The 1,153,433-nt window shown below is 45.8% G+C and overlaps 3 protein-coding genes, 1 long non-coding RNA gene and 1 other non-coding gene across 20 annotated transcripts; 3 read left to right on the plus strand and 2 right to left on the minus strand.

Moving 5' to 3' along the window:
- Positions 1–226,921: 226,921 nt before the first annotated feature.
- Positions 226,922–237,483, minus strand: LOC130863744 (uncharacterized). The gene is made up of 3 exons (XR_009055749.1): positions 237,327–237,483; positions 230,313–230,417; positions 226,922–228,679 (listed from the first exon to the last, which is right to left on the minus strand). It is a non-coding gene; the product is annotated as an uncharacterized LOC130863744 (long non-coding RNA).
- Positions 237,484–362,824: 125,341 nt separating this feature from the next.
- On the minus strand, positions 362,825–853,224 carry Pard3 (par-3 family cell polarity regulator). 16 transcript variants are annotated; one of them, XM_057753418.1, is made up of 25 exons: positions 852,704–853,220; positions 764,099–764,200; positions 669,863–670,043; positions 640,943–641,121; positions 624,927–625,058; positions 588,163–588,254; positions 585,878–585,961; positions 576,562–576,687; positions 575,366–575,748; positions 570,441–570,580; positions 567,510–567,638; positions 565,122–565,160; positions 556,793–556,981; positions 555,968–556,138; positions 547,761–547,911; positions 541,171–541,360; positions 533,757–533,905; positions 532,689–532,733; positions 527,538–527,765; positions 516,782–517,013; positions 488,678–488,788; positions 477,964–478,200; positions 376,659–376,779; positions 368,872–368,999; positions 362,825–364,647 (listed from the first exon to the last, which is right to left on the minus strand). In XM_057753418.1, exons 1-25 carry the CDS (start codon positions 852,821–852,823, stop codon positions 364,305–364,307), a joined length of 4,002 nt encoding a protein of 1,333 aa, XP_057609401.1. In that variant the 5' UTR covers positions 852,824–853,220; the 3' UTR covers positions 362,825–364,304. The 16 variants fall into 16 exon arrangements, with proteins under 16 accessions (XP_057609401.1, XP_057609405.1, XP_057609399.1 ...); XM_057753422.1 differs by having other exon boundaries at positions 533,844–533,905; positions 547,752–547,911; XM_057753416.1 differs by having other exon boundaries at positions 547,752–547,911.
- A 59,106-nt stretch (positions 853,225–912,330) lies between these two features.
- Rbm34 (RNA binding motif protein 34) lies at positions 912,331–927,637 on the plus strand. The gene is made up of 11 exons (XM_057754412.1): positions 912,331–912,418; positions 912,499–912,670; positions 913,317–913,450; positions 914,259–914,490; positions 916,080–916,139; positions 918,087–918,130; positions 923,178–923,261; positions 923,397–923,460; positions 925,466–925,505; positions 925,989–926,107; positions 927,164–927,637. Exons 1-11 carry the CDS (start codon positions 912,369–912,371, stop codon positions 927,440–927,442), a joined length of 1,278 nt encoding a protein of 425 aa, XP_057610395.1. The 5' UTR covers positions 912,331–912,368; the 3' UTR covers positions 927,443–927,637.
- A 5,587-nt stretch (positions 927,638–933,224) lies between these two features.
- Tomm20 (translocase of outer mitochondrial membrane 20) lies at positions 933,225–945,273 on the plus strand. The gene is made up of 5 exons (XM_057754428.1): positions 933,225–933,453; positions 937,693–937,739; positions 939,359–939,440; positions 942,243–942,385; positions 944,755–945,273. The coding sequence occupies exons 1-5, from the start codon at positions 933,333–933,335 to the stop codon at positions 944,797–944,799; spliced, it is 438 nt and encodes a 145-aa protein (XP_057610411.1). The 5' UTR covers positions 933,225–933,332; the 3' UTR covers positions 944,800–945,273.
- LOC130864230 (small nucleolar RNA SNORA14) lies at positions 934,141–934,274 on the plus strand. The gene has a single exon (XR_009055924.1). It is a non-coding gene; the product is annotated as a small nucleolar RNA SNORA14 (small nucleolar RNA).
- Positions 945,274–1,153,433: the final 208,160 nt, after the last annotated feature.

Here is a 1,153,433-nt window from a genome sequence, read left to right on the forward strand (position 1 = left end):
GGGCTTCTCTCTGTCCCCAAAGGTCTATGTGTGCAGCCCTGCTGGCGAACTTTCACAAACATTTAACCCTGATCTTTACAGACCAACATTAAACAGATTCTGCTCTGCCCAGCCTCCTTACTTGCTGCTGTGGCCAGAGTCTGAGGTTTCCTCTGGAATCCAATGGAGTCTCACTCATTTCCTGTCCAGAGAGCTTTGGCATCCAGGGTGCAGACCCCAGGAGGCTGTAGAAGCCCTCAGCCCAGGGTCTGCTCTTCCTCAGGGTGTTCTCCATCCCCCTCCCCCACCTCAGGACCCTCTTGCCCAGTGACCCCTGTCACAAGTACCAAAGCCTCTGGTAGGTGGCCATCTGGCCTTGCATCAGTCCTATGGATGGATTGGCTTCCATTCATCCCCGGTCCCCACACCCCTCCCTTCTCTGCGGCCCAGGAGGAAATGTTTAGCTCCCAGATGCTTGCAGTCTGGGCTGGCTCCTCCAGTCCCTGCTCTGTGTTCTGGGTTCACTTGGAATGGCTCAGCCTCTCATTCCCAAGCCTTGTCCATGTGCTCCGTTTAAGATGGTGGCCCGCTGCCATGTTCTCTTTTGCTACATTTGAAATTATTTTAATTTGAAGTTGATGCAGTGCAGCTAATTCATCCCGTTTCTGCCAGTCACGCGCATGTGTTCTCCCTCTCTCTCTCTCTCTCTCTCTCTGTGTGTGTGTGTGTGTGTGTGTGTTGAAAGGAAAATTCCTTTCACATGGCCTTTTGTCCCCAGAAATCTGAATATCTCTTTGTCTTGGCACTTGTCCCAGTAACGCCACTTCGTGCCCTTTTCTGCCGGCCTATTCTTAGGGTATGGGCGGTAGGGGTGTGTGTGTCGGGGTGGGGGGAGGGGGGTGTACCCAGGGCCTCTTCCAGTGCTGTTTCTCACAAAGGCTGCAAGAAGTAGGACTAGGCCTCCTCCCCCAGGGCAGTCCAGTCCTTTCTGGTAAGGACTCTACTTTCCCTCACCCTTCCTTCTTCTCCTTTTCCCCTGACCGCAGGCAGCTGAGGCCCCCGGAGGGCAAGCTGCTTACAGAACTCTCTGCATCACTTACCTCCAGGGTCAGGTCTTGGAAAGTGAAGCAGAGAAACAGGACTAGTTAACTTAGCAAGCATTCTGGACTTATGGGTCATAGCCATCTTAGACATTAACCCTATCATTTTAATGTTTTGATATATATATATATATATATATATATATATATATATATCCAGGCGAATTAGTTATACTAGAACTTGAATTCGAGATCCTAGGAAAGGGTTAGGGAGACAGGAAAACGCTGACTCTGTAAGCACAATTTGAGTTCATTTCTTACAACCAAGTGTGATCAAAAAGCTGGGTGTGATTGTGTTTTCTTGTGATCGCAGGCCTAGGGAGGCGCAGACAACAGGATCCTCGGTACTCATTGGCCAGTCTAGCCAGTGTAATAGGTGATTTCCAGAAAGATTCTGTCTCAAAAATCAGCATACTGAGGGATCTTCTGGATCCTTCAAACGCGTCGCAGGCTCCCATGCTCTCACACATGAATACAAATGCACACAAAACTAAGCAGGGAAATGTTTCCTATCCTTTCCTTTCTTGGTGTGCCTTGTCTTTACACATCTCTCTCATGGCACCAGAGCCTATGCAACACTTCCCCTTAGCTCGTCTCTGATCCTGTCTCCTGGGCAGAATATGTTCTTCGAGTTGGAGCCCTGCTGTTGTTCATTTCTGCTCTGTTGGCCGTGGACCCTTTTTTGGTAACACCAGTGCTCAACTGCGCAGTCTGGAAGAACAAATAAGAACCTAAGCCTGGCTTTAATTTCTGAGATGGAGGATCTAGCACACATTTCCTCCTTTTTCTTTGATTTTAACTGGGCTTATGCTTTGCTCTTTGCTTGTCTCTAGGAAGGATGAAGCAGCAGAGAGAGTGTGCAAGGATGGAGTTTCTTTCTGCATTGTTTTATTGATGACCTATCAGCTTTTCAGGCCCCTAGCTGCAGGCTACTCCGAGTCTCCCATTGTGTTCCCAGGAATTTCCTGGGAATCGCAAACAAGACTGTTGACTCTGTCTAAAGTAAAGATGCCCTCCTGTTCCATTTAGGGGTCTTGATCAGGGTTCGTTTTCTTTGCCAGTTAAAGAATTAACAGGCAGGAAGAGTCCTGAGAGCAATAGGTAACATCTGGCGAAGCTGTGAACACAACAAGCAGGAGCAGACAGAACCAGCAGGAGAAAGGTTTTTACTAGGGGCGCGGAAACACATACATGCCACAGATGCACAGAGAAAGACCCTTCCGAAGTAACGAGCAAGACCCTCTGAAAGCAAAGAGGGGACTCAGGAATTCAAACTCAGCTTCTCTTGGAGGACTGGGAGCTTTTAAGTCTCTGGAGAGTTTTCCTCCCTGATTTAGGGTTGGTCAGTTTAAAGAAAGACAGGATAGCCGATTGACTCATAACTGTTTGGTAAACACATCCGGATCTTACCTTGATCTTTGGATACAGTTCGTCATCAGGGGCACTACTGACAGAAGAAAAAGCCCACGAGGCCTGTGGAAGGTGAGAAAGAAGACAGTCATCTTGAAAGTTCACCATCTTTATTACCTAATCACATGCCCTCTCCTGGTCTATCTACCCAACAGGGAGCCTGTCTAACTCCTACCCCCACATTCCTTTCCAGCACCCCTGTGCTCTAGAATTTTCCTTCCCACTTGTAGCACAGTCAAGTGTCATTCAGAGCTCCCTGTCGCCCCATGTAGGTTCCTTAGCCACCCCCAGAAGATAGCTCCAAAACCCACCCACTGTGGTGCAGACAGCTGAGCCCACACTCTTGCTCTTGGGTGTGTCTTGTCTTCTGAGTGTTTCTTTCTCACCTCCTTTGTTTGACATCTATAGCAATGCTTCACATTGGCTGGTCCTAAGATTCTTTCCTATACCAAAGACACAGATCCCAGTTTAGCTTTAGTTGAAGTCCTTATCTCAGTAAGGGTTCCTATGGCTGCGATGAAACACCACAACCAAAAAGCAAGTTGGGGAGGAAAGGGTTTATTTGGCTAATACTTCCACATCACTGTATGCCATCAAAGGAAGTCAGGATGGGAACTCAGAGCAGAGAGATTGAGGCAGGAGCTGATGCAGAGGCCCTGGAGGAGTGCTGCTTACTGGCTCAGTCCACAAGTCTTGCTCAGCCTGCTTTCCTAGAATCCAAGACCATCAGCCCAGGGATGGCACCACTCACAATGGACTGGGACCTCCCCCATCCGTCATTAAGTAAGAAAATGCCCTACAGATTTGCCTACAATCCTATCTTAGGGAGTAATTTTCTTAATTGAGGTTCCCTCCTCTCAGATGACTTTAGCTCATGTCAAGTTGACGTAAAACTGTGCGGCACAGTCCCTAAAAGATTAAGGAAACCCCTCAGACTGTTCTGGATGGCAGTGGGGAGCTGTGTTTCCTAGTCCTGTCCCTCTGAATACTGACAGGATCACAAAGGGTCCTATCCCAGATCAGATGGAGAAACAGTTCTGTCAGTACTGCCCCTCCTTGGTGGGTACCTCTAAAAAGAGTGATCTCCTGCACCTGCAGGCTCCATGCAGGCAGGGCATCCATGGAAACCTCTTTTCTGGGGAACAGAAAGAAGCACACAGGGTTGATGGTGACATAGAATGAAACTTTTGTTGGCTGATAGTATTATCTGTAGCACATCCTAGCTCAGCATCTCCCCACCAGACTCCACTGGCTTGTGCACCAGCTGCTGCCTGAGGGATCAGCTCACCACGCAAAGCTGAGGCCACATCCAAGACCTATTCCAAAGGTGCACCTGGGGATTCATGGAGGCGGTTTCCTAAACTTTAAAATTAAGCTCCAGTTTTCTCTGGTGGAATCTTTTCCTGTTTTCTTGTTACTGAATGCTCCTTTGAAACCAAAAGTATTGATATATTCTACCCTACAGGGAAATCAATAAAAACTTTAATCACAAAATTAAATAAAAACCAAAGCTACTGACATTATATGGTAACATTCGCTGAGGCAACAACTTGAAGTTTTACGATTCTCCTGTGACTGGCCTTATTATTTGTAGGAAAATCAATAACATCTTTGGAGTAATTTGGGATATATCTTGTCATCATAGAAAACAAGTTCTGGGTGGACTTTACAAGGAAGTAAAGAGGAGACACTGGATATGTTTGCCCACACGGAAAGTGATTATTCCTCAACAACAGAAAAAATACAACCCGCAGGGTCCCATAGAGCATCTATATACATCAAAGCGTAGCATCATCCAAGGCTCTGGGCCACCCACTGTGAATGCCCTCTGATACTCAGTGTACATTACAGGCTTTTCCCCAAGTAATGAAAGCTGGACGTAGTGCTGCTACACCTCATGGGACATGTGTCAATAACATCCGTTTGTCATATGACCTTAGAGATATGTAGCAACCAAAGTTTCTATTTTACAATTGAGGAAGAAGAGGAAAAATTCTCAAGTCATAGGAGCATAATTTCATAATGTCTAGCCTCTTTGTGATCCTGGAAGGCTTCCATAGAGACCCTGCAGGGTGCAGTCACAGTTTCCTTTCCACCTCCAGCAGAAGCACATACTCAGCAACATGTGGATGTAAACGATCTTTTATCTTCGTGAGGCACACACTTTCCACTGCCAATGAATTATTAGTCTGGAGGCTCATCATGTCTCCCATAACCGCGTCTATGTGGTCAGCCACAGAGCACAAAATGGAACTACCAGCAGTTTGGCCATCATGGGCTTCCCAGACAGGAATGTAGTAATGAGCTTTAGGAGAACATTGAGTTACGGCACGGGTTTATTGGAATGTAATCAGGACACTTTAGGACCCTCTGGTAGATCATGGCTTTCTCAGGGCTCAGTGGTGCTCACTCAGAACAGAAAGCAGAACCAAAGAATGGGACTGATCATATGGTAGGACTTCATATGTTTGGCTGTGGAGGAATTGCCAGGAAATGAAAGCCACAGAGTTTGCAGGATGAAGGTCAGTGCTGATAGACCTCCTCTGATTACCCTGGAGTCAACAGAGCAGGGTTGAGAACTCATTTACTAGCCTAGAATACACTTCTCACAATAAGAGACCGAACTACTACTGGAGGGTTCCGTCCCCAGAATGTAGTAGAGGTAGTCACACGGGATGGCGGAAGAGCAACAGTGTGCTCAACGTCCTTACTGTCTATAGTAAGTAGTGTTAGTCAGTGAGGCGGCTCCAGGGACCATCATGGGATGTTGATGGACAGGTTGCATGGAATATTTCTTTGTCGGTAAGAGCTAAGAAACTGAGGGGTCCATTAGATTTATGTAGATGTTCATATCAGTTCTTTAAGACATTGTGCTTCTGTTATATCCTTCTGTTTAAGAAACCTGCTTGATTAAATAGTGGAGAGACTCTTCAACCTAACCTCTAACGGTTGCCTGTTCCAGAAGTCCTCCATCTTCTGTCAATAACAGCTTTAACATGGTCAAATGAATAATCTCTATTCAGACATGTTCTGCCTTTTGCCATGTAGAAGGGATGATGTCATCTCGAATTTCTACTTGAGAATTGTGCAATTGAGATTAAACACTTTTTGCAAAAAGAAATCTCATACTGCTTTAAGTAAGCTGAATTTTGTGTTGGGCAGCTTTCATGATTTTTGGGGGGAATGTGCCACTACAGTCCTTGGGTTGGGTGTTGTACATCTTCTGCTTTTGTGATCAGTCATCTTCCAGAAAGCTCCCTTAGTGGTCTCTCCCCCATTTCCAATCCATTTCGTACGCTAGACCATACAAACCACCAACAAGCATTCTCTGTGGACATCTCTATACCCACACTATCAAACTCTCACAGAGGTCTTAACACATGAAGCTAGTAACACAGTCATTTCTGATATAAATGTGAAATAAATGTGTGTAATTCAAAGAAAATACTAGCGGTTTCTGTGTTTTCATCCTCTGCAGGATTGTGTGGAAAACCTGTACTTTCTTTTTATTTGTGTGTCCAGGTTTTAATGTGTCTTGGACTATCCCTGGTTCTCAGTCAGTTACCGATGAATGAATGACTGGATGAACCAATCAATCAACGGCCTAGACAGGAGGACGGGAATGTCTCTTGGGGAAGGCTGCACAAGCTCAGTTCTCGACAATAAAGAAGTTATGTGACCTAGCAACAACCCCTCCATCTGACAGAACTATAAACAGTACACATTTCTCTGGATAATCTATTTCCTCAATAAAAACATGGCCTCACTGACAGATAAACACACTATTTTATGCCCCAGCTGAGTGACTTTTCTCTTAGGTTAGCAATCTTCCAGTGCCTCCCAGGAAGGGACCAGCCTGGAGTCTCACTCTTGTTCTTCACACGTGGTCTGCTGACAACAAAGGCCAGAACATTCTGGATGAGGATGCTAACTTTAAACGTGTCTGCACTGCCTCACACAGGGCAGTCTGGCCGCTGGCTTCTTTTCTTCCCAGAGATTTCTCCGAATTGAGCTCTAATCTGTGATGTGTCTCTCTTCCCGTGCCAAAGTCAGCAAGCTATGCCTGAGGCCTTGGTTATTCAGGCGTCTCCAGAGTCAGGTGGAAGACTTCTCATGAAATGACAAAGATGCAGGAGCAGAATGCCCACAAGGAACAAAGTGGAAGGCCTAACAATCTTTAGAGAAAAGCTAGACTGGCAGGAGAAGCCATCCAAAGACCTCTGGGTCTGGGGCTGCACTCAGGTGATGGGGTGTGTCTAGCCTTCCTGGCTTCCATCCCCAGCACTGTCAATCTTGTCATAAACAAACAAATTGATAAAATGATCTTTTATTTTAGCTAAAAATAATGGGAAATATGACTCAGTGATAGAGAGTGCTCAGCAAAGTGTGAGACCCCAGGTTTAATCCTTAGATTTATCAACACTTTAAAAAATAGATGACATAAAGAAGCAGGATAAAAATCAATGCATACAACTCTGACAAGTCTTCAATGAGTGTCTGAGCTATACATTCTTGGGTTTTTCTTCTTTCTGTTGAGGATGATGTTAAGTAACTTTGGAAAACATAGCTCTTGACCTTCAAAGATGACTCCTATTTCTAAATCTCTGGGGCATTTGTAATGACTGCAAGCTCACACCATCAGCCTAAAGATCATCTCAATTTGGGGCTGGCCACCATCTTCAGCAGAACCAGAGGGTCCGAATCCTTAGATTGTTTTCCTGAGGCTCAGAGGCCAAACAAGTTCAGCTTACATTTCAGGGTCATCATGCTGGCACTCAGGATGAGAGTTCCAGACACGGCGCGGAAGCTGGGCACATGCTCTGTACACACGGCTGGTTGATCTGCACTTGACCTCACTCTGGGTATCTTTCCACCAGGAGTCAAGTATCTGCTTGGCTGTTGATTTGCACAGCTGTAGGCGGGTTGAACAATAAGCTACTAAACCCACTTCAAAGTTTCAAGCAGAGCCTGGGATGTGAGTTCTGCTTGGAGACCAGTTGACGCAGCTTCTCTCGGCCTCTCTGCTTGTTTGATGCAGGGGATGGAGACAACAGACAGGATCTCCCCTACACTGTAGCTTCCATCTGATACCGATGTTTGGATTTAACGTGCCCATCTAGCTCCTTGTTCCTCAGACTTTATTGCCTACCCCAGGGTTCATCAGTGTCTTGATTGATGGGCACTGTGATGTTTAGTGCTGGTGTCCCATTCAATTTAGCTATGGAATTGCAAGTCTTTATCCTGACAGCCCTGGTGACCTGCTCTGACTTCTGCAGTTCTGATCTCTAAGTCAATGCTTTTGCAAAGCCGAATGCTCCTTGCACTGAATCACACTCAGAGCGTTTCCTCTGAGCATAGGCTGGCACCCTGAGAAGGATGGAAAGGCTTCACCTCTCTCTCCTACCACACGGGCTTTTGGCTTCCTAACATAATGCCATTCACTCTTCCTATTTACTTGGCACATTTTGTGCTTCTCTTCTCTCAACATCTTACAAATCTTCATTGAATGTTCAGAGTATTCAGGGAAGAGTCTGAAAATTCCTTCTCTACTTCTTGCTGGATTAGGCCCAGGGTATATTCAAACCCAGAAAAATCTATCACGCATACCCAAGTTCTCTCAAGGAAGGCCATTTTTTTTTCCTCCTTGAAGAGCTAACAAAGCCCTGAATATAGTTTCAGGTCTCAAAATTATTCCATAGAAATCTCCAAAGTATAAAAATTGCTTTGGTTTATTTTCTTTACAAAAAGTTGTTCATGGGGGGTGGGCAGAGCACAACTTTGTGAGTCATTACTTAGGTGCTGGCCATCTCCTTTTCTTTTCTCTTCTTTTTTCTTTTCTTTTCTTTTTTCTTCTTTATTTTTGAGAAAAGTCTCTTATTGATTGAACTGAATTTTGACAAGAAGGACAGACTTGTCAGCAAGCAAGTCTTAAAACCCCCCCTGTCTCCATCTCCCCAGTGGTGGGATTATATTACCATTCCCAGCTTCTTTTACATAGATTCTGGGGATGGAATTTATCCTTTCATGCTTCTAATGCAGGCACTTTGTCAATTGAGCTCTTTTATTTTATAGAAAATACTAATGAGATTAAAACTATAGTTACACAAACAGCATTTCTTGCTCTTTTGGAAACAGGGTCTCCTATGGCCCAGGTGGACATCCAACTCATTATGTAGCTGACAATGGCCTTGACATTCTGATTCTGCTTCCACCCTACAACTGCGTACCGTCACACAAGTTTTATGTGAGGATGGGAGTCCAATCTAGGGCCTTGGACCTGCCAGGCAGATGCTCTACCTCATTAGCTACATCCTCAGCCCTAGAGAACAACATGTAAACATTTGTCTGTCATGGAAATAGCCCAGCTAGCAAGAAAGGCAAAGAAGGGAACCTGTTATTAATAGACACAGTATCGGAGCAGAAGAAGAGCTCTGCAGATATATCTTCAGTAGGATAAAGCTGCATGTCCTCTTCCCAACCCTACGAGCTTTGTCACGTCCTGTAAAAGATGCTTTAACCCAGAAAGTCTTCCAGCTTTGTGATTTGCAATCCCTTTTCACCTGAGGACTTTTCTGGGACCCTATCTATCACATTTACTGATAATAAGTCATAAAGGAATTTATTTTAAAGGGATTCTTTTGTATATATATAATTTTACCATTTATTAAAAATGAAAACATGTTTGCATACTAACGAGGTGGATGGGTTCCTTTATATTTAGGTGAGAAACTAACTCTTAATTGAATATTTGATACTGAAGACCACAGAGCATCTTTATTTCTAAAGTTCACCCACATTTTGATTTCATAATCAGTAAAGCTGAGAAAGCTGCTTCATATAAAAATGCAGGACATAGCAGTAGGCATCTGTGTAGGGCCATTCAGAAGTCAAGGGAAATTCTGTCCTAATCCCAAGCCAAAACTCACTGGATGCCTTTATATCTAAATGGAACTCAAGCCAGAGACTAAAACGGTGAATTTTTAAATTGAACATTATGTCGCAATACAATCCAAAGATAAACTAAAGAGACACATGCTGAGGAATGACAGTAGGGAAAGTTTTAAAATGCTTCTGCAATTAAATCATTAGCTTTTGTAAGAGCAGAAAGCTTTGTTCAGTGGATTATTTCTTCTCTTGGAGCTCTGGGGATTGAACCCAGGACCGCACATGTATTAGACAATAGCTCTGTCCCTGAGCTACAACCCTAGCCCCACGAGAAAGCTTTATATGTACAATAAAAGCCCTGCATTTCATACCGCACAATAGTCTCAAATCTTGGCATAGGTGTTTCAGGCAGCATTTGTGGGCTTTGTACTACATGGTAGCATGTACAGGACACCGTATGTTCAGAACCACAGCTGCAGAGAAACTGAGAGCTGCAACATGGGAGAGTGTTGCCAGAACTACCCCAGAATCAGTAGGTTTGACTCAGAATTGGTTTTCAGCCATTGTGAGTTCAAACATTTCTGGTGATGACAACTTTTCTGCAGACCCCACACTCAGTTACCACATAGGAGCCATGGCTCATACTTTAGTCCACTAGACTTTAAAAAAAAGTGAGTATGCCTGCCTGTTCATGTGTGCAGGTATGCATGAGCACATATGTGTGCAATGCATGTTCAGCTAGAGAACAACCTGGGTTGCAACTCCTTGCTTTTTGAAATAAGGTCTCTCATTAGCTTGGATCTCACCAGGTAAGCTAGGCTGGGAGGTCAGTAAGCCTTAGCGATCCTGCTCCGCCTCCTCGGTACCAGGATTAGAAGTGCATGCTACCATGCTTGGCTTTCTTACAGGGATTCTGAGATTCGGCCTGCAGGGCAAGCCCTTCACTGGAACAACCAGCACCCCAGCTTGGCCAATGAACAATTGGGTTTTAAAATTCTACTTGGTTGTATTTTCATATAGCTTTTAGTAGAGACACCCTCTCGAGCAAAAATAACATTGAAGAATAAGGCTTTGGACAGTGTATAAATGTTCAATAAGTCATATAAATGCATGGGGTTTTATATATTTGAGTTCTCAGCATGTGGAATGTTACGGTTTCTGGACAGTATTTTATGAATCCTGGAAATGATTGCTTGAGAGACTTGAATTTTGATTCTCTCAAAACTTCTTTACAGACGTTGTGGGGCTCATGAATACAGCAGGGTCACAGTTGACCCTGGGTGATAGAGAGTCCCCAAGAGTACGGAGAAACACTGGCACTTTTGAAGAATTTGTCATAAACTGAGAAGTCACATTAGATTGAGGTGGCTGGCATGAAGCCCCAGAGGCTTTGGTCTCCAAAGAGTAGAACTTAAAGTTTTAGAGATGATCCTAGAGGACTTTGGGGGGGGGGGCTGAGTTTGAATGCTCAGTACCGCATACGTGAGCACACAGGTTCATGCCCACATTCAAGTGCGAGCGTGCGCATGCACACACACACACATGTTGGCAGATTCAGTATCAATTTTAAAGCGGCCATAGCACGCTGGAAATGCCTGGCTTGAGCACAGTAATGAGGCACTTGTCCTATGTGCTTCCCAGGTTCCCTGGGCACCTCTTGGCTTCACCAGCTCAACACGCAAAACTGTAGCATGTAAGGCTACTTTCTCATAAGTACCAGCGCCTACAAACCTCAGACCTGCCTCCCATCCTTGTTCTCCTCCCGTCCACTCTTCGTCTGGAGTAGCTCTGATGGCTCTGACACCCCATACACACGTGACTTGTCCTTCTTTGAGAAGACATGTTCATGAAAGTCTCCTCCAAGGGCTACTTGACTTCCTCCGAACACATCTGATTGCAGGCATGCTAAACGCTGAGACAGCAATGGGGCAACTAGGGACCATAAATTCCGTCGCGTACCAGCACGCGGATGGCTTTCTCTTTGGTGTGACCTTTTTTTTCACTCTGAGGAGGTCATTCTGAGTCTGAGGTCAGCGTTACCATTATCACTAAGAGCTGGTCATGCTCCCAGAGCCGACGGCCGCCTTTCCCACTCAGCATAACTCAAAAGGACAGGCTGACTTGGAGCAGGGCGAGCAGCGAGGGAATGCCTTCACGCTTTCAAATGTATTCAATTTACACTTCTGGATTTTTTTAGGACTAATAGAGGTCCTCGGGGGACTTGTTTTAATGAAGGAATAAGAATGATTTGTAATTCAGGCATTAATTGCCTATATGTAAATAGATGTTTCCAGAGAGCTTGAGGGCCTGTTTGAATCCAGTTTGTTCTCTTTAAACCTTGGCCTGCAATTTAATTTGCATTCACAATTTACTCCCAATCCTTTTATCTCATAGATAGCACAAAGGTATATTTCAGCTAACTCATCTAGCTCTAAGATCCAAATTTCTGGTATTTTATTTTATTTTATTTTATCATAGTTTCTCGTTTTGAATCCTAGGGTATCTGGATTTATTATGACCAATGTTGTGTTTTAAGGCACATTTAAAGTATGCAGTTTACTGCCCTTGCTTCAGGATGCTAAGTTTAGCTAAGGCTGCAGAGATAAAAATCTACATAAATAAATGCATAAATAAATAAAATCTACAAGGCTTCCTGGAATTACCATTTTACTGAAACGATAGTTTCCAGCAATGATTCTAATTAGCCAGCATTCCTCTGGCTCTGCTGGACAGTTTTATAGATGTTTCCATTTGCAAGAACTTGTTTGCTACAAACACACACATGCACATGTGTGTATGTGTGCATGCTTGTGTGTACCCATGTGCCTGTGTGTATGTGTGAAGGAGGAGGGGCGGGGAAGAATGCACTCATGAGTGCGTGCATGCATGCATGTATGTGGTTTTTTAGTTCTCTGACTTCAGTATTTTTTGTCCACATTTTCCTAAAACCAGACATTAAATATGGGTTCAGCAAGGCCTGGCTGACACTTCAGGCATATATTACGGGGGAAGTCATACAGGGCTCTCCTTAAGAGATCTGGTTGCTGATAAATCTGTAATCCTTTTCATAACATTTCTAAGCATCGAAAATTATGGATCCAAGATCCATGAAAAACACAGGATGCAAATCCCAATGGTGATGAGGTGATATTTTGCAGGTGGCCCCCTTTTAGTCTTGGGAAAGAGTTGACTCTTCCTGTAGCTCTTCCAAACAGCTGGCGAAATCCATCCCACTGTCAATCAGACTCCAGTGGTGGAGGTCAGCTGGAACATCTGGCCAGCCTGCCTTACTGAAGTATGGCCTCACACCCTGCTCTTTTCTGCACGTGTTCGCTCTTCAGGAAGTATTCTATTTACTCCACTGGCTGCAAGACAATATGGCCTCCAGGGCAGGGAGGAGGGCTGGGCTCTTGCTCAGAATCTGTCTCAGGTCCCTGAACAATGACATAGCAGTAAGGGTTCTCCCTCTGGCAGTGTGATTATCACTGATCACCTCTCTTCTTCTGGAGTTATAGCTTTTATTAAATCTACTGTGAGCAGAGATTAAGCTGTGAACTTCCAGGGATTTTCTTTTCTAGGGTGAACTAGTGACAGCACCATATCAATTAATGTTGGTGTGTTATCCAGTGATCTCTCTTCGGTGATTGTCAGCTACCCATAGGCTTTGGAGGACCAGGTATCCATCAGGGTGGGGCTCCTTTGGTGAGGTGTTCTCCTAGTCTTCAGGAAGCCCTGATCTTTAGCCCTAGCACTGTATAGACAAGGCATGGAGAAGCATTCTTGTCATCTCAACACCAGAGCTGGAGGTAAAAGGATTGGAAGTTCAAGTCATCCTCAGCTATACAGTCAGTGTGAGGCCAGCCTGAGACACCTGGGACTTTTCTAAAAGAAATAAAGAGAGAGGGAGAGAGGGAGGGACGGAGGGAGGAAGGGAAGGAGGGAGGGAGGGAGGGAGGGAGGGAGGGAGGGAGGGGGGAGGGAGGGCGGGCCGGCACAGGGAAGGAGAGAAGAAGAAAGGCAGCCAAACAGGCAGACAGGAGGAAAGGAAGAAAGGAAGAGGAAGAGAAAGAGGAAGGAAAAAAGGGAGGGAGGGAGGGAGGGAAGGAGGGAGGGAGGGAGAGAGGGAGGGAGGGAGGGAGGGAGGGAGGAAGGAAGGAAGGAAGGAAGGAAGGAAGGAAGGAAGGAAGGAAGGAAGGAAGGAAGGAGACAAGGCATAGGCAGGTCATTTCCCATTGTGAGGTCTCTTCCGATGCCAGGGAAAGGGCAGCCCCAGTGTGAGCAGTGCCTGGGCTCCTCGGGCCTTGTGAGGATCTAAATTTCTGTTAGTTTTGGAGAAGAACCTGCAGATGTTGCTGCTGGCCTGCCTTGTAAGGACTTTTGTTTTGGAACTCGTTTGAATCTGAAGCCTTCTGTGCTGGAATTCTAGTTAGAGGAGCCTCTCTCATGGTTTCCAGTACTTCCTGTCTCTAGCTAGGATGCAGCGATGAGCACTGATTTCTTGCGGTGTTTTGTATTGTTTGGACAAAGTTCCAAAACAAAGCTGGGATATGTTCAAGGCAATGGAAAACAGAGCAGAATAATCACTGAGGAAAAGACTGGCCTGGCCTCCTAATTCCCGCTGAAAGAATATGAAAGCTATCGTCATTTATTTTACTGGCAGGTCAGTGGAGAGGGGAGCGCTATTGAAAGGCAAAGATGTGCACTTCAACTCTCATCCTCTGGCTGAGTTTAATCTGCAAGAATATTTTGTCTTATATTTAAGACAGATAGGAATATCCCTAAAATCATTCCAGCCTATACAGATACATTATAGGGGTCTCTCAGTTCCTTCTGCAAATGACTGGAAACTGGAAGAACTGTTCTTGCTTGGATTTTCCGCATGTGTGTTTGTGTAGACACAGTATGTTTGCCTGTACGTGTGTATGTGTGGAAAGCTGAACATGAGTCTACATAGAGGCCAGAGGACAACCTGAATCCTCAGATACTGTCTACATTTTTGTGGAGATGATAGGGTCTCTCACTGGCCTAGGACTCACCAAGTCGGCTAAGCTCGCAGGCGAGTGTGAGCCCCAGAGATCTGCCACTCTCTCTACCTCCATATCCCCTGCTCTGTCCTCATGAGAATGTGCCACCATTTCCACCTTTCCACATGGGCTCTGGGGACAGAACTTAGGTACACACACACGCACATGCACATGCAAACCCCAAAGTCCCTTATTGACTGAGCCATCTCTGCAACTCTCTGACTTGGTGTTCTCATTGTGGTTTCTATTGCTGTGATAAAACACTATGACGAAAAGCAATCTTGGGAGGAAAGGGTTGGTTTCAGCTCACACTTCCACATCACAGCACATCATGGAAGTCAGGGCAGGAACTCAAGGCAGAAACCTGGAAGCAGGAGCTGGAGAAGAAGCCATGGAAGATGATTCCTGGCTTGCTCACTGGGTCTTGCTCAGCTTCTTTCTTAGATAATTCCAGACCACTTTCCCAGGGTTGGTACCACTCACAATAGGCTGGATCCTCCCAGACTAATCCTTAATCAAGAAAATATTTGACGGATATGTCAAACTTATTTTCTTGTTAAGAGTCCCTCTTCCTAAATGACACATTTCCCAAATGACTCTGGACACTTGGTTCTTGATCTTAAGCCAGAACACTTACTATGCATGAAGAGACCATGCTCAGGCAGTCTCACCTGAGTGCTGATTTTCACACTGAGAAAGCAGACACCAGGGGAATTGTCTCTAGTCAATACTTCTGCTGCGTTAGGAGAATGTGTACCTTTTGTCCTCTGAATGATGAACAAATCTTAAGCTGTTACCTTCAAACCTTTTTTTGCCACATATAAACAGAAAAAATAGGGCTGGGGAGATAGCCCAGTTTATAAAGTGCTTGTCCCGAGGGCATGGGTTTTGTCTTCCATCCCAGCATTCATGTGAAATGCTAAGCATGATAGTTTGCTCTTATAGTCCCAGAGCTGAGGATACAGAGATATGTAGGGACATAGCCCCACCCATTGGGGGCGTGTTCGCCTCGGGCTAATGTTTACGGATAAATCTGCCGGGCGTGAGCCCAGCGGCCTTTTTTCTTTTGCTCCGCTTTTCCAGTGCTCCGCGGGAACCTGTGGTCCTATAAGTCTATTTCCTTATTAAAGCTGTATATATCTATATAATCTGTCTACATTCATTTACGCCACCACAGAGATAGGTGCATCCCTGGGGCTGGCCAGTAGCTTTAGAAGGATTTAAGAGCCTTGAGACCCTGTCTCAAAAAAAAAAAAAAAAAAAAACAGAAAAACAAAAAACAAAACAAAACAAGAGGCAGACAGTTTCTGAGGAATAACATGGGTGGTTGACCCATGTCTTCCACAAGCAAAAGCTCATGTATGTATATATACTCACACCTACATATGCACTTACATACTCAGGAACACACATCTACGTACACACACACACACACACACACACAATCCCAAAGGATAATAAGATAAAACCTTTGGAAATTATGCAGGGTAGACTTGGCCCTCAAAGCATTGTGATGCCATCGCTTGACTTTCAAGGACCAAGGCATGTGCCTTCCTGTCTCTCCATCTTTGACTACGAGTTTCCTCTGTCTGAAACATATTCATGTTACACTAGGATGACTCCCATGGTTTACTTCCTCCAAACACATTCTCAAATGCAAGGACTTTATATGGTGCCTCACAGAACAGATAAACATTATTGGAAAACATACTGCCTTGATGTGTTTTCTTCAGTTTACATAAAAATTTGCCCAATGAAAATAAAAAGAAGCTAATCATTCATTAAAGATAGGGAGAGGCAACCCTCTCAATAAAAAGAATGGGAGTTCAGCCTTTAAAGAGGGTGGAAAGTCAGCTCTTCGATGAATGAAGAGGGAGGCTAACTATACAATGAAGAGAGGAGGACAGTCATTCAGTGAAGTAAGACAGGCTAACCACTCAGTTAAGAGAGAAAGAAGCTAATTATTAAGGAAGATAACTGTTTAATGAGGATAGAGGATAACTAGTCAATGAAATACATAAGACTTTAACCATTCAGTAAGGAGAGAAGGAAGTTAACCACTCAAATGAAGAGGAAGAGAGGCTAACCATTCAATGAAGAGAGGGAGAGGCCAATTATTCAATGAAGAGAAAGAGAGTCTAACCATTCAATCAAGAGTGAGAGAAAGGCTAATCATTTCAATGAAAAGAAGGGGAAGTCAACCATCCAACTAACAAAGAGGACATTTAACTAGTCAATGAAGAGGGAGAGGGCAACAAATCAGTGAAAAGAGATGAGGAAGCCAACCAACCAATCAATGAAGAGAGAAGAAGGCTAACCATTAACTGAAGAGAAAGGAAAGTTAACCATTTAATGAAGAGAGCCTACCAACTCAGTGAAAAGATGGGAAGCTAACCATTCATTCAGTGATGATCAAGGCAGGCCTACTATTCATTCAATGGAGAAATAAGGAGCTAACCATTCATTGATGATAGGAAAGTCAGTTGTTCAATTCTAAACATTGGATTCGAACCATCAGATTTTAAGTTAGCTATAAGGCACTAGAAACATGGCTCAGTAGAAGAGTACATGCTTAACACTGTGAGACCTGGTGTTTGATCATTAGCGCTTTCCCCTCCAACCTTGGAAAGCAATTGATTTTCATATATTATGGGAATTCACATGAACACAAACTAAATCCATCTTCTCTTGCTTCTGGAGATTCTACTGTCAACTTCATTATCCACATTGTCTGGTTTGTCACTGGAACCCAAATATCCAGACAATTTTACAGACACAACAGTAAGGTTTTCATAGTTCTTATTGTTTGATCTTTATTCTGTCTTTCTCAGTGTTCCCATTTCAAAATGTTGACATTATACAAAACCGACACATAAAACCCACAGAACATGGAACTTCCTGCCAGCAGCAGCAGAACCCAAGCCTGAGAGAAGTTGATGCCTGGGGATGCTCCTGAGGTGATAGACATGCATCGCATAGTCTCTATGTAAAAAGGCAAACCATGCTTTCTTATTTTCCAACCGTGTCCCTTCAGTGGTCTTAGGACCATTTGAAACCCCCAAACCAGTAGGAACACAGCAGTGTGAAAAGCTCAACCCTGCAGTAGAAAGATTTTTAGAGGTGATTAATATTATCTGTAAGCAGCTGAATTTGAGAAAAACAAATTGTCCTGATGTGAATGGGACTCTATATAGAGAGTCCTTATAGAACAAATTCTGTCCTAAGACTGTGGTAACAATTATTGTCAGCAGCCTATCCATTTGCCCTACAAATCTGAGACCTGTCAATCTTCTTGTCAACAGTTACCAGCTCTTTACAATAGATCTCAGCACATCTATTGGGCACAAGTGTGTGCATATACACACATATGTACATACACATATGTGCCCATAGTTTCATGCACATGTGTGTGCACATGTTCATGTGCATACTAGTGCATACATATAAGTGTCCCCACTTTTCATTTCCTCTGGAAGACTTGGATTCTGCTGTCCCACTGTCCCCTGTAGCTGTGGTGCAGAGAATGGGACCAACTCCAGGAAATCGGGAAGTCTGAACTTTTCTGTCATCTGTGTCTCCTTACTAGAGATGTCATCAGCTATATATTTGGCCTGGCCATTCCCCACAGGTCATTCTTGCTTCAAGATTCCCAGGCAGAGAAAACTGAGCCCAGTGCCTCCCCTTCCAGACCATCTTCCTTGTCCTCTCATTAAACTCTAATGGCTGGAGTGAACATTACAGATTATATTATCCGAGCTCACTATTCTTTATTTTTTTCAAGTGCAAATATAAAAATCTCAGCTCATATTCCATTTCTTCTTCCTAAACTGGGCATACACATCTGTGGGACTTGGTGAATGTGTCAGCAGACTCTCAGAGTCCTTGGAAAGCTCTGCCAAGAACAGCTTCAACAACACAAAACTAGGGTAGGGTGGGAGGGGCTGGGGAATTGGTCCAAAGCCTTGAAATGCTAGCAGAAAATTGATCAAAGCCAAGATGAGTTTCGCCCGGCTCTTTTAACGAGCTGCTAATATCGAAGTGGCATTCTTGTCAGGATAATTTGTCACGCATGTCCCTGTGTGGGCTGGAGTCATCTCCTCTAACTAGTGCCACAGGCAACTTGTCTGAAACAAAGCTCTGAGCCCTGGTAAAGGGGAGGGTGGGAGGTGAGTGCAGGCGCAGTCAATGGCTGCTGACAGTTCTCCACCCCCAGATCACACAAACACCACCTCCACAACCTTTGTTCAACACACCATGGCTTAAGTTACATTTGTGTGATTGCCACAGCCATGCCTACTGACTCGAAGACACCACCTGGCAAAAATACCACCTCCTGAAAAATAACATGATGTCAACACCAGCTCCAGACCAATAAAACATCATAAAGTAGGGCTCCTCATCAAGAGAGCAGAATGGTGACCCTTCAGCGAGGGCAAAGTGCACTTGGGCACAGTGACAGCTTGTGACCCCAAAGCCCCAGCACCAGCCATGGGGTATGTGGCTCTCATCAGGAGTCCATCCATCACCCCAGAACCTCAGACTCATTCAAGTGGCACTCAGACCATGCCATCTCCTGTTGCTACCGAGGGCTACAAAGGGCTCTTTCTTTCCCTCTACTTTCAACATAAGGGCACCAACAAAACATCTGTTGTGGGCAAAGGGGACAAAGGATGAGATAGAATCCTAGGTACCTTCAAATGTATCCACAATCACAGAGGCAGCTATGAGCAGCAGGAGAGAAGCAAGAGTTCTTAGCACAGCTGTGGGTGCATTCTGGGTAGTGTCTGCAGAGCGTGTCCTAGCACGGCTGTGGTGCACTCTGGGTAGTGTCTGCAGAGCATGTGTTAGCATGGCTGTGGTGCACTCTGGGTAGTGTCTGCAGAGCATGTGTTAGCACGGCTGTGGTGCACTCTGGGTAGTGTCAGCAGACTGTGTTTTCCCAGTGTTACTCTCCAGAGCAGTTTCATCTTAATTATTTAGACAATGGGCCCGACGAACTCCAGAGACAGTAAGCAGGCATCCTGAACTGTGCTCTTCTCGCGTTCTCCATTAGGAATGACTGCTTATCAACCTTGCTGTCCTTCCGGCCACTGTTTGCCTTTCTGCTAGATCCTGCAAGAAAGTTTGCTGCCTGAGAGCTTGGCTTTGTGACATCACAGATCTGCGTATCCCCATGAAGCCAGCAAAACAGACTGGGAAGCAGAGTCTGTCTTCACAGCCTCTCCCGGCTGAGACCCAGAGGTGCATATTTCCACAGTAAACTCCCCAAAACCACTGGTTTTGTTAGGAAATGACCCCATTTTGCCTTGGAGTTCCGGAGAAGAGAGCCTGAAGTGACCCTAGGGAGAGGGTAATGGTCCCAGGAAGAACATTCAAAGGAAAAGGGTGCTCTGAGCTTATTTAAATTTCATCTCTTTCATAAAAATTTTGCATTGCCTATTACTGCTTGAGGAGGCCTTTCCAGTTCTCTGAAGCCCTCAAATCCTTGCCATATTTTGCCTGTTCTGAGTTTGAGTGGAGATCCCTTTACGGCTGCTGCCTGTCAGAGGCTCTGCTTTCTCTGCTAAGGGTTCACCTCCATGTGGTTAAGGGCCCACAGTTCTTACACCTCTTGGGGCCTGCGGAGCACCCAGGTACTTGGTCCAGAACAAGTCAGAACTCCATTGGATGATGGTTTATTTATCCTCAGAGAATGATCTAATCATTGTCCGCAAACCAACAATGTTTTACTTCAATAAAAGGGCTGCACACTAAAAGGGCTAAACAAAGGGAGTTTGGTATAAAGTCAGGCAGGAGAGAGACTGTTTCAGTCAGTCGGATGCAGAGAGCTTCAAGAGATGACCACAGACATACGGCCTGCAAATAGGAAGGCATGGTTGGACAGGGTGCTGGTGACAGTGGGAAGTGGAAGGCTCCTGGGTGAGTGGGAGGCTGTGCTGTGATACAGACCTACCTGAGTTGCTGAGGCCTGACAGGAGGTAGGCATTTTAATGTTGAAAAATAAGCTCACTCAGGCGAATGGTTTTATAAAGCAACTCAATCCTGGTTGATCAAAATAAAACTGACACACAGTGAAATAGATCCGTCTGCAAGGGTTGCAGCGTGTTTGCCATCCAACCATGAGACTCCGAGTTCATCCCTGGAACCCATTTTAAAGAAGCCAGTCATGGTGATGGGACTTGAGGCAAGACGATCCCTGGGGGTCACTGGATAGCCGGTCTAGTCTGAGCAGCAAGGTCCAAACTAGTGAGACCTTGTTTCAAAGGAGTTGGGTGGTGTTCTTGAGGACAACACTCAAGGAAGTTCTCTGACCTCAGTCACAAATATGCACACATGTGTGTGCATATATACATACACTAATAACATTAGTCTTCCACTAGTCAGAAAATTTGTGCATATATATGCAAATACATGTGTTGCTTGTGGTGTGTGTACATGCGTACCCATGCCCCAGTGAAGACACAGAGCTAGCTCACCAGCCATCCCCAAGGGCCCTCCCTGTTCTTCCTGTGCAGTTAGTCTGAGACTGCTCTGATCCAGCTCGAGGCAACAACTGATGACCGTTCTCTGTAGACTCTCCTGACTTTTCTAGACTACGGCAAGACTTGAGTCATAACATATGGGATTGTGTGTGTGTGCATACATGTATGCATGTGCGTGGGTTCTGCTTTCACTTGCAAGGTTTTCTGAGATCGATCCACACTGCCTGGTCAATATCAGAAGTTTGTTTCTTTGTGGAGATGAATAGGACTTGCTGGAAGATGGCTTTGCTTTTTTTATCCAAACATCGCATGACCACCCCACCACTATTTTGGAATAGATTACCTCGGCTAGGTAAGAGTGGCAAGTGAGGAGAATACAGAGGTCGCCATGGAAATGACGATGGGGGGGAGGGGAGAGCTATCAGTGATACTCTCTCCTTGAAGGAGGATCACAGGACTCCCACTTGGGAGTCCAGAAATTCCCACCTCCTGTCTTCTCCCAGCTGCAAGGGATTGAGGAAGATGCTGGAGCATTCAGGAAGGGGAAGCCAACCAAAAGGGGGATTCCATGATGGGATTCTATGAGGATGCCGTGATGAGTTGAAACTTGGTGGTGACGTAGCTGGTTTGGAATCATCTCTGCTCCTGTAAGGAAGCCCATTAGATACATTGGTTCTCCAGGTTGGACTGAAGTAGATCCATGACTTTGGTCTGTCCTTAACATCCCATCTGGGATAAATTCACGCTTGTTCATATCTTCCAGGAGAAGTTGACACAATCTAGACAAGCCCACTCACTGTGTGGTTAGACCCCAAAGAGACACAGCCTAAGGAAGTAAAAGGTTACTTTGGCTAATGATGTCAGAGGGACTTCGGTGCCCAGCACCTACCCTGGTGGCAGCCTGCCAGGAAGCAGGGAAATCAATCCAGAAACAGGACAGGCAGGATCTTTAAAGGCTACTTCAAGGTAACAAAGTGGGTTTTCAGAAGCCAGGACACAAAGTTTCATAACCTTCAGAACAGTGCCATGGGCCAGGGACCGAGCACTCAAAGCATGGCCTGTGGACAACATTTCAGGGACACATTGTAATAGTCTGTGTATGAACTGATTGTTCAGGGACACACTGTAATCGTCTTATATGAATGGATTGGGTTTTGTTCATTCACAAATTTTAAGCAGTTGAGTGTTATATTTTTGTATTTGTTTCATTTGGATAAATGCCTAGGAATACAGAGATTTGGTGCCTGTACCTGTAATTCTGTGAGAAATTATTAACTCTATTCCAAAATCATTAGCACATTCTAGAAGCAACCATCTACATGATGACTCCTCCTATTGTTACATACTTGGCTGACACGAGAGGTTGCTGGCCTTTTTAATTGTAGACTTTCTAGTGGACACCTGGTAGCTCCTCACTCTGTTTTTACTTTTCATCTAGGAGAAAGTACTAATGCTGAGGAATATGTTGGTCATTTGTATGTAGTACAGGGCCGCTTGTTTTTTCCAGGCTGCTCAGTTCCAAAATAATCACACAGAAACCACATTATTTGCAATACTGTTTGGCCAACAGCTTAAACATATTCCTGGCTAACTCATATCTTAAATTAACACATCTCCATTTTTTTAAATATTTTACCAAAAGGATCATGGCATACTGACAAGGTTCCAGCTGGCCGCTCACATCTTTCTCCTCTGGTGGGTCCATGGCTTCTCTAAACTCTGCCTTCCTTCTCCCAGAATTCAGTTTAGTTTTCCCCACCTAGCTCTATTCTTTTGCCCTATCACAGGCCAAGACAGTTTTTTTTTTTATGAACCAATGGTATTCACAGCATACGGAGGGAAATCCCACATCACCTCCCCTTTTCTTTTTAAATAAAAAAGAAGGTTTTAACTTTAACACAGAAAAATTACATGTACAAAACAGGTATAAAGCAAGAATTGCAGTTATTATATTTATATCTACTTTATCTTTTATCATATCTAAGGAAAAATTTAACTATAATTATCATCTATTCAACTCCATCAAAGACTCCAGAAGGATATATTACCTAAGTAAGTAGGAAGTACATCATAAGCACCTTCCAAAACTCTAGAATTAACAGAGACATCTCGCTGCCTAAGCTTGCATTCTGTGAACATAAGAAGGCCCTTAGCATGTTTACTTCATACCAACATGTGTTCTGTTAACCCAGTTCACCTGTTTCTCTTCATATTTTCAAGATTTTTATCCCTTGTTTCACTCATCACTGCCTAGGAATTTCACTGTAGTGTTGAATGAAACTGGGGAGAGAGACCATTCTCATTTCATTCTGGTTCTCATCTCGTTCCAGAGCTGAGGCAGAAAGCATTCACACAGCCACTCCTGATGTTTGTGAGATGGTTTCCATTTCCAACTTGCTGAGGCTTTCTCTCTTTCTAACCATGAATCATCATTCAGCAAGGAAGCACCTCTTCATGTCAACTCTGCTATTGTAACAGTTCTCAACCTGTAGGTCACAGCCCCCTTGGTAAACCTCTATCTCCAAAAATATTTACATTGCAATTCACAACAGTAGCAAAATTATAGTTATGGAGTAGCAATGAAAATAAGTTTATGGTGTGGGGGGCGTCTCCCCAATGTGAGGACTGTTTTAAAGGTTGCAGCATTAGGGAGGTTGAGAAAGACTTGAGATGGCAATGCAGACTTTTCTTCACAGCATCTTCAGGTCAGGAGATGTAGCTCAGCGGAACGGCACTTGCCTGCCATGCACAAGGCCGAGGCTCAGCACTGCAGCAAACACACAAAGTGTCTGTTTATGAAGGACATTGGTCCATGCTTCTCTTTGCGTACATCATTGTCTACATTTTGTATCAAGGTATTCCAAGCTCATGAAATGTATTTTGAATGACTGTTTCCTATTTCATTTACTGAATAAATTTGTGTGGGTTATACATGACTTTTAAATGTTTCAATAAATTCATCTGAGTCTGAATTTCTATAGAAAACTTTTAGAGATGATTTTAATTTATATATAGAAATAAGATCATTTGGTTTATTTTATTTCATTTTTTTATCAGTTTTAGTAATTTGTATGTTTCAAGAATTTTTGTATTTTAGTCAGAGATTATCAACTTTTTTCTATAATTGAATGGTTATAGAATTAAATATTTTAAGTTTTGTGGGCCAAAGAGTCTCTGTACCTATCAACTCCACCAAACAAGCATGAACAATACATAAACAAATAGTTACAGGTATATTCCAATAAAACATTATTTACTGAAACAAGCCAGCAAAGGCCCACTGTCTCAGGTTTCTTTTGAGACTGAGTTCTTGGCAAGGGTCATTTATACTATTATTTATTTATTTTCTTAATTCCTAAAATATGTAAAGTGATATCATTCATGATACTGATAATTTCATCTTCATGAATCAAGGTAATTATCAATTTCATGGTGTTTTTTCCTCCAAGAACTCTCTTGGAGTCTTTTTTGATATTCTAGTTTTGCTTTCACTGGTATCATCTCTAATATTTATATTTTATTTCTCCCATTTGATGTGGATTTAATTTATTCTTTGAAAATCAATCATTGACTTTGATGAGTTCTCCCTTTAAGCTTTGAACCGTCCTCGAGCCATGAACTTAGCAGCACCCTACCGTGTTCTTTTTACATTTTCACTTTTACTTTGTTGACTTTATATCTGTGGAGGGAGGGTACCTAAGGCAGCCAGAAGAAGGCATCAGTTTCCCAAGAACTGGGGTTCCAGGCAGCTGTGGGTCTCTCAGTATGTGCACTCTGGTCTTCAGCAGGAACAGCTCTCAACCACCAGACTTGATCTCCAGCCTCACTAGCATCCTTACAGTGTGATTTTAATCTCAACTTGATTTCCAAAATGTTTATTTTCCTCTGTAATTCATTCTTTAACTCCTAGGTCATTTGGAAGGTAATTGGCTAATTTACAAATATTTTGAGGATATTTTACGTATCTTTCTAAAATAGATTACTCATTTAATTCTAGTGTAGGTAAGACAACTCTGTTATTTATTTTTTCAATTTTTTTTATTTATTGTGATACTTTATGGGCCTCTGTTTGGTCATTCATGGTAAATACTCTATGTAACCTAGAAAATACATTCTGTAGTCTCTGTGTGTGGGGGGGGGCGGGGGGATGAGCTGTAAATCATCAGAATATGGATCCCACCCTACCATAGGGGTATCTGAAACCTCATTCCTGTTGTTTCTTCCTCATGATAGCAAAGAGTTGGAATGAGTTTGTATATAAAACAGAATGTTATTCACATCTAATGAAAAATGTGATCCAAAATTGCTGGAAAATAGATGAACTTAGAGAGTATAATAATAAGCAAGGTCATACAATTCCAGAAACTTAAAAAAGCATGCTTTTCCTCTTACAAAGAGCCTAACTGATAATATATGTATATATAAAAACAAAAATATATGTGGATAAATATAACAAGCAGAAAAAGAACAAGAAAAGATAAATTTTAGGGGATGAAGAGGTACTTCATGAATGTGAATTATGAAAAAGGATATAAAAGCTAATTGTTTTTCTCGTTCTAACTCTGTCTTAACTTTTTTTTGGTTGTGGTGCTAAATAAGTATATAAAAATATACTCGATAGTGCAAGTGTAAAACCTAGTATGAAGGACCTCGGTTTTGAAAGAGCTTTCTTAACTGTACAGATGTCCACTGCCAGGTGGAGACTTTGGTTCTGTTCATCTTAGTGTGTGATTTTCATTTGAAAGTTTTTTATAATAAAATTTATATAAAAAAGTCATCAGTTGAGATGTCATTAAGGTGTCCCGTATCCTAAGTGAGTTTTGTCTACTTGTTTGGTTATGAAGCAGGGATGGAAAATCCCCACTCTGTTAATCAAGTTTCCCTTTTTACTTTTCTGTTTGGTTGGATTTCGTTGTATCTCTCTCATTTCTGAATGTTCTCCTTGTGTGCATTCAGGCTCTGATGGTCATCCTTTTATGAAATGTGGTTGTTTATATTGCTTTGATGTTTATACATATGTTCATCTACTGTTGAGATATTGACTTTAACCTTCTTTTGATTACTATTTGCGCACTCTGCCGTGGTTTTTGGATTTTTTTTATATTTCCCATTTTAAAATGAATTTCTCATCGAGACTATAGCTTTGGGCTTTGCTTTTTTTATTTAAAAATCCAGACCAACAATCTCTGCTGCTTAATGTTTAATTTAACTACTTTATATCATTTATATTTAATGTAAGCTTAACTCGAACCAGATTGAGATCTACTATTTTGCTGCCTCTTTTCTATTTATTGAATTTGTGTTTTCCTCTTTTTTTCTCTTGCCTTTCTCTGAGTAAAATTTTTTTTGACATTCCATTTCATTTCCTTCATCTTCTTTTTTCTCTCATAAGAGAAATAGCAGGTTGACGTCAATAGCGTCACTGGTAATTGCAACAAACATGAAATGCAGTGCAATGGTTCGTCAGTGTGACCATGAGAGAAAATCTACAATGAAGCTGCACTATGAAATACTACTCAACGATAAAAAGGAAGGAGCCCATGAAGCACCATAATTCAAGTCACCACAACTGGCTGAGCGACAGAAGCAAGACACAAAAGAGCAGTGCTCAGTTAATCCATTTATTTGAGGATCTGGAAAAATAAAATGAATTCTTGGTGACAGAAATCAGAAAAGCTGTCAGTTCTCAGAAGGGGCCCTCAGAAGAACGTAGGAATTTTCTGGAATATTCGAGGTGTAATAATAGAGAGAGGAGTGCCGAGGTTCTCTGGTGTACATGTTTGTCAAAACTGACCAACTTGCCAAACAGTGGAATACATGCCTTTCATCCCAGCACTCAGGAAGCAGAGGCAGGCGGGTTGATCTCTGTTAGTTCAAGGCCAGTGTGGTCTACAAAGTAAGTTCCAGGACAACCAGGGCTGTTACACAGAGAAGTCCTGTCTCAAACAAAACAAAACAAAAAATAAAAACAAAAAAAACCTGACCAACTTAGTCACCTAAGATCCTTCTCAGCCAAATGTTAACTATGAGGGAATTCTTGCCTCTCGGCTGATAGAAAACATCAATGAGACGCCAGAGTTAATGTCCTTCCCTACACCCTATAATTTCCCAGCCTTTCTGTCCTGCCTCAACTGTGGCTTAACTTTTTCCACGTTTGGGTTTCTGGCCAAGGCCTGGACCTACAGAGCATGCTCAGTAACAAAAGCAGGAGGCAGTCTCCTTTTCCAGTCTTGACTCTCTGAACTATGGTTTCCATTGTGGTAGAGTGGGGGTTGGGCCAGCTCCTGCTCTCTCAGGGCTAGTTGTAATGTTAATAAGCTCCTCCCAGCGCTAACATCACCTCTAGTCTGGAAGCACGCTTGTCTGGACTGGTCTGGAGGCTCACATCTTACAAGCACATATGCTGGCGGTTGAAGTCAGTGTCGTTCATGAACGTGCATGACCTAGAAGTGTTGCCTGGCTGAGGGTTGGGGAACCTGAGGATGTCTCTTCACACCTTGCTTTCCCTGGATTTTTTTGTCCCTGCTGTGAAACACGCTAAGCGAGTCTATTCATTAGACTCTGTTCTATTCCTGTTAGGTAACTGCTGAGCAGCAGAATGACAATGAGTTCCACTCCTAACATCTCGAATCACCTGTAGGCTGTAGTTTGGTGTTAGCTCTCCCCAGAGGACTAGCCTGGGCTCATCCAGGCCTGCTTGCTCTTCTTGGTCACACTCTCTGGAGATCTTCCTACCTCATTCCTAAAGCTACTTTAGTTTGCAATTATTTTAGAAGGTTAATCTAACAAAACATGGGAAGAAAGGTGTGCTGGTTAGTGCTAACCAATTAACTTGGAAGCGTCTAGAACAACCTGGGAGATGGGTCTCTGCACACGCCTCTAGGGGATTATCTTAATTGGGTTTGTGGGTGTGGAGGAGTGAACTACTGTGGGCGGCACCATCCCCTGGGTAGGATCTTGGACTGTATAAATGGAGGAAGGAGATGAGCGGCAGTAGGCAGTGGTCTCTTTCTGCTTTCTAACCATAAATTCCACGTGACCAGCTCCTGCCACCTTGATCTTCCCGAAATGATGGACTGTACATTTACACGGAACCTGAATAAACCCTTTCTGCCTAAACAGCAACAAAAATGTAACTAAGACACATTGTGTACACAGCCAGGTGTAGTGTACACCACGATCACATTGTTGATCTACCATTCAAAAGGATAATTACTCAGCTATTATAAGGCACAAAGCGTAGAATTTATAGCATATGTGTAAGTCAAACATACAAAATCAACAAAAATCCCAATTCATTGTGGGTTTCATGGCATACATAGAAACAAAACGCATGGCTGTAACCACACAGGACTAGTGAGGAAATGGAAGAGCAGGATCATACGGTCTTAGGTTAAACATGAAACAATACATTATGAGTACAACGACTAAGACTATTGACTATTGGAGTAACATGAACGAATTACAAAAATAAGATAAAATATAGTATGCCTCTCTCTCCCTTAACCCCACTGGTGTTTCTCATAGTGGTGATTGCCACACCCTGCCGTCTTATAACCAGGGATCCTGCTTTCTCCTTGCTTCATCTTGAACCTACCATTCACTTTAAAACATCCCAGATTAGAATTTTGAAAAGGAATTTTCCAAAGGAAATCTAAAGAGCAAGCTAAAACCTTAAATGCAAGTATACTCTAGAGGAGAAAGAACCTTCTCTGAGCCGGTCTCAAGATCCCTGCTTTTGTCTTCCCAACCCTGATGCCCTGTGGAGAGGGCCTGCTCGTCCAGGCCCTGGACCCCATCTGGTCTTATCTCCTCTCTGGGTGTGTAGCAAATCTGGGTTCCTGACTCTGTTCCTCCTGTCTCAGCATCGTCACAATCTCATGTGTCTATAAGCTGGCCATGAAAACATGATGTTGACTATAAACAGGCCTTCAGAAACCAGTGTTCCCTGGCTATCCCCTCTCACATCCCAGCATGGATCCACAGCCTTCCTCCCCTGCCTAAGCTTTTCAATTGCTCAATTAGGAAGATATTTATTAAAGAGGCCTGCAGTGTCTAGAGTCAAGGCTCCTGCCCAAGCAGCTGTGCTTGCTCGGACCTGATTGCTCCACACATTTCCTACCCTATTCATTAGGGGGTGAATCATGTGTTTATTAGTTGAAGCACACCCCCTGATGTGCCTTCATATTATCAGTTCCACCGGAGACAAGAGGAAGCCCGTGGCTGCAGGACAAGAATGTCATAAGGATGATTCCTATCTGCCCTGTGCACGCCCACGTATGTCACCTCCTTTGCCTTCCCCAGAGACCCCACTTGCAAGATAGGAGCTTGCTATTATTTCCACTGCAGCAAACAGGGAGACAGGGGTGGGAGTGGGACGGGGTTTGGGGCTAAGGAAGTTGCCCACAGTATCATGAGTGCCCACGATGGGCAGAAATCAGAATGCTGGCTTCCTCTTCCCTGGTATGGCCTTTCCTCCCCCACCCCCTCAGCTTCTCTAGAATAGCATCAGTTAGATGGCAGCAAGGGAACGGACTTTGGACAGAGACAAGGAAGCCTTGACATCAGCACAGTAGAGAAGAAGACAGACCAAAAACATGTCCTGGTTGCATAGAAAAGGGTGAGGGAGGATGATGGAACCCTGGTTCATAGTGGGGACTCGTTGAAATGCAAAATGGCTCCCGTGAGTTAAAATGGTGTCTGCAAGCTGCTCGTTTAGGGACAGGAGTTCTTCTGTTGCCTTAGCACTGACTTTGATTTTCAGTCAGGACCTAGTGCCTTTGGTCAAAGAAAAAGAAGCAGATACCTGTCTTTTTGTCTCCCTAATGCATTTTTCAAGCACAACTCTTTTTCTGGAGGGAAAGGGATGCTTACTAATAGGAAGAAAGAGGTAACAGGCACAAGCCCAGACATGTCCTTCAGGAGCCTGCCTCCTACTCCCTTGTTTGTTCCCCCGGAAAGAAAATGCCGAAGGTGACTTCAAGGTCAGTGTCTGGGAGTCTCTGCCTTGAATGAGATTCCTGCTGGTCTGTGTGGATTTTGGATCACAGCAAAAGAAAAAATGTTATTTAAAACCAACATGAAAGGAACCACATTTTGAGAAAGGTCCACTTGATATTACAGTTTCAGGAATTAATTTAAAAAGTTAGGAAGGATATTATCTAAAAAATTGAGTATAATAAGGATACTATCCTTATTAATATTAATACTGGTAATCATTATTAAATAGGCACTCAGCCATCCAGCACATAGGTGGGTCAAACACACACACTGCCTTCACTAACGACAGATCACAAGCAAGAAGTTTCCTCTTTTACATTTTAGAAAAATAACAAAAGCAACTCTGTAAGTTCAACAGAATTTCTCCAGCCTACATCTTATGAATAGAGGCAGTAGATTTGGGGATTAATTCTGACTCCCCGGATTATGGTCCTCAGTAAGTGTGTCTCTTTCTGATTGCTGCCCAAGTGCTTATTACTCTGATATTAAAATTCTCAGGAAATGGTCACCTACTATTATCATATCAGGGCAAGAGTGTCCTGGTTAGAGGCTTACACTGCCATCTTCAAATGGGGTCACCATATTTCATGCAACGCAGGTCCAGAAACTCGGCTTCGTCTGTCCCTCCAGGGTGACAAAGCTCTGCTGAGCTGACCTCCAAGATCCCATTTTCAAGAGCTGTTTTTATAGCGGGACACTGACTGCTTGGTTTCTGAAGGGTGGCTCCCCTTCTGCTCATGTTGAGATTAATCTCTTAGAAAGATGATCGCAGCAGCTGGAGGAAATGCAGGGACTGGAGCAAACACAAGGGAGATTGGAGTGGGACAGAAGCCGGAAGGGTGGGATTTAGGATAGTTCAGTCGGGAAGAAGAAAGAGATTTTGCTTCCGGACAGACCCTACAGATGGACGATCCACTTGACTCAGCAGCTACCTTGACCCCGTGACGATGAGAAAGAGAACAAACAAAGGCACGAGGATTCAGGCTGGTGGGAGAGAGACAGGTGGCTGCATTTTAGGGAAGGAGCTAATTGCAAGATGGGGTGAATTTGATTAGAATGCGGGGCTTTGTGGTTTCTTTTTTCCACGTCCTGAAGCAGATGCCAACTTTGAACATAAAATTTTAGGGTTGCTTAAGATAAAATCGTCTTTTCTGGTTGTCAGGGTCCCCTTCACCAAAAATTTCTTACGGGCAGGCGTTGTCAATTTTTAGCTACTTTTTATGTTGTGTTCCCCTTCTGATATTCTTCCCAGTGCGTACCCATTTCCCGCATCCTTGACTTTCCCTGTAATTTCATGTTTGGGGACTTTAATACCTAAGGGCATATTTATCCTCAGATCTTTCTTCTGAACACGAGCATTGTTACCAGCCCTGGGCAGGATGCCGCTCTTCCTCAGGGGAGGATCCTTCCCTGTAAAATTTGCACACTGGGTTTAGCTAAAGAGCCCCCTAAAGGAGGCTTCCTTTAGCCCTAGGATGACCAGAAAATTAAACTTGTAATGGTGATATGATGCAGTTTGTATTCCAGTAGCCATCAACATCCTCAGGGAGAACCACTTCCCAAGCTCTAAGGGAAGGACATTGAATCCACTTCTAAACTAGAGTGCCCACATGACCCAGCAATAGTCTAGGCCAGGTTTTCTGTTGCAAACAGCTTGCTCCAAGAGTCCCAGGAACACAAAGCATGCGGACCCTTCTCTTTTCTAAGCCTCCAGAGAGCCTTAAAATCAAAACTAACCACAGAGGAATAGAGGACTGACAAGTTAGTTAAATGTTTTTATTCATTTATGTAGTGTGTGTTTGTGTGTGTGTGTGTGTGGTGTGTTTACAGGTGTTTTGCATGAGGAAGCCAGAGGACGAGATCGTGTACTTTCCTCTGCTTTACTCTCTTGAGGCAGAATTACTCACTGAACTGAAAACCCACTGTCTTAGCTGGGCTGGCTGTCATCGAGCTCCCAGGCTCCACCCATTTCTATCCCTAAAGGCTGGGATAACAGGCACACCTGACTTTTTATGTGGGAAGAGAGGATTTGAATTTGTGTTCTCACACTTGAACAGTACGTGCTCTTACCTACAGAGTCATCTCCCATCCCCTAATTGTAGGTGAACGTGAATAAAGTAATCCCACACTATCTCAGAATTGCGTATAATAAATTTAGGGGGGCAGACTCACAGATCACAGTCCTCTGCATGAGTGGGAAATAGGAATGGAATCCAGCAGGAGAGAGAGAGAGAGAGAGAGAGAGAGAGAGAGAGAGAGAGAGAGAGAGAGAGAAAGGGAGGGTGCTGCAAAAGTGTTCATGTTTCTTTGGTACCTAAGGCCATGCCCAACCTGGTCTAGCATCTCAAAGGCCATTGGCTGACGGAGGTTCCCCAGCACCTAAATGAATGTTTCTGTTCTGGTTTGGGTTTTAAAACACTACCTGCGTAACCCTGGATGTCCAGGAACTCAATATGCAGATCAGGCTGCCCTCTAACAGAGAGCTCCTCTTTCCACTGTCTCCCCAGGGTTGAGATTAAAGGTATCTGTACCATGCTCAGATCTAACCAGGCACTTTTAGATCCCACATTTTGCTTACTACTTTACAAACTCAGAAGGGAGTGGAAGCTTTAATTTGCCTTTCTGTTACTGTGATAATAAACACCCTGGGGTTGCTGGGTAGTGGTGGTGCACACCTTTAGTCAGATCTCTGTGAGTTCAAGGCCAGCCTGGCCTACAGAGTGGATTGTAGGACAGTCCGAGATACACAGAGAAACCCTGTCTCGAAAAAACAAAACAAACAAATAAACAAACAAAAAACAACCTGGTGAGGTCTTTAAACTTTTCAACTTCCTGTGACATACCTCCTCCAACAAGGCCACTAGTCTACACCTTTCCAAACAGCACTACCAGCTGAGGACCAAGCTTTCAAATTCCAGAAACTGTGGTTGACATTCTCATTCAAACCACTAAGTGACCAATTGCCAGGTTCCATGAATGTCCACCTTCATCCACAGTGGAAACTGCTCTGGAGAAGAAAGCTGTGTGGGTACATGCTAAGTGTCAGGTGTTATGGGTTCTAAAGGCTCTCTATTGACGGTGGAGTCAGTAGTTGGTGACACTGTTGAGAGGTGACTGGACGCGGTGGGCACGAACCTCCTGAGCCTATGAATGCAGTTGTATCTTAATGGGCTGTTAGGATTTGAGGCCTATTATAGGATGTATGTCATATATTAGTTGTGTTTCCTGTTTCTATATGTCATATATTAGTTGTGTTTCTTGTTGCACCACTGACAAAAGCTACTTCAGGAAGGGCTCATTCTCACTCCTAGTTTAAGTCAAGACCCCTGGGACAGGGGTTGCTGGAGTGTGAGACAACTGGTCGACCTTCATCTACAGTTTGGAAGCCAAGGACAGGCATTCAGTTCTCTTTCTCCTTTTCAAGCAATCAGGTACCCTGGCCCATAGAATGATGCCACTCACATTTAGAGTGGATCTTCCCATTGGAACTCAATCTAGAAAGTCCCTCACAGACAGTTCAGGAGGTTTGTCTCCTAAGCAGTTCTAGATGACAGTCATCACATGAAAGGGTCTTTCTTGTCGACAGCCACTACCCGCTGCTCCTGGCAACCACGAGATAGATGACTTTCTCTGCTATACTCGCCGCTGCCACAGATCCCCTTGAACCTTAAACTAGAAACAATGGAACCAGACAACCAACAAGTGACCACTCATGAGCCCTGAACCAAAATCGATTCTATTCCAGATAACTTCATTATCACAGGTGTTTTCCCCTAGCAATGGAAGGCTGAGCAACTCATCTTGCAAGCTGGCACACGACTTTGCTCTTCTGTGCTACATGAATGGAAAGTAGCCTTGACCTCACACAGAGAGATCTGCCTGTCTCTTCATGTGCCATCACGCCCAAGAAGGGACTTCCCATCTCTTGGGAACTAAATTCAGAGAATCTTATAGGCATTCCTTTGGCCTCCCAAATCCCTCGCTAGTATCAGCCTCCTGAAAACCAAATGGTTCTATGTAGCATTATGTTTTCTTTTTCCAAAACTGTTGGAATATGTGGCAGAAATCGCTAGTAAATGCCATGATCAATTTTGTGTTGGGTTCCGGTGTATTTACTTGAAGAAATATGAAGTCCCATTACAGGGTCTCTGTAATAGTCTCCGCTCCCAAGCCACAGAGAAGTGCACTCATGCAAGCCACAAATGCTCTCCCCTGTGTGAGGATGCTCTGCAGAAAAATGGCCATGCCCTTGGCCTAACCCTCCAGTTCCAGACCATGGAGGGTAGGGGGACATGGAAGCGTTCATCTTTCTAAGAATGCTAGTCCCTGTGTCAAAAGAAGATCTCCCAGCTTAGCTTGTTTACATCTGAATGTTTTCTCAAGATCAAACTACTTTTAAAGGAATCATTCAAATATTTTTCAATCTATGGTGGTTTCTGCTCCCTTTTTTCCATCTCTGCTTTGCCCATTATTTCCCACTGAAGAACAAAGCAGACTTAGCGGAGACAGATGGGCAAACATGTGGGAGGTGGGGGCTGCTCTCGGTGACAGCTCTGGTGAAGGACAAAAATGAACGGTCCTCATTATGTTCACGGAACACCAGATATGAAGAAATTAAGCTGTTTGAGAGCTGCGACTCTTAGAGTAGCTTAAATTGCATTGGGAGAAAATGTTAGCATTACTAGGTTACATAAAACAAGTGTCCAAGATCAACACGTTCCAGGCCATTATAAACACTGGTGCATACATTCAGATATGCAATTACCCCATCAGCGTGAACGCACAGGAAGAGTTTTCAATTTGCATGGGTGTGAGGTTCCTGTTGGATGCCAGCTACCTCAAGAGTGGATGGAAATTTTCAAATTAACCGGGGACATTTCACTCAATTTTATCTCTCAGTGCTTTGTGTCACTTTCTCTTCAAGGTCTGTGCATTTTACTGATTGAAATGCTCAGACATCGACTCATTTAATCATTTCAAAGGAATGGATCATCACTATGACTTTTTTCTTTTTCTTTCTTTCTTTTTTAGAAGAAATGATGCAAGAACTTTCTAATGTTCTTTTCTGTATCTTTTTTCCATCTACTTTCTGTCCTTAAAACCCATTACCTCCTTTATCTCGACATCTTTTGCCCTAGGCATTTCCTATTGCTCACTTCCATGGAGAAAGTTCTCAGTGTCCAGTCTTTTTAAAGAGCCCCTCTTTAACCCAGAAGTGTCTATGGAGTACGAGCTCTGTAAAGCCAGAACTAAAATCTCTATGAATGTCCAGGGCTGGAATGGGTACAGGAAAGAGGAGGTGTGGGTATATAACATAATCTTGGAATTCAAATGCTGTTCTGTAGTGCCAAGCCATCTGAACAAGCTGCAAACGGTAAATAAACCCAGCTTGGAACTTAATGAACCTTGCATTTGTGTGTCTGTGAATACATTAAAGTCTCTCAAAGCAAAAGAAACAGCCTCATGTCATCATAAATAAAAGATAGCCGAATATCCCAGGCAGAGTCCTAGAAGCCAGTCGCGTTGCTCCCATCCGTCAGGACCTGTGTTCCTGGATATGTACCCCTCTGGTTGGCATGGCAGCAGGAAGCCCACCTTTGCCTCCATCCTATTCAGGGAGGTCCCAGGGTCTTGTCTGCATTCCATCTGCCCAGCAAAACTCATCTGCTCCCCTTGAAAATGACGCAAAACCCGACTCGTGTGGTGCCTGATCTACCACTATAAACAAATAAATTAGCTGCTGTGATAAGGAAATTTACATGATTCAGTGTACTTAAAAAACTGTTAACTGTGAATTTATTAATTGAAAACCACAGGACAATAATCAGCATGTTGTTTGGTGGAAATACCAGACTCCCGTTGATGCGAATTGGAGAAGCAACAGAGATGCGTTCTCACACCAACACCTGCCTGGGACGGCAAGATGGGCATGGTACTTTTAACTTCATCTTTTGATGGTGTCCATATTGATTTTAGTGTAACTCCGTGTGGCTCCACATGGGTCTCTTCCCACCTCTGTGTGCAGGTTACGCCCATCTCAGGCACTCCTGTTTCTCTGCCTCCTGTCTAGAAAACTTTAATTAAAATGCTCTGCAAATGCTCAAAGCTCTTAGACTCTGCAATCTTCAACAACATTTTCCTCATAGAACACTGGGACATACGCTTTCCTCTGAAACATATGTCCCAAGGGTATTGTTTGTCTAGAAGCATCTAGGTTGTTGTGAGGGACGGGGGATTCACGAACTGAGAGGACAATGAAAATGGGTTTTCACATGCCCGAAATTTAACCGTGTGTGTTTCCGATGTCTGACCAGTCAAAACTGACTAACCCATAAGCCACCGGAGTCCCCACTGCGTCCAAGAGTCAGGTGCAGCATGAGGAGCTGCTCTCTGTTGTGGTAGGCAGACAGACTCCTCAGCCTCTTGGTACTTGTTGTCTCCGTTGTCACCGTGCTATGGTCAGACATCGTGGTGGGACTCAGTCTATCTAGGGAACAAAGTTTCTGAGTAGCCATGTCATTCCTCTGGTCGGTTGGGTTCTTTGTGTTCAAGATGGGGTTTCCCTATGTATCTCAAATTGAGGTCAAATTCTAGAACCTCCTACCTCAGCTTCCCAAATGCTAGGTCTCCAGGATATGCTACCACACCAGAGAACAGTATGATGATAAATATACACCAATATAATATAAATACATATTTATAATATATACATTAAAAATACAAACTATATATCTATCAAAGACTTAGGTAACATTAAAAAGGTGTTTGTTTTCTTTGTCTGAGACAGGAAGCCATATGTCCCAGGTTGGCCTCCATCTCCCTGTGTACCTGTGGATGATCTTGAGATTCTGAAATCGGCTCCTCCTGCTTCTACCTCCCAGGTTCTGGGATTCAGACATATACCAGGTATAAGTTCTGCTAGAGTTCTAGCTTGCGACTTTGTGAAAGCCAGGCAAGCACTCTGCCAAACCAAGCAGCAGCCCCAGCTCTCCGTCATGATACTCTTTCCTTACAAACGTCACAGAGAAATATGACCTTCGCCTTCTCCTGTATTCTCCTTTCCCAGCTTGCTCACTGCCTGCCTTGATGTTTGACATTCTACAGCCAAACCAGAAAGATATGATGGCTTGTGTCTACACTGTATCCACCCCCGGGGGAGGAGGGATAGAACATCTCCTCTACCTGTGGGTTCCTGTTAGCAGGAGTTCCAGCAGCAACTGGGCACGAGGATGAGCCAGTGAATGAGCTAAGTGGGGAATTTGGGGTTGAGAATGAAGCCACCGTTGAGACACTAATGAGGCATGGAGATTTTGTTCATGCCTCATTAGGGCTTTGAACATCACGTGGCATTACCATATACCCAACCTAGCAAGCATAACCCGCTGCAAAATTTTTCTACACATTTTTAGATGTGCCTCCCAAAACCAAGCCATTGAAAGCAAAAAGAGAAAGACCTGATGGATAGAATGCTACAAATATACAAATCTTGTGTGTGTTGATTATTGCCTTTTACCCTAGGAGAAAAACTAACAAAAATGTGCTCTTATATTTTTAAGATTAAAGTCATTTGGAAATCTGCCAATCTCATGTCAATCAGATAAGCCTTGCAATAAATGTTCCCAAGTTCTTGGACACCAATTCCTTCAAGAATTAGGGGATGTAGGTGCCCCGTTCATCTTTGAGCAAGTTTGTAACCATCTTAACTGCTACAATAAGTTGATGTCATGTGGTTTCCTAAGCCAGGTCTGAAAAGGCTCCGTGAAGTCTTTCTTGACTGTCTTGGAACATTCAGGATCTGTATGCACTCACACCATGCTGTGAGAAGCCCAAGTTCCCCAGAGAAGCCACATGTCAGTGCTCAGCCTGACAGCCCCAGCTGAGCCCAGCCTGGGAGTGATCCCAGTCCAGGCGCCAGACTAGCGGGTGCGGGACCTCCAGATGATAACAGCCCCCCTGACTGCTTGAGTTCCCCTTGGCTAGCCATGCCTTCCCAGCTGCGGCCCTAGACATCACAGAACAGAGACAAGCCACCCTGCTGTGCCCTGTCCCAATTCCTGACCCATCACCCACAGTGCCTGAGTAAAGTGGTTGTTGTTTTAGGTTAGGACATTTATAGATAACAGTGATGTGAGGAATAACATTGAAGGGGAAAGATGAACTGCAAGAGTGAACACAGCTTCATAATTCTGATAAAATGATTGTGTGTGTGTGCGCATGCTCACATGTGTGCACATGTGTGCATGTGTCTATTTGTGTGGGAGTGGGTATGTGCATGTGTAGGGTCAATCTCTGTGTCATTCCTTGAGATGTTTGTCCACCTTGTATTTTGAGACAAGGTTTTTATGATCTTGAGCTCACAAGCTCAGCTAAGCTGCCTGGCCAGGGAAGCCCAGGTCTCTACCTCCACAGTGCTAGGATGACCGATATAAACCAACACTGTCAGGTTTTTTTGTTTGTTGTTTTATTTTTGTGTTTTATATGTGAGTTTAGGGTTCTCATTCTCAAAAGGTAACCTTTTTAATGACTAAGCTATCTCTCCAGTCCCCAAACAAGTGATTTGAAAAAGATAGATAGATAGATAGATAGATAGATAGATAGATAGATAGATAGATAGATAGATGATAGATAGATATAGATGATAGACAGATAGATATTACTCATAGTCCATCACCAAATCCTGAACTCTCTCAAGCCAGTGGTGGGTGGGTTTCTTAGACGAAGACAAAGAAGGTGACTTTATTTGCTCTACCTCTTACTCAACATCTGAAACAGCTTTATTCATCAACCAATAAAAGCAACCCATATACAGACGGACAGCCCACATCAAGTCCCAATTAAATGTTTTAATTTATAAGAGGTGGCAAGCTCATGTGTTTTTTTTTTTTTCACAGCAATAAAACCCTAACTAAGACAAAGAGAGTCCTACACAGGACTCTCACGAGATTGTGGCCACTGTGCATAGAAAGTCTGGTGATCTAGACTGTACGAATGCAAGAAATAGATGGTCATAGTAAAATTATTTAAGGTAGGCAGTAAGCCTGTAGAGCAATAGTGGATGTCTCAAAACAGAGGCTTTGGCAGAGATGATGCAGAGGGGTGTTAGTGGCCCCAGGAACACCACTGCACCTTGAATACACATATCAAATGCCCAAATTGTACTCCATCAATATGGGTCTATTAAAAATAAAGTTTCTTGGGGCTGGAGAGACGGCTCAGCAGTTGAAAGAACTTGCTGCTTTCACAGAAGAGCCAGGCACGATTCCCTGTATCCACATGGCAGCTCACAACCATCTGTAGTTCTAGTTTCAGAGACTCTGATGCCCTTTCTGGCTTCCATAGGAATGGGGCATGTGCATGAAGCACATACACACATGCAGGTAAAACATTCATACTTATAAAACGAAATAAATGGCTAAAAATAAAAACAGCTGACTAACGTTAGCAGTCACTGGCTACTGAGTTTCTTTGACAGGATGGAGATGATGTGGAGTCCAGTTGTTTGAAAAGATACAATTTATCAATCACTTGCCTGGTTACTTAACAAATACTGAGGGCTTTAACGAGCTCCCATGCAGCATATCAGGACTAAATGCATAACCAAAGACTTAACGGAACTCTCCAGAATCCTGTGGCATCCTAAGCAGCTTGTAGGCAAAGAGCAGAGAGGAAAGTAGGAGAGGAAAACCTGGGAGAGACATGTGCTATGAGTGGCTTTTAATCAGGCTCAAACGCAGGGCAAGCAGCCTGGGCTCCGAGACCGATGCTGCCGGCGGGGGAGACCAGGTGTGCGTTTGCCTTGACCAGCTCATTCGTGTCGCCTTCCAGCTCAGTGTTTGGGGTCTTTGAAAAATAGATGCAATCTACGCTGACATTTTACTTTAGAAGCGCTCATTTGGTTTCCTAATTCCTGTCTTATCTGATTTCAACACCTAGAATAAGAGACCCTAGCAACCAGAGGCAGGAAGGAATCGCAATGGTTATTTTACTGTAGTTAAGGAAGAGTGAATAGGAATAGCACGGCAGCCCTCAGGGTATATAGATCAATCAAAAAATGACAATATTTACAGTTACACTAATAATGTGGCATTAATTTTGACAATCAACTTAATGATGATTACCCTGGTTTGCCCCAAAGAATTCTCAACCTCATATAAATTTAAGGAACTTATTTAAGTGTGTGTTAATTCTGAACATATTGTCTGCCATCTCGCTGCTACAGTGCGATTCTATTTCCCCTGCTGGAAAGTGCTGACTACTGGGTGTGTTGACAGTTGACATCAGGGCTGTCTCTTCCCAGGCCAGCTGTCAGCAGCGTCTCTTCCCTGGAGGTACCAGGCATTATAGACGTGACACATCCATGCGGCTCTACCCAGAGAGGCAACCGAGGCAGGCAGAGCTGCGACCCTGTGAGACACAGCCCTGCCTCTCACAGTCACCAGCTGCGCACTTAGCACCTTGGTTCCTCACCAGAAAGAGAAACTGGTGGAGAAAGCTGGGAGCATCTCGAGATTTTATACATTACTTTGTTCTTCTTCCTTTTGAAAAAAAATCTCTTCATTGTAATAAACTCAAACAATCACAGAAGATCAAGACAGCCACTCAATCAGACACTTGCCCAGTCCCAAACTATATGCATCTCAGTGAACTTCCTTATTGTCAGAATAGTCAGTCTGAAGCCATGGAACTTTACTTAGGGTTTTATACTTTCAGTATCAATTGCATTTTTATGGGCTTATCCATCACAGAGAAAGAAAGAAAGAAAGAAAGAAAGAAAGAAAGAAAGAAAGAAAGAAAGAAAGAAAGAAAGATAGAAGAAAGAGAGAGAGAGACAAGGAGAGAGGGAGGGAGGGAGGGAGGGAGGGAGGGAGGGAGGGAGGGAGGAAGGAAGGAAGGAAGGAAGGAAGGAAGGAAGGAAGGAAGGAAGGAAGGAAGGAGACACTCTGAATGATAGAGCTGGAATAGAAAACAGTAGGCTTTCTTTCTTCTCCATTGTCTGACATGTCCTTCTGCTTGCATTTCAGCCTTTATCACTTGACACAATCCTTTCTTGGTCTCTTTCCTAAATGTTAGACAAGGAGCTGGAAAGATGACTCTGTGGTTAAGGGCACATAGTGATCTTCCAGAAGATCTAAGTTTGCACCCAGAACCCATTGTGCAGTTCACAACTGCCTGTGACTCCAGCTCCTGGGTTTCCAATGCCCTCTTTTGGATTCTATATGTGCCTGTATGTATGAACACATGTACCCACCTACACACACACACACCCTAACTAGAAAATAATAAAGGTACATCTTGCTATCGTAATGCCCATGCTTACAACTGTTTACATATGAACTTGTAAACTGGATTCCAATAGCTTAGGAACTAGCCCGCAAGTAGTAACAGATGGGACCACATGAAATTGAAAGATTTGTTCATAGCTAAAGAAACCATCCGCAGAGCTAACAGACAGCCCACAGAATGGGAGGAAGTCTTCACCAGCTCATTCTTCATACAGGGAGCTAATATCTAGAATGTACAAAGAACTGGAGAAATAAAATGTCAAGGAAATAAAAATGACAATCAGCAAAGGGGCTAATGAAACGAACAGACCATTTTTTAAAAGAAGAACCACAAATGCTCTAAACTATTTCTTCTTTTATATAACTGAACTCACTACTAGACATAGACAGGTGACCATCCAATCCAGAAAGGTCATTCCTTTCAGGAGGGCTTGCTCTTTTAGTTAACATGTCCTGGGCATATTTAAATGTTGACACACCCCACAATGGCTCATCTGGCACAGTCCCACCCTCCACAGCTTGTTCTGAAAAGATACCAGATGGGAGCTGACCAAAACGTCCTTCCCTCCACGCCATACCGTACCCACAGCTGTTGTCAGCATAGAGCTTACTATCCATGATCAAGTTGAATGGGCTTAGCATCACATAGGACACACACCTTCGGGTATATCAGAGAGGGCATTTCCAAAGAGGATTCAACGAGAAGAGAAGGCTCACCCTGAATGCAGACAGCACCATTCCAGGGGTTAGGGTTTCCGACTGAATAAGAGGGGCAAATGGAGGAAGCCAGTAGAATCCCAGCATCCATCTCTCTCGCAAGCTTTCTCACGTTCCTGCTGCAAGGCCTTCCCACCATGATGGACCATATCCTGAGAATAAAAGTCTAAACAGGTCTTCCCTCCTTAAGCATCCACTGATGTTAGCACAGCTGTGCTTCCCTAAGAACATGGCTTCCTAAAAACACTTTACAGTCCTCTCTTGTAAGGTCTATGACATTTCCCTGGCTGAGTGATCTGTACTGTAAGGGTGGTAACGTATTTCTTTCTCTTACCTACATCTCGTTATTCTTTTTTGTGATTCCATCCTCGGGGCAGAGGAATGGAAATGCTTTTTATTTAAATGGATTATTGTATGCGTAATCTATTTACGTGAGATAAAGTGAAATCTTTCTTCTTTGATACAACCATAAAACTCACATTTCCAAATATAATGTTTTACTTTGGAAATAAAATCTGGAACTCTTGGCTAAAATTTTAAGCAACTTCATTCTGATGTATAAAGCATAAACAATGCTCCGGCTTAAGGGCTGGAATATTCTCGCAGAGCAAAACATTTGAAATTAAATTGGCAGATTAATCTCTTGGGGACCCTATTAGAATAGAGATTCAGAGGATTGGATTGGACTGGGCTGGGGGCCAAAGAAAAGGCCAGGTGGGCCACAGTGGAGGCCTGTGTGTGGGTCTGGGTGGGGCCTGCCTGGCTGTGGACGGGGGCTAAAGTGGGGGCCTGGGTGGGCTGGAATGTTGGCCGAAAAGAGGCAACAATTTTGCATGACCAATCTGCTCCCAGGGATGGGTGCCGAGACCACACATAGAGTAGGAGACTCCAGAGTTTAAGAACATGGTTCACTCTTGAGCTATTTGGTTGCATTTCATTTAATTCATGCCAAGTGATAAACTCACTGGCTGAGAGAGAGAGGAAAAAAAAGCAAGCTGTTTGACAAGGAAGAGAGATCAGCGGCTCGTGTGAAGTGTGACAAGGACAGCCAGTGCAGGAAATGGAACTCCGTTCTCCAGCGACTCAAGGAAACGCCACCCCACAGCCTTTTAATGCAGCAGATGAGGGGATGAGACGGAGGAGGGGAAATGCCTTTTATTAGTGAAGCCAAACGTAGTGTGTCTCAGAATTACAGTGAAATTGATTAAAAGGTGAATAACAGTTCTCTGGTGTGGGGCCGCCCAACGGTTTTCATTTCTTTCTCTGTCTTTCATTTTCTTTTTTATTATAGGTTCGTTATACAAAGCGATGGGTTTCATGACAATATGGTCCATGTTTGCCGTGCAATTTCACTGTGTTCATTCCCAATTCCCTCTCTTGTTCTTTCCCCTTTCCCCAGTCTTCCCTTCCCAGATATGGTTCCCTGGACCACACTCTGAGAAGTGCTGTCTTAAGATATTGGGGAAATTGCTGACAGGTGACACCCTAAAGTTAATCAATTCTTCTTCTGTCTGTAGAGGAGTGGGTGGGGGAGCCTCAGAACAGAACAAAGAAATTGAGACAAAATAACATGAATGGTTAAAACCCATTCCAGGTCTGAACAACTTGAACTATAAACACTAAGATGATGCCCAGAGTAATTTCAGTATCATCAGCCATCATTCTGAAGAGGTTTTGTAGGGCGAACTACTCATCCAAAGCAGAAATAGAACAGCGTGGTTTCTTTCTCTCAGTGGAAAAAGGTGTGACCCTGAAAAGCCCTGGCCTCCTGCTTAACTTCATTACATGGGGAATTAGAGAGGAAAAGCTCAGAAAAACAACCATTAAATCTATTCCCAAGCACATTAAGGGGGAAAAAAAGAGGATGTCCAATTGCCACACCATAGCTACCCCCCCCCCCAAAAAAAAACAGCCTTGCCTATGCTGTTAGAATGGGGAAGGATTTGAAAACCCCAAGACCCACATAGCTTATTTTACAGATAAGAAACCTATGCGGAATTGGGGAAAGGGGACTTAGTAAAGTGTTTGCTGTGCAAGCCCAGGGACCAGAGTTCAAATCCCAGAAGCCATGTAAAAACAAAACCGTCTGAGTTTGGTGAGAGCACCCTATGACTTGAACACTGGGGAGGCAGAGACAGGGGCATCCCTGGGAGTCATTGGCCAGCCAGTCTAGCCTGAATGGAGAATTCCAGGCCACTGAAGAAAATATGTTTTAAAAATCAAAATGAGTAGCACCTAAGGAGAAACCAGTGAAGATCTGCGTGTGTGCACACACACACTCACACATACGCGCACACACACACACTCACACATACTCACACACAGACATAAAATAACACCCTGATACACAAAAAGTTTTGTGTTCAAAACTCAAAGGGCTATCTGATGTCCCACTAAGCAGAGGCTTCTGTCCCCTGTCTCAACCTTGTCCTCACTGTCCAGAGGCAGCAGTGAGTTCTACGCCCTCAGCTGTGGCGCAACTGCACCCATATCCTAAGCCAAGGGTGGGGGGCACCTTGCCTGCTTCTGGACCGACTCCACTGAGGTACAGCATAATGAGGCTTCACCCTGATGCTCAGAGCATACGCCGCTGGGCATCTGAGATGCTTCTTGCTAATAGGGACAGAGGTGGCAGAGAGGCAGCTGCTATCTCAGAGGCTGCCCTGCATTGAACTGCCCTGATGTCAACAAGACTGCTCACTCTGTCCATATAATTAGCTCACCAGTGCCCAGTGGAAACCCATGAGAAGTGCTGCTCATTCCCCCAGCTCGAGTAAACACCTGCTGTGCACAGAGGGCTCCTCCTCCCCAGACCCTGCATGGTGTGTAGCTCGTGGATCAATCGCATGTAGCCACGTCATCAAAGCATGCCACTGGGCTCACGGGACAGAGTGCACAAAGCCGGTGCCTTCCTGCTGCAGGTGAGACAGCATACACAAGTTCTCATAGTATGTAATCATTCTTTGGTGAAGAGCTTGAGTTAAACACAGTACCCCGCTCTCTGCTTCAGGGGCTTTCTCTCTTTCTGCATCACTCACTGTTAAGACAACTTTCTCAATGTAAGTTCAAAGCCACTACAGGACGCTGTGCAAAGGTGGGAGGAAAGGTTTAGATAATGTGTTCGGGTTGCTCTGGTTTGTGAGGCAGAGGGATTCTTCTCTAGGGAGATGTGGAGATGGCTCAGGAAATGCAGCTTGTGGCTTACAAGCACCAGGGCTTGAGTTTGATCTCCAGAACTCTTGCTTTAAAAGTGAGACACATTACATGCTTGCAGTCCTGGCTCGTGGTTAAGGTGGAGACAGGAGGGTCCCTGGGACTTGCTGGTACTTTGAGAACTGCAGTCCTGAGATAAATTGTTTGCCAAAACAAAGTGCAAGGTGTCTTGGCCTGAGGAATAGCATCTGAGATTGTACTCTGGCCTCCACAAAGATGTTAACCCTAACTCACTCTGTCTCTCTATTTCTGTCTCTCTCTCTCCCTCTCTGTCTCTGTCTCTCCCTCTCTCTCTGTCTCTGTCTCTCTGTCTCTGTCTGTCTCTGTCTCTCTGTCTCTGTCTGTCTCTGTCTCTGTCTCTGTCTCTGTCTCTGTCTCTCTCTCTCTCTCTCTCTCTCTCTCCCTGTGAGCCCTCTGTAGCAACTACAGTTTCTCAACCTGAATACACATGAGAATTGCTGGCAGTACCTAACACTGCACACGTGTCAAGAATTCACCCCAAATGTGTATCCAATTAATTTAGGCTATGTTTGAACATAAGACTTTAGAAGATTCCAGGTGATTTCAATGTACATGCAGCGTGAGCAGTAGTGTGCCAGGGAAATTACCCAGATCAGCTTTGGGCTTAGTAGAGGCAGCCCTGTCAGCAGCAGCAAAGAGACACAGCCCAGCAGAGCCACCAGCAGCCTAGAAAGCTCCCTACATCCTTAGTGACCTCCACTCAGGCGAAGCTGCATCCTGAACTAGGACCCAGGAAAGAATTTCAGGACAAGCCAGAGTGGTACAGAATTCACAGGTTTATTAAGTATGAAGAGAGAAAGTCATGTAGAGAAGTAGAGCCGTCTCAAATGTGGGGCAGACTTCTAGAGGGCCATGCTTGTTTGCCTTTATTGTGGACAGGCTGAGCTCTGGAGGCTTTCCTAGTTAGACGTCATCTCCAGCAGCCTCTAAAGCAGTGGTTCCCAGCCATCCTAATGCTGTGACATTTACTACAGTTCCTCATGTTGTGGTGACCCCAACCGTAATATTGCTTATGTTGCTACTTCCTAACTTTAAATTTCCTCCTGTTACGAATCATAATGCAAATCTGTGTTTTCAAACTGTCTTAGTTGTTCCCTGTGAAAGTAAAGGATTGTTCCACCTCCAAAGGGGTCCCGACTCACAGTCTGAGAACCACTGATCTAAAATTCAGCAGAGCTTAAAATTTAAGTAGACCTTAAAAATTAAGTGAAAATATATAAACGGATTTATTCTTTTTTCTCTTAAAGAATCATGTTTATAGGTGGACCCCGAACTGTCTCTACAAAGCACACACTGTAGATTCAAAGATGAGAAGCACGCGGAAACTATAAAACTCATCCCTCTTGCCTCCCTTATTTTTGTAGACTTTGTAAACAAACCTTCTTAAATTGCTCGGCTATTAAAGGCCCTTTCTATATAAGCCTAGATGCCTGAGTTGTTCTCTAATACACGAGTGCAGATAGAAAGATAGAACGGGCTCCGCCAGTTGTCCTCTGACCCTCAGGTGCCTGCTACCCCTCTCTTTCTCTCTCTCACACACATCCTGAAAAATAATTTAAAAAAATTTAAAAGTTAGTCTTTAAATTTCCCAATATCAGACATCCGCCTGCTCCTTGCTTTCCTAAAAGATGTATTTCATTCTGCTTTTGGTGTTTCATCTTTTCCGTGTAGGTTTTAAGTGGTGGGTAGATCAGTTCAGCATAGGAAGACATCGGTGGCAGGGATTTGGTGTTTCATCTTTTCCGTGTAGGTTTTAAGTGGTGGGTAGATCAGTTCAGCATAGGAAGACATCAGTGGCAGGGAAGGCAAAAGACTGAAGACATCTCCACTACCCAGAATCCCAAAGAGCCTGGGCTCTCCCAGCATGCACGGTGAAGGCATAGTGAGGGTATACAGAAAGGTTCATTGTCGTATCATGGTTCTACTCTGTAAAGGACCAGTTGAGTCCACTAAACAGCGGAGAGTGGGCCATTTGCATCTATTATATCTTCAGAAAGACTAGGGTTGTCATTTCACAGCATCAAGGTACCTTGAGAACCCCCACCTTATATTCTGAGTGTGGAAAGCAAGGATGCACCGTGAGTTCATTAGCCAAGACCTTCAGAGGGTTAAGCCAGACCAGCGCTATGCCCAGCCAGTAGTTTCTGGAGGAGGGTGATTTAAAGAACAAGACATCCCCAGGGATAAAAACACTTAAGACATATTATTGTATTAATACAGACTCATTTCCAACTCAGATTTCCTGTAATATATATTAAAAATGCATGGATATCAGATAGTTAACTTGTATCTATTATATATAAGCATATAGATTTGTATCATATATCTATATATATGTATATTGTATTAACTATTTCCCTCATTGCTGTGGCCAAATACCTGACAAAAGACAGGAAGGATGCGTCTATTTAAGCTCTCAGTTTGCGAGCACCATCCACCGTGATGGAGAAGGCATGGGGCAAGCACTCGGAGTAGCCAGACACACTGGCCATAGTCAGGACGCATAGCTGAGCTCTGAAGCGCAGCTCCTTTCCTCCGCTTCTCCTTGTAATGCAGTCCCAGGACCCTAGCCTATGATGTCAGGCCACCACACCCAGGGTGCTCCTTCTCTGGAAATGCCCTCATAAGCAGCACCCGAGAAGGGTGTCCCCTAGGTAATTCCAAATCTAGTCAAGTTGACACTGAAAGCTGACCATGACTGGCGTGTGTGTGTGTATGCACGTGCGCATGTGTTGATATGACTTTGTATGTGTGTGTGTGAATGTTATATGATTGTATGTGTGTGCATGTGTGTGTGTGTATGTGCAATGTGCATATAAATCTCCTCTCTTAAACTTGTTCTGATTGGTCCCTTCCCTTGTTCTGCCCTGGGCATGTACCTCTCTACCTGGCTTAGTAGTAATATTTCTGGGCACCATGGCAGTTTTTCAAAGTTAAAGGACAGCTGCTGGGCAGTGAAGAGCACACTACCCATCACGGCACACTGTCCCTTGGTCGTTCACTTACAAGAAGTAAGACAAGTTATTTCTTAAGTTTTCTCTCTGATGGCAGAACTCAAGACGATGCCAGCATACTGACATTCAGGCAAAACAAGGAAGTCTGGGTTCACTGCAGCTTTGGCTTCTTATCATTCAAGTCTCCATGGAGTGATTTTTATAGCTTTGAAGTTTTCTTTTCTGTCACTTGAGAATGTAAAAAGTCAACATTTTCTGTGTTGATATAACTCTCTACTTGGAGAAAATAAAGTTTAAAAGGACAGATTTCTCTACAAAATAATTTGTATATGAAAATTCAGATTCTTCCATGGGAGTGAGATGGAAACAAGAGAAAGTAAAGAGGCCAGGAGTGAGTATAGTAAAAGTGTATCACACACACACGCTGGGAATGGACATCGACAGGGTGCGTCTCACACGCAGACACACAGACACAGACACACACATAGACACAGGCATGCATGCATGCTAGTCAAAATGTGTCACACACACATACACACACAGAGACACACACGCATACATGCACGTGTGCTGGGAGTGGATATCATCAAAGTGCATCACAGGCACTGGGAATGGATATAGTCAAAATGTGTCACACATGCGTTGGGAGTGGTTATCGGCAAAGTGTGTCACACACATACACACACACACACACGTGCTGGGCTAGAGAGAAGGCTAAGGGTGCACACAGCTCTTACAGAGAACCCAAGTTTCCAGCACCATGCAGGGTGGCTCACAACTTCCCTGTAGCTCCAGCTCCAAGAGAACTCAACACCTGACTTCCTCCGGAACCTTCACTCGTGTGCACTAACCCCTCACCCACTCACCAGACACACAATCATGTGTACTTACCCCTCACCCACACTCACCAGACACACAATCATGTGCACTTACCCCCTCACCCACTCTCACACAGACACACAATCATGTGCACTTACCCCCTCACCCACACTCACCAGACACACAATCATGTGCACTTACCCCTTACCCACACTCACCAGACACACAATCATGAGCACTTACCCCTCACCCACACTCACCAGACACACAATCATGTGTACTTACCCCCTCACACACTCACACAGACACACAATCATGTGCACTTACCCCTCACCCACACTCACACAGACACACAATCATGTGCACTTACCCCTCACCCACACTCACCAGACACACAATCATGTGCACTTACCCCTCACCCACACTCACACAGACACAATCACATTCGTGCACATAATTAAAAATAACTTTAAAAATAAATTACATGCATGTGTGAAAATTTCACCATAAACCCATTATTATGTATAGTCAATGTATTCTAATAAAAATTAAAATAAGAAAATCTATGATTGTAGATAAACCCACACCCTGTCAAGCGAGAACATATTTTCAGGAGTCTGAGGGTGGGAAAATCATTTTTCCTTCTTGCCCGACAGGGGTGAGGCACCCATTCTTTTTGGTTAAGCTACAGAAAATGCTGACATGAGAAAAAATATCAAAACAAATGAGGGAAACTCTTTGGAAGGATGCTGGAGGCTGCTTAGCAGAGGGATTGGAGACACTTCTAGAAGGATGGAGATGGAGGTGTTCGAGGAAGCCCAAGCAGTGCCTCTCAAGTAAAACAGTCTGGGAACTGCAGAGATGTCTCAGTTTCAAGGCAAGCATGTGGGCCTGAGTTCAACTCACACAGCCTATGAAAATCTTGGTATATGTCGTGTGCTTACAATCCCACAGGTAGAGACAGGGAGATCCCTGGGGCTGGAGAAATCCTGTCTCAAAAAATAATGTGGGCAGTGCATGAGGAATAACACCAAATATCATCATCAGACCTCCACACTCGTGTACACACATGTATATGTCTATACACACACAGAGAGAGAGAGAGAGAGAGAGAGAGAGAGAGAGAGAGAGAAAGACAGACACACACAGAGAAAGAGACACAAACAGACACACAGATAGACACACATACACTAAGAGAGAGAGGGGGAGAGAGACTGAGAAACTGCTATCCAGAGGATATCCTCCAATCAAGATGATTCATGTGCCCTTATCTTTTGTTCCCACTCTTAGCCAGGGTGGCAGGGTACCAGGGTGCCAGGGTATTCTAACAGGCAGACCAAGACACACACAGCTTGGCCTCAGGGACAGGAAGAAAGAAGGGTCTATCGTCTTCCATTGAGTTTCTACAGTGTGGAGAAAGTTGATGTACTACAGCTCATGAAACGTCATGCCACAGAGGACCTTCCGTCCTACACAGGGTGACTGGGTGCCGACCAGCCCTAAAACCTAAGAACAGAACTCTTTCTACTTCCTAAGTCTCGGTTCGCTGCTCCTGTGTGGCTAAGGAGGCCTGTGGTGACTGATGGTTCTTAAACCCAGATGAGAATTCTCCATCCTATAGCATCCAGAGCTAGAATTGAAATCTGAGTAGATCTCCAACGTAGGTGGGCATCAGTGCTGGAGGTGAGGGTGCTGAAACAGAGAGAACAGGGCCAGCCTGTGGCTGGACGACTGACTTGCCATTATCCAGATCAGCTGGCTTCTCCATGTCCATGTTTCTTTCTCCGTGAGACCCTGCTAATGAGCGCTGACCACCCCTTAGATTGCCGTGCAGATTAATGTGATGTGGTGGACGACGTCCAGGCTCATCACTGACGGTCAGTGTGAGCTGCTGTGGTAGGGCAATCATGGAGCTCAGGAAAATGTTCTTGTTCACATCACTGTTTCCCTGGATTTCTTGGTTAAAACTTGAATGGAGGATTAAAGACACAGCTCAGGGGTAAAGTACTTGCTTAACATGCACTAGATCTGGGTTGCCCTGCAAGGACAGAAATGCCCGCATCATCACTTTGAGTCAGTGGCCACTGACCTCACCCACTAGCTCCTAAGCAGGCTCATCTCCCATGTCTGCTCCCCAAATCCCTCCCTAATAGGACCCCAGGTTCCATTCATTTTTTTTTACATTTCATCTGAATTGACTTGAAACTAACATTTAAAATATTATCAGACTGTCTACTGTAGATGTCCGTACTGGTCCCTCAGTTCTGCAAAGGTTCTCCCATCTGGGCAGAATGTAAGTATTGATCTGCAGTCTGGAAGGATCATCAGGAGATATTTTCATTGCTCTCTGCTATTGGCAAAGTGCTGGCACGTGCAGTGAGGGAAATTCAGCATCCAACTGAATGAGATACAGCAGTACCAGGAGAGGGAGAGAATCAGGAGGTTGCCCAGCAACAGGGGATGGCCAATGAACTCAGGAGGGATGGGCAGAGGCCACGGAAACCAAGCTATCCCTTTATTACGATACCCTGTGTTTTCCCAGTGATTCTAGGGTGACTTCTAGCAGCTCTTCCTACAGATAAGTGCTGTCTTGCTTGTGTAATGATAAAAAAGAAAAGATCGATGAATGGATGTGATACATACAAGCTGAAAACATCCTGGTGAAATCCATGACTCTGCAGGGCTAAAAGTGCATTGGGAATGATCCCCTGAGCCATGAGGATGCGGCAGCAGGGTGGCAGGAGGGGCTTCACACAGCTCTTCCTTCTCACCTGGCAACGGGTTCTCTCTTGGAAATCCACTTAGAAAGCCAAACCAAACCAAACAAGCCCTCTCCACCCAAAAAAAAAAAAAAACAAAACAGAAAGGAAAATACTAGCTTAAGCTGTATGGTGGAGTGCACAGTAACTTTAAGTGCAGCCCGGAGTAGCATTCTGACGTGTCCTTAGTCTATCTCTCAGAGCGTATTCCCGTATCTCTCATATAATATTCCTTGACATTCTTACCACGGGCTCAGGCAAGGCCCGACCCAAGTGTAGTGACCCAAAAAGTTCTATGAAGACGTGGCAGCATGGTTTGCAGCTCTTAACCCAGGGTATACACCTCCATATTGGGGGCTTTAGCGAGCCATCTCTTCTCACCACCCTGTGCCATGAGGGAGCCCCTGCAGCCTTGGGGCAATCATGGAGGGGATCGGCCTCATTTTCCAGGAGCATCAGAGCACAGACATTATATGTTCCTGTCTTAATGTCACTGCTTGACCTTCCTGTGTCCTCCAGCTGCCCTCCCGTGGAAACACTGAAGGGGTTAGACATCGCTGGCCCTTCACCCTACTTAGCTTCATGTGCATGAAATGGGAGCTTTTGCTCAAACCCCATGTTCTTTATTCGCTTCTTGTTGACTGAGGTTTTGCTTATCTGTTTTCAGTAAGGTCTCATGTAGCTCAGGCTATCTCCAATTTTGCTGTGTAGTTAAGGATGACGCTGCACACCTGATCCTGCCTTTGTCTCGAGAGAAGACGCCCTGCTCAGGTGTCTGTTCTTGAAGGTTGAACACAGCCTGTCTTCTCTCATCCTTTTTATCTTCCAGTCTCCTTCCCAGTGAGTTTATTACAAAGTTGTCATGGCTATTTCCAGTACAGACCAACAAAGCTCCATCACTGGGAAATAGGGCTTTCTTTCTTCCCCGTAAAATGATACATCTTAGAAGAGGACAAACAAATCAGTTCAAGATGAGCACCCCAGAGGGGAAGACCTGGATATGTTATGCCATCCATGGACACTTGTCCCACTCTAGGTACTGTGGTGCCGAGGGTTTCCAGGATTCTAAGCAACAAGAAATGTAACTGTCTAGACGGAGCAAAGGGCACACCTTTCCTGCACACCAGGCAGCTCTGGGAACGCAGACAGAGCTTGAAACTGCCTTTGCTTGAGCAAGGCAAGCTAGAGTTTAAACAAGCCTCAGACTTGCTTAGGGCTCAGAGATTAAGTCCTCTTCTCTCGTTTCTAGGGACCCCTTGAATATTAACGACTCCTTCTCACGACCCTGAAGACAGAGCCCCACACTGCAGAGACCTGCATTAATCATTGAGGACTGCTCCAGAGTCCAGTGTTTATCAATACTTTTTTTCCTCTTCGGTTCAGAACTTTTTAATCTTGTAAATCAGTAACTAACCAAAGTGATTGCTGCTGATTTTAAATACTTCGTGTTGTTTTTAATGGGTTTTCCAGAGCTGGGATCTGATGAGCATACGTGTAATAAAAACACATCCTCCTATCATTTTTTCCCTTAAACACATTTTCCTTGTACGATTTGGCAAAAAGACAGATCCTCATAGAGTGAGTTCTTTTACTGTTTATATCCCTCCTGGCAGCGCTCCAGCGAGCATTTAGCAGAGTATTAATCTGTCCGAAGTGAGCTCTACAGGCCACTGAGTTTCCCTGGTGCACCTGAAAATTCAGTCGAATGCTTACAACCCGTGCTGAGCCAGAATGGATATTTTCAATGTAAAGTGAACTCAAGGTTCCGTCTGCTTCGCAGTGAAGCCGAGGTTTTCTTGCAGAATTCACCAGCCCTGGATAGGCGTACAGGGAGCCACTGGCCTTCTAGGCAGTCAGGGATAAAGTCTCTTGTACTCTTATTGCATCTTAGCCACCACACCCATCAGCATCACTCATGTACTTATAAGATGAACAAGGAAATGAAAATGGCCTGTTGTGATCCGTTATCACTTCATGGGTGACGACAACTTCTAATAGAGGTGACAGGGACAATCTAGACCCGGATTTCATAAGCTTAGCAGCTTAGGAAAAAACAAAAGGAAAAAAAATGAAATATGATAGGTTCTGGATACTTTTTAAAAAGAGAAATTTAAAAAATCTTGTTATCTTTATTATATTCAATGAAGGTCTAGGAAATGCCATATGCTGTGTCTTAAATGAGAAATGTTCCCCATAGGCTCATGGGTTTGAACCCTTGGTTCCCAGCTAGAGGCCCTGTTTTAGAAGGTTGTGGGAGCTTTAGGAGGTGGGTCCTGGTTCGAGGAAGTGAGTCACTGGGGGAGGCCGCCAGCCCCACTTCCAGTCTGCTCTCTGCTCCTGACCACAAACGTAATCCAACCCACTGAATTCGCACCTTAGTGAGTTCAAAGCCAAAATCAGCACAACGAAGACATGGAAGTGTGGAGAAAGACTTCTTGCCTGCAGAAGCAAGGAGAACTCCACGTCGAATTCAGATCAGTGTCCCAAACAAAGTCAACAAGGCAATTTAATCCAGAGGGCCTGCACAGAGATGGGCCCATTCCTCATCTTAGAACCAAATGCCTGCACATGCTCAGTTTATACCAAAAATTGTAATTAAAATAAATGAAAGGTTATTTTGAAGGTATGTTAACAAAGCAGGCTGCCTGAGAGAGGTATCTGTCTGGCTGAGTTACTAATGTGAACATGAAATGACCAGCTACCTCAAATGCTGTGCCTTCCCGGCCGTGATGGGAGGCATCTTTAAATTGCAAGCCAAAAGAAATCTTTCTGCCCCTTGCCAGCTATTTGGTCACAAACAGGAAAGTGGCTAGGACATTATGGCTTTTCTCACCATACGTATGCTACACCCTTAAGTCTTCAAAGGAAAGACTTCTTCCTGTCTTTCTTGGTCCACCTGTGTGAGGGGCCAGATCTCAATCACACAAAGGAAGAGTTGCTGGTCTCAGCGGCACAATAGGGTTGGAGCAATTGCTTCAAGGAGTTTGAAGTCAACACTGCTGTCTTCAGAGCACTTTTGCCACAGCCTGAATGTACCCTGTGCAGGCAGACATAATTTTCAAAGGCGTGTTCGCCCATTGACAGCCTTGACATATCAGCAAAAGTAAACCTGTGAATGTAAGTCTTTTATAATTAGGTTTGCGTACATGTGAGCACATGCACGCTTGTGTGTGTGTGTGTGTGTGTGTGTGTGTGTGTGTGTAAGGCATTTGCATGAAAGCAAAGATATGCACTGAAAACCTGGTTCAGTTCACAAATTGGGTCTGAGCAAACTTCTGAGGATGGGATTTTCTGAGAGATACATGTTGCACGCAAGAATGGCTCACAGGTTTGTGTTTGCCTCCTCCCCTGTGTCTTGTTTTGTTCCTAGAAACCATGGGCATTTGTCCCCTATGGGCTGGAATGAAGTCTCGGGTTCAGCCTCCCATCTTCCCCTCCTCCTTGCTTCTTCCTGAAGCACAGAAGCATTTGCACTGAGTGCACCAGGTGCTATTTTAATATTCAAAACATGCTTGAATACATTAACACAAATGCTAAATCAAAACAAGGCAAATTCCTGATCATGGCTGAGTATCTAGATCCAGACCTGACTCCTCCTGATTGCTCAGGAGTTGTTCCCACAGTCCCTGAGACGGGGAAATCCTGTGCTAGTGTTACATGACACTTGAGCTATTGGTTAATGTTCATTACATCACCGTTTCCTCTGGCTGGTTAGATAACGACATAGCCAAACACCCCCTTCTTGCAGACGTCACTTTGCTGGTGTGAACTTCTGGCCTGAGTCCCATTCCAGGCCAAATTATGCAACAACCATTTACCATTTTCATGTCTTTTTCTCCTTTTTTTTCCTGCTATCTGGAAGTCAACTCCCTAAAGAAAAACGGTGAAGCACCTTACGTGTGGGAAGAGTTTCACTGGAGATGCTAACATAGCCGAGGGATGCAGGCCCTGGCCCTCCACAGACCTCAGTCAGCGCCAGTTCTATTCGGGAGCTCCATGTTCAGAGGGTGCTGCCCTATCTTCCCTGAGTTAGCTGTATGGGTTTCTCCTTCAGGCACATGAGCAAGCTTTCTGACATAGATGCTACTGTTTTCCTCACACTCTCAGAGCTTAGACACCCTGCACAAAAGAAACTTCATTTCCCTAAACTCCGGGAGCTAAGGGAAGAAACGTCTTTCAGTCACCTTAACTCATTCAAGCTTTTGAAAGCACAAAAGCTAATGAGCCTGGTTGCCACAGAGAAGCAATAGAAACCAACAAATGTGATTCAAATATATTGATGATTGAGAGTCTTCCTTTTCTCCCCTCAGGGTTGACCGGTTTTTCTTCTTCAGTCACAATTCAACTGAATAAAATTGTGCTTACCTGTTGAAAAGTATACTACAAAAGTCATCTGATCTATGAGATCCTTGGGAGATACTTTCCCAAAGCCATGTGCAGCTTTCTGTCCAAGCAGCACCCTTGGAATTTCCCGGAGGAACAGAAGCATGTTTGGAGTGGGATGTCAAAGACTCCCCAAAGAAAGCAGACAAAGATTTTTTCTATCATGGTAGAAGTAGAGAGTTTATAAATTTATTAAAACTCCGTCTTTCAGTTCAGAAAGGGAAACTGGGCAAAGATGTCGGCAGATGGTAACTTCCCGAGTGGGAGTGGAGTGGACCCTCGGCAGAAGAACTACAGTGCTCTGGTCTCCCAGTCAGCCATGGGATTCAAATACTAGGAGCTAATGTGATTCTGCTGCCCTACAGAAGGGTCCTAAAGCTGGAAACTAAGAGGATGAAATGTGAATGGTGGCTAATACTGTCAGAGGGACATCTAAAACCACCTAGTGGTCCTACCTCTGGGCATGTCTGTGAGCATTTCTAGAGAGTCTGACCGGAGTAGGACGACCCATCATGAATGTATGGGGTCCTGGGCTGAGTAAAAGGAGAGATGAAGTCAAGCACAAACACCACCCTTCTCTGCTTCCTGTCTGTCTATACAACCAGCTGGCGTGCACACGTGCACACATCTGCACACACACACACGCTCACGTGCGCACACACGTGCTCACACACATATACACACACATGCACACACACTCTCCAGCCACCGTGATTCCCCTGCTACAGTGAACTGTATCCTCAAACTTTGAGCCTAAATCAACCTTTCCTTCCCCATACCACTTTTGTCAGGCATTTTGTTCCAGTGATGAGAAAAGCAGCAAAGACAACATGTAGCTCTGGCATTGTAAATGTGTTCGTGGCCCCGGGGCAGCAGCCTGAGCCGAGCAGCCAGCTCATGAGCGCCTGCTGCTTGGATCTCCACAGTCTCCACAGTCGTCTCCTTCAGTACATCCTCCAACCTTCAGAGGAGTCGATGTTCTCTTGGTCCCATGGATTCTAACACAGACAGGGTGCCTGTAACAGGCCTGCTTAGGAGAGTCTTGTATTAGAAGAGTCTATGAGTTGTTTTACCTTTTTGTTTGTTTGCTTTTTTTTTTCTTGAGAAAAGGTTTCTCTGTGCAGCTCTGGCTGTCCTGAAACCCGTTTTGTAGACCAGGCTGGCCTCAAACTCAGAGAGGTTCACTTACCTCTGCCTTCCGAGTGCTGGGATTAAAGGCATGCACCATCACCACTGCCTGACTATTTTTTTTTTAATTTGTTCCACTTCATTTCAAAACAGAAGAGGACCAGCATAAACTCAGAGTACACTAAGTTCTCTGCAGGACACAGGAGGTCCAAAGTCATGGAGACCCAGTCTCTGTCTGACTCAGAATGTAGCAAGTACAGATATGTTCATGAAATATGGATGTTAGATAAGGGGACTTGGGCTCCAGTCCTCCCAATGGGGCATTGAGTTTTGTGATGTGGGTCTCCACTGCCATCTTGACTGGATTTAAAATCATCTAGAAAACAAACTTCTGGATGTGAGCAGGAGGGTGTGCCCAGGGATATTCGGCTAACTGAGCCCATACTCAATGTTGGCAGCACCAGCCCTTGGGCTGGAGTCCGAGACTAAATAAAAGGAGGAAGTCAGCTAAGCACCAGCATTTACCTCTCTTTGCTTCTTGACTGTGAATTCGAGGTAACCATCTGCCTTAAGTGCCTTTCTCTCCTCGAGAGACTGTGTCTGTACAAACTGTTACCCAAGACAAACCCTTCCTCCCTTCATTGATTCTTGATACTTCTGTCACATTAATGAAGAAAGTGATTGATAGAGTTTCTGAGAGACCACAAACATGTGCCTTCAAGAAGAGCGAGCAAGCAAGGATGTGGGAACAAGAAGAGGAAGGCCTTCTAGGCAGAAGAGATGGAGACTCCCAGGAGCTGCTAGAATATACCATGCTCTAGAAGCTGAGTGGGTACAATGTGGGCACCTCTTACATCCCACCCAGACAGGAGGAGGGTGTGTTTGTAGCATGAAGCTTCTACCTGATCCAACACGACCTCATGTGATGAACAAGAAACTTGGATCTCCTCACAGATGGGGGCAGGTATGGGAGTTGTTCTGCCTGTCAGGAAAGAAAACCCTAATGCAAGCTCACTGTTAGAGACCGCTGAGTAGGACAGACACAGGCTTTGACAAAGACAACCTGCAGTTCCCTCTCAGGGGCAGAAAGAAGAATGAAGAGCTCAGAGATTAAAAAAGCACTTGCCAAGCCTGAGGATCTCAATCTGATCCCCAGATTCAAGTAAAAAGCTGAACGTGGCTGTGCATACCAGAAATCCCTGAGCTGGGGTGGCAGAGACAAGAGGAGCCTTGCTGATCAAACCGTCTAGATGTCATGGAGTGTTCTAGACCCATGAGAAACTATATTTCAAAAACCCAAATGGACAGCATTTAATTTTCCCCCACCTAGCTCTGTTCCCCTATAGCTCTGCTTTAGGCCCAAAGCAGTTCCTTTATTAACCAATGATATTCACAGCATTCAAAGGGGAATCCCACATCAAACCCCCAAATTGTGGGCCAAGATAAATCCTCCCTTCCTTGAGCTGCTTAAGTCGGGATATCCTGTGACAGGAAGGAGAAAATGAACTGATCAACTTCTTTTCAGCTTTACCTGACACACGGGGTGTTATGAGTCCAGCAAATCAGTCCTGGGGGGGGGGGTCGCAATCCTATCCCTGACACACATCTGAAGGCAGCTAAGGAGTCTGCTGTGTCCCTTTTAAACCACCCAGGGGCTCTGCCCTGTAGGGTCTGCTGTGGGGTTTGTAGCATCCTAGAATTCCCAGGCTGGAATTCAGTCCTGACTCTTTCTGGAGCTGGAGGGTGGATGAGCCACTCAGCTATGCACTGACATACTTGAATATGCAGGAGGGAGCTCTACTCTTTCATGGAAGGGGGATTTAGCTGTTGCCATTGTCCCCTCATTTTATGTATACAGAGACATCTAAGTACTTGCTGGATGAATTTTGCCCACAGGTTGAACTACGTAAGGAAAGGGCGGAGCAAAGGCAGCCTCAGAGCCCCCACCCTCACCCCCATTCCAGAGACTAACAGCAGGGTGGAAATCAGAGTGCGAACTGGGAAGGAAGATGAGCAGAAGCAGGTGACTGGGAATCCAGCTGCTCATTGGTAGAGAAGGATCTGGATGACTCCTGGCGGCAGGACGGGCTGGCACGTCTACTCCAGGCACAAGGGAACCAACAACTCAAAACTGGAAGCCAGAAGATGAACCCAGAACCCCAGAGTTGTCTTCTTGCCTCGGCCTGAATCCCCCTCTAACGTTAACCTTCTCATTTGACTACACAGCCATAGGAGAGAGCTTGCCCGCAGCCCTACTAGAGCCCACAGTGAAGGTTATTCTTGAGCTTCACTAATGCTACAATGAGGGTAGCAGTTTCCTTGGGGCACTCATCTGCCCACATGAATGCCAGAGGAGCAAAGGCCACAGGCTCCAGGTAAGGCCACGGCCAGGAGCAAAGTAGTCAAGATGCCAGGGACAGGCCTGAGGACCATCCCGTGTTGTGGACACAGCTGTCTCCCTGGGAATGGCTCTGTCAGCAAAGGAGACAACCTGAATATAAAATAATTTTCTCTTAGTGGAACATGGTGGCCAGCAGGAACCAGTGAGAGGTCTGTTGGGAAGCAGACCGAAGGAAATGCCAGGGAGCACAAGCCTGTAGCCTCCTCTGTTTGATAGAGTGTCCCCAATAAGCAATGGAGAAAATGGATCCAGAAGGAGGCTCTCTATCTCTTCAAGAAAGACCCATCATTATACTGTGGGCTTCCCGTCTCTGAATGAGTTCAGATTTTTTACAAGCACATGGTTTTTCCCCAGCCCTGAAATAAGTGTGAGCCGAAGTGTGAAAAACAGACCTTAGCCATATTGTTGTCTCTTCGAATTCACAGCAACAGCCTTCAGCTTTGAGTTAGCAACCTCGACTTTTTTGCATGGGAAGATTTAGAAATGTCTTTAAAAAAAATCTCTAGCCAAGATGATTCAAAAGGTTTTCCTCTTTGAGGTCTCCATTCTCCCAGTCTGCAGCTCCTGAGCGAGGCATTTTCCCATTGGTGTTGTTCCCCGGGACACGCCTAATCATGGGGAGGCATTCCCCTGGGTTTGCAGAAAGGACTGTGCCCTCCGTAATGAGAGAAGAACCGCCGGGAGAATTCTCGTCCTAAGAAAGCCCCAAGTACAAACCAAGCCAGTGCTTTTCCATCAGCTCCTGAGCCAGTGTGAATGCATTACGAACCACAGAGCGGCAAATTGTATTTGATTATTTATAACCATAAAATAAATGGAATAATGTAGGTCTTGTGAGTTTTTTTTCAATGATGGATAAAGCAAAGAACAGAAAATTCCCTAGTGGGGCTAAATGATTAATGTATGATGAATTCATAACACTCTTGTACTTGACAACTTTCCCTGAAGGAGCTGAAGCCAGTCTCCAGGACTGCAGTACCTGCAGTTTTCCCAAACTTTTCAGTTTCTAGCCCTCAGCTCTTATGTAAACCACTGGAGTTCAGAAAACTCAAAGACTTTGAAGAATATATATTTTCTTTCTCTGGGCTAGTCATTTTCTCGTAGCAAAGGCTACAAAATAGCTCTCGCTCACCTGCTTCTCATTTGGGCTAAAGGCAGATAATCTGCCTAGGTATTTACCTCTCCAATCATGCCGTAGGAATACTTGGAGATGAAAGGGAGCCTGGTGGGGCACTGTCTGTCGTTGACTTCCCATGATTAAAGGTAGGCTACCTATGCAACCTGCAAGAGCCACATCAAAGGCTTCGTTAGGCAAGCAGGTATGGCACTGTGGATGGCCACAGGATGCTCTGAAGTTAATACACTCTGGTCTGATTAAAGTCCAGAGTCTTCGCTAAACAGGCAGGTGGAGACAGTGGCACTGCTGTCTCCATGGCTTTCCATTTGATCACATGACACTGCCTTTCTTCATGGAGCCTCTCTCATTCTGCGGTTGTGTTCTAGGTGAGGATCAGAGTCCAGAGGGCCACTGCTGACGTTCCCAGGTCCTTATACAACAGAAGAAATAATTAGGTGAGAGACATGTGGGAGGAAATGGAGACTACCTGTGAAGGGAAAGGAAAGCATTCCGGAGAATGGAAGTAGCTAGAAGGTTAGTACAGGTCTCGGGCTCAAAGGCCTGAGCCCTTAAGAGTCCCGGTTCTTCACAGGTTCTTTTCATATCAGCTGCTTTCTCCATCGTGGGAGGTAGTGGGGTGCTTTATATACATGCTGTTTTGTTACAAGTAGCTCAAGCCAAAGGGTTCCTACCCTTCCCCTGCTATTGGGCCTTTCACGTGTCAATAGCAATCCCTCTAGAACCTCCTTCTTTGCCCTTTTCCCATCTGAGTTGCTGCTGTCATCAAAGGCCAGCCTTCCTTCCTTCTGCGTGCAGCACCGTTCCAGTCCCTCTATTTACTGTATCTTCATCAGCATTGTATCAATCCCTCTGTGGACCGTATCTTCATCAGCACCATCCCAATCCCTCTGTGTATCGTGTCTTCATCAGCACCATCCCAATCCCTCTATTTACCTTATCTTCATCATCACCGTTCCAATCCCCCTGTGGACCATATCACATTCGGCGGTCACAACATGACTACAGATTCCCACAGATAAACTCTAACAGTAAGGAAGTTGCTGACTGCCACAGAAGGGAAAAGGCGCAGGCAGTGTCCCCTGGCATGAATTTGGACCCTGTTATTCCTGTTCCAATTCCCCATCAAACACACTTCTCTGTGACGTCATTCAAATTACAGCCTCGAGGGTGCTCCTTAGTGAGGAGACATGAGAAAGCTATGTTGAGCCAAGATTGAGCAGCTGCTAGTGAGGGAAAGTCTAACAAGGATGGCTGCCTCTTTCTGATCCCAAACCTCAGAACCCAGTAGGAATGAACCCTAGTTCCTCACCTTCCCGCCCAAAAGAGTTCCAAATACCACTCTGTTCCCCTAAGGAGAAGCAATCAATACAAAAGCATCCAACCCCACAGTGCAAGGGTACGCCCGCATTTCCATGGATGAGCATGGGCACAGTAAGCCACTGTGTATGGCACACAGAAAGGCTGCCATTGGTGCCAGCATTTTCGTTTCAAGTACAAGCGGACTACAAATCATTAAAGATGACGAGGACATGAAGACATGAAATAATCTAGGTATGGTGACACTTGTTCATAATCACAGTGCTGAAGAAGTGGGGACGGGACAATCCTAGAGCTTGCTGGCCAGCCAGTCTAGCCTACTCGATAAACTACGGGTCTGAGAGAATCCCATCTCAAGAGAAAACAAGAACAGAGGATGTCACTCTGTGGATGATACCTTAGCTGTCCTCTGGGCTCCATAGGCACATGCACACACACACACACACACTCACACACACACAGAGAAAGATGAATGGACATAGCAAACAGGCACAACAAAAACCCTTCTCAATAGAAAGATCCATCTCATTGGTCATCTGAGTACTTCTTTCTGTGCAGGAGGCATGGCAGCCAGTACCCTCTCACCTTGGAAAAGGGATGTGCTAGAAGCATTGTTTGTAATAGCCAGGACTTGGAAACAACCTAGATGCCCCTCGACTGAGGAATGGATGAAGAAGGTGTGACACATTTACACATTGGAGTACTACTCAGTGGTAAAAAACAATGACATCTTGAAATTTGCATGCAAATGTATGGAACTAGAGAAAACCATCCTGAGCGAGGTAACCCAGACCCAGAATGATGAACATGGTATGTACTCACTCAGAAGTGGATACTAGTGGTAAAGCAAAGGATATTGAGCCTATAGTTCATGACCCTAGAGAATATGGACAACAAGGTGAACCCTAAAAAACATACATAGATCCACCTGGAAAGGGGAAATAGACAGGATTACCTGACAAGACTGGGAGCATGGGGGTCGGGGGAGTGGGAAGGATGGAAGGGAAAGACAAGGTGAGAAGGAAAGGGGGAAGAAGAACTTGAGGGAATAGGATATTCAAGATGGGGGAAGGACAGAGATAGAGAATAAGGAAAGACATACCTTGATTGAGGGAGCCATTATGGGGTTAGCAAGAATCCTGGCACTAGAGAAATTCCCAGGAATCCACAAGGATGACCCCAAGCAATAGAGGAGAGGGTGCATGACTAGCCTTGTCCTGTAGTCAGATTGATGAATATCTTAAATGTCACCCTACAACCTTCTTCCAGCAGCTTATGGAAACAGAGGCAGAGACCTGCATCAGAGCACTGGACTGAGCTCCCAAATCCAGATGAAGAGTGGGAGGAGTAAGACTATGAGCAAAGAGGTCAAGACCATGATGGGGGCACCCACTGAAACAGTTTACCTGAGCTAATGGGACCTCACCAACTCCAGCTGAACTGGGAAGGAACCAGCATAGGTCCCAACTTGTCTCTCTGAATGTGGTTGACAGTTGCATGGCTGAGGTAGACTGAGGGGCCACTGGCAGAGGCACCAGGATTTATCCCTACTGTATGTACTGGGTTTTTTGAAACCTATTCTCTTTGGATGGATACCTTGCTCAGCCTAGATATAGCAGGGAGGGCCTTGGACCTTTCCCAAAGCAATGTGCCTTACCCTCTCTGAGGAGTGAATGGCGGGTGGGGGTTAGGGTAGGTGGAGGAAATGGGAGGAAGGGAGGAAGGGAGAACTGGGATTGGTATGTAAAATGGAAAAAAAAGATTGTTTTCTTTTTAAGATAAATAAAAAACAAACAAACAACAAAAAGAATGTGCTAGCAACCTGAACTTTTCATTGCTCTCCACTGCATTAGGAACAGGGTATCCACTGAGGCTACTCAAATCAAGTAGCTATGGAATCAAAATTCAGACAGCACTCTGTACCAAGCCTGCTTACCACCAAGAACTATGGCGCCCATCAGCTTCTCTCTGAGCCACAGCCCAACTCCATGGGCATGCACCTTTGGAGGGCATCTGCCCTGTCTTATTTATGTGGCTCACTGACACAAGACCAAAGGGAACTGTCCATATCTGAATTACTTTCTAGACTTGAGGCTAGATCAAGTCACTTCTTGCATAACACGAAATCAGATGGTGAGGCTGGAGAACCCAGAGGCCCTTCCCTCTGGCCCACATTCAGAGCAGAAAGAAGACAGAGGGGTCTGTGCAATGCCGCCAGACAGCAGGCATGCTGGTGTCTCGGAAATTTGAACTTTTTCTTCTTTTTTATTACTAACTTTCAGAAGTAATTAGGGCACTCATTTCTAAGCTAATGCCTTCTAATGGTCACTTAATTCTGGACAAACTGCAGAGTAGAATGCTTTTGAAAGTAGAATTAATTGTTTAAAAGACATTATCGGGATTGGTCTGGTAAATGTAGAGAGAAGAAAGATTTTTTACTAGGACATTAAAAATAATGAAGTCCCCTCCACTAACAGACCTAATACATGCTGTGGCTATCTCTTTGTCTGTTACTTTTTTTCCTTTGGAAGTAATTGTCCAAGGAATATAGCAAGAGCAGAGACCTTTCTACCTATGTGTGGGGGATCTGGGATGTTCCCTATCATGTTCTACAGCTCAGACCAGTGAAGAAAGGGAAAGCAGAGAGCTGGCATGTGCTATTTATTCCCTTCTGTGTCTCATTTCAAGAGCTTTTCATGTAACCATGGTGCTCAGAGCTCTTGAGAATCCCAGGAGAAGGCCAGAGTTCCTCAGGCTTAGACTCATTGCCATCTTGGCCAGGGCAGGCCTGACCCTTCTCCTTATCACTCTCACTTCTTACTGATTGCTAAATTTTTGCCTTCTCTCCTCTTTGAAGTCATTCCAATGTTTAAGTATCAAGTCAAAAGTGAGTCACCAGGCTGAACTTCTGACCTGAGACTTCTGTGGGGAGCCAAGAAGTGAATGTGTAAGGAGACAAAGCCCTGGTGAGTGTGTATTGTTGACTCAGGCATGGCCATGTGGAGGACCAAGGTCTCAGACGCACACTGGTCAGGCTCAGAAGTGGCAAAGTCTTCCTCTGTCCCAAGTATGAATCTTTATAAGCTAGTGAGAGGGGTGTGTGTGTGTGTGTGTGTGTGTGTGTGTGTGAACTAGCAGCCGTAGTTTGTTCTTCTGGGGTGGATATTAACCACCAGACACTGCTTGTGTCCAGCCATCTCCTTCTAAGACTGGCTAACTCCTCCTTTCTGTGCTGTACCTCACAAATGCACTGAAGGTTCCAGGTTGTTGAGACAGTAGTGATGGCTCCATCGCAGTGTGCATAGCCCACCTGACCCCAATTCTTCTGTAAGTGAATCTTTGTGTCTGTCCTTTCTCCATTCCCTCCACACCCATAGTCATGTTTCTAGACCCAAAGCACATAAGTCATGGAAGATTTCATGCTCAAGTCCTACTGCTTGATGTAAGATGTGTATGCCGCTCATACTTAAAACTCTATCCTGTCCAGTTAAGTTTCTTTTTCATTTGATCGCTCCTTTGTAGTCATTGTGTGCCATTCTCTGTGTCTTCTAAATCATCCAGACTAGAACTGCTAAAGCTGTCCTGGGCTGTGGTTCTCTCTAACGACGTACAGAGCAGCATAAGATCCTTCGCTGTGTTTCCTCTAAATCTATCGCTTTGGCTCTTCTGGCGTAGATTCATTCCTCATTTGCCTCTGGACTATCAGGGAAAACTCCTGGTTGGCTTTCTTTTATGTATATGATGTAAGTCAACCACTTTAGTGACATCTAAGATCCCAGCTTCTTTGTCTGTGTGTATGTGTGTATGTATGTATGTATGTGCGTGTGCGTGCGTGTGTGTGTGTGTGTGTGTGTGTGTGTGTAAAAGCCAAAGCTACAGGACAATCTCATATGTCATTTCTTAGGCATAATCCACCTTTTTTTGAGGCAGGATCTTTGATTGGCCTAAAGTTCACTGATTAGGCTAACTTGGCAGATCAGAGAGAATTTCCCATCTTCTCCCTAGCAATGGGATTCCCTAACTGCACTACCACACTAGGCTTTGTAGCAGGTCCTGGGGAATAGAATTCTGGTGCCTCTGTTTATGCATGAAGTTCTTTATTGCCTTATCCATTCACCCAAATGTGACATCTAAGGCCTTGAATGATCTGCCCAAAGCTGCAAGCCAATCCCTCCGTGCTTCCTGGATCCACCGCATCCCCCAACCACTGGTTTATCTAGTGTCTCCCTCCATCCAAATCTCTTCCTCCATATCAGCATGCTGAAATCTCATGCGTCTGAAAGTCCTAGCTCATGTGTGGTCACACCACAATCTTCATTGTGTCCTTGTCCCTGCTGAAGAAATGGTTCTTCCTTATTGCAAATACGCAATCCCTCAAACATTTTCTGTTTGTCAACTGCTATTGCTGCACCTTTCAAACTTAGCTATAAACGCCATAAAAATGGGCCTCTCACCGCAGTTCTCAGCATATCCCTTGTAGCAAGTGTGATGTTTTGCAAGTACAAGCTGAGTATCCTTCATCCGAAATGCTCAGAGTCACGTGGCATGGGCGTCTCATCTCAGCACTTATGTACGCCACCCTGTCTCAAGCAAACCAACTGCCCAATGGAGGGATGGCTCCCTGGGTGAAAGTTCTTCCTGCATAAGCACAAGAGCTTCAGCTCTCATTCTCAGCACCCACGTGGGAAGCTGGGTGTGGTTTTGCACATGCTGGCAACCCCAGCAGTGTGGGCCAGAGACAGGCGGATTGCTAGGCCTGCTGGCCGCCAGCCTTAGCTGATGCTCCAATGAGAGGCTCTGTTCTGAAGGGGTGAGATGGAGAGTGGTAGCTCAGGGTACCCATTGTCCTCCTCTGGCCTCTGAATGTGCACACACATGCACATCTGTGCACATATGTGCTCATATACCACACATACACACATACACACACCACTCACATACAAGCACATGCTCTCCTCTGGCTTCTGAATGTGCACACACACGCACATCTGCACACATATATGCTCATGTACCACACACACACACACGCGCCACTCACACACAAGCACATGCTCACAAACATTGAGGATAAAAATGACAAGGCAGGCATGTGGCTCACGGTAAAGTGCTTGCCTGGCATGCACAACACCCCTCCTGTGTTGCATCCTCAGTACTGCAAAACTGTATGTGCTAGTGCACACCTATGACCTAGACCTTGCAGGGTAGAGGAAGGTGTACTGGAAGTTCAGTGTGGTGCTTGGCTACACAAATACATGGAGGCCAGTCTGGGAATAAGAAACCACGTCTCAGAGAACAAAACATATACTTCTAATTAATAAAAAATGATTGAATAAATAAGTCCTTGGACCACAGGTGTTTGGGATTTGAGATTTTTATGTGTTTTAGTATGTGTGTGTGCATGTGCAACACAGTGCCTGGATGTGTTTTAGTGCATGTGTGCACGTGTGATGAAGTATGTTATTTTCATAGCATATGTTATATTACACTATGTTAATCCATAGCAGCAGAACACCACCATCCAATGGAGAGGAGAGGAAAACTGTGTCTGGTGCTAAATCCATAATTCCGAGGCAGAACTGTGAAGGTACATTGGAGCCCCTTCTAGGTCAAAAGCAAATTAATTCTTGAGTTCTTTGTTTACCAATAGCAAGGGCAAGTAGTTCTTAAAACCAGGTACTAAGGACTACATGCTGGTGATGTAGGATTCCCCTCTGTGTGCTGTGAATATCATTGGTTAATAAAGGAACTGCTTTGGGCCTATAGCAGAACTATAGGGGAACAGAGCTAGGTGAGGAAAACTAAACAGACTGCTGGGAAGAAGAGGAGTTAAAGAGACGCCATAGGGCCACCACCAGAGACACATGTGTTGAGACTTTGCTAGTAGGCCACAACCTCGTGGTGATGCACAGATTAATAGAGATGGGTTAAATTAAGATGTAAGAGTTAGCCAATAAGAAGCTCGAGCTAATGGGCCAAGCAGAGTTTTAAATAATATAGTTTCTGTATGATTATTTTGGTTCCGGGCAGCTGAAACTAACTAGTGGCCTCTTTGCAACATGCTGAGGATGTATAAATTTGCCCTTGGAAAAAGAGCTCATTTGGGACAACTGAGAGTGCAGTCACATCAGATTCATCTAATGACAACACACCGTTTTCTTTAAGATCTGTTACCAAGCCACAGTATCCACATCCCCAGCCCTGTGCACTGTCATGCACTGTGCTCCTAGCAGGTGTACAAAAGTAAGCATGAAGAGCCGTGAGCGGCACACAGTGCAGACAATGAAGACGGTTCCCTGTGCCCTGTGTGTTCACCCTGCTTTTCTTGGTTGTTATTTTAGCATGGCCTGTTTTATTAAGATTACAGAAAGACGGTGTGCTGGGTTAACCCAGAAGCCACTTGAGCATCTCATGATGACCACAGCCCCTGGCGGCATCACTTTACCTGTTGCTGGAGTTTGTCTCCTGTGGCTTTGCCTAGAACTTATATGATCATATGTATGTATGTCCATACACCCTTTAATCTATGGGCTATGCTGCCTCATTACATTCACATGTCCACAAAACCTAACTTACCACTCAAAATGTGTTCCTGGCATGAAGATACACATGCTTTACATGTAATTGTACATAAGCAACACCCACATGCATATGGTAAACTGCATGTCTGAACTACCCACTGGATTCACATGTATTCTGGGTATTTCTCGTTTCTTTTTGAATGTTAGTATGCATTTGAATTAAAGAATATTCCTATTCTCTAAACAGCAAACCTGTTTTTTCTACTGCCTGCCCCGTCTCTTAACTCAAAACTCCTCGCATAACACACATAATTTACTTTTCTTACTGCTTCCTCATAAGCAGTGGTGTGTCTCCTAGGTGGGTCCACATTCTGTCAAGTTGGCATTTGCTATTAACTGCTACTTTGACCTTGGCCCCAGTCCCAGATGCCCATCCAAATAGTCCACAGGCTCTACCAATTCTTCCTCCACAATGCAGCACCATCTGTGGAAGTCTCCAGTCTCTGCCCCCCATCAACACTCTGCTAAGCCCCCAGTCAATGTAATGAGCACCTAGGCAATGTTCACCACGATCACACTTTTCTGCTCTGTTTTTTAAACCAAAAATATAGAAATTTTTCTGAACAGAAGTGTTCGGAAGTGTGCCACATGTCTAAATTCAACCAGAAGAAAATCCCAAGGCCTCATCTGAATTCACCAGGTCCTTCTTGCTCTTGCCAAGCTCTTTTGTCTGCCCACGCTTTTGCTACCACTTTTAAGACACAGAGGTCTATGTTGACCAATCTTCCTCCTGGAGACCGGGCACGCTCTTATGTCTCAGTTCCCTGATCTTCCTCCTGCAGACTGGGTACACTCTTGTCTCAGATCCCCGATCTTCCTCCTGGAGACCGGGCACATTCTTATGTCTCAGTTACCCGATCTTCCTCCTGCAGACTGGGCACACTCTTACATGTCAGGTCCCCAATCTTCCTCCTGGAGACTGGGCACACTCTTATATGTCAGGTCCTCAATCTGCAACCTCCATGATAATTTTGTCCCCAAAGTTCATGTTACTGAATTCAGGATTCAGCAACAGCTCCTGCACATCTCCTCAGAACCTTCCCGTCTTTTGAAATATGATTTTATTATCATGAATTAACTATATATAATATTGGGTTTCTTACACATACATAATCTATTTTGATCACATTCAGCCCCATCACCTTCTTGTCTCCCTCTTATTCCTGATCTTTCTCTTTCCAGCTGGTTGCCCTTCTGCTTTAATCTCTCTCTCTCTCTCTCTCTCTCTCTCTCTCTCCTCTTCCTCTTTCTCTCTTTGTATGTGTGTATGTAAAATGCAGTGCCTGCACATGTGTCCCCCAATGAGATTGATTATGGTTACTCACAGGCCCACAGATACCTTGTCAGTGGCTACAGCTGTGGAGACCATGTCTCTCTCCCTTTCTATCAACATTAACTCCATATCAATCCTTAGAGAGGATGAAGCCCACCCTCCGTTCATGACAGGCTATTGAAAGACCCAGTCTCCTTTGGGTCTTTTGCAGGTAATCACGGCTGCTGAAATTTCAAGTGTGACAGACACAGTGGGCCTGTAGGTTAGCCTCGCATGCCAGCCCTGCCTTCTGGACCTTCCACCTCACCCCTCTCACAGCAGCTCTTGCTCTTGAGAGAAATGTATTTGCTTGTGTATTTATTTACTGCCTCTTTAAATGTTGTGAGGAGTCTCTCGTGGTCATTACTTTATTTTCTACATTTAGACAGTGCTTACCACATACCAGTGGTTCAATAAGTATCTGTTGAGTGAATTATTCACCCACTATGATTCTGGGCTTTGCTCTGGGAACTCTGTCATTATTTTAGGCACCAGAAATAATGTCTGCTCAATCCAGGGTCTAATGACCCATGGAATGCTGGGCGTTTCCTTTGTCTTAGCACACACTCTTTCTAATTAACAGTTGCATGCGTTTCCAGGAAAGCTTGAAGGAGATTTCATTGTCCCTGCTTGTGATTTCATAGCATGTATCCCAAGGATGTTCTCTCATCTTTACCTAAGACCCCAGAACCAACAGGGCTTGCAGAGTGAGGTCGAGCCTTTCGCTCTATCCATTCTAGACTGACTCCAGGAATCCTGGAGGGGGCTTTCTGACAAACATAACTGGTTCTTTAATATAAGGTAAAACCTCAACTAACACTGTCTGTCTCTCTTTCTCTCTCTCTCTCTCTCTGTATCTCTCTCTCTCTCTCTCTCTCTCTCTCTCTGTATTTGCTGGTCTGTCTGTGAATGTCTCTGTTTCTGTCCCCTCCCCTGTCTCCTCCTATCCAGCCTTAGTGTCCCATATCCCGCAAACAGCTCCCGCAGCCTACCACAGCCCCCCTACACTGCATAGCCTACCACAGCCCCCCACACTGTACAGCCTACCACAGCCCCCCACACTGTACAGCCTACCACAGCCGCCCCCCCTCCACACACACACTGCAGTTTGCTCATGGTTTCTCTAGTTCTGCAGTCTCTGGCTTCTCCCAGGCATACTGAAGTGAGGGGGTGTGGTTTCCCTGGAGAATTCACTGCAAACAGAAGCTGATGTGCTTTTCAAAGACAGTGGTGCCCTCTGGGAAACATCTTTCTCAAGGTCTTAATGAAGAAGGTCCATTCCAACCTGCAACCTGAGTGTATGACAAGGTATCTATGCAGGTGGTTCAATGCATTTGTAGATGAGAGTGTTGTATCTCAGTGTCAGAAGTTAGACACTGACCTCCTCAGCACGACAGGGCTGAAACAATTGTCAGGAATAACCCCCTGCAGCATTGCTAGGATGGGATTTGAGCTTTTTACACTGCACATGCCCTTGTGTGCACACATGGGGAGGACCCAGTGGTGCTATTTCATTTTACATTTATTTTTTGGCAGGATCTCTCCCTGGCTTCCTAGACTGACTGGCCAGAGAACTCAGGTGACAGCCTGTCTTTGCTTTGACAGTGCTGGAATTACAAGTGCATGCCACCCTGCCCAGCTTTTTAATTTTTAAAAAAAATTTGGCATTAGTTCTGGGGATCAAATTTGGGTCCTGGAGCACTTTCCCAACTGAGCCTTCTCCCCATCCTCTCCTGACACTGGGTCTTCCCGAAGTTTATCCTGTAGAGCTTTGATCATCCAATCAGTAAAATGGTTAAGCCCCCACCTCCCACTAATACTGTGAATAAGGATCACCCACTCAAGTAGAGAGGGGACTTCTCATTGAGACACCTAAAAAATGGCAGATATGAATAATTCAGCTTTGGCGTTTTATGCTAATTAGGATAGGCACAATTGTTCCCATTGTTATATTTTAAACAAGTGTAGAGGGGAAAGCTGCAAGCTGTGAGGAAAGAAGAGAATAAAAGCCAGAAGCCAGGCAGGGAACAGATGCAGCAGCCACCAATACGGCAAAGAATAGTGGTCTGATCAGGGGTCATTGCCACTAACATGGTGCACGTAGGTTAGACTATAAAGCACCCAAGTGCTGGAGCTGACTGGACTCACTCTTCTTGGATATTTGCAGGCAATAAAGAGAGAGGCCATGAAAGATGCCCAGATATCTGAGTTGGTGCTCGTCATCAAGGCGTAAAACCCAAGTATGCCACAGGACACGAGGAAATTCAGACGCTACCTTGACACTTTCAATCGATTTTTGACCTTTAGTAGATGCTTATAAACTGTCAAAAGGCAGGCAATTTCATGGCACTCAAGCTGCAGGAGAGGAGCTATGACTGGATCTTCACAGAGGCGAAGACCCAGAGACCATGGGGCAGTACAACAATAGAGAAGGCTGGGGATGAGGCATGCCCAGCACCAGGGAGGAGGGAACAGCTATCTGGGCCCAGCACACCCAATTTTGACTTCTACAGGGAGCATTCCTGTAGTCTGTGCATACGCTTGACTTGGAGATGGGGAGGCACCCGGCACAGCTATTTGAGTAAGCCAGGAAAGCTTCAACAAAGTGAGAGAGACAAGTGTTGCCGGTATGCTGCCATCATGGGACTCATTTTTCAGGCATCCTGGAAGATCCCAGCTACACAGGATGGAAATGTTCCTCATCTAACCAATCATCCAGTATTAGCTCGTTCAAGCGCTGGTGTCAGAGGAGCCACACGACTTTTTATGAGGCTTTCTTCTCCTGGCTAAGATGAGGCAATTGCGTCCTGGAGTCCTTGTTCCAAGAAGCACTTCCACTGTCGAGACCAGACTCGCTTTTATCAATAAATGAGCTGTTAAAATTGACTTTCCCTCATTGAAAGGCACTTCATTCACAAATATAGTCTGCCACATGGAGACAATTCAGTCCACAGGCTGGGCTGCCTTGGCGGAATGCTCTCATTACAAACACACTGCTCTGATCCCTGTGGGTGCGGTCACAATCAACTTTCCACAAATCACCTCAACTTTCCACAAAGTCCCTACCCCTGACTTGGGAGTCAGATAGTGTCCTGGGCTCTTATACGCTTACAATCCCTTTGTACATGGAAAATACATTATTGTTGTCACAGTCCCCAGTGAACTATTGATGGGGGAGGGGGGAGGTTAAGGAAAAATTCCGTTGTAAAGTAACTATAGTCATGGATCGTGTTCTGAAGGCTGGAAATGTGTGCTTCACAACATCGAGAAAGTGTTTCCTGTCTTATCAGGACAGACACTAGATTTAGTGAACTCCCTACAACCCCACTCCATGATGACAAATGTCCCCTAGTGGTCCGAGGAGGATGTTCTCTTTCGGTGCCCAGCCATCTTTCTCTGCTTACCACAAAATGGACCATGATGTTCTTGCTCTGGAAATGCTAGTGTTTCTACTTGAATATTTTTTTTAAATGCGGCTTTGATTTCCAGTTATATCTCTCTAGGTGAAGATGTCAGCCACCCTGTAATGCCTGGCTCTTGGAGATGACAACAGACTCTGGTTCTGTTAGGGTCTTATTTTTTTCTTAAATTCTTCTTAGAACTCTCTGAAGATGTCCAAGGAAGTGAAGCAGCCACAGTGCCAGCAGAGGTTAGACATGATACAAGGAGCTCTCATCTCTACCTTCTTTCTTTTCTCCTTCTGGATGTTGATATGCCCCATTTGATCAAGCTCACGTGTACATGTGTGTGTCTATATCTCTTGTGTGTTTCATATGACCAAGGTCACATGTGTCCTTACTCTCTATGTCTTATACGATCAGCTCACTTGTGTATGCATGTATCCAAACTCTCTCAGGTCCCATATGATTAAGGTCATGTGTGCATATGTATGTCCATAACTTTCCTATATCCCACATGTTCAATTTCATGAGTACAGGTGTGTGTGTACACCTCTCCATTTACCGTTTCTTTTCCTGCTTCCAGAGTTAAAAACATATACATGGGACGCAAATTCAAAGCACTTTGTTTTCTCATAAATTGAGAGGTTCATGCATCCATCCATTTAATGATTCTCATTGAGACATTATCTTAGGTGATGGGTTATATTAGTACAATTTTTGTTTTGAAAGACGGAGATTCCCTGTTTGTGACTTAACTTGGGCCTGCGCTAGAAAAGAGATAATGAGATAATCTCTTAAAGAATTGATAGGATGGGGAACTGCAGTGATAGGGACCATGCTCACAATGAAGGAATCCTATGCTTTGCAGTTCAGGGCCTATCAGGACTCATCTCTTCTGAACTGTTACCACGATGTACTCCATCCCAGCAGGAGTACGTGCATTCGCCTATAAGGGTTTGCATGACATCTATAATTCTATACACGCATAGGACATCTTCCTGTGATAATGACAAGGCCCCCAAGGGCAGGCAGCATCTAAAGTTCTGAGTGAGCAGCAGTGTTCTCCATTTAAACAGGGAGCAAAGCTTTGTCCCTATTTCTAAGGGCCTCAATAACTTTCAAACGCTTTTTATTGATCCCATCCCATTTTTATAACAGTGGGTTTGTTGATTCTTTCTCATTTTATGTGTAAACACTTTACCTGAAGGCATGGACGTGCACCAAGTGTGTGCTTGCTGCTCGCTGAGGTCAGAAGAGGGCACTGGCTCCCCTAGAACTATACTTCTGAGTGTTGGTCACACACCAAGAGAGAACTCAGAATTAAAGGTGGGTCCTCTGCAAGACCAACAAGTGCTTTTAACACTGAACCTTCTCACCCTGGCTTATTGATTTTTAAAGATGAGAAATGAAATGTTCAAAGATAATCATTTATTTATTCAGAACTATATAATTCATGATTAGCCTGATGCAGTGGTACCTCGCTCCAGAGGCTGAGGTAGGATGTTGAGTTAGTTCAAGGCCCGGTAGGGTTACATAGCAAGACTGCCTCCAAAAAAAATTGGGGGGAAAATACTATGTCCCCCTTCTTTCCTTCTCAAGTTATTTCTTCTTTGAACTGTGCAGGTAGTCTCTTACCTGTCCTATGGGCACATCCGATTTTTCAGGCTTATGACATGTCAGATAGACATCAAATCTCTCTTTATGTACTATGAGGAATGAGTCACTTATGAGCAATTAGGCACGGACACAGATTGCATTGCTGGATACATCGATCAAGCTGCTTCTCAATGAGTAACCAAGATACCCTGTGTAGTTTGCAGTACTGAAAAATGTAAGGCCACAGAGCTGGCATCAGGTAGTGAGGGCAACACTACAACACACCGCAGCGACACCATGAAGACATGGAGAGAAACTCTGTGATCAGAGAATACTCTGGGGAGTTGAGTGGCTGCTGGACTAGGGAAGACATCAGCAAGCTGAAGTGAAGAAGTCAGCCCAGCCTGTCACTCAGCCGTACTCCTGCCTCCTCCCTGCTTTTTAAAAAATAGATTGTCAATACCAGTTTAAGAACTTCATCTTTATTCATCTGGAAAACCTTCGTTCAAGGCTTGACATAAAGAACATCTGTGTGTCTGTAGAACACCCAGCCTGTACCTCATTACCAAGGAGGCACCAGAAGAGTTAAAGCTACTCCCAGCCCTGGAACTCACATTCAAGGCCACAACATGCATTGATGCTGTGTCTACTATTTTTGAACTATACAAAGCTCTGCCTAGGCTCAGCTTGATCCGCTGTCAAAGGTATACGAGAGAAGTCATTCTGGGATTCACATCTTGCTTTTCCACGATTTGACAGCAAGCATCAAACAACAGTCATGAGACAGAACTTTGGTGACAGACTCAGAAATGCCCTATAAAGCATTTTTCCCCCCAAATCTGTAAGGTCACAAAGTCCTTCTCCTTCAGTCAATGTACAAATTAAAATTCCATTTCCTGCATCTTCCATTCATAAGAAGCAATTAAAGTGAAGTGTCTAACATGCTCTATGATGCTGGCAAGAACAGTAGCCTTCCTTTGCCTCTGTAGGCTGTGCCAAAGTACCTCTTTCATTTATTAAAGCCATTTGTGTTGCTACCAGCTCTGAGCTGAATGGTATCCCAAGGCCAACTTTGTTCATTCATCCGCTGTTTAAAAAATAGGAGCCAGGAGTGAGCCATCGATTGAATAGCCTGTGGTAGTACCTTACGTCAAGCATGTCTGTCTGAGCATTGAAATGACCTGTCTGGAAGCCCCAGTAGACGGCAGAGACAGTCCAGCTACCATCAAGACTTAGCTCTGTGACTTGTGTCGTCTGTTCTGAAAAGAGGAGCTGAACTGCCTGGAGTCAATGCACCCTCAGGAATTGCCACATGGCAAATGAAGAAATAAAGGCTCTGTAAAAAACTTTCCCAACATGATGAAACCAATAAGTCAGAAGCCAGGCCTTAAAGCTAAGCCTGGAACACCCCAGTCCCTTTCTATCCTAGCGCTTTTCTTACCTATTTACAAGGTATCCACACCACAGAAAAACCTCTATGTTTACAGCACCAAGACAGCACGACTCTAGAGTAAACCTGTAGGTGGAAGGGAGAATGAATGGTACGTGGACTTTGAATGTTGCCTAGGGAGGGGAATAGCATGCTGTTGAGCATCAGGCTGACAGAAGGAATATTTACATAGTAAAATTGCTGCTCTAGAGATGTCACGGTGTTACTTTGCTTGGCTGGTCTGTTCTCTCCTAGAGGTTACCCAGTGGAGAAGGATAACAAAGACACACAGCTCCACTGCACCATCCAATACCCTAACATTTCATCCCAAGGAAAGAGAAACACGTTTTTTAAAGCTATATTATATAAAGCAAATATTTAAAAGTTCAAGTGAGATCTAGCCATGCCAAGGACTTAATGATATTTTGCGTATCTTCTCAGCTCATGACGACCCCTCTTCTGGGGAATAACACTAAAGTCCAATCTTTTCTCATGTTACACTTCCCTGAGTCAAGATGACATTTGTTCCCTGTGTTAAGGTGTCCCTCCTTAAAATCAGTTTGTACAGACTGGGTCTCACCTCTGACCACACAGATAGTTTGTTGCCCTCCTGGGGTGATTTTTGAGTGAAAAATGTTCTTATGGTAAGAAAAACAGTGAATCATGCACTCTCTAGAAAAAAACAAGCACATCTTTGAAATGCCTTGTACCCTACACTCATGTGGAAGTAGGCAGTTGTTCAATGAAATCGTAACTAGACCACTCGGATTCTACTATGTGAAAAAAAAGATTTGTCAGCAAAGTCTCTCATGGCTGGGGAAGAGTCACTGGAGAGTGAATAAGGATGAGCAGTGGATGCTCTAAAAAGAGGGTTTCTGTCTTATTGCTGAGTTCCTAGAGATGTTTCTGTGCTGGTCAATGTTTGCTCACTGCGAAACCAAGGCAATCAACAGACAAAGAACATTTTGTTCTGGTTCATGATTCCGGATGCTTTGGTCCATGGTGAGTTGGTGAATCTGGGGTATCCATGGGTCTGGAGTAAGTCAATCCGTGATGGTGGAGAACACATGATGAAAGAAAGCTGCTTAGCTCATTGCATCTGGGCAGAATGGGCGGGGAGACCAGTATCCCAATAACCCCTCAGGAGCATTAATTCAAGTTCCTCCACAAGAACCATCTCTTAGAAGAGTTCCATCTTCCAGGAACGCCATAGGTCGACAACCAACCATTTAGTGAGGGGATTTCAGGAGGATATTGAAGACCCAAGCCACAGCCCTTTCATTCTCTGTGAAATTGCATTTGCTCGGTTCTTTCTAGAATCCTGTGAGGTAGCCCACCATCTTGTGAACACAGTCCTGCTCTTGTGTAAACTATCCGCAGGGAATTTCTCTTCTGTGAAACCAAACAAAACAGAACCAGTTCAGACGATGTGGATAGCTTTGAGGATGGGTACTGCCAAGGCAGAATTGAAAGGGCAGGGTGCACGTTAGGGTGAAGAAGAGAAGGGATAATGTGAAAAGTCCGGAGGAGTAGGAAACACTTTCTAAAGAGGAGGATTAGACCTTGCAGAGGGCAGAACACTTGGGAGTCCTTTGGGTACAGCACAGATTCACACCAACATTTGGGAGAAGGTAAGCAGGGGAAGATGGGCAAACATGTGGTTTATGTTTAAGGGAAGGCAGTAACTTCTGGGGACTTTGCCATGGGAGTTTGGGGGTTTTATCGTTTGGGCCTAAGGTTTCACAAAGCAGCACTTCAGGTGGAGACCACTGTGACTCATCTCAGAACGCTGGCAATCTTATATAGAATGATTATTTTTTTTTTATTCTTTGTGGATTTCACATCATGCATCTTGATCCCATTCATCTCCCTGTCTTTTCGTATCTACTCTCTATACTTGAAATCTCTGCCACCCCCCCAATACACGCGCGCGCACACACACACACACATACACACACAAACTCATTGTGGAAGCTGTGGTCTGGCTCAATGCCTCTGGCTTCTGCTACATTCGCAATAGGGCCCTCGCTGGGACTTCTCTTGGATATCCTGTTGTAGCCCTGTGTTACGGATCCTGCAGCTTTGGATCTGCAGGATCAGTCCCTTTACATGCTCCAGTAGTTCATAGATGAGGTGGATGTTGGGGTGAGCTAACTTAGACTCCTGGTTCTGGGCCTGGGTGGTAGCTGGGTTGGTCAGCCCACCAGCTTTCTTTTATCCTCACCACCAGGGGAAGCTCTTCAGTACTTCATTCACCACCGGGTTCACCCAATAGAGTGGGCAGTAGGTGCAGAGCCAGTTCTCCTGTTTTTATACCACACACTAGAACAGGCTTTCTTGCATGTATCCACCCACACCACCAGGACCAACTCTACTGTGCTGCCCAGGTGAGGTACAGGGCCTGCTCTTTTTAGTGCTGCAGTCAATGAGGGACAGGGCCAGCTCTCTTGCCCAAACCACCAAAGGGCAGATAAGGAGCAAGACCAGCTCTCCCATGTTCACATTCTTGGGACTAGCTCACCCCCACCCCCACCAACAGGGTCAGTTTTACTGTACTGTAAGGCTGATTTTTTTTTCTCTCTCTTTTTTAAAATTTTATTTTTCCAAAGTATGTGTATATATGTGGGTGTGGGTGTAGGTATATGCATATGAGTGTAATATACATGGAGGTCAGAAAAGGCCATTAGATCCCCTGGAACTAGAGTCCTAGGCAATTGTTAGCTGCCTGACATGGGTGCTGGGATCTGAACTCTGGTCTTCTGCTACAGCAATGTGTACTCATAAATACTCCAAGCCCATGAAAGAAGATTTAATGACTAAAGACTAGATATAAGGGGATCTGGAGAGATGGCTCAGTGGTTAAGAGCACTGACTGCTCTTCCAAAGGATCTGGGTTCAATTCCCAGCACCCACATGGCAGCTCACAACTGTCTAAAGATCCAGTTGCAGGGGGGATCTGACACCTTCAAGCCAATGCACATCAAATAAACCATAAAAAATATTTTTTAAAAAGACTAGATATAATTTAAATTCAATAGACTTTGAAGGGTGGGTACCTCCAGTGTCAGTTACTGGGTGACTGAACTCTACCTTCAGTGTGATACAACTGTACTTTAGACAAGTCTCTGCCTGCTGCCTGCTATGGTTCCTGAGATCTCATTGCTTTCTGCTAGCAGAACAGACTGAAGTCTAGATGAGTCAGTCGTAGTAAAACTCTATGGGCAAACTTAAAAGCAACCTGTAAGGAAAACTGTGAGAAATGACCTCGTCTTCAGTTCCTTCTGAAAAGAGGCAGACCAAACATTTTATTTTCCTCGATGATAGATAGTTCTAGGCATCTGCACTAGAAGGAGACAGAGCACACATGACTAGGGATCTGTAGCTCTCCAGAGCCTCAGTGGTCCTCTGCTGCCAGATCGTCTCGGTGCTTTCAGCAGGGAAAGGAGTTGAGACTTTATCAACTTTGCTGTTAAACCTAATAGAAACATACAGTTGTACTTCTCACCAGGAAAATGACTCGTTCTGAGTCCCTGTTTTCCTCCCTGAACCAGGTTAGCACACATATCACAAGTCCAACAACTTAGGAGTGGCTCTTTGGCCGGACCTACTCCCGTCACATTTGACCCTACAATGTTTCAAGTGCATCCTTCCTAGGGGTAGCGAACCTTTGGAGGCTGCATCATGACATTGGGGGCCACAGATATGTAGGACCACATTTGTAGGTATCCTGGAACACAAGTACCCCACAGGAACTGGCTGGTTATTCCTGAAAGTCCTTCCAATGACCCTTCTGGCCTCAAAGATTTGGAGGCAGGAAGGTCATTTTGAGTGTGGTCAGTTACAGCTTATGTAATTAAAACCTGAGGCTGACACAAACTACTGCTTGTTACATGGAAAGCACTTAAAGATTGTGTGTGTGTGTGTGTGTGTGTGTAAATTTCTATGGATGCCATTGGTCTCTGTTGAGTATCTTCCTTGCTCTTTGACTCATTTTGAAATAGAATTCCCTACTGACTCAGAGCTCATCTATTCAGCCAGACTGGCTGGCCACTGAGTCTCTTGCCTTTACCTAGCACCAGACTCACAGAAGGCACTTTCCTGACCAAGCCGTCCCCCGTCTCTGGTTAAGAACTTGCACAACTCTATTTTACCTTCTTTTGCAGCCAGAAGCATAGTGGATAAACAGCCCTGGGAGGTTTGGCTCTCCTGGTATTTGCAACAGGGCAGGAAGGCGTTTGCTAAAGGAGTCTGATCAGTTCTGTGAGTCCCCAGTGGACTGTGACATACTTATCCAAACCTGCTTCTTGCTTATTGCCAATAGATTCATTTATCTATAGTTTAAGTTTTCACTCTGAACTTCTCTGCTCAACAAAGACATGTAGCAATAGCTTTGGCTGAAGTCTTGGTGAGCATGGGAGGTGTCTAAGCAGAACTATGAATAACAGTTCTTCACCAACCAGGTCATCTAGAGAACATGGCCTCTGAACTATCATTTTCCTGGTGGGAAATGTACCTGTTTTCGTCTACTGAGTTTACTAGCCAAGCTAAGAGATTCCTCTTGCTCCTTGCCTAGCCCAAACCACAAAGAGATAAACAAGCAAATGGCATCAGAGTGAATGAGGATTTGAAGAGAGGTTGTGGTCTCCCTAACCATCCATGCTGTACTGGCTGCTTTTGTGTCTCAACTTGACACAAGCTGGAGTCATCAGAGAGGAGGGAACCTCAGTTGAGGAAACGCCTGTCTCCCTGAGATCCAGCTGTAAGGCATTTTTCTCAATTAGTGATCAACGGGGGAGGGCCCAGCCCATTGTGGGTGGTGCCTTCCCTGGGCTGGTGATCCTGGGTTCTATAAGAAGGCAGATTGAGCAAGTCAGTAAGTAGCAGCATCCCTTCATGGCCTCTGCTTCAGCTCCTGCCTCCAGGATTCAGCCCTGCCTGAGTTTCTGTCCTGACTTCCTTTAGTGATGAACAGTGATATGGAAGTGTGAGTCAAATAAACCATTTCCTTCCCAACCTGATTTTTGGTTATGTGTTTTGTTGCAGCAATAGAAACCCTAACTAAGATGCATGCCTAGCCTCCTCCTTGCAGTCCAGAACCCATGGAGGAGTTGGCTGGACTGACCATGGGTGGAGACAGGTGGATTCCTGTAGCTCATTGCCCAGTCAATCTATCTGAATCTGTGAGTTCCTGGCCACCTTGTCTCAGCAGTTTTCCAAAACCATTCCCATTAGAACCATTCCCATTTAATACTGCTGCTCTGTGAACCAAAGTTTGTCAGGATTGTCCCTGTAAGACTAATAAAATGGACAAGCTATGGAGGTACCGTCTAGAGTTCCTTTATTAAAAATGCCCATCCTGACATTTTCTATAATGTCACTGTGACATCTTGCTTTATTTCCTTAAATATTAAACAAACAAGAAGGGAAGCAGGGGTTTTAGTGACAAAAAGACAAAGAAGTCGCTCCATTTCTGTGGCCAAGACATTGAATGACCTTTCTACGATGCTCTAAAAACATCCCTGAATGGCAAACTCAAGTCCGCCGTTAATAAAACCAGGATTGTTAGTGATAGCCAGTGTAGAGACCGGCCGCTGCACATCTCCACAGGCAACAGCAAACAAGTGCTTCAGAATACAAAGAGCAGTCATTGTGAAATATGCAATGTGCAAAATACCACTGCCGAGGATAGGGTCATTGCTTTATGTTAAGAGAGCTGAAAAATTCGTAGGGGGACAAAGAAGGAGTTTTCACATTTTGGAACATGAGGGAAGCCGTTAAAGAGATGTGTAAAGAGATGTGTAGGCCCAGTTACCAGAGAGCAAACAGGAGACATCCATCCAACTGTGAGCTCAGCATTGATACCAATGTCCGCCCTTTTCCTAGTAGTGACCTCTGCAGTCACGGGCAGATCATTCTCAGCCTGAGGGAGCTCCCTGTCCCACAGTGAGAAACCAGTTCACACCAGAAATGACTATACAAAATGCAAACAGAAGCTCGGCTGGGCAATGGGAGAAATTAGAGACTAAGTCAATCAGAGGGATCCAGTCTGGGGAGGGGTGGGGCTTAGAGAGTTCAGGGATCCAGTCTGGAAAGGGGTGGGGCTTAGAGAGTTCAGGGATCCAGTCTGGGGGAGGTGTGTGACTTAGAGAGATCATGAAGTCAAAGTGACTCCACATTCTTATGTACAAACAAGAGAGAGAGAGAGAAGAGAGAGGAGCGACCATGCCCAGCACCAAGTCCTGGTGAGCCATATCAAGTGCACTGCACTGGGATCCGTCCTACACTGGTGGCCCTGGTGGCGCATAGTGGCTGCACCATCAGCCATGACCAGAGGAAAAGGCCAGGGACAGCAGCACACTAGAAGTGCCAGGAGAGGTGACCAGCAGATTCCTGGAGCTCGGTGGCCAGCTAGTCTAGCCAAGTCTGTCTCCCCACTCCAGGTTCAGTGAGAGAAGCTGTTTCCAAAAATAAGGCAGAAGAATGAATGAGGGAGACAGCTGATGCTGACCTCTGGCCTCCACATGCATGCACACACATGTGCAAACACACACATAAAGAAAAAAAGTTAAAGCAAATAAATCTAGAAGTATACAAAAGGTCTTAAGGACCTTGGAAGCGCTCAGGGTTTCATTTAGCCTGGAAGTTCAGTGGAATCCCTTCTTCCTGTCCGTGAGTCTGTGGGGATGGGGGACCACAGAGATGTGCTGATTTGTGGGATCACGTCCTATTTGTTGTGTCTGTTAGGAAGAAGGATTTCTGCGGAGAACTCCTTGGGAGAGACGCGGTTGCATTAGGCTTTCTCTAATGGTCTCATCACTCCCTGAGCAAACAACTGAAGGTGCAGAGCCAGCTGTGAGGAGGGCTGCCCCATAGCCTGGAAACCCTAGCAACTACATCCTTCCGATGTGAAGTCGTAGCCTAGTTGCCTCAAAAGCCTCCATAATGATCTGCCTCATTCATAGGTGATGGTGCACTCCTGGCAAGGAATTGACCCGACACTCTGAAACCCCAGACTCCCAGCATCCCTAAGGTCTGATTAGGCAGTTCGTTGTAAGACTCAAATCAAGCTGCAGAACACAGAAAGATCCCGTAAATAGTGCTTGAAATTGATTTTAGGGTCAGAGAAACCTGAACCTCTGACCCTGACTTTTAACCTCCAGAGTCTTACTTTCCATCTCTGTGGCTGTTGCAATTGCTCACATTCTGAGCAGAAAGGACAGCTCCACCTCCTGTGTACCCAGGCAGAATCCTACAGTGGGACCGTTGCTGGGCAACGGCAGCTAGACCAATTTGTTTGGGGAGAATTTGAGAATGATTGGGCTTGCAGGGTTGGCTTGGGTGTTCCCTGCTTCCTTTCCTATGGTACCTATTCCTGGATGTTGTAAATATTCATCAGAGTTTTGCATATATGAGGGGAAACATATTTAAATGAGTTGGGGAGGACAATTTGCTTGGGTCCCTCACTGTTATCTTTCATGTTGTGCAGACGGCATGCTGCTGAAGGAGAAGGGATGCTTCTGTGCCTGGTATTGACACAGATGATATGCTGGCGGCTTGCTTCTGCTACTTAGAACAATGGGAACCAAGGGTGCAGGGTAGCCAATGCGGTGAATAAATCATCAGTAAATGGGGAGGGTCCAAGTGCCAGGCCAGGTGGGTCGGTCAGCGGGAGCATTTACTCAAGCATGTGGCTGTAAATAGTCTCCTGGTCTCCCTGTTCTGTCAGTGTTCTCAACACTAAACACACACTTGGCTGACCCCAGGAGAGTTGCCTATGAAAGGCAGAATGAAGAAATGCCTCTTTTTAAAAGGAATGTGGCTATTTAAGGACCTGCAGCTGTCAGAGGACTCGGAGAGGGGTAGGAATCCCAACTACATCTGAAATCAAGGATGTCCACAGTGCCTCCTCCCCAGGAGCATCAAGACAAATGGATGCTGTGCATGTAGTCCACGGCACGTTGATTTCACAATTCACAAGTGGTAAAGAAACCTAGGCTGACTTTTCCCTGTGAGAACTTAGGGAGCACTCTTGAAAACTGACTCTCCCGGGGTTTTCCCATAAGCCTGCAGTGTCCGCTGAAGTCAGCCCTTTCTATCTAAAGCATTCTCTGAGATTCGATGACCTCCTTATTACTCCCGATAGAGAGCTTCCTGGTGCTTCTGCGTCCTGCCCTGGTGGCTACAGCTCAGTCAGAGCCCTTGGCACTACACAGAGGATCAAGGGCCCTCTCTCTAGCCAAGTATACCAGTTGTTTATAGGGCACTGTAAGCTGTGGATTCCATCTTTGCCCTCGGGGGGATGTCAATAGACTTCAAATTGCCTCAGGGCCCTCTGACAGTATGGGCTCCAAAGCTGTTGGTTTGTTAGTCCAAATTGCAAGCAGGAACATATCCCATCTACAAGATCCATATCCCCAACCCCTAATCCCGGGTCCCCAGGCTAATTTTGTAGGCTTTCTTGCTTATGAGGCAGCATCTGGTGCAGGATTCAGCTAAACTGTTTCTGGCTCCTAGTTTTGCTTGGAAATTTAAGTTAGCTATGTTCCTTCATTGAGGGGAGACTTTACACATCCAAGATTTAAAATGGGGAGCTGGACTCTAGGGATAATAGCTCAGTTGGTCAAGTGTTTGCCTTACTGAAGTTTAGTACCCAGAATCCATGTGAAAAACCAGGTGTGGTGGCTTCACCCGTAACCCCAGCATGAGGAAGTAGAAACAATCAGACTCACTGGACATTCTGGCCAGCCACCCTAGTGTAGTTATCAAGTTACAAACCAATCAGAAACCTTATTTCAAAATTTAAAAAGTGAATGGAGCAGGAGGAACACCACCCAAGGTTGCCCTCTGACCTCCATATGAATGTGGACACATACGTACATGCACCTGTACACACACATACACACACACACACACACACACACAGAGAGAGAGAGAGAGAGAGAGAGAGAGAGAGAGAGAGAGAGAGAGAACGCTGACACACAGAAAGAATGCCAAGTCAATCTTATTGTTTGTCCTTCACTTGGGAGTTTGGGCTTGATTGATTATACCAATTCAAAAGACCCAGTCTGCACACATCCTTCACAATGGCCTGGAAGGGTCAGGCATCCCATATTTTTTTTTTAACAAACAACCCTTTTCTCATTGAGAACCGGTATGGCTAAGGCGCTCTCTCTTGGGTCTTGCGTACACAGTGATTAAAGGCAGAGTCCTCAGGATGAAGACACACAGCCTTTCTTGAATGAAAGGAGAGGAAGACAGCCCCAGGCCGTGCCTGAGTTCCATCGAACCCATGGCGAGAAAAGTGACCCCCAACTTGGACAGAGTACCAGGCTCCATTGTGAATGCCTGCCCCCACTTCCTTTCACTTTTCTTTGGAAAAGCATCCTGCATCTTTTGATTCAGAGTTGACATCAGGAACACCTCCTTTTCTTTTGCTATACCTCTAGGCAAGGAACATATGTCACCAATGCCACCGCCCTATTCAGACACTGTCTGTTGTTCGGCTTCACTGAGCCTGCCGCCAAGTTACCTTTTACATGGCAATTACTCATGAAACTCAAACGCTGTGGCAAATGAGTGTTAGGTTGCTCTTGTTTTCCAATTAACTGCCCACCTGCTATTACGAGATTCAAGTTAGGCGCAGTAAGCCCTTCCCCTTCAGCCTTTAGGAAGAAACAAATAGTACTCACTCCACTTCTTTATGCAGAGAATAATTAATGTGTGAAATGGTCTACCAGAGGCAACAATGAAACTTGCAACTGTCAGTATATTCAAGGAAGAGCCAGACAAAGAAGAAAAAAAAATTCCACGATACAAACATGAGACAGGCAGGTGGATGGCTCGGACGTACCATATGGCCTCCTTCTGTCTTGAAATGTACCAGGAGATTCTATTTTGCAAAATCCCTTTAAGAATCAAGTTGCTTTCTAAACAGTGAATTATGGCAAGGAGAATGCTCAGGATGTTGTACCTTTGTCCATTGTCTCAATGGATATCCTGTATTCCTGGGGAGGGATTCTCAAGACTGAGCTAACGCGCTTGTCACCCAGAAAAATAAGATGGCAGAGAGAAAGGTGAAAAGACAGGAATGGAGAATTTTGTCTTGTCTTATTTTCTTCAGAGAAATGGATACACACTTCCCCCATTCACAGCCTGTGGGAAGGCAGGTATCCACCACAGCCTGCAAACAGCCTGGAAGGGGAAACCCAACGGATTGCACGGAAAGACAGACGTGAAATGTGCCAGATAATGAAAAACAGTGTCGCTCCTGGAAACCACGAGTCCCCCTACCTCCCAAAAGGCAAAACATATGATTCCCATTCTCACGTTTCGGGGGAGAAACTGCACACACTGTCTGCAGAGAACTGCCGCTCAAGATTCCAAAAGGTTGTAAATGGAGGGCACCTTCGAGCAGGCTCCTTCCAGTCCAGTTCCATTCGCTGCGTGGTTTTGACAGCGGCTGTGCATTAGGAGATTCCCTATGCAGTTTTCCGAAAAGTGGTTCTTGGCTTTAGGTAGGCAGGAAAGAAAGCTATATCCTGTCAGGGCCATCTTGAGACAGAGCTCATGTCCTGTGACTCCACACCTGCTTGGGAGATTGATGAGATACACCCTCAGGTGTCTGATGACATTCCTCTTTCCAGGCTGCTCTGCCCACCTGTAAGTGGAGAACAATATTGGTGGGTTGTTTTTGTTTGTTTTATTTTGTTTTTTGGTTTATTTTTATACTTAACTCTTATGGGGCCCTCTACTCAGCTCCCAGATAAATACACAGAGACTTGTTCTTACTTATGAACAAGTAAGTAAGACCTTAGCCTGGCTTGCTTTCCTTAAATTATCCCTTCTACCTTTTGCCTCTGGGTCAGCTTTTCTCGATATCTATTCTGTATCCCTTTCTTTCCTTCTTACGCGAGTACTCATTGTGTGACTGAGCGGCTGGCCCCTGGCATCCCTCCTCTCCATCTCACTCCTCCCACTTCATCCTCTAGATTGCTCTGATTTATTCTCTCTGCCTCCAGCCCCACCTATTTTTTCTCCTGCCTTGCTATTGGCCGTTCAGCTCTTTATTAGACCAATCAGATGTTTTAGGAAGGCAAAGGAACACAGCTTCATGGAGTTAAACAAATGCAACATAAAAGAATGCAACACATCTTTGCCTCATTAAACCAATGTTTCACAGCGTAAGTGAATGTAACTCATTTTAAGCTAATTTTCCTCAACCAAACAGTCAATCTCTGTCAGCCTCCATGGTCCTTGGGTGGCAAGGGGAGGGTCCCAGAGGTTGTTTTCTGCATAGCTGCTACCTCAGCTTTCCTGAGGGAGAGCATAAAAAGTCGGCCTACTCCAGGTAGGGCACCAACCATAGACCAAAGAAATTATTCCACTCAAGTCTAGCTGGCTGACCCAACAAGTATAATGTGGGGAGAGCCCTCATGAGCCTCTCCCTCCTCCATGACAGAAAGTGAATGGGTCCAATTCGAGATAGGTGTCCTATGGGAAATCACAGCTCCTGATAGCCCAAGAACGCTGTCATGCTGGAGAACAGTGCTCCACAGCAATGGGAGCACTTTAAGTTCATGTATGGGACCCATTCCACACTTTTCTCTGCCTTTTTAGCAGGATGGCATTAGTTGCCTCTGACACAGTTACTTATGCTATGCTAATATCTGTCAAATTCCACCAACGCTTGAGCCACCACTGCCGTCCTGAAGCCCTTGAGTATTCACCAAAAACAACATCATGGTCCGTAGGAACGGATCTAAATGAAGCCACATATGTCACTGTTATTGTGGTGTAACAGAAGCGCTTTGTCTACAACTGCTTCACAGGGGCCTCTGGTAAGTGAAGGCAGGGTGACAGATGGATGCTACTGTACCTGTGTTAGTTACCTTTCCCTTCGTGGTGACCTAGGAGAACATCTTGAGGAAGGAAGGAGAATTCTGAACCGTGGTTAGTAGGTTCCACGTAGTGGAGCAGACTATCATGGTAGCAGATTAGGTCGTAGAAGTCCTTGACCTTACACTAATAGGAAACATGGAGAGGGGCAGGGACAAGAGAACAAGGATAACCTTCAAAGGCACACACACAATAACCTACTTCCTCCAGCCAGTCCTGCTTTCTCAAGTTTAGGGCAACTTTCAAAAATAGTACCAACACCTAGGGACCACATGTTCAACAAAGCCTTTGACGATGTCCCTCCATGATTCTCACACAGTATGCTTTATTTAGTGGAGATCCTGGCTCTGTTAACATGCAGTTGCCTTCAGGCATCTGGCAGTTGGTTACCTTAGCAGCTCCCAGAGTGTGGTCCTTTCTGGCCCAACATGAGGTTCTGAATGGATTACTGCTTCTGTGTCGCCTTCACGTTCAGATTCGTGCAAATCGACATTAAACACCCAACGAAAAAGTACAGCAGATATTTAGGTGCTCCTGGTACAAGGAAGAGTGTAATATGAAGTGGTAATATCACTTTTTCCTCACCATTTTGCATCTGAAACTGAAAGAGCTGGAGAGTGACACTTTCTTCCTGAGCGTGGAAAAAATCACATTGTCTTCACTGAGACAGAGAGGCTAGAAAATTATACTGAATCCAGCAAACAAGCAGTATTCTCAGAAGTTTTCCATCCTTTGTCTATTCTGCTGCTTAAACTAATTTTGACCACAGCTACAAGGCATTGTAACAATCTGCTGGCCAGTGAGAAATTAGGTCACTTAACCAATCATTTTATCTATATAAAGCTAAACAATTAGTTTGACCCACTTTTGCCCATGAAAATGCCTGACTCATAGATTTGATTGACTGGTTGGCCTTTGATAAACAGTAAGAGAAGGCTCCAGAAGGCAGTCAGCACTATCCTCGTTTTTCAAAATATCCTCTTTCTTTTTTAATGCATCAAATGTAAAAGGAAAATTAATTTTGTAGGCGGTATCACATCTTTTCTTAGCTTCTTTAACCATATATTCCACCTGACTCGAGAAACAGGAAGGGTGTTTAATCTTACATGAAAAATCATACTCTTCTAAAACCCTAATGATATAAAAATCTCGGTGAAATACAATGCTTTTAAGTTATTTTCCATTATGAACATGCCAAGAGTACAGTTTTCGTTTTGTTTTAGAGTTGAGTTTTTGATGTTATGTCAAGATGACTACAATAACTACAATAACCAGCATAAGAAAGCAATCTTTCTGATCTTGGACGCTGAACACAGGTATAATACTACACCCCCTTGATAAGCCCCCAAAATATTATGTGCTAGGCATGGCTGAAATCTGCTGGTTTCAGAGAGACCAGTAACTCACTGAAGTATTTTTAGACGTCCTAGTATTTCTTTGTATCACTCCACGAAGGCAATGCAGCCAACTGGTGTACTCCCAGAAAGAGTGTTGAATAGATTGCCTGCTTCATTTCCTATGAATCCCAGGCCGTGAAAGATTAAATTAAAACACCTCTGTGAACAGAAAGACCAAACAGAGGCAGCCTAAGTCCACAGCGGCCATCCTCTCGAAAACTTTAATTACTCCTGTGTGGATCTGCACTAAATAATGTCTGCAATTTAGGGATCATACTGTTTGGTGTGTGGTCAAAGAGACACCTGTGTTGAACAATTCCCAGTTCTAAAGAAGGGCACCTCTTCCTACACAGTAGGGAGACAGAAGCTTCCAATGTCTGAGACACAGAAAACTCACACGTCTCCCACAGCCTCATCTGTAATGATTTGATTCTCTTGACATTCTAGCTCGCAAGACTCAAATGTAAGCTCCTGGAAGGCAGGGATGACTGAGAAAACCACAACCCCAACTCCAGAGTTTGACGAGATTTAAGTATGTCGAATCCTGGCACAATTCATTCATCAAAAAGCAGATTTGGGAGGAAGATCGGTGACTTCTCAAGTTTCCCATTGTTGGTTTTACCCCAGAATACAGGCTACGGTGGATTAGGAAACGCAGTTCAACTGTCTGGTGACTAATGGCATGTGTGAGAGTTAACACTGACTTGGCAGGGCCTGGAGTCACCTGGGATGCAAAGCTCTGGCTGTGTCTGCATGAGTTTGAATACTGAGTTCATGGAAGAAGACCCTGAGTATCTCATGGGCAGGGTCCAGGGGCGGAAGGAAAGGAGATTGCAAGCTTAGCACCCACAATCATCCCTCTTTGTTTCCTGACTGTGGCTACAATGTGACCAGCAGTCTCATTCCTACCCACCACGCTTTCTGGTCAGGGTTGGTGGCACCCTCAAATTGTGAGCCCACACAAACCCTCCCTGCTTCAAGGTGCTTTCTCGGGTGTTTATGTCACACACTGAGGAAGGGACAACAGACAAAGAATGTGGGGACACAATTTGCACGGAACTCCCTGTGTGTGTGTGTCCTCACGGCACGACAAGGTTGGAAGAGACACTGCCCACAGACACAAGCATTGTGCTCACCCTCTTCCTTTCCCTTTTGAGGTTCTGAGTGCTCTCTTTGCAAACGCTGTGACAGACATTTGAGCCAAGAAGCCCTTAAATGTGCATCACTACCACGGGCTGGCACGCATCCATTATTGGTGGAATCTTTCAGTTCTCAGCTACACTGGGATGTCTAAGTGTGAAAAAGTCAGTATGCCTGAATTGAATTTAAGATTGCTTTATGTCAGTGCGCATTTGTTTGTTTTCGAAATCAGCAGCAAATGCAACAGGAAATACTCTCGGCTGCTCAGCTGTGCGCCTGCGCCTACCCCTGTGTGTTGGGGGAGAGCAAGTTCCCTCGTGTGTAAGCAAGCAGCTTCCAGATTGAGTTGCTGTAGTTCCATAAATAAATCAGATAATACATTAGGCATGCCTCCGGGTGCTTATGTTTAAAAGTGACCATAAGAAAGAAGTTCTGGCATGGTTGGAGGGATAACTCTGTCTGGAAAGTACTTGGAACACAAACACAAAGATCTGAGTTCAGATCTCCATCCCTTGCCTAAAAGGCAGGGTGAGTTGATATACCTCTATAATCCTAGTGATGGGGAACCCACGATGGGTGGATTCTTAGAGCTCACTGGGTAGCTGGTCTGAATAGGTGGGTTATAGGTTTATTGGGAGATCCTGTCTTAAAAGACAATGAGAATGATAAGAACAGACTTCAGGTCACTGGGCGAATATGCGCCTGTCTGCCTGCTTACATATGAACATTAACACAAACATTCATCACAGGCATAGAAATGCAAATAATATTTCAGATAAAAAGGAACTACTGGGCCCAACAAGATGGCTCAGGAAGAAAGTTTGCTTGCTAGCAAGCCTGCCATTCAGGATTTTACCTTGGATTCACCTGGTGGAGAGCAGGTAGCTGTCCTGTATCTCTCTCTCTCTCTTTCTTTCTTTCTCTCTCTCTCTCTCTCTCTCTCTCTCTCTCTCTCTCTCTCTCTCACACACACACACACACACACACACGCACACACACACCATGGCATGCAAACACAAACACGTGCAGAGATGTGGTTATGCTCCTGTGTGTGCTGGTATGCACCTGTGGACGGTCGTCTCCGCACAGCTCAGAAACAGGCATGCAAGAGTCGTGAGGCTGGCATACACCGCTTATGTCACAGGTGCAGCCAGCTGGAATGGGAAGCGAATATTTAATTGTGATTTTGAAGTTGTAGTTGTGCCGTCCACGAACCAGAAAGTTCTAATCCCTCTGCAGAAAGCAATCATGCAGGAGAAAGCTGACTGGATTAAATATCAGAAATTGTGTTTCCAATTAGTTCCACAAATCCCATGGATATAGACTAGGGTTGAGAAAAAAAAAAAACCAGAAATATGCAAATTCAAAAAGTCCACAACTTAATGAACACAAAACTCATTATGATTTCTGAAAAGAATATCTTCCTAACAAAATAGAGGATAAAGCACTTGCTATTCTGACAGTGTGAGGAAAAGGGACTGACTCCCCCAACTTCCCACACCCTTCCCCAAATTTATGGGTGCCAGAGAGCATCAGCCCCAGGCTACCTCTCCCCCGATCTATTGTTCTGGGAGGGAGGGTGGGAGAAAAGCCTCCACTGAAGGGTGAAGGGCTATCAAGGCTGTTGGTCCCTCCCTGTGGCCACTTGCTTCCCCATGCACTACATTCTTTCTCTTGAAACATGACCAGAGAGTGGGCATCGGCGCTGAACGGAAGAGAGTAAAGCGCTGAGGAGATCTTCCAGCTGTGAGGGAAGGAGGTGGAGCTTCACCTAGAAATGCCAGCATTCAAATCAGATTCAGAGGGTGGACATGGATCGCCAATAAACCCGGGCAGAAGGACTAGGAGAGTGAGCATCTTACTCCTGGGAACTCCTGCCCCCCGACTGCTTTCTGGACCACACTCTTCTATTCAGCACATGCCTTTTATCATGTGTCTGGGTGGAATGTGCCCAAGAAGGATATTTTTCAAAAGCTAGAACATTCCCCAAGGATGGGAAGCTCCTAGAGCTTGATGCCAGCCGCCACTTTTGTGTCCTCTTGAGGCTCAACTGGTGGTGGACAGGGGATTGGGACTAAAATCCTAATTTGATGTCAGGAACCAACAAAGCCAAATAAGGAAAGAGAAACCGGACTACACTATTGCTGTCTGAACAGCTTCCCACAGATCCCTTCGTCTGTCCCTGCCCCCATCTGAACGGGAATCTTCTGCTGCTGTTTTCCTTCATCATAAGGCCCATCAGGGTTTTTTATATATAAATTATGTTGAATTTGACTCAGGTAATAGAATTCTGCAGACTGCTGACTTGTGAGAAAGCTAAGACAGCTGTTCTCATGTGTTGGAATGAACTCGGCCTGACAGTTAGCACACTCCTCTGTGAGCCTGGTCCCTCTCTGTGGGACCAGAGGATGGGAGGGAGGATGTCTGACTTGAGTTGTTCTGTCTCTGACCTTTCAGATGCTCATTGATATGCGATGACCTGGAAAAGTCTAACTGCACAGAGCAGATTTCCGGCTCGCGCTCAGCGTGGACGCTCTCTCTCTGGACCAATCGTTTTTTAAAAGGAGATAATAAATCTGGAGTGTTCCCTCCCTGCAGTGGGACCCCTCCCATCGTCTACTGATAAGATGAGGACAGGACCTGCTCTTGTGTGTCTGCTCTAACTGAGCAAGGATTGCCTCTGAAGGTTCCTCAGTGAGGACAGCCAGGACCCAGGGCGCAAGACTTGGTTGCCTAGAACCTTCTCCCGCCTGGGGTGCAGAGGAAATAGACTGTGAACAGGTCTGCTTCGAGGCTAGGACAGTGTGGAAAATGCTGACATCTTTGAGTTTTCCAAGTTCAGAAAAGAGGGCAAAGCCAGGGAAACGTAAGTACAAATTTTGGGGAAAACAGAAGAGTTCAGCTGATCGAGGGAAAGAGGAGGTCTGTGAACCAAAGTTTAACAAACACTGGATGGGAACCCTGCGGGGGAGAGCTATTTATCAGTGAGGGGTGGCATGGAATGAGGGCTGGTGTGTGCCCTCCTCCTAAAGAGCTCTGCTGCTACCTTTTAAAGTATATAATTAATAAGCAGAAAAATACACAGTAATAAATGATAACACTGGAATAAGTAATTGGTATGCCACAGAGCTGAGCATAGCTCAGAGATGGAGCACTGTGCTTAGCATTCCAGGAATGGAGTAAATAACAAATACAGATAATAATAATATCAACAACAACAACAACACAATGAAACTTGTAACAAACAAATATTGTTTATCCAAACTTTAAACAGACAGACAGAGTTGACATTCTTCTAGATCACCTCCCCAGCATTCCTCATGTCCTTTCAAAAGGTTCACAGAACACACAGCCATTTGCTTTGTGCTTCTCCAAACTCCCTCTTCTTCTCTTCCTTCCTCCCTTCCTCCTTTGTGCTTTGTCCTTTCTTGCCTTTCTTTGTTCTTTTCTCCCTCAATTTCACTTTTGTTTCTTAGTGGTTTTTTTTTGTTTGTTTGTTTCCCCTAATAGATTTTCACTCTGTAGTCCAGGGTGGTCTGGAACTCACTATGCAACACATATTCAAGTGTGTAGTGATACAAGTGTGTACCACTCCACCAGTTTTTTGATTCGCGCGCGCGCGCGCACACACACACACACACACACACACACACGCTGCATGCACTATCAGCACATATATCCGGTAGGCAAATTTCTCATTACATGTGACAGATGCCATCATACATACACATGGATCTATTCTTATCATTTGTCATTTCAAAAATAAACATCTTGCTGATCTTTCTGCATCTGTCTGTGTTGATCTGCCATTTGCAAAATACCCCATAATGCATATCTAAATATACCATTCCCTGACTATAAAGACTGAGGCTGTTTTAATTTCTTTCCTATTATACATGGTGCTGAAACTGTCCACTGACACCTGCAATGTCACAGAGAAATTGATTTTATCTGGGCTATCTTCATCTTCTGTCCTGTGGGCTTTCATTTGCCGTCCTGGTTAGTCTTCTGTCAACCCGTCAGGAGCCAGAGTCACTTGGGAAGAGGGAACTGTAGAAGGAGACTGCTCATGCATTTCCCAGCCACGCAGACATGAACAACGACACAGAAACTATGTTAATTACAACATTGTTTGGCTAATAGCTTAGGTATATTCCTAGCTAGCTCTTACATCTCAAATTAACCCATTTCTATCAGTCTGTGTCTTGCCATGAGGTTGTTCCTAAGGTAAGGTTCCTAAGGTTCAGGTGTGTCTGTCTCCTCTAGCAGCTACATAAAAGGCATCTCTCTGACTCTGCCTACATTCTCTCTATATCTCTGTTCGACTTTTCTGCCTGACTTTACTCTGCAAAGTCATTGGCCCAAACAGCTTTATTCATCAACCAATAAATGCAGCACATACACGAAGGATATCCCACACTAGCGAACCACCTCAATTGAGAAAATGCCTCCATCAAGATTGCCTATAGACAAACCTATAGGGTGTTTGTTTGATGAATGATTGGGTGGGAGGGCCCAGCTCACTGTGGTATCACTTTTGGGCAGTGGGTCTAAGGTGTATAAGAAAGCAAACTGAGCAAAACAGGAATAGCAAGCCAGTGAGCAGCCTTCCTCAATGGCTTGTGCTAAGTTCCTGCCTCCAGGTTCTTGCCTTGAGTTCCTTCCCCAACTTCCCTCAAGGAGAGACAGAAATGTAGAAACATAAAAAGAAATAAACCCTTTCCTCCCTAAGTTGCTTTTGGTCACCTTGTTTTATCATAGCCATAGAAATCCTAACTATGACATTTACTGAAGGCAAAGAAAAGGAAAGATCTCTCCTGGGCAGAGAGATACTTTGATTCAGTGAAGGTGGATGAGAAGATGGGCCGAGTGGGCAGGTGTTGAAAGCAGCTACTATCACTGTAATGTGTATATTCATACATGACAGACAGAAGCAAATCCATGGAAGGAAACAACACTGCATCAGTGGCAGGATAGTCAACATTAGTTGGCAGAATCATCTCTTTGGAGATTTTTCTTCCTAGTGTGAATTTAAGTGATATGGGTAATACGTATTAATTTTAGGCCCTTTTACCATGAATGAAAAATCACAGTACATCCTAGGCCAACTACTGAGCTCCCAGGGCAGAGAAGGGGTAGACATGCAGCAGTTCTCCCTGCAGAAAGCCCACGGCAAGAGCCTATTGCTTTCTGGTATAAACCACATGGAGATAAGCTGTGCTTCCTGCTGTGGTCTGTCTTGCTAAAACAAAACAAGGCCTTCCTTTGCACATTTCTATGCAACCAGAATGTTAACATATACATTTTAGGCCATAGATACTGACAGCTGCTTCACTCTAAGACACACTTCCTAGATGATGCCTTAGTCGACACAGGGTGCTCCCTCCACTGCACGGCAGATCCAAGTTTGGGAAGCTGGAGGAAGAAGCAGCGGGTGGTGCTCTGGCTCTTTCCGTGCCTGAGAAGCAGTCAAAAAATTAAAAAACCTGAAGAAAGCAACTCTGTGTACAAAGTGAGCAAGCACTCCAAGCCTCTGTCCTCCCTTAAACCGGACCAGCCTCAAGAAGGACAGTCTACATCTCTGCAAATATGTGTTGAGTCTCTCTCTCTCTCTCTCTCTCTCTCTCTCTCTCTCTCTCTCTCTCTCTCTCTGTGTGTGTGTGTGTGTGTGTATGTGTGTGTTTGTGAATATTTACTTTGAAAATCAAAACAAAACCCAGCTTCCTTTGTTGCCAGACCACATATTTGTAAATAAGCATATTACCCAGATTGGTACCTAGGTACTAAGTAAATTAAATGTGCAGGTGCTGAAACCTGGTGATGTTGTGGACGACACGATTTATCATTACATATTCACCACATTTTGCCAAAACCAGAGTGCAACAACTCTTTAGATGTTCCTTCTGCATAGGTCTTTATTTTTCTAGAGATTAATTGCTTAATCTAGCAAGTATTCATTATCCTCCAGCCTCCTCCCCATCGTAAGGACGTGTGAGGGATGATTGGTTCTCTGGGATATTCAGGGGCAGCTGGTGAACTCAACAAGAGAGGCACAGTTGTCTGCATGGAACTGGTCCACCAGCATCTCCATAGCCATCATTGTTCCTTCTGCCCCCGGGAGCCCATTGCGGACGATGGGCCTTCCTCCAGGGTCTTTAATGAGTCTTGGGCAGGTGGAGGTAAAATCAGCCCAGGATGGAACTCAGTGCAGCCAAACTCACACAGCCTTGTGTCTGCCAGTTGGGACAGTACCATCAAAAATTGCAAAAATTGCAACTGCCCACTGTGATGGTCTACACACTTGCCAAAAAAGCCTGGCTACACACCATCAGCTCCTGGCACACATGACTTTGAAAACCTGACCCAGGAGCCAAGTATGGATTGGAAAGATGATCATGAGTCATGACCTTGGGTTTCTTCTATTCGATATTATTTTTTAAAATAATCTATCCATCCAACCACTCAGTACACATGAGCCTACATAGCAAAGTCTTGACCTCATGATTCTTCTACTAGATATTAACCCAAGAAGGAAGTCAATCCCCCTACACACAATCACACATAAACCTACAAGTAGATGAAGCCTTGACCCTGTGATTCTTTTATCAGTCGTTATATCAAGAAAATGACCTACCCGTCTACACACAGACACATACAACCTAAAGACTGTTAATATATGTTTACATAAAGAGACATAATGACCAAGGCAACTCTTATAAAATAAAGCATTTAATTGTGAACTTGCTTACAGTTTCAGAGGTTAGTTCATTCTTATCATAGCAGGGAGTATGGCAGCATTCAGGCAAACAAGGTGCTGGAGAAGTAGCTGAGAGTTTCACATTCGGATCTTTGGGGAGCAGGAAGAGTGACTCTCGGCCTAACCTGGGCTTTTGAAACCTCAGAGCCCATCCCCAACGACCCATTTCCTCCAAGAAGGCCACATCTCCTAACCCTTCCAATCCTATCAAAGAGTCCCCCTCCCTTGTGATTAACTATTCAATTATATGAGCCTACAGGGGCCATCCTTAACTGAACTAGCACACACAGTAAACAGAAGGTTATAGAACACGGAGATGTCAATCACCCATTTCAGGAAACTCTCTCCTCTTTTGTATTAAAAGCCCCTAGACTGGGAAACTAGGAGCATTGAGATACACAGGTGTAGAGCCTGCTCTGCCCTATGGAACATACATTTTGCTTTTACTTCCACCTTAATATACCTAGGTTTTCGATATTCCATGTCTTTTTCAATTCTTTGTTGACTTGGATATTGCACAGTGAAAGGTCCCCCAAATTCCCTCTCCAATAACAATTCCCCTGCAGAATCCTGCGGAGACCCCAAGAACTTGGATTTATAGCCGCTGGATACTATTCACTTAAATAAAAACTCCCCTTTCAAATCCGTGAACAATAGTAACCAATTCTACAATGATTATATAAATTCCAGGCCAACACAAAATGCAAAAAATTACAAACAAAAAAAAGCCTTCTTGTCATTTCTGAAGGAAGGAAAGAGCAAAATTTCTAAACATATTACTCAGTTGCTTCCCTGGTTCTCCCTCTCCCTGCTTCCTACTCCTCCTCTTCTCTCTCCCCACTTTCTTTTCTTTCTCTTCCTTCTCCCTTTCCTTCTCTTCCTTCTCCCTTCCTCTTCCTTCTTCTCCTCTTCCTCCCCTTTCTTCTCCTCCTCCTTGCTTATTAAAATACTAAATTGTCCAGCCAGAGGTGTTCCCGTCTACCTTATGTAACAAAAACCGATACAATGTACTACCTCAAATTGAGCGCTCAAATGAATTGCATGGTTTCTCAACTGACAGCTTCGTGGGCGGGGAGAGGGTGCTCTGGAAGGTGTTTCTTGTGTTTGCCTTACTTGTAACCTTCCTTACTCTTTCTATTTCCTACTTTTGCCTGTTGACATTGCTCTATAGGGTACCCGGGACACTGGGTTACTCTCCTGTATTTGGTTTCAACCCATAGCCATTCCTCCTGCCCCTTGCAAAGCCCTGTACTTTGACTGTCATCCTGGGAATGGATCTCCTCTTTTCCTAACCCCATGAAATACTTTGCTCATCATTATCTACTCTCAATGGATTGAACCAGATACCCCTGGGGTTTTCACAGCCTCCTAGAAGGGGCTCAATACTTTGCTGGGCCAGCTCGTTCACAGAACTCAAGGAAATTTTACTTACTTATGTGAGTCTGTTACAGAGTCTGTCATAAAGCACACACACACACACACAGAGAGAGAGAGAGAGAGAGAGAGAGAGATCACTGAAGAGGAGAGCAGATGTGACATGGGGGTGGGGGAGTCCATGCCTTCTCTGGTCAGCCAGTGCCCCGAGTTCCTGCAAGCATTCAGCAATTCAGAAGTTCATGGGATCTGCTTCAGTAATTTTCACAACTCCATTTCCAGCCTCACCTGGACTCTTCCCAGAGGGGGCTGAAGATTCCAACTAATGATTTGGCCTTTCTGGTGACCTGACCTACCTGCCCACCTGGAAGCCCTGAAGGTGTTCATTTGCATAAACTGAGGTGCTGTGCAAAGGGCTCATTATCACTAACAAAAGGTACTTCTGCCACTCAGGAAGCCTCAAGGGCTCTAAGATAGGAACCAGGAACAAAGACCAAATATATTTTATATTATTACACGATTTGAAAGCAAAGATGTTTCTTCTTCTTCTTCTTCTTCTTCTTCTTCTTCTTCTTCTTCTTCTTCTTCTTCTTCTTCTTCTTCTTCTCCTTCTTCTTCTGCTTCTTCTTCGCTGTTGTTGTTGTGGGTAGCGTTTCTTGTAGTCCAAGCTGCCATATCATTTACTGCATAGGTTTTAATGAAAGATCACTCTCACAGAGCAGAAATACAAGACATGGTTTACTCTGGAGCCAAATGTGAGTAACCATGGCCTGGGAACACAGACATAGGCTGCCTCAACTTCCGTGTTCCAATGAGGGAGCAATTTCATGAGCCTTTTATATTTACAGAACAAAGTCATAAAATAACAAGCTTTTCAAATAGAACCCTGTGTCTGTCACTTAGGAGAGCCGCAACAAAGAAGGTGACGCTGTGCTGTGTTCAGATGTGAACCTAGCAGCATTCTTAGCCCTTTGATGGATACAAACTGCGGGTCTGTTCATAGATTCCTAAAGATTTACCTGATGGTCAGCATACAAAAGGCTATGTAGATGCAGGGGTGGTAAATGGCTGTCAAAGGACTAAGGATTCTCGAAGATGATTTGGATCTAGACTGCCAATATTTCAGCTTTGCCACATGACCCAAGTTTGAATCAGTCAGCCTTTCCAAACACAGCCTCCTTCCAGGAGTTTGTGTGTGCACGGTCAGGAGTGGACTTGAGCTCCTGATGCTCCTGTATCCACCTCCTGAATGCTGGGGTTATAAGTACAAAACATCACGCTCAGTTAGCTCACGTAGTGCTGGGGATTGAACTCAGGGCTTCACGCAGGCTAGGCAAGCACTCTGCCAAGTCTCATGCCCAGCCCAGTTTGAAGTCCACTAACATAGATCAGCTGGGGTCCTTGTGATTGGTTCAGTCATTTACATCGCACTGTGATCAAACCGAACCGCTCTGTCTTTCCCTCCATCATATACATGATCATTACTGGTCCTCACTGTTTCACTTCCGAGTTATCTATGTTTCCTTTCTTCCTGTCTTTCTCTTCCATAGTGGAAAGGGAGCATGTGTGTCCTGCTGGGATGGCTGCAGATCAGCAGTCTGTGGAGTGTCTGTTGAAATATTCAGGCTGCAATGTATTCCAAAAAATGAAATGAACCTGAGACACATGGATAGCGATAGAAATAGGGGGAGTTTGTCTGTAGAGGGGAACAAAGCCAAAATCACACTCTAAGCAGAGGTAGACCCATGAGCTGATAAGACAGCCACTCAAAGGCCAGTGCCACACGAAAGGCCAGTGCCATGCGAAAGTTCAGTGCCACGCGAAGGCCAGTACCACGTGAAAGTCCAGTGCCTTGCGAAAGTCCAGTGCTAGCCACCTCTTTGCTGTCTGTTGGTGGATGGGATGTCGACTCTGGTTCCACTTTCTCGGCTCTTCTGAAGGGTGCAGCAATAAACACAGATGCACAGGAATGCAGGACTATCTGTGGCTTGACTTAGATTCTTCCTAGGGTGCTATAGCTAGATCATATGGGAGTTTTATTTTTAGCCTTAGAGGAATCTCCATAATGATTTCATAGTGACTATACCAATTTACATTCCTACTGGCAGGATAAGCCCATCAGCATTTGCTAGTGTGTGCGTGCATGAGAGAGAGAGAGAGAAAGAGAGAGAGAGAGAGTTAGTGTGTGTCGCTCCTCAGACCTTCACCTTATTGTTGAGAGAGGGTCCCCCTTGTCCTGGAGCACAATAAGCAGGCTACGCCAACTGAACAGTGAGCCCCAGGGACCCATTACCTATCCATCTCTCCAGCCCTGAGATTACAGTCACATGCAACCAGGTCTATATTTTTTTTTCCTTTTTTTTTTTAAAAAAAAATAAATTCTGGGGATGAAATTCCAGTCCTCACATTGACAAGTCAAGTGCTCTCCTGACTGAAGCATCTCCCCAACCACAGTCTTAGGTTGGTTTTGTTTGTTGTTTGTTTTCATAATGTGGGCTCTACTGGGATAGGATGGCGTCTGCACACACCCCCTGGAAAAGCCTGTCAGATACCGTGGCTCAGTTTCTGTAACTCATGAGCAAGCGCTCACTGTCGGCTTCCTCTGGCACTCACACAGCCTTTATAGCTGCTCAGCACCGTCCACTGTGGTGGAGCTTTGGTACAAAGTATTTTCTATTACCTCACTTAAAAAAAATCTGGACACCAATTTTTACTTTATTAATTCATACATTGTGTTGTGGCAGGAAAGAGTAAGCACGGCACTAACGCATTTCTTTTCCCATAACCTTGAAAACACTGGGTTCAGGATTCGCTTTCTCTATCTGCAAGCGGGACAGATAAAATTTCTCAGTGTGAGAAGTGATGATGAACAGGCCCTCGGGAGCTGCTCCTGGGCAGGGCCAATCATGCTGATACCCTTGCCTGGCCAGGGGCGAAGAAGGGCACATTCAGACTTCGTGTTATTCCTTCTCTCCTTCGCCACCATCTCCTCTTTAGAGAAGACTATGGTAGCCAAAAGATCTCTTAAAGTGATGGGGGGGAAACAAATCAAAAGGAACCCAAAAGCCACTCCTATTACCCTACATTAGACTTTTAAATGTGCTATTGATATCAGAGGGATCTTATCACCATTTTCTCCTGGAATCTGGCAAGGAAGTCATTAATCATTTGATGTTAAATTTATACAGATTGTTGAATAAATCAGAAGTGCTAAGACCACATGCAGCGAAGCAAAGGCAAAGGGAGCCAAGGGCTGGGAGCAGGAAGAAGAGAGGCCATTTCCTCAGCAGGCCACTGGAAGCGTGAAGCCAGTAGTCATGTTTATTTCAAGCCTGGATTCCTGCCTACCTAAATGGCAAGTCATTTTAAGAGCCTGGAAAATCTTGCCAGGCACAAAGATAGAAACGTACTGTAGTTTCCAGCAGCTTCGAACAGTTACAAGTTTGAGGCAGAAAGGAGCATTGCATCATGTCAGGAGCATACATCGGCTCAGCTGTCATGGGAGGGACAGCCAGGCCACCCTGGTGAGTACAGACCTGGTCGGGGACGACCAAGGAAAACAGGACCTGTTTTTAACAGAACTCATGAATCTGACTTCATACACGTCTGTCTGTGGTTGCCTGGTGACATGGATTTTTCTCCTGCTTTAACGCTGTGGTACTTACCCAGTTTTAAAAAGGCCAGGGCCCCCACTTTAGAGAGCCAGGCCTCCACTTTTCTCTTGTACTTTGCATAGGAGAGGGAACCAGAACCTGCCAGCATTTCAGACAGAACAAATCAGACCAAGCGAGAAAGAAAAGGAGAAATCTATCAGAAGAAAACATTCCTTCAAATATGCAGTTCTTCAATCTTAGGATGTGGGTTAGCGGAGTGCTTGTTAAGCCTGCAGCCCTCGCGGTTCCGTGGCTAGCCCTCCCCTCCCTGGGTACAGTACTTCATGCCCATCATTCCAGCATTTAGCCGACAGGAGCTCAATACCATCCTCAGCAGCATGAGGAGTTTGAGGCCAAAGAACCATACTAGTTCTACACATCTTTTACTTATCTTTATTAGTAACTTTTGCTTGCTTTTGGAGACAGTGTAATGCTATAGTCCAGGCTGACCTCCTCTTCATCCTCCTACCTCTGTTTCCCAAGTGCAGGAATTACAGACATGGCCCACATTACCTGGATTTGGAACTACCTGTTAATACACTGTCAGTTCATTTAGCTAAAATCATTCAATACCAACATGCCTAGCGGCCATCCTGGGCCTGCTTTGACCCTGTTGCCAGTCAGGCAGGGGTCATCAATTATTCACCACGTGTTCATGGAGTATCTGTGTTCTATGGTAAGAACACTGTAACGGCTCTGTAGGGAGTAAGATGTGGTCCCTTTGCCAAAGGTCACACCCTTACCTAACTTCATGTTTCCTTCCAAGCAGGAACTCTTGAATCACCTTCTTCCCTCACTCAGGGCCACTAGGATTATTTTCTCATGCCACACAAGACTCTTAGAGAAATCTTAGCGTGAACATTGAACTTGCCCAGAGCCCATCTCCATATATAAGAATCCTCCCCAACAAACACCTGCCCTTCCCAGACCCGCAGGCACACTCCTTGCTCTGATGACAAAGCCTCCTTGCCTGTCATCTGGCCTAGGGATCAACCCACCAATCATTTCATGCAACTTCCACCATTATATTCTCTCTGTGAAGAATTCACAGAAGCCGCCCACAACCTGGCAATTTCAAGTCCAGATTCCCTCTGGGCACTCAGTTGGGATGCCCCTATGGAGGTGCTGTGCCAAATGCAGTAAGTGAAACAGCGAAAGTAATTCAGTGTGCAGAGTACCCAGGCAGGTCTGATGTGTTAAGGGGAGTCGCATCTGAGCTGGTCTTACTTACTATTTAGGGCAGCATTAATTTTTGTGAGTGGCAGCCCTCCTTTGTGCATATAAATTGGGTAATTACACTAGTAAATTGGAATTTCTGCATTCAGAATCAGCACCTGTAAATAACAGGAGAACGGGGAAAGAGGCCCAGGGAAACGCTGGCCCTTTGTGCCTGAAAGCAGTGGCGCTCTCCGCAGAACTTGAGGACGGAGTTCTGAATAGACCATCAGCGGTGGCATGGGGGAAGAGCACCCAGCCATTGTGCACAAGCATTGCTTCTGTTTAGAGATAATGATGTGGCCCATGGAAGTTGAAACATGAAAATTATGCATTTTGTCATCTCATCCCAAGCCCCAGCCCAGTAACCGTTGTCATGAAATTACGTAATTTGTTAGACGTTGCCAATCAGTTGCTCCTGTTCTTTTCCTTGGGTTCAAATGGTAACTGTCATGCAGCAAACCTTGCCCTCTGTCTTTCTGAGAAGAATGGGGATGGCTAACGGACTTTATTGGGGATTGACTTCTCCTTGTTGGCTGTCACATGGAGAATGCAGCCTGCTGCTATCTAGCTGGGGTTAATCACCAGCATCTCAAGGCCTCAGGTCTACACAAGGGGACTAAGATGAGCATGTGAGAACATCCCCATGATCCAGACCTATCTTAGCAACTCTGTGGTAGATGCTTCCCACATAGTGTATATCCAATGTCCCACAGAGGTCAGTGTGCCCAGTACCGGGTCCTCAGAGAGGTGCTGCTGGGAAGGGAAGGCACCTTCAGAGGTCGGGCTCAGTGGGAAAAGTCAGCAGGTGGGAAGGAGCTCCTTGAAGAGGACCCCAGCTCCTCCTCTCTTTTGCATCCCGGCCATGGTGTGTCTTATTTCTCACTAGGAATGGCTACCCTACCACGGGCCTAAAATCATTAGGGCCAAGCTGATCCACACATGTGGTCTGAAACTGCTCCACTGTGAGCCAAAAACCAACCCTTCCTGTTTTGTGTGGATATGGGTGCATGTGTTCATGTGGGTGCTTAAATACATGTGTGTTCATGTATGTTCATGTAGAGGCCACAGGCTGACTTGGTTATCTTCCTGGATTACTCTCTGCTTCTTTTTTAATAAAATCTCTCACTGAATAATCTACAGTTGACAGATTCGGTAGGCTGGTGGGCCAGGGAGCCACAGGGATCCTTCTGCCTCCACCTCCTCAGTGCCTGGCTTTCTCTGTGGGTACTAGGGCTCACAAGTCTTGCTTGGGCTGCCAGGCTATACACCTCAAGGCCCACCTTACTCCAGTGAGACTCCACCTTCTAGAAGGTCCCACAGCCTTTTTTTTTTTTTTTTTTTGGAAAGATCACCAACAGTCATTAGACCAAGTGTTCAAGCATAGGAGGCTGAAGAGGACATTTCATGTTCAAAGCACAGGGTGCAAACTGTGGAACCTTGTGGGTGCAGAGCGTAGCTAGCTCAAAGCCCACTAGACCTGGCCCAAGATCTTCACTTCTGATGGGGGTGGTTTTTGTATTTTATCTGTTGCTTTTATTGGTTAACTAATAAAGAAAACTGCCTTAGCCCATTTGATAGGCCAAACCTTAGGTGGGTGGAGTAAACAGAGGAGAATGCTGGGAGAAAGAAGCCGAGTCAGGAGTCGCCATGATTTTCCCACTCCAGACAGACGCAGGTTAAGATCTTTCCTGGTAAGCCAACTCGTTGTGCTACACAGAATATTAGAAATGGGTTAGATCAATATGTAAGATGTGCATATATATATTTCAGTTAGTTAGACATTCTTCATATCTTTCAAAGACTACAGAACATGGCATTTAATGTTTTAATAACTTAGGGCTTTTCATGACAATGAGACACGTCTGCTCCTGGCAGCACCAATCTACTTCAAGAGGATAATGGGCATCAAAGAGGCTCCTTATGGAGTTTGGTAAACATTTGGGCAAGAAACTGCTCTTGCCTGGACTGTTACATAAACTGGACACAAAAAACCCGCAGAGAGCCGGGCGGTGGTGGCGCACGCCTTTAATCCCAGCACTTGGGAGGCAGAGGCAGGCGGATCTCTGTGAGTTCGAGACCAGCCTGGTCTACAAGAGCTAGTTCCAGGACAGGCTCCAAAACCACAGAGAAACCCTGTCTCGAAAAAACCAAAAAAAAAAAAAAAAAAAAAAACCCGCAGAGAGAGGACTGCTAAACTTGCCTAAAGGTGAGATGATCTTTCGGGGTTCCTGATTTATAAAAGAGTCTACGAGACATTCTGCAGGACACAGCAAAAAGTGACTGAACTGTCTTTGGAATTTCCTGCTTGATGAAAATGTCTGCTGGATACTATGGGCCTAAAGGCTGAAGATGGATGCCCCAACGGTACAAAAAAACTTTGGGTGACTGTCCAGGCAATGAGATGTCTCTGTCATTTCTAGAGTTTTGGATCTCTTGTTTGCTTAGGTAATATTATATCCTTCTGGAGTCTTTGATGGAGTTGAAGAATGGATAGATAGTTATAGTTTTCCTTAGTTATGATAAGAGATAAAATAGATATAAATATTGTAACTGTAATTCTTTCTTGATAACCATTTTGTTATATGTAATTTTACCACGTTAAAGTTAAAGCCTTTCTTTTTTGTTTAAACAGAAAAAGGGGAAATGATGGGGGTGGTTCTTGTATTTTATCTGTTGCTTTCATTGGTTAACTAATAAAGAAAACTGCCTTAGCCCATTTGATAGGCCAAACCTTAGGTGGGTGGAGTAAACAGAGGAGAATGCTGGGAGAAAGAAGCCGAGTCAGGAGTCGCCATGATTCTCCCACTCCAGACAGACGCAGGTTAAGATCTTTCCTGATAAGCCAACTCGTTGTGCTACACAGAATATTAGAAATGGGTTAGATCAATATGTAAGAGCTAGCCAATAAGAGGCTGGAACTAATGGGCCAGGCAGTGATTAAAAGAATACAGTCTCCGTGTAATTATTTCGGGGCATAAGCTAGCCATGCGGGCGGCCGGGTGCCGGAGACGCAGCCCCGCCGCTCCTATTACAACACACTTCCTGGTCTGTCACAGAGTTCAGAGCTACCGTCTCAAACCCAGCATGAGGGACTCCACCCTGTCTCTGCCACAACGCACTGAACCAGGGGACAAAATAAATCTTTCCTCTCTTCCATTGCTTTTTGCAAATAAGAAAAGACGGATCCTGTTACAGCCAACAGAAGGCTGCCACAGTGACTGGGAGAGAGGCTACACCCTGACGAGATGCTCTCTTGGTGTCCTGTGACCCAGCAGTTCTTGAGATCTCAGTGGTCCTTGCAACTCACCAAATAAGCTAACCTGTCTGGCCAGTGAACCCCTGGGATCTGCCTGTCTCTGCCTCTGCAGTGGTAGGAGTCCAGGCACATATCACCTTGCCCAGTCTTTCTACAAAGCTTCTGAACTTCATCTCAAGCACTTTCTCAACTAAGCTGACTCCCTGTCCACTGACAACTTGGGCTGTGCAAGCTCTAACTTCCCTGGGTAGCCAAAATAAATAGCAAAAGAAGAACAGGAAGTAAAAGCCAAAAAACGATGGAATTTAAGACTCTCTTTGGGAAACAAATTTTAATCTTTGGGGGATCTGTGTGTTCTCTGCATAGTTTTCTAATAAGAATAAGAAACACCAACCTTCTTGGCCCAAGAGTTTTGTTTTTATTAAGACTGTTTTCCCATAAAAGTAAGTTCATTATTACCTTAAAGATTATTAGGGTCAATATCAGTTAATGTTGATGCTAAGATTCTGAGTTGGATCAGAGTGCCTCTTTATAGGGATCTAGGAAGATAAATGAAAGATATTCCAATGAGACTTCTAAACAACATCAGAAAATGAACCTAAAATGATGGAAATAGCATTTTGTTTGCGATCATGGGCACTGTTTTCCAAAAAGGTTTTGGGATACTGATCTTATCTCAGAATATATGTACATGAAACTTCATTCTTGGAAATAAGTGTAGCATTTACTTACCGCCTCCACGCTAAATCGAATCTTATTTGGATGATAGCCCACTGGCATAGTGGCTTCTCTATTATCCAGTAACATGGCCCCAGGGTTCTCTGCCCTAAACTACAGCATCCTTTGTTCTTCTAGGCACTGGCAGGTTGCCATGTCTTCTCACTCCAAATCCTGTATCCCCGTGGCTGTCTGGTGATGACGGGCTTGTGCCTCTCCTAAGAGCTCCACACAATGTCCTGCAGCCAGCTCTTTAAAATCTACGACATTAAAGGTGGCCGAGGAGATGCGATCCTGAGGCGCTGCATGTGATCTCTACTGGCTCTGTGTGGACACACGGACAACTTTAAAGTAGGAAGCCATGTGTGCTCTGAGTGTGCATCTGTGTGACATCACACAAGAGCCAAGGTCCCTACAGATCTCAGCATCACACAGAGAGCTTGTGCTTTGGGGTGGGGTTGGGGGCAGCGGCCCCAGGGAATGCTTTGGGTTAGGGGTTTATTTTTCTTTCTGGTGGGATTCTGGACCTTGAAGGAGGTTCTCTTCTCACCTGATGCTTTTTAGTATGGCCATGATATTGAGACTGAGCAGGTGGTTAGTATAAAGAAACATCATTCGTGTAGGAAATAAGACCATATCTAAGAAGACTCCACTTCTCATAGTGAAAGGAATCAGATTGTCCTTCATATTTGGCCTTGGGCAATTTACTCAACCTTTGTTTCCCACTCGCCGTCCACCCAGATGACAGAGAGTGGAGCTCCTACTCCTGCTTTAATCTCAGCTCCCGTGGCTGTGATTAAAATCCTCTGACGAATGCGACTCAGGAGAGGAAGGGTTTTCTTGGTTCAAGTTCCAGGTGGCAGTCGGTCACTGAGGGGAAGTCAGGTGGCAGGCCTTGAAGCAGCTAGCCGTATCATGTCCACAGTCAAGAGCAGAGAACAGACCATTAATGCCCACATGTTACTGCTCAGTTCACTTTCTCCACAGTGCAGGTTCCCTGCCCAGGGAATGGTGCCACCCACAATGGATGGGTCTTTCAGCCTCAATTACCATAATTAACATAATCACCCACAGACATGCACACAGGCCAACCTGTTGGAGACAATTTCTCCCCAGACTCTTCTCTCCCCAGGTGATTCTAGAGTATGACAAATTGGTGAAACTCACAGTAACACATTGGTTGCCTTATGAGCTTCATGTAGATGATTAAATGGTATTTTTGGAGTTAGCCTGTGAACTCGACTTAGAAATGGAAGAATTACTGGTGAGCTGGGCATTCTCAGGCCGACGTGAAAATACCAAGACCCAGTTCCCTATAAATAGACACCCAGATGTAACAGGCAGGCTGGAATCATGAAAGCCACCACGCCCACCCTGATTTTTATTTAACAGAGCTTGCTTAAAATGTGTCGCAAAGGGCAAATCTTACAAACTCCATCTCTCATAGTGGTTTGGTCTTGCTCATACTGGAACGAGGTGTGAAGGCCACACTGAACCATGTGACCTTCTGTAAAAGAAGCTATAAAAGAAAAAGCAGGTACCCGTGCAGGGTCCAGCAGTCCCACGAACCTCATATAGACCCTCACAACTCCAACTCCTGCAGGGCAGTAATCTATCCAATTATCACTGCTGCTCTCCCCGAGAGGCTCCTTCCTGCACCTCCAAGTAAAGACAATGAAGGCAGATCACAGCCTTCTCTCTCAGCGGATCACTCCACTACCCCCACAGGCACACATTCTATGGGAGGCAATTATCGGCAAGCTCACATTCTTTGGGAAATTGTCTCAATTTGGCTGTTTCATCTTTGTCGCCGAAGTCAAGCCCTGACTATTGACTCTGATATGTCTTCCGCAGAATCTCATTTTCATCCCTGTCACTGGAGCCCAAATGCCAACATACTGATTATTCTTGCTGTGACAAATACAGTATCTCTTCAGCAATCTCAGGTCCCATTCTCTTGAGAAAGCAGCTCCCTCCCATTCCCAGTCTTTCCATAATATCAAATGTTCAGGCTGCCACCGTCCCCTTCCGAAGCCTCGTAACCTGGGCTGGACGTCTCTGCTGTCAGTCCTGAAAGGGCATCATCCTGCAAGTCCAGCTTCACCTGTCTCCTGCCTATCTGTATTTCTCTCTGCAGCACCAGGTCAGCAGGACAAATCCACCAGCCCTGGTAATCTGCCGCCAAGCTTAATTTTAGCTCTCTGAAATGGACACTAAGGCCTGCTAATCAGTTCAAAGCATTCATCGCAGCCCGCTGGCCAGACATAAGATGAATCTTCAGGGTGTAGTAAAACACATCAAACATTTCTTGTGCGTCAACTAAGTAGCATCTCAGCATGCCGAATCACAAGACATACTCACACGCTCCAGCACGGTGGTGCACAGGAAGGGTCACTTTATGTGGAAGAGAGCCCATTCCCTGACTGCCACAGTGACATGGAAGGACAGACTTCTGTAGAGACATAGTCTCAAGGCTGGGACATGGGTCAGTCAGTACACTGCTTACCTCACCGGTATAAATTCCCAAGTCCCATCCCCCAGAATCAATGAGAAAAATAAAAAAGCTGGGTATAGTCGCACACATGTGTAAACCTAGTGCTGTGTGGAGACAGGTAGACCCCAACCAATAAGAAAACATGTCTCAAATGACAAGTGGACAGCACCTGAGAAAAGACACTTAGAGTAGTTTTAGGCCTACACACACACACACACACACATACACACACACGCATGCATGCAATGCATTCCAAGCCAGTCATGGTCTTAAAGGGTTAGGCACATGCAGAGCTGCCCAAATTCCATACAAGGCCTCATGGGGGCATCCAAAAGCACAGCCACAAAGACGGCCTTGATTGTCTTAACAGATTTGGGTTCAGCTTGCTGATAAGCTGAAAAAAATCCCATCATCTCCAAAGTCAAGAATTCCAGCTCAGTCCATGTGTCTGGGACTTAAGAATTTCTTTCTCAGGCTGATAATTGCTGAACAATCAGATAAGTTTCCACTTCGCTTCTTTCGGTTTTAAGTATGTCCACTAAGCTCTGTAGGGGGAATGGCTCCTATTGCAATCCTCTTTGCTGGCCCCCTTTACCATGAATCATTTCTGAGGAGCGCCCTTGCCAGCAGGGCAGAGAGCGATGTGTATACAGTCGGCTCTGTCTGTTCACTTGGCCAGTCTTCGGCATCTCAAGAATTTAAATGTTAGGGATGTTGACAGGACGCCTGACATTTCCCATATGAAGTCTGGAAGGAACTCAGGCCTGCATAGCAGATGGGTTGATACTGAAATAAAGTTCACTGGAGTCTGATTAAGTACAGTGGTCAGTGGCCAGCGTATCAGGTGACAGAGGTCTACTGGGGACAGTTAGGACATCAGAATCTTTGCCTCAGGTGAAAACAGAGAGAGAGAGAGAGAGAGAGAGAGAGAGAGCAAATCTTTCTTTTTTGTTTGTTTGCTTGCTTGCTTGCTTGCTTGCTTGTTTTTTCAAGACAGGGTTTCTCTGTAGTTTGCGAGCCTTTCCTGGACTACCTCTTGTAGACTAGGCTGGCCTCAAGCTCACAGGGATCCGCCTGCCTCTGCCCCCGAGTACTAGGATTAAAGGTGTGCACCACCACTGCCCGGCCTGACCAAACCTTTCTATTCCACTCTGTCTCTGCTACATATTTTATTTAATACCTCCCCAAGATTAATTCAGTTTGAAACTATTCTATGGCTACATTAATTAAAATCTGATGGAATCAGTAGGAATGATGAAGTACAAAAGATCTTAATGTTCAGAAAGACAAAGTTGTGAGTTCCCAGTTCTTTTCCACACCTGGCACATAGTAGGTCCTCATTACGTATTTGTCTAATACACAAAAGAACAAAGTGATTGAAGAAATCAACTCCCTAAACTTAGGTGAGGAATTCAAAACAGGGCCTGAAGGCACAGGTCTGCAATCCCAGCTGCAAGGGAAAGTGCTTTGTCTTTAGCTTGTGTGACTCTGTGTGGAGGTTAGAACCTTCAGGAAGGTGGGGCACAGTTGAAGGATGCGGGTCATGGTGATTTTGCAGGTTTAGCCCACCCCTGGATCTAGGTCTGACTGGGTACCAATCTACCACACTGTTAACGAGCTGTGCCACTAGCTCCCACTCCACACTGTCCCAAGACCAAGGTCAATAGGTCTCTCTTCACTGACGTTCTTCCCCTCAAACGACTTGTTACGATACATGCGTCCTCTTGGCCTACTGATGTGTTCATCAGCCAGGAAGCTTTACTGAGTTTCTGCATGTAGAGTTTTCACTGGGGTTTCTTTACATGAACATGAAATCTCGGGACTACGTACACAACCCCTAAAATCATATTGCAATCGATACCCAGACACCCAAGCCCTGCTTCTGTCTATTAAGTCTGCTTCACAGGCCCAGTCCTAGAATCCCAGGGTTCACCTTTCTGATAACTTGCCTGGATCCTGGGCCGTCTTCTGAGGGCAAACATAAGCAGGATGTAGGGGAATTAGGACAGCAAAGACACTCCCTGGCACCTTCAAAATCCCAGGGCTCAGAAACTCCTACCGAGAGCCCTGGACAAAAACCAGATATGTTCTTTATCACTGAACAGAGGCCATGACACAAGATTGAAAGCAATTTCAGAGGAACTTGGCCACAGCCAGCCCGGCTTGATCTAGCTACTTGCCTGCTTTTCTGACTTGCCTTACTTAACTAAGGGCTGATTTTAGAGTTAACTTTTAAAAGGACTGAAAGGTCTAACTCTATCACAAGCTTCCCTTCTGAAGCATTGATTCCCTCAGCTGTGTCTACAAAACCTGTATTATTTTGTGAAGATCCCTCAACAAACATTTCATAGTGAGATGAAACCTGTTTCTTAACACAGCATTCAAATAATCTTAACTCAGCATCACCAAAAACGGGACATCACTCTCCACGTGTCCCCTGCACAATGCAACGAGCAGGTGCAATATCCCTTCTGAGTTTTGCTGAAAAATTATTTGCTGACTCTGCCCAGGAGTGACCTTCAGACAGACACCCAGTGAGGGGTCATACAAAGGAACAAGTCTAGGATTTCTAAAAATAGTAAAATTACTGGAAAATTAAAACCAAACCAAAACTAACAAAAGGCAGAGGGAAACTGAGGGTCGGTCTTAGGTGAAAGGAAAGGTGAAAACGGCAAACCTATGGGAGTTACCACCCAGGCTGGGCCTTTCAGCAGACAAGAAGAGGGAGGAATGCTCCACTTCGGGTCATGGACTCAGAAGGTTCAGGGTGTCATGGTGGCGAAGCAAGCAGAGCAGAGTACCTCATGCCCTGACGGCCAGTGAGCAGAGAGAGTGCTGGTGGCTTTCACCACTTTCCTCATCAGAACCCTAGGCTTTGGGAAAGTCCTACCCACATTCAGGGTGGGTCTTCCTCTCTGTCTGTAGTATCCTTACAAACAGACCAAGGATGATGCTTTCTTAATCTCCTAGGTGATTCTCAGTCCAACTGAGATGAAGCCTTACAACTTATACAAAAATAGAAAAACCCTTTGAAAGGAAATGATTGCACTAATTTTTATTTCATTATGGATTGTGAATTGGTAGTGTGATATATATGGCTGGCTAAGAGCTCATGGGTTCCTGGATTCTGGCCATGTACCACACATTCAGCTAAGAAAGCACGCTCTTGTGTATTTAGGGTCAACGTGATATGTCTGCATTTCACTCCCAAAAGATAGAAGTGGTTGGGAAAATGACCAAGGCAATTGGGGGTGGAAGAAATTTGGTAAGTGATACTCTTGGAAAAACAACAACAAAAAACATGTGTCAGGTGGTGGTGGTGCATGCCTTAATCTCAGCACTCACTCAGGAGGCAGAGGCAGGTGGATCACTGTGAGTTTGAGGCCAGCCTGGTCTACAGAGTGAGTTCCAGGACAGGCCCCAAAGCTACAGGGAAACCCTGTCTCAAAAAACTAAAAAAAGAAAAAAAAAATACGTGCAAAAGTTACTCAAGGGCCAGCAAGATGTCTCAGTGAGTAAAGGTGCTTCCTGCTCAAGCCTGGTGTTTCAACCCCCAGAACCTGCACAGAGCTGAGAGGGGAGAAGCAGCTCCACACAGTTGTCCTCTGACCTCCACAGCAAGCTGCAGCTTCTGGCTCCTGCCGCACATGTCATGCTCATGTACAATAGTAATAACAGTGAATTAGCTTTTAAGTTCTTCAAGTCTTGCTTGCAGTTTTTGACAGGTTTTGAATTTTATTTATAGAAATAAAAGGCTAGCAAAGAAGCTATGTACAAAATGTGTAACTGAGTGCTTTAGTGACATTTCCAAAGCAATACACACACATAAACACACACGTAAACACACACACAAATACACACATAAACACATACAAACACACACAAATATACACACATAAACACACACTGTAAACACACATACATAAACACACATGTAAACTCACACACAAATACACACATAAACACATACAAACACACACAAATATACACACATAAACACATACACACGTAAACACACACAAATACACACACATACACGCACACACATAAACACACACACACACTGTGAAATTTGCAAAGAAAAATCTTAACTGGCCTAAAATAAATCAAAGATATTGTGATCATGACCCTCTGTCCCATGTGCTATTTTTGTACTTCTTGATGAGAAGATTCCATCTCTTGTCCTTCTTCGGAATTTTTTTGAAACTTTTTTTTTCAACTTGAGTTTCATTTTTCCCATTTCCCGTAAGCGGGAAATTTTGGTCTCTCTCCTTCTTTCATTCCTTCGATTTATTTATTGAGACAAGGTTTCACATAACCCAAGCAGGCTTTGGATTGTCTATGCAGCAGAAGACAACCTTGAGGTAGGATTGCAGGTTTCTGCCACCCCACCCTGTTTGTGCAGCTCTGGGAACTGAACCCTTGAAGCCTTGTGCATGCCCAGTAAGCACTCTGCCAACCAAGTCATATCCTCAGTCTTGCTTTGCCCTTGGCAGCAGAGAGTCCCTTGCCAATTCACACTGTGTGAAGCACAATATTGAGTGAAGTCTGTTTCCTATGTTGGGAACCTCTGGTTTTGTAGCACAAAGGTCTTCTCAAGTTTTATTGTTACATGTGAAGGGAATGAAGACTTTAAAGTGGTCGGAAGTCGGAGACGGAGGCAGGGCTGACATCCTGTTGAGTTAGGAATGAGAGAACTTGAAAGGGTAAGAGGGAGAAGTGATCCCAAGGCATGGGCTCTTCACCCACAGCAGGGATACCCACCTGGGCTAGGACAGCCTGGCCTCCAAATCTCTGCCCCTCAAGAGGAAGCTGCAGCTGAGGGGCCTGCTCAGCATTCCTGCACAACTGGGTGCCAACAACCTGAGGTGAAAAGAGGTGTCATCGTTCCCTCTTGTGGTGCTCCAGGGAACTCATGCCTGGTCAGTATCCAGCTGCCAGGAACAGGGATTTAGCTTTGAACTCTGTGAAGCCTCACAACAAACTGAGATTTCTGTTTAGCCAGAAGCAAAGCAAAGCTAACCTAATCCTGGGATAGGTCAGAATCAAATTTGCCTCATGACTTCTTGATGGAATGATAGTCTGTGGGACAGTATATGGGAAGAGAGAGATGGCTCAGGGGTAAAGACAGGTTCTGTTCCCAGCTACATTGTGTAACTCACAACCACCTGTCCCTCTAGATCTGATATCCTCTTCTGACCTCTGCCAGCAGCTGGACACATGCGGGCATACACATATACATTAACAAATCATAGAACATATCTTATACACAGAATATAATCCCTAGCCTGTGTTTTTAAGCAGTCTCATGTTTCCCAAGCTGGTCGAAAACTCGTGTAGCCGGGAATGAATGCACACTTCTGATCCCCCACCTCTGCCTTCTGGGTCTTAGGATTACTGGTGTGTACCACAGCCAGTTTGCTCACTGTGGACACTTTATCTGGAGCTTTACACATGCTACGAAAGCATTCCACTAACCAAGCTGCAACCCCGGTGCCAGGATGCAGTTCTTACCAACAGAAATGGTCACACACCAAAAGTGAGCCTCATGCCACCTGCCATCTCCTGTGTGCTGAAACAGAGACACTGAAAATAAACCATTAAGCCAGAGATGGGCAGAGTCATTCTTGATGGGTAATTTTAATGCAATAAAAGTCTAGTCCACAGGCAGATGCTTCTCACACATCTTATTAGAGTTCAGATAGAAGACTCCAAACGACTTCCTATGACTCCACCCTAATCATGTTCGTACTTCTTCCAGAAACTGCAGAGATACAATAGATGTCTGTGATATGTCAAGGGAATTCTACTTTCCCAGCTCCAGGAGCCCAGGGGAACCCAGTCTTTCAACACTCGTTCAACACTCGTCATGCCCGTTTGACATTATAGCGCTGCGTGGATGATTATTCCTCGCTACGATAAAGGTAGCTCTGGCTGCAAAGGACCCCTTCAAAACCATAAAAAGAGAGTCACTCAGTCATTTTTCTCAAGATGGAAGAATTGAGTTCTCTCTTGCTTCTGGTGCTACAATGACATGAAAGGTACCATTTTGGCTGCTCCATGATGTAGGAAGATTTGTTTCTGGAGAGTCCTCCCACTCCCTTAAGCATGAAAATTTGGCATTATTAGCGAAGTGCTTTCAAGTGAGGCTTCTTGGCTAGGATTCTTTACAAGGAGATTGGCTGTTCCAGACGGTGAGAAATAACAAGAAAGGTGTTGGGTGTAATTCTATGTATGTGAGTCTATGGGGATGCTTATATATGCATTGATACATGTCTGTATGCACACACATGGAGGAAGAGGAGGTTTGTGCTTAACTCGTGCACACTGGGTTTCATGCGAGCATTATTGTCGTAGGTGTTGAGCAATTAACATGACCTGTCTGACTGTTGTGTGCAGTGAATGTGAACAGGAACCCCACAGCCAGATGTTAATCACATTGCTTTCAAGGCAAGGCAAATATAGAGGCAGCAAACCTAAAAATGTCCCACCATCAGAGGCCATTTCAAAGGGGACTGTCCCTTGTGCTCTTTGCCGGCTTGTGGGACTCCTATTTCCTGTTCCAGCTTCACCCCTTCCCACCTGAAGCCAATGTGAAAGGGGGGGTGAAGGAAATTAAACACATGAATCCAATGTAGAGACCCTGTAAACAAAGAAAAAAAAAGCTGTCCGTGGACAAAGAAGGGAGCCCCCTGAAGGCACAAGCCACCTGGACAGAGAGCTTGTGCCTTGGGTTTTCTGGTTTGCTTGTAGTACCCTTGAGTTCTCACCCAAGGGAAGGCACACAACATCCGCTTCATCTATCTCCAGCCTGTAGCCTTGGATTCATCTGCCCTATCATCACGACCCAGGGGGTGGGGGGCTCCCCAGGGGGGCTCCCCATCACCTCCCCATCACTCCTCCAGCTGGATGGTCTAAGTTTTCCCATTGAGTTATTCTGGCCATCTTCCATCACTGAATGAAGTGTTCTGTCTCACCTTTTGCTTTCCTCGTGTCTTGGGTTCATCTTTCAAGACCTTGTATAGACTCATCACCTGTAGTGTTTGATCTTTCCTTACCCACCTCCCTACCAGCTCACATTTCTTACCTCTGGTGACTTTACTTCAGCTATCATTATTTACACATCCATGAAATTCTCTGATATCTATTTTCATTTTCTGTTTCCTTTTCTGCCATGACCTTTAATTCTGTAACTACACCGAATTAGGCGTAACTACATTAAGGATCATGACGCACTTGGGATACAAGTTGCATCAAACGTCAGGCAGAAAAGAAACCTGCTGCCTTGAGAGGCGTCTTGTGTCTGCCGTTCTGCCCAACTTAATCAGCTCAGAGTCAGTCCAGCACCACAATGTAGGCTAGATGCACAGCACACAGAGGCAACTCCGGGCTTGTAAAAATTTAAGAACCATATTTCATAGCTTTCTATGATAAATATAAACATGCCTGCGACACCTTAACCGGAATACTGATAACAGCAGCTTTTCAGGGCTGGGAGACTGCTCTTCAGTAAAGCGCTTCCAATTGAGGAGCTTTAGTGCCATTCCCGGAGCCCACACAGAGAAGCTCGGCATGGTGGTATGCCTTTGTAACCTGGAGAGGGTCCCTGGGGTTTGCTGACTAGCTAAACATCAATCTCTAAAGCCAAGGTGAATAGCTACCAAGGAATGACCATCTACAATTGAGCACACACACACACACACACACACATGTGTATGTTAGACTGGCAATGTCTATACCTGTTGAAGGCCTCTTCAAGTTCCTGTTTTAATGGCCTTAAACAGGAAAGTGAAATGAAGAACTTTGTTTCTCTCACTCAGACTGAGGGTGTCAAGAAGAATTTTCTGTTACTGGAACTTGTCATAAGTCACCACCAAAGGGAGAGGCTTTTTTGAAGTTTGTCATGGTAAATCAGTGTGTTTGTCATGGGCTAAACAATGACAGAAGATTCACAAAAACCTGGTGCTGGTTGCTGGCTACAAATGGCTCACAGATGTTAAAATACATTTCCAATTTAAGAAACGAAAAAAAGCAGAGAGAATCCCAGGCTGTTTGGCAAGAAGGGGCGATCACCAGCCTACATAAGCAGCTCCAGCAGGAGACTTCCTGGATGCCAGAACAGCTCCTTCTCCACTCTCTTGTCAGACAAAGCCCAGAATCCTGGTCTGGGTGCAAGGAGAGCATGCACTTGTCGTTTCTGTCTCGGTGCGGAGGAGATGCACTTGGTTTGGAAACTTCGGTGACATTGATTTTAAGGGCCGGGCTCTGATTCTCCGACTCCTCGCTGATTGCGAAACACCCTTCAGAGCTGCATCTCGGGTCTCACAGACGCTCTAAATGAGCAGCAGCTGTGGGCTCGCACTTCACGTTCATCCTGGAGACAGGCAAATTATCGTACCGTGACAAATGATGCTGAATAGGCCCACCAGTGCTCCTACCCCTTCGAGGTAGAGAACATCACTTAAGCTTCACCGTTTTCGACAACGCCCCGAGCCAAAGCTCCGGAAGTCTCCCGCCATGATGGAGGTCACGAGGGTTGCACACTGACCAGAGCAAATCTGTTTCTCGGGAGGAGAGGCAAACGACAACTACCTAACGGATAACCACGCTGGTTTCATATTTCAGTCGGTCTAATGTTTGGATTAGTCGAGGGAACTGCAAGCTCTGAGAATACATGTAGGTGAGAACAGGGATTATGTAAACCTACAGGTACTAATCCAGCATCCTGTATCCCCCCCCAATTTAAAGTTGCAAAAATATCATTGTGACATGGCCCAAGGTGCCTACTGTATGACTATGTAATTTTGACTCAAAGACCAAAAGAAGGGAGCCTTCATGATGAGCAATCTTCATTGTGAACTTGATTCCATATAGAATGAGTCACCACAGAAGAACACGCCTCTATTCCTGCCTTTGGGGGGTTTCAGAAAGGTTTGATGAAGGACCAAAAATTCACTCTGAGTGTGGGCAGTACCACCTGTGGGCTGGGGCCCTGCAATGAAAAGACAGGAGAAAGCAGCAGCATTTGCATCTCTCTATTTCTAGACCGTGGATGTCATGTGACCATCTACCTCACACTCCAGCCGTCATGCCTTCTCCACCATGCTGGACTGTCCCCCCTCAAACTGTAAGCCACAATAAACCCTTTCTTCTTTAAGTTGCTTGTGTTAGATATTTTGTCATAGCAAAAAAATAAGTAATGCCCTATTTAAAAGCACTTTAAAATAAATGGGAAATATGGAAGCTACTACACCAATTTGAGAAGGAAATGATATTAATGTATTGCTCTTACGATAATGCCATTTCCCCTCTGACTTTTGACCCTGTGTTTCTTTATCCACGGGTGTATATTTATTTGTGTTTAGGGAAGACTTAATTCGCAGCAGTGACTGGCGAGAGGACTTTCAGACTTAGTTTTATTTTTATTCCTGAAATTTGTTCTGGTCAAATGTGAATTAACTACCCTTAAACCCATTTAAAATACATAATTGCAATAGTTAGACTGTTGAAGTCAAACATTGTTAGTCTATTGCTTTGGCAGCTTAATTTTACATTATATAAAAGACAAAGCCACCCACAATGAAGTCATCTTAAATAAACACCTGCTGAAAAACTAGCCTTGCAAAATAAAAGATAATATCTGAAATCAAACAAAATTTGAGTTCAAAACCACACAATGAAAGGATTGCCATTGTTCTTGTTCTGCCTATAATGAAATAATGAATATTTATACAACATAACCCCAAGACAGAATGTAGAGAATCACGTGGTCACTTCCAACTTCCAGTCTCAATTAATCACAGTGATTTTTTTATTAATAAGTTGAGGGGGAAATAATAAAGAGATATAAAAACCATTAGAATGGAGCTACTCATATACATCCACAAAGTACAAAGAAATTTATTCATATTTTTGCATGGTGTTACAATACATAATAAAAGTCTGAATGCATAAATTAAACTAGCAGTGAAAGTGTTTGTTTCTTTCAAGTAGACCTCACTTATAACATCTCTCAAGTGCAATTAAAAGATAAGCTATCTATTTTTGTATATTATTCCCAAGGACTGCTTTAAATGTCATTTATAAATTCAAAAATTCAGGAAAGATACGGTTTCTCTCCAATGTTGATTAGACACAGCTCTTCAAACCCTATTCCCTAGTAGACTTCAAAACAGTTTCACTGCAAGATTGCCCTGTGTGGGTCTGGGGAGATAGCTCCGGCAGGAAAATACTTGCTGTGCAAGCAGGAGCACATTGCTTTAGATGCACTCACGTGATGTGTGCATGCAACCCCAGCACCTGAGGCCTGTGGGTCAGCCAGTCCAGACAACACTACAAATGCCGGGTTCACTGAAAGGCGTTGTTTGGAAAAATAAGGCGGAGAGTGATTGAGAAGACAGTAGACATTGACTACTGGGCTTCATTTGCATGTGCACTTGGGCACACAAGTACACACACATACATGCACAGATTACTCTGTTCTATTCTTTTGCATAACAGGCGGTTATGAGTCCATTTAAGATATAAAACAATATATCATTTCTAAAGTTTAATAATTAGAGAATGCTCAAAAGTTTCTCAAAAGAGTGTCAGAACTCTTTGGGCGGGGCTCCACGCGTGAGCATCGGCACTTGCTTAATTGCAGGAGTTCCTTTCTGATGTAAATCACAGAAGACAAATCACTGTTTTCCCGTACTTGACTCGTCCATCTGTCCTTAATTATTAAAGGAAGACTCCTGGGTTGGTACTGACAGGTAGATAATCCGCCCACATCTCTTAAAAATATGGAAGCACTGACAAACATTTTCAGATGTCCTATCAGCTCGGTCTGTGTCTGATGATGGTCCTCCAGGCCTGGCACAACCTTAAAGAGCTGATGTGACCCTCAGGTGGCCTGCATAGTTCACGTTTCAATCTTACGGAGGAGGAAGATGTTCTAAACTCAAGAAATGAAGAGTAGAACACAGTTCTGTGGTTAGTATGACAGAAACATGGTGTGTGTGTCTGTGTGTGTGTGTGCACATGCGCATGAATGGCCATGCATGCTAATATGGGTGTGCCCGTGTACTTGGGGGTTTGCATGCATATATGTGAACTTACATTTAGGGGCCATAAGTTGATGTTCTGTGTCTCCTTCAATGACTCCCCATCCGAAACAGATTCTCTTGTTTGTCTGAAGTCCACCAATCAAACTAAACAGGCTGATAGTCAAGCCCCAGGCAAACTCCTGGCTCTGTCTCCCCAGCCTGGAACTGTATGCGTGCCCCACTATGCCCAAATCTTGATGTGGGCTCTGGAGGTCACACTTAGGCCCTCATGCTTGCATAGAAAGCACTTTACTGATTGAGCTGCCCCCCCTAGCCCGACAACCTTAATTCTATTTACCCATTTTATTAACAGTGACTCTGGGTAATTTAATTCATCTAGGAAAACATGGAATTAGGAAGAATTTCAGTTAGGTTTTAGAAATATGGAAATTGATGCAAGGTGTTCAGCCAAGGAGAATACGCAGAGGATTCTCAGCAACTAAGGTGTCAGCCTCAGAGGCCAAAGTCAAAGCAAGAGCCACGCTCTCACCTGAACACGCAGCTTGGGATACTTCAAGTGTAGCTTCTCATTCAATTCATAAAATTCCCAATGCCTAGAAGTAAGCAAAGTCATCTAGACAGTACCTAGCTCCTTCAAAGGGGAAGAAGTCAAAATGGGGAATCCCCAATCGGAAATGTTTTGTCTGAGCTGACTGGATGACTTAGTTACTAAAGCCCATTGCTACAGAAGCAGGAGAACCTGAGTTTGTTAGCCAGCATTCAGGGAAAAAAACACGTGTGTCACCATGTGTCTGTAATTACAGAGGTGGAGACAGAGACAGCTAGGCTTGCCAGTCAAGCAGCCTAACCTACCGGGTGAGTTCCAGGCCAGTGAGGGACTGTGGATTAAAAAATAAAATGCAATAAAGTGCAGATTGATCAAGAGAGGCACCAGCACACACCAATACACATATCTGTGAATACATGCATGCACACACACATGTGAAATATCTTGTCTGCCTCTGGGTCATTCCTGGTCTGTACCTGTATTTTCTTCCTGTCTGCTAATGAGGACTCCTGGCTAAGGTGCCAACTCAGCATTGACCTCTCTCAGACCTTAGCACAGAGCCCCTGTAACCCAAGCTCTCATCTCAAGGAGCAAATTCATGACAACAGCAATAAGGCTTGAATAGCCATCACGGGTCAGGGAATTTGCATACACTATCTTACCCACCCTTCATGATACTAAATAGAAAATACTCTCTGCCAAAAGAGAACATAAAATATCCTCAAATATTATGAATTAAAATGTGCAGAGGTAAAGAAGTTGTCCGATTTGAACAGCTGGCATATCTGAGATTCCAGAATACTTGGCATCGTGTATGTTGATGGTTGTGTGTTAGTCATGTTCTACATTGCTGAGACATCAACAGAAAGGGAGAAAGATTTACTTCGCACGTGGTTTCAGTTCATCATGGTGGGCAGGGCAAGGTGGAACAGCTCACACCACAATGAACAGAAAACAGAGCAGGACGGCAACAGAAAGTATTCTGCCCTACGACACAATCCTAGTGACATTGCACAGTTCCTACCCATAGCCTAGCCTCATGTTTTAGTCCATCAGGGGATGAAAGATTTTAGTAACCAAGCTCCCAGAATATTATGGTCTGGAAACACCCTTCACAGAAACATTGTTTTAACTAGTTTCCCTGTTGCTGGGAGAAAGTACCTCACAAAAGCAACTTGAGGAGGGAAAGGCTTGTTCTAGCTCACAGTCTGAGGGAAGATCCATCACAGCGGTGAAGGCATGGCAGCAGGAATGAGAGGCTCCTGATTACATTCTGTCCACAGGCAGGAAGCAGGCAATAATTGATGCTGGTGCCAAGCTTTCTCCATTTTACTCAGCCTGGACCCGATGCTATGGGATGGTGCCGCCTGCATTCAGGGTGGGTCTTCTTACCTCAACGAACCAAATCTAAAGGCTAACCTGATCTAGAAAATCCTGTTCAGAAGCTTCTCTGCTAAGGGAGTCTAGAGCATGTCAATGTCCATATTATAAGCCCACCCTTGTCAACTTCATATCCAAATACATCAGCTTTAAGCTGTAACTTTCCATTCCTTGTACCCTGTCTTACTAAGTGTTCTATTGCTAAGGAGAGACACCATGACCATGATAATTCTTATAAAAGTAAGCGCTTCATTGGGGCTGGTTTGCAGTTCAGAAGTTTAGTCCGTTACCATCATGGTGGGGAGCACAGCCTCCTAAGGAAGACATGGTGCTGGAGAGGGAGCTGAAAGCTCTACATCATCAGGCAACAGGAGAAGAGAAACTGAGCCTGGCTTGGACTTTTGAAACTTCAAAACCCACCCCCAGTGACAGACTCCCTCCAACAAGACCACACCCACTAATTCTTCTCAAGAATTGCCAGTCCCTGATGGCAAAGCCTTCAGATCCAGGAGCAAGTCAGTAAGCAGCTTTCCTGCATGGCTCCTGCCTCTGCTCCTGCTTGATTTTCTGCCCTGACTTCTCTCGATGGTCAATTATAACCAGGATGTGTAAGCCAAATACACTTTCTCTCCCCAAGTGATTTTTGGTCTCTGTTTTAGCATAGCCATAGCAAGCAAACTCTGATAAATGGCCACTTTACATGTTGCCGAGACAAGATGCCTAGCAATACCGTAAAGAAGGGAAGGTTATTTGAAGCTTAGAGTTCAACGGGAAGTCCATGGTGGTGGGGGCAACCACAGTAGCGGGAGCTGACCACTGCCCAGGGACTGAAGCTCTCTTTCTCCTTTTCATTCAGTACAGGACCCGAACCCAGGAATAGTTCCTCTCACGTCAGTCTCCGCACATTAACTAACTAATGCAGACAATTCTCCACAGAAATGTCCAAATCCAGAAAATCTCTCACAGGCTTTTTTTCCTACGTGATTTTGAATACCGTTAAGTTGATAATACTAACCATGACACAGACCCAGAGACACATGTCACAAAGCCCCAAACATTGCTCAATGCAGCGATGCTGATGGGAAAATTTAACTGCCCAGTGTCAAATGCAATGCCCGCTTCATCTCATCATTGGGCAAGGTGGGTTTTCAGATGAAAGGTTGGAATAGGGATGGCACTTTGTAAAGCGGTCCTCTAAGGACAGCTCTAATTCCATCACACATGCGCAACCTCTGTCCGTGGCAGAACTTAGCTCCAATTGTCAACTTGTTTCCATATTTTTTTGTATTATAGCTGAATACATTCCATCAAGACCTCTGTCAGCTAGATCAGATCCTTGCATATAATCTAATTTGTTGATCACCACTAGCTTAGCGGTGGGTGGGATGGGCAGGTTGTGTTGCTCACTTGTCTCCAATCTTGGAATCAACTCATATTGGGCATGATCCAGAAAACCATTGTAGCTTTCCCTAAACATACAGTATACATGAACGGCTTCTTAAGGGATGTGGATCTTGCCTTACTTTTCTGTTCCTTACATATGATATGTCCTGTGAGCCTTTTTACTCTGACCATTTGTTCCACTACGACCTTTGTCATCTGTTGAGTTTTAGCAGGGTCTATAATGCTTTCTAGAGTTGCATTTATGCGCTAAATACATTCAGTAAATGTTTATTAAGTTTCTACTTATTAGTAGCACCATTGTAGGCACAAGGAACAGAAGTCAATGATAGGAAATAAATGAGTCTTGCTTGAAGACCTCTGACCTCTAAACTCCAGGCAAGGTTGAATGGCCCAGGTCAGCTGTGAAGTGGATTTCTCAGAAAACCCAGAACAGGTGGTCCTTGCTTGTCATGTGCCTGCCTGTGACTGAGATGCTGTGTTCATTAATAAACAGCCTGCATTATTCCCCAAACTGCAAAATATTAGGAAGTAATAGTTCTACTTTCCCTGAAGAAAATGGCTTCTTTCAACATCTGTACTTACTCAGTTAAAGATCACTTTCCATCTTGATTCATTGCCTCCATGATCTTGAGCATTCTTTATGTGGATTTGAGAATATCACCAGACAGAGGGGGTCTCTGACCTAAAGAGTTCCGATTCACACAGTGGGTTCTTTTTTCTGGGAAAAAAAGAAGAGTGTCCTACTTAGCTTCCATTCTTGCTTCTGAACAAGATAAATGACCGTCCTGTATTCAGTGGCTCATGTATTGGGGAGGTCTTTCTGTTTAGGAAGCAGTTTTTTTCTTCCAGGTCTTCCTTAGATAATGTTTTATCTTATAGATCCATCTCTGATTTGAAGTTTTCTTCTAATGAAGTGTGTGCCCAGGCCTCTTCAACTGTATGATCCCCTTGGCATCCTCAACATTGAAATTAATTCTTGGGCTAACAGTCTGATGCGATACTCTGCATCAATTTTAGTCACACCCCAAAGTCCTGTGTTGACCGTACACTAATCTAATTATGCTGGCTTTCGACACAGCTCAATATAGACAGAGTAATGTAGTGGGCACAGGGATTTGGAGAAGGATTTAGATCAGGTAAGCCTATCGGTTTCTTTCTTATTTCTGTGACAGAGCACCTGAGAAGAAGCAACTTACACAAGGAAGGGAAGCAGAAAGAGGCTAAGAAGTGATTGAGCTGGGCTCTAAAACCTCAAGACCCATCCCAGTGGTTCAATTCCTTTAGTGAGGCTCTGCCTCCTAGGTTCGCAACCTCCCGGGAGCCCCGCCAGTTGGGACCATTGAACCTGTGGGACACGCTTTGCCTATGAACCAGCACCACAGCAATGGATCTAGAAATGCCATCCTCCTCTCTCTCAGCAGAGTCCTTTCTTCTAATAACACTAGAAATCAGTATAGAAAAGAGAAAACAGATGGAGTTTTGCTGGGATGCAGGGAACAAGATTTTTTTGTCCTCTCTCTCTCTCTCTCTCTCTCTCTCTCTCTCTCTCTCTATTCCTTCCCAGGTGTGGCATGCCTAGCCATCCACCTGTACACACCCAGATGTAGCTGCCGAAGGGCACAAAATTGGACTAGCTGCCCTTCTCATCAGTTCTAGTTCTAAAACTAGCATCGTGTTTCCTGGGTTAGGCTCAGCCTTCGGGCAGTTGTGCCTTTCTAATTAACAGATCATAGGGTGTTTAGATACTTGGTTCCCGTTTCTAATTCCTTTTCCCTTCATCACAGAAGGTCTCCTGCCTCCTGTCCTTGGATAGTAAGACTCTGGCTTTCCTACAATGAAGCCTAGAATTAGGGTGCAAACACATTCTTCCACTGACAGGTCTCTGGACCTCTGCATTTGAAGTGCTTGTAAGGTCTTGAAAGGTAGATATCAGATCTGTCTGACTGGCCTTTGTAGTCCTAATGGTATTCAACAGATGCTGAGCAAATGTCATTGAATTAATAATATTAATTTGTGTTGTCTAAGGGTGTTAACATTATCTGGTTGTTTTTATAATTTGTGTCGCTTTGCGCTTCAATAGTTTCATCTGAAAAATGGTTACCACCCTGCCAGAGCCATGGAAGGCTCATCCCTAGGAATGCCAGAGGTTTGGCACACCCAACACTTAGGAAATAGATAGCAATAAGCTGATTTACTGAATTTATTATTTAGTTTATTATCCTAATGGGTTGCGATTGTTCTCTGTCTATTTTTTTCTAACTATGACAAAATGACCAGAATAGAGTAATGAATGTGTCTTTCACATATCTTTGAGTATGATGAGTTTCTGTTGTGGTAACTTTTCATCCACCGAGTTCTGTGGAGATTATAAAATGAAGTATTTTACAATGGAAATAGCCGTTTTGATTTAATTCACCAGTAACTCAGAGGCAGCTGTAGGCAATCTTCTTCTTGTGTTCCAAGGAAGAATAATATATGTATCTGGCTTCAAAGGAAGAAATAAAGATTTTAACCCCAAAGGATAATGTTTTGGAAAGCTCCAGTGGTGTGAAACATGGATCTAAAAAGGAGTTTTCTTACAAGCCCAGGGAAGGCTTACCCTAGAACCAGCAGCATAATACACACCATGGCTCTCAGCTTAATTTACTCTGTAATTGTACCAGGCAGCAAACAGGCTGGAAACAAAGAGAACATTGCTGCCTTTTAAAATGAAGTGCTGCTAAGAGCGGGTAGACAAAGGGCAGTCGTCAGCAAAAACTGCAAGTTGGTCCTGTGCATCTAGCTCCATCTTTCCTGTATAAGGTATTCATTTAAAGGGAGTTCACTGTTCCCTGTGTCATGTACTTGTCAGATGCTGCAATTATAGTGATTTTGCAGAGTCAATTTCCAGTTACATAATCATGCGGACTTGTTTCTAATGCAACAGAAAATTGCCTTGGGTGGGCTAACTTTCGGGTGTTGGTTTTACTCTAGCGATTTGGGGTTTGCGTTCAATTCACAAAGCTTGATTTTTCTTCAGAGCTCTCCCAGAAGTCTTAGTCCCAACACCCTTTAAAGAGAAGCCCCATGTGTCTAAGAAACAGAGCAGTGGCAGAGGCCAGTTTCAATAATGCCTGTTAGCTGTGGGTGTGTCTCATGCTATCCACATGAGGGTTGCTTTCTTCCTAGACAGGGACTCATTTTACACGGTGATCTCTAATTTACTATGTAGCTGGGATGACCTGGGGCCTCTCACCCTCCAACCCCACCTCCCAAGTACCAGGATTGTAGGCCTGCACCCCAATGCTTGCTTTATGAGATGCTGGAGATAAAGTCCTGGGCTTTGTGATTGTTATGGGGCACTCTCTCTACTGGGATACACCCCAGTCTCTGAACAGGACGTTTTGATGAGACTGAGTGAGGTTCGTAGCTTACTGTGAGGACTGCTGGGGAGAAGGGAAGGTTGTATCTTACTGAGAGTGTCAAGTCTGACTTAAGGTAGTTTTCGTACTGGCTCTCTGCAAGGCTGGGTAGGAATTACAACCCAACCACCCAAGGATACAAACAATTTTAGGATGTTGTCTTTTGATAATTTTCATAGATGAGTTGATGAAGCTATTGGAAATTTCTGTAAGGAGGCATTCAGTCCTGACTGATTGGGAAAGTGTGGCAAGCCAATGCAGGCATGAGAGAGCCAGAGGTGTTAGTGGGGGCCTAGGGTCCTGGTCCAGACTATCTAGTCAGAAGCCGAGTATGGGGAAAACGCTGTACTGGCAGGTCTCTTTGCTTGCCAAGGTGTTCTTATCAAAATTACACACCAAGGCGAGTACAGTGTAGGTGCCTAACAGATGATAATTACCATTGTTATCATCATTATTATTGTTTTAATAGTGTGCTGCCAAATGAAATGGAGAGAAGTTGAGGCAAAATGATGATTAAGTTATTTATTGATTGATTTAAAAAGATTAGGCATGTGTGTTCATCTGTATGAGGGTATATGTATGTGAATGTGGGTCCAGATGCATGCAAGTGTTCTTGGGGGCCAGAAGAGGACCTAAGATTTCCTGCATCTGGAGTGAGAGGTAGTTATAAGTCACCTGACATTCGTGGTAGGAACCAAGCTTGGGTCCTCTGGAAGAACAGCACATACACACTCCTAACAACTGAGTCGTCTCTCCAGGCTCTTATAGACTTAAAATAGTGTCTTTTGATGGTTGGCTTAGCTTAAACCAAGGCTGTACATGAGCAACTGCAGCCTGCTGGTCTCAAAAATAACATTTGGTTGTTATGAGTTTGAGATCCCCTTGAAATAGAGGTAGAAGGACATAGATAGACATAGGATTGCTTTCTCTAGCAATCTCCCTGAGGTGGCTGCCTCCTGTTCCTGGAAGACTCTGCAAGAAGAAACAGTAGGAAGGCCTGGGGGTGTGTTTTTAAACAGAACCAATATGGGAAAGGGGAGGAACCAGGGCCTATAAAATATCCAAACCAGCATCTGTGTAGCAGGCTCCCAGCTTTTGTCTCCTCCAGTCATGAGTGGATAAAGTCCAGAATTTATAAAGCTGTTGCTTTCCCTTTCCCCTGGCTTGGTCTTCTGTCTTTTCCAGTCATGCAGTTGTTTGTGCCGGGGATGAACTCAGCCAATACAGCAACCACTGCTTCTCCTACTATACCCTGAGCAAAACGTGAAAGGAAGTGCGTGAGTCGGGATTGGCACCACAGTTGTCTAAGCTTTGCCTCCAAGACCCCACAATCACTCTCCATTTCCATCTCACAAACAAGAGCTTCTACCACGTCACCTTCCCCAATCCCTCCCTCATCGTGTAGAGTTCATCTCCACCCTTTCTGTAAAAGCTCTCAATGCAACCCCTGGTGCTGCAGTTGGATTCCAAGAGCATCTGCTTGATATTATTAGGCCGCTAGCTAGAAATCAGTAGGCATTAAGGTCATCAATAATGGACCCCCACCTCATAATCAGACTCATATGCCCTGAGGAACACACTAGTTTTAAATGGGGAGAGGTATTGCAATTACTCTCAGAATTTGAAATACCACGTGGAAGAATAGCTAGAGATTAGACAAAGGTGAGAAAGTTGGTCTTAGCCAAGCTTTATTGAGCCCCGCTAAGTGAAGGCTACTGGTTGTGAATGTAACATAGCTGGTAGACTATTTGACTGGTCTTGACAAGGTTCTATCCTGTCTTGGTCCATTGCTCTATTGCTGTGAAGAGACACTATGACCAGAACAACTCCTATAAATGAAAGCATTTAAATGGGGCTTGCTTACAGTTTCAGAGGTTTAGTCCATTATCAGTATGGCAGGTAGCATGACAGCAAACAGGCAGACATGGTCCTAGAGAGATAACTGAGAGTTCTATGCCTTGATCCACAGGCAGCAAGGGAGAGAGAGTGGGGGCAGGAGGGGGGAGCTGGGCTTGGTCTGAGCAAACCAAAGCCCATCCTCAGCGACACACCTCTAACAAAGCCACACCTACTCCGACAAGGCCACACCTTCCAATAGTGTCACTCCCTGGTGACCAAACATTCAAATCTGTGAGCCTGTGGGGGGGGGGGCATTCTTATTCAAACCACCACACAACCTTAGCACTACATAAACAGGCATGATGGCACGCTGTCCTGGACTTGGGAGGTAAAAATGGGAGAACTAGAAGCCTGAGGTCATGCCTGTCTACATAAAGAACCTGGGATCATCTCGAGCTTACGAGACACTACCTCACAAACAAAGATGGAGGGGAGGAGAGGCTCTTTCCTTTTGGTGTAGAAGAGTTGTGTGCATAGATTTTTTAAAAAAGCGTTGTTTTATATCTTTAATTCTTTCAGTCCACCCTGTTATAGGATTTTTTTTGGTCAAAAGAATGGAATCTGAGGGGCTAGAGAGATGGCTCAGAGGTAGAGAGCATTTGTAATTGTTTCAGAGGAACGGAGTGTGGTTCCCAGAACTCACGGTGAGTGGCCCATAACCACCTGTGCTGGCTATTTTTATGTCAACTTGACATGATATGGAGTCACTTTGGAAGAGGGAGCCTCAACTGAGAAAACTGTTCTACCAAATTTGCCTATGGGGTTATCTGTAGGGCATTTCCTTAAGCATTAGATTAGTGTGGGAGGACCCATCCCACTGTGAGCAGTGCCACCTGGGCTTGTGGTCAGGATGAGCAAGCCGTAAGGAACCAGTCAGCATGAAGTACTCCTTTATAACCTTTCCCCAGGTTCCCTTCTCTGAGTTCTTACCTTCATGCCCCTATAAGGTTAAATAAACCCTTTCCTCCCCAGGTTCTCTTTAGTCATGATGTTTTATCACAGCAATAGAAACTCTAATTAACAAATGAATTGGCACCAGGAGCTTTGTTGTGGCAGACCTGACCATGTGCTTTGGGCAAGGTTGTAGTAGCATTTGAACTCTGGCCTGGAAAAGGCTCAGAGCTTGGAAGATAAGAATATTGAGACTAAGCCGGGTGGTGGTGGCGCACGCCTTTAATCCCAGCCCTCGGGAGGCAGAGGCAGGCGGATCTCTGTGAGTTCGAGACCAGCCTGGTCTACAAGAGCTAGTTCCAGGACAGGCTCCAAAATCACAGAGAAACCCTGTCTCGAAAAACAAAAAAAAAAAAAAAAAAAGAATATTGAGACTGACCCAGATGGTGGAGGCCTGGCTAGTGAGCTTTCAGAGGGAAGTAAGAACTCCACCAGGGCCAGCTGGGTTAAAATCTATAGTATCTGAGAACCTATGGTAAGTGGGAATGAAGAGTCAGCTACGATTGAAAAGAGATCATTGAAGTGCAAGCTTGGTTTAGTGAGACAATTGATGCTGGTTAGCTGAAACCACAGAACTCTTGGGGATATAAAGAGGGCAGCGTAACTGATGGGAAGCATTCTAGGAGTATCTCCTCGGGGTCAGTATGCTGGTCCAGGGGAGGCCTAGGCTGTGGTCTAGAGGAGGATAAGGCTGTGGTCCAGGGGAGGCCATGGCTGCATGTGATGCTGGCAGCCAAACGTGGTAATGTTTAAGAGCCACACAAGTAATTTTCTGGTTCTTGACGGCATGAAAGGGCCATGAGGAACAGCTGAGGTCTGCACAGTCGAGGATGGGAGAGGCCACTGGTCAAGGTGCCGCCTCGGTTGTCATACAAGCCCCAGGATTAAAGGGGTTACAAAGAGAAGTTGTGGATTCGTACCATGTGGAGGGCTTAGAAACCCTAAAGAGAGTCCAGAGGAGGCTCTTTGTGAAGGTGAAGTGAGCAGACATGTTGGAGATACCCAAACCATAGGATAGCTGTGAAGGACAGCTAGTATGGGTGGAGCTACCCTGAGCCTAGGAGACAAACCACACCCATTGTGGGTGTCACAACAAGAGAAGATCCACCGCCAGAGGCTGTCAGTGGGGCCCAGATGCCAAGACCTGAACTTTTTGTACTGTTGAACTTTGGGTTTCTTTTTTATTTGATTGCGACTGTGCCCTAGTTATTCTCTCTTGAAGTAAGAAAGTATTTAACCTATTTTTTATTTTACAGAAGCCCAGAGTTAAGAGACTTTGAACTTTTAAAGAGTCTTTGGAGTTTTATAGAAAGTATGTGTATTTTAGAAAGGCTACGAATATTTTAGAAACTCTGGATATTTTAGAGAAGTTTGAATTTTGAAAGAGATGGATGTTTTAAAGAGGCTGTACTTTTAAAGAGTTTGGATTTTTAAAGACGTTTAGAAGCTGGGAAGTTTTATATTGTAACTCCAGTGCTAATATGAGATCTTGGGGATGAACAATAAAGGAAAGGTTATAGTTTAAAAGCGATGTGTTTGTGTGTTGAACTGACAAGTCAGTGATGCTGGCTATTTTTACCTCAGCTTGACACAAGATAGAGCCATTTTGGATGAGGGAACTTCAACCGAGAAAACTCTTCCATCCCGATGGGCTATAGGGAAGTCTGTAGGAGCATTTTTTTTTTTTTTGGTTAATTGATGAAAAGGGGCCCAGCTCATTGTGAGAAGCACCACCCCAGAGCAGTTGGTCTAAGCCGTGTGAGAAAGCAAGTTGAACAAGTCATGAGGAACAAGCTAGAAAGCGGCACTCCTCCATGGTCTCTGCGTCTGTTTCTGTACTGAATTCCTTCAGTGATAGCCTGTGATGTGGAGCTGTAAGCCAAAGTTGTTTTTGGTCATGGTGTCTCATGACAGCAATATAAACGCTAAGTAATGTATACATGTAACTAAAATATATGCACATAAGTAAAAATAAACCTTTAAAAACAAACAAATGAAAACCCACAATAGAATCCGTGCTGTCTCTATGGCCCTGAAAAAAAGACATGACTGTCTAACAGGAAGCTTTCTGTTTAATGTCAAAGACACACCACTGTCCTCTCCCTCAGTATAAATCCAAATGGACTTGACAGTCACCTGAACACAAGAAAGCTGTCTCTTCTAGAGACTTTTGAAAGTAGTCAAAGCCCACCTCAGCATGTAGGTGAGCACCAATATCTCCCTGGCCATTGTGCATTTAAGCTGATATGGAGTCCCAACTTAGCAGTGTTTCCCCCTGAAATGGCCCCTGTGGTTACCAGCCATGATGCTTGAGCACGTCTCATGGTATTCTGTAGTAAATTCTGCCTGTCTTCTTCACTGTACTCTGCGTTTGCTTTAAATCCATCTATGGAGCCAGGCAGTGGTGGCACACATCTTTAATATAGCACTTGAGATGCTGAGGCAGGTGGATCTCTGAGTTCACAAATCCTGGTTTACAAAGTTGGTACTAGGACAGCCAGGGCTATGCAGAGAAATGCTGTCTTGAAATTCAACAAACAAACAAATAAATCTATGGAGATTACAAAACACAGAGAGCTGAGAAGAGGCCAGAGTGAGCTGTTCTGGCAGCATTATCATTTCTCTCTTTCTCTGTCTCTCTTTGTCTCCACCCCCTCCCTCTCACCACCACCCCCCCGCCCCCGCGCTCAGGTACACATGTGTGCAAGCCCATAGAAGCCAGTAGTTGAGATCAGGTATCTTCTTTAGTTGCTCTCCAGTTTATTTTTTGAAGCAGAGTCTCCCTGAACATGGAGCTCACTGATGTGGGATTCTCCTCTGTAGGCTGAGACTATGTTTTATTACCACTGGTTAATAAAGAAGCTGCTTTGGCCAATGACTCAGGCATATTCCTAGCTAGCTCTTACATCTTAAGTTAACCCATTTGTATTATTTCATATTTTACCACAAAGTTCGTGGTTTGTTACCTCTTGCTTCCTAGGTGGCTACATGGCATCTGCCTGACTCCGCCTTCTTTCCTCCTCTATCTCTGCTTGGATTTCCCATCTTGCTATATTCTGCCCTGCATAGGCCAAAGCAGCTTCTTTATTAACCAATGGTAATAAAACATACCCATAGCATACAGAGGGGAATCCCACATCAGCTCACCAACTCACCTAGGTTGGCGGCCTAGTAAGCTCCATCTGTCATCTTGTCTCTGCCTCCCTAGCGTTGGGATTACAGATGTTCATAACTGTGCCTGGCATTTTATATGGGTGCTGGGGATCTGAACTCGGGTCCTCATGCTTATGAGGCAAGTGCTTTATCAACTGAGCCATCTCCCTAACCCTCAGTATCATTACTTTTTATTCTAGGAAACTCTACTCCAACAACCTGATCATTCATTAGAGTCTCCCCAAGCCTCTAGCTCCTGCTTTGTTGGAAGCTCTGTCCAGTGGGGAGTTTTTCCGAAGACCAAGCCTTACGAGATGAATTACGAGACAGAGCCACGCTCTTAAAGAGAATACTGCTAGGTAATTGTCTCCAACTGTTAGATCATTCTGAGAGAGAGAGAAAGCAGGGATTGGAATTTTGAAAGAAATATAGTGAGAAACTATCTTATTTAGGCAAGAAGTCTTTAATAACATTGACTGCACATATAAGGAGTCTGAGGTAGCCTCTTATGCCTGACAGACCGAGGACATCTTAACTCTTAATACTTCCAAGGGACGGGGTAGTCGCAAGGCAAATGTCACTTACACCATATGATAGCAATCACAGAGGTACTGGGTTGAGAGTTGGGATATTTAAGTATGATGACAGCCAAAGTTGCCTTGAATCTCAGGGGCATGGTGGTTAAGTATTGTCCCACCCTGCCTGCAGCAGTCAAAACAGAAAAAGTATTTGGCTCTTGTGAGAACAGTGGGTGGTCCAGCTGCTCTTCCTAACAGGACCTGGAGCTGGGAGAACACCCAGGGGCTTGTGACCCTGTGAGACAGCAGCCCTGGAGGACCCGAGGTCTAGCACTGGCTCTTCTATCTCTCCACTTCCTGGTTGTTGTGAAGCGAGCAGCTTTGCTCTGTCACTTACTTCTAACATGACCTTCTGTTCCACTGTGGATCAAAAGCAGCAGCCAAAGGAGCCAGATACTGAAAGCTCTGAAACCGTGAGCAGGAGCAAAACCCTCCCCTGCAGGCGGAGTTTCTCTGTGTCTCCGCAGCTGCTCCCAAATAATTGCACAGAGACTTAATATTAATTACAAGTGATCGGCTGATAGCCTGGGCTTGTCTCCAGCCAGATCTTACAACTTAAATTAGCCCATTTCTATTCTTCTACACGGTGACATGTGGCTTATGACTTTTACCTTTCAGCCTGCTTCCTCTGTGTCTCATAGTGTCTCCTTTGACTCCGCCTTTCTTCTTCTGAGTGTCCTAGGACTGAGTTTCCTGCCTAACCTTATCCTGTCCAGTTATTGGCCAGTCAGCTTCTTTATTAAACCAATCACAATGTAATTTGCACTTTGTACAGAAGGATTATTCTACAGACTCCCCTTTAGAACCCTTTTGTCTTGGGTATATTGTCACAGTGGCAGAAACATCAGTAGCACACACAACAAACAAAAACCTCAGCTTTATTTTCTCAACAGGCTGTATTGAAGATTTGATGAGAAAGATCTTACAGAATTACAGTCTGTATTCCTCTTATTTAAAAATCTATGACATTGGAAGTTCAGAGATATTGTTTGAGAATCAATCTGTTTTCTCCAAGAAACACAGTCACACATACCCACTCATGGCCCCCGCCATCTGCCTTGGCTACCCTTCCATGCTCAAGTCCAAGACTGGGTTCCTTTTAAAGACTTTCCTGAGTTTCGTGTCCTGACTTTTGTGTTATTTTTTTTTCATGGGCTTTTCTTATCCTTACCAGGATATTTTCCCATTATTCATTTATTGCGGTGGTTAATACTGACTGTTAACTTTGTAAGACCTAAAATTACCTGAGAGACAAGCCACTGGACATGTCTGTGAGGTAGGTTAAGCTAGATTAAGCTAGCTGACATGTGAAGACCCACCCTAAATGCAGGCAGTGTTATCCTGTCGGCTGGGGTCCTGAGCTGAGCATCAGCGCTCCCCTCTCTCAGTTTTCTGATTGAGGATGCCAACCACATCACGTTCCCACAGCCTCCTTTACGACGATGTACCACTGTAACCTCAAACTGTGAGCTACAGGAAACCCTCCTTCCTTACCTTGTTTTTGTCTGCTGTTGCCATAGCAATGAAGGAAATAATTAATGCTGCCATCCAAAGTTTTGAAGCTCAGTACGGGGGTGGGATAATCTATAGACAAACAAGGCATAGTTGCTGCCACCAAGAAGCAACATTTATTTGAAGGAGAACCAGTGCCTTTACCTGGGGATAACCCTGAGAACAGGCATCAAACATGCAGAACTGTCTGTCATAGAATCAGACACACAGCGTGAATTTCCCCAATGCCCCGTTCACGCCCGTTTTCATACGAAAGACTCAGCTTAAACACACTGGGTTCCAGGGGATGTAGGAGGATGGAATCTGTTTGCCACTTAAACAATTAAGTCAAATTCAATTGAAAATTCAACTGGTCTGGTTGTATTTCCCTGGGACAGGATGCTTTGGCTCCTGGTGGTATGGCTCAGAGAAGCATGGCTGCAAGGTGTGACTTCCTATCTGGAGTCTTCTGATATGGAGGTGAGGGGGGTGGTCCCTAAGGTTGGCAATGCAACCTCCTTGGCTTGTCCTGCTCACACACAGGCGGCACTCTGCCTTTTTGCAGGAGAGGAAATGACTGTTCATTAGCTTCATTTGCCAACAATTTGCTGTCACGACCCATCACTCTCCCTGAAAGTGTTTCTGACTTGCTACAACGTGAGAGGATGAGGTTGTTTTACTAATCAAACCTGCAGGTGACCTAGGACAAGGAAAGCATCTCTACATCTGGTTTACCTTGCCACTGTCTGGGCTATGCTCCTGTCCACCCCTCTTTTCCTTTCTTCTTTCGAATCCACCGAGTGTTATACCCCAGCCCTTAGCTGCCTCCCTGTGACGTTTTCCCAAACAAAGCTCTCTTTGTGCCACCACCAAATGCTCATGTTGGACTTTGCCATGCTTTCTCTCAGTGCTTTGTGTTTTGGAACAAATACAAAGAGACTTTGAATTTTCTTCTTCCTCTTTTCCCTTTGTCCTCTTTATTATCGTAAAACAGCAATTAAGACACCAACCAGAGCTCTTCTTGTGTTGTACTGGAAACAAACCCATCACCCTCAGCCTTCCCTATAATTGAATTATTGAGGCTTGATGTCATTTGGGTTTCCATGTGGAACAGCCTCCCGATAGCAATTTTACCCGTCCTCAGCCGGATAACCAGCCTGAGTGCCAACTCTCTAAGGTACCTGAGATCGAATCTGACAAGGCCATAATCTCATTTTCTTTATCTGTATTATATCATTTCTTGCCACTTAACTGCTCTTAACATTGTTTGTATTGTCTTTATTGTACTTGTGAATGAAGTTCACCATCATACGAAACACCTGGATATTTTAAAGTCATTTTTGAAAAACAATCTGAGAGGAGTTGATATGTCTCTGTCAAATGCTATTCTAACCACGCCCTTCTGAAACGTAATATTAATTCATCCTATTTTCCTTTTGCTCATTTCATACTTGTGATCAGTTTTGTTAACTGCTGGATATGACCTGCTAAGCAGTTTGTGTGGTTTTTACTGAACTTTGAAATAATCCTCAGTTTGAAATGGAGGTCTCTGGTTTTCTTCTGGGTAATCAGTTTTCATTCTAATGGCCAATTGATAATTGTTTTATTTATACAATTTATTTCTGCAACAATCTGATGGAGCAACCAGTTTTTGGCTTGGGAATGAGGTTGCTCTTCTTCTTTTTTTTATCTTAAATTTTATTTATTCATTATGTATACAGTGTTCTGCCTGTATGTCCACCTCCACTGCAGGCCAGAAGAGGGCACCAGATCTCACTATAGATGGTTGTGAATCACCATGTGGTTGCTGGGAATTGAACTCAGGACCTCTAGGAAAACAGTGAGTGCTCTTGCCGCTGAGCCATCTCTTCAGCACTGAGGCTACCCTTCTTGACTCATGTGGAGACAACACCCTTGATGTTACAGGAAAGACTCTAGGCTATCGTCTCACTCTAGTACAACCAAAAATGCAGCCCAATGTCCAACAGATGATTGTCACAGGGTTGAAGAAGGTTGAGAGACTTTGTCACCCATTTCTGGGAAACCTGGGAACACGTGCCTTGCTAGAGCATACAGCAGCCTTTGCTTCTCTCAGGCCTCTGAGGAGGATACAAGGGCAAATGCTCCTCCCCACGCCAAAGCCATCCTCATTATTTGCCATCGCGGTGCAGGTGGTGCAGGTCGAGCATGCAAATCAGAAATCAAGTCTGCCAACAGGCACTCGTTTCCAGAACTTACTTCAGCCAACAAGTGGGGAGTCTGTGAAGGTGAGCTACCTTCGCTGTGCAGCGAATTGCTTAGCAGCACCATTGAGATCTGGGAGAAGGTTCAGACACTGCATATCCCAAGCACAGAACTCGGCTGTGTCTGGGGCCAGTGGGGAAGTCTGCTCTTTCCTGCAGCGTGCGCAGCTTCCAGCCATTGTCACTTATCACAAATTAGCCTTCCTTATTTTGGGAAGAAATCGCCTTCAGTGATTTTCAAGCACTGTGTCCTGTTGACCAGGAGTCACTCTGTGTGACTTGCAGTAGAATAAGCTCCACATGGAGCTCTTTTGTTGTAGAGAGGCGGTTTCTTGAGTCTCTGAAGTCCAGTGTTAAAAGCCCTGACTCTCCAAATGTCACCAGCGTTCATTAGGCCAAGCTCTCTTGCTCCCATGCAGAGGGGAGGGGGTAGGGAGGGAGCAGCACTGCCAGAGAGCATCAAAATAGGAAGAATGAGTTTGGATTTCATTGAAATTTTGAATTTTCTTTGTCAGGAAAGAAAAAAAAAAACTCCTTCTGTTCTCTTAGGTTTAATATCTAGAGAAGTGTGAGCTAAACTGGTGAGAGACTGTTGGCAAGAAACAAGAAAGCCGGGCTTGGGATAAGCTCAGTGTAGAGAGCATTCGTGTGCAGAGCTCTGGGTTCTGACGATCTTACCATCACAGCCAAAAGACAGGGAGAGGAGGAGAGAAAACAGGAAGAGAAGAGAAGGGAAGGGAGAGAGGGAGGGAGGGGAAGAAGAGAGGGGAGGCAAAGAGAAGAGGAAAGGGGAAGAGGGGAGGGAAGGGGAGGAGAGGAAAGGGAAAAGGGAGGGAAAGAAAATGGAGGGGAAAGGAGGGGGAGGCAGGGAAAACCAGGTAAATGAGATGATTCACAGGTAAAAGTGTTAACCTGAAAATCTGTTTCATCCTCAGAATCCACGTTTAGGTAGAAGAGGAAAACAAAGCTGTCTTTTGACTTCCATAGGTGAGTATTGGCACATGTACCCTCTGATTAATAATAATTAATAATAATAATAAATTTAAATGCTTAAAATATCCAAAGATTAAAGAAAAGAATTTCTTTTTAAAGCCAAGTATATGCTGGAGTTCATAGAAAATTGTGACTCAAACCTAACTAAAATTTGAAGCTATATACCATTTTAGTAGAGGAAAGACAGGAACTGGGAAAAGGGCATTTGAGGGTAAACAAATGACTTTCAGGAAAGATATGCTAGCTTCATGAGTGTTTGTTTGGGTGATTTTTGTTCAGTGTCAGCTTATAGTCTCTGATGTGGGCCTCAGTTTTCTAGGCTGGGAAGCTCCCCAGGGACTGGACTGTGGAATGTGAATTCTTTTAACCAGACAAGGCTATTTTAGGAAAAACACATTGTATGTTCATATGTGTGCATAGATGGGCGAGTGGAAAATGTGTACATGCATGCACACATGCTACACATAGAGGGGAAGAGGGAGGGGGAGAGAGAGAGAGAGAGCTGTCATGACAAAGACTCTTGTTTTCCACCTTGATTGGATCTGTGAGTCTCAAACTAAAAGTCACGCCTTTTGGTAGGATTGCAAGGGCATTTCCAGACAGAGTTAACTGACGTGGAGGAAAACCTTTCACCAATGTGCAGCCCCTTCCAGCAGTAGCCCACTTATGAGGACATCTGAGGGAAAGAAGGGCTGCTTACATGTGCCTGCCTCCACTTCTTGCTGGGGACCGTGACTATCCTATTGATGTGCCTCCCACCCTTTGCTGACATCCAACCCACGTTCTTTCCAGGGAAGACTGGAGATCAGCCACTCTCTGAGAATTTTTTGGACCTTCAGTACCAGACGGGGACAACTGAGACATCAAACCTCACGGATTACGCAGCAACTACCTGTTTGCAGCCTCTCAAGCATGCAGATGGTCATTGTGTTCTGGGTTCTTCCAGGCTTGAGGTTCATCTTCCAATGGAGTGGAGTATGGAAATTGAGTAGTCTAACACTTGGTTAGAACTAAAGATCATGAGGATATAAAAGTTGAACTGAGTGGGAGTGAAGGGGAGGAATTCCAGGCGAGTTCTCAGACCGTATTAGGGAAGTGTTACACTCTCTGCTGAGCTGCTGGCATGCCCTATAAACTGTTCTCATGGACTACAGGCACAAAGTTATGCTGTTGGAGCTAGGGACACATAAGTGGTTCCAGTCTCACAGTCAGAGAGCCAGGCTTCTGCTATTTCATTGGTTCATATATCAGCTAATATACCCTTTTATCTTCCAGCTTGTAGCACAAGCTTTCAATCAGTATTAATGCTTCTAGCATTAATTTTATTTAGACATTGAGATGGTTGACCTTTTGTCCCTTTGTTCTGATTGGGAAATCTTCTGACATCGAGTTTTTACTTATGCTATTTTCTTTTTTGCAGCCTCCGTTATTTTATTGAGACTCAACACATAAAATGCAAACACCTTACCATGCAATCACTTTCCACATACAGTTTAAAGCCAACAACAAATACTCCAGGCCACACACACAATGGGCAACAAGATAAAATAACCAAGATCAGGCACACTCTTTCCCACAATGTACCTGTACCCCCTTTAGGAGTTTATCTCAGGGAATACCATGCCCCACTATGGCCATGTGGATTAGCTCTTTGCAGCCATGGTTTCCAGGAAAGAGCAGGCACCTTGTGGAAGAATACTAAGCTACCTTGCCATCTCTGGGAGTGCTACAGAGAAGGTCAAGCCAATACTGATCTTAGTGATAACCAGAACCCGCTTCCATGAAGCTTATACTCAACTGCCAAGGACACTCAAAAGCCCCTCCTAAATATCAGGGCTGTGACATGTTTAGTCACATGTCAAGAGTTTGTCACATAGTACTGTTCAAGTAAGCTTTTAATAACGTCAACTTCCTACACTTCTAAATCCCAAGGTCTTTTCCTTTCCGGAGCATAGAAGCCCAGGCTCCCCACATCAGTATTCCATCAGAGAAATCTAATGAGACAGAGCTTTGCAGAGATTAGCCAAGAGCTAGTGGGAGAAGACTGCTCGTGGAGCCCAGGCCAAGTTCCCAGAGAAGGAAGCTGGACTCTGCCCTTCCCGTTCCTTTCACTGCTTTAGTTCCCAGGGATCTTGGGCTACCATTGTTTATTCAAAAATCTCTGACATGGAGCCAGAAGGAGGTCTGTCCTCTGCACAACTGTCTTCAAAAAGCAAACTACCTGGTTCCCAGCTTCCATAACGTGGGATAAGTCATCACTAGGTTAATAGATCTCTTCTCCGAGGTTACTGTGGACTGGATCATTTCCATACTCCACTCAACTAGATTAAGAAACACCTAAGGGGACCGTCAAGACAGCGTATAGGTAAGGGAAACCTGTGTTCCAGCCCCAGGACACGTGATGAAGGAGAGAGCTGACTTCACCAAATTGTCCTTTGACCTCTATACATACATGGTGGCCATGCACAACACACACACACACACAAAGAAAGAGAATAAAAGTTAGAATGGAGAATAGAAGTTAGGTGTAATTTTAAAAACCATGAAATAATCCTATACTTTGGGAAACCATTTCTGGTGATAGTCTCTGGAAAGAAGTCAAGTCCACAAGGACCTCTGATGGGCAAAGGTGACTGTCAGGGACATGGTAAACACTTCAGTGGGAACATGAAACACCATCCCAGAGAGAGGGACAACCTCTTTTCCTTTCTTTTACAAACACGAAAGAAACTCCCCATAAGCTCCCACAAGCAGTGCGCTGTCTCTCACTGCGAGCCGGGGACAGGCCATAGATTTCCGTCCGCACAGCAGGTCTGCCGTCGGGCAGGTCTGTCTTGTGCCCTTACCGCTGGCAGTCTTCAGCTGTGTGATCCGTGACAAACTATTTAGCCTTGCCAAGGCTCAAATTCAGCGCTTCCACAATGTACCCAATTAGTAGCCATTGTCTCATAGGAAGAAAGCTGTGGAAAAAAATAATGTCTAAAAGGAGAAAGGCCCAGAATGTTCAGAGTGGACTCCAGCTGGAACCACAGCCATCATCCGGAACACTGCAGACTATCTTTGGGCTTCCTAAGTTCTCCAAACTTTCCTTTTCCTTCTTGTTCCCTGTAAATTACTTTAAATTGCTAGGTAGTTAAGGATGACCTTGAACTTCTGACCCTCCTTCCCACATTTCCAGAAGGCTGAAGTCACAGGCACGTGCCACATCTAGTCTATGTGGAACTGGGCATGAACGTAGATCTTCATAAATGTTGGACAAGCAATTGACTGACAGAGCCCCAGCCCCACTCAGTTGCTACAGACACGAGATGGAGACGCCCCTGATCTGGGTGTGTGCTTGGTTCAGTGGTTTGGTTTGAAGGCAATCATCTGCCTGCATCCACTATGAGAGGGGAGTCTCCAGTGTGTGCCTACTCTCTAGCTGCAGAAAAGGACAAGGGAGACCTGGGGCCTCAGGAGCCCTCCCTAACCCTGGCGGCAAGGTAGCAGATTTCACCAAGGAGGAGATGCTGGCAGGTCTATACCAGAAGGTGCTCACCAGCACGCCATAGTCACTGCCCCCTGTGGCCCAACATCGTTCCCGCATTTTCCAAACCCAAGGCAAAGAAAAGACATGAAACCAGCACAGACTCTGCCGAGAACACATCTCCAAACGCCCACCCACTTTCAAAGAAAGCCAAAAGGCTGTGCATTTGGCAGTATGCAGATAAAACACCCCTTTTTCAACAGAACATTTTACATGTTTACTAAGATGTTGAACAGCATATATTTATTTACTTCTTGTCCTTCCTACTTCCCAAGGACCTGGATGTGGCAATATCAGGAAGATGGCCTTGGGTTTTTATCTGCCCCGGAAGCCCAGGGCTGTGATTCATTACAAACACAGTGTTGGAAGCAAGAAGGAATGGGCTCGTGTAAACATAACACCATTAGCTGAAGCGGCCGATTAAAATAACAAACAGTATATTAGGTATAAAATCGAATCTGCAGTTGTATCTTAACATAACGGTAGGAAAACATAATCATTTCAACTCAATGAGAGCACTTTATTATAGCAAAGTTAATTTGTGTTTATCTACATGTTTGACATCAACACAAACTCAAACACAAGCTTCCTAAGATGAAGCTTATTACCACAGGATTTGGGTCAAATTCACACACAACAAAAGCTCAGTTGGTTTTTCAGAAGGAGCACATTTTATGTCACACCTTACTAAGGTTTAATTCTTTTCTCATCATTCCTGTAGCACAGCTGTTAAAGGGTACAACCAAATTAGAAACATCAAGGCAACACTCACAGCTGATAGCTGGGGAAATTTGTGTACAGCAGAGACTCTACATACATGGGTGATGGGGCATCACACGAGGGCCCTCACTTTAGTCCATGTGAGTGCTCGCTGGCACTAGACCTTCATCATCATCATGGTGTCTTAATAATAAGCAGAAAGTGGGCGGGCACTTGCTTTCAAATTATACAAGCATTAGTTGCCAATCAGTGGTACTTAAGAGTATGTTTTCTCAGATTCGGAGATGTTAACCTATTCATTCAGGCTGAAATATATTTACATATAAACATTTTGGGCATATGTTGGCACACAATGTCAAATCACTACATTTCTTTCCTTTATCTCCTTTCTGTTTTAAAAATGTATTCCTTTCATTTTTAATATGAGACAGTCTCGTCTACCCCAGACTGGCCTCAAACATGCTACGTAGCCAGATCTTGAACTTTGGCTTCTCCTGCCTCCACCTCCCACTTGTCTCCCCTCATCTGACGCATACAGCTCTGGGAATGAACTGGGCCATCGTGTATGCTGGGCCAGCATCTGCTGGATGAGCCATACCCCAGTCCCAGGCTGCAGATCTATGTGGCCTGTTGATTTGGATTTGTCTTCTTACTTATGCCAGTCACACCATGACCCTTGGTCCTCGCCCATACCTGTGAGGGAGCTTCAGCGCTCAGGCTTGAACGTAGGGTAACTGAGGCTGTCTCTGCTCAGACCCAAAGACAGAGACCTAGAAATCTGTTGATTCAAAAATCACACTTGCCACGACCACAGTTTACAAGATTTCCTTAGTGATTTATCTAATATCCAGTCATGGTGCCTCCCTGCACCCCCCATAGCCCTGAATCAGCCCAGCCTTATGCCTGCTGCCTCCCTGGTCTGTGTGCTGTGAATGAACCCGAGAAAAATGATGTCTCCACACTCTATGTTTCTCCATCTCTATCAACTTCTTGCCCTCTGCATTTGACTCATCGTCCCCAAAGGCAGAGTAAAGTCAAGGGCCACTTTTTATAATGCGAAGATCTTAAAAATATTTTCCCCTTATTCTTCTAAGGTTGTCTCCTTCTCTCTGGGTGCTGGCCACATGACAACCCTTCACCCTGGCCACTCAAGACAGGAGTCAGTCTAAGATCCTTGCCATCCTGGCCTCCTACTGAGTCCTTTCTAATGCTGAGTTAAGTGTATCTCTTTAGAAAAATTTCTTTTAACTGTTTCTGTCTCAGTCTCACCAATATGATTTTATTTCCGAACAACGCAGCATGAGAAATGGACATCAAGGCATGTGACTTCTTGCTTGCCTTATGTCAGGGACTCCATTGTTCTGAGATCAGCACCCAACACTGACATCACTGCTTAGGTGACCGCTCAGCTGACCTACTCAGCCCTTTCGCTCGCAGCTTCCCTTCTGCAAAGATAAAATCCTCCAAAGTTCCAAGCCTCTTGTAAGTCCTAGACACAACCTACTGCTCAAAGGCCCCAGAGGACGTGACTCAGGTTTCTTCTACTAAATTACACTGAACATTGCTCTGTCCTTCACTCTCAAGTGCCCCATCGCCAAATTCTGCTAATCTTGTCACTTAGCCTAACAACCGCATCACACAAGTACTTTCTGAATACACACGGAATGCTCTTCAAGACTAGCCACGTGCTGGTCCACTGTGGATAGTACTGTCCGCAGAGGGAATGTGTTGGACCCCTAGATCCACATGTAATTAGGCCATCAAATGAGACTGAATTGGCCCCAGAATATTTATCCTACAAGGTGGTGTTTGCCATCCTTTGCATGCACAATTCTGCCGCCTCCTTATCTGTCTTCTGCTATGGAAGAAGCATAGGGGAGCCCTCCCCATATGCCAGCCCTGTGATTTTGAATTCTTCAGCTTTGGTAAGTTTCTGTTGCATAAGACTCCTCTAGTATGACGTCCTCTGCCTCAGCCACACGAGAAACCAGGGCCCAAAATGCAGGCTTCTGACTAGAGTGTGTGAAATAAGAAATAGGATCATGAACGGAATGGGAGCTCTCCAAAATACACAGACATTTATCAACTCCTGAACACTCAAGAGCTTAATAAGAACTAAAATTGGAATTTAAAAGTATATTGAGACAGATACAAGTGGAGACACATGCATTACTTCCATTTTTATAACAAAAGGACCTACAAAAGCAACTTAAGGGGGTTTCATCTGGCTCCCGGTGTGAAGCTACAGTCCATGCTGGGGGGGAAGACAAGAGGCCGAAGCTTGAGGCAGCTGCTCTCATTGCTTCTCCAGGCTGGAAGCAGAGAGAGATGAACAACCAGCTTGCTTTCTCTCCTGGTTCAGTGTGGGACCCCATTCCATAGGACGGAACTGTCCAGATTTAAGGCGGGTCTTCCTACCTCGATTCTTTCAGTGTAGAAGTTTCCTCACAGACATTGCCAGAGGTTTGTTCCCTTGGTGATTGTACATCCCATCAAGTGACAATCAAAAGTAATAATCATCACGTGACTTCTATGGGAGCCAGCAAGAGCAGCCCTGAAGACAGGATTCGTAGCAAAACAACCCCGGCAAACATGACATTGCTCCTCAAGGAGCTGGAACTCAGCCCAAAGTTAGGAAGGAAATCACTAAGGCCGGAGCAGAAATAGATATAGAAAAGATAAGCAAAACTAAAATAAACAACCAAAAATAAAAATAAAAACCTGAAAAAAATCAACAAAACTAAAATAAAGATCAGCTCAACTAAGAATATTTTTAAAACAAATGATACCAACAAATCCTTACACTAAAAAAAGAGTTGGCCCAGATAATAAATAGTAAGCCAAAGAAATGACCACAGCAATTAGACCGGACAATTGGGCTGCCTAAAAGGAGTGGAAGCGTAGTTGACACGCACAAGCCTACAAAGATGGACTCTTAAAGAAATGGAAAAATCTGAATGAATTCATAACAGCCAAGGACACTGGATTAGTGAAGCAAACAAAGGACTCCCTTCGAATAAAAACCCTACAGGTGATGGCCTCCTATCTAAATTCCAGCAGCTTTTAAGATGAATTCCACTGGTGATGCATCTCAGGTGATGGGGTGCTTGTCTGGCGTGCACAGTGCTCTGGACCCCATACCCAGTGCCATATGAGCAGGGCATGGTGGCACATACCTATAATCCCAGCACTTGGGAGATGGAGGAACAAAGACCAAAAGTCCAAGGTCATTCCTAGCACACAGCAAGTTCAAGGAAAGCCTGGGATACTTGAGTATCTGTCCCAAGAAAAACAAATTATCCTCCTTTTAAAAATCTGTCAAAACTGAGAGACTGGGTGCGGTGGGGGCATCAGAGTTAGAAGCCTGGGGGAGGGGAGAGTGTAGGGTCATAGCAAATATACTTTCAGTCGCACAGGATGAATGGCCTCTGAGAATAAAATGCATCGTATGGAAACTGGAGCTAATGGTGATGTCTAGTGTGGTGGCTCATCTTAATTATTGATTTGACATGATTTAATATCAAAGCTCTGGACCGGTCTGTGTTTCCAGAGAGGTTGATTAGAGTTGGGAAAACCTACCTTGAATGGGAGCTGGGACCCCAGACTAAATAAAAGGGGAAAGTGAGGTGAGCACCAAACATCCGTTATCTTCCTGCTTCCTGTGTGTAGGGGTCATGTGACCTACACTCTGCTGCAGTGCCTTCTCCATCATGATGGACCATACTCTTAAAACTGTGAGCTGATGTAAGCACTTCTGACTTAGTTAGGGGATTTTTGTTGCTATGAAAAGACACCATGACCAAGCAACTAAAATTTTTAATTAATTTTATTTTCACTTATTTTATGTACCGACCACAGTTTCCCCTCCCTCCTGTCCACCCACATGTCCCCCATCTCCGCTCCTCTGCTGTCTCCATTCAGAAAGGAACAGGCCTCCCCTGGGCTTGCACAAAGCCTGGCACATCAAGTTGAAGCAGGATGGAGCTCCCCCCTTTGCATCAAGCCTGGAAAAGGTAATCCAGCTTGGGGAACAGGTTCCCCAAAGCCAGCTAAGTGCCAAGGACGGGTCCTGATCTCACTGCTAGGAGCTTTACAAAGAAACCAAGCTACACAACTGTCACACACATGCAGAGGGCCTAGGTTGGTGCCATGCAGGCTCCCTCACTGTTGATCCAGAGTCTATGAGCACCCACAAGCTCAGGTCGGCTGTTTGTGTGGGTATCCCCAACATGTCATGACTCTGCCTTGCTCCCTTGCTCATATAATCCCTCCTCCCTTTCTTTTTTTTAAAATATTTATTTATTTATTTATTTATTTATTATACAATATTCTGTCTGTGTGTATGACTGCAGGTCAGAAGAGGGCACCAGACCTCATTACAGATGGTTGTGAGCCACCATGTGGTTGCTGGGAATTGAACTCAGGACCTTTGGAAGAGTAGGCAATGCTCTTAACCTCTGAGCCATCTCTCCAGCCCCCTCCTCCCTTTCTTCAGTAAGACTCCCTGAGCTCAGCCCAGTGCTTGGCTGTGGATCTCTGCATCTGCCTCCATCAGTTACTAGATAGAGAATCTCTGATGGCAATCAGGGTAGTCACAAATCTGGTTACAGTGGAAGGTCAGTTCAGGCATCCTCTCCACTACTGCTAGGAGTCCTAGCTGGGATGATGAGAGCTTCCCTGGCACCATGTTTCTCCCAAATTCAAGGATATCTCTTTCTTTAGTCTCCCCTTCATCCTGTCCCCAACCCACGCAACCTGATCCCTCATCTTCCCATAACCCCACTCTCACACCAACCCCAGTTTACCCAGGAGATCTCTTCTATGTCCCTTTCCCAGGGAAATCCTTGTGTCTCTCTTTGGGCCCTCCTTATTACCTAGCTTTTCTGGGGCTGTGGATTGTAGGCTGGTTATCCTTTACTTTGCGGCAGTTCTTAATATTCTTTCTTTATTCTGTATGATTAGTGTTTTGATTATTATGTGGCAGGGGACTGTTTGGTGTTCTGTAAGCTTCTTGAACCTTTATAGGTATGTCCTTTAGGTTGGAAACATTTTCTTCTATGATTCTGTTGAATGTATTTCCTGTGTCTTTATGTCTTCTCCTCCTTCTATCCCTATTATTCTGAGGTTTGGTATTTTCATGGTGTCCCAGATTTCCTGGATGTTTTGCGTTAGGAATTTATTGGATTTAACCTTTTTTTTTTTTGACCCATTAATCTCTTTCCTCTATTGTATCTTCACCACCTGAGATTCTTTTTTCCAATCTCTTGTATTCTGTGGTTGATGCTTGCCTCTGTAGCTCCTGTTCACTTCCCCAGATTTTCCGTTTCCAGAATTCTCTCTGTTTTTGTTTTCTTCATTGCTTCAATTTCAATTTTCAAATCTTAAATCATTTCCTTCATCTGTTTGATTGTTTTTTCCTTGACTTTTTTGAAAGGATTTGCTGATTTCTGTCAATTTTTGTTTGTCTTTTCTGCAATTTCTTTAAGGGGATTTTTCATTTCCTCTTTAAGGGCTTCTATCGTCTTCATAACATTATTTTAAGGACATTTTTCTTGTGTTTCAGCTGCACTGGAATGTTCGGGTCTTGCTGTTCTAGGATCACTGGGTTCTTGTGGTGCTGTATTGCCCTTCCTGTTGTTGAATGTAGTCTTATGCTGGCATTAACTCATCTGTTCTTCCAACTGGTGTGATCTGTGCCTGTGCCTTTGTAGTCTGCTGGGGTTGCAGGGGAGGGTTGGTTACACGGAGGATAAACAGGTTCATGGGGTTGGGTGGCAGAGTGGGTCTTGGGGGAATCCAGTGAGGGAGTGGTACAGCCTTGGGGTACATCTCTTAACTGGCTGCTGGCTGCTGGAGACTTTCCAGAGTGGTGGAGTTCCACAGAACTGGGGGCACTGCCCAGTTGCCTTGCTTGTGCTGACATAAAAGGGGGTGAGTCACAGAATGTGCCCTGGGGTTTATGGTCTTGTCTTTGGGGCAGTTCAGCTGGGAACCCAGTAACTCACCTCTTCTTCCAACTGGTGTGGGATGTGCCTGTGCCTCTATAGTCTTCTGGGTTTGCGGGGGGTGGGGGAGGAGCTGGCCACTGGGAGGATGACCAGGTTCATTTGGTTGGGTAGCTGAGTGGATCTTGGGGGAACAGAATCCAGTGGGTTGTGACGGGGTGGTGCATCCTTGAGACAGGTCTCTTGCCTGCTTGCCATGGCAACTCTTACAAAGTAAAATGTTTAATTGGGGTGACTCACAGTTTCAGAGGTTTAGTCTATTATCATCGGGGAACATGGCGGCTTGCAGGCAGATGTGGTGCTGGAGCCGAGAGTCCTACATCTTGCAGGCAATAAGAAGTTGACTGACAGTCACATTGAGGGAAATCTGAGCCAAAGAGACCTCAAAGCCTGACCCCACAATGACACACTTCCTTCAACAAGGCCACACCTCATAATAGTGCCACTCCCTTTGGGGGGCACTTTCTTTCAAACCCCTACAACTTCCTTTCTTCAATTTCTTATGCTGAATATTTTGTCAAACTAATTTAAAGGAATATGTGCATATATATATATATATATATATATATATATATATGAAAATTACGAAGTAATTCAGCATACATACAAGTATGCAAGGTGATGGATATATTAATTATATTTATTTAATCATTCCATAATGTGTATCTAAATTAAAAGATCAGTGTATACCAAAAATATATATTATTTTTATTTGTTAATTATACCCAAATGAAGCTGAAAACAACCACTCCTACACACACAGTTAGTTCTCTTCTCTCTGAAGTAAACCCAACCTCCCCTTAGGTCTCACTCCTCTGGAACTCCTCATGCCCTGTCTCACAGAGGATAGCCTCCCTGTTTCCTCCCAACACATACTTGGCTTCCTAAAATCATCTTCATCATGGTTTCATGGCTTATTTGTAAGGCTTCAGAGACACTGTGGGGATCTTTCCTGTTCAAATCCCAGTGCCTTGTGTGGTGTCTAAAACACAGTCCAGCACTGTTAATAAATTCTAGTGTACTTAGCTTTTGTTTGCCCTTATGAAGTGTGAGAGAACTCCATTTACTAGACATCTCCTTTCCTGTTTTCCCTGGGCTTTGACAGCATCTCCTATGGGCCCTGCGGTGTCACTGAGTGCAAAGATTTGACCTAGGATGGAGACAAAGCAAAGATGATGAGGAGACATATTGCTGAGTTCATGAGTTCAATTTCAAGTCATCCTTAGCTACAAAAAAATCTCAAGACAAGCCATGGAGACATGAGATCCTGCCCAAAGAGAATAGAGAGAAAGTACCATGGGACCATGATGTGAATGCTTCCCCTGCTGGAGAAGGTAGACCTATACTGTCTGGCCATTACTCTCCATGAAGAGAAATCACTCATTTTTCAGGCTGCATTCATGCAAACAGAAAACAAAAGTTTATGATCGTTTATTTTATGCAGAACAAGTTCGTATCTGTCCTAATCTTTTCTCAAGACATCCTGGGATTTGGACATTCCCTGCATTGAAAACGCAAGGTCCCTAACGATGACTTTGATTGTCCTCTCTACTTCTCTCTCTTTGTCTTGCCCAACATTGACTGGTTTCCTTTGTCACCAGAGTGGGTGACAGTGAGCCACAGGCTAGGGAGCAATGAAGAGGAGCTAGCCACCCACCCAGGGGGCCCGCCTGTGTTGTTTACTTGGTAACACATTTACTGTGCATTCAGGAAATCAGACTTTTGAATTTAGATTTTTGTTGTTTTTTGTTTTAAAGACCTTGGTCTTTTCCATGAATTTTTCTTTAAGAATCGAAAAGCCGGTGCAAGCCTGCTGGTCTGTGGGAACATGACAGACTGTCCCACACAAATGTGCATTTCCTTCCTCCCATTTTATTCCCTTCCTAAAGCAACACAATGTTTTCCAATTGCTGATTTTAAATGCAGCATAAAGTGTTGCCCCGAAGTTGCAGCTGCAAACTTACAGCCACACACATTCTCAAAAGCCACATCCTGCCATTGATTTTCACAGAGAACTTCCCATCGATTCCAATAGGGACTTCTCCCCATAAATCGATGGCAGGATATGGCTGGTGACGTTAGGAACAGATAAAAGACCTTTGCGTTAACTCTTAACACAACTGAAATTAGATGTAAACTCACTTAACAAAAATTGGCTTTCAGGAGTTCATAAAAAAAATTTTTTTTTTCAAAATGCCTTCACTGCCAGTGTCAATATAAATGTGATTTCTTATGCCCAAGTCGTTATTTCCTTGTTTTCTCTTTCATTTTTCATGCTGATCAAAATCATATTCTCATTACTACTTCTGATAGATTTTAAAACTTTTCAAACAAGACTTTGTAGTCTTTGCCCTCAGACAGCATAATCCCTAGTAAGGAAGAAAGATGGGTACACAGATAAATCCAGTACAAACCGGGAGAAGAGCTTGAATGTTTCCCATGCTGGGGTATAAAGATATCTCTCCATAGTTCTTGTGTAGAGAGCTATACAAAATGGATCTTTTAAAATTATAATTTAAATATAAACTTTGTTTTGATCAGGGTTTAGTAATGTTGTCCTGGGCTCATGTGTTCCTGTTGTCTCAGCCTCTTGAGCAGCTGGGGCAGAAAATATGCTCACAGCTTTCTCCAATCTTTAATATTATATAACACCTTGTATTTTTGACCCAATGCATTCATTGGTGGTGTGCATACTTCGAGAATCACACAAGAAATTTCCTGCTGGCATTCTGAGTGTTAGTGGTATGGCCTTACCTTCCAGTCTTCACAGTTTGTACCTCTGCCTATCATCTCTAAGACAAGCTTTCCCTGTCTAAAACTGTTTAAAAGTGACCACCACCTGTGAAGCGTAACCTTAAACTCTGCTCAGAGGTGGGGAGTAGAATTGAAGGACAGGAGGACTTTGATGTTCTGATCTGGGGTTCAGATCTTGAAGGTTATAGGACTTTCTCTCTGCAGATAATTGTGGGGGGCAATTATCCCCCAAAGTCACCCGAAGCATCACAGATGGGTCTTCTGCTATTCTCCAAGACTGTGGGTTCTATTCACTCTTCCCTTTCTGGACTTGTTGAATCTTGGTGTCTGTTTTCCCTTTGTCTTCCTTCCTGGGGTCATCAGTTGCTGGGTGGTTTTGTCCTTCATCAGCTGTTATGAAGGTCTGCCCAAGTGTATCTGGTTTCCAGTTCTTTCTTAGAAAGGCATTATTTCCAAATCAGTCAACAAACATTTCTTTTTGGATCAACTCTGTAAGTCAGGCAAAAGGCTGAGTACTACGAATATAATGAAGAAATCTCAAGAAGGAGCGGTAGCTGCTTCTATCATCACATTAGGTGGGTTCCTGTGTGGGATGAGAGTCACCACCCTGACTCAGATGTGTTGACAAATCTGGACAAACATAGTCACATTAAAGTCATCTCAGAGGCTTTTTTTCTCCGAACGACCAAGAACATGACCAGTAACTTGGAAACATTTTTCTAATTAGTTAGGGATCATTTAGGGCTGATTCATGTATATTTGAACTTGACATTCATCACAGTCAGACATGTTTAATGAGCAATCATTAAAATTTGATATAACCAGGCTTCAACTGATATGATCCACACCAAAGGAGACACAATGGATAAGCTTTGTTCTTGGGAGATAAAAAGTCTGATCAACAGTCTGAAGGGAGAACCTATCAGTCTGATGTTTAGAAATTTATCTGTTTAAAGCTTTATGTCTTTACTTTATATTTTTTCCTATCTTCAAAAAAACATCCAAGTAACAAATCTCGGACCTTGCACCTAATAATGGGCTTCTGGATGGGAAACCTTAAACCCAGGAAATGACTTTGAACACAGGCAAGCTCACAGCTAATCCATTTCAGATCCTTGATTCCCAGTGCTCACACTACAAGCTGAGGGAGGTAGTTTAGCACAATGCCACCACTGAAGAAGCAGAGGAGGCTCTCTGGGACTCACCGGCCGGCTGGTTCTGGCCAATCGGTGAGCTCCACAGTTAGTGAGAGACTGTGCCTCACAAAATAAGGTGGAGAGTGATCAAGGAACACATCCTATGTTGATGTCCAGTCATTCCACAAAGGAGTACACGCCAAGTCCATTGCACCTGCTCACACACGGACATATCAACTCTTACCCTTATGAACACATACACATCACACAAACCCAGTTACTCTCACCCTCATGAACACAGATACACACCACACACGAGTGAGCATGTGCACACACATGCTCTCTGGGTGAAAAGTGAGGATACTCATACCCCTCATTGTCCTCATCACACAAGAATTGAAGTTCAAAGAGTCCATATTTCCTTCCTACCAGGAAAATCTCTGTGCTTGTTCCAATCCTCCTGGCTTCCTGCTGTTGTCCTGAGGGGTGGGCATCTCCCTGCTCTTCATTTTTAAAAAATTCTTTTTCTATATTTTTGAAATTAAATACAATTACACCATTTTCCCTTTCTCCCTGCAAATCCTTCTGTGTACCTTCCATGCTCCCTTTCCATTTCAGGATCTCTTTTCATTAATTGATGTCACATGTATAGATGTATATGCATATGTATTTCTTATATACAGCACACCCTTCAGAGAGATGCCGTCAGAGGCGAAGGAGGCGGCACACCCTTCAGGTAGATGCCATCAAAGGCGAAGGCGGCACACCCTTCAGATGCCGTCAGAGGCATTTGCCACGTGCTCTGTTCTTTCTTTCTACCACCAAAGTCAGCAGTTGTGCTGTCACATGAGTTCTGGAGACTGGATGTGGTTGGGACAAAAAGATACATGCCTGGACAAGATGTACCCCTTGTTTCTTCTTCTCCTTCTCCTCCCCCCTCCATTTTTAACATTTCTGGAACTTAAACTGGGCACAGTGATTAATGTCTATCACTACAGCAGTTACTTGTGAAGCTACTGTCTTAAAACATAAATGACAGATCCTACTGAGGTTTCAGAGTTTTTTCTTTAATATTGTTACTGAGCTCAGGTCACAGTCCTTACCCAGAGAAGCCAAGCTCAGCTACTCATTGAGAAACTAATTTGAAAAAGCAAAATTAATAGCAAAAAGAAGACATAACAATGTGGTCACAATGAGAAGGAGGGCAAAGAGATTTACTGACCTCCTCAAGTCCATCGTCAGAGTTTGAAATGACTCAAAGAGTTTAAACAGAGAAACACACACACATCCAAGCAGGCCAAGGTCAATGTGTGGTCCTCCCTGCCACTGTCCCATCATTGTGTGGAGTTTTGGTCTCATCATCTCAGGTGGTCTGGCAGGTTGTTAAAGCTCTGTGAAATCATTTTCTGGGAGACAAGTTCTCCCTCTGGCTACAGCCTTTTCCTTCTCCCAGCATGAGATTCCTGGGGAAATTTCCACCTGCTGGGGCCCATGGTTTCAGAGGTCTGGTCATCAGATTGAGACACAAATGTTGCTTTACAGTATTTTCATCTCTGCCAAACCCATTACAGTTTTTTGATATGAAAACACAGAACATCTCAAGGACTTTGGGGAATTCTTTGTTTACACAGCCTGCCTTCGAAGAGCTTGCAGACCCACATTTTAATGGTCTCTTGTTCTTTGATGAACATTGAGGAAGCTAAGGAACAGGCAGAGCCAACGGGCCCACACTGGTGTCTGAATCTGCCACAGGCTTTGTGACTGCCTCCTATGCCCCAGCCTCAAAAAGGCACTGTACAGTTCTGCCGCAGAACAAAGGACTCTGCAGAAGTCTGTGTGTTCGGGGACATTGCTCTCGCTCTCCGTGTCTGTCCTCATGCAGTTGGACAAATCACCTTCCAGTCCACTGTCTGCAGAGCCATCAGCCCATTTGAAGAGACACATGCTCAGTCACCCATTTCCTCAGCTAAACACTCTTAAACCTCCTCTTCCCTGAGTGTCCTGTTCAGAAGAACAGTCTTCAGATTCCTCCTTCCAGCCTTCCTGAGCTAAGCCAGCTCTCAGGACTGAGTAGGCAGTTTGAGACAGCAATGCACTTAGGGGCGGTCTAAGTGGAACATGACCTATCTGAGCTGAGTGTGTCTCCTCTTAGAGGTGCATAGTGGTTTGGATTTCTTCCCTGATCCCTCTGCTGGGGACCTGGGACTAGCAACCCATCTTCCATTCTCTTATTGAACTCATGCAATAAGAACCGGATCTCAACATCTTTTCCTGAATCCTTCTGTTGATAACTTAACACTGGAAAAAATTTCAAAGACTCCAGTTCTATCCCATTGTACCAGAAACTACTTTGCCACAGACCTGAAAAGGAAAAATCTAACTTAAGGGGAAATAGTGTTGTGGAGATATCCCAGTACCAGATTTATCAGCTAATGAAGGACTAGATGGGTTCCCCATTCTATCTAACATGATTTTAGGCTAATAGAAGGCTTGCCCAGGTAGTGCATATCAAAATTCAATTGCTGGGAGATCTTCTGTTCATTTTCAAAACTAAAGTATCAGGAAGATACTTTGGTGGTCCACTTCAGACTGGTCTCCCTTTGCTACCCAAACAACTCTCAGTTTTTCTTCTCAGCTGGCCTCTCTGGAGACGATCCAGGTGGGTGGGAGCAGGTCATCTGAGTGTGTGTAGGTTCAGGAGCAGGATTGCTCTACTCCAGGCATTGCTCTTTCTGTGCTTCTCACTCACTGAGTGACACACTGCTGCTCACACCATGCTGAGACTGTGAGCGCCTCAGGGCAGGGCTGCTACTGATTACACTGTGCTCTTGGCAGTGGGAATCCTAAGGCATCATGTTTTCTTAATACCAGACACTCCTCTAGGCTGAGGCAGGTAGACAGAGTCTTCCCCTAGTAGCAGTAAGGGAAGGGTCCCGACTTCTATGGGGAGGGGTTCCTGCTGCTCAGGAATCTCCAGTTACAGCACACTGAGGGACAGCAGCCTGCTAGTCCTCTTCAAGATCTGCAATTATGTTTGGGATCCTCATCTTTATCTCAAAGCTTTGAGTCTATATGGAAACTATACCAACAATTGGTTCTGCCCTTGGCACATAGACTCACATTCACACATGCACAAAGTCTGTTAGTGAAAGACTTCCCATCAGAATTGTAAATGTCAAACTGGAAGGCCTCCAGAATCTGAGCTTTGGGGCCCAACTCTCTGAAACCACCTTTCCATTCCAAGGCTCAGCTTCTTTCTGTCTTCCACCTACATCAAGACCTCCCAATCCAAGGCTTTTACAAGATATTCCCTTTGTCTGGCAGACGCTTCAGCTAGAGCTTTGTGTGGTTCCCTTCTTCCTCGTATTGCTCCCTTCCAGGCGCCTTTCCAAACCATCTGATCTTCTCTTAGTCTTCTGTTCTCAATCCCCACCCTCACTCAATTTCTCCCTGACTCTGAGTTCAGTCTACACTGGCATCACTTAGTCCTTCACTTGTTTATTGTTTGTTCACGCATTCATCCAGTCTCAGTAAGAACCAGCGGTGAGTAGTACTCCTCAGACACTGCTTGCACATATGTGTTAAGTATGTGTGTGTGTATGTATGTGTGTTCTCCCTTTCTCATAGCACCTGTCACGAGAATAAAGGTCACCCTAAGCCTAAATGACATCATAATTCATAATATCATAGTTCATGACATCATCACAACCGTGACCTCACCATGATTTATAACCTCATTATAATCTGTGACCTCATCATAATTCATGACCTCATCATAATTCATGACCTCATTGTAATCATAACCATATCATGAGTTCCAGACCACAGTGTAATTCATGATCTCATTGTGACTTTGTGACCTCATTATGATTTCATGCCATTGTAATAATGACTTCATCACCATTCATGACCTCATTGTGACTTCATGACCTCATTGTAACATTATGATGGCTACAAAACCCTCATTTCCAAATGAGGTCCCAATGTAAGGCACAGGTCTGAGGATGTCCTTTCCAGGAAGGCAGCCCTGCCCACAGCCAAAACTCATTAAGTTGGCCACCGGGAACCACTTGAAGGAGAAAATCAATCCTGGTGATGAGATCTTGGATTTAGGCCACAAGGTGTCCCCATGGGCACAAACCGAGATCTTTCATTATATTAGTAACCTTCTCATCACTATCACAAAGCACCTCCTGACTTCCAATGATTCAGTCTCTATGGTGGGAAAGGCTGGTCCGGAAACAATATGATCACAGGGAGACGGGGTAGAGCTCCTCGATAGGATGGAGGAGAAAGACAGACAGAGCTGGGCTGGAAGCAGGGCTGCATCCAGGGGCTTATCTCCTCCAGCCAAAGGCTCACATCCCAAAGCTCCCATAGCCATCCCAAACCAGCTCCACCAGCAGAAGACTGAGTTAAAACACAAGAGCCCACGGGGGTATTTCAGATCCAGTAATGTAACACCAGCTTCAGCCTTGGGAGGATGTACAATGAAGAGGCCCCTAGAGCAGTCAGTGAAGATGCTGAGGGAAAGGAAACCCAGTGCTCACACAGGGACAGCTGCATGGGGATATTAAAAAAATGTAGCAGTGGTTCTGATTTGATAATTTTTTTCTCTTATTTATTTTTATTTTCTGTATAGAAGTCTTTTGCCTGCATGTATGTCTATGCACCACATTCTTGCCTGGAGCACATGGAGGGAGAAAAAGGCATTAGATTCCCTGAAACTAGAGTTACTGATGGTTGTGAACCGTGTATAGGTGCTGTGTATTAAACCCAGGTCCTCTGGAATAGCAGCAGGTGCTCTTAACTGCTGAGCCAACTCCCCAGTCCCAAGATTTGATTTGATTACTTTATTTACTTTTTAGATCAGGTCATCAGTAGGTTAGACTGTCTTCCAACTCACTAGGTAGCCGAAGGTGACCTTGATTTCCTCAGTCTCCTGCCTCTATCTCTCAATTAGAATCTAGAATTAGAGATGCACACCACAATGCCTGGTTTTCAAGGTACTGGAAACTGAACTCAGAGCTTTGTGCATCCTAAGAAAGCTCTAACCCTACTGGGCTACATCCCAACGCCAGACAGCTAGGCATTTGAATGACACCAAGGATGTGTGTGTGTGTGTGTGTGTGTGTGTGTGTGTTTTGTTTTATTTTAGCAAAATATCAAGATAGTTAAACTTAGCAGTAAACTACAATTTCTGAGTGCCCAAGTTTTTGGAGCAGGAACGTAAGAATGGCCTTGAAGACTCAGCCAGCATATAGCTACACCCTACCTATGTGTGATGTCAATATTCACTGTTACCAAGACTAGACTTAGAGATGCCGTGGAAACAGGCCTCTGGGTGTATCTTTGAAGTTGTTTCCAGGAGGCATTAATGAAAGAGGGAGGGCCTACTCCGAGTGTGGGTTGAGGTCCTGAGCTAAATAAAGAAAAAATGAGCTGAGTATCAGTGTCCAGAGCTTTTTGTTTCCTGACTGTGAAAACAGTGTGACCTGAGTGTGCTCCTCATACTCCTGATGACATGACATCCCTGCTATGGTGGACTCTGCCTTCAAACAGTGATCCAAAGTCACTCATTCTTTCCTTAAGTGTTTTTGTAAAGTACGTTCTCATTGCAATGAGAAAAGGAATACACACACACATACACACACACAAACATACCACACACAAACACACATGCCATACACATACACACTCAAATGGACAACCACACAGATAAACAATACACACAGCTGCATCCTAGTAGCCCCGAACTACCATGATACCTGCGCTGTGTGATACCAAACGTCCAGTCACCTTTTCTCCTCTACAGAAGTGATGGATGGTTTGACCCAGTGTCAAACTGAGTGTAGTGAGGGAGATTAGGAGTACAGCTGTCATCTCGGGACTATTTCACGAGTCACCAGGTCTCTCTTCTTTGGTACAGCTAGCCTTTGAGTCTCCACCTTGACTCACTAAGGATAGTAAAAGCCTCATGGCCTCCGTCCCTGCCTTGACTGTCACAGAATTAATAGTACAAGGAGGTCTGCCAGGCACCTGAACCGTGTATATGCTGAGTGCCATCAAAAGAGGCCATCATTCTGTGATTATGAACTGCAGGATCATTTCATTCCTGGGCTAACCCACTCCCTAGTGGAAGACGTAGTGTCTGTGTCCAGCCCTCACAGAGCTAAAAGCTCTGTAGGGACAAAGACTTTTGGGCTGATTCAATAGTGTGCACTCCAAAAATAAAAGTCTCTGTGCCAGTAACGAGAGCCTCATTTTTGAAAATATAGAGGCAGCAATTAACTATAACATTATAAAGTAAATTACTGTGGAATTGCAGGAGAGCATCTTTCATAAGTCATCTCTAACAATTGCATCACTTTGAAGATTTCAGATACATAGATCTCTCCAGATGGTTGAAAGAAAGATCAGCAAAGAAGAACCTGATAAAGGAGAAGGAAGAATGAAACCATGGATGTGGCAGGCAAAGCTGGCTGGTGCTGAAAGGAGTATCTTAGACAATAAAGAAAATGTGTTTCCCCAGAAGCATGGGGCAGTCTCAGAGGGTCCCCCAGGGCCACCAGACACCCCCAAAACAGTTATGAAAGATGTTCTCCTTTAAAGAGTTTACATTTGGGGCTAGGAGCATAGCTCAGTGTATAAAGTGCTTCCCAAACAGGCCTCAACCTGAGTTCAATCCCCAGAACCCATTTATAGTATTGTGCCCCTGCCATCTAGGCCTGTGGAGGCAGATAGGCAAACCCTCATGGCTCGCTGGTCAGCCAGTGTATCCTGACAAGTTCCAGATTCCAGTGAGTGGCTGAGAGACCCTGTCTGAGAGACCCTGTCTCATAAGACAAAGTGGACACCACATGAGAAATGTTGTATCTATATCCATAAGCATACATGTACATAATTTACACACCACACATACATACACACACATACATACACACACATATACACACACATATGCACACACACACAATTTTATGTTTTATAGCACTGGTTCTAAAACTGGGAAAGAGAGTACCTCATTAGGATGAACACTGGCCCTCCTCATCCTCCAGGCTTGAGTTCCTAGGAAAGGGGAATTGTCAGGGGTAAGGATGGAGAGAAGCAGGCCAACAATGAAAAAGGCTTCTCATGGGATTGCAACCATCCTCACTTTACACAGAACAAAAAGCCTTGTGTTCTCTTCCACCTCCTATTGCTAGGGACGTTTCCCTCCCAGTCCATGCTCCCTTCCTTATGCACAGCAAACTGATACTGAAAACACGAAGACCGGCAATTAGCTCAGTGAGACTATCTCAGCCAAATGAAAAAGTTCTTTTCCTTCAATTTCAAAATCTCTATTAATCTGTGGTGATAACAACCTTCCCATCTTGAGAGTCTGGAGAAAAAAATTCAGAACAAAGCTATTGCCAAACGATGTGGTAAATTCTCTTTTGTGTCTCTATACAAGTATGAAGCACTTCCAACCCGACCCCCCACGCTTAGGGACTTTCCTCAAAGCCCCTGATGCTCTGGGTGTAACACTCTGAAGTCTCCATGCTCCTCTCTACGGAGTACAGCCAGGAGCAGCTCCTCATGTTGGAGAGCGGATTTAAGTGTCTCATGCTTCTTTCCAAATGTTGCCTGCCTGTCTTTCCTCTTCTCCTCTCTTTGCTCCTTCCCCAGCACCATGTCTGCCTGCATGCCACCATGCTCCTGTCATGATAATAATGGGCTAAACCTCTAAACTGTAAGCCAAGCACAGTTAAACGTATTTTTATAAGAACTGTTGTTGGCATGGAATCTCTTCACAAGAATAGAAACCCAAACTAAGACACATTATTTTTTTATTATTATTATTAATTAAACTTGCTTGTTGACAATTTCATACCTGCATATTATCTCAACCCACCTTCCCTAGTATCTCCCTCTCACCTCTGCCAACATCACCTTTCTACAGATCCCTTTCCCATCTGTCCTTTTGTTGTTTGATCAAACGCCTTTCACCAAGGCCATCTGTGTGACCATGAGCTTGGAGCCACCCACTGGAGCCTGAAAAGTTCACCTGTGTGTACAGAACTAAAGACAAGGTCTTTCCTCTCCAAGATTCTGTCAGCAGCCAATAACTATCAGGACACAGCGGAGCTCTGGGAGCCCTGCTGACACCTGCTGACTGATTGCTGACAGGGCCAGTTTTATATAGGTCCAGTTCATGATCGCAATGGCATGTCATGCCCAAACATGGCACTTCGTAGCTCTCCTCTCCATCTTCTGGCTCTTACATTCTTCCCACCCCCCTTCTACCATTCTCACTAAACGTTAGAAGGAACAGTATAAATATCTTACTAGGGTTGAGCACTAAACCACCACTGTTTTCAGCTCCTTGAACAGCCATTTACTGCTAAGAAAGGCTTCTCTGATTAAAGCAGAGATTAGCATTTGTCTTGGGGCATAAACGTAGGCATTTCAAAAGCAGCTTCACTCTCTGTCAATCTATTAAACAGTAGTAGCGAGTTCCCCTTTATGGCCTATGACTTTTCCAGTCATGTGTTTGTGATCAGGTTATAGTACAGGGCATAACTTCCCACCTGTGCAGTGGCCCTGCACACAATCAGAGAGAGAGTTTGTAGCACCCATCCCCATCCAGCCACTGTCCAACAAGGAGGCACATCTCACCTGACAGGTTGGTATCGAAGTCAGTAGGATTCATGGCTGTGTGTGACCCTTGATGCCTTCTCTCTCCCAGAAGGCTGCACTGTGCCTTCTGGCAAAGTGAAGCTTGCCAACAGGGAGGTAGTTTCTACCTTGGCTGAAGCTTGATTTCTCTATAATCAACCACAGTGTGTTGTGTCTTCAGCAATAGGACCTTATCATCTAATTGTGGTGGGTAACGGAGAGAAATGCCAAGATCGTGCATTGTCTTTTGTGGGGGCGGGGCCTGGAGCTTCTGTGACCAATAGAGCCTAAGTAAGTAACATGCCCACTTATGGCACTGGAGTGTCTGTGTATCACCACGTGGTTGTGGCCCTACCGGTAAGATTGAGTCTGTCTCCTGCAGCGGCTCTATGACTCCTCTCTGACTCTGCCTACTCTCTCTCTATATCTTTTCCAGCCTGGCTATATTCTGCTAAGCCATTGGCCCAAAGCAGCTTCTTTATTTACCAATGGCAATAAAACATATTCACAGCATACAGAGCAGAATCCCACATCAGAGCCACAGCTCCAGAGTAATATTATCCAACCATGCAGGGCATGTTCTTTCAAACTTTTTAAAAAATTATTTCATACTTTAATTGGATTACAAGATAGTAGGCTTCCATGTGCTTTTCTCAAGACCCACTTTGTTTTGGCTGGCCCTCCCCCACCTCACCTCTCCTATCCCTCCCTCCTCCCCCCTCCCGGCTTAAACCTTTCCACCCCTGGATTCACACTCTCTGCTTTCATTTCTGTGTGTTCTCAGGGGAGACATAATGTCTTCCACATCTCAATATAAAAGGCTGGTGAAATGAGAAACAGAGACTTCATGGCCATAACTCTTTTAAAACAAAAAAACAGAAAACACAGCAAGTTTAAGCAAGCGTGGGCTGCCACTATTCACATTTAAACAACAACCAGACACAATATTACCAGTCTCTTAGAATCTATTTTTTTCTACTTTGGTTATTTTTATTGCATTTTATTTGTTTTGAACTCTGCTTCTCTAAAAACAAACAAATAAAAACTAACTGAAAAATGATTCACTTGTGTTTTAGCAAGAGTGAGAAAGGAGAAGACAGAAAACATCCTCTCACAGAGTTTGCTTCCATTCAGGGGAGGTTTCGTGGGCTACTTGGGAGTCAGACAGCATCGTAGCCCTCAGAGAGTGCATGGTTTTGGACACAGGGACTCGCCATGCAACTGAAGATATTTGCTGTCCCAGTTTACAGAGAAACTTGGTCTGGGGCAGAGGTCGAACAAGGAAAAATTTCTGGGAAGTAATATTAACACATGGCAGCCAAGAAAATCTTCTCTTGGAATTTTCAACCAATCTGAGAATATTGCTCACTCTGGGACTGCTTTCTGGGCTCTCTCTCTCTCTTTCTCTCTCCTCAAGAAGAGTAGAAAAATCAAGTCTTATAGGACCTTGGAGGTAAGAGAGAGTACATTGAAGAAGTGTCTGCAGCTGATAGGTCTGGCTAGGAGCAATGTGGGACCAGGGACCGGGATGGTGCACAGACGAGTTGGGAGTGGAAAGCAACAACTCCACCAGGACAGACCTTAGCCACAGTGTTGAAGCGTTCCATCCTACCCTGCTGTTGGGACATGGGTCAGCACAGCACAGGGGAGTAGGGGGCCCATCGGGGCTGTGGGAATAAAGGATTGGGAACAGGATGTCAGCACTTCTCAGGGACTTAATCGCCAAGGACCACCCCTACTGCTTGCTCACCCTTCCCAATCCTTCTTCTTTCCTTAGATAGTCATGCAACCCTCCAATATGCTGAGAAGGATTAACTTGACCTCCTGAGTTCAGGGTAGCCTGCATGTCAAAACAGATCACAGTCACGCTAGGCGAGCACCCTCCCGGTTGAGCTATACTGGCCCAACTCTTCCCTTCCGTGGATTTTTTTTCCCATCTGAGAGGAGATGGGAGCAGTCACACAGCTATATATTGTCAGCTGGTACACCCTGATCCTCCTCCTGTACCAAGAGAAGCATGAACAGCTTTGGCAAAACTGGGTTCGGCACTGGACCCTCCTACCGTAACACTCCAGCTTCCCAGACAGCCCCATGCTCCACCGGAGAGGCCATTCAGTGGTTCTCACTTGCAAACAAACATCAAGGTTTGGAAGGCCTCTCTGAAGAGAGACCAGGGTCCAGATCCTTCCACTCTCCTCCTTCATATGCCCTTGTTCTCAGATAACTGAACTCCTCCCTGGCCATCAGAGTGACACCATCTCCCAGCGCAGGACACTGAATACCCTGGATGCCGCAAAAAAAAGGGGTTGCATAGCAGAGGGGTTGGGAGGCAGTGACCCTGGAAAGATTTAATACAAACACTTAGTGGTCCAGAGCCAACAGATAGATCTCCCCAAGCCCGTTTAAGTGAGTACATCTGCACTAATAGGGGAGCTTTCTTTACGGGAAAGAATAGGTGAGAGTTAAGATGGTTATCTTTACCATGAGCACATTTAAAATAAAGTGTGCTGTGGAACAAATGAACACACTTTCTCTTTGTCCCATAGGACTCCTGTAGCGAGACTCTCATTGCTGGCTCAAATGGAGCACTGGCTATAGGCAGCAGGTTAGCCGGCCCCTGTGCACCTTCCTGCAGCTTTCTGCTCTGCAGATGAAGAAAGGAACCCAGGATTCATAAGGCAAAGAAAGCTAGGTTTTCCGCATTGAGCTCGTGTCATCTTTCCGTCATTGTGACAAAATGCCTGAGCTGAACAACTTCAAGAAAAGAGAGATTTATGTGAGCTCGTAATTTCATAGGTTTCATTCGGTCCATGGTTGGCCAGTAGGTTTGGAGCTTGGAGTCAGGCAGAATGTGCGGGCAGAGGGAACAAGCAGCAGAGGAGACTGGTCCCCTTACACAGAGAAAGCAAAGGAGTGGGAGATAAAATAGAGAGGTGGGGAAGAAGACGAAGTAGAAGATGAGGAGAGACCCCAAGGATAAATATCTCCTTCAAAGACAAATTGTTGTTGTCTGCTTCCTCCAACGAGGCCTCACTGAGCTTCCACCACCTCCCTGGAAGCTCCGAACCCATCAGCAGACTGAACCCCCCTTACTGATGTAGAGCAGGGCAATCTGGTTGCTTTCCACAGGCCCCGCCTCTAAACACTGCTGCTGTGCTAGCCTTCCACATATGAGTGTAGGGATGCTTCGACCTAAACCTTAACATAGCCTTACCCAAACAGGTGATCTGAGTCTCAAATCAGAGATCCAGACTCCGGGGACTCCCCTTCTCTTCTGTTGGAAAGAGTGCTGGCGGGAAGAGCTAGGCAGTGCAAATCATTAGTCTATGTGGAAGTTACTGCTAGGGAAAGGTTAGTTCAAACAACGTGGGATACTAAGAGAATTGTCTCTGGACCCCAGGCATTGGATTCTTTATTACAGGGAGAAATCCATACATATGATTTGAGTTAACATCTTAATAGTGTGGTTTACAGGGTTTACATGCAACCACAATCTTTACTATAGTTTGGATCTTAAACATCTGCTCAGTTCCTTGTGTAAAAGCCTCACCCCGCCCCCACTCCATCCCTTACCCCCAGGGAGGTGCTATTAGAAGTTGGAACCTCTAAGAGTTAGAGTGTGGAAGGATGTCTTTCGGTTATTGTTTGTATGCCTTGAAGAGGGTAGTGGGACCCTTGCCCCCATCTGCTTCCCCTCTTTTACCTCCTGGTCCTCAGGTAAGCCGCACTGCTCTGCAACACACTTTCACCATGGTGAGGCAAAGGTGGTGAATTGGTCACATGCTAGGACTGATAAAACCTTGAGCCCAAATGTAACCTTTTCCTCTGTTTGAGTTCACTACCACGGTGTTTGTTACTGTGTTGGGAAACTAACACAGGGCTGACCCAACGCGAAGCAACTTAAGATAACTGGAAACCGAGCTCGTCGTAACTCAGACTATACGAAGGAGAAAAGCTAACCCTGTGAAAACATCTCGGTTTTGAGCTATTTTTCCCTTAAGAGGGAAAGAAAAATGATGCAATAAGCAAAAATGGAGACATGCAGAGAGATAAGAAAAAAAGAATATTCTGTTATCTATGGGCAGGCAGCGTGTCTACGGCTCACACTTCGACAAAATTCAAACTCTCCGTGTATGCACGGAGACCACAATAACTCTGTCCTTGCGTATTTGATAAATGCTAAAGTGTATGGAGATGGTTCCAGAAACATCTGTCTTCCACATCATCTGCCCATAGCTTCCCCTTCGCCTGAAATCTTGGCTGGAACGAATGGCGGCCGTCATGCAAGCTCCTGCCTTCAGGGGAAAGAGGTGAGAACACAGATATTAATACAGCGACCGAGGAGCTGCTGGAAGCCGGCAGCTGACACTGCTTAATCTCATTGACTTACAAGGACTGGGTAGTTTTAAGTGAATTATGAAAGCGGTTAAGGGCTGGCTGCAGGAAAATGTTGGCAGGTATGGAAACCAGACTGCTTGTGACCACTTCTAATAAGGTTTCAGTTGACATGAGCCCGTGGTTGAGATGTCAGAAGGGCTCCCCGGGTACTCGGTTTCAGCCTTTCCTTGCTGATGCCAAATCCGAGCCTGGCATGAGAACTGACTTTTATAGAGTAAGAGGCACCAACAGTATATAAAGTTTTTATAATCCGATTTCTACAACATGACGCCAGCTGCTTAGGTTTCCATCTTCCCGAGAACACAGAAGGGAGGACCCCGAGAACAGGACCATTCCTCGCCCCGCCTTTGCGAGAGGGAATGCTCATACCGTGTTAACTTTCAACCTAAAACAGCCGGCAGCAGAAGAGGAACTGGTTCTAGACAGAGAACCGAGGCTCGCGATTCTAAGATCAAGGTGATATTTGCTGTGTTTTCACTCCTACAGTCAAGTTATGCAGATGTGGTCAAAGTAAAAAGGAAATCAACTTTACTAAGGATCACTTGCAAAAAGATGCACCGTTTATTTATGTAAACAAGTGAGCAACTGCACACTGCTTCTGAGTCTGCACTCTGCACAGTTAGAATCAGTGCTACAATGCACACCCATTTCATTGCCAGATCTTCAGACTCACCCACAGAGACAACCAACGATTTCTAAGGTGAGTTCACGGTCCTGAAAGAAGTTGCAGGATCTGTCTGCATTCACTTAGCCATTCAGATACCAGAATCACAGGATTGTGTATTCCTGAACTCTGCTTGGTGTCTTGGCTCCAAGACGGCTCGTAGATACATAACAGCACCTCATTTTAGCCAAGAGGTGGCAAGGGGCCCACTGAGCCTGGGCTTCTTTGCAGCGGTCTGTTCTCTTGTTCTTCTGTGCCTTGTCTCCAATCAGCTTAGACCTTAAGTTTCTTAAACAGTTTGATTGCATCTGCTAGGCCCGTGCCTTCATGAAACATTGATAAACTGAAGCATATAGTTGCAAGCTACCTTAACTCCGACATAAATACAATGCAAAGTCGATAACTGGAGTCGTTAACGGCAAAGCCTTTGGAATCAACTTTGTGGGTCCATAGCCAACGTTGAGCAAGCTCCTTCACATCCGCCATCCATATTTTCCTAAGACTGCTGCCTCAGAGCTTTCAATGCAGAAAGCAAGGTGCTTTATGCAATAATTATGTGGGAATTAAGAGCAATAATTCAGGTAAAGTTATTAAAAAGTGCCTGGTGCACAACACAGTGCTATGTGGTCTTTTTTCCCATCTAATCAATATTTGTGCATAATTTAAAAATCAAAATCATAATGGGTAGGAGAAAAGAGAGATGGCATCCCAGCTGTTCCACTGACAGTTCCAGTGGCTTAAGGCTCAGCTTTCTAAATGCTGGGTGTGACCCCAGGTGGGGCTGAGTGACTGAATGTGGGGAAAGTGGAATATTTGGCACGCCAATGGCATATGTATGAAAAAATAAAAAATATAATGAACTCAAGGTGCTCTGGGCAGTGATCAGCCATGTTGCACTGAGCAGCCTCCTTACAGCCTTGGTTTGAGCACAGGACAGGTGTCCTTTGCATTGTGCATGCCACTGCATTCTGCAACCACACTGTTTGCATTGTGCATGTCACTGTACCCTGCAACCACACTATTTCCCATGTGCATGCTGCTGCACCCTGCAGCCACACTGTTTGCATTGTGCATGCTACTGCACCCTGCAACCACACTGTTTGCACTGTGCATGCCACTACATACTGCAACCATACTGTTTCCCCTGTGCATGCCACTGCACCCTGCAACCACACTGTTTGCACTGTGCATGCCACTACACACTGCAACCACACTGTTTCCCCTGTTCATGCCACTGCACCCTGCAACCACACTGTTTGAAACACCTGAGCTCAGGTTCAAGACCATTCTGTCTTATGAACTGCAGTTTTTTTTTTCTTAACTATGCACACCAAGTTTTCTCTTTTTATAGAAACCTCATGGTTTAATTACAGAGAAAAGACTCTTAAATATTTTTCCACCACCATTCCTCCACATGTAAGAACCAAATTAATATCTCTTTGGATTTTATTGTAAGTGTTTGACTTTCAAAATAGATGTTTGAGGCCAGGCGTAGTAGCTTTAGTCCCAGAACTCTGGAAACAGAGATAGGTAGATCTCTGTAAGTTCCAGGCTCACCTGGTCTCAAATTGAGTTATAGGTCAGCCAGGGCTACAAAGTGAAACCCTGGGGGGAAAAATCACTGCTTGAATTGCTATTTGAGTTACAAGATAAAGATGTTACAATGAAACTATGGTTTGGGATTAGGACAGAATTCTATTTTGCCATTTTGTGTGGTCACTTATGTGAAGCAGCATTCTAGTGCTGATGATTATAAAACACCAATTAACACCCTCCCCAACTGACGATGATGCTCTTCTTGCTATATCAAATGTTCAGCAGCAAAGATTTAAGTCATTTTAAAAAGACTTTTTCTATTTTTGACTACATGTCTGTGTGTGTATGTACCCATTAGTGGGAGCTTTCAAAGGCGAGAAAAGGGTGTTGTATCCTGTGAGGCTTCCCAGTATAGGTAGGGGTTGGGAACCAAGCTTCCGTCCTCCGCAAGGGCGCTAAGTGCAGCTCTAAACCACTGTGGCACCTCTCTAGTCCCTGAGGGTTAATTCCTAGTGTAAAAATAAGCAAGCACATGTTTCTCACTAGTATATAAATCTGTTTGCATAAATTATAAAATTATATGCCTACTAAAATTATTCTAAAATAGAATTTCTTTATGATTTATTAACAGTGGATGATTGAGTTTTATATGGAATTTAAAAGTTAGTGTGTGTGTGCTTCAGCACACGTGGAGGTCAGAGGACACTTCTGAGGAGTTGACTCTCTCCTTCCACCTTTATATGGGTTCTAAGAATCCTTCTTATCTGTCAGTCTTACACAGCATCTTTACCTACAGCCACCTCAATAGCCCTGCATACCCATTTTATATATCCAGGGTCATGCAAAAGTTTCTCAGGTAGGATCTGGAGAGATGGCTCAGTAGTTAGGATGACTTGGTGCTCTTGGAAAGGGCTCATTTGACTTTCAGCACTCACGCTGGATAGCTCACAAGGGCCTCTGTCACCAGCTTCACAAGATCTGGCACCTTCTTCTGGCCTCTTCATGGACCACCACTCATGTGCACACACACACACACACACACACAGTTCAAGGAGGCCAGCGTTGGTAAAATATTCAGAATGTGGGCATTATCATGTCTACCTTGGAGTAGCAGAACAATGAAAAATTCTTTCTATTTTCTTTCACCCGACTGTGTCCTTCCAGTGGCTTTCCCTAAACTTTCTATTTGCTTCTCCTCTACTAACTTTCAGTAGCCTCCTAATTGCGCCTTGACCTTCCCATGCCCCTAACTTCCTTGTCGGATGAACCCTCTCTCACTAGCACGTCTTGGCGCTGCCCCTGTCTCCGCCCCGGTCATCTCTCTCCGCATTAGGTTTCTGGTAACTTGGCTCACAGCTACTTCCCCAGCCAGCTATCACTGCACATCAGATCAGGTCTCCTAACTGTGGCCTGTGCCTCTACACGCCTCAGGAAAAAAGGCTCTGCACTTTGCAGAGGGTGAAGTGAAAGGAGATGAGGGCAGATCATGGCTTCTCAGAACATTCCACAAACACATTGAGCAGTGAAGGGAAGCTGGCATGTGCAAGTCAGAAAGTTCTATGACCCGAAGCTGTAGAAAAAGTGCAGCAGCCAGCCTGAATGGAGACCAGCAATGACCTAGCTGTGCCAGGGGTGGAAGAGAGTAACAGAGACCTCTGTGCCCTTCCCTCCTTGGAACTTCTTGGTGAGAGGAGCCAAGCTGCCGTCATCCCCTTAGGCAGGAGATGGTTCCGCCAGAAGCTCAGGTCTCCATCCAGTCTCTCTCCACCTCTGGAAGTGCTGGCTGGGTAATTACCACGCGGGGAGAACCCGGCTTGGAGCTGCAGGTGAGAGACTTCAGTACCTAAATTTCCCTGACTTTGGAATTCTCCAGCTTGTTAAGGTACAAATATTTGATAGAGACACAGTGACCTAAAAGAAAAGAGACAAACAAACAAACAACAACAGCAAAACTTCTGTGCTCTTGAGACCTCTGTGAGTGGGAGACGGTGCCTGGCTGGACTGAGAAATTCATTACTGGAGTTGCAGGGGTCAGAACCTGGGATCCAGCAGCCCCAAAAAGCCAGGCTCAGTCAGCAATCCGTCTCTAGTACACCAATTAAAGAGACAAATTATAATCAATGTGTACACAGTGGGATGAGGAACAAATAAAGAACCCTCATGACCTCCAAGTCTGTCTTCACTGCACTGACAAGAGGTTTGGGTTTAAAACAGGGCAGGAGGTACGCAGCACCAAGCAGTCCTGGCCAAAGCCGGCCCCACCCATCACGGATTCATCGTTGTCTATGCTCCCTCTCCCCTAGAAAGCAGCCTAGTAAGTGGTCAGAACTGTGTTAAACATTTTCCTGGGCTATTGCTCCCATTCCACCAGAAGCGCTGGGTCCAGCCTTTCCGTGTCCCGCCCAAAAGCACGGGATTCCTAGAGAAATATCACTTCTTTGGGATCCACTGTTTGGATAGTCTAACAGCACCAATGTCTCTCCTGCAAGAGCACAGAGCAACAACGCAAATCCTCGACAATGAAAGCGAAGGATCTTGAGGGGCCCAATGCGAAGCAGTGGCTGCAAGACAGCGCCAGGAGACAGGCACGGAAACCGTGCAGTGTGCGCCTGAGGCTCAACAATGGAATAATTTAGTGACTGTAGTTGGCTGAAAACCCCTGAATTATAATCATTTGATACAAAAGAAATATTGGCAGAAGCTCAAGTCAGAACTCCCCGGTGACTTGCCCTCACGGTTCCCACCCTCCCTGCCCGAACCTCCCAGGAAGCAGCCAGGGAGGCAGCCATCAGGATAGAACACTTGAGCTTCATAGTGGACTGTTGATCTTGGCTACTAACAGCCCACATGTCAGCCCCTACCTTCCCTTGGGGTAAAAGATACCGAATTCATGGAAGAAATAAGCAGATGTGCCCTTCAGAATAAAGAAAACACATTCTGACTCAACAGATAGGAGGGAGGGAGACACACTTAAATACGCCAGCTTCTTAGCACCCCCAGGCCGATCATCCAGGACACTGCCACTTTTGATTTGATTTTGTTTGTATGTCAGTGCTGGGAATCAAACCCAGAGCCTCAGATAAGCCAAGCAAGTGCTCTTCCAAAGAGCCATTCACTCAGCTTCTTTTGTAAAAAAATTAAAAGCCTTTCTTTCTTTTTATTGAATTAACACACTGAGCTGATTATCTTTCCTATCAGGGATACCCGGTTGTAAATAAACTAATAAACACAGCAGGTTATCTCTTCATAGAAGCGTCCACATTTCTTTTACTGGTCAGTGTAGGAAAATCAAAGTGGTTAGGGACTATAAAAATTGGAAGGAAATGGTGGCTTAAAGAAAAAGAAGACAATCTGCCTGGGAGGGGCAAAAGGGCCTCAGCCCCTACCCTGTGAAAACAGCAACAAGACCCAAAGTCCTCTGCTGCGCCTGAGCCTCGGCTTCAGAGTGGCCTATGGCTGTTTCACACCCGCAAAGACCCAGCTGCCACACTGTTTTCCTTGGCAAGCACCAGGACCCTTGACAGTACTGAATAAATCCGAGCTTTGAGGTTCAGCAACTCTAGAACCAGCCTGCAGGATGGTTCTCCAGGGAGGTGAAGTCTTTGAGTGAAAAGACACGTTATAAAACTCACTTCTTGCTTGGACACCAGGAAATATGGACACATAACCAGGTGTGAAAACATGGCTGGGCTTCTGTAAATGTGGGGCTAGGACTCACTGCTCTCAGGGGAGCATAGAAACGAGCCTGCCCACGCCACAGACTCTTGGCAGAAAAAGCCAGAGCCCCAGCTCGTGCTGCAGGATGAGAGGGCCGTGCCTGGTCTGCTGACCTGGGTTCCTTGGGGCTCTGAAAATAGGTGCACACTCTTCTACGCACTGTTTCCACGTGTGGGGCTGGTCAATATGCCTGGAAGCCTTCTGGACACTAAATAATAAGCTTCATCAGCCTCCCGATGAGCGAGGAAGCTCCAGAGCCTTGAAACACTTGAGTCGCTAGCAGTTTTCTATTCGACATAAGCCTAGATAATGTCTGGGATCAAATGTAGTTGATGAGGTTTGAAGTGCCCCAAACCTTCCTTTTCCTTCTTTAAAAGAGAGCTTAGTCTATTGCACTAAAGAAATCCGATCATAAATACATCGCTTCCTCACCAAAAGTCTTCCATCTTTAAAAAATGTTTCCTTTAGAGAAAATGTAAAAGCCATAAGAATGCTTGGTAGGAAAGCTGACTACAAGCAGGGGCTTACGGGCGTCTCTAGATTGGATCTAAAAGTCCCTGGAAGGCTTCTCTCCCAGCTTGCTGTTACTGGGAGGTCATGGGACCTTTAGGAGGTGGGGCCTAGGGGAAGGTCCTTGGGTCAGCTGGTGCTGCCTCTCAAGGGACTGTGAGAAGCCAGGCTCTGAGCAGAGAGAGTGCCTTTCTGCAGTGATGTGCAGACTCCCTACAACCCAAAAGCAACAGCACGAAGACGTCACGAAGGGAACCAACACCGTGAGTCTAAAACAAACACAAAGCCTTTCTCACACAATCAACACCGAGCTCACTGGAACTCCCACTCCCCATACCCCAGCTTTTCTGTTTTAGTTGATTAGCTCTCCTTTGTTACCTTTCAGAAAGCCAATGTCAAGGAGACCAGCCAAGACAGTGCTTCCAATGGGACTGGGAAGTGGGCAGGATCTTCGCACTATAGCTGCTAGCAAAGCTTGTCTGACTTGAAGGCAGTTCATTCAAACTGAAGTAATTGTGGAGACAGATGATTCTGAGGCAACTCATGGTGGCTCTTTGAGAAACAGAACCCTTAACTTTCTTAGTAAGTTAATTCCATGCACCTGTCTCTTCCTGCTGCAGATAAAGGCAAATCCACGTTTCTGGCATTTGTTTTTCTTTTCAAATTCACCTTCCAGAGGACTTTTTAGATTGATGGGAGGTGAGGTCAGGCTCTGGGCACAATTGGGCACTGCCGATTTGAGGACCAGTGCATTTTCATCAGTTCTCTGGCAACTCTCAGGAGGTGATCTGCCCAAGTACTCAGAATATTTGATCAAGGTTTATCAAGACCATCAACTACTCTAACATACACATGCATACATTCAGGTACATAAATATAAATGTGTGATTTATGTATTACAAATGAGATAATGAGATATTTGCTTTTATGAGTGATGAGTGTCTTAATTTATTTCATATAATTACATCCAGTTATATCCTTTTTGTACATGAAGTAATTTTGGGTCCTTATAGCTGAATAAAATGAATGAAGAAAATCACATGCACGTGCACACACACACACACACACACACTGTGAACTTTATGTTAGGCTTCTGTTATGCAGTACAGGCTGGCCTCAAGCCCACATGTTGAGATGGCAGGCATTACCACCACATCTGGTCCTTGAGTCTTAATCATTTTTGAGAAGGATTTTTACCTCTTAATTAAGTAGGAGGAGAAAATGAACAAATCAAATATGTTCTTGTTAAAGACCCAAGATGTAGTCCCAAATCCCTGGATGGAACGAAAATGTTTCCCATTAAGAGGGAAACTTGTTCCCGAAACCTGGCCTCAAAGCTCCTCTATAGGAGTCTGTTTCTCTGCACCTGTTGGACCTCACTACCCCGCCTAGATCCTGATTATCACGTCTGCTGAGGGGCCAGAAAGCCTGACCTCACCAGTCACATGCTTTTGGCTACCCAAATCTCCTGCCTTCAGATGTGGGGCAAGTTCTAGTCTGCACAAGGTACAGTCCATGCAGCAGCTTGCCAAGGGACCATTACCTCGCGAGTCATGATGATGGAAGGAGACACACTCCCTTAATGCAGTGGTCAATCCCAGGCAGTAAACATCATCTCCCTAACATGGCTGGGAAAACCAGAGGCTGATGTGAGCTTTGCCTCTGGAAACAATGACAGAGTGTTGGTTTACAAAACACTAGAGTTGTATTGGATCTTGATCAAATATCAATGCTTCGATTCAAATACATCCAATGCATTCAATGTTAGGTGTTACTGGAACCTAATGGGAAATGGTCATTTGTGACTAGAAAGTCTGGGAGGACAGGTGAGATAGAAGGCAGAGAACAGCCTGGACATTCCGTGGGTGGCAGGTAGCCACTGAGGGTCTGTGAGCAATGCTGTCATAGCAAGATAGGACTTTAGAAAGAGGAATCTGACTGCACCGTTAGGTTGAACTGGAGAAGGACACAGCAGATAGGAGGTAGTGGCATTATTCTAGGGACAGATGACTGTACCCCAAGGTACTGCTCATGTAATGCCCACTTTATAGGTATTACTAACTGAACAATAGCTGAGAAGGGAGAAAAGTCAGAGTAGATGCTCACTGCTCCCACAGGGCAAAGACAAAATGCAGTGAAATTCAGAAACAAGTGAAAACCCAGAAAGTGGGTGCTCTTGAAACACGAGGTTAACTAGAAACAGCGTCATCCCCCTGGAATCAGCTTCCTAAATTAGGCGTAGCATGAGTCACATGGTATGACTTTGCTCAATGAGGTGAAACAGTCACTCACAAAACCCAGGAATGTCTTTTAAAGGACCAAGAGCTCTTCTCTGCTCAGTCACGTAACCAAGGTAAACATATGGCATCGCCCAAAGGCAGAGGAACTTCTGAATCCGAGACCCCTGGCACAGTGCTACCAGAGGGCTTGTGGCAGGCGCGTCTAGAAATTGGAGAAGCTGTCTGAGGGCCACCCTTCAGTTCCCCATCATTGTACAGAATTTTACCCTGTTTTGTGTCCTTTCCCGAAAGCAGCGACGTGTTACTGGACCCTTTCAAAGCCTTTGTCCCTCCTCTCGTATCTGGAGCTTTAGGTGCTGTGGTAGATGGATGGGAGACAGTGTTATTGGCTGAGAAGGAGAAGGTTACCATTATAATGCCATCAGTAGTGTTTCTATAGCACACATACTTGAAAGAGCTTGGGAGAGTTTGGGAACTATTTCATTACACCAGGGTACACGGGAAATATGATGGCATGCACGTTATAGTTTTTTAGCGTGGTCAATAGAATGTGCTGTATTCAGCCAATAAAGATATTATTAAGATGTCAGCTCTTCAACCTGAGTCCTCTTTTCATGAAAGGTCAATTTTTTTTTTCCCTAAACCTCTGCTGTGAACAGATCATCCAAAATGATTCTCCCTAAAGTGCCCTTGGCTACATAGCTAAGCAGCATCCATGTACTCAGGAATCACAGCCTCTCATTCCCACCTGACTCTTGGCAGGTGAGAGTCAGCCAATGACATGGATAGGCAGGACTTCCTCTTGCAATCAAAAGCCACTCAAGGAAGGAAGTGGTTTTTCTCAGATGACTTTGGAATGGCATGCTCCCCAATACTTTCTGGTCACTGACTGCCAAACTCAGTAGAAATTGTAGTAGTGGGAGACGTATTGCAGCATACGTGTGTGTGTGTGCGCACGCACACGCCTATGTGTCTGTGTGCGTGTGCTAAGCCTTGAGGCTCAGCCTGTCTTTACCTCCCCAGATTTAGGATCATAAGCATGAGACATCTCAACCAGCTTTTTACTTGGACTCTGGGAACTGAACTCAAGTCTGGATGCTTGCACAAAAACACGTCACTACTAAGCCATCTCCCTAGCCTCAGAAGGAGTTTAAGTACCACTGACACTTGTTGCTCTATGCTATCCCGAGACCTGGGGCTTGCTAGTAATAGAGCTATAATTTTGGAGCAGAGGTCTTTCAAGATATTTTTGAAGTAGCTCTTTTTATATCAGGCCATATCAGTGTTCAAACCTGCAATGTCTAATATGCTGATGAATAACATCTTGCGGTTACTTAAGGTTAAATTAGCTGTGGTGCTAAGTCGTTCACCGAGTCAGTGGCTACCTTGCATGCAAGGGCCTGATTTGGACCATTGAAAAGGCAATAATAATAGTAGTAGTAATAATAATATAAAGACATTTAAAATGGTTTAAATTAAATGAACATTAAAATTGAGTTCAATCAGTCTAGCCATATTTCAAGGACCCAGTGATCACAGGCACCTAGGAGCCATACTAAATGGCAGAAGACATTCATTCACATCTCCGTAGAAAAGTCTGTTCAACAACATAACTTTGAACCCAGATTCAAACTGGCTGAGGATCAGTTTCAGATGGTAAGTTCACAGAGCTGCGACCAAACCGTGTGTGTTAAGGAATCAGCTGCAGCGAAATTTTTAAGCTATAATTATGCAAAACAATTCATTTTTCTACACATAAAAGGACCAGATACAACATTTTTCATTATATTCCAAAGAAAGAGGATAACAAAGACGTTGTGGATACTGTGAAGATTGAACTGTGATGAGTTAGAAAAAGAATCAACTTATCTTTTCAACAGCCTTAGTCTTTGGAGATCATTGTAAAGAGTCATCTCGTAATTATTCTAATTCTCATACAATGCCCTAAAACTCACATAAATATTTTAGTCTTTATACTGCTCCTTAAATGTCTAATGAGAAAACCATGAAAGCCCGTAGCCTTCGAAAACAGTGTATCAAACACAAAGCACAAGGTATTCAGTGTCCTCCCAGAAGCTAGGAAGCCTTTCACTGCCTTCCCATAGCTCTACCTTATCTTCCTAAAACATGTCTGCTTTCTTGATCTTTCTGTTCCTTTTCCTCTTGTCTTTAGAGACAGGATCTTGATATACAGCCCAAGCAGGTCTCGAACCTGCCACCTTGCTACTGCCACCTCTTACGCTGCTCTCTTTGTTGATATCCCAGAAGCATTGGCTTTCTGAACCAAAGACTCACATGGTCTGCTGCTGCAGCTTCTCCTACTGCTATGGCTTTGTGTGTATCTTCTGTAGCATGCCAATGGCTTCATCCGCATGGCATAGTAGACTTGGGGAGGTGACACATTGGGACAGGACTGGAAAGAACAATCCAATGAGACCTTTGGGAATGGAGCCAGCTGAGGGACTATGGAGATAGCTTCATGGGTAAAAGCGGTTGTGCTATGATGAGGACTTGAGTTTGAATCTTCAGCGTCCATATCAAAAGCCTCTTGTGCCTCTAACCCCAACATTGGGAAGTAGAAACGGGCAGATCCCAGGAGCTCTCTGGCCTTATAACTTAACCAAAACAGCTGGCTTCTTGTTTAGTGAGATACCCCATCTCAAGGGAATAACTCACAGATCTAGAGAACAAGACACTCAACAGCCTTCTCTGGCTTTTGAATATGCTTGCATGGGAGGGCATCTCTGCACACTTGTCTGCTGCATACAACACACATACCCCAAAAGAAAATAAAATCACAAAAAGGACTGGCCAGCTAGGTGGCTAACTCTAGGGAAGAAAAGCATTTCTATAGCTGGGGCCCTAAGTCAAACCTTATTTTCAGCGCATCATTTAATGGGATGGCAAACACAGATAGGCACAAATCAAGAGCAACACTGGAATCCTGAAGGTCTTCCTGGCCTCTTTCTAGCTGTGCACAGTCGAGACTTCACCTGAACTCCACATCCTCATCATGGCTGACCTGGAGAGAGCTCACTGACCAAGAGCAAGTGTCGAGTTTGAGCTTGAGGGCATTCTAGCAACTTTTGTCTGTCCTGTCTGACTCCAAGCACCCCATTCACTGGTGTGGGAGGTCCTTCTGCCTATCTGTTGTTTCTATTGGTTAATGAATAAAGAAATTATCTTGGCTTGTGATAGGGCAAAAGAACAGAGCTAGGCGGGGAAAATTAAAGTGAATTCTGGGAGAAAGAAGGGCAGAGTCAGAGAGACACCATGTAGCTCCGCTGGAGACAGATGCCTGGACTTTAGCTGGTAAAGCCACAGCCATGTGTCCATACACGGTTTACTAGAAATGGGTTAAATTAATATGTAAGAGTTAGCCAATAATAATCTAGGGCTAATGGACAAAACAGTGTTTTAAAATATTTTTAAATAATATAGTTTCTGCATGATTATTTTGGTTCTGAGCAGTTGGGAACAAGAAAGCAATCTCCATGCTACAATTCCTTCTCCTCCCAGCAATGTTTGTGGGCAGCACCTGAATAAAAACAACACCTGAGATTGACTTCTGGCCTCCACACACACATGCAACACATGTGCACAAGCACATGCAAATTAGTGTGACCACAGTGTCTCTCACACACACACAGGTATCTGGGGCTGGGATTCACCAAGGCCACAGCAGGCTGTGGCTTCACTAGTGTAAAGCACATGCATGGTGGGACTGGAGGAGCTCAAGGAAGGCATCGTGAGTGCAAGGTCAGTAGACCAGGGAGAGGAAAAAGAAGAAGAAAGAAAGGCAACAAAGCCAGTCTGGGAACAACCATGACACAGGTCTTTGTCCCATCCATAGGACACTTCTTGAGGATGCCCATAAACAAATGAATGGCAAAAGAAAATGTGGTGTATTTACACAATCATTTATTCCACCACAAAGAACGAAACAGCGCCATTTATAAGAAAATGGATTAAATTGATATCATTATAGTAAACAAAATAAGACAAATTTAGAAAAACCAGTACGGCATGCTTTCCCACCTAGGCAGAGTCTCGGTTCTAAGAAAGTAGAAATGAGGCTATCTGGGAAGAGGAACGGCCCAGTGGGGGTGGGGCAAATGAGGGTAGGGCTGGGTATGATCAAAGTACGTAGCCTACACATATGAACATGCCAAAATGAGACCCATTATTTTAGATAACGAACATAGACTGATTGAAAGGAAAATCAAAGGAGGCTATTTTGAGAAGAGAAAAAAGAGAAATAAAACGTAATTTGGCCAAGTGTGGCAGCACCGGTTTGTAATCCTGCACTCACAGGAAAGGGGCGGAAGAGAGAGGGAGAGGGCAGAGGAAGCAGGGCATCTATCTTTAGCAGCATCCTTTCTTCCTTCGTCTATCTCGGTTTTGTTCAGTTTCCCCAGATGCTTAAGCATATTTTGAGAACGTGCATTAATTCTCTGAAAACCGCATATTAATACACAATCCTCAATGTCTTTTTCTTCATCATTCTCTGCTTGTTAAAGTTTAGTACCAAGTGTCCCCTATAGACTCATTTCACTGAAGAATTGGTCCTCAGCACATTGTTGGGACCCTAGGCTGTGAGGCTGTGGCTGCATCAAGAGGGCACTGTCTTAATCTCCTGACCGATTCATCATTGAATGAACTAGAGCAAGAGAGGGAGGATAGAACGAGTTAGAGGAAGTAGGTCACTAGAGGTGACCTGAAGAGACGAGCTTGCTGTCTCTTCCCTACATCATGGCTCGTGTGAGGAACCTTAGGATGATGGGAAATTCTACAGATACCTCCTCCTCTGTGGCAACCAGCAGCCGTGTCCTAGATCTTGTCTATGTGAGAGCAGGGCAAAGCCCGTGCATTTACAGCTAGCCTGCAGTGTGAAAACTGCACTTTTCCTGCTGGAGTCTGGCAGAGTTCTAGAGGAAGCAAACGTGGCTGAACATGTCTCAGGAGATGCAGAAGGGAAGGTGGGCTCCTCTGTGAGCCGCTCTGCACTGCACCAAGATGACAGCTCTAATTGCACTTGGCAACTGAGCTAATCACGGCCAGAGAAAGTTCATGCTAGGGCTTCAGCGAGCGGTAAGTCCTGTGCCGCACCCTCCCCTCCCCGTCCTGCTGAAGAGTACAGTCCACAGGTGACAGCCTTGTGTGCAAGTCAAGCATCGTTTCAGAGGGCTGGGAAGACAGCTAAACAGAGATGAAGATAAAGGGGAGGGCAGAAAAAGAATATCTGTGTGGGATTGTGAAGGTTGAGCGGTGAGCAGGAAGCCGAGTTCAAAAGAGGGGCTAATGGCTCACAAAGACAGCGAGCAGTGGGAAGGAGCAATTAATTGGATCAGTGTGTGAAGATTCAAAAACACTCTTCTGGAAAGATGACGTAATATCCTGATTCCCGAGTCAGGATGCCCAGTCTTCCACACGACAGATAATTAAAGCCAGCCCCTGGGAAATAAATTCTTTAATTTGTACATTCTAAGTGGGGACAGCACTTAATCCTTTGACCTTATTCAACATTGTCTTTTTGGAAGGTAAATTCCTTAAGAACCTCAAAAAAAATTGCTTAGAAGCATGCAGTGGAACAACGAGGAGGATCGCAAGGTTGGGATGGAAGGTCAGGAAGCAACCTTCAGCCTGAGGCCGAGCGTCATCCCACAGCCCACTCCTCACTTCTGAAGACTCAGAGGCTAACCACAGTGTGCCTGACTGGGATTCCTGCTGTGGAGACTGCCAGGTTTTCTACTTGTTTCCGCATTTCATTACCCAGCTTTTTGACCCAAGGCATATAGGGACACTAACTCCACCTGGAAGCCTGACAAAAGCCGACCAGACAGGAGAGCAGCCGAAAGCGGAGGTGACAGGCACGCGGAGGTGACGGGCACACCCTCCTTCAGGAGCACAAAGAGGAAACAGATGATTCAGTGGTTGTCCCTCCACTGTGACCTGGACACAAACCTCAGCTGCACCAGGGAGCATGATCTTGCGTCTGTCAAAATAGTCACCATGACAACCGTGCAAAATATTAAAGGTGACATTTTAAGTGCAATTTTAAAAATTATTTCTTTTGATCTTGAGATTTTGATATAATCACATCATTTCTCCCTGCAAATCCCATATACCCCTCCTCGCTCTTTGTCAAATTCGTGGCCTCTTTTCATTAGTTGTTATTGCTTACAAATGTATGCATAAATACATAAGTACAACCTGTTCAGACAGTACTATGTTTTCAGGGCTAACCATTTGGTATTAGATGTTCTTCCATGGGGAACACTATTTCTCTGCCTCTCAGTATTGCTTCCTTGCCTGTCATTCTTTGGGTGGACAGAGGCAGAAAACCATAACCAATGAAGACACAGCGTTGTGGCTCCCAGCTGCAAATGATCCGTCTACAAAACAACTCCCACGCCTTAGGCTTGGGGAATATTCTGGAAGAGGGTGCAGAAGGATTGCAAGAGCAGAGGGTCAGAGAGTTTTCTGTAAGACTGTCTTTCCTAGGCTTTTCAGAAGCTACACCCAAGAAGTCTCACCAACGTGACTGCCGGAACATGAGCAGAAGAGAGGCAGCGATAGGGATGCAAGGGTGGACAATGGGGAGCCCAGGAGTCCTGAACCCTTTTGCCAAGAACCCCATACAGTGTTTAAACTGGGTGGCAGACTCATCCCACTTGAGAGGCATAAGTTATTCAAGAGTTTTTAAGGTTGATTCAGCTGGTGCACAGCACAATGAGTTTCCTAGATCTTCAGGGACACATCATTGAATGTTCCTCATATGTAAGGCCCTTCTGTCCTGCTCCTCCAACCTACTCAGGTTTTGTGATTAATGATAAAACCGAATGAGAAAAAATAGTGACATGTACGATATTGGCAGTTGGGAAATAAAAGGGAAAACCTAGTAGGGAGTGATCCTAACTTTATTTTATTAGCATATTTTCAGACTACAGGAAGCTAGGTTTCATGGAATATTTTTATGCATATATATGATCTACCTTGACTATGTCCCAGTCACCTTTCCTTTCTTGTTTTCTCCTCCTCGCGTCTCCTTAGTCCCCTTGGCTTCCCCAGACACAACTGCTTCTATTTTCCTGACATTTAAATGCATGATTTTATACACCTATATAAAATCTAGTATCCACAACTGAGATCTAATACAGTGTGTGTCTTTCTGAGTCTGACTTTGTTTGCTGAATATGATAATCCCTAGTTGTATCCATTTTTCTGCAAGTGGCACAATTTTATTCTTTATGGCTATATAAAATTACACTATGACTACTGATGGAATGGGAGAAAAATCTTTGCTGTGTACACATTTTACAGAGGACTAATATCTAGAATGCAAAAATAACTAAGGAAAATGCCATTTCATGAAGTGGTGAAGTGTCCATCTCCTCCCTCACTAGGAATAAAAGACAGCAGAAACAATCCCAGTACCAGGAAAAACAGTGGACCCCGTGTGGTATCGCAGATATATGGCGGAAATGCACAATTAGAAGGAAACAGCTGAATGGCATCTGCAGGAACAGTCACAAGAGAGGCTTCACAAGGATGACAGCCAAGAGCAGGGTACCTGGTAGAGGACAGCAGCCAAAGCCTGGAGAGCCTACGTACAGGAAGACATGAGTCTATGAGAGCCACCAGTCGTGTGTGGGGCATGACACTGCAGGTCCAAGAGCAGCCACAGGAAGTGCCTGGGTGCTGGGTGGTGACAGATGTGTGGAAACACTGTCCCAGGGTCTTGGTTGACATGGGGGACTCCATGGTTGACGTGGGGGACTCCATGGTTGACATGGGGGACTCCATGGCTGACGTGGGGGACTCCATGGCTGATGTGGGAGACTCAAGGGTTGATGTGGGGGACTCCATGGCTGATATGGGGGACTCCATGGCTGATGTGGGGGACTCCATGGTTGACGTGGGGGACTCCATGGCTGATGTGGGGGACTCAAGGGTTGACGTGGGGGACTCCATCGCTGATGTGGGGGACTCCATTGTTGACATGGGGACTCCATGACTGACGTGGGGGACTCCATGGCTGACGTGGGGGACTCCATGTCTGATGTGGGGGACTCCATGGTTGACGTGGGGGACTCCATGGCTGATGTGAGGGACTCAAGGGTTGACATGGGGACTCCATGTCTGATGTGGGGGACTCCATGGTTGACATGGGGGACTCCATGGTTGACGTGGGGGACTCCATGGTTGACATGGGGACTCCATGGCTGATGTGGGGGACTCCATGGTTGACGTGGGGGACTCCATGGTTGATGTGGGGGACTCCATGGTTGACGTGGGGGACTCCATGGCTGACGTGGGGGACTCCATGGTTAACATGGGGGACTCCATGGTTGACGTGGGGGACTCCATGGTTGACATGGGGACTCCATGGTTGATGTGGGGGACTCCATGGCTGACGTGGGGGACTCCATGGTTGACGTGGGGGACTCCATGGCTGACGTGGGGGACTCCATGGTTAACATGGGGGACTCCATGGTTGACGTGGGGGACTCCATGGTTGACATGGGGACTCCATGGTTGATGTGGGGGACTCCATGGTTTATGTGAAGGACTCCATGGTTGACTTGGGGGACTCTATAACCACTTCTTTGCTGAGCAGTGAGTACACTGCCTTATCTGAGACCATTTAGCAGAATGAGCTGGCTTGCTTGAAGGTAGGGAGCATCTATTGGTCCAGCAAGATCCAGCCTTCCAAGATCCATGAAGAGACCTGTTCTATGTGGAATAACACAGCAAGAATCTCTGTCTAGGATCCCACTGAGAAACACTGGGGAAATTGCTCTCTAAATTAAGAGAAAGACTTGTTCTGTTATTATAGGCCCTTCTGCTCTCAGTTGTCAAGACCCTACTCAAGGCTGAGGAGATAATTCAATTGGGAAAGTGCCTGAATTGGGTCCCTAGAACCTGCTTGGTGGTATAAGTTTGCAACCAGCTCTGGGGAGCAGGGACACAAGGATCCCTGGGAACTGCTGGCTAGCCATTGTAGCCTAATCAGTAAGCACCGAGTCCCCAGGGAAGACCCTGTCTCAAAAACACAAAACTCCTGAAAAATGACACCTGAGGTTGAGCTTTGGTTTCAACACATATGCACACATGTGTGTACCAGACTTGTGGGAGTGAACATACATACACACGCATGCACACACAACTAAATATTCAAATAAAAACAGTTGTGAGCCTGAACCAGAGACATCTCTGCATATTACCAGAACCTCACTCCGCTTCTTCACAGGTATAGTTGGTTAAAAGTCACCGGAGAATTCTGAACACCTGTTAAGGGAACTGAGCCTCACAGCCATTCTAGAAGGAGCTGAGATTACAAAACACACTGGTGATAAGGGTGCTGGGCTCTCTCAGGGGCAGATCCCAGAGGCACATGTGAAAAGCACGTGACCCTCAGGCAGGCCGATTCCAATGGCCACCTCGGATCCTGTCGCAGTGATCTGAGCCACAGAGACACTTCACCTATTCGCTGAAAGGCCTCGTTTCTACAGCAAAATCATTTCAACACTTGTTCATTAAATTTAAAACATCAAAGTGGATTTGCAAATCTGGAAAACATTTAGGAAACATTTAAATGGGGTGTCACTTCAGCAGAGTAAGTGGCATGAGCTGTTTGATTTTCAACTACTTACAGATGTCTGCAAGCCCAGGATTAATGTATATATTTTCCAGGAGAAATTGTGTATGCAAAGTTCTGACCAAATTCTGCTGAAGGGGGAAACCGGAACCTGATCCTGCAAGACAGGACTGTCCCCTGTGTGCCTATCCAAGAGGACGGGAAAAGGATTTTTTTATGTATCAGTTGCATGACAAGACGTCTTAAGAACTCGGTGTTCTGGTCTCATTTTGTTTAGAATTCCTGAGTTCCAAAGTTGCCAAATTGCTTCATTCCTGGTTCATCTTTGAGCTTGAGAGCTTTCTTTAAATAACTCTCTGGAAGCTGGTCACACGGACAATGCCAAAAGACAATATGATCTGGGAACAAATCCGGCTTCCACAAGGCTAGAAGATTCCCAAACACTGTCTGCCATAGATTCGCTTAATGAATGGCCGCTGTGACTCAGGGCCTCTGCCCTGGGGAACAAAGAAGGAGAAAGTCCAGGGGCTTGCTTAGAACGTCTTGAAAAATTAAACATTTTCTGTAATTCACATTTTCAGATACGGTTTACTCGTAAAACACTTTGCTGTGACTTATGAGGGTAGATGTGATATTTTCAAACAAGCCAAGAAAACGGGGGGGGGGAAAGAAGAAAAATTAATTGCCATTTGTTTATCTAGCGGTTGGCTCTGCAGAGACCTGAGTTTGCAGCAGCTGGCCGAGGATACGAAAGACTCCTTTTGAAAACGAGTAGGGAAAACTCGTTCAAGAGAAGTATATGCAGTCCAGGCTCTAAGGCCAGGATGAAAGAACAGGATAAACTTGACATAGGCAGACGAAGGGTTTTGAAAAAACTAGACTGGTGACTAGGTGGTAGCTCAGTCCATAAAGTGATGGCTTCTCAAGCACCAGGACATGAGTTCAGTTCCCAGAATCTACAAAGGAAGGAAGGAGGAAAGGAAGGAAGGGAGGGAAGTAGGAAAGGAAAGAAGGAGGGAGGGAAGGGGGGAGGGAGGGAGGGAGGGAGGGAGGGAGGGAGGGAGGGAGGGAGGGAGGGAGGGAGGGAGGAAGTCTAACTGGCAGTGAGATGGATCAGCGAGTAAAGGCACCGGCTGCCAAGCCTGACGACCTGAGTCCAATTCCTCAGGAACCCCACAAAATAGAAGGAAATATTCAACTCAAACAAATTGCCCCCTGTGATGTCTACCTAGGTGCAGTAGTGACACACACACACACACACACATTCAAGTGGCATCGTATATGCTTGTAATGCCAGCACTGAGGAGGTGAAGGCAGGAAGGTCTTTGGAGCCACTGGATGGTCCACCCAGTCTATGTGGAGATCTCTAATCCAGTGAAAGATGCAGAGATGGCTTCTGAGGACATTTGAGATTGTCCTCTGGCCTCAACACACCGGTGCATACATAATTGCATACCCACACACATTCATGTGCATCAACATACATATGTACCAAACATATATGCACACACACACACACACACACACACACACACACACACACACGATGTAAGGAAGGGGAGAATAGAATCGTTCAGAAACATCCCCTGAGCCCCTAGCTGAGTGTTGTGAGAACGCTCTCCCTGGAGAGACATAAGCCATGTCTACGCTCTCCTCAGAAGCTCCCAATGGCAAAACAAGGACAATTCCACCAAAGTTCTCCCAGGGGAACCAATGAGTTTATTGGGCTTACTTACAGAGCTCTTGGTAGAGGTCATGGCAGGAGCACTGGTGATTCTAAAGAAACCACACAGAGAGTTTTATACTCGGCAGGGATGATGGTTTCCCCGGGACTGCGTAGCTGGAGCCTCCTTCTGTCTATTTCCTCTTATACCTTCCTGAAACCCAAGGCCATGAGCACTTAGGGCAGATACAGTTGGATGAAAAAAGCTTCTTGACAGTCAAGTGAGGATCTGGTGACCCCCCCCCCCCCGCCACACACACACATAGCCCTACCCTCTGAGAGTGCATGTGAACGGCCGCAGGCCTGCATGATGGAGTCGCATGTGTAAACACAGCTGATCTCATGAAGACAATGGCAAACTGCTCAGACAATGGCAAAGCACAGCACTGGCCAACTCCAAGGAGAAAATCTAGAATATCTGGAAAGCGGATGGTCCCTTCTGGGTATCAGCCTCAAATTAAACCTTTGGCAAACATTGCACGACACCCCTTACTCTTCCTCCTGCCTGTCACCTGGAGGAGTTTAACAATGGAGCACTGGGTAACCCCAGGTCTAACACAAGAGCATCTCGGAGTTCACATCCAGGTGTCAGTGTTTGGCCGAGCTCCTCCGGCCTCTCTGGAGGGTGAAAATCGGTTGCTTTGCTCAGCACTGAACCCTCAGGCCCACACCAGTGTGCTTCTTCCTGGGCCTTCTTACTTAAACCTGCCGCTTGTTCCTGTCTCTCTTCATCTCTCAGAACCCGTGAGCCTGTCTTAACTTTTCTGTCTCACACTTAATGACACAGAGAGAAGCATCGAACAGTCTCATCAAAGAATTACTTTGTTAAAAGTTATCTTTCCCTAATGATAGTACAACATATGACATTTTCAGCTGCCTGTCAGGCATCTTTCTACACATACCTTATATACATACCTTATATACACATACCTTATATACATACAATCCACATAGCCTCTGCTCTCTCTCCCTCTTATATAAATATATGTGTGTGTGCAAATATGTGCACATGTGTGTATGTATGCATATATACACACAACACACACACATACACACACATATACACTACACACACATATACACATATACACACAAGTTTGTGGAAGCCAGAGGACAACTTTGTGTGTCATTCACCAGGTGTCATTTACAGATTGGAGCTTGCCAAGTTGGCAAGGCTGCCTGGCTAGTGAGCCCAGGGGATCCTCCTGTCTCCACCTCCCCTCCACAGCACTGGGAAACACCACTATGCCCAGATTCTGTGAGGATACCCGAGGTCAAACTCAGATTCCATACTTTCAAGTCAGCCGCTTTACAGTTGCGCTGCCTCCCGACCCCCCCTCCCCCATTTCCTCCGGATCATCCCCGTCGTCCTCAGAACCCTTCCACTTGCTCAGAGTCAGTGTCCCTGCTCTCTTGACCCTGCCACCGTATTAGTCAATCATCCTCCTGGAGGTGTTTGTGACTGGCCCAGGAAGGACTGCCCCAGCGCTCAGCCGCAATTGCCAGACTCTGTGCCACTCTGGAGCAGGTCAAGAAGAACTGAAATTGTTTGAGGGAGAGAACCATTTAGAATCCTGTTCATACCTCTGATCTTAAATGTCCTGCTCTTATTTACCAGAATAAACCACAATGCTCCGGTCTTTAACCTGTCTTTCCACATATCCTTATTCCGTTCATATGCTGTAAAACCCTTATGTCCATGTGAATACCATTTCCTTCACTGTAAACCTTATTCTGCTCATGACCCAAACCAGGTCCCAAACCAGTCCAGTAGCTACCCATACAACTCCTAGAGCAACCTCTCTGTCCCAGGGTGAGCACTCAGTTCACACTAAAGGAGCGTTTGTGGGAAGTTGGAGGATCAATATTCATTTCCAAATTTTCTTTTTGCTGAATTTTCTTAGAAAATAAGTTGTTACTGCCTTTTTTTTCCCTCTTGGAACTTCTTATTTATTTGAGTCAGACTTTGGGGAAGAAAATAGACCTCTTTTGGCCTTCCTGACACCCCTCAAGAGAAAAATACTCTCTCTGTGACCCTTCATGGGAAACAGGAACATCCTAGAGCCCATGACTCATGCTGGTAACCAGAGCTCTGGCCACAGGTGAGCACAGCACAAGCTGGGAAAACCCTTGGGATAGGGCCTCTGTCCAGGATGTGAGCCCAGGCAGCTGTGCAAAGGACAATAGCTCACTTAGGAGAGAAGTGTGGGGCCTCGGGAGTCCCATGGGCTCTATACCTGCAGCCATTATGGGCAGAGGGACACCACAGAGCACTGTGGTTTATCAGAACAAAATAGCCCCGTAATTGTGGGAGAGCTAGACCCCATTACGATGAAACAGCACTGGCTCTCCTGGAGTCAGACAAAAGAGAACACAGAATCGCTGTGGTCAGCAGTCCTGCCAAGCTGCGTTTGAAAGGGCTCAGATGAACTGCCAGTTGACAGTCCTTCAGGAGAAGATCTCTATAAATGCCATGGAGGCGTGGTGGTTATAAACCTCCATCTCAATGCTTTAAAATGTGCCTTTATGTACCCTTTCCTTCCAGAGAGCTATGAAGGAGCAAGGTGTATGCATTAAAGGTCCTCTCGTTCTGAAGCCCTGGAGCACACGGTGGAGGAGGAATCCCATAATTACAGAGTGGCATACCTTTCCGATAAGTATGGACGTGCTTGTAGGGCTGGAAAAACAAGGGATTCATCCAACACATGATGACATCCGAGGAGTACCAATGTCTCTGCTCTGGCCCATGCTCTAAAAGGTCCTCTGCTAGTAGGGGAGTTGAGAGCGTCCAACATCACTGTGTTTTTGACACTTTGTCCAGTCATAAGTAAGGGGACCACTTGCCAGTCCTCTTCTGTAGGGAGCCACACAGTCTGTATGTACCATGCGCTTTTTGTGTAGATGGAAATCGGTGTCATTGAATGCCTTTTAAGATGAGCCGAATGCTTCTGCGAGAAACCAGTAGTCCCCTTTTCGTTTTGGATTGCTATTACTTGTTGATGTTATTTATTAATAGGAGAAAAGCTGAGGATCACTTTTCCCCCTTAAAACAATAATCTAGGAGCTGGCGTCCAGAATGTGTGCTGTCTTTGCAAAGGATCTAGGTTCAGTTCCTAGAACCCTTTTGAGCTACTTACAATCAGCTGTAACTTCAGCGACAAAGAGATTTGACACATTTGACCTCCATGGTCACATGCACGTACCTACACACATGCGCCTACATACAATTTAAAGGAAAATAAATATTAAATTTTTTTATCATTCAAACTCTCAAAAATCCAACGAGACACGCGCTACCAAAGGGACCTATGTTTCAGAGTCTTTGCTCCCTCTCCCTGCTCCCACGTGTCCAAGGAGACCTAGCAGCAGACAAGCTGAGGAAGTTGGCTCTTGGCTCCTCATCGTTGGGTCCATTCATCCCGGAGTCCTTTCCTTGAGAGTCTGACGTGTGTGCACACTTGTGGAGGCTGAAGGACAGCCCTGGCTGTTGCTCCTCTAGTGCCACCCACCTGCATTTTTTGAAATGGGGTCTCTCACTGGAGTTGGAGCTTTCCGAGTAGGCTAGTGCAGCTGGCCAGCAAACGCCAGGAACCTTCCTTTCTCCACATCACTGGGGTTGTGATTCTAAGCCTGTGCTACCATGTCCAGCTATTCTACATGGGTTCTGGGGATCTGACTCAGGTCCTTGGGCTCATGAGGAAATTAATTTCTTGACTTGTCTCTAGGCCCTGTATATTTTGGGGGGGGGTGTTTTTTGTTTTGCTTTGTTCTGAAGGTCAAATTCATGCTAAGAAAGTGCTCAACCATTACCACTGAGCTACATTCCCGCCCTTACTGACTGATAATTTTCGGCACCTGTAATAACATGAAACTATATTTTAAGAAGACTCGCCACTGAGTCTAGTTCTTAATTTTAAAAACTTCAGGTGAAATGCTTTCATGCATGGGACATACTCTTCGGACTACAGATGTATTTCTTGGTGCTGGAGGTGTGGTGGGAATAAACCTTGGGAGAACATCATCCCGTTGAACATACAGTTTAATTCCTTTAAGTAAACAAATTCTTCCAGAAAGACCAGGAGCAATGTGCTTAGGACAGAACCAATCATAACACACTGGACTGGAATAGGCAGTGCAGAGTTGGGCCATCACGGGACCTTTGTAGTCCAGCTTCCCCACCTCGGGGAGCTGATATCCGACAACCTTATGGGCATAGAAACATGCACAGAAGGACACACATAAAGCCACTAGGGAAGGATGCTGAACTCGGTATCCAGGTGAGACTAAAATCACAGCACCCCTTTAGGGAACTTTTCTGGACTCAGCGTTCCCGCTTTGCCTATCCAAAAAAGGTTTCTCTTAGGAGAGTTACAACAGATGACAGGTAGGGTTAGGAAACAAAACAAAGCATTTTTCCAGACCTGATACACAGGGCAAAAGGAGAGAAGAACCTAAAAGCCCCAAGTTGACGTGCTCTAGAGTTTGAGCCCTACAGAAGTTGACAGTTTATCCCAAAAGCAAAGCTGGGGTCAGGAAACAAGACTGGAAAAAAAAAGCCTATCAACTATGGAAGATAAACATTTTTCTTTTCCCTGTGTAGCATACTACAAAGGATTATTTGCTAATGAATTGTGTGCTAATGAACAAAAAGGGGTGTTTATACACAAGGTAGGGAAGGAGAATGGGAACCCCACAAACGGAAGAACCATCATCACATTAATGTAATTCCCTGCCCTAACATTTCTCACAAGCATGTACTTTCAGTATATTTAATCTTTTACAGTGGTTCCCATAGCAACTCCTCCGGGTAGTGGCAGAGCCTACGGCTATTACAGTCTTGAAACCCAGCCCTGCCCTGCTTAGGGATTTTCCCTCTTTCTCTTTTTTTCTCTCTTGTTTTTCTTTTTACCTGTTAGTTTATATGACACCATTACACCTTGCTTTGACCTCAGAACCCTGCCAGAAATGAGATGCTCTGAAGGACAGAAGATATTCTAAGTCATTTTGTTTTTACAGGTTTCAAGCTCTAGGTCCTGGCTCCCTGAAAGCTGCATCTGATCCGCCCTCACTCACCAGCGTGTATGGACACGAAGAGGGGCTCCTTGAGGGATATTAATTGGAATCTATCCATAAGGTGTGAAACCTTCGCCTCTGCACTGCCCTCGGCCCTAGGGTGACCAGGAAAACAAGCACATACAAGTCCCATGTGTAAAAATCCATGGGCCACCACTCCAGAGCGTAGCTTTGGGATTGTGTAATGTCACAGAATTCAAATGGGACACACTTCTCGTTTCCTTCCTGCAATTTATTCCTCTGCCCCCAGATAAAACCAGCTCTGAGGAGTGGGCTCTGGGACTTGAAAATCAAATATTGTTATTAATCACTGTAATTACTTTTCTTGGCCCAACTGTGGAGCTGGGAAGCAACCCAAATTCTCCCGAGTGCAGTCTCAGCTAATACACGTTGCCGAGCCACCATTACCTCATCCTTAGTCATCTTAGACCAAAAAGAATAGTACTGTAATTGTTTTACTAAAATATTGTTGAGCTTGTTTATTTACATGTATTTGCCTCATAAAAGATAAGGTTTAAAGCACTAATCCTGAATGATGGCAAGAGAAAGATCTTGTCTCTATCTTACAAATGCCCAAAAACTTCCAACATAAACAAAGGGAGTTCTGTACATTGGTATGAGAACACTCTTTGGCTCACCAGCCGAGGAGGATAAATGTTTCTAGCTTAACAATACTTGAGTGACTTTTTGGAAACCATCATAGATGTTCTAATAAATGAGAAAGTCATTCCATTATCTGAAAATGTCATTGGGAGCCTCCATCCATCCCTGCAATCCTCTGGAAAGTGCGATTGTGATAGTTGATATTGGTAACCAACTTGATGGGACCTAGGATCTACCTAGGAGACAAGTCGCTGGGTATATCATTGAGGGACTCCCTAGGTTAGAATAACTGAGGTGGAAAACCCACTCTCACTATGGGTGAGTGGTACCATCCACAGGTTGGAATCCCAGACTGCAAAAAGAGGGATGAAGTCAAGCTGGGCACCAGCACTCATCCCTCTCTGATTCCTGATGGCTGATGCAGTGTGACCAGCTGCCTCTGACTCCCGTTGCTATGACTTCCCAGCCATGAATGGTACCTAGAACTGTGCACTAAAATAAGCTCTACCTTTCTTAACTGGCTTTTGTCAAGCATTTTGTCATAGCAACAAGACACGTGACTAATTAGCTACCGGGACTCCACTGTTTTGTTTATGTATCTAGATCATTCTCTAGCACATGGAATCAAATGCTTTCATCTCAGATGAATCCTCAGACTTCAGCATGGGGTGGCAACTCTCAGAGCGGATAGCAGACGACCCTCAGGAAACTGCGCCATTCCTATTCTATACCAAAGCAAATACTGCACATGTGTCCAATTAATTTCACTGGCAGCCATTAGCAAGGTTTACTGAATACAACAAAATATTCTGACCAAGGTTCGTGGTCAGACAAAACTGTCCTTTTGTGCTGTACACAGATTTCAATCCATGGTGAGAGTCAAGTTTGAGACTACATGAGGTCAACATTATTAACCAGCTAATGAAGTATTTCTGGACTTAGTTTGTGAGAAATGCATCCTTTTATGTGGATGAGTTAGCTTATGTGGACAGTATTCTCCCTAATTCAGACACAGGTCAACTCACCCCCATGTGACCTAACTCCTTCACGTAAATATGTCCAACACACACCCTAAGGTTTCTTTAGTATAGATTTCATGGGTGCCTTTGGGAATACATCAGTGGCCACATCCTCAGAGTTATTTTTATTTTGTGCATTGAGCAAGATGGCACAATCTTTCTTTTCTTTGCAAACATATATTGAATTACAATTGGCTCACATTGAGCTGTGGCAGGAGAGTAGGGGTGGCAGAGGGTAATGGCGAAACTAATCTCTGAAAGAACCAGCTGAGAGGAAAGACTGAAAACCCATCCCCCTCTGGTTACCTATAACAAACAGCAAGTGCAGAAACAACCCAAACGTGCAGACAGGAGAGGCAGTGCCGTGCACACATCCACACAGGGGCACGAGGCTCAGAGCCTCGATGAGCATACCGTTCCCTGCTCCGGAGCCCACTCCCGTTCTTGGGTATGCCTTTCCTTTTTCAATAAAGTGTCCCTACTTCTCTTTCCAAGCTTGTGTCCCCGGTGTAACCATTTACTGTGGGACACAAGAACTTAGAACCTAAAGAGGGTTCCCTCAGCTATGCTCCTAGAACAGAACCACACGTGATTCAAGTGCGCACTGGGACAACTGTGGATTTGTCTCTCTTTATCACTGCCCACATCCACAGCAAGGAGCATGTTCTTCACCCAGAAAGATTCTTCTCAAACTTACCCTTATTTATTGTGAATGTACACATGCCGTGGCGTATGGGTGAAGATGACGGGACCAGTTGTGGGGGTCAGTCCTCTCTTTCTACCGTGTGGTTCCCTAGGATCCAACTTGAGTCGTCAGGTTTGGCAACAAGTGCTTTTAACTTACGGACCAATCTCACCAGTTCCCAAATAAATTTGTCTTGTACTCTAACCATGCTATCTTTTAACTTCTACTGTCCCTAGGAACCATGGGACCCTCCAATTCCTAAGGAACCATGCATCTGATTTATATATATATATATATATATATATATATATATATATATATATATATGGCTTCTTTCACTCAGCATGGTAACTCTGAGATTCATCCATGTGCCTACAAATATTGACAGGTTGTTTCTTAAACAAAAGATATGTTTGTTTTTATTTTTTGTTTTGCCTGCATGTATATACATGCACCATGTGCCTACCTAGCGCCTAAGGCAAGAATGATGCGTTGGACCCTCTGGAACCGAAGTTACCGATATCTATGAGCAGCTATGTAGGCCCTGGGAACTGAACCCAGATCCTCTGCACGAGAGGTGATTTTCCTTACCTATTGGGCCAACTCCCCAGCTCTGGATTGCTTCCCCCGCGTACACAAATTTCTGCCGTGGGGAAATGGTAGATAGACTCTCTTTCATCTGACACTGGACCCTGGGGTGAGGTTGCGTCCAGCTTGGCATTGCTGCAACCAGGAGCACCGGGAACGTGTGAAACATTTCTAGAGCAGCTGGGTCACATCGCAGGGACATTGTCATCTTCTAAAGCTGATAGGTTCTCAAAGGAGTGGTGCCCCGGGGGCACCACCTGCTCATCTGGGGGTTCTGCATGCTCTGTGTCCTGGCCAAGGCTGGTGTCGTCAGTATGTTTGAGTTTCAGACACTCTAGGCACTGTGCACTGATCCGTCACGGTGATTGTGGTACACACGTCTCTTGTGATTAACAGTGGTCAGCATCTTTCCATGGACTCATCTGCCATACCTGTATCTAACATATGTGTTCATGTTTGTTTTTGTGAGTTTTGGGCTCTCTCTCTCTTGTGTTTGTATTGCTCTCCTATGACTGTCTTAGATATATCCTCACATTTTCCATGTACAAATTCCCTTGCTGATAAGTGATTCTTTGCCCATTTTTTCGTTCTTTTTAATAATGACTTTCTGAGAGTAGAGTTCTTCATTTTGATGAAGTCTAATTTATCAAACCTTTTACATTCATAGTTCATGCTTCTGGCCTCACATATAAAATACATTGGTCTTTTCAGAGATGATGAAGAATTTAGGGCTGTTTTCTTCTAGGAGTTTTATGGTTTTCTATTTAGGCCTGTGACCCGCATGGAGTTAATTTCATATGTAGTGAAGCCTGCGTTCATTGCTGGATGTACCACTGTCCAATTGTTCATTGCAATTTGGTGTGATGGCCATTCTTACCACTCACTTGCCTTTCCAAGTTTGTTAAGAAACTCACGGGGCCTGGCTGCAGGTGTTTGTTAATGGGTTTCCTCTTGTGGGCTTGTTTATCCTCGCAGTTCTTGTGACTTTTGCTATTAGGTGTGTGAATGTTTGCAATGCTGGACTCTATAGTGAAATGACCCTTTATCATTATCAGATGACCTTCTTTATCATGCTAATGTCCTTTGCTCTGAAAACCACTTTGTGTGATATTAATGCAGCTACTGCAGCCTACTTGTAATTAGTGCCAGAGCGATCCGTTTCTCTAGACTTTTAGCCCAGTTGTGTCTTCATGGTGGACAGGGTTTCACAGAGGGGGCTTCCTTGCCCTCAGTGTTGTTTCCTCACCTGACAACTTCTGCCTTTTAGTTTGGATGTTAGGCCTTTGTAATCTGCTACAATTGCAATTTGATTAAATTATACCTATTATCTATTTATTCACACTTGTTCCATAGATGCCCTGTCCCTTTTAAAATTTCTCTCTGTCTTCCTTTGAATTAGGCTTTTGTTCCTGTTTGTCCTGTGTATGGAGACTGTGTTCCTCGTTTACACCAGGTCGTCCCTGAACTTAGGTTCCTCCTGTCAGGCTTTGAGGACTCAACATGAAGACCCTGCACGCAAAAGAAATCAGTGCTGAGCATACAGCAGGAGTGTGAAGTAGGACAACAGGCTGGGGTTCGGGAAGCAAAGTGCGCTTTTAGGTTTGAATGTGTGTGTGCTGAGGGTGGAGGTGTTGAACCATGAGGAAACAGGCTCAGTTAATATGTCGTCTATGCTACCTGACTGACTGAGGTGGGAGAACAAAGCAAACCTAAGATGCTCCATGACAGGGCTCACTCTTTCTCTGGATAGGGAATGAGGTTTGTGTATTTGTGACTCAGGTTATATGATTTTGTTGTTTGCCATCAGATAGGACTTATAAAAATCACCAAGAAGTTGGGTGTGGAATCTACCATAAAAGTTTGTCTCCTGGGAATATCAGGGAAGCTGTATCCATGAAACCTCAACAACATGGTTGCCTAAACATGAACAGAACAAGGGTAGTACCAATGGACATGCTAATGTGGAGGGAGGAAATCTCACAGGGCCCTGACCCCAGACAAAGAACTTTTAGCGACTAAGAAGAGCTGAGAATGAGAAAGAATCTTCCTCAATTGGTTTCCAATACCAAGTAGTCAGCCCTGAAATCATAGACAGGCAAGTAATACCATACAGACTGAGTATGTTGTATTTGTATGTATCACATATATTCCTAAATATAACCTGTTTAGTCTATATATATATATGTGTGTGTGCACATGTGTGTGCATGTATGTGCACATGTGTGCATGTGTGTGTGCGCACACGGTGTGCATGTGTCTGTGTACATGTACACAAGTGTGTGTGTGTGTGTGTGTCTTCAGGGATGGCCATTTGGCACTGAATACCCAATTGGTGTGCACTTCCCTAGGGAAGACTTTCTCCCATTCTCAGTGTTCCTTGGTTACTGTAGTTCTTTGTACGAGGTTAGGGCCGCGAGGGCTTTCCCGTCCACTCTGACGTGACTATTGTTTCTTTTACAGGTGCTCTTCTGCTGGGGACTTTTCTCGTCATTCTTTAGGGAGCATTCCACTGCTGACACTCTTATAGGTTTGTTCTTTTCTTTCCCGTCCTTCTGTTTTCCCTCTGAGAAAATCTGTCTGTTCCTGTCATTCTGCGAGGACAGTCCTGGCAGCTGTGCTTGCAGCTGACAGTTCTTTGCAGCCATTTCTTCCAGATTCTGAATCCATGCTTCTTCCAATACAGCTTCCTCAGGGCTTCTCTCTGGTGGCACCAGGATGGAGCTCGGTGGTGACACGGGTTTCTTCGGGTTGCACACCCACTCCGCATCGCTGAGATGTTTGCCGTCCACCCAGACTAGAAGCTTCTTAGCTGATACTCGAAGACTGACTCAGCCCTGCTCTTTCTCTCCCCCCCCCCCAGGTCTCTCGGTGGCTGTCTGCATTGTTTCTTCCTTCACTCCCTGCTCTGTTGTTCAGACCAGACAGCCTTTGTTTTGACTGTGTCCTCCACCTGGCTAATTTTTCCCTGTCGTACCTGCCTGGCTGTTGAGCTCACTCAGCAAACTCATTCTTTCCATTGCTGCATATTTTCAGCCCCATAATTTCCCTTTGGTCTTTCAAAAGATCACTTCTATTTTAAAATTTTCTTTCAAGAGAATTACAGAGAACATTTTTTTTTTACGGTGACAGCTTTAAAATCCAGATATTTAGCATGCAGGTGATTTTATTATATTTGGACATTCTGGTTTTTATAGCAGAAGAATCAACACTGTGTAGATATTTGTTATCACAGGCAGTCAGCTCATTTAGTTTCAGCTGAGAGACGCTGCTCTTGGGCTGTGGGCTGTGGTTCTTATTCAGACCCACATGAGCCATCTTATCTCCTTGCTCTCTCTGGTTCTGTCAGCCCGGCTTCTGGTCCCTGTCAGGGCTGCGGTAGTGGCGGACGTAGTATTGCAAGACAGGACATCTAGGGTTTCTCAAAAAGAAAATGGATTCTCTCGGATGGAGGACTGTGCCAGCCAGTTTTGGCCATTGCTATGACAAAACAATTCATAAGGAGCATTTTCTGTTCCCTCCCAGCTCCAGAACAGCATAATTAATTCCGTTTGTAGCAACAAGAGCATCATGGTGGTGAGTGTGTGGTACAAGAAACTGCTTAGTTCAAGGAAATTGCAAAGTAAAGTAAGCCAGGAAGGAGCCACACTTCCAACATCCACTTCAAGCACGTGCCCCGGAAACCTAGTTTTCTCCCATTGGCTTCCCCCTTTTAAAGGTTCCTTCACTTCCCAGTCATATCATAAGCTGGCAACCCAACCTCCAGCACAGGAACCTTGGGGACATTTAAGATCCAGACAACCACAGAGAAAGGCCAAAAAAGCTCTCAGGGCTTGGAGTCTCCGAAGGAGGAAGGACGTCCCGAGCCTGGCTGAGAACTAGCATGCTTTCTGAGCTGTGCGGTTTGCTTGTGCAGGTCTGCAGGCGTCCCTGGGGCCCCGGGAGGTGGGACATTACAATTGGCAGGACTCTCAACCAATCACCCTGCACTTGTCTGCTGTTGGTGCAAGTTCTCACTCAGTAAAGGAACCCACTGCCAAAAAAAAAAAAGTCTCCTCCTTCTCCTCTTCCTTCTCCTCCTCCTCCTTCTCCTCTTTTCCTTCCTCCTCTCCTCTCCTTTCTTTCCTCGCTCCCTTCCTCCTTCTGCATTCTCCCTCTGCTTCCACTCCTCCCTGAGTAACTTTGAGTTCTTATACTTGGCAACAAGTACTCCATAATCCACCCACAACACTGAGAAGGCCGGTTGTCCCAGCAATAAGATATTATTACTTTAATGATCATCTTACAGTTTATACTGTTACCTCTTCAGAATCTACCTTCAAATAATTGTTTCGAACTCCTCACCTATAATACAAGCATCTCACTACCATGCACTTCTACTCCCTGCCCCCCAGGCTTACATGATTTTTGCCATGTGTGTATGTCTCCATGTGAGATTTATTCTGCAGGGAATTGTTCCTGTTTTAGAAGCTGATTATCATTTCCAGAGATTTCCAGGTGGCAATGGTGTCACTCGCCTCCTTGCCATCCATTGGGCTTCCTCTTCCTTTGTGCAGATTGGAATCTTCTGGAATCCTTGGCCTTTAACTCTTTTGAAATGCAAGTGTGCTTTCTTTGTCTGACTGAAGGGTTCCTCCTGAGTGTCTTTGAAGAGTGACACAACCCTGGTGAAGAATCTAAATGGACAGTTTGGTCTCTAAAGCCTTAAGAGATGGGCTCTGTGTCTTTTCACTTGCTCTGATGCTGAGGAACGGGCATCTTTCTTTATTCCTTATATTTAATAAGTCCTTTTCTCTAGCCACTTTCAATTCTGTGTATTGCTAGTCTTAAACTAAATTTTATGTAACTTGTAGTTTCTCTAATGATTCCTGAACTTCACAAATCTTCTTGGTTTGTTGGCTTGCACATTAAATCAATCAGGTTTGCAAACCTTTTGGTCTTTCTACTTGAGGTAGATTTTCTCTCCTATCACATTGCATATGTATTGGCATTCTGACATTTGAGCCGTAGCTCACTGATGTCTTTGTTCTTCTCTCTGTTCTCTCTGGGTTCTGTTTTTGGACAGCTCCTGTTGCTGTGTCACCAACCTATGGTGTTGAATCTGCTGCTGACTCCTTCAGACAGCTTGACTTCCATCTTTTCAAATTTTCTCCATCTTAAAACATTTACTCTTTCTTCCAGCTCTTTGAGCACAAATGAAGCTTTAATAACTATTTTAATGTCTGTATCTGTGAATTCTATTATATCTGTGAATTGAGTCAATTCTGAAAATCAGCCATCTCTGATGTGTCCTACTTTCTCGATTTTCCCCCTAACTGCTCATTTCAGTTAGGCACCAATATCGGGGTTCTTATATTGTTGGCTGCTACTAAGTTCTGTATTACAATCAATTTTCTCAAGATTTTTTCTGAGTTGTAATCTGATTGCTTGGGCACAGTTTGACTCTCTTGGGTCTTGCTTTTTAAGCATTGTCAAGCAGGAGCAATCACACATTACATCCGGGGACAGCTTTCCTCCTTACTTAGGCAAGACCCCCTCTGATTACTGTCCCTGAAGAACTGAAAGTGACAGATGCTTCACTTTGACAACTGGGGAGGGTTTTATTGGCACCTGGATAGAGCTGTGGGTGTTTCCTCCCACCCTTAAGACTGACTCTTCCTCAAGCAGGGGTCACTCCTCAGGTGCAACACACTGACTTATATCCAATTGAATTCCTAGGGAGGGCAGATGGCCAAGATCTCTAGGGGTTTCTCTTGGTAGCTCTCCCTTGTTTTCTGTGAAGTCCAAACACCTTGATTCCACTAATGACCCAACTCTCCTTCTCTCAACTCACACTACTGGACTCTATATAGCTCTATCACTGAGAACTGACTCTACAGGTTAAGCTCAATCAATCGCGAGACATAATTCCTTCCCTTTGACCCAGTTATCTTCATCCTTCTTTACTTGATAACTTGATACCTAATATCTTGAGAGATTTGATTTCACATTTTCCTTATAGTATCTCATTTTTTAGGCAAGTCTCATACCTGTCCGTTTATATTGGCCTGAGATAGCGATGTGACTCCCATGTTTGTAATGAAGTAGAGGCCCTGGGAGGAACAGAAGCAAATGTAGAGAAGCCCGTTAGGGGTGGGGAATTTTCTCATCCAAGTCAGCTTAGGGGATGCAGCTGAGATGGGCAGGAGTGGTTAGACTCCAGAGGTGCATAAGAAACAGGACCACCAAGCTTTAGTGACTGATAGACCGAGGAGGGGGCAAGTATGGATGGAGGCACCAAGGATGCTTTGAGTTCCTTAGGGAATGGTAGAGGAGCAACTGGTGTGGGGTGAGATGTATTTAATATGCACAACTTGATTTTAATAGGATAAGTGATCATGAAGTGAGAATCAATTACTAAAAGATAAGTTTGGGAGAAAAACAAATGGAAAGAAGAAAGTTGACCATAAAGAATAGGAAGAGAAAAGAGAATTTCAGTCTTGCCTTGCAATGAAATGCCTTGAACCATTGCTACTCTCCTTTGTGAGAGGCATTTATTTGACACCAGAAGCACAGAAGTTTTACTGCCCAATACTGACTGCTCTTCATATGTCAAAAAAAAATAATTAAAACACCTTCAACTTTGATTTTAGAATAAGGCATGTTAAAAAAGTTTTATGGGTAGGATTTTTTTTTAAGTTTCTTTGGAATAGGGTCTACTTTAGACCCCAAATTCTGCTTGTAGATAAGGCTGACCTTGAACTTCTGATCTTCCTGCCTCCACATCCCAAGTGCTGAGATTAGAGGCTTTTACCACCATGCCCAGGTTATGTAATACTAGAGACTGAACCCAAGCTTCCTGAAAGAGAGGCAAAAACTCTACTAACTGAACTACAGCCCCCAGTACTGGAGTAGACATTTTATAATGACTTACTTGTAGATATTTTTTTCCATATTGAAATTTGCCAATCCACACTATAAGGCTCCTTCCTATGTCATAAGCTGTCACAATCTATCAATGAAACCCTGACCATTGATATAAATGGTATTCATCATTGAAGGATAACCCACAAGAAATCAGTTGCCACTCAGAGAAGACATTGGACATAGAAGTAACAAAATCAAAGGGAGTGGGGGAGACTTATGCACTATAAAGAGGTGTGTGTGCGTATGTGTGTGTGTGTGTAATTGCTTATAAGAAAGCCATTATAAAATAATGATTCCAAGAAGATTCAAAAATGTCAAATTTTAAAATCAGCATTTGAAGCCATTTCTAGTTTGCACTGATGTGTTAAAGTAGGCACGGTTGTTTGGGGCTGGGTCTAAATTACTTGATTAGTCAACATCAAAGGTGCAGACAGTTATAGGGAACAATAGCAAACACCTGCCAAATCCACCATCATGTTGAGCATTGTTCTGGTTTTGAGACACAAAATCACAGCTTAAATACTTATTTAAGAAAACAACAAATTAAAATAAAAAAGCTTGTGTTATTGACCTTTGTTTTGTCTGAACCAGAGTCTCTTGTGTGGATGTGAGTAGCTGGGCTGAATCTTCAAGAATGCCGGGAAGGCGTGGCTATCAAGCACACCGTTAATCAGCTGGGGAAGCAGTGGAGGCACATTACCCCAACTAATTTCACTAGCAACTCTAATGCGCCCTTAATTATATTTGATATCTACAAGACTCACTTCGCTCCTGATTGCAAGACATAGTGGCAAATGCTGAGCAGACTCGCCTCTCTTTGTAAACAGTGCACAGCTGGGAAAGGAGGCCACAGCCTCGACATAGCTGTGTGTTGAGAGCATTCCCTGAGAAAACCCTGTGGCAGGGCCACTGGACAAAAACGTGTCAACATTGACTCTGCTTAGATTCCCTCTGGCCCATAATTGCGAGTCTAATACTTTGTTCTGCAGATGGTTTTCCAAATGTCTACATTCGATTTCTATTGCTGTAATAAACACCATGACCAAACACAATGTGAGGAATGAAGGGCTTATTTGGTTTCCAGGTTGCGGTCCATCATCAAGGGAAGCCAAGGCGGGTACTGAAGGCAGGAACATGGAGGCAGGAAGTGAAGCAGAGACCACGGAGGAAAGCTGCTTACTGTGTTGATCCTATGGCTTTACTCAGCCTGCTTCCATATGCCACCCAGAACCACCTTCCCAGAGGTGGCACTGTCACAGTGAGCTGGTCTCTCTCACATCAATCATTAACGGAGGATAGGCCTTACAGACTGGCCCACAGGCAATCTGTTAGAGGCATTTTCTAAGTTAAGATTCCCTCTTACCAGCTATGTCTAGGTTTGAGTAAGGCTGACAAAACCAACAAGCAGAGCTGTGATTGCAGAACTGAGGGTCATAGAAAAATGCTAAAAATAGTCTAAATATTCATTCAAAGAGGGATATTAAAATACATCACAATATTATCATATAGTGGAAAAGAGTACAGTTACAATAATAATAAGACAATATTTCCATATATCAATTGGGAACATCTTTTGCCACATGTCGATGTATGGACAAAATAAAATACAGAAGCGTGTGCCACACTGTGCAAGGGGAAGGGTCGAGGAGATTGTTGGGCTTGTAGCATGTGCTGGTCTCTTCCAGGGTGCTTAACAAAGAACTGGAAGCTGGACAAGGGTCAGAAGATGGGAAGGGTTTACTTTTCATATATAGTCTTTAAATATTTTACTGTGCAATATATAATCTTTTCAAAAATTAAAATTTAAAAATCTTTCAAATATTAAAATCATATGAAACTCCATTACACATTTCTACAAAGATTCAAGAAGTGCTTGACTGGAAGATGGAATACAGGTACTTAAGAATGGACCAAATCTTGTTAAAAATGCATATCGGAAGGAAATTAGAAGCGCCTGGTCCAATGGAGGCTCGCTCAGAAATCTGTGATGTGGAAACAGAGGAGTTGGGTCTCTTCTCTCGCTTGCCACATGAGCTTAAGATTCCAAGAGAAAAATCATGACAGCTTTCCTGAACAGAAGACAAGCCTGGAGAGTCCTTCGTCCCCTCTGTCCCTCCCCCGCCTCTGCAGCCGTTCAGCCTGTGCAGATCCCCAGCATTTAACGAGCTTTCTAAATAAACAGGTGGGTCTGTACAAGGGGCGAAAACCAAGGCAACGGGAAAGACGCAGTCTCAAACGAAACGAAGAGTGAACAAAGGATGTGTGCCCAGATCTGGAGGTATTCCTTTTACCATCCAGGAATAAAAATGTGTTTTAGTTATTAGATTTCTATGTGACGAATTTTACATATCAATCAAAAGTCACCTGGATGGGCTGGAGTGATGCCTCAGTTTATAGAGTGATCGTCCTGCAAGCATGAGACCTCGAGGCTGACACCCAGAACCACAGTCTAGACTTCGTGACAGGTGCTTTAGTTCCAGTGACAGAAAAGTAGAGACAGGAAGATCCCCAGAGCTCACTGGCCCGCCTACCTAACCCAACCAGCAAGCTTTAGGCCAATAAAAGACTCTGTTTCAAAAGACAGGATGGAGTGCTGGACAGATGGCTCAGTGATGAAGAGCACTTGCCGCTCTTATAGAGGACCCAGGTTTGATTCCCAGCACTCCATGGCAGTTTACAGCAGCTTACAAGTGTCTATGACTCCAGTTCCAGGGGTGCTGACGGTCTCTTCCAGACTCTTCTCACCAGGCACCAGAAGCGGTGCTCATGTACACATGCAGGCAAATGTTCATATGAATAAAATAAAAATATGTAAATAAGACGGGTGGTGGTGGCGCATACCTTTAATCCCAGTACTCGGGAGGCACAGGTAGGCGGATCTCTGAGTTTGAGGTCAACCTGGTTTATAAGAGCTAGTTTCAGGACAGGCTGCAAAGCTACAGAGAAACCCTCTCTTGAAAAATCAAAAAAAAAAAAATGTAAATAAATCTTAAAATTTAAAAACAGTGATGTAGATATCCCCCAAAGTATGACAGCTAAGCTTGATCTCTGGCCTCCATCACATACACTGGCATGCAGGATCACTGACACACACAACTGTGACCTGTGCATTTACATTCTAGCATGGGGCGTGACCCTACTAGACCACAATTACGCCCTGGTGGAGCAGCCCAGAAAATGGACGTCTGGGCTACAGCAAGGCCCTCCCTAGGTGTTTTCCAGTCTAGACGGATGGTCACTCTTTTACTCTAGAAATACCAGGAACTTCCATCCCACTTGGCTTTCGGGCCTTTTCGCTTTCTGGGAGTGTGTGTTCTAATCAGGCATAAGGGATCACGCTGTGCCTTCTCACTGCGGCTCAAACTGATTTTAATGTTTTATTGGGTTTGCTGCCATTCCTGTTTTGACAGTTTTAAGCTTTGTCCCTTGTCAGTTCTCATTCATATTGGTTCGAAGTTTTCCGAGTGGGAATCAACACAGGCAGTCAAGGTATGGAACTGAACTAGACCGTGGGTCACCAAGAAAATGCATGGCATCTCTTGTTCCTTTGAACTCAGACAGCTTTGTTGAGCCTAGCTGGTATCAGTGCGCACATCTGGAGTCCCCATGTCCTCGTGGCAAGCTTCCAGATGTGGAGCACGCTTCATGAAGCCACTCTCTACGAATGCATGTGTGTGGAGGTTGGTGATTCGTTCTTGGTCATCGACTGTAGACGGCAGAACTACCCTTCTCGCTACACGCTTTGCCAAGGTCAGACAGGAGCATAATTTAGATGCAAGTATCCACGAGTTGAGGAGAGATCATCCTGAAGATAGGAGCCTTCAGTTAGAGAAGTGGATCACCATGTTGGAGAAGTACTAAACACCAAATAAGCCTGACATTGAGTTGTCCTTGAGCAAGGTCACTGCTCAGCCTAAAAACTGACTTTGCCAAGTGTGGACATATTCTCCAAATAGCTGGAGGTTCTTGGACAGACCCCACTCTGGGAAGCTTTGTTGGGTCTAAGCAGAGCTTCAAGAAGATTCAAATCACATGTTCCCCACACTCACAGGTGGCCTCACTTTACAGGACTGAGAGAACAGATGCCCGAGTCAGACAGCAAGGTCTTGGGGAGAAGAAAAGAAAAATTGAAAAATAATGGAGATTTCGAAAGTTCATTTCCTGCCAAGGAGCAGTCGCCTGCACTTCCTTCCTGCCTCCCTCCCTCCCTCCGAGTTGGACAGTTCCACCCAGCCCACAGACCTCAGGCTAATTCTACTCACCTCTTCCTTTGGATATTCCCCACTGCTGTCTCCTGGACCTGAGTGTGTATCACCTCCTTGTTGCTCTTCACTGATGTCCCTATACTCAGGGAGGACTGGCTTAGGAGATGGGCCAGGCGTGAGTTATCACCCAATTCACAGCAGAGTAAATATATCCACCTCTGACTCCTCTGGGGCTTGAGTCCAACAAAGTAGATCAGATTCCAACATACTCCATCTTCACGGAGGCCCTACCTGTGGATCTATAGAGATATGCAACAAGCTGCTGGGCTGAAGCTTTCCTTCCAACTCTAGTTAATATCGTTTTTGTCTTCTCCACTGGGTGTGAGATATATATTGCTTCCTGGTATTCGACTTGGAAACACTTTATAATATGGGGAGGTCAAAGCAATGGCTCAAAAACATTTCTGAGTGCCAGGTGTACATCTAGGACTTGCCTACTTGGCAACCAAACATGAGAAAAGAACCTTGGTGGCCACGTGTCTTCCATGGCATTGTTTCATTCATGCTGGCCAATTGCAAAGAGTCCAACAAAGGATGTAAGAGAAAATCCGAATGAACCGCGTCTACACTGTGTATGTCAGCTTTCCGTCACGCCCGGCTGAGACGATGAATGTGTAGAGAGGCTTTCTTGGCGCATGATTTTAGAGGGTTTAATCTACCATCAGGTGGTTCTGGGAGGTAGTACTTCATGAATGGCGTTTAGGGTGGAGTAAAACCACTCACATAATACCTGGGACACAAAAGAGAATGAAGAAGAGACTGAGGTCCCCTAATCCCCCTTGAAAGCACCCTCCTATGACCTAAGATCATCCACAAGGTACTACTTCTTAATATTAACACCCACTAGCACCCAGCTGAAGACCAAAGTTCTAAGTCATAGGCCTTAGGAGACATATCACAGTCATTTATTACAGTAAAGTATGAAGAAAGGGTGCCAGATATACAGGCCCCCTACAAGCCACTACCCTTCCAGCACCCCATAGGTTCAACAACCAAGAAGCTCCATAAGCCCTTCGTTTGTATGTTGAGGAGGCTCCATTGTGATTAAGTTATTGGTCATGGGTGGTCAATTAAATCTACAGTGCCACTCGGTTGATGACAGATAGTGACTTCAGATGGTAGGAAGGAAACCAGACAGTCCAAACCTCTAGTCACAAGATAGCTCCTAGAGCTATTAGGCATCTAGATACAATTTAGGGATTCTACAGGTTTTAGGAGCTATGTATAAGCACATAGGGATTAAGACCAAATGTATACAGAAATCTCTTATAGCAAAAGATTGCACACTCCAGATCATCTCCATAGCATACAAAATGTCTCCCGTGGTGAGTCCACTGTTCACAGGCCTCTGCCAATAAAATCACATGTGGTAGAGAAGAGTCTTATTGTACAGATACAACTTCTTGTTTTTAAACAATGTCTTGTCACATACACAGTGATGAAATGACAGTGACTAAGCCATATTCCACAGGATAGTTCAACAGCAAGTTAGGAGCAGGAACATAGGCCCAGAAATTCCCAACCAGGGAATGTTCCCTAGCGGGTGTGCATCTGTCTCAAAACCTTGCTTTCAGGTGTTTAACTATCTTTTTAGCTGTGTATGTGTACACATATGTGTGCTCGTGTGTATGTTTGTGTCTGTATACCTTGGCACCCATGTGGAAGGCAGGGGAACAACTTGAGGAATTCTGTTCTCTGTGGACAGGCTCCAGGGATTGAACTCAGGACACCAGGCTTGGCAGCAAGTGCTTTTGCCACCTGAGGGCCTTGCCAGCCCTAAACTTTGCTTTTTAGTGCTTATAAGAGAGTGGAAGGAACAGCCTGGATTCTGCAGCAGAGGCATCCCAGAAGCTGCTGATGACTGCGCCTTCCAAATCAACTCACTTAATTTGGTGTTGCATGCTATGTTAATTTCCATTTTCCTCCAGAAAAAGAAAACTAATTGAAGGTTTATCTTTCATTTCTTCTCTCGTGCTGCAAGCTCCTTTTTTGCCATTTGGCACACTGAGCACACCTGACTGTCTGCTCACTCATGGAAGCAGCTGCCTCGGGAGACTTTGTCATCTGCTGAATTCCATAGCCTTCTCCTACTGTCCACTGGAGAACAGCCTTAGCCTGGGATCCTGGTAAAAGCATCTGGCCCCAGTTTCTCTGAAGATCAAGGGAAAGATCTCTCCAGGGCTAGGGTTCTCTTATCAAACTTGTAGAAGCCAAGGGAGATGATTTGAAGGGTGTCTTCCGGTCCTGATTGGTTGGTGGTGACAAGAAAGAAATTTCGCCATGGAGATGAGCAAAGTCGCCACTCAAAAGAAAATAAATTCAAGTTAAGGGTTCTGCATTTTCTCCTCCACAGCGCTGTCTATTGTTGTGGAACAATTGTCTATATTCTGTCAATTATGTTTTAAATAAATGCTGGTTGGCCAGTAGCCAGGCAGGAAGTATAGGCGGGACAACCAGACAGGAAGTAAAGGCAGGTCAATGAGAACAGGAAAATTCTGGGAAGAGGGAAGCTCCCTCTGCAGTTCTGTCTAGACAGAGAAGCAAGAAAAAGGTACTGAGCCATGTGGCTAACACAGATAAGAATAATGGGCTAATGTAAGTTATAAGAGTTAACAAGAAACCTGAGCTAACGGGCCAATTAGTTTATGATTAATGTAGGCCTTTGTGTGATTTCTTTGGGACTTAATGACTGCCGGAACCTTTAAAGAATCAAGATGAGAATATGCTACTGATACCTGGGGAAGACATTATTCCAGTCTGAACCAGTCAGGGCATCAGAAAGACGTTCCCAGGAGGGATGTGTCTCAGGACCAGAAGAGCAGAGGGCTGAGCTGTGAGACTTCACAAGTTCTTCCTCGCTGTCTGCTTTGGTGCCTGGATAAAAATTACTGTGTGGACCCAAGGGCTGCAGAACCAGAATAGCATCCATAAAACCACCCCAGTGCTGCTCTCTGTACTGTGGTCCCTGGGAATAGAGTGACACACAGCCAAGGAGGGCGGAGGTGTGCTGGGATACCACCGAAGTTTTGCTTTGCCAACTCAAGTCCACCATTGCCACCACTTCAACCATGACACGATCTGTCATAACTTCTAGGTCCTTGTGGCCTGTTGAGGTCAGTGAGGCGCTATGTTTGGGAAAGGACACTCTTTCCTGCTCTTACATGCAGTGAAGTGTGCATATGTAACTAAGTTTTTCTGTCATAGTGAGCACGAGACTATTCAGACAAAGAGCTCAGCTGGACATGTTGACAGACCTAGGAGCAGCCTAAGTCTCCACATTGCCACGGCTCCTGGTATGATGTGTGGTCTGGTAAGAAGGACACTGATCACTTCCCTCCTGCTATCAGAGAACCGCAATGTTAGGCATGCTGGAGTCCATCCAAATGCATTGATTTCCCAGAGGTCAGGGCCCTGCTAGGGGCCCAGCCTCTGCTCTAAAACCACAGAATCTCCCACTGTGAGGACAAACACCAAGCTCCCAAGCTAAGGCAACTAAGAAAACAGCCCCGAGGAAAACAGGGCTGCAGGCAGCAGCCAGTGCCTCTGGCAGCTCACAGCTGGATTTGTGCTATATATTTATAACTTGGTTTTCAGAAAAGGGCTCCCCATTCCAGAGATGGGCTCCTTATTCCAGAGATGGGCTCCACATTCCAAAGATGGGCTCCCCATTACAGAAATGGGCTCCCCATTCCAGAGATGGGCTTGCCAGTCCAGAGATGGGTTCCCATTCCAAAGATGGGATCCCTGTTCCAGAGATGGGCTCCCTGTTCCAGAGATGGGCTCCCCATTCCAAAGATGTGATCTCCCTTCCAGAGATGGGCTCCTCATCCCAAAGATGGGGTCTTTATTCCAGAAATGGCCTTTTCTAGAGCAGGTATGGACCGTGTCAGTTCTCAGGGAACTAAAGTCCCAGAATTGCTTGACTAGGAGCGCCTAGGGCAGCTCCACCTGCTAGAGCAGTTGAATTCTAAGTGGCTTTATTAGAAGAACGGGATGTGCCTCCCAGTACGAGGTTCTATAGAGACCATAGAAGAGTTGGATTCCACCTTCAAAACCTCAGAATCGCTGCCTAGCACTAAAACAGAAAGATGCTGGACGGGCTATTTTAAGTTACTATACTAGGGTCGTTGGCACTCCAGTGTCATCTGCTGCTGAGCTGATGACAGGCAGGGACTTCACAGGAATCAGTGGATCCGATTCACACCAGGGGTCCACAGGCAGGAAGGCATTTCCTGGCTATGAATTATCAGTGACATCTTGAAACACAGATTGACAGCCAATACCAGGACAGCCTCCTCTGGACTTTAGGGGACAACTACCCTATCCAACTTTCTGATAGGTATTTTTAAAAAACTTTGAAGAACATCTTAAGACTTTTGTTGTTCCACAGACACCTATGATCAGGAGACTGTTACCTTCTGCCTCCAGTGAACAGAAAGCAGCCTTGTGGGTGATGCTGACAGCTTGTTTTTTAAGGAGCACACATATGCAGACACCAGACTGTGTGGGGTTTGTTATCGTGATCAGATTTACAGAGATGCTGGTTGCTAACTGAGTCATGGCTACCCCTCTCCTATCCTGGGAAATTTCAGACCCCAGATATGTACAGAATCAAAATTCTCTTCAGCTATACACTGGCCACTCTCCAACTGTTTGCATAAAGCTGTTGGGAGCAGTGAGACCCCAGATCCTGAACTTCTTGTAAACAACTTGTTTTCCCCTGATCTGAGTGCCTACAGCTGCTCTGAGCACGAGACCTTCAGGAGTTCCTGATAGCAGGAGAGTGGTTTCTGGTGGGTTTGGCTGTGGCGTGGCTATCTCTCTATAGTCTGCCCTTGAACACAATAAAGGGAGCATTCTTAGGGCTTTGGTATCAGTGTAAAAAGGTCTGTGTGTCAGTCTGTCTCTGCATCTGTGTTCTCAACCTCCAGCCCCTTGCCCGAAAGCTCACGAACTGGGATCTAGCGCATAGAGCGCAGACACGGGGGCGCCGTGAGAGGCATAAAGTGATGGGCTTTTAAGCTGGGAAAATATTCCATGAGTAAAATCCAACCATGTCAAACACAACCATTCCTAGAAAAAGATCCAATTAATGACTATCAAGAAGTTGCTTTTTCCACATATATTGTCCTTAAACCTCTGGCATGCGCTCCTCACCTGTCCGTCAGAACTGGTTGGCAAAGGAGCAGATAGACGTGAAGTTGGCAGATGAGGGAGAGTGCTGCTAACTGATCCTGCTGGTGTAACAGCTTGTTACTTTCCGTGTGTGTGTGTATCCACAGCTATCATACACATAGAACACACGCGGTGATGCTCTCTGTGTTCCAGCAAAAAGGTGTGTCCCTACACACACAGCTCAGCTGCCTTTTTCAGGACAGGTTGCTACATTAATAAAGAAAGAAATAGTGCTTCTTCTCTAATACATGTGTTAGGGATCTTCACCTTTGGTATGTTACCTGCCACTTCCGTGTCTCAAGCAAAGGTCAGCCCAGAACGACAGGACTGAATCTCATCCCTTTTCACTAATCAGAATGAGGAGGAAACTTTGTGAGGACCAGATAATCTAGACTTGGGCTTTATGCAACAAATGGTTTCTGTCACAATGGCCTAAATTGTTGGCACAGTCCACAAAGCTTTAGGTCATGTGAAAATAAGCATGATGAACTTTGATGAAATTCATGGCCCCTGAAATTTGAATTTTGGGTAACTTTTATATGCCATAAGTGTTTTTACTTTCCCTCTCGTAATCAATTGAAAAAAAATCTTTTAAAAATGTATTTAACCAAAAGATCATAGTTTGCTGACCCCCATCCTATCGTTCACATTCTTTTAAATGTGTCTGTGGCCATGGGAGAACTGACTCTTCCCCTGGATTATATTTGCGTCACTGCCTTTGTCTCTGTACTGTAAGTGACAGCAGATGGGTTCCATGGTTGGCTGCTGTGTAACTACCTCCACAGCTTCGTGTTGGGTCCTGGTCAAACTCCTGGGCAATGCTTTACCATGAGGAATTATGACCCTGATCACTTTGCTTGTTTGCTTAAACTGCTAGAAAGTTCACCGGCTACATTACACATGGAGTCAAGGACTTAGTAAATAAAAAGCTTTGTAAAGTTAAGGAAGGAAGTGCACAGGCTGATCTGTTCAAGTCTAGCAATATATATTGGGTTGTATGCACAATTCGGTGTAAATACACCCCCACCAGGATCTTGTGTATCTCTATATTTATTTTGGTTCTGGAGACCCAACCCAAGGCTCCATACATGCTAAACACATGCGACCACTGAGCTACCCCCCCAGCCCCATCATGTTTTTCTAGTCCAAATTTTCCCTCTGTAAGTCGTTCCTCGCCTTTAAAATATCACTACCTTGCACATATCTTAGTAATTACCCTAATTAAGAAAGGTGCCAATAAAATAGTTAATCATATTGCATCCATAAAGTTCTTGCTTCTGTACATAAAATCACCATGGGTGTCAAGATGCTCTCTGAAAGGAACACCATGACTTCAGTGAGCTGTTTTATTTTTGACTGTCAGGGGTGAAGAATCATTATTAAGCCAGTCTTCAGCAGGAAAGCCCAGTAATACAGGCAAGCAAAGTGCAGTGCTTCTTCAGTGGAAGGGTCATCAAGAGCAAGCACGTCACAGATGCTAAAAAGACAATGACCAGTGACCAAGAGTGCTGCTAGATTTCAGCACCCCAATTAGAACCCCCAAATTTCAGTTGATCTTGTATCCTGTTACTTACTGAAGGTATTTATGAGTTGTAGAAGTTCCCTGGTAGATTTCTTGGGGTCGCTTATGTAAACTATCATATCATCTGAAAATAGTGAGGACTTGATTTCTTTTCAGATTTGTATTCCCTTGATCTCCTTTTGTTGTCTTATTGTTCTAGTTAGAACTTCAAGTACTATATTGAATAGATATAGAGACAGGGGACAACCTTGTCTTGTTCCTGGTTTCAGTGGGATCGTTATGAGTTTCTCTCCATTTAGTTTGAGGTCGGCTGTTGGCTTGGTGTATATTGCCTCTATTATGTTGCGGTATGTCCCTTCTATCCCTGCTCTCTCCAAGACTTTTATCACTAAAATGTGTTGAATTTTGTTGAAGGGTTTTTGAGTAGCCCTCCTTTATACAGATGATAAATGGGCTGAGAAAGAAATCAGAGAAACATCACCCTTCACAATAGTCAGAAATAACATAAAATACCTTGGGGTAACACTGAAAGACCTGCATGACAAGAACTTTAAACACTGAAGAAAGAAACTGAAGAAGACAACAGAACATGGAAGGATCTCCCGTGCTCCTGGGTAGGTAGAATTAACACAGTAAAAATGGCAATCTACAGATTAAATGCAATGCCCATCAAAATCTCAGCAAAATTCTTCACAGACCTTGAAAGAACAATACTCAACTTCATATAGGAAAACAAAAAACAAAAACAAAACAAAACAAACAAACAAACAAAAAAAAACCAGGATAGCCAAAATCCTGTACAACAAAAGAACTTCTGGAGGCATCACAATGATGGGCTTCAAACTCGACTATAGATCTACAGTACTGAAAACAGCCTGGTATTGGCATAAAAACAGACAGGAGGATCAATGGAATTGAATCAAAGACCCAAATATCAATCCAAACACCTGATTTTTGACAAAGAAGCAAAAAATATAAAATGGAAAAAGGAAAGTATATTCAAAAAAACAGTGCTGGCATAACTGGATATCAACATGCAAAAGAATGCAAATAGATCCATTCTATTGCTATGCATAAAACTCACGTTCAAATGGATCGTAGACCTCAACATAAAGCTAACCACACCGAACCTCATAGAAGAGAAAGTGGGAAGTGCACTTGAACACATTGGCACAGGGAACCACTTCCTAAACATAACCCAGCAGCACAGACACTGAGAGCAACAATTAATAAATGGGACCTTCTGAATCTGAGAAGCTTCTGTAAAGCAAAGGACACGATCAACAAGACAAAATGACAGCCTACATAATGGGAAAAGATCTTCATCAACCCCACATTGAACAGAGGACTGATCTCCAAAATGACATCAAAAGAACAAAGAATCCAATTAAGAAATGGGGTACAAACCTATACAGAGAACTCTCAACAGAGGAATCTAAAATGGCTGAAAGACACTTAAGGAAATGCTCAATATCCTTATCCATCAGAGAAATACAAATCAAAACAACTCTGAGATTCCATCTTACACCTGTAAGAATGGCCAAGATCAAAAACACTGAAGACAACTTATGCCGGAGAGGATGTAGTGTAAGGGGAATACTCCTCCATGGCTAGTGGGAATGCAAACATGTACAGCTGCTTTGGAAATCAGTTTGGTGATTTCTCAGAAAATTAGGAAACAATCTACCTCAAGACTCAGCAATACAGCTCTTGGGTATATATCCAAAGGTAGCTCAATCGTACCACAAGGACATGTGCTCAGCTATGTTTATAGCAGCATTATTTTTAATTGCCACAACCTAAAAACAACATACATGCCCCTCAACTGGAGAATGGATAAAGAAAATGTGGTATATTTACACAATGGAGTACTACACAGCAGTTAAAAAAACAATGACATCTTGAAAGGCAGGCAAATGGATGGATCTAGAAAAAAACATATTGAGTGAGGTAACCCAGACCCAGAACGACAAATATAGTATGTATTCACTCATAAGTGGCTTTTAGACAAAAAGCAAAGAAAAACCAGCCTACAGGCCATAACCCCAGAGAAGCTAGACAACAAAGAGAACCCTTAGAGAGAAATACATGGATCTATACAGGAAGGTGAAAAAGACAAGATCTCCTGAATAAATTAGGAGTGTGGGAGTCATGGGAGAGAGTAGAAGGAGAGAGGGGAGGGAGGGAGGGGAGTGAAGAAAAGTAAATAGCTCAATAAAAACAATAAAAAAGATTTCTTTAAAAAAACAAAAATGATTAAAAAAAGACACAAACTAAAAAAATCCAAATTTTTCTTTCTCAGTTATAGGTATTGAGATTGGAAATTTATATTTTTTTTTCTTTTTGAGACAGGGTCTCGTGTTTTCTTGGTTGGCCTGGAACAATTGATGTAGCCAAAGATCCTCCTGACTCTACCTCCAAATCCATGGTATTATAAGGGTGTGGTACCACACTCAGTTTGTATGGGGCTGTGGATGACATTTAGGTCCTCCCGTATGCTGAGCAAGCATTCTGAATAATATCCCAAGCTCAAACCTGCATCTTAGATGATATTCCTAAGGAGTTCTTGCAATACCAAAAATTAGGCAATAGCACCCAAGAACTCCAAAAAGGATAATTTGAAAAACGCTAATGCAAGTGGTAAGCACTGGGAATTTCCAGGGAATTGACTCAGGAGAATAGAGCTGTCAGGGAAAAAAAAAATTGTTATAGTGTAACTGCAGAGCACACATGGTGACTATGGCTGCCAGGACTAACCTCCTTTTGTTCTGTTCCTAGATTCCTTCCTCATTGGCTCTCTGACCTTGGGCCAGTCACACTCAACTTCCTGTAGATGCTTTCTTCATAAACCCCACATTGTAAAGTAATGGTGGTGGTCAGCTAAAGTTTGTTGGGCTAATTGGTAGGACACAGTAAGATTTTAGAGCGATCTGTAACTTCAGAAATCATTTCACCCTTAGATGGATGAAGCACAGTTCTTCTTCTTCTTCTTCTTCTTCTTCTTCTTCTTCTTCTTCTTCTTCTTCTTCTTCTTCTTCTTCTTCTTCTTCTCCTTCTCCTTCTCCTTCTCCTTCTCCTTCTCCTCCTCTTTCTCCTTCTCCTCCTCCTCCTTCTTCCTTCTTCCTCCTCCTCCTCTTCTTCTTCTTCCTTCTCTTCTTCTTGTGTGTGTGTGTGTGGAGTGTGTGTGTGTGTGTGTGGAGTGTGTGTGTGTGTGAGCACCATGAGTATGGAGGCAGGAACCAGTTCTCTCCTTTCACCATGTAGGTCTCCGAGGTTGAACTCAGCTCCCCGGGTTTGGTGGCTAGTGACTTTCCCCCTATCTGCCTTGCTGACCTTGACTCTCACTGTGACATAGTTTTACAAGTATGCTATGAACTTCAATCACATTCACACACATTACTTCTCGTCAGTCTTCCAACCCATTGTACCTCCTCCTCTTCCCAACTAGCCTCTTTTCAACGTCCACGTCTTTGTGTGTGTGGTTCAGTAAGTTTAATGGGGTTGCTTATGGTAGTGTGTGTGAGGGGTTACTAACAAGAGCCTGGGCAACTTACGGTGGTTACACCATTGAAGAAATCATCTCATAGGTTCTTATCAGACATCACTGTTCCTCCTATTCTCTGGTCCTTTCTTCCTTCCTTCTGTTACCCCTTTGTTCCCATTCATTGGCACCCAAGCTCAACTATGTGGAACTGAGGTTGAAGGTCTGCTTCCTGGAAGCATGGTGCAGAGCTCACACAATGAGGTGTGGTAGGAATTTTTGCAGTGTGTGAGAAGTACTGAAATATTGTGAGAAAAAGGAACGATGAAGGGGAAATACCCCAACAGACTCTTGCATGGGACAGGTGGGAATGATAGACGGGAACAACATTTTGGTAGAGTTAACTGACGGAGTTCACCAGTGTAGCTCAGGCTCCCAGCTCACCAAGGATTTTAAAAGTTCAGGTTTTAAAGTAATTCTGATGCCTGCTGAGCTTCGGGGCCTCAGAGCTGCTGGGAACACCCTAATTAACAGAAGTGTTAAGATTTCCTGTAGGGTGGAGTTAAATCAAATCGATGCATAGTAAAAGAAGTTGTGCCATATTCTGAGATCACGGCCTTATTCTAAAAAGATCTTACTTATCACCAGATACTGAGAAAACACCCAAAAGACGAGATCCACTCTGTTCTTGAATTAAAAATTATGCCCCATGAATTCTAAAGTGTAACAATAGCTGCAAGAAAATGACTGAGAAACCCAAATTCATCTAATCACGCATCCATCTGGCTCATTCAAGCACACACGGTGCACAAAAGATATGGTTGCTTGCCTGCCTTTCCCCTGCTCTCCCTGAATAAGGAGTGTCAGGAGATCACCATCCAACCCTGTGATAAACACTCACGTTTCCACAAATGTAGATTGCATTTTAGAGAGATCAGCTTTAAATTAGTTTATTAAAATAGGAGAAAACCCAGAAGTCTGAAGGAGCAGTGTTAATATTCTGCTCAAATCATCTCTTGATTTCTGTTTCGAAGGGCACCGTAAGACAGCCTGGTTTTTATTACAGCGAAGAATAGGACTCTTTCCATTAATCAGACAGAGCCATAAAAACAGGTTTCTCTAAAAGCCGGTGCTTGACAAGTCCAAGTGCAAAGTTTGATTTTGTGAAAAGGTAAAGAATCTCTTTAGAAATATTATAATCAATTCTGAAAACTTAATTTTTTCTTAAGTTCTGTTGCATTTTAGCTATTGTAATTTTAATATCAAATGTTCCTCGGAGCAATCTTATTCTGTCTCATGGAAGAACACGAACTATTTAGCTCCATGCTTAATGGCTAACTCTAGTCAGTGTGTCCATTAGGGCCAGCCCCCAGACAGCTCTGATCGATACATCTGGTTATGAACCAGAGGGCCTTGTAGCCAGAGATGCTCAGTGGAGATAAAGAGCTGAGGCCCCTGCGTGATTGATGCTTTCACAGCGGTGTCCTGACAGGTGATGCCCCACAAAGCAGAGTGGAAAACCATATGAAGCTAGCCAAGGGGTCCTGGGGGAGAAGCTGGCCAGCGTGGCCAGGAGTCCCAGCCAAGAATCAACAGAACAGAGCCCCGGTGCTGCTCATGGGATTTGTTGTGGAATCTGGACTCTGTCTATACCTCCTACGTCAAAGAAGTTCCCTGACCCCCAGGGACACTCTTGGAATCAGGCTAGGGAGTATTTCCCAGTCAAGAGCTGCAGGGGTGCTAATCAAAGAGGTGACTCTCTCTGCACTCCCCATTCCTACCCTGCAGATGTCTCTGACTGGCAGCTGTGACCCGCATCCTTATGGCAAGGACAGCCTTCCAGAGGTTTGGACAAATTCTAAGAAGCTCTAGCTCAAATCCCAAAAGGACAAGCAGCAATTAGCAATGGCAAGTCCTTATCACCAAGAGCCTTCCAACGTGACAGTCCTACTCATGTGTTTCAGTAGACAGGTGTGCACCCATGCAAACATATATGCTGCGTTTAAGTGACTGAATAGAAAGGGGATTCCAAATATCATACCACGTAACTGGAGAACTTGGAAGTTCATTAAACTTTTGAAAACACAAGGTCACAATATTCAGGCCCTAAGGAAAAGCTTATGAAGGGCTGGAGAGCTGGTACAGGCAGTAAAGTGCTCACTATACTCTCTTGAGAACCTGAGTGCAACCCCCAGAACCAACGTTAAAAAGACCAGCCTGGTCTACAAGAGCTAGTTCCAGGACAGGAACCAAAAGCTACAGAGAAACCCTGTCTCGAAAAAAAAAAAAAAAAAAAAAAACTCTCTGTGTTGGCATGTAGTGGTAAGCCTGCCACTGGGGAGGCAGAGACAGAAAGATCTTTGGGGCTATTTGGCCAGCTCGTCTAACCTAGTTGATGAGTTTTGGGCCAGTAAGAAACTCTGTCCCCAAAAATCAAGGTGCACAGCATCCAGGAAAGGACATGTAAAGTTGACATCTAGCCTCCCAAGTACACAGGCAGGCAGGAACAGAAAAATAGTTAGGAACACATAAACAAACATGCAAACAATCACATATTCACATTTACAATCATGAGCACACATACATAACATAATAACACATATCACACCGAATATTTACCCACATACACACTCAGACACATGAAGGTACACTCACATGAACACACACATTCACACATGAACACACATATACATGTGAATATTCACATTCATATATACATACACACTCACACATATGAACCCACACCAACATACACACTCACACACTTAAACACTCACATTCACACATTGTTCTAACTAGTTTTATGTCAACCTGATAAAAAGCTAACAGCATTCAAGAGAAGGGAACTTCAGTGAGGAAAATGCCCCATAAGATCAGGTTATAGGCAAGACCAGAGGTCATTTTCTTAATCAGTAATTGATACTAGAGGGCTCAGCCCATTGTGGGTGGGGCCGCCCCAGATGGTGGTCCTGTCTCTATAAGGAATCAGGCTAATGGGGAGCAAGTCAGTAAGTAGCACCCCTCCATGGCCTCTGTATCAGCTGCTCCCTCCTGGTCCCTGCCCAGCTTGAGTCTCTGTCCTGACCTTCTTCCATGGATTTTCTATGATGTGGAAGTATAAGGCAGATAAACCCTCTCCTAACCAAGTTACTTTGGTCACGGAGTTGACCATAGCAACAGAAACCCTAAATAAGACAGACATGCACACTCACACAAATGAATGCACACGCTCACATACTCACACACACACAAACGAAAGCACACAAAACAAGTCCAAGAGAAAATACATGTGGTGTTTTAGCCACTAGGCATTCCCATACTTTACGCTTTAGTTGTTTTCAGAGAATCTGCAGAAAGTCAAAGCAGACAGTCCTCCCCACCTCCTCTGTGCTTCATGGGGGCTCAGAAGGAAAAGGGGACACCTGGTCACTCACATTAACACCCCAAACAGAAAGACAAGAAGCAAACACACTTCTGGAAGGAGCAGCCAGGAGGAACCGAGTCTGCCTTCACTTTGCAGTTGGGATGATGCTATGGCTGAGTATGTGGGATGAGGCACTCACCCTCGAGCACATCTGCCTGACAGCCCTTCAGATAGGGACAGGGAATCTCCACCTTTCTCTCTGCGGCTTCATACATTATGGATTTCTAGGGAAATTGTTCTGTTTATAATAGAGATCCCCTGTCACCAGGAAACAGATGATAACAGATGCTGGCAAGGATGTGGGGAAGGGGGCATCCTTGCTCACTGATGGGAGAAGTAGAAGCCAGTATAGCCGCTATGGAAATCAGTATGGAGACTCCTTGGGAAATTAAAATAAAACTGCCATAGGACCCAACTCTCCCACTCCAGGGGAGATTTCCAAGGAACTACACAGCCTATCACCGAGACACTTGTACATCCATGTTTATTGCTGCACCGTGCACAATAATCAGGAAGTAGAACCAGCACAGATGTCCATCAGCTGATGAACAGACAATGAAAAGAAGGCATACATACACAATGGAATTCTATTCAGCCGTTAAGAAGAAAATGAAATTCGCAAGAAAACAGATTAGTTCAACATAAAATAATAATTCGAACCAGTTTCCAAGACTCAAAAATTCAAATATCACAGGTGCTCTCTCTCAGGTGGGTCCCGTCTGTATCTGAGTGGAGGTGAGGGTGGGTGTGTGCTGTCATACTAGGAAACGGGACACAAGAGGAGGGACAGCAGGGTTGAGGAGATGGAGGCAGATGAGAGGACACGCAACACGAAAGTGGGAGGCGACTCTGGAGCGTGTGCAATGTACAAGGACACGGAGGGACAGGGGAGAAGGGTGAGGAAGGCCAACAAAAATTATGTATGGAAATGCCATAATGAATGCTTCGTATGCTAATTTAAAGATAAATTTAAAATAAAAAAATAGGTGTCAAGAGCATCTAGCCATAAAGCCGTATCTACGACACACTGTGTTGAGGACACATTTTACAAGGAAAGCTTTAAAGAGAACTAAGAGCAGGAGCATGGAGGGGAGAGCCCGCGCACAGCAGGCCTGTGACAGAAGCCATGCTCATATCTGACAGCCCTGTACCCATCTCCCAGACACACGCCCTGCTCTGGTACAGTCTTCTCATCTCTGCACCCCAAACACAGCCTGGACTTTGTCCCCAGCTCTGAGAGACTCCACGCTTTCTCCTTTCACACCCAGCCTTGAGAAGGTATCTGCAGGTTTTTTTTGTCCTTTTCTTCTTCCTCTTCAGTCTTGTGTTTAAATAACAACAGCTGTGCCCTGATTGTGCTTCCTTTTATTCTTTCAAAGTGCCCAGGAGAGGGGGTGGGCTGGAAGCGTCCCCTTCATCCCGTGATCAAAGATTCCTTTCTCAATGCCCATTAATCAAATCCTCCCCTTTCTCTCAAGGGCTGGGAGTGCATTCCTCCCTTCTTCCGGAAAGAGAATGGAGACGCTCCCTAACCCCTCCCCGACATCACCTAGGGTCTCAGCTGACCCCTCCAACTCTAGGCAGCACCCCACCTTGTGTGTACGAAGAAATGGCATGGGAGGACAGTCACCCCTGGAGTGCAGCCGCACACAAATCTCATCCTTTAACATGGGCGTGCCCTCGCACACCCATCATGACCTTTAACCCAGGGCACGACCTTGCACATAGATCATGTCCTTTAACTGGGAGTTGCCTCTTGCTTTCTTTAGTCGGCCTCAAAGCCATTTGTCTTCCGTGAGCCATTTTCATTGTTACAATAAATATTCCTTGGTCATCCACAACTCTCTAAGAAAGGAAGCTCTAATTAGGAGTGATATTGGAATATGGAATGTATGTCTGTCTAAGTGGCGTTTGGCAGCCATTTTTTTTCCAGCGTGCTAAGTACTTAGGATGCACCCAAGCTTTGGCTTCCTAACTGTGCTCTAATTAGCTGCATTGTGTTCCCCGGGGCTGAGTAATCTCACTCTTCTAACAGCCACTGATTCACCAGGAATCGGTAAGTAAACAGTGACTCTTTGCAGAACCAAGGCGTCACACCAGTCCTTAAGAAAGGAGAGCTCCACTCAGAAATCTGTTGCCTAGCAACACAACTAACTTTCTCTCCATGTTCCAAACCGGTTCTCAGCCTCCTGTTGGTTTGTCAGGATTCCAAAGTGAAACTTCACTCCCCCATTTAAATTCAAAATGGTGTGTGTGTGTGTGTGTGTGTGTATGGGAGGGTGTGTGAGAGAGAGAGAGAGAGAGAGAGAGAGAGAGAGAGAGAGCAGGGAGAATTCAAGGAGTTGACTTTAACCACCAGTGTTACTCTAAATTTTATGGAAATACCCAATCCCTGGCTCTCATTTGATTCCAAATTACCTTCCTTCCCCAAAGAAAACTACTTTTATCTTCCAATTAAGCACTATATCTAAAAACAATTTTCATCTCTCTCCTAAAAGGCCTCCAGCCTCACATGGGCATTTCATAGGTCTTAATTACTAATGACAACACCGGACAGGAAAATGGCACCCAATATACGGCAGCAGGTTTCGTGACACTGAATTAAAATTTTCAGCACTCATGCAAATGCACCCATGGGATTATAGATCCAAGCTCGAAACCATCTAAATTACAGTAGCAAGGTCTTTGGCTGTGTAGCTCTGACATGGGGCACACTATCCCAGCGTACACTTCCCCAGGTAATGTCACACCAGCGCTTCAGTCTGAAAAGAAATCGGAAGGAAAAATAAAAGCAAAATCTTTCATCTGCTCTTTTCTCTTTCATCCCAGTCAGTTCCATCGTCAAGATGATCAGTCTGAGCTCAGGTCTCAGGGGCGGGAAAGCCAAGCAAACGCCACTCCTCCCTCCCCACGGGTCTCTTACAGAACACTACCGCTCAGAAGCAAGAAAGCCACCAGGAGGCCCCTCGTGCACTGTTATCTCCATGCCTTTTTCTTGCTATTCAGAGTCTTTGAAAACTTTTCCACACTAAGGGAATCTTCCTTTATGTCATAGCACCATTGCTGTGAATGTCACCGTGACCCATGTCATCTGTGTAAATCAGTCCGAGGGTCTTAGTCTGAGTCCTATCCCTTCTTGACTAACTAGGTATAGGCTTCCATGTGGACTCCCAAACTGTGGGGCTGCATGAGGTGTCACACACTCGGTAAAGACAGATTCCCATTCTTTGTAAATCTGTGTCAGTGGGAAACTGCTCAGGAGGCTGTACCAGCTAGAACCAAATACAGCACAGTTTACCACCTGGTCTCAGTCTCTCACCTGATCCCTTGGTCTCAGCTTCTCACCTGGTCTCCTGGTTTCGGCTTCTCACCTGGTCTCAGCCCCTAGGTCTCCTGGTCTCGACCTCCCAACCGGTCTCAGACACCCCAACCCCACTCTGAGGGGCCTTGAGCTTTGCTTTTAGATGTTGGAAATTGAGCTTCTGCATCCTATGTCATCAACATCATGGAGAGAGTCCATGTAAAACCGTGAATAAATTAACTTCAACTAAGCAAATGCTCACTTTGAAAGGACTGTGTTTAGACATCAACAAAATGTAAGAAAAACAAATGTGTCCCAAAATATCTCGGTCCTTTGGCAGCTGTATTATTTGGTTTGTGTAGAAGGATATGAGAATATGGATATTTTGAGAATCCAAATACGTAACACAAAGTAGAGAAAGAAGACACTTAGATATTCATCCCGACATCCATTGATGCTTTCCCTGACCAATTAACCCTTCGCAGAGGTGGTGGTCCATATTCGTTGTCCCGTGGACAGGATCTGGAATCACCCAAGAGACCATTCCACAGTTTGGGGCCCCAGGCTGAACAGAAAGGAAAAAGTGGACTGAGCACCAGCATCCGTCTCTCTCAGCTTCCTGACTGGAAGCCATGTAACCAGCTCTCTCATGTTCCTGTTGCCATGTTGGACTGTCTCCTAAACCGTGATCCAAAATAAATGCTTCCTTCTGTCAGCTACTTCTGCCAGGTGTTTGTCAGAGCAGGAAGAAAGTAACTCACCTAGTAGAGACTGTGTTCGATCCTGTATTCCTTCCCTCACAGCAGAAATCAGAGTTCTCAGAGTCTGGCCCACCCTCACCTTCCCCGGCAAGCCGCTGGCCAGGTTGTGATGTACTCCAGGTCCGTCTCTTAGAATGCAGAGGTAAGTGCTGTTTCTCCACATAGGGCAAGATTATGCCACCCAGGGAATATGATCTAGCCTAAAGCAGTTACACAGTTTGGGAGGTCCAAACCAAAATGGAGAAAGAAGGGGGTCATTCCAAAAATGATTTGGAATATACTCATGACAGCAGCAGAACCTGGGACCAAGCCACGACTGTTCTGAGCACAGCACCCTGAGTGAGCATTCGCACAGTCATGTGCTGTCTTGGAGGAGGGACAGCCCAGGAAGGAACTGAACCTCCAAAACCACACTGACTAAGAAGCTAAGGAGGGGATTTTCCGCAAAAGTCAGGGATTGATACAACTCTTAGCCTCTGCATGCCCTTTAGAGGAATGCCAGTTTGGGGCAGGGAAGACAGTAAGCACCGCTTGGTGCCAGGCCTTCTACTAGATGTAATATCCCTGTGTGCTAGTTACTTTCTCAGTGCTGTGATCAGACACTTCACTGGAAGCAATGAAGGGAGGAAGGGTTTGACTCTCAGTTTGCAGGTTGCAGTCCCTCATGAGGTCAGGCATGGCATCAGCAACTCTACAGTGACAGGGCCGTGCAACAAGATCACCAAGGCTAGCTTTTCAGTTTTTGCTTCTCGGAGATGCCTTAGGGAATGCCTCAAATTAAAGCACCTTATCACCTCAGGCTTCCTGTGCTAACAGCATTTTCATCCATATAAGACAAGGTAATGACTTAGTCATAGGCTGAGATTTACATGCCAGGAAGGAAGAGGTAGAAAATCACCTCAGATACCACAGGAAGCTCCTTCTTTCTGGACTGTGATATCTTCTATCGTGTTAGTAAAAGCCCAGCAGAAGACAGAGTTGCTGCTTCTTCAAGCTATCATGCTGAGAAGCTCTCTGACACAAGGGAATGCCCAGTACGTGTTGAAATGAAATAATCAACAGCCTGTCCTCCAATGATATGCCACCACTCTGGGCTGCTTCTCTCAGGGGCGTGTTCATAGTTCAGTCTCCACAGAAACTCTCAGGGACTGCTCCTGTAAAAGCTCACGTACGGCTGCAGAACAGAGGCTGAGGCAGGAGGATCAGTTCGAAAGAGAACAAAACAGCAAGCAAAAACAAGTCCACACGATACATTCATAGCCTGTGTCAACATCATTAGAGATGATATGCATTTATATCAGGGTAACTACATCATCGTACCCAAATACTTAATGTTTGGTAGGAGAAATGCTTGATTATATACTGAGACAAACTGCAATTGAAAACAAGAAACTGTTTCTGCTCTGCTGTACATCACGGTCACTCCCTTGGAAGTACACCTTGCTACATCTGACGGACTAGAATCGACATCTGACAAAATAATTAAGTCACCCCGTGAAGAGGAAGCCCAGAAGAGCACCAAAGGCCTTCTGGTTTATTATCTGCGGCCTTTTCCACCTGCCTCCTTTAACGGCTTTCACTCTGTCGGGCTACACCGAGGTTCATCTTCTCTTGCCCAGCTCCTTCTCCTCTCGTTTTTGTTTTTGTTTGTTTGTGGTTGTCCCCCACTCTGATCTCAAGGTTGGTCACTGTTTCCTCTTTATTCTTTCTGTCTCCACACAGACTGCTCCCTAGTTTCTCGTCGTATCATCAAGCCATTCACCACCTTAGCCCCAGATGTTTTTGTCTCTGCTTACTTCACACTGTGCATTTCCAGAGCAGTCTCTTCATAATTACCTCAAAGAATCTCAGAGGGATCTGCGAAGGAAGAGGACTGTATCTGAGAGAGGAGAAAGCACCTTATCCTCAGGTGTCCAACCTCAGGTGAAGCATCCCTCTGGCAGGGAGAAGTAGAGAGATCCGAGTACCAGGCAGGAGGGTGTACTGCTTCGTGAATGCTAGGTGAGCATTTTACCCACCAAACCACACTCCCATGCCCATTCTGGCAACTGCGAGCATACCACCTCTGATGCCAGAGAAACGATTCTTCGGCTGCAAGTAGCACCTAATAAAGCCTCCTTTCAGCTCGATATTAACACTTCGCATAGCATTAAAGGTCTTGAAACAACAGACTGGTAATTTCTCAGGTAGCAACTACTTTCTGTGTTTCAGCATGTGAAGCAGGCAAAAGATGTTTTGAGGGCAATAAAATCTCACAGAAACTGCCTAGAATTGATTGTGGTAGTTTTATGAGTCTCTGTGATTGGTGTGTGTGTGTGTGTGTGTGTGTGTGTGTGTGTGTGTAGATCCGTGTGCATGTTCATGGGTGTATACAGTGCAGATTGCAAACACTTGTGCGCACATGTGTGGAGAAGTCAGCTTTGGTTGAAGTCATCCTCAGAAGCCATCTATCTTGTCTTTGAGCTGCAGGGTCTCTCAGTGACCTGGAGCCTGCTGACTATGCTAGACGGGCTGACCCAGTGAGCTTCAGGGCTCCATGTTAATAGAAGCGCTCACTACCATAGCCAGGTCTTCCTATGGCTGTTGGAGACCAATCTCAGGGCAAGCACTTTACCCACTGTGCTGTCTCAGCTCTCATGTTTATGTTTTTATGTGAATTATTTATCTTAGACTTCAAGGATGTTTAAACTCAGTAGTCATACAATAACTTAGTTTTAGGATAAAAATATTCATGGACTCATCTTTATTAAAGAGAAATGAGCTCATGAATGTGTCTAGACCCTGGCTAGCCAAGGGTGCTCTAGCTGACCAATGTCCCCTCCCACTCTGCCTCCTGCTACTAAGAGACTCCATTCCACAAAGCTAACAGATCCATGTGTAGCACCGCCACAAACCCTGTCTGTCGCCTGTGTACGTACGTGCTGTTTTCCTGTCCCCTACAATTCCCATGTAAAACTTGGTAGAAAGCATTTCAAAGCTTCTTGAGCAAGCGTACTAACAATTTCCATCGCCTTCTCTGTGAACTCACTAGTCTATTAAAACTCTATTGAAGAAGGCCAGGTGGTCATCAAGGCAAGCCCCACCAAGCAGCACTTCCCAGGATGTATTAAGTCTGAAGGGAGCATGGATCACAGTTCTCTGTGTGTTCACCCCACACTGCTCTGTCCTGCTGTAGCAGAATGCTGAACACTGGGTAATTTACAGAGAAAGTAAATTTGTTTCAGCACAGTTTAGGAGTCTGTAACATCCAAGATCAAGTTGCTTCCTTCTTGCTGGGTCCCATCACGGGGAAAGGCCAGGACACAAGAAGAGAGGTGAGGACGCTTCCCTTTCTAAGGAACCCATTTGATGATGTCATTACCCATTGGTGAGAACCCTGTTCCCACTGCCCTTAATGATCCTTAATCTCAGCCCTGTGACAATGGCCATTACATTTCAACAAACATTTGGAAAAGACAATGCCCAAACCGTAGCAGAACTCTGTGCCCACCATCACTTAGGACTTACTGTGAGGCCACACACGACTTGTCTGCAACTCAGGCAGAGTGGGTAGTTTACAGACTCCTCTCCATCACTGGCTTCTTACAGTTCCTGGATCTGTGTAAACTGTGTCTGAATGTGCAGTGTAGCCCCTTTGTGTTCATTTAGCTCTGTGTTTATTAAGAATGTAGATTTCCATGTGTGTGGGAGAAATCGGAAGCTTAGCCTGGTGCTAAAGCGACAGTTTCTACAGCAAACAAGGCTTAGAGTCGTCTACATGCTGCTGGCCCTGACAATCACTGAATATACATCAGATTCAGAGTGGTATTCACAGCGCTTTCTTGCTTACATATCGACCTATCTTGCTGTGACTGAGTTACTTTATCTTGCTAAATACGAATCAGTGACACCAGTTACTTTCCAGCCATGTTGTTGACCTGTGAGACGAGCAAGGTGTAAGCTTAAAAAGAGTGATGTGTTCTTTTCAGTGCACAGATATCCATTCCCACGTGCAGCCCTTGTCAATCAATCACATTGATCTTCTCTAGCCACTCCCACAGTATTGGGTCTACGCCTCCTCCATGCAAATCATACTCTCTGGCTCCTGAGATGAGGCTTTAATGGAGAAGGCGTCCTGTATTACAAAGCACTATTTGCCTAGAAAGGAGACTGCCATCTTGCTCATTCATTTTGCATTAGCGCACTGTGGCACTGTGCCTCTATTGATGTTATCTCCTTGCTTTCGAATGCTACTTACTGCGACGGCAAAAATACCCAGACTGTTCTGTCGTTCAAAAGAGTAAAGGGCTTCTTGAGTGATGCAAGGAAAGGAAACCTTTCCTGATCGCCTTCCCAGGCTACGCTGAGTCTCAGTGTGCATTTGTGTGCAAACAGCCCTGTGTAGCCTGTGTCCGTGCGGCAGCCACCTTGAAGTCTTTATATGGCAGAACTATTGAAGTCATCCAGCTTCTGAAGAACAGTGGTTTTATGGCATGTAATCAAAAGCCAACTGGTGTTGTTATGAAGACGTTATTCCGAGATCACACAGAATAGATGAGGGCTATGTGAACAGTTGATCCAGCTGCACAACTGTCACCACCAGGGTTGGCTGCATACACCAATGCCAACATGCCAGGAAACAGGTCTGCCACAGAAATGCTCCACTATTGGAAAACAGGTTTCAGATACCAATCCATGGCAGATTTATGGAACGAGCCAGGCAAGTGCCAAGAGACGGACTTTGTATCTATGATAGACATTGGCTTGATCAGAACCTTCATCATGGATGTCCTGTGCCCATGAGAAGACACCCCACCACTTCAGTCTTCTTCATCTATAAAAATGAGGCCAGCTCATTGAGTTGTGTGTGTCACATGTGATGGTACACGCCAAGGGTGCATGTCTCATCGGATGACAGGCAGCACATAGTGAACCCCTCCCATCAGGGCTGTTCTCAGAGCACTACCGCTGGGCTTCATAGTCTTAGTTCTGCAGACAACTGGGTTGATGGTATCCGAGGACATCTCGGGTGTCAGAGTCTGGAACCAAAGTAGGAGGTGATTATACTTCACAGGAGAGTTCAGGGAGGCATACGAATGAGAGAGCCAGACGGTGGAGAGGAGGGCTGTGAAATGCTGTCTTTTGTATATGGCATTGCCATCGCAGCCATGAGCTCACAGCTCCTATAGTCGCCTGCACATGATCTATACCGGACCAAGCCAGCAATCCTGGGATGGTTGAAGTCACCGATCTCTGGGCCTCACCGCAGATAGGCAGTGAATATTTGCTAATGAAAGGAAGGACAATCCTTCTTTCTTGAGATGTGTCCACTGCAAGGCTTGCTATGCTTTCAATGATCACACACCCATGCGCGTATGAGCAGTCTTCACAGTCCCTAGTGGTTTTAAACAAACAAATAAATGAACAAACAACAACAAAGACACGGAGCTGTGGAGGGGCAGATATGGTTATATTTCATTACGTACAGGTATGATATTCTCAAAAAATAAAGCTGTTTAAAATACTTTTCAGAGAAGCTCTGCATACAGAAAATACAGTGTGGAATAATTCACGCACACAATAGGAGGTGAACCTATACCTCAGAAATCTCAGGCACAATCAAGAGAAGCCGGTGGGCTTATCTGTTGGGGTGTTTTCTTAACTTGCTAACTGACATAGGAGGGTCTAGCCCACTATGGGCAGCACCATGCTTAGGCAGGTGGACCTGGGCTATATAAAGAAAGGGTGCTAAGCACGAGCCTTGGAGCAAGTAAGCAGTGGTTCTCTAAGGTTTGTCCTTCAAGTTCCCATCCTGCTAGAGTAGCCCGTGGTTTGGCTTCCCTTCGTGATGGACTGTAACCTGTATCCCGAGAAAATGCTTCCCTCCCCAAGTTTCTCTTCTTCAGGGTGTGTGTGCTCATCACAGCAGCTGTCCAGCCGCTGGAACACACACAGAGAGACTGGTTCCATTCTTAATCCACACTTCGGGTAGCACAGCGGCTCAAGGATTATGATAAAGTTGCAGGTGTTGAGGAGATTTCATTCACCTGACTTTTCATGACTGCACTATTACTTGAAATAATTACTCCTAGCTGATGTGGCTCACTTATGGAACCACCTACAGAACACTGGCTTTTGAGAATGGAGTTTTAAATGTAGATTTATCATATGGCTTATTCTGTCTTTATAACAGAAATTGTACTGTAAAGCAATGGTCTTTAAAATCTCTTCTGATCACTCCGCATCTCTGGTTAGCAGTAGCCCCATCACCTTGTCAGACGGAACCTCAGTCTATTTCTTTCTTTTCCTTTCTCTCTCTCTCTCTCTCTCTCTCTCTCTCTCTCTCTCTCTCCCTCTCTCCCCCCCTTCTTCTCCTCCTCCTCCTCCTTCTCTCTCTCATTCTTTATGACAGGACACCCCAGGCACCACGGGCTGTCCTTGAACTCTTTTGGTAGTGAGGAAGATGATGGTGAACTTCTGATTTACCTGAGTATGTGCCACCGTGTCTGGTTTATGTGGTACTGGGGATTGAATCCTGGGATTCAGGCAAGCTGTGTAGACACTTTACCAGCTAAGCTACATCCTCAGCCCCATTGTTTCCTTTCTGTATATGAAATATATGCACATGTGCACACACACCGATAAACAGAGTGGAACTGACTATAGGATGTAGCCCATGTTTTCCCATATTTGTGCATGACTAATAACGATTCACGCGGTGACCTGAAAAGAAATTTCTAGAGAAATACCCATTACCATGCAGTTATCAAATCCAAGGTAGAAGTCTTGCCAGCGTGCAGTCATAGCCAAAGTGTTAGCCTAACATATTCTTCAAAAACGAAAGCAACTTCCAAGCTAACATCAGATTTGAAGTCAGTCTTTCTCTATATTTAACCCCTGGCCTGCCAAGTTTCTTGGGTCAGAGACCAACTGAAAATAAAATTGGTGAGCACAGCCCTATGCACTATGAATGTTACATGAAGTTGGTTGCCCTCCACGCAGACAGTGAAGGGTGTGGGATAACTCACCCCACGGTGAACTGAAGATTCCAGTTCTCTGGGTGCAGCTTCTTTGAGGCTTCTTTCCCATCCAGCACAGATTCTCTTCTGTTCAGTGGAACTCATTCTCCTGCTCTGGGTTTTACAGGAGAGCCTTGTCGTGATCTCAAAGCTCATCAAGCACTTGAAATACACTTGGTAAGCCTAACTTTTGCATAAGAATCCCTCAGTGAGTGCAGATTTGTGGATGACAGTAACGACAAATACCTCAACTATCCCATAATGGTTGTGCATACAAAGGAAAATTGTGACAATCATTAGTATTTCTACTAAAACACTATGAAGTGCAAAGCCTGTCGTTAAAATCTTCAAATGTCCTACAAGGACACACCTTACTAACTTGTGGTCGATTATACTGTGCAGACAAAGTTATAACCATCACAAAACAATTCAAAACATACAGAAGCATACAAAAATAAATTTAAACCCTTGCCTAAATGAACTCACTGATAACATTTTATCATATGATTCTGGAGTTTTCTGTGTAGTTGGCCTCTTTAGATCATGTTTTTTAGCACAATTAGTAATATTTCAGTGGTCTTCCAGGTTATGTGTATGTATATACATGTGTGTGTGTGTGTGTGTGTGCATGTGTGTGTGCGTGTGTGTATGTGTGTGTGTGTGAAGTTCATACTGCATGTGCCTGTGCAGATGTACATGTCTGTAGAGGTTGGAGGTTAATCTCAGGTGTCATTCTTCAGGGTCATCCACCTTGTCTTTTGAGTCAGGGGACCTTGAGCTCACATAATAGGCTACTCTGTCTTGCCAGCAAGTCCCAGGGATCTGCCTGTCTCTTACTCCCCAGAGCTTGGATTACCAGCAAGCTTGGATTACCATGCTGGGCCTTTTACAGGCTTGTAGCAAGCATGTAACAGGTGATAGACTGAACTGTCTCTACTGCCCCATTAAAGAGTTTTGTAAGACATCATTTCTCATGGGTGCATCAGTACCTATATAGGTCATAACTTCTTTATCAATTCTGGATTATAGGTCATTTACTTCATTCTTTATACTGAAATAAATATGAATCAATTGCCCAAATCTCTGGGAATGAAGCTAAATTCATCAAAAAGGAATTATTTAGTCAAAATGTATAAGCCCAGTAGGGCTCAGAGAGTACACATTATGAAACGGTTCTATAGAAAGCAATTTAAATTCATCAGCAGATGAGAAAAACACTATTTTCCCAGGGATCTGACATTATTCTGTGAAAAGTTTGCTTCCCCTTTAGAAAGAGAATATAATCTATTTTGAGAATTCTGACAGATGAAAAATATCTTGGCTTAATTTGCATTTCTTTGAATCCTGATAAACTGACATTTTCCCCCCAGTTTCCTGGATGTTTACAGTCTATGCTTTGGAAGGGAGCTCTCCGTTGTATATTGCCTTGGACTCCTCCCCTCCCATGTCTGGCTCTCCTTCTAACTTCCATTTGTATATTTTTTATATTAAGGATATCAGCCTTTCGTTCTCACACATGGGTCATAAATAATTTTGCTTGCTTTCTCTTCTTTTATCCACTGAATTTTTTAATGGTCAAATCTATCTGATTTTTACAAAGCAATCATTTGAATTCAAGTTTCTGACATTTATTTTCTTTTAATATTTAATTTTTTATTATTTTTAGAATTTGTTTTTTGTTTTGTTTATTTTCTGGTGTGTGTGTGTGTGTGTGTGAGAGAGAGAGAGAGAGAGAGAGAGAGAGAGAGAGAGAGAGAGAATGTGCCAATGAAATTAAGAAACATCAGATTCCCATAGCGCTAAAGTTAAGACAGTTGTGAGCCGCCTGCTACAGGCAATAAGAAGAGCAACATGAACTCTTAGCCACTGGTCCATCTCTCTAGTCCCTATTTTCTCTCCTTACAGGACTCCCATGTGCTTTTTCCAGCCTTGCGCAGGTATAGGGGAGCTGTAAGGAGAAACCTGCTCTTAAAGATTGAGCTAACTCGCAATCAAACATAAACAAACAAAACATGCACAAATTGAAACTTAATTAGCTAAAGAAGAATGGGAAGAATAACAATAAAGAGACCAGGTAAGCTCAGTCAACACATCTTAATTTCTTGCTATAAAATCATTTCTATAATTTTTATTTTTTAGTATCCAAAGAATTCATGGTGAGCACCATTCTCCAAACCTGGCAGTTCCTGAATGTCTCCAGCCATTCCCATGTTAGTCCCCACGAGCTCCTCATAAGAGCCCCAAGTCAAGAGAAGCAAGTTGATACCCCCCAGAAACAAAAGAGCCCAGCAAACCTCACCACAGCTCATATCTGGGCTAGTGGGAGGTCTTTCTCCTTAGGAGGCCCCCAGCAACAGGACTCCAGCCTCCATAGACTGCCCATCCTCGGTGACAGGGTGAGCAAGAGCCAGTTAAACTTTCTTAAATATTCTGGGCCAAAGTGACTTCTGCTCGCTTCTCTTTAGTAAAACCAGACCACATGGCTAAGCCAAAGTTTTGCAGAGGACACATAGTGGAGCCTTGTGGAAGGAGATTGAGCAAATGTTCCAGATGGCCATTCCTGTCAGTTACCCTTAGTGACTGCAAGAGCTTCCTCGGCGTTTATAACATGGCTGGAACAGTCTCTCTTTTGGGAAAGAGCCTTCATTCCAAATTTCCCTTCAGAGTTACCTCTGGTATGTTTAGAAGGTCTCCAGACAGCAGAATTAGCCATCTCTCAGAATCACACGTCTTTTGTTTAGAGTTTCGAATCCAAATTTCCCAAGTTGGTGTTACACTTAGAAAATAAAAACAGTTCATTCTTGTCTGTGCCAACTGCTGCATTGCACTGCAGCTTAGGAGCTCACAGCTTCGCCCTGGACATCTCAGCTAGGGGAGTCAGTAAGCTAATGGGAACTCCTCAGACATAGCCAGAAAACCAAGTCTGTGTGTTAACCCTATTAACAGCCCACAAGTCAAGTGTTCCTCGGACACATTTAGAAACACCATTTTCTTCTAATTGGCATTTATTTTGTTTTCCGGGACATGAAGTTCTATATTTTTCATCCAAAACAGCCCCCATTGTCCTGTTCCACACAGTGAACATATTTTATCTCACTTAGCTGTTTGGCGTATTGTTTTTATCAGATGCTGTTCCTAAAAGTCTATACAAGGGATTGTCTCTGAGGTCTATTCACGCTTTGATTGCTCTTTCAGCTCCAGCACGGGCAGTGGGTTGCTTACTTCCCTGTCACGGGGAGTCCTTTGCCATTTTGTTTTATTTCCTTCCCACACTGAACAAAACTAGAATAGTAACTAATGCAGAGAATTATGATAAACACCAGAGAGGCACAGACGGGAGGTAAATCTGCAACCACGGGACTTAAATCCTGGTATTTATATTGGTTAACTACAAAACTAATTGCACACATTGGCAATTTGGATTTTTAGATATTCTATGAAGTATGGAGCCATAGAACTGAGCTGATAGAACATCCTTAGGAGTTCCTTAAATATAGTGTATGGAATTGATATTTAAATGACAAGAAAGAAATAGCAGAGGAAACGGAAAAAAATTCAAGCATAAGGAAGAGTGGATGCCTTGTTGCACAAACTATAAGCAAGTGAGAGACTGTGGCTGGGGTGCCCAGGAAAGGAACACTTAGGAAGAGAGCCTCGGGTGCCGGCATTCGGAGTGAGGAGCCCTGTGGACCACAGGGAAGAGTCTAGTTTTATTTAAATATAAGGAGAAACTGTGGGAGAGTTTTCAGATAGTAATGTCACAATTGCAGACATACCCCTTCTGATTCCATTTATTAAATCATGGAAATGTGGCTACCATGGACGAGAATTGGAAACTGAGCAACCGAAGAAATGCCAGCTGCCTGGCTTGCCAAAGAGATGACACGGTGGTGTCTTGGAGAATATGCAAGATGTTTCCAAGGGAAAGCAGTTACTTGTAATAATTTGTAGGATTTTCCCTGATCACCTCAGAACCCCAAATTCATGGTGATCTGGATGAGAAATGTACCAGCTACAGGTAGATATGTGGGCTATCTGCTTTCCATGATCTGTGTTGCATCTAACTGGGAATCATTTCCTTTGTCCCTTGTTGACACACTCTTTGGAAGGCTGACTGTTGAGGGTCCTTTCTTATCATGACTATGTATTGTACCCTTTTGTAGTGTGTTTTTATCTGGCTGCCATGATACCTGGTGTGAAAAGAAACCTCTGCCCTTGGTAATTATACAGTAATACACACCTTTATAGTCACATCCAGTACTAAAACTGTTTCCTAGGAAATTCTCTGGGCTTTCTGTTTTGTTTGGTTCTTTGAGACACGGTCTCTTGTACCTTAGAACTGGGCTTGAACTTACTATGTGGATAAGATAACCTGGAGCTTCTGATCCTCCTGCCTTTATTTCTCCAGTGCTGCTATTACAGGCAGGCGCTGCCATGAGAACTTTAAGAGGTGCTGGGGTCTAACCCAGGGTTTCATGTAGACAAGACAAGCACTCTGCCAATGGAGCTGCAGCCCGATTTCCTACAATTACTCTTCACTTGGCCTTTCCCTCCCAGAGGCTTTGCTTCCCTCCAAGCCCAGAACCTCCTCTACCAATGTTGGCAAGAAGCTCAACACGTGATTACAAATGTCTTACCGTATTCCCAGCTCTATGACCACCAAGACACTGTCTTTTCCAAGGAACATTCCATGGCGCTCTAACTCGGGGTTACACAAATAAAGCATTACCAGACCAAACTCACGGGGGAAAACACCAACTTGAATAATGTGGGACTGGACTGTTTATTTATTGTTTGTTTGCTTTTGACATAGAATCTTAGCATGGTCTAGGCCGGGCTGGAACTCATAATTCTGCAGACCCAGCCTCCTGAGGACTCAGATTACAGACCTGTGTCTCCAAACCCAGCTCAACACAGACTGCTTTATTGTATCTGCTTTCTCTACCTCTCAATGTGTTCATCTTTCTGCCTAGACGATGGCCCCCAAACAGCCTTTCCAATACCAACACAAACACATAGACTCTACTCCTCTCTCTCTTTCCCATATCTACTGGACCTCATAGTCGGACAAATTTGGAAAATGACAGAATCCGGCTGCCACTATTACCTTTTTGGTTCTGATAACCATAATGCTAATGAGAGTTCTTCCTGTCTTACTTAGCTACACATTCCCCAGAGAGCAGCCTTCTGGCCCTGCTAGCACAAGAGATTTGTCCTCTCCCAGGATAAATCCTATCCTTGAGCCTCTCCTGAGCTCACCCCAAAGGTGAGATGAGGCAGCTCTCAGTGCTCTGAGTTCTGTAGTTCTTTTCTACATAGACACTGTGTTAAAATAACAGTAGCCCTGGCTTCAGACTTGAATGTGTGATTTAGGGAGGACCTCATTCCTTCCCCCAGACATTTTCTGGGAATCGTACAAGACTTGACCTTGTCTATAGTAAAGAGGTCCTACCTTCCTATACCCCATGATTTAGGTGCCCCCAGGAGCCACCCTGTGGCCTCATTAAGTTAATAGCCACCCTCTGAAGATAGCCACTTCAAGATCTACTAGGAACCCATACTTGACTATCACAAAGGCAGCAGGGCCATTCTCCCTCAGAGAAGTCTGGACCCGGGTTCTCCGAGCACCTTTCTCTTAACTCTCACTTTAAATCTATATTTTCATATCTTTAATAAGCCCAGCTCTGCTTCATATGGGCTCTTCCTGAAAGCACTTTTTGTGTCAAAGCCAAAGACCCAGTCTTACCTGAGTTGAGGTTCCTCAAAGATTAAAGTCCCCAACGGTTGCTGGTGACAGTGGAGCTGTGCTTCCCTGCCTGCTGCTGCTGCTACAGCTGCTAGCCAACCATGTCTGTCCTCTGTGTCACCATGCATGTATGTACGACCTCAGACATTACTCAGAAGGCATCTAGAAATCTCCAGCAAACAACAGGATTCACAGAGAACCAAGACACTGCCTCAGCTTTCCCTGGTGGTCTGCATCTGTGGCCTCCTCCAGCTTCCAGGTGGCCTTCTTCAGCTGCAGGGCTAGGCTAGTGAACACGCCACTGATAAATATACCCCCCCCCAGTGATGGCATGATTCTAGTGACGTCCTTGAGTATATTTGGTAATTTCCCTAAAATTTAGTCTTCTCTTTTATAATTAAGCAAAAAACCACAGTTTTATCCTTTTCCTAACAAGTTCTTTTTCCAGAATTTTCCTTTTTAAAAAAATTGAAAATAGATTTTTTCCATGCAATATATTCTGATTATGGTCTTCCCTTCCCCCTAATAGTTTTTAAAGATCTCATGTGAAAGCCTACAGTTCACAGGTCAAGGTACAGCCCAGGTCGGATGATTTTGTCTGAGAGAACTCCACATCCTTCCATTCTCCTACTTCCCGCTAAGGAACCTCATGGGTGGGTGGTGGGCCCAGAACCGTAACCTGTAACCACACAAGAGCTTGCTTGGCAGGCTTTGCCCATCTGGCGTGACATTCTCAGAGTAACCCAGTCTCCCTTCCCCAGCAGCGTCTCCATGGTGCACAGGCCTGTCCTTTCTGAATTCAGATGGCTTCACCCACAGCAAGCCACAAAATACAGATCTGTCCGTACGCTATACCAGTAACCAAAGATGTTGCTTGAACAACAACAAAAAGATTTTTTTAAATTTCTACTCATTAAATTACAATATTTGAAATGTCTCAAACAAATGTGTTGGAATAGCTCCATGCCAAACGCTCCCACACAAACACGGGCTATTCAGCCTGAAAGAGCAAGGCGCCAACAGCCATTGAGCCGTGATGCAAGCCACATGGTGCCCCAGAACGCCATGTGCTGCCGATTCCACCGAAATTAGCTTGGAAGAGTCCCTCCCCTCCATGGGCCCCTCCCCCTTTCCTCCCCTCCTTCTGGTTCCGAACACAGCACAAGACGCTTGGCTACAGGCCAACACACAATGGTTACAATCAAAGGTTCATTTAACCCCTAGAGAGAACTGTCACATTTTCCAAAGCACAACCTATCAAGAAAGACTCCACTTACCTCTTTGAATAAAGACCCCTCCAATTCCCAGGCGAGATCAGCTCCAGTTTGGTTTGGGAAGGATTGCTTGCCCTTCCTGGAACCTGAGGTGCTTAGGCTGCAGTCTTGGGCTGAACACTGGGGCAGAGCCAAGTCCCCATGTGATGCTAAGGAGACCTTCTCACCTGCAAGACAGGTTGGGGTTGTATATTGGCAGACTGCTGGGGAGGGGCAGAGGTGAACCTGTGAGAACAATTTATTTAGGACTCTATTTAACTAGTCCAGGATCCCCAGATTCTATGAGGTGGAAGAAAGAAAAGAGGGTGTCTGCCAGAAACCAAAGTCCCCAGACGCTATCATCTTGTCAAGCATCAAGGATATACACAACATTTCATGTTAGCATACAGAGTATATTTCAACTACCAAAGAAGTCAATAAAATGACAAGTGTTCAGGTGTGTGGAGGGGTTCATATATTCCAGGGTAGACTCGAACTTGCCATCTTGGTACCTGTGCTGGTAGTTTCATGTCAGCTTGTCAGAAGCTAGACTGATGTGAAAGATGGAAATGCCTCTCCTGCAGGCATTTTCCCAATTAGTGACTGACGGGGGAGGGCCCAGGCCATGGTTTGTGGGGCCATCCCTGGGTTGGTGGTTCCAGGTTCTACAACAAAAGCAGTCTGAGCAATCCATGAGGAAAAAGCTGGTAAGCGGCCCTCCTCCACCACCTCTGCATCAGTTCCTGCCTCCAGGTTCCTGATCTGTTTGAAGGCCTCTCTGACTTCACTGGTGGGTGGCAATAAGGAAGCTGAATAAACTCTTTCCTCCCTAAATTGCTTAGTGGTCATGGTGTTTCATCATCGCCAACAGTAACCCAAATTAAGACAGCAGCCGAGGATGACCTTGAACTCATGTCTTCCTAACTTCACATCCAGGGCGCTGGGAATATAGGCATATACCAGCACCCCCAGTTGCTTATGGGGTGCTGTGGCTCATGCCCAGGGCCTTGTACATGATAAGCAAGCTGAACTCCATCACCAGTTCAAAGTCTGACTTTTTTGGAGTTTTCCTTTACTATTTTGTTTTGGTTTGTTGAGGGCAGGCTCTCACTACATAGCTCATCCAAATGGCTTACATTTGGAAATAAAACACTGGAACAGAGCCTTAATTTGAACTCATGGCCATAGTCCACAGTTTCCCTCATAAGAGTCCTGTGAGAGATCTCCACGGAAACAGATGAATATGCTATCTGAGCACAACCAAAGCGCTCCCTCGAATGCCGCATCACAGCTAGCATTGGGGGCATTTGGGCCTCATAAGGATGACTGCCTGACTCCTGCCCTGGTGACTGTCCTAGGTTAGAAAACCTGTCACCACCAGTGGGCACCCTCTTCAGAGCCCCTCTCTGGAGCATGAGTACATTTGTGCTCAACTCGAACCTGGATGTCTCTCAGCCCCTTGGCCTCGGGTAAGGGTCTGGACCGCGCCTGGACTCTGAGACTCACCGGAAGCTGCTCTGCTCTTGCAAAAAGGAACCTAAGATATAAAGCCAGAGCCAAGAAAACACATATGGTCTCATTTCCTGTAGGAAAGAATGAGAGGAAAAGGGTTGAAAGGGGGCTTGGTTTATTTTTAGAAAAATAAAAAGGGGGGTATCAAACAGAGTAGTAGCTTTGCTAAATTATTTGTGTAAGACATTTTAAAAAGACAGGTATGGTGTGTTCCCTGGAACCAGATCCCTTTTTTAAAAAATAGCTCAAAAAGGAAATGTGTGTCAACCTGTCATCTCCTTGACACAGGAAGCAATGGCCACTTCCCATCCCCCATAGTGTCCCAGGAAGGACTCAGGATAGGGTTGGCCATTTCCTCACTCCTGCCAAGTGCACCAGTCAAGTCAGATTGGGCTCAGGACAGAGGCCTGCAGAAGGCCAGTGCTTTTTCCACTGCTTGCAATACCTCCTTCTGATCCAGGCAGGAACGTGTATAGCTGGGCAAAGGACCTTTCTGATCCCTCCATGCAAAACAGCGGGAAACACAGGAGCGGGGAGCCTACAGGTTCCTCGTGTACAGATGGACCCGGCTACAGCTGTGCTGCTTTTGGAAACTCTCAGCAGTGGATGGGCTGGGCTGGGCTAGTTTTTGGTTTGTTTTGTTTTTCTTGTTATTTCTTCCTAAACAACTCTACGTGACAGTCATCTACACACTGGAAATCATCCAGAGACAATTTAAAGCCTTCAGAAGGGGCTGTGACTTAGCCTTAGCGCCTAGACTACTTGCCTGTTGAACAGGAAGCCTGAAGCCCAATACCCAGCACGGCATAAACAGGGCGGTGTTCACACCCGTAATCCCAGCACCTGGGGAAAGGGCCAGAGAGAGGAGGCAGGAGGATCAGATTCAAGGCAGTTCTTGACTACTTAATAAGTGTGAGGCCAGCCTGGGACGTATGAGACCTTAGGAAAAGGAGGAGGAAGAGGAAGAAAAAGAGGAGGAGAAGGAACAGGGGGAGAGGAAAAGGGGGAGAAAGATGAAGGGGAAAGAGGAAATAAAAGGGGCAAATGAGGCGGTTTAGTAGGTACAGGTGTTTGCTACCAAACTCAGCAACCTGAATTTGATTCCCAGAACCCATGAGGTAGAAGAAAACAACCACTCCCTCCACATTGTCGTGATCTTTCAACCTCATCTTCCAACCTCCCACATACACATGCTAACACACATTTACACACACTTACACCCACACGGGGGGGGGGATGAATGTTAAATACTTTTTAATCTTCAGTATTTAAAACAAAAATAAAAATAAAAAATTGAATGATGTACGCAGAAGGTTGTCCACACATCCCAAGCCATTTGAATATAAAGCCTTGTACATTCTCGGGTTTTCCTGCTCCTACAGTCCTGACCCCAAAACCGAGGGGAAACTGAACCTAGGAAGTTGAGAGAAAGAGAGAAACCAATAATTGTCCCGTGCCCAGAGTGTCCTCACGGTTGCTGGGAATCAAAGCCTCCATAAGACTATGAGACTGTCAGACTTGTTTTTGAGAGGGAACTCTTCAGTGCTAAGAATTAGGACGCCTTCGAAGCTGGGAAGTGATATGCCACCCAGAGGAGGACTTCACTGCTTCAAGAGAGAAGCAGGGATGGTCTCACCGCTTCCAAGCATTGTCCTGTGGAGCTAATATGGCTGTCACATAGCCTGGCTTCACTCACATCCAAAGCCGAAGGAGAGACTATGGCACCTGAGAATGCTGCTGTCTGGCCAAAATGTATCTGACCTCCTTAACAATCGGTGTTTTTAAAGTGTGTGTGTGTGTGTGCATGTGTGCACACGTGCATATATCTGTGGTGTGTATGTGTGCATAAGTGTATACATGAATGTATGGGATGTGTGTGTATATGTGTATTGCATAGATGTGTGTGCACATGTGTATGCATGTGCATAGATCTGTGCTGTGTATGTGTATGCATGAATGTATGTGATGTGTGTGTAGTGTGTGTATATGTGTTGTTGCATAGATGTGTACTGTGGGGTATGTGTGTGTGTACATGTGCTTTCGAGCGAGTGGAGGCCAAGAGTGGACATCAGATGCCTTTCCTCTGTCACTCCCCACCTTATCTTTTGAGCCTGGGTCTCACTACACCCGGTCCTTGCTGACTGGCTGGACTAACTGACCCACAAGCTCCATGTATCGCTGTCTCAATAGCCTCCTTCTAAAGTGTGACTTACAGAGACATGCAATCGTGTACAGCCTCTCTGTGCATCCTGGGTTTCCAGACTCGGGTCTTCATAATCGCCCAGCCGGCACTTTCCTGACTCAGCCATCTTCCCAGCCACTCAGAACTGTTTCTGTTCACTTTAGGACACAGCCAGCATCCCTTACAAACAGATGGGAACTGAAGTTTCAGGATTTAATCATGGCAGGAATAGAAACACAGTTGTGGGACTTATGGCAAGGCTTCCTCAACGCTGAGGGGGTCATAAGAAAACACTTCTGTGTGCACCGCCGTTCTAGCTTTTGGAAAGCAGGGTGATAGCTGGGACAGCTGTCACCTCAGGGTCTGAAAGGGAAGCCAAGCTCTAAATATTCTTAAAAATAAGCAAGGCGAGTGCTAGAACCTTCTTGACACCAGTGGAAAGGCTTGTCGCCCTAAGGCTAATGTGTCCTTCCACACTGTATTAGCCGAGGGAATAAACACCAGGAGTTAAGTCAGCGTTGTTTTGAGTTTTCTCTCACAGGCGGCCAAGCCCGGTTGTAATCGATAGGAATGTTCTTCTTATACGGCCATTGTGAGGATAATATGATTTATTAATGTGCTTGGCACAGAGCAGGCTCTGAGAAGGTAAGGTCCTAGCTTACATAATGGCATCTAATTCTTGTGCCCAGAGTCCGTTGACTTCTGCGGACCCTTCCTCTCTTGTTTTCCTTGTAGTGTAAACCCACAACAACCCCCTCCTCTGCCTCCCAGTTGTAGAGTTTTCTGGTATCTCAGCAGTTAATCTCTGCACATAAATTTTTCCTTCTTCCTCCACTCTCCCGCTTCCCACCTGAAAGCCTAGGTCCCTGTTGATTTACTGGGAGTGCCAGGCCCCCGGTCTTCCTCAGATATATCATAATCATTTCCAGGTTTTCCAAAAATTAGCTCAAATAGTCACTCAGCGTATTTATCGTCCAGATACTCACTATGTGTTGCTCCTCGTAGCTATCACCTGTTCAGAGCCGGAAGCTCTCCTCATATGCAGTTCACAAGCCCTTGATGGACACACCTGACAGATTCTCAGTTCCCCACCAGGAAGCCTTCTTCTCAAGTTGGGGATAAGGACCCAAACTGTCTTGTGTGATGCAGAGGAAAGACACTGTCCTCCCAGATTCTGCACCACCTCATCTTTAAGGATGGGAATCCAGGGCCATACCCAGGGTGGGGACTCATTCCTGAGTTCCTGAACTTAAAGCAGTTCACCCAGTGTGAGGGTTAATCTTCTTTGTCAACAAAGATTAGATTCAGATTTAGAACTTGGCACGAGGTAGAGCCATCAGAGGGGAAGGAGCCTCAGTTGAGGAAATACCTCGATGAGATCCAGCTGTAAGGTGTTTTCTCATTTAGTGACTATTGAGCAGGGTCCAGCCTATGGTGGGTGGTGCCGTCCTGGGACAGGTGGTCTTGGGCTCTATAAGAAAGTAGGTTGAGCAAGTCAGGGGAAGCAAGCCAGGAAGCAGCTCCCCTCCACGACCTCTGCATCAGCTCCTTCCTCCAGGTTCCAGCTCTGCTTGAGTTCCAGCCCTGACTTCCTTCAGTGATGAACAGCAATGCTGAAGTATGAACCTAATAAACCCTTCCTCCCCAACTTGCTTTTAGGTCATAATATTTTGTCATAGAAATAGAAACCCTAAATCAACCTAGTAGACAAAACTCTGGCTACATCCATGAGAACCTTTCTAGAGAGATTTGATCAAGGTAGGAAGATCTCATCTGAATATGAGCACCATCCTACCATGGGCTCAAGACCTAGGCTGCATGTGAAGAACCCAGCAAGCTGAACCCCTGCATTCATTTCGCTCTGCTTCCTGACTGTGGATGCCGTGTGAGCAGCTGCCCCAGACTCTGCTGCCAAGCTTTGGCCACCACGATGGACTATATTGGCAAACCATAAGCCAATAAACCCTTCCTTCCCATAGGCTGCTTTTGTCAGATAGTTCGTTATAGCAGAGAGGAAAGTCGTTAGTAAATCAGCCGCAAAGTGATTTGCATGAGTTTGATCAGTGTGTATATTAAAAAGCTAAGCAATTGTTGGATTTACTTCTGTTTGCAAACTTACACGCAAATACAAATGGAGATAAATTATATTTAATAGTGAAAAACTGGAAACAATTTAAAAGCTGCAGAGTGTGTATAAACTCCATTCCAGTTACAGATAGACCTAGCCCTTACAAGAATGAGTCTCAGAAACCAGGCAACAAGGAGAATATTCTAAATTAGAGATGGCAAAAGCAACATGTCTCCTCCATCCTTTCTGTCTGCTGTCTGCTGACTTTTCAGCTATCCTCGGGCATTTGTGGGACATTTCTATTGCCCACTTTCTTGCTCCACCTCCCATCTACTCCATCTCCCTGGCTGGCATCAGCGTCCTAACCTGTGCACCTCTGACCTCTGTAATTCCAGAATCTTCCATGCCCCTGTGTCTTCTGCCTTCTAAGCCTTCAAATTTGATGTCCATAAAGGAAAAGAGGAACAAGGAGGGGATTTAAGGGGGGAGGAATGAAGGGGTAAGGTAGAGGAGGGGTTTGGGTAAAGACTAACAAACACAAAGAATGAAAAAGCAACATGGAAACCTACTATTTTATAAGCTTCCGATATCTATGTTTTTCACATAAAAGAGATTAACTGGATTTACACTTCACAAGGGATTATGACCTTCCCGGAAGCCATATGTTGCCAAACTAAAAGCCCAGGGCCAGATGTGGGATACCTCCCCTCCCCTCAGGTTATTGATCAGAAGTGTCCTAAAGACCCCCAAACAGTACAGACATTGCTTTTGACTTCCCACCAGAACACGATGGTAAGATCCTATTGTGGAAGACACCACACACTTGTCACAGGTTATGGCGAAATCAAGTTGGAGCTGAACAAGAAGCTTCCTCCTGCTGATTAGCTCTCAGGGCACTGGAAGGTGCTATGCAGGCTGCTGGGGCCAGGAACGGGTGGGGGAAGTCATCAACAGTCGTCCCCAGCTGTGAACCCCGTGAACTGAAATAACGAGTGATATAGAAAGATAGATCCATGGGTCTAACAGTCACATCAGCGTTACCGGGGGTAACCAACCTCTTTTTGATTGGATTTAAACCCGCTCTACAGGAGGAAACACATGGCTGGTATTTTAAGTCTGGCCAGTAATACGTGGTTGGAGAGCTCACAGGCCCCAGGGTGAAGCCGCTGCCTGCTAAATGGACACAGTATCAAACTGCACTCCGAAATGATACTTTTTTTCTCCTCGTAGATGAGTGCAGCTCTTAGACCTCATCAGAGAAACGTCTTTGTGCAGTGGATGGTGGTTAACACAGAAACTCACAGCTGGTTAATACAGAGAAGCTTCCACAGAGTGCTTAGCAACAAATGGGACATCCATAGGACACCCCTCCCCAAGGCTGAGGGACCAACGCAGGAGAGGGGACTGAAGGATTATAAGAGCTTGAGGTCTGGAGGAAGGAGAGTGAAACAGTGTCTGCTAAATACAGCCCGATGGCTACACTCGTGGGCTTATAGCCGCTGTGTTGACTGCACAACTCAGGTCACTGTAGCATGGAGTGGGAAGGGGTCCAGGAGCCCCCACCCCTAACTGTAATGGATAGACTATAGATTGGGGGGGGGTAGGGAGGAGGGGCAGGAGGAAGGAAAAAGACATAAAGCTGGGGATTGGGAAAGGAGGGGTGAGTAGATTTGAAAGGGGTTAGGGAAGAAAGTGGCATGAATATCATCAAAATATAGTGGATGGAATTCTCAAGGAATTCATAAAAGTCCTGTTCTCATCACCCCCTATGTTCCTTCTTCCCATAACCTGTTCTTTAAGCTTACTTCTCTTCCAGCTGCTATAGCCTACTGATCGCCTGCGGCCTCTCATTGCTTCCTAAGTGTGTTCCCTTCTGTCTCTGTCTTTTTCAGCTCTCTGGTGCTTTTGCTCACATCTTGCTTGGCCTTAGAGATGGTAATACTTGAACATCCCAGACATCAAATTCTCCAATTGCCCCGCATACTAAGCGGCATTGCCGGAGAAGATGGTAGCCTGGTCAGTCACGGAGTGGAGCTGAGTCCAGAGTTTCCTCATTCCAGAATCTTCCTAGATCTAATTCCTCAGACTGAAGATCACCCATATTAACCCTTTCCCCTCCTTGCCAACTCCTCAGAAACAGGTTCTGCCGTCTGCTGTGAACTCACCCTGGTCCTTGCTTGTGAATCATCTTGTCTTACACCCCCAGCTTCTCTTCCAGAACTTACTCCCAACCCCCATAGCCATAGTTTCTTCTCCTGCAATTTCAAAGTACCCTTATGAAGCTGGGTGTGCGTTCACATGCCTGTCTTCCCAATACTCAGAAGGGTAACACAGGAAGATCAAGAGTACCAAGAGCAGCCAGGATGACAGAGTGAGCCTTGGTCTTTAAGACACAGCGACAGCAAAACTTAACTAATTTACTACTTCAGAAAGGATGGTTTCCCTCACTCCCATCCTAGCTGCCTCCTTCACTTGCACAGATGCACAGATGTGCAGGCCTCTTCTATTTCTCCTGAATTCTGTGATAGAGACGTCTAGAAAAAACAGCGAGAAAATGATCTGTACTTAAGAAAATGAGCTGAAAGTTTAGATAAACAAACTGAACAAAACAAGCATTGCCTCTATCCACTTCCTGGACGGCGAGAGTGAATAGAGCCTGGCTGAGGAGAGCATTGTCAGAATGGCCACCATCTGTGGAATAGCTGTGGGAGCACTGACAGTTATCTGAATTCCCCCAGTCCCCCACACACACCTGTGTCTGGCGCCTGCCCCACTGTCCAGCACAGATCACATCGTATGCTTCTGCTAGTTCAGCCATCATGTCTGAAGACCTGCCCTGAGCTCCGTGGAGGATCGTAGGGAGGGGAGAGCTGACGAGCGCTCCCGAGAGGCCCCCTCACTCACTCTACACTTGAAACAGGCACTTTCTGACTCCTGTTTAACTAGGTCCGTGTTCTTGACATCTGAACTTTTTGGAAGTTTAGTTATAGCAGGTCCATTCTATTTTATATTTCACACTAGTTTTTTTTTATTTATTTTTTTGAAGATTCTTACAGGCTCACACTGTATGTTGAGCATGTCATCCCACCAGAACTACTCCCTAAAACTCCCTGTTCTCACCTTCCCTCTCTCCTAGGCGTTTCCTAGAGGACTTTATTTCTTTGGTCATTTCATGTATATGTACATGATTTTACGGGTCGCAGGGATATGTGGCTTACTGCTTACTTTTCTTGTTGTTGTTACAAAGTTTCTGCCAACAGTAAATAAGAAAGGGTGGGTTTACTGTGATTCACAGGTCCAAGGTGCAGTCTGCTGGGGTGGAAAAGGCACGGAGGCAGGAATGGGAAGCAGCTGGTCACCGTGCAGGTGCAGTCAGGAAGCAGAGAGAAAATTCTGCTGCCCCGCCAGCATTCTTCTTTCTTCAGCCCTGGAGCCCTGCTTACATGATGACGAAGCCCAAGGTGGGTCTTACCTCCTCTGCCAAATCTGTCTGGAAATGCTCTCAAAGACCCGCAGAGGAGGATTTCCATGGTGATTCTGAATCCCATCACGTTGGCAATGAAGATGAAGCATTGCAGGGAACATGTCTTTAAGAGAACACGGAAGCCCTCAACCCAGTGTGATCTGCCTTTCTTCCTGGGCACCTTGAAGTAAGTACCACATGGATTCACAAGGATGCTCTTGCTCCCACCCTTCTACTCTGTGCATCACTGTTAATGTGTTTGGTCTCTCACTCTAGCGCCTGAGCCGGTGCTCAAGAACCCGCGCCCTTGAACTTCAACCCCCAGCAAGATTTCTTAAGTTTCCCGCACTTACAGGAAGGGTAGGAGGAACGAACATTCCATTAAATGTAACTTGAACAATCTGTTTTATTAAAGCAAGCTGATCATAAATCAGAAGAATAGGTGGGATCTAAATTACATAAATGAGACGGGAAGTTGGCCATAGCCCCATCTTGGCCAGCCATCATACCAGGGCTCCACAAGGTCACTATGGTAATTCATTTTCTAAAATTACTTAATGCTGCTGTCTGTAGCCAAACAGTTATTTATCTTCCAGTACAGCTGTGTGTCACTTCAAGGTAAAATTGATACTTGGAAAGCCAAGCTTACAAATTGTTATAGGCCACAGAATGTGAATTCTTTATAGAGGGATGTTCATTGGGTACTTTAAAACAAGATTCCATTGACAGCATTTTTAAAAAAAAACTCTTCTGACGTTGACTGGGTAGACTGCTTCCTTGATAAGCTTGATAAGCTGGGGTACTGGAGTCCAATCTCCGGCACGCGTACAAAAAGTCCAGGCGTGAGGATGGGGAAGCTGGCTTGGTGGGCAAAATGTTTGCTGTGCAAGTATAAGGACCTGAGTCCAGATCCCCAGAAGCCAAGCCAAAGTCAGACATACTGGTGCACCTCTGTAACTCTAGCAGTGGGCACAGACATAGGAGGACTCCGGGGCTTCACTGGCCACATAGTTTAGTTAAAACAGTGAGTTCCAGGCTCAATGAGAGACCCTGTGCTTAAATAATAAAGATGTGGAGGAGTGACTGAGGAAGACATCTCCACATCATCAACGTAGGGCCTCCACATGTACCACACAGCCAAGCACACTCATACACATATGTGTGGTGCTCTCTCTCTCTCTCTCTCTCTCTCTCTCTCTCTCTCTCTCTCTCTCTCTCTTTTTCTCTCTCTCCTTTACACTGCCTCTCCTGAAACAGTTCTTGTACTGGTCTGAATAGTTCTCATCAAAGGAAACTTTCCCTCTGATCAGCATCAAACATTTGTGATAAGGGCTAAGGCAAGTTCCAAAAATTTGAGTGTCTTAATGCTGCCAGGCCAGATCAATGGAGTCCATTCTAACTTCCGTTCAAATTAGAATAATTAATAACAGGTTATTTTGTGGTTATTGACTTGGCTCAATGAAGTTTTGAAAAACAGCCAAAATATATCTATACAAGACTTAAGAAGCATTTGTCTCCAAGACATCCACACAAGACTCCTTCCAGATTTCCGGAGAAGCTAGCTGGTCTCCTTGACAGTCTCCATCCAGCAAGGTAAGCTTTTGCACAGTAAGAAATAAACTCACGGAATATCCCACAGTCAGCAGGTGGAGGTGATAGCTAAGTTGGTACCACTCCCCTCCCTCAGTAGGTGTGTGGTCACATCTCTATTCAAGTTCATTTGCATTGCCTAATGATGACAGACAACCTTGAACTACATAGGAAGCCTTGCATTCATTAGACTTTTGCAGCAAGCAGTTAGGCCATCCTAGACACCTTAAGTCCCTACATATTAAACATAACAATGTATGCAGAATATACATTATTCAAAGATGCTGGGGAAATAGTTTTCCCTAGTTATAAAAGTGCAGCCTTTGCTCAGACATTCTTAACCAACATTAGGAAACAAGGAATGAATCTTATGGTTTGATAGTAAAAAGTAAATTTGACATACATTGGAGGGATGTGATACCTCAAAAAGAAATATCTGGGTTCTCAGGAGAGAAACTGGTTCTGATCGGAATACAGGACACATCCTCGTTTGGTTTCTGTTGCTGGGATAAAAACGCTGACCAAAACCAACTTGGGGAGGAAAGGGCTTATTTCATCATGTATTCTGTGTTTTAGTCCATCAGTGTAGAAGTCAGGACAGGAGCTCATACAGGAACCTGGAGGCAGGAGCTGAAGCTCAAACCATGGAGTAATGCTGCCTACAAGCTTGCTTCTCATGCTTGTTCAGCCTGCTTTCTTATGGCCCTCTCAGGACCACCTGCCCAGAGGTGGCACCACCCACAGTGGCGTGAACCTGCCCACATCAATTATTAATCAAGAAAATGCCTGCCCACAAACCCACAGGCCAATCTGATGGAGGCATTTCTTAATTGTGATTCCCTATTCCCAATTTCTCTAGTTTGTGTCGTTACCAAAGACTGACCAGCCCCAGACAAACAGGTCTACAGAATATGAAATGCTGGGGAGGCTCTAGCCACATACCTGCCTCCAGGCATTGGGTCTTTTCCTTCCTCAAGTGCGAGGCCTTTGTGACCACTTTCAAATGCACACAGGTTGGCTGTTTCCCTGAGATGGAAAGCGCAAAGCCTGGATCATGAGTTATAGCAAAACCCTTTTTCTCACAAAAGGCATCTTACTTTACGCAGATGTGATTCCATCAGCCTGACTTTCCCCTTCTGCATGAAGCTCCACACTCTATGTGGCAGGGGCATTGTTGGAACTCTTGGTCCTTCCCTCCCTTTCCCATACTGTATGCTGCAGGAAGCTGGCTGGTACTTTCAGACTCTTTCATGTGAGGGTGTAGGAAACAGCTACCTGTACCTAGCATCCAACATTGCCATCTGTGTGCATTTGCCCAGCAACGTCATTGTGAGGACAAGAGAACTTTCGAGGTCTTTAAAGCTGAAGTCAGAACGAGGAACACCTGTCTTGGCCTGGCCCCATGATGAGAGCGATCTTTCTCTCTGGTCTAACTATTGAGATAAGGAGGGCTGGAGAGCTGACTCGACTGTTAAAGCTAGGCTCGCAACCAAAAATATGTAAGAGATGACGAAAGCTGTCACTGTTGGTGTGATGATTCCATAAGCTCTTGTTTTACAACTTCATTAGAATGCATGTTTTTACAAAGTTCTGAGAGGTGAGGGATGGGGATGTGTCCCCAGGGTTGCTGAAGAGGAGCACTGGCTTGCAGACAGGATCCCAGGTGACGTGTCTAGGGGTTGGGAGACAGTAGGTGAGCCAGGGGAAGGAGTCCCAGGATTGCACTTGCTATGAACTGTGGAGGCCAATCTCTTTCCTTTGAAAATCCACAGGCTGGATCAATCCAGTTGGGCTTTTAATTAGAATAGGAATCAATTGGGAAACCAAATTCCAAGGCTAATTCTAGCCCTGTCCAAAAACAAACACAACAATAAAAAGGAAGCTCAATTAGACATTGTCTTCTACTTCTCAGTGAAAATGGAAGCATCTGCCTAATTAGAAAAAGACATCATTCATCCAACACAAATTAGGAGACTCTTCCGTGGAGGGTGCATGCACAATTTCATGAGGATGGGTAAGAATTTCTATAACTCCAAAAACATGTCTGCCGAATTACACAGCCTTTGATGAAATTCTCATTGCATTCTGTTCTCAGGCTGCAAGAAGGGAGTTACCCTTATCTTTAAATGAACAAATACCAAGAATATCCCATCCCAATCATGTCTCTCAGCAGAGCAAGAAAAACATGTAACTTTTTTTTTTAACTGAATGCACATTTAACGTCCCCTTTTCTATACTGGTTATATTTTCTAAATTCATTTTTATTGAATTGGTCTAGCTGAAAATTTAATTGGCTTGCTATAGGACAAAAATAGGCATTTATGGCAGTTGTACTGAATTTCAAAGCTGTAAGATAGAAAAATAAAATTATGCAAACACGGTTCCTCGGAGCATTGACGCTACCTCACGTTCCCTTGGTGATCCAGGCTGCACACCTGTCCTCGTCAGGAGTCCAGGAAATTATCACACAGGTGACCGTGGAGAGCATCGTCTCCCTTGGTTTAAGAAGAAATAGCTACCCACTGTGAATGGGAAATCAACCTTGTGGGTGGTGGATGGATGTGTGACTCTGAGGATCGGAAGGTCAAATCAACCGTGCCATCTCCCTTATTCTCTTGAGCTAAAGCCTCTCATTGACTTGGAGCTCGTCAACTAGGCTAGCCTGGGAGGACAGCAAGCCCCAGGGATCTGTTTCCACTCCATACTACCTGGACCTGGACTTGACTTCTGGGAACTTTTATGCTTGCCTGATGTACGCTTTGTTGGCTGAGCGTCTCCCCAACCCATGGTACCATGTTTTCAGAGGAAGGGGGTCAGTCATCTAGCATCTACTCCCTCATCCAGGAGTTCCTCACCAAAGAGCAACTCTAGAGGATCCACTTCATCTGTGTCTCCATAGAGAGTATCCTCCACCACGTAGTGAAGTTGAGGCCAGCCCAGTTTTCATAAGACCATGTCTCAAAACAACAACAACAAAAAGGAAAATTTAAAAACCCTGCCTAATTAGGTATACATCAAGTCATTGATTTTATCTTCAGTTTTACCTTCTTCTGACACCTCTCATCCAGCACTGCTTCCTGATACTCTAGAACCTTCTCCCGAGCCCTCAGCCCTGTTTCTTCCACAATGCACAGCGCTCCTTGACTGTAGAAGGGGTCGAGCCCACTAAGGCAGAAGTTCTACCCCACCTGTTGAGCACAGAAGGAATGTTCTAAAGACACCAGTTAAGGGGCTTGGCTAATATACGAGAACAGCTGGGTGAGGAGAACAATGGGGGACAGGCAGGTTTCAGAGACTGTGTCCAGGAATGGGGGCAGACACCAGAACCAGTATCAAGTATTCGCTTAGGATGCTTCCGAAGGCTGTTTGACAAATGAGAAAAACTGGAGTGGGAATCAACTATTAAAACGAGGCTCTGAGTAAAACCATGCAGGCTGTGGGAAACGAGAGAGAATCTAAGAAGGCCTGGAGAGACCACTCAGTGATGAAACACCTCTCCCGACCCTTCTCTAGACCAGGAAAGAACCTTGTTAGTCTGATACCAAAATCCACATATTTTCTCCTGTTAAGGCTCACTCAGATCTGAGGAGATGGCTGTCCATGTCTGTAGGGCAGGCATGAAGAAAAGAGTTTGGTCCCCAGAACCCAAACAGAAAAGCTGGGCATGACAGCACACGTCTGTAATTTCAGTGTTGATGAGGCAGATGCAGACATCTGGGGCTCCCTGGCCAACCACCTGGCCTACGTATCCAGCTCCAGGTTCAGAGAGACACAGTGCCCCTCCCCTCCAAAAAAATAAAGGTGGGCTTTCCTTGAGGAAGAACACCTGAAGGTGGGTGGCTACCACCATTTCGGAAATGTGATCTATAATTGAAGATGAGTTTCAATGGCAATTTTCACTGCAGGAGTTTATTCCACAGACCGCATACCCCCCGCCAAAAAAAAAACCTTTTTATTCATGTTTATTCCTGCTTATTGTTATCTAAGTTGGAGCAGTGAAATCAACCAGTCTTAAGCTCTGATAACTAGTGTTTGGGCATTATGGGAATCTAAGCTGTATCACCTGGGCCATCTCTATCAGACCCAGTGACAGCAAAGCCAGCCTCGCCGTTACACTGAAACTTAAACCATTTTTATAAAGGGTGGGGACCATGACTCAAAAAAGGGGAAAAAATCCATGTTTTTATAGTAAAATGGATGTCTGTTTTAGTCTTAGTAAACCGAAGGGACTCTCTCCAAGAAGACATTTGATGGGATTCAAGTCTGAAAACATTGTCCCTTTCCCTCCCCTCTGGAAGATGGAACAGCTTAGAAGCCAATGCGGGCACTCTTTTCTCAACCAAGTATGTTTGGGTCCAGCAGAGCATCTACTTTTCGTGGTGAGGAGACGTTCTTCCTGAACCCTGGCCACAGATGCACAGCTGCCAACTGCCTCCAAACAGATCAGCAGCAGCAAAATTCCTGGGTACTAAAAAGATCCCACACATCACGGTTTCATTCCCAATGAAAGGCAGGTCTGAGTCCATGGGAACCAGGCAACTAAAGAGAAACACTCCCCTGATGCTTACTTTGTGGCAGTGAACGTTCCTCAAAGCTCAGTTAAACGAGGCTGGGATGCAGGACATTCCCCTGGCATGCACAAGCTCCAGCACTGGTTTAGAAAGATAATAAAAGAGTAGAGTATTAAAGGAAGGTGTCATCAGCTCCAATCTAACTTTCTAGCTAATTTTCAAGCCATACATCTGTGTGCATGTGTGCATGAGTGTCCATGTGCCTGTTTATGCATATGCGTGTGTGTGAGTGTGTATGTGTGTCTATAAGCTTCACAAAGTGCATGTATGAAAGGAATACCCTGAACATTAATGTTTGCCCTTTCATTTTTAACAAAGTAACTCTCCGTCCACACAGCACTCCGTTCTCTTCTCTCAGTTCCCCTACAACCATCTGATTCTGAGCAGACTTCAGAGTCAATATGAAATAGAGCAATATAAGATGTTGGTCATTCTGGTACCCAGGGAAGACTGTCTTGGGGGAACTGCCTGACCAGGATAGAGAAGTCTTGTCAAGTTGTGGGGGACCAGATCACAACAGGTGATCTGGCTACTAGACAATCTCCCAAAATAGACCTGTCACTGAGAGTGACAGATGACCAGCTTCAACTCCTGTTTCTAAGGTCTGAGGAAGGGCAGGAAAGGTGTGGTTCCTAATCCAGGACCTCAAAGAAAGGCATGGTTCCTAATCCATGACCCCATGGAAAGATGTGGTTCCTAATCCATGACCCCAAGGAAGGTGTGGTTCCTAGTCCATGACCCCAAGGAAAGGCGTGGTTCCTAATCCAGGACCTCAACACAGTGCTGGAAGGCAAGTGTGTAGAGCCTCCGTCTGCTCTTTTTTTCTCAAGTTACCCTAAGTCAGTTTCCCTTCCATGGTGGAACTGTGAACGTTACATTTCACAAACCCACTGAAAGCTGAAACTATGATATTATGGCTTTACAGGAATGCAAATAAGCCAAAAATAGTGAATAGAAAATAAAAACAATAAAGGGATACATTTTAAATGTGAATAAAACCATATACTATATATTCATATATATGTATTATATATTTATATATTTCAATGCCACATTGAAATATTCATCTCTGCTCATCACAGTTGAATCATTAGTGCTCTGAGAAGAAGGTTTTGTCTCATCATTTCGTATCACTGTTCACTATTGAACGCTGTAGCTTGTGTAGAAGCCACTGCCACAGAAGCAACTGTTAATAAGAGCATGTACTCTTTTTCCCCTGTGCATCTTAAGGATGCTGTGTTAGCTGGTATGATAATGATGATTTATGAGGACCAGATCTATGGGCAGAAGTGGATAAAATCAATAGGACTGCTTCACTTCCTCAACTATCATCCAGGAACAGCGTCTCGGCCAGTTGGTACCCCTTCCCAGTCTGGTTGTCTGGGATTGAGCTGAAGACACATTTAGAGAATTTAATTTCCATATTAACCTCCCCACCACTAACATGGGCTGTCTCCGCTAACCCTCATGACTCTGAGGCAACTGACTCTCTTCTGTGTTTGATGGAAACGTCTTATGAAATACCCTAATGAAGAACTTTTCAGATGCTGTGCTGTTAAAAACAGGGCCTCACCTCTGCCTGTGGCCGTGTGTTTTCTGGGCGGTGATAAGGAATCACTGAGGCCTGCATTATGCATTATTCTTCTGCTTTGTGCAACTTGGGAAGGGCCTTAAGGACAGGCGAATTTTGATGTGGTTTAGCAATATGCACATGACACAATATTACTTTACCCATGTCTCTTGATCTTGTGATTTTTGTACAGTTTTACCAGGTCCTGAAGTTTCAGAATAAAAAGACATACGGCAGCTGGCCAGCTTCCTCCCTCTTATGCATGTATAGGCTTCAAGATAATAAAGTGCTTTGGGATTTTAACGTCTTGCATATTTTGACAAATGAATTACTGAACAACTTTATCCATGATGTTTCATAAGTTTTCCATAGTCAATGGAGCAAAATACTATTAACTTTTCTCCTTCATTTTAAAAGATCCACATTTTAAAAATGAACTCAAGAATTTATCATATGGTGAGGTTTTATGAGCTCAACAATAAGATTCATCACATTCTAAATAATAAGGACTGGGAAGGAAGAAGAGTTCAGGTAAAAAAAAAAAAAGGTGAGACCCTGGATCAAATAAAAACAACAACAAGAATAGCAAGAAGAAGAAAAGGCGGTGAAGGAAAGGGGGTGGAAGCAGATTTAAGAACCTGCCACTTACTAGTCAGAGGAGGATGGGGAATTAAAGACTACTCTGGTCTTCACTTGGTGTGTCTGTGATCACTCTGGTCTTCACTTGGCGTGTCTGTGTTCCAGGATGCTCCCAGCAGCACAGCGCTGCTGCCCCATCCTTTGCCAAGGTCAGTTATCCATTGCTGGGATTCTACTGACAGAGGAATGCTGGGAAGCAGGTGGCTGGCACAAGTGAACTCGCGTTAGCTTTAAAATTAAAGTAGGAACCAAACCAGGCAGTGGCAGCGCACGCCTTTAATCCCAGCACTAGGGAGGCAGAGGCAGGCGGATCTCTGTGAGTTCGAGACCAGCCTGGTCTACAGAGCTAGTTCCAGGACAACTAGGCCTGTTACATAGAAAAACCCTGTCTTGAACAACAAAAGACAAAAAAAAAAAAAAAGTAAAGAGGGAGAGAGGAAACATTTCTGAGAGAAGCAAAGCGCTTCCAGTAAATTAGACAGCGCATATGCCCGTACCTTCCCCCTCCCCGGATTCTTTCAAAGATAAAGCATATTTTCATACCTGCCGTCTTCTAAGCTCAGCAAATCTATGGCTAGAGGGGCAGGCTGCCTAGAGAAGAAGACAATCGGCATTTCCCAGGTGCCTGCCTGGTCATCATTTCCACAGAGGACAGCGAGTGCCAGCCTGCATTTCCTCTGCTGTAAACATCCGCGTATTCATTTTAGGAACATAAAATAATAATGATTTATAATAGCGTCTTCTCCTGGTCTGGAGACTATTGGCTGGAATCACATTACTAATGGAGTTTAAGCTTTTTTCACTTATTATTCTTAGTTATACTCAAGTTCTGCTGCGGGCAAAATTGTTAAGTAGGCAAAACTTAACTTCGGTGCCTCCCCATGCGGCAGAAACTACCCCCACTGGAGAAACCTGCTTATAGCTCAGGAAGAAACATTTTTCTGTGCCACCTGTGCTAAGATATTTGAGCCTTGAAAGGGAATTCTTAACATTCCTCAGAGGGGGACAGCGTGCGTTCTCTGACTTTGAGATTCCAGGGCCTAAGGTCCAACCAGAGCAGAGTTTAGTGAGAAGCCATTTGTGAGGGGTTCTCCACATTCTACAGGACCAGGGCCAATCACGAGGGGTTCTCCACACTCTGCAGGACACAGGCTGATGATAAACTGGGTTTAGGAATGGAACATGTTCTTGGCATGCATGGGGCCCTAGGTGCAATCACCAGCTTCAAAAATTAATTAATTGGATAGTTAATAAAAATAAAAACTAAGGTATAAATTTTAAATATGAATAAAACCACAATTATGTACGTATATATATGCATATATGTGTGTTATGTATTTCAATGCCACATCAGGTAGCACTTTACAGCCTATGACTGTGAGCTTCCCTGTCCTCCAGCATTTTCAAAATACATGGAACAAGACTCAACGTATTTTGTTCTCTGTTGGCCTATGGCCTAAAGCAGAGAAGAAACTCGCAGACTGCCTGTGAGCCCAGGTTCTCAGCACTGCTCTTCTACTGATGAGAAAGAACAAAGGAGCTCACGTGGACCCCAACGCCAGGTGAAATCCCTGTCTTCAGAATCATTTCCGGAGAAAGAGGGGTGAAGAGTGGCCCAGATGCTGGAGTAAGGACCAGTTCAATGCACACTCTGGTCTCGGAGGGGCCTCAAGCCGTCTGCATCCTCGTGAGCTTCAGTTTCATCTGGGTTCTAGATGGAGAACAAGTCGTCACGATCCTTAAGAACGAAGTGACAGACAGGACCTGTGGAGGTGGCTCAGTTGGTAAGCACATGCCTTGGGAGCACAGGGACCTGAGCTTGGTCACCAGACCACACTTTTTAAAAACAACTGGAATTTGCGGTGCCTGCCAGTATTTCCAGCCCCGGGGAGGCCGAAAACAGGTCCTTCCTTGGGGTTTAGTCATGGCTACAGACCTGGTCTTAGAGCACAAAATGGGTGGCTCCTGGACTAAGGTTCACACACACACACACACACACCGTACACACACACACCATGCACACTCACATACACCACACATACTGCACACATTCACACCATACACCACACATACAGTGCACACTCACACCATATACCACACACACACACCGTGTACACTCACACACACCACACATACTGCACACACTCATGCCACACACCATACATACACACACTGTGCACACTCACACACCACACATACTGCACACACTCACACCATACACCACATACACACACCATACACACACCACACATACTGCACACACTCATGCCATACACCACACATACAGTGCACACTCACACCATATACCACACACACACACCGTGTACACTCACACACACCACACATACTGCACACACTCATGCCACACACCATACATACACACACTGTGCACACTCACACACCACACATACTGCACACACTCACACCATACACCACATACACACACCATACACACACCACACATACTGCACACACTCATGCCATACACCACACACACACACACCGTGCACACTCACACCCCACACATACTGCACACACTCACACCATACACACCACACACACACACCATGCACACTCACACACCACACATACTGTACACACTCACACCATACACCACACACACACACACACACACACTCAGAGTAAAGCAGTAAGCAAATAGGAGGACTAGCCGTGTAATTCAAGCCCCACCCTGCAAGGTTAAAGTACGACTTTAAGTGTTCGAATGACTTGAAATGATGAATGGAGTCCTTATGTCCTCTCCGCATCCACACACACACACTTGCACCTGTCACACTCTTCCAATCACGGTTAATTAAGAAAAAAAAAATCTCTCTTCCTGATTTAGTGAAAGGTCCGGGTTTTAATGTGATTCAGGTCAGAGCTGCCCTTTCTGTGTGGGGTAAAATTATGTAACTAACTCCTGAAATAGGATTACAGGACGGGCAAGATGATGGCATTTCCAGCGGGTAATGCGTCTGGTTGTCTTGGCCTCCAAGGGCGAGCCCCACGCAGATGTTTATTCTGTACTCAAATAGGGGCCCAAAAGAGACAGATGAATGCCATTTTGGTGTGTGTAATTATCAAGGGGGAAGCCCTGTTAACTGCACTGCTTAGCCCGATTTCCATGAATTGCCTAATAATAGCTAAGTAGATTTTGAGAAATTGGATTTTCCCTACTTCTCCTCAAGCAGGATCCAAAAACAGGAAAAGCTCAAATATGGTTAGCAGGGCTCCTTCCTGCAGGTCGTCGTGAAACTAAATGCAGATCACAGGCTGGGTTGGTTCCTTATTTTCATTTACGATCTTCAGATGCACACGTTGAACACCGGACGGCTCTGCGGGTCCCCGATTTAAGTAGTGACTATTGATTGACTAGTTAGAACTTCCCTGCCTTATGAATTGCTCTCCAGAGGTGCACAAATGAGCAAATCAATGCTCTTAGTTGTGTTTTATACACAGACTTCATACAGAATTGGCTTTCTAAACACCGGACACAAAGGATATTTTAGAATGCCATTAGTTAAGGGATAGAATTTGAATGGGGCTAATCATATTAAGGTCAATACTGCTCAAAATAATCCCATGCATGTGATGAAGTCAATGCTTGACACAGAAAGTCAGCCATCAAACACTAAGTACGGCTTTCTTTGTGTGTGTGTGTGTGTGTGTGTGTGTGCTCGCGCGTGCACGCGCGCGCACGTGTATTCGGGTAGAGGTTAGAGGTCAACTTTGGGCATTGACCCACAGGTGCCAGTGACCTTGCTTTTTTGAGTCAGTATTGCTCAGTGGCATGAAGCTAGCCAGTTAGACTATGATGGCTGGATGGTGAGTCCCAGGGATGCACGCTCCATCTCTGTCCTCCCCATCCTTTCCTTCCAGCAATGGGATTAGGAGCAAGCGCCACTACACCACCTTTTCTTACATGGGTGCTGGTCCTGAACTCTGGTCACCATGCTTGCCTGGAAAGCACTTTACCAACTGAGCCCTCTCTCCAGTCACCAAGACTCTCTTTGAAGCAGAAATGGCCGCCTTGATCACTGCCTTCTTGCTACCAAGCACATACGAAGTAGAATAACATTGAGCTGTAGTTTTCATAGACATGGCTATGAGCAGGCGGTGTGGGTCATCTGAGTATTTATCTGAGATAAATCTGATCACTTATCTAGAACATGCCCCCACCTCATATTCGAGCAAAGTTAAACACAATAATGCAAGGCAATATGGAGTTTGAGGGAAGCATTCTAATGAGCAGTTGACTTCGCCCTGCATTGATTCACAGCTGTGCATGCCAAGGAGATCTTCAGTGAGGTTGATGGCATGAACTTCATAAGTAACTTTTCAGAACCCTGCCACTCCTGGCTGCCCACAATGCCCCTCCCATGTCTTATCCCCATCTAGAACCCTTGGCTTCAGCCTCCTAAATCTTCTCAGACCAAATCACAACTCTCGTCTCTCCATGTTAACTGAACATGCTCCTGGGCCAAGGAAATTCAGCCCCCTGAGAGTCCCTTCAAATTCACCTCATGGTGGCCCACGACACACCCAAGAGTGGCACTGCACACACTTGGCTGGGAAAGCAAGGCTCAGAAGCCATCTCTCTGACCTCTTTGGTCCCTGTCTTGGAGCCTTTGAACTTTCTCTTCTCTAGCTCCAGCTGAGATGTTTCTACAAGTTCATCATTCGCTAAGGACCAAAGAGGGTTGCAGCTGCCTTCAATCCTCCTGAAATTTCATTAACTGCAACAATAAAACTGGACCGCTATCTCTCACCCTACACAAAAATCAGTTCCAAAGAACTTCATGTGAGAGATCTGGACATTTGAAACCATGAGAGTGTTAAAATAAAACGGGGGAAATATTTCAAGGTTTTGGCATAGGCAGAGGCTCTCAAAAGGAGTTCTATTGCCAAAAAAGGAACAGCAAGAGAAGAAATAGTAAAAATTGACAAACAGTTGTGCTGGAGACATAGCTTAGCCATTCAGACTGACTCCTGCCCTTGCAGAGGACCCAAGTCCAGTTCCCAACACCAATATCAGGCCTCTCACAATCACTAATAATTCCAGATCCAAGAGATCCAGTGCCTCTTCTTACCTCTGCCAGCACTGCACTGACATGCACATACATGTACATAGACACACATAAATAAATAAAAATAAAATATAGGAATTGACAAATAGGTTGCCTTAAATTTAGAAGGAGGAAACAGTTGTCAGAGCGGAAAGACACACCACAGAATGGCAGGAAACATTTGCCTGATTATGTGTCTGATGGAGGAATACACACGAAACACTTACACACACACAAATCATCCAATCAATAAATGAACAAATAAACTGAACAATAATTCTCAAAAAGACATCCAAATAGTCAATAAGCCCTGAAAAGTGATCATCATCCTTAGGAAATCCAAATTAAAATTGCACTGGCCTTCCATCTCATCCTAGTCAGAACAGAGGATGGCAGGCAAGGTGAGGATGAAGGAGGCGGCATTTACACACTACTGGTGGGAATCTAAGTGGGCACAGTCACTCTGGGAGTCCTTGGAAAGCTAAAAATAAGTCTCCCATATGATCTGGAAATCTCCTGAAGGAATAAACCAGCATGCATAGAGATCCCTGCACCTCTATGTTCATGGCTTCAGAAGTCACAATAGCCAAGGTATGGAACCCCTGAGCAGATGAATAGATAAAGAAAATGTGGTTTATCTACACACAGAGTTTTATATAACTCCTCATAATAATATGTCATTTGAATAAAACTTATGGAATTTGATAAACAAATTAAGGCAGACTCTGAAGGACAATATTACAAGTTTAAGCTATATATTTATGGCATTGAAGTGTTACCGGTGGTCAGTGTCTAGGCTGGGTATTTCCAGGCTCTTGGCCTCTTATTCAAGAATGACAAAATCCTGTACAGATGTAAAGTACTGTGTCTTATTTTAGTTAGGGTTTTTTACTGCTGTGCAAAGACACCATGACCATGGCAACTCTTATAGGGTAAACATTTGATAGGGGTGGCTTGCTTACAGTTTCCGAGGTTCAGTCCATTATCTTCATAACGGGGAGCTTGGTGGTGTGCAGGCAGATGTGCTGCTGAAACTCAGAGTGCCGCTTCTTGTAGACAACAGGAAGTCAACTGTAACACAGGGCAGTGTCCTGAGCATAGGAAATCTCAAAGCCTGCCCCCACAGTGACACATTTCCTCCAACAAGACTACCCACTCCAACAAAGCCACACCTTCTAATAGTGCCTCTCCCTATGAGATTATGGGGGCCAATTACATTCAAACTACCACACACTGCCAAAGCAATAGATAAAAATCACAACACTGCAAGACAGTAGCTGTCCGCAGAGTAAAGATGCTTCATCGCCCCAGTGCTTGTCGGGACTTCTTTTTATGGGGCTCAAGAGAAGGTGTTTGGTTGCTAAGTTGTAGTTTGCTTAGTTCTATATCTTGATTAGATTGTGTAGACATTTCTCTATGTGCATGTCCCTTTCCATACTATATGTGATTTTAAGCTTGCATGTCCAATTGTCCATAAACATAAAAAGGTTAATAGGGGATTCTCCTTAAAAGTTTACTTGGAGAACACAATTTTGGCTTATTGTGTCAGTAAACAAAATCAGTTTAGGCCAAATCATCCCTCCTGGAGGGAGGGAGAGAGACAGAGAGAGAGAGAGAAAGAGAGAGAGAGAGAGAGAGAGAGAGAGAGAGAGAGAGAGAGAGAGAGAGAGGGGGGTGCATGTAGCTCCATGCACGCAGGAGTTCTGGATTGCTCATCGTTGCTAGGTGCGCTCTTTGGAGAGGGGTGCATCTGCATAGCACCTATATAGGTGAGGGTCTCAGGATGCTAACCACATTGTTAGAAGAGGAGCCTGTGCATGGAATCCCAGGTTGCTAAATTATTCTCCATGTTTGCCCATCTTCAAAGTAGAAAGTGACTACACAGAGATAAAGAGACCAGGGAAGGCAGGAAGAACAAAGAAGGGCAATAGGGGAATAAACCTGAGCAAAGTACATAAAATTCAAGTATAATGGTTTGATTGAGAATGGCCCCACAGGCTCATGTGTTTTAATACTTGGTCCCCAGTGCAGAGAACTATTTGGGAAGAACTAGGAGAAGTGGCCTTGTTGCAGGAGGTGTGTTACCAGGGTGGCCTTTGAGACATCAAAAGGCTCACGTCATTCCCAGTAAGGTCTTGGTTTCCTTTTTGCAAGTCAGGATGTGAACACTCAGCTGCTGCTCCAGCGCCATACCTGCCTGCCTGCCTGCTGCCTGCCTGCCATGCTCCTCATCACGATGGCTCTGGAACCCTCGGCCTCTGGAGCTGTAAGTGGTAAGTAAGCCTTTCCTTCTATAACTCACTGTGTTCATGGGGTTTTATTACAATAACAAGGGAGACAAAGCTATAATAAAACCCACTCTTTGGTACACTAACTGAAAGGTCTAGGAACTCATTGGCCCACCTCCCCACTCTATACTGAAATAAGCAATGCAGTTCTATTTTCCTTATCTCCATGTGATTAGGTTTAGCTTCCCAGGTGCATGGCCTTTCATCATCCATACCTGAGATAATCTGGACAGAAGGACAAACATTCCTTGGAAAGCAGATGGATGAACTTATTTGATGGAACACGCCTATGTTTCTTACACTTTATGGGATGTGGGATTCCCCTCTGTGTGCTGTGAACACCATTGGTTAATAAAGAAGCTGCTGGGCCTATTGCAGTACAGAATAGGGCAAGGTGGGAATACCAAGCACATAGAAGAGGAGAGAGTAGGCGGAGTCAAGGAGAAGCCATGTAGCTGCTGCAGGATGCCAGATGGAGCTACACCAGTAGGTCACAACCATGCATGGATACACAGATTAATAGAAATGGATTAATTTAAGATGTAAGAGCTATCTAGAAATATGCACAAGCAAATAGGCCAAGGAGATGTTTTGCGTGTGATTATTTCAGGTCTGGGCAGCTGGGAAAGGAATAAGCAGCCTCCGCCAACAATTATGAACATTTTAAATGAGTTTTTTCCATAGACTAAAACACTGTATTGTGTGAGGGCATTCTTGGGGTTCTGGGGTTCAACACAGGGTCTCTGACCTGCAGTACCATTGAGTTACTCATGGTTTTGTTGTTTGTTTATTTGTTTGTTTGTTTGTTTGAGACAGGGTTTTGCTATGTAGTCCACGCTGACCTGGAACCTGCCATTCTCTTGTTCCATCTGAGTGCTGGAATGGACAAGATGTGGTTACCACCACGCCCATCTGTGTATTGTGTTTAATGGAATTCATTTTATAGCCCCTACCCTAAGAGTCAGCTGTATTCCGTGTTCACAATAAACAGACAAGGCCAAATACAGGAAAACTGGTGCTCACAACCGTTATAATTGACTCGAGTGTCCAGAACAGTCTGGAATGGAAATGTTTTCAGACTTTGTTCTGCTCACATTCTCTATGAACTCCCTCAGCATCGCATGTGTTGGTCTCAGTGCCCAGAGAAGTCCCAGGGACGAGCGGGGAGAGTCGGAATTTCCTGGCGGAACTTGTTGAAATGATTCTCAAGGCTAGCAAAATATATACTCCATGTTTTGATTCCCGTCAGAAATGCAGCTTCCGCACTCACGGCATGTCGCTTTGCCATACCGCCGACAGCTTTGTGGGTTTCACTCCATTTAAAACAATCTTATCTCACAAGATATGTGACAGGCTCTGAGAGAAATAAAGACAACTTCTTGAGTCAGTGCAGAAATTATTTCCAATTTTCATGGAAGTCGTCCATTCAGTACAAAGGATCAGACAAAGCAAATTGTGAGGCAAAACCACTGGTAAAGCTGAAATGAAGTGATAGAAGAAAATATGTAAACAAGATAAATATGAGGCTATTTAATAATCTAAAAGGCAGGAATAATAAACACTAATCATGAATACTTAGCTGGTCTAAGGCACCACATACCTAGAAACTCCAAGAATCAAAGGGAAACTCATAAATAATCGCAATAAACAGGAAGGGAGGTGGGTGGAGGGGGGCCTCAGTAGTTACACACACGCACACACACACACGTAGAAACCAGTAGGAAAATAAAAATCTTTTTCTACCTCTCACTTTTCTCTTGATTGTTCTTCTGAGAATTAGGTTTTCTTTGAAGATGTTTTCTCTCGGTGGGTTTTCTCCCTGTAAATTCCCTTGGAAACCAGAGCAAGCAAGGGAAGCGCTCTGGGACCAAGGTGTGTGTGTGTGTGTGTGTGTGTGTGTGCATGCATGTTTGTGGTGTGTGTATATGTGTGTGTATGTGTGTGTGGTGCATGTGTTTGTGTGTACGAGTGTGTGTGCATGTGTGTGCATGCACATGTGTGCGGGCATGTGTGTGCATACGTGTGTGTGCATGTGTGTGCATGTGTGTGTGTCTCAGGAGGAATGCTCTCCTCTCCTACCCAGCATCCTCTCCCTGGACGGGAAGGTGAGAAGCACTCTGGAGACCCCCCCACATGGTCACACCTGTGCGAGCTCTCTGCCCAGACAGGACTGGGAAACAGCCTGGTCGTCCCAGTGTGGTGCGCAAGGGAGTTTGGTCTGCTTATGCTGCACGCTGTGCGGAGTCGAAGACACGCATTTTGTGACTGTGCCTTTTCCTGCGGAGCTTTAGTAAGCATCTGTGTTCCTTTAAACCTCAAACTCTCAACCAAGGTCACAGAAACGTCATTCGTTCTTCTATGTATGTGCACTTTCGAGGGACAGAAATAATAACAAAACCAAAGCGACTATTGTCTGACCACAACTCAAACACACAGGGGCACGGTAGCTGGCTGGCTCTGCTGCCGAGGTGATCCGGCCGCTGCTCTGAGGCCTGGGTCGGACTCAGGAGTCAGGTTTCCCATTTTCAGATATGAGAAAGTCCTCCTAACTTTGGTTGACCTCAATTTTTGCTTCTGTAAAATGGGCATTCAGCTAGACAATGTGGCCCAGGACACAGCCCTCAACAACAGTTCTGCATGAATGATTAATTCTAGACCATAATCACGGGAAAACGCAGAGGAGAATGGAGACCGTGAGACATGAGAGGCACATCTGTCTTAACAATGTCACCACAGGATTTCAGGGCTAGCAAGCAGCATCCCTGAGCACAATAGGGAACTGGACGAGGGAAATGGAGGGGAAAGACAGATGGATTACAATACATTCCTGATCTCGAGAGGGATCTGTTCTGGACTTTTCACCACCTATAGATGACTGTCCAGATTGCTCCAGTGGTTATGGAAGGGTGGGATTAGAAGCAAAATCCTCAGGCTGGGGAGAGGGCTCACCGGGTAGAGAGTGAGAACGTGAGTTTTCACCCCTACTACCCACACACAAATCTGGGGATAGAGCCATAATCCAAGCCCTGTAAAAGCAGAGACAGGAGGAGACCTGGAGCTCCATGGCCAGCCAGTGCAGCCAGTCTGTGAAAGTTCAGGTTCAAGGGGAGAGAGAGAGAGAGAGAGATCGACTCTGCCTCACAGAACAAGTCAGGGGCTGGAAAGACAGCTCAGCAGATAAACACACTGCTGTTCTTGCAGAGCACCAAGGTTTGGCTCTCAGTATCCATACAGCAGCTCAGAACGGTCCTTAACCCCAGTTTCAGGAGATCAGTGTTCTCTCTTGGCAACACAGTTACCAGGCAAAACACACATACACAAAATAAATATTTTAAAATAATAAAGCAAAGAATGACTGAGGAACACACCTGGTATCAACCTCTGACCTCCACATATGTAAACATGGACATGCATACAAACACATACATAAACACACACACACACACAGAGGCAACATTCTTTCTTCAAATCAAGAGATACTGACTGTGGTTAGTTTCATGTGCCAACTTGAGTGAATTATGGGATGCCCAAATTACTGGTAAACATGCTGTGCCTACAGAGGATGTTCCCGGAAGAAGTTAGCACTTGTGTTGGCAAACTGAGAATGACAGAAGAACAGTAAAGGACAGGATTGCTCTCTGAAAACAAACTAGGGCTTTCGTGTTTAGTCATAGGCACCTCTGGATCTCAGCTGTCAGCTGGAACTGGACACCATCAGGCACCTCGTCCTCCAGCCTTGAGGTTTCCATGGGGGCTATGCCCCTGCTACTGCTGCTCCTGCTGCCCCCGCCGCTACTGCCGCTGCTGGGCTTCCAGCTCTCAAGTGGAAGGTTGTTAATGTCTCAGCATAACCATGTGAGCCAAGTCTCTCAGGACAAATCTCTTCCTCTGTGCCTCTGTACTGCCATGGTTTGAAGAAAGGTTGCATGTTGAAATTCTGCTGGTAGTACAGTTGGAGATGTCAGGAGGTGACTAGGTCATAAAGGTTAGTCCCTCATGCATGGGTATCTTTAAGAAAGGGACCCTGGGATGGTGGGCAGTACTGAAGAAACCACTCCATAAGTGCTTACATTCCAAACATGAGGACTGAGATCAATCCACATTCAAAAGCCAGCTGTGTGGTGGTGGTGGCGGAGCACGCCTTTAATCTCAGCACTCGGGAGGCAGAGGCAGGCAGATCTCTGCTTGTTCAAAGTCAGCCTGTTCCACAGAGCTAGTTCCAGGACAAGTTCCAAAGCTACAGAGAAACCCTGTATCAACCCCTACCCCCTAAGAAAGAAAGAAAAACCATGTCTGGGGAGGTGGAGATAGGAGGATATCCTGGGACTTGCTGATTTGCCTACTTGGTGAACCCCAGGCTAATTAGACACACAAAACAAAATAAGGTGAACAGAGTACAAGGGACCACACACACACTAGGCATACCACACTGTAACACACAGAGAAAGGAACCTAGATCTCTCCTATGGCCCTTCTGTCGTGTTAGGACTCAGGAAAAGCAAGGTCATATGTGACCCAGAGAGCAGCTCTGTCCTTGACAAGGATTCCTCTCTCCAGTGTCACAACCTGAGATATCTCAGGCTCTGCAGCAGGGCCAAGACCTGAGATAGATCACTCTCCATAATGGTGAGAAATAAATACTTGCTCTTTATGAGCCGCCTGATCCTTTGTGTGAGCCCCAATCAATTCAGAGAAATCCCACAACAACAAAACCCTACACGCTTGGTTCCCACCTCTGCCACACCGTATGACCTTGGGGACTACGGATCACCTTGAAGGTGGTGATTTTAGCACAATTCATGCCATTGGCACGTAGCGAACTCTCCATAAATATTATATGCTATACATTAGTATTACCGGTTCTCTCTCAGATTCCCAAACTTAAGTATTAAGCACTTAGATGATATTTCCATAATGAGGTCAGCTCAAGGATGCTGCGTTGGCCCTGGGCCCACCTATTCCTGTACCTATCATAACAGGGGCACTTCAGGCAAGCAGCCACATTCCAGAGAGAGAGAGAGAGACAGACAGACAGAAGAGAGAGAGAGAGAGAGAGAGAGAGAGAGAGAGAGAGAGATTGTGTGCTGTGAAATAGAGCAAGAAGCGAACTCCCAGAGTTTGGCTATAAAAATAGCACTCTCTCTAATCACTTTCATCCCAATCTCCTTCTCAACTCCCTTCCTTTTCTCATTTGCACAATGCCCAGGATGTCCAGGAACTGGTGATCCCTGGACCTGCCATACTTCGGCACGGAGGAGGGGCTCCTCCTCCGGAGGCCGTGTTATCTTTAGCAGATGCCGGGAGTCCAGAGGCAATAACCATTTCAGACTAGCCAGAAGGACAGGAAAGAAGGACAATAATGTTAGTCAGGTACCTCTTCCTGCCTTATCAGCACCAGCAAGCATTGCACCAGAGGGCAGGATAAAAAGAGGAATTAGGAAATAGCTACCTTCAGGAGGTACCGGGGCTTCCAAATTAGATAGGCAGTTGTTAAATAGATTGTGTGGAAAGACGCAGCTTTTAGCTCAAACATGACCTTCAAAGAGCTTTCCCCTTAGATTTCCAAGTAAAAAGCCCCAAATATTTCAAAGAGCAGATCCAAACACTAAGCGTGTCATCTCGGCCCCCACCCCTGCGGGTAGGGCACACCACAGACCGTTCTCCATAATAGCCTCATTGGTTTTTATTACACGTTATCATGTACCCTAACGTTCTTTATCACACCACGAGGACAGGCTCCCTTTATCACGGCTTATCTCATTCTGAAGCTATCCTATCCATATCCACTGGGCCAGGCTGTGTTTCTAGATGGCAGCACGGAACAGCATACGATAAACAGGAACACTGCTGCCATGCTGATCAATGGGGAGATAGAGAGAATGTGCCCAGCCGGAGAAATCAACTGGGCTTGGCAGAATGTCTGGTTAATCTGCAATGTGGTGGGCATTCATCACTGGGCAGATCATCCTCACAACTGTTTGACAGAACCAAACATTCCTTTGGGACGTGGCTCCCAACTACACCCCAGTGGATACTGTCACTGTCCTTGGGGGTGCTAGAGAGGTTTAGCTTAGACTGATCTTTTCCAGAGCTACATTTTACAGGTCCTGGGCCTGGAGCCCAGTAATTGAGCTGGACTGTGTGCACTGGCCTCGCTCTCCCTATGATGAGATTAAGACACAGACTCTTCTATTGTTTCTTAGTTTGTAAGTCACCTAGGAGACCTCAAAAGTACGGAGGCCACTGCTGTGTCCTTGATGTCTCCATCTCTCCCTTGTTTTGCCCGGCACATTCTGAGGTGGACCATCTGGGTCTTGTGTGGAAAGCTTTGCATGGGCTAAGAAGAGTAAACACACGCAGCTTGTTTCCCCAAACAAGCATTCTGAATCCAACAGCTTTCTTCAACTTCAGCAATCCTGTCAAGTATAATGATGGAAATGGAGTTATATGATGGTCTAGTTAAAAAGCCTGTTATAATAAGGCATTAAATTCTACCAAATATAGCAAGACACACATGCTCTCTGACTTCTTAAGGAAAAGCCAAAAACCATTTCTGAATTAATAAAAATACAGGATTAAAACACACACACACACACCTTAATCTGAATAAGGCAATAGGAATTCATTTCTCTGTTGAATCCACCAGGGGCATAAAAACTGATCAGAAAGTTTCTTGGTTTTTTGTTTGTCTTTTGGTTGGTTGGTTGGTTAGTTGGTTGCTTGCTTGCTTGCTTTCTTGCTTGCTTGTTTTGTTGGTTGTTTGGTTAGTTGGCTGGCTGGCTGGCTGGCTGGCTGGTTGGTTGGTTGGTTGGTTGGTGTTGCAATAGGGTCTCACAGTGTATCCCTGGCTGGACTGGAGCAATCTGTTTAGACTAGGCTGTTCTCAAACTCACAGCGGTGGCAGGCAGGGTAGCATACACCTTAAATCTCAGCACTCGGAAAGTTTCCTAATCTTGTCATCCCTGTGTCTGTAAGCCAGGGACAAAATTAGCTCACAAGTTATAACCTTGCAGAGGAATTAAGAGGTCAGTGACTAGGAGGGACTCCATGACCCCCTCACTAATCAGAGGGGCTGCAATTCACAGGCAATTGAGCAGAAGCTATTTTTTTTCTAAGGCAATTGAACCAGCATAACAAAGCCCCAAATTTTGTGGCTATGTTGATTTAGTCAAACCCTGTATGAGCTCACTGTCTTTGGAGAGGAATGGTTGGCTTCAGCAGCAAATGTCCTTGATGTCATGGGAGCCAGCCCTGATAATTCCCCCAAACCTATTTACAGTTCTAAAAACTCAGCTGAAGGATAGCTGCTCTTTACCTGATTGTACCTAGGGTGGCCCAATGAGATAGATAGAGAACAGTCTCCTCAACCCAGAATTCAAAAGGAAACAAATAGTTACGATTTTGTCTTGTTTTGCCAGAGAGATCAGAGAAGGATATATTTGGAAATGCTGGATCTGAAGACTCCTTGCTTTAAGAAGAGAATGTCTGTCAAATATAAAAATCTAGTGCTGGGGAGGAGCTTCACCAGAATGCTTGAAGGCCCCAGTTCAATCCCCAGCACCACATAAGCCAGGGATGGTGAGGTACTCCCGTTGTCCCAACACTGGGGACGGGACGTGGAGGCAGGAGAACCAGAAGTTTAAGGTCGTTGTCAGCTATGCAATGAATTTAAGGTAAGTCTAGGACACATGAGAACCTGTCTAAAAAAGTAAATTAAACGAATAGATTTGTGAGACCCGACTAGGAAGACGGAGAACTCTGTAGAAGGCTGCTACAGTGGAGCAGTTCTACAGATGGCCGGGTCTCTCACCTCACTCAGCTCCAAAATCCTATCACAGCCCCTTCTCCAATTGTCCAGGGAGAAAAGTTTTATGATACATGGTCTTACCCTTTGATTCTGTATTCTAACAGAAGTATAACTTTGTAACACAACTGGACACTTAAGAGACAATAAGTTCCAAAGTAACTTGTTTATTGTGATTTTTTTTACATATATGCATTGGCATCTTGCTTAAGATTAACTACCACTTCTAAAGGCAAGTCTCTTTTATTGGTACCTGGTAACCAAATTATTTTGACACAGCTGGATCAAAGATAATAGATAATAGATTCTTATCCAATAGATAAAAATAGTCAAGTTGGGACTTCTATGCTTTCAGTAAATATCCTTAGACCTTGTCTTCCTGCTGGCTGTGGTAAATAGCAGGCACACCCTTCACTCTGCTAGGAGGAAAGGAGCAATGGTCTGACCCGTGTAGCTGAACCATCATTAGAATGACAGTTAAGCTGAATGCCAGCAAAAAGTCCTTCCTAACATGTGAGATATGACTGATGGAAGAGTCTGTGATGAATCTGGGGACGCACAGAAGTAAAGCTGCAGTTTCCGTAAAGACTTCATAGCCCGTGACAACTCGTGTAGAAAACGGATACAGGAACACGGCTTGCTTCTCTGTCTTGGGCCAATGAACTGCATCACACTCCCATACAAGCTGGGGAACATATCTCCCAAATTGCAGATTTTTTAGAACATTATCCTAGAAACCAGAGCCAATGGGACACTCCAGATGTGTGTGTAATCCTCATTAACTCAAACTGTAGCCCCGCGGAGCTGCTAGGAACTGACTTCCTTGAGTGTATATTTCTAGCTCTAGGTAATGTGGAAAAAGTGGGTAATGAAAGGTTGGCAGCTGGAAAGCTGATGTGTTGGACAACCCAAATCATCAGCTAAAGGAGGAGCAAAAAGACCTGGGATTAATAAACCAGGTGAGAAATGCACCCAAGCCTTTTTCTCTGCTGTTCTAAACAGGGTTAACTATGTTAGCATCTTTTAGCTTTTCTTTTCTATTTTTTTATTTATATATCCACACGCTTGTGTGGACATATGTGTGGAGGCCAGAGGTCCATATCAGATATCTTCCTGTTTCTTAGGCTTTGAGGAGGAGGATAGAGCTGCTTGTTTGATATTCAAAGGAAACAGTCAGGAGAGAGAGGGTTGGTTGTGAGACAATGCTGGGCAGTGGTGGTGCAAGCTTTTAATCCCAGCACTCAAAAAAAAAAAGAGGCAGGTGGATCTCTGTGAGTTTGAGGCCAGCCTGGTCTACAAAGCAAGTTTCAGGACAAGCTCCAAAGCAACACAGAGAAACCCTCTCTTGGGGGGAAAAAATAAAAAGGCATCAGTATCTCCAGATCTCTTTCCCGCCTCATCAGCTCAGCTGCCTTTCTTTCCTGGTCTCCATCACTCATCGCCAGTGTTCACTTGGTACTTGTTCTGCCTGACAGGGTCAATGGTCTGTCTGCGTCAACTTCCTGTGCACTAAGAGCAAGTGGTAAAGGCAGCATAGGAGCCCGCCGAGTAGACCACAGAAGAAACCCATGTCACACGCCTGTAACCCTCAGACCACACAGCAGGACAGTAAGCAGGAAATGTGTAACTCAGACAGTAAGCAGGAAATGTGTGTTGATGAAGTAGGTGTTGGTTTTCGAGGCCGAATAGGCAAAGACTCATTATCTAAGCCACAAGCAGGGAGGAAATCAGAGTAGGCAGTCTTTAAATCCCCCATGGGCTTCACACCTCTAATGATATCTACTGATTCGCTGTCAAATGTCCCAGGAATGTGGACCTTAACACAGCCCGTGAGCCAAGCAGGAGCTTTCTGACACACTAGCAGAACAGGCAAACAACTCCTGGAACAAGGCCTGGACAAAGGCTCTGGAGGAGTTTTCAGCCCTGTGGATAATACTTGATGAAAGTTGGCTTATTAATATAAATTCTTCATCCATATTAATTCTGTTAATATTTTGATGCTTGAAAATAATACAACTATATTTGTATAAAATATACTATATGGGTCTCTGCCTTGGCTTACTGTAATTGCTTTTGCCTGACTGTCTAACAGCAGAGTTGGAGGTCATCAGTTAACATTTTTCTCCATGCCTCACAACCCTACAAACATTGTCATGGGGCCTGTGTGTGGCTCCCCTCTTCTCCTCAGTGACCAGTCACATCACCATCGACTTACTGTTGGCCAAATTTGGCTTATTCATAGGAAATTCAATAAATACTTGTTAAGAGGTTGCTAAATGTCAGTCAGCAGCCTACAGAGTGGTGCTTTAAACTTGTGACCTAGATTAGAGTTCAGAAAGCAAGTGTGACTCAGCAGCTAAAGACAAATAAATGTTCTCCCAGCTCCAGAAAGATCTTCCCCAAGGAAACCCACCCCAGATGAAAGCAGAGGGGGCTGCCGCAGCTTCAAGTGAAAAGTAACAGTTTGAGGTTGGGGCTGCAATTCGATGGCAGGAGACTTCCTAGGCACCAAAGTGCCTGGGGCTCCACCCTCAAACTGGTAAGAAGCCAGCAGTAGTTTTGTCAAGGATATTTTCCAGCCAGAAGAGGCTGGTTGTGGGAAAGTGGGGAGAAAGAGGAAGTGTATTGTGGGTGGAACAAGTTCAGGCTGACCTAGATAGTACAGGGTACGAACTAAGAGAAGGAAGAACAGAAGGAAGAGAAGGAAGATGGGCGGGCAGGAGAGGGGAAGGGAAGAAACAAGCCGGAAAGGGAAAGAAGGGGATTGAGACAGGAAAAAGGAAGGAGAACAGAGGTAGAGACAGCAGAAGAGAGAGAGCAGAAAGGGAAGGTAATGTCAAAGCCCTATGAATACACTGGTGTGAAGGTATTTAGAGCTGATCTGGATGTTGGGGCAATCTGCTGTCTCTGTGGGGGCAGCCATGATAATCTAAGTCTGGGCAGGTCACCCAAAGGAAGTTCTTCACTTCCAACCATTATCACCTGGGACTCTGGCCATCCATAAACTCAAATAAGAGGCCTGAGTCACTGTAGTTTACCCTGAAGCAATACCTGGTAGCAGGAAAGAACCACAAGCTGAAATAACCCGACCCCCACCCAAGGGCAGACAATTTAAAGGAAATGTCTGACGTTCCAATCCAACTGCTGAAGACAGGATCACCTGCCAGCACTTCACCAGGACACCCCTAGACAAACGTCAGCCAATCAGGGGTCCTGACCCTCAGAGACTCCTCACCCCCCACCTTTACTACTATAAAAACCCAATTCTAATTGAGCTCAGGGCTCTCCAAATATTCCAATACGTTGGACATGCAGAGAGATCAAGTTTGCAAACTTGATTAAAATAAAGGCTCTTTGCTTTTACATATGGGACTCGGTCTCCTTCGTTGGCTTTTGTGGGGACCCCGCGGATTTGGGCATAACAGTCTCCTAAGACAGTTAAGTAAAGGATCCACTGGTGTGGAGCCATCATGTCGAGCATGGGAAGAGGATCAAGATTTGACTTAAAGACAGCAGTTAGGTGCAAGTAGGGATGGTAAAGCCCGGCAAGATAGGAAGGAGTCTGCTCAGGCTTCCCAGCCACTGAAGAGGCATTGGTGCCATCCAGGAACTGGCCGGCAAGAGTTCGAGCTGTGGTTAGGGTTTGTGAGTCCAGAAACTATGTGCTGGACCTGTGAGTACCTTAAACTGTTCACGGGTCCTATGAGTACCTCCCATTGTTTACCGGGTTCAGGAGGTCCTAGTGTCATTCACAAGCGCCATGAGACCTAGCGTTGTACACTGAGTCGGTGAGCAGCTAGTGCCATTCATAGGAGCCATTAATACCTGTCGCTATTCACTATGACTCTGTGCTTTGGGGGCAGGAGTGCGGAAATAGCTGAGGTCTGGAGCACTGAGCTAGATTACTTTGGATGTCTGTTAGACTGTGACTTTGAGGTCTGCCAGACAAAGATGTGCCTTGGACAACAGCTCTGGGTGTCATTAAGAAGTCCATGGTGACTGAGTCATTGGAGGACATGAGCAGGAACTCAAGAGAGAAAAAGAACAAACTGTTAATGAACAGTTTACATCTAACAGTGGCTGATGGACAAGCTCAAAAGAGGATTGAGCAAGAGCTGCTGGCAGAAAAGGGGGGAATCTGAGTGTGTGGCCTCCACAAAGCAAAGGAGCAGAAATGTCTGAAGAAGAAAAACTATATGGGGGGGGGATATCCAGTGCAAATGATAGGTGATAATTTTTAAAAAGCTAATTAATTAATTTGATTAAATCAGTCCTCAGCTATTATTGGTTTTTTTTTTCTGTTGCTGTATAAACACCACGACCAAAAGCAACTTGGTGAGGAAAGGGTTTATTTCACCTTACACTCCACAGTCCATCCTTGAGGGAAGGGGAGGCGGGAAGCGGAGGCAGAAGCTTGAAGGAAAAACCATGGAGGAGCACTGGTTCATTCACAGGATCAGGACCAGATTTTTTTTTCTGCCCTAGGCAGACTCACTTGCCTAGGGGTGATATTACCAGCCATGGGCTGGCCCCTCCTACCTCAATTAGCAATCAAGAAAAGGCCCCAACAGACCAGCCCACAGGCCAATCAAATAGAAGCACTTCCTCAACTGAAGTTCCCTTCCCCAAGGTGTGTCAAGTGACAGTCAATATTAGCCACAACACCAGCTCTATATACAGCCAGATGGGTGGCACAGGCCTATAATCCAAGCATTCAGGAAATGGAAGCAGAAGGACCAGAAGCTCACATGTATGCTGATACCACGACGATACACACTACAAAGTGAGTTAGAGGTTTGCCTGGTCATAGGAGACCCTGTCTCAGCCCCACTTGCAATACATACATACATACATACATACATACATACATACACACATACATACATAGCGCTCTGGACAGATACGTCATGGAGGCCTGGTTGGGAATAACCACCCACAGTCAATGCCTTGACTTGAAGATAACCCAGACAGAGTGCCACCAGCCTGTCCTTGCCTCCCCTTTCCCTCTGTTTCTACATCTTTGCTTAAAAGTCTTTGGGCTTCTTCATCCCCTGTATTCAGAAACCACATTTTCTCCCCAGTCCTCCTTATGCCTTCCCCTGCCTCCCATTCCTTCTTGTTCCCCACCACAGCCTCCCCTGTCTGCAACACACACTCACTCCTGTCCCCAGCACAGCTCCTGCCCTCAGACCAGCCACCTGTGCCCCCACAACAGTACCCTTGTCCCCAACACGGTCACGTCTGTCCTCAACATACCCGCCTGTGTTCCCAACACATTTCCATGGCCTCTCCCTGTGCAACCACAGCCACTTGTGTCCTGGAGTGATCACCCTCCACGCCAGCCCTCTAGGGCCAAATGCCTACCTCACCTGGGTCTTGGTGGGCCATCAGCATGGGCTGGGACGTGTGAGTGAGACGCCACCAGACAGATGCTGCATTTGCTGGAGGTGGGATCTGGTCCACAGATGTCTGTTGTTGAATCCACAGATTTTTTTTTAATTGAGTCAACATTTTTAAATGGAATATTTTACACGAAATGCCAGATTTCCAGCTTTTCTATAAAAAGTGACTGTTTTGGTATCCCAAGCCCAAACTCATTTCTAGCAGAGAATGTGTGAGGCTGAGGGAACCGCTAGGCCCCTTGGTATAAGCAGGGACCTTCCAGGGCACCCTAAGATCCAGCCATGTGCATAGTTCACTGTGGTTCCTAGAGTATCTGGAGCGTTAGAGCATGCACCCTTAAAGCACCTTCCAGGGGTGGAATCTAGAATTTTAGCCCACCATTCTGCCACCATAGGTTGCTCTAAGTAAGAGTGAGTGACTTTGCTCCCACACTGCCCCCCTCCCAGTGGCAGCACACACCTCAGCATCACTTGCCCGCATCATCAGCCTTTAACTGAAAGACCCTCCCACAGCATCGAAATGCTTGTGCCTTCTAACCCAAATAGCATGATTAATATGTACTAAAACCTGACTGAATCAATAAGGAAAGCATCTCCTGTAGAGCGTAGCAATGACAGTTATGTATGGATATCATACACATATCTCCTGTAGAGTGTAGCTATGATAGTCATGTATGGATGATATCATATGCACTACATACATTATGGAAAGTCACATCTGAGTCACAGATCTTTCTTTGGCTAAGCTTCAGGAAACCTTTTGTGGCTGCTTGAAGCCAACGCCCTGCATACCACAAACAGCCTGAGATTGCTTTCTTGTCCCTAAGGAGACAAAACAGAAAGAGACAATGGCTTAAAAATCAGTTCTCCAGAAAAAGACTAGTAACTTCTATTGGTTTTAACTAAAAAGGTGAAAAAAATACAGCAGGTCCCCCTGAAACATCAAGAGACAGGGTAGAGCCCCTGTTCTCCATGCGAGGTTGACACCAAGAGCCTTCTATTTGTTTCCATAAAAAAAGAAGTGCATCTGTGTGGCTGGGCAGGCAGATGGCAAAGCAGAAGAAGAAAACCAAAAGGACTAAGGGTGTCCAGACTGGAGAAGAAACGACGGTCACACTCAAGACATCCGCAAGAGGACCTCCACTCGTGGGAAGCAGAGAATTTCCGAGGAGATGTCTGAGCCCTTTGCGATGTCACCATCACAGACATCCTGGGAGGTTTCATAGGGATGTCACCCCCTGGGCAGAGTGATGGCCCTGAGCCTCTAGAATTCCTATCATCCTGAATGTTCTCTGCTTCCCTCTAAAGGCCTCTTAGAGAAGAAGTGCTGAAACCAAATTGCTGTCCAGCATTCTTCTCTGCACGCCCTCTCTGGTCATACTTATGCATGTTAGAGAACCATCCCTGATCCTGCCATGCTGGGTCAGTGAAAGGGCTCGGGGATATTTGTTTTCTGGAAATCTCCCCGGGAATTGGGAGAACTCTGGGTGACAATCTACTCGAGAGGGTCCTTTGGGTGCTCATTTCCTCTGTACAGCTTTGCGCCCTTAGCTAAGCCACCTGTAAGCGTCCTGGCCTTCTGTTCTGGTTCTTGGATTTGGACTCGTGGATGTGAGAGATGAAGGAGGCTATGCAGGGTGTGGGGAAGACTCTGACGATGTGCAGTCACTTCAGAACCCAAGCCTGGAGTGGTGAGGAAAGCCACACCTTCCCCCAGCAGGTCCTGAGCTCTGAGCTAGAAAGCAAGCGAAGAGAAGGCCATCAGAGGAGTCGTCAAAAGGCTGGGCCCTGCCAGTGTGCCTGACCATTGTCATCAGGGGAGACTGGTGAGACTTGTCGGCAGAATCAGGGCTGCAGGATTCCTTGCGGGGGGGGGGGGGCGCAGGGTTCCTGAGGGCTGCAGGGTTCTGGGTTCCCCAGGGCTGCAGGGTTCCTGGGGGCTGCAGGGTTCCCCGGGGCTTCCAGCTGGTGCAACCAAAAGGAACAATGGCTAGCAGTTGACAGGTGGGAGCCAATGGAATTCGAGCCTGCATGAAAGGAGAGGCTGGGACAGATCAAGGATGGTCAGAACTGACCCTTCACATGGAAGCCATTCCCAAGGCTCCATGGTCCTTCTATGTGGTTTTCTAGCCATGTGGCCTGTTCTCTGAGATCTCCAGAGCTAAATTAGGACAATGGCAGACCATTATTTTCTTTCCAAGCTGAGAAATAAGCACTCCATCACAACTAGTGATTATACACGGACCAGGATGGGTAGGTATGCCCACCACTAACATATACCATCATCATATTTATACAGATACACATATGTGCATATATATACAGATATACACAAAGATCCATAATCATGCAGATAGGCACACAACAGCACACACACATGGATATGCACAGAGATACATACATGTAAGACATACACTAATTAACGTATAATACAGAAAAACATAATAATAATAAAGAAAGCAAGCTTATAAGAATTCTAAAAGTAGTGATTAACAGGGTCTTGTTTACTTTCATCAAGTTGCACTGATAGCTTTTGGAGACCTTTATGGGTGTCGATTCTAAAAGACCATCGCCAGAAGTGGGCTTAGGGATATCATCTGTGGTTTCTTGTGTCGATGCCATAGCGGAAGGAAGATCACACCTCCATGCCATTGAAGCCCAGGGCCCTGGAAACCAGGGCCTCTTCTTTGAACAGAGAGTGCCACGTTCAGGGACAGGATCAGTATCTATGTGTGAGTCAGGCTTGGGTAGCGACTCCATGTTTAGTGCTTGACTGACGTGGGGATCTGGGGTCAGGGTTAGACGCAATCTAAGTCCTGTTGCTAAGGTCTCAGAGCCAGAAAGAAAAGAGCAGGAGCCACGCCCTGTCCTTGGAAAGTATGGAAGGGCTGTCTTAATAACCAGGGCTAGGGGCAAGCATGGTGAGGCTCTAGGTCCTGAAATTCCAAGGACGCTGGCAGTGCTTAGATGGGCTGGTATGACACAGAATGTTTTGACACAGAAGGGCACTGAAGTCATGAAAGCCGGAAGTCTCGATTCTCATTCTAAATGCCTTTTAAAGTAATGGGGATTTTGGTAGACCACAATTCAATTGCTAAGTGATTGTATTGAATAAAATGTTCAAATGAGATTAATTGGCCCACTTACAGCCGAAAGACCGCTGCATAAAATAAGGTACAATTTTAAGGAAAGAGCAAAAAAAAAAAAATGCTTAGCGTGTTTTTCTCCTTCCTAGTCTGTGGCCTTGGCGGATGCTTCTGCAGCATTCTGTGAGTGTCCCATTGGTGGAAAGAGGCCATTGGTGGACAGTCCGCACCCAACGGCCACACGATACTTGGCTCACATTCCTGGGTCATAACCTCAGGCTGGCTTCACAGAAAGAGGAGCAGACCCTTACAGAGGACATGGAAGAAACTGTAGTGTTTGCTGGACAGCAGCAACTACGGTAAAACTCCTGGATTTGGATGACGTCACCCACCATCTTGCTGTCAATCTGCTGTTCGAGCCTCTCTTGACATAGATCCGATCTCGGTGATAGAGAGTTCATATACCACATGGCTTAGCCATAGAGTATCCAGACATTTGGTCAGTGCTACTCTGGGTATGTCTGCCAGGGATTTTTGGATGAGATCAACATTTGAATCAACAGAAGGCTCTTCTGAGTGTGAGTGGGCTCTGGATAACCCACTGAAGATCTAACTAGAAAACAACAAAAAGCTGATCATGGGAGAAATTGGTTTTTTCTACCTGATGGGATTTTGGTCTTCAACCTCCACACATGTATTTCAACCTTGAACCTGGAACCATCTGTCCACTGTACCTCCAGTCTAACGCTCTGGGACTTCTTAACCTTCACAGTGTGTGAATCGCTTCATTATGAGCTATCCAACCCTTATCATCTACTTATCTATTCATCCATTATCTATCTATCCACCCTCTATCAATCTCTCCATCTATACATACATATATGCATATATCACTTCATTTATCTGTATGTCCATCTGTCTAATATCAATCCATTCATCCATCTATCATCTATCCATCCATCCATCTATGTATCTTCCATTCATCACATGTCATTTATGCCTCTCTCCTTTTCATCCTTCATTCTACAGTCCAGCTTCTTTTACAGGTCTGAATGTGGTGACCACAAAATACTAGTTCATAATAAAATATTTCCAAACCTACAAAACCAAAATTAATCAAAAACCCAATCTGAGGTGTTGCTGAGTGTCTGCCTGGGTTGTATCATGTGACTTCCCTGTGGCTTTTTTCAGAACACACAGTGGATACACTATGCATCGTGTGTGTTGTCATCACAGGTGGGAGGCACAGCAGGCCAGAGTCCAGAGAGATGAGAGATAAATGCTTAGAAGGTGGGCAGAGGGGAGCAGCAGCCAAGGAGGTGCAGTGGAGAGGCTCTGGGAAAGGGATGGTTCCAACGGAGGGAGGGGGCAAGTGTCTTAGTAAGCAGAAAGTTGCCCATGTGGTGGGCACCCCAAGGGTGTTGCCGTGAGCTCCAGGAGCCAAGGAGCGGACGCTTGCTGAGTAGGTGGGCAGAGATGGATGGATAGATAAGGTGAAGGGAAGAAGCAGCTGAAGAGGGGGACTCGAGAATGGAATCTGGTCACCGCCCACCAAAGTGCACAGAAACAAAGGATCCGGAAACACCTAGCAGAGTCAGAAGAACAGCTTAGTTCAGAGCAGCTGAGGTCCCTGGATGGGAGCTCATTTATGCCACTCTCACCAGGTGAATGAAAGAAGAGAAATAAAAAGGAAGGAACATGGCTGTTCCCAGGTATGGTGGGGGAGAACGTTTATCTTTATTAGATAAGAGAGAGAAGAGAGTCAGAGGCAGGGACACCTGGGAGAGTCCAGAGTGGACATGACCAGACGACAGCTGGGCCATATGAGGAGAGAACAGAGGGAAGACCCAGACCAAGAGGCCAGGAATGTGGAAAGACCAGATAACCAGAATTGTTGGATTGTATAGGGAAGGGCAGCAGGGGAAGACAGCCCAAATTTAGGTTAGCAAGTGGGCTAAGCCAGCTGTACCCTGTAACAGTAAGGACTGAGGGATGCAGGGAGAACCTGGCAACCAGGTTCACTGAGATATGTTAATGACACCCCTGTGAGCCATTTGTCCTGACTTGAGACCTAGCACCATGAAGCAACAACAAAGCTACACGAAATCAAGTCTGATTAGGTTTTCACTGTTGGGTTGTAGGTGGCAGCATCTTTACTGTACGAACAAAGCTTTCCCCTGTTACAGACATGGAGTTGGATAATTACGAAAATGAAAACTTAATATTTCCCTAAAATGTGCAGCAGGTAAGGATAAAATTAGAACGGCTTTGGGATGTTTATGGTTATTTTGGAGCTAGGGAAGTAGCTGAGGGTGGAGAGCCCTTCTTCGCCATTCACAGAGCTCGAGGCTCCGCCCTCAGCAGCTCTGAGTAACTGAGCATGGTGGAGCTCACCTGCGATGCAGCACCCAGGACGTAGAGGCAGGGCAGTCAGAAGCTCAAGATTACCCCTGGATTCACAGTAAGTTGGAGGCTAGCCTGGGATGCAAAAATCAACAGACAGACAGACAAACAGGCAGACAGTTAAAATTGCTGTTTGAGCTTAATAAAAAAAAAAATCAATGGGTTTTGTCTTGGGATTAGGACAGAATCTCCCACAGCTTCAGAATTGGCCATAGACAAACTTCTGCAATGTTTTACTGCATATTTACACAAATGGTGTTCTCAACATCGATAATTGTGAAAAATATAGATCAACTCTGAGAAACATTGAAGATGCTCTAAGTCTTGCAGTGTGAAGGGATCCTGCCGAGATTTAACTCTTTATGTGAGCAAGTTCACCCATCTCATTAGTATACAGAGTCCCTTCATCTTTACTAAGTGGTAAAATTAAATGTGTATCAAAGATTTGCTCTAAAATAAAAATTTTCATGATTTTTTTATCTTAAAACATTTGATTTTGTCTATTTTATGTGCCTATCTACCAGGGGTCACATACAAAGTTCTATTTTTAATCTATCATCCATCTACCTCTCCTGTAGATTCTTTTTCTCCAATGTCTGTTTTCTTCCACTGTGGGCCTGAACGTGGTGGTCACAGAATTCTTGGCAAGAGTGAAATGTCCTGAACACGGTCCACTAGGAAAGGCTTGAGCGATGGAGCCATGATGGCTGTGCATGGTCATCCGCAGCTTCCTCTCCACCAACGCGACTTTCTGCTCACCCAGGACAAGCTCTGGCTGCTGCAGAATTGGTGATGCTCCTGTGCCTGGGGCAGGACATTGCTGAGCTAGGCTTCAGACCCAGGAGAGCCTATTGTACTCTTGTGTTTCATGCACACACTCACTGTGTCCTTCCTTCCCTCTCTCTGCATAGGACAAAAGGTTGGAGGATGAGACAGGCACAGGGGCCCAGAACCAGACAGCATAACCAAATACTACAGAATGGCAGGTACAAAAATCAAGAAATTTGGAATCCAAGAGAAGGCTGTAAGGGATTGCTGTCGCAGATCACGGGGGTGTGGAGAGGCAGACGGCTCTAACCTGAGTGTAAGAAAGGCTGGCTGGCAGTTGAACAGGAGCCCAGAGGAGTGAAACACTCCAATGAGCCGGCAGCGGATTGCCCGGTACCAGATGCTTCTATTCTCTTCTCACAGGGCTCATGCCAGGCCTCGGTGAGTCTGGCTGAAAGCCCCTCAAGTGAGAAAAACTGGAAGCAGCTGACGGCCAGTGTCTGTGGGCGCCTGGAGCAGCCCCTCTGTTCTGGCAAAGATATTCCCCTGACAGGTGGCAGGGGGGAGCCCATTCCCAATCCAGCCACACAGGAGGGTAGACAGCTAAAAGGAAAAAACAAGCTCTATGCTGTCCCTTCAGAAGCTCCCCATGCTGTGGAGAGCAGCTGCTGACTCCGAGTCCAGGAAGGGCCAGGCAGACTCCTGAGTGATGTCAGCAGCCAGTTCAGCAAGGCGGCGGAGTCCCCATCTATACAGAATTCTTAGTTTCCAGGAATGGTCAGCACGGTGACCCAAACAGTGTGACTGGAAATCTCTGGGATCAAATACTCAGCACACATTTCCTTGTCTATCCTCACATGCATCCCGAGCATGCCCAGCAGCCCAGGTGAGGTCATCACATGCATCCCGAGCATGCCCAGCAGTCCAGGTGAGGAGACGGTGGTTCAAGGTGAGGAGCAACTGGGCTTTGCTGAGCAACAGCACACTCCTGTGGGCCTCAGCATGGACAGAAATGGCAGAAATTCAACTCGGTGTGCTTTCTTGTTTATTTTTATTCAGCATACATGCATGTATGCATGTGTGTGTGTGTGTAGTACATGTATATACACACAGGCACACACACACACTGGCAGGTGCACACACACGCACATGCACTCACACACACATACACATGCATGCACACGCACATTCACACGCACAAACACTGACAGGTGCATGCGCGTGCACATGCACTCACACACACATTGCACACACGCACACACACGTGTGTACACACACACATACATGCACTCACACACACACATGCACCTATATAGAGGCCAGAAGTTGATATTGGTTGCAAACCTCAATCACTCCCCAGCTTATGTTTTGAGACAGACTCTCACTAAATCTAGATTCCACTGATTCAGATAGACCGGCTGGCCATAGAGTCCTGAGGATCCTTTTGTCTCCACCTCCCCAGAACTGAGATTACAGGCGTGTGTCACTGTAGCTGGTTAGGGAACAAACCAAAGTGCTAACACTTGTATGGCAAGCACTTTACCAACCAAGCTATCTCCCTAGGTCCCCCCGAGCTGTTGACAGTTCCCCTGCCACCTAAGATGGTAGTCTCTAACCAGAATTTTAGGGCATGGAGGAATGGGAGCAAAGACCAAAGTCTTAGTAGATTAGATGGTCTTCAAACTAGGGAAAGTTTCATTCTCTCAAAAGGTACAGTCTTCAATGTCATTCCCAAGTTTTTCATGTTAAACTATGACCCCACACACACCCTTTGCTCCCACAGGATGAATCTTAACACATACTTTAAGTGGGCACACCGTTGTCAACAGGAATAGAAAACCATTTTTTCAGGTCCTTCTTAACAGCATCATGCTGGACCACCTAGCAAGTAATTCGGGGCTTTTCTTAAAGTAGAACTACTTTGTTTCATTTTTGTCTATTATTTTAAATCTTTTACACAATATGATTTAAATTTTCTAGCTATGAAACACAAGCTTGATCCAATATTCATTAGTGACTTCTCCCACTGAACTCTGAAATAGCTAAAGGGCACGGGTGAATTTCAGAGAAACTGTCCCTGCTGTGAACGTAATGCCCTGATCTTAGGCCTGGGGTTGTAGGAACCTCTAGACAAAATATAAGCTAGCACCACACAGGAAATCTGTGAAAGACTTTTGTCCCATATCACAGATTGGAATTCGACCACACGGCACATTCGGCCCTTTGGTGGGACAAGGGTTAGAAAACTTCTGAGACGAGTGTTCTTCACAAGGTCTCCTTGGAGCTTCTTTGCCAATAATGCACACAGTCACCTTTAGGAAATAACCTGCATGGACGTTGGTTGGAGGGCACACAGCATTAGCAGTGGCTTGTTTGATATGCATTTTTTTTTTTAAACAACTAACACTCAAGGAGCATCCAAAGAAAGGCACAGAGCCTGGGGTGCCTAAAAGAAGTTTGCTTGCTGAACTGCACGGCCTTCGTTCTCAAATGAGCTCCTCTAACAAGCCCAGAAGCTCCACACAACTCCAGGAAAAGACCCTGAAAATTCCTTCCCATCATTCTAATGGGTTGCAGATGGGTCGGGAAGCTTCCTCCCATTTTTTATTGTTAGTTCGCTTCCTTTCTTCTGTCTGGAATTTTATGACTTGCTTTCCTTATTAACCTCAAGGATGCCTGAATCAACCCACTGAGTCACTCCAGGGTGGCAGATGGGCTCTCTCCTCAGCCAGACCGTATATGTCTGTTAGCCATGTCCAGCAAGACGAACACAAAATGTATTTCTGTAAAGATATTAAACTCACTTAAACAGCTGTCTTCATCCAACTCTTGGGGGTCTGGGACAGGAGGAATCTCGAGATCAAGGCTAGCCTGGAGATGAAGCAAAACCTTCTCTCAGAGAAACAAAAGAAAGGAAATCCTCTATCCCTGTGAACTTGTCGGGGCCTCGGGTTTCCCTCAGCAAGGAGCACTAGAAGTTTGCCAGGCCCATCTCGGTGCACCCAGGGTGAGGAACTGGAGCCATTTATTTCAGCCAGGTGTCTGTCATTGTCACTGACAGGAACTAGTGAGCGTGTCACTTGTCTCAACGGAGGCCTGCTGCCCTGAAGCCACTTGTTGAGTGGGAAATGGGAAAAGAATGACTTGTTTTAGTGTACAAACTCTACCAAGTGGTTTCACACTGGGACATGGGAATTGGAACAATTTGGAACCTTGTCCCCAGGCCATGGCCACTCACACTGGGCTCCAGAATAAACTCTCTTATGCCCTCTAGAGTAAGAACTACATTTTGGGTTGGCCAAGGTCATCAGTGAGTCATTCAGCAAGGCTCTCACTATGACCTGAATTGGGGGCTCAAACTGCAGTGTATTCTGACTCCTTGATTTATTGGCTAGGTGGATAATGAGGTGTTTGAATCAACCTTGCTATTGAGTTTCAGAGCACAGCTTCCCATCCATCCACATGATCAAGGCACGGAGATGTTTCTATAGGCAGGGCTCCATCGGCTCATCTGAGCATTCCAGAGACCCATCCTCAAGGTGTACTGACACCTGCCCTATTTGCAGGAATCCTCTGTTTGGAAGCAACTGGGCCCTGCCATGAAGAGAGAGCATCCTTGGCACCGTGTTCTGCCTACCATCTATGGCCATGGGGAATGCCTGAGTAACGAGCTTCCCGTGAATACTCCGAGAACTGAAAGTACCACAGTGAATTCTATGAGATCACGAGTACTCAGTATGGTGAGAGCACACTGAGTGTACAACTTGTAGTTGGAGGCTTTAGTTCCAGAAGTCCCGGATTCAAATCCTACCTCCAGCATTCAGTGTACAAATGACAAGGTCAACAAGATAAAACAGCAGCCTATAGAATGGGAAAAGATCTTCACTAATCCCACATCAGACAGAGGTCTGATCTCCAAAATATACAAAGAACTCAAGAAACTTGACATTAAAAAAAAAAAAAAAACAAATAATCCAATAAAAAATGGAGTACAGACCTAAATAGAGAACTCTCCACAGAGGAATCTAAAATGGCTGAAAGACACTTAAGGAAATGTTCAACATCCTTAGCCATCAGAGAAATGCAAATCAAAACAACTCTGAGGTTCTATCTTACACCTGTAAGAATGGCCAAGGTCAAAAACACTGATGACAACTTGGGAAGTAGAAAAAGAGAAGATCTCCTGAGTAAATTGGGAGCATGGGAACCTTGGGGGAGGGTTGAAGGAGAAGAGAGAGGCAGGGAGGGGAGCAGAGAAAAATGTAGAGCTCAATAAAAATCAATAAAAATTTAAAAATTAATAAATACTATTATTTCCATTCAAAAAAAAGAAAAGAAAACTCTTCTTCCCTTGTTATTTTTGCTATGAGGAAGACACTGGGTGAGCGTGTAAGAAGTGTTTGTCTTCCATGCACACCCAGTGTCCATTCTAGGTCTTAGGTGTATGCAGCTGCTGAAGCAGAAACAGCCCCATCCGACCCTTTCCATTCTGCGCTTAGTGCCTCTGTGACAGGCTGAAAGCCTGGCATAAGGCCCCTGTCACACGATCTTTCTGTCTCCTCTCTTCCAGTGACATCTTAGGTGTTTACGAGAAGAATCCCCATGAAGGAAGCTTGTGTTTCTGAGTTCCTGAGATGCACCTGCAGCAGACAAGGCTAGGGAAGGGTATCTATGCCAAGTCATGCCCAGAGGACTGGGCTGCCATTCCCAGGACCCAAAAGGTCTTCAGTGCTAAGCAGCCACCAGCAGGAAAAGACGGAGGGGCAAGGGTTTGAATGCCACCAGAAGTCTCTGATGGAAAGAATTTCCAGACCCTGGGACAAAGCCTGCAGTGGCTGGCCCTTAACTGGAGCAGCACTGGACTCCAAAAGCAGATAAAACTGAAAGAAAAGGAAAGGAAAAGAAACAAAATCTTACTTCTATTAAGCTTACAAATATGGCATCCATTCCCCAGAGATGGGACAGATTACCTGTCCCATCAGAACCTCACTGCCAGCACTGTCCTAGACTAAAACAAAGAAAAGCGTCTCCATGGTTTTACCCTAGCGATCATCTCAGTCTTCCTCTGGGAGCTGTAGGAATAAATAAAACCTATCCCTTCCATTCACTGTTCTCTACCGTCCAGGGTCAATATCGTGCTCTAGAAAGTGCTTCCGTCAGAACAGCACAGGAAAAGTGAGCAGGCTGAAGACCAAGGCAGGTGGAGAAGGAGGCAGAGGTCGTTTTCTGTGAGCAGATACAGCCCAATAAAGCTATGTGTGCAAGATGCATCATCTACCTGGAGATCCCTCACAGAGTGGGCAGAAGTTCCTCGCAGAAGGATGAGAATTATCATCCAAATATTCACAATGGTGTCCTTCCCACCAGCCTTTCTCTGGGCACAACACAGCTTCAGACCCACTGGGCATGTGCCCACCACGCTTCAAGCAGTCCCAAGGATGCCTTCTTTCTCACAACCTCCAGCCATTGGCCAGCTCCCAACAGAGGACATGTTCCCTTAAGCCTGGAGGTCAGGCATGACTTGACACACAGAGGACTTGTGTCTCTTATGTTGGTGGTGTAATCATAAGTTCTTGGAGGCATACATGAACATGTGTGTGTGTGAGTATGGAGGCCAGAGGCTGACATCGGTGTCATTCCTCAGGCACTGTCCACTATGTTTTGGGACAGATCTCTCACATAACCCAGAGCTCATGGATTCAGAGAGACTGACTGACCACAAAGTTCCAGTAATCAGTCCATCCCACCCCAGTGCTGAGACAGGCACACATCAACATAACTGGCTGTTTCATAGAGGTGTTCAGAATCCAAACTCGGGCCTTAATGCTTGTGTGCAAAACTGAGCCCTCTCCCTAGCTCTGGGTATCTCCTCCAATGACCTCTATCTACAGAAATTCAACTTCCCTCCGTGGTAAAGGAGTGTAAGCCGCTGCCAGAATTTTCTATGCTGCAGGGCTTCTCTCTGGCCAACTATGACTCAATCGGGTCTTGAGCAAAAGACCTGGAACATTCTTCGCATTTGGAAGCCAAGCACAGGATGGAGGCACTCAGTTCCCGCTCCCACTGCCTGTGTCCAACACTGCAGAAGAAGCGATGACCTTCCCTTCAGATACACAAAGGCGTGAGCTCAGGAGGACTCTGGCATGCCAATGGCCACAGATTTCTGCACTACAGTGTCTGCTCCCTGGGGACAGTCCCAAGCTGCCTCTCACCTTGGAATATTTTGGGAGTCCTTGGAATAGGACAGGAATGACGAGGACTTGATGTAGCCAAGCGTCATGCATGTCCTTCAGTACTTGCCTGACTCCATCTGATCTTCTGCTGAGTGATAGAAACGGTTAGCAGCCTATGAGCTGGTTAGTCAGCAGCCTATGGGCTGGTCAGTCAGCAGCCTATGGGCTGGTCAGTCAGCAGCCTATGGGCTGGTCAGTCAGCAGCCTATGGGCTGGTCAGTCAGCAGCCTATGGGCTGGTTAGTGCCCAAGATGCCACATGGTGCTCTGGTCTGGTTCTATTACTGTAACGATACCTATGAGCTGGTCATTTATTACATAAAAGAGGTCAGCTTTGACTAATGATTTTAGTGCACACTGCCCTGCACCCTGAGGAAGGTGAGTGATACAAAAGAGATGGAAAGAAGACTAAACTCTCAAAATAAGTGGAAAAAAAAACCACGAATCCACTCATGAAGAACGATCCTCCTGTCATTAGAGGCCTAGTAACAGCTCCACTACCTCATAACACGATGACAGTGAGGACCAGACTTGAGCCTGGGGGAGAAAACTCATATCCAAGGAGCATCCTAAGACAGGAAAGTTTTCTTCTAAGATATCTCCTGGAACTGTGTTTCAAAGATTCCTCTGGGGTTGTAGAGATGGCTCAGCTAGTACAGTGCTTGCCTTGCAAACCTGAGTACCGGCATTCAATCCCCAGAATCCACATTTAAATAAATAAATAAAAGAAAATAAATAGAAGCCAGCCATGGTGGTGTGCACCTGTAATGCTGGGGAGGCAGAGACAGGAGGATTTCTGGAGCTCACTGGATAGCCAGTCTTGCCTACTTGGTGAACTCTTGCCATAAAAAACAAGGAGCCTATGCCTGAGCAACACCTCTACACTGGCACATACACAAATTCTCTCTCTCTCTCTCTCTCTCTCTCTCTCTCTCTCTCTCTCTCTCACACACACACACACACACACACACACACACATCTCACATGCACACCCCCCCCACACACACACACAAATACCCATGTGCACAAAAGATCCCCTTGTGCTATACGTAAGGACAGGCATCAACAACTGGGCCAGCTGACAAACCACTGAAGAATCTGCAGAGCTTTTCATCCCCAAAGGCCTCCCACTAAACTAGGATTGCTACAATGCACCTCTTAGTCTTGGTTTCCCCTGCTTTTCTTGGAGGGTTTCACTTTGCAAATACTGGGGATCCTGTCGCTGTGACATTTACATTATAATGTAGATACTGTTACTGTGACCATCCCTTTGACAAAGTATCTGATAAAAGCAGCTGAAAGAAGGGAGGCAGGGAGGGAGGGAGGGAGGGAGGGAGGGAGGGAGGGAGGGAGGGAGGGAGGGAGGGAGGAAGAAAGAGAGGGAAGAAAGGGTTCCTGTTTGATGTTTGAAAGGACAGTCCATTGTTTGGGGCAAGGCATGGTGACAGGGGAGTAAGAATCTAATCATATTGTACCCTCTGCCAGGAAAAAGAATGTTACATTCTTTATGCTAATTGATCATGGCAATCAGAGATGGAAGGAAATCTGGATACTTTACCACACTATGCCCATTGTGTCTGATTCACTGAATCTCACCACACTCACCGTGCCTCACTGTGCCCCACTGCAGCTCACTCCACCTAGGACATGTATTTCTTCACCCTGTGTCCTTGCTTATGCTCTTTCTTCATCCAGAAAGTTCAGCCTTGGCTTCCTCCTTACATAAACCACAAGCAAAACCCAGCCCAACATCATTCTCTTCCACCCCCAACTCAAAAATGCTAATGGATGTTACAACTCTTGGATCTGTTAAAAACATCAAATGAGACCATTCTCTGTTACTATAGCGAAGGACCAGGAATGGGTTCTTTACAAAGAAAAAAAAACATTATTTAATTCATAGTTGTCGAGGTTCAAGGAATGGACTCACAGTTCTGGTGATGTTATTCATGACAGATGACATCACAATGGCAGGTGTGTGTGTGTGTGTGTATGTGTATGTGATTGTGACAGGTACGACAGGAAACCTGAAATACCCAGCCATTATACAGAAGCGATTTCTTTTGTTCATGGTTATAGATGCTTAAGGGCATGACCCCAGCATCTGTGCAGCTGGGATGAAGGTGTCATGCATGACAGATGACATCACAGGAAACAAGAGTGAGCATGTAACAACTTCTCTTTAGGAGACACCTCTTAACGGGCCTGCCACCTCTCAACATCATCACCCTGAGGTCAAGTCTCCTGGCACATGAGGCCGTGGGGCCCTGTAACGCTGAGCAGAGAGCACAGCTGGGAGGTGCTTTGTACGGTTCTTAGAGAGGGTGTCCTGGAGGCAGGCGGGAACCCCCAGAGGCTTTTGCCTGGGAAATGGTGCCGTCATATCCCCGTTCTAGAAAAACAAGTCCTGGCAGCGGTTTTATTTTGCCACGTAATAAACTACAAGAGATAGAGTTCTGGCCACTCACGTCCAACGCCTATGTGTCTGCATAAACCTTACCAATAACACGGGAAGCTCAGGTGCCAAACGCTGGGCCTCACGTTTGTCCTGGCACATATCCTCTCTCTCAGCTGTCACGGCGCCAACAAGCACATTATGGAGGCTGTGGGAAACAGAGAGCCTCGCCCTTCCCCGTGAGGGTCTCTGAGCAGGCTGCAGACTTGCCTCCTCTGACAAACCTTCTGGACGATGCAGGCCTCGCACTTTTTACAAGCCTTGTCCCCTCAGGGCTCCCCAACAGCATTAACAAGAGAAAGAGTAAAGTGGAAGAAAGGAAGGCTGGCGCTGCCTGGGGCGTGGTTGGTAGAGAAATGTACAAAGAGGGAAGCTGGGTTCAGTCCCCAGCACTGCAAAAACCTGATGTGGTGGTGAACATTTGTAAGCCCGGAACACGGGAGGAGGAGGTAGGAGGATCGGAAATTCAAAGCCAACCTCAGCTGCATAGAGAGTTCCAGGCCAGCCTGGGACATAAGAGAGCCTATCTCATAATGAAAAAATAAAATAAAATACAGAGAAAACTTTAACATAGTTCAAAAGAAAGTATTGTTGGAAAGTCCTGGGCTTTAGAGATGTCTACTTATGACCCAGATGGTATGAGAAATTGTTGGAGTTCACCAAAGGCTTTCCTATGACTTTTTAACTTACCCAAACCAAAGGAGCACAGGCATTAATAGACCCACAGACATCAGTAAATCTGCCTGAGTCTTAACTAATACAGCTGCGTTGCCACACAGCCAAAACTTTAAAGAGTTCATTACTGTCATTCAGCCAGCGAGCTGTTTTCCCCACGTCGGCGCCAGCACTCTGAGACATTTAGCCTGTCAAATACTTTCGTAAAAACAAACAAACCCAAACTGAAGATGCAGAGATAAGTCCCACCTTTCACATGTGCTCCAAGCACAGCACATGCTATGAGCCCGTGTCCTTTTAAATAGCCTCTGAAGGCATGCATGCATTCTAATTGCTTGTTGCAAAAATACTCGCTCTGAGGAATGTCCTGGTGCTATGCCTAGTCTTCTGGATTCTGCTTGGACTCCTAACATCATTATAGACCCAGCCGTTGGAAAGATGGACAGGATGTTGCTGTATCCCCAAGGCCCCTTCCCGGAAAGCCTCTACAGGTACTGTAACACTGTTATTTCATATTTAGCTCCCTGAGAAAGTTCTGGAAGTTTTTAATTTTCTGGGCTGGACAATGTGGACCAGAATGATGGGACAAGATTGAATTTAGGATGTGCTTGCCACGTGGCCAAGGCACGTCTTGGTGCTAGTAGACCTATCTCCGATTGTTGCAAATTTTTAAGAGCTCCAGAAGTACACCTCCAAGAGGAGAATTGAAAGCATGGAAGCAGTTTATTGTAGATTCTTGCTTGAGATTATTTTGTGTTCTGTATGTATGGTGTATGCATGTTTGTGTGTACGTGTATACATGTGTGTACATGTATGAGAAAGCCAGAGTCAACCTTGGTCACCGCTCCTTAGGCCCCTTTCAATCTGTCTCAGGTCTCTTTCTGGCCTGAGCTTGCCAGCTGTACTCCCCTGGCTCTCCGGTGCTGGCTTCTTCCTCTGATGGTCAGAAGGGGCATGGTCTGTACACCGTTCTGACTTGGGTTCCATGTGTTCCCCCAGACTGGAGCTAAAGAGCAACACACCCCATTATTCTCTTGCTTAGCGAAGCCTTTTCTTGGCTGGATATGAGATTAGTCACGTGGCCTGGAAGCAGACAGAACAGCCTTTGACATACCGACATTACAGATAAACAAGTGAGTGGAGGCCTCTAGGTGTGTGTTCACATGCGTGAGTGCATGTGTGTGTGCACAAGCATGTATGCCTGTGTCTGTGTGTGCATGCCCTCAAGCGTGTGTATGGAGGGTAAAGGTCAACCCACCTTAGGTATCTTCTCCTTTTGTTCTCTTTCTTAGTGATGGAGACAGGATTTCTCACTGAAACTGGAGCACACCTGATTGGCTAGAAGAGCTGACCAGGGCGTGGCTGTCTTATTTTCCAGCACTGGGATTACAGGTCCCTGCTACCATATCTGGCTTCTTACCTGGGACCTGGGGCTCTGACATGGTCCTCATGCCTGGACATCAAGCACTTTTCCCACAGGTCCTCCCCGGCTCCCCAGCCCTGTGAGTACATCTTTAAAAATCATCATTAATGGATCATTCGTTTCAAATTAAAATTATGTCCATTTTGTCAGGCCTACGTCTGTCATCCTAACACTTAGGAGGCTAAGACAAGAAGATCCTGAGGCCAGAGCCAACCTGATCTACAATGGAATACTCAACCAGAAAAAAGTAAAGGATAAAATGTGTGTGTGTGTGTGTGTGTGTGTGTGTAGACATATGTGTCTCTGGTGATGATTCCTAAGAACACTAAAATTCAAAGTCTAGCTCCTATAATTTTCATACATGTACTCATACACACACATCGTCATATACACACTCAAATACACAATATATTCATGCACATTCACAGATAAACACAAACATATACCCATACACACATGCACACACACACACACATCCCACAGAGTTCCTTGAGATACTCTCTGGGTAGATTTGCACTCAGGACAGCATTCTGCCACCACAACCCATAGATAAATTCTCGCAGAGGAGATAGCACGATGACAGCAAGCCTACCTCTTAGAGGATGATTTGCACCAGGAAGCTCCTAGCTACCTGTAGGCATCATCCCTGCCATTACAATTTTCCTGTTCTCACAGGGAAAAAAATGCAAACTGTTAAAATCTCTCCCTCTCGTGTGTTGGAAAATAAGAGTTACAGAAGAAACCTTTGGTTGGTTGAAGAGATGAATGTGTCCTACGATGCTGTCCTTCAGATATAAGAATGAAAAACACATATGTGCGTGTGAAAGGGAGACAGAGCACAATCGTGACCACGTGACAATAACTGGTAAACAGAAAGTATTTAGCATAATTATCTTCCAACTGTTCAGTAGATTTAAATAAAAAGCTTGGGAAAGCAGTTCTCTTTCTGTTTTCCTTCCTGCTCTCTCTCCATTTCCCATATTCATCTCCATTTCTCCACCTCCCAGATGGCCGTAACCAGTACTTGCCAGCCATCCCGGACCACCTGTCAACCCCCCCCACCCCCCCGGGTGTCACCCTTGTCATGTTTTCCTCACAAGCAATAGAAGCAGTAAGGAGTCCCTAGACCCAGCTCCTCCCAATATGATGCTTCCTGCTCTCGTTCTTTGTCCAGAAATCCCAGCACCAGGTAGAATTTTCTACCTTGCAATGTGCCTATCAGTATTTCCAAGAAGCATTTCTATAAGAAAGCACAGCAGCCTGCAGGAACAGGAGCAACCGAGGTAGTAATCCTGTGGATGGTTCCAGATGGTCCAGACAAGCTCAAGCACCTTATTTACCACTCCACCTCTCCTTACTGGAAGCTCTGCTCTTCCTCTGCTTTGCGATGATTTCCCCAGGTGAAACATCCTGCACTGGAGGGAGGAGGAGGAGCAGCACAGTGCTCTGGAAGTTAAGGAAACTCACAAGATACAGGAAACTCCAAAGGCTGAGCATCCACAGCCCGTCCCCAGGCTGTGCAAGCAGTAGCAACTGCCGGGTGAGATGCTACCCAGTGAAGCCATTTGCTATGTGATAGTATTCCAGGGGTACAGCTTTTGTGAGCTGCTGCTCACCTATGCCGGGGTGGGATTTTCAGGGATGTGACTGTTTTTGAGTCACCCACACTCCTGTCAGTAACCCCTCCCCATTTTCCTGTAAATAACCCCAATAAACACATTGGTTCACCACGTTGGACTATGATGGAGTTGTTTCTTTGGGGTTATTGTTAGTGCCCTATCTCATTGAGTTTGTTTGTTTGTGTCTTAGTTATACAGCATTGCACTACTCAATAGCAAGTTTTTATCTTTATATCACCTCAAAAAGCCCTTGGTAGAAATGGCTAACCTTCCATAAAGTGTTTTCAAGTGACACACACACATGCAAAAGTTGCATGTGTTAACGGAGCCCAGGTGATAGTTTAATACACGAGTCATTACTTCTATCTCCTCAAACATTGACTGCTTCTTTCTGGTAGAAGCATTCCGAGCCCTTCTTTGGGCTTTTTGAGATGTGCACATCACATCTGGAGTCCCCAGCTGTTCAGAACACACAAGACATCCTTACTCCTGCCTTAGTGCCTGTACTGGCTAGTTTTATGTCAACTTGACACAAGCTAGAGTCATCTGAGAGAAGGGAACCTCAATTAAGAAGCCTCCATACGATCAGGCTGTAGACAAGTGTGTAAGGCATTTTCTTAATTGGTGATCAACGGAAGAGGGCCCAGTCCATTATGAGTGGGGCCACACCTGAACTGTAGCTCCTCAGATCAGTAAGAAAGCAGGCTGAGCAAGCTATGAGGAGCAAATTGTTAAGCAGCTCCACTCCAGGATCCTCTGAATCAGGTCCTGCCTCTGGGTGCCTGACCTGTTTGAGTTTCTGTCCTAACATCTTTCACTGATAAACATTGCTGTGGGATCATCCTTTTTTATGCTGTGAATATGTCTTCTTCCCACTGGTTACTAATAAAAACTGAGTTGGCCTATAACCAGGCAGAATAAGGCTAGGTGGGAAAGCCAAATGGAGATACAGGAAGAAGGAAGGGCAGAATCTGGGGAGATGCCAGCCCATCACCAAGGAACAAGATATACAAGAGCACATGCAGCAATCCACAGATTAATAGAAATGGGTTAATTTAAAAGTAAGAGCTAGTTAATAATAAGCCTGAGTTGTTCAGCCAAGTATTTTGTAATTAATATGAAGCTTCTCTGTGGTTGTTTAGGATCAGGTGGTAAGGACAAAAGAAAAGCAGAAGCAGCACCTTGGTGTGCAGTACACACATATCCACAAATATCGCAATGTGTATACGGAGGTCAAAGGTTAACTTGTGGAAATAATTTCTCTCCTTCAACTGTGTGGAGTCCAGGGATTGAACTCAGGTCATCGACCTTCACAGCAATGTGCCTTTATCCACTGAGCCCTCTTGCCAACTCTGAAAGGAGAGGTTTAACTATGTTCCAGGAAGCCTCTTGGCTTTGACATTTGCCTGTGAGTTTCCCAATCTCCTTGAAGTGTAGTGCTATAGAGAGATTAAGAGGCCCAGAAGGCTCCAAGTCAAGCAGAAAGGCGAGATGTTGGGGCCCACAGCCAAGCTGCTTATGAACAAAGCAGGAAGTAAAACTTGGTCGTTTATTAGCAGGAAGCAAATCTTTCTTAATATGATAAGTGCTGTGTTTAAATGCACTTGAACGATGTGTGCACCAAAAGCTCAGTGCAGAACCACATGAAAGGGGGAGTCCATGGGGAGGGAGAGGCAAGAATTAAATTGTGACAGAAAGAGCTAGAAGAGATGCTGCATCTGGACAGGGTAGACACTTGTTTCTTAGTGGACTTGGCAGGGGGCACTGTCCAGGATCCTGTATTACTTTTGCTTCTCTGTTGCTGGGACAAACACTGACCAAAAGAAACCTGGGGGAAGGGAGCCTTATTTGACCTGCAGACTGTAGTCTGTCAAGGTGGGGATGCCAAGGTAGGAGCTTGAAGCAGAAGCTACGGAGGAGTTCTGCTTACTGGCTTTCTTCCACAGTGTACTTGGCTGCCTTTCTTATATAACAGACTCACCTGCCTAGTGATGGCACTGCCCACCATGGTAGCTCCTCTTACATCAACTATCAGTTATGAAAATGGCCCATAAACACAGCCTCAGGTTAGTCTGATCTGGGCAATTCTACAGTTGACATTTCCTCTTCCCAGGTTATGCTCATATGCATTGGGTTGACAATCACCCCACCCCTCATTCACTGACATTCATTGGACAAAAGTTTCACAATGCGTGGTGGGGAGTTCCAGCTGGAGGAAGAAGGAGGAGCTTGGATGAGTGAGACAATCTCTCTCTGTCCAAGTAAATGTATTTCAATGTGTCTGGTCAAGAACGGAGTTGACATTTATGGAGCAAAATAAAGGAGCCACAACCAATTCAAGGTCAGATGAATGGTGTCATGTGGCTCCCCAGGAGTGGTGATCAAAGTGGGCCCTGGAGATGGCAGGACCAGGACAGATGGTGAGGAGATGAGGAGTGTGTCCCAAGTGGAGGGACAAGGACATCTGGGGCCTGCTCAGCAAGGGCAGTGTTGAGGAGGGACCCAGAGGCCACGCTGCATCAGCTCCACTTCAGAATCGCACACAATTTCTCTTTGGGATGGTTCAGATTTTGTCTTCATGGTCCACACTGGAAGCCAAAAAGGACAAGTTGCCCAGCATGTCTCTTCCTGGGTGCAGTCAAGACAGGACCACAGGTTTGACCCTAACTCAAAGAGGTTGACTTGCTTTTCTTCATAAACAGTAAGAACCAGATAGTTCCCAGGATACGGAGAAGAATCTCAAAGCTTCCTGTCCCCTCCTTACACCAAATTAAGGACCAGCCCCAAGGCCTTAAGCTTCCTAGGCAAGTGATCTACCACTAAATTCCAAGCTAAATTCCAAGGCCTGGAAGAATCTAGAATTGATGCCTCCATGGCTGGAGGAAGGTTCCCTGCACCCTACGGAGAAAATTCTACAGATGTAGAACACAAGCTTGTTAGAGATCCCCTGAAGAAAGTCAGAGAAGTTCAGACTGCTCTAGAGACTCTTGACCAGTACACCAAGAGAGTCTTCATGAGGTGGGAGGTTAGTGCTGGTGACCAAAGATCAGCCAAGGGCCTGAGAGTCACGTTAGGACCAATGCTGGCCCATGATAGCCCTGGTGTTAGCTCAAGGCCCTAGATCAGCAGAACTAGCCCTTGATAAATACAGAATAAGTCTCTGAAAATGTGTGCACAAGCATAAAGAAAGGAGCAGGGCTGGGGAGAAGGCCAGTCTGTCACATGCTTGCTGCACAAAAATAAGGATCCCAGTTTAGATCCCCAGCACACATGGAAAACTGAACATGCCATGTCTGTATTCTCAGTACGTGGAAGCAGAGGCTGGGAGACCACAGGGGTTTGCTGGCTATCCAGTCTAGACAAATCAAGGAGTTCCAGGTACCCTGTCTGAAAGAAAATAAGGTAGAGAGGAATCGAGGAAGACACCTGATGTTAACCTCTGGTCTTCACATAATGTGCATGCACGTGTGTGTGTGTACATACACAGAGAGAGAGAGACAGAGACAGAGAGACAGAGACAGAGAGAGAGACATGCAAAGATGAATTAAAATTAAGAAAGGAGCAGGAATCTTGGGGTTCAATCAATGGGGATACCATGACTACATGCTCCAGAAAGCCAGGCCGGTTGTCCTCTATCCCACAGAGAAGCCAGTCTCCACAAGACAGTACAGGGCCACTCTTCCAGGTGACAGTGACCTCCTGATCACAGAAGTTACAGTGAGAGACTGACTGACTCTCTCACTCTGCCTCTGCATGTTATTTAGATGGAGCGGTGAGTTCTTATAACTACTCAACTCATCAAGAGATGCACACGCTTAGAGAGATGTCAGTACACTTACAAGTTTAGTAGAGAACCAAAGAGCCATGTGGATATTCACTGTTTGATATTTTAGTGTGTTCTCATTAATGCACATGCCAAAAATCCATGTTGTTACCCTCACACTCCTGAGCATCCCTAGTTGTCATTGTCATGTCTGCACAGAGGATGACAACCACCTGATTCTGGAATTTCCACCAAGGGACACTGGCGAAGTCTTTCCTACCACAAAATCTGTGTAGACTCTAAAGTGTACACATGCTGTCGTATGCATAGTGCAGTATGTGTACACACAGTAATACACTATAGAGGGTATTATGTTCTTAAGAGAAACCCATGGCCATGCATCTCACTTATTTCAGTTCTGAGTAAAAGTTTCTCCTACAAATCTTGTCACAAGTTGTTTTTCCATCAGATCCGTGAACATGACAGTACTGTGGTCTGGAAGAAAGTTGAGTGGGTGTAAGGGAGGTTTGGTCCCCTGAAGTTGAAAGTAGGGTGCAGGACCCTGCATCTGGCTACATTCTTGGGAGTATCAGATTCAATTCACTGAGATCAATAGCCGCCCTTCTTTCCCAGACCTCTTCGACTCCAATCTGTCTTTGCAACTGTGCAACTCAATGTGATCAAAGAGTAAAGAGAGCAGGCTGGGGGCCGGGGTATGGTTTAGAGAGAGAGTGCTCGTGCCGTGTGCAAGGCTCTGGGTTCCACTCCCAGCACGAGAAACACGTTAGTGAAAGCTGCCTTCTTGGATCCTTAGTGCAAGGGTTGCCCAGGGGTAGCTGAGACTAGAACCTGGTGATCCGTCTACGTCAGCGGACATCAGAGTGGGTGACACAGCAACACCACAGGTGGCTGACCTCAGGAGGTTGTGTCTCCCACTTTGTCAGGGAGACAGGCAGACAGCTGCTCGGGGCGCATTTGTGTTATGTAAATACCATATACATACCCTGCACTCTGAGAGCCGTCTGGCCATCTGCCACACATGCAGCGTGGGCCTCAGCTCTTCAGTCAGCATCACAGATGGAGACGAGGCCAGCACCATGTGCTCTGCCCCCATCTGACACACTCGGGCATGCAGAGATCTCAGAACAGAGTTTCTGAGCCTTTCATGTCTCCTGGCGTCTTATCACAACAACAACAACAAAACAACACCATATTTTAAATCCATCTTGCCTTTACTATTCTATTGCTGCCCACATGCAGAGAAAGGCCAAGGTATTATTAACAGGACAAAGTTGACAATACCCAGACAATAGGACATCCAGATATCCCCTTCTCTATCTTGCTCAAAACTTTTCCAGGAACTCAACCCATGAGTCTCCATCTCGGATCTCCAATGAAAAGCTCCTACTCCAGACTCTGGAGACAAAGACAGACAGCCCCATGTAAGTGCCAACATGTTCACAATTCCTTCCTCCTCCAGACTCAAAGTTTCACTGCCTCAGCATCCCTACCCCTTGGTTGCTCACCAAAGCTGCCTGGTTCCCACAAAGTCACAGCCATCATGGCTAAAACAAAGGCTTTACAAGGTGCTTCCTTCCATGAAGACCCCTGAAGGCAAAACGTTACCCACCTCCTTGCTTAGATCCACAAGAGATTCTTCTGCGGGAGATGACCTATGTGCAATCACTGTAGAAAACCTCCATCCAGACAGGCCTTCATTACTGTCCCTGGCTTTCATTTCCTGCTGGAGATTAGAAACCTAAAGTTTAGAGGCATTAACTTTTCTATGTATTGATTGATTTTCTAAGTATTGATTGATTTGTTTTTTTGAGGTGGAAGGCCCCAAGTGGGAGTGAGAAGACAATTCGCAGGAGCCATTGCTTTCCTTCACCATGTGCGGCCCAGGGACTGAACTCAAATGACCAGGCATGGATGCAAGCACCATAACCCACAGAGCCATCGAGGTCACCCAAGTGCAAGAACATGTCCAGGCATTCTTTGGCTGCTCCCTTTCTGTCCCTGCAGAGCTCTTCTCCAGCCAAGGAGAACCAGAGAGGTGGAGTGGGCAGAGGGCAGGGAGGTTGGCCGAGTCCACGAGAGATGACTTGGGGTGAGGACTCCAGTCGTAATGATCCAGCCATGGCGACCAAGCAGAAAACCTGTTGTTTGGAAGATGGCAACAACTCAGAGGCCCTCTGAGGAAAGGCAGGTTCCTGGGGTCTATATGGAGGTCTTCCATGGAAGGCTGGGCCCCTGGAATCTCTTCAGAGGATGTGCTCTGCTATTTCTTCCAGACCGAAATGTGCCTTCCTCTGAGTTCTCTTCCTGGTGTCTACTTTAATAGGTAATGCAACCAGTTAGCCCAGAGAATGCTATCACCAAGTGTCAAGGTTCAGTTGCACGGTATAAATTGAATGCAATCCTCAGTATCTTAACTTTCCAAGTCTTGTCCAAAAACAGAAGAACAGGTCTGTGTGCTGGCCAAGAAGAGGGCTACCTATGAGACCAGATATCTCTATCTATCTATCTATCTATCTATCTATCTATCTATCTATCATCTAGCTGTCTCTCTGGTATGTTTTGTGTTGTGTGTGTGCGCAAGTGCATGTGTGTGTGGAGGTGCTCATGTATGTGAGTGTATACAAGGGACCACCTTAAGTATCTCTTCTCAGGAGCTGGGTTTCTCGTTAGTCTGGGATGTGGTGATTCTGCTGGGATATCTGACCAGTAAGGTGCAGGTATCTGTGCCTGCCTCACCAGCACTGAGATTACAGGTGTACACCGCCCACCACACTTGGCATTCTCACATGGGTTCCAGTTTTTGGGTTTGCAAGGCAAGCACTTTACCAACTGAGCTGCCTCCATGGCCCCTACTTTTATTCCCTCTTGAACAATGGAACCGGTGACCCCAAGGTGATTTGTCTTCAGATCATGTGATTTTCCCAGTGAAGCTGGGAATGACAAGACTCAAAGAGAGGACTCCAAGGAAGCAGACGGCGGCGACAAGACTACGTTGTCTGATCTTCCCAGCCGGCAGGAATAGGAATATGCCACATGTCCAAGGCTGAACCCTGCTTGCTGAGCCAGCTTGCGCTGACCATTGCTGTTTATAGACAGAATCCAGACCGTCTGTTGTACACTGCCCGGCCATGCTGACATATCAGAGCTGTTGAGAACTGTGATCACACTGTACAGATAGCTGCTCCAACAGTCTCTCCAGGGGCTTCCTGGGACACTGGTGACTGAAATGACTTTAATTTAAGCACTTTTCTACCCACAGTTTTTTTTTTTTTTATCAATTTTGCTGTTGGAAATTATGGAACTGAGGACCAGCTTCCTGAGAGACCAACGCTGGCTGACGCCCTGTGTCTCTCCACTGAAGGGAAGACAGACTACCCTTGAAGTCTCTGTGAAGCTAAAGCTGACCTTGAACTCTCGTTTCTCTGCTTCCATTTCCCAGGTACTGGGATCACAGGTCTAGACCATCATATGAAGCTTTTCTGGGTGCATTCTAAACGGCTGGCACATCTTCAGTCCTCAGTCCTGCTCTGTGCTACCTGGTTTCTCTCCCTGACCAACTTCCCAAACACATCTTTGGCTTTGTCTTATGTATGTATGTACGAGAAGACGAAGTGAAAGCATGGTCAGTATAAAGTACTTGCTGTTCAAACACAGGATCTGAATTTAATCTGAACCCAGTTAAAAACTGTCAGGTGTGGTGGCACTTGCTTGTGCTAGGGAGGCGAACTCGGATGGATCTTTGATTCTCCATGGCCAGCCAGCCTAGCCTGTTAGTGAGCCCAGGCCATTGAGAGACCCTCAAGAACAAGACTGACATCACCTGATGAACACCACGAAGTTGTCCACCGCCCTCCACACACGGACGCATGCTCACACGTACTTTCGTGCATGCATTTTTCTTTACCCCTCGACGACAAACGGTCTGCAAACTTACGATGCACAGTAGTTACTGCAAAACACATCTATCATGTTAAACTTCCTGTCCCTTCTTTATGGTAAGTTCATCCAAAAATTCCATCTTCTGGCCATTTTGAGACATGTAATGTTGTGTTTAGAACATCTTCTTTGAAAGCTCCAGAGGTCATTCCAACTAATGTCTGTGGAGCCGATTCTCTGATTCGCTGAGAATTGGTAGAGGGGGAATTATGGGCCTTTGGAGGAAATAGACTTTTTCCACCCCTTTATTTTACCGAAACTGTTTCCTCTCGCAGCGTGAATGGAATTTTAAGATGACATCTGAAGCACAGAGGGAAAATGATGTAAATTCAGTCGCTGGAAGTTCTTCCTTCAGGATGCCATGCCACAGGCTGAGGGAAGGCTGAGGGGAGGTGCAGAGCCTGGGCAGGGGAAGGGCTCCCACTGGATTTGGGTGAAGGGTGTAGAGGTGGGGCCAGGGAAAATAAGGACCATGGTGGAGCTATGAGTCAACCCTGGGTGCCTGTGGAAAAGGAGCACTTAGGCTTGTCAGTGTGGTGCTTGGGGGCCGCTTGTAGGTGGCTTTTTTGTTTCAGATGCATTCAGAATGTTTTGTTTAAAAGGAAAAAAATATGTATCTAGGAGCTAACCTCAACAGTGAAGAGGGTCTTGTATCTACAAAGTTACCACTCCTCCTACCTGATGACTATTACCTGGAGGTTGTTACTGTTTCTGAAAGAAACAGTAGAAAACAACAGTCCAGGGCTGCTACGCTTTGAGGAAGGTTTGGCCCTAGAATTTGTTTGGTTTCACATCAGTGCACCAGGCACTGCGACCCTCTTCTCAAGTGGATGGTGGAGTGGTCCAGGAAGGAGGGGCTGGGGCACAGCAAGCATCAATGTGGCCCATGCTCTGGGTTCCTAACCAACCGTCTTGGTCCTTTACACCATGTGTGACCCTTCCCCATGTAGACTAGCCAGTTCCTCAGAAACAGAACCAAAGGGCCCCAGGCTTTTCAGTGGCAGAGCAGAGAGGTCTCTGGGGGATGGGCGGGTAAGATGGGCTTAAAGAAAGCACCAGAAGTGGGTGAGTGCCCTAGTGGTTCTAGGGGACACCTCGATGTGTGTTTGCTTTCTATTCTAACAGTAGGGAGACTAAAGGTGGTGGAAGTCTTGCAGACTGATTGGTTGGTTGGTTGGCTGGCTGGCTGGCTGGCTGGCTGGCTGGCTGGTTGTTTGTTGGTTGGTTAGTTAGTTTGGAAATCAGAAGTAAAACCAAAGGACACTATCGAAAGCAACAAATGATGGAGCTGATGAAGTCTGTGACTGAGCTTGGTGCCGACCTGGGAAGGGGACCCACAGGGCCATAGCAGCATTGATCCCAGCTCAGGTTCAGAGCTGGTTTGAACTGAAGCAATCTTTTGAGGTTTAGGAAAACCTTATTGTCCAAAGCACAGGAAGCTGTAGTGGCTCTGCCGTTCATCCTAGGACAAGATCTCATGGGATGGTGACAACATTAATGGATATTTCCTCCTTGGATAAACTGTCCTGGAGATGCTCTAACACACCCAGAGGTGTGTTTCCATGATGATTCTAGCTGTGAAGATAAGCAAGTGCAGAACCAGTAACAAATGCACTGGTGAGGTTGGGTCAGAGCTTCTAACCGCTGTAAAAGGTGGAGAGGAACCAGAACAAACCGCTCTCTTCCTCCCTTCTTCCCTCCCCCCTCCCTTCCTTTCTTCCTTCTTTCCTTCCTTCTGCTGTATTCTGTTGCAGCACTGGGACAAGGAGCTAATGCATCAGGTACTCTGTCAATGCAGACCAGCCAGCGACTGTCCCACTAAATGTTCTTCAGAGACAGATGAGCGCAGGCCTGTTCTAGGGCTCGGCTTCCACACTTCCCTCCTGGAGGCCTCTCCACAAACAATTGAGGCCACAGCTGGATGTGTGTGTGTTTGCAAAAATCCCTGGAAGATTCTGTGAGCACTTGGCTTAGAACCTCTCTCTAGAAAGCCATGCCGAGTATTAATTTACAGCATCCTTGTAGAATTTACCTTCCCTCACAGATACTAAGGAAAATCTGAAACGATCTCAAAATTACAGCAAAGTCGAAGTATATTCCCCTTTGTGAGAATTCTTTGAGACCAAGTCACAAACCTCATTTTCCATTATTTCTGATGTATTAATTTGTGTTACCTACAGAGAAGGCCCGTGGTTAGCATTTTGATTTGTGTTTTCCATATTTCTTACATAGACAATATATATATGCTCATCAAATTCATAGTATTAAAACTTATGCTTCTAATTGAGTGTGGTGGTATATGTAGTCCCAGGCTTAAGAGGCTGAGGCAGAAAAATTGGGAAATTGAGGCTAGCCTATGCGAAAGTAAGAACTTGAATGCAAAAGAGAAAAGGGAGGGAAGGAGGAAGCCTGGATAGCAAGGGCTCAGCTCAGACACAACTGCATTCACATTCAGCTCTCATGGCTCCTTTCAGCCTGGGTGTGTTTCTCCATCCTCACCTGACTTCCAGGACCCCAATACTCTGGACTATGGTGGACCAGTTAAACATAGGACATCTCTCCACATGGGTGGACCAACTCCCTGACTAGACTTGTATGTATTTGGCTGGATATGACAGAAATGACTCTGAATCTTGAGCATCCTACCGGGACCTCTACTCTCCCATGCTCCTGTTAACGTGAGGCTTGCCACCAGCTCGATGACAGTACCACCCAGCCTCCCGAACACATCAATGCTTCTCTTCCCTTCGTAATCAATTAACGTTCTGAGCAGAATCATTAGAAGTGTGAACACCTCCTCACTCCGTGAACATCTGTGTTTGTTACTTTCGCTGCTGTGGCAAGATACCTGACAAGCAATTTAAGGACGGAAAGTGTCATTTGGGCTCATTGACGGCACAGTGGATTGTGGCAGGGAATCTTGGTGGCGGAAGTATGAGGTGGCTGGTCACATGGTCTTCACAGTCAGCAAGCAGAGAGGAAGGGTTGCTGTCTCCTTTGTATCCCACCCAGGATTCCACCCCATGGGACAGTGATGTCTACATTTAGGATGGGTCTTCTCACCTCAATTAATCCAGCTGAGATAATCCTTCACAGGTGTGTTTGGAGGATTGTCTCTTGGGAGACTCTAGTTCCTGTCAAACTGACCATGCATGTTAGTATCACACCTGGTCAGGACCTTAGGACAATGTCCCTTTCCTAACCTGTATGGTTAAGTTTAAACATTCACATCTGTAGATGCAGTAAACCCCAACAATTGTCATCACCATGTGTCAAAGTCTGTGAACTGTGCTGAAGGTGCTGTCTGAGATCTTCAGAGTGGTCCCCACACTTTATCATGGTCACAGGAGTCAGAGTGATCACGAGGGACAGTGACCTGCCCACCTTCAGGACAAGGGGTTGGTGTCAAGGTATAGGTTCCTGTGGACGCTCACTCAGCAGGGATGTAGTTTCCCTCCCTCACTTCAGGTGGAGTCAGCCTCCAGAGGACCCGCAGTCTCACAATCCCCAATATGCTCCTTCTGAGGTTACTTATATGTACCGCCATGCCCCGTAGAAATGCAAAATGATCAGCTTTCAAATAAATGAATTTAGGAGCTGGGGAGGTGTCTCAGTCAGTAAAGCGAGCCTTGAGGCAGATCCTAGAGCTGGGGAGGTGTCTCAGTAAAGCGAATCTTGGGGCAGATCCCTAGAACTCACAAAAATGTAACTTAGGGCAGTAGTGAGCACATTTAATCTAAACACTAGGAAGACAAAGACGGGTGGATCCCTGGGGTTCCGTGGTCACCCAGTCTGGGCTGCTTGTGGAGCTCTAGGTTCAGTAAGAGACTGAAAACAAGGTAGAGTTTGCCTGAGAAATAACATCCAAGTTGTCTTCTGATCTCCACATGTACACACACACACACACACCACATCAAATCAATAAACATACATACACAAAATAGACATTTTTTATATCACAGAATAGAACAGTCTATCATCTTGGCAAGAAGGACCTGGCAGAAAAGTCTGGATGGGTATCTTGAGGGTCAGAAGGAGGTGGCATCCCCCCCCAGAGCCCCTATAAATGGAACAGTCACTTCAGTGTTGGACAGGACATCATTGTCCCACTCTGGGAAGGAATAGGGGTGGAGCTCTGCCCTGCATATGGACCCCTATGTCATCTTCCAAGGCTTGGATGGAAAGAGCAGCCAAACAAGCATTCTAGTATAGGATGACCCCATCCTCCTGTTCCACAAGCAACACCTGCTGTACCTGCCTAGGTAACATGGCTCTTTGCCTCCCCTCTGGAACTTGTGACGGTAGAACTGCCTCCCTTTCATAGCCAGTATTGCTGAACAAAATCTGAGGACCTCTTACCTCTTTAGCCACCTTATGTGAGGACGTTGACCATCTGCACACAGGGGAAGTGTGTGGCCCCTGAGCAGTGCCGAACACCTCAGCTAAGATGCTTGCAGTGCTGGGAGAGGAGTCAGACGTATACCAGCAGTTCTCAAAGCTCCAAGTGGCGATCCCTGTGGCTGCTTTGATAGTTGATCTTAATTTTCAACTGGATGGGACTGAGAATCACCATGGAAACAGACCCCTGGGTGTGTTAATGGGGGAAGTTCTCATCAAGAAAGACTCCCTTTGAATACAGGCAACCGCATCCTGCAGGCAAAGGTCCCAGACTGAATAAAAAGGACCCAGAGACCAGAACCCCAATGTCTTTCTTCTCCTACCTGCTGATACAATGGGTTCTCCTGCCTCGTGTCCTCCCCCATGGTTTCTGGTCATGACACATGACTTCTCCAAACTAGGAACCAGCATGAGGACTCCCTTCCTGCTCCCTTCCTGATTTGCTTTTGTTTGTCAGTTGGTCGCACCAGGGATAAGCAGCTAATGCTGTCCGTATGAAGTATTTAACCTGGGTGCAGCTGTAGCACCGTCTCCATATTCTGATTTGATAAATCACCAGTTCCTCTTAGTACAAGCCACGGTGCTTAAATCAACTCAGGTACTGGAAGAAACTCGGAAGGAATGGATGCAGCACAGGGGGCTGCAGAGAGGTGGGGAGGCAAGCGAGTCTGAGTAGACACTCCCATCTGCTGCTACAAAAGATGCAGGATCTGAACCGTTTACTTGGTCATCATACATGTAGCAAACACAGACTGTGTGGCAGGCGCTAGCCTACCTTCAGAATCTGCAGAGAAGAACATGACCAACAGGAAAGGTGGAAATCCTTTCCTCAGAAACAGTCGGCTAGGATGGGGAGGCAGGCAGGTGATGCTGCTGAGTGCCTTGCTTACCCACTCAGGACAAGGCTCAGGCTCAGAGCCCATGGCTGAGCTGTGGATAAGTCACTTCCAGCTCTCCAGGCCTAGCTCCATCTAACGTCTCAGCACGTTAGTCTGAATGATCACGATGTCTACATCTCCTGGTATCAACAGACGAGAGTTGGATAATTATTTCTATCAATCATACCGAGGCCAGAGTCCTTACAATCATGTCCTCAAGAGTGTGAAGACACCAGTAAACAAAGTCAAGGACAGATCTGGGATTAGCTCGGGCCTGACTGAATACCGTGTAGTCCCCTTTCACTCTATGAACAGCGGAATTTCCTCAATGTAAATCTTTGACTGCCCAGAATGCAGAGTGAAGACAGACTGGAGAGAACAGACTGGGCCAAGCCAACGCACCCCAAGCTGGTCCCAGGGCCAATTAGCCACCCAGCCTGTCTGAGCGGTACGAGGCGGCTCTCAATGAATTCCACTATTTTTATAGCAAGGCAAACTCCAAGAGTTGTCTGGGATTTATTTCAGGCCCTCTTTAGGATGGGAAAGTAAAGCCTCCCTGTTTGTAGAAGCCACTGCGTGTTTACAGAGAGATTCTGAGCAGACTGTCAACTGTAGAACGGGGGCTGGCCTAGTTTCCCAGAGACTCTTAATTAGTAACACCAGCACAAATCCCATTTGGACCAAGATTCCACGTCCCAGAAGTTGTCTCAGCCCTCCTAAGGCTTATGGATGACTCTTTATTTCTGGAACTATCTTGTGAGGAGGGAGTGAAAGAATCCCAAATGATATATTTATCTCATTACATCAAAGTGAAAAAAACTTCCAGCAACTCCCAGCTCACACACAGAGGCATGAGCGCTCAGATGTAGCGTCCACCCTGAGCCTTGGGCTTCTTTTGCAAGCCCTCTGTCTTGGGAAAGACAAGTTCATCAAGAGCCTTCATCTACTTTGCTGGCCTAGACACAGGGTGAGGTTCCTAGTCCCAAAGGAAGAAGAACATCGTCTCTTAGAACCATGTGCCTGCTCTGTTTTGCACACCTTAAATACTATTTGTGTGTGTTTACCAGGGAATAGTGCTGTGATTCAGGTTTGGGTTCTGGGTGTCTAGGTGGACCCCTGAGAAGCCCCCCAGGTGATGGTGGCATCGCTACTATGCAGACCACAGTTTGAGCCTCGCAGGTTTAGGTGATGATTGCACATCTGAAAACTCCCTACTCAGCAGGGACTTCTAGGGCTTGGAACTGGCTCTGTAAAGCACAGGACCTCTGGGACTCACTGGCCAGGCAGCCCAGCTTTATCGGTGAGCTCTCAGACAACAAGAAAATGCGTCTCACAAACCAAGGTGAAGGGCGCTGTAGAAACACTAGTTAACGTTAACATCTGACCTCCAGGTGCATAGGACAGGAAGAAAAGGAGGATGCGGAGCTGCGGGGACTCTTGTTAAAATTGGGGGTGATACTAATAGAGTGGAGTGTCTGGGGGAGCACTCACTCTGGTCCCTAGAGTACCTGACCAATGCATGGTCTCTTTTGGGGCTCAGCAGATATGTCCCGGGAGATGCCACCTAAAGCTCAACACATCCTCCTTCAAAGTCTCCCTGTTCCAGCCAGCATTGCCCTGCCTTCTGATGCAGGGACAGAGTTTGCCGGTGGTATGGATTTGCTCTTTGGAGCCTCAGATTTGGCTGATCTTTAAGGAGGGATTCTGTTGAAGATTGGGCTGATCCAAGGCTTTCCCTGAGTCCCTGATGAAAAGAGAAGGCACATAGTACCTTGTCTAAAGTCAGTAATATGCAGAACCAGTAATGGCCTGGAGCTAGGGCGGGGGGGGGGGGAGCTGCAGCTTCAGATCCCGAGAGTTCAACCCTTTTCACCCTGAGTGGCCATGATTATCGCTCTGGAGACATTCTGTGCTCCTCTTGTACAACCTCGTTTGATTAGCTTCCTGCTGACGTCATCCCTAGAACCTCTCCCCTAGAACTATCACACAGGGTGCTGTCATTCTTAATCAGCTGGCTTAGCATAAGACAGTGTGTGCAAAACCTCCCGACTCCAGCTTCTCTATCCTTTTCTCCTCATCTCCTGGCCATCCCGCTGAGGACCCTGTCATTGAAGAATTACCTGCTCGTCTAGACCCAGGAGAGAGTCAGGACCTACTTTTGCCTCCCCAGAAGGGTCTGTTACAGGGACCTTCACCACTGCTTGGGACTGCTGGTCACTGACTCTGAGACCTCAATTTATTTTCTATTGCTGACCTGTTCTGGGCCGCTCAGTGAGCCCTTAAAATGACATGTCTAACTTCATACGAGAGCAAGGACTGTCCCCTCCCTTCATTCCCCATACACCTATTTATCTGAATCCATGATAGATATTTATTAAAAATAAGCATAGCTTCCTAGCAGAAGCAAAGGTTAAGATGGAAGGAATGGATGATGAGCAAAGTCAGGAGTTTGCTCTTGCCTCAACTTGCTATGCCGTGCTTTGATGACTCCCCTCAGAGGCCTGCTCCTTCTGAATGGAGATGGAGGAGTCGACGGGGTAGATGTACAAGGGCGGTGGGAGGAGGGAGCAGGAGGAGAGGAGGGAAAGGAAACTGCGATTGGTTTGTAAAATAAATAAATAAATAAATAGATAAATAAAATAATGAAGATTGTAAGTCAAGCACAGTCAAACCCTTGACCCCAGCCCCTGCGAGGTGGAAGCAGGAGGAGCAGAACCTCGGGGTTATTCTTGGCTCCTTAGTGAGTTTGAAGCCATCCTGGGCTTCACTGAAACCCTGTCTGCATGTTTGTAGCTCCAGCACTGACCAGGTGGGAGCAGGAGGGTCCTGGTAATGCGCTGTCCAGTCAGCTCATCACTGAACTTTAGGTGCAATGAAATACCCCACCTCCAAATACAAGGCAGAGAATAAATGCGAGAACCCTTGATGTTAGCCTGTCCTCCACCCAGTCGCACATCTGCACACACAGCTCTCAAACAAGCATCTCATGGACATCCAAACACAAAGGAATAAATGAGATAAAGCACAGCTGTTAACTAGACAAAAGACAAGAAAAACAGTGAGATGGTATTCCCTCGTACATTTGGTGAAAGAATAGCAGAATTGTGTTCAGGGTTCCGCTTCTACAGGCACCGTGAGGTACCCTGACTTCACACGTTTGCTGGATGATAATCTGGCTGCCGGGATGGGCGTGGTGTGCAGCTGGAGCCAGCGATCACAGAGGCAGAGACCAATATCATCCAGTGGCCCTGAGCACATTCACAACCCAGTGTCTGTGGCCCACAACTGTCCCTTCCATCAGCGTCTCTGTGGGACTGCAGTGTGTGAAGCAGACGTGGTTGTGTAAGTGTTCGTGCGATGTGTAAACATTTGGTGACTTGTTAGCTCTGAAAATTTGAAATGACTCTCCCCTTCCCATCACATAGAGAAACCATGGAAAATGACGTCAAAGAGAAAAGCCTGAAAATAACAAGAAAAGAAAATGGGTCCAGTTAGAGCCAACAGCCGAGTTCTCAGAGGTGTCTCCAAAGCTGAAAAACAACGGGAAAATTTCCTTTAGAAATGGTCATTTATAGGCAGGATGCCTAAGTTCCAAAATTAGAATTTTAGGTAAAGAAAAACGGAAGGAGCTTGTCCTACCAGGTAGTGATGGTGCACACACCTTTAACCCCAGCACTTGGGTGGCAGAGGGAGGGGGACATGTGTGAGTTCGAGGCCAGCCTGGTCTACAGAGCCGAGCTCCAGGATAGCCAGGGCTACACTGTCTCAAAGGGAACCCATAGCAGCACTCTGACTTCCGGGAGCAAATGAGGAGGCTGGAGGTTTTGTCTATGCGTCCATTTCCAGTCTGTTGTTGACTTGGACTTCTCTTGGAGCTTGTCCAGCAAGTCAAGTGCACTGACTGCCTTTGGAAGCTCAGGGATGCCAGCATGGTATCCAGGGTTAGACTAGAAATTGTGCAGACTGGCAGCCTCCATCCGCCAGACTTCCAGTGAGCAGTGAAAGGAAGTGCTTCAGACAAGAAGAAACTGACCTCCAAGAGGGGTGTGCTGTGAAGGCTGGTCTTGTTGCGAACACACCAGCTTGGAACCTTGAGTATTTCACACTGGAACCATTTCAACAACTCCCATTAAGGATTGCGAAGCTGAGTTAGTGGTCGGCTCATTAAACAGGATTTGTAACCCACCTTGTCCTGTGTGGTGGGAACAGTGTATCTCACTAGAAAGAGGGGGCGGGGAAGAAAGAGAGAGTTCCCTCCTCTTTTAAATAAAATACAGCGTGTGGTGATGCATACGCAGTCATCCATAGATGGCAGAGGTCATTGTGAAAAAACACTTGAGAAACTCATCTATTCAGAAAACTATCCAAAACAAACTTCAGAATCGACTGCATTTTCTCATCTGCGTTATTAGGAGCACCCAGAGAAAACAAACACTGCCGACAGAAATCATGGCTCAGACAGGGATCCAGCAGGGTGTAAAGCCACAGGACCAAGGTTTCTGTGTGAGCATTCTTGTAAATAACTGTGTCCCAGGACAAAAGGACAGGTTAAGGGAACATCAAAGCCATGGGGGCTTAAGAACCCGATTCTTGAAGCAAATCAGAAACATCCCACAGGATCTTTAGTGAGAGGATCCAAACTAAATATTTGCCCTCATCTCCCTTCCCCATCTCCCAGTACTAAGGTATTTATTCTCTTTTATATGCACACACCGCTCTCAGTTCCTCCTCCCCAGCAATAGCCAGGTGCATTCTGCCTTACAGGGTGTACATTCCTGTGTGTGTACAGGTGTACAGTGGGTGCTGTCTTGTGGATTTCACAAACCTGGGTGATTTGTGATTCATAAAAAGCGCACTGACTTTCGACAAGTCCACCCATTCTCCCATAGTCTACATCATACAGGCCGATGGCCTGGCCTGTCTGAACACTGAGTAGTGGGAACCTCAGTCTTGGGTGACAGAGTGGCCATAAGAGGTTCCTTCCTTCCTTCTTCAGGACAATAGTGCTGCCCAGGAGGCCCCGGGACACACTCTGAACCAACTCTGCTGCAGCACCGGACACACCTGTAGCCCTGCAGGGACCTTCCTACCCTTGGGACCTGTTTGCTGAGACCTGGGAGGTGGACTTCTGACCAGCAGACTGCCAGACTCTCCTCTTCAGCTTGATCCCTTCAGGTGGTATCCCTGCTCAGAATTTCACTGTTCTCTGGAGCCTTGGGTTTCACACCCTCAACCTAGCTTTCTTCCATCACCTCTCTAGCCCTTTCCATGCTCACCATCCTTTACCTCTTAGTCCCTCCCCTCACTCAGACCAGTCACTAGAATTCAGACATTCTCCTACCTGTCTCTCTTCTGACCTCTGAGTGGTGTTTCTCTTACTATTATTTGTGAAGTGGTTTGTGTGTGTGTGTGTGTGTGTGTGTGTGTGTGAAAGGGGGGGGGGAGGGAGAGAGCTGTAAGTCAGGGGCCATCTACCTCATTGTTTGTGACAAGGTCTTTCACTGAGACCTGCATCTAACAAAGTAAGCTAGACTGACTGGCCAGTGAGTCCCAGGAATCCTCCTACCTGCACCTCCCAGCGTTGATGTACTAAGTAAACACCACCATGTGCAGTTTTTAAAATCTTTTTGTGCTAATGTAGCCAAGACTAAGACTAGAGAGGTTGTGAACCCAGACTGTGAGAACCAGATATGCTGGAGGACTCCAGGAAAGCATGCGAGGACGGACGGACACACTTATGACCCCAGAGAGACTGTGACAGTGCACACAAGACCTGTGCCAGGTCAAACCGAACAAAATCTCAGCACTAAGAAGAGGAAGGGGACACAGAGTCCTCCCCCCACCCATGACCTAGAAGCTGTTTACAGTGCATGCCTGTTGGGAAAGGAGAAGGAGACTGCGCCAATGCTACATCTCTGGGTCTATCAGCCACACTGCCCGGCAGCCCCCATGCCTAGGAGGAGTTGGCCAACTCAAAATGAACTCCATGAATTTTTTGTAGACTTTTGTTTCAATTTGTTTCATTTGGAACATTTGTTGACTTCATTCTTTTTCTTTGTGCTGATTTTCATGTCTGTGTTTTTATGCTTTTTTTTGAAAGAGAGAGAGAGAAAACAAAGTTGGGTGGGTAGGGAGGTGGAAAAGATTTGGGAGGAGTTGGAAGAGGAAAAACCATGATGGAACATAGTATATAGTTTTTTTTGTTTTGTTTTGTTTTTTTTAAAATTTATTTATTTATTATGTATACAATATTCTGTCTGTGTGTATGCCTGCAGGCCAGAAGAGGGCACCAGACCTCATTACAGATGGTTGTGAGCCACCATGTGGTTGCTGGGAATTGAACTCAGGACCTTTGGAAGAGCAGGCAGTGCTCTTAACCTCTGAGCCATCTCTCCAGCCCCAGTATATAGTTTTTTAAAATAGAAAACGAAAAAAGAATTTACATAGAATAGCTGAAAGAAGAAAATAAAATAATTGTTCATGTAGTGCATTTTGATCATATTGTTTCCTCTCCCTCAGCTCCTTCTTGATCCTCCCAGTTCTGTCTACTCAACTTCATGTTTTGTCTTTCTCTTTAAAAAAAGTGAAAAAAATCAAAACAGTTAAACTAAAAAATGATTAAGGAGGAGAAGAAGAAAGAAAGGAAGAAAGGAAGGAAGGAAGAAAGAAAGTTGAAAATAAATTATATGAAAAAGGGGGGCACAAAAAAAGCCCAAAAAGGAGTTCATGTTACGTTGGCCAGCTGCTCCTAGGCGTGGGGCCTGCCCTGCAGTATTGATACACCCAGAGCCACTCCGCTGGAGAAATCTGATTTTCCCTTTAGCAGGTATCGTTTGCAGGTAGCTTCTTAACTACAGGTGGGACTTCGTATCCACTCCCCATTCTCAGTGCTAGATCTTGTCTGGACCTGCGCAGATCTGGCATGTGCTGTATAAAGTTCAAGTGTGCATTGGCCCCATTATGCCTGGAAGACACTATCACCTTGGAGTCATCTACCATCTCTGCCTCCTCTTCATCATAGATCCCTGAGCTGTGGGGGAGGGGTAATGAAGACATCCCATTTAGGACCGAGTGCCCCTCTCTGTACATCGTCCAGTTGTGTATCTCTTGGTGTGTTCACAGCTTCCTTATTTAAACGGCCAGCATTTTACCATGGAGCTATCTCCCAGCCCTTCTATTGTTATGTTACGGTGTCAGGTCTTCAACACAGGTCTGCATGTGTTAGGCAAACGCTCTCACACTGAGCAATATCCCCAACTACCTTTGCTCTGGACACTTTTTCCTGTCTTCCCTCAAGATCCAAGGGAGTCTGCACTTTTCTTCAGGTAGGAATAGACATTCACAGTAAGGGAGAAAGCAATTCACAATTCACAGTGCCAAGTGGTACAGGAAAAGCTGTTCCAACACAAGAAGCCCAAATCAACATGGCTATGTATAGTGTGTGTGTGTGTGTGTGTGTGTGTGTTCATGAGTGAACAGATGTAAGTGCACATATACATATGCATGTGGAGTTCAGAGGTCAACCTCAAATGATATTCCTCAGGTACCATCCACCTTTCTATTTCTTTGTTTCTTTTTTGAGGGGTGGAGGGTAAGTGGGCAGGAACTCTGTCTGGGCTGGAACTCAGCAGGCAGACCAGGCTGCCCAGTGAGCCTTAGGGCTCCTCCTATCTTTGTCTTCCCTGCAGCACTGGGATTTGAAACCCATGCCGTCACGCTAGCTTTTTTATATAGGATCTGGGAATTGAACTTAGGTCCTCACACTTGCATTCTGCCAAGCAAGCAACCTCAGAGTCCAGCAGTTCATGCTTAGAGGTAACAAATTTCAGGCTTCATCATGTAAGCTAGAAGAAAATTTAGTGTGAGTCTTGCAGGAATTTCAAAAGAATATGCAAGCAAACCAGGGTTTAAAGTATGACCCCTGGGCTAGCAGCCCCGGGGTGAGGGGAGAGCCAGGAATCCCATAGTATCACCTGGATGAGGCTGCCCACATGCCAGCCCCAGGGCATCCTCAGCATCATGCCAAGCCATCAGCTGCTGACTCCTCTGTCCTCAGTCCTCAGAATAGCTCGGGAGTCCATTCCTAGGCCTCTACGGACACGCATTCATCAGGAAACAGGGAGAAGGGACAAGTGACCCCAGAATCTCATTTCCTGAGGAGCTAGACGTTTCCTGCCCTGGGTAGCTGGGAGGCTGGACTCAAGGTGGCCAGGTGCAATGCTCACTACTGAGAGCTACACAGTGTGCCTGCGCTTAGTTCACGGTCAGATAATACTGTGTGAGCTAAAAGTGGCTAAGAACCAATTCTAGCCTCTCAGAAAGAAGCTTAACATATTAACACATGCTGACTAATCAGGTAAGAAACAGTAGAAGGCCTGGAAGGAGAGGGCCAGGGTTCCTGCTTGTCTTCGGTGTATTGGCCAGGTCCAGGTGGGACACACACTAGTGTTGCTAAGTACAGGACACCTTGGTTCCCATTGTGAATTTCCTCCACCCTCCCTCAGTCTCACGTCCCAGCTTGACTAGAGAAGACTTTTTCTCATGCCTTACTTCTCAGGTGATTCTTTCCAGGACCCTAAGCAGACTTTTAATTAATGTATTAATTTGGTACTAAGCAGGGAACCCAGGTTCATTCATGTTAAGCACACAGGCTATCATTTAGCTCATCTCTCAGCCCCCAAATTATAAGGATCCCCCTCTCATTTCTACAAGGTCAAGTTTCAAGGTCAGTCTTTTCAGGGTTTCATGTCACTCATGTGAATGTACTCAGAAATAACCCCCTTTCTGCCAGCCATGCACGGTGATAAGACCAAAGATATTTTAAGGGGCTGTGATGTCTCGGCTGGTTTAGTGGTTTTAATGAGAAGCATCTCCTGTAGGCTCCTGTGTTTGGGCATGAGCATTTGGTTGCAGTTGGAGGTGCCATTTGGGGGAGGTTTTTAAACCTTTAGGAGGTAAAGGAAGCGCATCACAGGGTTAGAACTTGGAAAGAAAGCCTCACCCCACTTCCAATTGGCTCTCTGCTTCATGCTTGCAGCTGCATGACTTGAGCAGCTTGGGGCCCTATGTTCACAGCTTGATGGCTACAGAGGGACAGAAGGCCACTATGGGCTCAGAGTTCATAGGCAAAAGCAGGCTGCCCCGCAGCCAGAGGTCAGCTTCTGTCTCTGTAGATGGGAAAAGCCAGATGCTGCAGACTGAGCTAAGAATGGGGATCCGTGAGGAGAGTACCTTCCTAGCCCACAGGGAGCACTGCGCTTCATCCCCAGAATGGCATAAACAGGGTGGTACATATAATCCCAGCACTCAGGAGGAGAAGTCAGGTTAGAAGTTCCAGACTATCCCTGGCTCTAGAGTGTGTGTGGGCTACATTAAGATCTTGTCCAGAAACCAAAAGCAAATAACACTAGATGCCACAGACCGCCATAATCTCACTGTTGGCAGAGGCTGCACATTCGTTCCCGGCCGTTCAGACCTGAAATAATTGCACAGAAATTGTATTAATTTCACACTTGACCTATTAGCTTGTGACTATTTCTAGCTAACTCTTACATCTTAAATTAACCCATTTCTATTAATCTGTGTATTGCCAAGTGGTTGTGGCCTACCAGTAAGGTTCTGTCTGGTGTCTGTCTCCTGCAGCAGCTGCATGGCTTCTCCCTCACTCCACCTACTCTCTCTGTATATATCTTTTCCAACCTGGCTATATTCTGTTAAACCACTGGCTGAAAGCAGCTTCTTTATCAACCAATGGCAATAAAACATATTCACAGCACAGAGGGAAATCCCACATCACTCTACAGCCCTGCTCAGTGTGCAATGGACGGGAGCTGTTCCTCTCAGAGACTCACAGCGAAGAGCGAATAAGTGAGACATGAGTGGAAATCACCAAACTGGGCCTGTGTGGAAGGCCCCCTCTGTTTGCGACTCCTTTCCTCCAGGGGAGAATATGAAGAGATTCCTGGCTGCTCCTTCCCAAGGATCAGATGAGAGCTGAGGATCCCTCTCAGGGGGTGAAGTAAAAGGACAGAAAGCTAACTGGAGGCCCAGACAGTTTAACTCCAGGCTGTTTTTACACCAACAGAGGAGCCTGGGGTATGTCGGCACTACGATTATCATTCAGACTAGGGAGAGAATTGAGTATTTAGACAAGAGACACAGAGAGGCCAGCAGGAAGCAGCTAGAAACTCCAGGGGGCGCAGGTCGGGGTGGACAAAGCTCCAGCCATCCACACATGCTGTCTTCATACTTCCAGGATGCTACCCTGCCAGTCACGGTGGCCAGAGGGACTCTATCCAGGGAAGTGGACAACATCCAATTATCCCAAACCATAAGGAGTTCCAGGAACAAATAAAAACACAGTTATCAGGACCAGATGTGGCCCAAGGTCAAAGATGTTGTACAATGAAATTGATGGGATGCCAAGTGCTGAAGCCCTCTTGTCTGGACTTAGGACTGGCTCGGAGACCAGGGTGGAGACCAGCATGTGGGCAGAAAGGGGCTGCAGCCAAGGTGAGGCCCGTGGGAGAACTCTGTAACAGAGAGCCAAGGCCAGGGATCAGACTTGCTCCCACCCCTGTGTGGTGATGGGAAACTAAGCTCGGAAAGAGGGACAGATCCACAGTAGCCAGCTGTGAGAGGACCCCTCAGCCTGCGTCCCTGCCTGACCCCTTCCCAGAAGAGGGCTGAGTCAGAGGAAGGGGAACATCAGGAGTTGCCAGCTGCTCAGTGGGGTGAGAGAGTAGGTCTGGTAAGGGAAGCCGCTGCTTCCTGGGGCTCCGTGGAGGATTCCCCTGCGGTCCCCCTGTTCTAACGTTCCAAGGATGAGCTCACTTGCAGGTAGCAAAGCACTGTCTCTACCTGTGAGATATCTCCTATTACTCTATGAAAACAACCCTACAGATCATTCATTTCCCTTCCTCCAAATTCTCGTGCTAACCTAAGCCCCAATGTGGTGGTATTAGCAGATGGACTTTGGGAATTGGTGAGATCAGGAGTGAGGCCTTTATGACTTCACTAGTTACCATAGAAAACAAGGCAAGAACACGAGGCTGGACGCGGGCCCTCACCAGTCACAAGTCTTGATCTTGGGTTCCTTGGCCTCCAGAGCTGCAAGAAACAAATCCTTGTGTGTTCTACAACTAGTCATCAATTCAAATTTAGATAAAATGTGGGAGTATTTACTCCTTTCCACCACAAGAGACTTCAATGCAGCTTGCTTCAGGTTTGCCTACTCAGCAGGACAGTGAGTAACAATACCTTAAGCCAGCCACAGTGTGTTTCCTGACTTTATACCTTGACCTTGACCCTCTCCACAATAGCTGTAGACAGAAGATAGTGGATGCTACACAGACAGCCCATGGTGTCCACCCAGAAGACATCTGTGCCCTGGGACCATCCTACTTCATGAGAAATCACCCACAGAATTAAAGTGGAAGGCAGAATCTGGTCGACTTTTATGCCATCCTGAAGGAACTGTCAAGGTGTCCTGAGCCAATGGGGGGCATGTAATGTTGGCACTAGGGAATGACGTCAGTCATTCAAAAGATTTACAAATCATTTAAAATGTTTCCACACATCTTTTGTTTTCTCCTCCATAAAAGCTGTGCCTGCCTGAATCCATGGACACTCACTATACCCAAGACTTATCTCCTATGCCCTGAGAGTCTCTCTCCCACAGAAACTCCAGGCTTGCCCTTCAGAGTCACTAAATGGAATATTCTCAGCTTCTGAAGGTTTAATCTTGATTGTCAACTTGTAAGGATTTATAAGCACCATGGAGGCATTTTTCTGGCCTTCTCTGGAAGGAAGTTTCCAGAGAGGGTATGGGAAGTTCCCCTATGAATATGGGAGACCCCCATCTATTTGCTGAGAAGTCAGATTCATGGGCTGGGGTCCTAGACTGAGTAAAAAGAAAAAAGCAAACTCAGGACCAGCATTAATCTCTCTCTACTTCCTGTCTGTGGATGCCATATGACCAGCCGCCTGCTCCTGATACAATGTGTCCAGCCTGATACAATGTGTCCAGCCGCCTCGGGCTCCTGATACAATGTATCCAGTCACCTCTTGATACAATGTGTCCAGCCGCCTCCGGCTCCTGATACAATGTGTCTAGCCGCCTCCGGCTCCTGATACAATGTGTCTAGCCGCCTCCGGCTCCTGATACAATGTATCCAGTCACCTCGGGCTCCTGATACAATGTGTCCAGCCACCTCATGCTCCTGATACAATGTTACCAGCCGCCTCACGCTCCTGCCACACTGCCTACCCGTGAGGATGGACTGTCCCCTCGAATTGTGAGCAGGAACAAACCTTTCCTTTCTTAAGCTGCTTTTGTCTGGTACTTTGTCACAGCAGAGAGACAAGTACCTAATACATCATCTTTCCATCTCAGGAGGAAGATGGAACACTAGCATCCAGATCCACAGTCGAGTGCCTGGAGCTTGCCACCAGAACATGCTGGCTGTCACCAATAGATGTCACAGGCGCCTCTTCTTCAGAAGAGAGAGATGGGGGTACAAATACTTTATACAACCACACATTTATCTATACTCAATAGAAGATATTATTTTCTGACTGATTCTCACGGAGTCCAGGCTAGTCTCGAGCTCTGTACAGAGAATGGATTTAAACCTCTGACCGTCCTGCTTCCACCTCCCAAGGACAGAAATGTGGCACCATGCTCAGGTTATGTGATGCTGGACCTAGAATTCAGGGTTTCGGTCAAGCTAGGCAATCACTCTATGACCCCAGGCCCTGCAATAAGATTTTTAAAAGCTATATAATTGAATAATTTTGGGGATTTTCAGAGCATGTTTGAAACATGAAATCAACACCTCAAGGTGAGAAATAAAACACCCAGTTGAGGTCAGTACCCTGAGGTCCACAAAAAAATATAAGAATCCAGTCTTTCAGTCCAGCCCACAGGCCAACAAGAAAACTGCCTGGCATAAAATGCATGTGGCTCTTTGGGACTCTAAAATACAGGCACATAGCAATTCTATTGGGACAATTAGAGTTAGAACTCTGTTTACTTCATCCACCTCTGTCTTAGTCGATGTCCTTTTGCTGTGGAGAGACATCATGGCCACGTCTTACAAAAGCAAGTATTTAGTTGGAGCATGCTTATATTCAGAGGTTTAGTTCATTATTGTCATGGTGGGAAGTATGGTGGCATGCAGGCAGACATGGTGCTGAGAAGAAACTGAGAGTTCTATGTCTTGGCGGGCAGCAGAAAGAGAGAGGGTCTAGGCCTGGCTTGAGCATCTGAAACCTCAAAGCCCATTTCCAGTGACATACTTCCTCCAAGAAGGCCACACCTACTACAATAAGGCCACACCTCCTAATACCACTCCCTAAGCATTCAAATATATAAGGCTATGGGATCCATTCTTATTCAAACCACCACAACCTCCCTCTAGAGAATTTAGCCAAGCAGTATCTCTTGATTGATACAGAATTAATATTAGGAATATTAAACTCCCACTACCATCTGTGTGTGTATGAGAGAGAGACAGAGAGAGAGACAGAGAGACATGTAGGCATGTGTACATGTCCATTTGTACAGATGACAGTGGGGGTCGAAAGTCATTGCTGGGTATCTTCCTCTGTTATTCTCTAGTTTGTTTTTGGAGGCATTGTCTCTCACCAGCCTGGAGCTCATCAGCTTGGCTAGGCTGGCTTGCTGGGTCTTCCCATCTCTGCATCCCCAGTGCTAGAATGGCAGACATGCACCATCTTGCCAGTCACCAAGCCCAGAACTTCCTATTCAAGTTCTGGAATCTGAACTCAGGTCCTCACATCTCTGCACAGCGAGGCCTTGGCTCACTGAGCCATCACTCCAGTCCCTCATGGGAGCTCTTGAAGTGACATAAGCTGTGTCATGATGTAGTAGTGTGATTATCTGATCTCAGAGTGGTTCTTTCAGGCTAACAACCCATGGAAAGTCAGCCTAGAAAATAGAGCTAAGCATGGTACAGTCATGGATGGCATGCTGCAGAGGTGATCACAGACCTGGGGATGGCTCGTGGCCTGTGCAATCACAAGTCAAGACTCCATCACCCTGTGAGGAAGACCTACAGAAATGTTGGGTGTGTCTGGCATGCCTGTTGGGAGCCGTGTCTACACTGACTTAGCCAATGTGCCACATTCTCTTGACATCTGTGCAGTATATTATGGTCCTATAGCTCTTTGACCCAGTGTTAAATTGGAAGTTTCTTAGCAACCCAGACAATATTATTGTGCAGCTGGAGAAAAATATATCAGATTAACAGAAAACTCAGAGGCCAAGAAGTGAATTGGGACTTCTGGCCAAATATATAATCAACCCTTGACTCAAGTTGAGTCAGCCAGGGGCTTTCCTGGCTGCCTGGGTATCACAGGCGCTCCAAGCTGTAGTGGCTGACAGCCTTGGAGAAGAGCTCAGCTAGAATTCACTGGTGGAGTTGTGGGGTTGCATACTTGGGGACGTCTCAGTTGCACAGGCCCTGCCAGCCTCAGGCTATAGGTGCACACAATTGTACGAAAAAGCCCCTTTTGCCTTTTTCATGGAGGAACCTCAAGTGCTGGGCCAGACTGCATCCATTAGAGGATGCAACATGATGTGTGTGCATTCTGATTCCCAGAGAGCTTGAACCCTCCTCCCTATCCCCAATAGCAGGATATAGGAAAGACATCCAGGACGAGGGACCAACTACACTGCTGCCTCCAGATGCTTTCGGAACAACCCATGTGTCTATGTCCCCTTCTTCCTGTCCTTCCTTCTTTCCTTCCTTCCTACCCTCCTCTCTCCATCTTTTTCTTTCTGTCTCTCCCTCCCCCTTATTTCCCACCTCTTACTTTTTCTTTCTATATCAGATAAGACATATGGCCTCATGCACACTAGGGACATATTCTATTACTGCACTTTTTCTTCAACCCTTAAAAATGAGTGAGTGCATCATGCTTACATGCATGTAGTTGTGTGTGTGTGTGTGTGTGTGTGTTTGAGATAGGGTTCATTAAGCTATATATGCAGATGCAAGCAGGCCCCAAATTTGCAACACTTCTCTGAGTAGTAGGGTGACCCCAAACACTGTGGATTTTTGCCACACAGCACTGATCATGTGACATGTATTGGCAGTGCCCAGGATGTGTGCATTCTGTGAGCCAATCATAGTGCAGTGCTGTCCTCAGCAGGGAAGGGAGGGGAACAAATTCAGTTCAGCTCACACAGAGCACAGGAAAGCTGTATGGTGGGTGCGAAGGTGTTCTCACGCTGGAAAGGCTACCGCTGGGAAGTGAGGCTGTGGCTGAAGACAGAGATAGGGACTCAAAGGCATAGGATTTGGTAGAGATGCTCGAAAGTTGTTTGTCATGCTCCAAAGTTAGGGGTGGCTGTTGCTCATTTGGTAGAGTGCCTGAGACTTCTCAATGGAAACAGTGAAAGCCAGAAGGTCCTGGTCAAACGTTAGGCAGACATTAAGAGACCACAGATGCCAGCCCAGACTACTATATGCAACAAAACTTTTATCATCATAGATGGAGAAAACAAGATACTCCATAACAGAACCAGATTTAAACAATATCTAGCCACAAATCCAACCCTACACAAAGGATTAGAAGGAAAACTTCTATCCAAAGAAGTCAGTTACACCCACAAAAGCACAGATAGTAGATGATCTCACAGCAGCAAATGGCAAAGAAAGGGAAAACACACACAATAACACCACCAACAGTGCAAACTAAAATAACAGGAACTAGCAATCATTGATCACTAATATACCCTAAAATAAATGGACTCAACTCATCTATAAAAAGACACAGGCTAACAGATTGGATATGAAAACAGAATCCATCCTTCTGCTGCATACAAGAAACACACCTCATTCTCAAAGACAGACATCACCTCAGAATAAAGGGTTTGGAAATCAAATAAACCTAATAAACAAGCTAGTATAGCTATCATAGTATCGAACAAAATTAACTTCAAATAAAAATCAATCAAAAGAGACAAAGAAGGTCATTTCATATTAGTCATAGGAAAAATCTATCATGGGGAAATCTCAATACTGAACATCTATGCCCCAAATACAAGGGCACCCTCATATGTAAAGAAACACTTCTAAAGCTTAAATCACACATTAAACCCCACACACTAATAGTGGGAGACTTCAACACCCCACTCTCACCACTGGACAGGTCTATCAGACAGAAACTTAATAGAGAAATAAAGGAACCAACAGATATTATGCTCAAATGGACTTAACATTTATAGACTATTTCATCCAAACATAAAAGAATATACCTTCTTCTCAGCACCTCATTGAATCTTCTCAAAAATTGACGACATACTCAGTGATAAAGCAAACCTCAGCAGATACAAAAAAGTTGGAATAATCCTATGTATTCAGTTGGATTACCATGGCTAAAGTTAGAATTCAACAACAACACTAATTTCAGAAAGCCCACAAACACATAGAAATTGAGCCTGAATCACCAATGGGTCAAGGAAGAAATAAAGAAAGACATTAAAGTATCCTAAAAATTCAATGAAAATGAGCACACAACATAACCAAACTTATGGAGCATAATGATAGCAGTGTTCAGAGGAAAGTTCATAGCACTAAATGTCTACATAAAGAAGCTGGAAAAATTCCACAGTAGTGAGTTAACAGAACACCTGAAAGCTCTAGAACAAAAAGAAGCAAACTTACCCAGGAGGACTAGATGACAGGAAATAATCAAACTGAGAAGTTAAATCAGCAAAACAGAAGCAAAGAAAACAGTACAAAGAATCAATGAGATAAAGAGTTGGTTTTTCAAGAAAATCAACAAAATAGACAAATCTTTATCCAAACTAACCAAAAAGCAGAAAGAGAATATCCAAATTAACAGAATCAGAAATGAAAAGGGGGACATAACAACAGACACAGAGTAAATCCAGAGAATCTTCAGGTCTTACATCAAAAACCTGTACTCCACAAAATTGGAAAACTTAAAGGAAATAAACAATTTTCTGGATAAATATCACTTGCCAAAATTAAATCAAGACCAGATAAGCAAATTAAATAGACCTATATCCACTAAGGAAATATAAACAGTCATCAAAAGTCCCCCAAAGAAAAAAAAAAGAACCAGGACTATATGGTTTCAGTGCAGAATTCTACAAGATTTTCAAAGAACTAATACCAATATTCCCCAAATTGACCCAAACAACAGAAACAGAATGAACATTGTCACACTCTTATTAGGAGGCTACAGTTACTATGATACCCAGGCCACACAAAGACACTACTAAGAAAGAGAATTATAGATTAGTCGCACAAACATTGATGCAAAAACACTCAATAAAATACTGGCAAACCAAATCCAAGAACACATCGGAAAAATTACTCACCATGACCAAGTAGGCTTCATCTCAGAGATGCAGGGATGGTTCAACATATGAAAATCTGTCAATGTAATCCACCATATAAATAAACTGAAAGAAAAAGCCAATCATCTCATTAGATGCTGAAAAAGCCTTCAACAAAACACAACACCCCTTCATGATAAAGGTCATGGAGAGAACGGGGATACAAGGAACATATCTAAACATAATAAAGGCAATATACATCAATCTAAGAGCCAACATTAAACTAAATGTAGAGAAATTCCCAGCGATCCCATCGAAATTAGGAACAAGACAAGGTTGTCCACTCTCTCCATATCTATTCAATATAGTACTTGAGGTCCTAGCTATAGCAATAAAACAACAAAGGAGATCAAGGGGATACAAATCAGAAAGGAAGAAATCGAACTCTCACTATTTGCTGGGAATGTGTGGCTGCTGAATCAACTTCCAGTTTTCTAATTTCCTGATAGCCTGGTTCCTACAGCGCCAATCCTTGGAACACGCATGGAAGAAGCATAAAAACTCAAATGGAACCACAGTTCAACAGACCAAGCCAAGGAGCTATGGGAAAAATATCAACAAGAATGAGCAGAGAGGCTAGAGGGGGACGGGAAAATCATCTTTCCTTAGCTCAAATCTTGGAAGCCACTGCCAAGTGGCATAGCAGATCGCCTTGTTTCCTAGAGAGTCACACCTTGTGGTTCTGCACAGGGAATTCCACCATTTGATGAGGGGTTGTCTATGTGTTTGCATGTGTTTGTACAGGTGTCTGCATATATCTGCACGTGTTTACATATATACATGTATTTGTGTATGTATGCAGGTGTATATATAGATGTCTTCACATGTGTGTATCTGTTTGTATGTATATGTGTATTTGTGCATGTGTATGTACAGGTATTCTCATGTGTGTGTGTGTGTGTGTGCGCGTGCGTGCGTGCATTTGGCGACCAGAAGTGGACACAGTCATCTTTCTCCATTACTCCCCACTTAGATTTTTTGATTTTTGAGGCAGGGTCTCTCACTGGGACTGAGAGCACCCCAGTTAGGCTCAGCCATCTGGCCAGCAAGTCCCAGCGATCCTTCATCTCTGTCTCCCAGCACTGAGACTACAGGCATCTATCACTGTGCCTGGGTCATGGAGAGGGAACTTAAGTCCTCATGTTTGCAAGGCGGATGTTTACCAGCTGAGCCATCTCTGAATTCCCATCTCCTTCAACACGTGTTTTCGGAGCACTGGCAGACACCAGTCAGGGTCTTCTGACCTGCCTGGAGGTGGGATCAGGCCAAAGTCTGTTCCCCACAGCCTGGGTGCCCTGCACAAGCTCAGACCATGTCTCCTGTCCTTCTGACCAGCCTGCTGTAACTGGAGTCCTGAAGGTGGATGCTAAAAGGAAATCCTACACTAGCTCAGAAGTGAGTATAATAAAGGGTTATTTATTTAGGGGTAAACTCATAGATCAAGTCCTCTGCTCGAATGGGGAACAGCAACCAAATCCTGCAGCCAGAAGAGAGAGCAACAGTGTGCTCACTTCAGCATTTATAGTATAAGAGGCCACGCCCAAGTGGGTGGGTAACTTAAAGTCTATTGGCTGTAGGAATTCCTACAGCACCTCCCCCTTTTGTTTAAATAAGAAAATTCTAAGCCTAATCCAAAATTATATACAATAAGAACAAATATCAGGTATAAAAATTAAAATTACAATCAGCATAAACAATATCAAGCAAGAAACATGATAAATGTTTCAATAATTATCCTATCCTAAGGAGTTTAAATCTTATATTACAAATAACTTGGACAAGTCATGAGAGGAAAGTAACTACAACAATCTAGTCTTCAACCCCATTGAAGACCCAAGAGGGGAAATAATATTACTTGAGTAAGCAGGAAGTGCAATCAAACAACTTCCAAAATGTGCAAAAAATGACAGAGACAACCGGTTACCTGGGCAATCACCCAAAACCTCATTTGCAACATTGAAGCAACCAACTTTGGCTAAGGCCTAGAGTAACGGACAGACCATTTTGAGAGGTCCTTTTGGGGCTCATGGACGTGCACCTCCAGAGACACAGCCACTCACAAACAACTTCACCACTCCACTTTACTCAGCTTCCTGCACCAAGTTCTTCCCTCTAGGATCCGGGTGGGCGGGGGAGGGCTCTCTGGAGGGAGGAAGGTCTACAGACCTGAGAACAAGGTGGCTTTATAGCCACCTTCAAACAGGAAAGCCAAGAGAAGATACAGTCCTATGGCTCCCTTTGGAGAAAAAAGCTCTACTTTACAACAAAGAACTTATGTGTCTGTGTTTCATGTATATGAATATAAATCTGTACAGTTTATATGTGAATATATGATATGGCTTATATATAAACAGAATAAATATGATCTATGTGTGGCATATATGTGAATATATGATGCATGTGGCTTGCCTATGATATAGTTTATGTAAAACTATATGATATATACTTTACATATAAATATCTGATATATATATAGTCTATAGGCATGAATATTGCATTAGTTACTTTTTTGTTGCTGTGACTGAAATAGCAGGGTTGATTCTTGCAAAAAAAAAAAGTGGGGAGGAGTGTTGTGGGACCACGGTCTGTACCTTGTCAATTGTATTTTAATAAAACGCTGATTGGCCTAGTAGCTCAGGCTTCGTATTAACTCTTATAACTTATATTAGCCCATAATTCTTATCTGTGTTAGCCATGTGGCTTGGTACCTTTTTTGGTGAGGCAGTCACATGTTGCTTGCTCTGTGTCTGGCTTCCTTTGTGTCTGGGTGACAACTGCAGACTGACTCTCCCCAGAATTCTCCTGTTCTCGTTGTCCAGCCTATACTTTCTGCCTGGTTATTGGTCAATCAGCGTTTTATTAAAATACAATTGGCAGGGTACAGATCGTTGTCCCACAGCAGATTCTGGCTCCCAGTCCATCATAACGGGGAAGGCATGGGCACAAGAGTCTGAGACATCTGGTCCTGGTGCAGCTACAGGCAGGAAGCAGAGAGAGATGAATGCTCCTTCTCAGCTCACTGTCTTCCCTCTCTGCAGCTCAGAGCCCATCTCAGGTGATGCCGATGCCCACATTCAGAGTGGGTCTTCCTATCTCAATTAAACCGGTCTCCATGATCCCTCACAGATACGATCAGACACTTGTTTATGGTGATTCTAGGCCCTGTCAAGATGGTAATCAAGCTTAACCATCAGGACATCTATAACACAACCCTCAATGTGAGGCTCAGGGCACATTGAGGAAGCAGGAGTGGGAAGACTGTTAGAGCCAGGGAACTAGGACGTATGATGGGGAAGTCACACGTGTGACATCTCAACAATATAGCCACCGAAGCAAGACACCAGGTAACATGTGAACATAGGTAGAGGAATCCCACAAAGGCCCAGCCTGAGATGAAGAGCCGTGGGCAGTTAATATCTGCAGAGAGAGGAAGGGTCAGTCTTCTCCATAAGCTTCCCAGTTTGTTATCCAATCCCATGTTCATCCTAAAAACCATATACATACAAGCAACACTAAATGGACTTAGCAGATAATATGTATGTATATCATGTACATATAATGATAATAAAGAAAAAGAGGCCATTAACTCGAGAGGAATGGGGAGACATAGGAGGAATTGTGGGGGAGAAGAGAGAAAATGATATATAGTACTTGAATATGAAATTCTCAAAAATAAAAATTTAAAAATATTAACCATTAAAATTAAATATATTAGACATATGGCCCATCTTGTGAACATATATGTGATTCATATTTAGAGAATACATATGGCTACTATATATATGTTTATATAATAAATGATTTGTATATGGTTTATATGTGATATTAATGTATATCTTATATATGAATATATGAGGTTTATATATGAATATGTGCTGTATATGGTTTGACTCATCAACTTATATATAACTTATACAGATGAACATATATTCATATAACAACATGAGTCTATGTTTTTATGATAACATAAAATCTTGTGCCCTTGGCACCCACCATCAGATACAGAGTGTTGAATGAATGAATGAACAAATAATGGTGTAATAGATACCTAACCAGTAGGGTGGATGGGTGATAGACAGACGGATGGGTGGACAGATGGGTGGATGACAGATGGATAGGTAGACGGGAAGATGGAGAAGTGGGTAGACAGTCAACCAGACAGGGATGTGTTGGCCTGACCTCAGCTGAGTCAGCAGCTACCCATCCTCTTGAAAGGAGGAGTAAACTTTGAAAGTGCACCATGCCCTTTTAGATGGATAGCCCTCTGTGCCCCAGGTTAGACCCTTAATAATTCCTCCAACCTACCCTGCATGCCCAGGTCCTGACACCCCAGTGCCTGGCTCAGTCTCTGTGGATGTGAGGTCTTTCCTCAAGCTGTCCTAAATGAATACTTCAGCTGGAATATTCTTTGTCACTGGGCTGAGCGAGGCATGAATAACCTATTCCGGCCCGGTGCCTCTGTGCTCTCTATTAAGCCCCGATTTCGCATACTATAGTCAAAAAGGGAATATTAGAGCACACACAATGTGTGCCCTTCCCCTGACGGACTCTCGCCTCTAAATCCACATCAATAGACATTTGACAATAGGCGAAATCTCAATGGGAGTTCGGCAGATGGGAAGAACAGAGCCCACAGCCGCGGACTGAAGCCTTTCCTTGCCTGTGTAATTGCAGCCACCCGTGTGTAAAAGCCCCCATCCGATTACAGGATTTGCTGGATGTAAATTGCGAACTAAATGGTTGGTGGCACCTTTCAGCTCTGCAATGCTGGAAATTAGTTTTTTAATAGGAAATTAGATTACTAATATTTTAGTCAACAAAAATGTAAAAGAAAAGTTCCGCATAAAGATGAAAAAATTATTCATGCAAAAAGACATTTAGAATCAACAGGGAACAACTGTCAAAAGCTGTGCATGGCTATCCACCAAAGAATTGCTTTCTACTTCTCCTGACTGAAGTTCAGAACAGGAAAAATTACTTTCTCCATAGGGATTTATTTATTTATTTATTTATTTATTTATTTATTTATTTGGTTTTGTTGAGACAGGGTTTCTCTGTAGCTTTGGAGCTGTCCTAGAACTAGCTCTTGTAGACCAAGCTGGCCTTGAACTCACAGAGATCTGACTGCCTCATGCAGCTGCATGAGGATCTGGCAGAGTGGAGACTAGACCCTGCAGAGAACGCTATAGGAGGGTATGTCATGTAGAAAGGCGTCAAGACTAACACATGAAAGGGACCAGTTGGCAAAAGAGCCGAGGCCTCTCCTCACCAGGCAGGGCTCTGTGCAAGGGACAGCAATTATGGGGGAAACGCCTGAGCTCTCCAAATGCAGGTAACATGTAAATGACTCGTAAGCCATAACCAACAGAAAAATGGAAACATTCCCAGTTTTCATCTTTCTGAGCCTTAGCCTCTTTCCTGCTTTGGCCCATCTCCAAATTCAGAAGTATGTGTCTGCTTTCATAATCTGTCTCCTTTCCTGTTGGTGGCTACCTGTCTCTGGCCAAATTCTGTTCAAAGACACAGGTGCTGGGTGACCACCTAGAACAAGAGGACAGCTCTCCAGGGCTGGTTCCCAGAGCCCCAAGAACTGTGCTAAGCAGAAAGCTGCCTAGTGGGCTCCGGTTTATGCAGAATGCCCAGGCACATCTTCAGCAAGGGTAAGCCTGAGTGTGTGGGGCTGGAATTCACACGACTACAGAGTCTCAATGAAGAGAACAGAATATGGTGACTTCGGCAAAAGGTACAAGATTTTTGGAAGGAACACTGTAAGACAGGACCCTGGAGCATCAGCTACTGGGCAGAAAGATGCTACCAAGGAGGGAAATCCCATCCTGCAGCTCACACACAGGATGATCTTGGGACCAAGGAGAGCCTTATTTTCTTAATTGTGATTGGGTGTTGTAAAGGGTCGAGGCAGAACATTGGTTTTGGAGGCTGGGGTCCTCTGTGGAGCGGACCCCAGCAGCAGTATCCTATGAACTCTCTCCAACTGCAGGAAACACAGCGAGGCCTGAAAGCGTGTAGTGATATGAACTCCCCACAAGAACTGCCTTCACCATGTTGTCCCATAAGTTTGGGTGTGTTGTGTATTCATTATCATTTAAATTCTAAAAAGCCTTTCATTTCTTTCTTAACCCATTTTTCATTCAGTAGTGAGTTGTCCAATTTCCATGAGTTTGAGTTTATGAACTTTCTGTTGTTTCTACCCAGATTTAGTCTTTTTGTTGTTTATACCCAGTTTTAATCTTTAATCTCTGGTCAGACAGTATCAGGGAGTTGTTTCGGTTTTCTTGTTGAGACATGTTTTGTGTCCCGGTCCTTGGTCAGTTTTGGAGAAAGTTCCATGAGCTGCCTATATGAAAACTAACTAACTTTCTTTCTTTCTTTCTTTCTTTCTTTCTTTCTTTCTTTCTTTCTTTCTTTTCTTTTCTTTTTTTTTCTTTTCTTTCTTTCGATGCATTTTATAAATATCTATTAGGCCTATTTACTTTATGATGTCAATTAGCTCCAGCATTTTTCTGTTTAGTTTTTGTCTGAATACCTGTCTACTGACAAGAGTGAGGTATTGAAGTCTCCCATATCTGTGTGCTGTAATAGTAGTTCTTTATAAACTTGAGTGCCCTTGTGTTTGGTGCATAGATGCTTAGAATTACATTGCTCTTGCTGGATTTCTCTTTTGGTAAGTATACAGTATCCTTCCTGATCTCTTTGGATTAGTTTTAGTTTGAAGCCTATTTTGTCCAATACTAAAATGGCTATACCAGCTTGCTTCTTAGGTCCATTTGCTCGGAATATCTTTTTACATCCTTTTACCCTGACATAGCGTCAATCCATGATGTTAAAGCGTCTTACTTGGATGCAGCAGAAGAATGAATCCTATTTTTGTACCCATTATTTTAGTCAGTGTTGCGGGGATGGGGTCTCACTGTCACTCCAAGGCTGCAAATAAAGTTAAAACTTGAATTAAAGGGTGGAGTCCACATTCAGTTGGCCAGAATAAACCACTGAGTTCTTGGTGACCCAGATTAAGATAAAGAGACACAGGAAGACATAGGGAGGGGCCTTTGATCTGGGAGGGTGGGGAGGCAGAGTCAGCTGGTGATTTTTCCATCACACTGTGGGTTTATCAGGTTTCTACCCTAATATCTGACTTCTGAATTTTTACTGATATAAGAATAACTTATGTAAATGCTTCAAGTCTGTGTCTTTTTATTGGGGAATTGAGACCAGTGATGTTATTGTGTTATCAATGATCCTGTTATTTTGTTGTGGTAGTGTGTGTTTCCCTCTGTTGGTTTTCTGGTCTGGGACTGTTTTATTTCTTAAGTTTTCTTGGGTGTAGTTAACATCTTGAGGTTGAAGTTTTCCTTCTATTGCCTTCTGGATGGCTGGATTTGTAGATAGATACTGCTTAAAATGGATTTTAGCATGAATTTTTAAAAATTTTTCTCCATCTATTGTGATTGGAAGTTTTGCTACGTAGTATTCTGGGCCAGTATCTGTGGTCTCTTAAAATCTGCAGTACATCTGTTCAAGCCCTTCTGACTTTCAGAGTCTCCATGGAGAAGTTAGGTATTGTTCTAAAAGGCATGCCTTTATATGTTACTTTTTTTTTTTTTTCCTTTTTCCTTTGAAGCTTTTAATGTTCCTTCTTTGTTTTGAACATTCTATATTTTGATTATTATGTGCCAGGGGAATTTTTTTTCTGGTCCAGTCTATTTGATTTTCTAGATGCTACATGTACCTTGATAGACATCATCTTTTTTAGATTAGGGAAATTTTCTTCAATGTTTTTGTTGAAAGTATTTTCTGTACCTTTGATATGAGTTTCTTCTCTTTCTTCTATTTCTATTATTCTTTAGATTTAATTTTTTCACAGTGTCCCAGATTTTCATGTCAGGAGTTTTTATAGGTTTAACACTTTCTTTTGCTGAGATATCTACTTCTCCTAGCACGTCTTCAATGCCCAAGATTCTCTCTTCCATCTCTTGTAATCCGTTGGTGGGGTTTGCCTATGAAGTTCCTGTTTCAGTTTCTAAATCTTTCATTTCCAGATTTCCCTCAGTTTGGGTTTTCTTTACTGATTATATTTCCACTTTCAAGTCATGAACTATTTTATTCATTTCTATCTCCTGTTTGTATTTTCATATATTTCATTAAGGGATTTATTCATTTCCTCTTTAAGGACCTCTCTCATATTCATGAAGCTACTTTGTCTTGTGCTTCAGCTGTGCTGGATTCTCAGGGCCTGCTGTGGTATGGCTGCTGGGCTTTGGTGGAGACACATGCTCCTGGCTGTTATTGTGTTTCTGTGCTGACATCTATGCATCTGTATTTTGGATGCTTGTAATTCTAGGTGTTGATATTTGGTCTTGTGTTTGTTGGGTGAATGCTTTGTTTTTTGTTTTCTCTTGCTGTCTCTGGTTCTTAGGAGGGTGTGGTGGCTTCGGTATCCTACCAGGTGTGGCAACTGGGATTTCCATGGAAAATGTGTTTCTAGGTGTTTGGAGGTGACACTTAGGAATGGGGATGGCTTGGGAAGGGGTCTGAGGGGGCTCATAGAAGGAAGGAAAGCATAGTGTTCCACCAGGATCTGCTCTGTCCACCTTCCATCATCAAAGGAAGTCAGAGCAAGAACTCAAACAAGGCAAGAATCTGGAGGCTGGAGCTGATGCAGAGGCCACAAGCACTGCTTGCTCCACATGGCTTGCTAGGCCAGCTTTTTTAGAGAACCAACCCCAGAATGGCACCACCTACAGTGGGCTAGGCCCTCCTCCACCCATTGCTAATTAAGAAAATGTCCTACAGGCTCGCCTACAGCCAGATCTTATGGAGGCATTTCTTAACTGAGATTCCCTCTCAAACGGCTTCAGTTTGTCTCCAATTGACATAAAACCATCCAGCATACTGAACATATTTACTTGCAATCCCAGAACAGAAAAGGTAAAGACAGGAGGATCCTTGAAGCTTGCTAGCCAGCCAGCCTAACCTACTTGGGGCACTGCCAGGTAGCTATCTCACAAAGAAAAACAAGTGGAAGTTTCATGAGGAACACACTCAATGTTGCCTCTGTCACACACACACACACACACACACACACACACACACCAGGGAACACATACAAAATAGTCTGTGTGTGCCACAGTACCAGCTTAACACATACTGACTGATGGGAACTAAATCTCAACCCTCAACCTTAGTGAACCGATTCTATCACAGTGCCTCTCTTGGTTGCTGAGGGGTGAGAAATTACAGGATGGTTGAGCTGACAGCCTCCCAAGGAGTCTGAGCTAGCTTTCAATTAATTAACAAGTGAAGAACATCTCAGGGGGAAGTCACTGTGAGCAAATCGCAGTAGGGGGCAAGCATCTCCTTGTCTCTGCCCCCAGGAGCACCATCTTGTCTTTGTGCCAGGGCACTGATAAATCTGTGAGAATAACAGTGAGATGAAACTGGATCCTTATCTTCCACAAACCTCAACTCCAAACAGATCAACCACCTCAACATAAGATGGTATCTGACAGAAGAGAAAGTGGGGAACACACTTGAGCTCCCTGGCACAAGAAAGGGCTTTTTGAACAGGACCCTGTGATACCAGAGGAATTAGGACCAACCATTAATATAAGCAACTCACAAAACTAAAAGCTTCCGCACAGAGAAGAACGCCATCATTCAAATAAAAAGGCATGCTACCAAAGGGTGGGAAAAGCTTAACTAGCTACGCATCTCGCCTAGTATTGGTATCTAGAATATACAAAGAACTCAAAACACTGAACTTTAAGAAAGCAAGCAACACAATTGAGAAATGGAAAAAAAACAGAGTTCTCAAAAGATAAAATACAAATTGCTGAGAAAAAAATTTGATGTTCAACAACCTTAACCATCAGAGGAATGCAAATTAAAACTCCTTTCTGATTTTATCTTATCCCGCATTAGAATGGCTGTGATGAAAACAGTGAAATGAAGACAGAAAAATGCTTTCATGGACATGGGGAAAGACCCTTATTTACTGCTCACATGAGTGCAGGTCAGAGATTTTCCAAAATGCTAAAAATAGATTTAGTATATCATCCAGTCATATTACTCTTGGGCATATACATGAGAGACTCTATACACAGTCTTGGGATTTCTATTGCTATGATGAAACACCACAACCCAAAAGCAAATTGGGGAGGAAAGGGTTTATTTAGCCAAGAGTCATCCTCAGAGAAGCTTCCTACTGTACCACACTGGAACAGATAGATGTAGAGACTTCAAGTGAGGAAAAGATAGAACAGTAAATGTGGGTCATAGAAATCCTGAAATCAGAGCTACGGGCATTGGACATCGCAGCATGCACCATGAGAGTCTGCAAAACTCTGAGGTGCAGAACCTTGACGGCAGCTCTTCGAAAGGTTGACCTCAGGAAATATCCCACAGAAACTTCAAGGACATCTGGCATCACGGGCACTGAAAGTTCTGGAAAGTTATCCCTCGGTCCTAAGCTAGCCCGGTTCTGACCAACAGGATCTGGACCTGTTCGGGGTCAGAACACCTGTGTCCTTCAGCGACACTTCTTTCCGACATTGCTCACGCACAGCTGAACATTGCTGTGCACGCTTTTCTGTGTTCGGCTTCCGCGGAGGCAGCCCTGCTTGCTGCAAAAGCAAAACAGAAATAAACACAAAAGAGTCATCAGAGAGTCCTTGCAACATCTGTGCAAGCCGAGCAGTGGGTAAATATTCTTCTACCTGGGACCATATTCTCAACGAGCTGCAGGATCAGGAAAATTAAAGAATGAATAGACTTAATGGGTTTTTTTTATTGTGTCTCCCTAGACAGTAGCCAACTGTTCCCTACAGCATGAAATTAAATTACTCTAAAACACAAAGCCATCCCAAGAAACCCAGAAATCTTAATAATTTAAGGAACTTAAAGATAATAATGAGCTTAAAAAACAAATTGTGATTTTGAAGTTATTTATGCGACTGCTGTTGAAACACATCAGGAAATTCCCTCAGAAGCTGAGCAAATCTAAAAAGGAATTAAGGGATACAATGGAGCTATTGGTCACGGCTGGGCCTGGCTAGCAGAGAGGACTCTTGAGGACAGGCGAGGTGGACTCCACTTATGCAGTAAGAGTCAAGTACATGACCCTGGAAACTCTGGGATGTGGGATTCCAGCCTGGGTGCAGGAGGTTCTGTGCCTGAGATGAACTAGCGACAAATGCCCTCCAGAGTGTCTGTACCTAATGCTTCAGGTACAGGGAGGGGGGTTCCAAGAAAGGCCAAGGGACAGGAAGGTAAATAATGGTACAGTGAGTCTATCCAGTACATAGTTACTGAACAATCCTCCACATTCTCTCCTAAACCCCGTGGACAAATTGGAAGAAGTCTAAAGGTGGGTTCTTATAGGGGAAATGGACTAGGAACAGTGACAGAAGATGACACCTATGCCGTAAGCCAGACCTCGAATCTATAGCTTGTGGGCCTGTGCGTGTCCCAGGATAGCTATGGATGCAGTCTAGCACAGTTGTAGATGACACGTCACAGTGCCAAACACTGGACATGCCTGGAAGCCGTGGCCGTCTCAGGTAATCCTATCAACATGAAGAGTCACAGCTTGCTATTCTATCCAACTCACAAATGAAAGCACTGAAACTTGGAAGGGTTAAATCACTTAGCCAAGAAGTTGAAAGGCTGGACTAGAAGCCCAGGTCAGCCTACCCCAGAGCCTGTGCCCTTAGAAACTGCATTAAATTGGGTCATCAGCAAGCTGGGGGCAGGGGTGTGCACGTGATGCTGGGAGGGAATCTGGGTCCCAGTGTGGCGATCTTGGATGCAGGCTGGACTGGTGAGTTCTTTGTCAATTTGATGCAAACTAGAGGTACCTGGGAAGAGGGAACCTTGACGGAGAAATTGCCTCCTCAGATTGGATTCCGGGCATAGCTGTAGATGGTTTCCTTGATTAACGACTGAAGTGAAAGGGCCCAGCTCACCACGGGCAGGGCTATCCCTGGCCAAGTAGCCCTGGACTGTATAAGAAAGCAGCCTGAAAAGGCCAATGAAAGCAAGCCAGTGAGCAGTGTTCCTCTGTGGCCTCTGGTTCCGTTCCTTCCCTGACTCCCCTCAGTGACAGACTGTGACATAGATGTGTAAGATAAAAAGAAACCCTCTCTTCCTCCAGCAGCTTTTGGTCACAGTGCTTCTCATAGTAATAAAAAGCTAATTAGGGCAGAAGTTTGTGTCAGAGAGTATACTGTTGTGGTGATGGACCTGGTCGTGTTTGAGGGAGGATTGTGGGAGGATTCTGAAAACAAAGCCTTTGAGGGCCTCGAGCTGATCCACCCATTATGGGAACTTGGAAGATAGGAATATTGAGAAAGATACAGACAATGGACACCTGGCTCATGAAATTTCAAAGAGAAGTAAAGTCCATCAGGACCATTTGTGTGGTATTTCGAGCTAAGGGTCTAGGAATATGAAACCTTTATCTTACTGGGACAATGAATCCTGGCCAACTGGGACTGGAAGAATCACTGTGATTGGTTAGTAAGAGACTAGCATCACTGAGGATGCAGGATGAATTGGCGCAGTACTGGAGGTTTTCCAGCTGTTTTTTGAATATGATGGACGAACGTCACATCAAGGTTTCTGTAAACTCTAGCCCTATTCAGTAATGGAAAGTGTATTTAGCAGGCATTCCACACACCTTTGGGAATCTTGGAAGTTGGAAGTTTTATTATATAACCCCACAGCAAAAAAAAAAAAAAAAAAAAAAAAAGTCTAGAAAGGAAGGGAACTTAAGATGGCTTGGTAGTTGTTATGCCATGTTTGGCTAACAGCTCAATTAGATGTAAGCCAGTCTGATCGGGGAAAGCTTCACTGGGTGACAAGGAAGAACCAGTTGGAATTCTGTATCCCCCATTATTTGGTAATTTCATTTAGATTGCCTTCATACATTAATATATATTAGCAAGTTTCTACTGTATTAGGTTTCCATACCACCTCTCAAATGCCCCCTAATTTTAGCTGACTCTACCCGTATTTCTTCTCACAATCTCTTTACCCTCCCACTCCCCACCTGATCCTCCCATTCCAGCCCCCTTTCATCCATATCTATTTTATTTCCCTTCCTAATGAGATCCACCTGTTCACTCTGTTCCTTACTCTATATCTACCCTCTGTGATTCTGTGGTTTGTAGCTTGGTTATCACTGACTTAACAGCTAACATCCACATATAAGGGAATACATACTATATTTGTCTTTCTGGGTCTAGGATACCTCACTCGGGATATTTTTTTTCATGAGTCCTGTCGTCCATTTGCCTGTAAATTTCATGATGTCTTTTTAAATGACTGAGTAATACTCCATTGTGTAAATGTACATTTTGTATCCCTACTTCTGTTGAGGGATGTCTAGATGGTTTACAATTTCTGGCTATTACGAACAGAGCAACAGTTAACATGGTTGAGCAAGTGTCTCTGTGGTAGGAGTCCAGGCTGAAGCTCCACAAATTGACAGCAAAAGCCATTGCGGAAGACAACACCAGTACTAAACATGAAGCTGTTGAGCTGGTGTCTGCAAAGAGCCTTCACCCCTATGTCTAAGTATCTTTGGCACAGGTAGGTGCTCTGCATGCTATCAAAAGAGTATTGGGACACATGCAAAGCTTTATCTACAGTGATGCATTGTCTGCAAGATATGCTAGAATAATGGTGGTGCAACGCTTGTGGGCTTAACCAACCAACCAACCAACGCTCAAGCCAGCCCCCCCCATCTCTGTCTCTGTCTCTCCGGCTGTCTGTGGATCAGGATGTAGAACTCTCATCTATCTCTCCAGCACCATGTCTATCTGCATGTTGCCATGTTTTCCACCATGATGACAACAGACTAAATCTCTGAACTGTAAGCTAACCCCAATTAATTGCTATTTATAAGAGTTGCTATGATTATGGTGCCTCTTCAAAGGAATAGAACATTGACTAAGAAAGGCCTCATGTTCAAAATAGTTGACCAAAATCCCCAATAGGGATTTTGGATACAATTTTGGTGTTTTGGGGGTTGGTATTTTGTTTTCGGGGGGGGCTTGTATTGTGTTTTTGTTTGATTTTTGAGAAAGAAAAAGTTGGGTGGGCAGGGAGAGAAGAGGATCTGGAAGGATTTGAGGGAGGGGGAAGAATATTATCAAAATATATTTAAATTTAAAATACAGAGAAAGCGGAGAAACCTGGTAATGTGACTCAGTTGGTAGAAAGTTCTGGGTTCAATTAGGCATCACAGTGTATATCTGTAATCCTTCTGTAATGCCAGCATTCTGGGGGTAGAGGCAGGGGGAGAAGAAATTCAAGGCTATTCTCAGCTACATAGTCAGTATATTGAGACTAACCTAGGCTATAGACCCTGTCTGCTCCCCACTCCCACAAAAAGAAAGAAAAGGAAAAGAAAGGAAGAGAGGGGTGATGGAGTCAAGAAGGGAGGAGGATGAGAAAAAAGGGGGCTCAGCAAAATGCATGGCGATCGAGCCCGAGTAAGGAGTCGGCTTCTGAAAGGGGATGGGGAAGTGCGGTGAGGCTGTACCCTGCGGCAGCGAGTCAGAAAGCTCTCAGTGGAGACTCCTTAACCCAGCTCTTTAGCCAGCCAGTTACCCTAGGCCTTGGCTCTCTCTCTCTCTCTCTCTCTCTCTCTCTCTCTCTCTCTCTCTCTCTCTCTCTCTCTCTTCTATAGGAAACTTTCCATGAGAGAGGATGCAGTAGGCTCCCTCCCTCCAAGGGTGATCAATACCCACATCCGTGCCAAGGGGACATCTGCCAAGTCACAGCTCAAATGGAAGATGGCACTAGTGATGTGGTTAGAGACTAGCCAGGATGGTTAAGACCCCTGCAGCTCTGCCCATCTCAGGCTCCCAATTCCTGTTCCAGCTGGCTTACATTTCCAAGGATGCACTAGGAAGCTTGTATCCTAACATCCCTGGGAAGCTATATCACTGTGCCCTTGAATCACCCTCATTTGAACTCTAGTGAAAAACTGTCGTCTTGGGGACACAGTCTGGGCTGGGTCAGAGGAGAGAACCTCAGTGGTTTTCCCTTAGAGAACACATCTGGATTCTACGGGGAGCTCTGTTCACCCTCCATGAATCTCACTTCTCCTTCCCAGACCCCAGTCAGCAGCTGCAAGAGACTCAGTAACAAATTTGTAACAGTTAAGCTGTTTGGGGGGGGGGGCACTCACCCATTGGTGCATGTGCAAAGGTCAGAGGTCAACATCAGGCGTCCTCTATTGTCTCCACCTGGTCTCTAAGACAGTTTCTCACCCGCCTGGAGCTCGGCAAGTCAGGTGAGGGTGGCTGCTCACAACCCCCTAGCATTCACCTGTGTCTGCCTCTCTCCACTTCAGCATAGAGAATATGGACATGCCCTCTCTCCACTTCAGCATAGAGAATATGGACATGCCCTGCCACGTTCAGCTTTTATGGGGTGCTGGGGACCCGAATAAAGGTCTTCATGCTTGTATGCATTAAGCAATTTTCTGGCTTTGCCCCAGACCCCACCTTGTGTTTTGAGATAGGGCCGCTCTCACCGGTCCAGAACTTTCCAAGTAGTCTAAGTTAGCCGTCCAGCCCCAGGAATCCTAGCCCTGTCTCCCCAGTGCTGGGACTATAAGCACACACCACAACACCAGGTCCTTAGACTTGGATTCTGAGGCTCAAACACATCCTGGGCTTGCAAGGTGGGCATGTTACTAACGGAGGCATCTCTCCAGCCCCGGCAGCTGAACTTTAAAAAAAAAAAAAACAAAAAACCAATCCTTTTTCTGATTAAACTGTAAGGTCTCTCAACAAAGGTCGGTCAGAAACAATCAGACCAAGAGTTTGTCATTGTCAGAGAGCATTTACTCCCTTCTACCTCCAAATTGATACAGAACAAAAGGCACACATGGAATGCAGGGCCTCCCCCCTGGAGGAGGGATGCTCAGAACTCCCAGCCTCCTCTTCCGCGCACCCGGGGTTTTGATTTGGGTGTTGACAGAGACTCACTAAATTGTCAAGGATGACCTGGAGCTTCAGACCCTCCTGCCTTCACCTCCTGGTGCTGACGTCATAGGCATGCGTCACTTTCCCTAGCTCAAGACTGAGTCTCAGAAGAGAGCAATCTTATTCTTTCTCTTAGTTTTGTTTTCTTTTGTTGAGACAGGGTCTCATGCAGCCCAGTCTAGCCTCAACCTCTCTATGTAGCCAAAACACCTTGAACTTCTGATCTGCCTACTCTATCTCCTGAGTGCTGGGATGAAAGGCCTGTGTGCTGCCAGACCCAGGTTCTGTGGAGCTGGGAATTCTCAGTGCTAAACCCAAGGCTTTGTGCTCGCGAAGCAAGCACTCTTATCAACTGGGCTACATCCCTAGACCTTAAAAATATCTTTGTTTCTCTCTCTCTCTCTCTCTCTCTCTCTCTCTGTGTGTGTGTGTGTGTGTACATGTGACTGTATGTGTACACATGTGTACGAGCTATGACATACACATGGCAACCAAAGAACAACTTTCAGTATCTGCTTCTTTCTTTCCACCTTATGGGATCCCCGTGGATTGAGCTCAGGTTGCTGGGCTTGCTCAACAAGGGCTTTGACCCAATGTGCCATCTTCCCTGCTGTTGGATTTCATCTTAAATAAGAATAAAAATAAAATAAAGCCAGAACTCTCTCAAACCCCTCTGCCTTCTTTGTGCCCCTAGGGCAGGCTGGCTGTGCAGTTTCCCAGAAAAACCTGAAACTCCTTTCCATACATTTTCATATTGACCCCAAACCAGACAGGCTGGTCCAGGCAGTAGAGCGGGCACATCTGTTAATACCTCGGGAAAGTCTGCAGTTCACAGCACAATTGTGGCTCTTCAAACAGCCCTTCAAACCACCTATACCTCCACTTGGGCCAAGTTGCCTCTGTAGATACAGCTAACCAAGACCTCGGAGACCCCAAAGCAACCCAGTGGCTGTTTCGCCTCTTCAGCCATGGTCCAGGACCCGTGTGCCTATTCAGCAACCAACTCAGAATCCCAGGGAAACAACAGCCATTTGCACTCTCAGCAATGAGCTGGTATCAGCAGACACCAAAGCAGGCCCTACCCCATCATTAACCTACTTGACCAAGGACTTGAACACAGTTTAGTCTGCTCCAGTTTAGACAAAATCCTGACTGAAAACAAGAGCTAGAATCTGATGAGGTAGGGCAGAGACCTGAAAGCAGCCATTTCAAGACTGGACTCCATGAAGGCCGGGCACACACCAGAAGAGAGTATTGCTCCCTAGTTCCACATTGTCTCCTGCTCAGAAGTTATGAATGAGAACATAACTAAAACTGAGGTGTGGGACTTGGACACCCCATGACTGGGCCAGTCGGACTGAGCGGCTCATTCTCCTCCCCAGGTCTCACACTGGTTTCTGCTTTAGTCTTTTAGAAAGCCCTCTGCCAGCAGTTTGATGGTCCCCTATTTCCTGGGACCTGTGCCTGCTATCCAAGAGCTCTGCCTTCTTTCTGTCCCTTACCCTGCCTGTAATAAAACGCTTCTTCATAAACCTTAGCCTTTGTGATCCATGAATTTCTTTCTTCAAGTTTGCAGAACAGGAACCTAGCCTGTTATGTAATATTTTACTCTTTTGGGTTTTTTGTGGGGTTCACCACCCAGCTCCCAAATAAATCACACACAGAGGCTTATTCTTAATTATGAATGTCTGGCCTTAGCTTGGCTTGTTTCTTGCCTGCTTTTCTTAAATTATCCCATCTACCTTTTGCCTCCGGGCTTTTCCCTTTGTCTCACTTCTCTGTATCTTTACTCCCACTCTTTTTTTTTTTTTTTTTTTTTTTTTTTTTTTTTTTTGGTTTTTTCGAGACAGGGTTTCTCTGTGGCTTTGGAGCCTGTCCTGGAACTAGCTCTGTAGACCAGGCTGGTCTCGAACTCACAGAGATCCGCCTGCCTCTGCCTCCCGAGTGCTGGGATTAAAGGCGTGCGCCACCACCGCCCGGCTCTTTACTCCCACTCTTACTCCATGGCTTGGCTGGGTGACTGGCCCCTGGAGTCCTCCTCCTCCTCCCTTCTCCTTCTATTCATTCTCTCTGCCTGCCAGCCCCTCCTGTCCTTGCTCCTCCCTCACTATTGGCCATGCAGCTCTTTATTAGGACCCTCAGGTGTTAGAGAGGCAAAGAATCCCAGTTTCATAGAGTTGAACAAATGCAGCATAAACAAAAGTCACACACCTTAAAATAATATTCCCCAACATTTTCCTTTTTCCTTCCCAAACAAAAATGAAAAGTTTTAACTTTAACATAGCAAGATTGTATACAATAAGAACAATCATCAAGTAAAGACTACATTCACAATGCACTGAATTCCAATTCACTTGTGTCTGGTAAACTTAAAGAAAATATTCCAACATCTATCTTATCTCAGCAAATCCAAAATTTTATACCTAACTTAGTTTCTAACATATCTAAGGAAAACTGCAACTATAATGATCTAGTCTTCAACTCTATCAAAGACACCAGAAGAAGATAATAATATTTACGTAAACAAAAAGTGCATTGCAAATGACTTCCAAAAGCTCTAGAAATGACAGAGATGTCTGACTGACGATAGACAGTCACCCAAAGTTCCTTTGCAGCATCCATCTTCAGCCTACAGACCCATAGCATCTGGCAGACTTTTCAATGAAGCAGGAAATAGGAAAGATTGTCCTTCAATCTTTTTGCCATATTGGCAAAGTTTGTCAGACACTTTTTCTGTGTCCTGCAGAATGTCTGTCAGTTTCCTCTGTGAAGCAGGAACCCCGAAGGACCATGCCACTTTGTTTTGGCAAAGTGGTTACTTTCCTGTGGGTCCTGCATATTCGGTCTACACAGCACACTGCCATCAGTCTAAGGCAAGAACAGTTTCTTTGCACAGTGGCTAACCTTGCCATAATGAAAACAAACTCCTATCAACTGTCTTCAATGCCTGTCATCCTTTCTGAAGTAAACTGGTGCTGCTAGGAACAGATGTAGCTCACTGTCATGAAAATCCCTAAATTAACAAAACCTTCTAAATGCCATATCCTGTAGGTCTTTGAAAGGTTCAAAGATCATCTGTCTATCTAAAATATATCTCTACATGATCTGGAAAGCCTGCCTGGCATATCTACAAATTTGATTGATTATATCTACAAATTTTGATTGTTACAGTTGACTAACTACTGACCTGTGTTTTTTGATTATTCTAAGTAGTTATAACAATAGTTTCCAAAAACTAGAATGTATCTTACATTTTAAAATGAACTGCATAGGTATAATACCTTAAACAAGAGCAGAAACACATAAACAATGTGTTGTAACAAAATGACCTTAAATTTGTATCAATATACAAAAGTCCTTTAAACAAGAGCAAAAGCATATATACAGTGTAACAAAATTGACTTTGAATTTGTATCCATATACCAAAATCCATGCCAATGCAAAATATCTGAGATTAATAGTGATCTTTTTATCCTAAATTCTTATTTTCACCTACATTATAGCAAACATCCAGGACCCACAAAACAACCAATGACTACCCCTACCCCTGACTCCTGGGAATGTGGGCACAGTCCTCTCCATACTGCTTCCTGCTTGCTATGGGTGAAAACATTCCCGGGGGTCCCTGAGAAAAATTCGAGATAATGACCATCCTTGGAAGACCAGTTAAAGCCTTTGTTGACAGATATCACCTGTCAAATTTCAGGCAGTCTCCCTTGATCAAACCAGGTCCTTATCAACCTAGAACAAATCAAGTCTTTTGTTTCCTGTGGGAACAAAAGCAAAACCGCTTCTCCAAAGCATTTTTTATTTCCATTTGACAAATACATTTTTTGACTTCTTTAAAGTTAAGGCATTCTTAAATTATCCAGGCTGGTTCGTTTCCACAGCCCCTCTCTCAATTCCAGCCCTCTTAGCAGCTGTCCTTTGCTTTTCAGCAATCAAAAAATTCAAAATCAACACAGTAACATACAGGATTCAGACTCCCTGTGTGGTTCCCATCTTTACGCTGTTTTTTTCTTTTATGTCTCTTTTACTCTCTTTAAAGACTTTATTTTTAACTATTATTTTTTTTCTGAAGCTGCCTATACCCATTTTCTTCCTTTCTTAAGCCTGCTCCCATTGTAAAACACACTGGAACCTGTTTATAGGGTTTCCCATCTCTGTTACTGCGTATCTCCAGTCTTTTTAGACCACACAAGCAAACTTTAGACTAAGCTACACCTGTGCTCCATAGACTGGCTCCGCCCACTCTTGGGTTGGGTCATGAAAGCCAAGCCTAAAGCTTGCAGGCAGATCAGAGGTGCATGGCCAGGAACTGCATCCAACCCTCCCAGAGCGCTAGAATGCCCGTGCTTGCACTGTGACAGGCATTTTTACTTCATTTTGTGTTCCTACTTAACATACTGACTGCTCAAGGACTCCCCAGCCAGCAGAAACTCTTAAAGAAACCGTATACTTTTTTTCCTACATGGAAATATAGCCCAATGTTGGGTGACAAACTGTTGTGTAATGTTTTACTCTTTTGGTTTTTTGGGAGGCCCATCACCCAGCTCCCAAATAAATCATATTCAGGGGCTTATTTTTAATTAGAAATGCCTGGCCTTGGTGTGGCTTGTTTCTTGCCTGCTTTTCTTAAATTAAATTAACTCTGAGCTTTTACCTTTTCGCTTGTTTTGTATACCTACTGTCACTCTGGCTCTGTGGCTGGTCCCTAGCATTTTCCTCTCCTTGTTCTCTTGTTGCTTCTCCTCGTCTTTGGTTCTCCTTCTATTTATCCTCTCTGCCTGCCAGTCCTGCCCATCCTTACTCCTGCCCCACTATTGGCATACAGCTCTTTATTAGACCATCAGGAGTTCCAGACAGGCCAAGAATCACAGCTTCACAGAGTTAAACAAATGCAGCGTAAACAAAAGTCACACATCTTAAAATAATATTCCCAACACTAGCCATTGGCTCAGTGTAAGTTTTCTGAGACTGTGAGCAACCAGCACCCTAACTCCCAAGCTAGGCTCACCAAAAGCTCTATTGCTTTAAAACAAAACACCCCCAAACTTCCAGTATTGATATCTGTGATTACAATCCAGGAGTCACCAACCATGTCCCCACTAAATGCCCAGCATTAAGCCAATATGACCCAGATATCAAAACTTAATAAAAGTACAAGGCACACACACATCTGTAGACTAGTTTCCCTAATGAATATAGATGCAATACTCTTAGGACAGTTCTTGAAAATTTTATTCAAGAATGCATTAAGACCATATACCGTGATCACCTTAGTTTTATTCCAAGGATAGAAGGATATGAGTATGTAAGCACGGTTCAACACACACAAATAGCTATATGTAATGTCATATAAATAGACTTAAGGATGGATATAATACGATTATACCAATAGATGTAGAAAAGACATTTGTTGAAGGACACCTAGAAGTATAGCTACCGTATGACCCAGCTCTGCCATCCCTAGGTGTATACTCCAAGAACTCCAAGACAACATACCATAGACATACTTGCACATCCATGTTTATTCACAACAAGCGAGAAATCAAATCATACATGTGATGTATGTGCATCACCAGATGAATGGATGATGAAAACGTGTGCGTACACGCAGTGGAATTCTAGCCAGCTTGTGAAGACAAATGGAATCATGGCATTTGCAGGATCGTGCAAGGACTAGAAATAAAAGGAACCAGATTCAGGAAAAACGAAGGCTGCATGTCTTCTCTCATGTGCATATTAACTATATTAATTTAAATTAGATTATTGTTGGTTATTTTTTATTTTTTACTTTTTGAGGGGCCCATGACCCAGCTCTCAAGTAAATACACACAGAAACTTATAATTACTTATGAATGTCTGGCCTTAGCTTGACATATTTCTACCCAGCTTTTCTTAAATTATCCTGTCTATTTTTTTGCCTCTGGACATTTATCTTTCTCTATTTCTGTATAACTTTTACTTACTTTTTACTCCGTAATTTGCTGTGTAGCTGGGTAACAGGTCCCTGGAGTCCTCCTCCTTATCCTACTCCTCAATCTTGTCTTCCCAGATTTTTCCTTTTATTTGATCTCTCTGCCTGCCAGCCCCACTTATCCTATCTCCTGTCTTGCTATTGGCTGTTCAGCTTTTTATTAGACCATCAGGTGTTTTAGACAGGCAAAGCAACACAGCTTCAGAGTTAAACAAATGCAACATCAAAGAATGCAGCACCAAAACCACAGAGAAACCCTGTCTCGAAAAACTAAAAAAAAAAAAAAAAAAAAAAAAAAAAGGCAGCACATCTTTGCATCGCTAAACAATGTTCCACAGCATAAATGAATGTAACACATTATTCCACAACATTAGGTGTGTGTGTGTGTGTGTTGGAATTAGGAAGGGAATGAGTGGTAAAAGGAGATGCTTTATAAAGGAGGATGAAAAGGAGAGAGTAATAGAGACAAGGAAACCGAAGCAGAGGCTACCTGGTGCGAGAGAGTGGGATGAAAAATCCCAATGCGTGATGACTTACATATGAAATGCCATAATCAGGCCCACTGCTTTGTATGCTAACTTGAAAAAAGGAAGAGAAAGAATGAAAGGAAACTGCCAGTCAGAAACACCGTACCTGGTAAAAATGTCCTTCAGGACAAAACAGTGATGAGAAGTTCCCAGGCCCACAAGAGCTGCATGAATGCGCATCAAAGTGTGACATTTGCCGGTGAAGATAAGCCGTTTGGATTCAGAAGCATTAGTATGTAATTATGGCTTGTGGACCACTTTTAACTCAAATATTAAGTTAATAGATTAATGTATTAAAAATAATCACAGCTACAGTAATTTGTTAAACATACAAAGCGCTAAAAGGGGAAGCGCAACATTAACAGCATAAAATGTGTGAGAGGTGAACGTGAAGGCTTTACACACAAATTAAATGGTTCATGACCTAAGTGTATTTTTTTTTACATGACGTGTGGTGATCATAAAGGAAACCAGGAGCTGGAGAGATGATTGATGAGTAACGTGCTTGCCGTGCAAGTTTGAAGACCCAGTTGGGATCCCCAGCACACGTGTGAAAGGCCTGTGTCTGCCATCCCAGTGTAGAGTGGAAACAGGCCGATGCCAGGGCCTCCGGGCTGCCCTCGCCAGTCGGTGAGCTGAGATGGAGAGCACTGAGAAATTGTTCCTGACACTGACCTCTGACCTCCACAGGACCCTCCCCCCCACCACACACACACACACACGCACATGTGTTCACAGGAATGCACTTACTAGTTACACAGATGGCCAAAGAAAGGGACTAAAAGTCCCATTGTGAAGATTCACTGGGAGAAGGAAATGAAGAAACAAAGCTAAGGAGGGCTTAGCAACAAACACTTGTGTCAGCAAGAAAACACATTCCACACATAAGCAACCTGACTTCACACCTCAAGAAGCTAGAACACACAAGTCAGAGTTGTTAGAAGGATGGCAGTGTATGGAAGAGAGGGAAGAAAGACTGTGTGTGTGTGTCTCTGTGTGTGTGTCTGTGTGTCTGTGTGTGTAGACATGTGTGTGTCTGTGTCTCTCTGTGTGTAATATATGTGTGTGTATAAATGTGTGTGTCTCTCTGTGTGTAATATATGTGTATTGCAGTGGTGTGCATGTGTGCATGTATATGCGTGTGTCTGTGTGTGTATTATATGTGTGTGTGTGATATGATGTGTGCACGTGTATGTGTGTGTGATGACTAGAAATGCACAATGGAGTTTTACTCGTGCCAGAGTCAAAGAATGCCATCTGCAACAACACAGCGGAACCTAAATGGCATTGTGTTAAGTTAAATAACACAAATATTATGTGACCACACTCACACAGTGTCTTAGTTAGGGCTTCTGTTCCTGGGGCAAAACACCATGACCAAAAGCAGCTAGGGAAGGAAAGGAAGTGTTCAATTTAGAACTCTCAGGTCAGGTCACAGTCCATCGCTGAGAGAAGCCAGGGCAGGAGCTCAAGACTGGAACCTGGAGACAGCTGCTGAAGCAGAGGCCATGGAAGAATGTTGCTTACTGTGCTGCTCCCCCTGGCTTTCTCTGCCTGAGTTCTCATAGCACCCAGGACCACATGCCCAGTATTGGCACCACCCATGGTGGGCTGGACCCTTCTACATCAATCATTGATCATAAAGCAGTCACTTCCAGAGTCATCTTCTTAACTGTTCTTTCTTCCCAAACAACCCTAGCTGTGTCAAGTTGACCAAAAAAAAAACTAACCAGGATACAAGTATTAACCCCAGAGGAAATGGGGTTTCCAGGGACCAAGGGCTGATATAAAGGGGGCAATGTTGATGGGGGAGGTAAACAGTCACGTTGATGAACTGGCTGCAAGGGTCTGGTGGTTGTCACGGACTGGATGCACTCATAATTTGGTTATACAGTCAGCATACACGGCACGTGTACATCAAGTAAAAGTAGACAAATCCCTGGCTAAGCCTAACAAATTTTCACTGAGAAAAGAGACCTGTCAAACAATCCAATAATTTTTTCACTGTTGTTTTTTTCTTTGCATGGGCTCAAATAAAAGGACTCATACCCATGTATGAATTTGTATGCATATCTGTGTGTATGCAGATGAACACACACACGTGTGTGTGTGTATGTGTATGTACATGCTCACATGCAAGCACGTAGAAGCCAGAGGTCAACCTTAGCCATTGTTGGATGCGGTCAACTTTGTTTATTGGGGCAGTGTGTCTCCATGGCCTAGAACTCATGAAGTAGGCTTGACTGGCTAACCAGCAAGCTCTAGAATCTCTCTGTCTCCACCTTCCCAAGCTGATGATCCCAAAGTGCTGAGCACAAGTAAGAGATGCCACTCCTAGATATTTTTTACAGCATGAATCCTGGCGCTCCAACTCAGGTCTTCATGCTTACAAGGTAAAACTTTCCTGACTGAGCTATTTCCCCAGCCCTCAAAATAATTTTGATCAGTGTTTTGTGCTCGTTGAATCACACATCCTGAGCACAGACAGGAAGGTTATTTGTTACAAATTCACAATCCCCAGTGATATCAAGGTTACCTGAATCAGGTAGATGTCTTCTGAGTCTTAGTTAGGGTTTTCTTGCTGTGAAGAGACACTCTGACCATAGCAACTCCTATAACATTTTTTAGGGGAAAACAGTAAACTGGGAACTGGCTTAGAGTTCAGAGTTGGTCCATTATCATCATGGCAGGAAGCTGGTGGCATGCAGGCAAACATGGTGCTGGAGAGGTAGCTGAGAGTTCTACATCTGGATCTGAAGACAAGAAGAAGAGAGAGTGCCACTGGACCTGGCTTGAGCTTCTGAAACCTCAAAGCCCATCCCCCAGTGACACACTTCCTCCAATACAGCCACGCCTACTCCCACAAGGACACACATCCTAATCCTTTCTAATAATAGCACTCCCTATGAGCCCATGGGGGCCATTTTTATTCAAACCACCACACTGTCTGTGGACAACAGACGGGGTACAGATGCCTTAGGGATCATTATGGTAAGTCACCTCATGATTAGTCTGTCATGACTAGGAGTGCTCAGAATTGCTTCCTGGAGGTGTAGCTGACAAGGATTCCCATGCCACCCTCAGATTTCATCGTTCCCTTTAGGCTGTGGTTGTAATTTCTGTGAGCTTCTCTCATCTGATGACCTAGGCCCCCAGGATCATTGAGGTAGTCCATCCTGGCGTGCCTCCTTGAGGTCACTTTGGCTCGGGGACTCCTATTAACCCTACCAAGGTTTCTCCAGTCTTCACCACAGCCCATAATCTTCCTCCCGTCTCCTTTCTACTGTAGTCATGACAGCCCCAAGCTCTGAGATTCCTCTGAGCTCTTGTGTCTTCTCCCTGCTCAGCCTCTCCAATACACTTTGTGTATTGTGGTTTGAATGAGACTAGCCCCCAGGGACTCGGGCATTAGAACACTTGGTTTCCAGTTGGTGATGCTGGGGAGGTTAGGAGTGGTGACTCTATTTCCAAGTCGCTCTCTCTCCTTCATAGCTGTGATTAAAAAAAGCTATTTCAGCTTCTCGCCTCTGCCACCATGCCTGCTACTTGCTGCACACTTTCATGCCTTCTAGATGTGATAGACGCTTATCTTTCTGGAAATATAAGCTGAAATAAATTCTCTCTTCCTTAAGTCGCCTTTGGTTATGATGTTTTATCACAGCAATAGGAAAGTAATACGCAGCTTTGAAATAGTATATTGCTTATCTAATCTCATCTTCATGTCTACTTCTTAGAAAACGCAGACCACCATACATAATATCATCAAGAGAAGATTCTGCTACAGCAGCCAACAACACAGTCCATAAGTAATTCAGTAAACTTAAAGCTACATTCTGGGAAGTTCAGGCCCATCTCTTAGAATTCCTAATGTTCATAATATTGCTACTAATATCCTTCTTTTTTCTAACTTTCTGCCCATTTTATCTACATGTGTTATTCAGTTCATCTGCCCAAAATAGAACAAAGAAAGAATATTAAAAGCTGCAAGAGAAAAAGAACAGGCAACCCATAAAGGCAGACCTATTAGAATAACACTTGACTTTTTGATGGAGACTTGAAAACCCAGAACAGCCCTAACAGGTGTTCTACAAGTTCTTAGAGCCCACAAATGCCATCCTCAACAACTATAACCAGCAAAACTTCCAGTCACAATAGATGCAGAAGGGCATTGCATGGTAAAACCAAATTTAAGCAATATCTGTCTATATACCCAGTTCTACAGAAGGTGCTAAGAGAAAAATCCCAACTTAAGAGTTTAACCATATCCAAGAAAAAGCAAAGAATAAATGTATCAGACCAGGAAATCAGAAGTGTGGGACGGGGGAGCCCACACTACAACAACAGAATAAAGGGAATCGACAAACACTGCCCGTTGATCACTGTCAACATTAATGGTCTCAACTTCCCAATAAAAAGACACAGACTGACAGATTGGGTATGAGCACAGGATTCATCTTTCTACTGCATCTAGGAAACACATCTGAACATCTAAGATAGACATTGTCAGGGTAAAGGCATAGAAAAAGATCCAAGAAAATGGGTCCAAGAAACAAGCTGGTGTAGCCATTTTAATACCTGACAAGATAGATTTCAAACCACAACAACAGAAACATTAGAAAGCTTACAAGCTAACAGACACTGAACAATGCACTACTGAATGAAGAACGGACTAACATAGAAATTGACAAGAAAATGAAAAACCTTTAAGAGTTGATTTAAAAATCAACAGTGAAGATGGGTGCTAAGAGGCGAGTTCATAGCACTAAATGCCTACATTTAAAAAAATAAAAAAGGAGTCAGGCCTGGTGGCACATGCCTTTAATCCCAGCAATCAAGAGGCAGAAGCAGGTGGAATTCTGTGAATTAGAGGCTAGGCTGGTCTACAGAGTTAGTTCTAAAACATCTTGGGCTGTCACCCTTTCTTATAAAACTACATATATATATATATATATATTCTTTGAGAAAATCAGTAAGATTGACAAACCCTTCTCCAAAATAACTAAAAAGAATCCAAATTAAGAAAACTAAGATGAAAAGAGGGTCATAACAGACACCAAGGAAATCCAGAGAATTATTAGGACATACTTTAAAAATCTATATGCTACCTAAGTGGAAATTCTAAACGAAACACATAATTTGCTTGATATATGCCACCTATCAAAGTTCAACAAGCTCAGATAAAAAGTTTAAACAGATCTATAGAGGCAGTCATTAAAAGCCTACTAAGCAAAAAAGGAGCCTAGGACATGATGGTTTAAACACAGAATTCTACTAAACTTTCAAAGAAGAACTCATACTAATACTCATGAAATTATTCCACAAAATAGAAACTGAAGAACCATTGACCATTTTTTTTCTATGAGGCCACAGTTACCCTGACACCAAAATTACATACAGACATAAAGGCAAACAAACATAGAGAATTAAAGACCAATTTACTTTATGAACATAGATGTAAAAATTCTCAATAAAATACTTGCAAACTGAATCCAATAACACATCAAAAAGATCATCCACCGTGATTAAACAGACCTCATTCCAGAGATGCCAGGATGGGTTAGCATATGACCATCTCATTGGATGCTGAAAAGGTCTTTGTCAAAATCCAACACCCCTTCATGATAAAAGTCCTGGAGAGATTAGTGATACAAGAGACATATCTCAACATAGTAAAGGCAAATCACAGCAGGCCCATAGCCAACATCAACCTAAATGGAGAGGAACTCAAAGCATTCCCACTAAAATCAATATAGTACTTGAAGTCTTGGCTAGAGCAACAAGACAACTGAATGAGACCAAGACAATACAACGAAGAAGAGAAGAAATCAAAGTATTTTTATAGCAGACAATATGATTGTAAGTTCCACCAGGAAACTCTTACAGCTGATAAACACAAAGAGCAAAGTAATTGCTACAAAATTAGCACACAGCAGTCAGTGGCCCACTTAAATACAAATGACTGGGGAAAAAATTAGGAAAACAATGCCTTTTGCAATAGCCTCAAGTATAATATAAAACCTCTTGAGGTAACTCTAACCAAGCAAGGGGAATCCTTGCATGATAAAAAAAAAAAAAAAAAAAAAAAAAAAAAAAAAAAAAACCTTTAAGACACTGAAGAAAGAAACTGAAGAAGATATCAGATAACAGAAAAAATCTCCCATACTCATGAATCAGTAGAATAAATATAGTAAAAATGGCCATCCTTCCTGTGGTGGTTTGAATAAGTATGTGTTTAGATTCATGTGTTTGAATGCTTGAACCATATGGTGTGGCAGTATTAGGAGGCATGGCCTGTTGGAGTAGGTGTGGCCTTGTTGAAGGAAGTGTGTCACTGTGGGGGTGGGCTTTGAGGTCTCATATATGCTCAAACCACACCCAGTGTGACAGTTCACTTCCTGTTGCCTGCAGATCAAGACATAGAACTCTCAGTTCCTTCTCCAGCACCATGCTTGCTTGCATACTGTCATGACAATAATGGACTAAACCTTTAAAACTGTAAGCCAGCTCCAATGAAATGGTTTCCTTTATAAGAGTTGCCATGATCGTGGTGTCTCTTCAGAGCAGTAAAAACCCTAACTAAGACACTACCCAAAGCAACCTACAGATCCAGTGTAATCTACAGCAAAATTCGACCACAATTTGAAGCATGATTAATAAGAAGCTCAGGGTCAGGAATTGGGGTTTAACACAAAGATCCAAAAAGCAAAACAGCCCCACTGATTCTTACCTTGACCCCAGTCTGAAATGGAGATCCTGCCTCCAGGAATCTCAGGATGAGACTGTGAGTCTGGGAGTTGTTTTCTCCCATTTTATAATCCTCTCTAGGGTTGGGATTAAAGGCGTGCACCGCCCAGATTCTATGGCAACTAGTGTGACTACTGGGATTAAAGGTGTGCGTTACGATAATCTGGTCTGTAAGTAAAACAATGGGACTGTTGTGCTCTCAGATCTTCAGGCAGTCTTTGTTTATTAAAACATAATTGAAATGCCACTCTACACAATTCTTCATAGAAGTATGAGGGGACAATATCCAGCTTCATATGAAAACACAGAAAGCCCAGGACAGCTAAAACAATCCTGAATAATAAAAGAAGTGCTGGAGGCATCACCATCCCGAACCTCCAATTGTACTCCTGAACTAGAGTAGTAAAAGCAGCACAGTATTGATACAGAAACAAATAGGCTGATCAGTCAACTGAAGACCCAGACATATATCCACATACATATGGACCCCTGGGTTTTTATAAGCCAGAAATACACAATGGAAAAGTAGACAGTACGTTCAACAATGGTGCTGGTCAAACTGAACGTCTGTGTGTAGAAGAATCCAAATAGATCCATACTTATCACCCTGCACAAACCTCAACTTTAAATGGATCAAAGGCTTCAACATAAAACCAGATGCACTGAATCTCATAGAAGAGAAAGTGGGAAATATCTTGAACTAATTGACATAGGAGAAGACTTTCTAAACAGAAGACCAATAGAACAGGCACTAAGATCTACAATTAACAAATGTGTCCTCGCAATCCTGAAAAGCTTCTGCATGGCAAAAGACACTGTCATGCAGACACAGTCACAGGCTACTGAATGGGAAAACATTTTTACCAACTGCACATCCAAAAGAGGGTTAATATCTAAAATACACATAGAACTCAAAAACTGGACATCAAGAGAACAAATAACCCAACTTAAAAATTGAATACAGCTCTAAAACAGAGTGTTCTCGAAAAATTAAACACATGTCTAAGAAACACTTAAAAGAGATGTTTGGTGTCATCAGGGAAATGTAAATCAGAACTACTTTTAGATTTCATTTATACCAGTCAGAATGGCCAAGATCAATAAAATAAATGACAACTAATACCAGTGAAAATGGGGAAGAGGGGACCACTTATCTGCTACTGCAAACTTATACAGTCACTATGAAAATCAGGATGGTGGTTCCTCAGGAAGCTGAGATAGATCTACCTCAAGAGCTTAATCATGTACCCAAAGATGCTTCATCCCACCATAAAGACACTTCCTCAACCATGTTCATTGCTGCTTTATTAATAATAGCCAAAATTTGGAAACAACCTAGATGTCTGTCAACAAAGTAATGGATAAAGAAAATGTGGTACACTTATACAATGGAGTACTGCTCAGCTTTTTAAAAACTGGAATCATCAAGTGTTTAGGTAAATGGAAGGACCTAGAAAAAAACATCGTGTGTGAGTTAACCCAGACTCAGAAACATAAATATGGTATTTATTTGCTTATATGTAGATTTTCACTGTTGAATCTTGGATAAGCAAGCTATAATCCATATAATTATATTTTCATATTGATATATTCTATTCATCAACATTAATTTTAATAACCGACACATACTAATAAACTTTGTGCCTTAATTTACTTGATTATTCCCATATTTTTAATACTTATATATTTTTCTCTTATAATTTTTAAGTATCTTCAAAGAATAAACCTGGCTATCTTTGGGTCTTGTTAGTTCATGTCTACAAAAAGAAAACCCCAGTGCCACAAGGTATACAATTTCTGCATTCCTAATACTCTTTCAAATTTTGTTGGGTTCTCAGCATTCTTCAAGGCTCAGCTTATATGCCATTCCTCACACACCTTCCCTGTCCCACTCTGAGTTCAGTCTCTTCCCGCTATGCTCTCGTAGGCCTTGGTCTGCCAGTGTATGTGTGTGTCAGCAGGTGATGCTTCTGCCATTTTAGACTGTCATTTTTATAGGAATACCACAGTCTCACAATTCATCACTGAATGCCAGTGACAAAGCAAACATACTGTCTGGTATGCAGAAGGCTCTGAATGAGTGGATTTATAGGTGGATGGATGGATGGATGGGTGGATGGATGGATGCATGCATGCATGGGTGGGTGGGTTGGTAGGTGGATGGATGGGTGGGTGGATCAGTAGGTGGATGGATGGATGCATGCATGCATGCATGGGTGGGTGGGTTGGTAGGAGGATGGATGGGTGGGTGGGTAGGTAGATGGATGGATGGGTGGGTCGGTAGGTGGATGGATGGATGGATGTATGGATGGATGGATGCATGGTGGGTGGGTAGGTAGATTGACGGATGGGTGGGTCGGTAGGTGGATGGATGGATCTGTGAAGAATGGAATACCCCAGCCACCATCTTGCAGGTACCTTTGTCTTGATGCTGACTTCAATACTCAGAGAAGACCCTTCTAACACACTGGTGCATGCTTTTGGGTCCAGGAAGCTTGTCCTGGGGTAGCACCTGCAGGGATCATGTCTACCCAAATTTCCTCCACACTCTACCTAATAAACATGCCCTCAGGAACACCCATCTCCCATTCCAAACGTCCTTTGAGCCACCTTGTTTCAGGTCTTTTCCTCCTGCTGATGTTCTTACTTTTGGTCCTTCTCATAAGAAACTCCCTCAGGCAAACTTACCTGGTAGAATAAAGGTAAGACAACCCCTTCCTCACTTTTTCTTTTGGGTTTTTTTTTTTTTTTGGTTCTAGTATGTTCATGGGTGTACAGGTGCATGTGGGGGCGAGGCACACACATGTGGAAGCAAAAGGACAGCCTTAGGCATCATTCTTAGGAGCCACCTACCTTAACTTTTAACACAGCATCTCTCACTGTCCTGAGGCTCACCAGCTAGGCTGTACCATCTGAGTCTTAGGGTACAAATGCATGCATGCCTCCTGGGTGTGTGGAGGGGAACCCATATATATATATATATATATATATATATATATATATATATATATATATATATACATACATATAAAATATTCTGGAAATTGAAGCTGGGTCCTCATGCTTGCTCACAGGTGCTTTCTAACAATGCCGTCCCCTCATCCCCTTCCTGACTGTTGAACGGAGCAGCCATGCTGCCGCTGTGGCTCTGCTGCTACCTGGAGGTATGCGCACCTCATCCAGCCCTCTGCTCAACCATCTCTGCCAACTCCAGGCGAAATAACCCTTTCTTCATTCAACTTCTTGTTCCCGACTTGTGCTGTCTTTAGCATGCTAAGTACCAGTTTGGATGTGTGTCTCTCTAACCCATTCCCGGCACCTAGAGCAATACAGTCAATGAGGAAATGGATGGGTAAACATGAGATAATTTGTACACTGTCAGAATCATTCCTTCCCATGTTTCCTCCACGCAGGCAACAGTCATCCAATTCCAAGCATCCTTTGACCAACCTTGCTTTGGGTCCTTTTCAGGCCATACAAAATGGCCTCTTTCTTTAGAAAATCAATATTGGCTTCTTCATGGCCTTCCTGTTACCTTGAACAAATCACACAAACAGGATGTCCGTGATTTTCAATTAATCCATAGGGAATGCCTAAAAGGACTTAAGATACACAGCTGAAGACACTAACGCAGCAGCGTCTGCAGCAACCAGCCGGATTCTAGGTCCCTGCTGAGCGTCCCCTAATGAAAGGGGAGCACATTTCCTGGCTTACAGGAAGGAGAGCCAAAGCCAAAGGAAGTGCCTCATTCAAACGATTAGATACTGGAAACTCGGTCCTTGGCCAGTTATTCTCCCAGATGCTGGGAGCCTATAGCTGTCTGCTGTCTTCTCTAGGGGAGTGAGGTTGCAGACCAGCTGCGGCCTCTACCTGCCTCCTGGCCCTGGGGTCCGTTTTCAGTAGCCTTGAATAAGACCTGTGCTACACACATGGATGGACCCATCCTTACTGCTTCCCACACAGGAGCCCTGGAGAAATTCCCAGGGGAGGGTGGGCTCCAGACAGTTACCCTTTCTCTCCCCATACTCTGAAAGGGAGGCCAGTCTTGGCACTGACAGCCTCTTTGAGATATCACAAATATGTTTGATTAAGATCTTGAGTGAAATAAGCCATTGGCTTCATTTAGACTGTCTCAGAGTTAAAAGTTTTTTCCCATGCATAATTAATAGCCTACCTCTTTGAAGATAAATTCTATCTACCCGACTATTAATATATCATTTCCCTTTGCTTATTGCTATGTCATTTCTTTGCCCAAAGTAAAATACAAAGTAAAAAGGATTGGTAAAGAATAAATTCTCCTAAAAGTAATTTACATTTTTGTTCCCAAGGAGAAAAGCTGGAGGATGTTTTAAATGTGTGCTCAGCTGACAGCCGGCTGCAAATGTCTTTCATCTAGCCGGCTCTGGCCCTTTGTGCCGAAAGTGCCGACGATATGGCACAAATCTACATTGCATCCACCATCTCCCGGTGTCTCTTCTATTCTAGAGGGGTTAAAGGCTTCTCCGGAATCTGCTGGGCTGGCTCTTGTTATGCGCATCCTATGCTTGGCCATGTTCTGCTTCCCTAAGGCTGTGGCCCGCCCGCTTTCCAAAGCGGGCCCACTGTTTCCAGTCTCTTGAGTCTTCATTTTCTCATCATTAAATAGCCTGACTTGGAAGTTCACGGAAGTTCCCAGAAACAAACAAACAAACCACATCTACATTGAACACGGAGATTGACATGTCAGAACTTCAGTGACCATGGACTGCTTGGTACACTGCAGGTCCCGAGCCAGGCTGTCTTGGGCTGTCTTAGTCTGTTGCCTGCCACTATGAGATCCAACATCCCTGGGAAGATTAGATATATATGAACATCCCTGGGAAGATTAGATAGATATGAACGGGCTCTGAACGCCCATCAACCCGAAGCTAAGAATGTTGCCAGCTAGTGTCTGAGACCTAGATCTGCCATTTCCCCCACTTTGCTGTAGTTCACCTAGCTGACGATGGTTCCCTGAAACTGCTTTTGGAAAGCATTTTGGTTTATTATTCTCTTGGTTACCACACGGGAGCAAGGGTATTTGGGGTAATCTAATCCATGTTCCCTGGCCGTGGTTATTCATAATTGCCTCTAGAGGAAGTCAGGCTTCTTCTGTTTGTAATGAGAGGGAGCTGGGCTTTTTAAGAGGAAGGAGCACTTCCTGGTCTGCTAGTCATGAACACTGACTCACCGGAGCCGGGTGGTGAACTACAGTCACTCAGAAGGGACTGCAGCAGATCCTGCACACACAGAATCCTGACTGGAGGGCAACAGGTCGCAGTCATGGTAAAGGCCCACCCTCAGATCCTGAGAATGGAACCTCTGGCTTGGTAGCCAGGCAGCTCAGTCGTCTGACTAAGGGTCCACCCTTCAGGAAGGCAGCACCACTTTAAGCCATGCTATATGGAGGGGAGAAATAGCTATGCCTCTGGAGTGATGTTTTCCTCCCCTGAAGCTCCATCCGCAACACAGTTCTTACAAGGCCACAGCCATACAATTTTGTAAGTCTGCCTCTTTTCCAATTACTCAGAAAAGGGTTCATCTCTCACTCCTTTCTGTCTCTAGGTATGCTTTCTCTGGTACTCTGGGCTTCCTGATTCTTTCTCTGAAGTTCCCTCCTGTAGGAAGAGGCTGCTTGTTTGTTACCTACCGCCCAGACCTGAAATAATCACACAGAAACTGTATTAACGCACTGCTTGGCCTATTAGCTCAGGCTTATTATTAACTAACTCTTAAATCTTAAATTAACACATTCCTATTATTTTGTATTTTACCACCAGGCTTGTGGTTTACTGGTAAGGTTCCAGGGCATTTGTCTCCTTTGGCAGTTACATGGTATCTCTTTGACTCCACCTACTTTCTCTCTATATCTCTGTTTGGATTTCCTGCCTGGTTTTATTTTGCCCTGCCATAGGCCCAAAGTGGCTTTTTTATTAATCAATGGTAATAAAATATATTCACAGTATATGGAGAGGAATCCCACATCACCTCTCCTTTTCTGTCTAAATGAAAAAGAAAGTTTTAACATTAACATATAAAATTACTATGTTATCAAGCAACAATTACAGTTACAATATTTAGTCCATTTACATTAGACAAATTAAGGAAAATACTCTATTATCTATCCTATCTTCATGAGTCTAGGCAGGCCTTCAAACTGTGATCCTCCAGCTTGAGGAGTGGCTGCGATCACCCATCAGGCTAGTTCCAGGTCTTTGTTTTTGATGAAACCTTTGCGGCACCAGGGTGGACTGAAGTTAGGGTTTGCACTGAGTCATGAGAGAAGTGAGCCGCCACCGCCACTGCTGCCACTGCTGCCATTGGGTCTCAATGAAAGCAAATCCCACATGAGTTGAACCCTAAAACCAGGCCACTAGCCAAGGTCAGGGCTGGTTCAAATATTCGGTTGTTTATTTCCTTGTCATTTGCAAGTGATACTATACGTCCCTTCCACACTCGTAGCTAGGAGTTCACTGGGACCCGAGCCAGGCTAGACTGTTTAAACAGCAAAACCTTCAAAGTTGTACTTAAAATATTTACCTCATAAAACCCTTGCTAGAATCTGCCTCAGCATGCTCCAGGAGGCTGGTGACTCCATGCAGAATAGCTCAGGAGGAGACACCCATAGCTTCACGGGGACCAAGCTGTAAAAGGCTTTTGGAAGCCAGTGGAGGTGTGAGATGAGCCAGCACTTCACTGAGCCATTCAGGGAAAGGGTGTTTTTCACACATTTAATTGATCCTAGGAGCAGAAGAGGAGGCTGAAGAACAATTCCCCACAGCTCTGTGTGGGGCAGTGGGCTTTGTTCCTGCACTGCCCTCCAGTGCCTCTGACCCTGGGCATCAGCTGACAGAGAGCTTGCTCTGAAAAGCAAAGAAGCAAATGAGAAGATAAAAAGAGATTATTTAGAGCTGAAATCAGTCTCTTTGTCTATCTGTCTCTCTGTCTGTCTGTCTCTCTCTGTCTCTGTCTGTCTGTCTGTCTGTCTCTGTTTCTGTCTCTGTCTCTCTCTGTCTGTCTCTCACACACACACAGAGACAGACAGACAGACACGGGGAGGGTAGAGGTATGACAGAATGATTCTTTGGCAAAGCTTACAGACATCATAAGAGACCTGCAACAGTGAAATTCACTAGTATAGGGTGTAATGTAAAGAAACCACATCTGCCAGGCCTAGGAAGGCAAACCTGTCATCCCAGCTGAAGCAGGAGACTGGCAATTTCAAACCCTGCCCCAGCCACAGAGTGGAGAAAGTAGCGGGCTAGCCTGAGAAACTTAGCAAGACACCAGGAAGTAAGAGCTTTTAGCCAGATGATTAAGGTGTGTTTCCTAGCACCCACATGGCAGTTCATCAGTGCCCCAAACTCCAGTTCCAGAGGATCCCACACCCTCTTCTGGCTTCCAGGGACTCCTCTGGTTCCATACTCAGCACCATCGGAGGAAAAAAAGAAATTGAATTTAGGGACTATGATCACCTATAGATTCCTACATTGCCCCAAATGTGTGATGTGTATGTGTGCTCTGTATGTTGGGTGGTGTGATGTGTGTTATATGGGGTGTGTGTGTGTGTGTGTGTGTGATGGAAAGGTAACCGGTGACAAGAATCCATCTAGCATGAAGTCCTCTGTATGGTGGGCACCAGCCTCACCTTTTGCCCAGAACTTCGAGGCTAGCAGCCCCTTGCTTTTAAAAAGAGAGAAAGAACATTTATGTTCAGATCACCCCTCACCCTCACATGGCTTTAAAGCCGCATTAGTTCAGCTGATGATGTAGTCATTCCTCAGAACCGAAGGTGATTTTCCATCAGAGCCGCCCCCCTGCATGCGCACTCTCTGACCTGGGACACTCTCATTAGCTGCCGTATTGAGATGCTAGCCCGTCTCTGCAGTAGGAAAGAAGATTATCTCCTTACTTCATGTGTCACCGCTGGAGCAATCTTTGTTCAAAGAGGGGAGGATAAAAGAAAATAGAAAGAGGGAGTGTTTAACAGATATTTAAATTTTGGGTACACTATGCTTTCTAAGGAACGGGATTTCCTGTGACAATAAACCAAGGTGGGATCACGCCATACCTGCTTGGTCATAGGTTGCCTTTGACTGTGTGTGTGTACATGTATGTGTGCGTGTGCGTTTGTGGTGTGTGTGTGTGTGTGGAGTTCTGAGGACTCTCAGGATGAGCAGAAGCATATTAAAATGCACAAATTGAATCCCAGGTGTCTTCACTGTGGGCCTGTACCTGCAACAGTGTAGCTAACAGGTGCACTTTCGAGTGAAGTCCCAGGCATAGGGGGAGCTGGCTGGAAGGCCACAGGGTTAGGGCACTGAGGCCACCTCCTGGTCACTCATCAGAAGCCCTCCTGTAGAGATGTATGGCAGGCGGGCAAAAACTATCGTCCATAGAGGGCACTCATCACAACCCACAGGAGTGGGTGTTGGTTACTGCCCGTGGGGTGGGGATGGCGGTGGGAGTCAGTAATCACCCATAGATAGGCGTGCTCACCTGTCATTGTCTATTTCATCTCAGGAAGAGTCTTTGGCCACGACCACCAAAGGCAGCCATGGACATATGTGGTGTCCTTCAGACCACACCTCCCAGGGACTCCTTCGGGGTCTCCAGGCCTTCCATGATCCTCATTAATAAATGGCTCCATTTACACATTATTATGAATATACACATATACATGCAACAATAATAAAAAATAAGAAGCCATGAATTTGAAAGGGAGTGGAGGAGTATGGGAGGGGCTGGAGAAAGAAGGGAGGTAAAGATATAATAAATTTTAATTGAATAAAAAAATATAAAAAATTTAAATGACAGAAAGAAAATGGGATTCCAGTCTTTCCTATTCCCCATTCCCTCTCCTTGGGTGGTCAAATGCTCCCCCACTCGATCCTGTGTTTGCAGAGATAGGAAGAAACTTTCCACTTTCACTAAATATGAAAAAAAAAGACATCTGTTAATATACTTTCAAAAAGCAGCTAGGAGAGATTAGACAGGAAAACTAGAGACACTCAGAGAACAGGAGGAAATATGCCTTTTATTAGAAGTCTTATATGTACAGGGACAGCTGTTCCTCACAGCCTAAGGAGGCTGTGAGAAAGCCACCACCGTCCAAGGTCACCACGCTTACTTACATCGGAAACACCACTTAAACACCACGGCGAGTCATTAACAGATAAAGCCATTACACACAGATGCAAAGAGACACCGGGCTGTGGACACTTTGTATATTTCCTGAAAACAAGTCCACACAAAAAAATACAATGTGCCAGTAAAAAAAAATAGGCATATCAATACATGTCTTTTTTTTCCTTTCTTTTTTTGTTAATACATGGTACTCTGAGCTTTTTTTCTCAAGATTTTTTTTTCACATCGAGAATTGCAGGCACTTTAGCAACCCAGCCTTAGTTTACAATACATGATGTTCAGACCGACAGATGAACGGCGGGAGTATCAAGGGCCTCGTGACACAGGCATGCGCGGAAATGTGACTCCGAGCGCTCTTCTGGGACGTCAGAGTGTTCTCAAGTGGGATGGCTTTCCTTTTATTTGTTTTATGCTTCACGGCAGAATGACTCAGTCATGTGGTCTCGCCGGGAAGGGACACATCACATGGCTACAGGAGACAAATATTGACTCCAGTCTCAAACACTGTACCGAGATTCCTCTTCAGAACCCAAAGCTGGTTTTCCCTTGTCCTACCCACTCTGTGTCTTCCTGGCCGACCTATTGCAAGGCAAATAAAGTAAAACAAGGACAGGATAGCTTGGTCAGAGCTCCTCCGTCAGGTCCCGCCTCTCTCCGCAGGGTCCCCTGCCCCTAGTCCCAAGCGTCATGAAGGTGACTGAACAAGTGTATTCATAAACACAGACTAGAATCGTTGTGACATGGGTAGTGAAGGTAGTTATAAGGCAGTTGGAAAGAACCCCTCCGACAGCCAAATGGCACTGACTCATGGTTTAGCTTCTTCACTACCGCCCCGAGCCTTTGTGCTCCAAGGACAGAAAAGGAAATGTGGACTGAGTCCCCGAACAGGGACAACCCTGCTGCCAGGTCCTGGAGCATTCTTGTCCCTGGTGCATGCCGTCCTCCCTGTCATCTACCAGAGGCTGAGATGCCACCCTAGCGGAGAGTCCAGGGAGAAAGGGCTCAGCAGCACCTGCAGCCTCAGGGTCACTCTCCAAGGTGAAGCTGCGACACCCAAGCCATAGACATCTCATACACGGCATGGAGCTGAAGCTTCCAGTACTGCGGAGAAGCAGGTGGGCGGTGCCTTGGACTTGGAATTGTTAGGAGGGGGCATCCTTCCATGAGAGAGACACTGAGACACAGTGGCAAAGACATTAAGGCCTTCTGTTTCTTTGCTCGAGCTGCTTAAAGGCACTGATACCAGCGACAGAAGTGTTCTGTAGTACCACTGGAGGGTTTTCACACTCCGAGAACGCAAGTCTTCTTAGGAAAATGTCCTTTATTGCATGACGTGACGCGCTGCCTTCTTCATCGGGGCTCAGGAGTAGAAGGGCCGCCCTTTCTCGGGGGTCTGCAGTCTGTTTAGCCTGGCCACCTGAGATGGAGACGGAGGGACATCTTGCCGGAAGGGCCCCCTGACTCCATCGGCGGGGGGCTGCTTCTTCAGCTGCTGCTCTTTGCGCCTCTGCTCCTGGCGGAGGAGCTCCTGGGTCTCCAGCATGACCCTGGCATTGAAGCCATGCCCGCCTAGATAGCCGTTCCTGGAGCCCTGGTAGCTGGAGTACCTGGGGTTCTCCTTGGCACTCTGGAAGCCTTCGCCAGGGGCATAGTTCTGCTCCCAGGAGTCCTGTGATATAGAGCTGGCATTCTTCCTGCTTTGCCTAGCAATAAAGCAAAGAAGTCGGTCAGGCATGAGAGAGAGAGAGAGAGAGACAGAGACAGAGACAGAGAGAGACAGAGAGAGAGAGAGAGAGAGAGAGAGAGAGAGAGAGAGAGAGAGAGATGAATCTCCAGACTTTAGCAGCTATCACCATGACCTGGTCATCTACCAGGTACCATGGTGGGGCTGGAGATCTCAAAATAGACATTGCTTGAGTCCCAAGCTTAAGGATCTGAGCTCAATCCACAGTACCCATGTAAAAAGCTGGGTGGGGTAGCACACATTTGTAATTCCAGCACCAGGGAGAGAAAAGAAGAGATCCATGGGGCTTCCTGAGCAATGAGACCAGAGGGTGTGCTCTGGCCTTCGTGTACACACACGCTCATGTGCACCGCCACACATGTGCCTGCACTGAGCGTACAAACACAACACAAACAATGACTGTCCTCAGCGAGTCCTCAGTTTCAGTTAACTGGCCAGCACAGACAGAACAAAAGACAGAAGCAGACTCAGCAGCTATTGAGACACAGGTGCTTCTCCTAGCGTGAGGTGCCTTCTTGCTCAGGGCAACCGTGTCCCCTGTAGTGTGGGCACAGATACAAGGGTGTAAGTGTTAGAGGTCAGGCAGCACCTAGCTGCGTGATAAGTGTTGCTCACTTTAGTGTTACTGTTCAAGTCGAAACAACCCCAGTGATGGATTACAGTATGAGTTCAGACGAGAAGGAAGTACAGCCGTCCGAGGGCTAGGGTGGGCTCAGCTGCTAGGGCACTAGCCTAGCATGCAGGAGGCCTGGGTTGCATCCCCAGCACCACATACACAAGGTATTGTGAGTGCATGCCTATTATTCCAGCATTAGGGAAGTAGAGGCAGGAGGATGGGAAGTCCAAGGTCCTCACTCGCTACATAGTGCATTTGAGACTAGCCTGGGAGGCAGGAGACAGTCTCAGAACGACAACAGATCAGCCATAAAAGCCACAAAACACAGCAAATAATCCAACAGGCAGCTCCTTCTTCAGCTTGGCTCTCTGGGGTCCTGTGGTCAGTGGCTGTCACAGGTTGTGCACAACTTCCCATCTGGAAACACTACCCCACCACAGGTTTCTTTCACCAAAGACCAGGCGCTTCACTAGATAACCCACTTCCTGTTACCCCAGGATAGGGAGACAAACCCAAGCCACACAGAAACTTCACATCCTACCACTTCCGCAAGAGACTTGCTACAGTTTCCAGAAAACTTATTCTGAGACATCTTTAATTTACTATCAAGGCGCTGGATACTTCTATGAATTTGCAGTAAGATTGCCTTTGATAAAGTGTAACAATTGTGTGCCAGGAAGGAAGACGTGCCCTATTTTTCCCCTTGAAAATGGGAGAGGGAGGAGAGATGACACTCATAAAGAAAATGTCTTATTGCTCCATTTATCAGCAAGAAAATCGTCGGTGGTGAGAGGCGAGGCTCAGCCTCTTGTATCAGCAAACACAACACTGCACATTCACGAGGAGACTGTGGGACACCACCGTGCCTCCCAAAGGAACAGAACGATCAGCATTTGAATGTTCTGGAATGCTTGCAATATGGTCCAGGATAGAACCTGCCCATTTTCCACATGGCTGGAGCTGGAGCTGGAGAGACACTGCAGATGAAGAAAGAATTAAACCCTCAATGTCACCACAGGCTCTGGGAGCCACTGAGAAGAACGGTGACACCCATCTGGCTTTCCTCATGGGAGCCACAGTAGAATCCTCAGATGGGATGAGTAGCTTTCTTTGCCTACAGCACTGATTATCTTCACTTAAGAGGTCACAGACTCATCTGACCAGAGATGTGACAGATGAGTGTGTCAACACTGAGCCTGGGATTTTACATGGTCACCTCCTCATCCGTGGTCTCTGGATAACTAGAGCTGCCTTCCTTCCCGACCCTGCGTGCCCCTTGCATAGAAAGGTGCACTGCAGTCACTCTGGAAACGCAGGTTCTTTCTGCATTCAGATCTGTGAAAATGCACCAAGCCCTCTCAGGGCTGGATGAGAAGATGCTGTGGGAGGAGGCACTGTTTTGTAGCTAAGTTAGCTTTAGATTAATGAGTACAAAAGAAAGCAAATCCTGAGGTTAGAAATGGGGTATGGGGAACACACACACACACATACACACACACACAAAACTAAACATCTAATCACCTGGCATAGGGAAAAACAGCTTAGGAACACAGATTCAGATAGTCACTTGGTCATTGTGAAGTCTGGGGGAGTTGTGTTCTCCAGGCCTAAGCTACCTCGCGGGTCAGATGGAATGTAGTAGCTGACTGTGTAAGGTGCTGGGGAGAAATCAAGGAAGCATTACATGCAAATTTCTTAGAAAAGGGCCTGGCTCTCTTCAAATGACATGTGGGATCTAGAGAGCAAGTTGATGTCAAATATCAGCTTCTGGATTTAGGGTGGAGAACAATGAGGACCACCTTTTGGAGCCAAGGATACTTAGTAGAAAGAGTAATATCAGCTGGTCCCTTCCTTGTAGAGACGAAGTGGGGTAGAATCCAAGAGCTGGTGCCCAGTGAAGGCCCCTCCACAAGTAATAAGTAATAAGACTATGGGCCAATTAATATGGCCAGGGGGCCCCAGTGGAACTTTCTAAGGGCCGGGGGCCTCCAGTCTGCCTTCCTTCAATGTTCTTCTCCATTCCTACATCTTCTGCCTCTTTTCCTTAGCCCAGGTTCCTCCCTTACAATGTGAATTGTGTTAAAGTTCTCCTTCAGTTTGGAAGGATACTCTTAAACCCACTTGAAATACAGAAAGCAACATCTTGCCAATATAAACAAGAACTCAGCCCCTAGTGCTCTCCCACACAGGTCTGGTGTGCTGGGGCCCAGCAATGTGACCATGGAGGCGGGACCACAGCAGGTGTGTAGAGCCATCCCAATCATGCTTGCCTCTGAGACAGAGCGCCAGCCACACAGCCAGTGGGCAGCGCTAGCTGCCTTCAACTCGTTAGGTGCATTCCCATAGATTCCCATAGGTGTCCTTTCCAAACACCCCTCCCAGAGCACCACAGCGGGCTTTACACTTTGAATCCCAGGAGAGAACCCTGTGGTGGCTATGGGCTCCAGTCACGAATAGTGGAGGATGCCTGCATGCCTGGACTTCAAGTATTCTGGAAGGACTGACTGACTGTGACTCTCACTTCCATCATTTGTCGGAGCTATTTACCGAAAAGATGGGAAATCTCCAAAGAACTTTGTGTAGACTTAAACCTCCATGCTTCTTACCCAGGGTAGGCTAAATGACTTCAGCGGCTAATCCCTCTGTAGCCGCAAGAGGCGGTTAGTGTTCCAAGGGATGTACTGCCTCACAGATATAAAAAGACAACCAAATGAACTGGTGGGTGCATCACGACCGCGCGTGGTGGTGGGAACTTGCTGCACACCCCTGTTGTCTGACCTCTGGGAGTGTTGGGTTCCTTGAGGCGGCCACGGAGAGCACTGGACTATAGAGGGACTTGCCTTTATCAGAAGGTGAAGCAAGTTCATTTTCACGTGGCTCAGCCAATGCACAGATAAGCACCACCTTCCCTAAACTGCTTTGCTCAAATTCATGCATCTTTTGAGACAGAAAAACAAATGTCTACAGACTGTCATGCGGCTTGTCTAGAGGTGGCTGAAAACCTGCAGGGTTTTCAATGCATTTATTCTGCACTATCTAGTTCCTGGGAGGGAGACTTTGGTGGAAGAATGGGGGTGAATTCAGTGTGGCCAGTCATGCGACAGAGTTCTAGAGTTTTCACAGAAGACACCCAGAGCAGAGGTCCCTCATGAGCCCAACACCTAAGCTTCTCTTGTTTGATTGCCAGTAAATGAGCCAAGCACCCCTGGGATGCTAGCACTTCCATATAGAGCAACAGTCGAGACAGAGGGCAATTAGAACAAGGTTTGTGACTGCCTGTCCACAGTTCTGCATAAAGGATTCGTTCCTGCAGTAACAGAGCTGGGGTGCACACAGCAACAGTCACCCCTGAACCTTGGCAGCCAGGCAAGCAAAGGCATGACGTATTCCCTTTCTTCAGAGAGGGGGAAATTTCGCTTTGGGGATTACAGGTACAGACGCTGGCTCTCTTAGGCTGCCACCAGACAAAAGGTAGCCCTCCCAAGCCAAGCATGCTCGCACTGCCCACTCCTAGTGATCCCGGTCCAGGTTGAGAAGGTTGTTTCTGCAGCTCTGAGGGCGGCTCACCTTGGCAGTGAGCTGTACTGGCGCTGGGCCTGCTGGAAGCTCTCTCGCTCCTCCTGCCGCTGCCGCTGTACTTGAACCTCCACGGACACTGAGTGCCGGCCACTCTGCGACGCCGGCCGTGAGCTGGGCTGTGGGAGAGATGCACAGCTTGTCAGTGAGAGAATGGCACCTGCCTTGTCAGGCCTCAAGTGATGCCGCTTCAATTCTGCGTCTTCTGCAGTGCTGGAGATGGAACCCAATGCCCACACATGCTGGGAGAGTGTTCTGCCTGAATTACACTGTTAAGCCTCCGATTTGTGATTCTTACCAAATGATTCTGAAACATTCGGCAGATTCTATGATTTCATTTATACACATCAAGTTTACTTGTTATTCTATCTCATTATTTTGAGACAGCGTCTATGTAACCCAGGCTGGGCTTGCATTCACTGTGTTGCAGCTAACAGTGACCTAGAACTTCTGATCCCCCTTGCTCTACCTCCTGAACACTGGTATCAGCATGCCTGGTTTATCGTGGCACTGGGTATGGAACCCAAAGCTTTGTTTGTGCATGAAGGTAACCTCTATGCCAACTGAGCCACCTCTCAGCTCCCTTCTCGCTCAGGTTTCTTTGAAGTAAGAACCATATCATAGCTCGGCTGGGTCTTTACACACGACATCTTAAGCAGTGACTTTGGTTTGGGCACAGCATTTAAAATGGAGGGGCCAACTTGCGAGTGTTTCTTAGCAAGGCTTCGGTAAATGCTGACATAGGCACTAATTGACATCCCTTACACAGCAAACACAAAGCTCAGAGGATTGGAAATTAAGACCCAAAGCCAGGGCTGGTAACGTAGCTCAGGTGTACGATGCTCACCCAGCAAGAGAGTCCTGGTTTTATACCCTGCACTGCCTAACATGCACACGATAGAACATAGCTCTGATCCCAGCACTCTGGAGGTAGAGAGGCAGGGGGATTGGAAGGTGACAGTCTCCCTCAATAGTGAGTTTGAGGCCAGTCTGGGCTACCTAAGACTCTGTCTCAAATCAACCAACTAACCACCACAACAAAGACAAACGAAAAATTTGCTAGTGTAACTCACAAAGGCAGGCGTTCACGGGCCTGTGACTGAAGGCCAACAACATGGAGGGTCTACCTGGGTTATAAAGGGACACCTCAATTTTGAAATGTAAAGAATAGTTAAAATGAGACACTGGGACCAAAGTTAGGCCTTCTTTCCGCAAGGATGCCAGCCAAAGAGGACCAGGAACCCTCACCAACAGCAAAGACCTGTCAGCTAAAGAATATTGACTACCAGTTTAAGTCATACACTCCCTTGATCACAGGAAGCAGTAATTGGCCAACGTGAACCCAGCCTGAGAAAATCTTCACTCCACCTGACCGTACACTCTGGCCAGCATATCACGTGTGGAGTGTGTTTGTCACCCACAGTGAATTATCAAATTATATACTACGCTGTGCAGATCAAAAGACAGTCAGCACCTCTAGAGACTCCCCAGGGATGTCTCTTTGCTGTGCTGCTGTGGGCACCCCAAGATACCTGTCCTGTTACTCATCCATCTCAGTGTCCCGTGTGCTCTGTGACACTGTGCAATGAACACATTCTAGGTGAAGACTATCTGCTAAAAAGCTCTAACTGACTTCTCTTTTAGCGCTGAAAGCCAGTGGCAGGCCATGACTCAATAATGGCTTTGTAAAGTAATGGCTTTAGTATTCAGAGAGTGTTAAGGTAACGTGAGTCCTGCTCCTGAAGCCCCACCCCTCTGGTTGGTTTCTGTCTGTCAGAGAGCACTTTCTGTGCTGGTAGGCGATAACGAGGCAACGTCCAGGACAAACGTCTCTAGGCAGATGTCCTCATTCGGCACATGTTTCAAAAAATATCCCAACACAGAAATGCTGCAGCAAGTGACTGGGCTTTGCAGTACCCCAGTCTGCACCGGCGGGTGTTCACACCATACTAGCTGGGACAGATGTGTGCCAGGGGCTAACGTGCAATTCAAACAATACATCATGTAGCTTCAGGATGAAGAGCACGGAGCAGCCTGGGACGTGACTCAGTGGCTAAAGCACCATGCTGTGGAAGCACGGGACCTAGATTAGGATCCCTAGGACCTGCCTAAAACCTGGGTATTGTGGTGGGGAAGTAGAGTCAGGAGGAACCCTGTGGCTCACTGATGACAGCCAGCCTAGCCTAATTGGTGAACTCTATTTTCAGTGAGAAACCTTGGCAAACAAAAAAAAGAAAGGAAAAGAAAAAAAGAGAGGCAAGTGACTCCTAAGGACTGACTCCTTAGGTTGATCGCTGGTGTCCACATGTCTTCATATATGTGCACGCTTGCACACATACACATGCACACACACACAACACATGAGAGAAAGATTTGGCAGATAGATCAGATAAATGATAGACAGAGATAGATAGATGATAGATAAATGGATAGATGGATGGATGGATGGATAGACAGATAGATGGATAGATAGATACATAGGTAGATAGATAGGTAAGTAGGTAGACAGACAGACAGACAGAGAGATAGACAGACGGACGGACGGACAGACAGACAGTCAGACAGATAGATAGGTAAGTAGATAGGTAGACAGACGGATGAACGGATGGATGACAGAGCATTTCCCCAGAGAGTCCCTGTTTTTATGCACACAGCATCCTCCACACTAACGAAGACAGGCAGGACGCCCTGAACTACTGGGTGGCGGAGAGCCTGAAGGAGCCCTGGGGAGCGTCACTGTGCAGGCAAATACAAAGCGAGAAGTGCATGGTTTGCACTGTGCCCCAAAGGTGCCCTGCTTCCTTCCCCTTCACGCACTGTAAGCTCCTACACATGTCAGGTTGTCTGGAAGGCTTTGGCACTCTGCGACGAGACTCAGTAACTAGCGATTTAAGCTCACGCTGTCTTTTGACACACTGCTTGTGGAGATGTGAAAAGAAAATGTAAGATCTTACAGAAATGCAGGTAGATTTTTAAGTTGTTTCTCTCAGCGGCCTGAAGATTTGATTCTGACAGAGGGGGGGAAATAAGTTGAAGGGCTTTTGTTTCCTCGACTGTGTGCGTTCTGACATGGTTCAAACCTCGTCAGTTGTTCAGATCCACCGCAACCCTCACGGGCTTCAGGAATGACGGGCTTCAGCCCGTACGTATGGATGACTGAGGGGCTGACAGACAGACGTCGCCTATAACCAGACAGACACTTCAGGCTCGCCATCCATATTTCACTATCTCTCTCTAAGCCTGCAAAAGGGCATGCCAGTCATGCCTGTACCTTCATCTTTTACAGATAACTCTAACCGGCCATGGGTCTTAGGGGAGATTGTATACGTGACCAGTTTGTAGCAACAAGTCCATAGATGACACCTGAGAAGCACAGTCATGCATCTGAATCAAAAATTACATGAATAAAGACATGAGGAAGAGAGAATATGTCACCCCACAGAGGCCTCCATGTTCTCTAACAATCAAGTGGGCAGGGAGAGTAGACAGAGTGCTGGTTGCACATGCATGAAGACATGAGTTCAGATCTGCGCCCATCTGCAGCTCCCGGGTCAGGGAAAGACTTTGTCTCCAAACACACAGTAGAGAGTCATGGAGGAAGACACATTCCACAGTAAACTCTGGCGTGTGCCTGCATGCACACCTACCATCTGCATACAACACACACCACCCCACACTTGCATACGACACACACAAAACAAGCAGCTGTACAGAAAATGTCACAACACTGGGAATTCGGGCAAGGAAGTGCAGCTGCTTTAGATGCAAATTACAAAATCACCTAGGTGTTGTGTGCAAAGAAATCGGTTATAAGAAGTGACTTTTTAAATTGAAAAAAAAAATATAGACCCCAGGTGCCAGGTGTGAATGACAAAAGACACCGTAAGATAGAGGTGCGTCTTTGACTGTCCCTGAGCACAATGGACTCTCTTAGAAGCCACAAGAGAAAAATCCGCCTGTTGCAGAGTACTGGTCTTTGTCATGATTAGAAAGATTCCCCTGCAAGACTGAGCTGGCTGGAAAAACGCTGACTTCATCCAGTGGGGAAGAAAATGGAAGAAGCCACCTCAGGGCGCCACCGGATTTGCTCAAGCAGGCGCCTCTCTTGGCTAATTAAAAGTCTTGGATTATTTTTTTTTACAACAATAAAAATACAAAACAAAATAGCTAAAATATTCAACAGATTCATGAATAAGACTGTGTAGACACAATAGAAAGTTTCAGTAGTATTTAGAACTAGGTGGTACTACAACTTTCTTTACAGATTATAGAGGTAGAAATAAATTTGTTGGTTTATTGAGTCATATACAAATTCTATAACTTAAAACATATGCAGCCATTTAACTTCATATATATATAAGAAAATTGTGTGAAAGTATGTATATATGCATATATGTGTATACACAATACATGCATACATATGTATACATACATATACACATATATACACACACATAACCATTTGGAGGTTTCTTTTTCTACCTAAATATGCATAATAAAATTTTCTAAATTTTACACATGCCCAAGGCACATACAGAAAACAAAAAGTAAAACATAACAGTTTGTGTTTTTTAGATAAAAATGATGACAAAAATGATAGCCCTTTAAGACGGTGGGTACCTCTTTAGAAGTTGAATACACGTAACTCTCATATGGATTCCAAACCGATTAAAATGACAGCTTAAAGCTCTGGTAACAGGTAGAAAGAAGTTTTATCAAATTAAGTCATAGAAAGAGTGTAAATTATTCACTGATTAACTGTGGTCCTGCTAATGCAGCCATTATCTTCTGTAGTTCCCTTATTGACAACTTTAATCTTCTCTCAATCATCCTTCCAAATACAAACCAGAGCAGAACCCTCTTCACCTCCCAGATCAGACGAGGCTGGGCCTTCGGGTGGCAGAGCTGAGACTCTTTCTGTTTTGGTGTCCAGGTCAATGCCCCATCCTTATGTCACTCTTTGAATGCTAAAAAGTTGAAGTGCTACAAGAACCTGTGTCGAGGCTGAAAAGGCCTCAGAACCCCCACTTCCCCGATCTTTAGAAAGGCGTGTGCTGGCACTGATACTGTGTTTGTCTCTGTTTATTCTCTCTCGTCCGTGCTCGTGAAGCACCTGGAACCTTGAGAATGCCGTGCAGATCTACAGAGCAGGCCATTCGCATCGGGAGCTCACAGCACCCAACACCCCCTCTGCAGGTAGCATGGCCCGTGTGTATAGGGAAGTCTGTCTAGGGGATGATTATAGTGCCAAGCAAGTGGTCTACTTTGCTGTAGGCTTTCTCCATGAGGAACTGACACCCCTCTGCTGCAAAACAGCTCTCTCCAGGGAAATTTCCAAGGAAAGCAATCTCCACGCAGTGTGAGCTGAGGTCTCAACCAGATGCTTAAATGAAAGCGATGTCTTCTGAACCAAGGACAAGGAGCAACGAAGAAGCAACAGCAGCAGAGGCCTCACAAGTGATTAAAACAATGACAATAAAAGCAAACTGTTGTTTTCTCAAATCCCCTGGCCTAGGGGAGGCAACCAGAAATGCAGAATAACCCTGTTTTGCACTGGGCTCCTGATGAAACCAGGTCATGCCCTGGAAGGACAGAAAGTCCCCACTGTAAGCCCACACCATGAGGGTGGAGGAAAAGGTAGATTTTTGCTGTTCATTTAAAGCCTGCAAGGAACAAAGTAAGCCCAGGAAAGATGAGGACATTCACACGGCACAGGGTCAATTTTCTCCTTGAAGGACTAAAGTACTTTCAGTCTCCACTGACCAGGGATGGGAAGGAATTAGTCTCCTTTATCCCATATCTCAGTTGCCTCAGTCAGAGCATCCCGTGTGGGCAGTGTTAGGTGTCTGAGGGGTTCCTTCAGCATGCTGCACTCTTGTGTGCACAGCCTGTAATTTAATTCCTGTAGAGCAACTGCCGGTCCCATCCAGACCGGAGCACCCCATAATAATGAGCGTCCCAGCTACTGCTCAGGAACTTTCCCTGTGTCACTTTAGGGAAGAGTTAAAGCAGAGTGCTGTTTGGTGTAGACTACACCTGCATGGGGGCGGGGAGGGGTAAGAACCTGTTTTTCCTCCTCCTCAACCTGGGAGAGAATGCACTCCAATTAGAGCTCAGAAATTTTCTGGGCCTGCGCTCCTCTAAAGGCCTTTTGTGTTGCAAACCAGGTCTTTCCTACTCAGACTCTATCTTGAACAAAGGCCCGTGAGCAGGTGCATCCACACTGCTAGGGTTTACAGTGAACGTTCCAAAATAGATGAGATTTTAAGGCTACCTGCAGTCATTTCTGCCACAGGCAGCTCTATCAATGAGGTGGTTGGCTAGGATTCTCTCTATGTGATACATCTGTAGACGGAGACATTGGCTAGGAAACTCTACGTAACGCATCTGGCTGTATTGTAAATGTGCATTTCAGCTCATACGCGCTACATTTCCCAGACAACTTGAAGATGAACTTGAGGTTCTTTGGAATAAAATAAGTGTGGACCATTCCATCATGGGAGACCATGCTCTGATACCTTCTGAGTCCAGGAACGCTAAAAGACCAGCAGACACGTGGGAAGAAAGACATTCCTAAAAGAGACAGTGAGAGCCAGAAGAGGTTACACTCTGGCGAAGTTAGCAGCTCTCACAGAGGGAGGAGGAAGAACAGCCGGGAGGGCGGAGCTGAATGACAGTAACCATAAGCTCTCTTGTGCCACCAGCCAGAGGGAGAATTCTCAGCAAGACCTCGACTGTTTGCAAATGAGAAAGAAAAAGAAAGGAAAAGGTCAACTTCTGATCCACAACTGGGGAAACCATTCCGTGCCTAAGGTAACCAATTTGTCATCCAAGTGATTGCCTGCTCTGTCACCACAGGAAACAATACACAGGCCACACTGTCTGTCTCACTGTTTCAATGGCATCTGGTGCACTGTAATTTGACCTCTGACTTTTGGTAGCTAGGTTTCCAAAGTACAGGTTTGTTTTTTTTCTGGTCTTTTCTCCTATTAAAGAGATAACGTGGAAACGTCCAAATCACAGATACTTCCTCATTTAGACCTCGATAAAATCCTCAGCTCTCTCAGTGAAAATACCCTACACGGAGAAGACACTTGGCCTCAAACTTGAAGTTCACTATGTGGGTACAAGGTCAGCAGTCAGAAGCCAGGAGTGGTAGCCACACCTGTAGAGATCTTGCCTGGCATGCATGAAGTCCTGGGTTTGATGCCCAGCACCAGAGAAAGCTGGCATAAGGATGCACACATGTAGTACCACCCTTGGGAGGCAGAGGCAGGAGATCAGGAGTTCAAGGTTATCCTTGATTATATGTGAGTTTGAGACTAGCCTGGGCTATATGAGACCCTCCCTGTCTCAATAAAGCAAAACAGAATAAAACGAAATATCAAGGGGGTTAGAGAATAAAGAGCCAAGAATTACCAGTCTCTGTCTCAGACACAGATGAACAGGAGCTCAAGCTACTTTGGCTCTGCTCTATAGAAAAGGCACTGAGTGAGCCTAATAACAAACGTGGTTGGGAGCAGACATTCTTGGGCCGTGTCTCGTCGTATGACTATCTGAACCTATTACACAGTGGACAGATGGTGGAACAAGATATAAAATGAAATTAGCAATGATGAAACCCAGATGGGAATGAGGGAAAGGTCAGAATGCTAAAGGTCAGAGGGACTTGGCTCCATCTTGTCTTATCTCATAAAAGACTGAGGTCATAGCTCAGGGGCGTCTCTTATGGGGGCAGCTGTGAGCCTCTTTGCTGGGCTAACGAACCAGACACTCACCCAGGACTGCTCGAAGCTGTAGGTGCGGCGCCGGTCTTCCACGTCCTCATCCTGTTTGGCTTGCTGGAACTCTTGCCGTAGACGCTGTATCCGGTCATGGTTGCTAGGAGTGGATCGATTGCTAAAAGAGAAGGGGCAGCCGTGAGCACCCTCGGGAACAGTAACCACAAATGGCAGTTGCTGGGAGGAAGGGCAGCGAGCTGTGGAGTGTTACTCAAACAGGAAGTGAATTCTTACAACCAAATCTGGGCATTTGAAACGTTCATTTGTTCTGGGCTTCAGCTCAATGTGGCTCTTCCAGCAGAGGTCTGACGGGGTGACCTTTCAAAGTCTCGCTTCCTTTTCATAATCTGGTTAGGCGCTGGCAGTGAAGGTTTGAAAGATGGGGCCTTGAACATCAGAACAATCAGGGTCCAGACTAGCTCCTCCAGCTCCCTAGCCCAGGGCACACCATTTTTCTTACACTTTTACAAATGAAGCAGAGATATCATCTGCAATCAAGTAAATCGATACCATTCACCCTCCTACACACATGAACAACAGCATGATTCAAATTAAAATCAAAACCAAAAATTAAAATGTGGCTGGAGATGCAGCTCACTGGTAAAGGGCTGGTCTGGCATCTTCTCTCTACAGAGTGGCAAACAACAAAATGTACATGCATCTGTGTGGGTATCTCTGTGCAAACATGATTGGATGTCTGTGCATATGTATTGGTGTGTGTATCTGTGAACCTATGTTTGTGTGTGGCGTACATATGTGATGTGTCTGTGTATGTGGTGTAGGTAATGGGTCTCTGTCTCAGTGTACGTGAACACGTGTATATCTTTACAGATATGCAAAATTATAATCACAATACTATTACATGTATATGTGTCTACATGGATGTGCATATGCGTATGGTACATGCATGAACACAATGTGTGAATGTGTACATGTTCTCATAGATATTCAGGATGACATCATATTGCTGTTTCATCAGCTTCCTATTTACATGTCATCAAGGCCATGAACAACACATGATTTCCATGTTATAATGAAAACATAAGTAATGTTTGAGCAAATCACTTGTTTAAACAAGAATGCATGCTCTTTGTATTGCGCCGAACTTCCTTTTGCAGCAGGTACAGCAGTAAGCCTGGTAGAGAAGGCAGCATGGCCCCTCATCCCGCCAAGTGTGGAAACTGACATTTTAAGGAGGTGAGTGGCAGGTGTTTGGGGTTGACCAGTCTAAGAACATGAAAGTTACCGGGCCTGTAAATGTGCTATTTCAAATCATGCAACATCTCACGCAGTCTCAAAAGTTCCTTCCATGCTTCTGAGACATGCAAGCCGCTTTTCCCACTGGCTTATGAAAATACAGATATAGCCATACCTTGTTCCAGCACATTAGTTAGCACTGGTTACCGACCTCGCTCTTTCTTTCCCACGCGACCAGTGACTACCTAGGCATGTGATGGTCTAGTTGCCAGCATAATGTGACAGAAATTGAGCAGCGAGGAAAGGAACGGTGGTTTTGTTGCTCTCAATCGACATCAATGGGAGGATGATCAGAGGCAAGACTAGCTACAAAGTGCTCCGGCCTCAGCAGGAGCACTGCTCAGCTCTTCCCATGCATTAACTGCATATTTATGGGTCATGAAATTCAAGCAAGTGATGAAAACCAACCTTCCACTGTCTGTGATGAGGTCAAGGTCATTCCTCAACATGGTGGTTGACCCAATGTCCTTAATTCCGGTTGTGGGTAGCCTCAGTGGCTTTCTAGGATCAGCCCCAGCAGTCAAATGGGCCCTGGTTTCCTAATCTCCCAACGGTTTTTCCTTCCTTTCCTCTGCTTTCTTTCAGCCTGCGCTCTAGAGAATTAGCCCAGCTTGCCCTGTACCAGCTGAACCGGCGGCACTTTCCTGGCTTATGGTGAAGACAGGCTGCAATGGTTTCATGATTGATGACAATTTCCAGGATGGGAAGGCCATCAAGCACCCTTCGGGAATAAGCATTGGCAGCGTGGAGGTAAGACCTGGCTTTGCAAGAGAGAACTATTGCACCAGCTTACTCGTTTCCCAGGCCAGCCTGTGACGGGCCAATCATTCAAATCTGGGCTTTGAAAACTCTGATGCCCTCTTTTGCCAAGAAAGCCAAAGGAGATTTAAATATTCATTAGAAATAGTGACTAATCCCTATGCATCCCAGTCAACCTAGATTAGGGCTGGTGCCAATTTAAAGCTGGTCTTTTTCTTTACTTCCTATTCCCTCCCTACCCGTAATGTTGGTGAGGAATAAATCAAAACACCACCGAAGTAGTTCAAGGAATGACTGAGACTAAAGAAATCTTAATGAGTCTAGAAATTTCAATTTCCAGAGACCCCCACATCATGGGGATCTGAACAGAGATGATGGGGGTTTAGGATGCTCTCTGTAAACAGACAAAAGGTAGCTTTGGTTCAAATGCTGGCACTTGGCCTCCTCTTGCCATACTGGCTTTTGTAGCATAACTGGTCTGCATGTGTGTGCATGTGTGTATGTTTGTATATGTACATGGATGCACATGCGTGCATGAGTATGTGTATGTATGGTGTGTGTGTGCTTGTATATGTGCACGCATGCACGTGAGTGCGTGAGTACGTGTACGTATGTATGTATGTGTGTGTGTGTGTGTGTACTATGTGAAAAAAATTGCCTTTGGTTCAGTAATGATGAGGGTTTTGTTCTGCTGTATTCTGTGTCCTGTCCTGAGAATTCTGGCCCCCTGTGCATTCACAGTGCAGCAGGACTTGGAAGTCTGTGCAAAGCAGACTGCACAGGACACATGGCAGGAAGCCTTCTGGTAGGTTTTGCCTGTTTCCCTGATGGTGACTGATAAATCCATTTGTGCTAAGAGTAGTTTCTGCAGGCCTGCTAACTGGACACTCTTGGTGAACAGGGTAAGGGAACCGGTTGCACAGCCACGCCTGTCCCCACTCACTGAACCGAGAACAGCCATCCTAGAGAAGACGGTAAATGTGCTGCCTGTGAAGGCTGGGACAGCCAGGGGGATGTGGCCCACGGATGCCCTCCAGTTTCCCTTTGGTGTGTGTGGGAATGCGTATGCTCATGTTTCTGTGGGTGGAGGGCATGTGCAGATCACGAGGAGGGCACAGGTCAACCTGGATGCTGCCTCTCAGGTGTCTTGTAACTCGTTTTATCTGACAGAGCCTTACAGCCTGGGGCTCACTGATTACACGAGGCTGGCCGGCCAGCGAGTCCCAGCATTCACCGGTTTCCATTTCTCTAGTGTTGGGACCATGCCCAGCTTTTTGCATGGGTGCTGGAGATCCAACTCAGCTCCGCACAAGCGCACAGTAGGAACTTTACCAGCTGAGTTATCCACTCCTAGCCTCTTCCATTTTTAAAAGAGAAATTATAGATCCAGTTTTCATCCTAAATTTAGTCATTGACTTTATTTATTTTTTTTGATTCGAGACAAGCCAAACACAATAGGGTAGCTGGCAGCCAGTAGCTACCTCTACTCAATGTTCTACAGCTGCTCTTTTCTGTTTCCCTATGCCAATTGTTTCCACTGCATCAAGGTGCGGCCCATAGTCTCTGAACGGCAGTCCTGAGAAACGGAGGCGCTCAGTTCTACACAGAGCTCATCCCTGGACTCAACTGTCATTGGGTAGGAAATACTGGGGGGGAGGGAGTTATTAAGATCATAGCTTTAAATATGTTTTACTATATATTTTTATGTGTGTGGATACATGCATATCTATGATCATATACATGCAGTGCCTACAGAGGTCAGAGCATGGCATCAGATCCCCTGGGGCTGGAGTTGCAGAAGGTTGAGACAACATGTGGGTGCTGGGAATTGAACCAGGTTCTCAGGAAGAAGAGCCGGTGTGCCTAACCACTGTGCCATCCCATCAGCCCTTTAACTTACTAAAAAATGGGACTTTATCAAGCCACTCATTAAAATCACAAGAATGCAGCCTCAGCCTCAGCTGGCAGTTGGGACGCTGCCCTTTTATTGTGTGTGTGTGTGTGTGTGTGTGTGTGTGTGTGTGTGTGTGTGTGCACGATGCGTGGAGATGAACTTGCAGAAGGCAGCCCTCTCCTTTCACCACCTAGGTTGCTTGCTTGACACCAAGCGCCTTTACCAATTGAGCCATTTCACCAAGCCATGAGTAATTTTTAAATTGTTTCTCCACATAAGACTAAGTATACTGGTAAGTTGCATAGCACTTTTATGTCATTTAGGTGTTGCAAATCTAGACAGGGTTTAAGGTATATGGCATATACTCACAGACTTCTATGCAAATGCCCGGAATTTCAGCACCCACAGATTCTGGTATTCAGAGGGGTGTCTGCTGGCTACTGAACTGTACCTGCAGCTCCACTGCTGAACTTTGTCCCCAGAGCCCCGCTGTCCTAATCCAACCTTTCCTTCCAATTCAAACTGAGCCTGGACACACTCTCTTGTGGCTTGAATTCTGACCTATCTTCTTAGAGGAGCAAAGAGAATTTGTAGAGAGAGAACTTGTGATGGGACTGATGAATTTATTACAGACTAAAAATACCTTAACATTTACATTTTAAATTATGCAACAGGAATCTGGAAACCCGGAAGCAAGGTTAGAGCACTGAGATCCAAAATTCAAAGGGAGGGAGAGTCAACCATACATTTATAAAGGTTAAACAGGAGCACCACCTTGGTGCCTCTGGTCATGCCCATGGAAGGAAGAGAAGACAAGAAGCCAGTATGAAGGTAGACAGCAGGCCTTACTAGACTGTGGCCAGCCCTCTCTAGATCTCATCCTGAAACATAGAACACTAAGTGGGAAAAAGGATGCAATTGCTCTGATTTTTCTTTTGTCCCCACCTTCTCTTTCTCAGCTTTCAAAATTCTACCAGGAAATCAAATTCCACCCCCATGAAGACTTTCCTGACTTCCCAGGCCAATTTTGTACTTAATTCTTCCCCAGCTATCCCCTGACATAGTCCTGTGCTACAGTGCCGCTCAAATGAGCACACATATGTCTTCTTCTCAGTCCTGTCCATGACTGTCACCACCAGTGGCTTGCGATGGAGTGTATAATTCAGCAAATATTTGTGAAGGGCACACTTTAATGTGGCCCCCAAGTCTCTCACCTTCTTGTGTGTGGCCTTTCTGGAACTTACCTTCAAGTGTGCCTAAGAACCACATTTGCCTCTAATCAAAAAGTTGGAGTCACCATTGCTGAGTGTATGCAGCGATACTTCCATGACCACCTAAAAAGGTGACATCCATCCTGCTAGACTCTGGAATGGAGTTCCCTGCCCTGAATCCCACGATTGCAAAGGACAAGCAAGGAGGCCGGGACTTCCCCAGCAGAGCCTTTATGTTATAGCCAGCCTGATTGACCTCTTCATTGTCCACTAGGAGACCCTGAGCCAAGTCTCAACTCCAGACCCGCAGAATAGGAATACACATGTGTGCTGTTTGAAAGGACTGAATTTGTCAGGCAGAAAAAGAAACTGTATCGCTCACAGATGATGGTCGTGGCCAGATGACTTATTCTGTCCAAGACGATGTCTATGGTTGTGATACAAGCAGGAACTTGACATGTGTCTGTCCTGAGTCTGCTCTCTCGTGTCTTGACTAACCCTTGATGAGAACATTTCCACAGTGTAAGACTAGAAAAAGGACTGGGGAGATATCTCAGTTTGTAATCTTGTAAGTACGAGGCTCCAAATTTGATGTCTAAAATCCTTGTAGAAAAAGTCAGGCGTGTGGGCACATGCGTATAATCTGTGCATTAGTTAGGGTTTCTATTGCTGTGATAAAACACCATGATCATAAACAGCTCGAGAAAGCGTTTCTCTTAGCTCACAACTCTCAGCTCACATTCCGCGGCTGAGGGAAGTCAGGGCGGAAACTCAAACGGGGTAAGGACTTAGAGAAGTGCTGCGTACTGGCTTGCTTCCATGGCTTGCTCAGCCTGCTTTCTTATAGAAGCCAGGGCCACCAGGCAAGGGGTGGCACCGCCCACAGTGATCTGGGGCCTCCCACCTCAATTGCTAATTAAGAAAATGCATCATAGGCTTGTTGACAGGGCAATCTGCTTTCTCAATAGAGGTTCCTTCAGCACAAATGACTTGAGTCCACGTCAAGTTGACATAAAAGCCAACCAGCAAAGTCTAGGAGGTAGACATCAGTAGATGCCTGTGGTTGACTGGTCAGTTAGGCTAGTCAGGGTGGCAAGGGTCCCTATCTCAAAAAACAAGGTGGACAGAGAATAAGGAGGACATGACATAGACACGCATACACACGCATACGTACTACACCTGTATGTACACATGCATGCAAAGAGGGTCGGGGAGGAACACACGGGGGGAGGGGAACAGAGCTAAACTAAGTGAATCTTTGAGTCAAGGCTGAAGGAACCCAGCCTAGAACAGAGCAGAAGACTCATGGTTCTTGCTAGATGGCCACCCTCATAGCACTCCCCCATCTCCCTCAAACCTACATGCGCCCCCCCCCCCAACTCTAGGGAATGGCATGTGATTACTTTAACTTGCTCAAATGACCTAAAAGTACACACACAACACTGCACTTATACAGTAAATAAATAAATCTGGTCTGTTGCAAAAATAGGCTGGTCAAAAGACCAGGTAAACAAGGTGCTTATTGTATAACGGAATTCTGACACTACCATGCATAAAGACGGTCACTGCAAAGTTTGAACGTGAAAGAAAGTGCACCAAGTAAACACTGGTGTAGAAGATATAACTGAAAAATCAATGTCTACTATATACCCTAACAAGTAAAGCCTGGGAACACCAGCACTTGGTCAAGAATGTTCCATAGATAGCTTCCCAACTGTTTGTTTTCTTCCTCTGGGGAGATGGCTATCTACTATAACACTGTTCTGAAAAAATAGCCATCATGGAAATTGGGCTGTCTCCCCACAGCCTGGTGAAAACACACCTGCCATGCTCAAGAGCCCTTTGTTCCCAGTGTGCATGTCTGAAGGAGACCCAAAGGCTTCTGGGAGCTCGTTCACAAGTCCCCACTGTCTGGAAGGACCCTGGCTTCCAATTACGAAAGGGTAGCTGCTCAACACATGCTGGCTAGCCATGCCAGCCTCAGTCTCCACCCTCAGCCACCTCACTTCTGCTCCATCCCCAGCCCCAGCAATTTACTTTCTGGCCTGAGCTCAATGTAGTATTCCAAATGCTAGGGAATCTCACACCTGTGCTTGCCACCCAATTACCGGCGATGCCAAAGGGCCATGCTTCTATTCCTAATTAAAACACAAGAAGTTAATTTCCAGATATCTCAGATCCTGGAAAGAATGCAGTCCACACTCAATCAAACATTTTCCTACTCGGACGTTTCCATCACCTTGAGAGCTATACTATTCACCGTGTGTGTGTGTGTGTGTGTGTGTGTGTGTGTGTGTGTGTGTGTGTGTGAAGGTGATGTTAAATTTGTTTTCTTGATCACTCTTCATTCTTTTTGAGACAGGGTCCTCTGCTGAATCTGGCGCCAAGCCAGTGCTCACGCTCACCTACTGCATTGAGCTTGTGTTCACACTCACCTATTGCATTGATTCAGTGTTCATGCTCACCTACTTCACTGAACTAGTGTTCACGCTCACCTCCTGTGCTGAGCCTGGTGCTCACACTCACCTACTGTACTGAGCCTGGTGCTCACGCTCACCTATTTTGCTGAGCTGGACAGGTGAGCAAGCCTGAGACTCCTCCTAACTCTGACTCCCCAGTACTAGGATCACGGAAGTGGACCGCCCACACGTCTTTTTATGTGTAGGTTCTGGGGAACCAAACACAGGATTTCATGCTAGCACGGCTGAGCCATCTGCCCACTCCCGAATACTGTTATCTTTGAAAACATGTTGACTGAGGAAAATGAGTGAATTCCATTCCTCGTGGGGCTCCCTTCTTCTGGTGTTCAAATTTCACAATTTCGATTTCATCCCAACACGGAGTCTGCAGTGCAGGTATTTCAAGAAGGTCGCTTAGAGCACAAGCTACACCGGAACAGACAGAGAGCCATGTAGGCACAACAGATGTGGGACATACTTGCCAAGCAGTCTTGGAAACAGGCAACCTCAACAACCAGCAACACCTCACATCAATGAGCAATGTCTCACGGTCATGTCAAGTGTAGGTGTGAGGGGCTGTAAGCCTTTCAGGACAGACCGGCAGCAGGACAGAGTGGGGGCAAATAAACTCTTAAACAGAGATGGCAAATCATGGATGGGGTGTCTCTGCACTCAAGGGACCCATACAGAAGCATCAAAGTATGGCATCAACTCAGAGTCAAGGAAGTCACCCTCCTCATACTGAGCTACGTTCTGTGCTGATTGGCAATCCCATAACATAGTCCCTGCTCTTGCCATTGCCAGAGAACTAGTCCTCATCTACAGATGTCAGAAGTAAGTTTTTAATTGCTGTAAATTAGTAAGCAAATCCAGATTCCTCATTAAACTCATTGCACCCGTCTGTTAGCAGGGAATGCTTGCATTTGTTTTCCCTCCTGGCGCTCAAGTCTGGAGCATTCCGCTCAATCACAGGGACAAGCAGCAAGGCGGAGGTGGGTGTAGCGGAGGCCTGTCCTCTGAGAGAGCTGACGATGAACCTGAGGCCTCCATATCGTGTGTGCGTGTGCGTGTGACACCTGTGAGCATCTGTAGATGTCTCTGAGAGGGTCCAGACTAGAGCCCAACGGCCTGGTATCTTCCTCAATGGCTTCCCGTTTTATCATTTGAGACTGGGTCTCACCAAGCCTGGAGTTCACTAACTGGGCTCTGGGTTTCAGGGATCTTGCTGTCTTTGCCTTCCCAGTACTGAAATTACAGGTATTGGCCACCATGCTTGGGTTTCCGTGTGAGTGCTGGGATCTACTCAGATGCTCATGTCTGCCTAGCAACAAGCACTTAGAACTCAACCATCTCTCCAGCACTGCATCTCGGCTTCCTTCACAAGGGCCAAATATTGCCCCCCCGCGCCTCGCTCTGAAAACATGACTTCTTATGGTGGAAAGAAAGTGTTTCTTTTTAGTTATTGCCCTGGGCCCAGTCACCTGTCCAAGTGTCAGTGCCAAAATTGCTGAGTTAAAATTTGGACAGACCAAAATGATGTGGAGCAAACTTAACTCTCAAGCCGGCTGAACGGGAAAGCAGGCTGGTCAGGCATATGAGATTTCCACCACCTCATAGGCTCCAGGATGGACGATGAGAAACTGGGAGGAGTGGGGAAGCTAAACCAAGAGATGCACCGGCTACCAGATTACAAATAAAAATAGCTCTTTTGCACAAGCTTCATTAAGTTTTAACAGCAAATATCTTGGGGTTTTACACTCAAGCTGCAGGTCATAAATTCGCAGTACACCCCCCATATGTTCCACAAACACCTGAATTCAATTTCTCTTCAGGCTGTGAAGCAAGAATGTGATGCTTCAATTAATTATGCATGCAGGTTAGTGTTGAACAGGGGCAGATTTTGTGTGTGTGTTGTGTGTGTGTGTGTATGTGTGTGTTGCAGGAGGGTATTTATAGTGTTTGATATTTTGGGCTAGCTCTTTCTCCCATCCCAGCACTTTCCTATTGGTGGGTGAATCTAAATTCACTCAAATATAAACATGAAATAAATTATGACTAGTAAATACCTTGTAATGTTTTCATCTTCTGTAGGTAACCCAGATAAAAAGCGAGGTAGCCATGGACTTAGTATTGGGCTAATGGATTTCAAGGAAATGGATCTCTGCCTGTGTACAAATCACTTTAAATAGATCTCTGCCTGTGTACACATCAATCACTTTAAATTGTACAGAGGCATCTACGCAGAGACCAAGCAGCTCTATTTATATGTGCCTGTGTGTCCATGTGAAATTGGCTACTCAGGGAATACCACGTCACCCTCGGTTTCCTTATACAGGTTTCCTCATCATCCGTAATATGAAAAGAATTATGAGATGCTTGTGCAAATCCCACAGGCGCTCCCCTTGCTCAGCTGATAAAATTCATCTCCAGATTGTGACACCCATGATTTGTTGTCCATTTTACACCAATTTCAGTGCAATAAATCATAACAAATTAAAACCTTATAGCTATACTCTCTGGGTTAAAAAGCTAGTCATCAAGACTGCGAATCCCAGGTTTGCTCCGATAAAGGTAGTTCTGCGTCCCAGGATGCTCTGTGGATCACAGGGAGGTCGTCTCCACGGTGGGAAGCCGCAGGAATGGATACCATGCCCGTCCTCTGTGGCCCCTGGTAACAGCCCTATCATTTTATAAGCGGTTGGCTTTATTACCATCATCACTCTTCCTTATTAGCCTGTCAGTGGTCTCAAACAGGAGTGAGGGGGATTTAGCTGAACTTTTTGAGGGGAACTCCTTCAGCTGCAGAGCACACACGGACACAGGCGCACAGAGTTTCAGGACCCAACGATAAGCACACAGAGAGAGTTCATTGGAGCCCACACTGGTTTTCCCTGACTGGAGTCAGACACAATTCAGGCTAGGACTATTGATTGTGGGGTACTAACACCTCACAGGAAGAACTTGCCTAAGTCACAGAACAGAGTATTATTATTATTAATTAAGGAGGTCTCACGGTGCTGCCCAGGCTGCCCTTGACCTGCTAGGCTTAAGCCATCACCATGGCTCAGCGTCCCAGGGTGCTGGTGAGAAGGTTCAGTGGGAAGAGGCACTTTAACACCGGGGTTCCATCCCTGGGACCCACGCGGGGGAAGGAGAGAACTTCCAGGGCATCCTCTGACTTCCACATGTGCACAGTGCTGCCCACACAAGTATACACACATGCGATAAATAAATGAATGCAATAAAACATTTGAAAAAAACAACAAAACAAAATCTTAATAATATATCAATGTAAAACTAGCTATCCAAGTTTTGATGGAAAAAGTCATATTTGAATGGAATTTTTAAAACAGATGGTCTTTGATGAGAGAACCGGATGGGGCGAAAACCCTCAGAGACAGAAGGGAGAGGGAGACTGAATGACCTTGGAGCTCTGAGGACACAGTTATAGGTTCTGGCATTACTAAACACCCCCCCCCTTATTTTTTCGGAAAGTACTGAGCTTTCGTGACTGCTACATGTGAATGGATACAAGCCAACTCAGTTTGCTACAGGGAAACTTTCATACATAGGTATGTTTCAAAACTGCTCAACATCATCACATATTTTAGTAAAATTTCATTTTTTCCTTATACATATAATCTTTCCTCCATTAATATGAGAGGGCTTAGGAAACAGGCAGACCACCACCTAGTCAAGGGACTACCACATATATTCCAGGTATAAGGGCAAAGACACAGATTTCAAAACCAGCCTTATACCAAAGGTCAGGGAGGCAGGGCAGTGACCGCTTCCACATGAAACAGAGGGTAAAACAACGGATCCGGTGGTGAAGCCAGTGAGAGCCTCCACCAGTAGACCACCTGCCGTTCTGTATTCCACACCATCTGCCGTTGCCCAAGGACCAGTGTGCATGGAAGCTACACCAGCACCCGCTAGGACGAAAGGTACAGTTAACCACACTGAAAGGGAGTCAGGTGACACCATAGTGGCATATAGATACAGGGGAGCCAGGTAAAACATCAGTGACTTCTGAAGCCAGGCATTCGTCAACTTTGGAGGTATCTCGAGTTGAAGAAGTATGAATTAGAAAACACAATACAGGACTTTTCTTCTCTATCACAAGACAGCCAACTAACAAAAGCCGGGTACAGACACCATTTCAGCTCCTCTTCCCTCACACAGCCATGTCTCTAAGGCTGGCACAGATATTGCTTCATCTTCACATCACAATGGTGCCTCCTTGGATTTTGGCTGACATTTTGTTCTAGTATGACATTACAACAGACCTCCTCTGACATTTCATTTTGTCAGCGCCACGGGGTTTCTATAGGTTTCTCTTACATTATTTTGTATTGACATTAAAAACCATCTCCACGGTCTTGGCTGATAGTGTCTAGAGGATGCCGCGATGAGGAGCATGGCCCATGGAACAGATGGCTGAAGTGGTGTCGTGCAGAATGTTTAATAAACTTCGAGGCCCTTCTGGTAAGAACGAATGTATGTGATATATACACAATGGAAGGCTCACAAAATTGCTTCCACAGAGCCCTAGGGCTCATGACAGTGTGGATACCGTTAGGATGTTAATTCTCTACCGTCGTAGTCAACAGAGACACAACAGTCTCCACGTGTCACGTCAACCATCTCTCCAGTCCCTAGATGAATGAATTAAATTATTTTAAAAATTAGCATGATTTCAGTTCTGTGATGATGAAGAATTGCAAGAGTTGTGAAGCAAATGATAACTTCCTATCATCACTGAGAGAAGCTCTTGACTATGAAGTAGTTCATACATCTCTTCAAAAGAAAGAAAGCAATGCCGCTTAAACTAGCGCTGACTACAAAGAGTATCTAAATATTAGAGATGCCAAATTGTAATAAACAAACAAATAAATGGTGTACCTTATGACGGAGGAAAATGGTGTCAAGCCTGGCATTTGATCAAATCAACATTACTAGAAAAGCAATCACAAATAAATGAGGATAGTTTAAGCATTTTTAAAACAAATCATATTATGGATGTCACTTTAAGCTCAGTGTAGTTTTAGGTAGGAATTACTCGATGGTGAGTATCCTAAGAGGGTTAAGAAGAAAATTCTTCCTCTTTTGTTCCCTTTGAGTTAACTAATTTGTCTACAAACATTTTAGGATCTGTAATAAGATGAGGAACCTCGATCCCTAAAACTGTAGACTCCTAGATTATCAGCTCTAATCCTCAGAGACAGATTTTCACAAATAGAGCCGTGTTTTTCAACTGACAGAATGCCAGTGGTACATCTCTGGGCTTTTTCTAACGCTGTATTTAAAACTGCTATTCTATTTGCTGCTTCTCTCTCTCTCTCTCTCTCTCTCTCTCTCTCTCTCTCTCTCTCTCTCTCTCATACACACACACACACACACACACACCTACTTACCTACACATCATACTTTTCCCGTGATGAGGAGTGCACCCAGAGCCTCACGCCCACTAGGAAGTGTTCTGTCAGTGGGGCTCTCTACTGGCTGTAGAGCACCCTTGAAATTGTCATCTTTCTCTAGGTTTCCAAGGTCCACTGTCCTCCCTTGACAGATGAAGACCCTCTATTAGACACTCTCATCATACTTTCTGTGGGTTGGCTTTGCTCTGGGCACCAGGCTATGGGTCACCACGTCCTCAGTATCCATCGACCAGTGAACACTCACTTCTTACACTTACAATTCCCAAGCATGGTGAATATTATTCTAAATGAGATTTCTGTTGCTGAGACAGGGTTTCACGTATCTCAGGCTGGCCTTGAACTTACTATCCAACCTTGAAGTCCTCATCCTCCTGCCTCCACCTCCAGAGTACTGAGAATTATAGGCATGCACCACCACACCCAGTGTATATGGTCCTGGAGACTAAACCTATGGCTTCATGCATGTTAGGCAAATACTTTACCAGGAGAGCTATAGAACTACCTTAAAGAGATTTTTAAAAATTGACTGGGTATCGTCAATTTAGTTAGATGATTTCCAAAAAAAACCCTTTGAACTAAATGACTATGACTTTCTGTAGGGTCTTAATGGTAACTATAAAATTACAGATGTAAACAGGTAACATATTCTCATTTACAGGCACATACTAAACTTTGAATTTTTTTTTAAGAGAAAAGCCTATGGTTTTTATCAACTTTAGTCCCTATTTCAAAGAATATGGTCTTTGGCATAATCTAAAGCGGAGACAGAAATTTTAAAAAATGTACAACACATTTATAGATACATAAAATCCCCACTTAAAAACACCAAGCCTATACATAAGCTCCAGATTTAATTCTTAACACTCACAGTTTGTGGATACATTCTTCATTCGTGTTGTATACCTGAGACCACATTCAAACTGGGTCGTGAATGACCTTCAACATCAAAGGCATTGTTTCCACCCTGCCAAGTCATAACCGAGGCTATATAGGGGCTGAGGGCTTACATTTAGAAAATATGGCTTTCTCGACTTCTCACCGCAATGTATTTCTAGAAACCACAGCATGAAGTGGATATTGGATTTTCCCACAGGAGTGAGGTTATAACAGGAGGGGGGAGGCTGGGCTCCATGGTGCAAGAGAAAAGGATTGTATAAGCTGTGACAATGTAACACCAGCTCTTCAAAGTAACTTCAATAGTGAGAGAGGGAAGTACAGGAGGGCTTTCTACTTGCTCTGCTCCATAAATGAGAGGACCCCTGATTTTAGATTACATGGAAACCATATCCCACCATGTCAGTAAGGAATTTCTTAGAAATTTGGCATTAAATAAGCATGCCAATCATTCAATATTATAATAATCCGCAATTGTAACAAAGCCTTCTCCAGCACTAAGTCCACATTTCTTCAGGAGAAAGAGACTTTCTCATTAAACCTGTGATAAATTTGTTCCCGAGACCTTGTGCGTTTTTCTGTGATTTTCCCCCCAAAGGATCTTCCTTTTACTTTGGGAATTTTCCCAGCAGCTAGTAAGACTTTATAAAAGTCACTCCATCAGTTCCAGAACTGTCCCAAGATGCTAGCGGCAAGAGCTCATGGATTGTTCAATGGAGTGCGGGAGTATGTGCTGATCAAGTCACCATCGTTAAAATGCCATTTAAAGAAACCTGTTTTTTATAGCTAGGCAGTGGTGGTGCACGCCTTTAATCCCAGCATTTGGGAGGCAGAGACAGGCAATCTCTGTGAGTTCAAGGTCAGCCTGGTCTACAAGAGCTAGTTCCAGGACAGGCTCCAAAATTACAGGTTTTAGAGAAACCCTGTCTCCAAAAACCAAAACAAACAAACAAACAAATAAATAAAATAAGGAAGGAAGGAAGGAAAGAAGAAAAGAAAGAAAGAAAGAAAGAAAGAAAGAAAGAAAGAAAGAAAGAAAGAAAGAAAGAAAGCCCAGCTTTAAACAAGAAGGCACAGGTCACTGGGCCACACTGGTCCGATGACTTTCCTGTAGTCTTCCTCAGACCCTGGCTGTGGACAGTGCAGAGCATCCAGTTAAAGTTGGAGAAAACATAATATAATATGGATTACATGGATTTGAAGGTGTGGCTGACAATTCAGAGCTATACACTATGAGGTGCCCATGTACAGTGACTATACACTGTGAAGCGCCGACATGCAGGGGCTATTCACTGTGAAGTGTCAATGTGCAGGGGCTATACACTGTGAAGTGCCGACATGCAGGGGCTATACACTGTGAAGTGCCGACATGCAGGGGCTATACACTGTGAAGTGCCTACATGCAGGGGCTATACACTGTGAAGTGTCAATGTGCAGGCAGTCTCCACTGAAAGTCTCCATTATGTACTGCAACTGGGGAGAGACTTTCTAGTCTGTGCCAGATGTGAACGAGGGGAATCACAAGAGCTCTGTCTCACTAGCAGTTTTCTCCGTGCATGTGTGCATGCACGTGCATGCATATGTGTGTGTGTGCGCGCGCGCGTGTGTGTACATGCGCCTGTGTGTGTAATATTTATTTTACATAAATGAATGGAAAGTAATCAAACAATACTTTTCATTCTACCCAGGCTCCACAAGCTGGAGGTATTCAGTATAACATTTTCAAAATGAGTGTCATAACGGAAGCATTGTACAATAAAGTAAGAATAAAATCATCCTTTGGGTTGGGCAGATGGGTAAAATGTGTGCCCGTGACTCACAAAAAATACCAAGCCCATACATAAGCTCCTATACATAACTGAGGCATCGTACACAAAAATAAGACTAAAATCAGACGTTGGGCTTGGGGACATGCCCAGAACCCATGTGAAAGACAAAGTGTGGTGGCATATACTTTTAACCTCAGTACAGGGGAGATGGAGACGGGGAAGCCCTGGGGCTCAATAACTAGCCTTCCAAGCCTACCTGGTGAGCTTCAGGACTCTGCAAAAGACTGTATCTCAATAGACAAGATGGAAAACCTTGAGAAATGGCACCAGAAATTGAGATTTGGCCTCCAGATGCATGCTCATGTGTGTGTGACACACCTGAACCCATTTGAACTCCACCTCCACACAAGGAGAATAAAAGCCAGACACTGGCCATTGTTAGCATCTGGATGTGAACTGTACCCACAGGCTCATATTTGAGCATCTGGTCCTTGCCTGGTGATGCTGTTCTGGGAGGTACAGAACCTAACACATGAGCTTGGCTAGAGGAAGTGGGTCATGGGGGACGGGGCGGGGGGTTAAATCCTGGACTTCAGTTTTCCCCTGCTTCCTGGCTCACCAAGATGTAACAAGCCATGCCTCAATTCCTGCCACCACAGGTGGAACACTGGCAGCCATACCTTCTCTGACTTGAGTGCCATGCGCCAAGATTAATTCTTCCCCCAGTAAGGGGCTTCTATCAAGTATGTTGTCAGCCATAGCAAAGGAGCAAATGCAGATATTTCAGTTCGGACTCTCTAAAACGTACGCAATTTCATTGTACAAGCTGTATCTTTTACTAACGCCAACTTAATGTTTTGTAGTAGGGAAGGTAGATTGATTTGACATGCGCTGAAGTCTGAGGACTTTTACGTAGCTATTCCAGTACTTAGTCTGCGGCTCTAGAGAGACAGACCATTAAAGAAAACCTTCTCCGCCCTGAGCCCCTCACCATGAATACACCTTCAGTGTCTCATGGACAACCTCATACCAACGATGCTATACTTTTGGTAGCTGCTTCAGAGGCCAGAGCCTTCTGCTCCTATTTCAGCTAAAGCCATCTCTAAATGATGCTTTCAAGAAACAGTTAGCAGGGAAAACCATTTTTCCTGCTCTGGCCTTTTTAGGACTCGGTGGCGGGTACCCTTTCTCACCAGCGGCAGCATTGAAGTAATTATTTAGTGTTAAGGTTCACTTCCTCGGGTGTAAATTTTGGTTTTCATTGACACTAAAAAGAAACATCAATTTATTAGGAGATAAAACTTGTTCTCTGGTAATGAAGCAGCTGTGTTCATAAATTTATTGCGGTTTAATGTCCTCACACATAAAGCAATGAGGGTCTTCTGACAAACAGACTCATGTTGGAATGGTGGTGGGGTTGTGGTGGGTGGGGAGAGACCAGGAAACCTGACAGGACAGCAGAAGGCTCACATGAAAATTCTCTCAGAAATGAAAAACCACCATCATTGTAACACATGCTGGACAACCACAAGTGAACCTCTTGCCTCAAAGATGCAAGGAAAAGAAAAAAACTTCATATTCTGTAGTTATGGATAAACCTCCTAGTGCCGCATGGCTTCCCTGGCTATGCTTGAACAATGTCTGGAGGTGAGCATGCGTGGACTATGAACCAGGTTGGTGCAGCAAAAATGCTAGCTACAGACAAGCACGGCCTGTAGCAGACAGGTGTGTGTGTGCCTGCGGCTGCTCAATACCAGGGCTATTCTTCCTGGTAGGAACTAAAGCCATCTACCCAAGTTCCACTCCAGACAACGCTTCTCTTTTGTAATGACAGCAAGAATGGCCTTTCTTTTTCTGCAGCCATCCCACCCCCTGCCTATGTATGTCATGCTCATTGTTGTAAATTCCCTAGGACTTGGGCTGAGAATGGTTTTACCCTAGTTAATTTGGGAAGGCTGAGACTTAAAACGGCTCTAACATATTTATGTCATTTGCAGTAATAGTTACCCAATTATTTATTATGCTATTAAATGCCAGACACTTATATAAAACTTGTTTGCACTATGCAAATATACGGAGATGAGAAAATGGTTCCTAGCTCTGTAGATAGCATACAACCAGATGTAATCATCGCTGTGAAAGCAGGGGTGACCACGGCTGGAGGGGATGGAGGAGACAGGGCCACTTTCAGCTTCAGATGCCCGAGTCTAAGCCGGGCTCTGAGAGGGGGGTAGGAATTTGAGGCTGACAAACCAGTCTGTGTGAAAGCAAGGCTAGAATAAGGAGCAGAACACGGTTTGAGGGGATGGCTCAGTGGGCAAAATGCTTGCCATACATCCATGAGGAACTGAGTTTGACCCCCAGAAGCCATTTAAAAGATAGGTATAGTGGGACATGCTTATAATCCCAGTGCTGGGGAGGCAGAGACAGGAAGCTCCTGGGGATTGCCAGTCAGCCTGACCCATGTGGAAAATTCCATACTAGTGAATGGCCCTTTAAAAATACCCCCCAACTTAGATCTCTGGCCTCCATTTGCAGGTACACAACACACACACACACACATACACACACACACACACACACCTGGTGAGAATAGTACTAAAGCCAATGAGAGCAGTTCACAGGAAAGGTAGTGACTTCTGGCTGACAGGCAGAGCTGCCGTGACCTGAGTGGCGCCTGCTAAGATAGCATACTGAGATGCAGGTGCCACGTCCTCCCCTTCACAACACTTACGCAATGAGGAGCCCGGCAGCACAGCCCAACCAGGCTCACAGTGGCTAGAAGCTGCTCCTCCATCTGATGACTTCAAGGTGGGTCTCTCAGCCGACCAGCACCAGACTCGGGCGGGTATGTGATGGAGAGGCCGTAAGTGCGGGTGCAGTAATTAAAGCAGTCCATCACCCAGGTTTTGAAAACAGCAGACAATATCACTTCGCCTCTACACTTAGACAGATGGTTCCCAGTTGGACCAAACGAGCCACTTCAAGTTTTAAGTTGGAGCAGCGGAGTATATATGGAGTAAGGAGAGAAGAGTTATGCTGCAGGTGTTCCCACGAGAAAACTCAGGGGTGACGGATGAGCCTAGATCAAGGTTTTACCTGGGGAGTTCCCACTCCATCCTCCAGCTCAGGCTTGGCACAGAGCATGGCTGATCATGGCTGATGGTTCTAGAGACCTTGCTGGGAGCAGCAGCTCCCAGGGTGACAGTCTCACTCAGCTAGCCCCTAGATATCGGCATGCCCTTCTCATTAGACCAAACTACCACCCAGGAGCTTGGTAAGTGCCCGTATCTCTGCTTCACATCAGTAGGAAGAATAGCTTCTGAATAGTTAATCTTCTTACTATAAATACCTAGGTAAAAGCAGAGGGGTAGCAACGGAAGTGCATCCCACTCAATTTATTTCTGTTGGCAATCTTTCAGTAGAAACAAGGGGAAGAAGAAAGAAATCAGCCCTTGAGGATAAATGCAACACGGAAAGGCTGGTGCTGAATCCTGAACGCCATTGTTCTATGAACAGATTTCAACTGAGTTCCTAAACTCTGCGTCACGATGAAGAATCACTCCTGTGTAGAGTTGCGCCAGCCTTGGGGAAGTCAGAGAGTGTGCAGAGAACTCCACACATGGAGGAAGGGCAGGGTCCTGGGGGCATGAGGAGTTGACTAGCTAACATCTGGAGATTAGGAGTGTACTGTATGCTGCCTCGGTGTGGCTCGGTTACTGGGCCTGTGACCCTCAGGAACCAGAATTGAGCTTGCTGAGGGCAGGCAGCTGGCTGCAAACACGTGCAGAAGCTTGTGGAGTGCGTGAGAAGCACGAGTCTGTGCTGCCTAGGCTAGATGCATGCTTCTCCTGTTAGCTGCCATTTTCTTTTACCAGTTGTGTGGTTTTTCTCGCCTCTGTGATTTAATAATTAGCATAAGGGAAAACAGGTTACCCTTCAGAGGAATCCCGTCTACAATAGCAGGGAGGCATGGTGACAACTGCTTGGATTCTGATGTTGACCAGGAGGCAGGACAAGAGGAATGCTCCCGCTTGGTCACCTTTCTCCTCTTTTTGTTGTTGGGAGGCTGCTTGTTGGTTCCCACCTGTCTGGCAGCTCAGCCCCGCAATAACCACACAGGAACTGTGTTAATTAAAGCACTGCTTGACCCATTATTTCTAGCTTCTTATTGGCTAACTCTTACATATTAATTTAACCCATTTCTATTAATCTGTGTATCGCCACATGGCCGTGGCTTACTGGCTAAAGTTCCAGCGTGGCTCCATGGCTTCTCTCTGACTCTATCTCCTTTCTCCCAGCATTCAGTTTAGTTTCCCCGCCTACCTAAGTTCTGCCTTGCTATAGGTCCAAAGCAGTTTCTTTATTCATTAATGGTAAACACAACATACAGAGGGGACTCCCACATCATCTTTTCCTTTTTATTCATGCTGAATGTCCGCCGGAGGACGGTGTAGTCCACATTCCAAAGGTTTCCCACCTCTCTGGAAATGCCTTCAAAGACATGCCCAGAAGTATGTCTCCTGGCTGATTCTACACCCAGCCAAGGAGACAATCAAAATTAACCATGACACGAGCATTGACACTCTGTGTCTGCATCTTCCAACGCGGAATAACATGTGTTTACATGCATTATCCCCCCTCCGTTGAATGGATTTCCTCTTTCCGAATCTGAAATTTTCCCACTATAAAAGGGCTTTTGAGTTTTCCATCAAAGTTGTGTAGCACACACTTCAAGTCTGAGGCCATCACCTGCCCCCCACAGAGGGTCCTCTGTCCTCCAGCCTCTCACGCTCAGAGCAGTAACTTAGTGTTCTGGGGTTCTGAGGCTGTAAAAGCATGACAGTGTATGACAAAGCCAGTTAACGGTGCCATGGAAACAGACATCACAACACTGGAGGAAGAAGTCTCTCTGTCAGTTAACTATAATTCTAACCGAGTACTTTTCATGTTTTAACCGCAACCCTCAATAAAAAGGGTGTTTTATGTAGTAATCAGCGCCAACGCACGGAAGTATAAAATTGAAACAGATTATGAAATAAAAACACTTTCAATGCAATCTGCTATTTTCTATTCTATTTGTCTACCAATTCTTCCTCTATCTGGGGCACGAGGCAGGAGGGCTGGGATCAAACCCAGGGCCTTGAACATGTTGATATGGGATGACCACCAAGCAGCTGCCCAACTCCCACATCCTCTATAAAAACTGCTGTTCCCCTTGTTCAGCACAAGGGAAACCAGGTCTGGTACTGGAAACCTAGCCAACTACTCAGTGCTGGTGAGGCCATGGATCTTGCCAGAGAACCTACATTCACCACTTTACTATACCAGCATAAACTCTGACGGCATTCCAAATATTTCTCTTTATGTGCACCCATAGGGGTAGCAGCCCTCACCACTCACCAGAGAAACTTCCCTTTGCAACAGACAGAGCCCATTACGGAAAATCACAGTCCGCCAAAATGGAGAATTGGGGAGCACAGACAAACGGGTACACCCTCAAAACACTTTCATGCCGAGGAAAAGAGGAGGCGGAAAGACTGCAAGAGCCAGAGGATTGGAGAATATCCTGTGAGTCTGTGCCTCTAGCAATGTCAGACGCTACACCCATGAAGTATCACAGGCATGTCCGAATAAATATGAGCTGAACAAGGATGACACCAACAGACACGCCAAAGTGGGTGGGGGAAAACCCACACGGTCTCACCCCTGCAGAAGAAACTATAACCTGCTAATGAGTGCTGAGCGTGGGAGAAATAATCTCCAGGGAAGAGCAGATGACTGTTTATCAAATATACTATGGTCAGGCCCGAAAACATGCCTATGATAACATTATATTGACCAAGAAGGTTATATTTGGGAATATGTGTATATACACATATGCATATACATACATATGTACATGTATATGAATATAATAGCAATTATTGGAAAAAGAAGCTGTGAACTTGAAAAGGGGCAAAGATGGGTATAGGCGGGGGTTGGAGAGAGGAAAGGAAGAGACAAATGATGTTTATTATTTATTCTAGTCTCAACAATAAAAAAAAATGCTGATGCCCAACCTGAGAAAATTTTATAACCCAACCCCCGAGAATGTCATGGGTTTAAAACTGCAGCCACCTAAAAGATACCTGTACACCACTTAACTCCAGGATGGAAGTGCTGATATTATTCCGATGCAAAATAGAGTTATTAAGACTATGTAGGAGTCAACTTCCATGAACTCAGAACCATCTGAAGTGACTTTCTTGGGTTTCTCCTGGTTTTTGGATCTCTACTTTTGTGGTTTGCTGGGATGCCCTGTGTGTTTGGCTGGCTACCGGCTTCTATTTCTTGTTACCCATATGGTTTAGACAGGGTGAAGGCCAAGTAAGAAGCATGGTGCGTGTCAGAACAGGAAGGCTGCACTTGGCTTTCACCTTGAAAGACAGAAGTCGCTCCGCAATCTGAGACTGTGAATGCTGTACCATATACTAACTAAGGAACCAGACCTCCAGACCCGCCTAGGCATAAGGATCATGTGCCAACTGCTGGCAGCTGTACTGCCCCACGACGCCGGTCAACACAACTCTCGAGCAGGAATCACATTGTCCATTATGGTTGCCTCAAGTAGCTACAGGTCCTCTCACCTGGGGCCACTTCCAGGAAGAATTGAGCTTTTCCTTTAATTTTGAGGAACTGAAAACTAAAAAGACAAATGTGGCTTCCACGGGGAGCAACACAGCCTAAGAACACATCAAGCCTAGGTGGAAAGCACAGATGCGATGCTCTGGGGCAGGTAGAACTATGACAATCCTGATCTTGGCTGCCATTCAAGCCCAGACTTTCATGGACAAAGACTGAATCCTGCCACCTCACATTCGCAAACCCTGAAAAATGAAACAGAGTTTCTGGAACAAAATAATCATAGAATTTCAATTGAGACAATGGTTTTGTGCCTAATAAGTAATCTTTTCTAACTAGACCTTTGGGCAAAGGTTTTATATAAAAAGCTACACGTTCTTTCGGGATTGGAAGAGGTAGTGATTGACAGCACGCAGGAGGCGTGCACCTGGAGGCAGCTGTGCAGATGAGGGTCTCCTTGTAGCTCAGAATAACTATCATCTACATCACAAAGGTAGGAGGAAGGCTGACCTCATTCACTTTACATCTGTGCAATCCCAGACACAGAAGAACCACACACTTGTGGGAGACAGAAAAGAACAGCAAACCCCTCCACTTCTCAAACCTAGGCAGCCATTAATGCCTAACCCAGAGCACAGATCGACATAACCCAAGCCCCCGAGCTCCCAGGTGGCTGCAGTGAGCCCCTTACCGAGTTGCGTACCCATAATGAATCTCCAGCACAGTATTTCTACCATCCCTGTGGCACTTGGTTCTCTGTGTGCGCCCACACGTCTCAACGGTAAAGCCGAGTCCTGTTATGCCACCTTCCCAGATGGGAGTGACAGACTGGAAGTCCTAAGTGGGTTCTCCGAGGTCAAACATAGTTTTAGTACTACATACAACTGACCAGAATACAAGGAGTGGATTCTGCATGGGGTAGAGTTATCTCAGCATTTCCAACCATAAACTTGTTTTTAAAACATGATAATATTTCATAGCATCAAGTGTCACTGGTAAAAAAAGAAAATCATATGTCTGTGGAAGAGGACAGACCCAAATATTTTAACAGTTTTGAGTTAACACACGGGCAATCAGCTCTTAAACCCTAATACAAATGATTGGCTAAGGACTCCTCCCAAGTGCAGTTCAACCACTGTTTGAACATGCTGCTGGAGCAGGCACGGGTCATTAACTCTAACTTAGAGAGAACTGCTTGCTTCATAATGGCACTAAGCTTTGGTTGTTCGGGCAATTCACTGTATTGAATGCTTCACACAATCACAAAGAACTAAAGAGACTTTCATGAAGCAAAGGAGGAAGGAGTGGATCTTGGCGTCTTCTAAGAGTTTATCCTCAGTAACAACAGTAGGTACCAACATACTGCAGTTCCAACACTGACGTTGGGTATTTGTAAAAAAAAAAAAAAAAAAAAAAGTGTTAAAGTAATGGGCAACTGAAGTGTTCTGAAATTAGACCTAACAAGGTGAGTAATTGCTGAGCAAGTCACACTCTTCCCGTCAGACTTTTTTTCACTGGAGCAGACACAGCGATTGCCCGTTAGAGGTATAATCTTCTGTAATCTTTTCTCTTTTGGTGTTCAAAGCAATTGCCCTTCAGTGGGAGAAGCAAGCCAGAGAACAATGGCATACACCCCCAGACTACTTGAGAACGCGTGAACTCTGACCTTTCACAGCAGCTATTATTGATAGCCTGTCCAAAGTATCTGACGGCCATCATCTCCTGGTGACAGAGATCTGTAAAGGAGCAGAACCCAAAACTGGGCGTTAGTGGCCCATCCAGGTCCAAGTATGGGGCCAACTGGGAGAGGCTGTTTCACTACAAGGGAGATTTTAGGCCAGTATAACTAGCAGATGCGTGGTTGAAATTGACTTCTCAGAGGGTAAGTGTTGGATTTGTTACACCATCCACATAAGGAGTGAGGACAAGAACCCCTGTTATGTCTAAGGAGAGGAAAGAGATAAAGGAGCCATTTCCACTAGAATGGGAGGTGTGTGGGGTCATGTGTGCATATTGTCAGACGCACAGCGGCAGTGTGCTAGGCATAAAGTTGTGAATTGGGAGAAATGGTGCCATAGCAAATTAAACAAAAGCACACTATTTGAAAGAAGAAAAGGGTTCAATTTAATTGACTTCAGCTGCAACACTCATCACACACTCCGAATCTGACCCACTGCAACAAGGTGCAGAGACTAAAAAGGAAAGGACTTTGGAAGTTGGCCCAATGGGCTAGGAGCATGCTTCCTTGAATGGGTTTTACGGTATCTAACTAGGCTTCTCAGATTCAGAGGACCTGTCTCTTATCTCCAAGTCCACACCATGCTGACACCACCACAGGGGAACCTGAGACTCTACAATTCAGAGCTAGAGATTGGTAGGGGAGGTCCGTCTGTCTGTGTGCTGCTTTTCTTGGTTAATGAATAAAGAAACTGCCTTGGCCTGTTGATAGGGCAGAACTTAGGTGGGCAGGGAGATGGAACTGGGCGGAGTCAGAGAGATGCCATGGACCCTCTGACTGAGACAGACGCCGGTTAGAATCTTTGCCAGTAAGCCACTGCCACGTAGTGATATACAAATTAATAGAAATGGGTTAAATTAATATAACAGTTAGCCAATAAGAAGCTAGAGCTAATGGGCCAAGCAGGGTTTTAGTTAATATTGTTTCTGTTTGGTTATTTTGGTTCTGGGTGGTTGGGACAAACAAGCAGCCCCGGGCTCTCCTCCTATAAGAGATACTTCTCTCAACAGCAGGTAGGTTCTGAGAGAAGGCTCACACACACACAGCAAAGACCCAGCTATGCATGCATTGGTGCAGCAGCATGGCTGCTTCTCCTGATGGGACAGGCTTTGCACCCTCTGCATTAATTTAAATGTCTTCGTGTTCATCGGATCTCGGAAATAAACGAGCTGTCTGCCACCTGTTAGATAATCAGGGTTTAGGTTTGTCAAACAGAAATCTTTGACTTCTATCTTTCTGTATTGGGTTGCTGTTAATCCAGTAGACCAGATCAGATAAAAATGGAGTTCCTCGTTCTAAATGAAACTTCATCCAACTACAACTTTATGGAAGTCGATAGATACCAAAATCAACAGTCCTGAAAATAGGAGAGTCCAGTGCACCCAACTCGGCGTAGGAAGGAAGTCTCTTCAGCACTAACCCTATGGAAAAGAAACCTTTCGTATGTGGTAACAACCAATTGTGTTAGTCAGTGTTCTATTACTGCGAAGAAATGCCGTGACCAAGGCAGCTCCTAAAAAACAAAGCATTTAATTGAAGGCTTGCTCATAGCTTCAGAGGTTTAGTCCATTATCACCATGGCAGGGAGCATGGCAGCTTGCAGGCAGATGCTGGAGCAGAAGCTGATAGCTACATCTTAATCTGTGTGCATGCATGCATGCGTGTGTGTGTGTGTGCGTGTGAGAGAGAGAGAGACAGAGACAGAGAGACAGAGACAGAGAGACACACACATGGAGTTTTGAAACCTCAAACCCACCCCCAGTGACACACCTCCTCCAACAAGCCCACACCTCCTAACCTTTCTCAATTATTGCCACTCTCCATGGTGACTAAGCATCAAATATATGAGCCCAAGGGGGCCCTTCTTATTCAAATCACCACACCAAAAAAAAATTACATTTCTTCTGTAGCTTTGCTTCCTTGTTCCTGTCTCACAAAACCCATGGTTTTTACATAGCTCATGATAGCTCTCATTACATTTTATAAAACGGAAGCCACTAAATTAAGAAACTACAAAGAAAAGCAACCTTATCTACAATATATCCACTGTAAGCTTAGTTTTTGCAATCCCAGCACCTTTGCTGGGATATAGAGGGGCTGAGTCTTATCGTAGACGGTAAGTTTCGGCTGGGGAGTTGCCTGGACATTTAGTTCCATCACAGACCAGAACTGGAAGCATCCACTAACGTGGAATGGCCAGGTATATTAATGACAAGTAGTCCATCTGGTGAGTTCTCCTCGGTGAGGAGCCATGGATGCCAGGTAGAACTTGAAGAAGACGAAGAAGGAGGGTGAGATTGGAAAGATGGCATATGGCAGGTGTAATCAGATTCACCAAGGATGCCATCTGGGCTGGGCATCAGGATGCCAAATAAGGATGTGTATGAGGAATACGGCAATGTGCATTAGAGACACACAGGGGCCAAGCCATTCCTGATGGAATGGGAACCACTAGCAGATGCCTATGTGCACTGAGTCTTATGGTCTGAAGCATCTTCTGCAGCCACCACATTCTGACTGCTTCCGTGGAAAAGAACTCACAGGCAAAGGGTGGCACCCAGCTGTGACTTGCAGAAAACCTCATGCTAGGAGACCGCAGACAGATCTGTTCACTCAAGGGTGAAGCACAAGGACTCTGGGGTTCTAAGGTTCTTGTTATCCACAGCAACAAGCTCAACACAGACTCTGGGGTTCTAAGGTTCTTGATATCCACAGCAACAAGCTCCACAGTCATCAATGCCTCAGCGAAAGGGATCACGAGGACAAAGCAGCCAAGCAGGGCTGACTTAGACAATCACTGTTCTCAGTTCATCTAGTACGAACACAGGCAAAGAGCTGCTTCATTACGATCTATCTGAGGTGGACAACGACAGGCAAATCACTAACATACCCTCTGCTAAAGCCAAAGTAAACAGATGCTTTGCACAGGCCTGGGAACCCAGAAGCAGGGCCAAGGAGTGGAGGAAAGGAAGGGGCCATAAAAATTCTTCCTCTTCTGGGACAAGTTTGAAAGACTGAGAGGGAAAGTTTCCATTCGAATCCAGTGTGGATTCTTCACGCGTGCTGCCAATGTTAGTGAACACACTGGACGGGTCGCTGTAGGGGTGGACAACTACATGCAACATGAACATACCCCAACCTTGAAATCTCCAGGAGTTAACTGAGCATGGGCAATTTCAAGGCACTGAATGCCACAAAAATATATTAGGCGCAAACCTATGGTTTAAGTAGTCTAGAAAGGGATAGTGTGAAGCCTTCAATGAGCAGCATCTCATCACTTATTCTCTGCAGGACATGCAACAGAAGGTATCAGGATGAGGCTACAAGCATAAGTTGCAGCCAATCGGTCTGGATGCATTTTTTTCTCCCAGCTAAAGCAGAAAGTAGCTTGTAGCCTTACTGTGAAAAAAAAAAATCCCAAACAAGAATTGTAGGCAAAATTGTCCTGTTTTCAAGATTCACTAAGTACTGCTTTTAGTTTCTCTTTCTAATTGTGTAGGTATGCATACACACACATACACACACACATACATATCTTTTTTAAATATTCAAGTCAATAAAGTTGAAAATTTAAAAGCTGAACCCGTGTAAGGATCAAAACTTTTCTGACTATCTGTTATTTGGCAAGGCACTGTGGGGGCATGTTTGTAGCCTATGTTTGGACTAATTTCCCTCTAGTTGTACACCAGCGTCAATCTTCTTTAGTTGCTTCTTGCCCGTTCTTTAAACTAATACTCTTCTCGTACAGAAACAGCATCTCAGGCAGTAGGGGTGGCCCACTGGTTCAAAGTGCTTGCTGCTCATTCAGAAAACACGAATGTGGGTGTGACTCCCAGCGTCCGCATCAGGTAGCTTACAACTGCCTGTAACTCTAAGTACAGGGGACGTGACACCTCCTTGAATTGATGGGACACACACAGAACACACATACACAGAAATAAAACTAAGATCTTAAAAACAAAACAAAACACTGTTTTAGCTACCTGTCCACAGCAGCTAGACACGTGGAAATGAGGCGTCTTGCTCTCCAGGCCCCCCACAACCTCTGCTATCTCTGCAATGGGTAACATCATCATTCCATCTTTATAAACCAGACCCTTCTTAATTTCCTCCCTCATCCCCACTCAAATTCGATGAGCTGCACGCAAAGATCTGAAGCAGGAATAAGGGATTTCATTTTATTGATGATCACATACGAAGCTTTGAAAAAGTTGTCTATTGGAGAAAATTAATTGGAAAACAAAATTAACTTCAGCAGTAGTGTTGGTTGTTAGTGCGGATGGGGTGCCGAAGCTTGGGTTGTTAGTGTAGATGGGGTGCCGAAGCTTAGGTTGTTAGTATGGATGGGGTACCAAAGCTTGTGTTGTTTGTGCGGATGGGGTGCCGAAGCTTGGGTTGTTAGTGCGGATGGGGTGCCGAAGCTTGGGTTGTTAGTGTAGATGGGGTGCAGAAGCTTGGGTTGTTAGTATGGATGGGGTACCGAAGCTTGGGTTGTTAGTGTGGATGGGGTGCCGAAGCTTGGGTTGTTAGTATGGATGGGGTGCCGAAGCTTGGGTTGTTAGTGTAGATGGGGTGCCGAAGCTTGGGTTGTTAGTGCGGATGGGGTGCCGAAGCTTGGGTTGTTAGTGTGGATGGGGTGCCAAAGCTTGGGTTGTTAGTGTGGATGGATGTTGCTTCTTTCCCTGACTCTGCAGACAAAACTGCCACTTACCACTGACAGGCAGAAACTCCGGAAATGTCACCTGCGTTAGAAAGAACTCGAGGACTCTAAGCCGTGCCGAAACAGCCCTGCGCTCCTTTAGGAAGAAGTCCTGTCAGAAACACCTAGCAGGCGCCCCACAAAGCTCAAAATCCCAGATGGTCTTCCTTAACTATTTCTTTTTCCAGAACACAAACTGAGAGTCACCTTCAAAATTTTAAATTCATTGTGCGTGTCTGTGTGTGTTTGATTTGGTTTGGTTTTTTGAGACTGGGTCTTACTTAGTCAAGAGCTGGCCTAACAGCCCGGGATGTAGCTCAGCTAGCAGTGTGCTTGCCCAGCTCGCACAAAGTCTTGGCCTCAACCTTCAGCACTGCGTAAATTAGATGTGGTAGATGCTGGCAATCCCAGTACTTAAAGGGTTCAAGGTTATTCTTAGTTTGATGCCAGCCCGGGATATATGAGATCATGTCTTAAGGGGGTGGGGGTGAAGCTAACTTTTAATGTCTTTGAAAGCTATGTTCCTTAACCTCCATTTTTGATTAAAGACAGGTGGTTAGTGATCTCTACATGAACTTTCAATCTATTTTATCCGAAAACACACTCTGTTGGGGTCCTTACTTGAGAAACAAAGCCATTGTGCCAATAAAGAGAGTGGCCAGCAAAAACAAAGAGAAGGAGCATGGTTGGCCTGCCAGCTGGACCACCGAAGGCTCACACCCAGTCTCCCTTCAACTCTACTGCTTAGGAGGACCAGGCACAGCTGGGCCCAGGGACACCCCTCATCACAACAAGTTCATATGCGGAACAGTGGCTTCCGGTGTGTAAATGGCTGGTGGTACAGACACGAGGACCTGAGTTTAATGCCCAGGATGCATGGAAGAAAGCGGGCATGCGGCCGGAAAGATGGTGCAGCAGTTAACCCGAGTTCCATTCCCAGAACCCACATCAGGTGACTCACAACTGACCGTAACTCGAGTTCCAGGGATCCTCTGGCCTCTATGGGTACCTGCGCTCACATCCACAGACAAAAGCATATACATCGAATTTATATTTTTAAAAGCTGGGCACGGTGGCACATGCTTATAATCCTGGAGCTAGGGAGGCAGAGTCAGGCTCCTGGAGCGTGATGGACAGCCAGTCTAGACAGCTGGTGAGTTCCTGGCTAGCGAGAGACCCTATCACATGAAACTGCATCAATGTCTGGCCTTCACATACAGGCAGCCGCAAACACACGCGTCTCCACATGAATACGTACGAAAGAAATAGAAAACATTAAAATGTCAGGAAAAGTGCCTCCCTGGATCAGCAGCAAGAATGGCAAAACCAATACTATCCGAAGCCCCAAATGAAAACCAAGTTCAAAAACGCAGAGAATTGCCGGGCCGAGAGCAGCTCCTCCATAGCGTCTCTCCCGTTATATATTCTGAGCTTGCTCTGCCTCCTTCATGCAGAGTTCCTGCCTATGTTCGAACCTGTCTCCACTCTGGCAATGGAAGGCAGTGTTATAAGACATTCATTTCTAGTTTGTTTTCTAACTTGATATTTTTATAGCGACTTATTTATATCCCTTGGTGCAAGGCCATCATTGCACCAGACTCCTAGTACTGACTCTGCATCCCCAATCATGTACCTCTCTTGCCAGAAAGGGTTACCCTTTGACCCCGGCCATTCCCAGGGGCACAGAGGATTACTAGGAAGAACAGATGGGTCTGGACAAAGGTCAGGCCATCACAATGGCTGGGGTGGCTTTTCTTCTCTTTCTCTCGCTCTTTTCTTAATGAACAGGTTATGTGTTGGACGGCGTTACAACATGTGAGCTATCTTTGTTTGCAATTTTTGGGGTCAAGAGGTGAAGAGAGAGTTATAAGATATATAGTTAAATATTTTATGAAAAGATGTCTCCTCCAACATAAATGTTAATAATTTAAAATATGATGAACTCAACACCAAGCTTCAAAGTTATTTGGTGATAGTTTTGTGTTTGACGTGAAAGCTTAGAGTCACTTCCTCGCTGAGTCCTTCGACTTAAGATGGTGTTTCATCCCCTGAAAAATTATATTAACATAAAACATGCCATTAGCAAACGCTGATCTCGAAGTGACTCTCTGATTTATCTTTTTTCTTTAATGCAGAGAACGGAGCACGTGTTTATGAGAATGCCAGAACATCTCGCCAGAGCCTGGCTTTGATGTTAAATATATTCAAGTGCACACGTTGCTGTGTGGTTCCAGTTAGCTGCACTCTTCCTTAGATGCTGCGGGGAGCCTCCAGGACAGACACGCCGCTGGTAAATCATCCTGAGGGGGACGCGCCTCACTCTGATCTTGTCTGACAGACTCTTCCCACGCAGGACCCACGGGCCTGAGGTGGTTACTGAGCAGTTTCTATGATTGCCAGCTGTGTCCTGATACTTTGCCAATCTGTGTTCATAAAACACAATGTAACAAACTTTTTGTCTTTTAACTACCCAAGTCCAAATCCTTATTTTCTTTCATCCAAGAATTTCTGAGCAGTTTGAGGACACTAATTATGCAATATAAAATCCTATCACGCTAAGCATTGGTGCTACCTTATCTAAGTTATCTGTCTCACCAGCATATCCACTTCCTGTGCTGGATTGCACCATAATGGGGCACTCAAAGCCACCGAACTCAGTTTCTGCCTCCTGCGTACGTAGAAGCTTTATTTGTTTTGAGACAGAATCTCACTCTACAGCCTAGAATGACAGAGGTCTCACTTTGTTATCCAGGATAACCTGGAATTTATGGTGATCCCCTGCCTCAGGTGCCCAAATACTGGGATTAGAGGTGTGAGATATGAAACCCAGCAAAAAACTTCCTAAGTGTGAGGTGCAGAAACTTTCTCTGTCCTGTGCTGGGCTCTTCAAGTTAAAGTTTTGATCTGGCTTTCTTTCTTCTACAGTTTCTCTTCTCTGCACACAGAGAATTTCCCTTTGAATAGGAATTATTGCTCAATAGGCTGACTGACTGCATTTCTCAATCAACTCAAACGGGAACCAAGCATGTGAACAAGAAGTAAAGCCTCCAGAAAATTCCATTCTGCCTGCTGTGCACTGCAGGGAACACAAAGGAGAGGCAGGCAAGCCAGAAGCTTGCAGTTGCAGGGAACCACAACAGTCGTGGCAAAAGAAGTGGTTTATGTTCCTGCGGTGGTGACAACTGGAATCAGAGCACCAGGAAAGAGAGGAGGAGAGCAGCTGGGAAGAGAGAGGAGGAGAGGTTGCAAAGGAAGCTAAGACTCTGGTGCTAAAACTTGGGGTGAAAGTTCAACCACCAGGATGATGACTTGTGATCCCCAGGGTGGACAGAGAGCAACCTTAGAGGTGGCCGGCTGTGGCTCCTCTGTACTGGGGACCAAATGAGGAAAATCAGGATTCAGATAAAGATCAGGGATATGTTTGACAGTGAGATGCAGTAAACCAGGGTGGGTTGGGTTACAGAAAGGAGCCATGGGAATGTTACGTAAATACATAAAAATGAGAGGCTCCCAACAACTTAAAGAATGGACTAGCAGGTGGACCAGGCTAAGCCCAAGGAACAATGCAGCCAAAGTTTGTGGTGACTGTCCAGGGTCTTTGGACACTGCTGCTCAGGATCTTTCTCCAGTCTCAAAGACCACAGTGAGCCTACATAGTCTTTCCCACAGCACCCCCTGACCTACGGCACAGCCAGGGAGGTGCCTGGCAAAGAGGAACCTAGATTGTGGCTGAGAATCATGTACCTATAACGCTAGATTGATTTAGAAAAATCCCAGGCTCATCCTCAAGTTCACGTCTGGTGTCTTGTGATGTGGTTTAATTTTCAAAGCTCGTCTGGGAGACATTTTAAGTCACAGATTTTATTCCTTCAACAGCTTCACTAGGTGGAGAACGTAGCTCAGCAGGCAGAGTGCTGGCCTCACACACACAAGACTCTGGAAGTTCAGCCCTCAGCACTGCATAAACATGGGGTGGTTTTAGACACATAATCCGAGCATTCTGGAGACAGGCAAGAGAATCAGGAGTTCTAGATCATCTCTGATACATAGTTTCAGGTCAGCTTGGGATCCATGAGATACTGTCACAAAACAAAGACAGCCAGCTTCACCAACGTCATTTAGCTATTCAGAGGTGGCTCAGTAGACTAAGTCACAGGTTTATTCATTCAGGAACTTCACCTTGTAGCCTATCTGACCTTGGCAGTAGGATCAGTGGTCAGTAAAATGAACAGGCACAGTCCTTGGGAAAACAGCCATGAAAAGCTAACTGCCGAGAGAGGCGCGTTATGAAGGACAGGAGCTGGAAAATGTTGAGGTACAGATCGTGTACGCTGACTGTGAACAGGGGCAAAGGGACAGTACCTGGGATGGTGCGTGGGGATGACACATGGTAACAGCAGACATGCACAGGATGCCTTCCACACATACCCAGCAGCCCCTGTGGCTAGAGGGACCAGACGGAGGGAAGCTGTCTTCCTGGACAAACACGCCAGGCACTGTACATCAGGACTTCACGGGAAAGCCACTGAGGGGTGCTGGCAGGATAGAGGTGCAGGCTGCACCACCTTCTCGTGCTTACACTACTTTGCAAGCTATTAAGCTGTACTTAGAGCCTCGCTAGGTGCTTCTCATGAGGGAGTTTGTCCTTGCTGTTCCCTGAAACAGCACTTTGGACACAGAATTTGAACGCACTTTCATTCAGAGGCTATGACGAAGGCGGTGTCCAGTTTAAATACTGTAAAGAAACTGAATGTAGAGAGAAAGTTTGAATAAAAAACAGGATTTGGTCGTTGTTTTCTCCCACCCTAAAAACTGTCAATGCCACAGAGTCTCGTATTTATAATCCAACAATTAAAAAAAGTTTCATTGAATGTACGATTTGTCAAAAATAAATCAAAAACTAAACTTAATTTTGGGTTAGGGAGCCGGCTAGGTAGGTAAAGAGCTCAAGGACCTGAGTTAAGATCCCCTAGAACCACGTAAAGGATGGTAACGCACACCTGTAATCTCAGATTTGGGGTGGGGGTGGCAGGTAGATCCAGGGGGCTTACACGCTATCCAGGATAACTAAATCATGGAGAATGACAGGTTAGGTGAGCCTGCCTTAAACACTAAGATAGCAAGTCACTGAGACAGACACTCAAGTCTGACCTCTTATCTTCTTTGTGTCCTTCAATTTTTTTGTTTTGAGACATGATCTTACGATGGAGCCTTGGCTGGCATGAAACTCACTATGTCGCATAGGTTGGCTTTGAATTTACAGAGATCTGCCCATCTCTGGGTCCCCAAGATTAAAGGATTGTTGTCTTTTGATTTTCAACACGGAAGACACTATTCAAGCATCACCCAGCTCTCTCGCCAAAGCTGTATGTCTAAGAAAGAAGCAGGGCAGTGCTCACAGAGCCTGCACGGGCTGCCAGCAGACAAGGAGCCATGACCCAACCATGCCCCTCCCAGGGTCTCCCCTACATCTCTGGCCTTATGGAAGGATTTACTAAAAGAATGAAATTTTTTTGGACAGGCAATTACTGTTGGAACACAACCTTCTCAAGGGTTAAGTGTAAATGAATCAGAAACACGTGGCTTAAATTTCCCTCAAAATTGAATTCATGTGGGCTTTTACAAAGGGGAAAACTGTGTTTTTCCAAACATGGCTTGAGTTTTGAAAACCTCCAAGTGCTGGGAAAATGGCGTAGGTACTCAGTTAACCTTTAACTATGACCACAATCACTCATCTATAACGTGGCAAAACGTTATCCAATAGAGTGAGTCATGCGTCATGGGCCGAGAAAACTGCTTGCACAGAGATCAAACACCCACTTGCACGATTCTACAAAGGGCGAGAAGACAGCATTTAATACTCCCCACGCACGAGTGAGACAGCTGATTCCTGCCATGGAGCACGCATGTGTGTTACTGGAAGTTCCATTCCGCAGGACACCACTGGGGCTGACCTGATCATTCATGAACCACACTCTGAGTAGCAAAGATTGAGGTGAACCCCGCGCTGCGGGTCATAATTCAGCACACAGGCTCACTTTGTTCTACGCTACATACTCTGGGCTTCCTAAAATTCATATGTGTTTGCTGGTCCCCCTGCCAAAAAAGAGCTAAATCACATGAATGGGAATCAAAATTCCCTGCTACAAAGGTATAGATAATTGCTGCGGAATTTACATAACAACACGCAGTAATTGGAAGTAATGAGTAATGTATTCATTATTACATGGAGAACAACGAGAAAACAAATAAGAAACGGTAAATACCCAGCATGGCTGGCTCTGCCACCTCTTTAGGTTTCACTCCAACTGGGAATCCTTTCAGGAAACCGTACAAATCACTTCAGACATTGGGTTATTGCCTGCTTTGAATTCAATTTCTTCTTTGTTTACCACATGACTAATTAGTCAGGAACTGGCTAATCCTATTGCATGCATTAAATCTGCACACGCACACCCGATTTCACAAGCAGATCTCAATTTCAGTGAAGAATAGGCCCAAGAGTTCTTGTTCCGGAATACCCCGGAGTCCTTCAACACGCTATGATTTACACTGCACACCTTGGGTAACCTTATGGGGCAGATCTCAGTGTTTAACCATGTAAAGGCCAGATAAAGAGGAAAGCCCACTTCCAGTATTAGGATTCATGATGTCCTGTGTCTCAGCGGAAGGCGTAACTCAAGTATGATCTGGCTAAGAAGACATCCAATGTTCTAAAGAAATACTCTAAATTTATTAGTAATGCTCCCATTTTTGATACCTGCAACATAACAGGCCTTTGTGGTGAAGAATTATATTATTATTATTATTATTATCCTTCTGGATAAACAGGTACAAAATCAGTTTCCTATGTCCACCACTGTGTACTCCAGGGCTGTGAAATACGGAGTTGATTACCAAGCCTCTCGACTCCCAAACCACCATTCCCAGCTTTCTAACATATGTCCAATTGCTTCTCCAAGATCTGGCAGAACCAGCTTTGGGGTCACCAATCTGCACACTCTGCCACTGAAGGGGTCCCCTTATCAGTGCCCTTTATATGGGAGTATCTCAGCAAACTGAGCGTAAAGGGCTTCCTTCTGACGAGACAAAAAAAGAAGAAGGTTCATGGGACCTGTGTCTGTGCTTTCCGTTATAAACAGTTCACTTGAATACCTCTCAGCAAGAGACTGTCCCTGGACTCTGCTGCGCCCCTCAGGCGAGGATGGGAATCACTTCCTCCAATCAGTAAGCTCAGGGCTGGAGAGGACAGCAATGCCTCAGGGGCTGAGTGGGTCCTTACCAGCTATGTCACCATGTCCAACATGTTTCTGACAGACCTGTGTGTAGCTGGAGAAGACCCCTAGGACCTCCTGTTCTATAAGAGTGCACAGAGCAAAGACGGCTCACCTAATGCAATGGGTAAGGAGCAGCAATTACATGCATTAGTTCCAGGCGAGGCTGTCTAAGTGGGGCACAATTTCCCTGTTTCCTTTTTACCAAAGAGATTTACAGTCTAGATGGGAAGATAGTGTGTGTAATACACCCTAATAGTTTGCAGAACCAGGTATATTAATGCAAGATATGTTGTGAAGTGGCATTAAATGCAAGAGAGGAATGTTTAAGCTATGTGCTGAAGGTCAGAGCAAAAAAAGAAAAAGGGGGGGGGGGTTAGAAACTTTTGTATCTGGAATGTGGGCTCAAGAAGCCCTTGTGTTTGGGCTATAGTAAGCCAACCTGGCTGGCTGGCATCAAGAAGACTTCAGGCGAGCCTCTGGGTTGTGGGTTCATGAGAAAATCAGCAAATCAAGCCTGAGTCCTGCCCAGGATACAGATGTGTGCACGATGCTGCTCCGGATACTGAGGTCCCTTAGAGCTGCTTCCCTGCCTCAAAGGCTGATGCTACACAAATCCAAAGAACCAGGCAAGGTGGAACACACAGCAATCCCAGCTCTGGGTAGAGGAAGGAGGACCTGACCGTCAAGGTCCTCTTTGGCTACACAATGTGTTTGAGGCCAAGTCAGGATACATGAGACTCTGTCTCAATGCAACACAAAACCAAAGGAAATCTACTAAATAAAAAAATAAATACATGTATCACTGACTGAAAAATAAATCTACACTGGTCAAAAACAATTCTGTCATCAGTTTTATTTGTTAAATTTCACTTAGCAAAAAGGACGAATATTTTAAATGGTAAGTTTCTATCCATGATTTTATTGGAACAAGAACGACAAAAGGAACTATGTGTAGGGTGGCTTTCCCACTTACACAGGCATTAGCTTAAGGCAATTTTTATAATAAAAATTCAGTTCATAACTAATAGTTCCTTGTATTTTTAAAACAATACAAATGCTTAATTTGACACTTGGAGTCCCCTGTCTGTGTCATGGGAGATTATCATTGACATCACTGTAATTAACTAGATCAATCTGGCTGCATCTCCTTCTATGATGAGAACTAATTAAATCGGAGCATGCAGCATTATGGGATTTAACTGTGCACAGTAAAGAAGAGCCAGTTAGCTCCGCCCACTCCTAATCCCTCCTCCTCACACACACACAAAACCCACAACAGTTTTCTAGAGAGCCGGGCACAGAGCAGGAGGGCTGAGGAGGACTTTAAAGAAAGATATCCAGGTCTGTTTTTCAGCCCATTCATAAAACGGCCTCTATCACTTAGGAACGCCCTGTTGATACATCTGCTAGCATGTGCATGTTTACATCTACGCTCTTGAGAGTGTCTGGGCCGAAAGAAAGCCTGCTAGTCACAGAAGGAATGAAAATAAACTTAAATAATAAGTTAAATAAATAAAAACTTAAAAGATAAACTTAAATAAGCGTCCACATGCTAACGGAGGGACCCAGAGACTTGATTCGAAACATGTACATTGAAATCGTCCACATGCACACTTTATTCAAATGGTTTATCAAGCAATTTTATTATCACAATCACATAAACAGATTTTCACCTGGGGAACAAATATTCCTTGGGCAAGCATGAGATATTGTATTGAGAGGTTCAGGGCTGAAGAGAACGGACGAGTGCTCTGATTTGTAAGACGCCTGATAAAATGACAATTTTTGCTCTTGCGTCAGAAGGCACTGCTGTGCAGGGACGTACATGAGGGCTGGAGAAAAAGGTGCACAGAGCGTATTTATGGCATAATGCAGAATTGTGGAGTAAGGCTACATCAGCAATTGTACTATGAAATGCCCACAGTGGATCTGTTTAAAGCCAGGGTCTGGCAGCTCTCAGTTGCCACACGCTGCCCTCGCACTTCCTCTTACCACAAGAAGACAGTCTCTCACATGCCGCCTTTGGTTACCCACGGTTTCTTGTGCACTAGAGACTGGAACGAAAGAACATAGATGATACACAGATACGCCCAGTTGGAAGAGCTCAGATGCGCACAAGAAATTTTTCCCTAAAACTTCATTTCATGTTGTTCGGCTAAGGGTCATTATTCTCTCTTGATGGGATCCTAAAATACAGTGTTGTTATTTAAAAGGAGGCCATTAGCAGGCCACTGAAATCACCAGGTCCTGAGTGTGTAGACACTGTGGTGGCTGCCACTTCTTCTTTCATTTGGGAGGGAATGGGAGGTGGTGGCGGGGAAGAGGCAGAAATCTTTAATAATTAAATAAATTAATTTAATAAAAAAAATAAAATAAAATAAAATAAAAAACACCTATGATAAAAAAAAAAAGAAAAGCCCAGAAAATAAATGGTTAAATCAATTTTAATTTTAATTCTAATTTAAAAAGCAAAAACCTGTCCTGTAACCAAATGACAGCCGTGGACTTCTAAGCCAAGCGGGTGCAAAAATAGGGACCTGCAGCATCGTAAGAAACAGCACTGTTTAGAGAAACTGAGGCGATCGTAACTAAGACAGAGAGGGCAGGGAACTTGGGAGTTAGAGCAGGTCAAGAGCTTGTTAGGAGCAAGGAAATCAGTGTTTATTGAGGAACAGTCTCAATTAGTTACTGGTGGGCGTGGATAATTTGTTTATTGTTCCCAGTTTGAGGAAAGGTTTTCTTACGTATTTATAACCAAAATAACGGCCCCAGCGGTGCTGCCGTATCTCTGGGGTGTTCCTGCCACCTGTTCTAGCTGCCACCTCCTCCCCAGCCCAGCGCCAGTTGCGCCTGAAGAGCTGCAACTTGGGAAGTGGCCTCCACTTCTGCTGAAAGCACTCAAGAGTGGCAGAGGCTGCTGCAATCAGACCAGACAATGACTTCAGTTAAGGAAAAAAAGACACAAGCTTGTGGGAGGGAAGTGTCACTGAGGAGAAGGGTCAGCCAAACACAAGCCCTCCTAACAAAGCAACCCAGGCCATAGGGCTCTCCCTGGCTATGAGGCTGGGTACTATCCACAGGAAGCTAGGAGTTGTCTTCCATTTAACAACCCTTCCTTAGGAGGAGCAGAGCATGCGTGTTTGCATGTGTGCACATGTATCCATGTGTGCATGCGCATGTATGTAATTTGTTTGGGTTTGGACTGGATGGACACCATGCCCTCTCATTGATGGTTTGTATGACGCTATGTATTTTGCCTTTATTAGGGATATTTAATTTAAGAGCATGGACTGTAACTCAGTAATATAGCACTTGATTGGTTTGTGTGAGGCTGGCTCCATCCCTAACATCACATATCGCACTGGGGAGTGGAGGCAGCCATATGAAAGGTAAGGAATGAGGGCCCTGGGCAGTATTTTAAATACGAGGCAGCTAGTTCAGATAGAGCTGCAGATGGCAGCCACTGAAGGTCCCAGGGAGGAATAGCACTGTGGCCCTGAGGCGGCCCCTGAATCTCTGGTCTTTGTGTTGAAACACACTTAGACTGTCTTTTAAAGCTGGGATTTTCATTCATCATCCAATGGAATGAGATGAAGGATTGTAGGCGCACCCCCAAGCCACTTGGACACTGCACCCATCAGATGTAAGATGTTTAAGAAAGAAATTCTGCCTTAGTCCATATTATTTAAAGAAGAAACAGCTGCCCTCCATCCCTCCCTATTTGCTTTTCGCACCAGGTCACTTTCTTTCAAGCCTAACCTCTCTCTGATATCTGTGTATTGTCCCCAGACCTCACCCCACCGGGCAATTAGAGCAAGAGACCCACTTTCCAAGGTAAGATCAAGGCATCCCTTTGCAAGGGCAGGAGGCCTGGACTCAGGAAACATCACAGGGACTTTCAAGAGTGATGACAGTCTGAGGGATCTCCACTCCCCTTGTTGCCATAGTGACCCCAGAATATGGGGGTCCTTCCTTTCCTGGGCTCTGCACAGAATCTGCAGCAGTCACTTGCACTGCAAGGGCTCAGATACTCAACCACTCTGACTCCTATGAGCTATCTAGCCCAGCCCCAAGGCACATGAAAGACGGCATCACCTAAAATAGCTGACCGGCCACAGTCCTTACTGCGTCAGCTAGAAGATGCAGTTTTGTGTCTGACAGTAGACAAGACAGTATATTTGGGGCTCCACAGCTCTGAGAGGTCTGCATTTCCCAGGACAAGCAGACAAAATGCCAGAGAAACCGTAAAATGCTTGCCATGTGGCACAAGAAGCTGAGTTTGAACCCCAGCACCCATGGAAAGCCAAGTGTGGTGGCCTGTAATCTCAGCCCTGGGAGGGAGAGACCAGATGACCCGTGGGGCTCAGTGACCAGCCAGCTTGGCCTTCCTGCCGATCTCCAGGTTCAGGGGCTCTTACTCTGTAAACAAGACAGACTGCTTCTGAGGATGACATGAGGTTGACCTTGGACCTCTCCATGAATGTGAACTCATGTAGACATGCACACACAGGTAACACTGAAAAACGGTAGTAAAATAAAAATATTCCTGATTTATACCCATATCTTCTAAGGAAAACCTTCTCGAGTGTCTTTGTATGTTTGTTTTACATGCAGTCACGAGGTCATTAACTTGAGTCCTGGAAGCTCACGTGCTCAGACTGGCATCCACAAGAGGCCAGCCATGCAGCAGGGCAGAAAGTCTGGGGCTATCAATACCCTGGGAAACTCTGGACCAATTAGCAAAAGTGTTGTCTGTATATTGCATTCAGAACTGCTTATCAGTGCAATCTTCATCTTGCAAGTTAAACATCCCTGTCCACTAAGGCGCAGGAAGGGTCTTTCTATAACAAAGGGACGGCAACACGACACACAGCATCTGTGTGTGCACGTGTGGTCCTGCCATGACCCTGTGGCATGAACACCCAATCATTGTATGTTTCCATAAAGTGGGGACAAGCACAACTAACACAAAGCGCATATGCCCTGCCACACCCAGGCCTCAGCCATTGTATATGAACCCGCTAAGCCAGTGCCTGCACAAGCAACCACCAGGCTCCCGGCAGGTCTCAGCATTCCATCTCTCTGTAGGAGAATTCCACCAGTCTTGGGCAGAATTGTCTCTTTAGTCCATAGTCAGTCTGTGTCCTATCTGGGTCGGTAGATGTTTGTTCATGTCTCCCTAGGAAAAGCCACAAAACAGGCTAGAGCCCTGGCTCTTGGTGAGAGGTTACCAGGGGTTCCCTCGGTTCCTCAGAGGGCCTTGAAATGGGCACCTATTCATGGCTTCTGTCTCCATAACAAGGTCAATCTGGAAGAACAACTGTTTGCCATCCCTGGTCACCCATATCTGCACCTCAGCATTCCAGGCCTCAGGGTCCCCTGCCCTCCGCAAAGACCTATGTTCTCAGCTTTCAAGCTCAACTTGTACAAAGGAAAGCAAGGCACACCCGTGTGCAGAGGGAGCTTTGCTCCTTACTTCCCATATTTTACAGGGGATGGGACAAAGAGCTCAGCTGCCTAGAAAGTTGGCTGTGTGCCTTGAGGGGACCTGAAGGCCCAGCCAGATTTCACTTCAAGTTACTGCACTCTGCTCACTTTGAGGTCTTCAGCTGCCTCAAGTGCTTGGGGGTTCTGTGGTCATCGTCCTCCCAACACACACTCTGCTTAGATGCTGTGCTCCATACTTGGAAATAATGGCTGGGCACTGGACACCAAAATCACTTTGGAACCTAGACCCCTGGCTTGTTCTGCATGTGACCTGGATAGGCCATGTTAACGGGCCCTTTTGGCCTTGATATGTGTATCCACTTTAAACCTGGGGTAACAGCTGAGAAGCCACATAAATATTAGCCTGGGTCCTGACTGGCGCACGCCTTTAGTGGGTTTTGACCTTGCAGAACATCAGAGTCTGTGTAAACAGCATCCTGCCTTTAGCAGATGCTCCCACTCTTGCTACTTACACAGATTTTTCTCAGATAATAGATGTATTACATAATTCTCAAAATTACATATTTAAAAAAAGCAGAAATAGGGCCAGGAGATGGCTCAGATGATAGAGTACTTACCTAGCAAACACGAAGCCCTGACACCCACAAAAAGGAAAGAGTGGTGACCCTAGACTCTAAGTCCAGTAACAGCAAGAAGGAAGGCCTCTTGCTTCCATCACGTAAGGATGAGAGGCCAAGTTCTGCCCACTCAGAGCTAAGACTTAAAGATCTAGCAAGACACCCACTGGGTGTGCTCGCTTGAGTTTATATAGCAACACATCCTTCTGCAGAAGCAATACCTTTTTCCCTGCAGAAATACTTTAGATGGTGTGGTCATTTTCTCTCAACCGGAGTCCCATTTCCAACAGCCAAACAATTAGCTGGACAGGTTGCTAAGAACCTTAGGGGTCACCACTTGGTCTCACTGCTACGGCAAGGAGAACTGTGTGGGAAGATGTGCTACGTGCCCACTGTGGGGTCAGGAGACTGTGGGAGGATCCAGAGGGACAGTCCGAGAGACCAGCAGCAAAATTTCCCATCTGTTATTCTCATGTCTAATGTCTTAGGCCAGGGCTCACACATTCCTGTGCCCTCCACAAGAGCAGCTAAACCAGATGCTCGGCATGCCGCCTGTAACAAAGGCAGTCTCCCTTCTAGCAGGAATTATTCTTCCTGCATTTCTTCTTTCAGAGGGGAAAAAGTAAATAAGATCAAACTACAGCATCCATCAAGATATTGCCTAACGGGGCAAAAATAACAGTCCCAAGGCTAGACAGCCTAGACATAAAGAAGACACAAGGCATTTCACACACGTATGACATCTGGGGAGAACCATACACACAGCTCGTACCATGCTCCTCATCTGAATCTCCTTTCCCAACTCTGGCCGGTCTGTCCATCTGGGGTGAACTGGTGAACCTTTACTGTCCACATTAGCTAGTTGTTTCCCACAGAACTGAAATGAGTACCATGCTCCTCTTTCCAGCACGGGGTTAATTATAGTCTCCAAAGGAAACCCACAATGCTTTCGTTGGCAGGCATTTAGCTAAATCACTTTAGATCAACTTAGTCAATCCGAGGTGCACAGCGTGCCTGGTCTCTACCATGGGAATGAAATACTTCCTGTCGCCCTTGCCAGGATGGGGAAAGTTGCCTGGGTAAACACGGTAGAGAAAGGAACTGGAGCTGCACATAATTCAAGTGCCTTAGAGTGCCTGATAATTGATTCCAGGGGCTCAATTGAAATGCTCAGAATAGCCATGTGTGAGCATTATCTTCTGAAGAAAGGGCTGAGAGCATATTGATTAATAATTATTTGCACTAACAGACTCAACAAAGGCAATATCATCAATTACTTTAAAACTTGGCGTGGGTCAATCACAATGGGATCAGTTGGATCCTTGGCTCGGTATTTCCAACAAAGAGGCAGACTCCCGATGGAGTCCCAGGCGAGCGCCACTGCTCTGGACGGAAGGCTCCTCACGCTGACCTAGACCTTCGAACACAGCAGTGAGTCTTCCGTGCTTCTGTGCCTGGCTCCCTACGGTAAACAAATGCACCATGGCACGTGATAGCGTGTGCCCTCCCAGAAGTGCATGATGAACAAGGAAACACAAGGAGGGCCAGGAAGGGATGACTTCAGGCCTGGATCCAAAGGCACACATACATTCACACCTCGAGTATATGGCTCTGTGTGTGTTGTGAGCGTGCGCGCATTCCCTAAACTCAATCACAGGATAGAAGTAAGCACACCCATAAAACACTGCTGCCCAGTTTATTTTGCAATTGAATGTGACTTTGAATAAAACCATCACCGAAAAGTCTTAAGAATTTGGGATTTAATCATATCCATTTGTCAGGTGACAATGATAAAACAAGAAATGTATACTTTTTGAGACAAGTTTTCATGCAACAGAAGCTGATAATCCTAAAACTTCTTCCTCTTCTTTCTCCTCCTCTTCCTCATTCTTCTTCCTCCCCCTCATCCCTTCCTCCTCTTCCTTCACCATCACCTCCTTTTCTTCTTCTGATACAGGTTTCTACTAAGTATCTCTGGTTGTCCTGGAACTTGTTATGTAGAGAAGACTGGCTTCAAACTCACAGAGGTCACGTACCTCTGCTGGGATTAAATGTTTGCACCACCGTGCCCACCCAAGACCCTGAACTTCTGATCCAACAGGTGTGTGCCACAATGCCTGGTTTATCCATTGCTGGAGACCGACACAGGGTTTTAACATCTCCCCAATCCAAGATATATATTTTTAGCAGTGATAAACAGATAATAAAATGGTTCTGAACTCAGAGCATCCAGAATTAACTAAAAGCAATGAGCCTGAGGCGTCTCTGATGGTGTTTACCCATGTTATATCACACAGCTTCAATGCTGCCTTAACTCCTGAGAACACACGCGCACTGCACACTGTGAACGCTGCCAGCCCCCACACAGCACTGGCAAAAACGGTCCGGCCCGATTGAACCTGAATCACAGTGCTTTTGCTGTATGGACAAAGGGTCCTGCTCTCATGGAAACATAATCATTTAATTGTTTAACACCAAGATGTTTACTGCCAACCTAGCACCTCTCTTCGGCACAAAGGCAAGGAGTTAGGACATGTCCCTGTTCCATTGCCTTAGAAAGTCTGATTTGAAATGTAGCTGCATGTATTTCTGCCATGAATTTCACAAACGATTAAATTTTGGCTTGGGATTTCTGAAGTAAATATGCTTCTTCCATTCTGTACTAATTATGAGAAATGGCATTCCCCAAATTGACCATTATAAATATTCTCTCTGAAAACTGTTGAAGATGGCCTACATGTTGCAGTAGCAAATACTAAACCAAAATGTAATTATTTATATTAACAGGCATGTCAATCTCCTTGGCATACAAATTATTTTTATCTTTAATAAATGGTAATATTATTTGTATACCAAAGAGTTGTTTTAAAATCAACCTCTTCATGACTTACTACACATATATTTGGTCTGTGTACTATCATATGTGCGTCCACACTCAGTAGGATGGGATCATATGTAAAACGCATTCTCAGCTTTGGCTTGGGTCATTGGTCTGTCCATAAGGCTCCCTGTACTAGAGGTTTGGTGTCCACATGGGACTTCTACAGGTGAGGGAACCTTTAGGAGATGTGGCCTAGTTGGGAGTCACATGATAAACAGGTGTGTACCACCAAAAGGACACTGCATGATCCCCAGTGTCTCCTCTTCCTCTGTCCCTGGTCAGGGAGGTACCTGTTTTTCTCTGCCCCCAATGCCCACTGCGACTGTTACCTCAGCACAGTCCAGAGTCCCAGCGTGGACAGGACACAGAATGGAACCTGGACGACAATGAACAAAAAGCCGCTCCCCTTCGGTAAGCGAACTCTCGGGTGTTTTATGATGGTAACAGGAGCTGACTAACGGAAGTGTGCGATGTTCATCCCAAAGGCTTCAGAACTCACTTTACACTAGAGTGTCCAAATCTATCATGTGCCAGACTTTAGGGCAACCGATGAAAATCCACAACCAGGGTTAAACTAAGCACCACAATCAGTTGGGCTAATCGAAAAACAGACGAAACAACCTGCTGCTCCTAAGCCAGAGGTCACAGACTTTCCAATCATGACAGCTCTCCTCTCTGGGGGACTTTTAGTCATACAGAACCGTAGACCATTGACAGAGCTATAAGCACTTAGCGTTGCTGATTTTAAAGAATTGCTAGTTTTGAATTTCTCTGTGATTTTTGGAAATATGGTAAGTGACTAATAATTGAGTCCTTATCTAAAGACTCAACCAGAAGCTCTTTTAGGGTCCCAGTGTTATAAGGGTGTAAAGTGGAGGGAGGAGACCAGGTAAAGCTCCTTGTGCACAGGCTAGCAGCCCCCCCAATTCAGCTGAGGTCACCTGCCTTTCTAGCCTGTTTGGAAGATGCAAGCGTTCAGATACAAGTGGATTTTGTGGACACTGGGTTTTGTTGTTAAAGATAGTGTCTCACTGCGTGGCTTAGGCTGGTCTAATTCTCCAGCCTCCTGCCTTCGTCTCTTGAGTGCTTTGATTACAGACACACACTACCTCATTCTCTCATTCTTCCTAAATATTTGTTATTGTTTTTTAATCACTCTACTTACTTAACCTTAAGATTTGGACATGTTTGTATTGTGTGCTGATCACATTCCATCCCCTTTCCTCTTATACCCTGACATCTCCACTTAGTCCCCTTTGTCCTTCCGGACTGTTTTATGTGATCTGTATATGTATATGATATGATGTATATGTATACATATATGTATATATGCACGCACATATATACACATATATAATTTTATGTATCGACAGAAGATCTAAGAACCACAAATAACATGTCATTTGTCTTTCTGAGATTGACTTAAGTCTAAGGTTGAACCCAGCTTTAAAGTTTAACTGAGTTTAATTCAGCATCTAACACCAGTTTGGAGTTGTGGGCAAGCCTCCCCTGGACCGCACAAAACATCTTTTTGGGTTAAACGCGTAATTCTTCCTACTGAAGTATCTAATTTGAATTTGAACATTTCTTTGCATGCTACCTTAATTAGATGCAAGTTCCTCTCCGCATCTTAATTTTATGCATTTTACACTTCTAAGCAGCACTAGTGAGGACTGCTTATTTGCATTCATTTACATACAATTTGCAAGAAATGTTGAAAAACCTAGAAAGGGAGAGATTGTAAATTCATGGATTTTTCTCCAAATAAAAATGTCAGTTCTATAAAGAAACAAACAGTGTTTTTTTTTTGTTTTGTTTTGTTTTTGTTTTTTTTTCCGAGCTCCTTGCCCACTACGGTATTTTCAAGATGACTTTTAATATGTGTATACATAAAGAGATCTATTTAAGGAAGGCTGGGATAGGAAGATTCCCCCCTGCCAGTTAACATTCATGAAAAGGCTCCCAACTTCTAACTGCTGTAAGAGGAGACACACTCAAGCCGATGATAGCTCCCAAAATACATTATCGGAAAAGGGCATCTTCCTCCACCACGAGGGTGCATTTGATCAGTTCTGCCCTAAAGACGCACTCCCTCCCAGACCCATATCCTTTAGTGACAGGCAGATCATTCGTGAGACTTTCGGTCCTGTTAATTGAATTTCCTCCATATCAGCCTATCCCCCTTGAGTTTGGGCTTATGTTCACAAAAACCTTGCCCATCCTTGCAGGAGCTTCTCAGAGTGGTGCCGAAGTCTGGCTTTCCATCAAAGATGCAGGCAGTCGATACTTCCCAGGTTTCCAATGCTTCGCATTTGAACTGACATCACTATCGTCACTATTCCCTGGGCTTGGGCTCAGAGACTGTCATGGTGACAGCTGTGTGTATGAGGACCACAGAGGGAACAGAATGGAGAACATACTTAAAATATAAGAGCCTTCAACATTAAAATTTTATCTTTCTCATTTCACTGAACATGGTGCAAGGCTCCCCGCACCAAGCTTCATAAATAACCATCCCACTTCCAGAGTGCTCCCTCCTTTACATATTGAAAGCAATTTTCAATTCCGGCTCTGAAGCAAGCTGCTTGTCCAAAATAAGACACACTCAGCAAAATGTGAGTTTTGACATGCTTCTAGCTGAACAGTCATGTTTTCTGGCAGATGGAGTTTGTTCCTGAAAAGGAGATGAGGAGCCAGACATGGCAGCTACCCCTGCTGAGCAGGGATGGGAAACAGAGGCTCGGACACCTCTGCTGCAGTGGTCCCTGCATGGCAGGTCCCACGGGCTGTCGTGCGGCTTTCTTAGTCCTCCAGCTCCCTGACAGAAAACCGAGGCTTCTAGAAAGAAGAAAATCAGATGATATTCTGGATGTGGTCTCTGTAACCAGAATCGGGAGGGGAGAGTCAGGCTAATCCAGTGACCAGGCACTGGGGGCTGAGTTCTTTTTTAATTTTTCAAGAGCATCCTCTCATGTGCCAAGAGTTTCAACATTTTAATTTACATAGGTAAACACTTTTTTCTTTTTTAAAATATCTTCAAGGTACTGCTGAACAGAAGACAGAGACGGGGACTCTGAAGGAAAGAGGAAACGGGCCTCAAATGATCACTGGTAGTCCCAAAGGGATCAACACGTTTGTGATGAAGAAAGACCATTTCTATCTAAGTGTTTAAAAATGGGTGTGGTAGACTGTCGGTGCACTTGGCTAGCACACACAATGGCTTTGCTCTAGCCCAGCACTGTGGCTGCCAAAAACAAATAGATGCTTAAAAAATACTCACTCCTGAACACAGACAACTTAGTACACCTGCGTATTGTTTCAGAACACTTGCTTCTGGTTACTGGAAATAGACTTTTTACATCGAATGTGATTACATGCCTCAAAGGAAGTCAAATCTGAGGCGCCAATCTGTACTGCTGAGAATGTCACCCTGTGTTACTGACACTTGATTTTGGGAATGCCTTCACTCCTGCCGCACCAGCAGAAACTGATTTTCACTATCTTACCATAAACCAACACAGTTTCTGCACGCGAATCAAGAAGAGCAACAAGCTGCCTGATCTCACAAATAAATATGCCAAACCATGTCTCCTGAAGGAAAGCACAATTTATAATTAATGGATAGAATTAAATGCCAAAACAGCTCAACACAATTTTAATCCATTGTTTATGCTGTTCTTGAACTTCTGTCTTATCTAGTGCTAAACTTTGTGTGTCTATGAACACATGTGTAAGTGTGTGTGGAGGCCTGAGGTCAACCTTGGCTTTCTCACTGGCCTGGAACTTACCGAGGAGGCAAAACTGGGAATAGAAGGATGTGCCACCCTTCCTGGCTTTCTGATGTGGTTGTAGGATGACCTCTGGCTTTCACATGGCACACACACACACACACACACACACACACACCTACGTGCATTCTCCCCATAATACACATAAAATGTCTTTAATCATGTGACTATACCAAACAGAACAGGAAAGGCTGTAGCCAGGCACACAGCATAGACATTCCCCAAACCACCAATGCTAGTTACCTGAATTATGAAACCTTAGGCATGCTGTGTCTCTAACTTGCGGCCATTTCCTCATGTGCCAATGGGACTGAGAGCCGAAACTCTACAGAATCGCTCAGGATGTGCCCTGTGCAATGGACTCTACAGAAAGCCACCTGGCGTGTGGAATGTGAGCTCTAGAAATATTAGTTCTGACACGACTGGTGAGAGCTCAGCCATACTTAGTTATCTAACTTGGTCGAATAAAAACTTTACAGGGTCACACAACACCAGTTCAGCCCAGACTTGTGACAGGAAACCTTTAAGGAGAGTACCTCAAATATGGGTAGTTTAATATCGTTATCAAATAGATTAAAGAGTATCATCAGAGACTCACTTAAAAAAATGACAGCATGAAAACCACTTTTAGTCTTTGCTATTCTTGCAGTGAACACTGGCTTGCAACTCTTTATGCAGCTCAGGCTGACCTTGAACCCAGGGTCTCCCTGCCTGGTCTCCAGGGTGATGGGATTACAGGCTGTACTAGGATGCCTGGCTTCTCATACTATACCTCACTCTGGTTCTCATTTCAGTGATAATTTCTGACACAACACGGGGCTGTCCCCACCTCCCATCTTAAGCAGAAAAGAGCCAAAATGAATGGATTCCCCTTGGGGCTTACAATCCCTTCTTGACACAAACTTTTTTTTTTTAATGACACCTGCATTTCTTGTTAATTACTTTTGACCTGCATGGTACCTGTGTGTTACAAGTGTTTTGTATCCTTGCTGCTCTGGGAATTAGTTCAGTTAATAGGAAGGCCAGATCTGAAATCTTCATCTCCCATCTCTCTGATACCCCACAGGGAGCCACTGACGCTGAGTCTCTGGTGATACTAAAGAGCATGCACTTGCGTGGGATAGCTGGGGGTGCCTAGACGCAGGAGGGCATCTCTTCCCCATTTTCCCTCAGGAGAGAAGCTGCTATGGGACTCAGATGAAGGGATGTGAACGGGAAGAGTATCTAAATCCCTGTGCCGACCTTCGTGTAAAGTGTATGCAAGCCCAGAAATGGAAACAGTCTGTGTCCATCTACTGACAGGGGAATTAAGAAAACACGGCCCACGTGTACTGTGGAATACCGCTCAGTCCAACAAAGAAGATCTCAACAATTGCCACGAATTAGAGACCGCTGCTAAGTAAAACAAGCCTGAGGCTGTGGGGCAGGCTCACATATGGAGCACTGAAAGTCTAATTCCTAGAACCTGAGAGGAAGGGTGGTTATGAAAGTCCAGGGAACATGAGGGTGAGGGACGGAGGACAAAGGTTGATCAGTGGTACTGAGCCACGAATCTGTGGAATGAGAGCTTCTGGTCCTGCTGCAGACTGTAAGCAAAAACAATGCCTCCTGCATCTCAAAGGGCTGGATGATTATCAATGCTTTAAACAAGAATGATACATGCTTCTGAACATGCATATTTCAGCCTGATTTAAAAACAATATGATATCTATCTATCCAAACAGCCTATAAGTAACCCATTAGCACGTATTGCATTTCATAAAGTATCTGTTAAAAAACAAACAAAAACCCCAAAACTAACTTTCAGTGTGCATGCACACACATGTATACTTAGTGTCCTTCATGCTTTTCTCAGCATATGCATGTGTGTACATGTGTGTTCATGTGTGTGGGTATATGTGAATATAGGTCCATGTGGCACATGTGTGTGCACACAGAGGTAAAAAGCCATCATGGGTGTTGTTCCCAAGTCTCTGTCTCCCTTGTTTTGAGTCACATCACTCATTGGCCTGGAACTCATCAATTAGGCTGGACTGACGGGCCAGTGAGCCTCGGGATCTTCCTGGGTCTGTCTCCAGCTCTGGAATTATACGTGAGTTGCACCACGTCAGCATTTTTATATGGGTTCTGGAGGTCACTCGGGTCAGTGTACTCCAGCAAGCTTTGTAGACTTATCTATCTCCCTAGCAACCTACACTCCTCACCTTTTCTCCGAGAAACCAAATGTCATCCACTCTTAGGAAACATCCGCCTTGTTTTTCGACACTCAGCTGGCTCCTGAGTTCTCCCAGATGGTCTTAATGCTTTAATTACTTGTTCTGATGGACTGATTGGAGCAGATCTGGAATTAAACCTCCAGCCTCCTGGTTTCTGTCTCATTAGCTCTCATTTCAGATCAGGGCTAGATATTCTTTCCCTCTTAGATCCCAAACAGACTGCCTGCCCACTCCAACCAAACCGACTTCCCGACACTACCTCCAGCATCTTAGCGTGAATCTTCTGCACAACTAACCTCCCACAGTGCAAGCGCCACACATCTGTGCTTACACAACCATGGTTTTCACCCTTCTTTCCTGCTCAAACCAGGTGTGGGTACACCTCGCGTGATGGATAATCTTGATGTTTTTCTTGTGAGTCAAGCCTTTAACAGTCCACGACATTCAATCGTAGCTGTCAACCCAACTGAATCTGGAATCAACTAAATCAAAAGCTGCTGGGAACTCCTGGGTGGGATTCTCTTGATCAGATTATTTGAAGCACGAAGACCAACCCTAAATGTGGACGGGACCTTTCGGTGCCACTTCCTGGTGGCAGCCCAGATGAAAGGACAGGAAAAGAAGGAAGCTGCCTTTTGCCTGCTGCTTGCCCTCACTCTGGCTGACCAGTGGATTCATTTTGTTGCTTTGGCATTCCTCACTGACTGATAGTAAAATCAGTTTCTTCGGGATTTCATCACAGACGGCAGATCAGCAACTCTTCAGGAATCCCAGCAGCCTCCTCTAGTGCTAGATCGGGACCATTCAGTCATCCGGCTATGTGGGCTGAGAATCTACTGGGTTCCCAGTCTCTCTGGTATGAGACAACCATCTGTGAACTACTTGGGTTGCATCCTGTAAGCCAATGTAATGAATTTTATTGTGTGTGCATGTTCACACGTATGCGTGTGTGTATTCATATGTTTGTTCTATCAGTTCTGTTCCTTTAGAAAAAACACTCAGTAAATTAGCAAATTCAAGCCTCTAGGTTACGTCAATTATTTTTTTTAACATCTATCAACTAGTTATCCACTTGAATTCTCTGCTATTCTGGGGGAACCTTCACTCCTACTACAGGGTATGAGTTGGCTGTAATCTCATAAAAAAAAAAGCATCTGGGTGTGCTAGCTTAATGACTGTGGCAATCTTCTGGAAGCCGGTGTTGAGATTAAAAGTTCTGAGAAAAGTCTCGATCAAACAAATGCATGACTTTTAGTCCAGCTTTAGAACCGCATTATACACAGGTCATTGATGGAGAAAGGTCATTGGTTAAATAATAAAGAAACTGCTTGGCCCTCATAGGTTAGAACATAGGTGGGTGGAGTAAACAGAACAGAATGCTGGGAGGAAGATGAAGTGAGCTCAGACTCGATAGCTCTCCTCTCTGGGGCAGATGCAATGAAGCAAGCCACCAGGTCAGACACGCTGAATCTTTCCCGGTAAGACTAGTGCTACACAGATTATTAGAGATGGGTTGATTGGGATATGAAAATTAGCCAGTAAGGGCTAGAGCTAATGGGCCAAGCAGTGTTTAAAAGAATACAGTTTGTGTGTTGTTATTTTAGGGCATAAGCTAGCTAGGCAACCAGGAGCTGGGGCGGCAGGAACACAGCCCACAGCTCCCCCCAACAGGTCGTAATTGAAAAGGCTGATGAAGTGGGGCTGGGGATGTGGCTGGGTTGGTAGACTGCTTCCTAGCACACGTGAAGCCCTGAGTTCTACCCCTGGCACGGCATAAGATGGATTTAGTTGTGTGCATCTGTAATCCCAGCACTCGGAGGTGAAGCAGGAGGGTCAGAAGTTCTAGGCCATCCATAACTACACAGCAAGTTCAAGGCCAGCTGTGGCTGTGAAAAATGAAAGTCACTTGTGTGGTGATTATGACTCCCATGTTCTTGTCTGTTTGTAGGTAGTCAACATACAATTGGGAACACTGGAAATGGTAGGTTTGTAGTATTTCAACAAGCTCCACCTGGACACCAACCTTAGCACAATTAATTATCGCCCAGAAGAGCATACCTGGATTCGCTGGTGGGCGTGGGACAGGATGGAAGCACCTGCAGGTCAGGCCCCAGCTGTCATGGAACGTGGGGTAATTTACTTTTTCTGTATCTTAATATTTCCATAATGAATACTGTTTTTATCATCTCAAAGTTAAAATTCTTCCACTTTGGCAAATATTTTCACTGGCTGTCATTTTATTTTACAAGAACTATCAGGAGCATAAATAGCCCTTGCTCCCCCTTTACAGGATTACAAATATGTCAAAAATAGTAATTCTGTCTGAAGGTAAATATGGAGGGACAGTCCAGCAGCTGGATTCGCTGGCAGGCTTGGCTGACTGTTAGGGTGCAGGTGCGTGAGTCCATACAGATGGAAGGCTTAAAGTCAGAGAAGCCACAGATACCCTACACAGCAGCAGAGAGGGCCCAGCCAGAGACACCAGAATGGGGGAGCAAGGGTGATAATGTATATATCTATATATTTCTCTATATAAAATATTACACATATTACATATATATACATATATATTATATGCCCAGAATATAAAGGGCCACACATAAGAAAAAAGTAGACTACTACATACCCACAGGGGCAGTGCTCTTTGGAGAGGCTGTGTCTGAGATGAGAAAGCCATTCCTGAGAGCTGAAGGTACCCAGTTTGGATCCACTGAGGTCTGTGCTTCAGCATAGCCAAGGGAGCCCCTGCCTTGCCCAGTATGGCCCTCCCTGCCACTCAACCCTCCAGCAGCTAAGGCACAGTGACTTACCCCCTTCCTCTTTCTCTTTGCCTGGTTCAGGAAAACATGATGGATTAGGTCTGAAGGATGTTTGCCTGCGTTCTGGAGTGCAGGAATACCGAGAGGGAGCTAGGTCTACCTGCCTCTGCCAACACATGGAGAAACATTTATAGCCGTGGTTCCCAGCCTTCCTAAGGACATCATCCTTTAATACAGTCCCTCATGTTGGGGTAACCCCAATTATAAAATTATTTTCGCTGATACTTCACATCTGCAATTTTGCTACTGTTATGAATCATAAAGTAAATATTTAGTATGCAGAATATCTGATATGCGACCCCTGAAAAAGGGTCATTTGACCCCTAAAGAGGTCACAACCTACAGGTTGAAAACCACTGGTTTATAGGCAAAAAAAACAAACCTCAAAAAAATCCCTGAAGAATAATGGCAAAATGAACCAATCGCCAGCAGCTCATACAAACTGAATAGCGGCACCGGTACTGGGACACACCCATCACGACTCGTCATTCTCCGTAGTCTGCAAACAATTCTGAAACCTGAGACAAAAGAATGGCCAGGAACTTACACACTGCAGCCTGGGGAGGAGCTTGCGATAGTGGAGACTACACTCAAGTCAGGAAACATACAGTGTGAGAAAACTCTTCGTACAGGCAAGCCAAGCTGGGGAGGTATCTGAACACCAAGTGAGAGTCTAAGTGCCTAGAAGATGCACCTGAGGATTAGAAGTCCAGAGCAGCTAAGCCGTACCTAGGAAATCCACAGCCCAGAATCCGAACACATGATTAGAAGGTTCTGAGGAGTGAGCCTGTCAGCTGGGTCGATATCATATTTATATCATATTTAGAAGATGGGAGGCGAGGGCACGTGAGATGGCTCAGTCAGAAAGTGTACTTGCTGCCAACGCCAAACCTGACCTCTGGAGTTCAATCCATCCTTGGGACCTTCATTGTAGAAGAAAACTCTCCTCCGACTCAAGCGTCCTCTGAGCTCAACATGCATGACATTACACACACTCCCCCACAATTAAATAAAACTAATAAAATGTTTTAAAGAAAGTAGAAAGCTTTTATTTAATTGATTTTTAATAATCATCAAAATTACTTTTAAATGAAAGTTATAAGATCTCAATTTTTTTTTTAATTTTTGAGATGGGATTTTTGTGGAATATTTTTTTCCACTGTGTGAAGATATGCCACTGTGATTGGTTTAATAAAAAGCAGAACAGCCAATAACTAGGCAGGAATTCTAGGCACAGAGGAACCTGGGAAGTAGAATGGTGGAGAAGATAGCCAGAAGCAGGATGAGTCCACCTACGCCCTCCACAGGAGTTCTCTGTGCAACAGACCTAACTGTACCTGAATTGCTCTGTAGACCAGGCAGAGTCTGTAGACCTCAAACTTAAAAATCCTCCCACCTCTGCCTCCAAGTGCTGGAATTAAAGGTATGGGCCACCATTGCCCAACTTAAACAGTCTTTCTTGATGTACACACCACTGAGGCTTAGATCCCGGGGTCTCGCCATGTATCTTACAGCCTCCTCTGTAGACGTGTGCAGCTTCGAAGAACTAGAACAATTGTTAAAGTGGCAAACCTTGTATTTGTTTCTCTTATTCCTAATTACAAGCTCATTAATTTTTATAATCATACTAAAGACCTCCAATAAAATGTCTAATGACTCAGGGAAGGTAGTCTTCGACAGTCAGCCATAATCAAGCAAACTGATTACATGCGTATCAGCACAGCAGTCTGGGAGGCGTGACTTGATGCTGGGATGATCATCTTCAAAACAACTGCAAAGCCATGCGGCGAACCTTTGTGCCACAAGCACATTCCCTGGAGAGTGGCCTGGGGGTCTTGGAAGTCAGCTGTGAGGGCAGGGCAGGCACAGCGCAGGGAAGCCAGGGTTGCGATTTCTTCTCAGCTAATGCATCTGATACGGAGTCATCAGAACTGGCGGGTGTGAATTTGCCAAGTCTGAGCTCCTTCACACTTACACCGTGAACCCATCTGAGATCTTTATATTTAGTATCTTCTATTGCTAACCTGGTTACTGTGGGAAACCATCTCTGCAGTGGCCTAGACTGTCCTACAATGCCTCCTGGAGCAGGGGAAAATATTTTAACCCAACTGAAAACAGATCTGTAAAGTATTCAAATGTCTTTATAGAAGCTGAAAAGCTCACATTTAAGAGCTGGGATGTAGCTCACTTAGTAGAGAGTTTACACCACGCCTGCGAAGCACTGGGGTCAAGCCACAACACTGCACAATCAGGGTGTGGCAGAATGTACCTACAATTCCAGCTGCAAGAGGTGTTGTACGCATGCAAACCCTGGGCCAAGGCTGTGGCAATGTGGGATCCTTAAGTTCCTTGGACAGCCAGCTTAGCTCTAAGCCCACGAGAGACTGCATATAGAAAAAGGTATCTGAAGCCTGAAGGATGACACCTGAGACCGTCCTCTGGCCTCCATGCGCTCCTGCACACATATACATGGAATGAGCATCATCTTACACACGAGTAATGACAGTAAAGATGGTCCTCTACTGCTTCCCCAGATACCGGAAGTCTAGATTCTTCACAAACACACACATTAGAACCTCCCCCCCTTAATAATTTAAACATCTCAAGCTCCTTCAACTTTTAGAAATATACTTGTGTATTTTACACACACACACACACACACACACACTGTGGCTAAAGGGGAAAGTAATACATGAGAATGATTTTTGAGAGCAAACTGAATTTTTATATAGGATATTTAACCGAGAAAACAACTGAAACAGAATACAATTTAATCTTGCTCTTTTTACATTAGTCAAACCAGGGAAAATGACTTCAGATTTCCTACTTTAATAACCCAAGACCCCCTTATGCCTTAAAATCCATTTCTTGGGTTTAGAGATGAGGCACTTAAGAGAACACTAGTTGTTCTGATGAGGAATAAACCTCATTTCACAGGAAGCGCTTTCTCATCAAAAGCCTAACGGAATGTGCAGGAGGAGAATCATCTGATTACGAGGCGCCCAAAGGATTCCATATTATTTAGCATCTTTTAATATTGCGCTATTTAAATCTTCTAGGAGGAAAGGACGGGGTTGGCATGGAGACATCACCAGGGGCAGCCTTGGGCTACAATGGAGCCTGGGGAGCACTTGGAGAAGCTTCAGGTCACTGATCCTGACGTTTTGTTAGGCAGCCGATGGAACGGGATGTGGACGAGTGGGAACTCAGCACCACTTACAAACCGGGGAAGGAGTCTCCAGTTCCGTTACACGCCAGCTATGGGGTCTTGGCTGATTCACTTTTTTGTGTATTCTCAGGCTAAAATTGCTACCAGAAGAAGGGACCCACTTCCAGGCATCCTGCAAAAGCTACATGAGAAATTGCATGCAAATGCTTGCAGGAGAAAGCATTTAATAAATGTTAGCTATTATTAGTTATAATTAACACCATTATTTTTATCACAAAGTTGTGGTGGTTTTAAAACTGTGCCAGAATACGATATTTATGGATAGGAACCCAAAATAGCTTTCTGAATATCATTCACATGGAAACCCCATCTTCAGTTACTAAAAAAAAAACTCTGTGGAGATTAGTTTCTTTGACTTTCCAAGACTTTTTTTTTCCCCTGCAAAGTTAGCCATAAATATATCTCAAGGGTAGGGAGATTTTCCAGAATTGGCACCAACTGTGAGCACTGGCGTACTATAGTGCTTCTGGAGAATGTTCCGTGCAAGGTCAGGACTTGCACAGACACACAAAGTTTATCTCCCTGCAGCTCCTCTGCCACCCTCATGAATATACAAGGGAGTCATGTCTGTGGGTTGCAGGCGTTGAGTGCAGGGGAACTGGAGGAGGATAGCGGGGACAATTTGAACTGAATTTCTTTCCTCTGGTTGGTAAGGTTCTGATGCACTTCCTTGGTCGCACACTAACAGAAATCATGAAGGCTCTCGTTGGAAGATGGCCCCACAAAGTTTGCGTGTGAATGTTGCAGGATACACTGGGCAGGGACAGTGGACCAGAGTCCTCCTGTGGGACACACACTCCCTCATGGAAGCCAAGCTCCTACAGACCCAGAATATTCCCATTTTTACAACTTTTCTGCTCTCAAAGAGGGGAAGAGCACTCACCAGAGTTCTGGTGGGTAGCATCACAGATGCTAACACAGCTCACTGCCCGTGAAGGTGGCCTAAGAGTGAGACAGCAGTCTCACTACGTTACCACTGCCAGATGTAGCCTGGGCAGAGATGGACATGTCCCCTCCACAGACGACCCTCCAACCACACAATCTCCACAGGCATATACCCCCAACAGATACACCCATCTGTGGAGAGACGACCCTCCTCGGTTATACAACCATCCACAGACACACGCCTCCACAGACACACACACACCCTCTGGAGACAGACTTTCTACAAACACACTCCTCTGCAGACATTCACCCTCTACAGACACACACTCCCCAAAAGGCACATCTCCTCCTCAGATGCACCCCCTCCTTAGACACAGACGCTTCTAACACGGACGCCATTCTCTGTAGATAATCACTCTCTACAGACATTCCCCTCCCAGCAGAAACGTCCTCTCTGAGGACACACCTCTCCACACTCCGCAACAGGCCCTCCGACAGACACACGTCCTCTACAGATACGGCCCCTCTGCAGATGCACCATCCTCTGGACTGGGACTGGCCCATCATCCACACAGGTACATACTTATTCTCTTCTCATGCCTCTAAAGACTTCTCTGGGAGGTGAGCACAGTCACCCCAAACAAGAGGCAACAGGAAGCGGCTGCAGAGATCCTTAGCTCAGATTCAGATCAGCTCACCTTAAGGTTGGGGTGGGACCTTTCATCTCTACCAAGACACCTGTTCCGCTGTGTGCTTTCAGTACCAAGTTCGCAGGTGGCACTGTGGCTGAGCACTGAGAAACTCGAGTGTCTGGGAGGGAGAAACAGCATAGTGAAAGATAGACTCTGAATCTGGAGGGCAGGAAGGGATGCTCCCTTCTCTTTCGGAAGAAGAGCAGAGGTACCCCTCCATCCCAAGAGCCTCACTGTCTATGGGCATCTCTAGGCTGTGCTGGGGATCTCTCTAGCTTCTTGAGTATATCCTGTGAAACCCATATAAAGAATCTAGGCTGGGGACATGGCATCCGCATGTGTGAGGCCCTGGGCTCAGTAGAAAAGGAAGTAAATGTGGCAGCACACTGTTGTCTTTCCAGTTCCCATCTCTCTCCACTCCATATTCTGTCTCCACGAGTTCTTCTTTGCCCATCCCTCCCAACCCCAGGTCTACTAATTGAAAAGTGCTGAAATCACTATTATTCTAACTTAATTTATGGAGCTATGGAAAATTGCTTCAGCAAAATCAAACATAATTATGATTCCCCTCACTCCTAGGCCTTTATTTTCTTATGATCTATAACTTACATTTCTCTCTCTCTCTCTCTCTCTCTCTCTCTCTCTCTCTCTCTCTCCTCTCTGTGTGTGTGTGTGTGTGTGTGTGTGTATGTGTGTTCAACTTTGGCTATTATTCTTCAGGCACCAACCACCTTGCTCTTTGAGGCGTGGTCTGTCACTGACCTGGATCTCACTCATTAGACTACTTGTCAGTCCAGGGAGCCCCAGAGATAGTTCCTGTCTCCCCTGCTGGGGTTACAGACAGACACCAAGATGCTTGGTCTTTTCTTGTGGGTTCTCAGGACTGAACTCAGTGAACAGTTTATCTACTGAGCCATCTTCCCAGCTATCTATCTATCTATCTATCTATCTATCTATCTATCTATCTATCCATTCATCCATCTATCCATCTCTCAATTTCTTTTTACATTTCATCATTTTTGTGTATACATGTTACAATGTACACAGGGAGGTCAGACAGAGGTCAACTTGGAGGAGTAGATTTTTTTTTTCTACCATGTGAGTTCCAGGAATGAAACTCAGGTCCTGAGGTTGAATGGCAAGTGCTTTAACCCACTGATCCATCTTGCCAGTCCCCTTGTTTATATTTTTAAAAATATCTGTAATAAAATCCATTCTGAACGTGAGGTCCTGTCATCTAAAGCTACTGAAGGCCCTGAGACTGCCAACACCTCCCTAGGGAAGGACCACCTCTCACTTTTCCAGCTGGATCCCCCCCCACACACACACGGTATCCATTGTAGCCTAAATAAGCCAGCATCCCCTTGTGTTTACTCTCCAGTACCCCCATTGTCTTTACCACCCCCCAACCCCATTCTGTTTCTATCACTCAAAAGACAGGAAGCTGCTGGACTCTGTGGGTAGCAGAGAACCGGAAAAGGCCTTTGTTTAGGGAAGTCATTCCCAGGGTGCTACCACTGTGTTTGGAGCATCCTCCGCCCCAGGGCTAGATGTGCAAAGCCCAGGGTCTCTGCCCCAGGGCAGACCTAGAATCCTAGCACTCAGCAGGAGGGGCAGGAGGATCAGAAGTTCAAGATCGCCCTCAATAGGGAACTAGAGAGGATCCTGGCTCAAATTTAGAAGGAGATAATCTAAAATCATCAGTCCAGCACTGGACCAGCAGGAGCTCACTGCCTGAGGGTCTGGAGAAGTGTCTGCCTCAGGTCTGAGTGTAACGGCTCATTCTGCTTATCAGGTCCCCTCATTTATTGGCATTCTAGACATTTACATAAATCCTGCAATAAACCAATTAAAATTCTCATTAAAAGATAAAACCTAAAACTTTGTCAATAAATGCTAACTGGGCTTTAACTGTGTTCATTTCATAGCCCATTCTGAGGGTATAAAAAGGCAAAGGTGGGTGAGAGTGATGGGGAGGGAGGGCTCCATCCTCAGGAGGTCAGCAAGGAGAACACAGCTAAGTCACGAATGTCCCCCGACTCAAGTTTGCAGAACTGAATTCACGGGCTTCCTGAGTTTCTCCCGCAGTAAGTACGGGAAGTGCTTCTGAGATAAATATGTATTGAAAACACATAAAATATCATTCACAGGCATACAAATGTCAGTCAAAGAGCCTTTCTCTGATCCGCAGCAGGCATGTTTCACAAGGAATCCTGGGTCTGCTCAGGGACGCTTCCTAGGAATACGAGGCTGCCCCTTCAGCAGGAACTCACGTGTACCCACTTATAAAACGCTGAGGCGTCAAGACGTCAGCCCGCCGGGCATGATGAAGACAGCCGGGCATGACGTCAGCCAGCTTGGCATGATGAAGCCCATTCGTCACCCCAGCGCCTGAGAAACCGAGGCAGGAGCTTGCTACAGATTCAGATCTGCCTAGGCTACACAGTGTTCAAAATACAAAGCAGCAACAACTGAGAAACTGAACAGCCTGAATTGTAGAAATACCTCTTTGTCACCCCTTCAGGAGCCACAAGAACACCCGTCTTCTGTTCTTCCCAAAAAGACGGAGGGTAAAAGAAAAGACAGTTCCAGGGCAAGCTAACCAAACACATGAAAATGAGCCACCGTATTGTCAAGGGAGTTTGTAGTACTGAAGAGAGTGAGCAGGTAAAGAGGGCTTATATTTAAAAACATCTTCTAACTGGGTGTGGTGGCGCACATTTTTAATCCCAACGTTTAGGAGACAGAGGCACTGGATCTCTGTGAGCTCTAGGCCAGCAGGGTCTACATAGAGTTTCAGGTCAGCCAGAGCTACAAAGTGAGACCTCATCTCACAACAAAACAGAGAACTCACATCTAACTTGTAAGGCTTCCATGCTTCTAAAAGTAACCTTCCACCTGTACTCATCGGCACCGCTAATGAAATTCAACCATAAATCAAACCAAACGGGAACACATGTGGAGGTAGGAAGGGGTTAGAGAGGGTCCTTGGGAGTGGATCTGTTTACACGGGGCTGGAGAGGTGGCTCAGCTGCTGAGAGCAATGGTTGCTCTTCCTGAGGACCTGGTTCTGCTCCCCATACCCATAGGATGCCTCGTGTCTGCAACCCCAGTTCTAGGAGATCTGGGTTGTCTTCTGACCTCCGCAAGCCCCAGGCAGGCACATGGTACATATAAACACATATGCAAACAAAACACTCGAGAGCAGAACATAAAACAAGTCTTTAAAAATAGCATATTATAAGCCTGTATAAAAAGTCTTCATGAAATAAATCCATTATTATATATTGCTAATATATGCTAATGAAAAACCTTTTAAAATGCAAAATCTGTATCATTAGTGCAGTAAAAATACACAAAATAAGTCGTCACCTTCCTTCACCATTGAAAAAGCTCTAAAATACTTGCACCCAAAAACCTCAGAGTAACTGTAATTTCTATTGATATTTCTGAATCCGGTATGCTTTCTGCAGTCACACTTTATAATCAGCCACCACCACCAGTGAGTGGAGGCTAGAAACACAGGCATCCGCTAATCTATCTGGTGGGTCTCGGAGAAGAAGAGAATCCAATGTATTTAAGTGATTTGGGCCCTGTTTCTCTCATCAATTCTCACTCCTTTGGGCACGGCGGACATCTGGGAAGTTTCTTGTCCTGGAGGTCCTCCATCCAATTCCATATTTGTATGTAAATATTGACGAAACACACGGGAAACTGAGTAAGCAGGCTTCAGCACGCTAACAGACTTCCCTAACTATTGTAGGCCACGTGCAGAGCAGCACGGGATGAGATCATCGGGAGCTTTACAGGTAGGACGCATGCAATTTACGAGGAGCTTCTCCGGTGTATGCACACGGCTGGGGTGGGAATGCATCTTAAACACTGCGAGCAGCTTAACCTTATCTCCCAGGACCACCGGCTTCCTGGAGTGACTGATGCTTGGAGCCCCCAGGTTCACATCAACTAGGCCACTGCATTATTGTCTGCAGCCATCCCACGGCTGGTCGAGACAGGAAGCTGTGTGGAGCCCAGATCAATAGGCATGTCAACGGTAAGCCGCTTAATCTAATTCAGCCTATCTCATCCTGGGGCCCAGAGTCTGCCTTCTGCTGTTAGGTCCTCCTGGCAGGAAATGGTTCAGAAGGTTTAGTCTTCAGAAGCTTAAGCGGCAATGCCTATCCTCTGGGCTCTCGGGTGTTTACGTCGTAGAACTGAGGCCTCAAATGTCTTTTAAATGGCAGAGATATAAACAGGCCTTTGGACTTCCCTCATGTGGAAAACTGAACTGGTGACCCTCCCCCAACCCCATATATACAATGTATATTATACAAAAACCTGTTCCCTTTAGTAATATTTTTTAAATTCTTTGAGAATTTCTTTGAATTTTATTCGTCCTTCCTGACCTTACACATTATAGGGGAACTGCTTGGGCCCTGCATTCTGAGGTTCAGAATTAACTCCATCCTTAAACTTTCCTTCCCCATCCCTTGGCATCCCTCCGAGAAAGAAGGGCTCCGCATTTAAAAGAAGGATTCTCTCTTCTTCCACACTGAGTTGGATGAATGCCTTTCCCAGTCAGGAAGTCTCCCGATCATTGTTCGGTCCTGCATCCTGCATCCTCAGCCTCGTGTGGGGTGAGAAACTATGGGCTGGGCCCACATCATGACTGAGAGCCACCGAGTCTGGCTTCGCCCAAGACACTATCAATCGTGGGCCAGAGCAAGCCTGCTTCTGTCTGTGTCTTCTCGGTCCTGAGCTCCTTGCTATCACCTGGAGGATGACACTTGTCTCTATCTGTCACCTGCACGTTGTCTCTGCTACTGTTAGCAACCTGGGAACAAGCTGGGCTTCCATTACTGATGAAGGAAGGGTATATGTTCTCACTTCCCACACCTGTGAAAACACCCATTTTTACAATTCTCGGTGCTCCCACAAGCCTTTGAAAAGGATCGTTCCTTACCACTGCCGTCTTCACAAGATGTCACAGAGGTATCTATCTGTCCTTGATGACATGACCTCAACGTGTGCAAAACACTGTGAGAAGGGGGGCCCTGAGCCCATACCAGAAGCAAGTATCGAGGCTAGTGAAGAGGGGCACGGCGGTGGTGAGGGGTGGATGCACAGAAGGAAAATTTACCCTAGGGAATCCCATAGGGCACAAGCCTTGAAGAGGCAAGGCGGATCTGTAGTTAGTCCCACATTCGTGTGGTCACGGGGCAGACGTGTTTAGCTTTGGAGACCTCACTGAGTTCCTATCAGAGGTCAGGCTTTGTTTCAGGCACCAGATCACGGCAGTGATCAGAACAAACTCCATCCTGCCTCATGGGATCCACCCCCGGAAACAGGGAGTACTGAGCCAGCAGGAAGCTAACACACGGCTTAAGACCACGCCGAGAGCTTTAGGGACAAAGCACAGCTATGAAGGGATGGGATGGGGATTGAAGAAGTGACAGCTGGGCCGGGTCTGAGGCAACCTCACGTGTGTAACTTGTATAATCCTCTCACGCGCTTCCCTGAAGGCTCGCCTGGAGGAGAACAAAGAACAGGGAAGACTCCATGCACAGTCAGCTTCCCACCCACCAGACTCTTCTGGAAAAGTCTATGGAACAGGGTCTGGGTACATGTGGGCACAGTGTGGTGCTGCAAGGCTAGACTCCCAACACTTAGGAGATGAAGGCAGGAGGAACAGAAGTTTAAGGTCATGCTTGGCTATGGGATTTCAAGGATAGCCTGAGCTACTTGGGATCCTGTCTCAAAAACAACACAACACAACACAACCACAAGTCAAAATCCATCAAAGGTTCGTACATTTTTAGCTTCGTTTTTTCAGGTAAGACTATCTGTATGAAACAAAAAATCATAATAATAATACAGTTGCTTTTCTCTCTGGATTTCCAGGTAAGCTCACCTTCTCCTTCTCTTTAAGGTTAATCACAGAAGGTTACAAGAGAGGGCTGGTGGCCCACCTGTGGAGAGGGCCCAGGAGGGAAGCTCTCCTGATTATGTCTCCTTCCCAACCTGTGGTTCACAACCCCTTTGAGGGTCGCATATCAGATGTTTACATCAGGACTCCTAATAGTAGCAAAGTGACAGCCACAAAGTAGCAATGGAATCATTGTCTGGATGGGGTTCCCACAGGTGAGGAACTGTATCAAAGGGCCGCAGCATTAGGAAGGTTGGGAGCCACTGCCCTAGAGGAACAAAATAGGAGCAAACTTCATTAGCGGAAATAAAACACGGATTCTAGGGGCGATGGTTGCATTATTAGGACACATGTTCTTAATTGATGACTAAGAAAACCCAGTAGAAATCCATCTTCGCTGCCTTCTCCTTCATGGATGAACTAAGCTGCCCCACCCCTCATTACAAAACAAAGGCCCCTTTGCAGGTACACAGCTCAACAGGGACTATCTTAATTGGGCTGGCAATGGGAACTGGGCAAACAGAGTCCCTGTTCATAGCAGGTCTCTGGAGAGGTTGGCACTCCACAGACAGCAATCTGAAACTTCTCCCTGAGCCCGTCTCCAGCCATCCCCTAGCTTTGACATTAGCCTTAACTATCACCTCTAAGACATTCATTTTGTCCCTATTGAAAGGTCACAAATGAATTGCTTTCTGTCTCTGTGAGCCTCTTAGCTCACTCAATAGTTGTTACAATGTTCTTAAATTAAGAATTTGGCAGGGCAATGAGTTACACAATTTGAAAGCAAAACAGTACCGTTTCCACCCTAAGACCTTCCCCACCAGAGGTGAGGCGACCTCCCATGGCCACAAGGGAGCACAGAGGCGGCTGGGAGCCCCAGTGACTGGAAGCATAGTCAGATAAATGACTTGCAAATTAAAAGAAACATTTTCGTGGCTCGGTATGGTAGCCTGCTTTGGGGGATAGAAGGTTAAAAGTGAACAGTAAACCTTTTAAGGTTATTGAGAGTAAATTATTAACACACTTCACCTTCCGTTTGTCCTCTCTGGCATCCCAGCGATTACTCAAGGCAGCCCCACTCCTACAACTTGTAAATCAAAGGAGATCTTTGCGGCACAGGGCCAGCTGATTAAAACATTCTGCCACAGGGGACCCACCATGGGAGTGGAAGCCTGCTTTTGTATTTTTTTTCTTAATTTTTTTTTACTTTTAAAAATATGAAGCTTGTGGAAGCTTTTGAAACAATATGCTGTAAAGATGTGAGCTTTCATCTCTGGAAGTAGCCCAGAGGCTCAGTTCCACCTACAAAATCTCCTTGCAATGTTCAGACTAATGAGCTCAGCTCTCCACGCAGGCACAGGCAGCATCTTGTACCCAGGATCCGTCCTACTGGGAGGGCTTTGTGCAAACCTTAACCATTTTAGAAGGGCTGATGATGGGCTTCACCAGGAGCAGAGTTTTCTTTCAGCCCACAATGCTCCACACCAGAAGAGGCCATGGAACTGAAGAAGCTGATTCCACCTTCCCCAAGGAGGACTCCTCGGTTCAGAGATGCAGCTAAGACCTTGTTTGTAGGCACCTGTATTCTGTGCCTTATATAACATGGTGGCTCTCTGACTGACTGAGTGATGATTCCTGAGGAAGAATACCCACCCAGGCCTCTCCAACCCTGACTCCTAACCTACCACTTCTAAGTGACAACACCTGGGAGGAGGCCACTAAAGGGCAGAAAGGCAGAAATGGAGACAGGCCATCTCAGGGAGGAGCACTGGGCCATCCCAAGGGATCTGACTGAAGAGCTATCCAAAGCAGTGTGGCTCTAGTCTTTCTGCTTCCCGGTCAGAGATGGACCAGTAACCTCTCTCTGAACCCGGGTTATGTAAGTGAAGTATGACGGGTCTAAGGAGTAGAAGTACATGAGCCAAGGAGATCTTGGCAGTGACCGTATCTGCCATGCTTCTCTGTCACCTCATTGATGTTTGCCATCCTTGACAATCCAGGAGTAAGGAATCCCAGTGGACCCAGGAAGCAGGCATGGTGAGGGAGAGTAGACACACCCTAAGACCACTTTTCCTGAAAACCAGAACTTGTTTTGGTTCTCAACTGAATAATAAGATGTGTATTTATGATTGCCAGTAAAATATTCTTATAGTCTACACTGCAGGGCAGCGAGAACAAGTATTCAATACTGCTCCACTTCTTAGCGAGGACCAGCGAACGCTGCTCCTTTCGCAATGAGACTGCCAAGTGCAGAGAGAGCCTGCAGATGCCTGGGAAGTGTGAGGATTACTGACCTCCGGAACATCTTTTTCAGTGCCTCACATGTCTCTGAATTAATCAACTACTAGGCTAAAGACAAAAGCACAGAACGGAGTTCAGCCAGCAGGAGCTGCTTTCATTTGCTGCCTGGCCTTCCTCGTCTATAGGCTCGAAGCCGAGCGGGTGCAATGAGAAGGGACAGGAGCAGCTGAGTTACTTCTGTGCAACCCTGACGGGAGAACACGGTGTACAAAAGCGTAAGCTGGGAGAGCAAAGGCCATGATCCCGAGGAGCTCATACTACAGTCAGCCTTCTCACTTCTGTGTCAGTGCTCACGTGTGCTGAGGATTTATTAATCTGAATTAATAAATAAACTAAAACTAAGATTCATTAATTATTTTATGTATGAGTCTCGCCTGCACACATGGATGTACACCACGTGTGTGCCTGGTGTTCACAGAGGTCAGAAGAGGACATTAGATCCCCTGGAACTGAAGTTATGGGTGACTGTGAGACACTGGGAGGGTCCTGGGAACTGAACCTGGGACCGATACAAGAGCAATCAGTGTTATTATTACTGAATCTCTCCACCACCACCGTTGCTTTTTGAGACAGGGTATCCCACTGAACCTGGGGCTCACTGAGGAGTCTAGACTGGCGGAGCAGCAAGACTCAGGGATCCTCTTGCCTCTGCCTCCCCAGCGCTAGGAATGCAGGTGCCACCAAATTTAGCTTTCTACATGGGTTCTGGGGATGGATCCTGGGTCCTCACACCTTCTCGGCAGGCTCTTTGACAACTGAGCCACCCACCCAGACCTACTGCAGCTGTTTCTAAAGGGGCACTGGCATGGGTTCAGCCATGTGAGAGTGTTAAAGCTACTGAATGGTTCACCGATGGGTGCTTATGGTAGTAAATTTTGTTATGTGGTTTTTAACCACACAAACACAAAAACCCCATAAGGAAATGAGCTTGGTGAGGCACTACTCACCAAAGACAGAGTCAGAGAGAGAGAGAGAGAGAGAGCGAGAGAGAGAGAGAGAGAGAGAGAGAGAGAGAGAGAGAGAGAGAGATCAATGGTAAAATTTGATCCAATAATTTAAAGTGTTCTTTATGTAGAACAAGATTCAGCCCAAGGAAGATGCCATGACGAGTTGGCAATGGAGCCGCTGCAGAGAGGAGGAAGCTCCCTACTTTCTTTCCCTCATTGCTGCTCTGAACAAAGACTCAGCATTTCCTATGGACTGAAGCCTCCTAAGCAGGGAGTTGGCTCTACTGTGTGTGCCAGTGGTCAGCGTGACAAGGGACACTGAGGCTTCCCCAGAATGGATCAAGATTCCTTTCTCTGTATCGTACAGCCTTTTGAATAAAGACAGACAGCATTAGACCTGAATGGAAGACACCATCAAGACTCAGGAATCCTGCTGTTCCTACAACCATGGTCTCTGAAGTCTTATTTCAACATCACAGATGAGCAGAGCTGGACTCCAGAGCCTTCCAGAAGACCAGTTTCATAAGGCTTGTGCCCAGGTGCTCTGCTCTCCCCACTGAATCCTGACTCGGTTGACAGAGGAGAATTATCTTTCAGCTCAACTTGGGGAAATCTCATAAGAGGGAATTGGGCAATATTTCTTCTTCTTTCATCAATGTTTTAAACATATGGAAATCCCCCCTGGGAACAGAGGGGAGGTAGAGAGGGAAGGAGTGAAAGCCCTGTGCTCCACAGGGTGACGAGAGCAGAGGTGTGCCAGGTGACCCACTGGGAGTGCACAGGAAGGGAGACAGAAAGTCAGGGATGATTAGGGATGGGAAGTTCTTGGAGTGGTCAATGAGACATGGAACCAGATTCATGTCCTGTGCCAGAGGGGCTCCCGGTGTTCTAGATTCTAGTTTTTTCTCTAATCACTGTTCCTTTCCACTTATCTCAAAAAGTAATGACACTTATTGATCTTCCTGAACACCGAGTTTCCCACCTGGCTTACCGTTGTTCCAAATACTAGTGTGTTTCAAACACTGAGAGAGGGAGGAGACCGTCAAAGATCACAGAATGTAATTAAATCTAATACCAAATATTTCAGGTTCTACTATATTTAGTTATACAGAATAACAGGGGCCCTAAATATAGTTACAATGTGAATGAGCTCACATTTTTGGTAAGGAGAGGGGCCTGGTTTCAATCCCTACAACCCAAATAAAACTTCTAGGAGCAATGTTGTGCACTCAGAATCCTGGTGCTGGAGTAAAGACAGGCAGAAAGCCAGGGATCCCTGTTCAGCCAGCCGAGCCTCCTTAGAGAGACTCTAGTGTTTGGATAAGCATGTTCTCTACAGGTTCAGATGTTTGAATACTTGGTTCCCAGTTGGTGGCACTGTTTCAGTAGGTCTAGAGGGTGTGGCCTTGCTGGAAGAAGTATGGGGGCAGGCTCTGAAGTTTCAAACCATATGTCACTTCCAGTTTTCTCAGTCTGCCTGCTTCATGCTTGCCTTTCGAAATGTGAGTCCTCACCTTCCTGCTCCAGCCATGATTCCTCTACTCTGCCATTATAGACGCTTATCTCTTAATAGTAATTTCTTCCTTCTACAGGTTGCCTTGGTCATGGTGTTTCATTACAGTATTAGAAACCTATTTATCACAGAGATCTGTCTGGGGGAAAAAAAGGGGTGGAGGCTCCTGAGTAAGAGAACCTAAGGTTGATCTCTGGTCTCCACACATGTTCCCATATCCCCAACTCATATCCACCTGCTCACACACACCTCTCACACCAGCACATGCACGCACGTATGAGCGTGCGCGCACACACACACACAGGAAGAAAAGTAAAATTGTTCTGCCATATTCATCAAAGTAAAAGATGCTTGCATGTCATATGACATAATTAAGAAAATTAATCGAGAAACCACAGACTGAAGAAATATAGGCAGATCCTATATCTGTTAGAGGGTTTGTATCCAGATGTATAAAGGCATGTTCTAGCTCATCAAGGAGATGATAACCTTCTTTATAAAACAGGAGCCGGAGGTTAGAGGTTTGTCGGGAACCGGAAGATACACAGATGGTTACCAAGGAAAGGGAAAAAGCACACTATGAGGGAAATGCAGACCTCAGTCCTGAGCAGCACTTCTTGCCCTCCAAGAAGGCCCCAGCCCAAGCCACAACTGATTACTGACGGAAGTGGGAGCACTAGACAGCTCGGACGCTCTGAAAAACCACGCGTTTCTTAAAAAGTCACACAAAAATTTACCGCAAGCCCCGGCAGTTGATTTCTGAGGAACGGAGTGCACAGCTACACTAAAACCTAATGTGCACGTTCAGGACCACACTGCTCACAACTGCTCCACACGGAAAGAGCCCACGCTTCCCTCTGCAGGTGAGCAGATAAACAATACGATTTCCCACCACGCAATTCTGTGAAGCAACAGAAAAGAAGGATCACCAGTAACATACTAGGGTAAGATCCAAGAACAAGAAAGAATTCTAGTGTTTCCAACTCAAAGAATAGTTAAATCTGTAGATTCAGATGCATAGTGACCTGGGATCAGGAGTTACACCAAGTAATATGCACAAAGACCTGTTGACGATAATATATATGTCTTAACACGCTGAATGAATGACTGAAAAACTCCATTAACTCAGTAAAGAGAACTCACTTGTATGGTTAAGGCAAGTGAAGTGCCCACTATTAAATGACATTTCAACACACTTAGTTTAACACATTTCTGAGAGTTGACTAGGCTGGTAGTCAACACGGTTGAAGCAGATAGACAGAGAGCTGAAGGGATGATTTTACACACTGCAGGACAGCCCAGCCCCTGAGAGCCTTCCTCACTCCATTTACATGGGGCACATTTTTGTGCAATGGGAGCTCCAGTCACCCTCAGCTCTCCTTCCTTGCTCTATCACCACAACCAGCTTACCTGCCTGTGACTGCATGCTCTCCCTGTTCAACCCAAACTATTCAAGTCCTCTGAGTGGCCGAGAAGAGAATGGCTACCTGCACCCTTTGCTGTTCCCCAATTTCTTAGCCTCAAGACCTTCAGTAACTGGGCAGTCACCAAACAGCAACTCAATCCCAGGAACACAGACGGGCAACGGGCTCAACACAGAGACTCCCTTCACAGATACATACATCCAACAAGCTTGGAGCAGAGACTCCATTCCATGAACACACATGGTCAACAGACTCAATACAGAGACCCCATTACACTGACACGCATGGCCAACAGGCTTAAAACAGTCTGTACTTCATGGACACCCGTGGCCAACGAGCTCACTGAGCCTGTTCCTCTGCCTTTGCTAGGCACGGTTTCCACACCTGTTACTTCTTTCCTCCTAACGTGGCTGGAACCTCTTCCTTTAAATTCACCCCTCGACAAAGGAGCTGAGGGTCTCTCCAGTGGCATCCTTCTTTTTATGAATCCCTTCGAGATTTTCCTCTGGTTGGATAACAGTGCTGGGAGGGGTCTAGAAAATTAAAACCCTGGGTGGTTCCATTCTCTCCCACACTTTTCTTAGGCTTTCAATACATCTCACTATTTTTTGCTGGTTTTGTTTTTGTTTGGGGGCAAGAAATAAGCAAATAACCAAAGGAGAGAAATGTTGGTGAAATAGGAAAAAATTTTTTTCTTCCATTTTACTCAATCAATTTTTAATACCGTTTGTTACACAGAAGTTTCAGTAGGGCCTCTTTGTCTATGTGTTATGGCTCTCCATCATCGTCCTGCGTCCCCACGACTGAGAAACACAGCCTCAGTTTTTATTTTTGGGCTTGGGTGGCTATGAGGGAAGGTGGAAAAGCCACACAGGGTAATGCCCAGTAAGGAAGCTTCTTGTCCCTTCCCCTGCACAAGCCATGGGCTAAGGACACCATTTGTCCTTTGATTCTATTAAGTACATGAGGTAATCACAAACCAAAGGCTGTAACCAATAAATAAAAACAGTGACGAGAGCATGAATCAGCATAGTCATAGAAACCAGGAAACCTTCGGTGTTGGGGACAGGGCAGAGACACCTCACAGATAGCATCCAAGTGCCACCTCCATCTCCTGTCCTCGGTCCCCGCTTCCCCCTCACTCCATGAAGATATTTTCATCTTTGTTTGGATTCAATATAGCATGTAAACCTGTTTTTATACCTGTCAAAGAAGCAACTTTAAGACTCCAGGGGCTGGGGAGAAGGCTCAGATGACATGATGCTTCCCTGGCTTGGAGAAACTAGTTCACTGTGCAGTGAGAGACACCTTCGAAGAAACTGAGGCGGCTGGCTACCTGGGAGTGGCACCTGTGCACACATCCACATTCTCCAGATTTCTGTCCCTTTGTAGGATATTACAACTATATTCAAAAGCAGAGGCTCACTGTAGTCACAACTATATATCTAAGCCTTTCAAAGTGGATTTAGACACTGGCACATACACGAGCCCAAGTGTATTCCTTGAGATGGATTCTATACCCCACACTTACAGGGAAGACGCATGTGTGTGTAAGTACATGGTTTTCCCCTTTAAGGTGATGCATTTAGTAAGTAGTAGCTGTGCCTCAAAAGAGACCACCTCTGGGGTTAGCATGGCAGAGAAGCATACAAGGCTGGCTCAAGGCAATGTCTCCCGGTGAAAGTCTGCCCTTGTCCTGAGCAGCTGCCCTTGGCTATCATATGGACGGATGTCAAGTCTTTGTTTTTTCCCCTTTCCTTCCAAAGCTCTCTTGCTTCAATTGCCTGATCTCGAGAGATGATGTGAAGTGTTGAATTTTCCATTATCGTGTTTGAGTTCTCCAACGAGAACCATTTGGAGGAATATAATCAAGTCGTGCGAGTTACCGAACTTATTCTGGACACATGTGACATTCCAGTCGGGAGAACACATTTCAGACACAACCTTAGTGAATAGTTCTGTGCTCTGTTGATAAGTGGGGTAAGACAATACATCTTTGTCCTGCCAGGAAACAGCACTTTGGCCAAGAAATAGGTTTTCAGTTCTTATCTCTCTAATTGTGACTGCAAAGCAACCCTAAAGATAACATACGGGCCAAAACATAATAGCTCAGATTCTCACTGACTAGCCGGCATCTTGGAGAACTCTATGAAGGTCCAAATACGTGAGCACTGGGTAGAGAAGGTGACTTGGGAGGGCGAGTGGAGATTTTGCCTCAGTGCAGTGTGCGAAAGAGTTTACCATGGCTGTGACAAAGCGTGAAAGATATTCCAACTGGAAAAGGTTTACTGCATTCATTGACTTATTTGTGTGTGTGTATGTGTGTGTGTGCATGTGCACACACATAAGGTCAGAGGTCAACCTTGGCTGTCCCTCAGACACTATTATTGACCTTGTTTTCCAAGACTGAATCTCTCACGACCTCATCCCAAGGATTGCCCTGTCTCTGCCTCCCCAGTGCTGGGATTACAAGTGTGCAGCTTTACACTCCAGAGTTAGTGAATGGCTTTTCCACACCACAAATCATTGGGGAAAACATCATACATATCTCCCTTTACTAGTTTTAACGACAGTCTGTACAGGCAAATCTGTACTATGTACAGCCTCCAGGGAGCAAACACCGCAGAATACCAGCCCACAGCAGCCCTTCTGAGGACACTGTTTTCTCAACAACTTCTGTGCCATTTGTTAATTTTTCTTTTCAATTAAATTAGATAATTTCTCCAAGGACTTGAGGAGTCTGAAAATAATTAAATTCCTGTTATTCTTTTGAAGATATGCTATAACCCAGGACACTAACCGGGTGAGGCCTCTCTCCCACTTACTGTGAACGGTATAGCTTTGCTATCTTCTTGCTACCTGGTGTCTTTTAAGAGACAGGCCGACTAGGCTGCACAGCTCTGAGTATTCCTTCAATCAGTTCCGAGGCTGGAGTTCAAAGCAGGTTTCCCTGGAAGTTCAGGTAAGGAGGGGGAAAGAAGGGCAAGGAGAGACTTGAAGCCAGGCTGGCATTACTGTTGCACAGAATGGCTTGGTGCCAGCAGCTGAGGGCTAGGGCTGGGCACTGAGGGCTACAGCCTGGGTGCTGAGCGCTAAGAGCTGCGGGGCAGGGGCCGAGGTTGGCTACAGTTCAGGATCTTTTGGAACAACCTCCTTCAAAGTGTTTGCCCCTGCAAGATCTTCTTTCATTAGTAGGTATTTTGGAGACGGTGTGGCAAGACATACAATTGGTCACTATTCACGGATAATTTGCTTCTCCTTTGTTTCCCGATTGACGATGGATTTATAAAGAGCCACATTAACTACGGGTGCTGTTTTCTTACTGAGCTCTAATGACTAACAGAAACAAACATGTGTCCGTGTGGTGTGACTGGCATGAAATGAGGTCTTGGGTAGCGCTGACTAATGGCACCACTTGTGGCCTTACAGGTCTGAACAGAGTCAGCAATGGGATTTATAGGAGTGGAGAGTCTAACACTGGCCTCTGCTCAGCTGTTTTACTTTACATAGCATCAACTGATCTTCATTCGGGGGAAAAAGCGTCTGAAAATATACATATATACATATATGTATATATATATATATATGTATATATCAGTGTGAATGCACTATCTCCTTCTATATGTACCCACAGGGATGTTTGGTTTAAAACATGCTTAGGATGTGAGACCTTGGGTTTGATTCTAGTACTCCTCTTAAGACTGAATGCACAAGACAGAGATAGACAGACAGGCAGGCAGGCAGGCAGGCAGGCAGACAGACAGATACCAGATACAGACACGCACAGAGAAAGACAGAGACACAGAGACAGACTAAGAACCTATGTTAAGGGCACTCATACACTCTTAATGGTATCAGTGGAGACAACCTATGGAGACCGCAGAACAGAAGGGCATTGGCTATATCTGTGAATGGCACTGGAGGAAGAGCGTGTAGGATTCATCATCTGTGAAACTGAAGCCAGTTTATGGGCCTGTGAGAGCTGCGTTAAAACAAGTCATCTACAGTGCAGGACCCAAGGAAACCAGGATAGTGCTTTGTTCACTAAAAGGCTGGTGCCTACCCCCAGCAATCCACACTCCCTCGTCCAGCTGTGCGACAGCATCCAACTAAAGCCAGAAGTTCCTTAGTCCTAAGTTCAACGCTCACGGAAGCGTGCTAACTTGAAGGTGGTGGCAGAGGAGTCCTAGGTCACTGGGGCAAAATGCGTAAAGGCTGGCGGGACTCTGCAGCACCTTTCTCCTTCTGCCTGTCAGGACCTCCCTGCTTGTGGAGCAGCGATCGACCACACACGTCCCACCATGCTGCGCGTTCTGCCATGTCATCCCAGACCCTGGCACAGACCCAAAAGCTATGGAGTCAACCAAACGTCTCTTTTATAAGCTGGTTTTCTTTGGTAACTAACAATAACGAAAAACTAGCACACATACTGTTTATTTTAGCTTCCCCACACGGAATATTATGTTCACTCCACGGCTGCATCCCACTTCACAGTCCACAGCTGCCTGATCAGGACCACTTCAATATTATTGTCTGTACAAGGTGCTGACGGCAGTTATAAAAAGCAGATGATACACTATGGGAAATATAAGGCAACGAAAATGTAAAGAGTAATCAAAAGCATTTAATTTCATTATGAAAAACATTCTTTTGTTTTTTGCAAACACTTTGTGGTTGGGATTTTTACCCCTGTGGGTGTTGTGTAAAGAATGCTATCAAGTGCATCATAGAACTCGGTCACAGGACTGATAAACCAGGACCCATGGTGCTGAAAATGAACAGACACTCAGATTGCAGAAGCCAGAGTCAGCAGTCGGTAGTGTTAGGTGGCTCAAGACGGAATAGCAAGAGGCTGAAATGCTGCACCACCGTCCTGGTTCAGTCAGAACCAATTCTCCAGCTAGTCCAAATGACTTCCAGGACATTGGAAGTCACTGGTGTCACACACACACACACACACACACACACACACACACACACACACACACCACTGAAACCCAAACTAACCAAACAAACAGAAAAAAAAAAACCATCAAAGTGGACAGATGTGCATGCAACCGTCCTGGCAGAAATGAAGATATTACAAAGAGACAGCATGCCATGTGATCTGACTATCAGACTGTTGAAACAAAAGACCCCAAAGAAATGGGAGTTTCCCCGGACTCTCACACTGCGGGGAGAGAAAAGCAGTAGAGAGAGGAGAATTTCTGTCCTGAAAGATTTCACAGGGTTCTAACAGCTTGTCCACCACCTCACGGGATGGAGCTCAGACAGTGATGGATCAGGGTGGGCAGGACCACCCCTTGACTGGGGATTAGAGTTGCATGCCCTTGGGCCTGTGTTTAAACTCTGATCTCACTTCAGGGTCCTGTGAAGGACTTGGGGGTTCACTGGATGCCTTTGTCCCCCTTCCTAATGTGGCCGTGTTGAATGAATCTTCTTGTCTTGCTTTCCACTTTTGACTTGACTCTTTTATTTGGTTTATTGAGGATGGTGGCCAGGCCTGATTTGAGACGCTGGCTGTGACCCCTAAATTTCATCTAGATGAACAACAGATGAGCTTGCCTTCAAGCCTACACACACACACACAGTGTAAGGACAGGAAGAGTTACCATTCAATGGAACATTCAAAAACTAAGAATAATTTAGCTGTTGGAAAATATTATTTCTAATAGTTATTAAACTTGATGTTCAAATAACAGATTTTAATCCTCTTCAGCCAGAATTTTAAAATTCCTAGTGAGAATCTGAAAGCTCTAACGGACAGATGTAGAGGTCAAGCCTTGTAACCCCTGCCAGACAACTCAAACCCATTATAGTCTTTGGGCACATTGCTGGGCTGTGGGAAGGAGCCGCACCTTGAAACTTAACCACAGACTGCACACTTGCTTCCTGGGGGCTTCTCCTTCCTTTTTAGACAGATGGTCCAAAGTGGAGATGAAAGAGGCCGTTTTGATCTATTGTGTAGGTACAGAATGCTATCTTTGTTTTGTTTAAGCATTACACCACTCATGGTTAAATAACTGGGTGGAAATTCTCAGCTTTAACTTGGAAGCCAGAGCACACAGAGACAGCATTCGATAAGTTTCTTAGTATACTGGCATAAATGTAAGACTATAAATACACGCTATGCCATGAACACTGCGTGTGTGAGAGATCTGAATACTTTGTGGAATTACTGCTCACAGACTCAACTAAAGTTAAGGAAAAGTGGCCGTGTGTTAATTTCCACACAATACCTAACAGTTTTCCCATGGTAGGAAATGTATCTTCTTGACATAGCTTAACGCTATAAACTCTGAACACAGAAAGTGTATTTAGCTTCGAGATTCGTATGTATTCCAGCTTCGAGTACATTGTTCTGATGTACATTGTAATCCCACGTTACATTGTTAAAATAATAAGGCTTAAAGTAGTGCCCCCCCCCCCCGCATGTGGGGCTGGGAATCAAGGATACTGTTTTTTGAAGGTAGCATTTGAATGCATCTATTTCACAGCCTCTCCTGGGCTGGCTTCATACTGGTAAATGATGTTTCATCAGCCCAAATAATTTGAAGGATGGTTCATGAGTTTGGTTTATGAATACTGACATCTTTCAACCCACAAATCAGTACGTAACGCTGCATCAAAATGGAGCTAAATGAGGAATAAGGGGGCTGCTGCCAACAGGCGAATCCAGACAACCGAACAAAGACACTTAATTTAATAACGAAGCCACTCCACTGCACTCCGCCTCGACCATGGGTTATTACAATAAATGCATATTCAGATGCTCCCCGAGATGCCTCCCTTCTCTTTCAGTTCAAAACAATGCCTCTTTAATCCAATACAATTCTCCCCGCTTTGCCTTTCAGCAACTGGCTTTCCCTATTTCCAATCAAAGCTGTTGATAACTGGCTTTGGCAACAGAATGTAAAATCCCAAATGAGTCCCTAAAGCTATGAATGTGCCCCTTCTCAGAATCCAGGGCGTATTCATAGTCTAACGCGGTCAGGCTCCACAAGGCTCTCCTGGGTTTTAATCTGGGCAGGGTCCTCCCTAGTTGATGAAGGATGGCCAGGCTTTTCTGTCGCCTTTTTGAAACAGCCAGTTCCATGTGGATAACACAAAGGTCAGGAGGGCTGAGTAACCCACTCCCCAAGCCGCAGCCAAGGACAAAGAAGCTGGAATCCAGCAATGGTTTCTGACTACAGAAAACAGAAGGGAAAGCACACAGAAAAGATGGGTTTAAATATATATATATATATATATATATATATATATATATATATATATATGAAATTAATATATATATATATATATGAAAACAACTTAAATACAAGAAAATAGCTTTTAAAAAAGTTATAAAATGCTGACAGCTTTAAATTATTTTTTCTCTGAGAAACAGTGGTAAGAGAAGAAATGGACTCTTTAAATGTATTTTTAGATTGCTATACAAACACACACACAAACCAGTGGTCATGGGTGTCTTCCTAAGTCATGCTCTATAGGAACTCACTGAGCTTGGGCTTTAAGATCAGGTTCAGTTGGCTAGTGAGCTGGCCAGTAAGACCCAGGAGTCCTTGTCTCTTTACTTCCCCAGGGCTAGGACAATAGGTACACACCACCATGACTGTGAAGAGGCTTTGAAAGAAAATGGTCACCAGGAGGAATGGCACTATTCAGACTGCCACTGTTGAATCAGGTACAGTCTTGTTGGAGGAGAAAGTGTGTCACTGTGGAGGCTGACTTTGAGGTCTCATATATGCTCAAGACACCACCCAATGTGACAGTCCACTTCCTGTTGCCTGCATGATGGAGAACTCTGAGCTACCTTTCCAGCACCGTGTCTGCCTGCACGCTGCCATGTCCTACCATGACGATAAAGAACTAAACCTCCGAGATTGTAAGCCACAGCCTCGACTAAAGAGTTGCCGTGGCCATGGTATCTCTCCACAGCAATAGAAACCCTAACTAAGTCACTAAGAATACACCAAAAATGTTCACAATTATTGTTTGGGGTTGGATGATTTATTCCTCTCCTACTTTGTATGAAAAACATTATTTCACTACTATGACGATTTTTAAATGTTTGATCAAAAGAATCACATTAGTGTATGCTGGAGCTGGGGAGACAGCTCAGTGAGTAAACGTTTGCCACACAAGTATGAGAGCATGAATTAAATCCATAGCACCCATGTTAGTAGCTGGGCATGGTGGGGCAGGTCTGTAATTTCAGCACTGGGGCAGCAGAGGCAGGAGAACCTATGGGACTAATGGGCCAGAATAGCCTAAGTGGCAAGACTTAGTGAGAGACAGATAAAGTAGACAGGAACTGTCGCTCCTGAGGCTGACCTTTGATTCTCACATGCATTAACTTCCACATGTGCACACACACACTGACTCAGTAGTCGATAGTTATGGTTTCCAGAAATTCTATACAAATTATTAAAAGAGAAGGTTCTAGAAGGTAAGAGAGTTCATAAGCAAAACCTATACTGATAACCTTTGTCTATTTTTATTATAACGTTGTATATGTTAGTGTGTCTGTGTGTGCACATGTGAGGTCATGAGAACTGAGGGCATCAGTTCACTTTTTCCATCACACGAATCCTGGAAATAAGCTCAAATCATCCAGCTTGGCAGGAAGCACCATTACCCACTGCTCCATTTTGTTGGGCCCAGCACCTCTTCATCCACTAAAACCGTCTTTTTGGCCCCATGCGGCTTTTTAAATAGTTACTGCCTTATAAAGAAAGAAATCTGGAGAAAGGGGTACTTTAAAAACAGAAAGTAGGATCCCTGAGAGGAGAGGCTTATTCTGCTTTCAGATGGCAAACATCTTGGTGGCAAACTCAGGACCATGTGCTACCCCCAGCCTCATAGCAGAATTCTCTGAGGATAAGAAAATAAATCATGCCATAACAGGCAGAGGTAGGAACTAGACAACACAAGACAGGAAGAGGAGCAGGCAGGGCACATGTACACGCATATTTAGTGCGCTTCACTGGGGGTGTGCCACGGATGAAGTCAGGGGCATCAGATGGCCAGGGGCAGTAAAATAAAGAGGAATGGGGTACGGGGGGAGGGGGAACTGGATCTTGCCACAAGAGGAAACTGCTTCACACCTGGACGTTGCAGCCAGAGTACCCTCACGGGGTTCTTAACAGAAGCAATGGTGGGTACTGCCACATAAAGGAAACTTGGTGCCCAGAAAAGTCAGCCTCACTGGATGCCAGAAACACTCCATCATTCTAGACAACATCTCCAAGCACTCATGCTATATGCATGGCTGAAATCATGCCTGGTTCTTTGTAAGTTTATGATTTTTCAATGCTACTTACTGCTTTCAATTAAAAAGTAACAATTAAATCTACAAATCAACTTACAGTCAGGTCTGCTGTTCTTTCAGATTTGTCTCTATAGCTACGTGCGGTGCACCTAAAATGTGTCTTGAAAAATTCCTTCTTAAAGACCAAGGAAGACCCTTCACTGAGTATAAGTTACAACAGAAACACCCAGACCCAGGGCTGAAATAAAGCTCTGTTGGTGGAGAGCCTGCCTACCACACATGAAGCCTGCCTTCATTCCCAATACAGGAGAAGCCTGACACAGAGTGGCACACCTGTAATCCGGCATTTGGGCAGGAGGATCAGAAGTTCAAGACCATTCTCAGCTATGTGTCTAGGTGAGGAAATTTTGGAATAGATGAGCTCCTGTCTCAGAAAATAAAACAAAACAATGCCTGAATCCAGGGACGCAGACACAAAGTTGGTGCGTCACGGACACGGAGGTGGATTCACGCCATGCATTCCACAGGTTCTAGAGAAGGACAGGGTAACTATGTGGTGCAGAAGTCATCAGAGGGACCTCAGCTGGCCCAGGAGGGAGAGGAGCTTGAAGCATCTTTCTGACATATGACTTGACCATTAATATCTTCCTTTCTAACTGGCAACAGAGGAATGATGACCTCTCTTGATGGATTTGTGCAAAAGGCTCTTGATAACTGGGGGGCTTGTTCAAGGATTCAGGCAGAGAACCACTAGCCTCCACGTACCAAAGGAATGTCAGGCCATACAGATGGTGGCAGCAATGGCCACCTTCATCTATACCTCCCAGTCTGCCCTACTCCTCTAACTTTAGGAGCTGCAAGCTGGGCTCCTTCTAGCTACAAAATGGCAGCAATCTGGTTCTGGATATATTCTATGAATATCAGATTTAACAAAACCCAATAGCTCATCAATACAAATGCAGGGAGATGCACATCAAACGCTCTCCATGCCTGATGCGGCTCTCTCCCGAGGCCCACGCATTCAAAGGAGTTTGCAGCCACACTGAAAGAAACCGGGGAATATGTTTGCATGTCTATCTCATTAATTCCCGTTACACTGGTGTTACTAATAACATCAAATATTTAAAATTTGTGTTACACACAGAGCCAATTATAATTATCTAGTGAGAAAACAATTTTATACTGGAAATCTAAATATAATCTATTTTATCACCGCAACAGATCACGTACATTATGAGATAAATTCTTTCACCAATTAACATTAACAGTCGCTCCTGGACCAGCTGCCCATGTTTGAAATGTTCTCAGTAGCTGATGTTCACATAAGACTCAGACAGCAGCAATCACCATTAGACACATGCAACCTGTGTCGATTACATTGTCTGGTGTGCAGCGATTGGACATTACTTGATTCTCTTCAGGCTCTACCTAGACCAGCAGTTTTCTTAGATTAAATTTTAATTCAAATCATCTCCAAGAGTTGTCTAAAGATCCACGCTGTTTTAAAACTAAGGGACTATCCTGCACACCGAATTCCGATCTATTTATTGCAAGGATTTGATTTTAATCATAATGTCCCCACCTTCTACAGGACACCGTCAGGGATCGCTCAGAAGCAAGCACACTCCAAAGAATCTGCAGAAGTGGTTTCTGTCATGACAGCTGGCCCTGCACCACAACCAGACGGATTTACAACTCCGTAGGCATCCAACACTCCTTGTTACACTTACAGTAGCCCCTTTATCCTACGAAATCTCTATCCTGTCCATTTCTACAGAGTTATCTCATTTTACAGAGAGAAGATACACTTGGTGCCTATGTTAGTTAAATCTTTATTGTCAACTTGATGAGACAGAATCACCATGGAAACAAAGCTCCTGGCACGGCTGGGAGGGATTATCTCAATTAGGTTGACTGGAGTGGGAAGCTCTACTATAAACGTGGGTGGTATCATCCTGAAAGGCTCGGTCCAGAATGAAGAATTGGAAGTGAATGTGCTGTGTATAGCAGTCATCTCTCTCTGCTTCCTGACTGCAGAGCAGAGCCCACACGTCCAGCTGCCTCAAGTCCCTGCCCCACGCACTGACTTTTTCACTGTGATAAGTCACGCCCTCAAACTGTGAGCCCATACAAACCCTTCCTTCCTCAAGTTGCTTTTGCCATGTATTTTTGTCAGAGCAACAAGAAGGGTCTCTAACACAGTGTCCCGAGTTCACATCAGGCTTACGTGTGAATAAGAGGGAACTCCCGTGTTGCTGTACACGGCTAATCAACTAAGGCAATTAATTGACAGCCATGCTAATAAACCTTAATATTTGTTTCTCCTGCATCTGAATATGATATTACAGCCCAGTGACAGGGTAGTCCGCCACACGATGTTTAATTACCAGGGCTTCCGCTTAGAAGCTGAAACTAATTGGAATAAGACTTTGTTTAGTAGAAACAGAGAGCTCAAAAGAAGCTGATTAAGGAATAACGTGTTTCTTACTTAGGAAAAATTTTCAAGGAAATCAGCAAAACATTGTGTCTGGTTAAACACAGTGCCCAGTGGAGCCTGATCATCTGCACAGGAAGAGAAAGGAGGAGAGAATGCTAATCTGCCAGGGTCCCCAAAATATCCTGCACTGTTTCCTTTCCATATGTGGACTGGAAACCAACTGTGTCAAGAGGAAGAGGGGTGAGACCCCTTCTCTAATATATGTGTGCCCATCATTATAATGCATTTTGTCTGTTTGTTTGAGACAGGGTCTGATGTAGCCAGCATGGCTTAGAACTGTTGCTCTTTCCTACCTCCACATCATACCTGCTAGGATTACATATGTGTTCTGCCATGCTGGGTTTATGTGGTCCTAGGGACTGGATCCCAGCTATAAGCATGCTAGGCAAGCATTCTACCTCCTGAGCCATATCCTCAGCCCCAATCCCTTCTAAATTTGGCTTTTTTTTTTTTGAAAAGTCATAGCAATCATCACAGTATAACAATGGTGTCAAGGGATCTATTCTGATCCATTTCATGCACCAGTCTTGAAATGGAACCGTCTCTGCTTGCTGGGGTCCCATTTCATAAAAAGGATCTTGAAAAAGCAACCTGTCATTTAAAATGTTACTTTTTCCATTCCTCCTTACACATCAATCTTAAATTCTTAAAAACTTTGAAAAGGCTCTGAGGGATCACAGTGGTCCAGTATCCTCATCTCCTTGATGTGAGCTATTCTTTCCTTGAAGGAAACTCACCATTTACATTGCTCCTTAGGCCAGAGACTGCATTCTAGACAAACAAGTCCTAAAATGAGCCCTTAAGAAACACCTGTGAGCTGGGCAGTGGTGGCGCACGCCTTTAATCCCAGCACTTGGGAGGCAGAGGCAGGCGGATCCCTGTGAGTTCGAGACCAGCCTGGTCTACAAGAGCTAGTTCCAGGACAGGCTCCAAAACCACAGAGAAACCCTGTCTCGAAAACCAAAAAAAAAAAAAAAAAAAAAGAAACACCTGTGGATTTCCCAACACTACTAAGGAAAAAACAGGAAAAATTCAAGCTGTACAAGAGAGGGGTGAAGACCAGGAAATAACTGGGTGCAGATACCCGGGGACATTCAGAAGAAACGCCAACAGCTCTGGGCCCAAGAAAGTGGACAGATCGGTTCTCAGTGTACAGACAAGGGCAGTGGAGGCCCGAGCCTTCACCCAGCTGGAAGACAAGCCTCCAGCTGAGCCCTCTGCACGAGCAAAGGACAGGAAAACTCTCAACAGAGCCTAGGCAAGAAACAGTCTGGACTGAGACTAGATGAGAACTAAGACCACAAAGGTTCACTAGGTAAGAATGCCACACTGGTGAGAATGGTATTTGCCTCTGTAGCTTGGGTGTTTGATATCCACCTAGCTAGACTCAAGAAGGCCATGCTGACGGGCCTGTTTGGGCAGGCACACAGCTCGTCAATAATAGCGCTGAAACACACCAAACTACTATATATTATGCCAGAGAAGGGGTAGACAATTGAGGTAAAACTCACAGAGAAATAGCATAGACAGAATATGTGAAACTTCATAACTAAGCAGGGGGTAAAGGAAGGAGGAGGAAGGGCAAAGAAATGGGAAATGCTGGAAAGAATTGAGAGAGGGGGGACATGGGAGCAGACACGGTCACAGTAATAAGGAATACCAGAGATGACTTCCTTCTGAATTTGTGATATGTCAGGGCAGTCAGGGAGCTATACTGGAAGCCAGGTCTGCCGCTTACAATGGACCAATGACTACAGAGGGTTTCAGCTGTCTTTGAGTGAGAGGGAGAATTTGAGATAAGAGTCAGCGACAAACACAGCCCCAAAAGGTGAATCCGCACTGGTGACCAGGGAGAGCACAAACTAGCGAAGAGAGTGCCGACGGGTGAAGGTGGCTCTGGCAAAGATGACCTCCTGGTGGCAGATCTGACAAAAGCCTTAAAAAGTAGAAGAGGATCGAAACCATTTGCAAGGGAGAAATATGGGGTGAGAATGAAGTAAACAAACGAAAGATGTCTTTGGCAGAAGAGGCACTCAGACCATTTTAAGGAATTACCAAGTCTGGCGATAGGCAGAGTAATCTAGAGTTAACTTTAAAGTGTAGACAACTGGAAAATAATCAAAGAAAATATAGGAACCAACTACTTTTCAAAACTTGGATGGCCAAAAAAACTGTTTCTTCTGAAGAAGAAAGCAAGGATGAGGCTCACATCTGGCCATACTTCCTGAGCCGAGGGCTCCGGTCTGGCGGTCTCTCCCACTCTGCAGGGCCAAGGGGAGAACTAAGACCACATGGAAGGGGCTGCACTCTACAGTTGGGGGTGCAAAGGTGGTCATGTGATTGCAGAGGAACCACCAGTGTCTCCTTGTGAGCCCACTTTGGTTCTCATTAACTAATCTGGGAGTGAGTAAGAGAACCCCACAAAGCAGAGACAGGAGCAGTTTGGGGGAACAGTAGACAAAGCCCAACCACTGCACACGCCACTTGCCTACAGTTCTTCCAAGCAACAAATTTTCAGTGACTGATGGAAGATAAGCTGCACTTTATCCCTTAAGATGGGTGTTTACATTACCAAGAGCTTGGAAAATGGATCCCTTCAAGATAAAACATTTTGCTAACAACTTTCATGGTTCACTGGCAGGGAAAAGAAGGCTTATTAGCTTGGCACTTCAGATATGGCTTTGTCCATATGGCAAAACACATACCAGATTTTTAAAAAGTCAATCAAACCATTCTGGCCCAGCTATTAAAATAAACAGCATGGTCAATAAAACTGGTTGTGTTATTTAAGCCCGTCTGCTGTCCTCCCAGAAGACTGGGAGAGCACCACCACCAGAAATGCTGTCTGTACTTCTCTTCCAGCCTGCTAGTTTCCAGTGTGCTCACAATGAGGGCTTAGAGAGACCAGATTTTCTAAATATAAAAAGCAGGACACAGCTGACATATGCTCCAACAATGGGAAAAGGGACGGAAAATGGAGATGATTGCAGCAAGGCCCAGAGAGGTCAAGAACTTGCCACGTATCCAAAACAGGGGCAGAGCTGGATCCGAATCACAAGGCATCCTGATAGAGCTCACGCCCCGCTGTTCGTCAAGCAGGAAAGGCCGACAAGGACAAAGGCCCAGCCCAAGAAGGGGCACTTTTATATGCTGCCTTACAGTTCCTTCCAGGAATCCCAAGCATCATCACAGGAACAAAACTATCACAACATATACAGTCACCCAAAGCAAGTCACACTAATTCTAATAGATAAGAATGAAGCGTTTGTTTTACAGAAAGGACAGCCACTAAACAAACTGTCTTTCTCATTCTAAGTAGCTCTTCAATTTTGCGTGTTGTGCGAACATGTTTGTGTTTGCAGGTGTGCATGCACCTGTGGGCATTCATGTGGAGGCCAGAGGTCAACCTCAGACACTCTCCATCTTGTTTTCAATGATTGGGTCTCTTACTGGCCATAGGGGCTTGGCTGGCTGGCCAAGGTGGGATTATATGGGCACACACTAGCTTTTGTGTGGGTTTTAGGGATAAAACTCAAACCCTTGCATTTGCAAGGCAAGCAAATTCATCAGTTAAGCTATCTCTTCTCAGTTAGGCTTTGTTCTTTGTCTTTTTTTTTGGGGGGGGGGGATACTATGTAGTCCTAGCTGACCTGGAACTCAATAGACCCACCTGCCTCTGCCTCCTGAGTGTTAGGGTTAAAAGTAACTTTTTTAGACATACTGCTGGAACAGGAATCTGGATATGGGAGACCAGTGTTCAGTTTTCTGGGATTTAATAAAAAGCAAACAAAAGAGTCCAGTTGAGTATATATATGTACTTCTGGATCCACACACCAAAAGTTTAAAGATAGGACTGTTTTGGAACAGTCTGCAATTTTGACTCAGCATCATGACTGGTCCAATCAGCAGCTGATAGTCTGTACTTTACATAACACTGCCAGCATGGCTGTAAAGACACAGGCACTGCAGGTCAGTCTGGAGGAAATGGGGAACACTCGTGTGCTGGCCTACTTTTCTTCTTGTTCTCATCCATTCAGTGATGTCAGCCAGAACCTCAGTCTACCCTGTGCAGGGCTACATCTCAGGTTAGCTACTCCCAGCAAGCCAAAGACATTACTGTCCACGTGCCATTTAAAAAGTACTTGGAACTTGAAGCAGTTTCTGCTAGAGTCTCCCTGGCCCAGATGCCCTGTCCCTGCCTCTGATTGCAGTGTTCAGACGACTCTGGAAGAAGGTTCCACCCTGTACAGACATCGCCACTCTGCAACCCATCTCACGCTTCCCTCTGTAGGCAGCAGCACAGCTGTGCCAACCATGGGTAGCCATGGGCAAGTTAGCTGCTCATGAAACCAGGCACATGTGCAGGTAGAGGTCCCCTCGGTCACAGATGCCACACACGAGATGCTCTGTTCTTCTCCACTGATAGCAAAGTCCAAACATGAATCCCTAGTCATACTCCCTGGATTTTATGAACAAAGACTCAGTCTTGGCTCTCGAGACAAGTGAAATAGAAAATTCACACATTATCAGCCATTTAAATGATGAAAAGATACTGCCAGCACACAGACACACACACACACAAACACACACAGACAGACACAGGCATATACACACACTCACACAGACACACACATGCACACACACACAAACACACAGACACATACACAGAACCCAGAATTCTTAAAGTACAGTAAGTACAGAATTTTTTAAAGTACGCTCAATTAGTGGCCTGTGAATACTGGAAACATCTTCATGGTGTCTCCGGGATGAAAGCACAGTACAGAATGAGGGAAACAGGGAGCGAACGGCTATCTGCAGTCACAATGAATCAAAGCGCAGAAGGAAGCCTGCAAGCCAGCAGGTTCTAATGAAATATTAAGGCAAATGATTATTGATAAAAAATGAATAAGCCTTTTTGATTTCAAGAAACCTTTAAATCACACCTAGCTAATTAAAACAACCTAAATCCATTCATTTAGTCCTTGACGGGTGTTTAGCCTGTTCTGGGCCTAATTTAGAAGGCGTGAAGGCAGCTGAACCCACACACGTGGACCAAGTGTGGCAGCAAAGACACGGTCATGAGAAGGCAGAATGGCCTTCTCACATTTTGAGTGTCATTTTCAAGCTGGAACCCTTCCTGTTTATCAGAAAAGATATCGATGATAGGGTATTTCCTACTATTAACACTCAATGATCTTTCACGTAATGATCATACAATGAACGCAGGCATCCGTAACAGTGATATGGGATCTAGCGGCACTTTTCATTTAGCTACACTGTGGAGCTGTTGCTCCACTCCACACTTCCAGGGGAAACGCAGCGAAGAGACTGGAGTAAGCCTTGCATGCAGGAAGCATTGCAAGTAGCAGAGAACCTGCCTGGCCGGGCCCGCAGCCTTTGCTAGGCATCCTCTAACACCAAAACCCTGTGCACCTGAGCCTCCTGCTTTGGAAATTAATTGTAGGCTATTCAAGTTCAAGACGATACCAATTACAGCAGATTACGTTGCTCCCTAATTACAGAGATCAATCAAATGTCCACAGCAATGAGTATTCGATACAGGGACACTGGGTACAGAGCAGCAGATGTCAATTGTCTCAGCAAAACTCAAAGCGGAGAAATCTAAAACAAGCATTTACACAAGAAAGACACTAAAAATACGCAAAGGGTCATCATATATCACACAGGCAAGCAATCAACACAGGCAATGACCATGCTTCTAAATGCTTAGAACCCACGGATGAAGAAGCTGTGTTGCTGGTGGCGATAGTGGTGGATGTCCAACAACCTTAATAGACAGCTTTCCATCACTCTGACTCCAAGCCCAAGAGAATCCACTCAGGGTTCACCTCAATACATGATATGAAACCTTGGCCCTGCACTCTGGGCTTGTGAGCACACCATGACAACAGCATAGAGTGCAGAAGGTTGGATTAGCTCATGGCATTCTGGAAGAACAGAGAAAAAGGAAGAGTGTGCTATTAACCTAACAACTTCCTCCAGTTCCCAATGTCACTCAGGCCAGAGAGCACACCTGTAACACACAGCTAGTGGGAGACAGCTTGGAGGCAAACTACAGTTCTTCTGAGTCAGGCACCATTCAAGGACGTGAACTCAGGACCTGTGGCGTGCCACTTCGCATCCCATGGCAGAGAGAACGGCATCCAACCTCCTGCCAATTAAACAAGCTCTACAAAGCCAACTGGGATTACAAACTTGACTCCTAATAAGCAGTCAGGCTTTGCTATGTTGTCCAGACTGATTTCCAACTCAGGGGCTCTAAAGACCCCTCCCACCTCAGCCTCATGAGCAGCTGAGGTCGATGGCACGTATAAAACGTGACTTTAACAATTAAAACGCCTATGGGTCTAAAACAGGCGCTTTGTAGTCAATATAGACACACTACAGGAACTGGCATTGCTATACTAGAAAAGGTGTGTGTGTGTGTGTGTGTGTGTGTGTGTGTACACACCACACTGGGCAAGGGGAGGCCAAACGACAACTTGAGACAGTAAGTTCTCTCCTTCTACCATAGGGATCCTGGTGATTGAATTCATGTCATCGGCCTTGGCTAAAAGTGCTTTTAACAGAAAGGCCATCTCACTGACCTTAATTCCTTAATTTATACAAACATACATGGATGCCAACATATCAGAGCCTGGAATATTAGAGTAAACAACAATGGACAAACCCTCTGCTTTTAATGCAACTTAATTCAAATTGAAGACAGATGATAAAACCATAGGAATACATCACATGCTTGGTATGACGTCAGAACACTAGCAGGCAATATAATTGTGGGGACGGTGGACAAGGGACGGGCGAACACGTAACTGGAAATCATTTACATGTCCTGGAACACTGCCTGTTGGCTTTGCTTGCCTACCCCTAAAGCTGCTATGGCCATAGAGACGGCCCCTCACAGCCAGCCAGTCCATCATGCTCCAGGTGAGTGCTTTAGAAAACACTGCGTTCTGTGTCAAAATACCGGGCTCTTTCTTTCTCAAGGGCTGAGTTCTGTGATGGCAGGACTTGAAGGCCCACCAGCATGTCGCCTGCACTAATTTCATCTCCCTGGCTACTTCACCAGCTACCCTTCTGACCTCTGTGAGCCATACAGGGTTTCGAGCAGAATTCCAAACAGAACACCTCTGGTTCATATAGCCACACTGAGCAAGCATGGGAAGGATCCAGAAAGGACCAAGAGGAGCATCTGCCCACAGGCAGCATGCTCCAGGGCGGTGCATGCTGATCCCTGCTGTCCTGAGGACACAGCAGGACTGGCTTCTGTGTGTGTCAGCCCGGGTCCTCCCATGGCAGTGAGGGTTATTCGCAGTGTCCGCAGAAAGCGGAAACCTTAATTTTATCATAATCTCTGCTCTCTGGGAGCACAGTCTCTCACCACTCACGAGCATGTAAGTGTCATTTCCAAGACTGCACAAGATGTGAAAGTCAGGAAGGGATCCTTCCATAGAAGAGCCCTAAAGAAGTCCCCGTACACAACCAGAGAGCCACTGGACCTTCTGAAAGACCAGCTCCCATCAGGATCAGTCCATCAACAAGGTCAATGCTACTGGAAGAGCCAAGCTAAAGAAGTGGGGGTGGGTGGGGGAGATGAAAAACATACAGGTTAAAAAAGAGAGACAGATGGGTTGGTTGGACTCAGCTGGAAAGCTGCCTGCTAGACCTGAGTTCAGATCCCCGGCACCCACGTAAAATCTGGGAGTGGTGGAGGGGCTACATGCCCAGTTCTGGGGAGGTGGGAACAGAAGCAGCCATGATGCTCACTAGCCAGCGAGCCTAGCTGTATCAGTGAGGCAGCAGTTTGAATGAGTGTCACCCAAGAGCCACATCTTAACAGGCATGGCCTCCAGCCCACAGTGCAACAACAACAACAACAAAAGTTGAACAGCCAATAGCTAGACAGGAGAGGGACAGCTGGGGCTGCTGAGCGGAGAGAATAAGTAGGAGGAGGAATCTAGGCTCGGGCAGAAAGGAAGAGTGGGCAAGGGAGAAAGAGAGGGAAACACTGGGGGCCAGACGTACAGAATGAAAGAAAGATAAAAAGCCCAAGACAAAACAGAGGAGGAGGAACAGGCTAATTTAATTTAAAAAGCTTGCCAGAAACAAGCCTAAACTGGAACTGAGCATTCCTAACTAATAATAAGTCTCTGTGTCACGATGTGGGAGCCTGTTACACAATCAAACACTGAAGGTTCATTTGAAAGATGCGTGTATGAAACGTGCACTCTGAACAAGGATGCAAATCTGTGCACTCCAGCACTCAAGGCCGTTTCATGCAATTTCAAATGCATCCTTAAAAAATCTATTATCTACAGGATATTTGAATTATTTAGTTATTTTCAGTTCTTATTCATTTCTGTCCACATCACAATTATTGGTACGCAGCCAGGACTGAATAGCGTTTGAGGAGTTGCCTGGACCCCCGGGAATTGTCAGCTAAAGCCCTAGAACCTGGGCTTGTTCAAAGAGTTGAAGCCTTTAAATAATCAGAGCCTAGATGTATTGGATAAAGGAAAGAAGGGAACAGAAGGATCACCAAAACGAGTCTGTTCTCAGTCAGCTTTGGTTTCTGTTACAAAGATATTTTTTAAACATGCACCAGCTACCCTACCCACCCCCGCCCCTAACTTCTGCAGTCCAGGCCTAGAGCCTGGATTCACACACAGCCAGGTAAACTTAACCATGTCAGAAAGTTAGTACTTCTGCACCAATTGGACTGTCTTACAGTCTGATTTTGAGTTGCATTTGGTTGTCTTTTCCTTTGGGTTTTGCTCCACACTCAGTGAGGATCCTAGTGAGGTTACCTGCCCCAAGCTGGGCAGGATCAGCAGGTGTCTCTGGTGAGGTCGGCAGGAGAACCAGTAAAAGTGATGGAGAAGTGAGAACTTGTGTGCAGGCCCCTGCCCCTGTGGTTTGATGTAGAGTTAAATGCACAGAGTCTTCCTTCCCTCCTAAAAGAATTTCTCGGCAGACAGTTCTATGATCCTCGGGTGTTTTATTTGGGTATCAGTTACTGTCCTGTTTGCTGTGAGTGAAAACAAAAGCAAATAAAGGAAGGAGGGGCTGCTTTGGGCTCAGAGTTTAAGAGTCTACCATTTGCGGAACTCGTGGCAGCAGAGGCCTTAGACAGACATCAGGTCACACTGTATCCACAGTCAGGACGGAAAGTCAGGAGGGACAATGCCGATACTCTGCTTGATTTCCTTAGCGCGGTCTGGCACCTCAGCCCAGGGTGTGGTGTCAACCACATTTACGGTGGGTCTTCCCTCCCCAGTTAGTCTAGTCTACATACTGTCCCACAGCCACGCCCAGATTCTGGATACTGCTGAGCTGACAGCCAATAACCATCGAGTGGGGGAACACTTCTGTATCCCTAATAACTCACTGATACAGTCTTTTTAATAACTATGGGTTAGAAACAACAATGAAAATTCTGTTTAAAAATACTGATTATATAATCATGTGTATCTGGGGTTGGAGATGTAACTCAGTTGGTACAGGGCTGACAGGACCTGACTTTGATTCCCCCCACTCATAAACTAGCCAAGGTAGTTAATGAATTCTCGTCCTGTGGAGGGTAAGGACACGAGGCTCAGGAGTTCAAGGTCATCCTTGGAGATATAGCTAGTTTAAGGTCAGTTGGAACTACATGAGAGCCTGTCTCAAGAGAGAAAAGGAACATTTCTGTGCACTAACATACATGCTTTCTTTTAACATGTGGGTCTCTGTCATTTCAAATGTATCTTCAAATACTTTTCTATTCGTCTGTTCTGTAACAATCTAGAAAGTTCGTTCCTTCCCACATCTTCATGTAGGCAGTAAAAGGAGCTTGGGATAATTCAGTTATTTCCTTGATTATAAAAGAAAGAACCTCTTTTGAAACCAATTAGTGCTATCATTTCAGATAGACAGAATCAGCCAATGAAGAAAATATGGGCAAGGCAAGAATGCAGAACGAAATCCAGGGTAATCAAACATCCGTGGGAGGACTCGGGGTGCTGACAGAAGGGCCCTGAAACAGCTGGGGAGTTAATTTAAAAATGGATTGTGGATTCATGGCTCGGCAAAGTCTCCCAAGAAGCTGAAAATGCATCTCACCACGGGGCTCTACATAAATCCTCATGAATTTATATTAATAGTAGGCTGATATTCCATCCTTATGCAGGAGCCAAAAAGGAAATAACACCAGCCGAAGATCACTAAATACCAATAAGATTGGCACTTAAAGCTGTGAGTTTGGATTGTGGAAGAGACGGGGAGACAGGGTAGGTAGACTGAAAGAGAGAGGTGGCTTACTGTACCAAAGTGTATGGAAAGCAGGGTTTGAGATTTGCTGGGCACTAAAATAACACTCTGTGCCACACAGATGAAGGAGATTTTGGCCAAGGCAGTAAAGCCAGCTCATCAGCAAAGACTCACAAGTTCAGGGCCGTGTGACAAGAGAGACATTAAGACTGAATGAGTACGCTCTGCTGGGGGCAATTTGCTGATGATTACCAGAGACTAAAATAGTTTTCATTTAGCCCGCATTTCTGTAGAATACGTAAGTGTTCCCTAAGGCAGAAATAAATATATAAATAAACAACCCCCCTCAACAAATTGTGGTTTCGGGCAACGTTAATCAACCAAAGGAATTAAACAAAACGTCTTTGAGATTAGCCATGACCTTATTTATGGCTTCATTACTTTAGCAGTTTCATTATTTGGGTTGTTGCTGTCACCTCACTCAGCTGTTATTGTAATTGCGGAATCTCTAACTGTACCCAATAGTTTGGTGAACTGGGGCTGTGGACTTCGTGTGCTGGTTAGTTTTAGGTCACATGACACGAGCTAGCGTCATCTTAGAAGAGGGACCCACAGTTGAGACAGTTTCCCCACCAGACAGGCTAGCGGACAAGCCTGTGATGCATTGTATTGACTGGCGGTTGATCTGGGAGGGCCCAGCTCACTGTGGGCAGCGCCACCCCCTGTGATGCTGGTCCTGGGTGGTAGAACAAAGATGCTGGGCAAGCCATGGGGAACAAGCAGGTAAGCAGCACTCCTCCATGGCCTCTGCACCAACTCCTGCCTCCAGGTTCCTAGTATGACTTCCTTCAGTCATGAACTGTTACCTGGAAGTATAAGCCAAATAAACCCTTTCCTCCCCATGTTTCTTTTGGTCACGGTGTTTTACCGCTCCTATAGAAACCCTAATTAGGACACCCTTCCTCACCAAAATATATCATTTGCAGAACTTGTAACACCAAAAGCTGCATGGCTCACCTGTGTACCTGGTACAATTCGGCTTATACTTTTACCCTGATAAAAGAGTTAGCAGGAAGCTGTGAATCAATGGGGCACTGCATATGTGGGAGAGGGGCCTGAACTGAGAAGCTGGAGAAGCCAGAAGCCCCGTGTTAAGGCAATAGGTTACATCTTGAACACAAGCTGAAGGATAATTTTAAGTCAAGGTGAGACGTAGGCATATTAATTTTAAGTTCAAAACCCCAGGTAGTGGTTGAAGTGGGGACATGTCAGTAACAAGCCTGGAGACAAGGAGGATGCTGGGAGACTCCCATGGGCCATGGGAGCAGTGCTGTAGAAGAGAAAGAGACTCAAAATTCCTTAGCTTGGCAAACTGGCAGGCACCTGTCCCGTGCTACAACCGAAGGGTCCTGTCTCTAGAAGATGGCCATGATGGTGCAAGCCCTCTGCTTCTCAGAGGGAGGCCCACTCCACTGGGAGGGGGCGCTGGTAAACTCCAGCTAAGGGCAAGCAGGAAGCCAAATGCAGGTATGGAGAGTTTCTCACTCCAGAGTCAGGAGCAGCTGGAAGGGAGTGATGGAGCAGAGAGTACTCACAGAGGGTCATGCTATAGGAGCAGCCAGTGACAGAAATGGACAGAGGGCAGGTGGGACAGACGCCTGGTCTGGGTCCAGTGGTGCACAGGACTCACCGACAGTTTTCACCCCCTTCCTTCCTAAACTACCCTCTCACATTTCAAGAAAAGCAGACATACACAATAAGAGTGAGTGGAGGTAGAGTATTTGACTTTCTGAATAGCAAACGCGATTTTGTTATACGACCCAACGTTTTCCAAAGGGCACACGTTTAATAATGGCCTGCATCTCAGAAAATTAGTTTTGTTCTGTGTCTGTCAGACTTCTTTTGGACTCCACAGGATGCCAGTTTTAGTGGGGAAGGGGGAACAAGTTCATAAAGGTCTTTTCTTTTAAAACTGGCACTTTCCCTTCATGGTGAAATGCATGCAAAAAGCATATGATTATGGTATTTATGCTTCCATTAAGGCATCGTGGGCAAGCTCGGGGAGTCTAGCCTACCATTTCCCCGCATTTAGATTTGTAACAGCACAGTTCTGGCTTTATTTCAATTATATTTGAGGACAATGCATTCTTGGTGGTAGATGATTGCACGATGACAGTCAGATAATGTCCACCCGAGCTGCCTCAGAGGCCGGGGTCTGAATACAAATACAGATCGCACGGTGCACATTCCTGAGTATGACTTCAGCACACCTTTGTTGTAATCTGGGGCGCCCCAAACTTCCCATATAACTTGTATGGAAAGGAAGCTAGGGCTGTTAAGAACCAATGAATAAAACACAGGAATAATATCACAAATGCGAGACAGTCGCTTAATAAAATGATTGAATCAAGGTGAGCTGCGAATGCAATGGACCATGTCCATTGATGGTTCTATTTACCCCACAGCTTTGCTAGGAGAAGATGTTTGTGACTCGCTCATGCTAGAACCCATACTTTTCTTCCCGACAGCCTAGGAACATTGTATTCCCGATATGAAAGAGTCAGTAGCAGAAATGTCAACTGGGAAAGGCATTAAAGCCATGAGTGGGCACTCCTCAGCCAGAACTATAGGATTAGAATTCCCACGAGCTCAGCACACGTGGGAGAGGTTCTTGCGGTGGGTTCCTTTGCGGTCGCCCTACCCAGTCAGCTCAGGGAACGGGCTCCACTTTGAAAAAGAACCCTCTTCCACTTTGTTGACACTGTGGTGAGATGAGAGGGGACTCTGGGTACTCTGCGCATCCTCTAAAATTTGACAGAACTGTCAAGAGTATATGGTGAGGCCTGAACAGCTGAAGATTCTCTGTAGAAGAGTTAGGGATCAGTAGGAATTCCATGAAAAGAGAACATGAAGGTGTCCAAGGGATTCCATGTACAAGTACAAAAGGAAGGAGCATCCAACTCAAAGAGACACACGGAAACCGACAGAGAGACCCTGATGGAAACTTGCCACCCTTGTCCAGCTCACAGATGAGTCGGGGCACCTAGTCTGTAAGTACTGCTGCTGGAGGAAACACTTTATGAGCTGTCGCCCCTCGATTGTACTTCAGTCACTGTTCTCTGGACCTATATGGGGACACCGTGCCCTCTTTGGAATTAAAGCCCGTTCTGTAAGTGACAGCTGCAACATGAATCTGAAATGGTGTTTCGGATGCACTGGAATCGTGTTTAGAATGTACCGGAATCGTGTTTAGGATGCACTGAAATGGTGTTTAGAATGCACTGGAATGGTGTCTAGGATGCACTGGAATGGTGTCTAGAATGCACTGGAATGGTATCTAGGATGCACTGGAATGGTGTCTAGGATACACTGGAATGGTGTCTAGGATGCACTGGAATGGTGTCTAGGATGCACTGGAATGGTGTCTAGGATGCACTGGAATGGTGTCTAGGATACACTGGAATGGTGTCTAGGATGCACTGAAATGGTGTTTAGAATGCACTGGAATGGTGTCTAGGATGCACTGGAATGGTGTCTAGAATGCACTGGAATGGTATCTAGGATGCACTGGAATGGTGTCTAGGATACACTGGAATGGTGTCTAGGATGCACTGGAATGGTGTCTAGGATGCACTGGAATGGTGTTTAGGATGCACTGGAATGGTGTTTAGGATGCACTGGAATGGTGTTTAGGATGCACCAGGCATGGAGTTCAACACTGTGCTCAACACTTCACTATTAACAGAGCTGGTCTCTGCCAAGCCTTGTGAGCCAATGCCTCTGAGCCCCATGTCACAGGTGAAAGGAACGAGACAGCGCTCAGCTCACAATGAAAGAGCACACACCCAAACTCTGGCGTGCTGCTGGCATAGTTCAAGTTCCTGATCTCAACCGCCTCTGATCTTGTAGGAGACCGTCCACGAATGTGGGAGTTATTAGGATCTAAAAGACTCTTAAACAGTTAAGGAGGGTTCTGCAGGCCGACATCCAGTGAATAAAATGCAGCATGAATCAGATAGCCTCAGTGCTGGGGAAGCGTGGGCAGGAGGGTGACAAGTTCAAGGTCATCCTTGGCTGTGTAGTGAGTTTGAGGTCAGCCTAGGATATGTAAGATTCTGTCTTTAAAAAGGAGAAGGAAGAGCAGGGGTGAGGAGCACAGCTAAAGAGGGAGGGAAGGAAGGGGAGAGGGGATGAGGAAAGAGGAGGGGAAGAGGAGAAGAGGGCTTCTCTTTGAGCTCTTCTGTACACAGTTCCTTACATCCACCCTAGCATCTGGCCTCTTGAGACAGAAATCTCAAGGAAGCAACTTTAGCAACAGACCGATTTTTTCAAGTTGACAAAGGGCCAGAGCAAGTCAGGAAGGAGTTGCCACTGCTCAGCGGATTCTAAGTGGCCTTCCCTTTTAGGCTTTTTTCCCCTAGAGCACCTATCCAAGATTCTGGAAGAAAATCGGAAAACACTAAAGTGCAATACCAAGCAAACTCATGATTCTAATGTGCTAGGGATGGGATCGAGAGCTTCAGTTGTGCGAGGGAGATCCTCAGTCACAGGACACACATGCACACATGCACACATGCACACGTGAACACGCATCCTTACACACATACAAAACCAGGGGGGAAAACCTAGCTCTGCAGGAAGTTCCATCTGCCCAGCTGCTTCCAATGCTTACTAGTTAGAACTCTGTCACATGGGTCACTAGGAGTTTAAAAACTGAAGCACTTAGGTAAGCACTTGCCTATCAGAGTAAACAAGGATTTACTCCACAATGGAGAGGAGAGAAGAGGTACTGGGTAGGGAGGTAACTGCTAGTGTCTTCCAATGCACACTGCATCAGAAACAGGGCTCTTGGCCAACCAGGACATAGCGCCCAAAGAAGTTACCTTAGCCATGGTAATATAGGAGGCTTACGAACCACCGGCCATGCCTAAGTCTTTGAAGTCCCTAGTTAAACACTGACTCGATAAGAAGCCAACTAACATTCTGGTGAATTTAAGCCTAACTATTCACACTGCCTATTTAGCACACATCTAATGTGAAAAATCAAAGTGCTACCAAGGACACGGATAACGAAAAGAAGGTGGTGCCATGACTACAGTATACATGTTCTGATACAGCTAGGCATGCCTGGGAAGGCTGACAGAATAAACAAGCATGAAACTAAACAGACATAAAGGGAAGGTGACCAAATTCACCTGTGGACCCGCTCACACAGGCATGAGTCTATCTCTCAAAATGCATGCTAGAAAGCTACTGTGCACACAATATGTGGAACAGGGTTAGCGTGCCCATTGTGACACCAAGTTCATATCTTTTAATGTATTTCCCAGGTTGCTTCTGGACTTCGGGCTGTGAGATCCATCAGAATGACTGAGCAAGGCATCCTGGGGGCTGCTTTTTTACCGAACAAAGAAAATCGGAGAAGCACACCTCAGCTTATCAGCAATGCCTGCGTTCCCACAAAACACAAAGATCTGAATAGCAAAGTTCAACAGATACCCATGGCAAATTCTGGTGACATTTAGTCAGTCACAAGCATCTGTACATTATTCATCAGAGAAAACTTCTCTCTGAGTGGTTTTAGCTTTCATATTTCCATTAGAACGATTACTTTTTAAAGTTCATATAAGCATAGCCTAGATCACCTTGCAGGCTCGTGAAAGTCGCTGTCTGCTATATCAATATATCAATATCATATTCCAGTCCAAGATCACGGGACACACATTCGCAAAAGCATTGATGGGATCAGGAGAGGGAGGGGTGAGGTGAATCTGCACTCACCTCACAACCGTAACAAAGCCAGCTCCAGTGCCTGGGCATGGGCATGACCGGTGTGCACGATCACACCCGCTCCAGGGCACGGGCGTGACAGGCGTGCACCATCACACCCGCTCCAGGGCACGGGTGGGACAGGCATGCACCAACACACCTGCTCCATCTATTTGCTCTGGTTAAAATGCACCAATAAAATACAATAATGGAAAAAATATTACTGGCTATGCTAACATAGTTCACTGGAATCCAACTGGTTTGTCATTTTGTCTATATCTAACTTTGTAAAGTTTAAAGTTTCATCAGACATGTGATGGTTCTACACAGGAGTCCAGTCTCATGTTATCTTTATTATGTATTTAAGAACTGTTATAATCACAACAATTTACAGCAGTGTGGAAGTAGCAAGAGATTGCTTTTTAAACAAAAAAAGAAAAAAGAAAGAAATAAAAGAAAGAAGGAAAAAAAGAAAGAAAGAGAAAGAAGAGGGCTTCTACACTACCCAAGTGTAAACAGCTTTTCCATAGCTTTGTCTGCAACAAGAAATACAATCGAGTGAGGCCAAGCTCCCAAGCCAAGTCCATATTCAACAACAGGTGGGCAAAGAAGGGCTTGACAAGAACAAAGGTCCTGTCTAAGCAGCAACACCACCAGTCATTAATGGATACCTCATTCTCTGCAAAATTAGGATTAAAAAATTTGACGAGTGTCTATAATCTTTTGTTTCCCTGGTAAAAATGTAGCATGGCCCTCCAGGTAAAGCGGAGCAGCCTTGGAGGAAAGCGGCATCTAAGGCGTGGTTCTGATCTCTGCTGAGCGGAAACCCTCCCTGTGAAGCAGACTGTGGGTGGGCATGAGCCGGGGCCTGTTTCAGATCTGGGTTAGCAGAACAGGGCATGGAGACCATGGGTCCAGATGCTGCAAGCCGGAGGGGGGAGCACCCTGAAAGCACGATGCCCTTTGAACACTTGCAGAAGCCGTCAGATGAGACGGCACCTTTTGGGGAGCACTCGGTTGGTTTAAGGCAGCCATCTGTGTTAGCGAGAATAGGGCAGTCCTCTCTGACGGTCACTGCTGCAGCCCTTCCCCGGCTTTCAGATTTCTGAGTGAGTGTGGGAGATGTAGAAATGCTTGGCTCTCTTATCAGCCATCAATAATCTCCAGGCCATCTTTTCCCTGTCCCCCCAGGAGTCACTAGCCAGAGTGTTGGTGTTTGGGTGGCCTTTCTCTCAAGAAGGCACCTTCGAATACCACTTAACCTCTGCAGGCAGCTTCCACAATCACGGCAGAAATGAGACAAAAAGGTTTTAGAGAGAATGTCCCTGCCACCGATGAGAACTTCATTCTTGAGTCCTGATGCCTCTGTTAATACACACAGGAGCCTTCTGGGGACATGGGGACGAGGCCAGAGCCACCCTAAGTGTTCATTTTAGAGGATTCACTCCTCATATTCAATGTCAAATAGATTTTCTGAGACAATCCAGAAAAAAGTCTAAACAAGGAAGGTGCAGGGCCAGGACAATTGCCGTGGGAGGCGCTCCTTCCGGAGCTGCTGTGCTTGCCTTTGTTCCGGTCTGCTATTTTTAAAAATGTTTCTTTCTATAATTGCTGGAAGTTGCTTTCTGTGTTTGCAAGATTGTGTGACTATTAGCTAAAGTCAGTTGTTACAAAGAGGGCTGTTGGGAACCGCAGGAGAGGACATATCAGTAGAGCTCACAGCCTGCGTCCTGCAGAGGACTCTGAAGCCATGACCTGCAGGGCCAGCATCACTTAGGGGATCCTAAAAAAATTCCAGTTCTTGGACTCCACCCTAAACCTACTGCATTCAAACAGTAGCCAGCCAGTGTTTGGAGAAGCCTTTCAAGCGAGCCCAATGCACATAAATGCTTCAGAAACACTGTTTTTAAGGAAAACCATTTATAATTTACAATTATAAGCCCAGCTGCCATAGAGAGCGATAAGCGACGTTTAGAACACGATTGGCGTATTGTTTATGACAATAGCGTGCACATGTTTGATATGAAAGGAAACGAGAATTATTCTCTTCGAGGCTAAACTCCATATGGTGTTTGAGTCTATAAAAGGAGGGGTGAGGAAAGATCCATTCAAGATTGTTCCAGCTAAAATCTGAAAATATGTATATCACCATTTCAAGTAAGTAGCAGTACATAGAGCTTACTAAGTGTATGTCAGTGATACAGGCTCACAGACTCGGCTAGATGCTTAAATAACCAGATAGCTATTCAAACACAATTGGCATTTCTCTCTGTCTGCTGTACTGATAAACACATCCAACCTGAAGCCTACGGTGCCTAACAAGCCTCTTGTAGAACAGATGTGCTATATTCCCTACTTACTAATTCTTTCATAGAATAAAATTATGCCTCCCCCAGAGTGGCTTTTCTAAGTCATAGTCCAATTGAGTGTCCAAATGCATTTAGTTATCCTATCCAGGAGCCCTTCTAGCAAGACAAGAACACACTGCGCACTGCACACTGCTTATGGTTCCAGTTTGGCTTTGATCTGAGCTGTCAGCCACAGACAGACCAAGTCCAAGGGTCATGAAGAGCAGGGTGAGCTCGGCTGGGACTGTAAGGAAAGCAATCACAACTTCTCACTCTTCATCCCATCAGCCATTGATTTGTGCCAACTCAATACCTTTAGACGCAACAGTCTTTTAAAGGCCGTTAATAAGCAGCTTTTTACCACGGGCCCAGACAAACCATCTTCTCCACTGCCCAGAACCAGCAGGGCTGGCACAGACGGAACCCTGACAACCGGCACCTACCTGTCCCCAGGTTTGGAGCTCCGTGGCTTCTTCACTTGTGCATACAGCGTGTCCATCAGATGCCCTTCCCTGGGGCTCTGGGGTCTGGCATTGAGAGCCAAGCAGCCTTCATAGGATGACATGCCCCCATGCAGCATCTCCTCGTCACAGCCAAACGTCCGATGGTAGTCCTGGATTTCAGCATAGTCGCGCTCTCGAGCCTGCCGCTCCCTAAATTCGCGCGTTTTGGCTTGAATCCTGTAAAATCAGAACAATGCTGAAGCAGGAGAAATTATTCCTTTTCTATGAAGCGATGCAGGCTTCTTCATCGAGCTGTGTAGTGGGATGTACTTTGCTTCATGCAGTTCTAGGGGAGGTGTGTGATCAGTGATGATTTACACACATTTTAGAGTCTCACTTAATGCCATACACACTAAACATAATCATTTTGTTCATGTCGATATGACTCAGTGATAAAGTGAACTCGCACTGATTAGCTGACATCAAGAAATAAAAACAAGGGCCTGAGAGACCGTCAAGCACTTGCTGCTGAGGACTGAATCTGAGTCCCAGGTCACACAACAAGCACAGTGGTCAGGCACCTATAATTCCAGCCCTGAGGAGACAGGATAATCCCTAGGACTCGCTGGCCAGCAAACCAGTGAGCTGCAGTGTCCGTGAAAGAGCATGCATCAAAAACAAAGATGTGCAATGACAGAGGAGGACAGCTCATGGTGACCGCTAGCATCTGCATCATCTGCATGCCTGTGCACACGATGACACGTATAGCCAACTACTTTTCTGGCTGAATTTCAATCCTGCCCCATGGGTAAAAACTAATGCCTGATACTATAAACCTGTCAGAAGCCCAAGGCTGGGAAGGTCATCAGAGCTTCAAAGCCATCGCCTACTGTTGGTTTATTCATTTAACTTGGTGGCAAACTGCATGTATGTGTAGGTGTGATGGATACATATCTGTCACCTGTCTGCATGCATGTATATGTAGGTGTGATGGACACACGTTGCTCAGAGGAAAGCCACACCACATGGAGATCTGTGAAGCTTCAGCATGAGCGCTCATCCTACTGCGACAGTGGCAGGAGTCCCCCAGATCAGAATTCTGATTTCAAGTTTTTCAGACAGAATGGAATTCCAGTATCGATCAAAGACAGAAAAGACACCCGCACAATCAACTCCTGACATAAAACTGCCTACATTAAAGCTAGAAAAAGATCTTTCATGATCATTTTACTGACTTAAAGATTTTACTAAATTAGTTTATACAGAGACCCCCTTCAAATTATGTTGATATTAATTTTTGCCCTAATTAAAAAATAGTAAATCTCAGTTAAATTTTGATAATTTTGGAAAGGGAAGTATTTCCATTACACACTTAAAATTGAGCTGCTTATCTAAAAGTAGTGGAGCCGCGGCAAAAGAAGGGGGAAAGTGCCCTTCTCCTGGGGATGGATGTGCATACGACTTCAAGACAGACCCTGCAAGGCTCTCTGAGCATTCAGAGTCACATGCACACGCCTGCAGGCCATCACGGGTACAGATCCAAGGGAAACCACGCCTCAACATACATGTGATGTCTTATCTTCATCTTTCTGTTTCAATTCCATGTCTCTGTTTTGGCATTTACATGTGCATATGGGAGCCCACAGGAGCCAAAATCATGCATTCCCTGAAGCTGGACCTACAGGTGCACTCTCAGCCAATCAATGAGAGTGCTGGGAATTGAACTCACTGAGTCATCTCTCAGTACTAACTCTTTGGATGTTTTTAAGACAAAAAGTGATTTGTTAAAAAGCTATGCACCAAAATTTTCCACAAAAATCCGTGTGTTTACAGTACCAGTTTTCACAATCGTTTTGATGGGGAATTCAACCTAAGTGGTCAAAAATGGATAGATTTGTAAAGAAAATGTGGGGTATATATACAAATGAGTACTATTCAGCCATGTAAAGAATGGGACTCTCTCTGTGAGGGCAGCATGAATGAGGTCAGAGGATATCATGCCCAGTGACAGAAGCCAGACGCACAGACGGACATCTCACAGCAGTGAGTCAAACAGTAGCTGCCAGAGGCTGTGCAGGGCTGCATGGGGGATGGGGAGAGGTTGCAGAGAGGTCAAAGTCACAGTGATGAAGCCAGGTTGGAATCTTATTTCTGTTGCACAGTGCAGTGACCTCAGTTAGGAGCAAAAGTCAGGATTTGAAGACTGTGTTTGAGAAGACGGCTACAGTCATCTCCCCGACTTGATCATTACACCACGTATGAAAGTATCATACCATGCCCCAGACCTAAGCACAATAGTGCTAAAATAAAAATGTGAAACTCAGAGAAGACTTCTTTCTGTGGAGTAGTATTTTAGATTCATTTTAATGCTTTATTCCATTTACCTTTCTTCATATTTGAATCAGAATTCCGTTTGCATAAACGACACCTGCATTATATATTGAAAAGAACCTAGAAAAGATACTCAAATCATGTGGAGACCATGCCACGGGTATGTAGACATGCGAGAGAGAGAGAGAGAGAGAGAGAGAGAGAGAGAGAGAGAGAGAGAATGGAAATGGCCAATAGCTATTTTAGAAAGTCTTGAACAATCCTAGGCACCAAGGAATTGCAAACTAAAACTACCCTGAGATCCTTGTCACCCCAGTCAGAACAACTGCCATCAAGAAAGCTGAGAATCATTGCTGGAGAGGATGTGAAGAAAGGGGAACCCTTATTTACTGTTGAGGGGCCCACCATTCATTCCAGCCATTCCTCTCTGGGCACACACCCAGAGACCTCCACACCCTATGATAGAGATATTTGCACCCTCGTATTTATTGCTGCCTTACCACAGCAAGGAAATGACACTAATCCCATTGCTCAACACGGATGAATGGGTAATGAAAATCCAGGACATATATAAGCTGGATACCAAAGAAAAAAAGAAATAACAAAACTTACAGGAACAAGGACAAACTTAGAATATGTAAAATTAAAAATAAATGCATGGTCCCCTTCATAGGCAGATCCTCTTTTGTAACGTGTGTGTGTGTGTGTGTGTGTGTGAGAGAGAGAGAGAGAGAGAGAGAGACAGACAGACAGACAGACAGAGTTTAGGTAAACAAAGGTGCATGTGGGCGCATTCTAACACACAGAAGGACAACAGGAACAGGTAAATACTAGGTGATGAGGAAAGACAAAATGTAGGCAACGGAAGCTCACGTCATGAAAGAGGATATAAAGCTAGTTGTTTTTCTAGTTTTCACTCTGTCATTTTTCTTAAACTTCCAGTGCTGAATAAGTACTTAAAACTGTATTTGACAGTGAAAACGTAAGTTCAATATGAAGTAGCCCTGCTCCAGAACAGCTGTTCTAAGAACAGACGCTCACCGAGAACTGCGGACATGGGTTTGGTTAATTTTGCTTCAAGATGCTTTTTATCATCAAGTTATTTATAACAAAGTTTTAATAAATGAAAAACTGAAAAAAAAAGATTTATATAATTAAAAAAACACTAAATGCACATAAGACCTGTCAACTGAACACCTGAGCATTTATACCACAAATAAAACCTACATCCATGCAAAAGTACATACCTACTGTTTGAGATCGCTTTATTTAAAAGTTGAAAATAACAGCAACAAAAAAATCAACTCATCAACTCTAACATGTCCATGTCACAGAATGCCTGGGCTACACAGAGCAGATAGAATCACCCCGGGGCAACACAGTGAATGATCAGCCACCCCCACAATTTCCTCCTGCATGACCCCAACACTGCCCAGAGGCAGGGAGAGGCTTCCAGTTTCCAGGGCTCAGCTGGGGGGCCTGGGGAGTGGGAGGGGCTTTCTGAGGTGCAGCTTCTTTTCTTGACAGTGGTCAAGACCTTCCATGCTCCTGGAAGCTACAGGCCTATCTTGTCTCTGGGTCCATGTCTTGGCTGTGCCTACCGTACCTAGTGCTGACCAGAGTGACCCGTGGGAAAAATCCGGGTGAAGGGAACATGAGGCCTTACAAATTCTTTGTCACTTACTGTAAATCAAAATAATTTTTTTATGTATATGTAAGGGGAGGAGCTGAAGGAGTGTCACATGACAACCAAAGTTCTCACTTTTCTCCCTTTCCAAATAGATCTCAAATATTGTTTACAAAGGGTCGAATTTCTCTAATTTTTCTTTCCTTTTTAACTTTAAATTTTATTTACTTATTTTGTGTGTGTGTGCGCACACGCGTGCGTGCGCGCACGTGCATGTGTGTTCGAGTGCGTGCTCATGGGTGTGTGTGTGTATGTGTATGTACTCAATGCAACAGTACACATGTAGAGGCTGGGGACAACTTGTGATTGGTTCTTTCTGCCTGTCATGGGTTCTGGGGATCTAGCTCACGTGGTGAGAGATGGGCACCAAATGCTTGCATGCTGAGTCCTCTTACTGGCCTAGTTTTTCTTATTTTGCAGCGAGGAGACGTAAGTACTTAATGCATCCCACTCAGCGTTTCCTGGGAAGACCCTCTGAAAAGGGGCCAGCACCTGACTTCTGACAAGACTTCAGTTTAGCTGTTCCCAGCAGAGAAATTGCCAAGACACTTTCAAGGTAACCAGACTCCCTAGAAATACCTTAACCTCCTGAGCTGGAAAGCAGGGCCTTGTTAGAGATGGTATATACTGAGAAGTTAAGAATTTTCCTGGGAAAGACCTAGATTCTAATAGCAGGGTTCCTATAGAATATTCACAAGGGAAACCAGGATATAAATTCTAATGTCAATTTAGTTAAGCAAAGAACAGATTTTTACTACATTCCCTGCTACAGTTGTGATCATCAAGGACATAATTATAAAAATCAATTACTACTGGTGTCCAAAATGAAAGCGCTGCATAGTTAAGAGATAATTTTACTCTTTGCATCATAACTGTTTTCTCAACTTAGGTTCAGCCAAAAAAAAAAAAAAAAATCAAAACAAAGACTCTAAACAACTATCAGGAAGAAAGGAGCCATTTTTTAGAGCCATTTTTTAAAGCTTAACAGACTATTAGTCTGAATCTTAATTACTATGTCTAACAACCCACTTTACTATTAGACAATATTGGGTCACTTTAAGATAATCATCTCATCAAAAGCCCGGGTCCTGGGCATTCACATAAATCTGTCTGTCTATGTCTCATGGCGCTGGTATGGAATCCATGGCCCCACACATGTTGGGCAAGGGCTTTGCCCCTCAACCATTTCCCCAGCACGTTCTTCAGTCTGTTACACTCTGCTAAAAAGTGCAGGCAGACCTTGCACGGACAAAGGTCCTTCCTTGGTCTCCCAAGTTGAAGAGGTTACAATCCAGCTCTGCTATCCCAAGGCTTACGTTTGGGAATCTGATGAAATTTTGGTGGGGGTAGGGAGGAAAACAAAACACAGAGCAGTTGGGCACTGGTGGTGCATGCCTTTAATTCTATTACACGGGAGGCAGAAGCAGGCAGATCTCTCTGAGTCTGAGACCAGCCTGGTCTACAAGAGCTAGTTCCAGGATAGCTAGGGCTGTTACACGGAGAGACCCTATCTTGAAAAACCAATCAATCAATCAATCAATCATCAAGCAAGCAAACAAACAAACAAAAACCAAAAAACCACAGGGCTAAAGTTCCAAATTTAGAGCCTTCAAAACTGAAAAAGAATGGCTTCCGTTGGTTTATAAATGAACTGTATGCAATGGCACAAGAGCCTCGGGCCATTAAAAGCGAGGCTATGGAGCTCTGGGAGAGGCTGTCGCCAGGAAGAGCACATATACAGGCTCTCCAGGAGTCCCGCATCTGAACTGCCATCCCAGTCTGCCTGCACATGTCTTTCTCAACGTTGCTGATGGTGCCTGGATTTGAATGGCCTATCAAAACTATAGAGAAATTAACGTCCACTGGGAGCCACTTTCCATTGCATGTGTGTGGGTGGATGGTGTGCTCCTGTGTGTGTACAAGGTCAGAGATGACCCAGTCAGGTGCCTTTCTTAATTGTTTTCCACCGTCCCCAAACCTGGAGTTCACCAAGTCAGCTACACTAGCTATGCAGTGAGGGCCGGTGACCCTCTTTCCATCCCTAGCACTGAGATTCTGGGCATGCAGAACCAAACCCAGCTTTTTATGGGTACACTGGAGACCATGTGCTTGGTCTCATGCTTGCATGACAAGAGGTTCACCCGCTGCGCCATAGTCCCAGCCTCAGGGGACACTTTCTAAGAGGCCAGTTTCTCAGTTTATCAGCACAAGGTACTATCGATGAGACCTAGCTCCACTACTTTTGTCTTTGCACCCGAATCTGCACCCTGTGGCTGCATATCAGCGGCCATCCAGCTCAGAGAACAACCATCCCCTCTGAGAGCACCCGTTTCCCCCTCTCAGCTCCAATCAGGAAAACCACTCTTCTTGATAATCTTGTTGTCACTTGTGTATTTTAGCCCCAAAGTTCCTTCCATCCTGGCAGCTCATGCTGGTGATATAACCTCAGTGTGAAAATGTCAGCACACCTATGTGTTGACTAGTGGGTCTGGCCAGGACCCTGCTGTGTAGCCTGTTCTACAGAATAGCACCAAGGCAGTTTCTTGTGCAAACGGTACTGGAAAGGTGATCTTTAAAAAACAGTAAAAATCAGTCTCAGTTAGTCAGTCTCTCTCTTTCTCTCTCTCTCCCTCCCTCCCTCCCTCCCTCCCTCCCCGTCTGTCTCTGCCTGTGTGTGTGTGTGTGTGTGTGTGTGTGTGTGCATGCGTCTGTGTACTTTGAGGGGAACTTACAAGCAAAATAACTGTGAAAAGCATGAGCGTGCTGGAGATGCAGCTGAGTTGGTGCCATGCCTGCCCAGGGTTCTCCTCCCAGCCCCTCACAAGCAGAGCACCCCTGCAAACACAGCATCCAGGAAACAGCGGAGGGAGGACCAGAAGTTCATCCAGCCCAGCCAGCCTGAGCTACATGAAAGCCTGCCAAGTAAAAACTAAGAGGCAAAACAAAAACAAAAACCAAACTCTAAAATAGAAAATCAAGTATGACTTTTCTTATTCACTTCTAAAATTCACCCTTCAAGTCTAGCTTATCCCCAAACCATTCATGGAGAGGGGCTTGCAGCATTCTTTATATCTGCACGCTACACAGATTCATTCTTGGGGGAGAAACTTACTTCAGAAAAAAATGTTTGTCTCAGGGGAGAAAAATATTTTCTATGTCCTAATGAGAATATCATGGTTTCTTTATGAAAAATTTTAAAAAGCCCATTACCTTGCAGCTCCAGATGGTCACTGCCAGAAAGAATGCCCCTCTATTCTTTTATTGAGGCCCTGGGGTCACAAATTATCTCTGAGATGTAGAGGTTATTCATGCTTCTGAACAGTTGGGTTTTGTTCAGCCTTAGCCACCCCATTTGTCTCAGACTAGCCATCAGCAACAGTGGGGCAACTGGTGCCTCCAAACGCAGTGTGACCAATCACCCCTTCTTCCTTATCCATCTTTGCCCATCCTTCCCGCCTAACTGCTCGGGTTTTAAATGAACCAGGCAGCTGCAGCTGTGGCGGCTGATACCTACAAAACCATCTCACACTGTTCTCGATCACTTAAATGGAAGGAAAAAAATTAAAACAGCAGTTAAAACTTTTTATCAGATTTTGGAGAAACGAAAGAACTTATTTTGATTTGCTATTTTCTTCAAGCACATATTCACACCTCTCTTTTTGCAAGGAAAAAAAAGAGATTATTCTCCATTACAATGAAATTGCATTGAGGCTGCATAGCAAAAATACACAAGATAATGTAATATCCTAAATAAAGCAGTAAGGTAAATTCTACTCCTGCTGTCGCTGGATTCTTGCTGTCTCTCTTTGGCTTGACATCAATTAATGATTTTAATTCCAGACTCTGCCACAGTGCCCACCACCCCTCTCTCTAATTAAAATGGATGATGTGTGATGGGACGAAGCACACAAGATTTTGTTCTTGTAACATTTCTATTCATTAGGAATTGTGCTTTTATAATAAATGGCTTTCAGCGCTAATTGCAGCAGAGAAACATGAAGAGAACACATTTGTGACGGAACACAGATAAAAGCTATGCTGTGTTGAAATCTCCCAGCTACATACAAAATGCCTGTACTTCCAAAACAGGGGCATTCAACGTAGAGAATCATCCAGAGGGTGGGCAGGAGGACAAGAAGATGTGCACAGGAATGAAACCCCATTAAACAAAGGCCCCACTCAGAGGAACCGAACTCATGTCCACCATCAGAACGGACCAGCATTTTAGGGATAACATTTAAACGTCACAGACATAGTCCTTTCCATTTTCCAATATTTACGTCTTTAGCAAGGGGCTTCACATAAGTGTGCATGCAGGAAAATATTTGGTTTAGGGGACATGTCATGAATCCTTAATGAAGGAATTTCAGGTTTTATATTTTATGTAGAATTAACCAAAAGTTCAAAGACTCAAATAGCTCCAGTGTAAATGATGTCACAGAAGGATTGTTTCACTACTAGTCCATTGCGTGGGTGGGGTCAGGGTCAGGGTTAGGGTATGGGGAGGATGCTCTTTTCTGGTTTGTTTTCTATCTATTCTTCCATCCCAATCATTTTCCAAGGAAGTTACATTATCCCTCCTCAGGTTCATAACAAAAACAGCACAGAAGGGAAAACAGACTAAAGAAGACTTAGCACACATCACGAGCGCCAAAATACACAATGGGACTTAGCACCCCATCAAGAGAATCAAGCATGCAGCGTGACTGGCATCCATCAAAGCATTAAGGACACAGCATGACTCAGCGCCATCCTCAACATCAATGCCCAGTGTACCGCCACTAGCACCAGTTTGTTACTCAGTTATTATACACCCACAACTCACATAAAACATAACATAAAACAGGCTTTTGAAAGTACTGAAATATAAGGACCCATAACTTGTTCCAATTCCTGAGTGCAACTGGTTTCTTTACGGACCAGTCACCTTTCGAAAGGTTTTTGTACTAAGCCCATGTACACTGTGAATTTACTATGTCCAACTGAGTTCCTAGGACACTGCACCATCAGAGGCACAGAGATAGATTAGAAGCCAAACTAAGAAATGAACTGTGCTTTGGGCACATTATTAACATATGAAGCTGTGACGGTAAAGGCATGGTTTCGTCGGACACATTCAACAATGTATTTTGAGAGTGTCTGAACTCTGCAGGAAGTACAGAGCAAGCATATCTAGGCTATGACAGCCTCTGCAGTGTTGGCCAATGTCAAGGCATGAAAGCAAAGCATGTCCTTCACTGCATCTGCTCTATGAGTAACCCGTACATCTGTGGATGACTTGAGTCCATACACTGACCTGGTATGGTCTATGTTTGGGAGAAAGAAGCACTTTTAGGGTGAAAGTAATGAAGATGGTGAGGGAAGAGGAATGGAGCAGAGGAAGGCGGTACAAGAGATGACCCGAAGGCAGGACTATGAGCACATGTGATAGCAACACAACGAAACCTCCTCTCTGTGCAATCACCACACACTAATAGACAAACAAAACAGAAGCCCTGCCAAGACAGAGGTGTGGAAAGTGGAGAGAGTCCTGCCCAACACAGCAGTGAGCTCACAGGAAAATCAGGGGGGCCAAATCAACTCAACGATAGAATGCCTGGCATGCCCAAGCCTCTGGGCTCCATTCTTAGACCTAACAAAGATAAAGAGGTAAGGAAATACATAGAACATAAATAAAAACAAATCCTGAGGGAACTCAGACTGGAACCACACATTCAAACGCTGTGTTTTATTATACAAGCCCTGCTCAATATCTCTGTTTTGCTAGAGAGGTAGAGAGCAGAATGACTGATCCATTCAGAACAAAGACAAACGAGGAGCAAAATTCCCCAGAGAATGGTTAGTGAAAATGGCCCCAAGTTAATGTGTATAAAGGAAGCTGTTGGGCTGGGGTACAGTTCAGAGGAAGGGAGCTTGCTTGACATGTGTGAAACTTTCAAGTCAATCCCCAGAACTGCAAAATAAAACCAGAACCACCTTCAGACTGGAGAGAGCTACTTCTTCAGTTTTCCTACTCAGTCCGTAGCATGAGATAGCCCATCTCTCGAAGTGTAAACACACATCTGCTCTCCCAGGTGCTATACAAGCTATGGATGAAATGAACCCACTCCAAGTGCAAATGCGGAAAGGCAAATTATTTCTAGGCACAAGGTGCCCGGCTGTGGGCACTCAGGAAAGGCAGTGCAAGGCAGAAGGCTGGATGTATGCGCCTGCAATCCCAGTACCGGGGAGGTGGAGATAATGCTTGCTGGTCAGGTCTAGGTTCAGTGAGAGACCCTTTCTTAAAACACAAAAACAAAACAAACTGAACAGAATAATAAAGAGCAACAGAGGAAGACCCCATGTTTCCACACGGATGCTCATCTCCATGGACATGTATTTTTGTACATGACACACACGCACACACACACACACACACAGAGAGAGAGAGAGAGAGAGAGAGAGAGAGAGCTGATAAATAAGTATCAATGTATACCCATCCACTATGTAAAACATCTTTAATAAAACCATGAAATTTCACTTAGGTTCAAATGAATATAAAAGTGTCTGCTTTTTTTTCTTTTTAAAAGCCTTCTTTTGTGCTCCATTAATTCACAATCATCACACAGATATTAGAGCAAGTGCATTTAAGATAAAAGCAGTAGGCAGGAAGCCGTGAGGGCGGCCCCTCTCTCTGGGGCAGGGGCTGGCACCTACCTCTCCTGCTCTTCCTTCATGCGCATCCTGTCCTCTTCTGACGTGAAGGAGTCCTGGACTTTAATTCGGCCCATTTTCTCCACCTTGTCATCTTTTCGATGTTTGCCAAACCTGTTGGTCAACAGATACACAGTGAGCTGTCCTTCCTCCAATGAAAGCATGCTTACTTACTGAGATGCTAGGTCCTCATGATGCAGCCAGATGGCTCCTGAGTGGATCACCTTCAATTCAAAAATTCTATTAAATTTTAATTAGATTATTCCAGGCAACCTTTTTAAAGGACCACTCCACAGCCCCTCAATATCTGTGTTTTGTGCTGTTTGACAAATAATAATAATAATAATAATAATAATACAACAATATTAAACTGAGCAAGGCTAATGAGTTTATTCTTCTGAAGGGCTAAAGAGTGGTCCAGTAGGCAGAGAGCTTAGCCAGCACGCATGAAACCCTGGGTTCCATATGTAGCATTCTCCCCCCACAAAAGAGAGACAAGAAGATAAGAAGTTCAAGGTCATTTTCATCTACAGAAAGAGCTCAATGTCAACCTGAACTATAAGAGATTCTGTCTCAAAAACCACAGAAGAAAGACTCTCAGTTGATCCTACGAAACAAGCAAATAAATGAGCAGAAGGACGGGCTGAACACTTCAGACACCAGAAGAAGAAAGAAGTCTGCACAAAGGGAGCTCCTCTTAGGACTGAAGACTGAGGATCCAGAATCATGTAGCTAATGATCTCTCCATAAGCAATGATTCGTCTCTCTTTTCAACGGGCAGGCTTATTGGGAACATTCATCATAGTTTAAAACCTGACAAATGTTTGCAGGGTTTAAAGCACTGAGGATAATTCACGCTGCTAGACCGGAGCTTATAAAACTGAAAGCTTTGGTGGCGTGTTCACCAAACACCCTCCTCAGTCCAGTGAGCAGCGGCAGGAGGTTGCCATCCCTCAGAAACCCACATGGGATGGAAACCACACACAAGGAACACACACGTGATCTGGCCTTGGTCTACATGCTGCTGAGGATAGATGCCGACCCCAGGGCTTTGAAGAAAATGCCAGACTAGTCTAGGCTGGCATGCAAAACATCACAGATGCTTCCAGCTTCATATGGACTCTTTTTCCTGCTGTTATTTTCCTCTATAAAAAGCCCATGTGCCTCGCGACGCTTGCCTTCCATGGTCACCTAGATTCATGCATGAGGATTGTCAAGTTACCAGCTGTCTCAAAGAAGAAATTTCAGGCACACCATTGCACAAAGAAATGCTCATTAATAATAAAAAGGGAGGGATGTGGGGAGAGCTGGGTTTCTATCTGAGGAGGTGACACGGGGCAGAAAGGGGCAAAATCATGAATGTGAGACGGAAAACCCCTCATCCCTGTGTGGCTGAAGCCTCTGTCTAGCTGAGAATCAAGAAATGAACATAAATAACAAACCTGCGATATTTTAGAAATCTTATTCGAAACCCCCTTTACAGTAAAAGGGCCTATCTTAAACACTTGTCCAATTTTATCAGACTGCAATTGCATCCCAGCCACCTCTGGAGCCATCCTATGATCTCAGTTAGAGGCGGACAAGGCTCCCGAGAAAGTCACTGAAAAACACATTCCCAGAGTTCCCACATTCTGCCCAGTTATCACTGGGACATTTGAAGGGGTGCTCTCTCTCCCTGGAGAACCCTCTAACCGCATCCGAGTGTGTCTTTTCCTCCCCTTGAGCAACCATGTTCTTCCAGTCCCTTTGCCCCACCATGTTTAAAATTCTTGTTTAAAGGATCCTTTAATGAACGGTGACTCTTGAGAAGCCTATATCCACCCTCTTAGGTACGCCATATCCATTCCCCGAGTGTCTTTCTGCTTTTTAAATAAACACCAACACCGCTTTGCTCAACCTCAAATTCTTTTCTGCATCAGAGCCAAAGGGACCTGGTTTCACCCAGAGCTTAGGGGGGCCTTTCACGTTGCTGGTGATGACAGAGCGGGCCTATGGCTCCCTCTCTAATGCTGCCAGCTGGCAGAGGGACCAGGAGTGAGGTTGACAGAGACAAACCCACATCAAGATGAGAGGGGCAAAGCCTTGCACAGTTGACAGATAAGAGAAAAAGATTTCAAGCTGCAGCTTGGTTAGTAGCACAGATCATTTCTTATTAGTATAAACCTCATTTGAAACACCCGGTCACACATGAATTACCTAGATTAGACCTCAGGTACACTACACTGTGTTTGCAAAAGCGTTCATAAGCAACACCATAACCGTATGCCAGAAAAACTTCTCATGCTGCCACTACTAACATCATATATTCTAATGCGAAAAAAATGATCAAACCTGGCTACAAGTTAATTCTATAAAGCAAATAGGTTTTTGATTTTTGATCTTATTTAGAAAGTAGATAGTAACTACAACTGAAAGAGGAAGGAAGTGAAAAGAAAGGGAAGAAGAAAAAACTTGATTAAATCTAGAGTCAGCCCACTTTTCACAGAGGACAAAAAATGTACTGGGATTTTAAAACTTATATATACACACGCACACATGAATGAACACACACATGTGTCTTTATAAAAGCACACATGTGCGCACGCGCACACACATGCACATATGTGAAGACTGGGAGTTAGGCACTATAAAGTTAAACTTTATAGAACGAATAAATCAAACAGCAAATAGGAAACGTGCATCCTAGGAAACATCCTCTCAAGCATCATGTTCAGTCACTCATCAAGGCTATTCAGCATCTGCTTGCGTTAAGAACAGACTTATCTACAGTACCGAGCTACATGGCGGCACAGAAAACATGCCATGTCTCTGTGGTATCGTGGAGCCTCCATTCCGGCTTGCGTTTAGCGGGCAGCAGGACGGGCTGGGCGAGGGAGTACACAGAGTTGCGTGGGAAGAAGATGGACAAAGTGAGCCAGAGATTTTCTGTTAGGAACTAAAGACGGCTTCCCTGAGAAGATGACGTTGAACACAGACCAGTGAGGCCTGCGGGAGCCAGCCATGCTGGGCAGCCAGCAAGACAGGCTGAGGCTGGGGCTCGAGTGGGCAAAGAACTTGACTATTGGGCCTGGGTTCCATCCCAGTACCCCCAAAATACCTGCAATCCCAGCTCAGAGGAGGCACTGGCAGGAGAAACAAAAGTTCAAGGTCACTTCGTATGAAGCTAGCCTGGAACGTATAAAATCTTGTCTTAAAAGACAACATGAGGAAAGAGTTGACACGAGGGACCTGAGGCAAGAGAGAATGAGGAATCACAAGGGCCACCAACCCGGGAGTGACACAGGGCAGTATCTGATACTAACGGTGTAAGAAGCTGAGTCCTTAAAGGGAGGTTGTGAGAGACTGTGGCACACGTAGGTATCCTGGGGGTCAGAGCGGGCAGGAGAGGTTAACAGACAGAAAGACTAGGGTTTGCAGATGGGAAGCCACGGGCATGACAGAAAATCATTGTTGCCTCTAAGGTTTGGAAGACAAAGCTGCTACCCAGTGGCACAGATAGGGCCGGGAGGGGCAATGTCTGGTGGCTGAATGCCACGTGTTGTCCTTTGACCACGACCCACAAACATACATGCATATGTATATCAAAAGATCTAAGTTCAAATAAATACATATTGTGTTTACTTGTAATTAGATAGCTATAAAGGTAAATGATTACAGGTGTTTATTTTTCAGTTTGTAAATGTCCCTCAAATGACACGCTGTTGTCATAGCGATTCAAGTTACTGTCACTGAGAAGACCACTTATATCTGTGCACTAAGTAACCCTATTGGGGAAAACCAAAGTTGACTGATTTGTGCATGTTTTTGAAGCCAGGCCTTATGTATGCTACACAAATGTTCTACCACTGAACTAACAAGTTGGAAAAACTTGGCTGTGTATGTACTCTTCTTTATAAATCAGGGATGAGTGTTTGACAAATGGCCACTTTCCAATGTCACACTGACCTCAGATCAGCTAGACAAGGGACCCGAGAGTCACAGTGCAAGCCAGGTCAACTGAGAGTGGTTATGGGAAAGAGGTGGGGTAAGGCATGCCTTTGGTCATGAAGAGAAAAGCCGAAAGCAGGTAAAACAACCCCAATGGATGCAGAAACCGCCATTTCTATGTAGAAAGAACCATCATTAACAATTAACACCTACTATGTTTTCCTTGATATTAACCCACGGTACTCGTTCTTACTGAAGCGCATAAACCCCGCTGAAATAGCGTGCCATTTAAACTGTGAAAATTCTACTGCTTCTAAATTTAGAAGTCTTTAGAAAAATCATGCTGAATGACAACACAGTGCTCTGCTCTAGATAAAATAAAAACGCCCATCGGTTGTACCGAGAGGGCCTCCCCCAAAACAGTGTTTTAAAATATGAAATAGGAAAGAGAAGGTTGTAACAACAAGCTGCCATATATGAAAATAGCATCTCCAGAACCAATTATTTTATAGTCTTTGAAGAATAGGTCTTAAAATAATATTTTCTTTTTAAAAAAAAAAAACCCAAGTGAAATGTCATTGAAGTCTAATATTTCACTGCTAATTACCAGGGTTCTCTGACTCAGGAGGACTCTGCCATGATATGTGTCTGACTATTTACCTCAGGAAATCCGCAGGTTAGAATAAACGATACTGTGTTGCAAATGATACTGTGTCGCTGTGGAAGAGGTCTTAACTGGATCTAATACAAATCTGGCCTCAGCCCCCAGAGACTAGCGCCTCCAACCAGGCACCACAGCGAAGCCCTACAAGTCTTGGTCTTGTATTCTGCTCATCGTTTCCAGACCCTTGGCCTTGCATGATTCAGCCTATCACTTCCTTTGTCTGAGGATTCAGTTTTTCGTTCTGGAACCTCTCAGCTGTTTTTGCTGGCTCCTGGCCAGCAATGTATACCATCTTTGGACACTGCTAGCGGTGACAATGCTGCACTTGCTCTGAAGACCCTTCAGGAATATCAGCTGCCCAGAGAGCCAGCTGAAGACCGCAGACAGCAAAAATACAAGCCCAACCTAGTCCCCACGCAATGCATGCATACGCTTGCCCCGTCAAAACAAACCACCGCTTCCCACAGTTGCTCGGGAACTGCTGAGGTCGTGGTCCCCTGGAGCTGTTTTCCCCTTAAGTGGTTTTAGAAAACCTCTTCCAGTTGATTCTGGTGATATTAATGTAGTTTTCTACCTCCTAGATTTATCAACTTTCTTTAATTTATTACTTTGTTGGGGCTCCATAGTGAAATGCCTGTGAATACAATATGACAAACTGCCTCCCAGTCCTGCCACCCCGCCTTCCCTGCCATGATGGAGGGTGAACCACATACGTCCTTCCTTCCTTAAATGGACTTTTCCAGGTGTTTCGTCATAGTAATGAGAAAAGTACCTGACGTGCCCTTGTAGTCTTGAACGCAACTGTAAACTTCCTTGTGTTTAAAACCCTAACCTCTCTAGATATTCTTTAATATATAAATTTAGTTAGTTACATTCCAGCAGCCTCCTCTCCTCTCAGTCTCCCCCACCCCATACACACACCCCAATTCTGTCCCTGCCCCTCCACAACCCACTCCTCCTCCATTTCTGTTTAGGAAAGGCCAGATCTCCCATGAATACCAACAGAACACAGCCTATCAAATTGCTGTAAGACTAAGCACCTCACCTCTCTAGATTTCATATGAAGAAACAAAACAAAACAGAACTCTAGACATACATCTTTGCAGATTATTTTTTACACTCCTATCCATGGCAGACAGACGTTGATAGGTTTCTGGAAATGAAAAGCTATAAGAAACAGAGGCCCAGGAGCCTCTGGGAGCTGTCCAAAGTCACACTATAGGCTGGGAATAGAGAGAGGCAAACCTCATGGTTAGTTTGGGGGGGTGGAGTCTTGAACTGGACACTCCCAAGAAAATAAAATCTAGCATCAGTTGTAAGTACACTCTGGGCTCTTCCTAAGTGAGACACAAAATCGGCCCTGATGATGCCTGTTTTTTTATGTAATTACATTTTACTGGAATTGACTGAGTTCTATGCTGTACTTTGTCTCAATGGCTCCCACATCAGCTTCTGAGAGAAGTGCTATTGCTCCCATAGGAGGGACCCTGAGCCGGGAGCCCAGGGGAATCTACTGACAAAAAGGCAGTACCACCACCCAAGTTCTCACCCAAAGTTCTCTCAACCCAACCCCGACACCCAGGGCATGAGGAACCAAAGATGGCCTCCATGTTGTTATGTACAGAGCAGATAACTGATTCCTTGTTAAAAATACATGAGAAAGGGTTGGAAGATAACTTTCTGGGTAAACTGTTTCCTGTGCCAGCGTGATGGCCTGAGTTCGAGCCCCAGCACACTCACAAAAACCCTGATCTGCAACTCTAAACCCAGTGCTGAGATGACAGAGACAGGAACATTCCCGAGGTTTGCCGGCTGCCATTCTAGCAAAACTAGAACGCCCCAATCCTGGTGAGAGACCTTGTTCCAAAAACCAGAGTAGGCATGTGATGTCCACCCATATATGCATCTTTTCTTACACACACACAAGTGTGCATGCACACACAAACATGCACAAAACGCTTACATTTGCTAATATTACACACACTCCACATGTTATTACACACACACACCACATGTTATTACACACACTCCACATGTTTACAGCACTGTGACTTATGGGACAGGGGTCCCTGGAAGAACTTGTCTATGAAGACCAGGAGTTTGAAGGCCAGGTCAAGAGCTGCCCAATGCACTGGAGAGGATTATAAAAGCTGTGCATACACACTATAGGGCACTGCCAACATTTCCATCCTCAATGGCACACAAATGTTAAAAGTTCAGTCTGGTATATGCAAACGCTGCCAAAGGCTCGTCAAAGATCAGCCGCAACGGAGAGGGAGCAACCTCAAGGAGGGTGGAACACAAATTCATTGGAAACAGAGTGTTCACGGTAGCCCAGAGTGCTTTACAACAGGGGGTGGGGGTCATCTGTAATCTGTCCTTCTTGTCATGATTGTGCAGTTTTGTGACATTTTGAGAAATCACTACTATGAAAGCGGCTGATTGGCTCAGCAGTAGATTGTGAAAATGACGGGGGAAATCAAGGAAGAGGGGGCTGATTATGGAAAGCAGAAAGCTCCCATTTGGAGGGGGAAAGGCGTCGGCAATCAACCATGATGAGAAGGGAGGCAGGGAGAAAGGGCACAAGGCAACTTGACAATGCTTTTGTAAGATGGGTGTGGCTCCCCCCGTGATGGAGGGTAGCAGGGGTGCTCTTTACGGGCAGATTCGCAAACTCTAGAGCCATTATTTTTGATTGTGTACAGTTCTCATCAGTGCTAGTCTGATTGGCTTAATAAACTAAATGTGCTCTGCTCGGCATGCAGGGAAAAATAAGTGAGTTTCTTTAAAAGAAAAAACAGCGTCTATGGAACCACCCTATCCTCGCCTTAGATGTACAATGTGCCTTTGATGGAAGTCATTTCCCTTTCGCAAGTCCTGGCTAAATGTTCCTGTGAGTGCCTGCCATCCTGCCACAGCTGTTAGCCAATCAAGGACGCACCGATACGCCAGGCAACCTGATGCTTCAGCAACCCTAGATGCACGTGGAGCCAGGAGCTATTTAAAGCTACAACCGAAAACAATAGGGTCGAGGGAAGCGAGGTCAGCCCGGAATCAATCTTGACCTAAGAATAAAAGATCTTGAGGGGGGAAGAACACACCGAATACATAAAAGCTGGGGTACAGACAGAAAGATGTAAGTGGGGACAAAGCACAGAAGACAAGAGACAAATGTGTCGAAAAACCCAGCATCACAGGTGACCCGTATATAGGGCTGGTCTGAGGACATGGGGTGGCTGAGGTCTGTGTTGATCACTAGGTGTGAGCCTAGCCACCAGCTCCCGGAACACAGTCATGGTCTCTGGGACTTATAAAAAGAGGTCAATTAGTAATTACTACCCCACACCAGATGTTTATAAGTCTTGTTACACCTTAATTTTTTTATATCATACCCACACCAGTAATCAAGCCACACTAACCCCTATAACCCCTACCATCTAAATGCAAATGATATGCAAATTACAGCTTGTTTCTTCTCTAAGTACACCAACTTTATGATAATGTACACACTTTCCCATGTACTTAAACATGGGAAAACAAAGCAGGAATCTGATTCTGCTCTATGCTTTTTTTTTGCAATGACGCCAGTCACGTCCACTCAGAGTTATTCCGAGGGTGCCTCTCCCTCCCAGCTCCTTCTCTGGGTCCTTTTGCACTGCCATGCTCCTAATTCTTGCTCTGTTCATCTTAATGCATTATTGTTTCATAATACAATACCACAAATTGCAAATTACATTTGGCTCAAGGAGTGATTATGAAAAACTACGATCCCGGCTGCCTTTGCTCACACCACGCTGATAATAATGAGGGCCTGATTGAGTTCGAAGCAGCCGAGTGATGAGAAGGGTCAATTTGAGTGTTTCTATTAACCGTCTTTTGTCAAACCCAACACTTTGCCAGGTCAGAGGCAAATAATCACACCCTGCATCTGGTTTCCATGGTTACCCTTCAGCCTCAGACCAGCACAGCAGTCCCACTTCCATCTCCACCCCCAACGCAAATGGAACACTGTTTTGGGAGTCTCTTGGACTCCCATAACCAACAACAATTCAAGGAAAGGAGAGGTTTTACATACTTGACACTGGGGATTTTGCCAGTCTATGGCATTCGGGGGTAGCACTATCATCCCTGTGGCATAACTCCATTTAAACTATACGTGTACACACGCACACACACGCACACACGAATGAAGAATGTACCCCATCCGTTCTAACGGAACAGAGAGTGCCTCTACCATCTGCCTAGACAATACTTGAATAGGTACCGCAGTTGAAAACACCAATAGCAACAAAAGCTCACAATATGGAGACATTTGTTGTTGAGTTGAGATTACTCACCCTCAATTAAATCCACACTTTGACTCAGATTCTGCATCCTTCCTACTGACTCGGAGGAGCCTACCAGTTCCAGCTGCTGTAACTCCCTCCACCAATTCTCTCTCACCTTGCATGTTTACGAAGGCCATTAAGAAAAATAATAGGGGGTGCTGACGCCCAAAAAAAACCAAAAATAAACAAACAAGCAAAAGCCAAAAAACAAAACAAAACATCACCCTGGACTTCCGGGTCTATCTTCTGGAACTTAAAAAACAGAGACTTCCCTAAAGATCTCATTATCTGCAAAGTTCGACATCAGTCAACAGTTTTTTCTGCTGATGACAGGCAACAATTCCTGTTGATTCACACTTCTTCCAGGATGCTCCCTACACAGCAAATTAAGAGGTGGGGATGATCACGGTTTATCTTTAGGTTGATTTGCATAGTAAGATCAGATCTGAAAGGGCTGAGGTGTCTTTGAAGGCAAACAGACTGACTGACTGCTCAGTGGGCAAGGAACCAAGGACCAGAGGCCAAGCTCCATTCTGAGAACCCAGAGAAGTCAGCAGGGACAGCGCACCCACTAACTCCCCCAAAAACCCTCCTCTCAAGGCTGAGGATCCAAACTTATGCATTTGCTAGTAACCTCTCCTTGTAGGACGCCAGGGTGCTGGAAACCTGGCATCAACTGAAACTAAAGGTGATACCAAATGCCCACAGTGGCTCTTTTCCAAAGACAAGACCCCTGACTCCTCCATGCTGTGGCTTCATATCCCAGGGTACACAACACAAGGCGTCATAACTCTGCTGCTTAAGGATCCAGCTACTGGTAAAGATCCCAGTCCTGGTAGGGCTGAGGGTTGAAGTCACGAGACATCAGAACAAGGACAGGTGTTTACTGTCCCTTTTCCCATCCCACATGCCCTGCCTATGAATAGAGTGTGAAATCAGTTGAATAAGTGTGTAAGCAGAACACTTGTGTATCGGCACACGGAGTGGAATTCCTCTCATTCTCTGCCTGTCTGTGCTATGCGCTCTCAGATGCCAGGGTACCTCATTAGCAATCATAAGCAAAAGGGATGATCTATGACCAGACAGTGCACTGCCCATGCTATCAAGAGACCCCGCCACCATTATAGCTGTCTCTGCATGGAATCACCACGTGGGTGTCCCTGTCTGAAGCCGGAGACAGCAGGTTCTTAATGAGTGTATGGTAGTCACAGGGTGTGAGCAAGCCTCAGCTTGCTGAGGGCAGCGTGTGCAGGAATCTCATAGGTAGACAGCATCTACATAGCTTCAGTGAAAATACTCAGGGGGTGGACGCGGGAAACAATTCAGGAATGATTAAGCAGGAAGGATAAGAAAATCACCCCGCATCACCCCAACTGACCATCAGGCACCTCCCAACACTTTTGCACACGCTTTCCATCAGGTTCTCGAGCTTAAGTGTGAACAAAGGAGAAAGGAGATAATGAGGAAAGGAAGGCAAGCCCTGCTAAGTGCTGGTCGGTGTTCCTGAGAAAGGCACACTCCAAGTAATAAGTTAAAATGTCCCTGTGATGGGGACCTCTACCCTCTGACCAAAGGAAGAGTTCACAAAGCAAATCCTTCTTCATTACACAACTTATAGTAAAATACACACACACCTGTGTGTGTATGTGAGTATGTGTGTGTGTGCACACGTGTGCATGTGTGTTCTGGTGGAGGTATATGGAGTCCAGAGGGCAACTTTGTGGTGTCCTACTATGGTGATATCCATCTTGATTTTGATTTCTTTTTTTTTAAACAGTCTCTCACTTAATGGCTTAGGCTAAGCTGGCTGGCCAGTCAGTCGCAGAGATGTGCAAATTCTTGCCTCTGTAGTGCTGAAATTACAAGTTCAAGTGTGAGTAACCACAGTGCTTAGTTTTGTTTGCTTGTTGTTTGTTTGTTTAGTGTGGGGTTTGGGATCAAACTCAGGTCCCCTGTGCTTTAATCAACTGGGCTCAAAAATAACACGATACGTATGTCAGTGTTAAACTGACTATACTGTAAAATACGTACGTTACTAGAATTATGACCCTTGGGTATCGACCAAAATATACAGCTTGGGATTCCTCAACACAAAATTGGCTTCTGAAGATTGTTTGGGAATCAGCAAGAGTGATTCACACAAAAGTGTGGGGCAAACACCCGAATATCAGTGATGTAATTACAATCCTCTCCAGCCCAACAGGACAGCTGGGTGACTTTAGGGTCTCTGATGTATCCTAGGGGGGTTGGTGGCACACAGCAGGACTTACTAGATTTCAGTAGCTCTGCTTTTCTGTGCTGCCAACCAAACACCAGGCAGTGACACTCACCACTAACAGAACAGAGCCAGGGTTCTGGAATCACTTTCTGTGTCAGACAAACAGGGTCAAGCTGTGCCAGCATTTACAAACTGTAAGGACATAGATTCAAAGAACTCTGGTAAATCCTTGATCTTCACCCCACGCCCCACAAAAAGGCCTCTCTCTGGACCTACTAACACTGAAACAGGAAGCCACTTCCTGGAAAGAAGGTTTGCTTGAGTGCTGATGGCTGCCCACATCTGGAGGATAAGATCTAGCATGCCGGAGCACAGCAACACGGAGCATGCCTCAGCCTGCCAGAACGAGAATGCCGTCATGCCTCCTGAAGATGCCAGGGTCAGCAGAGAAAACACTGGCACATTGTGATTAAGACTCTGTGTCACAGCGGAGAATCATAGGTTACTTCTGTGACACACGCACTGTTCAAGAGTGTGCTATTCAATAGTGGTGGCTAGAGCAGGGAAGGTGGCTCAGTGGGCAGAGTGCCTGCCTACCCATGCAGAAACTCCTGGGTTCAATACCAGCACTGCTTAAACTGGGCATGGTGGCTCACACCTGCAATCTCAGTGCTTGGAAGGTGGAGAAAAGTTCAAGGTCATCCCTGGCTAAACAGCAAGTTTAAGGCTAGGCTACACAGTAGCCTGTCTCAAAAGGGGAACTGGGGTGGTTAGCAAATATTTAAAGTGGTTTAAAGAATGTAGCACTCTACTAACTGAAATAATCACTTAGACAACACACATTGTTTCTCACAAGCCTAGGCACCTCTGCTTCTTTTGGCAGGAGCTGCTCTCTACCTGGAAGACCACCAAAACCCCTACGTTGTGAACATAAGGTTCTTCCTCTACTATTTGTGGTCTAGGCAAACCGCAATCTCATGGCCTCTGGTCTTTGTGCCACCACAGAGCCTGGGGTGGATGGCAGCCCAGCACCACAGCAGATACAATGTTGAGTCCTTGAGGCCACTTGGCTCTAAAAACTGGGCTAGAGAGGCAGTGTCCACAGCAGGGTCCATAGCAGATACCATGAACTTTTGGTCCAATCCTCACCACCCTCCTCCCTCTGGCAGAGTCTGGATCTCCTTGGGTGAGGAAATACATCAGACTTTGGTCTAGCGACACAGGACTGTCATCAAGTCAAACGCCACCACCATCCTCGGGAGTTCAACAGATCTGATCACCAGACATCATCCCAGCTACTCTCGTAGGAAGTGGGTGGGGAGGGTCATGGCACACCTGAGTACCTAGCCCCTCTCCCAATCAGATGCATGCAATTCTGCCCTAACCGTGCACGCTCTCGGGGTCTCGGGGAGATGTATACAGGTGGGGAAGGACAGGAGAGGCTGTTCAACTATAGAAAAGCTATCAACCCTGTAGAGTAAAAATGCTCTACAGGAACCTTTGGGGAGCAGGGAACACTGGACTCCTGTGAGTAGCCCCTCATTTATGCTCTGGAAGTGCTCCAGGGTGAACTCTGCTGGCATTGTACCTTGGTCTGTTGCGGGGACCTTAGGAAGGAGGAAGACATTTATATCTCCCCAAGGAAAGAATTTTAGCAATAATTTCCCAGAATTCCCTGAGAATAAGTATAAGGAATAGATAAAAGCCAGTAGAAGCACAGGCTCTGGGGCTGGAGAGATCGCTCAGTGGCCATCTCTTGTTACAGAAGCATGAAGAGCAGTTTGGATCCCCAAGACCTATGTCTATACCTGCAGTGCACACCCTGTAAGCCTAGCACACGAGAAGTGGGGACAGTAGGGTCCCTGGGATTTGATGCCCAGGCATCTTAGCTAAATCTGTGCACTTAAACCCAGAAGATATTCCATCTCAGAAAATGAAAGTAGAGAGCCATTGAAGAAAACACCTGATGTCAGCTTCTGGTTCCACAACGTGCACACCTGCCCGCAAACACACGCACAGGTGTGCTATATGCACACGCATAAAATGCAAACGAAGGGAAATATGAGCTCTGGAGCCAGAGGCCTGGGTCTCCCCACCTCAGTTGCTCTATGCTATGAAGTTGTGTGACTACAGGGAGCTGGTCAATTGCTTATCTGCCAAGATGCAAATGTCAGGGCTACAAGAAACAACCATCATGATAAGCACTCAGTAAATATCAACTATTTATATCACGGCTGTTTTTAATTTCCATTTCATAGAAATTATCGAGACTGGAGAGCCTTAGGAGGCTGACTGAGCTTCCTGCCCTCCCCTCTTCTTCCTGATGAGAACGCTGAGGAGATGGCTAGAGCTGTAACAGTGGGAGGACACAGAGGACACACAGGACCCAGAGGACACACAGGACACGGAGGACACACAGGATACACAGGACCCAGAGGACACACAGGACACGGAGGACACACAGGACCCAGAGGACACACAGGACACGGAAGACACACAGGACACGGAGGACACACAGGACACGGAGGACACAGAGGACATGCAGGACACACAGGACACGGAGGACACACAGGACACAGAGGACACGGAGGACACACAGGACACAGAGGACACGGAGGACACACAGGACACAGAGGACACGGAGGACACACAGGACACACAGGACACAGAGGACACGGAGGACACAGAGGACACACAGGACACACAGGACATGGAGGACATGGAGAACATGGAGGACACAGAGGACACACAGGACACACAGGACACAGAGGACACATAGGACAGGGAAGACACACAGGACAGGGAGGACACACAGGACACACAGAACACGGAGGACACAGAGGACAGGGAGGACATGGAGAACATGGAGGACACAGAGGACACAGAGGACACAGGACACAGAGGACACAGGACATGGAGGACACACAGGATACAGAGAATACACAGGACATGCAGGACACAAACATACGCACAGATATCCACTTACTGCAGCAGCATCCAGAGCAGCAGAGTGGAGTGTGAACACATGCTCTGGAATACACTGAGATGCAAAAGGAGCGAGATATTGACACACAGTAAATATAGATACGATCCTGGGGACATAATACCACGTGACATAACCAAGGGGAAAGAGAAAAGCTGGATGATGCCCTTTCTGTGTGGGACTTCAAGGGTCAGATTCATAGAGAGGGTGCGAGAGGAGAGCACGGTTTAACAAGTGTAGAGTGCCAATTGTGCACAAAGATGGAACTCTGGGGATGGAAGTGTGTGATGTAATGGTCAACCTAGTAAACATTATACTCATCTATATTTCTACAATTTAAAAACAACAGGAGACGAGCAGGGAAAGCAGCTCAGTTGGTAGAGAGCCTGCCTAGCGTGCACGAAGACCATTTCATACCTACCACCGCATAGACCAGGCAGAGGGGTGCAAACCCATAATCCCAGCACCTGGGGAGTAGAGGCAGGGAGATCAGGAGCTCAAGGTTGTCATGAGCTACAGAGCAAATCAAATAACAACATCAATAACAAAATTAGTGTGATAAAATATGTATTGGAATGATTGCATAAAAAGGGGGCCAGACAACCAACCTCTCAGCAGGGCTTGTTCAAAGCAGTTATTCGGGTCTGGGCCGCAATCAGGGAAATACTGTCTTGAAGACAGAAGATGAGGCATGCTGTTTCACAAGCCACTCTGCCTCAAGAAGACAGCTCTTCTCTGCAACCTCTCTGCACACATGTCATCTCCAGGGCACACCGCCTGCCGGTGGCACCCACAGTTCTCGACAACCAACTTCTCCCTAAAACGCCCATGCTGCCATGGCTGACAAAGGCTTTTAGTATAACACTCGTAAATGCTTTCTATTTTCTCCTCATTGCTTCTGCTGTGGTCTGGGTCTTCTCTGGGTGGTGAGGGTGAGGGGAGACACCCATCCTTCTAGGATCCTGCTGTGCTTTCTCTGTAGTAATTTGCGGTCCATCACCCATGTCGCGGGAAGGATGGAGACGCTTCTCAGAGAAGAAAGCCCTTTCCAAATCACCCGTGCTACATGGAAACAGGGTGGAAATGCTGCTTATACAGGCATGACTTCTTATGGCACTAACAGAAAGTGGGGCTAAGGGGCTGGAGAGACGGCTCGCTGGCTAGGACCACTCGCCATTCTTCCAGAAGAACCAAGTTCAGGTCTCCTCAGATCACAAGCACCTGCAATTCCAGCTCCTGGGAATGGGACCCTTTTTCATTTGGCATACATTTCCCCACATACATGAATAAAAATAAAAATAAAATCTTAAAATTCGATCTAAAATAAAGAATTATAAAAGTTTCCTCTCACAATAAAAATTATGGCTAAAAGTGGTTTTTCGAGTCTAAATAACAGAGGTCTTCATAGAAAGGAAAAGAAGAGGACTCTGGGAATAAAAGATATTGAGATCACAGGTGAGGCCACAGTAGATGGTTGTACGTTATAAAAGAAAGTTTCATACAAATAAACTCATATAAGTGGACTGGGGATATAGCTCCATTGATAGAACGCCTGCCTAGCTTGTACAAAGCCTGGGGTTTGATCCCAACCACTGTCAAAGAAAAAGAGGGAGAGAAGGAAAGAGACAGGTAGAAAGGGCAAGAGAGGGAGGGAAGGAGATGAGGGGGATGGGAGAGAAAGAATAAATAAATAAAGCTGGTGTCTTGATGAAGCAAGCTATTTGTTTGATCTGATACCTTTCTCAGTGTGTAAACATGAAGAAGTTAAGAGGCAGGCGCGGATTCTGACTCATCCCACAAGACCTCTGGGAAGGCTATGGACAGATGATACTGGCTCCCAACACGTGCTAAAACGAAACCCAGTAAGCTTGTGAGAGCTCCTCTCTCAGCTCCCCTAAGACACACACCACTGACAAGATGTGCCTTAATTCACTGTTCCTACAAGTCGTACTTTGGGAATTACTTCACTAAAAACAGGCGCCCCACAACCCAAAGCCCATAGCCTAACTCGGGCTGCTACTCCTGGGATGGCCGGCACTCCGGGATCCCATCTCACAAACAAAACAGCGTCGGTGGCCGGCATCTGTGTAACCTCCGATCAGAAACAGGAACTGGCTTCTGATTCAGAACAGGTGTGCTTCATGACTGAGATTGGTGGGCAGAGCAAACTACTGAGGTGGGATTCCACCGAACACTCTCCTTTCCCCGACGGCTGCATACCTAGCATGACCAGAGAGTGTCGAAGCGGATTGTGTATGATGCTCAGGGAGAGAGACCTTGGCAGTTGTATGTGTCACACAGACAAGAGGTGGCACAGTTGGGCATATTCATTACCAAAGATGGAGATAAACAACCCTGGAATCCCACGGTGGCAAAACAGTCTATTCAGTTTTTCTGTCATTTTCTGAAATTAGACAGACTTGCTAGTCCAGGTTAGACCCTTCTGCTCTAACTTCCTGGGACAGAGTCCATGCCATAGCTTCAGACAGCCCCACTGGGGTGGGGCTCCCTCCATGAAGCGGCTGACATGGACTAGTGGTAGCCCTTGCCCTCAATCCCTAAAGCCTAAGACTGTGCCTAGGACAGAGTTGGCCCTGTTCTAAATGTTGCTGAAAGTGTGAAACCGGCGGTTGTGGCTCACAATCATTTAAGATCATGGATGTTAGGGCGAGGCTTTGGGAGCCACATTCACCTGCTCCCCACTAGAACCCCTTCCCACCTGATGAGGACGAAATGCTCAGGACTTTTCAGTGACGTTTGTAGAAGGAGGGCTGATTTTATGTGGGTTCAGCTATGTACTGTGCTAATTTCGAAGTCATCTTTACAGTATGGCTGGCAGAGGGTGGAGGGAGAGGAGCTTGGACCTGGAGAGGGATGGAAGGCATTCCCCTTAGCAGCAGCCTCCTGCTTCAGGCACTGGGATCCTGTGGTAGGAACTTGCTCACAGTGCTGGGTCAGGCCTCACCAACTTCCTTCACTAGGAATGAGCTAGAGCAGGGACTGACCAATCACAAAAGAGCAGTAAAAGTTAATCTTCAACAGGCACTCCTCAGGAGTGCTGGCAGTCAGTGCTCAGTCAGGGTTCCTGCTCAGTGGTCCCTGCACATTTGCAAGCCACACCGCCTGAGAAGGGGGTGCCTAACCACGCCTAGCCAGTGTGGCCAGCACACAGTGGCAGCTGAGTGTGCCTGCATACACACATACACAACCTCTATGTCGTCACTGTACTCCAAGGGACGTCCAGGAGCTGCTGCGATGTTCTGGGGAACTTCCAGGGGTGGGGACATGCCTCTGCAGGTGAAGGGTCTTCCAAGCAGGAACAAAGTCCTGAGGCTGATCCTAAGCACTGAACAGAAGCAGGAGTGTTGGCTGCTACACACCTAGAATCCCAGGACTGTGGAGGTACTGGCTCAGATGTTTCAAGTCCTAGGCTATGTAAAGAGTTTGAAAATCCTAGGCTATGTAAAGAGTTTGAGGCTAGCTGGGTTCCAGGAGCCCTGCATGGAACTTACAACACACACACCCCAAAAACACGAACAAGAAACAAGCAGAACTCAGTCCTCTCAGCACCCATGGCAGGTTTGCTTGTAAAGTAGCTGTGTCAGAATCCACCCTCCAAAAGAGACAAATGACATCATCTTTGTGGTCCAATGGCAGAGTGCATGCCTACCAAGTGCAAGACCATCCCAGAACTGAGCCTAAACCTCTTTTTCCTTCCCTTTGGAGGAAAATAAATAAATAATGTGAAACTCTTGAGGTTTCAAAGTTCACCTTGAGATGTGGGTCACAGCAGCGAGAGTGGGGAATGGCTAAGAGTTGTGGCATAAAGAGACAGTGGCCAGAGACAGAACCTCACACGCGCTGGGAAAAGTGCTCCAGCACTGAGCCAGAGTCCTGGACCCTGAAGGCCAGGATGGAAGATCCCAGAGAGAACCAAGGCGGAAGACGAGTTGCTGAGCCCAGCACCTTGTTCGGGGCAGAGCCTGAGAGGAGAACCATGGTCTCCTGCACTGTCAGCATCAGCTGGGCAGACACAGAGACAGCCAGGGTAGAATTAGCCCTGGAGGGAGGCATGCAGACAGGTTGTGAGGAGGCCGGGATGACGGCACACATTTGCTTTAATAGCAGAGTGAAGACCGGGCAGAGGTGGAGTGTGGTCTGAGGTACAGGCAGGTGCATGCAGGGAAGAAGGGGAAACACCACACAGAGGCAGAAGCGTGACGGGAGCCAGAGCACTGTGGGACGACCTTGAACAGTGGCAGGAAAAGGAGCAAGCTGGCTCGGCTTGCCTTCCGTGCTGGCGAAGGGACTCTGCCATCATCACACGAAGTACAGTCACTTAGGAGAGGAGGTATGTCCAGGTGGCGATGTTTGATTCAGTGACAGAACCCTTAAGGTTAACTGTGGAGGATGGGCTGGGGAAATGCAGCCAAACCGTGGAGTGCTCGCCTGACAAGCGGAAAGCCTTGGACCCTATCCCAGGGAACGCTACAAAGGAAATGGAGGGGGGAAGAAAGGAGGAATTTAGGAGTAATCAAAGAATCAAGGAGGCACCAAAAGAAGAGTACAGAAATTAGGCAGAAACGGAAACTCAACTGTCTGGACCAAAGGGCACAAACTTCTGTATCTCAGAGTCAGCAACAAGAGTGTGTGCTTCTGGCAGCACATACAATAGCACTGTCGCACTGGGGTGGATTTCATAGCAGTTGGGGCCCAAACACAGATCCGGCAGCGTGGTCCCCAAAGGAGACAAAAAGGCTGGCCAGTTTGGCACCTGGCTTAGCTCCAGGGCAGAATGCCGGATTTCAGTGTGACATTACTCTCACTTCACGGTGTGAGCAGGTAAGTTAGGTCACTTCGTTGATCCTGGGTGTTGTTAGTCTCTCTGGCCATAAAACACAGCTAAAAATAGCACCTTCCAGGGTTATGGTGAGGATTAAGCGGGTTAGGGAAAGCAATGTTCTCAGCAGATGTCCACCAGCTTCAGCATGCAGCGCTGACTGATGGCTAAATGCCAGCTGCAGCAGGCTGTGCAAGGAACGCTCTTTCCGTAAAGAACTCATGGCCTGCATTTCCACAAGGCCAGAAATGGGGGTCCTCGAGCGAGGGTGATAAGAAACAGTACCATGATAAGTGGATGCGGCTAGGATGGGTATCTACAGTCAATGTGGCTAATCTCAACCTTCTGTTGCTATGCAGAGCCAGACTATGAAAGTGTCTTCTCAACCTTCTGTTGCTATGTAGACCTAGACTATGAAATTGTCTTTCATTAAAGACCTTTGGGATAAGGTCTCTGAAGCAGTTCATGTAGCATAAGGTGATTTTGAACTTCTGAGCCCTCTGCCTTTGGCCCCCTGCAAGTGTACCATCACGCTGAATCTACGCAACATGGGTTCACTGAGCCACATCCCGGGGTCCCCTTCACTTTCCTTTTCCAGCTGAAGATTGTTCCATAAGGAGACAGAGCGCCTGGGGGTGGGTAGTGTTAATTACAATATAAGTATTATAAATATTATGGGAAGAGAGACTAAGGAGGTGTGGCTGTCATCACCCTGTCAAACCACACCTCATTTAGGAGTGCCAGAAGATGCTGGGCTGCAGGAGGAGGCTAGGGCCCAGCTGAGTCCACACAGCAGCAGTGAGTCTTCCAGGTCGGTCTGCAGGAGAACGAGACAGCTCCGCAGCACCCCCTGTTGCTGAGGCATGCATGCCGGCATGTGCGAACCGCCACGTAGAGGGAGACAGGCCTGATGCCAACAGATTCCTCAAGGGCTGCTCATACACTTTGAGCAAGGGTTTTTGGCTTTTTAAAGGGAAGAATCCTACCCCATCTTCTGAATTCTGATGCTTTGAGTCTTAGAAAGACCCTCACGTGGCGAATGTAGCATTAACAACATGCTTGAATTGATCGACTCTACAGCATACAACCCTCAGACCTGGGGAGCTGCAAACAGCCCAACAGGAAGGACCATGCCCAGGACACATTGTGTAAAGGCTGCTGTGCTGGAGAACACGTATATCATTAGGGTTACCGACAGCAGAGAAAACATGTGCTAGGCCTACAGAGCATAAGAAGAACGAACACCCTGTATGATGTCGGCTCGGGGCCAGGTAGGTAAGGACATGGCATCCTCTTTTCAAGTGGGGCAGCGGCATTGCTGCGAAGAGCACAGCTCCTTCAGACAGTCAGGAGTGTCCCTCTTGCCCTGTCTACTGCTGACTAAACAGGCCGCTTCTGCTCAATGCTTGCTACCACTGCCTGGATTTAAAAGAAGCCAACCTACCAAGTGCTGAGGGAACAGGTTGGCGGTATCTAGGAAGTTGCTAGGAAACACTGGCCATGGAAAGGGAGACATGGCAGAGGGAATTCTGGGAAACCAGCCAAAAGGAGGGGCTCTCAAGGCCATCACTGTGTGGGCAAGGACCAGCTCAGGAATGCAGGAGGGAGAGCCAGGCCTCTCGTCTGTGATGGGCACTGGGATTCTGATGCCCACGACTCTGCCATTCTGCCAGGTCATGGTTCTGTAACGATCCTGCTCAAAGGCTACCCTTTATGGCGTAGGGTGTAAAAGTCCACTTAGAGTTAATGGCCCAGGAACCAGGGCTATGTTTATCCTGGCTTCTGGGCCAATGTTTCATGGCTCCACTGAGGTGATGTTATGGCCTGGGCTACATAAGACTGGGAAAACTGTGTGGGAAAAATGGAGACAGCATGGTTTGCTGTGAAGAGAAACAAGGAGTTGGATGGGGAGGTATAGTCAAGGGATTTTTCTCCAGGACGAGAGTGGTAGAATGCGGGACAGTGCGCGTGCAGAATGCAGGACAGTGCGGGTGTAGCATGCAGAATGGTGTCGGTGTAGAATGCAGGACAGTGAGGGTATAGAATGCAGGACAGCATGGGTACAGCATGCGGGACAGCACGGGTGCAGAATGCAGGACAGTGCAGGTGTAGAATGCAGGATGGTGAGGTTGTAGAATGCAGGACAGTGCGGGCGTAGAATGCAGGAGCGTGCGGGTGCAGAATGCAGGACAGTGAGGGTATAGAATGCAGGACAATGTGGGTGTAGAATGCAGGAGAGTGCGGGCATAGAATGCAGGACAATGCGGGTATAGAATGCAGGAGAGTGAGGGTGTAGAATGGGGGATGGTGAGGGTGTAGAATGCAGGAGAGTGAGGGTATAGAATGCAGGAGAGTGAGGGTATAGATGCAGGAGAGTGAGGGTGTAGAATGCAGGAGAGTGCGGGTGCAGAATGCAGGAGAGTGAGGGTGTAGAATGCAGGAGAGTGAGGGTATAGAATGCAGGAGAGTGAGGGTATAGATGCAGGAGAGTGAGGGTGTAGAATGCAGGAGAGTGCGGGTGCAGAATGCAGGAGAGTGAGGGTGTAGAATGCAGGAGAGTGAGGGTGTAGAATGCAGGACAATGCGGGTGTAGAATGGGGGATGGTGAGGGTGTAGAATGCAGGACAATGCGGGTGTAGAATGGGGGACAATGTGGGTGTAGAATGCAGGACAGTGCGGGCATAGAATGCAGGAGAGTGAGGGTGTAGAATGCAGGACAGTGCGGGCATAGAATGCAGGAGAGTGAGGGTGTAGAATGCAGGAGAGTGAGGGTGTAGAATGCAGGACAATGCGGGTGTAGAATGCAGGAGAGTGAGGGTGTAGAATGCAGGAGAGTGAGGGTGTAGAATGCAGGACAATGCGGGTGTAGAATGCAGGACAATGTGGGTGTAGAATGCAGGACAATGCAGGACAGTGCAGGTGTGGAATGCAGGACAATGCGGGTGTGGAATGCGGGACGGTGAGGGTGTAGAATGCAGGACAATGCGGGTGTGGAATGCAGGACAATGCAGGACAGTGCAGGTGTAGAATACAGGACAGTGTCAGTGATGAGGCAAGAAAGATGCAGGGCAAAAGAGAAAGAGCCGTTAGCACTGGAGCCCAGAGCAGGCTAACAAGGAACAGGCCAGCTCCAGGATTTTCACCACCACTGAATGCATGGGTGGTTACAGGACCCTAGAGCAAGACAAAAGGAAGCGTAGTCTCGGGGCTATTTAACTATGATGGGAAATTCAACCTTTGGTTTTTAAAGGGGATATTATTAAACACACATCAGAAGAAAGCCTGCTCAGTTATCCAGGACATCGGGCTTCTAGACGCTTCCTTAAAAGTACTTTGAGAGGACAAAACAATTACTCTATGTAATAATTTGTGGCTTGGAAAAAACACATTTGGGAATAAAGTCTACTTGATCTATCACGCTAAATGGTAAAGCTAAGGGCCTCCAATGGCACGGATAAAAGCACCACATGGATGTGAACGCCACAAAGCCTGTCTCTAGCACATCCTTCAGTGGTGTGATAGCATTTATTTACCCCACGTTATTAGAAAGTGAATAGTCACTAGCCCTCAATTTTCACGTCAATTGAAGGGAAAAGATTCCATTTTCTATAGAGTCTAGGACTGAAATTGACTTAGCATCTCAGAACTGTCAAAAAATTCCTTTTACAGAAAGGTTTCCTGTCTAGAGACCACAAAGCAGGTGCCACCCTCCTGACGCGGACACTATGTTCACACTGTAGGTCTGCAGAGGACAGCAGCTGTTAGCTCCGTAGCCGTCGGCACTATGGTGTTAGAGGACGCCATTTAAATGCTCTAATGAGGAGAAGGACACCTGGGAAATAAGGATCAGCACCCTGGACTCACCATTGCTAACAGCCCAATCTAACAGTTTCCGGGGATAAGAAATGGGAAACCCTGTTCTGATTAGAATTAAAAGCAGTACATTTTAAGTCCTTGGAATTTACAGATTCAAAACTTAGCTCAAGAAAACCTCCCCAGTTTGAACAATTATAAAACAAGGTTATTCGCTGTTGTGGAGACAATAAAAACAAACAAAAATACAATGAAAAACGTCTGTGTTCTAGTTCTTTCCATTTCAATGCGCCACTCCATGTTTTGTTAACAGGGATGGTTTTGTGGATCTATTTTCTGTTCTTTTTTTTTTTTTTTATCTTTTTGAGACAGGGGTTCATGTATCCCAGGCTGGTTTTGAGCTCACTACGTAGGAAAGGCTGACCTTAAACATCTACCCTTCCTGCCACTAACTCCTGAGTTCTGAAATTACAGGTGTGTACCACCATGCCTGGTTTATGAGGTGCTGGGGATTGAACCCAGGGCTTCGTGCATGCTAGGCAGGCACTCTACCAACTGAGCTAGCCCCGGCCCTTCCTGCCACTAACTCCTGAGTTCTGAAATTACAGGTGTGTACCACCATGCCTGGTTTATGAGGTGCTGGGGATTGAACCCAGGGCTTCGTGCATGCTAGGCAGGCACTCTACCAACTGAGCTAGCCCCGGCCCTGCGGGAACGTGTTTTACCTGAAGTCCTAAATTTTTAGAGGAATGCACAGGCCACCATCTAATTTCACCAAGGTGAACCTGGCCCCTTTAATCCATGCGGCAATTGGGCCTGTGCCCAATCCACAGGCCTTGCTGGTTTTTCAAAGGTGAAATTCCTGCACCAGCTGCTCTTTAAGGTCTAGGTGAGGGTCTTCCTGCGCGAGTTGGGGGCTATACACGTCCATGGAAGCAGAGCAGCTTCAAGGCCTCGCCCACCCAAACTGACTCCAGGCCAGCCTTTACTGAAGGGCTTCCGTCTTCATGTTCACGTCTGATGAGGACATAGAGTTCTCACATCCTCAGTAGACAGATGCTAGAGTCTGTATCTGAGAGTTCTAGGGTGGACGGAGACTCAAAGCTTCTTACAGGCAGCCAGGCTCACCCTAAACAAGAAACAGTTGGGTTCCAGCACAGGGGCAGATGGTGAGGCCAGGTGGATCTTCCTAGAAGCAATCCTTACTCAATATGCTCTTCACAACCCCATGTGTGGACAAGTGGGTCTCCTTCGAAGTACTGAGGGAAGCCGCCAATATTGCCAGCCTAAAAACTCTTTCATTAACAGCTTTGTTTCTCTGGAGCCTCTAACAAACTAAGGGACCCGTGACAAGAGGTCCATTCAGTCCCAATCATTTGGTTACTGATCTTTGCACTCTTCTTTCATCCCCAGTGGGGAGGTGATTGCCATTCACACCCCCTAATCCAGTCCGGCTCCCCAACACAGTCCAGGATGCTCCTTGTTGCCACACTATGTGGGAGACCAGTCATCTCAGAGGCAGTGATCTATCATCCAACTGGTACCCACGCCTGATGTCTAAAGATGCAGGACTATCTGCATCCACTGAGAAAAGTGGATAATTTAAAAACAAAACAAAACAAGCTGAGAGATGGAAAAAAAACCCACATCCCTGTCTTCTGAAACAGCAACTTAAACCCCCAACCATGAAATCATCATCAAAGTTCCAAATTAACTATAATAGAAATCACTAAATCATCCAAATTGACGGCATAAACAAAACTCGTCAACAGCCGCTAAGAATTCATTGAAAGTAAATTTATTATTTGGATTTTTTAAAAAACTTCTTTAAGACACGTTTCGTGTATCCCAGGCTGGCCTCGAACTCACTACGGAGTGGAGGACAACCTTGAACTTCTGATCCTCCTGCCTCCTCGTCCCAGGTGCTGGGAGGACAGGCATGCACCACCACACCCAGGTTTTAGGGTGCTGGGGGCTGAGGCCAGGACTTTTGTGCAATCAGGGCAGGCCCTCTAGACTGAGCCGCAGCCCGGCCACCAAGCTTTTAAAGAACAATTTGTGCTGCTCAAGACAGTGTGAATCTGGCATGTTGTTCATCTCTTCTCCGGCTTCAGTTTGGCCAGGCTGGGTGAGAAACACGTACAGACAAGGTTAGTAAGCACAGTTAGGGAGCCGCCACACACTTGCCATTCCCTGAGAAGCCCGATGTGGCCGTCAACGCCACACCAATGAGGTCTGAGGTTTGCTCTTGGGATACTAAGTGATGAGAGTCCCAGGAGCTAGCTCTAGCAGTGGATCTGATGTTACCCAAACATCTCAAACCTGGTTCCTACGCTCTCTTCCAGATTCAAGTCAAGCAATGTGCCACGTTATGTGTGGTTGTTGTAACTCGAACGAGAGGATTCGGTTTTACTAAAATTGCGGCATTAGTGAGATGGCTCAGTGAGCAAAAGTGCTTGCTGCTGCCAATCCTGATGACCTAAGTTACAGCCCTGGGACGCACATGGAGAAAACTGGCTCTCACAGGCTGTCCTCTGACCTCCACATGTGTGCACTGTATGCATGCGTACACACATGTGCACAGACGGGAGAAATAAATGTCTAAAACTTTAAAGAAACACTGAAGCATTGTTCTTGCTTCCCACAAGGATAGATGGAAACAGAAAGCAGAGGAGGTTCCAAAGGTTCACATCCAACCTGGGCCTCAAAGCAACACCGTCTTACAAAGCAAACAAGGGTCCAGGAACATGGGTCAGTGGATAACGTGCTTTCCATGTAAGCTCAGCACCCATGTAAAAAGCTGAGCATAGCTACACAAGCTAATAATCCCAGTGCTGAGGAAGGGAAGAAATGAGGATCTCGGGGCTTCACTCGCCAGTCAGTCTGGTTGAAACAGCAAGTTCCTGGTCCCAGTGAGAGACCCTGTCTCAATATGGAAATTGAGGAAATAGTGTAGCAAAGCTATTGAGGAAGACACTCAATGTTGACCTTTGATTCTGTGTGTGCACATACAAAGGGACCCCCCCCATTCTCTCTCTCTCTCTCTCTCTCTCACACACACACACACACACACCACATGCACATGACCACCAAAGCCTTCCTGCATGCCCATGCAAAACAAATAAACAAACAACACAAAAAGTAATAACACGAAGACATGTATAGTCAGATTGTTCCCAAGAACCTTCCATTGGGGACAGCTACATTTCTCCACAGGCAAATAATAACAGATCCAATTTTCCAGCAAAGCATATCAAACTGATAAAAAGGGCAACACATCCCTTAATTATTAATATCTGCAAGACAGGATTTCAGTAGCTAGATGCTAATATCTTTGTCAAGATGGAGACCAAGGTCAAAATAATGTTCAAAATGCTGCTGCTGCCCCTGCACTCACAGGACAGCACCGCCTCCCTCACTCCCTCTACAGTGAAACCCCAGGAAGCTGCTCCTCGGGTTCCCATCCCCTCCACAGACCCACAGTGGAGAGCCCTTTCCCCGAAGCCACAAGCTGCAGATAAAGGACATTTATAATGAAAATAGTCCTTCAAGCTGGGACATCATCTGTTATTTCCCACTAAGATCAGAGCCCTGGGCGGTTAAGAGCACTGGCTGCTCTTCAAGAGGTCATGAGTTCAATTCCCAGCAACCACATGGTGGCTCACAATCATCTCTAGTGGGATCAGATGCCCTCTTCTGGCACAAAGGTGTACATGCAGACAGAGTGCTCATATACATAAAACAAACAAATCTGAGAGTGAGAGAGAGAGAGAGAGAGAGAGAGAGAGAACACGACCCTAGATCTACTGGGTGAATGTTGGTGATGAAGGAACATGAACAGGCTTTTGTTAGTTTTCAGTGAGACTTCAGGGGAGGGCTGCACGCTGAAATGGGTCACACGCTTGGGGCAGGTCTCCTCCACCTCTTCCTGTTTCGCTGAGGAAGACTGCAGTGCAGATTCCCCAAGATGGTGCTGATAGGTGGCAGCCTCATTACTGTGTATTGTGAGGGTGCCAGATCATGAGCTGCCTCTTGGCAAAAGTGGAACGAACCCCCTGCTCCCTGCAGCATCACGGGAGCTGGAATCTAGTAGCAGCTAGAACGATCTCACCCTATAAATATGTATGGGCATGCAATATGCAATATAATGAAGAAAGATCATCAGGGAGAAAACATAGTTAGGAAGAGCAGCATATTAACAAGAAAAACTTGCATGAAAAACTATGCCGATGCCAAGGTTCCGGGGGTGGAAGGCAAACACACAGTTTGCTATATATTAAAGTAGAGGCCGCTGACAGGCCAGCCGGAGTCGGTGTGAGTTCTCCGCTTTCATTCTTCCCCAGGCCTGACCCATCAGACACCCACAGAACACACCGCAGTAAGGACCACAGACTGTATCTGTAGTCATCGGGATGAGGCCAACCTGAGGACCATAAATCAAGAAATTCTAGGAAAACAAAGACTCATATTCGCGCTTTAGAATTAAAAACTAAAGGGAAGGGACTCGCAATGTAGGACAACGATATGTTGAAAAGCCGGAAGTTGAAACACGGCATTGCTGTATGTAGCACTCACCGCCTCCACAGTTAACTTTAGACACCCGAGTCTCTGAATTTGCCTAAGATGAACATCGATGGGGACTGTGGTGTACAGCAGCAAGCTGTAAGGCATGATATGCTAAGTAACCCTAGAGTATAATTTAGGGACAAAACCAACTGTCAAGAAACAGCCAGAGACTACATCTAATGAAATCTTTACAGACTGATGTAATAGGTATTAAATTAATCAACATAGCTTAATTGAAGCTCTATCTGTAACATTTTTTATTAGACTTGTTATTAATGAGCCTTTAAATGCTACAACCAACTTGAGCTCTGTGTTAAATTTAAATAATGAATCATTGTTCCCACACAAAAAGAACAAACAGCACTTTAATAGGCTTTCTTTTCTCCAAGGGCCTTTTGCAGGCAGAGGGAGGAAGAAAGAGTCCCTGCTTCCTCGCCACCACTGTGGGTTGGCAAGATACCACGATGAAGGCGGCTAAAAGAGCTCAAAATAACCACAGTGCAACTGCTAAGGAAGGAAAATGCAGCAGTTAAGACAGGAAGGGAGATAAGAGTTCAGGCTCACCCAGAGAGGTGCTTCCAGTCAACCTCAGTTACCTACAGTCACGTGCCACGCTGTAAAGAAGTGTACCCTGAGTAGCAGGCTAGAGCAGCTGGGTCCCTGCCACCGCACATCACCTCCTGAGCAGATATATACTGGAATGCATCCCATTGTTGGGCAACTGAAGACTCTGCCCAGGACTGCACCTGCTTGTCTTTGAATACTTACCTGAACATGTCTCCCAAGCCTTTCAGCATTCCCTTCTTGGCTTTCAACTTCTCCTTCTCCTTCTCCCGGTCCTTTTTCTTTTCCTTTCCCGTTTTGTCCTTTTTCCTATCGGTCTTGTCCCTCTTTTCTGGGTTCCCATTCATTTGCCTCTCCAGTGAGTAGGAAGGCTGATCGCTGGATGTGGATACGGACTCCCTCCCCGACCTCGAGCTCTCTTCTGTGTCTTCTTCCACTTGAACCAGGGAAAGAAGAGAAAGAATACAGTGAGACACAGCAACAACATAAGGGCACGTCACTCTCCCACGGTTTCTACAGCAGAAGGCACCTCCCATTGACTGGGACCACATGCAGAATCAGAAGGGACATGTGATATGATGATTTCGGTGCACTGACAAGTCCTTCAGGGAGATGGGACACTAGGGCAGGAGAGGACAGCTTCCTGGCGGGGCCTGCAAACATGGTGCTTTCACTGCTATGGAGTCTGCCCAGCAGGGACTCACACACCCAGCAGGGACCCAGAGACCCAGCAGGATGCCATGCTCCACATTTGCAAAGTGAAGAGCAAATAAGCAAACTGCTCCCACTCTGTGCTTTTCCCTCTTGGTTAAAGATCCTACAGACACCCCTGGACCCATCTTAAACCATGTCATCATGAACTTCCAGCACCAAGCTTCCTGATACACTCATCTATGGTTTCTGAGTACAGAAGAATAGACTTTGTGGTTTCTGGAGATAACAGGTTTTCAGGCTCTCCTCATGTGGTTACTGTGGAAGGCTAGCACCACATGTAAGTGCTACAGTGAGTAAGTGGGACATTACATAGTGGACACAATCATTGCACACGTTTGTGTGTGTGTGTGTGTGTTGTTACATAGTGGACACAATCACTGCACACGTTTGTGTATGTGTCCAGGTTCACATGGGTGAGGATATATGTGTCCATGTGAGGAGACCAAAGGTCAGCCTCAGCTCTTGCTCCTCATGCACTGACCATCTCGTATGCTGAGACAGTGTGTGTCACTGGCCTGGAGTTCGCTAAGCAGGCTAGATAGATATCCAGCAAGTCCCAGGGAATCCTCCCGCCTGTCTCCCCAGCTGAGGTTGCACAGGCACAGCACACCTTTTTATGCTGGTGTTGGGGACAGAACTGAGAACCATGCTTCTACGACAAGCACTCCAGCCACAGGGCCATCCGCTCAGAGCTGCCCCACAGCCGTGGAGACGGATGATCCATGAGAACCAGTGAGATGGCCTTAGTGACAACAACGTGCCCTTCCATGGGCCAGCCTGTTCACAGTCCAGGGTGTTCAAATACCCTCGGCGCTTTATAGGCTAAAGAACAACGAGTAACTTACATAGGTTTTTCCTAGTGAAAGAACTTTGACTGTCCGAAGAGACACAGAGGCCCACAAATGGTAACTATCAGTCCTGAGATCCAGGTGTCAATCTATCTTCCAAACACACAGAGTAAAGATTATGTAGACTTCATGTCACTTCTGAATCCTAAGGCGATTTCTTTCCAGCTTCCAACATAGACAGATCCATGTTCTTGGTCTTACAGTAAAATGGAGCAGAATATGACAACTAAGTGCCCTCTAAATTCTTTGGGCTGCAAATCAGATGAATAGCCTGGTCACAGGACACCAGGATAATGATATAAGAGCCAAGAGCCTAGGACCACAGTGGACACCCTGTGCATTTCATCCAGGCAGCTCAGATTTCTGCTATGAACTAAATCCTCACAACACTGAGACTAATCCATGAAATCATGGCATGCCCAAGCAATACCGTTCTGCATTGTCTTCAAGATACCAGCTGTAGAGTGGAAGGGGCAAAAAGCAAGGTGACGAATTCTTCTTAGGGGATACACACCTTAAATAGGAGTCAGTATATTTTTTCTCTCAGAAAGTCAATCCCTAGATACAACCAAAGTCCCAACAAAGGAGCGGGAGAGATGGCTGCGGGGTTAAGATACTGTCCTGCTCTTTCACAGGACCTGAGTTTGGAGCCCAGCACCATACTGGTTGGCTCACAACCATCTGTAAATCTAGCTCCAAAGGAATCCAGTGCTTCTCTTCTACAAGGGCAGCCCCCCACATGCTCAAATTCATACACATAGGCATAATTTAAAAATAACAGACTTACTCACAAACACCTAACTCTAGCTCTAGGGGAACTGATGCCCTTTTTCTAGATTTTGTGGGCAACTTAACCTGCACATGCACTTGAGCACATACCTACATTCTGACACACACACAGACACAGTGTGTTTTTTAAAAGCTAGGTTAGCCACATTGTAACGGTGGCTAGTCTTAGGTACACTAAACCCTGTCTCAAAATAAAGCAAACCAAACAAAAAGAAGCCCCAGAAAAATGTGCTTCTTTTCCTCTCTGTGAAGATACAGATATTAGCCAAGGGAGTCTGTCAGAAGAAGCCAGTTAGCATTTGCAAGTAGACACAGAATTTGTCGCCTTACACATAAGGCTGAACCAAGGCTTTGAGTTTTATGATGAGCACATAACACGGGACAAAGATCCTGGCCAAATGCTGCCATGGAACAAACTTTGTACACTGTAAATATGTAGTTTTCTCACTGGTTAATAAAAAAAAGCTGACTGGACAATAGCTGGAAAGGGAGAGGTTAGGCGAGAGAACCAAACCAAGAGGAATAAGAAGGGCAAAGAAAAGGGGCAGGGTCTCAGTGTCTCAGGATCTCAATCAAATGCAGAGAGAAGCAAGATGAATGTTGAAAGAGGTACTGCCACTTGACAGAGGGTAGATAAAAAACATGGGTCAATTTAAAATGTACGAGTTAGCTAATAATGAGCCTGAGCTTCTGGCCAAGCATTTATAATTAATAATGAGTCTCTGAGTGGATATTTGGGAGCTGCCAGGACAGGGTAGCCACCTACAAGCTACCCTGGAGCTTACTATATATACCCACACCACTTCAGGAAAGAGCAGTCTAAGGAGATGCAGTATAGCTTGCCATAGAGTTCAGGGTCCTGCCTCAAGCCTCCAAACGTGGCTACGTTCTACCCACACAGGCCATTGCACTTCAACCCTTTCAGGAATGGGTGTGGTCCCAAATTTGTGATAATTGACCAAATGACTAGCAAATAATCTTCAGGAATTTCAAAACCTACGTATATTGGAATATTGTAACCGGCTGAATGGAAGCCAGTGGCTAGTTCTACAAGTCCTGCTTGGGAACAAACTGTGAGTGAAACTTCTATCCCATGCACAATCTTTTATCATCACACTTCTCAAATGCAATCCCTACATATCTGTCTCCCATCCTCTTCACTCCTGAAATGAAGATGCAGGCAATAGCTACAAAGCAAGGCCAATGGAAATGAAAGATACTGGCCCTGAACACTGACTTCCCAAGCACGCCTGGATCCAGAATCAGAACACAGTTCCTCTGCCTGCAGAAAAAAAATGCCTGTTCTCCAACAAAGCTTCATAAAATGAGCCATAATCAAGCTATGGCATAGATACCCAGTGTACTTGAATTACCTCTATCTGGTTTCAGGTATATTTTTATGCTATCACCATTTGAACTATGTACATCATCTGATAGATTTTACGACCCTCTGTAATGTCTAAAACAAAAGAAGAACTCAATAAATGTAAATGATTTAGCCTTCCACAGCAACCATTATCATAAATCATGAATGGAGTATGGTAGCAATACGGTCGGTTTTCTGCCTGATAGTTTTGGCAGGACTTCAGGGGGCATATGTCTTCTCTTGGCTCCATCACAGAATAAACATGGTGCCTTCACAACTCACTATATGCTGAAGGAATGTTTGTGCCAATTCTTTCCATACTCGAAACAATTTTCTCATGTATGTAATACAACTTATTTCCTAAATTGGATGAAACAGAAAAAGTATTAAATGATTTATTAACTCCGCTCTTGTAATCTCATTTTATGAAATGAAAACTCCTACCTCACTTTGCTGCCCCAAGCGAACACACTGTTGAAATGATTCTCGCACATCTGAGGACTCTACTCTTGTTCTAAACATTCAGATTTAGGTAATATCTCATCACAGAAAAGCTGCTGGGGGCATGATGATCTCACCAATGTCTTTGAATGCCAACTAATTAAAAATATTTAGCAATATGGAATTTCATATGTACAAACATAAGATGTTCTTTTATGGAGTCACATTATATACACTTAAACTCAGAACAAAAAGAGTTTCCCACTATACCCTGTTCCTATGTGGAAATGCTTGAAGAAAAAAAAAACTCAGATAAAATTGGTTATGTGTGTTTAACTTGTGAAAAACATATAAGTGATTAAGGACACAGATGTATTAGATGGTGAGATTAAAATCTATGTCTGCATACTTAGGACTAGCTTTATATAAAGTAAGGGTTATGAGATTATTTTATTCCCTTAAGCTAAGAAAATGAAAAAAGAAATACTCATGTGACCAATAACTCTACTGAGAAAACACCAGCGATGCACCAGCAGCAAGTGACTTGCTCCGTTCTGCTCTTATAATGAGTCTCGGTATAAAATCAATCATGAATTTATATTTAGGTAATGCACTATTTTAAATGCAGCATAAATGCTCTTGTTTCCCACTTTGATCCTGCCCATCTCCACAGACCTTTACAGACAGGCGGTTCAAAGGAAGATGCTACCTTCTGAACAAGCAGAAACCCCTGTTGCACTCCTCATAGTCCTGTGTCTGATTGTGCCCCTGGCACAGAACTCTCAGCCCCTTCCTCGGTGATTACTGTGAAGACGACACTTGCTCACTCCTTTTTTAAAAAGGTAAACCGTGAAGCTGCTCATCCCCTCTGATGTGCCAGTCATTCTGCAATTAAGACGCACCTAATCACTCTGTTTTCAGCAGATGCAAATGCGGCACAATTAAAATTCTAGGCCATGTGACAAACTGAGCTCCTCAATTCAGAAAGGCAGCATGTTAGGACTGGGTCACTGGAAAGTCTAGAAAAGTCTAAGCACTTGAACATTAATGGTTATGGAGAAAAGGCCTCAGGCTTGAGAGGGAGCTCCAAGTTCTACGGCTTCAGCAGTGAACAAAACGTGCCTCTTTGGCTACCACAAACACAGGCTGACACTCAGCACACGGCTATCAACCACCGTTTCCTCTCACTCGAACCAATGCTGCTGCTGTAACAAGCTCTGCTGGTTGCTTACTCAAAATGCATCTCTCCCTTTCTGCTTCCATGAATTCAGACTGTGCCCAGAATGTGACCACGCGCCAAGGGGTGGATTCATTAAGCTTAAAGCAGCCTACGGAAGCTATGTTCCTGCAGACACAGGAGTACCAAGGTCATCACACCGGGCATGGCCCTGTCACACTGAATCCTTTGCTTCTGCTGGGTACAGAGGGGAACTGTGAAACTACCCTGTGGGCAGAGGAGCAGACAGGGAGGGAAGACACTGAGTCTCCTGACACGGATGGGCTGTGGGCCATAAACCCGCAGCGGCCTGGCTATACAAAACACTGCATTTCTTTATCATTTAAGTTGTGGAGACAACTTTACTATTAAATATGGCTAAAAGCAAGTGGACACGGCATAAGGCAGACATTAAAATAGCTGTAAAATAGCTACAGATATGAATGAGAAACGTAAGGCTAGTTAAGGCAGTTCTGGAAATATTTCTAGGTTTAGACAAATTGTTGAAAATACATAAACAGAGAGATCCCAAACTAAAACTAAAACGCTTTTTGTTGTTGGTTTTCAAGACAAGGATTCTCTGTGTAGTCCTGGCCGCTCCGCAACTCCTTTTGTAGTACAGGCTGGCCTTGAACTCAGAGACCCACCTGCCTCTGGTTCCCAAGAACTGGGATTAAAGATAGACACTGCAACATCTGTCTTATAACATAATTTATAGCCACTCAATAGACACACTCCTCCGAGGGCCAGGACTAAAGAGCACTGGTAAATATCCGTTGCATTAGGGAGCCGTTTCCTATTCTCATGTATGAAGATCTACGCAGAGAATAGGAAAGCTTCACAGTAAGAACATAGGTTCTGAAGCAACTTAAATGCACACGGGAAAACAGAGGGAAAATGTCAAGCTCTTCCTGGAGGACTCCCTAGCATCACAAGCTAAACTTGCCTTAAATAAGTTAAAAACAAAGTAGTCGGAATGCAGAGTTGGGACTGAGGAAGACTCAGGTGGGAATGTGGTTGCTGTGTAAGCATGAAGATATGAGTTCAAGCCCCAGAAGAGTCTGATTATAAAGAAGCTGTTTGCAGTGACACACACTTGTAATTTCTGCTCTGCGGACAGGGAGACAAGATGTCCTTAGAGCTCACTGACAGCCACCTTTGGGGAGCTGTAGGTTATGTGAGAGCCCCTGCCTCAGTGGAAAGGGACAGAAGAAGACACCTGATGCTACCCTCTGTCCCAGACACTCAGATGCACACATGTGAATGCATTCACACACACACACACACACGTGCGCGCACGTGTGCACACGCACACTCAAGGAAGGAAAAACTCTGCTAAACTTGGCAAATCAACTGGTCGTCCCACTTTCTATGGAAGAGTGGGAGATAAATAATGCTGCATGAGAAATCATCAAGGACTGGACTCGGAGGCCCTGCAAAGCCTCTGCAGGAACTGAACACGCTGAGAACATAAATATTATCATTGGTTCTTATTTTAGCTGACTACTCTGACTTCAGGAAAGGGAGAAAAGATGTAGGAAATGAACAGCTAGAGATGCAGATGGTATCAAGTAACAGAATCTGCCGTTCTGGACTCTTGACTTTTAACATTAGAATGATGAGCTCTTGGCAAGGAAAATAGCTGGCTGCTTCTGAGTGCAGGGGGGTGGGGGTGGAGCACACATGTTCAAGGCGAAAAGGAAATGTGAAGCCTGGAGAAGCAGTTCTTCTGAGGTGTGTGATGGGAAAAGTCACTGACAGAGGCTGAGCATGGCTCCATTCTCAAATAAGCAAGCAAACAAACAACATCTAACAAAATAAAGAGCCAATATAATGGCTGGGAAGGGGCAAGACATCAATGAAACAGGTAACAAAGGAGAAGAGTTCGAATGAATGACCACAGACACTCTGAACTTAAAATAGCTTATTTAGTTAAAATGAAAAAGCTTAAGGTATATATTGGTAGAGGGTGAGGAACAACAGAATTGTCTTTCCAAGGAGCTCACGACTTATTCCCTATTATTCTCTAATTTCTAAGCCTTTCTCATCCATCTTCCATGATGTCCCAAAGACCATGGTAGACTGTTGACTACACAGCTGGACATTTCACCTCCAACGTGCCCTGCTGAGCAGGCACCACGAGGCCCGCACACTCAACATGCTCAGTCCTTGCGGATTCGTTCTTGGTGTCCAGTGGATCTTCACAGTACAGTGACGCTGGTCATGCATCCTCTCCACTGATAGGAACAATGGCCTGTCACCGATTCTCACCAAGTGGAATCTGTGTGAACTTTAAATGCTAGCAGCAGCACCCAAGGCTCCATCTGAAATCTCACTTGAAGACAGTGGATACAGATCTGGAAGTAGATTGGTGCAGTGTTTGCCTTGGTGCCCCATGAACTGGACGTGGTGGTACACGGCCGTAATCTCAGGCTTTGGAAGACAGAGGAGCAGAGAGTTAAGGCCATCCTTGACTATAAGGAAGCTCAAGGTCAGCTTTGGATATGTGAGATTCTGTCTCAATTTTTTTTCTTTTGATTTTAAGCAACGAGTGAGCTTAATACCAATATATGTTTTAATAACCCACAAATTACTATTATTATTGTGTCAAAGAGGAGATTTCAGCCATGGTTCAGGCCATAAATGAAAACCAATATGAAAGTGTGAAGATGGGTTTATAAGTGAAGGCTGGTGACACTTTGGAAAGGCGGTTGTGAATGTTTCTCCCTTTCTAGGAGATCAGAATGCCTGTCTCCCAAAAGAAGGTGTTTTTAACATCTAGGAAATATAACACATTTGAGAGAATGCATGGATATTCTTAATGTTAAAACAAAACTTTGGTGTTGGGGTCAGCTCTGAGGTAGAGCATTTGCCTTGAATTCCAGGTCCCTATACTCAGTCCTGCAAAGCAGTAACAACAGCAACAATTAAAAACAAAACAAAACTATACTAAAAATAATACATTCTACCTGATGGTCAGAGCATGTGAAACACAAGTAGGAAGTAGATTGTTTAGGGGAAAGGCCCTTGAAGAAGGAAGGAAGGGGTCAGTAGTGTTCACAAGAAAGGTTGGAGGGAAATAGACACCATCATTAGGAGACACGAGCTACACCACACAGATTGTGTGGGCAGTCCAAGTTGTCTAGGGCAATGGATAGATGGGCACGGTGATGCAAGCCCATAACCTCAGATCAAAACTGAATGCTGCCAGCGTTGTAAACCTCCAACAACAATTTCTAGCATCAGATAAAGAGGGCTCAGGACTGAGTGGGAAGGAATGACATCAGATTTCATAAGGGGGAATTAAGACAGCATAGAGTCACACAAAGGGGTACCTTTTGTCCCATTCTTTACCAGACATGGATGCATACAAGGAGCCACTGAGGTATAGGCCGTCGGAGGCCAGGATGCAGAACCAGGGCTTTCATGACAGAAAGAACACAAGCCTGACTGTGGAAAAGGCATGGCTTAGAAAGCAGAGGAGGAGACCAGCCCACTGACCTATCTTGCACCAGAAGACAGAGAAACCCTTATTCCTATTATATTTTTTTAATTAATTATTTTTGTTTTATGTGCATTGCTGCTTTGTCTGCACGTATGTCAAAGCTTTTGGAACTGGATTAAAGACAGCTGTGAGCTGCCGTGTGGGTGCCTGGAATTGAACCCAGGTCCTCTAGAAGAGTAGTCAGTGCTATTAACTGTCAAGCTTTCTCTCCACCCCTCTATCCCTATTCTTAGGTAAAAGTGAGAATCTCCTGATATCAGTAGTCATGCACCCCTGATTCTTTTGGAGGAAAGCAAGGGTTCTTATGAAGCACTAGAAGGCTAGCACATGCCAGGCCCATGTGGGCACAACAGAAAGACCTACATGGCCTTGCCATGCTACGTATGACCACAGGACTGACAACCCTGTGACTCACCAAATTCAAGACGAGGCCTGGCAGCTAAACTAGGAAATATGTTCTTCATCTGGCAAGAAGGGGATGAATCTATTTGAAATCACAGGCTGATTATAGTGTAAAAATGGTCTACATAATAGACAAAGGACAGGGACACAGCAATCCTCTCCCTAAGTTCTGCTTTGTGTATTAGCCAGAAATACTCATGTCCCCAACATAGTATAAGTTATTGGCAAAGATTATGTCATTTTGCTTGAAATCTCAAGATGCATTGTTTATTAAAGCTCCTTTCCCCACCACTAGCTGTGTTAGGAATGTGTGCTGGAAGTCGTCTATCCAAATGTGGAATTGAAAGTAATTTATATTCCATGGAAACATTCTCTGGTCCTGGATTTAACTTCAGGCTGTATAGTCCACAGCTTTATAGATAAGGCACATGGGTTGTCATATTTGATGTTAAAATCTAAAATGCAATCACATTTCCTTCTCTGGATTCCACACTGCACGGCCAAGGTGTCTCCATGCTATCCACACAGTGTGATTAACTGCACAAGCGTGGTTATCGTGAGCCCCCAGGAGCCTGGCAATCAGAAATGCCAGACATAAAACTACAAGAAAAGGCAGACAGTTAGAGCTGGGTCTGTAGCTCAGTGGTAGAGCACTTGCCTTGAATGTCTGAGGTCCCAGGTTCATTCCCAGGACCAGAAACAAACACAACTAAAAGGAAAAAGGCCAATGAGGGGATGGAGATGATGAGCACGCTGTAGGTATGCATGAAAAATACCAAGGGAAACCTGTTATTTTGTGTACTTAATACACTAATAAAATAAGTTAAAAATATAAACTGTAAAATAGTAATTATTGAATACACTAATCAATAATATGTATCTTTATAATTCCTAAGTTCTTCATCTTCTAAATGAGTACTTTATTATTCAAAAAAATTTAAATAAATGTTTAAACATATATCCCCTTTAATGATTCATAGAAAAATCTACTCATACTAAACTATGACTCTCAGATTGACTTAAAATATTTAGTAATTTTGGGAAAATACAAAATTAGACACATCTGTTTTAGTCTAAAAATGTGTCTTTAAAATAATAAGCTATTAAATATACTTACTGGCTATGCTACCTGGCAGACAATACACAGAATGGTTTTCAAAGATTTTGGTATAGTTATTGAAAAATCCAAATGATATTTTTTAAAGTGAATTATATCTATAAATAAATACCAATTTAAAGCCCAGTGTATTATACTTTCAAAAATCCCCTGCATTTTCCTGAAATAAGTTTGTGAGAGCAGTTGTTTTGGGTTTTCTCCTTCCTATCCTCCAATGTCACTTTAACAGTGGCTAAGAGGACAGCTCCTTGATGGGCAGAGTGCCACAGGCCTGCATTCTCTGCCACTAGAGGGGCTAAGAAAGGCTTTCAGTTCGAGGCTAACCTGAGCTATTCTACAGCAGAACCCAATCTAAAAAGACCCTGTTTTCTCATTGAGTCCAGTATCACATGGTATAAAAGCCCACACAGGGGTCAGAAAGAGAAAATGGCTGTAAGGACCCCTGTTGCTCTGAACACTCTAGACCTCAGAGAGGCACCTCAAGGACCTGGGGACGCCATTCTGAGGAGCACGGATCACGCGAGCCATGCACCATCGCTGTGCATGCAGCCAGGGCACTCACAGGTCTCCATGCCTTCATCATCGTCATCCACCACAGGTTTATCGTAGGACTTGTCGATGGCAGCTCGGAAGCTCTCGTTGCAGCCCCGTCCTCGGATGATCCGCGGCCGGGGGCGGTGGAAGGGGATGTTCCCGTTCAGGGTCACCTCGGCCACAGCGGTTTGCAGGCTTTCTAGAGAGCTGGATTTCTTCAGACCCAAGGACGGTCCTACATCTCTACTGGGGGAGCCTTGGAGGGTCAGAACAATACAGGATTAGTGAGTGCGAAGCGACAATCTCAGATCCAATAATCTATGCACTGTGGACATCTGTGGGGATAAAGTGAGTAGCTAAGTGGTAAGTTCTAGAATGTGGGTGGAAAATATATAAAATATAAACAACAGTAGTTAATTTCAAAAACATTACGTTTTTACATCTATTTCCATTTGGAAAAATTCTAATTTATTAATTTTGATCAGAACAGATGAAGTCATTATCAAACCATTGTGCAATGTCACACATCTATACACTAAAACAACTAGAATGATGAATAATTGCATTTAAAATGCAGAGGCAGTGAGGAGGCTGCAGGAGAATCATCTCTGCAACCTAACTGCAGCACCTTGCTGTAGTGCAGTTATGATCGGCAGAAGGCGGGCCTCACTGTCACAGGCTTCATCTGCTCTGCCATGTGAACATGAAAACAGTGGTGCAGGGCCATCAGCACACTTAGCTGGCACCGTGCAGAAAGGTGGCTCTGGGAACAGAATGTTCTAGACAAAGTGCAGTACAGATATGAAGACACGTCCCATGTGGGCTTCTCTCCTTGAGAGACAGAAGTGTTCACACACCAGGGATTTACAGTTTTTGCTTTTATTTCTGGAAGACCCAAGGCAAAAAAGATTGAGATACCAAGCACACCCGACTTGGCAGGCATTCTGAACTATTTTATTTAAACAAGGGAGACAGGCCCCATCCATCACTGTCTGACCTGGCACACTGGGGTGGACGTCAGCAGATTCTAAAGGCTGACACCTCCACCTGGGTGGGCCAGGTGACAGGGCTGGTTCCACACTCATCTTCCTAAAAAGACAGATGGAAAAAAGAGAAGAGATGGTAGAGAGACTAAACAGATTATCTCCACATGGGGTCACCCACCCATATGTTGATCAATAATCAGGGAGCAGCTTCCCCCTGGAAGACAAATGGCTGAGAGGAGAGCCCACCACAGCTCAGAGTGGGAAGACACAAGGAAAATTAACTGGAAGTGTCAAAATAAGAATTATCCTCTAATGCTTCATTTATATTACATATTTTACCTAATTTTCACCACGGGGTACCAGTACTCAGGAAGGGCAGAGGTGCTCACAATACGGGCAGAGAAAATGGCACAGATTTAACCAGTGGGAAAAAAATTATTATATAAGCTATCAGTCTCAGGAGCAAATGATGGTGTATTTGCTTTCTTGGGGGCAGGCTTGTGTGTATTCGATCACTTATTTCGTATCTAAAGCACACTCTGAATATTTTTTACAAGGGGCACTACGTCACTCTGACTCCCCACTGTGAGTGGCTGACACTTCTGACAGGATTCATGAAGTCGATGTCACAGGAAGGAAATGAACAGTGTTCTAAACCAAAAGGGACGATGTCAAGGAGTCAGGCGCAGTGGGAGCCACGTCCACCTTTGCGGATCAGCCACCTTAACATCCTCCAGAAACATCCAGCAAGAACTTCACTGCTGAATGAATCATACCTGTGAGATTTCAAACTTCCCTATCTGTATTAGGGCCACATGAAACATGAATTAGGCAAAGGATCCCCAATGATATGAGTATCTCTGAAAGTATGTGTGTGTATGTATATCTATACATGTGTGTGTGTGTGTGTGTGTGTACACCCAGCTGTGATTTCACACTTCCTGCAGGGACTGTCATCAAAATGTTACATTAACCTTTCCTTCTAGGGGAGTCAGCTGAGACTTTAAAGTACTCAAAGTAACAAAAACTGACAGCGAATTTAAGAAATGGTCTGAGGGACCTTCAGCATATAAAGTAACTCTGCAAAGAAGACAAGGAAAGGTGCAGAACAACTGCATCAGTATGAAAACTCCACAAGTGTGCCAGAGTCTCTCAACACACAAAATTAACAGCCTACATAGTTTAGAATCCTCCTTCTCTAAATTATAACACTGTGGATAACATTTTATCATAATGCTGGTAATTGCATTCTGCTCGTGCATGGATGAAATCTGAACAGCAAAAAGTTCTACAAAAAGTTAATCTATAGCATGATCAGCAAAGATACCCAGACACGGCTGGAACACGACTCCGCCTACTTATTTACATTTGATCCGTGACTACTTTCATGCCATGACTGTGAAATCACACAGCTGCCAGAGACCCCATGGCCTCTGAGCCTGGATTGCTTATTATCTGTTCTTAACAGAAAGAACTCACTGCCCCTGTAACATAGATCCCATCCACCAGGGTAAGAGACTCTAACAAAGGCTTTAAGTGATATACTGAGAATGCTGGATTGGGGATGGAGCTCCAGGTCAGCTGTTTGCAAAGAAGCACAAGGCTTGATTGGATCTCAGGTCCCACTAGAACAGGTCATAAGCTCAGCATTTCCTATGATGAAAACTGAGATGGGGTCTTCAAAATAAGACATGGGCAAAGACAACACACGACCAGTACAGAAGGCAGCGTTTTCTCGCTTAGAATCAGTATTTTAGCGATTTCACTTTTAAATCTTTAGATCCTTAGTATACAGGCATTTTTACATCTAAGAAATCTAAAAGATTTCATGCTCTCATTATTATCTTTGAAAAAAGGTATAGTCACTGCAGAAACATAAAATACAAGACTCCTACGTCCCTAAGCCAAGAAAATCATACGGAGACGATCTTTCCTAGAGCAGCATTGTTTGTTCAGTGCCTTCCACACGTGGGGCAATCACTCTGCCACTGCGCTGCACCCCAGCCCTAGACCTGAGGACTGTTCTTTTTATTTTTTTAATTTTATTTTTAACAAAGTATTATTGTGCAGCCCTAGCTGGCCCAGAACTCAGAACTCAATAGCCAGGACCAAGGAAATCCACCTGCCTCTGCCTCTTGAGGGCTGAGATCAAAGTGCACACCACGGGGCTTCTGACTGCTGTCTGCTAACAAATATCCCTCTTGTGGGGAAAAAGGTGACAATGAAGGTATCATCTGCAAGGGGCAAAAAGGAGAAAGAATTCTGTTTTCATAACAAGTGGCTTACAATGAGACAGGTATCTAGACTAAAATGTCAGCACGCCTTGTCCAAAGCTCTGGGCTAACCTGTCCAAGAATCTAGGCGGCCCTGAAATGAGGAAAAACAGGCAAGGCAACAGAAAACTCCGTTCACTGGATAACACTGGGCAGGAAGAACACAGTCTACAGAATTTATCAATGGAGATTAAAACCCCCCAAACCAAGAGCATCCTGGTGACCATATAAAGTTCCTCTTCAAACTTTCCATTTTATTTATATGCATAGGACAGATTGTATACCCAAATCCAGAAAATGCCCTTCTCCGGTAAGACCTAACACGTGGCCTGCAAACACACAGGTTTGAAGAGAATCGTCATCGTGGAAGTTATATAACGTTTCCAGTTAAAATCTGTAACTTAATTTTTACTCACAGTAGCTTTGGTTGTTTCAGTTAAACACTCCTCGCTTACACATAACGGACAGCATTCAGTGTCCCACTGTGGAGGTGTGCAGCTCTGCCTGGCGCAACATCCAGCACTGAGGACTAGGGAGTCTTAACTGCCAACTGCCACTGTACACATGCAGATGACCGAGACTCGCCCTACATTTCCGCTTCAGAATTTCAACAAATTCTATGCCTTACCAGAAAAATAGCTACTTAGTAAGATCCGAGGCTATAGTTAATTGCCCCGAACATGACCAACTTATAATTTACTGAATGCAATATTATAATCTATTATTTACTTCTTCATAGACTATGGTAACACCAAGTACATCCACAGTAATCTTTATGCATCTATGTCGAACACACAGGCTGAGACTAATTACTACAGCAGGTTAAAAAGGCAAATTAAAGCTAATACGTGCTAAGTGATATAATTACATTATCCTGGATCTAGAATAATTAAAACAAGATTCAAAAATACACTAATAAATCATGCATGCTCAACTGCACACAGCACACTGCCTAATTACAGACTCCACTGATTGTTCCCATGTAGTAATATGAAAAAATAAGATACCGTATACTGCTAACCTAGTCTGCTAACTGCAGCCCATTATTCCTATGAGATGATTAAGCAGTAAAATTTAGAACAGATTCCAAAAGCTAATGAAGCCATATGTATCATATAGTTCAAACTAATGTCAGAGCTGACAATGAGCTAATTCCCGCATCTGAAAAAGACACAGGAGACAGCAGACGAAAATCAAGAGTATCAGTAGCAAGGGCAAACTCGGTCATTTAGAGAAAAGAGTTCACATAGGCCAGGGATTCTCAGCCTTCCTGATGCTGCAAGCCTTTAATACAGTTACCAAGCCGCAGTGACCTCCAGCCACAAAATTATTCCACTGCTGCTTCGAAACTGTACTCATGCTACCGCTATGAATTGCAATGCAAGTATGTGACGTGCAGCAGGATATCATCTGATACGCAAACCCTGCGAGAGGGTTGTTCAGCCCTAAAGGGGTAGCGTCCTGCAGGCTGAGAAATGCTAATATAGGCGATGTTGTTTTTCAAATAAAAAAATCACCGCGTGGAGCACTGACAGGAACTAAGACATCACACAGTGACTAAAGATCTTATGAGTACAAATAAGAGATGTTTTCTTAAGATTTTGATTTACCATTAAAAAAAAATTATCACCACAAAAACATTCCTATACGAGTAAGATTTAAAAAAAAAAAAAACTAAGGTTGTTTTTAACATGGCAAAGGTAGTTCATTCCATTCCATCTGTTACACAATTTGCTGATAAATTTCTCATAACAGGAAAAAAAAATGTATTTTCTCCTGCCATTCGATTTTCCGTAACGAAAGCGTCTGAGTGAGACTGGAATACCGGGGCTTCCATGCCGCCTGACTGGCAGCTCTGTAATCACGATAAGCTCCTTGAACCGGGGTTTCTATGGCAACAGTCTAACTGTCCAATCTTACCTGCTCTCTGGTCATCCACTGTATTGAGTTTAGTCTCGTCAGCTACTGTTAAAAGGTAAATGTATAATGGTTAGCCCAGTTAGTCCCCGAGGCCCGACATGCTGCAACCCTCCCCCAGTCTTGACCGTTAGAGCGCAACTCTTAGGCAATATTCCATGCAAAAACAAATAAATGAATGAAACAACAAGCAAACGTTCATAATCAAAAATTAAAAAGAGAAAAACAAGCAGTCTCTTCATGCAGTATGCCAGTCATCTCGTCTCACGGTCACGTGTTATTTGTATGTTAGTGTGACATCATTAGCCAAGGCAGTGCACTGTCTAAATTTATAGATTTACATATCTCTGACATTAATGCTTTTAGTCTTGGAATTCAAACAGCCACCAGAAAACAGCATAAGTTATGATTGACTAACAAAGATTTTAAAAATCATTTAGTTTATACCTGTATTAATTGAATTACTTTTGGGGGTAGATCTTGATTTAATCAGAGAGACTACATGATTGGTGCCTGGCTGAACAACTATGGCTATTTTCCTCCTCTCGTTTGTTCCCAGATTTGTTCTAGAATATATTCTCAAGTTATTAATCTGATTCCAGGCCATAATTGTTAAAGCACAAGAAGGTCTATCAATTAGCACTTCAAGAAGAGCAATCAAGAAGGGCATTGGCAACGAAGCCCTAGACATGGATTGAGATAATGGGTTCTCTCCAAAACGTTTTCTGCTTTAAAATCTCTCCAAATGTAATCTCCAAGGAAACTGCTTCTCAGAGTAGTAAATAAAACATCTCATTTTGAAATGAAGCAACAAGGATACAGCATGGGTTTGCTTCTCTTCTCATCTACAAACACACGTCAACATACGGCTTATCATGACAACACGCTACTGTGAGGAGTATGGGCATCTCAAACGTAATGTAAACTAATTTTTGACAAATTGCCACATGTTAAATTTATTTTTTTTTTCTACTGCTCAAAATAAGCAGACACGTGTTGGGGACCTTCAGTTTCATCCCGCAGCATCCACGCCTTATTTAGATAAAGATTCATGGAGATTGTACTCACTACCTAAATCCATGCTTTTTGATTTTCGTGTTTTAACGAAATCCAATTGACTGGCATCTGAAAATTGCTTTGTGCGTTTTTCTGACATACTCTGGCGTCCAAATCCTTCTCGTTGAAAGGCAAGAACCGGATCAACATCTGGACTCAAAGAGCTGGGTAAAGAGAAAGAAAAACACGAAAGTACTTACTAAAGAGTGGAGACATTAGCTTTAGGAAAAATCGCACATCCTTTGGTACACGAATAGATGCATTTTATTTAAAGATTGAAATAAGACAGTATACCTCACTTTTACAAGAGCACTAAATGGAAGTAAGAAAAAAATAAATATTGATTTGACCTTAAAGCAACTCTGTGGGTTTAGACTTTCTTTTCTATTTAATTCTGCCTGGCTCTTCATTGCGCTTGATAATATATCATTATTTCTCTTATTGTTTAAAATGAGTCTGCTATTTGTCAGACACTGGAAACACTGAATGTTTGACAAGACTTGCCTTGTACTGCAACATGTAACCATATAAATCGCAATTTAGCAATTTCAAACAAGATATGTTCTGACGGAAACTAACAGAGAGAACCACAACTAGACAAGGTGCAGACACAGAGAAATTCTGGAACATTCCATATGGAATGAGACGTCTTTGTCAAACCACTCCCCTCAGGGAGCTAAGCAGAAACAGGGTCAGAAAGACTGTAAGAACCGGAGGAGATGGAGGACTCTAACTAAAGAGCATCTTCCACATTCAACAGGGCTGATGGACAGATGAGCTCACAGAGACAGTGGCAGTATGCAAAGGATTGAGCCACAGAGGGTCCCAGAACTGGGAGGGGGAAGCGGTCATGAGCTCCTAGGCTGAACCAAGAAGCTATCTGTAATTGACACCCAAAGGGAAATGTAGTTTCCTCCAACAGAGTCTCATTGGGTATATTAACCACGTTTGAGGATGGGCCCCTTGCATTTGACCAACACAAAACAAACGCAACATTTTTGTAGACATTTTTTGGTCTCATATTGTTTTGTTTGGGAATTCTGGTCTTATCTCGATTGAGTCTTTCGCTCATACATTACTATTTTCGATTCCGTGTTTTTTTATTGTGTGTCTACATGTGTTTCTTATATTTTTCTTTTCTCTTTTAGGCTGTTTATTCTGTGTCTTTGCCTATTTGCTTTTTAAAGAGAGGAAAAGGGCATGGAGTTTGGTGGGTGGAGAGATGGAAGGATCTGGAAGAAGCTGTGGGAGAGGAAACTATGAACAGAAAATACTGTATGAAAAAAATTTTTAAAAAGGATGTGTTCTGACCATGTTGTGCACACACATGTGTGTTTGTGAGTGTTAAATTGTATTTTAGAAAAAGATCAAAGTAGCAAGGGTACTTTCATGAGTATGTGGTCTCTCTGAAATCACCAATCAGCTAAAAGACCCCAACTCAGTAAATTTCCAACAAGACCTCCTCTGGTGAAGGTTCTGTGCCAGCTAGACCCAGTTCACGATCACACAGAAGGAGAGATTCCTGTTTTCTGTACGTTCTTCAGAAACATCCCTCTAATGTACAAAACAGACACTGGAGATACACAGCCGAGAGGGGGCAAACAGCCCTGACAAAGGCAGCAGAGGCATGGCTATATTTAGATGGCATTTGGTTCTGGTGGCAGAAACAGGGTGGCTCCAGAGAAAAGGAGGCGTGACCAGCAGGTGACCAAGTGTTCTACAGTCCTTTCCCAGGAGAAGTCCGTAAAGACCACACGGGATTGTTCTTCCCTATAAAATCTGTGACCGCTCTAACAGGTACCTGAGTAGGATGCCCTTCTGTATATGTGTTGCTTTTATTGGATAATGAACAAAGCCAATGTTTTGGCCGATGGCTCAGCAGAGTAAAGCCAGGTGGGGAAATCCAGAGATAGAGAGAGTGGGCGGAGTCAGAGAGACGCCACGTAGCTGGCGAAGGAGAAAGATGCTGCCAGTAAGCCACAACCTCGTGGTGATACACAGATTAATAGAAAAATGATAATTTAAAATATAAGAGCTAGCTAGAAATATGTCTGAGCCATCGGTCAAACAGTGTTGTAATTAATATGGTTTCCGTGTGATTATTCCGGTCTGGGTGGCGGGGAAAAGAACAAGCAGTCTCCATTTACAAGTACTACTAAAAGCTCCTACAGAGTTCCAGCTATGGAAGTGGATTTTCTCCACGTTCAACACATTAAATAAACAAACACAACAGCTCTCCTTTACAGGATACAGTCAACAAAGCCTCCCGAGCCAGGTAGAAGACTGTCTGTGTTGATTTAGATATGAAATGTCCCCATAGGCACAGGTATTTGAACACTGTTGGTGGTGATATTCTGGGGATGTTATGGAAGCTTGAACTGGAGGAGGGTGTCACTGAGGGGGCTTAGGAGGTGGAACCTTCCTTCAAGACATCAGTGAGGGGGTTGCTTAGGAAGGGAAGCCCTGCTGGAGCGAGTATGCCATAGGAAGAGAGGGGTTGAAGAGTTTGTAACTCCCCTCACCCCCTTTTAGTATATGGTTGGTTGAAGATGTGATCTCTCAGCTTCCTGCTACAGCAGCCTGCTGTCATGCCTCTTCTGCAATAATGGACCCATGGCCCCGGAACTGAAGGCCAAAATAAACATTTTCTCAAATGCCGTTTTTGGTCATGGTGTTTGATTACAGCAAGAAACACCATCTAATATACCCCTCCCCTCAGCTAACTGACATGCCACATTGGGGCTGGGAGGGGGCTGCTTCTACTGAGGCAGCTGGATTTACCAGACCTCCACGTTTCCCTGCCGACAAGCCACAATGGGCCCGCACTGTTTTATGTGAAACAACACATAGGTATGGGTGTGATCTGGTTTGATAGAGCAAAAATTTAACTGCAATTCACCAAATGACATGATGTCAGGCGGTTCTTCAAGTGCTGAGCCAAAGGTGAAGGAAGGATTCCAGGACACCCTACGGCCAGTAGAAGGGCATGGCCTGCTCTGAGTTCTCTGCCTTCATGGGCTGCACAGAACAGCTGGCTCACTTATCTCACGCAGTTAAGGAGAGATCTCAAGAACATAAGGGTAAAAGCCCTTTGCATACTGCCAGCCATAAGCTATTATTACCGCTCGGGGAAGACAAGCTACTCAGATTATCCTAGTGATACCAATGCTGGGGTCTTTAATAGACACATAAAACAGTGGACACCCTCCCTGCTCTTTGTCGGCGGGATGCACACATGGAGCACAGCGGGGGGGCAGGGTCAGAATGTAGAGCATCCACACGGAAGGCCAGAGAAGAAGGCACCTATGACAGACACTGAGCCTGTCCTTAGCTCTGCCTCCCCTCCACCTCAGAGGTCTCACCTCAGCCAAGGGCCAGGAACACCGCGGGAAAACTAAACCCCAGAGACCTGCAAAGGGCAAGGCTAGAGTTCCTAGTTTTATTTTATTACTCTTCTTTTAGGATTTATTCTTATTTTTGAACTGTGTGTACAAGTTTGGAGGTAGCATGCCTGTGAGTTGGGGTGCCCCCAGAGTCCAGAAGAAGACACTGGACCCCCTAAAGCTGGAGTTGCAGTGGCTGTGAGCAGTGGTTTGTCTGACGTGGGTGCTGGGAACTGAATTCAGGTCCTCGGGAGACGCAGCAGATGATCTCCGGCTCCTATTTTTACACTGCTGGCCTGGATCTCAGTGCATGCCGCCATTTTGCTAGCAGTGCAGACTTAAACTTTTCATTGTAGATGCAGGGTCACAGCTCTGCAAAACTTCTGACTGTCTAAATTTCCAAAAAGTAGTATCATACCTATCCAGGAATCTGATGTGTCAACTTAAACACTAGGATCAGCCTTTGAGAAAGATGCACAATAATTAGCCAGGAGTTGTGGTGATCATTTTAACCCCAGCATTTAGGAGGGAAAGGCAGGGGGTAGAGTCAGCCTGGCAAACTAACAACATGTATCCGTAAGATAACCATAACTCAATTTAGTAGCACCAAACACATTTGTCTCTCTCTGCAAATGGACTTCTTAGTTGCTTAGCAAAAGGAAAGGAAAGGAAAGGAAAGGAAAGGAAAGGAAAGGAAAGGAAAGGAAAGGAAAGGAAAGGAAAGGAAAGGAAAGGAAAGGAAAGGAAATTGTGGGGTAACATGTGGAACACTTTCAAAACTGCAAGTAGGCATTAAATTTGTAGGCACAATAAATTTGAAATCTAGTTATTTATTTACACATGTGTGTGATGGGCTTGCATCTGGTCAGCTTTGCGGGGGTCCCTGTGGAGGTGCACATGTATGCGTGTGCTGGACAGAGGCCTGCATGTGGGTGTCTTCCATAGTGCTCTCTACTTTATTTCCTTTAGCAGTCTCTTGCTGAGCCCAGAGCTAAAGACGTTGTTAGTCTAAACTAGCTAGCTCATTCCTGGGAACCCCCAGTTTCCATCTCCAGGGTGCTAAGTCTGCCCAGCAGTTATGTGGGTGTAGGGGATCCAAACTCAGACTGTCCTGCTTGTGGGGCAAGTCCTTTATCCATGGAGACATTTCATCAACTCCATTACTTGGTTTATTTCTGAGAGAGTCCTATCTTTACCCATGTTGGTTTTAAACGTTTGCCTTCCTCAACCTCCAGTGCACTGAGATTACAGATGTACACTGCCCACTCCCTACTGAAACACAGTTTTAACAGAAAATCCTAGTGGAGGATTTTAAAGTGATTTAAATTCTTTCTGCCAGCATCGCTTAAAACCTCCACTTAGCAAACTTTCACACTCACTTTGTATCCTCCCGAATATTGCAATTATCAAAATTAGAATTTGCTGTTATATTTTCTCCTTCGTTAAAATAACATGGTTAACGGCCACTGCATTGATTACTGGGTTGAGAAAAGTACATTCTATTAGTTAACAAATTACAAGTATAGCCATTTGACACATTTAGCCTTCCAGAACTGTGCAGCCAACTATAAATGTACACATTTAAAATGTCAAATGAGCTTGCAAATTCATAAGAGACTTAAAATAACTAAATATTCTTAAAATGTGACATAATTAATTTTTCCTGATTAATCTACTCATTATATTTATTTCAGACACAATAAACAGTACACTAGAATATTATCAAGACAGAATGCCAGGCTGTCAGATGACACCCTGAAGAAGCCATATCTACCCATTCCCCCATTACTGAAATTCCAGTTATTAATCTTGCCTGACTGACCTTCTGCTTTTCTAACATTTTCTTCTGAGCTGGAGGAGAGGTTGTCAGACTGGCCAAGCTCACATTCTCAGCTCTGAGGCTGAAGAGCTGGCATGCATGCCTAGATAACCCTTCCCTGATATTCTTTCCTTTGCCCGACATTTCCCAAGGAATAATCACAGATGTCTGCACCTTTGCTGTTTCTTTTTCAAAGCCACCTCAAGGAAATTAATGCCCCAAGCTATTCCTTAACGCCAGCTATGTCTTTTTCCCAATGCAGCTCTGTTCCTACAATCCCCTTCATGGTATCCCATCATGGGGGAGACGCAAGGCCTTTTGCCTCCTTGAAGAAGGGAATGAGATGTGAACTCCCTTTCCGCTCTCGCTTCCAGGGAGATACAAGCTGCAGTCACAGTAAGAACACAACAGAAGACTCACTCAGCTACTCAAGGTGTAGCTATTATCCTATGCTCTCCAGCTCAGCTCTGTTATGATGTCCTGTATTTTCCAGTAGAGAATTTAAAAGAAAGAAACAAAAGCTAGTGATGAACTTTGCAAAGGCCCAGGAACAGGTCAAGTTCTTTCAAGAGAACATCAACAGAGCTAGCAAATATATTAACTGTGTTTTCCTGAGCTCACATAAGGAGGAGAGGAGTGGGGAGGAATGGGGGTGAGGAGGGGGGAGGAGGGAGGAGGACGGGAGGGGAGAGAATAGGAGGGAGCGGGGGAAGAGGAGACCTGGGGTGGTTTACTTGGTTAAGATCACCATAAAAGTGCTAAGGCAAAAATGCCAGTCCTTAGCAATTCCAACCTAATGTGTCACGTGACAGGAGGAGGGGAGGTAGACGGATGTGCAGCGAAACAAGTTTTGCTCGAGAGCATGCTTTTCTACCAAGCATGCAGGCTAAAAGAACGGGACAGAGGTGGATGAGGACCAGACAAGGCAAACAGTATCAAATGCTTTCTTTTATTGTCATAGAGGGGGAAGTTATTTGGAGCACATTCAGAGTCTCTGGGCCCTGAGAGAAGCAGCTCCAAGCCTAGCACACAGAGTGCTACAACACCAGAGAGAAAAGCGGGGGCTGTGGGGACGGCTCTGTGGAGGGAGTGCCTGCTGCATAGGCATGAGGACCGAGTGTGAGACTCCCACCATGCAGCCTAGGCAGTGAACAGGCAGACAAGCTGACTGTCATGCTCTACATCACTGACTGTCAATAGAATTAGGTAGACAGCACTGAGGAAGACATCGGATGCCGGCTGTGTTGACTAGGTTGATGTCAACCTGACCCAAGCCAGAGACATTGAAGAGGAGGGGAACTAAGATCTGGCTGTAGGTTTATCTGCAGGGCACATTCATCATTAGTGATTTACATGGGAGAACCCAGTCCATTGTGGATGGGGCCAGCCCTGCGCTGGTGGTCCTGGGCTCTGTAATAAAGCAGGTAGAGCAAGCCCGTGAGTGATGGAGGAGGGCCTATGTGTTACTTTCATTGGCTAATAAAGAAACTGCCTTGGCCCTGATAGGACAGAAAATTAGGTAGGTGGAGTAGACAGAACAGAATGCTGGGAGAAAGAAGCAGAGTAAAGCAGTCGCCATAGCTCTCCTCTCCAAGATGGATGCAGATTAAGATCTTACCAGTAAACCACCACCCCGTGGTGCTACACAGATTATTAGATATGGGTTAATCAAGATGTGAGAGGCTAGAGCTAATGGGTCAAGCAGTGTTGAAAAGAATACAGTTTCCATGTAATTATTTTGGGTAAAGCTACCCATGCAGGAGCCGGGCAGCGGGAAGCGGCCTGCCGCTCCACACTACACGTGGGCAATACTCCTCTGTGGCCGCTGCATCAGCTCCTGCTGCCAGGTTTCTGTCCTGTCTGAGTTCCTATCCTGACTGCTTTTGACAATGAAGAGCAATGTGAAAGTATACAGGAAATTAACCCCTTCCTCTCCAAGTTGCTTTTGGTCACGGTGTTTCCATCATAGCAATAGAAACCCTGACTAGGACACCAACCTCTGGCTTTTCCATGCACACTCACAGAGAGCATACCTCAACATGTATGCACATACATGCAGATACTCCCCAAGCAAGAAAAAAAAATTAAAAACCTCCAATAGGTCTGTCTCCCCTAGTTCCCAAGCAAACTACATGTTAATTTTTGTATCTAATTGTCAGCATCAACTCAGGAATTTGCTTAAATCGTATTTATCCAATAATCAGGCCCAGCCCTGAGCTACACTCACCAGTCAGCTGAGTCACTGATGGCAGCCTTGGCCCACGTGCCGGCCTCCGTCATGATGAAGCCCACATCATCATGGGAGCTGGAAGAGGACTGGTCGGAGAGGTGAGGAGGAAGCACAGGCAGCCTGTCATCTTCAATCATGACGGTGTCATCGTGTGGCATGTTCACCGTGGGGGACAGCTGACATTTACCTGACCAGTGAAAAGAAGAAATTCTGGACGTCAGAGCAGGGACAAGCCTGTTAATTGCAAAATTTTGCTACATTAAAAACAAAACTAAACAAAACAAACAAAAAAATACCCTCAAGTCTTGAGACGCCCTCTCAACCTGATGGAATAATAAGAATTTAGTTTGTTTCTCATAAAGTATTGTCAAACACAAACCTCAGGTCCACATGACCGCTTCTGCAACAGGGTCACACAGCATGCGGTAGGGCATGTGACTTTTCTGGAATTAAGTATCCCAAAGCCAGAGATGACCCCCCCAAAATGTCTTAATGTGAACATGACTGATACACAGCTTCTTACGTGTGAACGTCCTCTGGGAAGTTTTGCCAGCAAATCTGAAGAAAAACCCCACAATCTTAAAGTGATCTGTCTATCTACTCATTCAACTCCCACGGGGCGGGCAAGCGCTAGGTGACGTCATCTCTGTAATTAGTGGGTCACATCCTAAAGGGAGAGGGAAAGTACCTACGGAACAGGGTAGCTCCAGTGTGGCTAGTGGCCAATTGTGTCCACCTGGGCGATGATGGGCAGGGTGGGTAGGATTGTTGAGAAGGTCACCAAAAGTTAACTGAGCGGGGTTTGGCGTGGCAGCTGTGACTTTTCTACTAGACGGAATGATGGCATTTATCCCAGAAAGTGGCAACAAAATTAAACCGTGATGAATTCAGGTGCCACTTGGCAAAGCCCAGCACACAAGCCAGGGAGAATGGCTTTGAAATGAGAGTGGCCTAGAAGTGAACAGTTTAACATAGATCCAGATGTGGTCCTCAAGGCTCTGAGGCCTACTCTGGGAGGAGGGGACATCAAGTGAGGTTACTCAGTCAGGAAAGGCTCCACGGATCTCTGTCGTCTATCTAGTCCCTTGCAGACAAATGTGTTGAGGTTCGTAGTTCAGAATGGCATCCACACATCACAGCCTTTTCTGGGACAAAGCTGTGTTTCCAGTCCCTGAGTCCCTAAAGGCAATGCTGGGGTACAAATGGCATCCTTATCCCAAATCACCTACAATTCCAGCAACTTCTTTCCAAAATCTGTGCCATTTGTTTTCTGAACACGGATACGCTCACAACAGCTTGGTTCAGATGCACACCTTGTAAGACAGACTCACAGGGCAACCACCATTGGACACAGCACATGAAAGTGTGTTCCCAAGCAATCAAGGAACAACGATAATCTGCCTCCTTCCTCGTGGGATGGCAGAAAACACTCCCTGTGAGTCTAATGTCCAAATCTGCTCAGACAATTGTGCTGGGACACAAAATATTCTGCACTCACTGCTGTTTTATGCAATGTGCTCTTTCCCATCAAAATAGAGTTTTCAAAATAGTTGAACCAACAGGTGTTAGCATTTTAGTATTAGTCTTGGAGCTAGCTTTAAAACGGAGGATGCATTAGCATATCAGGAAAGCACGGATAAACTGGGAAGAGGAGTCTGAAGCACAATACATCTTTCTCTGCCTGTTTCAGTGAAAAATAAAAAGGAAAGAAAACTCTTTTAAGTTGTTGTCTGTCTTCAGTCCTTACAATGAAACTTGCCAGAAATTACAAAGGCATCATTATTTATTATTAAGGGGTCTGTTAACAGAAACATGCATGTTCATTAAAACCCCTGCTCAACATACCAGCTAGGAAAACTTCCTACTTTGATTGAAATGTGCCTCGTTGACAAACTGGAGATGGCGGCTTCTTATGAATGCTCGCGACACAAAAGTGAATCAAGTGGAATCCTCTCTCTTTCTCTCTCTCTCTCTCTCTCTCTCTCTCAAACCGCCAGGTTCTTTCCACTCAAGCCATAGAATATTAGAGTAGAAACCTGCTCAGCAAAATGTCACTTGTAGATCAGGTATAAATTCCACCCCCATCGGCAAAGAAATGTATTCCTTTAAGACATAGTTTGTCTCCAAAACGACCATATTGAATTCATAAAGCAAGGGTTCCTTCCCCTGACTGGAAACGCATATGCCATGTTATTAAACACCAAGTCCTCATGCAGGAAGAATTTAACCAAGAAAATATCACACAGTAATCATATTGCATAACTTTTAATATGAAACGTGCAACCCTTTGCATTGGCGTGCATATTCTCAGTGAAAGCATGAGGACTTAGAACACTGACTGGGTTTGACAATCCCCTTTTAATGTATGTGAGATATTGTTTTGTGTTGAAATACATGTGAGATACTAACATAATCTCATAATGTCTCTCTCTCCCCCTCTCTGTCACACACACATACACACACATACCCATATTCTCCTCTTCTTAGCTTGCATGTGAGGAGATCCAGGATCTGGTCCCAGAAACCAGCAGAGATGCTAGACATATACAGTTCAAAGCTACATGTTTTACTGAGACACAGCAGGACCTTTGAAATAACCTCTGTTGGCCTTTGACACATCACAGGCAAGACTCTGAATCATGATTCAATGTGGCTTCGGTTTTTCAGCTGCTAAATTCCTCCCACCCCAATAGTTCATCAACTATTTACAGACTGCAAAATGAACATTCAGGATCTTATAGAGTGAAGAAATAACATACAAGATGATTGTTTACTAGACATTTATTCATTGATGAATTTACATGGGACGGAACATGCATGATATCAGGAATAAAAGAAACGAAAACTGTCAGCAATAAGACTCATGAAACCAACATCAGTGTCTCAGCTTTATATGTCAAACTGTTAACAAAATGAAAATAGTCTAAACATAATTATTTAAACTCACCACAGAAGTAGGAATATAGAAACCACCGAGATAAATAATAAAATGAAATAAAATTTTAGCTCAAAATATAAACTGCTTTAAACAAAACTATGTAGATAAAATCTTAAAATGTTCTATGCTCCCAAACATGACTTTGTGATACATTTTATGAAGTAAACATATTTGTAAACTGTGCCTACTATTCCACTGGATAGCTGGATAATTCCAAGACTTATCAAAGGAAAACTCCTGAGTAGGTTCACTAAGGGATACGTTGGACCCGATCTGCTATTGTTCATCCATCTATCTACCTATGCTCATTCACTTATTACCTATGTCTGTGGTGCTGGGAGCAGAGCATTGTACAGGCTAGACAAGTGCTATTAGCTACACCCGCAGTCCTTAGAAGTTGCCTTCTAAAACAAATTAGGAGCCATGTTCTGCTAATATCAATGGCAGTGGGAATCCAGCCAAATTATGACTGTGGCAAATTGTGGACTTTGGTCACATTTCTGAGTGATTTATCCAAAGAGCCGGAGATAAACCAGCTGTCACTAAAGAGAAAGCCACCACCCAGAAAACCACATATTCAAACTGTGGTTCACAGTGGGAGCCAGGGGGATTGGCTGTGGAGACACTTTAATGCCTTACAGTCGATGTGGTGTCACTAAAACCTACCATGAGATCTTGGCATTCCCTAAGAAGACTACGTTTATGAAGAGGAAATAGCCGAAATAAAAAATAAAACAAAAATCAGCATGGTGTTTTGGGACACATTTCTTTTATCAGCTAAGTGTGCTAGACGTTGTGACTGAGGACATCTGACATCTTTCCAATTACAAATGATCTTTCTTTTGGGGTGTACAGTTTAGAAGTCTCTCTCCTGTGATGTATACCCATTCAAAAATGATCACAGACCTTGAAACTTCCTTTGGTTGCACATACGAATAATTTCTGTGAAAACCTGCCCTGCTCACATAAAATTAACCACTTCTTTGTGTTATCATAAGGAATTTCAGCACCTAACTTTCTATCATAGGAAAGCAGGGTCTAGACAGAAGTGAGACGGAAGACCCAGCAGACAGTCATGAAGTGGTCAGGCAGGACCTGGCTGAGAAATGTCTTAGCACCTGACAGCACAAATCAGCAGGCTGCGGGGAGCACAGCACGCTGATAATGGGTATTGTTTCACCTCCAGTGGCAAAGTAGCATCCTTTGCAAGATTCCTAATCGCAGTGCTATCTAACTTCACCAGTAGCATGCAATCCTTAAGGTCAATAATACTAGAATAAGGATAATAATAAGAATAAAAGAATGTAAATCTGAAGTTTGTAAACAGCAAGATGAACTGAGTTAAGCTTATATATTTCTCTAGAAAAGCCTCATGGGACCCCTAGTTTCCAGTACAGCATATAAAACATCTCTTAAGGACAAGGACAAACGAAGTCATTGAGAAGCCCTGGATCAACCATATCGTCCCTTCCCCAAAAATGTATTCTACTGTAAAAACTTGACCTACTAAGTATGGTATCATCTGTGCAGAGTAGCACCAAGCATAGCAGGAGGGACTAGCCTGCAAGGGGAGTCGTCATAAGTGTGAGGGGTCATTACATACCCAGCAGAGGGGAAAACCACTGCCGACCCGGTTACCCGCTGAAAAGGACTAACCCGTCAAAGCTAACAAAACCGGGTGACGGAACATGGAGAAGATGACGTACTCCTCTGTCACCCATTTCAACAAGTCACTAGGTGAAAAATCAGGGTGGGGGCTGGTATGTGTTTGAGTGCTAGGTTTCCGCCTTCCTCTGAAGAACCAGGGAGTGGAGGCAGGATGCAGGTTACAGGAGCTGCTGTGTCAATGGGCTGATGAGTATGGCAAATCCTATGTTCCTATAATAAAGGGGAAATTACAGCATATCACTTTGTATGCACAAAGATCCAGGGACACATGCACACATTCTTTCTCAGGGGGTCTGAAATTCTGTCCACAGGTAAGAATTCAGCAAAGATGCTATCCAGCAAAGCTGAGACAGCACGGCTAACCCAGCAGCAGTGACGGACTACCAAACTGGAAGGAGCTGGAAGCAATGCCTTTTACACCTAAGCAGGGCTCAAACCATGAGCGAGGATTGCCTCCCTGGTTTCTCTCATGCCAGGTATGTATGATTAGAAAAATATTGGTAGAACACATCCCAGATCTCTTTGACCAAGGTGAGAAACTGAGAATTTAGCGATTTCTCCAAAGCTCGATGGGGAGGGAGAAAAATGACAGGAAATTGCACTAATCATGTGGATCTGCATATATTGTTTCTCTACAGTGCTCCGTAGAAAACTCTTCCATGAGAGAGACTGTTCCTCATGCTGATCTGTATATATTGCTCCTCTACAGTGCTCCGTAGAAAATTCCTTGACTAGAGAGGCTGTTCCTTAACCCACCACGTCTACTGTTAACACCATACCTTGCCAACCCCAACCAATTAACCACACTGTTTCTATGATGCATCCCAATGGAAACACGTATTAGTATTAGATCAGTACTGAATATACTCAAAAAATGCAACTAAATTTAGAGTTTTGCTTTAGAGAGTTGCAACATAAATCATTAAGTGTCAAGAAAACTTTTATATTTTCAATTTGAAAGTTGTCTCAATTTAATGCCAAATGAGCAGTTCTGTAAACCCAGCCCCTCCAGGGTCTGTTAGGACAAGGCCGAGCTACAGCAAGAAGGGAACTTATAATGACTGTACCAACTGGGACCCAGAAGGCAGCATCGGGCAGATCAAACAAAGGCACAGAAGATGAGCTAAGGATTTAAAGAATGAAGCAGGATTCTTGTTCTTGTTGTTTTTAAAGACATGTCTCACTATGTTGCCCTGGTTGGCTAGAACTCTCTGTGTAGGACCAAGTGACCTCAAGTTTGGGGATCTGCCTCTGCCTTCCATCCCTGTGCTGTGACAACTTTTAGATCTCTAAAGTTGGTGTGTGTGTGTGGTCACGCATGCACGTGTATGTGCATGCATTGGTGTGTGTGTGTGTGCACATGCATGTGTGTGTGTGTGTGTGTGTGTGTGTGTGTGTGTAGGTGCCCATGTGTGTCATTCTTAGGCACTGTTTCTCAGGAGCTGTCCACTGTTTTGAGACAGAGTCTCTCCTTGGGACTAGGAGACTGCCCGTTAGGCTAAGCTGGCCAGTGAACTCCAGTCCTCCTCCAGTCTCATGTCTCAGCCCCGGGACTACAAACATGGGCCACCACATCTGGCTTTTCATTTGGGTTCTGTTGATTGAAAATAGATTTTTAATGGTCACACAACAAGGATTTTATCAACTGAGCTGCCTTGTTGGGCCTTGCCATTTGTTAGAACATAGCTTTTCCTGCTATCCTCAACAAGCCAAGGGTAATTTGATTATTGGAAACACTTCTTTCCTATCCTTTTCCTTTCTGTCCTCGTCATAAAGCTGGGGGCTGAAGCTTATTTAGCCAGTCAGTGCATGCAAACACTCCTCACATTCATGTTTCCCGCGTGACCATAATGAACCCGTTCCCTTCTCTCTCGGAAACGCGGGCCTCCTTTCCATGAATATTGCATTAATCCCCTCTCCATGAACCAGGATGAGCGCACACGAGATGAGATGAAGGAGGAGAGAGCGTTACCTGACTCACCCATTATCCTGCTGAGGGCTGCGTTCCTGGTGGGCGATTCCTCCAGCCCCTCAATCCCACTGTAGAGGGAGTGTGAGATCCTGCGCTCCCGGTCATCCAGCTCTGTCTCGATGGGCAGCTCAGGGGCAGCAGGGCTCCCAGGAGACCGAAGCTACAGAGAAAGGGACAGGGGAATGTGAATCTTGGAGGCTGGTTAGCAGCATGGGGCCGTTATAACAACTTTCTAAGGCTGGCATCCTACCAGGCCTCAAATGAACTAGAACTTTTCAACCTACACCAAAATAATTTGTTCTGTCAGCTTGGCCTAATGACCAACTTTCCGTGGTACTTTATCCAACACCTCCTATGAAGCCCTGTCAGATTTCAACCACGGCAGAAAAAAATGTGTACATTAAAATAAAAAAAAAATTTAAGTTCACCTTATTGCTTTTTTTTTTTTTCAATTTGACTGTAAGCATGTACTGAGGTCAAGACAAGTGATTGTTTAATTTAAAACTCCCGCTACCTGTCACTCTGTGGAAGGCTTGGCTAGTTGTGTGCCTAAGAGACAGAAGCACGTTTGCCTCCTCCGTGCGTCAACTTAGGCATCGTAAGCTACACATTGCATCTATGTTCTGCAAAAATCAAGACTTGTATAACTGCAAGACAATCGCTAAGTCTAAGGCAATGGCTGAGAAACACTTCAGGCATGCACAGAGGTGTATGAAAGTAAGACCCAGACATTTTTTGCATGTGTGTGCATAGGGTGCGTATCATATGTATAGGTTTCAAATGTGTGCGGGCTCATGTGTTCTAGTACTCGTGCATGTGGAGGCTTGTGGTTGACCTTGGGTATCTTCATGATCCTCTTCACTCAACCTGGAACTTGTTCTGGGGACCCCCTACCTGTACTTCAAAAGTTGTAATGGGCAGTGACCATTCCTGCCTACCTTGAGGTAGGTTTTAGGGGTGCAAATTATGACATTAATACTTAAATACATCATCTACTGAATCACACCCCCCTCCCAGCTTAGGACCAAGTATTTTGATGAAACACAATGATATGAACATTAAGCAAATTCGTACAATCTACTAAGTAAAAGGAAGCAAGTCAGGAGCTGGAAATGGGGCTCAGTTCCTATGGTGTTTGTTTAGCCTCTGAGACCTTGAGCTCAATGCCAGCACTGAATAAACTGAGCACAGTCACTCACACTGTAACTCTAGCCCTTGAGACAGGTAGTTCAGAAGTTCAAGGTCATCCTCTGCTACCTAATGAGTTAGAAGCCAGCCTAGAGATTAAGTTTCAAAAGATTAAAAAAAGAAAAAAACAAGTTTGTCTTTTAGGAAACAGTCAATCTCTATGGCATGGATTGAAAGAGTATGTCGTTATCCTTACCACAGATGCATCCTACAAGGCATCTTCGCCATAGAAACAGCCAGAAGATGATGTCCTTTGCAAGAAGGACTTAAACACTGTCCTTGGTGAAGGGTCCGGCACCACAGGAACCATGAGGACCCATGTGAACTAGCTCCCTGGGGTGCAGCTGCTGGCAGAGAGCCAGGCAGTAAGGGCCTGAGACACAGGGACTTCAGCCAAGCAGAGAGCCTACACCATTCTATCAGGAAGTTATTATGGTGGTGTGCTGCCTTCCACAGAACAGATCACTACTTCTCCTTAGAAACTATCCGGAGTTTGGATAGTGAGACAGTTAATGAAGTCCATGCTGTAGGTTTACCGCTCCCAGTATGAGAAGCACCGGAGAGGTGGAACCCATTAAAGGGTCAACACAATGACAACTGGTGGCCACCGAGCTACAGGAGAATAATAAACTTGCAGTGTGGCGAACGAGATTAATAAGGTTTAAACTGTGAAATCAGGGTTTGCTTTACTAGTGTTCCCTTGGAACTATGAATTACGGTGGACAGCTTCATTAAAAAATAGACATTTAAGGTCTCTGATATAAAGACATAAAAGAATACTGTTGAAAGAACTATGATACCTCAATTCTAAGATCCATTGGGAAAGCAAAAATCAAAACAAAACCAGTACTCTGTATTTAAAGACATGTGTGCTATCTGAAAACTGAACATTTAGACCTGGTGGGCAGCTCTGTAGTGGAGTGCTGGCCTAGCATGCCCTGGGCTCTAGACTCCATAAGAAACACAGAAAAAATGGAGTAACAAAACCAAAGCCTTGTTAATTTTAAATGACAATATACATTAAGGACATTTGCCATGTAAATCTCTAGAAACAAGTTCCGTTTGCTACAGGATATTATGATGATAAAATTATCAGTAGACAAAAAAAAGGTCTTTGCATTTGCTTTCAAAAATAAATTTAGCTCAAGTATACAATTCTGCAATTTTCTGTTGAAAAAAACCATGCTTTATAAACATTCTTTATTTAAAAAATTAAGTATGCCTAGTGAATATTTTAAGATTATATTTTAAGATTATATTAAGTGAAATAAAATTCCATTAAAAAAGAATGGGCAGGTTTTGTAGAGAAAATCACTTAAGATGCTTGTTCCTAAGGAATACACATGTAAACATTCTCCCCTCAACCAAGTCTAATTTACATATGAAAAGACAGAGCTAAACAATGCCATCAATAGTCTACTATATAAATATTTAATAGAACCTCGAATGCCTTTTAATTTATCCAGTTTTACTGTGGTTTCCTTGGTTTTTTCTTTTTTTCTTTTTCTTTTTTCTTTTTTTTTGAGACAGAGCCTCACTAAGCAGTCCTAGCTAACTGGGAACTCACTGTGTAGAGGTCAAACTGGCCTCAAAGGCACTGAGATCTGACTGTCTATGCACCTCCTGAGAACTGGGGCCACACTGACAATTTCTCCACATTTCTTTTTGTTTTTGTTTGTATGCTTGTTTATACTTTGTTTTTAGGACAGGGTATTGTTTGTATTTTCAAGACAGGGTTTCTCTGTGTTGCCCTGACTACCTTAGAACTTCCTGTGTAGACCAGGCTGGCCCTGAACTCAAGAGATCCGCCTGCCTCTGCTTCCTGTGAGCTGGGATCAAAGGTGTGCACCATCACACCAGGCTAATCTATCCAGTTTTAAGAGAAGGGATTTAAAAACAGGTTTTTTCTTTTGTTTTCTTTTTTATTTAATGCAGGAAAACAAATATCGGAGGGTGTCAGGTGGTCCGCTGGCCATGCGGAAGATGAAGGCACCCATGAAGAGCATTCCCCACCAGTCCAAACCTTGCCAGCCTTTACCACTAGCACCTTACTAAAATTAATAAAAATTAAATACAAATAAGATACAATTTTTTAAATAAAACTGGAAAAACGAGTGTGAGCACAGCTGAGCCTCTCGGGCTGCTCCATCTGTTCAGACAGCAGAAATCTGCATTCTCATCCACCTGGGCCAAGGGCGGAACTGGGACACCCGTCCACTGGTCTGCAGGACAGACAGCTTTTCAAGCACAGGGCCCATGCTGCAGGATGTAAAACATCCCATTTGTTGACTCACTGACCAAGAATTTATTTCTCTCTGTGGTCACAATGCAAAGGAACTAACAGGCAAGGTCAGTAATAACGGCCCCTACGAACCATTATCACGCTTTTATTTGTAAGTATGTAAGTTGGGAATAATACAAAAAACTGCATAACAATTCTGAAAAAGATATTTAAATGATATGTTGCTTTTACAAACAGTAGTGACATCTTTTAAATAATAATCAGCTGGATATTATCTAATGATTATGCTGTTAAATTAAATATTTGAAATACTTTCTTCTTATAAAAAAACCCTTTTTTTTATAAGGATAATAATACAAATTGGGGTGTGTGCTTGTAAAATCTTGTCTTTTCTAAAAATTCACTAGCGTGCCAAATGAAGCTTTTCCCATAAAGACAATGAACCGCTGACACCCACCACCTCTGCCTGGAATATAGAAAAGCCAGTACAGAAACAGCCCTAACCTCCCCTCACCCACTAACTGGAAGATCTTATTATCTGAAATTTCACCTTATGGGCATATCCATTTCTACGGCATCACCATTGTTTACCACGATGCAGGTACTGGTTAAATGACTAGCTGAAGAAAAGTGGATGTTCCAATTCTCCCGAAAATAGCGCGCTAGGTTATATGGCAGTGGTCGTTAATGCTTGGTCCAACGTGGCATGACAGTTGACCTAAATTATAGGTCCACTTTGGAAAACACTAATGCTCAAGGGGTCAGGAAACCTGAAGAGAATTATAAACAGGTATGTTTCCGATCTGAGGGGGAGGTTTTTGGCTTTTAAATTTTTTTTGAAATTAAAAACTAATTACATAATTTTCCTCTTCCTCTTTTCTCCCTCCCACCCCTCAGAAATTCATGAGCTTTAAAAACTGTGCTTATGTGAGCAGCCCTGACATCATGGACATATGCATACATTACATGGACTGAGCGGGTTGTATCAATGCATTTCAGAATAAGCACAGTTTTTATAAGACCCTGTCAACAGGCAGGCAGTCTACACAGCGAGGATCTAGAAATAGGAAGGGGCTTCCCAGGACCTTGTTGGTGCTAGGGAAGCACTTGAGGGAGGGGTGGTGAGGAGAGAGCTCCGTGGATAAGGAGTTTTGCTGCACAAATCTGAGGACCTAAGTTCAGAGCCTCAGCACTTGTGAAAAACCAAGTTTACTTGTCTGTAAACACTAATGCTGGGGAGTGGGGCCAGGAGAGACAGGTCCCAGGCAGACCTTAGGGAATCACAGGCCAGCCGGCCTAGCCAAATCTGCAAACTATATATATATATCAGAAATAAGTAAAAAAAAAAGTGAGTGTTCTATATGCACACACACACACACACCACATAGCATCCCACAACACACGAAGAAAGGAGCTATGAGGCCTAATAGAGAAGCTTCCTTTTACAGATTCTCATCTTGAAGCCTTGAGCTTCATGAAGAGTAGGTGAGACACCATGCTGTGATCTCAGACTAGATTTTCATACCTACAAGGGTATGCACAAGCACATTAATGTAGACTAAAACTCATTCACGCTAGCAAGAGGGCCTATGAGGATGTTCATATTTACTGTATAATCCCTCCCAGAGACTCAGAAAGTTTGTATGAAGGGATAGAAGTGCCACACCAGCAAAAGCACACGTGAGGTCCACTGGGGACACAATTACACAGCTCCTCCAGCTGTATAATTCGTTAGATAAATCCTCTCAGTACAGATAGCTTCTCCGTCACCCTATGTAGAAAGCTCATGGACAACAAGATGTATACTACATATATATATAAAAGTGTGTTATAAGCTTACTGTGTCCTAAGGAACAGTAAGAACCAAGCACGTAGGAAATGGCAGCACAGGGAAGCAGAGTCAGCTGTGTCGATGGAAGTCGCTCCCGCACTGAAATCCTCTTCATTCATATAAATTCAAATGCAGAAGCAAACGTGACAGAGATATTTCAGCGGGAATTCTAGACTTACATCTTTCATAGGGCAAAATGGAATAAATCAGTGCCTTTATCAAAACATGCTCAAGCTGGTGCAGGATTGCCTTCCTCTTGGGGAATCAGAGTCCTACAGAATGAATGGCCTGCTTTGTCATTCCTGATTGCAAAAATCTTCCATGACATTCCACAGTGTGTGCGTGCATGTGTGCATGTGTACATGCGGTTGTGTGTGTGTTTGTGTGTGTGTATGTGAGCAGCTGACGTCCTTTACAGCTCTTTGATTTATTTATTTGAGTCAGAATCTTTTACTGACCCTGGAGCCCAGCGATTCACACTGATAGATGACCAGCGAGTTCCAGAACCCACAGATTCTTTTATCTCTCTGTTCCCTTCCCCAGTGCTGAGAAGTAGACTCAGTCTGTATGTTCCCCAGTGCTGAGAACAAGACTCTGGTCCTCACACTTGTGAAGCGGCATCTTCCCACCGTGTTATCCTCTTAGGCTTCAAATCTTGATTTAAGGAGGTCAAGGAGATAATCTACTTGTAAATACACACTGTTGTGCACCCAGCATCCAACACATTTGGTGACATCCAGTAGATGCTCAATATACATTTGTCAAGTGACTACTGCCCTTGGGAATTGGAATGAACTCATGTCTGTAAAGGGGCTATCTAATATAGGCACATGCATTGTACATCATCCTGAGAACTTAGTACCCTGCACATTTAAAATAAAAATAGCACACAAAGACTTGACAACAAAATAACTACCATTCAAGGCATGGAGGGCTGAGATGCAGGTCAGTGAGAGCAGATGCACAGCAGGTGGGAGATCCTGGGTCTATCCCAGCACCACTAATGAAGAATGAGGAACCGTCCTGCAAGGCTACAGAACCTCTGAGTCTGACTCATATTTTTCCCATAGCAACCAATACACTCAGCAAATACAAACAATGCAAGCAAGTGTTGGTTTGAGAAAGAATGCCATAGTTTTATATATTTGAAGCTTAGTCACCAGGAAGTGTTGCCATTTGAAAGGATTAGAAGGATTAGGAGGTGTGGCCCTGTTGAAAGAAATGTGTCACTAGGGGTAAACTCTGAGGTTTCGAAAACCCATGCCAGGCCCAGACTCTCTCTGCCTGCAGATCAGGATGTAGCTCTCACCTCCTTCTCCAGAACCATGCCCGGCAAGGCAGATGTCATGTTCCCTGCTGTGATGACAATGGACTAAGCCTCTGAAACTGTTATCAAGTCCCTAATTAAATGCTTTCTCTTATGAATGGTTGCCTTGGTCATGATGTCTCTCCACAGCAATAGGACCGTGACCAAGACAAAGCATAAGTCAATGTTCCTATTGAGGATAGTTCCTTCTACCTGATAGTCCTGTGCTCCAGAGACACTCGCTTTACAAAACATGAGTATAATGTAGGCCCTAATAAGTGACCGTGATGTTGCTTTAAAATGAAGAACACAAGCCATTTATTTTTTTAATGTATTTTTCTGATTGTTTCTATGGGTACGGTGTACACGCCTTTGTGAGCATGGGTGCAAGAGGGCCATCGTATGGATGTAGTTCTGAGGGCCTGTGGGTCCTCGCCATCTAACTTGCTTGACAGAAGGTCCCGCTCAATGCCTGCTACTGCACATACTAAGCTACCTAGCCTGCAAGCTTCCAGAGAGTTTCAGTCTCTGCCTCCTTCTCAACAACTGAGCCCTGGGATTCTAGGTACATGCTGCTTTGCCCAACTTCTAGTATCTATGACTCTACAGTAATCTAGTTTCTGTTGAATGTGGGAACCGGAGCACAGGGAGAATACAAACAAACAACCTTACATTTTCAATATGCTCCTTTTTAGAAATTGGCCCATTATCTATGGATGCTACGCCATTGAAAATCTAGTCTGTGGCTTGTTAGTATTTATAAATGGATCTATGTATCATTTATTTTTAACTTACCAATGATCTGCTCTGTGAGGAAATTTCTTTCCTTTCATTTAGGAAAATCAAGGCACAAACCTTTCTAAACAGGATGCCCTGGCCCTGCAGTCACTGCTAATTCCATTCACCAGCATTTGATTTTGTCGTTGGTGACAAACCCTGGGTGATGGGCATGGTGCGGCCAGCTCTGTATGCCTGCCACACACTCTGCAGTTGAGATCTATTAGAAAACGGTACTTTCAAAAGAATCAGCTCCACAGAGGGAAGAGAGAGAAGCCATCTCCCTCTCATCTCCGGGGGATAAAGGCTCATCACTGGCTACCCCAAAAGAACATGGTTAAAAGCAGGTCCTCTCCACTATAGGATTAGACAGAGGCATACCACTACACATAAGAGCAAACAGCTCTTTCTTGCTGGGTCTCTCACTCCATGGAGAGACCCAGCAAGGCTACTGTGGGTCCTGTTTCGCATATAACATTCAGCCAGCTACAGGGAGCTCTGAGACATTATCTTGTGAGTAGTACAGGAATGTCCGTTTAAGTTTGGTAAAACTTTGACCACATAAACAATGAAACAAGTGAGTCTGGAGCTGGAGCTCAGAACCCAGGGAACTTGACAAGCATGTGTAAAGCTCTGGGTTTGGTCCCCTGCATCGCATGAGCAAGAATAGTGCTACAGACTTGTAACTCCAGCCCAGGAGAAGTGGAAGCAGGAAGATCAGAAGTTTAAAGTCGTCTTCCACAGAAAGTTCAGACTATGCCGGGTGACAGGAGATGACGTCTGAAAAACATAACCATCTACAAACATGCCCACACAAAGCCAGCAAGCCACAGAGATACGGGACGGCTTTTCTAGGCGACACCCCGGTTCACCTCATTGCCTTTGCTGATCCGCCTGGCCACGATGAGCTGGATCATGCCGCGCTTGTTGCCCTCAGTGGACATGGACCTCCGCAGAGTCTCCATGGCTTCCTGGTTGGCTTTGCCCAGCAGCGACTCTCCATTTACAGCTATCAGCTGGTCATTCACTCTCAGCCTTCCATCCTGGGAGGAAAGCAAGCAAGGTGAGGATTGCTGAAGAGCTCGCAAAAGAGATTGCTATTCCCTAAGTTTACATCATTATAACAAAAATAAGAAAAAAGGATCTGGGGGCTTTAAACACAATGCAAGCAGTTGTTGTAGCCTCTGTCTATTTTAGTCTTTTAGGCATTCCTGAGTTGTTCTTATACTCTGTTAATGAAATTGGAATGCTAATTCTAAGAACACAGAGTGATCACCACGCGTGTGCTTTCAGAAACACCCATCAAGCTGATTTACAAGGAAGATCCATGAAGATCAGGGCAACTGTTGAAAAGTGCTATCTATTGTAGGTTAGAAGGAGCCAATGACCAACCAGCGGGGGGAACAAAAAAAGAGCCTCTCCCCCAACCCAGGACCCATGCTAAGCCTCTGTACAAATCTTACTGAACAAAGAAGACTACGAATTGTGGGTCATGTGAGATTAGGGTGAGGAGTTGGAATGAAGGGCTCTATCTCCCAAACAATATATCACTATGTCCCTTTCCTTGGTGTCGGGTCCAGGCAGGGGGTCTATATGGAAAGAAATTGTCACTAACAGAACGCGTGTGGAAATCAGAAAGGTAGCAGTGAGAAACCCTGGCAGCAGGTGCGGACTGAATCAGGCTGAGCAGAGCTTACTTTGGATGCAGCTCCGCCATTAATAATTGACTTCACGAAGATTCCCAGATCTGCGTGGTTCTCTTTGGAACGGTTCCCTTTGACGCTGACTCCAAGTCCCGCAGATCCCGAGTCATTAAGGGGGACTTCAAAGGTCAGAAACTCCCTGGTCCCATCAGGAGTGAGAACAACCTCCTCATCCTCCGGTTTCTAAAAGGGGAAAGAATCGCACAGAGTATTAAATTAGGAATGCCTATTTCAGCTACCACACCACGGACCTCTGGCCAACACCAGCAGATTATCGCTACCCCACGACAGCATCTGTGATGGTGGTAGAGCTGTCCTCCAAGATCACACCTGACCCTTACTGTGAGCAGCTTCATACTCTACTTACATCAATGTTGCAATTAATTCTAAGAAACACAGGAGTAATACAGAAGGGATATGTAGACCCCTAGAGTCTAGGACTAATATGTAAAGTCTTTCTTCTGTCACATATTATAAAATAAAAGAGAAACACAGAAAAATTAGAAATCAAGATAAACCAGAATTTTCCTCAAGCATCAATTTTGGAGTGGACCCCAGTGAGGCCTGTAACGTAGACCTTCTCCTTCCCCAACTTTGAAACACTCTTCCAACATCCACGAAGCCATTTGAAATGCACCATCAATTACAGCGAATGACAGCATGATGAACTTATACTAAACAGACAGCAATTCTTGATTGCTCATAAACCTTGGCTATTATAGAGGATGGAAACACGATGGATTTCTTTATTTCTCTTCATACCCTGCCCAATTTTTGAAAAATTATAAGGCAAAATAAATAATGATAAAATAATGTAAAATAGAATTTGTGACTTTCCCAAATGTATTCTTGATTTCTTAAATTAATATTTTATTAGAACAGTATTTAACTGTAATTTAAAAAATAATATAAACAATGTGCTATATTAAGACCTTAAAATCCAAAATGTTACCTGTAACGCAATGTTTCTAATTTGCTGACATTCAGTGTTAACGTGTGTGCATCTGTCACTGATGATAAAGCAGGGGCCTTCTGAAAGGCAATCTGGAAGTTGTCTGATGCTGGTCTATACGCCTAGCCACACAAGAGTATATCTTAGAAACATATCAAAGAATAGCCTGACAGTGAGCAAGGAGCAGGAGGTTTTCAGTGACATCAAATCACAACCTTTTTAGAACATAAAAAGTATGCAGTAAAAAATGAAAAATATATGTTTGAAAGACACGGCCTATGTAAAGTAAATATTTACCATTTAATTGAACTTCTCAACTTATTGTAAACACTTTATAATATTCCCAGAGAATAACTACAATTCAATACAACAAAACCAACAAACTGGAGACAAACCAAGATCAAATAACTGCATCAAAATATTAAATATTTCATACATTTATTATACAGAAACATCTTTATAATCGTGTGATGCTCTACAAATACAAATGTTCATTTCATTTTTCACTGCTTTATCTGTATCACTAAGTAATTATTCTGTGTATGACTATTAGAGACTTAATATAAGTATAAAACTATATCATCTGGAGGCTCAGAGCAGCTCAACTCTAGAGCATTAGCCTCGCAAGCACATGCAAGGACCCAGGTTCATCCCAGCACTACAGACAACCAAAGTAATAATACTTAGAAGAACATACAACATGGGTAGATCCCAATAGTTAAAAGAAAAAAAAATGCATCAATAACTGCAAGCCATACTACTGTCCCTTTGTATCTGCAATTTGGAAACAATTAAGAGATAAAATGGATTTTGTCGATCTGTATTTCTATTACTGAGAATGCTGCACTTGAGAGGCCATGGAAGCCGTAACTTCTCAGGCTTCTGTGAAGACAAAGGGATCACAGCTGTATCTGGTGAGCACAAGGACCCACCCTTACCGTTCTTTCCCTCAAATCCAAGGGATCTGAATTTCACTGACTGATATAGACCTTCAGTTTGGCGTTTCCCTGTTTATTGATTTCAACATTTCCATAATGTTTTTACAAAGGCTTAAAAATCTCATTTCTTTCCTACTTGAAAAATCAAGACAAGAAGCTGAGTGAATTCATAAAGAAAAGCGCTAATCAAGGTGGCCTCGCTTCCCCACTGACTATGAAAACTGCTAGGGGCGGCAGGGTGGGGGTGGGGTTGTCTATAATGGTCCTATGGAACCCTGAGACTTTATTATCATTAAGAACATTGAAGGGAGACGCGGTGAGCTTCGTTAGCATTTCATCATTAACCCACTTGGCTCTTGAACAAGACTGAAATTAACACCAGCTTTTAGAAATCAGTTTTTGGCAGTGAGTTTTAAAAGTTTGCTCTTCAGAGACCATTTGAAAAGTGACATTATAAAAATCTCTGCCAGGCTGAGCTTTGCACAGGCATCTCCTCTGGGTTCTGGCTGCTTCTAAGGTATGTGTCCACCTTCTTGCTATGTCACTGAAGTTGTGCCTGTTCAACCAATGGATTCGAGTTCCCGCTTCATGCTCACAACGTTTGTGCTGCTCAATCCCTCAAGCACACTGAACAATGGGTATCACTGGTGTGTGTGTGTGTGTGTGTGTGTAGAACTGAAACAACTTTCTCATCAAACTACATTGGGTATCTCTGCTTTGTGTCTGTCTATCTGTCGGTCTGTAGAGCATGAACAAGTTCCCTATCAAACTTGACTGAAGTTCTTCCCTGCCAACTCTACTGGCAATTTTGCCTTTTAATGCTCAGAGAAGAAAGGGTATTTTGCCAGCATATTAGAAACAGGCCCTACCTAATGGGTCCCATGAAAGCTATCTAGTTTCCCGATACTCTCAGAGAAACAGAAGGGTATCTCCCATGACCAGTGAGGGAGAAAAACAGTCAAGAGCCTTCCTCATGTCCTAGTGATTTTTCTTCTGTCAACGACAGTCCCAGCAGCTCTGAGCCCCTGGCTGTCTATGAGGGACTGTGAATGCACACTGAGTCCTGAGCACATCTTCCTTTCCTGAAGAAAGAGAGACGACAAATCTCTGGGCCTTGGTAGAGAAAAATTAGTAAAATATTGTAAGGGAAAATGTAAACACAGAGCATCATGAGATGGGAGAATCACTCAGAAGCTGCGCATGCTACACTCCAAGGACAAGGTTCTCACATAGGAGTCTACCTATCTATAGTGTGCATGTCCCTGGTAGATTACTAATGAAGGACACATACCTCCACATCAAATTCAAAAGAGAGGTGAGCTAGTCAATCACTAAGAAAGAATAGAGCAATAGGTAAGCCCTGGTCTCCAAACTTCAATTTAAAAAAAAAGAGGAAGAAGAGAAAGACGAAGGAGAAAGGGAGAAGGAGAGAGAGAGAGAGAGAGAGAGAGAGAGAGAGAGAGAGAGAGAGAGAGAAGGAGGAGGAGGAGGAGGAGGAGAGGAAGAGCAAGAGGAGGAGGAGAAGGAAAAGGAGGAGGAGGAGGAGGAGGAGGAGGAGGAGGAGGAGGAGGAAGAAGAAGAAGAAGAAGAAAAAGAAGAAGAAGAAGAAGAAGAAGAAGAAGAAGAAGAAGAAGAAGAAGAAGAAGAAGAAGAAGAAGAAGAAGAAGAAGAAAAAGAAGAAGAAGCAGCAGCAGCATCTGATTGGGAATTACCGAGTGTTAAAGGCATCCTTCAGAGCAATGAAGACATTTGGCAATGTGCTGATCTGAATGTGTTTGTGCTGTGCATAGTGGGACACACTCAGAGCCTTAGAACCCAGGAGGCTGAGACAGAAGGACCCTGAGGTCAGGGCCAACCTGAGCTACTAGAGAGGCTGTCTTTAAACAGGAGATAACAAGAGGAGAGAAGGAAGGGAGAAAAGGATGGAGAGGGGAGGGAGGGGGGAATGTTCTGGAATAATGGTGAATGCATACACAGACAGCATTCAGAAGACAATTGCAGAGCCTCTAAGTTCATTGTGTATTACGTTAAACCTGAGTGTGGCCATGTGCAGAGATCCGCAGGGACGCTGACTGCCTTTATCACAACCGCCCCACACAGACTGACACGAAACTAATAAGTAGATTATTACTTAAAGTGTCTTTATAAAGCATTTAGGGAGATAAAAATATTTTTATGACGGGGAATTCAGGTTTGTGGAAATTAAGTCTTTCCTAACTTGTAGTAGTTTGTCCATCAAGGCCTTGACAGTGTCTTTTGTAAATTGATTAATTTCTGTTACGTATCAGCTAGAAGTATCACAGGGGAGGGCTTGATGCCAGTTTTGGGAGAAGGACCGCCACTCACTGTCTATAGCACAGGCACATGGGACAGGACATAGGTTAGCTATATGGAAAACAGAGATTATGAGCAAATACATCAATATCATGACAGTAAGGCCACAGAGCTGCAGATGATTATCATTCCCTTCTGCCTGGCTGAATTTTCCATCGTCAATGCTATTGTTTTTGTAATCAAGAAATCTAATGTGTCACTTAATTTTCACAAGATGGAGTGATAGATAGACAGACACACAAAATGACGGCAAACACGGGGGAAGGGGAGGACAGAGGAGGCTGGTGGGCAGGGGACGGGTCTGGGGTCACTGAGAGGACGCGGCTGAGCACAGGGTGAGAAGCTCATGAGGCCACCAGGAAGAGCAGTCATCAGCACACATCTCTTGTGGAAGAGAAATGCTCACAGGAACGAGCGAGAGCACACACTGTACATAGACTGTCGAGAAATGGGCAGAATTTTGTCTTTTTAATTAAAAGGAAGACTTTTTAAAATTGAATTTATCTTTGTTTTTAATTTTTTGGATAAACTAATACAGGTCAAGTTTAAAATCTGTACTTTGATTAAAACATTCTTTTGAGATAAGATCATATAGTGCAGATTTGCTATGAACCCTATTTATACATGAAAATGGCCTCAAGATCTTGGTACCTGTTCCTCCACCTACTGAGTGGTAAAATTACAGGCGTGTGTCAGCTTCGTATTTTTATTTATCAGAGGAAAGATGAACATTGATGTATGTATTTGAACTATTTGAACCCATCTTTCTGAGAACCATTATTTAGATTGCTTATTTATTGTTTATTTTTGCAGTAATTGGGGACTGAACCCAGGGCATTGCACTAACTTAGATCTCCCCTGAGCTATGCCCTCAGTGTCTCCAGCCTGTGATTTTTCCTTTGTTTTGCTTGACATGGTCATTTAAGCTTCCTAGACTGGCTTTGCCCTATACCATCCAAAGCAAAACTTAACATGAAGATTCACCTACCTCAGCCTCCCCAGTGCTAGGACCACCAGGTCTGATCACTAAGTTACAAGCTTATATATGAACTTACTGTGTTCTTTCTTTATCCAATGAATAGCAAATAATTTTAAGTACTTTAATTTTTTGTTTGGCAATAATAATGGTTATTAACTTCTAGTATCTTTCCCAGAAAATATCCAAAGAAAAATCAGAAAAACCCAAATTATGATATAGTCTCAAAATGATGTGCCCCTTAAAAAAGGTTCTCAGAGTAGTTTTTCAAAAAGGTAAAACCAAGATACAATGAAGAAATAATCCAAAAGACGATCACAGATGTATGACGACTGAATGCCATGCCATACCATGGCCTGACTCGGACTGTAGCCTAGAGGTCCTGTCTTACTTATTGCTCATTTATTTTATATTTATTATTACAACTGTGGGTAGTTAGGAAATCAATGGAGTTTATTGGTTTTGATCAAGAGAGTTTCTTATTGCATAAGAAAATGTCCTTGCATTGAGCATTTAGGAATAAAGCAGAATCACATAAATAATTTTATGCTAGTTCAGAAAAATGTTACAGAGAGAATAGTATGAAGACTGTGTGAGGGGAAGAGGGTGAAAACTATCTTGAATGCAGTAAAATGCTAACAATAAAGGAGGTAGGTGAAGAGAACTTCCTGGAATTCTGACAGTAAAGAAAAAATTACATAAAGTGATTGATCTATTCAGACTAGCATTGCAACATTCTGAGTCTGCATTAAAGCATACAGAGTTCAGCAGAAAATAACGTTAAAGTTAAAAATGTACATATTACAAAGGGACCGAGTATATCACTACACTGCAAAGATGATGACCGATAACAAGGAATGAAAATATTTCAAGGAAAATGTGTCGAAAACATTAAGCAGTCATTTTCACAAGAAAGGAATGTCAACTCAATTCCTTAGTGAGTCAGCTCTGTTTGCATTTCCAACACCTTTACATTCTGCAAAGACTGGATAAAATCAGTGTGGGCAGACGAAGGATTTTAATCACATTATGCTTCGGAGGAACCACAGAAGTCAGTAAGATCCAAAGCCACAGAGAAATGTCACTCATCCCACAGACGTGCTGCAAATCCTCGTTCAGTATTTATATTGCAAATGCTTCAGGATCTGGCTATAGCTATGGATAATACTAATAATAAGGAAGATGAAAATAAATATGTACACATCAAGATATATGAGAACATAAATGTCCCTTGACTCACTGTGGAATTACACCTAGATGAACCCACCCTAAGCTGAAATATTGCAAGCCTACAATGCATTCAGCAAACCCAATGTATCCAACGCCATAGCTAACGCTTCAGGACACTTTTATTAGCTGACTATTGGGTAAACTATCTACCACGAAGATTATTATCAAACAAACATTCAAGATCTCTAGTCATTTATTGATTTCTTGTGGAAACTGAGACAAGAGGGTGGATGTTATATGTATACTTCATTTTCTCGAAGTTAAACACTGGTATTTTGACACTCTGTAAATTGGAGGTCTGCCCATGTGTCAGACTTTTATATCATAGGTGGTTTTCTTTTTGTTGTTTTTTCTGTTGTTGTTGTTGTTGTTGTTTTTATTCAAAGTAAATCAAATGCTTCACACTATCTTTTGGCCAAAGTTTTCGAGGACTTTTGAGGTTTAAATTGATGACCAACTAGGACTTACTGGGAGAGAAGGTAAAAGAGGGTCAGCCTTTTAAAGGGGGATGACTGGCTGTGGGTTCAGCTCTGTGACAGATTGCTCAGCATTTGCATGGGGTCAAACCCAGCACTAAGTAAATATCAGGTCCTTGATCTAAATGCTACACAAACCACAGTTCAATACCAATTTGAAGTGCCATCTTCAGACACAAACATACATATGTGTATATATACATATGTTCATACACATGTGCAAAATGTATGTTTCCAGAACTGTTCCTCAGTGTTAGGTGGCCTGCTTGCCTGTGCTTTGGCAATCCCTACTGGTTCAAATGACACAGTTTTTTCCACTATCTTTGCCACAATGATTGTCCTTTCAAATAGAATGATCTCCTCGTCTGTCCCCTGTCACTAACATCCTCGGTGTGTACCACCACTGCAGGTTCTCACTGGCTGTCACGGCTGAGTTGTTCTACCATCAAGAACTCAAGGTTGTGGCTCTTCCTAACCTCTGCTCATGGGTATGTCAGATTCTTGATGCTGCTTCTAGATTCTGCTCTAATTTTATTTGCCATCCAGTTTTTAAAACGATGAAATATTGGAAAGTAGCATTCTATTTATTGAAGTTGTTTGCTTATGTACCTATATTTTTTTTAAAAAAATCAACTGTTTATATTACTTATTCTGATGATTTTGATTTACCTATTTGGTTACAAATTTTGGAATCAGATAGTAATAGTATTGTTACATTGTTAATACTGTTTTGTTATTTATATTTTTTTGAGACAGGGTCTCTACATAGCCCTGGCTATCCTAGATCTTACTATGTAGATTAAGATGACCTCAACTTCACAGAGTACAACCAACGCCTGCCAGTCAAGTGCTGGGATTACCTGAGATCGGGAATGTTTTTATTCTGCGTCGTCACTTGCTATGCAAAGATCCTGACTATGAACTATCAACTGTCACTATGGAATCCCCTCTCTTCCACCAGGTCGCACATCCACACAGAGACCAACACAACACCTAGTACAGACAGTGTGCTATTTGGTGCAAGCCAGACTGCACCCTCCCCTTAATTCCCGGAGTGAATCAGGGTTAGTCTTCTAAAACAGACGTGGCTGAGCTGTGTCCGTGTTTGAACCTGAGCCAAGAACACCTGACTGGCTCCCTCCCTTTATTATGACAACTATGTTTATCCTATCTATCACCTGATCTCTCCAGACTATACTTTATATTATATCCCTCCTCATGGCATCATACAGAGGAATAGCAAAAAATTCAAACATCTTCCATTTTACACTTGTTTGATAAATCTCTGTTCCAGGCCCCTCCCCTAATATGGAAGTAAATAAAAGTTATTTGGTAAAGAGAAGGGACAAAGGTCATCATACTGGATTAGCAAGTGGGCTCTTTATCTTAGGAACATCTCTCAAGACAAGTTTCTTACCGTTTCTTTTGGAATCTGCATCTGGCCTGATTCAGTGTTCTAGAAGAATTAAAGAAAAACATCATTAAGATTTTCATCATCAAGGTCCAAGGGACACAATATTTTATTAAAGAAGATTAGGTTGTTTTAAAAGCCATAAAGTAAGCCAGGAAGTGGTGGCGCACACCTTTAATCCCAGCAATCCAGAGGCAGAGGCAGAGGCAGGTGGATCTCGGAGTTTGAGGTCAGTCTAATCTACCGAGTGAGTTCTAGGACAACCAGGGCTACCCTGTAATAATAATAACATCCATAACGGTGCATGAAGGGTCACTGTAAGACAGCTGATGCATGATTGTCCTCCAGACCTTGTCAGGTCTTAAGAGATTTCAGCAGCTAGTTCTTCCAGATACATGTTCCACCGGCTCATGCACAGGAAAAGAAACCTCACAAACTGTGTTTCTAAACATGCCGCTATCTCTAAACGTGTTGGCCAGTCTCCATCACCAAACCTCAGTCTTAAAGTACAGGGTCATTTGACGCTCTATGAATAAAAGTCGTCAGTCCTGCAGTGGGAAACACAACTTGATACTTGAGTGTGTTCCGCAGGGAACAACTGGAATTCTTCCCACATAATATAGAACATGAAAGGCTGGTATTTAGTTCATTTAATTTTTAACGAAAGACAAACACCAATTTAGAAGTATTTAGATTAAGACCCACAGAACTGAAACAGAGACACCCCAAACAGAGAGAGCTGTAGTAATCAGAGTTAGGAATTATTTTTAAACACTCCCTTTGACTTTTCAGAACGTTATTATTTTAATGTCTCAAAAAAGCAGCTGCAGCAGGCATAACAGACTGACAGCCTACTGGCCCTGCCCTTAATGAAAAGCTCACAAGCAATAAATTAAACAACCAAGGGGGAGGGGAACAAGAGCAGCAGACGGGAGAAACAGAAGCCTGGGAGATCTGAATTGGCCCAGAAGAACCTGCATAACCTCAGGCTGGCGCTTGCTCCCCTGGGAGACTGCTGAAGAGCTGTACTGCAGCTTGGCACCTCGGGAAAGCCAACAGGCAGCCTGAGAGTGCCAGGCAGAGAGGGAGCTGCCTGCCTGCCCAGGAGAGGCTGGTGCTTTGCTGAGGGCTCATTTGCAATCGAACAGAGACATCCCAGATTTAGGATCAGGTGGCATCTTAAACACGAAATTGGAGTAAGAGTGGAGGAAATGGAAAAGCTGAATTTAAATTGAGAAATAATGCATTAAACATTTGTTAACTATGACGAAGTTTTCATAATTTATTCAAAATAAATCTAAAACACAAGTGTTCGCTTCTCACCCCATCACAGTCTTAAAACTCCCCATAAAACCATGGAAGACTTCCAGGTCTGTGTGTAACCCAAGGGATTGGATATCCATGACTGAAATTCAGCTCTATTTTAATAGCTATTTAAATAAATAATTTTATAGAGAATGCATCAACTATGATGTATGGCACTTGCATAACTTAAGAAAATCAGATCTATATGACAGATTTATGAACTATAGTCCTGAACCTCGTCACTTGTCATGGCTACACAAAGCTAGCAGCTAGCTGAAGGAGATGTCAAACATTCTGAGATGGCTCAGGTCAAATCTGCTTTGGAATATTTAGGATGCTAACTTGTGTTTGAGCCAAAACAACCTTCTAGGCACACCAAAAGATAAAGATCACGCTTCTAAATGAGTCACTTTTATATATAAATATATATAATTTGCATGTAAATAATAAAAATAACTCCTTTTCAAAAGAGTATTCAGAAGTACATTTACTCTCTACATCTTACTCCAACCAATACCATTTCACTATCCCTGCCTAATGAATGTCAGTATAGAGGGCAAAGGTGAGCTATAAACAATGTCATTGGTTATGTTTTTCCAAAAAAAAAAATCACTTATGCTGTGATTGTGACGTCTTTTTTTATTTTCATAACAATAATTTTGCTAGTTTTCCTAGCCACCAAACAGGAAGCACCATTAACTTTGTGCAGCTGTATTTACTACAAAAATCTGAAAGCTGAAAATTTGTCACATGAGAGGAAGAGGTGGCAGTATTTCAATGATAGCCCTTAAGGTAACAGTTATGAAATAATGGACATCTTGTGGTTCAAGCAGTTAGCTGGGAGTGTACAGTGATAAACCCAGGAGTCTTGAAGCCCTCCTTACAAGCTGCTTATTAAATATGCATTCGCTCATAGTTGAGGCATGTATCGCTAAGACTGGCATAGTTAAGAACATCTACATTGAGAGTTTATAAAAACTATAGGCCCTCCTCAGGACAAGGCTCCATAAACACTCGCCAGTGAGTAGGTGGCCTAGATCACTGTTTCATGTGCATGAGAAGTCTTCCATCTGCACTAGGGTTACACACCAGTTCCCTTGGGTGGAAAGTGTCTTCTTGGCGAAAGATCAGAAGGCTCACGGTCCCTTCCATCTTGGTGCTTCTCAACAGGGAAACAACTTCCTCCTGGGACTTCCCTGCTAAATCTACTCCGTTGACCTAAAACAAAGAGGAAATATTTAGCTACAACCATGTCCAGACAGGCAGTGGGGGAAAAAAAAAAAAAAAAAAAGCCAGAGACCCAGAACTGAGGGTATCTATTCCTAAATGAGACTTTTTCCATGCAAAATTAGGTCATGACCAGGTAACCAGGGAAGATTTGTAGTTCATAAAAGAAGTCAACCAGATAGCCAGAAGCCAGTGAGGAAGTAATAAATCCTTTAGTGTTCACCCATAAACAAGAAGCTGCAACCACCAGCCTTAACAGGCAGCATGCGGTAAACAGACAGAAACCATGAAGTCTTCCAACAGCAGAACAGAGAGGCGCTGTTCTTGGAAGAAGAATACAGCAACAATATTTTAGTATAAACGCTTTAAGCTTCAGTGAAAATGAAGAAGAATAGACATTGTATCCTTAAAAGGTAAACAATAACATCAAACTAACTCACAAAAATAGTAACAGTTTGGGAGGGGAACTAATGCTTCATCTTAGTTTTTCTCTATGGATAGGAGAATTCAGCCAGGCAGAATTTGGGAAGAATACATTTTTAAACACTCTTACCATTTTTCATTCATGGGAACTATATAAATGTTAGTTTCAAGGTTTAAGGAAAGATGCTTTAAATTTTATCATTTATTCACTTATTTCTTAAGGGCACGGTTTCGCTATGTGTGTAACAAGGCTGAAGTGCACATAGCTGGGGAAGCCTTGACTCACAATTCTCCTGCCTTGGCTCCCAAGTGCCAGGGTTGCAAGCATGCAATACCACACCAACGTAACAGGTTTGTTTTTAAAGAATTATATATTGTTCTCTATGAGTCAAATACTAAATATAATATTTAATTTTAATATCAAAACTTTTCTGAAGCTCTGTTTTAGAACCAAGGCTCCCTGTGAAACACTGTCAGAGAGCTTCGCACGCTCTAACGCAGAGATGCCAGCCGAATGGCAACAGTTCCAACCAATGAAAAGCTTGCAGACAGAAAGGGGAGGGCACTACTAATGAGGTACTCTTTTCTGTTTGTTCTTCTTATGGTCCAGACGCTAAGGAGGCTTGTGGACTGACTTGTACACAGTCTTTGAACTCTATGGACACTGCAGCATTAGGTTTGAAATACACAGAACAAGCTTCAGAATTGAGACCCACCGGGCAGCTACAAGCACTATACAGGACTCAGGAGCAAGGCAGGGTGCAGAGTGTTCCCACCTCTCAGAGAGAAAATGATGGTGCTCGTGAGTCACTGCAAGTCAAGCCATTATCTGACTAAAGAGGGACAAAGACAGAGCTTATTCTCAGGAAGGAGGACAGGAAGGAGGGCAGGCACACAAGCAAAAGGAGGTGAGCCATAAGGTCCTGGGTTCATCCCAAGCCCCGACACAGAAAGAGAGAGATAGAGAGAGACAGAGACAGAAACACAGCCAGGAAAGGAGGAAAAAAGAAAGAGGAAATGGAAGGACAAACTTTTTTTGAAGTTAGAAGCCAACTGAGACTTCAAAATAAAAGAAGCCATAACGACAGGCTTGCTGACAGCTGCTCAGTTTATATCTGAGAAAGAATAGAGCTTTCTAGAAACAGTTCCCTTTATACAAACTGGGGATGCGTCCTTCTGGTAAATAGACTGATTCGGTGTCCTCTGAAACATGTCACCTTATGGGGAGGACAAAAGGGAATGGCTTAAGATTTAAGGGAGAAATTCTAAAAGAAAGTCATGGAAAAAAGGAAGTGGTTTCTTAACTCTGGTACTTGTCAAGAACCCTTTTAGAAAGTGCAACCCAGAGGGATCAAAGCTGCATGGGAGAGGGCGTGGTGATAAAAGTTCATTTTATCCATATTTCAAGAACTGTAAATGAAACATGATTTCTTCTAAGAAGGGACGATGAGGGATGAAATGATGCCCCATTAGTGGGGGTGTGGCTTGGAAGGCGTACACAGTTCAGTGATGAGGGGCACAGTACATCAATGGACGTGGTTCAGGGATAAGATCCTGGATTGGTGGGAAACTCTTGCCCAGAATTCCCCAGTGAGGGCACTTGCTTACGGCTCAGTTGTGAGTTTATGGCTCAGTGCTCGGAGGCACAGGTCAGTGGAGAAGCAATTGCCTAGGATGCATATGGACTTGGGCTTCATCTTTAATGCCAATGAAAAATAAATGAGTAAAAATTAAAATACAGGTTCTTTTTTTTCAATCCCAGAAGAAAACTGAAAATTAGGTCTTACGGTCTGAGCTGGTCCCTCACTTTTTATATGCCCTCAGCTGCTCATGTCAGGGACCATGTCCATGTGTATGTTTCCACAATTCCCTCACATACCAGGGAAGTCAAACCCTAAGCCTCAAAAGGAAATTTCTGACACGTGTTTTCCTTTGTGTTCACATTGGATGTTGTGTCTTGGTTTCACGGTCCAGGCAGTCATACTAACCTTTGCCTTCCTTTCAAGACACATTCACAGTGACTTATTCTGCCTTGGTTCTGATATCTAAAGAGCTGGTTTGCCTATACTGCCACACATTAAGTATGAAGTTATCTAAATTTGCAGTCACAGAGGTCTGCACGTGCCTGATGTCAAAATATGACATCATAAACCAAGTATCTGTATAGCTAAATATTTATAAATAATCTAGACAGAAAGGTAATTTTTCATCAGATAACATGGGGGAATATAAAGTAAAACAAATAGTTTTCTGATATAACATTTCTGCTAAAACACATAATTTCATATTTTATGAAAACATTTTTAAACTAACTCCCAAAGAAAGGAATTTTTCAAGGACGCCAGAAGCCCTGGCCTAGAAGCCACTCACCTCTATGAGCCGGTCTCCTGCCTTGAGTCTGCCATCTTGAATGGCGGCCCCTCGAGGAAGAATGTTCTTGACATAAATGGGAACTGAGCCGCCTATAGAAACGTCTCGGGAAGTGATGCTGAACCCAAGTCCTTCGGTACCTAAGCCGGAAATAGAGACATTTGCAAGTGCTGCAGCATACTGGACCTGTACACGTGTGCCACACACAGTGACATTAGCCTTACATCTTATAACGTCCAGTGGCCTACATTTCTCTTAATGCTTTAAAAGTTTCAACGAAGGCTTCAAACCAGACGAAGTTTGGAAGATTCAAATGGTTCAGCACTAGAAGTCATCAATCTCTTTTGGTGGTCTTATCAAGGACAGCTGCAAGTTAATGAACTCATATGTCAACTTTAGGTCTTTTGGTACCAAGTGAACTTAAGAGCTCTACTTGAAGAAGTCATGAACAAACACTTCTGTTAAAAGCTATACAACCTTTGTGGTCTGGAGAGATTGCTCAGTGGTTAAGAATATTTGCTGCTCATGCCAAAGACATGGGTTTGATTCCCAACACCATGATTGCTCATAACTACTCCAGTGCCAGAGAATCCACACTCTCTTCTGGCCTCCCCAGGCACAGCATGCATGTGGAGAGCAGACATACATGTGGGCAAAACACCTACACGTGTAAAATAGATTGTAGAAAATTCCATGAAACAACAAAAATCAAGTATTAGTAATAATGGTCCCCAATTTAGAGCAAAAGGCAAAAAAAAAAGGAGATGTAAATGTTCAGGAAGGGGACAGTAGAACTAATAATATTTTAAGTAACCAATCTTCTTCATACTCTGAGAACATACAAAAACCATCTTGTATACATGACCTACGTTGCTTACCTTTGTCAAGTTCCCTTCCGAGTAACTGAAATCCTCCCATGTGTGGTCCCATCCCCCACCATAGGGCAAGTCACACAGGGAACAGTCCAGCTGGAAATCAGGGCTACTGAACCCTAGGGTCACCCTACCATGTTTAAAGGTACCATGATTAATGGGATATCACTATGTCACTTTCTTATTTTTTCAAAGATATATTTACTTATTTTATGTATAGGAGTGTTCTATCTGCATGTATGACCTTATGCCAGAAAAAGGCATAGATCCCACTATAGATGGTTTTGAACCACATGTAGTTGCTGGCAATTAAACTCAGGTGCTCTTAACTGCTGAGCCCATCTCTCCAGCCCAGTAGGTCACTTTCTTGATTGACATAACGTCATCTTTGGTAGACTTCTTAGCAAGCCATCTTCTTAGGCCAGGGTGTTGGGGAAAGAAGTCTCACCCCACTAGAACCCAAAAGAAATGGACAAAAACAGACCAAGCTGCAGTGTGCCCAACCAGACACACTTCTAAGGACTCGCAGAAGTGGACCGCACTCCTAATGAGCAGTTTCTATCTGGGCTCATTTACTGCTTGTGCAACATTTTAGTTAATGGGATGGCGAATGCACAGTCACCATGAGAAGACTGAAGAGATCCTCAAGGTGAGCAATAAAGAGCATCTCAGCAGGACGCGAGACGCCCGTAAAAATTTACCAAAAATGGAATGCATAACAAAACCAAGACAGGTAGATAAAACATGAGTTGAACAGAAAGGAGAAGAAATGTGTGTTCAGTAATTCCTGAAGCCAAACCTGCCATACACACTCAGGTTCAAACAAAACATACATCTACACCCAATGGGAAGCCGCTTCCAGAATGACTCTTATTTCTGCTGTCTGTGCTGAAGCCTTGACTGGCAGGCTGTCTATACGAACATTACTAATTATTCTTCTGAGGCTGTCCCATATGTCTCAGTGCCTTCGTGAAACTTTAATGACTTGCAATAACAACTATTAAGAAAGGATTCTAAATTATTCTCCCTTGCAATATTAATTTATACAAACTACAAAGATGGACTATTATAGGAACCAAGATTCTATTAAAATATCAGCAATAACCCCTAAATCTACAAGCCAGAAGTTCAGGCAATGACCTTTAAGAGACAGATAAATGGATGTCAATTTTCATTTGGTGAAGCCAACAAAATATTTTGCTCTGATTGAAACAGATTACTGACCTTCTCCTCTGATGTTATTAAAAAGCTAATTTCTACAAAAGAGCAGGAGATCTGAGAATGCCAGAGTGGTAATAAATATTAAGAAATCATAATTATTGAAGCAAGTGAGTTGGGGCTTTTCTGTTGTGTAGCATCTTGTGACAGAGTTCCAAAATTACTTCAGTGAGTTATTGTCCTGGAAGCGTCTCATTTTAGTAGAAAGCATTGTCCCCGGGTTGTAAATTAATACCACAGAGAGTACAACAGTTTGCTTCGAGTTGAACATATGTTTAACAGGATCGCACCATGCTTATAATGGACTTCTTTAAAAAAAAAATAACCTGCAATGTTACAAGAACTGGTAAAAATACTACCTTCCCGCTACAAGGAACTATTTAATTCCCATGCAATCATTATTACAATATCTGTATTCAGTCCTAATCAAAGACAATCAACATTTTTGTCCTTCTTAAGTATAGTCAACACAATCTATTTATGTAAAACATCTGTGAGCACTGATGTAGTGGCAGCAGGTGCTTGTGTTGGGTGTTCTCCCTGCTAGTTAACTGAAGTCAATACAAATCTAAGGGACTCTCTGTCATTTAGATTACCAAAAGTGAGAGAAATATTTCAATGAAAACCACCGCTTCTAATTTTCTTTCATGGATGAAGATTATACTTCCTGAATTAGGTAAATAAACAGAATTTTACCTGTCTAAATCTTACTAAAGCAAAACTAATCATTCCTGTATTCAAAACTATAGGGTCTTTTAATAGCAAACAACACTTCAGGAATAAGGTCATATTACATCATAATTTGTCACATCTATTATTTATGCAAAACCATAATTGATTAAAGAATGTTCTTCCCTTAGTATAAAGGCAAACATAATATTATAAATAATGCTGTTTATGAAGTAACATTAGTAAAACACTGGTCAAGAAAAATATTGTGCCTTTGTAGAGGGAACATGAATGGGATTGCTATTCTTCATACACCGCTAATTGTGGTGCTTGACGTATTTTTGGTAAAACACCAAAGTATGTCACTTGAGTGGCGAGAGAAGAATGGGAATTGGATCTTCCCTTAGCTGAGAACAGACAGGAAACAGAGGGCTCCCCATACAGCCTGCAAAGTGTAGGAACACACTGTCAGGTCCTGTTTGTGCCAACCAAGCATTCGTTGCTTAAAAGCCAATATCAGGAGCTGTGGTTCCCATAAAGCTCAATGGAAGAATGGCTCTAGGAAAAGAACAGCAGGTGCAGACACACAGCCGTCTGAGTGCTACCTCAACGGCAAGGAGAACAATGAATGGCACCATGTGACAGACGCTGGCAAGGACTCGCTGTCCACAGCTGCTGGACACAAGGAAGTCATTCTGGAAGGCTCTCCAGCCACTGCTGGAGCTGACGGAACTCAGGAAGTCATTTTTTTTTCTGAGTAAAGCCATAATTTGAAAGGCATGATTTTGGAATACTTAGCTAAAGGGACACAGAGAAGGTCAAGTGTATCTCGTCCTTGGCAGAACGCCATTGGCTATTTGAAGAACAAGCGTGGCCATCACTCTGCACAGTGCAAAGGACCAACTGCAAGTGTGCTCTCCATGTGCGTGGGACTGACACTGATGGGAAGGGGACCCACAAACACATCAGTAAGCGTGGAGAAGACTTAATGGCACCCATCGTCACGGTCTGTCACCTCCAAGGAAATGAAGTTGTATTCTGGAAAAGGGACAGCAAACAGAAAACGCTGGGCTTCTTAGCAATCTAAAACCGACAGCCTCAAACATGGGTGCCCCTTCCCGTGGCATGCTGAAACTACAGAGACCTCTAATTCCCTGCGGAAGGCGTGGCTGCCAATCCAGACAGACCTCCATTGTTGTTCTAGATATTGAAGGAAAACCCGCTTTTAATATAGAAGTATAAAAAAGCCTACCCTAGGAATCACAGCTGATTCTTATAAACACGTGCAGGGACACATTCTGAACTTGGACATTTTAATCTGATTTCTTCTGCCTTTGTGTGTAGACCTTTGTGAAAGTGTGAATGCACCTGTGTCACATGTGCAAGTGCACCTGCACCTGTGTCCCGTGTTTATAGGCCAGAGGCTAGTGAGAAGTGCCTTCCTCGGTTGTTCCCTGGCTTCTGTTTCGAGACAAGGTCTCACACTGAACCTGGAGCTTTTTTGTCAATTTGTCTAGACTGGGGCTGGCCATGAAGAGAGCCACCTGGCTTTCATGTCTATGCTGGGAATCTGAACTCAGGTCCTCATGCAAATATAGCATGAACTTTCCCACCAGATCCATCTCCACAGCCCTCCATTTTAATTTTGACAGGGTAGGGGTAAGGATGGAGCAGAGTGCCTAGCAAGCCAATAGAGAGTCCTGCAATACTTAATAGACACAGATAATGAAAGAGCACCCCGCCACACACAGACACCTCTCTTTGGCTTATCTCAAAAGATGTTCCATTGTAGTAAGAGGCTGCTTATTGGTTCCCAGCTGCTCAGCCCCAAAATAATCACACAGAAACTATATTATTTAAATCGCCGCTTGGCCCATTAGCTCTAGCTTCTTATTGGCTAACTCTTACATCTTAATTTAACCCACCTCCATTAATCTGTGCATCACCACGGGGTCGCGGCCTACCAGCAAAGTTTCAGCACCTCACTGTGGCTCCTTGGCTTCTCTCTGACTCTGCCTACTTTCTCCCAGCATTCAGTTTAGTTTTCCCCACCTACCTCTGACCTGCTCTGTGCAGGCCCAAGGCAGTTTCTGTATTAACTAATGGTTTTTACAGCATACAGAGGGGACTCCCACATCACCCCATTTGACACGAAGGGCATCCTACCTTTCCTAAGCTGGATGTTGAGCTTCTTGCCTGCTCTTCTAGTGTTGTACACGCTGCCCACGTTGGTACCAAGCACATTCTGTGGAGCCAAAGTCGGGGCCGCGGGAGGTTTAGAGGAGACATGAGCACTTTGAGGTAGTCGGGGATGAGCATCCAGCTGCTCAGGCGGATGACCCAGTCTGGCTGCTCTGGGCAAAGCATGAGGCACAGTGTTGGCCACGGTCCTGTTGTCCACACAGTGGCTGTCAGGGCTGAAGCGGCTAGGGGAATAGTTGTTCTTCTCTCGCTGGGAGAGTTGTTCATACTGCTCCTTGTTTGCTGCAGGGACCACGTGGAACCAAATGACACGCGAACGCATGGCTTGGCGGAACATATGCTGTGCTCTGGATTTGACAAAGAGGGGGAGATTAGCAAATGAAGACTAGCAGGGCAGAAGATAACATGAGCTTGATTAAGTACGCTAATTAAGCAACAAGAACCAACAGACGGCTGGAACCATTTATGAACGATGTTTGGAGGCTCCGATAAAGGCATAACCGTTTCTCCAAACATAAATTTCTCATTCTGTAAATAAAAATGATAAACCTATCTATGATGTAGTAAAATAGCATGCCCTTCTTTGTAAATCATCAATAATGATTAAGTGCTGGAACATTAACTCTAGGTTAATACCGACAGAGAACACATACATGTCTTTCTCACAGGTGTGTCGAACACACAGTCCTTTGAGCACACACATTCAGGATTGCTATGAACGCACTGCAACACATTTGTAGTTGGCTAGGACATATCACAATGTCAAAAGGTTGGTTGGACATCCTTGCACGGAATAACACTATAAATCATCAGGTCCAGAACACGTGGGAACAGATCGACTGGTTAGAGGTCACTATAAGATATAGCCTGGTGGGGTAATTACACTGTTTGATTAAAATTCTAGATAAAAAGTAGGTAACCGCACAAAACCCTCTCCTGTGGTACAGTATTCAACAATGCGTCAAAGCCACTTATAGGCAAAGATACCCCATCACATAACCGGGGAGAAGACCCACTGTCACCAGGAAGAGGACCCCACCGTCACCAGGGGAGAGGAGCCCACTGTCTCCAGGGAGAGGACCCCACTGTCTCCAGGGGAGAGAACTGCACTGACTCCAGGGAAGAGGACCCCACTGTCTCCAGGGGGAGGACCCACTTACTGCTCAAATCGCCTGTTCCGAAGGTCTCCATCGTTAATCCTCACAATACAGTCGTTCTCATGGAAGAGATTCTCTTGCTCAGCTTTACCGCCTTTCTCCAAGCGCTTCACTAACAACCCCAGTGTTCTGGAACATCAAGAGTGAACAATTACAGGGGTACTATTTCCTCCATGTGCTTTAGCTCTATGACACGCTCCCTTAAAAGCGGGTGCACTAGGGTGAACACTGAGGCAAAACCCCCAAGGCTCTAAACGATGTGTAGAAACCCGTCCTTTCAATAAATAACAGAAATCACGTTCTGACTTGCCATTATCACCCTTCTAAAACTAAGCGTATACTAAGTCTGCTTCCAAAGCTGACATTGGAACCTGCTGCAGGTATCAGTGAGTGTCACGATCCTGAACACGGAGGGTCTGATGGATGGCGTTGGGAAGTTTCTGCTTCAGCCAGGGGGCCACGCTGCTGGAAGCAGCCCCTGGTTCCTTCACAGCGCACACGGATCATGAGGAATCCTATCCTCCCTGTGCTTTGGGTTCGAAGGGAAAGAGCAAGGGCTTCAGAGAGAGTCAGAGAAGGGACTCCCTTGCATGTGAGTTGTGAATTCAACAACAGGTCTGACACCCAGAATTCCAAAACCTGGCAAGTCTCTTCCTTAAGTGGGTGATCCGCTGCCATGCTCCAGTTAAAGAAAACCGGAAGCAGGAAGGCAGTTCAGAGAACTTAGTGTTCCCCTCACTCGTATACATACTCAAGGGTTAAGAAAGAGCAGGTAAGGAAATTTGTGGGGAAGGCAGCAAAGTAAAAAGACAAAATGATGAGTATCCTTCGTGGTGTTTGAATGAAAATGACCCTACAAGCACAGGTCCCCGGTGGGTGGTGTCCTTGGGGGATGTTCTGGAACCTTTGGGAGTTACAACCTTGCTGGAGGAAGAACATGGCTGGGGGCAGGCTTTGAGGTCGATAGCCTTGCCCTGTTTCCAGCTGACCCCTTTGTGTTTGTGGCTTTGTTTGTGCTCTCTGGGTTTCTTGCTCAGGTGCCTGTGGCCAAGCCTCCTACCATGTACCATGATGAACTCCTAGCCTGGTGGAACCATAGCCACAATGGACTCCTTTTTTTTTTACCACAAGTCACTTCTTGTGGTCTTCTATCACAGCCATGGGAAAGTAAATCTACAGCTGTTACCAGAGAAGGGCTGTGGCTGCAAAGAACCTGGCCGTGCTGGTTTTAGGAGGAACGGGGAAGACTTCAGAACCCTGGAGTATAAAAGCAGCTGAGGGACGCGGGCAGAGCTTGCTGGGCCATCCCAGACCCCACCCAGCTCAGCATCCAACTTGTAAAAGAGAGTTCAAGGGCTTTTCTACATAGCAATCCCAAGATAAGATCTAAAGCAAAAATGATTCAGAATTACCAGCTTCATTTCTGCCCTTTCTATGAGGTTGTTTTATTTTTTTTCAGCGCTGGGCAAGCACTCCACCACTGAGCTAAATCATGAAATCTTACTGAAGACTGTCTTTCTAAATTGTCCTTTTATGTGATCAAATACATTCGTCATGCTAACGTACAGTAAAACATTGCAAGTGGCCGGGCATGGTGGCACGTGCCTTTAATCCCAGCATTCAGGAGGCAGAGGTGGGAAGATCGTTGTGAGTTCTATCCCAACCTGATCTACACTCTACGAGTTCCAGGACAACTATGGCCGCTACATAGGGAAAACCTGTCTTGGATGAAATAAATTAAACATCATAAACAAATGACTGGCCGTAGTGAAACACGGGAGGAAGGAAGTGTACTGATCTAAGCTACAGGAGACACGTGACACATGGGACCAGGAAATCAGGAACTGCCTGGACTGGGGTAATAGAACTGTCTGATCCACAATGCTGGAGTCACTATCTTGGGCAGGAGGATGGGTGTGCAATGGACCAGAGGCTCAAGTGTTAGGCACTCTCCTCGTCCTGGTAGCAGTTGGGTGATAGACAAGACCCATTTGCATGTCTGCTCCTTCTGACCCTAAGCAGTCTTAAGGCTGCAGTGAAAAGAGCACACTGTAGTGCTCTCGCTCTGTTTAAATGGTTTCACAGTGTAGCCCAGGCTGCTGTTTTTGAACTCGCAGAGATTCACCTGCCTCTGCCTCCCAATTACTGGACGTAAAGAAGTCACCACACTCACCTAGGTTTGTCTCGTAAACTGAACTCATCATCAGCTAGAGCTTATTCTGAAGCAATTTAAAATAAACATATGGAAAAATTAGGAGAGCTAAGAAGGTCCCAGGGCTGATGGACTATCATGGTACAGGATGTGCTTGACTTCTGGGGAGCTACTACTACCAGAGTTCCTTAGGGGCGATCATGGCCAGTCAGAAGGAGCTAGGAGAAGAAAGGAGGGCTAGCCCTTGGGGGCTTTGTTCCAGAATCCCAACCACCCATGCCCCATGCTGGCTTCCCTGAGTCACCAGGTTGAGAAGAGACCCAGTGCTTTATGAATGAGGCTAGGGAGATGGGTGAAGAAATGACTGCAGGGTGGAGTGGTGTGGAAAGGCCTCCTCCTCCTCCACCTCAGCCTCCTCCTCCTCCACCTCTTCCTCCTCCTCCTCCTCCACCTCTGCCTCCTCCTCCACCTCTTCCTCCTCCTCCTCCACCTCAGCCTCCTCCTCCTCCTCCACCTCTGCCTCCTCCTCTTCCACCTCTGCCTCAGCCTCCTCCTCTTCCACCTCTGCCTCCACCTCCTCCACCTCAGCCTCCTCCTCCTCCACCTCTTCCTCCTCCACCTCCTCCACCTCAGCCTCCTCCTCCTCCTCCTCCACCTCTTCCTCCTCCTCCTCCACCTCAGCCTCCTCCTCCTCTTCCACCTCTGCCTCCACCTCCTCCACCTCCACCTCTGCCTCCACCTCCTCCACCTCCACCTCTGCCTCCACCTCCACCTCTGCCTCCTCCTCCTCCTCCTCTTTCTCCTCCTCCTCTTTCTCCTCCACCTCCACCTTCTCCTCCTCCTCCTCCTCCACCTCCCATGTGAACCTCAGGCAGATCTTAAATCAATCACAGGCTTGCCCAAGCAAAAGGATTTTCTTATCTTATTAGACTGAAATACTTCTTAAACCTACTCTTTCACTGTTTACTATAATGCTTTTCCCCTCTTATGGTAGAGAAAGGAAGAGAGGAAGAGAAGGAGAGAGAAAGAGGAGGAGGGAAGGGAAAATGTAGAAGGGAAGGAGGAAAGGGAGGGAGGCAGGGAGGGAGGGAGGGAGGGAGGGAGGGAGGGAGGGAGGGAAGTCCTATGCCCACTAGGTACAAATCTCAATTCTGAATAATTAAAACAAAACAAAAATAGACATTTACATATCTCTCTCTTTAAAGCCTTCCCTCAGAGTTGCTGAGCAGTCTCTCTGGGGAACAGGAGAAAGGAGAAGCTCAGAAAGCAAGCTGCTGGATGCTGCATCTCTGTGTGTGATTTTTGGTAGCATAATTAAAAATTTAACTGCTCAGATTATATTAAGGATTCACCACTACATTTTTACAAGGTTCATTAGCCTAATTATACACTTAATTCAAACAAACTCAGTTGCACATGTTAACATTTTAATTCTAAGTATAAATTATAACCAATGATAAAACTGAAAACAAGTAACAAATGTTTAACTGACATTTAAGTCGGCTGAGTTAGTGTGGGTTTTGCTTTGATGATCTCCACTCCCACAACTGCCGTCCAGCTCTATGATCTCGGTAAATCACGGCACAAACATGGCAGTGAAGGCAGGGGATGAATGGGTTTCCTGGCAAGAAAGACCTTGTCGGCTCCCCAGGGGTTACAAATGGGAATTAGCAACTGTGCATGACTTAGAACCACGGTCGTGGCCACAGAAGGGCAGTTCAAACATGATAGGGATTTCAGTTAAAACAACAATCCTGGTAAAGAGGAGATCATGTTCAACAGACAAGGAAAAAATGATTTTATGTAACACAATACCCTATACAAAGAATGTTTATAATAAAAAAAACAAGGTTTTAATTAAAACAGAATTCTTGTAAAGAATCTGGGAGAGGGCTTGTCAGCATCTGTGAGGCCCTAGGCAGGATGCCCGGTGCAACCACAAAGTACAGGAACTGGACAAAAAGGCAGATAAACATGGGGAGTATCTTTAAATCAAAGCAGAAATTGGGCATTATTCTACTGCATTGACAAAAACACAATTTTTCTAAAACTATAAAAAGGATGGAGCCAGGTTCAACCCAGGTACCTGGAAGAGCTCCTGACAATGGCTGGCCCCTTGCAGGCCATGTACCATGCTCTGCCTCAAGAGGGCTCAGATTCCCTGGAACTGGAGTTACAGGATAGCTGCCGTGGATGCTGGGAACAGAACGCTGGGCTCGATTTCTGTGGCATCTTATTTATGCATGTGTATACATATATGGACATGCTATGACATGGTTGTGGGGGTCAGAAAACAAGACTTTGGAGTCAGGGTCTCCTTCCAACATGGGAGACCCAGCAATGGAACTCAGGCTTCAGGTTAGCAGCAGGCAGCTTTCCTTGCTGAGCCGAGCTTTTGGCTATAATTTATTGACGAATGTTTTCACACCACTGTAAACAGCTGCTTCCATGGTGCGTGCAAATGTGTGATGTCCATACCTCTAGGAGTGGGACTGATAGATTATGTCTTTAGAGATCACTTCAAGACTTTATATCTTAAATAAATATAATAATAATACCCAACAAATCTCTTTAAATAAAACTGACAAGCATCTAATTACAAGTTGCATAAGAAAGGGGAGTATAAAAGAAAATACTTAGTAATAAAAGAAGGAAGAGCCTTGGAAGCAGACTGTGCTATGCTACTGTATGTGTTAGGCACACTTGTGTCTACTGGCAAAGACTTAGAACCTGTTCTGCAGACGTAGACTCTGGAGTCAGGCAGAACCTTTGCAGTATCATCTTTGGCAGCACTGTGATGCCAACGACTGACCCCAACTAACTGGGCACAGTTGTGTGAGCATCCTACTTTGGAATGTGCTCCAGGAATTTCTACCTTTCCAGAATTCTACGACAGAGCGCTTATTTCCTTCAAAGAATGGGTCAGGCATATAGTGCTTTTCAGGGGCTTGCACAGCAGCCAAGATTCAATAAACTCAAGTCTTTTGAAGCCCTGCAGCATGTGGAGGATATCTTTTAAAATACATGCTTCTCAAGTCCATCAAAGTAAATACACATTCTAACAATTTTATACCTCTGGCCCCCAGTTTGGTAAATGATTTTACATCTTGTTTTGTACTGACCCAAGGTTATACTATAATCATATTTCTGTATCATTGGAAAGCCTCAGAAAATTTGTCAAATAATACCACAGTCAGAATATGTCATTACCATTTTATTTTATTTTTAATTTTGACTGGCCTTGAACTTAAGATCCTCCTCCTCTGCCAGTACAGTTAGCCTACAATTTTATTTCAAACTAATAGCTATGGATAGTTTTTAGAAGGTAAATTACCCTAATTCCGCCAAACAATGTCATACTTATTTGTTATGAGTGTCTTGAAAGTATTTGCGGTTGTGACATAAAGTTGCTTGTCATGTGAGAGGAAAGTGAAGTAACAGATGGAAAGATAAAGTGTTTCAAAGAAATGAAGCTGGATGAGGAGTTCTGAGTGGAATCAGCTCACCACCTCTGTGAAACATCTACAAAGAGACATAAGCAACACAGCGTCCTAGAGAAGACAATGCTGTGGACTTTCCTGTTGCCTGTGTCTAGGACAGAGTCAGCCACCCAAGGCTGAGCTGGGAGATGAGCCCTTCTTAATGCTGCCAAGGAAGGCACAAAGTTCAACTTACTAGAGAAAATGGCCTACCAAAGAGTAGCCCTGGCAAGGTCAGAAATGAAGCTGCCACAGCCAGGCGGCTGTAAAGCCCTCTCCCACCCTACTCCCCAAGTTTAAATCCCCGTCTTCCCTCACTACATGTGACATCTGAAGCAGTCCACGAATGTCCCTTCTCTATGCATAATTCTCATTCTGAATTAGATTGTGATATACTAAACAAGAAAGCAAAGATTATATGTACGTATCATTTCTATAAAAAAAATCAATATTCTGGGGAAATTATTCAGTTAGGTATGGCTCTGAATTTGAGATGGCCCAAGACTGAGAAAATTTCCATGCTAACTATTCTTGGAGATTTCAGTGTGCACACTTGTGCTGCTGTGATCCCACTAAAGAACATGTGGTTCCATCATGACTTCTTCCGCATATATTCTTTTCTGCTGTATCGCTTTGCTCAATCTGCCTGGGATTCCAGCTCTTTACGACTTGCCATTACATTTAAAATCATCCTCCACCACCAGCCATTCTCAGTTTCAAAACTCAGATACTGCTCTTCAACCAGCTCACAGGTATCTACCAGGTAGCTACAGCAAGCGTTATCATATAACTATAATTTATGCGAAATTATAATGTATGATTTCCTAGCTATTGTTCCACTATACTGCAAGCCCCTAGAGGAAAAAAAAATGGTGTACTGTTCACTTTGTTTTCTGATGTCCACTTTCCTTACCAATGAAAAGTTTCTCTGAGGGTTTATGAGGGTGAAATACAGTGTTCTGTTGATCTTTGTTTTCTGGCACCCAGCATTCTGATCACAAGGTGGGGCCTCTCAGGATTTCTGACAGAACAGAAAGGACCATGCCCAAGTGTTTCTGAAGGCTCTAGTCTCCTGAAGATGGGACAGAGTCTAAGTAAAAGTGTCCATCTCCGTCAATGTACACTCAACTCCAGAGAACTAGAAGCATCAGATTCATGCAAACTATTGAAGACCCAGGGTCCTGGCTAGTTTTTTTGTTTTGTTTTGTTTTGTTTGCCAACTTAACACAAGCTGGAGTCATCAGAGAGGAAAGAGCCTCAATTAAGAAAATATCTCCATAAGATTCAGCTGTAAGTCATTTTCTCAATTAGTGATCAATACAGGAGGGCCCAGTCTCCTGCACTGTGGATGGTCCCATCCCAGGGCTGGTGGTCCTGCGTTATATATATATAAAAGCAGGCTGAGCAAGCCATGAGCAGCAAGCCAGTAAGCAGCACCCTGGCCTCTGTATCAGTTCCTCCCTCCAAGTTCCTGCCCTGCTTGAGTTCCTGTCCTGATTTTCTTTGTTGATGAACAGCAACGTGGAAGGGTAAACTGAATAAGTCTTTTTCTCTCCAACTTCTTGTTTGGTCGTGGAATTTCATTGCAGCAACAGAAGCCCTATGACACCCAGCACGCATGTTGAGTGACAACCAAGTATTCTGTTCTGTTGCCACGGGAGAGTGGTGATGACGGGAAAGGGTTTATGAAGTGTCTGCTTTTTGTAGATCAAAGACTTTGTTCTTTATACAGGAAAGCTGTGCATGATTTTCCTCATGAAGAGTCAAATTACAATGAATTAAAAAGGACCCAGCTCCAGAGCTGCTGGTTCTAAAGGAGAATTTGTTTGTTTACTTGGATGGGTTTTGTGCATCCAAACTCAACACCATGGTAACCACCAACTGTGGTAGGCTTTGCAATATTTTTCTGAATTCACCCTACTGGCAGGTTTATTTCTGTTTTCTCCGTTTGCTTTAGGCTTGTCATCTGTTTATTTTATCCTAATGTCTTTTCACAGTGAGGTAGGAAATTTGTGATACAAGAGAGAAAGTAACATGTTTACAATAAAAACACTGGTTCAAAGTTGACACATACACGATAATCTTATTTGTGATAAATTCCAGCTCATAGGAAGTTTCAGATACATCAGCACCGGGAAGCTATGACCCATGCATTTTAACTTGAAGTTCTTTTGAAAAAATTCTAAACATCTTTAAAAGAAAACAAAGCCAAGATACCTTTGAAAAATATTTAAGTAAAAGTTGCTCGAAGATATTTTAATGTTTTACCAGAGTTAAAAGAAGAAAAAAAAAGAGAAAGAAAATCATGGAAGGAATAAAACACCACTCCAAAACTGAAGGTGAATTTATATACATCAAAATCCTGGACTCATGGTGCTTTAACAGAATTTTCATAAATTCACTTTCCAACTTCAAGTAAATCCACAAACTATATTTTAACCAAAGGAACAACATAAATCTGGACTTGCAGTCACCATATTTAACAGGGAAAGCTGTACAATCATTCAAAGACTTAAGACTAGAACAGCCCAGGTTTGGCTATGTGATAATTCATACTCCGCCTTCCAGAACACGCTGCACAGTAGTTTTAGCACATGTGGCTGATGCCCTGTCACTGATCTGGGACCTCACTGTTCCACATGCAGAGCCTCAGACTCTAGCCTTGACTCACAATGTCCGTTCTCGGCTTTCCTAAGTGACGCTGGTTCTCAGCCGTGGCTTGTGTTCTTAGTCATCTGTCTACACTGACAAGTGAGGTTTTCTTGTCTGTGTTCGAGGTTCTCTATTGCTGGTCTAGGTTTTGGTCACTGAGGGAGGCTCCCAGTCCCTTAGTTCTCCAACATGAGTATAAGGCTACTTGCCAATTCCCCTCCTCCCAAACGCCTAAGTATTTCCTAAAAGAAAAAAGAAAAACACTACAAGGACTAAGGCATAAACATGCTTCACCAGGTAAGTACAAAGTGAACAAAGGAAGGAAAGTCACATATGCACAGAGCTAAACCCAGGGATGGAGAAGAAACACTCCACCTGGGCAAGGCATCTGCCCAACAAGCAAGCCTTAATACCAAAATTAACCAACACTACTGGAATATAATAAAACGTCCAAAACAATTTTATTGCATGGTTGCGGGGGAGAACCAAGAAAACTCATTTGACATTTGTAAGCTTTAAGGAATCATATTCTCTGCAGTAATGAGGTTGAAAATAACAGCATAACATTTGGTGCCATGAGCATTTGGAGATTCAAGTCGGCTTGCCTAACTTTCTAAGGAATTTTTCAAAAAAACCACCAGTATCTTACCTAATTGCAGAAGTGAGCTAACAAACATAAACTTAAAACATATTCCTACCTAAGATATCCAGGTAATTTTTTAATTGCACAATTTCTTTTCCCCAGATAATTGCTGTAGCTTCCCCAGGTTTTGTAAATCCGGGCAGAGTTGTTAGCTCGTGACAGAGTCCAGGAAGTCGTAGTATGGACTAATGGTATGTTTGTTAAGGTAAGCTGATCATGTGTGTCCTTCCTGTGCACAGAACCTTCCATGGCCAGGCTATGTGTACTCTGTAGGTATGTATGTATAAGGGAAGCAGCAGCTGACCCCATGTAAACTTTCCGTTACGCATGCGCAAAGTCAACACAGAGAACAGCGGACATTATGATCAATGAAAAACCTGCAAGATACATTACCTGCCGCCTCGCGCACTGAACGGCACTACATGGATCCCCAGAGGCCCTCCATCGTTGGGGACTTGTACGAGCTTTACCATATCACTGTGAGACAATGGATGAATGAGGGAGCATGAACATGGACGGTCAACAAAACCAAAACAGAAACAAAACAAAAGCCGCCAAAACACAGACACACACGACAGAAGAGAACCAAACAAAAACCCCACCAGGCGATAGGCATTCAAGTACACACTCAGGAGTGCAGGCATGATGAAGGAGGCAGCACTGAAGGACGCCTACCTGGATGCTAGTCTGGAGACAGCTGAGTTACAAAGGGCACAGAAGGGGTCCTCTTGGACCATACTCTTCTGAGCAATATGACTTCATGATCACTCAGCACCCAAATGTCTAACTTGAGAAGTCTAAGGTTAGCTAAATACAGGCATTGTGGACACATAGCTCATGAGAAGTTACAAAGTGTTCCAATGCATGTCAATTTATCCATTCTCCCGACAACCCAATAAGGTCAAAGTTTTTGCTCCTAGAGGCTGACCGACCAGAGGAGATCGCTAACACCTTCATGGCTCACTCTGATGATCCATCCCTATTCCTAAACTTCAGAGAACTTCAAGGGGTCTATGGAGCATATCCCTCAAATGTACCCACTAAAACCAAATATTCTTCCTGTTTGTTATGATCCTTAAAATTATAAAATGTATTCCAGAAACTAACACAGAGGTGCCTCTGAACAACTAGGCTTGGTGTGATGGCCAGGAACTGATATTATTAAAGTCACTTCTATGAATCTTAATCATTAGTGTTGCCTTGAGATTAATAAAAATTATAGTAGACAAATTTTTAAACTACTTAAGAGATGTTGCTTTCTGGGCAGATTTTTCAACATGTACACACAATTTCAGAGATCTGTATGTATACCGATCAATATTTGGAAATAGGGTTTCAATTAAATAACTATTTTAAGCAATGTGGAAAATCACAAGTGACTACCATTAGGTTTGACAAAGATCATAGTGTAGTTTTTATATAATATGAAATGCCTGATTTTCTAACATATTTCTTATATAAGTAGTTGGTGATAACATGTGTGCTATGACTGCCCCACTTATACAGAGAATAAATGCAATTAGTGAAAGGGACAGTCAACAAAGCAAAACAGAATCACGTTCATAGGTTTAATTGTACAGACTAATTAAAAGTCAGGTGTGGTGATTTATGCCTATAATCACAGAATCCAGGAAGCTGAGGCACGAGGACTGTTATAAATTTGAGACCAAATTAGGCCATCCAGTGAGATCTTTCTCTAAACAAACATATTTGTCCACACAACTAAAATGTTTACTTAAGTAACATTATGTATGCGTCATTTTTTATTCCATTATTTTAAAAAATCCTGTTTTGAAACTGATACTATTTGAACACTGGCATTTCTTCAATGAAGAAACGTATAATTTGAATAGCTTCATTTTATTCTACATTCCATTTAAAAAATGATGGTGTGCCAATCATCTCTTAAATCGAAGTGTCCCAAATGCTGCCCACTTAGCTGTAAACCCATCCTAGCTGGGCCTGCTTGACCCCACTGTGCATGCCTCTAGCAGCCTCCCTTAAAAGCCAAGAAAACGCTGATTATTTCTAAACAGTGTTGTCTTCAAAAGAATAGAGCAGTAGACTGTTCTCCCAGCTCCTGTCTACCAGGGGGGAGTACTGAGAGCAGCTTCCACTGCAAACATGGTAATGACCAACACAGCTCTCATCCTGTGAGGCAGGAATAGCCTAAAGTCATGCCCTGCACGCCGACGCTATGGCACTCATCATCCCACCAAGTATCTTCATAGACCCTGTTTCTCTGACTAAAATGTGCACGCATGTAAGTGTGTGTGTGTGTGAGGGGGGGGTAAGACCAATGAACACTTTATCCAACTAGTATTTAGAATAAGATTAATATGGTTATCTTTTAGCAAACTTGAACGAATGATGAACACACAGACAGATGAAGCAATCTGAAAACAGTTACAGTTTACAGAGCTGTTAACATGACAGACATTTTCCATCAAAAACTCTGTTAATCTAATTTAGTAGTTTTCGCCAAGGCATGAAACCCAGGGCAGGTACACAAGAACCTCCATACCAAAAAAGATGTTGTTGGGGAGAATGAAGCAAGGCAGGCATGACTTTGACCGAAGCACAAACATTCTGCACACCATATGCTTCTGCAACACTTAACTGCGGTCACGATGCTCCACATACACCATACAGACTGAGGCAAAATCCCAGGAACTTACTCGAGAGAAAAGTTGGGCATATTCTCCAAGCCAGTATCAGCGTGTCCAACTGGCTCCACTCGGCTGCTGTCCTCTTCTGTGCCTTCTTCATCCTGTGACAAGAGAAGCGTGCAGGGTTATGACAGAAACTGGACAGCACGATGACCCTGTTAAGAGGTCTTGAGTCTAGGGAGGGGCCCTTGGTTAGTAAGACAGGAATGTCTTCCTAGTAAGCAAGGAGTCAGCATGTCCTAGGAGACACTTCCAGGATAGGACAGAAAACTGAACTGCAATTGATGCAAATTTGTTTATCTCTTTATTTGTATACCATTTCGTGAATGTATGGTTTGGTAGTAATAAAATGCTGCAGTGATGTGATATATTCAGAAGTGAACATCTTTGTATTGGACAGTACAGCCTAAAATACCTTAAAGGCCAGAAGAGGGGGTTCTAATAAACCATGACCATCTACCAAAGACTTCCCCCTCTTTACCAACCCACTCAGCTTGTCAAAGTGAGAATGTAGTAGGGGAAATTCCAAGCCTAAAGTCCTTGCTCCAGGGAGATTTCCCAAAGAGCAACGCTAAGCAACTGAGGCCCTCATGCCTTTCACAGGATCAAAGTCTTTGCTACAAAAACTCTTATCTATTTCGGCGAACACAAGACCCAAGATAAGAGAAAGCAAACACACTCATGTATACGGTCCTTGTACTTGCACACTGCCTTGGAAAATGCACTACTATGTCACAGATACTACTGAGGATGTTGGTATTCCAGAAGATGAAGGTGCAATAAATGTTGCTTGCATAAATAAATGAAATATAACCTACCCAAGAGCATACCTTAGTTTATCATATTGCCTAATGTCTTTTCATTAAGGAGTTCACTAATCAATCCTTACTTGGCTCTTCTAGACTACTTGAAAAATGATGAACATGCCTGATTGTTATCAATGTTCTTAACTAAATCAACATATTTCCAAATACAATGGTTCAGAGGGTCAAGTGTATTTCAACTTGAACTATCTGGCAACAAGAACAGACTGTAAAATCTGTCTAATCAAAGCAAAATTACCCCTCAGCAATCTCTAGAGTTGTTTAGTTATTAAGAATATCTCAATTAATCTACATCTATGATTATAAAATAATTTATATATATATAAAGCTTTATTTTATTTCTCCTTTATTTCTATTTCTTTATTTTTTTATTGCTTGTTTCACAAGAAATTTACTAAATCATTTATTCTGGGAAAGGCAGCCCACAAGGATGACATTAAATTCTATTCCCTTTCCTCCTTCCATATGATGGGATAGGCACATGACCGTGCCTGGCAAATTTCTTATTTTTCCTCACATTTAAGTTGGGGGGGGGGGGAGAAAGAGAGACCAGTTAACAAAATGGTAACAGGACAAATGACACAGAGCACTGAGAAAGGCAGATCATTTCAGCCCTTCCTGTCCTCTCCTAAGAAGGCACGGTTCTAGCTGTGGCACACGACCTGGGAGGGGCAGACGTGCCCACGCATCCTGCATGCCCTATGCTGAGGAGCTGGGTTCTTGAAGATTGATGCTCCGGTGCTTTGAGAGGCTCTAATACGCACTTCTTAGCCATCTATCTCTCTTAAGCACCGGCACATAATACATCTCAAAGGTTAACAGCATCTTGAACCTGCCTAAGAACAGCACTTTGAATGTAAACACGCACGCCCTAAATGATGCTTCTCCATTGGGAGTTGGGGGTGGAGAGATGGCAGGATCGTTTATAAGCCAGATGTAAGGCAAAAAAAAAAAAAAAATGATTGTACAGGTTAAAGACATTTTGTTTTAAGATATATAAATAACTTAAGAACCACCGAAATGTCACGCATCCCCTGCTGAAATTATGTGGTACCAGGATCACAGCCACATAAATGATGCCCTGAATACAGAGACACACCAGGAAGAAGCAATTTGCAGACTATTTCCCTAGAGTAGGTACCCCCAGGCTCTCAAGCATGAAAAAGACTCTAGAGATCTGGGTACGGTGGTCAGTTTGGGCCACAATACTTCTGCAGGCAGATGCCAGTTGCCTAGGGAAGCACGGATTAGCATCTCTAACTTTTTTGCATGGGTCAGCATCAGTTCCTACACCGTTTATTTTGTCTTTTAAAAGCTTGTACACACAGTTACTGTCAGCAAAACTAAATACTGCATCCCACTGTAACCATAATAAAAATAAGTCCTGCTATCATACAATCAGTATTTAAGGATGGCGGTATTAATTTAAGCTAGATGCCAGTAAGGAACGCCCAGGTCAGACACAGAGAATCTCCAGTCCTCTTTGCTATTTAAGAACACAGAGGTTAAAAGCTCAGGCTGAGGGGTTAAAGCACCTGAGGGTGATGCTGAGGGAGGTCTGCTGACTACTTTCTTTGTCTCTATGCCTTCTGCAAAATGGGAACGAGAAAGACATGCTCCTTTCTGGGATGGAGCCCATGACAGCCCATGCCCCAGGGAAGCAAGGCATTGGAACACTGTGTCTGCAAAACTTGGCAACTTACATATGTCATCAAAAGCAAGTACTGGGGATGGCAAGATGGTGAAGTACATGCACAGCTTGTTCAGCGGATCTGAGTTTGGCTCTCAGTACACGCATCTCATGGCTAGACAATCATATATAATTCCAGCTACGGAATTATATCTGAAACCTCTGGCCACGTTAGGCACCCACACTCATGTACATTCCAACACAGGCAAATATATAAAATAACAAAAATAAATCTTAAAAAAACCCCAAAATCCAAGAATTTGACAAAGGAAATACACCTTGACAAATATTTTAAGGTCATTATATACCAATAGAACACACTTAAAATTGTATTTATGTGTGTGAGTGTGTGCTCCCATGAGTTTGTATGTACCGGTTGTGAGCATCCATAAGGATGCTGGGAACTGAACCCAGGTACTCTGCACGGGGAGCAAGCACCTTTAACCATTCAGCAATCGTTCCAGTCACTAATATAATGTATCTTATACAGTAATGGTAAACTGGCCTACTCTCCTTTTAGATTCTGCATGCCTTGCAAAATAGCTTAATATAAACATACTGTCCATTCGATTATATAAAAATTTCACACTTGGGAAACTTGTATAACACCTGATGTTTATTGTGCTTTGCTGAACACACAGGATTTTCATTGTGAAATGCCTCTGGGATGACAAAAATCAAACATATATATGCACACATACAATACCTGGTGGGAGAAGAAAACACTGTGGATTACCAGATAAGGAAATATTCAGAAAGCAAATGCCAACAACTGTGATGACATCATGTAGTTATGACATGCCACGTCTTAGCAAACTGTGGCTTCTGTAATCTTAGCTCAACTGTGGCTTCTGTGATCTTAGCTCCTCCAGAGTTTGTGGGTGAGCCTGCAATACCTTTATGGACTCTGCAGAAGATGCAGGGCTAGGGGAAGACAGACGAAAACCAATCACAACACCAAAGCCAGTTTGCTCCTTACACACAGAGTTCCTATCCAGCTTTCACAAGACAGCAAGCAGAGGGGGACCTGGCAAGCAGAGAACGAAGGACAAAAGGAAAGATTGCCGTGGCTGCAGAATGAGAGATTGTGCCTATGATCAGCGCTCTGTACTGTGCAAATATCCTCAAAACAAATCTGTACAGAGTGGAGGACCCCAGGAACCCATCAGAACCAAAGTGTCCTTAGGTCACATACTACCTGTACAGGTTGGATTTTGTGTGTCAACTTGACGCAAGCTAGAGTCATTGGAGACAAAGGGTTGAAGAAATGCCTCCCTGAGACCCAGATGCAAGGCACTATCTCAACTGGTGATCAATGCGGGTGATGCCACCCCTGGGCTGGTGGTCCTGGGTTCTATAAGAAAGCAGGCTGAGCAAGCCAGTAAACAGCACCTTCCATGGTCTCAGCATCAGTTCCTGCCTCCAGGTTCCTGCCCTGACTTCCTCCAGTGATGAACAACAATGTGGAAGTGTAAGTCAAAGAAACCCTTTCCTCCCCAACTTTGCTGTTTGGTCACAGTGTTTCGCTGCATCAACAGACACTTAACTAAGACAAGACCATTACAGAGAACATGCTAATAAAAGCGTGAGAGTCAAGTGAGCATGTGTAAAGAGTACATTTTCAGATATGCACAGTCTTCTTTAGGACTTCACCCTAGCAAAATCCCAGAAACTCAAACAAAGCAAGGAACTCCTATGGAGTCTCAGATGGAGGTGAAGGAGCAGCTCGCGTTCACCCTGGAGCAGAAGGCTGACGACATCTGGAAAGCAGTCTCAAGGAAAGAAATAGTAACCCACCATGGACAGGGCTGGAAAGACAGCTCAGTGGTTAAGAGCACCAGCTGCTCTTCCAGAGGCCTGGAGTTCAATTTCCAGCAACCACATGGTGGTTCACAACCATCTATAATGAAATCTGTTGTTCTCTTCTGCAATGCAGAGTACTTATACACAAAAATAAATATTTTAAAATAAAAAATAACTTGGGCAAAACCCAGAGTTGCAATCTCTATATTTTATCTCCTTTCTTCATAGTTATGAAAATAACTCATTCAGCATTCTGAGTACTTCCTCTGGAATTATGCCAGGTTCTAGAATCTTTATTCATATGAATAAATGTTTGTTTGTTTATTTATTTAGGTTGTATTTAATCAGCCTGTCTTTTAATAGGGAAAACAGTGAACAGCAGAGCGAGACGTCTGAGGTCAGTTCACACAGAACGGAAAGCACTCTGTGAAGCTTCCTGTGCCCAGCTTCTTGTGAAACATCCGTGTTCTGACGCTCTTGTTAAGCTAGCAACACAGAGGCTAACCTTGGGGTTAGTGCCTCAGAGCACGGCTACACACTTCACCTTTGGGTGAGAAGCACTCAAGCGAGCCATGCAGTAAGAAAAACTAACGTTGTCTAGGTAAATATCATCTAAATGTGAAGAGTTTTAAAAAGCGGTTCCAGCTGTCCTCTATTTGAGCACTAAATATCTTTTGATCTTCTTAGAAGAAAATGTCTGAAGCCCCAAAAGTTAGGCGGATACCACTGCACGATAAATGAGAGTAATGAGAAAAGTTAGGACTGAATCCTGCCTTCATCCGATGCTGTGTATGGAAAGGAGTTTGTGAGAGGACAGGGAAACAACAGCACTTCTTCAACAACTACGTCACAGTGCTCTCTGCATCCAAACAGACTCAATCACCACCTGTCTTCGTACACACAGTATTCCAAGCAACTAGATGTTTTGAAAATAAAAGACCACAATGGTAAAAAGTAACTTATCATTTAAAAAAATTCACTTCACTAAACACTAAAATTTTATTTCTCTCTGCACACTTCCTACCTGCCTATCACCAACTTTTATGCTTAAATGTAAAGAGGAAACAGGTGAGCCTGAGGTTACCACTCAAATTTACAACATGTTCTCTCAAATACTCTTATTACTCTTAACAGAATCAAAAATTTTTAATAATTATGCTATAAAAAATGTCTAAAGTGTTCCTTCTCACACTTTTGACAGTAATTGAATAATTTGCCCAACTCAATGAAAGACGTATTACTTAATAAACTACAGCATCTGAGAGAAAATATTTTATTGGATGTAGACACAATGAATGAAGCTATACTTTTTATTACATTTGATAGATAACTCCAGAGGGGCATGACTGTCAAGTCCTCTGGGAATTGTGACAAATATTCCATAAGGTGTTTGTGTAAGGGGCTTCTATAAGCAAGTATGCAGCTCCCTGACAAACTGGCCAGTTCCCAGGGGAACCAGAGAAAATGTTTGTGACCAGACTTCACAACAGAGTGATAAGATCCTGTCACCCTTCCAAAGAGACAAAAGAAGGAAGTAGGTGATACAAAGTGACCCCATGGCCACTGCTTTCTACAAAAGAGTTTTAGAAGGTGGGAAAGACCAAATCACAACAACATGAAACTAGGCAGGAGCTGGGGGCTGCCAGACCAACATTCCCAAAGGAGAGGCAGAAGGATGGTGGGTTTGCAGCCAGACTGAGCAACAACCACCCTGACTGGGGGATGGGAGAAGCGGGCAGCAGAAATTATTTCATCTTTGTGGTAGGCCATATGCAGCTAAAAAACCCCTCACTTTTCTTAGATTTTCCAATTTAGTGGAATATATTTTAAAGGTTTCTCAAAATAGTTTTCTGAATGTCATTAGCATCTACCATAATGGCTTACTTACTAATTTTATTATCTGGGGAAGGGAGTGTTCCTTCTCCCTCTCTCTCTCTAAAGGTTCTTCAATACACAAAACAAAACAGAACAACAACAACAAAAATCTAATTCAAAAACCCTCTCCACAGACAGGACAAAGTTGTGAGATCCTGTAAAAATGAAACCATCTACTGGAACAAGGTGAGCAGTGGCCTACAATTAACTTTCAATAGCTGACTAGAATAAGACCCACTGGCTTTCTGATGAACACTAATGACAAGTACAATTACTTAGGGATAGCTGGTAACTGTGCATTTTGTAATATGACTAACGATATCTTCTGTTGGCCTTGAGCGCCGATTTATTGGTGGAGGCTGTTTGTTTTGTTTCCGGCTGCTCAGCCCCAAAATAATTACATAGAAATTGTATTAATTAAAACACTGCTTGGACCATTAGCTCTAGCTTCTTATTGGCTAACTTTTACATCTTAATTGAACCCATTTCTATTAATCTGTGTATCGCCACGAGGGTGTTTCTTACCGGCTAAAGTTTCCGCGTGTCTGACTCTGGCAGCGGCTCCATGGTGTCTCCCCAACTCTGCCCTTCTCCTCCCATGCTATAGGCCAAGCCAGTTCTTTATTCATTAACCAATAAAAGCAACACACAGACAGTAGAACCTCCCGCACCTTCTATCAATAGCATCTAATTTTGATTAAGGTAATGCCTAAAAGTATTTGACCACAGGACATAGTGGCACACACCTGTAATCCTAGCACTTGGACAGCAGAGGTAGAAGGACCCCAGGGAATTCCAGGCAGCCTGGACTATGGAGTGAGAACCTGTCTTTAAATAAATTAATTAAATAAATAAGACTTTTATGATGTGGGATTCCCCTCTGTATGCTATGAATATGTTTTCTTGCCAGTGGCTAATAAAGAAGCTGATTTGCTCGATAGCAAGGCAAGAATACAGCCAGGTGAGAAATACAAACAGAGATATAGAAAGTAGGCAGTGTCAAGGAGACACCATGTAGCTGGCAAAGGAGACAGATGACAAAGCATGGACGGTAGGACACAGTCTCATGGCGATGTACAGATGGATAGAAATGGGCTAATTTAAGATGTAAGAGTTAGTTAGGAATATGCCTGAATCATTGGTCAAACAGTGCTGTAATTAATATAGTTTCTGTGTGATTATTCAGGTCTGAGTGGCCAGGAAACGAACAAGCAGTCTTTGCTTACAGAAACATACATATATAGTAAAGAAATCTATATAAAAAATACTATAAAGGTTTTGTTGGAGAGAGCAAGATACACACGGCAAACACCCTATTTACTCAGAGTGTGGATTTCATTTCAAAATGTCAAATTTTCCTTCCTTTAAAGTTCTTTTATCTCCACCACACAGCAAATTTGAAGCTGACCCAGAATATATCACACCATGTCTCAAATAAATAAATAACCTTTAAAAGTAGAAATTTTACAGACTGAGGTTAAAGCAACAAAAAGAAAACAAAATGAAATAGAGGGCTGGGGAGATGGCCCAGCGGGTAAAGAAAAGGCTGCCAGGCTGAGTCCGTGCCCATAACCCACATGGTGATGGAGAGAGACTCCTCCACACATCTTCTGATGTTCACAAGTGTGTCCACATACATACATACTACAGAATACAAATAAAAATCAATAAAATATTTAAATTGGTAACAAAGAATCTTAAGGAAAATATTTACACTAATAAGGGTATCTCCCGAAAACAAAATCTTCAAAATTTAAAAACACGTTTCAATCACAGTGTCAAAGTTACACACACGCGCGTGCTCGCACATACACATACTAATACACACACACACAATCTCCATGTACATATATACAACAAAAACCTTAAAACAACCACAGATAGCATGTACTGCGTACTTGGCAGCCCTCGTTAATGCTGTCATTCTCAACCCCCGTATCCTCCTCAGCACAGCCCTCCACAGTAGCTAGAAAAAATCAGTTCACAGTGTCTTTACAGAGCAGGACTGACTGCAGACCACATGGCAAGCCAGTGGTCATCTGGGCGGAGTGTACTCTGGATGGCTAAGCTGTTTCTGACATTTTCTGCACACTCTATGAGAAACTGCATGGTGGCAGAGGTGAACAACACACCTGCGTGGGAAATCCTGCCTCTGCCCTGCCCTGCCCTATTTACTTCCCTGAGTCCAAATTTCTGCTTTCTTTTCCAGCCTCCCAACTGTCACCCTGTCATACTGATGACCCTGGGCCTTGCCATGCACACTAAAGACAGCACACATCTTTAGCCCTAAATCCTGTTTCTTAATTTGACCACAAGAAACAAAGCTTTAACAATTCCACGATGCGCCTTTAATCCCAGCACTTGGGAGGCAGAGGCAGGCGGATCTCTGTGAGTTCGAGACCAGCCTGGCTACAAGAGCTAGTTCCAGGACAGGCTCCAAAACCACAGAGAAACCCTGTCTCGAAAAACCAAAAAAAAAAAAAAAAACAAACAAACAAACAAAAAAAATTCCACCATGTTCTGACAGGGATGAAATTGTGGAAATCACCACATGGGAAAGAGAGAGAGCCCATTCTCTCAGCCTTGGAGGAGAGCTGCAGACACCACAGATGTTGGTTAAGCCTCACAGTGATAAGCAAGTCTTATCTGAGGTTGGAGAACTGCATTTAAGTTCTTCAGTTTCACCAGGCTTTTCCATCATTTCCTACTTGTGGATGTGACCCAGCATCATCAAGGAGTAAACATGACCCATGGAGAAGGGCTAGTGTCAGGAGGAAGACTTGTGAGAAAATAAAATTTATGATGGAAAAAAATTAAGTTCTGAACATATATTTATTTTTATATAAAGTGGGAATTTCTATTAACTTGTCTTTGAGGGGTTTCACTTTAAGAAAGCAGTCAATAATGACCAGAAGGAGTAGTCCAGGAAGTGTTCTGGAGCATCGTGGCAGGACTGCAAGGGACTTTTCCTATACCTTGTAGCATATGTATCCCCATGATTGAAGGATTTGCTGTTACAATACACAATAGTTACACAAGTCTCTTTTCACACACAGACATGGCTGCCCTGTAATTTCTCAGGAGGGCAACTTTGTTAAGAATCAAAGTCTCAGAAAGTAAGCAGGGCATGGGAGGATGGTTCCTGGCACTGTCTTAGTGACCAAGAGACACAAGTTGACTAGGAAGGGGCATTGGTGGAGTGAACGCTACTATCAGAGATCTGTACAAGATAGGGAGAGGTGGTGATGGGAGCTATTGCTGTGCCAGCCCCCAACATACTAGCTGTTTCTTTTTTCCTTCTTCTTCCTCCTCCTCCTCCTTCCTCTTCCTCCTTTTCCTTCCTAAGTCCAGGCTCAAGAGAGTCTACAGTGGCCAACACTTACAAGTGGCTAGAGACCGTTCATGTGATATTTTGGCAAAGAATGTGGCTGCTTTCAGCTCTAGTCCCAAGAATTTGCCTGAGGCTAAATTAAAAAGTAACGGACTAGGAATTTCTTTGGTGGTGGAGATATTGACTCTACCATGCGGTTAATAATCGCGTTCGTGCTGGTCTACAATGCAGAAGAGCAAGCGAGGCAGAACAAAATACACACTTTACAGTCTGAAGAGAAAAAGAGCACCAGGAAATTTAATGTTGCAGCCAAGCCTGGTGATGAAGGAGAAGAGGAGACTAAGGTCTGACCTGCAGTGGAATACAGGCAAGGCTGCCCTTGGGGCTTTCCCAGTGTGCTCTTGGCTTCCTGCTTGTGCCCTATGATGTGAGCTCTCAGCTTGCTGTTACAGTCACATGCCTGGCTGCCTCAAACTTCTCTGCATGTTGGTGATAGCCTCTTATCCCAGTGACCCATAAGCACCAATAACATCCTTCCTTCTAAAAGGAGCTTCGGCCAAGACGTTTCATCACAGCAATAAAAAGGAACTAAGACAGGTCCTCATCAAATAAATTAGACAACCGAAGAAACTACAAATGAAAAGAATGGAACACGAATGGAGGGAAGTAAGAAGCAACAGGCTTTCTAAGGGAGATGCAGTCCCAACAGTTATCTCCTGACAGCAAGCATGCTCTGGTCATTACTAATTATGAAGGTGCCGTTAGGAAACACTAAGAGAAACATTTCCTTCCAGAAGTCCTACATTTCATTATTTTAAGTTGTTAGTCATCCAACAAAGAGCCACGCTCGGGTCCTAGAACAAAATCCTCCTGCAAACATACACTCAGACATACACGGAGTTACCACTCTCCGCTACAGTGTGATCATTTCACAAGTGAATGGTACCCACTGATTTACACTGAAAACTAGTAAAGAGATGAAGGAGATGGAAATGAAACTGAAGCGAGCCTCTCCTCTCATTGTTCTAGTTGAATTAAATGTAACAAAGGCTAGAAGTGAGAGTTCCCAGAGAGCTATACTATCTCTAATCAAACAGGAACTATGTTGTTTGTTGCCAGAATGTAGCAATGATTGAAGTGAAGGCTTCACTTTAAAGTGTGATTTCAAAACTTAATATTAGTAAGCTTCCATGGTTACGTGGTTCATAATTCCCAGAATATGATACAAATGTCAAGCTAAATACAATAACTATTAACTCTGCTGTGCTTGCCGTGGCTGGTCCATATGGTGGATATGCCTAGGCTCGGCGTGCAGGAAGGCTCGTGCCTCACTCACTCATTTATAAAGAGAGTAACGGCATTGCTTCGTTGAGCTTGTATGAGGTTAAAGGGAGTAATTAACACGAGGTTCTGAGAACATTGCCTTGTAACTATTAGATGCTAAGTAAGCTAAAACTGCCTTCTAAATACATGAGGATGAAAAATGAACTTGTAACAAGTGAATGCCCTCCAACCTTTGTGGAACACACTGGAGTAACAGCAGCTAACACACATGAAGCTGTCCAAGGAGACATACTGGTACAATGCCATTTTTATTGTTATCATGAAAAGACATAGCTTCTGTTTTCCAATATGTATTGCCATTCAAATCTAGTGTTTGAAATCATATACTTCTTTGTGGTTTGCAGGTTAACAATAAAGTATGTTTTCTATAATATAAAATTTTATTAGCACCTTTATAAAACTTTTAGATAATTTTATAACTTTGGTAATTTCTAATTTATTATAATAGGCAATCATCAATCAACAAGTCATTTGCTGAAGGACGGATTTCCCTTGTATACCGCTGACCAATAAGCCTAGGGCTTGGACATACTTGACAAAAGCTCTCCTGCTGAACTAAACTCCAGGCTAGTCACAAGACATTATATTTACAGTAATTAAAGGATTATTCATCAATAAAAACATTTAAATATTTAAGACTAATATCCTGGGAGGACATCTATAAAAGACTTTCAAATAAGTGAGAATTTGTATTAGGGAGGTTTCCTGCATGGTGAGCAGACAGCTAAGACAGCCATCCTAACAGAGGAAGGACTTGTGGTGAACAGTTTGGCAAGAAGGGTGGCTGTGTGTTGTAATAGGGGCGGCAGGGCTGCGTCCCCGGCACCCAACCGCCCGCATGGCTAGCTTATGCCCCGAAATAATTACACGGAAACTGTATTCTTTTAATCACTGCCTGGCCCATTAGCTACAGCCTCTTATTGGCTAGCTCTTACATATTGATCTAACCCATTTCTAATATTTTGTGTAGTACCACGAGCTGGCTTACCAGGGAGAATCTTAACCTGCGTCTGTCTGGAGTGGGAGAATCATGGCGACTCCTTACTCGGCTTCCTTCTCCCAGCATCCTGTCTGTTTACTCCACCCACCTAAGGGCTGGCCTATAAATGGGCCTAGGCAGTTTCTTTATTATTTAACCAATGACCTTCCTCCATCATTTCCCCTTTTTCTGTTTAAACAAAAAAGAAAGGATTTCACTTTAACATAGTAAGATTACATATAGCAAAACAGTTATCAAGCAAGAATTACAGTTACAATATTTATATCTATTTTATCTCTTATCATAACTAAGGAAAACTATAACTATCTATCCATTCTTCAACTCCATCAAAGACTCCAGAAGGATATAATATTACTTAAGTAAACAAGAAATCCAAAACTCTAGAAATGACAGAAACATTTCGCTGCCTGGACAGTCACCCAAAGTTCTTCTGTACCGTTGGGGCATCCATCTTCGGCCTACAGGCCCATAGTTTTCAGCAGACATTTCCATGAAGCAGGAAATTCCAAAGACAGTTCAGTCACTTTTTGCTGTGTCCTGCAGAATGTCTTGCAGACTCTTTCATGAGTCAGGAACCCCGAAAATCCATCTCACCTTTAGGCAAGTTCAGCAGTCCTCTTTCTGCGGGTTCTCTGTGTCCAGTTTATGCAACAGTCCAGGCAAGAGCAGTTTCTTGCCCAAATGGCTATCAAACTCCATAAGGAGCCTCTTCGATGCCCATCTTCCTCTTGAAGTAGATTGGTGCTGCCAGGAGCAGATGTGTCTCATTGTCATGAAAAACCCTAAGTTATTAAAACATTAAATGCCATATTCTGCAGTCTTTGAAAGATATGAAGAATGCCTATCTAGCTGAAATATATCTATGCACATCTAGAAAATCTAACTAACATGACTAAAAGCTTGACAATTATTGATGATTATCCATTAACAACCTATATACATTACATTTTTAAATGAACTATACAATCACAATACCTTAATCAAGATTAGAAATATGCATATACATATAACAAAATTGACCTTCAAATCCACACCAAAGCAAATTATTCATATCTATATCATATCCCCCTTTAAATGTAAAAGAACATTTATAAACAATATTTGGGAATATGGGCGCAGTTATTTCTCTCCAAACTGCTTCCTGCTGAATGGGGGCGTCGTTAACTAGGTCTTTCATGGTATAACCTGTGTGCCAGGGTCATCTCAGTTGGCAGTTGAGTGAAGTAATTTTTTGAGGGTGTTCACAGCAACCTTTCAGGAGGGCGTGGTCTATCATACCATATTGGGATAGAAGAAATCCACAGGGTCGCATCCTCTGTGAAAACAAAAGAAGACCCTCTCCAAAGCATCATATCCTTAGACCCATATTCTGAAATCATAATACCCTTATATCCATTCTGGTTTAGCTTGGCAGCCCATATAATGAAATGTCTCTCTGCATTTAGCTCCTTTACAGTCAAAAATTTTAAAGAAAACACAATAATACAAAGTATCCAGACTCTCTGTGAATTTTCCATTTTTACGTGGCTTATTTTTCATTTCTTTTAATCTATAACTATCTGTACTCTGTCTCTTTAAAGACTTTACCCTTTTTTTAAAACATTAACTTTATTCTTTATATATATTTTTTTCTCTCTCTGAAGCCTACGTACATTCATCCAACAGTGTCTGAATCAGTTCTATTGTGAATCTGTAATTTTTTTTTTAATATCCAGGAGCACTTTGTTTTGTGCTTTTAAATCGCTAAGCGCTTAAGAATCTAAGCTGTGACATTCCTAGGTCAAAAACAGGTACTGCCTGCTTGCCCCGCCCAGTCCAACATGGCGGAGCCGCTCGTGCCTCTGATCCTTGCACTTTGCACCAGTAGCATGGTGGAGCTGTTTGTGCCTCTGAGCCGCAGCACAAAATGACTTCCTTTTAGGCACACAGTGAGTCTAGTTGCCATCAAACAAATCGTAGCAATTTACTCCAAATGCTCCATTCAAAAGTTCTGTCTCCAGCAGGAGCCAAACAGAGATCGCAATGGCGGCACAGCCCAGAAAGCCGGCATTTTAAAACAGCCAGTTTTTTCCTGCTGTTGAGTCAGGACAATTTCTTTGCGGCACGCAACCCAGAAACAGCAAAAAGCTGTCTTAAATTTTCTCTCTCTCTCCTTTTCAAGCCCTCTCAGGTTTTACGTGGAGTTCATTAGCACGATGGGTGCCACTCTGTTGTAATAGGGGCGGCAGGGCTGCGTCCCCGGCACCCAACCGCCCGCATGGCTAGCTTATGCCCCGAAATAATTACACGGAAACTGTATTCTTTTAATCACTGCCTGGCCCATTAGCTACAGCCTCTTATTGGCTAGCTCTTACATATTGATCTAACCCATTTCTAATATTTTGTGTAGTACCACGAGCTGGCTTACCAGGGAGAATCTTAACCTGCGTCTGTCTGGAGTGGGAGAATCATGGCGACTCCTTACTCGGCTTCCTTCTCCCAGCATCCTGTCTGTTTACTCCACCCACCTAAGGGCTGGCCTATAAATGGGCCTAGGCAGTTTCTTTATTATTTAACCAATGACCTTCCTCCATCAGCTGTGGCTTTTGAGACATCATGGCATGGGACAGAACAGGAAGTAAGGATGCTCACCCCAGAGTAGCCATGAGTGTTGGGAGCAGTGAGACCCCAGATCCTGAATTTCTTGTAATCCCCTGATCTGAGTGCCTACAGCTGCTCTGAGCACAAAACCTTCAGGAGTTCCTGATGGCAGGAGAGTGGTTTCTGGTGGATTTGGCTGGGGCGTGGCTATCTCTATATAATCTGCCCCTGAACACAATAAAGAGGGCATTCTTGGGGAATTCAAGGATAACCCGTGTCGCTGTCTCTCTGTATATGTGTGTCTGTGTATTTTAACCTCCAGCCCCCTTGCTCGAAGCTCACGAACTGGGTGCCAGCGCACAGAGTGCAGACATGGGGGCGCAATGTGCAGCATATGAGGTAAAGGAAAAGAGAGGGTGGGCTGGGCCCTATTATCCACATCATAGAAATGTAGTCAATACTTCCTTCTCCCCGCTTCCCTTTTAACTCCCACACAAACAGCACCAGGGACCAAGCCTGAGAAAAGGGCCTTAGGGAATACTCCAGATAAGAATTACAGCGTCCTTTCTAGTTATTCAGTGACAAGTCACTCCTAGAAGGGTCAAGTCCACCAGTGTCTACCGGCTTCATAGCAAATCATACTGCTCCACACTCATCTTCCGGCCTCCTGCATGTTTGTGTGCCCTGAGAACAGAGGTTTGGATTGTCTGGGTCAACACTTGTTTTATAGGTTACCTATTCAGCTGGCCAAATGTTTCCTTAATGAATTATATAAAGATGTTTCTGGGTAAGATATCAGCTTTTAAATGATTAAGCTGAGGAAAAGAAGACTCTCCCTAGCATGGTTGGAACCAATAGAGTCAAAAAGCTGAGTAAGAGGGAACGTGTTTTGCTCATTCTGGGAAATGAGACGCACTGGTCTCGCCTCGGTTTTGGACTGAACTGTTTAGGTTCTTGATCTTGTAGTCATGGGAGGCAATTTAAACAAATAGCCGAGGGTCAGGGGTGGGCTCCAATTCCATGGATGTCTGGGGAATCTGCGAACTCTATAACCACGCCAGGAAATTGCTTAAAAGAAGCCTTCCTCTTGGGGTGCACAGCTCCATCATCCAGTGTGTGCTTAGCAACTTAGCATGAGAAACCCCAGGCTCCACTACCAGACAGGCGGGGAGGGAACTGCTGTGGAAGGTATTGGGGTATTTCCCCAAGACTACAAAACCACGTATATGAAAGGATCATAATTCCCTCTACAGATTCATCTCTTTATCTCATTTATATTGAATTTACATTTTTATGAGTCTTAGTGAATTTGTGATATTACCTCTTTAGGTGTAATAAAGATTGCACCAATTTATGATATTTTCATTCTATATAAAATGAAAGTGTTGCTATTAAAGGGTCACACTTTTTAAAACAACTGAGCTGTGGCTGTATTTCAGTGACGGGGCACCACCCTAAGCCTGCCCTTAGCCTTGCGCTCCATCCCTGACTGCAAAAAACATAAAGGCAAAAATAACTTCATGCCTGTATTTAATAATGTCTTCCGCCTCTAGCTGGGACCCACAGTTGGTCCCCTGACACCTTCCCTCAACTAAAGCTCCCATAGTGTCTGCTCCAGAAGAGGGATTTCCAAACTAAGAACGGGGGTCTGGTGTCAACACTGTTCAAGAGGACACATCCAGAAGGTCCAATTCGCCACAATCGTCTATCCCTAAAATTTCTTACATCAGAAAAGTCTTGAGAATGGGAAATCACTTTATTATTTCATAGCCATCTCAGTTGCTTTTGATTACACAATTGGTCCAATTATGTTGTTGCTTTCGGTTTCCTCGGGCTATCCCTGGGGGTACAATTAAGTCCAAATTTACGATCCCTACCTGGACCAAACATCTTTAGCTCATATCATATATAATTTTTTCTTATTGGTATATCCCAGAAGAGAGGTCTTCATAAAAGAACCTCACTGCAATTTTTAATAGGAATTGATTAAATAAAATATACCGGGCAATTAAGAAACACAAAATACAGCAGATATCATTTAAAAGCTTTGACATAAGTATTTAGTTAGGTCCCAAGCAATGACCAGAATTGCTTTACTCTGGATGTGGATTTCTGATCGTTTGCCAGATTAACAGACTAGGTGAGCTGGGCTGAGAGCAACAGGAAAAGATGTCCTGTGGTGCTTGACAAGTGAAAAACACTTAAAATACAAGACGATATGATTATTTTTTTAAAGGGGGGGGCAGGATATGGATGCTCCTCCTAGCATGGACACATGCAGCCATGTCCGGGATACAAAGAGGAAGCCCAGGGTAACAACTGTACCCAGAAGAAGGTCAGCTTCTTCCCCAGCTGCACAGCTTCCTGTGTAGTCAGCCCCGCTCTGTTACACAGATGAGCCGTGCAAGGTTCCGAGCTGCCTTGTTTTCAGTAATTTGAGAAATCTCTACAATATCAAATACTCTTTGTCTTCCGACCCCAGAACCTTACCCTTTTTTTCCCTGGTAGTCCTTGGAAGTAGATGCACTAGCGGCTCCCAGCAAGCTGAACATCCTCGGACATTTCTGCTCCTCATTGGGAATCTGTAATTTTGGCTCTATTTCCTATCATTTGAAAAATTGCTTCTTTATAGGAAAGAATCTGAGAGGTGGACAGAGGTTTATAACTACAATTTAAAAAAAAAACTGATTTGGCCATTCCTTTCCTAATATGTATTTAGGCAAATGTTTCTACATGCTATCCTCTAGACTTAAAATTGAAAATCCAGAGACACAGAGTGAAATCCACTTTCAGAAAAGCTTCAATTCATTTAGCAGACTAATATCAATCTCACCCAGCGATGAACCCGGTAACCTACATTGGAACCTGACTGCAAGATGTATTGGTGCAGTAGTGACATAGATGTTAGGGTGGAAACCAACCACATCTTGTTTGGCTTGAAAGCCATCTCCATGAGAGAATCCATGCTGAACGCTATTAATTAGGTCAACAACCTGAGAGTTGGTCATGGGCCCTAGAGGAAAACCTACGACTGTTATTTTGATAAAGGAACACAGCAATAAAACAACTCCTAGTGACACCGCATTACTCCACCCTCATCAGAGAAACTTTTCTTTAGTGTTAGAAAGAAATTAATACTAAAAACCATGCGTGGACAATGTGCAGAGAGAGACCTCAGATCACTCAACTCTCAATGGAGTATCTTCATCAAACCTCACCCCTGGAGACCCAGAGATCTACTCAGAAAAGGAGGTTGAAAGATTATAAAAGCCAGAGATGATGGTCTGGCAAGCCCACTGCTGGATGAATGCATAATCAAAGAGAATCAGCATGTGGGAGAAAGAGCTTGCCCTCAAGATTCTGGAAGCCCCACCAGGGCCCAGCCAGGGGTGAAAACAGAAAATTCACTACATTAGAATGTACCTGGTCATCTGTAACAGAAGTCTGGCTGTCACTGGCAACAACACGGGTGAGCCTAGAGAACAGGATAAAATGGGCCACACAAAGACGGGAAAGTCATCTCTCAGCAACTGCACACGCTAAGAATGTAGAGAAACTATACAGGGATGGGGAAGCCACAGGAGTCAAAAGGAAGAACAGATCAGACTTCTTGTATAGCACAGCCAAAGTCGATGACAAATTAGAGTCTTAAAAACTGCAAAGACAATAAATGTAAAGGTTTTCAGGACAAAGGAGAAGAAAAGCAATACACATCAACTCAGCTGTATGTATATTCTCAACCAATGTTGTGTACATACCTATAAAATATTAATCTGTTCATTTAACAAATTAGAAAGAAATGGCAATTCTTTTAAGATTAACTGAAAATAATTCTAAATAGAGCACCAAGATTCACAAAGGCACAAAGAAAGCAGAACTGAATTCTGGGTTGGAGGAGACCACACATGCCATGGTTTTACCATTATCAAAATGGGCTTTATTAGAACTTGACTTTTAAGATGGCAATTTAAATTACATACCAATTTACTCCAGTTTTCCAGACCACCTTAAAAACAACAGTGATGTTTTTCAATTCACAAAAGGGAGCTGAACTAGGAAGCTGTGGTCCAGCTTTTGCCTTCTTTCTCACAGCAAGTTCCCGAGTGGTACTATGACAGCAACACAGATGACCCAAGAGCGAAGAACAGTCCTTGGGTTCCCTGAATAGAGGTCTATGTTTGCAAGAGTTTCCTTGAATTAAATTGTGGCTCACAGATTAATGTTCTACCTAGCCACAGATAAAAAAGCTACAGGGGAAGGTGCAGATAGACAAGCATCTGTCAGTCACCACACAGGGCAAGGAACACAGTGGAGTTACCATCTCTACCACATTTTGTAGCAAACAAACATCCAGAGTTTCTTAGCCTGAACAGACTTCAGTGTTAGGGTCCCTCAGGATAAAAATCAAGACCAATGTGATTTCCTATAGGCACAATAATCTGTTGGAAGAAACAGACAAGATGGATTCTAGTAACACGAAACCACTTAGGTCAGGAGAAAATAGCAGGGGCTTTGAAAGAGTCCAGAAGGAACTAATCAAATATAAAACATGATGAAATTTGACCTATTATTGTGAGTAATCAATGTTCTAAATTTAAAATTTGAACAAACAGCCCTATCGACTGAGCATTGGGGCGACCATTTATCTACCATTAAGAATGAAACAAATCACCACCCTCTATTTCTTAGCAGTCCAAGTTTCAGAATCCCCGTGATCTCCCCAGCCCTCCAGAACCCTCAGCATCACCTCCAGACCCACTGGAATTGCTGGGAGCCATTTTCAGTGTCTCCTTGGAAACTCCCAGCTGCTTTATGGCAAAGACCTTCACCCCCTAGGACCAACTACTGCTTCTCTTCACACACGTGCACCAGGCCTGCACTGGGGCATGGCTTCTCATCTGCCTTGATTGTTCACTCTTTACCCTGTTTTTTGTCTGTTCTCAAATTCCCTTTCAACACACTCACTGGTGAAAGGAATACTCACTTAACACCAAGTGGATTCAGTCCTGTCTTTCACCAACCTGTCTCCTGTCAAATATCTACACTTCACAGTCTAAACGCTACCCTCCCCACAGCCCCTCATCATCCCAGAACCTCGTGGCACCCTAGAATATTTACAACAAAAGTTCTGCCTATTCTAATGCTTGTCTGCCTTGACTCGGTCCCTTCTGGATCATCTCTCTCCAGGGTAGCCAGGTGAAACTGAGTATCACTTGCTTATCCCAGGGTTTGGCAACTCTGTCCGACTATAAAACCCTCCATCAAAGGAATAAGGGTTCCAGCCCTCCGATACCCATGTGAGGAGTCTGAGACCAAACAGAATTGTTTTCTTGGTATTAATCACCCATATCAGAGGGAAAAGAATATTTAATTGAATGAAAACAAAATAGCAAACTGAATATATTTACTTAGAATATTTTCATCTGGTCTGGGAATCGAATGCAGCAGGTTGAGTGCTGTAGACAGGTGGGCCTCTGGCTGCCTCTCTTCCAGGGCAGGCAGGTTTATATTTATTTGTATACTTGCACAACCTCTAGCTGTGGCTGCCCTATCTGCCATCCAGGCTCATCCTTCTTTTGAAGTTCTTACCCTAGCTTGAGTCCAGCAGCAGCATCCTGGGACTGAAACCCAGTTCTCCCAGGAGCAGTGACAGACTCTACACTCAAACTACTTGGGTTTCAAAATACAAGTGAAATGAATTTTCTGCTTAAAATTCCTAATGATGCCACTGTTTCTGGAGCCAGGGACTGTGACTTCTCGGAACAGCACGAGTGCCTGTCTTCTGGGTTGTAAGGAAGCCTGCCTCTCCTCTTCCTGCTCCACAGTCTCTAGCCAGGCTCTTCACTGCTTCTCTCCACCATTCTACATTTCTATCAAAGTCCTCCAAGTTTCCCAAGCTCGCTTTGATTTTGTATCTAGAGAACATGGTTACACAAAGCTGGTTAGTTTCTGTGGGGCTCCCTCCAATTTAAAACACCCTACAGACAGTTCTTGCTCCGCTACACCACAAGAATTGTTTGAGTTTTAAAAATTACGGGCTCTATATTCATTTCCTAGTTCTCTGTCCCAATGGAGAACATTCTGGGGGACACAGAAGTCTTCTTCCATTCAGTGAAGGGTTTCAAGGGTTTCATCAGTACTTTCAGTAATTAATTTAAACTTCTACGTAAACGAGTTTTCTGTCTTTTCACTTGTAAATGAAAGTATTTGGAATTCAAGCAGTTTGTGGGGTAAAGGTTCATTTGTTTTCATTAAGACAGAATTTCATATCCAGCTCAGGCCAGCCTGGAAACTTGGAGTACAAAGCAGTGAGCTCAATCATCAGTACCACTGGGTGCCCCTGTGCATTCTGAAGGCCCTGGAAGTGGGAACTGAAAGATTCAAAGTTAAAGTTATCCCAGGACCATACCTGGTTTCTAAATAATAAGAGTAATAGATTTCTGCCTAAAGTCTAATTATTTCTGTCTAAATGATGAAGGAACCAACTTTCAGAGTGGCCGCTGTCCCTGTTGGTGCTGATGGTTGGTGTCAGCTGTTTTCCACGACCCGGTTTCTGTGGAGCTGCTCAACACACATCAGCATCTATGTGGAGTGACTTCCTCACCCAGGAAGTTAGGAGTTGACACTTCCCAGTGTTTGCTCAGCATGGAATTCCGATTGCTATACTTCTCTTATTTCTTTAGATTTTCCCATGTGTTCTGTGGTTCTAATTGATTTTCTTTCTCTGTGTGTTTACTTTGTCACCAACACTGCAGTTTTGCTCTTCCGTGTGTGCACATCTTTCCACTTGCATAGCACCTGCTCCTATTTTAGCCTTATTTCTTCTCACCGCGCTGATGTAAATGTCTTACTCCACCATCTGCTCCTGTAAAGTCATTTCCACATACTCTTAGTTGATTAATCTTCAAAGCCGCCTCTCATACTGCCTCACAGAAGATTAAGTGTGAAGAAACTGTTCTCCTGCTCTAAGATTCAACTCAATCTGCCCGCTTTCCAGCTCTCATCGGCCCCTGTGACCCAATGCTGTGCCATTAGCACCGAAGCACGTCACCAGTCACAGGCACCAGATCCTGCTCTAAAACAGCCCTTCGCTCAGGGAGGGTAGAGGGGGGATGGATTGTTGGATCCCAGCATCTTCCTTTACTAACTAGAATCTTAAGGAAGCTACGTGACCTCAAGTTTCAAAGAGTCTGTATGTGATTTAAAAAAAAAAAAAGTCCTTCATGAAAATTAATGTCCTGAAACTTTCTGGGGAAAAGTATTTCAGCAAATGGTCTTTTCTTCATAAAACAGCACTTTCTCCTGTGGTGGCCAATGCCTCCTCTGTATGCAACACCCTGGTCACTACTAGCAAGTTGCCTGCATTCCTCTCCTCTAGGGGGACTGCGGGCCTGCATCATTGCTGAGATTATGTCTCCTAGCCTGATGACTTTGGTGGCATTGACTAATTTCTTGTGTAGTTGTTTGTTTTTTTAAAGGTATGGACTTTCCTTATAAGGATTGTGACAAAAGTATTTAATAAATGCTAATTATTTTAATGACTGTGGTGGTTTCATTAAAGTTGAGTGCTATGTACATTGCTATCCTCTCCCAAAATCCCAATCCTAAAAACTCCTTGCAATTCCAACTGCACCTTTGAGTTCATGTTGGATGGAATAAGAAGTAAATGGTACTCAGCTGTCTCTTCTGACAGCAAAGCTTCTGTTGCAAGCTTTTTACTGTGTGATCCAGACTGCTATATATTCTGCGTGTGTGAGAGCTGGGTTCTTGGTGCTTTCATAGGACACGGGATATAGAAGAGGATGCACCCTACACTGTAACGTGCCATCACTATCAGAAGCACTTAAAGAAGGTGCTCCTGGCTCCCCATGGAAGGGAGTAACTGCATACAGAGGCTGGTCTATGGTGAGTGGCTCTACAGGAAGCCAGGGCATGGAGAGCAGCTTTGGACAAGCATCGCTCTTCTGGCTGATCACCACCTCCCATCCATCAGCTGGGGAGGATCGCTCACCTTCATCTGTGTTCAATTTAAGTGGCTTCCTAGTAATTGTGGGTTCTCACGAGGCTGAAGGAATGGAAGGAGACAAGCTAGTCAAGAGAACCCAAACACAGGCAGGGCTGAACTCCTGGAGGCAAAGCAGAGGGGATTTCGGCCAGATATTGGAACAAGCCCAGGAATGAACCATCGGAAGGACTAAAGGGATGCCCAACAGTCAACTTGACAGTCGGAGGCAGGCAGTTTGTAGGGATAGCTTAGCAACCTAAGATCCCTTCACCTACTCTTCAGCCTCTCTAAACAAAGTAACGCTTGCTCTACCCAAGCAGCTCCTAATAGCTCCCTAACAACCTTCCGGTAACTACCCTTTGTGGCCAAGCACACCTAGAACTTATGCTACAACTAGAAACATTGTACTGTTCTAGTCTGGACTGATTTTTTATGCATGTCCAGGAAGGAAAACAGTGTCCGCTGAAGTTTTAGAGGAAATCCTCTAACTTACTATCTTATGCCAGGGCCTTACTAGACATATACACGATTAAAATCGGATGAATCACGGGAAAGGAGATGCACAGTTATAAAGGCTTACACAGTTCCAGACTGTCAATTAAAACAAGAAACCACCCACACTGTGCCCTAGCAACCAGCTCTTCTTCTTCCTAGTCTTTTAAAGGAAGCCCAAGAAGTAACGGGTCTCTTGAACACACTTCCCTCTGGGCCACATGCTCCCCTGCAGTGTGCCTGTTCCTGTACTTTGCTTTTAAATAACACCCCATGGTAACACGCCATTTGTGTGTGCTTCTTCAAGTCTTTGAAAAGGGTTGTGTGCAGACAGAGACTACTGTTAAGTTTTGGCCATTGAGTGACCACACATGAACCATAAAGCAAGCCCCTCAAAGCACACAAAAGCACATCAGAACAAAACAGGTTTGTCTTAATACACTGCACATGTAACCATTCTAAACATATAACAAAATGAATTCGTGTTAACAGTAAAGTATTATCTAACACCATTCTTAAGTTAAAAGCAAGGACTTCTCAATTCAAAAAGTAACTATATTAAAACAAAAAGAAAATATATTGACTGTCAGTGTTACTCCACTATTAGACAATTCAATTAGCAAAAAGAGTTTAACACATTACCCAGAGGGGGTAAAAACCTCTTGGAAATAACAAATACAATATTTTTATTTGATTTGAGACCTGTTATTCTTGGCCAAGGCACAAAAATATGTTTCTCTTTCTCAAAGTTCAGGACATTAATACCAAAGTCCCAGCCAAAAGGTTTTAAGTATTACTGAACTGGGTCTGTTTATGATTAACATACAAAGTTCTCAGGAAAATTAGTCCCTTTAGGGACTTAAAATACAAATACATCCAAAACCCTAAGATTCTTACTGATAGAATCAAACTAACATTCCTCTCTCCCATCAAATTGTCTATAATTTAAGCTAAAAGAGATTCTTATAAAGTTACATATTTAAAGTAAGAAAATACATGTTATCTTTGGAATAAATTTTTTATCAAAATACTTGCTACAAAATGTTTAAAGGGATGGATACTTTTAGATATACATATTATAAGCAGACATTCTTCAACAGTAACAAATGTATTTAATAAAAGCAGGGTTGGGCTGACATGTTGGTGTACTGGAAAGAGACCCAGTTCTTCCCTCAAGAGCCAGACAAACTAATGAAAACACCCAGAGGAAGGCATGGGGGCCTACCTTCATCAAAGTCACCTAAGGGTGTGACAGAAAAGGAGCAGGTCACTTATGGGTGCCTAGCTTGGGAAAGGGAGGGTGGAGACATTTGTTCTGGACCATGTCACCAATGAGAAAGGAAAGGGGAAAAACCAGCCAGTTTGCTAACTGTCAGAGGATGCAAGGACAGGGAAGTGTCTGGACCAGGATTTGTTCCGTGCAGCTGACAAAGTGGAGGATCCAAATCCAGAAGATTCCAGAACATCCCAGTGCCAACAACAAACAGAACAGAACACCAGTGCCAAAATCAGAACCAAGTACCAGTAGCAAGTAGAACGGAACTCCAAAAGCAGAGTGCCAGCTCCAAACAGATGCCATCTAGCCACAGTAACTGTAGTTTGTATGAGGAGTCTCCCCCTGTAGCTCAGGATAGCCTCAACATCCTGATCCTTTTCAGACTCTGGGTGTTGGGACGCTAGGTGTGGTCACTTCCAGACAGAGGATTGCTATAGCCCAGGACTTCTCCAGCAAGTGATGAAAACACAAGAGAAGGCAGTGTGTGTCTGGATCTCGTGGGGGTTGGGAACACACACCCACACCCACACAAAGAGAATCCATTGCCAACTCCACTATCTCTGCATCAAAATTTCTGCGGTCTAAAGAACATTGTGTCTTCTTCCTCAAGAGAAGCATTTTTCAATGAATTTCTGCATCAAGACAACACAGCATGCAAGGTTGGCAAAAAGACTGCACCGGTCCTTCAAATTTAATTCTTTCAAATGCACACTTCCCATATGACCAAACATGATCAAGGGTCTCCAGAAAGAGCTGATAACACGGAAGTAGATTAAAATAGCACCTTCCCCTATGATAGATATAACAAGAGGACTGAAAACATTTTAATTTGTTCACATAGAATGTACGTACCTAAAATAATACTGATGAACTAATTTAAAACTCCTCTAAGGGGTTGGGGTATTGCTCAGATGCAGGCTGTGTCCTCGGCACTTGTGAGGCCCTGGGTTCAAGTCAGAGCATGTCCTCCTCATCTCTCAGAAAGTAGCCCCTAAAGAGCTATTGACCTTTAAAAAGTCCCACCCTCTTTCTGTCTGCAGAACTCATCTATTCTTTAGCAAGTTACACCAAAACAATTGACCTCTAATAGCAGGCAGGAATGGAGGTGGGGAGAAAACAGAATAATTCTAGTTAAAAGTAGAAAAAAAAAGTTAATCATGTGTGATTTAAACATGGAAATGGACAGCAATGGGGAGTTGTAGGGATTCCAGCTTAAAAGAGGGGGTAAAGTCAAATGCCTGAGATTTAAGAATGAAAAAAGGCTAGGCTCCAAAAACCCAGTTCAAGCACTAGGGATGAGATTTTAGAAGAAGTGCATCATCTTCAGCTACACAGTGAGTTTGAAGTCAACCTGTGATACATGTAATCTTATTGCAAACAATGACAGCTGTAAATGTGTGTCCATGCTAATCCTGTTCTGTCTAGTATGCTGTACTATGTTACAGAGGGAGAGGAAAGACCTCTGACCTAACTGACATTTGTAATGGATACTCAGGACAACAAGAAACAAAATAGAAACAATAATAATAATTAAAAAAAAAAAAAAACCTCCCTTAAAACTAGGACGGGATCATTTTCTTATCAGAATCAATTCAATTAACTAAGACACTTTGGTGGCACGTCATAACAGACAGTAAGTATTTCTTTTCTATTAAAAAATAATTCTAAGGGGGGGGGGAGATGTCTCAGCAGTTAAGAGCACTGGCTGCTCTTTCAGGTGACCTGGTTTCAGTTTCCAGATTCACAGGACAGCTAACATCCGAGCATAACTCTAGTTACAAGGGTTCTGATGCCCTCTTCTGGCCTCCTTGGGCACTGCATGAACACGATGCACAAATTGTAAGGAAGACATCCAAAAACACTAAATAAAATTAAATAAATGTTTTTAAAATTTAGAAAATAACTCCAGGGTCTGGAGAAATGGCTCCGTGGTTAACCATGCTTGCTGCTCACAACCACATGTAACTCCAGCTCCCGGTGACCTCTGCATGCACCTGCACCATGCTAAGGCCCTCCTCTGACCTCTGCATGCACCTGCACCACGCTAAGGCCCTCTTCTGACCTCTGCATGCACCTGCACCACGCTAAGGCCCTCTTCTGACCTCTGCATGCACCTGCACCACGCTAAGACCCTCTTCTGACCTCTGCATGCACCACGTGGCAGACTCACAGGCAGACATGCACACAACTAAAAACAATTGGATCTTTAAAATAAAAAGAAAGGAATTTCAAAATTCCAAAACGGTTTTCATATCAAATATCCATACATGTGAAAAGTGTTTCTCGGGAGACTGAATAGAGAAAAGAATCTCAAGAGACTAAATCCTATGTGTAGCATATTAATGACATGCCAGAATTTATAATATCTGTAATTTATATATACTGACATAAAAATATACTGTCCCTACAGTAAGGGGTGAAAGAAAACACCTCTAAAGATAAATTTTGCTAGCTTGCAGCCATAGATGAATAGAGCAACGCATTCAGTCTAATGAGAACGAAGAAACCCCTGGACTCTAAAACAAAAAGCTCTCAGACAAAATTTACAATGTTTTCAGTATACAGAGTATTAACTGTTAAATCCAACTCTAATGTTTATAAATTATCCAACATAATCAAATATTTTGTTCAATTACTGCTTGCAAATTAAGCAGAAAATTCATGTCACATTAGTGATAAACATTAGAAATAATTTAATATTTACTTGATAATTAAGCATTTTATTCTCTAAGTAAAATTTTTAACGCTAATACAATTGACAGGTGCCTCGGCTCATAACAGCATTTTTGGACTTATTTTTTTCTTGTGTCCTCTAAGAACCTCACTTAACTGGGTCACAGCGGCTCAGCAGGGCTCAGATAGGACTAGGGGCTCTCCCAGGATTAACCAGGACCAGTCCTCAATCAGCAGACCTCATTAGGGCACGCGGAGACCAGCAGGAGCAGCTGATGGTGCACGTTGTTTAGCACTCACATCCGAGTTCAATTAGGAGGCGGTCCCCACGGATGTAACCAGGCCAACGTGAGACAGGAAAGGCAGTGCCCCCCATCAAGCCATTTTCACAGCGAGAACATGGCTTTGCCTAGACGGGCTCCCCATCTCCCTTCAACCTCTAAGTCTGTGTCTGTAATATGTTTTCAGTCTTCTCTGTCACAGGCAGATGCTGTATGGCACACACTGCTGTCAGGAAGTACCAACGGTGTAAATGCACAACTCTTGAATGAAACATATACATTGTGATGGCTGTGCTTAGTTGTCAACTTGATACACCAGAATTAACTAAAACCTGAGCTGCTGGATATCCCCCTGAGGGATTATTCTAGATTGTATCGTTCAAGGCCGGCAAACTCATTGAAATCCAGAACATTTAGGTGGGAAGACCCACCTTAAATCAGCCACACCATCTAGCCGCAGCCTATGTGAAGGACATGGAGGAAGAGTGCACTTATTCTTTTGCCTGCTTGCCCTCACTATCGCTGGAAAATTCCATTCCTTCACTGGCATTAGAGCCTACTTCTCCAGGATTTCTTTGTATACTGAAAACCAATGGATACATCCAGCCTCCGGGATTGAACAATTATTGTATACTTGGACTTTCCATCAGGAGACAGTCATTGTTGGAACAGTAGGAGCATAACCTGTAAGCCATGCTTAGATAGATAGATAGATAGATAGATAGATAGATAGATAGATAGATAGATAGACAGATTGATACAGATGAATGATTGGATAAATGATTGATAGATGACTGATTGATTGACCGATAGATGGATGACTAGATAGATAGATAAATGGATAGATGACTGATAGATTATGAAGATAGATACATAGTGATTGGTAGATAATAGATAATAGTTGGATGATTGGATAGATGATAGATAGATGGATAGATGATTGGATAGATGATAGATAGATAGATAGATAGATAGATAGATAGATAGATAGATAGATAGAGATAGATGATGACAGATAGTATATAGCAATTCATTCTATCAGTTCTGTTTCTCTAGAGAACTTTGACTAACAACAGGTATGTCCTGATATTCATCAGTTTTTCCTAGATTCACCAATGAGCTATAACACTGAGAGCTAGAACTGTAGCCTGGTGTGCATGGATGTTCTGGGTTCTACCCTGGAGCCACATGAACTGGGGATGGTGAGATACACCTACAAACCCACTACTCAGGAGAGACGGACAGTGGGATCATAATTCAAATTCCTCCAGGCCACATGCTGAGTCTGCAGCTAGCCTAGTATCCAGGTTAGAATTCTGTCAACGTAATATGTTAGGACTATGGGGAACTGAGAAGCCTCAATGGAGAAAATGTCTCCTTCAGCTTGCCTATATGCAAATCTGTGGGGGCAGTGCCACCCCCAGGCAAGTGGTCCTGGGCATATAAGAAGCAGGCTGAGCAGGCCAGTAAGCAGCAGGCATTCCTCCATGGTCTCTGTTTCAGTTCCTGCCTCCAGATTCCTGCCTTAACTTTTCCCCTGATGAGAGATGCAGGTGAAGACTGCTGTTTGTTTCCTGGCCACTCAGACTGTGAAATAATCACACTGAAACTATGTCAATTACAACACTGTTTGGCCTATTAGCTCAGGCTTCTTATTAACTAATTCTTGCATCCTAAATTAACCCATTTCTATTATTTTATATTTTACCATGAAGCTCGTGGTTTGTTACCTCTTGCTTCTTGGGAAACTACATGGTGTTGGCCTCCTTAGGCCGCTACAAGGCTCTGTACTCTGTCTATATAGTTCTGTTTGGATTTTCTGCCTGACTTTGCTCTGTTAAGTCATTGGCAGAAAAAGCTTTCTTCATCAATCAATGGTAATAAAACATATTTACAGCATGCAGAGGGGAATCCTACATCAGATGGACCCGGAAGTCAAATAAACCCTTCACTTCCCAAGCTGCTTTGTGTTTTACCAAAGCAATAAAAATCCAAAACTGAGATTTCTGGGCTGCATGTAACCATGCCTGAGAAATAAAGGACAAAAATACCACGGTGTTCAGTTATCATTCCTATGGCATTATAAAAGTATTGATATAACACACTCAACAAAACCACCATAACACACAGGATTGGGAAACGTGGAACTAAGTGATGAACTTTCCCCCTCAATTTGTTGAAATTTACATAAAGGCTTCTTGTAAATGCTGCAGATATGAGAAGCAGTGCCTGGACTGTTTCTACACGGACACTGAGAGAAGCCAAGGCAAGTTTACTTCAGTAATGTGACCAAGGAAAGGGAGGTGAGCAGAAACACGGATGTTATCCTGTGCAGGGGAAGGTCTGTCAAGGGGCCAGTTCCATGACAAGGAGGACCCAAGCGTGTGAACTGGGGAGGGTCAGAGCCTAGTCTGAGGAAAGCTTAGAGGAGGTTATAGGCAGCTGAACAGACACCTGCTGAAGGAGAGCCCCGAGAGGAGCCAGGATGAAGCTCTAGTCAGCAGAAAGAGCCCAGAGTGGAGCCAGGCTGACTGACCAGGGCACACAAGAGAGAAGTGCAGACCTTGGCATGCCAAAGGCAATGAATGCCTTTAGAGGAACAGGGACAGTGTGATCACCCACAGGTAAATCAAGACACCTGAGGCGGAATGCGGGTGCCCCATGCCATACTTCTAGCCTCTAAGTAGAAGTTAAAACGTGGAAGGGTGCATTAATGAATTTCTTCTAAGATCTGAAGGGATCAGCAAAGACAAGCAAACACATGTTTACCAGAGGGTTAACAAATATCACCAAACTCCGACATTACAGTTTCCTTTCACAAACTTGGAAACTGCAACTCTTGAAGAAAACGAGAGTGGGGGAATTGGCCATCCCCCAACTCTTGAAGAGAACGGGGGGGGGGGATTGGCCATCCCCCAACTCTTGAAGAGAACGAGAGGGGGGGGATTGGCCATCCCCCAACTCTTGAAGAGAACGAGAGTGGGGGAATTGGCCATCCCCCAACTCTTGAAGAGAACGAGAGTGGGGACTGGCCATCCCCCAACTCTTGAAGGAAATGAGAGGGGGGATTGGCCATCCCTCAACTCTTGAAGAGAACGAGAGGGGGAATTGGCCATCCCTCAACTCTTGAAGAGAACGAGGGGGGGGGAATTGGCCATCCCCACCTCTTGAAGAGAACGAGGGGGGGGGGAATTGGCCATTCCCCAACTCTTGAAGAGAACGAGAGTGGGGGGAATTGGCCATCCCCCAACCTTGTAAAGACTGACTCATTAAAACAGGAACAAAGTAGCCTGTACTTGGCACAGGGGAACAGAAAAGTTACTGGCACGTGAAAAGAAACTAAAGTCCCAGCCCACCGATCCCTTCAGGTGGACGTTGTAGAAATAATCAAGTTGCCTTCCAGCGCTTTAATTCCTACATGATTTGCTCAGCTGCTTAAAGGTCTGACTCAGCTTGTGCTGGAGAGACCACTGTGGAGAATTCTTAAGAAGCTGACCCAAACATTAGAGAAGGGAAAGGGGGGAAAAAGTCCGCCACCAGCACAGAATCATTCAAGAAATACCAGGGTACACAGCTGGCAAAAAAAACCCAAAACATTTTAACGGGTAAGAGGACATTTTTCAGGACTGTCCCAAGACCAAAGTTGACGGTGGTAGGAAAGGCCTACACAGGAACCAAACAAACAAAAACAAGAATAACAAACAAAAGTGTCCCTCACCCAAATCACAAAACCACGTATTTAAAAATGTCTTGTGAATGATTCATATTCTCCATGCAGGCTATCAGAAATAGGTATTGATCCAGGTGGTGGTGGCACACACCTTTAATCCCACCACTCAGGGAGCAGATGCAGGAAGGTCTCTATGAGTTCAAGGCCAGCATGGTCTACAGAGAAGGTTCCAGGACAGCTAAGGTTGTTAAACAGAGAAACCCTGTCTTTAAAAGGAAGAAGAAAGAAAGAAAGAAAGAAAGAAAGAAAGAAAGAAAGAAAGAAAGAAAGAAAGAAAGGAGGGAGGGAGGGAGGGAGGGAGGGAGGGAGGGAGGGAGGGAGGGAGGGAGGGAGGGAGGGAGGGAGAAAAGAAAGAGGGAGGGGGAGGAGGAGGAGGAAGAGGAAGAAGAGGAGGAGGAGAAAGAAAGAGGTACCAAAAAGAACATACTGTAAACAGAAATGTTGATGCAATGTCTTAAGTAGTATTTCTCAAAAGAATGGAAGTTCCCCCTTCCTAAAATGTAGAAGTGAACTGCAAATGTTAAAAAGACAATGGGAACAATGCGCTGTGCAGCATGGAGACTCATCTGTCCTCTTCATCTGAACACAAAGCTCAACACAGGGCTTTAAGGCTGACTGTGGTGAGCACAGGAAAAGCCAGCTGGAAGACAAAAACTAACAAAATGAGAGATACATCTTTATCCAATGTGCAGGATCCACAACCTGACTGGAGCAGGGCATTCATGGGCCAGGAAAGCAGCAAACACCAAGGTTCCATGGGTATACACCACCTGACTTATCCTTTAGCTCAAAATTTCTGACTCACCTCCTGGCTCCTTCCAGGCTTCCAGCTCCATCAATCAAAGAAGAAGCAGAAAGCAATAATCAGGGCCAGTGAATAGGACAAAACAGAGGCTGGGGGATGGGGATCCTTTAGTAAGCACTTGCCTAGTAAGCATGAAGGCTTGAGTTCTGTCCCCATACAATGTGGTGTTACATACCTCTAATCCCATAAGGCAATGAAGGCAGGAAGATCAAACAGACACAGATAGGGAGGTAGATGATAGAGAGGTGATAGATAGACAGACAGACAGACAGACAGACAGACAGATAGATAGATAGATAGATAATAGATAGATGAAAGACATGATAGAAACAGATTAGATAGATGATAGATAGATAGATAGATAGATAGATAGATAGATAGATAGATAGATGATTGATAGATAGATAGATGATAGATAGATAGATGATTGATAGATAGATGATAGATAGATAGATAGATAGATAGATAGATAGATAGATAGATAGATGATTGATAGATGATTGATAGATGATTGATAGATGATTGATAGATAGATGACAGAAAGATGATAAAGACAGACAGACAGACAGATAGATGATAGATAGATAGATAGATAGATAGATGGATAGATAGATAGATGATAGATAGATAGATAGATAGATAGATAGATAGATAGATAGATAGATGATAGACAGACAGAAAAGAAAACATCCCTGACAAGTAGCCCCTGAAGGACACAGCTCAGCTTCAGAAGTGATGGACAGCTGCCTCCTAACTCCATCAGATCACAAAGAGGCCCATATTCTTAGCAAGGGACTGAGCAGAAGTAACGAGAAGACACGTAGGATTCTAGTATCCATAAATGGAGCCCTTCATTTAATCCCATCACAACTACATAAAGAAACCCAAAACAAAAGGAGATATAAAAGAAAGCACAGGGACTAATACTAAATTAATTCTTATGTCAGATTATATTCTTCAGGAAAAAAATGATTTAAGAAGATTAAACTGTATTCTAATTCTGATAAGATGCCACTGTATCAAGAATCCAATTCTGAAAGGATGCACACTTGAGGTGGCAGTGAGCCAGCTCAGCATCTCAAATGATACTTCCGGAGTGAGAGGGAAATGAGACTCCAGATGGTAAACCAGGACTGGGCACTGCATGAGCAAGGCCCTGGCTTCTAGCCTCAGCCCCTCCGTGAAACAGTCCTTTCTAAAAGGTTACTCACTATCGATAGATAATCTTGTCCTGTCTAAAAAGAAGAGGGGGGACAGCCTCATATGAGTGCAGCAGCACAGACCTAAACTCGTGTGATGTCACCGGACCTTTGTGCACAACACCCAAAGCTAACGGTCTGGGTCCCCACCTACACAAGTACAGGTGAAACCTCCACAGCAAGCAGGCAGAGAGTCCCAAAACACGCCTGCTTGCCCGAAGTGCAGTCTTCGAAGACTGGCGCACAGGTCACGAATTCACTGTGGGTTTTGTTGCTAAATACATGAAAGCGTAAAAATGTTCCTTTTCCTTCTCAGGAGAAACCAAGTGCCGTGCCTGTGACCAGCAAGGCTTCCCCAGGAAAGCAGGGTGTTCTAAGCGGAGCATAGAACAGGGTGCTTCATCAGGGCCCTTCTCCATTCCTGCTCTCCACAGGACTCTGGTGATAAAAACAGAAAATATGTAGGAAACATGGGAAATAATGCATGATACCTAGACACGGAGCCTACCAATCACTGTGTTCTAAAACAAATAATTTAAAAACTGACTCATAATAACACTCATTTGTTAGCAATGTACGACAAAGCAATTTGCAATAGAGCAACAGCAGGGTGGGAGACAGCGCTCCTAAACGCTGGTCTTATTTTAACAGGATAGATTTCTGCGATAACAAAGTATCTAGCATTCGATAATAATAACCAGATTTAATTTTAAAACTGTCTCGATGGCTTTAACTTGCTATGCTCGGTGCTGCTAGGAAAAAAGAAAACAATTACATTTTGCTTCTGCACAAATTTTGCAAATCTTTGCCAAATGGGAAACAATATTAATAAATCTGTTTTGTTTTAATAGAAAACAGTACAATTTGAGGATGTGGTGGCTGAGGACTTGCATTTTTTTCACCAATATTTGGCAGCACCAGAACTGAGCCTCGGTTCCCAGGAATGGCGGTCACAGCAGAGCCCTGGCTGTTCCCACTCTGAGCTTCCACAGGGCTCCCACGTTTGGATATTATGACCCCTGAGTCAGCGCGCTAGCCAGTCCACAGCTGCTGTAATCAGATTTCTGAGGGAGCCATTTCCTAATTTTGTAATTAAAAAATAAAGATCATGGCATATGCTGGAAACTTATTTTTCTTTATGTCATCTGCACAGTGGTAGGACTAAGTAAAATCAAACTTTCTTTTGTCTTTTTTTTATTTTAATTCGGAGAAGATATAAATTCAGCAAGAACTTGGGAAGAAAGGTGAGGTGATTTGCTAACAAAAGCAACTGTGGCTAACTGTATATGAAAAGGAGTCACAGCCTGCAGACACAAGACACCTACCAGCTTACAACAGCAACGTAAAACACGCATGTGCGCATACACACACATGCATGTAACATAGCTTTGTCACTTCCCAAACTCCTGGCATTGAGAACGTAGGCAATTCCACTGGGTAGTGAGATTTCTTTGGGGCTGCAGGACTAAGCTAATCAGATTGTATCCTCATCAAACATTTAGGTAAGTTTTTACTCTTCAGCACGTCCTGCCAATTAGGCAAAGTTCCCCTTAATGCAAAGAACCCTAAACATGGGTTTTTCTCCAAAGGTCAGGGCAGTCACTCCCAGCCCAGACCGGAAATAGCAGCTGGAGCTGCCGTGTAGTTCTGGTCTCCGCCTCTGCTAATTGGGTTCAGGCTTGTTCCAGACAAGGAAAGAAAATGGCAGGCTCCCAATTAGCTTGCGTCCCCTTTCTTGTCCCTCACTTTCCAGTCCTATCTTCTTGCAGTCAGGAGCTTTATAAGGTCTGTGCCAACTCGTATATAGATTTTATCAGTTGCAATAAAGCATAAAGAAACAGAAACAAAGTCAGCCATTATCTACCAATATTAAAATAAAATTCTATGCACAGTCAGAAAAATGATATGGTTGAGAAGATTTCAAACTTCTTAAAACACTTTCTGACATCAAAACCAAGAGTTTCTTGTTCTGTTTCCTGGTTTCTCAGAGTAAAAATATCCAAAGCAGGAAAACTCAGAGCAGCCCAACAAACCATATCCTTTTGTGTCCCTCCACTTCCTCTAAGAAGGCTCAAAAGAAAAAGATTCCCAGATTAACATGAAAAGAGACTCTCTCTGAAAGGCAGACAGTCCTCCACCCCCTGAGTGCTGCATTTAGGACTAGGACTGACTTCTGAGTAAGGTGAGCCCATTGCTGTAAAGTCAGATCCTGCACCCAGAGATGAAGGCTGAGCCCTAGTGCAGGGCTCTGATAGAGTCCAGCACCTCTGCTCTGCTGTGGAAGTAAAACCCACCAATGTCCCCAGAGAGGGAAAGATGCTCCATTATGTAGATCAGTCCCCCACGAAGAACAGGACGTCTACCTTCAGAGGGGCCGGCCAGCTCGGCATTAAGGCAGCATCTGTCCTGCACATGCCTGGTGTTTATCATCATTGGAAAAGCTGCTGTGGTCACAACTGGGGGAGTGAAGGGGGAGACAGAGGGAGAGAGACAGAGACAGAGACAGAGACAGAGACAGAGACAGAGAGAGAGAGAGAGAGAGAGAGAGAACCAGCAACAAGCTCTTTAGTTAGAAATGACACAAAGACAAAACTACCACCGACATAAGATCTAGAACTTTCCAGACTGCCTCAGTTCAATTCACATCTCTACAGGAAGACGGCCAACAGTTCTTTCATCGTGACCCCAAATTGCCAAAGCAGAATGCTGTGGGACAATGGTCTTGTACTTTGTAAAGATTTGTCACTTGTATTTTAATAAAACCCTGATTGGCCAGTAGCCAGGCAAGAAGTAGAGGTGGGGCAATGAGAACAGGAGAATTCTGGGAAGAGGAAAGGCTCAGTTTGTAGTCTTCACTCAGACCAAGAGGAAGCAAGATGAGAATGCCTCACTGATAAAAGGCACCAAGCCATGTGGCTGACATAGACAAGAATAATGGGCCAATTTAAGATGTAAGAATTAGTTAATAACAAGCCTGAGCTAATAGGCCAATCAGTTCATGACTGACGTAGACATCTGTGTGTTTCTTTGGAATGGAATGGCTGAGGGACCGGGTGGGACAGAAACCTTGGTCAACAACAGAAGACTAGTTTAGCTTTGTTTTCTAACCCTACATTATTAGACCCACGGAATGCAATTCTCCTCATTGCATTTTCAATACCAAAATAAAGAGAAGAGGAAGCTTCTGAAGGTATATTAGGCATTAAACCTAGAGGGCCCAAGGAGAACATTTAACTAAGCAAATCGCAAGGGGAGGAGGACAGCTGGAAGGGATGTTAGAGCGGAAAAAGAATCTGTTCCTTCTCTCCTGCCGGAACAACAGCGCTTGCTTCTGGCCGAAATCATTGTCTGACTTGTTTATTTTCTTTGTGCGGTTCTCGGCCCATTAGATGGAGTCAGGTATGACTAACCATCCTGCGGATGAGAAAGTGTCAGTGTCTTCTTCCGGGGGTAGTCATGTTGGTGCCAGATTGAGTGAGTGGTTCAGCATTTCTCAAGCCTCTGGAGGAAGACGCTTTAAACTCAAGACTGAAGGGTACCCACTTTCCTCATATCCTGCCTATCAAGTATTTCAAATAACCTCAAGAAAGGAAATAGATGTTCAGTCTTTAAGGAGAAGTGAGAAGGTGTGTGGCTTCTTAATTCAATACCTTCGGATAAACACAAACTGTTTTTATACCACAATCATAAAGAAAATGATGCTACATGTGAGACCAAAGATATACCTCTGGGATTAAATCATTCCCTTTCAGAGACCTAGGCTACCATTTTTCTCCACATACTGCAATAAAAAAATATCATCTAGCGCATTTAGCCAAATGCTGGCTGTCAGACGATGACACAGAGCAAGGACACGGTACTTTACCTGTTCTTGCTTCTCCAGCCAGCGATCTACCATTGGGTGGCTGGCACTCAGAGAGGAGCGCGCGTTGTCTCTCTGGAACTGGTTGGACCAGCTACTGGGGTCCCTCGGGAGACTCCTGTAGTTTTCATCTCTCTATTCAGAATGAAAGAAAAGGGCATCTTTGTGAAAACACAGACCTCACAAATTAACAACCTATGTGGGTTTTCTGAAGTCGAGGAAATTTACCCTATGCATGTGAAATGTTTCCCCAAGTCTATACTATAATGGAGACATTACTGCTAAGTTGGACCTCAGAGATGCTAGTAAAGGCCAGGTTAGGGAAACTGAATGGGGATGGCATGAGAAGGCTGCAGAGAAGGCTGGCAGTGGCCAAGAATGTGCATCTCCCACGCTGTCACTCAAACCAATCTCTAGTCAAATATACATACAAAAAAAGAGGCATGAGTTTCTAGAGACATGCTCTCAGGCAAGGCTTTTCTTTTTTATTCTTTTCCAATATTATGATTAGGAGATACTGTCAATGAGCTATCAAAATGTTGAAAACAAGAAAAATACAATACATTTTATTCTTCTTTGGGTCCTTGAAGTTTTGTTATTTTGGGCAAAAGATTTAAGACTCCCTGGGCTTTTCTGTTACTGACATCACAAGATTGCTGTCAGGATTAACTAAAATATCAAGGAAATGATAATGGATACATGATTGACAAATATTGTTTATTCTGACATGGTTATGACAAGAAATGTCTTTGCATGAGTATTTCTGCAATAAGTTTTCAATATACCATAGAAGTACCAAAGGCAATGTAGTATAGAATGCCTCTTTAAAAGACTAAATTGTAGCAACAGGCTTTAACTTCTGAACTGCAAAAACTGATGTCAATTTTCTGAGAAGATAGGAAAAAGTCTAAGAGGAAACAGGGAAGTCAAGGTTTTCGGGTCAATAACTAAATACAAAGAATTTCCAACAAGAACGCCTTAAAAATTCTACCCTCAGCTCAATTTGTGTTGTATGAGAAGTTAAAGGGCTACAGTACTCTGCATGGTAACTGTGAACACACTAAATACTCGATGCAGTTTTTTACTGTTATTATTCATTTCCCCCCCACCATGGGTGTGTGTGCGTGCACGTGTGCACGTGTGCATATGTGTGTCTACATGTGTGTGTGCATGTATGTGTGTGTATGCGTATATGTATGTGTGCACACACACAGAGGGTGTGTTCGTGTGTTTGCAAGTAAGCATGTGTGTAGAGGCCAGAAGTCAACTCTAGCTGTCTTTCTCTACATCCCTCAGTCATATTTTTGAGACAATCTCTCTCTCCCCCCCCCTCCATCCCTTTCCCTCTCTGTTTTCTTCCTTCCCTCCCTCCCCCCTCTCAACTTCTGGCTCACTTCCGGCTATACTGACATGCCAAGGAGCCCCTGGGAGCTACCCATCTCCCCTCCTCCCTCAGTGCTGGGGTCACAGTCACACATGCTGTCATGCCCAGCTTTTTGTTTCTGGGGATGTAAACTTAGGACCTCATGCTTGTGGAGCAAGCAGCACCTTACCATGGCTGTGCAGCAAACATCTCACCCATTGCTGTGCAGCAAGCACCTTAGCATTGCTGTGCAGCAAGCACCTTACCATGGCTGTGCAGCAAGCACCTTACCCATTGCTGTGCAGCAAGCACCTTACCCATTGCCATACCTTCCCAGGCATCATTTTAAAGACATAAGTCATAAGTTATCTTTTAAAAGTTGGTGGCTAACTGGGGCTAAATAGATAGATGGCTTGGTGGTAAGTGGCATTGGCTCCTCTTTCACAGGACCCAGGTTCAGTTTGTAACCATGACAGTTAACAACTGCATGCAATGCCCATCCCAAGGAATCCAGCACTCTCTAACCTACACGGGCACCAGACATGCACACTGTACATACATATACATACACCCCTCTAACCTCCACAGGCACCAGACATGCACACTGTTCATATACACACACCCCTCTAACCTACACAGGCACCAGGCATATACATACATACATACACACATACACACACATGCACACATGCACAGAGAGACACAGACACATAAAGTAAAAACATAAGTAACATGCTTTTCAACCCTCGATGACTAAATATTGGCAGATGAACTCAAGGAAGTGGTAAGGAAAAGTCACCATAAATATGGCAACCAGAAATTCCAGTCAACCAGAAATGGTGGTCATGCTAGGGACTAACTGCCAAAGCCCACAAGCAGAAGAGTGATTTAGTCTGATTTTCATGTCAAGAATGGAAGGGCTGTGGCTAGGTGCAGGCCGGCTCTATTCTTCTTTCCTGACCACGTGATCACTGAGGTAACTGTTAACAGCTCCCTCAGAACACCAGCCACTGAACAGAGGGGTTGAGAGGCCTATCCCGTGTCTTCAGTGGGGGTGTGGTTCAGCCCATGGCGGCCCATGGCGGTACGTCTGACCCTTCAGAAAGCAGCCGAGCCCCAGCAGCAGGGTCAATACGAGACAAAGCAAAGCATACAAGATGAGCAAGGAGATGGGGAAGAGCAGGACCAGGAAGACGGCAGCATGAGAAAATGTCTCCACTGAATGCCTCCTCCACTGACTCAGGCCTTCCTGGAGGGTTCTGGGTCTGACTTTTCTCTCCCCGTCTTTCACAATCCTCACAGCTGCCAACTCCTGATGACTCAACATCCCCTGTCAAGATTCTACTCTGGACGAACTCACACCTCGCGTGACACTACCACACTGGATGCCAGCGAGACGTGCTCCAGCCTCATCCACTCTGACACGCTCTGCACCACTCCGACAATATGTGCTGATGACATCTCTCTCCATTTCCACTCTGGTCTTTCCTAAGCCCAATTTCTACTGAGGAAAAACAGGCCATTCTTCAAAGCCAATCAGTTGCCTCTCTCGCTAGGAAAGCCCCAGGCCCTAGTATGCCATGTCAACATGGTATTCTAACTTCAACACAAGTTTGATTTTCAAAGTTGGTATTTCTACGATTGCAATGAAGCCTAGAAAAGATCACCATTCACCTCGAACCAAGGCACCTGGCGTGGTGACCTGCACTGATGTGGACAGCTTCCTTGAATATGTTTTGTCTATTTCACACGGGTTTGGAGAACTCTTGTAAGTTTCTTCTACAGATGCTAGGAGGCTGCTGTTGGGGGTTGTCAGGCAAACCTCAGTCCCAATGCAGCAGCTGTGACTTCAAATTCTACTAAAGTTGTATTTGCCGGTTTCAGTTTAATGTCACACCGACAGTTTGCAATGCTTGTAGAAAATGTGGTCGCTTCTAATTTCATCCAAAAATAGTGGATCGACTCTCCATGGAACTCAGCTACGACATAATTCAGGCAACAGGGGACTGACAGATAATCACAATAAGGAGATTATGGCTAGAGATCAAAAGACCTGTCCTGTTTTCAGAATTTTCTGAAAAGTTCTGCAACTTTGCATGCGTGTACAGTGAACTCTGAGGAGCTAGTGGAGGAGAAAAGTAAGCAGACATTTCCACAATAAAGGAATATTCCCAATACAGAGTGAAGTCAACAGTGAATCTATTCATTAGTCCACGATAAAGACCTGCAAATTATAGCACTCTTAAACCATTACAAATTGAGTAAAGAATGGTGAAAACATATTTTAATCCCCGTGAAGCATATCTTTTATTGTGTTAATAATATCATGCAAGCTTTAGCAATTCAGACATGTTCTTCTACACAAGCTTACCTAAAGTTAGGGTTAAGTACACACAGGGAACAGGGGCCTGGGAGTATATTCCGTATTTATGAGGAAGCATATGGAGAAGCATCAAATATGAAATGCTCTTGCTGTATCACAACATGTGGTTGGTTATGACTGCCCATTAAAGTACGTATGATACACGCTATTATCATTTTAAACATGTTTGGGGATAATATTTTAAAATATAGTTGTCTTAATCTTATCTATGTCAGATTATGTATGCTCATTTATAGATTCTAACCATAAAACTGTGAAAACGTCAATCAAAGTATTTGCGGCCTGAGACTGCACACATTAAAGGCAGGAAAACCAAACTACCAAATCTTCTTTCCCTTCATATTTTTGTAAAAGCTCACGAAAGGTTAGTAATATATTAGAAAACATCCGTTTAAATCTATTTCACTCCGTGACCAAAGTAATGCAAAAATTCTATACACTAGTAAATATTCAAAGTTTACACTGGCAGAAATTTCCCTTTAGACATAAAAGCATGCTGGTGAGTGTGTGTGCATGCCTGTAATCCTGGCACAAAGAAGTCCGAAGCAGAAGGACCACAGCAAGTCTGAGGCCAGCCTGAAATCATAGCACAGTCTGAGCCAGTTTGGACTACAGAGGGAGATGCTCTTTGAATGAATGAATGAATGAATGAATAAATAAATAAGCTGATGGTGCAGATATCATAATGATTTATTAAACCATAAAAGACCACTACGTTTGCTAATGACAAGCAATGATTTATTATAGTTAAATTAAGACTTCATCTAGAAGATTATATATGAAAATTAATGAGAAACAACTGTATTTTTAATTATAAAATTTGCACATAAGAGGCTGTCCCACACAGCCACGAGTCTTCGGGAGGACTGTCCCTCTTGTCAGAGAGAAGCAGGTTTGGCTCCGTCACTTGAACGCTTTGATGCCATCGGCAGGTGCAGAAAGTCCCTGGCAAGCTGCCTTCGGGACAGACCAGAGAAGGCAGGCAAGACAGTCCCACAACACCCCACAACACCTCTCCGACAGCCAACCACAAGTTCACAAGAGGAAACTCCACAGAGTTACCCAGTGCTTGACAGCAGCTGACTCCTAGCAGGCTAAGGGGAGGCTTTCTCTCCTGGAAACCTGACAGTCCATCTTACCCACAATGCTGGGGACATGCAGATTGCTTCACGGCTACCACGGTGGTGATGGATGTGCAATTTCGATTTCATGGATATTTTTAAAAACCATGAAGTCTCACAATACTGTAAAATATGAAACAGTCCACAAAAACTTTGTATTTGCACCCTCCTGTATCACACAGTCCCAAGGACTTTTGTGTGATGGTAAGACTTAAAGCTCACAGTTTTTGACATGGAAGTCACAGCTTTAAAAGAATTTAATTTTGCACTTTAACACCTATTCCCTTCTTTTATTATTATTACATTATTCACTAGGGGGAAGGCACGTCCATGGGTACTGTAGGAATTCCTACCGCCAATAGCTTTTAACTTACCCACCCACTTGGGCGTGGCATCTTATACTATATATGCCAAAGTAAAGTGCACTTCCGGCCACTTTTCCTGCTGCGGGATTCGCTTCCTTTTCCCCATTCTAACAAGGATTGTGATCTGTGAGCCTACCCCTAAATAAATAACTGTCTATTATTCTCAATTCTGAGCTAGTGTGGGATTTCTTTTAAGCGTCCTTCTTCACTTGGGGAAGACAGAGGACAACTCTAAAGTAAGGAAGAGGTGCAGAAACTCTTGAGTTTCTCTGTTGAATCTTGCTACCACCAAAATTTTGACCTTGATTATATTAGAAACAAACCAAGGATGGCATCTGGACAGCTCAGAAAAAGCAGAGAAAGACGTGGGGGTTTGCAGCCATAACTATGCACCCCATCTGAAACCAGCGAGCATTTCTCAAATGTAGGCTTACAACAGAATGGCTCTAACAATGCATCAGCAATCGAAAAAGTCAGATGAAGAATTTTCAAGGCATCTCATGTCTAGAGAGAAATAGACAATGGGGTACACAGCCTGGGTGTGAGCAGACTCAAGAGACACCAGGCGATCTCGGGTCCTACACATTCTAGTCTCCTGGCTGCTAACCTCACCTCTGAGTCTGTGTGTGGGTGATGCTCACAGTGCTAAGATAGAGTACAATGGTTTTTTGGGGGGGAAAGGTGTTTAGATTTACATGAAAAGCTGCAAAGACAGCACTCAGTATGTTCTCTGTACAGCTTCCTCTGATGTCATCCCTGGAAGCCTCCATGTTTCTGAAACTCCCAGGCAGAATTAGCAAAGGATGGGTTACCTACAGACCTTGCTCTCTCCCATCTGTCTTCTTCTCTCATGGCCTGGTTAATGCAAGACAGTGTCTCTAGGAATCCTGGTCAGATACCTTTACCCCTCACTCTTGGTTCGACTGGTGGTTTCTGCTGGAAGCTCTGGGGGAAAGCAGCAGAGGTGAGGTCCCTGCCCTGTTCATGTCGTAGGTTACAGCACAGTCCTGGCTGATGCATACCTGGGACTTTGGTTTTGGTGAGTGGAGCACATTCTTCTATGATTCAGCCACTAGCTGTCTCTTCCCACCTCTGTTCTTCGGCGATGGACTGTCAAGAGCAGCCATCCTCAAGCAGAAGGTAGTGAGCCCTATAAAGAAATGTGTCTCCAGTCCCATCTACTTTTTATATTCAATCACGAATATAATAACTCTCTCACAGAGAGCTAACTTCAGCACAATGACATAATCAGTTTTGGTTCCTAAGCTATTTTGAGTAATACACACAGATGAAAGACGCTAAGTATCATGTTCAGAAACATAGCTAATAAGAACATTAAGAAATAGAGGAAAGAGACTAACAAGCCGCATAAAACTCAGCTGACCTAATAACTAGTTATTATAACACGTTATGATACTAGTAGAGCCAGCATGTCTTTTAAATTACTCTGTTTCATTATGGATATGTAGGGACTAGGGTGCATATGTTAGTGCAGAGCCCTCAGAGGAAGAGGCATCGAATCCCTTGGAGCTGGAGTTGTGAACTATTCAAATGGGTGGCAGAAAGCAAACCGGGAGCAGGAGCTCCTACCAGCTGTTCCATCTCTCCAGCGCCATGTCAGAGTGCTGGGACCAAGACTAGAAACATTAGGCTTCGACAGACTTGCTGAAGTTTTCAAGATATAGTCCAGCTTTAGTGAATAAGTGCTCATTACTGTTACATTCAATAAAGCTGCTTATAAAAATTAAGAAATATTCAACAGCTGGAAATATTCAACTTCAAAGGTATTTTGGCTGTGTGTCTAATGTCAGAGTGTGTCAGAAGATGACCCACTGTTAACAAGTCAGATTTATTTATCTGTTAATATGCAGGGAATCAAACTCACGGCCTCAGAAATGCTAGACATACATCCTACCCCTGAGCTAAAATCACAGTACCTCTCACTCATGAGAAACACTGAGCTCAGGCTGGTTCTGAACTTGCTATGGAGATAGAATGGCTTTGAAATTCCTGACTGCCCTGCCTCCATCTCCCAAGAACTAGAGATGTAATTACAGTTGTATGTGGTGCTGGAGGTGGACGCCAGCACTCACCAAGCACTTATGCGAACACTCTGTCAACTGAGTTAGCTTAAACCTGAAACCAGAATTAAAAGTGGACCATCTTAAAAAAAAATCTGCTTTAAAAAGTGAACAACCTGAACTCACATTACAGCTTCACCATGTTCAACCATTAGGTCAGTTATTGCAAGGCACCAAACCTCTGTCTTCTCATCAATGGGGGAGGGGGATGTATCAATAGTACCAACAACTCAGAGCCGATACATGAGCGTAGCTGCACCACACAGAGCACCACACAGGGCTTTACAGTAACACTAAATGTGGGTAAAGTCCCCCCAAGAGATGCCTGTATCCTTAAGAGCTTGGATCTGAAGGTGGCACTGTGGAGAAGTTCTACGGATATCTAGGAAGGCAGACCTTATGTGAAGCTCTGAGGTCACTAGCGCTGTGATGGGCCTCCCAGCTCATAAAGGAAGTGGTCCACGGGGACACCCATCCTGCATGCTCAAACCTGCCCCACCCAGACGTATGAAGGCAAAAGAAATCTTTATTCCTTAGAAATGGTACTGTTTCATCTTCCTTGTTACATAAAGTGAAGCTGCTTAGGACAAATGAGAACCATTTTTGTTCCTACATGGCTATAGCACACAGCTCCAAAGGCACCTGGACACAATGTTACCAAGGATGCTCTGACTTAAATCACACTATGGGGGCTCCTGCCCCACGCTGAAACTATCATCAGCGGGAGGGCTACAAGAGGCTGGATCTAACTTTGTGACACAAAACAGTTAAATTTATAAGCAAAATCATCAAAAGCTTAACATGCCAACCAAATTTAAAAGATGGAATAAGGCCAAAATATTTGTAAGTGGATGAAGACTTTGGGAATTCTGAAGTCAATATTGTCCACTCAGGACTACTTTTTTGTCCTCACTGCTAAGAAAGCAGGCCTAATAAACTCACATCCCTCTGTGCTGTGTGTGCCTCTCTGAAAGTATCCATAAAAGATCCCAACTTCAGTTTGGAGTTTTATTTATCAATGGTAAGAATATCATATCCAAGCTCAAATTTTTTTCCAATACCACCTTTGGACTCCATAGTTTTGAGCACAGATTGTACTGTTTAGAGGACACGGAAGCTGATTATATCCAAGATGTATCACAGAGACAGAAGAAACGGGACGCTAACAGCCTGGACCAGGTGAGCTCAGCACTTACAGGCAGGCTATTGTTCTGATGATTATAACCACTACAAACTAAAAGCTCCAAATGGCACCGAGTCCAATTTAAAGTCTTTCAATACGTAAAACATAGGGAATTCATGGGCATGGAGTTCTCCAATGGGAAAAATGTTACAATCAGCAGGATCTCCATTTAAGCTGTCATAGGGTGGGATGGGGGTCATTTGAAGCCATCTTTGTTGTTCCTTTAGGACTGGGGGGCGGGGCTGGCTATTGCAGCACCTGCACCTACATTTAGCTCACAAATAACGAAGAACAGCTTCTACTTGACATGGGTACGAGTGTATTACATTTCATATATGTGTGTACAGGCACATGTGTACTTGTGTTTGTGTATAAGGATGGACTGGAATACAGGCAGGCACACACATGTGTGGAGGTCAGAGGACAACTGTGTCTGTCACTCCTCAGGTACTATCCACCTTTAAGACAGGGCCTCTCATTGGACGGAGGCTCAACCATTCACAGCTACACCAGCTGGCCAGAAAGCCATGGGCGCATCGCTCCCACCTCCAGTGGTGGAGTTACACACCACGCTGCCATTGCGTCTGGTTATTACCACGGACATTCTGGGGATGGCGCTCGGGTTGGCATGGTCACACAGCAATCACTTCACTGGCTGAACTGTCTCCTCAACCTACACTTTTGAAAACATCAAATTGTGGGCTGAAGAGATGGCTCAGCTGTTAAAGGCTAGGCTCACAAAATACAAAATATATCCAATTTTATTCACAATTTGACCGGTAGTTTGAAAGAATATATTACAAAGAATAGAAACCAGAGCGCCAAATGGTTTTGAAATGGGTGAGGATGTAGAGGGGAAAGATTAATATGGACATCATAAACAAATAGAAGAATAAGGGCAGAAGGGCTGGGGAGATGGACTAGTAGGTAGAACCACTTGCTGCTCTTTCGGAGAATCTGATTGGTGTTCCCAGCTCCCGGGTCCAGGAGCTGACAAGCCAAAATAGCCCCTGGTAGTCCAAATGCCCTCTCCGGCGTCTGTGGGAACCTGAACACAAATCAAATATACACAGAGAGACAAAATAAACATAAATAAAAATAAAAAGCTTTAAAGGGAAAAAAAGGAAGTAGGCAGAGAACCCTTTAGAACAGGGAACAAGAGGTTTTGATGCTAATGATAAATCTACATATCAAATGGAAGCATCTCCCATGCTTGAGAACCCAGCAGGCAAATTTTGACGGTGTCGGGTCTGAATGAGCTATGATGCTCTCATTCTCATCTTTGACGCTGGGAGCTGGACGCTCCTGCACTAAAGTGCTCTGCAGACTAAAAACGAGTGAGGTAGAAAAGCCAGAACCCAGGCCTGCCCTCAGCACAGCAGAAATGCTATTTCCAGTTCTGGCTCTGTCAGAATGGGAACAGTCAGTGTTTCGAGCCACAGTTATCAATAAGGCAGTTTCCAAGAACTTAGAATAAGTTCATTTTAATTGACTTCAATTTTAAAGTGATTAAGTGTGCAATCCAAGTATGAAAAGAAGTTAAATGTCACAAAATCAAATAGATGTTCCAGATTCTGTTTGTTACGTTTTTATTATTATTATTATCATCATCATCATTATTATTATGCCTAAAAGAAAGGTATCTTGGAATACTCATGACACACTATGTGCTCTTTCCCTCGCCTCTCCTATCTCAGGGTCACACAGTGCGGCACAGGCTGGGCTGGAAGTTCAGTTGTCTCCGTCTCTCTCCAGTGCTGTGACTGCAGGAGACTCCTCCTGGCTCCTCCCCAGCAAGCACAGTATGCATTTTCTATACGCTGGGAACGACACGGAAAGGGTGGAGCACCGGAGTACACAGAGAAGCTTTGAGGACTCTCCCCCTCCCCACCTCTCTCTAGAGACCAGTGGAAGGAGAAGCACAGCCTACAACCACGACAGCCTGGGTTTATTCTAGGTACTACAGAAAAAGATTTAGAAGACAGGATGATGGATCCATCAATAAAGCAAGGACCTGAGCTTGAATCTTCTCTCTCCATTCCTCCCTCTCTCCCTTTCCTATCCTCCTCCCCTCCCCCGTCCTTCTCTCTCTCTCTCTCTCTCTCTCTCTCTCTCTCTCTCTCTCTCTCTCTCCCCGGTGTAAGTCCACAAGTATTATTGGCACACACTCCAGGAGACAGGCCATGAACCGGAAAAGCATACCACTTCCACTTACGTTCGGTTCAGGCACACATACCTCCAGCAGGCCTGGGAATTCTCGTGGCGCTCTACATGAGTGCTTTACACTTTCTAATCCTGAACTTGGGTGAAACAGCAATGGCTTTAAAACTGCTCATCTTATATAGCAAGTCGAGATGTCAACATAAGCTAACATTTAGGGATAGTCTCTGAAATATAGTCCTAAAACTTACTCTTTTTTGTTTTTGTTTTATTTTTCAAGACAGGGTCTTTCTGTAGCTTTGGAGCCTGTCCTGGAACTAGCTGTTGTAGACCAGGCTTTCCTTGAACTCACAGAGATCCATCTGCCTCTGACTGCCAATTGTTGGATTTAAAGGTGTGAGCCACCACCACCCAGGTAAAATTTTACTTTTAACAGCAATAATATAGGCAAAAATATAAATGTTAACCACAGAAAGCCTACCAAATAACATTAGTAGGCATAAACTCTAAAAAGACAAGTATAAAATAAACTATTCTGCAAATATTGGAGAGATGGCAAAATCAATACCACAGAAATTAGGAAGTTTGCTGGAAATTAAACCATCCTGCTGACAGACTCCCCACTGGGATGAGGACAGCCACTGTCTACATGAATGCACACACAACCTATGCCCTGGCTGTACACTTCCTCCTGGTTTCCAAGGATGCATCTGCCTCTTTATGCTTCTCATTACCCAGTGAATAAAAAGCACAGGAGTATTACCACAGAAAGTAAAAATGCTCGCGGTGCCATAAAACCTACTAAAGGAAATCACTAATGGGAATTAATTTCCAAACCTAGAGTAGTGCTCATGGGTAACACATTAATGTATGAGGCCCTAGATTTCATCTTGAGCGTCCTGGAGAAAATATCTAGAAGATGGGGTGATGATTCAGTCAGCTAAGCAAGGACCTGAGCTTGAATTCCCAGCCCAGTGCTGGGGAGGCAGGGGCTGGTAGACCCCTGGAGTTCAATGGCCACCAACCTAGCCCATGTATTGAAACTGCAGGTTTGGTGAGAGATCCTATTTCAAAAAAAGAGTGGAGAGCAACTAAGGAAGACAGCCAGTGCCAGCTTCTAGACTTCTTACTAACACAAAAGTACACACACACAATCACATGCATGAACTCTAGTATACACTACACACACACAGGTACACACATACACACACACACACACACACCATTCTCAAAGAAGGGAAAGAGATGGTGGAGGCCTCAGAAAGTCCCCTTTCCAAGGGATGGCATGTGTCAGGGAGTCTCAAGAACACACTAAGCAGGGCCAGTAAACAGAGAAACAAGAAAGCCATGGGGTAAGAAACATTTCAAAGCCTCTCAATAATTTAAAAGCTATTGACAGCATCGTGAGGTGTTTTTATTATGGCTTTCTCCCCGTCTGCTAATTGGATAAGGATCTTTCTTGGAAATTTGCCAACGTGTAGTTTCACGCTAAAGCTACCGCGGTTTAATTTCTAAGGGAGGGGGTAAATGACTCATCAAAGCGTCACCTGTCACTGTGCAGGAGAAGACCATTGCTGGTGACACCACACTGTGGCGGTGCAGGCTGACCCACTGAACTCCCAGAGAGCAGGCTCTGTTAAGTGCTCCCTGCTGGCTCTTTATGGGACCAGGTCGCAGGCTTGGACATACAGCTGTATGAGCAGAGTAAGAAGGACCAGGAGAGATGGAGAAATGACTCACACATCCGCACAGGTGAAAGTCACCCTGCCCAAGGTAAATATCTACTGTGTGTGAAATCCCAGGTGAAAAACAGTGCCTAACAAGCCACTTTCCACACCATCTCTACTACAGTGGAGAGGCAGCCAGCAAGGAAATGCTGCACACAGGGCTGAGGGACCAAGAGAATTCTAAAAACAGACAAGATCCCTTCCTCCCCTCCACCTCGCACAACCCAATAAAGTATAAGAATTATAAAGAATCCCTGAATCCCACAGAAACCTACTCTCAGAGGTCTGGCAGACTCAGCATCACGAAGGCTGTGCCGCTGGCCCTAAACTCCATAGTGGAACGACACACTGCCATCCTACTTGAGGGTCCAGCCGGCTTTGCCTCTGCAGCCCCAGGGCCCACGACAAACTGATCATGATCTACACATTGTAAAATCATGCACCACGGGTGGGGTCTCGAGGACTCAGAAGAAATACATTCTCTTTCCCAATAGGAAAAAAGGTGGGGAGGTCTTTTCATAGCTGCAAACACAAAAACATGAAATGGGACAGATAGACAGACATACAGATGATTGGTAGATAGCTGATAGATAGACAGATGGACAGACAGACAGAGAAATGTTTTACAGTGCTAACAACAGGTAATGTAAGATTTATTTATTATTTTTATTTTATGTGCATTGGTGTTTTTGCTTCCATGCAAGTCTGTGTACCACCTGTATGTATGGTGCCCATGGAAGCATCAAACCCATGAGAACTAAAGTTAACAGACAGTTAACAGACCCCAGATGAGAGCTGCCACGTGAGTGCTGGAAATCAAACCTGAGTCTTCTGCTCTATCCACTAGCTACCTCTCTGGTTCCCAGCATATATGTTAGACAAGACTAGCAAATTAATAACTGAGAAATTAAGCAAGGGAAAGACCAAAACTGCACTGCTACCCACTAGCGTTTTGTACCCTTGGTGAGGACATGATGTCATCTAGGGACTTGTATCAACCCAGGCCTTTCCTTTGAGAAAGTGTGGCATGGGGCAACATAGAATACTACCTGTGTAGCAGAGGGGAGTCTTACTGGCTATCTCTCCATTTCTAAATATATATATTCAAGGTTGTGCACCAGTATGGATATTTACAATGTGCGAAGAGACAAACCAAAAATGGCCAAGAGTGAGCAGATCATGGTCATCAGAGCAGACTGCACAGTGGAATGTTTCACATTGTCTACGATGTTCTCTAACAAAATTCAAAGAAAAGATCTCTGTAGTGGAAGAAAAATGTAGGAATACTGAGTAGCAAGTAGGTAAAGCTAAGACGGTGGGGTGTATGTGTGCAGGCAGGTGTGAGTGTGTATGTGTGTGTGTGTGTGTGCGCGCGCGCGTGCATGTGTGTGTTTCACTAGTATCCCTATCCAAACACTAATCATCCAAAATGCTTAGCTAGGGAGATCTGACGAAAGCCTGCAAGGTGGTGGAGCCATTCACCACTGACATCTCAATGTTGGGGGTGCTGGGCTTTAGAGACACGGGTGATCTTCCATTATTCCAGTCTTCTGGTTTCCCAGGTGTTCCGCAATGACAGATACATATTATTTACTACAAAGGCAGAAGTGCGTGTGGTTAATTACTCTGAGCATCTCAATATGCCCCTTGCACGCCTTCCTCTGCAGCAGAAGTGGGAAGGATGATGATCACTCCCTAGAGCCTCGGCACGTCAGAGTCTGCGCCGCATACAAATGAGCCTGCCTGCATGAATCCACTGGTGGGAAACTCCAGCTCTCAATGGCAGTAATTAAAGGAAGGGAAGCTCCTTGGGCCGTTGCCACTCATAGCATTTGGAGGCTCAGCCTCCATTCTGCAGGCAAGGCAAGCACCTGTGAGGACAGAACGGTGTCTAGTGTGCAGACTGCTGGGGTGCGCATGTTTCGAGGCGGGCCAGATGCGCACCACACCAGGCACGTTGTGCGGACTTTTTCAATCATTTTCGAGACGGGAATTCTAAGTATTAAACCCTTTCGTGTTTGAAATATGATCAAAACAGATCTGTGTGCTGTAACCACACCTAAGTCCCATACCCAAGATGCTAAATGAGTCACAGGCAGAGATCTGGCTGTGCTCAGACCACGAGCCTGCCAGGCATGACTCACTGAAAGTCCACTTGGAAAAAAAAAATAGTTTTTAACTATAAACTTTACCTGCTTATAAATTTGTAAATATTTATACAGATTAATTCTGACGAAAACTAAATGCCATGAGACCTATTTAAAAAGTGGATTTTGCTTCTTCAGACAGCTTACTTCAAGTCCTCGCAGGGCTCCAACTGGCTTCAGGGAGAAAGCAATCGAGTGTGGCTCCTTGCAGAATCTTTGAGAGTAAGGCTAACAGCTAAATCAATAGGCACCAAAAACCCAAAACTACATTGCCTTCCACGTTTGCCCTTTAAGGCTCTTTCCAGTTCTATTATTATATTATCACTGGGCTGGGGACGGAGCCTGGATCCTGTGTGTCACGCATGGACTCTGCTTCGGAGCAATACCTCCGGCCTGATTCTTCTCGTGTTAGATGTATGTACCCCATGGTTTTTATTTCAGTAGAACTAATACTAACGAAGGCAAAAGTGTTGGCATGTAAAACAAAATAAAAGAAGCTCACAGCAAAGGATGAGTCACACAAACCTCAAGCTGTGCCCGTTTTGATATGAATGTGATTGGAGCGGTGTGGTGACACCTCCACATTTCCCACCACAGGCTGTGGGAAATCACTGGCTCCAGTAAGACACAGTCACCAAGTCTTATTCTGCAGATACGACCATGAAAAGGAAAACATGGCTTGAAGCTCATTAGGTCAGCGACTAGAGGCATGGCAGAACGGGATGGTGGGGTTCTCTAGGGACAGGTGATGGAGGTCACAGCGAATAACGTTAATGTACTAAAGTGTAAGTACTGGGCTAAGTAGCACGGGTCAAAAACGCAGGTTACACTAAGAATAGACGCGGCACACTTCCCTTTCCCAGGGAAAAAATGATGAAAGAAACAATAAAAATATCATGAAGTGTGCTTTTGTACTTCTAAGTCTATAATGTTCTGAGTTCTTTGATATACTTCCTATGCCAATACAGGTTATGTGCTCACTCATGGATAAAACATTTCCAGAAGGTCATGTAGAAAGCACAAAGAAGAAACTCCCTATAAAGAGAGAAGACAGAAACCAGAAACAAAAAAAGAAACGGACTTTATAGGGCAACACTTCCTGTTCACGTTTTTCTTCTGAGACTGGTTTATCACTCAGTGTTAAAGAAATTCCCTGGCATGTTTAAGGCCTTGATTTCCATCCCTGGGACTGAGGTAGAAAAAAGAAGGGGGAGGGGCATAGGCATGAGAAAGGGGAAGGAAAAGGGGGGTGCTGCTTTTTTAAATCACACAGATATATTATCAACTCTAATATAGACCCCATACTCCATATATAGCACTGGACTTCATCAGAAAATTCAAACTGCCCATTAGTCTCCACATATATGACTGAGAAAATCACTAACCCTCACACAGCGCCACAGGATACGCCCAAGGAACACCTGAGCTCACCTGACTGACACCAAAGGACAGAAGCTGCAAAGGCTGCAGAGACAAGGGGGGTGGTTACCTTCCTGTCACAGGTTTTGGGACTTCCAGTGGTGTTTTGCTTGAGAAAGCCAGCTGTCGTGGACCATCGGGTGGGGTTTTTCCTGGAGGGCTCCTCGGACGAAAAGTTATTGTCACTGACGGAAGTGGAGAGGCCACTTAAAGCTGGGTCGCTGCTCCGGCGGACGTGAAGAGGCATATCTAGACACACAAAGAGAGGACTGGGCTTAGCAGAAATGAACACCACACTAGGAAAGACGCATTTCACCCAAAGACTAGCGACCAAAGACTAACGCTTTTTTTAATCTTGTAATCTAAGGTTTAACCACATATATTTACTGTGTCTGTGTACGTATGCAGGTGTGTATGTGCCATGACAAGCTGGAACAACTTGCACAAGGTAAGCCTCTTTCTGCTACTATGTGGGGTCCTAAGATGGAATTCAGATCTCTGGGCTTGGAGGCAAGTTGAGCCATCTTGCTAGCCCAACTAGCACTTTTACACAGACACAACGAGCCAGCACGCTAACACAAAACCCTATCAGACCTTCAAATGCCCTGGTGGTGAGGGAGACGGAGGAGCGGTCTAGCTCTGGACAAAGCTGCCTGGGCTGGCATTTGGGCTTCAGCACTCGTAGCTAACATGACTTAAGCAAGAAGCCTAGCTGTCTGTCCTCTACCAAACTAAGAATAACAACCCACACTGCTCTTATTTACCATTATGTCCAGATAAATTATCCTAAATATTACGTAAGACATTTAACAAAACAAGATTAGCTCATCTAACTTTTAATTGTATCTACAGAATTAGAAAGTACAACTTAGACAAAGCTTGGATAGTAAAGGATTATGCTGAGCCAGGCAGTGGTGGTGCACGCCTTTAATCCCAGAACTCGAAAGGCAGAGGCAGGAGGATCTCTGTGCATTGGAGACCAGTCTGGTCTACAGAGTCAGTTCCAGAACAAACTCCAAAGATACACAGAGAAACCCTGTCTCGAAAACAAAAACAAAAACAAAAAAGCAAAAGAATTACACTGAATACAATATTGCTATTCCTCAATAACATATCATAAGGAAATTCAAAGCACACAGTCACTTCTTGTCCCTAAGATGATGGTGGTAGGTAATTCTCATTGTCAACCTGAAAAGATGTAGATTCTTTTAGGAGACATCTCCGGGCATGCCTGTGAGGACGTATGTTCCATCTCACAGCAGAAACTGCTCACCAGCGTCAACACAGTGGGGTACAGATTCCACTCATGATCCCGTTACACGGCTACCTGGAACCACCATATCTGCCTGGACGTGAGCACCACGTTAGCCTCCTAATCTGGAACGAAGGGAAAGCACACCCCGTGTGGAACAGCAGTATGATGAAAATCTCCCTTACATTCTAAGGGATTGAAACTCTTACTGGACCTCACAGCCAAAGTTAATAAATACACGGTGAGGTCACTTAAGACTTGAGACTGCTGCCCTACTGTGTACTCAGCCTGTTTGCCTAACCTGATTGTAAAAGAACAACCAACGTTCCAGGCCTTGGCTTTCCCATGTAATCAACCTTTATACCCTAACTAATACACTCTTAAATTATACACTCTTCCATTCCCTGGACCCATGAGTAACATGTACATGTATGTATGTTATAGTAATAGATGTTGGAAACAGCAAATATGCTGGAAGCAACATTATAAAACGAATATCCACCATAAACGTTGAAGACAACATGCAGATAGCATTTGTTTGGTTATCTGGGTCTGCTGGAGTCGGTGACTTAATCCTTGTAAATCCCTACTAAAAATTCTGCAAATGGTCCTTCATTCTGTACCTCATGTGATGTTTTCTGTGCTATTCAATAAAAGGAGCAAAGTCCTTTGTTAAGGAGGCGCAAACACAGGGACGGGCAACACAAGAGAGCAATCGGGCAGACAGAGATTCGGGCTCAGACCAGACAGACAGGGAATGATGGGAGACATGGGGAGAGAGAAGTAGAGAACTCGAACTCCCACGGGGAATGTGCTTTTTAATCTCTTTCCCTTGAAGCGACACTGGCACATTAAGGTACTCGGAGGCTACTGTGGATGCGTCCAACACCGTGCACATCTGTTCAGTCTACACAGCTGCATCTGTAAATAAAGCTGTCTCTGGAAAGAGAGGGTTGGGGTGGAAGCTTTCTGCCAAGCAAATGAAGAAGCACAGGGTGATGCTGGGATGCATAGATAGCAGCCCTCCTGTGAGGCTGTCAGAGCCATGTTTGCATTTTAGGGAAACGGATACCAAGGAGTCACCATAAATCCACTCTGGGCATCATCTTTGTGCTACCTTCGAATGAGCAGGATGCCAGCTGGCATCCTCATAGGTGTGTGTGTGTGTGTGTGTGTGTGTGTGTGTGTGTGTGTGTGAGCGAGCACTGTCCCATTCAACCAGGTGAATTTGAGTAACAACAATAACCAGGCCAGTCAGAAAACTACAGAACTAAATGAGGGAGTTAGCAGTGAATTCACTACGGAGTCTCCGCAAAACCATACAACAAGATGAGAAGCACAGGTTTCAAAGGCTCTGAGTGGCCACAAGAGCTGGGTGATCACAACATAGAAGCAGCCTTGGCTGACCTCAAACGGGGGCCTCCAATGTTATGGTGATTGAAGGTCACCAGACATGGGAGAAAAGCACCCCAGCTCGCTCACAGGTAGAAGCCAGTAAAACTGCTCTTGTAGAAATGCATGCTGTGGGCTAGAAGAGCAAGGGGGGATGGGCACAAAGACAAGCAGATGATGGAGCATGCACTGGAGCCAGATAGGGCAGTGTGGCCGCTGCAGCCAAGAATCGTTTATTGTGCATTTCAAAACAGTGAAAGCAAAGGATCCCAAACACTTCCAAGACAAACAAGTGAAGAATGTGTAAGAGGAGGGAGATGCTAGGTGCACTGTGTGTGTGCACATACATCACCACACATCGTACACGCAGGGCAGGATCACACTGTACTCTGTGAACATACACAGTAACTACATACATCACTACACATCGTACACGTGGGGCAGGATCACACTGTACTCCGTGAACATACACAGCAACTACATACATCACTACACATCATACACGCAGGGCAGGATCACACTGCACTCCGTGAAGAGACGTGGTAACTATGAACACAGAGATCCCAGTGCAGCTCTGCATTCAGACTCACAGAAATTCAGATCTGGCAAGAGCTGTTTCTCTCTCACTACAATGGTGCCCACTTGGAGGTGTACTGGTTTATTTTTTTCTTGGTTCTGTAACTACATGAAAGGCATTTTTATGCAGCTTACACAAACACAAAGGTTGAGGCATAGACTATTAGAACCAATGACTTCCTTTAGGTTCTGAATGATTTTACTCTTTACTATGGGCCCTGAACCAGTCACAATGGAGAAGCAAGTGAGTTACGTCACAGATAAGCTGGGCTCAAGAATACAGGAACAGCCAACTGCGGTCACAGATCAATGTCCTAGGCAAAAGTTCAAGCTCCTGAGCAGGGATCATTGACCACACAAATCATTAAGTTATTATCCACTAATGTATCAGAAAAGGCATTCTGTGTCTATCTACCTATGACTATAAATGTTGGTATCAATTATTAAAGAGAAGAATGCTGTCCTCAAAGCAGAATCAGACACCCTGAATAGGACACACTCCACTAATAGCCTCTTTTCCCATCAGGGAGTAGACAGACAGTACACTAACTACAAATGCAGATTGTAACAGCACACAACTACATTGCAAAATGGCAACACAGAGAAGGCCTGTTTGGTTTGTGGCGGGGACATGTATGGATGGTTTGGTGATAAAGAACGGTACGGACTGAAGCTTGTATGGTTCCCAAACACTCACCTCAGGACCTGACCAAGTCTAAAAGGTGAGAGGCCACTGTGGTGATGCATGCAGTGAACCCCAATTCATCCAAGGCAGGCTCTGTGAGTTTGAGGCCAGCCTGGTCTGCACAGTGAGTCCCAAGCCCAAGCCGGGGCTTTGCAGTATAACAAAACAATAACAGCAAAAATGAGTGCCTCAAATAGCTGTGGTTTGTGCAGCTCATGGATGAAGGTGGTTACCATTTAATAAGCGAGAATGAAAAAGTGCTGAATCTTTGCTGTTTGCATTATTAAGTAACAATAATAAACCCACTACAGGTTCCAGAACCAATATAAGTTTCTGACAATGACTTTATAGAAAGAAAAGCAGAGAAACAGAGAGGACAGCCACTGCCGAGTGTTTCACACAATAGAAGACACCTGGATCCCGTATCGGCTTCTGCAGGCACTCTGCTGCAAAATGGGAAAGTCCAGCAACCCAGCATTACCAACGTGGAGCCAGAGCGAGTGAGAACACATTCTAATTGCCTTCTGAGATAATTGTGGAGAGTCCTCGCCCGTACTCGACGAATGGCAGTTTCTCAAAGGTCAGAGGCAACATGTGAACGTTTCTGCTACATTAAAATCTGCTTGTCTATCTCACACTCTTAATGGACTACGTCTACTTATGAAGAATTCTGCAGCATTAGTCATCTGGAAAATATTAGTTATTGAGCTATGCCAATCTTCTCAATGTTGACACATTTTCTCTCCTATCAGAAAAATCACATATGTTAACGTCTCCGCTGATCTCCTTGGGAACGTGTGATGGGGTGGGAAGTTGTCAACAGGAGCAAGTTATGGGTTGGGAAGACATCAGTCATGCTCACGGTGGGTGTGAGCTTCCAAAACCTGCTTTTCACTGCGAGGTTGGATTTCATCTTTGGCAACAAATAATGTCAGTTGTTGCCCTCGCGTGACAAGCTCCTGTCATCGGCTTGCTGGAAACCATCAGATACCGGATTCTGAATATCTACAGGCCTTCTGCCCTTTTTCAAACTAAAGAGAATGCTGCCGGGCTGGTGAGATGAAGAGGGGAGCAAAGGGTTAGCTGTGCAGGCATGCGCACCCTGACGCTGGGAGAGCAGAGAGAAAGGGATCCCTATGGCTCCCTGACCAGCCAGCCTAGCCAGAAATGGTGAGCTGCAGGTCCAGTGAGAGAATCTGTCTAAACTAAGGTGGACAGCACTCAACATCAACCTCTGGCCTGCACACATGCACATATGTACACACATACATGAGCACTGCACACGCGTGCGCGCGCACACACACACATACACACACTGAATGAAATCTAGAAGGTTCCCAATTCAAGCCATTGCCTAGCAGTTTTTTTGAGACAGCTGTAATGTTTTATGCCTGATTCCCACTCTGCTATTTAAAAACCTGTGTACTTAGAGACAGGTTGAAGTAATCGCTTTCCCTGGCTCATCAAGGGACAAGCAGGGCATTTTCAACTGAGTGTGTATGGGGCAAACAAAGCATGCCCACTCCTGGTGGCCAGCGTGTTACCTTCGGACTGCCCCTACCCACACAAGTGTGAAGCAAGTCAGCGATACAGTGAGGGTTCCTCCTGTCCTTGGGGACGGAGGTCAGGGCCTCACACACGGTGGCTGAGCCCTAGTACCGCTATACCCCACCCAGTCCAGTGGATTCACCTTAATAATAATGAAAGTGTCTTATCCTCTGGATTTCCTGAAATGACTCAAAAGAACCTGTGAGCCAGAGTCACAGGCCTGGTCCTGAGACCCTGGAATTAGTTCCTCTTTCAGGGCTTTAGTTGCCAACAGGTACAAAAACAGAGCCCACAATGATGGCTGAAAAGGTCCCTTGAGGACCGATCCTCCATTAAACCCCGTCCTAACAGAACTCATGACCTCAGCATCATGGCAGAGAAAGTACGAAAGCCTCCCTCCCACCAGTGTTGCAATATGACGGGCACTACAGCCGCATGTAACTGAAGCTGTGAGGACGCCACAAAGGTACCCACATGGTGAAGGAGAGCATCTGAGTAAAGTAGACCAGTACTTAAGTAGGCAATGATATTAAATATCTAGACTGGTTAGGCACTACTGTCGAGAGGCTTGTCATCCCTCTCCTCACAGCAACAGGGCTTAGCATCACATAGAGAATATCATCGAGGAATAAAATATAAATGCATATCTTTCCTTAGTTCATTTCCTGTTGATAAAATACCCTTACGAAAGCAACATAGGAGAGGAACTATGTGACTCCCAATTCAGTTTCCAGTACATCACTGTGGGGACGTCAAAATGGCAGCTGATCACACCATGTCCAGTCTGGAACAGGGAGCATTGGATCAGCATACATGCTCAGCTCAAGATCTCCACTCAGAGCCTGGACCCCTCCCTTGCAGATGCTGCTGCCCACACTGAGGGCTGGGTCCTCCTACTCCTACTGAACTATCTTAATCAAGACAAGGCCCCACAGTCATTCGCACGGGCCAAGTGATCATCACAACCCCTCCCTGACACTCTCTTGCAAGGTGATTCTAAAATCTAACCATTACAAGACTTCCGCAACTTACAGAGTGATCCCGGTCCAGTGGCCTATTTCAGCCTCACTAATAATCTGGTGTACTTTATGTCCATTACAATAATTAGCAATAATAGGTGCTTCTTATCGGCTGAAATTCCTCAGCCCTAATTTTAGGAAGATGGAACTATTTAAAAATATGACAATAAAACTTTCCAACCAAGTGATCTTCTGATTTATTTAATATATAGATGTTCAAAGTCTGGCCTCCGGAACATTAAAAAGAAGATTCAAAGATAGGCATCTTTAATAATGAAGCTGCTGGCTACAGCTCAGAGGGATGTGCGGTGGTGCTGAGCCCAGGACAGCTGTGCAGGCCGTTTGATGTCATCGCTGCTTTGAAGAAGGGGCTAAAGCGGCAATAAACCATCATCACGTGACTCTAGAGCCTCTGTGGTGCTCATGCACTATAAATATTGATTTGTTTTTCTAGGTAGCGTGCTTCTTAAATAAGGCAAAGAAAGGGTGAGTCTATTAAGAAACTCGAGCACATGCTAAAACAGGAGATGCAAGTGTTCAGCGAGACTCCCAGCCACCTCCGCCTCACCGTGCCGATCGCAGCTTCTCTTAGGTTTTAGCCGACTCACCAGTTATTTAACCACTTGAGGCCATGAACAAACTTGTTCCGAAAAAGCCAAGCACGAGCTGGCACGATGTTTAATCAAACCTAAAAATAGCTACAATCACTGGGTTTTTCACAGAACTTACTATACAAACAGCACAATTACTCCTAACACAAAGGGCAACCACTTCTCCCATCTTCAGGGCCAGTACACGGCTCCTGAAGACAGACAGTTCACGGTGGAAAAAGCCAAGTTATCAGCACGTGCAATGTTAGAAAACCTACCCTCCAATTGCCATGCACCAAGCCAGGGCCTGGGCAGACTTCTCCATACAGAGGCTGTAAGAAGACTTCAGGCATCCTTCCAATCTATTTCCCATGGCACTTGTCATGGCCCCAGTGCTCAGTCACCCAGACTTGGAGCTCCACCTTGGAGCTCTGCAGGAAAACAGAGCCAAAGCTCAGAAAGGAGCAAGCGAGGAAAGGTCCGAGGCTTTTTTTGGCTGAACTTACTACAGTACTCCAAGCCTGGTTCTATCCTTTGGAATGCATGTGTGATGCCTTCGTAAACTGCCAATCAAATGCAGCAGCGGCTCAGAATTCTCCGTCTGGTTGGATCCCAGCAACATTAGAACAAGGCCTGATCTTTGCATACTAGAATCTCGGAGCGGAAGTTCCCAGGAAAAAAAGTCCTTCCAATAGTCAACCTTCTATAAGAGCTGACTGATCAGAACATCAATATAGCAAGCAAGATGGTTGCAGGTCCAGGGCTCAATTACCCTGGGCTTTCTTAGACACCAAACTGATATTTACCACCCACCTCTTGTGACCTAACGTCCTTGTGACTATATTAGGTAAGTCATTGAAATGTATTAACAGAACACTAGCTTCTACCAATCCAAAGGCTGAGAATATCCTCAAACAGTATCGGAGGCCAACTGCTGAGATTTCCCACTTGGCTGTAAGCTGCCCACCTGAACTTCCAGCAATGTATTTGAAAAGTACCTTGACATAGAATTTTCTTTATTCTGTTACTATAAAACAAAATCATGAAAGTGACACCATGTCTGAACGCAGAATTTGAAGCAACCTGAATATGTGGTCCTGGGCCACAGTCATTTGCACTGGCTCCCGAATCGACAGTCTCTTTATTCCTTCCTAGGTGAGGGGTATGGGTGGGTAGGTGTGGGTAGGTGTGGGGGGGGGGGAGTAGGTGTGTGTAGGTATATGGGTGTGGGTATGTGGGGGTAGGTGTGTGTGTGTGTGTGTGTTGCACAGACAGATCTGAACGCTTCTATGCCTCATGCCCACCTGCAGCTGAAGGTTACCAAATGCCACAAGTGTTCCTGGGCCCACCCGCTCTAGGAGGCCCCCACAGCTGAATGGAAGCTGTGCTCATATGAACTTCGCCGGTTAGAGCTCACCTTCATTATTAAATTCTTCCTCCAGCACAGAAAATGGTACTTGGAAATGTTTGCAAAAATGGCCTATAAATGAAACTGCTGAATAAATGTGGCTTCCAGCTATCTCGCCCTTTTTACATCTATGGTCTCAATTACAGGAAGGTCAATCTCTTTATCAAAGAGAAACAGTGATCCACACTGGCTAGCCCAAGGGGAAGGATTTTTTGTTGTTGTTGCTGTTACTGTTGAGAAAAGAATGAATTGCTAGTTCAAACACTGCCAATAATAGATAGAATCCCAGCAATGTAGTCTTCCATTTTATTGTCTTTACGACTGTCCTTCACGCATAGCTGACTGCCCTCCAGGAGGGCCTGAGACACTGCACACTGCAGGTCAGAGCTGACACCCATAAGAACTGTGTGTTCTCTCTGAATCAGATCCCTCTTCTCCCACCCCTTTACCAGTTCAGTTCAGCAATCACGGAATCAGTTTTGAAAGCTATCAATTATGTCTGATGAGGAATTTGTCTCTCAAAAATTGCCATTGACTATTGATTGATGGAGATTCTCTGTAAAGGCTCAATGCTGTCCTTGGGCATTTGTCTTCGATTATCTTATTAAGGGTTTCTAGGCGTCACTCACTGTCGGGTTAACTTTTGAGAAGCATTTGTTTTCCGTTGCTTTATTATTCTAACCTCTAACCTGCCATAGGCAAGTGTAAAGTGTTTGCTCACCTGGGGACTGGGCCCACAACTAGCTGATTTTCTATTAGTGGACATACTTGGGAGCCTCTGTCTTCAACAGGTTCTAGAATTACTCCGCCCACGCTTCTTATCCCCTGCTTCATGGAGGCTAGTCTCTTCGGTTGTGTCCATGGTTAAGTGTCTGCGGTCTCCACCTGCTTCATGGAGGCTAACCCCTTTAGGGATCCCTACGGTTAAGCGCCCTGCTGTTGTTACTAGGTTGAATAGTTTGTGGTGCTGGCGATGGACCACAGGCTTCACAACTGCTTAGGCAAATGCACTGGAATACACTCCAGCCCAAATGTCTACACTTCATTTTGGTAACAAGTGGGAATTTTTGTCTTAAAAATGAGTATTCACTAAGGAAACCTGGGGACTCACTATACATTAGGCACTCAGCTAGCTGCTGGGGGCTACAAGGCATATCATGGCACCAGGGATTGGTGCTGCAGAAAGCTAAATGCAGTAAGGACCACAGGGAAGGGAAAGGTCTTCTGAGGGTGAAAGCAGGACACACGCTGTCCAGTTTCAGATCAGCCCCCACGGTGGCACCTTGTACACGCTGGCTGGTAATAAGCTCATTTGGCACCAGTCAGCAGCTCCAAGCAGTGAGCGAGGCTTCGTGGTCCTGAAACATATGGCTGCATGTCTACAGGTATCACCTTCAATGTGTGGAGAGCATCCACTGATAATCTAACACAGTCATTCTTCTCCTTAGGGAAGAGTAATGGACATGTTAGTACCACCTAGGCATCTGTGACAGGCTGTCAGGGATGACGCCACTGCCACTGGCTGGACACGTATGTGGCTAAGGTGACAGGAACTTTCACACACGAACAAGGAATTCTTCAAAACAAGGCTAAGGAAATGCTGAAACCCTGCCTTGTTCCCAAAGTTCTCAGCATCCAGAGGCCTCACCACCAAAGGGCAGCGAATGTATTTGAACAGACCTCATATTCACAAGATAGAAAGGACAGACAGACACTGTTCCTCAGTTCATGGCCCAACTGGGGCTTGAATATCTGTATATATTCTTGACAGAAAGAAAGAAGGACCATGTAAAGAATTAAGAATGAGACAGGATCCTTTTCAAGGCAAGCTGAGAAACAACAAATTTACATAATTTACTGTCTTCTTAGAAGACTTGCATGAGGGAGGAGTGTCACACTGAAGGAAAGGGACCTTTCCGTGTGTGTGTGTGTGTGTGTGTGTGTGTGTCTGTCTGTCTGTCTGTCTGTCTGTGTGGCTCATGCCCTGAGGGAAACATCAATCTTTCTTATTCATCAGTAGTTAGTTGTAGAGAGAGTGTGGGCATAATTCATGAAATGCTTGGCTTGAGGGAACTCCCCAGAAGTGTTAAAGAATTAGTGTAAGGTGAGTCTAGGCATGTTCTCACAATTACTGTAGTCAACTCTAGCGAGCAGCCAAGACACAGAATCATGCTGACATATACCATAGGTCAGGACTGGAGATCCAGCTAAGAACACAGATTCCAATGCGAATGACCACAGTGGGTCTAAAAGTATGTGTTTTCCTGCAAGTCATCCAGGTTCTTCCCTGGGTAGCAAAGTTGCTAGGCTGCCCCTTACAGGATCCACTGTTGTGGGCTATTTCACTGAAGGCTCTTTGACCTTATTTCAAAGTTCGGAGGCAATGAGGGGGCAGCGATTAATATTACTACACTGTTCAGTCATGTCTCTGAAATGTTTTAAGAACCTGGTCATTCTGTAGATCAGGTAACTTAGCTAGATGAAAGTGTAACGCCAACACTATGATTTGATCCTCTCAACTGTATTAACCTTTTATTACTGCATAAAGGACAAGATCAGAGGTAGTTCCAGTTCTCAACTTTCAAAGTCTAAGGATGGAATAGCTGGGCTCCTTAAAAGACACAGGGAAGAAGAACCTGCATTTTCAAACATCTAACGGAATTTTTATGACATATTTTATGTTTATATTTGCACCTTGAGGAATCACAGCTCATAGTTAGACTCCCCAAAGAAGTAAACAAACATTTACATATGATTTTGTTCATCAAGGTGCTATATTTAGCACTAACCCACTGCGATAATACAAATGTTAGCATGCTCTGCTACAAAGTAAAGTTCCAGTCACAAGCAAAGCCAGATACAATCCTCTGTTTAGTATGTCGAGAGCGTAGGGGAGTCGCTGCTTTTTAATTGGGGAGATAAACTGCTTTAATATGGATGAAACATCTCTAATATTTAAGTAGCACTTTTAGACCTGTAAATCTAAACAACTTTACCCATCACTCTGCCAGCCTGACAACTAAGCAAAAAGAATTCAGCCCAATGGTGGTTTCCTAGGCAACAAGCAGAGAAAGAACCGCTGGGAGGAAAAAAAAATCGAAAACAAGAAAAAGCATTGTGGCATTTCTAGCAGGCTTAAGAAATGCATTCTAATTGTCCAAATGTCACAAAGACAACAATATTGAAAATCATTTCATTGGAAATGATTCAAAAGATAATGCCATTTTCATTGTAGCAAACGGGGTGTGGAGAAATAGAAAAATTAGATTCCCTTTCTTTATGCTGAATTAAGTAGGGTCAGTCATCAATCTTGTCTGAATTTATGAAATTTATCTACATTAGTACAGATTTCTAATATGCCTCCTTATTTCCCTATGGCAAGTATGAGCTGACACTTACTCCACAAAGAATCACCCAGGGTGAGGAGACTGTGTGGTTTAGCTAAAGCCTCTGGGCATCTCGGGGCACATAGAGAACCCCTTGCATGCTCCGGTCTTCATTCGAAAGGAATGCCCTTTGTGATGGTTATATTGATTATCCATTTGACAAGGTCTATGATCATCTTGGAGACACCCCTCTGGGAACATCTGTACTACAGCAGACTACACATGCCTAACTAACCCACGATAGGCCACTCGTTCCTTCAGTTGCTCTCCTCAGGTTCTCTGGTCACAGAGCCAGCAAAGCAAACAGCAAAACAGGGAAACCCAAGCCCAGGCTGGACATCCTCTCTTGCTCCCAATTTCCTTCTTTCTAACACAGAGACCTTGGATTCAACCTCACAAAACTTTGAGCTTGTGATTTTGAGAGCCGAGGGACAGAAGGACTGGCCTGTAATCCTGCTGACGAAATCAGTTCTATGTTCTAGGCTTGGAAGCTCTCTTTATGAACCTTTTAACTGACAGTTAATTAACCCTGAGGAAGCCACGTTGCATTTCAACCTCACAAAACTTTGAGCTTGTGATTTTGAGAGCCGAGGGACAGAAGGACTGGCCTGTAATCCTGCTGACGAAATCAGTTCTACATTCTAGGCTTGGAAGCTCTCTTTATGAACCCTTAACTGACAGTTAACCCTGAGGAAGCCACATTACAAACACTATGCCACACCGCAGGTTAAAGGTCTAATTTCACCCACTTTCATATCCGTGGAGCATTGTGTCTTGTCTCTACATCGGGAGCGTTTACCCAGATGAAGAAGTGTGTGGTGAAAGCCCCCAGTCCACGCTGAACGTTACTGCAGTCCCAGGAGACACTCAGTATCGTCACCGAACCAACCTCCTCAGTAGTTCATCTAAAACCTCAGGTGGAACTGATCCAGTAATGCAGCCAAAGTCATCAATTTTGTAGCTGTAGTCAAATACTACAAGTGTTTTTCTGGTAATTTACTTCTTGATGACTGGTAAGTTAATGAACAATAAAATGTGAGTAGTAATAATAATAATAATAATAATAAATAGTAAAGTAATACAAATTTTGTTTTTATTACGTATACCCAACAAAGCAATGGAGAAACGCTGCAATTCCTTGCCCAGAGACAATCAACCAGCATCATGAGAATGGTGCTAATAGCCAGTGACTGGTGTGCAAGCCGTGATCTGGGTGCCCCAATGACTGGTGTGCAAGCCCGTGATCTGGGTGCCCCAGGGAATCAGTGTGCAACCCGTGATCTGGGCGCCCCAGGGAATCAACGTGCAACCCCATGATCTGGGTGCCCCAGGGAATCAACATGCAACCCCGTGATTTGGGTGCCCCAAGGAATCAACGTGCAACCTGTGATTTGGGTGCCCCAGGGAATCAATGTGCAACCCGTGATCTGGGTGCCCCACTGAATCAGTGTGCAACCCTCTGACCTGAGGGTCCCTGTGAATCAGTGTGCAGCCCTGGGGGTCTGGTTTCATGTGTGTGTGGGTTCCCCTTTTCATCTATGCTTGCTCTCCTATAAAAGCTAAAATAGCTAAAGGCATGGAAGCTGCTATGGAGCAAGCTGATCATTTATTAGAGAATTCCGAGACGCAGAGGCACACACGCTGGTGCACACACGCTGGTGAGCACGCCCTTACAGCAGAGGCACACACACTGGTGAGCACGCCCTTACAGCAGAGGCACACACGCTGGTGCACACACGCTGGTGAGCACGCCCTTACAGCAGAGGCACACACGCTGGTGAGCACGCCCTTACAGCAGAGGCACACACGCTGGTGAGCACGCCCTTACAGCAGAGGCACACACGCTGGTGAGCACGCCCTTACAGCAGAGGCACACACGCTGGTGAGCACGCCCTTACAGCAGAGGCACACACGCTGGTGAGCACGCCCTTACAGCAGAGGCACACACGCTGGTGAGCACGCCCTTACAGCAGAGGCACACACGCTGGTGAGCACGCCCTTATAGCAGAGGCACACACGCTGGTGAGCACACTCTTATAGCAGAGGCACACACGCTGGTGAGCACACTTTTAAAGCTCCGGGACCCTGGACATGCTCTTCTCGTGTTTTTGATCCAGCTCCCTGAATTCTCTTACTGATTGCTAAACACACAGAGGAGGTCACCGTACTGTATCCACACAACACACAAAATCGTCTCAAGGAAAATTTAAACAGCACTGCCATTAACAAAAACCTGAGCTGGGCTTGGTGGCATCGGCCTTCAACGCTAGCACACTGGAAACTGAGGCAGAAGGATTCCATATTCTAGGTCACGCCAAGTTATAGATCAGAGTGAACCTGGGCTACATGCTGAGACTGTATTTTTAAAAGAAAATGAAGTGTTCCCTAAGAGTCCAGCAGGCTGGTGGATGAGCTACAATCCACTCAGGTCCCAGGGTCTGACAGAGCTGATGGTGAAGGACACTGCTGAATGTTCTCCCACCCCACGGGCTGGCACAGCACGCTCCTGAGTCCAGGTCTGATCAGATATGGGCAAAATTCTTTTTAGAGTTTTAACTTTAGATTTTCCTTTCGCATATTTCCTTTTTAAATTTCCAAAAGACGGGTTATTTCAGACATCACTACGCGGTGTGATCTGAATGAGGAACACCCTCCACAAGTGGGGGTGTCTGAATGCTTGTTCCCCAGCTGGTTGCCATTGTCTGAGGAAGCACTACTGGGAAAGTACCTGGGTAACTTTGAGGAGCTGTTGCCTTGTCCCTTGTCCAGACTGTGGGCTGGCACTCCTCCTCCCTCCTCCCTCCTTCTTTCTCTCTCCCCCTTTCCCTCTCTTCTTTCCTCCCTCTCTCTCTCCCCTTTTTCCCCTCTTCCTCTGTCCCTCTCCCTCTCTCTCTCCCGGCTCCCAGCTCCCCTCACTTCCTATTTACTAATGGAGACATGACCTCTCACCTTCAGGCTACAGCTGACTGCCACCTGCCTTGTCCTCCCTACGGAACCAGAAGCCAAAATGAACGCATTCCTCTAACAGTTGCTTCTGGGTGTGGCATTTCACCAAAGACAAAAACCAACAGCAACAAAAAATACAACTGTTTATCAACTAGAAGGATATTAATGACACTTTTGGGTATGTTGTACATCAACGACATATGTAAACAAAGGACAAGAAGCTTCAATGTGTCACAAGTAACAGGGCTAGGGTTGAGATGAGTCTCAGTGGGCAGCGGGCTTGCCTTCACATGCACAATGTCCCGGGTTCGATCCCAAGCACAATTTGAACTGAGTGTGGTGGTATGAGCCTGTCATCCCAGAATTCAAGAGGGAGAGAAAGAAGAGGTAGGACATCTGTGGCTATACAGCAAGTTTAAGGACAGCCTGGGATATACAAGACTTATTCTAAATAATAATAATAGTGATATAGCAACACATGAACTCTAACATGCAGGAAATAGTGGATTAGAAAGTATATGGCAGAAAAAGTTAATTAGAACGAATTTATTCTGAGCAATATCATTCGATTACAAATCCCATAATTCACAGGAAGCCAGGTACCGAATACTACTATTCCTTGATGAAAAGAAAATGTCCCCAAACTCAAAACCCTTTGAAATCTCAGATTTCATAATCTCTCTAAAACAAACTGTGATTATAAATTATCGTGCCTCAATTGGAATAGATTTGCAAAGATTAGACATTGTTTTGACAAACCAAACTCCTTTTACGCTTGCATTCCTGAGCGAGCAAGGAGACAGTCTACCGAAAAGCAACAGGAATCAGCATCTTAAGACTTAGTCATGAGAACCATGCCATACCCACCAGCATCGAAGGCCACGGCAGGCCGACACATCTCTACTCCATCAAACGACTATAAACCAAGCAAAATATTTTAATACGACAATGAAATCACTAGAAATGAGCAACCAAATGAAAAGAGACTTCTCCAGCTTCTCATCAGGGAAAACTCTGCTGCCCACAAGTTGGAGCTCATGAAGTAAGTGCACCAACTGCTATTATGTGGAACCTTCCTGAAAGACCAATCATCAGAAAAGGCTGGTGCATTCCCAGAATGCAATAGGCATCCTTATAATCCCAATTCACATTTATCCTTACAATTTAAGAATTATGCAGGCTTAGCGTGTAACGTGAGAATATAAACAGTGTGAGGAAGGAGTAGAGGCACTGATATGGACAGCCATGTCTGCTGGAACTTCTTACCCAGTGAATGTCTCACCCACCCGCCCATTCACCTTTAAGATGTCTCTGCTCCACACACCCCCTCACCAATGCATGCTAACCTTAGTCTGGATGCCGCAAAACCAGAAAGGTTTGAAGAAACCAACGTTGCCAATGTTAAACTCAGCATGAGATTTCTAGACTAGCTTAAATCACTGGATTATTAAATTATCAAGAGCTAATTATTTAAATGAAGCCATTATTAAAAACTAAGCTGCATAAACATCCAACAACATATAAAAAGAACAGCACCAAAAATGAATCTCACTGCCCTCTGTGCCCGGTACAGCTCTGGCATCTTTACGAGTCATACAATAGTTGTTCACATCTGCACAGGTCCACTTCAGTGGGGCTCAGCACAGACCACGTTAGATCTTAGGAATCTGATTATTAAACTTACTAGCATATCACAGACCCTCAAAACAAGACAAAGTCCCTCTTCTCAAGTCACACCAAGTAAGTTCTGGCCTCCCGGAAGTAGCAGAAAGGGTAAATCCAGGTCTCCAGGTGGGCAGAGGAGTTTTAGTAAGCAAGGCAGAAATTCAAAGAGGCCAAGCACAATGAATGGGGTACAAAGGGTTAAGACATACGTTACCTCTAAATTTTAGCTAAACAGGGCACACAAAAAATCTGGGTTTGGTACCCAGCACCAAATAAATCACACCTGAAATCCCAGCACTGGGAGGTAAAGGAAAAAAGTCAAAATTCAAGGTCATTCTTGGTTACAGAGTTGGAGGCCAACACAGGATATAAGACATTCTGTTTTAAAAAAAAAAAAGCAAACAAAACCCAAAACTGTAACACAGGTTAAGTAGCACACAGATAAGCCCAGCTTCTGAGGCCTTCACTTCTGGGAACTCCAATCCCAGACAAGCCTGTGGACGAAAGGCCAAATCTTTCACTTGTCTTTACGACAGGCAAGGAGACTATGTAGTAAGGCTGATACTTCACCAGGAGAAGTCCCCCAAGTCCCAACTCACAAGAAATGCTCATCAATACTTTCGTTTCTGATGCACTCAGTTTGTTTAGCACACTTTTTGTTTTGTTTTTTTGTGTTTTGAGATAGAGTTTCTCTGTGTAGCTCTGGCTGACCTGGAGCCAGCTCTATAGACTAGGGTGACCTCGAACTCACAGAGATCCACTTCCTTGTACTGGGACAAAAGCCACATGCCACCACCACCTTTCTTTTTGAAAAGGGAATAGTAGCCACAAATACAAGCCCACAGCCAAACCAAACTTCTCTGGAGCAATAAAGCCTAAGACCGTGGGCACAGTTTTGGCAATTGATACGCCATGATGATACACAGAGTGAACAGAGGGGGAGACCTGGCTGTAAGGACAGAACCTCACTGAGACAGGCTTTCAGGGGAAGACCCGGCTGTAAGGACAGAACCTCACTGAGACAGGCTTTCAGGGGTGCATTTCCTAACCAAAAGCCTCAGCTGTCTGTGTTAACAGAGTGTTATGCTCACTGGTGTTGACTCAGGATACACGTGCAGGGAGACAAGTGTGCACGGGGCTATTGCTTAGCTGGTAAGGGCCAAGCATGCTCAAAGCGCCAACTAGAATCCCCAGCTCCACAGGGCTACAAGCACTAGGGAGATGGATGCTGGGGGATCAGATTCAAGGTCATCAGATACTCTAGGAGTCAGACACCAGGTTATACCTCCAAAAGAAGTTACTTATAAAGTCCCGTAGAAATTTAAAATCTCAGACAATAGATATAAAATATAAGATATATAGCGACAATATCCAGTGGAAGTCCTTGGTAGGCAGCTCTTCCATTTTTTTTTTTTTTTTAAATCCATGCTAAAGAAATTTGGTCAGTGAAATTAACAGATAGTGTACAACCTCAAACCTAGGTGGCATGATCAGTGGTTGAAGGTGCTGCAACCATGACCCTTCCCAATCTCGGACCAAGGACATCATTCTCCTGCCAGTCTCTTGAGAGGAGGAACACAGAACTTCAGCAGGGTGGAGCTCCAAGCTAGCTGACACAGAGACAAACAAGGTAGGATTCTTCCTGCTCCTTTTGATGCAGGGTCTCCCTAGGCTGCTGAGACTGCCCTTGAACTCTGGGCCTCTAAGGATTTGGCCTCTCCCACTGAGCACTGGCTCTACAAAAAATTGCATGCTCTGGAGATATGCACATAGTTAGCTATAACATAAAAGCAAAATGAAGGCCAAACTAGGAAAGGAGCTATGGCCAAAATGACTTTCAATTCTTTGAAAAACTAGGAAATGCCCAAGCAGCCATTTCTTCTCGATGGAAAGCAAGAGCAGAAAGGACTGCACTAGGGGAAGATTGGCAGCTGAGGCAGAGGTCAGTGCGGAAAGCCTGCCCAGCTGCTGAGCTCCCGAGATCCACAAGGAGGCAAAGGGGAGAGTGTATGAGCCCATACCCCATGGGTTCAGTATTCACAGCCTGTGCATGATTTTCCTAATCAAAATTTCGCACAGTACAAAAGTGAGTAATTATCATAAAAATTTTCTAATTATGTAAGCAAGCTAAAAGTTGAACAAACATTTTTGCCGGAGTATTTTTATCAAACAGAATTATATAATAATGGCCGGAATTAAACTTTTGTAAAATATTGCCCCATTGGGCTCATCTAAATAAAACAAGGTGCAAGCTAAACACTCTGTGGTTCACCCTCAATGGCCATTGTGTGAGATTCTATCTCACATAATAAAAGCGAGAAGCATATACACGAGGCTGCCAGGTGAGAAGAGAATAAAGATCAGATGGTTTCTCATCACCAAAGCTTCGGGATTCTCCTTAGAGGCTGGCCCACAGATCAGAGACCAGTGCAGAGTTCACAATGGTATTGCTCTCCTGAGATCTGACCCATCAGGAACTTTGTTTCCGTCTCCCTTTCCCAGCCCACACGTTCCAGTTTAAAGACAACCGGAACCATTCAGCTAATATAAGTCCTTATTAATGCAACTAATCTCCAGCTGCTTTGCCTTGTTCTAAAGCCATAAATCTTCAAGCTGGAACATCACTGCCAAGCAACGTAATATTCTTTCCCAAGTCATTACCACAAATGCTATATTTAAAATAAATACAGCTCCAGCTGATTTAAATAACACATTAGCCAATGGATCAGCCATGGACCACAGTGACATTTTAATTAAGTGTGATAATAGGCTGTATAACCCAGAGAGCTCAGAGACGCCCTTTGGTCGGGGTCTTTTCTAGATTACTGTTGATCCAAGCTGCCCTGACTGATCCAGTTGTAATTTTCCATCTTTAAACATGAGAATTAACTTTAAAAAAAAAAAAAAATCCCTGGCTACTTCTGTTTCCATACATAACCTCATCACCAGCTTTGTGTATATACTTAGACATTAACACATTTGTGAATGTATATTTACAGTGTGTCTATCTAAATACTACGATATTGACACATACATATAAAATTATAAATAGGCAGCTATACAAGGCAAGAAAAGACACCTAGTGGACAGTGCTAGAACTGCATGGTGTCTCTTACTCCTGAGACAGCTGTGTTGCCATTTCATGCTTAAGGTTGCCCACTGTTAGGAGTCCCAGATGAGGACCAAGCTACACAACTGTAACATATATGCAGTGTGCCCAGGTCAGCGCCATGCAGGCTCCCTGGTTATCTGTCTGTCTCTGGCTCTTTTACTGGCTTTTGGGATCCTATTCCGCATACTGAATTGCCTTGCCCAGCCTCAATACATGGGAAGGTACTTAGTCTTTTTCTTTTTTTCTTTTTTTATTGATTTTTATTGAGCTCTACATTTTTCTCTGCTGGTACTTAGTCTTACTGTAACTCCATATGCCATGTTTTGCTGATACTCATGGGAGACCTCCTCTTTCTGAAATAGAAAGGGAGGAGTAGAAGATTGGAGGTTGGGAACAGGGGGTGGGGTTGGGGGAGGGACTTGGAAGAGAGTAGGGAGGGGAAACTGAGGCCAGGTTGTAAAATAAATAAATAGATTTATTTTTTTAAGAAAGAAAAGGTTGCCAATTCACACTTAAGCCAGGTTGATCCAGTCAAACCCAGCATTGGGGGCAGAGGCAGGCAGAGTTCGGAGTTTGAGGCCAGCCTGGTTTACAGAGCAAGTTCCAGCACAGACTGAGTTCCAGGGAAGTCAAGGCTACACAGAAAAACCTGGTCTAGAAAAACAAAAGAAAGGAAAGGTTGAGGAAACAGAGGAAAGTGGCTGAGAAGCCCTAGAACAGACAGATAAGCAGGATGCAGAACATTCCAGACCTTTCAGAGAGTAGCACAGGAGGAAGGAGGCCAGCACAGGAAACTCACGGTCAGAGGAGATTTAAGAACAAATGAAGTCAATGGTTTGCACTCATAACAAGAGGCAGAAACAGCGGGGAGAGGGAGGAGCAAAGCACAGACCTCCTGCGTAAAACTGTAGCATAAGCTCAGTTTGCAACAGTCAGCATCGTGAAGACATTGAAGGACACTTCAAATCCAGAAAGTGGGGAGATCTTTCTTATAAGCGCCTACTTTCTGAAGAGGGGAGAATCACTGATCTCCTGCATCCTGTCTACGCACCCTAGCGCTCACCCACACTCTGCATTTACCATGTGATATGCCATAACTAAGACTCTCTGGAGCAGAAGGTTTGCCTGTGGGAGCTGCAATCTGGACAAGAAATGTCTCCCAGAAACCATAAGTTACAGTCCAGAATCAGCAGCACTACCAGAAAGTGTCAGAATCTTCTAGAAGCAGAGACTTCAGAGAGGAAGGCAGGTCATGGGAGGGAGCCTTCACAGGACATTCATTACCAGGCCCTAACCCCTTATTGTTTCTAGTTTACTTCCTGACAGCCATGGAGAATTCAGTGTGCGGTCCTGCCCTGCTCCACAGTGACACCACAGGCCGCACAACAGGATAAGGCGGTTGTGAAATGAACCCATGGACTAGAATAAATAATCTGATCAGTTATGGAAACTTGATTATCTTTAGCGTTTGTCAGTGATGGAAATCTTGCTCTCACAGTAGGCAATAAATTGATAAATAATTGAAAATCAATAGACATTATTTAAAACCAAAATGACTTTGACTTTAAGGGACATTTTCATCCTTTAAAATGTCATCCCACAGAGACAATTAGTTGTATCTAGAAATAGAGGAGGGTACATCAAAGTCATACTTCCAAAGGCTTTCCCTCGTCACTGAGACTGACTCAATGGCTCTGAAACAGAAGCAACACCTCCAGCTGGCCACAGGAGCCAAACAGGATCAAATAAAACAGGGAATACAAAACTATTGCCGGCGATTAAAAAATTTTTGAGAAAAATAAATAAGTAAACATATTCTCAAGTGCAGAAAAAAAAGGAGATTTTTATCTTCCAGGCTTTCAAATCAACAAAATAATCCACAATGTATATGGGACAGAAACAAAGAGAAAAGAGAACTTAGCACTCAATGTAATAGAAGGTGAAGCTAAAGAAGACACTTTGTATATTCACTACTGCACAGTGTCTACTGAAACATTTTCATTAGCTATTCCTTTTCTGTGCAACAACAGACTTCTTAACATAGTCATGGCAACACTAACATGGCAGATTTCCAGGTGTAAATACCCATGACCACATTTGAAAGACAGACAATATAGTCAGACATATCAAGTAGAGTCCCATTTAAAAAAAAGAAAAAGAAAGAAAAGAAAAAGAGATCCAGTCAAGTCCTCAAAGTCAAGGAAAACTTAATCGTTGAGGACAAGAAGTGGCTGTGCAGTAGGGAAAGAAAGGGTGGATCTGGGAACACACTCCTGCAGCAATGCGGAATGAGAGAGAAAGAAAGGGTGGATCTGGGAACACACTCCTGCAGCAATGTGGAATGAGAGACAAAGAAAGGGTGGATCTGGGAACACACACCTGCAGCAATGCGGAATGAGAGAGAACTGTCTGTAAAAGGGTCCAGTTCCACATGGCTTGCCTCAAACTTCAAAAGCAGGTTCTGAAGAAACCTATGGTTCATCTCCAGAATACATGTCAAGGGCATGAATCCCACTAGGTCAGTCTGTACTGATGGGGACCAGGGTAGTCTACAGGGCCAAATACCTGTGTTTATATGAAGCACACAAACTTTCAAGAAGACAATATTCCTCAGGCTATTGGATTGCTGATCACACAGAGTGAAATACCTTTGCATATGTTAAGGTGTGTGTGTGTGTGTGTGCGCGTGTGTGTGTTCCGTAACTTTAGTGCTCTGAGACCAGAGTAGTTCCATGGAAGAGCACATGCTAAGAATGCAGAAGACTGTGGGTTTAAACCCAAGATCTGAAGCAACAAGAAAAGGTGTTTCTCACAGACATAAATAAAAGCAAGACCCTAAAATTCACTCTACTTTAAAAAAAAAAAAGTAACTTAAAAAAAAACTGATGCTAGCCAGGAAGTGTAAGGTACATTTGAATCACATATGTGGAAATGCAGCGATTAACCAATGAAGATGTTTTGGGGTGTTAACAATGTGTGTCACCATGCATTTTCAACAATGTTTCTCTTCTTAGATTCAGACCTAAGATACGGGTGTGACTTAAACACATATATACTGTTATTTTAACTCATTGAGCCTGCTGCCAAGTGGTACAAAGAGGAAATGTCATGTGAGAATTTCCCTATGAGCTGCAGTTTGCAAAGCCTGTGATCTTCAAATGTCCTTCAAACAGCACAGCATCTACAGCTTTGGGGGAGAGGAGTTGGCCCATGTGCGCATGTCTAGGTGTTCCTGGGTACCAACTGCACAGCACCCAGATAAGTTTGCAATGTAATTTTGGGGGGCTTCAGTGAGAGGAGCACAGATGAGAGGCTACCGCCCGGTGACATAATAACACCTCTGTCTTACCTGTGTATGATATGTCTTGAGTTCTGGGTAGGCTAATGTATTTTATCCATTTGTTATAGATGAAATGGGTAATCAGGCAAATATAAAAACACTCTACAACCTTAATCATCATCATTTATTGATTGCTGATAGCGGATTTGAAATCTGAAAAATAAAGCACACTTCTTTGTGATACCAAGTGTCACTAGGATAAGATAATTTTTCCTTGTGGTATTTAAGCGTCATCCTTTGGAACAAACAATACGGTGCAGGCAGCTAGCTGCCATTGCCTGACAGCCTGTCTTATCTGCCAAATTGCTCATTAGGTTTGGCAATTTTCACCTGCTCCTCCAGTTTATATTCCAGCAGGGAACAGGCACCATTCCGCTCTCAGCATCTCTGCAGTGAGCTCCTAACAGCCCTTTGTTAACACGCACCCTCTCCCCCACACCTCAAAAGCCCAATCGCCTTATGTACATACATTATTTCTAAAATGTCCATTTGGCTTCCACCATGGGAAGCCAGCCTATCTTCAGTAGAGCATAGAAGCGAGCATGTTGTATAAGCCAATGCTATAGGACCAATACTAAATGTAATTCTTAACTCAGAAGCAGAACCCATAAACCAAAGGAATTGGCATCTTTAAAATGCTCATGTCAGGGAGTAGCTGAAGTGGGTACAGGTTAAGATAAGAGACACCAGAGTCCTTTTCCCATTGAGGCAGATCATCCAACCTTTGCTGTAGGCCTGAAAGGAGAATGCTCTAATTTATAAACAAACACTGCAGTAGTAAAACCAACAGAGTGGACAGACTCTAAAAACCCCAAGCCCCGAGCCTGAGAGCATGGTGGCATTTAGGATGGATCGGTATGTGTGGGGCGAAAATCACCAAAGATAGAAAACAAAATGTCTGATGGCCTATAAAACAAATTCTGATGGAATACTGGTTTTCATTATGCAGAAGTAAAATATTCACTACCAACTCTGCAATTAGCTAGAAAATTACAATAATTACAGCAATTTTGTATCCCATCTCCAGTCCAATTAATAGATATATGACCTTGTCAACATGTAATAATCAGATTGCATCCACAACAAAACTGGAAGGGCTCTGGATGCTGAATGGAGCTTACTCGGTGAGGAGGCAATTATGTGAAATTCTGAGAATAGCATTTGTATGCCATGGTCTAAAACCTCAAAAGGAAATACAATAGAATAGTATCTCTAGTTTCAATGTGTATTTAAATCAGATCCAAGAAACAGCATGCTAATATCAGCTAAATGTTAAAGGCTAGGTCTCTAAACCAAAGACTGTCAGTCTTCTCTATCTCTGAACAAATCTTTAAATAGATCTCAATATTCTTAGAGAAGGAAAAATCGGAGATCAAAAATGGAAAAGGCAGACTGGCCAAACAGCCGAGCCTTGACGGCACTTATTGTGTGAGCCTGGTGATATGAGTTCAATTCCAAAACCCACATAAAGGTGAGAGAGAAAACAAACCCCAGGAAGTTGTCCTCTCGTGTCTGTATGTGTGCTATGGTATGTGTACCCACATATATGTATCATTTACATGAAGACACAATGACAGTTTTATATTTATATAGAGAGAGTGAGAGAGAGACAGGTATATATACATGGGGGAGGGATATTTACTTTAAGATATACTCTTTAAATAAATATTTAGATCTATTTAAATTCTAAAATATATGAAATTAGTAATAGTTTACAAGCTAAAAGTTTCAGAAAAAAATGATAGTTCTAGAACTTAATATGCGCGGTGGTGGTGGCAGCAGTAGTAGTGGTTTTTCAAGACAGGCTCTCTCTGATTAACAGCCCTGGCTGTTCTGGAACTAGCTTTGTAGACCAGGTTAACCTCGAACTCACAAAGACACCTGCCTGACTCTGCCTCCCGAGTGCTAAGACTAAAGGTGTGTGCCACCACTACCTGGGTAACTTCATATAGTTTTAAAATAATTTAAGATGTAAAGACTTAAAAGTTACTAAAATAAAATGTAACTAATCATATACTTTGTCAATACTTTGTAACTAACCAGACACTTTGTCAATACTTTGTAACCAACCAGATACTTTGTCAAAACTTTGTCACTAACCAGATACTTTGTCAATACTTTGTCACTAACCAGATACTTTGTCAATACTTTGTAACTAATCAGATACTTTGTCAGTACTTTGTAACTAACCAGATACTTTGTCAATACTTTGTAACTAACCAGATACTTTGCCAATACTTTGTAACTAACCAGATACTTTGTCAATCCTTTCCAACAGTGTCATTTCCAGAAGCTAGGATATCAATAAAGTGTACAGCACTCCCAAGTTTACTGGAATTTCCTTTGACTTTGAAGGCAGATGTAAGAGCCACTGACCAGAAGGGTGACAGAGTCCAATGTGACCAACAACACTCTCAGAGGTCCTGCTTGCATGGCTGACCTCTAGTTTCATGCTGTTCCAATCAGGCTGAACAGTTGCTACATTATTAGTTAGTTACTCAGTGTGTTGGGGCCATCAACTCCCTTCCCATCCATGCTTTGGGATGATGCATTAAGGTCTGGGAATTGTTCCTTTGTGAGCAGGCACATGTGTGTGTCAGTGCACAAAGTGCACGTGCCACAGTACCTGAGTGGCATCTGAGGACAATTTGCAGGAGTCAGCATCCTCTTTCCACTGTCTGGGTCACAGGGATGGAGCTCAGGTGGTCAGGCTTGGTGGCAAACTCCTTTGCCCACTGAGCCATCACAGATTCTCTCAACTTTTAGGTAACTGTCATTTGAGTGTAAGACAATGATCCCTTTTGTTCTGGGCTTCCCAGTATTGGCTCTATTGATCTCTGTGCACAAGTGTGTGCAATCTCCTCACTCTATATTACAAATTTATCTGGCAAACTTTATGGTGATTGATTAGAGTCGTTTTTCCATTGAGAAAGTCTTTTCATAAAGTCCTGTCTTCATACTCCAAATGTGTAAATAAGAAAGATTGCTAGAAAGTTCTGTGATGCCAAGGACTGCCACTGTCTCCTTGTCTCTCTCTGTATTCTCAGTTCCTAACACACTAGTTGGCAAGGACAGTCTTGTATAGTGTATTTGGATATCATTGACAAAACAGACAGTGCCATCTTCACAGATGACAGGTGTGATGGCTGACTGTCCTGTGATCAAGAGGACTATCTACATTAGATTCTTAACTCCTTACTTGCTGGGGCTAGTCAAAGCATAACATCTAAATTAATGTCACACGTAGTCCCCCACTAATAACACAACACATATACTTAAAATATAAATTTATCTTCTCTAAAATTGTTTAAAGAGACAATTTAAGTTAAAAACTGTTTTTAACTTACAGCCAAGCAGGAGTGGCTATTCCTGAGGAATTCTGCTGGGTCCAAAGAAGGGGAGGGGGGAGTAAAAATTAACAGGAAGTATGTTATGAAAATGCTCCCCAAATAAACATAGGAGATGGTGTTCAGGCAACATCTACTTTTTTTTTTAGAAAAGACACAAACACAAGCTACACAAACCAGACAATGAAGGCCCTCAATTTAAGTATGTGCATTTAAGATATAATGTCCAAACGTCAGGCACCTAAGTATCTGTGCTATTTTATAGTTTGATTTTTGTTAAGTCAAACTTAGGTAATCTACATTTCATGCACAGGCTCAACCTAAGTAAACCTTCATTTCACTATGTGCTAAATACAAAGGTAGATAATAAAAAGACATGGTAACCTGCGGACACCTTCATTGCTTCCTATTTTCAAGAACACTGACTGCCTCAAGTAAATGAAACAATAGTTTCGCTTTGTATTTTTCAATACAGGGCCTCAAGTAGCTCCAGAGTGGTCTCAAACTTGTTACATAGGCATGCTTGATCCTGAACTCCTGATCCTCTTGCCTCTACCTCCCAAATGCCTGGGTGACAAGAACACACCACCACATCTAGCTGAGGACTTTCTGGATAATGTACCCTTGAAGTGATCAACTGCTGTTTCCAATCACTTAAAATGGTTTAAAATAAATTTGCTTATATATGCACAAAGCCCAGAAAAGCGGCATGCCTCATAAGCTGGCAGGGAGGCTAAGGGAGCAGTCATTTGAGAATATCCAGATGAAAGGGGAGATGGAAGGGGTGTTCTTCTCCAACCTTGGAACATTTTCCATTGGACCTGGGTCTCCTGTGCTCCAGAGGATGTAATTAATTGAAGGAATTGGTTAGCATTGTTCTACGTGCAGATATAATTCTGCAACCCATCACTCTTGGGACACGCCCCATGATGTACCTTCAGGATCTCTCTCCCTATGTGTGATATAACTTCATAGCAGCCCCCGGGTGGCCTATCAGATTTGTTAAATGTTAACAGGGCCTAATGTATGCGAGGCACATGATGTACCCTGATCTACTACAGCTATATGGTAGTGCAGTAAACAGGGAGTAGAGAGGGTGTCAGGGCTGGAGGATGGACAGGAGTGTTGTGAAGCACCGTCTTCAGGGCAGGACATGACCATTGCACTCATGAGCTCCCTGAAGCTGAGGCCACTTACACAAGACCTACAATGCTAGATCATGTCAACAGACTGGGAAACACTCCAGCAGGCTGCAGTAATTGGACTCTGTGTTGGAGAGGGAGAGGAAGAAGGAGGGAATAAGAAGGAGGGAGAGGGAGGAAGAGGACAGAGAAAGTGGAACGGAGAAAGAGAAAAAGGAGAGGAAGGAGCAAGAAACAAGACGGTGGGAGGTTTTGGGGGTCAAAGCGTGAGGAACAGTGGAGACTGGAAAGGATCTATGTTACTGGCTGCTTTTGTAAATATGTATGAAAGTGCCAAAGAACACATAACAATAGTCTTTACAAATAAATAAAGAAACAAGACTTACTGGAGAACCAAGGAGGCTAGAGACTGGTAAAGAGTTTGATATTCCTTTTATTTTTTTTCTTTTATGTAGAGATTTCCTTTATCTTATGTAGAGTCTCTGAGAGAATTATAAGAATGTTTTATCTTTTCTCTCTTTGTATTTTGGATGCTTAGTATTAGACTCAGGTTCAAGTGAGCTGCATATTTCAAATTCCTAGTTGACTAAATAAAACAAAAAAGGAAGGAGCAAACAAGAAAAGAAGTAGATGTAGCTTCCAGACATGCAGAAGCAAGTTGCTAAAATGCTATAGACCACCACCAATGAGAAACAAGGGATTAGAATACATTCAAGGAGAATAAGAGACACGTTCTAAATAATTACCTATGCCGTCTTTTAGATATTACATAGTTACATGTTATTAATCAACTACAGGTGTTCGCTCTGAAGAAAATCAAAAGGCTCTTAAGCAGAGACATATAAAGATAAATGAGTTTTAAAAACGTATTTATTTCTTTTGGGAAGGAATGTGGGTGACACAGGGCCCCATTATGGCTCAGCTCATAGTGTCCCCTCCTCAGCCCCGAGAGCAAGATTGCAGGCATCTGTCAGCATGCTTGACCTACACGATAAATCACCTGAACACCTTCTCACTGCTAACAACAGCTCAGCTCTGAAATTTTACAAACAAGTATGATTTCTAGCAGAAAGATTTCACTATCCAGAGTAAAGTTTCTGGAATTGGTTATGGAACCCATCACACAAATGTCCTGGAACTGGAGTTCCTGGGAGGCACTTTACCCCTCACAGACTCCCTGTCTCCCTAACTTCCCTTGAGGTTCTAGTTGCCTTTCTCCAAAAACCCCACTGATGACTTCAGTGCGGAGGTTATGAAATACATGTTCTGTAGGTCATGGCTACAACTTAGTGGACTATTAGAAGCCTTTGGTTATTTCTACCCACAAAGAAAGTGCAGGGTAGCTTCCCAGCAAAGTATCTTCATTTGCCCTTAGTGAGCAACCAGAAGTCTCAACGACAGACAAAACTAAGCCCATCTATGAACAGGAACATAATAACTGGCTTCTTGGGTCTATCTTCAAAATGCAACCAATGTCTGATAGACACAAAGAATTCCAATTGTAGAAGCAAAGATGGATAAAGACATTAGGGTGCCTGGAAATTAAAAGAAAATATGCAGAAAACAGGAAGCTCTCACTTACTTGCCCGGAGGACTGAAGGGGTGACCTCAATTTCACCTGTGGCTTGGTAGGGTTGAAAAGCAGAAGCATTGTTGGTGCCCAGCTCACTGCCGAATATCTCTGGGCTCTGGGTTCCCGTGGAGCTGGCGCTGGTACCATCTCCTCCATGATGGGGATCCTGTTCATCAAACACTGCTACCAGCTGGAAACGACAGACAAGGGGCACTTGTGAATAAAGGAAATAACTCCCCAAAACTCCTCCATACCAGGACAAGCCTAGGGGGAAATGGTGACAGCAATATATCCAAGAATGCTAGTTTTGAAGAAAGCAGTATCTCAGTGAAACATTGTCTGCCTGGGGCCTGATCCATTCACACGTTTCTACAAAGAGAGTTTCCTATCTAAAACTCCATGGGTAAAAAACACAGTAAGACACAGCAGCATGGCAGAAAGCTAGGGTGGGAGTGAGTTTAAATCTTCTTTACAAAGGATATGTTGCTAAGTACAGAGACGCACCAAGTTCATGCATGTATAGATGTATTAACTCTTTTCCTTCTTTCTTTTTTTCCACCCTTAGACAAGAATCTCAAGTCACCCAGGCTGCTCTGTAGCTTGCTATGTCCAGAGATGCTGTTTTAGTTCTGATCATTTTACCTTCGCTCCCCATTTTCCAAGCACCATGATTATAGATCCAAACCACCACAGCCAGGTTTCTGTCATGCTGGAGACTGAACTCAGGCCCTCCTATATGCTAGGCAGATGATCTATCAATTAAGCTATATCCCCAGAATTGTGTGTGTGTGTGTCTTTGCATTCTGTACATGTGTGTATCTGTATGTGTACTTGATCCCTCAATATATTGATATGGGATCCCACTCTGTATGCTTTGAATACCATTGGTTAATAAAGAAATTGTCTTGGCCTAGATAGGGCAAAATAACAGAGCTAGGCAGGAAAAACTAAAGTGAATGCTGGGAGAAAGAAGGCGGAATCAGAAAGAAGCCATGGAGCCGTCCCTGGAGATAGATGCGCCAAAACTTTGCTGGTAGGCCATGACCTCATGATGATGCACAGATTAATGGAGATGGGTTAATTTAAGATGTGAGAGGTGGCCAATAAGAAGCTAGAGCTAATGGGCTGAGCAGTGATTTAAATAATATGGTTTCTGTGTAAATATTTCGGGTCTGAGTTGCCAGATGTCCAGGAAGCAGACTAAGGGCCTCCCTATAACACTATATATCTTATGCTTCACATATGAGGATGAGGATATTGTTAAAAGACATACCATCTCCTCATTGCTGTGTAACACTGAAGAAAGACCAGGAAAATGAGTCATTTACAAGGAGAGGGGAGGGGACTAGATGATGACAATGGGAAGAAAGGGTACACTTTAGATTATCTCTGCAAGTTAGAGGCATAACTGTGGATCATCACCTACAAGACCAATACTAACTGAAATCCAACAGGCTGGCCACATGAGACAGGGACACTGAGGACATCACAATGGTGCAGGCAATCGTGGTCATTCTACAAATAAACGCCCATGCTCAATGGGATGAAACAGAAACAGTCTAGATTCACTGTGAAAAAAAAAAAAAACCATTTCCATTATTTAACATAAACCATCTAGATGCACTGGGAGGGAAAAACGCTGTCTCCACTATTTAAAATGAAGCTGAATATAAAAGAACAGCCATGTAAACACTGTATCACAGGGAGTCAGCTTGCTTCGTGCATGCACATAGTTTAGCGACTCCCACTCGGCTACAAGCGCGCATATCAGGAATGAACAAAACAGTGGCAATATTTTGGGTTGTGAAAGCCAATGTTTTCACTGTCAGAAGCAGCAGTTACAGACAAGGAGATGCTGCAATGAGCTCTGGGGTGTGAGACTGGAATTGGGGCTCGGCACAAACTTGCGGCTCATGGGAGTAAGCCACCCTGAGCAACACTGCTCCATTACTGGAGTAACCCAATCAATCCCAGGGAATACTGCCGCTGACCTGCATGAGTAGGCCAATCACTAGATGGAGGCCATTAATCAATAACACTGTGATCACCAGATAGATGAGGCCATCGTTGGCACAGCGAGGCACACTGAACACTAAGCTTTTCTATAAGACATAATATACTATACAATAATGATAGAATGTACTATGTATAATGTATTGCTATAATTTTACATGACTGGCGATATAGTAGGTTCTTTTATACTGACAAATGAGGAAAGCATTGTGCTATGATCTCACCCGAGCCGATGAAAATTCCCAGACCTACTGTAGTCTAATGGGCAGCCTATTAGGAAGATCATATGTGGTACATGACTACAGGTGTACAGGCATACAACAGACAGTCCAGATGAGTGCCGATGCCATGAGGAGACACGTAAATCTCCTAGCTCTAGTCTGACAGTCCCAGTACTGAGAAGCAATGCATCCCTGGGTCAGGGAGCACATCTCATGCCCAGACCCAGGTTTATGAAATTATTCACTGACTAGACAAGGCATCTTGAAAAGATAATTGATTAAAGTGAAACAGAGAAAAGACACATGGAGTGTGAATGCCTAGTAATGCTGAGAGTGAGGTGGCGTTCAAAAGGTAAAAGAGGCAGCAAAGGGAAGCAGATACAACCTCGATGCACAAGCAAAGCTGGGACACCTTACAGCAGAAGGAATAACTCCACCTGGGGCTCAGAATTGCAGAATCAACAATACATCTGTACATCTGTGACGGCCAACATAATGGTGAAGCTGAGGGCCATCTTCCATTGTGGCATCCAAAAATGAAGACAGTACTGGGTGGGGTGGGGTGGTCGGGGCTTATCTGGCAGAGGACTTGCCTAGAATATGCAGAGTTCCTAGTTTCATTCCCAGAATTGCATGAACCAGACATTGTGACAAAAGCCTGTAATCCCAGCACTTGGGGGTAGAGGCAAGAGAATCAGAAATTCCAGCTCATCCTTGGCTATTCAACAAGTTGGAGACTGGACTGGGCTATGTGAGAATCTGCCTCACAAAGAAACAAACAGATGAATGAATGAATGAATGAATGAATGAATGAATGGATAAGTATAAATAAATAAGAAACAACATAAATAAAAGTTATGAATAGGAACATTCATAGAAACAATTGTCACAGAAAATCTACCAATAGATGTCAATATCAATAGGCAAAGAAATGAAGAAAGGGGGATAATTGCCTATCTCAAAAGGCCTCTCCAAATGATACATTTCATCCTTGGCACCAGATAAGCTAAGGACCAGCCTGGAGTATATAAGACCAGTCTCAAAAATAAATATATGAATAATAATGAATGTGTCAGGAATACTGGAAATAAAAGCTATCATTAGGAAATCCACAGAAATAATTGTTACAACGATAGCAATGGCTGCCAGAGTTAATGGAAAGAATAGAGATAGACACAATCCATTCGCCGGTCTCAAAGGTGCCCCACATCATTGCTCCAACCAGAGGAAGCTCACTCAGCAGTGGGAAAAGTCGGCAGGTACAACTCCCCATACAAAAGATCAGAAGTGATAGGAACACCAGCTCCAAGGACAAAAATACCATTTCTATGGCTGCTATTCCTGCCAAACACGTGCCACTTAATCTAAATCTTAACATGTCAGATAAACCTAAACTGAAGGACATTCCACAAAACAAACGTTACTCGGATTCAGAGTACATGGTCATGAAAATCAAAGACAATGACAAAAAAAAAATCACCTAACTAGGAAACCACAGAAAAACAACAAATACACGTGACAGGATCTTCTGGAGGCAGGACACAAGGCCAGAAAAGATCCTAACTGAGAGAGGCAAAATCTAAATGAATTTTGAAAATCCGCTGATGTGTGAGCTGCAGACACTGTTTACAGTGATGACTGTTGCCTCTGATTATAGATAATACGGAAGTTAAGGAGCTGGTGAAGGGACCTGGAAACATTTGGTAACTGTTTCCTATCTCTTATGAAATTTAAAATTATTTCAAATAAACTGGAGTTTTTGATGGTTAGGCACAGTCACTCTGGTTCTCCTCGGAACCAGAACAGTTCTTTGAGCTCTACCAAGGTGTCCTGCAACTCAGTAGCTTTCCAAGGATGGGAGAACCGTGGCTGTGGGTGAAAGGAACCACCTGTGCTACCACCCTGCTGAGTGTCTGCAGTGTCCACACTCGGTCATCAAAGGGCAGAAAAGACACAGTCACGAAAACAGGAGCAGCATTTCCTCATTTCTTAGCTTGGTCGTCCTAAACAAATACAATTTCTATCCTCACGTCACAGAGACAGGCACGCAACAGGAAGTGCGGAACTTGGCTGGGACAAAATATGTAATTAATCCAGCGGGATGTTCCGTGGGGAGGACAATACAAGGTGGGATGAAAACTGGGGCTATTCCATCTTGGAATACACAATGCAAACGATACCCTTAACAGAGACAAAATCAAGGAAAGCATTTGTGGGTGTCCTCCCATGATTTCAGAAAATGTCACTGAGTCCTGTTTGCCTGGCACGACCAGCAGATGCCCCTGCTTCGGAGGCACAGGAATCTCGTGCCAGCAGAGGTAAAATCTTCTGGAGCTGAGCTCCAGGTGATATCGTCATGACTACTCTGATAGCATGACAGCAGCATAGAGAAGCCCACGAAGAAAGGGGTGTGGCTCTGTTTAACTCTTTATAAAAACAGGCAGCAGAGCCAGTTTGGTACACGGTACTGTCTTTATGGCTCTCCAGACGAGAGATGCCACTTTCTGCTATCATTCAACTGGAAAAGCTTCAATTTCCCAAACGAGGACAGGCAAAGGTCCATTTGTAACCTGGATAAACTAACAACACCCATTTTGAGTCATTCATCAATCAGAACATAGGATTTCTACATCAATTTAAATACCACATTTTGTACAAGCTGTTTGGTTTAATATGTATTTTGAAATTATCAGATTTTAACATTTTGGTGTTTAATTGGACATAACTGAAATCCAAGTTTGGTATTAACTATGGAATCTTTTCTCAAGAATCGAGTCCTTTCTGGCGAACTGAAGATGGAAATCACAAACAAGTCCTTAAACGCCAAGCATGGAAATGCTTATACGTGTCTATTAGTTTCAATAATTATCTCCAGCATTTTGGGGAAACACGGGATTGAGAAACCTGGACTGTGTCGTGAATGGGTGCCATGTGAATTCCTGGGGCAGAATCACAGTTGGTGATCTGCACTGTGCCAAGAACATACAATTCTACAGGTTTCTTCTAAACCAAACTTTAAGTGCCAGGTGCAGACATGAAGTAATTTCGTGTTAAATTGGGAAGGATTTATAATTTTAGAAAAGCTACTCTCCAAGAATACATATAGAAACACAGTAAAAGAAAATGAGACTTCCATAAAAACATCACAGATTCAAATCCCTGCGTGCCCTTGGAAAAGTAAAAGAAATGTAGTTTAAATTTCTAAGACGTGATTCAACTCCATATTTTCACTATCCATGAACTCAATCATTCTTTAAGATTCATTCTGAGATTTCTTTTTAATTAGGCATGTCTGGAGTGGGAGTCTTTCTGGGAGTTTAGGCAGCTTGACCTTCAGAAAATGGAAAATGTATGGTAGTGTGTAGGGTGTGCTTATGTTTGGCTCATTCCGAAATTATCCTAATTCAGCTTGTCTTTTTGCCTCATCATACATGTCTGATGCAGGGAGCATTTCATCAAAATTTCAACTAGCCAACAAACTGGGCAACAGGAAGAGAATACATTGGAACCAACGCTAGCCTGTGTTGGGAACAGTATAGGCTAAGCCATTAATCTACCCTAATGCAGGAAAGTCTCAAACACACACACACACACACACACACACACACACAGAGAGAGAGAGAGAGGGAGGGAGGGAGGGAGGGAGGGAGGGAGGGAGGGAGGGAGGGAGGGAGAGAGAGAGAGAGAGAGAGAGAGAGAGAGAGAGAGAGAGAGAGAGAGAGAACACGCTTCTCAAGACCCTCTCCTATGAGGCAATTTCAAGACATACTTCCCACACCTACCGTCCCTTTCATGACATTACTGAACTGTCAGAAGCAAGTGTGGGTGTTTAACAATGCAGACTTCTTCCTTGGCAAAGCCCAGGCCTGTCTGAACCTCCACTCCCTCAAACCTTACAAGCCCATGTCACACATAACAGAATGCTGCATTCAGAAAGCCAGCAGTGTGGTGACCCAAGTGATTCTACACCCCCATCTCTTACACCTCACTCCATCCAGAAACCCAGGAATGATGGCCACAGGCAGAACCACACCCCCATCCTTTACACAGCTGAGACAATCCAGACACATGAAGGAAAAACACCTCTTATTCTGGGGTACAACTAAAGACACTGCTGGCAGAAACAATGCTCCTGTTACTAAGAGATGCCTCAAATAAGAGTATTAGAAGAGCCAGAGAACCACTCAGAAGGCTAAACATGTGACTTTGACATTCAACCTCTTCAGCATATATATTCCTCTATGAGCAGATCATGGACCGTGTCTCTAGTCAAAACATTTCCTCCCTCTCTGTAACCTAAGTGTAGGAAGAATTCATGTGCCTTTTCTCTCCCTATTTCTTTCATCTGAAGTCTTACGCATTTGTAGCATGTATAATGCAATCTGATTGCATTACATATTGCACTGCATAATGTAGACCTCACAATCTGAGTCGCTAAAGGAAAATTCTCTATATTACAGTGTATACCAAAGCATTATTATTTAACCTTTCTAAACATTTGAACAATGTAACTTCAAAGGCTGACAAAATCATATACAAAGCTATTATTAAGGCTCTAAAATACACCTGTCTTAAGAAGGCCAGATGCAGATGTGGTATACACTGTCCTTTCCGTGAGGAAGCTGTCTCTCGCTACTCACGCTTCAATCGGTATGCAAGCCCTTTCTCAAAGACTTCAAAAACATTAAATCATTTTCTCAACAAACTCCACCCTGCTCCATGCTCTTATCCTCAGATTCTCTTCTTGACTGAAGCGAAGACGCAGCTTTCCCTCAGCAGTGCTCTCTGGAAAGAATTCCAGGCTGCCTCCCTCTGCCCCTAAGTGCTCTGTCTCTCCGAGAGATGCAACACCCAAGCTGAGATACTTAGTTAGGAGAGTGCTTTGCTCCTTTTACTTTCCTGACTAGTGGAGACCACGGAGCCAGGGCCTCCCTATCTTGCTGGCCAGGGGCAACTTCCCTTCTTCACCTCACCACAGAGTTCTCCCTGGAAGCTGCGCTTGGCAGGCTGTAGTGGAGCTCGGATCAGAGCTCTCTGAGAGCATGGGGGACTTCCATGGAGTCCAGGAACTCAGACAGTCTACAGTTCATCCATAAACATAAATAAAGGAAGAAGGAGATAAGTCGCAAAAATTTCCTGCAAGTCAAGTCTTGTGGACTCTAAAACTTTGTTTTATTGGCAATCAATGCTCAGAAACTTTCCACCTCAAATTAGAAATCTGAAGAATCGCTTAGTTCCAAGTTTCAGAGGCTGTGTTTAGAAGAAGTGCTACTCAGTCACAAGGACAAAGCCACAGAAACATCCCGACTCCGTGTCAGGCCTGGGATGAAACAACAGGGGTCAGCAGAGCATCGTCCCGCACTTAATACGAGACAGCACTTTCAGTGCGGAAACCAGCCCGTTTCCAAGGCAACCTGCCGTATCTATGGGAAATTCACTTGGGAGTCAGTAAAGCCTGCAAGTGCAGAGTTCACTGTTTGAACAAGACACCCACTGGCAACTTAGCTCCCTCTAAAAGCATGACCAGAAAATAAAGAGAAGTTTAACTGCTTCAAAGGATAAAGGGGATTCATACGACTCTATTAGGATGTGGAGATGGGCAGATAAAAGGAAAACGGATGACCGAAGATAAAAAGGGAAAAATGGTTTATTTTCCAGTTCAAATGCACTAATCAAGGGTGGTGAGTGGCAAGTCTATCCTACTAGTGCTTGGGAGGCTGAAGCAGGAGGATAGCTGGGTATGGATAAGCCAGTACCATACAGATCCAGTCTCAAAGCTCCAGAAGATGCACCAAAAACATACATTTTGTCCAAACTTTTGAAAAAAAGTTGGAGATGACACAGACGTCAGTGTACATGCTGACAAACAGGAGCCAATATTAGCAAAAGATCAAAATCCAATCAATGTGTTTTCTAAAATCTAAGCCTCGTGTTACAGTACAAAATGGCCTTCAGTTTAATTTGCATACAAAAGGAAAAAGTGGAGCGTGGACTGGAAATATCCACGGGGGTACAGATGGGGAGCTTCAAACAGTTTCTGAAGTGTTTGTTGCTCTGCTCATTGTTTGAGCATCTTCCACGGGATAGATGAAGATGTCCTTGACATTAGCTTAAATTATCTCTGGTGTACAGTACTACACTGATTAAATTAGGCTCGTTTTAATCATCTGGCAGGTGTATTCTAAAAGCAACCAAATAATGAAAAATTTTAATCAACTCTTCATTAGTACAACCCATTTGCAGTACTGTAAGAAGTAAACACACAGTAAATACTAATTGTGTGCCAATCCGCTCTCCCACACACAAGTGATGGGTGGAAGGATAAAGACAATATCTTGCAAGCATCCTGCCATGGAACCCGGAGAGTTTGCCTAAGAATGAGAACTCAGAAACCCCGTTCTAAAGGACGCGGATTCTGAGGACAGCAAGCCTCTGTCTTGCCTTCTGCCTCCCAGAAGATGACCTGGAATCGGTGAGGCAGAGTAAGTAAGGGACCACAAAGTCAGTGGCTAGTTGTGTGGACCTGGGCATCTTCTTCACCTATCTGGACTCAGTGTCAGAGCCTGGGACCTGGTATTAATGATGACGGAAGGCATGGATTGGTTACTGCAAGCAACACGTGCTGAATACACTTTTCTTACTCTAGAGAAAGTTTCGAGGAGCTAAGACTCTGGTCAGAGCGTGGTGACAGGCACTGGGAATGCGGCTGAGTCAAGTGATGCATAGTCTGAAGACTAGGGCTTCCTTAAGGACACACCATCTACTGGCATTTATTCTATGGATGGTTTCAAGGGGGTGCAGAAAAGGGACCAGAGGGTAAACACTCAGAGCCGGCTAAGTCCACTGATGAAGAAGTCATGAGAGCCTAGACTAAGAGGAAAGCAGTGGAGGGAAAATGCAATTAAAATGTATAATTATGAAAAGACAGAGCACAGACTTATTTAAGAGGCATTGGCATAGTGGTGTGGATGGCATCACAGAGGCAGGAGTGACGCATAGGGTTCATGCCTTCAATAGGGTGGATGGGCAGAGGGAAAGTCCAAGGACAAACCCTTGACTATGCACTTGGCTTATAGAAAAGCTAAGAGGAGGAATTGTCATAATTCTCATGGATATGATAAGGGAAAGGAACCTCTCAGCCTGGAGTCTGGATGAAGCCTCTGCCAGCTAAAATTCAAAGATTACAGCACAATTAGTATTGGTTGTGCAAGCTGCCAACACAGAGACAATTGGTCTTTATAGAAAACTATTTTCAAAGACATGTTTAAATATCAAACAAAATAAGCTGAAGACCTAAATATGTAGGACCCTATAGGTAGGGGCTTTATTTGACCTTAAATATTTTCTAGGTAGCTCCCAAAGCAAAGTGTTAGCTTTGTTTACAGGATGTGAAAGTTCCCTGAGACACTCTGCACCTACAAGGCTGCAGGGCCCGTGAGAACTTTAGAGAAACCGAAATGTTACAGGTGTGGAGCTTAATCATCACTTGTCTTGGGGAGCCAGGGAGATGGCTCAGAAGACTGTGTGCAGTACAAGCAGGAAGGTATGAGTTCAAGTCCCCTGGAACCACGTAAAAACCCGGGAGCAGCTGCATGTGCTGTTAGCCCAATGCTGCTGGACTGAGACCGACAATAGGCCCCCAGCCCATACAGCCAGCCTAACCAAAAATAGCACACTTCTATTCGATGAGAACACTTGTCTGAAGAATAAGGCAGAGAGTAACAGGAAATACCACAAGGCCTCCTACAGCCACCACAAACCCATGCACAGGTTCTGACACATGTGTATACATATGCACATAAATACACACACTAAAAATTATCTTAATATTCAAGTGAAATAAGAACATTATCTTGGGCTATCTTTAGCCCCCTACTAACTATGCACTGCCCACCTCTGGGGGTGACCTAACATCCTTGTAGGTAAATCCTTTCACAATGCACAGATTTTCTAACTTCCATCAACCTAAAGGAAAGAGAGCATAGGGGCCGTAGATATTGGTGACTCCTCACTTGCTGCATCCTGACTGCTTAACCTTCTTACCAACAAACTTGAGAAACATCCATTCATGTCTTTATCTATCACTATAAAAACGTCATGAGACGGTCGCTACATTGGAGCATGGCGTTTAAAGCAGCCGAGACCTGTGTCCCCAGGCCATGGTCAATACCTGGTCCCTTAGAGGTGACAAGTGTGCTTCTCCTATGTTGTCATTCGAGACTGCCTAACTTCATGCCTGCAGGTGAATGCTTGCAGTCCGTAACAATCGCACAGAAACACATACACTTTGGAAAGTCAAATCCGGAGCTGGTGGGATTACACCACAATCCCAACACTGAGGAAGCAGAGGCAGAATAAGTGCTGCATGTTCAAAACCAGCCGGGGATATGGCTAAACTCTTTAAAACCAACAAAACCAGTGCTGACCTAAAAGAAAAAGAAATAGCAGCTTAAAATGTTGTAGGTGGTTCACTGAGTATCACAACCCTGATTTCAAAAATTAGCATAGTGCTTGCCTAAAAATATGAGCAAGCCTCATCTAAACAAACCATTAAGCTGTGAATTTTCCTTCGGGAAATGAGCACTGCTTGTAAACTGCTGTCCCTTCAGAACTGACCCAGTTCGAATGTGTCAGACCGTAAAATACATTTAGCAAAGTGTCAGATCACAAACAGAAAAGTCACAACAGAAATGGACATCCCACCCTGCATAGAGCAGAGGAACAAATGCACATGCTCAGTAGAGCCGTGATCCTCTGCCTAAAGGGTCAGCTACTCAGCAAGCAGGGTCCAAATGAGGCGGGACACATTACACTGTAAGAGTCAGGCTGGTACCTTGCACATCATGGGCAGACTGGTCAGTAATTACTAAAGGTTCTTTATATATTTCCTTTCTTAGAGCCAGGGTCTTACTATGTAGCCTCAGCTGGCCTGGAACATACCATAGACCATATAGACTCAGAGATCCACCTGCCTCTGCCTTTCAAGTTCTGGGACAACATTCACTATATCGCAAACCTCCCAAGGTAAGAAAACTACCAAACAGACCATCTGCCTTGCTGCCCCGTGTAGCATGAGAACCCATGGGGGAAACTAGCCCAGGACAGCCACAGAGACCGACTCTATAAGTATCTCCATGACACTCATCTCCATGGGCTTAAAAAGTCTTTATTGTTTCAAAAATCTATAACCTGTGATATTCATTCATAGGAAAATAACAAACCCTAAATAACTGAGCTAGCACACCAGTTTGTTACTCAATGACAAATGTGAACTTCATGCAATCAAAACAACCATTTTCAAGTTCTCAGGGCTTTAAGAGGTCAGTAAACTTTGCAGCAGAATAATAACAATCTATTAAAAATTAACATCCATTAAAGATTCCGCTAAAGATCACAAAAATAGCACCATAGAAAGCAGAGGTGGCTTCTAGAAAGTAAAGGTATTAATAAGCCTCTTTTACCCCTTTGATGAAAATAGATTTTCTTTCTCACATAATACATCACAGTTATGGCTTCCCCTCCCTCTGCTTCCCTTGCTGCTCTGACACCGTCTTAGGAGATGAGAACCTTCCACAGGTGAGACCGAGCTCGTTTTCTGGTGGCCATCTACTGCTAGCATGCGGCTGCCCTGAAGAGTTTTTTGTTTCTCCAGTGGGACCCCCTGGAGGAAATTAAATTGTCATTTTTCAAGTGGTTATCAACTGGAGGTGATACACATCTTTTTCTTCTTTCTTTATTTCTTTGGTTTCTGAGATGGGTTTACCTCTGTAGTCCTGGCTGTCCTGGAACTCAATCTGCAAACCAGGCTGGCCTGACACTCAGAGATCCACCTGCCTCTGCCTCCCAGAGCGCTGTGATTGAAAGTGTGCAGCACCACCTGATCATACACTTCTCTTTCAACCAGTTATCTAGTACGATGCTTAGAGGATTTCTTCTTAACTGGCAAAGGAAAGAAATGTTACCCTTCACTCGATTCCAGGATAATTTTTATTTTATCCATGGGAAAATGTAAGAAATACCAATGCAAAAAGAAGGCAAGAACCCCCAGAGTTTGAGCAACTGACAACAAGAGTCTCTTTTTAGAGAAATGGCAGCCTTAACTTTCTAACCCACGGTTCCGGTTTCTAAAGCCAGCTGCATCCCTTCTAGAACTCATCCCAACTCACAGAAAGCCCCAATCTGACCTCTGAGGCCCACAGAGCAACTTCTTTCTGCAGAGAGACTGCACCTAGGCGCACTGTAGGCAATCTGCCTCCCGAACTACAGGGCAGGCGGCATGGAGCAAGGCTGCCAGGCCATTCTTCCACTGTAGCAAGAATCATCACAGACATGTAGGAGGGGTCATCTTCTGCAGCCTCTGCTATAAGGAAACCCAGACAGGCTTGAGAACACCTGTATCTCACAACTCTTAAAAATGAATAGAAAACAGACACTGCCAAGAACTTCACATTTGGGGAAAAGAAAATATTTATAACATCTTTTTGAAATAAAATGGTATAGAAAGAATGAAATTATTAATAAAATAGACAACGTGGCAGGCAGAAATGCTGCTCGAGGTGTGTGCATTTTGTGTGCATGCACACATACGTGTGTGTTTACTTTCCATGCACTATTACGTGAACTTGAGGGGTGTGTTTTTGTTTTTATGAAGGGCTAATTTGTTCACAGAGGACATGAACCAAGTTTGGGCACACATCTGGGTGTCGCAGCTAGGACGGCGTGCCGGGGCAGAAAACCTTTCTGCAGTGACAAGAGCAGCGCCATACAACAGCGGGTAATTACACACAAGCTCAGAGGCTGAGAACCTGTCACAGAAGAATCACTCAGACTCTGTGATGTATCCACTGCAACAGCATATGCGAACTCAGATGTGGACCACCTTATATGGCTTTGCTGATATTTAATAGTAACTAACATCAGGCTTGCAGTAGGCCAAACATTTCTTAAAAATATTTTCCCTAGCTATAAAAATTATTTATGATTACTACAAAGAACTGTGGAGCCATAAAGAATGAAGCGGGATAGTTGGATGGCTCAGCAGGTTAAGGCACCTGCTGCCAAGAACGACAACCTGACATGCCTTGGACCCACATAGGACCAGGAGAGAAGGGGGGAGAGGAGAAGGAGAGAGAGAGGGGAAAGGAAAAGAGGGAGGGAGGGAGGGAGAGAGGGGGAGGGAGGGAGGGAGGGAGGGAGGGAGGGAGGGAGGGAGGGAGGGAGGGAGGGAGGGAGGGAGGGAGGGAGACCCAGACAGAGAGAAAATGCTAACACTGAAGCTTGCTTTTATACAGTTTTAGGAAGGGAAACCGCACTATCATCTCTAGATCTCCTGCCAGGGAAGTGACACATTCCTGGGATACACACATTGTAAATAAGCTGTTTTTCATCATTTTTGTTTAGAATTCACCATTTTCACGCAACACTAATGATAAAACAACTGTTACTACCATCATCGCAGCATGCCAAAATCTTCAAAGTTGGAATTAACTTGAAAAATCCCAACATTTGTACTGGGGATAAAATCTAGCTTAGTCTGAGAAGTTCTTGCCTGGCAGGCATGAAAGCATGAGTTCAATGCCCATAGCCCACAGACAACAGGCAGGCAGGCAGACAGACATAGCAGTGCTGGCTGAGGAGGAGGAGGCAGAGTGGGACCTGCAGGTCAGAGAGCCTAGCCTACTGGACGAGCTCCAGAGCAGGGAGAGAGCTTGTCTGAAAATAAAAGGGTGAACAGTGCCTGCACACAGCAGTCGAGGCTGACTCTGTCCTCTATACACATGAATCTGCACCACCCCTCACCTCGTTAGCTGACTAATGAGAGGGGAGGACAAGGAAGAAAATAGTAAAAAAGGGAGAGGGGGAGAGGGAGGGAGGGAGGGAGGGATGGAAGGAGGGGGGGGGGAGAGAGAGAGAGAGAGAGAGAGAGAGAGAGAGAGAGAGAGAGAAAGAGAGAGAAAGAGAGAGAATGAGAATGAGAGGAAGAAAGAGGAAGGAAGGGAGAGAAGGAGGGAGGGAGGGAAAACCAGAAAATATAGATGTCTGTCAGCTATTTTCCATGCCTGCTGATTCAGACAACGAGGTGACCAGACTATATGAGAAAGCTGATCTTCCATGGTTGCTTCTCTGCAGCCGGGTCACTGTGGGAGCAAGACCAAGGCTGTTGTGGACTGAGCATAATAAACCAGCTGTTCTTTGTCCGCCAAACTCTGGAGAACAAACATCTACAGATGTTCATCTGCAGATGAACAAGCTGCAAAGTCCCAAGTTAGGAACTTCTTCAAAAAATATAGTTTTTAATCACAACCTCATAAATCTTCATCATTATATTTAAGAAAACTCTAATTACATTCAAGGAAAGAGTGGATATACACATTGGCACTAATGAGATCTCAGGACACGGATGCTTTCAAAGCAGCAGCTAGCAGACTAAGAAGCATTTTGAAATCATTTGCATTAAGCACAAGTTTTATCAGAAGGCCAATTAATAGTCAATTTAACAGCTCTGTGGAAAGAGCGCTAAATTAAGTGTGTCAACACCATATATTTGATATCAGGGCCCGTCTCACATGCATCAAGAAAATTACATGAGTGAAGGTAAGTCTCAGAGATGAGAGCAAGCGATCATCGGTGACTCCCATGAGTGGCTGGCGCGTCCAGTTGTTTTCAACATCTGGTAGGGATGACGCCATTAAAAGAACTCAGTCCCCATAGATTTTTCATGAGAAGCAAAGAATAAATTAACTCAAGTTCCCCATGGAATAACTTTTTAATTATGAAAATAGGAATCCCAAGTTAAGTAGATACATTCGAAATGAATGCAGAGTGTGAATACCTTAGAAAAATAACTTGAAGTCATTTTCAATAAAATGAAGTCAATATTCTATGTGTACTATCAAAAATCTTCAAGGCCTACATCATCTTAGCCTCCTCATGTCAGTCAGGCCATTCTCATGCTGATTCCTGTGACAATCCCAGACAGGCCACTCTCGGGTGCCTGGAGGAGTGCTTACCATGACAGCTGGCTTGCCCACCATGAGGTACTAAGCTTCATTTTCTCAAATGTTATCTACATAGTGGCTAATACACAAACACCGATACACACATTCAAAATAGCACCCAACTTTATAACCCCTCACCAAAAAATTCTCCAAGTGTGGGTGCTGCACTGCCTAGGAATTCACTAAAAATGCAAATATTCATACCGAGTCTGAAACGTCGGGACTGCAGCCTAGACATCTGCAACGTAAGCGTCAATCTGTGGGCCTCGCCCTCATCATTGAGAGATGACTGTGTGGGGATGGAGGACAAGGACAAGGCATCACTGGAGTCCTTTTAAACTCTGTTGTGTAAAGTGACACCAATGATGCGGCTCCCCCACTCAGGCATTCACAGGGACTGATTCAGTAAGCCAGTAGCAAAGGCACAATAAAGATGAAGCTGAGGTTTCCCATTAACCACGGCACAACCCTGCTCTCGCACGGGAACCACGTGCTCAAAACAACACCAAGGGAGTGAAGAGGTTCTAGACTGCAGCTCTGCCATGAGATTTCCGGCACTAATGAGATCTCAGGGCACAGATGGTTTCGGAATTGCAGCTAGCAATCTAGGTTGCCTTTTGACATCATTTGCATCCAGCCTGCATTTTATCGGAAAGTCAATTAATAGAAAATCGCATCATGAATGAAAGTAACTTAGGCAGGAAAGGGTCTGTTTCATCTTACAGCTCTCGGGTCACATTCCATCGCAGAGGGAAAATAGGAGAACTCAGGGCAGGAACCTGGAGGCAGGAACCAAAGCACAAGCCATGAAGGCCTGGTTTCTCATAGCTTGCTTACCCTGCTTTGTGAGATATAACCCAGGACCACCTGCTCAGGGTGGGCACAGCCCACAATGGACTGAGACCTAGCAGTTCGATCATTAATCAAGAATATGTACCGCAGGCCAACCTGGTGGGAGTATTTTCTCCATTGAGGTTTTCTCTTGCCAAATGACTTTATTTGGTTTCAAGTTGGTCAAAAAGCAAAACAGAGAGAGAGAGAGAGAGAGAGAGAGAGAGAGAGAGAGAGAGAGAGAGAGAGAGAGAAGACCACTAACCAGGACAAGAACTGACTTCTCACCTATCTCAAAATAACGGTAGGTAAAACACACCAGTGGATTCCCCTTCCTCAGGTCCTGGGTTTAACTGCCTAAGTAAAAACCAACTGAATACAGCCCACCCTGCTACTTTTGCAGTCTGCTTACTGTTCCAGAATCAAGGCAAAGTTTCCATGGTTGGTTCCCTCAGATCCCAAACCCAACACTCCCACCTCAAAGCGTGAGCCGAGCAAATCAGAATGAAGACACTCTGGGTGTAGACTTTCAAATGGTATCCCATTTAAACCTACTGGAAATTATGCAAAGGCCAGACACCATTTACCACACAAAGCCTCATCTGTAGAGATAAGCCCAGCGGGGAGGGACAAGAGTAACTGAGGTGGATACTTACTTAGGCTGTAGGGAATGGTATTATATTAAGAGAGGTGGCTGTCAAGTGTGGTGCTGTTAGAGATAATGTGTCACTGGGGGCAGGCTGTGTGGTCTCAGATGCTCAAGCCCCACCAGTGTGTCTCACTCTCTTCCTGCTGCCTGTGGATCCAGACGTAGAACTCTAAACTACCTCTCCAGCACCATGTCTGCCTGCATGCCACCATGCTTCCCACCATGATGATAATGAACTAAACCCCTAAACTGTAAGCCAGCCCCAATTAAATGCTTTCCTTTATAAGAGCTGTTGAGGCCATGGAGTCTCTCCACAGAAATAAAACCCTAAGCAGACAGTAACCAGGGGCTACATGCAGCATATAGACCAACAGTAGCCCTCAGGGCTCATCCAAGCATAAAATCTACCAGCACAGATGCTGAAAGGGAGGTTAAATATATCGCTTTAATTTAAGAATCTTAATAGCCTCAAATATACACAAGGAGACTGATTAAGCAGGGTGTGGTGACTCACATAAATAAAAACAACACTGTGGAAGGTAGAGGCAAGAAGGTCCAGAGTTCAAGGTCATTCTTGACTTCTGAGTCCCCGTTTGAGAGCCTGTCTGGATGCCACAGTGTGTATGTCGACATGTGTGTGTGCACATATAGTAAGACTAAGGAAACAATACTACATCCAGATTATTTAAAACGTGTGTGTGTGTGTGTGCGCGCGCGCGCGTGCGCACACGCGCACATGAGTGTGGAGAGGGAAACAAGAAAATTCACCAAATAATAACAAACTATATGAGATATCTTGAGACAATTAGCATTAGAGAATCGTACTGGGGTATTTTGTACTGTGCACTCCCTCCCACCTCAGCACCTTATACTAGAAATGTGTTTTAATATGAAAGTATGGTTATAGTCAAGTGAAACCAAGAAATAACAAATATATGTTCTTTAAGAATCTAGCAAAATATCAATGTAATAAATGTTAGCATTAAAGGCATGAAGATTTTGATGTCTGAAATTAATATTTTGTATTAAAATTTAAATGTGACATATCCTAAATATACTTTCACATGAAGAAATCGGCTGCATAGATGACAGCAATAACTAATACCTATCTCATCAACAAATGCCGAACCCCTCTGGGAATAGAGACAGCTTTTATTTTCAGTGAAATTTACTGAGCTGGCTTTCCTCATCTTTCACATTGTTTTTGATATTTAATGTATTCTTCAGGCTCCAAACAATGAACAAACGCATTAGAATTTAAGACCACCCTAGACCCTTGACAAGCAGATAAAACATGATTATTAGTCTCTGAACACAGCTGAAACCAGCTGAAACAGCCAGGAATTACTGCCCCATTGTCTGGGTTTGAAAACGCACAAAAGCAAGAAATCATCCTAAATGTTTAGCTTACTCTCCTAGCACATTAGCTCATGGAGTTTAGTTATTCGATATTTGATAATAAAAACACAAAAATGTTCATAGTCTATGTGGCTTGTGAAACTTTCAGGCCTTATGCAAATTTATAGAATAGGGACATGACTGGCCGGTTCATCAAAACTTAAGGGTAGGCTCCCATTGTCAGCCTTCTTCTATTAACAGGTCAAATAAGAGAATATCAGCAATTAGCAATACGTGACAGGAAATATTTTACAACCGATTACACACTCTGATGGAACTCTTTACACTAGCTTCTAAAAATAGAACAGCAGGAGTTTCCAGACCCAACACACGGCATTTTTTACCATATATTTTAAACGTAACATAAGTAATCAGCCAGCACCGTGCCACAGCGTTTCTCCCTCTGGGAAGATAACAAATATTACATGTGCCACGTGTATTAAATAATTATGACTGGAAATCATCGCAGCACAATGAAACACAGGTGTCACTGCCAAGAATTCATCCCGGGATGTATCATATCGAGACACATGCTTCCAAGCTTGGTAAGAAAACCACGTTTAGGTTTTAACATGACACAGAAATAATAAGCACAGCATGGTGGAAGGACAATAAGCACAGGGGAGCATTCCCAGAGGGACAAATTGTTACTGGGCACTTCCCTGTCCTTCAGATGGCATGGCCTAACATCTGCTGTTGAAGAGGAGACTCAGTGATCGCAGAAGGAATGCATTGTTCAGACAGACAGACAAACTCAAGGCAATGACTATGTTCAAATCTAGAACGTTTGACCATTGATTCTAGCAGCTGCTGGAACCTTAGCCTGTGTTGTCAAACCTGCCATGACTTTCCTGTGTTATCAAACCTGCCATGACTTTCCATAATTGTGCTTCCTTGTGTTGTACCTAGCCAGGATGGAGACAGGTAACCCACACAATGGGGCAGCCATCTTCTGGCTCCACTTACCCTGAACAAGCACACAATCCTCCCACTTCATTCTTTCATTTGTATCAGCGAGCTCAACTGCGTTTTCAAAACCTTGGTTACGGCCGATAGCAATTACTAACTACATAAACTTGATGGTCTATATGTCATAGGCATGGTCTTCCCTTGTTCTACATTTCCTACACAAATCTCTATTGATAAAAGTGGCAAGACATTCACTATCCTACATTAAAGACACTTCATGGGACACAGTGGTCTCTAAACTGTCTTCTACACGAAGGAATGCTCTCACTGATTCCAAGACTGGGGCAGAATGAAGGTCACCCATGAAGCACCTTGAATTGACTTCACTTTGGCAAATATTTTGAATAAAAAGACCTTGTACAAATCTTTGATATTGTCTCCACAACACCCCAAACCCAATGACTGCTCTCAAAGAAGCCAGCTTCCAAAGAACAGTACTCCAGATACGGTCATTCTCAGACCTTGCTTCAGCTAGTCACGGTCCATTTGCTGGATTCCCCACGTCCTGGATGAGCTGGATACACGTGCCCATGGCAAGAAAGAGAAAACCTGTGCACAGTGATCCTCATAAATCACAGCACTGGGAGATACGTTTCACCTTCAATGTACAGGCACCAAACTCCATGGAAAAACTCAAGCCTTGCTTTTGGGGGTGCAGGGGGATTGTACAGTGCAACAGAAACTTCGGAAATCATCTTCACAGAAGTGTAAGAAAAACAATGGCGGGCCACGGCACGCACCTCTAATCCCAGCACTCAGGAGGCTGAGGCAGGAGCTCCAGGCCAACCTGCTCTACACTGTAAGCTCTAGGCCAACCAGGGCTGCATAAGTGAGACTCTGTTTTTTAGTAGAAAAGAAAATAGAGAGCTAACATCTCCCCTCGGGTCCTATATGATTCTACAGTCACTCCATATTTGGAGATAATTAGGATTTTCTTCCAACTCAGAAGAAAAAACAGCAAAAACATTTTGTTATGCTCTTTTAACTAGTTTAAAAACAAAACAGCAGGAGTATGATATTAAAGGTTCCCCTTCAAAACCAGAACGCCTTTCATGATTTAAATGATCTGTTCATTTTCACTTACACATTATTCTTGAGGAAAGCGTGCCTGTGCAGCCCGGCCCCTACCCACAGCGTCAAAGAGAAGGACTCGTGTCCTGCGCTCTAGAACAGTCTCACCTACGTGTGCCAATGTAATGCCAGGAAAACGAGGGAAACTGCCTCGTGTTCACCCAGCTCTCCTGAGCTCCAGCTACACAAACGTGTTAAAACTGAGGATCTACTACAAAATGCAAGTAAGAGACAGTGGCCCTGGACCCAATGGAGCAGTAAATGAAAACTCTGGATAAACAATAGAATATATGGCTTGGGTGTGAGATTTCAAAGTCACAGAACTTCACATAAATATGCATCAAGGAAAGCAGGTAATGTCTGTTTTGAGTCCAGGGATGACGAGCTTGGGACTTCTGGGAAAGGAAGGCAGTGACGTCAGGAGCTCAGTCACTAGTACCAAAAGTTCGTGCACACACACACACACAGGGAGATTTGGGGTCTCAGAAAACAATGACTCTAATGCCTCTTGGCAGGCTGACCACTTTGATCATGGGGTGGCCTCAGATACAACCCTGCTGACCCTTTCCCTATTCTACCTTCTCCCCAGAGGCAAGTCACAGAAACCAGAGAGCCTGTTCTACAAGGTACACACTAACCCCTTAGCTCAGAGACAGCTGTGGCTCTGTAAATAGTTCTCAAACCTTCTGTCTAGCTTTCTGTGTAAAAGCCGGCCACAAAACAGTAGCCCCACATAGTCTGCAGTAGGCCTTGAAGCCGTGGTTCCACGGAGGTTCTGCCTCACACCCTGAGGAAAGGAAGAGCTGCCACAGAGCAATTCACTCAACTATGTCCTCAGCCCATCCTTTCTTCCCTCCTCCAATCACGTTTCCGCATGGCTGCCATAAAGCCAGCCAATACACTTATTTCTTCGTAACCTGATTTTTAAGTACAACGGTGTCAGCTGTGCCCAAGATGCTGGGAGAAAAGGGATGGCACCCTGCTACCCTGACAAATGCCATGATCTTTAACCAGCTAAGGCTAGCACACAAACCATCAACCTGCCATTACAGACATATGCGCTCACATAACTGACCCAGCACGCACATTCCCTTAAATCAGTGGTTCTCGACCTTCCTAACGCTGTGGCCCTACAATACCGTTCCTCATGCTGTGCTGACCCCAACCATAAAATTATTTTTGTTGCTACTTCATAACTGTAGTATGGCTACTGTAACGAATCGTAAATATCTGTGTTTCCTGTTGGTCCTAAGCAACCCCCGTGGAAACGCCCTTCGACCTCCCAAAGTGGTCGTGACCCACAGGTTGAGAACCACCATCTTAAATGAATAGGGATAGCAGACCTAAGAGGCTACATACATCGGTATCAAGGAGCCTAGGAGTTCACGTACACCCTCTTTTTGACTGACCCACACCCCCAAGGCTTGAGGCAGGCCAAGGGAGAGCGACCGGGTTTCCGTTGTACACATGGTTTATAAGAGAGTGTCAAAGAACATGGGTGCCAGGAGGCAGGCCTGAAGAAACGAGGAGCTTTTCCTCAACAACCAACCCCAACACCTGAGAATCCAGGGGAACAGTAGCAGCTAACCCCGTTCCACCCCAGCGATCAACTGAAAGGCACTGGGTGGACCTCAGAGAATCAGAAATGCCCATGTTCTCAAGCACGAGTAAACATGGGTGAGTCCCATAGACGGGGCACAACTGCACACATCACTGCTGTGTAACTAAGCGATTGGATTAAACACACACACGCCCCTCATGTGCATACGCAGACTGGAGGAGGACCTTCTGCAGGGAAGCTAGCTGAAATGTCCTGGAAGCCATACTCCTGCTGGGTGGGCTGGTCTTCCAGGTTCACAGACTCACTTGCTCCCTAACTTCCTTCTTCCCCAATTAAATACAGCCAGCCATTCCTTTCCTTAAATCCATTTCTAGTACACGAAGGCACAGCCTTGACACTGGGTGCAGCCACGTGGAAGGACATGAACCAACCCTGTCTTTTCCTCAAATATTGCTGTGCTGAGCCACAGGCAGAAGGAACTGTGACTTAACAAAAGACAGGACATCACGAAAAGCTAAAAAAAAAAAAAAAAAAAAAAAAAAAAAAACACGCCTGCTTAGGAAAATGAGTGCTAATTCAGTCTTCTTCAAAGTCTCTACACTTTGACCAACAGAAAAGAATGGGGGAGGGCTGGAAAGAAAAGAAAGCTATTATCTAACTGTGGATGTTCAGAACCATCCTTTGGGAAACCATGCTACAAAAAACACCCACAGTGACATTTCAGAGACACAAAGGGAAAAAAAAAAGGAAATAAAATGCCGAATAAAGGACGCGAACAATAATTTAAATCTCAGGCATCAAGAATCAGATCGTTTAACTGGTGCTTACGGCAGAAATGTCATTTTAAGGAACATTAATGGAGGAAGAGGCATTAAGATATGAAGACGGCATTGTGTTTACCGGCATCCATGCTGACCTGGACTCTAAAACCACTTCAAACAGTCAAATGGCCCACACACGTGACGTGATGCTATTCAAGCGGAGTCCTACAAGGCCAGACTTTGAAGTCGACGTGAACATAGCCCACACCGGTGAGCAACACTGGTCCAGAGTCGGAAATGGCCTGCGGCACCCAGTCCACACTGCAGCCAGAGGTTCATGCAGATCCTCCAAACCTCGGAGCTAAGAACGGGGCTGCGGAGAGCCATAGAGAAAGTGTCCTGGGAACATTGTGCATTCAGAGAAAACAAACCTCAAAAGGTCTCCCCATAGCGATGCACTGAACATGCAGCCCCGCGAAGGTGCAAACGTAGATCAATGCAAAGTCTTGGGGAGCCCAAACATGTGGAGGAGAACAGACTGGAGTGTGCAGCGGTGCCTGCTCTGACAACATGGTCAGACACTGGCGTGTACAGATGGATGCTAAGAACAGCACATCACAATATGAGAACATTCAGAAAGAAGAGACAAGCAATGACTCCGGAAACACAAGATCAGGGGTTTCCATGCATTAAATGCTGGGGGCCTAGAAGGAAGGAAGGTGTGTTTTCCTTAATCCAACTGGCCCACAGCAGCTGGAGCAGATTAACAAGCATTGTTTGTGTCTGAAGTCTCAGACCTTCATCAAAACCAAAGAAGCTTTACGGAACTCTACTGAGGCAGGCTGATGGTTCACACCCTGGGGCTCTGGTGAGGTGAGTTTCCTGTAAAACTGCTGGTTTATGTATTTCGCTGTTAGACCAGTGTGCACTTAACACAGAGATGCCAGCAACTGCAGAAAAGGACACAAAACTTTATTGTGGATGTGCTTTTAAGTTAATGTCAGCTCACTATCCATCAGCTAGTCTACCGCCAATTAGCACCTTAAAAATTGCGTGTAAATATTTGAGAAACATGTTTGCAATTAAAAGGAGGAAATATTACACATTAAAATCAGGAAGAGACTTTAGGTTAAACGCTGGAAGGTAGCTGATTCTCAAGACTCCACATTTTCACAGCTTAACACAAAACGGTACACGCACCCTGAAATAAAACACAACGTGCGGCTTCTACTTAAAATTCAGCAAATGTCAATTATTGTTTACTACTTCCAAAGCTAATAGGTTCTCTAATTGAATGTAAGAGGTTTAAACTCGGGGCATCATTAGCTCACATGCCATGTCGGTGATGAAGTGTTGACAAGCAAATTCAGTACCAACGAGGGAAAGTTCCAGAATTTTTTTGTATTAGCTCTTAGTGGCTGCCCTTTGTTAAACAATAGGAAAAGTTAGTGCCCAACACTACGCTTAAAAGCAAGCCTTATTCCTAAGTAAACTAGGAACAGAAAATTGCCATAACATAAAAGATAGATTTCTAAAGAATATACCCCAAATTGTCATAGAAGTAATATAGCCCAAAAGAAAGAATACAAGAGGTCACAATTAAACCGAGCAGCTATTCATCCGGAATTAGAGTCTCGCATTATTGGGACACTGTGTTTAAGTTGTTGGGCTTTACAATTAGGTCAAAATTATTCATAGAACAAGTTATACTTCATGGAAATCATAACAATTTCTCACATCAGAAAAGACGCCAGCAGTATTCATTCACGAAGAAAAGTCTAGAAAGCTGGCAGATAGTTAAACAATGATACCAGTGTTCAGGATCTAGTTAAAATTAAACAGCTTCAGTCTTTTCAAATCGGTAAACCAAGGGCTGCTGAGACGCCTCAGTAAGCGACTGTACTCGGTTCCTCCAAGCCTGAGTCCCACAACCCGTCCTCTGACCCCTACACACATGAACACACAAAAAGAATTATTTTAATTGAGTGGTTAACTCAAGGAGGGTGAGGCAATGGTAGAAAAAAATTAGAGGCAGTGGAACTATACTTTCCAGTTTATAATAGGATCGTTTTAATCTGTGCAAATCCAGACAATGCACAGCATCCCCTGTGGCTCTCCTGAGAGTGACAGGACCTGGAGATCCAGCTGCTGAGACAAACGCAGTGTGGGGCAGATGCTGGCGGTGGGGAGGATGGCAAAAGGAGCAGTGGGGACATCAGACCTCGGCATCACACACTCTGTTTGTAGTAAGAGTAATTAGATGGATGCTTTAAAGTTATGTGACCCTGACCCCTTCATTCAAACAGAACCATGAGGCCACATTTCCTATTAAAGCTGGCAGGAAGTGTTTCTACCATGTCAGAATTCAGGTAGAAGACAAATCTTTAATATTGTATACATCGAGAAACAATTTAAAAAAAAAACTTAATCAGAGTGAAAGAAGAAAAATCACAGGACCACAGAACCATGAATGTTTCCTCTTTATGTATTATAAGTCATGGGAAGTTACAAGAAGGCAGATCACATGACTTTCATGTGTGTACACCTATCTTACATTATATGTCTGCACTAGTTTTACATGTCTTTAATGTTTTTTGGGAGGTTTGTTGGGAGGGAGGGTTGTTGTTGTTTGTTGTTTGATTTGTTTTGTTTTTCGAGACAGGGTTTCTCTGTAGCTTTGGAGCCTGTCCTGGAACTTTCTCTGTAGATCAGGCTGGCCTCAAACTCACAGAGATCCGCCTGTCCCTGCTTCCCAAGTGCTGGGATTAAAGGCATGTGGCCAGCTAATGTTTTTACCTTTTGTTATTTCAAACCCTGAAGGTCATCTCATTCTATTGCAGTGCTACTTGCCATTGTTTGAAAGATACCTGTACCCCCAACACACTACCCAATTGTCACATACCCTACAGAGTAAAACAGGCCTGGTAGACATTGTTCTGAGTGACTGTACCCTACCATCCATGACATTTATTCACACAATCCCTTCTGGGCACATCTGATGAGAACCAGCTTGCATGCTTCACCTGAGATGGGCCAATGGATCGCCTCCCACAGGACTTTGTGTCTCTGGGTGGGCAGAGCGCTACAAGGAAATCCCAGCGGGGTGAAACAGCCAGTGGCAGAGATGGAAGAGGGCAGAGAAAGCTCCCCTAGGAGAACAAGGCAGAGGCACTGGGACTTCCAGAGTTTCCAACAACTTCCTGAACTGGCTGGTGCCCATCAGCTTCCTGGGCTGCATGGAGCTGGAAAGAGCCCCTGTTGTTCCACTGCAGCTTCACGGTTTCCCTTCTGTATGACGCTAAGTTGACTCTGCTTCTGTGATGTGCAGTATAATGAGAGCAAACTGAATACCCCTAACATCCTACGAGCAATGGAATAGCGCTATGCTCTTCAGCTCCTTTAAGTCAATCTCTGCGAACAAAACTGGAGCACTTAGGGGTTTTATTCACGTTTGCTTTGATCGTGAACCCTGAGTATGAGCCAGACTCTTACAGAGCCTCTCTCCACCCTAAGTCAAGGCCCTCCTTCGAAGACCAACATCCTAGTATCTATGAAAGAACATTCCTGGCACACAGACTATGTTCACTCTTGCGCTAAGCCTTTCGGGACACGGTGGTTACTAACCCTTCCTCTCACACCAAGCCATGAAGGATTTCCTCCTTTAAATGTCCAGGAAGTAAGGGACTTTTTTGTGCATCATTTCAAGATCTTATGATCAATCTGCCTTGGGCCACTCCTACCAAATAGGTTACTGCTATCTTTCAAATGTGTTTAACTCATTTTGTGTTTACCTCCAATTTCTTGGGGAAAGGAAGCTAGGTGCAAACCTACTCAACCAACAAGATTGAGCTGCAACAGAATCTAGCAGCTACAGTTCTGTTCTGAATAGAAATTTTGCCCCTTGTATGAGGATCATTCATGGAATTGCAGGCAAGAACTGAAGAATAAATTACTACAATTGCTTTGCTTTTTAGAGTAATTGAGGAAATGTTTATCATTCCTGATAATATCAAGTACTGAGTCATTTACAACATGGGATTGAGTTCTCTTTTCTGGCAGCCTGTGACTGGTCAATGTGTGAGAGGCAAACGGTAAACTATTACAAAGAAAGCAAAGGCACCTCTAGCTCCATTCTTCCTTTCCTCCAACCCAGACACATCAAACAGTTCTAATTACACTGAAGCAATAATTAATTCTGTACACACACGACATGCATGTCTTCTTGCATTGCTGTTGTATGTGCACCATCCTGGGGACGGGCTCTGAGGGCCCCATGCTGAGCTAGTGTTCCTCACAAGCTATGCCCCCTCTATCTTTAAAGGTTGGGGTAAATTCCCTCAGTGTCGAAAGCCCATTTTACCTCTAAATCAATGTCCTTTTAACGGTTTTTGAAACCCTTTGATAAAGCATACCACCTTCCTAATCCCTCTGTGTTTCCGTGTGTCTTTTTAACACAGGTGACTGCTATAGTCTGCCTTGTATTTAATTAATTGCGCTCGCGTCTTACAGGGGCTCATTTTGACTGAATCGATCTTATTGGCAAAGTAGTATTTTTCATTGATCTAGGATTTAAAGGACTTTGTTGGTTCATTGATACAAAGCTGCTATGGTTTTCTAAAGCCCAAGTGCTCAGTGGACTAAACTTGCCTCTTAGAATCATAAATACATTCCTGTGCCTTTTCCAGCAGGAGTTATAAATAAGCACTGGGGAGGTAGCCAGATATAGATTATTATTAAAAACCCAATTTATTTTCAACAGTGAGCATCTAGGCCATTCACAAGATCATCTCGAAGAAAACTGAACACTGAGACAGGAATTCTGCTTGAGATATACAAGAGCAGTTGGGAAATACACACTAAAGCCCCAAGGTGGCCATATTTTAACAAGCTGGCAAACCAAGAGTTCTCATGAGAACACATACCTATCAGAGTCACGCCTTCATCTGTAAATGACGCGTGACTCCACGGTTTAGCAAAGTTACTCCTCCAACAGAACACACAGGCAGTCACAGCGGGCAATGAAAAGGATGCTCTCTGCCCTCATTCAGTCTAGGAGGAGGGACATCAGCATTGGGTAACAGACTGCAGAGGTTCATCAGACAGTCACATAGCCAACGAGGAAGATGTCATCCTAAATGATGCTGCCTCGGAGGAAACCTTGATTGTTAAGAGTGCATGCCTGGCAGACATGCGGTCCTAGGCTCAAGAACCAAAGGTGTTTCCAGGAGCTGAGCTGAGACTGCTCATGTTACCTAGAACAGACACTAATATGTGTTCAGAGAAAGATAAACTGATCTATTCTTTAAGAACAGAACTGGGAAGGCTTAACAAAGCCGGACACTGGCTATGTGACTTTATTAGCATGAGTAACGTCCACTGTGCTTCTGAACACACTATTCCAGAGTTGTTCAAAACAGTGGTAAATGTTGGCCGTCCCAGGAAAAAAGAAACAACTGAATTTTAAGACCTGGATATAAAAATATCACAGGTTACTCTGACAACTGGAAAAAGGAATTAGGGTCTAGAAGAATATTTTGGGGGGATTTTTCTAGACTCTCTAAAGGGCACACCTGTGTACATCAGTAATCCATCTCAAACCTCAATCTGTTATGATTCAAATTGTAGTCATGCAGAAAGACTTGACAATGCCAAAGATATCTTTCATGATCAAGTATGTCTGCATACATCAAATTAACACCGACTGTGTTCAAAGGTTTGGTGGGTAATTTTTCAACATGAAGGGTGCAATCATGAAGAAAGGACAAGTGTCAGAAGAGGCAAAAACTCCCCCTTATGTAAAAACCTGCATTTTCAGTTCTTCCAACACTGCATTTTCAGAATTCAGTTTGGTTGACAATTCTGGTGTGCACCATAATTCCTATACTTGGAAGTTTACATCAATGGATAAAGACTTTGTTTTTAAAACTCTGTGGAGATAATGCTTTTGTGAGAAGCAGGGTTGTCCCCATGGGTGACAGGAAGTAGAGAGAAGACAGAAAGCAGAAATGGTCCATTAAGTGTCGTTAAACCTCCTTCTTTCTACAGATCCTGACGGCACTTTCATGAGATGCAAAGACGGCCACCACGAGCCAGGGTCAGAACCTCACAAGGATCTGTCACAGCTGCAGCCCTGGGCACTAACACGGCTTGATCATGAAAGGACAGCAGAACCACACACTACAATCTCTCCTTCCCCGGAACATGTACTAGGTGAGGACATACTGCAAACACTCCTTGTAGCAAGGTTTGGTTTCTTTTGCGTGTGTCACTGTGCGCTGGGAATGAATCCAGGACACACATATATACTCTGCCACTGAACTGTGCCTCCAGCAACCGCTTCAAAGCAAAACCTTCCTGGCAGTAAATAGGCGTCACTGGCACTTAAAGTAAGCACAGAAGAGTTGAATTCCAACCCAGAGAAGGCAGGAGGGGGTGGGAAGCATAGCTTTGCTTACTGAAAATATCTGGTGTAAACAGCATCCTAACTCCCGTCTCATGAGGATGAAGAGTATGGTATAATGGTGCTGAGAAATCAGAAGTTCACTGCAATGTCTTTATCATCACTCCCAATCCTTTCTGTTCGCCAGGATTTAAACTGTTTCTAGCTGACCTAACAGTAACCACCATGACAATTTTTTTTTTTTTTTTTTTTTTTTTTGGTTTTTCGAGACAGGGTTTCTCTGTGGTTTTGGAGCCTGTCCTGGAACTAGCTCTTGTAGACCAGGCTGGTCTCGAACTCACAGAGATCCTCCTGCCTCTGCCTCCCAAGTGCTGGGATTAAAGGCGTGCGCCACCACCGCCCGGCCCACCATGACAATTTGAGAACCGTATCTCACCAAAGCTACAACAAAGTTTCCTTTCAATTGGTTCCAATTTCTATTAATCCTTACTCAAAATTATACTCGTTAAAACCAGGTGCATATTGTGCTGTTCTTGCAGATAGAAGGATCTCCAAAAGGCCTGTGAGTTCCAGGCTTGATTTTCAATGAGATGCAATTGGAGGCAGAGAACCTCACAAAGCTACACATATTGGTGGGGGTGGGGGGGAGATTGAACGATGGCTAAGGGGTGCAAGTCTCTTGTTCTTGCTTGTCTGAGCTTTGAGGGGAGGAGCTCATGGCAATGAGCTTGCTGTCCCTCCAGTCACGAACTGGAGCCGTGAACCACACACCTTTTCGCTCTAGAGTTACCATCTGCTGTTATCATCTGCCACGGAAGCCGATGGCAGCAAAGCGGTGTTAGGAAAGTCACGACACCAGGCATCTTCTAGGAGGAGTTACTCAACTCCACACGGTGACCTTGTAGTGCAGGTTGACACAGGGCCTCATCCACCTTCTCTGCACCCGTGTACTCAGATTAGACCCTACAGTTCTGGGCAGAGTACTTACTGTCCCATTTTCAAGTTAGAAGTTTTACAGGATCTTGTTTTTACATTTCGGGTCTATCAACATCAAAACTGTGTCTTAAGCCAAATAAGGCATAGGTATCTTCAGAAAAATGAACTATCTTCCCTTTCTGGAAGGAAGTGCAAAGGTGTCAAAAGGTATTATCTTCCTAATCTACTGAAACGAGTTATTTGAATTAATTGGAAATTAACACGTAACGATTAAGCTCAGGCAAGCACTGATGATGGTAACATCTCCTTCAACGCAAGAGCAACAGCTTTAAAAGTCAGAACAATGAGGGTCTTAATCACTGTGCAAACATGGGGCAATTTATTGAGCAATTATATCCAATTAAGAGAGTAAGTTTAAAGCCGGGCGGTGGTGGCGCACGCCTTTAATCCCAGCACTTGGGAGGTAGAGGCAGGCGGATCTCTGTGAGTTCGAGACCAGCCTGGTCTACAAGAGCTAGTTCCAGGACAGGCTCCAAAACCACAGAGAAACCCTGTCTCGAAAAACCAAAAAAAAAAAAAAAAAAAAAACCACAGAGAAACCCTGTCTCGAAAAAGCAAAAAAAAAAAAAAAAAAAAAAAAAAGAGAGAGAGAGTAAGTTTAATCCTATCAAGACGATTCATCTGGTCACTTCTGAAGACCATGTGGTCAAATCAAATGCATGGCAGGGAAAGAATCAAGCACAGACAGACCCCAGAAGCAGTGTTCTTAGTGACCCTGTGGCTCGGGGCATTCGTTTCCGAGTCTTAAAATCTCGCTTTTCAAGGGGTGGTCTGGAGGCACAGTGCACCTGGGGACTAATCCGGTTTGCAGGTCAAATCCAAGCTACCTTTAGTACCAGGCTGGTGCATCTTCATCCACCTGGATGGCAGCAGCTGCTCCTCTAAGACCCCATGGAAGCTGAACACAGTGGGACAGACTGGAACTTAGCTCCTAGGAAGCTGAAGCAAGAGAACAGTTCCAGGCCAACCTGGGGAACAGTGAGGCCCTGCCTCAAAAACTAAAATAAAAAGAAATACAAAACAAACCGCGAAAGGGCCTGTGGAGGGCAGGCAGATGCGCCTCGGTGGGCAGAGTGCAGGCCTGGCATGCACAAAGCCCTGGGCTTGATCGACAGCAAACAGAACTGGGCATGGTAAAACCGGCCTACACCACCAGCCCCTGGGAGGTGGAGGCAGAACAATCAAGGTGATCCTCCGCTACAAGACTGCCCTGAGCTACTTGAGACCCTGCCTGCCACCGCCATGACCCCCCCCCCAAAAAAAAAAACAGCTGAGGAAATCTGCAGCGCTAAAGGGATCAATCTTTGCCTCCAACGCAAAGTTTGGAGATGTTTATATTTGAGCACTGTGTGACGTCATCGCCACCCTCCTCGATTCCGACTCCACTCATGTAGCTCCACTCCCTCTCAAACGCAGGAGCACATCTTCAATTACTGTCACATATACATCTGTGTATCTTTAAATACAGCCACTGAGTGTTGTCTATTTGTAGATGCGTTTAGAGCTGACTGTTTGGGGTTGGACAACCATCGGGGCTCATCTCTGAAGACCAATTCTCCCTCCCTCAGAGGCCATGAACTGCCTGTAGCTCTTTACAGCTTTTTAAAACCCATTTTTTACATATGATTGGACAGTTATGAGGCCAAGCAGTTTCTTTATTAATTAACCAATGACCTTCCTTTCATATATATGTATAAGTACATACATTTCATATATGTACTATACATACATGTGTGTGTGTGTATATATATATATATTGATGATGTTCTTTGTATGAGAATGGAAATGAAAACGAAGATAACAGCATGTAACTTTTGAGCTCAGTAGAGGGCAAGCATTCTTCTAAATCATTTCCATATATAATTTATTTGGATTTTACAACCCAGTGAATCAGGATTAAGCTTTGTATATCATCCGCCATAAAACATGAGCAGTCGCAGGCTTCTCCTTCAGCGTGTGATTGCAGAGCTAGCAGTAACTCTAAGTCACAGAAATAAAATCTTACGTATCTGGGAAATAAAGCAAATGACACACCGAAGAATAATAAACCCACAGAGCAGATGGAATGCAAGCTTCGAAGAAAGCAAGGCCTGAACCAATTAAGAATGGGAGCGGCCACACTGTGATTAAACTAACAATTCAAGTTTTGGTACACTGGTTTGTGAAATTACTTCCTCATTAAATGTAGGGTTTTGCATTTGTTGTCACGTGGTGAGCTTCACTTAGACAAGGTTAGCTATTTGGGAAGTAAGAATATTAGGCTTTTTTTATTTTTTAAGTTATTAGGAAAAATGAGCTAGGAGTCCGCGTTAGCAAAAGAATGTAAACAAATCCCACTGGGTTCCAGCTGGTCGAAGTCACATGCTCTCAGGTCATTCGAGCAACTAGAATTTCTACAGAGAAAAAACGTCCTCCAAATTATGATAAATATGAACATTTGGAGCAAGGAATTACTAAACAACCACTAGCTATAAATGCTTTCCACATTTTCCCTATCTTGAAAATACTACCAGCTATTCCAAGTCAAAGAGGGAAGAGTTCCACTCACACAGCCAAGAGATTCTGAGTATGCAACTTGACAACAGTGCTCTGAGTGTGGGTGGATTAGCAGGAAGCTCAGATGGGCCACATCTCATTTTTCCCATGGTTTTGTTGGCCTCAGCTTTTACACCTTACCTATGAATCGATAATTTTCCCCCTTTACAAGAAAAGTAGACTACAAAAAAAAATCTAACTACTAGTTGTGCTATTAAAAGTAAAGAATATAAAAAATTATATATTTATACATACATATACATAAACACACACACTAATGATGGCCAGCAAGATGGTTCCGCAGGTAAAACTGCCTGCTTTCCAAACATTATGACCTGAGTTCAATTTCTAGAACCCATGCGGTGGAAGGGGAAGGCTGACGCCTACAAGCTGTCCTCTGACTTACACAATACTCTATGGCATACATATATCCACACATATATGTATACATACATACATGTAATTTACCTTTTTAAGGTCAATTATAATAGGAACTTCGGGAATGCCTCGGCAGCTAAAAGCCAACTCTGTCTTCCACAGAATCCACGTTTACATCTCAGTACCATGTCACACGGCTCACAACTGCAGGTACCCCAGCTCTGTGGGGAATCTGATGCCTCTAGCCTCTGCAAGCACCTGCACACATATCACACAGACACACACACAACAGAAACCACCCCCTTTAAAATTTAAAATTAATGATAGTCAAATTGTCAGATGAAGTGAGGTAGAAGAACGAACACAAATGACCCCATGACTTATTCCTAAAGAGGTCACTTAGTATTTTTCTCCCTTCTCTAACAAGTTAGAGAGGGCCCTGCAGAACTCGCTGGTATTCCAGTGTATTAAAGATTTAAAAACGGCTCTGTACTTCATGTCAAGAATTTCAGGATATATTACAGCCATGACCTAGAAGGAACTCACAATGTCAACCTCAACACTGTTTCTAACTCAACTGAGCGACAGGTACTGTCCCAACAGTGTGGAGAGATTTGGTTTAGTCCAGAGATGGTTTCATTAAATAAGTTATTATGCATTTATCTTTGCATTGATCTCCTAGTAGCTAACTAGCCTATGCTACAATGTATCCTCTAGCTAACAGTATAGATCAGCACAATGAATGCTAGTAGAATTGAGGTCCTTCCGAATTCTGCTCATGGACTGTATTTAGGGGTAAATTACTTATTCAAAGAGTTCCAGTTCAGGACACTGAAAAAAAAAGTGTGGAGGGGGCAGGGTCCATGGTTCTCCTCATCTAGGAAGACACCCAGGATGGAAAAGGTGGATTGAATGTATATCAAACCAGGTGTGGTAGTGCGGACCTACAATCCAGCACCTGGGTAGAACCAGGCAGCGAAATCATAAGTTCAAGCCCAGCTATATTGCCAAGTGAGATCCACCCTTTAAAAGAGGGGCTGTAGAGACAGCTCTACACTGCTGCTCCTGCCGAAGACACAGGTTCAGTTCCCAACACCCACCTAGTAGGTCAGAATCAGTAACTCCAGTTCTGGTTGACCTAGTGCCCTCTTCTAGCCTCCAAGGGCACTGGCGACACATGATGCACAAATATCCATGAAATGCTCATATTCGTAAAATAAAAACAAAATAAATATAAAAAATTTGCAACAAACTTGTCAAAAGAAATGAAACAAAATTCTGAGAACTCATGCATCTCAGATTAGCTTGCAAACTGCACACTATTTTATGAGATTATGATATATATATATAATTACACAAAAAAATGAAAGGATCATAATTAAGAAAAATAAGCAGTAATTTTTAAATGACCTTATTTAAAGGTAACTAGGATTTCAACATCAAGCCCCCGGTGAATGCTATAATCTTAGAGCATCACCGCTAGGGGCAGACTTTACTGTTTTTCTTCAACACTATGCTTTCACTGAAAACCTAGACCGCAGCAGCAGTTCTGGATCTGGCCTTCTAGTGGTGGACACAGGGCACACTTCATGGACTGGCGCTAGCTTCTGTGGATTCGGTGTTCCTCGTTCATTTTTGTTTTAAAGACCCTTGACAGCCCAATCAGAGAATCTTTAAAAATTAATTTAAGTCCAATTAATTAATTCATAGACACACATTGTACTCATTTTATTAGAAGTTAGGACAAAAAAAATATTTTAAATGAATTATTTAATAAGAATGGGGGAGAAAAGCAGAGCACAGCAGAGCAAGTATAAAACCTCAGTTCTTGAGGGACTAAGGCAGGAAGACCCTACCTCTAATAAACTAATGGATGAGGAAAAGAAGAAAAGCCTTTCTGGACTACATAAGCGATAAATCAACAACCAGACAGTCATTGGTTTTCATTTCATTCACGTACCCAGCTCCTCATCCAGGGTGTCACCCACCGAGTGAACTAACCAGTAGCACCCCACTGGAAGACGTGGCTATGGACATTCACTGGAAACCAAACAAATCACTCCAGAAATGGTCTCCAGCAACCAAAGATAACACCGTGAGCTGACCGGTGTCAGGATCCGCATGCTAAAACACACCAGGGCAGACCTGGCTGCTGCCATGATATTTTTGGTCTCTGCGGAATGTGTCACACCACACAGCTTCTCCGCATCTAACGCATGTATATGAAAGGATATACACTTTCAACCTGGCATTTCCACTTAAACAACCTGCAATCAATTAACTGTAGTCAGCAGCCAAAGTCAATTTTCTCTGTGCGTGCGGAGGGGAACGTGCGGAAGAGGCTGATAATTCCCGGGGAGCATGTGGCCGAGTGTTTCTAAGCAACCCTGTTCCAGCATCTTCCCCGGTGAAAACAAGGGGAAGAGTTTGAACTGCAGGATGACAGAGCCCAGAATACTAATGACGAGGCAAGCAGGGGCTGTACAGACCTTCTGGGCAAACTGGGAACGACTCTCAGTTGAAATAAACTTTAATTAAACATTAGTACTCCGGTCATAGAGTCAACCCAACACACACAGATTCTGGGGCTGTCTGTCCACTCAAGTTAGTGTGCTCTTCATTAACACATCTGTACAGATAGTTTAGCAAATGATTGCTCTCTCTCTCTCTCTCTCTCTCTCTCTCTCTCTCTCTCTCTCTGTGTGTGTGTGTGTGTGTGTGTGTGTGTGTGTGTGTGTGTGTGTGTTTGTGTGTGTTTGTGTGTATTCTGGAAATTGCTGGGTTGTGGGGCACCTTCCAAATATATCCACTTCCTTTCTGTGGAATTTCCTCCGGAGAACATGTAAACTGACCACGTCCTTAAGTCAGCATCTCTGTGCAAGGGACCTTGTATGGAGCTGCGTGTAGAAAGCTCTCTGGCAAGCTGAGATGGAGCTCTGAGCCCGTGTCAGCAGCCAGCCCACTGCAGAAGGCAGCAGGAACAGCCAGCGGGCAACGCGACAACCATCAGCAGCTCCTGCTCTGGGCAGACAGTTCCCCCCATGGCTGTGCCCAGCAGAGCAGCAGGTCCCTCTTTTTCTGTCTGGGAAATAAAATGGAGACAACCTCCCAACAAATCCCCATGGGACTCAGGGGAAGGGGGTTCCGTCCGTAAGTGTTAAATCTGGGCTTCATGCTATCTATGGAGGTGAAGCACTTATTCAACATGCCAAGGGATACTATAACAAACTTTTTAGAAACAGATTATCTGGAGCTGGAGGTTTGGAAATCTAACACCCAGTTAAAAACAGGTGCAGCGGCAAGTCTGTACCCCAGCAATGGAGGGAAGAATTCAGGAGAACCCTGAGTTCGCTGGTTAGCCAATCTAACCAAATCATTAAACTCTGGGTTCACTGAGAGAGCTGGTCTCGAAGGGTAAGTCTGAGACCAATAGTGAACGCCTCACAAAAGTCAGCCTTTGGCCTCTATGCACACAAGTGAGTAGTGACGGTCATATACACTATGGGGCACACATATATACAAGGGGGAGGGGGCAACAAACTTCAAAAGCTCCAACTATTGTCCTGTGAATGTGTCTCAGCAAGAAAAATGGATGTAACTGGAGACAATCATATTCCCAGGTTGTGTGTAGGTATATGAACCACGTACATATACAGGAGGTGAAACATTCAGTAAAGCCGCATAAAGGGGCAAAGAGAACAAGGGGGAGAGAGGAGGAGGAGGAGGAGGAGGAGGAGGAGGAGGAGGAGGAGGAGGAGGAGGAGGAGGAGGAAAATGTGCTCAGCACACAATTTGTTCATGTGAGAAAGCACCAGTTGTTTTAATCTCAAGAAGAATAAAGGGTTTCCAGTTGTACTCAAAGCACAGCAGTTATGTGTAAACACTTCTGTATTATGGGCAATTCCCACAGAATTTTTGAATAAATAAGCCATAATAATAATACGCCTAATGTTCAGTATATCTTCATTTCTTTACGGAATTCTTAAATTATGCCATTTTTCTCAAGCAAAATGGCCTGAGTTCAGCTGCTCAGGACACAAATATAAGTTACATAGGGCGGCTGCTGCCTGTAAGCCTCATGCTGGGTAAGCGGAAGCAGGAGGACAGCAGGGTCTCCCTGGCTCGCTAGTATAGCTGAAATAGTTCAGGTTCAGGTTCAGTGAGAGATGCTGTCTCAAAAAAATAAGATGGCGAACCAAAGAGGAAGACAGCAGACCCTGACCTCTGGCCTCCACGCGCACACACAGACAAATGCACCTGCACACACACATGTGCAAATTTAACACAGAACTATAAAACGTGTGTCATGAGGTAAGCACTCTGCTGGCCTCTGTGTCTTATCTGATTGCCACCTAACAATCGAAAGGGAAGTTCCATCAGCTTGTGTATCACATAAGGGCACCGTGGGCTGGATGTGGTCAGCCACAACAGAAGCTTGTGGAGCTAGGTTTCTGTCTAAACAGTACACCCTTCCCAACTCACATAAGGGATCTGAACTCAACCACCAGCCAGCGCCTGAGGAAGGACATATGTCCTATACTCCTAAGGGTGACGCTGTTACCAGTCCCTCAATAACACACCAGGCCCAATGTTTATATAAATGAAAAAAAATAATATTTATTTATTATGTACACAATGTTTCTCCTGTACATCTCTATGCCAGAAGAGGGTACCAGACCTCGTTACAGGTGGTTATGAACCATCATGTGGTTGCTGGGAATTGAACTCAGGACCTCTGGAAGAGCAGCCAGTGTGCTTAACCTCTGAGCCATCTCAAGGCAGAGTCTCTTATAGCCCAGGCTAGGCTGAAACTCACTGTGGAGTAAATAACACCTTGAGGTCCTCGCCGTTTCCAGTGTTGGGATTACAAATGTACCTCACCACGTCCAGTTTACAAAATCCTGGGGATTCACCTCAGGGCTCCACAGCTGCTAGACGAGCCCTCTAGCAAGGGAACCACACCCTTATCTGATGTTTTTCACTTGTAAATCATTTCAGACTGAATTAATACTGTTCATGGGGAGAGGTGCTAGCAAAGGAGGCGGCACAAACTGGCTAACAATATGAGATGTAAGAAATCTACCTATACAAGAGGAAGCGTGTGGGCTAGAACATAGCTCAGTGCATGGCATGTGCTCAGCATGTGCGGGTACCTCTAGGGAACCCAGCAGCAAACACACAAGGACATACACGCATAGAGAGACACACAGAGACACACATACACAGACACACACATAGAGAGACATACAGATGGTAGGGGAACCACAAGCTCTTTGGAAAGCCTGGACTTGGCGTATGGTTGAGCCGTGGGTGGCGGGGGAGGACAGTCCCTTTGGAAAGCCTGGACTTGGTGTACGATGGAGCGGTGAGTTAGATGCTGAGGATCTGGCTGGCTGGTTCTGGGTCAGAAGAGTGATGTCACTGTAACGATATTACAGGTCACCCTTCCGCTGCCCATGGCTGCTATTTGGCATACCTGCCAAGTGAGGCGTGCATAGCTGGCTCACTGACTAAGAAACCGCATTCCTTATATCACAGCAAGCTATTTTCACATTAAGTCTGAAATGGAAGGAACAAAAAGAATAGAAATCTGCTATCAACTGTTTAAAAATTTACACCGAGAACCAAGGAATTCCCCAGTAGAATATAAAGGCTTGCTGGAACTTCCATTATGTGAATTTATTGCCAATCCAGTCATCTTAAAAGTTGTGCTATAAAACATATTGTCCTTTGCTGTTCCAAAATAACATTTGGGGGGAAATGATGACTTTCTTAACGCCATTGCTGCAATGTTCTTCCATTCTCTAAAACCAAATCAAAACACTTTAGCAAAACGGTGAGCTGGAATTCGCCCACTGTCTTCCAGACCGTTATTAGGTCTACTGAAGACGGGGTGAGGGGGACAGGGGTGTCACAAACTGCTCCAACGGTAAGCTGCTTGCATCTCTTCTTGAAGACTCTGGAGGGAATGTGGCTCTGAGCTCAGAAGCAGAACAGAAACGTAATCTTAACCTTACTAGCTCAAAAATGATTTGTAAAAAACAAGCGTGCTCTCCACTCTATTATATCGACTTAAGTATGTGTGTGTGTGTGTGTGTGTGTGTGTGTGTGTGTGTGTGTGTGTAGCTATAGATGTAGATGTAGGTATAAATAGATGTAGATATAACGGATGGACTGCAAAGACCACAAATGCACCCACCACTGGGCTCCCCTGCTCTGTGAGGATGTCTGCGCATCACTCTGCAGCAGGTGTTTCCACGTCAGCTCTGAGTAGCACAAGGTAACAGCTAAAATGCTATGTAGCGCTTCCCTAAGCCTCACGGCAGACACCAGATGGTCTGTACCTGTCCATCCCTTCTGCTTCCAGACATATAAGCATTATGGCTGAACTCAGGAGCCGCCTTGGGCCATGAGGTGAGCACTAAAAGGAGACAACATTGGGATGGGTATTGACACTGAGGCTCACACACCAAGCCCAGACTGCAGGGTGCTGGACTTGTTTGACATAAGAGAAAAAGAAACTGGGTTTAAACCGCTGCTTAAGATCTGAAAGTCTGCTGGGCAGTGGTGGTGCATGCCTTTCATCCCAGCACTCGGGAGGCAGAGGCAGGTGGATCTCTGTGAGTTCGAGGCCAGCTACAAGAGCTAGTTCCAGGACAGGAACCAAAAAGCTACAGAGAAACCCTGTCTCAAAAATCAAAAAAAAAAAAAAAAAAAAAAAAGATCTGAAAGTCTTAGGATAATATATCACCATATTTAATCCCAAGTAAAAGGGCAAATGGTGCACCAAAATTCCCACACAAGTGCTTAATTAACTAGACAAGGAAGGTATAGCCAGCCTGCAATGACATGAGGTTTAAATCAAACTAGGCACAAACCAGCAAACCAAAGCATCACTGAGAAAACAGAGCTACTTTGTCCTCCCAACAGCACGGGAGCCGCTGCCAGAAGTCAAAGAACCAGGATGCCCAGCTTCCTAGACTCTCTTTGGGTTTTCATTTCCTGTTTACAGGAAAACAGGTGGGACAGTCTGTGTTCAGGCATTTCCAGCGCAGCTTTTGCTACCTGAGGCCTCTGCTCACTCTCTACCCCAACCCTCTGGAATGTTCTATCGGACAGTTAATCAACCTGGCTTTCTAAATTGATAAAAATTGAACCCAATCCATCAACTCTGACATGGAGCTAAGAAATAGATATTAATAGAACATAATTAGAAAATCTTGTTTTCCAGAGGTCTTTTGTAAACACCTACAAATGATTTTATTATTAATTTCATCATAAAGTAATCAAGACAGGAAAGGGGCTGTTTTCCCTCCCATGAGCAAATCCAAATATTTTCTTTACAAGCTGACATTTTTCTTTAAAAATAAAAATGAACACAAAATAGGCTGTAATTTTAATTCTTTAATTTTTAACAAGTATATATCAAGAATGCCATAAGTCCTAGATATTTTGCTTACTAGCACCAGGGTATATATAAGCAATCAGTGTGGCAAATTCTCCTATCATTCATATTACAAAACCTACACACAATACTATGGGAAGCTATGGAGACAACCAACATGCCTTATGGAGTTCCAAGGTCAAAACTAGACAGGAGCATTTCACTCGACATCAAAGGTGTGTTCCATCACTACAGCTCTGCAAACTGAAACCTTACCCTTCTTATACAGGTATGTACAGCCATAGCTGCTTCCTAGCATGAAGGATGGACATCCGCCACCAGGCTGCCAAAGGCGAACGCCCTTCCTAGCATGGAGGATGGGCATCCGCCACCAGGCCACTAAAGGCCAATGCCCTTCCTAGCATGGAGGATGGGCATCCGTCACCACGCCACCAAAGGCCAGTGCTCTTCTTCAGCACCTGGGACCAGTCCACAGAAGAATAGGGCATCCAGTATCCAAAATTTCCACATGAACTCAGATGTTCTCTGGCATGGCCCGGTCTCACGGGTCTGCAAGGAAACCTTTTTCTTCAAGGCCTTCATCTTTCGCGTTTGCTGTTGAAACACACCTCCGTTGGAAAGGTTCACACCTGAAGAAATTCTTGGTTTGTCCAGTCTAAATACCATGTAATTATGGCTGATAATTGGATGAAACCCATCAGACAAAATGTACAATTCATCAAAGCATCTGCTTGGTATGTTTCCATTATTGAGACTAGAGAGCTTGAAGCTCAAGACGCTCCAGTCTGTATTCAGAATCAGCTGCCATCAGATCTCTACATCTGGAAACATCTGATCATAGCTGCCTCCTTCGCGGACCCCAGCAGTATGTGACTTCTCCCCAGACGATGCCAATCTGCTCGCACAGAACAATCCTTTTCACTTTTCTATTACAGACACTTGCGTGCATGGTCCCCTTGCTCCACTGGCGCTAACATGCATTAAAAACAGACAAGAACACTTCACTCGCCATTGTCTGCAGATCTTATTAATACACTGCCTCCCTAATTCTTCCAGGTTACTAAAGAAAACATACCTATTATCCCGCAATTTCCCTCAATTTGGCCTGTTTTCAGTAATCATACATCTTGGACAATTCATTTCACCTCACCCTTGCTTTTATACAATTCAGTTCATTTAGCACGTAGTATTTCAAAAACTTTGCTTTCTCGGAATTATTAGATCTACCAGCGACAGCCTTTTTTTTTAATCAAGTAATTCTATAAAGCGATCAAGGCAAGCAATCAGGTGTTTGTGTGATGATTGCTGCTTCCCAGCCTTCTGTCATCTTCCATTATCTTATAGATGCTTACCCAGTCTTGTTAATGCTTATTTCATTCCTCTATTAGGAAATGAAATTAAACCAGCTAGATGATAGTTTTTCTTATTAAAAACAATCTGCTATATTTGTGTCATGCATTTTGCACCATCCCCCCACGCCCACCCCACAAACTCTGGGAATCCTCAGGTGACACCATCTGTATGAGAGGAATAAGGTGACCATGCGACTTCCATGGTTGCAGGGCGCACACACTTCCTAGCATTCAATTGGTTCTGTTCAGCCTTCAAGGGTCTGTAACTCTCATAGCATTCAGGTATTCTTGAGGAAATGGGATCACAGACATTTACCAAGGGGAAGATCATGTAAGAACCCAGGAAGCATGTAGCTGTTTACAAGCTAAATAGACTACAGAAAAATCCAACACTGCCAGCACCTTGGCCTTAGGTATCCAGACTCCCTGAGAAAATAAACTGGCTGTGGTACTCTGTAGGGGCGACCCTAGCACACCTAATGCACCTACAAAACAAAACACATCAAAGGACACAATGTTTCTTCCTGTTTCCAGGTCCACTGATGAGGGGGGAAGGGGAAAAACCAAGATCTAAAGATTCTCCACTAGGGACTGGGGAAATGACTGAATGGCAAAGGGCTTCACACAGAAGCATGAGGACCTGAGTTCAGATCCCCAACACCACGAAAAAGCTGGGTGTGCCAGTGCACAGCTGTAGACTCACAGCTGAGAGGAAAACAGGAGAACCTGGGCTTTGCTCCTCAGCCAGCTGAGGCCGTCAGGGAGCTTGAGGGTCAGTGAGAAACCCTTCTCAGAAAATAAGCAATTGAGGAAGACGCCCCAACTGACAGCACAGACCCAATAAACATCGCTTTGTTTATTCATAATTCCTACATAATTCCTGCACACACTCGGATTTTGAAGGGAAAGGGAAGTAGAAGGAAGGCAGAAGGCATCTCACGGGTGTTGCGCATTTAAAACCTTAACAACTTAGGAGCAAACACTGATGTCTCTAACGTGAGCATGGGGAGAAGCTCAGGTCTGAAACTGGCTGCCCTGTTTCCGCTTCTCTGAAAACGGTGCTCACCATCAGCCAGAACCACTTCATAAATTCCAGCTACCGTTCTCGTGGCTGTTCAAGTACATGAGTTCAATTAGACCTTGCATGAAAGGTGACTTCGGTTCATTCCCGAGTCCATCAGTCACTACAAGTGGAATGTGGGCCCTGCCAGCCAGGGGTGCTTCTGGGCATGGCTGCTGAGGATCACTTACCAATCACTCTGCAAATCTCGTGGAAACCTGAAGCCAAGGGAAGAGTGGGACTCGGGCTGGCACTCGATAAATCCTAAGAATTATGACAAGCGCAGTGTAGCATTGAACCTATTTGCTTTACGGAGTATAAGCAGTGCTGGTCGCCTGAATTTTTGTTTTCCTCTTGTTTCCAATTTCCCCCCTTTAGGAAAACAGGACAGAGAAATACAAGGGGTGACAGACACAACCCATCCATGATCACATTTTCATTGATTCACAGTGCAATTTTGCTTATTATTTTTAAATTGGGGGTGAGAGGAGGGATTGGGGACTCGGCTTAAGGACCACAGCTTTTCACTTTTGGATTAGCGGATGGGGACCACTGTTTTCCTTCAGGCAGCGTAGGATCGCTACCTATCAAGAAGCAAGTGGAGGACACCCTTCCTGGCTTGCAGAGGGAAATTAGATCTAAAATAAAATGGTTCCTAAAAGCAGACACGGTGGACTGGCATGTCCAAAGACAAGGGTGGTATATCTTTGGTTAACTTCTTAGGGGAGTCTGTTTCTTTAAAAAGTATGAGAGCCGCCACAGAGGGAGCAGAGGAAAGCTTGTGAAAACACAAAACATAAAATAATAATAAAGAACTGCTACACTGGAACATTGAGTTCAACCTAAAAAAAAATAATAATAATAAAGAACCTCTGGTCTCTGTATGGCTATTGATTACACCTACAGCTCCCCTCTGACTCCACTGACCTAGTCCACATCTTAAAACTATTGTGTCAGGACCAGAGAATGGCCTGGATGGGCAGGGTCAGGCAGGAACAAGAGAAAATGAGTTCTTGAAGCAATTCTGTCCCCAGTCAGAGCTCCCAGTCTCAAGCAGCGGCTCCCTTGGGCCCTTTCCACTCACCCCACCACACGTCACAGCGACCATCTGCCTTCGAAAGTAGAATGCCACCTTCTGTAGCTATGGCTTCTTCTGAGAAATGAATAATATTTGCTTTGTGTCTGCGTATGCCCTGAGTTTCTACACCATGTAGCTCTGGGCAACTGTTTGTAATAAGCAAGCATATCTTTCTATTTCCCTCTACTAGGACTGGGGAAGGAGACACAGGGTGAGGCTGAGGGTTTGTCTCCTCTCCTTCTCACTCTCCCATCCATCCAGCACTGTGTCCATCACACACCAATTCCCATTCCACGCACATTGTTAGGCACCACAGTGAGTCTCACAAACACGCTCTTGTCCTGAGGTCACATAAAAACACTAAAGCCTTAGACAATAAAGTAAAAACCACAACATAAGGATGGTTTGTTAATCCCAGGAGAGCTGCTTGTGTATCAAGACCACAGGCGTAGGAGAAGAAAAGTCTCAGCAGAGAAGAAAGGAAGAGCAGGGCCCTAACATGGGAACCAAAGCAGAACAAAAACCACTCAGAGGAGAGAGGGTGCTTCCCGTGCGGACAGAATGTGGGCCGTCAGAGGGGGTGAAGGGCGCCTGCTTTATGACCAAGCTTAGGACTTGAACAGGACGGCCACAGAATGAGACACTTGAACAGTAACAGGCCCAGGTAGGGTCATGGATAAGCGATCCATCACAAAAAGCCCCAAGGTCACCACGCCAAAGATGAAGACTTGGGCACAGACAAAGGGAGTAAATCCCATCACTCCCAAGTTACTGACTTCAGCTGTGGCACAGATTCAAATTTAGAAACCTCTAATGCCCATGAAGTTAAGGAGAAATTGGCCATTTTTAATTCAGAGTCCTCCACAATGCGGACAAGATATAGTCCTCCCCTAGATCGCCACCATTGGTTAGCAGTTCTCAGAATTTGTTGTTACTCAACAAGACGAGCAAATTCTACAATAGGAGCTGGTAGTCAGGCTGTAAATCACTCTTTTTGTTTGGGAGGGATGGGTAGTCTCCTCTCTCTAAAGAGCTAGACCAGGTGGCATAAACAGACAACAGGGATTGGTATCTCAGGTTCTCGGGACACAGTTTCTGCTTCTCCTCAATGCACACGCACTCAGGAAATAGCCGCTGGGAGTCTATCTAGAGCCAGGTTCTGTTTGGACCCTTCAGAACCAAACATGAATGACGTGAAAGAAAATGGCCCCTTTTTAAAGAGTGGGCTGAGAGGAAGACACAGGGTGTTATCAGTGTGCACTGAAAGCAAAAGTAAGACTCAGAGAGAGAGGGGTACAGACAGGAATGACAACAGAACTCTAGAGGTGACGGATGGATGCGGAAACTAATGCCACGTGACAGAACTTCATACTATTAGCAATCAGTTTTAAGTACTGAAATCATCTGATAACAGGTCTAAAAATAAACCAGTCTATGTCAACATATACATACACACACACTAAGTACATATTTACTGAAAGGGCATCTGCCCATCCTTTGTTTGGCAGGGGTATTGGAACTGAACCTAGGGCCTTGAACATACTCAACACACACACACATACACACACACACACACAACCATGGATCTTACATTCAAAGTTCCTATTGAAGGATGGCTTAAATCCAACCAGTATTTCTTGAGGACTGTGTTATACTAGGTATGCAGATCAATGAATGGATTACAGTAACAAAACATAGAGCACGCACTTCACAGTTAGCTCAGGATCACTGCCGGAGTGAATGCGGGGCCCCTGTTTCTCTGAGGAGTACGTAAATATAGCAGTGAAAACTCATTTACTTAGGAATTCATTTCTGCTCTTCAAGACTTGATACTGTTCCCCAGCTAGATATCATGAGACCAGAGACTTGTGGAAGGTGTAGAAATCTCCCTGTTAAAAAAGATGGATAATTCTTACGTGCATGAGCTCCAGAGAGGAAGGCAGCTGTGCGGTTTTACAAGCCTAGGCATCTCAGCAAGTTAAAGCCAAACATTTTTCATGGATTTACATTTATTGGAGCTTACGATTATGACTTATGCCTCTCCCCAGAATCAAATAATAGCTTCTTTCGGAGCCTCAGATAGAGCAAAAGAAAAGCTTACTACCTTGTCACACACAAGCCCTGGGGGCAGTCAGAGCACAGAATGCACATTCTGTTAGTGGAGAGTTTCTGGTCAGTCAGAGCACACAATCTCAGGACACAGAATAGGGGCATCCATTTGCAAAAACACTGTCTTTGAAATGTCCTACAACTCACTCAATTTAATGACAGTTACTTTTTAACTCCTATTTCCAACTACTAGAAAGTCTCAATAAAATCGCAGAGTCAAGTCTGTATACAGTGAACTCTTCAGCTTACATCTGAAATTGCCCATCCGGCTACATGCACAGCCTACGGGACGAGCTTTTCCTTGCTCTCTTTCTAGGACTCTACAAGCACCCACAGAAATCCCCAGAATGGGGAGTGAGTGACCCCAGGGGAGTTGTACAGAGAGGATCACACCACCCAACGAGTCCTTTGGAAGGCAAATGAAGACAATGGGAAAAAATGGGATTTTTAAAAAGTTTTTATTGTACTAGGTTATTTATAGAAGGCCACTTTCACGCGAGTATATAACGGACTCAAATCACACTCCCCACATCCTCTACTTACCCACTCCCCGGTCCCATTGGTCTCCTTTGTTTCCTACAGCTTCACTGGTTTCCATGACAGCTGTACACACATGACCGTATGTGTCTATATAAAACATGGGGGCCTCAGATGAGGGAATAGGGGTGACACTTGTCTCTGTGGAGTCTGTGTACATGCAGTGCATGCACCGTGGGTATCATGGGAAGCCAGAGAAGAAAACCAGGTGCTCTGCTCAGTTACTGTTTCCTACCTCAGTCCTTTTAGACGGGATCTATCACTACCCTGGAGCTCGTCCAGCAGTCAGCAAGCCAACAGTACTGTCTCTGCCCTCACCATACTGAGTTGACAGGAATGCCCATGACTGACTTTTTCGTGATGCTAGGATCCAGACTCAGGGTCTCAATCTTGCACAAGAAGCACTACTCCCCACTGGCCCATCTCACTAGCCTGGTATTTATCTGAGATTTAGTTAGTTGGCTTGGTATGATTTCTTCGAGTAGCACACATTTTTCTGCAAAACTTTGCTCTTCTTTATAAAGGAAAACAATCTGTTGTGTGTGTGCACATTTTCTTACACACTCCTTTGTTGTTGGGCCCCTGGATTGTAAATAATGCTGTAATAAGTGCAAGGAAGAGCGAGGGAGAGATGGCTCAGGAACAAAGAGCACTTGCTGCTCTTGCAGGGGACCTGAATTCAATTTCCAGCACCCACACCAGAGAACTCACAACTGCCAGTAAGCTCAGTTTCTGGGGCTCCCACATCCTGTTCTGGCCCCCACAGACATCTGCAACAAACATGGTGCACAGACACACACTCAGGCACACATAATAAATAAACAGACATTACAACAAACCCAGAGACATTGAGAGTCTTCAGCTTTCTCTCCAGTTCTGACTTTTCCATGTGCCATCTTTGGGAGAAGACTCTCCAGACTCTCCAGGCTTGCATGGCCCTGTCAACCTGAGCTGATTGAGAACCATCACAGAAAGACCTTTAGTGTGGCCACAAGGATGTTTCCAGAAAGGTTCAGTTGAGCTGAGAAGCCTGCCCTAAATGTGGATGGCACTGTCCGGTGAGCTGGGGTCATGAACCAAATAGAGAGGACACAGGCTGGGCCACAGCATTCACTTCCCTCCTGCACTGGGCGGGCTTGTTCGCGCTCTCTCTCTCTCCCCCTCCTCCTCTCTCCCTCTCATTCCCCTCTTCTCTCCTCTCTCTCCTCTTTCAGCATGCCTTGAAATCAACCGTGGGTTCTCGGGGCCAGTTATGGAAGCCCCTTCCTACCTTTCCTCCATATAAACAACAGAATCACTTGAGGGACAAAGGGGGAGGGAGGGAGGGGCAAGAGAGAGAATAAAGTTTATATATCCTGCAGTAGTATAAGTTAAGTTTTTCCGTAGAACTAGACAACATCTTGACACTTAGCTATCCAAATATAAGAAGTTCATTATGTGGGGTTTAGACTCTATCAGTTTATAGATTAGAATTCCCGGGTGCCTTTTCTAGTCTTACTTCAAGAGCAAAGGAACATACAGAGATAAAAGCCCATTTTAAAGCCAGGCATGGTGGCTGGGACTCCCAGTCTTGGAAAATGGAGGCTGGTGGACTGCAATGATCTAAAGACCAGTCTGCACTACTCTGTAGGTGTGCTCTGGGCTATTCTGGGATACATGAGTAAAACCCTGTCTCACAACCCAATTGCAACTCACAAGATAAAGTAAAATAAACACTTAACGTTGTCCTCATGCTGCGTACTCCCTTAGCAAGCAATTAAGGGGTCAGAGAAAGGCTCAGTGGGTAAAGATGCTTCTCTCTGAGCCTCAGAACCCGAGTTCAATTTTCAGAGCCTGCATAATGGAAGGAAAGACCTGATTCCTACAAGTTGTCCCTGAGTCTAGACACACCCATAATGCTATTTTTAAATCTACTAGTTTAACAACTGAAAAACACACTACTCGTTTGGACCCAGACTTAACCTCCAATTAGTGTAGTTTCTGAACTCTAAGGCAGGTTAAATAGGAAAACATCACCATGGATCAGGGGAGATGACACATTTCCGCACATAACCTTGGGAGTGTTCAAGTTTGACAGCAATCTGTACAACCAAATGTTTGCTCCGGTGCAAGAAAGGGAACCTACACAGTTACACATATATAGCTCTAGCTTTTCCCTTCAGCTACAAACACCGAGGGTGCTCAAGCCTTGCAGAAATCGCCCGTGTGCACCATAGGAGTCGAAGGCAATTCTGAAAGGTGGGGGGGATGAGAAAGGGAAGGGAAGGGCTCCTCCCTCCAACACAACCTCAGAGAGAGGTTAGGGGTTGCACTACCAATTTTTAATGTATTATCTAAATCTTGAATAAATCTAGAGAGTGCTAAACAGAGCAGGGATTTAATGAGCTGCAGGCATATAAATAAGAAATTGCTCCCAGCTGTAGTTCCAACAGAGGGTGGGTAAGTTTTACAACCCCAGAGAGGCAAAGCCATTTCAAGGGTCTGCTTTATCAAAGGAACAATGAAACCCTCAGACTGGAGGAGCAGGGACCCTGGGGTGTGAGGAGGATGGGGTGAGTTGTTAGGGGAGGATTGTAGCAAGCCTGGGTGAACACGGAAAAGCCAGGGTCGCTGTGGAGGGTGGGGTGGCTCTGTAGGAACCAGAGGTCAAGAACAGGCATGGAGGCCTGGAAACGCCAGCAACTCAAGAGATACACAAGTGCACCTCCTCGATCTACTGTCTGCTTCCTCTACTGCTACAACGTTGCAAAAATTTCTCTGTGGCTTTATATTTATTTTGTATTTTGGTCTTTGCTTGTTTTTGAGACAGGGTTTCATGACAGGCTCGCTTCTAACTTAATACACAGCCCAAGATGGCCTTAAACTCCTGATCCTCTTTCCTCCTCCTCCCACCTGCTAGGATTAGGGGCATGCACCACCAGGCCATGTTTAAGAGGTGTTAGGAATCAAACCCAGGACTTGGTGCATGCTAGGCAAGTGCTCAGTCAATAGAGGCTTTTGTTTATGTCCACATTATAACAGAGATATATACGGCATGCTGATATGAGTATATGCCATGTTTTACTTGTAATTCTAAGTTTTATTGATACAAATATCTGTCTTTGAAATAGAAATGTCACTCTACCACCATTTAAAACTGTCTCTGAGGGAAATAATCTTTAGATTATTCCAATTTTCTATAAGAAAGATTAGATTATCATCTGATTTATGACATCTGAACTGGGTGGACTGGGACACCCAGCTGGAGGGAAGGAAAAGAAGAAGTCCCCGGAGTACAGGGACTCACCAGCAGTTCTGCCTCTGGCTAGTTCTCCCATGAGTTTGTCCAGGCTCAACCATCTCCAGGAATGTAGGCGCAGACTCTACTGGAAGTTGAGGCAGGAGAGCACAGGGCACAGCTTAGCCATCCGGGATTCCACTTGGCTTGGCTAGGTACACAACCTACTCTCATAACGCACTTGGCAGCCAGGGCCTTTGATAACAAAGCACCTAGCAACACCTAGCAACCTGTTAGCAGTCCAAGACACCCTCTCCTTCTGCTTCCCCTCAAAAAATTGGGATAAGTATGTCCTCCTAGTAACCAAACAGATTCTGCTCAGTCACCCTCTCCTTGTGTCTGGTAGAGCCAGAAGGCTGATCCAGCTCACACAGGAAGGCAGAGCTGCGTCCTCAAGTGAATTCTGAAGGCAAATCCCCGATAGACCATTTTATGCCTATGCATAATTGGGCAAGGACATGATTAAAACCAGATGCATTGTGGGAATGGAATACACAGAGTGGGCTTAGGCTCACATACTCCAAACCCATCCATCAAAATGGAGAACTGCCCATGATATACACCTCAGCAAGTAACGCCTTCTCTAGAGCCTCCTAAGAGGAAATCCCAAATAATGTGGGGGCTCCTTGAGAACCTCACCTCCGCAGACCACTCCTCTCCTATACTGTATTTTGATTTTCATCTATTGATTTGTTTTAAATAAAGTTTTCTCTCTCTCTGCAATCTTGGGGGATGTAATTGTGTTCTTAAATAAGAGGCCAAGCACCTGGAAACACACAGTCCAAAGTCCCTGTGGGCAACTGAATCTTGAAATTGTGTTCTTGCAGAGGCAGAGAGAAAGGGAGGGGGGGTGAGACTAATTGTAATTTTTCCCATTAGGCATCAGTAACTATCTGTTCATCACAGTTCATGAGCTGTGCTTTCTCTAACCCGCCCCTCCTCCATTCAGATCATCTCAGACCACAACCCAAGAACTCAGAAGCCACTGTTCCTTAAACTTCAGACAGGAAGGCATCTCTGCACTTAAATGGGAGAGAGGGACAAGGCCTGGCAGTGGGAAACCGTTTTCATGAAACAGTTCTCCGCTGTGGGAATTGATCCCCAAATATGTAAGAGAAAGGAAGTCAGCTACAGCGAAAAATCTACAGCAAGCACAGTCACTATTCACAAAGCAATAACGCCTGCCTTGCCTTTTGAGTTAGCCTTTACCAGATCCCTTGGTTCTGATAAGTCACTAGTGAAAAGATGGCTGAACAATTTACTGTATAATGTAGCGTCTTGCAGCAAATGCTAGGTAGGTTTGGAGCACCTTGCAGCTGGAAGAACAGAGACCTCCAAGGGCCTAAGAGCATCACAGTTTCAGACATGACTCTCAAACATTGGAGAGACCAGGCTTGCCCTGTAGGGCTAACTCACTGTAACTGAACAAAGACTGAACTGGGACAGGGAATGCTGACCATCAGACCCTGAGTCTGAGGAACGTGCAAACCTGATCATCATCCCCACTCAGCACAAGGAGAGCACAGGGTATCTAAGCAGCGTCCCATCCAAGGATGTCACCGTGGTTCCAGTCCCTTGGCCCTGCCTTTCTCTCTCCCCAGGTTTCCTGCCCCCCCCCTCCCGAAGAGCCTAAGACTCAGAATAAGCCAGCCTTCATCTTCAAGAAGCTTTAAGACTTATTTTGAATCTAACCCCCTTGGGAGTTTATACTGACCTATGTGGGCATCAAGGAGCCCGAAGCTATCAGGTAACACCATCAAGAAACCTGATACATGCAGAATGGTACATACATCCAGGCCTATAACCAGGCTCAATAACCAAAGTCTGGAGGAGGCCCAGAACAGCTAGAGGTGCCTTTAATCCCAGATGCTTTGAGGGGTGAGAAATCCAAACCACCACCTAGAATTTCTTCTACTTTTTCTGTTAGTCAATGGCTTGATTTCCCCCCTTTATTCACGGGGACTATACTTTCTTTAAGACCGAGCTGACAGAGCTCACAGAGTCTACTGCATGCACATGTATGTAAACAGGTGCACTAGAGGCAGGGAAGGTGTCGCCCTGCTCCCACGAGAAGAGAGGTGAAGCAGGGGGCAGGCTGGACATCCTCACCTAGCCTGGCTTCCATCACCCAACATGCCCTGCAGCGTGGTTCAGGGTTCCTTCTGATTGGTTTCTTCTTCTCAGGTGCTGCTAGACTATAGTTCTACTATAGGCCTGAGAGTGAACCCCCCAGCGGGTCCTAACCTCGATTTGCCCAGATTGAGAGATAGACATATTGTTTTTGTGGTGAGAAGCAAAATTGAGAAATCTATTTCAGCACCATTCTTAGTTTCCAGAGGCCAATATGAACTATAGAAAGGTGGCACCTGGGTTTCTTCACTTCACACAATTCCCCCAATGGACAGATCGTTAGCTAATCCCATCCATGACGTCACTGCATTAAAATCATAGAAATTCCATTTTTTACCAACAAACGTACAATGTTCGTGATCACTTTTACAGACATCCCTCCAGGTGACTACCATGCTTCACAGACACATCGGAGACAAAACGATGGCAACGCTCCCAAGATGAGACTCGAGCAAGAGATGCTGCACCAACAGCAGGGAATCTTATCGTGTACCAGCTAGAACCGCTGAATAGCTAGGTCATTCCTTGTGATGGCGAGAGGGGAGGTTAACAGCAAGGCAAAAATGGATGGATAAGTAAAGGGGTATTTTACATCTCACACAAATTCCAAATGAGAGTCACCCCGGTGATGCCTGCTTTTTATACTCAATTTTCTGTGGTGATGTAGGGAAGGGGTGGGAGAGAAAAGCTGCACTTTCAGCACCTGACAGGTATCTCTGCACGCACCATTTGTGACTCCAGGAGGGCATTTTACAGTCTGTGGAAGGGCCAGAGGCTGGCTGACCAGGACAACTCTGACTCCAGGAATTCTACCTCAACTCCCTCTTCACACCGCCCCACACCCAGCAACGGAATGACCCACTCCCTGCCTTGTGAGAAACACATGGTCCACCTGTACCCACTCGCCACTTCGGCTTGGTGGGAAATATTCTGAAGCACTCATTAAGTTCAGAACAAAGTGCCCTGTCAATCATTCCTTATTGGGCCTAAAATATTGAGCATCCGGTCTTGAGGAAATACCTAACTAGGTCTTGGGTGTTTGCAAATCTTGAGGTGGCTGCTGAAGCTCTGCTTCATGCTAACAGGAATTGAGTATGCTTCATGTGACCACAGGGGCCACCAGACCACACTTCTGGCTTCTCTTCACTCCAGGCAAAGGAAGCAATGCAGAATCTGAAAGGCACACATATATACACTGGGCTGATGAGACAACTCTGCAGGTAAGGATGCTTGCCACCAAACTTGATGACTTGACTTTGATCCCCAGGATCTGAATGGTAGGGGGAACCAGCTCCCACAAGTAAGAGATAATATGAAAACTAGGAATCAATGAAAATTATTGCTTTCACATCATTAAAAAAAAAAAAAAGGCAGTCTCACCAGGCAGCCTCACTTCTTGAGAGCCATGGCCTGTGTTATTCCTCATGAAAGAACACCAGGTAGAATCTTCACTTTTGTCTCATCGGTCAGACAACCCTCCAATGACCACATCATTAGATCTGTAACATTTCAAACATCTGGGATATGGTGCAATCCAGACACGCCTTGTGTGTAAGCTAAATAAACATTAAGAGATTAATTTTGTTTCAAGTTGGCATTTCTTCTAATATGATAGATGAATTTTTTCTAAACACCAGTCATTCTAGATAAGTATGGAATTCCAGGCATATTTTCAACTCTGTGATTTTTTTCTGGTCTAACAATCTTAACAATCTATCATTAATTAACATTCAGATATTAAAGCAAGACCCTTCCACCATTTAGCCAGCTAAAATGCCCCGGTGAAGTACGTAAGGACGAGTTCTAAGAGTTCAATGTGGATTAGTCTGAAAGGCCTCAATAGGCAAGGAACAGTTTGCAGGTGGGTTTTATCAAGCAGAAAACTTAAGCCACCCAAGTGAATGGCATCAGTACAGACACTGAATAGGCTCTGAACACTGAAGCCTGCTCGGAGACCAAGCCAGGTTACCAGACGCCAAACCCTTGGTGACGGATCATGAAAAGAGAACAAAGTTTTGAAGCCTGTACAGTGTTTTCAACTTATGAAGTTACAAAGCATTGGGCAATAAGAGGAATAAGCTTAAGTGACGTGAAATTACTTTTGGAACGATGACCTTCTGGAGAATTATTACTTTCATTAGGACTAACGAAGTTTCTACATAGTGGAAAACCACCTAACATGAAGAATCCTGCGCGGCAGAGGCGTTCAGGTCATTGTTTCTAAGTGCAGGGTTTTATACAAAACATCCTTCACTGAAGCTCTGTTTAGGACAGATTTGCCAATACCTAGAGTATTTGGCCCTTTACCCCTACACTTACCAATGTGCATTCTGTTGGCTACAATGGAAAATTCTATTCTATAAGTCTGTGGGAGCTCTCCCAGGAAAAGTCACGTGCCATTAATGCACTTCAGGTTGCCAGCACAACCTCCCAAGACTGAGAGCTATTAGGTGCTCTTACAAGCCACACAGTGACTGCGGTCACTCTTCCCTTCAAATGCTCCACTGAGACAGACTTGGCAACGCTACCATGTGACTGTTCAATAAACAACAGAAAAATAATAGAAGGTACTGATTGGGGGTGGGGGCTCACAAAACACCATGTTTTCTCTCGTATGCATATCTAGATCTGAATTCAGACACACGTGTGTATATATGTGACATAGGAGTAGAGGGGAACTTTTGAGGGTCAGGAGGCTGGCAGGAGGAGACAGGGGTGAGGAGGGTAAGAGACATTAAGAAGGGTGAATATGAATATGAACTAAGTACAATGACCTGTATGTATGAAAGGATCATTAAAAATTATTTTGTACGTCAACTATAAACTAATGATAATAAAAACCATAGAACTGAGCAATGCTCACTGAAAACTGATCAGGTGCCAGGGAACAAAAACTCATTTAAAAAAAAAAGTGACTCAATGTAAAGAGTGTATTAACAGAAATCTTGGCCTATGAGCCTGAATGTCTGAATGTCACAGGAAGGCTGTGCTGGCCACTGAAGAAGTGACAGAAGAATGTGGGCACAAAGTAAGTCACAGTGAGCACCCCATGGACCCAGCAGTGTTACTGTAGAGCTGTGTGGTATGGAGGCCACGCTGGGTGCCAGTTTATAAGAAGGAGGCCACTTGTTGGTTCCTGGCTGCTTAGCCCCAAAATAATCACAATAGAAACTGTATTAATTAAACCACTGCTTGGCCTATTACCTCTAGCTTCTTACTGGCTAACTCTTACATGTTAATTTAACCCATTTCTACTCATCTGTGTATCACCACAAGGCTGTGGCTTACCAGCTAAAGTTCCGGCATCTGTCTCTGATGGGGCTACACGACTTCTCTGACTCTGCCTCCTTTCTCCCAGCATTCAGTTTAGTTTTCCCCACCTACTCTATTCCCTGCACAGGCCAAAGACAGTTTCTTTATTCATTAATGGTAATCACAGCATACAGAGGGGACTCCCACATCAGAGCTATACTCACTAAAGAACATTTGTGGTTCCTAAGGTGTACAGGCGTGCCACAAGGATTTTTTTCCTTTGATAATGTTGCTAGTAGCATTTTATTTCCTTCCAGTTTTTATTTGTTTTAAGCAACATGAAACTACTGAATGTTACGTATAAGAATTCATTCCAAGATCTGCAAAGGATAGTACCCCTTCTTGCTGAAAATAGCCAGAGCTTTCACTGTTGGAAAGCATACTAGGCCTGTTTATACTGAGAAATCCAGCTGACCTGAAAACAACGTGTGTGTGTGTGTGTGTGTGTGTGTGTGTGCACATCTATGTCAAGCAGGAATGTTAAACTTTTAATAGCTTCAGAAACTAAGCAGGTCTCAGAAAACCAAACTCGTACAGTGACAACGAGGGTAACTTTCCCTTGTTTCATTAAAACCAAAAATCCTTGTAAAAAGACCTTGTTAATGAAAACGTTCTAGTCCCCAAACAACTCAGAAAAGCAGCGGTGAGTCCTTTCTCGTGCAGCTTGCCAAACTCGGTCTCAAGCACAGAAACCAGCCACCTAAAACCAGGCAGAGCCACGGCGGGTTTATTATCTTCACTCGTTAATGCTCTGCTGCTCACATTAAGTGAAAATCTGTGGTGGCTGTAGCATTAATTACAGCTTTCCAAAGGTTCTCTGTGTTCGTTGATTACTTATAAAACATAAACACGTATGAATAAACGGTTCCATCACGACTCTGTACATGAAGTGAGACATTACACAGCCTTGGTTAACAGCTAAATTAATTCCCTGTTAAGCAACTGCAGTCCTTGAAATAAAAGCATGAAGAAAACAAGTGAACCAGGGGGCCATACTTCTGGAAATGCAAAAACGTTTTACAAGAAAGCAAAGCCTCCACCAAGATGCTACCCTAACTAAAGAGGAGGGGAGACGTGAAATCCCAAAGCCACACAAGTGTTCTCGGCGTCTGCACCAAGGAGGGCAAGAAAGGCAAGCTTAGAGCAACCAGAGGAGACACTGTAGGGCTCCCTGCTTCTCAAGCTGGGTCTCAAATGCCACCAGAAAATCCAAAGCCGCAGCTATTACTGGGATCTCTTCCTTCTGAGAAGACACATCAGAATAAAACTACAGAAACTCCCAAGGGAGAAAAATCTGCTTCCAATTGTTAGTTCAAAGGCATCCTCGTTTCTTAACATAGTTAATCTGTGAGCGGAGACTGTTGCTTGCTTTTCTGTGTATGAAGATGTGTTGTGTGTAAATGTGTGGATGACGGTGTGCCCGGATATGTGTATTGGTTAGGATGTTTGTTTCAGTATCCTCTTGTCTTAGGTATGAACCACTGTTCCCGGCTTTTATTTAGGTACAGGGAATCTGAACTCAGATCCTCTTGCTTGTGTGGCAAATATTTCAGACTAAGCCATCTTCCCATCCATCCCCTGGTTTGAGATTTGGAAAGGAAATCATTTAAAATTGCTAGGCATCTCTTCTGTATAAATATTCTCAACTACATTCACGTACAAAAATTGCACAATGACAGCCAAGAACGATCAAAATGCTGCTGTCCTATGCTGCAACCCCGGAGCTAAATAAGTAAACAAGTTTGTATAAGTAAAACCCAAGTTTCCTAATTAATCTTTTTTAAAATAGTCTTTTTCTTTTTTTTTCTTCCGTTTTGTTATTTTTTTTTTTAGATGTATGGGTGTTTGCCCACATATATGTCTGTGTACCACATGCATGCCTAGGGCCCTTGGAAGCCAGAAGAAGGTGTCAAATCCATACAACTGGAGTTAAAGATGATTGCTAACTAGAAACCTTGTCCTCTGCAAGAATACCCAATGCTCTTGACTGCAGGGTTACCTCTCTAGTTCCTGCCTTCCTAATCTTTATTCTGAAAGATTTAAGAACCTTACACCTGTGTTTAAGTGTAACAATGACTTACAAAAAAAAGAACCCCAATAAAGTCTTTAACAGAAAGACCTTTCAGACATTAAGTGATGTACAAAAAGTCTAAGATCTTTTAGAATGCGTTTTACTCTTGGTTGAGGAGACTTCTATAAAAATATCTTCCTTTGTCACCACAGGTGAGATAGCTTTTCTCCACTAACAAGATTTCAACAGTGAAGCCAGCAGATAAGAGCACTTTCCTCTGACGGTGACAGAGTCACAGTTGGTGGAAAAATTACAAAGTGGTCAGGGTGTTGTTACCTGGTGGAGCAAACACCATTTTAAAAGAAATAAACAAAAGAAAACCCGGAATGAACAAAACATTCAAACTCAGAAAACAGACAAGTCACACGCAAAACTTCAAATAGCTTTAGAGCTTTGACATTTTAAACTGTACCTCACCAGCCTAGCTGCACACACCTATGAGACTGATCCTCCCCTACTCCACAGTCCTATGTGGGGAGGCATCTGTCAGAAAGCCACCCCTCCCCCCACAAGCCTCATAGTCTACACCACAAGTCTCGGACAACACATAGTCTACACCACAAGGCTCAGACACCACACTGTCTACACCACAAGGCTCAGACACCATACTGTCTACACCACAAGGCTCAGACACCACATGGTCTACACCACAAGGCTCAAACAACACACAGTCTACACCAAAAGGCTCAGGTACCACATGGTCTACACCACAAGGTTTAGACACCACATGGTCTACACCACAAGGCTGGGGCACCACACGGTCTGTACCACAAGGCTGAGGCACCACACAGTCTACACCACAAGGCTCATACGCCACATGGACTACACCTCAAGGCTCAGTCACCACAAGGTCTACACCACATGGTCTACACCACAAGATTCAGACACCACACAGTCCACACCACAAGGATCAGACACCACATGGTCTACACCACAAGGCTCAGCACCACACGGTCTACACCACAAGCCCGGGTAATATTGCCTCCCTCACAAGGTAACTTTGGCCTCCTTCCCAGTTGCTCCTGTCAGTGATTGCTTCATGGTAGCCTAGGCCCATGTCAACGCTCCCATAGCTCAGCTTTCCCTGCCATGGTGCTCGTGAAACGTCCGGTCTACCTCACAGTCTTAAACATCATCTATAGTCTAGTTCAACTGCATCATCTTCCAGACGTCTCTGCGGCTCTTACCACTGCACACACGATCCTGGCACCTACGAGGTTTGTTTGGCACTTCAGTTTGTTGAGCAGTGAACGACTTAAATGTGTTGGATTCCTCTGCCAACTTTTTTTTTTTTTAAATCTTTTTCATTTTACCACCGCAAGGCTCTTGAGAAGTCCTGGAGCAGAATCAAGAATGTAGGGTCCTACCTTGTGAGTCTCTCCCATGTGAGTCACAGGCTACTGGAGACTCAGGAGATGATTAGATTCAGACCATCCACAGCACCCGATGTGCGCTTCCCTTATCCTTTCCACGATATTCCCACCATTTACCCCTCCTTGAACTCTTTCCTTCCAGGCAGCTGTTAGCAACCTTTGACCCTCGGCCCCTGGCACCGTGTAAAAAACGCACCTCGTCTTCCAGTGGGAGGAACATAATACTCTGCTGTTGTCTAGAGGGGCCTATGGCAGACTATGCTAATGAACAGAAATACTCACATATTATGCAAAGTTTACAATATGTTAACCATCAGATTTCTCCTTAAGTCTACAGAACAGCACAAGGCCTAGATTGTGTACCTGACTTGCTTTCATTTATAATGCATGTAGAGAAAAAAGTATCCAACCATGATGATCAGGTTATTTAACATTTCATTCCAGTCGGAGGCTTCTCAAGCACTACATGAATGTCGGCTATGCGATCGCTCTAATGCTTACGTATATCTTAAAAGCCAGTGCAAGAAGCAGGTTCTCCTAAAGGTGGCCAGTGTAACCCCTGTCCTCAAGCAGACAATTTTGGGCTCGTGTTTGTAATCTCAGCACTTGGGAGGTTCCTGTAGGAGGAGTGCTCCTAGTCTGAGGACAGCCCTTGCTACAGAGTGAGTATCCCCCACTGACTTAGAAACAAACAAAAAGAAACATATTTATAGAACCTAACTTGGAAAACATTCCCAGAAAAGATCATCATTGTCTAAGAAATAAATTATTTTTTGACACAGTTCTCATATTTTTATATAAATATTGATTTGGGATTTGCAGGTTGGTGCTGGTTTAAATTAAAACCCAAAGCCTCCAGATATTGTGAATTAACAGAGAAAGAAATGTGAAATATGCAAATCATGCATTCGCAAGGACACTGTGTGTTCCCGTCTTTGACGTGTAGGAAAGAAACTCTACAACAGAATGGTGCTCTCACACCCAGCAGCCTGGAGCTCATGGAAGGTGGTGTGGACTCACGGGCCCCAAGCTTTTTCTTCCCTCTTCTATGGATGAAGGCAGAGTCACTGCGGGGACCAAAATGAGCTTGATTTCTAAGCAAGACACCAAATACAATCAGCCCTATCAGGTGACATAAAAACACAAAATAAATTAGGATACATGAATGTAGACTGAACTTCAACCAGTAGATTTTAGTTTCTTTCATAAAAACAAGGCGACTTATACACAAAGTGTACAGAAAACACCAGGAGGGGCCTCTGGCGACTGGTCTGCTTGTGACAAGCATGGATGGGCGGGTTCTGTTTCTGGGTGCAGAGTGGTCCTCTCTGATACATCCTTTGCCCCCTGAGATGACCGCTGTGCTGGGTGTGCACGGAACCTGTTCTCGTTGGGGCCCACGCATGTCTACCTGCCTCCCTGATATCATGCTGCAGGCCTGACTCCACACGCCCCATTATTCACACACGCCACGCATGCATTTCCAGCAACCCTGTGCTGACACGGGGATTTTCTGTATACCTTTTGATAAGCTGTCAAGCTCCTTTTCAAACTCTCAACAATTGTGTTCAAATATACACTTTAAATCTCCAACTTTTATTGAAAGTAAGGCTTTTGAATCTGAAATTTCTATGCCAGCTCGTTTTCTCGTGTTGGCTAAACAGGGGTTGAGAGGGAAACCTTGGAGACTGGCATTTTCCCACATTCAACCAAACAGGAATTCATAAATAATAAATAAATAAAAGGGCACATCTTCACAAGCAGTCATCCAGCCTACTCTTCAGCGTCGGAAGCCGCTCTGCCTCCCCCAGGTACGTGAACCGCCTCCGCCAACACTCACCCACCTCTGCAGGGACTCCTTGCCACGTGCCCCCGGCCCATGAGCAGGAAAAGCACGGAGGACACTAACGGTCTCTAGGCAGGTGGGGCAGTAACCAGAAGGTGAGCTGCGGGTTTTCCGCGTTGCATGGGATGTTCTGAACTTACGTTAGTGCAGGAGTAGAGAACTCCAAAACTAAACTGGGTAGAACACGGGAGAGGAGCTACACAGCCAGGGCAGACTCTTCTCAGGCACATTAACTTCTGCCCAAGGCCACCAAACTGCTACCAATGGCTACTGTTGAAGTGCATGAGCAGCAATGTCAACCCTGTGACCATCCCAGGTTCCCAACATGCCAAGAGAGCCGGCAGGTGACAGGCACAGAGGCCTTAAACACTTAACACTTAACCCTAGTGAGGTGTCTTAAGCAGACACAAGCACATGGGCCAGACGCTGACTAGGGGATTTGTTTATGCAGCAACAGGAACTTGCTGGGAAAACTTGAATGTGTTCATTCATGTACAGTTACTGAAGAGCCAACAGAGTAGATCAAGAATTAGGAAGCTCTTCCTAAGAGCCAGATACTGCCAAAAAAAAAAAAAAAACACAAGGTAGGGCATGAAGAATCTCTAAGTTTGAAGTCAGCATGGTCTATAAGTTTCTTGGACAGCCAGGGCTACACAGAAAACCCTGCCTCGAACAAAAAACAAAACAAACAAACAAAAAAGAACTAGGGAGATGTCTCAATGTCACGTTTGCTGCATAAGCAAAAGAAGCCAAATTCAAATCCCCAGAACCCACATAATAACTAGGTCCAGCAGTGCACACTATCAACCACAGCCCTGAGACAGGAGGATCTCTGGTCTTGCTAGCCAACTTGCCTTAAAATCATAAGGTAGGGAACAATAAAGGAAACCTTTGACAACAACGTCCGGCCTCCACATGTATGTGCAGACATATGGACCTATTTAGACACACACACACACAGAGAGAGAGAGAGAGAGAGAGAGAGAGAGAGAGAGAGAGAGAGAGAGAGAGAGAGAGAGATATCATGGTGGCTGTCACCAACAGCAGAACTGAATTCTGTTCCCACATGAGCTGAGTAGGCAGTGGAGGAGGGGGAGGGACTAGCCCTAACTCCCTTGTTCATCTAGATGACAGACAGACCAGAAAGCAAATGACTTCAACAGACAGTGTTGATGGCCCGCCCCAATGACAGGGGTTCAGGGGTGGGACTACACCTGCATTCTAATTCTGCCTAATTCCAAGAAGCAAGACTTAAAAATTAGAACACAGGGGCCCTCTCCCTAACCCCACCAAAGAGAGGGGAAAAAGAATAAAAACTATTCTGCTGACCCAAGTCACAAGACATCTGCTAACGTTACGGGTGGCTTGAATATTAGTGGCCTACGTCTTTCAAATATGATTTTTTTAATCCCCATGAAAAGCCAAGTGGCCTACAAAATCACTGAAAGAACAGGTCTTTAAACCTCCCCCAAAGGAGAGAGGGCAGTTAAATCCCTCCTCCACGGCCCGCTCTCCCAGCTTAGATTACTGCAGTTAAGAGGTGAGCATAAAGGGTCTGACTGGGGAGGAATGCAGGCGAAGGCTCTGCGCAGGCACATGCCCCACACACCATGGGCCTTGGGCATCTGTTTTGACAACCACACATGATTTACTGCCTCTGACTCTCGTATTCAACATTCCCAATATCTTTTAGCAGTTTGATACAACCTGCTAAAATAAATTTCGACCACAAGTCACTCATGCACACCTTAGGAGTCAAAGGCTACACAAATATGATCTCTTTACAGTCCTGGCCAAAAAAGAGAGAAGTCTTTCCAGGCATGTGTGCAGAAGAGGCCATCCGGGATCGCTATGGGGGATTCCCCCCAGCTTACACAGGCACACACACACACACACACACACACACACGGCACACACACGGGCACACACACATGGCACACACAGGCCAAGGCCGCTAGGCACAGAACTGCAAACGTTTCTGCTGCCCAGTGTCCACACAGCGCTAGAAAGATCTACCTGCTGGACACAGCCCTCAGAGCCAACATCAGCTGCACGCCCAGAAGTGCTCACAGACCAGTTAGAGCTGATGTCTGACGGCACTGTGGGGAAGCATTGCATAGAGAGGGCTCAGCATCAAGAGCCAGGGATAAAACACTCAATTAGTTAGCACAATCCTGTATACGACTTGTTGAAAATCACAGACTGGGGTGTAGGGTGGCCCATTGTTAGGTTCAATCCCCAGGAAAACACGTACACACACGCATGCACGTGCACACACATACACATGCATACACACTGACATACATACCATGCACAGTCAAGACCCTCAGATTTTAATAAAAAAAAAATCTGCCATTATTTGGGGGTGATTTGTCATTGTTTGAGGTCAGCAATATGTAACATGTATTCATGAACTAAAACATATGGGCAGAGGGTGCTTCAACACAGAGGGTGTCAGCATCTGCACGTGTCTAGATGAACACCCAAAGCGTAACACAATAGCATCCAGGATGGCGGACTGCCCGGCTACCGCACACAAGGCCCTGGGTCCATCATGCAGAGCACAGGAAGTGGATATGAAGAGCGCATCTGCAAACCCACTTGGACACTCTGGAGATGACGGAGGGAGGAGGTGGAGCTGAAGACCCTCCTCAGCTACACAGAGACGCCAAGAACAGCCTGGTCTACACAAAGTCCTGCCTCGACAATACCAAAATAAACAAACCACCAGAATGGTTGGCCTCCTCCTTCCTGTGTTCAGCTGAACTTGAACAGATGACCTGGAATTCCAGATGAGCAATGGGACCCAAGAGTCTAGACATTAAAACCTTCCAACACTGCCTGTGCTCCCATCTGTATGAAACCGAAACCGCCCTGCTCACCTTGAGAAACCAGGATCCTTCTGCCTCTACCGATCCACCATGTCCCAAGGCGTAGAGATAGAAACCACGGTCAGAACACCCTGAGAACACCCTGCTGGTGTCCTGGCAGGCATCTCCATGCAGGCTCCCAACCTCAGATGGCTGAGTCAACATCCATGCTCACCCCAACATGCCAGTCCAAGCTCATCTCTTCTAAGGCTGTAGAGAGGAGGCATGCAGTGTAGCTGCAGGAACGGAGAGCTTTGTCCTCCAGTCCCAATGCACAACTCAACACCATCAGCTACAGGCACCGCTGGGGGAAATGCCACACTCAGTCTTCTAAACCTGCACACTCCCCTGCCCTTCAACAGTGACCTGGCATCTCCCTCCAGACTGGCTGCAAAAACACCATCACACAGGACAGGAACAGTGGTATCAGACGACAGTGCACGATCGGGGAAGGAAGGAAGACAATTAGGTGTGGGCACCAAGCAACACCACCCAAGCCCACCTTGCCCCTGTGAAGAAAGGTGGCTGTCAGCTATACAGCTGAGGCCAGGCAAGGGTCCAGCCCCATTGTCTCTCCCACTGCCTGCCTTTGACCTGGAACAACATACGAACTTCCAGGAAACACACAATGGATGCTCCGACTCTGAATTCATGGAGCAGAGGCTGGGAACTGGCATGAAACAACCAGGCAATTACGTTTAAGCATCAGCATGGGAGACCTAAAATTTCACATGGCTGTCAGTTAAGAAAGGAAAGTCATCAGCAAAGCTCTCAGCAGACAGCTCCCTGCTGGAGCTCACTGGACTGTCTCAGGGCATCACAGCCTCCATCACAGCCTCCGAAGCCCAGGCCCCACATCCCATCCCCGGGCCAACAGGGCATTGCAACCCCTCCAGCAAAACTCACACCACAGAACAAAAAGGGGTGGGGAGGAGCTGGTGAACAGCCTGACAGGAAAGCAGAGGCAAAGTCCCCAGCATCAGCTTCTGTGGCATTCACCACAACTAGATAAGACTCAGAACTACTGCCTTCAAAGACAAACTCAAAATTGCTCATTTAAAAAATAATAATAATTTAAAATGTGGGTTTCTAAGAATACCCATCAGAAGATGGCTTAGCAGTTAAGAGCGCTAGATGATCTTGCAGAGAACTTCAGCCTAGGTCCCAGTACCCACGTGGCTGCTCACAACCATCATAACCGTTCCAGGGGATCTTCTGGCCTCCTAGGACATCAAGCATGCAGGGGATCTGATACCCTCTTCTGGCCTCCAAGGACATCAAGCATGCACACAGGTGGTATGCATCATACATGGAGGCAAACACTCATATACGTAAAATATAAATCTTAAAAAAAATTTAAAATGACAAGCAGTGGTGGTTCACGCCTTTAATCCCAGCACTTAGGAGACAGAGGCAGGTGGATCTCTGTGAGTTCAAGGCCAGCCTGGTCTACAAGAGCTAGTTCCAGGATAGGCTCCAAAGCTACAGAGAAAACCTGTCTTGGAGAAAAAAAAAAAATCCCTTGCTCTACAGAATAAAACCAGCAGCTATAATTTAACCAAAGCGCTAATATCCCCCACTGATGCAAAAATATAAGAAATTATAATTTCCAGTAAGACTTTTGTTCTTCCCTCCTTTTTGAGACAGTATCTCCAGTAGCCCAGGCTGGCCCACAAACCTCTATGAATACACAGGAAGAACTGAACGTCTGATCCTCCTTTCTCTACCAGTCAAGTGCTGAGATTACAGCTGTGTGCTACCATGTTCAGCTGCACAGTGCTGGGGACGGAACCTGGGAGCCACTTGCATGATACACAAGCACCAACTGAATTCACACCAGCCCACTCAATGGGACTTTTCTGACGCATTGCTCCTGCTTGCATGGAGTTCACTGGGACTTTCCTAACACATTGCTCCTGCTTGCACTGAGTTCAATGTGACTTTTCTAATGCATTGCCCCTGCTTGCACTGAGTTCACTGGGACTTTCCTAATGCATTGCTCCTTCTTGCCCTGAGATGCTGTGAGAAGCAGAGCTCCAGAAAGAACAGCTCCAGGGAGAAAGAGGAGTGACTACACAGAGATTAGGACACGTCGTGTCATGTCACTAGCTCAAATCACACACACGTGCAAACACAGCCTAACTAGCAGAGAGGTATCTCATGAGATGGCCAGCTTGGAGGCTCAGGATTTAAAACACCTGACTAGCAGGCAGTTCCTGCCTGTCTCAAGTCTCAATTGGTAGCCACAGCCTGGCCTCTAGCCTGCCTGCTCGTATCAGCAAGGATCTGGTATGGAGTAACAGGGTGCTCCAAAACATGGGATCACATGGGAAAAAAGGAGGCAGAGGGAACCCTGGGAACATCTTCAAAGCAGCAAGCAAAACAAGAGAGTGGGGGTTGTAAGAAATAACCCATTAATTACTAAGAACTGTTGGTAACTAAGGCTATATTTACCCCCAATTACTATGGCTGTCAAGCGGAGGCGGAATTCTCTATATTCTCTACTATAGAAACATATCCAGGACACACCAGCACAAGGTTTCACAGCAAGAAGCTATGAGGGAGCGTGGTACTCAGAGCATTCTCCTCATCCTCCGTGTGCAGACTTCTCTATATTCCCTGCCCATCAACTACTGTGATAACTAAACAGACCTGCGCGAGCCCCATGGGGTGGGAATCACTGATGGTGGAGAGTCACGAAGGACAACACAGAAATCACGGGGTCCACAGAGCAACTGACAGTGGGGAGACACATGGTCCACAAAGCGACTGTGTAGTGAGAAGCAAGGAACACGCAGGGCGAAAGTGCTCTATCCTGCCCAGGGCATGGCTGTAGGCAGAAACTCTCTCCTGGAGCCACATACTCGTCCGCATCTGCAGGGATGCCTGAGTCTGGTTCAGAGCCTCGTGCACTGAACGGAAGCCACAGCACACCCTTTCCGGAACAGAGAGCCTTAATTTGTTAGGTGAACTCTGGTAAAGACCAAGCCTGGAGTGAAGACTAGGCATCGAGATCTGGTGCCCTCTTCTGGCATGCAGGCAAACATATAGCCAGAACACTACATATATGATAAATAAAAACCTTCATTTGATTTTTAAAAAAAAAGGAAGAGAACGAAAGAAAAAACACCATCCCAGTGGGGACTGGAGAGACGGCTGGGCAGTAAAGAGCACTTAGTGCTCTTACAGAAGACCCAGTTCCAAGTTCCAACTCCCAGCACCCCCCATGGTGGCTCACAACCATCTATAATGCCGTTCTTGGAGATCTGACGCCCTCTTCTGACTGCTGTGGGCACCAGTCATGCACGTGGTGCACACACATAAATGTAGGCAAAATACTCACAGACCCGAAATAAATAAATCTCTAAATAAATAAATAGTAAAAGCGCCATCCCCGAAGGAATGGGTTAGGGGAAACACTGAGAACGAGGAGAGCTGAGGGGCAGGGTGGGGGCACACACGGGGACTTTATAAAGTCTGGTCTCTGGGTGGAGAGTGCCTGGCTGCACAGAAGACTGACTGCAGCTGTCTACAGCTCCGGGACAGGAACAGACAAGCACCACGAGCCCCTATTTAAAACACCACTCGGGGATGCAGAACCCAGGTTGAAGAAGGCAGATGACTGTCACACTTGACCGGAGAACAGACGCAGCTCTCTAAGGGCTCTCTCTTCCAGATCACAGGGTCTGCACTCAACTTTACATGGGCAGAGGAAGTGTCAAGGAGTGTCAGCGGTGAGTTGTGATTCCCATGACTGAAGACACTAGCCAATCTACTTAACTGCCCTGGAAGTCAGTACACACACGCGCACATACACACACAACACACACATGTACGCACGCACACCCACACATGCCACACACACATATGCATACACAAATGTACACACACACATATGCATACACAAATGTGCACGCATGCACGTGCACACACGCACATGCACGAAGGATTCAAACACTTCATTCTACTTTTCTACTGATCGGTCTCAAAGACTGAATGAGTGTTCTCCACTGCACCAAGCAGGTGTAGGACCTCAACATAAACCACAGCACTTGCTGTGGGAGGAGATGTAACAAAAATGAGCCATGGTCAAAGTGAGGGAGATTCTGGAAGTATCCAAGTCTACAAGGCTGATGGTGCATACTCATGGAGCCTGCAAACATAATATAGACTCATATTCCCTCAGTGAGGTTTTGTTTCAGGGTGCTAAGGGTTATTGTTCTTCTATGCTTTTTTTCGCAGCATTAAAAAAAAAAAAAATCGCCGGGCGGTGGTGGCGCACACCTTTAATCCCAGCACTCGGGAGGCAGAGGCAGGCGGATCTCTGTGAGTTAGAGGCCAGCCTGGTCTACAAGAGCTAGTTCCAGGACAGGAACCAAAAAGCTACGGAGAAACCCTGTCTCGAAAAATCAAAAAAAAAAAAAAATCTATGCCTTTTTGTCTGGACATCTATACACATTCCCTGCCCTCTGGCCCAGGGAGATTTGGCCTTTGAGCACACAGTGTTACTTTAGCCCTCTCCCACACTCACCTCTACTATTCCATTCTCTCCAGTCCACCCTGTATGGGCCTCTCACACACTCAGCTTCCTCCTCCAGCTTCACACGAACCCCTCCCTCCCGCTAACCCCTCCACCATAATGGTGATCGGTAGTCAGCACTGTGCCTTCAAATGTCACCATCCAGTCCGAGAGGGCCAATGGCGAGAGGCCATAGTATAAGATAGGTTAACTGGACACTGGATGGGGGGAGCCTGAAAACTGAAGGTCACACAGTGGCCAAATCATCACTCAAATCGCCAAGCCAGCGTCGGTGAAGTAAACCTGCCAGGTCCCATCAAACCGAATACTGCCAACCAATTAGTAGAATAAATGGTTTGCCTCATAATGGGCTTTGTGCTAATTTGCCCGTGTGGTGGAAGAGAGGATCTACAAGTAGAAGATGGGGCCAGGTGCCATCCCAGGGCTGGAATGGAGGAGGAGGGACACAGGTGTGAGACAGCAGCCCACAGCACCACTGGGGGCAAATCAGTCACACGTGTGACAGAGAAGACGGTAACTCGTCATTCCACACAGAGGCCACTGAGGCAAACGCTTACTAAGCTAAGCATTCCAAACTCTAAACACAGCAGCGAGGGTCAGTAAGGAGGGCATCAAGGAACTGAAGATCAAGGCGGTGGGCAGAAAGCCGCCTGCACCACTGATACAAAAAAAAAACTTTAAAGTATGCTCCTTTGCTGAGCAGAGTGTTGCCATGGCTTATGCAGGGAGTGGCCTCATTTTGTGCCTGCTTTATCTCCAGAAAGCAGCAAGTAAAACAAACCTGCTGGACAGGGCTTCTCACAAGATGGATAAATTAGCTGGTGTGCTTTTGTTTTCATGTACTTCTCAATTCTCTTCTAAAGCAAAGGTGAAGCCAGCTATGCACAGGCCTTCTCTTTCCTGGCTAACCCTTCATATTCTGACATCCCGAAACGACTCAGAGGATGGTTTTTAAGACGAAATAAAACCATCACCATCAAAGGCCTGACACGTATTTTCAAGGCCTACAATGACAGCATCCATTAACGCTGCAGCTCACTCCACCCACAAGTGCTGCTCTTGATTGCCAGTGACCCTGTGGATGAAGCCTTACCCTGGAGCCTGCCGCAGGAATGCTGGGAGTTTTCCGTATCGTGTATGTGAGTTTACTGTGCTACTCTGCCACTGGATTTTAGGTGTTCAGTAATAGCGTGCTTTGTTCTCAAAACTGTCCCCCAACACCTGCCAACTGAGAGGGGACAAGGCTCTTGTGAGGAATGATGCGTTGTTGTGCTGCCCTCTAGTGGTCACGCTAAACAGAGCCGAAGTGGGTGGAACCATGACAAAAAAAATGAGCAAAAAAAAAAAAGGAAAAGGCTGGAACAGGAGATAACTTGAGAGAAAAATATAAAGAGATCCTACTAAAAATTCAGTAGTGTCTTGTTATTCGATTGGCATAAAACAAATTTGCAGGCATGTCACTTTGGGCATGTCTACTCCCTTTAAAAACCTTTAAATACATAAATAAATAAAGCCAGGGCAGAATCAGCAAGTGCACATGTGTACAAACATGCACACGAATGAACAGCAGCTTTAAGGCAAGAGGACACTGGCAAGCCAGGTCTATAGAAAGCAATGTTTGGTAAGGCGGCAAGGACAGAGAAAGCCTAAGACGGTGAGGTGGGCAAAAGACGGTGAACCCGCTAACTAGGCAGTGTGATTGAAGATGCAATCATTTCCTCGCAGTAGCAATGCAAACTTCCAATACCAACACTTAAGAAGCTAACGGACAGATCACAAGTTCAAGGCTAGCCTGGGCTCCAGAATAGCATTTTCAGGCCAAGGTGGGTAAAACAGTGAGATTCTGTCTACAAAAGGGGGGCGGTGCACCGCAGCTCTTTCTCCAGGATTCAGAGAGAGAGAGAGAGAGAGAGAGAGAGAGCACTTAACAAGCTTGCAATGCTTTTGAGGGTGGGGGTGACACATTAAAGTCACATTGAAAATCAAAATCACTCTATGAGTTCACACCGGCAAGATTTTCTTTGTAAAAGTCAAACCAAGTTGATACAAGAGACACAAAGTCGGGCACCCAGTGGGTTTAGTAGCAGTGTCTTCCAGTCAGTACGTGCAGGCAGCAGGAAACAGGGGAGTCTTCAGAGATGGCTCGCAAATGCTGTTTGAATGCTTACAATAACCTCCATAGCGACATCTTAAAATAAAACCTATCTTCACCAAACAAACCAGTTTCGTCTGGAAAGTATGTAGACATTGGTCGCTTATAATCAGGCAAGAACCTTCAATTACAGACAGACAGTGACCTCTTCTGGTCCATCAAGGAAATGCCCCCAACAAGAAGACAAAGCTTCCATCCCCAGGTAAAACCACAAAACCGCCCAGGTCACTCTCAGTTCCCAAAATCAAGTCTAGAGCTAAGCTTTGAGCTCGTTGTCTTTGATTTGGAAATCAGTTATGACATGAGTTCAACCGCCTGAAAAAACCTCTTTCTCTTGTCGCCACATACATGCTTTATAAACGCTTCTTTCCCAGTTCTGAGCAACACAAACTATGGTTGTTTATATCTACACTTAGGGTCCACATACTCTCAGTATAGTATCTCAGGTCCTGCTCTGGAATTCTTTCTCATCTATGGGACCAAATATGACCAGGCCTGAAGGGAGATGAAGCTTTGTCAGAAGTGTGCCAGGGAAATGGGTGTGTGTTATGAACACAAGTCCTTTAACAAAACACAGGAAACACACATAAACCAGAAAACCTCACTCCTAATCAAGCAGGAAGAGGAACATCCATGCCTGGAGCACACCTGAGACATTGGGTGTGGGCTGAAAAACAGATCCAAGTTTCCCTCACCCTGACAAGCAGTTTTTCTCCTCGAGTAACCCAACTATTAACACAAAGTAGAGAGGGGAGCCCCTGCCTGCGGAGGATTTTAAGAAAGTACTTAACGGGGCCGGACGGTGGTGGCGCACTCCTTTAATCCCAGCACTCAGGAGGCGGAAGCAGGCAGATCTTTCTGAGTTTGAGACCAGCCTGGTCTACAAGAGCTAGTTCCAGGACAGGCTCCAAAGCTACAGAGAAACCCTGTCTCGAAAAACAAAAAACAAAAAACAAAAAAAAAAAGAAAAGAAAAGAAAAAGAAAAAAGAACATATTTAATATTCCATCAAGTACACAGGTTGCCAGGATGAAGGCCACATATCACATACACAAACAAAACCAACAGGCTGATACTCCCTCCACAAAGCTCCCACAGTCTCTGTAAGGGGCGGAAGTACATTCTGACTCTATCTGGGCTCGACTTCCTCTCGTACAGAAATAACACAGCCGAAACCCAGAGAGCCTTTCCAGCGGGAGGTGAGGATTCCCGGGAACAGGGTAGCCCTGCTCTTGTCAGGATGCAGAGGCTGCAGACAGGGATCCTCCAAGATCCTTGCATGGCCTTTGTGCCTGAAGAAACTGAACTTTCCATAATGCATACCTTTAAAGAGGCATGGTAGTGCGCACCTGTAAATCTACTATTCAGGGGACTGAGGCAGGAGGATTGTGAGGTCAAGGCTAGTCTTTGATATATGGACAGACCTTGCCCCAAAGAAAAAAGATCAAGAAGATGGCTTTCTAATAAAGGACAATTCAGCAACATCTATCACTATATAACCCACCATTCCTTTGCTAGTTATATAATTGTTAGATATATTTAAACAAGTTTAATATAGTATTGTTTTAATGAAAAGGAAAAGAAAAAGAGGAAGGGAACATGACACCTTAGTAGTCATGAAGTTATAAAAATGAGAAGCCTTGGCCCGGTGGTGGTGGCGCGTGGCTTTAATCCCAGCACTCAGAAGGCAGAGGCAGGCAGATTTATGAGTTCGGGGGCCAGCCCAGAGTTACACAGAGAACCCCTATCTTGGAAGTGCTCATGCACTAAGTAAGACACCCCAAACTATATGCTAAAATTGTAAAGAAAATTGCCTAAGACCACCCATGCATTAACTCCAATTTTCCATCCATTTAGCATATAACTGTACAAACATGTACAGTTAACTCTGGGTGGGCCAGAGCTAGAGATGAATAGCATTTTCCATTTCTTTCTCAGATTCCCCTGGGAGGTGACTTCCTTACCGTGACCATGGTCTATCATTAAAGTAACTACAATACAGACATTTTGTTTCTGTGACTACACATTCAGGAAGTCAATGGATATGTGGCGCTTTCTACTAAGGGACAGGAGAAAGGGGGGTGACACTCTTATCCTCTCGGCTAGTGATGGTGATAGCAAAAATATAAAACAAATGAAGAAGAGTCCCTAGGGTCTTACCTACCTCTGGCTACATTACAATTTAACAGTTAACGGCCATCTCTCTGGGCTCCTCTTAACTCAGGTTTAACTCCTCTGATCGCGAGTTTTAAATGAAATTCTTCACATACACCAGCTAGAATTCTAATGTGTTCAGAGGTGAAAGACTACAGGAAAGGAAACATACAAACAAACACATTTCTTCAGCTTTTCATTCTATGCATGTGTACGTGTACACACACACACACACACAGTGACTGGCTACTCAATTCTGAAGCCAAGGAAAGAGAGAACATCCAAACTTTAAACACACTTCTCCTTTGGGCTGCCCGGGTGGAATCTGCTAGTCCCCGTGACTGCAGACTGGGGGAGAGCTCTCCCTGCAGCTGGAACCTACTGCGGAGCCTGAAGGGCCATCTGCACACTCTGGCAGCTCTCTGGCTATGGTGACATGTGTCGACTTAGTCTCTGATGTCCCAATTCGGCCGATACTGGCTGACATGAGTCAACAGAGAAATTTAAAATAAGAGGAAAGAGTGCATGTCAATGTCATGATTCTAGACATGCTAAGGAGCTTCAGATATTACCAGAATACACAGGATCCTGGCATTCTTGAAGCCAGCTTGTCTTTTTGAACAAGAGAGCTGCCCCTGGCTTCTATGCTGTCATTTAAGAAGTGGGACAATAGCTACACAAAATCTTTCCATTCTCTTCGTCCTCTCTGACTGATGGGAGAGGGATCCCTTTAGTGCAGCCAATAGAAATGCTGAGAAGTGGGGAAATTAACGGGCTGGGTAAAGTAAGAGTATGGCCACGCCTTTGTCACGACTGAAGCTTATGTGTTGCAGTGTTTCCTTGTGGGGTTGAGATACTAGCTGACTTCCAAAGGGAAGCCTCTCTCACACCCTGAGCAACAGAGAACAGGGCTTAAAGAAAATGTGACATAAGTCAAAAAGCCCAATTTAGTGGCAGAGTCCTCTCAGCCCAGCACTGGAGAAATGGGAAAGAATCACATGTTCTAGGTCAGCATGGGATACAAGGCAAGACCCTGAGGGGAAAAGCAAAGACCTCCCCCCCAAAAGAAAAGCAACCATTGGAGAGACAGAAGCAGGGGGATCTTTGTGAATTCCAGCTACCCAGGGATACACAGTCTCTAGATCACTGGTTTCTGTAAAGTTAGAACATTAAGAGGCAGAGGTTAAGGAGTAATAAAGTTGATGTGCTTGTTCAGATTCCTCCCCTGCTTGTATTTATGTAGGATTATCCTGTTGAGGGAGGGATGTCAAACCAATAGTCAAGAAAACATCTTTAGGCCTGAGAAGAGGCCCCAGTCACTAGGGTAAGTAGGACGTACCCACAGCGCATAAAATAACACACAGCACTCTCCATGAAAGAGATGAGCAAGAAACAGGAACTAGATGTGCAGTTATAAGATGTAAGGCCACAAGAACCAAATCTTTTTCCTAAATAACGATCAACAACAATGTTTCATCTTTGTTTCTGGATTGTTACCGACGAGAAACAGCAATTAGCTGGACATTTTTGATGGCTACAATTAAGCCCAGACACATCATCGCTCCCCCACGAAAGGCTTACAAAACACTCTACGTTAGGACTGAAACCTTTACTTTATAACTGAAACCCTTAAACTCCAAATAATCTCCCAACTACACTTCACATTTAAATCCTAAATTTCCCTCGTGCTCCCTAGGCACTGGTTCTGCACTGGCGTGTACTTGAACCCGCCTAGTGAGAGCAACACCAGAAGGCACAGTGTCTCACCCTGCCAGTCACTGACCCCACCTCACACTTTAGAGCAGACAGTCGCCATTTGGCAGTAAGACACCAGCGCCAGCATCGTCGTGGAAGAACAAAATCACGCTAGGACTTTGTTCTGTCCTGGGATGTTTTTCACATGTGACTACTTGCTCGGTGTTCAGATGAGAGCGCTCACACGCTGGCTTCAGGTGTAGCTCTGCCCCCCTCTTCAGTTCCCGAGCCCCTGTGTCCTCCCGGATAATGGAAACACACCACCTACACCTGGGTATTTATTTTTCAGAAATACAAAATCATTTACTTTTATTTTAGCAAAAGGCTTTATAAGTTACACATCTGTCCTTTCTCTTCTGGTGGTGGTCTTTCTCTACACAAGTGCACGCTCTCTCACAAGCTGACCTACACCACCAATCCCAAGAAGTCCTTCACCTTGCTTGTAGTTTTAAATGCAGCAATAAGCATCCCAATGAGAAATCAATTGTTTTCCACATCTGGGCATCACATTTGAAGAACAATTCATTATTCATCCCTTTTTATGAATAATTGTGCATGGCCTATGACTTCACCTGACAGGTTGGAACCGGAAGCTGCATCCCTTTGCAAGGCCAGCTTGTCTTTTACACTACTCTGCATCACGTCTGGCAGAACGCCGCAGGTATTCGGCGTGCATTTACTGACACAGAATATGTGAACGCAGAGGAAGGCGGCCGTGAGAGTCTGCCAGGCCAAGCTTTAGCAAATTCAGCAAACTTACAGATATTCCCCAAGCCTGGAGTGACTCTGCGAACTACCACATGAAACAGCGCAGTGAAAGGGGAAACTTTAAAAGATGTTTTTCCTTGGAGCACACCACAAAGCCCTGCCGGAGCTCAGAGACTCCAAAGCTCCTTGTCACTCTAATTACTTTGTTATTTTAGCTTTTGTGCAAAGTGAGGGCCTTGCTGGTCATCTACTGAGTTGACAGGACCCATTGGAGAGAAATCTGGGGTGAGTGAGCCGAGGTAAGTACTCCACAAAGGAAAGAAAGAGCCATACACTTGAAAATCCAGCTGTGTAGCTGCCGTGCAGACGGGCAGCCCCTGTGGTAGAAGGTAGCTGCTGCCTCAGCACCACCCTGTGGTGGTCTGAATAAAAATGGCCCCATGAGACCACAGGGAATGGCACCATTAGGAGCTATGACCTCGCTGGAGAAAGTATGGCCCTGGGTGTCAGATGCTCAAGCCAGGCCCAATATCTCACTCTTCTTCCTGCTGTCTGCTGATCCAGATGTAGAACTCTCAGCTGCATCTCCAGCTCCCCATCTGCCCGTGTGTTGCCATGTTTCCCACCATGATGACAACGACTAAACCTTGGAACTGTAAGGCAGCTCCAATTAAATGCTTTCCTTTATAACAGCTGCTGTGGTCATGGTGACTCTTCACAGCAACAGAAACCCTAACTAAGACAGAAGTCTAAATTCAAATTTCACAAGAATGCTGTCAGGGGCAGGATTGGAGGAGCTCCTACAGTTTTCAGGACGCATGCAGACCTACATCACTTCCAGACAGAAGCTCAACATGAACATCTCACATAAAATACTCACAAATACATGTTTATCAGCAGTCAAGCTGGACTCACCCCAGGGTCTGCACATGGCCTGTGCACAGGTGTGAAGACGGCATCTTATTTATATCAACAGACTGAAGGTTCGTGGGATGCCTTTCTCATCTTCACACACAGTAACAGATGTGGCAACATTGAGTCAGCTTCAAAGACATTCTTGAAAGAAATTCCGACAACTTCCATGAATGTTTCATAGTTTATCTTTTAATATTGATGTAATTCGTGTTACTCCTGCCGCCAAGAGCCACAGTGAGGGTTGGGGGTGCTGCCAGTGTCTTTGGTAAGACACCTGTGACATTACACAACCCAAATCACATACAAAACTGTGGAAATAGTGTATGTGAGACACTCTGACAGAACTGCACCCGTTTCAGAAGGCCTATCATTTAGCACTTCGTGGCTAGCTCAGAATTCCTGCTGCTCCTTGGACAGTCGCCAGGGTAAACTTCTTATAGCCACTGCCAAGCCTTCCAAGAACAGGAAAGCAACATCATCAGTTTTAAATATGCCCACGGAGCTACAAAGTCAGAGACTGGTGTTCCAAGTTCAGCAGATCCCAGGACTTCAAAGCACTTACAGCTGCCAACAAACAGCCAGGTCAGGCATGGCTTTGCACAAATATTTACTCATATTTACACTTCAACCAAAAGCTAACAGTCCCAAGCCGATCTTCAGAGGTCCGGGGTGGAGCATTGCAAAAGGCACTTCACAGCAGGCAGAGGGAGAACCAGAAAAGCCACCATTTTTCCCCAAGTTACCTTGATGGTTAGAGAGATCCTAGTAAAATCTGAGGCTTTAGAGTTTGGTTTCATGAACTCTTCCTAACCAGGTCAGTAGGCTACCACTTATTAGATCAGACAGGGGAAAAAAATATCACTTAAAGAGAGGTGGCAAAGACCATACTTGGGGTGCACTGGAGTGACCAAGTAGCTCAATCACCATCCAGTGAGACAGGAGAAGCTATGTGTCCACCCATGGGCAGGGAGCACGGCGTCTAGGGACGACTGTATGCTGACATGCTCCTCTCCTTTTCACAGAGCGAGGCTTCTGCTGCAAGTGGGAAGAAAATCCATGCAATAAACACTTTTCACACATTCTTTCTTGTTGTCTGTGTAGAGAATGGCACTACATACACTTGCTCTCAGTGTCTTTCCCTTACTGCTGAGCACCAATCGTTCCCTGACGCTCCTTCCTGAAAGAGAATCTAGTCAGCTATTTTTCTGCCATCCATAAGTTTAGTCAAGGCATTACCTACTGAGTCAAAGGTGGCCACACACAGGAAAGAAATAACGCAGGGAACTGGGCAAGGTGAGGAAGTTGGTATAAGCCTACAACCTCAGCACTTGGGACGATAAGGCGGAGGTCCAACCCACTTTAAAATAAGAATCAGGAGTATGGGAAAGAACTATAGAGCAGGAACTGAAGAAGCCTGGAGACCCACCATAGCTGTGCTCCTACCCACAGGAACCACTGGAACCACCAGCTGGGCCTCGGTGGATCTGGAGTTCACCTCAGCAGGCCAAATGTGACAGCAGTCTTCAAGACGCTAGTAAAATCCCCTAGCAAAGATGACTCCCAGACCCTGCTTAGCACACAACCAAGATGCCACTTGGCTCTCCTTACCGGAAGCATAGCATGGCTACCTCCCTAGCTCCAGGGCTAGCACACAGCTCTAAGCTGGGATACAGCACACTAGGAAGCGAACAGTGTCCTGTGCAGAACCACCGTGTTCCCAGAGAGAAGACTTCGGCACTAGACCATACTCAGCAAGCACTAAGAACCCCACCTGGGCTGGCTGTGCACAGATCTGACAGTGTGTGCCAAGGAGAGGCCTGTGGGAAAGCTGCATCTTGTCCATTTCCTTAGGCCCTTCACATTATGGATGGGGAGGCACAGAACCAAGCCACTAGCTGGTCACCTTCCTCCTAAATGCATTTCATGTTCTCCTCGGAAATCCCATTATTTCTATTCTACTTCCCAACCCTCCCTTGCAAACTTCACACTTCGCGGTGCACCTGTGTAACTGAAACAATAGGAGTTCGGCCTGGTCAGTATCCTGGAAGGAGCAGGCAAAACCACGGCAGAGAAAGTCCCAGCAGACACCCTCACAGCAACCTACATCTCCTGCACTGTTCACTGAAGCTGTAACGTCCTCACTCAAATGGAGCAAGGAGATGTGCTTCTGTGTCCACAGCTTCCCAAAACAGCATCAAACGAACAGGCAGATTCTGGGGAAGGGGAACAGGTCAGTCCAAGCCTAACTGCAGCCATGCTCAGTGATGACTAAGTCTCCACAATCATAGAAAGGAGTTTGTACAAACTCATGAGCAGACTGGTCGGGGAACTGTTTGAATGTCGACACTAAAGAAAATGAGAACGGTGAAGTGGAGATGTGACAAAGTCTCACTCGTGTGGCAGAGCTCAGAGGGGGACAATGAAGTGGGGGAAAGTGCCTTGGACTGGAACGAGGCTGCTTAGTTTTGGAGAGAACAAAGTATGTTCCAAGTGCGGGGGCGGAACTATTGAAACAGAAAAGCCACATTTCGTACACGGCAGTATGAAACAGCCACTGTCCCTTCCCAAGAAAACGGTCCAGCAAAGATGAATCCCAGCAGCTTCCAGCCCCATGCTCAATAATGACTTCCTCAGTTCCCCAGAGATTGGTACTCATCACCTGAAAGGACCGGACTCCTTTCCTTCCTTGTTCAGACAAACTTTCCTTTGGAATATACAGCTCCTGCAATGAATTATGGGAGCAGTAAGCATAGCCTGAATGGCCTAGCCATGGCCAAGAGCAACACTCTTTGCACACAGATACCTGGCCTCTGACTAGTCAGCGCACAAGACCCTGAGAAAGCCACAGTGTATCCACAGTCTCTGGCCAATTGGGCAGAGAAAGCCACAGTGTATCTATCCATTCTCTGCCCCCTGACTCTGAAGACAGACAAATGCAATGTCAGGGCAAAAATTAGACTCTTGGAAGAGACAGCACTCGATGTGCAGGTCTGAACACTAGTCACAGAAGGATGCTTATAAGCTGTGCCCCAGAAACACAAGCTCACAGAGCAATCCACACCTTCTCTGTATTAATTGGTTTAATATTAAACTGACAGCCTTGTAAAAATAAAAAATATGGGCATGCCTGTATGGTTCTAATGAGGATTAGGTGAGGATAAACACACCAGGTGCTGTAAAAATGTGAAAAATATTTCAAAGAACGATCAGAGAACCCCACTGTTCACTTCGTGGAAAGGATCTGCAAACAGAAGAGCATACCAGCAACTAATAACTTATGTAAGGTGACACTGTCGCCAGATGACTCTCCCCTCAGAGCAACCCGGGTGACAGGGATGCTAGCGTTCACACATGTCCTGAGAGGAGGACATGGAGCCAAGCTACATGAGCCAAACTTGGCTGTTCAGGATCCAAGAAGATCCCTGACTGTCCATGGAAAAACACCCATGAATCTACAGCAATACACTGCTGTTCAAATGTCTGGCACCAACACAGTTTCATGGGTCAGTAGAATGCTTATGTTGCCAGATCCAATCACACCTTGGAGACACAATTTATTATTATTATTATTATCATCGTCATCATCATCATCATTCAACAATTTCCTTCATCATCATCATTCAACAATTTCCTTGATGTTACTAATGTACTCGTTCATCAGATTCACATCAAGATCATCATTGGCTCTTCTCAAGCTGCTCATTAACATGAGAGCACTGAGCTGCCACGTAAGCACGCAACACACATTTCCACGCTGCCACATAAGCACGCAGCACACATTCCCACACTCCACGTAAGCATGCAGCACACATTTCCACACTGCCATGTAAGCACATAGCACACATTGCTACACTGCCACATAAGCACACAGCACACATTTCCACACTGCCATGTAAGCACACGGCACACATTTCCACACTGCCATGTAAGCACACGGCACACATTTCCACACTGCCTATGTAAGCAAACAGCAGACATTTCCGTGCTGCCGCGTAAGCACATGGCACACATTTCCACACCCTGCCCACTTAGAAACCAAGCATCACCTTAGGTCTGAGATGGCCACATGCTCCCCTAGTGGGGGGAGACCTCCCTGGGGCAGATCTTCAGAACAATCTGGCCCTTAGCTTTTCCTTAAAATAATCTGATCCTGACTATTCCCATCTGCTGAAATTTTCCCATTCTGTACTTGCTGCACCAGTAACAAGAGCCGGTGAATTAAGCACCCAGTGCCTATCCTTTCCTGGTACAGAAAGACTGGAGCACATGACAAAGGCTTCTTCTGAACCCAAAACTCCAAGGGCCTTCATTGAGCACATTAAAAGCTGTTAGCACTCAAATCAGTCCTCGGGATCTACGGGGGACTGAGGATTCCAGGATCCCACAGGTACTGGCTCAGTCCTCAGGATGTACTGTGGACTGATGATTCCAGACTCCCCTAGGTACCGACTCAGGATGTACTGGGGACTGATGATCCCAGGATCCCACAGGTACCAGCCCAGTCCTCAGGATGTACTGGGGACTGATGATTCCAGGATCCCACAGGTACTGGCCCAGTCCTCAGGATCTACGGGGGACTGATGATTCCAGACTCCCCTAGGTACCGACTCAGCCCTCAGGATCTACGGGGGACTGATGATCCCAGGATCCCACAGGTACCAACTCAGCCCTCAGGACCTACAGATGACTGGTAATCCTAGGATCCCACAGGTACTGACTGGGCAGCTGCTCAAGTTGCTCGTGTAAGGATGGTGCAAAGTTTTCACAGACCACAACACACCCTCCTGCACTGTATTGGTGCAAGCTAGGCAGGCGCTGACCCCCTCCTAAGTACACTGAATCGCGTCTGCATCACACAGTATCTAACAGGGCCATTAGAGTGTTACTGATAAAGCTGCCATGTTACACTGTTCACAGAAGAACTAAGAGAAAGGAAAGCCTACATGCTTAATGGGTTGGCTTTTATTTTTGTTCTTCCAGAATGTTTCTGACCTAGGGTCGAATCCATGGATGCGAAATTCACAGATGTTCAGGGTTGGCTGTATTGGCCACTCAGACATGTTTTTAACTAAAACCAAAAAAGAAACCTACTTCCCGTATATGATCAAGAGCTGCTGAGTGCTTTTACACATTCACAAACTTACCTGCACTGTACTGGCAATTTGAAGATGGGTCCATTCACACACACACACACACACACACACACACAATCTTAGCCTATATTCAACCACCATTACTTAACAAAAAATGTGTTGAATTGTATACAATACAAATATAGTACTATAATGTATCTTTTAGGACCACCTGTTTGGCTCTTTCCAAGTATATGTTTTTATATATCTTTGTAGCATTGAGTTTCCAACGATTTCTCTTTGTGTTTGATTTATAAAATTCAACCTGGCAGTGCCTTAGCTGTGTTTCTCCAAGGTACACAGAGAGCAGGAACTGGCATAGGACAGGAGTGGAGGAGAACAGAGTATGTGCTGAACGTAAGTACTGGCCTCAAAAAATACAAAAAAGAAAAAAAAAACAGAATGCATTGAGAGAGTGCACAGGGAAAGACAGCCCTAGAAACAAAGAGATGCTCACTGTCTGGGCAGTGGTCTAAGGACACAGCCGTTTTCATGCAAGGGCAGGAATGAAGTTGCAGTAAATGCATGTGCTCTGTAACCCAAATACTTGGGAACAAGGCACAGAGAAAACACCAGGGGGCAGTATGGCCATCTGTAACCTAAGAAGACATTTGGTTTCTAAGAATTTAACCATCCCATAAAGACAAGCCTTAGAAGAAAGATGAACCCTGCCAGGCATTACGGTCCACACCTTTAATCACAGCACTGGGACCCTGATGCAGGAGGATTGCCACCTGTTTCAAGACAGTCTGAGCTACATGGTCTTAAAACAACAAAACAAAAAATGACAAGAATGGACAAAATCGAGGGTCAAAAGAGATGTGGAAAAACAAGACACTAATTACAGTGACACCCTGTACTCATCAGATAGTCCCTGGTGATAACCTCCGATGGGCGCTCAATCAAGTATTTGAGAAGGATACCCTAGAAACAGCCCTCTCACAGAGGCAAAATGTTATGGTATAAGAATGAGAGGTTGAAGAAAAAATAAGGAAATATTTTGGTTTGGTTTTGCTTTGCTTGTTTGTTTTTAAGACAAAGTCTCATGTATCCCAGGCTGGCATTATATGTAGCCAAGGATGACTTTAAATTCCTACTGAGCTGTGAGAAGCACAGTGCTCATGGACCGGTACCTGCTCCCTATGGGGCTCTTTATGGGCTCTCCCACTCAGGATTTAGTTTTCACTTTTAAGATAAAGTATCTCTCCATCTACGGCATAATCCACTCACTATTTTCTTGAGATAACGAACCTAAATTCCAGGAAATATTATAATACATGATATACTGTCTGTAAAGAGCTCAAATATTGTTACTGAAGATGCAATTACCAATGTTCAAGTTTGCATACTAACTAAATCTTGACACTACGAAAGAAATCCAAGGACAAATGTAATGGAAGGAACCGTGGGCCTCAGAGGATGGCCGTTTAAGGATTCTCTCTTTCCACAGAGCTGGTGGAAGACTCCACTGTCCCACAAATCCTAGCACACGAAAGGACCAACCTGACAAGACTCAAAGGGGGTTGCTTCCCCTTCCGGCTCCTCTTTCAGAGTGAGGTAGGTACTTCAAATGCTTCCTAATGACAGTAATTAAACATCTGGTAATAGGGACCCACACATGCCTGAGGAGTTTGCTAGGACTGTCCTTTTCATTTATAACGTGCATGCTGAGTGAGAACTAAGAGGAGCTGGGTTATGAATCAACTGGAGGCTGCAGGAGGAGTCCCCACAGCGGTCTGTAGGAGGCCTTGTTAGCAAGCTCAGAGCTGGGAAGGGGAGCTGCAGGAAACTCACACAAGTTCCCAGAAAGGGCACACATGCAAGCTTGAGGTGGCCACACCGTGAGAAGTGACGTTTACAGAAGAGTCGTCCCCATGCCTAGAGAATGCAGTGGCCACGCTCTCGCCGTTCCTATACTTCACTCCAGATGGATCCCGTTCAGCTGCAAACTTAAGACTATAACCTTTGCACACAGTGCCCAGGTCTGGGAGAGCATTGGCAGAGACACAAACAAAATACCACATTAAACAAGCCAACGCTTTCAAAGACCACTTCAGGCTTCCCTAAGGTTCAAGGTGAAAGACAGAGAGAGAGAAAAGTAGGAATTCAAAGATGCTTGTGGGAGCCTGGAATTCATTCAGTGATAAAAGAATGTTTGTCAGAATAAAAACCCACTTTGTGTCCTTAAATTAACCGATAACTATTTATTCCAGCTGCCCAAAACCATGAGATTTTTGCTAATTAACACATCACTGCTACCTTTTTTTCACCTTCATTTAACTTTCCTGAAGATTAAAAAAAAGAAAAAGAAACAACAACAACCAAAAAAAAAAAAAACCCGCAGCCACATCCACTTTTTAAGAACACTGTTTAGATTTTATAACCTTTCGTACAGAGACATGAAAACTAGTTCGTTAAAACCTAGCAGTGTGTCGCACTACAATAGTACTCAGAGAACAGTTTTCCAAAGTCATCTTGGGTCAAATTTACTCAGTTCTGAATACCACTTGATGAACACGTACAGTAAAGATCCAGCAGGGAAAACAGAATCCCCAGCACAGAAAACCTAAGGTGGCCAGTGCCCTGTGGAGGGGCCTGGAGTGAGCCGGACAGTGAAGGAGGGAGGCTGAGCCATCCAAACCCCAGAGTCAGTTGGAAGAGGTGCCTGACAGGGGCTCAGTCCTCAAGGACAGGGTTCGAGTTGGGCTGTATGTGGATTGCCTAGCAAAAGAATCTGGTGGGAGGGGCTAAGAGAGCCAGGCTAGTGCCAAGGGCTGGTGTTGAGACCTCCAAAGCCAAAGGGAAGCTGCCAAGAAAATTAAAAAGAAAAAAGATTAGATTAGGAAGAGGGGTACTTCCCAACCATTAAACAGCAGAAAGGCCAGGGCCAACCCTGGCTGTCCTGCCGCCTGGCTCCTTCCAGCACCCTCTAACTGGGACGCTCCCGGCAAAGGAGACCACAAAGTGCTAAACCACAAAGTGATCTTCATCCAACTTCATGATGGTTGAGCCTCGAGCCTCTGTAAAACAAAGACGATACCAGAAGCAATTCGGGTAGAGATGAGCACCGAGTAGGTCAAATTGTGATCCCTGAGTCAGTGACTCCTGGTGTTAAATTTAAAATGTCGTGATGGTTGGTTTTACGTCCACTCCACACAAGCTAGAGTCACCAGACGAAGGAAACTCAATGGAGAAAATGTTTTCTTACGATCTGGCTGCAAGGCATTTTCTTAATTAGTGAGACATTTTTTAATTGGTGATTGATGGGGAAGGGTCCAGTCCATGGTGGGTGGTGCCCTTGAATCATTAAGTTGCATACAAATTAAGAAACCACATTAACTGAGGTTGCTAAGGAAGCAAAAGCCCCAAGTACAACACATGAATAAGTAGAAACTAAGATTCATATTATCTTGGTGTTTACACAATGAAACACCACTGGTGTCACAAGACTCATCAAGAACACATTTCTCCCGGAGGTCAGGGAGACGTCAGCTGCCGGTGCCACCTCTTCCTCTGCGACCAGCAGGGAACCCTCCCAGTGAAGCAAGGCCACGTGCGCATCGTAGATATAAGGGTCTAAGTCATTATTCCTTTTACAAATAAAAAAGGCAGATAAAATTACTGTCACCTTCTAAAACAAGAAAACATACTTGCGTCTATTCCAGGCAAGTGGCTTCCTAGCAGGATTCTCAGCCAGAGCACACACATTTCCAGTGTTCTGTGACATGCAATGTGGTACCATGCAGATTCACTCATCCGCATTTCTCGTCGCTACAAGTGGCAGGCAGTATCCGCACTGGAGATAAAGACTCATAGAAACCCAACTGTGGGAGCCAGAGGGCGGCTCAGCTGCTAAGCACTGGCTGCTCGTTCAAAGGAGCAGGCTTCAGTTGCCAGCACCAGCAGTTAGCAAGCATTCATAACTGCAGGTCCAGGTTCTGAAGCTCTCTGCTGGTTTCTGAGGGCGCTGCACAAGTGTGGTGCAAAGACACACACACACACACACACGATACAAATCTTTAAAAATTATATAATTATGGTACAAAACTAAATTCAATTGATAATATTCTATAGTCTATATACTTCATATTACTTTAGGAACAAGGACAAGCATAAGACACACTTGGATATGCTGTCTTCATACAGTCCGTGTATACTTACATACAAGTAGAAAACCCCAAACCTCCTTTGTGTTGGGACAAAGGGGTTTGAAGTTAAGTAAGGAAGCCGGAGAGATGGCTCAGTGGTTAAAAGCACTGGCTGCTCTTCCAGAAGACCTGGGTTCTGTTCCTAGTACCCACATGGTAGCTCACAACCATCCTAAACTCCAGTTCCAGAGGATCAAGTGCCCTCTCCCGACCTCCACAGGTACCAAAAATAAAGCAAGCCAAACACTCATACACATAAATTTGAAAATAAAAAACTATTTTTAGATTTTGCTGAGAATTTTTACCATAAAATCATATAAAATAAACGCATCACATCTTCCCCCAGTAGACTGTCCCACATGTGGCTGTTAATCTCTAGGGGGGTTGTCAAGTTGGCGGGGTCCACTTATGTTGTGGATACAGGGGTCTGCACTGTGCAGCCCAGGCTGGTTTTGGGTGCTCATCAGAATGCTAGGATTACAGACCGGTAGCACTGGAAGCTATATCTTTTCCATTTGATACATGATCCTAATTTTTCTTGACAAACTGAGGGAGCATTATACTTTCCTACCGTACCTCCTTTTCCCCAGAATGTGTACAAACAATTCCACCTTGGCATTTCTAAAAGTCACATGCTGGCTCCTGGCAGGAAAACCATGCTCTGTAGAGGGGGCGCTTCCCACATCAGAGCAAAGGAAATTCCCTTTCTCTTTTGCCAGTGTTCTGAACTGTCATAAGCAAAAGACACGTCTTCACACAGGTGAGTGTTTCCCATGAACCAATGTCCTCGTGCAACCTTCCAAAAGCCACGTCTCCTATTTACGTTGAGAACTAACACCATCTTGCTAACAGCTCAGAATTTAATGGGTGTGTTTTACAAGAGCAAGACAACGCCACCGCTACCCCTGGGACGAGCAATGAGAAGGCTGAGGGCAGGGAGTTAGACGTGCACGGTTCAGTTTAATTAACAAACCAGATTCGGACAGGACTGGAGGCTGACACCCAGCTGCCACAAAGCCACTATGGACTCCTTTCTGTGAACTTTTGTACTGAGACCAAAAAACACACAGGTGTCAAATACCAGGGCCACAACTGCACCCTCAGGGTCAGGCAGTTTCACTTCCTGCTTAGCCAGAGGAGGAAACCTCAGACAGTGGATCAGTGACACCTCAAGACTATGCCTTGATCTCCTCCTTCCTGTTACATCCCATGTACTCCATGTAGAAGCTTTAATTATCTAAATAAATAAATAAATAAATAAATAACAGGTTTTAGGACTCATCAAATTACACTGATCCAATCAAAATATTATCAGTAGAAATAAACCCGGAATGCTAAAAATATTTAACTGCAAAATATCTGCTATTGTGATCCCTGCTGAAACTGCTTGTTTATAAAATATTTATAAACATTTTAGAGATAAATAATTTATTTATAAAATAATTAGAAGGCCGAGGCTGTAACTCAGCTGGTAATGCTTGCCTAGGATACAAGAAGCTATATAAACTGGGAGTGCTGCCCCACACCCATAACCCCAGAACTTGGGAGGTATAGGCAGGAGGATTAGGAGTTGACGGCCATCCTCAATTTATATAAAGTTTGAGGTCAGCTTGGGTTACATGAGATCGTTGCTTATGAAGTAAAATAAATAGGATTCAGAATGTCTCTGAGTTGCTTCCAGCATACAGATGGCTTCTGTGACCTCTCTGATCAGAAGGAAAATAAGGTAGGAAGGAGAAACTGAAAATACACAGGACTGAGCAAAAGACAGGCAGCACTGGCTCAGCGGATGCCAGGAATCCAATCCCCAAAACAGACAGACCAGGAATCCAATCCCCAAAACAGACAGACCCCACCCAGCAAGGAACCAGGGGCCAGAGGAGCTTCACAGCAGGCAGAGCTGGGTGCAGAGCAAGCCCATCTCGTTTGCACAGACTAAGCTTATAAAACAGCGTACAAACAGTAAAGCAAAATGTCAAGAACACAGCCGCACCCACTTCCCATCATTTTCATCCAATACTTTAAAAGTAGCAGGCATTAACTATCCTACAACTCTATGAAATAAGTACTTCTATGAAAGTGGACATACTAGCGTTTTGTTGCATGTAAAAATTACCTAATCTGTTTTGTAGGATGTTCTGGTAACATAAATATATCCCTTAAAGTCATGTTTGGGAGATTACACATGAGAAACTAGAATTTTCTGGTGGCATGACAAGTGTTATTTGTAAGACACAAATTTGACACTTGTGTAAGAAATGAAAAGGCATTCAAATTACACACATCCATATAGAAACCGGGAGCACAGAGATCGTCAGGAAGAATTTGAAGGTGGAGGTGTTCAAACTAATTCGGAAGCTTTTCTCTGAAGAATGTTGAGGAATAAACAGAGAAGAACAAGAGGTTTCTCCCAACTCTTGAGGAAGTTCACAGGGATCAGAAAGGTCTGTACCAACCTGCCTTCTGCTGACTCTCGAAGTGGCTCTTTTGAGGTTCAGAGACCTTGACAGCCGCAGGGCCTTCACTGAGTCCTTCCTGGAGGCGCCAGAGAAGGAGAAATACTTCCCTGTACGCTTCTGCCTGGACTGGTCTGCCATTTCTAGCCATCAGGTGGTGAGGAAAACCAAGATGTCCCAGAATACAAAGCTAAGTACAGCACAAAATTGTTCCCCAGAGTACTCAAAACCCAAACATCCAGTCTGCAATTTCCTTGGTGATCAGGAGGAACACGGGCCTGAAACAGGGGAGGAGAGGCTCCAGCTGATTCATGCAGTCCTCTCTGGAAGCTGACCGAGACTACACAGGGCACCGTGGATCCCGCATCAGCCAGGGACAGCCCCCAGAGCACCAAATTAAAACACCCTTCACCAGTTAAACAGGCTTGGTAGTTTGTCAAGACTAAAACTGGGTGTAGCAACACACCCTGGCATTGGCTGAGGATGACTGGATCCAGAGTCAAGGAAGCCTCTAGCTCATGGGTAACAAGAGAGCAGAGGCTCCGGATGGCACCTGAGCACAGCCCCTCCGCACTGCAGGGTCTCTTCATAGGGCCACCGGATATAAGCCTTGAAAACCTTCTCCTCCCCGATGATTGAGAAGAGGATGGTGAGGTGCTCGGGTGGACACACTGGATTAAGAGAAATACAGAATTCAGAATGTACAACTACCACACACTCTGGATCAGGGACACCCTCCCTTAGACCTGGCAAGGGAAGGAAGGCTCTGTTTATGTTCTCCCCAAAGATGTCACACAAGAGATATGAGGACTGAGGGGATGTTCTGTGGGAGAGCTCTTGCCTAGTCATGCCAGGCCTAAAGAGCATTCTCGGGGTTTCTAGGAGGAGAAAGGGGAGGGGTTAGATAATGAGAAATTGGAGATGTAATACTTTATAAAGTAATGGATTCTATGAAGATTTATAGCAAAATTGTGATTATACCAAGATTAAAAAGAAAACTGCATACAACTTAAGAGCTGAGAGATGGCTCAGGAATAAAGAGCCCTTACTGCTGTGGTGGAAGAATGGAGCTCAGCTCCCAACACCCATATGATGGCTCACAACCATCCATAAGCGCATTTCAAGGACATATATATACACACACATAGATATTATATATTTACCATCAATGTATATATTCTTTTGAAAGAGGAAAGGAGTTAAGAGTCCACGTTGGTATTTTCAGTGTTTGAGAACAAAGATCATGCTGTTAGTTTCCCCTGCTCCTCTGTCCCGAGTATCTCATCCTTCCCCGCCAACACAGACAAGGATTTAAGTAGGTAATTGTTAGTTTCTCCTTCATGCACATTTTCTGGAAATAACATGAAACACGAAAAAGGATCATGCTATTGGTCCCCATGTGGAGGTCTGAGGAGGACACAGGACTTGTTCTCTCTACCGTGTGGGTCCCAGGGATTGAACTCAGGTCATTGGCGGGAAGGAAAATGCCTTTACTTGCCAAGCCATCTTTTGTACATCAAACGTGCTGTCTTTAGGTTTGAATGTGTTCTGAAGCCTTAATTTTAATTAATTAATTAAATCCTAATTTCCAATTAATTAGTGGTTTGTATGATTTGCTGATGCTGAGTGTATGAGATCAGGTGAGGGATGCCGTGGCACACGTGCCTAGGTCAGATCAGGTGAGGGATGCCATGGCACATGTGCCTAGATAAGATCAGATGAGGGATGCCGTGGCACATGTGTGTATATGTATATACACACACACACACATATATATATATTATATATTATATATATATGGAACTATCAAAATCTAAGGATATAGAAGCCTGTGTGTTTTGTCCAGCAATTACAGGTGAATTCCATTGCCAGTCCAGGCTTGCATGAAGCTGATAGAAAAGTAAAAACAGGCCAAGGAAACTAAAGCTAATCACCTATATAAAACAAATGCCCAGAACAGCCTGGTTAATGTTTGCCTTTGAACCCTTAGCAGGGTTAGAGGATTGGCATCACTGATAGCAGGGCTGGTGATCAACTGCCAATGGTGCCCGCAAGGAACCTTTCCCAGGACCGACCACAATCTAAAACCATTCGATCAATCCTTAGGCTTAATCATTACCCCCACTTACAGATAGTAAAACTGAGGTTAAGCAGCCTGCCCAGGCTTGTGTCACAAAGCCACGGGGGAGGGAAATATGGACTGTGTGCTTAAAGTCAGACCATGTGGCTCCAGGCACCGCAGTACGAAATGCCCCTGGTGTATGAAGCAATACAAGAGAAGCCTGACCATCAGCTTACAGTGACGAGCACAGCCGGAGAGGGCTCTCTGCTCTTCCTGCCTGACTAGGAAGCCCTGGAGAGCACTTCTCTATCATTTTCTGAGGAGGCTGGGGACCAGCTTACACAAACCAGAGTGTGTCCACTCACAAAGGCCCTACTTGTTTCTCAGAGGCCTATGACCTCCCCACCACCCGGCAGGAAGCATAGCCCCTTCCGATCTGACTCTGCCCTTTTACACTCCCTGCCACCCCTGCCTCTGCCCACACTTGAACTGCTGTGCCCTACCCAGAATGCTGAAAATATTTAAATGCTAGGAACTATCGCTTTGATTTAATTAGCCAGACATTTGGTTTCCTATGGGTGGCTAAGTTAAATGCTCCCTTCCGAGCCGCACTAAAATGAGTCCATTAGGAAGAAATTAATCAAGACAGCTGGTTAGAGAATTCCATTTATAGAAAGTATTTCAAGTTCACATTATCAAACTTTTTAATCATCCCTTTCCCACGCTAAGTCATACAAAAGCTGCAATCACAAAAGAAGCTCCCATGCAAAGCTATATTTAGATGTGCCTAATGCTCTCTTCCTACTGGAATTAAGCAGAAAGAGAAATACCGAGAAAAACAAATTAAGGTGGATAGTTTGAAGACGCCCCCTCCAAATCTATCTTACAGCCCCCTCTCGGAAAAGCAGCATTAACACTTTCTGCTGAATGTTCAAACTTTTCCCAGCAACCGTAATTGTTTCTACTAAGATTAAACCATATTCGGGCTAGAGAGATGGGGTTCAGCAATTCAAAGCACTGGCTGCTCTTGAGGAGAGCTTGGTTGCCAGCACCCACAGGAACCCCTGATGCCAACAGCACAGACGCTGTCACCCACTCTCCACGCCCATGGAGGGGTCTGTTTCTCAAGTGCAGACCTCACCACCTGAACCCCACCACCATTTTCTGTTCTCACTCAAGAGCCAACAAAATAAAGGCTGCATCGGCTAGCACAGCTCATCAACCAGTTTCCAGACTTGTGCACTTCATAGGCCCAGAACCCTTTAAGGGGGAAGAGCAGCTGGATCCACTTGAGGAAGGGACCTTGTTACAATATCAAAGAGTTTTGATGCAAGCCTTCCACCTATCCTTTGTCAGAGGGACCTATGGCCTTTACCAGGACAGCTGTACCTTGGTGGGGGAAGGGAGAGATAATCAGACTTTGTGGGGCCTATTGAACTCTAGTTAAACAGACACTGCCACTAGGAGACACGAGAAAGCATCGTGGCCTACTTAGAGACTTGTGGAGGTCAGGAGATCAAAGGACTTTGACAGAAGTCTAAGGTCACAGTGGGTCCAAGGGATCCCAGACTCATCCTGTGGCTTTTTCCCAGTTCTAGAGTATAAAATTGGAATAGCTACATTTAGAAGCTGACAGATTTCCCACACTGGCTCCCGGACCTACAGAAAGGTCATAAGGAAGCCACTGGAGTTGCCTCTACCAGAGAACCGTAAGCCAAAACAGTATCACCTCCCTGAAGGAATTGCAGAAATTAATGCCAACCTCCAAGACTTGGATGATACAGGGGTAGAGGTCCCTGCCACACCTCCCTACACTCTCCTATCTGGCCTGTGCAGAAAACAGATGGATTGTGGGGAATGACAGCTAACTGCTGAAAAATTAACCAAGCAGTGATTAAAGTAGCAACTAAACCAGATGTGGTGTCCTTGCTTGAAAAGATCTGGAAACTGGCACACATCTTTGATCCAGCAAATGCTCTTTTTCTTGACAGCCATTAATTGGGACCACCAGACGCATTTTGCCTTCAGCTAGCAATCTCAGTAGTACACCTTTACAGTTTTACCTCAAGGGCATATTAACTCCTCAGTCCTGTGTCTTAATTTTATTTTTTATTTTATGTGTGTGAGTGTTTGCCTGTACGTATGTATGTATGTATACAAGGAGACCAACAGAGGACACTGGACTCCTGGAACTGGAGTTACAGATGGTTGTTACTATCTGGGCTCTCTAGAAGAGAAGCCAGTGTCATAGCCACTGAACCATCTGTCTCATTTCAGTTTGAAGAGATCTTGATCTTCTTACCCTTTCACAAAAAAATCATACTGGTCTACTATATTGATGACATTTTGCTGACTAGACCAGGTAAGCAGGAGGTGGCAACCACTTTGGTAACACAAGAGTGCATCGGAGGAGAGGGAATAAATCTAACCAAAATTCAAGGACTTTCTACCTTAGTGAAACTTCTCAGAGTCCAGGGATATAGGACATGCAGAGATATCCCAAATATGAAGGACAAGTATCTGGACTTTCCCAGCACCAAGAAAGTAGAGGAAGCTTAGTGGCCTATTTAGATTCTGACAGCAGCAAATCCCTCACTTGGGTGTGTTACTCTGGCCCATTTACCAAGTGACTCAGAGAACGTCTGGCTTTGAGGAGGGCCCAGAGCATCAACAAGTCCAAGCTGCTGTTCAGGCTGCTCCACCGTTTAGGTCGTACGATCTAGTACATCCAATGGTAATTGAGGTGGCAGTGGCAGACAGTGGTCCTTAACATGGCTGTGGCAGATAGGGATGCTGTTTGGAGTCTCTAGCCAACGCCTCTAGGTAATGACAGTGGAAACCCTTGGGCTTTTATACCAAGGTTCTATTATAATCCACTGCTAGGCATTCTCCCTTCAAGAGGCAGCTCTTGCCCTGCTATTAGTCCTTAATGGAAACTGGACGTTTGACAATGAGCCACCAAATGGCTGTGCAGCCTGAACTGCCCGCCATGAGTTAGGTGTGATTTGATCCACCAAATCATGAAGATGGATCTGCAGAGCAGCAATTCATCAAATGAACTGGTATGTGTGTGAGACCATGCCCCAAGAGGTGGGGAGGGCACAAGGAAAGAAAAGCTGCCCCTAAGGCTATGGTTCCTACTCCTGCTACAATGTTCCAGTCTATCCTTTAGCATTCTACTTAGAAATCTATTTCAGGAATCATGTTAGGAAACTAAAAACAACAATTACACTTCCTAAAACTTCAAACCATTTTCTAACACTAACGAATGCATGGCTTTATCATCATCTGATTTGTACAAGATTACAAAGCAAAAATGCAGTTTACTAATCACACGATTTAGATATGCAAAGCCTTTAACAATCAGATCTAGTGTGGCTTGTTCCTGGTTCTTTATCATCATGCAGTTAAGTGTACATGGTTTCCAATTGATGACAAATGACAAACTGTCTCAAAGATCTAAGCACCAACTATTTCAGCCTAGTGAACTTGGACTATACCCAGCTATTGCAGAGCACACACTATGGGTGGCAGAAAAAGAGATAATAAGGAAAATAAAGGAGCAGAAAGGAATGCCAGAACAGTCAGTATAGCAGTGAATTTCCAGCATTGTGGTTGGGAAAGCACCATCAATTCTTCAGGTCTCCAAAGTCGCTTTCAGCTTCAGAACTGAACCAACACCAAACTAACCACAGCTTCAGGACCCCTCACAGTGCTCAAAGGAAGACACTGAGCGTGAACCCCGCTAAATGAGAGCCCCTAATGGGAGAAATAACACCCAAGAAAATCATCATCAAACTGCAAACAGGTCTAAAAGATTTGTATTTTTTTTTGACACAATATGTTACTGGCCCACAGTAGCTACAAAAAGACAAACCCTACCATAGCAAGTACTGGGAATTCAGGCCTTTTTGAATTTCTTAATACTTTGTTTTCTTGAGATTTCAAGAAACTATGTAGGATTTCTATTCAATTCACAGCAGGCATGATACCAACTACCAGAAACACAGGCTTGAGAGGGCATCACAGCTGTGCCCGCCAGCTCAGTTCAGCAACAACACAGATAGAGAGTGGGGAAGACCGCCAGTCACGGTGAGCTGAGCATCCCAACAATCTTGTGGGTCCAGAGCCTCCTAAAGTGGCCTGACTGGTTAAACACCCATGTGTGAACACTGGAGAGTAATGAGGACCAGGGCTATCTGCAACCACCTCAGCACAGCTGAGGTGTCTGTGGCTGCTGGGCCCTTGTGCAATTTCACTTCGAGCCAAACACAACAGGAGGTGCGGGCAAGAAGCTTTGTGAGCCCTGCCACTCTCACCATCTCAGTGCAATAAAAAAATCTGCTGACTTTCATATGTAGAGCGCAGCACCAAGTCACACATTTTTATCATGCTAGGAGCCACACTCCTCCCCATTCCCTGCACGCAGTCAGCAAGCATAAACTGGCATGAACCACTATTCCTGCAAAACCAAGACGACCTTCAAACCGGTAGTGAAGAAACACAGATGAAAGGTGGCAGGGGGTGCAGTGGGGGGCAGTTTCATGAGAGGAAAGCACACATGGCACAAACAAAAATGCCTGGACCACGCACAGCCATCCGTAGCAAGACTCAAGCAAGACTCAAGACGTAGCAAGTGGCTCAAGGAGGTGAGTCATCATACAGGGCCATCTCTGAGCCAGCACTGGGACCAGAACTGGAAGACGCCACATATCCTATGAGATTAGAAACAAGATCTTCATTGTGTCTGGCAAAAATAAGGGTGGGATGACAAAGAATACTTTGTTGCATTTTCATTGTAAAAGTTGCCAGGTAAAAATTCTAAAGAGTAAGTGTTAAACCTCCAGTGACAGGAGAGTCATTGCTGTCTGGCACTGGGCAGTGAGGGTCTTCGTGTCTGTTAAGACACAGATCAAAAGGGAGTGGGTGGCCTGTGTCTCGAGCGCAAAAGGGAAGGGTTCCCCCCTGCCACTCTCATCCTGGAAAACTGCCTTTAGAGCAGACTGCCCAGCCATGAACTCACTCTGTCTTTGTCGTCAGCAACATCACAGAGGATGTCATCCAGGTCTAGAATCCCTCCGTCGCCATGCTCCAAGCGATGCACCTGTATCCAGTAGTTTGGATCCTGGACAAAAGAACAGAAATGCAAAATACGTTACCATCACAGAAAGGGAATTCAACAATTTAAACTCTAATAACTTCCTGACCATTAAAGGAAATATCAATAATATTAAAACCAATTAAAACTTCAAGCAGGGCTCAACACATGGTAAAGTCAGTCCTCCTCTTCCTCTATGATTAGGTCACTCACATACTCTTCCCCTTGGCCACAGTCTCAGAAACACTGAGTAGATCAGACTTCCCATTGTCTGAGATACAAACTAGGCAAGAACCCCGACAAAGCAATCTATAGAAACACTTGATTAAACAGCACACATTCTACATCCGAAATGTCACATATTTGTTAATCTACAACTAGCATATTGCATGTGACGGAGAGTCAATGTGCTCCTCTCAAACAGGCCTGAATAAATGGACAGAGAAGCAGACAAGCCAGCACATGGACCAAGAAGGCTGTGTTGGGAACTTATGCTCAAAAAGGTCAAATCCGGCCCGCATGGACATGTGCATAATGAACTATTTAAAGCAACCCGTTAAAGATGCAGGGCCTGTAGCTCAAAAGCAGAGATGGAGAAAAAGGAGGAAAAAAAGATACCACTTAAAACTTTGAAATATTAGCCAGGCGGTGGTGGCGCACATCTTTAATCCCAGCACTTGGGAGGCAGAGGCAGGTGGATCTCTGTTCATTTGAGACCAGCCTGGTCTACAAAGTGAGCTCCTTGACAACCATAGCTACAAAAAAAAGTAATATTCTATATGATGTATTTACACACACACACACAGAGAGAGAGAGAGAGAGAGAGAGAGAGAGAGAGAGAGAGAGAGAGAGAGAGAGAGAGAGAGAGAGAGAGAGAGAGATTATAAGTAATTTGAGAAAGGCACAGTGGTCCCTGAACTCCACAATAACTCTGATGCAGATGCTCATATGGAAATACAGGAAACTGTGATGCTGTCATGAACTGATTTCTCAAAAAACACAGAACTGCTACTCAAAAGTCGTGTTAACACTGTTTTTTCTTTCCCTAAGGAAGGATGTTTGACACCATCCTATCTTGAAAACAAAAGATGAATGTTAGCTTAAACACAGATTCCACCAGATGATGTAAGGCAGGGTCAGAGGTGAGCAGTCTCTGGAAGCTGCCCAAACACATCTCTCACACAGGTATGTCTCAGATCCCATAATACGCAGCACACATCACAGAGACAGGGAATTACTGTCCTTATCACTGTTTAGCCAGTGGGACAAGCAGTTCAGACCTTACTAATCAATACTACAAGAGCAGGACCAGCAAACTACATCCGCTACTGAGATTTTTATAAAGGGAACTGTGCATCTAGAATGAAAACACACAAACGACAAACAGAGATACACAGTACACACACCAGATACATAGGCACACATACACAGGCATATATGCCCATCTGCTCTATGGAAGTCTCTTTCCCAACACCTCCCTTTCCCAGCCCACCAAGTGCAGGCCCCATAAGCACTAGCATCTCCATCCAGGACTCCTACCTTCTCCAGGTTCCCCTGTCTACCTGCCATGTCTTCTTGGACCTCACTCTGTCCAAGAGATCTACCTGACGATCATGCCCCAGGACAGACAAGAAGTCTCTGTCAATAATCCTACACACAGGAGTAGCCAAGATGTTACATTTAAGGTTTTAAAAGCCGTTTCAAAGTGATGTGCTTTTACAAGTGCTAAACACATAGTTCTCATCCTCTAATTGATAAATCAATTCTACAATCATCATAACCAAAAATGTTTTTAAAGAATTATTGAGAAAGGGGATGGCTCAGTCAGTGGCATGCTCTTAAGAACTTAAGTTTGATGGCCAGAACCGGGTAAAAAAGCACATGTCTTCCAATCAAAATGCAGAGTTGTGGAGCCCAGTCACAACAGATAAATCTACAAAACATTTGCAGACGTAAGGCAAGGGGAACATTGCCAAAGAGGGAGTGGAGAGATTGTAAGAGTCAGAGGATCGGGGAGTTTGCTGTGAGACCATCATCTCCTAGCAGTGTCAAAAGCTATACCCATAAAGGCTCACCTACGTGACTGCCCAAGTAGGAGCTGAGCAAGGACCACTCCAGTGGATACGCCAGAGTGGACAAGGACATGGGGCCCCAACCCTAAACAAAGAACTATAGTCAACCGAGGACAGTTGGGAGTGAGAGAGATGTTCTTCCTCGGGGTTTAACACAATTATTAGCCACTACCAAATGATCATCACTGAAAGCATACATACAAGCAACATGCTTCCTGAACAGGTTATATTCAGGAACACACATGTATACATGCAGTAACAAATGTGTGTGTATGCAATAACAATTAATGAAAAAGGTCATGAATTTGAAGGAGAGAGGGGAAGGGTATATAAGAGAGGGACAAAAGGAAAAGAGAAATATTATAATTATATATATTCTCTAAATAATGTTTTAAAAGTAATCATAAAAAAGGAGGGAGGGAAACTGATGTTATCCATCCCAAAATTCAAGAATATCCTCTACAAATGTTTTATATATAAGAAATACCTTTAAGAAATAATGCAGTTGTCAAAATAGTATACATGAAAATTAACTGGGTAAATACAACAATGTTATACATATATAGTGTCTTTTAAAAACATCATGTGTGGTAGTACATGCTTCTAATCCCAACACTGGCAGCAGGAAGACTAGAGATTCCTGGGGCTCCGAAGCCAGCCAGCCAGTCTAGCCTAGATAGTGAACTGCGAGTCAATGAGCAACCCTAGCTCAAAGTGTATGAATAACATTCCTAAGAACAACATGTGGGGTTCCTCCAGCCTCTAAATACATATGTGGTACATGTGTAGGCACAGGAACATGCACACGCCTCAGGTACACACATAAATATTTTTTAAATAATCAACATGCTTTTTGCTTCAGGCTCATCTCCCACAATCCCAGAGTACTCAGGCATCCTCCAATCACACTCCAAAAACTGCTCATTAAGTCAGCAGCAGCTTTTGCTGGGCCACATGCAACTGGTCCTTCCTCAGTCCTTGGTCTGCAAGCAAAATCTGACACTGCCAATCACTATTTCTTCTCTAAAATAGCCCATAAATTTTCTGTATCCCCCAATAACTGAGCAAGGCTTTCTGAACTTGAGACTTGTAGGCTACACATCAGGAGGGGCCCTGATTCAGTCAGACACGCCACATGGTTATGACAGGTATCTGACTGTTATGAGCACCTAACAGCCAGGATGAATGAAAACTAGCAAGAATGAAGCCCTGGCTCCATCCCCAGCACCACATAAAAGGTGTGGTGGTGCATGCCTATAATCCCAGGATTCCTGAGGTGGAGGTAGAAAGACGAGGAAAAGGAGAGCATGTATGTGGTGGCATGCTTGTCTAGAACTACAGCTGGGATGCACAGATACGAGACCCATTGGTTAGCAGGTATAACTAAATGGAAGAGATCAGTGTTCATTGGAAAAAAAGAGGAGGAGAGTGGATTGAGACAAGACACCCAAGGTCAACCTCTGTCCTCCACAGGCACAGGCATACATCTGTATGTATCCTCACATACACAGGAGCATACACCCCAGGAACAAGCAAACACAACACTGTGCATGCGTGCATTTGTGCGTGCTTGCGTGCATGCATGTTACAGGATAAACTTGTAGCTTGTCTCCTTCCACCATGTGGGCTCCAGGGACCAAACTCAGACAGTCATGTGTGGTGGCAGGTGAGACTTATTGCCAGTCCAACATGCACAAATCTTTAAAAAATTAAAAAAAAAAAAAAACAAAAGCATCAGCAAGCAGCAGATGACAGTATTCCAGTAGCTTCCCTCAAGGAACCCTCTATCATGAAGTCCCTGCCTTGTCTACTTGGAAAAATTAAAGGATAAGAAAAAAATATTTAGAAATGTAACCTTTACTGTACCTTTCTCTGGAAAAGATTAGAAGATGTGTTCCAACAAAAGAAGGGATAAGCTATAAACAAGAATGGCATGACTTATGAAGCAGACCATGTGAGGAAAGAGAACTCCCTGAACTACAGAGATCACTGGGAGACTCACCCCAAACAGTGCGAATAGTGACAAGAATCCAGAAAGCTGCTGGAGGCAAATATGCCCCCACTTAGAATGAAGCCACCAAGATCTCTGAGTGAAATGTCTTGGGATGCTGTGGAAAGAACATTCAAAGCACCCAGACCAACCGAGACCACCTTCTAGAGGATGGGGCTGGGGCGGGGTTAGGAGTCAGAGCACAGAAGGTTCAGGGGCAGCTCAAGAATGGAAAGAGGGCTGTGCAGAGGACTGTGCAGATCAGCTACAGGCAGCACTCCACCAGGAAGAATAGCTTACCTAACCAAGCCCCAACTAAATCTCATGGAAAGCAGTCTGTTAATAAGTATATGTGGATGAGAGGGAAACACACACACACCAAGACTGGCTCTCTGAGATGGAGGAAAAGGAAAACATACACTGGGCAAGGAGCAGGGTCAACCAACAAAATAGTGAGAAAATATTTTTTAAAAAGAGTCAAGAAGAATACAGGCAATTTACGCAGAAATATGCTGGTAGATTCCAAATGAATGGACTTTAAGTCAGAGGGCAGGATCCATTCACTGCCATCCTTGGAGTACCGTATGTATGCATGTATATTAACAAACAAAAAATTTGAGAATTTCTCTTCAATGACAACAGGCAACCACTTAATACTAAGCATACATTTAACCAATTAGCCATAAGGTAATTACATCCCTAAGATAATGAAGTCACTGTTGCTAATGACCGAACAAGGAGAAAACAATTCACTTTTGAAAGCTGGTAGAACCAAAGAAAATAGTCTTCATTCTTGGCAGCATTGTAACTATGTATCTATTTGTGCCACTAGCCAGGGCTATAACAATGTATCTATACAAGCCAGGAGGCAGTGCTGTAACTATGTATCTATATAAGCCACTAGGCAGTGCTGTAACTATGTATCTAAGTGTGCCACCAGACAGAGCTATAATGATGCATCTATGTAAGCCACTAAGCAGTGGTGTAATTATGTGTCTATGGGAGCCACAACAGACAGTTAAACATGGGGTCTGTTTGGGGAGTTATTTAATGAAACATTAGCATTTCAAGACAGGATGTGGCTTTGCCTGATTTAACCACTTTTGCACTTCAGAAATGCATGTCTTTACCATAAACTTAAAGAACTAGTTTATCTGTTTGCTGTGGTAACTCAGTTAAAGAGTAAATACACTTTTGTTGCCTTCTCAGCAGGGGTGGAGGGCATGGATGGTCAGATGTCATGTCTGACATCCAGCAATGAAAAGATTTGCATTCTTGTTGGGGAGTGACTAATACTGAATGCATGCGCTCCTCAGGCCCAATACTCAACCCTAAGACACACCCATGCTAAAGCCTCAACACCAGTCCAGCACACAAGAGAACCACAACTCTCTTGCCCCACAGGAGAGTGGATGCAGTCATGTCTCTCGCTAATCAAAAGGAAAGCAGCAACGGAGAGGGAATGTAAATTCCAAGTTCACGAAAATAACTTTGCATGTCTTGTTCCTTTAGAACCAGGCAGTCTCTCACAGGGCACAGGGATAAAGCTGTCATTGGCATCTTCCCTTGCCATTTTTATAAAGACGGGTACGATAATCTCATTCCACACCAAGGAGGAGCCAGGGCCATTGACACAGTTCTCATCTCCACTCTGGCAGAACAGGAACCTTCCTGAGTCAACCCAATCAGATCATAACCTTCCCAAGGGCAGGCCAGGGGACAGAGAACCCAGTAAGCAACTAGACAAGTATAAACTGTAAGGTGCTTCTTAGAAACATGACTAGAGTGATTTTTCAAAAAAAATCAAGAGTCTATGACTAGGGGAGAGGTGGCTCAGTTAAGAGTACAAACAGCTCTTCCAGGGAACCCAGCTTTGGTTCCCACCACCCAAAGGCGCTCACAACTGTCTCTAACTCCAGTTAAAGGGGATCTGACTCCCTTTTCTGGCCCCTGAGGGCACTAAGCATAATGCACAGTCAAGCAGGCAAAACACCTATATACATAAAACTGAATAAAATCTAGAGAAGGAAAGTACACCTCGGCCAACCTGAGTACAGCACAGGACACTAAAATAAAAACCCATGAAAAGGATAAAGAAACTTGTCACATTAAATAGTGAGTCATTATGGGAGTGATGCACAGCAGCTAAGTAAAACTGCACTCTTGTTTGAGGGAAGGGAATGCCTGCCAAAGTGTATATGGGTAGGCGTGGCGTACTACAAAGGCACCTAATGACAGCATTTTTGTAGCATGTCGTTATGTGCTTGTGAGGGTATGAGGACGGTGAAAAGCAAGAAGGGGAGGATCCCTGGCGCTCACTGGCCAGATGGCCAAGCCTAATTGGGGGGGGGGGTGTCCAGAACAGTGAAAGGTCCTATCAACAAAAGTGGACAATGCCATGGTATGCCACCCAGAGTCATCCTGCATCACACACACACACACACACAAACAACACAAACACCCACGCGTACACATACACATACCCACATACTTGAAACTAGCTTGTTCTCAATACAGATGTAAACAAACAAGCATACACAAATAAGCACCTATTGTGCAACATGCATCTAGGAAAATAAAAATCCCCCAAGTCTTTAAACCAAGAAAGTAAACCGAGAAATGGTTATAAAACAAGGAAGAGCTGAGTTTCCCAAGCAGAGACTTCTGAGAAAGCCACTGTCCTCCATGCTGACATAGGAAAAGAGGTGATAGCTTAGCCCTTTCCTGTATGCATCAGCTGGCCAGCAGAGTGTGGAGGTGCTGGAGAACCAAGGAGAGACTTCTCTGCAGAGACTGAGCCCAGGGTGAGAGCTGGGATCTGTCTGTGGAATATCATCACGTGACTTCCATCCAAGCAAACCTCCCATGGCTCAGCCTGGCCAGCTGTGACAGCTACAGCTAACCCACAACTATCCGTGGGCTGTCCAGAAAAAGCTGACAGCAGAGTAAACGAAGGCAGTGGCTGAGTTAATGAGAACACAGAAAGCTGGCCTGTGTAAAACCATCAAGCACATGAGAGGGAAGGCAAGAGAATGGAAATTTTTACTCAGTACAAAGAAAGAAATACAGAACATTACACATGCAGGGCAAGTCATCTACCCACTGAGCTGCACCTCCAGCTCACTAGTGTGACCTGCGGGGAGAGATTTGGTATCAAGTAGATAGGTATTTTTAAAGGCTATATATTGAAAATACCTACAGACGCAGTAACCAAACATGGGGAGAAATAATGTGGTTGATCTCCAGCTAAACATGCAGTTTTCTAAAACAAGCTGAGCACATCCGATACGTGGAACACTAACAGCAATTCAAGCTTTTTCCCAAGACTCGAGATGTGGCTCTCAGTTGGTAGAAGGATTGCCTGGCATGCATGAAGACAGCATTCCATCCCCAGCAGCACAGGTAGAAATTGACATGCCAATAATTCCAGCAACTGGAAAGTGAAGACAGGAAGAACAGAAGTTCAAGCTCACCCTTGGCTACACGGTGAGTTCCAGGCCAGCATGGTTGGTCTACATGAGACCCTGTCTTTAAAAAAGAAAAAAGAAAATCCCCAGACACTCTTAGTTCAAGAGAAGTAACCCCTAGGATCCCTATGAGTTGGAGGTTATCTTCCCTTGCCACTTCCGATTTCCCTAATGAAGTTGATATAATCTTTGATCTAACCATTCCAACAACCAATGAATGCGTTTCTCCCTTCCTAGCCGCTTGTCAGTCCTGCTCAGTCCTGTAATTATGGCCACCTCATCTCACTTTGCTTCTGCCCCTTCTTGCTACCACAGCAGTCATGGGCAGAGCACACAACACCCTGTCCCCAGCCCGCCTTCCACCTCCTCGAACTGTTTCTCCTGTTCCTCACCAGATGCTGCCCCAGCCGCATTCTGAACTCCCTTAGTTGTATTCACCTTCCCATGTCTAGTTGGAAAAGCTCCTCTATAGCATGGGCTTTGGCCCTGGGTACTCATCTAGAACTGACTTGTACTGAAGAGCCTGCTTCCTTTGTGTTCCTGTAGCATCCTGCCTTTCTCATTGGTAAAATACCCAAAGGGACTTTGTATAAGCTTTTTAAAGTGGAGAACAAAGCACTGTGTTATAAAAAAAAAATGCTGTATACTAAAGAAATATATAAACTAACTGTGTGAAGTAAAGAAAGGCTTCACACAAGTGCTTCTTGGGAGATGTAGTCAGTACACAGCCCTGTGCTTTGCTCATGACCCAGAGAAGTACATGGTTGAGCCTGCTGCTCATCCTTCATCCTCCAGTTCTCCAGCCTGGCTAAGAAGTCCCCATTGGTTACTATGCCTTATAGTCCAGATGACAGCAAAGCTAAGGCTGTTAGAATTCAGACAGACAATGCCCCGTGTGGTGGGGAGACCAGACTGCAGCTTGGACACCTTTGCTCTCACCCACAGGTTAGCTGCATCAAGGAGTCAGGACACCCTGGCATCTTGCCTCCAGTCCCAGTGAGTGTGAGAGACAGGACGAGGTCAGTACTGCCACCCGACAGTGAGAGAGACAAAGGAAACAGGTGAGGCCCTGGATGTGTAGGGCATCCAAGCCAAGGTATTAATTAACAAGGCAGCCTGCAGGACAGCCTCAAGAGTGCCATTGGCAGCTCTGCCACCGTAAGCTCCTGAAGACTGGCACCGGGTGGTACACCCATCTCTCTCAACCCGAGTTCACCGGGTGAAGGGCCACCTGTCACTGGGCATATCTCTGAGCTACTCTTGCAGGCTTACAAGGTAAGTCTTCCACTCCATTTTGTATAAGAGATGAAATACTGAGAAACACAACTTGAGCGAGGTGATCACCATCTAGCCGACGGAAGGGCAGAGGAACACCACAGACTTGGAAACGCGAGTCATTCCCTCCAGGACATACTGCCATCTCTTCCTGAAGATCCAGTAAGCTGGCCAAATGGGTCAACATGTGAAGGAGAAATTGAATCAAGAAAAAAACCTTAACCAAGAGGAGGGTCTTTTCAAATTATCAGTGCAGGGTGGGGGTGGCAATAAAGACAGTGTCGTGTCTAGGAAAGAGCTTGGTGGGCAAAGCGCTTGCCTCAGAATCACAAGGACCCGAGTCAGGTTTCCAGAGGTCACGGCTTTTGAAAGAGACGAGGCAGGGCAGCATGTTTTTATAAATCCAGCGTTGGGGCTCGCTGATCAGCCAGCTTAGCACACATGGTGGTCCCAGGTTCAAGGAGAAACTGGCTCAGAAAAGGTTGGACAGAGCCAGAGAAACAACGTGTGGGGTTGATCTCTGCATCTCCCCCGTTCAGTAAAGAACCATCTAAGCCTTTGACATTGATCTCTGCTGGCTCGCACTCTCTCTCTCTCTCTCTCTCTCTCTCCCTCTCTCTCTCTCTCTCTCTTGTTCCCTTCCCTCCCTCTCCCTCTCTTTCCAGATTCAATAATAAACTATCTCAGACAGGCTTAAGCTGCTTAGTTTGCAGTTGTCCAGCCTTGGTAGAGGAAAGACTTCTCCAGAAGCTTGGCTTTTCTGGTTTTCCAGTTGTATCTATTTATTAAAATACAAATAATATGCCACTATAAAAAAAGAAACTGTCTCAGAGCCTGAGAAACAACATGTGAAGCTGATCTGGGGCCAACACACACACACAACCACCACGACGCATCAGACAATATCTTTTACTCCCTGAAGTGTAAGGCAAGAATGGTTTGCACTTAGTTGTAGGCTATGATTCCATCAGGATTGGAGCCAAACTGCAGAAAAAAACAATCCATCAATTCAAAATAGAATCAGGGACCTCAAATAACTATTTCACTCATACACAGCAAAACAGAATCCAAATAACCACCCTAGGAGATCTTTAAAGACAGTTATCAGCTGACAAAAGAAAATCTACACTCACACATTGACTCCCCAGCCAGCAAAGAGAAGTCCCAGCACAGCAGACCAAAGGGAACTCTCTGACCTTGGAAAGAACACCCCCACTGAAATACGACCCAATCGCAACAACTCAAAATTCTCTGAGACAAATAAAGCAACCCAGCTCCCTTCTCCCACTTAATCCAAACCCACCTCTTGGTTTATTCCTGTGAAACCGAAAAGAAAACAACAAAACAACCTCTCTCAGGTTACCCTATCACAATTCCATAGAAATCCCATATACCTGGATACCCTAACCAGGACTAAATCAAAAGGAATACTCCCAAACTAAGGGAGGAGGGGAAGAGCTAGAGCATTGGAAGACTCAGCACCTACCTCTGCTTTCCACCTTGGAAGCCTGGGCAAGCAGCGAGCCAACTGTAGCTTGTGACGCTTCCACTCAAACTCAGCCCAGCCCACCCTGTGCCGGCTTGGGGTTGGGGCCCCACAGCACCACATCGTCACAAAACCAATGTGGCACCAGGCAGGGAGGGCCCCAGACTGTGGTGCTCTGCATGCAACTCAGAACAGTTCAGGGAGAGTGGCAGGCCTGGGCTCCGAGGTTCCCGAGACTGCTGATGCCAGAGGTGGGGTTCCCTCTTCTCCCATAGGGCTCCTATCCTCAGTCAAGGGAGGGATCTATGATGGTATCTTCAAAGGATTGCCAGGACAGGGATACTCCTTCCTGTGACTGCACCTTCGGAGCAGAGGGAGTGACCCCCCCCCCCTCTGCCCCGTGTACCAGGGAAATGGATTCCCCTCCTACTCAGCCTCGTGAGTCTGCGCCTCCTGGAAAGTCAGGCTCTCTCCTGCCCACACCTGACTTCCTGGCCCAGATCTACTCTTCCAGCCCCGGGTCGTCAGCCCTCTTGATCTATCCCAATCCATCCACCAGAGTTGGAAGGACGGAAGCCCCATGCTGCTGCACAGGCTGCCATCCATTACCCAGACAAATATTTGGGTAGCATTCTTCCCTCATTCAGGGGGACTTCGGGTAAAAATAAGCCCTCACCCTCCTGGAGATGGCTCTGCCTTTACTCTCAGTCAAAACAAGGAAATTTTTATTATATTTTATTAATTTTTCATATGTATTTTGCTCATGTTTACAGCTCCAACTTTTCTCCCTGACGTCCCGTAGATCCACCCACACCTTCCTGTCACACCCCCAACATCATGTCCTCTTTTTATTATTTTTAATAACTAACCCATCTTACCCAAATTGTACTGCACACAGACTCCTGGATGTAGGGCCATCTACCAGGGCCTGGCTGACCTACCAGGAGCCGTACCACTTAAGAAAACTGACCCTCCCTCCTCCAGAAGCCATCAGGTGTTGGGGTGCCGGTTAGAGAACCCCTGCCCCTCCCGCTGGAATACTGGCTGGCATGTTTGGGTATTGTGCATGCAACCTCGGCTGCTTTGAGTTGATGCATGCCCAGTCCTGTCACACCTGGGAGGTTCTGTGTTGACCCAATCCTCATACACTTGTTCTGTGTCCTCTTCTGTGATGGTCCCTGAGCCTGGCGGCAAGTGTGACAGAGATGTCCTGTCTGTGGTCTGATTGGCCTATTCACACTTAGTCTGTTATAGGGGAATTAATCTAAAATGGGAATTTTTAAATAAGGGCTAACCCCACATGCCTTTCCTGAACAGGTTATAGTTATATATTTAAGGATATATTTGTAACAAAATTAAAGAAATAGAGTCTGAATTTGAGAAACAGCAAGGGGTAAGGAATAGAGGAAGGATAGAAGAGGAAATGGAAGGGTGAATGGATTCTGTAATCATGTTTTGATATTAAAAAATGGTTAAATATTTTTTAAAAGAAACAGCCTCAATGTATTTCCAGAGATTGATAGCCACAAATACTGGGTAATCACCTACACCAAGGGCTCTAGAAACAGAACCAGTCTCCCTGAAATGACACTCCCAAGCGCACTTAAAGTCCCTTATAAAACCCTACTTGGAAACAAAGAAACAAATTAGCTGTGTAGGAATGCCAAAGAATGTAATTACACAGCCGGTAATTAGGAAACAGACTTCCTCAATGACAACACTGGAAACTGTGCCCTTATCAGATGAGGGAGGGAGAGCACTGGAGTAAAACAGGTTTGTGAGGCTTCACCATGGAGGTAAACAGTGGAGAGGTGCCAGCCACACAGGAACAGAGAGGACAGGGTGAAGACTTCAGGGGACAACACAAGAGCAGGGGCTTGAGGGGCAGGGCAGGAAGTGCAGTTTCCAGATATGGGTAAGAACAAGGCCTTCATGGCACAGCCAGAGAGTGGTGGCAATGCCGAGATGACCAGGGCATCCCCGGGGCAGCTGCCCTGTCAGTAACCATCAGAAGGCAATGAAACTGCTCAGTGCCCTGGCCCTGCCTGAGCCACTCCACTCTATACAGCACAGCTCTACGGTCTGAATGAAACACACTCCTGGAAGATTTTTTTTCCCCTCTCTAAACAAGGGTAAATGAGGTAACTGTTCTCATCAATACATACTTTAATCATGGAGACGACTCATAGTGCATAATTTAACTGTGTATCAGGGGCTGGAGGTTAAGAGCAGCGGATGCTCTTCACGAGGACCTGAGTTCCTTCCATTCCCAGCACCCACCTGGCTGCTCACAACCATCTGTAACTCCAACTCCAAGGCACCGACGCCTTCTTTTTGCCTACTCTGCCACCGCACACACATAGTACACAGATACACATGGAGCCAGAACACTAAACACATAAGATATTAAAATTTAAATAAAATAAACTACCTGAACTGTTTGGCTTCCCTGCTGCTGTGATTAAACACCAACCAAAAGGAGTGTTGGGAGAAAAGGTTGATTCGGCTTAACGTCCATCATTAAGGGAAGCCATGGCAGGCACCTGGTAGCAGAAGCCACACAGGACTCCTGCTCACTGGCTTGCTCAATTACCTTCCTCACACAAACTAGGACCACCTCTCCAGGGCTGGTGGCAGCCACAGTGGCCTAGACCCCACATCCATCCTTGATCCTTAATCAAGAAAATGCTCCTACAGACTCTCTGACAGACCAATCTAATGAAAGCAATTCCTCAACTAAGGGTCCCTCTTCTCCAGCTCACCACACTATGCTGTCTCTGTTGAACATACATGTAAAAGCATAAACACTTGCAACAACCTGGGTCTGAGCCCTGTGCAACCAGTTACGAGGCAAGCTTTCCCAATCTGAGATTCCAGCTCCACTAGACCCCAGCAGAAGACTCTCCAGGTAAAAACAGCAAATGCATTGAAGAACCCCTGCACAGCAACTCCTTCTCACCCACCCACGTTCAGAGAGGACTCACTGAACCTCAGTCACTGCTGGAGATAACAGCATTTTGTGTGCACACACCACTATGTGCACAGCATGGGCCAGGCATTGAGCTCCGTCCCCAGCATAAACAAAGAATAAAAAGAATCTGTCACCAGTCTGAAAGTGACATCACTTTAGGACATACAGCTACAACCAGTTACCCTTGTTTCAGAAATGGTGACGAGCTGTGCTGAGCTGGCCCAGGCCAACCCCTGCCGGAAGAGCCCACGGCAGAGCCCTTCATGTGGGCGTGCCCAGTGCTCAGGACCTAGCCTCTGAGCATCAGCAATGCTACTTTTGTGTTAAACAACTGTCATGGGAGGTGCCTGCCTGGGACAGCAACAGCAAGCACAACAAACCCACAGCTTACAGTAGAACTGGGGAAGCACACAAGAGACTCCAGGCTACAAGTTTTAAGTTCTAAAACTGGAAAGATTGCATGAATATTTTATTGGAACTCCTCTTAAATGAGTTAAATCTTTCTGGTTGAAATCTCCGCCCTTCACTGTACATAATAGTTCCTTAAGCACTCCCTGAGTGGCCTGGAGTAGCTCTTCCTGTTTATCAAAAGACTAAAATAACCAGTTGGCCAACAAAACTAGGCAAGGAAACATAACTTGTTTGACGACCGAGGCCACAAATATGTGCCTAGGAGTTCCAGAGAAGCCAGCAGAAGCCACCCATGGAAGAGTGACCATGTGACAGTGAGCGGACCATCCCTGCCACCTCCAGCGGTCTCTAGCCCATGCCCTCCAACCTCCAGCACACAGGGAAGACCTTTAAAGCCGTCCAAGTAAGACATGAACCCTGAGCCCAGGAACATCAAGATTTCAGCTCTTGTGTCCCAGCAGTGTAACATGTATGCACCAGTGACTCAATTAGCATAAAAGTCAGCACACAACATATATGCCATAAACTTCAGAATCCATGCACTGATAATCCAGAATGGAGACCCACTCATGCAGTGAGTCTGAGGGACTGTGGTGTGTAAGTGTTTCTATGAGAAGCCCGAGGTTTCTTCCTGTATGGGCCTGCCCATAGTCATCCGCCGTTCCTGTAAAAACTTGTCTTTCTTTTGTTTGAATACTCAAAAAAACAGGGTTGGGGCACAAAGCACCTTAGAAATAAATGCTCCCTCAAGGAAATCAAATCCAGAGTGCTTTACAGACATTCTTTTTTTAGTGCTGGTTTCTTTTGTTTAAAAATGAAGAAGGGGCGTACAAAAAGGAGCAGGAAAAGGAGGAGGAGGGAAGAAGGAGAAGAAAGCAGAGGAAGGAGAGGAGAAAGGTGAGGAGGAAGAAAAAGAAGGAGGAGGAGAAAGAAAGAAGGGGAGGAGGAGGAGAAGAGGGGGAGGGGAAGGAGGAGTAATAGGAAGAAGGAGAAGAAGAAGAGGAGGAGGAGGAAAAGGAAGAAGGAAGAAGAGAAAGAAGGAGGTGGGGAAGATGGTGAAGATGACCTCCTCCTCCTCCTCCTCCTTCTCCTCCTCCTCCTCCTCCTCCTCCTCCTCCTCCTCCTTTGGGGGCTAGAAAGATGGCCCAGAGCACTTTCTCCAATATCAAAGAGGACCAGCGTTTGGATCCTAGCACCCAAGTAACAAGTCAGGGGTCTCTTTAACCCTGACTTGGGAAGGAGATGCAGGGAGGCATGGATAAGTAGTCCTGATGCCTGTGGTTTGCCAGCTCACAAGCAAGCTGAGAAAACAGGAGCTCTGGATGAGGGAGAGTCTCAAAGGGAAAAGGCCACAGAGTGACAGAGAACACGGGACACCTCTTCTGGCCTCTGTGAATACACAAGCATGCACATAAGCATACACACACATACACTCATCCAGAAATATACGTAAAGCTCTTGCCTACCACTAGACTAGGAGCTGTAGAGAGCATCTACACAGAGCTTGAGGGCAGAAAGACTGATACATCCCTGTAGCTAATTGGCCAGCAAGCCTACCAACTGCTGAGCTCTGGGTTTAGCAAGATATCACATCTCAAAGGACTATGGATATATTCTCTCTCTCTCTCTCTCTCTCTCTCTCTCTCTCTCTCTCACACACACACACACACACACACACACAGAGTTTTTTGTCAGCTTGGCAATAAAGGCAAAGCATCTTGAAAATGATGATTCATTTATTCTAAATCAACATCAATCAAAAGAAAAACTACATTTTGAAAAACTACATGGAGCAGTGTAGCATGGCAAAAAACAATTAACTTGGCTCTAAGCTTTAGGCTTTACAAAGACCTGTGAAGAAACAAAGTCCAGACCTGAGAACAAGGCACTTATGGGGGGGGGGGGTTGAACTCTAATCTTGCTAAACCTAATCTTGCTAACCCTAAAATTGCTGCTTCTTTAGTTACACCCTATTCTTCCACGGAAAAGAATCTCACCCCGTGGGAAGACTGGCATGTGAAGTAAGCCCCGTGAAAGGAAGGCAGGACGAACCAGCTCCCATAGGAATGTGGCCTCCTGGCAGGTGGCTGCCTCTTCCCACCACACAGCACCTGGTGCGGTGATGGGGTGAACACTCTGAACCGGGAGGACTGGAGAAGAAGCCGGTGAGGCAGGTGAGGGCACTCCTCAGAGGTGCCTGAGATCTGCTACCCGTGAGTTCACAGACAGAAATGCTAAGCACACCTGTCCTGGAGGCACTGATGCCGAGCTGATCTCCCCAGTTATGATAAACCAGAGAGTGCGGCCACTAAGATAGGACAATTCAGACACACAGAGGGGCAGCGCGCTAAGTATCACTCTAACCTGAATGCGAGACAGAGGTCGCCGGCAATTCTACCGACAGCTGCGGTCAAGCACATATATAAATATTATAAATAGACATTAATCTAGCAGTAGAGAGAGGAGAGATTCCCCACCAGAATCCTGCCATTAATCCGCCCCAATCAACACAAAAGTGACATCACAATTCCCGCCGAGTGCTCTGCAAGGGATCTCTGCCAATGACAGGCATAACAAAATGAAACAAACGCGGATGTCACCACAATCAAGGTGTAATTAGCGAGCCAGCCCTGACAAAAAGCTCGGAAAAGCCAGGGAGTTAAGAAGACGTTGTGTGTATGCATGGCAGTGCAACACACCATCGCAGAAGACAAGCACAAGGCCACAACTTTATACCAGGAGTGCCTCAAGAAGACCTGGAGATGGGTGCAGGGACACAGGAGGCTGAGGCAGAAAAGCTGCTGCGGGTCTGAGGCCAGCATGGCTCCATGGAGAGTGTCAGAGTCACAAGGACTACAAAAAAAAAAAAAAAAAAAAACACACATAAAAAGAAGACAACTGGGCCCAGAATCTGATGCCTGACCCAGGACTGAAGCCGCTCGTTACAAATCATGGCAGTCTAGCATCAGATATCGGTGCTGGGTAAGGTGTTTGCCACATACATCCAAGGACCTGAATTAGACAGATCCTAAGAACCCATAAGGAAAACAGAGCAAAGCAGAACATGCTGGCCAGTGCTCAGAATCCTAGCGCTGGGGAAAACAGAAACGGGAGCTTCAGAACTCACTGCCAGCCAGCCAGCCTAGATAATCCAGTTCCTAGTCAAGTGAGATACTGTACTTAACAAACAAAGATTGTTGGCACCAGAGGAACAACTCGTGTGCATGTGTGCATGTACACACACACACACATACACACATACACAGAAGGGGGAAAGAGAGAATACACCTGGTATAACCTCGAATGTTCTAAAACTTCCTGTCTTTCTTGCTGCCTTAGTACCTTAAAGACACACACCCCCTGGTTCTATTATGAGTTCCCAAAATTGTCCAGGCAGTTACCTGCCTTTGTTTCACAAGCATCTCTCACCTTGGGTTACTGGTGATTTTGAACAATGTCCTAAAAATCAAAATGGAATTAGATATTAATCAGACCACAATAATCTTAGCTTCCTTTTATCAGAAACCTTCTAGACTTTCATTTAACAGCAAGCTCCCAGCCTGAGAAAAAGGAAAATACAACCACTTCATACATCCTGCATTATCCTGGCATACAGTGCTTTAAAGACAAATTTGGGTATTGGTTACAGTGAGATGGACGGGCGCTGGGGCTGCAGGCCTGGTCACAGCCTACAGGCTGCAAGGATGTTTTTTCCTTAAGAGCTCCTTGGTCTCTGGGTGGCACAGTAGAAAGCCTGACAGGCTCAGGCTGCAGTGTGGCTCACTGTAGCTAAATTCCTGCTCCAGCAATTCTTTAGAGACAGGTCTCTTCTCGGTGTCCAAACCCAAGCCACCAGCAGATGGCGCTCTCTGAGCATCAGCCGACGTGTCCCGTTCTCTGCAGGCACAAAACCACACTTAAAGGAAACATCATGACTAGCCTCCAAAGACATAACTAAAATGTTCAACAGAAAATTAAAAATCAGTTTGAAGCTTTCAAAAAGGAAGTAAGACTATTTAAGATTTTTTCTAGGTAACTTTTTTTAAGAACAAACACCAAAACCAATGCATTGTGGTAGGACACTCTATCATGATCTATGTATGACTTTCCCTTCGCAGTTACCACGGCCTTGGGAGCCCAGATAAGAAAGAACCCCATGTGTAAAGTGTTTGCCGTACAAGTGTGAGGACCTGAGTTCAGATCCCTAGCACCTAGGTAAACACTGGGCAGAGTGGGAAGCAATGCAATCAGGAAATCCCGGGAAACGGGTGGGTAAGGCAGACACCAAGCGAAAGTGCCAGCTTCCGAGGGTGGGAAACCCTGACTCAAAATCCAGGGGCTGGCGAGAAGACAGAGGGGAGAGCCACATGGTGGGAGGAAAGAGCCGCCTTCTGCAAGTTTTCCTCTGGCTGCCACACACTAGGGTGGCACACACGTGTGCACAAATACAACCAGTAGTTCACAAACTAAAAAGTAACACGGTCAGCAATAAAAGATAACTGAAGTGAACCTCTGCGGTGGTTCTGCTTGTTTCTCTGACACTTCAATTTACTGGAGAAACTGTTTTCTTTGCAGCACTGAAGGGGAACCCAGACTCCAGCAGCCAGACAGGAGTGCTGCCACTCAGCTCTCCATCCTGGCCTAATTTTGTTGACTGTTGTTTCTTTAATGCTCACGTATTTCTAAATTTGTTAGAAAAAATTCTAAGTCTGCAAATGACTTTCTAAACTTTCCAATAAAATATTAAACAGGGCACACCACAGAAAACACTAATAAAATATGCTTACTAATCAAATGGGCAGTTTTCATACACCAGGAATCATAAAAATTAGGCATGGCATATTAATTTGCATATTTATTATGTGTCATTTCAAAACAGAACATAGAAGGAGTGTTGCTCCCAGGCTACTCCCCACAAGCCATCCCACAGACAATGCTGAACAATTTTATGTCAGCTTGACACAAGTTAGAGTCACCTGAGAGGAGAAACTTCCACTGAGAAAATGCCTCCAATAAGATCAGGCTGCAGGCATTAATGATTGGCGCGGGAGGGTCCAGCCCACTATGGGTAGCGCCATCCCCCAGGCTAGGGGTCCTGGGTTCTCTAAGTAAGACTGAACAAGTCATACAGAGCAAGTCAGTAAGCAGCACCCATCCATGGCCTCTGCATGAGTCCCTGCCTCCAGATTCCTGCCCCGACATCCTTAAGTGACCAACAGTGATGTGGAAGCATGAAATAAATGAACCCTTTCCTCCCCAAGCTGTTTTGGTCATGGTGTTTCATCACAGCAATGGTAACCCTAACTAAAAACACATCACTCCGTCTACTGGTGCTGCAGCCCCAGGGACAAAGCTAGGCTAAGGAGGTGACCAGCTGAGCTAGACATGGCAGAGCTTCTCAGATCAGCTTTGTAAGCTTCTGGTCCGCTCTCTCAGGCATGAAACTGGACGTGCAGGAGGTAAACACTTCATATAGAGAAACTTTCCACATAGAGAAACGCAGCAAGACCATCCGATTCTCAGAGCTCTTTCAAGGGTTAGACGGACCCAATACATTTAAAGAATTTTAAGTGGGAGAGATGGCACACGCCTGTCCTCATGGTAAAAGCTGGGGTGGGAGTCTAGTGAGTTGAGATTCCAGTCTGAGAGTAAGGCCTGCCTCAGTGAAGAGGTGATAGGTAGACAGGAACAAAGCAGAAAGGTATTGTGGTTATCCATGCAACTCAACTATGAGATGCAAGCTTTACAAAATAAATTAAAAATTTCCGACAGCTCAGGGCCGTTCGTTAGTCACTGCTCAGAAAGGGATAGGGGCTATTTTGCAAGCCAAGATTTTCAAAAGGGTCCTTGCATTTCTCAACCGTGTGAACTTAGGTCTTGGGCTGTGAAATCTTTTGGGAAGACATAAATATTCGATGGCAACCTTTCTTTAAAGAGACTGAGGAAGGCAGTGCTGGGTCTCACCCTGGATATATCAACTTGGATGGCTAACCAGTACTTAACTCCCAGGCCAACTCAGACCCACTAAGGAGGAATTCAGGTGGGGCCGATGGATGTCAGATTGCCCTGGCCTAAATAACAAAAGTGACTGTGTAAACAAGCAACTTCTCCACAATTCCCAGAGCAGCTCTTGCCTGATTGCCTGATGTGGGCTAATTCTGCTGTCCTGGGGAAGCACTTCTGGGGTTGTGGGGAAGGAGGGAGAAAAAGAGATCCCACACCTCAAAACATAAAAATGCAGTATCTAAGTATCAGTTTCTGAAGACAGGAATATATCTGAGTCCTTTGTCTTTATAGTTCTCCATGAGTTATCAATGTACGCCTCACAGATTTCTGCCTAAAACATGCTTCAGCTGCCACAGAAGCCACGTCATTTTTTCAAACACACACACAAACACACACAGCCCATACATGCCCATCCCTCTTTATGTGATGTAGTGCATGAAGTCTGTCATGCAAAGAAGCAAAAATGCCTTGGCCCAAGAGCCACAGGCACACATAGCTACAGGAGCCATGGGAGCCATGGGGACAGGAAGGGGATGAGGACCCTGGGAAGCTGTGTGGTGCAAGCGTGTGTCCCTACTCTGGATCAGAACTCTCTAGAAGAGGGACTGGAATCGTAGGATACCTACAGGGCTATCTTCCCACTTTCCCAGGCTCTGTGACAGGCACTGTGAAAGGCATGATGTGTCAACATCCTCTCTGTTGGCAGGCCATTCCTGACCAGACACCGGCGGGTCATTCCCTTTTATACAACACACATGGGAAGTACAGAGAGACCTCTCTGGACTTTGGAAAGGGTTGAAACTAGTTCAACTGATGCAAGCCTGAACACAGCAGGTCAACAAACTCTGGGTTCGTTTGGAAAAAGAAAAATGATCCAAGTTTATATACACGATGATTTATGTGCGTTTGGAAGTCTGTATTATATACATGATGATTTATGTGCACTTGGAAGTCCATAAGATTTTCTTTCTGTTCTTGCCTCATCTCTATTCCATATCCTACACATTGATGCCAGAATAAAAAAAATCCTTCCAGCACTGTTGTCAAACATTCTCCAGTTTGAGACTCAAATGTGGGGTACTCTCATTCTCCTCTCCTGAGCTGGCATGTGGCAGAACTCCATCCCCACTGAAGGGAGAGAGGGAGGAACGGAGAAAAAGAAAGAGGAAGGGAGGGAGGGAGGGAGGGAGGGAGGGAGGGAGGGAGGGAGGGAGGGAGGGAGCTTACAGTTGACAAAATAGCCTCTTAAACACTTCCAGCAGGTTGTGGTGGCACACACCAGTAGGATTTGCTGAAGAAGGTGGAGGCAGGAGGATCACGAGTTCGGGGCCAGCCTGGGCTATACATTTAGAAAACACTCCCAAACATGGCAGTTGGGCAAATTACATAGTGCTTCAAAGTGGGTCAGGTGATTCAGCAGATAAAGACAGTGGTCATAAGAGCATGACAACCTCTGACCTCCATACGTGTGCTAGGATATTTGCACATGCACTCTACACACACTCACATACACATATGTGTGCCACACACACACACATACGTGTGCCAGGATATATGCACATGCACCACACACACACTCACACACACACACACATATGTGTGCCACACACACTCACACACACACATACGTGTGCCAGGATATGTGCACATGCACCACACACACACTCACACACACACATATTTACTCACAGTGAAATACCTAATTCTGACACAAAGTATCATTTTTAAAATTCATCAGAATAGAAAGACGGACTCATTCGTGGCCAGTTAACCCCACACTAGACGACTTCAGGACTGCAGAGACACAGCGAATTTGTTCGGACCTGATCCAGTCCTAGCTGATGAGCAGCGAAAGCAAGACAAGATGTGCAAACTGCACCCTCTGCCGTGGTCCACGCTGAGGGCAACGTAGCCTTGCCTGCTTTAACTTTCTTATTAGCGTTGCCAGTGCAAGAGGCAGGAGACTGTTTACTGGTGAGCAGAGTATACGCATTCCTGAACTTTCCTTTCTCAATCCCTAAAAGCACAAATAAAAAGGCCCATATGTTCGCCGAGTATATGAATTATTTAAATAACTTGCTGTGTCTGACATAACATCGGGAGTTTTCTGCCACGAAAGCTTCCCACTCTACCCCTATAGAGAAATCCTGAGAATGCGCCAATCAGTCTACTCTGGAGACAACAAAGAGAAAAGCTGTGAGAATCAGAAGGATTAACATGTGAAATGGAAGCTGAGCGTCTTTACGTAATCTAAGTTGTAGCCCAAAAGGATATAACTCAATAAACAAATCAGAATACTAAGTGCCCAGTGCACTTAACTAAAAACTCATTAAGGGAGTTACAGCAAGTTAACTTCATCATATAAGGAAAATGTCCTAAAGGAACCAGAGTGATCTATACCCACCAGGACTCAGGGAACCTCCATCCTGGCTGCAGCCCCCAAAGAGAGATGACAACTAAAGGGGTTGGCGAAAGGAAGCAATGATTCTTCTAACCCACACCTGTATGGTGTGGAACGGGGAAGGGCTGGAGAGACAGCTCAGTGGCTAAGAGTATTGGCTGCTCTTCCAGAAGTACCAGGTTCAATTCTCAGCACCCATATGACAGCTCAGTCCCAGGAGATCTGCTGCCCTCTTCCGGCTTTCTATGGGCACTGCACTCATGTGGGAGAGACATGTCAGGCAAAAACACTTAAAATAACTACCTAATACCCTATGGATGCCCTCCTGTGGGAACCAGGGCTCCTCTGATACAGCCTAGGGAATTTTAGCTGTATAGAGCCTACGCAATAAACAAAGTACAAGTCAGAGGAAAGCTCACAGTCTCCTTCAAATGCTCAGGAACTCCTCAGGGTCCCATGCTGGTCTGAGATCATGTGACCATCTGTGTACCTTGTCACACCTGAACCACAGATGTGCCACTACTTCTCCACACATGAACCACAGATGTCCCATTACTTCTCAAACCCTATATCTTTTTTCTTTTTTGCCTTCCAAGACAGGTCTCAGGTATCCCAGGCTTGCCTCAAACGCTGTGGCAAAAGAGGATTTTATTCTCCTATCTCCTGCCTCCACCTCCCAAGGGCTGGGATTACAAGTGTCTGGTTTACTGACTCCTGAGAATGGAACCTGGGGTACCATGCATGGCGGGCATCTTTTAGAAACCACATCCTTTTGTAACGACAAAGATGGGAAAACAGAATGCAAGAGTCAAATCGAGGACCTTTTCATCTAGAAAACACGTCCAGCTATGTCAAAGACGATGGGAATTTAGTTTACCACCAGCTTCCAAAGGACATGGGAAGATCCATTTTCACAGAAGTTTCTCTTTAGCCTTCCTTTAAAAGGTACTTTTATATTACTAAGTAAGCTTACTGAAGATATTACTATCATTATTACTGAAGTAACTGTTCAGGGTTGTGGTTATAATCTACCATGATTTTTAATCTATCACAACCCAGCACAAGGAACACGTAAAACCTATATAGTCCATAAATATGTAGATACTCGTGTATATGTATGTATATACACATAGATAACCCACAACTGACTATATAGCTCAGTCATGAAGTACTTTCCAACAATGCACAAGGTCCTGCTATAGGAATACACCCAGGAGGTAGAGGAAAGAGATCAGAAGTTCAAGACCATCCTCAGCTACACAGAGTTTGGGGCCAGCCTGAGCTACACAAGACCTTGTCATGGTGGGAGGGGGATCCAGAGTTAACTGAAATTCAACTAATTACTATTCTTTTTTTTTTTTTTTTTTTTTGGATTTTCGAGACAGGGTTTCTCCGTAGCTTTTGGTTCCTGTCCTGGAACTAGCTCTTCTAGACCAGGCTGGCCTTGAACTCACAGAGATCCACCTGCCTCTGCCTCCCGGGTGCTGGGATTACAGGCGTGCACCACCACCGCCCAGCTCTAATTACTATTCTTATAAAATTAAATATAATTCCCATTCTAACGGGGATGAATTCTGTTTGGGAGGGGCATGGTGACTTGGATCCTAACTGTGCCAAAGTGTGCAAACTGCCTTAGCACGGGGACAGCACAGAATGAGGCAGAACAGAATGGGCTCAAAATATCAAACTTCGGTGTTTGTTTCCAGACAGCTAATCTCGGCTATAATTTGACTACATCGAGAATCAATTAAAAATCAAGCCACTGGCACACCTGTAGGGGATTTTCTTGAGATGAGAAGACCCACTGGTGACAGCCACATCCAAGGACCTGAAAGAAGTGTTTTGCTTTTTGCCTGCTTGCCATCGCTCTCTCTGGCAAGTTCATCCACCCTGCTGCTGAGGTATTCCTTTGCTTGTATTAAAGCATGTCATGTAATGTCTTTTTGTTCTTTTGGCTTTTAAATCACACACGGAGGCTTATTCTTAGTTATGAATGCCCAGCCTTAGCTTGGCTAGTTCCTCGCCAGCTTGTCTTATCTTAAATTATCCCATCTGCCTTTTCCCTCTGGGCTTTTATTTCTCTATTTCTGTATACCCTACTTTCTCCATGGCTTGCTGTGTAGCTGGGTGGCCCCAGAGGCCCTCCACCTCCTTTTCACCTAGATTTCTCCTATTTATCCTCTCTGCCTGTCAGCCCCTCCTATCCTTGCTCCTGCCTCATTAAGGGCCATTCATCTATTTCTCTAGGACCACCAGGAGCTTTAGACAGGCACAGGAACACAGCTTCACAGACAACAAATGCAGCGTAAACAAAAGTCACACACCTAAAAATAATACCCCCAACAAGCGCAGGTTCCTTCAGGATTCTCACGCAGACTGAAGACTAGCTAAGCTCTTTCTGTGTGGAGACAGCCACTGTTGGACTAGCCAGACACAGCCTGTATGCCACTCTAATAAATCCCTTTTGGTACAAATGTATATTCATGCCACCAGTTTTGTTCCTCTAGAGAACCCTGACTAGTGTCATTTCCATGAGAAAATTTGTGAATAAAATGATATTTCCTAACAAAACTTGAGTGCATGCACTGGCAAAGCCATCATCCCGGAACTCTGCACGTACAGACTACTGGTGGGTAGAAGGCGGACTTTCAGGACGTTAAATCAAATTCCCATATTTGTTTATTTATTTGTTTGTTTGTTTGTTTGTTGAGTTGCCCAAAGCTTGTAAATGAATTTACAGTCTGAGGAAGAAGCTAGTTAAGTTCCCTCCTTCCATGGACTATTAGTGTCTCTCTGTTGACATGCTTTATGGCTTTTTACTCACGGGTGTAGAGTCAGCCGTGAACGGAAGGAAGCTTCCAGAAACAAGTGTGTCCATTCCCTTCCAGCCCCACTCCAGCCCCTGCCCCCAAGCACCTAGAACACAAGACTCCAGCAGCAGCAAGTCTCCTCGGCTCCTGACCAGAGACGGAGCTCCGTGTCTAGCCCAGCGCCTTTTTTGACTATAATTAGAAGCAAAAAAGGTTGAGTGCACCCAGAACTCACCACAGAATGAAGCTAAGAGTCAGCGATGGGGATCCTAGGAGCACAAAGAAGTGAAAGTCAATCACCTAAGTCTGCGCCTGAGGTGCTTAAGGAAAAAGAAGTGAAAGGGGAGGGAATAATAAGGCCAAACTGCAAGCTAACTACCTAGAAAATGGACAGTCATAGAATGTCAGGCAGACCTGCACCCTGAAACTCAGTCAGGGCCCAGGTGAACCAATCAAGGAAGAAGACAAAAAAAGTTATGTAATAATAGGCTGAAAAGTCAGTGGGTCAGAAAGGGCTTGCCTTGCAAGTGTAAAGATGTTAGTTAGTTAGTTAGTTAGTTAGTTAGTTAGTCAGTCAGTCAGTCAGTCAGTCAGTCAGTCAGTCAGTCAGTTCCATCACTAGAACTCACATAAAAAGCCAGGATTGGTGGTAGCACATGCATGTAATCCCAGCAGCGGGGGAGGGAGGGACACAGGAGGTCTATGGGGCTCATCCCACAAGAGACCTTGTCTCAAAAAAAAAATTTTCTTTTTTTTTTAATTTTTAAGAAAAGGTAGGCAGTGCCTGAAGAATAAGACCCAAGCTGGCCCTCTGACGGCCATACACATATATGCATACATACCTGTACACACTTGTACACACACACACACATATGTACACATACACACAAAAAATTACAATACTAAAAATACAATATTAGCATTAGTGCCCATCATAAAGTTGTTAAAGGCTGAAACTGAAATAGCACAAGCACATATATTCAGATGAATGTGACAACGTATGCACCAATTACCATAACTGAAATAATATGAAATGTGGATCACCCTGTATGTGTGTGAGTGTTCATTCATAACCGGAAACTTTCCCACACTGAAAGCCCCAGGCTCAGGCGGCTTCACTTTTGAGTTCGTTTTAGGAAGAACCATTTTCTACCACCGGCACAGGACGTGTCTCAACTCGCTGCCTGCGTTCAGTCCAGGCCTGATGCATATCTAACTTTTATCAGATCAACTCCAGGGGTAAGTAAAAGAGGCAGAGAAGCAGTCAGGGTCCGCTGCAAGGCACAGGGTGCCAGCTACAGCCCTCTCCCCTAACGAACGATCAGCTACTTGCCTGTGGAACTCGACAAGCAGAGTCTGGAGCCTGAAGAGAGCTAACTGCACTGTCCTGCATCACACAGGGCCATTGGCAAGGACTGGAAAATGGCTAGTCTCTCAAAGGGACACAGATGGAGAGCCAGGAGGATTCTAGCAGCCTTGAGGAACACAGAAACACAAAGCCACAACTGTTTCTACTACCACCAAGTAATTTCTTTCGTTCATATGTAGCAAGAATGGTCGGTCACTGAGACCTCATAAACTTGGTCCTCAAAGCCATTTTTTAATAAACCTCGCTTTGAGTTTTAAAGACATGTTCATTTTAATGTGTCTCAATCAAAGAGAAGTGGCCTGCTGCCAAAAGCAAGCCAAAGGGTGGGGAACTTGATCTGGCTATACACCTCTATTAGCATAAATTACATAACCGAGTTCCCCACACTCAAAGATTCTGTGACTATAAATTCCCATGGGCAAAACAAACTTGCCTTCCCAAATGTGTGCATGGCACTGGATCATGGCTACAGTCAGCTAGAGGATATGCTCTGGGCTCTTTTCAAATCATGTTTCAATTGTATTATCATCCTGTATGTGTATATGCAGGGGTGTGTGCATGCGGGGTACGGTGTACCTGTGGACGCCAAAGGACAACCTCAATGACAACAGTTCTCTCCTCCCACCTTTTCCTGGGAGACATTGAACAAATTCATACAGTCACAAGCATCTTTACCTGTTGAACCATTTCGTTGTCCTTTGAACTGTGTCCTGACTCATGGTGATTTCAATTCAGACAAAAGTCAAAAAACAAACTCATGCCTGATCATCTCTCAGGAACTCTCCTATTAGGGCAAGTGTGGGTTGAAATAAAGAAGCACGGTCTCCCATAACCTTCAGCCAGTCCTTACGCAGACAAAAGTTAGATCACAGACCACCTTTTTACCCTGGGACCCGTCACAGACAGCAGCCACAGATGACCTTCCTGCTCCAGCACTGACTGAAGCAGGGGAAGCCAGGATTGAGCAGGCAGGGAGCACTAATCTAGAGTTCTTTACTCCATGACCACCTGAAAGCCGCGCCAAAACTGACAGCTGCATGTGCCAGAAAATTAAGGTTCTTCATCTCTTCGGGGTTTCTATTGCTGTGCTGAAACACCATGACCAAAAGCAGTTTGGGAAGAAAAGGTTTATCTCAATTACAGGTTGTACTCCATCACCCAGATAGGTCAGAGCAGGAACTCAAGGAAGGAACAGAATAAGAAACCAGGGCACAATGCTGCTCGTTGGCTTGCTCCTTGTTGACTTCCTCAGACAGCTTTCTTAGAACCCCAGGACCACCTACCACAAGGGCTCGGTCCTCCCACATCAACTCCTAATTACGAAAATGTGCTATAGGCTTGCTGCCAGGCCAGTCTGGTAAGGGCATGTTCTCAACTGGGGTTCCCTCTTTCCCAATGACACTAGTTGTGTCAAAATTACCTCAAACCAGCCACCACGGGGCTATAAAAGGAGATAAAGACGATAAGCTGTTGTTAAAGTCACTGGAAAAAAAGAGACTGCGGACTGGAGGCAATCTCACAGCACCCCGGCTGGAGCTCAAAGACAAACAGTTGGACGGCAAGACCCACACCTCCCCTCCCAGTGTCCCCGGCACGCCACGTGTCCCTGCCTAAATCTGAGTTTTTAAGTGGAACCAACAGAAAAGCAAATAGGCCATGAAGCAGCAAACACTTGCAAGAGAGGAAGACAGGGCACAAGGACCACAAGTGGGACCCCAAGGCCTGGGGGCTGCAGGTCTGGGCATTAACACGCAATGACCACAAAAGGAAAAGGATGTTGCATGGCCAGCACTCAAGAAGAGCTGTGACAGGAACCATAGCGATAAACCTCTCCTTGGGAAATGAAAAAGGGTATTCCCATCTTAAACTGTGGACATGGAGGATGCTTTCCACACTGCTGTTGAAACACGCAGTTCAGTGCCCACAGCAGGACAGCTACCAAGAGCCTGCATAGTGGCACAATGAAGCCTGTGACAGCGTCCACCTCTGCCTTCTGACTGGAACTTAGCAGGAGCTCGGCGGAAGGCAGGAGATGGAAGGCGGCAGTGTGCTACCCAGTTCCTTCACCCTTTGAAAGCTCTCTTGGCTACCTGGGCTTTGTCACTGAAATGCACATAAAATTCACAATATAAGCCGAGCCTTCTGATAAACGGGCAACCAGCTCTGGCTGGCCCACAGCTGCTGCCAGGCCCACACTCAGACGCAGCGCATCACTGAAGGCCACGAGACAGAGGCAGCCGGCCAGGAGTGAACTTGGTGCCACCCCCTGAGCTGTCAGCACCAGGCACAGCTGGGACTCCAATTCATCTGTGACCCCCCCTACACACACACACACACACACACACACACACACACACACACTCCTTGGATAGCTCCCTCATTCTTATTCAATACAAGAAACAGAAGTGACTCTACAATTGGGGTTCTGAACCAAAATCTAACAAGGAAACATGTGTGTCTACAGAACACCAGGTGTTGGTCACGCCTCGATCAGCTTACAGCAAGAAGCTCTATTATCAAACTGTAACAGCAGACTTTAAACCAAAGTTCAGAAACACCGGTTATTCAGGAAAAAGTGCAGGATGGCTGCCCATCTAGTCCCAAAATCCATACTAGACCTGAACCTGCCCAGGAGCCCAGGGTCATGGTGAACATCAGCTCTGAAAATTCAATGCTCTTGCTTTCCAAAATATGCTTCCATTTTAAGGTTAAACTGAGAGTGGAAGAGCAGCAAGAACAATGTTTTCTTTTCTACCAGTAGTCAAGGATTTTAATGCAAATATGTCTGTGTTTGTAATGGCTAAGAGAAAATTAATAGTTACAAGAAGGAAGGAAGACATGGTGTTGCACGCCTTTAATCCCAGCACTCAAGAGACACATGCAGTAAGCAAAAATGAAACAAATCTTTTTCTAAAGTAAAGAGGAAAAAATCCAAAAGAAAACAAACTGGACAAATGGGCAATTCTGTGCAAATATAAACCTAAGTAAATGGTCAAACTCCTCCCAGGCTAGGGGATCATAAAACAGCGACATTTCGAACTATTCAGTGGGTAAAGCTGGTGGCAGACAAGTTGGTGTTCACCAATGTAGAGTTAACTTCCTTGGCAGTGCAAGTTGCTAACGTCTAATAAGGCACGGCTTACACATCCCCTGTGCCAAGCTTCTCATGTGCCCTACAGGAAAACCACTGCACGGCAGAGCTGTGAAGATGCCATGGGATTTTCAGCACACAACAGAAATCATTCACATTATTACTAAAAGAATTATTGCAGAAGTCCCCTCCATACCATGAGAGGACTACACTCGTGAGAGTACCGTGCTATAATAATTACCCTCACTTTATCTATTGCTCTTCATCTCATACTGTGCCTAAACTCAAATTAACCATTATCGTAGGTACGTAAGATCCTACAGTCATCCCTCAGTATCCCCAAGGACTGGTTCCGGGATCTTAGCTTACAAAATCTGCAAGTGTTCAATGTTCTTGTCTGAACAGAGCCTCTGCTGGTGCTGCCATGTAGTGTAAATCAGATCTAGATGACTGTCCCAACCCAATGCTAAGGAAATAGTGGTTGCATTACATTGTTTGGGAAAAACTGAAGAGGAAATAGTCTATTCGTGTTCTGCATAAAGCAATTTTCCTCATTGTTTTTTAGCCATGATTAGCTGGAGGTGCGGCTGTAGGACCCACAGTCACGACTACTCACTGCACATGTAGCGCTGCAGTCTGTCTGGTTCCAGGCACCCGCCAGGGTCTTAGAGCAGATCACCATGGAGTAGATGTGTAGGCTCCCACCGCCTGCACTCTCCTCCTCCAAGGAAACTTTTGCCTTTTTCTCCTTTTCTCTCTTCTGTTTAATATGAACAGGCAGGAGGAATAACTCATTTATAAGAGCACTCACTCTTGTAGAGGACCTGGATTCTATTCCCAGCGCATACATGATAGCTCACAACTGTAACTCAAGATCTGTCTTCCATCCTCTGCAGGCACTGCACCATGGGTGCCACATGCATGCAGGCAAAACACCGATACACGTAAAATAAAAATAAATGCTAAAATATAAAAATACAACCACCAGAGGAGCTAGAATATAGACAGTCACATTTTAGCACCACCTATGAGATAATTTGCCTTTCTTTTGTTTACAATTGAAAACCAGAAGAATAAATGGCTTTTGCTAAAGTATGCTGTATTCCATATGCTAAAATTTGCCAAATCAAACACCTAAGTATAAATTCACTTCTAAGTAAGATTAAATTTCATCTACTCAGTTGGACTTTTTTTTCTTTCTCCATGTTTTAATTTATTTTTGTTTGTTTTAGACAGCCAGTGGGTTGAAAGTCCTGTCCTCTCCAGAGCTCCTGACACTACCGACCTGTCTCTTGCAAGAAAAACAAACATAAAGCTGGGGGGTTCAAACTACAAATGTAACGTTTTTCACACCAAAATTCTGCATTCTGCACCATGACAGAGGGAAGACAATCCGTGCTTCAATAGCCCTGATACAAGCTGCGCTCAACTGCTTTCAACTCCCTCCTAATGCCGACTTCACTCGCGAAGGAGTAGTGCCAGCTGTGCTCTGAAACTCTCTCTCCTCAGAGTAGACAACAATCTGAGCAGAGAAAGTCAAAGTGCTCTCCAGGGAATACAGTCACCTACTACTTATTGACACAGTCGTCTCCATACTCTGCCATCACTGCTTATCACAAATCCATCCGCCAGTCCCTCTTTCCACCCATTTGTAAGTTGGAAAACTCACAAAGAAAATTACAGGGGACGTGCACTTTGCCCCTCGCCCTTCAGTGTGCACAGCACTCACTAGAGATCAATACTTAGAACACTGAAGGCTTGTTCAGGCATATTTTCTTCCTTTTCACCACAACCCAAGTTAAAATCTTATGAAGAAAAGCAGCCCACAGCTGGAAGGATGAATCCTCCATGGGAAACCCCAAACAGCATCCAATGCTTAGGGATCCAGGGAGAGCAAGGAGGCAGACACACTGGGGAGCTGCCTCCAAAAGCCATCCCACCCCCTACCTCCCAACAGGTCACAGGGAAGATAGTCAACCAGAAGTGTGACCTCTGACCCTTGCCCCAGGGGACACATTTCAAGAGCCCAGATGGACTCTGCCTGGCCCATGATTAGCCTGCAATCTCCGTGACACCTCTATATTTGAAATGGCAAATATCTGTGCGTTCGTTGGCTTCTCAAGTAGTCCCCTACCTTCTAAATGATAAGAACCACCCTCTGCAGTGCTAAATAAACACAAAGCACTGTTTTAATAAAAATACATGACAGAAGGTCTGAAGGCAAGGACCTCTCTGCACTAGATCCCTACGAATATGGCCCCCAGAACCAAACACATGATCACAGGACAGGCGCAGTTCCCTCCTGCCCCAAAAGTAAGCAGTGTCCAAGGTTAGCCAGTCCCCTTGCTGCACCACACAGGCCAGTCACACCTTACAGAGACCCGGGGCCACCCTGACCTCTAAGTGCTACCAAAGCTGCCTCCCACTCCTGCTTGCTCACGGCATCCTCAGGAGCCCTGCACTGCACAGGCTCCTCCCCTCCAGGCCCTAAGCAGGGTGACTGATAGACTGCATCACGCATTTCTGTTCAGTCATGTCCATGAGCCTAGGGTGGGAATGCTCCCTCGCCCACGAGGTGAAGAAATGATCAAAACAAAAAGGTTCGTTTTTAATTAATGCATCAATGAGGGCGGTGCACAATAACAAATGGCCACTATAATTGCAAAAGAGAAAAAACAAACAAAAATTAACCTGCAACACAGACAAACTGTGAGCTAGTGTAGTGGGCGAGGTGAGCGACCCTACCCATTGCTGCAGCCGGGACTAAGAGCACACAGACTGTAGGTGTTCTGAGGGCAGGTGGGAGAATGAGAGGGAAATGGAGTCTCTCAAGGGAACAGTCCCCTTTCCTGAGACCCAAACACGTGTAAGATGCATGTGGTCCAAGTCAGCTTAGCTCCACTCTTCCCTGTAACAGAGCAAGCTACAATATAAACAAAACACAGATTTCCTAGGAAATGGACCTGAACAGCCAGAGCTTTTCTGGATAACCAAAGCACATGAGGAAATAGAAGTCATTTTAAATTTTTGGAAATAAGTTCCTTTAGTCATCTGGAAGTTCGAAAGCAGTCTCGTGCTGCCCTGATTCTGATGTGTATGTTCCAAATCCCAGCTAGAATATCAAGATCTAATCACAGAAGCACGAAGGGTGGGGAAGAGAGGGGATCACAAAGAGCAATGGGAAGGAGTAAGAAGCATCGACACGGTGCCAAGAATTCCTTCCACAGAGTGTTTGTTTGTGTGGTTGAGCTGTAAGTCCACAAAGTCAAAGGCTCCTCAAACATGAATTGGTCTTTTGCTTTTCAACAGACGCCAAAGTTGATTAAGCGGTCAGGCGAGCAGGCTTGCCTAGGTCTGAGCTCGCAACAGAGCAGAGCTAAAAGTTTTCCCGGGCACTCGGGCAATTCTGCCGGCAAGGTTTGCCCTTCCACTGGCTGGGACTGATGTCTGTCACACATGGCCACAGGGCAAAGTCACAGCACCCCTCCTGCAAGTACAACCACAAAGATATGGTTTAAATGTTTCTGCACCCTCTAAGATTTGGAACTTAATTCCAAAGAGCAACAATGTTTAAAAGAGAGAGAGAGAAAGAGAGATACAGGGAGAAAACCACCATCCCACTACCAGCAGCTTTTTCCATTTGGTTTTTATTAGCATATATTAACTATTCATCAGATTTTGTAGTGGTTTGAGTAATACGTGCCCTCAAAGTCTCAGGTATGGGAATGCTTGACCTCCAGTCGGTGGCACTGTTCGGGAAAGATTAAGCAATGTGGCCTTGCTAGAGGAAGTATGTCACTGGGGGCGGGCTGTGAAGTTTCCAGAGACTTGAACCAATCCCAGTCACTTCTCTCTGCTTCTGGTTTGTGGGTCCAGATGTGAAGGCTCAGCTGCAGTCCCAGCGTCACTTCTGCTCTGTCATTGTGGACTGTAGACCCTGGAAGTGTACACCCAAAATAAACCCTTCCTTCTATAAGTTGTCTTGGCCATGGTGTTTCATCATAGCCAATAGAAAGGTCACTAGGACAGGCTTCACAGTGACATGTTCATGTATGTACGTAAGATATTTTGATCATAATCCACCCTCTTTGCCCTCTGCATCCTCCTTCTACTGCCACTGGCCCCTTCCAGTTCCCAACTAGCCCCCCCTTTAATGTCTTCTTTTGGGGTGGGGGTGATTAGAGTCCCACATAGGAGCACACCTTACCAGTAGCTGCACAGCTGAAATCAATGGCTCTCAGGAGGAGGGTCTTTTAGGAGTAGGTGAGTAGGTGAGTGTCTTGGAAAGAGGCCAAAGGGAACTAGTTAAGCCTGTTAGTCCTCTTCCTCCAGGTAAGGATAGAGCAGGAAGTCACCACCTTGGAAACAGAGACATGCCCTCCCCCAGACCTGGAGCCTGAGGCTTACCCTCCTAGCCTTCAGAAGTGAGAAGATAAAAGCACACTGTTTATAAACACCATCTGTTCTCAGTGTCTCTGTCCCTGCCACGCCACAGTCTAAGACAGACAGCAAAGCAGCAGGGTACACAGCTAGGAGTCAGGAACGCAGGAGCCATGGCTGAAAAGATCCGCAGAGGCTTGCGGAGTCAGGCCAGTGTAAGACGATGCACCAAGCATGATCACGAAGAAGAGGAGACAGGCAAGATAAGGCTCTGCATCAATCTGTCGGTCCCACTGATGGAATGAACTCAAATATTTTCTCTTCTGTTTTTTGTTAATCCTTAACCAACTCATAAAATTGTATGAAACTCAGCTCCCAGCTGAAAGAAAGTAGGTATTTACTCTGAGCCAAATCTGAGTGACCATGGCCCAGGGACACGGGTTCATTGCCCCAAATGTCACTGCTGGAAGCAGTTACCCACATTCCTAGCTTTGGGCATTCCTAGCTTTGGGCTTGGTGGGAATTAGAGGAATGCAAAGAACACAATTCAAAGGTTTTATCTGATAGTTAGAAGGATGTGAGGTCAGACACAGGGATGCTCAATGAATGGCTGTTGAAAAGATAGCTCAAGACAGTTTGGCTCTTGGATAAACAATACCTTAACTCTCCACAGCCGGAAAGTTCTAATCACTCAGCCATCCAGACACAGATGAGCACCCCCTGCCCATGAAGGAGTCTACATATGCTGTGTTTCAATACTGCGTTATTTAGTGTCAGCTTTACTCAAGAAGAAACACAACCTCTTCACTGCTATCACTATGGGGTGGTGGAGGGAGGAGGTTGGTGGGTTGTGTGTGAGCAGGGAGGTGGTGGTGACAGTAACAATGTAGGCAACTTTCTGAAGAGATCTGCACAGTGAGAGCAAGGACTACTGCACACCTGAATTGCTCTTTTCACAAAGGTTACAGAAAACTGTATACCTAGCAGGGTCTCTTCACCTGGAATGCAGAGTGTTTCTTGAGGCACAGTTATGTAGCAATCATTCCCTTCCTTTAGAGGATCAAGGAAACCAAGACTCGGAGAAGGGAACAGGGCAATGAGGAACACAATTCTCAGTCTCCTCACACAGCTCACTGAGTCCAGGAACCCAGAAGCACCCAGAGGAGCAGAGGGTGGGGTCCCAAATGACTGTGGGAAGAAAAAAACACAACAGAGCAGCTGGTCAGGGGTGCCAGCCTGCACCTCACCTCACCAGTGATGCGGTGGGAAGGACTAGGAAAATTCTGCCAGAGCTGTTTCCAGTGAGAAACCTACTTCTGGTTACTCCCAGCACCAGCAGGGACTGGGAGATTGTAGCTGAGGCTGCCAACTCAACAAGTTCCCCAGCTGAAACAGGAAGATCCAAGGACACAGGGATGCTCTGAGAGCCAAATGATGTAAAAAGAAAGAAAAAATCCATCAGTGGAGCATTTTTATCCTGAGTATCCCAAAGTCTTCAGCCTTCCAAATCAGTGGCAGTGACAAAGAGAACACCCTTTGCCAATCACACAGCCACTAGCAGCAAAATGACACCCGCCATCAGTCACCGATGGTGTTGTGATCCATTCAAGTCACGTTATTTCTTCCCTTCCTCTCCCCTCCCAGGCCTCCTTCTGTTCCTGTCAATCTGTCCGGAAACTTCAAGACGTCTCTCTGATCAGCCTCCATAGGAACAAGTGATGGTTCTTCCCTGTGGTAAACCAGTTCAACAAATGCAACTTTATTTGGAACGGAAATAAAGTCAACATGGATCTTTTTCCTTTGGAGACCAACATTTCACAACACAATAAAATCTACTAAGCCTACCAATTAATTAACTACATTGAGTAAAAAGTGGTCTGAACACGTGGAAATGTGAGACGTGACTTAGTAAGTTGGTACACAAACAGCACCATGTCAACATGCTATGAGCAAAGTATGCCAATGACGCTAATCCCAGAAAAAATGGAAAACTTGTTTTTACAGGAACAAAAAAGAGACTGCAGAAGGTGACCGTGCGCCTCTAGACCTCCTGCCTGCAACCTCTCTAGTGCTGGGGTTAGGGGCATGCAGCACCAGTCTGTGAAACTGGAAATGAAACTTCCTGCCTGCTGGCCAAGTACTCTTCCACTAAGCTATATCCACCCCCAGCCACGAGGGGAAGAACCTGACATAAAAAGATTATCTTAATGCAACTATTTGCAGATGAGCAAAGCAATAAGCTAGAGAATTAATATCACACTTCACACACGATAAAGCATCACACTTAGAAATAACTTGCTGCTTCTGGGAAAGCCCGCGGCTGTGTTTGCACAGGACTAACAGTTTGACTTTAGAAGAGTAGCTGACGAAAAAGAACAGCCATTCATGTTTCGCTGGGTTTTGTGTGCTCCAAACATTCTAAGAGTTCTGGACATTTCCCAATACATCTCTAAATCTATATAGGAGTGACTTCCCTTTGCAGATGAATGGAACCATCTGCAAGAAATAGAACCATCTACAGCGACAGAACAGCCAGTCAGCACAGGACTTTCCTCACGCCACTGTGGAATCCTTTCCCTGGGGCAGAGAACCTGGCTGTATCACTATGCATTGTGTACACATACATTCAAGAGTTCCGGGCTCCGTTCCACTGAGCATCAAACTGATATTCAGCAGGTGTTACATTTCGGGAGGAAATCTCATACAGTACCAGATATCATAACAGCCCAAAGGGAAAGGCTAAAGAAGGCTAAAACACATGTGTTTGTATGCATATGTGTGTGTATTCTGGCTTTTACAAATTCACAGGACAATTTATAATCCATAAAAGTACATTAAGATGACAAAAAAAAACTAATAAAACTAGGCCAACTTCTAACTCATGGGCTCAGTGTTGATATTTAACAACACAACAACTTCCCATCATGTCACCCAGCCCAAGAACCATCTTTCTAGTTTTCAAAGTATTCTAACTTACGCTGCCTACACAGTTCCATCTAGAAACCTGGAAGAATGAACACAGGAGACCACTCCCATTTTGCTGCTAAAGAGACAGTGATAGAAACTAATTAGATTTCTCCTACACCAGACCATTTCTCGACTCCCAGATCTTCAACTTGACACTTCAGACAACATCATGTGTGCACAGCCTCGATTTCATGAACAGTGCAAGTTCTTCACTTCAGTTCAGCTTCCGTGTTCGTTAAAACCCTGGTAGTCAAACTACACTGTAAAGTCAAAGCTATCCCACACAAAGCCTCACAGGTGACATTATAAAGAGCAAGCTTACATCTGGCGATGTGGGATGGTGTCCTCACAGCACTGTCACTGTAGGTATGGAGCATAAGGATGCCGTGGATACAGACCATAAGGACGCCGTGGGTATGGACCATAAGGATATCGTGGGTATGGAGCATAAGGATGCTGCAGGTATGGACCATAAGGATGCCGCGGGTACGGACCATAAGGATGCTGCGGGTACGGACCATAAGGATTCCGTGGCTTTTCTATTCCACTCACCACCAGGAAGGGAAGCAGGTAAACAAATCACTTGCCAGTTCATAGAGTATTTACTACCTGAAAACCAATTTTTCAAAAGAAGAAAGGAAAGATGACAAGCAGGCCCCTCTGTCTAGAGTGGCCTGTAACCACCAAGAGGACATAGTGACGTACAAGCACCAGGAACCAGGGCTCTCACGGAAGCACCACAGTCGTGAAGTTCTGGGCACCTTTGTGAACTAAGGGAATGAAGCCGTACCCACACTGACCGGCTAGCTGGAGCTTCCATGGTTGTGGGGCGGCTGGAATGCTGTGGGTCCAGCCCCCGGGCTGTCCTGCTCTTTTGGTCATTTACTGCCAGCCTTTGTGGATGACCTAACATCCTGTGGCTATTCTCAGATCCCTGCCATGCACCAACCCAAAAGCTAGGGACGTGATTAGACAACATCTGAGGCAGGCAGCAGAGAGTCCCTGCTTTGCTGTGTGATGTGTCCATGAGACAAGAACACCAACGTGTCTTCAAAGTGCTCAAAGCTATGGCTGTGAGGCTTCATATCAGAACAGGGAACGTGGAGCAACCTAACTCCGTGCTCCTGGAGCACAGTCACTCATTTCTGTGACTCCAGAATAAATTATCTCTTATACCCTTTGAGGCAAGAGCTATAGTTTTTTTGTTTGTTTTTGTTTGTTTTTTTTTTAAAAGACACCTTTTGTAAGCAACAAAGAAAAAATAGAATTGGTTGAGTTTAAAGTTATGTGCTGCATCTGGGGAGATGGCCCAGAGGGAAAGTATCTGCGTGCTGGCATGAAGACTGAGTTTGGATGCCCAGCACCCATGAACAGAGCTGGGTGAAGTGGAATATGCCTGTAACCGTGGCACCGGGAAGGATGGGTAAGGTGAGATATGCCTGTAACCGTGGCACTGGGGATGGAGATGGGTATGGTGGTATATGCCTGTAACCCTGGCACTGGGGATGGAGAGACAGGAGGATCCTTAGATGTACTGGCTGGCCAACCTGGCCAGTCAGTGAATCCCAGGTTCAGAGAGACCCTACTTCAAAAATTTAGGATAAAAATATGGAAAGAGACAATCTGATGTTGTCTTCAGCCTACACACACACCACACACACACAGGCGTGCGTGCGCACACACACACACACAGTGTGCTGAGGGATGAGAATTATAGCTAAAACTAGTAAATATTCATTGAAAATTTATCACCATCACCTCATCATTAAAATTCCATTCTATTTTTGTATCAACCAGAAAGCCTTTGGGGAATATCTAGTTTGCAATGACCACACAACACAGAAAGGACCAAACCCAGGGAGGGCTGCACTGTAGGCCTTTAGGCTTGCCTGCCTCTGTCCTCCCCAGATGGTGGGCTGTGTCCTGAAGAACCTGACAGTTTACCACATGTCAGTCCTCCTGGCAGGAACAGGACAAATGGCCTCCCGCAGATTTGACACCGTGGAGGTAACAGGATTTGGGTCCTGACGGCTTCTATGCTGGAACCTGATACAGAACCAAGTCCATAAAGGACAGAACCTTAGCATCCGTCTTTCAGTGCACACACCCAGTTCGTGCCTTCAGAACGGACTGAACTCTACAGGCAATTTCAGGTTCTACAAAGCTCTGCCAGTTCACCCAGAGCCCAGAACCACAAAGTCAAACAGCCAAGCTCTCCAGAACCTGCAATCTGCTTTCTCAGAGCCACGAAGGCATCCTAACAAGCTTCAACAGATTTTTACACTCAGTGCCAACTGGCAATGGGCATCGAAGCTAAAGTGACTGTAGTAGTTAATGTGAAGAGTCAACTTGTGTACCAGCCACCTCGAATGCCAAGGCTGGAGGGAGAAGAAGGGAAATGGGGCGGCTGTATAAGCCTCGGGCATGCCCCTAGCTGCCAGGAGCTGCTCTGCCCAGCTAGGAGCATGCAATGCTCAGCTAGGAGCGTGCAATGCCCTCCTGCTGCACCTCTTCCCTGCCACATGCAGCAGCACTGCCCCTGGCAGACTTCCTATGGGCTCAGAGCTGTCTGCAAAATAGCTCAGAGCAACAGCGTGTCTCTGCTTGTCAAAGAGTTCCCTAGACACTGCCCTCGTGAAATCAGCAGCAAACGGGCAGGCCTGGCAGACCCAAATGACAGACAGACTGTGGTAACTGCAGCTGCTAAAAGCAGTCAATGAGGACCTTGCCCCTCACCTCCCTAGGGCCCAGTGACACTCCCTGGGTTCCTGAGAAATAGCAGTGAGTAGCATGGCTCTCATTTATAGTTAAAAGACAACAAGGCAGCTTTGTTCTCTAACAATGTCCATGTTCGGTCAAGATGTACAGGATCTGTGTAAACTGGAAGATACCATGATCCATCTTCCAGAAGAGGTTAGCATGATGACTCCCAGAAGCTGGAGCACCATGGGGAAGAGGTAGGAATACGAAGGTGGACACTGGTTAAATGATACGCTTTCGTAGCTGGGCTGCATAACTTGGAAAAGCTGGATGGTTCAGCTGAGTGTCTGCGGAAAGACTTTACTCTTGAATGCACAGAGCAGACACCATACACTGCTGCCACAGATCTGACAACGGTGGGATAACAATCAGTCAAATGGCGCCGCTCCACCAGGCAGATTTCCTTCAACACTCCTAAACAGGGCACGGCCACAGGACGATTTCAGTTAATGTTTTAAATAACACGAAACTAAAACACAGTCACCATTAAGAGAAATTCAATAACAAGACAACATACTTCCTGTCTCAAAGTAATACAAAAAAATTAAAATTAATTCAATCCATGGCTATTTATTTCCCATGTGGAATTAAACAAGTATCTGCTTACCCTAAAGATACTTTCTCTGACCACTCTGGCATGTGTATGTAAGTGTGTGTGTGTGTGTGTGTGTGCGTGTGTGTGTGTGCATGTGAGCATGTGTGTGTGTGTGCATACTCGCGCAAGCATGTGCCATGAAACATGTGTGGAGAACACAGGACAACCTGGGTTGCTGGTCCTTGCCTTCCACCCTGATGGCAACAGGGTCTCAGCTTTGCTGTTCAGTACTGCACAGGCCAGGCGAGCCAGCCTTGAGCTTCTGGAGATGCTCCTGTCTCTACCTCCCATCCTCCAGGAGCAGCTGGGTTGCAGGTGCAAACTTCCATGCCTCACGGATTCTGGGGATCTGCATGCTTTGCAGAACACATGCTTCTACCCTCCGAGCCGTAAGTCTGATTCATTTGTTCGCTTGTTTGTTTGTATGAGGCATGGTCTCTATATTGCTCTGGCTAGCCTGTACTCTTGATGTAGACCAGGCTGGCCTAAAGCTGACAGAGATTCACTTGCCTCTGCCTCCCAAGGGCTAAGACCAGAGGTGTGTATGCCAGCACACCCATCTGAGCTGTTTGCATGCTAGGTTCATACAACCGTAAGCATAGCAAAAATGGGCATGAACAGGCACAGTCCACAGCTAGCTTATCACCGAAGCTCTTCCTTAAACTTACAGGATTCTTGGCTTTGATGCAGTATTTTGCAATGAGAACTGTAAAGAACTTTAAAGTTCACAAGACAGTAATTGGAGCCAGGCCTAAATTTAGCAAAACAACAGATGGAAAGCAATATATGAATTGCAACATAAACAGAATGCCAAATTTAAAAAATAAAAAACAAGATAATTTGGGCACTCTATTGGATAACGAGGACACTGAGAAAATGTCTTTCCAACACGTCCGACCTTTTGCTGTGATATGAGAACATCAACAAGCGTCACTGTTCAATTGAGTTCCAAAGATAAAACACAAAAGATCTCATACTGTTCCAAGTATGTTTATAATTTTGTTATTGGGTCTCACATAGCTATTCTTAGCAACACGTATGTATGGCCTGCAACTTGGACACATGTGCATCATCATCACAGGCCATAAGGGTCCCCTAGGGTCAGAGGAGCATCAGTGGACTTGAGGATGTGCTATAGAAAATCATACAGCTAATAGCCTTTAAGTTAACCACCCATTGGACGTAGCCTCTTATACTATTTATGCCAATGTAAAGCATGCATCCGGCCTCTTTTCTCCATAGCTGCATCATCATCACAGGCCACTTTGGTCCTCTAGGGTCAGAGGAGCATCAGTGGACTTGAGGATGCAGCACATGCAGGCACCAGGAGTCCCGAGTTACAGAGTCAGCTCCCACCAGCCTCTTCTACCTTCTGAGAGCATGCCACTCAACCTAAAACACAGTGCTGCCCCACCCTTCCTTGACCAACATGAAACAAGGGGAAGCTGGGGCCTCTGGATCCTCCCAGACACCCAGGTTCTGGACTGTACACAGAAAACTAACAAAAACAACATAGCAACCAACCTTACCTCTTACAAATGTGAAAAACAGAGGCTGGGAGTGTAGCTCAGTGGTAGAGGCTTTGTCCAGCATGAGCGAGGTCCTGGGTTCAAAACCTAGCACTACCCAAAGAATGAATAAATAAAAACAATGGACAAATGAGAAACTCTGACCCAAAAATCTAGACTTAAGAAACGAATACACACTCTGGACCTACAGATTGTTAGTGCAAAAGAGACAAGACTGTCACGTGGCCAGCAACAAGGGTGTAATGTGGCCAGCAGCAAGGCTGTGATGTGGCCAGCAGCAAGGCTGTGACGTGGCCAGCAGAAAGGCTGTGACGTGGCCAGCAGAAAGGCTATACTGTGGCCAGCAGCAAGGCTGTGACATGGCCAGCGGCAAGGCTGTAACGTGGCCAGTAGCAACACTATAACGTGGCCAGCACAAGGCTGTAACGTGACTGGCAACAAGGCTGTAACGCGACTGGCAGCAAGGCTGTGATATGGACAGCCATCCTCACAGGAGCCTCCACACTAGGGGACTCAGTAAGTTGACAAGCTAGCCTGAACTTCTGAACCTCCAAGTGCTGGATTACGGTATGTGCCACCACACCCAAGTATCGTGGGACTGGGACTCAAACACAGGATTTACAGAGTGTTTAGGCAAGCAATAAACCAAGTGAGTTATGTGTCTAGCTTTTCAGTTTTAAATTTTTAACTTTTTTCAAATGAGACAGTATGTTAGCCCATATATAGGCATGTTTTGTCACAGTATGAACTCCAACCATGGACAGCTCATTCTGGGTCAAAATTCAGCAGGACAGAGCATCCAAAGCAGAGGCTAGGTCCTTGGATCCATCAGGGGAAAAAAATAAATAAATATGGGGGGGCCTCAAGTTTCATATCAATTTAAAAAGCAGGTTACAGTCCTAAAATACATTATCGCATACACCTGAAAACACCATTTTGTCGTGTTTATCTCTTGATATGTCAATACGCGACTACATTTATTCTTCAAGTACCAAGTTTTTTCATTTTTTTATTTCCAAAATGTAAGAAATACCTGCAAGAAGCAGAGTGTTGGCTGTAATTAAGTTGGCATTGGCAAATGTCATTCCTACTTTACACAGATCTGCAGTTTTCCACCTGAAAAGGATCATATGTGGTCCATGACACCTCTAATAACTTGCTGTAGACTAGTACTGCACCTATAGGGGGATGGAATTCCCAGAACAGGGCAAAATCCCAGGCTCTCCCTCCCACCTGCAGCAGCCAGAAGCCCCTCTATAAAATGCTCTCTCGCAGATGGGACTTCTCCTTCCAGACAGCAACTGCAGTCAGATATTCTTGACACCCAAACCTGTATTTTCCACTTACAAACTGAGAGATTGTGCAAGGCACCAGGTTTCTATCCAACTGTCATACCACCCACATGATAGGAACAACATAAGAGCTGAAGACATATATACAAAATCCTACATCGAGGTAGCTGGACAGTAAACATCATCTCCTTTAATGGTCTGCCAAAGTGTGTTTATTAAAGGTACTTTTCCAAGCAGCTCTGCTCTAAAAGTTCACAGATGAGAGAAAGAGAGAGAGAGAGAGAGAGACCAACATAAACGTTTTAGAAACATTAAGAATTTTTAAGCCATCTGTACCTACATTAATAAACCTCAAATAAACCTCACTGTAAAACACACCATCCCTTTCCGAAGGAAGCCTTCATGGTCCAAGGACAGAGAAAATGGTTTGACGCCAACTGCTAAAGTTCATCTGCCTTTCTGCGATCCAAAGCAAACAGTCCCATCCCTCTTAAGAGAGCAACTGGAAAACAGTGACATATCATAAGCACTGACAGTATTGGTCACATATCTCATCAGCGTGACAGGCACCTGAGGAGAGGCTCGAGGAAGCAAGGGTCTGCTTTGGCAATCCAACATGACAGGGAAACAAGGCAGCAGCAGTGTGAGCATCTGGGCACACTGTACATGCAGTCAGGAGAGAGCAATGAAGGTTGCTATCTACCTCCTGCCATTTGATTAAGTACAGGGCTCCCTGTTCATCAGACGGTGCCAGTGGCCCACCCTAGAAACTCCTTCACAAGCATGCCTGGAGGTTGTCTTCTAGTGGTTCTGGGTCCTCTCAGGTGGACAGCTGACATGAACCATCACAAGTGCTGTATCTAGGGACCCCCAGCACCCATGTGAAACACGGGGCAGTAGGCAGTGTGACACACACCTGCAATCCAGCACTGTGGAAGCAGGGATAGACGGGGTTCCAGGGCTTGCCAGGCAGCCCATCTAACCAAATGATGATACAGTGTCTCAGAAAGATGCAGTGGAGAAGAAGAGATACAAAATAACCAATATCAACCTGTAGGACACACATCTAACCAGAATGCACCCACCTACATGTAAACACAGAGAGAGAGAGAGAGAGAGAGAGAGAGAGAGAGAGAGAGAGAGAGAGAGAGAGAGAATAAGGAAGGGAGGGAAAGAGAGAGGGAGATGCAGTCCTTATAGTAGCAATTCCTACTGCCACCTTAGGCACAACTCAATTAAAAACAAGCTTACATCCCAATTGTTCTTTGCCATCCACGATAGCCCCCTACACGCCTGTCAGTGACCCTTCACTCATGCTCTATAAGACCAATAAACGCATTCGTTCACCAACTTGGACTCAAGCATAAGCCTTATTTTGTCATTGGTGCCTCATCTGGAAAGCCACTGGCCTGGAGTTTCCAGGGCTAGTCCAGCCCAGAAAGACAATTATTGTGCGCTCCCCATAAAGCCTGACTCATGAAAATTTGCTTCATCAAAGGTTTCATGACCAACGTGATTTGAAAAGCACTTGTGAAAGACATTCCAACAGGCTCACAACCAGGTAAGTGAAAGACGCAAGGTACCAGCAGCTCTGCGCTGAGCGCTGTAACTGGCTCATGTAACATCCTGCTCTAACCTCTCTTGCCCCGGCCGTCTTCATGGGGGCAACTAACTGGAATAGAACAACCTGGGACTCGTGCTTCACGGCCACAAAACATGGTTTTCTACATGAAAATCATTATCAGTCATTCATTGGGGCGGAGCACAGGACTGGACTGAGGACTGTGGATTTAAGGTTTAACTATTCTCTGCCCTGTCTGGATCACGGAAAACATAGAAAAAAATTAGGTGGCCAGGTGGGCCCACCTCTTATTGGCCACAATCCACGCCACCTCATCCCACCATATTTTACAAGTCCTTGCTTGGTTCCTTCTGTGCCCTTGCCTGCCCTCGCTCCCCAGCCAGCACCCACACCATAGCAGAATGATTCACCTGCATCAAAGTCTTCAAGCCGGGTTCTCTCTCCTCCCACTTTCTCTGCCAACAAAACCCAGCACATGCCTGCCCTTCACCGTGCCAGCCAAGAGAGGCAGCTGGCAGTGACTTCAGTCAAGCACTAATGCAGATGTGGGCACTATCTGGTGTTGCATCCAGTTTCAGGCATGAAGACGGGAGCCCTGTGGTGTGGCCATCTAGTAAAATGCTGTGGCATTGGTCACTGGTGGCACATTCCCACACTCAAATTTCCACGGCACTAATAGCCACACAGAGGCCACCTTTCGATAATCTCAGGTTAGCTTCGAATTGACTATGTAGCTAAGGATAACCTTTAACATTTAATCCCCCTGTGTCAAAATCCATGACCAAAGGCCAGACAGTGTGTTTGACAAACTGAAAAACACAACATGAGCTAGGACACCCTTGAAGAAGCTGGAAGACAGGCTCCAGGGGGGCCTCAGGAACGAGCCAGTTGGTGCCAAGTGTGACCTCACCAGGTGCCACATCTGACTGTCCAAACACTGGTGACTTGATGTTGTGTTAACTTTTCCTGAGGAGAGCTGAGCAAATGTTATGACCCCAGACAAGGACCAATGACAAAAGAAGGCTGCACCCAAGTCCAAACTACTGAACTAGCAAGTTCATTGGCCTTGTTACAGAGCATGGGTGAAGGGCTACTTACAGGACTAGGGGACCTCAAAACGGTCACATCACCATGAAATTCCACTCTACCACGAATGACAACCCCATGGAAGCTGCAACACAGAGCCCCCCTTTAATTAACTCTGAATACCCAACCCCTTTGGAGCTGGGGGAAGAGAAACAGCTGCAATCCCAGGTTGGGGGGCTTCTGAGCCATCCATCCCTCCTTCCATCTGCTATAGGACGTCAGTAAAAAGCTCCATTGCCATAGATCAATCACCATAGTGCTTAGCTCATTGGGTTACCAGGCTCCATGATGGCAATGGCATGACTATGTTATATCTGTGTCACGGTATAACATGTCTATGTTATACCTGTGTTACTCTCTGACATGACTATGTTATATCTGTGTTACTCTCTGACATGTCTATGTTACATCTGTGTTACTCTCTGACATGACTATGTTACACCTGTGTTACTCTGACATGTCTATGTTATACCTGCGTTACACTCTGACATGTCTATGTTATACCTGCGTTACTCTCTGACATGACTATGTTACATCTGTGTTACTCTCTACTCTCTGACATGCCTATGTTATACCTGTGTTACACTCCGACATGACTATGTTATATCTGTGTCACAGTCTAACATGTCTATGTTATACCTGTGTTACTCTCTGACATGACTATGTTATAACTGTGTTACTCTGACATGCCTATGTTATACCTGTGTTACACTCCGACATGACTATGTTATATCTGTGTTACTCTCCGACATGACTATGTTATAAAGCAATCTATATTTCTCTGTTGCCTGTCTACCATCAGTGTCAAACTTCAACAGCTATTTCTTAGTGAAAACTTTCAGAAGTGACTTTAGTATCTCAGCAAAGGGAGAAAAGAATTTCTAGATGTTTTGACCTTCAATGTTTCTTTTAAGGAATATGTACCTGGCAATCATGCCTTCCAATTTACAGCAAGTGAAGAAGGCAAAGAAAAATCACCCTAACAAAGCGATTCATGTCCATAATCCTGGTGGCTGGGAGCAGAAGGCCAGTCTGGGCTTCACAGCCTGTGTCTTGAGATGTTAAGGAACTCAGAGCATTGATTAGGGCTGCCAATTCCACAGCCCACCACTTTACTTTACTAATACTCAGCAAAAATCTTGTTAAACACAAAGACTTCAGCCAGCATAACGTGCTGAGATAAAAACTAATATTAAAGGTTACTGAATAAAGGCACCCATGAGAGCAATTCACAAGTTAATGCATTTCATATACAAAATAAAACAGAAAGTCGTCTCGGGCCTTAATTTTTAATATAAAAAAAAGCTGTGCCTGTACCACTGAGAGTTCTACTTTCTCTCCACTATAAATAATCAACTTAGAATTCATGAACAAAAATAAATTTAATTTCCCCTGGAATAACATATTCATTCTCACCCCACACACACACACTCTAGGGATGGAACCTGGTGTATCACACATACTCAGCCCTCTTCATTCATTTCTGCAAATATAATTTAACTAACCAAAATCTGTCACACTGCCATCGGGTATACACACTACGACAAAGCTGATGTAGCTCCTGTTGTAACAGACCATGTTACAGAAGTAACATTAATATAGACAGTTCCTTGTATCACTGCATCTCCTCGTGTTCACATACCTGAACAATCCCCTCCCTGACTCCCCTCCTAATGACCAGACGATGACAGAAGGGATGTGCTGTCACCTCCACATTGGCTCACTAAAGCCACTCACTGGTTCCCCTTCAAGTCCCCAGCTGATTGTGAAGAGGGGCTAAGAACGGCTGCCAACCAGGCCCACGAGAGAGCTATGCATAAATTCTTAGCTCTGCTCAAGCCACAGGAAGGCCACAGCTTCCTAAGACACGGCTAGCCATGCAGACCCAACAGCACCACACCGAGTGATCTGACTACAGAAAACACGAGTCCAGGAAGTTTGGGTTTCTTTTTAAGCCACTAAGTTTAGGGAGAAGGTCCCATAGTGCGACAGCCACAAAACTACATGAATGAGACAAATAGTTCAATTATTGCAGAAGACCTATCATTGTTTGGGCATAATGTTCATCAAAAAGGGGACGGGAGGCCGGGCGGTGGTGGCGCACGCCTTTAATCCCAGCACTTGGGAGGCAGAGGTAGGCAGATCTCTGTGAGTTCGAGACCAGCCTGGTCTAGAAGAGCTAGTTCCAGGACAGGCTCCAAAACCACGGAGAAACCCTGTCTCGAAAAACCAAAAAAAAAAAAAAAAAAAAAGGGACGGGACACAAATAATCTACCCTTGTTAAAAAACAGAAAGAACCCTAATTCTAATTTACTGTTTGATGGAGGAAGGTGATTGGTTAATTAATAAAAAAAACTGCTTGGCCCTCATAGGTTAGAACATAGGTGGGTGGAGTAAACAGAACAGAATGCTGGGAAGAAGAGGAAGTGAGCTAAGACGCCATTTCCTCTCCTCTCTGGAGCAGATGCCATGCCGCTGTGCTCCAGAGCAGACGCGATGAAGCTCGGACCCAGGATGGGTGTAGGCTAGAATCTTCCTGGTAAGCGCACCTCAAAGTGCTACACACATGAATAGAAATGGGCCAGGCAGTGTTTAAAAGAATACAGTTTGTGTGTTGTTTTTTCGGGGCATAAGCTAGCCAGGTGACCAGGAGCTGGGGCGGCAGGAACACAGCCCGCAGCTCCTCCTACAACTGTTTTCTGAACATTAGAGAAAGGACACATTCAGGGACTGGAAAGTCGCTGGGGTGTAAGGACCACAAACCGCTCCTACTGAGGACCAGAGCTTGCTGCCCAGCACCCACACTGGTTGGCTCACAACTGTCTGTAACTCCAACTCCGGGGGGGATCTGACACCCATTTTTGACCTCTAAGAGCACTGTACATATAGTTTTTATATTACTATTTATTTCTAATGATGGCCATGTATGTGCATATGAATACAGTACCCTCAGAAGACACTGGATCCCCTGCAAATGGAGTTTCATGGGGTTATGCGCCACCTGAGCCACCTGATATGGGAGAATTCAAGGTTATCACAACTCAACTATATATGGAGTTTTAGAACAGACTGGAATACATAGGCATTTTCTCAAAAAAACGATAAAAGTAAAAATAAAAAAGAAGGAACCTCATTGGATTTTCACTTTCAACTTACATGCCTATCAGTAGTAACAAGGTTTTGGCTCTCCACCCTTATTGTACGGCACATATAGAAGATGGGCTGTGGACAGCACCCCTAAGGCTGCCCACACTTGGCCTTCCTAGAAGCAAAGGAGGATCGCCCTCCTGCATGAGGTTGGAAAGTTATGAGCTACTCCAGGCATTAATCAAATGATATCACAGGTTTTTAATTCTCTAGATCTCTTAGGAGTTTGCCTGCAGACCTTCAGGAAATAAACCACCTGTGATTTCCCAGGAACATCTAATGGCACGCCATCTGTCTGAATCTTGTAGGCCATGAATACAGTATCTCCTATAAAAACCCAGGTACAACGGCACACTCCTCTAATTCCAGCACTTGGTAACCTGAAGCAAGACTGTATATCTGAGGCCAACCTGGGCTACACAGTGAGACCGTGTCTCAACAACACAATTTTGAATTATTAAAACTTAATAATAAACACACTAAAGCTTTCTGTGGCATGTGCACAGTAACTGATTTTGATAACGGCGTGTTTTGGAGAACTAACTATGGAAAAACGGGGCAGATAAGAAAGACGTTACAGGACAAACAGGATGGCCACATGCAGGTGGTGATAATCATGGAAAATGAGTGGCAGGTACCCAGCAGCTTTGACTCTGCCCTCCAGCCATTGATGTGTAAGCAATCCCACAGTGGAACGCTACCCTCAAAGTAGCTTGCTGTATGCAAAGCAATGTTGACAGGTAAACATATTATGGGAAAGTCACCCAACACTGAAGAAAGCAGATCCTAAGTGAGTATTTGCCAAGGGAAACACTTCAAGGTACAGGACCAGATTTTCAAGGCCGGGATTCAACACTGACATCTGTTCTACCATATGCGACCATCTGCTTCCGATCACAGAGAGTAAAACATTTCAATAGGAAGTGTCAGAGGCGACTCCTAATCAGAAACCAATTACCGACATGTGCTTCCAGCCCAAAGCAGATTAGAAACTCCTGGGCAGAAGTTAATGGAAAAACCACAAAACCACAATGCAGGTACACATTCTAATGAGGGTGGTTACCTGCTGAGAATCCTGCCAACTCTCATATTTTAAATATTTAATTAAAAGGAAAAAACTAAGGATATAAGACAAGAGATGTTGATAAAAATGTTTAGAGGTAAGAATGAAGCATTGGAGAAACAAAAACCATTGAGTCAAAGACTTGGGGGCATTAAGTTTCCTAAGCATCGGCACTCAGCCAGGGACAGTGTAGAATGAAAACAGTCCTACACCCAAAGGGCCCCTAGCCAAGAAGACAACACACACAGGTCACAAGGCACAAGCACCGTAAGGCGTCTGTCAATTAAAATGAACCCCAGGCACTCAAATGATCAAGCACAGCAGCTGGTATGAACCCCAGACACTCATATGATCAAGCACAGCAGCTAGCATGAACCCCAGGCACTCATACGATCAAGCACAGCAGCTAGCATGAACCCCAGGCACTCATATGACCAAGCACAGCAGCTAGCATGAACCCCAGGCACTCATATGACCAAGCACAGGAGCTAGCATGAACCCCAGGCACTCATACGATCAAGCACAGTAGCTAGCATGAACCCCAGGCACTCAAATGATCAAGCACAGCAGCTAGCATGAACCCCAGGCACTCAAATGATCAAGCACAGCAGCTAGCATGAACCCCAGGTACTCATACAATACTGCACAGCAGCTAGCGAGGACATTGGGAGGAATTTGTGGATGAGCCTCCTGGTTTCCTCAGGTGCAGAAGGTGCCCTGGCAGGTAAAGGAGCGAGCGGGCCAGCAGCACAAGCCTAAGCAGGAGCTGAAAGACAGGAGTGGCCAGTAACTCACAAATGACATGAGAAGCAGTTCGGTGCAAGCCGAGGAGCCTGTGAACGAAGGTTTGCTACTGTGTTCACAGGCCATAGAACCTTCCGGGGGCTTCCTGGAAGGAACACAGTCAATGCCTCTTAGGAGAAGTCTTTGGGAGCTGGGTATGAGCTCTAGAAACTAGTATGAGGCATGATACAAAGACAGCAAATTCGGGAGATATGGGAGGTAACAGGCCCTTTGGGCGACTCTGGAGCCTGAGCGGAGCCCGTGACTAGCTGAGAATCAAGAGTTATAGCAGAGGCTGGACCAATGGCTCAGCAGATAAAAGAGCACTGGCTGCTCATCCACAAAACCCAGGCTGGGTTCCCAGCACCTACACAGCAGCTCACAACCATCCCTATAACTCTATTTCCAAGGGATCCAATGCCTTTTCTTCTGGCCTCACATTAAATAAATGTGAGAAACCTATCCCAGCACAACTAATGCTCACTGGGAAGGATGCTTTGAGAAATAATATTCCTTTTAGGTAGAGATATTTATATTAAGATAACACTCATCCATGTTTAAGAACTAAGCCTATATGACCTTACTCCTGTCCTAGATATTACGAATCTCAAATATAAGGTTCAAACTTTGATTACAGTAAAAGTATTAACTTCCCCTTTTAACACTTGGGACCTTATCAGTTGTGACCCTGTCCAGTGCAAACCGACCACCTGAGGACCTCATTTAGCTACTTAGCATCTTCAAGCTGTAGTGTCAGAAGTCAACCAAAACAGTATATATGGCTAAGGGCGTTTTTTTAGATTTTTTTTAAATTTTTACTTGTGTGTTTTGCCTTCATCCATGTGTGCCTGGTGGCCATGGAGGTGAGAAGAATGTGTCAAGTTCCTCGAAACTAGAGTTACAGAGAGCTGTGAGCCTCCGTGTGGGTCTGATAATAGAGCCCGGGTTCTCACACGAGCAGCACACACTCTCTACTCCTGAGCCATAATTCCAACCTCTACCTGGTTGCTTTCTTCCCAAGAGCCTTTTAAAACTGTCTTTTAGTAAACTCCAAGGCTGCTTCACAGTGGCTTGCCTAAAACCCTCCTTTTCTGGGGCCAATCAAGAATCTGGCTTTGCCTAACTTTAGGTACTTAAAAGCTTAAAGAAACTCTTGAGTCTGATGCAGGGGACAGCAGGGAGCTGGGCATCCACCACTAACAAATGGTGCTTGTCATAGAGACTGGATTCCAGCGAGCCAAGTCGAAAAAGTGTGACATAACTTCACCTATAAAGAAAGTAAAAGGAAATGAAACACGATGCCAGGCTCAGGGACGCTTCTTCGTGGCTTATGTGGCTTCCAAGAAAGGTGAGCTTCTGCAAGCAGGAGGCCTAGGTGACCAGCCCAGCCCCCAAGCAGGTCTGTGTTCCCCTCCAGCAGCTCGGGAAGACTCTCTGACTCCACATCTCTTTAATTCTACCTTGTAATTGAGCTAATGAAAGGCTGAATGCAAAATTACTTGTCATTAATATAAGGAGCACTAGGATCTTGACCGTGGCACCAAGTTCTCTTTGGGGTTCACCTAACTGACAGCTACTACTTCCCTCCTGCTGCAGGGAGAGCACCAATGCGCCCTCACCATACGACTCCAGGAAGCAGAGCCACAGGGACTTCTAGAAAGTGCAACTTCATAGCAAAATACATATATTATGAGCAAAGAAAAGCAGAGGATGAACACGCCTTCACACAGGGCTGCTATGCAGACCAGGTGACTGAATACCCACAGCACCCTGGGGCATAGTGCACTGTCCTTTTGAGTCAATAATCCCACTCATGGAATCAATAGATAAAATTGGATATTAAGATAAATACTATCACATAGATAACTTTAGTGTGGTATTATCCTGAAGAACAAATTAAATATTTAATAAGAACAATCAAATAAACATTATACTGTTACATCCGTGGAAAGAAACATGTTAATCATTAATAGTGTTAAAGATATTAATATAAGGAAACATGATGACTTTTAAAATAGCAAATAATTATGTTTAATGTAACCTTCAAATTCATAAGGGATTTTAGGAGCTTTCAAGGTTTGGGTCATTGGTAATAGAATTTGAAAGGCCTGGATTTGATCACCAGCAGCAAGGAGGGAAATAAAAATGCAAAATGTGATGCAATGAATTTTCAATCTCTCTATTAAAAGTATGAATTTGTTTTCTAAAACATACAAAATTTTCTTGTTTCCAAAGCAGCACATTACAGAACTGAATGGACGAGTTCTCAGGCTACCCAAGGTCCCACGGCGGCACATCAGAGCCCAAGAACTCCGAGCGTGTCAGGGAAGAAAGGAACACCTGACTTCATCTGGACTGCTCTTATTCCCTCAACACTACATGAGAGAGACACACACACAGCTGAGTCCCTTGAACATGGCCCTGGCTACAGAGCACAGTCAGGTGTGGCAAAGTGACACCCAAGGCAGGGCTTTGATTCCTGGGTTTAAACAGATAAAGAGCCAGTTCCCAGCACTGGCCTCCCTGGCAAGCTCCTGAATGTGTCCTGCTATCACCAGCTTCTGCCTCTGCCTCCTACCCACACTGCATGGATTCCACTGGTCTACCCTGTTTCCATGTTACACTGATGTCCCAATCAGCCAACGCTCACCCTCTTCAGCTGTTGACATGGGTTGTGGGCACAGCCAAGGTTGGCCCCTCTACATACTCAATGCTTGTGGATTTCTAAGAATACAGAGTCCACCCACCAGGATGGCTTCCTGGCCAACTCTTTGACCAAATCTGCCATACAGAAACACACACATCGTTTTTCTTATTTTAAAAATAAATCTTGAGGCTGGAGAGATGGCTTAGCACATGGAGAGCACACACTGCTTGTGCAGCAGCTGAGTGTGGGCCCCAGAACCCACATTAGTCAGGTCACAACTGCCGGGAACTCCGGCCCCAGAAGATCCAACACCTCGGCCTCCATGGGCACCTACACTCGTGCACACGCTAACATACATACACACATACCCACACCTAACTTTAAAAATAAATCCTTTTAAAACAACTCTTTTTTGACTAAATGTTCTGGCCTTCGAAAGCAAACATGGGAAAGAACTGAGGATGGCAAATCTTTGGGTCACAGGGATTGTGACTCAAGGGCTGGGTTCAGTTTCCAGCACCTACATCGTGGACCACAATCATATGCATCTCTAGGTCCAGGAAATCCACTGCCTTCATCTGACCTCCACAGGCACCAAGCATGTACATGCTATCTATATATGCATGCAGGAAAAATGCTCACACACATAAAAATAAGATAAATAAACCTTCAAAATTGTTTTTTAAAAAACCAGAAGTCACAAAAGTGGAGAAAGGAAAACCACACGGGCCTGTCTAACCCACAAACTCCTTGAGACCACTTGCTGGCTTTTCTTCAGTGTGACATTCTGAGGTCAGGCAGGGAACATTTTCTTCGCTGGCTTTGGCTAATTCTGTGGTGTGCCTTATGAAGCAATAGGTGCTTAGTCAAAGACACACAAGTCCAGGCTGGTATATTAGGAGTTCAGATAGAAATGAACATCCTGTCCTTTTCGGGGGAAACAAAGGAGTAGTTCAACATTGTAATCGCAAGCCTAGCTTCCTGGAGTTTTACAAGAACATACCAAAATATACCGAGGAACTGATAAAGGATGATCGCCCTGGACACATCACCTCACTCTGGGCAACAGTGGGAGAGAGCATAAATGCTCCACAGAGCACGGTGCCAAGGAGTTCAGTCTAGAAGGCGAGACCGTCCAGCTGCATCCCCACTAGCTGTCAAGGGTGCTGGTTCTTCTAACAACTCCACAGGACACACAAAACTGCCCATTCAATAAGGAACTCAAGCCTGAAGCATAAAGCAGACTCTGTGTAAGCCCACAGACGTGAAATGTGTCAACAACATTGGATATAAACACAAGCAGACCCTCATGAGGGCTGTCACTGATTCTGAGCCCACTCCATTCAGGCAACTGGGCTCTCTGAATCTCTATATGCTGTAGAAAGCTCCCTGTGCAGGTTCTTAGTCAATCTGAAACAAACTAGAGACTCCTCAGAAGAAGGAGCCTCAGCTGAGAAAGTGTCTCCATCACACGATCCCCTGGGCATGTCTGTGGGGGCATTTTCTTGATTAAGGACTGATTAGGGGAAGAGGGCCCAGTTTACTATGAGTGGTGCCAGTCCTGGGCACACAAAATAGTAGGCTGGGCAAGCCAGTAAGCATTAATCCTCCACGGTCTGTCTCGTCTTCAGCTCCTGCCTCCAGGTCTCTTTCTCGAGTGAACTGGGAATTATAAAATGAAATCTTGTCCTCCACAACTTGTTTGGGGTCAGTGTTTTATTACAGCAGACAGAAAAAGCAAACAGTGCCAGGAACGTGTGGTGTTCCTATGAGAGACCGAACCATGAGGATTTTTAACTGTTTGATGAGAGGACTTTGGGGCATTTGGCTAAAAGGGACTTTGAGTGCTCAGTGCTTCATGGGCTGTTCCGTGACAAACTTGGAAGACAGCGACATTGAAAAAGTAAAGATGATGAAGACTCAGCTTGTGAAGTTTCAAAGGAAAGCAAAGACTCTATTGGGGTCACCTATGTGACATTTTGGATTAAGAATCTATGGAAGTAAAACCTTTGCTTTACTGTGGCAGTCAGTACTGGTCAGCTAGGGCAGAAGAATCAGCTGTGATTACTCAAAGAGCAGAAACACTATGGAATGCTCTAGAGAGTGTTTCCTCGTGGTCCGTTCAGCTGTGGTCCAGAGGGGGCCAAGGGTGCATCCCCATCTGGGAGCTGAACTTGGCATTGTGTAAGAGTCTACCACACGGCTCTTGCTCTGGTGGCATCAGGGATGCAGGACTGGCCGGGTCATGGGGAGAAACTGAAACTTGTCAGAGTCCTGGTGACAGTGCAGCCTTGGCTTCAGCGGAAACCCCAGCATACTAATCATGCCAGGACCTTGGAAGGACCCCAAAGGAAAGCGGCAAGTGAAGAGCAGAGCCGGCCTTAGCCTATGAGACTTGGTGTGCATTCTGTGGAGGTCAGAGCTGAAAAAACAATCTGCCTAAGCCCAGAACATCATGAGTGTTATAGAACATCATTTTAACTACGCAAAGATGTGCTGGGTTTGGGCCTGCTGCAGGATATCACTTTAACTCTGTAAAGGTGTGTTATATTTGTTTGTGATACATTTGTTTAACAATGTAAGGATGAGTATTTAACTTTGTAAAGATGTGTCGCATCTGTTTCACCTTGCCTGTCTAAGGCACCTGATTGGTCCAATAAAGAGCTGAATGGTCAATAGCTAGGCAGAGAAAGGATAGGCAGGGCTGGCAGGCAGAGGCAATAAGTAGGAGGAGAGAAAGAGAAGGGAGGAAGAAGAGAATGAGGGAGAAAGAGCAGGAGAGGCCTGAGGCCAGCAGACACAGAGCAGGACACGTAGAACAAAAGTTAGAAGCCCTGAGGCAAAACGTAGGTAAAGAGAAACATATCAAAATAAGAGCATTCATAACTAATATTAAGTCTCCGTGTCATGATTTGGGAGCTGGTTGGTGGCTCAAAAGAAAAGTCTGCAACACATGAGTACCAGACATCAGGTTTTTTCTTGATTAATGCTTGATGTGTGAGGACCCAGACCGCTGTGTGAGAGTGGTCCTGGGATTTAAAAGAAAGCAGGCTGAGCAAGGTCATGGGAAGAACGCCAGTGAGCACTTCCTCCACAGTCTCTGCTTCAGTTCCTGCCTCTGCTTCCCTCAATGATGAACTACACAGCCCATAAGCCAAATCAGCCCTTTCCTCCCCAAGCTGCATTTGGTCAGTGTTTTATCGTAGCAACAGACACTTGCCCACACCCATGGATGAGAACTTTCTTAAAGGAGTTGGTAGCAAAGTCTGTGTGTGTCACCATGAGCACCCAACTGTGAGGGCTACTAGAACCAGACTGGAGTGAATATTTACGTGACATTATACATAAGATCATCAGTCAATATAATATTGATTATCAGTCAAGCACACACCACCATGGCAGGACAGCAAAGACAGAGAGGCAGACAGATATCCATGACTTCAAGGTCAACCTGATCTATACACAGCAAGCTCCAAGCTAACCCATAAGGAGACCATGACTCAAAACAAATTAACAAAACCAGAAACATTAATTCACTCCTGATCTCATTCACAAAATACTTTGCTCCTTGTGATGTCAAGATTTGAAATAAAAGGAAGGCACTGGTTTTTGTTTTTTTTGTTTTGTTTTGTTTTGCTTTGTTTTTTTCTTTAGTTGGTTGGGTGTGTGTGTGTGTGTGTGTGTGTGTGTGTGTGTGTAAAACTATCAAAACAAACTCTGCCAATTTTCCAGGGTCTACTCAGAATGGCAACTTGCCAAGTCCTTTGGAAACACTTTTACAACCAGTACTCAGCCCTTGTGAATCTGTAACACTGGGCAGAATGGCTGGTTCTTGTTTTCAATACTTCTTTCAATACTTCGGTAAACAAGGAAAGCATATACAAACGTCTGCTCCCACTGCAGGATTCAAAGGGCAGTAAAACCTAGGCACAAGAATCTATTCCCACCGTCAAGGGATGAAATGCATTCCCACAGCAGAACCTCTGCCCCCAGCCAGACAGGTTCTTCACCTTAGAACTTAGCAAAGAGGTGTGCTCTCAGGCCCCACCCCAAGCCTAGGGAATACGCTCTGCACCTTCACAATGATGGGAGGAGAGAGAGACTCCTGCACACTGTGCTCCGACCTCCACAGGTGCGTGTCCCCACACATCCAGTAAAGAAACAAACTTTTTAAATAAATAAATAAAGGGTTTTTTTTGGAGGGTCTTTATTTTTTTTTTTCTTTAATGGTGCAAAAGTTCTTTCTGGATGACAGACAGCTCTGCCTCCCTTGTGGGTTTCTCAAGAGCACATCCCTCTGTGAAGGATGACTTAAAACCCTTGTGCTCAACTAAGGCTGCAGCTTATTACTACCATGTTCCATCACCACCGCTGCAAGAGTAACCAGACCTTTAGGGATGCTGTGCCCTTTCCAGAACTATCTTCCAAAGACTAGCAATGCCACCTCTTCAAACATGCCTGGGTCCGACTTCTCCTGCCCCATTCCAAAAAAGCAAGGGAGCCTTCCGTCACCTTCTCCACGGTGCCTTCCACAGTTCCCAAGTGCATTCTGTGTGCTGCACCAGCAAATTCAAGGCCGTTCAAACTTGTCCTGGTCTAGAGTTTATTACTCAGATGCTGCCCAATCCTCAAGGCCAAGTCCCACATCCTCTGTGATGCCTCCTTTGAGCAGGCAGATGCAGGGCTCTCTGTGTCCAATACCTCTTGGGAAAAATCGTGTCCAGGTCACCCACCTAGCCTTCTCTTCAATATCTTAGTCAGGGTTACTACTATAATGAAACACCACAACCAAATGCAACTTAGGAAGGAAAGGGTTCACTGGTCTTATATTTCCACATCACTTTTCATCATTGAAGAAGTTACGACAGGAACTCAAACGAGGCAGGAAATCAAGCAGGGAGGCAGGAGCTGACGCAGAGGCCATGGAGGGGTGCTGCTTACTGGCTTGCCCTTCATGACTTGCTCGGCCTGCTTTCTTATAGAACCCAGGACCACCAGCCCAGGATGGCACCAACACCAATGAATGGGCTGAGCCCTCCCCTATCAATCACTAATTAAGAAAATATCCTAACAACTTGCCTGCAGCCCCATCTTAGGGAAGGATTTTCTCAACTGAGGTTCTCTCCTCTCAGATGACCCTTGCTGTGTCAAGTTAACAGAAAACCAGCCAGTGCAGTCAAGATTTTGTGGATAGTGTTTCAGTGGTTAAATCCTTCCCCTGAAAATTGCCTATCTGCGTCCTTTGGGCAGACACTCCTGGGCTCTTAATGTTCTTCTCATCAAGAGATGAGTGGAGAACAAGTGCCCGTAAGTGCTCTGCATTTTCAACTAGAAGCTTTCCTCTTAGAATAATAAAAAGCTAATTCTACGGCTGATAGGCTGGTTAAATGTTCAGAAGTAAAAACATCAGAACTCCCAGAGACTCCCATACCTACAAAATAAAACGTGCTTGACTTTAAACCAACAATCCACATGCGACTGAACACAGCCCACACTTCTCACAAATGCAATAGTAAAAAAATCAATGGTCACAACGCGTACGAACTGAGATCTGAAAATGGCATTTATACAGAAATAGAGTCAATGACAATTCATACGTGAATGGGAAAAGAACTAGGCTTCGATTTTTCTCATTAGAAAAGTATAGCCCTAAATACTGCTGCTGATAAAATGCACCATTTCGCTCTGTGCATGTGACCACAGAACTCAGAACTGCCTGGAGTCACACAGTGCACAAAACACCGCTGCTGCCGTGAAGCAAACATTAAGACGCCACTGCCCTTGGAAACCACTTAAACAGCACACACCCAAGACCCTTGCGGCTTTTCTAGCAAACGCATCTCTTACAGAGTGCGGAGCAGCCCCTTCAGTGCTGGAAGACATTGCTGCTTCCATTGAAAACCCTGAGGCTCAGGCCTACACTCCACAGGAATGTTGCATGAGAAACAGTCATGGTTATGCCGAAGCACATGCTGGGAGTTGGGTCAATGAGGAATCCGTGTAGATGACGCAATGAAAAAAAAAAACTGGGAACATAGAGGCAAGCAAAGACAGCAGTCAAAACCACAACCAGCTCCACACTCACCCTTCACATACGCAACAGACACGTGGGTTAAAGCTAGCTGCGTGTGCATATCTGTCACTGCTTAGCAGTCTTGCCAAGTACTAGCGGTCAGGCTTCAGAGTACCGGGTTTGAATAGAGCAATGTAATGATACAGATATTTTACTTTCACAAATACTGAATTGCAGAAAGCCCTGGAAGCTGACTCTTCGAGATGGAGAAGGTGGAAGGATACTTTGGTGCTATGAGGCCTTCCTGTCCCCTCTCGTACCACTCCAAGTTCAAGTACCTGAGTGTGCAGGTCACCTGAGACCCCATCTCTACACACAGCAACCTTGGGCTCACCAGCAATCCCTCTGACTTAGAGATCTGCCACAGGATGGACCAGCATAGAGCTGACAAAGAAGGCGTGCTAGAAAGAATCCGCTCAGAATCCAGCAGAACTCTAAATCATGTGGCTTTCAACCAACGAGATCATCAAGGAGAACAAATGTTCACAGGACCCAGGCTGGGCAGGCAGTGGAATTCGAGGCTGCCAAGCAACTCAACTGTTCTTCAGGTTTGTAAAACAGGGGAGAGCAAGAAGACATACAGGTTCAACTGGGAAGCAGGGGCTGGGGAGAAGAGCAGTCAGTCAGTGAAGTGTTTATCATGCAAACATTGAGAACCTGAGCTCAGAACCCCAGGACCCATGTAAAAACCCAGGCCTGAGAGCATGTCTGTAATCCCAGTACTGAGGGATAGGGAGGTGCAGAAATTGGAGGATCCCTGGGGTTCAATGGCCGGCCATCCGAACCAGTGAGCTCCAGATTCAATGAGAGACTATCTCAAAACACTAAGCTCAAAGCCAGGAGTCATGGCACACCTTTAACTGAGGAGCATTTGTGAGGCAGAAGCAAGCAGGTCACTGTGAATTCAAAGCCAGCCTGGTCTACATAGTGATTTTCAGGCCAGCCTAGTGAAGCCATCTCAAAAAAATAAAAAAGTGGAGAGCAACTGAGGGAGACACTCAACATCAGCTTTGGCCTTCACAAGTACATACACACACATGCCCATGTGCACACGTACACAAGCTTAAAAAAAAGAAAAACAGAAAGGAAGAGAGGGAGGGAGGGAGGGAGGGAGGGAGGGAGGGAGGGAGGGAGGGAGGGAGGGAGGGGACAAGAAAGGGAGCCAGAGGCAGCACCAGCATTAGAGTTTGCCATTTACCAACCAGAGAAGCCCAGGATGCAGTAACAAGCGCTGAGAATAAAGAGCACAGTGCAGCCCTGCCTCCAGAGCTTAGAGAATTCCAGAAACAGGTATATTACTCGCAAGGGATGTCCATCGCAGGGGAGAAGCAGAAATACAGCAGTCTAGGAAAGAGAAGCAGCAGCAGCCAAAGCAATGAGTCTAGCTTGGCTTCCAACAATCAAGCTGAGAACCCAAGAGTGGGAGCACAGTCAAGGAGGAAACAAACATGTGGTGGGATCTACAGAACACTGTTGGGAAGATGAGCCCCAGGAGTCACTGAAGCTCGGAAGCAAACGGTTTTTTAGCAAGCAGAGGAAGAAATACATTTTTAGGAGAAGCTGCAGGGTGGAGGATGAGGCCACAATGAACCTGTGGCTCTTCTTTGTCTCTGCCAACCTAAGAACCATCAAGCCAGAGAGAGAGCAACTGTGTGAACAGGAAATTAGAGATCACTTACACTCTCACCCCCAACACCGTACCCACACACTGAAGGCAGAAGCTTCCAAACCTCAGCTGTTTGTGTCACCCCCAAGTTCCCCTGGCGGAGACTAAGTTACTCAACACTGCAAGCCCGTGCTCCACCTTCTTCCTCTTATGGAAAGACGCCTCCAAATCTGCCCCAGAGGCCTCTACAGAATGTGACAGCTGCCATCAGCCTGGGGTGTCAAGAAAGCCTTTCTGGGACTGGAGAGACGGATGACTCTGCAGTAAAAGCACTAGCTGTTTTTTTTTTTTAAATGAATCTATATTTTTTTTAGTTTCCTTTTTTATTGAACTATATATTTTTCTCCGTTCCCTCCCTTTCCCCCTCCCCTTCTACCTCTCCCATGATCCCCACGCTCCCAATTTACTAAGATCTTGTCTTTTTCTACTTCCCACTTGTTGTTCTTACAGAGGATTCAAATTCGGTTCCCAGCACTCACATGGCGGCTCTCAAACATCTGTGACCACATATATGGTGCACGTACATGCATGCAGTCAAAACACTCATACATACAAAATAAATCTAAAATAATTTTTAATATTAAAAAATAAAAAGCCTCTCTGTGTCTCCAGGTAGAACCATGCACGTATCTCCTACCCCACTGGCCCCTTCTGTGGACATCCACACGGCCATCTCACCCTGGACTGGGAATTCTAAGGACATCCTTGTAGAACACTCTCCTTTGCCAGACCCAGGAGCATAGCAGGAAACACTCATGTTTGGTTAATTAATCAACCCACCAGTGTTTCAGAGGACAGGGACAGGACGCTGCAACCACAGTGCTTTGAGGGGCTCCTCTAACATGTTAGAAACCTCAGCTGCTAAAACCAGAATTTGTGGCTGCGGTACAGGAAAGATCCTCAGCCTAGGTCGTATGAGCACTACCAGGGTTTAATAAAGATACGCTAACACAGACTTAAGCAGCAGGGCTAAGAGAAAGAGAGGCACTAAGAAGGAGGACAGACACCCCACCCAAGAGCACGATTTTTTCCCCAAGAGATAATCCAGACTCAATATCTTTGCAACAGTTGCACGTGGAATTGTGGTGGGATTCTAAGCTACCATCTTCAAAGGGTTGCTAAGGAACCTAAATGAGATCAGAGGGTGGTTGCTGAGGGACCTCTGATTGCAACTGATAAGGTAAAGTCTAACACTGGGATGCACCAAGATAGGATATCTTCACTATCAACAAAGCTAACTGTTTTGTTTGAGGTCCCAGAAGTCTGCAGAAAGGAATGAGGTCATACCCAAGGTCATATATACAAAGACTTAAGCCTGGCTCACTGTTGTTTTAAAATACCTAAATATATAAAGAAATATTTTTATGTCAGCATCCTTCATAACAAATACTTCAGCACAGCAAATTGTGCCAAAATTCTTGCTTCTCAGTTGGTGAGAAGCTTCCAACACCTTTCCCTGTCCTTCTAGTCCTACTTCAAACTAATGACAGCTTCTCCTAGAGGCAGGAAAACCAAGACAAACACTGGCCACCTCCCCCAAAGACGTAGGCTGGGAAAGACTCTCGGCTGAACCACCACCATGCAGAGCTGGGTTAAAGCTTTATTCTCCCTCTCCAGAATACACAGCTCAGCAGCTGGGTGGCCTGCATGAGGGCTCGGGTGAACAACGCTCACACAGCCACAGCTACAAGCAGGCAAGGCTGAAGGCTTCTCTGCCTCAGGAGCCGAGGAAAGCAGTAGATTCTGGGGAAACCTGAGGTTCAGAGAAGAACCAACGTGAGAATGAACACTTCTGCCCCCCTGACCCCATCAGGATCCAGAGCAGGAAGACTTGCCTGCTTAGAAGACAGTTGTCAAATGCTAGAAAAATATTTCCAGCAACTTCTGCCCCCCTGACCCCATCAGGATCCAGAGCAGGAAGACTTGCCTGCTTAGAAGACAGTTGTCAAATGCTAGAAAAATATTTCCAGCAATTACCACAGCCTTACCTGAGGCAGCCAGTGAATTTAGATAGTGTCTCACCTGCAGATACCACACTATAAAGCAAGAGCTAGCACCTTTCCAGACTGGACATTAAAGTCCTTCATCATCGAACCCAGAATTGAAATAAAACTCCCTGAACTTAGAGCCAATGTGTGCAGTTTCGCCTAGCATTTTTAAGTTCTGTGCTGTCTCAAGGGGAGATGGGAGGGGGTGGGGAGCCGAGAGAAGGCTGCTTCCTTGTGAGAGGACCAAGTAGTTTCTAAGTCAGATTCACAGTCTGCTGAATTCTAAACCTGGGACCTAGCAATTTCTAAGTCAGAGTTTCAGTTTCTTGAATTCTAAACACCAGACCTGGCCCAGGCAGAAAGCAATAGCTATCTTCAATGAACGGGCACAGTAGAAGGTCAGCAATATGGCCACAATGCCCTGAGTTCATCCCCTTTGGAGACAGACGCAAGGGAGCACATGAGGTCTATGTTGCTACAGGGTAAATAACATAAACTAGTGCTGGTGAAACACAATAAAAGATGCAAACTCCTGCCCTAATGAGAGATGCCACCTCTCAGAAGCAGACCTGCAGCACATGGCATCAGGGCACCCCAGCAAAGCTGCGGGACATCCCTCTCTCGTGCCCAAAAATATCTAAACACCTAGAAGAAACCCCCCACTTTGCAACTCTACACCCCACAATGTAAACGTGGGAACTAAGAGACCAGGTGCTGCACTGGTAAACATGACAAACCCATTATCTTGTGTGCAGGTATGTAGGCATGTTTGAGTCTGTGCAGACATGGTTATCTGCGTGCATGTAGAAAGCAAAGGGGTCAAAGTCTGGCGTCACCCTCAGGAGATAGCCATCTATCTACCTTGGGGTTTGGTGTGGTAGTTTTCTGTGGGGTTTTGCTGCTGTTTTTTAGGTAAGGTCTCTCTCACTGGGACCTGGGGCTAGCTGACTCAGAGATGCTGACTGGCCAGCAAGGACTAGAGATCTGCTGGCCTCTGCCTCTGAGCACTGGAGTTAGAGTGCACGGTCCCTCCCCTCCCCCCCCCCCCCCCCCGCCCGGCCGCCTATCAGCTTTCCCATGGGGGTCATGGTTCCAAATTCAGGTCCTCACGCTCACATGGCATGAGCCGTCTGCCCAGCCCCAAATAGTATTTCCAATGACATTAACAGCTTGCTGTTGGGAGGACCTGGTAGGATCTTCTTCCTAGTGATCAGGTTTGTTTTTCTTTTAATACTTCTAAATCTACCTTCCCCGTTTCCTAAAAATGAAGTGGGCCAGCATCACTGATGACAAAATGCTGATAAACAGCAGTGATTGAAAATTTAGCTCCCAGCCAGGCCTGGTGGCACCCACCTGGAATCCCAAAACTGAGAAGTGAAGGGCTGGACAGCGCTAGTTTTTCAGGCCAGCCTGGGATATAGTTTCAAGGCAGCCCTGGAAGAGCTAGAACTGGCCTCAAAATGTCAAGGGCAACCAATGGCATTAAGACTTCCGGATACTGGGCTGGAGATACAGCTCAGTGGTTGGAGAATGAGCTGCTCTTTCCAGAGGACCCAGGTTAGAATCCCAGCACCCACTTGGTAGCTCACAACCATCAGTAACTCTAGTTCCAGGAAATCCAATGTCCTCTTCTAGCCTTCGTGGGCACCAGGCACACACGTGGCACACAACATACATGCAGGCAAAAACACCCATACACAAAAAATAAAATTAAATGAACAAATAAAAGACTTCTAGATGGGATCTCGGAAATCAGCAACTCCCTACCCACCCTTCCTGAGATCACCCTGTTGTTCACCCCTCTGTGTCCTGATGCCACGGTATCCCTGTGGGAAAGCCCCCTGGAAACGACAATGGATACGATAGTAGCTACATCTTCTCTACAAACAGTTTTGAAGTTATCAAAACTTGTTCAAAAAAAAAAACTTTCACTTGTCCTTGACAAAAATCACCTGGAATATACGTCTTCAAGACCCATTGTGCTTTTCAATCTCTTGCCCCCAAATACAGAAGCTCTCCGAAGCTGGAGTCACAATCTGTGCAGCACTTCGAGGGTGTTCCTTCTTAAGCCCAAGTTCTGGTTTATGGCTAAGGTACTCAAGGAAAACACTTTCAAAATAGCTTCGGAACAACGCAGAATATAAAGAGCAACAATTGACATAATAGGAGGCATAAGTACTTCCCTTACCCTGGTAATAAAATTTTGTTGGCAGTATTTTCAGGTATAAACATCTCATTATTACAAGCCCATAATCTGAAAGGTGCCACATGCACCCTGCACTGCAGAATTATTTCTCAGAGGTCACCAGGACACACAATGGGAGGAAATCCGGCTCTGCAGTGAAAAGTCTGCTGGGAGCCATTAATAAAATCATTGGGAAGGAGGAACTTAGGCTTTGGTCTCCTGCCTGCTTTATCCCCTGGGCCAGCAACACACTCCTAGTCTCTTAAACATTTTTACTAAGGCTGTGCTTCTTAAATAAAAAAGAGGAAAGAGCTGTTATCCCAAATTGCTGGTATTTTTCTGTTCTGTTTCTGCGTGTGAAAGAAGACTTCTAAACGAACAAACAACAACAATCAGTCCAGAAGGAAGACACAATGTACTATAATAAGAAAATGCTAGAAACAACACTCACAGAATCAAGCTTAATAAGAAGCTGAAACTTGGTGTTTGGGCTAAATCGCAAGATAGTCTGTTTTGTTTTGTTTGCTGTTGAACATAGCTACAATAGCAAACAAAAAGGCAACCTAGGAGTTCCTATGGGTGAAGGGTGTGTTTACGTTGACTTTGTACTATGACCTGGGGACAGTAACCTAAGCTCATTTCCCACGCTTCTCAGTTCAAGCCAGGTTCTGAGGAAGCTGTGGGACTTTAGGGACTGGGAGCCTTGCCCCACCTTGTCCACCTGAAGGCTGCATGTATGTAAAAATCAAGAAAATATTTCATAGTGGGGCTCCTCAACCTCTCAATTGGTGTTTCTTCCCTGGTGACTGAGATGTCCTTGCAGGAAGGAGCTATTGGATTTCACATGCCCCTGTGGCCTGAGCCCATGCTCCTTAGATGAGCTTGAGGTAGCGGGGATAGCATTTCCTGTCTGCTCTTCAGTCATTTCCCATCCTCTTTTGATTGATTTCTTCTGGTGGTTTCCACATTTGGAGAAATGGGACAGAATAAACAGACTCGTCAGACCTCAGCATGGTTTGCTTGCTTGTTTTTAACAGTTAACAGTTGAACTAGGAATGTTACTCAGTTGGTAAAATGCTTTCCTAGCATGCATGATACACACTCAAACAAAGCTAGGATCTCCTGTGAATACACATATGATATACAATAAAATATTTCCTGTGGATTCGTGATACACAGTGAAACAAAACCAGGGTCTGCTGTGAATACACGCATGATACACAATGGGACAGGGCCCAGGGAGTCCCGCAAAGGCACGGATGATAAGCTGAGAAAGAAGGCCAGGATCTCCTGTGGATGCATTACACACTGAATTATATATATTATTATAGCGCCAGGAGTTCCTATGAATGTATGTATAGCATAGATTCAAACAGCCGGGATCTCCTGCGGGTGCATTACACACTGAATTATATATATTATTATAGCGCCAGGAGTTCCTATGAATGTATGTATAGCATAGATTCAAACAGCCAGGTTCTCCTACCCAGGGAAAGGATTCCTCAGTGGCACCGGCTGAGAAAGTCCTGTGCTGACTGGCTGTTCTGCCAGTTGTAGATGGTTCTGTTTCTTGCAGATGGTCCCACTCATCTGCAAAGGGAAGCTGCTCCTGTACAGAACTGGAGGTATACTGGGAACTTTCCAGAAGTGTTAAAATGTTTGGAGCAAAAAAAAAAAAAAGAAAAAAAATGTTTGGAGCACACAAAACTCAGTGATACACGATGGACTGTTCTCTTTTTTACTCACTAAAGATATTGCTCCAAAATAAAAATGTTAGTCCTATGCAAACACAGTCATGGATTTTCCAAAGGCAGTAGTTAATTCAAAGTGTGACATTTTATTTCCTGTGTGACGCGTGGTATTTATTCACTAATTCTCCAGCCTGTCAGTTCATCCACAAAGAGACTAGCTCCATGAAGACACATTCTTCAGCGCTGGGGAGATGGCTCAGTCTTTACGAGCACTTACTGCTCTTACCACAGAGGACACACACTTGGTTCTCAGCACCCACACTAGGTGGCTCACAAATGCCTATAATTCCAGCTCTGTGGAATTTGGTGCCCTCTCCCCTCCCATGGCAACTGCACCCATGTGCACATTCCCACATACAGACACAAGGACACACACATGCACACATAGTTAAAAATAAAACAAAACCTTTTTTCAAAAACACATTCTTTCTACGGGTAAAAAAATTTTACTGCAACTTAGGAACATAGCTTAGTTGGTAGAGTATTTGCCCAATACGAAAGAAGGCCTGTGTTCCATCCTTAGCCCAGAATAAGCCAGGAATGGTACGGTGCACCTGTATTCCCAGCACTCGGGACGTGAAGGCAGGAAAAGCACAAGTTCCAGGTCATTCTCCTTGGCTACATACCAAACCTAAGTCTAGCAAGAACTACGTGAGACCCTGTCACAACCAAAATAATGCTTTATTAAAGAAAAAAAATCAACAGAAAACTAATAGTAGCAAAGGAGAACCAAAAGAAATTAACACTTTCAGACTATACATACAGAATAAAAGAAGTTTGGCTGTGAGCTAGAATCAGAGCTCTGAGAGGGTTGCCATAGTTTAGATCGTTCACACCTGAACTGCATGGCTCACGACAGCAACAGCACACAGCCAGAGGGACAGATGGCTTACTTAATTAACGGGATTTTCCTCCACAGCCCTTCAGCTCTGAAGACAATGGCTACAGCCAGCAGCTGTGAGGAACTGTGATGTGGCTGTTGGCTGCATTCTGGGTGTTTTAACTTAAATGAGAGAATACATACTGATTCAAATATACATGATAGTTTGTTTTGGAGACTTTTCTGTTGTCGTTTTATTTGCTTTAAATATCATCCTAGTTGGCTTCTGGACCGAGATGCTGATATAACAGCAAAAGAAGAGCTAACAATTTTAATTTTAAAGATGTTTTTTACGAAGCAGCACAAGAAAAGCTACATGCATCCTTGGGAATCCTGAAAAGTTAGTTCTAGGAGAAACAAGGCAGAGCCCAGACTCTACCTCTGGTCCTGGGTGTTGGGCCAAGTTTTATAAAGGGGACATATGAGATCTGAACAGGGGTTAGGTTACTAAACACCCTGGGAGAACCAGGTACAGTAAGAGCAACCTGAGGATACGGAGAAACCTTCGGTGAGAAACTCTCCATCTTCTCTAATCTCCAACTGCCAGAATCAGCCCATTTTTTTTTTTTGAAGCAAACTTTTCATCTGTGAGATGACATCAAAGCCTTATCCATCTATCCATCTATCTATCTATCTATCTATCTATCTATGAATCTATTTATGGATCTATCATCTCTTTCTATCATCTGTTTCTATCTCTCCATCTATCTACCTATATATCTATCATCTCTATCTATCTATCTATCTATCTATCTATCTATCATCTATCTATCTATTTTGAATAGGGTGTCAGGATTCCTAGGCTGGTCTTGAACTCATTGTAGTAAACTCTGGAACTTCTACATCCACCTCCTCAGTGTTGAGATTAAAAGCATATACTACCTCATCCAATTTACACCCCCCTGGGATCAAACCCAGTGCTTCATACACGCTAAGCAAACACTCTACCGACTGAGATCATCCACAGTCTAAAATTATTTTAATTAAAATTAAAAAAGCACTAACTTGGAAGAATTAGACACTGAGATGTTGCAACTTCCATCTAAACATCTAAATATGCTCTCTAAAATACACTTATTTTATTGTCTACTAGAATGTCTAAATAAAAGCAAGTGATTATATAGTCTAGATCACAAAAATATTACCAACCACAGTATAAAATCTTCAGGAAAAGTCATAATCCCATCACTTTAAAATAAACACTGGCATGTGTTTCTGTGTCATTTAAGTGAATACATCTCTTTAACTGTTTTGAAACCCAATCAAAATAATGTTTATCTCATATGTAGTTTCTGAAACTGTTCATGTTTAAACTCATAATTTGATTATTTAAAATATTCTAAAAATGCAAACGGCAAACTTTAGCTAAAGAAGCTGGAATGGCTCAGGGTATAAAAACGCTAGTGAAGCCTGACAACATGGGTCCTCAGGGCCATCAGTAGAGGAAAAAGGACGAGTGCCCAAATTGTCCTCTGACCACACATGTGCTGTGCACTTGTGTGCCCACTCACACACCTATACATACAATAATAATAAATCAAGATAAATTTTAAAATTTAAAATAAATAAAATATAGGTCCTTGTGAAATGATAGAAGAAGAAGAAGAAAAACTCTTGTGTTTTAAGATTTCTCATTTCAGCCAAAATGATGGAAAATTAAGAAATGCAGGGACATCTAACTGAAGATAAGATTTTTTTTCCTGGTATTCTCAAACATGTTTTAAAATCATTTTCTTCCCCTTTCTGTCCCCATTTCTTTGTCTCTTGTGGAATTTTGGGAAGAGTACGGTAAACTGTCCCAGACCATCAAGTAGGGACACTTGAGTTCTCTGGTACAAAGCTTGTCTCAGCCACTGACCAGAGTAATAGTCCCAGGGGGCATCCCTGTTCTCACTTCTCAGTATGCTCTTGGCAAAGGTAAGTGGTGAGGGCTGTGCAGGAGTTCTAGGTTCTGATCTAGGGAGGGAATGAGAGAGCAAGAGGCAAGAAACCATGGTAAGTTTGAAGCGTTAGCCCCGTGGGCAAAGTGTGCTACAGGAGTATGAGAACCTGAGTTTAGATCTGCAGAACCCGGATGTGGCAGCACCTGTCTGCAATTCCAGGACTCCCAGATGAGATAGGAGCTGGAGACAGGACAATCCCAAGACGCTAAGGGCTGGCTAGCTCGGCCTGGTGAGAAAGACTCTCTCAAACAACGTGCAAGGGGAAGACTGGCACCCAGGAATGCACACACAGGAACATATACACACAGGAGAGAGACAGAGACAGAGAGAGACAGAGACACACAGACACACACAGGAGAGACAGAGAGATAGAGAGACAGAGACACACAGACACACACACACAGGAGACAGAGACAGAGAGAGATAGAGAAACAGAGACACACAGACACACACAGGAGAGAGAAAGACAGAGACAGACAGATAGGGTGGAGATTTGAAAGGAAAAGGAAAGAAAATAAGAAATCTAATCACCATCTAAATGTCTCCTTACCTTGGGGCTGCTGGGAGTAAAGTGGATACTGGAGTTTGTGCCAATTAATTTACAGAACCAATTATAGACTCAAGTAGCTGCAGGAAGTGTGTGCTGCACATGAGATGGGGTGGAAAAGCTCTCAAGGGGGAAGGAGTAGCTGCGGCTTCACTTAGGAATGCTGTCAATCTTCCAGTCCATGTGGCAAGGCTATCTTTAACAAAACATACAAGTGAACGATCTTATTCTACTGAAAACGGGCGATTTTCCAGATCTCCTGAAACCTGCACGTTCCGCATAGCTGGGCTTTTGTAACCTCAGAAGCAAAAACCCATGGTTTCCCATACCATGCATTTTGAAATCCATACTCTTCAGATAATCCTCAAGAGAGGGCACTTCCAAGGCATGTTATAGACCACACCATATTTAAAAAGAAAAGACTTATTTTGGGCATTTCTCCCCACCCTTTTGTAGTGACATCCACAGTCAGTGAGATGTAAACAGGCAGAGGTAGATAAAAGACATTACACATCCAATACATTCGCCAACAGTGGGCCTTTCTCTCTGTGCTTCCCCTGGGGTACTGTGGATGCTCAGGGCGGCAGACATTCACATAACCGGAATATGCCAGTGCAGGACACGCGAATGCGAAGATTGCTATCACCCAATGAACACCCACCCACCCTTCACCTTGACACTAGGTAACAGTCCAAGAAAAGAAGAAACCCACGGTGATAAAAACTATACATTCACAGCAGAAGAGCCCCTGCAAGGGGAAGGCACATGTAGGTTGCCAGGAAATTAGTGGCCAAACCCTCTCCCATTTTGAATAACTTTATGACTACTACTGCCATCAAGGTGGACAGACCAGGGACTTTATGAATAACAGGGGAAAGTAATTATACCCAGAGGTAACACACTACATGTGGGGATTGGGAAAGAAAGAACATGCCTTCCCACTGAGGACTGGAGCCAGATCTCCCCAAGGTCCATGACCTGTTTCTGACACTTGCTACATGCCGCCCGTCTTCTAAACACCCAGAACGTTAGATTTTGGATCATTTACACTATGTACATATAGACTATTTCTAGTACCCCAAAATGGACATGCAAACAACAAAATTGTAGAGCGCGTTTGCTTAAAGAAAACACCACTCCCACGATGTCTCCCCCGTCTCTGCTGGCACTAATTTACCAATCAGTCAGGTCCCTGAGGAGGCAGGCACGGTAATGACGCTCGATAAACAAGGGGGAAGAAGATGCTGGCGTCATTCCACCACCAACAGTGCAGAGCAGCAATGCAAAACAAGAGGAGGGAGACCCGAATGATTCCATCTCCCCCTCAGCTAAGGAGTCCCTCCTCATCCTGATTTCAATACCCTACTCACGGCTACCACAGTCAGCAGGACTCAGACATCACAGTGACTGAAGCGAAGGAGAAGGGAGGATGCATCAGAGAGGGGAAAATAATGTGGTGCTCTTTCAAATGAAGCAGAGTGAAAAGTTACAACAGGGTTAACAAAAAAAGAATGAAAAACTTGGAAAGTTCTGTTGCAAAGTTTACACATACATGCATACGTACACACACACATACACACACACACACACACTCTCCAGGAAATTCTAAGTATCTCAATAGGAATTTTTTTTAAGATTTATGAGTCATACAAAAACTGACTGCATTTCCGTAATCCACAGAGTTACACAACAGAGTCAATGATTACCTCAGAGACACTTGAAAACCCGTAACTCTAAAACGAGTCCGAAGCCTACCAGCAGCGGTAATAACATCCCTTCAATCCAAGCTCCCACAATGCACACATACACATATGCACACCACAGGCACACACGGGTGCACAGACACGCTGGCATGCACACTCTATGAGGTAGACACATAGATAAATACCTTTGGATAGTTAGCATACTAAAACTGAAAAGCCAGCTCCACTTGGAGAAAACAACACAAGCCATAACCACAGCCACGCTCAAGGCATCATCCTCTATGGAGGTGGTGGATGCACGCACAATGCATCATCCTCTATTGAGGTGCACAGCACAATGCATCGTCCTCTATTGAGGTGCACAACACAATGCATTGTCCTCTATTGAGGTGGTGGGTGCACAGCACAATGCATTGTCCTCTATTGAGGTGGTGGGTGCACAGCACAATGCATCATCCTCTACTGAGGTGCACAGCACAATGCATCATCCTCTATTGAGGTGCACAGCACAATGCATCATCCTCTGTTGATAGCGAGCCACCACAGGGCCTAGAAAGCTGGTGTCTCAGGCAGTGCTGAACTCTACTCAAAGAGGAGTATACGGAAGCAATGCTTCGGCCTCCCTGGGAAGAAATGACAAAGGATATCTGCAGAGGTGGGTCAGCACACCCTACACCCACTGGCACATTCTTAGGGCACCAACAGCTGGATGATGCCTCCTCTAACTCCAGCGCCTACAGGTACCAGAACCCCGTTGCGGGGCACACGGGAATTCCCTGCTGTTCTTCCTGCTTCCACAACTTCCATTGTATGACTTCTCCGGCACGGCATAAATAAGCATGTACTTATTCACCACAGACAGGGAGGGCACACGCAACAGACCTAAGAAATGACTCCAACCAAGTCAAGACTGGTGAAGCCCTGGGTTGGTGGTGGTCACTTCAGGGGCATGGGTGACTAAAAAGAGGAGTAGCTGCATCACCAAAAGGCCCATCACAGCATGGGTGACCACTCGGGAGAGCTGCAACCCTGCCCAGCTTGTAGGCAATCCCACTGAAGCATCTCCCACCTCCACCAGTTTTTACTGCTTATATAGCTGTGGGCAGAGGCCTTGTGAATCTTCTAGCTTTCGGACCTTTATATCAGTAAGGCTCCTTAGCTTCCCGAGTCCTGCTTCCTCCCTCCAGGAGGTTATGTTTCAAGTGGAGTGGGGCTGGAGGTTACAGAATATAGTCCAAGGGCTTTTAGCAATTATTTAAAAAAAAAAAAAAAAAAGAGGGAAAGGAAGGGAGAAGGGAGGAGGAGGAAAAAAGGAAGGAAGAACAAAAGATCTAGCTTGCTACTGCTGCTGGTATAATTACCTAGTATTCATAAAAGCCCTAGATTCAATTCCAGCACTATATATATATATATATATATATATATATATATATATATATTCATACTCACACACACGGACAATGATAAATTAATGATTCAAGAACCACGTTCAAGTCAAACATTCCTTCCAGGAAGACAGCAGCACATACACCCCTATGACCAACATGATACTAACTCCACGCTGAACATGAAGTGCACCTCTTACCGTCCACTCAGGCTTAATTACAGGGGCTCCTCAAACCTGGAGGGCTAGTTCTTAATTACCACCTGCATCAGTCATGAGCCCTGCAGTTCAGAACCTGATTCTACATGAAACAGTCAGCCCTACACTTTACGGTGATGTATTATGGGAGCCACCAATACACCAGACCAGGCCATATAGTCAGCAGACAGAGCTGCAGAACTCTACAGGAGCTTTAGCGGGTGCCTGCAAAGGTGAGCCCCCACGACACAGAGGGGTGGCGGAAGGGTGGAAGGAAGGGGCCAGAACAAGCCAAATGCAAGGATGTGCCAGCCTGTGAGACAAGTATCAAGGAAATTCCGGTCAATTCTACAAAGCATAAATATCCCCAAGATTGCAGTCAGTGCCCAGCATTCACACAACTGCATCTCAAAGGGGCAGATTGGTGCTGCGGTTCTCAGCAGCCCACTGTTGCAAAAGTGACCCTCTGGGCACTGCTCAAGTGAACTGATGAAATCACCATTTCCCCCTTCTGTGCAGGAACTCAGAAGGTACTACAGATCACTTACCTCACAGGACATGGCCATAATGGAGTCTTGAGTGGCTCCGCCACTTTGAACCTCTCAGAGAAAGATGCCACATAAACCTAAGCTATGATTATCATTATCTCTCTCTAGCATATAGCCTGGGAAAGCTGGCAGGTCGTTGGCCCATGAAATATGTAAACAGACTACTACTTAGGTCGTTCAGCCTCAAACACACAGGACGTGGACTTTACAACCCTTGCCTAGATCAAAACAAGGGCAAGTTTAAAACATCTCAGCTAAAAGAATGCTTGATTCTATATTCAGGACATGCATGCACACACGTGTACACACACACACAGCAGGGGACAGACAGCTGCCGAAAGTTACTGCACACCTCTGATTTTGAGAAGTATGGCATCTGCACAGATCTGGTGACTACGTACATACAAGGACAGTGCCGCTGTGCTGGCCTCTCCATCTCAAGAGCGGCAGAGATACAGCCTAAGATGCCCAAAAACAGACTGGGGACCAGCATGCTGCGCCACCTCACACAGTGCTCTAGGTAACAGTGCCTACCGTACAGCGGCAGCATATTTGAAGATAATATTTTATTATATTATTTTATTATTAGTAAGAACTGCAACCTGCCCCTCTGAAAGCACCACTGAGGAGGCTGCTCTACTATCAGCCCCTCTCCAGATCTGTCCCTGGCTTACTGTGCACACACATGCAGGTCCCTGGCTTACTGTGCACACACACGCAGGTCCCTGGCTTACTCTGCACATGCACAAAGGTCCCTGGCTTACTGCGCACACACACTGTCAGCCATCAGAGGAAGAAGCTAAAGGAAGGAGGGCCAGACCAGGCCCAGAGCTGTACTAGGAGCCCAGCTTGCCAGAGCGAACAGAACGCAAACATGCTGGAGAGATGGCTCAGTGGTTAAGAGCACTTGCTGACAAACCCTATGACTTGAGTTTCCACCCACAATGCACAGTGTGGAAGAAAAGAACCAATCCCTGCAAGTTGTCATCCAACTGTCACGAGTGTTGCCATGGCACTTGTATGCCCATACACATATACACACAGAGATAAATTAATAGATAAGCAAATGTTAAAATAATTAAATAGCCAGGCATAATGGAACATGCCTCCAGAGGCAGGAGGACCCCTGAATTGAAACTGATCTACAAAGCAAATTCCAGGACACTCAGGACTACACAGAGAAACTCTGCCTTAAGAGAAAGAAAGGAGGGAGGGGAGGAGAGTGGAGAGAAGGGGAGGGGAGGAGAGGTAAAGCAAAGCTACCAATGGTTATGCTGATGAAAGAAAAGGCCTTGATACAGACAGACCTTCTGAGAAGGTTTACAGGTCCCTGGTACTTTGGGGCAGGGATAAAGAATGTCCTAAGATGCAGAGAATAAATGCAAATGAAATGCTCTATGGCCGGGCAAAAGGCATCTCTGGGCTTCTCTGTCGTGCCCTGTCTAGCACAGTTGTATACTCGGAAACAAATGGGAAAAATTCCACCAAGAGCACTCAGTCCTCCTCCACAGCTTTACCACAAAACAAACTTAGCTGTCCTGTGTCTATAAATCGTGGACACCTGAGGACCCAGTGAGACTAGCCACGTGGCTGATGCTTGCCTCTACCAGCCTTTCCTTTCTTGCCCTCTTTACCACCTCCTGGGCGATCTCTTCACTGCCTGATCTCAACATCCGGACCCAGCTTTGGGTAGCAGAGGGTAACGACCCAGACCACACAGCAGTTAGAGTTCATCGCCAGGGCTGGCTTGTACCACAGTTGGTAGAACACTTTCATGCAAAAGACCCTAGGTCCAACACCACACTGTGGGCAGGGATAGAAGTCTCAGGAGGAGCTCAAGGTCATCCTCAGTCACAAAATGAGTTTGAGGTAGATCTGGGCTACCTAAGACTGTGTCTCCAAAAAGACAACAAAAAATAAGCCGAAAGAGTTTATAACTCGGGGCTGTCGGGAAAGCTCAGCGGATGAGGGGTACCTGCCACCAGAAGCTGGTAACCTGGGCTGGATCCTCAGTACTCAGTGGAAAGAGAGAACTGACTCCCATAAGTTGTCCTCTGATCTCCAAACATATACACGTGTGTGCACAAGTGTGTGTGTGTGCACATGCACATACACGCTGTAATAAATGAATACTGTTAAAAAATTCATAATTAAAACCAACAGTGTACCTAACACATGGGCTATCAACTGTCTGCACAAATAAGAACCAGTAAAATTACCAGGCAGAAAAATGGAGGGACTTGGAAAGTCAGGTAGGACAACAGACTGTGGGCAACTGCCATTTTGACCAGCCCCTGAGCTGACATTTCCCATGGTGCACTGGACAATTCGATATCCAGCCAAAGGCAGCTTGGACCCCCACATCCCAAGAGCCAATCACCTGAGAGGTCTGCAGACTGGCACAGACCAGGTACTCTTCATCCTGGTTGCACAGGAACCTGCCTGAGCTTAGCAGAACTGTTGGTACCCAGTCCTGACTCAGCGTCCAGGTTCCTTTGCTGAGTACAGCACAGGCGCTGGGCTTTAAAATGCTCCCTGGCTGTCTCTGCAGGGCAGCGGCTAAGCTCTAACTGTTAGGCGCCACTCGCCAACCTACATAAAATGCAGACTCTGAAACGGAGGGTCAAGATGTTGTATTTCTAAGCAATGTGACTTCTGCTGGTCCAGGGTCCATAGCTAAGTAACCAGGGGCTTTGACAGTCAACTGATCTTCAACAGCGAAAGCAAACTTATTTCCTGAACCCCTAAGCCATTCAAGTTAACTTAAGACAGATGAGAACACGCTCTTCTGGGGAATTCCTGTAGGACTGCACTATCCTACAGTGTGTGGTCACTGTGTGTCCTGTGCAGGGAGACCGCACTATCCTACAGTGTGTGGTCACACCGTGTGTCCTGGGCAGACAGACCGCACTATCCTACAGTGTGTGGTCACACTGTGTGTCCTGTGCAGGGAGACCGCACTATCCTACAGTGTGTGGTCACACCGTGTGTCCTGGGCAGACAGACTGCACTATCCTACAGTGTGTGTTCACACCGTATGTCCTGTGCAGACAGACTGCACTATCCTACAGTGTGTGGTCACACTGTGTGTCCTGTGCAGGGAGACTGCACTATCCTACAGTGTGTGGTAACACAGTGTCACAGTACAGGCTCAACAGCATCAGAGCTGTGCATGAGAGAGACGAACATGCATCATTGTGCAGCCTTGTCCATGATTCCAACATTCCTCACTGGGTAAGTGAGGATTTCATCACCGCCAACCCTCTGTGGGGTGAACAGGTAAGGCCCTCGGTCATCGCATGCACCGCCATCACCACCCCACTCCTGGGAATGGCCGCAACCATGACTGCTCCCTGGTGTCTCTACAGGGTCTCCTCCCACCTCTCGGAAATGCCCTTGAGATAAACTTGACCCGAGAAAATATGGTGAATATTCCTGTGAAAGACACTGTCTCCATAACTCCCCAAGTCAACAGGCAAACAACTCATGCCCCGGGTACAACACTCGGGTGAGCCTTCCACCATCGCTCTGACCTGAGGATCCTTGTGATGCCAAGAGCAAAGACTGGGTAGAGTCCATGAAAGCAGCTTCCCTTTAGTGGCAGGAAGGCAACAGAGCCACTCTCTGTCTAAAACCCTTCCAGTATAGCTTTGCTCTCAAACGCTTCGTTCTCTTGGCTCATTATACAGCCTCATCTGGCCCAGAGCTCACACTTGGAGTAATAATCCTCCTGCCTCTGCCTCCCAAATGCTGAGACAAGTATGTACCACCAAGCCCAGCTTCTGCCAAAGCCTATCAAACACGCGAGTGTTCTAGAATGTTTCCGAAAGCTCTGCTCAGCCTTTTACCAGCAAAGAGCAAAAAAAGCGAAGGAGATGATCAGGAATACGTAAAACCCATCTGCAATTGACAAAGGAAGCTAAGCTTTACATTTCAGCGCCCTTCCTGTGCAGCGATGTTTACAAACAAAATGCTGGAAGGGAGAGTGGAAGTAACATTGCCCAACCGTGCAGCTTTATCACTCTGATCAGGGCCTAGCAACTTCCTAAGTCTCTGTGAGGACAGGAGGGAGCACTACTTTCATGAACACAGCCTCCACGGTGCAGGAGCCCACACTGTGCCCCAGAGTGGGGAGATGGGGAGAAAGGGTCATCTGGAACACAAAGCTATGTGCCCCTAATGTTGTAAGTCTAACCGAACAACACCTCCTGCCCTACCCAAAACTCACCACACCCTCGAGATACCACTCCCTATTTCTCATACAATAAATAGGTCAATTCTTGGGTGAAGTCAAGAGGTGGTTGACAATGGGAGCCCTTAGCTGAACTAAGTATTAAAAGGAGTGTCAACCAATCTGCCAGCCCTTACAAGCAAAAGATGTTCTGTGTTCCTATATGCTGATGTGAGCTGTTCCTAGTCACCAGCTCGAGGTTCACAGAAGGGTAAGAAAGGGCTATGGGCATAGAAGTTATAGAAGCCTATATAATGAAGGCTCCGAGTAGTCACAAAAGGTCTCCTTTCCCATTCCAAATCCAGCACGGGTGGTTTCTATGCCCTACAGTTGTCTCAGAGCTGTTTAGTTAAGGAATCAGGAAGATCTTCAGAAGCCTCAGGCATGTTTCAAATAGAGTACACTTGCAGTTCCAAAGTGTATCCTCCCCAAGATTCAAAAGGTTTTTAAGTGAAAAATACAGATTTGATGCCTTTCAAAATGTTCAAGGAGACTGAGTTGGTGGTGCCTACACGGTACTTCCAGTGCCCTGCATTTCAGTCCCAGCACAGAGAAAACTGGGTGTCGTAGCGACCTAAGCACCCAGGAGAAAAGCACCTAGGAGTGGGACAAGAAGACCAGAAATTCAAGGTCATACTCAACTACTCAGGCTTCATGAGACCATCTTTAAAAATATCAAATAAAGAAATAATTCAAATATAGCACACTGTATGCAATCAGTTTTTATCAAGTTGACATAAACTACAGTCTCCTGGGAACAGGAACTACCTCCATCAGATTGGCTTGTGGCACATCACGGCTGTCAGGCACTTTCTTGATGAATGATTGATGTGGGAGGGCCCAGCCCTTTTGTGGGCGGTACCTCCCCTGGGCAGGTGGTCCTGTATTATGTAAGAAAACAAGTTGAGCAAGGTGTGGAGAAGCCAGTAAGCCTCACTCCTCTGTGGTCTGTGCTTCAGCTCCTGCCTCGGGATGAGCCACAGGGCTATAGACTTCTGAAAACCTACACAGAGCCCTGCTACCAGCCCTACCAGTCCCGCTGCGGCCAGGTACGAGGAACTGGAGCTGGCCACAGCCCGAGTGATCCCAGAAGCTGAGTGAGCCCTGACTCTGTCCCTTCCTACTCTGTCCTAGGGTCTGCAGCAGTAAGTGGCCCTGTAGCAAAAGGAGTTCCTGACTTCTCTGGAGTCTTGAAGATCAGGCACCTGGGGAAAGCTTGCCACATCTTCTACAGGTGAAATGCTAAGGTGCTTCCCGTGATGACGGACTGCAACCTGAAAACTGAAAATAAACCCCTTGTGTGGTGTTTTGTTTTGGTTTTGTTGTTGTTGTTTCATTTTGTTTTGGCTTTTTTGGCCAGTGGTTTATCTCAGAAAGCCACCTTGGACAACACATCCGTCAATTTCCTTTATCAGTGCAGTATGGCAGCTTCCACCGCTGTAGAAAATAGCAGACTAGGTATGCTGGTAATCCAATCCAGTAGTATGGTGACATGCAGACTAGATATGCGGGTAATCCAGCAGCATGGTGACCTGCAGACTAGACATGCTGGTGATCCAGCAGTATGGTGACATGCAGACTAGATAAGCTGGTAGAGCTCAAGGGCTGGAACTGGAGCTGCCCAGCCCTCAAATGTGGTGAGACGAGCATGGGAAGGGGTGGAGGGAGGGTGCAGAGAGCCAAAAGCAGACACACATAAAACTCTTTCACTAGGCATCTTTGCAGCATCCCAGTCAAGTCTCCATTTAGCAAAGGCAGCTGGGGAGCTGAGGAGTAAGGCTGAGGGAACGGTTTAACAACTGAGAAGCCTTCCAAGGGGGTATGGCAACGAAGCATACAGGATGCAGAGGTTCATCGGATGAGAGCTCCCCAGGCAGACGGCATAGACTGCACTGGCCCAAGGAAGAAGGGTTAATTTAGTCCATTGTATTTAAAATCCCTTAAAAAAAATTGTTTCCAATTGGGGTATCTGGTTATCTCTGACACACAATGACATGTTTTATGGGACTCTTGGAACTATAAAATACCTAAAAATGGAATCCTATTCACACTGGCTTATGTAATCTATTTTTAACATCTTTATTGAGATATAATCACAAACCATAAAATTCACTCATTTAAAGTATACAATTGGGGTTAGAAAGATAGTGTGCATTCAGTTATGTGCTTGCACACAGCATGAGGCCCTCAGTCCCTGCCCATCCACCCGTGAGAAAGCAGGGTTCGGTGACCCACACCCATAATCATGACTATTTGGTGTCACGACAAACATTTATATCTAAGTTTTTATATAAATATTTCATTTCTCTTATCTATATATCAAAGAATTTAAGAAAAGAAAATAAACAATATTTTAGGACATTTGGATGTAAAGCTCAAAGTTTTGCTCATAAGTGTCAATATCGATAGAAATCAGAGAAGAAATGTGTTGGGTTTTGTGTTTTGTTTTGATTGTTCATAAGTGTCAATATCGATAGAAATCAGAGAAGAAACGTGCTGGGTTTTGTTTTGACACAGTCACCTGTAGTTCAGAGAAGCCTTGAACTTGCTATGTTGAACTTCCACCTGATCCTTCAGCCACCAACTCAAGAGTGAAGGAATTATAGGTGTGCCTCTCCAAACCTGGTTCTAGGTAATAATGGAGACCGAACCTAGGCCTGTTCTTGTGTAGGCTGGGTAAGCAGTCAAGCGAACAAGCTGAATCTTGAGCACAAGCGTATTACTTAACGGTGTAAATCACTGAAAGACATGAGGCCAGACATAAGGAAGCAAACCCCACGAAAACACATCTTTGCATTAATTTTTTCTAAGTTTCTTAAGGCAAAAATAGTAACAGAGGAAAAATATCAGACCCTCTCCTCCTTTAGTCACTAAACATTAAATTTCTTTTCCTTTTTCTTTTTTTTCTTTTCTTTTTCTTTTTTTGTTTTTTTTTTTTGTTTTTTTTTTTTTGGTTTTTCGAGACAGGGTTTCTCTGTGGCTTTGGAGCCTGTCCTGGAATTAGCTCTGTAGACCAGGCTGGTCTCGAACTCACAGAGATCCGCCTGCCTCTGCCTCCCGAGTGCTGGGATTAAAGGCGTGCGCCACCATCGCCCGGCTAACATTAAATTTCTTTTCATTAGAATTTGACTCTCTGAGCAGGCAAGCGAAGCAGGCCTTTAATCCGGGCACTTAGGAGACAGTAGTTAGGAGACAGAGGCAGAGAGAGTGCTGTGTGTTCAAGCTCAAGGTGGTCTACATATTAAGTTCCAAGGCAGTCAGAGCTACGCCTGTCGAAAAGAAAGAAAGGGAGGGAGGGAAGGACAGTGGGAGAGAGGGAGGGAGAGAGGGAGGGGGAGGAAAAACAGGAAAGAAGGAATGAAGAAAGGGTGGATGGATTTTCTAACACGCCATGGTGGTACACATATGTAACCAAAGGCAGGAGATCACTACAAGTTTGAGGCACCCTGAGCTGCAGAGTAAAGCAGGAACTCAAAAAAATATATATATTCTATTTTCTGTGTCAAACAAAAAAAGGCACCAAAAAGACTTGGCATACTGACCTCAGGCTCTAGTGCTACTGATCTAGGTCTAGACAGGAATGTGGAATTGATGGCTATGGAGGAGGGAGGATGCTGTGTGTGCCTAAAATGCCAGCTCCACCCAGTGGAAAATAACCTATGGAAAGAACCCACTGGCCTAATTGTCCCCCATTTCTTTCCAACCTTGAAAAGAGGAAAACAATGTGTGTGTGTGTGTGTGTGTGTGTGTGAGAGAGAGAGAGAGAGAGAGAGAGAGAGAGAGAGAGAGAGAGAGAGAGATCTGTTGAGCATCTGCCTTCACAAACATGCATCCAACACCACAGGAAGGTAAGACCCTTCCAGGACAGATGGAAGATCTGTCTGCAGGTTAATGGCCCATGTGGGACTTTAAACATTACCTTCAACAAGTAACTCATCCATGAGGAATTGAAAACACCATAAGCCAAGCAGAGCTTCTCCTCAGCCAGATTCATCTTGTGAAGCTCAAATCCTAAACACTTGCGTTCACTTCTGGCCCAGCCCCAAGGATTCACACTGAAAGACATGGAGGCACTAGACCGAGCCTAAGTAGAGTCAGGGCCAGATTCCCACACTGCTTTGGCCACATGCCTTGAACCTGACCCAGCGCAAACTCCAGGACTAAGCACTGTTTGGTCTCACAGACAGACTAGCCTCCTTGAAAATAGCTAACATGAAAGAGAACCTTCCATGTTGTCCAAACTCTCTCATTCTTAGTTCTGATTGTATGCTGTGTGTGCTACATGACAAACAAACAGGCCTTAGGTTCCTTCTAACTAACGGGAGGGAATCAGTGCCTTCTCAGAAGGTCCTTCCCATGTGCTATTTGTGTGATGTGTTTACTCATCCTTTATGATGGCTATGTGACAGACATCTGCTGAACAAGCCAGACTGAAGTGAGGCATTTGTACCAGCACCTCCCTTGGAGGAGAATCACAGCTCCATCCTTCACAGCAGCCTTGAGTCCTACATGGTACAAGAGCTATAGGGAGTCCTCGGGAGACGCACAAAGAGGGCCTCAAACAGCCAAGTACACACAGCCCACTCCCAGAGAGGACTAGCCTGAGCTGAGGGTCAAAGGAAGCCTGCAAAGAGGGAACAAGCATCCTAGAAAGGAAAATCGGGAAAGACAGAGCAGAGGCAGAGAAGTACAGGGAAGTCCAAGGGGCTGGGGTATGGGGTAAGGAGTCCAGAGAAGAAAGCAAGAAATCTCTAGAGACCCTTAGACCTCTGAGAGAAGAGGACACCAGAGAGCTGAATTTTGAAGTATGTTTAACTATGTTTCCTTTTTCTATTTTGCAACAGAAAATGTTGCAAATAATAACAAATGCCTTTACTCCACTAGTTCTTTTTTATTCTTGCCTATATCTTCGCTCAATTACGGCTATAATGTAACTTCCATTAAGTTTCCAGTAAGTTTGCAACTGTGTGGCAAAATGTTACCATGCATTTATTCACATACAAGAAAAAAAGAAAAAGAAAAAACATACCAACTACCAGGCATTTCCTAAAAACCCTGATTCATAAGTTTAATAATTAACAATATCCCAAAAGAAAGTAGATTTTTTAATGTTCATGAGCATACATTGTTTTTATTTATTCCTTTATTCATTCATTCATTTATTCATTCATTGTTCTTTGAAACACTAACTGGCCTGGAACTCACTATACAGACCAAGCTGGCCTGAAACTTGTGACCAGTCCTCCTGCCTCTCACTCCCATTGCTTGAACTGCAGGATTGTGTGTATGTCCCACATCCCCTCCTCTTTAAATTGTATCTAAACAACAAGATGCTACTAGGTCACCCTTAGGAGACTGGTTTGGGAAGCAGAGGCCCAGCCAGCCCATCTGAAACACTTAGAGCACTCTTGGCATTCTCTGCTCCCTAGGCTTACTGAATCAATCTGCCCTTCCGATTGCACCATTGCATGAGCAGGTTTGAAATCAACCAACTCTTCAATTAACTAACACTCTAAACAAAAGAAGCAAAAGCTAAGCAGGAACTACGGGATAGAGGAAAGCTGAGCATGCTCTGCAGGTGAAATGTATCACTGATTCAATCTTTACCTAGCAGCTTCTACAGACTAGATCTAGTTCTGAAGTCATATTCATCAAGTTCAACACGCACTCTCTGCAAAAGAGATGACAAAAGTGAGGGTTAGCTTGCCCAAGGTTAAACAGCTAACACAGCCAGGTTCCCAACATTGTCACCAAAATAAGGCTCTAAGGAGAAGGGAGGTGAGCTAAGGGGTTGCAGCGCTCATCTTGTCTTCAATCCCTTCTCCTGTCTACAGGAGCTCTTCTTTCCAATTAACCCAGGCTCACCTAATCAACTCCGTGTCCTGTCTTTGCTGTCACCAGACCACATGACATCCCAAAGTCTCTCCCTGGCATTTCCTGTGCTCCACAGCCAGATCCTAACATCGGTGCTCCAAAACCCCAAAGTTTCTGTTCCCACAGTACATTCGCTCACACTTTCAGGACGGCCACACACTCTCTAGGTTCCCACACCATGACCCCACTGCAGCCCTGCAGACCTAGAACTCTCCCACTGCAAGGAAGGTGCTTTCTGAGGTCACTCAGCCTCTCAGTTAGAAAGCAGGGCCCTAAACATGGCTAGCCATCCTGCCCACCAAGCCCACTGCAAACCCTAATGACTACAAGATACCCACCACCTGCCACTGCATAATGGTGGCTCCTTCTATGAAGTCCAGAGCAGGGCATTTAGTAAATAGCTTTCCTTCAATAAACCCCATGGTTAAAGCTAAGGTTCTGTGTGTGCCAGAAATGGTAAGTTAGGCTCTGAACACACACAGAGCCACAAATGGTCCTCCAATTGGACACACTCGGTGAAGTATACACATAACCTGTCTACGCACAGCATCTGCTCAAACCGGGTCTTGATAATGGTAGGTAAATGAGGACAGTTAGTTTAACCCATCACCATTCATGACTACCAACATATTTTTACACTAGTGTAAAAATATAGATTACAGCGGGGGCGGGGAGTGGCTCACACCTTTAATCTCAGCAGCACTCAGGAGGCAGAGGCAGGTAGATCTCTCAGTTCAAGGCCAGCTTGGTCTATAGAATGAGTTCCAGGACAGTCAGAGTTGTTACACAGAGAGAGCCTGTCTTGAAAAACCAATAGATGTGTGTGTGTGTGTGTATGAGAGAGAGAGAGAGAGAGAGAGAGAGAGAGAGAGAGAGAGAGAGAGAGAGAGAGAGAGATTGCATATGACTAAGAGTAGGCTATCTAACACTGACTTTTTAAGGACATTTCTGGTACTAAGACATGGTATTTTCCTGGTCGTAAGTTGATTTGTCTAAGCTACAGAGAAAACAGCTCAAACAACACAAACAACATGCCAGAGAATTCACCCCACCACACCACAAAGTGCTTAGTGCACAGAAAACTTGATTGGTTTTTCTTTGCCAGCTCTTTTCCTTCTCCTTTTCTTCTGCTTCATGGGTTTGTGTCCATTGAACTTGCTCTGCCTGCCCACACTTTTCCCCAGCAGGTGGGAGCTCATCATGTCTCATGTCACCTAGCAACCTAGGCAAGATTTTACCACGACCTGGCTACCCAGTTCTTCATACAGGATCTACCCTGTCTTATTAAGCAGAAGAAATAAGAGAACAGAAGTTGCAACACTCACAGCTTTGATGTGTTTGCTCCTTAATGACATTATATGGGAAGGGTGGTATGGGAGAATTGTCTGTATTCTGTCAATCATGTTTTAAATAAAAGCTGATTGGCCAGGCAAGAAGTATAGGTGGGTCAAACAGACAGGAAGTAGAGGTGGAGCGATGAGTACAGGAGTATTCTGGGAAGCAGAAAGCTCCCTCTGCAGTTCTGCCCAGACCACTGAAGAAGCAAGATGTGAGCTGCCCCTCTGAGAAAGGTACTGAGCCATGTGGCTAACATAGATAAGAATAATGGGTTAATATAAGCTACAAGAGCTAATAAGTCACTTGAGCTAAGGGGCCAATCAGTTTATATAATCTTATGGAGACCTCTGTGTGATTTTTTGGGGGACTTGCGGGCTGTGCAGAAACCCCAACAGCCCGGCCCTTCATGTTACAGAAGGGAGAAGTGTGAAAGCCTAAAGATGAATTTCAGCCATCGCCTAACCATCCAAGAGGAAAAACAAATGGATGAAAGAAACAGCTTTTAAGTTAATTTGTTTACTTTATGTGTATGGATATTCGTCTGCATGTATGGGTACCACATTCATGTAGCGCTTGCCGAGACCAGAACAGCATTAGATCCCCTGGGACTGGAGTTATACATGGTTGTGAGCAGCCACCATGAGAGTGTTGAGAATTCAACCCAGGTCCTCTGGAAGAGCAGCACTTAGTTGCTGCTTGATTGGTTTTGGTTTTTGGTTTGTTTGGGAATTTTTTTTCCTTTTAGGCAGGATCTCATTCTGTAGCCTTGGGTGACCTGGAGCTTACTCTACAGATGAAGCTAGCCTTGAATTCACAAAGACTGACCTGCCTCTGCCTCCGAGTTCTGGGATAAAGCTATGTGTTACCAAGTCCAACCCTTTGTACACTTATGAGTCAACTTGTGATACAATGGTTAAACTCCGAATACTATAAAAAAAAAAACTATGTGGGTGGGGGAGCAAGTAGCCCTGGCTGGCCTTGAATTCTAGGTTCAGAAAGACTGTCTCAAAACAGAAAGTGCAGAGAAACTGAGAAAGACAACAACAAAATGACCTCTGATCTCTAAACACACACACAAACACACCACCTCCTAAACTGAGCCTTTTTGGAAACCAGTGAATCACCCTTGACTCTCTTATCTCTAGCAATCCCTCTCCCTTTCTTGCTTTCTCCCACCTGGTCATCTCACAATTACTCCTGCTCTTTTTATGACCTCTTCCCCAGCCAGTCCCTTCACCACGGAGCAGCCACTGCTGACAGTGAAGAACAGGCCACATCTATCAACAAGGGTGTTCCACTCCCTCCATCCAACATCCCAGACACATCTTCTTCCCACAGCACAAACAAGCCACTCCGTGGCTGTCTCCACTGAGGAGCCACAGGAATCTTGCTTTAGATTTTCACTATCCCTCTTCTAGGAAGAAGCCTACCGGTCCCTTAAATGCCTAGAACCCACAACACAATAAATGCTTTAGTTTGACCTAGGATAGTAAATGCTTAAATTTCTATGGAAAAATTAATAATTCAGCCAAACAGTCGGTCACTGTGTATTCCCATAACAGGCAATTTGACCAAGTTGACCATTTCAGCTTGCGGTATGCAAGATGAAACACGGCTAGTTTTACAAACAAAATCAGCAAAGCAGAGAGCAACGGCACCATGCATTCTGCTCTGGAACTAGGCACACTTTTTTGCACTATATGTTACTGCCATTTTTCTTTTCTCTTTTTCTACAGCTAACAATGTTGGTCTGCAGAGTACAAAGACAACATTACAACATTAAATCACCAACTGTCAATCAGAAAGGATGCTTAAAACACTTAAGCGTGAAGTTACAGAGGATTTCTCCTCTTGTCAGCTTTACAAGATAAACAGGTGCCCAATTTCCACAAACGTTGTTTGATTTTTCAATGAATTCGACCAACTGGAAGAACACAGCTGTTGAACTCAGCATCTCCTATCCCCGTATCAGATTCCTAACCATCCCCCCAAAGTTGCCTTAAAGGGACAATTTTGTTATTTTTTCCAACACAGAGTAAAAGCAAAATAAAACAAAGGTGTGACCATTTTGCCCTTCCTTAATTTCAGAGAAAAATGGAGGGTGGCCCCTGAGCATTCGGCGACTTAGGCAGACAAAGCCACCTTCCCCTTCTCGCTTGTTCCGAAGTCACAGAAGGCAGGCCACTCCACTGCTGAACAGACAGCAGACGGGAAATACCAAAGGGAACACATTCCACTCTGGTACAAAGGAAATATCCTCAGGTGCTGGAGCGAAACTTCAGCGTGGGCTGTTGTCAAGCAGAGAGGGTAAAACAGTCTAACAAAACGCCCTTCCACTTCTGCCCCACAATGGAGGAATGCGGTTTAAGGGAGACAATGTTACTCCAGCAGGAAAACAGAGAAACCGACGCTCCCCCGACCCCAGGCCCTCTGCAGCCCCGGCTCCGCACAGCTTGTCCAGCGAGGTAAGGGTAGAGGTCGGGAGGGAGCTCCGACTCCAGAAGCGAGTCCAGATTGAGATGTTTCAAGGAGCCTAACATCGGTCGGAACCACTCCATCGCCCCCACCGGAGTCCATGAGTCCGGGTCGACCCAAGTGTACGGGATCACCCAACTCTTTCCACACCCCCCAAAGTTCCATGGCCAACCCTCCGCGGCAGGCCTGCTCGGGGAGAGGCCTGGAGCTGGATTGCCAGGGCCCGCGGTCGGCTGGGCAGAGGCGCCCCGCCAGGCAACGCTGCGCCTCCCGCGTGCCGCACTCAGCCTCGCCCGGTACTGGCTCCGGGCGCCGAGCCGCCCACTCCTAAGCCCCGAGGACCCAGACCCTGTCCAGGGACTGTGCGGGTGGCGATCGCGGCCCAGCCCGAGTGCGCCGAGAACTTTGCGGTCGCAGGGTCCGAGCCGGGGGCGCAGACGAGGCCGCCGGGCTGCCGCACTTTCCCTTTCCCCGCCTCCCGGTCTCCCTCCTCCGTCTCCAGGAAGCGCCATATTGATCCCCGCGCCTTCCCGGTCCGCTCCCGCCGCGCGCCCCAGGCCACTCACCTTGGCCACGGCCTTCCGGTAGCGGGTCACCGCCTGCTGGATGAGGCTGAAAACTTTCATGCGGCCGTCTCCGCACGGCACGACCACCCGGGTCCTCCCGAAGCACACGGTCACTTTCATGCCGCCGTCCCTCGCTGGCCCCGGCCGGAGAGGCACTGGGCCCGGCGACTGCTGCACGCAGGGCGCGGTGGGGCCGCTGCGCCGGCGCGCCGGCGGCTAGAGGCGCGAGCAGGCGGCGGCACGGAGCCGCCCGGCTACCATGTCCAGCCCGGCCGCCTTCGCCTGGCCTCGCCTGGCCTCGCCTCAGCCTGGGCGCCTACAGCCTCCGGCCACCTGTTCGGTGGCTTGGCGTCTTGGCGCGCTCGGCGGCGGCCCGGGGCCGTGTGGCGCTCGCGCTCAGTCAGGACTCCGAGGAGGGGACCGCGAGGCGGGGAGGAGGAGCGGAGCGGCGGCGGGCCGGGCGCACAGCACCGCGCGCAGGCGGCTGGAGGAGGCGCAGGGCGGGGCGCCCGGGAGGCCTCGGCCGCTGCCCGGCCGCTTGGGTCAACGCGCGGCGATGCGCATCGCAGCCCGCGGCACTGGGTTTGGGCCGGCGCTGGGCAGGGCGCGTCCTCCTCCTCCAACCCGCTTGCTCTAGAGCTGCGGCGTTAGGCCCACTCGGGGACGCCCCACCCACGCCCCCAAGGGCTCCACCGAGGTCCCCTCCCTTTCTTTGTGACTTTTAATCCCCTTCCTGGGAGAAAGCAGTTTAGGCTTGGAGACGCCCATAGAACCCAGCAGCCACCGAGTCGTCCCGGAGAGGATAGGGACCCGACTGCGGAGGAAGCACCAGGCCAAGTCTCTTTCTGTCCGCAGCGAGCAGGCAGGCTCTCAGTTCTAAGTGCCTGGCTCCGGTGCAGGGCCGGGCGGCGCTGTTCTGTAGCAGAGATTAATTAGCTGGTCCCGAGAGAGGCTGGAGACGCTTGGACGCCCTGGTACTTCCTCTTGAGGCCACTATTTACCTTAAAGTTTCTTGGTGAGTCACTTGTTTAAATAAGTAGAACTTAAAACCCAGTTCAAATATATTTGTTTCTTGAAAATTCTTCAATCTAAGCAACTTAACAAACCCTCTGAAAACCGTTCTAGGATATTCCCTCACCAGGCTGGCTCATGGCTCATAACTCAGGCAGGCACTGACACACCCCCAACTCCCTAGGGAGTGGGTGACATGCAGACTCTAAGACGTTTAAATACTACGTGGACCAAGTCTAGAAAAGTGACTGAAGCTGGCCTCCGACTTATAAGATGTCCCTAAATAAATGTGTACCATTGTCTTCAAAGAATGGTAAACTTCAAGAGAGCCGCTGTTGGCCTGCTTGTCTGTCACTATATAGAAAGTTCATTTTGGCAGGATTTGTTCATATTTTGCAGGACTCCCTTGAACCCATTAAAGAGCCTGTGAGCCCCAGAAGAACTTAAGCACTTAAAGCCAACTCTGGGGATCGTCCATCTATCCCTCCTCCCTTTTTAAAATAATAAACAAAACAAAGAAGTTCCTTGACTTTTCAGAATTGTGAACATTCTCCTTGGCTTTGTGTCTCTAGGTCAGAGGAAGCATCGTGTTTCCTCCTTTCTGGCGGCTCTCAACCCACCCGATGAATCCCAGTCCCAGCAAATGCTGCCATCATGTGTCCTCCCCTCCGATGTCCATCAAGAAGTCACCCTCCCAAGTCCACAAGGGAACGCTTGAATGAGCACAGCCCTGGGAAAGACTCATATTACCTCAATATGGTGACATTGTTGAACTAGTCTACCAGTGACTATGCCAATAACTCCTGCTGAGGATACATTGCTTCAGACATTATCAATACCTGTGTCCATGGGCCAGCAAGATAGCTCAGCCCACCAGGGAACCTGCCACCAAGACTACATAAATTCCAACTTCAGAACCCAATAGTGGAAAGAGAACTGCCCCTGCAAGTTGTCCTCCAACATTCATGCACGCACGTGTGTACACACACATAATAATAATAGTAGTAGTAATAATAATAAACAATACTTGAGCCCACAATAATTATGGATAATTAGGTAGAGATGGTGTTTCTGTTTTTACACATGGGAGGAGTATAAAGTAGAGAGTGGGTTTGTCAAAAAGCAAAAATGTAAACGTGGCACTGAGCTAGGTTCAGGTCTTAAGTTTCAGCACTAATGCCTTCGAGTGTGGTGTTCACACTCTCCCCAGCCTTGCCTTTACCAGCTGAGGAAAGAAATCAATGAGATTCATTCCATAAAGTGTGAAAATCAAACAAATTATGTATTAAAAGTCTTGATCCATGCTGCTGTGTGGAGCATGCAATAACCTTGCAGAGTCTGTTGACCATGAGAAAACCAAACCTAGCCTGGGTAGCAAATGACTGGGAGGAATAAGTGAGGAAAGCTCAAAGCTGGAGAAATAGCTGGACAAGGGCTGGGGACAGAGCTAGGAGAATGCTTGTCTAGTGTCCAAAGCCCTGGGTTTGATCCCTAACACTACATAAAAGCTGGGTATGTTAGTCTACACCTGCAATCCCAGCACGTAGCAAGTAATTTGCAAATACCTAACAAGTTCCAAAACAACCTGGGCTACAAGAGACCATGTATTATTAAATAGGTAGGGAGGGAGGGAGGGAGGGAGGGAGGGAGGGAGGGAGGGAGGGAGGGAGAGAGAGAGAGAGAGAGAGAGAGAGAAACAGATAGATGATGATAGTAGATAGATAGATAGATAGATAGATAGATAGATAGATAGATAGATAGATGATAGATAGATGATGATGATGAAGATAGATAGATAGATAGATAGATAGATAGATAGATAGATAGATAGATAGATGAGAGAGAGAAAGAGAGAGAGAGAGTAAGACTTTAAGACTTTATCTGGCTAGTTAAATAGGGATGTGATTATCATTAATCTTATGTCTGAAAATATCCCAAGCTTTGATTAGCAACTAAACAGATGTCAATCAACAGATTATCACTCTTGAAAGTGTGCTTCCCTCCCAAATACAGTCATGAATACTGATACCTTCAACTTGAGGTCTTGAAATGTGGTAGCAATTTAAAATGTAACTACTGAAGTATTTATCTTATTCTAACCTTTCCATTACTCACCTATGCAGTTCTGTAGCATCTTAGAGCTTTGTCTGCGACAGCCTCAGTATCTCCAGATGGAATTGAACTCCTATGAATTAGCTACAGCCTTAGGTCGTGAGGCTGCTTTCCATTCCCAGTGTAGGGTGACTTTGAACTTCTGAATCCCATTCCTCTACCTCCAGAGTTCGGGATTACAAGCATGTGGCACCACCCTTGGTTTATGGAATGCTGTGGTAGAATTTAGGGCTTCATGCATTCTGACTAAGCACATTACCAACTCAGCTATATCATTAGCCCCCTGTGTGTGTGTGTGTGTGTGTGTGTGTATGTATGCAGTGAATCTCTTTATATTAAAAATTGATGAGAATAGTGCTTTGTAATTTTAGATACCAGACCTTTTCTGTCTTTAAAAAAATTCATAAAATTTTATGGCAAATAATTAATTTATTTTCACCACTATATTCCTCAGATAATATCTAACCATCAAGATGGATCATAGCCAAGCCACCTTCAAGTCAATAAAATATTCAGCTCAACAAATAGCTTCTAGTCTGAGGTAAGCATTAAAGCAAATCAGTCTCTTGGAGAAACAAAATTATCAAAGTCAGGGGTCAAATGTTGTGTAAATATCTTAAAGTAGATTTACTTTCTTAAATTCTAGAGTTTCTAGGTAAAAAATAATCATGGCCTTTGTCTGTATTTCTGTTTCACAGTTAATTGATTCAATGGGTTATGAACACCCAAGGGGGTTCTGAGAATTAATTAGGTTTTGTCTGGGCTTTGTGCCTAAGTATGAGTGGGCACATGTGACCACATGGAACATATCGTCAGTGCTATCCAGCTACGTTCACACACTCCACATGTGTAGGAAAATCACTGTACCAAGCAGCTTGCCCTTAGAAAGTTAATAATTGAAAACAAGGGAGGTGGGGGATGGGAAGATGGCTCAGTTCAATTCCCAGAAATCCGGTGGGGTTTGGGAGGAGGCAGGTTTTGTAGTGTACTTGTAATCCCAGTGCCAAATCAGTGGTGAGGAGGAGACATGTGGATCCCTGGAGCTTACTGACCTACTTGGAGAGTGCTTGTCTCGAAAAAATGTGTGTGTGTGTGTGTGTGTGTGTGTGTGTGATATCCAGGGCTGATCTGGCTTCTACACACACATGCACACACTCACATGTATGCAAACAAACATGAACACGCATAAAGAATAAAGACAGAGTGTAAAAGATTTTTGAAATGCAGTCATCCTGCAAAGATTATTATTTCCAAGGCATTTCATACAATGCAATGCTTACCTTTAGATTACATACCCAAAAACAAATGCCTGGACTCCCATGAGTTGGGTCTGACAGATACATCACGCTCATTGAGTAGCAATGATGATCCGTTTTATATCAAGCCCTAAACTACACCTTTACAAGGTTCTTCCTCAAGAGGAGCCCAGTCTGGTGAAAATTTCAGAAAGGAATGAAGAGCAACTGCTATACAGTAGCAACTATGGTGGTACCAAAGAAATTACTCACTCCCTCAAACAGAGACAGAAACGGCCTTCTAATTTCCTCGAAGAGAAATACACTGTAACAATATTTATGTGTTAAAAGTAACAAATGGCCACAAATAAAATGATCACAATGTAGTTTATTTAACCAAAGATACTAAATATTGCCATCTTGACTTATAGAAACATTAATGAAATGGGGTCTTGCTTTATAGCCGAACGCATGTAGAAAATCAACAAAATAGACAAAACTTTATCCAAAATAACCAAAGGCATAGAGAGAATATCCAAACTAACAAAATCAGAAAGGAAAGAGGGAACATAACAACAGACATGAAGAAAATCCAGAGAATTATCAGGTTATATTTCGAAAACCTGTACTCCACAAAGTTGAAAAACTTAAAGGAAATGGACAACTTTCTGGATAAATATCACTTACCAAAATTAAATCAAGACCAGATAAGCAAATTAAGCAGACCTATAACTGCTTAAGAAATAGAAACAGTCATCAGAATTCAAAAAGATTTTCAAAGAACTAATACCAATACTCCTCAAATTGTTTCATACAATAGAAACAAACAGAAGGAACATTGCCAAACTCTTTTTATGAGGCTACAATTACCCTGATACCCAAACCACAGAAAGACATTACTAAGAAAGAGAATTACAGACCAATCTCACTCATGAACATTGATGCAAGAATACTAAATAAAATACTGGCAAATAGAACACAAGAACACATCAGAACCAACACCCACCATGATCAAGTTGGCTTCATCTCACAGATGCAGGGATGGTTCAACATATGAAAATCTGTCAATGTAATCCACCATATAAACAAACTGAAAAATAAAGTCAACAAGATCATCTCATTAGATGATAAAAAAGCTTTCAACAAAATACAACATCACTTCATGATAAAGGTCTTGGAGAGAGCAGGGATATAAGGAACATACCTAAACATAATTAAGGCTATATACAGCAAGCCAACAGCCAACATCAAACTAACTGGAGAGAAACTCACAGTGATCCCACTGAAAGATACCAAATATTGCCATCTCAATGTATGAAGCATTAATGAGATGAGGTCTTGCTTTATAGTCAAACGTATTCCCAGGATTGCCTCAAACTTGCAATCCCCCAGCCTCAGAGTGCTGCAGTTGCCCATGTACAGTTTAGTAAGTCTCTGCGTTCATGTCTCTCGGCTAGGTCATGTTGACCCTGTGTGTGACTAATGCCCACGGCACAGCTCGATGTGGAGCACATTTCCAGAGCTCAGTGGGTGTCATCTTGGACAGCATAGCTCCGGAGTTCAGGGCCACTAGTAGCCCAGACACAGCATGATGTCAAAGAAGAGACTCACAAATTGATTGGACTCCTTGAGGCAGAAACTGTTTTTCACAAGGTGGGCTCAGTTCACGCTTCGTGACTGGATGAGGGTGTGTGAGTGACTGGATATGAAGGGGTGGGTGACAAGTGTCATCCTGACATGCAAATTACACAGTAGTGCAGAATATAATAAGCAAGGATGCGGCTGGGCCCGGGGCTCAGCTGTCAGAGCACTTGCCTAGCATGTACAAAACCCTGCCTAGATTTGATCCACAGTTCCACATAAACTAGGCATAATGACACATACTTATAATCCCAGACAAGGGGACTGGAAGCTCAAGATTGTCAGGGGCTGGAGAGATGGTTCAGCAGTTAAGAGCACAGGCTGTTCTCTCAGAGGACTTGAGTTCAATTCCCAGCACTAACAAAGCTGTTGGCAATCATCTGTAACTCCAGTTCCAGGGGATCTGGCACCCTCACACAGTCGTACATGCAGACAAAACAGCAACACATGTAAAAATAAACATGCAATGGTTGTCCTCAACTACACATTGAGTTTGAGGCCAGCCTGGGCTACAAAGCAAGTTCCAGAACAGCCAGAGTTAAACAGTGAAACCCTATCTCAAAACACCACCCACCGAGAGAGAAAGAGAGAAGAGAGAGAGAGAGAGAGAGAGAGAGAGAGAGAGAGAGAGAGAGAGAGAACCAAGCTGGATGACCAAATTTGAAACTTAATCCCAGGGACCCACATGCTAGAAAGAGAACACTAATTCCTACAAATTGTACTGTGACCTCTACACATATTCTGTATAAGTTCGCAAATACACACAATAAATGTAAAACATGATGTATTAAAGGTGGCTGACTAGGGGCTGGAGAGATGGCTCAGCGGTTAAGAACACAGGCTGCTCTTGCAGAGGACCCAAGTTGGATTCCCAACAACCACAGGGTAGGGAGGCTCACGACCACCTGTTACTCCAGTCCCAAGGAGTCCAGTGCACCTTGTACAGTGATTCTGACAGCTAGACCTGGGTACATCCAGCCTATGAATGACCACTGTGTAGTGTCAGACACTCGTTTGTCTTCCTCTGATAGCTACCCCGCTGAGTTCAAAGCTTGGTGTCATGGATCTCTTGCTTTGGGAAGTTGGTACCCAATCAAAGACTCCATGCTTTCTCAGATGAAGGTATCCTTGGGGGGAACATCATGCAACAGACTTCTCATCAGAGATCCAGAGCAAGCAAGAAATCATTGAACCCACAAACAGATCTCTTTGTTATGACCCAGTCTCCTTTTCCCATTGGTCAGTTTTCAGGCCAAGTGTGTTGGCTTGAACAAGACTGACCCCTGTAGTCTCATATGTTTGACTACTTGGTCCCCAGTTGGTGGAAACGTTTGCAAAGATTTGGGCAGTGTTGTCTTGTTGAAGGTGTATCATTTGGGAAAAACTGTGAGATTTCAAAAAACCTCTTCCAATCCTACTGTGCGTACTGCCTCCGTGTGTGGGTTTTAGATGTTTTAGCTGTTCGTGCCAGCACACTTTGGTTCTGCCGTCATGAACTCCAACCCTCAGGAACTGTAAACTCCATTAAACCTTTCCTTCTAAAATTGTCTCTGTCATGGTGTCTTATCAAAGCAATAGAAAAGTAATTAAGACAGTAGGCAATGTCATTTTTCTTTTCAAAGCCGTTCAAAAACTGTGTACCCCATCCCGAAACAGAATCCCTATCCTCACAGTGATTTCCAGGGGCCCAGGTGATCCATGCTCCATTTCCCACTCCTTTCTCCCCAGCTCCCTGTTCATTATGCCCATACCTAGTTTTCCTGCTGGTCTCTAGCCAAACTGAGTGGACTCTTGCTTCGGGGCCTTCGCATTTGCTGTTCCCAAATTCCAGAATGTTCTTCTTAGTTCCATGTCCTTCAGGCATCTACTCAATATCATTTTTGTATTTCTTGACCATCTATCTATAGTAAATCCTCCTTGTCCCTCTCAAGGCCTGTCATTTTATTCTGCTCCTTAGCACTCACCACCATGTAATATCTAGGTGGCTATTAATTCGCTACATGTGTCTCCAAAACGCCGGCAACCCCGAGAGAAGAGATCTCATCTGTTCACTGCTGTAGTGTCTGAGTTGCTAAGTTCACAACAGAGGCCTCGATCACAATCAAACCTCAATCACAAAGGACTTGATGGCACTGAGAAGATATCAGTAGGTTAAATGTTTGCTATACAAGCGTTAGGACCTGTAGGGAATTACATCTGGAAGCTCATTTTCAAAGATGCCTCCAGCCAGCTTAGGTCCAGTTGCTGCTGAATATAAAACGCTAGACTCCACTTAATGCCTCCTAGCCCAGCTATCCAACACGTGCACACACACACACACACACCACGCACACACACACACAACACGTACACACACACACAACAAGTACACACACACAACAAGTACACACACACAACACGCACACACACAACACGCACACACACACATCTAGAAATGTAAAGTAGAAAATTACTCATAGCAAGCTAACCTGTAAGGTCATCTGCCTGACAAGTTCTACAGTGAACAGGATGTAAAATGGTAGCAACAAAGCCACACTTGATGTTGTTGTTGTTGTTGTTAAGAAAAGAGCATACTAAACAACACAGAGAAAGTAAGACCTAGATGATGTATTGGTCCCTTCTGGTTGTTAAACAGAAAGAGGAAGGGCCTGGTGTTAGGGTTTAGAAACTGTTCCCTTACTAATTGTCCCTGCCTGCCATTGTAAGGCTTGACACCAGCCTTGCAAAGTTGTAAGTAAAACTGCTTCTCCAGAACTCTTATTATGAAGAGGGGACTCTTGTTTCTCACAGGCCCGAGTTAACTCTCCAGAACGCACGCACACACCACACACACACACACACACACACACACACACACCCCGCTAGGCATGCTAGTGCATGCTTGTGATCCCAGTGATGGAGAGGTGGAGGCCGGAAAACTCTTGGAGTCTGCGGAGAATTCCAGGCCAGTGAGAGGTCGGGTCTCAAGAAACAAGTTCAATGTCTCCTGAGAAATATGTGAGATTGACCTCCTTCATGCACACCCACGCACACAATGCACACACCCCACACTCACCCGTGACGACCGTTTCGTTTGTCACTTGGAAGCATTTTTGCCTAGTGAATCCTGGCATTCCCTTCACTTTGGAGAACAGCTCTGTGAAGCGGCCCCCGTTATGACCCCTACATTATTGTCATTTTATTTTATTTTTTCTATTTTCAAATGGAAAGACACAGCGTGTTTTGCCTGTCTTGTCTATCTGTGCACTGCAGGCTGCAGTGCCTGCAGGGGGCAGAAGAGAGTGCCAGATGCCCTGGGACTGGAATCACAGATGGTTGGGAGCCGTCCTGTGAGCGCTAGGAATGGAGCCTGGCTCCTCTGGAAGAGCAGCCGGTGTACCTAGTGGCAGAGCCATCTCTCCAGGCCCAGTTGTTGCTACTTTAAAAATAGTGAAAGCCAGCTGTGTGTGCAACAGTTGTCTGCCGAGAGAGGGGTTGGTCAGCTGCGGCCTGAAGTCCGCATCAAACCCACTATCTGTTTTCATGTGCCCTGTGAGCTAAGAATGTGGATTTTTTTGTTGTTGTTCTGTTTTTGTTTATTTCAAGTGGCTGTGGAAAAGTCACAGCAACAATAATAATTTGTAATGTGAAATTTGCATGCAATTCTCATGTCGGTGTCTGCATTTAAGTGCTCGCTGGGACATGGTGTGCTCATTTTTTCTTGTCTTGGCTGATTGTGCGATACATCGTCAGATGAACAATCGCAGCAAAGAGCAGATGGTCTATGAAACATAAATCTTTCCAACCATTTGTGACAGATGTTTCCAGGTTCTCTGGCTTAGAGCAGGGCATAGCGATTGAAAAGTAAAGGCAGGGCTGGCAAGATGGCTCCGTGGGTAAATGCACTTGTCACCAAGCCTGACAGTCTGAGCTCTGTCCACAGAACCCAAATATTAAAGAGAAGACTGTTCCCCACCCCCAGACTCCCAACACGTATGCATGCAAACTCTTTTGTTGTTTTTGTTTAAGGTGAGACGCTGTAAAGGATCTCCACCATAAAATGATATAAGCCTCCATGTCTTTATCAGTTGTGGTAGGGAGATCCCAACGGCAAACCTACGCAGCCCCTCCCACCCTGGATAGACAGAACCTGGGGCTGAACTCCAATCAATACGAGGTGCCTGATTTGGGTCGTCAACTTGACCCCATCTGAAATCAGTGAGAGCCCAAGCTGTTGGACACTCCCTAGCCCTGGCCCTGCTGCTCTCCCTCATTCTCCTTCCAAAGGTCACGTGTCCTGTCGCTGGTCGTACTTCACTTCCAGACATCCACCCTCCTGAGCTGAATGGCTGCGTTATTCTCTTCTTTTCCACACATGACAGTCGTCGTTCAACGATGAAGACCCTGTCCTGTGAGCAAGCTTACTAAACTCCTTTTAATCTCTACGTCCGTTCTCCCCGCTCTGCTCCCTTAGAGAGCCCTGACTGGTACACAGTGGAACTGAAAACTGCAGCAAGGCGTCACTGCCGTGGCTGTGTTCCCTGATGGAAGGTTCTACAACAGCAGACCGGAAGCACCACGCTGTCAGCTGACCGTGGGAGGGGATCGTGAGCAGGAACCGGGGTGGCCTCTGAGAGACTGGGACAGCTCACAGTAGATGAGAAGCCAGTGTTCTCTGTGTCAGTGTCCGTACATAAGTGTTTGTGAGACACGGAGTCGTGACCCACAGCGACTGTGACAAGAAATAGGTATTATTGCAAGCCACTAAGTGTGTGGTCATTCATCCACACACTGGAAAACCAATACAGCTACACAATTCAGAGCTTGAGCTGTGATTAACATCCTCGGCCTTCTCAGGTTCCTCCTCAAGCCCTGTGCCCCAATGCTCAGTCATTGAGGCTGCCAATCAACAGAATGGATCTCCACAGGCCTCTCCTGACACTGTGGTTCTGCAGATGTAACCTGAGACTGAAATCTGACCCCAGCATCCTGCCTGAGTCTCATCTCTGAGCAACAAGTTAAAAAGGAAGTAAAGTAACCATGAGCGGAAGTGGTTGGAAATAAAGTGACCACAGAGTGGGTGATAAGTGGAGATGTCTGTGTGTTAAGCATACACACTGTTCTGGCTGGGCCACAGACGTGTTTGCCAGCTAGACTGTTGAAGGTAGGGATCCTAGGTAGGCCTGTGATGGAAGCCTATAATCCCAGCAATAAGGAGGCGGAGGGAGGAGGATCATTTCTTTTCTTGTTTGTTTGTTGTTTGTTTTTTGAGACAGGGTTTCTCTGTGTAACAGCTCTGGCTGTTCTAGAACTCACTCTGTAGACCAGGCTGGCCTCAAACTCACAGAGACCAAAGATGTGCACCACCACGCCCATTATTTCTAAAAATTTTAACTTGTTAATTAAACACAATATTTTTAAAGAACGTATAAGCTGTCCACATTTTCAGTTGTATTTTTCCAGATGAATTCCAGAGGACAACCTTTTAAACAAAACATACACACGTGCACATGCATGCACCCAGACGGTGGTTATAACAGATCGTGCTCTCGGTGTGTTCTCTGCGCTCACAGTTTGCTTGTGTCCTGATAGTTCATTACCTGATTGTCAGGGGTCATGAGCATCCAGAACAAATAAGCAGACTGCAGCTCTGCAGCTCCGTGATTTGCGTGGGGACTGTACCTCTGACAAGATCTGTTCTGTCTGTCAGAGGCGGAGCCACAGACAAGTCAGGACCTGTGGGTGTTTAAAATGGAGGAGCATTGAGCTGGGTGCAACTGGAACACTTGCCGAGGCTTCCCTGTCTGTAAGAGGAAAGGGAAGCAGAAGAGAAAAGGATTTCTACAAGGGGGTTGTCAGAAAACAGTTAGAGCTGGGCGTGGCGGTGGCGCACTCAGGCGGGTGGAGATCTGTGAGGTAGAGCCAGCCTGGTCTATGGTCTAGGAAGTGAGTTCTGGAACAGCTAGAGATGCACAGTGAGATCCTGTCGTGGGTAGCGAGGCAGGGAGAGCAACTTAGGCCCTTGGGAAAACCTATCCAACTATATGATATTTCTGTAAACACATTTCATTTTTAGAATAACATCGTCAAATAAACCATGAAGCAAAAACTGTTTTGTAAATCATGTTTGTATCTTCTTAATACAATCTTCCTAAATAGAAATGTAAAAGTTCAACTACATAGTGAGTTCAAGGCTAGTGTGGTCTAAGGAAAAGAATAATTAGGACCCAGCACTCGGGAGGCAGAGGCAGGCGGATCTCTGGGAGTTCGAGGCCAGCCTGGTCTACAAGAGCTAGTTCCGGGACTGGCACCAAAGCTACAGAGAAACCCTGTCTCGAAAAACCAAAAAAAAAAAAAAAAAAAAAAAAAAGAATAATTAGGAGCTGGGCAGTGGTGGTGCACACCTTTGATCCCAGCACTCAGGAGGCAAAGGTAAGTGGGTCTCTGTGAGTTCAAAGCCAGCCTGGTCTACAGAACGAGTTCCAGCATAGCCAGGGCTACACAGAGAAACCCTGCCTCACAAAGCAAAAATAAAGAAAGAAATAATAACTAGGGAGTTGGAGGATCGGCTCAGTGATTCTGAGTCCTTGTTGCTCCTGTAGAGAGCCTAGGTTCAGACTCAGCACAAACTTGGTGCCACCTGGCGTCGTGGGTACCTGGGCACGTGCACAGCATGCAAACACACATGTCACCAGGGTATGCACACATACAGAATAGAGTAAATCCATCTTCAAAGGAAATGCTTAAAGAATGATCAATGAAGTAATATCAAGAAGATTTTTTTTATATTTTCAGTTTCAAATTTCCAGATAAATTCCAATAAAGTATTTTCAAAATTACTATAATTTGTTCCACTGGGGGAGGTGAATTCAGAAAAATACCTTTGTACCCTCAGGTCGTCAGGTCTCATACGTGGCACAGATGCACAAAGATGAACAAACTACTCAGGTTTGACCATTGATTAGCCCCAGCTGGTATTAAAAATGGAAGGAAGGCCTTTCCTGTCAGCATCTCATGACAACGACGTTCTTACTCCCAGGAGGACTTCATGACCCAGATAGGAGGAAACACAGTAAGACTTTGAGCTTCCTATAACACTATCCATGAACAGACAGATGTTCCTCTGTTTGGGCACCATTTCTGTGTACCAAGGTCTAGGGATAAATAAAAAAGATTTAAGACAGGGCCACACATACCATATGTTCCCAAGCGGATCGCAGCATGAACACACAGGTTACCTGTGACCTCCAAACAAGCATGAACAGAAAATAGAAATAACCTGACAGACGGCTTGCTAGGATTTGTCCTGGATAGACCAGGTTTATTCCCACAGGACATTGTTTCCAGGCAGCGGTTGGCGTGTGAAAAGAGCACTTTCGTCGGCCGTGCCGATGATTTTAAGTAGGGAGAGAACGTGGTGATTCCAATGGGAAATGAAACAGCGAGCTTCTGAAGAGGGCAGTGAGGTGGGCTCTCCCATAGGCTGTCAGCCGGCACGTCTCGGGAGGAGCGTAGCATGAAGAATCATCTGCAGGAAAGTTGTTAGGTGGGAGTCTGTGCCCTTTGACATCCACGAGGTTCGTGTGAATCAGAACGAGCACTTGTGGAGTTAATTAAACTCAGGAAGCCTCGCTTCCTCGTTTGTAAAAGCTGTAAACAAATACATATACTCTATATGGTCACCTAGGTGTTGTCTCAGTAAGGCAAATAAAACCACCGAGTCCTTGATTACACGGTGTGCTCAGTAGAAATGTCTGATTCTGCATAGTCATTTTGACTACCAACATGTATTCTGTAGAATGACTTCAAAGGCTTCAGAATGAATTTTCAGTCACTTCTTGTCAATAGCCCAAGCTCCGTTTCTTATCTGGTTTTATCTCAAACTTTTCATCAGGATTTTTCTCCTTGTTCAGTCATTTCCTGTTAGAATATAAAGGGCTAAATCTCATATCTTGAGCAATGATAAACAGGAGTGAACATCTTCCACCCAGAAAGCAGCTCCGTCCCACCAGAGCAGAGGCTGATGATGGGCCTCTTCTCTCTCACATCCGTGAGATCAGACTCCCGTCTTCACAGTTCAGTCACATGACTTCCACATCAGCCAACAAATATTCTTCCTCTGGAATTTTTAGGCTATACATTGTTTTTATTTGTTTTTTCTGTTGGTTTTGGTTGGGTTTTTTTAACAGGGTCTCAGGTAGTGCAAGTTGACCTTGATCTCTCTAAGTAGACGATAATGACCTTGAAACCCTGGTTCTACTGCCTCCACCTTTCAGGGCAGAGATCATAGGTGTAGGTCACTACTCCAGCTGGAATCTTCGTTCTTCGATCTCCACACACATCTGGAAAAGAGTCTGTCAGTCCCTAAGTAGGGAAGAGCAAAGGAGGACCCTTGAGTCAAACAAACTGATCAACTTAGAAACCATCAATATATTGTTTTCCATCCATGAGTTTGATCCTTTTTCCAACCCATGGCGCTTTAAAATGCTTTTCTGTAGAGCTTGCTCATTTTGGAGTATTTCTTCCTTGTTAGCCTGTACGTCTGCTGCTACTATAACTGACTTTTTGTTTTGTTTTGTTTTTTATTTTTCAAAACAGGGTTTCTCTGTGTAGCTTTCTCCCTTCCCTCACTTTCATTCCTCCCTGGCCAGGAACTTCAGAGAATGTTACTAGAAATGACAATGGATTTGTGTGGTTTGATCCTGATCTTGTAGTTAATGTTTGAAACCTGCTGATAGTAGGAATTAACTTTGCTCTTGAAGGAAGTTCTCTGCGTTTTTCTGCTTTACTGAATATTTGTGAGTTTAGGTTTTAAGGGTTGTTTGCTTTGGTATTACTTTGGTTGTTTTGAGGCAGAAGTTCATGTAGCCAAGGCTGGCCTCTGATGTAGCTGAACTTGATCTTGAACCCCTAATCTTGCTGCGTCTCCCCTCACATACAGGGACTGTGGGTGTGTTCTTCCATGACTGACTTTCTGAGGTGCTGGGGATTAAGTTCAGACCTTTGGGCATGCTGGGCCAGCACTCTGCCAACTGGGTCGCAGCCCAGCTGCTAAGTATTTGTTTTTAATCATGAGTGGATGTTGTAGTTCACAAATCTATTTTCTGCAGCTATATGGGTAGGCTTAGGCTTTTGATCCATTAATCTAGTGAATGTATTAATCACATTTATAGTGTCCCCTTTCACCTTGTTTGGGACTTATGCCTCCATAGAGGTAAGATAAGATGGGGTGGCAATTTTCTTTTTTTCACACTGATCTTTATAGTTTTGATAGCTAGACCATAATAACCTCAATAAATTAATTACAGAGTTCCAACTTATTATTTTCTCCAGATAGAAGACTGCAGACGATCAGAATTATTTGTTGCTTAAATTGAATGAATGCTATCTCTTCTATACAAATAAGCTCCCAGCACCCCAGGTTCATCAAAGAGCCTACACCAGGAGAAAAGAGACCATGAAGCCTGGATTGGAGTAGAAGGAGTAACCAGCACCCGCTTCAAGCAACTAATACCAGGAGCACCACACAATGCCCATTTCTGGAGAATGGGTGACAGATGCAAGCTGAGCAGTGACCATAGCCCCAACTGCATGCTGACCGTGGGAAAGACGTCACCCACTGACGGCAAAGCTAGAGGAGTCTTTCTGGTGACAGGCTGGGTGAATTCTGGTTACAACAGTGGTGTTTGTAAAACTGATCAAATGAAGACAACATGGAAGGAGCATGCTCACGGGAGCCTCTAAAGGAACAGAACTGAAGGACGACTGTATCAAAGGGGGGCTTGCTAGACCGGCTTACAGGATACAGTTCAGGTAAGCCAACAGTGGCTGCCTCACGCTGGAGAGGAAGAGAATCCTGCAGTTGTTCAGTTCCCAAGCCTGGAGGTCTGAGCAGTCCAATTCTGATCTGAGGCCTGGAGAATTCCTGGAGAGCTACTGGTCTTCAGTCTATGGAAATCCGGATTAGGTCCTAAGATTGGTGGAGAAACCACAGCGACAGAGTTGGTGGAGCTGCCAGCAAGACTGAGGGCAATCAGGCAAAATCAATAAACAAAGTTTTCTTCATCCATGTCCTTTTGCCTGGGCTGCCACTAGAAGGTGCCACCAGCATCTAGTCAAGTCTTCCTGCTTCAAATAATCTGATTAAGAAAGTCCCTCCAGGAGTGCCAAGCTGTAGTGATATTTCAGAACACCTCTGTTGCAGTTTCTTCTGAGTTCTGCATCCAGAACAGCTTCAAGGCTGCTGACTGAGATGATCCAGCCTCACAGGATACTCCAGTCAGGATTTGACCATAATCCTAAATTTTCTTTGGGTCTCCATAAGATTATCAGTGTCCTCAATCAGCAGGAAGTAGCCTGGAAAACTACACCCACATTCCCAAAAAAATAGATTATGGATGTTTGTCTTCGTTTACTGTGTTGGTTACAGGTTGTTATGGATAATGGTCATGGAAAAAAAGGCTAAAGAAAGGAGATTAGATTCAGGGTCTTGTTTGGAAAAGACAAAAAGGGAAGTGCTGTGGGCTAATGCTTTTGTACGCTGTAAAAGTTTGTCACTCATATTGGTTTAGTAAAATGCTAATTGGCCAGTAGCTTCCAGGGGCCTTACAGTCTTCAGCGCAGTGTGTGTCTCTTTGTATGTTAATAAGCTATCAGGTGGCTGAGGTAGGTCCAGGTAGCTTCAAGATGGGTCCAGTTGACAGAGGAGCCAATTATGTGACTGAAGGATTGAAATGTTCAGCCTGACTCCTAATCTTAAGGGCAGAGAGACAGACTGGAGACCGAGTTCAGTCACCAGTGGCCAATAATTTCGTCAGCCACCCTCGGCTACTCAGACTCCCAGACTTCCATGCTCTGACGTAATTCTTGAAACAACTCAAGAATGTCTTGGCTCTTGGTTCGGGCATTCCAGTCCATTGCTGTTTGGTTCTGTTGATCTGCAGCCTGTGCAGGAGCTCAGTGAGAAGTGTGAGGCAGAGCAAAACTGCCCCCTGACATGTGACTGGGAAATGGGGTTGGGGGATAGAAGGAGAAAGAGGTAGAGAATGTCAGAGTCTTGATATCCCTTTCATGGTTACTCCCCAGTCAACTCCCTTCCATCACAAGGCTCCACCCTCTAAAAGTTCCAATAGAACCACAAGCAACTAACCAAGCCTCCACTACACAGACTTAGAAAGCAATGAGCGTCCAAACCATAACAGTTATCTATGTGAAGAAGTCTCCACAAAACCCCTGAGTGATAGGTGACTTGCCAATGCCTTTGTTTTGGAGAAAACATCCCGAGGAACTGCCATAAGAATCAGCCTGTCATTTCTCTACACACCAAGGACAGAAGTGGGGAGTGTGGAAGGAGGTCAAAGCTCCTTTTGGCCAAGAGTTGCCACGGCTGGGAATAACCAGTGAGTCAATGTCAGGTCTTAGGTAACCATCTCTCGTGGTGGCCATGACTGAGGGTCATGAGGCAGGGACAGCAAGAGGCTAGAGAAACAAATCACTTTGGTTCTGGAACCCAAGCTGCTGTAGTTTAAGGGAGTTGTCATCATTCACAATGAAGGAGCTTTTCTAACTGGTGTGGCCCTGGCTCACAGGAGGGGAGTGCTCTTAGCATCTCGGAGACAATGTTTCTGCACTTGGCGCCCTGCTGGACCTTACCCTGTGTGTCTACTCATCTGCCAGTCATGTGGCTCCTTTTGACATACCTTCCCACAAACCAATAAGGACCAGTGTTTCCCCGAGTTTACGAGCCACAGTCATAAACGTTCAATTATGAAGGGAGGGCACAATAACTCCTACTCTGCAGCCAGTCATTTAGAAATACACAGCATCTTGGCCTGATAAAGACTGTACTCCAAAGCATGGGCAGTCTTGTAGGACTGGATTAACCTGCAGGGTCCTTGCTCACTCCAGGGAGACAGTGTGATAATTCAGTGGAAATTAGTTTTTAAGATACCAGTTCGAGCCTGGGGATTTAAGGAGTTGGTTATTGGTGTGGAAATTCTTCCACATTTCTTCAGCAGTACTGAGGACACACAAGCATGTTTTCCTTTGATGAGAGAGAGTGGGAAATGTCACTCTTGGATTCTGTCTGGCGACAGGCAGTGTTCTCACCTGGGACTATTAAAAGAAAACAACTTAATTTAAATATGTAATAGACATAGACTGGTAGACTTGATTTGTTTTGACCTAGATAGAACATGAGCCTGTATAGAATGAGATTCGATAATTCTATTCCTTTATGATCATGACCTTTCGTGAGTGGGGTTGACAGTGTCCCCTGTCTATATGCTATGTGTTTCCAAAGGATAATATCTGCTAAGTGTGAGTGTGCAGAGTCACTTCCCCAAGGGTTTTGTGAAATAAAAAGCGGTGTTGTCTTATGTTGCTACGGGGCCTCCTTTTAGGACTTTGCGATTGACATCAGGCAGCTTAGAGCTTGTGAAAGGGACAGGAGAGGATTCTTACTATTGAGGTTGCATATTGCTGTGTGATACTATTCCCAGGGAACTGTGAACAACCAAGCACTCACCCCAGATATGGAGCCAACAACAGAACAGAGTGCAGTACCATCGAAGTCCAACTTGGTGAATCAAAAAGTTTTCTTAGGGTGACTTACATTAATATGGGTAAGGAGCTTACTTCTGAGATGGATGATTTTATTTTGGAGAAAATTGTTGCACAAAATGTATATTTTATTTCCTGTTTTTACATAGGTATGCAGGTGTGGTATGTACTCGTGTGTATATGCATTTACATGTGTTTGAATGCAGGGTTTTGTGGTTGTGCACGCATGCTCATGTGTTTGTGTGTGTGTGTGTGTATGTGTGTGTGTATGTGTGCATATGCATGCCTACATGGTGTGGTGTCTGAAGTTAAAGTAGGGTGCCATCTTTGGTGGGTCTCCACTTTCTATACTGAGGCAGAACATCTGAATGAACCCGGACCTTGCTTGTGTTTGGGCTGGTCTGGCTAGAAAGCTGGCTCCAAGGATTCTCATTCGTTGGGATTAAAAGTGGGCTGCCACCCCCACACAGCTCTTACATTCTGTGTGTATGATCTCCAGGGCTCGTGCTCGCATAGGAAGCACTTGGCCTGCTGTACCCTCTCCCCTTAATTAATTAAATACATTGAATGATGTATTTGTATGTGGCATACCTAGTCCTTCATGAGGACAGAGAAAGATGGTGCGTGTCCTGTTCTCTCATTCACTGTGTTCCCTTGAGACAGAGTTTCTTACTGAAGTTAGGCTATTAGCCTTCAAACTCTGTCCATCCCCGTCTCCACCTTCATAAGGCTGGTGTTACAGGCACTGACAGTCATGCCCCAGTGGAACTGAACTCAGATCCTCATGCCTGCACATTATCCTTACTTGCTATTTCCTCAGCTCTGAGGTATTTAATCTTTAAAACTTTAAACTGTGTGTGTGCTCATGCATGTGTTTGCCACTGCACACGTATGGAGTTCGAAGAACAACTTGTGGGAGTTGGAACTCGCCTTCTGCCGTGTGAGTCAAGAGACCAAATGCAGACTTGCTGGTAAGTGCCTTCACATGCTGGGCTATATCACTGGTTGGCAAAGTATTGAAGTTTTTTCATTAAAAAATATATTAATTGCTGGAGAAATTTCACTCAGTGTATTTTGATCATATGCACCCTCAACTCCTCCCCTTAACTCCTCCTAGATCTAGCCCTCCTCCTTACCCACCAACTTTGTGTTCTCTCTTATTTTTTTTTTTTACTTTGATATCCCATGGACTCCAATTTGTGCGATTTTCGTGTTAAAAAATGAGACAGGCCATGTGTGATGGAGCACACCTTAAAACCCAGCACTTGGGAACCAGAGGCAGGCAGATCTCTAAGTTTTAGAGCAGTCTGGGCTACACACAGAAACCCTGTCTCAAAAGAAGCAAAATTGGAGACAGAGAGACAGAGAGAGAGAGGAAGAAGAAGAAGAAGAAGAAGAAGAAGAAGAAGAAGAAGAAGAAGAAGAAGAAGAAGAAGAAGAAGAAGAAGAAGAAGAAGAAGAAAAGAAGGAGGAGGAGGAGGAGGAAGAGCCTAAAAAGAGGAGGAAGAGCCTAAAAAGAGGCTGGAAGATCAGTGGGTACTGTAAAAGGAAACTGATCATGGATCAGAGAAGATGTCCTCTTGGGGGATGGAGACCACCCTTGGAAAGGCCCCGTAACTCGGCAATTCTGTGTAGACACTGGGAACTATTCCTTAAAGCCTGGGGTAGTTTGGCAACTTAGAAAGAGGAGCTTCATTGTCCTCCCCTAAAACCCAAAGCTATAGAGACCTGGATTAGAAATTTAAGGGTTAAAAGACATTTATAATTTGGTGGCCTGGGCAGCTATTCCTCATTCCTAATTCTTCAAAATGGTTTTATGGGAAAAGGGAGGAAAATAAAGAAAAGAAAAATGATTTTTGTTATGCTATCACATGGTAAATTTTTGAGCATAAAATTTTATTAAAACTCTGTAATGACTTACCATTTATTGGAAGGAGATGTAAATTTAATGGTTCTCTTTGAAGTAATATTTCCATTCTCCAGCCTTAGCTTCTTTTCAACGGCCAAGTCAATTCAAGGTCCTTTGGTATAAGCAATAAGAATATTGCTTAACGGGTGTTTTTAAAGGAGTGCAGAGGGGCTGGAGAGATGACTGAGCAATTAAGAGCACTGGCTGCTTTAGTGGAGGGCCCAGCTTCAGTTCCCCAAACCCAGTGGTGACTAACAAGTGAGGGCACATGCTTACACACAGGCAAAACACTAAACATAAAATACATCTAAATTTTTTAAATGACGATCGGGTACCTTCCGCTTGGAACTGGGGGCGGGGATGGGGGCGGAGCAGAAGAGGAGGAGGAATTGTGGGATTAAGGAGGGGTCAAGGGAACCAGAAGAGCATGCCCCGCCCCCAGTCAGCTAAGCAGGAATCATGGGGGCTCACAGAGACTGAAGCAGCAACCCTGCACGGGTCTGTGTGAGGTCCTCTGCAAATATCATGACGGTTGACTTGGTGTTTTGAGGAGACAGTGGGAATAGGGGTGACCAGATTCTTGTGCCTGCTCTTGTGACCCCTCTCCTCCTACTGAGTTGCCTCACCTAGCCTTGATGTGAGGGGTTTGTTCTTTATCTTATTGCGTCTTGCTGTACTGTGTCCAGGTCTTGCCCCTGGTCAGCCTGCTCTTTTCTGGGGTGGGGGCAGCATAGAGGATTGGGGGACCACTGGGAGGAGTGGAAGGAGGGAAATTTTTGGTCAGGATCTATTGTATTAGAGAAGACTAAATTTAAAAAGAAATTAATTATGAATTTTTTTAAAAAAGAATAAAAAGAGCAAAATGAAATAAGGCCAGGTGGCTTGTTCCTGAAATCCCAGCCTTCAGGAGGATGAGGCAGGAGGACCAGGAGTTCTAAGTCAACCTGATTACAAAGAATCCTGTCCTGAAATAAATAACAAAATAAGGCACTGACTTCCTTTTGCATTTAAATTTCTGTATAACATGCGTGGCCCACTATAAGGCTGCTCCGGGACAGGGAAACACCGCCACGGTGCACATGGAGTTTAAAGGCTGGTGATGAAGAGCTCGGTATCAGAAGTGGAATTGGGAGCCGGAGTGCTTGGGTTTGTGGCCTCTGCCAGGTACCCTTGGCCAGATGAGTTCACTCTGTTGGGACACAGCTTGCTCAGGGGTAAAACAGACACAATGATAAATGCCCTTCTCGTGGAATTGCGAAGATGGTGAATGAATCAGAAGCACACCGAGTACCTGACTAATGTGAGCAGACACTTGTTCATGTGTGTGTTCACTCACCACATGTGTAATGGGCACCTGGTAGGTGATGTAATAGTGGAACTCTGTGAATAGAACAGACGTACACAACGCCAGCCTGTGGGAACACGGCTCCGGTCAGAAGCACAACGGATACATTCTGAAGCCAGAAGCTCAATAAGGGCCAGATGTTTTTATGTGACTAATGAGATAAAAAGATCATAAAAGGCAAAGATGTGGCTCAATTGGTAGAGGGCTTGCCTAGCGTGCACAACTCTCTGGGTTCAATTCCTACCACCACAGAAAGCAGGAGTGGAGAATTTTTGAAATTCCAGCACTGCCAAGGTTGAGAATTAAAAATTGAAGGTCTCCCTTACCTACACAGAGAGTCCAGGGCTAGCCACTTGGGCACTACGAGACCTTGTCTGAGTTTTCTTTTTTTTTTTTTCTATAAAAGAGAAGTAAAGGGTCATGAAATACATGAGAGGAGACACAGGAATTTGTGGGGTTGTGTTACTAAAAGTAACCAGCTTTTGTGTAGAACTGGCTTCCTCGGTGGAAACCAAGCACTTCTGAAGAGCTTTGGCGCCTGCTTGTTCAGACCTGCAGGAATCACTTTGCTGCTGCTGTCATAAACCACCATAACCAAAGCAGGTTATGGGAGAAAGAAGAGGCTGTGTTGGTTGTTGTTGTTGTTGTTATTTTGACTCACGGTTCCGGGAGAGTAAGAACTCATCATGTCGGTAAAACATGGCAGAAAGTGGCAAGGATGGTGGCCAGGGCAGGAAGTTGAGAGTTCACGTCCTCAACCATCAAACAGAGTGAACGGGAAGTAGGGTGTCTTGGTTAGAGTTCTATTGCTGTAAAGAGCCACCATGACCAAGGCAACTCTAATAAAGGAAAGCATTTAATTGGGGCTGGCTGACAGTTTCAGAGGTTTACTCCATTATCACCATGGCAGGAAGCGTGGCAGCATGCAGGCAGACCCTGGAGCAATAGCTGAGAACTATTGAACATGCTGATACACAGGAAGAGACCCAGGCCTTGGAATGGAATTTTCAAAACCTCAAACTCTACCCCCAGTGACACATTTCCTCCAACAAGGACACACCCCCTAGTCATTTCAAATAATACGCTTTCCCGGTGACCAATTATTCAAATCTATGGGCCTATGGGGTCATTCTCATTCAGTGGGGCAAGACTACAAACACTATGCCCAACTCCAATGAAATGCTTCTACCAGTAAAAAAAAAAAAAAAGTCACTCAACCTCCCCAAGCAACATCACTCCACTGGTTAGTTTTTATGTCAATCTGACACAAGCAAGAGTCATTGGAGAAGAAGGAAACTTGATTGAGAAAACGCCTCCATAAGATCAGGCTGTGTAGGCAAGCCTGTAGAGCATTTTCTTAATTATTGATGTAGGAGGGCCCAGCTCATTGTGGGCGGTACCATCCCCGAGCACACCATCTTGGGGTATAGAAGTAGGCTGGGCAAGCCATGGTGAGCAAGTCGGTGAGCAGCATTCCTTCATGGCTTCTGCATCAGTTTCTGCCTCTAGGTTTCTGTCTTGAGTCTCTGCCCCAACTTTCTTTGGTGCTCAACTGTGATGTGAAAGTGTTAACTGAAATAAACCCTTCCCTCCCCAAGATGCTTTGTTCGTGATATTTTATCAAAGCAGGAGGAACCGTAAAACCAACTGGCGATCACGGCAATCACATATTCAAGTACCTAAGCCTATGGGAAGGAACATTCCTCATTCAGACTCCCACAAGACACATCTGGACTCCTCTCAGAGTCTTACAGGCACTCATTCAAAAGCAACTCCCCCTCTGCATTCAGTCTTCGCATCACTTGACCCTGGTTTCGCTTTGGTTGTATTTCTGCTCTTTCCTGGAGTTGTGTCAGCCATCCAGCCTTACAGATTGCTTGGCTGAGATCTGTATTTGTCGTTTTCTTTTGAAACTGTGATTCACAGTGTACATGCTTTAAACAGAATCCTCCCAGCCCTGGAGACTGAAAAGCTTGTTTTAAAAAACAAAGCTGCGGAGCCAGCTGTCCTCGCAGCACACCGGGATGGCCGGAGTTAAAGAAGGGTACGCGGAAATCTCAATTTCTCTTCTGTATTAACCAAAAGGCTTTAAATGAGGAACAGAATGTCACTTTCTACCACCAGGGTGCCCAAGACAAATCCAGCCAGCTGAAAAAACAGACTTGTAAATGAGAGCTTAAGAAAACAACACCCTGGCCACCATCAAAGCAGTCTTGAGATTCGTGTAGAATGTGTTCCGACGGGGTTTCTCAATCCAGTAAGGAAGGGCGATGACCACTGTGGTTGAGTTTACAATGTTCTCTTCCTGTCTGCTGGGTGTTGGAAGGCACAGTGGTACAGTTCTTTGATGCTGGTGTGGACTCTGTCCCGATTTTACATCAGGTTCTGGTTGACATTATTTTTTTTGTCACCTTGACAAAAGCTGGGGTGATCTAGGTGGAGGAACGCAGTTGAGAAAATGCTTCCACTCAGATCGCCGGTGGCAAATTTGTAGAGCATTTTTAAAAATTAATGATTAATGGGGCGGGCCCAGTCCACTGTGGGTGGTTGCCGTTCCAGTGGGTGGTCCTTAACTGAGAGATAAAACACAAAGTAAGAGGTCTCAGGTTTTATCACAAACAAATAATATTGATGTTGACTGTTTTTAGGTCAGCTCAAGCCAAGCTAGACTCATTTGGGAAGAGGGAGCCACAGCTGAGAAAATGCCCTCACCAGATTGTTCTGTGGGAAAGTCTGCGATGCGATGGGCGTGGCTGATGTGGGTACTGTTAGGGCTTCAGACCTGGAGTGTAGGGAGCTCAGAGGCTGACAAGGCTAACTCCTCATAAAACTCTTGGGGAGACAGACAGCCATGAAAATGGGCACCAATTGTTCCAAGGGCTCAGTGTTTCTTCCTGTAACTAGAACAATGCAGATTTGTTTACCAATAGCATGGGGTTAGAGGCTCCTAGTCAACACTCTGGATTCACCCGGGGACCTAAAAGGGAAGATCTGGATTGTTGTGCTGATGGTCTCCATGTTTCTGTAGTAGGAGGCTGCTCATTCGTTTCCCGGCCATCCAGACCTGAAATAATCACACAGAAACTCTATTAACTAAAACACTGTTTGACCTATTAGCTTGGGTTTCTTATTAACTACTCTTACATCTTAAATTAACCTGTTTTTACTATTCTATGTATTACCACATGGCCATAGCCTACAGGTAAAGTTCTGGGGCATCTCTCTTCTTTTGCTACATGGCATCTCTATGACTCTGCCTTCCTTCTCCCAGCATTCAGTTTAGTTTTCCCACCTATCTCTATTCTGCCCCGCCACAGGCCAAAGCAGCTTCTTTATTAACTAATGGTAATAAAACATATTCACAGCACACAGACGGGAAATCCTACATCAACATACCGCCCAGATGTTGATGGTCTAAATGATGCATATTGCCCAGATGTTGGTGTTACACACTGCTCAGATGGTGTTACACCCTGCCCAGATGTTGAGGATGCCCAGATGTTGAGGATCTCCATGAGGCATACTGCGCAGATCCCACATTTTACTCCACTGCGTGTACCTGCACTCTTTATATTTAGTTCCCTTGGTAGATACTCCCAGCGATGATTCAAGTTAGTAGACTCTAGTCTGGACTTGATCTGAGTCTCAGGAGTCCTCATAAGGGACCAAGCTAGGATGAAGATCTAAGACCTCAGCAGTTTCCACAGTGGAGGGGTGTTAAAGTTCTAATAACAACATCAACAGCTCAGCTCTGGCTAATCCTCTTTAGACCATATTTATTATCACCTGAAATTATTTCTATGATGCCCCCAACAACACCCTCCTCTCTCCCCGCTCAGAAACGGAATCCATGGCTTCCTCATCATTACTAAGGAAGTGTCCTGCATCTTTATAGCAGAAAGTACCCACTTGACTTGTCTGGAGAGCTACAGAGGGACTGGCTTCCTTCTCAAGGGTGTGGCAAGCCCTGCCTTCAGCTTTTACATATCCCGAGAGGCACCAGCCAATTTGTTGAAATCCAGAGTCTCTCACTGTTGACACAGCACTCCTGCATGAATGTTTGCTGCAGAGAAAACATCTTTGATGCCCATGAAGCCAGTGAAATGAACTGGAGAATTAATGAGAACATTAAAACAATTTCTCTGAAGAGCTCAAGCAACCCTTGGTGGGCCTCATGCACAGCATAACTTCAATGAGCCTCTCTGTCTGCTCCTCCTCCCCACTCTGCTCCTCTAATAAAAAGCTCTGAATTAAGTTGCTACTTGTCGTCTGGTGTTGTCTGACTCGATATGTTTCCACACAGCTTTAAAATCTCCCTTAGGAACATGGAGTTTAAATATAAGAACAAAGACAGGCTAATGGAAGAGAGGAAAATAGAAAAAAAGAAATTTGGACTTTTCCTAGATGTTCCTTTCATTTTCTGCTTTGAGGCAGGGTCTCAGGTAGCCCAGCCTGGTCTCAAGCTCTCTAAATAGCCTGAGAGTGACCTTGAACTTTGGATGCTCCTGCCTCCACCTTCTGAGTGCAGGGATTATAGACGTGTCTATCACACCCAGTTTTGTGTGGTGTTAGGGCTGGAACATGCTGGGCAGATGCTCCACTAACTGAGCTGTACCTTAGCCTAGCCGTTCCTTTAACCACCACTTCCTTTCTCCATCCCTCACCAGTCCCTTCTGACAGGCTGTATGCAATCTGTGGGCTCCCCTCTGTCTCATCTCTGTCCTCTGAAAGTTCTTAAGTTTTCATCCATCCTTCAAAATTTAATAGAAGAAGAAACACATTCCTTTATGCTCAGGCTCAAAATGGAGCCTTAATGTCTTAATGAAACTTGATGCCAGAAGTTCTCGGATTCATATCATAACCCTGTTTTCAAGTTTTGGTGTCCTTTATCTCCTAATTTACTGGCTCAGCAAAACCTTTTGAGAATTGTGTTTGACTGGTACCCCACTGGCTTCTTTGTTTTTCACTGTTTTCTTACTATTTTTTTTTTGTTTGTTTTGTTTTCTTTCTTTGAGACAGGGTCTCTTGTAGCCCAGCATAGCCTAAACTTGCCTTGTAGTTGAGGACGACCTTGAATACCTGACCTGGTACTGGGATCACAGGCAGAAAAACAGCCCCCCCCCCTCTTTTTAAATGTAAGCTGCTTTCCCTCTTGGTAATGTGAAGGGGTTATAATCAGCATGACATTCTGTAAGACTGTCAAATAGCAAGTACTCAGCTCCCTATTAAAGTGAGTTATTTTAGGAGCAGAGATAAGTCATCCACATTTATCATGAAATGTGATGTCTTTGCTTTAAATGGGTGCTGAAGACACTTTGGAAGTCACTTTTCATTCGTTAGACACCAAACTGCTGAAGCCTTGTACAAGAGACAAACGAGAAAAATCCATCTGACAAATCTATAACAATTGCAAAATCCAGTTTGGGATCCTTTAGAGAATTTAAAATCTGAAAGAGAAGACAATAGGCCCCACGGATGAAAATGAGCTGAGATAGACAGTCCACTAAGGAAGGCTTCGCTGGTGGGCCATGTGACATGGCCTTGGGCATCTGAGTGAGAGAGGAAGTTCTGCTTCCCAAGAGAGAGGATGTGTTCAGGGTGGGTAGGAACCTGCAGCAAGTTTACATCCATCCTCCTGGGATGCTCCAGTGGTCCAGAATTCTTTCTATTGCATTCAGATTAGAGCCCAAAGGTCTGTGACATCTGGGGGAACTCAATGAAAAGAGATGAAGGGTCGTTCCTACCCTCTAACCACCGAGGGAAAAGTTTCCTAAGCTGGGAGTTGGGGAAGAGAGAAGTTTGTATGTTGATAAAGAACTTCTTTGGGGGACATTTGATGCTATAAGGGGAAACAAGGGGATGTTTAGAAAAATGCAGCTGTGAAGGGAAAAAATGAAATTTGACAGTAAATGGATAGAACTGGAAATGATTTTGAGTGAGATAACCCAGACCCAGAAAGGCAAACACTGTACATTGTTGTGTATGTATGAGTGTCTGCACCTGTGTGCATGCATGCATGGCTGGGGTCTAAGGGGGCCAGAACAGGTTGTTGTGTATGTATGAGTGTCTGCTCCTGTGTGCATGAATACATGCCTGGGGTCTAAGGGGGCCAGAACAGGTTGTTGTGTATGTATGAGTGTCTGCACCTGTGTGCATGCATGCATGCCTGGAGTCTAAGGGGGCCAGAACAGGTTGTTGTGTATGTATGAGTGTCTGCTCCTGTGTGCATGAATACATGCCTGGGGTCTAAGGGGGCCAGAACAGGTTGTTGTGTATGTATGAGTGTCTGCACCTGTGTGCATGCATGCATGCCTGGAGTCTAAGGGGGCCGGATGCTCTAGAACTAGAGCAGGAGGCAGTTGTAAGCCTTCTGAAGGGGCTGGAAACTAAACCCCGAGTCCCCTATAAAGGAAGCTTGTGACCTTAACCATGGAGCCATCTCTTCATCCCCATTCTTCCAGTTTATAGCAAGGAAAGGTCTCAGTTATTTGGGAGCAAGTGTAATTATCTTCCAATTAAAGAGAAGTTGTGGCAGGCTTGGTGGCACAGACCTTTATCCCAGCACTTGGTAGTCAAAGGCAGGTAGATCTCTGAACCTGAGGCCAGCTTGGTGTACAGAGTGAGTCCCAGGACAGCCAGGGATACAGAGAAACCCTGTATCAAACAAAAAACCAAAAATAAAATAAAGAAAAGAAGTACTCCTAAGCCACATATATGAATATATGAATGTGTCTTTATTTTCTTGCTGGCCAGGTTGTTGCTCCACCCACGAAGAACTAGGAACTTCACACTGAGCTCTGGACCAACCCAAGGCAAAGGAGCAAGGGATTGTGACCCCTCACAGACAGAGTACAGTGCCTACTAACACAGGACTCAGGAGCAGTCCCCTCACAGACAGAGTACAGTGCCTACCAACAACACAGGAGGCAGGAGCAGTTCAAAAACAGGGTGGAGATTGGATGTGGCCTGTGCTTGATCTCACGCTTGTCAAAAATACCAAGATGATGAGATGCCATCACAGACTCCATAGAGTGCTGGAGGCTAGCCTGGGCTATCTGAGACCCTGTCCCAAACAAAACGAAAGCAACCACAGGAAGAGGACTGACTCCTTCCAGGTGAGCTAATGCCTCCAAGTACTTTGGCTCTCTGATAGAAGGAGGAGAGCCCAGGACAAGAAAGAAGGCCCCTAGACACCTGGCAGGGGGAAGCCGGAGCCAGTTCCGACATGAAGAGTAAAGCATTCTGAATCAATCTTCACTCCAAACTGGTGTGGCAGGTCCTACCAGTTAGACACAGAAATCAGAGGGTAGTTTCAAATTGCATAAATGCAAAGCCGTAAATCTCATGTTTCATTGAGAGAATAATAGGGAGATTTGTGGGGGTTCGGGAGGGGGGTGGGAAGAGGAAGGGACTGCACGCTGCAAACCCGTCAGGCCGGAGTTCAGTTTAGAGCTGTGGTTAGTTAGCATCATTAGCATCAGTTTCAGGGGTAGGGTTAGGGTCCTGGCTTAGAAAGTGTTATTGTAATTGCGTGGGCTGGGGTTGGGGGTAGTGCTGGGGTTAGAATCAAGTTACAGTTAGGGGTAGGGGTTGAGTCCGGGGCCAGGATTAGGGACAGAACTAAATATGAGGTTAAGTTTATGGGTAAGGCTGGGGTTTGTTGTATGTCTGTGGCTACAGTGTGGTTAATCTATGGCTAGGACTGGGGATACAGATAGGTTTAGAGTCAGTCCTGGTGTTAGCCATACATTTCAAGCTGTGGAGGGCTTGGGCTAGCGTTAGGGCTACGGTTAAGTTTAAGTTCAAGGCCTGTGTTAGTGTTCTGGCATGGGCTAGGCTTAGGGTCAGGGTTAGGATTATGTCTAGGTTCAGAGTTAAGGTTAGGGATAATTCTAGATTTAGGGTCAAGGCTAATTTTAAAGCTGGTGTAACTTCAGGGTAGGGTTATAGTAGGGGTTATGACGTGGTCAAATGGTAGGGTTATGGCATGGTCTAGCTTTAGTTTTAGGGCTAAATTTTATTTAGGGCTATGTTTAGGTACAGGATTAGGGTTGGCCATATATTAATCTTTAGGGCAAGAATTATTTTTAGGGGTAGAAATAAGAATACAGTTATTTTCCGGGCAGTGGTGGTGCACGCCTTTAATCCCAGCACTCAGGAGGCAGAGGCAGGCGGATCTCTGGGAGTTCGAGGCCAGCCTGGTCTACAAGAGCTAGTTCCGGGACAGGCACCAAAGTTACAGAGAAACCCTGTCACAAAAAACCAAAAAAAAAAAAAAAGAATATAGTTATTTTAAGGTTTGTGCTGTGATTAGGGTTTAAGCTAACATGAAGATTATGGTAGCGAATAGGTGTAAAATTAGGTCAGTGTTAGGGGTAAGGACAGGGTTAGGAATAGCTTTAGGGTTGGTCACAGGAAGGTTTAGTGTTACTGTTAGGGTTAGGGACACGGTTAGTATTAGGGTTTGAATTGGGTTTAGGACTGACTTGGTGAGTGTTTGGGTTAGAACGTTTGACTCTGTAGTTAGTGTTGTGGCAAGGGTCTGTGCTAGGGTTGGGGTAATGTAAGTTTTAGGGTTACAGTTAAGTTTAATGCTTGGGTTAATATTAGGCCTGTATTAACTATTTGTTTTAACGATACATAAGGGTTATGTGGAGAGCTTTTATTAGGGTTGGGGCATGGCTTAGTTTTGTGGTGAGAGATAGGGTTATGGTTAAGTTTAAGTTTAGGTCTTGGGCTAAGGTTTGGTGTGGACTAAGGTTTGGTGTGGGCAAGGTTTTGGAGTTATAGCTAGGTTTGGTGTGGGCCAGGTTTGGTGTGGACTAGGGTTTGATGTGGGCTAGGGTTTGGTGTGGGCTAGGGTTTGGTGTGGGCTAGGGTTTGGTGTTAGAGCTAGGTTTGGTTTGAGCTGTACCTAGTGTTAAATATTAGAACAAGCTGTAGACTATGTTACAGATACAACTAAGGTTAGGGTTTTGGCATGGGCCAGGTTTTTGATCAGGAATAAGAATGGAACGGCTTTAGGTTTAGGGGTAGTTTGGGGTTTAGGATTAGGGGTAGGGTATAATTAGGACCTCTTGTTTGGTTGGGGTCACTGCTCTAGGTAGGGTTATGGTGAAGGCTATGATATGGTTTAGGATCATGGTGAGAGCTGATATAGTGGTTAAGGGTAAGGCTTGTTTCATGGTCTAAGGATAATTTTAAAGCAAAAATTATGGTTAGGTTTAGCCTTAGGGTTAGTCTTTTGTTAGTGCCAATCTCAGCATTAACTTTATGTCTGAGGCTAGGAGTGTGTCAATACTAGGACTGGGTGTGTGTTAGAGGAAGGACTAGTTATGGTTAGGGATAGCATTATGGTTAGAATATTTTGTTCATTCATTTGGTTTTGTTTTGTTTTGTTTGAGACAGCGTTTCTCTAGGTAGCCCTAGATGTCCTGGAACTTACTCTAGAGACCAGGCTGGCCCTGAACTCAGAGGTCCACCTGTCTCTGCCTCCCAAATACTTGGATTAAAGGCCTGAGCCACTACTGCCCAATTTAAGGTTAGAATTCTCACTAGTGCTAGTTTAAGGTTACTGGTAGTACTAGCTATATGGCTATGGCTAGGTTTCAGTTAGTTTTAGAGATAGTGAGTATGGGATTAGATTTATGGCGCTAAGAATTTGGGGGTTAGGGTTTGTCTAGTGTATGTTTAAGGTTAGGTTTAGGTTAATGTTAGCGCTAGTTTGACTAGGGTTAAGGCCAGGATGTTCATGTCTGGTACTAGGAATGGGTTAGGTCTGTAGCTACAGTAGCCATTAGGTTAGTACTAGTTTAGGGTTAAAGTCAAGGTGCTGGCTGATTTGGGTCTTCTCAGAGGAGGGAGTTCCTGAGAGAGATCCTTCCACAAATCTTGCTGTTGGAAAACCCGTAGGGCATTTTCTTAGTGATTAAGAGGGGTTTAGGTTCAGTTTTATGGTTAATGCTAGGTAAAGATGACCCTACTCTTAGGGCTATGGTTGGTATTAGGTGTAGGTTTTATTAGTAAGGTTAGGTCTACATCTAGCATTAAATTAGGGCTAGATTTAGGGTTAGGCTGGGTTAGGGTTATTCTAAAGGTGAATGGCATGGTAGGTTTAGAGGCAGAGTTAGGGGAAGGGTAAAGACTCGTGGTGTATCTAGGAGCAGGTTTAGCCTGGGTCAGGGTCAGAGCTAGGCATATGGCTAACATTAGTGTTTGAGTTGGGTCAGGCCTTGCACAGGATTATGTCTCCTTTCAGGGTTTTAGAATTAGGTTTAGGATTCTATTTAGGATTAGGGTTAGAGTTAGGCCTGTGGTTGGAGTTTAGTTATGGCATGTGATAGGGTGGGAATAATGTTATGTTTAGGGTTAGTGTTTGGATTAAAGGCAGTGCTGGTGTTAGAATTAGTTTAGGAAGTGAGTTAGGGTTAGGGCCAGAGCTAGGGCTAATATGTTAGGGTTAGGGCTAGGGCTGGTGTTAGGTTTGGGGTTAGTGTTAGAGTTTGATCTTCTGTAAAAGTCATGGTTGGTCTTCTAATTTGTTTTTTGGATATGGGAAGGGTTCGTGTTTGGCTATGGTTGAGGTGAGGATTTGGTTTAGGTTTATAGATAAGGTTTGCCTTTTGTTCATTTTAGGTTATGGCTGGGATTAGGGTTGGGTCTTTGTGTAAGATTAGGTCTTAGTATTAGGGTTAGAGTAAGCATTATGACTATACTGAACATTCAGTTTGGAGTAGATGTAAGTTTTATTTGGGGTTAGGGTTACCTTTAGGGTTAGAGTTAACTTTAAAACTTTGGTAGCATTGTTGTTGGGGTAGGGGTAGAAATAGGTTTAGGGTTTGAATGCATTAATAGTAAGTTCTATGTCATTGAAAAGGCTTAGGTGTCACATTGATTATTACAAAAATCAAAGGACTTCCTCTTGGTGTTTATTTAACCTGGAGTGAATCCAGATTTGAATTCTTTACCTCACTCTCCCTGTATCTTCTGTGTCCCCGTCTGTCTGTTGTATGAGTCTGAGTCTTTGCCTATCTATGGATCATCTGGTGACTCTTTTCCTGTGTCTGTCCATACATATCCATACCAAAAAGCTTTGCTTGCTCTTTTATTAAACAACACAGAAAGCAGCATGTGGAAGTAATGAGAAACACTCCACAAAAATCCTGGCAGAGTTTTACAAGGAGTTACATCACTCACTGAATCATAGTAGCAGGAATCCAGGCATGGGCTTGTTGTCTAAGAATTAGCTCCAACTTACCCCAGCTGACCCAGTGACAATAGTACAAACATTGCTGTTTATCAGACAATATCCGCATAGTGTCTTCAACACCAAGAATATTTGCTTTGTGATATTACTTTCAGCCTATTTGCTGCTCCACAAAATGATTATCATCACACATGTACAAACACACATGCACGACTCAGGGCACGGAAAATTACATAACTTAAGATTACAGCTTTTCAATAGTAAGTTGTAAAAGTTGATGATGTGGGAAATGCAGGGCAAGCAATGTTGGTTGTCACAGTTTTCTCTCTTAGAAGCGGGTCAGACAAACAGGCTGAGTACTCAACAGGACGGCAGAGCCCTGTGCGAAGTGCTCTCAAGGTGTATTAACTCCGGCTGTGGGGCTCAGCAGAAGTTCCGGTCTCTTAAGACATCAGCAATCATTTTTATCATAATGTTTTGCCACAATTCCTCCTTTTTATTCCTTTAGAGAATAAACACATCACTGGCTGTGCTCACTGGCGAACAAACGGTGTACTGTAGGGTCCCACTTTGTTCTAGATGGTCCTTTTTGAGAAGCTCACGACGAGCCAGGTATAGTGTAATGTGTCATTGATCCCAGCACTTGGGAGGCAGAGGCAGGTGGGTCTCTGTGAGTTCAAGGACACCCTGGTCTACAGAGTGAGTTCCAGGACAGCTCCAAAGCTACACAGAGAAAGACTGTCCCATAAACAAATAATAATAATAATAATAATAATAATAATAATAATAAAGATTTACTCCTGAAAACAAATTAGAAAGGTTTAGCCAGCTAATTATGAAACAGTGTTTGTCTTAGTTAAAATTTCTATTGCCATGAAGAGACACCATGACTGCAGTGACTCTTTTAAAGAAATAACACTTAATTAGGGTGGCTTACATTTTCAGAGGTTTAAACATCCATTATCATCATGGTGGGACGTAGCAACGTACAAACAGATGTGGTGCTGGAGAAGGAGCTGTAAGTCTTACAACTTGACCATAGGCAACAGGAAGTGGTCTGAGACATTGGGCATACACTGAGCATAGGCGACCTCAAAGCCCACCTCCACAATGACACAATTACGCCAATAAGGAGACACTTACGCCAACAGAGCCATATCTCCCAATAGTACCACTTCTAATGGGCTTTTGGAGGTCATTTACATTTAAACTGCCATATTCCACTTCATGACCCCTATAAGCTTGTAACAATATCATAATGCAAAATACACTTTGTCCAACTTCAGAAGTCCTATAATCTATCACAGTCTCAAAAATGTTTTAAAGATCAAAGTCTCATCTGAGATTTATGTGATCCCTTAACTGTAATCCCCCTATAAAATAAAATCCAAATCAAAAAACAGATCACATACTTCCAATATAAAATGGCACAGGATATACATTACCATTCCAAAACTTAGGGAAGAGAGCATAGTGAGGAAATACTGGACCAAAGCAAGACTGGAAACCAGCTGGGCAAACTCCGGATTTTGTATCTCCACATCTGATGTCCCAATGACCTTCATATCTCCAACTCCTTTCTGCTGTTATCTTCCTCCTCACTTCTTTCTCTTGGGCTGGTTCTTTTCCGTTAGCAGCTCTCCTTGGCAGCTATTATTAATCCCACTGAGTGAGAAAAAGACCACTACCACAGTTTAAAGCCAAATTGAAAGCAAGCTTTAATTAAACACTATCCAGATGGATGGGCTCAGGCCAGGTCCATACCCAGGTTCCTGGGAAGTAGCCGCTTAAGAAGGAAAACCCATAATTCATTGCATTTCCAATCAGGGGCAATTATACATCCTGATATACCTCCATGCTACATCCAATCAGGATCAAGTATACATCCTGATGTACCTCCAGCCTACATCCAATCAGGGGCAAGCATACATCCTGAGGTACCTCCAGCCTACATCCAATCAGAGGCAAGCATACTTCCTGTTGCACCTCCATCCTACCTCCAATCAGGGGCAAGCATACATCCTGATGTACCTCCAGCCTACATCCAATCAGGGGCAAGCATATTTCCTGATGTTCCTCTAGCCTGTGACTCTCTACATACATGTGATTAAGCACATATGGTGCAGATGTGTCAAACACACTTGTCTAGGGTTGTGAAAACGTGTGCCTTGTTACCTCCCATAAACAACAGCCTCCAGCATTTCGGGAACTCTCTGTCCTTGGGCGAGGGGCTTCAGATCAGAGGCATTTTTGTTTCATGGATTTCTTAGACATAGCAATTAAAACTTAAAATGTAACTTTGGCCCTCACGGTATCCCACAGCTCTGACAATGGCCTCTCTGGGCCTCTGTCCATGGACACCCCTGACACATGCCTGTCCTCAGCAGCTTTCCTTACTTGCTCTTTGACGCTAAAAGCCAGAAGGACACGGCCGAAGCTGTTTGCTCAGGCTGGAACTTGGTTCCCTCATTCAATTACATCTTCTCCAGCGTTCTGTTTTCCATGGTTTCCTTCACTGCCTAAGCGTGGCTGTCCTGAAACTGGATTTGTAGACTAGGCTGGCCTCAAACTCAGAGATCTGCTTGCCCCTGCCTCTGGAGGGCTGGGGATTAAAGGTGTGTTCATTTTGTGTTTTTCCTTGCTCATCTTGCTCCTTTCCATTATATATCTTCATTAGAGTTAGCACTATAACCACATGACAAAGTCTATACGAGGCTGTTTTGAGATCTCCTCTGCCTGAAGAATTAATCCAAAAGTCTTTGTTTCAGCCTTGGGCATATTTTTCAGACAAGGACAAAAAGTAGCCACCTTGGGCTGGAGAGATGGCTCAGTGGTTAAGAGTATTGCCTGCTCTTCCAAAGGTTCTGAGTTCAATTCCCAGCAACCACATGGTGGCTCACAACCATCTGTAATGAGGTCTGGTGCCCTCTTCTGGCCTGCAGACATACACACAGATAGAATATTGTATACATAATAAATAAATAAATAAATATTTAAAAAAAAAAAGTAGCCACCTTCTTCACCAAAATAACACAAGAATGATCTCTAGGCAACATACTAAAATTCTTCTCCTCTGAACTTCTTAATTCAGTCCCCCCCACCCCATAGCTCATCAAATTACACCCAGCACCACTGTCTTCCATGTCCTTACTAGTATGGACCATTAAACAGTGCTTAAAGCATTCCACTGCTTTCCTAACCCCCTAAAAAAACACCAAAGTCCAAATTCCTCCAAACAAAAGCACGGTAAGGCCTACCACAACAATATCCCACTCCTGGTACTAACTTCTGCCTAACCTATATTCTATTGCTATAAAGACACACCATGACCACAGCATCTCTTTTTTTTGTTTGTTTGTTTTTGTTTTTTTTCGAGACAGGGTTTCTCTGTGGTTTTGGAGCCTGTCCTGGAACTAGCTCTTGTAGACCAGGCTGGTCTCGAACTCACAGAGATCCACCTGCTTCTGCCTCCCAAGTGCTGGGATTAAAGGTGTGCACCACCACCGCCTGGCCCCACAGTATCTCTTTTTTTTTTTTTTTAAAGATTTATTTATTTATTATTTTATTATGTATACAGTGTTCTGTCTGCATTTATCCCTGCAGGTCAGAAGAGGGCACCATATCCTATTATAGATGGTTATGAACCACCATGTGGTTGCTGGGAATTGAACTCAGGATCTCTGGAAGAGCAGCCAGTGCTCTTAACCTCTGAGCCATCTCTCCAGCCCACCCACAGTATCTCTTATAAAAGAAAAAACATTAAAATGGATGGATTACATTTTCAGAGGTTTAGTCCATTATCATCATAGTGGGACATAGTGGCGTGCAGGTAGACATGGTACTGGAGAAGGAGCTACGAGTCTTACATCTTGACCTGCAGGCAACAGGAAGTGATCTGAGAGACTGGGTATATCTTGAGCATAGGAGACCTCAATGCCTGCCCCCACCATGACACACTTCCTCCAACAAGGCCATATCTCCTGATAGCACCACTCCCAATGAGCTTATGGGGGTCAATTACATTCAAACTACCACACCATTTAAAAGTTTTTATTCTGAAAATAGAACTTTATAGTTGCTGCAGTATAGAAGGCACAGGGTTCTTGTGTTCACAGATAAGCACTTGGGAATCTGGAATGTTAACCCACAGGGTTGTTCCTTCCAAGGAACGGATGCAGAACCTGTCATCCACCCAAAAGGATCAGAGCAAATATGGTTAAAAGACTGGTGAATTTTGCACTATTTGTGTGGCCAAGACCACACTAGATCCTCCCCCAGACCTTTATCATAAGCTCATTTTTCTTTTTTTCTTTTCTTTTTTTTTTAAATATTTATTTATTTATTATGTATACAATGTTTTGTCTGTGTGTATGCCTGCAGGTCACAAGAGGGCACCAGACCCCATTACAAATGGTTGTGAGCCACCATATGGTTGCTGGGAATTGAACTCAGGACCTTTGGAAGAGCAGGCAATGCTCTTAACCTCTGAGCCATCTCTCCAGCCCCCTAATCTCATTTTTCTAGAACAATCTATAGAACCCATCTTTACGGAAGGTGTCCTATGTACTTTACAAAGAGTTTTGATGCGGTCTCATCTCATCTTTATTTAGTTGTGCACATAGGATTAAGTTGATTGTCACCAGGAGAATCTGACCAAATTATGCTGTGCTTAAATATACCTACAGTAAACTACTCTGGGTCAGACCCACAGTGTTTGAACCGACACTGGCTTCCTAGAGGATCATTACTCTGCTGGTCTTGGTGATTGCATAAACCACACGTCAGCAGTTTGAAAAGACTACGGCTGCCATGGCACCGATAACTGTGGCAGCCATAATAGCGGGAACAATGACTCCAGTGAATTTTTGCACACGTATTCAAGAGCATAAGTGAGTTGTTTTAAAAGTGTATCCTCGGGGGCTGGAGAGATGGCTCAGAGGTTAAGAGCACTGGCTGCTCTTCCAGAGGTCCTGAGTTCAATTCCCAGCAACCACATGGTGGCTCACAACCATCTGTACTGAGATCTGGCACCCTCCTCTGGTGTGCGGGCCTACATTGAGGCAGAATGTTGTATACATAATAAATAAATAAATCTTTTAAAAAAAAAAAAAAAAAAAAAAAAAAAAAAAAAAAAAGTGTATCCTCCATGCCACAGCTGAGTCATAGGAGCAGGAATCCAGGCATGGACTCCTTGTCTCAGAATGAGAGCGGGAGACAGAATTACAGTAATATTAGAGGACGTGCGGCAAAGGGGAGGAGAGTAAATGTGACATGGGGCTGAAAGTCAGGAAGTTCAGAAAAGAAATTCCTCTTGGGTTACCATGTTGTTTCTATGACACCAGGTCATCGTGACATAGCTGTATCAGCCCTGTTGGAATCTGGAGAAAGTCTGTTGCTGAAAGCACAGGTCTGGGGACCAGGCTCTGAGTTATGGGGGAACCAGACCCAGACATTGGGTAGACCATCGAAGAAAGTTTAGAGAAAACCAAGACTTTCGCTAAAACTTCTTGCTCCTTTTGATATATATATGTGTGTGTGTGTGTGTGTGTGTGTGTGTTTTGTTTTTTTTTTTTGTTTTTTTTTTTTTTTTTGATTTTTTGAGACAGGGTTTCTCCGTAGCTTTTGGTTCCTGTCCTGGAACTAGCTCTTGTAGACCAGGCTGGCCTCGTACTCACAGAAATCCGCCTGCCTCTGCCTCCCGAGTGCTGGGATTAAAGGCGTGCGCCAGCACACCCAGTTATATGTTTGACTTTTGAGTAATAAATGAGCTTGCTCAGGTAGTAATGAACTTGAGTAATAAATTACCTGCTCCTGGGGATTATGAGGAATGCCACGAGAGACATGAATTTCCTAAAGTTGGCCAAAAAGAAAAAGATAAAAGTTTTAGTTACATTAACAAGACAATTGTCTGTTTTATGAAGTTATCAATACAACATTAACAAATTTAAAATGTGCAAAGGAGATTTAATTTTTTAAATATTAATATCTGATAATATTAAGTTTTCTTTGTAAAGCTTTAGCAGTCATTGCTTACAGCTGTTACCAAGAGTCAATTAATAATTTATTATAAGTGCATTGGCTTGTCACTATATAGGGGGTTGTGACTGGGTTTTGTCTGCCAGTTAAAGAATTAAAAGGCAGGAAGTCTTGAATGCAGTGGGTAGCAGTAGAGGGAAACCTCAGACACAGCAAAAGGTAGCAGAATCAATTGGGTTTGAGGCTTTTATCAGGGTGAGGAAATACAATGTGGCACAGAGAGAAAGACCCCATGCAGAGAAGATGGGGGACCCGGGAAGCTGGGACCCAGTCTCTCCTTGAGAACTGGGGGTTTGCAGAATGTTTGAGGGGGTCTTTCTCCCTTAATTTAGGATTTGTCAGTTTGAGCAGGTCCACAAATTTGGGATAAACACACCCTGGTTTGGCCTTGAACCTGTCAGACGGGTCCAGAGGCAGGGAGCCTGCCGGTGGGGGAAAAAGCCCATCAGGACAGTTTCAAGCCTTGGTCTCAGGTCCGGAGGGTGAGCCAAAAGCCGGCCATCTTGGAAGTTATCTAACTCTACTCCTCTTACCTGTCCGCCTACCGGGGACTCTGTCTAACTCCTAGTCTCTCACCGCCTCCTCTCAGAGGTCACCCTAACTGCTGGCAGTGGTTTGGGAGCAAAGCCCCTGCTAATTTCTTCCAAGCTAACCAAAGGGTTGAAGTTGAAGGGGCAGCCATTAGCGCTCCTCGGAAGAGAGTTGACGTCAGGGCGTATTCGATTGCGCTGTGAAACCGGAGACTGTTGTAACAAAATCAACCTTGGATCAGGGGGTGGAGCCATCAGCTAGTTGACAGGAATTAGCCATCCAGAGTTTGGAAGGAGCCAGGAAGATGGATGGAGAGAGGCAGAGGAAGGAGTAGGGAGGGACTTGGAGTTTCATAGTCTTTTTGGTTTGGGCTGTCTGGAGAGATGCTCTTGCGCCATGTCTCTGACCACAAAGGTCAGCTGGCTGCTTCTAGGCCTCTCTGAGCTAGCAGGTTTTCATTCCAATATCTGACTCCTGAGTCTTTATTGGTAAATAGAATGATAGAGACTTGATTAAACACTACATTTGGCAGCAGAAGCAGCAGGGCAGGTGCCGCTGAACCAGAAGCCACACCAGGCAGCAACATGAGCAGTGGGGCACTGATGTGGAGTCACAGAGTCACAGCCAGGAGTTAAAAAATACCAGAAGATTCGGGTGCAGCCAATAAACCTGTGGAAAAACAGCAGACTGATGTAACAGGCCACAATAAAACTTAACAGACAGCAAAGGTCCAGAACGTAAAACATCCATTTGATAACAATGTGTGTCCTTGGACCATGCTATGCAAGTGGGGTAGCATCTGTACCATAACATAAGATAGTCTCACATAGATCGACTAATTGGCAAAAGAAAGACCAGAGGAGCCAGAGGTCCCTCTGAAGTCCAAGTGGCCACTGAGGACTGGATCCTCAACTGGCCTTAACGGTTCAAAAACAAAAATTAATTTTGGCTACCTACATGGTCTTAAACACCCACTGGGAAAATATAGCCAGGATTGAAATGATCAGTAAGTTTCTTCAACAATCCAAGGCGTCCTGTCTAGTTTCATGTCAATTTGACACAAGCTAGAGTCATCAGAGAGGAGGCAGCTTCAATTAAGAAAATGCCTCCATAAGATTGGGTTATAGACAAGCCTGTAGGGCATTTTCTTAATTAGTGATTGATGGGGGAGGCTCATCCCTCTGTGGGTAAGGCCATCCCTGGGCTGATGGTCCTGGGATCTATAAGAAAGCAGGCTGAGCAAGCCACGATGAGCAAGCGCTCCTGCCTCCAGCTCCCCGCTCTGTCTGAATGCCTGTCCTGACTTCCTTCAGTGGCAAACAGTGATATGGAAGTACCAGCCAAGTAAACCTTTCCCTCCCCCAAACTGCTTTTTCTACCATGGCATTTTGCCACAGCAATAGAAACCCTAACTGAGACGAATGGTGTTATCTGTCACACCGATCACTTAGGCATTACTGGGGATCTGAGTTCATTCTATCTAATACTGCTCAGAAGAAATAGCATTCAAATATGCTGCACCCTGCTGCACCGATCCATGAACACGAAGATCCCTGGGCTCCTGGCTCATGTCTGTCATCCCAGGACTCCAAAGGTTGAAGCAGGAAGATTGCCACACATTTGAAACCAGCCTGACCCCCCCAATGAGATTCCAGCAAAAGCTACAGAGCAGGACCCTGTCTAACAAACAAAACAACAAAAGCAATATTAATTTCCCATCTCTGTTCAGCCCAGGAAACTTCTAGAGTAAAGGTGTTAAATATGGGGCAGGTCACATCAGGAAAGAAAGCGTGGCTTACACCACTTCTTTTATTTGACAATTGTATTTGGTTGTACATGGCAAGCAGGCATGTCCAACTTTTTGACATAGTCACATGACACTGATAACCATAAAATAAAGTTACCAACAATGAAACAAACAAACAAAAAAAAACACGCTAACGTGCTAAAACTCTAGTTTTGCATTGTCTGAAAACTCTCACCTCAAAGTTGAGAAAAGAGTTTATTCTGAAGCCAAATATGAGTGACTGTGTCCTGGAATCACAGACATAAGCTATCCCAAACTTCACATTCCAATGAGCTTTGATGATGTTTAATCATTAATACAACAAGGATATCATAAATCAAGGCACCTTTTAAGTAAGTTGGTGGGAACATTAAGTAGGTGAGCTAGGGCCGAAATGGAAACTGTGGTTCTGAGATGCTGATGGGAATCCTAGCTTTTCAGTTGGCTGTAAAACCAACTGTACAGAGCCAGGCAATGGTGGCGCATGCCTTTAATCCCAGCACTCGGGAGGCAGAAGCAGGCGGATCTCTGTGAGTTTGAGACCAACCTGGTCTACAGAGCTAGTTCCAGGACAGGCTCCAAAGCCACAGAGAAACCCTGTCTCGAAAAACCAAAACCAAAACAAAACAAAACAAAAAACGAACTGTACATTCCAAATGACTTGAACAATGGTCACAAAGCTGTAAGAACAGGAACAGAGGGCAAGAAATGGCTATTAAGAGATCGGCAGATCACTTGAATAATCTGTCATTAGGTTCCGGACCGGCAACATTCTAACCTCTCCATGATTATTGAAATTCTAATCAGTCACTTGGTCTTGCAACAGTATCAGCTGAAGATACAAGTTCCTCCTGGGACATTTTGTTCCCAAGTTGCACTCACAGCGATCTTAGACTGTATGCAGTCACAGGGTAGAAGCGATGATGCTGCCTTGTTCTTCATCGCAACCTGTTCAAAATATCTAGGGCAATTTCAGTTCCAAGCCTGGGGCTTGTTGGGTCTGCTGTTCTTAATTAAATGCTTTTTCATTGCCTCCCGTGACAGCACCTGGTAGCTCTGGCTTATTCATTGGCTCTTTATTGAGGTAGGCTTGCTGATTGGCTCCCTAGATATGTGGTTGCCTACTCAGCTGAGGTGTACGGTTCCCGGAGACGCCCATTGATGGAGACAAGAAATTACGGAGGTGGAACTGCCCACTAGTTCTGGAGCAGTTTGTGAGTCTGACATCTGTGTTTAGTTCACAGCTATGGCTTCTGAAAATGCAGCCAGTCAGGAAAGGCTGGCTGCCAGGGCGACCCCCTAAGGCCACTTGGAACTGCAAGGAGGAATGGTCGGAGAGCGGAGAGCGCGCCAAGACCAAGAGCTCCGGGGACCAGCAGCTGGTGCTGTGGCTCAGAAGCTTTAGCCCAGCTCTGTTTGGTTAGTGGACATCCGCCTGGGTGAACCGCAGATCATGGGGACGGCTCTGGTCCTGCAAAACATAAACGAAGAGGCGCTATGAGTCAAACTGGACCAGGGCTTCTGTGTGCCTCCGAGCCACAAAGAGCTGCAAGACGGTGGGAGGGGCGAGTTCCTGCCTTGACGGTTTCCTGGGGCTGCAGAAGTGGGGCTGAGAATAAACAAGACTCCCCAACGAAGTCAGCTACCTGTCGTGACTGTAGGCGGGCCTTGGCACATGGACACAGTAACCCTTAGCTGAGGACAGTGTTCTTGCTAATCCTTGTAGAGTATTTGTCTCCTTGAACACATTTGCTCTCTCCCTAATGACAGGTAAACCTCTGGCATTTAGCAGCTTAAAACAAAGTCGATGTTGCATCTGAATTAGTTTTCATTTCACTTGAGTTTATTTTGTCCGAGAAAAATGGCAAAGCAACACTTCAATTTCCCATTCCATTTTGTCCAGTTTACCCACTAAGTCAGAGGCCAACGCTGAAGTTCCCAACCTCAAAGCCCTTTCTCGCTGCAATTCTCCCATTATCCCTGCAGCTTCCCTCTGGATGGCCCTCTCGGCCTCAGACTGCTGAGTTGCATCACCCATAGTAGTAGCCAGGTTGCCTGTGCAGTTACTAGCTGACACCTCCACCCATGATGTGCTACTCAGTGTCTCCTCTAGACATCTGGCAGTTCTCTCAAAACATGTCCATACTTCCAGACAGACCCCACTTGTGTGGGTTAGATGAGAGTACCCCCATAGACTTATACATGTGAATGCTTGTTCAACAGTTGGTGGAACTGTTTGGGAAGAATTAGGAGGTGTGAGCTTGTTGGAATAGGTGTGTCACTGGGTTTTTGAAACTTTGAGGTTTCAAAAGCCTACATCATTCCCAATTCTTCTTCTTCTTTTTCTCTGCATCCCCAGGAAGACAGTGCAAGGACAAGCCCCTGGCACCCATCTGCAGCTCTCAGCACTGGGGAGAGCAGCCAAAGTCTGGGCCACCGCTACTAACGGCAACAACACACCCACAGTGCCTCCTCGTATGGGTAGAGTGAGGGCCAGAGAGAAGCCTCTCCCTTAGTGCACCCACGTGGAGGTTCTGAAAGCAGAGGAACCCAGCACCGTAGAAGAGCCTAAGGGGCAGCACCAGCAGGGGACTCGGGAGCCACAGGGTCATGGAGTGCGCACGCAGGGGATTCTAAGCGCCATGCCACACTGCCCACAATTTCCTGCTTTATCTCCCGATTATCTTAAGGGCAGGGTAAAAGACAAGGGGCGGCTTCCTTATTTCTTGCCTCTACTAATACGTGTCTCCCAAACCATCCAATCTCAACAGAATACTAATCAGTAAGCAAGAGACCACCCATATCACAAAAGGGCTAAAGAGTGAGTGAGAGCCCTTGGCCAATGAGATGACAGCACCCTGTTTGAGTGTTGGTGCCACTGCCTGGTGACGTAAGAAGAAGCCCTAATGATGGCCAAACCAGCAAACTCATGGTGCAAACCAAAATTGCTTTTAGATGTTTTAAACAGGTTATCTGTGATGTACACCTTTAATCTAGAGGCAGACGTGTGAAGATCTCTATGAGTTCAAGGACAGCCTGGTCCACACAGGGAGCTCCAGAACAACCAGGACTACATAGAGAGACACTGCCTCAAACAAACAAACAAACAAATGGGTTATGATGAAGGAAAGAGTAACATCACTCTGTTCAAGCTGGGACTATACCCACTACCCCTACTACCTGTTGGATGCAACTTAGCCTTAATTGCATGTGATATCTGGGAGGGAGCAGAGAGTGCAGGCTGGGGTAGGAGGTCCATTTAGGTGGCTACTGGGAAGATCTCACTCCTGATGGGTAGAGACTTTTCAGTGTGGCCTTTTGAGAGAAGCTCCACGCCCCCTAAATAGCTCCTTGGCTATGCTCTGTAAGGAAGCCCAATAAACTCATTGGTTCCCCAAACTGCGCTTTGGTGGAACGGTGCCTTCCTTTGTCCCTGGGACCTTAGATGATATTTGTATCTCCTCCTGGGAAGGAATTTCAGCAGCTCAGGTAAGAGATTGCATTGTGATTAACATTTGAACTCCGCCTCCTGAAAGACTAAATCAAAACCACTCACCTAAAGGGCTCCTAGACCGGAGGCTCCCAGAGAATGAAGGGAAACACCTTGGTCATTTTGAGCCATTTTGTATGATCTGTTACACGTCAGTGGATAACTAAGTGTTGAACCTAGAACCTGGGATCAGAGATGAATTACCTTACAAAAATGCACTCATGATCATAAAATTTACTGCTCTTCTAATGAATGGAGAAGCAGCTACCATAAAAATAATGGCCCGCTGAGGGCTGTAATAGAGCGCCGACAGTTTGCAAGTTTGTGGCGCTATCCTATAGCATAATTAACACCTTACAGCAGTGGGTCTCAACTTCCTAACGCTGCGACCCTTTAATACTGTTCCTTGTGGTGTGGGGACCCCAACCATAAAATTATTTTCATTGCTACTTCATAACTGTAATTTAGCTAGTGTTATGAATTGTAATGTAAGTATCTGATAATCAGGACATCTGATATGTGACCCTGATTTGGCCCCAGAGGGGTCACGACCCACAGGTTGAGAACCACCGCATTTCTCCCAAAGCCAGAGTATAGAGCTGTAGGGATGGCCAGGCCAGAGATAAAATTGTCCCATTTGGGTGTTATGTAGGTTAGTTTATTTCAGAAGTAAAGTTTGGTATATTTTAGACTTATCCAAAAGCAGTGACTGTTTTAAACAAAATACCCTCTGTTACACGAATTTATATAGAATACTTCAGAAATTAAAATCTAGTAGTTAACACATTTACCATGTGTCATGATGAGGGTTACAGGAAATATCTCAACAAACAATACCATTCAAAATCTTGGCTTATAAAATATATCTTATGAATGATTATGAATATAAAAACTGTTTATATGTGTTTTTTTAAATAATATGTTGCTTTAAATGTTTAAAAACCAATATGTTTAAACATTTAAAAAAACATAATTCAGTTCGTACCCCATTGACTTGTAAGTGCTCATGTAAATTCAGGTTGTTAACTTGACTCAGCCTTCCTTTTGGCTCATAATAAAACTAAAATTTTGTCAGGCAGTGGTGGTGCACGCCTTTAACCCTAGCACTTGAGAGGCAAAAGTAGGGGGATCTCTGTGAGTTTGAGGCCAGTCTGGTCTACAGAGTGAGTTCCAGGGCAGGATCCAAAGCTACAGAGAAGCCTTGTCTCAAAACAAAACAACAAAAAACCCTAAAATTTTAAGGAACAAAACAATAACAAACTACAAAAAGGGCATATTTAACCAATGCGATGATATTATAGCTAATAAGCATGGTTTTTTTTTTTTTTTTTGGAACATTAAGTCTATTTCTAAGGGCAAGAACTCCGTCCAGACGCTTTCTCTTTGCCCCTCCCCGCAACTCCAGTTCTGCAGCACGGCCCCTGCCGCTTGAGGGCATGGAGTAACTTTAAGAGACGTTTGCTCCCACTCCAGGATGCATTTTTTTCCTATTGGATACTTGCCACCCTTTGAGATACCACTCTTTATTCCAAAGATTAGCAGACAACTTATGTCTCAGAATAGCTGAGATCAACAAAACAACCAACAGCAAATGTCGGAGGAAACGCAGAGAAAACAGAACCCTCGTTCACCGCGAGTGGAGCTGCAAGCTGGATCAGCTTCTCTGGAAGTCGATGTGAAGAATTCTGAGAAAGCTAACAGGTCTACCATAAGACCCTGCACGCCGCTCTCGGGCTGCGTGAAGACCTCCACACCCTGCTTCACAGACACTCACTCCGCTACGTTCACGCCCACCCTAGCCATCATAGCCCGGAAATGGAAACGGCCAACGTTTCCACAGAGATGGAAGACCGGGAGAAGAGCTGCACCAGTGGACTTGGGGCTTTTCCTGGTGTCCACAAAAGGGACACACAGAAAGGACAGTAGAAAATTTATGCTTTCTGAGGCGGGAAGTGGGCAGGCCCAGCAGGTGTAGTCAGCACCTGCGTCCCGGGAGGGACCCCTGGGTTATATAAGTCATCTCTCTTTAAGGGGATCGTTTTCCCTGCCATCCTCCGTTACCTCTTCAGGTATATCATGTTTCTGTTCCCTGTCTGGCTCCCAGCTGTTCCCTTCAAGATGTTACACAGACTTTTTTTTTTTTCCTATCGCAGGAGGTCTTTAACCCTGCCCGGGTAAGGGAAGCTCATGCTGTCTTCGTCTAAGGGCCCCACCGACCAGGGGCCAGGCCATTTCTAAAGAGAGTCAGAGGACGTCACTGTGTTTTCATTCCTGCCTCGCTGGGTCTTCAGACTTGGGAGGCCCCACGACCTGTATCAGAAAGGAACTTACTAGCTATGGACCATGCCATTGTGCCAAAGGATGCTGACATTCATTACGCCCCCTGGTGTCCGGCAGGAGACTACAGATCCACGTTTGTGTTCCCTTTCTCCTCGTCATCTAGTATTACCCATTTCAGCACAATGTAATCACAATATATCATTAAAAATATCCAAACAGGTGATGGGGGAGCAAATTATCCAGACAGCCCACTTCTCACACTCCTCCCCAGAATAGTTTTGAGCTCAGATGCTGAAAACATGGTTCAGGGTTTCAAGTCTTTGTCATTTCCCAGTGCTTAACCTAGGTTTTTTGTTTTCTCTGTGGTCAGCTGCCGTGCCCCCTCCCCCCCACGCCATGCTCCAAGCCATGTCATAACTGAACTGTCACATGTGAGAGTTTCTGGATCTAGCTACTAACAGAATTAAAAGACAGGAGAAAATCAAAATGTGACAGTTAGCATGGAGAAAATATTGGGCACAGCAAGCAGAATTAGACAGTGAAGACAGCGCTTTATTAGAGGTAAGAACACACAAACACAGAGAGAGAGAGAAAGAGAGAGAGAGAAAGAGAGAGAGAGAGAGAGAGAGAGAGAGAGAGAGAGAGCATGACACAAAGACAGAAAGACCCTACACAAAGTAGAGGGAAAGCTTGGTGGCCCTAAGATCCAGAGTCTTCTCAAGGGTTGGGTTTTGTTTCTGTTGTTGCTGCTGATGCTGTTTTTGTTTTTAAGTCATTGAAAGATCTTCTCACAAACTAGGGTCAGTCTGAACAGACTCAGGTTGGCTCACACAGTGATGCAAACATGCCCTGGTGCTGTCTTGAACATCTCTGGTTGGTCCATGAGCAGGTGGGCCCTACCAGTGGGAGAGAAGCCTGCCGGACCTTTGCTTTCCACTGCCAGGCTCCTGCCTCAGGAGGAAGCAGCCGGCCACCTTGGAAGCCTGCCATCTTTGTTCCCTAGACATGTTGCCTTTCCCTATCTGCCTGCCTGTCAGGAAATTTGTCTGACTCCTCTTCCCTCACTGTTCTCTAACTGGAGAGCATCCAAAGTCTTTGGGGCTGATGCTTTTAGCTTTGCCAGGGGCTGGAGTGTCCTTGGTGACAATCTATGCTTCCCCAGGTCTTGAGTATTGTCTTTCAACAACAGGACTCTGTTAGTCAGGGCTCCTAAAGCTGGAATGAAACACCATGACCAGAAGCAGCTTGGGGAGGAAAAGGTTTATTCACTCATAGGGTCATAAAACAGTTCATCATCAAACGGAATGAAGATAGGAACGCAAGCAGAGTAGGAACTGGGATGTGGGAGCTGATGCAGAGGCCATGGAGAGGCATTGGAGGTTGATTCTGGTGATAAAAGATGTCTAGTTAGGGCATTGTCTTCCCAATTATTTGGTGACTTCATTTAGATTTCCTTTGCAGAGTCAGGCAGTGGTGAAGCACGCCTTTAATCCCAGCACTCGGGAGGCAGAGGCAGGTGGATCTCTGTTAGTTTGAGGTCAGCCTGGTCTACAAGAGCTAGTTCCAGGACAGGCTCCAAAGCCACAGAGAAACCCTGTCTTGAAAAACCAAAAGCCAAAACAAAACAAAATAAAACAAAAAAAAGATTTTCTTTGCATGTGTATATATTTTAAGAAGCTTTACAGTAGTGGGCTTCCATATGACCCCTCAGGGGGCCCTTAGTGTTCTGTCTCCCTTCCCTTCCCTGCTCCCTAGTCTCTTACCATATAGCTAACCTCCATGGTTATATGGCTTGTAACCTGCTTATAGAAGACTTCACAGATAACATCCACATGTGAGTACTGACTATGAATGTCCTTTGGGTCTGGCCTACTCAGAATGATTTTTTTTTCTCGTTTTATCCATTTATCTGTAGATTTCATGATAATTTTTTGAACAGCTGAGCAATATTCCACTCTGTAAATTATCACGTTTTCATTATTCATTCCTCAATTAGTAGCCATCTAGGCTGTTTCCAGTTCATGGCTATTAAGCATAGAGCAGCAATGAACATGGATGACCAAGTATCTCTGTAGGAGGATCTAGAGTCCTCTGTGCATCTGCCCAAGAGTGCCATGGCTGGATCTTGAGGCAGATCTATTCCCGGCTTCCTAGGGAACTGCCACACCGATCTCCACAGTGAATATAACCATTTTCACTACCACCAGCAATGCACACTTATTTCTTTATCTCCACACACGCCTCTGCTCTAAGTCATGGCTCACAGGCATGGAACCAAGAGCTGCTCCTGGCTCGCTGGAATCCCACACCAGGGCACAGGACAGGGTAGTGTGGGACGCTAATGTCAAGATGACCCCTCCCCAGGTCCAGCATCACCAGGCTAGGAAGCATGTACAGAAACAGACTTGCTGCACCTGGGAGAGGATCTTCCTCTAAAAGTGACCCTCCTCTGCCCTCCTCTGCTCTCAAGACCGGCATCACACGCACTGTCAAAGCAGAGGCAGGTAAGAGGGCTGTTCTGACACAGCATCCGTGACCAAGGAAGGAGCCAGCAGTGATTGTGTGGGGTGCTGTCACCTCTGCAGCTCGGCTTGGGTCTGTGAAATGACAGCAGGAGGTCCTAGGAAGAAACCACATGGTCCCCAGACCAGGGAAAGGCCCAAGGGAAAAGCATGGGGACTGAAAGGGGGTTTCCAAAGTGTATACTTCCTGTGGTTTAAAATTTAGAACTGGGGAGCTGGGGAGATGGCTCTGTAAGTGAGAGCATTGTTGCTCTTGCAGAGGATCTGGGCTCAATTCCAGCCCCCACAGTCATCTGTACCTCCAATTCCAGGGGACGTAACACCCTCTTCTGACTTCCACAGGCACCAGCGTGTACACGCGCGAGCGCACACACACACATACACACAAATTAAAATAAATTTAAAAATAAAGATACAAACAGTCTTTTGAGATTCATTAGGATATATTCATGCTTTTTTTTTTAAATGCCTGTTGATTCATATATATTAATCAATGATGAACCAGCTTAGGACTTTTTCTAAGTGTTGATAATGGCTTTCTCACTGATGACCTTGTACTTCTCAGAAACATTACCTCTCATACCATCTGCATATAAAATTGATTTACCTTGTCTATTTGTATGTCTCCGTATCAGGGAGAACTGGCTAAAACCTCCAATGTAACTCTATGAGATAGACTAGGGCCACATGCTGAGTTCTAATTCATGAAGAATCACAGGGCTTAAAGTAGCACCTTCCTCCATTCTGACTGTAGTTTTGTGCTGTTTAGGTCCCCAGTCAAAAAGCGGCGAAACGAAGGACGATGTTTCAGCGACCTCTTCTGGCGAAAGGTTTGTCCTGGGGGAATAAAATGTGCATTGCAGGCGTGGTACGCCACCTAGTGGAAGTAAGCGTGTAGTGCACCTCAGCGGCGTCTTCTGCCATAGTTACCCCGATCTTTCCAAAGCTGGCAGCCAGAGTGGACATGAGTTACCCTCAACACAAACACAGTTCTTCTCTCTCCACCTCAGTGGAAAGTATCTGGAGAAGAGGAAATCCAGAGCTACTCAGGCAGGAAGAGTGCACTCCCTCTCCAGCGAGAGCCATGCTCACCTCTCCCCTTGGCAAAAGTCCCATGACATGGCTACAGAACCCCAGGGCACTGATGGTGCTGATGTCATTGGAGAACTCGGGCGGGCCAGTGTCTTCTGTCTAATCTGTCTTCGTTAGGGTTACTGTTGCCATGAAGAAACATAGCCAAAGCAAATTGGAGAGGAAAGGGTTTATTTAGCTCACATCTACATCACTGTTCGTTGTTGAAGGCGGTCAGGACAGGAACTGAAGCAGGGCAGGAACCTGGAGGCAGGAACTGATGCACAGGCCATGGAAGGCGCTGCTTACTGCCTTGTTCCTCTTGGCTTGCTCAACCTGCTTTCTTATAGATCCCAGGACTACCAGCCTAGGGGTTATCCCCTTCCACAATGGGTTAGGCCTTCCCTGATCAACCACTAATTAAGAAAACGACCTACCAGCTTGTTTACTTACAGCCTGATCTTCTGGAGGTATTTTTCCAGTGGAGTTCCCTCCTCTCAGATGGCTATAACTTACGTCAAGTTGACAAAAAACTAGCCAGCACATAGTCCAATGGGACATTGGCCTCCAAATGCCCAGTTAAAAGTTCTCTCATTGGATATCATGATGAAATTAAATCATCATCCTGATTTCCATGAAGGAATGACATGTGCTGTAAGCAGCCTGTAGGAACTGCTTCATTTATGGTTGTGGACACCAAGAAACACTCAACCTGGCATAGCAGTGCACATCTCTAGTCCCAGCCCTTGAGGAGGAGGGCAGGGGCAAGCAGATCTTTGGGAGACAGAGGCCAGCCCTGGTTTACATAAAGAGGTCCAGGCCAGCCATAGTAAGATCCCATCCTTCTAAACAGAAACAAGTCCCCCTGTCCCGGAGAGTCTTTTTCAGTAAATTGGCACCACAGGCAAATTTGTCACTGCCGACATTATGAAGAGCTCTGGGTGCAGAGTGTAAGGCCGAACTTCATCATGCCAAGAGAAGATTCTTAATGAATTCGGAAGCCTAGCAACAACGTGCTCCAGACAGAGCCAAAGAACATCCCCAGAAATCAGTTATATCCTACTTTAACGGGAATTGGCTAAAGTACTAATACAAAAGTGTCAAGGCCACGAACTGATGGTTTTAGATGCAACACTCTGTGATTTACATTAATAGAATTTATAATAATATGAGGAGGAATAAGAAAATTATAAAATTGTTCCATTCTGCTAAGAAACAACTGTATACATATACCCCAATATCTTCCTATATAAAGACACTAACATGTTCCCATTATTGACAGCATGGCTACATGTGTCTGAAGACACCAGAAGTATACAGGACCACGACATGGATTCATCAGGGCACAAACAGACACCAGCCTACCGAAGCCTTTCTCCCAAATCAAGGACACACACCACCACAGAAGGAGGAAAAGCAGACTTCAGTCTGGTTGGTTTTATGGTTATTTATACAGGAAGAGTAAGTCCTCTTAGGTCAGGGTGAATGACTGCAAACAATTTCCCAACAAGCGATTCTTATTTCATAAATGAGGGCATTTCTGTGGTGTCAGGCTGTGAGTAGTTCTTATTGGCTGCATAATTCTGCCGTTCAGTGACTCTGGTTGGGTAAATTCCGAGTTTTCTGTCAAGGGAATGACTTTTGGATCTTGGTTGGAACTAAGATCTATATCTAGCCTCTCTTTCTTCTCTCTCTCTCTCTCTCTCTCTCTCTCTCTCTCTCTCTCTCTTTCAAGCAATTGATGACATTTAACCAAAAGGATGGACAGCAGGTGGCACGCCAGTCTCCTGTGCGCCTCCCCATTTCCTCAGGACAAATGCATGACGATCCATGTTTTGGAAGAGGATGTGTTGTTTGGAAGAAGATGGTGTTTGGACATCACCTTTGGTTTTCCACCATTTCATCTAATATATCTTTTAATTTCTGCATTTATTTTTATTACTTCTTGCTACCTAGTGGTTTTGGATCTCTCTGTGTAGTCCTCACTGACCTAGAATTCACTGGGTAATCCTGGCTGGACTCAACGCTAACCATTGTGATGATCTCTGAGTTTCCTAACAGCGAACAGTACGCTAACCATTGTGATGGTCTCTGAGTTTCCTAACAGTGAACAGTACGCTAACCATTGTGATGGTCTCTGAGTTTTCCAGGCAAATTGTACATGTGAGTCTTCCATGTTGGGCTGCAGTCGTCATTAGGTTGGAGGTATCAAATTGTTTTTCTGTCAATGTAGAATGGCTGAAACCGGCTAGTGCATTGGTCACTAAGTCTGAATAACGGTCATCCGTGTCATGGTGTGTTAGTTGTTCTGGCAATCAGGAAAGTGTAGCAGATTACAGAGCTCTGGGGTCACACGGGGGTTTGGTGTTGTGCGCTCCTGCTTACTCGATTACTTGAGCGATTAACTTCGTCTTCTGGAAGTTAATCCTTAAACTCCCCCACCCCTTAAATCCTGCTTTTGCAGAGACACCTGCTGCTGTCTCTGATCACCCAGAGGCAGCATCGCATCCCCCACCCCCCACCCAGGCAGCGTGGCATTGTCCTCCCCCTCCCTCCAGGATAATAAAAATCACTTTCATGTTGAGAATCTGGTGTCTGGAGTGTGTTCTGTGCCAACCCCCAGCCCCCTTCAGTGTGCCTGTTCTTCTCTTGAAAATGTTGCCTTGGTTGAATTTCTGAAAAACCCAGCTGCTAAGCTGTGAGACATGAGTGTTCAAGAGATCATTATTTCCTAATTAGAAATTAATTTACCAAGGCAGGTGAAGAATCAAAAATGCAGTTGTGTTTTGGGGATGGGGTTGGAAAGAGAGACTTCACTCTCTCTAAATTTGCATTGCCTCCTTTGGACTTTTGCCATATGCATTTGATGCCCATTCAAAACGCTCTGGACAATTTAAAGGCTCTGCAGAATGCTCGTATTATGATATTTCTATGCTACACACAGTCAGGGAGGCTGACTGCTTTCCTTTCCAGGGTTACCCACTGAAAAGCCTTACTTCCCATTCATTGTCTTAATCCTGCTTTAATATGCTGCAGTTTCTATACTATGTTTTAAATAGAATTAGAATAGTTTTAAGAGGTCGAGCCTGTTAAATTTCACTCCTTCTAAATGTGTGTTTAGTTTGGTCAGCATTTTTTTAATCTGTGTGTGTGTGTGTGTGTGTGTGTGTGTGTGTGTTCCTACATTCATTCCTTAAATCTTCCCACTGCTTCTTTCTGTTTCTTCTGTGCTTGGCATTCTGTGTGGTCATTTTCACTAGACTCTAAGTCAGGTGTGTAGGCACTTTTAACTATGCTCTCTGCACACCTGCCTCATGACGACAATGGGAATGTTTTCTGGAAATGTGGAAAGCGAGTGGGGTTTAGACTATTGAAGGAGGCCGCTCGTTGGTTCCCGGCTGCTCAGTCCCAAAATAACCACCTTGAAACTGTAGTAATTAAATCACTTCTTGGCCCATTAACTCTTGGATGTTTGGTGAGCCTCCTGAGTACTGGGATTACAAGAATGTGCCACTGTGCACGGGATATTTTATAGTGCTATTCTTTATAAAATTTATTTAATTTTCTTTTATGTGCATTGGCGTTTTGTCTGAATTCATGCCTATGTGAGGGTGTCAAATCCCTTGGTGCTGTAGTTTAACAGTCGTGAACTGCAATGTGGTTGCTGGGAATTGAACCAGAGTCCTCTGGAAGAGCAGCCCGCACTCTTAACCACTGAGCCATTTCTCCCACATTTTGGAAAATCGCAGGAGTCAACATATCCAGAGTGCAATGGATAAGCCTAGCCGTGGGAAAACCTCCTTCATGATCATGGTGAGTATGTTATTTTAAAATATGTGTGAAATACGTAAATTTTAGGGAAAGAGAAGCCTTTTTTTTTCTATTGTACAGCTTGTCTTTGCATTAATCACCACTAGGTGGCAGTAATGCCTTCCCAGGCAATAAGAAGCTTGAAGACATTTGGAAAAACAGGAGCTCAAAGAACTTGAGGTCAAATGGTTAAGCTTACTGGCTGAGGCTAAAGAAAGTGAATTATCAAACCAGCTGAATGACGAAACTAAAATAAAAGGGAGGACATGATTACTCCGAAGGGGTGAAAGTGAAGGTTTATTATAGATACGAGGAAGAAAACAGACGGAGGCAGAGGAATCTGGAAGAGTTCACAATGAACAGGACTGGCTGACTGAGCTGGACCGTGCCAGGAGACAGGGAGCGGGAAAGGGAGGGAACCAGGAGCAGCAGCCAAGAGGGTAAGAGAGCAAAAAGGCCGAGTAGCCAAAATGTCTGTGTTATATAGGGAAGAGAGGGCAACCCAGCCCCTGGGCAGAGGAAGTTTAGGGTAGGGGACAGGGAATACCTCTGAAACAAGCAGGGGCTGAGAGCAGCACAAATGGGCTTATGTCTTCCCCATTTGGTCCTCCCTGAGTCCTAGGGAAGTTAGATAAGCTATTCTTAATGTTCTGGAGCATGTAGTACCTGTTTGTCTCACTTCTGATTGGTTCCCTGCAGGGTACAGTCTGTGGTTTTCCTGGTTATTGTAATGGTGAGGCCGGGTCCAAGTGCGGTCAGCCTGCAGCCTGTCATGGCCTCACTGATGCTAAGTTAGGCCTCTTCACAGACCACGTCTGGCCGCCAAAGGCCAATGCTGTCCTATGTGGTGGCTGAAGATTTAATGTTGCCCCATATGACAGCAAAAGTCCTACAACCACTGCCCCCAGTGGGGCCATCAAGACCACCCAAGTCTAAGGCAACCATCCAGGTAATGGGTCTCTGTCAATTTAACTGATACACAGGCCATTCAGAGTATGCTTCCTGCCACAATTTATCCTTCTCAGATCTTCCATTGTGTTGATGGCTAACTACAGCTTCATCAATTTAACAGCAGCTGCCAGGTCAATGTATTTCTTTTCTTTCTTTTTCTTTCCTTATTTTTTTTTTTTTGACAAGGTTTTTCTGTAGCTTTGGAGCCTGTCCTGGAACTAGCTCTTGTAGACCAGACTGGCCTCGAGCTCACAGAGATCTGCCTGCCTCTGCCTCCATAGTGCTGGGATTAAAGGCGTGCACCACCACAGCCTGGCAGGTCAATGTATTTTACATAAAAAATCAGGCCTTACTTTTCTAGAGCTTTTAGGTCACTTGATAAAAAACGAAAACTCACAGATAGCTTTGCCTTACTACCAGGCTCTGTATTAAAGGATAAAGAGGCTTCAGATATAACTTTTACTATTTAAGGAACTTACTCTGCAAATACTGTTAGAAACAATGGCATTGAAGCAGGGCATGGTGGCACATGCCCTTAATCTCAGCACTTGGGAGCCAGAGGCAGACGGATCTCTGTGAGTTTGAGGCCAGTTTGGTCTACAATGTAAGTCCCACGACTCTCTTACACAGAGAAACACTGTCTCAGAAAGAAAACCTACTCCTCCCTCCCACAAAACATAAACACATGAACAAAAAGCAAAACAATGGTACTGTAAGCTTCACGGAGTAAAAAAATATATATATTTAAGACTTGGCTCCACCTCTCACAGGTCGAATGGACTCCAGATAAATACCCCGTCAATCAAAAGTCTAAGGTCCCCTGCTTCTTGCCGATTCCAGTGGTGGGGAAGCTCCACATCTCAGTTTCCCGTTAATTCGTTCACTTTAACTGCTGTCCCTGTGTGGATCTGTCTTGGCAGAGTTCCACTAAGCTAGCAGACACCATCCAGAAATCACCTGAGAACTACCAACACCCCCAAATGTGATCTACATCACCCAGGTAGTCCTCTAAAACTGGAAACCCTGAACTTGCTGAAAGCTGATGCAAGCCGGTCTAGTCCATGTGGTTGCTCCCTGTCTCTTCAGCTGGGTCAGCAAACCGAAGGCTTCTGATGAACGCCCCATTGCCCACATCCCCTCCTGGTTGTTGGCTGATATTCCAGCCTTCCTGAGCCCTGAAAAAGCCATCCTAATTTCAGCCAGAGGTAGTTACAGAGGAGAATACATCACCCCTTGTCCTCAACAAAGGGCTGGAATATTAGGTCTAAGGAAATTTGCTGGTAAAGGGGACAAAATGGCTACCTATAAGTATACCAAGATTTTGAGGCCTTAAAAACATTTGTTCTTTTTATACCAACCAAAAGGTACAATTTGTAGATGAGCAATGCATCTTTTGATGCATTGCAAATTTTGTTTTCCCCCCAGATAAAGAATGCTTAGACCCTATCAAGGATTTGCCAGGGACACAGAAGACAAGGAAATGAAGAATCAGGCTATCTCCATTTTAGGATTAAAAGTCATCTAATTGTAAAGACAAACTAGGTTCATTCCTGCTTATGATTAAACCTCTCTTTCTCAAAGATAGGACTATGTTCTGCTTGTAACTTTTTCTTCAGTTTCTCGAGACAGGGCTTCTCTGTGCAACTGCTGTGGCTGTCATCCTGAAACTCACTCTTGTAGACCAGGTTGACCAGATTGGCCTTGAATTTATGGAGATCCACCTGCCTCTGCCTGGATTAAAGTGCTGGGATTAAAGGCTTGAGTCCCCACCACCGGGCCACACCTTAACTACAAATGGCTCTGTATGCCTGTCCCAGGAATGGCGATCATGTCTTTCTTTCATGGTTTATAACCATGTTGCACCCCCATCTTATCTACTACTTTCTCTGCTCTGGACTCTTCCAGATGCATCTGGATGTTTTCATCTTCATATCTATAATAAAAGAACCTGCTTGCTGGGCAGTGGTGGTGCATGCCTTTAATCCCAGCACTCAGGAGGTAGAGGCAGGTGGATCTCTGTGAATTCGAGGCCAGCCTGGTCTACAAGAGCTAGTTCCAGGACAGCTAGGACTGTTAAACAGAGAAACCCTGTCTCGAGAAACCAAAAAAGAAAAAAAGAACAAAACCTTCTGCCTAACCATAACTTGGAGCAGTTACATCATCAGTCTCAGTGCTGAAGATGGAGTCCAGGACCCTGTACAAGCACCGTGCCCTGAATTGTATTTGGTGGTGGGGCACAAGTGTGCAAACAGCTGCAACCAAGCCAGCGTGTTGCAATGTTGAGACGCTGCGTGTTTGTGAACAGGCAGGCCCAGGCCACCATATGGTGGTGCTGAGACATGGCAGGAATGCAAACATGCATGTTCAGGCCACAAGGTGGTGGCATGGGGACATGAAAGGCATATGAGCAGGCATTCTCTCACAGCCACGTGACAGTGCCAGGACGATACCTGACTGTAAACGGGTGTGCCCAGGCCACCACTGATGTCATCGGGTTGCAACAGGCATGAGAAAGTGCAAGCCTAGGTGGCCAACTGGCACCAATGAGATGCTGCTGACATCCGGGCCCAGGAGAGTCCGGAACTCCAGAGCTCAGCCTGTTCATCTTGAACAAGTAAGAAAGAAGGGCCTAGAAAGGGTGGTCTCACCTAGGTCCTGCATGGCTCCTGTTCTCCCTCTTCAGTACTCATTTTTCCAACTGCACACAATGCTGGTGGCTGATAAAACCAGGAATGTCACTTGTGTGAAGACAACCCAAGAAATCAGAACAGGAAGCATGTACCTGATCAAGCGGTTCCACTGCACTGAGCCCCACGCCTGACACCCGCTGAGCTTCATCACACCCAGCACACAAACCTGAGACCTGTGAGAATCAGTTGGAACAGGCTAGGGGTAATTCACACACACCCGGGTGTACTGTAATTGGTAAGGATGTGCATGTGTCAGTTCGCCCACAGTTTACCCTCAAGGAGATGGCCAAGGGCTTGTGGCTTCCCCAGGGCAGGTAGCTGAGCTTTGACTAGAAAAAGCAGCCTTGTGCCTTCAGCATTCCCGAGCCTTTACCTCTAAAGAGACTGCTAACAACACTAAGACACAGTACAATCGTGGTAAAGACGGCCAAGACTTGGATTTGTATTCCTACTGCAAGTAGTTACCTTGTGATTTATTGACCTACAGTTTTGTACATGTATATCAGACATTTTGATCACCTTCACCCATTTACCCCTCTCATTCCCACAGCTGCCAAATAACCATTTCTGTACGTCAGAAATTTGCTTGAAAGAGGGGTACAGATTAAGGAAGGCCAACTGCGAAGGTCTGCATAGGTGCGAAGAGCTTGAGACACGGTCTCATTGCAGTCCAGAGGGGCTAGGACCACGTTGCCCAGACTGGCCTCAAACTCAAGGCCATCCTCTGGCCGAAGCCCTGGAGCACAGAGATTACAAGTATGAGCCACCACTAAAGATTTTAAGTACCAAGTATTTATTGCAAGAATGGCTGGACAGCTTTGGAACGGGAACAGTACAAGGATGTGACCGGTTAGAGCTGTGCTCCCAACTTTTTGTTTTTGCCTACTTTGAAATGTAAAAATTTCAGAAAAAGCGTCAAGACCCTTCTCCCCGCCAGAGCACTTGCTGCCCTTCCCAGCGACCCCAGACTGCCGACACGCACCCCTGCAGCCTCAACTCAGTGAACTGTGGAACACCAAACCTAACCAGGGCGTTTTGTTTTGTTTGAGACGAGGTCTCACTCGGTAGCCAAAGCTACCCTGGAGCTGTACAGTTTAGGCGAGCCTGGAACTCCTGGCAATCCGGCTGCCTCGGCCCCCACATGCTGGGATTGAAGACATCAGCCATCATGCCTGGCTTCAGCTGGCTCTCATTCACACTCGAGGCTTCAGCTGCTCTTTAGACTGAGTGCACTCCTAAGCTGAAGTAAACGGGACAAAATCTCCTCCTAAACCCTCAGGTCCACAGATCCTCAGTACTAAGCCGCGTAGAGCTCTTGCGCAGCCGCAAATCGCTCGGAGAGGAGGGGGCACGGTCCTGAGCGGTAAAAGCAAGGCCCCAGAACGGAAGTAGTGGGAACACGGAGGCGGCCGGAACGGGGATCGGTGAGAACGCGGGACTAGCCGGAGCCCGGAAGTGCGGACTAACTCTGCGATCGTTCCGGAAGCTCATGTCCCAGCATGGCTTTGGGAGGGAAGGCTCCCAAGAGGAAGAAGGGCCAGGAGCGGAGGTGAGCGGCGCGCGGCGTTGGCGTGGGTGCGGGGTGGCGAGTGGCTCGCGGCCTGGAAGAGACTGTGCCTGTGTTTGCAGACAGAGCTCTGAAGATGGCGTGGGGGACGCGGCCGCCGACTACCAGGTGGGACAGGTCGCCGACAGCCTGCGGGGCGGCCAGAGACTTCACGGAGGCGAGACGGGGCGGCTGGCGGCTCTCTTCAGCGCCGCGGAGTCACAGGCTGCACCCGTGTTTGTGCCTGTGCCCCAGGTGAGTCCCCGGACTGCGGCTTGAGTGTCCCCTTAGAGCTAGGTGTAGAGGGTATCTCTGCTGACAGCATCAGCTGTCCGCCCCTGGAGCAAGGCAAGCCTTTCACCCTCAGCCCTGTTTATTGGTTGACAGGGTCTCTTGTAGCTGTTTAGGCCTCAGATTCTGTAATGTACCCGAGGACGGTCGTCCTCCAGCTTCTTGAGTGCTTCGATTACAGGACTGCTCCATCATATCTGACTTTATTTACTTTTTAGTTTGAGAACGGGTCTCACTAGTTGCCCAGATTGACTTTTAGCACACACTGTAGCCCAGGTGCCGTCCTGCTGCCTCAACTTTGCACTGAAAAGTGGAATCACGGGTGTGTGTGACCAAGCCCATCAAATCTGGGTTCACGACTAATGAATGTCAAGAATTCTCTGCTTCTCTTTAACCAGGGAGGAAGAAGTAGTATCAATCTAGAAAGAGCACAGTGTTGCTCAGGGATTTGGAGACGAGGACTTTGCTCTGTAGCCCTGGTTGGCCTGGCATTGCTCCTACCCCCTCCACATCCTGATCGCTGGAATTACCAGCATAGGCCACAACACAGTCACAGGGTCAGAATTCTTAAGAGCTTGACGTATTAAGTGTAACTTGAAACTCTTGAAAGGAAACCCCTAAGAAAAGAAAACCCGATGATGAAGAAGAAAGTACATCCCAGATTAAAAGGCCAGCTGTGCCAACCCCTGCCAAAAGGATGAAAGTGAAGAAACTCTCTGATGCAGAGGAGAGGCTGGCAAACAGGTTGGTGAAGTTCTTCTTCTTACTGGGCTAACTACATCAGGCAGTTTTGAAAAATTAATGTTCATCTTAATTTTTTCTTATTGCATAGTTCTCAAATTAAAAAAAAAAATACAGCCGGGCGGTGGCGCACGCCTTTAATCCCAGCCCTTGGGAGGCAGAGGCAGGCGGATCTCTGTGAGTTCGAGACCAGGCTGGTCTACAAGAGCTAGTTCCAGGACAGGCTCCAAAAAACCACAGAGAAACCCTGTCTCAAAAAAGAAAAGAAAAAAAATACATTATATAAAGTCTCATAGTATAGATACCTAAAAAATACAAAGACCCCCGTTTATCTATCCAAAGTGAATAGCCTTTCGGGTCTTTCCTTTCCATCTCTGCTTCTTGTTATTTCTGGGCCATCCTGTGGTTTATGTCTTCAGTGTTTCGGGTGGCTATCAAACATGAATTTGGTTTTTCATGTGGAAACCAGATTTCCATCATTAGTTTAAACTTTTTTTTATAGAATATTTGAGTTAGTATCCAGATAGCTACACCAGTACTACTTTTCCAGTTATTGTTTCTCACTGTTTTGGGGAGGTGAGGTAGGGCAGGGGTTTCCTTTCTTCCTTTCTTTTTCTTTTAAGATTTATTTATTATGTATATAGTGCTCTGTCTGCATGTGTGCCTGCTGGCCAGAAGAGGGCACCAGTTCTCATTACAGGTGCTTCTGAGCCACCATGTGGTTGCAGGACTGGCTTTGTCAACTGCTGTTGTTTTTGGTTTGTTTTTTTTTTTTTTTTTCTCTTTTCTTTGATTGTTCCTTAAAAACTAGGGAGAGTGCCCTAGCAAGTGCTGACCTAGAAGAAGAGCTTCATCAGGAGCAGGGGCAGGAAAGGAGAAGGTCTCAGTCTCGTGGTAAAGCAGCAGGTGGAGAAACACTTGGTGTGGCCCTCAGCCACGATGGAGACCAAAGAAGAAAAATCTCACTCAACCCTGAAGAAGAGCGGTTGAAAAACGAGAGGACTGTGTTTGTCGGCAACTTGCCTGTCACGTGTAATAAGAAGGTGAGCGCGAGGGGCAGTTTAAACCTAGGGGAGTTGTTGGCTGAGGTCACTTTTTTATTGAGCTAATCGTTGATAACTCGCTGCCGTAGCTTCGCCGTGCTTCCTGCTCACCACACCATAGATGGTTCTGGTGCCGACACCTCCTTGATCCTAGAGTCACAGACACAATCTGGGCTGTGTGTTTGTGTATGTGTGTGGTCTAATTCAGGCTTCTGAAGGTCATGTTTGAAGCAGCAGTAGCTTTTCCTGGCTTTTTTCTCTTCTGCTTTCTTCCTGTTAACGCCTCTAGAATGTAAACTGGATCGTTCTCTTCACTGCTCTGTGTGGAGCACAGGCTGAGTGATGTCTGCTGTGTGGAAGAGTGGCACTCAGGTGCCTTTCGTGCTGCAGGCTTCACTGAAGCTGTACCTTTGCTTTCTATGGACATGTGGTTGGTCGTCACTGCCTGCGCAATCCTCAGGCCCAAATCCTGCTCGCCTTTGGAAGGATGGGTTTATATTCTCCTTCCTTAAAAGCAGCCTAGGAAACACTGACTTTTATTCTGTCCCATAGTGTTTGATTAGTAAAGATATCATGTACTATCTTTTAAAAAAAATCTTAGATTTGTTTCGTGTGTATAAATATTTTGCCTACGTGTATGTATGTGTACTAATATGTGCCTAGTAGTGCCTGTGGTGGTCAGAAGAAATAATAATCAGATCCCCAGGAAGGTGGAGTAACATGATTGTGAGCTGCCATTTGGGTGCTGGGAGCCAGACCCAGGTCCCCTGTAAGAGTAACAAGGGCTCTTAACCACTGAGTCATCTCCCCAGTCCTCCTTTCTGTTTGTGAGACAAGATGTCTTCACTCTGGCTTCTAACTCACTCCCAAAGTGCTAGGGTGAGACACCAGCCCAGTCGTCTTTTGTCGGTTTGGTACGTGTCTTCCTGAGTCACCCTGTGTACCCTGGTACAACCTTGAGATCTCAGGCATTCTGCCTTAGCCTCCTGTATACATTTTGCTGTTGGTTATGATCTCCCCTTTATGTCATAAGAACTCAAAGGTGCTCTGCAAAAATATTCCTACGTTTTAAGTTAGAATTAGTTGTAGAGATTATTGTCCTACCCCTTAAAAATGTATGTTCTTGAGACTGGGATTCTCTTGAAGTAGTGTTCTGAAGTAAACAGTTGGCAGATTTCCCTGTGGGTCGGCGTCATTAAAAGGCAGTTTGGGTTAAGCCAGTGTAAAAAGATCCGAGAATGTGTGCAAGACACAAGTCTGACCTCAATTTAAGTGTCTCACAGACTGTAAGCATTGAAGCCTACAGCTAGCACCGGCCATGAGTAGATGCTAATGTCAACCTCACGTGTGTTTTTCTTCTCCCCAAGTTTCTGTAAACATCCCGCTGAGTAGTCACCTGCTTTTCTGATGTGCTCTTTGGATTTTAGGTGCCAGATGTGAACACTAATCTCGCTTCCACTTTGTGTTTCTAGTGCTGGGATAAGAGACGTAGATTACTATAGTTGGTTCTGGAATGTTCTTAAAGTGTAGCAGTGAACACAGATGTTCAAGGTATTAACTAACATGTATATGTTTATTGTTTATTTTAGAAGCTGAAGTCATTCTTTAAAGAGTATGGACGGATAGAATCCGTACGATTTCGGTCTGTGGTAAGTGTCTTCTCCCCCTGAAAAATGTAACTCTGTAACCTGTAACTCTGTAACCTTTTCTGTCTGCATGAGCAGAAACCCTAAGCCAGCCAGGCGGTGCACAGTTGGGAGACGCCTCTCTGTACCACAGCCTGTGTGGGCCTGTGGGAATCGGCCATGGGCTTAGCTCAGGGTGAGCTGGCAGTTACCAGGAGCTGTGTCTCTACCGCAGTAGGCATGAGAGATACAAGGCTAAGGCGTTGCTCCAGGCTCTGTTTCTGTGTGTTTAGGATTGTTTTTGGAGCTTTGTTAGGTCTTATGTGGAATTCCAGTCCCACCTTGAAGTGCCATATGTAGGCAGAGTTTCTCATCCCAGCAGCCACTTCCAAATTACCACACAGAGACTTAGTATTATTTATAAGTGCTTGGCTAATGGCTCAGGCTTAGTACTAGCTAACTCTTACATTTAAATTAACCCATTTCTTTTAATCAGTATATTGCCACATGGCTTGTGGCTTTACCTGTCCTCTAGCATCTCTTGTTCCCTCGGCAGCTGGCCGGAGCTCTCTCTAACTCCACCTTCTTTCTCCCATATTCTCAGTTTAAGCCAGTGAGAGTAATACACAGTCATAGTGTTCCACAGCTCATGGGATTTTCCATAGTTGAGTCATTTCTTTCTTTTCTCCTGGCCTATCTCTACTCATTGCTTCTTTTTAAATTTTTTATTTTCATTGGGAATCTCTTTTTTTTTTTTAGATTTCTGTGTATGGGCGGGTTGGTGTTTTACCTTCAGTTATATGCATGCAGTGCTCGTAGAGGCCAGAAGAGGGCAGCAGATCCCCTGGCAGTAACTGGGATCCAGGGCTCATGCTTGTGTTGGGAGACCAGCCTGGGTCCTCTGGAAAAGTAGTGAGTGTTCTTGACTGCCGAGCCATCTCTGTAGCCATCTTCTCTATTTTATTTCCTCATGTTAGAACAGCTGACCATGCTGTGGCTCTCCCTTCAATCTTCCTTCGTTGATACAGCACCCCATGGTCTACTGCATGAGTGGTCACCCTGTGGGTTCTTCAGCCTCGTCTCTCAGTGCACCACTTACTGCCCTGAGCTGAAGCCACTTGTTCTGTTGACCTGTGTGACCTTTCCCATAGCTGCTCCCTTGTCACTTGGCTTATTGCTGTGCTGCTGATATTATGTGCTCCTGGGTCTCTGGGACTGTGTTCCCAGGACCAAGATCAAGATCATCCTCAAAACACACTAAGTCCACGGCTTGCCTGGGCTACAGAGGCCCTGTCTAAAACAAATAAAGACTCCAAAAATATTTTGGGGCCCGGTGGATATATAATCTCTTAGATGCAAAGGAAATCACGTTTCCTCCTGACCAGTTCAGACGTTTTAAATACATAGAGTGGAGAGGAAGGTTTAATTTATAAATGCTGCCCCCACCCCCATTTGCTTTATAAAACTGTTTTCACCTGTTTTTCGTGACTCTTCGCTGTGTTGGAGTCATCCTGCAGTTTGGGCACCCAGTGTCTGTGCTTGTGCTGTGTTGTCTGCGAGTGGCTGCGGACTGTGAGGCTGTCTGGGAATTCCTTATCTCTTCTCCCTTCTGTCTGAGGTAGGGCTTCCTGTATCCCTGTGCAGCTCAGGAGGGTATCTGTATTCCTCATCTTCTTGTCTCAGAGCTGGGATTACAGGACTGTAGAGTGTGCCGCAGCTCCTGGCTCACAGGCATTAGGATGATTGTCTCTGATTCAGTTTCCCTAAGGTGTTTTGAGCTGCATGTGGTTAGCTACATAGTTTGGCTTTTACTAAAATGTAACTTATGTGGCTGGAGGTGTAGCAGAGGTAGAGCACATGTCGACCTGTTGAGTGCAGTTTCCAGCCCAGAGAAAGGGGAGGAATAAGTGTTAACCAGTTTGAAAAATACTCCAAAATCAAATTTGTAATGTTTTTTTTTCTTCTTAAAAGATGCCAGCAGAGGGAACACTAACCAAAAAATTGGCTGCAATAAAGTAAGTTCATAATTAGATTATTTTCTTTTTTTAGACTATCCTAGTGTTCTATAAGGTCTACCCTGATTTATTTCAGTATACCTGCTCGTGGCTAGTTTGTTTGTTTTCATCATGTGGTCATAAATAAGTGGAGTGAAGGAATGGTTTGGTTTGGTTTTTTGAGACAAGGTCTCGTTATGTAGCCCTGACTGACTGACTGACTTTGAGCTTACAGAGATCTGCCTATCTGTGCCTCCCAAGTGCTGAAATTAAAGGTATGCACTAATGGGCCCAGCCAGGCCTTACATTTTTAAGACAGTGTCTTGCTATGTAACTCAGTAAGCATGGAACTCCTGATTCTTCTGCCTTTGTTTATGGGTGCTGAGCGGTTAGGGGAGCACCGTACATCTGGTCACTTTTAGGACTGTGACGTTTGAGCCTGGCGAAAGCATTGCCACAGTCTGCATCCTGAATGCCTCCTTAGCCCAGTCTACTGGTGTGCCTGTGTGGTGCGTCTGCCTCTGCCTGTAGGCATCACTCACTTGCCTACTTTCTGAGCTATGTGTGTTTGTGAGCAGACCCTACACTTCATGGTGCTCCTCCTCCTTGATTCTGGGGGTGGCACATGGGCCCTGGTTTGCACTAAGCACTCACACTACCTCTGAGCACACTCCAGCCCATTCCGTCCTGGTCTGACTTTCCTCCTCAGGGTTTTGAGATCCGTGCTGTGTACATCAGTGATCTGTTCTTTGTCAATACTGTTTCCTTGTGTGGAAAATGAGCATTAAATTTGGTCATTCACTAGCCCTTTAGCATCCAGTGATTCCAGATTTTACCCTTCATGCATAAAGGACTAAAACCATTTGTGGACAGGTAATGTCTCCTGACAAAGTCCTGAGGGAGAATGTCTGTGCCGTACAGTCAGTGTGTTTTAGCTTCCTAAAAGGTAGCCCCCTACTGCCCATCATTCTTGCATGGTTTTCATTCCACCAGCACTCGGTGAGAACACCACATGTCCGTGTCCTCCACAGCCACAGGACACTAGTGTCAGCCTTTCTGAAGACTCCTTGCTATGCTTTTGTAAGATGGCAAACATCTTTTTATGTGCTTACTGGGTTTTTACTGTTTGGTCAAGTACTATAAAAAATCACCTGTTTACTACTGTCTTTTTTCCCTTGTTTCTGAGGAAGAGAGAGATGGATGGTGTGGGAGAGAGTTACATATTCTGTATGCAAAAGCTTTGGTGTATCAAAAGGATAAGAAATTTCACATCTTATTGAGGATCCAGTGTGGAGGGCTGCCATTGTTAGTGAGCTGTAGTGTAGTGGGAATGAGGGCACCAAGCTGTGGTCAGCCGGGCGATGGTGGCGCACGTCTTTAATCCCAGCACTCGGGAGGCAGAGGCAGGTGGATCTCTGTGAGTTCGAGACCAACCTGGTCTACAAGAGCTAGTTCCAGAACAGGCTTCAAAGCCACAGAGAAACCCTGTCTCGGAAAAAAAAAAAAAAAAACAACAAAAACAAGCTGTGGTCAGCCTCTCCTTATGGGCGTGCATGTGTTACAGTATGCTTGTGGGAGCCGGCTCTCTACCACCAAGTGGATACTAGAGGATCAAACTCAGCCTGTCAATCTTGGTGGCCGGCATCTTTACCCACTGAGCCATCTTTTAGGCTAGACTTGGCCTTTTGCCTTTCATGGGTCTTAATGTCCCTTACCGTGTTGCTGACAGGAGGTTCCCTTTCCTCTTCTAGCCCTGAAGTCTTGGCTCTGCCCCGAGTGGCAGGCTGACTGTTCTTCCCCGCAGCATCTTCACCTTTTCCTTCACCTGGAGGAGAATCCAGGTGGGCTTTCACACTCTCCTCTAGCCTGTTGTCAGCGTAGATGTTCTCTGGGGCTCATGCCCAGGCTCTGTGTTCTGTGGATGCCAGCTCAGATCTGAGTACACCCATAGATGGTCTCCTTGCAGCATCAGTGAGACTGAACCGTGCGCGGGTATTGTCTCTCTTTGGAGCGAGGAGCCTGGCCTTAGTGTCCAGGTGCTTTCCTCCAAGACTCTTTGGGTTCCACCAGTTTTGATGCTGTGGATTAGCTGCTAAGGACAGGAGAGATGCTCTTCCTGGCTTCTGTGCTGTAGTAGAGACAGAACATTACCTGACACGAGCTGTTCATGGTCCCCTTTAGTCTGATGTAAAAGTCCACTGAAGTAGACCCTTGCCACTTGCCACTCGTATTCATGGGACAAAGATCTTTCTGTTTTGTGTTGCTGGGGTCAGCGTTGGGTTTGTTGGAAGCTGTGTCTTGTGGGGAGAGTTAGGTGCTGGAGAGCACTGACTGAGTGTCTGTCCTGTAGCTTGTCAGCTTTTTGACCACCATCAATACTTCTCAGACCTCAGTTTCTTCATCATGAAGTCAGAAAATAACACCCACACCAGGTGAAAGGTCTAGGTCAGTGCTGGGCAGTGTTTTGTATCTAGTAACTCATAGCTGTTTTCCTCAATAGGAAGGTATCAGATTGTGCATAGGAAGTCACAGAAACCATGACAGTGCTGAGATGGAGAACAGACATGCGTCCCGCCTCTAACCCGGAAGCTGTCTATGGTCAGCTGGTCACAAGGGAAATTGTTTTCCCAATGGTGTCTCACTGGATACACCACATTTAAGTGAGAGCCTGTGGCTGGCACAAAACAAACTCAGTGGTATTTTTAAGCTTTTTTTTGTCTCTATTTTGTTTGGGCATTTTTTACCTTACTGGTCTTTTGCTTATATATTATAGTTCCTACACATGTCTCTCGTTCGTTCGTTCTTTCTTTCTTTCTTTCTTTCTTTCTTTCTTTCTTTCTTTCTTTCTTTCTTGTTTTGCTTTACTTATTTATTTTTGCCTGTTTGTTTTCCAAAGAGAGAGAGAGAGAGAAAAGGCATAAGGCATGGAGTTGTATGAGTGAGGAGGATGTATAAGTCCTGGCTGTCTTGGAACTTGCTCTGTAGACCAGGCTGGCTTCGAACCCACAGAGATTCTCCTGCCTTTGCTTCTTGAGTGCTGGGATTAAAGGTGTGTGCCACCATACCCAGCTTGAAAAATAATTTTTTTCAACATCAAGAAAGAAAAGACTTAAGGTGGTCCATTGTGCTGCAGCACACCGTGTTCATGAGCCTGGCCCTGCTCACTGGGTATCTTCCCAACAGTTCTCATTCGTGTTTTTGCCTTTGATGACCTCAGCAGCAGGCTGGCATCTTTAGACAAGGACCAGTGATCATTACTAAGTCTATTTTACTGCTTTGTCTAAGATTTATTTATTTTTATTTTTTATATATTTGATTGTTTTGCTTGCATGTGTATATGTGCACTGTGTGTGTGTGTGTGTGTGTGTGTGTGGTGTCAGAGGAGACCAGAAAGGATGACAGATCTCCGGAACTGGAATTGCAGATGGTTGTGAGCCGCCTTGTGAGTGCTGGGAACTGACCCAGGTCCCCTTCAAGAGCAACAAGTGTTGCTAGCCACTGAGCCATCTCCTCAGCCCTCGTCTGTCTTACCACTATCATTAGTAGCTATTATCTACTGAATCGCATCCATATTATGTTACCCTTTGCAAGTGTAGGTCTTGGGCAGAAGCAGCAGCCATAATCACTAAAGGTAAAAAGCCAGCCTGGGGAAATGGCTCAGTTAAGTGGTTGTCTTGCAAGCATGAGGACTTAAGCTTGATCCCTAGATCCCTTGTAGAAAAAGCCAGGCATAGTGGTTGGCACACTTGTAATCCCTGTGCTGGAGAGGTGAGACAATGACCATGCAGTCTATCCTGTGTGGTGAGACCTAGGAATGAGAAACCCTGTCTCAAAATGTAGGTAGTGCCTGCAAAATGACTCAGCAAGGAAAAGTGCCTGCTTCCAAGGTCAGTGACCTCGGTTCAGTCCCTGGTACCCACATAGTGGAAGGGAAGGATTGACTCCTGTGAGTTGTCCCTGCCTCCATATGAGTGGGTGTGTTCCCCTACCTACAACTAAACACATGTTTTAAAAATACACACAAAAATGGTAGACAGCACTGGAGGGATGACAGGTGAGGTGGACTCTGGCCTCCACACATACATGCACATATGTGTAAGCACACACACAAAAGTGAAGAGCAACTCTTACATGCCTTGCTTAGAAAGAATAGCCTCGGCCGGGCGGTGGTGGTGCACGCCTTTAATCCCAGCACTCGGAAGGCAGAGACAGGAGAATCTCTGTGAGTTCGAGATCAGCCTGGTCTACAGAACTGGTTCCAGGACAGGCTCCAAAGCCACAGAGAAACCCTGTCTCAAAAAAAAAAAAAAAAAAACCAAAACACAAAAAAAAAAAACAAGAAAAAAACAAAAGAAAAGAAAAGAAAGGAAGAATAGCCTCGACACTTAACTGTGGTCCTGACATAGGAGCCGTGTCTGGGCCAGATCAAACCTTTAGGCCCAGTAGCAAGTTTACCAGGTACAGAATACAGAGGCGCGTATCAGACTGCTTTCTCACAGCAGCAAATTCAGGCTGTTGGAAATAATGCAGGTCCAAAAGATTTCTTTGAGTGAACAAGTGAAGTGTAATGGATAGCAGTAGAAAGGGCTGTATCGTGAGAGGGAAGCAGTCAGTGTAGAAGTCGGGAAGATGGTACCCATCAGCAGGATGGCTGGGTTGCTGGGTGGGTGGTGGCTGTTAGGGCTGTCTCTCCTGAGCTGAGCTGTTTGTCGATGTGCACTTCCTAGGTGTGTATCCTACAGTGAAAAGGAAGTTTTTCTAGGTTTGGATTTGGAGCCAGGATGGCATTGCTGATCCTCCCATTGTTCTAGTTGACACTCGTGGGAGTCCTGTTCTCACCGTTCCCTCACAGTGATGACTTCCGAGATGGTGTGGGCTTGTTGCTTCTTTGCTATCTTTATATATCTCTGTTCTTTTTCAAACTACTGGATCTTTTCTTGAAAATGTGGAACTTCCAGTCTGTAAATTTTATCATGTATTGGTTATAGAAAACAAAACTAGATTTTTCTCCTGAGTTTGAGGTTAGCAAATTTTATATGATCTGTTTTTCCTTCTGTTTTCTCTGCAGACGTAAATTTCACCCTGACCAGAAAAGCATCAACGCGTATGTAGTGTTCAAGGAAGAGAATGCTGCTGCAAAGGCGCTGCAGAGGTGACCCTGCCGGGGACATGGGGACGGGGCGGCGCTGGCCTCTTCCCAAGAGGGTTTACATGGGCTTCATTACGGCAGACGCCCCATAGTTAAGTGCTGATTTTCAACAGCCACCCCCACTTGTCTTTATATTAGAAACGGCGCCGAGATTGCAGAAGGATTTCGTATTCGAGTTGATCTCGCATCTGAAACCACCTCTGTAAGTAGAATGTGATTTGTTTAAGGATCTTAACAAGACAGCTAGATATGGTAGCTCGTGCCTGTCATCCCTGCATCAGGAGGGTGACAGGAATTACAGGTTCACCTGGCATGAACAGTGTGAGACTGTCCCAAAGAAGTGGAAAAGAAAACAAGGCAACAAAAAGATCTTCACATGAGCCTTGTGAAGTGATGGAGGGAGCAGGGGGAGAGTGGGAGAAAGGAACCTTTGTTCTTTAGGGACACAGTATTGGTATCCAGGGGGTCACAGGACTCAGGTGAACATTCTCTTCACAAATAGGCCACGTTCCATTTGAAGATACTCTCCCATGACCAGCTCTTTAGAGAAAGTAAGAGGTCACCAGAGAAAGTAAGAGGTCAGGAAAGTTAGGCTCACTTAGGCTGCTTGCTCATGCCTGTGTCGGAGCTGGGGAGGCAGAAGCAAGAGCAGCACACGTTTTGGGCCATGCTGGGCTGTACAGTGAGACCCTGTCTCAGAAACCAAAAGCAGACTTGTTATTTGTTAGAGGTAAGGAGCAGTCTGAAGACTCTGTGTGCTTGATATGTGCTGGAGACACAGAGGGCCAAGCTGTGGCTCTGTTTTATGGTAAGTGCTGTCATCTGCACAGGGGGCTTTGTCCACTCAGAGTGGTGCCCCTGGGACAGGTCGACAGGAAAGTACAAGAACAGTTTGTAGGAGAACAGATTACATGAGTCTTGAAAGATTTACCTGGGCAGGAAAGTATTCTCAAAGCACAATGGCAATATCTGTGAGGTGTTATGGGAGGCCGCTTGTTTGCTCCCGGCTACCCAGAACCAAATTAATCACACAGAAACTATATTTAAATCACTGCTTGGCCAATCACTTAAGCATATTGCTAGCTAGCTCTTATATCTTTGGTTAACCCATTTTTATTATTTTATATTTTACCACGAGGCTCATGGCCCACCAACAAGGTTCCAGATGGCAGCTCACCTCTTTCTCCCCTGGCAGCTACTTGGCTTCTCTCTGACTCCGCCTTCTTTCTCCCAGCATTCAGTTTAGTTTTCCCTGCCTAGCTCTGTCCTGCCCTGCTACAGGCTCAAAGCAGTTTGTTTATTCATTAACCAATAAAAGCAGCACATATACAGAAGGACTCTCCACATCAGGGGTGTGTATGGCAAGAGCTTTGTGTGGTCAGTGGGTGTACGGTAGCTAAGAGTCCTGCAGGGTAGATAGGTTGGCAGGCAGACTATGAAATCCTGCTTTGCCTCACTTCATGCAATATCTGGGTCTTGTCCAGTGTAGGTTCAGGAGCATTCAACATTTCAGTGCTGGAGCAACTTGACCAGACTGCACATGACAGCTGCATCTTCAGACAATGAGAGAACTGTAGAGTTACCCTGCAGAAGTGTGCTTCTCTTAGATGAGAGAGAGCAACAGTCAGAGTCAAACCTCTAGCTGGACCACAGAGGGTCAGCAAGCTGTGATGCTTGGGCCATATCTGTTAATAAATTTAACTGCATACAACCACAAGTTTGTTTTTGTATCTTAAGCTATTATAGCCGGATGAGACGTTGCAGTGGAGATCATGTAACCCTTAAGCTCTAAGTCTGAGTGGTTCTCCACCTTCCTAATGCTGCAGCTTTTAATGCAGTTCCTCCTGCTGTGGTGATCCTCAACCATAGATTATCTTCATTGCTACTTCATAACTGTAATTTTGCTACTGTTATGAATCGTAAATATCTGTTTGCTGATGGTTTTAGTCATCCCTGTGAAGGGGTCACGACCCACGGGTTGAGAACCACTGCCTTAGAGCCTAACGTGGTTACTGATTGGCCTTCCCTAAGCACTGCCTGTGAGTGCTGCTGTGATCAGGTCTCTCCTGGTGCTCACCTATGCAGTGGGAACGTAGGAACAGACGTGGGCAGGGTATGATCAAGTCAGGGAGTGGAGACCCTCAGCCCGTGGAGGGGATGCTCCTGTTTTCTAGTGTACTGACTGTTTTTGTTCATCGCTGTTTCAGAGGGACAAGAGATCGGTGTTTGTGGGGAACCTTCCTTACAGTAAGTTTGCTTTAACGAAAGTGTAATTGTTGTTACTACATGATAGGGAAAGGAGCGGGATGTAGTTCCGTGGCCAGGGGCTCACCTACATGCCTGAGAGCAGTAACAAGAACAGTAGTCGAGAACAAAAGGAAAATGAGTAATATGGACGTGGTGGCGTAGTGAGTGTCCTTAATCCCATCTAGTTGAGGCCAAGGCAGGAAGACTGGAAAACGAAGGCCTACTTTAGCTGCCTCTGGGGAAAATTTAGAAAGAGCTGAAGGTGTAGCTCAGTGGCAGAGTTCCTCCCTGGTGCTCGTGCGGCTTTGTGTTTCCTTCCCTTACACCAGAACCATAGAAACAAAGCTCGAGTAATGTGAGGATTGCTTTGGACAGCTTTTAGAGGCATGCTGCGTAGCGCTGTGTTCTCGTGGGCTTCTCTAAGCGTTACCACACAAGGACAGTCCACACGTTCACCTCATTTGTGCTTGGATTTGTTTGTAGAAATTGAAGATGCTGCTTTGGAGAAACACTTTCTGGACTGTGGGAGCATTGTGGCAGTGCGGATCTTGAGAAACCCACTCACAGGCGTCGGCAGAGGGTTTGGCTATGTGCTCTTTGAGGTACGGGGACCAGAGCGCTGCTGCTCTTAGGAATGAATGCCTGTGCCCCAGGGAGGTCGTCAGTGCTGTGTCGTGATTCGAATTCCCAGCTTCTGACTCAAGAAAGCTCAATTCATAACCACCACAACAGAATGCCGTGGCTACAGCTGTCCAAGCATCCTTGTTTGTGCATGCTAGCAGTACTGTGTAATACTCTAGATGCTGGGTGTTAGAGGAACCTTACCTTCTGTAAGATGGAGCAAACACAAAGTTCCTGCATTGAGTTCAGTGACTACTAGTCAGTGTCTCCTGACATTCCTAAACAGTAGAGGATACCTCTGCTGGATAGCACGTAGATTTATTGTTACTATTTTTAATGTGTATGTGAGTATAGGTACCCATGCCAGACATAGCGGGTGCCCCACGAGCTGGAGTTACTGGTGGTCATGAGCCACTTGGCTTGGGTGCCAGGAACTGAACTTCAATTCTCCTTAAGAGCAGTCTGTACTCTTAACTACTGAGTGAGACATCCATCCAGTGCCCAGGCTCTCTGACTCTTGACAGGTATCCCTGGGAGATGTTAGGAGTCTTGTGTGTGAGGTCTGTGTTGCTCTACTGCACTGATCTCGGTACTCTGTCTAGATGTAACTCGCCTCTTTGAGAAGCCTGTAGAGTTCTTTCAGCACCTCAGCATTCAAAATAGTATTAGTCATTCTGTGCTGGAATGAGTTTGGACTCACAGAACGTTCTAGAGCCTCTAGTCCCACATCTTAGGGACTATAGGAGAGTTTCCTGTCTTCCACTTACAACAGAAATTTTACAGAAAGTTGGCTTCTGAACTGTTTTCTGTTTTAAAGAAACCTATGATGACAAAAGTGAGCCAATAGTTGTGGCTGTTAGCGTTTGGGGAGGTGACCTGAGTGTGACATGAGCAGCGGGGGGCTCATGCACGGCTGGGACCACAGAGTAGAAGGCCTTCATATACCATTGAACTCAGACTTTACTGATCTCGTTACATATGAGTTTCTGGTGGAAATTAATGGTTTTTTTTTATTATTATTATTTTTGTTCTTACAGAATACAGATGCTGTTCATCTTGCTTTGAAGTTAAATAATTCTGAGCTAATGGGAAGAAAATTGAGAGTCATGCGTTCTGTTAATAAAGAAAAACTAAAACAACCGAGTTCAAACCCAAGCTTGAAGAATGCCAGTAAACCTAAGCAAAATGTTACTTTTTCTTCCAAAAATGCAGGATGTTCCAAAAATGCATTTATTGGAGAAAAGGCAGTTGTCACGAAAAAGAAGAAAGGACAAAAGAAAAAAGTAAAAGCAAAGAAACAAAAAAACCAGCAGTAATGACAGAAGCTGCCTCCTTCGTTTCTATGTTGAACATTTGGAATGAGTGGGTTTTTTACGAATTGTGTGGAAAATGTGGAGACTCACAGTGGTGTTTTGTACTCATATGTAAGGCTTTTTTTTAAAAAAGCATTATTCTTAGATATGAATTTACAGAAAATAATAAACATTAATACTGGTTACTGTGGGAACACCGATTCCAAATGTTGCCGTGAAGACAGACCGAGCTGTCAAAAATAGACGCCCATCTCTTCCTATCTCATTCCAGCCATCTAAGAATTGCTAACCATGCTGGGCAGTGGTGGCGCACGCCTTTAATCCCAGCACTTGGGAGGCAGAGGCAGGCGGATCTCTGTGAGTTCGAGACCAGCCTGGTCTACAGAGCTAGTTCCAGGACAGAAACCCTGTCTCAAAAAACCAAAAAAAAAGAAAGAATTGCTAACCAACAGGAACACCCAGAAGTGTGACTGACTTCTAGGCCATAGCCAACAACTAACGTGGTTGGTTATTAATGTCCTTGACAGGCTGGCTATAAAGCTGGTTTACTGCCACTCAGAATGAAATAGCTGTCCCAGAAAGTTTAAAGACAATATTTCCCAATGAATTATAGTAATTGAATCACAAATTTTAAAGGTGAATGACAGGACAACACGGACTGCATCCTCTAGGGGCTTGGTCTGGTTACAGCTAATGATACAGATGTCACCAAGCCGAGGCTGGGTCCAGGATGGAGAGCTGTGGGGAGATGTAAGCCAAGGCAGTTTAAAGAATACACACTCTCCCACTTGGGTAGACACTCATTTAGTTTTCAGAATTCTGTCTTTGGACAATGCCATGTAGAAAATCTAATGGGGTGTCAGAACATAGCTTTAGAGGCTGGGGAGATGGCTTCTTGGTTAAGAGCATGCACTGCTCACTCTTCCAGAGAACCTGAGTTCAATTCCTAGCACCGACCTCAAGTAGTTCACAATTGCATATAACTGCGTACAGACATATACATACAGTTAAAAGTGTAGGTCTTAGCAGAGAAAGCTCCATTTGCTGTGGCCAAGTCTGGATAGTTTATGCTTTGTTTCCCTTACCGTATTCAGAACCCTTTCACTTAAATCTCAGCAATGTTACTTGATCATTTTGAGCATTTTACCTAAATTATATAAAGATATATTAGATTGTCTGTTCATATATGATCTGTGTGCATACATGCATACTTTGAGTCCTGTGAGTGAACAGCTTAAAGCATAGTAGATTATTATATATACATATGTTGTAAAGGACCGGCCTCGACAAAAATACCTCTTGCCAGGGTAGGGGCATGGGAATTGAAGACATGTAAGTAAAGAATATGAAGATGCATAAAAATAAGACAGAAAACAAAGTGTTGCCGGGCGGTGGTGGCGCACGCCTTTAATCCCAGCACTTGGGAGGCAGAGGCAGGCGGATCTCTGTGAGTTCGAGGCCAGCCTGGTCTACAAAGGGAGTTCCAGGACAGGCTCCAAAGCTACAGAAAAACCCTGTCTCGAAAAACCAAAAAAAACCAGTGTTGGGAGGGCATTCCAGTAACTGAAATCCTCCATGTTTATTTTTTCACAGTTTTTATACCCAACATAAATGGGGGTGGGGGAAGAAGGTAACAAAGGACTTTATTAACATGATACAAAGGATAACTCACACAGCCAATGGCTTTATCTGAGACGTGAAATCATTAGCATTCTGTTGTCTAGGTAGCAAAGGTGCTCTAGATCGCATATGCTGACAACTACCTTTCCCCAGGTGACCTCATAGTTGCAAAGAAGGAGCAGAAACTACACTTGCATATCCTGACCACCTGTCAGGGTGGCATGGAGCTATCAGAGAACCAAGCAATCACATCCTGAGTTGGGACAGACAACTATGGCCTGTCAATCTCCAGACAGTCAGACAAGGTGGAAATGGGCCTGCATTTTTCAACCTTTACCACATGCGCACGCACGCACAAACACACACGCACACACACACGTATAGTTTACTATGCGTCTGCATCATGTAGACACAGGTGCATGCGTGCACAGCTTGCACAGAGCTCAGAACTCGAGCTCTCTTCCACAGCGTGCACTTCTATTCACAGCAAGCTCACAGGCCCAGATGTTCCAGAATTTGTTACTGTGTACTTGCTGAACTCTCCTTTCACAAACAGAATATGTGTGTGGTACTTACATGAAAAAGGATTTTGTAGAACATTTTCCTGAAGACTCTCTATAACTCTTCTTTCAACCTCGACAAATACTTGCCTTGTTATATATGGGTAAATACAGCCACAAGACTATGAGTGGCCAACAGTGGTTAGAAGTTGGTTTTTAGTTATAATAAAAATACTGGATACATGCTTTTTAATCATGAGAATTAGTCACTTTTTTTTCTCAGGAACAGTTTTTCCCTAACTTTGTTCTCAAATGCTTTCTGCTGGGCTTACACGCTGAGTTCTCAGGGTGAGAGGCGTGGGGAAGCTCTGGCTGCCTACCCTTTGCCTTGTCACTGTGGACAATTCTAAGTGACTGCAGCAGAGCTTGCCCTGTGTCCGGAGTTCACGTAAACCCTCCTTGAGTGTGACCCATGTCAATGACTCTAACATTAAGCACATCTCCCAACTTCCCTGTGAATACCTACCTCCGTTGGTTGATGTAAGAGATTGGATGTGGAGTCTGATGGAATTGCCTTCAGTTTGCAGTATTAACTAATAATTATGGACACATTTAACCAAAATGAACTTTTCACATGGCTGTATATGTTGCATTTAATTAAAAAACCAGTAATGTTGCCGGGCGGTGGTGGCGCACGCCTTTAATCCCAGCACTCGGGAGGCAGAGGCAGGCAGATCTCTGTGAGTTCGAGACCAGCCTGGTCTACAAAAGCTAGTTCCAGGACAGGCTCCAAAGCTACAGAGAAACCCTGTCTCGAAAAAATCAAAAAAAAAAAAAAAAAAAAAACCAACCCAGTAATGTGGCAGAGCACCAACCTAGCATGCCTGCCACTCCTCCTTTAATCCGCAGTACCACAAGTTAAACTGGTTTCCATTCAAGTCATCCGGAACCCACTGTCACAGCTACAAAGACGACTTACTGTCCGGTGTTCAAGGCCTCGGATGCCAACTTCGTGGATTTGAGTAGCTGTTTTCTGTTCTGTGTACCCAAGGCTCAGGAGGCTGAGGCTCACAGGTAGTTTTAGGGATGAGGGAAACCACAATGTGTGCCGGGTATAAGAAAGCCGCTCTCAGTGGTGGCGCACGCCTTTAATCCCAGCACTAGGGAGGCAGAGGCAGGCGGATCTCTGTGAGTTCGAGACCAACCTGGTCTACAAGAGCTAGTTCTAGGACAGGCTCCAAAGGCTACAGAGAAACCCTGTCTCGAAAAACCAAAAAAAAAAAAAAAAAAAGAAAGAAAGAAAGAAAGAAAGCCGCTCTCCTGCTCTGTTGTATGTGTCTTGTCTGGGTCCTTGGCTCTGCTCTATCTGCACTTCTCTATCCTTACCCCTTACCTTTCCCCAACACATATCTTCAGGGCTAATTCCTGTTCTGATGGAGGGCTTTCCCAGGCTGTGTTAGGTCCTCCAGTGGCGTCTTCCGGTATTGTCTACCAACTACTCAGACCGAGTTTGTTTAACCAGACTGCCTTTCCTTCAAACGCTAGCCAGTGTGTCATGGTGTGTGGGCCTGACCATTGCTAATGAACTGGCTGGCATTCTTTTGCTCAGATGGAAATGCAGTAGGCGAGGAATAGCTTCTGTGGAGTTGGTAGTTCTGGGCCTGAAGTGCTGACAGCTTCTTACTGATCCAGAGGCTTCTAGTTCCAAGTCCCGAGAACTGGAGATTTAGGGTTTCAGGCCTTGCAAACCAGATAGCTCTGACTTCTGATTGCCAGCAGCCCAACACTCATCAGCTAGTGAAATTCTTGGCCCTAAGAACAGGCTATGGCGGCAACACCTTTTATTACCCCTGGGAGGACCTCAGACCTTGGGACCCTCATCCTCATGCAGTGTTACAGCTCTGGGGTCTCGGGTGTCAGGATCCTTGTCTGTAAGGTGTGGGTGTTTCCTGAACTCTGCAATGACCAGAGGCAGCAGCTTCTCACCTTTATCTCTCCACAAAATTCTACCTTCTGCTCTGTCATCTTATTTCTCGCTTGCTGCTACTGCCACAGAAGGGTGGTGGTGTGGGCACGGTCGCCACTGTCACTCTCTGCTGCCACCCCTCTAGTTGCTAGCTAAAAAAAAAAATCAGTTGGGAGTAGCCTTTTTATCGGGTCTCATGTTGCAATACTAGGCACCAATACAAGGCAGCATCTCCTGGCTGACTCAAAAATGGAGCTGTCGGTTGGGTGCCTGGTGCAGACTCGGAACCGTAGCTGCCAAGCAAGTGGAGACTGCTGGGGCTTGCTGGCTGATTAGAGAAAACGCCAGCCCCAGCTTCATGGGGTGGCTGGTCAGCTGAGCCCCTGGTTTCTCTGCACATACATTTAAAAAACACAACCTGGCTCTGGGGGAGGAAAAGGGATGAAGTGAGTGCTTGCACCAATCATAACTCTTCATGCAAATGAGCCTCGTGTTTTGCACTAACTCTGGAACACGAAGGGACGCTTCTCACCCTAGCCTTGGTGGGAAATCATCCAGAGTCCCCTCTGGCTCTTGGAGAGTAAAAAGATCGGTAAAATCGCTCTAAAACAGAGCCTCCCGGTGCTGAGTCGGTCTTCAGCAACAAGCAGCTACAGTGTGTACTACGGGTAGAGGGGTGTGTTTAGAGCATGCGGGTGACTTCACTTCATTGACAGAAAGTCCCAGAACGGTGTCTACAACAAAGACAAAAGGAAAAGTCCGCACAGAAACACCCATTCGAATAGCGTTTAACACAGCTCTACAGTATTCAATAGCGCTCAGCTCAGCTCCAGCTCCCAGGAAAGGCGTGAGTCCCTGCAGTACAGATAGGTAGCCTGGGTTTGGGGCATTCCCCATTATTAGTTAATTTCACTTAAAACGTCAAAGAATTGCTACACTTGGATTAACGACAATTAATGACAGCTCAAGCGCACAAAGAGCAACCACCCCCGGACTGTTTTTTTTTTTTTTTTTTGCCTTTCTACTTCCCTCATAGGTTAACTTTTGTTTTGCTTTTTGAAAATCACTCCATTTTTCTCCCCTACGAATTAAGATGGGGCTACATCCTAAAATTATTTTGAAATCAATTACTGTGTCCAAGTTCGGCCACAGCACAAAAATCAAATGCAGCCAGGCCGAGTAGTGCAGGCCGAGGTGGGAGGGTTGCAGGTTTCAGGCCAGGGCAGACAGACAACACAGCAAGTCCCAGGCCTGGCTAAATCACAAGGGGAGAGCCGGGCTCAAAAAAATGGAAAAAGGGAAGGCATGCTCTTCACGTCGCGGGCTTCCTGTCGGGCACGGTGGGGTGCTGTGCTAGCAGGCTCGCACCTCCGTCCTTCACCAGCGACGATGGCGGACAAAGGATCCTGACTCAGCGCGCGACCACCACGTGCTGCCACTAAGCCACGGGCCGTGCGGGGAGAAGTGGGGGGGGGGGAGAAGGAGCGCGTGATGACGCACGAACCCTTCCGCAGTGCGCGCCCCTCCCCCAGCGCGGCCGGCGAGAGCGAGGCCGTCTGCGCTTGCGCACCAGGCGCTCCCGCGCAGGCACCGCCGCGGACGCCCCCGGGAGGGGCGGGGTAGGGAGAGGGGGGGGGGGTCCTCGCGCGCCGGAAGCACTGAGACCGGGCCTCTTCCGTCCGGACGCGGGGCGGCGAGCGGCCGGCGTGCTCCGAGCGCTCGGAGCGAAGCGCTGCCTGGCGGCCCTCAGCGGCCCCGGCCCCGGCCCGCGCGCGCCCCCGCTGAGCGAGCGAGCGGACGAGCGAAGATGGTGGGCCGCAACAGTGCCATCGCCGCGGGCGTGTGTGGCGCCCTCTTCATCGGCTACTGCATCTACTTCGACCGCAAAAGGCGGAGCGACCCCAACTTCAAGAACAGGCTGCGAGAACGTGAGTGGGCCCGCGCGACCCCGCTCCTCGACGCCCGACGCGACCCCCGCAGGCCGCCCCGGCCGCGCGCTGCGCCCGGGGTCCCGCCCGTGCCCGCGGGCCTCCATCTTGGAGGCGACCTGGGCTCCATCTTGCAGGCGACGGGATGGAGGCACGCTTGACTCCCGGGAGGGGAACCGTGTCCCCTCCCACCCGTCTGTAATGTTTTGTTTTTTTTTGTTTTTTTTTAAGACGGGTCGTTAGTCCTGGGTGGGCTGGAGGTCATAGCAGTCCTCCCGCCTTCGCCTTCCAGGTATTGTCCCAGGCATGAGCCACGTCGCCCAGCCTCCATTAGACTTGTGGGCTGTGTGTGCGTGTTTGAGACCGGGGCCTGCCTTGTCGTTGAAGCTGGCTTGAATCACTAGCCCAGGCTAGCCTCGACCTCGTGGCGCAGCCGCCGTCCTTCAGCTCCTCGAGGGCTGTGCTAACAGGCACGAACCATCCGTTCCTCCTTCAATGTTGGGAGAGATTGTTCCCGTGTGTTTGCTGCAGTTTGGAGGCTGGCTTCGAACTCGTGGTGCCTCCCATTGCTGGCTTTACCGACGGGCGCCTCCACATGGCTAACCCAATCCTTACCCCGAAATGGTTGCCTCTTGTGTGTGCAATCGTTCGCTAGAGCCTCAATCCGCAGACTCTGCGGGATCATCCTTGCATTCTTAAACCCTCTTGGCGGCTTCGCTCCGGTGCTTCCAAGATATGAGTGAATGCTAGAGAAAGTGCGGGGGAGTCCAAAGGGCTGCGCTCCTCACGTGGTTCAGCCTTATTTCATACCTGCGACATCTTTTAGGAGATTTGCCGGATGGAGATAGCTAAGCGGGTTAATTCCTTTGGAAATCTTTTTTTTTTTTTTTTTTTTTGGTTTTTCGAGACAGGGTTTCTCTGTGGTTTTGGAGCCTGTCCTGGAACTAGCTCTTGTAGACCAGGCTGGTCTCGAACTCACAGAGATCCGCCTGCCTCTGCCTCCCGAGTGCTGGGATTAAAGGCGTGCGCCACCACCGCCCGGCCTAATTCCTTTGGAAATCTTAAGAAAATAGTTTTTTGTTGAAGAAATCGTAAATTTTCGTTTCGGGGAAATTTGGGTTGTTTGGGGTTTTTTGTTTTGAGACTGGTTTCCCATCTGTAGAACAGTGTGGTCTCAGACTCAAGAGATGAACCTGGCCGGGCGGTGGTGGCGCACGCCTTTAATCCCAGCACTTGGGGGCAGAGGCAGGCGGATCTCTGTGAGTTCGAGACCAGCCTGGTCTACAAGAGCTAGTTCCAGGACAGGCTCCAAAACCACAGAGAAACCCTGTCTCGAAAAAAAGAGATGAACCTGCCTCGGACTCAAGTGCTGGCTTTAAAGGCTTGGGGCACAAAGCCCTGCTAGCCTTGTTTTCAGAATTAACCTTTCTGGCATTTCCTTTTGGCCCTTCTGGCGATTGAATCCACGGCCTTTTTCAGACTCGGTCTTCCACCACTGCCTCTACCTATCACGTTCTGTTCTAGCCGCTTTGTGTTGGTGGGTTTTTTTGTTTTGTTCTGTTTTTTCCTCCTAACTTTAGCCAGAACCTAAGTGTATTAGTAACTGCAGCTGTGACACAAAAGGCAGGAACGAATCCACACTTTCTGATCTCTAGTACCGCTGCTGACAACGCTATTAATGAATGCCAGAATTTCTTAAATTTTTGCAAACAAATAGCGAGTAGTTCCAGTCTCTTTAAAGCCGTCTGTAGTTGAGTGAGTCTTAGGAATCTGAATAGTTGATTTTCACTCATTTACATCTGCAGTAAAAGGCTAGTTTCTCCCGTCGTTTTCTTTTTGATATTTAATGAAAAGGAGCTTAAATTGAGTGTTTGAAATTGGATTAGGTGTCTTAACTCAGACTTTTGTTTCTGTAAGCAGGTGATCCTCACTCTTCGCCCCAGAGGCTTGATCGGGCATCTAAATGGTGTGAAAGACGCTCCTTTGAGGAATGTGTTAGAGAGGCGACTTAGTTAGATGTTCAGATAATGCCTTGGATTTGGGGTGTGTCTGAACTTATATTTTGCACGGGTTTTTTTGGTTGTTTTTTTTTTTTTTTTGGTTGTTTTGAGACAAGGTCTCTAATACCAGCTGTCCTTGAACTCCCTATCCTTCCTCCCCAGCGCTGGGAGTGCAGGCGTGCACCACCTCTGCCACCCAGCACCCAGTGGATATAGTTATCACTTGTTTATAAGTGTCATTTGAGATTAATATCAGCAAGTAAAAAGCAAGGCTTGATTCTGCTGATTGAATGTGTACCTTGTTCCTGATGTGTTTTTCTCAGTCTATCATCAACCTTCCCTGTGTCACAGACACTTGTATGAAACCACGCCCATGCACGTTTTAATAAGTTAGATAGCTATGGAAAACTAATGGAGTTCATTGTTTTTTTATTTTCTCAAAATTCTGGTTTAGAACATTGTATTATTACACAGTTTTGCTTTGTTTTCAAGGTCCTTTTTGTCTGTGCAGTGTCTGAGGGCAGGAGGTCTTGAACAGCTGCTTTCACATTGTAGGGATTGACCAACAGGTCCTGTAGTCATGTGCTGTCCTGGATTCATGGAGTACTTTAAGTTTTTAGAGACTTTTCTTATTTTCTCTTTCTTTCTTTGGGGGGGGGGGTTGTTGGAGACAGGGTTTCTCTGTGGCTTTGGAGACTCCTGGAACTAGCTCTTGTAGACCAGGCTGGCCTTGAACTTACAGAGATCCTCCCGCCTCACCTCACCTCCCAAGTGCTGGAATTAAAGGCGTGTGCCACCACCGCCCGGCTGAAGTTAGATTTTTCTAACTTAAAATTTACCCAGTTAGTGCATAGAGAGCCCTTCATTTGAGCCACCTAGTTATTGTCCAGTTCATAGTATTGAGTGATTGTTACTTTCTAGGTATTGAATATTTAACTGTGGGGTGCCAAGGGCAGAATATGAGCCTAGGCACTCTTGCCAGATGTTTGCATCTGTTAACTCATAAGCCTGCTGGAAGCCCCTTAATTATGTAGATACTATTATTAGATGAGTTTGAATGAGGGCCAGATCACTGTACCTTACTGTAGTGTAGGTCAGTACAAACAGGGCTGTGGTCCCCACACACCAATGCCCTTTCTTACGGAGCACACCGTTACAGAGCAGTGAGGTCATTTTTAACTAAGCAGCCATAAGCAGCAGAATGCATTTTGGAGCATGACCTCTTACCCTTTACTTTTATGAACAAGCATAAATAGTACTGGGACCTTGGGACCTTGTTGCACGCCTGTAATCCTGCACTTGAGCTGGAGCAGAAGGATCTAGAGGTTAGGAGCCTCGATTGTAACAGATGAGACCAACCTGAATTCACAGAACTTGTCACAAAAAAAACCCCACCGAAGTCAATTTTTTTTTTTTTTGGTTTTTCGAGACAGGGTTTCTCTGTAGCTTTGGAGCCTGTCCTGGAACTAGCTCTGTAGACCAGGCTGGTCTCGAACTCACAGAGATCCACCTGCCTCTGCCTCCCAAGTGCTGGGATTAAAGGCGTGCGCCACCATCACCCGGCCGAAGTCAAATATTTTTACAAAATCATGCTGCTTAATAGTAAATTAGGTAATTTTTTTTTTCGAGACAGGGTTTCTCTGTAGCTTTTGGTGCCTGTCCCGGAACTAGCTCTTGTAGACCAGGCCTGCCTCTGCCTCCCGAGTGCTGGGATTAAAGGTGTGCACCACCACCGCCCGGCAACTAGGTAATTCTTAATAGTAAAGCTAGAATCTAGTATAACTCAGTAATAAATGCTTAAATTTTTTTTTTTTTTTTTTTTGGTTTTTCGAGACAGGGTTTCTCTGTGGTTTTGGAGCCTGTCCTGGAACTAGCTCTTGTAGACCAGGCTGGTCTCAAACTCACAGAGATCCACCTGCCTCTGCCTCCCAAGTGCAGGGATTAAAGGTGTGCGCCACCACCGCCCGGCCCTTAAATGCTTAATTCTTGTACCTTGAAAAGGGAGCTTTGTTCTGCTGGGGTGCAGGTGTTGGAACTGTCTCTGTCCTATGCATTGCTAGACCTGGTGACGCAGGGGGGAAGAGAAAGCTGCTGTTCAGAAATGCCGGTTCGCTCACCATGGACCAGGGAGGCAGGGGTTCTGGGGTCCGGACTGTTTGTGAATTAATGATTGCTGAGTAATCAGATGTGTTGATCCTTTTGACGATAGCCAAGTGAAATTTTATTTATTTTTTTGTAGGAAGAAAGAAGCAGAAGCTTGCTAAGGAGAGAGCTGGGCTTTCAAAGGTAATAAAGTGGTCTTTGTTTTTGTAAGAGCAGATTATCTGGGCCTGCTAGATTTTCTTTGGTGGTGGTGACAACAAATACCTTACTGGAGAAGCAGCAAGATGGGGGTCTCTAGAGATGTGGGTACCAAGAGGTAAGTGTATTCTCAGCCACTTGAGAATGGTTAAAATGCAGTATTTGAGTCCTTCCTCTGGTGTCCTTGGAAAGAGCCACACCTGGAACCCTAGTTAGTGTAGAGAGAGGAACTCAGGCCAGCCCAGTGGACCCTCTGCAGTGGCAAAGGGAGCTCTGTGTATTCAGTCCCAGAGTTCTTTAAAGTTTTTAAACCTATGGACCAGAACTGTACCAGATTCTGATGGATTAAAAAAAAAAAATCGTAACTTGTAGAATATAATTTCATTTTGGGTCCTGTGTTGCTAATTTTTAATGACTACGCAATATTTTTTTTTTTTATCTACTTGATTAAAACTCGCCTGGACTGTGTCAGTGAACTGAGCAAACGCTAGTTCAGCTACATGTCGCCTTCCTTCTTGCTGACATTACTTCTTTGTAGAACATGAACTATTGGATCACGAATCATTCTTTTAGAAGCTCATTCAGGCAGTGAAAATGTGATCTATAAGTGTTAGACTTTATTATTTTGAACCAGATGAGTGATCAGCATAGCCGGCAGGATATGGTTCTAGCGAATAGAAGCTGGGAGCTGTTCTGCTATGCCCAGACTACTTTTCCAATCTGTGGGATACAGATGGGGAGATAACTTGAGATTGTGTGTGAGTGTGCGGGGCTGATGGGAGGGGTGTTGGTTAAGATTGGAGAGGTAGAGCTGGCCATAGTCTGCCTGGCGCGCTCTACCGCTGAGCTGTGCCCTTTCCCTGTCAGTTGCTTATGGTTCATTACAAGAATGAGAAGTCACTGAGATGACCAGCAAATGCAGGGAGTCTGCCCTCATCCCTTAGAGGTGTGTCTGGTGACCTGGGGCCCCTGAAGCCAGAGGTTTGAAGCTTTATGGCCACCCTGGTAAGATGCTGTCAGATATAAAGAGGACTGGGAATGTAGCTCAGTGGTAGAGTGCTTTTCTAGTATGCAAGGGGCCCTGGGTTTGGCCTTAAGTCCCACCAGCAAATGAATGGATGATAGTGTTTGTCTATAATGGCCACAAAAAAACATTGTATAGATGATACAGATAGATATAGGTAATAGACGTTTGTAAAGATGTATAGACAATAGGGGGCTGGAGAGATGGCTCAGAGGTTAAGAGCACTGACTGCTCTTCCTGAGGTCCTGAGTTTAATTCCCAGCAACCACATGGTGGCTCACAGCCATCTGTAATGAGATCTGGTGCCCTCTTCTGGCCTGCAAGCATACATGGAAGGAATGTTGTATACATAATAAATAAATAAATAAATAAATAAATATTTAAAAAAAAAAAAAAAAAAAAGATGTATAGACAATATAGACATTTGTACTTTTTAGCTTTCTTAGCTTTTTTTTTTGACTAGTTTTTGTTCTTAAAATGGGTGCTCATTTATTGTGCTACCACTGTGTCATTTTTAAATTTTATTGGCTTTCCGTGTGGGTTGTATTCTCGGTTTAATTTCTAAATATTCCTTTTCCAGTTACCTGACTTAAAGGATGCTGAAGCTGTTCAGAAGTTCTTCCTTGAGGAGATACAGCTTGGTGAAGAGTTATTAGCACAAGGTAATCAGGATTGAGAAAGTAGAGTGAATTATTCATATTGATAAAAATTTATAATGACAGGATTTTCTTGTATAGTTGATGTTAGAAAAAGGATTCTAAACATTTCAAGGTGAGTTTCTAGGTGCTTTGTACTAAGGCTGGCTCCGGAAAGACAGACCGTAGGCTGCCATTGTTCAGCACTGGGTTTTTTGTGAGTCTTAGGCTCGCGTGTTCTGTCACAGAGCAAGTGGAGGATGAGGTAAGAGCTTCATTTTTACAGGTGACTCTGAAGTCATTTAGAGTGTGTGTGTCTGTAGTGCAGTGTAAATAGTGACTGAGTGAATGTGATCCGAGTTTCCCAGCGCTCACCTAGTCATCAGGAACTCACCCCCCTCTCCTCCCGTGTTAACTGACCTACTTGGGCTCACTGGGTGTACTAAGGTTCTCTGAGGAACAGCTATGGTCTGACTAGTCCCAACACTGGCATCTCGTCACAGAAAGGCCAAGGATCTATCCTAGAGAGCTGCCAGTTTTCAGTCCACGTTGTAATCATGAAGTATATTCTAACACCATCAAAAGACTTGGGATAATAGCTAAATTTGCCGGTGAGAGTGAGGGCAAGCAGACAGAAAAGCACAGCTTTCTGTCATGTTTGTGGGCTGCCTCCAGAAGTGTGGCCAGGATTTAGGGTGGGTTTCCAACCTTAGATAGTCCCACCAAGAAAAATAACTCAGATGTGCCCAGCTGCTTGGATTTCACTTAATTTTCCAAGTAGTCGAGTTAACAGCCAGAGTAGTCACCATACCAGGTGTTCCTAGCATCTCGTTTCAGATCTGATCAGTTACATGGTCCAGAATTTAGATACTTAATTACTTTGGGCCTCACTTATTCAATCAGATGGTTTTTGTTGTTTGGTTTTATTTTTCGTCCTTATATATATCTTTATCTTTTATTCTTTTTCCTTTCTGAGACAGGGTTTCTTTGTGTAGCAGCTCTGACTATCCTGGAATTCAATTTGTAGTCCTGCCTACCTCTGCCCCCCGAGTGCTAGGATTAAAAGGCATTTGTTACCATGCCCAGCTATTAAATATCTTAATAGGTATTTTTTGTTTTAGAATTGGGTAACATTTTGTTCTATACTATAGGATGTGTAGTGATATTTTATTTGTATAAATACAGCTTACCTGAAGGTCAAAGTGCAAAGCTAAGCCACTAGAAGCCAGAGAGTGGTGGCACACACGTTTAGTCCCACGACTTGGGAGACAGAGGCAGATGGATCTCTGAGTTTAAGGCCACCCTAGGCTACACAAGATCAATCCAGAAACAGTTCCAGGTGTTGGTGGCTCATACTTTGAATCCTGGCACTAGGGAGGTGGAGACAAATTATATGGCTGGGTGGAGAAAGAAATACAAAGGGGAAGAGACAGACCCTTTCGGTCTGAAGATTTGGTAGAGGTAAAAGGTGTCTCTAGTGGCTGGCTGCTTTGCTCTTCTGATCTTCGGGTTGAGCTCCAGTATCTGTCTCTGGGTTTCTATTATTCATGCTACAAGGATGGTTCCCATTCAGAACTTTTTTGAAGTTGTTGCTGTCATTAATAAAATTGGTATCATTTCAAATTTTATACTGGATTCAGTTAGAGTTGAATTTCATGCATAATGTGTTATTGTGTTGTTTTATGAGAGAGTTTATGGTGGCAATCATCTTAACCCCTTTAAAATTCAATGTGTTGGGGCTGGAGAGATGACTCAGAGGTTAAGAGCATTGCCTGCTCTTCCAAAGGTCCTGAGTTCAATTCCCAGCAACCATATGGTGGCTTACAACCATCTGTAATGGGGTCTGGTGCCCTCTTCTGGCCTGCAGGCATACACACAGACAGAATATTGTATACATAATAAATAAATAAATATTTAAATAAATATTTTAAAGAAATAAATAAAATTCAATGTGTTTGTGGGAGATGCACTTGAATTCCCCGTGTTGGTGTAGGGTCAGAGGAAAACTTGGAAACAGTTCTCTTCCACCCTTAGGTGAGGCTGGGGATTGAACTAAGGTATCCAGGCTTACTTTATCTTTACTTGCTGAGCCACCTCACTGGCCCCAACTTCTTAGATTTTTTTCCTAAGAGAAGATTTCACCAAAAGTCAGAGATGTTCTTGTATTTAAATAACTAGCAAACTTATTTCCAGACTTTTCCTAGATTAAAACCAATTTGAGTAGGAAAACTAGAAGAATAGATTTTCCAAGGTGCCCTAGGGAGGCCCAGGCACTATGTGTTCTTTGCAACAGGGTGGTGCTTCAGCCTGAAGTGAATTAGTTCCTCTGGTCTGGCCAGCTGCAGTTTCAGCGCTGACAAATGAGCAGAAAAGGTTATTGCCAGAACTGGTTCAGAAGAGGCCTGGTGTCTGCTGGAGTAGGAACTGATCATTCAGTTTGCTTCAGCTCTACGTTCCACGGTCTTGGGGCCTGGCCCTGCGTAGGGTCTCCTGATGGGCATCATTACATCTTCCCATACCCTAGGAAAGGAACTGGTCATGCACGTCAGAGTGGTGGCTGCACAGTCAGCTGGTGTCCTGATTGTATAGGTGGGATAACCATAATTCCCACAAGGGCAGAGACTGAGCTATTTCTTTCTGACCATGCTTGAGAGGTTCTGAAGCGCTAGGTGCTGGTGCCCCACTCTCCACAGCAGGCAGCTGGTGAAATACGTCCGTTCCGTGGGTGCAGGGAAATTCAGTGCCGGTTGTTTTACTTGTCCCCATTCGATCTGTTGGTGACTATGTTTTGACAGCCCCAGAAGCATGTGGTTTTGTACACTCTTGCAGGTGACTACGAGAACGGTGTAGACCACCTGACAAATGCTATTGCTGTGTGTGGGCAGCCTCAGCAGCTGCTGCAAGTGTTACAGCAGACTCTCCCACCACCAGTGTTCCAGATGCTTCTGACCAAGCTTCCAACCATTAGTCAGGTAAGTGCCTCAGAGTAGCCCATGAATTGATTGGTCTGAGGACTAGATGCTCAGGGACAAGTCTGCTGGGCATATTATAATATTGGATATGCCAGACTGGAAATGGTTTTCCTAATGATAGATTAAGCAAGTGAGTAGCATAAGGTCCAGACATGTATCAGATGTGAATCATAAGTGTACATGGTTGGTGTTGAGTGTGAGGCCTTTACATTTGAGTCCCTAAGTTCAGGCCAGCCGGCTCGTGCTGGGGATGCAGTGTGTTTTGGAGCCCTCGCCCATTGTGCTCAAGGCTCTGGGCATGCTTGTTGGACATCATATCAAGCTTTCAGTGTGGTTAACATAGGGGATACAGAAGTCAAGATTGCATAACCTGGGCCATCCTGGTTCCATGTGTCAGGCTTGGTACTGTCTGCCTCCTGCTGCTGTGGGCTTTGAATTGGTGCTGTGTGACATACATTCCTCAATTTCTCCTGGGAGGGACAAAGGGCATGTATTAAATGTTAATACAGCTGACTGTGAGCGCACACACCTGTCATCCCAGCACTTTGGGGTCTGAGCCATGGCTATTTAGTGAGATTTTGTTTCAAAACGTTTTGTTTCAAAACGTTAAGTACAATTGGCTAAACTTTCATTACCATGCATTCTTTCTAAGGAGACCAAAATGAGTCTCAGATCAGCTACTGCATGTGCTGATTGCTAGTTCCATATGCATCAGAGTTAGAGTTAGCAAAGTGATCATGGCAAGGAAGTTTTCACAAGGTTTTTCAGTAACTTGATAGTTTTCCAGCTTTTTTCTTTCATGGTTTTGTGCCTTACTCAAGTTAGGCGCAGGCTTCACCATTGAGTCACAATCGTAGCTCCTTTGCACCGATTGTTAGCTAGGTTGGAAGAGGCCTGGGGAGAAATTAAATTTCCCCAAAGATTTTCAGAAGATTTAGAATACCAGGAACTTGAACTACACCCAGCAGTGGTTGTGTACGCCTTTAATCCCAGCAGTCTGGGAGGCAGACACAGGTGGATCTCTGTGAGTTTGAGGCTAGCCTGGTCTACATAGTGAGTTCCAGGACAGCCAGGGCTGTTACACAGAGAAACCCTGTCTTACCCTGTCTTGGAAAACAAAACAAAAAACTGATTATAAGAACTTAAACTAAGGCCGGGCGGTGGTGGTGCACGCCTTTAATCCCAGCACTCGGGAGACAGAGACAGGCGAATCTTTGTGAGTTCGAGGCCAGCCTGGTCTACAAGAGCTAAGTTTTCTTATTAAAGTTATTTATTTATTTATTTATTATGTATGCAACATTCTTCCTCCATGTATGCCTGCAGGCCAGAAGAGGGCACCAGATCTCATTATAGATGGTTGTGAGCCACCATGTGGTTGCTGGGAATTGAACTCAGGTCCTCTGGAAGAACAGTCACTGCTCTTAACCACTGAGCCATCTCTCCAGCCCCTGAACTAAGTTTTAAATTTAGATGAATATGGTTCCATTCTGTCCACACCCCAATTAACTTTACGTGTTGTTGAAGGGGTAACTTCTGTAGTGTGTGATGCTGTAATCAAAGCCAGTTCTGGACGTGGATTTAGCTGTTGTAACTATGAGTCTAGGAGCCATCTGGCTATGTCACAGTGTGACACAGAATTGGAAAGGGAACTAGCTCTGTGTGGAGTGGGCAGTGAAGAGCTGGAAATCGGGTTAGCTGTTCATTCAGAACTGAGTTGGAGAGTGGTGCGTGGCAGATCTCATCACTGTCCCCAGGCCTTACCGGCCCAGATTCTCAGTACTGCCACACAGGTGCCCGAGCTTCCGGCCAGTCCAGGAACTGTTGAGAACAAAGCAAGTCCAGGCCAAAGCAGCCTGGAAGAATGTCGTAGGTTTGCCTGCTTAGCATCTAAATTCTCAACAGGTTGTGTTACTCTGTTACCTTGTTTTTTGTCAGTTAAGTGTAGATTTGAGGGGGAGGGTGTTAATTTTGGAATGCAGTGTTGCTTCTTGTAATGGCTGGGAGCTGGAAGGGAAATGACCTGTGGAAACGCAGCTTGATAAGAGCGCCAGCTGCTGTCCTTGGTTTGTGTGGGGTGAAAAGTCTGTAGATTGCTACATAATCGACAGCATTCTGCCTGTACTTCATGTGTTCACTTGGATTGTGGTGTGAAACTGAAGCTTGTGTGGTGACACCCCGACACCACCACCAGTCCCTCCCTCAGCAGCCCTGGTGCTGAGATTGCAGGGCTGTCTCCATGCCCAGCTGGTCTTGTCTTTTCAGACAGCAATGTGTGAAGTATGGGGTCTGTGTCAGATGGGGGAACTCAAGCAAGGGTTAGTTTAAGTCGAAATTAGACACTTCTCAATTAATTTTCTTTTTCTTTACAGAGAATTGTAAGTGCCCAGAGCTTGGCTGAAGATGATGTGGAATGAGCCAGATATCAACACTATAAAATCTGTTAAAAATGATTTAACCATTAGCTTGGAAGCTGCTCGGCTCTGGGGGAATAAGGGCAAATGTGCTTGTCATGAACTGTCCTACACTGAAGTCTACCAAAGTGAATGTGTGCTTTGAGTAGATCCATTGTCTGTTCTATTTATTTTTTCCAGTGAAAAGTATTTTGATAGGACTTTTCATTTTATAAATACACTGAGTTAACCAAAATATCATGGATTTTGTTTATTCTTATGACATGGAATTCAAATGTAAATACAGTAAGTAGAGTATTACTGAGATAAAAACACCCGGTGATGAATTTTGAAAGATTGGAAGAAAGTAAGAAGGATAGTTGAATAATGCCCATTTTTAAAGACTAGGACATTTTACTGTAAGTCATAAAATTGGATAGAAACATGTGTTTGTGAAAACTGAGCATTAAAATCTTACAGAGACCGTTTCTTTCTGTTGACTCTTGAACATGTGAAGTGTGCTGGTAGCAATCCCATTCCTCCCCATGTTTCCTTAAAAACTTAGTCTGCATCTGTGGTTTAATGTCTTTTGGGCACTAACTCCTAGTATTCCAAGCACCTGGCTGCAGGTAGCTTTGCCTGCTGTCTGCTCATTCAGCTCTGTGTGGTCTGAGAGCGTCGGTCTGCTCATCTCGGGGGTGGCTCTTTAGTGTGGAGCCTGATTGGTTCCTTTGAGTGTCTTCAGGTCCATCTCCAGCTGGTGACTGATGGTTATTTCAGAACAACCAGGGCTTGCAATTGTTTATAATCTGAATTTGCATGTTTGCCTGACTTGGTGTTTCTCAGTTAAACCTCTCAGTAGAATAGCTTCTTTGTCAGTTGTTGGCTGATGTGATTCTCTTGCTACCATGTCAGTTAACCAGAAGCTTGTCTGTGGGGCAGTTGTGATGGTCGACGTGTGAGTGTCTCCTCCCTTTTTACCTTTACCAGTGCATCCCTTCAGTCCCGCGGATGACGGGGTGTCATCTGGACAGAGACGTGGCTGACTCAGCAGATCACCTGGTGACGTGGGCTGTTTCTGAGTTGAGGGTGAAGGCCTTGGGGTCTGTGCTGGTATCTGTTCACCGAGCAGCATTCTCAGGGGCAGCTCATCGGCCTCCATGCCCTAGACTTGCTTGGCTTTCCTCACCTTTTCCATGGGCTTGTTGTGATGGTCATGTGCACATACATAGGAAGAATCTGGAGTAAGGCTTAACTAGTTTCTGCCTCTGATTGGCGTGTACATAACAACTTTGGACAACTCCCTTCATGTAAGAACCTTGCTCTAGTAGTTTCTGGTGGAATGCCAGGCCCAGGGGCACACATTTGAGCCTGTCTATAAGCCCTTGCCAGGCCTTTGATCTTGAACCTTTTAAAACAGTACTTTCTAGGTAGACATGTGTTGGAAGGGGGTGATGCCACAAATACGCTGGTAGGGTATAGAACCACCTTAGGGATGAGCATCATAGCAGTGACTGGTCAAGACATTGTCCTGCATCAGCCCAGGTAAGGGAGGGTGGGGTGGGGTGGGAACAGGACTGGTAGGGCACTGCTGGAGAGGTGCCTTGGGTGGGCTGGCTCCTCTGCAATGACAGTGGAGAGGGTAGAGATGCGGCCTTTTTTTTTTTTTTTTTTAAGTGATGGATGTGGGGCATCAGCGTTGTCGCCTTTGAACACTAGCTGTGTGTATGAAGGGCTGCTTTCCTCTACAAAAGCAAGTGTTGAACACTATTCTCGAGCCAGAAAGCCTTGGTGCTCGGCAATGATAACACAAGTAGTATTGGAAAAGCAGCTCATGCATTGCCAGGGGTAGTTGGGAATGAACATGTTACAGCATGTTGGCATGCTGCCTTGGGCAAAGGTGTATTGTTGGGTGCCCCTGTTATTCCGTAACTAAAAGCATTTTAAATAGAGCTGCTTGGAAGGTTGTGTAAATGCCCTTAGTGTGCACACTTAGGCAAAATCCAGGGGTTGGTGTTCCTTTTATCTCATTGTCCACCTGCCTTTATGACCTTGAGTCAACCTGTGGACCAGAACATCCACTTCACTGTTCCTGCTGAAGAAATGGGGAATTTGGTGTGTAATCATGACAACGAATCTCCCTTCTAACAGAAAGTGTTTATTGCTTGTGACTCAGCTGTATTAAAGGGTTTGGAGAGCATGTGGCTTGGTGTGTATTTGCAGAACCGAATGCGGTTGATTTTGGTGACTAGAAAGCACACCAGCCTTTTAGGTTAGCTTTTCCTTTGGAAAAGCTGTGTGCCCTCACCCGCCCCTACTCCTCAAAAGCCCATTACTCCCTGACTTCCAGTGTGGAAAGTATCCAAATTCCAAGTTACGAAGGTCTGCCTTAATGCCAGTAGGTGAGGGATTCGGTGTAGTGGTCTGGGGTGGGGGCAGTGTCTGGCAGCCAGAGTGATTGTAGCTATTAGACTGCTGTCTCTAAAAGGGACCATGTTTCCTGGTGACCGAGACACCAGATACTTGATGACAATGCCTAGTCACTGTTGAAAGTCTGGACCATAACAACTCAGTAGCATTTTTTGAAATATTTAAAAAAACTTCTATAGTCCAACTCGATGGATCTGTTTACAAAATCACACTAAACAGTTTCTTTTTCTGCTTTGGGACGCAAGAATTGTGTAATTTTACTGCTACTAATACAAGTAAGGTACTGTCTTATGTCTGTGTGGGGTGGTGGTGGTGGGGCACACACAAAAAGTTATAGAGTGAAGGCATTGTGAAATGAACCTTTTGAGGCCATTTTAGTACATTAGGATCCTGGCAGCATGGTGAGGCTTTATGCAAAAACTGCTGAGAGTCAAATTTTACCAAGAAGCAAGGGGGCTGGAAGGCGAGTTGACCCTGGAGGATGGTTTAGCAGGCCTTCATTAAGGGGACGGGTAGGAGTTGACCCTGGAGAATGTTCAGCAGGCCTTCATTGGGGGTGGGTAGGTGGGCCTGGCATGTGCAGGTGTGATCTGAACGTAGTGGAGACGGACTTACTGGGCCTCGCTGGGGTACAGGCCGTTTACGGGGTGACAGTTAACCCCTGAGGGATAAAGCCTTGCAGAGGCTAGGGTTGGCACAGTCTGTGCTGGCGATGCTGTCCGGATCACATTCCTTAAGGTCCTCCATTTCCATGTTAGGGCTCCACTGGCAGAGTAACCCCTTTTCAGTCTCCACTCTCTCTTGCCTTAGCCTCTCAAGTGCTGGAGTTGCTGAATGTATCACTCTGCCCATCTTAGGACCCAGCACCTGTTAGTGCATGGTCAGAGTAGAACAGCCCCCTTGCAACCATCTGTCATGGGGGGGCACACTTGTGCTCCCATCATCTGGGTGACAGAATTGTGAATTCGAGGCCAGCTTTGGATCCTGTGGAGGCTGGAAGATTAAGGATTTGAGTTAGAATAAATTGACAAGGCTGAGCTCATTGGAAGGGAGCTGGGGTTGTTTCACTAATTTGTTTTCATTCATTTTGTTTTTCAAATAACTTTCATGCTGATCCTCTATGGAATACTTGGTTTACAGGTGTGTGTTTCCATGCCTGTTTAAAACGGAGTCTTACTATGTAGATTCAGCTGCCTGTGTCGTTTCCCCTGCCCCCCCCCCCCAAGTGCTCAGTGTCAGTGCCAGGATCAGACCCTGTCACTGATGGGTCTTACACTGGATCTTGTCTTGTTCCTGAGATAGCCTTGAGCTCGAAGAGGCTGTAACTTCCAAGGCTGGGACCACAGCAGAGTAACTTCAAGAGTTTTGAGTTTCATGAAGAAACTTTTTGACTTGGTGTTACAGCAGAATTTCCAGCACTTTTGGAATAATCCTAAACACTTCTTCCACGTCATGCTGTGTTTATGTAGAGTGTTCTGAACTAATAAAATTGGAATACTGACCAGCTGTGAAATTCTAAAGGCGTTCTGCATTCTGCAGGATCAGATGATACTCGCCTAAAATTATATAATGTAAGAGCACATTCATCTCATTCATATGCACCTCATCGTTTTGAAATAAATGCCTTTATGATTTATTACCAGTAATGTTTAATTTGTCTTTCATGGACCCAGTACCTGGGGTCATGTAGAAATTTCTTGGGTTAACAGGTTTGCCAGTGGGAAGTTAAGCTTCTGTGTAAGTAAACGTGGCTCCTGCCTGCAGATTTGCCTCTTTCATGCCGGCAGCGCTGTCTTGCTGGGAGTGTGGAGTGCAGTCTCAACACCTGCTTCCTTTCCTCCATTCACAGACCTTGAATATTTTAAAATATTGAAACTGCCAAGTACATAGTCTTCACAGGTCAGGATAGCACCCTTGATAATTCTGCTTAGTGGGCTGTGATGGTGTGCAGCTGTCATTTCTGACTGGAACTGAGGCAGGAGTACCCCAGATTTGAGGCCAGCAGTGAGACTGTCTCAATAAATTAAGAAAGGTTCACTTTAGGCCACTCTTTGGTTTCTCTGCCTTGCCTTCTCAGTGAGAAAGGGGGAAAGAGACTGGCCACTGATCTGCTGGGCAGATGAGGGAAGTGCTAGGCCACGGCTTTGCACACCTGACCTCGTGCTACTGGGTGGGTCTCCATGCAAGACATGGCCTCTCAGCACCGGTGTGGGTGTGAAAGTTGTTCACATTGGAGAGTGTCCTTGCATGAGAACCTCACTGGGTTGGCCATGCAAAGTGAAGCCGATTGTTCCATAGTGTGGATGGATTTCATCCAACTCAGTGAAGGCCTGCATAGAGAAAAAGGAGGGCTCCCTAAGCCAGGCTGTACTGTTTAGAAGGCCCCACCGTCCTTTGGGCACTCGGATCTGGACCTGCATGAGTGAATGTCCCACGGGGTCTGTCTCTGGAAAACCTAGTGATTACAGTATGTCCTTCTGACAGCCATTTTTAAACCCTCTATGGAAATGACAAGCCTTTCTTGCAACACATTTGTGCTTTTGTGCCACCTAGTGTCACCTGTAGGAACTGCAGGCTGCTGGCCTTCCTGCCTCACCATCATCCCTTAGGGACACCTAAACACATAGTGGGTGTCCATATTTCGGTGCACCTTTTGTTTTTTTCAGTTACCTAATAGAGCTTCCTACGCACAGGACATTGCAGCAGACACACAGACGATTGGTCTGTGTCATCTCGTGTCCCATCCCCTTGTCCTGTTTTCCCCCCCCTCCAGCCCCTCCACGCAGTTAGAGACGGAATAAAAGCTAATTCCAGCTGTGCAAGGACAGGGCCAAGACCAATGAGGAGCAAAGAAGGTGATCCAGGACGGGGGACTGATAGGTGGTTCCTGTTGCTTGTTTGCTGTGTTCCAGGCTGTGAGCTTGGGACTGGCCATAGCCCTGGGCAAAAGCATCTAAGGGGCAGCCCTGCACTCAAGCTTCAAACAAGGGACGAAGGTCTGATGTTTTAGAAGGCGGGGTGTGGGGGGAGGTGACCAGACCCTGCTGTACCAGGCAGGAAGGCTGCCTCTCTACCCCTGTCTGAGAATGGCCAGGAGGAAGAGGAGAGCTAGTTTGTGAATGGTAAAGTGGCATGGGAGGACAGTGTCTCGTTTCTCTATGTTCCCTGCCCCGCACTTACCAGGACAGGCTGCTAAGGGAAGGGGAAGGCTGGGATGGGACTGGCCTAGGAAGTAATCTGTGTTTGGGATGAAGCTATTCAGCAGCTGTCTGGCCTCAGAAGGGCTGAACTAGGGCAGATAAAATGCAGGAATTTAGATGGACGGTGGGGGTAGGATTTGAAGCAGAACCAACTCGAGTCCACCTCATGGGAGGCATCAGGCGCTGGGTAGATCCACCCCCTTTCCTGGTGGTACTTCAAGGTAAAGGAGCTGGATGGAAACAATGTCACAGGATACAGAGGTCACAGAAGGGGTGGGTGCTAAGGGGCAGGCAGATTGGCTTGAGGTCCTCCATGCTGATGGGGTAGGCTGCTCTTTTTACCTGTCCTTTTTTTTTTTTTTTTTTTTTTTTTTTTGGTTTTTCAAGACAGGGTTTCTCTGTGGCTTTGGAGCCTGTCCTGGAACGAGCTCTGTAGACCAGGCTGGTCTCGAACTCACAGAGATTCACCTGCCTCTGCCTCCCAAGTGCTGGGATTAAAGGCGTGCGCCACCACCGCCCGGCTACCTGTCCCTTTTTAAGATGGCCTTCCCTACAGTCAGCCGCTAAAGTCACTATAAGAGCTTGCTATTTGCCTCTTGGACTCAGTTTCTTTACCACAAAATGGAGCTTCCTGTATTTATCTTTTTGAGACTCTTCTGTAGCTCGGACTAGTCTTGAATTTGCCGTGTGGAAGAGAGGATGGATGGCCTTAGACTTTTGTTCCTCTTGCCTCTCCTTCCTGACTGTTCTGGTTTATTAGCCAAGCCTTGTGTCCTAGGCTCTACTGAGTTATATCCCCAACCTGGGTGCTGCTTTCTTGCCATCCAAGGGGGGTGGGATCATATCTGTCCCCCAGTCCATTGCAGATGAAACACATCAGTTAGGCAGATGGAAGTCAGGGTCTGGGGCCATGCTGCAACTTCCTGAATCCAACACAGAATGCAAGTACCATGAGTGTAGTAGCACAGAGGAAGAGCTGGGGAGGACTGTTCCTCTTCAGGGAACCACAGAACCAGGGCATTAATGACAGGCGTGGCCTTCAGTGTGGAAACTTATTGGTTTCTAGGGACTCCTTGACCAGCTAAGCTGGGCTGAGCAGGCAACATCCTCCAGCCAGTGCTAAGGAGCTCCTGAATAAAACCAAGAGTCCACACCTAGCCTTCCTGCTCAGACTTCCTGAGTCTGCAGATTCTTTCCTCCTCTCAGCTTCTGACAGCTTCTGACGTTTGGGCTTGGGAGTAACCCTTTATTAAAGGACAGCAGAGTCCCAGGTGGCTGCCCTCACCCCACTTCTGCCTCTTGGCTTCGTTTTCTTTCCTCATCTTTCCACATAATTCATTTAGACATTTAAGTTTCCCAGCATGCTCTGAGTTGCCACAAACACTGCCATTGTGTGCAGGGCTCTGGAATGCTGAGAATCCCAGGGCACCAGAACATGGGTCATGGCCTTTGTGGTGGTTGGTGGCTGAGCAAGGCCCAACACCAGAAGCTGCTGGCTTCATATGGTGTGTGTGTGTGTGTGTGTGTAGTTGCATCATGAGTGCTGGTGTGTAACACTCTCCCTGACTTCCTCAAATTATCCTTGCACCAGGCACTCCCATCCGCTCTCCCAGAATCATTAACACCATCTATTTAGGGAACGTCTCTTGGCCACACTGTGTGTGACAGGCAGGGTTTGTCAGGAGATGTCAGAGAAGACAAAGCTTGGTGTATTTGATCTACAGCCATAAGGGTGTGCTGTGGTTTTTTCTTTATTTATTTATTATGTATACAATATTCTGTCTGTGTGTATGCCTGCAGGCCAGAAGAAGGCACCAGACCCCATTACAGATGGCTGTGAGCCACCATGTGGTTGCTGGGAATTGAACTCAGGACCTTTGGAAGAGCAGGCAATGCTCCTATCCTCTGAACCATCTCTCCAGCCCTGTGCTGTGGTTTAATGAAAAGCTGAACAGCCAGTAGCTAGGCAGGATTTCCAGGTACAGGACGCAGAGAAGAAGTTGTGAGGAACCAGAGCCAGCAGGATGGGCACTACAGAGATGAGGTAATAAAGCCTCATAATAAAAGTAATAAGGAGACAGAAGGTGAGTTAACAAAAATGGGTTAATTTTAGGTATACTAACTAGTTAGAAATAAGCCCACCCCAAGGCCAAACTTTCATAATTAATAAAGTCGCCATGTCGTGATTTGGGAGCTGGCTGGCGGGACAAAGACTCGCAGTGAGGTGTGCTTTTTTACTTCCAGTGCAGAAAACACAGGATCTATTGCCTCAAGATTCCATGTTCAGCCATTGAAGTTTTCCAAGCACATGATGGGTCCATAGACAACTGCTGATTGGTTCTGAAGTCAGTGGGTTTCACCACTGCAGTCTAGGACTTGAGCCTGGACTACTGGATCCAGTAAGGCCCCTCCAGATTGCTCTGCCGCCTCCTGCAGCCTTCCTTTAAAAGGACACTTATGCATGTACAGGCACACTTAGAGGTCCTCTGGAACTGGAGGTACAGGCAATTGTGAGCCTCCTGATGTGGGTGCTGGGAACCTGGTCCTCCGTGGGATCAGGAAGTGCACCTAACAACTGGGTCACCTTTCTTGTAGGGTATAGGGACCACTGGAGCAGGAAACCAACCAATCACTGAACACCCTGACTCTGAACCCAGAACCAGTGAAAGAAACACCCTGCATTTGAGACCTGGGCCAGGGAGAGAAAGATCTTTATCCCTGAACCCAGAACTAAAGACATGTGCCCTGGCTCTGAAACTAGTGTCAAAGATACACACTTTGTCCCTAGAATCAGGGCCAGTGAAAGAAATATGCCCTGGTCCTAAGATTAGAGTTAAAAAGCTAAAAAGGACCAGGGAAAGAAACACAGTTTGACCATGAGGTCAGAGCCATCTCTGCCCCTGACCAATCCCCCTTCTCCCTGAGAAAACTCCACCCCTAAGAAACCCTTCAGTTAAGAGCTGCAGTTAATCCCTCCCTGGCAGAGGCAGCCACCCTCAATTTCTTCCCAAATCTCTTTCTCAAGAGTCTTGGGTGAGAACCTAGCTGGGACATCCTTTAGGGGACTGAGCTGAAAAACCTTGTTGAGATGATCCCTAGTGGGGGCCTCAGCAAGGTGGAGCAGAACAGAAGAACTTTGCTAGGACGCCTGAGCCAGAGGAGATCGCTACATTTCTGCAGGAGGCTTCTCTTTAGCAGAGAGTTAGCAGAGAAACCTCTTGGGCAGGGGAAGAAGCAGATAGCTCTGCTAGGACACTCCCCTAAGGGAACAGAGCAGAACTCAGCTGTAGCTGCTCTCCAGGAGAACAGGATCCCTATATCCTGCAGGGAGACCATCCCCCACTGCACACCAGCTTCAGGTAGCCTGGCTTCCTGATAGTCAGGACACCTTTCCTCCAGGGCTGAGCCGTCGCATTGCAGCTCCAGCCTCTAGAGCTGTCCTATCGCGGCTCTGAGTGTATCCTGGCTTCCCGATAAGTCAGGATATCCCAACACCACGACTGTACCACATTCCCCTACATCTCTAGCCCTTTTTTCTTTCTGGGATAGTACCTTACATAACTCAAGTTGCTCTCAAGCTTGCTATATAGCTAAGGATCACACTGAACTAATTCTCCTGTCTCATCCACATGCCGGGATCACAAGTGTGTGCCGCTACATCTAGTCTCTCTTTCTCCCTCCTTCCCTTTCTTGCTGGTCTTACATGTTTGCTCAGTTTGGTCACAGAACTCTTCCCTAAGTGCTGGGGTTACAGCATGGGTGCTCCCCCTTTGCTTTAGAGGGTGCCAGATTTGACAGGATCCTTCTGTTGGACAAGACTCTATCGACCTTGCTTGTATTGGCTGCTCCCCACATGTGGTAAAAAAGGTAAACAAAATAGACATGGTGGCATATGACTTTAATCCCAGCAGAGACAGGCGATCTCTGAGTTTAAGGACAGCCTGGTTTACATAGCAAATTTTAGGCCAGTCAGGGCTACTTATTGAGACCTTGTCTCAAAAACAACAACAAAAAATTAAATGTTAAATAAAATGGTTATTTTGAGTCTAGTAAACAAAACCAAACATTTTTCAAATAAATTCTCTGCTGTTGCCTAGACATGGCCATAGAGGCCACTACTGTCATGTCAGGGAACACCCAGACAATGCCTGGTGCCCCTTCATGACCTGTGAGCTAGAAGGAGCAGTAGCTTCTGGGTAGCTCCCTCTATTCAGTTCCATGGGAGCACTAGCATGAACAGGCAAATGGTTTCTATTTCTTTGTTAAATCCAGAGCATCTGAGTAGAGAAATCGAAGCTTGGTTGCTCACATCTTCAGTCCTGGGCCAGCTTTGGATATATAGAAAATTTGAATCCAACCTGGGCAATATGAGATCTTGTCTTTAAATAAACAAATAAGAAAACAAAAGAAGGAGCCAATGAGCACAGATATACATGCAGGCAAAAGACTCATAAAATACCCATACAGTAAACATAAAAGATTCCTCTGCCTACTGAGATCATTGATTTACATCACCATGCCCAGCTGAGACAGTGGCTTTTGTACTGATGCATCCAGAGATGTCTCCACATCTGGCAGGAAGTCCACAGGATGTGCCCAGCAGACACACTGCACATGCCTGTAAAGGCCTTATACACATCTCTGCAGATGCTGCTAGGGATTGCCATTTACCACACTGCTCAGTGCTCTAGGCTGCTCCTCAGTTCCTGAGGGGTCCTTCTAGGCCCCTAGGTAAACAAAGCCCCACCCCCTTCCTTCCTCCAGGTGCCTTAGGCTGTTTCAGGCCTCCTGCACTGCCTCGCTGGTCCACTTGATGGCAGTGTAAGAACTGGGAAAAGAGGCTCCTCTCTGACAGCATTTCAAATTGCTGCTTCCACCTCTGCAGCTACCCAGAACACACAGAAGGCTTTCAGCTCAGTCTCCTGCTGTGCCATGCCCCTTGGCCTGATACAAGCCTTCAGTCACCCACTCTCCTCTGCCTCCTCCCTCCCCCGTTGTCAAGCTCCCAGCAGTCCCTCCTGGTTTATTGTGGATTTTTATTTGTTTTAATTTTAATTTAATCTGGAGACAGAATCTCACTCTGTGGCCCTGAACTCACTGTGTAGACCAGGCTGACCTTGAACTGACAGGGATCCACCTGCCTCAGCTTCCTGTGTGAGCGCTGGGATTGACAGCGAGCACCAGGACATCCAGCTGTTTGTTTGTTAAGCTTTGTCATTCCGAGTCTCAGAGTCTCTGGGCCCCCAAGCAGTCGGCATGAGGGAAGAGGTGCAGAATAAGTTATTAAGAACTTGTGGCTTTAGAAGAAAAAGCAGATATGCCTGAAATCCTTCTGGCCCTGGGGGGTGTTTTCTGGAAGAAGGGCATAGTGAGGGTTGTGGGGTTGGAGGGGCGAGAGGGCAGAGGGAAGCTGGGGCAGGGGTGCAGAGAGGAGAGGGGACATTACAGGAATGGGCAGGAGGTGGGGAATCTGACGCTGGGGTGTTCTTGGCTTCCAGATGTGGTGTCTGAAACCTCCTGGAAGGGTCGAGGGTGCATGCAGAGCATGGTCACAAGGGCCTTTCCCCCCTTCCATCTCTGTTGTGGTCTCTAACTTCTAACCCAGCCTACCGGCCTGCCTTCTTGCCTGCCTGCCTTCCTTTCTTCCTCCTTCCTTCCTTCTGCTTCCTTTTTGAGACAGGGTTTCATGTAGCCCAGGCTACCCTTGATCTCCTGGTTTTTCTGCCTCTCCCTCCTGGGTGCTGGGATGATAGGCATCCACCATCATGCTTGGCTAGCTTCTGAGTCTCCCACAGATAGATGGGATGGCCAGGCATCCCAGGAGTCTGAAGCCAGTGGACTGTGAAAGGTTAGCCTGGGCTAGACAGTGAGTTCAAGGGCCCACCTGGTTTTAACAGTGAGACCCTGTCTCAGCCATCACCTCTGCCCTCATTAAGAACTGTGGGACTGTCAAGGAAATGCACAATCCGCCCGTATCTTCCCCCAGTCTTCGGCTGGCAGCTCTTCTTCCAGTTCACCAGCGATGGCTAAGGATGTAGGAGAGAAAGAGAGATGGGTCGTGGCTCACGAGGAATTTGCTGTGGGAAAAATGGTTTTCCCAAACAATGGCCAGGAAATACTGTCTTAATCAAGATTTGCTGCATACACTGTCTCCTTGGCAGTGTGATCTAAGGGCTTCCGCACCATGTGAATTTCAGCAGGGCCGAGTTTTCAGACTCAGAACAGCCTACCCCACACAGGCCCCCAAGACCTCTCCATCCCCCTTAGTTGGTACTGCTGTGCCCTCCTGTGGGACAGTCTTGACCTTGAGCAGAACCTAGGCTGGCTGGCCCAGCCTGTATGCAGGTGGGAAGCCATTCTCAGCTGACTCAGGCCTGGCCTAGGGCAGGTGCATGCCTTCAGCCCGTGAGTAACACTGGTGTTTCATCTTCAAAGGGCCTTCCTAGGATTAACCAATTAGTCACCCCCAGGGAGCCACAGTACAGGTTACCATTGTCTTCACTAGACCTGAGGAGGGGGAGGGGAGTGAGGAGCATCCCTGCAGGCCAGGAGAAGCATCAGTGGAAGTGTGTATATTCAATGTAGGATGTCCCACAATTCAGGACGGGCAGGAGGAGACAAGATCCCCAGTGTGAAGCTGGAGCTGATCACTGGATGGGAATGAGCGACACCTGGGGGAGGTTACAGACCGGGGGTCTTGGTTCCATGCGAAGAATGTCTTTCTTGTGACTAGGGAGGTGGCTCACCAGGTAAAGTTCCTGATGAGCTAGTGTAAGGACCTGAGTTTGGACCTCTCCCCCACCCATATAAAAAGTTGGACTTGGTGGGTCACCTGCCTGTGACCCTAGAGTTGGGGTGGGGCCATGGAAACAGGGAGAACTTTGGGGCTCTCTGCTCAGCCAGTCGACCCAAAGCAGCAAAGTCTAGGTTCAATGAGAGGCCTATCTCAAAAAATAAGGCAGTCAGCAATAGAGGGAGAGCCCTGGAGTCAATGTCTGGCTTCCAGCCATACACACAGAGATGAACACACACACACGCACACGCACTCACACACACACCATGCGGGAAGGCAGAGGGTGGTAGGATAACTGACCTGTGGGCCCACCATGTTCTCACTATTGCAGTCCAGTCTTACTCTGCCCCGCTGAGCCTTCCAGGCATCTGTTGCATAAATCTTAGAACAGTTTTTGGGGTGCATGTGTGAGAGAGATTCTTTTGGGGGTGAGGCGGGGAGGAACATTTGAGACAGGATTTCATATCTCCTAGGCTGGTTTCGAACTTGTTCTGTAGCCAGGGATGATCTTGAACTCTTGATCCTCCTGCCTCCACCTCCCAAGCGCTGGGATTCCAGGTGTACATCATCAAATCCAGTTGAGCATGAGGCTCCAGGGGACTTCTGGGATGATAAGGACCTGCTTGCTGCTCAAGTGCCTCGCGCATCACCATTGCGAAACCTAGAAGAGTAAGAGGTGGAGCGCACACTGGCTGCACGTGTGTCCCTCTGGGGTGCCTGGTGAAGAAAGCGGGAGTCTTAAAGGTAAACTTGTGTCCTGGAAGCCAGATAGGGACAAGCCTTTCCATCAAGCCTCTCTCCAGCTGCTTTTTATAACCTTGGCATCAGCATGTGCTTGGCAGTGCCAGCACGGTGTATTTGGAAAATATCTTCTGCCATTTGAAAACACACACATACACACACACACACACATTCACACACATGCACATGCTCGGAAAGGGAAAGAAGGAAGAAAAAACAAAACCAGCCAACAACAAACAGAAATTGTGCAGGATACAGAATGTCTTCACAGAGTGGTTCCCGCCTGTTACTTCTCCAGTTCATTTCCCTGCTGCCAACTTCAGAAGGCCAGAAGTCACTGTTGTTGTTAAACTCTGCAGTCAAAATGTAACTCTAGGAGGAGAGTCATGTGGTAGGCTGTGTCAGAAAGCCTCTGGAGAGCCGCCCTGGTGGGAGATACACCTTCATCTAAGAACCGAACCCATGTGCTTTGTGGTATGTGTTGGAGACTGCACTCTCAAGTGGGCCTGCACTCAGGAGTTCTGGCCTAGGATGTCCCCGAAGGGCCTCCCTGACAGGAAGGAGGTAATGATGCACAAGCTTAACTGTTTGCTCCATGTGGCCCAGAAACAGAGTGGGCGCCATGTATACGGCAGCCTCCTGCAAGATCTCGATATGGCTGCACTTCCTCTTTCACAACCCCTACCCTGCAGAACAGCAAGCAAGGGGCCAAAAGAGAGTGGCTGGATTGTTGAGGCCTGACTTCCTCCCTCTTTTGGAAGAGCTGAAAAGCCAGGAATAGTAAGGGCCAGGTAGCTTTGAGACTGGCAGGTTGGCCATTTTGCTGGCCTGGAAGACTGGAGGCAGGTAGGGCCCTGGGATCTCCCCGAGCAGTCTCAATAACAGTCAACTCGGAGAAGACGACAAACAGACATTCCAAATGCCTGTGCTTAGGAACAACCGGGAAAACCCAAAGCCCAGCAGGGTGCTTGAGCATAGTCAACCATCAGGATGGAGGATGGTCTCACCTCTTTCCAGCCTCTCTCCTGCTTCTTGTTTATTATTCTTTTCCTGACAGGTGTGTGTGTGGGGGGGGGGGCAGACTGAGGGTTACGGGGGAAGGCAGGGAGAAAGGAAGGTTTTCTTGGTGGCCAGGTCCCCAAGCCCTTGGCCTGGAGTAATCTCTGTCAGCAGAGCCAGAACTGGAATGGCTGCTCCGGAAGCTCGATTGTTGTCTTGGATCTGGCATTAAGGGTGACACTGGTGTGTCCAGGCCCAAATTCTGTCCCAGTTGCTGAACTGACGGCACCATAAGACCACCCTCTTTGTTCTAGATGCTCTCTCTGTCCAGAGGGGCTCGGGCTCCCCACACTTGGTTCATGAGAGGATCGACTTCCTGACCACCAACGCCATGCCTTGGTGGAAAATGTGGCGAGGACTTCCCCCAGCTGCCCTGGAGCCAGGCTCTCCAGACATGGCTGGCGCAGACCAGAGAGGCACGTGGTGTCAGTTTTCAAATGTATCAGGTGTGGTGGAACATGACTGTAATCTTAGTATTCAAGAGGAGGTTGAGGCAGAACAAAAGATTTGAGGCCAGCCTTGGAGAGGCGTCTTTCAGTTAAATACCACTGTCCAAGCACGAGGACCCGAGTTCAGTCCCAGCAACTCTTGTAGAAGCTGGGGACTGGGTGCATTTGTAATCCAACATGGAGGCAGAGAAAAGAGACCTGGGGATGGATGGCTAGCATACCTGGATAGGTAAACTCCAGGTTCAGTGCGAGGCTCTTCCTCAAAAACAAAAGCAAAAACATGGAGAATGATAAAGGAAGACACTGGGCACCAACTTCTGGCCTCCATGTGCATGTATGTGTGCACATGTTCACATGCACCACCCACACATGCACCTAGAAGATAATAAAAAGCTTACCAAGTATGTGCTCCATCGTTCAGGCTGTTGGAGACAGGTTCTTTCCAGGCAGCAGTGGGCAGGCGATGGACAGCCGTCAAAGAATTACGGCCGTGGTGCGTGGGTGACACAGACCGCAAGGAAAGCCGACGTTGAGAGCATCATTGGATCTGCGGTGTCAGCGCAGTCGGCTTCATGGGATGCCATCAGGGTTTTCCTGAAGAGCCAGGGGCAAGTGTGACAACCCTGGGGCTTCTGGGCTGTGCCTGTTCATCCCGCTCCTGGGTCCGGTTCTGCTTTCTCTCTTTGATAGCTGATTTATTTGTTCATTGGTTGATTACTAAATTAAAAAATTTTCACCATGTACATGGTATAGTGTCTCACGAGAGTATTTCTACGCATGTACAGACTGCACATTGAGCATGTGTCTCACATAATCCCACCGTTCCCCTCAACCATCTCGCCTCAGTTTTCACGTCATATATACATACGTGAGTTTATGTTTCTGTGTACATCCAGAAACTATAAGCCAGAACATGTATTTGCCTAATATGATTATCTAGCTGCATCTGTTTGCCTGCAGATGGTGTAACTTTTCCTCTTCCTGTGGGCTGTGTGTTCATGATGTCCAGGGACAATTCTGCCATGTACACTAGCCAGATTTTCTTTATCTGTTCCTCTGCAGTTGAATGTCTACATGGGTTCTGAGCTTGCTGATTGTGACGAGTACACAGCAAACGTTGATGGGGTGTGCTGGCCTGGAGTGCTTTGGGCAGATCATCTCGGGGTAGATGGTCTGGACCACATGGTAGAGCTATCTTAGCTTTTTGAAGAACCTCCATACTGAATACTGATGTCTGTACTGAAAAACAGGGTCTTGCTCTGAAACCCAGGCTAGTTTCAAACTCATGGCAATCTTTCTGCCTCAGTCCCCTGAGCTCTGGTTGTGCTGGCATGCGTGGTTTGACTAACCTGATTTAATAATCCAGTCCCAAAGCAAACACCCTGGGAAACCCACATCCCAAACTGGCCTTAAAAATATTGTTTCGAGCCTAGAGGTGGTGGTGCACACCTCAGGAGGCAGAGGCAGGCAGATCTCTGTGAGTTTGAGTCCTGCCTAGTCTATAAAGCGAGTTCCAAGACAGCCAAGGCTACACCGAGAAACCGTGTCTTAAAAAACAAGCAAACAAAAATTTTGTGCTGGGTGTGATAGTTCACATCTGGAATCCCAGCACTTTGGAGGCTGAGGAAGCAGACTAGAACCTGAGTTTGAGGCCATCCTGGGCTAAAATGGGAGTTTGAGGCCTGCCTGGGGTACAATGGGAGGAGTTCAAGGCCTGCCTGGTTTACAACGGCAGTTCAAGGCCAGCCTGGGCAATATATAACAAGACCCTGCCTCAAAAAGCAACCATAACATTTTTTTTAAAGGATGGGGTGGGGTGAGAAGGGGTGGACGCTGCTGTCTAAGTTCCTCATTACTGTCTGATTGCTAAGTCAGCTTTCCTGCAGACGGCTTGATAGAACAGACATGGAGGAACAGGCGCTAATTTCCATTTGGCACACCGTCTGCCCGAGACCTCTCTGTCCTCTGGCCGCAGGTCCTGATTGAAAACACTCAGGAAATGAACTAGAATTTAAAAATTTCCCTCCTCTTCCTTTTCCAAGCTAGAGATGCCTTCCTGGAGGAGACAAAACAAAAGAAGGTGACTGCCTTCAAACAGACAGAAGAGCCCGTTCTGCATGCTGGGCTCAGGAAGCCCCTCCTAGGAGGATGTGAGGAGAAGCAGGGCGGCCATGGGTCCCATAGGAAGTGGCAGGGGAGGTCCTGAGGCAGCTGTGTGTACCAGAGACAGAGTGACAGATCTACATCCGTGTGCCTGAGGCCCATCCACCTGCAAGTGGTCAGCACCTCTCCACGGCCTAGACACATTGGCCTACATGGGGTGACTCTTTGGGGCTTCTAGGTGTTTGTGTGTGATTTGTGATGTTGGAGGGGGTTGTCTGGCAGTACAGTTCCTGGGGATGAATCTTTCTAGTTCACTTATCCGGGCGGAGAACATTACCATCGATGAGGAAGAAGCTTCTGCTGTGTGGCCGCCCCTCCCATTAAGGTGGCAGCAGCTGCTGGCCACCATCCCTGTGCAGGGCACCACACTCAGCTGGGCTCTGAGGCCAGAGTCTCCTCCCTCTGTTGGGGAATACACTTCCTATTGTGTGATTCAGGCACCAACTTGAAGGGATACCAGGCCAGCGTCTACCCGTGGCTGTCTACACGTCGGGTTCTGCGCTGGCAGGCAGTGGTCACTCCACAGGCTCCCCCGGGAGACAGTTCTTCCACCGTCATAACAATAAAGGATGTTTTCCTGACTCATCTTCAGAGGACTCCCCCTCCCCTTCTCGTTTGACTGTAAAATATAATTAGTAACAAGCTGAGCTGACTCTCCTACCCTACAGTTCAGATGTCTGCTGACTGTGTGTCGGCACCTGCAGGAGTGACTTTTATTTTGAAGCCATTCCAAGGACCAAGGGGCAGATATGCTTATCAGTCTTGGTGCTGCCTGAGCCTCAGTTTCCCCTGTGTGCCAGGGATCCCTGGGATACGTGTGGTTCATGCTGGGGACAGTTCCTCTCGGGGCCAGAGTACGGTTGATGTAGTAACGAGGCGGCCAGTGCCATTATTGCTGGTTCCTGCTATTACTGCTGGCCCTGAGCCTCGGGGCTATGAGGGGCACCTGTGTACCTGCAGGTCAGATCTGTCTGTGCCAGGCTGGCAGCCAAGACCAACTGCCTTTGTTGCCAGGTCCCTGCTGGAGAGGCTGGTGTGGAAGGGTAGGCCCTCCCGCATGTCAGGAGCACGGACTGGTCACTCAGGCAGCCTGAAACTCCTCTGCCTGATGAGAGGGGAGACTGACCAGCTGGGGACCACTGTCCAGCCGCGAAGAGCGTGCTTCCTGTCGAAAGCATGAGTACATGCCCAGCTCATGAGCAGCTTCTGGGATGAGAGCCGGGTCAACGGGCTTGGTGTCCTCCCTGGGGCAGGCAGTGGTAACCATACGGCTGGCTGGCCTGGCTTTCTCTGGTCTGAATCAAATGCAGCTGGCGTCATCGGAGCCCTAAGCACCTTTCCCCAAGTTGCCCAAAGTGCTTTCTGAGCAAACACTTGTTTCCTCATACCGTGAGAAGTAGGTGGGGTAACAAGGGTGTCTTTGTCCCTGTCTTTGGAAAGCTTGCCTGGCCTGGTGGGGAGGCCAAAGGAGGGAGAAGACACCGTCCCGCCTTAGGCTCTGGAGTCCAGAGGACTGGGCCAACTGTGCCCAGTCACCAGTTCCTGCAGGGAGGAACAGGGTGTATGAGGAAGCAGGCGAGAGGTAAAAAAGGCAGGCTCCCCTCTTTGCATCAGAAGCGGTGGCAGAATCTCTTCCTGGGCCCTGTGGCCCTCGGTGTTGATGTTGGCTATTGGTGATGATGGGAGATAGCAGAATACCCTGGCCTGCTTGGATTGCTTGAAGCTCCTGGGGTTACCAGTGACCTTTCGGGTGCCTCCCCGTGTCTCAGGAATGATTCCCAGGGCAGGGGACACAATAGTGAATGGGTCATGTGTGCCTTTGCCACTACAGTGCCCACTGGCATCCCAGCTGATGTAAAATCATGGTGCAATCATTTCAGAGAGTAGCTTGTGTCGTAAGGATGATTCAAAGGAATAAGACCAGGCTGGGGAGATGGCTCAGTTGTGAGAGTGCTTGCTGTTTAAGAGGGCCTGAATCCAAATCCCATGTACCCATGTAGAGAACCATGGGTGGTTATGCACGTCTATGACCCTGTTGCTGTGGAGGGCTGTGACAGGAGGATTACTGGAGCTGTAGGCAGGCTGCCTGCCTCGTTCTAATGAGAGGAAGCTGAAGATGGAGCAGGACACCCAGTGTCCTCCTGTGGTTTCTGCACCCCGACACCCAAGTGTACATATACCATGCATATATACCACACTATCACACACACTAAGCTTCCACCCTCCCTATACTCTCTCTCTCTCTCTCTCTCTCTCTCTCTCTCTCTCTCTCTCTCTCTCACACACACACACACACACACACACACACACACACACACACACAGTCTCTCCTACATCCGGGAGCAGAGAGAAGGAGCAAAGGAATGAAACTTCAGATAGAGGCTCAGAGAAGGACAAGGTGGGCCAGACCCAGGAAGCAGGCTTGGGGGCTGGGGAGCAGCAGGTGCAGCAGTTCTCAGAAGGAAATGGAGTAGCCTGTCCAAAGGCAGGGGAATCTCTGTTCTTAGATGGTGGTGAGAGATGACCTGAGGACTGTGAGCAGGGCCTTGGTAAAGCAGAGAGAACCTGGTGGCATGGGCATGTATGATCGTGACTGCAGAGGCATGGGAGGCTGGAGGATATGGGATATGGGTTAGTCAGTACAGTGCTTACCCTGCAGGTAAAAGGACCCGAGTTCGATCCCTCAGAACCCATATAACAAAAGCTAGGTATGGTGATGTGCACGTATAGCCCTGGGAGGGAGGGGCAGAAGGATCCCCTGAGCTCATCAGCCAGCTTCACCTACTTGTTGGATTCCAGGCCAGTGAGAGCCCCTGTCTCAAAAACAAAACAAAACAAGGTGGGTGGCTTTTGAGGATTGAACCCAAAATTGTATTTTAGTCTTTATATGTGCACATGTATATATGCATATATACCTCCATGTGTGCACATATATGTACACACACACATGCATGTACACCCCCATGTACCCACACACAAAATCTGGACCAGCTTCTTATGAAAAGAGTCATCTAGAAAAGAGTGTGTGCCTGTGTGTGAGTGTGAACAGCACGGATCCAAGAGGCTCCTCTCGATCACACAAGTGGTATTCTGCACTGCGTAGATTTTAGGCAGCAGGATGTGGCATGGCGCACCTGTCATGGTAGCACCTGGGAGGCTGAGGCAGGGGGACCACAAATTTGAGGCCAGTCTGAGCCACTAGTGAGACTGTCTCAAAAAAGAACTGCATCAGAAAAGTGCCCACGGCCCACTTAGGGGCTGCCCTGCCCTGCCTCGCTGCTGGAGGGCCAGCTCAGAGCCCTCCTGCGTTGTACATTTCTTCCAAGTCTGCTCCTCCGGGCCATGAATTGGGGGCGGGAGATGAGTGTGTGTGTGTGTGTGTGTGTGTTCTCCCAGTGTCTTGGTGGAAAGCTGCACAATTTGGTGCAGAGGTTTGCTTGCTGACAGAGTGAGAAAATGCAGTTAGGAGCTGGCTGTGGTGAATAAAGACCCAGAGGTTCCTTCATTAAGACCAGTTTGTTGATGGGGCAGACCTGTTTCTCTGTGTACAGGGCTTTATAGCTTCCATGATCATAGCCTCATTTGCTCCACTCTGTACCTCAGAAGGCGCAGGGTGTTGCTCCGTGTTAGTGAGCTTGCCTGGCAGGTGCAGGGGTCCAATCCCAATACCTCAAAGAGAGAGAAAAGGAGAGAAAAAGAGCGAGAGAGACATTCTCCTAGCGCCTTCTATTATTATAGGCAGTGTCTAGTCACAGGAGTGAGCAGAGAGTAAATCCAGAGTCACGCAGCACAGGGACACCTGGGAATTAGCCCCAATCCTCAGCTTCTGCCTTCAGGCTTTCCCAGGCCTCCGTTGTCAGGTCTTTGATGGCAGTGGGCCAGAGTGGTTCCGGGCACCTGGACAGACTGTGTGACCGGGAGTTTGGTAAGTTGGGAGGTGCCGCCGCTCTCTGAGCTCCTGGGAACCAGCTCTGTGCTCACAGGGCTGTGTTGCGACGTGACTAATGGGTGAGAGGGTTGAGACCAACAACCATTACTTCACCAGCATGAATCGAGGTCATTTGTCATCATAGGAAGCATGGGGAACTGTGACACTGGGGAGAGAAGGGAGGTACCTACATCTGAGTCCAGCCCTCAGTGTGGTCTGGTGCTTGTCCCATGTGGGAGGAAGCAGGGATATTTCCAGAAAGAAGAATGTGCAAGGTGGCCAGGTCAGGAGCCGGAGCCAGGGGACCTGACTGTGCCTGCTGCAGCCACGGGGGTTTTGTCAGGCTCTGGCTGGTGACCATCCCAGACTAAGGGCACTGAGACACTGAGACGGGCTGAGAAGGCTACCTGAGGATAGGTTAACACCGAGCTCTCCCTAAGAACTTCACCTCTCTCCCTAGCTTGGCAAGCCTGTTGGCACAGTTTGGACGTGAAATGTCCCCCAGGTTCATGTATGACATGTATGTGCACTCAGTCCCTCCCTGGAAGTGTTGCGTTGCAGGACCTGTGGGACTTAAGGACTAGAAGGTATAGGCTGCCAGAGGTCAGCTCGAAGGTTACAGGCCAGCCATGCATTCTGTCAAGCTCTCTACTTCCTGATTTCCCAAGATGGGAACAAGCCGCCTCATGTTCCTGTCACCACGCACAGGAGCTGTGCGTCAGAGTGCTCAGGCTCAGAAGAACCCTCACAGACCACTCCTAGAGGGTACGCCATAGGAGCTGTGCGTCAGAGTGCTCAGGCTCAGAAGAACCCTCACAGACCACTCAGGCCAGCGGGTTAGGACGACACTTCCCGCCAGCAACATAGGCTCTCCATCATGGCTGCCTCCGGGCTCTCATCCTCACATCATTCCTGCCTGTCAGCTTCCCCTTCTCCCATTCTCGCTGATATCCACCGATATCACGCTAACATGAGCTGGCCTGTTGATTGGGTTGCTCACTTCTAGTGTTTCTTCTCACAGAAAGGCACATTCCATGAGAGATAGAATCTTGCCTGATTCTGGTCATAGGGTCACATCTTGGAGACAGAGAACTATCTCTGTGCTTTGGATGAAGGGATCAATGCATGGGTGTCTGGAAGCAGCTGGGGTGGAGATGGACCCAGGCACAGACCACTCATGAGTAGATGCCGTGTAAGGGCCTACTCGTGGAGGGGCAGCTGAAACCCCTGTGGGAGCAGACTCCTCCTGAGGCCGAGCAGAAGGCACCTCTTGAGGGCTCTGCTGTGGTCTGGCAAGGGAGTGGGATTTGCGGGTGAGAAAACGAGGTCGGCCAAGAGGTCAGGAGTAGCCCAGTCTCAGAAACTGCATGTGTCATAGAAATGGAGGAGCCAGGAATGTGTTTTGCACTGATGTCAACCTGCCCCGCTGGACCACACCTGCTTCCCGACCCAGCAGCGTGGGAATGAGAAAGAGCGTGCCTTGTTTTGGTAGAGGTGGAGCGCGGGTAAGAGTGAGGATGCTCGTGCCCTGACTCAGAGTGGGGAGTTACTCTGGGGACTGCGGTAAGTCAGCTTGGGCTCCGGCCCTTCCCTGCCAGGTGCTCCAGTGAGTGGCTTGTTCAGACAAGTGTGCTGTCTGCATGGGAGAGCTTCCCTCTGGCCAGGTCTCTCTTGTCCTAAGATGCAGGAATTGTCTTCTATAGCAGAAGGGAACCAGGACCTGGAGGCTGGACTCTCCACTCCCAGCTTTGGCTTCCGTACCACTTCCTGCCTTGTTGGCTTCTGGTTCCCCACAGTTTCACCCTCCAAGGCTGTCAGGACCATGTCTTATTCCTTCCCTCTCCCCCAGCTGCCCTGCAAAGAAAGCCAGGCTCTGCCACTGCATAGAGACCCTGCCTCCCCTGCAGCTCTCCGGACACAGTTGTTCAGATTCCACAGAAGACTGGCATCGATATTCTTCACATGTTTTAATCCAAACCCAAAGGCTTGTGTGACTCCTAGTCTTGGTTCTCACTGACCAGTTTATCCCTGATACCAAGTGATATGCAGGCCCCTTGGTTACTAGGAAACTGGGGTTCTCTCTTTGGGGTTCTTGGAGGATTTTGTAAGGCTGGTGAGATGATGGGGCTGGTGAGGTGACCTGGTGATAAAGGCCCTTACTTCTATGCCTGACAACCCGAGTTCAGCCTCAAGGACCCCGGTGGTAAAAATTCTCTCCTGCTCTCCACCTGTGGGCCCACACACATGCACATGAACCTGAGAACGTAATGGAAAATGTTTTTAAAGTATTCGAAGATGAACTCAGTTTTGTTAAAGTTTGAGAGGAAAACAAGAGGAGAAGCAAACTGAACATCCCTGCAGTGGCCAGGGGAGAAGGGAGATGGAGAGTCAGGCCTTTGCAGTTTGAAGGTTAGAGAAATGGCAGATGTCCTGAGCACTGGGGACTCATACTTTGGAGAGCTGAGTTCAGAGGAACCGAGTTCCAGACTCGTGTGTCCGAGAGCAAAGGATTGCACCAGGGACACATGGTTAGAAACAGAAACAAAAGACAGTTTATTAAAAAAGAAAGAAAGAAAAAGCAGAGGGTGGGAGAAAGGTCTCAGTGGTTAAGAGCACTGACTTCTCTCCAGAGGACGATGGTTTGATTCCTAACAGTCACAGGGTGGCTCACTACCATCTTCCACTCCAGTTCCAGGGTAACTGGTACCCTCTTCTGGCACTGCATGCTAGTGCACAGATACACATGCAGGCAAAACACCCATGCACACAAAAACAAATAAATCTTAAAAGATTTTTTTTTAAAGAAAGAAAGACAGAAGAGGCAGATCTCTGTGAGTTCAAGATCAGCTTGCTCTACACAATGAGCTCCCAGCTAGCTGAAGTTACACAGTGAGACTGCCTCAAAAAATTAAAATAGATAAATAAATAGGAAGAAAGGAAGGAAAAAAAGAAGGGAAAGAAAAGAACGGGAGTAGGGTGTTGAGTTGAGGAAAGAGCCCAGAAAATGCTGGGCTACATCACCCCAACCCTCCTTAGGTCATTTTCATAGCACCTGATTCTCCCAAGTTCGTATACTGCAGGCTTTTCTTTTGTGTGCTCTATTAGAGAAAGTCCAGGCAAGGAAGGACTTCCTCTACTCCTCTGCAAGCTGGCATCTTTCCCGTTTAATCTTGGACGTTCTGCCAGTCCCTCCCACCTTTCAAGCTCTGTCTCTTGCACAGGTGTGTGTGTGTGTGTGTGTGTGTAGATTGGATCATTCTCCACAAGCATCTAGGCTAAGCGCTGTCAGCCCATCGGCCGCAGCATTGATGGTACACATCACCCTGTCACTGGTCTGTAATCTGTCTCCAGCACAAGACCAGGTGTCGAGACGTGAATCCAGCTCCTCCGTTTAGGGTAGTGTGTCTGCCTCACTTTGCAAGTGGGGGTTTGATGGGCACAGCTGATGTCTTCTTTCAAATTTTATTTTTTTTGTGTGTGTGTGGTACATTTGCCCACATATATGTGCACTGTGTGTAGGCATTAACCACAGAGGCCAGAAGAGGGGGCCATATCCCTGGGAACTGATGGGGCAATGGGTTAAAAGCACACCCATCGTCCCACGCACACCCCCTTCCCATGTTGAATTCAACCTGCCAGCTGATGCTTCCGTACTTCCCGAGTGGTCAGAGGAACAGCTGGATTACTGAGTCTTCTTTTCTTTTCTTATTTTTTTTTTCTTTTCTTTTGACTCCGTGTATCCCTGACTTTCTTGGAATTCGTACTGTAGACCAGGCTGGCTTCGATCTCAGAGATCCACCCACCTTTGTTTCCCAAGTGCTGGGATTAAAGGTGTTTGTTACCAAGCCTGGATGCTTCCTGAGTCTTTAAAATCCTGGATGTGTTTATGTCTCCTTGCCTCTTGAGTTTTCAGGCTTGAAATTCTTCAAAAGATCTCAAATGTCTGTCTCCAGAAGCAATTTCGCTTGGCTTCATGTGGTGGGAGCTACTTTTGTGTTAGGGGGCTATATAGGCTCTTGAATTTTATGTTGTTTTGTTTTCGTTTTTTGAAACAGGGTTTTTCTGTATAACCGCCCTAGCTGTCCTGGAACTTGCTTTGTAGTAGCCCAGCTGACCACTGGAACTCCAGGGCTCTCTTCCAGCTTGCTTGCTCTCCACCACATGCAGGTGTGTGATGTACCTGTGTGGAGTGGGTAGGGCCCTGGGTCCGCACACACTGTTTATAAAAGCAAACCAGGGTTTGGAGAGATAGTCCACTCATTGGAGAAGTGCTTGCCACGAAAACATGAGGACCAGAACTTGGTCTTCAAGAATCCCGGGGTAGCGAGGTGGGGGAGTCAGGAACGGTGTAATCTCAGCGCTGGGGAGGTGGAGGCAGGCATGTTCCTGGGCCTCACTAGCCAGCCTGGCCCAGCCCACTGAGTGAGTTCCGGATTAGTGAGACCCCACCTCAAAAAATAAGGTGGATGGTACCTGAGGAACTGACACCCAAGGCTGATCATGGGCCTCCACGGACATACACATACATGTTTCACACACCTGTCCTCATGAGCACAAACACGTATACACAAACTATGGTGTCCAGAAGGCTGTGTCCTTCATGGGTCATGGTCAAAGACGTTCCTTCCTACTGGAATATTGTTTTAGTGCTGTCTCAGGTTGGACATGCTATGGGGCTTTGGAGTGAGCTCTGTTTTGGCCCAGTGTGTTAGTCAGTCAGAAGCTGCTGGGTGGTGGTAGGGGCTTGGGAATGCACTGTGGAGTAACACCACCCCTGACGATAGGAAGCCTGGGTATGACTGTAGAAGTCACAGCATAGTCAATGGAATGTCAGCTCCTTAAGCTCTTGTGGTCACTACCTGTGTAGCATTGGGTACTCGGCAAAAAAAGACCTGATCCCGCACAGCTGCCAGGCTCCACAGTACTTGTGGGTGGTGGTCTGACTGCCCCAAAGCAAGGTTGGGTAACTCCTCTCCTTAGCCGACAAGGTTAGTCATTGCTGACACCTCCCAAGTCTTTCTCATTTTCCAGAACAATCCCTATAAACAGGTCATGCGATATGCCACATGTTTGGTGCCAAATTCCTTTGCAGGTCCATGACTGTATTTTGCATATTGAGGTGGTTCAAAGGCTGACCTCCTCCTGGGAGTGCCCCTGCCCAAATGCTGCAGCCAGTGGTGGTAGCCTCTGTTCCCAAGCCTCGCTTTATCCAGGGGTGAACCTCTGCTCATCCAGCTACCTCCCACCTCAAAAGTCACCGAGCCCCTCCCAAGTCAGGCACTCTGCTAAGTCTAGGGGCATAAAACAACTGGAGGTTTATAAGCAAGCCCGGGTGGTGCTAAGTGCCCTGTACTAGCAGAGCGAGGAGAACTTTCTAGGCAATGTGAGCATGCAGGGGCTGCTCAGTATCTTTCCTAGGAAAAGTGTGTCTTCATCCAGATGGTCATCAATCAATAGGACGTACTTAGTATACCAATGTGAAGCACCAAGGGGCTCCTCCCAGACAGGTGCTGCCTGGACACAAGGCTCAGCGCCCTGCCCGATGGCACATGCCTATAATCTCAGCCACTCAGGCGGATGTGCAAATTCTGTGTTCTGTGCTCTGGGTGCCCTGGTGAGACCCTGTGTTGAAGTTCAGATTTTAGAAAACGGCCTGGGGATGTCACTCAGTGGTAGAGTGCTGGCCTAACCCATGCAAGACCCTGCATTCACACCACAGTACTGAAGAAACAAAAACAAAAGGCAAAGATGGAATGATCGTTCATGCCTGCTAACGCAAACGTAATCATAGCTTGTGCTAAAATGACTTAGTGAAAGGTTTGCTTTTTAAGGATTATTTTTATTATCTTAAATTGTGTGTATGTGTGTGTATATATATGTGTGTGTGTATGTATGTGTGTGTGTATAAATGTGTGTGTGGGGGGGGGCATGTGAGTGCTGGAGCCTCGGAGGAATTCATAACAGTAGCAAATTACAGTCATGAAGTAGCAATGAAATAACTTTATGGTGTGTGGGGGGTCGGGCGGGGTTAGGGGCTCACCACAACATGAGGAACTGTATCAAAGTGTAGAAGCCTTAGGAAAGTTGAGAACCACTGTCCTAGAGGGAGATTCTCCAGGCCAGGTGCAGCAAGCCCAGGACTTTCCTCTTACTACTGTGTGTTCTAGCTAGACTCTGAACCCAGAACTAGTTCATTCTCTCTCTTCCTCCTTCCCTACTTCTCCTTTTCCCCTTCCTTTCTTCCAATTAATTTTGTGTGTGTGTTCTACTGGGGTTCAGGCCCAGAAATCCTCTTTAAAGCCCTTGAGTGGTTCAGAGAAATGGGAACATTGGCATAAAGTGACCTAAAGAGGGGGACTCTTCCAGGGCCTGCCCCACAAGGTCCCCACCTGAGTAAACACCATTTGCATATCAATGTGTGGATTACAGACGTTTTCCTTCTGGGAACAAGCCAGCGCCCTGTTAACTCACACAGGTGTACAAACATCCAGGGAACCCTCCAACCATGTGCAACCTGGGAACCGAGGCCAAGTCCTCAGGCCTGAGGCCAAGGCCATGCTGCTCCAGCGCTGTCTGTTGCAGTTGCCGAAATGCCTGCTTTGTTTGCCCCATCCCTCCTTCCCAGATGACCCGGCTTCGAGCATGCGCAGGGGCCCTGTCTCTCCTGAAGCCAGGTTTGTAACTCAAGGGTTTTCTCTTGGGTCTTAGTCATACAGATAAAAGAATTTAAAATGGATTCAAAAGAAATCTCAGGAACAATTTTATTGGCATTATAGACAGGCACCCAGCAGAGCCAGCAGCTGCCTTGAGGAGAAGAAAAAGAGAAAGTTCATACTTTTCTGAGTTTGAGGTCAGGAAAGTAAGCCGGTTAAGCAATGGAAGTCTCCAAGTAGCTGCTGTGGAAAGGAGGGAGAGAGGGAGGGAGGGAAGTAGAGAGATTGAGAGGGCAGGCAGGTTTAGGAAGAACAGGAAAGAAAATGCCACTCTTTCTAAATCAGAACTCGGGAATTGAACGGGTCTAGCAATGAGAGTCCATAGGCGCCTACAGGAAGGGTGGGTTCTGGGTCTTTGATGGTCTCCTTCTGGAATCCCTCCTGGTTTGAGGCCATGGAGCCTTTTGAGGTTGTAGGACAGGATTTGTCCTTGTTTCAGGATGTCTTCGCCTTGCCTGGGCAAGGGAGGATCCTGCCGTTCTCACCAAAGGATGCTGTCAACCACCGACCAGGCCATTTGTGAAGGGGGCTGCTGTCGGACCACAGCTTTGGGAGTAGGTTTCCTCCTCCCACCACGCGGGGCCTGAGTATGTGTCTCATCCTTACCCGAGGAGGTGGCCAGCCCTGGCAGCAAGTGTCTTTACCCCGGCACGTCCCCTCCAGAAACCGTTCCATCTAGCCCAGGAAAGACGGCGTTACTATACGTTTTGTCCCAAAAGGTGCTAGTGGATTGTGTAGCTGCAGTGTTTGCTTGTTTGCGCCATATTGAGGAAAGGTGGCTTTAATAGCAGTGGGAGAGTTCACCATACACGTAGGACTTCTCCAAGAGTCATACTGAATACGGGGTCCCAAGCTGCAGCCACCACCTCTGCTGCCACCACCACTGCTGGCACCGCCTCTCTCGGGAGGGGAAGGTGGGAGGCTCGGACAATACGAGCTGGGTGCAGTACAGAACAGGGTAATTGGATTGTTACAGGTGCATCAAGGCCACTGAGTCACTGTTGGGGATCAATTACTCAGGGGAGCAGGCGTCATCAGTGGGGGCGGGGAGGCAGCCTGTAACTCGTCTGGAAGCAGTAGGGGCCAGCAGGCTGCACCAGATTGGCTCCTGCAGGAAGGACAGACGGGCACTCATTGCTGATGCGGATAATTGTGATTTCCTGTGCAGCAGTAATTAACCCTGAGGCACCTTTTGGGCCTTGTACTTTCAGGAGGCGGATGCTGGCCACTTGGGGGAGGTTAACATTTTCTCTCTGACGTGCTTTTCAGAGTGTGTTCAGTTCCAATTAATATCATTTAAAAAACAAGTCCTGGATTCAGCCACGAGGCAGAGGATTGCGATTCCGAGAATGCAGGTGATAACAGGGCCTGTATACTGGTGTTGGTAAGGTTGAAGTCTGGCTCCTGGCAGCCCCGCCAAGTCCAGGTTTGGCTGCTGTCCTCAGCAGGCCAATCCAGAGAGGCAAAAGAAAGCGAAAAGCGAAGAAAGGAGACTTATCCAATGAGGCCCTGGTGGGAAGAGGAGCAAAGAGATCGCGTGGTGAAGATTTGAGGTCCAGGTTTAAATAGAGGCGGGCAAGAATTACTTCACAGCCAAGCAGGCCTGGTCCAGGTGTGGTGCTGCCCATCACAGACCAGCCGGTCCTGTAAGGTGGTCTCCTGAGGACCGTATGGAATCTCTCCGGAGACCTAAGTTCCCTCTCTGGCTGGTCCTGGCCTTCAGCTTTTTCCTTTTCCCAGTATGAGGTACCTGAGTAAACCTCAACTCACCGGGGAGCCTCTTTAAAGAGCCTATTAGCCGAAAGGAGGCAGGTGTACAGGTGAGTCTTCAGAATGGCTTCCCTCCCGCCCAGGTGGCTACAGTGCCAGCCTATTTGGACAGAGAGCTGACTGAAGGCCCATGGCCTCTTTGTCAGACTTCCTTAGGGCTTTACCTTTTCCCTCCTCTAGGACCCATCTAGCCTATCCATCTCCCGTTGTTTCTGGCTCACTGAGTGACCACAGTGGTCTTCCTGGGTGGGGCCATAGGTGCACCTTCCTGAAATGCAGCTACAAGTTGACGGGTCCTCCTTGCTTCAAAGGTGCCGGGGAGGTGGATCAGTTGGCAAAATGTCAGCCATGCAGGCATAAGAACTGCAGGCCAGATCCTCAGTACCCATGTACAAAGTCAGATGCAATGGTGTGTGTACCTATACTCTCGGGCTGGAGCTGAAGACAGGAGGATATCTGGTTGTCACTGGTGGCCAGCCTGGCTGAATCGATGAGCCCTGAGCTAGAAACATGGAGAGTGATGGAGAAATATACTTGAGGCTGACCTCTGGCCTCCGCAGGCATGAGAACACCTGGGCAGATCAGCATCCACAGTCACAGATTGCAGTGAGTCCCCGTATGTTTGTCTACAGGTACAGACAGGCCTGGTGAAGCCTGCTGGCTGAACCCACTCTTTCCAGAGGGAGAACCCCAAGCTGCAGGTTTCCTCCACACCACCAGCGATCATATGGGCTCCCTTGGATCAGCTATCAATCACACACAGTGACCCAGCTGCCTTGGGGCATTCGGGGCAACCCTGTGTCCATTCAGGAGATGAAGAAATGGAGATTCAGAGGGACAAAGAAGTGGTTGAGATGGCTGCAGAATGGCTATTTCTTTTTTATTTATTTATTTAGTATACAATATTCTATCTGTGTATATGTCTGCAGGCCAGAAGAGGGCACCAGACCTCATTACAGATGGTTGTGAGCCACCATGTGGTTGCCAAGAATTGAACTCAGTCCCTCTGGAAGAGCAGGCAATGCTCTTAACCACTGAGCCATCTCTCCAGCCCCAGAATGGCTCTTTCCTTAGAAATCAAGGAGAGTGTGACCAGTCTCTGAGAGAGTGACAAGGATGATTTCAGGTAGTTCTAACTCAGGGCCAGAGGGCCGAAGGCAGCTGAAGCTAGCTATGTAGGCAACCCAACACGAAATCTTAACATTTACTAAAAATATTATTATGTAATTTATTATATTTTTGTGATTCCATTGACTCAATTATGAGGTTTTTTGTTTGTTTGTTTTTTGAGACACGGTTTCTCTCTGTAGCTTTGGAGCCTATCCTGGAACTCACTCTGTAGACTGGGCTGGCTTTGAACTCACAGAGATCCACCTGCCTCTGCCTCTCGAGTGCTGGGATTAAAGGCGCACCACTACCGCCTGGCATGAGGTTCTTTTTTCATCTTTGTATATATTATCTGGTGTGTATGCGTGTGTATGTATGTTGTGCGTATGCTATGTGTACGTGTGTAGAGGTTGGAGGAAAACCTGGGATATTAGTCTTTGTCTTCCATTTTTTTTGAGACAGAGTTTCTTGTTTGCTGCTGTGTATCCAGCTAGCTAGCTCATGAACTTCTGGGAAGTCTCCTGTTTCTAGTTACTATCTTGCTATAGGAATGCAGAGATTACAAGGAGCACCCTATGGCACCTCACTTTTGGGTGGGTTGTTGGGGCCCTGAATTCAAATCTTCACACTTGTGCAGGAAGAGCTCTCCCCTGAGCTGTCTACCCATCTAGCTTGGGTGGCTCTCGTGTTAACTTTGTAGATGGTGATGTCATATTGTCATGACTACATGGTGGCTTGGACCCACCCAGTAGATGCTCAGAGGTGTGAGCTGCCTTCTTTATTCTTTGGCATCTGTATCGTGGATCTGTCTGCATCTCTGAAGGGAGATCCTGCCGCCCTGAGAGGAGCCAGCAGCCCATTGGAGCCTAGTGGTGGTTCTGGAGAGGAGCACAGGATTCGATCAATAAACAAGCAAGATGAAGCGGTGAGACGGCTCAGTGGGCAAAGCGCTCGCTGTGCAAGCCTGGGGACGGAAGTTCGATCCCTGGAACCCATATAAAAGCAGAGAAGGGGAGTCAAGGCCACAAAGTTGTCGTCTGCTCCCCATACCTGTGCTATAGTACAAATCCTCCCCAGTCACAGTACTAAAAGTGCAAGATGCCTAGATAAATTTGAGTTGAATTTCATATAAAACTAACAATTTCGGGAGGATAAAAGTATGTCCTGTATGATCACTGGAATATATTTATTTAATAAATACAATATTTGGGGCTGGAGAGATGGCTCAGCGGTTAAGAGCACTGACTGATCTTCCAGAGGTCCTGAGTTCAATTCCCAGCAACCATGTGGTGGCTCACAACCACCTATAATGAGATCTGGTGCCCTCTTCTGGCCTACAGCCAGGATACTGTATAAATAAATAAATAAATCTTTAAAAATACAATATTTAATATATTTATACTGAGAAAGTGTTTATTGGCTGAAATTCAAATCTCACTGAGCACTTTGTTGAACTGGCAGCCATAGTTCCAGGTGAATCTGAAACTGATCAAATGCTGTAGGAGGCTCCGTTGGCTAAACAGGACCCCGGAGTGGGCTTTGCAGGACCCCAGAGTGGGCTTTGCAGGACCCCGGAGTGGGCTTTGCAGAACCCCTTGGAGTGGGCTTTGCAGGACCCTGGAGTGGGCTTTGTAAAACCCCGGAGTGGGCTTTGTAAAACCCCGGAGTGGGCTTTGCAGGACCCTGGAGTGGGCTTTGCAGGACCCTGGAGTGGGCTTTGTAAAACCCCGGAGTGGGCTTTGCAGGACCCTGGAGTGGACTTAGCAGGACCCCAGCGTGGGCTTTGCCCAGAAGCTCAGAAACCTATCCTGAAATTGGCAACTCCACCCTCAGTAGAATCTGGCCAGCTGTGTGTTTTTGACTGACATGATTTTAATTACAAAGTCCTCAGCCAGTCAAAACACAGAGCTGGGAGCTCAGTCCCAGTGGATACACCCACAACACAACTCCCGGGACCTAAGGCTCAGGGAACGCTGAGGAAGACCGGAAGAACGTTTGTAAGAGCCAGAGGACCAGGGAGTTTGCTGGGAGACTGTTTCTCCTAGTAATGTTAGAAGCTACACCCATAAGGTCTCACCAACATGACTGCATAAATAGGATCTAAACAAGGATGATACCAACGAACACGACTAACTGGTTGGGGAAAAGTTCCTGAGGCCTCAACCTTGCATGAGAAACTCTAGGCAACTGAGGGAAGCTGGGAGGGGGAGAGACGGTCCTTCCAGGGACGAGCACACCAATCAGCTGTCCAGTGTCAGACCGTCAGCCCTGAAAACACGATACAGGTAACATTATACAGACTGAACAGGTTATATTCAGAAATGTTTATGTAGATACATGTAATACACATATGTGCATGCAATAACAATAAAAAGGGGCCATGGATTTGAATTAGAATGGGGAAGAGCATATGGGAGGGTTTGGAGGGAGGTAATTGTGTAAAATTATATTATTATTAAATTATATTAAAATTTCAAAAAAATTTAAAGAAGTTTTCAATCGTCAAAGCAGATCAGGAACCGTCACACACAAACCTAGAATTTCTAGTTTCTGCCTCATCTTGTGTATTACGATCAGAACGTGAAGTGTCCCCCACAACAGGCTCATATGCACTGGTACTTGGTCCCCAGCTGGTGGCGCTATTCTGAGATATTGTGGAACATTTGGCATTGTGGTCGAGCTGGTAGAAGTGTGTCATTGGAGGTGGGCCTCGAAGGCGATGTCCGCTTCTGGTTCCAGGTGGATCTGTCTGTTTCTTGATCCTCCAAGATGTGAAGAAGCCGTGCAGCAAGCTGCCGCCGCTGCTACTGGAACTGCCATTGTGACCATCGTGAACTGTGTTCCCTGAGACTGTGACCAGAGTAAAATCACCCCTTAAGTTGCCTCTCCCAAGTGTGTTACCCCTCAAAGTAACAAACTTATAGGGTCTTCCTATGCAGGGCAGGCTGGTCTTCAACTGGAGATCCCCTTGGCCCCGCTTGCCAAGTGTTGCTTGTTGGGATTACAGGCAACAGGTGTCTGGGTTAGTTCCTGGTGTTCTTTTAAAAAATGTGTGTGTGTGTGTATGCCATGTGTGTGGATGTCCACAGAGCCCAGAAGCAGACTTTGGATCTTCTGGATCTGGAGTTACAGGTGGCTGTAAGCATCCCAATGTGTAAGAGTCAAACTTGGGTCCTTGGAAAAGCAGCAAGCACTCTTAACCACCAAGCCTCTTTTTGGTTGCCTGACATTTGCCCTTGAGACTCAATAGCAGTACTGTCAGCTGAGTCCCAGAACCCTCAGGTGTTTGCGCTGGCCTGCTTGTCGGGTGGATATCACCTGTGGCAACCCCCAGCCCCTGACTCACTTCTCCTGGTTCAGCCCCGGCCGACTCCAACCTATCACTTCTGATTTCACCACACACTGGATCACCCCCTTCTTGTAACAATAGCAAAAATACCAAGAGTCTGAACTTAACTGTTGCCTCTGTTTCTATCTCAGGGATTCCCCTTCCTGTCCCTTCCTATCCGTTCATTGGTCACCATGTGGGTTACCCTTCCTCTACAGCCAGACTGACCCTAAGGCTAGTCCTCATGCCCGTGGCTTCCTTCTGAATGTCTCCTAGAAGCCCTGGTTCAGATGCTTGTTGGTGCACACACAGATGCTGCCACTTAGCAGAATTTCCTCATTGCTCAGATTGACAAATGGAAAATGTGACTCTCAAGGATTAAACACAGCTGAAGCTGGGTAAAACTGAGACTGGGACCTGGGCAGCAGGGAGGAGGGGGTTTCTCACCCACCCACACGCTCTTGGTGAGGAGCCAGCCCCCAAATGCTCTAGGGTAGCATCACCATGTGCTTGAGAAGCCATCTCTCTGACTGACTGACTGATTGATTACTAAAATCCTTGGCTCTTGAGCAAAGTCTTTCTCAGTCAGCTGAGAAAATTCTCTGTGCTCTTCCTAGTCCCTGGAGATCAGATGAAGGGAAGCCCTGATGTTACCAGAGAACTTTCAATGGCCGAGAGCTTTGGGACCGGAGGAAAGGATCTGTTCGTGCGTATAGACGAGGAGGGTGTGAAGAGCAGAGCAGGAGGGCAGATTTCTTTTTATCTGAAACAGGGATAAGTAAAATCTCGCCCACCTGCCGTATCTGACCCGAAGCCTGTTCCATAAGTCAAGGTTTACTAGAGTTTTTTTGTGTGTTGTCAAAGGCTGCTTTGTGTTGCAATGAACGTTTAGTGGGCACCACAGAAACAGTATGGCTTGGCGAGTCTAACTTCTTTACTGTCTTTTCAGAAAATGTTTTCTGGGGCCTGGAGAGATGGCTCAGAGACTGCTGCTCTTCCAGAGGACCGGAGTCTTATGCTAAGCACCCACATGACAGCTCACAATTGTCTTTAACTCAAGTTCCTGGGGATTAGATGCTCCCTTCTGGTTTCCAAGGGCACCAGGCATACAAGTAGTGTGTGTGTGTATGCAGGGAAGTGGCCCATACACATGAAACACACACACACTTTCCATCTCCCCCAAAGAACAAAAAAGCTGAGCATGGTTCATGCCTGTAATAGTAATACCTGAGACACCGAGACAGGAGGATTGCTGCGAGTTCAAGGCCAGTTGGACTACATATTGAGTTTGAGGCTATGCTGGGATATAGGGTGGGACTCTGTCTCTCTGTCTCTCATACACACACACATACACACACACCCCTCTTACACACATACCAATGTATTACTTCCTTTCCATAATGGCCCAAGTTGGTCACTTAGCCATATGTCACATTTGACTTTTCTACCTCATAATCACAAGGTTACAGGCACTTAGCTGGAGAAAGCAGGATGAGGACAGGTGGTCTTCGAGGGTTATTGCCTGGCCAGGCTGCTCCTGGCTCCAGCCTCTCCCATTGCTTCCTGATAGTTGGAGATGTGGCTAAGTCTTTAGAGAGCTCCCACCATCATGGAGAACAAGCAGCCCAGCTTCCACACCTCCCCTTCTGTGACAAACTGTGTCCCCTTAAGCTGGGACACCCAGGTAAACCCTTCCTCTTTTAAGTGGCTTCTGTCAGGGAACAGTAACTAACACAGGGGCTGAGATGTGGCCCAAAGGGAGAGTGTTTACCGAACACCTGGGAAACCCTGGCTTCCACGCTCCATACTGCATAAAACCGGGTATGGTGGGAGCTGCCTGTAATCTAACTCTCAGGAGGGAAAGCAGGAGGGTCAGAAGTTCATGGTCCTCCTCAGCTACACAGCGATTTGTACGCTGGCCTGGGCTCCATGAAACCCAAGATTGGGGGTGAGACAACATAGGAGGTATAGATGGGACCATCGTTGAGGAGTCATATACAGATGAGGTGGTGTCTGCCCTGGCCACGCGAGGCTCTTAGCAGCATGGATTCTGTGCACAGCTCCTCCTGCAGGCCTGGTTGAATGTTTTTTGTTCACTGTGGCGTGACAGTGTCCGTCCTTTGGAGGCTGGGAACTCTAGGGTGCAGCCAGCATACCCCATTTATAATGGCAGCCTGGCTTGTGGAATAAATAGTCAGTGGACATTTGTAAACAGCGATGCAACCTTGGTCTTTGGCACGCCACCCTCAACGTGGTGCTACCGTCCTATGTGAATCATTGTGGTAGTGTGCTGTGTGCTGATGGTCGTGGCTGGATTTCCTCAGAGTCCCTCTTCTTGATTACCACCAGAGCTTTACCTGGGGCTGAGCGCGGGTCACTTGTGCGGTTGATGAGCTCTTGCTTAGCTCAGTGCGCAGATTGCTCTTAAGGGTCATCCGGCGTGCATTGATTAGCATTAAAACAATTCTTACAGAAGCTGGGTGTGGTGGCGCACACCTTTAATGGCAGAGGTGGATCTCTGAGTTTGAGGCCAGGTGGGTCTACAGAAGGATTCCAGGACAGCCAGGGCTATAAAGAGAAAACCCTGTCTCAAAAAAGCAAACAAACAAAACCCCCAAATCTTGTGGTTGATCCACAGTTAAGCGAGGCTTTAGAGCTGAGCCTAAAGGATGCGATGAGAGAAACAGTGGCAGAGCTGGGGAGACGGCCCAGTGGGCAAGAGCACTTGCGATGTTTGAATCCGCAGCACCCACATAAACAAGCTGGGTCTGGCCACTCGAGTCTGTAAACCCAGCTGCTGCTGGTGGACACGAGAGGAGCTCAGGGCCTGGCAGGACACCAGCACAGCTCCGGGTTCACTGAGATGCCCTGTGTTGTGGGACTACGGAGAGCGATGGCGTGGTAGAATGGTACACCTGACATCCTGCCTCACATGTGTGTACCTGCACATATGTGTGCATGTGAAACATACACACACCACATACCACACACACACACCGCACACACACACATCGCACACACACCCACCATACAACACAGACACACCACACACACACACACACACAGAAACAACAGCAAAACAGCTCTTTCTCCATGGTCTGTCTTCCCCAAGGAAAGTCCCCATTCACAACCTAACTGATTTCCTCAGACTGCAGAAAGGGAAGTGGGGTGAATAGAATTATCCCCGCTAAACACAGTGCAGCAGAAATAGCAAGAATATGGGAGTCCCCTGATCCCCTGGAGATGGAGACCCTGTGGATGTCTCAAACTGCATAGTACGATCAACCTGCCTCTTAGACTATGTTTTTCCCTCCACACGCGTCCATGAGAGTTTAGTTTATAAATTAGTCACTTCAGGGGTTAATAACAGTAATTTACCACAGATCTTCACAACCTTGGGGTATGAGTGTTTAATTTTGTTTTTTCCATTTTTTTTTTAAAAAGTTTTTAAGTCCCTGGCTCTCCTGGAATTCACTCTGTAGACCAGGCTGACCTCAAACTCACAGAGATCCTCCTGCCTCTGCCTCCCAAGATCTGGGATTAAAGTTATGTATGTGTGCACAGCTATACCTGGCTAGATTTTACTTTTTTGTTGTTTTTTGTTTGGTTGGTTTGTTTTTAATTTTTAAAAAGCTAATTATTTTGCACCCAGCACCCAGGAGGCAGAAGCAGGTGCATCTCTGTGAATCTGAGGCCAACCTGTTCTACATGCTGGGTGCTAGGACAACCAGGGCTGCATAGAGAGACCCTGTCTCAAGAAACCAAGATAAATATTTAAAAAGTTAATTTTTATTTTATATGCTTGTTCGTTTTGCCTACACGTCCATGTGTGCCTGGTATCCGTGAAGGTCAGAAGAGGGTGCTGCGTCCTCTGAAACTGGAGCCATAGATGGCTGTGGGCTGCCCTGTCAGTGCTGGGGACTGAACCTGGGTCCCCTATAAAATCAGCAAGTGTTGTTAACCAGTGAGCTATCTCTTCAGCCCCCCATTACTTGTTTTTGGTGTCCTAGCTGGGCTTTACCTACCAGGGCCTCTCGAGATCCCTCTGGAGGGATGGGGAAGAGTTCACTGTGGGTAAAGTGACTAGGAGGACTTGAGTTTGGGTCCTCAGCACCCACGGGAAAACCTGGGTCTGGCAGTAACCCCAGGACTCAGAGCCAGAGATGGGCAGATTCCCCGGGCTCGCTGGATAGCCATTCTAGCTGACAGGGTGAGCTCCATGTTCAGTAAGAGACCTTGTCTTAAAATAACAATGTGGGAGAGTTACAGAGAAGGACACAGATGTCAGCCTCCGGCCTTCATGTACACACACATGGCTCTATGCACCTGCACACACATGTGCACACACACACACACTTGCTCCAAGTTCAAAGTAGGTGGAGGGGCTCTGTTGTGGATGACACAGGACAGGCCATGTGACAGTCAGTGTTGCTACCATCTAACCCATCTGTCCCTCCTTGTTGACCCTTCCCTGGGAGTCCAGAGGCTGGGGGTTCACCTGGCCTAAGTTAGAAGACACTGTGACCAGATGAGTCTCAGGCTTCCTGGCGTGCGCAGCCTAGATTCTTTCACATTGCCTTCCAGGAGAGCAGGCAAGGATAAAATACCCAGGTCCGGCCATGACCTCTGTCTCTGAAGCCTCCCAGGTGTCCTGCCCTCCTTTCGTGACTCTGAGGTTGAACCCAGGTCTCTATGACTGGAGGCAAAGGCTCACCACCATTCCTGCTTTCTGTTTTGTCTCCATGAGCTGTTTAAGCTGACTGAGACCCCATTCTGCACACTGCCCAGCCAGGCCTTGAACTCATGGCTTTCCTACCTCAGCCTCCCAAGTAGCAAGGATGACAGATCTATGCTACCTGGCCTGCCTCCCCTTGGTTTTGATGTGGGGTGGTACTTTTTTAAAAAAAATTTCTTTTTATTTTTCTGTTCAGCATTCCTGGCCCTGGTGATAACAGGGCTTGTGAATTATGACCCAGGCAGCAAATGTTTTTAATCTCCCATGAAACAAAGCCAATGTGTTTTCTGTCCCTGGGGCCTCCGCCAGGCAGGAGCTACAGCTGTCTTGATATGGTGAACTCGGCTGACGTCAATGCAAGCCATGCCAGGCCAAGGGCTCCACTCGGGAAACTTGGAAGTGATACTAAAGACACATTTGCATTTTTTTTCCTTCACAGGAACTCGGCTACTCTCTGCACCACTGAGCCGCTGAGATGTTTTCACTGGGTTCTGTGCAGCCAGCAGGCTGAACAAGCCCCAGTCACCAAACGTTTGGAAGGCCACCTTCGCTTTTGTTCTTCATTTTCCTTTAAGAGTCCGCCAGCCAAATTCGTGTTCCCTGGCCCGGGGCTGGAAACCCTGGCAGGCTCACACTTTTCTGCAACTCTTAGGGAACAGCCTGGCCAATGGTCACTTTAAATGGAAAACAGTCCCAATTTGGAATTTCAGTGTTTGGGCCAAAATGTTAGTCAAAACTCGAAATTGTAACATCTCATTCCCTTCCCCGGTCCAACTGAGCCTGCTTGGGGCTGGAAGCCTGCATGGGAAAGGGGCGAGGTTGGCTGCTCCCCCTTTCCCGTCTGGCTCTGTTTCCCACTTCCCTGCTTGCAAGGTTGGAGGTAGGCAGGGGGCCAAGGGATTGGGGCATTGGAGAGAGTTTCATTCTCAGCCTGACTGAAGTAGATACCTGCCCTTGGCCCTTCTCTGACCCCCTTCCATGTGGTCACTTGAGACTTTCTTTATTCCTTCAGGTCTGTCTTCAGCTTCTTCCTGTCCTGGGACTAGAACTCAGGCCTTTGACCATGCTAGGAACGGGCTTTTTCACTGGCCTGAATTCCCAGCCTCCTTTCGCTTTTGAAACAAGGTCTCGGGGCTGGAGAGATGGCTCAGCGGTTAAGAGCACTGCCTGCTCTTCCAAAGGTCCTGAGTTCAATTCCCGGCAGCCACATGGTGGCTCACAACCATCTGTAATGAGGTCTGGTGCCCTCTTCTGGCCTGCAGGCACATACACTGACAGAATATTGTATACATAATAGATAAATAAATATTAAAAAAAATGGGGAAGAAAACGTTTATTAAAAAAAAAAAAAAAAGAAACAAGGTCTCATTGGGCTGGCCTGGAACTCATTCTGTAGCCTCAGCAGGCTTTGAATCCATGATTCTCCTGCCTCATCCTCCCGAGTAGCCCGGATGGTAGGCCTGAGTCCCTTGATGTGGCTTACCTATAGTTCCTCCCTGTGGGGTTTCTGCCCCTTCTGGTAGCTCCATCAGTCAGGCATTCAGTAGTCCACACTAGCTCCCTCTTGACCTGGACCTGGACTGTCTCTGACCCTCTTAAGTTGCTTATCCTGACAGCTCTGAGGCAGAAAATTGGCCCAACACTTGCTCCTGGTTCTAACACTAATGCAGAGAGCAGTCGACTTGTGTACAGCGTCCCCATGACTGCTGTGACAGAAAGACAGACACAAGCTTGAGGTCTTCAAACTATTCTCTCACGGCTCTGGAGGACAGAAGTCTGACATCACCTTCCTTTGGCTGTGTCCACGGAACTGCATTTCCTCCAGGGAGGGAGCCACTTTTGATCTGGTCCAGCTGGCGTGGGGTCTGCCATTACTTCACTTGTGGCCTCATCACCTCTACCATGGCCATGTGAGGACTTGGATGTAAAATGCTCTCCACAGACCCATGCGCTTGAACGCTTGGTCCCCTGCTGATGGCATTATTTGGGAAGTGTGAGAACATTGGAAGGTCAAGCCTAGCTGGAGGAAGGAAGTGGGTTGACAGGAGTGGGGGATTGGGTGGACACTGCATTTTATGAATGGGCCCCTCCTGTCTGTCTTCTCGGTGCCCCCTGACTGCCCCTGAGACGTGGTCATGCTCCCACAGTGACAAGCCATTTCTGCCACCTTGCTTTCTTTCTCCGCTGTGGTGGACTGCATTCTCTCAACTGGACGTCAGAGTAAACCTTCTCTTCCTGAAACCGCTTTCATGAGGTGCTTAGTCACAGCGATGAGTGAAGTGATCGGTGTACTCGGCTTCTGTCTCCTAAGGACACAGGTCATTGTATTTAGGGCTTTTGCCTTCTCAGCTTTGGATCCCCTGAAATAACTGCTGCACCTCACAGTCCTTAATCATATTGCAAAGATCCATTTTCCTAAAGACAAAACCAACCAAACAAACAAAAACCTAACAAACCCCTCACACTTATAGGCCTTGGGGGATGAACCTGGCATCTTTGGGGGGCTCTGCCAGCCTACCGCAACCCAATTTAGACTTTCTGAAGTCCTAGCTGGCAAAGCCCTACTCCTTTCTGCTCTCAGCTAAAGGGCATCCGAGGGTAAGCTCTGTCACAGTCTGAGGAGCAGAGCCAGTCCCCACTTCCTTCCAGGGGGCACAGATTTCTCCACAGATTTATTGTTCAGAAGATTCTCTCCTTAACTCTGACCCCCCAGCAGCCAGCACCTTCCATGCTACGAGGGAGGGGGAAGATGCATGGAGGTTTGAGGTTCTAGATCCTTTCCTACCGTGCTGCAAGCATCGTGGCCTCCAGTCTGTCACCTTTACTGTGGGATATTAGCGACAGATGATGGCCAAACTTGTAACCTTTATGACTGTGCACATTGGCCAACCCCAGGGAATCCAGAGAGGAGCCACTGAGGGCTGTGATCAGCCACACCTTCCCCAAAAAGCCCAGCCTTTAAGTTTGCAGGCCTGCATTTTTGGGTTCCTCGAGCTACATGTCTTGCTCTCTCACCAATCTCGTGGCTGACCTCATTCTGTTTACTTTGCCAGTCGTTCGAAGATGCAGATGGTGCCCTGTGATCACGGGACACTAGCGGCAAGTGAGGCAGGAATTCTTCTTGGGACTTGTGGTTCATGAGTTGTGTTGAACCAGAACCCCGCTGCTCTGTGAGTTAGCAGACAGTCGTTTGATAAGGAGGTTGTGCGTGGATGAGCGTGCCACAGAGATGGACAAGCTGGCCAGAGAACAAAATGCACTTATCTTTCAGACTTCAGTCCAGCTTTCTTTTGGGGGGGCGGACGGGTAGAGGGAGGAACAGATTTATTTGGAAGGCCCTGGAATGCTCAGATAATAAATCCTTTTATCTCCTCTTCCACCTTAGCAGTGGAAATGAGTCCCTGGACTGCTGGAGGAGGGATGAAAAAACACCAGCCTTGAGCTAAATTCCTAAATGTTTGGGTACACTGCTGGACGGGGTGCCCCTTTGTCCCCAGGGTTCTGTGGGAAATCTACAGCGTATAGAGGAGGAACTGAGAAGCGTCAGAGACATTCCCAGTGACAGTTGTCAAAGACAGAGCTCACTCAAGGGTCTTGCACTATACTTGGATTATTATTTTCTTGAGCTATTTCTGTCACCCCAATAGATACTTACCAATGGCTCGAAAAGGAACTTCAAGTCTTCCCCTAGTCTCTCAACACTCGTTTTACCTTTTGTGTGTGTGTGTGCGTACATGTGTGTGTGTGCACACATGTGTGCACAGGCCAGAGGATGGCCCCAGGTGTTATCCCTCAGACACCAGCCTCCTTTTTGTTTTGAGATAGGGTTTCTCACTGGCCTGAGAACCACCCTGCAGGTTAGGCAGACTGGCCAGAGAGCCTCTGGGCTAGGCTGATCTCCACCACCCCAGCACGGGGATCACAAGAATGCATCGTCATTGGACCCATTGGTTCGTTGTTGTTTTGTTTTTTTTAATTTATTTTCATTTTAAGTACATTGATGTTTTGCTTGTGTGTATGTCTGTGTGAGGTTGTGAGATTTTGGAGTTATAGACAGTTGTTAATTGCCATGTGGGTGCTAGGAATTGAACCAGGGTCCCCTGGAAGGAGTCAGTGCTCTTAACTGCTGAGCCATTGCTCTAGTCCCTTGTTTTTTGAGACAGGGTTTTTCTGTGCATTTTTGGTTGACCTGGAACTCACTCTGTAGACCAGACTGGCTCGAACTCACAGAGGTTTTCCTGCCTCTGCCTCCCAAGTGGCGGGATTAAAGGCATATGCTACCATGCCCGACTTTTTTTTTTTTTTTTAACATGAGTACTGGGAATTGAACTCAGTTCCTCATGATTGCATAACAAGAACCTTACCAGCCAAGCCGTCTCCCCAGCCCTCATCTTATTCCTGGATCTCTGAGGCATTATACTATTGGCTTAAATGAGGGTCTGGTCTAAGTGGGCCCACATCTCTCCTATTTGGGTAATCCTGGGGGAAACTGAGGAAGGTTTGGGGAGATTTTCTTCAGTGTGGTCAGACTGGATTAGGAGTGAGGCTGCTAAAGCAAGACCGAATAGACTAGGTGACTTAAAAAACAGCATTGACTGCTCAGAGATTAAAAATGCACACTGCTCTTTCGGAGAACCTGATTTCAATCCCTTCACAGCAGCCTATAATCCAGCTCCACGGGACGTCTGTGAGCATCCTGGACCCTGAACTGATGTCCACAGACAGACAGACACATCTACACATCATTAGAAATAACAAAACCATTTAAAAAAGAACAAATATTATATTCTCTTATACTTGTGAGCAGAGCTGGTTTTTCTTGAGGCCTCTCCTTTTGGCTTGGCAGTAGCTGTGGTGTCCCTGTGTCCTCATCTGGTCTCTGTGTACCGTCATGTCCTAGCGCCCTTTTTCTGTGAGGATGGCGGTCGGATTTCATGAGGCCTCATTATGTTCACTATGTTGAACCCTTTGATTTTGTTTTTTGTTTTTTTCTCATTTTGAGATGGTCTTATTATGTAGCCCAGGTTGACCTCAAACTCATGATCCTTCTGCCTCGGCCTCCTGAATGCTGGGATTATGGTCATGTACTACCATGCCCATCCATACTGAATCCTAATTACCTCTTAGGTATTGTCTAGGACATATATTTGGGAATTTGGTGGGGGTATGATTCTACTCTAACACCAGGCAAGACATTTAACATAGTGATTTCAAGTATTCCTTCCAGTGACACTGAGATAGACCACATTGTACACACACACACACACACACACACACACACACACACACATATACATGTATATATATCTGTATATAGATACAGATATCTATATAGGTGTATGATATCTATATACTGTATCTCTATATATATCTATATAGATATCATATATCTCTATCTATATAGATATAGATGATAAAACCAAGGCTCATAGAGATTAGGCAAGCTCATTAAGGCTACACACTAGCAAACAGCAGAGATGTGAGTCACCCCAGGGCGGGTCCCTCAGCCTGCACTTTTTCCGTTGGACCCACTGTCTGCTGAAGCCAGATGACTGCGCCCTGTGAGGTGCCGCGAGAGGGTGGGAGGCAGAGAAAGGTGTCGTGTCACAAGCTAGCTAAAAATAAAGCCCCGGGAATCATATGCCCACGCCGTGTCAAGACACCACGTACATGTGAATGCATGTACACAGATACTTGCATGCATAGGTGCACACACCCACACCAACATGACACACCTCGCCACATACACACGAGAATAGGCCAAAGACACAAACAGGGACGACTGTGTAAAGATGAGAGGGGAAGACAGTCGTCTGTAAGCCACAGGGAGAGGCCTCAGGAGAAAGGAGCCTTGCAGAAACTTTGGCCTCAGCCTTCCAGTCTCTGGAGTTGCGGGGAAACACATCTTTGCTCATTCAGCATGGGAGCCTCGCAGAAGAGGATGCCTCGCGTGGAAACTAATTCCCGCCTTTCTTCAGTGTAGGGGTCTCCATCTTGTCCTGGAGTCTGCTGTGCTTTCAGGCAGAGGTGATACCTGGAGAGAGGTCAAGTCTGCCAGAAACCACACAGTGCCAAGGCGAGAAAAAGACACCAGCAAAAACACAGGACCCTGGAGACAAAAAGCACCTAAGAAATCACCTAGAAATGGACGCTTTCAGAGAAAATGAGGGAGGAATCACAGTCATTTCCTTGGGTTTTTCTAAAAGTTCCCTCCAGCTCCTTTACCTCCCTAGAGCTAAGGCTGCAGCTCAGCCCCTCACCCTTGTTCCGAACTCCTGTTCAAGCCGTGCAGATTTATTTGGAGATAACGCAAAGGTTTTGCAATATCGAGTCTTCTAATGCAGGCTCGTGATGTCTCTCCTCATATTGTGGTCCTTTAGAATCTTTCAGCAGGATTCCCTTCACCCCAGTGTACCGGGCATTGACCTAAGGCCTCAAACATCCGAGGTAAGGGTTGGGGCCCAGAGGCCTTATGCTCACAGATAAGCACTGGGTACATAGAATGTTAAACACACTGCGTTGCCCCTTCAAAGGAAGGAGTGCATAACCTGTTTTCTGCCCAGTAGACGGGGGACAGACATGGTTAATAGCCTGGTGACCTTTGTATTATCTGTGGTGGGAGACCACGCCAGATCCTCCCTTAGACACTTACAGTAAGCTTGTTTTCTTCTTTTTCTCTCAGTCTATAGAAGCATCTTTTTGGAAGGTGTCCACGTGGACTTTACAAAGAGCTTTGATGTAGTCGAGTCTAATCTTTACTGAGCTTGCTTTGTTCCTTAGGGATATTTGTGCTGCTTTATTGTACACAGTGTAGCAAGCTGATTATCACCAGGAAAGTTTTCATCAAATTGTGCTTTGCTCAAATATACCTAAAATAAACCACTCACAGTCAGACTCCAGAAGCTTGCACCAGCACTGGCTACTGAGCTGTGTGGAGCATCTCCACGCTGGCCGAGGAGGTTGCAGAGACCCCTGCCGCCAAGCACTCGGCTACTGCGCTACCCAGCCCTTTTAAGACGTGTTTTTTTCTTTCTTTCTTTATATTTTTTGAGGTAGATTCTCACTAAATTGCCCAGGCTGGCCTTGAAATCACTCTTGTAGCTTAGGCAATCTTTACTCTTTAAAGCCTCCTGCTCAGCTTCCTAGGTAGCGGACAAACCTGTTTCGCAAAGTCAGGCTTAAAACAAGGTATTTCTAAAACAACTACCGCCGAGGATTCCTGGGGTCCTAGTCCTTGTCCTCAGAGTGGATGGAGAGGGTGGTACAGCAGGCGAGGTGTCACTCTACCCTGTGGCCCTGACATCTGCCCTTGACTTCTGGTGCTATTTTCATTCTTTAGCGTCTTTCTTTTCTTTTCTTTTTTTTTTTGGTTTTTCAAGACAGGGTTTCTCTGTGGTTTTGGAGCCTGTCCTGGAACTAGCTCTTGTAGACCAGGCTGCTCTCGAACTCACAGAGATCTGCCTGCCTCTGCCTCCCGAGTGCTGGGATTAAAGGCGTGCGCCACCACCGCCCGGCTCTTTAGCGTCTTTCTTTTTTTTTTTTTTTTTTTTTTAAATTTAAGTTTTTTTTTTTTAGATTTATTTATTTATTATGTATACAACATTCCTTCCATGTATGCTTGCATGCCAGAAGAGGGCACCAGATCTCATTCTAGATGGCTGTAAGCCACCATGTGGTTGCTGGGAATTGAACTCAGGACCTCTGGAAGAGCAGGCAGTGCTCTTAACCTCTGAGCCATCTCTCCAGCCCTCTTTAGCGTCTTTCAATGAGGCTCTCTCTCTGTGTGTGTCTGTCTCTGTCTCTATCTCTCTACTAGGGAAGGGACAAAGCCTAAGCTACACCCCCAGCCACCATCTCTGGCCCCTACCACACTCACATAGACAGGGGACCCACCTTCATGACCTCATTTAAACTTAGTCACTAAGTTGAAGACCCCACCTTTAAATGTAGACCCTCTCTGAGGTGCTCGGCTATGACCTCAGCATTGGGAATTCTGCAGAGCCATGGTTCAGGCTGCGGAAACGCTGAATGGGACAATTAAGGCACAGGGCCAATATCTAAAACACTTGCACACAGTTCTTATTTTGGCCCTCAGAAGCCATTACTCCGGGATCTCCGGTAGTGGCCCTGGGGACTTTTCTGTACACTGCAAAGATTCCACAGAGGTTGAGAGAACATTCCATACTCATCTTGCCAGCTGACTTTCAGCCGTGAGCAACTGAGGGACAGGGAGCCTGTCATGAAGGACACCGAACACCCAGAGACTGACAGTGACACAGAGCCCACAGGTGGAGCAGTGCGTACGGAGGAGGGGTGTAAGAGGAGTTGGCAGGGTGTCTAGGGGCAGAGGCTGTTGTAAAAATAACCTGCATCCGGGCCCAGGGTCAGCCTTCCAGATTGGACAGTGGCTTCTTGCCCTGGCCTCAGTCCCCAGAGCCATCTCATACTGTAAGGAGCCACTCTGGAGGCTCGGGTGTTGGCAACACACACGTAGGTACGACTGAAGATGAGCTGTGCAGAACAATAGGAACAAGGACCCTTTCGGGCCCACATTTACACAGGGACCTCGTAGTCTCAGGGAAGGGAGAACAAACTCCCTCGGCCATTTCTGAGCTACCTTGCATGGCTAACATTCTGACTTAGGGACCCATGAAACCTTCTAATGGTTTCCAGTGACTTCCAAGGACTAGAGAAAAGACTTGATTCTCACTATGTCAAGAGGGCTGTTACATAAACCCCAGTGCCCGTGGGGCCATAGACCACAGGCTCCTCCTAGAGGAAGGGGCAGCTGACTCAGGAGTCCTTAGGACTTGGGTAGCAGCCAGCCTGACCAGTGAGCCTGCTGTTCTGGGGTGGTAATTACCCATCACCCAGGGGACTCTTCTAAACCCTCTGCTGCTCTTACTTGTTCCAAGGCCTTCCAGGACATCACCGTGTTATTCCTGATCTTGCAGCCTCGAGCACAGAGTCTGTCCTCGTGTGGAGGTTGATACAGGCTACCGTTTATTGCCCTTCACCTTATTTTTCCAGACAGGATTTCTCACTGAACCTGGGAGCTCACTGATTTAGCCAGGCTGGATGGCTAGTGAGCCCCTGGGATCCTTGTGTCTCCATCCCGAGTATTTGGATTACAGATACAAGCTGCCACATCTGGCTTCTATGTGGGTGCTGGGGGTCTCAACTTGGGTCCTCATACATGTGTAGCAAGTGCTCTCCAGGCTGAGCACCCCCTCCAGTCCAGCATCTGCTTCTGATCTTCAGCTCACACCCCCCACTTCTGCCCCGAACTCACATTCTCGGACCCAGAAGAACAGTCCATCTTGCTGTGGCCTATGCTTGCTCGCCAATATGGAGTCATTGGACTATATACCCCCACCTCAGGTGGTATAAGCCCCCGAGGCTCCCATTTGCTCTTCTAGCTCAGGAACCTTTCTGATTGCTTTCTTCTGAAGAGTCATTCCCTCATTTTCTGGGTAGGGGACAGAGAAGCTGGTGCACCCACACTCCCAGTCGGGAAGGTCTATTTGATGACAGTCATTCCCCTCCAACCCTAGAAGTGCATAAGGAAACATGGGGGTCAGACCTTAACCTCCTAGCTCCAAGTCCTGTCAATCCCAAAACCATCTCCCCGAGTTAGACAAAGTATGTCTAAGCCTTGCTTTGGAGCTTTGACCACCTTGCATGGTTTGGTATAGAAGACTTGGCTTGGAAATCTTTCTCTATAGGAACGTAGATTTGATTACAGGATGGAGAAGGAGATGTGTGTTTCCCTCTCTATTTTTTTTATTGTCTCGATTTTGTCCTGTGATCTTTCTGTATGTATGTGTGTATGTGCATGTGTGTGCTTGCCATGTGGAGGCCATAGGGCAACTTTGATGTTATTCCTCAAATGCTGTCCACCTCATTTTTAAACGTCAATCTTTTAAAAAGATTTATTTATTTTTATTTTATGTGCATGAGTGGTTTGTCTATCTGAATGTCTGTGTACCACATGCATGCCTGTTGCCTCTGAGGCCAGAAGAGGGCATCAGATCCCCTGGGCCTGGGGTTGCAGACGATTGTAAACTGTTACATGGGAGCTGGGAATAGAAACTGTGTCCTCTGGAAGAGCAGCCGGTGCTCTTAAGAGCTGAACTAGTGCTACAGGACCTAGTTTTAGTTTTTCAGAGTTTTAAAATCTATTCTTTGACAATTTTATACATGTAGACAATGTATCTCTATCATATCCAACCCAAAGCCTTCCCGCTCCCCCACTCCGGGATCCCATTGATACTTCCTCTCCCACATTTATGGGTGTGGAGCCATCTTTTTATAATTTTTTCTAGGTGGAGCCTCTTCTTAGATCCTGGGGCTGCTCAGATTAGCCCAGCTGGCCAGAGACCTGCAGGGAGTCACCTGTTTCCACCTCCCCAGGGCTGGTATTAGAAGCATACGCTACCACCCATGGCTTTTGTTTTATGTGGGTTCTGGGGGTGTCTAACTCAGGGCCCCATGCTTGCAAGGCAAGCACTTTAGAAGCCCACCCACCTTCCAAGCCCCTTCTCTGTGCTTTTGAGCAACGTGACTGCACAGCTGTCTTGCCTATGCCCCCACCCCCACCCCATTTTGGAGGTGCATCCAGCTGGCTCCTCTGAACCTGTCCTTTTCATTCTTCTCCTTTGCTTTTCTTCGGGCATTCTGGGCTCACTGTCTAGACTGGGGATTCACGGTGGCTTTTCTCACTGCGCATTCCACCCCTGCCCCCACCGCGGCGTTGCTGGATTCTCACAGCCCTTCCCCGACTAGCCCACTCCATCTCCACAGCGGTGGCTTTATCCCCTCAGTGTCCGAGGAAACTGATTCATCGCCCGAGGTTCTGTCTGAGAACTGCTTCCAGACAGCCGGAATCACATTTGAGCTGTGGGTGGGATCTGGGTTTGGGTCTGGCCTTTCTTTTGCTTTGTTTAGCTTGGTTTGGTCTCCCTCTGGGATGTGGGACTGCCTCTTTTATTTTATTTTTTTGTATAATTCCATGCCCAGCCTGAGGCTTGATCCAAGAGAATTTCTTGTTGCCGGTGACACACGAAGCTTCTAGAGTTTGTTTATCACGCCTCAGGAGCTTGCTATCCTCTGTGTCCAGCAAGCTCAGGCCAAAGGTGTGAGTCTGTAGGGTAAAGTCATACAATTCCTGTCCCAAGTGGGCATTAGTCAACACCCTCAGTGGCATTTGTAGGGGCTTTGATGGTGGGAGGAGAAGAACGTCTTTCCATGTAGGAAAATAACTACTCTGTTTGGTCTGGAATTCATTTTCTTTGTCCAATTATTTTCAATCAAGTAGCATTGTGAGGAAGCTACTGTGGACTTGCTTTATAGCTCCCTGCTTGCGTGTTTGTGTGTTTTTCAATGTTCAGAAATACATATTTATCCCTTTCAAGAGTCCTGACAAGAAGCAGTAGAGACTTAACAGGAACCAGATTGCAAAACAGGGGTGGACCATCCATCATGGCGGAGGGACGGATGACAGGCTTAGAAACTGTCTCAGACACTTTTCCCATTGCAGTGAAAAAATGCCGGAGGGAAGCAACTCAAGGAAAGGCGGGGTTGTCTTGAAGGAGCAGCCCCTCATGGTGGATGGGTCATGGTTCATGGTGGAAGGGGCACAGTGTGAGCAGGGAGTTGCTTGCACTGCACCCATAGTCAGGAGCCAGAGAGAGGTGAATGCTGCGGCTTAGCTTCTTTCCCCCTTGCTGTTTTTATGCTGGGGTCCTAGCCCATGGGAGGTGGCCATCCACTTTCCAGGTGGGTCTTCTATTCCAAGGTAAGCCTCTCTGGAAACGTCCTCATAAACATACCCAAAGATGTGCCTCCTAAGTCTCAAAATTCCCATCAGTTTGGCAATAAAGAGTAGCCATTAAACATATCCACCCAAGACTCCATATCTATCCCAGCAACTGAGAATCCAGAACCCTCTGGAGGGAAGCAGATTGTGAGAGCCAGATATGCATGGGTCAACAGAGGGACATGAAGGAAGGGGGCGACCCCCACAACAGGCAGGCTTGGCAAGCACATCACAGCACGGGGACATGCGTCCCTGGCCACGTGCAGGGCATCGTCTCAAGACCTCTTGCTTCTTTTCCCCCTATGAGATGAGGTCTATGACTCCTTTCATCTACCAGAGATGAGTTTCATCAATAAATAAGGGGCCTGTGACATCATGTGGTATTTGAAGCAGGGCCTCCTGAGGCCATATGGCTTCTGTTTTGTTTTTTGGATCTCTTACTTCTTGGTCTCCGTAACTAGGGAAGTTTGACCACGCTGCGGTGACTGTGCTGGGAGGAAGCTGAGGCACATGGAGAAGCCACATGAGGCCTCTGGTCAGCAGGCTTGGCCTCTGAGTCAGCGGAGTCCAGGTTCCAGATGCCTGAGAGGTCAGGTATCCAGTTGACTCCAAACCCCAGCTATGGAGTCAGCCTGGCTTTTGAGGCTACCCTACTGAGGCCCAGATATGTGGTCAGATACCAGCCCTCCCTGCTATATCCTGTCTGAATTCTTCATGTGTATGTGTATGTATGTTCATGCACACACATGTATGGAGGCAAGAGATCAACCTCAGGTGTCAATTTTAATGCTCCACCCATCTTGTTTTTTTAAGACAGGGACTCTCACTGGCCCAGAACTCATCAAGCAGGCTAGTCTTGCTGGCCAGTTCCCTAGGAATCCACCTGTTTCTGCCTCCCCAGATCATTTCTTGTTATAAATTTCTAGCCCAGATCTGTTCTCCAAACATCCCTGCATATGTAAGTGGCTTCATTATTTTCTCTGAAATCTAAAAATTTTACCAGAGAATATTCTGGTGTGTTTATTTTTACTTTCTATCCATAGTTTTATACAGTCAGGGCATTTCTTCTGCAAGGGTTCCCAGAGTGGTTCTAACTTTGTTCTGCTCTTTGCTTGGTTTTCTGTTTGGGGGACTCCTGGCTCTTCTCTGCCCGTCGTCTGTATGTGGCCTTTCTCTCAAATCCCTCTTAGTTCCCTTTCTTCCTGCCATTCGCTATGTTTATACTTTCTGCTTATCCAACGTCAACGTCTTCTGGATTTACTCTCCTTTTTTAAACTTAATCCTTATTTTTGGATATTCTTATCCCTTTATTCTTAATACTTTCTTGGATTCTGTAAATTTACTTCTGAGTTTTTCTGTCATTTATGATGTCTCCCCTCCCCTCCTTGGGGCTTCACTCATGCAAGCCAAGTGTGCTACCCCTGAGCCTCACCCAGGTCCCTAGGCCTCAGAGCTTTGATGCAGTGTCTCGCTAGGTAGCCCAGGTCGGGTTTGAGCTTCCCACTCTTCTGCTTCTGTGTGGCAAGTGCTGGGACTACAGATGTGTGCCACCATGGCTTTCCCTTGTTGGCTGTTTAAAGTTGTTTTTTTATGTAAAAAACTCTTTTTAATTACTTACATTGATTTTTTTTTGTTTATTTGGATACATATAGGCGAGTATACCATGTTTTATGTGTGGAGGTCAGAGGATTATTTTGAGGAGTTAGTTCTTTCCTTTCACCATTGGTTGCTAGGGATTGAACTTGGGTCGTTAGGCTTGGTGGCAAGCGCCTCTACCCCTCTCAGCCCTTTCATCTGCCCGAGTCTACTGTTTATGTAGTGCATATCATCTATGAAATTTTGCTTTCGCTAGTCTCTATTAGTTGTACTATGTTTTGGTTGAAATTTGGAGATGTTAAAAATGATGCTATAGGCCATCATCCCAGAATATTCTTCAGTCTGTATTCAATGTGTTAGTGAGAACGGTCCTTTAAAAGCCTACGTAGGATCCTGTGATGCTCTTCTTGTGATTCTCGTGGCTTCATCCCTCTGGGCAGAACTGCGTCTCCTCTGACTGCCCTCTGCGCTTCTCTCCACCCCTGATTCTTGCTTAACTCGTTTTATATCGTGTGACCCCCTTGCTGATCAGGTCTCAGCCCATGAGCCTCCATGCTCTCCTGAAGTACCCCAGCAGAGGCTCTGTCTTGGGGAGTATAGCCCCTATAGCCCCCTATAGCACCTATAGCCCCCATAGCACCTATAGCCCCACTGGTGGTGCCGTAAGTGCCTCCTTGGTTTGCCATCTCTAGAACCTTCTGGGGTTGCCCCACCCACTTGTCTTCATTCTCTGCTCCCTACTTTTTCTGCTCCATTTTTTTCTCTCAGCTTTTATCACATATTCTAATCAATGATTTTTCAAATGTGAATCAGAATGTCAACTTCAGAAGGCATGTATTTTAAAATCAATCCCTCTGGGTTGACCAAGGAGAAGGAAGGATGGTGGGAAGGAAACGGAGCGGGGAAGTGAGTTAGGAGAGAAACATAACCTAGAGAAGGTACTGGAATTGTGCTAAGTGGCAGGATTTGTGACCTCGACAAAGATAGCATGGGCAGATGACAAGTAGCAGCCCAGGCTGGATCTCTGGCCAAAAAAGCTAGCTCAACTGGTCGCTTCTCTTCTTCTCTGATCTAGCAGGTTTTCACCCCAGCATCTGACTCTCGAGTCTTTCTTGGTAAATAGAACTATAGAGACTTGGTTAAAGCCTACATTTGGTGGCCACGGCTGAGCCAGTGTGAGCGGGACCAGAAATCCTGCCAGGCTGCAGTTGAGCAGAGGGGTGCTGCCTGTGGGGGCTAAGGGAACCGATGGTAGTTAAAATATCAGTAGACTCAGGTATGGCCACTAAGAGGACAGAAAAACAACACATTCGCTCTGTTTTTGCTTTTCTTTTCCTTTTGACTGCTGGGCCTGGTCACAAAACTGACATATAGAAGCTGCATCTGTGGGACTTTTCTAAACAGCACTCCTTCCCCACTGTGCTTCTAGGGATGGAACCCAGGGCCTCTCCCATGCCAAGCAAGCTCTCTGCCACTACACTATATCCCCAGTCCCCTTTACACCTTTTGTTTTGTAACACTAACTTGCTCACACTGACTTTGGAGTTGCTATCCTCCTGCCTCAGCCTCCCAAGTAGCTGGTGTTCCTGCATCTCCAGACCTGGCAAAAAGCTCAGACTTCATGAGCTCATTGCTTTCTGTGGGAAATATTTCGCCATATGCCTTAGCTCACACTGTGGAGCTTTTCTCTGCACAGGAGATGGCTTCCTCCCAGCGGCTCTCACCCTCTAAGCCCAGAGTTTCCTGGTGGCCAGGTTGCTAGATGGGCCAACGCTCACTGTCCTGCTAGGCTGGTCCCCCTGTCCCTGTGCTGTCAGGGTATTTTTCCCCTGCTTCTGGTTCCTGATCCAGTGGATTCAGTTTCAGGCCCTTCCCAGAAGCAAGAAGACCCCCTCCTCTCACCAGATGGCCTCAGCTCCCAGTAGAGGACCCTAAAGCGGCCCACAGCAGGAGGCTTTTGTAGTGTTAACAGACAGGTGCGCTTGTGTGGATTAACCCTCTGGTTGCTGTTGCTGTTCCTATAACCCTAGACTCCCCAGGGAGGGACAGGTAATGCTGTCTCTGTCCTGTGCTTTGCCAGGTTCCTGGGCCTCAGCTCAGGTCTTTCAGCTTTCAACTGTTCTCTTCCCTGCAGCTGTCTTAGTTTGGGTCACTATTACTGATGCTGGCCTCTTTAATCACAGCTGATTCTCCAGCCTCAGCAGACCAGACGCCACAGATTTGTTACACAGAGGGTCCGGTAGAATCTTTGCTTCCCTCTGAAACTTCACCAGCCAGACCGCCATTGTTTGCATTGCTTTCAACACTCTTTATTTTTTAAGCTCCTAAAAAACAGCCCACTGAGCTCTCAACACTCAATGGTTTGTCTACCACAAAGTTCCAAAGTCTTTCCATAATCCTCCCCCAAACAGCGTGGTCAGGTGTGTCACAGCAACGTCCCACTCTCCTGGTACCAATTTCTGTCTTAGTTTGGGTCGTTTTTGCTATGATGAAACACTATGACCCAAAGCAAGTTGGGGAGTAAAGGGTTTATTTGACTAACACGTCCACATCCATAGCCCATCACTGATGGGAGTCAGGGCAGGGATTCAAACAGCGTGAGAACCGGGATGCAGGAGTTGATGCAGAGGCCACGGGGGAGTATAACTGGCCTGCTCCCCATAGCTTGTTTAGCCTGCTCTCTCTCTCTCCTTCTCTCTTTCTCTCTTTTCCGAGACAGGGTTTTGCTGTAGTTTTAGAGCCTGTCCTGGAGCTAGCTCTTATAGACCAGGCTGGCCTTGAATTCACAGAGATCCTCCTGCCTCTGCCTCCCCAAGTGCTGGGATTAAAGGTGTGCTCCACCACCTGGCTAGCCTGCTTTCTTGTAGAACCCAGGACCACCAGCCTGAGAAGATCTCATCCACAATGAGCTGGCCCCTCCCACATCAATCACTAATTAAGAAAATGCTCTTCAGGCTTGCTTACAGCCCAATCTTATGGAGGCATTTTCTCAGTTGGGGCTCCCTTGTCTCAGATGACTCTTGCTTGTGTCAACTTGACATAAAACTAGTCAGTACAGTAGCCCATCGTGAGCTGCTGCTGCTGCAGTGTGTGTGTGTGTGTTCACGTGGGTGTCCTGTAAGTGTTCATGTCCCTGCATATGTGTGCATGTATGTTTGGAGGCCAGAGGTCAGCCTTGAGTGTTGCTCTTCAGGGGGTCCTCTGCTTGTTTATTGAGGCCCAGTCTCTCAAAGACATGGGCTTGCCTATTGGGCTAAGCTGTTGAACCCCAGGGATCTGCCTGCCCCTGCTTCTGCCCATTTCTGCTTCTCCGGTGCTGGGATTACAAGCACATGCCACCGTACCTGGCTTTTTTTGTGCAGGTGTCGAGGATCAAACTCAGGTTTCGTGCTTGTGTAGCAAACACATTACTGACTGAGCCACTTCCCTGCCCCTGGGCTGCCTCTCCAAAGACAGGAGGATGGGTCCGGGTCAGGGAGGAGCAGGTCCTTCTATCTCTTTCCAGCATCTGAGACTCACTACCTGGAAGTAGAATGATGCAATCAGAGGTATACCAGGATGATGGCGGCTTCCTTGTGTGGGTGGGACCACCGCGTCACCAGGCCGGGGAATCCCACTGGTGACAACAGAGCATCGTTTGAGCTGATGTGGCACCCAGAGGCCCCATGCTGGCTTCAGTGTGACAGCGTCTGAGGGAGGCGTGTGCAGAGCTGGTGACAGAGCAGTCATCTGCAGATCACCTCCAGGGGACTTTGTGGTCGATTCTCTGATGATTCATTCCTGACCTGGTTTCAACGCGGTGACTCAAAACGTACCACTTTCATTAAAAATAACATTCACTGGGGGTTAACGCCTTTCTGTTTTCTATGCTTCACGGTACAGTGTCGCTTGTGTCTGGGAAGCCGGCAGGTGCGGACAAGGGCTTCAGAGGGGCTGAAGAGAATCGTGCATGCTGGCACTGGGCCGTGGACTCAAAGCAGGGCTGCTGCTGCTGCGTGAGGGGGCGTCCTGCAGTCTTCACTCTGAACCCCCGAGTGTGGACTCATGCGGGCTCCTCAGGAGCTCTTTCTAGACTTGAGATACAGAGATGGGGGGCCCTTCCTTCAGACTGCAAAGTAAAGAGGCCTCCTGTTCACTAAGGGAGGGACGTGGAGGGGGTGAGAGAGGAAAAGCAGAGGGCAGGGGTGGGGGAACCCCAGTCACCCATGGGACTACACCAAAACCTCCTGCTTTCTGTGAGACACCCACACTCTTACTGGTTTGGGGAACAATGCATTGGACATCCTCTGTCTTTTAACTCGAGAAAAGAAAGAAAGAAAGAGCACAGGAAAATGCTGCAGTAAGCATTCTTCAGGGCTGAGGCCCTGGCTGAGGCCATCTTTAAATAGTTTGTTCATTCTTATTTTTGTCTGTGTACACATATATGACCATTCCTGTTTCTGAGTACACACATGTGTGCATTCAAGTCGGGGACCAGAGGCCAATCTAGAACGCCATCCCTCGGGTGCTGTCCACCTTATTTTGAGACAAGATCTTTCACTAGGCTGGACCTTACCGAGAAGGGTAGGCTGGCTGGACCTTACCGAGAAGGTTAGGCTGGCTGGCCGGTGAGTCCCAGGGGTCCTGCTGTTGGTTCTTTCCCAGAAAAAGCTTCCAAGCGTGAGCCACCATGCCCAGCTTTAAGTCTGGGTTCTGGGGATCAAACTCAGGTCCTCCTTCTTGCATAGCAAACACTTTATAGACTATCTCCATAGCATATTTATTTGAAATTTAATTTAATTTGATATTTCTTTTGAGACAAAGTTTCACTATGTAGCTCAGGCTGGCCTCAAACTTGTCCCAGTCTTTCCTACCTTTCAAAGCTGAGATTACAGATGTAAGCTACCTTGCCCGATTAAATCTTGGGTTCTTAAAAAAAGCTCTTATCTAGAAACTTCAGGGCTGGGACAGGTATTGTCAAGGGGTGAATGGCATCAGCTGGAGGGGAGACTGCAGCAATGTGTACTGCCTACTGTTGAAGACAGTTTCTCCACAATGGCCGAGAGGGTATATTTTCTCTTAAGTAAGTGTTTTATTTTTTGCTCATTTTGTTGCAGTAGAAACATTGGTCAAGATGGGCTGGGAAGATGCTCAGCGAAGTGTTTGCTGTACAAGTGTGAGGGCCTGCGCTCAGCTCCCCAGGGTTGGCGTAAAAAGAGCTGTGTGTGCACACCTGTCTGTGATCCTCATGCTGGGGGCGCTGAGGCAGGAGGGTGCCAGGGCTTGCTAGCCAGCTAGTCTCATGCTGGGGGCGCTGAGGCAGGAGAATGCCCGGGACTTGCTAGCCAGCTAGTCTCATGCTGGAGGCGCTGAGGCAGGAGAATGCCCGGGGCTTGCTAGTCAGCTAGTCTCAGTCTAGCCAGCTGGTGAGATCTGGCCTCAGTGAGGGACTGTCTTGAATAGCAAGGTGGACAGCAACTGGGGAAGATGTCTGTTGTCAGCCTCTGGGCTCCACACTCGTGAGGACTCATGCTTCTTCTCACATATGTTCACACACATGAACGTGCACACACACATAAACTCCACACATCCCAAAGGAAGACCCAGTCGAGTTTGACATGGATAAAAGTCCAGAGAACCCTAATTTGTCGTCTCAGGGATAGTCAAGAAACCACCATTTATTCTCACCCTTTGTAACTTGATATCCAATATGTGTTGCTCTAAAATTCTGTTTCATGATGGTCTTTCCTTCCAAGGTGAGGTGCTGGCTGGACCCCACCCTGGAGACTCACACTCTGCAGCAGCTCCCTTCTACCTAAGGCCTGGTGGCCAGGAGCTCTTACAGAAAGGGTGGGATTGGACACATAGTCTGGCCCCAGGAAAGACCTCTGCAGTTCAGCCTTTGTTTCCCAGCTTTGCTCTGTGTCTAGAGTCTTCCTGGGCCACCAGCTCCAAGGGCAGCCAGCATCTCACTGTTTTTGAAGCACTTTGGGGTACCTTTCGGCATGGTTCCTCTTGGTCCTCACCTCCCATGTGTCCCTGAGCCCTGGACAGGATTCTGATCTTCTCTGGGTCTGAGGCTCCAGCTTTCCCAACTTCCTCCCTTCTTCTGCATCACTGGTTTCTAGATGATTCTCCCCAAGCGAGCCTCCCAAGAGCTTCCCTGGCAATAGTCCTCAGGTGCTGCTCCTGCTGGGCGATCTGCTCCTGTGGACCAGAATCAGACTACTGGAGTAACACCTGGGCGGCTTTGGAAACGCGTGACATTATCTAATGTGTTCTCACCAATCAGTTGCGTCTTGTAATCAGCTGTCACAGTTTTGGGGAGCCGCATACCTGGGGCTCCATGTCTCAGGGATTTTAACTGTGTTGCTTGGCGCCTTTTCTACCACCCAGCACTGTGGAAAACTTAACCAGCAAGTAGTTTTTAGGGCCTTTGCTATCAGCTTTGGAGTTGGGGTTTTGTTAAAAAGAGAAGCAATATGAATATTGACCAGCAGGAGCCAAGGTGCCTGGGTTCAAATCCAGGCTCTTCTCTGTGTGGCTACATGACCTCAGGAAAGGGATGTGGTGTGTCGATTTGGGCTTTCTCATCTGTAAAATGGGGATGATAACTAGACGTCTCAGCTCAGAGCTGGAGACCTGGCTTAGCCGTAGATGTGCTTGCTGTGGAGCCTAACTACTGGACTGCCGGCCCAGGGATGGATGCAGCAGCTCTCAATCTGTGGGTCATGGCCCCTTTGAGGGGGGGGGTCCTACACTGGATATCCTGCATAGTAGATATTTACATTATGATTCATAACAGTTGCATAGTGACAGGAAGTAGTAGCAAAATCATTTTATAGTTGGGGTCACCACAACATGAGGCGCTGTATTAAAGGGTCTCAGCGTTAGGAAGGTTGAGAACCCCTGGACTAGAGGAAGAAGAGAATTAACTCCTGCAAGTCATCCTCAACATGTGTGCCCTGGCACATACATAAACATACAAACACTCCCTACACCCTCCCCACACTGCACACACAACAGGCACATATATACCACACACACACCCAGTCTAAATACAAATAAATAAAATAATTTCCCAGCTCAGAATTTTCTGGGGATTTTTGCTGTTTGTTTTGAAACGGGATCTCACCACGTACCCCTGGCTGGCCTTGAACTCCCGAGTTCTAGGACTAAAGGCCTTTGCCACCACGCCTGATGATGTCACTGTGTTTGTAAAAATTCATGTCAGGAATATCCAGAAATTCATGTTCAATTGGTAGATCAGCAAATTCGTAGATCAGCAAAACAGACCCACAGAGGAGGAGTGGGAGGTGGCAGGTGGCTACCCTCCCAGGGCCAGCTGTCTCCAGAGCCTCCTCCCCGTGAGGGCCCCTGATGAGGGGTTCTCTGGAGCACGGCCCAGGTTCCTTCCCACTTGGATCTGAGGCCTCTGTGTGGGGTATGGCTATCAGCACCTGCCTCTCCTTTCACGGATATCTGCGCAGGTGTCTGTTAGGGTTTAGGGTGGAGCAGGGATCAAAACAGAGCAGCCAGGCTGGAAGTAAAAAACTTATGCTTGTCTAGGGAGAGTAGTGTGTGTTCTTGCAGGGTCCTGTGCGTGTGTGTGTGTGTGCATGTGTGTGTGTGTGTAGGGTATTACATGAAGAGGTTTTCTAGGTGTTGTTAAGTAAAGAATTAGAGAAAAAATGTAAAGGCCTTATTTAAATAAAATGGCTCAGCTGTTAAAGGTGCTTGTTGCATAGCCTGGTGGGCTCAACTTGATTCCTGAATCCCTGTAAAGGTGGAAAGAGAGAACTGACTCCACAATTGTCCCCTGACCTCCTGTATGCCATGGCTCATGTGCCCACACACACACACATCATACACACACTAATAATACTAAAATTAAACTGAGGTAAAATATACAGCATAAAACACCTCCCATTGGCTCTCGTGCAGCCCAGGCTGGCCTGGAATCCCCCAGTATAGCTGAAGATGGTCCTGAACTCCCGTCCCTCCTGCCTCTGCCTCTCAAATGCTGGAATTACAGGCATGGGACACCATACTCTGGCCCATGCTGTTTTCTGTAGTGATTGTGTTAGCTCACGTCCCACCAACAGTGCACAAGTATTTAGACCTTGCAGCAGGATGTATGAGTTACTCTTGTCACTGCGGCCAGGCAGATACTCGCAGAAACACTCAAGAGAAGAATGTCTTTTGGCTCATGGTTTTGGGGAAATCTCAGTCCACTGATTACATCAGGCTGCCTGGTCAGAAAGCCCCGGGGATCTGCCTGTGTCCACCTACTTAGTGCTGGGATTACAGATGCTTGCTGCCACCACCGCCTTTTCTAAGTGGGTTCTGGGGATCAATCTCAGGTCCTCAAACTTGCACAGCTTTCTCCCCACACACCCCGTTTCATTCCATTAAGGTTCAGCTGAAAGTTACCACGCCTTAAGTTATACGACAGACACAAAGAGTGTTCCCGAAAGCCAAGAAACACAAGTGGGCAAACAATGATTCTGCCTTTCCCACCCCTTCTGTTCTTTGTGATTCTTCCCTCCCCCCATCTCTTTTCTCTCTCTAAATAATACTTGGCAAGGCAGATTAATTTGTCATGACTGCTCTCGGCCCTCTTTTGGTCCTCCTAAGTAAAGAAAACCTGTACCCTCTGGCAGCAGATACTGCGTGGATTTCTGTGTGGCAGAGATGCCAGCATTTTGAGGAGCGTGTAGGTTTCGGGGTATGAGCTACAGCAGAGACAAAGCCCCCGGGAGTGACGGGTGGCAATGTACACTGCTGATGAGGGCAGTTGCTAGCACTGTTATGGACGTCTGAGCCCCTCCCTGGAGACATGGTCTATCACTTCGGGCACCACTGGGGATGCCTCTGCTCTCTGACTCTGGCTCACCGTGCGTATGCCGAGCGGCTGGAGGAAGCCCCTGGCTCACACCCTTGCTACAGCTTATGCTGTTACAACAACTGTCCTGCCTTTGGAGGTAGAGGCGGGAGTATGAGAAGGTGCTGTCAGGTCCCCCTGAAAATACTAAACCTTGTCAGTCCAACCTGAATGAGAAGCATCCTGCAGCCATGGGATCCCTGGGCTGAAACCAGAGGGGACAGAGGAGCGTAGGTAGCACAGAGGTTCCCAGAAGCTGCCTCGTCAGCTCCCCTTTCTGTTGCTTGAAGCCACAGGATGGAGGAAGAATTAGTTTTGGACTCCTGGTTTGAGGTTGTGCTCTATCAGGGCATATGGAAGCAGGAGCTTCAGGTTGCTTGCTCACGTCTCAGAGGGTGGACCCAGAGTGGGGTAGCTGAGTTGGACTCCTAACCTCAAGGCCCACCCCAGTGACCCGGTTCCTCTACTAGGCCCCAGCTCCCAAAGGCCCCACAAGCTCACAAAACATCACCACTAGCGGCAGACTGAATGCTTGAATGTATGAGCCCACGTGGGACATTTGTCGTTCAAGACACAGCAGCTGGCTATGCCATAATCCAGCTACCCCCATGAGCCGGCTGGATGAAAGCAGGCTCTCCTGCCTTCCTCACTCTTGGGTGCCTCGGCACATCCCCTCCACACCCTCTGACTGCTGCCGGCAGCGGTGCTCACAGCCATGTAGACCCCCACGGTGGAAGTATGAGCTGCGGAACAGAGCGATGGCCTGAGACCCAAGAGGCCAGGCTCTGGGCCCAGGTCCACTGTCCATTAGCTCTGTGGCTTCTGGCGCTCTTCGCTATCCCCACGGGTTGACTATCCTGTGGTGTGGCCCACGTCATCAAGGTCTGGAGAGTCTCCAGTGAGGGGGTGGCCGTGAACCGGAGACCGCTAGGAAAGCGTGAAGGCCGCCTCTGAGGGAGGGAGTCTCATCTGGGGCCTCCTGTGAAGGGTAAGCAGGACCAGAGTTCATCTGGCAATGAGAACAGCAGATTTCCCAGGCTGTGAGTGTGTCAGAACTGCGGGACACTCAGTAAAGACAATTGCAGTGGGCAGAGAAGGAGATGGAGCCCATGGGAGGGGGGTTGTGAAGAGAGATCCTGGGCCCTTGGAGCATCCTGGAGGGCCCTTGTGGAGACTCTGCAGACCAGGAACGTGGACCACTCGGGGGCAAGGAGCTCACAGTTCATTCAGAGAGTAAGGATAGTTTCCCTTTTTATTTATGAGACAGGATCTCACCATGTAGCCTAAACTAGCCTCGAACTTACTATATAGCTCAGGCTGGACCTAACTGGAAGTGATCCTCCTGCCTCAGCTTCCAGAATGCTGGGATTATATGCACAAGCCATCCTGCCCAGCTGAAGAACTAGTAGGGGGTCAATGAGATGGCGTTGTGGGTAAGACACTTGTCACTGAGGCTAATGACTTGGGTTTGATTCCTGGGACTCCCCTGGGGGGAAGGAGAGACCTGGCTCCTGCTAGCTGTGCACACTTAATAATTAAAAAGACCTTACAGCCTGATGGTTAATACCTGGGTACATCAGGTTACTCATTGTAAGGTTATTTTTGTTGTTTTTAACAGAGTTTCACTATGTAGCCCAAGAGAGTTAGCCTTCTTTCTTTCTTTCTTTCTTTCTTTCTTTCTTTCTTTCTTTCTTTCTTTCTTTCTTCTTCCTTCCTTCCTTCCTTCCTTCCTTCCTTTCCTTTCTTTCTTTCTTTCTTTCTTTCTTTCTTTCTTTCTTTCTTTCTTTCTTTCTTTCTTCCCTTCTTTCCTCCTCCTCCTTCTTCTTCTTCTGTTTTTTTTTTTTGTTTTGTTTTGTTTTTTTTTTCAAGACAGGGTTTCCCTGTCTGTAGCTCTGGAACTAGCTGTTGTAGACTAGGTTGGCCTTAAACTCACAGAGACCCACCTGCCTCCCGAGTGCTGGGATTAAAGGTGTGTACCACCATCACCTGGCTTTTCAGTTTTCTTTTTTTCTTTTTCTTTTTTTGGCTTAATTAGAGTTTCTATTGGTGTGAAGAGACACCACAACCACAGCACGTCTTCTAAAGGAAAAACCTTTAACTCAGGGGGCTTACGGTTCAGTGGCTTAGTCCATTGTCATCATGGCCGGAAGCATGGCAGTACACAGATGGATATGGTGTTGGAGAAGGAGTCAAGAGTTCTACATCTGAACTGGCAGGCAGCAGGAAGAGAGAGAGACACTGGACCTGGCTTAGGCTTCTGAAATCCCAAAGCCCACCCCAGTGACTCACTTCCTTCACCAATGCCACATCTCCTAAGAGTGTCATTCCCTGTGAGCCCCTGGGAACCATTTTTATTCAATGCGTGATGCTAACCTTGAACCTGAGTCCTGAACTTGATTCTCTTGTCTTAGTTTCCTGCATACTGGGGTGATAGGCCTGTGTTACCTGGCTTGTCAGAAGAGATGATTTGGAAGGTAGGTGGGGGAGCTGTAAGGCCGGACTTCCACACGAAGAACCAAGGCCCAAGGGAGCAGATCCAGAAAGGGACCCAGAGGTTTTAACTTCCCATTTGTTACCTTGTAAGCCTAGGTGAGCCTCAGAGACTCTCCCGAGTCCTGAGTCCCGGCAGCCTGGGATCAAAAGCAAGGATGGGAGGTAACCTTTTGGTGGGAGGAAGCTGTGGTTTTATGGATATTGGGAGCTGCAGAGATTTCACGGCAATTCACTTCATCATGGTGGGGGATTAAAGGTGCTGGGGATAAGAATGTAACAGGCCATGATGTTATATGGTGCAAATAAAAGCTGACACATGGTGACGGTATCTGGGGCATCTCCAGCTCCTGACCTTATCCAGAGAGCCCTTGATTTGCAATACCCAGGAAATGGAAGAGGCAGGACATGAGACCCCGGACACAGCACAGGGCATCCAGGCGCCAGCCTGCAAGGTCCAGGGCCCCTTGGTTCTGAAGATCTGGATATATACCGGCTTTGAGACAGCTGATCCCTACAATGTCACTTCTGTGGGGACAACTGCAGAGGGATAGCTGGACCCTGGTCATCTTTGAATGCCAGCAATGTTGGCCTGAGGGGGATGTTGATATGTCAGTCACTCAGGTAACTCTCGTCCCCCATGGAGCCACTCTACTAGGTCCCCCAAATCTCCCTGTGAGTTTCTGCAATGTGTCTGCCCACCAGCCTGCTCAGAGTTTTACTCCATGAGGGTGACATGTTGCCCCTTCAGCCACATTATGAACAAGAACAGGACATGGGTCCTAGGGGCCTCGTCAGAGGTCAGTCTCCCTTCTAGTCTGCAGGGACAGTGTGGAGGACAAATGAAGGGACAGAAATGTCACCACCAAGGATAGCAGGAGGGAGCGCAGTGTGGGAAGAGGAAGGACCTTCATCTCAGAAGCCGTAAGGAAAGTGACAGGTGACTGAGGATGGAATGCTTCTCTTCTTTCTAAGTTGTTTGTTTTGTTCTTCTTTTAAACGCTGCATCCTTTCAGCACACACTGAGAGTCCTTAGTTAGGCTCGTCTTTAAGGTATCTTAGTCCCGGATCCCAGGACCGCATTAAGTCAGACTTTGTCACCGAGACAGGGGGAGCTGACTGAACAACTGAAGAGAGAAGGGGTCATTTTACTTCACAGATCCAGAGATTTCCACGCATCATGGTGACAGGGACATGGGGAGTAGAAGGAGAACAGCTCGTGTGGTGACCAGGAAGCAGAGAGAGAAAGAACACCCGTGAAATGGCTTCCTCTTCCCTCTGTTCCAGGCGCCACCCGCCATTGGAGGTGGGTGTCCTCCACTGAGTCAGTCCTCACAGAGGGGAGCTTCACTGCTCTCCTTTGGCCTGGACTGGAGGTTCTGCAGGTGCTGTTCTCTCAGCACACACCAGACAGAACCAAGGTCATTGTCCCTCCTCTCCACAAGTAGCAAGGCCGTTCCTCCTGGTCCTGGGGGGAATCTCTTGAGCCTCACCTCCATTAAATTCCAAGCACTTGGTCAACTCAAGTGAAGTCTAAAGTCGATGTGAGCTAGACACTGTCACTGCACCAGCCGTCACCCACATATGTCAGTCACCTCCAGTATTCATTTCTTAAACAACAGACATTTGCCGTCTCAGGTCTGGAGACTGAAAGTCCAAGATCCAGGTATGGAAAGGGTTGGTTGCTTCTGAGACCTAGGAGATTGCAGCTGAGGTGAAGAACATAGTGAAGAATGTGTACAAAGGCCCTGTGGTAGGAACAAACGAGGTTGCTACCCCACCGAAGCCTGCTGACTTGCCTCAAGCCCCAGAGAGATTTAAGCTGAGATGGCCTCAGCTGAAATGACTAGAAACACCTCCATTTTAGCTCTGGTTGGCACATTCCCTTCCAGCCTGGGTGAATGGCGTCGCTGCTCATGAAGAGGAGGAACAATGACCTTGGTTCTGTCCAAGGTCAGCACCTGCAGGACCTCCAGTCAGAGGTCGAAGAAGCAGTAAGCTCCTCTCTGCGAGCGCCTGTGAGGACTGGTGGAGCCCCCAGCCTCGTCCACACGCAGTGGTCAGAATGCTCGAGTCTACCAGGAGCTTTAGACAGAGAGCAGAGTCTGTTAACTCTGAATCTTTGAGCTGCTTCCTTATCCTCCACGCCTTTAGCTGTTGGGACAGTCAGACAGTGTTGAGAGCTGCTCCCCCAGTACAGAGAGCTGTCCCCTAGTCCCCATGGAGGTGGAGACAGAGGAGCCCCAGCATCACGCTGCCAAAGCAGAAAAGCTGGAGTGTGGCTTCGAGACCCTACTTGGGCTCTGAATGCCAGCACGGCCAGTGGGTATCAGTGCTGAGCCCCATGACTGCAGAAGGGCAAGACCTAGTCCTTCATCATTCTTATCCCAAGATGGTTCAAAAATTGTAATCTATAGTTATTCTTAATTGCGGTAAGATGCAGAAGAGACAAAATTCACCACGGTCAGCATTTCTCAGGGTACAGTTAAGAAGGGTTAAACACATTCACATTCGTCCCCACCAATCATCTCTAAACCTTTTCATTTTGCAAAACCGAAAACCTGCACCCATGAAACAACCTCCCCCAGCCCCCGCCAGCCCAGGAAATCACCTCTCTTCTCTCTGTCTCTACGAATTTGACTATTTTTGGTCCCTGGTGTAAGCAGAATCATATCACTCTTTCCCTTTGGGTCTGGCTTATTTCACTCAGGACAATGTCTCCCGAGTCCATCTGCACTGCAACAGGTGCCAGGTGTCTTTGCGTTAGAGGACCAGACAGGACGCCCGCGGATGTCCACCTGTCTTTGTTTGCCCGCTCCTCCAAAGAGGACATTGATTGAGCTGCTTCCATATTTGCAGTGTGCAACCAATGAAAGAAACCAGAGCCCTGAATTTTATACTGTGTGAATTTTACACTTAAATGTGTTCTTTCAAAAACATAATTTTGTTTATTCATTATTTATTAATATTTTACGTGTTTGGGTGTTTTGTCTATGTCTGGCACGGAGGCCAAAGGGGGTGTCAGAGCCCCCGGAACTGGAGTTACAGATGCTTGTGAGCTGCCGTGTGGAGGCTGGGACTCAAGCCCTGGTCCTCTGCAAGGGAGCCCTCTCTCCATCCCCCTTAGATGAGTTCTCTCCTCGTCCTTGTCTTTCTTGGTGCACTGCTTTGATCTGGTCACCAGCCTGAGAAACCTAGAAGGGCTGAGGTCATTCCTCCTGCACTTTCTGTTCCTAGCCACTCTTTCAGGCAAGCAAATGCTGGGGAGGAGTTTGCAGAGGAAGGCCAGTATCAGATATCTCAAGATGTGGCGCTTGTCAAGGTTTGTCCAGAGAGCTGTCTGTTTTATCTCCAGTTGACTTTTTTTTTTTTTTTTTTAAAAAAAAAAAAAAGGCTGACAATGTTTTCAACTAAAGATAATGTTTTGTTTTGGTTTGGTTTGTTTTTCTTCCTGGGGACGTTTATACAGTTCAAGGTGGAAAACTAAGGCCTTCGCTCTTATTCACAGAACAAATCAGTCTCTTTCCCCTATGGGAACTTGACATTGCCTCTCTGAGAGGTATCTGCAGGCCTGACCTGTTTCTGCAAAGGTCCACTCAACACGGTGTCGCCATGGTTTCTGAGGCTGGGAGCGTCCCCTGTTGGTGACTCTGCAGCTGATCCTGTTGCCTCCCAAGAGCACTGACTCTCCCTTCCCCTAGATGTTTAAGTGTGTTATTGGGGGCCACCTCAGCAGATGATGAGTAAAAACGGGAGCTTTCCATGTGAAGGGAAGAACCGGACAGGCTGTCTCCAGCAGGGAAATGCTTGCAGAAACCGCCAGCAGCTAAGCTTGGCCTCCCTCTGCTGCTTCCCTTGGCAGACCCTTCCCAGACTGCAGGGCCTCAGAGTTTGGTGCCCTGTCTGCTCTCTTTCCTGGTTGGTATAAATTATGGAAACTCCCTGTATAACCCACCGAGGGCTGTTTTACATGTTCCCTCTGGGGTTTCCCAGCCAACTTAGCAAGAGTTGCTGCCTGTGGGGGAGGGGGTGTCCTCTGTGGGCTCTGCTGGAGTGTTTTCTGCTGTCCTATCTGCATCTGGGCTGTGCCTGGGGCAGGTGTGGAAGAAATGAAGCAAAGAATGCAGCCTCAGCAGTCTCCAGAAGTGATCCCTGGTCAGCGCCTGCAGGTTCCAAGCATGCCAAGAATGCGGCCCTAGGCAAAGGGGACAAGTGCTGTAGAAAAGAAGGAATGTACATGCTCCTAGCTGAGCCAGTGGGGACAGCCAAGGAAAAGAGATCGCACAGCACCAAATGTGAGCGAGTCAAGAAGGGTCAGGACTCAAAAACAAACATTCACTTACATTGGCATCTAGTGTGGGTGGGTACGCCCCAAACCAAATCTTTATATTCTTGTCTGACTTTTGAAAATGTTTTAGAATTAGCATATATTAATTTCCTACTTTAATGGGTTTCATGACAACATTTTCTTGGTTTACCTTTTAAAGATTTATTTTTAATCTACCTGGGGAATAGATTGTGAATCCAGTGTGAATATCGTGTGAATGCAGTCCTCCAAGAGGCCAAAAGAGGGCGCCAGATTCCCTGGAATAGAGAGAGTTGTCAGCTGTGTGGTGCTGGGAATGGAACTCTGGTCCTCTACAAGAGCAATATGTGTGTCTGTGGAACTGTCTCTCCAACCCCGTATAAAATATTTTCATATATGTACATGATGTTATTTTGATCACGGTCACCCCTTCCCTTCCCACTGAGCCTCTTCCTCTGCCCAAATAGGCCCCTTTCTCCTTTCCCATCTTTTTATTTGGTGGGAGGCAGAGTTTCTTTAGGATTAGCTTGCAGGAGCATGGGCTGCTAACCAGTGGCTGTGCTATTGTAGCAGCCACTAACTGCCTACAGATCCTTCTGGGTTCCTACACCCCTCCCCATAAGCCCCCCCTTTTAGGCAATGACTCAGGACTTGGGAGAAGCCATTGTCTCAACCCACAGGCATGCAGGCAGGAATGAGCAGGGCCTACTGGGTCTTTCCAGCTGCTGAGCCAGCTCCTTGGTGCTGGGACACATGCCTGTGCCTTGTTCTCAGTCCAGGACAAGGATCTTGATGCAGGACAGAAGGTCGAAGGGCACAGCAGTAGGGCAGGAAAACAAAACAAAAACAGGAAGTGGCCTGCTCTGAGATTTTCCATGGGAAGGCTGAGAAAGGCATCCTGATAGAACAAGAAAAAGGAAGAGAGGAAGAAAAAGGAAGGTTCTGGTTCTTCAGAAGCTCTGTGACGGTGCCTGCTAGGAGACGTGGTGGGGAAACATAGCCTGTAGCCTACGGCCTCAGCGTCCTGCTTCATCTCCCTGCGTCCCGTTTTCCTGGGACATCGATGCCCCAGTGCTCATGTGAGAACGTAGGTGTGCAATGACACAGAGAAGCAGCCGTATCGGAAGTGGGGTCTCTAGGGGAAGATTCAGAACGCCAGCCACAGAAGGACTCACATCCACACTCTCAGTGTGAGGACCAAGGGTGGCCTCTCTGCCACTGACGCCAGGCGGGTGGAGCTCAAGAGAGGCCGAGCTGTCACTTTCCCTCTCTTCAGTCAAGAACGGATGACTTGTCAGAAGCGTAGATGGACAAAGGTCTGTGAGAGCAGGGAGCAACTTTGGCGGGTAGGGATTCCCACAAGAAGGAAGCCAAGATCAGAACAAATGCCCTACGGCTGGGTTCAAACTCCTAACTCAGGAAGGAGGGAAGAGTTGCAGTTCCTTCCGACCTGGGTTTGGTCTCGAGATCTTAGTTTAGAGCCCAGTTGTGAATGCAGTCAGAGCTTTATGCCATGAGGGATGAACGTAGGAGCAGCTCTCCTGCGGCCTGTGTGCCCGTGAGTCAGGACAGTGCACTCCAAACAACCGCCAGAGGCCAAAGGGCAGCCTCAGCCTTCCCCACAGTTTTGCTCAAAATACACAGTAAGCGGGTGGCAGGAAGTAAGTTGCAGCAACCTCAAGTGATGTGTGAAAGTTTCCAATTAGAGATTCAAAGAACTTGTCATTGTTTAATGGAAAAACGAAACGAATTCTTTGTCGTGTCTCATCCTCCGTTGGTCCTGGATGAGGGCTGCATCCATTGCAGGAACCTAGGGGCCATTTGTTCTCTGATACCTACAGGATATGATGTCATGGGAAGAAAGCTAATCATACACTTCAGTTCAGGACAAACAATTGCCTGGATTAGGTTGAGCCCACACTATGTTGTTAATAAAGTTTTATTGGCACAGACTGTGTCTGCTTGTGTATATTCAATACTGTTTTCACAGTATAAGGGCAGAACTGAGTGTCTGGCTGGCACAAACTGTGCATCCAAAGTCACCCTTCTCTCAGATTTGCTCCCTGGATAGTGTGTGTGTGTGTGTGTGTGTGTGTGTGTGTGTGAGAGAGAGAGAGAGAGAGAGAGAGAGAGAGAGAGAGAGAGAGCTATTCTCTGATTCTTTGCTTTTCCTGTGTAAAGGACTTCTTTGAAAATATGGTGGTAGCTATATATGCAAAATTCCTATCGAAGAAATGTGTGACCTCCTAAGTATGTCAGACACTGTGTAGACTCTCCCACAGGCTTGGATTGATGGGGAATATTCTAGATAGTCAGGACAATAGCTTCAGAGGGCGTGAAGGACATCTGATTTGACTCCCACACCTACCCACTACAATGACAGTTATGATAAATACAAACAACCTTGAATCACCAGCCAGAGGGTGTGAGCTCTCTTGGCTCTGTTGCTTCAGGTTGTGTGACCTTCGGCAAGTCATTTCACTTCTCTGGACCCTGGCTCTCCCTGCTGTCTGATGGGATATCAGGATAGTTCTTGTTTTATTTATTTATTTGTTTTAAGAATTATTTTATCTTATGTGGATGAGGTTTTATTTGGTTTTGTGTTTTGTTTTGTGTTTTGGTCTGCATGTGTGTAAGTGAACCATATGCATGCCTGGTGCCCTTGGAAGCCAGAAGAAGGCATTGGATTCCCTGAAACTGGAGTTATAGATGCTGTGAACCTCTGTGTAGGTCCTGGGAACCAGATTTGGGTCTTCTATAAGAGCAGCCAGTGCTCTTAACCACCGAGTTAACTCACCAACCCCAGGGGCAGGCTGTTTTTTGTTTTGTTTTCAGTAGATGCTTCTATTATCTTTGAGGCTCTAAAATTTGTTTCCGGACTTGAAAAGCTAGAGCGTTGTGATTTATATGTTTTCAGGACATCTGGATCTGCTTGGCTACCCAGAACAGTGGTCTGTGGTGCTTAATCTAGTTATTTCTCCAATGTCTGGAATCTGGGATTTGATTACCACGTTGGATATTTGGCATTTGAGGAGAAAGTTCTGCCGTGCCTGTCTACACTCTTGACCCTGGTCGTCTGTCCTGATCCTTCTAGCTGCCACATGGGGTGACTTAAGATGAGTCACATGGGTGACTTATCCATTAGAACTCAGAAAAAAAAATTACCAGAGCCTAGACCACAGGGACAGAGAACACTCAAGGCCTATCTACGACAGATATGATCTGTCAGAGAAATGTCAAATCCATGTTGCTTTTGTTTTTTTTAACATGATGGGGCGTGTGCATATGTGTGGTGAAGACAGGGCCCAATATTGGTGTTTCTTCCTCAATCACTTCCATCTTATTTTGGAGACAGGGTCTCTCACTGAGCTTCAAGCTCACGTCAGAGAGACTAGATGTCAGTATCTTCTAGTCTCTGCCTGCCCAGAGCTATACTTGCTTCTTGTGTGGGTTCTGGGGATTAGACTCAGGTTCTTACGCTTGTCATTCCTGTTACTAAGTCATCTCCCTAGTCCTAGCTGATTGGTTGATTGATTGATTGATGGGTTTCACTTTTGGGGAACTTGGATGACAGAGCAAGGCTGCAAGAGGAAGCCCATGCCCACTTGATGACTCTGCTGTCTGCTGGATCCAGTCATCCTAACAGCCTGGGTTTTGAATGAGCTGACCTATTTCTCTCCCTCTGGGACTGGGAGATACCAGCTCCACTTTAGATGGCTCAGGCAGGGGAGGCTGAACTGGGAAGATGCTGCCCAGTGCCACCCAGTGTGAGGGCTGATGGTAGAGGGCTGAGTATGCAGGAGAGTGAGCAGGCAGCAGGAGAGGCCAGAGCAGGGGCCTGCTCCGTCCAGACCTGGCGTGCAGCGGTTTCCTGCCTTACTAAGTGGCCGTTGCTTCGTGTTGATGATTCATGATGTTTGGAAAGTGTGGCTGTGCTCTGAACAAGGAAGTGAAAAATAACCCAGCCAAGGTCAAGGCAGGACAGGACAGGGTTGTCAGAAGCTAGGCAGTGTTTAGAAAATACTGAGGGTGAGGGCCATAGGAAAACGAGGTCTGAGGGTCTGTGGCAGAGTGGCCCCTTGCTCCCCGCCTTGCTTTCCAAGTCGTGGTCACCTGTCTGTCCTGGAAGCAGCTGCCAGTGTTGGCTGAGTTGGGCTGGAGGAGGAAGAGGCGGGTGAGTCAGCATTTGTTTCCCTTCTGAGTCAGGACCAGCTCCATTTCTGAGGTTGGAGCCAGGGGGCACTGTGTGGCCTTCTGTGGATTCTCTGCCCACTAAGGCTGCTGGCCCTCCTGTGACCTTTCAAATGAGTAAGGGGATTAAGCTGGATCCTCCAGCCCTGCCTCTAGCCAGACACCCCTCTGATTCACGGGAGCCTTTCCTGTGGTCAGCGGACAGACAGTGCAGTGCTGGGTTTCTGGGGCCGTGCTCAGTTCGGGACATCTTCGTGCTCTGGAGGGGCAGCTGGGTGTGAGGGCCCCTTCCGAGTGACAGAGGATGTAGTTGAAGTCACCCCCACTCCCGGACTTCATTTAACTCTTGGGTTGATGATACAGTGCTAGGAGGATACATACACGGTTAGGACAATCTCAGACAAGGTGTCTCCAGTGCTGACCGTAGCGGGCTGTCACTTCCGTCATCCAAAACCTGTCTCAAGAGTGTTCCGCCTGTCCAGGTGCTAATTGCCTCTGCCCAATGGCACCTGGTGTTAAGATTACCCACCCGACAGAGACCTGGAACCCTCTACAAAAGGCTTCTGTGGCTTTGGGCCTTGGTGTTTGCCCACCATCATCTTAGATGGCGTTGTGTTCTTACAGCTCATCCGCTCACTCCTTCCTCCCTCCCATATGCACACTGTGACCAAGGCAGATGGTCAGTTGGACCACCTCAGACTAACCCTGGTCACCCCACAGTTAGCAGGGGCATGTAGCTGCACACAGAGTGGTGTGAGTTGACGCAGTTGGTGTTTGTAATGGGGATTTTGTGTGACCCAGGCCACCTGCCACTACAGACAGGTCAGGGATTCCCTTCTCTCTCATTCCAGCTTCCTCTGAACTCTGATTTCAATCACTTGTCTTTGAGAAACTTCCTCCACCTAGGTAGGTGATGACAAGATGGCAGCTTTTGGAATCACCCCTGGCTTTACTGCCAGGGAGTGACTAAGAGTTCAAAGTCCCAGACATGGCCTTGATGGCCTCTGCTTGGGCCAGGCAAGTGTCAGTGACCCCTCCATGATGGTGGCATAGGGTCTGATGATCTAATAATCACCTGCATTCTGGCTGTGTGACGAGCAGACAGATCCTTGCGTCAGGCAAGCAGTTGCTAGGGCCACTAATCCAGACAGCTAGGCTCTCCCTGAGTCCCAGCATGAAGATGCGGCTTTTCTGCCTCTGTTTGGCTTACCCAAGCCCAGCAATAAGGATGGACTTATTCTGTCATTTGAGCCATTATTTCCCGGGAGGATGTGGTGGTGGTAGTGGTGGTGGGTGCAACTTTCTTTCTGGAGGTAAATGCTTCAGGTAACAGCTGTGTGATTTTTCTGAGCAGAATTCCTTGGAGAGAGGACGTCACAACCAAACGGAAGAACAAAAGAAGAATTCTCAGAAGCGTAGCAAAAAACGAAACCAAATAAAAGCCCCATAAAAATCCCTCCGGGGCAGAGGAAATACCAGCCTGATGCCTTTGGTGCCTGGGCTGGGTCATAAAGGGCAGCTTTGGCAAGAGGTGGTGGTGATGTGGCAATGTTTGGGCCTGAGAGAGGATGTTCTGGAAAACAATAAGCGGCAGCACCCATGTGTATTTGTGCTTGCGTGGTGACTGGTGGCCATCGGGAGGCTGTCTTGTGGCCAGGGCGTGTGAGGAGCCTGAGAGAGAGGCGCTAGGCTCAAAGTCTCTGTGTTTGCACATGGTCACCGAGAACTGGCAACTGTCACTGGGCCTGCCCCTGTGGGTACGCCTGATGTCAGAGGAACTCTGACCTCCACTCAGTCACCAGATACCAGTCTGGAACTCTCTTTGAAGATTAAGTAAGCACTCACAGTGCAGATAAGGGCGGAGTGATGTCACTTGGTTATCTGAAGCAAGGAGAGTGAGCACCTAGGTAGCGGACTGCCAGGCGTCAGACTTTTTCTTCCCCTCAGGGGCTTCCTCACTGGGGCCTGGTTCAGAGACTGCTCTAGGGGATGGAGTGGAGGATGTGGTGACTTTCACTCTTGTTTCTGGAGGCAGTAATATCCCAAGGATGGAACTCTGCTGTCCCCTGCAGCAGCTGTGTGCGGCCTGTGGCTGGCAGCTCTGCCTGCATAGTTACCTGGGATGGAGTTTGTGGGAGCTTTCGGTTCTGCTCTGTGGCTTTGAGCAGCTAGGGTGTGTGCGTACATGTGTGTGTGTGTACACGTGTGTGTGTGTGTGTGTGTTTAAACAAAGTCCCAGGTAGCTCAGGCTGGCCTCGAACACATTAAGTAGCCAAAGACAATTTTTCAACTCCTATCCCCTGCCTCCACTTCTTAGTGCTGGGATTGCCAGTGGGCACTGCCGCACCCAGCTCCTCTAGTTCAAGTCTGGTGAGCTCTCTCAAGGCTGGAGGCAGCGTCAAGCCTTTCAGGATGACCCCTTCAGCTTGTCATGCACTGCCTCTGGAGCTGTGTTTCCTCAGCCACAGTGAGAGCTGACCGCTTGTTTGGCCTCTATTGCCCAGCACAGCGCTGACCCGGGAGCAGGGGCTCTGCAGTGGTTAGGAACTTATCTTCCTACTTTTCTCTTGTTGTGGTGCAAACCCTGACCCCAGAACCTCAGAGTGTGGCCTTCCTAGGTCTTGAGAGAGGTGATCAAGGTAACAGGGTCCTCGGAGGGAGCCCTCATGCAGCACAGCTGGCGTCTTTGTAAGAAGAGTCAGATCAGGCTGTACTAGAGAGCTGGCTCAGCAGCCAGGAGCAAGGACTGCTCTGGCGGACAACCCCAGTTCAGTTCTCGACACTGATGACAAGCTGCTCGAAAAAGCCTGCAATGTCACCTTTGGAGGATCTGATGCCTCTTTGGGCACCTGCACTCGTGTGTGAGCGCGCATACACACACTTAAAAACAAAATCGATACTTAAAAAGAGAGAAGAGTCATCTCTCAACAGGTCACCAACACGTGACCAGTGTCAGGTGTTCTAAAACATCTGGAGACAAAAGAAGAGAAGTGAAGGAAAGAGGAACAGGAATTGGTCCATCTTCCTTTTTCCAATCTCTCCTCCCAAGCCCCTCCTTTGTTAGCTTCTCTTCACCCCATCCCCAATGGAAAGCAGAAACCAGGGGGTGGGTAGGGGATAAAACCCAAGGCCCCCCATTGAGAACACTCACAGAAGCTCTGGAATAAGATGGAAATTCTTAAACACAGAGTTGGGGGGTCTTCCTTTCTTTTCCTGGCAGGCTCCCCAGCTCACATGTACAGGGCCGGAAGATATGCATGGCCCCTCGGAGTGACCAAGTGTGTGTGTTGCCTGGAAGTCTAGGAAAGGGGCCTCAGCTGCACCATGCTGCAGCTGGCAGGGTGCGCAGAGAAGGGCCGCATCAGAACAGCTCCTTCCATCACGAATTTGCCCTTTGGTTTCTGTTGATGGGAACCATGAGCTCATTTCATCGCAGGGCCATCTCTGTGAATATTTCTCCACTTCGGGCCTGTCCTGCCTGTGAAGAGGCTGGCCCATCTGGAAGCATACTCACTATGGACATCCTCATAAGCTTTGTCCTGCATTATCTCCAACCTTGGACTGCAGAGTTTCACTGTACCGCTCAGGTATGAAGATGGCTTCTCAGGGGCCTCTTGGGCAACGCTCGCTTAGTTCATTGATTTTAAAGGGAGCTGAGATCCCAGGCGCTCCGTTGACTAAGCAGTCCTGGGTTGTGTAGTTCTGGTGTCCCAAAGGGACAGGCCTGCCCGTGGGGTTGCCAGCAGCCTCGGTGTGCACGCTAGGGGTGGGGTTTGCATAGCACGATCCCTTTTCCCTCCCACTAAACACGGTCTTCTCGAGGTGTAGTGAGTGGCACTTCTTCATCTAATGTGGGTGTCACACAAGCTTCCCCTGTCTGATGAGGACTCAGGGAAGTAACACTTAGCCGAAAGGCTTTGTTTGGCATGAGTCAGCCTTAAAGACAACCCATCCATTTGCCTGGGTTGCTAGGTGCCTGCTTCCTATAAAAACGATACTTAGAAACCATTCTGAGAGAGGCCCCAGCAATGGTCTGGAAGGAGCTGCCTGTGAACATGACCAGTGATCAGGAAATGCTCCATATTTGCTGGGATTACGCCATTGATAAACACCACCCTATGGTCTCGCTTCCTTCCAGGGCCTTGGTTACTTGTGTGTGACTCACGGCTGACTATCTGATGGGTAGTCGGGCCTGCAGTAACGATGGTATCTGTGTTCTAAGATACCAACTTCACAGGAATGGCTTTGCCAAGAAGGGAAAGCAACATGGGTTCTCCATTCCAAGGGTGGAGAGTTCTCAGTGGATATAACTGAGGTAGCATTTATGAGCATGCCAAGTCTACATAGCAGAAGGTCACTTCCCAACAGCCATTTTGACGGCAGTTCAACTATGGTTGCTTGAGGTCCTCCTGGGCTGACTTTTGGGCTTTCCAGATGGGCTCAGAGAAAGGAATGAAAGGGTTCCTGCCCCATGGAAGCATGTGTCTTCCTGGTTTCCTGTCTTCCCTCCCTCCCTCCCTCCCTCCCTCCCTCCCTCCCTCCCTCCCTCCCTCCCTCTCTTCCTCCTTCCCTCCCTCTCTCCCTCCTTCCTTCCTCTTTTCCATCTTTCTTCTTCCCTCACTTCCTTCCTTTCCTTTCCATGTGTGCACGTGTATGTGTGCATTTGTGTGTTGGCATGCCTGTGAAGGATCGGCAACGATTTTGGCTGACTCCCTCTATCTTTTTTTCTTTCTTTCTTCTTTCTTTCTTTCATTTTTTCTTTCTTTCATTTTTTCTTTCTTTCATTTTTTCTTTCTTTCTTTCTTTCTTTCTTTCTTTCTTTCTTTCTTTCTTTTTTTTTTTTTTTGAGACAGCATTCTTCACTAGTTTGGAACTCACCAAATAGGCAAGGCTGACTAACCAGTGAGCTCCAGGAGTCTGCCATTGTCTGCCTCCCCAGCGGTGGGATGACAAGCATGCCACACTTGACTTTTTAAGTGTGGACTCTGGGAGTCAAGCTCAGGTCCTCAAATGTGCAAGACAACCACTTCCCAATTGAGCTACCTCCGCTGCCCCTTGCCTTGATCTCCATTTGTAATGACTCAGAATGAATTTGTCCTTACCCAGATCTCTCTGCTGGTGCTTTCTGACGGCCTTGCTTGTCTGTTGAACTCTTTCTTTGAAGTGACTTACCAAGTGAATCATGCTCCTCATGCTGCACTGGTTTAGGTCCTATGCTGGCCTGGAAATCTCTGTGTAGACCAAGTTGGTCTCCAACTCATAAAGATCCACGTACCTCTTTCTTCTGAGTGCTGGGACAAATGACAATGCCTTCAGGCCCCTCAGGAGAACAGTTTAGTAGATGGGGATTGATTGTGGCCCTTGGGTAGATGAATATGCTAGCCAAACGCACAGTTCCAGGCAGAAGGTGAGCACACACACACACTCACACACATACACACAGGTGCACACACACATAGGCACACACACACAGGCATGCACACACACGCACATGCACACACACAGGCACACACACAGACAGACAGGCACACAGGCATACACACACCACACACATAGTCACACACCACACACAGGCACACACACACCACATACACATACACACATACATACACACACACCACACACAGGCGCACACACAGAGGCACATACCACACATATACACACATACATACACACACACCACACACACAGGCACACGCACACACACGCACACACATACACACACAGGCACACACAGAGGCACACACACAGACACACACAGGCACACATACACACACCCTTCACACACGTACACACAGGCACACACACAACACACACATACACACAGGCACACACACATATACACACAGAGGCACACACACAGACACACACAGCACATACATACACACAGGCACACACACATGTACACACAGAGGCACACACACAGAGGCACACACACAGACACACATACACACACCCTTCACACACGTACACACAGGCAAACACAGAGGCACACACACGGAGGCACACACACGGAGGCACACACACAGACACATACACGCAGCTAGCCCATGGCATATCCACTCTATATCCCCCTACAGTAGATACCTTCCTCTGCTTATGCTGGCCTGTCTTTTTAGAAAGAAGACTTGTGTTAACTTTACCATAAGCTGTCCCTTTGTCACTGGCTATCTGTGTGACTCTGGCCTACTAGAAGGAAAAGTTTCAGATTTTCCTTTGTGAGGTGGAGACCATAGCGCCCACCGTGCAAGCCGGTATGGGTAGAGAACACGTACCCAGTATCCTTGGTTCATAAAATCTGTTCAGTGAATTTAGATAGTTATTCAGGGCCAAACCGCAGGGAACACCGTGGTTCTTAGCAATAAAAATGGACTCCAGTTCTTAAGGGTCTGCTCCAAGCTGTGAGCTCTCCACGTGTTGCGCTAGCCTGTCAGAGAGCTATGATCACCCTCACTGGACAGAGGACAAGCCCAGCGTCCCCACTCCTTCCATCCAGGATCAGAAGAGCCACACAGCTCTGCATGTGTGGGCTGTCATGGTGCTGCTTTGCAGAGACACTGGAAGTCATGTCTCTGTGCTGCAATGAACCAGGCCAGGTGACCATGGAAACATCTGCTTTCATATTTACCCATATCACAAAGACACAGACTGGCCCAGAGTGTCCGGTCCCCATTCAGGGAATGGCGTACTTGTGAAGTTCATGGCAGGTGTTGCCACTCTACTAAGAGTCCATATTGTTACTGGGACTGGTGGGTGGACAGAGTTAGTATGTTGAGCTGCATGGGATGTGGGAAGCATCAAGACTTCTGTCCCTGTGGTTTGTGGGATAGGCTGTCCATTCGGGATCTCTGTGTGGGTCCCTTATGGTGTCGTCCTCCCGCAGGAAAATGTCTACATGAGTTGGGAATACATACCCTGGCAGGAACATGCTGCCTAGTGCATATCTGTGGGTCAGGACATTAGTATGTTGTGCTGATTTTTCCTGGAGCGATGAGGACAAATTCACCCTGTGTAGGGTACCAGTGACAAACCAAAGTAACAATTTCCTGAAGTCCAACTTGGTGAAGCAATGAGCAGGTGTGGAAGGGTTACTTATAGGATCACGGTTGCCTCAGAGGCAGCTGCAGCACCGGAAATGCCATCCCAATGTGGGTGATGGTTCCCAAAAGCCCTTCTCTGGAGCTTCCCTCACCACTTGCAGACAGCTTGGCTGGGGGAGAGTCTCTTCTCCCCAGTAAATATTCCTGCTCATACCACCTGTGTATCCTGTAAGTTTTAGGAGCTTCACGAGACTTGAGATTTCCTTTTTTTTTCTGGAGCCCTGAAGTCTTCATTTAATTTTCTGAGTCTTAAGTTCCCTCCAAGATGAAATGGTTGTATTTAGAGGAAATTGCCACAGTACAGATGTATTTGGAAGGAAGCAGAAGAGCCCCACAGAGCAACGAGGTAGAGTGTGAAGCACCTCTGGAGTGGTTCCAAAACAGGTAGTTGTGTCCCCTGTGAGGAAGAAGCTCTCGTGAGGACATAGGGAAGAAATCAGAGCCTCTGACCAGGACATCCACTTCCAGGCTGACAGCTGAGCTATCCATGTGCGCCCCAGGAATGCAGGGCTCTCAGGCCATATGGAAGGGGTGAACACAGGTGGTAGACAGACCCTGCAAGCATGTGGCCGCCCTTTCTTCCGTCCTAGCTCCCTTTGTGTCCCCCTTTTCCAATTAAGGAAGGGAGGAGCAGAGGGAGGAGGTTGGCTTTAACTTCCTGCCTCAGAGCTTGGCCTCTCACAGTCCTCTGTCCTCTCTGAGTCTTTGTATTGTGGGTGAGCAGGGGGGTAGCCTTGCTCTCCCGATAGCGGCCAATGGGGTGTCATAACAGCAGCGGCGGGGCTCTGGCACAGGACCACATAAGAGCCCCACTGTACCTGTGTAGAAGGCATACAGATTTGCCTTTGGTTAGACACACCCACTTCCATCCACCTCAAGATAGAGGATCTAGAATGTTCTTCATTGCTAATTCACACTTTGTTGTCCAGCCCCTCCAGGAGGATTAGAGCCATGCTTACTTTCTTTGTTTTCTAGGACAGTCCTTTCCTCTTTGTTCAGCTGCCTGTCCATCCATTCATTCCCCTCCTTTAAATATTTCTTCACCGAGTTTGGCCTGAGCTCTTACTGAATGGCTTTATCTGCTTGTGACAGTCTCATGCAGTCCCTGCTCCCTGAGACTGAGGACACACACACACACACATCTCATCATGTTCCCATGCATGACAGTTCCATGCAGTCCCTGCTCCCTGAGACCGAGGACACATGCACACGCATCTCATCCTGTTCCCCATCTAATTTTGGAACAGAATCCTCTCTCTTCTTTCTGTGCATGTGTTTTTTCCCATGACCTCAGCCTGTAGAGGGAAGCTGGGGTGCTAGCTTTCAAAGTCTCCCTGTTCTGAGGCCTTTCCAGCTCAGAGAATGGAGGAGGGGCCAGCAGCACACCCAGGCCTGTTCTCTGCTTTTGTCCCCATCCCCACTTGGACCTCATTTGTTACTAGCAGGACAAACCCATGGGGTCAAGATCTTGTCCCATACATCTGTCCGTCTTTTTAAAACTATTTTAAAATCAATCACATTATTTTTTAGTATACAAAACAATGGATTTCGTGATGGCGTTTTCTTACGTATATTTTGTATTTGTTCCCCTTCTTCTGTCTTGATCCCCTCCCTTCACTGGCTTCCTGCTTTCATGCCATGTATAGGGAATATACCTAAATCTTGTTCCATATATGAGAGAAGATGTGTGATGTTCTATCTTCCCCCATTCTTTCCCCATCTATTCCAACTTCAGAGAAGCCGCTGGCAGGAAAATGCCACACAGTCATTTTACTCCAGAGACCAAGTAGCCTCGCTAAGATTTGTCAACCAGGAAGTGGCCCATTCCAATATCCACAGCAATGTCTCTGTCGAAGCAATCATGCATGTGTGCATGTGCAAGCATGTAACTATATATGTGTGGGTGTGTGTGCGCATATGTACATGTGTGCTCATGTGTATATATGCATGTATGAGCACACACAAGTGCAGTTTAAGGAAAACAACAGCATTTCCGGGCTGGGCCTCAAGTGCTTGCCTAGCCTCACGGTCCCTACTCTCGCTAGTTCTGTGCTGACAAGAGGGCAGCTGTGACGTCTTTGATGAGTGGAGAACGTATTTTGGTGGAAGAAACAGGAGGAGCAGCCAGGAAACCAGGCAGGGTGCCAGGCTGAGTGACCACAGAACAGGGCACATGCTCTCCAAGATACTATTTCAGGACTGCCTGGGGCCAGAGTGTGTTCTTGCCACAGAGGAATGCTCTCTCGGAGGGGACGGCTAACCTGACCGAGCAAGGCAGGAATGTGCAGCCTGTGGTGGTGCCCGCCTCCTCCCAGGGCATGTCCTGCTCCCTGCTCTGAGTCACTGAACTTTTCTGTTTGTCTTCTGACTTGCCCACCTCCCGCCACAGCCTGTGCTTGTTCCGCGCTGCTCTGGTGTCAATGTAGGGACTCTTCTGAACCGTGTTGCAAAACTCCTGAGCTGTTTTTGGCCTGCCTTCATGATGTAGAAAGGGAGGAAGGAGAGAGGGACGCTGGAAGAGAAAGGAGAGAGAAAGGAGGGCAAGGGGAGAAAGGGAGGGAAACATCTTGCTGACGTCAAAGAAGACCGCATGCTACAGGGTAACATTACTGGTCCCTCCACCACCCACTCCTAATTTACTAGAAACCAAACAGCCTGTTTGGAAACCCATAGCGTTGCCGGCTGTCCCTCCCTGCCCCCACTCCCCTTTGACCAAAGGGGCCATTAATTGTTGGGAGTTTGAAAGCTACCTGGTTCCCGGACACAGAGGGGATTTCCACGACTCATAATTCAGTCCCTGCTTGTGCAGGGCGCTGAAGCTAACGTAAATTGATCCAGCTGATGGAAGAGGGCCCCTGGGGACAGAGAGCTAGGCTCTGCAGCTGGGGCAGCTGCTGAGGTTGCCACATGATTGGCTGTGCTTGCTTAGGCTTGCCCCCAGTGCCCTCATGATCTCGCTGCATCCTCTCCCACAGCCTCCACCATACATCCCTTGCAGGCCATCTTGTAGCCCGGCTCTTTTTGTGAAGCGAAGGTGATTTTCCAGGAAGTTGGTAGCTCCTCTCTTGACTTGAAGTGTAGAATGAGTACTGGGGAGATGGCTGAGTTGGCAAAGTGTGCCATTCTCATAAATATAAGAACATGAGTCCAGTAACCCGGAACAGTTAGGTGCATGGCCTGTGTTTATAATCCCAGAGCTGGGGAGGTGGAGACAGGCTGATCTTTGGAGCTTGCTGGTCAGTCGGCCTAGCCTAACTGGTGAGCTAGATCCAGTGAGAGAGACCCAAAAGGCAGGATGATTGGCTCTTGAGGGATGACAGCCAAGGTTGACCTCCATCCTCCCCATACACTCACACACACACACACACACACACACACACACACACACACACACGTTCATGCACAAATTCAAACTTCAAACTAGCATTCTTCTCACTGTGAGAGCGACTCTCTTCCGGGAGTCCTCTCCGCTGCCCTGGCGGGTGCTACAGTGAAATGTCTCTCAGTTCTGCTGTCTGGATATACAGAGCCTGTCCACAAATGCAGCCTGGCAAGAGTAACCTGTAACCTGGAGCTCCAGAAAGAAGCTTGTCCCACCACCCAGATGGTAGAGTTCAAGCTGCTGGCTGGCAAACGCTGCGCAAGCTAATTTTTATCCCAGTAAAAAATAATAAACACCGCATTAACAAGTACATGTTTATCAATTTGCAGTTCATTTCCAGTCAGGCCATCTCCCTCCTGTGTGTTTTTACTGCTGGCTGATGCTCCAGAGTACGTTTGGGGAAACCATATGTGGCTATTTAAGCCTTGGCCCCGGCCGCATTTATGTGATGGTTTCCACCTTAATTGCAGAATGCCATTTGGCTCTTTGTGCTATGGCCTTCGCACAGCGCATCTGAACGATAAGGGAAGTGCAGCTAAGCCACAGGGTTTGCTAGGGGGACACCCGGCAACACAGAGACCCAGGCTGCTGCTGAATGGAGCAATAAGGATTTTATTTGATTTTTCCGCCTTTATAAGAAACCCCTGCCAACCTACACATGTGGGATCACCTTCTCTGGGTAGAGAGGATTTGTTGGGCTTCTTCCCCTTGTTTTATGGTGAGCTAGTAAGAGAGGAGGTGATGAGAGCAGCTGTCGAGTGGAGATGGGAATTTTGGCCGGGAAGATGTGCTGTCAGACAGCACCAAGTATGTGATTGGACTCAAGGGCGCCACTGGTCCCACGGATCAGCCTTTTTTTTTAGACTTCAGCTGGTTTTGTTTTTGGTAGGATTGGAGCCCCCACTGACAATGTCACCTATTGTTTATCACTAAATTATTCCAGCCAGGGACACCATTTGGCCGTGATGAAATGGAGCAAGGGCTGTCTGTGTACAATCATGAGACACTAGACCGTTCTCTGGCCTCTCAGCGCTCCTTAGTTGAAGTACGTAACAGAACCTGAGGTCGCCACATGACGGAGGGCAGATCTGAGCAGTTCCTCTGGGGCAGGTGGACTGAGAGAGCAGCAGGGGCACCAGGCAAAATAAACCCAGACCGTGCCCTGTCTTTATCTCCTTGGGAAGATACTTTACTTTTTTGCAACCTCAGATTTCACCCCCAAGAAACACTAGGGGGATGGTATGTCTTTCCCAAGGCTCACGGATGCCTAAGGATGTCTATTCTTGGGCTCAGCTGTCTGCCTGGCATCTAGTGAACCCTCACACGAGTTTCTTCTTGGCTGGGGCCAGTAGGCAGAAGGTGGGAGGTGCTGCATAAAACCCCAAATATGGGGCAAGGACCCATTTCCCAATGGGTAGTTATGAAAATCCTGTCTTTTTGGGGAGCTAGCATGAATATATAACTTTTTAAAAAGATTTATTTATTTATTTATTTATTTATTTGTGTGTGTGTGTGTGTGTATGTGTGAATAAGCACTCCTTTACTATGTGGGTCTGAGGGATTGAACTAAGGTCTTCCAGCTTGGCAGTAAGCTCTTTACCCACTGAGCCATCTCAGTGACCAGGGAATGTCTACATTTTTGAAGATGTTAGTGACATAGTCAAATTTCTTATTATCAAGTGTATTTTGCACATGTACAAATATGTTTTTTTTAAAATATGCCTTAGTTTGCGCTTGCTATTCAGATCCTCTATTATTCTAGCTGCTTGCATGTGTGGTGTTAGGTCCCAAATACAGGGTCTCTTAAGGGCCAGGCAAATATTCTGCCACTAAGTGAATCCCCAGTCTTTCCGGCTTCCTTTTGAATGACCTAACTCAGTCTTTTAGACCACATCTTCACCCTCTGCCCACTGTCTTTGAGATGTAATACTTTTGGGGTCTGTGCCCTGTGGCCACTAGAAGGGCTGTCTCAGCCCCGCCCCCCAAGTCATGCTGTATTTGGGGTTTCCACAGTGGGCATATTCTTGCACTGCTTTGGAAAGGGACCTTTGTGAGGTGTGGCTGCAGCAGGAAATGCTCACTTGTGCTAAGGTTGTATGGGAAAGTGTGAAGGAGAAAAATGGCATGGGGCTTGGTGAGTTATTTTCCTATTGCTGCAAAAAAAAAAGAAAGAAAGAAAGAAAGAAAGAAAAGAAGGAAAAAAGTTACTTTTCTTGTTTCCTGATAAAAGAAACTTCAAGAAGGTAGGGTTTATTTTGGCTCAGGATGTTGGGGTACAGTCCATCATAATGGGAAAGGTGGGGTTATAGCGGTGGCTCCAGCTTCAGCGGTGGAAGCGTGAGGTGGATACTCAGATGGAGTCTGCAGCCAGGAAGCAGAGAGCGATGAAGGCTGGGGCTCAGCTCCCTCTCTCCTTTTTATCCATTCTGAGGACTCCAACCCATGTGGGTGATACTATCCACATTTAGGGTGGGTTCCCTTTTGTCCTATCAAAATTATTCTCTGCGATGAGTCTCCACTGGTCGGGCTCGCGGCCTCTGGCACATCATCACCACGGGACCCTCGCTCAGACTCCTCTCTGACGTCTCATGGCTGCCCTGAGGCAAGGAGATCCTGTTGGCATCGCTCAGCTCCTAGAACAGTCCCTTAGTACACTCCAGCAGGTTAAAGATAGGGAGACATTAGGGTGGGCCAACCTATGGTCTTGGATGTGGGGCTGGTGGCAGCTGACCTGGTCATTCCTGGCCACTGGGGCCGCCCTTCTCAGTGGAGGGGCAGAGCCAGCTTTTCTAGCCCACATCACCAGGCGGTTCTTCCACACCTGTGGTGAGGGGTGGAGCCATCTCTCCTGAGTGCTGGGTGGGGGGCGGGGCAGAGGCAGCTCTTCTGTGAGGTCTGGCCAGTTCTCCTGCTGCAGTGAGCATCTAGGGGCAGGGTCAGCTCTCCCAGAGTCCTGGAAAGGTAGGGCTAGCTCAGCATGGCCCTCTGACTTCATCACACATGCATTCTATGTCACACCCCCCCCCCGCATGCTAACATGGGCCACAGACATCAACACAGACCCCTGCTGCAGCAGGACCACAGACCCAGACATGACTGTCAGCAGCAGCTGGGCATGGACAACACCACGGCTCTGGGGACAGGGCAAGCCTCTCAGATCTGCATGGCCTGGACGGCAGTATGGCCATCAGACACCAACATGGTCTCAGGCGACTGACTAGACTCCAGGCCACCACATAGCCCTTGACTGCAGCAGGAGCCATGGCTGTGGACTCAGACCTGGGCTGTGGTAGGGCAATGGAGCATACTTCTATTTCAGATGAGCCAGGCTCAGTTCCTAGCACCCACACAATGGCTCACAACTGCCTGTAGCTCCAGTGTTAGGAGACCCAATGCCTCTTCTGGCCTCTCTATGCACTGGGCATACACATGGCACATATATACATGGCACATATACATACAGACACATAAAACACATTCTTAAAAAGATTAAATTGCATTTATTTGTTTGTGTGTGTGGTGTATGTGCTTTGGCTAGTGTGTGGAGGGTGGGGAACAGCTTATGGGAATCTGTGCACTCCCTTTGCCGTGTGGTTCCTGCGGCTCACACACTCAAGATGCCGAGTTTGGTGGCGAGCGTCTTTACCCACTGAGTTGTCTTGCTGTCTCCTTAAGAATTTGTTTTTCCATGTGGGCTTTTTAAAAAAAAAAACAATTTAAAACAGAAAAAAAAATGTGAGAAACAAAACAGAAAGCAAATTGGGAGACGTTCTGGAGCTGCTCATCGGAGGCATGGACCGAAGAACTTTCGCTGTGTAACGGTGCTGTGTTCCTTTCTCCTGAACACATGCACATTTCTGCAGTGAGTTGACAAAGAGTTGGAGCCCATGCTTGCAAGAATATCTGCAAACGCTTTGGGGTTTTGTGGCTCCGCAGTCCTAGAGGGAGGCCTGGGGAGTGAGGGGCCTTGGAGGTGGCATCCAAGGGAAGAATCAGTGCTGTCCCCGTACTGAGACGACAGCTGTGGTCCTTTGAGCACCTGTCCAGCAAACTCGGCTGTCGTCAGGCTGGACGACTCAAGCCTTGGAGCCCGGACGACCACATTGAAAGGGCCAGAAAGCAATCCCGCTTTTATTTGTACTCATTTTGTCACACAGGTTCCTCCGCCCAAAAACACGGTGGAAGAGCGGGATGCTTTCCGTAGAAGACGACAGGTCGTTTGTCACGGAGTAGCACTAAGATTAAAACTGTCGACTGGGCCTGTGTGGGGAGTCTAGAATCCGCTGGAATTATTAGTAGGAAAGAAGAAAGCATTTCTGCTAAGGGTTTATTATACCATGACACAGTAGGCTGGTCCTAACCCGGCATGGATTTACCTCTGACTTTTTTTTTTGGTGTGGCCGAACTCATGCCCCACATTTCTGAAGAAAGAGGATTGGCATGGTTTTGAAAGCGCCTGCCCTCAAACGTGAAAAAAACAAAAACCAAAACATACCCACATAAAGGCTTCAGGGTATCTGTTCTAGCATTCCAGCTCTGGCAGATATATCGGGATGAAGAAAAATAAACAAATAAAAGAAAATAAACAGAACACCCAATGTGCTCAAACTGAGAGCAGATTCTCTTTTGGAAGATGTGTGTGTGTGTGTGTTTCTGATGAGCTAAGTGTTGATTCTAACCCAAAAAGGCTGACAGTGTGAGGTTAAGTAACTGTCGGGTGGATTCAAGCCTCAGCGTGGAGTCAGGAGGGGGCGGAAAGATGGAGCCGCCCGTGGCTGCAGAATAAAGTTCGCCCTCAGTTATCCTCAGTGCCGTTGGCTCCAGAAGTGGACGAGTTACCTTCCGGAAGCCCTGTGTTAGCTGCAGGCCTGACTCGCACGGACCGATGCTTCAGGCCAGGCGAGGGTTCACGGATGCCGTTTACAGGCAATGCTTGAACAACGTCAAGTGGTCCCTGTCCAGGCCAGAAGTTAAGGTGGGAGACGGCTATCAAGCGCAGTTGTTGGGTCTGGCACAATCCCTCTTTGCTGAACTGAGCAGGAAAGAGAGAGATTTCTCTGTGGATTTGGCTCATGGCTTCACAATGCAGTCTTTCATTTGTGTCTTCCTATTGGCTTGAGGGAAAAACAAATCTTGCGTGCACAAAGGCCCGGTCCTGAAGAGCTGACATTGCTCACCCATGGCCCCTGCTGAGCCCTGCACCTACGCTTTCCTACTTGGCTTTTCCCAGCAGCTCAGACAAGCAGCCTCGTAAAGCGGTCGGGGCTGCCTTTAGGTTGTAGTTCAAACTTTCCAGCAGATTGATTGCATATCCTATGATAAACAACAGCCTCCTGTGATAGCTTACGTTTGTAAGCCAGCGTGTGCGTGTGTAGAAAAACAGCCCGGTTGTGCTGAGCACCGCGGCTGTGACCACAGGGCCGTTTCTGCAGAATCCTCTTTTCCTGTGGCTGTCCCCCTTCAGGTCAGTGAGTAAACGCATCGGAACAGCCTCTGGCAAGGGTGCTTTGCTGCAGAACTTAATATGCAACGAGTGTTTTCCTCCTGTGTCAGCAGTTAACCACACGGTTTGGGACAGGAGGGTTCCAGGGAGTCCAGGGCTTCTGCCGGCCAGGGGAGGGGAAGGAGAAAGTACTGAAATCCACTGTGTGGCAGCTGTAAGGGGTAGGATAATTTAAGTAACCTGGAAGAGCTGTGGGTTCACAGGTTTCGACAACAGGAAAGTCTCTTGTTTTAAAACCCTCCTAAAGCAACATGTGGGCTTAGGCAAAAAAAAAAAAAAAAAAAAAAAAAAAAAGCAGGGCTGTGGTTTGCTGATTGTATTTCCTTATTGATATAATGGCTGCTGACGCAAGGCCTCCTGGGATTGCTGTGTGACCGCAGGCCCGACAGTTACCCTACTGGGTTCTGAAACCCAGCCGGGGCTTTCTGGACAGATGAGAAGTCTAAAAATTTCCCTTTTCATTTCCTCTCTGGTGTGACTTTGTCATTTTTTGAAAAGCTAAAAGGGAATTTTGCTTACGGTTTTAAGTTTATCTGGCCCGTGTAGCTTCCTTTCACTCCCCCCCCCCCCCCGAATCCTGCCCTCTGAAAACCCAAACTTAAAGACAAAAACACAAATTCCTGTAGACACTTACCCTACTCCCACATGGGTCTGTGTTTGGTTAATCTGCTCTCTAGGCCAGACGTATAAAGAAGTAAATCTTTTTAAATGATGCAATATTTTAAAGACGCCCTCCGACACCTCTACGCCATCACTGGGGTCTGAGGCTGAGGGCACAAGGGAAGCCCATCATGCCTTTCTGGAACCTCCATCTTTTCCCCCTAAGGGCAAATGCTCCAGGACCTCTGGAGTTTCAGGATAACTGGAAACAGGCCCTATTCCTGGGCTGGAACTCCCTCACCACAGCAAGGAAGGCTCTGTTGGGTAGAGGTGTGGGGCTGGCTGAGCGCCCCAGACATTTTGCAGCTCAGTTAATCCCCAGAGAGAGGCTGCTTCTCCAGTGACCCATAGACAGCCCGTGAACCTGCCTCTGGGTGACTGTCCCTCTTCTCTGCATGAAGGAGACAGTGGAAGGACAGAGAGCTTCTGCATTCATGGTGTCTGCATGCTTTGTTCCACATGGTAAACACGCTTGCTTCCATGTCCATATGTGTTCTTTATGCTGCTGGGCACAGCTCCAGAACTCCTTTTAAAGGCAACATTTGGAAGCGGTGTGTATTTCAAGACTCCAGAAAAGTACCAAGCATGCCTAGCTCTCACCAAAGCATGCCATACTGCCAGCTCCTCCATGCTGGTCCTGAGGACCCGGAACCTGAAACCCAGAGCTCAGATGGTTGCATGCCCCTCCCACATATGCCTGATCAGTCTGACCCATCGCATCACCAAGGCCACCAGGAAGTGCAATCCTGCCAAGAGCGAAAGTTAACAACTGCCCGAGTCTTAAGGTTACAGAGAGGGCGGGAGGGATGCAGGCCTACTGTGTGTGCAGATAGGGTCCATGATGTACACTGGGCATGCTCAGGAGTACAGGGGCTTCTGGGACCCACAGGAGACCAGTTCTGGGATCTGCAGATTCTCGTCTCTGATATAAAATGGTATATTTGCATATGATAGTCATATCCTTTTGCAAACCAATTACCTCTAGTTTTACTGTGCCTAACAGTGTAAATGCCAAGTAATGGCTATTATACTATATTGTTTTAGGAATTGCTGCAAGAGAAAAAAGCCTGTGGTAAAAACATAAATATCCCCCCATTTGAAGTTGGTTAATTCCATGGCCGAAGAACTTACAGAGTCCTAACTGTATTGGATATGTGTACATGGGTTTAATGTGTTTACACGGCATGAATGCACACTTACCACGTGTGCGAATAGATACTGTGCCTACTACTGCAACTGCGTGTGTCCATTGGGTGTCCCTGTATGCATACATGAGCATGTATTCAGAACATATAGGAAGGTGTGCTATATGCATGTGCTTTGCTTGTGTGTGCTCTGTGAGCTTCATATGTACACACGGATTCTTGCATTCTTCCCGTGTGTGTAGCACACTGGATGTGACAGATCAGAGAAGCGATGACAGGAGGCGCTGGTCGTCTGTAAATGTGTGCAGGCATGAATACATGTACTTCATGGTCTTGGTGCGAATAGTGCCCTGAAGAGATCCAAATTCAGCCTTCTGGTACCCAAGTAGACCACTCAGGATGGGTGACTCTCTTCTGCTTTCTGCCAGAAGACAGGGAAGGGGGAAGCAGCAGCAGGGGGCGAGAACCCAAAGATAGCACAAGTTTGTATTCACAAAACACAACTTCTGTCCCTCCATGTGGGACTTAAAGTCTGTCCCAGTTTCCTGCCTGCGACCTTCCTGTAAATGCTGACCCACTTCTGGCTATTTTTATTTGTTTCTTTGAACATGCTCACTGTGTGATTACAGTTGACTCTTGTCAGCGTTGCTCTGATTCTTTCGCCCTGCCATCTGAGGCCCAAAGTGCAGCTCTTCTCTCCTCGGGCCCTCTAATTATGGGTGAGCTCAGAGCCAAAGGACGGTCGGGTTCTATTGGTGATGTGACCCACTTCCCCACAGTCACAGGCACAAGGACAAGCGGCTGTACGCGGAGCTCTGCACCTGCCTGGCTTTTGTCTGAGGTTTTCCTTTCCGAGGCAAACCATGAGAGCCGGCATCTTGCCAGGTGTGTGTGTGTGTGTGTGTGTGTGTGTAAGGGGTGGGGGCAGGCTCTGTCCTGGCCTCTCTCCCCAGGCCCAGGGCAGTGAATGTATTCACTTATCTAGGATTACAGCCCAAGTCAACAGTGGAACCAGGAAGTGGGCTCGGGACCAGCCTGGCATGCGGAGTGTGGGTATTTACTCTTCTCTTCCAGCAAACTTTGATTTACTCTTTAATAAGTCACTGCCGAGGATGTGGCTCTGGAGTGGGTTGGCTTGGCACTCAAATCTAAGTCACATGTTGATAAAGAGGGGAGGGCAGGCCAGTCCTTACGTTAGTCGGCTTTATCATTAACCCCGAGTTTGGATGCGGGCTTGTGTTCAAAGGGCCGGTCTCCTGGTGTCTGAACAGGTGGCAGTTCTTCGTCGGCTAGGTGTGGTAACATCCTAAGTAGGAAGGCGTCATGACTGGCATAAGGCCCAGTGGACACCTCTGGGGTGGAGGATGGGAGATCAGCGGCTCTGGCCTCAGTTTCCTCGGCTGTGAAATAAGAGTAGATAAAAAATCCAAACAAACCAAGCTCGTAGGTTGCTTTGATATCCAACCAAGGGAGCAGATGAGAAGGGCTGGTGTGGATAGGTGTGCAGTAGAGCCTGGAGCAGCCTGCTGTCCCAAGTCATTAATGCGGTGTGCAATATAGCTCTGCCTCTTCTTTCTAGAAATTTACAGAGTCTCCCTTCAAGAGCCAGAGTGGAAGAGCCCTCCCCCCAACTGTGTGTGTGTGTGTGTGTGTGTATTACTGGGGACAGATAAAAAACAGGGCCTTCAAGGACTTTTAAGGACTACAGCCAAAGAAGTGTGTGTCTGTGTGTCTCTCTGTGAGTGTATGCGTGTCTCTCTCTCTGTGTATAGCTATTATTATTTTTCTTAATTCTGAGACAAGGCTTTATCTTGTCTTTGAACTCAATATCCTCCTCCTTCAGCTCTTCTGGAAGAGCTAAGGTGGCCGGTCTGCACTCCCTGGCCTCCTCCCAGGGAAAGGACTTGGGACTGGTTGCCTGGATGGGGTGTTGGCTAAGGCTTTCTTTTCTCTTCTGCTGACAGCACTTCCTCATTAAATCCAGTCCTCTGCAAAAACAGAAGAAACCGTGAGAAGAAAGCAGGCCTAAGGACCCTCGCCACACGCTAAGGGTGACTCACGGAGACGTGAGCTAGAGAGCCAATCACCTCCTGTACCTAGGGTATGGGAAGAGAGGGGAGGGGTCGCCTAGGAGAACCACAGAGGTGGATATGATGGGCAGATGAGACCCATGTTGTCCTCCAGAGTCCAGAAGACGACAACCCAGACTCAAGGCCACACTGCACTTTAGACTTCAGACTGCCAAGCACTAGAAATTCCAAACAGAGTTAGTGATAAATCTCCTCTGGGCAGCTGGCCCTTCTGCCCCTCTCAGGGCACAGGGGTGAGTGGGGGCAAAGGCCCAGAGACAGAGGAATCTAAGTTGTTTCCTGTCTCCAGCAGCGGAGACTGGAGGAGACAGGTGCTCAGGGGTTCCTGGGGTCAAAGAGTCCCATGAGAAAGAGGAAGGGGGGGGAGGGATTTGGAGCGGAGCCTGCCTTGTGGCTGAGACCAGGTCCCCTTGGAGGGAAGCTGGCTAGTAGACCTATGGCAGACAGCCCTGTCCCTGCCTAGAAGGACATCATTCTCCCACCTAGGCCCATGCTCATCTCTTCCGCCCACCCCACTCCCACCCCAGTGTTTTTGGGCCCCTTCCAGAGCCATTCTCCGGCAGACTGGTGCTGACCCGTGAGGCAGGTTTGTTTCATCCTTCCGATCAGCTGGTGAGGTGGTTAGAGCTGTGCCCGTTCCATAGACGGGGAAACAGAGGCTCAAACAAGGGCCAATGACCTTTTCTGTTCTGGACGCAGAAGAGAAGAATCGTGGACTCGTTTAGTTCCTGAGTCTGTGGTCTCTGAGGTTCAAAAGCCCTGGAGTTTCTGGGTGACACCTGCTGAGCAAGGTAGCAGGAGTTGTCTCCTCTGTCATTTAGGGGGAGCACAGGGTCCCACTCACACTCATTGGACCAGCTGAGGGTATTCAGCATAACCCTGACTGAGTCTATGAGACACCCCAAAGTGTGCCGCTCCAGACCGGCAGAGACCCTTTAGAGACGACGCTCTCCTCGGAAGGCGGGGCTTCACTGGCTGTGTGCTTGGCAGACAGAGCCTCCGAGGACAATGTCTGTCTATGGTGACTGGTAGAAATGTGTCCCTTTTGGTTCCCGGATCCTGCTAGAAGCTGGCCTCCATTCTTCCTAGTTCCTCCTTGTTCCCAGGGAGCTACTGAGGTGCAGACCCACTCACTCTTGGGGTTTAGTCCAAGCCTTGAGGAAACTCCAGGAAAATGGGAGGAAGGTCCTTCATGGGCCAGCCTGCTGCAGGAGAGCAGGCAGTGACCTAGGAGCCTTGTTCTGACTCATGGTCAGTCCCTGTGCCCTCCAGCCTGGAGCCTGAGCTGCAGGGCTGTCCTGAAGGAATGGCTAGCCCCTGACCACAGGCACATGGGGACTGGCCCAGGGCCCAGGCCTCCTACGGAATAGCAAGTAGGGAGGGAATGCTTAGGGCCTCTGATGACCAAGAAGTCAGACAGTGTTCGGCTTCCCCCCTACCCCCCTTAGAGTTTGGTTTCTTGCAGACTCTGGGTTCCACAGATGTCTCCCTTCGAGAAGGAAGCGGTGACCTGATTGGGTTATTTGTGCGTGTGGCCTCGTACAGTATCTACCTTTGTTCCAAAACCTGCTGGGACGGGGCACTATGCGTTCAGTGGCTTGCACAGGAAATTGGAAATCGGAGACCTGGGATCGACCCCCCACTCCTCTGACTCACGCTTAAACAAACCAAACACACCCCTGACCTTTGCTCCCTGCTCTGCTCCCTGCGGCTGCAGCAGGCCTTACCCACCAGCAGCTCCCTCTCTCACCTTTGCTGGCACAGGGCTCACCGGCTCACCAAAGGTCAGCATACAGCCAACTTCCTGGGGGAAAAAAAATCCTTAGATGTGAGCTAATATTGCTAATATTGTGCTGTAAGCTGTGATTTTTTTTTTCTGAACAAAGTGAATTCTTAATTTTTTTTTCCTCTTCAAAATTCCTCCTCCATTATATTCATCAATGCAGAGACGGAACATTTGGCAAAATTATTTTAAGTAGCTCTCCAACCTGTGATCATAATTTCAAATCAAGGAATTTGCTGAGCAGCTGTGGGGGAGGAACAAAGGGTCCGGGCGTGATTTAGGGGCTGGGGGAGGGGATGCCATGGGGTTTAAGGCCTGGGTGAGTAACAGAGGCAGCTGTGGAGGTGGGCTGTGCACACCCAGTGGGGAATAGGCCGTGCTGTCCTGTCTCGTTGGAGTTTTCATCTACTGAACCTACTACACACAACACTTGAAAATAGACAGCCCCAAGGACTGGAGCCATGGCTGCTGGCTCAGTGGGTAAAGTGCTGGCTGCTTCCTGTGCAAACCTGAGGACCTGCCTTTGGGTCTCAGGATTCACACAGGAAGGAGGTGTGGAAGAAGGCAACCTGTAATCCCAGCAAGGGAGAGGAAAGCAGAGGAACCCCAGAACTGCTGGGACTGGGGCGGGGGGGTGCAAGTCAGGCTGTGGGTGTCAGCTGTCTCCCACCCCGTGGGTCCCGGGATTCAGGCTCAGTGTGTGGCGTCACGCATCTTTGCTCAGTCATTTTCAGGATCTCCACCTCAGCTTTTGAAACAGGGTGTCTTGCTGTATCTGAAGCTCCCTGATCCGCTACACTGGTTGGCCCTGGAGTTCTCAGGGTTGGCCTACTCTTTCCCTGCTTAGGGCTGTTGAGTGATGCTCACCACCATGCTGATTGTTTAAGTGGGGATCAGAACTCAGGCCATTACGATTGGATGGCAATCCACTGAGCCATCCCCCAGCTGGTTGGTCTTGTTTTGATTGCCTGTCCTTCCCATTCACCCAGAGCCGTTGCCAGCAACAGACCTGGTCACTGTTGGGTGGCCAAGCCTGTCATGCCAGGGAAGTGTGGAAGCCAATATTCAGCTCGGTTGCTCTTTTCCCTGTTCTTTAGGGTGGCTCAGCCCAGCTCTGCTTTCTGAGAAAACAAGGCTGAACTTTGCTCAGCCAAAGCCTAATTTCCCTGAGGTCTGCTGTTTGCTCCCCAGCCCGCCTCCCTCCAGCTGCTCAACTGTTGGCCAGTCTCCCCACACCTCTCTCTGCTTCCTTAGCTCTAGCACCTACTTCTTGGAAGGTAGCCATATGGGGCCAGGCAGATGGAATATGGGTCCTATGCTGGCCATGACCTGCTGAGCTTGACCTCACCACCAACGTATCCAGAAAGACTCATGGATGAGCTTGGTATTTTTGGAGTCACTGGGGCGAGCATGAATGAGCAGTGTGGCTCCAGGGCTCTAGGGTAGCTCTGCTTGACTCACACTTGAAGTTCCTTGCAGAATGCTAGAGAGAGACAGAGAGAGAAATACAGAGAAACAGAGAGAGACACACAGAGAGAGATACAGAGAGAGATACAGAGAGACACAGAGAGAGAGATACAGAGAGACACACAGAGAGAGACAGAGAGAGAGAGAGAGAGAGAGAGAGAGAGAGAGAGAGAGTAATGAAAGTGAAGACCAATAGTAACAAAGAATGGTTTATTTATGGAGCCTTTTGTTCTGAAACTTTTTCTTCAGATATTCCTCCTCTTCTTCTTCCTCTTCCTTCTCCTCCTCCTTTTCCTCTTGTTCTTCCTTCTCCTCTTTCTCATTCTCTCCTCCTCTTCATCCTCCTTCTGTTCCTCCTCCTCTTCTTTCTCTTCCTCTTTCTCCTTTTCTTTCTCTTTCTTTTAACTTTTATTACATTTATTCATTGTGTATATGCCATGTGCATTGTGTGTGTGTGTGTGTGTGTGTGTGTAAGGGCAACCGTGGGGATCAGTTCTCCCCACTGAGTCCCAGTGATTGAACTGGTTTGTTAGCAAGTCCCTTTACTGGCTGAGTTACCTTACCAGCTCCCAGCTTTCTATCTTATCCTTCCTGTCTCTCTTGGCTTCTTTTTGTTTCCATAGAAATTACATCTGGGGACCCTGGGTCCTTATGCTGTCCTAGACATTGGAATGATCCTTCCTATAGTTTTGGATCCTCTTTTCCCCTTTCATGCCGCAAATTTGATACTGAATGCTGGTGTGGCTACTGAAAAGGTCCAGCCTAAGGGGACACACTCCACACCAGTCCTCCTGTCTCACCTAGCATCCTCACAGAACTCACCTGGATCATAAAATGGGCTTCAATTTCCCTGAATTCATTTTTAGCTTGCCTTGCAGCACCACTGGGTAACTGCTTGCTTTGGGGGTGTCCGTTGGCTGGCACAAGAGGTAGCACCCCTGCACAGCACGCTATCCATGCTGCACCATAACTACGTCCAAGAACGTCTGGCTAGACTTGTGACTGGGGATTAGACACTACCGGCGAGTGGGCTTATCCCTCCTCACCCTCTAACCTACCTTACAGGCTGAGTGTCTGACCCTTCCTGGGAGGTGTTTTAGTTTGTGCCGTGGATAAGGTAGAGATCTCCTGGCAATCATTTCCCACCTCTAGTGGACTGGTAGCCCGCCATGGTTCCCACAGGTCATTCTATATCTAGCCCAGGGCTCTCAAGTTCTTTATCTCACTGGAGGCCTTGCCTCCTTCATGATTGAAAGGAGTTGAGGCCAGGTGTCCGTACTTCCTCCAAGATCTCGCTAGAGATAATGACTGCTTGTGTCCTTATCAGCTAGGTCAAGAATTAGGACTGTCTTCCCTGAGTGTCCCACCTTTCCTCCCAGCAGATATCACGATCCCAACTCCAGAGGAAAATGCCCTTGATTTCCTATATTGTTTTGCCATTAAAATAGGAACATAAATACATAAATAGATTCCCATTGCGGCTTTAGTCCTAACTGATGCTTGGGAGCCTCTATGGGCCGCTAGCTTCTGGCTGCTGGCCATGTTGGAATCCTTCGGGTCACGCTGACTTGATTGTGCGTCACGGTCGATATCGGAAGAGATTAGCTGGTGTCTCCTATGGTGACTGTGGGGTTATCTATGGGTAGATTCATCGCTATTTGTTTTCTACATTTTCAAGGTAAATCTGTTCGATTTTATAATGTTACATTGAATTTTTATGACTAAGAAATGTTCTTTGTCAATAGTTAATGCCTTGGCTTTGTATTCACTGAGTTGTTATTTTGCTTTACTTTTAAAAGAGTTATTTTCCGTGTCCACACGCATCTCTGTGTGAGTATGCACGTGGAAGGGTGGTGCTGATGGAGGCCAGCAGAGAGTGTCGGGTCCTCTGGAGGCCATCAGAGAGCGTCGGGTCCCCTGGGGCCGGAGTTATAGATGCTGTGGGGCCCCTCGTGTGGGTGCTGGGAATCTGAGCTCAGGTCCCTTGGAAGAGCAACAAGCACTGCTAACCTTTGATCTACGTCTCCAGTTCCAATCAGCTCCCTCGCTGCTCTCTCTCCCCTCTGTCTTTTCCATCCTTTCATTCATTTGTGCTTCACCATGGATTTGCTGTACCCCGACTTTCTCTCTTTTGGAAGCCATCTGTGACGTTAAATTTATTTGTTAGTTTTTGGTTTGAAGAATCTCCACTTGGTTCCTGTTCCTGCTTTCCAAATGCCTTCCTTTTCAAAATATTTATTTGCTTTATTGTGCATGCATGTGTGTGCATGTGTGTGTATGTGTGTGTGCCTAAGTAGGTGCACCACATGCAAACTGAGGCCCACAGAGGTCAGAAGAGGCATTAGATCCCTTGGAACTAGTTATGAGCCACCATGGGGGTCCTGAGACCTAAACCTGTGTCCTCTGAAAGAGTAGCCAGTGCTAAGACTTCTCTCTAGCCCTCCAAATACCTTCTGAATTTCTCCTCCTTGGCCCCCAAATCTTCTTGCACTAGAGATTGCATGTATTTAAAGTCTGCCTCTGATAACTTTCTGTCTGGAGTTTATTGAGTCTATTCTTGTTCTGTTGGCCATTGCTCTGACAAGTCTTGCAAGCCTTTCTTCCTGGTTTGGAGAAGCTCACAAAGCTAATAGTGGGAAGAGCTGGAGGCCTCAGAAGATTCTATTCTCCTTTAGAAAGATTTGATTTTCTTTTTTTTTTCCCCAAGAGGCAGGACACACTAGCAACCTGAGATGAATTTAAACCAGTTTCATGGGTTGAGGTGATTTGAAGGTCATTGGCCTCAGAAGCCCGCCTTCTTCTCATCTAAATTCACAACCTGGTTTTCTCGGGGTGTTCATTTTGGTGGGTCCTGGACTCCAGTACCTGTCCCTCTTGTCATAGACACTTCAGGAAGTGCTGCCCAGTCTCAGTGTGCTGGCGGGTCTTATGTGAACTTAACACACAAGCTAGAGTCATCTAAAAGGAGAGAACCTTGTTGGAGAAGGGCTACCTAGTTCCCAGCTGCCTGGCTAGCTTAGATCCAAAATAATCACACAGAAACTGTATTAATTAAATCACTGCTTGGCTCATTAGTTTTAGCTTCGTAATGGCTAACTCTTATATTAATTTAATCCATTTCTATTAATCTGTGTATTGCCACGTGGCTGTGGCTTACCAGGTAAAGTTCCCATCATCTGTCTCCGGCAGCTCCATGGTTTCTCTCTGACTCTGCCTTCTTCCTCCCAGCATCCCGTTTAGTTTTCCCCACCTAGCTCTGTTCCCTGCGCAGGCCCAAGACAGTTTCTTTATTAACCAATGGTAATCACAGCATACAGAGGGAAATCCCACATCAGAACCTCAGTTGAGAAGATGCCTCCATAAGATTCAGCTGTAAGGTGTTTTCTTAATTAGTGATCAGTTGGGGAGGACCCAGTTCATTGTGGGTGGGGCCATCCCTGGGCTGGTGGTCCTGGGCAAGCCAAGGCAAGCAAGCCAGTAAGCAGCACCCTTCACGGCCTCTGTATCAGCCTCTGTCTCAGGGTGTCCACCCTCTTTGAGTCCTGTCCTGGCTTCTGCCAATGACAGACAATGCTGTGGCACCATAAGCCGAATAAACCCTTTGCCTTTTGGTCATGGTTTTTTGTCACAGCTATGGAAACCTGAACGTAGAAACTTTTGCCACCGAGAAAGATGCATGACTTCATACTTTGACCTCCTGGTTCTCCATTCCCCAGATTCTAACTGGTTAAATCTTCACTCTTATGTTAGTCATCTAAGGCATTCAGGGAGAAGGTGGGTGATGGTGGTGGTGGTGGTGTCAGCATGCGTGGGTGTGCACACCCACGTGGGTGAGTGTAGAGGCCCAGAGGATGTCACTCTCTAGCTTATGACCCTGAGACAGGCTTTCTCACTGAAAGTGAAGCAAGCGAGACTGGCAGCTGGCAAGCTTCAGTGGTCTTCCTCTCTCTTCCCTCTACCGTGTGGGAATTATAGGTGAGTAAAGTCATGCCAGGCTTCTTACAGGGGTGCTGGGTATTCTAACTCAGATCCTCAAGCTTGTGCAGCAAACTCTCTTACCCATGGACAACCTCAGAGGATGCTGTTTATATTTTGTGCTACTTGTATGATTGGTACAAGATGCCCAGTCTGCTGTTTTCTGTCTCAAGTTTCTCATGGACAGACTTATCGCCTCCATTTTCTTTAGCCTTCAGGGGAGAGAAGATCTGCTTCTCTCTCAAACAGGCCCTTCCTGTCATGGCCTGGTTATCTTTGCCTTCTTTCTTGTCTAGAATTATAAATAATCATCAGTTTATCCCTGGACACTAGAACCTTTTCTACAAACATGTTCAGCTGTCTTCTATACAAACACAGCCAACTTTCCCCCCTATGGCCTCCCACCTTCTGTAATCACTAATCTGGATGGTGCTATTTTTGGTAAAAGTTCTTGCTGGAACAGTTTATCAGCTTTGTTTCCCCACTCCAGATCCACACTGGCAGGCTCGCTTAGACCAGTGCTCCTAAGTGTTCCTGTCTTGACGGATTAGCTTGGCCAGGACAAGTTTACACATCACTGGAGAAGCGTGAAGAGGGAGCGAGGATGGAAAAAATAGAGACACAGGAAGAGGTTTATAATGTTTGAAATTATGCAGCCCAGCCCGGAACTTTCCATAAAAACTTTCTCCTGGCTCCTCCTCTTTCCTCCCGTTTATTGCCAGAGTATCTGACTGGGCAACCCAGCCCTGCTGTCTCCATTACTCAAGCACACACTTGGATTTAAAGGGTGTGAGAACCACCCGACTTGCCCACATAGGGCTTTAAAAAAACAAACCAAAACAGAACAGGGTCTCAAGTAGCTCAGGGTGGCCTTCAAGTTCCTTATGTAGCTGAGGGTTATCTTGAACTTCTGATCCTCCTACCTCTACCTTCCAAGTATTGGGATTACAGGCATTCTCCACCATGCCTGGTTTATGAGGTGCTGGGGATTGAACCTGGGGCTCTATGCAAGCCAGTTTCAGTCCTACAACAGGCTTCTCTTGGTTCGTATCTGGTCCAGTCCATTGAAGACTTTGCAATGGCTTTACGTCTCTCTCTCTCGAGTTGCTCCTTCCCTGGGTGCTGGGAAGTTTGAGACTCTAGGATCTTGCAAATACTTGTTCCACTACACTTTTTGCTTCTTTTCTAAGGGGAGTGAGAGCTTCCTAAAGTTCCTTGTCCCTCTTCTGGTCTCTCTTCCCATTTCTCTTTGTGGACTCCTTGCCTTTGTTAATGGTGACTCCATCATTCCTTTTGATGCCCAGAACTAGCTTTCTGGCCAAGGTCACTCAGTAGGGTTCCACTTTTACATGTCTTAGTGACCGCTGTTTATTTCTTCGGTGTGTCCTAGAAGCCCTTCAGAATTATTCTTAAGGTTGAGTTCATAGTTTCCACCCACAAACTTCCTCTTTCTTGTAATCCGCCCCCATGTGAATATCACAATACATCCCTGCACTCATTTTGCCCCCTCCCCATAATCAGGTACTTTTCCTTTAATATCTGTTTCTTCATTCCCATAGACTTTGCATTCAAATGTCTCTTTCTAAAAAACAAAACAAAACCTTAAAAAAGGATATAGGAAAAAAAAGCGTATTTCAGTAGTGAGAGACATGGGTCAAATCTAGGTTCTGTTGAGGCCCATCAGACACTACACACAACCCTCACATATCCCGAATGTGGTTTTTCTCAGCTGTAAAATGGGTGCAACACTTGCTAATTCACCAGTTTTGATGGGATTAAATGATTTACAAATATACACACTACATATTGGAGATAGTGTCTTCTATATAATACAGGCTAGCCTCAAGTTCACAGTAATCGTTATTTTTTTCCCCTCAGTCTTCTGAGTGCTAGGATTTCAGGCATGGTCTACCATGCTCAGCTCATGAATGAAAATGTTGTTTCAGAATGTAATCTCCTTAAGAGCAAGACTCAATTCTAGTCAATCAATATAGCCCAAGTACTCACTGACTAGTGATCAAATGAATGAATGAATACAGCATAATTTTCCTAATTTCATATCCAATGTCATCATTGTGTCCACTAAGGGAAAGGTCAAGCCCAGCCAGTCTTGTCCTATTTAATGCCTCCTGATTACAAGTGGGTGCTAATTCGATGCTCTTGCTTTATTTTTACCTGGTTGAATGGCTTGACTTCATAGCCAATGGCTGTTAAGAAGGGAGAAGTAATCATGGGCTTCTAAACCCACTCAGCCTTAGCTTGCTGTTGCTTTCCCACAAGCTGGGCCGTCTGGTTAACTGTCTGGTGGTTTAATGGCGTAGACAACTAACTGTCCTGGGTCACCAGCTCCCATCACCTCCTTTTATTTTTGCTTAATCGATATAGGCCACTGCTTCAACTCTTCACTTCTCCGGATCTCTACTGAACAGTCTCTTGGGTTCCAGGCAGCCATCTGGTCTACCCCTACTGTCACTTTTTGTTTAGACCTACTTCCTCCTCTTCAGTCTTACAGGTGGGGGATACTGGCTATTGTCCAGAAAAACTAGTCCTCAGCTGGAAAGCAGCCCTCCTCCCAGCATGCATCAGGCCCAATGTGCCTGTGTGCTCTTGGGGACACGCCAAGCCCTTGCCTCCCTCGTGGCCCATCGGACACAGCTGAAGACATTCACCTGGCTCTCTGGCAATTGGGTAATTCATTTCTTCTCTCAGCTGAGTGTAGACCACCTGGCCATATCTTGACCCATCACCTTCCTCGTTCTCTTGGCAGATGGTGTCTGGCATCTATGGTATGTTTCCTCTTTCCTTCCTTCTCCACTATCCTCCATTAGGAAAGTCCTTTCGGGGACGAATAAATGGAGGAGAGGAATGAGTACACAAGATGGCATCCCATAGAAGAGCTGTGAAGATCACAGAATAATGTTTTGGGGGGTATACAGAGACATGCCATCTCTCTGAGTCCATTTTCTGATTCATTTAAGACTTTGAAACATCTTCTACCTTTTTGTCCTAAAACGATAGACTAAAAACAAAGGGTTCTCTCTGAATGACCACCCACGTCATCTAGGCTAACAATGACTAACTACAAAGACGGTCTCTCCAGTCTTCATTCACACCCTCTTAAAGATGGTGCCCCACTCTGCCAAGGCAATAGGAAAATAAAGAATGATGTGGCCATGGTGGTGTAGTTCACTATTGCATCCAAGTCTAAGGCATTCTGTCATTCTTTCCTTTAGTATCATCGGCAATAATCATGATATAATTAATTCAAGATGAAACAGCAAAACTGTCCCTAGGTGTAGGAAAAATAAGAGCCCCAAGATCCTTAACAGTAACTCGGGTGTGTAAAAGGGTCTAATGGATGCATGTAGTGCTAATGACGTCGAGTGAGTCCTACTGTTAAGTAATATCAGTCCTTAAAATAGAACTATTTATCTGGGTGTGCTGGTGCATGCCTTTAATCCTAGCATGTGGAAGGCAGAGGCAGGAGGATCTCTGTGAGTCAGAGACCAGCCTGGTCTATAGAGCAAGTTTCAGGACAGCCAGAACTGTTCCACAGAGAAACCCTGTCTCAAAAAAGCCTCCCACCCCACCCCCAAAAATAACACTGTTCGAGAATAAATCACAAGGCAGGACTGGGCGGACAGCTCAACTGTAGAGTACTTGTCGTGCAAGCACAAGGACCTAAGTTCAAGCCCAGAACCCTTGTATAAAAGAGTGGAAACCTGGAGATCACTGAAATCAGTGGTCATTCTGTCTTATAGGTAGAACAGTGAGAGACCCTGCCTCAGAACAGTATGGAGGTGGAACCTGAGGAATGACACCCAAGGCTGTCTTCTGGCATCTCCATGCACATACATACATGCATACGTACATACATGCATACGTACATACATGCATACATACATACAAAATCACAAATTGGATTAGAGGCTAAGACTGGGACTGGGATCTGGAGAGTCTTCCTGAGGTCAATTTTCTCCTGCTTTTAGGGAAAGCCTCTACTTAATCTCAGTTTTCCCACGTGGTCCTGACTCTCAAAGCCAAGGTGTGGCGTCCACTAGACAGTCCCCTGTCATTGGACCACAGCCCCAGACTTATTCAAAGTCTCTTAAAACTTCTCGTGAACCAGAATCACGCTTTCTTTTTTAGGTATGATTTTGAGCTGGGTGTGGCAACAATTGTAGCCCTTCAGTGGGTCAAGAGTTCAAGGTCACCCCAGCTACGTAGTTTGAAGCCAGCCTGAACTATGTGAAACCCTGTCTCAAAAAAAAAAAAAGTGACTTTTGAGTGAAATAGGTCCTAGATTATTCTTTTCCTGAGAGTTTCTTTCTGTGCTATGTCTAGACTAGTCACGACTTTTGCCTTTTTCCTCTCTTGAATGACACATTCCACTAAACTGAAGCATGGCTAATCTGTAGGGGTCAGAGAATGGTCTACAATAGCTATGCTTCCAGATCTGAGCGAGTGAGCTTATTACGTCTATGGAAAAACAAAGAAAAAGAATAAATAGCTACCAGTAGTTTTTATTTTTTCATTGGATTGTTTTGCTTTGAGCTTTTTTGGGTCTTTGTTTTGTTTTGAGACAGACTTCTCTATTCTGTAGCACTGACTGATCTGGAACTTGATGTGTAGACCAGGCTGGCCTTGACCTCACTCACAGAGATCCTCTTGCCTCCGCCTCCCAAGTGCTGCTGTGTCCTCACTCAATAGTTAAAGAGACAAATAGACAGGAAAACATCATCTGATTTAAGGCTCAAAATATCCAGAAGAAACCAACTAGGGAAGCTGAGGATCCCTGGATACACTTCCTCTTCACGGGTGAGCGTCCAACTTCTCCTTCCCACTGTGGGCGTCTTTATCGTGTGGGATAAACACTGGTTCCCTCTCCTGGAAATAGCTTCCTTCTGGCTGTTCTCAAGGATGCGGTGTTTCTACTTTGGGGGCTGTTTTCTTGATCTCACAGAGTTAGGGGACCAGTTCTACCCAAACATGGGCCTCAGAGGACACTTTGAGACAAAGACTCTTGGGTCTGAAATGGGGAGGTATCTACCCTGTTTCCAGAGCCAGCTCCTCAGTGAGCACAAATAGCATGTGAGAGTTTACCAGTCTGAGACACAATACAGTTACATAGAATGACTTTCAGTGAACATGGCACTTTGTAATTTTATAATAAAAAAAGAGGTATATCTCATTTAATTTTCCTGGCATTAAGAATCTTTATATCTTACACTCAAACCGGCCTGTTGTAAAAAAGATTTTTTTTTTTTGAAACAGGTCTGCCCTGAGCTCTTACTGGCAAACCCCCTGCCACCGTCTCTCGGAGTATTAGATGACAGGTATGAGAGCTACCATATCTTCATAACAGTTTTTGATATTTTGTTCCCAGTAGCCAAGAGAAGCCAAGAGATTTTGTTTTTCTTGAAACCTGCGTTGTAATAATTGCATTTTAAATTTTTCACTAATAAGAAAAAAAGAGTCAAATTCATTTTTAACTACGAATATACACCAATTTCTTTCTGTTTTGTTTTTTGGCTACTGTTTTGAGACAGGATGACAATATGTAGCCCTGGCTAGCCTCAAACTTGTGCTCCTCTTGCCCCGCTTCTCTAGTACTAGGATTACAGGCTGCCTGCTCTACCGAGCCTCATTCCTTCTGTGAAGTCCTAGAAAGGTAGGCCCTAGCGGAAGCAGGCTGGAGAGGAGTTTGCAGAAGCCCCTCCCCTCCATGCACAGCTGGGCGCTTGTATTTCACCATCCATGCTGTTACTCCTCTGTCTCCAGCTAGCATGCAGGCCATGCACTGTAGAGTGAAGATCAAAATACTGAAGCCAGCCTTGGGCTACTGTGGGTGACAGCATGACTCACAAGGATGTGCGTGTTCCTCACACTCTGGCACCCTCTTACACGGTCCTGCTATCAAGGGGGAGACTTTAAAATCATCATTTGGTTTCATGAGTTAAAAATAGAAATGGCTTTGACGTAATGTTAGCTTTGAGAGACCTGGGGATGATCACTGGTAAGGGTGTGGGTCCGGCTCGGTGTGTAGAAGCCCAGGTTTCGGAGGCCGGCTCCTGCTCTCTAGGTGTGTGGAAGTCGCTGGACTCACTCATCCTTCCTCTTTGGGATGTCCTGTGGATGCCATGCGCACACGATCTTCTGTTTTTTATCATCCAAAGCAGAGTTTAGTTGCCAAGACTGTAACTCAACTAACATGAGTTCCCTTTAGCTCAGGGTTAATGTTGATAAACACAAGCTTCTCTGAGAGGCGAAGGGTCTGTGTGTGGGTGTGTGTGTGCACATGCACATGGACGAACACGTATGTGTGGGTGCACATGTGGTACATGAAGGCCAGAGGTCAATATCAGGGCCCTCCTCCATCATTCTTTATTTTTAATTGTGTTTTATTTATTTTTCTTGTACGTATGTGGAGCAGGGGAGACATGTATGCCATGGTACATGTATGCAGATCAGGGGACAATCTGTAGGAATTGGTTCTATCCTTTTACTATATGAGTACCAAGGAACAAACTCAGGTCATCCAAGCTTGGAGGCCAGCACCCTACCCGATGAACCATCTGGCTGGCTCCATCTTACTTTTTGAGACAGGATCTTTCCCCGGAGCTGACTTACTCAGCAACTTCAGCTGGCCATGAAGGTTATGTGGGGGCTGGACTTCCTCATGCTAGTCTCTCTCCACCCACAAGGCTAAAGTTCTAATTCTTTCTCACCCCCACCCCAGGCTGGAAGATGGCTTTCATGCCTGTCTTCACTTTCTGGAAGTTGGAGTCTCCACATGACTCATAGTCTTCCGGGTTCAAAAGCTCCAGATTGCAGAATGAGAGACAGAGCGGGGAGGAGGCACATGGGAGCAGCTAACATAGGTCTTCCTTCCCCTAAGAGCTCCCTGAACCAGCCAGCACAGCTCCATGGCCTCCCTGGGGCTCGCTTGTGTCTCTGGAGACACATCCTCAGTTCTGTTCCTTCGGAAACATGACATTTGCATCAATGAGGGGTTACAGTGGTGACGAAGGCTGACATCCTCTCCTGTGTGAAGCTGTATGCAGAAGCACAGAAAAATTCAGGCTCCAGGGAGGGGGACTTGCTTGGGGGAGGGGGAGGGAAATGGGAGGTGGTGGTGGGGAGGAGGCAGAAATCTTTAATAAATAAATAAATAAATAAAAAGAAAAAAAGAGAAAAATTCAGGCTCCTATTGTAGCAATTACGGCCACCACTCTTGTCTCTTCTCTTTCACTGCACACCTTCTCTTTGATGGATGGGAGCCATCTCTTAGCAACTTTAGAAAGGGTGAGCAGCTCTGCGGAGGCCTCCAGTCTCTGCAGGAAGGTTTCTCCTTGCTTGTCTTGGGTAGAAACATTCCAGCTGAGTGACTGAGGAAGGGACCACCACCCCCTCTCTTTCATTCTTTCTTCTTCTTCTTCTTCTTCTTCTTCTTCTTCTTCTTCTTCTTCTTCTTCTTCTTCTTCTTCTTCTTCTTCTTCTTCTTCTTCTTTAAATATATGTGGGTACGGCACATGTGGGTGGGCTGCATGCCAAGGTGTTCTTGTGGAGGTCACAGGACACCCTTGGGTGTCAGTGTTTGAAGCAGGGTCCCTTTGGCACTGCGTGTCCTAAGCTAGCTGACTTGAAGTGTGTAGGGCTCTTCTCCCCCCTGTCTGTCCACCCAGGGGTCCACCCCACGATGACGTGAAAGCCACCTCAAAGGTGCGTAGGCTGCTGTCACCCTGGCTCTGCTGTCACAAACACAGGAGCAGAAGACCAAGGAGGAGGAAGTCCTGCCTGGAGGAGAGCTGCGGCTAGAGGAACAGGGTGGACTGGGGCAGCCATGCTTTGAAATCACGCCTCAAGTCCTGGGACCTGATATGAGTCGGACACTTCCTTCCTCCCAGCGGGGGCTGGAATAGCTCTGAGTCAGCATCCTGACTCCTGGCTCTTCTTACATGAAAGCGTATGTGGAGGACCCAGATAGGCACAGCCGGCAGACTTGTTTTGGAGTTACTGTACTCACGCACGGCGGGACTGGGCTAGAGAGTCATGCTCCGTGAGAACTTGTGCTGTCAGACAGCTGGCAAGGCACTGGAGAGGAACCAAAGGGCTCTGGGAACCCCCAAGCCAGCACCTGAGAATGTAGTGTATTGAAGATAGAATCTTACCAGTCTCCCAGGTTCTCAATATCCCCTGTCCCTGCTCAAGTGGGCAGACAGTCTCAGCCCAATTGTAATGAAGTCCTGCAAACCTGAAAGTGGATGTCTAAGAACCAGTGTGCCAGCATAGATCAGCTCTGTGCGGGCATCTCCGACATGCTAGCCCCCCGCTGTAGCCCCATATGGTGGGAACAGAGTGAGGGCCCTCTCTCTAGCTCCTCTCACGGGACACTCACTCTCGTTCATTAGGGTCTCACCCTCATGACCTAACCATGCCCAAAGGCCTCCTCCTCCTCCCATCACCTTGGGGGTTTGGGTGTCAACACAGGAATGTGGAAGACATTCTTACATTTCGTCCCCAGCGGGACGGACACCGATGCCCACATCTGCGAGGCACATCTCTGCCACGTCACTTGTTCCGCAAAAACTGGCCACTGAGGCAGCACCACTCTTCCCCTTTTGTAAATTAAGAAAGTGGCTCAGAGAGGTAAAGGGAGGCACAGAGAAGCAGCTGACTGGCACAGAGTCAGGAGACAGCCTAGAGGACAAATGCCAGGCCCATGGTCTCCCAGAGAGCTGGTTTAGGAAACGATGCTGTCACTTAAATCAGGGGGGCGGGATACATACAGGTCGGCACTCTCCGTGTTGGATGTCACATTCATCCCGAGCATCACAAATGTGCGTGTCTACTGGGGCACTAATCGGAGAGGCGGTGCTTTGAAGGAAGAGAAACGTGTTCTGAGTTAGCATATGAGCTGGCAGGGAGGCCTTGGTGATGGGTACTGCCACATCTTCGTGCCTGAAGATGTCATCACAGAGCGATGGGCTGATGGGATGCGGAGCAGAGTGGGGAGGACAGTCCTGCTGGTGAGTCTGGAAGGCTGACAGCAGGAGATGACCTGGGCTTGGCTGAGAGGAGGTGCTGCCTGGGTAGAGGAGAGGGACAAGCAAGGGGAGCGCAGCTGACCTGAAGGTGGGAGGGGCACACGGTCACAGGGTGGGGGCAGTCTGCGGGCATCCAGACTTCCTGCTGGAGTGCAACAGGAAGGAAGGTTAGTGAGGGGGCTGGGTAGGTGAGAGTCCTGGAAGGCCTGGCAGGGGTGGTCCAGAGGGGGGATGGGCTCCTAAGGTGGGATCTGCCTTCCAGAAGGAAGAGGGGACAGTGAGGCTCAGGAGGACAGGGACAGATGCCAGAACAGAGCCTGGCATACGGATGGCCCTGGGCCTGGGAAAGAAGAGGTCTGAGAGAGAGGACGTTTTCTCTTTGTTTATTACAATGTTTATTTATTTTGTTTGTGTGAGTATTTGGCCTACATGTGTGCCTGTGCACCGCATGCATGCATTGTCTGTGAAGGCCAGAAGAGGGCATCAGATTCCCTGGAACTGGAGTTACAGATGGCTGTGAGCCACGAGGTGGGTGATAGAAACTGAACCTGGGTCCTCTGCAAGGGCAGCCAGTGCTCTTAGCCACTGAGCCATCTCTCCAGCCCCCTAGTTATTCTAAATTTTCTTGCAAGTATGTGTGACATGTTGGGTCTATTCTGCCCCTCCCTGTCCCCTCATTCTCCCTTCACTATCTCCTTACAATTTCATATCTGCTTTCATTTAACACATACACACATGGTTAGATGTGGTCATATAAGATGGAGAGATCACATACGAGAGAAAACAGCATCTGTGTTTCTGAGTCTGACTTACCCTATTGTCTCCAGGGTCGTCCCTTTTCCCATGAATGATAGGGCTTTGCTCCTCTTCATGGATAAAAAAAGCTCTCTTGTGTATATATGACATCTTTCCTTTTTTGAATTCCCAGGTGTTTATTGTTGATTCAAGGTCAGACTTGAAGCAACTTTAGTAGACACAACCCGCCGCGATAATGAACTTTCTGCACGTACGCCCTATCACTCAAGGGTCAACTGTTTATGGTTTAAGTACTGAATTTTAATGTACGGCATTTTTCTTATTCATTCCTTTGTTGTTGGCTAAGCTGGCCCTGTATCTTAGCCTCTGTGAAGCCATACCACAGCAAACATGGATGTGCAGGTGTCTCTGTGATGTGTTAACTTAGAAGATTCTGGGTGACTCCTCCCGAGTGATGTAGCTGGTCACATGGTAGGCCTGTTTCTTGGTTTTTCAAGAACCCTCCATACCGAATTCCATAGTGGCTGGAACATTCCACATCCCCACCAATGAGGCTTGTGGGAGGAGACCTTCTGAAGGCGAACAGATGGGCCCTCAGACATCTCAGGGACACCGAGGCCTTGAGCCAGTCAGATGAAAGCTGACCAGATAGCAACAGACTCAGGAGGCCAGGAGGACCTTGTTGAGCTGCCTGGGTGAGACTTTGTGGGGATGAGGCACTGACAGCCACTCCACAGCTGACATTAGGACATCTGGAGACAGCAGAAAGGTTAGACGGGGATGTGTGGAAAGGGGCTGTTTGTGCAGAGTGACCCTGGCCAAGGACGGCTGCCAGTGAGTGGCTTCTCTGGGGTGGAGAGGCATTTGGAGAGAGGATCAGAGCAGGGGCTCAGAAGAAGCGCACCAGGGTACCACAGAAGTATCATTCAGAGATGGAGCGGACACAGGTACAGCTGTGCTCCTGTGTCACGGGTGGGGTGGGGTGGGGTGGAGTGGGGTTCTCAATGCAGGCTTTGGTTTTCAAGGGGCTTTCACGCACACAAGAAGTACAGTGGAAAGCAAAACCTTTCCGAGTAGCAGACAGGAACTGAGCCTGAGGACCCCTTTCCCTTCTCTGCAGCCGACATCTCTGCCAAGAGACCAGTCACATCCCTCGTGTGAACAAAGAAAACCATGGAGGGGTTTGGGCTCAGTATGCTGTGTAGTCCTTCTGGGAGCAACTGTCTTCATTTTAGAGTGGGGTAGGCAGGACACAGCAGGGGTGGAGGGGAGTGAGGCCAGTCGCCAGGCAGAGTTCCGGAAGGTATGCGTGCGTCCTGCACAGTTGTGTGACTGTCTAGCGCTATCCTGTCCAGGCCCTTTTCTTCATGTTTCAGTTTCTACGGTAGCCTCTCAATGCCTGGAGCAGGAGAACAAAAGGTCTTAGAGGTCATCTCGAGACAATTGCTGACTCCTGTCAACACAGGAGTCTTTCACTGTCGTGGGGATGGTAATGCTGTTTCTGATAGAAGTTTTGATTTAAGGTAATTTAGCAATAGAGCCCAGTGTTGACAGGATGGTGCAGATGCTACGCAACCTGCCTCATTTCAATTTTGTTGTTGTTGATCTTTTGAAACATAGTCTTGGGTAGCCCAGGCTGGTTTCACTACATAGCCAAGGATGGCCTTGAACTTCTGATGTTCCTGCCTTCACTGCCCAGAGTGCTGGGATTAGACGCATGAACCACCATATCTGGCTTATGCAATGCTAGGGATGGAACCCAAGGCTTCAAGCGTGCTAAGCAAACCTACAGACTGAGTTTCAGCCCAGCTCTCCTTTCTTTTTCAGGTGCCTTGGGTTTAGCATTCAGAGAGCCTGTCTCCAGGCCCTTCCAGGCCTTGAGAATTTGTCTGCTGAGGATGCATGGGTGGCAGTCCCTGGGACATCAAAAGGACAAAGGGCCCATCTTCTGGGGCTCCCTAAATGGGGCAGAGCAGACAGACAGGCTGTTATGGGATATTTGTACACTATGTGAAGATATATTTCTATGATTGGTTTAATAAAGAGCTGAGTGGCCAATAGCGAGACAGGAGGTGTAGTTGGGACTTCCTGGCAGAGAGAGGAAGGAGGAGGAGGAATTGAGGCACAGGAGAGAGACACCAGGAAAAGCAGAACAAGCAATATATGCAGGAGGAGAGGTAACAGCCATGTGCTACGTGGTAGAACATAGATTATTAATAGAAGTGGGTTAATCTAAGTTATAAGAACCAGTTAGGAACAAACCTAAGCTATAGACTGAGCTTTCATAATTAATAACTCTCCGTGTGATATGTGAGCTAGCTGGTGGTACAGAGAAAGACTTGTTACTTTTTTTTTTTTTTTTGCGTAGGACCACGTAGTAAGTGTTTTCTGACTTGCAGATCATATTTCTGGTCCCAACTGTCCAGTGTGTTCTCTGTGTGGCGACATAGCCTGGGTGAGTGGTGTGGCTGTGTCCCAGTGAAACTGTGTGTACAAAAACACACGATGGCCCCATTTGGCCCAAATTTTCAACTGCCTAAATTTTTCCCTCCGAGCTTCTACAGGGCGGGAATTCATTCTTGCTCCTTCATCCTTCCGAGGCCTGGTGTGACTCACAGACAGCCCCAGCAACAGGTGCCGAGTGATCGTCTAGCTGTGGACAGATCTCAACCTGAGTTGCTGTGGATCAGGCAGGCGTCCATGAGAGGAGACAAGCGCCTCTCCCAACCCTGATACACAGAGCCAGGTGGACCCAAGGGAGAGGAGGGAGGAGGAGGATGAAGGTGGAGCTTGCATGGGGGGTCATTGAAGAGTGCAGGCTGGGGGACAAAATGAACGAATACAGATGATGATGATGGCCGGAATGTGTCCCCACGAGCTCAGTGCGGACTACTCATCCTCCGGCAACTCCAGTTCTTACATGCTTCTCTCCCTCACCCCAGAATCACCCACTGTCCAAGCCTGAAGACCTGACCTAACGCACACGAGGTGAGCCCTCAGTGGTGTGCTTGCTGGGGGAGGGGTTAGAGGCTTTCTCCTGAGAGCCTGCTTGGTTCATGAGAGATGGCTTTTGATAAAGGAGAAAGACTGGTCCCTCCCCCCACTTCTTCCTGACTTACTGTCTCCCAGGTGATTGTCACGCAATGCAATCTGCCATGATCTGGCAGGCTCAGGGAGTCTTTTCCAGAGCTGACACCACGTTCTTGAACTCGCAATACCGTGAAATAAACTGTTACTATTATTGTTATTATAAAGTACCCTGGCTCTGGTATTTTGTAAGAACAGTGAAAAATGGACGAGGTGGACTAGAGAATTAACTGAGGCCAGGGAAGCCATCTTAGGTTGTGGTGGGGAAGCAGCAAAGACATCGAGGAATCCTGTCGTGGAGGTGGCCGCACCAGAGTGTCAGGTCAGTCCCCGGACAGAGGAAAGTCTCATCCCGGTGGGAAAGGGCTTTGTGGACAGGGCCTAGAGGCCGATCTCAGCAGCCGTCCTCCCCAGTTTCTTTCCTCTCCGGCAGTAACACACGAGGATGTTGTGTTTCTGGTGTCCAACGACCACATGTTTTTGGGGGGGCATTGATCCCAAAGGCAAAAGGGGCATCGGGGATGGCACGACTCCCAGCACACAGCGTTCTGGCTTTTGTGTATCTCCTGAGGCAAGACAGAGATGTAATAACAGCTCTCTAGGGCGATCTCAGCTTTGGGGACACAGGTCAAATTTGGAAACCATTCTGCAAACACACACAGGCCCTGGTGATGCCTGCTTCTAGGACAGAGGTTGTAACACATGCACGTTGTTTTGATGAAGTTTGTTGTCAGGGGCTTGGCCAGTGGGCGTAGGCACAGCAGAGCTTCAAAGCAAAATAAAAAATCTGGACAGTTTCTCATTTAGGGCCAAAAGCGAACAAAGATTGTGAGCCAAACGGGAGTAGCCAGAGGGGACGAAGCGGGGCCACTTTGAGAAAGCGCAGCTCCATTCTCTCAAACAGATTTTACTGAGGAAGCCACAGGCCACAACAGTGCTGAGTGTCCTTTATTACAGAGCTGTTTCCTAGAACTTCTCTCCTGTGCCCACCCCTGTGTGCCAAATGCCGCCTTCGGGCTGTTACCAGCGTCCATCATGATCCTGTGACCCCTACATCTAGTGCAGGTTATTGTATATATCCAGCCTACTTTGTCCTGGATCTACAGAGAAGCGTATTTCTAGCCATTCAACAGCATCTCCCAAAGGTACTGGAAGGATGGTCCCCATTCCCTCCCAGCCTTGGGATACTAGTTCATTTGTCCCTGAGGAATAGTTCAGCCAGTGTGTTTTCTGGCCCGAGTCTTAGTCGCTTGGCTTCTGGTTTCTGCAGTTCTGACAGAGAATGGTCATGTATATGGTTTTAAAAGGAAAGAGCCCCCAAGTTGTAGGTGTACGGGCTCTAGGGACATGTGAGAGCTAGTTGGGGTTCTGGCCAGGTCCCCTGGGCACTGTGGGTGTCACATAGTTTGATTGAAGGACAGAGAACAGAAAGGAGTGGGGTGGGGGAGGGGGAAGAACAGAACGTTCATCGCTTTTAGCTTCCAGGAACTTGAGGGTCAATGTACAAAAGACGCAAGTCACCCCTGCCAGTGAACTTCACCGATTACACAACACCCTACAATCTGACCGTGGAGCTGGCTCTTGAAGAGAATGTCCCAACCTAGTGGCGGTGAATTCAGGAACTCAGCGAGATGACGACATTTCTTCAGAGGTTGAGGTCCTCTGAGCCAGGTCACTTTCCTGGCTTTGCATCTGGTCATGGTCTAATAATAGCAATGGGGCACTTTGGACTCTGCAGTGGCTGTATTCACAGTACATCTGTGTGCCGTCATGCCATGGAGGACAAATGACAGCCATCAGACTCCGTCTCCCATGAGCACTTACCAGCTGTGCCATGTACAGTCAACATGTCTCTTGACTTAATCTGCACTGCAGCCAGAGAGACAATATTTTTGTTAGACGTTGGTCCTGAGCAAAAGGCTGACGTGTGTGTGTATGTGTGTGTGCGTGTTTGTGCGCACACTGGTGAAGGTTGACAGTGCAGTAGAGTATGCTGTAACCCCTGATGCGTGTCGTCATAGGTGACTCCAGCATCCGCAGGCCTGGGAAGAACCATCCTGACCTCTGTGGTTACATAGGTGACGTATGTGACCCTGTACGTGCCCCTAATAGCAGCAGAAGGGACTCACTGATCCACCACAAATAAATCTTCTCCCCAACTTCATGTGACCCTTGGGACTCCTGTCTGTTTCTTTACTTTTCCAGGAACACTCCATCTTAGGGAGATGGTGTCAACAAGCCAGGCCCCCATATGTAAAGGGGCTCACACAGATTTGTGGGGGGAATATCTCCTAAACGAGCTGCTGAGGGGACTATTTCATAATAAATTGTGGAACCAGGGAGGGGCTCAGAGATATCTCCTGGGAGCCTGGTCACTCTGACCACACTGGGGAGGACCCTGTCTCTTTGTGAGTTGTGGATGGGTGGCCGGTGGCAGAAATGAGTGGAGGGAGAGGGCTAGGCACTAAAGGGAGTACCAAAAAAGGGTCCCCAAGTAGTACAGAGGGGACCTGGATCTGTCCCTACTGTAAGGAGCCAAAAGAAAGGGCTCCCCCAGGCAGAAGCATCTACAAGCAAGTAGGTGGCTCAGAGAGCACTGAGTCAGAAAGGCCTGGAGCTCACTTGGCTATGAAGTCACAGGAGGGAGCCCCCAGGCCGCAGGCAGGTGAGGCATCTCTGATCTGTGAACAGGATGATGCCTGCCTGGAAGGATGAAGGTGTGGGTGACAGGATTCGCCCCGTGTTTTTTTCCCATGAGGTCCCAGGTAAATACGTCCTGGAGCAGGTGGAGCATGAAGATGAGGAAAGAGGGCCCAGAACTGCCAAGTTCAGTCACAGGTTAGAGCTGTGGGACCCAGAAAAGCACAGAGTCTGATGTCCCACAGGCCTGCAGGCAGCGGAGGGTGGGAACCAGGATGGCCAGGCAGGAAATGCCCTAGTCTCTCAGGTTGCAGGAGAAGGAAAGTCTGGCTGTTCTGAAGGGGAACTTAGAGACTAGGGGCCGGATATGAGCAGGGACCAGGGGAGGGAGGAACAATGGCCATTCTTCTGCCACAGGCTGACCTTCCCCGAAACAGGAAGGGCCTGCCAGGAGGGGAGGGTCAGGCTGAAGGACAGGAAGGAAGGGGCCTGAGGAAAGCCAAAGGGCTGTGGACTGTGTTTGGAATTTTCAGGCCCCTCTCTGCAGGTCCCAGTCAGCAAGCTCAGCTCACACTAGGGGGTGTGACTTTCCCAGGCCCTGCAGCCTCCACCTCTCCCTCTCTGGGCCTCCTCAGGAACCTTAATATGAGTCTTCCTAGGCTGCTCAGGGCCAGGGTCTTGCACGCTGAGTGAGTGTTTGTTACAGGTCCATGAAACCTACCATCTTCATACGCAGAGAGGAGTTTCCAGAAAAAATAAAGGAAGGCCGCCAAAGTAATCAAAGTGCACAGACCTCCTCCTCCCTCGAAAAGGCGCCTATCTCTAAAACAATCGAGGCCGCCCGTTTAAACAACACTTGTTCAGTACAGAGGAAGGGTAGCGTGCCGGATCGCTGGGCTTTCCAAAGAAAACACTTCCAGTTGTCCGGCAGGCAACAATGAACAACAACAAAAAAACCTGAATGGCATTCACATGGGAGGGTGGGGAGCCTGGGCCAGGCCCTCAGGATCCTCACTTGACAGTGAAGGACTCCCAGGACAGACATCCCGTCCAGCACATCCAGGTCCTCGGCCAAGGAGCAGTTGTTCTCTTGGTCGACACACAACGACACAACAATCAGGTGCTGCTGCAAGCCAGGGGCAAGGCCTTTGCTGGAAATAGCATCAGCCGGCTCTGTGGTCTTGGGCTCGTTGTCTAGGACCATGAAGGATAAGCTCCTCATGTTGTTTAAGCTACCGGGCTCCAGGGATATTTGTTATAGCCTTCTTAGCAGACTGGCAAATTATTCATCAGGTCCGAAAGATGAGAGCCAGGACTACCACATCTTCTCAAGGAAATGGAAAGTAGGATGGTCATTATGGTTGGCTAGGAAAACGGGGTGAGGGTCAGGGTGGGAAAGGGTGGTTAACAGGGTTAAGATGCAGCTGGTAGCAGAAATCACTTCTAATGTTTTGTAGCATGGTAAGGGGACCATGGCTGAAAACAATGTGTTGAACATTTAAAAATAGCTTAAAAAGAGGGTTTTGGAAGAGTCCTGTTGCATAGAAATAAAAAAATACTTTGTGTGATAAGTGGGCCCATGGCATGGTATGTCATTACTCCATGTATACAGGTATACCTACATGCTGTGTCTCATAAATACATACAGTAAGTATGCCAATTTAATAAATATTAAAGGGAGGGTGAAGTCTCTGGGGCCCAAAAACCCTAACAATGTCAGAAGTGTGCCTGCCCAGTAACAGTGACTACTCTCTGAAGGCCACACTCAACATCCTGATAACTTGCAGATCCTATGTGTTTCTTCTATCAACTTCCAGGGCTTCTTGCAGAAGTGGGGAGCCTGGGTCTTCCCTTCCTCCATGTCTTCACCTGGGATCCCTCCACTACAGTGTTACCCCTTCTGGAGCCGTCACTTTGTCCACCGTGGGTCATCAGCATCCACAGCAGGGGGAGGTCAGCTCCTCAGAAGCAGGGTCGCATGTGCCTGCAAAGACCTGTGGATGAAGTCAGATAGGCAGGGCTGCAGAATGCCGCGGCAAAGGGAAGTGGGAAGAGGCAGTTCCTGGAAGGTATTGGGGCTTTTCGTGGGGAAGTGGCTGCTCTGTAGACCAAATCAGCAAGCTTGTCACCATGGTCTGAGGAGCCCATGGGGCTCTCTCTGCCCCCTGCCTTGGGGATAACCAACCCCGGCCACTTCCCTACAGTCATTCACCTTCTTGAGAGCCCTCAGGAGTCCACACTGTCCTCACAGCTGCTCCTCCTGTGCCCTTATCTGTGCTGGGTGCCTTCTTAGGCTTCCAAAGCTTTGTGCATATTCTTTTTCTTCCCTCTATCTTTCTTGAAACAGTGTCTAATGTAGCCTAAGGTGGCCTTGAACTCCTGATCCTCTTGTGTAGAGAGCCGTGTGGAGTCACACCTGATGGCTATGTGTAGAGAGCTGCATGGAGCCGCACCTGATGGTGCTGGCTCCCGCCCTCCGCGATCCCGAAAGCGAGTGCTCTCTGTGATAATCAACTCCTAATATCAACTAGGTCTGACTTATCACGCAATGATTGTCAGCTGCTTGCATATGCGTGGACCTATGGGCAGTGCCCACCTGGCAATCCGGGGTTGGTTGCCCATGCCTACTTAAGGGCTGGGAGAGGTTTGCCTGGAGAGAGAGGAAAAGAGGAGAGAGGGAGAGAGTGAGTGAGTGAGTGAGTGAGTGAGTGAGTGAGTGAGAAAGAGGGAGAGAGTGAGAGAGATTTTACAATTATCAAAAGGTCCTGTATAAAACTGCAGTGAGAAGAGCTCCGGTGTGTCGTGCGTCCTCCTTGCTGGCCAAGGGGGACCGTGACACTCTTGACTTTACTCCCTGGGGCTAGGACAGTCTTGCTTCAGATTCGCAAAGTGAGGGGATAGAACCCAGAGCTCCTTGCCGGTTAAGTCACCCGTCTACCAGCTGAGATACACTTGCTGCTTTCTTTCCTTTCCTTTTATTATTTTATTTATTTATTTATTTTGGTGGAAAGAATAAATTTAGACGCGCATCTCAGAAAAGTTGCAAGAATAGCAAAAGGCATAGCATGTCTAGTCCATTGTGATGTGTAAGGGGCCTTCTCCTTCCTGCCTCTGATGTGGCTTTTGGCTGCTAGGTAATGGTTAGGTGGGGCCATCAGTGCTGCAGCCTAAGAAGCTTTAGCGACGGTCGCATAGGAGACTCATCTTCACATCTGGCCAGATGTGCGGGGCCACCTGTTTCGTTTACTGTGGCAGTTTCTGTAGACTTTTGAGATCTAGAGAAATCTATAGCTGGTCTTGAAATTTCACAGCATGGATGCTGGGATGAGTCAGGACCTTCAAGGAGAGGCAGAATATTCTTGGAGGCAAAGCAGGAAGGGGTGGATGTGAGGGGCTCATGGAAGATCTGCAGGCCAAGTTCAGAACATTGCTGGGGATCAGAGCAAAGTGTTGGTCCTCATGAAGATGGCCAGGCAGGGTTAGGGCCTTGTTCAGCTGTTAGTCTGGAGCATCTACAGGTTAGCAGATAGCAGTTGGGTGAGCATTTAAGGACAAAGTGGTGGCCACAGAGGCACCGTGGCTGTGGCTGTCCCTCTCTCATGGGTAGGAGATAATGGTGGCCTCCACCACACAGGTGCTGTGAGTTTGGAGAGGAGGCTCTGAGAGCAGCCTCTGCTCACAACAAGGAGGTGATGAAGCATACAGTGACAGCAGATGAGTCACGGAGAGGCCTTCTCGCAAGCCGCTCCATGTCTGCCCTCCTGGTCTCACGCATGTGTCCTCCAGCTGGCCTTATTGACTTGTATAGTCTATAAACATTCCACCTTCCCATGAGAGAAAGGCCGGTAGGCAGTGTGCTTGTATGCTTCCCTTTGGGAAGGGGCTGGCACAGACATGGAAGCCTGACTGTATCTCCATACCGTGCTTCTACAGGTCTCCATGAGCCCTACCCCCACCTCATTGTCTCTGCATGTTCTGTGTTTACTCCTGGAGGTCTCAGCTTCCCCCTGAAAGATGAACCCTTGTAAGGAGGCTCAAGATAGTGAGGACCCACGAACGGCCTGTGTCTACATTTCAGGTTTCCTGTTTGCCCTTCCTACTTCCTCTGTCTGAGTTGTGGGTACCACCATCTCAGACGGTGAGGATGAGGGTGCTCCCAGGGAGGGCAGTACAGTGCATAGGAAGTCCACTGTGGAGTCATCACTAGGGTCCTTTTCAGTGTCTCCCACTCAGGACAGTGTGGACTGATGGGTAAATGGTACCTTGGCTTTCCAGAGAAGCCCCCGGCAGCCATGATGGCATGAGCTTCCAGGCTTTGGCATTGATGATGTCTGTGTAGCTGGATCTTGGCGACTTAGAGCTGCTTGAATCCAGCCATCTTCAAGGTAACTCTGTTTGGGGACAGAGCTGTTGTAACGAAGGTGACAGGTCAGGTCTAACGTGAAGCCAACCCAACACAGAAAATACAAATAAATAACTAAATAAATAAAGCACCGTGGATGCTTATGTCTCTCACAGAGACGGAAAGGAAGTGGCTCAGTCCTCTAGAGCTTCAGTCTCCTCCAACATACTGTTCTACCCCGCCTAAGAGAGCTCTCATCCTACTGTCCCAAGATGGTCACACCCTTGCTTTAGACAGAGGAAGGGATGTGGAGTTACAGACTGCCTCAATGGATCTCCACTAACTAGAACCTTCTACGTAGCTGCAAAGGAGGCTGAGGATGCATCTCCATTCTGCATGGCTGTGTGCCCAGGTGAACACGCTACTACCATGGAGACCAGTGTGCAGGCTGCATCTGACCACCTGAAGCCTTTGCCATAGCCATGCCTTGGGGTAACAGGAAGGAGAAGCCGTGGATTCTCTTTGCTCCTCTGTATTTCTTGTTTTCCTTGTCCCTGTTACTAATATATCTGACAGGGAGACTTAAGGAAGGACAGATTTATTTTGCTCATGGCTTCGGTACCTGGTCTCTTGAAGCCTCGATGGACTTGAACAGAACACCGTGGTGCTGGAAATGTGTGGCGAGGAGAACGGTTTGTGGTTGACCAGGAAGTGGGGTGGGAGAGGAGAGAGAGGGAGAGGGAGAAGGAAAGAGAGAACTCTTGACTACCCACACCTAGAGACTTACTTCCCCATCCCCTAAGTTTCCAAAACTTCCCCCAAATGGCAGTCCAAGCTGTGGAGCAGGCTTTCCAACCAGGTCCACTGATGGCCAGGTCCACTGACGGCTAGACATCACTCCTTGGCTTCCTGTCTGGTCCTGACTCTTTCATAGCACCAAGTCTCCATCTGTTCACGGTTTGCTCCATGATCAGCCTCCTCTGGTCTGTCTGGGCCCTTTGGGGCCTCTTTTCTTTCTTGGTCTCTCTCTCTCCCCCCTCCTGTCTTTCTTTCTTTTTCTTTTTTTAAGACAGGGTTTCTTTTGTAGCCCTGGCTGTCCTGGAACTCACTCTGTAGATCAGGCTGGCCACTAACACACAGAGATCCACCTGTCTCTGTCTCCTGAGTTCTGGGATTAAAAGCGTGCTCCATCACACCCAACTCTTCTTTTTCTAATCCCGCCCCCTCTGTGTGTGTGTGTGTAAAAGGGGGAAGAGAGAGCGTGGGTGTGTGAGTGTAAGAGAGAGAGAGAGAGAGGTGGCATGTGTGTGTGTGCACACACATGAAGCACACACAAGTATAAGTGAGGCCTGGCTTTTGCGAGGAGGTCGGAGAACAACCTTGTATGTTGGTCCTGACCATCTGCCTTCTGTGAGGCAGAATTCCTTTGTTATTGGTCACTGTGGACACCAGGCTATGTGGCCGTGAACTTCTTGGAATTCCACCTCCATCTCCCGTCTCCCGGCAGAAGTACTGTGAATCCAGATACTCACCGCTGACTCCAGTTTTACCTGATGCCTGGAGATCCAGGAAATGGGGTGTATGTAGCTATCAGTTCATGTCCGCTTATCAGAGGGACCGTCAGGGGCAGTCATGGCAATAGCATGGATCATGGGAAGGTGTCTCAGTTAGGATGACCTACAACCCAATCTTATGGAGGCATTTTCTGAATGGAGGCTCCCTCCTCTCAGATGACTTTAGCGTGTGTCAAGCTGAAATAAAACTACCCTGCACAGAGGAAGAGGGGAAGTACAAAGTCCCCAAACTGCTTCATAGTCTCCGTTTTCCAGTACCTCAGACCCAAGTGGGTGTTTGGCCTGTACTTACCCAGGTGACCGGTTGCCATGGTTTGCCACATAACTTTCCATGCAATGATCTGCTCATAAAAGATGTGGGCCATTCCTGCCAAGGACACTGTGGTGAGAGGAGAAGCCAGAGACCAATTAGAAAGGGGAGCAGGTCTGGGCTGCAGAGCTCAAGGTGGGGATGACTGGGATCAAGGGGGTTCAGGGAGCAATGAAAGCAGCGGCCACGCAGTTGGAGAACCCGGTCCACAGCAGTTAGAGACTTGCCATTGTCTGCTTGGGGGAGCTTCCAGGTTTGCTGGAAGAGGCTATGCTTTGGGGTGAGAACAGCTCAGGAAACAAGCATGTTAGGTCAGGGCCAACAGCTTGCTAAATAACAATCACCGGGCTAACACTAGACGAAACGGGCCAACACCAGGGCCAAGTACATCCTTGGTGGAAAATGAATTCTCAGGGAAGACCCATGTCATCGGAGCAAGTTCCTTACTTTCCCTCAGCTGGTAGGAGTAGCCAGATGTTTTTCCATGTAGACTCCCAGTCCTTAAAGGCCCAGGGTTTGCCAGCCATGTCCCAGGCTTCCCGTGGGGACGTTTTACTTGGCAGTGCTGTCCAGAGCGGAAACAAGATGTTCCCTAAAGGGTCGTTTGGTGCAAAGATGATGTTCAACAGCGTCCAGTAGAGGTGCATGTCATATTCACCCCGGGGTGAGGAAGCCACGTTGGCTCTTGTGACTTCCTGGCTCCTCTGTCTGATTCACTCTTTGTTTGTGTGTGCATATATGTGTATGTGTATATATGTGTGTATGTATGTATGTGTATGTATATGTGTGTATGTATGTTGATATGTATTGTGAACATGTGTGTGTATATGTATGTGTGTATGTATGTGTATGTGTGTGTGTATGTGTGTGTGTGGGCGCGCACAAGCATGTATGTGTGGAGGTCAGAGGACAAAGTCAAGGGTTATTCCTCAGACACAATCAACTTTTTCTAGGCACTGACTGGAGTTCACCATGTAAGAAAGGGCCACTGCTCCCTAGAGACCCCCAGGGATCTGTCTGGCTCTCCTTCCCCAGTGCTGGGATTGTAATCGTGAGTCATAAAGTCTGTTTTTAGATAGTTTGGGGGATCACACTGGAGACCTCTTGCCTACCCGCAAGCTCTTTACTAACTAAGCTAGCTCCCGAACCCTGTGACTCATTCTTAGTGGAGCTGGCAAGAGGAGAAGGAAGAAAAATCCCCTTTCCTGATAGGTCCTTGCTGTTGGCCCCTTAAATCTCCCAAGTAAGAAAGGAAATCCAACAGTGTCAATGAACAATGTATTCTAGGACGTTCAGGTTTCATGATTCATTCTGGCCCTGAGATGCCTGGGCTGGAGGATCTGAATCAGGGGCAATTCATCCTGTCTCTTGGAGTCTCAACTTTCTTGCTTAGGAAATGGGAATGTTGTCAGCTTCTTGTCTATGCTCAGGGCCTGGTCACCGCACCTTTCCCGCCATGACTGTGTTTCCTCAAACTGTGAGCCAGAGCCAACCCTTCCTTCTTGAAGTTGCTTTAGTCAAGTCTCTGGTTGCATCCATGAGACTGATACAACATGGTTTTCTTTTTTGACTTCTAGAACATACACTGAGGGGTTGGAGTAGAGGAAACAGAGTGAAGACGTAGACTGGTTTCAGATCAAATTATCCACAATCCATTCGGTCCATACCAATGCAGAGTTGGGGCCTGTACTCTAAATTTCAAGAAGGGTGGTGATGGCTGAGATGAGGTAAGGCCAGGGAACGATAGGTGCAGAAGCTTTAAAAACAAGAATAAAACCAACCAAACACCGAATCTGTGAATTATCATCACAGGACACAGGGGATGTCTATGGTAAAATGGTCCTCTCCTGGCAAACAAACTGCTGGAGCTTGTGGAGTTTTAAAGCAGTTACCTTCTAAGCATCTTCTTATTACTGATCTTTCAAACAGTTTGGAAGAACCCCATTATGTGGTCAGCCCACACTATCCCAGCTGCACGGGTCATTTTGAATAAATTCAGAGTGGATTGAAACTCCTCACCTTGGAGGTGGTTCATATCTATAAACCACCGAACAACATGTGGCTTTTAAAAATGTTCCACTGGAATTGGGGGATGGCTCCCTGGGCGAAGGAGGTGCTTGCTGCACAAACATGAGAACGTCATTTGGATCCTCAGAAGCTGTGTAAACGGAACAGGGCAGCACATGATTGGAGTCCCGGCACTCCTACAGGAGAATGGCTCTCTGGAAGGTCGTGGCTCAGCTAGCCTGGCTTTCTCAGGGATGAAGAGTGGGAAGTCTGATTCCAGCATGGTAGACGGTGAGGAGTGACACCTGTGATTGCCACACGTGTGCCGTGGTGAGTGTGCTCCCTCCCTCACACACAGATGTTGCATGCACACATCATACGCACATGCCAAAGCTGAAAACGTGTGGCAACTGTATGGAACATTATACAACCATGAGTAGAAGTGAGGAGGATTAACATGCATTAATGTGAATTACAATATAACACACAGCATAGAATCTAATAATGCCAAACAAAGCAATGAGCAAAACACTTATTATTATTATTATTATTATTATTATTATTATTTTGAGACAGGGTCTCTCTGTGTAGCTATTGCTGTCCTAGAATTCACTATGTAGACCAGGCTGGCCGGGAATTCACAGAGCTCTGCTTGCCTCTGCCTCCTGAGTGCTGGGATTAAAGGTGCATGCTACCACACCCAAATCACTTAAAATATTTTAATAGGTGACCCACATGTGCGTGTGTGTGTGTACACATAGACATGCTTCATACATGAACAGAGTTTTCTAAAAGGAACAGAAAGCAATTCTGTGAACATCAGCTGAGGACAAACTGGAAAAGCAGAACAAATTCTTTCCATTCTGTCTTTCTTGGAAATTCTGTGAGGTGGTAAGAATTTCAAGACCCAATGCCACTGTTCATAAGTTTTTGTTTCTTGCATGACATATTTTTGCTACATCCAAGCAATATTTTTTAAACACTGCCATTTTATTTTTCTCTAAATTGCCAATTGGTCATTTCAAAGTATAAACACAAACAAACAAAAACAACAAAAAAACCACATCCAAAGAGTAGCTTGTGTAACTGACGACAGCGTGACTCCCGCGTGGTTGGCACCACCTGCTCAGGGTGTCTAATATGATGCTGAGGGTCTGTGTTCTCTTCCTGTGCCAGACAGGAGAAGTCCAACAAGGGCAATGTGTGTGGGTGAGGGTTACGGGCTGTGCTTGGCACAAACTGGGGTTTTCTTTTTAAAGTGAAGTCTATCAAAAATGCTGACTCAGTTGCTTCTGTTTCGGGGTGCTGGGCACAAGACTTGAAAGTCAAGAAGGGTTTCCACCAAGTCCAGGAGAAACTTCTATAAGCAAGAACCGGGGGTGACTAGAAATTATTAAGGTAAAGTGTGATAGTGCCCTGCCTATAAAGATGAAGTTTCAGTTTGTGTTCTATGTCTGTGATCAAATCTCTGACTGAAACACCATAAGGGAGCACAAAATTATTCTGGCTCAGTTTTTGGGAGTTTTCACTCTGTCATAGCCAGGAAGGCATGAGGGAACAGTGGGAGGGAGACGATGGCGCAGACAGGAAGCTGAGCGGGGCTCCCAGGAGGGGAAGGCTGGTATCACCCCAAAGGTTCATCCTTAGGGACCCACTTCGGAGCCAGGAGTCGCCTTAAGGTTCCACAGGATTCAAGCAGCACAAGCTGAGGACAGCGTGGACATTTCAGATTCACACCGTGATGGACGAATGGCGGGGACATTTCAGATTCACACCGTGCAGGCGAGCGTCTGCCTCTTACATCTGATGGCCTGGGTGGGAGGACAAGTGAACCCTCTTCATCTATCTGGGGATTTGTTCAAGCATGCAGACAGTTAAACAAAGTCTACCCTGTTCCCATACTTTAAAAAATACATACTCATATTTTTATATATTCATATATTTTAAAAGCAAGATTGAAAAACATAGACTAAAAATTGGCAGATGACAAAGATGACTGAATTAATCATTATAGAATATATTTAAATGGATTATTTTGGTTCTGCTTGAATGACTAACAAAGCAAAGACACATTGAATTTATAATTATTTTATATTTCACTAAGTTGATTTTTCCTTTATTACTTCATGATCAAAAATTCTGTCATGACAATGAACATTTCCACATCATTTTATTGCATTTATAGAAATGATCTAAAGAATTTTTAAAAATGTAAATGCTTTTGAATTATGCAAATTTTGAATATATTTTCATAAAAAATAATGTAAAAAGTCATAAAAGCATCCAAAAGCCCTGGGCTCTGGTGTGCAGATAACCTCAGTAATAGAGCACTTGCCTTGTGTGTACGTGTGAAGCCCTGGTATTCAGTTTCTAGCACTGTTAAAAATATATACCCTGGGGCTGGCAGGTGGCTCAGTGGGTAAAGGTGCTTGCTGTACGAGCCCGGATACCTGATCTTAATCCCTGGAACCCATGAAGAGGTGAAAGGAGAGACAATTCCACAAACTGTCTTCTAGCACATGCACACACTCGCACACACACATACTCACACTCACACACACATACTCACACTCACACACTCACACTCTCTCACACACACACTCACACACACTCACATCGTGTCACACAAGACCTCTCCCCCCCCACATACCATGCACACGCACATAAATAAAAAATTTTAGCTATATGTATATATAAAAGCATTTTTTCAAAGCAAATCTTTATAAAATATGAAACTGAAGCAGGAGGCAACACTACAAATTAGAACTCGTAGATGCCAAATGGTGAATGAGAACTCTTTAGGTGCACCTGAGTTTTAAATTTAGTTTTGTGAGAAATAAATCTGGCTAAATATCCTGCAATCAGCTCACGCTTCCAGCGTTCCTTTCCCACCTGGCTGCCAAGGCAGGACCCGGACCTACAACCTGTGAGTCACGTTTAGATCACGGAGACCAGTTCAAGGACAACGGGGTTCCTTGAGTACAGCACACTGTTCCCCGCTGCCGGGTAGAGTGGCTGCAGGAGCCCCCTTGCTCATTGGGCATCGCCACGAGCAGAAGTCTGAAGAGGAAGGGCAGCACGCAGGCCGAGGGGCGGGCCCGCTGGCATGGGCCATGCAAGACTCATCTGTTCATCTACGGCATGGAGCAAAAGCTGCATCGTGCTGCGTCTGGCCTGCCTTCCCTCATCCCGGAATGCCAGCTCCTCTGACGGTAAACATAAGAAAATACTCAGACTTTCCATGGCTTTCGAATCACCCTTCCCAGCCACCCCCTCCCTGATAAAAGAAAAACATTGAGGAGAATACAGAGAAATGTTCCCCGGGGCTGGGAGGTTGTGCTTAATGAAGTGGGTGTTCATGCTTTGTCTGCGCCAGAGCTTGGATCCCATGTGACTACAGGGTTCTGTGGACACTGATGAAGTTTCATGTGTGTGCATGTGTGTGTGTGTATGTTTGAGTGTGGAATTGTCTGACCCACAAGGTACATGGTGATAGTCCCTTCAGCTCAGGTCTTCTGATACGCTGACAGTGTCAGGAATAATGTCCCAGTGAAGACTTCCCACTAGGTGACCCTTTTTGCTTCTGGTAGCTGATTTGTCCTGGCTCAGCCAGGGCTTGGGTCTGAACCAGTACCCTGCTTGGTTCAGAAGGATCTGTTCCAGAGGCGTGGCCTGTTCCAGAGGTGTGGCCTGTTCCACGGCTTATTCTGTCCTGTCTGGTTCTTGGGCCATGCAGAAGTCTGAAGGCTGTGCCATTGGCCCAGAGGCAGTGTGTCCTTCGATAGCCTGCTAAATCCTCGGATGCAGGCCCCCGGCACGCTCACTCATCCCTCAGGGAGGCTGCTGCCTTTATCTGGAGGCCAGTCTTGGTCCTGATGAAGTCTGAGCCATGCTGAACTTGCCTTCCTGCCTGTGTCCCTGCCCTTCCTCTTCTTTCTTTTCTCTACATCCTGTGTCATCCATCCATCCATCAATCAGCTCACCTGATAACCTCCCTGGACTCTTGATTCTCTCTTGTGATGGTGGCTGGCACAGGTGCTTCTTGTCTTTGCTCAATGGAGAGATTGGGCAAGAGAAACAGACCTGAGGCCCTGGAATCTGGTTCCTAAGAATCTGATGCGAAGAGATAGTCACATATACAATGAGTGCACACTCAAAATGTAAAATATTATTTTAAAAAGGGTCAATGGGCTGCCGAGACAAAACAGTTCAGTTCCCAGCACCCACGCTGGGCAGCTCACAACCGCTTGTAACTCCAGATCCCAGGGATCTGATGCCATCTTCTGGCCTCTGGACCGGCACTCACATGCATGTGTGTGTGATGCCTGCATGTACACATAATTTAGGAAAGTCAGGCTGAGGGGATGGTTAGCTGGGTAAAGGGCTTGACATGCAAGCCCAAGTGTCCAAGTTCAGATCCCTGGCATCAGTGTGAAACGCTAGGCAGGGTGGTGCACACCTGTAGCCCCTGCCTCGGAGGAGAGGAGAAAGATGGATTCCTAGAGCTTGCTGACTAATCCGGCCTAGCTGATCAGAGAGCAGCAAGTTCTGCGAGAGACTATGCTATATGTATGTATGTATGTATGTATGTATGTATGTATGTATGTATGTGGGGGAGGAGGGAAGAATATGCCCAGCATTGCCCTCTGACTTCTACAAGCACATGCACAGGCATACACAACCACTCAAATGTGTATACACATACAAACACCACACAGGTGAGCACACACACATGTGCACACGCACACACACACACAATTGTGGTTGATGGTGAGGCATATCATGTGGCTGTCCATTGTCACTGAGATGCCACCAGGTAGCATTATACGCTACCTGCAGGGAGGAAGGCTGTCCCAAGATCTCTGTGTATGAATGTGGCCACGTCACGGTTCACTGATCTCCATAAATAGAGCCTGCTACCCAGGAGAACTAGGTGAGTCTAAAATCACCTCCAGAATGTATTTAAATTGCTCTGGGGTAGGATCGTTCCCAAGGACATCCGCACCTCTGGTTTTGCAGATGTTTTGATTGGATTTGACTTTTAAACGGCCTTAGCCAAAAACATCTCCCAGAGACAGCAGGTTTATTTCCATCCCACGTTTCACGGGGGATGATTGCTCAAGTCTGTGCAGCACTGCATGCTGGGACTCCATCTCCCCAAGTGCGCGCGATCTGCTTCCATTAGCGAAGGCGGCAACAGAGGTAGACAGATTGTGGGTGAGGGGAAGGTGGACCCCCACGACTGCACCCTGGTGGAGTGAGAGGCTGATGCCCATTAGCAGTCAGAGACGGTGCATCGTGAGCCATATGCTGCCCGAGCTCGCGTTTATGTGGAGACACACAGCATCTTGTTATCAGAAGAGGCCAGACACAACACTTGACTGCGGGAGATGGCAGCCTCAGGGAGGGCGACGTCTTCCCCAGCCGTGAGTTGTTGCCCGTTATTTAGTCTTGCAGATATCCTACCAGACGGTCATGGTGGGGAATAAGACCATGTCTCGCTTCCTGAACCAATGAACTGCGGCAGGACTTAGGAGGAGGCTCTCACTGTGCCACAGCAGCAAAATATTTGGCTTTCTGGCATTTGGTGAGGTTATTTCTCAGGTAGGGCTTGAAGTTCTCACTGATGAACCCTCAAGAGCTTCTCTGGGCTTGAAAGCTAGAATTGGTGGCACGTGCTTGTAATTCCAGGTTTTCACAGGTGAAAACAAGGAGATCCCTGGGTCTCACTGGCCAGCCAGCCTAGCCAATTTGGTGCATGCCAACCAGGTTCTAATGAGAAACTCTGTCACAAAAAAATGGGCGGATGTTATCTGATGAGTGATACACACACACACACAAACGCACACACACACTGCTTTGATGACAAGTGTGCTACAAAGATGAAGTGCTGGGGACAGTTTTCAAGCCCCACCTGTGAAAAGATTTGCCTGAGACAGGGTGGCAGAGAGGGATCCAGAAGCCAGGGCTGTCTGTACAGGCTGCCGTGATGCACTTTTGTAGCAGGGAAGGCTGTCTCTCCCAGGGACTTGAGACATCAGATGAAAGTGTGTCTGGGGTTGGGGCTCAAGCAGAGCTGTTTGCATATACTACACCTGGATCAGCCTTTGTGACGCTGAGCTCATTGGCCTTACAAGTTACGTGAAGCTGAGTTCCATCTCTGGTTACCTGGCAGGTGCTTCTGGGAGCTGGCTTTTCAGCTGCAAAGCACCTGCTGGGGTCCAGGAAGGGGAGCAGGTCGGGGAGGGTGGGAGTCTTTTATCTGTCTCTGGTCACAGCTACCTCAAGCCATATGGATAAGGTCTTATCCTTTATAAACTTCTCATCAGTTGGGTGATTAAGGATCTTGTGTGCAAGAGAGCCCTTTAGGAGGAGGTGGTGGAGTTTCTACCCACCAGGTCAATCTCCTATTGACCCCAAAGGATGGAGTCTTGTGTTTGGACTGACCGTCATTCACTGGGCAGGCACATTGTGGATCCTGATGGGAGAGCTGGATCAAAGGTTTCTTTTTAAAAATAGGAACTTATTTAATGTGTGTGGGTGTTTTGCCTGCATGTATGTCAGTGTACCACACATGTGCAGAGTCCTCGGAGGCCATCAGATCCCCTGGAACTGGAGTTCAGATAGTTATGAGTGCAGGAAATTTAACCCGTGTCTTCTGGAAGAGCAGCAAGTTCTCTTAACTGCTGAGCCAGGAGGTTCAGTTCCTGGACCAGAAATTTTCGTAATCTGTTCTGAACCCGAGACTCAGAGCAGTTAGAGAGAGGGTGGCTGCAAACTGTGTCTTCAACGCCAACATGAGGCGTCTCTATTTCCCACCTCCATGGAGAAAGTGAGATTTTGGGGTAGGAGGGCATAGTCTGGTTCTGATGCTTACTGTGGTCTGGGCAAGATTGCTTAGCACTGATGCCCTTCAGTTCCTTCCTCTCACGAGGGGATCAAGGAAAGTTTGCAGGGCTCTTGGGATGAGAGATGGGATAGCTGGGTGCCTGGCATGTTACAAGCATCCATTAGCTCGTTACTGTTTTGGGGTTTGCCTCTGAGTAAGACAACACATCGTAAAGATCCCATGAGAGTATCTGGAGGGGTGATTCACACTTGTTAATGGAAGCTTCCAGAAATAGAAAGCAGAGGCCCTTCCAGCAATTGCGGGGACTTTGGTTTCATACTCCACCCTGAGTTATATATACACCAGTGAGTCTCAGAGGGTGAGTGAGGGATGGAGGGCCCAGCTATGGTGTCCTGGAGAAATTGCTCAGCCTTTCACCCAGCCCATAGAACTGCTCAGAGTGTCGGAGGACTGTGCCAAACGTTTTTTTGCTGAACAACCATTTGTCTGGAACCAGCTGACTGACATCCCTGAGAGCTTTGGATCATGAGTCAAAACCCAGAACTGGTCTTGACTTTTCCATATGATCTCATAGGTGGGTCACTAGAATACTGCGCTGGCTCTACAGTAGCAAGAAGGCAGGGCATGGAGCAGAGAGCATACCGCAGAGTCCAAGGAGAGCAGAGAGGGAGCAGAGAGAGGATGATTCAGACCTAAGACCTGCCCCAGCAGGTACATGAACCACAGCAATCCACGTGCCTGATGTTTCTGAGAGTGGGGGGCAAACCAGGCCCTCTGAATACAGAGCTCACACTCCAGGTAGAATCAGATAGGCTATTTCTCAGTATTAAACAGAAAAAAAAAAACTAGGATAAATTTACAAAAATCTTTTAGGTTCTTTACAACATGCTGATGAGATTTTTTTAAAAAAATAAAACTATTGAAGCTTTTTTGCCTTTCTGTGATCATGGCGAAGTACGTACATCGTGAAACCTTCCCCTTTAACTGCTGTAGGTCTGGTGTGCAGCTCTGTGATGGAAGCACACACCCTATGGCTCTGTATGCTCACCACTGAACGAAACTCTTCATCTGTCTGTGCCGAAACTCAGAAACTGTGCCCTGATGTTTCCTGTGGCTACAGCAGCACATTTGGCCGCTATGACAGAAGGGAGGAAGGCCTGGCTGTGGCTCACAGTTCAGGGGACACAGTCCATTGCAGTGGGGAGGCAGGGATGGTGGGGGAGTAAATCTTGCTCCATGCTGCCAACCTGGAAAGAGAGAGCTCAGATCAAGAAGTAGGGCCACAGTTCTGCCCTCCCCCACAGTGACCCACTTTCCTAAGGCATATCTCAGAAAGTTTCTACAACCCCCCCCCAAACAGCACCATCTACTGGAGACCCAGTGTTCAAACACATTGACCTTGGGGGCACATTATCAGCCCCCATGGGATACTACCTCCTGAAGTCCGTGGTAATGGAAGTCTTTCCTGTACGTCCCTACTCCAGCAATATAATAGCGTTTGAAGATGCTATTTCCTTGATATAAGACCTCTGTTTGGCCTTTCGGAATTAAGTATAGCACAGAGGCACATGTGGAAATATCTTTGGAATATTCCTTCATGCCTTAATTTTTTGACCTTGGTGAAATGAGCAACAGACTGTTTTAAAAGCCCACTTGCGAAAAAGAAAGCCTTGGATGGGACTTGGGTGCCCTCCTGAGTTGTTGACAGTTGTTCTTCACTGGGAACCTCCATGCAAACAAAGAAACATGGCTCATCGTGTATGTGAGAAGTGGCTCCCTTCCCAGGCGGCTGAGGGAGGCTCAGCTCTGCGGTCCCCTCGCCCAGGCTCTTGCTTTTTCCTAGGTTGCTGTTGACACAGCTGTGTGGAGGTCTGGGAAGTGTCACAAGGCAGCCAGGGCTGGTCACCTACCCTTTATGTCCCTGTGTGATGTCTTCAGGGACAATGACTTCACTCTCAGGCTAGTGCTGTGTGTAGAAACCCCTCACATCAGATCAGCTTTCTCAAAATCCAGACTGTGGCCTTGGCCCATTTATAGGCCAGCCCTTAGGTGGGTGGAATAAACAGAACAAAATGCTGGGAGAAAGAAGCTGAGTCAGAGAGTCGCCATGATTCTCCCACTCCAGACAAACGCAGGTTAAGATCTTCCCTGGTAAGCCAACTCGTTGTGCTACACAAAATATTAAAAATGAGTTAGATCAATATATAAGAGCTAGCCAATAAGAGGCTGGAACTAATGGGCCAGGCAGTGTTCAAAAAAATACAGTTTCCGTGTAATTATTTTGGGGCATAAGCCATGCGGGCGGCCGGGTGCCGGGGACGCAGCCTTGCCGCTCATATTACAACACCCCAGCTTGCAGATTTCCACAGAGACTTAGTGTGGTGGGACAGTAGGAAGACACAGACCCCTTGAGAGAAACAGAAAGTGGTCACCCCAGAAGGGTGGGCATGACAGAAAGTGGCCACCCCAGAAGGGCGGGCACAACAGAATGTGGCCACCCCAGAAGGGCAGGCACAACAGAATGTGGCCATTCCAGGAGGGCGGGCACAACAGAAAGTGGCCACCCTAAAAGGGCAGGCACGACAGAATGTGACCACCCCAGGGTGGGCATGCTTTCACAACATCTGTCTTTTCCCTTAGGACGGGGTGGCAAGGCCCTTACTTTAAGCTTTACATGCTGTTCCCCTGAGGTGACCGAGGCTGCCAGCCAGCCCTGCTGTGTCACTGCGCGTCTCCATTTTATCCACCAATAAGACAGGGTTAATCACTTCTGGCCCAGCTGCCAAGCTCCAGCGAGAAAATGAATGTAAAGTAACTTGTAAGTCAGAGGTGCTTTCCATTTGGCACATGACTGGTCTTGTGGTGTCCTTTGGGGTGGGCCCCTGGACGGGTTGAGACCCACTCTGGTGGGGTGCCGTGGCAGTGGGAATGTGAAGGGTCAGGACCACCTAAGCCTCTGGTGGTGAGGTAGCACCTCCTATAGATGCTGCTATTTCCAGGGGTGCTATCACCAGGCACCATGGCCCGGAAGGGCCCCTGGCAGTAAGCAGGCACAATGACCATCAGCTATGTGGCTTGTGTGCTCTCCCAAGGTCTCAGTTTCTTCAGGTTTCAAATGGCTGATGGTCATGGGGTTGCCTCAAGCCCCAAATAGATACATATCCAACAACAGAGATACTCTGAGCACACTTTGGGGGGTGCGTAGAAAGGTGCTAAAATGGTAGCCCACGGGAAATCAGGCCCTCAGGGTGCGTCATGCTTCTAGCTGCATTCTATAACCCATGTTAATGGCACACATGAGTTTTCTTTGACTTCTGTCGTCTGCACTCACTGGTCTGTGAGGCCTTGGCTTTCTTGCTGCTACATGGGGAATCTGAGCATCCCTCCATCTGAGCATCCCTCCATCTGAGCATCCCTCCATCATCTCAGCATCCCTCCATCATCTGAGCATCCCTCCATCATTTGAGTATCCCTCTATCATCTGAGCATCCCTCCATCTGAGCATCCCTCCATCATCTGAGCATCCCTCCATCATTTGAGTATCCCTCTATCATCTGAGCATCCCTCCATCTGAGCATCCCTCCATCATCTGAACATCCCTCCACCATCTGAGCATCCCTCCATCATCTGAGAATCCCTCTATCATCTGAGTATTCCTCCGTCTGAGCATCTCTCCGTCTGAGCATCCCTCCTCTGCAGCCCCGTGAAAGCAGGCCTTAGAGATAGCCTCTTGGAAGGACGCTGGTGTCTGAAGTCGCTCCTGTTTCTTGATTTATTGCTGTGGCCACGTTTGTTCTTTGTGAGTCCTTCCGCCTCAGCATCCTGGAGGATAGGTCCTTGGCAGGATGATTCCCAACCCAGCAACCTTGGCGCTGACTGCTTTGAATCCATGTTTACTGATGTCACCAAGTTGATCAATGGGACCGATGGCTCTCCCTTCAGAACAAGGACAATTGACCAACTGCTTCTGATGCAGTTTGAGAATGGTGCATGTCATGTGAGCTGTATTTAAATAATCAGAGAGAGCTCTGCTTCTGGATTCAGTCAGCACAGGGTCTGAGAGTCACGACAGGAAGACTGACACGTAGTGGGACTGTGGCCGGTGCCTGCACCACCATTGGACACTTGCTTTTTCTTGTTTGTTTTTTAGAATGCTACCACCAACTTCTTCCTTCCTTTCTTTCTTTTTTTTGAAAAATATATTCTTTATGTCTTTTTAAATGTTTTGTCTGCATGTACATCACATGCATGCTGTGCCTGTTGAAGCCAGAAGAGGGCATAAAATCTCCTTGAACTCAAGTTACAGCTTGTTATGAGCTACCTTGTGGGTTCTGGGAATCCAGCCTGGGTCCTCTGGGGAAAAAAAGGCAATGCTGAGCCATCTCTCCAGTACTTATGGACCATTTTCTACCCATGGGGAGGGTGAATAGACCCCACTTCGCCCTGACAACTGTCACACTCACCACATGGAACATAACTGAAGAAAAGGTATTATCAAAGTCAAGTGAACCGGATTTAGAGAAGGGCCAGCTGGAGAGTGAGCTGTTTTGGGGTCTAGTTTCCTGGTTTGGTTAGAGCCCAGTCCTTCAGGGTCTTTCCTAGGTTTTCTTCAAAGCTCTTTCTCACCGCCCCCACCACACTGACCGTCTCACAATGCATGTTCCACCCAGAGCTTTCTGAGGACAGTAGTTGTTGCCTTGACTTGTGCTTTTGATCTTTGTGGTTCTGGCTACCCCAAATCAGCTAGATTTCACAAATATCCCGTGGAAAATTCCAGAGACAAACAGTTCATATGTTTTTAAGTTGCACAGTGTTCTGAATGGCATGATGAAATCCTGGGCTGTCCCACGCCGCCCCACTTGGCACACATATCATCCCTTCATACAATGTTTCCCACACAGGACACCGCCTGCCCATTAGCCCTTCGGTAGCCATCTTGGGTATCAGATCAATAGCTGCCATTTTACAGTGTTCGTGCTGAAACTGATTTTAGCCCAGCTCTACAGCAGCGTACCTGTGCCACCATCTTGTTTTGTTCCTTTTGTGGGCTTGTCCCCTTTGTGCACCCAAAGAAAGAAGAGGAGCGCACATGAAGGAATCTGAAAGAGAGTATTGTTATATTTGTCTTGTTTTGCTATCAGCGCTTGCTGTTAACCCCTACACTGACAAAGATGTGTACATAAGAAAGGGGCCTACTCGATACAAGGTTTGGTATGAGTCTAAGGCTTCAGTGTTCACCGGGAATTTTGAGACACGTACCCTTCCTCTAGTTTGGCTCTGAAATGTCCCCCCACCGGCTCAGATCTTAAGTGCGGGGTTCCCAGCTTGTGGTAGTGTTTGGACAGTTGTGGAGTCTTTAGGAAGTGGGGGCTGGCTGACAGAAGTTGGCCTCTCTGAGTTCATATCTGCTTCATGGTCAAGCTATCATGTGAACACACGCAGACAGACTGGGACGCTCCCTCTGCCACGTCTCCACCAACATGATGGGCTGAAGTCCCTCTGAAACCATGGGCCGAAATAAGCCTCTCTCCTCTAAAATGTTACTGGTAGGTCCGTTACCATAGCGACAAGGAAAGTAATGCACATAAGCCTTATAGATGAGGGGACAAAGGTAACGTGTCCTTACCCTCGGCTCCCCTAAACCCAAGGTTTCCTTTAGGACCCCTTTTGGGGACAACCTTCTATAACATTCTAGCTCAGTACAGTGTGAAGTGTCCCTGGCCGCCATGGTGTGCTGAGGCTGGGCCACCTGTACACATGAGCATCTTAGAACAGTCAGAAGCATGATGTGGCTGGGTGTGACTTAAGCTTCTTAATGGGATGAGGGACAACATGAGGGCAAGAGACTAGGCCTCATGACCCTCCCAGGCTCCCCCGGGAGAGATGCTGTTACTGCTTCCTCTGTCCTTGTTGCTCTTCCCTCAATGTGTCTATTTTGTCTTGCCCACCAGAAGTCTCTTGAGGACTTCAAATAAGCCCAGCATGAGATTGCTATGCTTCTTTATGTTTTTTTTCCAAATTAATATCTCAATATTTATTGCACAGAAGATTAAAAGAAGAGATACATCATGCAAGATATTCTTAAATGTATGTGATTCAAGACTGAACCTCATCTTGTATCACAGAGCAAGGAAGGCCTCACACCCCCCTTTTCGGAAGTCTTCTGTTGTCAGTTGGAACCGAGAAGGTCATGGCTAACCGAGCATGGAGGCTGAGGGGCTAATTTCCATTCTATTGTAGCTCCGGCCTCTACGTGTGCCAAACATCCTTCAAACATCACCTGCAAATTACTGGAGCTTTAAATCGAAATGTCACCCGGCTTTTCATTTGCACTTGCTGTGTGTGCCCCCTCGGGATAGATCGTCCCGTGGTTCCAAGAGATGATAGCTTTCTCCATAACTCTCTGGTGGATGACGTCACCATAACTCTCCGGTGGATGACGTCATCCAGCTAACATCTGCCGCACGACACAGGCCAGCGGGTAAGAAGGGCTTGGATCTTGTCCTCACATGATGTCATTTGGTTCCCAGTGCCTGGAACTCGGCATCAAAACACAACCAAAACAAAAAGGAATATGTCCCTCCAAGCTTGGGGTAGCCTTGGGGTTCTCGGTGAATGGGACGAACCAGATGCCCAGATGCCCGTCGGGGCTTGTTCTCTGAAACCCACAGCCCAGCTAGGGCCTTTCAGTGGAGAAGCCAGTGTGGTGGGAGGAGGCCACCCTTGCAGTAAGGCTCAATTCACATTCTATGTCTCTGCAGGGTGGGTCTGTGCCTCCATTTCCACCCAGGCTGTGGGAGGTGGTCAGTTTAAGCCAACAGCCTTTTGCATTACCCAACAAGACGGTGTGTTCTGCATTCAGCAGCCTGAAGGACTGAGTAACCATACTGCACAGAGCCGTCTGCTTAGTTCATAATTTAAGACGAGCCCAGGCCATCCTTACACACGTTGGATGCTGTGCGGTTTGTTGGCTTAGAAAACATACACAGGGGCTGGGGAGACGGCTCAGTCGGTGAGGTGGCTGCTGCATAAACATGAGGACCTGAGTTCAATCCCCAGGACCTACACAGAAGCTGGAGAGGGTGACTGTGTCTGTAAGGCCAGTCCTGGGGATAGAATGGTAATGGGCTGAGAGAGAAGGAGCCCTGCGGCTCACTGGCCAGTGATTCTAACTGAAGCAGTGAGGCCCAGGTTCAGGGAGAGGCTGTTTCCAAAGAGAAAGTAGAAAGCAATTGAGGGTGACATCTGACATTGATCTCTGGTCTCTAGACACAGCTCCTCACATGTATGCAAGTACACGCACACATAACTGCACATATGCACACACACACACACACACAGGAGAGAGATAGACAGAGAGAGAGAGAGAGAGAGAGAGAGAGAGAGAGAGAGAGAGAGACCCCAAGCAGCCAGGAGTCCTCAGTCTGCCAAGGTTATTTCATAGTCTCCTTGGAAAGGTCTAGAGAGGGCCTTCAATTGTAAAAGATAATTCACGATCTCTCTTCTTAAACTACTTCAAAATAGTGGGGCTATCTCCAAGAGTCAAGATCTCCTTACTTCTGAGCTTCAGAACATGGTGCTCTCCCTGAGTAGGCACACGGGGACCGGCAACTCAGGCCATCACAACTCTTGTAACTCTCGAGAGAAGTGGCCTTGACTCCTGTAAGAGCCCCAGATGTTCCATGTGAGGCAGCCGGGACTGTGCTCTCCTGGCTTCTCATGGCGAATGGGCTCCCAGAGGGTCACAGAAGGAGATGGAAGCCCCTGCTGTCCTCTGCTCCAGCCAGAGCTCGCCCACCGTTAAGGTCTGGCCCCCAGCAGGTCCCCCTTCCCCCCTACACCATGCTAGCCAGTCCCTTCTAGGAACCACATGTTCTGTACTATGGACCCCCTGACTGAAGAGCCCGAGGCAGGGAGTATTCAGCTTTTCCCCACCCTAAGAGGTATGGAAGTTGGGTCTGCCCAGATGTCAAATGCATGGCTGGCTGGCCAGCAATTTTGCTTCTCTGCTGGTTTTCTTGCTTCCTGTTGCTTTTGGCCAATGCAGCTCTCTCAGGACACTTGCCACTCTTCTAGAAAAGTACATGCAATGATTTAAGGTGCCCAACAGCCAGCTGATAATCATAGACAGTCTCTGAGAGAGGCTGCTCGTCTCTGAAGCTTAGGAGGGGTGCTAGAGCCACACTCAGAAGAGTGGCTACGCAGTCCTGGGTGCATGGTCTGGCCTGCCTGCATATGTGGAGAACAGGCCAGATCGTTAGATGTGCCTCTGCTTGGGGTGCCAGGAGGCATCTCCACTGTGTCTGTGGCCAACCATCCTTGAGTTGGAGGCCCTGGAAGTGGGTCTGGTTCCTACGGTACTCGAAGTATGCACCAGCCATCTGTGTGTTCTCAGATGTTCAGGAAAAATGTCTCAAGTGAGTGCCCTGAGTTGAGGGTAAGAAGGTAAGAGGGCAGAGGAGATAGCTTAGGTGCTAAAGCACTTGCCTTGGCAAGGACAAGGACACAGTCTTATTCCCAGAGCCCATGTATGAAGCCAGAGATGGGGGTGCAGCTTGTAACGTAAGCACTGGGGTGGAGACAGGAAGATCCCCAGGCTCACTGGCCATCCTGTCTAGCCTACTTGACATGTTCAAACCCTGCCTCATACACATAACCAAAAAATGAGACCTATGATTGTCCCCTGGCTTACAAGTGCATGTGCACACATGTACATGCTCTTGCATACACACGTATGTGCACTCGTGCACAGACGTACACAACCTGCCCCTACTCCTAAAGAAAGAAATAAAGAGGATAGGGAACAAAGGTGACTCAGTATCCCCCTGTCCCTTTTAGCTCCCAGGATGGAAGATCAGGCCCAGACCTGAGGGTGGGTCGCTCATTGGCAATCAGTGTAGGTACAAATATGGCGGCAGCAGCAGGCATAGCCAATGGGTACTTCTGTAGATCTGCAGGTAAGCCTGCAAGTGCAGCACTTGGGAGGCAGAGACATGAAGAGTAGGAGTTGAAAGCCAAGGTCAGCCTTGGCTATATGAGATCCTGTCTCAGAAAACAAACAAAGGGAAAAATAATAGAGCGTGTAAGACTAGTCAGGCTTTGTCCTGGAGTGGACGGGCTGGCCCTTCGTCTACATACCTGTGGCCAATGATGATCACGTAGCCAGCCTCTGCTTAGAGTAGAGAAAGGAGTCAAAGGGTAGGAGAAACATTCTCTGCAGGAAGCTGAAAAGCTAGAGGTAAGAGCAGACCGGGAATCAGTCACAGGTCACTCGCTGAAGGCTGAAGATGTGAGAGCTTCCCTGGAGCCAGGGAAAGTGCTCAGGGCAGGTGGCCCAAGAGTCATGGGCTAGTGCCTGGCGGGGGGGGGGGGGGGGGAGTGCAGCAGAAGGCTTCAGGTTAGTGAAGAATCACACTAGTTTCTTGGACTAGGAAGTAGGGCTCTCTGGTGGGGGTCTCTGTCCCATGAGATCTTGTGATGCGCAAACTGCCAACTCAGGCATTCAAGGGGTGTGAAATGGCAAGTCTGACCTCACCAGCCAGGGCTCTCCGGGGCTGCGTGGAGGAAGTGGAAAGGGCCCTGCTGGACCTGCTCTTGCCTTTCTCTTCCGTGCAGGCTGACTATTCCCCCAGCCCTAGGTGGAGTGCAGAGCAGACCCAGGCTCCAGGCTTCATGTGTCCACAGACCTGTTTGTTCTGGCATCTTTGCCAGTACTGGGCCCCTCTGAGCATGCACAAGAGGCTTCCCCCATGCAGGGCCCACCAGGGCTGAAAAGCATGTGCATAGTGTTTGCCATCCAAGTTCTAACCAGGCCTGACCCTGCTTAGCTTCCGAGATCAGATGAGATCGGGTGCGTTCAGGGTGGTATGGCCTTAGATGTGCACAGTGTTTCCATGGCGTCTTCCCTTGGGGCTAATGAAGTCACATATCCAGAATGTTCCAGAACAATTGCTCAGCTTGTCACTCTTCCAGGCACCACAATAATAATAATAATAATAATAATAATAATAATAATAATAGAACCCAGCAACAACCAAGATTTTTGCCATGTGTGGTGGCTCAGGACTTTAACCCTACTCTTTGGGAGGTAGAGGCAAGCAGATCTCTGAGTTCTAGGCCAGCCCGATCTACAAATAAGTTCCAGGATAGCTAGGACTACACACAAAGAAACCCTGTCTCAACAAAACAGCCCCCATCAAAATTGAAAAAAAAAATTTAAATTGAAAAAATTATACAGCACTTTTTGATCTTGTTTTCTCCTTCCTAACTCCTTCCTGGTCCTTCCCACATCCCTTCCCACTCAACTTCATGTGTCCCCTCTATTTAAAAAAAAACAAACAAAAAAAAAACAAACAAAAAAAACAGGAAAAGCAAGAACCACCCCCCACACACACACATAAAACCAAAATAAACAAAAGACCAAGAAGACAAAAATGTCCAAACACAATGAGCCAAAAATTTCACAAAAATGATCATTGACTTTATTTTGTGTTGGCTAGTTACTCCTGGCGTGTATCAACCCAGAGGGTGGTTGATATGCCCAGTGAGACTCCATTACAGAAAACCAATGTTTTTCTTTGCTAACAGGTGTTGCTTGCAGATATCTTCTTGGTTAGGGTTTGGAGTCCATGTCCAAATCCCCTCCTCTCAGTGCTGGAACCCCATCTTGCTTGAACCTGTGCAGGCCTTGTGTGTGCTGCTCCTGTCTGTCTCTGCGAATTCACGTGCATCAGTCCTGTTGCAGCTGGAAGACCTGGTGTCATCCACCACCTCTGGCTCTTAAAAACTTTCTCCTCTTACCCACAAAGCCTTGAGTCTTGAGGGGAGGACACTGATGAACATGTCCCATTTGGGAGGTGCTCCCGAGTCTCTCACTCTCTGTACACTGCCCAGTTGTGGGTCTGTGTTCATTTCCATCTCTGGCAAGAAAACGCTTCTCTGATGAGTACGGAACAAGGCCCTGATTTATGGTTATATCTGTATGGTATTAAGAGTTGTTTTGTTGCTACATTCCTTTCTCAGGATAGTAATACTAGGTTTCTTTTAATCTCCTGACCTATCTAGTCTCAGGTTCTTGACCACTTTAGCAATGTCATATTGAAAGCTATTCCCACTAGAAATAGAGGGTCACACCTGCTCAAATTAGTTGAAGTCTAAAGGGTACCACACTTCTTGAAAAATCCTCAATCCACAGTGATGCAGCATGTTCAGCCGGCAGGCCGGCGGTGAGGCCAAGTGACCACAAGTACTCTTGTGAAGGCTGCACTTCGGGGGGTGGGAGGCTGTCCTATCATTCATGGTGCTCGGGCTAGTCAACTGGGGAAAGGGAACGTGAAGAGGCCTTAGAGGCGATAAGAATGTGTCAGGGGACAGGACATGTACTGGCTCCCCACGGAAAGCTGGCGGGCCACTTTCTTAGGTTTTATGGCCCACTGAAAAGAATTCCAGCATTCGTGACCAGTTTGGTCTGATTCTCTTGCTGGGACAGATATCATAACCAAAAGCCACTTAGGGAAGTTTCCATGTCCTAGGTCACCCTTGGGGAGGATCAGAGCAGAAGCTCAAGCCAGAGCCAGCTTCAAGCAGAAATCATGCAGGGACTCGGCTTTCCGCCCCCCTCTCTGGCTTGTGCTTAGCTGGTTTTCTCATACAGCCTTGCCCCATCTGCATGAGACATGTCACCCACAGTAAGCTGGGTCCTCTTACATCAGTTCATCAAGACGATCTCGTACAGACCTACATAATCTGAGCGTTGAGGCTTCTCCTTTCAGGTCTCTAAGCTGTGTCAAGCTGACAGTGAGTCGGGATGGTGGCTGATGAGTGCCGTCTACCTGGGTGCATCAGGAGGACAGTAGGAACTTAGGGACTAGGGAAGGGCACTTCCCAGAAGCCTGCCTTGGAGTCACCGTTGTACCCCCTGTCTGTCCAAGGGCTCTTACCTCCCAAGTCAAGTTCACAAGAGCCCCTGTCCCCAACCTGAAAGGTCAGATGGTCATTTGAGAAGCACCGCCCAGGAGTTCCCGTATAGTCTGTAGAACGGTATGTCATGAAAACACAAACTGAGGTGAACTCTGTATTCCAATATCCAGGTGAGAGGGGTGGGGTTGGGCATGGGAGGATTTGAACTCAAGGCTACTGCTCTTTGCACCTTCTAAGCCCTACCCCCTTCTGCCCCGACTCCCTAAGGCGAGGACAGATCGTATCCCCTGTCTGAAGTCATCTCACCTGGAGGAGGTCAGGTCAAGTTGATGTCATGGAAGTCTTTTTTTGGGTCAATTCTCTTTGTAAATATTTTCTGTCTGATTTTGCAATGCTGAACCGTGAGTTACTAGGACTGCTGAGTAGAGATAAGCTTGTGGGAGGGAACCGCCCACCTCACCCAATGTTGCCATGGCAATTACTGAGTGATTCTAGGACTTCATTGGTCATACACCAGAGGTGAAGGCCAAGGCTGTGCTGTAGCTTAGGTCAGGTTCGTTTTTTTTTCATGATCTCAGGAGGTAAATGAGAAGCTAAAGGCATAAGTCCTAGAGATGAGTGGCTGTACGGTGTGGTGGTCTCTCAGGCCCCACCCTCACCCAGCAGAGGGCCCTGGTGGTCTCTGGGAAGATGAACTGGGGTGAGTCCTCCACATTAAGAAGACAGTAGCAAAGGCTAGCTCCCCAGGAACCCCACTTTATTCCATAGACAGTGCTAGGAAAAGAGAGGTTCATGTTATGGGTAGGAGGGGCTGGGGGAAAGGCAGGTGGATTCTCCACTGGGCAGGGAGTCTCAGGGTCCACTCTGGACTGGCTCCTCTGACCTGCCTTCTCTTCATAAGCAGAGGGTCTTGAAGAAGACAATAGGAATGACAACCCCAAGATGATCATAGTGCCCAGAGAGGGACAGTGCTGCCCCTTCTGGGGAGGCTTCTCTGGAAGAACACAGAGCTTGAAGAAGGTTGTGTGTAAGGGCAGAAGTAGACAAGGGTCTGTCCTTGAGTCAGAGCTGGAACAAGAAGAACAAATAGATTGTTCTGGAAGGTTGTGCAGTACCCGCCCACGGCCTGCACGAAGTATCCAGTACCCATGAGTCCTCTGCCAGGATCTTGGCTGTCGGCACTTTCCACATCCCTGAGAAACAGGTCAGCAACACAGGTGGCTCTCAATCTCCACGGGACACCTGTTTGGATGTCTGACTGGGGTTCCTGAGCCACGACTGGCCCATCCTGCTCCTAGGCTTCTGTGGGTCTAGGGAATTCCATGACGCTCCCGGCTTTCCATGTCTTGAAATCTTGCTTGCTTCCAAGTCCAGATAGAAAGGCCTCCTCTTCTGTCTGCCACCCCACATTGCATTTCTCAGCTTTTCTACTTAATGAGCTTCCCAGACGGTCTCAGGAATGGAAAGCAGTGTGCCCCTGCCAGGCCACGCCATCCGGGTATTACTGTCCAGCGTCACCTGTATCTGTCTGCCTCCCCCAAAGCCTTTGAAAACATCATGTCAGGGGGCTGGAGAGATGGCTCAGAGGTTAAGAGCATTGCCTGCTCTTCCAAAGGTCCTGAGTTCAATTCCCAGCAACTACATGGTGGATCACAACCATCTGTAATGGGGTCTGGTGCCCTCTTCTGACCTGCAGGCGTACACACAGACAGAATATTGTATACATAATAAATAAATATTTAAAAAAAAAAAAGAAAACATCATGTCAGTTTCTGTATTCCATATTTCAGAGACAGAGGTTTGATAGTCATTAGGTTCCCCAAATCACCACAATTCCTTACTATTATCCAACTCAGTACACACTGAAGATCCTCAGGCAGCTGTGACTGTGTAACCCTCAGGAGACAGAGACAAGCGTTTGAGCCCAGCGCTCTCTCTCTCTCTCTCTCTCACACACACACACACACATACACACAAAGACTTGGGATGTAGCTCAGTGGTAGGACACCCGTTGAACATGGACAAATGATTGCACATCACAAACCTGAGCAGAACAAAACCCAATTGTCCCAGTCATTTCTCATGCCTGTTCATCTGAGAGCGAGTTCATGGTCGGATTCCACTGAAGACTGGGGTCAGTTTTCCTGGGCCACTCCTTGTGTGTGGCTCTGGCCTCTCATCTATGCTCTTATAATTCTGCTTTATGGTTTATTTGTTCAGCAAGCCAGTTTTGAGACTCTACCCTGAGCTAGGCCTCGCCTAACATCTGGGAATCCAAAGATGGCTGAGAACTACTTTGTTGGCCAGAAGAGCATTTTATTATAAGGGCCCTTAATTGTACCCACTGTAGAATAGGTTTGCCACTCCTCCAGAACAGAGCATGGGCTATCTGAAGCACGAATAACCTCTGTGGTCTACAAGGTGGTGTATCATGCCTCTGAACTTGATAGCATGACTTCCTGAGTGGGATCACAGAGCAAATTTTGACTCTGCCACTCAAAACCACAGGCCTTAAGAGTTTGAACCCCTTGGTGCCTGGAAGTCAATGCTGGAACTGGAGGCATTGTATACAGAGCAGAGGGTAGACCAGATGACCTTTGACACCCATCCCGATGCTGTAATTTGGACACTCAGGACCTGGCTTACAGTAGACATTACCTTTGCCCTCTGTTTTTTTCCTAGGCTTATTGATATTTCTGCTCGAAGTCCACCAACTGGCATGGCCCAGTGGGGATTTATATGACATGAAGGCAGGGCATGGTTTCTAGCCGTTACATTTTACGACTTGGCTGGGGTAGGAGGTCTGCCCTCCTCTCTCCAGTTTGGTGCGTCATTGAGTGAGGCAGTTGAAGCAGGGCAGGGCAGGGCAGGGCAGAGAAGGGCAGGATGCCACTGCTCCTGCCCTGTGCTTCACTTTCTCAGCTCACTCTCAACCTTGTCATCTTTCGGTTAATTTTCAGAGGCGTAATCTATATGTTATACTGTGAAGGGCAAGCAAAATCTATACGCTATATTGTGAAGGGCAAGCAAAATTTGGCTTTGTGGTTTATTTGTCCAATGAGGTTATTTATTTATTTATTTATTTATTTATTTATTTATTTATTTATTTATTTTGAGACTCTACCTTGGGTTAGACCTTGCCCAAGAGCTAGGAGCCCAAGATGTACCCTCTGGCCAGGAGAATCACCACTGAATTACAGAGACACGCCATTAGTACCCAGTGTTACAGGGGACAAAAGAACATCCATCTCGCACAGCTAGGGAGCCAGGGTGCTGCCCGGAAGAGGTGGCTTCTACCCCAGATCTTGAAGAGAACACAGGAGTTTTCTGGAAGAGGGAAGAACATGGCCGCCATATCCCCAGAGACAGGTCAGGTAATACGTACCCTACAAGTGATTCTTATAAAATAATGCTCCATAAATGTTAAATAATCTGCTCAATGGGAAGAAGGTGTAGAATGGTCATCATAGACTCTCAGGGGAGACACCCAGTGTCCCCACCTTATTCTGAGCCCAGATAACACTCACCTTCCATTACATAAAGACATGCTCTTACATCAGACACAGAAGGAACTGTGTGTGCCGCTGTTTGCATGTGAAGGTCAGGGGTCACATTCAGGAGTTGGTTGTCTCCTTTTCCAAAATGGGTCCGAGAGACTGAATCCAAGTTTTTAGGCTTAGGGGCAAGCGCCTTTATCTGTAAGACAGCCCCCACGGTCCAACACTAGACTCTTAAATTCTTACAGACCCTACTTCAGAGGAGGAGGTGGTGTTAGGGACACAAAACTTCTAGCTAGTGGGGGGGGGAGTCCAGTGAGGGAAAGCAATCTGCCGAAGAGTGGTCGTCCGAGCACACCGTGTTGAGGAGAAAGCCAGCTTTTCTTAGCCCTGCCTCTGGTGGCTGGCAGGGGTGCTTACGGCACCTTCCTTCGGCCTAGTAGAGTCTCGGCTTCCCTGTGTATTTATGTTAGAGGACAAAGTCCGGGCTCTAAAGGTGTAAGGGCCTGCAGAGGAAACCAGGAAGCTGTAGGGTGTGTTTTTCTCATGTGCACTCTCTAGATGTGCAGGATTGAAGTAGAAAGGGGACTGGGAGAGGAGAGATGAGGAGGGGCAAGGGGCGGCAGGAGAGGGGAATGGGATTTATATGGCATGGGAGCAGAAGGAGGGCTCTTTGGGGGGGATAAAGGCATTAGCCAGATGGTGGGGCAGTGGAGGGGCAAAGAGGAACAAAATATAAGCTGGATGTGGCAGCATGAACCTGTAATCCCAACACTTAGGACGTGGGAGCAGGAGGATCAGTTCAAGGTCATCCTTGGCAACAAAGAGCTCATGGACAGCCTGAGCTACATGCGTCAAACCAATAGAGCAAAGAACACAATATGATGACGTAAACACACCCAAATGTCACAATGAAAGTCATTTCGTGCTTGCTAGCTTAGGAAAAGTCAATCAAAGTCAATCACGGGGACTGGGGAGACAGCTCAGCGGTTAAAGCACTTGCTGCCTTAGACCATAGTTCGAGTCCCCAGAACCCATGTCAATGCCAGGTTGATGTGGACAGAGACAAGAGCTCTTCAGAGCAAGCTGGTTAGTAGGGACCCCACCTCAAACCCCAGACACAGGGCTGGACAAGCGCAGGCAGGTGGGAGCCATCTCCTTTGGAGAGCAGCAGGGGCTGATAGCTGATAGTGGCTCCCTGAGAGCCACACAAGTGCACAGCACACCATGACATAGCCTCTTTCGCCCCGATTGCCTTATCCTGGTGGCCCAAGGTCAAAGCCTGTGACATCTGTGTCTGTGCACTGTGCCTTCCTGCCATGTCCCTGGCTGCCCCGATGGAACACTGGGGGAAATGGCAGATGTCTCTCCTCCACACGACATTGACGGCTGCACTCAGCATCTCCTGGGCTCTCTTGGCCTCCGACAAATGGCTGTTACAGGGACGGGATAATGGTGATATACGCAGGACCTGCCAGTTGGTTAGGCCAGTGGCTTTAATGGCTGTCTTGGAGGTGACATTCCATTAGGGGTGATTGAACTTAATTTTAATGGCAGGATGACTTAATGTTTCATCTTCCCTCCCAGGCTCCAAGGTCAGTCAGAAAACTCCCCCCCCCCCAAGGAATTATGCTACAAAATTCTCACAATGAGACAGTTTGGTAATGCTAACGAACCGAACAGATAATTGCACACACAGGCTTGTTTGTCCTCCTAGGCCTTGGCCTATAGCCTTGGGTTGAATGTGAACTTCACCGCTGGCTGTAAGGCTTAAGGTGACTTATGTAGACACCCTGGGCTTCCGTTTCCTTATCTGTGGAGCTGGGTCATGAATCTATAGAGCTGTGAACTGTTGGCCTTGCCCAGGGTTGCTGTGAGTGTCACATGATTTGGGGGGTGTGAATCACGAGGCACTCTGCTCCAAACAGGGAAGAGAAGAGGAAAAGGCTGTTGCTATGTCCTTGTAACTTTTCTCACGACTGCAATGATGGCAGGTTTATTTTAGCTCAGGCTTTTAGGACATTTTAGGCCACTTTGGTGGGGAAGGCATGGCGGCTGGGGGCTTGTGTTAGTGGGAGATGAAGGAAGCTGCCCAGGAGACAGAGAAGAGATTGGAAGCTATGGCCCTCAATGCCTCTTTCCTGGTGACCTACCTCCACCAGCCGGGCCCCACCTCTTAAAGGTTCTGTACCGTTCTCACAACAACCCTGGCAGCTGGGAACCTGGTGTTCCAAACAGGAGCCCCTGACAGACGTCTTATAATTAAACTCCAGTGTTAGAGTTTGTTTGTGACTTCCTGTCTGGGGCTGCTGTGTGATCAATCCCTTCCTGCTCCCCCTAACCCCGCACCCCTACTGCCTTCTCCTCCATGATGGACTGGGCCCCCCGTGCATGAAATGGTTGGGTGGGATGAGGGGTACAGGAAGGAGCAGACCGAGGCCGATGTGGAAAGTGCACTGGGATCCTTTCAGAGGCCTGGGGAAGCTGGGCTCGTGGACATCAGAGCTGGGGTCAGGACTCGGCACTTGTAAGACAGGTGGGACTGGATTGGAGCTTTAGAAGTCATTTACTTCAGGATGAGAGGATTTCTCAGTTGCCGGGAGACAGGGAAGCCGAGATACGTGAGTTGAGGTGGAGGGTATAGTCACTTGATCAGAGACCAGGGAAGCCTGGACAAAGAATAGCAGCACCCTGAGGAAACAGTCTGATGGGTATCTATAGGTGTAAGTCAGCAGCCTACGAGACCAAAAGAGATGGAGAGGCTGGGGCTGCTGGGGTCAGCTGTGGGCAGCTTGTTTGGGGACGTGTAGAAAGGTCTTTTGGGGGACACGGAGATCCAGGAAGGAAGGGTCTCTGGTGTTGGATGAGTCAACAGTAGTTGTGGCTCTAAGGAATTCTGTGAAATACTGTTTCCCTTCTCAGCTGGGAGTCCCTTAGCTAACGATAGATTTGAAGCCTCTGTGAGGCCAAGTGTATAGATATACCCAACCAGAGCTCCCAGCCCTGGGCCATGGGCAGCCACTGAGTCCATCCGTGGTGTTTAATCTTGATCATCAACTTGACAGGATCTAGAGTCACCATGGAAAAAAGGCTCTGAGCATATCTGTGAAGGATTAGAGTAGGTTTCTTGAGTTGTGAGGACCCACTTCGCATGTGGGTGGCACCTTTGGGCTGGGACAGGGGTCTCAGACTAAATAAAAGGAGAGAGCGAGCTGAGTGCCAGCACCTGTCTGCCTCTGCTTCCTGACTATGGTTTCCATGTGCCCAATCCCCTCCTGCTTCCCCTAGCCCCCTACCCCCACCTCCTTCTCCTCCATGATGGACTGTATCCCCTGGAACTGTGAGCCAAGTGAATCTTTCCTTTAAGTTGCTTTTGCTAGGCATTTTGTCCCAGTGCCGTACATAATGATGGCATGCGGCCTGTGGTCCCCAGGCTGCGTATGCAGGTTTAGCCCATGGGCTAGTTATTGCCACCCACTCTCATCCTGTTTCCTTTGATTCTCCTGGGGCTCCTCAAGCTCAGGACTAAGACTAAGCGGTCAGGTTGAAAGAATACATGGAGAAATCCCCAGCATTTTTATATCCTGAGTTGTCCCATCCCTCTGATAACTGGTCACCATGGCCACTGTGTCTATATTAAGCTCAAGCATTGCAATGGGCCCTTGGAGAGGGAGGGAGAAAGGCTGAGCTGCAGGTAACCTTTGGCCCTCTGTGGTGCTGTTTGATCTATTTGAATACGCGAACGTTGGACCCATTATTCTTTAATACTCGGCCGACGCCACTCCTCTCCTGAGCAGACTGTTGAGTCCCTTGACAACCACTTGATAACTTCTGAGTTGCACAAGGAAAGCCACAGATAAGGAAGCAGAGCAGTGTGGGGACTAGAAGGTCCTGGCGGAATGATTGCTGGCCCACCTAAGGTCTTCATTCTGGCACATCCCATGGTAGCTAGTACTTCCGAGATGGCCCCAGAGGTTCTGGCTTCTTAAGACTCAGATGGTGAGTCCCCTCCCACACGGAGGAGGGGTGACCCTGGTAAACAACAAGATACTCTGGAAATGACCATGTGTGACCTCTGAGTCATGTTGACATGGTGTCTTCCACTCTGTGTGCTTGGGTCACTGCGGAGGAAGCTAGCTGCTACCTCAGCAGGACACTCCATCCGCCACAAGGACAGTCCAATGTAGGAGGGACTTAAAGTCCCTTGCCAGGGGCTAGCACCAACCTGTCAGGTGGGCAACCGTGAAGGCCTCTTGGGTGTGGATCCTCCAGACCCAGTCAAGCCTTGAGATGAGGGTACCTTTGACTCACATCAGCACAAGGAAGAGTCTGAGTCTGCACTGCCCAGCCATGCTACTCTAGAAGGCACAACTCAGCCTGGATGCAGCTGCAGTTCTCACCTGCGGGGCCTTCACCCCACCTGTGCTTATCCAGCGTCTCCCCGGGGAAGCTGGCATTGGCAAGCAGGCACACAGAGGCACTCAATGCCTGGCTATCCCTCCCACCTGAGTCATCGCAGGGACCTGGGGTGCTCGTTCCCAGGCTCTGAAGTGCCCACTGGAGCAGCGGAGAAGCTGGCAGACCCCCAGGGCCCTTTGGCAGTGAATGCTCACTATGGGCACTGGGCAGAGTGGGGTAGCAGGCTGTCAGGAGGATACACATCAACACATGGGCTTCTGGAGTCTCCTTGTCTCTGTCTGAGGCGTTAGCCTTTGACTTTATGACAAATGCCTGAGACAGACAATTAGAAAGGAGTTTATTTTGGGTCGTGGTTTCACGGATGAAAGTCCACAACCAGCTTCATTGCTTTCGGCTGTGTGCGTAGGGTAAGCATAGTGGCAGAAGGATCTAGTGGAGGGACATTGCTGACCTCGTGACGAGCAGGAAGCAGAGAGACGAGGACAGGGGACACATCCCAGGGACTTATGCCCTCCAATGGACCCTACCTCCTACTTTCTACCACCATCCAACAGTTCCATCAAATTATAAACCATGAAGGGATGATCACTGATTAGGTCAGAGTTTTTGAATTTCTTTCCCAGAGCCCATCCGCTGGTCTAGTAGCTACTTCTCATTGTTGCAACAAAGTACCTAGAAAAACAACCTAAAGCAGCACAGGTTTAGTTGGGCTCACAGTGCAGGGGCTCCATGGAGGGCAAGCCATGGCAGTGGGAGCTTGAAACAGCTGGTCACCCCGTGTCTGCAGTCAGAAAGCTGGGAGAGATGAATGCTGGTGCTCAGCTCACCTCCCCCCTTCAGTGTGTCTTGTTGTGGCTGTTGCTATTGCTGCTATTGTTATTAATCATTGTAATTGTCACTGTGCATGCCCACTCCCCAGCACACTCACACGTAATGCGCTGGCGCCCTCCGTGGTACATGTGGAGGTCTGAGGACAGACTCACGGAGCCGTTTTTTCTCCTGTCAGCGTCGCCTGTGTTCTGGGGCTTGAACTCAGTGCTCAGGATCGCACAGGAAGTACCTTTCCCCACAGGGACCATCTCACCATCCCTTGCTTTTCCTTTTCATGTAATCCAGGACCTCAGCCCTGGCAATGTACCACTCATATTTGGGGTGGCTCTTCTTACCTCAGTTAACATACTCTAGATAATCCCTCACAGGTCTGCCCAGAGCTTGTCTCCTAGGTAAATGCAGATCTATCAGGCTGACAATCAATATTAGCTATCACCGCTGGCCACTGAGCCCCCAAGACATGATCCTTCAAGCATATCTCGGGCTGGAACTGTCGCACGGGACTTCCCTTCCTTGGGGATTTTTTTTTTGAGGAGGGTTTCATCTAAGACCTGTGAGAAGCAGGTCTCAACAGTCACAAGTGGGGGTCCTTAAGTTGCAGGCTTCCACGTCAGAGAGATGGATGGGCTAGTGGTCCGTGAGAACTAGCAGAGCCATACTATGCTCGAGAGCTACTGGACGGTCACAGTGCGGTGACATGACCTGACACCCAGCAGGTGTGTGTGTGCATCAGTTGAACCTGGACAGTAGGCAACTCTTTCCTTCTGCTCTGATTGGAGGACTGGCAGGTGAGGGTGTCCTAGGATTCTAACTCAGCTGCACAGGGCAAGTGTAGCAGGCCTCAGGGGTGAGCACCAGGGCTGATGGGGAGCTTTGGATTTGCGCAATGAGATGAAAGAGGGAGACTGGCACTCTACAGTGGGGACTTGCAGGCACGTCCTGCCTGATGTCACCAGCCGCATATTCCTGGCTTAGAAGGATTTAGCTCCCCTTTTTTGGTTCAAGGCACTGAGAAGGTAGAGGGGGCCTGGGTGGACACAGGTGAACTCCACCTGAAGGAGGACATTGCTAGTTTCAGGGCAGGACGTGGTTCTCGGGAGGGGCCTCATGTGTGGGACCAGCTGTTCCTCTTGGAGTGGCTCTGGTCCCTGCGGAGGCTGTGTTCTACTGTGGCCCTGGAGTAGAATGTCAAGTGTGTCGGGCGAGGGACTGTCCTGCCCTCTGGCAGGCTCACTGTGACTTCTGTGTGCAGTCTGGCTGCTCTAAATGGCAAGGTCTTCCTTGATATAATGGACATTTAACATTTTCAAAAGATCAGGGAAACATCACAGAGCCCTGGCACTCCTGGGAAGGGCATGAGTCACCGATGCCAGAGGTTCACTCGTCTCATCCTTTTCTTGGTCATTGAGCTTGTGAGTCACACCCGGGTCACTTCTTCTGAAGTTCTTAATTATAAAAAAAAAAAAAAGTGTGGCCTTGTAGAAGTGCAAGCCGAGACGCTGTCATGGAAGGATTCCAGATGTTTCTTGGGCAGATAGGTGGGGAGAGTACAGAGGTGATAGCTCTATGATGTCACAATCATGTTGAACCTGTCCTTTGTCATGAAGCCTTTCCAAGGGGCAGCAATGCTGCCAGGGTCCCTGGGACGGTGGTCCTTGCTTAGGTTCTGCAGTGCAGGCTGGGATTGGAGACAGAACCCCAAGGCCTCTGCCAGCTGCGACAAACCCACTGTCCCCAGGTCACTACAAGAGCCCTGGACCTGGAGTGTCTTCAAACCAACTCGGCCTGCTGCCTCCAGGAGAGCTTGGGGTGGTGGGAACTGAAGGCTCCGGGGAGGCCTGGTGCCTGTTCCCGGCCTACACCCCGTGTTGCTAAGCTCTCTCCCTTTAAGTCAGCAGCAATGGTTCACGTGTTTTTCCCTGAGGCAGCTGCTTGCTAACTTCCAACACGTGCTCTGAGTTGGTAGCATTGTAAGAAACCCGGGGAGACGCTACAAGCTTGCAGGCCTGCCGGGACAGCGGCTGCTTTCTTTCTGTGGATTTCAGATGGGGCACTCTCTTGTTTGCGGTGTCTAGGCCAGCATTGCTCTTCTGCAGAGGGAGAAGCAAAGCTCTGGCCAGAGGGACCTTGGGGTGAAAAGTCTAAGTTCTGAGGCTGAGAGAGCCACAGAAGATGGAAGGAAGCCGTTATAACGCAGGAGAAAGCTCAGCCCACAAAGAAGGCAGGTTAGAGTGGACTCAGCTGTCACACTGGAGGTTGGAGAGAAATCGTCTAGGGCCTGAGGTCTTGTGTTTCCTCAGCCAATCACAGAGACCTGTTATCTGTTAAAGCTGGTTTGAATAAATGGCCCTGCTAGTGGCCAGTGTCATTTGGAAGTAGGCATGGGCGATGCTTGCGTAAGAACAGCCGTCTCTCTGCTAGCCTCGTGTCTTGTAATCAAGCAGAAGTTGGTCCGTGTGTGGGGAGCCTTCTGTATCTCTTGGGCCTCCCTGTCCGCGTGGTTTTCCTTGACCTCAGCCTCCTTTCCCTAAGATCAGTTGTGGAGTCCAGGGACAGGTACTGGACAAATATAGTGATGCTCTGCTTACCATGAGAAATGGGGCGGGGGGTAGGCTTAATTTAGTTCAGTTTTGGTTTTGAACCAATAACTCATCTTTTTAATTTCATAGCTCAAAATTATAGGAAACATGGATTTTATCTTTGCTCCTATCTGCTCTGACTTAACAGGGTTTTTTGTGGTAGGTTTTTGGATACCTTTATTAAATATAGGCAAGACACGTGTGTGTGTGTGTGTGTGTGAGAGAGAGAGAGAGAGAGAGAGAGAGAGAGAGAGAGAGAGATCTTCTCGAGACTCCTCTCTTTGACAGAAATGGAGAGACTCACTGACTCTTAGGATAATGGAAGGAGGCTCAGTCTCACAGTACTCAGAGAAGTACAAGTGAGGACCATAATGGAGTCACCAGCGTCAAGGCTGACACCAGCAAGCGTTCTGTGAAGAATGCTGGGGGACTTTGCTCTTTTCACTGAGCCGCCTATCCTGGACATCTTTCAAATCAGCACAGCACATAAAGATGTCCTCGCTCATCTTTACAACCTTCGAGTATCTTATTTACGGCCACGCAATAAATTGATCTTGCCCAGCGCCGGTTACCCGTAGGTGTTTGGTTTGCTTCCTATCTTTTCCTACCGCAAACTGTAAACCAGGGCAGATTGTCCACGCTGCTGCTGCAACCGAAGGACAAATTCCAGTAAGCAGGATAATTAGGGCAAAAGGGAAGTGTGTTTATATTTTGATAAGGTTGCCAGATACCCCAGGGGGAGTCATATGCTATGCCCAGCCCTCTGTCCTCTCACCCCTTGGGTTCATCACAGTTTAGATTTGCATTATACTTCTTCAGTAAGATGGTGCTTTGTTTCAGTATGTGTGTGTTATTTTTCTCTTTACTATGAGCTGTCTCAGTATCCTTTGCCCATTTCAACAAAACTTGAATAGTGGTCTTTGAACTTTTTTCTTAACATTTTCTGGGTCATTTTTAAATGTTAGGGAAGGTTGGGTTCTCAATGGTGTGAGCTGATCCACAGTGCTCTTTGTTGGGGGCTGTTGCTTATGTTTGTGCATGTATGTATTTAAACAATCAGGGGGCATAGTATAATAATAATGCGTGCATGTGTGCTTGCCTGTGTGTGCGTGCGCGTGTGTGCTCATGTGCGTGTGGAGGATAAAAGCCCATGAAAGATGTCTTCCTCAACACTCCCCGCTTTATTTTTTCAGGCAGGGTCTCTCACTGAACCTGCAGATTACGGGTTTGGCGGCCCTGGTTGGTCAGCAAGCTCTACGGTTCTGCCTTTCTCTAACCATCTCCCACCAGCACCAGGGCTGCTGGCGTCCATCACTGAGCCATTTACGTGGGTTCTGAGGATCCAAACTCAGGCTTGCACAACAAACACTTTGCCTTCTGAGTCATCTCCTGAGCCCCTCCCACATCCTTCTCATTTATCCATTTTCTGCTGGACACTGAGGCTGATGCTGTGTCTTAGCCATTGTGAGCAGTGTCCTGGGTATTGCTGCTTGCTTCATTTTTTTGCATAAAATTTAAAACCACCTCTCCTCCTCTCCCCCCTCTCTCGGTGTGTGTGTGTGTGTGTAAGTAAGTGTGTGTAAGTGCATGTGGTTGACATGATGAGTCTTTCTTGATTGTTTTCTATGTTATCTATTGAAACAGGGTGTCTGACTGAACCCAGAGCTCAGGTTTTGTTGAGTCTGGCTGGCCACCTTCCTAGTGGGATCACATATCTCTTCCTCTGCATCCTATGTGCTGGGACTACAGAGAAGCTGCCAGGCCCACTGGGCCCTTTCATGGGTTCTAGATTTAAACTCTGGTACTTATGTTTGCATGGCAAGGGCTTTATCTGCTGAGCGCCCTCTTCAGCCCTTGCCAGTGCCTTCAGACTGAGTTTATATGAGCATCGATATCACACTGAGCTTTAAATGAAGATGGCTGGCCGGCTGGCGACTGGTTCTCTGCTGAGAGAATGTATGTCTTCCCACCATTCTGCTGCTCCTCTGAGTGTTTGGGAACTGGTTTTTATGTTGTAATCAGGGGTTGAGGAAAGGTGAAGTCCCTTCAGGTTCTCCAGCTAAAGCAGCGTGCGTGCTCCTCACCAGAGGGACACTGGCCAGGGGTAGGGTGTGGCTTGACTGACCATGAAGCAACACTCCGCTCCCGCATATGAGTGAGAGTTTTGGATTATAATTAGGTCCTCTCCGCCCCTCCCCCTTTCTCCTTTTCTCCTCCCCCATCTCCCTTCTCTTTCCCTCCTCTTCATGTCTTGCTCACTGACAGTTCTTGAACTCGAACTCAGAACCCTGTGCACTCTACCACTAAGCCCTATTGTCAGCCTTCAGGCTGCGATGTTCAGTGTCTGGGGATTATAAGGTGCACTGACCAGCATTTACCAACTGTTGTACGTGCTGGGTGGGAACATTGCCTCACACTGGAAGCCCCCAATAGCTCCAGCCTTCACAAGCACCGGAGGGTCAGGTGTGAAATTTCAGAGGCGGCACGTCCACAGTCTTTGTGACGTCCAGCCCTCAGCAGCCACTTTGGGATAAAGAGTCATGTGCAGATTTCTCAAGGAGAAGCTTCTCCAAGGAGCCTGCTCAGAGAGTGAGGACAGCTGGAGCAGAAGGGGCCAGGGTGTTCTCAGAAGTCTCTTCCACAAGATCCCGCAGGCAGCACTGGCTGTACCACCGTGTGTCTCTGTGTCACACATCCACGTCCAGGAGGGACCCGTACTTGGGTTAAGTCTCTGCTTTTGTATTTATAGTTTACCATCTCCTAAAACAACGTGGGGTGGACTTCAGATCCAATAGCAGAAACTTTCCTCTACTAAAAGAAAGAAAGAAAGAAAGAGAGAGAGAGAGAGAAAGAAAGAAAGAAAGAAAGAAAGAAAGAAAGAAAGAAAGAAAGAAAGAAAAAGGAAGAAAGAAAAAGAAAACAGAACCAGGCTGAGGCGTAGGTCAGTCGGTAGAGCACTTACCCAACATGCAGGAAGCAGCCCTGGGCTTCATTCCCAGCACCGAGGAAACCAGACTCAGTGGGCCTTGTCCATAATCTCAGCTCTCGGAGACAGGGGAATCAGAAGGTCAAGCTTATTACTGGCTACACAGTGGGTGAGAGGTCAGCCTGGGTTACATGTGACTCTGATTCAAATTAAGTAAATAATACAAATCAATGACCATTCCTCCCGCAGATATGACCCGGGATGTGAGCATTCCCAGTCAGGTGTGCCCAGAGTAGAAGCAAGATGTGGGTGCAAGAGAAAAACTGCTCTCCTATCAGTTTACTGTAATCACCTGGAGATGTCCCAGCCTAGCCAGCGTCTGTCTCACCTGGAGAATAGACCTCCCTGCCCAGTGAGTCTATCTCCCAGCTGAACGTGAAGCTCTTCACTTGGAAAGCTTGGACCCCGCGTGAAGCATGGGAGACACAGGTCTTTCCCACGGGCAGTAGCCAGGGCTCCACAAGGGCTCCCCATGGTCCCCTCTCTCTTTGCAGTTTGCAAGGCCCATTGCTTGCCTAGCGTGTCTGAAGCATGACGGCTGTTCCATGGGGTTCAGTTTCCTGGAAGTGGAAGGAACACTCATCCGTGTGGTTCATCCAGAGCATTGGGTCCCGGCCAACCCACCAGCCTCTGTGGTCAGCCTCCTCTCCTGGGAAGCAGAGGAAAGAAAGAGGTTTGTTCTCTTTTTTATTTCCCCGAAGAGTGCATCTCAAAAGCACTGGGAGAAACTGCTGGGAAGGAGCGTCATTGCACACTGAGATGCCAAGCAGAGCCTGAAGGAAGAGAGAGTGGCCATTAGAGCCAACCCGAAGGGGTCCTCTAAGGAGGAAGACTTGGAGGACCCGGGAGGGGAGCGGAGGCAAAGGCCATTCTTCTGTCTTAGCAAGTTCCACACCTCGGCCCCTTACTGAAACATTCCGTGTATCTTCACCTCTGAGAACCACAGCTGGTTCTGGCAGGAGAGAGGTGGTCAGAGGATGTCACCATAGTGACGAGAGTGAGGAACAAGCAGAGGAAGGAGAACAGGGCTTGGGCCGTGCTCATGCAAAGCTAAATTTGAAGACGGTTTTCTGAACATCTCCCTTCCGTCTCTACCTCATTCATGTCCTGACTGAGAAAAGGCACTCTCGGACCACTGGGGGAATTTATTTTAATAGATTCTCAAGGAAGAGGTCATGCTTGCATGTGCAAAATAGACTCACATTACTACTGGCAAGAGTGTGTATGTGTGTGTATGTATGTGTGTGTGGTGTGTATGTATATATGTATGCGCGTGTGGTATATGTGTGTATGGTATGTGTGTGTATGTATGTGTGATGTGTGTGTATGTATGTATGTATGCGTGTGTGGTATATGTGTGTGTGGTATGTGTGATGTGTGTGTATGTATGTATATGCGTGTGGTGTGTATGTATGTGTGCTTGTGTGTATGCACACATGTGAAAACCAGATGTTAACCTGGGGTGTTGGTCCAAAGGTACCACCCACTTTTCAGGGATTCTGGCACCCCACATCATTATCCCCAGCTTCTCCTGGGTTCTGAGGCTCAGACTCAGGCTCCTGTGATCATAAAGCCAGGACACTGCCAACGGAGCTGTGTCCCTGGCCCAACTCCTCTGTTTATAAATTACCATTTTGTTGTACTTAAATTCGCTAGGAAGTCTCCACTTTCCCTCTCGATGGGGCTCTATGCGTTGTTCTAAGAAAATCTATTTGCAGAGCTGCAGCAGATGGGACCCTGACACCAAACACAACCCGGAGACCCTCACACTTTGTCTCTCTCTTTCACTGGGTCTTAGCCGACACCCGCTCTCATTGCTCCCCGCACAGTCACAGAAACTGAAGGTGAGAGGCTTTTGTTGTAACCTTCATAGTAAAAGGCTATTTTATGGCTCAGAATGGTTTGTCCAAAAAAATGGCGCTCACTTCCTGAGTGTAAATACTTCCTTTTGTCTGATAGATCCAGACACCCACAAACGTAATACAACTGGATCAGTTAGCTATCCAAGCATTATAAGTCAGGGCAATAGTGAGAAAATGCTTTAGTGAATTGGCCCCATTACCATTTAAGATTAAATTGAATCATTGGGGGAGGGGGAGGGAATGGGAGGTGGTGGCGGGGAAGAGGCAGAAATCTTTAATAATTAAATAAATTAATTAATAAAAAAAATTAAATTGAATCTTTAGAAAAAATAATAAATAAGATAGCTTTATATTGATACTGTTTCTAAAGACACCTTCTCGGTATTACCAGATTCATTTGGTAAAACTGAACCTGGAGCTCACTGGTCGGCTTGACTTGCTGGCTCCTGAGCCCTGTCTCTTTCTCCCACTACTAGGATTGCAAGCACATGCCCCCTGCACCCCTGCACCCCTGCACCCCCTGCGCTGCTGGGGATCCAAACCCAGGCCCTCAAGCTTGCACAGCAAACCTTTTACATACTGAGCCATCTCAGGCCCCATCATTGAAGTTTTGGCTTCAGCTTTTCCTTGCAGTCCCTATCGCCAGCTCCTTGTCCCATCTGAAGCACCACAAGGGTGATTTCCTACAAATTTTCTTCTGCTGCTGTTCATGTGTCTCTAGCTGCCTGACGGATGCCAACATTCAGACACCACAGGGACACCAATGGTGAGCGTGTGTGTCAACCCGCCTGAGAAAGACGTTTGTCTTCCTGGTGACTCCAACTTGTCCTCTGCCTTTTCTTTGATGCTCAGTTCTTTGGAGCACTGTAGATGACATCTGGCTTAGCAGATGTGAGCTCTGGGTCTCTGGGTGACTCTCACTTCTTCCTGGCATTGTCCCTAGAGGTGTTTGGCGTGCTCCCCCTTCCTATGCACCAAGGGTCTAAGCACTGTCCGCTGGAAAAGCCCATCAAGCATGCTTGCATAAGCTTGTCTTTAATTTTTCTGCATGATTCCTCTGTTTGCTGCACTGACCCACACACTGCACAGAAGGCTGCTCGCTCGCTCCTGAGTTGTACCAGTTTCTCAGACCCTACATATAGGACTGCCTACCTGATTTGGAAGACCCACTGAAAAATAGCCACGGGACCTCTTGTTCAAAAATTAAAGTCTCAAATTGGTGACAACAGAGTGTTGGATTAGGAGTGTCTCCGAGTAACTGCCTGGGTCACAACCCTGTGCATCCAGCTCTTCCTGTCTCCCTATCGTAGGAGTAGCTCCTAGGCAAGCTCTTTGGCTTAGCCTTTATTTGTTTCCTCACTATTTTTAGCTTGTAAAGTGAATGAGGTCATTCTGCAAGCCTCCATGTTCCACTGACTTCTGACTCCTATTGTTGGGACTGAAAAGTCTGCCGTTGGGTGAACTGCCATCTCTTTTCATCTTTCTTTCTCCTCTGCTTTTCTGTTTTGAGTTTTGCCATTGGCAGCTTTTTTCTTACAATGTATCCAGATTTTCATGTTTTCCTTTGATAACAATGCTTCCCTAATTTCTTTTTTCTCCCTGTTCTAGAAAGTTCTCAGGGAGTAGCTTTGGAAATACTGACTCTGACCCCTGCGTCTTTTCTTGAGCGCCTGTGTAAAGCACACCGAGGTTCCCTTCTGTCTCAGTGATCTCGCTGGTATTTTGTGCTTCATTCCAGGTAGTCTTCCAAGCCAGCCTATATTCTCTTAAGTGTCCTAATCTGACCTTTTACCTATATATTAAATGTTCAATTGACACATATTTCACTTCTAGAAATTATATATGGTTCCTTTAAAAACATTTCTGGTATTTTAAAATGAATTTAATTATTTTCTTATGATGTTTTGTTTCACATGTGTTGTAGGTACACGATCATGTAGGGGTGTGTATGGGTGGCTGGACATGTATGTATTCTGAGCATGTGCTTGTGGAGGCCAGCTGTCCACGTCAGGTGTCCTCCTTGACTGATCTCGTAAATTTTTGAGTCAGGGTATCTCACTGAATCTGAGCTCTTTCTTTCAGCTAAACTGCCCGGTCAATGAGTTCCTGTGATCCACTTATCTTGGCCTTCCTTGACCCAGCACTGGCGCTACCTACATGAGTGACCTCACCCAACTTTTACGTGGCTTCTTGAGATCCAAACTCAAGTTCTCATGCTGTGGTGGGCACTTTACCAACTCAGCCCCCTTTTCCCATAATTTTAGTTCCCCCTCTACAATTCTAATATTTTGATCACAATTCGTGACCTCTTTCTGATGGCTGGATGATCATATGATGTATTTGATGGCTCTGGGGCTTCCTTCCAGTCCTGCTCTCTTTGATGACTTAGGGATGGGGTAGTGTTGAGGGTTGAACCCAGGGCTTTGTGGAATCTGGGTAACGGGTCTATCACTGAGCTGCACCCTGGTGTCTGCTGACTTGTTTATCGTGGACTCGTGCTTTGTAGGTTTGGGTTAAGAGCTAATATTTCAGAAATGGCTCACCTTGGGAATCTTGTATGCATAGGTAGAGAATTGGTTTCTATGGCGAGTTTTTTCATTTGCTACCAAGTGCCTTGTGGTGTTACCAGATTGAGACTCTTCGTTAACTGGCTTGGAGTTTCTAAACTGTACAAATGAGTAAATGCAAGCTTCAAACCTGTTCCCTTCAGCACTTCCCATGCGATCTCCAAAGCCAAAGGGCTGGTATTTCCTCTGGTACTCACCGTGCTCTGTGCTCACTACCTGCAAGCACACCCTTCAGGGCCACATTTATTATCCTGATGCTAAAGCCGGTTCTTTTACAGCCAGAGGTTTCTATTCCCCCACAGCAGGCCCGCAGACGACATTCTCCCGAATGTCTGATCCCGCTGTAATGGGGTATTTTGAGATCTGCCTAGTTGCTGCAGCCTTCTTAGGGAGTCAGCCAGAGGCCCTGTCTAAGCTCGTGGCAGGTCTGCTGGTCTGATCAGGAAATGTCACCTCTCTTTGTGTGCAGCTTTCGTAGAGATGAAACTTGGCTTCTGTTCTGCAAAGGAAACAGCCTGCGTACCCTTGCTAAAAATGGTGGGGTGCAGTGGCTGTACTAATTCAGCACAAAATGCGAAATGTTACAAAAACAAACACTGAGGGTTTTGTGGACACGGAGGGTGTTGCTCATCGGTGACAAGAAAGCAGAAGGAGGGGACATTTCGGTTCCCTGTATCTTGCCCTCACTCTGCCTCCAGCCATGCCCGCAGGCCGCTCTGCTGTTCCTCTCTTGTGTTCGTGAGTTTCCTGCCCCTTAAATGTCTGCTTTACCAGGAAAGGGGACACCTTCACCCGAAGGACAGTGGGGAAGTGAGGGTGTCGGACTGCAGAGGGCCGCACAGCTGAGTCGGCAGGGAAGGCAGCTGGAGGCCACTTCCTGCCTCACCCTGCAGGAAGGAGGTACCCAGGAAAAGGATGTTAGAGTTGTAACCACTGTCAATGGTTCCTGTTTCCCTCTGGGGACTGCAAGACCTCCTGGTGTGAACTCCTTTATTCCAGAGAGGTGACATTTAAGCACTTAGGCACGATTGAAGAGGTTCATCTGCAATGCGTTTTTCATCCCTTTATCTTGGGGGAGTGACCTGAGGTGTGTGTGTGTGTGTGTGTGTGTGTGTGTGTGTGTGTACACTCACTAGAGAGTGTGCATGTAGAGGTCAGAGATTCACATCATGTCTGAATAGCTTTCTTTATTGCTCCCTGTCTTATTTTTTTTTTAAGACAGCATTTCTCTGGCAAAACTGGCTGACCAACATGCCCCAGGGATCCGATTCTGCCTCCCCAGTACTGGCAAGCAGTAGGCCATTTTTGTAGTCCTGACCTTGCATTCTGACAGATTCCCTTCTTGACTTGGCCAGGAAAACCTGGTTGACTCTCCTCAGCTTTCGTCTTGGCAATAGTACAACCCTTCTGAAAGGGTCTTGGAAGGTTCGGCCACAGTACTGTGATGTCCATCAATTGTGTGGTCATGAGAGTAAATGCTGTTTTTGAGGGTCCTCCCCTGCTTCTGTGGTGTGTGTCAGGGAGATGAAATAGGAGACTCACAGATGGAATTAACTATGGGGCTTTGTAAAGTGAGGCCTCTCTGTATATCCCAACAGTACCCTGCTCTTCCCGCCGTCCTGTGCTTCAAGAAGCCCAGGCGCCAAAGATCCTCTTTGGACACGTGAACAGACCTGGGCTGGCAAAAACCTTTCTTTGGGGCTCCACAGCTCCTTACCCCTAAAGGGCAATACATTGCCAGTCGTTTTCCAGTCTCCTGCTGGATTTGACATCTGCCCTGGGCTGGGAGGTGAATTCTTGACTTGCTCTACCGGGATCAAGGAACATTCTGAAGTCAGAAGGAATACTCTAACTGTATTTCTGCGCTCTGAAGTGTAGATTCCAGCCTGTGTGGCTTAGCAGATAAGCGTCTTGCATTGAGTTGTGAACACAGAAGCTCTGTGCTTTGGGTTCGCCCCCATCACACTGGAGTGTAAGCTGCATGGGTACTATGTGTTCACCATTATATCCTCAGGATCTGGAGGAGTCCAGGACCCAGGGCAAACGTCTGCACTTGGTGGAGGAGTGAGCACGCCAACAGCTTTGGATGAATGAATGGAACAAAGTTAGGCTGGAAACCAAAAGCTGACGCCACTAACGAAGCTACTCATTCCACTTAATCAGGACATGTCCCTTGGGATTCCACGTCCATCTTTCCCCCTAAGCCAATTTAATTCATTGTTTTGTCTCAAAATAATGTTTCTGAAAAACCTTTCTTCCGCAGGCCTCCGTGTGTCTCCTATAGTCTCATGAACGCATCAACCAAGAAATTGCAATTGAAAGGAGCCAGATCACATGATCCACACCCCCTCCCTGATTCTTGAGTTCACTGGTTCCCACCAACAGATATTTCTCTACAAACTGTCAGAACTTGGTGAAGCCCTGCTGTCGGAGGCCTCTCTGTAACACTCTCTTGCGTAGGCATTTGGTCGTGGACAACATCAGCAAAGATACCCCTCCAGGCTTACCACACAAGTGCATGGTTTTCATCCTCCAACGGCCCATTCTTGGCGCCAACCAGCCAGTTCCTCATTTACCCTGGGGCTCGGGCTCACTTCTGTATTTTAATACTTGCCAGTCATGCTGTCTTCACCAAAGCCATCAGTGGGCGATGACACGGTTCCCGCTGACCCTTTGGAGGCCTTCGGTAGATGTGGCACTGACCACCAATACCTCAGAGACGGTGTTGGGGTGCTGCGACGGTCAGCAGACCAGGGATCAATGGGAAACCCAAAGGCTGATGCTTGCTCATCTAGGACGCTCGACATCTCACTCCTGGTCCCCTCCTGAGGATTTTCAGGCATAGCCAAACAAGTCTTTCAATTCTCAGACTCTGTGCCCGATCAGATTAGCCAGACTGTACCTATCCATGGTTGTAACAAAGTTTTGGGCTCGTCCTCCTTGACCCTGGCAATCACTCTTCTGCTTTTTCCCTTTGAGTTTTGCTGTTTCAGGAGCCTCAAGTATAAGATGATGGCTGTCCACTTCTTTCTGGCTCTGTAAGAGGACCCTTTCCTTGACAGGAGAGATTTCCACACTGCAAAGTTTAGGAAGGTGCTGTGGTCTAGGGTCAGCAGGATGAACAAACAGATCCCGCATCTGGTCCCAAGGAGTGTGTGTGTGTGCATGTGTGTGTACATGTGTGCATTATATGCGTGTGTGCATGCATGTGTATGTGCGCGTGCACGTGTGTGCATGTGTATGTGTGTATGCGTATGTGTGTATGTGTGCACGTGTGTATGCATGTGTGTGCATGTGTGCATGCATGTGTGTATATGTGTGCGTGTGTGTGTACGTGTGTGTATGCATGTGTACATATGTACGTGCGTGTGTGTGCATGTGTGTGTGATGTATGTATGCTTGTGGAGAGCAGAGGTTAACACTGGGTCCTTGTGTTTGGGGTTGCAGGTGGAAGGCCACACCCCCTTGTGTTTGGGGTTACAGTTGGGAGGCCATACCATATGCATTTATATAGGCACTGGGGACCAGAACTCTGGTCTTTGTTCTTCTTCTACAACAAGTTCCTCATCTCCTGAGCCAGCCTCTCAGTTCCACAGGGGATATTTCTACACCCCCTGCACCCACAGGGGATTAGAGATTGATCACAGTACTTTGGGTTAGTTAATCTTTTGTCAGATCCAATCTCTCCATCTGACAAGGGTCATAGGTATGAGACCCTGGGAGTGGTGCAGGGCATTGTAGATGCCTGAGGAGTGCATGGAGAGGTCAGAGGCTCCCCTCGTGTCTGACTGTCTTCCTCTACTGCTCCTGGTTGTTTTTAAGACAGCATGGCTCTCTGAACTGGGACTCACTGGCTGGATGAGGTGTGGGCCGTTTTCACAGTCCTGACCCCAGCCCCCCACCCCCAGCTGCTTTCTCATAGACACTACCTTCTCAGGCCACCCAGTTTCTTCTTGCACCCCCACTGGTGGCAATGTAGCTAGAGCCAGGACATGGGTTGGCATCTATCTCTGCGGGATGGAGCTTGGCGAACCTCAGCCACTGTGTCAGGCAAGCAGGACATCACCAGTAAGCCAAAAGTTCGTGCAAGTAGTTTGGGTAGAGTAAGGCTTGTGTTTTGTGGGTTAGGTCAGCCCAGGTTGATCAGTTGCCCAGGTAGGTGGTAGAGGACTCCTAGGGGAAACCAGGGCATGCAGTACTCCCTGGCCCAGAGACGCCTGGTGACAAAACTGGTCACTGCAGGCTATGACAGACTGGACTGGCTGGGAGCCCTCCTCACCTTCAGCTCATACCCTGTGAAAAGAAGGATGTCTGAGGAGAAAACACGGGACAGGTGCCATCTGCGCCCATGTTCTGCTTGTTCCTACACTTGACTTTGCTCCAGGGTCCCACCCGGAGCTGTGGCCATAAATAAACAACAGATTCATGGTCTGGTTTGTAAACATGAGCTTCCACGATAGAAATTCAATAGCCCCATGTTCAGGGGTACTTTTTGGCCCTTAGAATCTAACAGATCTAATAGCACAGCCTTTTGCCTGTTGCATTGTTTAGGGAAACATCAGGTACAAGACATCACATCAGAGTCATGGCATAGTGTGCATACCTTGTCTAGCTAGGAGGATGCTCAAGAGCCTGGGCTCCTTTTATGTGGTGGCTCTGCATTCCCTACACCTTTAGAGACCTCTGCCTAGAGGTGGTACCTGATAGAGGTGGTCCACATTGCCATCTCATCTCAGACTGATAGGAAGATAGAACCTCTTGACAGTTTTGCACTCTATAAAGGGCTATGTGGGGTGTGCCTGGACAGTTAGCCTCCTTGCCGTGATAGTGTCATGAACCTCCACGGCCTCAGCCTCTGCACTCTGCATCCGTCCAATGGAGGACATGGATGGAGTCTGCTTCTGGGGGTTCCTGGGAGCTCCAGTGCTACTGCATGGAGGCCCCGGTGATCCACAATCAATGTGTAGGCGTGACATTCAAGGTTGTGACCAATGCCAGGGAGAGAGAGCCGGGCTCTCTCACCATCTGGAGTCAGGGGAGCCCAGATACATCCCACCCCAACTGCTTTCAGCTCTGTGTCCACGCCTCGCTTCTGCCTAAATAGGTCTCATAATGGCCATTATGCAATATGCATTCTGTGTTTTGATTATTATGCTAATGCAAGCCTATTTCATAGTGATTACAGTGAGATATGTGTTATCTATTGTGATTATTATGTATATGCAAATGAATAGCTCACTCGGACACGTGTCTCATAGACTCAGTCTTGCTGGGGCAGTGACCCAAGCTTTTAAATGTCGCCCTCATTGTTTGCCATTGTTCAAAATATCTTTTGTTATAAAAGTAATATAGGTCATGGCAAAAACAGCCAACACACAGACGGCAATAAAGTGGGATTTAGAAGCCACTTCCCTGCCCTCCATCCTGCTTGGATAAGTAACCATTGTGAACAGTCTGGCTAAATCTTCCCAGAAATATTCCACGATCAGACACAGGCTATATAAATGCCTCTGCTTTGCACAAAAGCAAATCGCACTGAAATGTTATTTTGACTTCTTTTTCTTTTCCACTATTTTGGTGTCTGGTCTCATTTGGTATTTTTAACAGCCACGCAGAAACCCACGATGGGGACGGCTGCTCTCTCTCTCCCCAGAAGCGAGGACGTTTGAGGATCATTACCAAGGGACCGGATTGCTCCTTTCCTCTGTGGGCCGAATGGGTGCTCCCTGAACCCGCCCCCACCTTCTCTCAGGCACATACAAACCACAGAGCCATGGGAAGAGCTCGCTTGCCTCTCATCAGACCCCTGTTGTGATTCAAAAAGTGGACAAGCTTGGTGTCAAAGCCCCTGTATATTAGAAAGGTGAAGGAACCAAGCAACGGGTCACATAGCCCTATCCTGTGCTTGTGGTCTCAGCTCCCTGGAGGAACAGGGCACCAGAGATACTTGGCTCCCCTTCAAGGACATGGTTGCTGTTCCTTTTGGGGTGCAGTCTATTCAGGTTTAGACTCCCAACATGGCAAAAATCCATGGCTTGTGCAACATCAAAAGGCTTTAGCCAGATACCATTACTATTTTTTTTTTTAGTGTGTGTATGTGTGTGTGTGGGGGGGGGCCACTCTCCTGTTCTTTTGAAGGAAATAATTCAATAGTGATGGTTTGAAGGTTTGAATAAGAATGGCCTGCCATAGATTCATATATCTGAATACTTAGTCACCAAGGAGTCGAACTATTTGAAAGATTAGGGCTAGGAGGTGTGTCCTTGCTGGATGAAGTGTGTTACTGGGGGTGGGCTTTGAGGTTTCAAAAGTCTATGCCTGGCCTAGATGCTTGAGCTCTCTCCCTCCTTCCCTCTTTTCCTCCCTCTATTCTTCTCTCTCTCTCTCTCTCTCTCTCTCTCTCTCTCTCTCTCTCTCTCTCTCTCTCTCTCTGCCTGCAGATCAGCATGTAGCTCTCAACTACTTCTCTGGCACCACGCCTTCCATGCTTACCGCCTTGCTCCCTGTTATGATGATAATGAACTAAACCTCTAAAACTGTAAGCAAGTCTACAAGTAAATGCTTTGCTTAAGAGTTGCCTTGGTCATGGTGTCTCTTCACAGCTGTAGGACACTGTCTAAGACTTCGGTCAAGAAACACAACCAATGTAAGAAGTTTATTTCAAACATTTCAGAGGGAAGTGAGAAGAGAGGAGGGAGAAGGGAACAGAGAAGGATGGGCTGTCCCTCCTATCTTGTGGACCTAAAAGAAGTTTTAGTGGATATTATGAGGGGTGGTGGCCTGTTCACGACAAGGTGAACTTCTTTCTTCCCCAAATCAGGCTGACCAGAGTGTCTTTCTACAGTAGCTTTTCCCCCATGGCCTCCACAAGAAGGGGATGTCAAAATCCCAATGCGAGTGGTATTGCATTGATGCCACAACTTCTGAGGATGCAAACACTTATCGTCCACGTTGTCCCTGGTGCTCTAGTCTCAAATGTAGCAAGAAGCACCTATCAGAGATTCACCTTAACCCTGAAGGAGCACTGTGTCAGGAGACATGGCTCCCAAGACACAGCTGAGCTCTTCCTCAGTTAACTTGTGTGCATATCCTTGCCAGCTCCTTGCCATGAGGGCATTGGGTCTGCAAAAGCGAATTTGCCATGCTCCGAGCCATAGGAACCCTAGCGTTTCAGTCCTAAATAGAGTTGTCCAACTTTTAACTATGTGTGGGCCACCTTCCGATATCCTGTTTAGCATCTCTGCCTACCAGCTAAACATCTATCAGTATGTTTGGAAAACTGCAAGGAGATGGCTCGATGGTGAGAGTACCTGCTGACCAATAATGAAGACCCGAGCTCAGTCTCTTGCAGTCACTTAAAAAGTGAGGCATGACTGCACACTTAGGTCTATCTGTGGGGTGAGAAGATGGGAGGATCCCAGAGCTGGCTGGCTGCCGTCCTGGATCTAGATCAGCGAGAGACCCTGTCTCAAGAGAACAAAGAGGAGAGTGACAGAACAGGACACTGACAGTCCCCTCCTTCGCGTGCACTGGCTCTCCCTTTCCCGCTGCCTCTCTTCCCTCTCGCTGCCCTCCCCCATACCCCCACACTACAAAATGAGAACAGCTTGCACACATAAAACCATAGTGTGTCTTAGATCTGTCGTCACCCTGAAGAGCATCTTGGAGTCACAGATTGGGGAGCCAGTTAGGCTTCATTCTGACACTCTTGACAACACCTGCGACCCTCCCCCAGAGTGGGTGTCCGTTGATGGACCTCCTAAAGCCGGTACTTCTGTCCCACTTCGGGAATGGCTGCCCTAGAACCTTCTGCTTCTCTCTGAGGACACAAGCTCTGTGCGTGATTTAAGAGGAGATGCTGGCGATCTCCGGAACACGTCAGACTTGTGCGAGTGAACTCTGTCTCTGAGCTGAGGCTTCATGAACACAGGATGCTATTTTTGGCCACGACGATCCTCATGGAATGTTTTCCTCTTTTTCTGGAAGGAAAATAAAATGTCTCCACTCCCAATTACCTCTGTGGAGAAGTCGTAAAGAGCAAGGAAGTGTCCGGGGACTCTCGCTCCTGCAGATGTAGGGATCTTTTTATTGCCTAATATGCTCAGGGCCAGGCTCACACCGGTCCTATTTTTAGACGTTTGGGTTGACTTGGTGAATTTGGCCTCTTTTTCAACAGATCGTATTAACGAACTGCAGATGGGCCATAATTGATTCCTTTCTGTCACAGTTATTTCTCAGGCAGGCCGAACACACTCAATGTCTCCTTGGTGCATAGTTACCTAGTTTCTAAAAATCCCTGCTAGGTCTGTGAACAGGTTTCCTTTTTGGCTTGGGCAGCAGAGGACAGATTATGGGCGATGGATCCAGAAGTACTTGGATATGCGTTTGGCGTCCTTGGCAGACTTAGTGGAAATTTGGGGATCTTGGTGGCTTTGCAATTACTTACAACGAGGAGATGCTGACACCTAACACCTTGGTGGGCGGAGGACGGGCTGTGTTACAGGATCCCACTGGGCCACGTTTCCACGTGGGGTCAGCAGTCTCGTAAGCACTTCACCCACAGGTGTCCTCCTTCTTGGCTACACTGTCAAGCATTGCTGTATATCTTAGAGCAAGAGTGTACTTTAAAATTTTATTTATTGTGTATGTGTGTAGAAGGAGGAGGTGTGTGTGCATACACGCACACGCGCGCACACACACAGCATGCCCTTGCACGCACACAGGTGTATGCATGTACCACAATGCATGTGTGATGGTCAGAGGATAACTTATGGGAGGTCTTTCTTTTTTGCTAGTGTGTGGATTCCTGCCTGGGATTGAACTCAGGTTACTATTCTTGGTGGCAAGCATCTCTTCCCTCCCTTCTCTCTTGCCGGCCCAAAACATGCCTTTATGTTCATTTCAGCATCTTTTCCCTTTGACTCCACGTGAGGCTGAGGCCAACACTGCAGTAGGTGGTGGTTGGTTACCCTGTGTTCTCACACAGAAACTCAGAATGTGGATTTGGGGGCACAGACAGGCAAGGTGCTGCCCTCCCAGATCTTAGCACAAAGGTTGTGACCCAGTGCTTGCTGTCTTCCTTATTTTTATTGATTCCTTTATTATTTTTCTGTGTAAGTCTGTGGGTGTGTACATGCGCAGGTTGATGAGCCTAAGTGCACACAGAGGCCTGAGGAGGATGTCAGAGGTCTCTCTTATTCCGACGGGGCTGGGGCTCTTCCTGAGCCCAGGTCTGGGCAGGTGACCGACAAGCCTCAGGGATTCTCGTATCTCTTCCCCCAACATCACAGGCATGCAGAGGTGACCATACCTGGTTTTTATTAATACATGAGTACTGGGGATTTGAACTCAGGTCCTCCTACTTGCACAACAAGCTCTATTTCCCACTGAGCAAGGTCCTTAGACCTGGCTGCCTTCTTTTACAGAGGAAGAAGCAGGCATCTAACTGTCCTGACTGATACAGACAGTCAACATAGAACACACTTGGCTCATGCTCAGAATCCAAACCAGCATCTTCCTGGGGCCTGGTGACTCTCGTGGAGTCTGCCGAATCCTTTAGATCCTGTTGTGTTGATTCAAATCCTCTCCGTCACAGACAGGGATGTGTCCACACTCTATCCAACCTGGCACACTTCCAAGAAGCCAGTTTTCCCTCAGAAGCAGAAGGCTCCCCGGCCCCTGAATGTATTTGGTTGCTTCCTTCCTGCGCAGACATTTTGAACCAAGAAACAATTTGCATGTTTACCTGTGTAAACATACACTCTGAAGACTGCAGCTTCCACATAGAACAGTGACCTCATTCTCGGGTCAGGAAGGCTCCCCTGTTATCACTGGTGCCCTGCCGTGTCTGTTCTCTCCACACGGAACTTGCAACTGACTTTCCCTTCTGCCCTGTATACCACTCAACACATACCAAGGGTAGGTGACTTCAACCCTTCAAAGCTGAGAACACCGGTGACCCAGTCCACACTGAGATGTCACTCAGAAAAGGCCAAGACTCAAGATCCTTGCTTTGCATCTTCTTACATGACATCTCCTAGACAACCGCTTGGGCAAAGCATATAAATGATGAGTTCTTATAGCCTGGGGGTGAGAAGGCAGAAGACAGAGCCCTAGCTGCTCTCCAGGGATACAGAGCTAAGATGTCTCTCTACTTCTAAGCGCACTGCACCATTCAAGCCTTGCTGGTTTAGCTATGATGGTGACTACTGCCTAAGCACACACCCAGGAGGGTCAAGCAGTGACTAGCTGTTTCCATTCATCTTGAACTAGATCGCTGTGTGCCCCATAGTAACTTCTAGACAGATGGTCTGCTTTCCTTCAATTCACTCAAGATCCAGCTTCTTGCAGATTCCTAGGCAGGCCACCCAGTCACTTGGATTGGGTAGAGTGGGTAGATCTCTCATTCTGGTAGATGAGACTGTGTATTGTTTGTATAAACTAAATAAGCAACACCTCCCACTCATGTGAGCTATTATTTTAAATATTTGCAGATGGCTATAATTAATAAAATGCATATTTATTTCAGTAAAGAGCTAAATTCATTATAGATCCTCATCTATGTAATTTTAAAATCTTTGCATGCGGATGATATGTCTCTGTGTGTGTGTATGTGTGTGTGTGTGTGCCAAGGCACATGTGTGAAGGTCAAAGAACAGCCTTGGCGTTGGTCCTTGTCTTTCACCTCATTAAATACTGGGTCTCAGTGCTGCTAGGGATGCCAGGGTAGTTGACCTGTGAGTTTCGGGGAATCCCCCGCCTCCGTTTTCATAGGAACTAAGACTGCAAACACATGCTGCCGTGTCCAGTTTTATGTGGGTGCTGGAGATCCGAACTCCAGTCCCCGGGCTAGTGCAGCAAGCGTTTTATCCCCTGGACATCTCTTCTGCTCGGTCTAGAGGAATATTACAGCAATAGCCATTGATACTTGGGAGTCTGCCGTATTTGGGGCTGGTCATAAAAAGATCACCATAGCCGAGACTGTGGAAGCCATTCATATATAAGAAAGCCACAGTTGAAGCTATGCAGAATTCAAGGCACATCTCCAAGTGGCGGTGTAGTCAAGGGTACAGAGCAACTCGGCCGATTTGCATAGAAGGACTCAGAACCATGGCACGGAATGAAACACTCATTCAGTTGGCTGGGTCTTTAAACTGAAACTTAACCAAAACTCATGTTCATGATCTTTAGCCCCTGCTTGTTTTCTTTCATTTTTCTTTTTTCTTTTGCTTTGTGGTGCTGGGCCTGAAGGCCAGGGGCCTTTAGTGTGTAGGCAAGTGCTCTTCCGCTGAGCCCCATTCTCAGTTTCCCAGTCTGCAGCTGCAGGACTAAATGGAGGGTTTGGCTTGTTTGTGGGTCTGTCTGTCCGGTGGGAAAGGTGACACCTCTATTCTAATGTTAGCAAAAGTTCCAGACTCCTCTCAGCAGAGAGAAGAGGTCACGCTCGCTGGGGGTTAGGATACCCTCGAACTCTACCTCTTTGTCCCTCACAGCCTTTCCTCTCTGTCGTGCGATACCCTGGCCTGTGTCTGAGCTTTCTGCCGGATTTTAGGCTTTGTGGGGTCCATGCCTGCATCTATCTTGCTAACTAACAGCTTCACATCCAGGCTCTTGCCTAGAATGTGCCCCAAAGAGTTCAGTCAACAGGACGGTTGTTTAACCTTGCAGGTTGCAGGCAGAAACACATGACGGGGCACTGTTAGGTCGTGTTTCCCCTTCGCGTGGATTTTCTGGGGGGTCAGAGAACTAAGAGAAATGCCTATTTCCCCTTTTCCATGGTTATAGAAATGGCATCCACTCGTAACTGGAAAGGACAAGGAGCGAACTGAGCGGTTCTCCCAGTCACTTCTCCATGACCTTGTAGAATGCATCCTTCTGAGGTCCCTATTCCCATGTTTCCCCTGCACCGGTCTTCCAAGAGATGTCTTCTCTGTGGTATGTTCAGCGTGGAAGGCGGGGCAGGAAGAGCTCAGGAGAACCTCCCTGAGTTACTACCGCAGGGATGGCTTGTCCTGGCTTCGGTCTCTGCAGAAGGGTCCAAGCCTGTGTGTGGCCTGGAAACACTCTTGCCTCTTGTTCTTTTTGCCTGTGGGACCCTACTTTGCAAGTTTGTCATCAGCCCGTCCCCTCTGCCACTGCTCATAAAGTGGCCCCCTTTTCACCTAAACACCTTTCAATGGACTGTTTGGATGAGCTCACACTTCCTGTCCAGACCGTCGCAGGAACAGACACATCTGCAGTGACACAAATAGTCCTTCCGGCACGTTCTAGGTCACAGCCTGCTTTTTAACACTGATCGTTTCCATGACACGATCCTTGTAGTTTTCAGCGCTGAGAACTGAAGCTTGCCCCCCTATACCACGTGAGCGTGCTACCGCTGAGCAACACCCCTCCTGGCTATTATTTTCACTTTTTAAAATGTATTTTCTGTATGTGTATTCATAAAACGTGTGTGTATGGCCACACCTGTGTAGAGGTCAGGGGACAACTGGCCGGAGTCTCTTCTCTCCCTTCACCATGAGGGTCCTGGGGATGACATCAGCTTGTCGGGCTCGGTTGTTACCCACCTTCTCACCTGTTCCCCTCTTTTTATTATTTTCGTTTAGACATTGGGTCTGCCTAAGTTGCCCAGGCTGGTCTCAAGCTTTTGATCCCATGTGAGCTTCCTGAGTGGATGCCATTGCTCTAGGACGCCTTCCCTCATGCCAGCAAACACAACTGCATACTTTCATTATTTTGACTGATAACGTTTTCCAGTTGGATTTAATTAACCCCTACAGATTGAATCTGCACAGCTCTTACCGGGTGCAGGATGTATCCCTCACTCTCATGTGAGGGGCGGCGCAAGGCCGGGAATATGGAAAGTTAACTGGTGGCGGGATCAAAGGTGCCAGGGAGGAACGCCTAGCTAAGAGTGTGAGGTGCAGCGAAGACAGAGGGGCTTCTGGGAGCAGGGGTGTTGCTATAGTATGCCGTAGAGGAGACTTCAGCTCTGGGGACTGAGAGGGAGGACATTCTAGGCTTCTAGGCGGAGCTGCCTGGCCTGGAGCAGAACACCTGTGGTGCTCATCTGAGCACCGCGGAATCCTGTTAGTGAGCCTGGCTGTGAGCATTCTGCGGAGCTCTTTATTCATCCCGTGCTCCAAGCGGCGCTCTGGAATGACTGTCATTTTCCATTTCCCCTCTAGATCGTTATTTCCAGGAGGCTGGCTGGGTTCCCTCACATCCTGTCCCACACCCATATGGCGGGGATTCCAAGTAGATGCTGGTGGGGTGAGTCTGAGCAGACCTGTGGCTCAGCAGACATCCCCTGGCAGAGCTTTGAGGGAAGCTCTTTGCAACCCATTCCTCCTGCTGACACCCCCTCTCTGGTTTCAGAAGCTCCTACTCTCTGAGTTTGGCATGGCAGCATCCCTTTGAGATGATTGGGGGGGGGGGATGCTGAAGAGTCCAGGGCTCCGATTTCCCTGCTCCTATTCACCCCAACAGCAATCACTTTTCAGAGCAGACTAAAGACTGGAGATGAGTTCCACTAATATCACAGCCCAGGGAGCTTTGCTCTGTCCACAGCTCCCTCCTTCACCAGGTCACCCAAGCTCACTCCGAAAGTGCGCACCTCGTTTTGAGACAGTATCCCTCACCAACCTGGAACTCACCAAGTAGGGTCCACTGACTGGTGAGCAAGCCCAGGAATCCTGTCTCTGCCTCTCCAGCCCTTGGGTTATAAGCGAAGGTCACTGTACATGGCTTCTTACACAGGTTCTAAAATCACATTAGGTCTTCATGCTTGCATGGCAAACGCTTTACTGACCAAGTCTCAGTCCCTGCTTTTGTTTTGTGTATCTTTTCTTTGTTTTGTTCTGAGACAGAATCTCATTCTGTCCCGGCTGGCCTAGGACCCCTGTGTGGTCCTGTTGACCCTCAAAGGTGCAGCATTCTCCTGCCTTGGCCTCCTGAGTTCACAGGTACAGCGTGAAGTCGCTGTACCTGAGCACTGGTTGCTCCTTTGTCCTTTTCTGTGAGGAGAAACCCGGCAAGAGGGCTCACCCGGCACACTAGTCTTTCCTGTGTTTTACTCAGAACTCCTGTGAGGAGTGTCCATCCCTTTGTACACAAGGGTTTGCTACTCTCACATGCAACACAGAGTCCCTTGGATGAACGCAGCAGACATGAGACATAAATCTGGGAAAGGGGAGTTGGGGAGGGATGGAGTTTACCAGGCTTTCAAAACAATTCCCCAAGCCCGAATTCTTCATTCCTGAACCCTGAAAGAAATGTTAAACAAACTTGGAGCATCTGGTTTACAGTCTGAGCTCAGTCATCCTGTCGGACTCCTGAACCACACTCTGCAGGTCATGGAGGCAGCGAAGGGAACCAGGACAGGCAGGGAGTGGGGGGACCTCGGCGTGTCCTGTTACAACCATCTTATAAACATTTAGGAGAACCTGCTGGCTGTTGGAAACCCAGACTCTAAATACTGTTTACTTCTGAATAATTTGTAAATCCTTTCCCAGCTCAAATAACCATAAACTCCTGCAAAGCACTTTATAAATACTCATTAGAGTCTTACAAGAATCCTTTGAGGCCTGCGTGATTATCTCCATTTGGCAGGTGAGTAAACTGAGTCACGAAAGTTGAAAGATCTGCTCAAAGTCATGCCAGGGGCAGGGGCAGGGCCTGAGCTGGAGCTCAGACTTCCAGGCTCCTCAGTGGGTGAGCTGTTCCATAGAATGTGCTGGATCAGACATAGCTAGGCTCCTATGGCCAGATCCCCACAGAGTCATTGGGTTCTGTGGGAAACCCTTCACTTGGTTCCTTGGGATTGACTGAGGTCCCCTGGCTTCCAGGAACCCACACTTCAAGGTCAAAGACTCCGCTTTGAAGAAGCAGCTGCCCATCATCTGCCTGCAGCTTTCTCTCCTCAGCTGCATGCTCCAGGGCCTAGCTAGAGTGGCCTGTGGAAAGACACACACTGAGAAGAGACTGGAGCTCAGCTTTTCTGTGCATAGAACAACTCAGAATAATCTGTTAGCAGATTCCAGTAAACACATCACTCTTATTCACTTGTTTTTCTTTTTGAAAAGTTTTGTTTTTATGGATGTTTTTGCATGTATCTCTGAGTGTGTATGTGCATGTGAGAACAGGTGCCCAGAGGCTAGAAGAGGGCATCAGGTTACCTAGAGCTGGAATCGTCGGTGGTTGTGAACCATGAAATGTGGGTGCTGGGAACTGAACTCTGGTCCTCTGCAAGAGCAACAAGTGCCCTTAACTTCTAAGCTATCTCCCCAGCCCCCTGACTTTCTTACATGGAGCTCTGCTACTCACATGAAATGGAAGAAGCTATCTGCTTCCTTAGCCACTGTTCTAGGAGACTGTAAACCTAGAACCCAAGCTCCGCCGGGTGGAAAGCCCTCCTGTACCTCTGGGTGGTGGGGGGTGACTACAAGGAGCAGCATAGGAACTTGCTGACCTCAGGGGATGGGGTGGAGGTGTCAGCATGCTATTCTGGTTAGCAAGGGTCCTGTGGGAACGCAGGGTGACTCCTGAGTCAGGGTCTCAGAGAGCCATCTTGTTCCCAGGTTGCTCCTGCCCATGACCTTGGCTGTTGTGCCCCAGCCTGCTTGGCTCACTTACTCATTATTAGAAAGTCCTGAGTTGAGTTGTGAGTTTACAGCAACCATTTCAATTTACTTCTGTGGTGGTTTGAAAGAAAATGGCCCCCCAAAAGATGGCACTGTTAGGAGGTGTGGTTTTGTTGGAAGAAGTGTGTGGAGGAGGGCTTTGAAGTGTCATATATGTTCAAGACACACCCAATGTCTCAGTTCACTTCCTGTTGCCTTTGGAACAAGATGTAGAGTTCTCCAGCACCATGTCTGCCATAACTCCCAGCTGTCATGTTCTCCACTATGACATGATAATAATGGACTAAACCTCTAAAACTGTAAGCCTCCTTCTCAATGAAATGTTTTTCTTTATGAGAGTTGCCGTGGTCATGGTGTCTCTTCACAGCAAGAGAAACCCTAACTAAGACAGTCCCCTTTCTGGTGTTGCCATGAGTCAGAATAGCTGCTGGTTTATATAGAAGTGGTAACCAGATGGGGCACAAAGTTGGGTTCCTTTTCCCCTTTCTCTCATCATACTACCCAGAGAGTCTCAGAGCCAGACACAGAGTTGACAACTACATCATCAGAATGGCTGGAGAGGCTGGAGGGTACTTAAGAAAGGTCCGGGAGATGCTCGCTGCCTTCCCCATCACATCACGACCATGTACCTGCATCACAACGGTATCACCATCCCAGACCCTGTGGCTTCATGGTTATGGCCAAGTCAGCCACAGCATGCTTCATCCCCTGTCTCTCCCAGGCCCCTCTTAGCACCTTGGCTCTCATCCAGGTTCCTTCCCCAGCTTGGACTTGAAGTGGAGCCCCAACTCCTGCATCAGTCATTACACGGTGAGGCCCTGCCCTTTGTTGACCGCCATACTGCGGAGGCAGGAACGGTCCACCGGTCACGGTACTGGACACTAAGGGAACAGGATCCGTACCTTTGCCAGTAGCTTCAGATGAAGCATCTCATAGAGATGCCGAAAGATGATGTCCTTAATCCCAGGAGATGGCACGGTGGGAAAGATACTTCATTTTGCGGGATCAGGGAGTAAAGGGTTTATTATGCTTACACTTCCACATCACAACCCATCGCTGAGAAAAGTCAGGAGAGGAACTCAAGGCAGGAGGCGGGAGGCAGGAACTGAAGCAGAGACCACGGAGGCATGCTGCTCATTGGTTTGCTTTGATAAAGCACTTTCCACATAAGCATGAAGACCTGAATTTGGATCCCCAGAGCCCACATAAAGCGGGACATAGCAGCTCACACTTCTGTAAGACCAGCGCTCTTATCATGAGATGGGAGGTAAAGATAGCGGAGATCTGTCCAGAGAGCTTCAGAAACTCATGGACCAGCTAGCCTAGCCTGTGCAGGGGTAGATAAGAGACCCTGCATCAAAGAAGGGGAGGACTGGCACCTGCCATTGTCCTCTGACCTTCCACACATGCCATAGCATTTGGTCTGGTCTTCCTAATGTCCTGTGAAGAGGATGCTATGGGTGACACCTAATTTGCATATAAGATACTAAAGGGAGGTGACTTATCCCAGCCACCAGCCCCAGGGGTTACACTTTGAGCTCATATTTTCTGCCAGTTTTCGACAGTATCAGAATAGGCTCATGCTGGGTGATTCCCAGGGGGCAGTGCATGTGCAGTGACATTCTATGAAAAAAAAAAACCCAAAATGGTAAAGTTCCAGAATTTCTGAGTTCCCACCTGGGGAGTCTAGCTTAGTCAATCTTGCCTGAAAAGAGGCTGAGGCTGGATGATCTGCCAGCAGCCCAAGGGAGGCTAAGACTTGCCCTGCAGTAGGCATCTGGCAACATGGTGGACTAAGCTCCGGGACAGCCCTCTACGCCCACCCTGTGTACTCGACAGGAAGTCCCACCCATCATGATGCTCCTTCCTGCTAAGCTGACATGGCTTCAGACTGCTCAGTAAGCAGCCAAGGCCAGTCAGTGGGTGGTGGCTTCAAAACAGTAGCAGCCATCACCCCTAGCCTAGAGAACCCAGGAAGAGGCTCACAGGAGCCGAGCTTCATCCCGGGCTACTAATGAGGGAGAAGATGAGGGCATTTCTGGGCTTCGGGTTTCATTTGACTAGGTGTTGGGGTGATCGTGAGCCTCTGTGCCCTTTGCTGGAGAAGGTGTATTTTAGCTACTAACAGTTAAAGTAATGCCTGTTGCTATACATTTTGTGACATTCAACCGCCAGTGAATCTGTTCTGTGACTGAATTTTTATAGGTAGTTAAATGTTGAGCTGCTACCCCAGGGATCAGATTCCCTGCCTGTGTCAGAATCCATCACATTGGGTTTGTCTGTGCCCTGACATGGGGGAGGGGCTCTATACATCCCCTGGAGTCCAGGCCGACAGAGGGTCTGCCATCTTCTAGATGTGTCCTTGAGATTGTCCTGGGTGCTGATACCCAATGCCAACAGTGAAGATCTGCCCCGGAAGCTCAGTAGGATGCACCTGGTTAGATGCATGCCATTGGCCGGCACTCCTTCCCCAGGTAACAGTGAGCTTCACGGAGGTGACAGAATGGAGGTAGGCTGACCCGAAGGACTGGGAAACAGCTATTCAAGCTTCCTTTGAGCTAGGGGCGCTGTAGACAATTCTAAGGAGTGACCAAGTGCCACACAAGCCAAGCACACAGCTCTGAGAGGCTGGTGGTGTGCAACCCTGGACCCGTGCAAACACATTCAAGAGACTGACTTTCAAATTCTGAATAGTGGAAGTCAATTAAGAAGCAACGGTGTATTAGAATTGTCCTTAGCACAGTAACTACTTCTCCTGCATGTGGACTTTGCCACCGCCTGGCCCATCTCATGGTTTTGCTCTTCAGCTGTTTGTCTTCATAACAACTCTCAGTGAAACAAGCAGGCCTGCCCAACACAGGCTGAAGTGAGGAACTGAGGGATAGCTGGAAATGTCTGACCTCTGGGGAGAAAACCGTGTTGGCTTGGCTCAGCAAAGGTCTTGGAGAAAGATGTCCATGTCCAGACAGAGAAAGCTTGGGTGCTGAGGTCACTTGCAGGGAAGGTGGCCAAGGCATTGCTCCTCCTTTGTCTCACTCTCCACATCACAGGGTGAGGACAATGATGCCAACCACAGAGGGAGCACTGTGAGGTGCGGGGGACCAGAGCCTGCTGGCTAGCCAGGATAAGAACCAGAAGGCACAGTTGGTAAAGTACTTGCTTCGCCTCAAAGGCTTGAGCTTGACCCTTAGAACCCACGTTAAAAATAAGTTGTCTGTGCTGTGGCACACATCTGTAACGCCAGTCCTGAGGAGACAAAGACAGGCCTCGCCAAGCCTAGCCTGCTTGATGAGATCCAAGCTAGTGAAGTACCCTGTCTCAGAAAACCAAAATGGTGGTTGACTCTAGCAAAAAGGATACCTGAGGTTATCTTCTGACCTTCACATGTGTGCATGCAGTTCTAACATGTGTTGGATAAAACACACATACACTTACACACATGTACACACCACCACCACCTCCACCAGGAAAATAAACCTGGAAGGTTCTGTCTGATATTCTTATTGCTAATCTAGCCACCTAGATATGGCTTGGGCTGGGTGGGAACACTGCCACAGAGAACCTCAGGGAGGAGGTACAGTTGGAAGAGTCTTTAGCTGACCCTTACCTAAGTATTCCGAAATGGCTTTCCCAGAGTTCTCCCTGGACGCAAACCCAGTAGGATCCCCAACTTTTCCAGTGACTCAGTTTCCTCACTGGTATATAAAAAGGGGGGGACAGGTCTACAGTTCTAAACTTGCCTGTAAAACACATGGAGAGCCTTGAAATAAAAGTGGTATTTAGAGTGAGTTCAAAGTGTTATGTAATTATTTTATTGGCCCTTTTATTCCTGAGATTTTTCTATTTGCTCAGCTTACAAACCCAGGCCAAAGTCATAAAATGACTTTTATGCGAGCGCCTCTCGTACTCATCATGTGGCAACTTTGTATCGCTTTGGCTGCGAAAATCCTTAGGGTGGAGTCAGACCCAACAGGAACTTCAGCCACGTCTGCCCAGTGAAGGTCGTTACTGTACCTTGAAACCACTGGGGACCACTTACATTTTTCCGCCTCCAAACGGCCACCTTCTGCCCTGTGATTGGGTTAGCCTGAGCATGGCAGATTGAGACACAGCCTCACTATGTGGTCCAGGCTGGCCTTGAGCTCACTACATAGCAAGGCTACATATTTCCCTGTACTGGGATTAGAGACATACCCTCCCTCCTTTTTTAGGTTTTGCATTTCTTTGAGAAAGGGTCTCAGGTGGTTTTAAACTTGATAGGTAGCTAAGAATGGCTTTGAACTTGGGTTCCTCCTGCCTGTGGCTCCCAAGGGATTCCAGGTGTGCATCAACCTGCCCAGCTTGCCTCAGTCTTCTCAGAGATGCAGACCTGGGTCTTCCTACCGTTCCCCAAAGTCACAGGATGCAAGAAGTTGGAAGCTGGAAGAGGCCTCATTGGTTGGTGTAACAGTCCAGTAGGTCCGAGTCCCTGTTATGGTGTCCCAGGGTACAGTGGCAGAGGCTTTGTTAGCTAGGCCCTTTCCCCCTCCTTTGGGGGGACCTCTGACTATATGTTTGGTTGCCTCAGGCTGGGAACTGTTAAAGCCAGCTGAAATGCCAGCTGTGCTCAGCCCCACCCAGCCCCTGCTTCCAACGCCAGCCTTGAAATGCAGAAGTGAGGAAGGCTGGGGGAACTCTGTCATCCCAAGAAACAGAAGTCAGTACCATGGGGTCATTTCTATTCTGATTCTTTCTTATTTTACAAACCAGGCCGAGTGGTGTCCTGCTGAGATAGTTGGAGTTTTCTGGGCAGCAGTCTTGCTGCTTTTCTGATCCTCACCCTACTTCCAGTCAAGACAAGAACCTTCTGACCCCATGGAAAGGAAGACCTCACCTGTCCCATCAGGAGCTTGGAGAGTTCAATCCTGTCCCCAAAGCCACCAAGCAGGTCAGGCATTTGGTGCCAGTTCACAAACCCTACTGTGTATTCATCTGTGGGGTCAGGGAACTCAGACTAGATCTCCAGTTTGAAGCACTTACAAACACTTTGGGAGAAGGGAGAGTTCACCTGGACAGAACCACTGTAAACTTCCTTTCCAGGAATCTCATTTCTGGGGTACTAGAGAGTTTCAGAGGTCACCTAGAGCCTTTGGGACATCCCCCCTCAGAGATGGACGCTCTCTGGCATCCCCTGCCATGGACCACTGCAGCAGAGCCTTTGGGCCAGACCATGAGTACATGGCAGCCTGTCTCTCCTCTTGCCCCATGGCTACCCTCCTGGTTCAGGCTTTTGGGTTCCCTCATCAGGATCTTGTCAACTTCTTCTTGTCTCTGCACCAAGGAGGTCACCATGTCTGGGCCCTCTCCAACTACCTAGGGGGCTGAAGCAGAGGACCAAAACTCCAAGACCTGCCTGGGCTGCAGAATGAGTTCAAGGTCATCCCAGATGACTTAGTCAGACCCTGTCTCCTTGGCAAAACCCCAACCTGGCTTCAGAGTCAGTCCCTGAGGCCACAGACCTTTCCTGTGAACCCCTTCAGCCATCAGTGGTACCGTGAGTCCTCTCAGCTTTGAAAATTCTTGTTTCTGCTACATTTCTAGTATGCATTACAAACTTCCTCTCTTCCCCACAATGGCCTATAAGCCCCCTGAGAACAGGATTCGGCCTCCAGGCCCTGTAAGTTCTTCACATTGCTTTGCATATAAGAAGAATGTGTCCCTATTCAGGGATGCCCTTTGCCAAGCTAGGCTTCTCTCTGCCCTGCAGAGACTCTCAGTGGTGCCAGCCATGGTTATCATAAAGCCACTCTGGTGGAGTCTAGGAACTGTCTACAACAGGCAGGGGTTTTGTCCCTGACTCTTGGACTGGCTTCAGGAAGCTAGGGGTTGAGGTGCTGATGAATTTCTCCAGGACAGCAAATAGAACCTGGAGGAGGGGCAGCCCTGGAGCCTGGCAGGTGATTGGGTGGGAACCAGGGGGCTGTGCTCAGGCCCAGCTGAGCAGCCCCAAGGTGACCTCTGCTAACAGTGACCTCCTCCAGCCTGGGATCCCCCTGCTCTCCAGAGGAACCGAAGAGTACCTCCTATCCAGGAACGGGTCCTGGGCTCGGCTGTGGGAAACTGGAGCAAAAAGGCCACCAAAATCAGTTTTTCTTGCAATGAACCATGTTTCTAATGCTGTTTTTCCCAGTGGATTTTCACAGAGCGATGAAACTGGGGCAAAGAAATAAAAATAAACAAACATTAGCAGCACACATACACGTGCTTGAGCACACATATCTGTGCTCACACACATATATGTGTTCCCACACACGCGCACACGTGGGAGTGCCCCAGCACACAAATGCACGTGCTCGCCCCTTAGCTCTGACACACATGAACATTAAAGCTGTCCACCTAGCTTCCTGTCCTCCTCCTTGCCTGGTCAGGCCTCTCTGGCTGACCCCTCCAGTCTCCGAATCCCTCTCCCAGTCCACTGTTGTCCACCCTGATTTTCATGGTGTTTCCCAGGATTAATGGTTAACACGTTCATTTTCTCGTTGCCGTCCGTTATCAAAGGGTGCTCCGAGCAAAGATTAACTCTGCTTACCAGAACCGTATTAATCATCTACTGGCTTTGGTAAGCTCCCCCTGAGGGTTCCACCCCACAGCAGCTGACCTCCGCCAACACCTGGGTCTAGAGATCCGAAAAGGCCAACTTTAGGAACAGAACTCATGAGACACCAAAGGTCACCAACTGTTGAACAGCGGGTGACGCTGGCGTTCTGTGCTTTTTAACCTAGCCACCGTTGCTTCAGGACCCTATAAAAGGACTGGGCTGTGCCTCTTTAAAAAAAAAAAAAAATGTTTTGCAAGCCAGGCCTAATCTACGGTACATTCTTTGTTGCTGGGAGACTCATAGTGACTGTACAAGCTGTTCTTTCTGAGAGTCATAGTTCAAAGTGTCCCAACCCAAACACACATGTGTTGTCATTGTGCCTGTCCTTCAGAGTGGGGCTGGGACATCCGACTTAGGAAGCCTCTCCTGAGCAAGCAGGCCTACAAGCCAGGAGCCACAGCCAGCAGGGTGGCTCTAGACACATTGATTCCAGGCTCCCACTACAGTGAGGTGACCTCCTTCTAAAACGAAGGGGTGACTTCTGTCCAAGGAGCAAAAGAAGAAGAGGAGGAGGGGGAGGAGGTACAGGAGGGGGAGGAGGGGGAGGAGGGAGAGGAGGGGGAGGAGGGAGAGGAGGGGGAGGAGGGAGGGGAGGGGGAGGAGGCGTACTCCCACAAGGTCTCTCCAGGCATGGGGATGCAGCAGTTAGACCCAGGATAACAGATGGACTGTGGCCAGCACAGCCAAGTGTCCAGAGTAGCATTGTGGAAAAAGACCCCCTCGTGCAATTGGCAGAGCTGCTGCAGAGCCCAGGCTAGGGGGAAAACAGGCCTGGGTCCAAATTCCTGCTCTGTTTGGCTGGCCTTCCTTCCTCCTTGGAGAAGACTGGAGTGGAGGGGAGAGGTCGTTCTGAGGGGGACTGGGGCCTGGAGCCTGCCAGACTTATTAGGAAAGATGTTGTCGGGGGTCTTGGCAAGCGTCCTCCACGGTCCCGCCCCAGTGGAACTGGTTCCTGTCACCCTGGCTGACTCCCGCCAGCCCAAGTGCCTCGCTGCCCCACATTCAAACATTTCCACATTAGGCCACCTGCGCGCCTCCCTGGAGTGGGGGGGGGGGAAGGGGGGGAGGCGCCTGCTGACCTGGGGTGGCCTCGCCTGCCCTGCCTCCCCTGCAGGTACAATTGCTCTTTTTCTGGGTCAGCCTTGTGATCTGGTGTCCAAGCACTTGGCAGAATTTAGCAAATGTTCCCCAGGGCTCTCTCTCTTGGTTACACTGTTCACACTGACACCCTTGGGACCATGGGGGAAGGGGCACTGCTGTCTCTGCTTCCCGCCCTGCCCTGGTTACAGGACCCCGTTGCCCAATCTCCAGTCCCTCGGAGGAGGTGGGCAGCTTTGCCTCCTTTGTTGATCTTCAGCCCCTTCCCGTTCCGTTGACCCGCCCTCTCTTCTGGACCCAGAGCTGGAGCAGAGGTTACTATTCATGACGTACACCCACATACGGGCCTGTGCAGCCAGACGTGGCAGCCTCAAACCCATGTGACTCGGAGCAGTTGAATCACAGCTGTGCCGAATGGAGCCCCACAACTATGCCAGCCGTGGGATGGATTTCGAAGAGTTCCTAAAAGAAAAAAAAATAGTGAGCACTCTCACCTGTTGAAACAATAATATTCTGGAGGAAACGTATTCAATAAAATATGATCTAAAAATAAATTGCACCTGTGTGCTTTGACCTTTATAAACATGGCTACTAGAAAATGCCATCTATGTGATTAGTGTAGTATTTCATCTGGACAGTACAGCGTGGCATCTGTCTCCAGTGGCAGGGTTCCTTCCCAGTGTGTGGCCTGCCGAAGGCGGTTCTAATCTCCCAGGTCTCCCTGCTTGCGGGCAGCTGCAGGCGTCTCTACCCACTGTGCCATGCTCCCACTCTCTCAGGGGCTCCCGGCCACTCTTCAGGACCCAGGGCTAGCGCCTCCCGTGCAGGAAGCATCCTTGTCCATGCTGCCTCAGAGGCTTTTGTCCCCTTGGCTGTCACCAGGCTATTCTGTTCTTGAGGGCAGTATTTGTGCCCAGAGTGGAGTGCACAGGACCACAGGTATGCTCGCCCACGCCGAGGTGAACGACCCAAAGGGCGGAACAGACCCAAACAGGACCAGAATCTCATCTTATTTGTTTTTCCACTGTGGGAGGCAATAAATTATTAACCTAAGTCAGGATGTTTTGGGTGCTGCCGAGAGCACCTTAGCACCCACCTTATCTAGGCTTTACACCTGTCTGGGACCACTTGAAAGCAATTTGGGGTGGGCAACCAGAAGGCTAGGGAGTAAGGGCATGTGCTGCCAAGTTTGGTAATTTTGCCTTGGTCCCCAGGAACTCCATGGTGGAAGGAAAGAACCAACTCCTACAGTAGTCTTCTGACTTTCACTTGCGTGCTGTGACGTGCACACCCTGCACATAAATAAATGTCATATAAAATTGAAAACATTTTTGGAAATTTTATGTTATGAAAAACATATTTTTCTTTCTTTTTTTTTAACAAGGTCTCTCCATGTAGCCTATTCTTCATCTTCCTGCCTCCACCTCCCAAGCTAGTATTATAGGTGTACGCGTCATATCCAGCCAAGAACTTTAAATCCGAACAAACTTCCCCTAGCACAAGTTCAGCCCATCAGACATACTTCTGAGAACCCAACCTTGGCCCAGCCACGCTTCAACACATATGAAGGGGAACTTGGGCCTCCGGGGCTACACTGTGTCTCACACACTTGGCCTGTGGCTCTTAGCCTTAGAATCGCAACCAGTTAGTGTGTGATACCCACCCAGATCTAGAAGACCCTGGAAGCGCACACACACACACACACACACACACGTGCAAAATATCTCTAATACAAATGAAATAAACTTAAAGAACTAATAACCTTTATATTGATTGACTGATGAAGTCCTATATTTGAGGTCAGCTGTGTTACCTATATCATGACATCTAACCTCACATGTCTCTTTTCCCAGTACAACCTCTAGAAAATCTTAATGGACACGTGTGGCTCATTTTGTATTTCTGTGGGAAAGCACTGACAGCCAGGCAGATAGCTCAGTCATAAGATGTTTGCCACGTGAGCATGAGGCTCCAAATTCAATCCTCAGAATCCACATGAAAAAACCCGGCAGAGCTGAGTGCTTCTGTAACTACAGAGCTGGAAGAGTGGAGGCAGGAGAATTCCCCAGTGCTTGCTGGCCAGCCAGCCCTCCCTATGGGGTCAGTCCCAGACTTGGGGGTATCTGAGCTTGACCTGTGACCCCCACACCCATTTACACACACCTGCATATGGATGCAAACGGGTGCTTTGTGTATTTTGAGGCATTTACAGATGTGCTGAACATTTCAAATGGTTTTTTTAAATAATAGTTTAAGATCCTGAGAACTTTCACTTGAGTCTTCCCGCCAAAATTGTCCATGCAGTTGCACAAGTTCTGATTCAGGTTCTTCTGGGTTGACCTCGTCAAGAAGACCCACTTTGACTTGCCCCCTCCAGAGATGGCCCAAACAGGCCTCTGGGGGAACTCCCGGGTTTTGCAAGAGCTTGCTCAGGAGTAATTACAATGTGCAGACCCCCCTGCTTACACACTTAGTCATAATTACTTACCTCAGCGGCACCAGCCACGTGAGAGGAGACTCAGCAGGCTCATCACCTTGGGTTTGACCCGTCAGCCAGATTTCACAGCACCTGCCTGGTTTAGCCTGAGGGCTGTGATTCACCCTCAGGAAGGGAGCTGCTGATACAGTCTACCTCCACATTCTCTCTCTCTCTCTCTCTCTCTCTCTCTCTCTCTCTCTCTCTCTCTCTCTCTCTCTCTCTCTCTCTCATGAAGGAAGAAATAGAGGCGTCTGTGAAGCACGTGAGAATGCTTTCACTTGGATAAACTTCGCAGGCGCCGTCCAGATGCCTCTGAGAAGCCGGTCTTTTGATGTGCACACACAAGCAAAAGTATGAAAATACGTGTTATAGTGTGCTGCTTTATTTTGTTTCTTTAGTGCCTTGGACGTAGGGTCCTAAATAAATGTCTTTCCTTCCCAGGAACCCTGTCCAGGAGTAGGAACCCCTCCGGGTCCCCTCCCGGAAGGCAGTCGGAGAAACAGTGCTGCGTACATCCGGCATCTCCGGCTATTTGCGTGTCTGCCATACCCGCCCCATCTGTGCCGAAGGCTACCAGGAAGAGGAGAGGTCAGGCTGGTTAAAGGAGAGAAAAATGAGGGCCTTTTCACGATGAGGTCAGGTGACTTCTGAGGTTGGATCAGCTGGCCAGATGCACAATCAATTTTCTTGCTTCCTTGGCAGCACCTGAAAGTATTCGGGGGGGGGGGGTGGAGCCCTCATTCTTGTAAGTAAAAATCCCATTTATCCTGGGAGCCGGTGATGGAAAATTCCCTGTGGGGACGTTTGCTCCTTCCTGTGGGTCTTGGGTCTGCCTGGGTCCATCTCTTTGGGAAGACTCTCTTGTAAATCTGTGCTTTTTGAGGTGGGAGAGGGAAACAAAATGTCTTTTAGATGTGTTCCTGGGAGAGCCGGAAACAGGAAACAAATTGGAATCCTGGCCTGCGGGGACAAATGCTGCATGCAGAGGATGTTCGCGCCGAGCGTGCCCCCCCCCCCCCCCCCCCGCGCCCTGCCACGCCAGCCGGGCCCCTGCCAGCCACCTCCCGGGGCCCCGTGTCTTAATAATGTCTCACGGGAGCCAAGCTTCTCTATGGAACTCCTCAGGTCTGGGTTCTCTTCTCAGCTTAATCTGTGTTTATAGATCACCCTCAGTATGCCTTTCTGTTTGGGGAAATTTTCATATTTTTTTATTTAAATATGAATCAGAAGGTCTCGGCATCAAAAAGCATATTCTAAATAAATTTTATAAGAAAGAAAGAAAGAAAGAAAGAAAGAAAGAAAGAAAGAAAGAAAGAGGTGTATTCACCCAAATACGGTGCCAAAGGCATGAACAAAGGAACCTGAGTAATTCGTGTGTCCACACCTCATGTTTCTTATATATGCCAAAGAACAGCAGGAGAAGGAAAGAAGGAGGGAGGACGGACAGAGGAAGGTGAGAGGACGGACTGAGGAAGGAAGGAGGGAGGACGGACTGAGGAAGGAAGGAGGGAGGACGGACTGAGGAAGGAAGGAGGGAGGACGGACTGAGGAAGGAAGGAGGGAGGACGGACTGAGGAAGGAAGGAGGGAGGATGGACTGAGGAAGGAAGGAGGGAGGACTGAGGAAGGAAGGAGGGAGGACTGAGGAAGGAAGGAGGGAGGACTGAGGAAGGAAGGAGGGAGGACGGACTGAGGAAGAAAGGAGGGAGGATGGACTGAGGAAGGAGGGAGGACGGACTGAGGAAAGAAGGAGGGAGGACTGAGGAAGGAAGGAAATTTTTGTTGCCTGGCATTTAAATTTTATTATTATTATCAATTAGTAGTAGTAGCAGTATGTGGTATAAGGTATGTGTGTGCACATGTGTACACAGCTGTGCTTGCCCATACATGTGAATGTGGAGGCCAGGTGTCCACATACATCACGTCTTTCTTTTCTCTCAGTTGTTTCTCCACCTTATTTTTGAGGCAACGCCTCTCACCAAGCCTACACTGGACTCACCCACCATGACGCCCTGGGATCCATCTGCCTTTGCCCACACGGCTGGGATTACAGCTGTGTACTGCCATGCCTAGCTTTTCTGTGGATGTTGGGGATCTTGTACTTGTACAGCAAGCATTTTTACCCCCAGAGTCAGCTCCCCAGACTCTGGCATTTCAATATCTCCAGTACCCTGCCTGGCCTCTGACTCCCAAGAGAAGGAAGACATGTCATAAAATAGAATGTGAGGGTGCTGCCTACAGGTCAGGGAAGGCATCTTGGGGAGCAGGGAGAATGAAGAAAGGCAGGCTTGTTTGCCTGCAAGCGTAGAATCTAGCATCTTGGGTAAAGACCCTGTCCTTGACCTCTCATGTCACGTGGTCTGAAGTATTAGACATACCCAGCTTCTGCAGGCAACGTCACAGAACTGTGTTGGAACTTCCCATAGGAGAGGCACTGGGGGACGCTCAAGAAAGTTCTTTATCACCTCCGCAAGGCATAGGCTCCACAGCCGTTGAACACAGTTTTATTGACCAGAGGAACCCAAAAAGAGCCTTCCTTCCATGCGGTGGTAAACTGAGGGGCAGACATCTCGAGTCCTTGTGGGTCTGGGCCCACCCACCACTGGCTGTCACAGCTTTTCTATAATTCTCTCCGTCCACCTCTCCTCTGCGTCCATGAATTCCAGCTGAGTCATGGTGTAGGGAGAGGAGCCAAGTGACGGCTGGCTCTGGCTTAGCAGAGATATATTTCTGTCACAGCGACCAACTTCCCTGCACCAGTGCCCAGCCTGAAGCCTGTTCTCCAGGAATAGTGGGGGTGCACCCAGTTCACAGCCTGCTAACCAACTGATTCCTGAGGAGTGGAGGTCAGGTCATCTGCTCCTCATCTTGAGAGACCCAGGGACATCAGGTAGACTTCCTGAGGTCACTGAACCAATTAGTAGCAGAGCCAGAGACACTTCCAGATCCCTGGCTTCCCACCTACTCCCCCAATCTCCTCATAGGGATGTCTCGACAGCTGGCCTCCCTGGTCAGTAGGGAAGCTGCTTGTGTAGAGAGACAGCTTTGAGGTTACTGTACCCAGACACTTGAGCAGGTGGTGAATCAGGGAGGATTGTACCGATCCCTCGCTGTGTTTCCAGAAGGGAGACTCTGCTTTGAACTGGGTGGCCATGCAGGCTGAGGAGCTGAATTAGAGAGATGGTTCAGCCTCTTGAGACCTTGTCTCACAGCTGATTTATTAACCAACCACAACTCCAAAGCCTGTTCACACTTGCCAGCTTGGAAGGCAGCCATGGTGGGAGAGTTTATGGCACAGAAATGCCACATGCTGCAGTCAGGGCTTGGTTCACCACCACCACCATGTACTCACTGCCCCGAGAGTTGGCCTATGGCTTGCTGTCCATCCTGTGGAGATCCCAGCCATTAGGGACTGACTGTTCCCTGGTCATCACAAGATGAAGAGGTGGCCCTATCATATGAGACCTCACCCCCAACCTGTAGTCGGCTCTCCATCAAGCTGTGTAGGTGGGGGTTTGTAGGGAAAGAAGAGAGAAGAGGGGAAGGGAGAAGAAAGTGAGGAAAGGGAGGGATGGAGGGGCTGGGGAGGTGGATCAGTGGGTAAAGTGATTGGCTTATAAGCATGAAGGCTACTTTCCAGTATCCATGTAGAAGTCAGGCATTATGGTGTGCGCCAATAACCACAGAGCTGAATTGGGAGGAGAAACAGAGCCTGGGGTCTTGTTGGCCAGTTTGTCTAACCAGCATGGACTTCAGTGTCAGAAAATAAGGTGGACAGAGATTGAGAAGACATCTAAAGTCTACTTCTGGACTCTACACATATGTGTACATGTGTGCACATGCATGCACAGGTACAGCCCCCCACATGTGCACCCACCCACAAAAGAAGGAGGAAGAGAAGAAGAGATGGAGAGGGGAGGGGGAAGGAAGATAGAAGATGAGAGGGAGAAGAGGGGGAAAGAAGAAAGGAGGGGGAAGAGGTGTCTTATCTATACGTCCCCACACTCCACTGAACCCCCTTTGTAATTTCCCTTAGTATGTACTTAAAATCCAAGTATGGAGCAAAGCTCCTCCCGGTCTGGCCCCGCCCACTTCCCCAGCCCCTCCCCCTCACTGCCTGGTATTTGTTTTTGCCACCCATCCCTTCTTCCCTATCTTGATGACTTTTCATGAAGTCATGGGCTCAGCAGTGTGTGATAAGTGAGACAGACATGGCAGTACACATCTGTAATTCCAGGACTTGTGCTGAGGCAGGGGAATTTCAACTTTGAGGCCAGCTGAGGGTACCAAGTAAGTTCAAAGCTATCCAGGGCTGTATAGAAAGATCTTTTCTGGAAGAAAAGGGGGGAAAAGGGAAAAGAAAGGAAGGAAGGGGAGGGAGGGGAGATGTAGTGTGCCACGCCTGTCTACACTCTATGCACTGCCATACAGTTCGTGAGCCGGGCAAGGGGCTGGAGATTGAAACACACAAAGACACACAAACAGAGACAACACGGGTCATCCTTAAAACAGGAATGCCCCCTTTATTGTGTCCAGGGGCAGCTTATATAGGAATAGTCACGCCCCAGCCAAACAAACCAGAAACCACTCTCCTGCCATCAAGAACTCCTGAGGGTCTCGTGCTCAGAGCAGCTGCAAGCATTACAAGTTGTTTACCAGAAATTCAGGATCTGGGGGATTCACAGCTCCCAACAGGGAGAGAAGAAAGAGCATAACAGAGTGGGGGAGGGAAGGGGACAGGAGAGGAGAGAAGTGAGCAAAGTATCAGGCTACCAATCTTCCAAGGCCACTGAAGACACCGTTCCAATGATGAACTAAAAGAATAGCCTGGCTCCTCCTGAGCCCCAGCCAGGCACAGCCTCCTGCTATATTCCCAGATCTCAGCTCTCCATGGACTCTGTATGCCCAGTGCCCTGTATGCCTGCTTCCCTGAAAAGGTACTGGAAGGCTCTGCAGACACCTCAGCCCAGGTAGAACCAGTGGTTGGGGATTTCTGGATAGAAGTCACCTCAAGTTCAAACGGATCCTACCTACTTGCCAAGATACTAATCCTTACATCAAAGTGGCTTGGGCACCATAGTCTGACACTGGGCAGTTCTGTTCCCATCTGGGACAATGTGTTGGGGAGGCAGCCACCAGGTGAGCATGTAGAACACTCTAGTCATGTGTTGGGGGATCGCCACAGCCGGCTGACAGCCTGTGTGTGCATGGAGGCTCTACTGGGGTCACTAAGACCAAAGCAGCTTCCAGTTGGTTGTTGGAGCTGGAGCTGGCGGTTTGCTTTAAATAGGTTGGGCGCAGGACTCACGGCTTGTTTCTTTGTTTTTGAATCAGTCCTGAAGGTGCTTTCCAAGAAGCAAGGACAAACCAGTCTTAGAGCGGGACTCTGAGCCTGAGCGGAAGGGAAGGCGGCTTTTCTGTAGCTGTGTGGCGGCAACAGCTCAAGGTGTGGCCTGGGGTCTTTAGGGAGCTGTGAAGACCACAGAGGGCAAGCCTGTCTCTCTCAAGCTGCATGTGGTTTCCCAAACCTAGTGTAGGAATTTGTCACAAACCGGATGACATCACAATACGTATTTATTCTCTATCTTTCTGGAGCCTGGGAATCCAGTCTGTCACAGGACCATGCCCCTTCCAAAAGTGCTGGGGGAGCATCTTCCTGCCTTCCCCCTTGTGCTCCTTGACAATCCTTGACCCTCTGTCCCCTCCCTCCCATCTCAGTCTTCGTTATCATGCATTGGGTAAAAGGTCCATCCTCATCCAGAAGGGTGAGCTAAGGCGTCAGAATCAGACAACTAATCAACCGTTTGGAGGGGACATTGCAATCGGCGATATCATTATGTGCTCTGAGGCACTCAGGGAGGACCCCATGTGTGTTTCATAATCATGCTGAGCTGATGAGAGAAGAGACTCGGGGAAGTAAGATGGGACCCAAAGGACAGGAAGCAGTGTGAACCGGTACATGTGGAGGCCGTGGCGGAAAGACCATTGGAAGACAGGTCCATCACAGTGAGGTGCGACTGAGCAGTTGACATCACGATGGAGGAAGCAGGTGGCAGAGGACAGCTATTTCCAACAGTAGACAGTAAACAGAGAGGGAACACCAGTGCTTGGCACACGTGGCTGCTATCCTAGAGCCTCCCCTCTGGATGAGAGAGGCAATAACTGCAGACAAGATGCTTAGTCAAAGCCTGAAGGCAAAAAAGAGATCCAGTCCAGAAGACTTCTGTGGAAAGGCCTGGGCCAGGCCAGCGGCTGGTGATGGAGAGAACCAAGAGGAGGAGCAGGCAGAGGAGGAAGGTAAGGGACGTCACCAACGCCATGGAGGTTGTGGAGGTTGCGTAAGAATGGCTCTTACGTTGGAATGTTTGCTCATCAGGGAGCGGCACTATTTGAGAAGGATTAGGAGGTGTGAGCTTGTTGGAAAAAATGAGTGTGCTTTGAGGTTTCAGAAGCCCTTGCCAGACTCTCTCTCTCTCTCTCTCTCTCTCTCTCTCTCTCTCTCTCTCTCTCTCTCTCTCTCTCTCTGCCTACGGATCAGCATGATGCTCTTCACTGCTTCTCCAGCACCATGCCTGCCTGCTGTCAGGTTCCCCGTCATGATGACAATGGAAATGGACTAAGCTCCCAAAACTGTAAAAAGGCTCCCAACCAAATGCTTTTCTTTCTAAGTGTTGCCTTGGTCATGATGTCTCTCCCTAGCAACAGGACAGGGATTAAGACAGAAGCCATCCTGAGCCCTTGGTCTTCCTCAGGTGGAGGTGGAAGCCATCTCTTACGTGGAGATGTGACATTATTCCAGCGTTAGCAGCATCCTCTGGCTGCATGGCTGAGGGGAGTGGATGTGATGGCAGCAGGGACGTGGATCCCAGAACTGGAGAAACAATTCAGGGAAAGCAGAAGTTGGCTCTGGTCAGGGTGGAAGCAGGGTCAAGTGTGGATCTCTTTTGCAGATACAGTCAATAATATTTGCCAACAGATCAAGGTTGGGCATTGGAAAGCGATGTCTGCCGCCAGTGGGAAAACGGAGCTGCCCATCCCTGGGATGCGCAGACTAGGGGACTGGACATGGACCCCTTCATACACATTCTACCTGACATGCCAAGCAGACAGTCCAGTGCACTCCTGAGAGTCTGAAGAAAAGGGAGCACCCAGAGGGAGGCCGTGCTGGCCAGCCTCAGAGCGGGGATGGGCATGTGCACAGGAAAGAAACCGGAAGACTGGGCTCTTAAATCAGAGGTGCTTAGGAGGAGGCTTGGGAGCATGCAGAGGAGACAGGAGGAGGGAGGGGCATGCAGGCATGGAGAGAGAGACGGAAGTTAGGAGAGCCAGAGAAAGGCGATGAGAGGGAGGAGACAAGAGAAAGGAAGATGAGGCACTTCAGAGTAATGTCTGGGTTGCATGTCCTGGCGGAACTCCGGGGCTGAGATCTAACTTAGCTCCACGGGACCTAGGATTTCCGGATGAGAATTTTAAGGAACGGCCTTGTCCAAAGCATCCATGTAGTAGCATAGTGGTTTCTCTAAGCCATGTTGGTACCTTTGAGCACTCTGGTATTGCTGCCAAGAGGGATGCTTGTGGGTGTCCCTCCAGGAGTGCTCCCTACGGGTGGTCCAGTTTGCCCCATGAGTCCTCCTCATCTGAGCGCCTTCATAAGTCCTCTCTGTAAGTTCTCCCCTCAAGGGCTCCATGGATGCTCCCCATGAGTCCTCCCCGTGTGTGCTCTCCATGAATGGTCCTCTGTGAGTGTTCCCTATGAATGTTCCTTGTAATGCTCCATGTAAGTGCTTTCCTCGAGAGCTTGTTTAGTGGAGGACGCTAAGGGAATCCAGGGCTGCTCTAGTGAAAAGCATCTGCTCCTCCGTCAGCATCAGCATCAACACAGCTGTGAGAACGGTGGGCAAGGCGATGAGTTGGCACCACAGAGAGGCAACACCAGAGATCCTGTTAGAATTTTGAGTATGGATCATCCTGGAACACAAGCCCTTAAGAGCTCATCGAGTTTGGTCTGCCTCTGAGTCCTGTCCCTTCCTCCCTTCTGAGGGCGACACACTCACACTAGCCCATGGCCAGCATTGCAGTCCGCTTTGACGCCATTCCTCCTTCCTCACCTCCTTCACTGGAGATGCCTCCTCCCCCATCCTCCCCATCATACCACCTTCATCCACGACGTTTAAAGGACAGCAAGGCTCCCTCAGGAAAATCCTTTTCCTACGTTTCGGCAGATCATAAAAAACAGCATGGCTTCCAAGAGGTGGGGTTATGGGTTGTATGGAGGTGAAGCTACGTGTTGAGCGAGACCTTCCCTGCGGAGACCACACACACACACACATACACACACACACACACACACGGAATTGGTGAGAGAAAAAAGTAATAATTATACCAAATTCCACTTGTTGGACCCGTGAGTTTACTGGGCTCACTAGCAGGGGTGTGTGTGGAGGGTGACTTTCGGGAGCATGTGTGACTTGAAAGCAGCTGTCCCAATGAAAGCCCACCCCAGCACGGGTGATTTGACTCATGATTTGTGACTCACAAATGCTTAAACCTTGGGCCTCTCTGAGAGACTTGCAGGCAGCTCTGAGATCGGAGAATCTTCTTCAGGCAGCTTTGATGATCAGAATCCACTCCCCCGGCAGTGGTTCGTTGCTTCTGTGATCTTAGGGAGGTCTTCATGGATCTCGTGAGTGACAGTTTCAAGTCAGAAACTGCTATACAAACCACACCTTTCTTTCCCTCTGTATTATTATTATTATTTTATGTCATGGTTGAAATACCCAGCAGTATGCAATTCAAAGGAGGGAAGACTTGTTTGGCTCATGGTTCAAGGGTACGGTTTGTGATGGTGAGGAAATCACGGGCCTTCTTCATTCAGTCTGAGCCCTCAGCCCATGGGACAGTGCTGCTCACACTCGGGGTGGGTCTTCCCCCTCATTTAATCTTCTCTGGAGCAAACTCACAGATACATCCAAAGATGGGCCTCAGTATTGCCCTAGGGCCCAGCAATGCCCAACCCTTTGCCATGGTGACATGCTGTCTTCATCTACCAATGAACTGGGCCGCATTTGTATCAGTCCTGAGACACATGTGTCTCGGGAACGGCAAGTTAAGCATACCCAAGTGTTTCTGAATCCAGTCAAACAGACATTTGTCCTATCTGCTTTTCTCCTTTCCATGCTAGGCTGTGGATGGTAGTGAAGGAGCATGTGCTAACTGAATGGAGATCATATGCTCAGGCCGTCAGAGCCAGAACAGGGAAGGCACGCCCATCTCTGTTGCTCACTCTCCACTTTGTGTGAAGGAACAATAAAATCCCATCTTATCTGAACCGTATTGTTGGGAAGGGCATGGAGACAGAAGGACAAAATCTTGCTCTATAGTCCTAGCTGGCCTGAAACTTGAAAGTACACCTGGCTGGCTTTTCACACATGGTGATCTTCTTGCCTCCCTCTCTTGAGCGCTAAGATTGAAGGTGTGAACTGTCACGCCCTGCTGAACCATATTGCTTTGAGGTTTTGATAGCACTGTGGTATGTGAGTTGTGACTGATTTAGTCTCACGGCTTTGACCAACTCATGAGACTGTAGGGACATGAAGACAGACTATGTGGCTTGTTAGCCATTGGTCAGGCAGATGGCACACATCGCTCAACGCATAACAAAGGCTTGCCGGAAGCAGTAGATGGATTCCCAGGTGACTCAGGCATCCAAGCGCTTGCTTTGCAGAGACCCATTCCTCACGTGTGCCCTTGCAGGCTCTGTCATGGGCCAAGCATAGGTGTCCTCAAAGCTGGAGAGGAGAGAGAGAGGGAGTCCCCACCCACCGGAGCATGCTCTGGGAGTGAGCCCCTCAGAAAAGCCAGATGACACGATCTTCCCCACTGATACTTGAGCATCAGTTTATCCCAAGGATGCAGAGACTTCCATCTCCAAAGAGATGATGCTTTCACGGATGCAGAGGCAGGAAAGCTGTCTGGAAGAGAAATCTGAAGCTCGGAAAATTAAGAATCCATAGCTTCTTTGAATGCTGATTGTTCAGAACTCTGACTCTCCACCTTGTGGGGATGAGGAGAGGAGTGTGTGTGTGTGTGTGTGTGTGTCTGTCTGTGTCTGCAGGTACCCACTGAGGCCAGGAGAAGGCATCAGATACCCTGGAACTAGAGTTACAGGCTGTTGTGAGTGTCCACTTATGGGTAGTGGGAGCCAAACCTTGATCCTCTGCAAGAGCAGCAAGTGCTTTAACTGCTGAGTCATCTCTCCAGGCCTCTGTATTATCTTTTGGCTGTAGCTATTCACACCAGTTGTGCCCCTCTATGGTTAGACAAAAACTGACTGCGTGGCCATAAGGTGTGAATCACACTCATTTAGCTTCCTCTCTATCCATTAGCTGAACTCAGGAACTAAACCCCAGGCCTCAGTGATCCCCCGTTCCGGGACATCTGATCCATTGGTCCCATCTGTATTTCGATGTGCGTGTGCTAACGTAAATGGGATAATTCTCACCTGCAGAATTGAAGATGCTGGTGCATTATCATGGGTCACATTCTGGGTCGTCTTTCTCATGGGGTTGATGGGTCTGCGTGGGTCAGACTCACTTCGTCCTGCTGGTGACTGAAGGGTCTTTGAGGCAGATGGCCAAGGTTAAGGGTGGCTTCTGAGGCCACAAGGCAGAATGAAATGAATGGTTCCTTTCATGAAGGGACTGACCCCCTGACCTTGAGCTCGCCAGCCCAGGACTCCAGTGCAGCGATGGCCCCCCTCAATTTCATATCACCCTTGAGTGCTTCCACTTTTTCTCACGAGGGAGCTTTGGAGTTCCCCAACCAAAATTCATTTTAACTCAGTTTAATTTAAACAAGAAGTACTAGCTAAGCAGGCAGCACTCAGCAGGCACGGAAGACAACGACCACTAGGAGAAATCCAGCCCTCGCGCACCCTACCCAGACACCCAACAACACCTCCCTTCAGCCCCCTGAGCCAGATAGACCGGGGACGAAGGAGTCTGTGGGGCAGACACAGAAAGCTTTTAAACAGCACCACGCCCACCAGACATCTGTGTCTCATAGAGATTGTTTCATGTGGTCAGCTGGGGTGTGTTCCGCCTTTCCCAGGCCGGATGGACACAGTTGGGCTCAGGTCCAGCCAGGCTCTTCCCTTCCCATCTGAAGAACTGTGATGCCTTGTGTAGCCTGAGGAATTTGCCACAGGGACAATTTGTGATTTATTCGGATAGTGAATTGGTCTTTGTGGCTGAAGCCTTCTTCTGGGTCGATACAAAAGATTTATCACCTCCGTGCTGGCCTAGGGAAAGTGTAGATTAGAGGGCTCTCTGGCGACATCTTATTTTGGGGGACCCATCAGGGCCTGTGCCATAGTGGACTATGACATCTTCACAACAGCTTGGATAACGTTAGTCATATTCATTAATTAAAGGAGAATAAATCTCCTTTTTATTGACAAGGCATTTTATAAACGACTATCACCCGCTTTACCTCATTCATCTTTACCTCTCAAGAGTCATCCTTATTTTATTGACAATCAAATAGACTCAGCGAATGTAAGAGACTCACCCAAGGTAGCACAATCCGTGTCCCTGTGCGCACCCAGTCTGTCTCTCCGTGTCTTTTGCCCTTCTCTGTCCTCATTCCAGTTCCCCACCATCCTGTTAGCCTGGTCAACTTGTCACAAGCTAGAGTCATCTGAGAAGACAAACCTTTGAGAAACTGCCTGGATCAGATTGGCCTGGGGCCATGTCTAATTGATCTGGGAGGCCCAGCCCTTTGTGGGCAGCCCGCTCTCCAGGCAGGTAGTCCTGGGTTGGACTGAGACAGCTGGCTAAGCCTGGGCCTGGACCGGAACCAGCACGCGATGTTTCTCCATGGCTTTTGCTTCAGTTCCTGCTTGAGTCCACACCCTGACTTTCATCAGCGATGAAGTATAAGCTGAAATAAACTCTTTCCTCCCCAAGTTGCTCTTGCTTGGGGTTTTAGTGCGGCAATGGAAGGAAATTAGAACAGCCATCCGCAACCACTTGCGTTTAACTCTGTAGAGCGCCGTTCTCCACGTTGCAGAAGAGCAGAACGACGCAATGATGTGGCGAAACCTCCCTTCTCCTGGAGGTGCCCTTCGCCTTGCTCTTGCAGCCACACTGGTTTCAGCTCTGGGTGGCTAGAGCTTTGCTGCCATCCCTCAGTGCAGGGCTAGTCACCTCTGTGACTGGTGAGGCTTGTCCCTGCTGCTTCTAGATGGAGGGTACAAACACGTGAATAGCCATTTGTATCTCCTTAAATTTCCTCTTCCAAAACCATGACTCCAAGCAGCCACAGATGAAACACTTCTTCCCAGTTCTCCAAGGGTGCGTGTGTTTTCCTAGGTCTTTTCGGCAGTTGTAGTGTGGGATGTTCTTCTAACACAGTATGCTCAGAGCACACTTTCCTCCTGGAGCCCTGGGACATACCTTTCCTATTCTGCACACATGACTGCTCCATGTTGGGACGGAGCACAGTGAAATGAATGGTCAGGAAAAAAAATGACCAAAACTAAGGGAAAGGACAAAGGTTTAATATCACAGTTAAGGAAGAAGGCCATGGGAGTTATTTCCAAAGCTCCCAGTAACAAAGGAGTGAGGGAGGAACGGGTTTTATCCAGGGAGTCCATACATTCTCCATGGAAAGTTCTCTGGGCAGGCTCACTCTGGAGCATGCTCGTTTTAAGATGGGCATCACTGAGCACGCTCAGTTTAAAGTCGTGGCTCAAGGAAACAAGACGGTAGACACGAATACTTCTGGGCTCACTTGGTATCTTTTCCCCAAATAGTTTTTAGCCACATCCAAAGGAAAGGACACTCTGAAAGTCCCTTCACATAGGATTATTCCTAAAGATGCCTGCTTCCTTGAGTTTCTAACAATGTCCCCAACCATTGCTACCCTGCCTGAAAGAAGGCTCATCCCACCTGAGAGATCCCCTCATCTCTTCTACACTTATACATACATGGTGTTGCATGTGTGGGTCCGTGTGCCTGTTACACGGTTGTGGAGGCCAGAGGACGATGGTGAGTGTCCTGATCTTACCAGGTCTCCACTGTGTTCCGTTAAGACACGGACTCTATGAACCCGGAACGAAGATGGCAGCCAGAAAAGCCCAAGCAATCCCGACTCTGCCTCCCATGGTCCTGGGGTTGCAGGTCTGTGCTATGACACCCAGCTTTTATGTGGGTGCTTGGATCCAGACTCGGATTCTTAAGCTTGGCTCTTACCTACTAAGTCACCTCTCCAGTTCCTCCCTATTCATTTTCTAAACTCTACCATGGAATCTGTTTTGTTTTTGTTTTTGTTTTGTTTGTTTTTTATAGCCCAGTGTCGCTGTCTTTATTTTTGAATGAAGGATATCACTTTGAGCCAGAACAAGAAAAACCCAAGCTTTCATGGCTCTGGGGTGGGGACACCACAGGATGTCAGCTTCACGAAGGCCGGGGGTTTCGTCTTTCTTTCCACTCAGGAACCAATGGGGCTTCTCATAAATGGTCTACTCAGTGAATGCCAATCAAGCAAAGGCCATGAGTCATGGATTGAGGGTGGTGGTCTGGATGGCAGAGATGGTTCAGCAAACACAGCTGTGACCAATGGTGCTGAGGGGGTTTTCGCCTTCTTGAGTCTCTAACACCCTAACCTGGGTCCTCCAGCCTTCCTCTCATCCCTCACTTAATGGCTCCAGGGTGGTTTTTTCAGATCCGTTTCCAAGAAGCCTGATTGGTATGAATGAGACAGTCCAGTGAACGACTCATGCGAGCCTTACCTGCTTGAGACCGTGAATTCCTGGAGGCCACGAGGGGCTCGCTGTCTCCTTGCACCACTGCTCACGTTAAAAATGATGCTTTATAAACAGATGCTGCTCAACACAGGCTTGCATGGAGATGAAGATGAGTACCCACGAAGTTGCTGTTCTCAGTGTGGTACACACAGCTCCTCACTTGTAAGATGTCCCATGCAGGAGGCCATTTGGGCAATGCAGTGGGATCACCAAAACCCAGAAGAAATGCAAGGCTGTGGGCTGTCTGTGCCATGGAAACACTACACCCAGCCAAACGTTCTTGCTGGCAAACCAGACCCGAAAGCTGTCACCAAATTCTGCTCCCTGACAGGACCAACCCAACACCAGACAGAAGGAAGAGAAAGGGAGCAGAGGGTCAGCGGAGCTCTGGAAAGCTGCTCCTAGCAGTGCACGGCCTCCACCCTCGCTCAGCTCGACCACATAGAACCCCAGCTTTGTACTCACGGGACGCAGATCCCTAGGGCTTATATAAAAAGCCAGGTGTGCTGGCGTCCCAGCACTGGGGAGGCAGAGCTATGAAAGGAAGCTCGCTGTGATTCACTGGCCAACCAGCCTATCTGATGAGCTCCACATGGTGAGCGATTCCGTCTCAATAAACAAGGTGTGGGGCTAGAGAGAGGAGGGTTGGGAGAATCACTCAGTGGTTAATAGCAGTTGCTTTGTTTTTTTTTTTTTTTTAAGAGTATTCAAGTTTTGTTCCCAGCACCCGTATTACAGCCCGAATTACAACCACCTGTAATTCCAGTTTCAGAGGATCTGATGTCTTCTATACACATGATGGCAAAACACTCACAATGTAAAATAAATCTGAAACAGCAACCAATCAAGCAAACAAAGCAGTGTGAACAATGCCTGAGGAATGATACCCAGCGCTGAGTTCTGGCCTACACAGACACAAGTGTGCACATGCTTCCATTGGCTGACTTAGTCTATACATCTGTGATATGAGCGTGTGCACGCCATAGCACGCATGGGCAGTCAGAGGACAGCCTCCGGTAGTGGTCCTCACCTTGTATAAGACAAGTGTCTCTTTCTTACCCTCTGCTGTGAATGCCAGGCTACCTGTCTCCGCCTCTCATTTCGCTGTAGGAGCCCTGGGGCCACAGTCCTGGGCCACCGTCTGTCAACTCATGCATCCTGGGGATCCAGACAGATTCTCGTGCTGTGTATCCAGTGCTTTACCTACGGAGCTTTCTCCTCGGCCCAGTTCATTCATTTTTTAATGTTGTAAAAAATGCAAGATGCGAATATATCAATTTATTTAGACATGTTTCTATTGCTGGTCATTTGGATATACTTAGATTTGGTCTTAATCAAAAGGGGCTCTTAGAGACTTCTTGTGCCTGTCTTTTGGTGTGGAGATGTCTGCATGGTGCATACCAAGGAGGGGCAGTACTGAGTCAGAGCATGCACGCCCCCAGCACAGTGCATACTGAGACATAGTTTTATGGATTTGCTCTACAGGTTCTCAGCCACTGAGCAGTTATGAGGGTCTTGGGATATATGTCCCCACCAGCACTGTGCCTGTCATTCCTCTTTTGCCATTTTGAGTGTATGCTTGACTCTATCTCTCTGATATTTCTGGAGGGTAAGGGCTATTCTAATTCCATGCCTGTTGTCATGATAAAATACTCTGATAAAAAGCAGCTTAGAGGAAAGGGGGTTTATTTCAGTTTACAGTTCCAGGTCACAGTCCATCGTTGTGGGGAAGTCAAAACAGGACCTCCCGCTAATCCCATCCAGTCCACATCAAGGGGAACGAATGCATACAGGCTCACTCGATTGCTTGCTTGTGCTCACCTTTCCTAGGGAATGGAACCACTCGCTGTGGGCTGAGTCTTCCCACGTCAATTAACTTAATCACGAGAATGTTCCACAGATATGCCCAGAGGCCAATTTAGTGCAGAAAATCCCAGACTTTCTAGGCTGTGTCAAGTTAATAATGAAAGCTAACCACCAGAAGTGTCTTTCAAATGTCTACTCAGCTTCATGAAAACGTGTGTGTGTGTGTGTATATGTGCACAGACAATCATATGTGTGTGCCTGTAGGTTAGGTGTGTGTGTGTGTGCGTGCGTGCGCGCGCACATGTTGCTTGGAACCAAGCCCAGGGCTTTGAGCCTGTTGGGTGAGCTCTGTCACTGAACTACGCCTCCGGCTCATTTTGCCATTTTTCTACATATTGTCTGTCCTTGGTGCCTTATAGAAGCTGATTACTTTTTTGCATCTGAGACATCTGTTGGTTCTATGTTGTTCTTATCTTGTTCATGGCTTTTCCTTTCACCCATCACAGTCTCTTTTGATAAAAGGCAGGACCAAGTGTTATTATAATATATTTTATCAATATTTTCTTTTTGGATTCTGTTTTTCGCTTCTGTTGCATCAATTGACGTTTACATATTAAATTTTTTTTTGCCCAACTACCCTCGTTTAATTTATTTATTAGTTCTGATACTTTTGTGAAATGTATTTTTTGTGTTTTTCTTACATAGCCAATGATGTAGTATATAAATAACCACAATTTTATCTTTCTCTTCATATCTTAATTTTTTTCCTGCTTTATTGGAAAGGCTAAAATCATTAGTATAATAACTAACAACAGAGGTGGAGACAGATAGCATCCTACCTAAATCTCAAACGCTATGGGAGCATATCCGTATTGAACAGTCAGTCTGACGTTTGCTGGAGGTCTGCAGTTACTAAATGCATCTAATCTGTTTGTTCTATCCCTGGCTTCCTCTCCGGTTTTACTGTTCTTAGTGTTTGAGTCTCGGCAGGAGCTTGTTGTCTCCAGAGCTGACCAGCTGCCTTCGTCTCTACTCCATCACCACCGTTCATCACGCTGGTTGATTTCAGAGGGCCGTCCTAGGATGGACTTCCACGCTGGCTGCGATGTGTTTGTCCTCTCTGCAGAGTCAGGCTCCGTGTGTAGTGTTTCACCTTGTGCTGGTGTCCGTGCGAGGTGAAAGTCTCTAGCCATTTCTTTGCCACATTTTGATGTAACTACAGCTCAAAGATGAGTTAAGTGATTTCCACTCCCTGAAAGACTGTGCAAGATTTATGTCTGGAAGAATCAGCCACTAGGCCTGGAGTATTCATTGTGGAAATGTTCTTCATTACGACTTTTGTCTCTTAATAGATATATGTCTCCACAGATGGGGCGAGTTTAATAAGCTGAGTTTGTGAAAGAATTTCTTTCTCAACTAAAATGTAAAATTCATTGTCCTTATGGCCCAGAATATTGACTCATGTTTAACAGCTGTAGCTTTCTTGTTCCTGATATTGATTATCATGTTCTGTCCTTTAAAGCAAAATCAGTCAGGACAGCATCTCGGCATTATGAATCTTTGAGAAAGAATAACCGGCTTTGTCATTTTCTCCGTTTCTCGCTCTCCACCCCAGCTCCTCCTGCTCTCGCTAATCCCTTTCTTAGGCTCCCTTTCCTGCTTTTCATTAAGCTCTCCCTCGAAGGCTCAGCTCATTATTTCCTCCTCCTTCCACTCCTCCTCTGACGCATGTGCGGCTATAAATTTCTCTTAAGCAAGCTTTGGCTGAATCCTTGAAGATTGGTTATGTTTTGGTTTTATTATCTTTTCATTAAGGCATTTCCTAATTTCCATTGTGACTTCTACTTTGACTCATGGATTGTCTAAATAGATTGCTTAATTTCACATCACCTTCACCCACTCAAGGACACAACTCTCCATAGAGGCTTCTTAGGACCAGGGGATAGCAAGGGAGAGTGCCCGCCTGGCACACACAGCCTCAGCCCCGCACCAAGAAGCTTGGGTTTGACATGAACATGGCTCTGATGTTCTCCTGGACTCCTTATGGGTCATTCCTCTGTGGTTGCTCTAACAGAATGCTAGGAGTGGTCAAGCTCTTCGTCCTTGTCAAATCCTGCATTCCTTTACTGTCCTTCTAGATGTATCAGACTTCTGGAAGCTGCTCAGCTTCTCAGGACCCAGTGAGTGCCAAGGTAAAGGAGGCTGAGACTCCCTCCTGCTGTCACAGGCCTCCAAACCCTCAGTTCCTCAGGTTTTCATTGCACTTGCAGTTTTGGGGGGTTACTTTTTTTAAAAAAAATATCTTTAAGAGTGTCTTGGTCCTGAGGAGAAACCTCAGTCCCTAAAGTAGTTGTCGTACTAGCATGAAGACCCTAGTTCAGATTCCCACACTGGTACATAAGTCAGTTCCAATGATGGGGATGAGGAGACAGGCAGATCCCTGGAGCTCGATGGCCAGGCAGCCTAGCTGGACTAATGAGGTACAGGCCAGTAGGAGACCTGGTCTCAAGAACAAGAAGGATGACACCCTTCAACAACCACGGCATTTGTACACATGTGCGCTCTCTCTCTCTCTCTCCCTCTCTCCCTCTCTCCCTCTCTCCCTCTCTCTCTCTCTCTCTCTCTTTCTCTCTTTCTCTCTCTTTCTCTCTTTCTCTCTCTCTCTCTCACACACACACACACACACACACACATATAGAGCACACACGCCCTGTCCACATTGCCTTGTTTCCTTTGTAGCAGGAGAGTCTAAGGCAAGTCAGTTAGTCTTTCCCACCAGGGAGAGGCCCTGGAGTCAGGATGTAGCATGAGTCCATAGCCCAGAGCTTGGCAGTTGCTGCAGCAGGTGGGGCCACTATGTTAGAAGGGTCATTTATAAAGCCTTACCCAAATGCCCAACCTCTTGTCTACCATTGTTCCCATGCTTGACTTAGTCCCTTTCCATTAGGTATTACCATTTATCCAGCGTCTACTTTAAGTGGGCCAGCCCCCAAATGTCCAATTTCTTAATAATTTTTTTTTCTGGAGCCACCTACTTCCTGATGGTTGTTCAGAGGGTGCCTGGGCCTTCTCTCCCAAATTTATCTTCCCCTGGTGTGGAATCAGAGGTGAGAAACAAACCAGGAACCAGAATGAGAGACAGACTCTCTCTGCCTCTCTGAGCTAAGGCTTCCACCTCTGCAGACTCTGGTCCCCAAGGGAGCTAGCTCCCCCCCACACCCCGGGTCCCAAGGAACATTCTAAAATTAGCATAGAGCCGTGGTTCTGTATGGCATTATCCTATGTACTATGCCTTTGTTTGTCTCTTTCGCATTCCACTCCCCACATCTTCCTGTGTCCCCCACCCTGTTCCTTTCAGTAGTCCCCCCTGCTTCTATGTGTGTCTGTGTGTCTGTCTGTATCTCTGTGTGTCTGTGTCTATGTGTGTGTCTGTATCTCTGTGTGTCTGTTTCTATGTGTGTCTGTCTATCTCTGTGTGTCTATGTCTATGTGTGTCTGTGTGTCTGTGTCTGTGTGTCTGTCTGTGTCTATGTGTGTCTGTCTGTATCTCTGTCTGTGTCTATGTGTGTCTGTGTGTGTGTCTGTGTGTCTGTATTCTGTGTGTCTATGTGTGTCTGTGTGACAAAATCAGTATCAAGGATCCTCCTATGAGAGAAAACATGGTATTTATCTTTCTGAGTCTAACCATTTCACTTCACCCAGTGCTTCCCGTCCCATCTGTTTCCCTGCAGATGTCATGACTTCATTTTTCTCAGTGACTTATGAAACAGGATTCTGTGGATGTGCCGCCTTTTCCTTCTGCACTCCTCTGCGCATGCACACCAAGGCCGGTGTTCTGCTGGTGTAACTGTTGTGTGCATGTGCCCAGGAGTGCTAATGTTCGGTCACATGGCAATGGCAGCTTTTCGAGCCGTCTTCACCCTGATAACCGTAGTGGCTGCGCCTGTTCACACTCTCATCAGGAGTGAATACGTGTTCCCCTCTCCCCACACACACATCCTTGCTAGTGTGTCTCGTCCTTTGTTCTCTTCTGAGGAGTCTCCTTGAGGTTTCCCAAGGGCCCATCCTTCTGTCATTACAAATGCTAAGCCTGGCCACATCTCACACTTTTCTTTGGCTTCTTGAAAGCCCAAACCATCCAACTGAATTTGGTGTTCAACTTGCCCCTTCATCAATCAGTGTGATGGCCAGTTTTATGTCAACTTGACACAATCTACAGTAACTGGAGAAGAGGGAGCCTCCATGTGATCTGACTGCAGGCAAGTAGGTAGACTAGAGCATTTTCCTAATTAGTGATTTCCTAATTAGTGATTAGCATGCCCACACACACGGGGGGGGGAGGGGAGCGTGTCAGAGATCGTTCTGTCAGTTTTTTTGAGACAGGGTCTCTCACTGGCCTGGAACTTACTGATCCTCCTGTGTCTATTTCCCCAGCCTCAAGTTTACAGATGCTCACCCCCATGTCCAGCTTTTACGTGGGTGTTGGGGGTCCAAACACAGGACCCCATGCTTACTCGGCAGGCACTTTGATGACTGAGCCACCTCCCCAGCCCCATTGTCATGCAGTGGACTTAAATCAGCTCACCTCAAGTCTCCACACTTTTTCCTGCAAGTCCACAGAATGACATCCTCCCTGGGGGGAGACAAGACATTCTAGGGACAATTAGATGGAGCATACCGTGATGCTCAGAACAGCCTGGGGAGGGTGCAGCCTGTGTGGGCTGAGGGACCAGAGACAGATTCATTATCAATGACCTCCATGCTCAGTCACAGGGAAGCTGTTGAGGCTTGGATTGGCTCACACTTTGATGTCATCAGCAATGAGTAAGAGATGACCAGGTTACAGGTGAAGGGACGACCAAGCTTCCTCTGCAGAACACACGGAGTCCCAGGATTCTGGTTCTGAAGGCATGGCTGGGCCTAACACTGCACGCAGTGGGAATTCCCAGGCCACACTTACTGAGGTCCTACTAGGCGCCAAGCACAAAGGTAGGTGTGAAATTTTGTAAAACCTTCAGCTGGTACCCAGAAGCCTTATGAATATGCAAAGATGAGCACAAACAGACACTGATGTTTATGTAAGTTTTCTCATTGCTGCGAGAGATTCCCCACTTGGGCCCCCTGACTGCGGTTGGAACCTTGGCCCAGGGCTTCCCTCCTGATCCAAAGGCTTAGGGACCACACAGTGTGAGCCTACACTGGAAGCCCTAGGATTTCTTCTACCAGTCTTAGCCAGACGTCCAGAGCGCCCTTGGAGCGAGCTGCAGGCCCTCCTGAGGAGACCTTGTCCATGTCTCCTTAGCCTGACAAGCTTGCATCAGAACCTCTCATCCCACCTGCCTGGTAAAATCCCTTCAGTATGAGGAGGGGGTCCCTCATCCAGCTGTAACCCACAGCAGGTGCAAACGGGTCTCTGTGGAGCCTGTCCATCATGTGGTTGTGGCTGGGTTACAGAGAGAGCAAGGGGCTGGAGCAGAAGGATATAGGCAAAGGCCTTTTGGCTTAGACTTCTCTGGGTACCACAAGCTGAGGAATGTTTGCGTGGAAAGCAGTCAGGGGTGGTCTACTAGGGGTTTCCACTGCAGAGCGGGCGGGGAGGGGTCCCAGCATTAGCTGCTTATGCCACCATGGCCTCCAGTGGTCTGCTAGTGACAGAAGTTTCCAGAAGCCCTAGGTGAGGAGCCTTCTATGCCTTGTAAGGGGTCTATTGTGCTGATTGCTGGGAAACATGCTGTGTGTGTGCGTGTGTGTAAGTAGTGTGCATATGTATGGGTGAGTGGGTGGTATGTGTATGTGTGTCCATGTTTAGGTGGTTTGTGTGTGTGTGTATGGCAAGAGGAAATGCAAAGTGATGAGGGCTGAACTGAATTTTGCTAGGGTGGGTGCTGAACTGTGTGCCTAGCATGGTACAAGCACACACATATTCACACACACATACATACCCACACCACATAAACACATACACCACACATAGATACACACACCACACACATATATACACACATATGCACATACACACAAACACACTACACACATATATACACACATATGCATGTACACATACATATACAAACACATGCACTCATACACACATATACATACATATATGTACATACTCATGCAGACACATACATACACATATATGCACATACACATGTAAACAACACACTGAGACACACATACGTATGCACACATATACATACATACAATACCACACATACATATATGTATACACATAAATACCACTCACATATACACATTACACACATATACACTCATGCACATACATATACACGTTGCACACATACACAAACACACACAAGCACACACACTCACACTAATGAGTGAGCACATTCAAGGATTTTGTGCCTCTAGCATGAACTGAGTGGTAACAGCGTTTATTCTGAACCAAGCGCTGATAGCCTAGGTGCTGAACTGAGTGTTGGCAGAGGGGTACTGAGCAGAGAGCCTATTGGGTGTTGCTTAACCATTGCTGTCAGGTCGAGCGCCGAGCTGAGTCCTCATAGGGTGGACTCTAGGCAAGTGTCCGTGTGATCCAGGGAACTGTCCTTGCTCCCTGATCCACTGGATCTACTGTGTAGGAGAGGGTAGAAGCCGCCGGTGTTTGGGACCATGCTTCAGAATTCACCAAACCCCAAATGTTTCTTGCCTGAGCAAGTGTCCTTCGTCTGTAGTCTGGACTCCTCTGCATTTGAGGAGTCATCTCGTTGAAACGCCTCCTTGTCCTTCCTCCGGGCCTATGAGCAGCTGTAAGATGCGGGCAGCAAGGAAGCCACGCCCAGATTCAGTCCCCAGGGCTGCTGTGGATGGACACTGAGGTGAGCTGTCTCCTTCCAAGGGTCAGGGAGCAGAGGCCAGGGACCCGCACTCTCACGGAGACTGACTCCAGCCCAGAGCCCAGCACACTCGGCTCTGCAGTCCGCCCTCACATTGCACCTGCCACCTATGAACCCCTCTGTCTCATCGGGGGCACACACTCTGTTTTTGAGACAAGTCATTGAATGGAAGAGCCAGGGCTATATCGAACTCTTGGGTACCTTCCGGAATAGATGCTTGAAGGAATGAATGGGTTCATTGTATTGGCCTTTAGCATCCTTTTTTTTTTGAGGTGC

The sequence above is a fragment of the Chionomys nivalis genome, chromosome 21 (assembly GCF_950005125.1).
Source record: "Chionomys nivalis chromosome 21, mChiNiv1.1, whole genome shotgun sequence".
NCBI classification, from domain to species: Eukaryota; Metazoa; Chordata; class Mammalia; order Rodentia; family Cricetidae; genus Chionomys; species Chionomys nivalis.

Bases quoted from the DNA above. Each gene is read 5' to 3' on its own strand.
- Pard3 (XM_057753415.1), bottom strand. From the start codon at position 852,823: ATGAAAGTGACCGTGTGCTTCGGGAGGACCCGGGTGGTCGTGCCGTGC. The intron at 533,906-541,170 runs GTGAGTGTAGCT...CTCTTTACCCAG, and splicing joins ATCAGTGACTCAGCTGACTG to CTCTTTGAGTCCAGATGTTG. The intron at 532,734-533,753 runs GTGAGTACAATC...ACCTTTTAACAG, and splicing joins AAAAAGCATGGATTTAGGTA to TAGCTGACGAGACTAAACTC.
- Rbm34 (XM_057754412.1), top strand. From the start codon at position 912,369: ATGGCTTTGGGAGGGAAGGCTCCCAAGAGGAAGAAGGGCCAGGAGCGG. The intron at 913,451-914,258 runs GTTGGTGAAGTT...CTTAAAAACTAG, and splicing joins GAGGAGAGGCTGGCAAACAG to GGAGAGTGCCCTAGCAAGTG. The intron at 923,461-925,465 runs GTAAGTAGAATG...TCGCTGTTTCAG, and splicing joins TCGCATCTGAAACCACCTCT to AGGGACAAGAGATCGGTGTT.
- Tomm20 (XM_057754428.1), top strand. From the start codon at position 933,333: ATGGTGGGCCGCAACAGTGCCATCGCCGCGGGCGTGTGTGGCGCCCTC. The intron at 933,454-937,692 runs GTGAGTGGGCCC...ATTTTTTTGTAG, and splicing joins CAAGAACAGGCTGCGAGAAC to GAAGAAAGAAGCAGAAGCTT. The intron at 942,386-944,754 runs GTAAGTGCCTCA...TTTTCTTTACAG, and splicing joins AGCTTCCAACCATTAGTCAG to AGAATTGTAAGTGCCCAGAG.